Below are 986,080 nucleotides of genomic sequence, written 5' to 3'. Positions count from 1 at the left end.
GATATTCCGTACTGGTGTTGGCGGAGTCCGCCGCCACTCCACTGTGATCGTGGCGGTACAGTGATGTGCCGACCGTGTTTAGCTCTACTACATCCCATGGATATATGTGCATGTGCACATGCCATGTGCCATGGCTTTGTCCCTTCCATAGTTGTCTATGGACATGGATGGAATCATGTTGACGCTATAGCTGCGTCAGGTGTAAATTGGGCAATTAAGGCAAGTTTTCCTCACCGGCAGTGGAGGAAGAGGTTCCGCCTGCAGGGTGAGAGACGGCACCAATCACGTTACGTTACAGCAACAGAGACAGAGACAACTCCGAGGAGAGGAGTCGTGCTTTTCCGTTTTCTCCCTATCAGAGTCCTTTGTTCAAAAGTTATAAAAGTGTAATCTAATATACCGGAGAGCCGCCGAGTCTCCGCTTGCAAGGCGATGTGATTAGGAGATAGGCGACCAATCAACGGGTTGAACTAGTTCCACGGAAATCCCGCTGGGAAATGCCCCCTATTCTGCCCTTGGCATGGGGGCTATTATTATCTGTTTCCGATCGAGGGCCCATAGGATTGGATGTTGCCATCGGGCTTTGCCAGATCGGTCACTTCATATCAAGCTTATGATGCTTATGAGTATAATATATGTAGGTGTCAGGAGACAGCCAGTCTTCACAATAAGTCTTGGCTATACAAGTACTTTGTACATACTCTGTACAGGTACTGAGAAGTACATGGTCCAAGCTACCGGCTACAACCGCGGCTTTGAACCTCTAACTTTTCCACTAATCTCAATTAGGTCAGGCCCAACCACCGAGCTTCTCCATTCCCCACTATGTCCACCCTTGATCCATTTACTATTTTCCTATTGGTCATATTACCGCACTAGCCTCTTCCCGAGTCTTCCCCCCCCCCCCCCCCTACGCTACACCCCCTTTTGCCCTAGTCTTCCTGCTTTTTCGCTCTCCCCTGGCTCCCCCTCTCTGACATCTTGGTACCCACGTACGCTAGGTTCTCTTGCGGGTAGACTAAGGAAGGGAACCTAGCCTTTAGACAATCGTCTATATCAACCACCATGTATAACTGTATTTTCATTATTTTAAGTCACTGTGAAGGAAAGGGGAACGTAGGAATTCTGTTGCCACTTTTCTGACCTTCCCCCCTGGTTCCGCTTTTTTTTTTCTCGAAGGGAAAAAAAAGACCCCAAAGGTGCCCAGGTGTTATCACACATGGAAAGCTTAGCCGGTCATGGGGAGGGGAAAGGGGGAAATATCTGGAAATAGCGAATGGTCCGAGATCAAACCATTTAGGATGTATAATTCTGCATATTTCTCCATTCCCCCCTAATATCAACAAGTAAAAAGTAAAAAGGCAGGTAATATTTCGCTCGATAACCAAAATTACCTACTCCACCGAGGTCCACCACCTCGGATCCCATTCTCCTAATCGTCTCACCTTTTAGGTCGCTCCAAGTCGCGGACTGACTTTTTTTTTTCTTTCTATACACTAGTCTGTTTTCCCGGTGCCTCGTGCTTACCGCCACCTGCAAGGCATCCTAAAAGCGAACTAAGATTAAGCATCTTGAACTTCCAACTTTACACATTTTCTTTTTTTCCCGACCTCTGCGAGACTCTCTTCAGGTACGTTCTCAGCCACGATTTCAACGTGGCAACCTAGGCTCCCGTCCCTTGCTTGAAACGTGTCTGTCCGACTCGTCAATTTCCCCGAACTTGAACTCATTGTTATGTCGACGCGTCTCCACACAGAACGCGGAACATATCCTTAGATTCAGCCTGTTTGCGCGCGAATCTCTTATATGGACACCCGGCCCGCTTCCGAGTACGCACAGCCAGGTTCGCACTCTATCAGATACAAGACCTCGAGCACGCACCCTAACAATCGCAGACCAAACTTCTGCTGCTGCCAGTGCTCACTACACCCCGCAACCCGAGGTCCGCCCGACCTACACGCCACAACCTGAAGTGCGACCTAATATTTCGTCGTCAAACACCCCTCAGTCCGACTACGGTCTGAACCCTCCGCCCACCGCCCGCTCCCCTGCCTACCACCAGGACTACCTCCACCGCCCACCCCAATCCTACGCTCCCAACCCTCAACCCGGTGGCGCGGCAGGTATGGCTCAAGCAACAAGTCCGTTCAACCTGCCTACGGGCCCGCGCAGTCCGATCAATAAATCTGACGCGCCCGTTCCTATAGATCCTTCTCTTCCGGCCAACAGCCCCACCTATCCTCCTCCCTATTCTCCCTACCAGCCTCAGGGGCACGAGATGGCTCAGTACCAGGGCCACCCGCCCCCCCCCTCACCAGATGTACGCGCGCCCGGATTGGCCGCACAGCTATGGACAGCAACATCATGGATTGCCCGGTCCTTATGCCTCTCCCGCTACAACGGTTGGTTCTGCCTCCCCTATTGCCGCAACTGGCCCTGGACAGGTATGTTTTTGATGATCCCTGGAGGGGGTTTTCTTGAGGCTTCGTATTGTGTTCATTCACTGTTGTCTTTGGACACCTCTGGACTCGATTCGGCAGTTTTCTTTTGATTGCACGTCTCCTTCCCAGGGATCGCCAAAAACAGCGCTTGTCGCCCCAATCGCTATTTCGTGATTGGGGCTTGGTTTTGAATCTCTTGCGATTGGACCAAAGCTGACTCTGAATTTCATCCTCTAGGTCTACTCTTTCGTCCCAATTCCTGGTGCGCAGCAGCACAAGCGTCCCCGTCGTCGCTATGAGGAAATCGAGCGCATGTACAAATGTGGATGGCAGGGCTGTGAGAAGGCTTATGGTACTCTGAACCACTTGAATGCACACGTGACTATGCAGTCGCATGGCGCCAAGCGCACCCCGGAAGGTAGGTTTTTCATTCCCTTTGCTGGATGAGTGGTGGCCGATGCGACGGAGATCTTCGATCTTTTGTCGCAAATGGCTGGATCGGGTTAGCGCCGGCCGCGTGGACGCTAGTGAGTTACACTAGACGTCGCGGGGCTCGCAGTAGCGTGGCCGACGGCGTGAGGTTAAGCCTGCCTCTGTCCCTTTCCGCCGGCCCTAGCACCTGTCACCCACTAGTTCCGATCTTGTCCAACGCTATGTCCACGTCACGTTTCATCCAAGCTCACGGCTGACTATCTTCCCGCTATAGAATTCAAGGAGATCCGCAAGGAATGGAAGGCCCGCAAGAAGGAAGAGGAGGCTCAACGCAAGGCCGTTGAGGAGCGTGAGCGCGCTGCGGCCCAGGCTGCCCAGGCCAACCAAGTCGAGCCTCCCAACCCTTCCGACCCCTCCCATGGACAGCCACCTGCCTATGGCAGTGGTGTCCGTCCTCAACTCCCTCCTATCGGATATCAGCCTGCGGACAGCCAGGTCCCAGGCCAATACGGCGCCCCCCCCTGGTGGTGGCATGGTCTACCAAAACGGACAGATGGGTTACCCTCCAAACTACCCTCACTCTCCGTACCAGAGCGGACCGGTGTACCCGCAACGTGAGTAATGTCGCTATCACCTCCAGGATCGACCCTCTGGACCTGCTTGACAAGGTCATCCTCGCCCGACCTTGTCCCGTCCGCTGATCTCAAACCCGGCTACGGCTTCCAGAGACCACATCCGTCAGCTACCCGCAATAATTCTCCAATTATAAACATCCATCAACCACCCTCTGGACGGACGGAACTGCATTGCCCTTTTCTGTTTTTGCCTTCTGTGCTTTGTGCTATTTTCCTTTCTAATCACGATATCCCCGATCCTTGACTAACGTCCTCGTCCTGGATTCCGATCCCCCTCTCATCCCATCCTCTCCAACCTCCGCTCCCAATTTACTGCAATGATACCAACCTCTTGAGGCTTATGATCCTCGTCAAAGAGTGGCTTTTCCGGCTTTGTTCTGTACCTGTGATTCTCCTTGCTCTTTTAGAGTTTGCTTCGAGCCGAGAGGATGTTCTCCCTTCCTCTGCGCTCTGTCTCCTGTCTTGTTCTCAGATTCAACGATAAATGTCGAAGTGATGTGCGTTTGTTTGTGTCTTTTACTCATACTCTCTTCATACATTGCTCGCTGGCCAGGATTGTGCCTCCAAGGAATGGTGGGCGGCGGATTTTTTTGCATCTGTCATATTGATTAGCATTCTCCCAAAATGGTTCTCATGGGGGTTCTTTGTTTTAGTCTTGTTCTCTTTTTTTATCGTCTTTTCCTATCTTATGTCTTAACTCTGCCATGTGCTGGTTATCCTCTCATCTCTCCTCTCTATATCTCTGTGTTTGGTTTCCTATTCTTCCTCCTTTCCTTTCTCTCCTCCGCTTAACGTACATTATGCTACACTGATTATTTTCATCTGGTTTTTATTTTTGTGTATCATTCAAACCGGACTCCTTTTTCTCAGGTCAATCTTTTCCTTTTATATTTATATTTTTTTTTTGATTTTGTCTTTGCTTTCTGTAATATGCTCGAATGTTGGCTGTCATTGCTCGTTTGCTGCTTTGTATATATCCAACTACACCAGGCAGCAAAAGGCACCTCAATTTGGACTCAAGACTATCTAGTTTAGTTCAGATCGATAGAAAATACACCAAGTATCATCAAAGAGACCTAGAACTCTAAGTTCCTTCCACTGAAATTCGGAATCCGGTCTCTAAACCCAAAGCCGAGACAAGCCACGCCTAGCCCAAATTAGGATTGAGCCACGCACACGCACACAAAACACGGACAAAGTACCAAATACTTTACAACATCACTCTGGAACTGACTTTAGCCATGGCAGATCAAGTTAAAGTTAATTAGAAGTACCTTGTACACATACCACGCACAACTACTGCACCATGTCAATGCGTACATGTACATGCACCTGCACACACGCATAGCATAGCATGGACGGGTACCTGAACTGAACTAGAACGAAAACAGTAAAAGGAAGACAAAGAAAAGAGGCTAGACTACTGTATGTCATATGTCATACATAAGCATGATGTGTACATATCTGTACCTGTACCTGTACCTCTTAGTGTACCTTTTACCCGTATCTATACCTATGTATAGCATAGAGCGGGAGGCGTGAGCTAGTATAGTTCAGTAAATTAAAGTACAGTAAGTAACTTAACAAGCGTGGCTAGTGACTAGTTTCAGAACCAGGGACTAAGTGCTTGGGACTAGTGGTTAGTCACTAGCATCTCACATCCTATCTCCACGTGGCTGAAGGAAGTTAGGGTCAGTTAGTATCAGCCACCGATATCATCGTGGCGGTAATTTTTAGTTCGGGGTTTAGAGTTGGTTTTTGGCATTTCTTTTGCTTTTTTTCTTTTCTGGTTTAGGTTGCTGCTTAGGCTGGCCGCTAGCCTTTGGATGAGTTGACTGGTTTTGGTTAGGTTGTGCTTTTGGTGTATGTACTTGTTTGTTATTGGACTTGTCATATTGCTTGAATGTTGTGCATGTATTGTGTTTTTTCTATTGTGTTTTATGTTTGTGGGTTGGGGTAATGCTTATGGTACTCTGGCTAGGAAGTGCATTCTGCATGGTTTTCGGGATTTGCTTTTGATGTAAGCCCAGGACTGAAGCGTCTTTGTATGCGAGGATTTCGAGTCTTGACATGTTCTTCTGGGAGAGACAGTAAAGGTCTTATAAGACACAACTCTCATAATTGATGAGTTAGGCTGAGAGTAAAGATCGCCTGAAACCTATGGCTTAGACTGTGAAAGAAATCATGCACGCAATCATTATGATATGGACGAGATAATGAAGCCAAGGTGAAAAAAGGCTTGTTATTATAGTTCGTGTAGAGAAGGCCCGTCCACGGTTCTGTACGGAGAATGCAGATCTAGATCCGGGAACTAGTAAGATACTTAACGCAGGGAATGAGACTCTGGAAATGTGCTCTAGCGCTCCCGTCCAGGCCCGCAGGAAACAAGGGTTGGAAGGGAACTAAACTAGTTGCAGTCTAGTCAGATCTAGAGCCTGAGGTGTCAAGAAGACCGATCTGGGCTATCTTGACACCTGAGGCACTAAATATCTTGCTTTATGCCTGAATATTCGGGCGTCATAATCTAACCTGATACGAACTAGCGTGTTCTTGCAATCTGCGAAATTGTTTCGAGACTGTATCTCGAACACGCAATGTGGACATAATATCCCTTTTGCCTCTTTTTATTTGTTTTCTTCATTTCTTTGACCTGGCATTGTGGATTCTGTGTTTTATCTCAGCCTTTTACATACCATCCAAGCTCGACATTGGCCTGGAAACCACTGAAACCCGGCCATGACATTCCGGTTTCCGGGGTCGCTCGTGAACAGAGCTTTGCGCAGCAAACTTCTCACCGCACAGCAACACCGCGCATCCGTTGCAGGTGAATTGCAATTCCAGCAGACACAGACATGGCTTTCAGCTAGCCTCCGGTTCTACTCCGAACGCTCCTTCCAACGCTCCTTCCAACGCTCCTCCGGTCGAAACGACTCCTATCGCAAGACTTCGCGCCCAGGCCCAGGCCGCTTTGAGAAAGATGAACAGAAATCTATGAACAGAGGGAGGGGGAGCCGGAAGACCTTCAATGATGATTTGTCTTCAAAGAGAGATCGGGACTTGTTGATGGCTATTGCATCTGGCAAGGAAACCCTCGGCGGCCGGTATGACGTTGATGTTGATGGTGATATTGCCGAAAGCGAAGCCCTGGACAAGGAAGCTGCTGAGAAGTGGTCTGCTGAAGCCGAGAAGCCTGCTACCGAGGCGTCTGAAAACGATGCCTCGCAAGATCAAGTTCCTAGGGTTGAGGCTGAGGTCGAGACTGCCAATGGTGATGCCCCCAAAGAACCCGCACCTTCGGTCATAAAATCTCTCAAAGTTCCAAACAAGGTTATCACGGAGGAGCTGAAATGGTTGTCTGATCCTCGTGACTTTGCGGAGCGAGTTTCGCGCATTTTGCATGCCGGTGATCCCGCCCTGGCGGCGGCGCTGATCCGCACTGGAACGAAGCAGGGCATGAGATGTGATGTTGCTTGGAATACTTTGCTCCAGTATTGTATGGATCAAAATCACCCGCAGGCTGCATTCAAGTTTTATAATGATGTGAGTCTCTTGTCAGTTCGCTCGGCGCCGGGAACTACATGCTAATGGATATACTACTTTAGATGAAGAAACGTGGCAGAAGGCCGCTTGCGACAACGTACACGATCATGCTGAAGGGATTCAGCTCAGCCTCAGAATCACCGAGTATCGTCAAGACTGCTGCCTCCGTCTATCGATCGATCTCCTCACCGAACTCCGGCGTCAACCAGAGCATTATTCACACGAACGCCATGCTTACGGTCTGCCAACGGCATAATGATATGGATCGTTTGTGGAAGATTGCCGGAGACCTCCCAGAGGAGGGACCAGGTGCCCCAGACGCAGCTACCTATACTATTATCTTGGGTGCCGTTCAATTCGCAGCCCGCAAGGATATCCAAAAAATGTCCCCCGAGGAGATTGATAGAATCCTTGAGCGGAAAGCTCTGGCTGTGACCGAAGGCAAGCGGATTTGGGCCGACGTTGCTTATCGATGGAAAAACCAAGCCCTGGAACTTGACAACTCCGTTGTGAATGCGATGGCTAGCTTGCTCCTGGATGGAGCAAGTGACCTTGACTGTTACAATGTCATGGAGCTGTATAAACAAACCATGGGTATTCCCATTTTACAAAAACGGCCTATCGAGTCCGAGAGTTCATCCCGTCGCAGGATCACTCGCGAAGAAACTCAAACACTCGAACAGTCACAATCAAAACGGGAGGATAGTATGGAAGATGTTCCATTCGTGGATGAAAACAACCAAATTATTAGAGAAGCAGAGCCGGGCGAAGAGGCCCAGCCGCTCGCTGAAGAACCAGAGGAATTAGAGGATGAAGCAGAAGAACCAGAAGAGGAAGAATCATTCGAAGAGCTCTTCAGGCCTGTCGTCCCAGACTTAGCCGAGCTTTCTTTCCTCAAGCCAGACAGCAAAGAGCTTACTCTTCTTCTGAATGCCTGCTTCACCATCACCCACGGCACCGAGGCTGGTGTCAACTACTGGAAACTTCTGACCATCCAAGACCCGAAATATCTCATTGAACCCGATAGCGTCAGCTACCTCCAATATTTCCGACTTCTCCGCATTTCCCGCTCCAGCAAAGTCGGTGTCGCTGCCTTACGGGACCAGATGATTCCGTCCGGTGTAGCAAACGGAAAGGCATTCCACGTCGCTCTCAGTATCTGTCGCCGTGACCGTCGCAACCACTCGGTTCTTCAGCACGCAAACGAGCTGATGTCCTTGATGGGTAAAGCGTTGATCCTCCCGGATCTCCGAGTCCTCGAGGGTTACCTAGAATTGATCCAGATCCTTTCCAGCCAACCCTCGGTGCTCCTGCACCTGCGAGGCCTCGACATGGAAGATACTTCCAGCAAAAGCAGACTGCAAGACATCGGCCGCAAAATCCAAGCGAAGCTGCGCCTGGCAGCCGTCGCTACCCTGCTACCCTATACCGCCCAGCTTCACGAGGCAATGGAGCTCGGAGGTCCCTCGAAGAATAGTCGCTGGAGTGAAATCCAAAACCAAAAAGACAATGTCAACGGTGCCGCGGCTGTCAAGATTTTGTCGCGCATCCGTTTGATAGTCGACGATACTCTCATGGATGACTATAAGTCGTTTGTCTCAAAGGCTGAGCGCAAGATGCTGATGGAAGAATCGAAAATGCTGAAGAAATACTCTGACAAAGCTGTTATTCAGAGCTTCAGAGGCAAGACTGTCTACCCGACGCCGGAGCAGAAGAGATTCGGTGGCGAGCGCATCAAGCGATTCCAATTGGAAGCCCGGAAGAATCTTTCGAAGAAGCAATTCGAAGAAGGTTCCTACCAGGAGCCGAAGGAGCAGGCGGAGAAGGCTCCGGAATGGGATGAATCTTTTCCTAAGAAGGACTAAGGCCTGACTTGAGCATTTTTTGTCTTTGCCTATTACGGACCAAGTGACGGACCGTTTGTATAATGCTTGTACATCATACTTTTGGGATATAGACGGCGTTGCATATGCATTTGTACATAATACCACTGGTACATTCTCAACTTCACATATAAAAGATATGACATATTTGTTTCAACGCTTGAGCCTCTTTCCATTCGGTCAGCTTACATCGGGACCCAGACACCCACTCTAGGACCGACGGGCAATTTCAGATGACAAGCCGATTCTAACTAAACACTTAGCTTTTCTCCGTGACAAGCTATCTGAATAATTATGATTAGCGCTATGTAATTCGCAGCTATTGTGTCGCAATACTCGCTGAAGATGCGCTACAGCACGCAATTGCCGTCTCTAGTGACACCTCACATCTTGGCTGAAGTAACTTGTACAGTTCTTCTCAGCCGATGACCGAGGCCATCAATCAAGCCAGTTAGAATGGACTGCAATTTCAACTCCAAGCTCTCCATATCGGAACACCCGCGAAAAATGGCCGTCCCCGAACAACGGCGGAAACGGTACCACATCTAATGCTTCACAGACCATGATACAAAAGAAGAAAGAACGCTCATCCTCAAGCTCGATCTGTTCATTGTTACTTATGCTTTTCTCGCATATTGGACTAAGTATATTGATCAGGCCAATGTCAGTAAGATGCACTCCTCTGTCATCATATGTCGCCGTTATATTGGGTGTCCCAGTTTCGACGCTTTGATTTGCTTTCTTGATGACTTACTTGACTGTTGCTATGTCTAGTGTTCTCTATGGGTAAATTAATAGCATTTCAAGCGTTCAATAGGGGTAAAGAAAGGCGAAGTAACGAATGCAATTGAACTCTTCTTCTAAGCTTGAGTCAGTAGTATTGAGGTGCGCTAGTCTGTTTGAGGATGATCTCTAGGGCATAGGGTTTCCGGCTCGCATTTTGGCACCTCTTTAAGATGATTAATTTTTGTCTTGTCAACTGTGATCTATAAAAACAGGGTATATGGGTAGATCTTGCTAGGTTGTTATGGGAATTTGTTTAGTGGAACTCCCCACATGCATGAGGTGCTTGTTGCTAGGGAGTATATCATAGGATAAAAACACGTGAGATAGCAAACATACTACTCCTGACTGAGTATATGAATTTGATTTTACTTACTGTAAAAGCTCTACATGCAGGTAGTTGTCACGCAATCTGATAGCCGATGATGAAATGCATCACCCAAACCCCTCTGCTCTATAGTTCCTATAACTGTTTTGCTGTAGTAAGAGTTTATTCCACAACTATGTTTCTAGAAACTAAAGTATGAATATGCAAGGAAGTGGCCGTGGAGAAGATGACGAATTTTATGGTTCGCCATGTATATATCGCCTGTCGAAGTAAAAATCGCATTGTCGCGACTCGGAGTTTTACCGTCCCCCCTTGTCGATGGAGTGAGATATCTATCCGATGGACAAATACTAGGTGGGATGTTGCGGGGGTAGGACAAGGTCCTACTTCCAGGTTTGGGCCTGAGAGGGTTTGTTTTGCACGTAATATAATGCGACTGGATTTTTCGCCAAGATAGTAACAACCTTAGTATATACCACCAACTATGGGGGAGCCTGGTGCATCTACAAGCCAGAATGGCTCAGGCAAGAAACATATCTTGCTCAATGCGTTCGACATGTCTACTGTTGGGCATCTGTCTCCAGGACAGTGGAGGGTTAGTCTGCAGATAGCCGGACGTCGCAACCAAGCTGACATTCTATAGAACCCCAAAGACAAGTCTGCAACTAAGCGAACCCTCGAGTACTGGGTAGAGCTCGCGAAGCTGCTGGAGCGCGGGGGAATCAACGCATTGTTCCTGGCCGATACAACCGGAGGCCATGATACCTACGAGGGTAAACTGGACGAGTGTATTCGACGAGCTGCGCAGTGGCCGGTCACAGATCCAACTATTGTGAGTGTAAAAAATACAATCGGACTAATCAATATCTGACTGGTTTGGGAAGCCCATCTCCGCAATGGCTGCAGTGACCAAGAACCTCGCGTTTGGCATCACGGCCTCAACTTCATTCGAGCAGCCTTTCCTGCTGGCTAAGCGCTTCTCTACATTAGATCATCTGACTAATGGTCGACTGGGTTGGAATATTGTGACTTCGTATAAGAAGGCAGCCTTTAAAGCTATTGGAGTGGATAGCCCCATTGAGCAGGATGAACGATACCGCCAAGCAGACGAGTATTTGAGGGTGCTATATAAGTGAGTGATTTGCTACGCCTTGTACCTAAAAGTACAAGAGCTGATTTGGATCACTTAGACTTTGGGAAAGTTCCTGGGCTCCTGATGCTCTGTCACCGAACTGCGAGGCAGACTCGTACATTGACCCCGACAAAGTCCGCCAGATCAACCACAAGGGGAAATACTTCTCATTAAGCACACGGCACATCGTCGATCCATCTCCTCAGCGGACACCGTTTCTCTTCCAGGCAGGAACTTCACCGGCAGGATCGGACTTTGCTTCGACTCACGCGGAGGCGATCTTCGTCTCTGCTCATTCGCCAGAGGTGCTGCGACCAAAGATTGCAAATATCCGCAAGCTAGCCGCAGAGCGAGGTCGTGATCCACAATCCATCAAATTCTTCGGGACTTTCACACCAATCGTGGGTGAGACCGATGAGGAAGCAAGGGCAAAATACGAGGAGCTGAAGAAATACGCCTCACTGGTTGGCGGTCTGGTTCTGTTCAGCGGGTGGACGGGCATTGATATCTCCACAATCCCACTCGACCAGGATCTCACAGCCGCAGACACCTTGGAGGCTGGCAAAGTGACCAGTCTACTTGACTCGTTGCTCAAGACTAGCAAGGATGTCCCGCGCTGGACTCCTCGTGTGGTCGCCGAGAAGGCTGCAATCGGCGGTCTTGGTCCAGTAGCTATTGGAAGCCCGGCCACTGTTGCTGATGAGATGGAACGCTGGATTCGAGAGTCTAACCTCGATGGGTTCAACGTCGCCTATGTTACTACGCCTGGGACCTTTGAAGAAGTGGTTGACTTGCTGATTCCAGAGTTGAGGCGGCGCGGTCTGTATCCTGAGCTCCCAGAACCATTAGAGCCATCACTTACAGCCCGTGAGAAGGTACTTGGTCAGGGCCAGAAAGAGCTTCGGGCTGATCATATTGGGAGCAAGTATAAGTATGATGTCTACCAGGAAGATGAGCCGTATGTTGAGGACTCTGAGGAAAAGTAGTAGATATCACATATTGAGCAAATTTAGCCTCTGCATTCCGTATGCAATGAAAATCATCAAAGAAAGACAATGAGTGCATGCATGAGATGTATCAACAGGTGAAACGTGAGTAAACATCCCGTGCCGGGCGGTACGTAATGCCACTCTAGCCTTTCCGGGACAGCTCGACCAACTCGCTTTCATACTCCCCGATACCCTCGAACTTCTACGTCCATACTTTGCCTGAAGGTGATAGGTGATTGGTGATAAGTGATACCCTTGCGCTATTTCGTAGCTCCGATACAAACCATGGCTACTGTACACCACGGTCACCCCCATGGTGATCCTCATGATGATGATTCCCTCCTGGACGACGACCTGATCGAAGCGGATGACGGTGAGTACAGATCCTGCGTCGGCACTGCTCCCTGCACCTGAGCCATGTTTTAATCCAGTGTGATTGTAGCCATCGAAGCCGAAGACCCCCTGCGCGATACCTCCGACACGGCCCCTCTGCGAGGCAACATCCAATCTGACTCAGGCAACAGAGGCAATGCATCTGGGTATGGAAACTACCTGACCTCCTCAATCGGTGGTGAAGACCGTCGCGCAACACAAAACACCATTGACGAGAGTGTGTGGGAAACATTGTCGCGCGACTTGGTCGCGGTATGGGAGAAGATGCGCCAGGTGCTCTGGCCGAAGTACCTGCTCGGAGGAATGATGCAGCGCGGAGGTGGTGGTATGAGTGATGCCGAGAGAGGCGAGGCATCAGGATTCGGTCGTAACATTCGAGGACTCGTTGGACGCTGGCCGGATGCCGACGTGGTCCTGCAGGGTGGCATGAGCGATGGGCTGCGTGATTGGGATCTCTGGTACGTTTCACACTGAGACTTCTGGCACTGCATAGAGAAAAGCTAACCGCTGCATTTACGCTATAGGGGACCACTCATCTTTTGCTTAGTCTTGAGTCTGTTCTTGTCTGTCGCAAAGGGCGATCAGTCGTCATTGGTATTCTCGGGTGTATTCTGCATCGTCTGGATTGGAGAGGCAGCTGTGACCCTCCAGATTAAGCTGCTTGGTGGCAAGATGTACGTGGGCACGACTTCATCATCCGAGTACGATATACTGACCTTGCGACTTGTTTTTTAGTTCCTTTTTCCAGTCCATTTGTATTATCGGTTATACGCTCTTCCCCTTGGTCATTGCGGCGATGCTCAGTGCACTCGGACTTCCTACCATTGCGCGGATACCAGTGTATCTAGTGTTGGTGGCATGGTCATTGGCAGCTGGAGTGAGCATTTTGGGAGGCTCGGGGGTGGTTCGGAACCGTGTCGGCATCGCAGTGTACCCACTATTCGTCTTCTACATTGCAATCGGGTGTCTCTGCTTCATCAGTTAAAGTTCTATCCTCGATATTGTGCTCGGCAGGATTGAGGCAATGCGCCATGGAGAGCCACGGCGCATTGGACGGCCTCAACAGCGAGATATTTTACCAGAATAGCACGGGTTACCGGTATATCCTTGAATCGCATTTAGGTCAATGAATTGCTATTGTTCATCAAGAGTTACAATAGAATTGTAAAAAGCCTTGGGTCATTTGTCTTCAATGTTTGGCCCCGCACCCGGCGGTCAACTCATAAGTACCCGGCAGCTAGCTTTCTTCCCTCCATCTTTCTCTTCTCATCACCTCTCTTACAATCCCATTTCTTCTTTCTGCTTTGATCCACCAGGCTCAAATCAGTTTCCAACAATCGGTTTTTGTTAACCACCAAGCTTCGGCTGCCTCGTGCAACCACCCATCTGCAATATCTCAACGACAAGTTTGTCCTCAGCCCAGGACGCTGCGCCATGACTCCTGATTTCCTTGAGCAGGACCCCGCGTCCGCCGGTGAGTGACAGCTTGGGCACATGCTCCCAACCTCCCCCACATTTCCGAATAGTCTCGCTGACAGGCTTCAAGCTCCGCGGCCAGCGCCAGGCAACAAGCAGCCCGATCGTGAGTTACCGGATAGCTGTCTTCGCTTCTGCGATGTCCCTCTCTTCCACGCGATTCTGATCCTCTCTTACTCTTCTTCACTGCTCCTCTACTACTTGACGTTCATTTTTGGGCTTCGAACATGCGATCTGACATCCGCATTTCTCAAGTGACCGACGGCAACCCGTCCTCCCCCAGCTACTCTGACAACGACGGAGGTGAACGCCCCGTTCGACAGCAACTTAAAGAAACCAACCTCGACGCCACAACTCAGAAGAACGCCAACAACAAGCGCTCGCACGACAGGTCCGACAATGACGCAACCTCCGAGGCCGATGCTCCCCCCAAGAAACGATCCCGAGAATGCACCCCCGAAACCGCTTCGCGATCCCAAGACACTTCCTCACTTCAGAAGAACGGAAGCAAGAAGCGCTCCCTCGACGACTCCGACAATGACGCAACCTCCGAAGCCGACGCTCCCCCCAAGAAACGATCTCGCGAATGTACCCCCGAGAAATCATCGGGAGCTCAAAATCCCACCTCAAACACTTCTTCCGGAGTTGAACAGCCCGAGACAGATACCGCACCCGACGGTTATCATTTGCCTGTGAGTTATTCGCCTCTCCCATGGTGGTACGTGGAAATCCCAGGCTTCGTGGATATCCCGAGTCCCACGCCACCCTTTCCCCCCCTTCTCCCCTCTTCCGGACTATGAGGATTCCCCGAGTCCCGCGCAATTCAAGTCCCCCAACTTTGTCCCTTTTCCCGAGGAGAACATTCTGGAGACGATCGAGATAGATGCAATTCCCGATGAATCTGTGGATGTCAATACCCAAAGTGATAGCCTAGATCACGAAGAGCTCATTCGCTCGCGTTCTGATCCCGTCCCTTGGGAGCCCGAGCTTATTGCAGCATGGCAACAACTGCACGAAGCTAACCCGACTACAATCCCTCCGGTACCTCGGTCGGTACGCAACCAGAACGCTGAGAACGTGGAAGGCCATGAGCCAAAGAAGGCTAGAAACACGGCAAACTGGGTGGATGAGATTGAAGCTAGTATTCCAGCCACATCTGACACCTCAGAAGCGCCGGGTAGTGGTCGGGGTAGCTACCGCACTGTCCACTGCGAGGCTTCTATTGTCATTTCTATCGAAGGCCAGCCACAATTGCCTGTTAAGATTTCGTTCAATGTTCAAGTCCCTCTTGAACCTGGTCATGCACAATACCCGGCCCCTCCATTCCACATCTCGATATCTTCAGACGAGGATACCCCAAAAGATGATATCTCATCCCACATCTCTACCTCCTCAGACGAAGAATTCTTGCATGGAGATATCTTGCCCAGTTCCCATCTACCCAGAACCCCGGAGCGCACCACTCACACCGACCATTTCGGTTTTGAGCCCATTAGTAACCCAATATTTACCCAGGAAACCGAAAAACCCCCAGCTACCATGGAACCCACCGAGACGAAGACAGTCCCACCGGACGAGACTCTCGCTGCTGAAGCGCAACGCCAGAAGACAAACAATTCGGACGAACGCAAGACCAAGATGAACCAGGTGAGTTTGCTGTCTTCCTTGCTCGAAAATAACCTTCACTAACATAGTACCTTGTGGTAGACTTTCTCTTCGAGTGCATTCGGCAATACCTCCACCGATTCACCTTTCAGCTCTGCATTCAGATCCTCGACAACATCCACCTCTGTATTCGGATCCTCGATGGCATCAACCTCTGCCACTTCACCGTTTACAACTTTGTCGGCTAATGCAAAGGAGCCGGCCGTCACTCCCAACCCCTCTAACAATAACAACCCAGCTTCCACTTCCGCATTTGCATCATCCTCTCTGTCTGCTTTCGCCGGTTCCGACGATTCTCCGTTTGGTAACCTCGCTGCTGGTACCTCAACCTCTGTGTTTGGCAAACCCGCCAACTCCACTGGCTTTTCTACATTCAGCAGCGCCTTTCCGGCTACTGGGAAATCCGGCGGACTGACAAGTTTCGCATCTCCCAAAGTCACTTCTTCTTTCGGCGACTCCAAGGCCAAGGCACAGCCACTTGGTGCCAAAGCACAAGCCTTTGGTGCCGTGCAGTCTGACAACGAGGATAGCGAGAATGAACAAGACGATGAAGGCAATGGCAATGACACATTCGTGGCGGAAAAGACTGATGAGCGGTTCGTTGAACAGCCTGGTATGCATCTCGCCTTTCAAATTTCCTTCAGAATCGAGTATGTCACTAACACTAATGCGCAGTTGAAACTGGCGAGGAAGATGAGGAGACCATCTTCGCCAACAAGGGCAAACTTTATTGCTTTGATAACAAGCAATGGAAGGAGCGTGGCGTTGGGACCTTCAAGGTCAACGTCAAGTCGGGCCCGGACGGAAAGCGGACCGCCCGCATGATCATGCGCGCAGATGGCGCTCTGCGTGTCATGCTTAACAGTGCCATCTTCAAGGGCATGCACTTTGGTGACCAGCAGGGTGCGGCCCCTGCCGGCCGCCGAATCTTCCTGGCCAGCAAGGAAGATGGGAAGGTAGCCAACGTGCTCCTTCAAGTGAGTCCTCTCCCTTTTGCTTTTCTTCTTCTTCTCAGTGCTGATTTCCGCCATAGTTGAACAATGAGAACACGGTCAACGAGCTGTACGCCACCCTAAAAGACTTCCTAGAGGAGGTCTAGGTTGCAAATACTACAATCTACAGACTTGCATGTGTGTGGTTTTTTTTCTTCGCGATTTTCATAAAAATTCCATAAGCTATTTATAAGGAGGGTGGGGAAGAATGGAGTTTCTCACTTGTAGTGAGGGAAGCGAGGACAAGGTGAACATGTTTTGATTAGCAGCGGTCCTCACTCAATACAACATCCGCGAATATTTCAATATCAATTCTTCGTAATGCCCAAACCTGGATCTGCTTTCTCCCTCAATACATGTCCGTGGTCCGAGTAAGCTTAATACCAGGCCAGTATTTGAACGTTGCTGTCAATATTGAGCTGAAATATACAGCATCTCACATCTCGCGCGTTGTGTTTGTACTCTACAGCCTCAGCGACCTATATAGGGCACAGAAGTGTTTCAACTGTTGTCTTCAATCTAAGCCTTCTCTCTTCATCGAAATGAGACGACTTCCAAGAGTGAGGAAGTCGTTCATCTTCTCACGTTATAAAAGGATTATTCTTATTCTTCACCTTCATTCTTTAATCATTTTCTCGTCTTATATTTTTACCTATGTAGATCTACAACAGAGGCCATGAGACCCTTGACACTCTCATCTTTAAATTATTGCGACAATCAACATAAGGCGTCGTAAATGGACACAAAATATACGAAGGAAAGAGAAGCCTATTTAAGGCACAAAGAATCCATCAAATGGTGACTTTTGCTTCGAGAAATTCGTATACAAACCGTCTCATACTTCATTCATGGCACTGTAAACAGATCTATGACCGCTATTCTACAAAACGCCTTCTTTCCTCAGTCCGAACCTTCCTTTCTCATCTACCTGGAAGAATTGAACAGGGGACTACTCACCACGCCGAAAACATCGGAGACTCATGATGCGTCCAGTAATCACTTGGATCTCTAGCTCTACAGTAATATAAGTTAGCATTATTTAAGCTCGAACCTGCTTCGCATAATGAGACATCGAGGCCTACTAGTGGCCCAGTGGCTCTTGGGTGCCAAGTCTTCTGCCTACCGTGCCTAGCGGCCCCAACTGTATATAAGCCCGAGCCTCCCCTTTTTCATTCTGAGCAACAACAATGTCCTCCCAGCTGTCTCGCTTTGACCTGCCCGGGTTTACCCTGCCGCTGACATATACAGTATGTATGTTTAAATGTCAGCATTATACCACTAGCTAATCCAGACAGCCCGGATCCGAAGATGACGCGGACCCTCTTTTCCCCACGGCTCTAGATGAAGAGGCCTGGTATGTTGATATTCCATAGTTCACGATGTCCAATGGCCAACGAAAACATGTTAGGATCATCTATGTATATAGGGAGATTCTGATGATGCGTCTTATGAATACCATCACAGACAAGCCCGAATGGGACCAAAAGGTAAGATCCTCATCCAACTTCCGAGATTGTAACTAAACCAATGCTGTTAGGTGTACAACGAGCAAATAACCAACAAATGGCGACAAGAAGTCGCTCAAAGTGGTCAAGACGTGACCGAAATCATGATGGACTGGGTCATCAAGGAGCTCCAATGGAAAGCCGAGGTTCTCCAAAACGAAGGTCTCACCTACGTTTTCGATATAGGCGTGATCAAATCAGATACTGCGATCTCCGAGGCTCTGAAACATGAGTTGGTAGAAGCTGTGGCTCCATTCGACAATGTCCCCGAGGAGCAAAAAGATTATCATCCTGGAACCAACAAAAAGGTAGTTGATCTTGTGCACCAGTCACTCTTTCCTGTCGTTTATGGCCATACGCACATCCTCCGTGACAAAATAATTGGCTTGGAGGATTGTCTGAGCAGTGTGGGTCAGGGAGAATTGCTACCCGTTTACGACAAAGGACGCACGACAAAATACAGCCGCAAGTTTCAATGGCTTCCTTGTGATGTCGAACTACTCGAGAATGATGAGTGTCGGATAACTTCATACATCAGCAATGCTCACCCCATCGAGCATCGAGCATTGTATGGAGCTGTTGAGAAAATCATCGCGCGAGCCATTCCCCTTTGGAACAAAAGTTTGACATTGCCATCCTATGACGTTGGCCAGAGAATATCCTATTTTGAAGTTGAGTATCTTGAACATAAGGATCCCAAGCCTGCTGAGTCAGACTTCGAAGATCAAGAAGAATATTGGGAGAAGTGCGAGAAATGGGAGGCTACACAGCCAATCAAACAACCGGAGCCATATGGGAGATTCAAGGCCCCTGACTACCAGGAGCCAGGTAACTGGACTGATCTTCGAAGCGAATATCGAGAAAGTGGACTTCAAGTCATTGTGAAGCTGGCGAATATCGAACTCACTCCCGAGAATCCCGAATACGAAGGCGGAAGCTGGCATATCGAGGGACAGTTGGTTAGTGATCTTCCAAGTTATACCATGGATAGGCCCGCTAATATGTCTAACTAGAACGAGCACATCTGTGCAACGGCTATCTACTATTATGACTGTGAAAACATCACCGAAAGCATGCTCTGTTTCCGTGGACGCGGGAATGATGAAGCTTTGATGGACCTAGGCTACGAACAAAATCGACACGAGTTCCTTCAACAGGTCTATGGTTTCTCTGGTGAGGGCTCTTACGACACAAAAGGCACAACGCAGGAACTTGGAGGTGTGGTGTGCAAGGAAGGCCGTCTCCTAACTTTCCCTAATGTCGTCCAACATCGGGTCTCGCCATTTTCACTCGCAGACCGATCTAAGCCTGGTCACCGCAAGATAATCGCCTTGTTCTTAGTTGACCCTCACATCCGGATTATCTCATCTGCCAATGTTCCACCGCAACGTGAGGATTGGGGGTTTGAGAGAGAAAGGACTGTGGATGGGTTGTTGTCTTCTAAGCTTCCAGTCGAGCTGCAGTACATGGTCCGCAAAGACTTGCCCAAAAACTATATGACTATGGACGAGGCAAAGCAGTACCGACTTGAGCTTATGGAAGAAAGAGGCGCCAAGTCTCAGAGTCAGAACCAGACGTTTGAAAATGGTTCGTTCTCACTGTGCGAGCACTGAAAGCAGGCATTCTATCTCCAATTTTCTTAGTCTATGGATATGTGATTGGTCAATAAATTTGTTTACTCGGAATCTTAATAGAAAGTCCCTAGCTCATCTTGGACTTCATTCGTATACTTCGCTGGACCCACTTCGCATCTATATTCCTTTTTGGGTAATATTTCCCACGTGACCACGCGTGGCCATTTTGCAGCCGGCGATAACGTCACAGGCAACACAAAGCACCATGGAGCCTCGACATGGCAGGATCGACACCAAACCAATCCTCAGTATCAACACTGAAACGGAAACGAAATCATGAACCAAGCGGTCAAACAGAGTCCGCTGAATCTCCACCCTACGACGCGTCGCCTCTAGATCCTGCTCTCCTAGATCCTGCCCTCAGAACGCCCGCGAGTACTAACAGGCCAGAGACAAACACAGAGGAACCCGACACCGCAAAACAACCAGCTATCAAAAAACTTACCAAGAAAAAGAAAGCCACCTCTAATGCTGCCTCGAAAGCGCCACAGCGAACCCCATCCGGGCCCCTGCCAGATGCCTTCAAGCGCATTTCACACATCCACCGCGCCTTGAATTTGGTATATACATTTTGCTGCACACGCAAACATTTCGCAACCACTTTCGACAACATAAAGAAGGCAGTACAATCCCAACTTGGTCAAGAACGGGAACTCACAATTGAAGATGTTGCGCGCGTCAAAGTCCTCGTTCCCCAAGCTGTCCGATTTGAGTATGTGGATGAGGCGAAACTTGAAGTCATGACTGCTGGTGATCAGGAAATAGCTCAATATGGTTTGCACAAACGATCGACTCTAGCAACTTCAGCAGACATGGCTACGACTGAAGACAACGATGGCGACTTTTACGGCTCAGATGGCACCAGACATATTTTGTTGTTCGAATTTATGGACGGTGATCTGAAGCGAGAAGTCCGGCACCCGAAGACCGGAGAGCCTACTAAGCCCTCGCGTCGCATGAAAGACGAGGATCTCAAAATGCCCGTCTATAGCCAAAAGCAGATGCTGGGTCTGATTGAGAAGCGCAATATCAAATTCTCAGATGCCCTTAATACATTCTTGGTTCAATGCCAGGATGATAACACAGACCCTGTTGAGTCTCTTGAAAAAGAGAAGGATACTTTTCTGCCCACGCCTCCAGGCAGTGGGTCGAATACACCTGCGGTTGTAGCCAAAGCACCGGCAACCATCCCAAAGGAGCGCAAGTCCATCGAGGAAATCATCGCGGAAATTCGGGAGATGCAATGGTATCATGCCCAGATTGTGCCTGAAGGTCATCGAGTGTTCGAAGCCCAGTCGCCTGTCTTCGGGGATTTGACGTTCCAGCTCTCACAAGACATGGTCAATGCTCTTTACAACACAAAAGGCATTACGCAGCTATACTCTCACCAAACAGAGGCAATTAATCACTTGTACGAGGGTCACAATGTGATTATATCGACCTCGACAAGCTCTGGAAAGTCCCTCATCTATCAAGTACCGATGCTTCACGAGCTAGAAAAGGATCCTGAAAGCAGAGGAATGTACATATTCCCTACCAAAGCTCTAGCACAAGATCAGCGACGCAGCATGATAGATCTTTTGCAGTATATGAACGAGTTACAGCATACGATGGTCGAAACATTTGACGGAGATACGCCAATGTCGAGTCGGAACTTGATCCGTGATGAAGCCCGGATTATTTTCACTAATCCTGACATGCTGCATATCACGATATTACCACAAGAAAGTGCCTGGCGGGCTTTTCTGAAGAACCTGAAGTTTGTCGTTGTTGATGAGCTCCACGTTTACAATGGGTTATTTGGATCCCATGTTGCCTTTGTCATGCGGCGGCTCCGCAGAATTTGTGCTGCTGTGGGCAATCGTCATGTCAAGTTTATATCTTGCTCTGCTACTGTTGCAAATCCCGAAGATCACATGAAGTCCATCTTTGGGGTGCAGGATGTGAAACTGATAGACTTTGACGGTTCTCCTTCTGGCCGCAAGGAATTTGTTTGCTGGAACACTCCATTCAAAGACCCTACAGATCCTACTTCTGGACGTGGTGATACTGTGTCTGAGACGGCAAGGCTATTTTGCCAGCTAATTCTCAGGGGCGTGAGGGTAATTGCTTTTTGTCGCATCAGACAGCTCTGCGAGGTGCTTCTAAAAGCCGTTCGAGCCGAATTTGACAGCCTCGAACGAACAGAGGTGGGCAAGCTCGTTATGGGTTACCGAGGCGGGTATAGCCCTCAAGATCGACGCCAAATTGAGAAGGAAATGTTCGAGGGCAGATTGATGGGAATCGTGGCAACCAGCGCTCTGGAACTGGGTGTTGATATTGGATCACTGGATGCAGTCATCACCATGGGATTCCCCTACTCTATCTCCAATTTGCGTCAACAAAGTGGTCGAGCCGGACGACGCAACAAGGATTCCCTCTCAGTCCTGATCGGGGACCGATATCCGACTGATCAGCACTACATGCAAAACCCAGACGAGATATTCACAAAACCGAACTGCGAGCTACAAATCGACCTAGCCAACGAACTTATCCTCGAAGGTCACGTCCAATGTGCAGCCTTTGAGATGCCCATCTGCCCAGAAGAAGACAGCATCTACTTCGGCGACCAACTCCTCGCTCTCGCCCCAACCCGCCTCATAAAAGACTCAATGGGATTCTTCCACTGCAACGAACGCTTCCGCCCCCAGCCCTCCCGCTGCGTCTCAATTCGCGATACAGAAGACCAGCATTTCGCCGTAATAGACACAACAAACAACCGCAACATTGTCCTAGAAGAAGTCGAAGCCTCGCGCGCCTTCTTCACAATCTACGAAGGAGGCATCTTTCTACACCAGGGCCAAACCTACCTAGTCAAAGAACTAAATCCAGACAGCCGCTTTGCACGCGTGGTCCGCGTACACGTTGACTGGAGCACAATGCAACGAGACTACACAGACATCGACCCAATAGAAACAGAAGCAATGCGTGCCGTCGGCACAGACCCATCATCCTCACGCGCATTCTTCGGCGCAATTCAAATCCACGCCGTCGTCTATGGTTTTTTTAAAATCGACAAACGGGGCCGTGTTCTCGATGCTGTGGCTGTTGATAACCCGCCTATCGACCTCCTCACCAAGGGCATGTGGCTCGATGTGCCCACGCGCGCTATTGATATACTTCAGTCTCACAGGTTGAATGTCGCGGCTGCAATCCACGCGGCTGAACATGCTGTCCTTTCCCTCCTACCCTCGTTCGTCGTCTCATCACCCGGCGACGTCCGCACAGAATGCAAAATCGCAAAGAAGGAACTTGGCAAACCACTCCGCCGTGCGAATGTCCCCGATGAATATGAACAGAAGCTACAACCGCCTTCGCGGCAGAGGCCTGCTCGTCTTACGTTCTATGATGCAAAAGGTGGATCGTGTGGATCTGGAATTGCGAGTAAGGCGTTTGAGTTCATTGGGTTACTTCTTCGGCGGGCGGTTGCACGGATCGAGGCTTGTTCTTGTCTTTCGCCGCAGGGCTGTGTGGAATGTTGTTGCGATGAACGGTGTAGGGATATGAATGTGGTTATGAGCAAGGCTGGGGCTGGGGTTGTTTTGAGGTGTTTGCTTGGGTGGGAGGTTGATGTTGATGCTTTGCCTTGGGGAGAGGATGTTGATGGGGAGGAGATTGGGCTGGGGGGTCTTGGGGAGTTGGCTGGGGGGTTGGAGACTGTTATTAGGGCCGAGGAGGTGCCGTGGAAGGCTGGGTGTCGTGCTGATGAGAAATAATCGAACGTCTGTACTTTTACTTCAGCAACCCATGCATCCAATGGGGTCATAACTCTTTTCATGATCCCCGTGAAGTATGAGACGAGTTCTTTATTGATTGATGCATCCTTTGTGCCTTAACTTGACCTCTCTTTCTTCACCTCCTTTTCACCCATTTTCGAGTGCATTGTATTAATTATCTAAATTATTTCAAGGTGGGGATTTGAATTGACTTTGGCCTGTGTTGTATAAACTTGGACATTGAATGTAGACATGGTTTTGGATATGACTCGCTCTTTTATATTTCCTTTCCCACCCTAAAGCCAAGGAGTGCTGTTTCGACTCAAGTGCGGCTGTTTGAGCCGAAGCCAGAAGATGGTCTATAGTACTAATCCCATATATCCTAACTACTTGGAATGTTCTTGAAAGAGACCTGACACAGGAGGCACGGTGAATAGTCCCACACTTTAAAGCAGAAGAAGAAGAAAATTAGAAAATAAAGTAAATGGAATGTATTAGTCAATGATCTTATGAGAATTTGGGTATAATAGATGTACATCAAGTCATGGCCGAGGAAAATGTCTTCGGGGTTGGGGAGAGTGAGTGTGAGTGATGATGATATGGTAGGTATAGGGGCATGTAAGGTGATGGCAAGTGCAGGATGGTATGATATATTATAAAGCAAGGGAACGATGCTGTAAGAAGGGGGGAGAGTGTTCATAGGCGGAAAAGCAGAATCGGCAGTGAAGATGACATGCGTGGAGGGGTGAGGGTATTTGGCTGTGCTGGGTGTTAATGGCAGAAATGGATGTATGGCTTGTGTCAACGGGGATGGATCTGGGGATAAAAACTGTCGTAGGGGGATCGAAGTCTCCAAAAAGGGTATGGGACTGAACTCCATGTCAAAAATGAGTCTTCTCGAGCCTGGCAAGGGGGAAATAGACAGCTCTTCTTCTATCATTCAAGGGTGACCGCTCTTTGAACTGGAAGGGCTGTCATCTTCACGGCCATCCAAATTCATCCCCCGGAACATATACTTCATGTCACGAACGTTCTCGCGGAGCTCATCCCTGGGCTGGCTCAAACGTTCGGCGGTCATAGCACGAATTTCGCGAATAATATCTGTGTATCCTTCCTCGTTTGGAAGCCACCAATGTTCGAGGTCGGGTGTTTGCCAAATGGCAGCGAGAGCGGTTCGGAATCGAGGGGCCATGATGTATCTGTTCAAAACGATTGATGGTTAACACTATGCTAGGCATGAGGTTCAAAAGCAGTGATGACTTACCCATTTTGCTCCATCAACGCCATCTTCCGCCGCGACCACATCTGATACTTGCGCTCCTTTGGAAGGAACATACTAGCGATTCCAATACTGTTCTTGAACATGATGCAATATCCATTATCCTTGTGCGGCCAACGATCCATCGTCTCGATCAAACGGCACTGTTCTTCGGCCAACTCCTGCAGATCTGGCAGTTGATCTTGACCCAAAACCAGCATAGCCTGATATCGGTACATTGTCTCGGTGGACAGGATGTCAATCCAGGCATAGTTGAAGTCCCATAAGGGGCCACGGTGCAACCCCCCGGGACGTATGGATCCGTAACATCATCTTCGGTCAGGGGAAGCTGGTGCGGGAACTCCTGCACTTTGTATTCATAATCGTCGAATGTTCGCAGGATCGCTTTAGCGTGCTCTATCATCAGGCCCAGCTGGTCGTTTTGCACGGCGAACTGCTCCATCGAGATCATACCGCGGGACAGTTTGGCGTACAGTGAGGCCATGTCAAGACCGAAGCGTCTGTTTATCGATGCCACGAGGGCAAGTTGTTTCGATGGGTCATCGGGGTAGATGGCGGCTTGGTCGGCGTCATACTGCTCCTTTAGAAGATACCAATCTCGACTGAGGACTGTTTCGGTGCCGGCTAGGATCCCAACGACCACGTCGAAGCGGGCATACCATAAGAAGATGTTTGTATGGAGCTCATTCACGTTGGCAGACTCCGGTGTCAATAATTCTAGCATCAATGCATGTGCTGCTCGATGGTGATCAATCAAGTTCATCCAATCGCCGATGTACTCCTATAACAATCAAAAAGTTAGAGAAACATTTTCAGTGGCCTCAGCATGGAAGAGCAAGGTACCTCGAAGGTCGTCAGGACAAGAACAGTGCAAAGTGTCGCCTCACTGTGACCCTCTCCTGAGCCCAGTGATTTCCGAAGTAGAGTCAAGGCTTTATTATAATATTTTAGAAATGTAGCAAGCTTCCCCCCAGGGCTCTGCAAGGTATGATGGTAGGCCGAGAAGCCCACCAGGGCGTAGAGAAGAGGCTCATACTGCAACGCGAGTTCAATAAGATTGTGCTGAATGAAGCGGGAGCAGCTCTGCCTTAAGAAGAAATGAGGCGTAGTCAAGAACTCCGAGTGGAAATTTAGATAAAATCGCAGATCGTCTGGAAGGCGCGCATTGCTGATCATTTCAACTGTGGAATGTCCAATGCTACCCGAGCGCACGCTCATCGACTCAAAGCGCGATGACTCAGTTGACGGCGAACTACTCTGTTCTTTGATGGACGAGGGTGCGTCCGTGTGCTTGATACTGCGCTTCCGGAGAGACTGCGAGCTTTGACTCTTATGCAAGTCCGGCCTGATGGTTGCGGGTGGTGACGGTCGCGATTCGGATATAGCACTGTCCGGCTCCTCCTCGTCGATGATGGGGTCTAGGGGGCTTATAGCCTCAATGTCGTACTTTTCAGACGAGTCGCTCCCTTGCGATGGCGGGCGACCTGCGCGCGACTTGCCTGTAGCCCGCACGCTACCCTTGGATGACGAAGTCGGTGACGGATACACACACTCGCGCGAGCCTTTTCTACACCTTTCACATAGCGGACGGCTCTCGTCGCATTTGATCCGGCGTGCGCGACAGGTGAAGCAGCCGCTTCGAGTGCGCTTGTGTTTCTTCTGGTCGAGTGGGTTGAGCAGGGATGCTTTCTGGGAAGTGTCCGAAGGGGCCACAGCCATCGTCGGGGCGGAAGGATTGTGCCAGAATGCCACGCTCTCAGGATATGAGGTCGGGCCAAATAAGGAATACGCCGAGGCAGTGTCTGGCTGCATTGAATCGAGGAAACCCGATAGGGTCTGGGACTGATATGACTGCGTCATGGTATATATAACGAGGCCCGAACCCCCCTCAGAAATCAAAAGTTCAAGGGTACATGTATCTTTCCATCATCACCCAATCAGTCGAAATAGATGAAGGAAGCATGGAGAGATGGAAGTGGTGGGGTGGAAGTAGGTCCCAAACTATTGGATCCCGGGACGTGCGGAGATTAAAAGGAACTCGCAGCTATAAATTCGCTATAAATCGCTATGAAATCGCCCATTGAGTCGTCAATCCTCCAATAATTACTTCTTTTGACTTCCATAAGCATTCTATTTTGGTGTCGGCCCAGCCTCCGGTTAAAACCAGAAGCCCAAGCGTTGTAAGACGATCCTGATCTGCGACCGACTCCGTATCCAATACGAGTAATGTCTGCGAGTAATGCCTGGGATTACTGGGATTCCTATGGGCTGATCCAGGAAAGATATTGTCCGGCTAAAGTCCATGACTTGTGCTTGGGTCCGGCGGAGTTCAAGCGGAGCCTGGAGAGAGTCCTCACTCGTCCGTAGGGTGGCATGCCTAGTAAGGAATACGGACCGCAGGGAATTAAATAGATTATTTCAATATTTCAGAGCTAGCTCTGAAATGCCGAAGTGTACACGGATCTAGCAAAAGTCCAAAATGTCACTATCCCCCCCCTATTCGCCAGTGTTTGCCTATTTGCCTGTTTGCCCCTTGAAGATCAACTATTTTTGTATCTTTAGTCAGGAACTACAAAGCAACACTGGAGATCTCCACGGATCAACCTCGGGACTCGGTGATTACAGAAAAAAAGAAAGAAAAAGAAACAAAACAAAAAGACAAAAAAAGGGGGTACATGGACGATCCCCAAGCCACAGGGACGTGGAAATCCAAGCAATATCCGGGATTAGGGCTTGGCCGGCTCCATGCAGGATGCAATTCTGGAGAGGATCCTGATCATAGCGTCTGTCAATGGATCTCTCCCGGCCTCCCCGAGCGCTTCCTGGTTACAAGATCCATTAGAGTGACTCTGAGTAGATTACTTTTTAACCTCGGATCCGTTTCGTATTCGGGTGTCTCTTTTAATCTATCTTCTTTGAGTTCTTTTTATGGATCTGCAAACTCTCAATAACCAGAATGGAGATGTCAGAATTTCCTCTGAATCTTGGCTTTTTTGCCCTTAACTTGTCGACTGCTGGTGGGCCCAGAATTGAGTCGGTGATTATCAACTGCTAAGCTCCGACTGATACGAGTCCGGTGCGCACGGAGAGAGCATGAATAATAGCGTTTGAACGGACTCTCCCGCTAGGACATCTGTACTCGGCAATTCTGAAACCTAGCAGCGCCATCACAGATTAAAAAAATGCCGAAAACGTTCTTTTGACGGAGATCGGTCCTAAGTGGAGGCGGCTAAGGTGGATTGTGGGAACATGGTCCTCATGCCGGGAGAAACAATAGTCTGCACTATGATTCATGGTCTGCCTAGGGTGGGGTGGTCTTTTCTTTTTTTTTTCTGTCTTTTTTTCTATCTACTTTTCCCCCTTGACCTCTAAACTATCGGTGTGCTGATCTCAAAAAATGACACAGAAGAGGCAATATTTGGAACCCCTTTTGATTCGCGGGGAGGAATATTCATCCGAGTTCCCATCCGGCAATGTGCCTGATCGACGATGGTTTGACGGAGAAGGGTGGGCCTGATACAGTAGATCGAAAAGAGAAGCACTAAAATTTCCCAAGCCTTAGATCGACTCCATTGTCGGCTTAAGTATCTCAATGTAGTTGGAAGCTCCGACGTTCAATGCGCATGATCACTGTACAATTTTAGTCCAAGGCAAGGAATCAGGGGGATAGATGGGGAGCGGAAATTGCAACCGCCGTTTTCCCGGCACGAGATTCAAGGTTTCAAAGCTCGGAACACATGTAAATCTGTACATCTAATTTATATTGTCTGGGCCGTGCACATTCTCCATGTGGGAGAGGTGACTCGGGCTAAGCAGACGCTAGCTTCTTGACAGACTGTGGGCCCTGTGGCTTTGCTTGAGGAAGGTCCTTCTGAGGCTCCCGAGGAAATTGTTTTCCTCTATATCTCCTGAGAGCGGTTAGTGTCTCCACTAGTTCAGTAGCCCTAGAGAAGAGGAAGGTTCTAGGAGGGGCTGTCTACCAAACTCATTCGAGATCAATAGGCAGCAAATATGGTTCTGCGGGTTGGAGATCATTCAGAGCTGATTTCCGAGACGTGTGCGTTGAAAAGGGATTGAATGCAGGGATCGACTGTCCTCCAACCTTGTTGAATCATCATATGAAATTTAATCTACAGCAATCGAATTGGTCTCTTGCATTTGTTTCTGAATGAAGTATGTGTGGTCTGGTACATGCAACGGTGTAGCTCGGCCCGTGATCCCACGAGCCCTCAATTGGTCAACGGCACGGGCTAAATTGTACTTTCGGGGCTACGATTGTTGAGACTGATTGTCCAGTTCCTAGAATAGAAGTCCTTGTACCATCTCGGGGCTGCTATTGATGCAGCACTAGTTCTATCTAGCTAGCTCCAAATAATCATGGCGGCCTATAGTCCAACGTGGACTCGCAAGATCATAGCAATAAAGTCCGGTAGGCGTTGTCGGAATGGTCCATACATAATTTATAAAACAAAGAACCCACAAAGATGAATCAAAACCCACGGACGCCGCCGGTAGATCCAACCAGAAGGGGCCATGACATCGGCCGATCCCATTGACGGACCATTTAATTGAGTTAACGCCAGTGAAACTGGGGGCCCAAATAGACCCAATCCTCCACCAGCATACTAATGCCCAAAACAGGAATGGCGAGCGTGAGTGACCCAAGTCTTGGGAACTGGGTTTAATCTATCACCTCGTAGGCGCCACGATCATAGGCCCAACGGCGAGGGCCAGGGTTGCAGCGCTTCTGCTTGCCCACCTTTGCTCCCCGGTGTGTTGCACTGCATATGCTGGTACAGTACTGAACCCCCCGCCCCGTTTTCTGTTCTTTTTTTTTCCCCTTTTCGGGCTCCAGCCTCTAGGCTGCATCGTATATCTCTTTTGCTGGAGATCTTACTGGTGCCGGCATATGCACTTGCAGGCCTCGTACTAGGGGCGCTACTTGGACACGTAAATGGGTGTCGCGTGGCTTCGAATGATTGCCCGACAGGCAGTGGGACACACGCAGTCAGGCTGGTTCCCGGGGCTGGTTGGTTCCCATCTTGGAACTATCCAAAGAGAGGTTAGTACGGAAGACGCAGAGAGTCATTAGTAGCTCCTTTCACCCTAGCATGTGATGAGAAAGTGACCGGCGAGATGGTTGCAAATCCACAACCCTGTAGATTATCCAGCGATCCTAATGAGCTCTGCATGGTGACCCATTTGGCGTCTGATCTACAGGTCCCCTGTCTCATTTCCGCTCTAATTACCCTGAGACCATGCAATTTACTGTTCTGGACCCTTCGGCTGTCTCGGCTTGAACAGCGATGTGCACGTTCGGCCGTCCCTCGGCTCGTTGTAGTGATACTGTCTGATTTTTACCTCAATGTGGCCCGCATCCCGAGCTCAAGAGTGAACTGCAGGTCCATGTGATGTATTATCAATGGTCTCTTTTTGTTCTTCTGCAATACAAGAGAGATAAATAGTCATAAATCGTCAACAGCCAGACGGTGAGATCATATTCGGGATCTTTAGGCCCCCCACCAGTAAGTCGATCACTGGTTGGCGGAATGCAGATCGAGAAGCCTGTCCCTTCGTCCGATATCCAGAATTGTAGTGTCATAGACACAGGGGTATTCATGCACTAGATCCTTTTTATTTCTGGGCCAATTCCTTGAGCACCAAGTCCACTCCTTCGATGACGACTCCCCACTCGGTCTCGTGGACTCGAGTCTCAAAGGTCTCGAGGTCTTCATCCTGGCCCTTGCGGAAAGGGATCTCCTTCACAAGGATTGGCTGACCCATGTCCACCTCAGAGATGACATCGTGGATCATAACACCAGTCTTGTCAATCTTGCCCTCCAACCACGCAGCATGAGCGCGGTCAATCGCATTCTAACCAAAAAAAGAGAAGATCAGCAACGATTCCAACTAACAAGACCTAAGATTCAGAAAGGCCGACTTACAACACCGTTAAAAGCCCCAGGAAGCGCTGGGTGCAAGTTAATAATCCGAGTCTTAGCAGCCTCCAACGGCTCCAAGAATTGCGGCGACAGAATATGCATGAAGCCGAGACAAACCACCAGCTCAGGCGAGTCAGCAAGGATCAGCCTCGCCAGCTCAGCATCATATTCCACACGCGCAGCCTGCACGCCCTCCGTCGTTGCGGGGTGCTGCTTCTTGTACTTAACAAGATTGTGGTATTGCGTAGGAATGTTTGCTTTGCGTGCGCGCTCGAGACCGAATGCGTCCTTGCGGTTAGAGATTACGCGGACGATTGTTGCGTTGAGTTGGCCGGCGGCCACTTTGTCGATCACTGCTTGCAGATTTGACCCGTTGCCGGAGATGAGGACTGTGACGCGGATGGGGGAGGACATGGTCGGCGAGTTTGTCGGTTTGTAGTTTTGGCCGGTGGGTTTCTGGGTTTGCGGTTGATTTTGTGGAAGTAGTAGGTCCCGCGGTTGCTAAGGACGGAGCAAAGGTTTGTCGATTGAAGCTTGTTGGGCGGCCGCGTCAGGGTCAATTGGGTTTTGCGGCGACTGATGAGGTCTGAAATGTTATCTGAGGATCCCAGAGAATACAATACTAGACAGGCCCGTTGGCGGGGAGCTGTTGAACTGAAGTTTTTTGGAATAGCTGAGTCAGCCGCGGGGCAGTGCGCGGAGCAGCGGAGCGGGAACTGGAGATGTATAGAGGTGAGGGCTACGGAAAACGCAGGAATCAAAGATTGAAATTTTATTCCATACCCTATGTTGATCAACGTGAAAGTTTCCAGCGCTGGGAACATATCGGTCTTTGGCCCAGAGCTAATGAATGCGTCATGGAAATGCGAGCCATGCCAAAAATACTGGGCACGCCTCAAGAGACTTAAGACCACAAACAATGAGAACGGCGCTGAAAATATCGAATTTGAAATCCAAAGCCATCATTTTCGAAGGCCCAAAAAAAAAGAATCCAACATAAGAGGCATAGGAAATAGAGGCATGTGAAAAAACACCCATGAACAATGCGCAAAAGAACTGCAAAGGGGATATCCATAAACAAATCGTTAATCTAAAGAGACGCTTCATGCTAAAGCTGAAAAGAGAGAAGAGTTCAAAGCTCAAAGTTGAGCAGTTCACAAAGCGTAGATGGCCATGCTTGGAGTGGAGAGGGCTAGACAGCTGCGCCATCTGGAGCAGGAGCAGGAGCAGGAGCAGGAGTAGGTCCGGGGGCTGAGTTTCCAGTGCTGGTGGTTTCATTTACACCTTGACCTCGGCAAAGGGGACAAGAGTTACGCCCAGTAGTCAACCACTAGATCAGAAATTAGTTCAACTGTAAAAACCAAAGCAAATAGTGGTAGAGTGACAAACCTGGTCGATGCAGTCTCTGTGGAAGACATGCTTGCATTTATTCAGTTCTCGGACCTCTTCCGCCACTTCGTAGTCACTCAGACAGATCAAGCAACGCTCCCCATCTTGAATTTGAATGGCGCCAGCGCCATCCACGGACTCTGCAACCAAGGAGCCGCCATACTCAACAAGGCGGAATAGTCCGCCTGCAGAGTTGACGTCGGCCTCAGAAGCAACAGGGGGTTTAGCTGGACCCAACAGTGACGAGAGCAGTATCATATCCTCGTAGGTAGGGTTCTGTTCCATAGTATCAGTAAATGAACTGCCAAGCAACCAAGGTAGGAGAAATCTTACATCAGTAAAAAGGCTTGGAGTGGTCAAAGCCGGATGGTTCTCGGAGAGATTGGTTCCGACAACATAGATCAACCAACTACGACCCCCGCTTGGTGGAGGCTGATCGGGCTCAACCATGCCATTGCGCCGGACAGCACCAGAGCCCAGTGCCCGATGACGAGCAAATTCTGAATCACTTCGGCGTCGCTGATGAGCGTAATTGAGTGTCGAAGGCTCTTCCGTGGACCCTGGCCTTGGCCGTACTGCCTGGCCCGCGTGTAGATGAGGCAAAATATCCGAAGCAATTGCCGAGGCAGAGGACGGTCTGCGACTGGGAGTAGAAGTGCCGGAGGACACAGCAGACATACCTTGATCAGCTGGAGTAGATGGTGGAGGGTGGGGTCCCGGAGGGCTGTCTGAGAAGGCAGAAGGGGGGAAGGATGGGAACGCGGCACGGGGCCCGGCATCAGATGATCTTCTGGAAATACTGTGCCCTGATGGACGAGATGAAGCCCCAGTGGGGGCATGGAGTGGCGCATGGCCCGGATGACGGGGGATAGGTAGTCTGAAAGGTGGCTCTCCCCGTTGCGTCGAATCACCCATGGCATCCTGGGGTCGAGGAATAACATTGGGTGGCAAGAATGGCAGACCAAGAAGGGCATCCAAGCCAGCCCCCCGGGACCTGCAGGGGGAGGGCCTTGTTGCTCGGTGCTTCCATTCCCGGCAGGGACCGATCTAACACCAACCACAACGAGGGTCACAGTTCGTCCTTCGCCTTCCGCAGGCTCGTCAACGTCCATTCCCTCGGGGGTTTGGGTGCCGGGATCGCCACGGCCGTTCGCGGTCGGTTCTGGGGCAACTGGGCCTGCTGGGGAATCTGCATTGGCAAATCGGAAAACACGCAAAAAATTGACGGGAGGCGAGGGTTCTTCATTTGTAGAACCGCTCGGTCCTTCTCCTCCCGCAGTTGGCTGGGCTTGAGCAGACGTCGCGTGCTGTAAACTCTGGATAAATGTCTCCAAAGAACCATCTATTCCATCATTTCCTAGAGCCTGGATGTTGGGCAATGCAGGGCCAGCGGTACCGGAGAGCTGAGCGGCGATGGCCGCTGCAGCGAGCTGGAGAACTCTTGAGAGAGGAGTTTGCTCCTCTCGTCGCGCGTTTCTAGATTGTCTCGCTCGCATAAGAGCAGGCAATCGGCGCATCAGAGCAGGGTTCGGGTGGCCAGGAGGCGAGCCGGCTAACGGGTCCCCTGCCTGAATGGCTGGTTCCACAGAATCGAGTTCATGAGGTGGTTCGCCGAAATCCAACCGAGTATCCATTGCTCTCTCATCGAACGATGGATCCGACATACGACGCGGCGGGTTTGCGTGGCCCTGCACGTTAGAGTGCGGTTGACCAAACATGTGAGAGATGGGGGAGGAAATCGAATTTCGAACACGGCTCAATCGAACACTGCGACGCCAGGAGGCTCTCGTAGGCTCTGGAACCGAGTCAGCGGAATCAAGATATGACGGGTTTCCAGAGACATCTGGTGGTCCAGAGGATCCCGAGCGAGGCGGAATGAAATAAGGCCCTCGGTTGGAACGACGTCGAGTAATTCCTCTTGAGCTGAGCGATGTAAAGGGACTGAAGCGACCACTTGTGTGGGTCGTCTCCGACCTTGGAATAGGTCTAGTGACTAGCCCATGTCGGTGTGCATGACCCTCGGCCGGGGTTTCTTCTTGACTATTGAGCAGCCCACGGATGACTGAATTGGGAAGCAGCCTAGACCCTAGCCTGGACATAGTTGATTGCCTCCGAGCTGCCATTCGAGCAAATGCCGCAGTGCGTATTTCACGCGATGGCAGTTCAAACTCTGGGTCATCCTCCTCTTCGATACTGCGCATGGGTTGCGAGATTCCACCGGAGAACCGCGTGGGTTGGTGCCATATGTCCTGTGCTTCATTTGTCATCTCGAGTGTAGCTTGATCGCCTCTATTCGTATCCATCTCGGCACGTTGCGAGAAGCCACCCTCCCCGTTGTGTTCAGCCGCCTGCCTATGGTTCATGTCTTCATCCCTCGTGTTCGAGCCACGGTCTACCGAAAAAGGTGAGAAGCGTTCCGGATATCTGGTGTCAGGAGGTTCACGTTGTGTAGAAGAGGACTGTCCCATAGTAAAAGGGTGGTGAGAGCAGATCGAGGCAGAGGGAATGTCAACAGCCGTTCACTGCCATCAGAAGACCATATAGATAATAGTGGCAGTCTTAATTAAGTCAAAGTGATGTTGAGACGATGAAAGTAACAACACAACAGGTTCGGCGATATCAACGGAATATTTGACGTGTTGTCGGGGGTCTGGTGCGGAGGCGGATGGTACGCGGGATGGATCGAGTGAGTCTGTATGTGCAAGACGGTTGGGACAAAGGAGTGAAATCCGATGGGCAGTTGGCACGGGTTGATTCGCCTGCAGCTAGATAATGCGTGAGACAATTTCACGTCCTGATACGCTTGATACGAGCCACTGCGACCATGAGCCTGAAACTGTCTGACAGCCCAGGCACCGAGAGAAATAACCGCCGAGCGTATCTCGGGAGCCACCAGGGGATAAGAGAGTAAAACCCAAGAGAGTAAGAAGGTAAGGAAAGGGGGACAATGGAAGATAAAAAGGAGAGAAAGAAGAGGAGTTGAATGACTTGATAGACGATAAGTGATGTTTGCCTACTTTGTTCGGGTCCCTTAGTCACCACTTTCTTCACTTCCGTCACCTTCCACTGACAAATGCGACATCCCACTGGGTTTTTATAGAAAGTCTTTATGGCTGATGGCGTCTGGGCCTTCGGCTTCGGTCTTTTCTCTACCACTACCGCCATGGCTCCAGCCATCTGGCACGCGTGTCTCTCAATATGATCGCCAGAAACGCAGTGCAAAGTGGAGTGAAGATGAGCTCGATGGCGAAGAGTCTGATTTCGCCTCCGCTACGGAATCCGAGCCTGCCGGGCCACCATTGGTGTTGACGCCAAATGAGTCTCATCAATACCGAATTGCCGGTTTCCCCTACCACGCTGAGCTACCAGGAGGGAATTTCCCCCATCAACCGGTCAAGGATGAAACTGTCACAAAGGTGAAAGCTTCAGGTCATCTCAAAGCCTTGGCGAATCTTTCGCCTCCTATTTACCCTCCCCACTCTGTTCAGGAAGGCAATATTCGCTTTCAGCATCTAGGTGTATTGACAACAATCTTACACCGATGTATGCTCCAAGGTGACTATGCCCGAGCTGGAAGGGCATGGGGCCTGATTCTTCGCGAAGAATACAGAGGATTTCGGATGGATGTCCGCAACGAAGCAAGGTGGGGAATGGGCGCTGAAATTTTGCTGCGGCGAGATCAACAGGTAGCGCCGACTAGTTCTGGTGCCAGCAAGGCCGATGCTACAGTCGCAACACCCTTGACGTCTACCACCAAAGGATTTGCGGAGGCCAAAGAATATTATGAACGACTCATTCTCAATCATCCATACATGAAATCATCACCACACTCCATATCTTCTTTACACTTCTATCCTGCAATGTTCGGGCTCTGGGTGTATGTCAGCCAGGAAGAAAGCAACACCGCAAGGAAAGATATTGCTACTCGCCAAGACGAATCTGATGGATTTTCAGACGACGATGATCCAGAGGCTGAACTTGAGCATGGTCAGACGCCAAAAAAAAAGGCTGTTGCCGCTATTTCTAAGGTCAGGTCACGAGAGTTAGAGCAGGCCCAGCAAATTGCTGCACGAATGGACCAACTTCTTAGTTCCCCCCCGTTCTCTGACTCCCCCGAACTGCTGGAGCTTAGAGGAATGGTATCACTCTGGATTGGTGACTTATTCGTATTCGCACTAGCAACACCCATTGAGGAAGAGAGTGACGATCCCGATCGGATGCTTATGGACGAGGCTCCAGGTTCTCTTGAAGCGAGACGCGCACACAGGGTTGCAACCGAGAGAAAGACAGCAGAAGTCCAGAAGTCTATTGAGTTTTTCGAAAAGGCAAAGAAGCGAGGAAGAAGTGTTGCCTACAATTTGGAAAGTCTTCATATCGATGATGGCGTTTCAGTTTAAGTGTTTAAGTGAATTTATATGGTGAGATGGATGTTGTAACATTACTCGGAGCTTATGTTGCACCAATATACCCCCAGAATACAAACAGATTCCTATTCAAACGATACCACATTGACATCGTGTAGTTAAAACACCTAGATCAACATTGACATCAAATAAAACTTATTACCCTAGATGAGCCCGAACTATTGTGTGAATTGAGTGGCACGTGACCTCGCGGCAATGTCGCGTTTGCCCATGTGCTCAAAGAAGACACTGCTTCCCCGTCACAATTTCAACGTCGGTTGGGAAAAAGCTTCTTTTGCTCATTCCCCCTACATTTCATCATCCTCTAAGTAAATATGGGGGTGGGCGACTATGTCCACTCTAGAGAAGCTGGGCAGCCTCGAGCCCCCGACAACGGTGCGGCCCAGTCGCGCCAGCAACGTGCAGAGCAGGCCAGAGTCGATGTGCCTCCCACATTAGTTCATCCAAGCAACACAATTATCAATGGGAGTGGTGCTGCACTAGAATTCCCTGGAGCATCTCAGTTTCCAAACCAGCCCCGCACTACTCCCGCCCATGCGCTGCAGCGCGATGTCTTTGATACTGATGTTGAGGCGATTGATGATTCAACTGTCACCGGAACGAGTGTCTCTGGATTTGAAGATAACAAATCCCAAGCAGCGTCAAGTACGAATGCTGCTTACACCAACCCCGATCCACAGCCTACGTATCAGACCCGACCTGTTCGACTTGCCTACGGGTCTAACTGGTATGATGGCCGGGGTGGCCAAGTCATGAAGACGATGGGCTTTGACTCCGATGACCTTGTGGGCTTCGATAGCCCGATGACATCTGACGCTGGAGACGACGAGAAGACTGATGAAGTAGCCACCGGCTGGCAAGCGTCACACAAGTCGCGTACCACAGAGCAGCCGCTGAGCAAACGCTTGGAAAGTTTTTGGTCTCAAAGCAAAAAGAGGACTTCTTCACGCCAGCCTGTCAATGTGGATTCCGACCCCGAGCGGCAGCTGCAGCCTCAGCCCAAACCTCATGCCAAGCCACGAAAGTTGGGCCAAATGCTCCCTCCTACCGGGGCTAGAAAGGTTGTTCTCCCACCCAACGGATCTGCCACGCCCAGAACCCGTTTTAGTCCACCAAAGCCTTCCCTGCTTGAGCAACTCGACCAAAAGCTTGATAGATCACCCACTCGTCAGAACTCTCAGCCCCCGCCAGAACTTGGCCGGACACTCAGCATAACGGGCTTCCAAACCGACAGTGACATCGACGGTAGTGGCAGCGATGATGGCATGGACCACACAATTCGTGCCAGTGGAAGACGAGAAAGTGACCATTCCCACAATGTCTTCGATATGACCAGTCTGACGGACCTGGATGCCGACGAAACAATGCAGGACCCCTTCTATACCAACGCATCTACAATCAACGAGTCTACACACGAACCTATGCACGAGCCTACACACGAGCCAATACATGCTTCCACACGTCCCCGCCGCAACACAGTCATCCGTTCCAAAAAGCGAGAACTCGAAGCAGACTATCCCCCAGACCTGCTGTACCAGAAATCCTTCTCCGAGCTCCAGGCCGAGCCCTTTGAAAAAGCCCCAACACCACCTCCTCCCCCAGTTCAATCACCTCCTTTACCTCCAAAACCATCCTATATCCCCGATACCCAATCTCCCAAAAATGCCGTCTCCCACTTGCTCCGTCTTTCCGAAGAAGAACGTCAGGCGTATTTATCCCAGATGTCTATGGATGAATGGGAAGACTGTGGTGACCAGATGATAGACCAGTTCACCCATCTGCTATCTGAAATGAAGAATCTTCGCCGTGCCCGTCGCCGTACAGCCGCAGTCTTTGAAGCAGAAATCAAGCGCCGCAATGACCAAGTCGAGGCTCAGACCTCAGAGCTGACGAATAAATTGACCGAGATGAGAAGCGGTGGTGCAGAGGTCTTGCGCGGACGCAGCCAATGAGTTTCATGATTTCCGGTTTCTCTTCCTTCTTTCATATGCTTATGGTGTCTGAGACGAGAGTGTTCTATTCCCTAATTACCCATCGCGAAAATTGACCTTGACTTGATCTCTATTCATGTTTTAATACCCCTATTTATGTCATTTGCATTACTATCTCATCGTTTGATGGGATATTACGAGGGAGAATATGAAGTTTGTAATCATGTTTTTATTGGAAAAGGTTACTCTCTGCTAAAATGATGTATGATATCGAGATTGCATATCTCACTCGCCAAAACAATGCAATCTAAACCTTTATTCGCCCAGATGACATGGGATATGAGATACCTGAGATGACGCCGTTACTAATCAATGATGCAAGAATGTTTCAAAGAGCTTTGCTCGGCTGAAATCCGTATGAAAAGCCCGAATAAAGCCGAAAAAAGTTGAATTAAGTTGTGAGATCTTATCGAGACTCGGCTGGTTTGTATAGTGCAGCTGCTAGTCTTTTATAGTCTTCTAGCAGAATAGCCACATCTCCAACTCGAAGATCGCGCGCATCCTGTGTCTCAAGGAAGCGCTGAATCGGAGGGTCCACTTTCAATGCTGAAGTGGGGAGAGGGCTGGCTGCAGCGCTGGTGTTGTCGAATGAGGCAGGTGATGGCTTGAATCGGTCAAGTCCGGATGGAGAAACGGATCGGGCACCGGGAGTCTCTGGTGCACGGCCGAAGTTCTTCATCATACCTGGAATGTGGTTCAGAGGGTTGAGAGTGTTACCAAAGTTCCGCATTGATTCCAGCGGAGTGGGACTGTTGGCAGAGTTTAACGCAATTTCCTCTCTGATTGATGTGGCGATGGACTTTTTGCTGCTTGCTTGCGTTCTGGTGCTGTCTACACTCCGATCACGAGAGGCAGGACCGCCACTGGAAAGCCCGGTGAGTCTTGAATTGCTGCGTGGTGGTGTGCTCTCATCCACGGATACGGAGTTGATCGCTGCAATCTCGTCCTGTGTTAAGTTTTGGTTTTCAGCAGAGACAGGCGGCATGGTGACTAGACGCCGAGCTTCAGCCAAAGTCTTTGGTAGCGCGGTGCCGGTTCCTTCTGGTCCGGACTGCATTTCCTTCAGACGGCCAAATAGGAAATTAAAGCTGCTGTCCAAAGTGGCGCCAATATTCTTCAAGCCTTGGTCGGCAGTAGTGCGAACAGCGTCATTCGCAGCCCCTAATACCTTTGAAGGAGGTTGGAAAAGGTTGCTGAGACGGCGCTGCTGCGGTGTTGGAGAGGGCCGTGTTTTGGGCAATGTTGAAGAGACAGGTTCCTTGGTATCTGGCTTTGAAAGCTCTGGCAAGGCTGATACAGCCGTTATAGACAAAGTTGTACTTTCTTTGGGTGGTCGGAAAGGATCGGCATGTTCAGACAATGGCGTCGTTGTCGTACTTGGAGTTCTGACAGGCCCATCCTGGAGCTCATCGGCACGTAATGTAGAAAGATCAACGTTTTCGAGGAAACTGATTGCCGCCTCGAGGTTGGTCAAGCAGTAGGCGGTTTCTCCATCAAATTTACTTGAAGATCTGAACCTCTGGATGAAAACCAGGTTGCTGACAATATTGATTCCTTCTGGTGGACAAGTGACAAGTGAATAGATCAAAGTCGGTAGGATCTCATCTGCAGAAGAGGAAGATGGCAAAAGTTTAGTAAGAGCATCGACAATTGCCTTGTGAGCTGCGGCAAGCTGTTGGAGCTTTCCAAGAGGATATTTGTAATCGTTCATCTTTGCAAGATAATCCCTGGCCTGGGCAAGGAATTCATTCGCTTCATCTTGCTTCTGCTGATCGATGGAATCAAGGTCCAGGTCAATTCCGAGATCCTTCAAGTTAATGCCGACTAGCAGCAGAGCTGCGGTCTTGGATCGCAACTTTTCGTCTCTAACATCATCCAATGTGCTTTTATGTCTCCAGAGTTTGTCATAGACAATCTCGCAAACTCTTCGTTCGGCGGCTTCTTCCAATGCGCCTCGTTTGTTTTCCAGAATTCTACGAGCCTTTCGCTTTTCAGCTACCTCTGAAGCAGTCAGCATTTGGCGACCTGAAGCCGCTGGTCTGACATCATCCTGGGAGCGTTTGCTGCTCAATTTTGACAGCGCAGTTCCCCGCGGGGGTTTTGTGGGGACCTGAGGTGACAGGTCTCGGTTGATGCGAGATATGAGGGCGGATATATGAGTGGCTATGTGAGTCTCGGCACGGCTGTAAAATACTTGGAAAAGCTCGGAAATTTTATCGATCGTAGGGGGCGAGTTGTGAACTTTGGCACTCAAGGAATTGACGAACCTAGCAAAAAAGCTTGTCAGATGTAATGTTGGAGCTTGATAACCCAACTGACCAAACTTACCGATCTGCCAAACTGATTAATTCGATCGGAAGCTCCTCTGAAGGATCCTGCAAGCTTCTTGAAAGCACAAAGCCTTCGTCTGCCTGCCCATCGCCGACGTTGCCAGAGTCCGCAGAGCCCCGTCGATCGAACACGTCAGGACCTTTCTCCTGCCCCTCATTATGAGCCGATAGAGTAGTTGGGGTGTCCTCTTGCTCTGACAGAAAGGGAGGGGGCTTCACTGGGGTATCCATTCTGGTGAATTGTGAAAATGAAGGCCCAGAGCCACTATCAGAGGGGCCAGACATTTTGGGTAGGCACTAGTTGCGTGTCTCCGCTCTGTTCAGCTGATAGGCTTGTGTCGATCACCTGAGCTCCCCCCGTTATACATGTACATGTATGGCTTCTGCCTTGGAATGCAATAATTGACCAATTCAAGAAGAGACCTTGAAGATATCTCATTGGAAGTTCCCACCAAACTAACAAGATCACGGGGATCACGTCACGGTACTAGTCACGTGCCATCTCCGCAATGCGTCACTTGATAAGGTGACTGACCGATAACCCGATAGGCCCTTGACTCCAAGTCTCCAAGTCTCCTTGATCATCCATCATGTCTCGCAAGCGCTCATGGCTTGGACTGAATGTCCAGAGCCTTCTATTATCAGCTGCTGTACTATCAACTGCTGCCTCTGCCTCGGTTTATCCATCTCTTCAAGCTCCTATCATCCCGCCACAGGCACCTTTGGGATCCGAGAGTACACCCGAGACGCATGAGTTTGTAAGTTACGCCATGCCAACCTCCCCATTTCATTTGCCCTGTACTGACACTGTTAGTCTCTACGGCACATCTTTCACCGCGGCTCTTATGAACAGCCCGATCTCCATGTAAGACTCGATGTCAACGCAGATACTCGGCTTTGGGCTGTATCTGAGGATGGCGATGAAAACGAATATGTTGCGTCAGAGTTATCTCTACTTGCCTCTTCAAGTCCGCTCACGATACAGCGGTTGGCCGATCGACGACTTCCGGTGATCGAGGGGCATTTGGCCACTGCACGGTCTTCTGGCTCTGTGGCCGCCTTGTCTGCAGATGAGTGGGTCATGGACACCTTGCAAGGGCCAGATATTACAGACAAGAAGACAGTCTTGACATTCGCTCAGATGACCGCAAATGACTATATCGAGGAACCTGGGACGGGACAGTGGCACTCTATACACGGCCATTTCAACTACTCGGGGAGCTTTGGTTGGCAGAAAGATGGGCTCAGAGGGCACATATACTCCGACGAAACCAATAGCACTGTCGTGATCTCGCTGAAGGGTACTTCGCCGGCTCTTTTTGATGGCGCGGGCACCACCACCAACGATAAAGTCAACGACAATCTATTTTTCAGCTGCTGCTGCGGCCAAGGAGGCTCCTACTTATGGAGGCAAGCCTGCGACTGTCAGACTGCTACATTTACAGCGAACTTGACCTGCATTGTTGAGTCTATGAACGACGAAAATCGTTATTATAAAGCTGCAATTGAGCTCTACTCCAATGTTACCGAGCTCTACCCGGATTCAAATATTTGGATGACAGGCCATTCCTTGGGTGGCGCAATGACTAGTCTAGTCGGGTTGACCTTTGGGTTGCCCGTGGTCACGTTTGAAGCTGTTCCAGAAGCTTTGCCGGCAGCTCGGCTTGGTCTCCCAAGCCCGCCTGGATACGACCCAAGACTTCCGCAAACACGGCGGCATACCGGTGCTTATCACTTCGGACATACAGCAGATCCGATATACATGGGTACCTGCAACGGAATAAACTCGATCTGTACATGGGGTGGTTATGCGATGGAGTCAGTTTGCCACAGTGGACAGATTTGCACATATGACACCGTCGCAGACAAAGGATGGCGTGTTGGGCTGGGTACCCACAAGATCGAAAATGTGATATCCGATGTTATTTTGAAATACGACACTGTACCGAAATGTGTGGAAGACGAAGAATGCTTTGATTGTGAACTCTGGAAGTTTTTCCGAAGTAATGGCTCTGAGATCACGACTACTACCACTACCTCAACAACCACCTCCTATACCAGAACATCGACCTGCAAGACCCCTGGGTGGTGGGGGTGTCTGGATGAAAGTACTACAACTACTGGCACCACCACGACGTCTCCGACAAGTACAGTAACAACCACAACTTGCAAAACTCCAGGTTGGTTTGGGTGCAACGATCCTACGATCTCGACTACAGCAACTCCGGCGCCCATAGTCTCGACGACTTTACCCACGGTAACTGCAACGACTACTACTTGCAAAACTCCTGGATGGTTCGGGTGCAATGATCCTACCACCATCACCACCACCATGCCGACCCCTACTGAATTTGACTCGATTCCTACATAGTTGATCTACCGTACCATGCGGCTGATAATGGACTACTGGGGTAGCTACCACAGCATTCACGTTGAACGGCAACCCCCGTCGTCCTCGCCCTCTCACTCCCGTGCATGCCTTCATAGCATATTCTCTGCTTTCATTTGCTTCGACCAACCTGCTGGGCTGAGAATCCACAGGCATTAGATATACCCTCCCACTTCTGTGATTTATTTGTTTGCTTTTACCATCGACTTTGCACTTCCTCCAATATACAAGCCAAGATATACGATCGACATGTGAGCGAGCATTTTGTTTCTTTTCCCCCTTTGGTTCCTCTTAGGTTCCAGATGGGCACGATACTACTGGCGTTATCTCATTGGATCCCTGCGTCTGTTTCGCCATATCCGAGGTCATCGAATCTGTTTGCTGTGTCATATTTGGAATTGACAATTTCATGTAACAGGAAACTACCTGGATGAACCCATACGGAGAAAGCCCATTTACTGTAGGACTATTATTACTAGAGTTATCAATACATTCATCGAAATCAAGACCATCTGCCAGTCATTACAAGTAAACATCAGGTTATACGTACTTTCTTTACTATTACTAGTATTATCGCCACTGGCTTGCCATCTAAGATTAAACTTATGAGACGAGTTGTTCATCCCTGCTCAGAATCATGGCTTTTGACAATGACTAGGTCAATGTATGCTTAATTTTCCGGGCTATCTCCGATCGGCAGAATTCCGCTCGGAACTCGGAGATTTCCGCGATTGATCGCCTGGTCGGCCCATTATTTATGGTAGGCAACTTGGCTGCAGGAGCCGTCCACACAAAATACAATAGAGCAGCTCATTTGTAAAAGACAAAAAGCCTATTCATATTCATACGTGATGTAGCCAGATGTCTACTGATACCACTAACGCAGGGTCAATGATGAAATGCGGTAGAAAGGGGAAGCTAAAGAAATCATAGCTTGCCAAGCAGAAAAAGTGTTAGCAAAACATTGGCTCAAGTAGTCTGCAGGGTGATAGGAACTTTGCTGTGTACTCGAAGAGTAAAATTTAGCCCTTGCAGGATTCTATAGCTGTTCCCGCTGTCAATTCGGAACACGAACAGGAATGACCTGCCTGAAACGGATCAAACGCACGACAAAGCTCTTTTCCACTTCGGTCTAGCCCGAGTGCACTTATGAATCCATGTTATTTCCCCTCATATTTTTTGAGATCTCTTCTTATGAGATATTTTCGGGTAGCCAACCGATGCACAGCATATGTCTTAGGCAAATCGGGTAGGATACCGACTATAGAATCTACTCATGCTGCATTGTAATGCCATGGGGGTGAATAATAGAGGTTCATATCAAGGTTTATCCGTTCTGCAGATCCAAGCAGCCAATCAGTAACGGATGATTCCATATCAAAATACCCCGTGGGTCTAAATTGCTTCATCGGGTTTTTTTCCTCTCCACCTAGCGTTTGCCCTGGTGTTTACTGAATACGTAAATAAAGCCCCGCTGTGTCCTCAGGATTCCTGTTTTTTCTTTTCTTTCGTTTTTCCATTGACTGCTAGACGAATTGCCAACATGGGTCAAGACAATGAGCCTAGTCAGTTGGTACCTCTACTTTCACTCACCAGAAGCTCTAGCTAACTTGCTGTTCCAATAGAAACCTACCGCGACAGTGAGACTCCGGTCTACACGGCCTCCAATGGCTGCCCGGTATGCCTACCTCTTCTCTTTGAAAGATATGACGTGATCTAAGTATACATACAGGTCATGGACCCCCAGGCCGCTCAGCGCGTTGGACCCAATGGCCCTCTGTTGCTGCAGGATTTCCACTTGATTGATCTCCTCGCACACTTTGACCGCGAGCGCATTCCTGAGCGTGTGGTCCACGCCAAGGGTGCTGGCGCCTACGGCGAGTTCGAGGTTACCGACAACATTAGCGACATTGTATGTACCGGCTATGATATCGATGGTAGATATTGGACTTACAACCTACACAGACTACAATTGATATGCTGAAGGGTGTAGGCAAGAAGACTAAGATGCTCACTCGTTTCTCAACCGTCGGTGGTGAGAAGGGATCCCCCGATAGTGCCCGTGATCCGCGTGGCTTCGCCATCAAGTTCTATACCGAGGAGGGCAACTGGGACTGGGTGTTCAACAACACTCCGGTTTTCTTCCTACGTGATCCTGCCAAGTTCCCAATCTTCATCCACACCCAGAAGCGCAACCCCCAGACCAACCTTAAGGATGCCACCATGTTCTGGGACTACCTGTCTACCCATCACGAGGCCGTCCACCAGGTTATGCACTTGTTCAGTGACCGCGGAACCCCATACTCTTACCGCCACATGAACGGGTACTCCGGCCACACCTATAAGTGGACCAAGCCCGATGGCACCTTCAACTACGTCCAGATCCACTGCAAGACCGATCAGGGCACCAAGACCTTCAATAACGACGAGGCCACTAAGCTCTCCGCCGAGAACTCCGACTGGCACACCCAGGACCTCTTCGAAGCCATCCAGCGCGGCGATAACCCCTCCTGGACCTGCTACGTGCAAGTCCTTAGCCCCGAACAAGCAGAGAAATTCCGCTGGAATGTCTTCGATCTGACCAAGGTTTGGCCACACAGCGAAGTGCCCCTGCGCCGCTTCGGCCGCTTCACCTTGAACAAGAACCCGGAGAACTACTTCGCGGAGATCGAACAGGCCGCCTTCTCCCCCTCCCACATGGTCCCCGGCGCCGAACCCTCTGCCGACCCAGTCCTCCAATCCCGCCTCTTCTCCTACCCTGACACCCACCGTCATCGCCTGGGAGGCAACTACGAGCAGATCCCGGTCAACTGCCCGCTGAAGGCCTTCAACCCTACTCATCGCGACGGCCCCATGAACGTCAACGGTAACTATGGCGCCAACCCCAACTACCCCTCCACCTTCCGTCCCATCGCCTACAAGCCCGTCAAGGCCAGCCAGGAACACGAGAAGTGGACCGGCGCTGTTCTTGCCGAGCAGTACCCCGTTACCTCGGAGGACTACGTCCAGGCCAACGGTCTGTGGCAAGTTCTTGGCCGCACCCCCGGCCAGCAGGAGAGCTTTGTCAGTAACATCTCTGGTCACCTGTGCGGCGCTCATGAGCGCGTGCGCAAGGCTACCTATGAGATGTTCCGTCGTGTTAATGCCGATCTCGGTGCTCGCATTCAATCTGCTACTGAGGCTAATGTGTCTGGTGCCCCTCCCGCCCGCCTTTAGAGGAATTTATCGACTTTACTAGACTCTAAATGTGTTCAGATGTGTATATAAATACCAATATCATGACTTATGAAATGTCCAACTCTTATCTGTCTAAGGTTACACTAGGTAATCCCCGGAAAAGTTTAACTTTAGAGTTTTCACCACCTTCCAGGGTTGCCAATATTGTTTATTCTATACTCCTTACCCCTATAGTCATATGGAATCCATTAATCTATGATATAATACAGAATGAAAGATAGTCGAAATATAAAGATCTGAGATGGCTGCAAGGGTTATATCGGAGGAATGCCGCCACGTGGGGTTGAGACCCTGTACATGTACTCCGTACCCGTAAAACATGCAGATCAGAACAAAGCCACGGCTGGACCATTAGCATCTAGCACAATCCTAGTTACATCCTCCACTAACTCCCTGCAAGAGCAGCAAATCAATTGGGGTGCCATCGAATGTCACTGACCCATCAATTGCCCCATCCGGTCTCGCCAAGCTTCTCATCCCGCGAAAATTTGCCCTGGACTCTTCCTGACTTTCCCCGCCAATTCGACTCTTTGACCTCTTATCCTCATTCACTCTAGTTCCTTTTTCCCTCAATTACCCTCGGAAGGCGTTAAAAGGGAAGTTTTCGCGGCTTGCGTGCTCGTGTGCGATGTTTCCTGCACTGTGGATACTTTGATTTTTTCTCCCCTGATCTTCCGAGCGATCCACTCGACCTGCAACCCTCTTACTCGACCAACTTTCCTTCCACCCTCGAGCGTCCATTCTTGCGTTTTTTTGTTTCCGGTGCTCACCTCCGCCAATTCACCATGGCCGACCCCAAGGCGCAGGATGCCATCACCCCGGTGGAAGCGCCTCCAGACTACAAATACCCCAACTCGTTACCACCCTCCAATGCGTCAATGGAGAAGGTCATTGAGAATGCAAAGGCCGCTACAAGTAAAGAGCAGTCCATGACTTTGCTCCAGGGTATCAAGTTGTACCCCAAGGCCGTTATGTGGAGCGTGCTCATCTCAACTTGCATTGCCATGGAGGGTTACGACATCAGTTTGGTCAATAACTTCTACGCCTTCCCCCAATTCAATCGCAAGTATGGTCAGATGCTGGCCGATGGCACATACCAAGTTTCTGCATCGGTATGTCGATCAATTCCAGATTACAAGTTTCGTGCTGGGGTGGCTTTATTTGCCCCCGAGAGAAGAACTACGAAAACTGACAATTACTTCGTTATGTAGTGGCAAGCAGGTCTGAGCAACGGTGCTTACTGTGGTGAAATCATCGGTCTGTTTATCAACGGTTGGGCATCCGAACGCTTCGGTTATCGGTACACTATCATGGCCTGTCTCATCCTCGTCAGCGCTTGGACAACTATTTTCTTCACGGCTCAGAATGTGCAGTCCCTGCTCGCGGCAGAGATTCTTTGTGGTATTCCTTGGGGTGTCTTCCAGACTTTGACTATCACATACGCCTCTGAGGTTTGCCCCGTGGCTCTGCGAGGCTATTTGACAACATATGTCAATTTCTGCTGGGGTCTTGGTCAGCTTATCGGCATCGGTGTCATCAAGGGCATGTTGAACCGGAATGACGAATGGGCTTACCGAATTCCCTATGGACTTCAATGGATGTGGCCCCTGCCTCTCTTCATTGGGATTTGGCTTGCGCCAGAGTCCCCGTGGTGGCTAGTACGCAAAGGCCGGACCGAGGATGCGAAGCGTTCGCTTGAGCGATTGACCAGCAAAGGTACCGATTTGGAATTCGATCCAGAAGAGACCGTTGCCATGATGGTGCACACTACTGCCCTTGAAGCCAAGATCACCAACGGTGCCAGCTATCTCGACTGTTTCCGGGGTACCGACCTCCGCCGCACCGAAATTGTCTGCATGGTCTGGGCCATCCAAAACCTTAGCGGCAACTCCTTCTCCAACTACTCCACCTACTTCCTGGAACAAGCCGGCCTGAGCTCCAGCAACTCCTACGCCTTCGCCATGGGCCAATACGGCATCAACATGGTCGGCGTCTTCGGCGCCTGGTTCCTCATGACCCTCGGTATCGGCCGCCGAACCCTATGCCTCTACGGCCTTTGCGGCCTTTGCACAATGCTCCTCATCATGGGTTTCCTTGGCCTGGTCCCAGAAGACCACAAAGACCAAGCCTCCCTAGCAACCGGCGCCATGATGTTAATCTGGGCCCTATTCTACCAACTCACAGTCGGAACGGTGTGCTACTCCCTCGTCGCCGAACTCTCCACCCGCCGCCTCCAAATTAAAACCGTCGTCTTAGGACGCAATCTGTACAACATCGTCGCCATCGTCTGCGGCGTCCTAACACCCTACATGCTCAACCCCAGCGCCTGGGACTGGGGCAACTACGCCGGTTTCTTCTGGGGCGGAATCTGCTTTCTTTGCATTATCTACACATACTTTCGCGTCCCCGAGCCGCGCGGCCGCTCCTTCGCCGAACTGGACCTGCTCTTCGAGCGTGGTGTCAGTGCTCGCAAGTTTGCCACTACCCAGGTTGATGTCTTTGATGAGACTATTGAGGGTCGCGTCATTGAAAATTACCGCGCTGAGAAAAATAACCGCGAGGAACCCAGTTCCCTCGAGAAAAACGGTCCTGCCATATGATAAGATGTGTCTTATGTGATACGAATATTTTTGAATCTCGCTCTCGGGCTAGAGATTGATGCCTGGGCGCTTCTTGCATGTATATAGCCTACTTTCCTACAGTAATAGCATTAATCTATCTAATCGTCATTGATTATCAAGATTTATACAATCCGTAGTTGTAGTCTGTTTACTGGCTGCTCATAGCATGCCATGTATTGTAAGTCCTGGTTTGGCCCCTTGCTATGTCATAGTGGGCCTGATCGTGCATGGGGCTGAAATGTTTTCGTTTCATCCCCCACTCTCACCTTGGACATCATCATACTTTGTCCTTGCATGCGACAAAATTACATTGGAGATATGAATGTTCTCTCGCGATGTCTCTAGGATCGTTACCAAGATGGCAATCTGTCCTGCTCGGAGCCACAACGTTCGCCAACACTGCCTATCATGAGACGACAATACCCATAGCCGTGGTCATGACAACGATAATAAGCGCCATGCTGTTCTTCCGAGTAAAGCCTTCCGAACACTCGTGGTTTGAGTCAACAGAAACTGATATTTTGAAAGTTTGAATACGCAGACGTAAGCGTGATATCAGCACTGGCAGTACTAGAAACCCCAACCCAAGTAATAACCGAACCCGCCCACAAGACCGATATCCCCGAAAATGGGAAACTTGAAAACGCCGAAATTTATACATCCCCAAGAGAGGGACCAGAAGACACACGACAATTCCTCCGAAATTTAAGACAAAAATTCATCATAAACGCAGCACCATCCCTCGGTGGTACTCTCCTCTTTCTCGCAGCTTTCTACTTACTCTCCTTATATGGTTTCACTAATGTGGGCATCAACACTGTACAACAGACCGTCCCGAGCGTTGGTTTGGCTTACACCCTCGGGACTATATCAATTATGTTCACTGTTAAACCTGATTCTAATGCTGTCACCAATGATCGGAGTGTTGCTCGCCGGCGACTGCAGAGTCAAACTGGTGGACTTTTGGCGCTGTATCCGGGACTCGACATCTTCTCGGTTTATATGCTACTGGCCTTTACGATCATGAACGTTGCAAGATTCTTTACGGTGGAGGGGGCACAGACTCCTGTCTCGATCTTATACATGTTATTTTCAGGCCTTCTGTTGACAAATTTGCATACGGCTTGGATCCACGCTATCATTTCAAAGCCTACCAACAAAACACTTTGGCAGAGAATCCCTGGCTGGCGAGAATGGGTTGGAATACTACCAACCGCATCTTTGGATATCATCTTACCAAGCTTGGCCCACTATTTGACAAAAAGTTGGATGCTATTTCTGCGTGGAATCTGCTCCGCAGCTTTGAATGCCTGGTTCGATGAAAAGATTTCTTCAGAGTTGGAGACAACAGGAATCTTGATCTTTTTTTTCGCACCATACGTCTCAGAAATCTTCGTTTCTACCGTGATGCGAACGATATATATACGTGTTGCAGCATCGATGCTACCAGACAATGATGAACCCATCGTACCATTCGACCGCAGCTTTGGAGGCCGAGCCCGAACCAGTGAAAGATATTGTCTTGGCATCTTTGATGCTGTTCGCACTATGCCGTTCCTCAATTGGTATCGCTATGCAAAGATTATTTGGGAGGTGCTTTGGTATGAGGAGATATGGGCTGTTGTTTTAGGTATTGTTCTTGCTATGGAGTTCTATTATTGGGCGCCTTGTTCTGTTATGGAGCTGCTTGTTTTGGTTTTACCGGATGACTTTTAGGGGTGGGGTTAAATTTATATCAATATGTTGGAAAGCCGTATAAATATTTCGTGGATATTTTGATTTATACACGTTGAAATTAGATGTCTATTTAATAGGGAAGCATTTATGTCAAGGTCGCGAGCTTGTCTAAGCCTGGTCTTTCTCTCAATGAGTGAAAGACCCTATATAAAAGAGAACTCTTCTCCTGATCTATACTCTACTTAACTCGCGCCCCACCTGGGTCAAGCCCTTATTCCTATTAATCCTAGAATCTAATTTGATAAAAAGATAGTTTAGTCTATCGAACTAGAAGATCTAAAGTCTCGATCGAAATATCTCGAGATTTGACCTACTTAGGCGGGGGTGTTGGGTTGAGCCAAACCCCCTCCTCGTCAAGACCAAAAATTGCGGAACTCCCCTATTGGGCTGTTGGGCCCTAACATATTTAGGTAGTGGATTCGTATTTCAAATTAAGTATCTGATTTGGAAAGCCAGGCATGACTCTCATTCATCAATTCAGTAACAGAATCCAAGTTGTCAGTACCAGGGAGTGTTTGATCCACCTGGAACCCTTTCTGGGATATCACCCAAGACAGATATTTATAACTTTCTCTCGCCTTTTGAAAGTCAAGAGTAAAGTCCAAAGAGCTGACACAGGGCATCGTCGGTACCAAAGAATCTCGATCATATATAACAACCAGGGATAAGAGCTTCCATCCATCGTCCGTCTTTTGAAGGCGGGAAATAAAGCGACAGTTGGACACACAGTCGTATTCCTTGCCATCTAGACATAAACGGATCTGTATACTACCGACAGATTCCGAGAAGGCTTTCTCGCCAACAACATGAATCTCCACCGGAGTGATCGTGTGGAAGGCCTTGGTTCCTTTGACCATGGCTTGCGAGCCCGAAACAAAACCATCGATATCTCCCTTAAACCTATTCCATGCTATCAGAAACAATTTGACACTGGGCACCTATCATTGTGGAGGAAAGAGGGAACAGTTATACCAGCTGATTTTCAGATAGGTTTGCTTCGGGTCCGGATGCCAGCACTGACGTAGCTTTTCCCATTGCATGGTGTCCCTGTAGTAACGCTCTTGAACCAACAGGGATTGGATTTGGAATTGAGTCGAAAGTTTATTGTCAGTCATGTTGTCTCGGTCTTTCAGAATGAATCGGAAAAGAGGTTGTAGATTGAGTCTGAAGATTTATGGGCACAACGGGAGCTGTAGAAATATAAGCGTTTGATATTGTGTTCTACGTATAGCCTGGCTTATGAAGCATAAGTTTGACCGCGAAAAAAAGCCCCACATTCCTACCTGGAATTTCTCCTTTGAATCATGCCTTCGGTAACTTGCGTCCATGAATTCAAGGTATTCTTGGGAGCAATAGCTCAGAAAACAATGATTTGTAGTCCCACATCCAACAATCCCCGCAATTCGACGGAAATACGGAGATGGAAATACGGCCTATGCATTCGGGAGCTTTTGAAACTCAAAAGGAAGTAGCCGACGGTCCCAGAATTTCCTCAAAGTGGGACATGGGGACGGTTACCGCACTGAAGCTAACGCAGAGCTAGCTTACGGAGCGGTAAAGTCGTTCTGCTAGTTCCTACTTCCCTACATTTATAAAAAACTTCGTAATACAGACATTGTATCCCTACAAGGAAGCGTGGCCCGGCCCTATTTGACGCTACGGTCCAAGACCGCAGCGACAGGCGACTCGTAATGGCTAGACTACTATCTCCTTGTCCCTCTTGACTATATGAGGTCACTAATAAAATTCACAGGATTGTTCGGCCAGGTCTCCGTACCTAATCTCTCTAAAAATATCTATATCAATATTTCAAGCCATGGCCGTACTTGAAAACAGGGAGCTCTGTGTCAAAGGGGAGGTCCTCCTTGCTTTTCTCCACCGCCTTCATACTGCTAGGAAGGTCAAATGGAAGTTTGCCTTCAGGATGAGTGTTTCCAAAGATGACATCAAAGAATGCACTCTCGCTGCTACCGTAGTTCACCAGTAAAGCGGTCGCTTGGTCTGCGATCTCTGGAATGACGGCTGGTCGGTCAAGATACACATCCACAATACAGGTGGGGACTTGGGAGAATATCTTCGCCTGTCTGGCCTGTTCCTCCGCAGAGAACGCCAAAGATCCGGCATGGAAAAACGATTCAAAAGCACCAGTGCGATGCTCGTAAGGGCATTGGAGGCGCAAGAATGCAATTTCTGCATCTTCCACGGAAGTCAATTCGAATCCCCAATCATGAACAATTTCCTGACTGATACCCTCCACATAGACTTTCTTGCCATTATTGTCCTCTTTTTGGAGTGGGAGAATGCTCTTCGAATTCTTCAGAAGTGTAAAGGCTCGTCTTTGAGCTTGTTCTCCCTCCTCTTTCCATTTGGACTGCCCAACGATCTTGCCCGCCTTTTCGATATCAACAAAAGGATTCTCGAAAAGACCAAGAAGAAATTTCTCTCGCAATATGCGGCTGACTGACTGGTCAATTCGAGATTCAGGAATCAAGTTTTCTTCCACCAGTCGAATGATCAGATCAGTACGCGACTCTCCTCCAAACTGGTCACAGCCAGCATCGAGGATCTTCTTGACCCGCTCGATCTCAGTCAAGCCCTCACAACCCCAAGCTCTAGCCGGCATATCTTGACCCAAAATTGCAGTGTCTGTGATAAGACCCCAGTCGGTACAGATAATCCCGTCAAAGCCGAGCTTCTCTCGCAAGAGACCGGTCATAACGGCTTTATTGAAGGCAAAGCCAACCTCTTCCCACTGGGTGCCTATCGGCATACCGTAGTATGGCATCATATAGCGTGTACCGGCCTCGATGGCCTTTCGGAAGGGCTTGAGATGATATTCAAAATTTTCTCCAGGATAAACTTGCTCACGTCCATAGGCAAAATGAGGATCCTCTCCGTCCATCTGTGGACCACCACCAGGGAAATGCTTCGTCATAGTAGAGACACTGCTAGAGGTAATATCCTTACCACCTTGGAACCCACGAATGTAAGCCTGAACAAGTTCTCCGGAGACATCGGCATCTTCGCCGAAAGTAGCGCAGATGCGAGCCCATCGATACTCTGTCGACAAATCGACCTGCGGGTGCAGAGACACACGCAAACCCAGGGCGATGTATTCCTGTCTAGCGATATCTGCAAACCGCTCAACGAGATCCGCATCACGGAGAGCTGCAAAGCCCAGGGGTTCGGGCCATAAGCTCAAAGAGCCAGCTTTGAACGCAGTCCCGATGTGATGCGTGAAATGGTTGCGCGGATCGGTGGAAATTGTAACAGGTATTCCCAGACGAGTTTGCTTGAGAGCATGTTCTTGAAGGGCATTCTGCCATTTAGCAATATGGGTTGGATCTTCAACTGGCCCAAAAAGGTTGAAATGGGTCATGAATTTCTCTGACAGAAGCTGCTTGGTGTCTTCCATTCCAAGCATCAGGTGCGCTGGCGCAAGCGATCCTCCAGGCCCAGGAAGGAGCATATTATGAAAGAGTTGCCCAGCCTTCTCGGCTAAAGTCATGCGGCTCAAAAGATCCGCCACCCGTTCATCGATCGACTTCGAGCTATCTCGGTAGAGAGGCTGGGCCGCTTTGGTAGTGGATGAGCCCATCTTTGCAAATACAGGGATTGTTGTTGATATATCAGTGATGGATGAGAGTAACAAAGTGGTAGTGTCGGCGGAACGAAGAGAGTTACTGTAAAACCCTCTGGATGGGAAAAGATTATGGATGTATATTTATGCGCGTCGGCAATATGTAGTTGCATTAAATGTAGCAACTCCACAATCCCGAAGAATAGCCGACCATGTCTGTTTTCTTCCCAAGTTGGCTGGGCGCCCCGATGGCGGGAGATTAGGGCCGCCCCGCGCGATTGATTGGATCCCCACCCCCCACTTCTGCTCTCGGCTCTCTGTTGAAAGCTACCTGTCCATACATCGCAAATGTAACTAATGAGGGCTTGGTGAATCGGCCACATGGGGGAAAGTCCGGGGAAGTCTGGAGAAGCTTAATTGAATTGGGAGTAAAAATACGCGAGGGGTGGCGCCCGAGGGCATTTTGCTAGTTTCTCGTCCTTCGCGCCTTTGTTGGCACGACTTTGATTTTCTATATCAACACCGACTGTTTCCATCTTGCCCTTCATTTTCATCGAGTTCTTCGTTTGACCCTTTCTAAAGTTACATAAAGGAGTATCTGCCTGCCTTGCGTTTCGTCATGGCCAATATCCCTGAGATGGTTGCATCGTCAGCAGATTCGCCTGGCGAGATATATGACTCGATCAACATTCCCGTGAAAGATGCCGTCAAGTTATACAAGAAGGCTATTCTTTGGTCCTTTGCTATATCTCTAGGGCCAATTATGGAAGGCTATGATGTGATTTTACTCGGAAGCTTCTTCGGGCTCGATAAATTTGCAGACAAGTGGGTTGGCAGTCCTTGGATATGTGTTCACCGGACTCACGAGGAACCTATAGGTACGGTTCACCTGGTATAGCTGGTAAGAGGGTAATCTCAGCGGCCTGGCAATCCGGTATAAGTTGCGGTATGCTGGTGAGTGCTCAATGTGTTCTTTTCTGTGCTATGCTATCGTGAACAGATATTGACACTCTGGCAGGCTGGTTGTATCGTCGGCCTTGTTCTGAACAGCATGCTTGCTGAGCGAATTGGATATAAGATTACGCTAATTGGGTCCTTGCTAATGACCTGTGTCTTTATTTGCATGACTTTCTTTGCGGAAAACATCGCAACTATCGAGGCGGGCGCGGTTCTCATCGGAATTCCTTGGTTTGCTTACGCCTACTCCGGGTTTTCCTTGTTATATCTAGCTAACCAAAAAGATAGGGGCGTATTCCAAACTCTTCCCCTCACCTACATTGCGGAGGTCATTCCTATATGTCTGCGTGGATACATGGCCACCAGCATTAACCTCTGTTTGGTGACGGGACAATTGATCGCCTCAGGAGTCGTTCGTGCCTTTTCTACTCGAACAGATGAATGGTCTTATAGAATACCATTAGGTCTTCAATGGGCGTGGCCACTACCGATCATCGTCTTTACCATTTTTGCACCTGAATCACCTTGGTGGTTGGTGCGTCAAGGGCGCGTGGAAGATGCTAAGAAATCACTCCGTCGTTTAACATCCCCAACCTGTGGTATATCAATTGATATTGATCGGGAAATTTCGATTATCCAGGCCACTAACGAACAAGAAATATTTCTTTCTAATGGTGCTGGCCTAGCAGACTGCCTCAAAGGAGTCAATATTCGCCGGACTGAAATCGCGATAGTTGCTTGGATGATCCAAACCCTCTGTGGATTCGGTCTAGTTAGCTACGCCGTGGTTTTCTTGGAGCGTGCGGGGCTTAGTCAAACTAACGCCTTCTCTTTCAACATTGGGATCTTCGGTCTTGGTTGGTTAGGCACACTCGGTAGGTTACTCTCTCCCGACGTCTCACCCTGATTAATTCCAGATTTGTATTTGGAAATGCTTGAACACCAGTTAACTTACATCCGTTCTTCCAGGGTCATGGGTCTTGCTAGAAAAGATCGGGCGCCGCACCCTCTACCTCGCAGGACTAGCAGGAATGTTCGTACTCTTGATTGGGATCGGTGTGTTGGGAGCTTGTACACAAGGAAGCGGTGTCAGCTGGGCTATCGGATGCTTACTACTTGTGCTGGCTCTGGTATATGATATTACCATCGGCCCAGTTTGCTTTGCCATTGTTTCGGAGGTGCCTGCCACTCGCTTGAAGATCATGTCTATGGGAATTGCCCGTAGCTTTTATAATTTGGTTGGATATGACAAATTGCGCGATTGACTGTCCACATTACTGACGGTACTTTAGTTTTTCATCATCACTAACATCCTCGTCCCACGGATGATCAGCGCTGAGTCTTGGAACTGGGGTGCTAAGGCCGGATTCTTCTGGGCCGGATCATGCCTAATACTGGCTATTTGGACATATGAACGTCTTCCGGGTGAGTTGTTCTAGACTCCTTGTGAATGCACATGATTTAATGAAGAAACGCAGAAACTGCCGGAAGGTCGTTCGCTGAGATCGACCTTCTTTTCGAACATCAAGTCCCAGCTCGTGACTTTGCAAAGACAGACATCAGTCAATTTTCATTTGAGTTGGAAAATGTTCAGAAGGCCAATGATTTTACGGAAGAGCGAGTTGAACGTGTCTGAACATCTTGGGTCGTCAGTTCCGGGCTCAATACGGACATATTGATGTAGAAATTTCCAAGGCGTATCTGAATTCAATTAGAAAGAAGATTCGAGGAAAACATGAGCAGTTAAGATACTTATTTTTCTTGGGTCATTGGAATATCATGCATGATCCAAGAGTATGCATTATGTCTTGTAGAATTATTATGCCTGGGCCCACCTAGTGTCCGGATACATTATATACCCGATCGGCATATCAAAACTTCCTGTTTGCGCGCATAGGACGGGATAGCTTTATTCCGTAAATAAATAACACGCCATTAGTCCTCTGCAAATAAAGAACAGGTAGATACAAAATACAAGTGGGTACATATAAGATCAACGGATACTGGGTATTTCATATGAGTGCCACCGGCATTGTCAATCTCACAGGATATGCTACATGTCTAGAGCTTCAATGAAACGTCTATTTTACAGCCAGTTACATTTGTCGCTCATTGGTATTTTGAACAAAGTACTTCCGCCCACTGGCAGAAAGATAGGTGGGGCAGGTACCATACTCCAAACCCTAATGAACGCCGGGTGTACCGGCTGAGAGCGGAGTGAAAGGCGGGGGGTACGGGGTACGGAGCCGCGCCAAGCCTATGTTTTCTTTAACTCCCAACACCCTCCCAATATCGGCAGTCTTGTCAACTGCTCATGAAGTGTAACACTGACAGCAGCCATATTATATCTGCCCCTTACCCACCACACCCAAGCCAGCTGGATGCTCTCCATTCAACTGCCGCTTTCCCCTGTCGTGACCGAGTATTTCCACCATCAGTTCTCTCACGATAGGCTCACAGTGTCGCATCCTTGTGGTGATGAACGGAGAAAGCCTCGATGTCTGAAAATCTGGGCAACGAGGTAGGCAATCGGCCTAAAAAGCCCCCACAGCGCAATTTCCAATGCAGAATCTGTGCGCGAAGCTTTACCAAAAGCGAACATTTGCTGCGTCATGTTCGGTCACACACAAAAGAGAAGCCCTTCAAGTGTCCTGACTGTGGCAACCGTTACAGCAGGCAGTAAGACAAGCGATACTCGACCGCCGATCTTCGTGGCTAACATTATCCATGAAGTGATATTTTAATACGACATCGACGTGACGTGCGATGTAAAGTTTCCCTCGATGCTAGCGAGCCAGCCACTGAACCCAATGAACTGATACCGATCGTCAACACACCGGAGACAAGACTTGACATCGCTGCGCCAGCATTAAGCTCAAGAAGCCCAGTCTTCCAGAATACAGAAAATCCAAATATTTTCGATTTTCCTTCGCCCAGAACTCAAGTTTACCTACAAGCCCCGATTGATCATAACAACCCACCGGGGGCAGGTATAGAGCAAATCTGTCCCGGTGAACTGGGCCCTGCCTTTCTACCTGGACAAAACATACTGAATGATGACTTTGCAGCATGGGTATTTGGCTCGGAACTCCACCGTAGTGAATGTGGAATGGAAGTTTGTCTATCAGACTCTGGCTCAACGATGCAACAGACAAATGGGGGTCTGATAGATCAGGAACTCTGTCAAATTCGACATGTGAGCTCTCTGTGGTTTACTAACGTGTGGAAGCCTCTGTCTAGCGAAACCCCCCATTCTTTTCCTGAAGGCCCGGCGCAGGGTGGAAGTGCAACACTCGATGAACAATATCGACAGAGCATCCGAAAAAGATTGCAAATTGCTTCATATGAGCCCATAATACCATCTGCAGATGCGTTGAATATGTATATCCACTATTATTTTGTTAAAACACAACCCGTGTTTCCAATCGTTCATCCAGCCACTTTCACGCCATCCAAAGCAAAGGCGAATCTGATAATCGTGATGTGCGCTTTTGGGGGTCTTTTTACCGGCTCCGATCAAGGCTTGCAGCAGGGCCTTCATTTTTTTGAAAGAATCCAAAAGGCTACGCTTCAAACTTGGGAGAATTCTGTGGGCAAAAGTCGAGAAACCATAGTCTCAATCATTCACTGTGCATCACTGGCACAGGCATTCGGAATGCTATCAGGGAGCGCCAAAACTCTGCTCAATGTCGATGCGTTTCATGGACCACCGATAGCATGGGCTAGGAATTTGAAACTTGATCAGCCAATGGTCGATATCTTCATTGAGCCCGACACAGAGGGCACATTACTTGAGGAACAATGGCGGAGCTGGGCCCATCGCCAAGAGATTATTCGCGTGATGCATGCACTTTACATCGTGGACGCCGAACTTTCCAGCATTCTACACCATGAGCCCATTCAGAACTTTGAATCATACACCTTCTCCCCAACATGCTCAATGACTGTGTTCATGGCACCGAACTCCACCGATTGGAAACATAAACACCTAACAGAGTCTCACCAACCTGGGGATCAGCCGTCTTCGATTGACGGTCGAGTTCTGTTTTCCGACCCGAATAGCCTTCGCCAAATCCCCGTTCATAGCCGATTTACTGCCTATGCTGTGTTAGAAGGCATCAGCATGCGAGTCATTTCGTCACGGAAAACGCGCGTCGAACAAGTTCCAACCTCCATAGAATTCGATAGCCTTCTCACTGCATTCTATACTCGATTCTTGGAGCGTCGAGAACAGCATTCAAGAAATGACCCCCTTCAGTTGGAAATTCTTTGGCATCTTGTCTACATGGAAACATCTGCAGATTTCAATCTTCTAGAAAAGGCTATCGGCCGTGAAGGTACTCGGCTAGAACTAGCTGAGCTTTCAGCTATTCTAGCCTGGGCGACTTCTCAAGATGCCGCTCGAGCGATCCTTCATGCGTCCATGATCCAAAAACATGTTCTAGCCATGAGTGTTGTATCGGAATTTGCGATACATGTCCCACGCGCCCTCTTCTGGGCAGGTTTGGCTATAATCTGCTACATGCGCTTTGGGTCCAAGTCAAATACTCCACCACACTCTTCACCCTTGGGACCCCATCGCTTTCCAGAGTTTGCTTTGTTTGGCATGAAAGATTCTACATCCATTGGTGGGACAGGTGAGCATGGGATCGATGATGTTTTCTCCCAGAAAACCTTTCTCTTCTCAATTATTGATCTACTGGACCGCATTGGACATTGGGAGCTTTCCCGCAAATTCGCCGATATTCTCAGGGCTGCTACCGCCTTTGTATCTGATAATTATGAAATCCGAGTTTAGTGATTCCTGTTTATTCTATGTACAAGAATACCATTTCAACTCCTCGTATACCGGAGAGCTGCTGTTATCATTTCAAATTTCGAAAATTCAAACAAACTTGCTTCCCTCGAGACTCCACGTCATCAATCTAGTCTCAGAAAACTCTCGAAGACCAAAAATGGCATTATTGCGTCCCCATCCGCTACCTTTCACACCTCCAATTGGGAAGGTAGCTAAGTCTCTAGGTTAGCAGGTGCAAATTTATTGAAGGGAGTTGACTTACGTTCATCATGTGGTGTCATATTATTGGTATGAACTTGACCAAAATCAAGTTCCCGTGTCATTAGCCAAGCTCGGTTAAAGTCCTTCGTATGTATGGCAGCGTTCAAGCCAAACTTGCTATCATTGGCCAATTCGATCGCATGTTGATCATCACGAGCAATGAATAACGCAGCAGAAGGACCAAATGATTCTTCATTCCAGAGAAGCATGTCTTTCGTGAGGCCCAGCAAGATTGTCGGGTGCAGCTTCGTAGCGTCCATCATCTCTGGCTTGCCCACGATGAATGTCGCTCCCTTTTGCTTTGCGTCGAGGAGCTTTTCTTGGCATGCTTCCACGATTCGGGGGCTGACACCATCGGTGACGGTGAAGTTCTCTGCTTCTTTGATTAAATGCTGTTGAAATTCCGCAGCAACGCTTTCAAGGACGATAATTCGTTCTGTCGAGAAACAAAGCTGTCCATGATGAAGGAAAGCTATAATAACCGTCAGTTCATTGCTTAGCAATTGATCGCCGTGAATCATGAGATAGCATACCTCCAGCAACACAACGTTTGGCAGCAACAGATAGATCCGCATCATCAAGGACAATGGCGGGCCCCTTTCCACCAAGCTCCATCAATATTGGCTTAAGATGCTTCGCGCAGACCTGGCCAATCATCCGTCCGACTGTTGCACTCCCAACAAACTCGACCTTGCGAATAGCGGGGTGCGCAATAACAGCCTCGGTCACCTCAGCAGCCTTCTCTCTGTTCACCTGGATCACATTCACAACACCTTTGGGAAGACCCGCCTCTTCAAAGATTTTTACTAGCATATGATGCAGCTTGGGACAGTTCTCCGAGGCTTTGAACACCACAGAACATCCAGCTGCCACAGCGGTCGCAATGTTTCTCGCACCCAAAATAATGGGTGAGTTCCAGCTAAACCTCTATGTTAGCGAAGCAATATTACCAAGAGAGGTAGCGATACACACGGGGCAATGACTAATACCGGACCAATCGGCACCGTGAAAGCAAGCGGCAAGACATCAGATGACTCGCTCTGCGGTATCTCACCCTTCAATGAGGTTATACAGGCAGCGGTTTCCTGGATTAAGCCAATCGCTAGCTGCACATTTTTCTTCGCCCATAATGCGGCGGCACTGGTCTCTGCAATTTGTATAGCAACCAGCTCGTCTGCATGACTTTGAAGTAAATCCGCGTATCTCAACAGGATTTCCCGTCGATGCCTCGCAGAAGTATTTTTCCAAGTCTTAAACGCAACGGCCGCGGCATCAACAGCAGCTTTGGCAATTTCAACGTTGGCAGACTCGGCGTGGTACACGTTTTTATTTTGGGCGTAGCTATAGACAGGGAAAATCTCGCTTTGTGATCCAGCGGTTTCCACGCCGCCGATGAGCAAGGGAACAATGGGAAGGTTGTCAGTCGTCTGAGACATGCTGAAAAGTAGATTGTTATGCCTGCTTGGGGATGTTGATATGTTTGAGTAATGTCGGGTTCAGAGTCTTTTTGAGAGCCTAAGTACCTGCGTATTCACAAACGTAAACATCGAGCTGAGTAAAAGACCGGAAGTCCTGGAACGTGGGACACTTCTGTATTGGTGGGGCGGGGACAAAAGAGTAGTTCGAGCGCCGTTTCCTCGCATTGTCTCCGCTGAAGATCCTTGTGTCGTTCTCGGGAGCGGCCCCACGCTATCTAGCGGAGACGTAAACTATGTGGTTGAATCTATCGACTGGGAAGCTGGATCATATGACTTAGATATAACTTCAAGTATAACCTCACCTCTGATATGTTCTCTGCGACGCCAGACACTTCCAAATTGCCCTACTCCATCCTCTTTTCTGTTCCATTTTTGGCTCATCTCGAACAGAAAGTTTGAAATGGATTCCTGGACGTTTCAAACCATTCGTCGTGGTGACCCGCAATACGAAGACGCACGATGCGGTGCAGTCTGGAATGGCAGAGTTCCAGATCGATACCCCCAACTGATCACCTACCCTGAGAATGATGCCCATGTCCAAGCCATCGTGCAATACGCAAAGGCAAATAAAATGAGCATCGGAACCAAGTCAGGTGGTCATTCCTGGACAGCCTCCTTTCTCCGAGATGGTGGAATCATGGTCGATCTTGCGAAAATGAACAACTTCACATTTGACGTGAAAACCCGTACTGCCGTTGCCCAACCTGCAGCGTATGGCTCGGACCTCAATGCGGCCCTCGTCCCGCATAACCTCATGTTTCCTGCTGGACATTGCCCGACTGTCGGGCTGGGAGGTTTCCTGCTACAGGGTGGCTTCGGATGGAACTCTCGCAAATGGGGTGTCGCATGCGAAAGCGTCACAGCGATAGACGTGGTCACGGCAGATGGCCACCTTATTCACGCAAGCCCAACCCAGAACACTGAGTATTATTGGGCTAGTCGTGGTGCTGGGTGTGGCTACTTCGGTCTCATTACGTGCTTCTATCTTAAGCTCCATACACTTCCTCAGGGAATCATGACCGCACGTTATATCTTCGAGACCTCCGACCTAGACGATGTACTTGCTGCTATCGACGCCGTATCCGAGTCTGTTTCTCCGGATCTTGAAATCGGATTCTTTGTTGCGCGTGATCAGGATGGTATCATCGGTCGGCCGACACTTGCAATCACGGCAGATGCGCTTTCCGACACGGAAGAAGAGGCCCGGGCTGCTTTGGATTTATTACACAATCTACCTGTGATGAAGAAATCAATCAAATCAGCTCCCTTTGTTAGTTGCACGTTACGGGAAATGCTCAAGCGATTCGATGATATTCTCGACAACCGCGGAAGACGATATGAGGCTAATAACCTATGGACGGATCTACCTGTCACCGATCTGCTCCCCAATTTCCACAAGATCATCGAAGCGCTTCCTCCAGCACCTTCTCATCTCTACATGATGTGGTGGCTCCCAATTAAAGGTCGTCCTGAGATGGCGTTCTCCATGGAGGCGCGTCTTTATGTCGCTCTCTACGCGATTTCCACGGATATGGGGCAGGATACTAAGAACTCTGGATACGTAATTTCTTCTTTGGAGAAGATGGAGCACTTGAGAAAAGGTATTCAACTCGCCGATGAGAACCTACCGGGCCATCCTGGAAAGTTCATGCGCACCCAGAACTATGTCAGGTTGGAGAAGTTGCGCCAGAAATACGATCCAGAGGGTCGATTCTATGGCTATATTCGAGTACCACCCGAGTTTGAAGCTGCGTTTTCTTCACTGTGAAAGCAAGATTCTAGCTTTATAGATATAGATATCGAGTTAATAGTCACTTAGTCGGTTCTCTAACAAGGAATCTGTGCCACCAGAGCAAAAAAAGGTTCCATTCGATCATGAATTAAGTTTTATTTTTAAGAGTTCGAGTTGAAGCCTCCAACATTCACTGGCCATTCCATCGATGTTAGCAAATTGGAATCACCGAAACCCAGCTACCAGGCCGTTAACATTCTCCATTTCAACACCAAACCTTTTCCTAAAATTTCAGGGATCGTCCAACAACATAATGAGATAAGCTTCATACTTATGTTTCTGGCGCAGAAAGAATATCGCTTAATTTCAGCTCAAGACATCCTTGAATTTGTTAACAATCGGCGGCCGCATCTCGGACGATATCGGTTTTCTGAACGGGATGTGCTCCCACTTTTCGATTATTGGGCTCCCACGACGACGGACAGTTAGGGCCAACCCGATTTTGAGATCTCCATTCGACTCGGCTAGCCAGATCCGTTTCTGAGTTGTTGTTGCAAACTGGCCAGTAAAATCCCCAGGTCACGGAAGGATAGATCGATCCCCACGGCGAGCCCCACGTTCGCGGGGAAATACATTCAGCTGGTACAATCATATCCGAGGAATAGAAGTGCATTGAGATTTCAACATTGAAAAATGTTTGGATTCCATTATTCAGATCTCTTTTTTCCATTTGCCTCATTGAAAATAATTCAACTCAACCGAAATGTCCAACCAATCTTTGGCGCTTGTTGCATATGGCCCCATAAGTCGCGGGCAATGGAAATTGCAGCATGCTATCCCGCGCCCCATTAGACCAGACGAAGCTTTAGTGCGGCTGGTAGCTAGTGGGGTTTGCCGCGCAGATATCCATATCGGTGATGCTGCGACGGAGGGAAACACGAATCCGGGAATATATTATCCTCGAATTTTGGGTCACGAGGGTGAGTGATTAGCTCAATTTTGTTTCCAATGCCGAGATGAGAGTTTAGAAGTATTAAAGATGTTCAAGGATCTGGATTTGTCGAAGAGGTTGGGAGCGCTGTGACAAGCGTGAAAATGAACGACCCGGTTATCACGTCCTTCGCATCTTGCGGAGAGTGCTACAATTGTGACGATGACCACCCGGCGTATTGTATAGACGGGTTTGAACACAACTTTGTTGGGGAGAAAGAGATGTATTCTGCATCAAGCAACGGCGACTTTGACATTGCAGCCTCTTTCTTTGGACAGTCAAGTTTTGCCAAAATGGCGATTGTCAAAGCACGGAGCCTCGTCAACGTTTCTGGTCTAGGCGTGACGAACGAGGAGCTCAGGCTATTTGCACCACTTGGTTGTGGAATCCAGACGGGAGCTGGAGCAATGACGACAATTGCTGATGTTAAACCCAATCAAGACGTGGCTATCTTGGGAGTTGGGGGTGTGGGCCAAAGTGCAATTATGGTATTAATCCTTTCATTTCTAGCACAATATGGCCATATCTAACATGCCCTCTAATAGGCTGCTGCCATGCGTCAGTGTCGAACAATCATCGCCATCGACCACACCAGATCGCGTCTGGAACTAGCGAAGAGCTTAGGAGCAACCCATACGATTCAGACTTCCGACCCAAACATTGACCTTGTCGCCGAGGTGCTCAAGATTACCGGACAAAGAGGTGTTCATGTGTCTTTGGACACAAGTGGAGTACAGAAGCTGGCTAAAGCTTCATGGGACTTTGTGCGGTGCCTCGGCAAGGTCCTACAAGTTGGTCTTGCAAAGCCTCTAGATAAATGGGATATCTCCATGGCAGATCATATGAATTCTGGAAAGCAAATCATTGGATGCGTACAAGGCGATGCTATTCCTCAAAATTATATTCGTGAGATGATAGGATGGTACAAAGCAGGGAAACTTCCAGTGGAAAAGATTGTCAATTTCTATCCTGTGGAGGAATACCATCGAGCGTTCCAGGATATGGAAGATGGAAAGACCATCAAGCCTATTCTGGTCTGGAATGATTCGTGTCAATCTAAGATCTAGTTTTTTACCTTTTCAATTTCAAAGAATTTCTGAAAACATAGAGCTGCAATCCCAATGGGTTCACCTCTATAGATTTGAAGCTCACTGACTACAAGATGCAATCGCCTTCTGCCCCCAAGCCCATTGGCCCCCTTCCACGCCTCCTGCACACGATCTAACTATCAAAAATATTTCTGAAGGAATGTGGGCTACTATGTCGGCCCCGGCTCTAATCTACCGCCGAAAATAATGAAGGGAAACGTCGGAACTCTTCTCGTGTCGCTATGGGTCTAGGGGCCCACGTCATTGTAGAACGCTGAACGGCCATGAGATTAATTTCCCCACATTTCATGGCGGCTTAACTTTTAGCCCTTCAAGCATCGGCAAGCTACGTGGGGCGAGTTATCCTTTAAACCGGTGTGGTTCATCAACACTTATGAACATTGCGCGGGTCTCGGATGTCGAAGAATTAGCTTCCGGTAAATACTCATGTTATCCAGTACGTAATGGATGGCAGCTTAGTATAAAGGCACCGCAATCCATATGCTATTCACATGAGCACCAGATATTGGATCTACCATCTTTACAACAATCGCCGCGAAAATGGACACCCAACATGTTATCCACGAAAACCAAAAAGTCCCCTGCACCAAGGGCCTTGCCCCCAAGGACGTATTTCCCGGCTTTGATCCGACCCCCCGCACTTTCGTTGACGAAGGGATGAAAGTCGAGTATAACCACCCCATCAAAGCTCGTGACGGAGTCCAGCTTCGAGCAGATCTCTACCTTCCAGAAAAACAACCCGAAAATCTCAAGCTACCGACCGTCCTAGTCTTTACCCCATTTGGAAAGAAGACGCCATATGACATCTCAAAGCTACCCACTTCCCAGGAATTTGATCCGGGATACCATGGTGTGGCATTCTCGAAATACCTCATCTTTGAAGCTAGTGATCCAGTTTTCTGGACTCAAAATGGTTTCGCATACGTCGCTGTTGATTCTCGGGGTAGTTTTGCTTCGGAAGGAGATTTCTTTTCTTTTATAACTAAGTCTGATGGACGCGATGCGTGCGATGTTATTGAGTATCTTGGTGAGCGGCCTTGGAGTAATGGTCGGGTTGGGATGATCGGGGCTAGTGGGTTGGGACACATTCAATGGTATGATTTCTACATCGCTCATTTTTATTGCCGTTTCTCACTTTGGTTATAGGCATGCTGCTGCTAATCGCCCGCGCCATCTGGCCGGGATTATGGTGCAAGATGCATATGTTGATTTCTATCGCGAGATCGCGTGCAAAGGAGGTGTCCCTCACATGAATTTTGTCAAGCTCTTGGACACAGTCTATGCTGCTCAGGGAAACGTGGAAGGTTGCTCCAAGATTGATATTGTGAGAGCTGTTGAAGAAAACCCCCACGACAGCAAGTTTTGGGATATCTTCAGGCCGAACATAGATCAAATAACTTGTCCTCTTTATCTGATTACCAGTTTGGCCGATAATGGTGTTCACACCCCTGGCTCGATTCGAGGTTATCTTGCGGCCCAGTCAACAACCAAGTATATTGAGCTTCATCCGTGAGTGTTTGGTTTCTTTCTATATTTCTTTCTACTCAGGAGAAGCTAACACTAGCTATAGCTATCTGAAATGGGAGTGGCAGCTCACCGCGGAATCCCTGGAGCGTCAACTTGCTTTCTTTAATAAAGTCCTGAATGGTCCGGATCAGAGAGCCGCTGGTGCAGTAGACTTCTGGCCACCAGTTCGTCTCCATGTCACAGACAAACATTATTCCGGTAGCTGGCGCAGTGAGAACGAGTTCCCCATTGCGAGAACCCAGCGCACAAAGTTCTTTCTTGGTCCAAACGAGACTCTTCTGAAGGATTCCATAGTTGACAGTGACTCCGCTACATATGACGCGAAAACAGGATCTGTCGCCTGGCAGCACACATTCGATAAGCCTACTGAAATCACCGGATCATCTCGTCTGCACTTGTCACTGTCCATCTCCGAAGGCTCTGATGCAGACCTGTTTGTTACTCTCCAAAAATTTAATCGAGATGGTCAGGTCGTCAGATTCCCTTACCACTCTTTTGTAAATGATGGACATGTGGCATGGGGCTGGCAACGAAGTTCTAAGCGGAAGCGGGCAGACAATCCTTATGGTGATGAGGTTATGCACACTTTCCTTGAAAAGGATGTGCAGCCACTAAAGCCTGGTGAGAAGGTGGAAGTGGATATCAATATTCAACAGGCTGCTACCCTGTTCCGTCAGGGTGAGGCTATCCGGGTTGTTATTCAAGGCAGGGACTTTAATGAGTATAGCCCCAATTGTCAAGTGCCACGCGCTGGAACTGGTTGCAATGCTGGTCAGCACACTATCTTCATGGAAGGTAGCTTTGTTGAATTGCCGATCGTCCCATTCAAATACGCCTAGTTGCTATCTTATGACACCGAAATACGAATTGGTTGTGAACAGTTCGCAGCTATTTTACCCGCTTGCGGGGTTTAATGTGGATGGAATTACAGAGCCCCTTTCATTCCAGATGTCCTTTCCTTCATGGTTTTCTGAAGGAAAGCGCAAAAATCACGTATAAAGGTTCATCATCACGATACCTATAACAGGAGTTCTGGTATAAGTACAATTTAAATTATGAGATGAAAGGCAATGACATTGACACAACAAAGAGAACTTCTATATGAGTGGCCAAATGAATCTAAATGAATCTTGAGAGAGGTCATTCGTAGCTTGATTGTGTCTGGCTATTCCTGCGGTGGTTCGTGTTGTGCGTGTAGTGTAAGCGGTGATGCAACCAAGCGTTCTTCTGTCGTCAGAAAACAAGAAAATGACACCCCATAACTAGAAGACTGTCCCATTGGTATTTTTGTAAAAAATCCCCATAGTATGAAATGAGATTTGGTTAAACTGATCTGGAGAGTTTGACTGGCGAACCAGTGTGATAGTGTGTTGTGGTAAAGTCAGGTGGTAAGTAGGGAAAGATGAGAGGGAGAAACTTTGGCCACATATCTTCACTAAGAGATTTTATCAGAGCGGTTCCCCTATGTAGTGCCTGCGAGAAGAAGGAAGAGAGCGAGTATTGCTTGGACATGCAACTTCTGCTCCGTTAGTAAATCTTATCCAAAGTAACACTGTTTTTGGCTATTGCTGTCGTGTTCGCTTGGCTTGCTGACTTGGTGCTTGATTCTAGATCATTTTAAATCTAGCGATAAACAATTTAACCCTCAATTGCAAAATAGTGTAGCCCTAAGCACCTACGAATTAGAATATATAGCCCCAAAAGATGCTATACAAGAAGGCCTATATCTATCAATAATTCTTAGTAATATTGATGATAAATTATACCTCAGTCATACGCCTAGTAAATATGCTATATTAATAATATCAAGCTAAGATATATTTCAGCGTTCCGTATAAGAACAAAATGTATTGATATATGTTAAATATATGAGATTAAATCAAATCAAATCAAATACGATATATACTATATGTATAAGATATGAGAATGGAGTATTGATAACAAAAAGCCCCCAAGTAAGGTAATAGCCACACTGTTCCGCATTTACTCACAGTGAGCAGTTGGCGCCAGTTACCAGCTCTAGCATGTCACAGCCAGTCGGACAACGTGGGATAACATGGAATGCGGACACCCGTCTTTATGAAAACGAGGAACAATATAGTGGCCCTTCAGCTTTTTGAGATATCCTTGCTTTCTAAATTTGATTGCCCTGAAACTCCGTTGTTGCTTTTTCTGACGATGAGCAATTTGAATTGGAGGCCAAAAACTGGGAAACTACAAGTGTGTTGAAAGAGGAATTACTTGATCGGGAATTTCCTAACTGAAAACAAGTTCAGTTCTGATAGGGGGTGTAGAAGCTTCATTTTAAGAGAGTTAGTTGAAGCCTTTAGCCTCAAAGCCGATTGGCACCGGCCTGATTTTATACCAAAGAGCAATCTCGACACAGCTATTCTAAGTTAAACATTGAGTAGCATAGTATGCATTCTAATAGTTTAAGCCTTACGCCACTAAGATGGTTTCTTATGCGGTCAAAATAGAAACTAGTTCCGCCCGCTTCTATCTGATAGTGATTACAATACGTACGTGGCCATACTTGGAAGCGGGGCCATCCTCACCGATCTCCGATCAAGCCCCATTGGAACAAATTTCTACACCGCTAAATAGAAATTGCGATTGATGCTTTGCGACCAACCTGATAAGGTGAGGAGATTAAGCGAACAAATCTAATGGATATTCCTGTCTCAAGTCAGAAGGGGGCTCGTAGACAAAAAAGACTTATACTAATTGATTTAATCTCTCGCGGTCGACACCATCTTGGCGGAATTTTGCAGGAAATGAGGGGCCATTTGATTAGAACTACTGCATAGGACACCAATCTTGAGCTGAAAAGTACGTGTGTTGTAATAACGTACAATCGTACCGGAGCACAGACCCATATGTGTAAACTACTTATCGCGAGAATTTCTTGACCCCCCCCCCCCCCCCCCCAAACGCATAGTTAACAGCAATGACTCTGTGCAAAGAAATTCCTACTCTAAAACCCCAATATCTCAAAGATATCGCCCCACCCTACCCTTGTAAGATCAACCCAGATCTAGAGGCATCTCGAGAACATCTCCACCAATGGATTACCGAACAAGGATTAGAACTTAGCCCGAAAGCACTCGCAAAGTTCAAAGCTGGGAAATCTGCTGAAGTTCAAAGCAGCAGATTTCCCAGCTTTGATAGCTCGATGCTATCCATGAGCACGCGGCGCATATTTAGATCTACTCAACGAAGTGGCTGGCTGGGCATTTTTGTTCGATGACTCCTTCGATCTAGCAACAGTCAAGCCCGAAGAAGCCGCTCAGACCTTTGATCTATATCGCAATGTCACGGCTGGCAAGCAGCCAGAAGGAGAGGAGCCGCCGTTGGTCGCCGTCTGGAGACGTCTTTTGAGTCGATTGGATGCTGATTCTTCTGAAAATACTCGATATCGATACCGCGAATATTGGGAATGGACAAACCAAGCAACGGAAAGAGAGGCACAACAGCGTACGAATGCAACATTTCCGGAGCTGGATGAGTTTATCGCTGGTCGACGGGCTAGTGGTGGTTGTTACCAAGCTTTTGATTGGGCAGAGGTTGCGGGCGGGTATGAGCTGCCTTAGGATGTCCTTGTGGACGAACCGTTTCAGCGCTTGGCGAATAATGCTATGGATGTCATTGCCTGGACCAACGATTTATTTTCTATAAGGAAGGATAGCAGGGATGGGAACGGTCCTGGTAATCTGGTACTTGTTCTCATGAGGTTGAGACAGCTCTCCTTGCAGGATGCCATGAACGAAGTCCGCAAAATGATCCGGGATTCTCTGAATCAATTTAAGAGACTTGATCTTGAGTTTCTCAGATCCACTTGCTATGAGAAATTGTCGCCATTAGAGAAGGAAATTGCCCAGCGTCATATTGCCGTTATGAAGGATTGGTTGAGTGGAAATTTTGAGTGGCATTTTCTCAGCGGTCGATATTATTGAGTTACTTTTGTCAAGAGCCTCGAATCGATTTCTCAGACATAATTATCTCAAGTCTCGTTCTAGCGGAGTGATTAAGTCTGCGTCTTCCGGTGGAAGTTTGTGTTCCGAAGTTGAAATAGGGTTAGTGTTGAGATCGGTTCCGGCGGAACATCTAAAGATGGAACGGAAGCATCATGGATGACTAACAAACGATAGAATCAAAAATATAGAGTAAATCAACGTAGAATTGAGGTAATTTTGGTCCGTGATGATTTTTCGAATCTAAGCTAAGATCTACGTGGCAAGATTAGTGATCACTGTGCATGCATGTAGACGCACAAATGGAAATATTGGCCCCGAATTTCTCGGTGGGGACGGGACAGGCCTGTTCCGCATATGTATCCAGGGAACCCTCGATCAAATATATGACTATTGCAAGCCCTGGAAAGTGGTTCCTCTAATCTTCATCTCTTCCGTCATACCTCTAGTTTCACTTCCTACACAAGCTATGCCTCACAAAGCCATTTGGGTCGACAGCTGTGACCAGCTCTCAATTCGGGAAATCGAAGAGAATTATGTCCCACAAGAAGCGGAGACACTCATCCAGGTGTCGTTCAGTGGAATCAATCCTGCAGATCTCAAACACGGAATCTACATGGGCATCAACGAGAACGTTGCCGGCTATGACTTCTCCGGAACCGTTGTCGAGGCCGGTCCTGGATCTCGATTCATAGCTGGAGACAGGGTTGCAGGTCTTACCCCTGCAATGAACCCTCGGCCCGCCAAGAACGGAGCTCATCAGCAGTACCTCATCGCACCTGATCTGATGACGTTCCCTGTGCCAGACCATGTCTCCATGGAACTTGCCGCAACACTTGGTGTTGCCATGCGCACGGCAATCGACGCTCTCTTCTGTGTTCTGGGACTTCCTGAGCCCGACTCAAACTTAGAAAACCCTGGTGCACTTCTGATCTGGGGAGGCGCCAGTGGCGTGGGAACAGCTGCTATTCAGCTAGCTGCCGCCGCTGGAATCAGGCCTATTCTTGTTACTGCTTCGCCACAAAACCATGAGATCTTGCAAAAGCTCGGAGCAACACATTGTTTCAATTATCGTGACGATGACGTAGTCGAACAGATTAAGCTCTGGGTGTCCAAGTCAGGAAAATCCCTTGACTATGCCTTTGATACCATTGGACATGTGGGATATGCGCATATGGCCGATCTGTGTTTCTCAAGCAGCTCCGAAGATGCGAGAGTCGTTTCCACCATTCCCCACAGTAAATCTCTAAATTGCTTTGCAACAACCGCCAACGAGCTCTCTTTCGAGGGCTTTACTGGCACAGTCACATTTGCGGCTCGGCTAGCCGATGCAGAGCGAACTTCTCAAATCTTGGAGCGGGCTGTGAACAAGTTGAAATCTCTTACGATGCCAACATTGAAGACAGTCTATGGATATGAGGCTGGCATTGAAGCTATCGCGGAATCCGCTGAGGGAACTGCGAGCTTTGAGAAGGTCGTTGTTGCGCATGAAAATGTCGTTTAGAATATGTTCCGCGTATGTGTAGCATGCTGAATACTTATCACCCCACTGCGCCATACATCAGCACCTGTGGGATATAGGAGAGAATTATGCAGACTCTTGATCCCATGATGCCTACAGAAATGGAAACATCTCAATGAAAACATGATGCAGCATCATATATTGAATTTAAATTCAAGCCCTGACAATCAAGAAAACGGGGGAACCACCCTCTGACGTTTACTTAGCAGACAGCGAGCATAACCGAATATCTGCCAACAGCAATTCAGACACAGGACCCACAATGGATTCTTCATACCCAAGTGATAGCAACGTGCCAATGACAGCATTAACAGGTTTCATGTGCTCTTTCAGAACCTTCCACAAGCGATCCTTAATCTCAAACTCGCATTGATAATCCAATATCAGACTTTCAAGACGGAGTGTCGGATTGATCACGCTGAGTTGAGGATCAGGACCGAGTTCAATAGTGATACAGTGATCAAAATTTGCAAATGGACACTCAATAAGCAGACTAGGCGTCTGAGTGGCTTCTTCAATAGTCACTTTCACATCTTTCATGCGATCGATACCATCACAGAAAACTTTCAGATTGGCCGGAGTATTTGTCACCGACAAGAAACGGAATTTTGAGGGCCGGTTTAAATGCTCTGCGGTCACTTTCCCTTCCGCCTGATTATAATAGATCATGAATTTGCGTTGCTTTTTGCGTACTGTCAAATTGGGCGCATCGTCAGCAGGATCTTCCATAACACTTGTTTCAGCGTCACGGCCGATTACAACAAGGAACTCGAATGCGCCTGGATTCAAGCAACCGTTTGCAGGAGCTGGGTTGGCATCCAGAGGAATGACGGTTCCTTCACGAGCCAGAGCGGGATATTCCTCCAGCCGTCGGTGAAACATGACTTCGCGGTCTGCGTCGTATACTTGACCAGTAAAAATATCGACAAATCGAGGACCAGCAGGAAGCCATGCTCTGACTGTTCCCAAATTTGTTTTCCTATTCCGAGGCTCAACAATCGGAGCAACGAGAAGTTTGGATCCAAAGATGTACTGGTTAGGGAACGAGTACGCCTGGTCGGAGTCCGGATGAATCCAGTACATTGGCTGCATCAATGGCTCGTCTTCAACAGAGCCGATCACGCTGCACGTATACAGGAACGGTACCAATCGATGTCGGAGCTTCATAAAGTTGGACATGACTTTCTCGTACTCCTGGCGATACAACCACGGCTCCTTGGAATTCCACTTGGAGTCCGAAGAGTGCAGACGAAAGATGGGGGAGAAGACGCCGAGCTGGACCCAACGAGTCACGAGTTCATCGTCTCTGCCTCCAAACATATGGCCACCAATATCGTGGCTCCACCATCCGTAGCCTATATTTGAAGCTGTTGCCGTGAATTCCGGTTGGAAAGCCAGCGAATCCCAAGTTACTACTGTGTCGCCCGAGAATCCCACGGGGTATCGCTGGCTTCCTGGTCCCGCGTACCGGGAAAAGATAAGAGGAGTGGAATTACCATCTCGTCCATGATCAAGATAGTGAAAATGGTTCAACAGCCAAAGAGGATCAAGGCCGGGAATCTTAGAGTACGGGCCTTGTTGCCAGTCAATCCACCAGAAATCGCATGCCATATTCTCCAGATTACGATGTAAGATTTCGAGGTAAGCTTTCATGAACTTGGCGCTAGAGGCCTCAAATAGAATAGGCCGTTTCTGGTCGGTATTATGACCCAGGGCCTTGGCCATCTCCTCATATGAATCTTCGTGTGAATGAATCCCATTGTGAGGGTGATCGTTCAGTGTGATTTTGAGGCATCTTTCGTGCAAGTCACGGCGGAACTGCTCTGGGTTTGGGAAGAGCTTCTTGTTCCAAGTGTAGCCAGTCCACCCGGCATGGGGTACACAAGGGTCTGACACTAGATGCCAGTCCATGTCAACCACAGCGACTGAAATAGGAATATCGTGTGTGCGGAACTTATCCATGAGCTGAACGTACTCGTCCTGGTGGTACGCAAAGTACCGGCTCCACCAGTTTCCCAAGGCAAATCGGGGCAGTATAGGCTGTTTTCCGGAGACTGAGTAGAATGCTCTGATGGCAGCTTTGTAGTCATGACCGTAGCAGAAAAGGTATCCATCTATGCGATCGCCAGGTTTTCGGCCAGCCACGAAGTCTCCATCAAAGAGCATGGATGTTGAATCATCGAGGGCTGCGTACCCTGCTTTAGAAATGACCCCCTCTCCCATATCACAGCGTCCATTGCAATTGTCCAAAGTTCGAGCTGTTCCTCCCAGGTTGAGCTCTTCTGAAAGTCCATATTGCCACGGAGCCCCCCAGTTGGTGTGTTTGAAATTAAAATGAACGACCAGCCCAGCAGCAGAAAAGCGATTCGTGTCGTAAATTAGGTGAAAATGGTCAGTGATGATTTCAAGATGACCATCGTTCTTAACAATGTGGAATTTTGGCGTGGGGAAGTGGCGGTTGATTGCGAAGGTGGACGCTCGGTCCTCGAAACAGCCATCAGCGGCCCATTCGTACCGAATCAAACGATCAGCGAGGATTGTGAAGCGATAGGTTGGACCAGACACGATGGCCTGGGGTTTTGCGACGGGCTTTGTCATGAAGGCCATCGCCTGGAAGAAATTGGCATGCAAGACTAGTAAAGTTCCAAGGCTGTGGGAGCAGCATACTTCTCTACGGTGGTTTTTATACGCCTCAAAAATCTTTAACTAAAACACCCCAAAGATTGAGCGAAAGTTTCAACGAGAAATCCAGCGATAGGCTCAGAACTCCGAGTTCATGCTGATCGGGCAGGCCTGCAGGCCTTTCGGAATACCCCGACGATTTCAGCGAGGATTTCACCGACACTTCAGCCAATGAACATGGACAGTACTTTCTCCAATTTCCCACAATGAATGCGGTTCCCCTCTCTGCCGGGATACCGAGGATCATTCCTGGGGTCGAATTCGCAGAGTCTAACCCAGATCTGGGCTTGGGATTGACGTGAATGGATGTGAATGTGGTGCAGTAAAGTTGGAGTTAACCTGGACCTATCTAACTTATTCAAACAATGTGACCTTCATCGCATTCGGCTGGATATACTCCGACGCATTTTGCCAGCTAGTAAAACCCCATCTGATCTGTGCGGCCATAGAAATCTCAACATCCAAGTGCTTTGCATATTGCCAGGCCAAGCCAGTATCTCGCTGGAAGGCACGTCCGACCAGAACGATGTCCACATTGTCCTCATTCAGGATCTTTTCAGCTAGAGTACCGCTGTTGATCATACCAACAGCAGCAACAAGAATCTTATCCCCGACTGCCTTCTTCACCGCCGTTGAGAATGGAACCTGAAATCCTGGACCCATAGCACCTGTGAGCTTTTGCTCAACATGGACACCGCCACTGCTGACATCAATCACATCGATACATTCTTGTTTGGCAAGAGCTTTGGCAAATTCCACGGTATCCTCCAGCTTCCAGCCATCGATGTCCGGATTTTGCACCCAGTCACTAGCAGAAACACGGAGCAAGAGAGGCATATCTTCTCCCGCCGCATCACGGGTGATTTGTGCGATCTCTAAGGGAAGTCGAATGCGGTTTTCGAGGCTACCACCATACTTATCAGTTCGGTTATTGGATGCAGGACTCATGAAAGAGGACAGCAAATAACCATGGGCATTATGAATCTCAATCAAATCCACCCCAGCGGCCACGGCCCGCTTAACTGCAGCGGCCCAGGCATCCTTGAAGTCATGGATGTCTTCCACAGTCATTGCCTTAGGTACAATGTCATTATCGGAGAATGGGATCGCACTAGGCCCCTTCACGTTATCCACCCAGCCACCTGCTGCATTGGTCACAGGAGTTCCGCCGAGCCAGGGCGGCAAAGAGGAGGCCTTGCGACCAGCATGAGCCAGTTGGATACCAATTTTCTGGCCCTGGCTATGCGCAAAATCGACTACGTCTTTGAGAGGCGCAATCTGCGAGTCTTTCCAGAGACCAGCGCAGTAAGGGGTGATGCGGCCTTCAGGAAGCACACCAGTAGCTTCCATGATCATCAAACCAGGTCCACGTTGAGCAATACCGCCATAGTGGGCGATATGCCAGTTAGTCATATGTCCATCGTCAGCGCTATACTGGCACATGGGAGCCAGCTGTCGAACAGAGTTAGCTTCGAGATACATGATAAAGGAACTAATGCACGAAACTTACTCCGAGCCGATTCTGGAAACTCTGGCCCCTGATAGTGAAAGGCTTGAAGAGTGTTGGGATGGGCTTTCCGCTTGTTTGAGGATCGCGTGCAGTACCAGCTGGTGGAGATTGTGCCGGGGTAAAGTACGAGATGCCCTCGGCAGCCGGGAGGGGGGCATCGGACCAAGTCATACTGTATGGCGAAGAATGACAATCAAAAAAAGATAATTCAGAAGGAGAAAGCCTTATTTAAGAACTTGCTATTCGTTAAGAAAATGTAATCAGCTTGTTGATTTCAAATCGATAGTCAGGCCTTTTGTTCCGGAATGAAATCTTCCACCGGAACTAGATCAGTGTCTGCAATATCCACCACCTTTGCACAAGATTGATTTCACGCAAATTAGCTTGATTTTTAAGCAAAAAAGTATACATCCACCGGTATCAGCTTGGTAAACTAGCTTAGAAATCGTAAATGCACTAACCCTGCGTCTGTAGGTGGGGTATGGGTAAGAGGTCAAAACTTCCACCGGAAGTTGTTTGATGTGTACATAAATGTCACGCCACTTTGTGGCTTAGGTTCAATTAAATCACTCGGTATGACGCTAGAAAAATTATTGCATATGGACCTAATTTCATTCTTTCGCCTGAAGAGGTAGCCTTGAACGATATAGTTCAGGTCAATGAGCTAGTAACCTGAGGTGAGAAAACTTGGGGCTTTAATGCTAGAGGGCAATCCATTGGTGCTGCCAAACTGTTAGCTTATCTTCACACTGGCGTCCGGTAGTTGAACACCGTTCGTAGCCTGTTGGTTTGAGGCAAAGAGATTTGGGTGGTTAAATCAAAGTCATAGATTTGTAAACAGCGCCAGTGGGTTAGTCTTGCATATTGTACATACGAAATCCTCAAAGCGAGTTTATCACTTCATGCATTACTTTTTGCTTATTCTCGGTTTTCTTTGTTACCTCTTCTTTGCTCATCTTGGGGTGCTTTGGGCTTTGGGCTGTAGTTGTTTAAAAATTGTGGTTTCGTCTTGTAGGGGCGAGACTTCTGGCCCCTGTTGTATGACATCATCAATGCGCAATAATAGATGATTGTCAGAGTAGTTAGAAAGCTGAGATTAAAATGCGGTCGGGCTGCTTGGAAGCTAAAATCTTTCATGTAAATATGTTTGATACTCGCCTCTGTTCGCCAGCTCCCCCCCCCCCCCTGAGCCAGGGTAGCGAGCGAGTGGTCGCCGAAAATGCCGTCGAACTACGCCCAATTACAGAAGCAGGCTTCTTGATAAAAGCATTGCTAGAACCACGCTCAAAAAGTCTACCGAGTCCGCTAAATTCCGCCATAAATCAAGTTTTAAAAGCTTGTCAAATCAAAATACGATCGGTAGCTATTCTCGAGAAGGAAGTAAGCAATTTGCGCGCTGAAGTCGAGAAGAAAGCGCGGCAAATGACTCAGTCTACAGATCAAATACCTACCGAGGATTATCTATCAGCTTTAGAAGCCCCTACATTAGTACTGCAGCTAGGGTTTACAATTGAGGCACTGGAGCCCCGTGAGGCAAGACAGCGTCCGGCACTTTCATAGCCACGTACGAGAGCCTTACCAAAATGTGGAGCTTGTGAAATTGAGGGTTATAAGAGAAATGTATGTACAAATAGACCTTGTTCTTAGCTTATTCAGTCTAATGGCGTTTTGGTTGAGATAAATGCATTTAAAATTTGTAGGTCATGTTAGGTGGGCTCAGAGATGACATAATCATTCTCCAACTTCCGGTGGAACATTTGAACGACTCCCATGACTAGATACTGCTCTATCATTGAAGTTTCGCATGGAAATGAATGATTTGCCGCAGCCATCTGACTAGGCTAATCGAACGGACTCGGACTTGCCGGTCTCCGTGATAACATGACGGGATCCCGTCCCGTAAGACAACGTACTGCGCAGGCATGCAACCGCTGCCGCCGGCAAAAGCTCAAGGTACGTCTCGAGCTATATTTTGCCATTTTCATAGGTCTTAATTTTCTTCAACGGATTTAGTGTGACTCTAATCGGCCATGTCTTCTTTGTGTCCATTCGGGGAATCAGTGTGAGACATCTGCACGGACTCCTGCAAAATTAACCACCGGAATCACCAAACGACGCCAACGTACTAAGCCAGCTCAAGATGTGCCGGGCTCTAGTGGGCTCTCTCAAGGTAAATCTGCAGCTCCATCTGCCAAACCATCTAGTAATGATCACACAACGGAGAAGCAACCGTCAGAAAATGTCTCCACCCTTGACTTCGTTCGACAAGTCTTCAATGAAGCAGAGACCGGTCGCAGCGTCACCAGAGAGTCTGTCCTTGGCGACTCTGGTATAGCCATTCCTGAAAATATCCGCTGGTCTCTAAAAAACCTGCAGCTTCCACCAGAGAGCGTCATGTGGGCTGCCATAGATGCATATTTTAGTCGTGCGCATTGGTTCGTGTTGATGTTCCATGAACCGACTTTTCGAACTACTGCACAGCGAGTTCTTGCATCGACTTCAGGAACTTGGGAAAGACAAGAACTGAGCGACGTGATTGTCGTCTTGATGGTGGTAACAGTTGGTCTGAAGGCCGGGTCACTAGATCACACCTGGCCTGGATGTTGCATTCTCCGCGCCCTCAATCTAGATCATTGTGAATTGATGGTCAGTATCATATCAGAGGTCCGTCTACATCTGCTTGATTTGATGGAAGACTGTCGCATTGAAGCGGTGCAAGTCTGCCTGCTCCTGTCTTCGATATACGGATACCATAAGTCATCTACCCTCGCCTGGAATACGATCGGCATGGCTATCAGGGCAGCGATATATCTTCAGCTTTACAATATCTCCCAGGAAGGCCAGGATCCCATCATTCATCAGCTGCGACGGCGGTGTTGGAACACTGTGCTTGTGATGGATACGTATACCTCTATGGTCTTCGGGCGGCCAGTGTCCATAGATACACGGTTTTCGAGCCTGCATCAAATCCAAGACCTCGATGATATGGAGATTAACCCACTGTTACTGGATACTCCAGTCTTCCAGGAACTTGGTACCACTACCTCTAGGGCGCCCTTTCACAATGCCCAATTCAAATTGTATGATTTGATACGTCAAACTATCTCGCACATTATGCATCTTCGATCAAGCGATTCAAAAGATGATTTTGAAGCAATCAAGCGTGCTACATATGAATCAGAGACAATGTTGACAGAGTGGCGTGGCAAAATACCTCCATTATTTGATTTTTCCAAATGGACAGAGAACAATCGCCAAGAAAGACTGGACCAGGGTCTGCAGAACGCTACACCAGAAGCAAAACAAGAGGCCAATATTATCATCTTGCAGGCAGCCACCATGCAACTAAGCTATGACGCGGCTCTGATACTTTTCCATCAACCGTTGCTCGAGTATAAAATGCGCAGCAGCATGCCTCAGTCTACATCCATGATTAACACAGTACACCAATCACTTGGCGTTGCCGTCGAGGCGGCACATCGATTATCTCAAATCCCGGTTCATTTGTTCCACACGCACTATGCCATATCATTCCTCTTCATGCACCTTTTTACCGCGGGTGTTACATTGTGTCTTGTTCCACCCAGCCAGCCATTTACTCAACCTGCGCAACAAGCGAAAGCTGCCGTTTTCAGAATTATAAAGTCGAGCCGGGCAATGCGCAACAAGCACCGCATAGCAAAACAAGCAGAAGAGCTTTTGACCGAGCTGTTGACGGTTACTACACGACGAGAGATGGATAATGCTTTATCTGCGTCAGGAGCACCCCAGGAAACCCGTCCTATATCATCGCAAGTACGGGAGCCAGCCCGGTCCAGCCACACCGACACACAAGACCAGATCAATACCCGGCCTTCAAATGTACTAGGTTGCCCTTCGTTATATCCTCCTAACATGCAAAATACCCATGCTTTGGAGAATTATGCCATGAGTTTTGAGTCGACTGGCACTGGTGCCGACCCGGGCTTACAGCTACCCACCGCGCAGCCGCAGGCTATAAATCACTTTGATGACATTTATGATACTTCTGGACAATGTAAGCCCTTGAGCAAAGCTTTGCATTGCTTTCATTCAGCGAATGCTAATATGTGTACAGCCATGTTCAGTCTACTTTCAGATTCTCGATATTCGGCTTGGGATCTGGGATGCACATTTCCTGAGAGTGGAGAACATCCTCTCCTCCTTTAATATTTCAATGCGCATCGAGCCCCAATACGGCTCTTCTACGCCAACTGGGAAATTAACCGCGTATCATAAATCAAAACGCAACGATGGATCCATGTATTCGTCGAATCAAAGCGCCTTAGATGTCTTCCCAATCTTCTTCTCCTTCTGCTACGTAGATGTGAAAATTATAGGCTATGCAAGACCAATTTTCTTGATTAGCTTCGCTGCCGCTTTCGGATTCTCGCAGAAGCGAGTGGCGCGATGGGCCTTTTGACGTTAAATCCGAGAAACGTAAACTGCGCCTATGGATTAGCGGTTGATTGGCACAAAATCTGGCTTTCGTGTACTCACCTCTAGTCATTGACTTCATAATTTGATCACACTGCCTCGGGATACTTCCCAAGGCACCCCTTCTCTGTCATGTTTGTTCCAAGACAATCACTTATCATGAGCTGAAACAGTATTTTCTGATGAACTGAATTGCGGGACATAGGAAGTGACTTTCTGGGCCTCTATGAGGGAGCTATGCTGGTTTTCAAATCCATGGGTTTCCCAGAAGCGACATATAATATTCCCAATATATAAAGTGACCTCTCAATTTGATAAACTATGTCGGCTCACTTGTGGACTCTTTCTTCTTAGTATCCACAGGCAATCTACGCCACTCTATCGCAAAAAAACACGACCAGAGCAATGACCGCAATTGCAAGGGTTAACAGAAACAAATTCCTCAAAGCAGATCCAAATGCATCAATCCCCTGGTCCAATAGTACTTACTGGTGGAACGAGACACCTGAAGTCTGCCGCGCCTGCAGCAATCACTACTGGGTGCCACCGCGTTATAAAGGCGCTCAGGGTCGCGCTCAAGTATTTCACAGCACAGGGTGATTGCTTAGTGACCAGTTTCTTTGTTTAATAAGCAGTCGGATGATAATGCATTTCACAACCGAGTGGATCAGCAACGCGAAAACGCGTCAATTATTTAGGCCTCCCTTCGTCAAACACCCACTATGCCACCAATCCGTACACAATCCTAAACCGGGCCCAACCCGAGCTCTATTTTGAATTCCAAACACTGCAAACACGCTTAGGCTCGTGACTACATAACTTATGCACTGTTTAACTATATTATTGAGTATCTCTATTACGAAGCTACCTACTTTCTGAGATACCTCGGAAAATAAGCTTTAGACGTCAATATTCCTATAAGCTCTTTCATTAAACGTCCCTCGGGGTCTAAGGCTTTTTATAAGGTCTAGTGAAAAGTAAAACTTTGATCGATTGACTAACTAGTGGTACTCAAAGAAGTCCTCAACTGAGAAGCTGGTGTGGGTTTCCTGGGTGTTTGTGGGAGGGGCCCGGAAGCCCCCACGGATGGGTCCGTCATCGGTCCGGGGTTAGCTCCCGCTCGGTACACCAATACGACAAATTTATATCGCAATTGGAGTTTGACGCCGCGATCCCCTGAACCCCTGGGTTCGAGACCTTGTCTTTTCAACAAGTGCTCTTCCTCGTGATCCTGTACAGACGCGCTCAAATTCAGGCTCGCTATTATGAGATTTCAAATATATTGTAGGTTTAGTCACATGATGATAAGGCTTTGGAAAATGTTAGTGCTAAGTTCATGAATACTGCTTGGAACCCGGATTTATAGTATTTTCGAGTACGTGAGTTTTTCATGACAAGCATAGAATAACTTTAAATAGCCGGAATTAACAAGTAATAAAAGACAGAGATCACAACGCCCTTATTGGCTGAGCAAGTTACGGAGTACAGCAAGTTCCAACAAAAGTATTGGAATTATCTCCACTATTGATGTCCCTCATCCTTTGTGCATTTTGTAGTATTCTTTCTCATGTCGGCGGAAGGAGTAGATTAAAGCGCTAAACCGCACTCGGAATGATCAAACGACACCATCCGCTTCGAGGCTCTGCAAAGCTGTACAGTACGGTATAGTAGCTAGGTCAATTATAAAAAAGATTTTCATCAAAGCACGTTTGGCTCACAGTGAAAAACTTGACAAACAGCTGAGTTGCTTTACATATTGACATCATAAAAAAAGAAGGTACTGCATGGAGACATTTACTGCATATTCAGTCCCTAGTTTGCTATAGCTTGGCCTCGAGCATTTCAAAGTATTTAAGTACTAGTTAGGTTTTCCTTGCAGTCTTGCCTTTTTTTACTTCCAAATACCATTAACGCAATCGTGTCCAACACTTCGTCAACACAACCTCAGCGCATCATTGAGGAAATTTCAGAGTACGTTCTCCGCGATATTTGCGAAAGTTTACTAAGCAGCAGAAGATGTCGTGAAAAAGGCGATTTCACCGATTTCAAAATTGTGTGTGATGGAGTCGATTTCGGCGTTCAGAAAGTCATACTACGTTCGCAATATCCTGATTTCGGGCCACTTATACCGGAAAGTTCAGGGCGAATTATCTCTTAGGCCAGTCTTTCTCTCCTCATTTCTCACATACAATACAGTAAGCAGCAGGTTCTACCTACGGTAACAGTATTGTAGATAATTCTATTTTCAGTAGATGTGGTCCGTTCGCTCTTGAATCAATTGAACGTGTGCTACGAACAGATGCAAAATCCCAGCCAAGGCCCATGACGCCGTGTTGGTTTTCGGGAGAACCTTTGGTACCAATGCCCTGGAGAAATCCATCACAACTATTGCAATAGTGGATCAATGTTCAATATTCGCCACTCCTTCGGGTCTGACGGCTACAGACAAGGGGATGTACGGGGGCACAATAGATCACGGCGGTATGATACGCCCACTAGGGCCCACCACCACAGCTTTTTCTTTTCAACTCTGTTCCGCGTCCCTGTGGCTTAATCAGAAGACGGAGATCCTGTCCAACCATAGTTAGCCTCCAAATTCGGGGTGAGGGGCAGGGGCGTCCCCGGAATATACACCGGAGACTTTGTTACCTTTCAACTAAAGCAGGTCAGCCCGCTAATCAGTTACATCATATACTTAACAGCGAAACACTACCGAATTACATAAATTCATCGTGGCTTCGGGCAGTAACGCGATGCTTAACCGTATCCCTATCCCACGTTTGCCGAATCAGCACCAGGGTTCGAAAACACGTCGTACCGCTCGTGCTTGTGATGAGTGTCGATCGCGCAAAATAAAATGTGACGGCGACAGGCCAGTATGCATCCAGTGCGCCAGCGCAGGACTGGAAGACTGCGTTTATTCACAGTCGAAGCAAGCCCAAGAGCGGGATCGGTTCGAGTCAGCGAACCGTGAAGTCGACCGTTATGAGGGGTTACTTCGAGAGATATCTCAAGAAGTCGATGTATTTGTTGCAAGAAAAATTATGAAAGCTTTGGTTTGTTTGAATTGCTGTCGCACGTTTCGTTCACGCTTACTGATCATTTTACAGCCTTCGCTCCAAGGGCAGGAGTCACGAGGGGAGGCAAGCAGTGCCTCTAGTACCTCGTTGACATCGTCTGTCGGCTCCCTGGACGCTCTAGATACTCTCGATGAAGACGTAAATCGGAGCAAAGCGAGCATAGCTACGGGATACCTTGGAAAGAGTTCCGAAGTTGCCTGGATGCAAAGTTTGACACTAAAAGCTAGATGTCACGGAGACAACGAAGGGGTCTCCAAGGGCAGCCAGCATTCCCAGTCCCGTGATGATGATTCGGTGGCCTCTGTGGACTATCATATAGAATCCGCCGATTACCCCGGTTTAGAAGACGAAAATCCTTACACCCTACCGGCGAAAGCCCCGGCAGAACGCTTACTGAGGTTATACCTAGACAGTGTCCAACCGTCGTTGCCCGTTATCCGACAGGCTCTTTTTGTGGATCAATTTGATTCTTTATACTCAGGAGATTCCATACATCCTGGAAGAAAGTGGTTGGCCGTGCTAAACTTGATCTTCGCCATCAGCAGCAAGTTGTGTCAGGTCTCCGGCCAAAATATTCACCGCAGGGACAACAAATATTTTTCCCGTGCACAAAAGCTGATCATATCCGAAAGTCTGGTGGAGGACCATGAAGATTTGCAGCAAGTGCAGGTAGAAACACTCGCGGCGTTCTTTTTAATGACTTCTTCCCAAATCAACAGGTATGTTGCACACCGAGAAGTAGGCCACCGCATCCGATATGAGCGTCTGACTTTTCACAGGGCGTGGAAGATGATTGGCACTGCTACTCGTTCCGCTATTGCCTTGGGTCTACACCTCAGAGCTACGCACAACAAATTGAATGCTTCAGCTTTAGAAGCTCGGCATAAGCTTTGGTGGTCGATTTTTATCTTAGAAAACCTCCTCTCTGTTATGACTGGACGGGCCTCGGGTCTAGGGAACAGTTTTTGTTCTGCACCCCCACCTCTCGTCGCGGAAAACATGGAACATTTCACGGATGACAGGCCAGAAGCCCGTCTAGAACGACCATCTGAGAATCCACCTATGAAGTGGACAATTTACCAGCAACGCGAGCCGCTCGAAGCCCAACGAGCGTCGATGAAATTCATGCATGCTACCGATGAGCTTTATTTCTTTTGTCTGACGGATCTCATTTTGATCTCGCATACTGCTTCCACACAAGTGTACAGCACCGATGCTGTTAACCAAGGATGGGATCAAATACAGAGCCGCATTTCCTTTTTCAATAGGACAATGGAGGAGTGGAGCTCTAGTCTGCCTGACAGCGTGAGCTTCAAGGCAATCAACGCTGGAGAAACTGTTTCTAAAAGCAACACCTATCAAATTTCTCTCTCTCTACATTATTACAGTTCCCGAATTGTCCTCAACAGACCCTGTCTCACTCGACCGAGGGCGAGTGGAAAGAGCGCCATCAATTCATATCGTTCTCGCGCGAGGGAAGAGAGCGCGACGACCTGCCTACATTCAGCTCTAGCGATTCTTTCCATTTTTCCTGATCAGCCAGATCCCATCTGGGCTTGTTACGTCCTGTGGTGGAACGTTCTTCATTTTTTGGTTCAAGCTACGACAATTTTACTCATAAACATTTCACTTGAAAACTTGGCGCCCAAAAAGCAGAGAAGCCACATATTCACTAGTGGCATGGATGCTGGCCAAGTTTCTGGCTCTTCAGAAGCTGTCGATTCCGAAACTGTTCATACCGCGGCCAAAAAAGCATTGCAGTGGCTATCTTGCCTTGGGAAAACAGATGTCTCCGCACACCGGGCTTTCGAAATTTGCAAAAATTGCATTCGCCGTATTGCGCCCACTAGCTTTGATCTTGACGAGTTCATCCCCGTGAGCGCCGAATCCAACGTGCATTATTTGGCTGTACCAACGGATCAGTTTCATCAGCAAAATCGATGCAAGGATGATGTCTCCTACCCCCAATTCGCTGGTACTGGAGACTTCGGCTACGACAGCAGCACCGTCGTTGGTGCGCAATTCCTAGAGCAAGGAGCTACAGACGACTTTGACCTTCCTCTGCAGCCGTCTTTCGGCATTTTGGGGAATGAGATCGACATGCTTGATTATGTTCCTGCCCCACACGAAACTCTTGATGATGTACTACTTTCATTGGGGGGGGCAGATAGCGAAGCTATCTAGAGGTTGTTGCTAACCATTCTCGTCTCAAGTCTCCTCGTGACTAACACATTGTCGCTTCTGTGATGTGATGAAGGCGATTCCTATAATTAGTAGGAAGCACACCAATAAGTTTTACGTCGCAAGGTATGAACGGACGGGAAAGCGGAAAGCTAGAGGGCGACCTTGGCAAGATCGCCAGATCTACGAAAGATTCTGAGTGGTTCTCCATATCATCACGGTACTAGAACGATGGCTCATTAATACTATTCTAATCTTTACGACGATGGTTTTGCAGATCTTATGAGGCAGTAAGCTAAAATGAATTAGCGTAATTCGGATCTATCTTCCGCACGTGAAATAGTTAGATTGTGGAGATATTACTGTTTTTCGAATGTTACTGTATACCTTCCAGGTCAGGATTGATCAATTGCTCGGAGCAGACATAATCAGTAAGGTAAATACAAAGTATTGCGGCGCAAATCCATGGCAAAGGTTTCAATTGAGAAATGAATGTCCGCTCCCTGTATGAGCTAGCCAGCATGGTGGTCAATTCAATGAGAGAGCAACGTATCCTGAGGTTATTTCAGTGGGATATAGGGAATGCCAAACAAAAGGATGCTAGACTAGGCAGTTCTCTTAGAAGGAGTGACCCCGAATCTCAAGAAGAGCTATCAGGGATGATACGATCAATCAAAGGGTCCGATCGAAGCTTTTCGAGGACTGAATCCGTTATACTGGCACTGGAGCGCACATTAGTAACACATCCGATGAAGCGTTGTAGTAGTTAGGCCACAAACGTAAAGCCCCTGGTGACCATATCGGGAAACCTATTGATTACACTTCCACCGTCATCGTTAATCTTTTGGATGTAGATATTGATCTGCGCCGTGGTCGCCGAGTCTTGGAAGGTTACCTGTCTTTGTTAGAGGGAGGTGTAGGCGACGACGGGAGATTAGGCCTACAATATAATTCGTGGACATCCTGTCGGACATGTGCAGTTGGCAAAAACTTCTCCCGAATGAAAAAAATAGAAGTTCAAGATGCAGATGACTGAGGTCCCGAGCGCTTGCCAGGGTTATTAGTCAACTGTCAGTGCTGAGTTCATCAAGTATAATACTGCTTGGAAACCGGATTAATAGTAACGGATTACTAACGATAGCATAGCATAAATAACGGCCACGCAGCATTATAAAAGTCATGCGATTCTTACCAGAAATCAGTTTCCTTCCGATCTCTCTCTTTACTTCCTGAAGCTCCGCCTATGGTGCACTAGGCCGTATCAAAACATTTATCCGCTATACTTGCATCTGGTGATGTACTTTCAATGACTCGACGTAAATTACAGTAATCTCATCTTGGCAAAATGTCGTCTTGTCTGAAGTGATTCTATCTAGTATGCAGTACCTACCTTCAATATGACCGGAAATATGTAGAGGCTTTCATCATTGGTGGCAATAGATCGATGGCGATTGCGTGAATTCTTTTTTTTTTGTGGTGTACGAGGCTGACGTGATTTATTCCTTGCCATACGATCAGAGGTCCGCTGGATATGTGCTATTGTACCTATGACTATCAACTATCACAATTCATACAAACAAACAAAAGTTATTTGCTCTCTTCTTTTCCTTCCTCGGCAATATTCTCCAACTGTTCCTTGCGCTTCTCTAGCACATTCTGAATTTCCTTAACGGTCTCTTTCAACACGTTCTGTGCCTCGCTTCCCCTGTTTTGCGCGATAGCCTGTAGTGACTGCAACTGAGGGATGACGCTGGAACCACCAGGCAGCATATTCTGCCACTTGTTGAGGTCGCTTAAGCCGCTTTTCTTCGCTTGATCAACCTTCTCGTTGATATACTTCTCCACATCCTCTATCTTCCCCGAAGAAGCACTCTCCTTAACTAGAGCCCAAAGATCTTTCGGATTGCCCTTCTTCAAGGTATCGGCATTGTCTTCGATCATTTGCTTAAGCTTGGGGCTCTTATCAAGGTATTGCTGGTACTCCTCGAAACCCTTCTGCCACGCCTCATCCCCTAGTTTTTCAAGCTTTGTCTTCTTCTCTTGGATCAAGTTTTTGATCTCTTCAGTTGAATTGATACTTGCGCCGCGCTGCAGAATACTGGAGATTTGTTGCCAGGTCCGATCAACCTCCTCCTTGGCTTGAGGCCCATAAGCGTCACCCAACTCCTTGAGTTGATCAATGCCACCACCAAATTTCTCCTTCAGTTGAGGGTGATTGTCGAGAACGTTCTCCGCGGCATCGCCAGCAAGGTCGTACAACTGCTTCACATGTGTTTGTAGCACGACCAATGCCTTGGATGCCGAGTCTATGTTCAATCCTTCTTTATTCGAGAGATCTTTCAACTCCATATATGCATTTTTGACCACTTCATCAAACTCATTTCCATGGTCATTTCTGATCTTATCGAGGTCGTCAAATACGGTGTCGATGTAGCCTCGCGCGCCAGGGATGAAGACAGCGTAGCTTTTGATCGTATCCCTCACCCATTTGAATGCCTCGTTTGGCTCAGGTGTCTTCTGAGCAATTGTTTGCTTGGTCTGATCGATATATGCTTGTGTTTGCTTGCTGGTGTTCACAAGCGTCTTGGCTCCGGAAAAGTGGTACCAGGTGTAACCCGTAACGAAGGCGACAGCTCCACCAGCAAGACCACCAATTAAAGCGGGATTACTACTAGTGGAAGCCGCATTAGAAGCTGTGGATTGAAAGCGAGAGTTGATAAAGCGAGCTTTGCATCGCAATTGCTGTCTGGCGGATCTTGCTGCAGGCCCTGAAGTTCGTCCGAGCATTTTGCAAGTATTGTAGTATAGAGTGAAAATGAGATAGGAATATTGATATGGGCAGTAATAGTCGTCAGGTGAAGTTAAATTGTAGATTTCAATTAAGGAAGTGGCCTTTACTGGACAAGATCGTGATTTTAAAGAGGCGAAGGAAGCCAGCGAGTCTTGGCCGTCACCATGAAAATCAGGTAATATATTCTTTGGCCTGCTTTGAGAAAAGAATTAGACGTCATACAGTATCCAACATTCCTTTTCCGCTTTTTGCAACCTGCGAAACCCAAGAGATCTAGATTCAGGTAGTTGCCGAGCTTGACACTGACATCCAAATGACGTCATTCGGGTTCAGAGCTTTGCTCTGTGGCTCCGATGTCGCAATTGGTGATATGTCTAAGCAAAAAGAAGGACTGCCATAATTCTAGAGGGCTTAACCTGTCAACATAGTCACTTAGGTGACTAAAAAGATGTATCACCTCAGATTGCTAAGAGGGGAGATTACTGTAATTTACGTCGAGTCATACAATTGTATCATATATGTGATGCTTGCAAAAGGGCCAGCAAGATTGAAGTGAACAGGATTCCAGTTTTTCGTATAGAAGTTACTTCAAAGGTTGGAAATGGTGTGGATTGCCGTCACCGCAGCATGGCCGAAAATGACACATTAAGCCTCTCCGCTATAGTAGGCTATTCTCGCAAAACGCTATAGATGGGTTTGGTGGCCGATGTCGTAGCATTGCATATTGCATGCTCTTATGCATTTCAGCATGAAGACTGAACCTCTATTGAGCCGAGTAGTGATAGTGATCCACGCCTATTTCACGGAATTTAATTTACCAAAACACCGTTTCATTTTTCTCTGAGCCAGTGGGCCTTTGTAATGGTTCATATGGATAGATCTTGCATCGAGATCACCGGCCGGCATCCCAACCTGGTAAATCGTTGTGTGTTGCGTCAAATAATCCCTACTTAGAGACCCCACTGTAGGACTTGCTAGATGATATCTTGATTTTGATTTTTGGCATTATCTCAGATATAAACCCTGTTCACATATAAATTTGCTCTGCGAATTCTTTATTCCCGACGTAAGGCGCATGCAATAATTGCAATATAAGTCATTATACTGAAAACTCAGCGTCAATATTTGGATTGAAAGCTATAATGTATGACTTGGTCGATGCACCATAACACAAGCAGAACTTGACAGCTTGTTGAAAGCACCACCGTTATCCGGTAAATATTCCCTTCCGGACTTTGTCTACGACTGTTCGGTTTGAAATATGATCTTTTGCTAAGCTATAGTAGAACTGCTTCTCAGAGAATGCATGTCATTATAGGAGCTGACAGCAAACCAGACGAGATTATGTATGCCCATCCAAACACGTTCCAACGTTATATCTAATTTCACATTCAGTATTTACCTCTTGGCTAGCGTAATACTGCTAACGTCTTGGTGGGTTCCGAGCCCATAATATCTCTACGAGTAAACTGGGCCAGCGACGGGCCCATCTCAGGCGAGAAGTGATTGAGATCAAACATGCTCGAAGGTAATCGTTTTCGCAGTCCAAATGTGATTTGAAAGGATCAATCAGGGAAAAAATGATGAGTATCACAGCTATGGCGCTAAGTACTGAAGTAGATAAAAGAACTCTGTTGGATAACAACAACATGATTCCTTGCATCCATACTGTGGCAAACATTAGGACATTGGGCATTCTAGTCTGTTATGTATAAAGCCAATGAGATTGAACTGCGGAAGCCCGGAATACCTTCAGGTATTTAATTCGCCCCACTTTGTAGATCACCTCACATCATTGGTGGTTGGTTTTCCCGAACCAGTTGAGACCCTCGATGCATTTCGTTGACTGCCGCAAAGGTGCTAACGGTAAAGAGGTCTCTAATTCTTTGTTCTACAAGTTGCAATGACGCGTGTCTCGGTACTTGAGGCCGTCAAATAAATCAAGGATGTAGTCACGGGACGTATTGTAAATGAGATTAGCTAAACGGATATTATAATGGCCGATCTTAGTTATAGTGCGCCATGAATGGAATAAACGTGTGTTAAAAGATGCCATTGAGGGAGAGCCATGTTACACGTCAGGTAGATCAATGTAACTATCATCAAAGAATTCTGCACAGGTCACTGTGTCATGCACTAAAGATGGAGACGCTATAGATAGGTCTAGATCCTTCTCCTCTGGCCTACTCAAAGCTGAACACTGCAACGAGCTCGACTTGAGGACGTTTTGCGTCATTTTCGTGAGCTGTCGGTTGATTTGCTCGTCCCCGCATCTTGCGTGCGCAAAGACCATGTTTTTGAGTTGCCAGACCTCCTCCTTCAATTCTTTGGCTTCAGCTAGGAGTGTTTCCCGCTTTGTCGTTTCTCTGTCTAGTATGTGCTGGATTTTTTCGCACTCTTGCTTCTTCTTCAGCCTGCATTTATTCGCAGCAACGCGGTTACGTTCGAGATACCGGGCCCTCTCTGGGGTGAGACCTTCTTTGTGGGACTGAAGCTTCGAGCCACGCCGCTGCCTATTGAGTCCCACATGTGGCTTCAATTCTGGACTTGATGGGGAATTGGTTGTCGCTTTGCTGCCTTGATCGGGTTTCAAGGGTTCGGCGAGAAGTCCATCTTTATTGCAAGTGATGTGGGAAGCATTCGACCAGACTATAGCTGCCGGATTCACGAACTGCGTGTCTGGTTCCAAATATTGGATGGTAATTGGGGCCTCAAGCATTGTAGTCATCGTGCGGAATAGTCTTTGAAACGAAATGTCGCATTATAGTTGTCGAAGGATCATACTTCAGGAGGCAAACAACGCTGGTAGAATTGGGAAAAGTGAGAGGGTGGGGAGAGGCATTGATGCTCTTATATGAACCACGAACCTATGGTCAACAAGTTATGTCTTGAATTAAGGGATGAAGAACCAGAATACGGATCATGATGCCGATAGCTCAGGATTGCAGTGGCTCCAATGACCTAATCGCAGAGTGTCTCTATTGTGGACCGTCGGGATCTATAGCCACCGCAGATCCCGGGTCGAGAGGTGGAGGTCCAAGAACCTGCATTTGCGGACATGAGCCAAGGGCGGCTCGTGCCGAGATACCACCAATTAGCAGTAAGGGTTCCCAGGGATGAGGGACAGCCTCGAGGCTATCGAAAAGATTCTGGACCGGTTGGCAAGTCTGAGCATAACAGGTGGCAAATGAAAGGAAAGCACTCCTATGTTCAAATTCGGACCTGCATTACATGGTAGAGTCAAATAGCACTCCGATATAAAGCCAACGCAGTTGACTGTGTTAACACCAGACGCCAGGAGAAAGTGGGGAGCGTGTGGTGATGTCATATGTGGATGGGCTCAGTGATAATCCACACAGTATGAAGCATATTTCATATTCGACGTGAAAACCCTTGCACTTTTACGGGGCAAGTTGTAATTTCTATACACTCTAATACGCACAAATCAGCCACGCGCTGGACTCGCCTAATCTTATCATCATTGGCAACGTTCAAGCACCATTTAATACAAATGCCAGACTGTAAAGTATTAGGACCTAAGAAAGAAGTATGGCGGAGATAATACCGCAAGGAATTCCTAGCCCAAGACACTGCCGTGCAGAGATTGTCGTAAACTTACTGCACTGTAATTAAAGGAAACAAAAGTACCTTTGGACATACTATTACTGGAAGATGTTTACCCCAAGATCCTTCGCTTGATACCGGATCGTACCAGCTGCCATTTGGTACTTTGTGTCCATATCATCGATATTGCTTATGTAACTATAAAGCTAGATTTGAATTCAAATCCATTATTAGCATAATTTAATCAGCCGCGTTCATGAGAGACTAAGTCTCCCCCGCCCCCGCTAGATTCCCCGTGCGTGAGCATACTAAGAAGGTCTCTGGGTGTATCATGCTGTATAAGGGCTACGTATCCTCGTATCACGCATCTTCTTTCCCTTATTCCACGGCTCAGTTTAGAACAACGCAAGTCTAGCTCATGTTAACCCCGCCACATCGCGTTCGGTTTCTGTGCTAACTATCCTCGCCAGGCCTTCAGCAGCCGTCTTTGTTGCGGTGGAAAACTGGTTCTGCAATGCAAGCAATAGTAATTCTGATCATCAAAATTAACAAACTATAGCTGATAGGCCACCGAGTCCTGAATTCTCGAGCAAGCGGCTGGAGACCTTTCAAGTGTTGCCGGGAGAGCAATGTGCAATGTGACAAAGCCATCCCAAATTGCTCCTAGTGTCAGCATGAACAGCTTCTGGGTTTTTTATGTCAAGTCCAAGCATAGAGCCAGATACTGTGGCCGATAAAAGTAAATCATCTTTGGTGTCAATGAGTGGTTAGAACCGAGTGACCCGACATCTACTGTGTTAGATTACAGGTATACTTGACCGCTATAGTAAATTTGAACTAGACATACCCAAACGATTTCGATGTTGAGTCGCCCTTTGCACAATATATAGGGACATTTCTTCTTTATATCGAAGCCGCCTTCGGCTTTCAGTATATGCATTATGAGCAGTAGTAAGACAATAATCTAGCCTTTCAGATACATCTGCCATGATATAGCCCCGACCCCTGTCCACTACTGCTGGTATTCAGACGATCATCCAACCCGGAATATTGCTGTTGGGATCCACCCGAGGGTCGAGTTTATTTGCGATTTTGGAGCCATGTAGGCCAGTATCCTCTTTACTGCCGTAGTGCCTGACTAAATCGTGATGAGCATCGCCAGCAAAACTGCTGGAATTCGCCTCATGAGTTTCTAGACAGGTCAACTTTTGCGCTACAATGGTCTCTGTGTCAATAGCTGTCACACCTTTACCACTGGTCATTTCTGTGTCGGCTTTATTACCAGGATCCAGGTCTGGAGTATGAGTTTCATGATTGAATGAACTGTCTCGATTCGGCTGTTCGCTCGTGATCGCTTTCTCTGCCTTTCGTACGAACGTCGACATATCGGTGGTAAGGTCGAAAGTTTAAATTCTGTGCCTAGGGCTGTGGCTAAGAAAATAGATTGTTAAAGTAGCCTTGCAGGAGGATAAGGGCAGATCTAAATAGTTTTGTATATGATTATTGCCAGCCATGATATCATGCTGACGAACATGTACTGTTTCGGGTAGGTCGCAGAGCCATCCCTGAACACGGGCGATCTGTGCGTTAGTACAGGGAATCGAATGTACGTGTGTATGCACTTGTCTATAGCAAGGAAGCCGAAAGATTATTTGGTCCCCTGAAATAATGAAGCCCCACTTCGTTAATGTAGATGGAGGCAGTTCCCGTACTCTCACAAAGAGAAAAATGGCTGTTCTGGGGGATTGTCTGTGGAGCAACTACCTAGCCAAATTCTTCGCAAGCCACCTAGTTTAATAGCCCTGTTATTTACAAAATGTCAGGGATCATTGCCGGCAGGATCCATGTTGCTATTTGCCCTGAGTATCTGTCTTCATCCAAGAAGAGCCTCTCTGTGTGTGCATTATATTTATCATTGTGAGAGTTGTGATGCCATTAAAACTTTGTCGGGCTGAGTTGATATATCCCCTACCATTGCACAAAGGTTCCCCGAGCTTAGTTAAAGACTCTCATTGCTCTCACGGGGCTCATAAGGCTTCTTGGCTATTGGTAACACTGTATCTAGTAACGAATATATGGGTTGTAACTTATTGCAAACTTGGTAGCGCATCTATCCACGTAGATATCCGGTATTTCTGATTTTGCACAGCAGTCAGACCAAGATTATAGTCTTGCTGACCATCAACATTGAAAAAGAAATTCATAGGAAAAAATGGGTCAAACGATGCCGATTTCTGGAGTGAATCCTCATCATCGGAGAGTTTTATGCCCACTGCGTCCGGCATTGTTTTGATTTTCTCAACCCTTCGGACACTGATGATCGGAAAATTATAGGTTGATTGCGCAGACAGGTTCGCCAATGCCTTAATTCTTTTTATTAGTAAAGATATCGATCTTATAGACTTAGTGTGATGACATACCACTGCTTGCACTGTTGTGCCTTTACTAGTTGCAATTTGCTCCAAGGCATCCGAAGATTTCACGCCATTGTTACTGAAAATGTACACTACAGTATATTATTTGCCATAGTGTTGAAATGCCATTCGCTGGTTACTGACCCACCATTGATGAAACTAATGCAAGCTGCTTATGCCCTCTTGGTGAACCTAGACGCTCGGCAAATATTCATCGATACTCTATACTATCACTTCTTTTTGAAGATCTTCCGGCCACTGTGCAGCATCATGTCCATTGGTCCTTGTGCCAACATTGAAACGAGGAGTGACGTCTTTATCGGGAAATGAGATAATCGGGCGGAGAGCTTTGAAATGACGATCAACGGCGCCCGAGTAGCGAACTTCAAAGAACCGCGGCTGGAATAGATGAGCTGCGCTGTTCCTGAGAAGGGACTCCATAACAGCCGGAATCATGACCGGCATATTATGGTAGTGACGGAAGGCTAGACGGTCATGTCTTTCCCAGACATCCTTCCAGACTGCATCAGGGTAAACACCAACCGAGTTGACTAGCCACTGGGAATAGTAGTTGAGAGAAGTCTAGAGAGTCAGTTCCACGGCCCGAAGGTTTTGAGGAGCGAGGGGTCCCTTACATCCATGTAAAATGATCCGCCCTTCTCTGCTCTCTCAATGAGAGCGTTCATAATACCACAGACTCCAATAACACCAGTACTATATAGAAAGCAAGAATCAATATTCTTGTTGGCTGAGAAGCATGCACTACTTACCAGAAGTCTGAGTTAGGAAAAATGGGAGTGACCGGCTCATCTTGTCCGGTTGCTCGGCCATATTCGTATGATACTCCACAAACCTGCGAAAAAGATCCAACGAGTCAGTTGCAAACACACCTATGAAACGAGATGAGCATACCGCATCACTAATTTGCTGCCAGCCACTCCGATCTTTCCAAGAACCATGCCAGCCGTAGCAATTCTCGCGAGCATAAATAAGGCCAACTGGCCGATCCTTGACAAGTTCTAGCACAGCGTCTCTACCAAATCCCAACTTTTCCATCACGCCAGGTCGGTAACCATCCAAGACAACATCTGCCTCTTGAATCAGGTTACGTAGCTGTCCTTTTCCTGTCTCAGTCTTGAGATCAATAGAGCAGTTCCATTTTCCCCAGTTAAGATCCGCATGTAAGGGGTAGAAATCCAAGACCCCTGGGCCAGTGACTCTCATCACACTTGCTCCCCACTCTGCTAGGCCTCTTGATATCGAAGGCCCAGCAATAACGCGAGTCAGGTCTAGGACTTTCAACCCCGCCAGTGGACGCTTGACTTCAGTATCTGAAGTTTCCTGCCACCAAGTGGGCTTTTGGGTCCTGTTGGGGATATGCGTCAACTCATAGAGCCCGGCATTTGCATTCGCTTTTCCATGTTTACTGGCCTTGTATTCTTCGGTGGTCAGACAGGCGGTTCCAGCCTGGCGATAGGTCTCATTCATTAGAGCGTCAAGCTCATTCGAATCATGTCGCAAAACATGGTCTTGAATCAACTTGAATGCCCTTGCCATTGATGAAACCGGGTGGTCTAGTGGAATCTCCAAGGCAGTCAAGGATGGATTGGCATTCATACCTCCTGTTGAATTTGTGAGTTCCAATTTCCATTTTTGCACCCATTTCGAGAAAACGTACCATGGACATGGTAAAAGCGAGAATCCTTCGTCTTGTAGATACTGGTAACGGCAGCACGTAGCGGAGATCCCTGGTCAAGGTCTTCTCCTGGGGTAGGGAAAATTGACATCAGGCGCTCAACCGGAGACACGTTTTTCTTGAAAGGCCTGCCCTCTTCGTCCACGACATCTACAAGCAATAGTGACATGATAAACAGGGAGGCATGGTCGCTGCTCTCATCAGACACCTGGCTGCAAAAAGTCGGTGGGTGTCTCACTCACGTATCGATCTCAATGTTTACTGGGCTCTGCTTGTACTTGGCTTCCAGCAGAGCATTAAGCCAAATAGCTTCGAGGCCCTTGAGAGATGATATACTCTCAGCAAAACGCCAATTGACTGGCAGGTTTGGCTTTGCGTTACCGGAAAGCTTTACAAAGCTCGCCAGGTAATCAGCATTGGAAGGGATATTGGAGGATAACACGGGGTTCTCCAGAATCCCCTTCCGGAGAAGGGCTTCGGACTCAGCTGGAACGGAGTAGGCCTCAATTGTCATTTTTGGCAGTTGTCAATCATGCGGGAAGGGGTGCAGGAGATCAATTTCAAAACGGACTCAGGGGGGCCAATGGCTTCTATTGGTCATTCCTTAGGGCACGTGAACAAAGAATGATTCACGCAAGTGGAGCTCGGATGTCGGATCGAAGTTTGATCGACACATCATGTCTTGACCCTTGTTTAGCCTTGGCACGGTTTTTGTCTGTTTACATGGAATTCCATATTTATAGCAATCACGTCTTACATATGATATAGTTCTCCAAGCACGAAACTACTATTCGAATGCATTTACAGGCCACGGATCAGATAGTAGTTCCTCCGCAGTCGACCGATGATCTTTTGGACGCCATCGTGATTCGAGAATACTTGCTTTTGTTCAAGTTCTCGCTCTTCTCGAAGGAACTCGGGAATTTGGAAACGATCTATTTCTATAGTCAGTAGAAAAGGCTTTCGATGGGGTGACGAGGCTCAAATACCATCATTATCAAAATATCGTGAACGTTTAGTTCTCCGCTTTATCATATCCTTAAATCACAATCCCCTGAAAGCGTCCTTGTAACATCCATAGAGGCTGATATTAAGGATCAAACACCATGCCAACACGATTACGGTGTAGTCCTGCCAAGTCGAATGAGTCAAGTCAAGTACGAACAAAATACCGGTCATGAACGTGTGCATTTGCTCTGGTTATGCGCTGCGTAATTCTTAACTCATTCTCAGCATCTTCTTCAGAAGCTTAGTCATTTGTGCCGACTTTATTTGTGGCGTATCGTGTAGGAAGCAAGCGCCAACTTCATTAGATTGGCCCAATCTCATCCCTCCGGCGACTTACTGGTGTAATTCCCTGGCTAAACAAACTGTCAAGCTGGAACTCCGTTCGATCTTGGTAGCAAACTTAATATCTGTTGGCAAGGATTTCATGAAGTTGCATGAGATAGAAATGCTTGGGGCTGTCATAGGGTGCGCGTTTCTCTTCAATGCGCTCAGAAGCTCGGAAAAAAATGACCGGGCCAGACTGGGGGCTAGGAACTTTCGTCCGCAAAATCCCAAATATTGACCTGTTAAGTAATTTCGCGTTCAAAGCCATCCTATCCTGCCTGTGAGCCAAGTTCACATACTTTAGTCGGTATTTAATGAAAACAAAGATGATGGATCATCAAGGGGGCTGTTGCCTCCCAAGGCACAATCTGAGCGCCTGTCACATCACAGAAGTCAACAATCGTTTTGTCTGAGGCAAAGTTATCTGGCATTCATATTAAATGAAGGAAAATTGTGGAGTCAAGGAAATCGATTGTTTACATCTCGCCGGCAGCCCCTGAGAGGGAGGAGTCATTGTAACAGCTGTGACAGCCCCCTCCAAACATCCAATCATCATCGAGATAAATATGCGCAACAAAACCGAGTCCAGGTCTCACTCAGCCCCTACCCAGGACTTGCTCAACTTCCACAGCACTTTTTTCTTCGCCTCATCAAAGGCCTAACTGCCAAATTCATACTCAAGCGCATCTCCCTCAGAAGGCGCCGGATGAATTGCAACAGATGCCCCCTCCAAGTATAGATCACCCTTCCCTTCCAACTTGCTTGACACAGCGCCATAGATGGTAGTTGCACAAGCCTGTTCGATATTTGGCAAATAGGCTTGGGCACGTTTGTCTGCCATGACAACCTTCGTCTCCTCTTGTGAGTGCCTCTGTAGGTAAGGGCTCACCAAGCCACCAGAATGCACGCCAAATCCTTGAAGGCCCTGTGATCCATACAAGCGCTCCATCTGGGTAGCCATATAGAAATTGGCCGTTTTGCTTGATCCGTATGCAAGCCATCCGTTGTAGTTTCCTTCAAAATTGATGTTGTCGAAACGACAGGGCTATAGCGATGGCCTGCGGATGAAACATTAATGACGCGGGAATCAACTGTTGTGGAACGTGCGGTTTCCAATAGAGTATCTTTAAATAGATCAAACAGCAGAAAATGCGACAGGTGGTTTGTTCCAAATTGCAGCTCAAATCCATCCTTGGTGCGGCTTCCGGGGGTGTTCATCACCTATGTCAAACAGTGAGCAAACAATATTGCCAGAATTGTAACTCAATACACTTCCAGCCGCATTGTTGATAAGAATATTAAGCTTGGAGCTTTGTTCCAAAAACTCCTGAGCACACGCCGGGACACTCGGTAGATCCGATTCATCCATGAAAAGAAGCTTCACATGACCAGTATCAATGCGCGAAGAACCTAGGGCCTCCTTTGCCTTTGCAAGATTGCGGGCCGTGCCGAAAACAGTAGCTCCAGTAGACGCTAAGACACGAGCTGTCTCGACACCTATGTCAGAGGAGACACCGGTAATCAAGACAATTTCCCAACGATTATTCTCGGCATAGCGGCCGGAGAGTTGGAAAGGGTCTCTAGAAACCATTGACATATTGAAGGGTCGAATAGGTACTTGAATTGAACTTTCTTTCTAGAATATCGGATTTTAGATACAAATGTCTCTTGCTTGAAGGAGTATAGGCACCAATTTGTTAAGCTTTGAGGGCAAGGAAGCCTAGAGTTAGGGGGCTGATTTTATTGGCTACCTACAGTCCGGTCTAGCTTATTTAGGAAAAGATTCATGTCATCATGGAGATGAAATTTAGGGGTGTTAGTCGATTTTGATCTTGGCCTCAGGCACCACGTGTCGTCATCGTCGTCATCGTGGATCCCTAGGTCCTTTGAGAGAAGTATCGATGTGATGCATAGCACAACAAAGGGGAATATGATTGAAGGCGCATATCTCGGTAATTATATAGATACACAACGGTACTTATGTAGTCTCATATAGATAGTGCCTGAGAAAGGCAAAATGTACCTGAAAAGGGCCCTCCGATCCCTGGTTGACAGCTGTTGTGGATGTCCACTCCGCCGTCTGTCGAAACTTCTTAATTTTCTCCTCTTACCTTCTTCTCCACTTCGATGCTAGATTGTCTTTCTCTTCGCATTCTTCACAGGTAGTGCGCGGGTTCCACTCTTCTGCAGACCTGCAGAAACGCCGCAAAATGGACACCACGTTCATCACGATCCACGGCAGGTCTTCCCGCTCCCGATCGATCGATCCTAGTCTCTGTGCTTGCCCACTAACATCGCTCCAGATCTGTCCCGAGATGCTTCGATTCGCTATGCGTCAGGTAGCATAGAGGTGGTGCTGGGCTACCAACCTCATGAAGTTCTCGATCGCTCGTGCTGGGAGTATTTCCACCCCCAGGAACTACCGTTTGCCCGATCGATCCATGGTCGTGGGGTGCGATTGGATAAGGCTGCAGTCTTGAATTATTGTTCGATCCGGCATAAGAACGGTTCCTGGGTGGGGTGCGAGTGTGTCTTTACCGTAGTGTACGATGTGTTGATCGCAAGTACCACCGTCTACGGCCGAGGACATGGAAGTCAGAGTAAGTCATGACAGATCTTCTTTGGGGACCTTCGTTTGTCTACTTCTTTTAATTGGCCTGCTTTTTTGACTATCCCACTAATCTTTGCTTCAATAATATAGAGCGCGCCGCTGATGCGCCCATCGTCCGCCAGCTGTTCAATTCCTCCCCAAATGATCCTCGCTACCACATGCTTACTTGGATCTCCAACAAATTCTCTCAGCGTCTGGCTGAGCCTCTCCACGAGCCCCGCGCGGCTATGTTTGTGAACCGCTTCACTCGAACTGCAACGATCATGTACGCTACAAGTGGAGTATCGGAGATCCTTGGCATCAGTCCACATGCGCTTATCTCTCAGAGCTTCTACTACTGCATTCAAGAAGAATGCCTGGGTGATGCAATCAGGTGTCTCGAAGGTGCAAAGAGGAACGATTCCATCGCTTACCTACGATTCTGGTTCCGCAACCCTCTACAGGACGTACATGGGTCCGGTCGTGGATTGGACGCGGTCACGGTGCTGTCCCCAATCGAGCTTGAAGCTGTCGTTTCTTGTACATCTGACGGCCTCGTCGTCATCTTGCGCCGTGCCCGTGCCCCCATCCCTACTGCCCCTACTGTCCCTGCGGTTCCCGAGCCAGCTCCCGTGTATACCAATGGTATCTTTGCCGCACCGTGGGCCCCCGAGCCGGTCTTTTCCTACGGCACACCATCCTACACTCCCTCGCATCCAGCCATTCTGCAACCTTCTCGCCCAGACGTGGCCGGCACCCTGTGCCGGGATCCTGCGCCTGGTTCAACCGTTCATGGAATTCCTCTTCCCGAACAGACCTCTACTATGTGCCGCGATGGCATGGAAACCAGCTCTGGTAGCGCATCGGATTCCGTGTATGGTTCGGTTTCCGAACAAGAAAAGTCTGGAGGTCCAGGAGAAAGTGGCCCTCACTCGTACCGCCTTATGGATACCATCCGCGACGTGGCGGTCTTCGCTTGGGGAATTGTTGGTATCAACCGCGGATTGGAGCAGTACAAATACGGAACCCCGACTGGTAATTCTCGGCCAGAAGATGAGATGGATCTTGATGAGTCATGCTAGAATACGCTTTTCGCATGCACGAGGTGCGAGTTATTGAGACGATTCGGGTTTATGTGAAATACATCATTTTTCCTTGTACATCCCCAGCGTTATGCATTGCATGTGTTCAGGCAATGAAAAGAGCCAGCTCTCTATCCTATGCAATGATATATCTACTCATGAGACCACTCAGGCTTCTTCTTCTCAGCAAAAGCAGTCATACCTAAAAAGAAACACAAAATTAGCAAACCTTACCCAACCCTATAACCCCCAGCTGAAAACTCACCAATCTTTTGATCCTTGCTCCCAAACAACGCATGGAAAAGCCTGCGCTCGTACTCAACCCCCTCCTTAAGCGACAACTCCTGACTCTTGTTAACAACCTCCTTACCAGCCACAACAGCAACACGACTATAACCAGCAATGGTCTCAGCAGTCTTGAAAGCCTCCTCAAGCAACGCCTCCTGACCCCCTTCAACAACCTTAGCAGCAACACCCCACTCACCAGCCTCCTTACCGCTAAAGTTCTTGCCGGTGAGGATAAGCTCCATAGCCTTGCTCTTGCCCACGGCACGGGTCAGACGCTGCGATCCGCCTGCGCCGGGGATTGTGCCGAGCTTTATCTCGGGCTGGCCGAAGGTTGCTTTCTCCGTGCAATAGAGGATGTCGCACATCAGTGCTAGCTCGCATCCGCCACCTAGGGCGTACCCGGATACGGCGGCGATTACGGGCTTGCGGATTGTGTTTGCTAGGTGGGACCAGGGGGCGATGAAGTTCTCGTTGTAGGCGGCGGCAAAGGTTTTCGGGGCCATTTCTTTGATGTCGGCTCCGGCTGGATGGTATTAGTATTTGGTTCAGATTGGGAATTGGGGACTAAGGATTGGATTGGATTGGGAAAGTCGGCTAGATATGGACATACCGGCAAAAGCCTTCTCGCTTCCTGTGATGATGATCGCGCCAATGCTCTGGTCATTGTCGTAGGTACTCAGGGCTTCGTTGAGCTCCTTGAAAAGTGGAGTGCACAGGGCATTGAGGGCCTTAGGACGGTTCAGGGTGACTAAGGAAAGCGGTCAATCTTGATGTGGTGGCTATTCTGTTTCCATTGGGCACTTACTCAGGCCAACACCGGGCTTGGGGGTCGAGGTTAGAATGTGCTCATAGCTACCAGCAGCTGAAGAATAACCCCGGACTCGAGCTAGATACGAAGTCAAAGGGACAGCTGTCTTGGAGGTAGCCAACCGAGTACACTGGCGTGCAAACATTGTGCCTGGTTATGATATGCAAGTGCTTGAAAAGTTGAAAGTGTTGGACTATGAAAGGGTGAAGTAGTACTGAGCTAGCATAACATCATAGAGCTCCGTTTCCCCGCGACCGATACGCCGAAGTTAACCGTTCCGAGGTTCACGTGTAGGTGACTAAGTAGTCCTGAAGCAGCTAGCGTCTTCCGCCACTACACAGCCACAAGTCACCTGTCTAAGGTCACATGTTCCTGGGTGGCTGGGGAGTCGTCTCTTGCCTGATTGGTCGGTGAGCAGTGGACACTTTTCTGCTCCTGAGCCTGTGCCTTTCTCCTCCGGAATGTCTGGTTTCAGCTTATCTTAATATCGCATTTCCTTGCTTTTTCCCTTCTCTCTTTCTCTTTGGTGGCCTTTACTTGTGTACCGCCCGACCTCTTCTCTTCACCATGGATGTTCCTGAGCCCGACCAGTCGCCTTTCACGGCCATGACCGCGCACACCTCTAAATTGACCCGGGTGAGTCTATCATGAGGGGCAGAGACATTGCGCAATGCCCTCGAGTCCTTCATTCCTCGAATCTGCGAGAACAGTTGAAGCAGCATGCTAACCTACGCTTTTCGCATCAGAAATACCAAGCCTACCTCGATGCCTCGACCCCGTACACAACCTACCGCTGGGTAGGCTCCGGCGTACTCCTGTTCTTCTTCTTCCTGCGCATTGTCATTGCGCAGGGTTGGTACATTGGTACGGTCCCTCCGATTCTTTGAGCGATTGCGAAGCGCAATAATGCATCCGGAAAACACCATGCGAGATAGCATCCGATGGAAACGTTGGGAACCTTGGCATAAACAAGCCGCTAACATGATCGTCTTGCGCCACAGTCGCCTACACACTCGGAATTTACCTTCTGAACCTCTTCCTCGCCTTCCTGACTCCCAAGTTCGATCCTTCTCTCACCCAGGACGAGGGCCTCGAGGACGGTGATGCGGGGTCCCCCAGCCTCCCCACCAAGAAGGATGAGGAGTTCCGACCCTTCATCCGTCGCCTACCGGAGTTCAAGTTCTGGCACTCGGCTACCCAGGCCATTACCATTGGCTTCGTCTGCTCCTGGTTCTCCGTCTTTGATATTCCCGTCTTCTGGCCCGTGCTGGTTGTTTACTGGATCATCCTGTTTGTGCTGACGAGTATGTTTACCGGCCTAGCGTGGCCTTCCTTCAATATCATTCTTGGAAACCGTTCTAACAGTTTTGCGCAGTGCGACGACAAATCCAGCACATGATCAAGTACCGCTACGTGCCCTTCTCTTTCGGCAAGACACGATACGGCCGTACATAAGATCTTACTTTCTTAATCTCCCTGCTGTCTCTGTCTCTATATCCACGATTGTTCTATGATTGCTGTGTATTGTATGCGAGTTTTGACTTGGTGGGACTGACAGACATGATATGAAATGAGGTGAAGCATTGGACGGGCTCATGGCGATCCATTTTATGAATTTCTCCAGTCTTTGTTTTTATAATCACTACTTTGCTTAGACGGTTGCCATTTGGTCCGGTATTCTTCACTTGTGAAATATGATTAGACTTGAAGTCATTATTCTATCTCTATGTATCCTTTGGTGGACTTTTGGATAATATATTCTTGAAAGCGTCCTGCAAGGTACTTCTTTACTTGACTTTCCTATGGAGGTAGCCTGAGACAAATACTTGATCGGCTGAGCGCATTTGCGGTCATTTACTAGTACGATCTAATTTGAGAACATTAAACGTCTAACTGAGACACGAAGTCAAATCCATGTTGATGATATTGTCAACTCGATTGCCGCAATAATTTATTTGTCTTCTCCCAATTCTTCCCACCACCTCCATCCCTCAACATCCCTGGGAATGATCTCAAGCCACGGACACCCATTCGCACTCACACTCCCACATGGATGAGAGCTCTGGCATGGACGCAAACACCTCGACAAACATGAACATGGGCATGGCATCGACCTTCTCAACCTCCACCACAGTCACCCTCCTCTTCACTGGCTGGAAAACCACAACACCAACCCAATACACCCTCACTCTGCTTCTCCTCCTTCTCCTCGCAATCTTCAACCGCTTCCTCGGCGCTCTCAAGTTCCAACTCGAGCAAGCATGGGCCCAGCACGGTCTCGTCCCACCAGCTCTCGAGCTCACGGCTATCCATTCACGAGGTGACATCCACAAAGCAAAACTCAGCCCGCTTCCCAATTACATTCGTGTCCACGGGGATGAGAACGACGACGAAGATATGGGGCAGGCGCTGTCAGTTGCTTATGACAATGCCGGAATGGGGCGTTCAACGGCGAGTCTCCTCGAACGAGGTGTTTCGCAGAGGAAGTGGTCTTGCAACTTTGACCTTCCATCTTGGAGAGCTAGTGGAAGATGGTCTCTTCGGAAGGATGGTGTGGGGGGGTTACTTGAATTGACTCGGGCTTTGATTGGGTATCTTTTGTATGTTTTGTTTACTTCCGTGGCTACTTGCGTGTGTTGTGGGTTTTTGAACACTTTGCTAATCACATGTTGTCTGAACAGGATGCTAGCTGTCATGACTTTCAACACTGGGGTCTTCGTTGCCGTCTTGCTTGGGGTCTTGTGTGGAGAGCTACTGTTTGCGAGATTCTTTCGTGGCATGACTGGCTGGCAGGAGGGTGCTTGTCATGGATCTTGAGTTCGTCACGGGTGTTGTACAACACTACCTCGTATTCTAGTATTACATGATTCGTTGGCATATCTTTCAGGGAACTTTCATGGTTGAATCAGCATGTTCTTGAGCGTATTGCTTCCACTTCATCCGTTGATCCAATCCCTGCGCCATGCGCCATGTTGACGTGATATTTGCTGTGGACTCATCAGCAAGTACGAAGAACAACTGGCCTAGTGGCAGGCCTCTGGTGGCAATTCATGAGCGCAGACTCAACTCATCAGGAATCGGAAATGGAACTGCTTTTTCAAGCATCCCAGATACAAACACATTCATCAATCTCGGCTTGAATACACGTCCAACTTTCTTCGGTTGTGACATTTCCAACCTCACCGACCCAGCTCCACTTGTGGTGTACGTTCCTAATCACCCATACACCATGCTCTCAAACAAATCCACCTTCCAAGTGGAATACTCAATTATCGAAAGAGATGCTGTGATTGAAAATGGATACAATGCCATGACCATGGGAAATGGGACAGGAAATGGCTATTCCGACTGGTCTGCATGCGCAGGCTGTGCGATTCTCAGTCGGTCTTTTGATCGAACTGATACTCAGGTGCCTGAAGTTTGCAGAAAATGCTTTGTGAAGTTTTGTTGGGATGGAACTCGCAACAGCACCGAGCCAGGTTTTTATGAGCCTGTGCTAATTGTTGCAAAGAATTTCGCGACGAAAGAATCAGTCTCTTATCTGGTAACTTTCCTGGTGCCGATCTTCGTGCTGGTTTTCGTGTTGAGGTAATAGGCGGATCCATTATCTGCTATTCAGCTTAACAAATTGTTGTGCTTATTCGTGTTATTAGTCAAAAATGTGTGGATTTCATAGATCTTGCAGGCATAGCCTTTTCACAACCCTACCATTTTAAGATCCAGACGTTTAATTCGAAGCTCCTAAGATGGGCAAAACAAGAGAGGCCGAAAGAAAACACAAAAGGTCCATGAAATAGGGTACTCGCTCCGCGGCTTTACTGTAGAACCCGTCTAGTACTTTATGGTATCGGGTGCACACTCATAACTTCTTTTCCAGAACAATAATCGTTGCAGATCACAAACATCGGGTTCAAAAACCGTCAAGAGCCCCTAGATTTTCCCAATCCACCAAGCCATCCACGCCCAGAAATCCTCTCTGCAACAACCACAGCAAGACAACTAACAATCAACCCTTCAAGAAGTCCATCCGAATCAGCATCCAACTCAGCAATCACCCCCAAAGACCCCAAAATCCGTTTATCTGTCCGATTCTGCCAAACAGCAAGAACATCATCAGGCCGATCAGCGGCAAAGAACTTCAAGTTCCCATTCCCATCACTAGCATTCACCTCACCATCTCGCGCATCAAACAAAGACAATGCAGCCTTTGACCCCTTCCAATAATACGTCTTAACAATACCCTCATTTACAATCTCAACACGATACGTCCTCCCAATCCCCTTCCGAACAACATCAACCGAGCAATATTCCACCAAATCAGAAGAAACAGCCACAGACCCTGGGAGATCATCCCTCAGAGCTGTAGACTCTACCAGGTGAAATAAATCAGCAGTAACATGTAACCCCATTAGACCTTCAATACCGCGATAACGAATACGCGCGCGGTGGTCTTGCGGTTCTGGAGATGGGTCGTTCCGGCTGCGGACTACCGTGCCACCGGCGTAGATATCAAATGGGGCCGGTAAGTATAGACGTTGTTTGTACCAGGGAATGCGGAGGGTGTGATATACTGGACTTGGGGATTGGGCGTTGCCTCCTGATGGGTGGATTTGGAGGCAGAAGCTGAAGGCGTTGGTGCCTAGTGCTACCTGTACAGGGTTAGTTTTGGCCATTGGATATTTCATGGCTTTAGGAGTATAACAAATGATTGGGATTTTAATATAGGCATACATCTTTGAATACATTGAAGGAGCGGTAAGGTTGCATTTTATTGGTTATTTGTTGCTCTTCCTGTGGGATCTCATTTGCGAATTGTTGAGGTGATACTTGATTTGTTTGTGAAGAGTCATCTCTGTCGAAACAAACATGGTCGAAGCCCACAGCTGTGGATAGGGGTTGGTCAGACATTGTTGTTGTTGCAAGGATTAGTCTTTAAAACGATCAGATGTTTAGATGGGTATCAGCTCAGGTTTCGCTGACGGTTGATCCAAAGCTGTATATGTTGGAAGCAGGCTTTCGAGTAAAGAGGCCAGGACATAAAATCGATTTAAATGTGAAAGAAAGTCAAGTAGCCCGCGAGTCGCGATGGAAGTTGGTCATGGCGATCTTAGCACCTGGGCAGCGTTGCCCGATACGAGGTCGTGGTCCAATAGATGATCATCACAGCGAGGGGACTTCATCCGTTTAGACATTCAAAAAAAATCTGAGAGCTAGCATAATTGATACATTCTGACCATATAATCATTTACTACAACAAAGTAATGTGTAGCATGAGAGAAAATACTCTATAGAGCTTCACCGCCACATTGTGCAGGCATTATCACCCACCGCCCGGAAAGAGCAGAACCCGAATCCGCCCTTGACAACTGCAAGGGACTGCGAGAACCTCGGATCGTGCTCAATTGCAATTGTAAGTCTTTTCCGGGGTGCATATTGACCTGCCTGTCCTGTTTCAATTGGTCCCCAACCGGAGCCGCTTGAATCTCGACAACTTCATGCGCACAGTCTAGCTACGATCGGAAAACTAACGGCTGTATAGGTTCGGCGTAGCTCCGCCGAAGAACAATTGAATCTCCACACCCTGCAGTCAAGATGTCCTGCATCGCCGCTAAAATGGCCTGGAGAGCCAGCATTCGGGCTCGTGCCCTTCCTACCTCCCGCTTGGCCCAACGCCCGTCGGCATTGATCTCGAAGCGGGTCCCCGGTGCGAAGAGATATGCTTCGGATTCGGCTGAAGCTGCAAAGGAAACCGTGAAGGATGCCGCTAAGGAGGCCACGAAGGAATTTCCTAAGGAAATCCCCCGTAAGGCTGGTCGTGGCTCCAAGAAGGCGTTGTACGGCACTTCATTGGCATTGACTCTGCTCGTGGGCTACATCTATGGAACCGATACCAGGGCTAGCATCCACCGATATGGAATTGTTCCTTTGATCCGGCAATTCTACCCTGATGCGGAGGATGCGCACCACATGGGCGTGGACATGCTGAAGAAGCTCTACCCATACAGTCTTCACCCGCGCGAGCGTGGAAATCCAGACAGCGACGGGGCCCTCGCAACAGAGGTAATTGCCCTGCCAGCGCTTAGATAGATCGATGCTGACAAGCTAGCAGGTCTTCGGCTACACCCTCTCCAACCCCATCGGTATCTCCGCCGGTCTGGACAAGCACGCCGACATTCCCGATGCGCTTTTTGACCTCGGACCTGCCATCGTTGAAGTCGGCGGCACCACTCCTCTCCCCCAGGACGGAAACCCCAAGCCGCGTGTCTTCCGCCTGCCCTCGCAGCACGCCATGATCAACCGCTACGGCCTCAACTCCAAGGGCGCAGACCACATGGCGGCCGTCCTGAAGCAGCGGGTCACCGACTTCGCCTACGCCGCCGGCTTCGGTCTCCAGGATGAATCCGAGCAGCGCGTCCTCGACGGTGAAGCCAATGTTCCCCCAGGCAGTCTCGTCCCCGGCAAGCTCCTTGCCGTGCAAGTCGCCAAGAACAAGCTCACCCCTGACAACGACATCGAAGCCATCAAGCACGACTACGTCTACTGCGTCGACCGCGTAGCCCGATACGCCGACATCCTCGTCGTAAACGTCTCCAGCCCAAACACACCGGGCCTGCGCGATCTCCAAGCCACAGCGCCCCTAACAGCAATCCTGACCGCAGTCGTCGGCGCTGCCAAGAACATCGAGCGCAAGACCAAGCCCTTCGTAATGGTCAAGGTCAGCCCCGACGAAGACTCGAACGAACAAATCTCCGGGATCTGCGAAGCAGTCTGGAACTCGGGCGTCGACGGCGTAATCGTCGGCAACACAACCAACCGCCGGCCCGACCCCGTGCCCGAGGGCTTTGTCCTCCCAGAAGCAGAGCAGAAGACTCTAGCCGAGACGGGCGGCTATTCCGGCCCGCAGCTATTTGACCGCTCTGTCGCGCTGGTCGCTCGCTACCGCGCCTTGCTAGACAAGGGTCCCTCGTCTGCGGCTGATGCCAAGTCCGATACCCCTGCGACTGAGCTTGAAGGTGCCGTCGAGAAGGCTGTTGACTTGGCGACTTTGCCGCGGAAGGTTATTTTTGCTTCTGGTGGTATTACCTCTGGTAAGGAGGCTCGCCAGGCTATTGAAGCTGGTGCTTCTGTTGCTATGATGTATACTGGAGTTGTGTATGGGGGCATTGGCACTGTCACGCGAGTGAAGAAGGAGTTGCGTGAGGAGATGCAAAAGAAATAAGCGGTGTAGGGGATGAGAGATGAAAGATGAAAGTATGTCTGATTTGATAGAATTCTGTAAATAGCATGGATTGGATTGGGTATTGGAAAGAAAAATAGGATTTACTGCTGCATTCACGTATCCCATGCATTGCAAAGAGTGCATTTCTCGCCCGAAAGACTCGACCGACATTTCGGTACGATGTAGGGTCTAGGTGTCAGCAGTCCTTTGAGAATATCAACCTAGTCAGGAAGTGCCGAAGAAAAGAAAAGGAAAGAAAAAGGGGGAAAGTGGATGTATAGATCCTTCACATCCAAGCTCGGATTACTCCATCAGTGCAAATCTGGAGCTTCAGAATCCACAGTGGATCAAGTCAAGCTGCAAAAGAAACGTCTCCCGTGATCATTGGTACCTGGAGTGGAAAAAGCAGGAGTTAACAAGCGACTGCAACATCCTATCAGAATAACCAAGTAGGGGGGGGTCGAGAGCCGAAGTGCATATATGCAGTTGGACTATAAAAAGTTTTTAAGATCATCTGAGCAAATCTGACTTATTTGAGTGGAGAAAAAGAAGGGCCAAAACTGGGGAAATCAAATCCACTCGAGTTCTCCAGTTTTCTGTGGGTTTGCCCGTTCGGGATCCCCAGATAGGCTTCCCGAACTCGTTTTCTCGCTTTCTTTCATGTCTCGTGAGCTGTGGATTTGTCTAGATGATCTATGTACTTTTCGTATCACAGTGACAAGGGGCTGTATGGCGTAAAACATGTTACCGTACATGTATCTGTCCATGTAGGTAGATACACCTGGCATATGAGGTGTCGAGGTACGGTATCAAGCATCTATACCTGCATCAACATCAGTCAACTAGCACGCTTCAAATAAGCCTCAAAGCAACACAACAGCATACCCTTACCCCATTCAAAGCCCCAAACTCTCCTCGACCTCCCTAACAACCTCCCTAACACCGCCAATCTCATGCGCAAACCTCCCCAAAAACATCCCATCAACAGCCGTTCCCAAACCCCCACCACTCCAAAGCCCAGGCCCAGCACTCCCGCCATAAAGAACCCGCACGGTCCCAACCCTCTCCCCAACAACTCCCCTAATCCCCTGAACAACAGCAGAAACGTGATCAACGCCAGCCGGTCTCGGCTGCCCAATAGCCCAAACAGGCTCATAAGCAAAGATAACCGGCGCATCAGCGGGAACAGCCGCAAGCACAGCACGCACAAGAACAGCACACTCCCCCACAGCCCTGCCCACCGCCTCAGAAACAACCGCGCCGGGCGCCGTAACCTCCCCAACACAAACAAGCGGCACCATGCCGTGCCTACAGGCCGCGGCAGCCTTGGCCGCCGTCTGCGCGTCTGTCTCGTTGAAAATGGCCCTTCGCTCTGCGTGGCCCAGTTCGACGATTTTGCATCCCAGGCTTGCTAGTGAGGTCGGTGAGACTTCGCCTGTGTATGCGCCTGCGGACTCCCAGAAACAGTCTTGCGCGCCGAGGAGGAAGGGGGATGGGGTTGTGGGGATGTTTTGGGTGCGGAGGGTATCTTCGTAGGCTTTGATTATTTGCGCACAGGGGTGGATGGTTAGGAAATCAGGGATTAGGGCTAGGAGGAGTTTTTGGCGGTTGGCTGGGTGGACGATCTCGTTATCTGGGTTTAGGAGGGCGTTTAGGTAGGAGAGGGTGCGGTCTGGGGTGAAGTACATCTTCAGGGAGATGAGGAGGAGGTTTTCGGGGAGGATTGGGTATCTTGGTTCCATGGTTGGTGTGTGGTGGTGAGGTTGTCTGTCCTGGTGGTGTGGTGTTGTGGAGTGTAGAATGTAAGTTGAGGGGATCCCCGGAAAGACGGCTCGGGTCTGGGGATGGCGTTTTGCCAACCTCTTGGCTGTGCTCGGGTGAGTTGCTATGAGTGAGTTTCCAAGGGAATTGAAGCGATGTTTCTATCAGAAAGGGATATTGTAATTTCCCTTTTCCTTTGTGCCCCGCGCGTTAGCGCATTTTCCCGTGTTTCCCGTATGTTCCGAATCCATGTCTACTGTATACTTCGAATGGGATACGTCCATGATGTCACGCTAGTTCAGGGGCATAGCAAACATTCGGAGTACACTTAGCCGGCCAACGACGAATCAGCGTTATTATGGCCAGCCGGGATAGTAGCCAATGTAGCATCAGGAGAGGGGGGAAGCGCCAAACCGGTTCAGAGGTGTAGACAATTTACCTAAAGAGGCTGTGTACATTTCTTCGTCCACAACCTACGTACTAATGGTATAGATTCAACACAAAGTACGTCAAGCCATGCTTCATAGTGTAGATCCAAAATCCGGAGTAGGTTCTCAAGAACCGGTTATGCGACAGCCTGCTTGTCACTGCTAGTAACCAACAACATCGCTCCCAGTGGATCGCAGTGGAGAACATCGCAAGCTGGCGAGACCCGGGTCTGCGCATCAATTATGGGGAGATAAACGTACATGCCGACATTGGGTGACTTGTTTTTTAGGCATATGAGGCAATTCACGTTCACGTTGATGTTCACAATCTTCAGGCATATCTGCAGGCTGCCAGGTTTTCGGCCTCAGATTGAAAGTTAGTCCCGGCTATGAGGTCAACCACTTCCCGTGCTCGGACGTAACTAGGCATACGAAATGCCCAGGATCTTAGCCACAGAACCAGGTTTTGGCGTCGGGAAGGTTTTGGCCATCTTTGGCCGTTTGGGCTACTTGGCCGAGCAAAGGGAGGGCAGAGAACAGCCTGTGTACAAGCCACAGCCGTCTGGCTTAATTATCCCTTCACTGACCTCGACGGCTTTGGGATGGCTGTAGATAAGTAAGGTTAGTGGAAGCCGCCCAAGTCTATGTGTACAGTATGTGGTCAAACGTCCTGTGTAATACGAGGTAAGGCGCATGTAACGTCTCAAACGGACTCCTGTTGTATCCGACCTCGGTTTATCCTCTGTTGCCACTGACCACTCATAGCTCGTTTCAAGGGTGCTATGACGCCTGGGCGGCCCATTTGGACTCTGGAATACGCGCAACAGTATCCAGACCAGATCCAATTCGAAAGTGGAGACCATTGGTATGCCGGGGAAGGTGAAGTACAGGAAGTTGAAAGATATAAGAACCCCCTCGATATCTCCCAAATCCGGTCTTTCGTTAAGCTCAGAGTTCTCTACTTCCAATCATATCTACTCTACTCTACTCTACTTTACACTCTATCTCTTTCTGTACCTACTATACACACTTGTACAATGTCTGCCCCCCTCCGCATTGTCATGGCCTGCGATGAGGCCGGTGTCCCTTACAAGGATGCCATCAAGGACACCCTCCAGAAGAACCCCCTCGTCGCCGAGATCATCGATGTCGGCGTCAACACCTCCGATGACAAGACCGCCTACCCTCACCCCGCCGTTGAAGGAGCCAAGCTCATCACGGATGGCAAGGCAGACCGCGGCCTGTTCATCTGCGGCACTGGTCTCGGTGTAGCCATCGCCGCCAACAAGGTGCCTGGCATCCGTGCGGTCACAGCCCACGACCCCTTCTCCGTCGAGCGCTCCATCCTCAGCAACGACGCCCAAGTCCTGTGCATGGGCCAGCGGGTCATCGGCGTTGAGCTGGCCAAGAAGCTGGCCTCAGACTGGCTCAACTACCGCTTCGATCCGAAGAGTGCCTCGGCAGCCAAGGTCCAGGCGATCACCGATTATGAGACTCAGTTCCGCACTGCGGCTTAGATGTTATCCTGATTTGTCTTTCTCAGCGCATGATACCAATGTTACTTCCATTTCAGATTGGTCATAGATATGTATATAGTCACTTTCACACTTTCATGAACATCAAATTTAGCACGTCGATCAGACCTTAGGGTGTAAATTCCAGACACCGCAGTAGTTCGTGAACAAAAGTTCCTCCCGAGTCCGAAATCCTTCAAGATCAGCACTGCGTGACTGTGGAGCGCCCCACCTACTCCAGAATCGCACACGCTCAACGATCTGAACACGATCCTACATACACCATGGCGCAAGAGCTCAAAGCAAAGGGCAACGAGCTCTTCAAACAGGGCGATTATACCGGCGCCGAAGACTTCTACTCCCAAGCGTGAGCACCCCCCCCCCCCCTCCGGTCCATCCGAACACCCACTCGCCTCACCCAAACCCCAACACAAAAGCACTAATACAAACAACCCCAAACTAACAACCCATTGACATCATCAGAATCGCAAAGAACTCCAAAGAGCCAAGCTTCTTCACAAACCGCGCAATATCCCGAATATACCTAACAAAATGGACGGACGCGGAACACGACGCACGCAGCGCAATCACCCTCTACGGCTCTAAGAACCCCCTCGCTCTGAAAAGCAGCTACTACCTCGCACAAGCACTGCTGGGCCTCCAGCGCCCGCAGGAAGCATATGACGTCGCGTCCGACGCGTACAAGCAGAGTCTGTCGGCGAAGAATGCCCAGACGGAGAACTTGTCGCGCATTGTGTTGCGCGCTAAGCAGGCTATCTGGGCGGCGAGGGAGACTGCGCGGTTGAGAGAGATGGATGCTACGCTGGGAGCTGTGGAGGCGCTTATTGAGGCGGATTATAAGAGGGCGCTGGGGGAGTTGGAGGGGCGTCTGGAACGCGGGGAGATTGGGGAGATTGGGTTTGGGGAGGATCGGGATGCGCTGCGGGTTGATGCCGAGAAGAATGTGCGGAATGTTAGGGAGGCTTTTGCGCTTTCTTCTAAGGGGGAGGTTAAGGAGCGGGTGAGTTGTTCATTGTTTTGGTGGCTATGGTGGGATGGATGAGGATGTGATGGGATGGGCGAGAGAATGCGTGAGAGTGTTTGGGCTGACTTTTCTGTTTTATAGGTTGTGCCTGACTATCTCATTGATGGTATTACCTTTGAGATCATGCATGATCCGGTCATTACGCCTTCTGGGACTAGCTTTGATCGCATTGGCATCGCTAAATACGTTGAGAAGTCTGGGGTTGATCCTTTGACTCGCACGCCTATGACGGTCGGCGACTTGCGCAACAATTATGCTCTCAAGGCTGCTTGCGAGGAGTTCTTGACGAACAATGGATGGGCAGTAGACTGGTGATGTACATTTGATCTGATATTCATAGCGTCATCTTGCATCTGCGGCGTCTGGTGATAGAAAGATAAGAGGATACATATCATCATTATATCCAAGCAAATACTAAGTGCTAAGGAACCACTGCGTAACACCAAACACCATACCTAAATAGTCCTCCTGCATACTCGTACACTCCAATCTACCTCGGACCAACTGGCGAGTGTGTCAGCACCCCACCAAACAAACCCCTCCTCAACATCTCCAACCCCAACCTTGGCTCTAACCTCCCACTTCACCCAAAATGTCTGAAATCGCCCCCTTCATCGCCGTCCTGGAATCTGCCCAGAAGAAAGAGAGCAACATCACCCCCGATGTGCAACAAGCCGCCGAGGGCATCGACATCGAGGCCCTGAAGGCCGCATACGAGAAGGTCGCCGAACAGGGCGAGTTCGAGAGCGTCGAAGGTGCCGACAAGGACGTTCTCAACAAGGCCTTCGAGTTCGCTGCCAAGGCCGTTATGCTCCTCAAGACCTCCCCCGGTCTCTTGGAGAAGAAGGATCTGTACATCTACTTCAAGGTTTCCAAGGGCGAGGCTATGGAAAAGCCCGGCATGTTCGATATCCAGGTATGTTGAAATGTTATCCGCGAGAATGGGGAGCTTGGATGAGCTTGTGGTGGTGGTGGAAACATCATATCATGCACACTCACTTGGCGCGGGGAAGAAATCCCACCAACGAATATCGGCTGACTTTGCCTTTTTCCACAATACAGAAGAAGCAGCTCTTCGGCGCCTGGGAGAAGGTTAAGGATTACAACCCCTCCAAGGCTAACCAGCTCTACATCGCCCACGTCAACACCCTCATTTCCAAGTACGGTACCCGCGAGTAAATCAACACGCACAACGGCATCGATATACGCAAATAGAACACGTTATTGGATGGATGATGGATGTGGATTTGGTTGGGAATTATAGGATCCTGGGTGGATATCTGGTGATTCCCAGTAAGGGAGGGATCATTGCGGTTGAAGTTCAGGGTCTGATCTAAACGAATACGACGAATACAATTGCATGCTACTATCCATGAAAGATTTTCACGTTGATTGGATGTTCATTTCCCTCGTATACTAAAGATTGTCATTGGATAATGATATAAGGATGTCGAAGGTGTGTTGCGGATAATCGATATAACACTAGTAGCTGTCCCGCTTCGTCGACAGATCATAGGTCAAACAATCCAGCGCTGTCCGCGCCAGTCGGGTAGTTCGTATGAGGCAGTGGCACACCACGGCTCGTCGGACGCTCCATATGGCGTCAAGGGTAGGTTGTAGGGCATACGGAATCCAACAACAACAGAAGCAGCATCCTCCTTCCCCTTCTCTTCCCCCTCTGAAGGAGAAGGACAGTCCTTCTGAAAAGTAGGAACCATAACCGCCCCCTTTCCCTCCTCCTCAAACAACCCAGGCCAAACAACAACCCCAATCTCCCAACTACAAATTCTAACTTCACCCCCAGAATTAACACCCGCACCCCAAGCCTGCGTAGAAAGATTCGCCGACGAAATCATCGCCCAATCCATGCTTTCCATGCCCTCATCCCGAAATCGAATATATGTCTTAATATGCGGCGCCGCACGCGCACGACCAGCTTCCCGCTTCGGTGGCTCGTCGCCGGATATATCGATGCATGTGCCATTTGTTAGACCGTCGCCGGCCCACTGGCACAGATAAGGACGCATATATGTGAGTTGTTTTTGTTGCGCTGCGCTTTGAGTCTTCATGTGGATTGAGGCGCCGGATGTGTAGCCGTCTATTGAGCGGCGGATTTCGTCGGGTGTTGGGAAGATTATTGAGTGTTTTGGTTGTTGACTTGGAGGTGATGATGGAGAAAGGGCTTTGAAGAAGACTTCTTTTAGCCATTTTTCCGTCTGGCCTAGAGTTGCTACTGATGAGATCTGTATTGTGTTGTTGGTTACATGGGTTGTTCTTGTGTAATTAGTTGGGTTTGGGGAGGTTCGTACCTGGGTGACGATGTGAGGCTTCTTTAGACTCTCTTTTCCTTCTTTGTTGGCTGCCTTGATTGGGATTCGACTCATTAGGTCTTTGAGTGCGAGCCATCCCCATAGTGTGCCCTCGTCTGAGTTGGATTCACTGGCATGCTGCTTTGATGGGACACTGGCGACAAGGGCCCCGCGCACAGCTCCGAAGTCATAGGTCTCCAGCTCTTGAACTAACGGGCCAGTTTTGGAGGGGCCATATGCTCTGAGATAGGCAAGGAAATCTCTTTTGAATCGGGCCCCAGAGCCAATTGGCATGTCTCTCGCTGGTGCCGATGACAGCTTTTGCGGCAGAAGAGGAGAGCGCCAAACAGCCTGTGTCATATTCGTCCAGTCCTGGGCAATCATATTCGCTGTATGAATAATTACCCTAGATATGTTAGATTAATCACGTCGTGGTATCAAGACTGAGCATCTTACTGGGCTAGGTCATCATGCCGAAGAAGCACCATGATCTTGGAATGATGCGTCCCAAAGGGCTCGGGCATATATGCCACGATAGGCTCGACATTGGGATATCGCGCACATGCTTCCTGTCTGTGTGTCAGACGGTCTTCATCTACTATAACTGAGGATTGACTCACTTCAATGCGCATTTTAGTCGCATTCTCTCTTTGCCATGATCCATGCACAACTTTGACTTTGATAAGATCTCTCATGTCTTCATCAAACTGGGACATGACAAAATCCACATCGTGGAGGTAATTGAATTGCCAGCATTCGCGGATCATTGGATCCCCGAGGATATCGCGCAGTCGAACCGTGTCCACATTGTAGCCTTTGCTTGTGGGAAGATCACGGATGTGAGATAGTTGAATTGGGGACTCAATGACCTTTGGAGGAATGGAGCTGGGTGTAGAACTTGTTGGGATGGTGTCTGGCACATTGCTCTCATTCTTTGCGTCCGGGCAGGAGGATGCGACCTGCCGAGACTGCGGTGGTGGGGTGATGACACTGCGGAGGGTGGCTATATCGTGTATTGTTGACAAAGGAGATTCCAGTTTTGACTCCTGTTCGGGAGATCCCGAGTCTGTTCTGATCTTTTTGGTTGGTGGTTCCATTGTAGTTGTTGTCATGGGGTTGGATGGAAGGCGGTCGCTGACTGGCGGGCGATCGTCAAACCTGCAGGTGCCCAGGTGCAGGCGTGACAACATAAATAGAATGGAGTTGGCCGAGTATACAGTATGGTTTTGAGTGCTCTGGTTTTCATTTTGGTGAGATCGATGTATTTCAGCATAAAAAGTGTCCAGTTATTACGTGGGGCTAGTCCTTGTGATCATATAGAACCATATATATATCGAAGTCCGTCACGCACTTGGATTCCACTCCCAATTCGTACCCTGGTAGATGATAAGTGGTTGAAATAGGAAAATTAAGAATAGAGCGCAAACGAGATATAAACTATTATACTTGCCCCGAGTGAAACTATAGACATACTTGTAGCATTTTGGTGGTATATCAGTAGCGAAAAGTATTTCGTACCACACACTGTACGGTGGGAACTCTTATATAATTAGGTTTGCTGAAAGCTAATCTAACCCCAGCACCGCATTTCGCTATATAGATTTCGAATTTTGGGTCAGAAGAAGTATGTAAACACGGCTCAATCAAGATCAAATAATCATATCCCAGAGAACGAATCAGGCCGAGATAAGAGCCAATGTACAACGTTGCCATTGAGAAGTTGACTCGATATTTTTACCTGCTATTCTTATATTGAACGAAGAAGACTAACGGTATCTATGAAATGTCTCATGTCTCTAGTAGGGTTTGTTGATTGTATCAATTTTGTATACATTGTTTCTTGATACGTCTCGCTCAGTCAAAGGCTTGATTGAGTTGCCAATTGGTTCGTACGTTAGTCTATGAAGTAAAATTTAAGATCCAGCAAATTGCAGGCTGAATGGAGGGGGCGCATACGTTCTTCAAGACAGCAAAAAGGAAAGCTAGGCAAGCCTAGCAGTTGTCTCATGGTTCCAGAGGGGGTCGAACCCTCGACTTTGGCGTTATTAGCACCACACTCTAACCAACTGAGTTATGGAACCTGGTTATTGTGTCTCGTCGGCGTGAAAGTGGATCAGATTCCTACACTCCACCGTCGGTAAAGAATTTAGTTAGGGTTGGATCTTGCGAGCTTGCTTACCCCAATAAAATGTGTCTGCTATCAAATTAGGCAGTAGAAATAGTATGTGATCTTGACATGATGTTTTTAATATTCCATAGGGGTTAAACATTTTATTTCCACAGGTGACAATGTATCTCTATACATTGAGGCATGAGCGCATAGGTCAAATATAAAGGGTACGCTAGTTCGAACTAACCGTATTTAGTCCAGTTGTGACGTGGGTGCTGAATGACGTAGCTAAAATTCCGGTTCTCGCTTAAACCCTATGGTACATGGCCCGCCTCAACCACACAACAACCTGGTTCCATAACTCAGTTGGTTAGAGTGTGGTGCTAATAACGCCAAAGTCGAGGGTTCGACCCCCTCTGGAACCATGATTTCTTTTTTTAGCTTGTGCTACCTTGCTGCCATGAGTTAGGTAGGGGTGTGGTTGGGCTTTTATTTTTGCACACGTCGGTAAAGATGAGTAAGAAAAACTAGGCGTTTGACGGTTGGAGCCGATAACGCAGTGAACAGACTATAGATCGAAGGTGTGCTCAAACCTAGTTCTATCGTGAAAGACGGTCGTGACATATCTATCCTATTGGGTATGTCCTTTTATTAGGGCTGGGTAACCCTATCGACCGTGTAGGGATTGACGCCTATTGGGAATCATCGTTCACTTGGGTAATATAAAAAACAAGAACACTATATCCCCTATCCTGGCGTTAATCAGATGCTATAAGCATTTAACGGAGTTCAACGTCTGTGTAGCTCGGCTTGTCATATATATGTCTAACTAACAATAAAATTGTCAGGTTATTATTGTAATATAGCAACGATAATTGAGTATTTTGTGAGAGTAGTAAAGAATGATAGCAGAAGAAACGCAAATAAAGGTAGAGCCGTAACAACGTAAGAGACCACTGCCTTTCTACACCACAAATTAAATCGCAGCACAATAATTTGAAGAAAGCAATTGAATAAGTTGGTACAAAAAAACCTCGAATTCGTATTAAACTTGCAAAAGCTCATGAAATGAAACATTGAAAACCCTTGCATGACCATTAAAATTATTTCAGCCATGCATTAATTCGGCATTTTGAAATTGGCACCGAGAAGTTCCATAGTGATTTGGGTGCAATAAAGAACTCTTTCAAACGTCACAGTCAGGCAGATCTGGTTCATACTCATGTATTGATTTCTGGGTTATATTATCGCAAATGTGGCCGCCAAATAATAACCGGGTTCCATAACTCAGTTGGTTAGAGTGTGGTGCTAATAACGCCAAAGTCGAGGGTTCGACCCCCTCTGGAACCACGTTTCTTTTTACTTGTGCTTATTATAAGTACCTTGATCTAATTTCCTTTGAAATGAAAATTTTTTATTTGCAAATTTGATTATCAATATTATTACTGAAAACCAAGAGGGGATGGCCGGCTTAAATTGATAATTGGAGGCAAGCCTGGTAACTACACGGTCTCTCACTCCTGTTCTATGAAACCAAATCAAACCTCGCTTGCTTAAAGGGTGGGAGGCAGTCGGGAAAGCTTCATTCCGTCTCCAGTACTGCCTTTCTTGGATATCTTCATGTTTTTAGCGCGGCCTTGACAACTCCAATGCAGGATTTCGCTCTTCTTCAAGACTTTGTACCAACTGCAATTCATGCACCAACTGATGGACGAATTCTGTGCTTCGCATTAGCCAGAATAATTGACTCATATATTGTGCCTGCCACTTAAGATCGACCTTGGCGCTTTGAACTTCCTCGCTGGAACACGATTATCAAATAGCAAATCAATTTCACCAAAGGTACGATCCTTGGTCTCTGGAGGATATGACATAAATGTTGAGTAAACCATCCGAGGCGTAATGCAGTTGCAGGCTATACCAGTAACAACATGCACCACTCTCCCGATGACAGTTGTGTTGTATCTCAATTAACCGGATGGCGTCTTCGCAACGACAGGATAGCAGACAGGTCCTATATTTATCATATTGCACAGCATTGAAATGACCAATAGGTACCCTACGGCCATATCCCAACGAACAACTCTCGGGGCACTAGGGGTCAAACTGGTTTTTGGAGCTCCATGCTCGCCTTGACAGAGGTGCACAGCCATATCATGCAATTGAACGATAAAATGTTTCGCGAATCCAAGGCTGAATTTGACATTCGAGAAACGGTCGAAGTAATATCTGTTGAGCTACCTACTTGGCTTGACACACCGTCTAATCATCCCGGGACACGCCCGAGAACCAGGAGAGCTAAATAAAGAGTAGTCTTGGACGGGAGTTCGCAGTCCACCTCCTGCTTTACCACCATCAATGTCAATTGTTGTATTATCAATTCTTGAGCAGGGGAGCCAAATCGAGAGAGAACCTAGATATTGAGTCGACCATCACATAAATCGATGCAAGAGCCATGCTGCAAGTCTCGGACAAATTATGTGGCACACAAAGCGCCGTCCAGGAATGGAATGCCTGTGGTCTCCAGTGAATAGACACCTTCTCGTCATTGCGTTCTCTATCCATCTGCACACCCATTTGTTTGACACCAATGCCCTCAATCTGACCAATGCGAAGGAATACTTAGAAAAAAGTTCTATGCTGCTTCTTCAGTTTCAGAAGTACTGGCCTCTTCTCCAAACTTCTTCAAACGCGCGGCTGCAGGCATTTCACAGAGCTTGTCAGTCTGCTAGCAGTCACAAAACTTTCAATATGGATCCCTGGATGAATCAGTTCTTGAGAAGCTATGATTCACGGGTTGTGGAGCGCTATGAGATGGTTGAGGGCGCGCAAAATCCTGATGCTGATGCCGCAGTCGAGCTTTGGCAAAATCGTTCAGATGGGATCTCTCAAATACGGACTGTACTGTAAAAAATTATTGTTGAATGCTCTGGATTGAAACATCTACTGTATTATGTTAAAACTTCGTCGTACCAAGTTATGTCCCTTGCTGATTCAACGACCACCTAGTTTGCCAAATCAGACCCTTGACAGTATTAAGGGCATACTTAAGATTATATTAAACTCCCGCTCAGCCATATAATGTCACGAAGCAGCACTCGCATGCAACTTCTCCATATACAACTGCGACTTCGCAGAATATTTGCAACGAGCACGAATCGCCGACCCATATCTGTAAAAAAGGAAAGGAGCAGGCATGCAAAGAACAGCAAGGAAAGCGGGAATACAAGAAGCCCAATGAATACCAAGATTCTGGTACATATAGTTCGTGAAAAGGGGGAAGACAGCGCCGAAAATAGAGCGCAAGATGGCATTAGCGGCCAACACCGAGGCAGCGTAAATGGTGTAGGAGTCAATGAGATAGTTCATGACGCCCAAGTAGATCAGAACTACGCCAAATCCGAATGGCGCACCCGCGATGATGCTCACGCTCCAGTGGATTGATGGTGAATTGGTCCATGCGAACCAGAATAGACCAGCGGGTGTGATGATTGCTGCGAGCATCATTCCTGGTAGACGGGCTTCTGGGGGCGCGTAGCCTCCGTTGGCATCTTGCACGTGTTGGTATAATTTGTTGTACGGGATTGTGGCTAGAATGCCTAGCATGATGCCGATCATAACACCAAGGAAAGCTAGCCCGCCTACACCTTGGTTCCAGCCCCGTCCTTCTTCATAAACAATCGGGAAGGCGGAAAACAGCATGTAGAGCGTGCCGTAGACGATGGCACTGTATATGGAGAAGAGTTGCACCACCGGCTCGCGGAAGAGGAATAGCAACGGCCGGGACATGGCATTTGACAGCAGCTTGGGTAACGACTGTCTGCCTTTACTTAGATCGGCCTTGCTGCGGTATACCTTGCCCGTAACGCGGGTTAAGGTCTCAGCACGTCGACGTAGAAGGACGGGCGCATAGGTTTCTGGCACGGCCACGGTGATGACTATCCATACCAGACCAGCTGTCGCCGCAAGGAAGCCTTCTACCCACCTCCATCCGGCGTTCATGCTTAGGAAGCCTCCAATGATAGGACCTAAGCAAGGTCCTAGGAAGGGGGCGGCGGCATACAGACTGATAGCCAACGCGCGCTGCCGAGCAGTAAACATATCAGAGATGGTACCACCGCCATTGGTGAATGGGGAAGAACCAAAAGCGCCCGCCAGGAAACGAAGGACAAGAAGGGTTTGGATATTGTCAGCGCCGGCGCAGCCTGCTGAAAAGATGGCCATGCTGCCGGTACTGATGAAGAAGGGGATTTGTCGTCCGAAGGTCTCGCCTACTGGAGCCCAGAACAAGGGTCCAATAGCGAAGCCCAATACAAACAATGAGAGGCCGATGGTGGCTACTTCAGTGCTGACTTGGAAATGGTCCTCTATTTGGCGCATGCTGCCACTATAGGCTGAGGACGTCAAGGAAACAATCAAGGTGGAGAACGCGACAGCTAAGGTGATGGTCACCTTCTTTGCTAGGCCAAACAGCAGAGGATTTCGAGGGTCGTTTGGGATCCATGATACTGCATAGGGGTCTTCTTCCGTGCCAGTGCCGACGTAGTCATATTCAGCGATCTCTTGGGTAATTACCCCTTGGTCGGTCAACAAGCGCCAGTATGGTATACGCCCATCAGGAGCTCCAAACTTAGGGGGCGGGCTCTCAATCATGATGAGCAACGAGACTGTCTTCGACAGTAGCTAAATCGGACCATGGAATTGGGGCACAAGGCTGATCCATACGTCCAAGATCTGGCAGGGTGACTGTAGCTAATCACACAAGACACATTTTCTGAAATGTGAAATCCGTCGCAGCTGGTCGTGACCCACAAGGTGGACTAAGTACAGATTTGTTGTAGGGTCCACTGAAAGTTCTTTGGGCCACTACGGAGTATAAAGCTTGGTGTTCACGTTAGCTGAAACACGGGTTTTACTTAACGAGAAATGTTACAAATTGTCAAGCAGAGGCATTCATGGCTTACAATAACTAAAGTGATCTGCAAGGCAAGGGGTGCTGGGCTGATAAACAGAAATGATCGGCTATACATTTATGCATCGATCGGATGAACATCGGCACTTTCCCGAGATCTGAGTCGGCCCGATTTGGATTTAGATGCCGTGTAATTGCTTGAACATTCGTTTTATATTCGGTATTTAACTTGTGTTTTACAATTGCTACACAGTACCGTGTTCCAAATTTATTGCGAAGGAGGGCATGATATTGCAGCGACCTTGATCATTCATAGGTTAGCTTTATAAAAGCAAACCCACTGCATGATAACAGGCTTGGCTGCCTCCAATAATCACCAATGGTAGACCTTGGCGCACGTTCCTGTCTATGGCCAAGTTTCTCATAATAACATCCTGGTTCGCTCTGCATAGTGATGACATCAAATCGATCACGTCAAGTAATTACGAGCCCACGATCCCCAAGCTCAGATCATGATTTCGAGGTCTTCGGAATTTAACAAATCAGCTGCAACACAGGCACCAGATACTGTAGACAAATTGTGAACTCGACTAGTTATTGAGCAAATATTGTTTCATATAAAATATGACGTAGGATTTTGAAGATCAACACACACCACCCACCCGCTCTAGGAGTATGAACTATTCAGGAATCTTCAAAACAACTCTACCATCGATCTCCGAGCGCTCCAAACGATCCAACACATCATTGATCTCTTCCAAGCCAAAGACATCAATGTGCGCCTTAACATCACCAGCAACTGCCATTGCCAAAACCTCATCCATTTCCTCTGCCGTACCTGCTGAATTGCCGACAATGGTGAGTCCTATATAAACCAGTTAGATATTTCTGTTTGCCAATCTCGCGCAAGAGACATGAGTGTTGAAATACATACCCTTGACAATCATATCCAACGGAGTAGCTGGTAATTTGAACGGCTTGTTCGGGATACCAACACAAACCAGCGTCCCAAGTGGCCGGAGCATCTGCATGCTTTGCTCGTAGGCTCGCTCGCCGTTCGCTGTGCAAATGACAGCGTGAACGCCGAAGTTAGTGATAGATTTCACTGCTTGCACGATGTCGACTTCTCGGAAGTCTAGGAACTCTGTGGCGCCTAGTGAGAGACAGAGTTGCTTTTTCTTTTTTCCGCTATGAAACACAAGATTAGAATAGCGTATAGGATAACATTGGTTTTGAGTATCGTATACCTGTCAATCGCAATAACTTTGAGTCCCTTCTTGGCGGCAATTTGGATTCCCCTATACGAGATTACCGTTAATGATCAGGTATCTGGGGAGGTTTTGGAGTCATACATGTGCCCCAGACCACCTCCAGCACCGAGGATTGCTAGATAGTTTCCCGAGCGAGTTTTGGTCTTCATGATGGAAGAGTACATAGCAATCCCAGCTTATACATGTCAGTGTCATTGTTGTAGAGTTACAGACAGAGAAGACATACCACATAGAAGGGGCGCTGCACTATCGGGAGATAGCTGCTCCGGGATCTTTGTCACGTGGCGCGCTGGGCTGACGATATATTCTGAGTATCCAATTAGAAAACTATTAGGTATTCATGGGATAGATACTTACGCTGGAAAGTGCCAGGTACATTCTATATTCATCGACGGAGTCAGTCAATCGCAACATTGAAGACATATAGATTGGAGGTGGAAAGTATCTATACTTACAGCACCGGCGTTCTTCTGATACGGACACGCAGTATGGTTGATCTCGCAAATCTCGCACTGTCGACAAGAACTATAGAGCCACCTGATCAATGACAACGAATTAGCATTAGTCTAGTGTAAACCCTGGCCGAAAAAGAAACCTACCTGATTCCCACACGCGTTCCAATCCATTGCTTCTCGTCAATCTCTGGACCGACTAAGCCCCACAAGGATTAGCATATGCTTTCAAGCATGCGTTTCAGCCTCAATATTACCTCCAATGACCTTCCCAACACCTTCATGACCAGCCACGTCGGTCAACATAGGCGTGTCGCCACGGATACTGTGCAAGTCTGAATGGCACACTCCAGAGAACTCCAGTTTCACGAGGATTTCTCCCTTTCCTGGTATTGGAAGGGGGTGATTGCTTCGGACTTCCACCTTTGAGGAGGCAGGAGTTGTGGGTGTGATGACCGCTGCTGTTTGGGTTTGAGGAGTCGCCATGTTGTCCAGCGGAATTATACTGATATGTCTCAAGATTGAAGGGATTGAGTCAAGTAGAGTAGATTGGTGTTTTGGACGAGTGCGGGGTGAAGGCAGGAAAGATAAGCCAGTCGGGGTAACATGCGTTAGTCTTATAGTCTTGGAGAGCCCCTGGTTTCTAAAAGGTATACTAATGTTGCTCATACGGAGGAAAATTTGATAGACTGAATACTTTTGTTTACCTGGTTCAGCCTCAACATTCAATTAAACAATTATCTGTAAGCCGCGAGACTAGACACTGGGGAAATCATGAAGCAATATAAGACAAGGACTGTGCCGAGACATAGTCGAAGGGAAGAAGAGGCACAGCACCCCGAATGCAGCGGAAGGCTCCGAACCCATATGAGAAACTTGGACACATAAGGTATATCAACGATGAAATCTAAAACCGGACACCAACACCAGACCTTTATGCGTTCTCCGACTGGATTGTTTGCTGTAAAAACATTAGCTTGGGGCAAGAGAGATATCCATGAAACGAAACATACCACCAGCCAATCCATTCCCTCATTAATACCCTTGCCATCAATAGCAGAGCACGCGACAATGCTCCAGTTCCGATCCCGCAATTCTCCCAGCTTCAAAGCCTCTGAAATCTCGCCCGCACCCTTGGCACCAGGCTGATCTTGCTTGTTGGCAAACACAAGTAGCGCTGCATCGTGGAGTTCCTCCTCATTCAACATGGCTGCTAGTTCGTCTGCCGCGGTCCCTAGCCGCTCGATATCTGTGGAGTCGATGACGAACACTACAGCCGCTGTGTTGGCATAGTAGCATCGCCAGTATGGACGAATGGAAGTTTGGCCACCAAGATCCTATGACGCAGTATCAGTAGGGAACTGGGTGATCGTGTAGCTGTGCATCACCTACCCAGACATTGAGATTCAGATTCTTGTATGTGACCGACTCGACGTTGAAGCCGATCGTGGGTATCGTAGTGACGACTTCGCCAATCTGTGAGCGCGCATTGTGAGTCCCTCGTGTCCATTGCGCCGTCCAAGTTCCTCAGATGGGCGGGGTTTCAATGGCTCACCTTGAGTCTGTAGAGCAGAGTTGTCTTTCCGGCGTTGTCCTGGATGATTGAGAGAGTTCATCAGCTTCCATTCATCCCGCGTTATCTCGCATAGGAACTATGACGCCACGTACAAGTCCTAGAATCAGAATGCGGATCTCCTTCTTGGACCAGAGCAGGGACCACATGCGCGATAGTGAGCCACCCATGATGTATGCGCGCGTATTCGGTTGACAGAAGAGGTAACGGAGAATGAAGTCAAGTAGAGAATATGAGAAACTAGTTAAGTTGTCGAGTTCAGATGAAAGAGAGACGGGTCGGCCTGTGCGGTGGGCGGTCAATCGGGGAGATCACGATGCGGGATTGAGCTCAATCGAAAACCTGACGATTGTCCCTTCTCCTCTCAGGTCTGTCGGGTTCTTTGATCACCTCTACGCACTCTTCAGCTTTATCTATTTTCAACACTCGCGATTTCGCGCTATCACAGTCCCGGCGCACTCCCTAGATTCGCCGCACGTTCACATTGACCCCGGACTTACGCCATGGTCGGAAAGAAGTCGGGTAAGGCCCTTCGGGATGAGGGTAGGTTCATCGAACAAGTGATCAGTACACTTTAATCTGATTTAAATACTAACACATGGACTTCACAGGCCTGGAGCGCACCGATAACAACATGGAACTATCCAGTTGGCCCCAGATTCCCGCGATCAACCAGAAGAACTACTACACGTATGTGTACAGTCGAGATCAATAATCAGGGACTCCCCCCGTCGCTGGAGTCAAAAACATCAATGCTGACTGCATGTTCTATAGTGACTACCTGAAGCGTGACGACCAGAACCTGGCCTTCCGACTGCAAAATGAGGAGGCTAGAACGAGAATGACCAAGAAGGCAAAGGACCACGACCGTGCCATGGCAATGGCCAAGCCTGAGAATGCGGAAGGCGAGACCGAGGCAGACGGTGATGCCAACATGGAGGATGCAGAGGAGACACCAGCTGAGATGGCTGGCTCCAAGGTTATTGTTATCCACATGGGCAGTCAGAACCTCCGCATTGGACTTGCGAGTGATGCGCTACCGAAAACCGTGCCCATGGTGATTGCGCGGAAATCAGCGACTAGCGAATCTGAAGACTATGCAGAGCCCAAGCCGAAGAGGTTCAAGGCCGAGGATGAGTCCGAGCTAGAGCCAGAGAAGGCTTTTGGATCCGAGGTATGTTCGGTGCCATTTTCTCAATTCAAAGCTAACATCGTCTCTAGTGGTCCTCTCAGTTCAACCGGATGTCTGCAGAGTTGAAGGTCCATATGCGACAGAACAAGCGACGGATGCTTCCTAACTCCAAGGAAATGGTGGTGAACTACAACCGCAGGACAGTACCGGAGATTATCTCTGAACACAACGACCCAATGCGTGTCGAATGGACCGAGCTCTCGAATCCTCCACCAGAGTATGTTGTTGGGCAGCCGGCGCTGAGAATCCCCGATGCATCGAGCCCTCGATACAAGCTCTACTGGCCAATCCAAAATGGCTGGTGCAATGAGAAAGACTATGAAAGCAAGAGGATGCTTTTTCTAGATATCTCACTGATCCTGGAAGACGCTATCCAGAACCAACTGGGCTTGACCAGTAAAAAGGACTGGACACAATACTCGTGTGTATTCGTCATCCCAGACCTTTACGACAAGGCCTATGTCACCCAAGTTCTCGAAATGTTGATGCGGGAGTTTGCATTTTCTCGGGTGTGTTTCATTCAAGAAAGTCTGGCAGCCACCTTTGGTGCCGGCTTCACCTCAGCCTGTGTGGTCGACATTGGAGCACAAAAGACCTCCATCTGCTGTGTGGAAGAAGGCATGTGCATTGAGAACTCGCGGGTCAACTTGAAGTTTGGCGGTCAAGACATGACGGAAGCCTTTGTCAAGATGATGCTGCACGATCACTTCCCCTATGCCGATATCAACCTACGGCGCAGACACGACTTCCTTTTGGCCGAAGAGCTGAAGAAGAACATCTGCACTATGAATGAAGCGAGCGTCTCTCCCCAAGTCTTCGACTTCCACCTTCGTGTGGCGGGCCAAGATACACGAAAGTACTCATTCAAGGCCTTTGACGAAGTTCACCTTGCACCAATGGGTGTCTTCGAGCCCAGTATCTTCGATAACGAGCATAAGATTGATGGGCGACGGACTTTGATTGGCCGATCCGCTGATATCTACGATGGACAATCAAACGATCCTACTTCTGCTGCCCAGTCAGAAATCTTGACAGCTATTGCTCCTCCCTTGCCCAAGACCAATGGAGAATCTAACTCAGCTGATGTTCAAGCTACACCTAGCCGGCCCCAGCATCCCACTGCCGTTAGCAAGCTTCAAGAGCTCGAGGGTACTCCCCGGTCTTCCGTTGCCGGCTCTCCTGTTCCCGAGAACACGGGAACTCCCCAGGCAGGCGGAATAAGCACACCCGCGGCAGCTCCATCACAGACTCCTCGTCCCCCAGCCGTGGAAGAACGGGATGATATCATGCCAGTCTTCGCCCTGGACAACGCCATCCTGACATCTATCGCACACGCCGCTCGTTCCGACGAGAAGAAGATGCGCGACTTCATCGGCGGTATAATGGTAGTCGGCGGCGGCAGTCTGACAGCTGGATTCCACTTGTTCCTGGAAGAGCGCCTGCAAGCTCTCCGTCCTGGCTTCGCCAAGGAGATCATGATTGGAACACCGCCTCGAGATTTGGACCCCCAGGTTGTTGTTTGGAAAGGTGCCAGCATTTTTGGCAAGTTGAACGCCACAAACGACAGCTGGATCGGGCGATTGGAGTATGATCGACTTGGGCCCCGGTTGATGGCTTACAAGTGTATGTGGGCTTATTGATTGTGGACTTTGGCTTTGTGATGCTATTATGAGAAGCTGGCGGTGGCGATGGGAGTTTTACATTTTTGGTTATTATCAAAAGGGGTTCCGATATTTTCTAACGCAATGGAGTATTTTGATCAGAGAGTGTGCACGGATATACATGATTCTCACTTAATAGCGAGTGCACCACACAAAATGTGAAGTTATCTACAAATAGACAAACATAGCATAATTAGTACCGCACGAAAAACGCACGAACTTCGTTCCTACATGAGATGACCGTTCAAACGTGCATAGTATGGAGGCGGTAGAAGTCGGCAAAATAATGATTCTCTGGCGGCCGTAGTCCGCTCTGCAATGTCCAGCTTCAATTGATTCAACCCGCCTCCAGCTGTCGCAGTTCGAAGAAAGGCCTTCTTGCGGACATTTGCACTTACGGTCCTCTAGGGTGTTATACCTCGACTTCTGGTCCCCCACAGCTGTTACTCCAGTCCCGTACGGACACCGTAGGTTTGCGACGACGCCTCGAGATCGACTCGGACCGAGCTTACACTCCATTGATAATTCAGCATTGGGTTACGGTTCGCAACCCGGCTCAAATAAAACGGCAATTGTTTAATCGACTTCGGTGAGCCTACGTTTGCACCCTCCAGCTGATACAGAGTTGCTGATCTCCCAACAGTCCCTTTCTACAAAACCGCATCGGACGACAGGATGTCCAAGTCTAAAGATGGACAGTCCTCTGGGAGCTTCCACCAGGACTACATTGCCTCACTGCGCTATCGCAATGACCTCCCTCCTCCGGATATGCCCCCCAAGTTCCTCGATATCCCGCACGAGGGCTTGAGCCGCTTCCTCACACCCGGATTTGCATCAAACTTGGCGCGTCGCGAGGAGCCCAATATCGATGTCGATGCTGAAGGCGGAATGCCCATTGACCTGGTTGGTATTCCGGGCTTACACTTGGGCGATGAGAGTGGTATGTGCAAACCGAACGTTTATTCAATCGCATGACTGGGACTAACATGTCTGTATAGCTATCATGGCCCCCGAAAACCCTCAGCCTATCGACCCTGCTGATCTCCCACTCCTTATGAGCATCGAACAACTCCGAAACCCCGTCCAAAAGAATACCAATGTTAGCTTCCTTCGCCGCACACAGCATATCTCCGTCGACCGCACCGCTGGGGCCGGCGCCGCTGCGCCCGCCAAAGCGCAATCACGGCCCACTAAGAAAGGAAAGCCTTCGGTCGATGACCCTAAGCACGTCAAGAAGTTCATCACAAAAGGATTCGATATTGCCTACCCGCAGAGCAAGCACACTGGAGAGGATACTGAGGATCGCGTCCGAGGCCTTCCTCCCACCAAGGCGGAGGTAGATGCCTGGGCAAACCCAGTACACCCTGATAACCCCAAGCTTAAGCCAGTCGGCTTCTTCCCTGTCATGCCTGACCTAGAAGGTTTCCCCGAGCCAGGCGGTTTCCTTCAATTCAAGTTCGACAAGGCGCCTGTGGCAGCCGTCGCAGGCAAGCGGGACAAGCGCATGGAGGTCGGCCTGCTGAGTCCAGCAGCACCCGAGCAACGTATTGTTCACGAGCACGAGTCCAAGGTGGCTCTTCACGAGACGAACCCTAATATCTACCCTCACCCTGGCCCAGTACCCTTCGACTACCGCCTATTCCTACCCGAGAAGGCCGATGCCCTCAAGAAGATCCACACAAGCATGAGCTTGACACATCCAGACCGACACGACCCAGAACTCTACACCCACGAAGCCGACGGCAACAAATACCACCGCTACGATCGTGCCAAAACCTATGCAACAAGTGCCCAGACCTTCAACAACGAACAGAAAGACATCGCAATGACCCTCTTCAAGCCCAAAGATGGCGATACCAGACAATTGGCCGCTTACTACTACCCCATCATCGGCAAGGCCCGTCTCAAACCCGAACGTGCCCGTACCATCGCCCAGGCTGGTCTGGCACCTACATCCACCCAGCAAGAAGAGCCCGAGGAGCAAGTCGACCAGATGCACGTTACGGTCCGCGATCCCGACGAGCAAGAGATCTACAAGCGTGCCACGCACCGCCTGCAGGTCGATCCTAAGTTCGCGAGTCAAATGCCGCCTGAACCTACCATCGTGGAAGAGGAGCAACCAATCGAGCACGAGGATGCCGATAAGCCGGTTGGGGATACTCATATGAGCGATGACGAGTAGGGTTGAGCGGTATTTGGTTATGTATAATGGATCTTTTCCTGAACATTGATTCTTGAACCATCTAAATTTCTGGGTCCGGCGTCTGAGCAATGAGGAAAAAAGGCGTTTCGCGCATTCAATTGAACAAGTTCTAAGCTTTTCATCGTACATGTACATTGACATTGATATTGCCCAATGCTTGACTCTACAACTTGAATTGATTGGCGGTACGTGTGTAGGAAGTAGTTCCCGCCAGACTCTACCGACTCAGGTATTTTCTCCCAAGTTCTTCCTTGATAATTCCAACCCATTCACTATCCCTGCCGTGTAACCGATTCATACCTCGGGACTCGACGCTCGAACCACACGGACGGAACGTTCACTATAGAGTTAAGCAACGCCACAGCCGATTTTGGACATATCTTCCTTGTGCTTTTCCCGGAAGACCCTCGGAGGATCAACTATTCGAGTCAAAAGTCAAATGGATATTTGAGACGACGGCTGAGCCGTATCGTAGCAGCATGCACGTACATAGAGCACTGAGTGGGTGCCGTGCACGTTGATCGCCAACATATAGGGTGGATCCTCTTCCAACCGAGAGTCTCCGATATTGTTGATCTTTATATGGTATGGCGGGGCTCGATGAGGGGTAGATAGCTGTAGCGATATAGTATAACGACCTTGCTACGCGTTCAATGGCTACAAAACGAGAATTGGGGCTTGTGTTCCACTGTAGGGAGTCGAGGTTCTATATAGAGAAACCTAGCCGCGATTACCTCTAACAAAAGAACCAATTCAATATCTAGAATTCTAAATGAGCTGAAAGATAAGGATCCCGAGCCACCGCCCATAGAGGCCATGAGAAGCCATATACCAAAAATGGGATAGGCCAAAGATCCCCAATTAGCCCGGCCTTATGGTTCCAGGACCCCATCAAGTCCGGGGAACCCCCAATGTGCCGGCACACGGGGACATGATTGGCGCCCGTAGACCCTGGGAGTTAAGCACCAGCACAGCCTATCGGGGCCCGTCATAGCCCCCACGAGCCCAACGGGGAGGTGCCAAGCAGCACATGGTAACGGGCGGGTCTGTGAGTGGCTGATCTGAGACTACTGCAGGAACCCAAATGTGCTTAAAGTTATACTAACACTACATTACTCTCACTCCATACTATACTCTACCAACAGTACTACTATGAGACGGACATAGTCGAGGGGCTATTCTGAATCCGTCGATCATGTACTTGTACCCTCTACCTCACGACACTACCGTCACTGCACCTCACCCCCAAGTCCCTTGTACCTGCCCATGCCCCTCCCCCCCTCTCAATGCTCTACGCTCACTCCCTCCCCCACCCATGTGTCTCCGTGATAGGAGGACACAGCCCTTTCTCTCCCTCGTGATGTGGCACGCGCGCTCCGATCTCGTGCTCGGTGTTCTTGTATATGAATGCATGCCGTCTCGCTTTCTTTTCTTGTCTTTGTAACGCTCCTTGCAGATTGCAGAATGGATTGGATGCACGTTTACATTGCCACGGCGGCCTTTTCCGTCTTTGCCCTTGTGGCTCTCGTTCTCTTTGTTTCGCAGGCGCAGGTCAAGGTCGCTAATACTTGGGCTGGTCCGTACCTCAAGTTTATTTGGGCCAATTTTATTAAACCCCATGATAAGAAGGCTGGGGATCAGCAGGATGCTTTGGAGAGCTTTTACAAGACTCAGGTGTGTTTGGATTGGCTGGTTATACTGGTGGTGACTGGTGGCTGGTGACTGGTGACTGACTTGGTGCAGGCTGCCGTGTACGATGCTACCCGTCGTCGTCTGCTCTGTGGTCGTGAGGACATGCTCGGTCTTGTTGCTGCGCAGTTAAAGTACAAGGTTGGAAGCAAGGATGTCAAGGCTGGGAAGGCTGTCTGGGTGGATGTGAGTGTTGAATTGGATGGACCTGATTGGTATTTGTGGCTGACATGTTCTAGGTTGGTGGTGGTACTGGGTAGGCAGATTGACCACGGCTTTAGAGACCGCAAGCTGACTCGCAGCAGATACAACATTGAAGCCATGGCTACTTTTCTTCCCGTGGATAAGTTCTTCGAGCAAGTTTACTTGGTCGATCTCTCTCCGTCTCTCTGTGAAGTTGCTCGTCAGCGGTTTGAGCGTCTTGGGTGGAAGAATGTCACTGTTCTATGCCAGGATGCTCGGTCTTTCCGACTTCCGGACAGGGTTGTCGATCCGCGGTCTACAAATGCAAATGATGGTGTCGACCTGGTTACTATGAGCTACAGTCTCTCCATGATTCCTGGTCAGTGCCAATGGGACCACGGGCAAATTCAGGATATTGACTATTGCAGATTACTACAGTGTTGTCGACTCGTTGACTTCCCGCCTGAAGTCGACTGGTATTCTTGGTGTCTGTGACTTCTATGGTAAGCACATTTTCGCAAGAGATCACAACCTGGATGCTGACCCCAATACAGTTCAAAGCATCGTGGATGTTTCCTGCCGCAACTACACCGGTGGTGCCTTTAATCGTCATGTCAACTGGCTCGGACGTGTTTTCTGGAGAGCCTGGTTTGACTTTGACCGCGTCAGCCTCGAGGCCGCTCGTCGTGACTACCTGGAATACAAGTTCGGAACCGTGATCTCCGCTAGCGAACGGAACTACCTCCTTGGTGGTATCCCATACTATATCTTCGTTGGTTGCCCCAAGGAAATCCAAGCTACTCCTTCGAGTCAGTCAATTGAGAAGCTGGATGCATCCTTCACTGAGTCTCCCTACCTGCTGCCCGCCAACCACAAACAAGAAATGGACCAGGCAGTTGTGAGCAGCTCACAGGAGATCCGGTCGAAGGCTTATGAGTCTGCAGTCATTAACTTGAGCGCAAACCTGCCACTGCCATCTTCATTCTACCAGAACCAGCACTACCGCATCCACTACAACGACATGCTTCCCAAGCACACCCAGTTCCAGAACGAGTACATTTACGCATTCACCTGGGAAGACCCCCGAGTTGACCACCGACTTTTGAACATTGGCAAAGACGATGTCATTCTGGCCATCACAAGTGCCGGTGATAACATCCTCGATTACCTACAGAAGGGTCCCCGTCGTGTGCACGCAGTGGACTTGAACCCCAACCAGAACCATCTTCTTGAACTCAAGGTTGCCAGCTACACAGCCCTTGGTCACCGGGATATGTGGAAGATCTTTGGCGAGGGCAAGCACGCACAATTCCGTGAGCTCCTCATTTCCAAGCTCAGTCCCCATCTCTCCAGCCAGGCTTTCCAGTATTGGCTCGAGCATACTCACACCTTCACTTCCACCTCCGGCCACGGTCTTTACGAGACTGGTGGTTCCCGTCACGCAATTCGCATGGTGCGCTGGCTCTTCAACATCTTCGGGCTACAGGGTGAAGTTAAGAAAATGTGTGAAGCGCAAACTCTCGCCGAGCAACGCGAAATTTGGCCCCGCATTCGCCGTGTTCTCATGAGCCGGCCTCTGCACTGGGCTATTGTCAGCACCGAGTGGTTTGCCTGGAAGGCTGCTGGTGTGCCTCGCAACCAGCGAAACATGATTGTGGATGACTTCTTCCGTCGCAATGGCTTGACTGAGGATATGAAGGTTGGAAAGGATGTCAGTGGTCAGTCGATTTGGGAGTATGTTGTCAACACACTCGACCCTGTTGTCAACGATACTCTCATCAGCAACGACAACTACTTCTACTTCCTCTGTGTTCAGGGCAAATTCTCTCGGAGGTATGTAGATTTCAATCTGCTTTGTGGATTTTTGCTAATTGTGATAGATGCCACCCTACCTACCTGTCTCCTCAGGCACATGTCAAGCTTTCTACGCCTGGTGCATTCGACGGTCTTCGTATTCACACTGATGAGATCAACGAGGTTATCAACCGCATTACCCCAGGAACTCTTACCATCGCCGTGGTCATGGACTCGATGGACTGGTTTGACCCCGACGGAGATGCAGCCCCAGCCCAGGCCCGCACATTCAACCACGCATTGAAGAAGGACGGCCGCATTCTCCTCCGCTCAGCAAGTATCGACCCGTGGTACATCAAGCATTTCGAAGAGAACGGGTTCTCCGCACGTCGCGTGGGAGCCCGCTTCCCAGGCACATGCATTGACCGGTTAGTAACAAGTTCCAATCTCCAACCTTCCGCTCTATCACAGAAACTAATACATCCCAGTGTGAACATGTACGCATCAACCTGGATCTGCACAAAGACCGAAGACATCTCCCGCCCCAAGAACCTACGCACAATGTCAGCCCTTTCCTTGCCCGACAGTGCCATCCCCACAGCCAAGCGATCCGGCAGCGTGGAAGACTTGCAACTTTAAGACCATCGCGCTTGCTTTCCTTCGGCGTCTGCTTTCGATAAGTTTGCCCTGCTCTGTGCATGCTTGTGCTTTGTACCCGGGCCATGATACCTATGATTTGGAATGGAGTTAAGATTAAGATGAGGCTTTTTGTTTCTGACTTAAAAAGCGATGGAGTCTGGGGTTTGACTTGCTTTATGGGGAGTGGAAAGAAAACTTCCAATTCCTAATTGACACCATCATGAAGTACATTTGATATTTTCTCTTCCAGCTGAATGTAGCTGTAGCCATAGCTGAACTGTACTGTACAGAGCACTCCTCGTAGATCCGTGCAGATCACGTCGATCCAATCCCCCGCGCATTTGAGCACATTTGCGCATATTCGTTTCACTCTACTATCCCGGGTTTACGAGTCCTCAAATTGATCTTGTTGCACTTCGATTGAGCTATCCAAATTCACTATTCCCCGTCTTACGTTTTCTTCTACATCCACATATAAATCAATCCCAAACAAAATTACATAAACCATAAAATGCCATTCGATTCCAAAGGCGATAAATGGTCCTGGTAAGACCATCTAACTTTTTCCCTCTCCTTCATTCAAGTCACCATCTAACGAAAACACAAAGCTCCTCCTGCATCCGCGGCCACAGATCAACAAAATGCACCCACTACGACCGACCAATGAAACGAATCCCGAGAGCCGGCCGTCCCCTGGCGAAATGTGAACATGTCATGGGTGTTAATTGTTCTTGTCGCGAGGTTTGGGCGGTGATGGCTCCTGTTTCTCCTGGTATGTTTTATGTTAGATCCATATTTCCCCGATGTATGATATAGGTTGGTATTGGTACTTACTGATTTTCGGGTTAGTAGGATCGACAATTTGTGAGCCTATGTCGGGGTTTCTTGGTCAGTCTTTACATGGGCATCGAGGGTAGGCTTCCTGGGTTTGTTGGAATAGGGCTAGGTGGTTGATGTCTTTTTGATAGATGGGGGAGTTTGGAGTTGAATTTGGCGATATAGTGTACGTACTAGATATCTAAATAACATAAAATTATATCTGAGAAATCAAGTTCTTGTGGAAATCAGCTACTACAACGGTAGGCAGAAAGAACTGCAAGTATATGAAATTGATAGTATGAGTACAAATTTTATATTCCTATTATACAGACGGCCCAAAGTATCAAAGCACATTATGATTCAGCAAAGCAAGCCTAGATCACCACATAAAGCGCTGGATCTTACCAGGTTCCTGGGGCCACTCAAAGCCCTTATACAAGAAGACATACCCAGTGACCAGGTTGATAAGCAAGAACCAAACTGTCTCCAAGAACTTGGGAGAGTTAACGACGAAGTCAGCAGCGCGCTTGTCTTCTTCCTTGCGGGGACGGGTGACTCGGTACTTGAGCAGGCCTGGCGAGGGTGGGAGATGAAGACGCCACATCACCCAGGGAATGATGAAGTAGCGGGGCTCGACCAGGGGTGCGGTTACGAGGGAGAGGGTTGTTGCCGCGAGCCAGATGAGGACGAAGCTGACGCGCGGTGCTTCGAGCTGGGTCTTTTGGCGTGCTAGGATGGACTGTTGAACCTTGGCGATGACTGCCGGGTCATTTGGATCGACGGGTTTGGCCTTGGGTTGTTCCTCTTGCTGCTTGGGTTTCGGGGTAGGCTTGCGGTTGGGTCGGGTGATCCTCTTTGTTCCCTTGGGAGGCTGCGAGGGCTGGGTGGGCTTGGCCGCTGGTGCAGGAGTTGGTGCTGGGGTAGGGGCCGGAGCGGGTGCAGGAGGGGCAGGGGCAGTTGGCGCAGGCTTCTCTGGGACTCGCATCAACTTGGGCGCCACATATAGAGTGGAGAATCCAAAGGCAGAAATCACAGCCCAGCCAGAGAGGAAGTACACCAGAACTGCGGCGTACTTGACTGTCGGGTGGATGTTAAGAAGAAGGCGGAAAACGTAGAAGACATAGTGGCGGTTATCAGCGAGGGTGAAGGGGTGCACGATGGTGTTGAAATGAACCACGGCAAGCATAAGAGGAATCACAGCCAGGACTGCTTTGTACGACGGAAGCTTTCTCTGCTTTGCTGGCCAGCCCAAGTCCAGAGACTCGGGGATAGACTTTTTGGGGGTAAGTATATTGATCAGAGGGATGACGAAAAGCGGCCATGAGAAGAAGGCAAAGTACGGCCAAATGTAAAGCATCTGAGCCAAGTGAATCCCAGCAGTGTGGAACTCCTTGTGACCTTATCATTGATGTTAGCCTGTACTTCCATATACTGTACATACCAATGGTAGCTTACCTAGGACAACTCCGTTGTTCCAAACCACAAATCCACCAAAGGCCGCGAGGACAATGAGATGAGGAAGAATAGAGACGAGCACAGCGGAAGGCTTCTTGACAGCAACAGCTGCAAATGAGATGATCGTCTTGAAATAATCTAATTGCTACGTTAGTTTTCACACGCCGTACATGCTCTGTCAAATGAACTCACCGGCCAAAGTAGCCTCCGAGACGAGAGGATCATAGAGCTCATTCTGCTGCATTCCCTGCTTCACAATCTTGGAAATCTTAGACGAGGAGCAGGCAGAAGACGCCGTTCTAATATTGCGGACAACCTGAAGTCCACCAAGGAAGGCAGAGACCCAAAAGATATTCGTCTGCCGGCAGACAAGGGCAGCAAGACCAAAGACCAAGAAGCCCAAAGTCGGTAAAATACCACCAGAAGCCCTCTTTAGATCCCAATTGTATACCTCAACCACAGCCAAGAGGGCAAGGATATCCGTATAGTACAGACCCGAGAAAAAGAACAGAGGCGGGAACAAGCAAATGTTCAACACAGTATGACCCAAATAAGAGCTTAAATTTCGATCATTCGTCACTCTCTGAATTGTATCCAGCAGTCTCTGCAATCTCGAAGGAAGAAATATAGCAGTGGAAGCAACATTTGACATACGTAGAACCTCCGTCGTGAGCTTCGTCGGTTCACCGCGAAGCAAAAGCACCGCCGCGCAAAGCGCATAAGACCACAGATACAAACCTGGCGGGGTAGTAAGCTTGGGATCCCATTGCATCCACTTATGTGCCCAGTACGCCTGAGCCTGAGGAACGTGGAAGACCTCATCGAGGTATGGCTCCGGGACAACCGCGTTGACACGAATCATCCAGACGGGGATGAGCAGCAGGCCGAAAGGAACGGCATAGCGCGCAGCTCGACTGAGCTGAGATTCATCGGGCGAAACCATACTCAGCTCTTCAATTGGCAATGGCCATGTATTGTGAAGCTGCGGCAATTCGGGGGAGCTTGAACTTGAAGATCAGGGAGTGCAAACGGACCAAACGCGATTCCGCCATCGATGCGAGTTGGCGTTCGGACACAACTCGATCGAAGTGAGTCGCGTGTGGCCGATCCAGTCTGTTTCTCGCCTTGTGTCTTGTATTTTCTTTTTTTCGAGATCACAATGGCTTTCCCTTTGCCGCGGGGCGTTACGGCGTCGGAGATAGCTTTTCTGGCGGAGATGGAGAAGGTGACTATCGTGCCTCGACAGCGTCTTGAAGGCCTTGAATTACTAGGAGTAACTATATCCACACCCTCTTTGAATTTTACGCATAAAATTGACCATATCAGGGCCCTGTTGAGCCTCTCGTCCCTCCACGACGCGCCTCCCTTCCCCTCTGGCTCGCGCTTCTACTCAAACGCCAACGCCGTGCGAATATCATGCCACCCGCCTGGCTACACCCGGAACCATTGAGTCTTATTCTTGAGGTCGAATCCGGACACCAGGACTACCAGAACGCTTTCTCCCCGCCTCCTCCATTGCCTGGTCAACCCAGCGTTCTAGATCGTGGCCAAGAACCGACTGCTCGGCCTCAGTATACTCCAGATGGCAATCGATACTATGCGGCGCCACCTTTTCTACCACAGAATACAGCACAACCTGTGAATTCGTCGCGGGATCCGCCCTCACTACCATTCCACTGGGTCGAGGTTGGGAATATGCTTCTCGATGCTGCGAGCGATGACCTGGTGGACCCGGACCAGATCCGCAGACTATTGAAGGACTTGCGTGAAGTGCGCATGGCGAAAATGAGGTCAGGTGTCGACGCACTGGATGCTGCGGCCACTGGTGGTGGCGGTGTTGCCCTGACAGGTGTTGGTTCAATGGAGTTGGGTGAGGAGCGAGGGTTCGTCACTGGCGTGGTGGATGGTCTCCGGTATGTTGATCCAAAACCTTTTGAAAGGATTGATTCTAACTATCACAGGAAAATCGGCTCCTCCAAAGAACAAGCTCGACGCGAACAGATGGCCGAGCAAAAAGCGAATGGTGGATATGACGGTACACAAGACGACGAGGAGGAAGAAGATTACATGGAGTTCTAAGCGCATTGAGACAAGGACATTCGCATTCTTTCTTTCGGGGGCATTTTTTTTCATTTGGAGTTCAACGGTGCATATGTGACGCAGACCAATGCTTCCCCAAAAAACACGACTTTTATGTATATAGTCCGATAACTTATACCCTATTCCCTGAACTGACGATGACCAACGGTTATAATCAAGGCTGTTCCAATTTACCTAACACCAGACAGCAATGCAAACGCTCTAATACAAACGGGGGCGAGATAGTAAAAGAATGGAGAGAGGGTATATCGGCCTCGGAAACTCGGGACAGGGTACAGATTTGGCCGGGGTTATCAACATCATACAAGTGGTATAACAAGGCCCTAAACAGTAAGAAAATGATGAATGTCGTCTCATTGGGCACTGCCCTCCTTCTTCTGCATCATCTTCCTCCGCGCGGCAAGAATCATATCGTCTCGACGCTTTTGAAGCAGGCGTTGGCGCTCTTCCTTATTCTGGGACCAAGCGGACTTGGATGGCGTCGCCAGTTGTGGTTCTGGCTCGGCAGTGCTGGCTGCCTTTGCGCTCAGGTTGTATCGGGAGATCAAATCCTGTCCGTCTGCTTTGGGTGCCGCGGCCGAAGCGGTCTGCGCAGCGGGGATGGTGGCGGAGGGGATTGCGACTTGGGGTTGGAATGAAGGCGGTGGCTGTATGATTACATTAGTCGATATTCTTTGTCTTGTCTAAGCCGAGATCAAGTCTGAGGTCAGGTTGCCACCAACTGCAGCCGGCGGAGCAAATGACAACATCAGCGTAACACGTACAGTTTCCAGTCCACGACCCGTCAAGATCCGCTCTGTTGTCGCGGCGACGCTTCCTCCATTTCGCTGCAAGTCCCACATGATATCTCGCGTGCTCAGCTGAGGGAACATCTGTGAGATCTGTTCTACTTGCGCCGGGTTGACGACATTCCCACGGCCCCGACCTCGGCCGCCTCCTGCCGGGGCGTCGTCGCGGTTAAAGAACCATCGGAGGACGAAGAACGATACGACTGCTAGAGTGAGGAGCGAGGGGATATTCAACGAGGGTTCATCGTCTGTCATTATGTCGGATCTGGGCGCGGTTGAGTCACGCTTCAGAGTACCCAGGTAGTTGGCGGAACGATTCCGAGAAGGGTAGGGTGTCGTGTGGGAGGATGTGACGTGACCAATATAGTATCGAAGACAATTGGAAACGAGCTAACAATATTAGAGTATCAGGGTGTAACGGTTAATTCAGCAAGAGCGGCTTGGAAAGTGGCGCTGACTGGGGTCGGGAAGATCGGTGAACAGCACGTGCCTGACTGCGGAGTCGGATGTCGGAGTATATCTTCAACCTCGTTCGTGTTGTGCAGGCTTACAGCAATACTACGAGACTTGCAATCTACGCAAAATATTTCAATTAGAAGCGAAAGCACCTTTCGCAATGCATAAATCGTGAACAGAAATCCATTCCCATCCATAACCAAAACATTTATCAGACCGAAACACCGTCTGCCAAACATCATAACAGACCCCAACAGGCCAAGAGGGGAAAAAAAACTATAGACAAGTGTGCTCGAATCAATGCTCATACTCATTTCATATCCGCCGGGGTCAACGCCTGAACAATGCTGGTACCCTCGCTGAATCTCGTGCGGAAAATGCGGTTGGCATTCTGGAACATGCCATCCTTCAATGAGACGACAATGAACTGAGATCCCTTGAAACGGGTCTTGATCAGTCGACCAATGTTCTGAGTGTGTGACAAATCCAAAGCAGCATCGACCTCGTCAAGAATGTACATAGGCGCAGGCTTGAACTGCAAGAGCGCCATAATTAGTGACAGGGCAATGAGGGAACGTTGGCCACCACTCAGTTCTGTCAAACTCTGCTTCCAGACCTTGCCTAAAGACACTTTGACCTCCAGACCATCGGTGATATCTTTGCCCTCGGGGGGGTCGAGCTTGGCAAAACTACCTGGTAGGAGCTCGTTGAAGATCTGTCCGAAGTCACCATTGACCTTGACCCAGGTCTTGTGGAGAGCCTCCTTCTTGTATTCATTAAGGTTTATGATGGTCTCTTCGATCTTTCGCTTATCGCGGATGACCGTCTTCATCATGTTCTTGAGAGCAGCTTCCTTCTTTTCAACGCTGTCAATCATGTTCATGACCTTGGGGTTGATCTTCTTCTTCATGCCCTGAGATCGCTCTGTCAAGTTACGTAGCGTTGACTTGCACTCAGCGATGTTCTGGTTCTGGAAGTGGTATGGTGTGTTGGCGCGCCCGAAATGCTCCTTCTCGTCCGCAATCCATTCGTGCTCTTGCTCCATGTGGGCTACAGCCTGGCTTGCAGTATACTGGTCTTTTTGTAGCTTTTCGAGCTGGTGACCGAGTTTTTGCGCTTCTAGGCCTTCTTCGGTGATCTGAGATGATTTGGACTGCATCGCCTCTTCCAATTCTCGTAATTCTTCATCGAAGCCAGTCAATTTAGCCCTCTCGTCATCAAGTTGGGCTTGCGCAATATCATGAGCATCCTGTGATTGTCAGTCATATCGCTTTTGGCATTGCAAGAAATGGAACCTACCTTTAATCGGGTCTGCTCTCGTGTCTGTGACTCTATCTCTTCCAATTGAGCCTTCAAGGTATTGTCGGATTCAACCAACTGCTCCTCGGCGGCAGACAAATCGCTGCCGACTTGTTCAGAGTCCAGCCTAGTGGTCTGCAATTCCTTCTGCAGCTCCTTGACTGAGCTAGAATTCTTGGCAAGACTCTTCTTGAGCTTGGCGAGTGAGGCTTCCAGTTCTGCGAGTTTGCTGTCTTTGTTGTCGCTAAATTCGCTCATGTCCTTCTCAATTCGCTTAATATCCTTGGATGCTTCGGCCTGGCGAACCTTTGCGTCGGCGATGTCTTTCTTGAGTTGCTCGATGTTCGCTCTCATCTCTTCGACAGCTTGAATAATCTGAAATAGGTTAGCCTAAATTACGAGACTAACGAGAAAAACAACACATACCGAAGAAGAAGAGTTGCTGTTAATCTGCTCCTCGGTAAGTCTGATCTCGTGGGTCTTGAGATCCAAATCTTGCTTGATGGAGCGAACTGCATCGAGCTTCTTCTTTTCCTTCTTCATGTGGTCTTCCAAAGTTGCAAGCTGACGCTCCTTGCTTCGCAGCTCTTTAGTGATTTCATTCAATTTCTGTAAAGTAACGAGAACTCCACTGGAGTTAGGAGAGCTTCCACCAGAAAGCGTTCCAGATGGATCGTACACATCACCCTCCAGAGTGACACTCTTCATCCGGACTGACGGATCAAAGGTCACCTTCTTCGCTGTGTTGGCATCTTGACAGATAAGTGTGTTACCGAACACGTAGTTCATAGCGGCGAGAACATCTTCGTCATGTCCGACCAAAGACAGGGCAAGGTCAACCTTTCCAGGAGCAAGATTTTGGGCAGCTCCAATCTTTTCCGCGGAGGCCTTGAACGCGGAGATCTTGTTAAGGGGAATGATAGTCACACGCTTGCGTAGTTTTCCTTTCTGGAGCAGTTGTGTACCGGTCTCCGCACTGTCGACAACCACGTTGTAAAGACGACCTCCAGCGCAGATTTCTAGAGCAGTCGCAGCAGGAACTTGATCTTTGTTGAGAGTGAAAAGCTGAGCAACAAGACCCTTAACCTTTGACCGGTCAAAGTTGGGATGGGGGTCTGTGTAGTTGAAATCAATGTTCGCCGCCTGTCGCTTGAGAGCATCAGCTCTTTGTCGGAGCTCACGAATGTCGCGCTGCAACCCTGTCTGTTCCTGATAGATCTGCTCCTCCTTTCCAGGTTCGAATCCAAGCCGGGTAAGCTCCGACTCGAGCTTGCTGGCCTGCGATTTGAGACCTTCGAGGTCACGAAGAAGACCGGAGTTTTGCTCCTTAGCCTTCTTTGCGCGAGGTTCTTCCTCTTTGATCCTCTTCTCGAGATGGGTAATCTTTAGCTTGCCCTGCTCCTGTTCTGTTGCGGCATTGCTTGCTCGGTTGCGGGCATCCTGTAGCTGACCCTGATAGCCACTCTCTTGGCCTTCCTTTGAAGCAACACCAGTTTGAAGTGTCTGGAGCAGTTCCTCCTTCTGTTCTACTTCCACGTTTTGTGCGTCGAGTTCGGACTTGGCGGCATCGTATTGGGCCTGGACCTTTTCGTAAATCTTTCTTTTCTCCTTCAGAACCTTCTCAAGCTCTGTGACGGTACTTTGGATGGTCGTTCGCTTTTCCTTTTCCTCATCCATGCTTGCATTTTTCAGATCAAAGACAGTGGTCAATCGGACCAGCTCATGCGAGTAGTTCTTAACCTCATCCTCGAGCCCTTGGAACTTTCCACCTTTCCGAAGTTCCTTGTCGCGAGCTGTGCGCACTCGCTTCACATCCTCCTCCAAGTGGGCAATCTCATTTTTCAGCTTGGATGCGTTGTCCTCTAAAGCCTGAACTTTGCTGCGCTTGTTCTCGCACTCGTCACCCGCAACTCGCAGTCGCTCACCGCCACGAACGTAATCATGAGCAACAACAAGTCGAGTCAAACGCTCGAGATCGTTTTGCGTTTGTTGGAAGTCAAGGAAAGCTCGCTTCTCTGACCTGAGCTTCTCAAGCTTAGGCTCGATTTCTTCTTTCAGCAATTCCTCGATCTCGCGCAGCTTCAGCTCCTTCTTTCCCATTGTCCGATTGGCCTTTTCCCTGCGATCTTCGAACATTCGTGTACCGGCTGCCTCCTCAATCATCGACAAAATCTCGACTGCCTTCATATTCAAGACCTTTGTAATGCGACCTTGCATAATCAAGAAATTAGGGTTGTTGATGTTCAGCTGAACACTCTGGAACAGATTCTGGACGGTTTGCTGTTGCGCGCGGTGGCCATTGATTAAATATTTGCTTGTTCCGCCCAGCACAATCTGGCGTGTGACCGAGATATTCGCATATTCCTCGAATCCGATCGGTGATTTCGCTGTGTCGCGGTTGTCGAAAACGATTGTGACGCTGGCTTTGGTGACACCGGCTTGACCGCGTTTGTAGATGAGATCTTGGAGGTTCTGTGCGCGGACGGTTGACATGTTGGTGATACCGAGCACGAAACAAATGGCATCGAGGATGTTGGATTTACCACTGCCGTTCAGGCCAGTGATGGAGTTGAACGATTCGTCCCTGTATTGCGCGATTAGTAAATTCCGTCACCTCCATCGCCCCATCGCCCCATCGATGTTGTGAGTCCTGTTTTGCTTGAATGAGAATTGCGTACCATCCCGAGATTACCGTACGCACGGCGTACGATTTGAAGCCCTGATAAAAATTAGCGCGCGAACGGTAAGCGGTGTAATGCGACTCACGTCTATGACAATTTCAGTAATTCTCATGATTTCGGAACGGCTTTCTGCTGCGCAGAGTGCATGGGACCGAGGAAAGTGGAGGGGGAGCGCGATTGTTTTGCCGCAGCAGCTGTTTATGCTTTGCCCATTCGGGTCTGGCGCTGTTGCTGAGGTCAGCGCGGGGCCGTCACGTGCGAAGTATAAAACTCGGCGACTTCACAAAGGAAGTCTCCGACACTGCCAGGATTGATATGAATTACTTAGGTAGAGTGAGAATGAGCAAGTTTATGATTCCATCACCCCTATAACTCAAGCCTGACGGCCAACCAGAACACACTTCACCAGGGTTACTTATGCCACGCAGCCAACCACATATCAACTCGCTCATCATGCAATCTGGTTTTGGGATTACAATAAGGAAATGGTCCATCTAGAAGGCCTTGGTTGATAACAGCGGTCTTCTTGGTACAATACCTATCAACATACTTGCAGTACTAGTCTCCACCCACGGAGACATTGTCGGGCACTTTTCTACCCACTTACGCACATGACAATAAGCAAGCAAAGTACATTTCAAATCCAGGCTAGAAACTTATTTAAGATGGCATGGCTCCCAGGTTAACCAAGATATTTCCCATGCTCTTCTGTCGTCACACCACTCGACGTCTTCTAAATATCAATCTATCGTTCAGTCACATATACTTCCAATCCAACATGTCTCCCAAGGTTGACACCGAAACCCTTTTCAAAAGCGAGGCTTTTGCCGTCCAGTACAAATTTGCTGAGACAATGACTGGTCCATTTGGTCAATCACTGATTGATCAGACCAAACTGGTTGAAGACGCGACGGCTAAACCAGATCAGCCTCTCGTTGTTCTTGACAATGCCTGTGGCACTGGCATTATTTCTAGTCTACTAAATGAACAGCTGGACAGTTCTATAAAACAGAACTGGAAATTGACTTGTGGAGACATCTCGACGCCGCTACTTGAATACACTGCACGTCGTATGAAAGAAGAAGGCTGGCAAAATGCTGAGACTAAGGTTGTCAATGCGCAAGAGACTGGACTACCTAGTGATCACTTCACTCATGTCTTTTCTGCCTTTGGTAAGTTCCCTTTGTAAGACCTCTGTATAACAAAAATAACTGAACGTGGCCTTGTCGTTAGTTCTCATGGCAATTCCGAAACCATTCAATGCTCTTGATGGTAAGTAATTTCCTGCGGGGCTTCTTTCTTTTGAGAGCGTGCAAACCTAACGGTATATTACTAGAGACCGTTCGAATCGTGCAACCCGGGGGGACAATTGCATTCTCGACTTGGATAGAACGTGAGTTTTAAGCCTCACAAACCACCCCAAAAGTTCCTATCTAACAACAAAAACAGCGGGCTGGTTTTCAATCGCACGCAAAGCAATCGCGACTATACCCGGAAACATGCCCTTCCCGACGACCCAAGAATTCCTCAAAATGACAGGCGATGGCGAATGGAACTCAGCCCCCTGGATCAAGTCCCAACTCAAGGACCGTGGACTCGAGGACATCAACGTTCAGGAAGAATCGAGGAACATCGCCGTGCTGTCGTCCCGCTTTACGGACATCACAATGATGATGTTAAACATGATCATTCAATCCTTCTGGACGGAGAAGCAACGCGAGGAAAATGGCGACAAAGTCCGCCGGGCGATGGAAAAGTATGTGTTGGACACGTATGGGGAGAACGAGGATATTGACACGAAGTGGACGGCTATTATCTCCACTGCACGCAAGCCTCAGTAGACAAATGATTTGTAGTTCATTGGTTACCTTTACTGTGTACGTTACAGATAGAAGGTCTACCACCTTGGATTGGCAAGGTCATCAAGGCCATTGATTTCACATGATCGTATTCTGGATTCCCACAAAGCCCATTTAGCCCCCGGTGAATCAACGCGCCCTATTCCCGAACGACAATGTACTATCGGCCACTCCGCTGAGCAATAATACAGAGAACCAGCAAACCAAACGCCAGTGCTGATTGATTGAATTCTGAGCGCCGCACCTTGCTCTTATCAACTTCGACATCAAATCATGAGGCGTGATGTGTTGCGCCAACTGGGCGGGTGACGCCTCGATTGGGGTCCAACCGGTTGTCCAAATCTTCATATCGCAAAATGAACTCACGCTGTCGGAATCGTTAGCTTGATATTTCTCATGTTCCAGATTAGACAAAAAAATAAGGTACACTTACTCGAATCTTCTTCCAGCTAGCAGGATCCCAGAGAAGATAAACTCCGCGCTCGCTCACTCCACGCTCGACATCGACGGGACCGGGATATGTCTCGTCGCGGGTCAGCCAGCACCGTTCGAGCTTGTGGTACCGCCACTTGCGGCCCATCAGTTCTTCAGCTACCAGCTCCTGCATGATATCCCGAGGCATGCTGTAGAAGATGTAGAAAAGTGTCTCATCACTGAAGCCAGGGATGCGCGACTGAAGCGGTTGAATATTGGCGACATTGTAGCAAGCCGGGAGAGAGAAATCCTGTTCCAGAGGGACTGCTGACATCGATGACACGAACGGCGTAGCGAACGAAGTGTGCAAAGGTCTAAGACTGTCAGAATACATGCATAGTGCGGAGAAGAAGGCATGCATACTCGGCCTGGTTCAAATCCAGCCCTAATGTCATTAGGTCTTGGCCAACGGCGAGACTTGCAACATCAGGGCTCTCGCTGTGGATCATGCGCAGCAAGCCAGCCAATCCAAACCTGTCGAGTTCACTCATTTGAGCAAGTGGTGGCTGTTCTGTGCTCTGGGGTGCACTAGAAACTTCTTGACCATCCGCATCTTCTGTCGGCCTTGGTTGTAATGTTTGTGGGTCACTAAAGTTCCGCTGTCCCGACATCACGTTGTTGTTCATGTCCTGTTCGAAAATCAGTAAATTTTCAAAGCGAAATTGAACCGCGGAAGCCGTACTTCTTTCTCTTGCCCGAGAATACCATTAGGTACTTGGCTGACAGGTGACCGCGAAGCCCCTAGACCTAGATACAGTATCAGTAAGCTGATCCATTGCTGCAAGTGAGATCGTGAGGTTTCTGCTAGCCTCAAAGTGTGCAGAACCCCCGCGGGATTGCGCTTATGCATGACTGGGGCCATTGAGACTTGAATTTCACATACCAGCACCATAGTTTCCGAAACTCGCACCCTGCATCAAAGACCCAGTCCGGCCGAGGGGAAGCTCAGCAGCAGCATTCCGACCCAAAGGAGGGAATTCTTCGATATTGCCTGTCTGAGGCTGGCCACCGGCGCCTAATTGGCTACTAATGCCTTGGCCACCATTTCTAAAGTCATCCAGCCGATTGGCAAATTGTGAACCTGAAGGAAACATATCGTCGTGAGGCTGTTGTGGCTGCTGAGGCGTAGGAAGACCCTGGGGTTGGGAGGTACGAGAGGGAGGTTGCGACGACGGAGGATGCTGTTGTCTTTGGACAGGTGTTTGTTGAGCAGCGCGTTGGCTTGCGTTAGCCCACATCAGCTGGCCGGGGGTCTGTGACTGCGACTGAGATTGTTGTGGTGTTCCCGATAATGAAGGAAACTCCCTAAAGCCAACGGCTTCGTTAGCTTCCATGCAGAGACCGAATGAAAGCCCCACAGGCCTCGCCTGACAGCACTTACGAAAGATCTAGCGGTGCCGCCGACTGGGACCCCCCAAGACTTTGTGCGAAGCTCCCCATGGTTCCCATTGTACGCTGTTGGTTGCCCTGTAGGCTCGATGATCCGCTGACGGGTAGATTGAAGCTCCAGTTCGCTGCGCCGCCTAATCACTCAGACATTAGCATTTTCTCAGGCAAGAATATGAGTGTCCAAAAAGCATGGTCAGAGGCAGGCGCACCAAGTTTGCCGTTTGATGACTGCGCAGAAGCCAATGATTCATCTCGAACATGTGCTTGCTGTTGCGAAGGGAATCCGGGCATGCCTCTTAGCGGCTGCGGGCCTGGTCCTGACACAAGCGTGGCAAGTCAGCGCGATCATCAATCGTTTCGCGTCGAGACACGCTTGCTAGGGTCATCACCGCAAGAATGTGTCGGCGTGTCCCTGCAGCAATGTCTCGGTCGCAAATGAAGGCACCGGCTGCGAGGCTTGCCATTGGAGTACGAAACTCCTTGGTGCTCGGGTCGCAGGCCTGCTCTGACTAGCAAGCACATCCAAGCCCATTTTAGAGGTATATTCCGCGATCAAATGCACTCCGCGGAGGTACAAGATAAGGCATGACAAGGGTTTCAAGGGCATTGAAGGAAAATGACGAACCTGGTCTATTCATAGTCGATGCTCCAACAAGAAGCAGTTGACGAGACCTTGGAAATCTCTTGGAAATAACCACAGAGGACGATTGGTCGAGTAAAACACCGGGGTAGAATCTGTGGAGGGGAACAGTCCACAAAGGGCCTCTTGGTCACGCTTGATGCGGCACTGCTCCGCTGGTCGAATCGATTGGGCAGTTAAACGCGCGGATGCTGAGGAATGCCCAGGTTGGTTATCGGACAGCCGCGCACAGTATATTTCGATATAGACGAACTTCTGGATTGTCTGAGAAAAGCTGTACGGACTAAAGAAACGAATTTTCAAGAAACTCGATGACTTTCAAATGAGTTAGTCGCATGCGTGGGGGAAGAGTGTGATATTGCCGCGGAGCACGTGACTGCCTTGCCGCCCCGAAAAAGGCCATCACCAACAGTCCCCGATCTCGACTGTCCGGACAGCCATCACAACCATGCATTCGCAGGTCCCACGAATTGCCAGCCGCTTAGGAGGCCTGGCTCGGGTCGAATTGCCTCCTCCCTACCTTGCGCCATCCCTCCATCTCCCCGTCACCCTGTCGCCTGTCCAGTCTTCAAGCTTTTCTTCAACAGCCTCCGTTGCGGGCAATCCTCGACGCGACAAGAGCAGACACCGCGGTGTATCAGCTATCCATCGAACCGGTCCCCGAACTCCATTTGCCGTGTCAAGATGGGAGTTACCAAAGCCTGTGTCGCCGGAGAAGATGGTTGCACGGGAACAAACACCCAACCACGGACTTTGGGGCTTCTTTCCTCCCAACCGCGAGGCATTGAGCACTCCGGAATATGATCACTCATTCGGTTAGTATCACAATTGGGTTGGAGTCTATCGACGGTGCTGATATTTGGACTACAGGTCGTTCTTGGTCTATTCAAGAGCTCCGCGAAAGAAGCTGGGAAGACCTTCATGGCCTGTGGCATGTATGTGTCCGTGAGCGCAACCGTATTATGACCTCAGATATGGAGCGAATCCGATTGAAGCCTGGTTACGGTGAATACGAATCCGATCAACGAGACGCAGTGGTGAGTTTTGCGCCTGCTTTTGAGATTACACACCCTATTCGCTTGAAACTGGAGGCCATTTCCATACATTCTCCTGTTTACACCTCCGATTGGCGATCGACCAATATATATGATTGACCCTGACTGACAAATTGATCTAGATCCTAAGCACCATGAAGAACATGAAGCACGTCCTGCGTGAGCGTTGGTACGCCTACGAGGATGCTAAGCGCATGTTCGAGAGTGGATATCGCCCCGACAACTTCACTGAGAACAACCCCAAGGTTGAGAAGGTCGAGGAGGTCGAACACCCTATGTCTGGAGAGCAACCCAAGGCCCAGGCCAAAGAGTAGGAGTATATAGACTCCACCGAGTCATATTTAGTATGTAACATTAGCTGGAAATTAAATGCGCATGTCCATTACGTTTCAAATTGTCTTTCCAAGATCATATAAATGAGATCTGCCCCTGAAAGCTATGTTCAAGTTCAGGGGCTGTTCTAAATTGTCAATGATCCGTCTATTACCCTGGCGTGTCGGATGTCACTAGTGGCGGATCCGCCAAATAGTTCCCCTTTACCGCTTGCGCGGGGAGCTTAACCTTCTTCTCTTCAACATCTCCTATAACCCTCTACCTACTGTTAACTTTTATTTCACCATGGATGAGATCGCCCCAGAGTACGATGTGGTGGTGCTCGGCACTGGTATGTTGCTGTGTTTTGCTACTCTTGCTACCCCGCCATTCCAACTGACAGTTTCCAGGCCTCACCGAGTGTGTTTTGTCTGGGTAGGTAATCCGAGCTTGCTGGTTCGTTGGGCTGTGCTCATTATTTTGGATTACAGTGTCCTCAGTGTGAAGGGAAGCAAGGTTCTTCACATCGATCGCAATGATCACTATGGAGGGTAGGTGACCTCGGAAGGCAAAGCTCACCCCAGATCAAAACAGCTCACAATGACCACAGCGAGGCAGCCTCCGTCAACATTGAGACAGTATGTACCTCGATTTCCCCCCGGTAGGCTCTGCTGACCAGTTCTGCAGTTGTTCAAGAAGTACGGCAACGTTCGCCCCGGCGAGGAGCCCTGGAAGAAATATGGACGGGTCAACGACTGGAACATCGACTTGGTCCCGAAGCTGCTCATGTCGAACGGAGAGCTGACCAACATTTTGGTTTCCACCGACGTTACCCGCTACCTCGAGTTCAAGCAAATCGCTGGCAGCTATGTTCAGCAGGGCAAGGGCCCCAAGGCGACCGTGGCCAAGGTGCCCTCCGATGCCGGTGAAGCTTTGCGCTCTTCTCTCATGGGAATGTTCGAGAAGAGACGTGCTAAGAAGTTCCTTGAGTGGGTTGGTGATTTCAAGGAGGATGACTCTGCCAGTCACCAGGGTACGTACTCGAATTGTCGCGAGCTACGAGTAGATGGCTAATGCGAAGTAGGATTGAACATCCACGTCTGCACCATGAAGGAGGTTTACGACAAGTTCAGTCTGGAGGATAACACCCGCGATTTCATCGGTCACTCTATGGCTTTGTACCCCTCGGATGGATATATCAACCAGCCCGGCGCTGCTGTCGAGACCATTAACCGTATCCGCCTTTACGTCAACTCCATGGCGCGTTACGGAAAGTCGCCATACATCTACCCTCTCTACGGTCTGGGCGAGCTGCCCCAGGGTTTCGCCCGTCTGTCTGCCATTTACGGCGGTACTTACATGCTGAACACCGACATCGATGAAGTCCTCTACGAGAACGGCAAGGTCTCCGGTATCAAGGCCACCATGAAGGACCGCGATGACCAGTCCGAGGCCATGAAGTTCGAGACTAAGACTAAGAAGATCATCGCCGATCCTTCCTACTTCCCCAACAAGTCTAAGGTTACTGGATACCTTCTCAAGGCTATTTGCATCCTGAACCACCCCATTGATAAGACCGACGGCAGCGACTCCCTGCAGTTGATCATTCCTCAGTCCCAGGTTGGACGCAAGCACGGTAAGAAAAATGCTATGTCCGTTTGTGAGCCCAGCTAATGACTCTAGATATCTACATTGCCATGGTTTCGTCCGCACACAACGTCTGCCCCAAGGGTTACTACATCGCCATCGTCTCCACCATCGCCGAGAACGATGCTAACCACCACATCGAGCTCGAGCCCGGCTTCGATCGCCTGGGTAAGATCGAGGAGACCTTCATGGGTCCCCCCATTCCTCTCTACGAGCCTACCGAGAGCGGCGAGGAGTCCAACATTTTCATTTCCAAGTCTTACGATTCCACATCACACTTCGAGACTACAACTGGTAAGAATATCACTTCAGATATCTAACATTGACCATTGCTAACTTGCCACAGACGATGTTCGCGATGTGTACCGCCGTGCCACTGGTGAGGAGCTCAAGGTTGAGGGTCTCCGCGAGGATCAGCAACTGGCTGCCGAGTAAGGGACATACTGGCCTACAGATAATCTAGGGTTTAGATTGACTATATTTCTCTTGGACATGTGCAATGGTCTCCTTTGTTATCCGCTCTTTCAGTACTATCAAATCAAATTAAGAATTACAAGCGCATTACAACAGTATCACCTGAAATTCCCTTATGCAAGATCTATACAAAATGGTATTCAACACACCATCTAAACCCCCATTCCTACCAACATAGTACAAACAAAGCGATCATATCAAATCCTCTGCGTAACCTCAGGATCAGTATTCGCCTTCTCATGCTCCCCAACAACACAAATATCCCCACTATCAGCCCGCTGAATTTCAGCCCTAAGCAGCGCAAGCCTCTTCCCAACATGAATAACCTCACAAATAATCCGAGCCTCCGTCCCCGTCGGCACAGGCCGCAAATAAGTAACCTTCAGATTGCGACTCACGCCCCCGAAAGAGAACTTGCCCGGCTCAGACACGCCAAGCAGGATAGTCGTCGACAAGACGTCAATTAATGTTGCTGCGCAACCGCCGTGTAGGTTGCCCATCATATTGCTTAGCGCGGGCGTGATGGTGAATAGGAATGAGACTGTGGCTGGGGGACCGCGGCTTGCTGATTCAAAGCGGAGGTTACAGTTGCGCGCGTCGACATCCCAGTGCTAGGGGTTTGTTAGCTTTATATCATATACCATAGTTTGTGGTGGTCTTTGTTGATGTAGGACGAAACGGTGTGTCGTGCGTAAATAGCTCGTAGCTTATATGCTGATGTAGGTGTTGCGCATACCTCTTCATTCCCCAGACCCATCCGGCCTGTATACTCGAAGACGAGTTCCTCGAACTCGTCCAATTTCCGCGACGGAGCAGTGATCGCGCGGTCTGACATTATGTAGTGATGTGAAGAGCAATGGGTATCTAGGTATCAAGTGATGAGGGAGAAATGTTGGAGTTCCCCACAGGCTCGGATGGGTTGGACCTCGGCTGGGCTGATGCCGACCACAACCTCGTATTGTCCGGAGTGTAATATGAGGAACCCGAGTGCTCTATGTAACTTTTTGCCTATCAATTTTCTCGACAGTTTTGTATTAGATGATCTATTTCTGACGGTTTCAAATGATAAAGTAGGTATTGTAATTGTACAACTCCTTCAACTAAGCCCTTATCTACAATACCAGCTATAGAATTTGTCGTATTATATTTGATATTCGGGTTTAGCCAAGAGATGGCCGCTCTAGGTGTATGCACCCCCTAATCTCGGGGCACCTGAGCCCCCCGCCCCCTGTCGCGCCGTGGTATTACTACTTATACAAGACTAGGGCAAGAATATCTCTTTAGTGAGGCCAACTGTCAGGCAGACAGTTGGAGACGCGTCAGCTGACAGTTGGAAGGTCATGTGACCCACTAGCGTGTTTTGAACTGTCAGCTCTGTGATTAGTAATCGATTATGATTGGCTACTAAAGTGGGTCCATATCTTGGCATTACACGGCCATTACAATCTTTCCCTTTTCATCCACCCCATCTCCACTGAGGTTCCCGACCGCCTTCACTGGATCAATTTTTCTTCGATTTCATCAAATTTCCATCATATTTTCATCGATTCTTAATAGCTGAGCATTATGGCAAGCGTTAAGAAGGAGTTTTTCGACCGTTACGTTGCGCGTGCCATGGCTGGCGACCCCCCCCTGCCTCCCTACGAGACCGTGAGTCGGTTCTATCGCATGAATAATGCATTATTATACCATGGCTAATACATTACAGGATGACAATGGCCATATTGTCATGCATATTGGCGAGGTTTTCTGCCGCGTCCCCGACTGCTCCTCCCAAACAGTGAGTGATGAAGGCATCAGCTATTGGAAAAGTATTAATAATGCATTACAGAAGCAGTTCTCCCACACTGGCAACCTGCGTGTCCACATAAAGGCCCATAAAGACCTCACCCTCCCCGGCCGCGCCAAAGGTGCCCCTAGTGTCGAGGACAAAAATGCCTCGATCGCGTGGTATAAATCGCTCTTTGCCCCTCCGAAGAAGATGGCCGTGCCTTTTACGAAGGCTGGCAATGTGAGTTAATATGATGACAATACATTCTCCGGACATTATTAATGCATTATCCCAGATCGGTATCAAAGAGATCAAGGATTTTCTTCGGACCAAGCATGTGACCCAGTTCCCTTGCGAGTCCTGCGAGCAAGCTAATGCTAGTGAGTTCGACCTATACTCTTATTAATACTTTACTAATGCATTAAAACAGAATGCTGTGCCACCCCTTTCGTCTGCGAGTACCTTGACCGCTACTACGACGTTGAAGAGTCTTTCGACCGCCCGGAGTAAAACTACTACTACCGCTTTCTGATATGACTATTATGTTTTGACGATAGATACGGGTGCTTTTTCTTTGAATTCGTGGAGTTTTGATATCCGAGTTACTAGCTGAACTCAATAGCTAATACATACTCTTACTATTATTAATATACTATAAGAATCTTTACTAGGACAAAAGGTGCATAAGCGGACTATTAATAATATATTAACTCGGAAAATATAAGAAGGGCAATACCTCGCAGTAATAAAATAAATGCTAGTTGTATTGGTAGTGGTCTAACTATACATAATATAGCTAATATAAATTATATATCATATATGTTAGCCACACCAATATATAAAATGTAAGATTAATGTATAGGTAAGAGATATATATATATAAAGATTAATGTATAGGTAAGAGATATATATATATAAAGATATAACTAGTATTTCAATTTAGTTTTTCTAGTTCTAACTCTCTCTTCTTATTTGCAAGACGCTTTTCTAGCACTCTTGCCCTTATATCCTCCGCCTCTTCTTCCTTTTGAAGGTCTTCGATTCCCGATATATCCGGCCGGGTCGTTTCGCTACCGCAGATTAATAATGCATTATTAAGTATATATAATCCCGCGTACTTACTCTTGCTTTTTTCGTGATACTTTTAGCCTTTTTACTAGACGAGTTTGAACTGGAACTCCTGTCGTAGAAAAGGACATAGATATCGAGTTTTCGGAGGGCGCTTTGTTTGGATCGTGAAATTCCTCCTGTTGGCGGTCGGCACCTAGTAATGATATATTAGATATATATTTAAAATAGTTTAGACGCTTACATCTCGCCATATGACTATACATAGCCTCACTAGTCGTGTTCGCACGGTAGTGTGGCCGTAAGCGCTTCTTTTCAAAGGACTGAAACTCTTCCATATCCTTTCGATCAACTGCTCTTCCACTAAGAATATATTAGCTATATATTAAGAATGTATTAGACAACACACTTATCAATCGCTTGTATAAGCGTAAGCTGACGGCCCCGATTGTTGACCTTAAAGTGGCTCTGTTCAACTGCGTTCGTATTATGCCGAGTCTGATCAAAGACTAGCCATGGGACCTTAGTACTACCCCGATGAAGGCCTGATGCAATATTGTCTCTCATTTTGTGCTTCGCCCACTCTTGAATCTTGACGGAAGGTTCTGACTCTGAGTAATGTATTAATATTGCTATATTAATAGCTAGAAGCGACATACCAATAATTATACGAAGCGCTACCTGGTAGTCCTCTTTCGTTGGCGTATCGAGTATAGACATCATCCTTTCTTTCGCTCTATGGCGATATTTCACCCCACGTAGACACTCTCTAATTCCTCGTTTGAAGTGTATCTGGCAGAAGATAACTAGAGACATAGCTAGTTCCTCCTTTGGGATATTAAGATCGGAGATTGAATCGAGATAACGTGCGAGACCTATAATGCATTAATGATATATCTACAATAGCTGAAGTTATTACTTACCATTCCACTGTCCTAAGTCCATATCCATCACAACAGCCTGGATCCCAGACCCATGAATTGGGAAGAAGCGTAAGGGCCGACCAGTATAACGCTGTGTAGAGGCTGATACCCTACTAAATATCAACGCATAAGCCTCTTCATCTGATTTGCCTGAGGTAAAAACGCGAGCAAGAGTAATGACTATAACCAAACATTAAGAATATATTAATAATAGCTGGGCTCTCTCACTTACTTCGATTTTGCTTTTCCACAAATTTAGCGAAGACAACCTCTTGGGTCTTAGAATCCTTAACCCTCTTATAGGACATATCGACCTCAAAACTCTCGGAACGTTGCATGATCTCGGCTTGCTCTCTAGTCTGACAGATGATAAGGGTATCGGTAATCTCAACAATGTATTCCAAATAATATATTAGTTATGTATTCATAATATACCGGGCTCTGTTTACCCTGATGTTGCCCTGGTTTATTTGCCATTGAAAAAGAAGCCCATTTTTTCCTTGACCCTGTGGGTAGGCTAGGAGACGCTCCTTCTGAATAATAGCAGCAATCCGGCCCATATTTCCTAGACTTCCATGAATTTCGTTAAGAGAGAGCGCATTAAACTGCGCACAAAACGCCTTAAGCTCAGGTGACATAAGAAAAGCAACTTGATAGATATTAGCAGAGATAATATATTAAGACGGTATTAAAAATAGCCGTACCCGGAGTGAGGTTCCTAATTTCCATACTCCTAATAACCTTGATCAGATCTAGGAGAATTGCCTGTGGAGGCTTTGCTGGAGGTGGAGGAGGATGCGAATGGATACCTATCGATAAAAAGGCGTAGAAAGGGGTTGTTGTGAGGTTGACTGGCACTAGCCAATGGTATTGTACCTTGCATCCTATGATTTGAAGCTTCCCGCGCCCTTGAAGATGGTTTGTGACTTTAAAGTATTAGCAATAATACATTAGGAATAGGCTGATAATGTATTATTCCTTACGGCAGAATTGTGCGCGGCCTTTATTAGCCTCAATATTGCCGCAAAACTCATGCTCAATAGAGGCGATATCACGAAATAGCCATTCGAGTAATACCATGTCGAATCTATGGTTATCGATGACTTTTTGTGTAAAATGAGTATGGAGTGCGTCCCCTGTATTCACGCATCTAATATAGGCAGCGAGAACTCCGGAAGGTTCCTAAAACAATACATTAATAAAACTTAGATAATACATAAGCCATAGTGCCTTACTTACCAAGTAACTCCCCCATTCTAGCGTTGGTTTACATGTATCCTTCCAGGACACGCCGCATGACCTCCGATCCCGAAAAAGCTTGACTGCTATAAGGTATTTCCTTACTCCACGATTAAAATTCCTTAATAAGGTATTATAGCCACTTACATATATGTCCTTCGCTTCACTTGCTCTGTTTCAGCTAAAGGAATACCCTCTCGAATAGCTTCAATTTCATCCCACTGCGTCTTTGATATAGACGTATGCTTCATATCTTTAAGCGCCGGATCGGCGTATTGACAGAGCTTCACTCCAGTGCAATAAGCAGAGGTATGTAGTAGTGGTACACTACCAAAGATAGTCTCACTATTCATAGGCCGTTCTCGATAATTCAGCCGCATCGCATATTGAACCTGAAATATATTAATAAATCATTATTAATAGCGTGCCTTGTTCACTTACGCTTGAGATCGCGTTAGCAACCGCACTCTGCTCTTGACCCGGAACTGCGACTATGTAGGTAAAGCCATCAGGATCTGATATAGGATACTCTGGTAAAGCTATTGTATATCGAATAAACCGAGTTCGTAGCGGGTGGCATTTTGTATGGGTCAAGTTCAGTAGGAAATTTCCGTCGTTTTCCTTATACATTGTTAATGCATTAACAAGGTGTAATCTTATACGAAACTTACTTGTTCTTCATCAGATATCACGATCTGATCTCGAATAATGCTTTCCTCAGCCATGGTAGAGAAATATTCTAATACAAAAGTAATATATTAAAATGGACTGGTTTAAATATTGCCACTTTTTTGTGGGCCACTAGCGTAAAATACGACAAATTCTAGCGAGTATCAGTCTGTAAAGGTTTATTACAGTCACGTGGTGCCAAGAAATCCAACTGTCAGGTGACGCGTCTCCAACTGTCGGGGTGAACTACATCCTGCTCTTTAGTATACGCCTAGATACATTTAAGAATACTTTTACTGGATAAATAAGCTTATTCTCTAGTGGTACCTGTCTGAAGAATGAAACTATGCCTCATAAAATTGTGGAGCAGAATTGAAAGGTACATTCAGCATAGGCCCGCATATAATCTTATAACATGAGAGGCAGTTCCCCTCACCGATATATGCTCAGCCTAAGTAGAGCAAAGCTCCTGTTTGGCGCCTCATAGGAGCCTGCTTCAACGCCTCCGGAGTGCACATACCTCACCTATTTTCAGGTTGGCGTTTCAGACGGTATCCATCTGATGAACTGAGCTACCGCAGGGACGGATCCCAACTTAGCTGCTCGAAAAATATCATCTCCGTTCTCATGGCAAAGGCTATATCGATACAGCAGGTGCTTTAGCAGATGATAGAAGCGATTGATAACTTATTAGCACGTTGGGATCTTTTTGTTGTAATTGCTGCGCAATCAGGAGGAACAATTCGTTGGAAACATGAAGGTTCGGGAGGGGAGACTATTTATATGCCAGGAGCGGCGTAGACAAGGAACAAAGAGATAAGGGAAATAAATGCCGCGCGGTTTGGGACTTTGGAGCCCGATTTTCCATCACCTAACATTATGGTGTAGTCGGTAGTCAATAGTAGTTCCACGTTTCGTTTGTTCGTTTGGTTGTTATAATTCATGTTGGCAAGTTGTGTAGGTTATGCAATAGTCAGCAGTATCTTAGTCTCATTGATCTGACAAGAGTCTCTGGATTTGATTATAAAAATGATAGAGATTTTCCCTATACACAACTTTAGACACAGGGAGAGCTCCTTGCGGCACCTCAGGTGATTTCGCGTCACGCGTCTCGGCCTGAGGCGAGAATTTGGCCGCAATTGTTGTCCTCCGACTCTCAACTACGATCAGTACTCCCACTGAACCGGAAAAAGCTGCCCTTGTTGGCACTCGCTTAGAGATGTGCCACTGATTCTCGGCAAATTGCAAAATGTAAGTCAATGCGCTCGGGCGAACTCCTTCACTGGTCGCAGCTAGCCGGTAGACAATGTTGATTCAATTTCTGACCTCAATTATTACAGCAATCGCATACCAAAATCCCGTGTGATTACCTCGATATAATATCCTTTCAGTTCACCTGTCCTCCAACCGTATTTAGAAACGAGTCGCCTTCCCAACCGCAGCTATGAAGGACCCCCGGGCATCGAAGCGGAGAAGAGTCTCCCAGGACGAGGATGGAGACATTGAGATGGGAACCGAAGATGAAGATGTCTTCGCTGTTCCATCATCTCCGGATAACGACAGAGCATCTCCCACACCTAATAAAGCATCCCGGCGTCGATCTACCTATGCCGAGAACGAGGAACAGGAGGTGCAGACGCCCGCACGAGCTGGAACACGGACAAGCGGACGCCAGCGCAAAACGCCAAAGAGATTCGAACAAGAAGCCACTACATCCTCTTCGAGGCGCAAATCGGCAATTACGCCGAGAAGTGGTCGTCCGGCCCGAAGCGCGCAAAAGCCGAAACAATCCCCTGTGGTAGACGAGGACGATGATGAGGAGGAAGAGGTTGAAGAAGAAGACGACGATTTCAAGGATGAAGAGGACGATGAGGATGACGCTGAAATGGAAGTTGACGAGCCATCTCCGGAATTTACTGCTCGCTCTATGACAAGAAGCAGATCAAGGAGAAGCACTGCGAGGCCTAGAGCTAGCAAAAAGGTGTCCGACGAGCCGAAAGAAAAGTCGCCTTCGCCGGAATACCCGGATGGTCTTGATGATCTTGTGGCGATGCAGCTTCAACAAGATCTCCACGAGCTCCAACCCGGGACGCAGGAGGCTGTTGAGGTCTCCGAGCCTTTGCCGGAATATGCAGAGAAATTCCAAGCTCTCTGTCGGAACGGTCTCGGGGATGAAGTGCGCATTCTTGCTACCATTCTACTTGAAAAGCTGTCTGGAAAACGACAGGTTCCTCTACGGGGACTAGAGCCTGAATACCAGAAAGTCCATCAACTAGTTGAGTCAACTGTCTCAGTGGGTGAGGGTAACTCGATGCTTCTTCTTGGATCTAGAGGATGCGGCAAGACAGCGATTGTGGAATCGATCATCTCATCTCTCGCCAAGGAGCACAGAAACGATTTCCACGTCGTCCGTCTTAATGGCTTCTTGCACACGGATGACCGTCTGGCTTTACGAGAGATGTGGCGCCAGCTGGGCCGTGAGACTCATACCGAAGACGATGCGGCCAAGGTCAGCTCTTATGCGGATACCATGGCAACGCTGTTGGCTATGCTATCGCACCCCGAAGAGCTGTTCGGAGCTTCAGGGAGTGGAGGTGCAACTGCTGCGAAATCGATTGTGATCCTGTTGGACGAGTTCGATCTTTTCGTTACCCATCCACGACAGACTCTATTGTACAACCTGTTTGATATTGCCCAGGCGCGCAAGGCGCCAATTGCCGTGATTGGCCTTACAACCAAGGTCGACGTAACCGAGATGCTTGAGAAACGTGTCAAGAGTCGTTTCAGTCATCGATACGTCTACGTCCCGCTCCCTCGATCCTTTGAGATCTTCTCGGATGCCTGTCTAGGAAGTCTAGATCTGAATGAGAGCGAGATGACAGATATCGCAGATGAACTCGGCACCGAACGCTCCCTGGTCGAGTCAGACAAATGGAAAACGCTGCTCGAGGGATGGAAGGAATTTCTCAAGGTAACTTAACTATCTAGTATCCCCTACGATCACAGCAATATACTAACAAGCACCCTCTCATTAGCACATGTGGAACGACAAAGACCTCCAATTTCACCTACGACGAATCTACAACCAAACAAAATTCACCAAAGAATTCTTCACAAGCGCCCTCCTCCCAATAACCGACCTTCTCCAAAGTGTCTCAACCCCAGACCCCCAAACAACCCCCCAAATCCCAACCCCCAAATCCTTCACCTCCCAAACCCTCTCCTGCCCAGACCCAGCACCCCTCCCCTTCTCAACATCCATAACATCATCAAGCCCCTCCTCCCTCCCCCTAGCCCTGTTAGTAGCAGCAACCCGCCTAGCAGCCCTCTTCGACCCAGGAAACGACGGCTCCCAGAGTATGACACCACTAGCACTATCCTTCCCAGCGGCGTACGCGGAATACGTGCGCTTGTTGACGTCCGCGAAGACGAATGCTTCTGTTGGCGGTGCGGCTGCTACGCCTGGCCGTGTCTGGGGACGGGACGTTGCAAGGGAGTCTTGGGAGAAGTTGCTTAGTTGGGGTCTTGTTACTCCTGTTGGGAGTGGAAATGGTACTGCTGACGGGCAGATGTTCCGTGTGGAAATTAGCTTCGAGGAGGTTATTGAGATGGCTGGTTCGGGTGGTGCTTTGGGACAGTGGTGGCGTGAGTAGATTAAGTAGATTTGCCATCTGAATTTACCTTTGCATTTGCATTGACTTGGTCTTGTCTATTTGTATTGTATTGTTTCAATATGAGGTCCCTCCCTCTTTTTCATTGTCTGTGGTACAATACATGGGTGGCTTGGTACTACCGTATAGATCCTATGCTTGCCTGTCTATGTATGAGACGGTTACAATCGAAGCATTGGACAACGTATAAGCTATTATGAACGTGAACGTGAATGTGAAAAGGACAAGCTACCCTGGGACTATTTGATAGCGTCATCTCAAGCCGATGACAGAAACATCAACTGAGTTACTGTATATTACCTCATATACCTGCCATCATTTACACGCATCTCAGACAGATTGCTCTACACTACGATACTACAATGAAAGAACAAAATTGTCGTGTCCAGTGCCATTTCCATTGGAAATGAAGATAATAATATGACATACACAAACAGACCAGAACTCACTCGCTGTGCCCAGAGAAGAATGCAGGGTACTCGAAAGGAAGAAAACAAAAGAAAACAAAAATAAACAGGAAAACAATGAAAATGGAAAAAGGTAGAAATAAGAAGAAAATGAGGAAAGAAAGAAGTGAAATCATATGAAATGCTCAAAAGAAGAGACAAAGAAAAGAAATGCAAAAGAGGATGATAGAAGTAAGATGGAAAGGAACGGAAAAAACGACATGCAAGAAAACGCCGAATCTGATGCTCAATAGGTTTGAAAAAGAAGTAGCCTCCCATCTTTCATGTTTGTTTTTGAATGTTTTCTTGATGTTTCTTCTTCTGGTTCTCTTCTCAATACACCCCCGTTGCAGACCTTGCAGACCAGTTCGGGTAAATGAACTAGCCAAAGGGTGAGATGAGAGGAAAGAAAAGGTGAGAAAAAGGAAAAGGAAAAGGGAAAAGAAAAAGCAATGCCATGCGAATATTACAAATAATTTTCCAGTTCCGGCCTTCTCTATAACATGAGCCATCGATCATAACGTCTTTCGTTCGGAGTGGGGGAATCTCGTGACGAGTGGGATTAAAGGAAAGGACAAAAAAAAAGGAAATGGAGATAATGGCAGCCAGTGACAACAGTCTTCTACTCATCAGAATAGACTGGGCATGCTGGACTGCATGCGGAGAGGTAAGGAACTTCGTGGAAGCGATCGTGACGAGATTGGTGAAATCGGGTCCCAAGGGCAACCGGAAACTTTTATGTGCCCCTAAAAGGGAAATCCGTGTTTGGGGGTCCACAAGCATGAGGTGTATGTGCAGGTATACGTTCGAATGATATGCCTCGAGGGGCTCGAATGCTGTAAAACCGCAGGTGTTGAATGTTTCGGTTGCTGTGTGCACCGAGGCTCATGAGGAGTCGGAATCGCAATGGTACGAATCGTCTTCGAATGGGTTACGCGCTAGGTCAATGCTTGTGGTCTGTGGTTGTCAGGCGCGGGCTGACCGACTCATACTCCGCTCGGGGATGGCGGGCGCACCCGGTGTGGGCGAGTATGAGCGCGAGCCACCCATGATGTCGACATCGTGCTCTTGTAGAACGACGGAGTACTTGGGATCGCGCAGGAACTTTGGAACAGAGTCACTGGACATCAACTTGAAGACGGAGGTTTGGGCAAGTTCGAAGAGGTGGACCACCTCTTGCAAACTCTTGAACATGGACTCGTCATCGCCGACGGCCTTGGTCATGCGACTGGCCAGGCTGTTGCGCAGGGCGTGGTCAATGTTCAGCTCGCATGGAGAGCCAGGGGCCAGGAAGGCGTTGTACAACCCGTAAGCAGCAGCCAAGGTTTCCCGGACCGAGTCAACCTTGTTGAATGTGCCCACCTTCTCCGCCTTGTGGTAGTTGGAAGTGAATTCGGAAACATCGAGGTAAAAAGAAAGATTCTCTTCGCAGAGGGAGTAGCGAAGGAACTCGCGGAAAAGGAGGCGCAGAGCGGGGTCTTGGAGGATGTGGGTTAAGCGGGCGTTGTTGGAATCCTTGGGCATGCCACGACTGTCATAGGTGGTCGCGTTTTCCCGGGCCTTCTCACGGGCAATCCAACCACATACGCGCTGTCCACGCTCGGTAAATCCATAAATAGCATACTTGGAATGCTGGAAGTGAGCGTTGTTTCCACCGTCGGGGAATGATTTGTCGTCCTGGATCATCGTGATCAAGCCGTACTTAAGGAACAGCTCGGCAATCAAGGAGGTTTCGCGGCGCTCAATTGTAGTCGAACAGTCCATCAACCAGTCCACCGCTCCCTTTCCCGTGAAGGTGTTGGAGTAAACCTTGCCATCCTGGAGCTTCCGTTCCCGGGCCACCTTGACACCGACCAGACCGTTGGTGTAGTCGCTAAGAGAATCGGAGTCGGAGGTAGAAATGCTGCTCTTCACGTTGGGGCCATCCTGACCAGCAAAGCGGCGGAAAATGACCTCAATTGTCGCGCGGTCATGAGAAAGCTTGTCGGATTCGGTGTCGCGCTCCAGGTTCACCAATTGCATGGTGTTGCGAGGGGACTCCAAAACGTCCATCACGTGCCGGGCGGTGATACCGTTCCGCTGGCAGAACCGCTGCAGGATGTTGATTCCCTTTGGTGTGAGCTGGAAGAGAGCACCCTTGAGAGGGAAGATCGGGAGTGCTTTTCCGTCGACGGATTCGATAAAGCGCGCATCGACAAATCGCTGGCAGACAGATCGGGCCATTTCCTTGGCCATGGAGAAAGTGGTGGTTGTGGTGGTAGTCACGATGCGGGAGGGGTCCTTGGGGTCAGGCATGCGGTTGGATTGGGAGAACTTGAGCGAGCCCAAGTTGTTGATGGCCTCTTCCGAGGTAAATGTGTGGTCATATCTGGTGAATCGAACGCGGTGTGAATCCAACTTCAAGCTAACCATCAATGTGGAGAACAAGTCCATGAAATCCTGCGCACATCAGCTCAATTGTCCTCCAAATTCGGATCCTGCTTCGCAATTCCACAGCCACGACCTACCTTGGTGAATGGGCGCTCATCTTCGGTCATGCGCAACAAGCGCGACGATGTCTGGTGCATCTTGGGGGAACCGCCCGGCGGATCAGAGCGGGATTCTTGGGGAGGAGTGGGAAGACGTTGGAGAGTGAAACGACGCTTCAGTGAGGTCGTAGAGTCGGCCAAAGCCGGTGAGCAAGGGCGCGAGGAACCGGTCAATTGCTCGTAGGTATCGTCCAGCGGTGGGGTCAAAGGGGTCGCGGAGTGTTTCGACAAACTAGTGTACGAAGTCGAAGAGCGTAATGAAGATGAGTTCTGTAGGCCTAGGGCAACAGTAGTCTTCTGAGCCAAAGCAGCAAAAGAGCGACGGTTGCGAGAAATAGAGCCGACAACAGACCCAGTGAAGTGTAGAGGATCAGGAGAGGTACGTGAAGGGAGAGAATCTTCTCGGTAGTGGCTCCCAGGTTGGGTTGGCATTGAGTCGGGCGAACCAGACTTTGAAAAAGTGGGTTAGGTCAACCTGAAAAAAAACATGGAAAACATGAAATTTTAGGGAAATTGGGGGAGGGGGGAGATGAATAAAAAGGCTCAAAAATTGTTTTTATTCCTAAAAGGAAAACCCAAAAGGAGGGGAGGAAAATGAGCAGGGGGAAACGGGAAAAAAAGAGGGAGAAAAGGCGAAAAAAAAAAAAAAAAAAAAGAAAAAAAAAAAAGAAAAGGTGAAGAACAGGCTGTCATCCATTGACCCACAACCCACGCGTGAGTTTGCATACAACGTGGGAAGATCGGTGGATGTATTGGCATGGTATGGTATTGAAAAAAAATGATTTGGAATAGCGACCCACATGTTGTTTTACGTCTAGTATTCTATAGTCTACTCTATCTCTCCATATCAAGGTTGTTCATATATTCATATTTTGAGATTCTTAGATTCTCATATTTTTACATTCATACATAATTTTGTCTAAGACTCTAATAAATGCCAATTATATAGTACAAGTGTACGGAGTGGCCGTACCCCTACCCGTATCCACTCGATCGGCAGTGGGGCGAGGACAACGCTTCCCTCGGATCCCCCAGCCTGTACATACGCTACGATGTCGAACTGCATCGGTGTTTCGATACCCACGCTAACCCCTTTTGGGTCTCCCTTTGATTCTGAAACTACAAACTTGGCATTTAGGACATTGCGTAAGTAATAACTCGAAGAAAGTAAAAAAAAAAGACAATAATCTTGGGCTTCCATGGTGATTCCATTCTTCTTTTTACATCCATGTCCCACGTGGGCACACGTGGAGATGCTTAGCGTCTGAGCGTTCCCCTCTTACTACTTTGCGACTAGAGCGAGGCGCAGCCTCGCATATCTCTTCCCCTAAATCGATTCACAGTGCCCTGTCACTTAACTTCCTACACTTTAAGCGCTGATGTACTTCGAAGAAGCGACATGATCGACTTAACCCCAGCTCAGTCATCAGTCATCAGTCATCAGTCATCAGTCATCACCTATCACCCAGTCTGATCACCCAATCTACTGTAATCACCCGGGGCCATCACCCGTCACCCCCGGTCACCCCGGCCTATGAATACGAGGGGGCCAAACCTACATAGATAGAAATGCAGGGGTCCAAGGCATTTGATCAGGGTCAATGACCCGATCGGATCCAACGCTAACCGTCGCAACGGTCACTACGAGAGCCTCATCTTAGAAAAACTATCCGCCACGGCACGACGGCCCCAAGGATCTCACTTGCATGAACTGTGCCATCAATCTGAGCTCCCAGAGCACTATCCGGAGCTATCAAGACACGTCAGCCTGTCTTCCTTTCGGAAGGCAGTGCTCAACAGGTTCAATTTCGACCAATTCCGACCAACCACAGACACCGCAAGAGGTCACGCGAAGCATCAGACGTCAATGCGAAACTCACACAAATGCCGAGATGCTATTCCTAGAGTGGTCTACGCTACACCTAGACCTACTAGGTAAAAGACAGGGTATCTGACCGCTCAGGCATCCACGGTGATAGATACAAATCGAGCAATGCTCGGCAATGAATACGGGATTCCTATTCTCTGTCCAAAAGTACCATTCCCCCGGGTCCAAGGTCGGGGGCCAGTGATAAAAGATTACTGAGTAATAGATTTGTCACCCGAAATATAAGTCCAACTCGAAATGAACGTGATAGGTGATAGGTGATAGGTGATTGATGATATGAAGTTGATAGCGCAGATCGAAGATTCATAGAACACGCAATCCCCACGAAACCGGCAAATAGAGAATATTCCAAACAATGACATGTCACAAAAGACTCGTGGTGAGATCGATCGTGATCGATCACATTTATCTACGTAACTACATGTAGTAAACACTCAGGAACTAAATGCGGTTCACGATTCACGATCGAAGCCACGCCACGTGGATTTAGGGATCCAAGCGAAACGAGATTGTGCTTAACCTTGTCCATTGGAGATCCAAACTTTTTCCCATGTGGCGAAAATCGGGGCCAAAAAAGACAATCGGAAAAAAAAGGGGCGTCAAACTCCGGGCAAAACGCGACTCTTGGCTCAGCCCTAGGCCGAGTAAAGCCGAACCGCCATAGACCAAACCTTCTTTTATATCAGTTTATACAGTAAACCAGAGTCTATGGACGAAGGGAAAGGGAGAAAGTTCAGCACACACATTTTACTCCATGCTCTAGTTTCTCTTTGGCTTAGCTCTGATACAATACAAGGAAATATTACCCGTATACAGTCACTTATCAAGGAATCATCGAGACACTAGCGTCGATAGTGGATCCAATCCCTGTCGCTTCATTCCGCCCTCACAAGTCGATAGTGGATTTTCGCTCCAATTTTGAGGCCCGCTAACAGATTGGCTCACGGAGGTTTTCCTCTTGTAGTCTAAACTTGCGGTCAGACGCTCAACGGTATGGGAGACCCTCACTGATTTGCGTGGTGATCCTCCATGCTATACATGATGACGGAGAATAACACGGTATACCGGAGATAGAGCGGTATGGTATTGTAAAGAGCCACAATTTGCACTGTATTGTATTTATCACTTTGTTCTAATCTAATGTACAAACATACTAGTGTGGGCATTTGTACTGTGTACATTCCAACATCCCTGATTGCCACGCGACAAAGGATTGCTGCAGGACCTAGGTTATTTCTGCCCTTTTTCCAGTTCACATATTTAGGGGTTTCAGGAACACATGTGAAATGTCACTGTTACTCCATGTGCATATTTGGGAGGTTTCCCGGTTTTCCTTCGACCCAAACTTAACCTTGCGAGTCATGAAAGTCAATTTGGGTGATCCCTATATTCTGTACGGTCATCAGCCAAGACATTGGGGTGAAATAGACTCGGGGTCCTGGGGAGGAGAGTCGATCAGTTAAATATAAAGCTTATGTACATGTACACCTTGGTAGTGGTACTATTACATATACTAGGCCGCAACAGTAACATCCTCCTTACCTCTGGCCTATTCCTATACATTTAATTTGCTCTAGTTCTGTATTTTTACTACATTTTTATGTCAATCTACACAAATGTGCATGTTTATGTACATGCATGTGGCAGTGGGAGTGAATACGGAAACCAGGGGACCAACATCCGAAAAGCAAACCTTGCCCCATGCCCTTAGCCCTTGCCTTTGTCCATGCCTTTCCAGAGGAATGTGGCTTGCGGGATTGGGTTTCGAACTATGCCCTGATGCTGCGTGGGCTTGGACTGATCGCCAAAACTCTAAATGGCGTCTCATGGCTATCTCGTGGATACTGTACATGTACATGTATAGTCTGTATCCTGTAGCCTGGGCTGGTTTTGGATTTGAAAGATTTGAATTTGGATTTGAATATTGGCTAGGTGGCTGGAAAAGAGGGTTCTGGATGGTTGGGGTGAGTAGCCCCTTGATAGATTTAATTGGTTTCTAGGCAACCCGAGTCTGGCTTGAACGATTGTTTTCCTTTTCTTTTTTCTTATCCTTATTCTTATTCTTACTGTACTGCTGAATTGGGATTGGGAGGTGTAGATAAGCTAGATAAATACAGACCAATTGCCATGTCTGTTCACGTATTTGTATACGTACTAGACAGACGACAGGCCTAAGCTGTCGGGATTAGCTGCCGGGATTAGCTATGAATGTGGGGAGAGTACATTATCAGTGCCCATGCCCACGTACCGAGTACATGCACCATCCCATCAAGTTACAGTAGCAAGCCAGCCACGTGGAATGCCGCATAACAACCATCCAGACTCGCAAGCACAGATCCGGGATCAACACGCACTAGCCCACTTACTCCGACTCCTACCCACAAATAGACCGACAAAGATAGAATATACAATCGACTGAACCAGTAAGCTGAACATTTTGCAAGGAAAGATCGAGGCCAGGCCCTCCTGATACACCCCTTCCCCTTCCACATATAGCCTATGTGGCTTACGCAGCTACCAACCTCAGCCGCACGGCGAGTCAGGAGCTTCCAGCTTCCAGCTCTGGCATGGAGCTATAAACTCCGAGCTTGATCGACCTTGCAGGGATGCCGCTCCTAGGGGCCTGAAAGAAAGTAACTTTCCAAGCGAGGGACTAGTGATTGGATTAGCGGGACCTGGGGGTGCACGTCGCAGGATGTGCACCGGGCAGAGCCTCATGTAAGATACCTGTGGTGTATTGATGTATTATTAGAAACTGATTGGATTGAATTGAATTTGGGGGTTGAATAGATTGTCTATCGCCGTAGCCGCCGATATCATGAAACTGGCGTCAAGGCTCATCCTCGGGTGTAAGTGTGTGAGATAGAAAGAGCTGTCAGATTGCGGGTTTCGGACATCCCGGTTACGATGAGGCTTGCATGTAGACCATGTATGTCCGTTAGTATGATTGCTCTAGGGTGATCGGATGTTTGCTTTTTGCAAATAATGTGGTTATGTCAGCACCCCCTGTATTCAAGTGTATGTAAAGTATACTGTATCTTACATGTGAATCCATGGACCCCAAACGCGATCCACTTGCTGAAAGCGGCTGAGTCACGTCATAGACTTCTTCAATCGTCTGTATAGAATGAAACGAAGCTATACACTTTGTGGCTAGTTCGTGAGTCCCGACCGAACTGGCCACGGCTGGCCTTGGGGACGGCGAAGTCCGGCGTGGCAAACTATCCCCCTATTCCACGCTAGAACACTAGAAGCCTTCTAGAAACCTTCTGGAAGACGCTAAGAAGGTCGGTCTCCGGATCAGTTTGATCCACCCGATGAAACAGGTCAATCCTCCTGATTAAGGGGGTATTCGCGAGAAATAATGGATCTTGTTTCCAGCAATGGATTACACTAGCAGAATGGAAGATTTTTATGTTCCTGATCCAAATTTGAGGACCCATTCATTCGGCCGAATATAAAGGCTTGGCACGGAACTATATGGGATGAGTTGACCGTGGTTATCAGATTCATTAGTTCATTTTTGGGTACGTTCTCAATGTAGCAATCTTGACGATATCATATCAGCCTTGTCATTGTTTTAGTGGCTATGATCTCACGGGTTATATGATATCAGCGGTCGCGTGTGAAACACACACCGGAACCTCATCTCCACATCGTCAGACACGGGAGAGTCGGGACAAAGAAAAGTCCACGTGGAAGATCAGCGAGTTTTCTCAATAATGATTTTCGGCTGGTACCCGAATACTGTGGACAACTCCATCAACTCCGCACGTTGCAATTTGGACGGTGGATCTTTGGCTTCCAGAAAGAGCGGTCAACCTTCATAGTTCTGGTCTGTCTTGACTACGAGTGTCTCGGTTATTATTAAGACATGACCTAGGTGCTTGAGTGCCTAAATGCCTAGGTGACATGTGGCTTGTGGATGTGGGATGTGGGATGTGGGATGTCAGCGATCTCGGAGGTTTCTACAGACTAACCGTCTGTATCTTAAATCCAACGGTCATCACTACTCCCTTTTCGGAGAAAAAAGGACTATGCCCGGACAGGTATGACAGTTGAGCCTGCGAATCACCATGTGCATCTCGCAACGAGCCCGAGAATCTCGCTCTTCCTGCCAAGGCTCCACCGATGTCGGGGAGGGGTTGCTCTGGCATCTCTATCCTGTACCTACCCTCGAGTCATTATTCACTGTGCATCACTACTAATATGACTCGTGCATCATCCTTTGTGGTTTTTGGACCCCAAATGACCATGTTGACTCAGTCATCAAACCGATCGGCTATTTCTGTACTAACACACCGGTCATGTTTCATCGTCTCGATACTACTGCATGACAGCGGGGAAGACGGAAGTTGTCCGATTGATACTATGATCGTCGCAACACCACGGTCTCTAATCAACCATGTGCAGCATACTGTATCTCACAGCCCTCGGTTTCAACCGTAACTGGCTAGACCTGAAGAAAAACATCGAGCCGAGAGCAGAAGCCAATAAATAGCATTTCAAGGCATACACCCATGTCACTCTCCACTTGTTCGGTCTGGCCGTAAGCTTGGCTTGGCGGGGCAAGTCAAGCCCAAAGAAGCGATCTTGACGGCCGATTCAATGCATCTGCATGGCCTGCATGCGAGAGCGGGGTCGACTATACACGTTTCGGCAGAGCTCGAAGCCGTCTTTCCTTCCCCGTGCTACAACACTGCGGAATGACCCCGATGTACAGTAAATATGATGTCACATTGAAGCCCTGGGTCTGTATGATCTTCATATATCGTCATTTCATTTCTCGAGAGTACCCCGTACAGAATAGAGGGGAAGCCAATGTATAGAGGCCCCATAACGCAACGGCCCGACCAAATCCCGCCGAAGGATCATCGCTACTCTTGTACACCGAGACCGTTGCACAGAGCTTTCTCTAACTCCCTGGACAGCCCAACCTGTCTGATATTCTATTATCTCACCGTGCCAGCCGGGTCTGGATTTAACCCCCTGAAACAAGGCATGTCTCGACCCTTGGTGCTCTCGGTCGAAAAGAAATGCAGGCCCTGTCTCAAGGCCTGGACTGAGAACTCGCCGTGGGAAATGCAATAGGCCGGCCCTGTTACATGGATCCAGGGTTAGATGCACTCGATCGGAAATTTTGCTTTGCACATGGGCATACAGCACCTAGCAAATATGTCTATGTATGCATCCGGTCTAGGTGGGTTGGGTGAGCCTAGTGGTACTCTCTGTAGTAGCTTGCTATTTCTGTACTTCATACTCCATACTCTTATACTGTATGTCCATGACATGTACATGTGGACGAAGCGAAGGGTCGATCTGCGGCCTGCACAAATGCATGGACTGGGTAGATTCATAATGTTTGGACTTTGGACTAGGACTGATTGGGGAAGGTCGGGGGAGTGGGTGCGTGCACGTTGCATTTGGATTGCATGGTGAGGCCATGCGAGTGTTGCAGGATTGTGGAGTCTGCGATTGCACTGCTATGTACTTGTGGTAATAGGTCTGGCTTGGCTTCGGCAGTTTTCCTGATCTCCGACCTTGACCTCGACCTCGAATCGAGGTTGGGTTTGGTGGGGGGGGGGGGGGGGGGGATGTGGTTATAGTGAGATTAATATATCCTGTTGGCGTCATATAGATACCACCCCCTACCTTGACTATGCAAGGTCCATACCAAAACAAAAAAAAAACAAAAAGGGAGAAGGGAAAAAAAATGAAAGAATAAAAAAAACAAGCAAGAATAAAGCCTAGCCACATAATTTGCCCTACATCAAGATCCTGCAGCTTCCGCATGGTACCCCGGCATCCTCGCTCTGCGTGCAGAGTAATATGCTCAAACGCACAACTTGCCATACAACCTGGGCCCAAGATGCAAACTATACTATTTCCGGGCAAAAGTAGGAGAATTTGACATGTCACTTTTCACACATGGCGAGCCACATGCGCCCACATGTACTGTAGCTCGATATATGCCGCGTGTTTGATGGACCAATCATTCTTTCCTCCCTAGCAAGTGATCGACAGACCTAACGACTCCTCAAGAAAAGACCATCTCTGCGTGTATTATTAATAAGATATGGTATGTGGGAGATTGGCTTGCCACTATCGCTACTTGCTACTCCCACCTCGCTAGGTTACCTGCTATCTGCTAACTTACATGGATATACCTCCATCATTGAACCCATGGTAAGCTACGAAGCATGTAATGTATTGTATTGTAGATCACCCAGCCCAAGCCAAGGTAGCGAGATTGAAACTCGAAATTCTCTACCTGTTTTGCCACTCGCTGTACGATTTGGATTAAGCACTTTTACACAGAGCACAGCAGCTTGATCCTCACCTCTCCGAGTCTACCGTATATGTTGTACCTACTCCGCAGTTAAATTGAAAACTCACCCTACAGCACAGTAGTGTCTTGGCGGATGTAGATGGGATGCATACAAGCTAGGTGCTAGGGAAAGGAATCTATGGATGTATCGCAGCACTAGAATCTCCACAAACCTAATCCGCAACAATCCTAGCTACTGCTTACTGTAGCAATGGTGTAAAAGCAAGCACGCTGGGGCCCAAGGTGCTCGTAGTCTGTTCCTTCAATATGACAAATCTCCCAGTATTCAGTATGCATGGAGTGGCCCTCCACGCCATCCATCCACCTCCACGCACGGGAGCATGCATCCACCACCCACAACGCGGAAGGCAAGGGTAAAAGAAGTGACAGATCTATAGTTGCTGCGATGCGGTCAAGCAGAAACGGGACTAGAGGGGTGATCGGCAAAGTTGGGGCTTAGTATGGCGTTAGGGTACTGTACGCTGATGTTACGCGATTCGTGGTTTATTTATTTATTTGCATTTCGGTGTATATACTTACGGTCTTACCGTGGGATACAGGGGGTTTCCCGTTGTGGAATTGAGAATCGGGAGATAGAAATGGATTGGATGGGATAAGATAGTTGCCGGCTGGGGATTTGTGATATATCCAATGCCGGACGTTAGTGGTTGATTCGGGGGATATTTGGGATCGGGTGATATTGATCGGGGCGAGAGTGGGATTTTATATAGAACACTGATTGTTTGAGAATTTAGAGGGTTGTAGATTGGGGGACTTTGTAGTTTGAGGTATGGTAGGTTGTTTGGTTCAGGTTATGTTGTCTGGATGGCTGGGTTTGGTTTACAGGATCCTTTGTTTAGTGCGAGGGAATGATACCAGAAACTATCTGAATGGATCTGGCTCAAATCTCGTAGATACTTACTAGCACTCCATTGAAAACATGATATCATGGTGAGCCTCCTTCTATGTAACCCACGTAGCCGGGATTTCGATTGATATACCCAGCAGTGCGTGCATTCAACTCGCAATGTGTACAAAACAAAACCAAAGTACATAAAGATAAGAGGCAGTGGTTCCAGTCTAGGTCTTGCATATAAGGTTATCTACTAGCTTCTTTGTGGAATCAAGCTATAGTAAATCTTAATTGTATTTTGTTCTAGGTCCTTCGGCAAAGCAGAGAGACCGTCATAGATACATACGGCTCGAGTAAAGATCAGATAAATCACCAGGTACAACGCCCAGAACCACGCCGTGAATGTCGTTGGTCATCAATGTTCAATTTTGAGGGGAGCGGTGGAATATGAGATGGAAGCTGAGGAGATTGGGAGAGGAAGGGTGCCAGATTGATTGATTGAATAGGCCGTTGATCGAGCGGGAGAGGGTATATGAGGGAGAGAACATGATGCCACGGGGGAAAGTAACAGAAAAGTAGAAAGAAGGTATCAAGTACTTCAGCAAGTCTATTTGGACCAACCACGAAGTCTCATGCCCTCCTCAATAGCAGTCCAGATACCCTCGACGATCTCACGATCACGCCAGCGACCACCACCCTGCGGACCATTCTTCTCATCCCAGCGCTCAACAGCGAAATTTTGCACGCCGCGGCCCCAGCCCTTAACTTGGCTAGGGACATCCTCGCCTCGCCATCCTACATAAACACCAGTGGCGTGCTTGAACAGCTCGGGTGGGGACGACCACTTGTAAGACTTGAACTGCCAAGTCTGGCCGGTAGTGAAGACGGCCACAAGGCGGTCCCAGTACTCGGGCTTGAAATTGGTGGTGCCGTCGACGATAATGAACTTTGTCGGTCTGGTGGGCTTGGAGCCGCCCCGGGAGCCAATTGCGCCGGAGTTCGGGTTGGAGGGGTCTCCGCGGAGAGGGCGTTCCAGCTTCACCAGATTCGCGTTGGTTGCGCTGGAAAGAGTTGGGTGGTCGGGTGGCACAAAGACACCATCCTCCAAAAAGGACTTGACGTTCGACATGCGGATGAGGGAGGAGGCGGAAGGCGAGATCAGGATAATAGGATCTGGGCGCGAGTGTGATGTGGACTTGCGCGATGAGATCGGGAGTCCTGCTGAGGGCGCGGGAACCTGGGGCTTGCTGCCGGTTTTGGCTGGGTGACCGGAGCGGTTGCGGCTGAGGAATACTTCAGCGCTCTTACGAACATGGGAGAAGTCCTGGTGGGAGGGAGTGTTAGCTCTGGCAAGTCTGGTCGCTTCTCGCAACTCACTGTTGGCTTAATTCCGCGTAGCACTGTGTTCCGGTCACCTGTCTTGCGCTCTCCATTGTAAATCTCCTGCAGCCGAGGCCCAATGAGCTTCTGTGGGCGGCCAGCTTGAGCTCCAGCTGGTGCTGCTCCTGCGGTACCAGGCGCGGTCGAGGCACCGCCAGCCGTGCCAGCCGCGATTCCGGCGGCGGCCTCGGCCTGTGCAGCACCGGCTGCTTTAGCGGCTGCTTCCGCAGCGGCAGCAGCACCCTCAAGAGGCTTGATATGTTCACTTTCATCGGAAGCGCCTTCCAGCCAAGTGATGAGATCGAGACGTTCGACGAAGACAAGAATCTGTACGCTTTCTTCCTTGTCATCTTCTTGTGGGCCCTTCTGTTTCAATGTCTCATTGAACTGATTGGCCGAGGCAAAGTACTCGGGGATAGCGACATCTTTGTTCTGCCAAGCGAACAGGATACTGCGCAGGTCAACCGGGGAGCCTGAGTTCGCGGAAATAAATCGCGTCGGGGTCGCCAATGGAATTGTTTGAGGGGTCGGCTGTGTGAAGTAAAGATATGAGGCTTTGGCGAGGTCCTCGGTGGCCGTTGCATCAGAAAGCTCGGGGGAGGTCGTCGGTGTTGGGAGGCTGCCGGCCGCAATTGCGCGGCGGAGGGAAAGGAGAGGGTCGTGAGTTGCCGCGTCGGACGTAGCCATTGTGATAGATAGGGCAGTGGCCCTGATGCGCAGCGACGGGATTGAAGTTTTCGGGGAAGTTAAAGAGATGGAAGAATGCTTGGAGTAGAAGCTCCGCAGATCTGCCTACACGTGACCTCGACTTGGCATCAAATGTTCGTAGTCTCTTTGTCTTCAATTTGCCATTCCTAATTATTGCACTGCTCGTTTGATTTCAATTTAGGCTCGCTATTTCGCTCTCCAACTTTGCTACCTCATTTCAGGTAAGGCACCGCACTGCAGGACTGATATACCGCCACATCCAGCTCCATGCCCCCAAAAAGGCTGTTATCCCCGTGAATAGGATCAAAGTTCCATATTGGGAATCATAACCAGTTGAGCCATTGGAGTCGCCCAAAGATCCGGAGCGAATTAGCACCGTACTCAGTGGCCCACTAATCACATTTCCAATGCCTCGGCCACCAGCCAGAAGACCAAACACTAAACCGGTCTCAAGTGATGGCGATGTATCACGTTTGATTTGAGTGATGACGCCTGACCAGGTGGAGCTAAAGCCACCGGCGAAGAACCCATATGTCATGGAGAATACAATCAGGAGGGCAATGGCTGTCTGTGACGATTCTGAGCCCGACGACGCCAGGCCCCAGAACAGAAGTACCGACAATGCCGAGCCAAGTGAGGATAAAAACATGATGTTTGTGACAGAGAAGCGATCACATAGAATTCCGAGGGCGATACCACCAAATATGGAGGTAACATTGACGAGCGAGAGCAACAGCGTACCAGTTGTCTGGGATAGCCCAATCGTTCCTGTTGAGTATGAAGGAAGGAATGTTGTTGGCAGGAAGTAACCAAAGCTTTGGATGATATTGCCAGCTTCCAGCATCCAGAAGGTGGATCGCTTGAGGAAACTCAAATCCAGGCGACGTGCTGAAGCAGATGCTGAGATTGGGACTCGAGGTTTCATAAAATGCAAAGCCATGAGGGTAGTGATGAACTAAAACTCCAAAAGTCAGCGTTATCAAAGTCTCTATGTCATACAGACAAAATCCTCAAAAGACAGTAAAAAGATCCATACCGTGACGACAGTCCAGGCTTTCAGCGTGATACTTGACCCAAACTTACTCAGGCAAGCACTGGCAACAAAGGGCAGAGCAACACCAGTGACACTTTTGGCAGCCCACATGGTTCCAAGTGCAAGACCCTTTCGACGGAAAAACCACTGATCAAGGTACAAGGATGACGGACTAAACAATAATGCATTCCCAATAGCACACATGACACCCTGGGTGGCAATAAGATGCCATACTTGCACAGAGAATGAGGAAAGCAAAGAGCCTATGACTGTAATGACCAGGCCTGTAGGCGCGCTGTAGTATTGCAGACGGGGGTATCGCGTCAGAAGCGTGAAGGTGACAGGCGAAAGGAGGTAAAGAATGCCCTAAAGAAAAGCATTAGACGGATTCTTCTATGTCGATTCTTTTTGCATACTGTAGAAGATGTTCCAACGGTCGCTAGGTCGCCTTTGCTTCCTTGGAGGACGTCATGCGTTGTATAGTATTCTTGGAAAATACCAAACACAGTGGAGAAGCCTAGAGTGAAGGTTAATAGAATGTATGTCTTTTGTGTCTCATCACAGACCCCAGACTGGCAACTGAATTAAACAACACGAAGCCAGCATCAGCCATGCAGCCCTTGATCCATCTGTCGGGGGAAGGGCGGGCTGCTCGATCTCGGTGACCTCATCTGTAGATCTGCGAGAATGGATTTCGTCAAGCACAAGATCTCTGTTGGAACTCATTTTGAGCTACTAGTATGTTGAGAGCAGAACTATAAAAGGAAAAAGAAAATTAAACGGCGGTTGAATCAGTCGCATGCGGGATTGCCCTTCTTGATCCTTGACTCACAGTATACCCTCCATGTCAGATGTCGGACTTCGTGCCGTCGATCTGCAGATATTTGGAAGGATGGGTTTTTCTTGCTTGGTCTTTATCGAGGAGGATACAAATTCAGTTGTCTTCTCTTACCAGATAATTCTAGAAATATGTATTCCTTACTTCACTAGATAGGCCACTCACCGCGGAGGCGTTATAGATCTCATATAGTTGACGCCACACATAAATTCCCCCTCCAAGGCAATATTTATGCCTTCTCCTCGAGTACCATTAAGAATAAGAGGACAAACCTCGCACTTCTTACCGCATTACGAAACCACCAAAATTCCCACGAACTCTCACTCATATACGGAATCCTAAATATCATTCTCGGCCCTCAAGCCCCTTTCCTCACGAACGTCACCATAAGTCCCCGCCAAATAACCCCTAGCCCCCATGTGCTCCTTAGCCAAAAACATATATATACCCACAGGCCAACTCCACACCACGCATAGTCGCCCCAGACCCGTCTTCTCCACGACAACCATACCCTCTGCGATCGTCTCTACCATGCTGATAACGAATGCGTTACCCACAATCTTGAGCTGGGATGCCTTGGCCAGTTCTTGGTTGCTGTAGTCGATGGTTCCCGTGGCGATCACGTCTGTCGTGTAAGGTTTCACTTTGACGACTATGTCTGCGGGTCCGGCTAGGACGCAGATTACCTGTCCTGCTTCGGCCATTGTTGGCGCACCGAGGACGGGGCTGATGACGAAAATTGCGCCATGGGTTGTCAGGGTTGAGGCTATGGTTGTTTTGTTGTCTCTGGCTGGTTGGTTGAGCAGTCGATAAAAAGTTTGTCTTTTATATCTCCTGCTGCGGTGATGGTTGAGGTGATTTTCTGGGTTGCTTTGTCGTCGCTGACACAGGTGGATTTTTTATCCGCCTTGGTGATTGATTCTTGCAGGTGGTCGCTACCACTGTGTTGGGGTTCTTGAGGTGGAAGTCGTTGGCGCGGGCGATGTTGCGGTTGTAGATCATCACTGGTTTGTACCGAGATCCTTGACCATTCCCTAGGTGGCATTTAGCTTTGTGTACTGTAACTTTAGGATCGTCGGACTTACTCGGCCATGTTTCCGAGACCAGTCCATGCGAGCTGCGGCGCCATTTTGTCTGTTCTGGAATGATGGTTTGAGTTGATGGAGATTCAGTATGGTGGTTTAGTAGAACCAGAGATCTTCCTTTATATAGATCGAGGCTATGATGATTGATAAACTACATTTGAAAACCAGCTGCGAAACTTGTAGTCCTTTTTTGAGGTTTGAAGAAAAGCATACTTACATACCTAAGATGGGTTTATACCCCACCATCCTACCAACCTCCACCGAGGCGGAGACTAAACCAAAGGCGATTGACTTGGAGGACCTATCAAGGAAGAGGTCATAACGATATCCTGAGTGACACAGTTCTGAAAGTCGAGATGGTTTGAGTCGCCTCGCCGTTCTCTGAATCTTGCTTCTATACTTGCCGGAGGCAAGGCAACGGAACCACCATAGTAAACTATAGTAAATCAGGGTTTTTAGAATGTATGAGCATACAATACAACATTACTGCTCGATTTTACGTTGCAGAACGATGGCCAGGGCATCATACCTGTCCATTGGGATTTGCTAGCAGTAGTTCTTCCTATGTAGGTGGTATGTAAGTTATGAGTGCGTGTGGCAATATTTGACTGGTGAAATTGTGAGAAAGATCATTTACTATTATGGTTCTCTATTAATTCTCTAATGGTTCACAATATATATTTCTCCCCATGCCTGTGTGGTTTGACGCGCGCCCGCAGACAAACTAGATAAGGTTTATAGAGGAAGTCTAACCAATATGGGCGTGCCTGAAAATACTCAATTTGTCCAAAAACAATTGATAAGCAAGCAACATCAATTGAACAACAGATTTAGAATGAAAAAAAGGACCAAAAAAAAAGAAATACAAAAAGATAAGGTGCGGGGGAGACTCGAACTCCCGACCTTTCGATTTGCAATCGAACGTTCTAAACCACTGAACTACCGCTCCGGTTATGAAGATAATTGGCACTTCTTGATCTATCAATCCACGTTCCATCACCTAAAGCGTATTAACCTCAACGATGTAAACTATAGCTTCGCCAAGCATGTCATATAAACATTTAATTCCTCGATGCTCGCTTGGGATTATTGGAAATGAGTTTACCATTGAATAAGATAACAATCAACAATATGGGCATATTATAAATCCTATGCCTTGGTGTAACCCCCTCTTGTCATTGTAGTTGCTCAAACACATCTAAGAACGAGTTGAAACCTCGTTGCTTGGAGGGAGTCTCGGGGACTTCAAAAGGATCAACAGAGATCGGTATGGCCGCGGTCTGCACTTCGGCCATCTCATATCTCAACATCTACATCTAAAATGCACCATGTTCACAGTGGTCATACCACCAGACACAAGATTCCACTTGCGCATTTTCTATACTCAGGGCGATGATCAAGGCCAGGGAGGACAGGGCATAATGATATCACGTACTGTTTGCGGTCCATCATATGCAAAGGCCGTGTTGCCATAGATGCACGAAGGGAACGCAGGGAAAGAAATAGACATCCCCACTCGTCTACACCAGGTGTTCCATGTTCGCATTTTGAGTATTCAAAGCATCAAACAGGCTATGCGGTGCCGAGGATATATCAAGCGCCGAAGGATCTCCATTCGTTGACTGAGTGAGTAATTTCTATATTGCAGATAGGAGGAGAGAAGGTGAAGCAGGAGAAAGAGGACGTGGAAATTGGGTCTTTATATAACCAGCATTGGAGGGGGAAAACCCGAGAAATATCAAGTGTGAAAAAGACAACTTGAGCAAAGATGGTGATTGTTCGGTTAGTAGAGTGTAAAACTATGCTGTGGTAGATAGTACGAAGGAGTATAACAAGAATCTTTTAAGTTCCAGACAATTTCACACGAAAGTTGCGGAGCGAGTATCCTATTCAATGAATTGTTTGCTCTTTTACTAGACCGCTTCTTTTAAGCATATTTTTGAACACTTTGGGTTGAATATCTGGATTATACAAGGGCGAGGCATGAATAGACTCCTAGCCTCTGCTGTAAGACGAGCAAATAGAGCGTACACTATTATGTAGTAGACAGTGCGGGAGGAAGACGACACCACGTCGACGAACGACAAAGTACAGATAGGCCCTTCAAAATAAACACCCAAAACATCAAGACATTACGTAAAGAAGAAAAAGGTTGTACATATGATCAAGCAGTGTTCATACAAGCTATCGAGTCACATCATTCGATGCAACCGAAAGAAAAGAGAGAAGAGATCCAGTAATCTCACAAGGATGGCCAAAAGATCCAAGGCAGACATGACCATAGGCCATAGACCATAGAAAGAAGGAACAGAAGAAAACAAGAGAACACCATTGGTACACGTACACCATCACAAAGATCCTGACCCAACCCGATGGTATTTCCCATAACCAAAAAAAAGAGGACCAAACCCAGTCCCAGCCATTCAAACCGCGCCATACGCCATTCGGAACGAGAAAGCCAAGCCATTGGCTGATGTCCATAACCGTCACCATAGCCATGCCATAGCAATGGCAATGGAGATAGCCAAGACCAAAACACATAGATATCGAGATATCCGTTTGGTAGAGTAAAACAAGCAAAGAAGAGGAAACATGAAAGAAAGCCGGCACAGAGAGTAAAAAGAAAGAAAGCACGCGGGCCTGATGAAACGCCTGAGTGCTCCCTTGCTCTTGTTGCTGTAGTGTCGAAATAATGAAGTCACACGAGAAAAGAAATTTTGGGTCGTAAGAAACGTTAAAAAATCCGTGAAGATTCTTTTTTTCCTTTTAGCACAGGCCCACCATTACTACCGCGCGGATCAGATCACGAAGAGATGGAAGGGATGTGGGTGGGTGTTGATTCGGGGGCGTCTTTCATCGACATGTTTGGAGAAGAAGTAGGCTCAGACTTGTCATGCAGTTCGGGTTGAGTGGGGGTGAGAGGACGGTCTGCAGTGCCATCTCCAGCGGAAGGTGATTTCTTTGTTGGAGCATGCTTGTCCGATGTTGTCATAGTTCCCCGGCGGATGAGGTAGTCACCGAGACTGAGCTTCTTCTTCGCAGGAGTGGGAGTGGGAGCATGACCCAAAGGCGGCATGAAAGTATGAGGAGATGTGTGATCATGAGGAAGGGGGGATGCAAGACTAGTAGCGGAGCTAGGACTGATTGTGGAAGGTGGATAGACACCGTGCGGTGGGGGCATAGAGACACGCAGGTTGTTGCGGTGATGCGCACCCGGAATCAAAACGTTGTGAGCAGCGGTAGACGGCCACGGAGGGGGACTTGGCGGTACACGTGGGTCGTTGCTGGTGGCGAGAGAGTCAGTCCGAGCACTGGACTCACGACCTGCGTGAACAGGGGTAGAAGGACTGTCCAGACTAGCCATGGCAGCATCCGATCTGTCATGTGCAGTGACAGGCGAGCGGAGCGAGGGACCGGGAGACTCGAAAGTCCGGTAAGTCGCAGCGCTGTCAGAACCAGCCGAAGACAATTGCTGTCTAGCCACTTCTGCCCGTCTGATATTCTCCGCATCGTAACGCATCAGAAGACGCCGAGTCATAGACATGTAGAGAATGAGAGGCGTAGTGCGAGGAAGAGGAGGAGGAGAGTCATCATCGCGGTTGCACTGGACCGCCGCATCGACATAGACAGGACGACGGCGACGTTGAGCCAGACCCTGAGGGTTCGAATTGCCAGGAGCCATTGTACCGGGTGAAACAGCAGTAGGAGAACGCGACTGTGTATCAAGGTGAGATTTACCAGAAGAACGCTGAGTAGCGAAATAGCCAGGTTGTGTAGAATGAGAAGGTCCGCTGGATCGTTTCTTCTTCTTGGGATGCACATGCCGATCCTCTAATTGTTGGAATTGCTTTTCCGCATCAGCAATTTTTCGCCTTTCGCGAGTAGAAAGTTCAGATAGAGGTTGAGCAGGACTGAGATCACGGCTACGGGGATGACCACGAGTTGAGCCTGAAGTTGATCGGCTATCGGCTGCGGGGTCATCTTCGTCGTGTTTAGTTGTCTCACTACCTGCACGACTCGTAGAAGCACGACCTGTCTCCATTGGAGACGCTATAGCCTTGCTCTTCACCTTCCTCCGCTTGCCATTGGTCTTCACCGAGTCCAATTTTGGACGTCGCCGGCGATCAAGTTTGGCCATTGTGCACTCTTCCACAGGAAGATCACAAGCGCATGTACCAAAGTTGGCAAGCGTATTGCTGATGCAGACCGAAGCAGCTTCCGGATCCCCAGACTCCTGTTTCACCACGCCATTGGTAGCTTCATGGAATTCAGGGTCCAGGTACCACATAGCAGTTATCTCTGTGTTGGCAGGAATATCATCCTTGGCAACAAAACAGAAATGATATTCTACATCATTGGTGATGTATATCTTCAAACTAACGTTGGGACGACAGGAACGCCGGATGTAACGAAGCTTGTTGCCTTCACGACGGCCGTCAATGTAGAGAGGTAGATGTGCGCTGAAGAAGACAAAAGGTTCAGGGTGCCGTAACTTGGACCACCGGTTGCTTGGATCGAGACAATAATCTCTGAAATAGCCAACCTTGCCAGTGATCTCTCCGACAACTTCATCGCGTCGTACAGAATCTTGAGTCTTAATGATCTTGTACGTTGGATGCTTGCCACTGATCTCGGTGCTCGGGTCTGTGATTGTATCAACTGCCAAGGAGGGCCAGCGAGATCGGTCCAATGCTGCATCAGACCATTGAAAAGTATCTTCAGCAGGACGTCCATTGGTGACTCGTGCCAAGGCTTCGGGATCCTTCAACCATGAGACAGTGTCCCGCATTAGGCTCACGTTGACAAAGAGGTTGCTGTCAATTTCATCGTAATCTTCATCTCGGTCGTAAAGATTGAGGAATTCGTTCGAGTAGAGAGGGATTGGAAGTTCGGATTTCGTTGGGCTCATCGCGATGGAGGTTGAGGAACGACGCTTGCGCGACTCAGCCGGAAGAGCCGGGATACCTGAAAGGCCACCAATTGAAGCGGATGTACGGTGGGACGTTTTCGCCTTCTTCGCCGGTGGCTGTTCACGTGCACTTGACTCGGATCGTTGATGTCCAAACCCATTCACTTCCGAATCCTTGAGTTTCCTTCGTTGAGTTTTAGGCCCAGGCCTCCTGGGCTTCCGGTCCCCATCCTCACTTTTCTCCCGTTGGCGCCGCACCCGTTGTCGTTCGGTGGCACGGCGATTGTCCAATGGCCGTGGTTCGCAGTCAACACAGTTGTGCACATCTGGTACCTTCTTGTCGGGGTAGTAACAGATTATGTGCTGCCATGTCTCGCACCCTTCGCAGAATACCGTGCTACCATCATCTTCCTCGAACGAGCAAATGCACTTGATGGTGTAAGGTTCTTCTTCATCGGGTGCGGCAGAGTCAGAGACTGCACCGTCGGCGGCAGGGGAGCCTGGAGGAGCGGGGACCGGATAGGAATCCGTTGTGGCGTGCGTGATGGCGAGGGAGGAGGTATCTGTCATAGTCCGACAGATAACCCCCTCTCAGGTGAAGACAAAATCACGTATTGGTTAACAGGGGCGTAAACGACCTGTCATTATCCTACGTATCCGTCACGTCTTCCCCTGGACATGTATCTTCCCAAGCCCTTGTTGGACAGCGAACGCGTAGATGGAATGGTTCGATGACACGACCACGAGGGGAAGTCCACGAGTCAACGTGCGCAGGTGACAATGTTTCCCTTCCAGCTAATCAAATGGTACCACAGAGTCCAGATGTGTGATTATGAACGCTCTGGGTTGATGTTGGCTACTGGTGGAATCGTGAAAGACCCTGCTCGAATGCGCCTGGATGGTGAACTCCAGGGTTGGAGGAAACGGGTGAGAAAAATAGGTTGGCGAAAGGTAATTTTCGTCGAAGGAGATCGAGGCGATTCGAGAAGGACACGTCGAGCCCCTGCGATTGTGTAAGGATCTGGTGGGATCTTGGAAGTGGAGGCGTCGAAGAGTGGAAAGGGTGAGCGAGATCGCGTGGAGGGGGAGAAGATGAGAGTACGAGAGTAGTAGATGAGGGAGGAGAGGATAGAGAAAAGAATGAAGACAATTAAGGTAGGAAAAGAGGAAGAGCGCGACGGTAGGGAACAGGGAAAAGGAGAGGAAAAAGAGGATGGGCGGTTTCTGTGAACTGGAGAGAGACGAAGGAGGAGGCTACGCGGCCTTAGGCAGAAAGACTGTCCGGCCGGCAGCAGAGACCAAGTGCGCCATGAGCGAAAGGGGCTTAGCGTGTATCCACGGTGAGGGCTGGAGATAAAGTCTCAGTAGTATAGACATGCTCAGGCGGGGTAAGCTGTTAAGCCAGCTAGCCCTTGAAAGAAATGTGGTCTAGAAGCCGTAGGGAGGGTTTGACCTGAAAACATCCTCGCATTTCGCCCTCGAAGTATCGCAGCCGGAGATTCCAAGTTCCGTGGTATTACCGTTTCCAGCCATGCTAGTCAATTTTGGGATTAGCGCGTCAACCTGGGAATGTCACGGGGTCAGTTAGCATCTAGAAATCAGTTATATCTGTAAGAAAGAGGGCAATTTTGGCCCTCTTAGGAAGTAGGTTCATATGAACAATATCCCACATCAAGGACTGCGTCATATTTGAAAAAAGATAAGAGTACAAGGGTGTGGGAATGTGAGAGAAATAGTAAAAAAAGGGGAGATGAGGCCCGGTTGTTTCTCAAACTTGAAAGGGATTGTGGGAGGACAAGAGAATGAACCAGAAAGGCTAGTCACGGATCCCACGGCGGAAACCCGAAACGCAAGGGAGGCGGGAACGGGACAGGAAAACCAATATTGGTACAGGGAGTATCTGAAGTAGAGAAAAATGAGAATTGCTTCAGAGGGAGATCCGTGAGATGAGAACGTGGCGTGTGAGGGGCAGGTCATCTGGCCTGGGAAGTAAGTCTATAGAGTCAGGAAAGGGGGAAAAACCTGAGCCTTTTGTGATTTGGCGTAATTTGCCACTATAAAGGGTTGTGCACTAAAATCAACCCAGCGTATATTATCGAAAGATACTGTATGAGCCCTTTTTAGGTCTCTGATGACTCTGGGTTCTTTCAAACGCCGTCTTTCAGTCTGATACCCGATTCCTTGTGAAACATGATATGAGTGACTAGGGATCCTACGCATTCGCCTTTTTCCATCTACACTTTCCCGGAGAATGGTATTCATGCCAAGGCAAACTTGAAAAATGAATTATAACTCTAACAATAACATCTAATGCTTACTCGCAGACATGCCAAGTCCATTTATACCCCACAGTTCGGTCCGTATCGTGGGCCGCTCTGGAATGGACTCAGAGCTCTGCGAATATGTTGTGATTAAGTCGCAACTCAAATGCACCAGTAGTCTCAGGGATTGCATCAAGTTTTCCACGATTCGAAGGCGTCTTGTGGGATCGAACCTCCCGGGCTTCGCGATCGCCATGTCTCCGTCCCTCCATATCGATCGGTCGTTCGACCTCAACAATAGGAATGAAGTCTCGGAAGTGATGAAGTAAGAACAGCAGACCAAACGCTACTATATTGGCATAAGAAGTGACTAATCTAGCTGCTCGGGTCCCGGTGATATTGGCTTTGGGTCCTCCCCACAGACCGCCGGCCAGCAATAGTGTCGCAGAGACGAACATTCCGATGTAAGTGCCGAACGGTTGCATAGCAAAGCGGTGTCGAGGAGCGATTCTGTTGGCCCGCAGACGCCGATGAAAGTGACGGTGGATTGTGCACCCGACCAACGAGGAAATGAAACCGCCGCTCGTGACGATATGAAGGAGATAGTTATTCATGATTGGACTTGGGACCTTCACGGCAATGAATGCAAGGGCAGAGAACAACCCAGATCCTGTAACAGCAAGATACGGAACATCCCATCGATTGCGAATCGAAAAAACCGAAGGAGCATGACCTTGCTCTGACATGGCACACAAAGTGCGAGATGAGAGGTACAGAAACGATCGGCCCGAAGCCACCGAGGAGAGCAGGATTGCGACCGTCGCAAGGGTAGGTATAATTTGAATGTTAGCATCTTTGAATCCGATCATGAATGGCGACAGCCCAGAGCCTGTTCCATTGTTGGTCAAGCGGGTGTCGTTGAATGGTGCCATGATGCCCATAGCCAAGGAACTCATAATATACGGGAAGGCGGTTTGGAAAACATCGGACGAAACCCTGCCTGGAATAGCTGTACTCAGAAGTGTTGACTGGCCGACCGATGCAGGCATTTCGGCGTGATGCACAATCAGCTCGGGGGCAAAGGTAAAGGCAATGGAGGCATCAAGCAGGCATTGAAAGAACCCAAGAACTCGCCCCCACAATCCGTGAAAAATGTACTCATTCATGGCACCTGGATGTTTCCAGTACTTGAATGCCCAGTGAGTGTGCCCATCGACACCACCAAGACCAATGGCCAAGGCTAAAACGAAGAAGGTCGCCATTGTACTAATCTTGATAGAAGTGAACAATCGCTCGGAGCTTTTGAACAGCCTGTCCGGCAAGAAATTGAAGCCAACAATGATGGTTGTGATAATGGCCAAGCGGATAGCGATCGTGGTGCCTGGCTTGGAAAGGCCAAGGTTGACCATTGCCGTTGTGATCTCGTACGGGACGAACAGTGCAAGGGTGTACCAGCGGAGGTATGATGAGGCGAATGCCACGCTGCTTGACATGTACAGGTAACTGTGGGTGATGAGGGTTCCATATGGTGAGGGTATGTGTGTAGACACCTCTGCCATACTCGTGGTCATGGCAAATGTGAGGAAGGACATTATAATATAGGACACGAGAAGGGAGGCAGGTCCGCCGACGGCGAGAGCCTGGCCCGCGCCAATGAACAGGCCGGTGCCGATGGTTGCACCGACAGCCATTGTGGGTTAACAATGCATATAGATAATAAAGGGTTGTAGGTTGTGAGAGGAGAAGGTTGAGGTTCTCGAGAACTATACCAGGGAAGTGGTCGGGGGCCAACCACGCCATGGCGCTTTCCTCATGTCAAAACAAAACATCATGGATTTAGAACTAAATAGCACTAGCAATTACCAATTAAACACAGGGTTATACAGAAATCAAATGTAAAGGGTATCATTGATAGAAGATGAATGGAAAGTTGAGGAGAGCCAACAGGGAGTAAGAAACAGCGCATAGATGAAGAATATCAAATCATGTCTTCACGAACAATTGTGTAAAGAAGATCACTGGCACACCATATCTGTTTCAGCGAACTCGAGCCATTCGCCCGACAGTGCTCTTTTCCAGAACCGGACCGTCCCGTCATCTCCAGAGGAAATCAGCGAGTCACCTACAGGATATTAGTCAATGAATTGGCACAGAAGAGAAGATTGAACACCCACCAGAGAATGAGAATTGGACCTGCCATACATCGAGGTGTTTAGTATCGATGCAAGCTACCTGTTTGAACGAATGTCTGAACTGGGAGTCCCCACTAGCCCGACGGTCAGTCTGCGACGCAGGCACACGGTTCGCCAAAGCAGAGCCGATTCCAGACTGCGACTTGGCCCGAGCCGAAGGGGATTGAACGCGATGCTCGGCCTTTTGGGTGTTATTGTTCTGCGATGCTTGACTGGCTGGCGTTGTGTAAACCTCAAAAATGCGGACCAAGCCATCCTTCCCACCGCTTGCAATGAGATCATAGCCACGAACAGAGCCATTGGCCCAAGAAATATCTCTCACAAGCCCGCTGTGCCCATTCAACTCGATTGCATGGTAGAATTGGCGGTTTGAATCAGTGCGGTAGATTTTGACCGTATCCATCGCCGCCACAACCAATGACATACTTTTCCGATCGGAGTCTGGCGAGACAGTATGAGTGATATCGGTTGGATCATGATGAAACTGGACCTTGAAACTTGTCTCCTCCCCACGTTCGGGAGCAGTACACACTCGGAATTGGTCAATTGTCTGCCAATCGGCCAGAGTATCAGGGCTGGTGGGTTCCAAAACCATCAGGTACCCATCGCGTGTAATCGCAGCCATCCATGACTCCAGGTCAATGTTGCGGAAGTCAAGTGACACAAATGGATGTCTTTCCGGCGCGGTCAGACGGAAGATACACCTGAAACGCCGTCCCGAGTTTGGTGGCTGGGTTACGTCTTCTTGCCAGAGTTTTAACTTCATGTCTTCGCCGACACTACCGATATGCTGGCCTGTAAATGGTCCATTCCAATTTGCCTGTATCGTAATTTAGCCACTGAGGTCCAATACACGTCCTTGACGTGTTTGTTTGGAGACGTACATCGCGTATCTCGGCGTCGTGGGCGCGCCAGGTGTCTATCAGTTGCCATTGGCCATCTTTAAGATCCCACACTTTCATGCGGTGATCAGACGAAGCTGTGACAATACGGTTGCCATAGAAGTTAAATCTGGTGACGGTAACCAGATCCCGATGGCCCGCATCGAAGTCGGCAAATCCGGTTATCTCGGGGCGCTCCACTGCCCCCATCGAGTCAGGTCAGTTGAGTATGGGAGTTAGAAAGAGCCAATGATGATTATGAATCTATGCATCTGCAGGTATGAGATATGAAACAGATGTTCGCCTTTCCTTTTTTGGCCGCAAGCATCACGGGTGGCTGACACCGCCCTAGGGCGGTCTAATATTACCGGCAGAACACGATAAGCTTAGTATTGAACAGATTGCGCGTCGCCGACGTGGACTTTCTTGAGATCCAATTGTTGGAATTTTCTGTCAAAGAGGAACTTTGTTCCTTTCATCTTCCTCATGTCTACCTCAAGTGCGCTGTCACGCACAGAGAAATGGAGTCTACTAGCTCTTGTGGGGGCCGGTGTATCGATCCTGTACGCGACGTTCCAGGATGATGGTGCGCCTCTAATGGCTTCAATTGCTATGGTTGGCATTGTGTTTGCAGCGGCCTTCAGCTTGATAAAATGGCTTGGACCGGTGTTTCTGAAAGCAGGTCTAAAGGGAAAAGACATGGCAAAGCCAAGACGGCCCGAGATGTATGTGACTATTGAGAAGTTGATCGATCACAATCGCTAATATATGAACAAAGTCCTGAGACCATGGGAGCAGTCTGCGCCGTGGTGTATCTGATGGCATTGATTATTTTCATTCCGTTTGCCTTCTACAAGGATATCGTGGCAGCCACATCTGGCGGCGGAAACCGCGACGTTGTGATTGAAACACAGCATGTTGAAAACGGTCGATACCTGCACCGTTTCCCGCATGGAAAGGTAGATTATGTTCGGTATTATTCCTGACCATGCTGATTTATTGTATAGCTCGCATCTTATCTCTCTGGTCTTTTGTCTTTGCAATCTGTTGTGATTCTCGGCATCGGCGATGACCTGTTCGATATTCGCTGGAGACACAAAGTCCTAATCCCTGCTTTCTCCTCCATCCCCATGCTGATAGTGTATTTCGTTGACTTTGGCGTCACGCAAGTCGTCGTTCCGGTGCCGTTGCAACCCTACCTGGGTGACGTTGTTGAACTGGGATGGCTGTACTACATGTACATGGCAGCCGTGGCAATCTTCTGTCCAAATTCCATCAACATGCTGGCAGGTATCAATGGTATTGAGGTTGCCCAATCACTGGTTATTGCTGTTCAACTCTTGTTCAATGATGCAATGTACCTGGCACCTGTTACGCCATACCCGCACCCCGCCACCGACTCCCATTTGTTGTCAATTTACTTCTTGCTCCCATTTATTGGAGTCTCGGCAGCTCTTCTATGTCACAATTGGTATCCATCAAAGGTCTTTGTGGGAGATACCTACTGCTACTTTGCCGGAATGGTATTTGCCGTGGTTGGTATCTTAGGGCATTTCAGCAAAACCTTATTGCTGCTTTTTATCCCACAAATCTTCAACTTTTTGTACTCGACACCTCAGTTATTCAAGCTGATCCCCTGTCCTCGCCACCGACTTCCAAAATTCAGCGCCTCCACTGGGCTCCTGGACGCTTCTGTCACAGAGTGGACCGAACCTCCCTCGCCTTTGGTCGATGCTGGGCTGCGCCTCTTGCACACTCTAAAACTAGTGCGGGTCATTGAAGATGAGTCTGGCCGAATTACGGAATCATCTAACCTCACCATTCTGAACCTTTGGCTAGTATGGATGGGCCCTATGAGAGAAGACCAACTGGCGTGGCATATGGTTGCAGTGCAAACTTTCTGCGGGATGCTCGGTTTGTTTGTCCGACATCGGCTTGCATTACTCGTGTTCCACCACGACAACCGTGAATTCGGTTTCATCGCATAGCTTTGAACCTGTCATGTGTTACGAGGAGGTTAGAGTCAGACTTATCAAAAGATTATCATTCCGATGTGTATAATTTAGACAGAAATAGTAGGGTTGATCCTGAATTTTATCAAACGAACAAAGATGCATGTGTGTTTCCTTGCAGCCAAATGTCCTAATACTCTAGTTCATTCATTGTTTGAGCCTTCGCGCAAAACATGGGTCTCCCTGTCAATCTTTTTGTCACCGAATGCTACTCCAACCTGCTTGACAATGAGCCAGGCTGGGATGATTGCAATTGCCCATAGCCCAAAGTTGAGATATACACTTCCCACTGCAGCCATAATGTTCACACTGCTGAGACCGTACTGCAGAGAGTTAGTACACACCCTCACATCCACGAGGAATATACATACACTAACACACTGAGCAGCCGACTCAGTCCCACGCAACAAACCCGCAATCCGCACAACCTCCTCCTGATCATTCGCAAGGTTTCCAACCAAAAAGAATCTATTGAATGTCAATTAACACGATCCAATGATAGAAACCAGGATCACAGCTCACAGATACATATAGTTTAGCTGGAAACCGGCAACCCAAAATAGGAAAAGCGCAAAAGCTCTCCCGAAACCAGGATCAGTCCAGTCAAATGTTGGGTTTGTTTTATTGAATTCCGTCGTCACGACTGACGCCCATGTCCAGCACATACCCTGCCAGGCAACAACGAAGAAGAAAGCATACCTCGTCCTTGCCTTCAAATACATCCTCTTCGTATCAAGGAAAGCACCAAGCAGATTCCCGATAACCAACGCGATAACACCAGACAGTAATGAACCCAGAGCTCTAGCCCGCACGGAGAACCACAAGCCTTCATACGAGAACATAACAGCTTCAGTATAGACAGCCTGACAAACAAGAGGAATGATAAGTGCGAACTTCCGACTGACAAAGAGTTTCACCATGCTCTTCAACTCAAACCCAATACTGTTGTTCACCTGCAGCTGAACCTGGATACCGTCCTTCCGCTGAACTTGCGCCGGCGTACTCAACAGCAAACCAGCAAAAGGACCAAGAGCCTGCAACGCAATGAAAACCAGGTAAACCGTATAGGAGATGGAACCGGATGTAGACCGATGTGCATTAATACCCAGATTGATAACACCACCAAGAATCTGCCCCCCAACACGGAAACTAAGCCAGAACCCCAAGAACCGACCTTGGTTATATGGCTCCGGATAAGAAAGTGCAATAGCAGCCTCAGACATCCAGAATATCCCCGCTGATATACCACATAACGCTGCACCCAAGATGACCAGCCACTCGTCTCCGAATCGGTTATTTGTATATAGGCCTGCGGCGTAGGGTGCGTACCCAATTGTTCCGACGATGAGTGTCCATTTTATTCCGATGAAGCGGACGACCACGCTGCCCAGGAAGCAGGATACGACCATTAGACCGAATGTTAGCGCGTTTGCTGCGTTCACTAGATATGGGTTTTCTTCGCCTCCGCCGCCGAGGGAATTCATTGCGCCCCAGATTCCTGGTGCGAGGAAGTTGCATAGGCCGAGGATTAGGGCGTTGTAGAAGGTTGATCGGTACCATTTTACTGTTTAATTTGTTAGGTCAATGAGAAGGGGATTGTTCTTTGGATTTACCTTTTCGTGGTTGTCCTAGAACCGGAGAGGTGAGGGAGCCTGCACTGGTACTGTTTACCTCCTCATCGTTCGGCGACACGCCTTTTTCGGAGTTTGACATGTTAAGAAAATAGATACTCCAGATTTGGAATATTGCGACCAAGTGATTGACAGGGGTTGGCAGCTTTATTATAGGACCCGTGAGAGATCTATGTACCTCCGGCTAAAAGCCCTCGGCATCAAAGCCAAGAATAATCTATTCCGCAGAATGACAGCACGCGTAGTCTTTTATCGTCTTCCCATGTCTTTTTAGACCCCTGTCTAGTGCCAAATGGATCTAGTCTTGGGGTTAATGGATGTTGTCGTTCATTGCTGGAATTACGTGCTCGCACGGAGCGCCCTGAACACGACTGAAAGTCTACAGCTTAGCATCTAGATTGAAAGATGTTTTAAACTGGGAACAAGAGCTTGAAATGGAGATAAATATACTTTGTGGCTCATTATATAGAGGAATCCATATTGTAGCTCTAAGGATTAGACACGTAGGGCATGAGAACACGACAACGACAAGGCATCATAATTCCGAACAAGCTTCCCCATACTCTTATAAGCTCACGTTAGACATGAATATATAGCAGTATTTTGTATCTAACTAGATATTCCCAGGTTATACATGGTGTACAATGGAAGAGCTACACCAAGTCAATCAGCAACGTCTTAAGCAGCAAACTCAAATATTTCTTCTCTAGTATACTGGGCTATAAGTAATGGACACATAGGTTGAATAAGCTAGATTGATGTATATCTTGGCAAACACATGGCAAATTCGCGATTTGGGCCAAAAGTGTTGAAACCAAGTTTCGTCATCGGTGCAGCAGATCACATCAGTTGGCAATAAACTTCGCGATCAAGATTGCCGACTTGCCAACTTTCGATTCAGAAATCCGTGATAACAAGATACAATCAAAGCAATGAGCCGTATATTTTTGGCCTGTATTCCATAATACCATTGTCAATCAAATATGCTGTCCCTTCCCCAGGAACTACGAGATCTCCAGGCAAATTGGGTATAATTATGGGTACTTGTGATCTACAAGTACCCCAGTCCAACTACAATCCTCCATCACGCCATCTATGCCCCGCGATGAGCGGGAGTACGGATCGATTGCGCAAAGAGGAGGCTAAATCAGTTCATTGATCCATAAGCAAGATCAAGTGGAGATACCCCAACCTGCTTGCTCAGTGATTGATATCAATGCTAGGCCTAAAATGAGTACACTTATGTTCTCGCCCGAGAGATCCTGCGTACTACATAGAATATACATAGAGCCCAGTATTGGCATTGGCATCTTCCTGTGACCTGCTCTTAGAAATGGCTCTATCAGCACCCAGCATCATGTCGACTACCTCTACATACCTCCAACTCGATGAGTTGAAAAAGACTCCTACTACTTTCCATCACGACATTGCCCAGTCAATCTCGGACTTCACAAATGATACAACTTCCGAAAGTGAGCCTCCATCGCCGCGGTCGGAAACATCGAGGCAAAGTGTCCTTCTCTTGAAGGGAGCCCGTGAACAATACTCCCTTGTGGATGACCATGCTATCCCCTCAGTCCTACATGAAGAAGAGATTCTTGTGAAGGTATGATAGTTCCAATATTACTGTACCTTACACACCCATACATGATGCTGATCGGTAACTTACAGGTTCTTGCAATCGGACTCAACCCTATCGACTGGAAAGGACCGTAAGTACCATTCTTTCACAATCTACACTAGCCCTTCTTCCAACCAAACACTAACTCAAAGTACTAGGGCATTTAACTTTGGTATCCCCAGCCTACCATGGATCAACGGACGTGATCTAGCGGGCCTCGTCCTGCAAGTCCCAAAGGGATCATCACGTCTCAAAGTAGGAGATATCGTCCTCGTCCCATCAACGGACTATCGCGACATTAGGAAAGCAGCATTCCAAGAATATGCCATCGCCACAGATTTCAATGCTGCACGAATTCCTGCCTCCACATCCATCCACGCCGCCTCCTCGGTGGGAGTCGCATATGTCGCTGCCGCACTAGCCCTAGGTGTGTCATTCGGCCTCGACTTCTCTCTCATCAAAAAGGCCCCTGGCCCCAACTTACTCAACATCATCCATCAACTTGACAAAGATGATATCCCCGACGACATCAGAGAAGAATGCTTTGCCTCCTTCCTAGACTCTGAGAAACCACAACCAGGAGAATGGATCGCCATCTGGGGAGGTAAGTCCAGCAAATCACTATTCACAGTAGCCAATTAACCAACTAATCATAAACAGCCTCAACAACAACAGGCCTAATAGCCCTCCAATTAGCAAAACTAGCCGGCCTCCGCATAATCTGCATAGCTGATATAGCCCGCCACGGCGCAAAACTCCACGCATCAGGCGCCGATCTCCTAATCGACCGCCATGACCAAAACAGAGCAGTAGAAATTATCCGCGGCGTAACAAAAAACAAACTCCGCTACGCAATTGACATTGTCGGCAACGAAACGGCAGCAACGCTTGAAAAGACTCTCAACCCTGATGGCCATGCCCATCTTCTTGGTTTGACTGGTTTGCCCAAGGAGCGGAATTCGGGAATACGGTATCATACTGTTCCTATTAAGCTTTTCCATTCTGCTCCGAAGGTTGGTGAGGCTATGGTTTGTTGGTTGGAGGACTTGTTGCATTCGACTAATCTTACGCTGCCTGAGATTGTGAGGGCTGATGGGGGGCTTGAAGGGATTAATGGCGCGCTTGAGACGTTGAGGAGTGGGTCTGTTTCTGGTAAGAGGATTGTTGTTGATCTTGCTTCTGCTTCTTTGGCTTAGGATGGTGGAAGCTGGTGTTATTATTATGACCTTAGAATTTCTTTTTAGACTATGATTATGATGACAATACATGCGCATTTGATTGTTTCATTTTTCCATTGTTCCATCAATGCCGTAACAGGCCGCACTTGAGAATTTGCCCTACTTTGTCAAGCTGCTTTGCTCTTCGACCCTTCCATACAGAGGATATCTTCCTTCTACTTTCTCCCTTCCTCGGTGTGTACCGACAACCCATTTCTCCTCTGCGCAGTAGAAACAGGCCGTGTCGGTTACATTAGGGCCTGTTTGAGAAAATCAGAATGATTCGGGGCAATTCATCGCCATACTCACCAGCAGGTCTGCGTCGAGATCTTCGAATTTCTCCTATAGATATCATGGAAGCACAGAGCCTACTTACAATTGCTAATTGGAATCATCAAGTGGATACATGTACGCTGCTAATCAAAGGGGGGGGGGGGGTCTTTTTAATTTTGGATCGTGGACTAGTGCTTGTTGGAATCAGGAGAAGGTTGAGCCTCTTGCATTTGCTCAAACGAGTGGGTGCGCCAGGATTGCTAGGATGGTAGAAGTATATTTGAACGATGCGAGGGCAAATATGCGATTCGGAATTAGAGGGGCTGATTTCATACTAAGATAGCTTGAAGAGGCTTCTTATGCTTACTTGCTACGTTCTCGGGCTTTTCGGCTATCAATTCGTCGTAGAAAACGCCAGCATACACTGAAAGGCTCTTTTACCATGGAAATAACGTGCAGAACCCATTGCCAGGATCTGAAGACGCTCATGGATTGCTCATGGCGAGCTGAACTACTAGGGGTGGCCGTGGTGGAGGAGGAGGAGGAGGAGGAAGAAGATGGTAATGGATTGACTCAATGTACTTACGAAAGATTTACACTTTCTAGTGTCGCTATATACGATGTATCTGGGCTTTCAATACAAAAGCTACAGACTGTTGGTCCTGTACAATGAGATCTTTGAAGCGCCTTCATTGCTCAGGACTTGATGTAAAAAACTCTCATTGGGCGTTCCCAAGTACAGAAAATGACAGAAAATGACCAGGTCTCTAATTCAAGTTCGTCTTAGTGCGAGCTGGTATGTATAGAAATTCACTTAGACTCCTCAAACCTAGTATATTGCAAAAAAAAAACAGTTGACCAAATATTCAACAGTATCGCCCAAATCAGTTAGAGAGAGAGACTAGAGCAACCGAGGCTTGAGGCTTAGCATTGACTCACAGTGGGCCGATCGGAGTCCGCAGCCAATCGACGATTCCTCATTATTGACCCCCGGAGTCGGTCAAGTATGAGGCCCCGGAGTACGTCATGGTCATGCATATGCTTACTATGCTTACTATGCTTGACTTTATATTGGACAGTGCATATGTACAGTATGGCATAAACTATCATCAGTAGAATCATCCAGCCAATTCAGTTCTACAGATCTAATACACAAAGCTTCCATATAAAATATCATGTCTCATTCTCCGCCATCAAGCGCAACTAGCCGCGTTGCCCCTTTGAGAATATTCAACGCCGACCGACATCGGTGCTACCCTTTGTGTCCACATTAGCCAATCACAATGTAACAATTCGCCGCTGACCGGCCGAGATCGGCCTTGCCCCTCGAGAAGCTCCCCAGCGACATCGCGGATTCTGCAGTCCAGAAAAATATATCAGTAGTCCTGTCACTCCATATCCCCAGTTCTCCATACTCCTCTCGTCCTTTACAAAGCGAGCCCTGCGCACCTGTCATCCAATTCCCTTATACTCCATATTTACCTCATTTTCTTCTTCCTCTCTACTTTCCTCTCAGCTCCCCACCATGCCCTCCGCAGAGTCAAAACCCAAGACCTTGTACGACAAGGTCTTCTCCGACCACATTGTCAATGAGCAAGAAGATGGCACTTGCCTGATTTACATTGACCGTCACCTTGTTCACGAGGTCACATCCCCTCAGGCCTTCGAGGGTCTCACAAACGCCAGCCGCCAGGTCCGCCGGCCGGACTGCACTCTGGTTACCGTCGACCACGTATGTTTCATCCAATTCTGCGCAGTTCGCAACTAACAATGGATCTCTTTAGAACATCCCTACTTCTTCACGGAAAAGCTTCAAGAATGCCGCGGAATTCATCAAGGAGAACGACTCCCGTCTCCAATGCACAACTCTGGAGCAGAACGTGAAAGACTTCGGTCTGACCTACTTCGGTATGGGTGACAAGCGCCAGGGAATTGTCCACATTATTGGACCCGAGCAGGGTTTCACCCTGCCCGGCACAACTGTTGTCTGCGGTGACAGTCACACCTCCACCCACGGTGCCTTCGGTGCTCTCGCCTTCGGTATCGGAACCAGCGAAGTCGAGCACGTCCTCGCTACCCAGACCCTCATTACCCGCCGCAGCAAGAACATGCGCGTTCAGGTCGACGGCGAGCTCCCTGCCGGTGTCACCAGCAAGGACGTTGTCCTCCACATTATCGGTGTTATTGGAACCGCCGGTGGTAACGGTGCTGTCATCGAGTTCTGCGGATCCGTCATCCGCGGTCTGAGCATGGAGGCCCGTATGTCCATGTGCAACATGTCCATTGAGGGTGGTGCTCGTGCCGGCATGATTGCCCCCGATGAGATCACTTTCGAATATCTCAAGGGCCGTCCCCTTGCCCCCAAGTACGGCAGCGCTGAGTGGAACAAGGCCACCGCCTACTGGTCCGGCCTAAAGTCTGACCCCGAGGCCAAATACGACATCGAGGTTTTCCTGGACGGCAAGGATATCGTCCCTACCATCTCCTGGGGTACCTCTCCCCAGGACGTTGTTCCCATCACCGGTGTTGTTCCCGGCCCAGATGACTTCGAGGATGAGAACCGCAAGCTTTCCTGCAAGCGCGCTCTGGAGTACATGGGCCTCACCGCTGGTACCCCCATGAAGGATGTCGTTGTCGACAAGGTCTTCATCGGATCTTGCACAAACGCCCGTATTGAGGATCTGCGTGCCGCCGCCAAGGTGGTCAAGGGCCGTAAGATCGCCTCCAACATTAAGCGCGCCATGATCGTTCCCGGATCCGGTCTGGTCAAGGAGCAGGCCGAGTCCGAGGGTCTTGACAAGATCTTCACCGACTCCGGCTTCGAATGGCGTGAGGCTGGTTGCTCTATGTGCCTGGGTATGAACCCGGATATCCTCTCCCCCAAGGAGCGCTGTGCCAGTACTTCAAACCGTAATTTCGAGGGTCGCCAGGGTGCCCAGGGTCGTACCCACCTGATGTCCCCCGCTATGGCCGCCACTGCTGCTCTCGTCGGTAAGCTCGCCGATGTCCGTGAGCACAGTGTCCCCAGCCCCGTCCTCGCCAAGGCCTCTCCCAAGATCGATGTCCAGCCCGAGGTCGACTCTCCCGAGACTGAGGATGAGCTCGACCGTGTCCTCGACCAGCCCGCTGACAACGAGCCCCACACCAACTCCTCCGCTGGCGGTGGTAGCAGTACTGGTCTCCCCAAGTTCACCACCCTGAAGGGGATCACCGCCCCTCTGGACCGTGCCAACGTCGACACCGATGCCATCATTCCTAAACAGTTCCTCAAGACCATTAAGCGTACCGGTCTTGGCTCCGCCCTCTTCTATGAGCTCCGTTACACTGACGACAAGGAGAACCCTGACTTCATCCTTAACCAGGGCATCTACCGCAATGCCAAGATCCTCGTTGTCACAGGCCCCAACTTCGGATGTGGTAGCTCGCGTGAGCATGCCCCCTGGGCTCTCCTCGACTTCGGCATCAAGTGCATCATCGCCCCCTCATTCGCCGATATCTTCTTCAACAACACCTTCAAGAACGGCATGCTGCCCGTCGTTGTCTCCGACGAAGCCGCCCTTCAGAAGATCGCCGAAGAGGCCCGCGCCGGCCGCGAAGTCGAAGTCGACCTCGTCAACCAGGAGGTCAAGGACGCCCAGGGCAACAAGATCGTCTCCTTCGACGTCGACGGCTTCCGCAAGCACTGCCTCGTCAACGGTCTTGATGACATTGGTCTGACCCTCCAGATGGAGAGCAAGATCCGCACCTTCGAGGCTAAGCGTACCCTCGACACCCCCTGGCTGGATGGCAGCGGCTACCTCCGCCGTGACCGCCGTGGCGCCACCATGGTTGAGGCTGCCCCTGTTCCCAAGACCAACCGCGGTGATGTCAAGAACGAGCCCCTCGAGTGGTAAACTTGTTCTTGTGTTTTTTTTTTATAAAATGGGCGCTTTTACAAGTGTGCCTGTGTTTGATTTTTGGTGCTGGCTTTACATTGTTTGGATATCAAAAAACATATTCCCCTATTATTTGCGACAACGCCTTTCGGTTGTTGGTTTAATCTAAGTCTACGAATTTCAACGAGAATGAATTATGATCGTGGATCTGCTTTCCTTGTAGGACTATCATCAAAAGCTTTAGATTCAACTGTACCGTTTATGATCACTTATTTACTTTCTGTACTCTTCTTTGAGCCAGTGTTCTCAGCCCCCAACGTCGATGGACCTTCTACACCGTCCACAACGAGGTTCATAACGTCCGATGGCCCAGTGAAGCGCTTCCTTGCGGTAGTGAACCAGGTTATGAAGCTCAGGACTGTCACCAGTCCGATCGCGGCACTGGTATAGTTCATCGAATCCGAGGTGACCGGCGCCCCAGACGGGAAGTTGAATGTAATAGATGCAAACAACAGGAATACTAAGCCGATGGCATTGAAGCTGAGGGATAATGAAAGAGGTAGGGAAAATGATCCCTCGAAAGAGGAGGTTCGATAGCCGAAGAAATAGCCCAATAGCCGGGAAAACAGGGCAAGCCCGTACGAAACATCTAATCCGAACTGTTAGCTTTTGATCACCACATGGAGGGTATCACCACCCACAGAATCCCGTCGTAGCCAAGGAAACAATCGTATCAAACCCCGTCACCGTCCCAAAATAAATAGCATTCAAAGCAAGCTGCACAACCAACGTAAGAACAATAGAATAAAGGGGAATCTTTCTCCTAGGCTCAACCCTCGCCCACAACCCCGAGAACGGCAATCCATGATCCCTAGCAAAAGCATAAACAGACCGTGACCCCTCAGCAACAAGACTAACAGAAGCAACAATAACAATCACAGTAATCAAAGTCGCCAAAAAACAAGTCCCAACTGTACTCCGCGTAGAATCATAAAAGATCTGAATAACAGGAACACCAGTACTCGATCCAGCCGTGCTCCCAATATCACCCATACAAAAGCAAAGCGTAAGCAGGAACACAAACCCCGTCACGGCGCCCATGATCACAGAGAGGATAATTGCCCTAGGCGCATCGCGACTGGCATGCGTCATCTCTTCTGTCATATGACTCGGTGCGTCGTAGCAGCACATCCCAAAGAAGGATTGCAGGATGCCGACTATGGTCGCCATCGCCGTGCCTAAACCGGTCATATTTCGGAAATCGTGGAAGACGAAGCTTGCGGGTTGCTTTTGCTTGTTCGTTGCTAGCAGGGTTATGATCACGATTATGAACGAGGCGATGTTCCATAGGAGGATTATCCGTGAGAGACGATGCAAAGCGTGCGGCGCAAAGATATTCACTGCCAACGCGAATAAGCCTATGGCCCAGGCGACTAGCACTGCGTGCCATCTTTCGATGACGAAGTCTGGGAAGATTAAATTTGCTTGACCTAGGATGTAGTTTGAACCGACTGAGTTGTTTACTGCACCCATTGCTAGGATTCCTATAAAGAATTAGCAAGATGTGCAGCTGCAAATAAGGTGGGAGGTATGTATATACCAATCAGCATAAACCAGCCGGTGATATAAGACAATTGCCTTGATACTCGCGGCGGTGCTAGCATCGCAACCCACGAGTATTGACCACCAGCCACCGGCCAGCGCGAACACATCTCAGCCATGGCTAGTGCGATAAAGATGGTGAATATGCAGACTCCTATCCAGCCGAAGATCATCACTGGTGGACCGCCTGCTCCGACGCCGATGATGAATACTCCGCTTAGAGCTGTCCAGCATGTTACGATGCTGAAGCTGAATCCAACCATGTCTAATAGTCCGAATGAGCGCTTGAATTCTTGTTGGTAGCCCATGTGTTCGAGGGCGACATCCTCGGTTGTTGAGGCGTTGAATGCCTCTTTTGCTGCCATTGTTATGATGCGGGATAGGGTGATTGTCGGCCATTGTGAGTGACTGGGGGAAATATAAGTTATAGATTGTGATCTCGTTGAAGTCGCCTGTTATCTTTCAAGGTTGATCGAGATAACATTTCATCGGAAACACCGACTTCCCAAGCTTGCTGCCCGAGTCACGTTACATGGCTGTTGCTGGACTTTTGTTTCTTTTTAAACTTCTATTTCCGTTCCTTGCTTTGCATCTTCATTTCACCTCTCTTTTGTCTTTCTGTGAATGTCAAAAACAATAGAATCACCACCTTCAACTAGCAACCCCGCTACTCACATTCCTTCGGCCCACCCGACAAGAGATAGGTGAAAGGCCTCCGATTTGCCAACAAGGAAAGGTTTAAATATCACGCCAGACCAAAAACTCCGCCCAGCAAAAATGGCCCTAATATCACTCCCCATATCCATCCCGACCATTGCCTCATGGCTCCTATCACTAGCAATAGCCAGCCTAACAAGCAAGTGGATCTACCGTCTCTATCTCCACCCCCTGTCCCAAACCCCAGGCCCGAAGATCGCAGCCGTTACTTCCCTCTGGCTAGCATACCACACCTACATTGGCGATGAATGCACAGTAATATTCAAACTCCACCAAAAACACGGTCCGGTACTACGCGTCGCGCCAAATGATATCGATATCGCAAGTGCAGACGCTATCGAACCAATATACATCGCCCGCGGTGGATTCGCCAAGGCGAAAGCTTATTCGAAATTTGATATCGATGGACACAAAACCATTTTCTCGACTTTGACGTTGCCGGAGCGTGCGAGCAGGGCTAAAGCTGTTGCGCCGCTTTTTTCGACTGCTTCGATTAGACAGTCGGAGGAGGAATTGCTCACTGTCTTTGATGATTTTGTTGGCCGTTTAAAGCGGGAGGCTGGGAAGGGGGGCCCTGTTGATGTGCTCAATATTTCGCGTTGTATGGCTATTGATGCTGTGAGTACTTATCTCTTTCAGCATGGATATGGGGCTCTGAATGAGGAGTCGGGGGTTATGTCTGCGTCGCCTTTTGTGGATGCTTTTGTTGGGGTTGGGGCTTTCTTTAATTTTACTCCTGGGAGAATGACGGATTTCGTTATGGCGATTGCTGAAAAGCTTATGTCGACCGAGACTACTGAGAGGGCATTTGACCTTATGGATAAGTTCACTGGGAAGCTTATGGAAGGTGCAACGCTGGCAAAAGATGTATCGCCTAAAAGTGTAAGTTATCAGAGCAGACTGCTGGAAAAACAGTGTGTTTCACAAGCCCAGATTGAGGTGAAAGATGTTTCCTTTGCTGGGACGGATTCGACGAGTATGAACACGGCTACGATATTATGGTTTCTTGCAAAGAACCCTGATATGTAAGTATGCCCGCGCGAATCATGACCCAAACTAGCAAATCTCACCATCATCCAGATATAACCGGCTCTACGAGGAAGTTCAAAGCACAGTCGCAAAGGGAGAAGACCCTGCATCGTGCGGCTATCTTCGGGGGACGGTCCGCGAAGGACTACGTCTGTCCTGGGCGAATCCCATTCGACTTCCACGGGAAGTCCCGACTGGGGGATGGAAGTATCAGAAATACTACTTTCCAGCCGGAACGAGTGTTGGCGTTTCTTCTTTCCAGCTACATCAAGATGAAGATGCTTTCCCGGAGCCGTTGCGATTCATGCCCGAACGCTGGCTGCAGCCGACCAACGAGATGTTGAATCATTTCTTTGCGTTTGGGAAGGGCAGCAGGGGATGTATTGCGCAGAATTTGGGTACTTTGGAAGTTACTATGGCCATTCTTAAGGTTGTTGAAGCGGATTTGCTTCGCGGATCGAGTATTGTGGGTGACAGATATATTCGACGTAAGCAGTGGTTTAATTCCCGGGTTGAGGGGGAGAAGATTTTGCTTCGGTTTAGCGGTTAGGTCTCGGTCTCTTATATCCTATGGGCTATGATTAAGGTTATAGATATACACAAAGTGCTATAAAGTATTTGAACTTGACTAGAATATAGAGCTTAAGATAATCCCTAAACTAATAACATAGCTAGTATTTATCTACAGTATAATAGAAAGTAAGAGGTAGGCTGAGAGGAAAAGTAAAAAGAAAAGTGAGGGTAAAGTAAGGGTAAATGAGAGGTTCAAGTAGATCTAAAAGAAGCCACAGGCCAAATTAAGTTAAGGTTGTAGCTAAAATAACCAAAAATCTCATCACGTCGATATGATAAGAATCAAGTACGGAAGTTTGGGGCCGCCGTTGAATGTATCAAGTTACCACAACCACTGCCGCCTTGTCATGATCACTCACCTATTTGACTTTTCAAGCTTCATCATAATTCATCAATGGCTTGACCGATAGGAGATTGAGCATCAGGTACATCAAATACTGTACAGTCAATTCCCGACTAACCTATCAGGGCACATATTATACTCTTGGCTTCCTACGCAGCAACGTGATATTATTAAATTTAAATGGTAAGCAGCCGAGTCTGTTCGACGTAAAGTTTCAACACATAAAAACAGCATCAAGAGTCAATAGAGGCAAGGAGAGTTAGCCTCTCCAGGTGATAGTCCTTATTAAATTACTCGTTTGCACCCAACAGCCAACAAACAAGAAATAAATTCCATCAAGGCTTCGAAAGCTGCTCCCGCCGAAAGAACATAAGGAAGCCGCAACTGCAGATAGCAAAATATTAGTACGTCAAACAAATTCCGAACAAGAATAGTGGGCAGAGCATACCAAATCAAAAGCTGCAACAAAAGCGCAACCCAAAACCAAGCATTCGCTAACGCCCCAACCCCAGCAGTGATATCAGGAGAAATAGGCCCAGGACCAATCTTATTCGGCGCAATGGATCGAGCACACATAGTCGCAATGGAACCAATAACTTGCGACACAAGAAGGGTGAAGCAGATATGCATGCGCGTCAGTGTTTGCAGGAGAATCATTCCAAATCCGAGGCCTTGCAGTGCATCTAGGACACCCAGCCAGAGCCAAAGACTTCGTGAGACTAATGCTCCTGCTGTGTAGCTTCCAGCCCACGGGAGGAATAGACCAGACGAAGATGTTCCCCACCATATCTGGGCCCAACGAGGTGCGCCTAGACCGCAGGCTACTACTGGTAGGATCCAGCTGTGGGATTTTGATAGTCTGGCTAGGAGGAAGAGAATTGCTATCCAGACGAAGCCAAAGAAGAGTACGCAGAGGAGGAGGATTTGCCAGGCGCTGGCGTGTTTGGATATCCAGAGGACTGTTGTGGATGTTAGTTGGGAAAGGAAGGGGTGTTGTTGGGCTACGGGGGCTCACAGTTCCAGTTTCGACCATATGGGGCACTGAGGAAGAAGTTTTGGAGAATGACCACAGTCCAATTCCAGAGTACGATCTTGCGTCGGAAGACAGATTTGTAGAATGATGGGACCTTGCCTGGTGTTTGGCGGTAGTAATTTGGCAGACCAAAGTAGATAAACAAGCCGATACTCCACAAGAATATCGTGATGGGTGTGCAGATAGCTCTAGGATGCGTGTCAGCAATCATTCGTCGGTTAAAGTGAAGAAAATAAGACACGCACGTCATTCTCCAGGTATTGGTGATACTACCTTGAGAAGTGGTATTTCCAGCACTAGCTTTCGTCAAAGTCGAGCCCCAGTACCAAAGAGCAATGACATATGCCTGCTGAGTGCCTTGAATAAGGCAAGCTCGGAACACCCACTGCTTGACAGGGGCACCACTCTCATCACCGAAATTGAGAGCGAAAAAGATTGAACCACTCGAAGAAGCCGCAGCATAGATTCCACTTCCAACGTTCTGGATCCAACCACGAATGTATGAATTAGGCTCGAAGTGAGCCATTCCGATAATCATAAACGCAATTCCGTATAAGAACCATGGAAGAGTTAGAACGTGCACCGATTTGCAGAAACGAAAGAAGAACCACCACAGAATCGAGGTGATCAAATACACGGATGCGATTCCATATAACTTTGCAGGCGTCTGGCCCACCTCTCCCGTTAGAAGGGTGACCTGGTAGGAATTGGCTGCAATGATCTGGCCCAATCCCAGAAAGAGAGAATAGACAGGCCATTCTCCAAGACGCATTTGCATCCACTTCTTTAGGCCTGTGGGTGGCACGTAGTTATCACCGAGCATGAATTCATCTGGCGGACTGTCTTTCCTTTCGGGCATACCACTCTCGTGAGATGTTGCATCATCGTTAGTGATAGATCCAGTCGGGGAACCTCTTTTGCCACCGTGCATTGAACCAGTTGGAGAGCCTTGATTGAGACCCAGGCGTGCATCGCGGAATTTATTGAACCACTTCTTTTCGCTCTTCTCGAGATATTGCTCAATGCAGAGTTGATTGTCGGAGTTTACTCCATTTAGGTCCTCGAGTCTCTTTTCGAACACTTTGTAGTATTCGCCGTTTCTATCTGTGAAGAAGGGGTCCACCTTTTGAAGCTTGAAATCCTTTTTCTCTCCAATGACTAAATCAACAGACAGCACAGAAGAACTACTCAATCGACTCCCCGGCCCAGCCCACGGCCGTGAAGGTGGAGTAAGAGTATCATCTGTTCCAGCCGTACTTGGGGCTGTCGAGCTCGACGGTGTGTTGCTAGATCGAACCAACTGGCGTGCTGAGAGAGCTTCCGTGGTCAGCGCAACGCCGGGGGATTGAGGATGCTGTCCACGCCCTGCATCCGTTTTGTCAGACGACATGGGAAAATCATCATCCCCATAGCATGTCACCATCAATTCCTCATCGCTATCTTCTTCAGCCTCTGGAGATGCTCGACCGGTGCTGTCATCACGCTCAACAACATTCCCCTTCCCGAGCTCGCGTCTGCCACGAGGCTCGGTACTACTCGAAACTGGTCGAACACCGAAATTAATCTGGCGAATCAGTCCTGACCTGGGTCTGGAATCGGCTCCTGGACTCGGGTCACGACTGTAAATGATGGAGCTTCGCTGAAGCGATCCCATTGTTCCTGGACGACTTGATGGTTGCATTGGAGGCGTCGATGCACCTGATCTTGTAGATGCAGCCTGTGGAGTCATCATTCCGTAGATGGCATTGTATGCACCCGCAGCAGTATAATGGCTATGAGCCTTGGCGCGTTCCTTATCATGGACTCGGATGGATGTTGATTGAAGAATCTCCAGATCCTCAACCCACTGGGCAACCGGAAAACGTTGTTTGGCTGACCTTGCGCGCATTATTGCTCTCACCTCGGGTTTGGAACTCAACGCACTGTCAATGGCGAGCTTAAACTGCTTAAGCAAATGTGAGGTGGTTGTGGATTCGACTGTATACCACCACCCTGGCATCTGTCCAAGCCCACCTACCCTCGCACCAATGCCAAGGGCACCTTTCCTTCCAAATTCGACCGCGACTAGGCCAAAGGGCTCATCTCGCGAAGGTATCAATGCAAACTCGGCCCCCGAGAAGATAAAGGGTGGTAGAACTGTGAATTGAGGTTTGGAGTACACCCGGCCAGGATATAGCTTCATCATTCGGTCCAATTTTAATGCAGCAAATTTGCCGTACAGGTCAATCAGAGGTCCGATGCAAATAAGTTGAACATCTGGCCGTGTCTCTAAAACACTAGGTAGCACGTCGGCGATCAGATCGATTCCCTTTTGCATGGACCATCTTCCAACAAAAACCAATAAATCGGCATTAGGCCTCTGTTCTAGACCAGCCCACTCTTGAGCCTGACGCTTGAGCTCTGCTCTACAAGTCTCATATTCATGATCGACATCGATGTCGCTTTCTTTCGGCAATTCTCGATTCCATTCGCCAGTGTCGGAAGGGTCAGGGTTCGGGAGATTGCCAACTTTTCGCAAGCCCCAGAAAATTGGATAGCGAGCATAAGAACGTTTGCCGTACTTCTTTGAGACGCCTACTGCTCCGAAGCCTTGCTGATGAAGACGAAGATAGCTTGCACCAGCATGCAGTAGGTTGAAGACCTCGCCGAACTGAACGTAGCGCGTGGCAACGTCGAGATCTAGATTGAAGACTGAGCACACCTCAGTCTTCTCCTTCTGTGTCCGCATAGGCCATAAACCTTGAAATTCGGCATTGTGGAGTGACAGGCAAATCGGGATAGTCTCGGGTAGCAGATACAAAGGAGCCACTGAGCCGTGATAATCATTGATATGATACATGTCAACGGGAAATCGCTCCAGTGTTTGGGCTATGCATTGATTCCAGGCCGAATAATAGATGGCGCTGTCGAGGTCATCCATGCGGGCTGGGTAAGGTTCTGTGATGGATTGTTGTCGGAAGACCGGGGCATCCAGAAGAACGTAGGTGATATTCCTCAACTGATGATATTGAATCTTGATCTCGTAGGGGTTTCCTAGGATCATAACGAACATCGAGTCGGCCGGTTTTTCTATAGGGTAGTCCACGCCACCAACACATGGGATGACCCAGATCAAGTCTTGGTGACCGAGTTGCTTGCCCATTAGCTGTGCCATCACCCCCAAGCCGCCGACTTTGATCTTGATGGCCCAGTCGTCGATGTCGTATTCCATCGTGGCGATGAGAACCTTTCGTCGATGCGATGCTCGATTGCCGAAAGCAGAACTACTCTGGAGGAACTTTGACTTGTTGGCAAGGCGTATCAGAGGGTTTCTGGGTTGGCCGCTTTCTAAAGGTGGGATCTTAAACCTACTGACGAAGTCCATGGAAATAAGTGTCTTCTTCTCACTTACGCCAACCTGGTTGAACTGAACCCGGTAGAATGTCTTCATGAAAACATAGGCACAGGTCGGTGCTGTGACCAAAGGGAAAATCCACAGCAAGAAGAAGAGTGTCATTTGGGTGTATTTGGAGCCTGCAGGAACAAGCTTGAACTGCAAGTTTGAGTCATCCAGGTGAATTCTCCAAGCGAGGTGGGGATTGGGGGGGTGACGAGTGATGTTTATGCTCGTCACACTCAAGGAAGAGGGTGGGAGACGATCGAGAATTGAGTCTCCGTTAGAGTCCCCATAGATATAGCTTTGATCTGGCTGGCCATCAGGGTTGATGCCCCAAACATTCAACTGGCCATGCGCAGGCCACTCCGCCATGAAGCGAAACTTCCAGATACCATCGTCATCTTGCCTCACGACATTGTCTAGACCGGCATCGTATCCATATTCGTTGAATGGGCCATTGAAGAATAAATGGGGGAATCGACGTTGGATAGCAGGGTTCCAGCCTGGGCCATCACCCTCTTGCACGTAGTCGCTGCTGCCTGTGAATCGACTCCAGTACTCGACGCGAACGTGTTTACCTTCCCATCTCTGCTTTTTTGTCCCAGACCAGGTTAGCTCCTCAATGCTGTGGTTTCCTCCTTGATATGGCAGCCATTTTGAGAATGTGGTACCCCAGTTGGTTGAGTATCGGTATTTGTCGGCACCAGCGGCATGTTGTCTGATGAACAGAGTGCCATTTTTACGTTCATGAAGCAGACTGCGGGAGTAGTTTGCGGACGCGAATATCATCGGATTGTCTTGTTGTCCGATTCGAATTAGGAAATGGTCGACAGCGTTGGTTTTTCGTCCATCGGTCGTTGTGGCATTTTTGACAGTTAGACGATGCACACCGTTGTATACCCCAGTCAGGCTAGCTCTCCAAGCCCAAGTGGATGGGATTTGGCCTGTCCAAGTGATACTCTCGGCCTCCAATGTTTCACAAGTGACGCTGTCAAGGTCCAGCGAAGGCACATCCCCGGTTTCGGTTTTCGACTCGAGTGATATTGAGTCGGTCACCATAGTACAATTCATCTCGGTGTTAAAAAACAGGCTGACTTCCATCGATTCACTTACTCCAGGAGATACTGCGGACAGCAAGGGGACATCATGGCCCGGCAAGAACTTGGTGATCATAGGGTGAGGAGAAAGGAATCTCTCTTTGGGGATATAGGCCCTGAACTCGTATGGTTTCATGGTCATTGTGTGGAGACAACCGTTATATTTGATCGAGCCATTCAGACCGAGTTTAATTGGACTCTTTTGAAGAGTGATCTCATCATGTGGATAGAAGAGATTCTTGACTGTAGTGTTGACATCAAATGGAGCGATAAGAGCAGCATTTTGATCAGAGCAATCAAACTTATAGTCCACGGTGCGGTGACTATTTTGATAGACAAGCCACACAGTCTGGTTGCCTATTTCTCCGAGGTCTTGCATCTGATAGTATGGACTGCGCAAAACAGACCACATTCCAGTCTCGGTGGGTACTCCATTTGACCCCGGGAGATATATGTTATGGGTTTGATTGGAAAGCAATTGAACCCACCATCCATCGTTCAATGCACCGAAATCCTGTCGCATTTGATACATGTGTCTGATGATATTCCTCACAGGGTGAGCTGGATCACGATGATCATATGTGACTGTCTCATCGGTACAACCTAACCGTCCGGACTTGATAGGCCACTGAAAATATTGAGTGGAGTTCAGCTGGAAACAACCGTGGAATCTCCACGCAGAGGCAGGAGACATAGCTTGACGACCGTAGATATAATTAGCGGCTGAAGCATCCAAGATATAGAATGCCTGCTCTTCTCCCCATAGGAGCAAGGGAATGCCAGGCATGTGCAATGTGGTAATGAACAGGGCCAAAAGCTGTCGTTCAACCCCATACTCCACTGCTGGCCAACGGAACACGTCTTGATTCGTGGCTCCGTACATATGGCGAGGATCAAACTTGCCCGTGTTGGCATTGATCATATCATTGGTGAGGACCATCTGATACCAGGCCTCTGTCCATTTAACCGGCACATCGTAGCCGGCAGCCAAATTGCCGTCCATACCGAGGAAGCGGGTGAGAGAGCGATAGACCGAATAATGAAATGCTGCTGCATCTATGGCCTGCTGGTTTTGATCGCGGATGAAGTAGGCCGGATCAGAAGAATTAGTCATTTTGAATGCCTCCTCCAGCGTCTCCGGTTGCATATCAGGTTGTCGACCTCGCCCGTGGAAAATAGAGCCTAGCGTGTTCCCACTCGTTACTTCACCGGGAAGGAAGAAATTGTGCTTTCCTACGCGACGAGCGCAATCACGATACGCACCAGAAATATCTCCCAAAGCGTCGACAGTAGCTTGTGTGGCTTTGTCATAGCGGAAGCCATCGATGTCGAAGGAGGCGATGATCATACAAGAATGGCGAATCAGTCTGTCTCTGACACTAGGAACCCACTCACGTAACCTGTCTTGAACAGATGCGAATTTGGCCAGTTCTCGTTGCCAGTCAGGATACACACCGAAAGCCTCGATGTCACCGTACTGATCGAAATCACTATCGTAGCAACCACCAAGCTCATTAAGAACGTACTCGTCCACGGGGTAGCCGGTTTCGTTCCAAAATCGAGGGTATTCGCATGTCTCGTTATATGAGTTGCCATAGCTGAAATCGACGTAGAGGCGGTCTGATTTCCAAGATGCTTTGTGCTCCTGCATGGAAAAGGGCGTGGTTGTGTTCATGTACCCTTCAAACCCAATGAGATCACCCATACTGCAAATCATCAGCAAATATTCTGGAAGGCGCGACTTAACCTAGGTCTTACGTGGCAACGGTGTTGTCAAAAATGACATACATCCCACGGTTGTGGATCTCTGTAATGGCATTCCTCCACGTCTCAATGGTTCCAAAATGTTGGTCCAAGAGTGTGGTGTCAAGTGCTGAATAGCCGTCTGAGCCCCATGGCTGATTCATCAAAATCAGGCCTGCAAGATAGATGCCCTATAGGCAATGGATTAGTTGAGTAAGGAGGTGAGATCAAGGAAGGGTGAAACCAACTTTGATGCCCATTCCTTGTAGGTAGTCCAGAGTATCCAGTAGACCCGCAACGTCGCCACCATGTCGCATTTGATTCGAGCTGATATCATGTTCAAAGAGGGTCCCATTAATATTATCGTTTGTTGGATCACCATTCACAAATCGATCGAGGAAAAGCGTATATACAGGAAAGCGCCAATTGTCCGGCGAGGGGAAGTAGGTATGATTGGGCCATTCTCCCCAGTATTCTAGAGGGTTGGTTGCTGTTTGGTTCTCATTAACATTATAGTCCGTGAGGGCTTCGTCGTACGGCCAGCTGATCCCCGGCACTGCAAGCAGGGCAGCTGCGGTGATTGTATGTTTCCAATACATGATGAACACTCAATGACATGAGCCTCTTGTAAGTCTTAATTTGGCACCATGTGTTAAGACAGAAAGGAAGAAGCACAAGGAGAGCTATTGACTCAAGCCGATACTCAAGAAGCAATACCTATGTGTGACAATTCCGTGTTAGTTCTCTTGTACCTGAAAGGGATGGTGCCATGTATCAGGACCGAGACAATCCAAGAGCTCCGGCAGCAACAAGGAACAAAGGGGTCTACTAACGGGAAGTGAATACTAACAATTTGCGTATCGGAAGGCTGCAGAGGTCCCTGGCAGGGTATACGGATAGTGAGGAGAGAGACCTAGTGACGAAGAACCTCGCGCACTCTCAGCGGAGTAGAATATGACCACAAGTCCTTCAGTCTATGGAAGCTTCTCTAGGTAGAAATATAAAGGGAAACGGTAAGCATAGGAACTGCGGTGTGGCTAATAAAATCGAAAGGAATCAAACAAGATCCGAAAAAGAAAATAAACTTTCTTGATTATATCTGGGACTCTGAATTACATCCTCACACAAAGTATTCTGCGGCTTATTCTTGTTCATAGCCGCAAATTGAGGCAAATAGACACTTTTCCCTCAATCCGGAATCAACGGTGAAAACCGAGAAGACAAATGATAGGGGACATGAATAGTGGAGTACAAATTGACCCCTCAGAGCATCGATTGACATCTTTGTTACTCGTGCGTATCTATTTTGAGAGACCGTGGGGCTCAGGCGGCGAAGTTCTCTGTCTTACGAGGAGACGCCATCGTCGTGAGTTTCTAGCAAAATATCTAGCTCTCTGCGAAACGACGGCCATTCCAGAGCGACCGGGTTCAATAATGGTAATCGAGAGATTCATGCATTGCAGGTCTCACAACGTTTTGTGTGACTAGACCATGGGTGGTGTCCAGAGCAATGGTAGGTGAGAAGTCCGAGGCGGAATGTGCATCGCTAATCTTATATCGGTCCGATTAAAACATCGACTGTAAGCGAAGGTGATGCACTCTGTATGCCTACAACATTCGGCAGTTACATGGCCGAAAACTCTACGATTCATCTTTGACATGCCTCGACTCGGTCTCGACCATCGCTTCTGAATCCTAGATGCATGCCAGAAGACATCATTATAACAGAATGGCGTCAAACACGAAATAACTTTAAACCATTGTCTTTCGCGTAAGAGAGCAGCTTATCTGCGTGTTTGATTTATGTCAAGATAACGGATTTTTCTTCTGTTTAGGGTATGTACTATTGACTCAAGTTGTCATCTAGGCCACGTCTACGCCGGAATGTATGGAGTACATGTGCATGGTCCAAGTTATTTTTACTATCTAATATCCGGATCGAAAGGCAATTGGTACTCGCATTTTCTGCATGCAAGATTTCAACCTGGACGAGACAGCTGAATCACTGTGACAACTATCAAAGTCACTTGCAATGTCCTGTGACTTCATAGATCACCGACACATTGTTTGCTTGTAAAGTGAGCAATCGAGACAGCAGATAGTTGCTAATTGAGCTGCATCACTAAGATGTAACCCGAGGTCTATCGTAGACACCGGGTCCGATGACAGCGTGGAGATAGTGGCAATCAATAGTGATACGATAGATTTTCCTAGTGAGATGGCATCTGGAGTACATGATCTTGGCTAGGTTTTAGAAACTGCTATTGTAGCCGATATATAATTGAGTTCTGTCAATGTGTTCAAATGAAAAGCAGGTTGAGTCTGATGATAGAACTTTGAGACATCATGGCTGAAATCAAGTAGGGGGCAACCTGATTGGACACTATCATGTGAGGCTAAATCAGTTAGCCTAGGCAGAAATTGAGCCTGCGGGTAAAATATATGAAAGTTTTGTTGGGGGCGAGTCTTAGTTGCATTTGAGAATGAGCTCGATTCAATCCAGCTGGCAAGTCGTTCTGCTCTGTACCCCAGATATCTCAAACCACGAGACCCAATTATGAGGATTTTGAATGTATGTATCAAGCCACGATCTGCTGTGACCGGACTGTGGTGGAGAGCATTCAAAGTCCGATCTTGGGTTTAATAAAATGCGCCAGCTGAAGTGATTTTAGGTAATTTGCTCAATACTGACCCGTTTGTCTGTCAGTACTAGATACTAAATACACTTCCATCGTATCTATAGGATGTCTTTAAGGGACCCAGAATATGTGGTTGGCGGACTTGATATGCATGTCACGCAGCTCGGATACATAAGAATTGACACTTGACATATATCTGTGCTCTGCCGGATCATGTCACCATGGCGCTTTTGATCACTTACATTTATACTCTAGTCAAAGACTTGGCATTACAGATTGATGTTATGTCATTGCGGAATTGAGTCTTCTTGACACCATCGAGTTGATAGTATACTTTGACCGTTGCATTTATACTTGCCAGGTAATTTTTCACCTCACCATTGTTTATCTAATTGACAGATATCGATTAGCTTAGTTACAATCCAAGACTTCAGTCCCGTTCTTAAGCTCTTTGTGAAACAGAAGCGCCCATTAGGAGATCACCGGAGGATGACGTGCATTAGAACCCAATGCCTAGACAATACAGATCTCAGATTACAACCAGCACATTGTGCTAAATGATCTATAAGTCACCAAACGACATTCGATCACAGTCTTTCAATGAATCTCATAACTCCAGCACAGGGTCGTAACCACGGTATGTGGCACTAAAAGATGTATCACCTCGTACTTGATCAAGTGATTGACTTCCGTCAGATCCACGGATACAAATTGCCTGAGCGCAGCTACTGATCTCTACAATGCCCTGAAGGTCCTCAATTCCATTGCAAGCGGTGCCTGTCCTGCCTTGGGGTGCTCTTTGTCAGACACAGTCTATGACACAGCTAAACTCTGCTGTGCTGCTGTCGCTTGCCGCGCAATAACATAACTCCATGGTTTATACGGGGTGTTTCAACCATTGGCTCACCATTGTGCCCAATTTGGCACGATTAATCTCTTCGAGTTCAGGTGAGACATTGTCTTGTGCACAGGGAGTACGGCTTCCGAGTGCGACTTCTCGGTTAAGGGTGTGAGATCTGAACACCTCAGGTTGGTGGAGGATATAGGGAGGGCTAAGACACTGGATTAGCAATGGGTTCGGCTACGTGGTTGCGCGACAAAGGGGTTCTTATTGATATCCATGTTTCCCGATTGGAACTTGATGAATGATTCTTCGGATTGAAAATTGGTATCACCAATTCATTGAGGACTTGCTGTGGATGTAGATTTAAGATGGTGCGAGATGTCTCGCTTGCGCATTCCGTTTTGATACTGTCGACACCATAGTAGGTGGAGTTGAAACTGCCAGGCGGAAAGACTCTAGGACCTCGAAGAGACTGGATGGTTTTATTCGCGAAAGCATGATGTTAAAGATATGTTAAAGATGAGCTATTGCTTGGAATGTGGCCATCACCCCAGTCGCTGGGCGATGTTCAATCAAATTTATGTTCATAGCAACTCCAAACTATCCTGGTATCGAATTCTTTTGTCTTATCTTTGCTCATACATCATGCCGGCGTGGGCGGATTTCAAAGCTTGTATCTATTGAGCACCGTAGCGCTCACGGTAGTCCTTCAGGCGCTGGATCTCACCAGCACCAATCTTGTCACCAAGCTTCTCAATCAAGTCGTGCAGACCAAGGACTGAGCGGATGGGGATCTTGCCTCCGAGATCACGCTGAGCAACACCGATGGCGCTCTTGGTCTCAGTGTCGCTGACACGCTCCTCACGGTCCAGCAGAACAACAACACCGGCGACGATACCACCCTCCTTTTCGATGATACCGACGGCCTCGCGCAGGGCAGTGCCGGCAGTGATGACATCGTCGACGATCACGACGCGCTTGCCCTTCAGAGGGGCACCGACGATGTTTCCACCCTCGCCGTGGGCCTTGGCCTCCTTGCGGTTGAAGGAGTAGCTGACATTGTCCCAGGCGTTCTTGCCGGAGAGGGAGTCCCGCACGGCGAGCTCGTTGGTGACGGCGGCGCAGATGGGGATACCCTTGTATGCGGGACCGAAGATAATGTCAAAGTCGGCCTTGGTGTTGCCTTCGGCGTCGGTGGTGACGAAAGGCTCGGCGGAGAGAACGCTAGCGTAGGCGGCGGAAGAGGCCCGCAGCAGAGGTGCGGTGTGCAGGAGGGAGGAGGTGAAGAAGTAGGGCGACTCGCGGCCGGACTTCAAGGTGTAGGAGCCGAAGGAGAGGACATTGTTGGAGATGAGGAGGGGGAGGAGAGAGGACTTGTAGTCCTGGTCGACAGTGGGAGGAGGAACAGCGGACATGGTGTATAGTTATGAAATCCGGGGTGAAGCAATTGTCGAAGTTCAAATTGCGAATCGGAGACTGATAACAGAAAATTTTCCCGAGAGAGGGGCAGGAGGGGCGGTGGCCAGCGAGTATACCCTCGCCATACACTGTAGTCTGGTCAATTGGAAGTTCATGGTTATTCGTAGAGAGCTGTAGACAGAAAGAAAGAGACCCAATATGCCCTTTTCGCCCTTTTCTTTGCTTTTGTTGAGTGCTGTCTCTCCAAGGGGCCAAGACACGTGCTCCGATGGCCGGCCTTCCCCGCCAAATCGTCGATCGCTCACCGGATTTCTCCCTTCTTCACTCACTCGACTCTCTCGAGCTTGACTTTTTTGTTTCTTTCTTTTGTTTTCTCACTTTTACTTTGTTCTTGGTTTCTCTACTTGACGTGTGTGTTACGTCCACGCTAATCCGGTCCTGCTCTCGGACGTCTCATCTGCACTGCGTGCTGGATTCACCAACAATTCCATTAATTCTAGCCAATCCTCGGTATGTCGCTTCATCTCCAACTCAAGAGCATGGAAGCACTTTCCTTTATGTTACCCCGTGGATGTGCTGATATAAATAGTTAAACTCGGCATCATGCATATCCGGGAGAAGCTGGCCAAGAATGAGGCAGATGGAAAGACGGGCGTTTCCTTCGAGTTCTTCCCTCCCAAGACCGCCCAGGGTGTACAGAACCTTTACGATCGGATGGACCGCATGCATGGCTTAGGTCCCTCCTTCATCGACATCACCTGGGGTGCTGGCGGTCGCTTATCGGATCTGACTTGCGAGATGGTCAATGTGGCACAATCGGTTTATGGTCTGGAGACATGCATGCATTTGACTTGCACGGATATGCCGATAGAAAAGGTCGACCAAGCCCTTCAGGCTGCTTACAAGGCTGGCTGCACCAACATCCTGGCTCTTCGAGGAGACCCACCCCGTGACAAGGAGGTTTGGGAGGCCGCCGATAACGGCTTCCGTTACGCAAAGGATTTGGTCAAATATATCCGGGAGAAATATGGCAACCACTTCGACATTGGTGTCGGCGGCTACCCCGAGGGAGCTGATGACAATTCTGATGTCGAGCAATTGATCGATCACTTGAAGGAAAAGGTGGATGCAGGCAGTACCTTCATTGTTACCCAGATGTTCTACGATGTGGAGAACTTCATCGATTGGGTTAAGAGGTGCCGGGCGAAGGGCATTCATGTGCCCATTATCCCCGGTATCATGCCTATCCAGACTTACGCTGCTTTCATCCGTCGATCAAACTGGACCAAGATTCACATCCCCCCAACATGGATGGAAGCCCTCGAGCCTGTCAAGAACGACGACTCTGTCGTTCGAGAAATTGGAAAGAGCCTCATCGCTGAGATGTGCAGGAAGCTGATGGCCGCCGGTATCAACCACTTACATTTCTATACCATGAACTTGGCCCAAGCGACGAAGGCAGTTCTGGATGAGCTCGGTCTTTGCCCGTCGGAAGAAGCCCCTATCCAACGGGCGCTGCCATGGCGGCCTTCGCTCGCCCTCAATCGTCGGGGTGAAGATGTGCGTCCGGTATTCTGGCGCAACCGAAACTCATCGTACGTTGCTCGCACACAGACTTGGGACGAGTTCCCCAACGGTCGCTGGACGGATTCTCGTTCGCCTGCGTTCGGTGAGCTGGACGCATACGGTGTGGGACTCAAGGGAACCAACGAGCAAAACATCAAGTTATGGGGCGAGCCCAAGTCCATCAAGGACTTGTCCAATATCTTCGTCAGTTTCTTGAAGGGCAAACTTGACAGACTGCCATGGAGTGACTCACCAATCACCACGGAAGCCAATGACATTCAGGACAACTTGCTCGACCTGAACCAGCGTGGATTCCTGACAATCAACTCTCAGCCTGCTGTTAACGGTATCAAGTCCTCCCACTCCGTCTACGGTTGGGGTCCCAAGAACGGATTCGTATACCAAAAAGCCTACCTGGAGCTCCTGGTCCCCTCATACTTGATTGACGAGCTCATCACGCGTATCGAGAAGAACGATGACTTGACCTATCACGCCACCAACAAGAAGGGTGAGCTCAAGACAAACACACGCGACAGTCCCAATGCTTTAACGTGGGGTATCTTCGCGGGACGAGAGATCATTCAACCTACCATTGTCGAGACTGTCAGCTTCTTGGCCTGGAAGGACGAAGCGTACCTTCTGGGAGAACATTGGTCCAAGTGTTACAACGCAGCTAGCGCCAGTCGCAAGTTGATCGAGAACGTCATGGAAGACTGGTACCTTGTCAACATCGTTGACAACGATTTCCACCGCTCCAATGCTGTCTTTGAACTATTCAAGGACCTCGCAGTGAAGGACCTCGAAGTCCCTGTCGAGGTCGAGGCTCCTGCAAAGCCTGAAACCAACGGCACCGCCGTACCAAATGGAGTCGCCGCCAACTAATACTGTTCCCCTCAACTTGGAACTGGTGACCTTGCATAAAAACTCGGACTCTTTGGAGTCATCTACAATTCTCACACCAAAATATCTCAACATTTACCTAATTCAACATCATCTCAACGATTACATAACCCGATACAACATTCACTCCAACACATCTCGGGCCTCCCCTGCAATGTCTTATGGCGTCACGACTGAAGACCTCTCAACGATTTCTTCCACAGCGTTTTCATTTCAACATAATGTACCGATACCCCGTCTCTTTTAACAATGGCGCTTCTTCCATCGGTTTCACTACTTCTTTTCAGGTCAACTTCCCTCCGGGCCCGGTGCTCTTCTGGACATTCATGTTTTTCTGTTTGGTCTACCAGTCCAGAAGAACGGAGGGAACAAAAGAATGGTCGAAACCACAAAATTCAACATAATTTTTTGCCCTTTAGGCTCCCTTCCTTCCTCGTTCTGTTTGTTTTCCTACTCCCAATTCTGATACATAGAGCTCGCAGTGGCTATAATGACGATGGTCGACTCTGTCTTCTTTAGCATCGGCCCTGCAATTTTTTTCCGGTCCTTTTTCTTCTCTTTTCTTTCTGCTTCTCGATTTTGGATCTATTTACAGTCCAAACGTCCTGTCGCAATTTGTCTTTGTTTGTTGAAATGAGCAAATATCTCGCTTACTCCAGGTTGAAGGAGACTATCCAATCCAACATGGTTGTCCCTTCATCCCGCCATTGAACCCTCCTCTCACACACCCCCTTCTCGAAAATATAAAGTGACTCATTTGTTTTCTTCATCGTATGTTTCCTTTTCCGCATTCTCCTTTTTTTTTTTTTTTTTTTCCAAGTTGCAAGGCTATCGCAGGAGCTAGCATACAAGCATACAGAAACCATTCAACACCAGCATGGCGCAGTTGGGTAATATTCTTGGAGCATCATACACAAAATCGAACTCTGGCTTATGAAAATGCAAGAGAAATGTTGAATTGGTTTTATCTCCTTCTTCAACATGGGAGGTGGATGCTGGACTAGCATGGCAATTCGGAGCGGCGGTTTTGCTGCCCTGGTTTGATTGTTTGAGTCTGGGTCCGCGACCATTCGGTTGTATGGGATTGCTATTCGGCTTTTCATTCTTGGTTTTAGGTTAGGTTTGAAATATCATTCATCAGACTTGTCTTGTCCTCTTTTTCGCTGGTTGTACAGTAGGTTTTCTTGGTAACGTAATACTATGGCCTGATGGGTAGGTAGGCAGGTTTCTAGAAAAGTGGAGATCTACCTCCGGGTATAGAAGAAGCAGAGACTTTAGTTTCAGATTTAAAAAAAAGTATTCATGTATTGAAGGCATGGGCTAAAAATACAGCCGATACAAGAAAGGAGTGATAGTCCTTTCGACCTGGACAAAGACACGAGAAACACAAAATGATAAGACTCGCATTCCGGCGCCAGACTTCCAAAGGGGGCAGGCAAAATCACATGTACTGGACAAGTATGAAAAAAAAACGTAAGAGAGAACACGCTAGTGTTACATTATCAGGGCACGACCAACACACTGGAAGGCCCACGCAAACGGTCTTGCAAACCAGACTATCCAACTACTCACGAGGACGACGTAGCTAGCAGCACGGCCGATGACCATAGCTGCGAACCCTAGAATGAAGAGGTAGACAATGGCCTGGAGTAGCTCCAGCATGAATCTGCTGATGGCCTGGTCATTGCGGGCTTTGGGCCAGGCCCCCGTTGATTGGTAACGGGAGAAAGCTGCATAGATGCATTTGAAGACGCGGTAGCAATGACGGGTCATGTTCATGATGTTGGCGACGACAAATTTGGAGTAAGGGCTGTCGGTACCCATTCGGAAAGTCCGGCTCACTTGAGTGACGGCGACGACGATGATGTCAAATACCAAAGAGAGGGCCAAGGGGCTTGATCCTTGGTTGGGAGGGTCATCTTCGTCTCGGTTGTGCATATCACCCAGGTCAGCATAGACATTTGTAATGTTGGATTGAAGAGTCTGGTTTGGACTCGCAACCTGAAGTCCATCCAACTCGGCGATCTCCAGGACACTGCCTGAGGTGCGGATCCGAGGCTGGGGCTTCACTCGCTCTACCTTCTTCTCCCCTTTCTTGGGTGGATCGACCTTTTTCGGGGCCGGAGGGGGAGACTTCTTTTCTGATGCGGTTACCTTGACAGACCGCGATGGTTTGTCCAGCTTAGATGGCTTCGCCAAAGCAGATATTTTCTTGACTGAAGGAACAGGTTTTTCTGTCCTTTCTTTCGTTTCTGTCTTGTCTGTCTTATCTGTCTTTTCAGATAGCGGGTCCTCCGACAGAGTCGGCTTTTTTGCTGCGGGCTTGCTCGATGCAACAGCAATTGGCTTCGTGGGTGGGATTTTTTTCTCAGGCGGAGCCTGCGCCGCCGACTTTTGTGGCGGCGGGGTCACTTTTCCCGACGTGGCATGGGTCTCTTTGGCGGACTGAAAAGATCTAGCTGATCGAGATGATTCTGAGTTGTCCCTGGACGGGAGGGTTGGTTCAGGAGTCACTGATTGTTTTCCGTTCAAACCTTTCGAAGAGCCCGAACCATTGCGCAGAGACTCCGCACGATTTCGAAGAGATTCGGTACTGCTGCGGAGTATTGAAGCAAGGCTATCTGTAGGTGATCGTACTATTCCCGTAGACCTTGCCAGCCCTCCGGTACGGATGAAGCCACGGATAGAATTGGATGCTGTCCCGGTTGCTCGTTCTTGTGCGCGGTCTGCCTCCTCTTTGTCTTTCGTAGAGGTTATGCTGCCTGCTGGTAGCGTTTGTGAAGTCGTCAAGGTTGGTGCTCTCAATTCGTCCTTGGGGATCGGCACCCCGGGCCGCAGACCTGATGGCGTAGAGATCATCTGGGCCTTCGCGCGGACAGCTTTGATAGCTTCGGCTGTAACAGTGTGGCTTGTGCCACCAGGACGTCGCAAACCTTGTGGCTTTGGCGCAGATGGTTTTTTGTCCGGCGTTGGAATCATAGTGCGTGTGATAGTGGGTGTGATAATGAACACATCGTCTTCCCGCCGGCCGTCCTCGAGCCTCGCGGGCTCTTCGGGTGAGTTGTAGGAGGGGAGCTTGTTTTCTTTTCCCGAGTCCTGGGATCCGGTCCTGGGGATCGGGTGCTGGAGACAGCTTCGGCTCTGACACGTTGTTGACGACTTCGAGCATTGGACATGCTTCGAACTCTGAGAATTCTGTGGCTGCTCTTCTTTGAGGATTACTGTCTCCTCTACACTTTTCATCGTATGCTGGGCAGTCACTCTCTTCGTGTCTTTCTGCTTCTTCTTGGAAGCCAGAGTTAATGGGCGTGGATGCAGGCTGGCGTCATCTGTGGGGGCGAACATGAGGATTTCGTCTGGATTCTTCTCTCCTGAGATCTCCCTGCATCCTAAAAAAGAACCATCAGCATTTTGTGGGTGTCGTTTTTCCTTGGTCTTTGTTGGCGACTCTTCCCAAATCGTGCTAATTCGATTCCCCCCAATCTCATCCGGACTGTAGTAGTGTGCTGCTGCTTGCCGTTGTGATGCTGACAGCGGCTGTGGTTCTTGTTCTTGTTCTTGTTGCAGTTGCGGTTGCATCTGGTGAGGGTGCTGCGACGGTTGCTGAGGCTCGTATCGCCGCGTTTCTAGTTTTGGACGATCATCGTATGCCCCATCATAGCCCGCTTTGTATGGCTTAAATTCCCGGGGGCTTTTGGCGCGGTGACTGCGAGGGCTGATCTTGCTTTCTGGCGAGGCATGACAACTGGGTAATGCATCTGGATCCGCCATTTTCCCTCCATCTTGATATACCCTCTCGATGCTCTTTTGGTACTCCGAAATTTGCTGAGAAGTCATCGTTGGCGGGTTGGGGTCTTTCGCTGTTGGCATATTCACAACAAATCGGTCTTCCCAGTCAGTTATCGAACTATCTTCAGCGGATACTGGAGAAATGGACGGATGAGATCGTGGACTGGATTCGGCGGTCGTGTCGGTTTGCTCTGACTTGTGTGGTGTGTTCTCAGCAGACTCCGAATTAATCCACTGGTCACCCTGCTTCCGCCATTTGTCGTTTGTGTCTGATGGGTGGCAAGTGTCGTTCCGATGACCCTGTGCAGGGCTGCTTTTCGCTGTGCTTGGACTGGGGATTCCTGTCCGTGCTGTGGCCCCGCAAGGGCTATTGTGATCCTGTCGACTGGCGGTGGGAGGTCGAGTGCGGTGATACGACATGCGAGGGTTTGGAGATTCGTCGTTGCCATTGTCCTTGTTCCTGGCACTTCGTCTCGACAAAGGAGAGTCCTTCTCAAACTTCTCTCTTATCTTGCTCCAGTACTGGTCACGATCCTTACCAGATGATCGAGGGTGATCCCCAGTTGGTCCAAATTGACTAGGGGTAGTCGGTTTCGGTATGCCGGTAGGACTTGGAGTCTCTCTCAATTCGGTCTTGCGGCTTTCCGTAACGTTCCTGGGGACAGGAAGCTTGGTAGTCCTGGGAGCCTGAGACATATTTCCTGATGCACAGCGCGAGACGCCGTATTCCGGCGTTCTCGTTTGGCTGGCGTAGCGAGGGGGAGGAGTGGCAGCCAGCTCTGTAGCGCATCCTCTGTACTCTGCTCGATACGCTTTGTAAGGACTGTCGCGTGTTGGTCGTGGGGAAAGGTTTACAAGGTGGCCATCTGGCAATTCGACACGGGTTTCGGCCATATTGAGTGAATAACAGATGTAATTCAGAGACCTGACTCCCGGGTCTAACTGCAAGGTATCTCTATCCCATGCCGTGAGAAAGTAGCTCTGTAGAATTGGTTAGTAGTCGTGCTGCGTTCGAGGTCAATGTCGAGGTCGAGGTTAGGCGATGTCGGTTGGCGGCTTAGGACGAGTGATAAGGTAGATTCGAAGAAAACACAGGGCGGGGTCATTGAAGCCGACAGGCTGTTGAGCGATCTTCAGAGGTATTCGCGCTCTCAACGCGTAAAAATAATGGGATCTCGTTGGTCGGAATGCCAGAGTCTTCGATGAAGAATGCCAGCCCCCGAGCCGGAATGCCCTATGAAATCTCCTGCCGCCTTCTGGAATGGCAACTCCCTGTCTCATATTTCACAATTGGCAATTGCGTCATTGAAAGTTACGAGGGCTGGGTGTTGAGAAGGCGCGACCCGGTATCGACGATATTTAGCCCTAAGTCCGCTCTTTGGCGCAGTAAGGAATTATGGTCTACGCAACGACCAATACCCCCAAAGCTAATCGATATTGATTGATAGAAAAGAAGACGTGCCCTGATTCCCACGGCCAGCCGTCGGTCGCCCGCTTGCATTCCTGAGCGTGGCGCACGTGAAAAGGTTCCTGGGGTAGACATCAGATGCAAAGCTGCATTAAGTAAAATGTCGATTAAAGATATGTAACCCGGGGGGGGGGGCTGATTCCTGTCATCTATGCGCATGACAGGCAGCAAATCATGCAAATGTCGCATGGAAAATGTCCGAAAAAGGGCGTAGCAGGGTGCTGAAACAGAAAATGGTCATACATTCGTCCTAAAATCGTCCGGTTTCTCGACGTGTGTAGGGACTATCTGATCTATGAATGTTGGCTGAGCCTGAGCCGAGGGTGCTCGCGGATCCCGGCACAACACTTCTTTTCAGGGGACTTGAAGTCCGCTGCATCGGGGTGGTACCGCGTTCCTTGTAGATAAAATCACCATTCTGTTGTACACGCCGGTCAAAGGACGTTGTCGCAGACTTCCGTAATGGGGAGTTTGCGTGGGTGAAGATCCCGAGGCTGCCACCATCACCCGTAGACGTTGTTGCCGTTGATCGGAATTGTGGCTGTCGCATAGTTGTGCGGTTGTGGTTTCGCACCAGCGGCGAACCGTCCCCAGACACATTCGGGGTCTGCATTGGTCGGCCTTGGAATATAGAGGAGACTCCTGGTGTTGATGCAGTTGGCTGGCGCACAGGGGTGTGCCCTTCAGGGTCGACGTGCTTCAGATAATTTGGGTTGGGGCTAGTCTTGAAACCACGATTGATTAGTATGGCTGGGCTATAGGTATCAACCCTGTTGAGGTCGTCTTCTGACTTTGGATGTTGTCCATGCGGATCGGAAAATTGAGTGCCCACGTCTCGCATTAAAGGGTGTGTTCGAGGCTGGACGTATTTGGTGTCATATTCCTTGAACACTTCCTTATGAACAACCTTCTGGTCCTTGGCCTGCTGTATGTATGCAGAAGAAATAAACGACATCTGAACTGACAACAGTGCCGTCAGGACCATTGCGGTAACGATTGTCACACTGGGGCGAGGATCAGAAAGCTGGGTTGGCAGGAAGAGCCAGTAAACCACAACATGTCCGGGGCTGAACAAGCAGAAAAGTCTAAGACAAAGCGGCGAAGGATCCCAAATCGCAAGCTCCCAAACATCACGCTGTGCATCAGGATGCGCTCTCGAGTTGGCCGATTCAGTTGACAAGGCCTTGGCAATGTAGCGCAGGGGAGAGGGCATCATGGGGCTCGAATCAACGCGCACGCGCTGGGCCGAGGGTGTCGCCGGGGCTGTTTCGATAGAATTCTCAAACAGGCGATAGTGTCGCTTCTTGTAGAACGTATAGAAGGCATTCGCTGCGGAGGCAAGCGCTAGAAAGTGGACAATAAACGATGCCTATACGAAGCAACAGTTAGCTTTCAGATCAGATCACAAACGTACAAGCGTTCAAAAGCAGATTCACTCACCAGCCACCCTCGCAAGGATGTACTGTCATCATCCCCGAAAACATCATCAAACGCCTTGCTGCCACTGGACCGACTTTTCGCTCGCGCAATCAGGAAAACCAAATTCAGCGCAATACCGATAGGCAGCGCCCAGTTCTTCTCAAGCTGCTCCCAATCGCCACCTTCAAACTCCTCGGAGAGCCAAAGCAAAAAGTCATATGGATTCAGGTAGGAGATAATGCGCTCAGAGAGCGGGCGACGGCGTACGAGGCGTGGCATGTTGTTGGAGGACGAAAGTCATATAAGAGAGAAGCTGTTCCTCCGCAGCTTCGCCCTATGATAAGAAATATCGCGAGTGCATCAGCGGCAAGGAGCAGGTGAAGTTCAATGTCGGAAGTAAACAAAATTGCATCAGCTTATGTAATGGCAGCTCTCCCGATAACCACGGCGATCAACGGACAGCTGGACAAGACCTCCTGTTTGCTGTTTCCACCTCATTTCACGAGTCCGGTCTGAGAGAACTCCTCTCAAATACCCTCCGCTCGTTCATTCATTCAAATTCATCATGGCGGCATCGGCCGCAACCTACAAGGTACTGACATTCGCTCGATGGAACAGCCCCTCCGATAACGTCGCTAACTGATCACTACTCTAGGACCGGCAATTCCTTGCCGTCATTGGCGATGAGGAGTAAATAACCCCTGCTATGATATGTTCACTCCGCAGGAAATCAGATCCGGCTAACCTGGCCTAAATTACAGCTCTGTCACCGGTCTTTTGCTCGCAGGCATCGGGGTACGACTCTCTGCGCACCATCCGATCTACCCCACGACTTTGCAGTATCAAGGAGAAGCTCAGTGCTAACGACTTCTACCATTCATAGCACGTTACCGAAGCCCCAGGTTCCCAGCGAAACTTCCTAGTCGTCGACTCCAAGACCGAGACCTCGGAGATCGAACGGGCCTTCCAGAACTTCACCCAGGAGCGGAAAGATATCGCCATTCTACTGATCAACCAGCACGTGAGTGCACTCTTTCTATCTCAAATAACCCAAGTGCAGCACCCGCACTTGGTCAGCGACACGTTCTCTAACATATCTCTCGACAACAGGTCGCGGAGCGCATCCGCCACAGCGTCGACACATTCACCGACCCCTTCCCAGCCGTCCTCGAAATCCCCAGCAAAGACCACCCTTACGACCCGGAGAAGGACAGCGTTCTCAAGCGTGTGCGCCGTCTGTTTGGAGAGTAAACGTATTTACATCCGTTATCGTCTTGGTCATTTAACTGCGAAACAAGGTTCCTTCTTGCGACATTTTGTCTTGGGGATATGCAAAACATTTTGATCCCATCGCGTCTGATTTCTTGCTGGTGGAGCCAGCTTCGTCTGGTTGGAGACGGGTGTGGAGAAAACATGGAGATATTAGATAGGGAAGATACCCAGCATAACTAAAACGAGAATGCACATACACCCTTCTTATGTATCCTACTATGGCTTTATGGTGCTATGCTTTGAATTTTTTATCCGAGTCCCTGGTGGAGAAAATATCAGTCCGTCAGACCAGTTCGGTGCATATATATATCGAGGTTCAACATCGATGTGACGTGGTGGAGTCAACTTACTATTTGCGGAAGGCGGATTGGATGCAATGCCACGGCCGCAAAACATCTGAAAAAAAGTTTCAATGCCATTATGGGAGGACGGATATGTATTATGGTCTTGAGGTACGTGTAGCTACCGAGTTTACAAAAGGACTTGGTATATGCCGAAACAGACAATCACAAAAATATCAACGTAGATGCAAAGAGCGTAGCAATGGGAGAAATCCAAATAGTGCAGCGTAACAAAGTCAAAACATAAATGCAAAACTCAAGAGGGTCGTAAGAAAGGGCGTATATCAAAGCGGTGTGGGTGCTTGGATTCTGAAAACATCACAAGGCTAATGATATTGAGAGTTAAACAAGCCGATGCCACCTGGAGCGTGGATGCAAAGCGATGTTGAAGTTCAGTAGAATCATAAGTGGAATTGTATGTTGGTAGCGGTCAGGCAGGTGACCTGCTTCAAGTCCTTGTTGTAGACATCAGCGAGAACTGAGTATGAGCCCTGAAGAGAAAACATTAGCCATCGTTTCTTTACAAAGTCATTAGGAAGCACGTACGGGAGGAATCTGCTTGGGCAGCTCCACCTCCTTGGTCAGAACCATCTTGCCCTTCTCCAAAGGACAGGCCATATCGACATTCTTGAGTTCATCGCAGAGGTCCACGGTTTGCGAGATCAAGGTAATGAGACCCCACTTCACTTCGAGGTTCACCTTGGCGCCCTTCTCAACTCGATCGAGCAGAGTGCCTTCGGCGGAAATGATCAACTTCTGGCCTCTGGAAAGAGTAAGATATTAGTCAGTAGAAGTCGTCATGCGAAGAGGGCATTCAACGTACGCTTGAGGTGGGTTGGGTGTGAGATCCACCGACTCAATTTCGAGGCGGTAACTAGCCGGGTCGGCACAGTAGTTCAACGGGTTATCACCCTCAACAGGGAACTTGGGCTCATCAGTCTTCAATGAGACTTGCGAGGGGTCGAAGAGGGAGAATGCGGCCGCATTGGCAAGAGGAACGGTGAGGGCCAAGAGGCCGGCCGATAAGAACTTCATGGCGAGTGTAACCCGTTTAAAGGAAAGGGGGAATGGTTTGTAGATAAGCAGTAGCAAACTGAGGTATGTGCAATACAATAATACCACACAGAGCGTAGTTCGAGGTCAGAGGCGAAACTTGGAGAGGAAGTTGGGGTGAGGAGAAGAGATGTCACTTGATGACGCCTCGACACGTGACATGAGCAGATCTATTCCCCTTTCAGTAGAATTTTGGTTCAACGCCTCGTACCTTGCATGGCGACTGATCATCCTATGAACTTATTCCCCTACTTTCTTTTGCCTCTTTACTCTAAACCCACGACATCTGAGATTATATCAACGGATTGAACTCCCAAGTGGGGAGCCTGTTTGACCCACTACTCCAGTTTCTTATCGGATCACCGGTATATCAACCTCAAGATCGAAAAACATACCTTTCTCAGGATGTAACAATCCAGTCACTTTGTCAAACCCTGTTCACGAAGTCCCAGATTACGTCACAGTTGGACAGAATTGACAGCATCTTTCAACCAGAAGGACCTGTTCAGTATGAGGCCCAACTCCACATGTATTGGTTCCAGAAGTACAATGTGAACAATTGCTGCCGAGAAATGAACTGGTATGTCAAGTTCTACTTGGTGACTTAGTTGGAGCCTATTTTGTAGGCCCATATTGAGTAAGCAACTCACCTGCACACAAACCTACCGACTTCAACACCAAAGCAATGAGGCGCTGTTCAACGACAATAAATCTATCCCTTGCTCCCAAACCAGACACCCTATTCCCTGACCTTGAATAATAATAATCCCGTTGGGGAACAAACTTGGAACTTCTCATACGGATCTGAAGCGCCAGCCACCCATTTCGCTCTTTTTTCAAGGGCAAATTTTGCATGACTAGATCTAAGACTATAATTGATTTCCGACTGAAATAGTGCCCCCAATTCATCATAAAATTGTGATAGGTGATCTAACTACTAAGAGTCTTTCTTCGCTAGTTCTTGAACTTCTCGTAGTACTTGGACATCCGACTTCCACATCAGCGACAACCATGAAGGATATTTAAAAAGCCACCCAACCAGATTTGGTCGAACTATGACATGGAGATGCAAATGATGGACTGATATAATATCCGGGTAATATATGTTGCCCAGTAGCGGGCGTCGTCCTCTGTGATAGCCCGAGTGTATATCTGAGGAGAGCAAATCGGAACATCGAGACTCGAGCAGATAACGTTTTACTCTATCCATGTCTTGCACTACATGGGGTAGCAACGATAAGCTGTCGTTTTTTGCAAGGCGAATTCATCTTTGTCTTCTTACACAATGAGAGATGGTCACTGTTCAGACCCTCAATGTCACGAGCGACATGTTGTTTTGGTATAATAAGCCAGTGGTAGTGACCAGATAATCGAATGTTGTCAACCGCGATTAAATTCTCATCCTATACATCATTGAAAGTCAGACAGATCAGTATCATTTAGACTAGAAATCTGAATAACCCACTTCATAAACAATACTGGCGAAGTTTGTCCGATCGCAGAACTTGCAAACATGCTGAACTCGTTCTATCCATTCAAGCCTTCCCAAGTAACTGATAATATTCTTGATAGTTTCCATCGGAGCAACTGATTGATTGCCTCAAATGTAGTCCTCGTCAAAAGTTTTATACGACGGTCAGACTTTGAACTAGTTGTGGCTGAGTCACCCGGGGCGAAGGAGCCCGATAGTGTTAATAGTGGCGGTGTTGAGGCAGCAGACCAAAAGGGAGGGTGGGAGCTTATTGGTTAGTGCCAAATGGTCAGATAACACAAAGTTCTGAGATGATTGGGTGCTATGGGACGCGAGGGAGTCGTCGCGGTGGAGAGATTCCCCGCGATGTACGCCTGGAAAACAAGGTCACAAAGCCACAAAGCCTCTTTCTCCAACGTCACTTGAACAGAGATGTCGCGATAAACTTGGAATATTCAAATGAAACGTGAGGTACTAGGATGATACAGGACTATGGCTAACCTGTCAGCCTACTGGACCAATATACATTTGGTCTCCGCAACGCTACCAACAGCTAACGTTAAGCCTTGACTACCGGCCCCCAACGGTGAATTCATAGCAGCATTTTTACCTCTGATGTTTTCATGGCGCTACCTTTCCTAGATAATCCTTAAACGTAGTCTCTAAGCTTGTAGACTGAGGATGCAGGCCATAGAAACCATGCGAGTTTTTCTTACGGCCTTGACTAAAGACCCTAAATTAGTATCACAACGCCACTGCTTAGCGCGGCTGTTACTCCAATGCCATGGGGTATTGATTGTCAAATATGGAAATGACACAGCGGCCCGAGATATCACTGAATGATTCATTTCCGAACTCCTTGAGTTCTGCAGGGCTTAGCTGAAGTAGATGATCTCCACGGGCGCAGCTGGAAATTGAGCGTTGGAACGAACATCAGACATTCTGATCGGCATGATATTTTAGGAATTGAACAAATAGGAAAATTGCTAGAATCCAAAGAGGAGAATAAATTCAATAAAAGAAATCCACATCTTTCCAGAATTGACACAGGAGTGTCTCAAAGCTATTCCCCGGCCCACTTTTTCCCTGTTCAACAAGCAAGCCCTTAGGGCAAGCCGACGATCCAGTGGAGAACTTGTCCGACACTAAGCTTCGCAGGGAATAGATTATCGGCAACAATTCAAGAATAAACCACGGTACAACTCCAACAATGGCCCTAGTTTCACTTCTTCGCTAAATCGGGAAATAACCTGGTTCATCAGGTTCCTCGTCCCAGTTTTCTTCTCCTTAATGCTTTCAATGCTCTTGAAAGTCGAATGTATCCTTGTCATGTCTGTTGACAGCCACGATGTCGCAGTTCAAGAATGAGTATCCGATGACTTATGTCCGGCTGGACGATCCGCCAGCGACGCAGACGGGCAAGACTCGACCGTTATCCACGGCAGAGCAACAGGCGGTTCTCCAGTCTCAGCCGTTTTTCTGGGGTGCTAGCTGGACCCTGGAAGTCCTGAGTTGTCTCACGTCGGCCGTGTTTCTTGTTGCGATTATTGTGGTGCTGTACGAGTACGATGGAAAGCCTGTGCCTGATTGGCCATATGGTATTACGCTTAACGCATTAGTCTCGGTTTTATCCACGGTGATGAAGGCCTGTATGGTGTTCATTGTCTGTGAAGGTCTGTCGCAGCTTAAGTGGTCATGGTTTAGCAATGGAAATAAGCTCAGTGACTTGACGCTGCTAGATGCCGCTAGTCGCGGACCTGCGGGGGCCTTTATTGCGCTCTTGAGATTTGTTCCTCGGTGAGCTATCCATTAGAGTAATGAACACGAATGTCCATTTTGATTAACTCTCATCAAAAGCCATCTAGTGACGTTTGGATGTGTGGTTCTCGTGTTGGCAGCAGCCACCGATCCCTTTGTTCAACAGGTTATTGGTATTCAAGAACGGTCCATTCAAGCTGCTGGAAAATCCTCGATTCAGGTCTGCAATTCCAGCCTTTACACTGATTATGATATGGGTGCTGGACCGGGAATGAACAAAGTCCCACTTTCAAATATGGGCGCCATCTACTCCGGTCTTTTCCAAGAGCAGAGTCCAAACAGTAAAACTGTTATGATGGAGTGTGCAACTGGAAACTGTACATTTTCACCATATCAGTCTCTCGGTTACTGCAGCCGCTGTTCAAACATCACTGATTCTCTGACACTGAGCAAAGAACCATACGGTTCTTACTTCTCTTACAACTACAAACTACCAAATGGGTTCTCCTTCAACACGGCCATCAACACGAACACTATGATTAACTCCACAACATACAAGCCTCTCGTCAAATTGAACACAACAGATCTGGCACTAATCCTAAATTTCACGGCCATCAGCGCATCCGGCTATGGCACACCCCCCGACATCAGCGCAACAGAATGCGCCCTTTACTACTGCGTCGGCACATACGACGCAGCAGTTAACGACGGAGTATTCACAGAAACAATGACTTCAGACGATGGCAAATCAAATTCCACCACCGATTACAGCGCCTTTGGCAAAAACGTCGCAATCACCCCAGACACATGCTACGTGAATGGAACGCGACGCGAGAACAAAGATACCCCAGAATGCACCTATGAGGTCAACTACTACAGCACACTCGCCATGTCAAACTCTGTCTCCCCACTCCTCAAAGGAACAGGCTCTCGCCCCATCATCAACCGACCAAGCTGGTCATCCGATACAATTGAAGCCGTCTACGGCACGTACGGCAATTACAGCGAAATCAATTCTCTCTTTGAATCACTCGCCTCATCATTGACGACACATGCTCGGTCTAAGATCTGCAAGTCTCTCAAGACTGGAATGGCGTGGAAGACTCAATCCTATGTTCATGTGCGCTGGCCATGGATGATCCTCCCCATCGCGCTGGTGTTTTTGAGTTTCATTTTCTTGGTTACTACTGTGTTCCACACGAGACGGCAATATATTTGGAAGTCTTCGCCGTTGGCTTTGCTTTTCTCTGATTTAAGGATTGATGGGTCTGCACCGCTTAAGCCGGAACCGACGCTCAAGGGCATGGATAATGCTTCTAGGAAGATGGATGTTTATTTGGAGAGTTCGGCTGAGGGGCCTAGGCTTAAGGCTGTTTGTACTTCTTGATGTTTTGGTGTGATCTTTCTGTATATATATTTTTGGTTGCTTTGCACCTGTACACTGTGTCAAAGTATAATAATGGTTTATGAGTTTCTGAGGATGGTTATTTCGTACTTTCCCTATATGAGCACACGCTAACGAAATCAGAACCAAGACCACAATCCTGATTAAGAGTATATAGCGACGTTAGTCAAATGCATCCAGTTTGACTCTTGTGCTTCTTGATAGGGCTGTGTGAATCATATGTCAACCTCGGGATCTTCAGTTCCCGTGGCTGATGTTATTTGCCACAGATCGCGGCCGAACGCCTGTGGCTAACGTCAGCCACTGCAGGCAACCTTTGCAACCCTTCTGAACTCCTAGCTTCTGTAAAAATATAAATACCTGGATCTTCTAGTAATAAAGTGGCAAGGTGTTCAAAATACTTACCCTTCTGCATCACCCAATCTAAATTGATAACGACGGCACTTTGTACCCCTTGTTTGCAACCGCAACTGCGCCCAATCATTCCCAGGGCTATCAATTTTCATAGATTTGTGTTCAGACTTGCCCGAGACGTGTATTATTAGCCTGTCGCTAAGAAGGCAACAGCTTCCACCTCCACGCCTTCCACAATGACAACAACACCAGCAACAGCAGCAGTATTCGGCTGCACAGGCGCAGTCGGCTCCCAAATCCTAGCAACCCTCCTCACAACAGAACAATTCCAATCTGTGAACACAATCTCAAGAAGACTCCCAAACAACAGATCCCCAAAACTACAATCCCTTCAAGAACCAGACATCTTCAAATGGGCCGATATGATCTCAACCCTATCTCCAAATCCAACAACAGTCTTTAATGTAGTTGGAACAATGGGAAATGCACCGGGCGGCCTAGCAAACCAATGGAAAATCGACCACGACTCAGTCATCGAGAATGCCAAAGCGGCCAAGGCGGCCGGTGTGAAGACTTATATTTTCATTTCTAGTGGTGGAACTAGAAGTTTGCTTTGGGGGTGGGTGCCGTACTCGCGAATGAAAGTTGGTGTTGAGAATGCTATTAAGGCGACGGATTTTGAGACCGCTATTGTTCTTCATCCTGGGATGATTATTGGTAGGGAGAAGGCTAAGCTTGTGTTTTTGGAGAGGTTTATGGAGGGGTTGAATAAGTTGGGGCAGGGTGTTCAGGATAAGATTGGCATGGTTTTGATTACTCTTACTATTGTTGTATGGATGCCCATGTGAACTGCAGCTGCAGATCAGACTGTTATTGGTCGGGCGGCTGTCGCTGCTGCTCGGATGGCCGAAGCTGGAAATGCACCGTCGAAATATTGGGTTGTGGAACAGCCTGATATTATCAGGCTTGGGAAGGATGAGTGGAAGATGTAACGTGGGATGTGCTTCGAGATATGAACTATGAGATTTAATAGAGGGTGGTCTAATGCTGTTCTAAGGACGACGGCCATTTTTATATATGCTGTTCGCCATATCACAACCAGACCCAAACGAACCCCAAAAGTAGTTACATCTGTAGGCCACAACTCTTCAGCCTGATGATACCCGCCACAATGTGCCGAAACATGTTCCGCGCATCTGCGAGGCTCCCGCTCCTCCCCGGGTGTCAGGTACATAAACCAACATTCATTATCCCTGCAGCTCAGGATAATCTCCACAAAGAAGCAGGAAAAAATACAAATCTCAAACAAATTGACCCCAAGTCATCCGGTCCAGGGAAAAGAAAGAAACCATTCGAACAAGGCCCGGATCGAACCGGGAGAATCTTTCTCCCCATTTCCTCCCCGACGATTGTATATAACCCACCACTCCAAACATAATGATTCGCAGCAACATATCCAAGATAGCACCCTCAGCAATAAAGCAGCAACTACAATGCCTCCGGCAGAGAACATGAAGCTCCCGGAGGGGGGGCAAAACCCTCATCTACTCAACAATCGACAACCACGATATAAGGCTGGACTACTACCTACCTCCGGCAACAGACTCCCTCCCCGCAATAGTTTACTACCACGGCGGGGGAATGACAGCCGGATCAAGACGCTCACTGCCCTTCCCGCACTGGCTATATGGTACGCACTTCCCACCAAATGCCCAATTGCCAATTGCCAATACGGAATCCCCCATACCCCTCGCAAACCAAACAACAAAAACCACTAACAAACTCCAAGCCCACTGCCAAAGATCAAACTACATATTCATAAGCGCCGACTACCGCCTCATCCACCCAAAAACAACGGCAGACCAAATCACCGACGCAAAAGCCCTCTTCACCTTCCTAACAAGCCCGGCATTCAAAAACAACTTACCTGCAAATACAACACTGGACAGCACCCGAATAGCAGTTTCTGGCTTCTCAGCCGGCGCATACTCGGCCCGCGCAGCCTGCATCCACGCAAATCCCAAACCAGCAGCATTGATATCCGTCTACGGTCTCGGCGGGAATATGCTGCTAGACCATTGGACGCGAGGTCGTCCACCGACCTCTATTGCCAACTTCGTTGATCTTGAGTCTGTTTCGGGGTTATTGGCTGATAGGGCTGTTGTCAGTGATGATTTCCACCAAGGGGATAGTCCATTATCGAAGAGGTTTGCGTTGACCGTTAGGTGGGAGCTTGATGGGACGATGCTTGATGGGTGTTTTGGAGCACCGGGATTGGGGAAGATGTTGGATGCTGTGGAGTATGAAGAAAGGGAGGGGATTGTTCCGGAGGAATTGAGGGAGGGTTTTTTACAGGCTTTTGTTAAGGGGGACTATCCGCCTTCTGTTTTTGTTCACGGGACTGCTGATGAGGTCGTTCCTCCTGAAGAGAGTGTTTATCATTATGGGCAGTTGAGGGCGATGGGGGTTGAGAGTGAGTTGTATTTGGTTGAAGGGGGGCCGCATGGGCTTTTAGAGTTTGTGCTTGAGTCTGAGTCAGTGGTTGGGAAGGAGACGGCTAGGGCTTATGAGGGGGCTCTTGGGTTTGTGGATCGGACTTTTAGGGGCGTTGGTGGTCAGGGTGGTGTTAAACTATGAGAGATGTAGTACCTTGAATATCGCAGTTAGAGGACTTAACATATGTTTTCAGATTTCATCCAGCTACAAGCAAGATTATTGGAACATGTTGATGAAGAATTGATTCCCTAAATAATGTACAGGAAGAAATCTAAAACACATCTCGAATTGCAAGATAACTCAACGAAAGTAAGAACATAGTACATAAAAACAGGTCACCAACTATCATAAGACAGGTTTAAGGTGAGTGAGGTATCATCCAACCAATCACTCCGAGTCGCCTAACAAAATTAAAGTGCTTAGAAGGTGAAGGCAAGAGCCAGAGCAGCAATCAAGGCACCGGCAGCAGAGCCAGTGACACGGGCAGCGGAGCCGGTGTAGGCACTGGAAGAGGGAGAGGCGGAGGAAGAAGAGGAAGAGCCAGAGCCGGAAGCAGCATCGGAGCCGGTAGATCCAGAGCTGGAGCCGGAGCCGCTGGAGCCGGAGCCAGAGCCAGAGCCAGAAGAACCGGAGCCAGTGGAGGCAGAGCCGGTAGCAGAGGCGGAAGCGGAGGCGGAGGCGCTCTTGGAAGCCTTAGGCTTGGTGGAGGGGCGGCCGACGATGGAGGTCATGGAGGGAATGGCAGAGCTGGCAGCGGAACCAGAGCCGGAGCTGGACCCGGAGGCAGCGGAAGAACCAGAGGAAGAGCCAGAGACAGAGCCAGAGCTGGACCCGGAGGCACCAGAGCCGGAGTCGGAGGAGCCAGTGGAAGTGGCGGCACCGGAGGAAACGGAGGCGGACTTCTCGCCGGCGAAGCCAGTGCTGGAAGAGGCAGCGGCAGAGCTGGAGGAAGAGGAGGCCTTGCAGGTCAGGTCGTACAGAGGGGTAGTGTTGTCACCCGAGCTAGAGACACCGAAGCTGGGGCTGGCACCCTGGTCGTTGAGGATGTACCACCAGGTGTTGACGTTGCCGAAGAGAGGGCAGGCAACCTCATCCCAGTACTGCTTCGCGTTGGCAGCGCTGGCAACAGCCAAGTTCTGGCTGTCACCGGTCACGGGCCAACCGGTCTCGGTGATCCAGACCTCCTTGTCGCCGGCGACGGCCTTGGTTTTGGCAACACCGGTCTCAAAGAGAGACTTGGCGTCATCAATGGAGTTGGCCTTGGTGTTCTCGTAGAAGGGGTATCCGTCGAAGCCGAGCCAGTCAACGGCCTCAATGACAGCGGCGTTGGAGCTGTTAGACCAGGAGTTCCAGGTGTCGACGTGACCGATGGAAGCACCGCTCAGGGTGGTGCCGGAGATGGCGGAGCGGACCTGGTTGATGTAGTCAACGAGGGTAGAGGGCTCGATACCGACACCAGCGTTGGCCTCGACACCGGTCTGCGAGTTACGGTAGAGATCCTCGCTGCCGACAGAGATACCGACGACGAGCTTGGTGAACTCCTCACCGTAAGTGTCAATGGCGGACTTGAGAGCGGCGATCTCGTTAGCCATGTCACCACCGGAGGCCCAGAGACCGAGAAGAAGGGTGGTCTTCTCCTTGATGGCAGCGGGAATAGCCTCAATGGGGCCGTTGGTCGTACCACCCTGGATCATAGTGTAGAGACGGGCACTGGTGAAGGCATTGTCGGTGCCAACGAGGTTCTTGGCGGTGTTGAACTCAGTCTCGAAGTCGGACTGGGACTTGATGGAGCCGTCAACGTTGGAGGCACCGTAGTTGAAACCCTGAGAGACGGCCTCGGAGGTAGCGACGGCCATCGCGAGGGCAAGGAACTGAGCGGAACGCATTTTGAAGAGTGAAACGAGTGTTGTGGACAAATGGAAGAATTGGAGATGTGAGAAGAAGAAAAAAGCCTGGATTAAAAGAGTGTAGCCAGGGGAAGGAGTGAGAAGATGAAAAGATGAGAAGATGCAAACGGGAAAGAACAGGATAGAAGTAGAGGATGGAACCCTCAAGTCTGGACAATGAAAATTTGGTCTAGAATCCGCCACTGCGCAGAGTTGCGGACCTAGTGGGGCGAGACACGTTTGCCTGCCCACTTTAACTCAGATTTGCGCCAACCGATTGGCTGAGCCCGGACCTGACCGGTTCTAATTTTATGCAAAAGCAGTGGGGCTTCAAGGCTTCAGTCGATGATTTGCCCGATCCCCCGGATATTCCCATCCGCTTCGCTTCCCTTTTTCTCCGTCCTTGGATCGGTCATTTCCATTTGGTGACCCTGTGTGCCCTTGGCCCTATGACATGGTGGGTCGGAGGCAACATTTCAGAATTCACAGCGAAACCCTGACCAGTGGGGACATCTTCATCAGGGGTTTATTAAATCTCCTTAATTATATTGCCTATTATTAGATCACCCCTTTATGAGTTGAGATCTTATAGATTCGGGCAGGGGGATCACCGTGGTGCATGTGCGTTTTTTAGAACACATCTGGACCGCTGTCTTGAAACTATTGAGCACAGTTAATCTAAATCCCTTATTCTGCCTTGATGTTGACACCCGGGTTTGTCAATTGATCTGATAATTGTTGTAGTCAATAGTAACATTTGAATACTTTGTTCGCCGCGGATGTACCTGCAGACAATGCAATTGACATTCCGGAGGCGTGGGGCCTCGGATACCACCGTCACTCTTGGCACTCTGACGTGGGATATCCTCCAATTCCGGTCAGTGTCAAGCAGTGATTGGCTCAAGTTGTTCAAGCATACTGCAATTTGGCTGATCATGGTGTTGATGCTAGGGTACATAACTCCTTGCCTCACCTTCCGCACCCAGTTGGTTTCTACCCTATTCCGCCCATCAGCTGAGGTTGCGGAGGCTAAACAATATCCGTTACTCCGAATTAGTCTCCGTTATACTTTGCAATCTACATCAATGGTGCAACATGGTGCAGGCGCATATATTTCCTTAGCCCAAGACTGCCTGTAGTCCGGCACTTGCTATATGTTAGCCCCTGAGTATAGCCGATGGAGCAAAGCATGTTAGCTCTACATATATCCCTATCTTTTTTGAAGCCAATCTCTTTGATGAGAGAATGAATTACTTATGATCAGCGGGGAATATGGACTTAATGGCTATTCTTTTCCCATCGCTGCACCCCAAGTGGGATTGTGGGACGTGCGTGATTTGTTTGGCGGTACTTTTGAGTCTGGCCAGCCAGGAGAATGTATTGAGTCTCGAAATATCTCAGTCCTAGCCAGAATATGGTAGAAATCCCGGACGAGATATAATTGTCTGTTATCAAAAGTCCCGATAACGTTAACTGAAAGTGGGGTAAACACCGCAACCTTCCGTCTTACATCAACCTCAAAACCATGGAGATCACCAAAGAACATGTTCAAGACGTCTTGAACGGCGTCGCTCGTCGCTTTCGAGGCCCAGGTGGTGCGGTGGCCGTCGTCAAAGACGGCGAAGTCATCGGCCAGCGGGTCTGGGGCTTTGCTGACCTGGACACATTGACTACCCTCACAGACGAGCACCGCTTCCCCATTTGTTCAATAAGCAAGCAATTTTTCTGCGCTCTGTTGATTGACTTGGAGCGAAACCCCCCTCCAGTCTTGGCTGCTCACGGCGATGTTCAGCAGCAGCTTTCAGCTCATCTGAGAGACATACTAAGTCCAGAGCTAAAAGACAGCGGCGTGACAATTGAACAGCTATGCGCCATGCAATCTGGCCTGCGCGACTACTGGGCTATGACCACTCTAATGGGTGCGAAGCCCGATGATGAGTTCTTGATTGAGAGGGATTGTCCACCGATGCTCGCCCTGACCAAATCGTTCCAATTTGAGCCGGGAATGGAGACTTCTTATTGCAACCTCAATTTTCACATCGTTGCTCAAGTAATTGAACGTGCGACGGGCGAATCTCTTGGCAAGCTGCTTGAAGAGCGTGTTCTCCGCCCCGCTGGCATGACCACTGCTTTCCTGTGCCCGAATACCGCCAAACACCCTCCTCCCTGCGTAGGATACGAAGGAGATGAGGGACACGGATACGTTCCAGCAGCTAATCGCATTGAATGGGCTGGTGATGCGGGGTTAGTCGCATCGCTCACTGACATGATCGCCTACGAGAAATACCTTGATCGGTGCTCTTCCGATCCAAGCAGCTGGTACAACGAAGTCATTGCATCGCCCACGTTCAAGGATGGCACCCCCGCACGTTATAAGTATGGATTGAGCCACGTCGTTAGTAATGGCGTGCATACAATTGGCCACGGTGGTGCACTGCGAGGATATCGACTGCACCGGCGCCATGCGCCCGTGCAAAGACTCTCTGTCGTTGTCCTGTTCAACAACGACGCAGATGCAAGCGAGCCCACCGGTGATATCTTCCGAGCTCTTTTGAAGCTCCCTAAGCCCGAGGAGACACTTGTGCAGCCAGCTGCCGAATGGTTTGGTACTTTCCTTGACGAGGATACCCAGTTGTCCATTGTCGTTACCAAAGCTGAGAAGCAAGGTGAGGTATCTGTCAGCTACGCCGGCTCCCCAGAGCCACTTAGACTCGACTCTCCGGCCTCCGGTAAAGCCTGGTCCATGACCGCAACAATAGATGGGGACCTGTTGAGTATCCATCGTGTCGGCGACAATCGCAGATTGGCTGCTCGACGTATTACTCCCAAGGAGTCTGTACTCAAGGAGGACTCTATGCGGGGTGCATATCGCTGCGACGAGATCAATTCGACGTTCCAGTGCTTTGGTGAAGCAGGCGTGTTTTATGGTGTATTCACCGGGTATCTGGGCACAGGGCATGCGACACCCATGCGGTATCTCGGAGACGATGTCTGGGTTTTGACTTGTCCTCGTGGTCTTGATGCTCCCGCTCCAGGAGATTGGACCGTGGTCTTCCGACGAGATGAGCAGGGTTCCATTGCCGGTTTTACGATTGGCTGCTGGTTGGCCAGGAAGCTCAAGTATGAAAAGATGTGACAAGCTGTTTGGGCACCATGGACACCATGTACTCAAATCCCATTGCTCGACATAATCATACTCAAGCCGCTCAATGCTGTTTGATTCACTGCAAAATATGTCCAGTAATTCGACGAACTCAATGTGTAGCCTCGTAACAAAAACTCGCATCGGCCCATCAGGACGTTTGGAACAGCGAGCAGCTCCAACAGTCACCTACGGCATTTCCACGGCACCGAATTACTTGAGCGCAGAGGAAGATCATGTCATTTGAAACAGTCGCGGACTGTTGCGAGCTCAACCTGTTGAGTCACCCGGGCCAAAAAGCTCTTTACAGATCTCACCCACTGTACTGAACATCTCTGCCACCGCGTTCAAGTAAGCCTTGGGTTTAACTGCTATCTGAACATTATCAGGTTATGATAATATTCAGGACTGGGTTCATGCCATAGTTACCGAGAAAAGGTATCGCAAACAGCCCCAGATAAATTCTGAAGCATTCGCATTTGTCTTTGGGAACAGCACGACCCGGTTCAAGATTGCAATCCACTGCTGTATTGATCGCAAACATGGCTCGATCCCCCTCTGAAATTTGTCGTAATTTGCAGCATGCGAAGGGAGCTTGACCTCAAAGGCTTGGATGGGTTGGAAAACATCGCTTGAGCTTGCACGGACTCAGTTGCATCCATAGTTACTGGCGGGATAGAACTCTGGTAAAGCAGACACAAATATCGTCGATAGATGGTTACCAGAAGCTTTCTGTCCCGCCATGTTCTAATGCATACGTTCATTTCTTTGCGTGTGAGGCGAGGGCGAGGGAGAGCTTTTGAAGGCAAGACTTGGAATACAACGGAGTGACATTAGAGCATATTGAACATTATCTTATGTTCTGTGGTGCAAATGCATAGACCTACGGTTGAGTGTTGAAGTGAAACTGTGGAGCTGTAGTGGCCCCTTGTGTGCAGATCTGTTTACCCAGGTGAGCTTCGCTTCCAAGTGGGTAGACCGAATACGAGCGTCCTCGCAGATTTCTGCTTTCCCGGTCTAGCTTCATGAGGTCTGATCTCGCAAAAGCTTATTCCACCTTACTGGACTCTTTTATTGATATAAGTTTCTATCACATTCGATTAGATTTATTTCCTTTAGGTGCTTTCAAACGTACATAATAACTCTGTTTGTCTCATTCCCGCCACCAGAAATCCATCGAAATATCTTAGAGCCTCGACAATCGGCAAGTAATCAAACTCTAGGTACTGCGTCCCATTGCCACGCGAACGGGACTCAGACCGCAGTGTTAGTACCCTTCCCGCGTCGGCCCTTTCCCTTTTAGCCAGCGGCTGCATTTCAGCGCCGGGTCAGGGTCCAGATATCTCTTTGAGAGATAACTCATTGTGGAATCGGTAAAAGCAATGGGCCTGGCTAAGACAACCCGCCATGAAAAGTTTCATTTCCGCCGCTGCAAAGGCTAACTAGCCTGAGGTTCTGTTTATCTCTACAGATTGATTCCAGTATGGAAAAATGATGAGATAGATTTGTCTAAAAAAGACAATTAAACGGTACGGTTGCAAGCTGGAGCTTTTCGGTAAATCGTCAATTGTAACGGCTCTTCGATTCTGCCTATCGATTGCATATCGAAAATAACATTTCTCGGACAGCATGGCTAACATAGATGGGCGCGGGGCTCGCGGACCTTGAGGGGTCCACGGAGGCTGAGCAATAGGCCTTCGGCAATTGAAAACAAGCCACCAGGGCAAAATTAGCTTCAAATCTGACAGCAACGGCATCTTATTACCGAGTATTTGCACTAATCAGTATATTTTACTGAAAAAAAAAGTCTTCTTGTCAGTTTTGTGCAATGGAATCATGCGACTTGACTTGTATACACCTTGGCCGTGACTCCTACCCGTGACAAAAAGTGGGAATCTTCAACGACATGGAAGAAGTGTCCATGGAGCAAAGAACAGATATATTGCCGGCTCGCCCACAAGCCCCCAATCTCTACTTAAGGGCCTCCAATGGTCTGTTTCCGTTTCCCACCCAATCCGATAACACGACAGCCAACTAGGAATCATTCCTAACTCGACCAGGGTCAAAAAATAGTCTTCTCAAGTTCAAGCCTCACCCCCCGAACCAATGAAAAAGTTGGTTTGAGCAAATACCTGTCTCCTGACCTAAGCACTGTTTGGTATTCAATTAATGTTGAGGCTGAGCGGAACCAATACATAACAGCAAGGTTCGTCTCTACTTACCTCACGACCGAAGCCTACCTGCAAAAATGCAATTCTCCATCATATTGTGGACACTTCATGCACTTCATGCTATGGTCACGATCGCACAAGACGAACCTCGACGCTGACTAAACGCAACACTTGAACTAGCTGACTCAATTACTACTATTCATCCTCGCAGTCTATTCAACCCCCTTATCAGTCGTGCCTCAAACAGCTATACATGCAACGCAGGTTACTACCTATGCGCAAAAATATTAGGCTGTTGTCCTACCGGTAAAATATGCTGTACCAACGGGTACTGCACTACACCTGGCAGTGTGTGCTGCAACACAGAGTTGGGTTCATGTCCAGATGGTTGGGGTTGCTGTCCAGGTAATCATTGCGCACCTGTTGGCGGCGATTGCTGCACTGATGGCACTTACTGCGCGGCTGGTTATTATTGCCGAATCTGGCAGGGGAAGCGAGCCTGCTGTCCTTCATCTGGCTGCGTTGGGGAGAATGACAACGAGTCTGGGAGCACCCTCCTTGTGACAATGTCCACCATGAGCGCGACTGCTGCGTCAATCCATCTGAGCCGTAGGTGACCCCATTGTCAATGATTCGTTTAGCTACCCCGGTTACAGACTTTTGCTGACGCTTTTGTGTTGAATTAGCTGCCACCACAACCTCTTCTCACTCGACGGGTCACGAAGCATCATCTCATACATCGGGACTATCAGGCGGAGCCATTGCTAGCAAGCGATATCTAGAGGAAAGGTGAATTCTTTCAGTTTTGACCAGAATTACGTCCAGGATTCTCAACCTAACCTGTCAAAGAGTAGTTAGTTCAATTTCGGGAGAATGACCTAATCTATTGTACTTGATATCAGAACTTATTCCTCGGCTTTTCAGACCAGGCCTGGGTCCTAGCGTACCGCCCAGTAGGCTCAGGGCAATTGTTTCAACTAGAAAGCCGTGTCTTCCTTGACATTTAGATGAGAGAGAGATTTTCCAAAAGCATATCTAAAACGCATTCTAAGAACATCCAAACACTGTTTCACAAAAATCGTTTTCCGACTGTGGAACCCTGGATAGGTTACAGACAATCAGTACAGGCATAGTAACACTAACACTAGCCCTGTATATCAACCGTATTTCACTCAGGCTGATGAGATGTTGATATCAGTGCTGAAACCTGTCGGTTTTCGATCCCACACTCATTTACATCTACGAAGAAGCCTTTAGAGGTTATTCTGGATGAAATGGAGCTTCGCGACTTCCACCTACTCACATCGCTGCTATGCATTGGTGTCAATATTTCAAATATCTAAAGAAGGAAAGGTGGAATTTAATAAGCTATTGCTAAGGATTTTCTAAAACGAGACAAATTGTAACCTAGACTAGGTCAGATTACATAAGATTGACCATCTATAGAGCAAAATGGTCAATTCTGAAGAGACTTTAGGAATATAGCATCGTCTATATACTATACATCTTTTCTTGGACTGGAGGCTACTCTAAGGAGCATCCTAGCGAGTAACAATAAGTCTTCTAGTCTATCAGATTTAGCATCCTGACGCCAGTCAGCCTCCATTCAGTGACGCTTTCCCTTGCTCGAAAGCGGGCTGACACGGTCCGTACTGCGGAAAGTTACTTGACAATCAGCCTGGCACTTCGAACCAAATATGACCCAACAAATGTAGACGGAACTAGACCTGTTTACAAAGTTTTAGTCAGGGATGACAACTTCAAAAGATTTCCAAATGGCAAAGTGGTACCGGACTGCGATTTGATGTCGGCTATCAATGCAATTCAGCGAGAGAGAGGGCGCCAGTGTCAGTCAATGATTACTACAAGTCTTACAGCGATAGGGCACTCAAAGCATCAGGATCTGATGATACGTCGAAGGACGATAATCATGCGGCTAATATCGGGAGATCCAGATGGCGAAAATCAGGATGTTGGGAGGTGTATGCCACAACGAATAAGGGTTTTACGACCTGCAACATGTGTACCTGTGTATCCTAATAGACTTGAAAATAATGATAAGCTATTAGGAGGGGTTGGCTGAAGCCGTTGCCATATTTCATGTACTATGTTGAAAGGTCTCTGGCATCGAGGATGTTGTACATATCTTCGACCTCAATGAAACTTTCCTGCTCCCATATCTTATTATCCAAGCCAATTGCATCTATGCCAAAAATTGAGAATCCCAGGTTGCTCGGCTCTCTCGGAATTCCATTCGAGCCCCTCCCCCCGTGGTCAGCGCGAAGGGCTTGTTTTTGATTACAACTCTCTGGGCAGTCGAGCGTGGCGAATAAATCCATCTCGCAGTACGTATGTCATCCAAGTAGTATATATCGGCTTCAAGCTTCTCCACCCTGGCTGCTCCAAGCGAATTTATGTCGTCGAGGTAGTGCGGATTGCATGAATCTTTAGCCTCGGCATAGATCTGCGATCTGACGACTTCGGAAAGTCGAGTAACTTTGGAATCATTCGGGCTATCGAATGACCCAATCAGAATTTCATCCCACGCATCTTCGTAATCAGCGACAATACATGCCCGTAGACAAGACTCGAGCATATCAGGCCTTTTCTGCGCGAGACGCACGTAGGTTACTGGAGAAGCAACACTAGGCCACCATATTCTGCGAGGTACCAGCGATTCCGGGGTACTTAGTGTGATAGAAGTAATATCGTCACTGATGATGCGTCGAGTATTGATTGCGCGCCTTAGGGATACGTCCTCACTTTTATCGGGGACCTCCGGCACCTGTGTGCTCCACCATCGCGCCCAAAGGGGGTGATTGTATATCCCCCAAATGATAGCGTGGAATTCTTGTTCGATCATCTGTGGGCGTCGTAGGCGTATATATCGATCCACGTCCCCTCCATATGCAGCCGATAGAATCAGGTTGTCTTTATTAACTGGTGGAAGGTCTGACGGTAGAGGCAAATATAGAAGTGGCCAAAAGCTGGCCAAAGGCTCCGGCGCACCGCAACTATGATCGTCGATTCCTATGTCCTCAGTGATGTTGAAGTGGTTATACGTATTGTACTCTTTCGAATCCCACTCGATATAATCAACAAGATTGACAGAACGCTTACTGCTGTTATCCACTCCTGCATGAAGCATCCGTGCAGTGAGATCGGAAAAGACCGCCGTATCTCCATTCAGATGTGCCGGACGAGGGTTTTCAAGATTGACAGATCGATCATAATCATTCATTAATTCAAATTTCAACTGACTCGACATTATTTGCTCGTATATTGCCTCGCTGCCTTTGTTCTTCCTTGCGAGGCTAGCGTCGCGAGCCTCGGCAGCAACATGAACCTCGGGAAGAACCTGAAGCTCCGAGTAAAGATCGAAATATCCCGCCACGGCACAGGAGCGAGCAGCGTGATAAATCATGTTGGGATAACGCTTCACCAAATTGCGAAGGGTCTCCTGGGAAGGAGGTTGCGGATACCAGATGCAATAGGGTATCTCAGGGGAGTCGTTGATCTCCGGGATCACTCCGCTCATAATTGCACGCGCGTTGAGTGCACGAGTGAACTCCGGTGCGACGCCGCGTAACTCGTTGGCGAAACCATCGTGGTGTCGAATGCCACGGATAACAGCGAAGCGTTGGACTTTTAGTCCGAGAGCACCAGGAATATTTTGGCCGCGAATTGCGGCATTGCAGTCATCTATATTGTACAAAGTGACTCTAAGTCTTTTTTCCAACGGGAGATCTTCCAGGCGGACTTTGTTTCTGCCCATTATGAGAGATCGGTAAGTTCAAAGTATTTTTCTGATAGGTGGAAGTGAAATTTGGGTCATGAAGGATTGGTGGAGAATTTCAAGTACTGTAGTGGGGGAATTGCTTATAAGCTGCATGATTCATGAATTAGCGGTGTATCGGATGACTCAGGCTTTTGTGATATGTAAGACTTCCAACTAGCAGGATAGAGACATAGACACACCCTCTTCTTCACTACCACCTCTAGGGGCTCTCCTCTCTGATATTCCTACTACCCCTAGTGGCGGACCCATTCTCGAAGTAGTATAGAGTAAATCGCGTTGGCTTTGGGACCAGGTCTGGTCTTTTTCTCTTTTCTTTCTTGGTTTGAAAATGCATGCATTCATCAAGTTGAAAAATGCCGGTTTATCCCATGATTTGAACGTATGTTTTATTCTTGAGTGTTGCCTATCAAGCCCTGTCACTCCTTATGTTATTATACCGAGCAGAGCTCAAAGGGAATTGAAAACTAGGAGACGCATTCTTCCTTTTGCAACCTGTCCTGACTTGTAGATACACCTGGGAGCACGGGATCAGGTCCCCTTTGGGTTAGTCATGCTCTTGCTCACTACCCACTGATCACAACTGGTTTCTCTTTTCCCTGATGCCTTGGGGATGCCTGGGTGTTAGGAGCTGCACGTGACTTGCTGGCAAGTAGATTGGTTGGCTCTCGGCCATGGTTAGTTGCGGCTGCAGGGGCCGTAACATCGCGGGCCCGGAACGACCCGGTATCCGATGAAAATCCCTAGCAGCGGTGTTTAGGAACAGGACCGAACGATCGATACCCTAATCAAGGAGGGATCCTCGCTCCGAGGGAAGTAATACTCTAATGGCTTTGCCGCTAGTGGAGGGGCGATTGATCCCGATGGATCATGGCCTCTGGCATCTGGCCTCAAGTCATCCTAGGACAGTGGGCCATGGTCAAGGAAGCTTGGCCCAATCTTATTTGGTTTCCGACCCTGTTCCTTGAACCGTAACCCCCCAACTACACCGACTCAACCCTAGGCACTTGCCCTTGGACTAGTTATCGCTGGCTGCGTAACAATAGATCAGTGTCTAATGTGACCGATCGGCCACATAGATAATACCATATGTTTGTGAATTCATTTACCCTAACACCTCGGCAAAGTTGGTTAAAAAGCCACCACTCACTAAATTGGACACTGGTTCATATCTTGGTCTAGTGGCAAAATCAACTCCACACCGATTTGTAGGCTGCCACAATTACATGTGCTGTATAGTAGCCGCGTTGGTACTTTTTTCCCTGCCTCCCTGTTGTGAACGTACCGCCTAATGAAACGCACATATGGCTCCTGCGACGGACCATCATGAATCAAGACGGTGGGCAGCCAGCCCATCTAGGTATTTGCCTGAGTTATTCCGCAGGCTCTATGGTATTCATCGACTTATACACGAAAAGACAAGGCACTTCCCCATTAATGACAGTAGACTTGGGCGATGTACAATAGTCAATCGACATAAACTCTCGAGTGATATAGCTTTAGTGATAGCCAATGTAACTCTATACACGCTAAGTACTGCTAGCCTACCACTTGAAGTATATGAAGCGACGGTTCTAGCTGAACAGTCAACAAAGGTTGGGAATCACATATCCAACTTTGGAGCTTCTATGTCGACCATGTGGAACCCCACGTCCAACGACAAGTCATAGAGCATTGAAGCGTCTCATGAAAAATGGATTGGCTTCGGTTCTCCTGGAATTGGATCAAGTTGGATCAAGTACGGTCACTTCCAGGAATGTAATAGACGTAATTTGAGAGAGGAATTTTTAGTCGTTCATTGCGGACCTCTTTTCGGGATAACCTCGGTCAGAATTTGAAATCAAATTTCAGTAAGCTAAGGTCGTTCTAACAATGCAAGTGGGTCAACTGTTCTTGGATAGGGGCCAAAAGAGGGTCTTGACGGGTTCTCTCTGGAATTGCTTTAGATGAAAACAGTCCAGGAACGCTAATTTCCATTGCACTGGTCTTCAGTGAGATCGACCTTCTGTCCTCTAGCCCACTGAACTTCCGATTTCTATATCATCAGTTGATCCGACTGCCATGCTTATGTTCAATCTCCTCACGTTTGCAGAGGCGTGGACGCATAAGTTATGTACCGTGAGGTTACACCGGAGGACCATGGGAGTCGAAAGATTCAAGCCGCGAGCATTCGCTTACGGAAATACGACGTTGAGTCCCATCTTTGGGGATCAACAGCTCAATCCCTGATTTCTATACGGGGGCCAGAAAGTGGAGTTGGGGGACACACTACTGTACTCTTGATCCTTTCGTAAACTGGGTTTCGTTTCCCTGTCATCAAGGTAGTCGGAATGGACATTCGGGATAATGAGACTGCCACGTAGAAACAAACTACAGTTTCAAGGTCGGAATCGGGGGAAAGCAACCAGCTCACCACTTCTACGGAGCCCACACGATGTCTTCACTAGCATCAGTCGGCATAGCTTTCACGGGGACTAGAGGGTAGAAATATTTGCCTCGCCGCAATAGTGTAGCATCCAGTTCTAGCCCCGCAGTAATATTGTAGCTTACGATCATCGCGATTTATCGAGACTTGATGCGGGCTATAAAGACCCTTTCCCATCCCCTCTAATTCTTCCCACCATCACTTTCCCATCATCTCAATCATCTAGTACCTCCAAACATCACTCTCTTCCATCAACAAAATGGTTAAGCTGAACATCCTCTCCATTGCCTCCGTGGCTGCCTTTGCCTCTCTTGGTGCGGCTAAGAACTGCCAAACCCAGTTCGAATACTGTTCCTCAGCTCTTCTGACCCGAGGTTAGTAAAGCCAATTATATAATTTGAGTTACGACAAAGCAAAATACTAAATTGATATCAAGGCAACTATGACACCCAGATCCGGAATGCGGTTGCAGACGCTCAGTCCTCATTCCCTGGCGTGAACAGAGACAACGCCTTGTTTGCTTGCCTTGGAGGCTCCAATGGCGAGATCAAGGTTATCCAGAAGTGCGGATACCAGTGCAAGAACGGAGGCGACGGCCACACAGACAGCTGCTAAAGGCCAACTTTCAGTCAACATTTGTTTTACCCTCGCAACCACGTGCGGATTGGTGGCTGGTGTTGGCATGACTTGGTATATAAAGCCGCTCTATACTAGGTAGCTTCATTTTGTCCGAGGCCTTTCGATAGGACCAAATTGATAAGGTCTACATATACAGCATGCAACTGCACTTGCAACTATACTACCCAGGAACCGTGCTTAGGCGTCTATCGCCTGCCTTGTTTCCCTTCTTATTTTATTATATTACGTCGAAGACAGCACATTTGCATTTGGGAGTATGTCTTGACAGCTATGTGGCGGCATATTGCACCGGAAGTGGTAGCCTAAATTGATCAGGGGTTTCAACGTGCCTGGCTTTCCAATACTTTCAAGTGGAAATTTAAGGAAGGAATTTTCAACTCGCAGCTTACCATCCTCATATCGTTCCTTGTGCCGTTGATTCGGGTAGAATTTACTTATGGCTCCCCTTGAAGCAGAGTAAGGGCCCTCCAGCACGGACTGCATATTGCTTTGACATGAGCACCAGTCGATGAATTAGTACTGTCGAATCGAAGGCTGACAAGCTGTCGCCAGCTTCCCCGGAATCCGCGCTTGTATTTTCGACATGGACGGACTCCTTATCAACACCGAAGACTTAATTACTCTGTCCATGAACCAACTCCATAAAAAATATGGAAGGCCTGCCTTTACTCCGTCGATTAGAGTCCAGCTCATGGGTGTCCCAGACTCGACAAATGGTGACGTGTTCCACAACTGGGCCAAGTTACCCATTTCCCGCGAGCAATTTGCTCATGAATCGACTGAACAAATGCGAAAGCATTTTCTAGATTGCAAGCCACTTCCTGGCGCGGAAAAGCTATTGTCGAACCTTAGTCGTGCACATAGTGCTTCTTTTGGTGACAAAATTGAGCTGGCATTGGTATCCAGCACCAAGCGCCAAAGCTATGAATTGAAAGCTTTAGGATCAGAAACTAAACGACTTCTTAGTTTTTTCTAGCCCGAGAAGAGGATCCTAGGTGATGACCCACGAGTGCTACTAGGTCGAGGAAAGCCCGCCCCTAGCATATATTTAGCGGCGTTGTAGTCTTTGAACTTAGCCGCAGATTCTGGCGAGAGGGCCATCCTGCCGAAAGAATATCTGGTTTTCGAGGATAGCGTGGCTAGGGTGGAGGCTGGAAGACGGGCTAGGATAAGGGTCGTTTGGGTACCACATCCAGATGTGGCGGCCGAGTATCAAACGAGGCAGAAGGAGGTGCTGGCTGGGAGGACGCGAATAACTGAGGTCGGAAACGACAGGCAGCTAGGAGAGATTGATGACGGCTAGGCTGAAACTATACCGAATCTGGAGCACTTCAACTACAAGAAGTACGGCATCGCCGTGCCTTCCTAGCTACTGTAATGGAACACTTACTCTCTTGACCGGCCCTTCTCACGAAATAACAAGTTCCCGGCCCCATGGCAAAAAGGCAAGGCGAAAGACATTCTGCAGAATCCTGCTCCTGGAGTCACTGTCGGGTGGGATGACTCCCCTTTTTTTCATAGGGTAAAAGTTGCTTGCCTCGTCATCCCAAGCAAGACTCAATTCATACTATTAGGCAGATGTACAGACATCTGCATTCTTTTTGTTTAGTCATGGATATGATGCTGGCGCATTTCTCACATTCTAAGCTCGCAGTGGATACAAAAGCCAATTTAAAAGGCAAAGCGCACGTCCGTGTCACCGTGTAGCGACTGTGCGACAAGGCTGAGTGGGCTATTACACAAACATTCCAAAAGAAACATTTCTTGTGCTTAATACTCATAAAGTTGAAACAACATGTACTTGTGGACCGTTACTGTAATAAGTGGATTGCATTGTTGCGTAGAGGCCTGTCGTCTGTGGTTCTACTTACTCGGATTTCATTGGTCTTGATGGTCACAGATGCCAGTGGGGCCCTCACAACCACTCGAAGGATGAATCAAAGCCACACCAGTTGTGATTCATCTATCGCACCCTAATAGCATGCAAATTAAGAGGATTCGTCCGAGCCCAAAATGGGAACGGTGAGGAGGGAAAAGACGACAATCACAGGAGAACATAAGAAGGGAAACATTATAAAACATGGCATTACTGGTTTTTAAGAGAAACGTTTGTCAATAGATACCAGGGGAAATGGTGTTGAGAAACAATAGATTCAAAGGTGGAAGGTGCAAATAGCCACTGAAAATCTTAGGATTAGCGTAGCCCTGTGGAGGACCTCAACTTTTTTGTCTCAGCTACATTATGAGATCTCAATTCCATGTCAATTTCAGAATAAAGTAAAAGAAGTAATCTGAAAGGATGCAAGCTCCTTCCTTTGAATTACCTATCATTTTCCATGCATTCTGGTAGAGACAGGTACGTCTTTTGCTCCTTGGATTCCGTACCGCTAAAATATAGCAACAAATAGAATTGTGAGACGAAAGTAGATGTATCTATCGTAAGCTTTACTCCCTAGTCTGCCGTCAGCGGGTAGCACCCCAAGGACAAATAGTCAGAGACTTGTCTCCACAAATGATTACCTTATAGGAGCTCATTTTCTACTCTAATGGAAATGATTTCATACCAGAGGATGCAAGCACAATGGGGAGTCGCAGAGACACAGACTACTAAATTCATCAAATGGAAGGTAAGTACACGTTGGGCTTAAGATCTTTATGGGAAATTAAAATAAACCGCTCCGTTGATCAGTTTTACGTCATTGGGAACCAAGTCACAATAAGCCTAATGGCATTAGAATTAATGAAAACCACTTTAACCACGAAGCGGTCAAAGAGATCATAATCGTCAGAGAAAGAATACGACGTACTAATTTATTGCGCAAAGGATGTGCTGATGCGACGAACTATGGGACCAAGCGGGGAACTCAAGTAAAAGGGTCTATAAAATTACAATGGCTGAGTCCACGGGCACTCCACTCTCATTATGGTACGTTCTTGTGAGACTAAGACTAATTGGGCAACGGTCCCAAAGTCCTATCCTTTAGGCTATCCGTAACTATTGAATCATATTGGTGCCCTTGATAATTAAAACTTCCGGACCTCTCTTATATTTCTGGTCAATGTCGTCGTTATCTTCTGTTCGCTCAACTACACATTTTTGTCTCTTTCTCCGGGACTCTACTGCAACATTCCGTTTCTTTCTGCCCTACCTTCACCGTCAAAATGGACGCTGACTTGACAATCACACTTCTGTATATTTGTGTGATTGCAGTCGCGATTGCTTCTCTGGGGCAGCGAATTGAGGTATGCTTTTTGCGACCCTGTCTCAGAATCAAACTAAAGTAACGGTCTTCGTGGTCTTTTGGCGGTCCTTGCGGTCTTTATGCGGTCCCCGCGGTCTAAGACCGCACAGATCTAAGTAGAGTGGGTCTTATCAGCCAATTACGGTCTATAATCTAGTCTATTCTATCTGAAATCATCTATCTATCATTTTCTTGAATATGAATACCCCTCAGGATTCTTTTGCCTAGATAAAAGATAATAGTATATCTTGACCATCACTCTAAAGCCACACTACCCACTATCTATTAATTATTCATCAATATATCACAGAGCCACGTATCCCAATTCTCGGATAATTATCCCTCATCCATCTTTGAGGACAACCAGGTTAGACCTCGGCAAGGACCGCAAGGGACCGGACCAGACCGCGGACCGGACCGGACCATGCAGGGCTTGGTCCTTACTATCAGGACCGCTGGGCGGTCCCAACTTTTATAGGACCGCACCACTGCGGTCCGGTCCGGTCTTGCGGTCCTACAAACGGGACAAATATGTAGAACCCCGTGATTTACATAATTTATGAAGAATCTATTGGTATTTTTTAGTATTTTACTGTCATACTTTGTTATATATAGCCTAAACGTATTCTTTCCAGAAATTTTGAGTACTTTTCTAGAAATTACTTACATGCATGATTTATATTGAAAGGATCAATTGTCCTTTATATCTATTAATTATATACAAAATCCGTATTATATCTTAGTCTCTTTAGAATACGCCCTAACGTATCAATATAAGAAGTCTATACGACTATAAAAGAACCCTTTTTATAATGGAGGGTAGGAAAAAGCCACTTTTTCCTATAAGACCAATTATAATATAGTGGATCTTATCTATAAGATAAGATCCCGAACCAATAAGAACCGAGATCTCGGCTATAACCGAATACCTTCGGATACTATCGGCAATAGAAGCTAATAGAAAGAACTAGAAGCATCTGCTGATAAATCAAATTACCAATGCTGATAAATCAACTAGGTGGCAAGAGCATTTGCCACCTAGGGGAAATAACATAAATAGAGAGTGATACCCCGACTGAAATAAATTACTATACTCTTCTCTCTCACTTTATTCTTCTTACTCTCTTCTTTATTACTTCCTTTCCTCTTATCACATGATCCTATAACCCTGACATCCTCAGATAACGAACGCCTCTAAATATCAAAATTAGGTAGAGGGATCCTATCATTATTAATAGCCCTTCTCTTCCCTAGCGCTCGTAGGCTAGGCTACTTAATAGATACTTCTATAGAAGTTTCTATTGTAAGATCTTCCTCGTTATCGCTAATAGGATCAAACTCTTTATCCTCTTGCTTAGCATTATCCTACTCCTTCTTCGAATGCTTCTCTTAGGTAGAGAGGAACTTATCTACTAGCGCAAGCTACTTAGACTATATATTAAATCTAGTTGTATATATGAATATTATTAGGTCCTAAATAGTCTATGGTCTTAATAAGCCCCGGCGATAGTGGTATATATCCCGAGCAGAGTTAAAAAGTCTCTCTACCCTAGAGCCGCTAGCTAGAGTTATAAGGATATCTCGGGCAAGGCTTGCTAAGATAGGATACTCTACCTTATAAGCCTTCTAGAAGACTAGGGGTGTTGATTGGATAGTACCTAGAGAGATATAAAGTTAGCAAAAACAAAGATTTGATATACAATAGGAGGGGGGGATATTAAACTTACTACTTCTAAGATACCTTGTGAGTTTATCTAGAGTAGTCGGTCTTGACTAGACAGAGGTAGTAGGTCTTAGAAGTATATCAATATCAGAGATATTATTACTTATTAACTAGGAACTTGATATTGTCTATGCCTCTATATAGCGCTTCTAGTAAGGCTAGATATAAGTCTCGAGGGACTCCTTATACCGCGGTGCCTAGTATTTCTCCTATTCTAGTGTTAAGAAGAACTCAAGCTTATTTCGTGGGCCTAAGATAGTCCTAATTGCATAGAGATCATTCGGAATATTATTAGTCTTGCTATAATACTCCGTAAGCTTATCGCGCCTATACTCGAGCGCTAGTGTTATTACTTTCTTCTACCCGACTTTCTTTCGTGCTAGCTACGCCTTTGCCTTATCAATATAGGTAAATAAGGCATTGTAGATTCCAAATATATTATAGATAGTTATATTAGTTATAGCTAATAAAGATAAAGTGAACTTAAAGAAGGGATAGGTGATTAATAGTAGATAATCAACCTATCGCTATTTATCCTTATCTATCTTTATATTAGTCAGATTAAATTGTGCACAAAATCTATCAAATATAGTCTATAGCTAACGTACGCGTCGAAGCATAAGAAACGTGGAATTCTAGCGTGTTCGGATATCTTGTATTAGCATAAGTTTCGGTTCTTTTGTCTAAAGTCTAATAAAGCTCTCGCGGCGCTAGGGGCTTTTATTGATATAGACTGCAATTTTACGAACCTAAAGGATATTATATAGTTAGTATCAAATAGAGATACGATAGTAGAAAAAGGAGGGGGTAGTATATTTTGTTAAGGGTTTGCACAATCCTTCTATTCTCTTGACGGGCGGTATATCTCTGATCGGCCTACTCCGTTTCTTCCCTATTATTCTATAGGTTTATATCTATCTAACCAAGAAGCTCCTTTGGACTAAGCTATATAATATATACAATATATAGTATACAAATAATCGGTATATGACTTAGAAGCTTAAGAGACGAAACAGCCTCTTCGAGAGTAGTTAGTAATATACTATTATTCGATATATTATCGGTAGTAATCGTAAGTACACGATTAGTAATTTGATGCTTCTTAAGTAGCTTAAGTAGGATACTACTAAGATAGGCGCTAGTATAGGAGCCACGAAGAGGTTTAAAGCCGAGTAAGATCTTATAGTAGTTCCACTAAAGGTCGATAAAGTAGCCTATAACTACTATAAACGCCTAACAAAAAGGGGAGGTCTAGTAATCTAATTCTATAGAAAGCTTAGCGCCCTCTGGGAGGGTTTGAAGCAGAGAATCCTGACGTTCCTTGACTGTCTCCTAAAGATGCCGACGGATAGTCCTAGCACTAGGTATTTTAGGGATAGATAGGGCAGAGGAAGCTATTTCGATAAGGGCGCGAAATTCAGGGTGCTCAATAAGCTAGAATGGTAGGCGTAGAGCAACAATAAAGGTGGTTAACCTATCTATCCAAGCTCCCGGTGAAAACCCCTATTTGCGGGAGGGAAGATTTGTCTGTAGAGAACTATATAAGTTAGTATAAAGTAAGCCTTGTAGATAGTATTTATACTAGACTTCCGCATAACCCAATTTGGGTCGAAGGTCTCGACCCAGAACCCAACCCAGCCTGGGTCCGGGTCGAACTTCATTGACCCGGACCCAACCCGGACCCAATACTGGGGCCCCAGTAAAACCCAGTTCGGGCCCAACTCGACCCAACTTTTGCATAATTCCAATTATAAAGCTGCTCTGTCATCAAAATAACATACTGTTTTTTACATTAGTTTTGGTTTATACCTTGAACCACTGTACATTCCTAGTACACTCCTTTGGAAAAAGTAAGAAATAAGTCTGTAATCTGAGATGGTTGATCTTTCTTATTGTTAATTACCTATTTGAAAGCCAAGTTTATGGTGATAAAGTGGTTTTTTTAGCTCGGTGAAAGTTTTCTTGAATTAAGTGTAGATATATATATCTACGATATGTTACACTGGTGCATCTTTGTAGACTTGATATGATTATTATAGAATTCTGTTAGTATTGCTTCAATTTGTTTATAGTATATTTAAATATTATGCCTTTATTATTTGACTATACTAGACTAGTAGGTAGTAAGGCTGTGTTAGTTGTAAGATCTTTTTCTAGTAGTGTTGATCTCTACCTAACAATGGACCTGGCCGCTGGATGGTTAGTTATAAAGGAGATGGTTTTTCCGCCGAAATAAAATCGGTCACGTGCCTATAGAGTTCCGCTGGACCTAGAAGTGCCAGCGTTTAGTCTACCTTAATATATGGTATTACACGCATTATACTAGGCTTCTACTTCACTTACCTATTCCTACACCTAGAGACTACTTGCGTGGTTATATAATAGGTAAGGTGAGATGAAATTTTTTCATGATTAGGGGTAAAAGTTAGGGTGGGAATTGGGTTATTATTGGGTTTTCTGGGTTATTACTGGGGTATTGCTAGGTTTTCTGGGTTATTACTAGGGTTTTGCTGGGTTTTCCGGGTTCTTGCTAGGCTATTCGGCTAGACGTACATAAAGGTGGAGTAATCTAACTAATTAATCGCGAGGATACGTCTTAGAGTCCTTTTCTTTGTTGATATATCGTATTTGCTAGATTCACTCACTATTAATAGATATTATTACTTTGTAAGTTCTCTATTCTCCCTTTCTTCCTTACTTTACTTCTTGGTCAATCTATCATGTCGCAAAGCCAGCAGTCTGACTTCGCATCCTCTCTTTACGATGGTGATCTAGATAATCTTAGCTATCTTACACTATCAAACCACCTAGCAACTCTATCCGGTAGCCAATATACGATCGAAACCGTCGATCCTAACTTCCTCCGACCGAATATCCCACTAATAGTCCCCTCCTGCTTAATACGCGTTGGACCCGACCGAAGGAAAGCGTTTGTTCTCTACGATAAAATGTCATATAACGACTGGGTAGACTAGTGGTTACAAACCGACTTTGGAAGAAAGAGCAAGATTAAGTGGGACTCGACGCGCCATTCGGAGATTTGGAGCTATTACAACCAGGTTGCTCATAGTATAGATGGCGCACCAAAGGTTATATGTCAACGTTATGGCGCTATTCTCGAGCATCCTTACACAGTCAATCCAAAGGCTATAGGCAAAGTGCAATATTATGGCACATCAACAATGCAGAAACATTTGAAGATAGCGGGATGTCTAAGGAGTGAGCAAGGGAAGAGAGTAGAGATTACAAAATTTCTAAAGGAAGGGGTACGTTCTAATTTAGCTATTTATTCTACCTTACTAATTGATCCTAGCTACTAATAATAGGGACAAGCCGAAATACCGTTCTCGCAAGAAGCCTAGGAAGAAGATATCCTATAGTTCATTACACTCAATCGGCTTCCACTTTATCTGATTGAGCACCCGGTATTTCGGCGTCTTATTTCTCGGGCTCGCTACGCCCCGTCACCTCCGATTATTCCCTCTGCCGATACAATCCGTCGCCGACTAGAGAGTATTATCAAAGATCGGCAAGAGCGTATCCTTCGTACACTACCTATTAGTGCGAAGATATCAATTGCGCTTGATTGCTGGATATCTCTATTCTCGCAGGCGTTTATGGCAATCACTGGCTACTTTGTTGATATTAATTGGGTCTATCGTGAGGTGCTACTTAGGTTCAAACCTCTCTACGGTACGTATATAGGTACAAACCTAAGCAATGTTCTTCTTGAAACTCTGATAGAGTATAACCTTGAAGCCCGAGTATTCGGGTTAACAACGAATAATGCATCTAATAATAAGACATTGTTTGATTCTCTACAATAGGGCCTATCAGATAGTGTTATTATTGTTCGAATTCCATGTCTTGCTCACGTTATCTAGCTTAGTCTAAACTAGCTCCTTGATCGTATTAAGGTAGTTCCACTAAATGACTCAGCTAAGACGAGATAGATAGAGAAGCAATCAAGATTAGCCTATTTAAACGCGCAGCATCGGAATCGTGAGATATCCTTTACATTAAATAAGGTCCGCTTTCTTACAATCTATGTGAACGCAAGCCCTTAGCGCCGGGAGACGTTTTACAATCTCTAGACAATAGCCGTTAAGCTAGTGCCGATCCAAGATATGAGAACTCGATGGAATTCGACATTTCTAATGCTTCGCCGGGCAAAGCGTCTACGTCCTATCTTTACGCTATTTTGTGCAGAGTACGATTGCGAAGAGATATTACTCTACGAGGAGGAGTGGCGTCAAGTTAACTATCTTCTTTGTATCACTAAGCTATTCTTCGACTATACAACTCAGCTATCAAAGACTCGAGATGTTACTGCGCATTATGTGTTCAAGATTTACAACAAACTCTTTGAGCATCTAGAGCAGTCAATAAAGCAGCTACGACGAAAGCGTGTGCCATGGAAAAAGCAGATACTTTATGCACTTAAAGCTAGTCGGTTAAAGCTTGATAAGTACTACTCTCAAACTAATAATATTCGAGGGCATATCTATGCGATTAGCACAATGCTAGCGCTAGTGAATAAGTTTAAGTTCTTTCTTACGAAGGACTAGGATCAGAAATAGCGTGATACGTATCGCAAATCCTTCTAGGAAGCTCTGATTCTATACCAAGAGCAGCTTTCAACCCTTAACTAGTTATCGGATGGCCCCCAAATAATAGCTCGGCTAGGATCGAAGCTTAATACGATGTTAAATAGAAGCAACGTACAAGCAAGCACGGCTACTAATAAAATGACTCAATATCTTGATAGTGGTATATTTAAACAAAGCTATTCAGGATTCTTACTAACTTAGTATTAGATCCTATTTATATTGCACCTCTTATATTCTAGCGAGAGAACTAAGCTCGCTTCCTAGCAATTGCCGCCCTTGCGCGTGATATCCTCTTATTCCCTGCAACAGGTGTAGGCGTTAAGCGGCTCTTTAACACTGCTCGGGATATCTGTTATTACCGCCGAGGGAGGATGAAGTCTTCTACGATCGAAGATTTAATAATGTTTCTTTGTACTTCAAGATTTGATATCGAAGAAGAAGAGGCGAGGCTTCTTAAGAAGTTCTTCTCTCATGATAAGATAGAAGCGGCAAAGGAAGAGAAGGATGAGAAGCTTGACGAGATTGAGATCGAGCCAATCAGTGACACTGAGGAACAGGAGACTACAATTGATGAAGAGATAGAGGTAGATGAGGTTTTATTAGCTACGTTTGAAGAACAGACTGGACGTGAATCCCAGGTGCAGTTACCAGGGAACAACACCCAAGTGCGCGCGTTAGGACGGAAGCGAAAGAGTCGAGAAGATGATATTTTTGAGTACCATTAGTTAGCAGTATAGGCAATTGATATAAACTATACATTTCATCCAATATTTACTACTTTATTTCAAAATTAAAATGTTAGTTCTGATTCAGCTGTAATAGAAATACCTAATATTACAGCCAAAAATTGCATAATTTATGTAGTCACGGGCCTAAGCGTGTTTGCAATGTTTATAACCCAAGTTGGGGCCCCAGACCCAGTACTGGGTCAGACATTATAACCCGGACCCAGTGCTGGGTCGAAGACTCTGACCCAAAACCCAACCCAGCCCGGGTTGGGTCCGGGTTGGGTCCGGGTTAGGTTGGGTCATGCGGAAGTCTAATTTATACCCTATTCGAGATCATCTCTCTAATATCTTGTGTCTTACTCCTTCCCTTTTGACAGGTAGCGGCTTGTGAGAAATGCCTATTTATAGTAGATGTTCCCCGGTGCCGGTCTATAGGATAAGCAAGGATATAATCACACTGCTTATATATCACCTTAGGGGATCTATCAGAGATTGCAGCAACCTAGTAGAAGTGTTCCTAAGAGCCTACTAGCCGTTTACTATCAAAGATATTCCGTTTTGTTGCACTTCTATACTCGGTTTTCAGCCACCAAGCGACAAAATCCTCGTTAAACATCTCTGTCCAAAGGATATAGTTCTTCTTGCTAAATAGACTAACACGCTCAAGAGTTTGTAGAATCGGGATAGGTACTACTAGACCTCGCTTTGGGTCGGGTTTGGGTACGACTTCAGGAACCATACCCATGGGTCGGGTATGGACCCAAAACCCAAACCCAAACCCACGGGTTTACGGGTTCTTGGCGGGTACCCGCGGGTTACCCGCCAAGAACCCGTTGCAGCATAACTATCCTAAATAGGCCGTGCCAAGATGGATAAAGCTGCTGATTAAGTCAATTAAATTACGGTTATTTACCTCTGTTCCAGTCACGTCTGCTGTTCTTCCCCGAAAGCCTCTCTTTCTTTTGTGAAATTTCAGGAAATTGCCTTGTTTTCAGAATAGTAAGTCGTGGTAATGCTATAGACATTGCTCTCGGCGTTTTTCTATATAATTGTGGTAGTGAAAAAAATGCTTGTTGGAATACTGCTCTGTAGATAGGAAATATATATATGAGACGTGCAGTGAACTTAGTGGATATTTATAACAAAGGCATCAAAGTTCTGACGGCCGTCACAAAAAGGGTGCTATAGACCATAAGCAATCGCACTAGTACTTTTGACGGCCGTTAGTTAATAAGCTTATTAAGTTATACTGTTCTACAAAGCCTTCTATATACCGTACAAGCTTTTTTCGATGGCCGTTAGTACTTCGGGACCAACTTAAAGGGAATGTATTAAGTGTAGCGGGTAACCTACGGGTTTATAGGTTCTTGGCGGGTAACCCGCGGGTTACCCGTTCTGTATACACGCGATAAACCAATTAATATGCCTTTTCTTCTTCCTATGTAGGCCTTTATTGATATATTATCTTTTTGTCTTCGAAGAACAGGGGTATCGCGAGGCCCCTAAATATAAGTCTACGCGTTTTAGAATCTTCTATAAGTCGTCTAATAGTTATTAGCGAGAAACCCTTTAATGTGTATAGTCCCTAATGTCTCAATTCACTAATACCTACGTATTATCTGTGTATAACATAGACCTCCCACTACTAGATAACCTTCCAATTCTTCCTTCGGACGACCTTACCCCTAATCTATCGATTAGTCAATAGGTATTTCCTCCGGTCGCAAGCTCCGCAATCGACTCCGATTTCACACTACAAACCTTCTTGTCTCCGATTCCACCCAACCTCGAGACTATTCGACCTAACCGTGTCACTCTATATGTGGTATATACTAAAGAAATAACTATCGAGTTCGTACAATAGTGGCTATAATCAGACTTTGGAAGAAAGAAGCGCCTACGCTAGGACTCACGGCACTTCTCTGATATTTGGGATTATTTTGACTAGGTAGCCAGGGCTACTAATAGGGAACCGAAGGTAATATATAAGCTTTGCAAGGCTATTCTAAACCACCTAGGGCTTGGTGATAGGACTTTAACCATAAAGAAATATGTTGCAAGCTACGGTGTAAAGAAGAGAGGCCCAAATATTAGGCAATTTATACAAGCGGTATAATACCCTCTTTATCCTTATATACATCGATTTTAATAATTTCTCAAGGCGCTAGTACCTTCTACCGATACCCCGTTTAGCCAAGAAAAATGGGAATTATGTCTTCTTCGGTTTATTACTGAATCAAGACTACTATTCTAGCTCCTAGAGCACGCAGGCTTCCGGGATATTATAGCCATAGCCCAAAGAGCTCCTAAGGATATCAATATTCCGTCTGCAAAAGTAGCACGGAGTCGACTACGCACTATAGTCTTCGAACGCTATCGGAAAATACTCGAGAGCTTGCCCGAAGATAGGAAAATCTCAATTGCCCTTAACTATTGGACGTCCCCTTTTGCCTAAGCATTCATGGCAGTCACTAGATATTTTATTGACAAAGACTGGAACTATCGAGAGCTACTTCTTGGATTTAAACCACTTCGTGGAGCACATTCTGGTGCTAATCTTAGTGCTATTCTACTTTAGCTTCTACGGAATCATAATCTGGCCGATCGGGTGCTTACTATCACTACCGATAATACATCAAACAATAACACATTAGTGGCAAGTATTCAAGAATCGGTTTAGTCTCTTAATCTCGGTAATAGTATAGCAATCATTCGAGTTCCATGTATGGCCCACGTTATACAATTAAGTTTGAAGCAACTTCTCGGACAGATAAAGGCAGAACCAAAGAACAACACTGCCTAGGCCGAATAGACTGAATCCTAGGAATAGTTAGTTCGGGCTAGGCATCAGAAAAGGGAGATTATTGACACTCTAAACAAGGTTCGCCCCTGATTAATCTAGTAGATATCTAATTCTAACATCGCATTAGCTTCGGGGCCTAGCGATCTTTATTAACGCGAGCCCCCAACGTCGTGAAGCTTTCCTATCTCTTTAGACGGGTTCGAACGCTCTTGTTCCAATACAGGATATCTATACGCGCTAGAACTCGACATTCTTAATGCTTCGCCGAGCTAAACGACTACAATCCTACTTAATTGAATTCTGTTCAAAGTATAGCCATCCCTACCTCTAGCTTGATTATAAGCAATAGCGTCAGATTGATTATCTACTCCTAATTATATAGCCATTCTTCCGTTTTACGACTGCACTATCAAAGATAAAGGATGTCACTATCCACCTGATCTTTGCAATCTACAATAAGCTCTTTGATTATCTTGAAAAGTCAATTAGGTAGCTTGTAAGGAAGAATATCGCCTAGAAAAAGCTTATGCTCACTGCTCTCCGCGTAGCCGAGGAAAAGTTAAGGCAGTACTATAGTAAGACGGAGGATATCTATGGTGATATCTTTGCTATTAGTACAATACTTGCTCCGCACCTAAAGCTCTAGTTCTTTCGAAGTAGAGAATAGGGTGGTGGGCCTAAGTTAGTGACTCGATATCGACAGAGCTTTGAGGACTTCTTTGAACCGTATAAGTAACGTCGGTTAAAAGAACAAACTAGTAGTGATTAAGAGCCTACTACGCAAGGCTTAAGCCTAGATCTTGATCAAATGTTTAGCCTTAACCAGGTATCTTAAGCTTGTTAGCAGAACGAACTTACAATATATCTTGATAGTGGTAAGTATACCTAGTCTTTATATTGTCAAACTTGGGTTAATCAATGTTCGTTAGCAACTACTACTACTATGCTAGTTCGCGCGTTCTGGAAGGAGCACTAGGCTATATTTCCTATACTTGCAAAGCTCGCACGAGATATTCTCTCGATTCCTACGACTAGCGCGGGCGTTGAGCGGCTATTTAATATAGCGCGGGATATCTGTCACTATCGTCGCGGCTCACTGAAAGCTACAACAATTCAGGAAATCATGTTGTATCGTTGCACGACCGAGTTTGAGGTCTAAGAAGACGTGATTGCTGTCTAGAAGGAGTACTTTTCTGAAGGCGATATAGAAGCGGATCATAAGGAGAGAGATAGTCTAGATAGACAATAGCTAGAAGATACAATTGAGCCAATTAGTGATAATAAGGAGGGGAACGAGGATGATACACAATCGGTTGTTATTCTTGTTCAAACCGAAGCAGCTATGCAAGGTTATTCAGAACGTTCTCTTGGAAAGAGGAGAAGGAGTATTGCATTGCAACAGGATACTAAGGGCCGTAAGGATGATGAAGAGCTAGAAGAGGATGATGTACCCCTACCTAAGACCTAACAGCGTGTCTCAGGAAGATCTCGAAAACGCCCACGGGTTTATAACGATCAGTTTATAGAGTATTAGTCTTTGATGAAATTGAAGCTATTCACACTTATTTTGCTATCCAGTATCTGTAAACGTGACTACCTGTAAGCAGAATACATATAAATACAGCCAAAAAAATGCACAATTTGTGTATGTCACGAGATTCTCCATGTTTGCACTGTTTATTAACCCGTGGGTAACCCGTGGGTCGGGTCGGGTATGACTATCAAAACCCATACCCGACCTCGGGTATAGACTTTGGACCCAAAACCCGCCAAGAAATGGGTATGGGTCGGGTAAAACCCGCTTACCCACGGGTATGGGCGAGGCCTACCGGTAGAACTCATCAGATCCTACAAATAATCTATATCTAACGCGTATGAATCGGCCTAAATAATGACAGCTATTAGATATCTAGTAGGAATATCAACAGTTTCTAGGCAATAGATAGGCTCAAATTCTGACGGCCGTCAGAAATCTAGTGGGGATATTAACAGTTTCCAGGCAATAGATAGGCTTAAATTCTGACGGCCGTCAGAAATCTAGGCTAGGGATATTAATAGTCATGACTCTTCCTAAGCGTACAAGTGCTCCGGTGTAGAAAATATATATATCTTTGCATGATTAGAAGTAAATTCTAAAATGTCAACCACAACAGTCCGAAATCGAAAGTTCATTAGTAATTAACTTAATACCAAGCTTCATGAAATCAGATACAAGGTAGTTTCAACTGTTTTATTGATTGTTAGACCTGATTCATTATCAAAATTTGTGTAGATACCAGAACAGTGTTAAATAACGGTAAAAAACGTGGCTGAATAATCAGTTTATACGACCAAACAAGGAAGGTCTTGGCATAATTATGAAATTGCGGGGGACCGCATGGGGGACCGCAAAGGACCACGGGGGACCGTGGTGCGGTCCTGACTACTATGAAAAAAGACCAAAGACCGCATGGTCCGGTCCCGGTCCTTGCCGAGGTCTAGCTAGACTTTTGGGGGCCTACGGAAGCAGCTCTTTAACAAGCTATTTTAGGCCGGGGTTTCTAACCATACTGACTACGACACTCTAGTGTCAGACCCGCTAGCGATCCGCTACGTCGCCAAATTTATGCATCAAACCGGCCTACTTACTTAGTTTCAACACACTTAGCAAGAAGAGTCCGATGACGAAACTAGAGATCCTGAGATCATGGAGCAGAGTCCCGAAGACGCTAGGTACTCACCACCGCTTGCTAATACAGCGTTTGAGGAAGGAGAGAGCCTCAGCTAGCTATTCGAATATACTATACCGGACTAGATTAAGACCTATGCCCGCTCTAACAAACGATAAGCAGCAATTGAGGCTAAAGTGAGGATGTCGGAGAACGGGGTTTGATCTTGCTGCAGCAGAGACTGGCTGGCATCTAGATCGAGAGGTGTATATGTGGGCTGTGAGATGAGGACAGGGGAGGTGGACGGTACATCCACGCATTCATTTGTATCCAGTGCTTCCTAACACTGGATCTCTTATTTGTACGGGCTTCTTATTTGGGTATAGGTTTGTCTTACATGTAGGGCTGGTACTCTCTCTCGCTTCGAGACCAGCCCATTCTTCTGTACTAGAGCATGATCAGGCGTACGGGACACGAGTTCTTGCTTCAACTGGAAAGAAGCGCCTGCATAGCTATTCGATACTAGATAGGCTGCAACAGGTTAATAGAACTTTGATTGATTGATTGATTGATTGAAGAGGGCCATCGATCTAGCCATCCGGCACTAGACATAGTGGAATTGGGATCAATCGATGTTTGCACCGCTAGATCATAGCCATTTGCAGCGAAGTTGAGGAGGCTGAACAAGGCTGCGAATACCGCTCCGAATAAAGCAACAGGTGTAAACCACCGATAAGGGTAAGGTCGGGTAACATTGTAGGAAAAGAAGGACTCGTGTGCTCGGGGCATATCAGCTGAAGCGATATAAACTCCCGGGAAGAAGGTCAATAAGTAGCAGTTTCATGACAGAAACTCCGAAAGAAAACCATAAGTCTGCGAGTCGTTACCGCTGTAGGACTTGACGGGAATCTATGAAATGGGCCCCGGTCGCGCGGCGCTAAAGCAGCGCTTCGCCATTTCTCACCCGGGCGACGCCCGACTATTGGCTGCACGTAAGTCACAGTCCCTGCAGCCAGTAGCCGAGTACTGCCTGGATCAGGAGGTTAAGGGCGCAATAGACAGCGATACGCTGATCTTGTGCATGCATACGGGCTGGGGTTATGCAGATAAAAATAGGAGCATACTCTTGCGGCCGTTTAATCAATTGCTACAGATATTATCAACTAAATGTCAGCCATTCCCTCAGCTCTCCTCATATTAGATGTGATATTAGATCTAGTTGTGCTCCGTACTCGATGATTGGGATTTTCAGATCAAAATCAGCAATCAAGTAGAAAGAGTACCAACTCAAGTCTAATTTTTCCAATGATTTATTCCAATTCCGAAACTCCCTTGATTATACCTCAGTAACGGTGCTCTTTTCCTTACTTTCTTTAGGATCCTTGATTCCATACTCCGTCTCCTACTCGGTTCGTACTTTACTCTCCTTCTCAAAGAAAGAAACCATGAATGCTAGCGCAGCAAATGCCACTGCCGAGGACGAAACAGGCGACCGAGCCGATCATCAGGCAACATTGACCAAAGAAATTCGCAGTCTGTCCGAAAAGAGGCTGGAAGCAAGCACTTGTAATTGATAGATTGTTGGTTTATTCTCTTTGTTGGCTCGAATCGAAAGACGGTGATGCGATTTACCTCGTCAAGAAGAACGAGTTGACATACCAGACGTAGTTCTTGCCTGCATGTTACTCATCCGCGATGAAAGGCAACGCGGTCGAAGTGACCGTCGACTCAACCGCAGCAAGGTAGGGAAATGCAACCGGTGTTTAAAAGCGGGCGCACATTGCTTGTTTAGTCCTTCGAACCACGGGCGTCCGCCCACCCATCAGGATCGTCGCAACGATTCCTACACATCCAAATGGACCAGCGACAGGCCGTTATCCATGGGACTGACACCCCAGATTCCCGTGCACCGAAAGCGCATCTGGGAGATATTGATCTACTGAATCCGTTGAGTACCTCTAGCCCCCTAGAGCACATCAAGACTCACCACTGATACCTGGGTCTTCTGAACAGGGAATATTTAAGAAACAATAGTCAAGCAATTGCCGTCAACAACGCCCCGGTTGCCATGACTGAGAACCTTGATCCGACTTTGTCGAACCTATGCATGGGCCTCGACCTGGACGTCCCCTCCTGGAAAGATTTACGCCGTCTTTGAATTTTTCCGGCGCACCTTTAGAACCTGGCACGTTCTCGCGTTCCTCTGTCCAGAATACGACTTTCAGCACCCCAATCCCCTATCATCAACTCTCTCTACACGAAGTATTTCCAGTGCCCAGTGCGCCAAAGTCTGGACACAATATCAGCCCCGACATTCCACCACTGTCCTTCCAGCAATCGGAGCTATCGTTGGGGCTCACTTCTCATCGCAAAATCGGTTCACGGACTCGCTTTCTACAGAAATTTATGAAAGATCTTCTTGAACTCGAGATTGAGTTGATCAACTCACATTGGAGGAACCCCAGCTATGTAACTCAGCCCTGATAGCTACAGAGAGAGGTAGCTTCAACTCCCTTTCGTCATCAGGATGTGCGATCGACATAATTTTCCCTCTCACGCAGCGATTAATCAAGCTTTTGCAATTAAAGGGAATTGCCAGGTTAAGTCACCCGCTGTGCGGAATATGAATAGGCAATCACCGCTTTCGACATCCTCTACTTTTTCCTCGCGATTCCAGCAGCTTATCGCCAAACCTCAAAGCACGCCTGGAAATCTAGACACGGAATCACAGCAGCCGGAAATAAAGCTCGATCAACCATCACTCTTGCATGCTTTATCTACCTACATGAGGTTGATCCAAGCTTGTTATGATACCTTCTCGCAGACCGCTGAAAGGTTTGGCGCGGACTTGGCCCAAGGCATGCCCATCCCACTCCCCTCGCTACAAATTGGGGCGTTTTCTGTGGTTGATCCAGCAAATCACATTTGGTTTGTAATCTAGTCGGCCTTGTCACTGCTAGAACACTTAGGAGACTCGATGAACAAGCTTACGACACCTTTCGTATCTAGCGAGAACGCGGAAGTCGACTCAAGTCGGCCGTCTAGTCCATTCAATGAAGACAACACAATCGAAATGATGACGAAGACAGTCCGTGAACGCAAAAGCCGCTTGATGCAGGCTGCAGCACAGTTGCAAGGCTGCTGTCATAAAGGTCGAAAATCGCGTGCCTGACGCTCGTGATAGAGGAACATAATCAACCATGTGTATGTAAATGACAGTTTCAATCCCAATACAACTATAAGGTTGATACTTTTGTCCTCAATTTGCACATTTCGGGGTTTAGGGGAGCATTGAATCATATTAAACGTAAATCAGAGCGAGCTCTTGCATTCTATCGGCGCTGTTTGTTATGACTCTCACTGAATCGGCGAACTACATCTAGGCGCCGCAGGAATCAGTGATGTCTCCCTCCTCACAAGGCCATCTATCTGGTACAACTATCTGGACAAGATGTAAACATTGGGAAAGCCCAATACTAGGAGGGTATCAGAATTTGCGTTGAGAGCCTATCATTTCAAAGCCACAACAATGTTCGAAGTCTGCAGACCATCTTTGTCTAGCCCATCATGGCCTGGAAACACTTTCTGAAGCTGACGCACGCCAACAATCGGAATCTAAATATTTCCAATAAAGAATATAGCCGCTTCATCATAAAGGAGTATATCGCTGAAATGGTGGTGATCCATCAACGCCACACTTCACAGGGCTATAGCTACGTTGGTCAACATTCTGTTACGGTATTATTTTCCAAGCCTCCAATGCAAGTCAAATCAAACAATGAAATAGCACTTCGCCCCAACGCTTGTGCGGAATATCTTGAGTACCGCATGCGAGCGTCTGCTAATCGGCTGGATTGTCGAAACCCACTACGCCATAGTGGCGTTTTACTTCCGATAAAAGCGAATTTGGTGACTGTGTGCGGATTAAGCAAGCGAGATGGCCGTGCATAGTGTGTTGGACGTGTGGATGTAGGCAAATTGGGTGAAGGAGAAATGAAATGATATGAGAAATGCGGTTGAATTCGTTGAATGGTCCATGATGTTATTTTGACGTTGATACATAGTGAATATGATGGGTAGAAATCTGTGGAAGGTGATTCTTCCCAATATTCGATATTGGATCAAACGAAGGAGACTGTCAAATGACAACGGGTTGGCGTGGCATTCAAGTTGGATTTCGTGTTCTCATCACCTGGTGGTGATAGCTGACTAGCTATAATTTGGTTGCTCATAATCAAAATGTAGGCTCAACTATTATCTACTTGATCCCCTGTCAAGATATTGAGTAAGCGGTCCGCGGTTAGATGATCACTCGCGCTCTGCATGCGATGCGCATATTTCAGCTTTCCTCTTTGGAAAACCCATTCGCCACCTTGCTGATCCCCAAAGCCACCCTTGAGCCCGGACCATCCGCGTTTCCATCTCTGCTTAAGGTCCTTGTATAAAGCGCTAGGAAATGATTCCAATGAGTAGGGAGGTGGCTCATTGAATCCCGTCCAGGTTCTCTTCATCTTGAGCTGATTATATATCTTTGCTGTTGGGTCGGTATATATCGGGAAGACGTCGGATGTTTCTTCTATGTATGGTCCGATAAGAGTATGATCACCGCAGCCAATGATTATGACCTGCGCCGGCTTGGCATGATTCGGTATAGTTTCGAGTATTGTATGGGTCATCTGGGCAGCGAGATCACGGACATAGTCTTGGTCATAGATGCAGAAGAAGTGTCTCACTGATGGGTTGTGAGAATGTGTGACTACATCCAAGAATAAACCGCTCACCAAATATGACCACTGTAGTGACTGAGTCCCCCTTGCCGGCAACAAGCTCACCGAAGCGAACGGGCTCACCATTTTTAGATTGAACTTCAAGCTCATACGCTTCATGCAGGGTATCGTCAGAAAGGAAAGAAGTGTCAACAGAAAATTCCGTGGAAGACATGCCTCATAGCTGTGCATTAGCAACTCTGGAAAACAGAAATAGGAGATACTATGCCTTTGCCAGAATGCGATGTGTCCTAGGAAATACCTGGTCAAATTCGCCGCTGTGAACTCGTATATGACGTCATGAAACCTACTTTGGGAGCAGCTTCTCTGAATCTCCTGGAGGATATCGATATCAGTGCCAACCTGGAAGCCATTCTTTGCTGTAATATAAAGAATGGTTGTTTTCAAAAGTTACCATGGGATCTTGTATGTGCGAGATAAGATCTAGCATTATTACGAAAGTCGAAATCGAAAGGAGCTCATCTCTTAGCAATTGAGCCTGATTTTTACTTTTTCGACTTATTTAGGCTTCGTTTTCCAGTTTTGTGACTTTAACATTATCGGCTCAATTGTGAGGTTAGTATTAAATACGTCAATTGTCTATACTGCTAAATAGGAAAATTCGGAATTGAATATTGTATCAAATTTGGCATCGGACTTAGTATAAAAGGCATAAGTTCTTGGCAGTCCTAAGTTTTGGAGGTTATGAACCCTGGGTACTTCCGTTTCCTTGATAGCTCCATAGTAATATTAAGTCATTATTGTTCCCTTAACTTACCTTGTGCTAGCTTAGGAAGCTGGAAAAGTTCCCTGATTCGTCGGTACTTAATTGAATGAGAGAAAAGCATACTGAATAGAAGTACCAAGGGATCAGGAAGCTAGTCAGGAGCATGCTTAGTGGCCGGCGCAAAGTTGAAGAGCGATTTCATATTACTAGGGAGAGTACGCAGTAAACGAAAGTACATACTAAACGGAAGTGCCCAGGGTTCATTGTCGCCGATACTCAGCCTAGGACGAGAAACCCTTATCTAACAAGGCTTTGGAAATGAAACCTCATTGGCAGGCCTGATTCGGCTTATCATTCGCTGACCTGGGACGAAATGCTAAGAATGGGAGTCCTATTATTATTGACCTAGTAATATGACGAATAGGGCATAAGAGTGAAAGCGGGGTCTGAGGTACTTTTGTCTTTAATGGCTGTCACATTAGGAATTTCCTTTTTCCCTTATTTCTATATTCAACGCAATGGACCCTGTTGAATTTTCAAATCGTTCAAATTACGCAACAAAACTGGGCATTGAGTTTCTTGGTCCAAATGAAATTAATCGCTGGCCAGAGACTCATCGAAGATTGTTTGGGGATGTAAACGAGCTCGGCAGTCAAGGATATGATTCATTCGTTGAAAGCATCACGATAGACTCCATTCAGAAACCATAGAGGAGAGCAACCAAGGCGCGCGCGGAACGTCTATCAAATTTGGCCGAAAGATCCTATCGTGAGCATAAAAACGAGCCGGGATAGCGATACGTAGTTGAGAACGAGATAATGTACCGCTTCACAGTGGAAGTCGCCTGGTAAGAATATCCAAACAATTTTCTATATTCATACTGACTAGTGCAGCGCAGCCCGACTTGTCGCAATAGGCTATGGCAATCAGAAATTCCTGCTGCAATAGGTAGCAACGAGAAGCAAGCCCACTCACTAGAGGATCGACGACGGAAACGCAAACTATGCCAGTGCATAAGCGCTCGAGGTGACAATAGGTCTGTTTTAGATAGTAATTTCGAGGGAGTTACTAGTTGTTCCTAACTAGTTCATAGGTATGACAGCGGAATCAACATGCTATTTTCGGACCGAGCGGAGGCAATGATCAAACACACTCCCCCACTAGTGATATCCACGCACCCACTTAAATTAAAGCATTCTGAATACCCAGATCGCATCTTTGGGCTACGATAGACCGACAACTTACGATTTCTGCTAGACTCGGTTGACAAGAGGCACATAGAGTCATCCAACGTTACTCTGCGTGATTCCATAGAGCTAAGTCTATTTAGTGCCGAGCCTAAACCTCTGCTTTTCCCGTTCTTCATAATAGAAGCCAAATCAAGCTAGGGAGCTAATCGAGCAAAATATTTAATGCAGTCTGCATTTTGTCTTCGCCGTTTGTTGCAAATCTAGTATGATCTTGTCAACGCAGCAGATAAAGAAACGTAGTAGGAAACTAGGCCGCTTATATAGTTTCTTACTACGCGTGGGGAATAGTGGGACGTATACGCAGGATTTGTGGAAAAAGGCGACACTAGCTTTATTAAATATATAAGTCGAAACTATATCTCTTAAAGATATCATTCTACCATATACTTACTATCGTTAGCCTGTTGTTTATCTATGGAATAGGGACATTCGCTAGAAGGATGGCGCCTTGCAGCTTCTGTTAGTTATTGACTATATCTTCGATTGTGCTCGTGATGTCTACCGGGATGCTATTATCAATAAGCTCAGTATACTAGCGACTAGCGAATTAACCGACCATGATCTAGATATATTTTCGACAATGTCTCAACGAATATCGCGGATTACTAGTTAGATAGACTATAATAAAGCGCATACCTAGACTTCATTTATTTCTGAACTAGAAGACCCCGCCTCTTTGAATGTCATTCTACTAGAGGGTGTAATTCGAGATACTTCTATCCTTGAATCTCGTTTCCTTTTGCTCTAGATTACCGAAGATAACATCGATACTTTTCTCTTCTCCTTCTTATCTAAACAGGATACTCAAGTCTGGCTTCAAAATATACTCAAGCATCTTTCAAAAGCTTGGAAAGTCTCCTCTACTACCATTTGTTCTATAGAAAGCATTTGGACCGGGAAGCCAAGGCTAGTATGTGAGAACGACTAGCGACAGGAAATATTCTATGTTAGTATCGCGTTACTTATGTTTATGACAAATGACTAGGAGCCTATAAGGCAGCTTACGTGCCTTGCTATCTCTGAAAGTGCTTTGAAAACTCTTTTGGAAAAATTTGTATGCGATAGGAATTTCGGCTTAGATTGTTGTCCGGAAGTAGGGGAATCAAGTATACAAGCTTTACTTAAGCGCATCTTGAAATAGTCGATTTTGGATAATCTAACAGCAGTAGTATCTATGCTATGCCTCTCGAGTTGCTTTTCTAAGTAGGACCGGACTATACCCTACCACTTCTAGGTGAAGAAGTCAAGAGAGGTTACTGCTAGACTTCGAATTGATAAATCTCCTCACCTAATACAACTAGTGCAAAGTGTTTACTTAAGCCATAAAATCGGGCAAAGAGAACCAAGAGACCCATATATTTCACTATCACGCCTTCAAAGCAAGCAAACTATCGAGTATAGAGGGTCCACGATTGAGATATAGCCTTATTTACCACGACTTGTGAAAAGCGGAGATGATAGCATATTGGTGGATGGAATATCCCACTCGGGGGATTTTCCAAGACGAGGACTCTTTATTTTCCGTATTTTGAGCAATTTTGAAAGCCTATCCAGCCTAGTAAATAGGGTATTAAGGGATGGTATCTATTTTCAAACATTCCAGTTTTGTCTGAACCAACCCTTAATAGTTGGATTTCGTCATCTCAATAAACCAATCCGATTCACGCAAGATTGGTCAAAAAAAGCAGATTCAAAGTCAATATTGTGTTGGAGAGAAAGATTGGAAGCTTTGGATAGCACAAGAGGCTGTCAATCGGGTGGAAGGCCATCGTCCCCAATGATTATATCGTCAGATGAAGAATAAGAGACGAGAATCTTGACTGAGCTATCCATGAAAGATAAAAACAAGTGCAAATGAGGTCGCGATCGTTATTATTGATGGAGAATATATTCATGGCGTCCATGATCAGCTCTAGTCGATGTGTCCAAGACCCAAGTCATGGATAACGACACATTGGTTTCATTCCGTGCCGGGGATAAATGATGCTGCAATGCAAATCTCGAGAGAGCTTTGCGTCTCTTTGCCTGGCGGATAGACGAGAGAAACTTTGAGATTCCGGCCATGTAATTCCATGCGTACATCATACCAAATCTCATAGTACTCATTACCCTGATTTCCTTGAAGTGGAACAAGACACTCCTCTTTCAACTTGGTTAGGTCCACACTGAGCATCCCAGCGCTCTCGCATCCTGAATGGATACTAGTATTAACGATAATGCAACGAAACCAGTGCACACGATATATTGATATCTTACTCACCTTGATTATAAGAATGAGTGAGTTGATAGTGGTCTTGAACATTCTCAGTGTCTGAGTAATACAGGCGCTGCGAAAACTCCCAATCTTCGTTTTCCGCGAATTGCTGATACAGCGTTTCGCTGAAGTAATCGTCGAAAGCAACTTCTTGTCCCTAATTACCAAATTGAGTGTATGTCCGGATTTCTTCAATGACAGTATGAGAAAGTGAAAGGCAAGCAAAAGAGCTGAAATTTTACCTTTTTGATGACCCAATTGACACAGTTAGGAACATAAAATTTCTTGTCTTTTGGGTGTCTTTTGACATCTGTTGAGGCATCTCTATGGCCAGGGTGCTTGCTATCACATTGTTCAATCTAGAGAATCCCAATATTTGCCATGATTCGACGAGAAGGTCCGTTGCTTTTGTCAATTGCGCGATATACTGCTCCCCGCGAAACAAGAGTCTCCGCCTCCCTGCAATAGACAAGTTAGACGACAAACTTTTTTTGTCTTCACGGCTGAGAGTACCAATCTGATTGATATAAAAATTGAATCTTTCGAAATTCTTTGCTTAAGAATTGTCTTAAAGTGGGTGACTGCGAATACCCTCCAACTAGCAAAATTTTCTAGCTTCTGTCAGAGGAAGCTACAACATATTTTCCAACATTGGCAGTCTTACCTGTAAAATCTTTCCTTCCTCTTTGGATGCATCCAATTGTCTTTGGATCAGCGTCGCGACCCCACGAAGACTTTCCTGGAACCAGTCAAATACTTCACTCCTGACACGAAAAAGAAATTAGAATATAATCTCATGTAGGTTGGCACGCCAGCAGTCGCATGGCAAGGACATAGTACCACTGAACTTTGACTCTATTTTTAGAGAAGCCTTTCGTATCATCAGCCTCTAGACCATGAACCATGAAGTATTCAAACCCGTCGAGGCCTTTCGAAATGTCAAACACTCGTTTAAGAGTGCCTTCAAAATGAGGAAGAATGTTGTGCTAAAGCTGCTCCTCCGCTGAAATTTTTTTTTTCTCCAAAGATTCATCGTTCTTCAGCAAGTCTCTGAAATAACGCTCCATGGCCTGATTCACATATACCGAGCCAAAGTTTCCACCTAGTCTAATATAAGCACCTGGCATTCAAACCAGAAAGGACATATACCATTAGGAGTGACAGCCTCGCTAAATCGAAATGGACTTCGAGAATCGATTGTGTAGGTGGTGACATCCTGTGGAGCGTGATAAGCCTCGTGGTATTTCGTCAAGAGAAAGCGCCAACTAACAACTGTCCCTCCTCCGGCGTCACACACGAGAAACGTTTCTCCCTTCTTGAATATTCTTAAGCTTCCAAGGCCGATATTGCATCTTATGGTTCAATACATACCACAAGCGCTCTTGCACTAACCAGCTGATCAAGAGCCAATGCCGACGCTGCCTCGGGCTTATTCAGCAAGAATAAATCAAACCCCTGGCCAAAGCCCACAGCTTCCACTGACTATTTCAAAATCTCTTGTAGGCTCTAAGAAGCTTTTAGTGGCTAGCCGGCCGGAACTAACAGAGCAAGTTTAACTTTGCTTGTGTCTCTAAAGCTTTCGTACTGACTTAGATATTGCTTAGTGTGTCTGAAAACTTCGATCAAATAATCGCGAATTATATCCCTTATATCTTTTCCTAGTGCCTCTAATATTTCTTTGAGCTCTTTATATGGTGCCCCGGCCTTATTCGTTTGCGAAACGTGATGTGAGCTGTTGGGAGAAGAGCTATCTCTGCCTTGGCTATTGTTGTCGGATAGCGAGTGGGCTAAGAGCAGCTTTGCAAACTTAATTGGCTTGTTAGATACGTTCAACTCTTCTCTAGAAAGAACTTCTTAGGCTTTGAGTTAAGCTCTATAGCCCCAATAAAATTCATGGCCGAGGTACAAGCTTTCGCTAGGGACCTCGCCCCTATTCTGACTAGAAGCAGTATTGGGCCATGAAATAACTGATCTTATAGCATTCTTATTGATTCCTATTGTTGGTCGTTTCCCAAGCTTGAGTTTATAGTATGAAACTGAGGTCATGGTAGTTCCGAAGTCAATTCCGACGAGAAATATGGGATTTGGCGTTCGGAGGTTGCCGTTTGATCTTTTCGAAGTGATTGGATTCGCTGCCTGTTCTCTCGCCGTGTCGTTGTTGGAGCTAGATGAAGTAGCACGTTCATTATCGTCAGGTGTGATATCTTCATATCGCCGCTTTCGGTAAGGCATTGACAGCTTCGGCCTAGGAGGCATATTCTCTCGATTCTAGACGGATTTCAAAGAAAAGGATATCCGAGAGAGAAATAGTTATAGGACAATTTTAGGCAGACATTTGTGGGTGCTAATTTCATAGCCACCGTAGGCGCTTGCGCTAGCAGGGGTCTCATTGTGATAGACTTAGCACGGCGCAGTTAACATGGCACAGCCTAGGGAACCGCCTCACTGATTTTTCTCGCGTATTTCAGCCCACTACCTGGAAAGCTCTCCTTTTATTCATCTTTCGTTATATCGGCAGACCGCCCAGTGGCAACACTGAAATTTTCTGAATTCCCAGGAGATATCAACATGAGTCTGGAAGCACAGGCGTTAGGGGGCGGATCATCGCGCGCAGGATCCACGAGTTCTGGTCGTAGACTCGCAGACCGATGGTATTATGACTCTAGTCCACCAATACCGGACCAGAGTGAGCATTTCCTATATCTCATCCTGAACACCAAGCTTCGTCCTAGGCGAGGTAGACGTAGGGAGGGATTAAGCCCGGCGATTGGGCTAAAAAGAGAGCTATCAGAAGATTCTTCTACAAGTTCAGCGGTGGCTAAAAGTAGAAGACTGTCCAAAGTCTCAACGCAAGTAGGCAAGAGCATCGATTAAGTGATATATCCTATTCGGAAACGCTGACCAAGAGTATTTCAGCTGCTTAGGAGAGCCGGTCAGGCTGACATCCACTCAACCCAAATCGGTGAGACAAATTTGAGCTTATTAGTCCCTATCGACATAAGAACCCATCGTGGCACACCCAGAAACAACGATGTGCGAGAAGATTCAATTTCCACCACGTAGGCTGAATCAAACACGTGTCTTCTGAAGCGACAGAATGACCTGCTAAAGCGGGAGATCGACCTTTTAAGCACGCACCGCGACCACAGAATCGTTTCTTTGCAAGACTATATGACCCGTCTTCAAGAAGCTAACAAAGAACTCAATAAAAAGCTAGGCCAATATAAAGAGTTAAAGGATGTTGAAACCCGTGCGTCTAGATTATTAACAATTGAAATCACGGAACTAAGTAATAAACTCAAACAGAGAGACGAGCAATTAGAGGGGAAAATTCACTAGATTGTTGCCCTCGACGAGTAGCTTAGCGCTCAAGAAAGGCTTATAAAAATCAAGGAAGATTGGGATTTTAATTTCACTTGTTCCTCGAGCTTTTCAAAGGCTTTAGCTGAATAGGAATAACGAACGCGGCGCGTAGTAGGCTTCCTTGCTAAATGTTTATCGAGCTAGAAGATCTCGAGAATTCGCAAAAAACCCCGGAAAGCAAAGTTCCTTCATAATTTTGTCAAAAGCCTACTTGGCACGATAGGCTTCCTGGTCTCTAGTCCAATTAAGGCAATGCGCGCTTTGAATTTTGGTTTTGTGCGGGATCAAATCTTTTTCTCAGAATGCTAGATAGCTCTACATTATAAGGGTTATATACTGCGAGAATTGCAACGGTTAATACAAAAGACTAGTACGTGACTATCATGCTCTAGAAAAGGCTTTGACTAATACTAGTATTTAATAATGACTTAGCCCTTCCTAGTACTTTAGAATCGCTGCACAGAGCTTCTCTTCAATCAATACTCAATAATAACCATCAGTTTGAGCATTGCTAGATCCGGAAAAAGGTAGAGGATACTTAACTTCGGTTTCTAGAGCTATTCAGCCCTTTATTCGATGCTAAAGGGCTTGAAGAAATCAAGCATTAGATCACCAGAGATCTAGGGATTGTATTTACATATGCTTTCAAAGCCCGTGCTGAGTTTGTTCCGCCTCGGAAGTCTCGGTATCAGCTCCTACACTTCCAGCCTAGGGAAATATTCGATCCTACTTACATAAAGATCGAAGAAATTCCTTCCAGAAGAACATCTGCAATTTCCGATGGAAGTGTTTGCCGTATTAAAGCATATGTCCATGGTTGCCTTATTGAGCACCCAATCAACAAAGATTCTTCTTATGCAGACATTCCCCAACCCCTGGATCAGCCTTTAATCACCGGCGAAGGGGGGTACGTTTGCAAAGAAACAGGGAGTTTGAAGAGCGATAAGGAAATTGTCATATTGGAGGATTGAATTGTATCTTTGCGCATAATGCATAGTATCAGACAAAAGTTTGATATTCTGATCCTCATCCATGCAGTAATCAGATTCGAGCGAGAGACCAGTCTCAAATTGCGATGCTATGATGCATTTCGTCACACAAATTTGTGAGATTTGAAGCGGACCGCTTCTCTGTAATACGCTCACGCGAAATTTATATGGAGATCGTGGGTAGCAAAATATGGACCATTTTCTCTTGGTCTTAGTCTCTCATTTGCCTTGCACGAAGCACGTAGCCATGTATCTCTGACGCTCATTCTGAGAGCCTAAATAAAGTCTTCAAATATTCCAAGAGAATGGAAACATATTGTACATAAGTCGAACATAGTTTTTTTTTTTGAAGCTCGCCGGGAGAGACTAAGTCTGTTCCGTCTTCGCGGTCTGGAAGAGCGGGAGAAGACACCTTTCGATTCGAAACGAAATAGATTTCCACTTTAGTTTGATTCAGGTGCACATGAGTTCAGAATGGAAGATCCTAGGAAAATATCCAATTTGAGCTATATGAACCGCTGGAAGTTGAAACATTCGATTACCGCCAAAGACATCAGCGGCCAATCAAACTTAGCTATCACTCCAAGTATAGCTGTTGATCATAGGGGTGTCAACAGAGAGCCAGTAATCAAACAGGCATCGCCTGAGTAAGAACTGGCTAAGAACTGGCTAAGCTCTCGCTCTGCGGCCCGCGACCAGGGTTAATAAGGTTGACTGAGCATCTAGATGAAAAGGGGGCGCGAACACGCCACCCACTTGACTTTTGTCTCATTTCTATAGAGAAAATGTTCTCGCCATCGTCTCTAGCTCACACGATGCTAATAAAATAATGAATGAACCCATTTTTCATCCGTTTCTCGAAGAAGAATATCGAGGTTGTTGAGTGACACTCGGGAGAAAAGGACATTGTACTTTGATGCATGAGCTAGCGAGGGATGACACCAAGACAAGGTTCACTAGGGTAAGCTCTGCTCAATCCCCATCCAATATCCGGTATGATGTGAACGGAGGGACCAGTGGAATGACTACAGTTTTCTATGAGCATATATTGAAAAATCGTGGTAACTCCACCTGATAGATTTCTGACCATCTAAGTGTGGCGCCAGTGCTACACAGAACGTAAGACTGATAACCATGTAGTCCAATCATAATGAGGTAATCTCCCTATTACTAACATGAACCTCCGGTAAAAGTCCCCAAAGGGAAATGACTTACAGCTTTCTACATCACACTATCTTTGGGATTTTATTCCAAAATTTTCACTGTGTAGGTTCTCGTTGGTGCACCTTTCTTCTTCTGCAGTTCTTCCTCTTCTCTCAAGGCAAAGATGGTCACCGCCCAATATGGCCCGCATGATATCGAAGGATTGCCTCCATCGGTTAAAGTATATCACTACAAGGGTATGGATGACCTTTGTCTAGTCCTCTCACTTGAGTGTAATCGTTTGTATAGCTCTTTCTGCGCTGCACAAAATACCGAAGCACTTACTAGTGGTGGAAGGCGCGAAAGAGGGCAAGACGATCTGATTACGCTGCCACAGACGGAAGGCACACAGAGCGATCACGTTATGTTTATCATTCAGCCTTCGACTTTCACACGCGACTTCCTGCACTTAGCAGAAGATCGTCCTTTTCGTGGCAGGATATCATACAGTCCGAAAACAAATATCCTTGTCGTGAAGATGCCTCTCCCAGCCCACGAGCAAGCCTCAATTGCTTTTGACGACACGCTCAAACTCGCCCTCCAGGAAATGGACCTACACAAAGCGATTTACTCATGGGGACGTACCAGGTTGACTAGCGGAGATGGCATAACCAAGGAGGCAGACGGGGGATGGAGTCCACGAAGACCACCCCGCGGAGCTTCTAAGAGACCCTCGGTGGTTATAGAAGTCGCTTCATCGGAGACTTCCGGAAAACTTCGCCGCGATGCCCACTACTGGGTAGATCCAGCGAGAGGACAGGCCAACATGGCTATCGCAGTCAAAGTCTATGCCAAAAAGACCCAGATCACTATCGAGCAGTGGGAGTGGAACTCTCAGCTCTCCCGACCTATCTCAAAATCATGCTTGACTATAAAGAAGTCTGGTGATAAAATCCACTTTCATCCCGACCAGCCTACACCACAGCTCCTTATTCCCTTTCACCTTCTTTTCCGACGGCCAGCGGAGAACAACAGAGAATGCGACATAGTGTTTTCAACACAAGAACTCGTCGAGTTCGCTACTGTGGTGTGGGGAATGCAATTCGAGAATGAACAAGCATGAAGGGCATTCTCCTGTGTGGAGGACTCTGTTCAGAATCCCCCTAATGCTGACGAAGAAGAATATAAGATTGAAGACAGTGGAAGAAAGACAGCATCAATTTTTTTCGTCTTTAGAATATCTTTACATGGATCACAATAAGAAACAAAAATGCTGCCAAAGGTTTCCTCAATGCTATCATATTACCCGATTATCAGCTTATCCTTCCAGTCTTCTTATGATAGTAGACTAGATGAAAGCTAACCGACCTATATTCATGAAGTTGCTGAATGTATTTTTAAGACTAACCAATTGAACATGCCATCCTGCCTTCATCTCAACTCCTGATTCCTGGCTCTTTGTTTATAGGCATAGTCACGTCAAGTTAAAGGTATTCGGCTGGTATATCTATAGTATAGAAGAATAGATACAGAGTCTAGCAGCGGCTTTCAGAGCTCTTGGATTGGACTTGTTACCCAGGAAAACGTGGCTTTGTCCCATATCCTCGCCTTTCAATCTTGTTAATTGGAGACATTCACCTAGCCTTTTTCTATATCGCGATGTGAAGTTGTATTTCCTTCGAGGTCTGGAAGTGTAGAAGAAGACATTTCTGGGACGGAGATAAGTATTAGAAGACTGTACAGACATCACAAGCAAAATGAAACTTCCCGTGAAGTGATTTCGGTGGATCCACTGAGATGCAGAATCTGAGTTTTCGATTCCTGCCAGGAAGCGTCAGCGGCTAACGAAGAATGGTGATGGATTTGATGAGGATGAGAGTTCAGGTGAGAATCTCCCGCAGCTTTAGTCTTATACTATGATCGTTGAATATGCGCGTCTCAAAGTACCATATCAATCTTTTGGCATCTATATATGACTGCTTCGTTCCATATACGGTATACAAAATAAGGGTGACTAACAGTTATTCTGAATGTGATTCCTGAATGTTTGCGCGCTATAATAATGGTCAATCAAGTTTAAGATATGATAGATCTGCATTGCAGTGTGGTTGTGTGGGCGTATACAAGCCGATCATGCAGCTAGAATCTACGTTAGGTAAGTATAGGCTGACGCGAATCGCAGCTGAGCTACCTTAGCCAATCATTTAGGCTAGATCCGATCTCGTTGATCTTCAGGTTCCTAATTGAACTACTAAGCTCGGTAAGGCGAACATAATGTGCTAGCCGTAATGCAGATCTACTGTCGCGATACTTAATCAGATCTCCCAGAAGCATTAGGTGTACACACCTATATATGGAGATATTAACTATAGACCAGTCGACTGATATCTAAGTGGCTACCGTATCTCGAGCTCTATAGTCTAAGCAAAGGGGAAAGTAGGGCCGACCGAGAGAGAGCAGCGTAGATTGAAGTTGTGTGATCATAGGAGAGACGTCGAGTAACAACGAGGGTAAAGGGGTGGCGGAGCCTAGGAACTCGGTGATCCGGATCAATGACGAAATTGTCTCACCTGCAAGTAGACCTAGACATTTCCCATGGGACTAGCATTTTGAGGCACTAGTTCGCCACCCTAGCTGGGTCACCGCTGTGGCCTTCTTTCCGCACAGTAGGCAGATCGCGTCGGGCTCGTATGACCAAATCGTCAAGCTGTGGGACGTTACCAAATCCCTGAAAACCTCAAAGTATTTTAGGCGCGATTTCGGTAGTCTTTTGAAGTTCCGTTCATGGCATGAGATTAAGACACAAGATAGCATCAATCCTCAGGAGACAACCGATATCTTACGATTAACATCGGTATAACCAAAGTCATGTACCCCGCAGATAGGCAAACTACCTCGCATTACAGGATATCTACGTCAGAGATCAGTGGATAGTATGCTATGGGGACAAACCGCTTGTTCGAATACCATTAGATTTTGTCCCAACATTACAGTTGAAGTCAAATACGATTATCTCTGGATACGTGAAAACGTGCCTTTATTTCGCATGTACCGAAAATACACTGAACAGTTTTCTCGCTCAGCTGCCAGGGATGATGAGGGGCTCGCGGGGACTGGGGGTTGGAGCTTGCTGTAAAGCCAATTGTGATGGCAGTCTGATGATTGACGTCCATAGTGGCTCCAGCTCAACTGGCAGATGTCCATGGCCGGGAATCTCCTGCGACTGGAGGGCGTATGAGCAGACCGTGGAGTATGAGCAGACCGTGAGTATGGGCAGACATGCTTGGACTGAAACGGAACAGTGGGGCGTGCCCATTCCATGCGGTCCTGTTCGCAAGATACGGAGCTGAGAGCAACCGCTATGTAAACACAAACTACGAATTCTAGCTGTTGCTGGCTTGCTAAAGCTCTCCATGCTATTTATGCTCCATTTCACAAGAAGTACATAAACGTATCTGTTGTCCCCACTAAGGCTCTTTTCCGTTCATAAATTCTTCTCAGCTCTCTGTATTGGTGTTGGATAATAAGCACCCTATCAAAGTAAGTATATGTACTGATGTGATCAAAGCTTCTATTTGGTCTTTAGTCTGCGGGGTTGGTTGGATCCACCGCCTAACAGGCCGTGTCCAATTTGAGTACTTGGTTAGAACTACTAGTATAAAATGGCAATTCAAATAAAAGAAAGCAGAGAGGGGTATATATTCGTCACTGAAACTATCAAGGCTAATTTGTACATTTTAAAAGTAGTGTGGTATATTCATTGGCCCTAACCACGCATTTAACATCTCCTCAGTCGTAACGTCCTGAAGATCCACCCAAGGAAAACCAGGATCAGGCTGAGGCTCTTCATAGATATTATTTTCTGAGATTCTAGTGGTGAAGACTCCTAGTGTACTATTATTCTCTCTAGCACTATTAGACTGCGCAAGACGATATTTCTCTTCAAACTATTTAGAAAGGAATCGTAGCCAATCTTGGTAGAAGAATATCTTATGTTGATCCTACTTCCCACCTTTACACTCCTAATCAAGCGTATTCATGCGCTTAACAGATTTCTAGATTTTATACCGTATATCTAATATCTCTCGCAACCCTCGGACTTGATCGTGATCTCGAACGGATAGCTCTAACGATGCGAGAATAAGTTTGTATAAAGCTATAACGCTAAACCTATCTTAGGATGTCAGGGTTATAGGATCATGTGATAAGAGGAAAGGAAGTAATAAAGAAGAGAGTAAGAAGAATAAAGTGAGAGAAAAGATTATAGTTAGACTTCCGCAAAGCCCATTTTGGGCCCAAGGTTCCGGCCCAGAACCCAACCCAGCCTGGGCCCGGGTTGAACTTCATTAACCCGGGCCCAACCCGGGCCCAGCACTGGGCCCCCAGTAAACCTAGTTTGGACCCAACTCGGCCCAACTTTTGCATTATTTCAATCATAAAACTGCTCAGTCATCAAGATAACTCACTGTTTTTTACATCGGTTTTGATCTATACCTTGAACCACCATACTTTTCTAGTATAACTAGAGTGTGTTCAAAGCTATAAACGCGTAGAATCAACCTTAAATAAGTAGTTATGGTTCTTTAGGCTTAGAAAGGTCAGACTTTGCTATGGTTTTCACAGTGTTTGACTTATGACCTTTTTATTGACCTCATGTTAGATATACGTAGATGAGTTCTATAGGCGACACTATAGGTTTTCTGACGGCCGTCAGAAATTATTAAACTGAGGTTTATCTTAAAACCTAGTACTGATTTTTTGACGGCTGTCAGAAATCATAGTGTAAATATATATAGTGTGCGGATATATATTTCACAATATATAGTGTTTGCATACCTATAAATGCTTAAAAAAACCACTATGGAATTCGGGTATTGTTACTTTAAATCTTATATATTATATATACTAATTATATTCTTTATTATTCCACTATATTCGACTAGTAGCTAGTAAGATTATATAGATTGTAGGTCTTTTTAAGTACTTATATAAACCCGGATAGGTAAGACAGGATAAAACTTTTTGACGATCTTAGGTGGAAGCTAGGGTGGGAATTGGGCTTTCTGGGTTTTTGCTGGGTTTTTACTAGGGGTTTGCTAGGTTTTCTGGGTTTTGGCTAGGCTTTCTAGGGTTTTGCTAGGTTCTTGCTAGGCTTTCTAGGTTCTTACTAGGTTATTGGGCTAGATAGATACAGAGGTAGAGTAATATAACCAATAAACCACGCGGATACGTTTTAAGGTCCTCTTCTAAATTGATCTATCGCGTTTGCTTTATTTACACACCGTTATTAGATATTATTGCTCCGTAAGTCCTCTATTCCCCCTCTGTCACTTACTTTACACTTGTTCAATTTATCATATCACAAAGCCAGTAGTCTGACTTCGCGTCCTCTCTTTATAATAGCGATATAGATAATATCAGCTATCTTGCGCTATTAAACCACCTAGCGACTCCCTCTAGCAGCTAGTATACGATCGATCCCTTTGACACTAACTTCCTCCGACCGACAATTCCGCCAATACTCCTATCCTCCTTATAACGCGTTAGACCCGACCGAAAGAAGGCGTTTATTCTCTACGATAAAATGACCTATAACGAATAGGTAGAATAGTGGCTACAAACCGATTTTGGGAGGAAGAGCAAGATTGTCTAGGACTTAACGCGCCATTCGGAGATTTGGAGCCACTACAATTAGGTTGCTTATAGTATAGATAGTGCACCAAAGGTTATATGCCAACGTTATAGAAATATTCTTAAGCACCCTAATATAGTCAATACGAAGGCCATAGGTAAAATACAATATTATAGTATATCGACAATATAGAGATATCTCAAGATAGCGGCTTATTTAAAGAGCGGATATATAAAGAAATCATAGATTACCAAATTTCTAAAGCAAGTAGTACGTTCGGAGTAACCCTTTTATTCGATTTCATTTACTAATAGTAATACTAAACTTAGGAAGATATCGAAATACCGTTCTCGTAAGCACCCTAGGAAGAAGATATCCTACAATTTATCACACTCAATCGGCTTCCACTTTATCTTATTGAGTATCTAGTATTTCAGCGTCTTATTTCTCGGGCTCGTACCGCTCTGTCACCTCCGATCATCCTATCTACTAATACAATTCGTCGCCGACTAGGGAGCATTATTAAAGATCGGCAAGAGCGGATGCTTCGAACACTGCCTATTAGTTCAAAAATCTCAATTGCACTTGATTGCTAGACATCTCTATTCTTATAGGCGTTTATGGCAATCATAGGCTACTTTGTAGATATTGATTGGGTATATCGTGAGGTACTACTTGGGTTCAAACCTCTCTACGGTGCGTATATAGGCGCGAATCTAAGCAATGTTCTTCTTCAAACTCTGATCGAGCATAACCTTGAAGCCCGAGTGTTTAGGTTAACAACGGATAATGCTTCAAACAATAAGACATTATTTGATTCCCTCCAACAGAGTCTATTAGATAGTGTTATCATTGTTCGAATCCTATGCCTTGCTCACGTTATCTAACTTAGTCTAAACTAGCTCCTTGATCGTATTAAAACAGTTCCACTAAATAACTCAACTAAGACAAAATAGACAGAGAAGCAATCAAGATTAGCTTATTTAAATGCGCAGCATCGGAATCGTGAGATATCCTTTATATTAAACAAGGTCCGCTATCTTGCTATCTATGTGAACGCAAGCCCTTAGCGCCGGGAGACATTTTACAATCTCTAGATAAGCACCGTAAAGCTAGTACCGATCCAAGATATAAGGACTCGGTGGAATTCAACCTTTCTAATGCTACGTCGGGCAAAGCGTCTACGTCCGATCTTTGCGCTATTTTGTGTAGAGTATGATTGCGAAGAGATACTACTCTATGAGGACGAGTGGCGTTAAGTTGACTATCTTCTTTGTATCACTGAGCCATTTTTCGCCTACACAACTCAGCTATCGAAGACTCGAGATATTACTACGCATTACGTCTTCAAGATCTATAATAAACTCTTTGAGCATCTTGAGTGTTTAATAAAGTAGCTACGACGTAAGCGTGTGCTATAGAAGAAACAGATGCTTCACGCACTTGAAGCTGGTCGGTTAAAGCTTGATAAGTACTACTCCTAAACCGATAATATTCGAGGATATATCTATGCAATCAGCATAATGCTAGCGCCCGTAAATAAGTTTAAGTTCTTTCTTACCAATGATTGGGATCAGAAATAGCGTGACACGTACCGCTCATCCTTCTAGGAAGCTCTAATTCTATATCAAGAATAGCTTTTAGCCCTTGATCAGTCACTAGATAGCTCTTAAATGATAGCTCGGCTAGGATCGAAGCTTGATACGATGCTAGATAGGAGCAATACCCAGGGAAGTATAGCTGCTAATAAAATGACTCGTTATCTTGATAGTGGTACGTTTAAGCTAAGCCTTTCAGAATTCTAACTAACTTCGGATTAGATCCTATTCAAATTGCTCCTCTTACGTTCTAGCGAGAGAACCTAGACCTCGGCAAGGACCGGGTCCGGTCCCAACTTTGAGGACCGGGACCGGACCATGCGGTCTTTGGTCTTTTTTCAAAGTAGTCAGGACCGCACCACGGTCCCCCGTGGTCCTTTGCGGTCCCCCATGCGGTCCCCCGCAATTTCATAATTATGCCAAGACCTTCCTTGTTTGGTCGTATAAACTGATTATTCAGCCACGTTTTTTACCGTTATTTAACACTGTTCTGGTATCTACACAAATTTTGATAATGAATCAGGTCTAACAATCAATAAAACAGTTGAAACTACCTTGTATCTGATTTCATGAAGCTTGGTATTAAGTTAATTACGAATGAACTTTCGATTTCGGACTGTTGTGGTTGACATTTTAGAATTTACTTCTAATCATGCAAAGATATATATATTTTCTATACCGGAGCACTTGTACGCTTAGGAAGAGTCATGACTATTAATATCCCTAGCCTAGATTTCTGACGGCCGTCAGAATTTAAGCCTATCTATTGCCTAGAAACTATTGATATCCCCACTAGATTTCTGACGGCCGTCAGAATTTGAGCCTATCTATTGCCTAGAAACTATTGATATTCCTACTAGATATCTAACAGCTATTATCATTTAGGCCGATTTATGCGCGTTAGATATAGATTATTTGTAGGATCTAATAAGCTCTACCGGTTCTTGCGGTTTTTTGGCGGTCCGTTAGCGGTCCTTATACGGTCTCTATACGGTCCTCGTGGTCTTTTAGTAGTCCTTGCGGTCTTTTGGCGATCTATTAGCGGTCCTTATACGGTCCTTGCGGTCCTTATACGGTCCTTGCGGTCCTTATACGGTCCTTGCGGTCCTTATACGGTCCTTGCGGTCTTTATACGGTCCTTGCGGTCTTTATGCGGTCCCTGCGGTCTAAGACCGCATAGATCTAAGTAGAGTAGGTCTTATTAGCCAATTACGGTCTATAATCTAGCCTATTCTATCTAAAATCATTTTCTTGAATATAAATACCCCTTAGGATTCTTTTGCCTAGATAAAAGATAATAGTATATCTTGACTATCACTCTAAAGCCATACTACCCAATATCTATTAATTATTCATCAATATATCATAGAGCCACGCATCCCAATTCTCGGATAATTATCCCTTATCTATCTTTGAGGACAACCTAGTTAATACACTCTCTTTCCTTATATCTAATAAGCTATTTAACCTAGACGGAGGCGTAACACTAATATCTACTCCTAGTGTGGCCTTCACACGACTGGTAGTACCTATCCCGATTCCACAAACTCTTGAGCGTATTAGTCTATTTAGCAAGAAGAACTATATCCTTTGGACAGAGATATTTAACAAGGATTTTGTCGTTTAGTGGCTAAAAACCGAGTATAGAAGTGCAACAAAACGGAATATCTTTGATAGTAAACGGCTAGTAGGCTCTTAGGAACACTTCTACTAGGTTACTGCAATCTCTAATAGATCCCCTAAGGTGATATATAAGCAGTGTGATTATATCCTTGCTTATCCTATAGACCGGCACCGGGGAATATCTACTATGAATAGGCATTTCTTATAAGCCGCTACCTATCAAAAGGGAAGGAGTAAGACATAAGATATTAGAGAGATAATCTCGAATAGGGTATAAATACTATCTACAAGGCTTACTTTATACTAACTTATATAGTTCTCTATAGACAAATCTTCCCTCCCGCAAACAGGGGTTTTTACCGGGAGCTTGGATAGATAGGTTAACCACCTTTATTGTTGCTCTACGCCTGCTATTCTAGCTTATTAAGCACCCTGAATTTCGCGCCCTTATCGAAATAGCTTCCTCTACCCTATCTATCCCTGAAATACCTAGTGCTAGGACTATCCGTCGGCATCTTTAGGAGATAGTCAAGGAACGTCAGGATTCTCTGCTTTAAACCCTCCTAGAGGGCGCTAAGCTTTCTATAGTATTGGATTGCTGGACCTCCCTATTTCGTTAGGCGTTTATAGTAGTTATAGGCTACTTTATCGACCTTTAGTGGAACTACCGTGAGATCTTACTCGGCTTTGAACCTCTTCGTGGCTCCTATACTAGCGCCTATCTTAGTAGTATCCTACTTGAGCTACTTAAGAAGCATCAAATTACTAATCGTGTGCTTACGATTACTACCGATAATATATCGAATAACGGTATATTACTAACTACTCTCGAAGAGGCTGTTTCGTCTCTTGAGCTTCTAAGTCATATACCGATCATTCGTATACTATATATTGCATATATTATATAGCTTAGTCTAAAGGAGCTTCTTGGTTAGATAGATATAAACCCATAGAATGATAGGGAAGAAATAGAGTGGGCCGATTAGAGATATACCGCCCGTTAAGAGAATAGAAGGATTATGCAAACCCTTAACAAAGTATACTACCCCCTCCTTTTTCTACTATCGTATCTCTATTTAATACTAACTATATAATATCCTTTAGGTTCGTAAAATTGCAGTCTATATCAATAAAAGCCCCTAGCGCCGCGAGAGCTTTATTGGACTTTAGACAAAAGAACCGAAACTTATGCTAATATAAGATATCCGAACACGCTAGAATTCCACGTTTCTTATGCTTCGACGCGTACGTCGGCTATAGACTATATTTGATGGATTTTGTGCACAATTTAATCTAACTAATATAAAGATAGATAAGGATAAATAGCGATAGGTTAATTATCTACTATCAATCACCTATCCCTTCTTTAAGTTCACTTTATCTTTATTAGCTATAACTAATATGACTATCTATAATGTGTTTGGAATCTACAATGCCTTGTTTACCTATATTGATAAGGCAAAGGCGTAGCTAGCACGAAAGAAAGTTGGGTAGAAGAAAGTAATAAAACTAGCGCTCGAGTATAGGCGCGATAAGCTTGTGGAGTATTATAGCAAGACTAATAATGTTCCGAATGATCTCTATGCAATTAGGACTATCTTAGGCCTACGAAATAAGCTTAAGTTCTTCTTGACACTAGAATAGGAGAAACACTAGGCACCGCGGTATAAGGAGTCCCTCGAGACTTATATCTAGCCTTACCAGAAGCGCCATACAGAGGCATAGACAATGTCGAGTTCCTAGTTAATAAGTAACGATATCTCTGATATTGATATACTTCTAAGACCTACTACCTCTGTCTAGTCAAGACCGACTACTCTAGATAAACTCATAAGGTATCTTAGAAGTAGTAAGTTTAATATCCCTCTCTCTTATTGTATATCAAATCTTTGTTTTTGCTAACTTTATATCTCTCTAGGTACTGTCCAATCAACACCCCTAGTCTTCTAGAAGGCTTATAAGGCAGAGTATCCTATCTTAGCAAGCCTTGCCCGAGATATCCTTACAACTCTAGCTAGCGGCTCTAGGGTAGAGAGACTTTTTAACTCTGCTCGGGATATATACCACTATCGCCGGGGCTTATTAAGACCACAGACTATTTAGGACCTAATGATATTCATATATATAACCAGATTTGATATATAGTCTAAGCAGCTTGCGCTAGTGGATAAGTTCCTCTCTACCCAAGAGAAGTATTCGAAGAAGGAGCAGGATAATGCTAAGCAAGAGGATAAAGAGTTTGATCCTATTAGCGATAACAAGGAAGATCTTACAATAGAAACTTCTGCAGAAGTATCTATTAAGCAGCCTAGCCTACGAGCGCTAGGGAAGAGAAGGGCTATTGATAATAATAAGATCCCTCTACCTGATTTTGACATTTAGAGGCGTTTGTCAGGGCGTATTCCAAAGAGACTGAGACATAATACGGATTTTGTATATAATTAATAGATATAAAGGACAATTGATCCTTTCAACATGAATCATGCATATAAGTAATTTCTAGAAAAGTACTCAAAATTTCTGGAAAGAATACGTTTAGGCTATATATAACAAAGTATGACAGTAAAATACTAAAAAATACCAATAGATTCTTCATAAATTATGTAAATCACGGGGTTCTACATATTTGTCCCGTTTGTAGGACCGCAAGACCGGACCGGACCGCAGTGGTGCGGTCCTATAAAAGTTGGGACCGCCCAGCGGTCCTGATAGTAAGGACCAAGCCCTGCATGGTCCGGTCCGGTCCGCGGTCTGGTCCGGTCCCTTGCGGTCCTTGCCGAGGTCTAAGAGAACCAAGCGCGATTCCTAGCAATTGCTGCTCTTGCGCGTAATATCCTCTCTTTCCCTACAACTGGGGCAGGCGTTAAACGGCTATTTAATACTGCTCGGGATATCTGCTATTACCGTCGAGGAAGAATGAAGTCTCATACAATCGAGGATTTAATGATGTTTCTTTGCACCTCAAGGTTTGACATAGAAGAACAAGAGGCGAGACTTCTTGAGAAGTTCTTCTCTTATAATGAGCTAGAAGCAGCAAAGGAAAAGAAGGATGATAACCTCGACGATATTGAGATCGAGCCAATCAGTGATACCGAGGAATAGGAGACTTCAATTGATAAGGAGACAGAGCTAGATAAAGCTTTATTGACTGCATTTGAAGGGCCGACTATACGTGAACCCTAGGTACCATTGCCAGTGAATAACACCTAAGTACGTGCGTCAGGACGGAAGCGAAAGAATTGCGATAATGATATATTCGAGTACTATTAGTTGGTTAATCGATTGAAGCTCTCTAATTCACAGATCTTTAAAAAAGCCTCGAAATAACCCTATATTCTGACGGCCGTCAAAAAAACTAGCAATATAGCTTAATGACCCTATTTTCTGACGGCCGTCAGAATTGTAGCCCTGTAGCCTTAGGAATCTATTAAACGTACAATTAAATTAAACAGTGATTATAGAAAGAGGCCTTGCTTACAAGTCAAATACCCAAAAATACAGCCAAAAACTGCACAAGTTATGTAGTCACGAGTCTTGACATGTTTGCATTGTTTATGAACCCAGCTGGGGGCCCGGGCCCAGCACTGGGCCAGAAATCCCGACCCGGGCCCAGTACTGGGTTGGAGAACCCGGCCCAGAACCCAACCCAGCCCGGGTTGGGCCCGGGTTGGGCCCGGGTTGAGCTGGGTTCTGCGGAAGTCTATCTAGGTAAGTGTCACTAAATAATCCGTATTTATCAGCCTATGCTAACCTAATCAAAGGTCTTGCTAGTGCCGTTTTAACGATCTTCACTCGCTCGATCTTCCGTGTTGCGGAGCTGAAAGGTAGATTTAGTAGTGATCTAGCTAATAATGAAATTTCCCTAATGATTCTTAAGAGCACTATAATTGCTATTGCGTGCATTTGTATAACCGCCGCTCACCTAGCAGTTGCTATAGGCCGGCGATAGGGGGAACTCTCGGCTAAGCCGCGTCGTGGAGTCGTTTCGTCTAAGGTGTCGTAGGCTTCATTAGGAATTGAGATGATGAATGCTTAAAAATATATAGCAAAGCCCCTGATGACTCGGAGCGGTCGGTTTCAAGAGATTGGGTATTAGACATTTCAGCGTTTGGATTGGTCTTGGTAATATCAGCGAGTTAGATCTGGAGTTAGATTTTGTTTGAGCGATTTGAATCATACAGTCATTCTCGAAATCGGCAAGGTCTAGATACTATCTCGTCTCGGTTTTCGGGTAAATAAAGTATAGCGTTTTAGATCCGTATTCGGAGTTTCAGTTATAGTTTCGTGTAAAAATTAACTGCTCGCTAATCTTCGGATAGTATTTCAAAATGTTGTTCTAGTGAAACTAGAAAGGAATTAAAATCACTTATGTTTTGGTCCGATTTTTATCGGGCATTTTGTAGTGATATAGCGATATTAGCTTATAAGGTAGTAGCGTTATATAGCAAGGTTAAAGTCTAGTTCTTAAATAGATCCTATATCGTTTTAAAAGCGGTTCGCCGGGGTTCCGGTTTATTATCGATAAAGTGTCGCTATCTCTCTCGACAATCTAAACTCATTCGACTAGTGGCACTAAGGATTTTTCTTTTATTATTAGTATACTTTCGGGGTGCGCCGGCGAATATATCTTATAAGTCGTAAAGCTATACCTATCGTTGTGTTAGGATGAAGGTCTAGTGTGTCAGGATAGGGCCTGTTAACTAGGTAAGAGAGAAGATGTCTCAGGAACAATATGGCATTGGAAAACAGAGATTGATTCTTAGGGAGCTTTTCAGGTACACCAAGAGTGGGCTATTTATCATGGAGAGAGCAGAGTGTAAGACTGGCCCTTCGACAGGGATACACTGGCAAGGCGCGTGGTGATACATGGAGCTTCCCTATCATGTTCGGACGCAGGAACTCCAAAGGTCCAGGGTCCGAAACAAGAAGCGACCAAGGCGAGAGTATAATAACTTTGTTTCGTATTAGTAGCATAGTGATAGAATAAACATTACTCTATACTCTTAATATTCTGTTTCTTAAGACTAAGCTAAGTGATTGAAATACTATTAAATACTGCTAAGAAATGCATAATTCATGTCAGTCACGAGCCAGTTAATGTTTGCATTGTTCACAGTCCCATAGGAATTCCCATGGAGTGGAGCCACTTGACCCAGTCCCATGGCGGACGTCCCATGGGAAATGTCAAGGTCTAGGTGTATTCGCGGAAGTTCAACTATCGACCGGCCGATTAACATATAAGGTGGTTAACCTACACGCTAGTGTCGCGGATCAAGGGGAAAATGTCCCTATCTCGAGCGCAATATTCGGAGCTGAGGGAAACAGGGCCGGACGAAGGAGGGTAGCGTAGATTGCAGTCGCGGGATCGCAGAAGAGCCGACGAGTCATCCGGGAAAAAGGGGGTAGCGGAGCTCAGAAGCTCGGTGATCCGGATCAATGGCAAAAATGCCTTAGCTGCGAGGCGCGGGAGAAGGAAGGCGAAAAAGAAAATGTGCACTGTTGGGTGGGGAGGAGCAGGGGACTATATAGAACCACGCACGGGGAAGCATAAGGACAAAGAGCGCCAAACCTAACGGGTCAAGACTAAACCTATGAGAGTAATTTGCTGTCCCCATCCGATATGGTGTAGTGGCTAACATCGTCGTCTCTCACACGACAGCCGGGGGTTCGATTCCCCCTATCGGAGTTTCTTTTTTTTTTTTGATATTTTTGCCAAATTCTTAACTACTCATGTGGGCTCGATTTATCCTGAGATTGTTCTCAATAGAATGTTGCTTTGGTCTCTGGTCTTAAAATCAGTTTGTGTCATGTACTTAGTTGTATAGATCTAGAACGTTATATAACTCACCGCTTTCATGCCTATAGGGGAGCAACAACTTCAACATTGAAGGTCATGACACGATGCCCATCTGCATCGAATGCTCTTATCCGGTCTCCCACCTGTACAGCGCTTACAGTCGTGCCGATGACCGGTCTCAAGGCAAGGGCGTGCGACTGACGCAATGCCCGCGATGTCAGCGATTTGCCGACAAATACGTCGAATATGACTTCGTCGTGCTGTTTATTGACTTGGTGCTGATCAAACCCCAGGTAAGCTCTATCTGAGGTCTGGAGAACGATGCAGGCATTTACAAAAGCAGGTCTACCGGCACCTTCTCTTCAATCGGCTCGGACGCGACGACAACCAATTCGATGTGAGTGTCCACCAACGCAATTGCGAATCACAACTGATTATATGGCGCTCTAGCGATCAATCATTCGCCTCGGTGTTCTCCTGCTCCTCTTTGACGTCTACCTAACCTGGGCACGTATCGAAAAGGATCCATCTCTCGCAGCGACCTTCCTCTCACGCGCTCCCATTGTCGTCCAATACCTCTTCTTCCTAAGCTTGAATGCCGCCGCAACCCTCGCGCACCACTTAACGGTCCGTCTGCTAGCTTCAATACTGGTTCCAAAGTCCCGCCGGTATAGCCGCCCAGACAACAGCAACAATGCCCCAACAAGCACAGGCGAAGCCACTCCCTTCCCTTCAGGACCTCCAACCCCAACAATCCGACCCTCACCATCCGCTGTCTCAGTAACGGCACAAGCGCAGAACCAAGCAAACTTCCTGGCAAGCCCACCAAAGGCCACTCAAACCTCGGGCACACACAGCGAGGCCACCTCTCCAATCGATGGCCAACCACCACCAATCCCACCACCACGCCCAGCTCCACCATTACGTCGTGCCTCAACAGCCCCGCTACAGAATATTCAGCCCCTCCCTCCTCCAATAGCAGCAAGCCCTGCGGCAATTAGCACAGCATTGCTAGTAAGCAGCTGCGCGAAGCTGTTCCCCATCCTCCTCGTAATCTGGGGCGCCGACGGCAGCGGGAGCCTGTCCAACATCCCAGCGCATAGCCAAACAGCAGCGACACTTCGATCTGCGACACAAACTGCTACCATGTCCAGCGCTGTCCATCAGAGTCTATACTCCAAAGCTACAACTGCCTCTTTTGTCCTCTCAGCAAAAGCAGCAGTCTCGGTCTCTCCCTCTGCCACCCCGGTCCATACTTCATTCCTGAAGTCGTGGCTTGGGGGTATGGCTTCGTCTCTGCAGAGTTCTACACCGACAAGCCATCTGACTGGACTGTTTGATTTGCTTACCTCGATGCTTTCACTTGGTGTTGTTGATACGCATCTTGTGCTATTGAGTAATATTGAGGCGTTGTATATCTTGCTCGGGTGTGGTTATTTGCGTGCTGTTGCTGTTGCGGTTGCTGGACAGGTTGCGCGGTGGGTGGTGCAGAGAGTTATTCTGGGTGCTATTGGGGTTGGATAATAGAAGTGTTTGTTGTTAGATCATGATGCATATATATATTTGATACATAATCGTAAGGCAGCCAGAATCAACTGGCTTCAATCAAGTGTTCGCTTTTCAAATGAATAGATTCCACTATAAATGTTATACCTAACCTGCCCGGAAAAAAAATATTAAACCAACCCAACACAAACCAATTACACGAAGTGCATGAGAATCAAAACTTCACTGGAAGTCTCTACTAGCCAGAAGCATGAATGACTTGACAATAAAAATTGATGGAACGCTACCAAGCATAGAATAAAGACTATACAAAAGCACCTACAAGGCGCAAATCCAACCTAATGTCCGCAATGTAGAGTGAGCACGAACAGCCAGATCCCAATCTAACTAGAGCTCATAAATGCATGGAACATATCATAATTGACCATATCCCAAAGACAATACCTCAAACAACAACCTCCCCGACAAGCCTGCCAATGACAGAAGAAGAAACATAGCTAAACCCGAACCAAAAGTGCCCATGCATTTAATTTGGTACCCGGCCAGGTCTGATGTCTGATCGCTTTGGTGCGATAAGGGGATGCCATTGTGAAAGGAAGACGATTGCTATAGAAGCGAATTGTTAGTGACTGTTCAATATATCGTTCACCATACTATATCCCGTGGAGAAAGAATTATAGCATTTGACAGACGCCTGCGAGAAGACAGTCGCAATACATACCCCACATCAAGTAACAAGAAACAAAGGTCAGGATAAACGTGCTGCGGAATAGCCTGGAGACGGAAAATAGTCAATATCTTGCACAACTCACCCATATCCCCATCATCTGACATCGAAAGATTTCGACGATCAGATATCTAACACCGGGGTCTAACTCACGTCTGGTTTTCACCCTTCGGGCTGAGGAACCATGCAGCAACGGATGCAGCAACGATGACGACCAAGCCGATGACCAAGCTCCAGCTATGCGAAATGTCAGTAAATATCATTAAATTGTGCGGAAGAGCCCAATAGAGTAGATTATGAAGAAGAGACATTGATGAAGCGGGATGGGATTGTCAAGACAGAGACTCGTGCGGTCTAGTAACCAGCTGAGTTATCGGACATGTCTTCGTGTATAGATCATATATTCAGAAGATACACCCGTGGTAGAGACAACGTACCCGTTCGCCATATTTTCGGTATTGAGTATGTATTTTAGAGTGAAGCGCAACCCGGGGAAGTGTCGAAGCGAGTTATGCAGGATTCGTCACGGGGAACCGTGCGTGAGGTTAGATCCAGGCGTCAAATATTCCGAAGGGAATCAATGGATTGAATGGTTTGGTATTGTCTCGACTGTCCGATTCGATTCACTCGACGGCGCGGATTGGATACGGACAAGTATTCGATGTCCGTGTAGCGTGGTACGATTGGGGTCCGGTCGATGGTGGGTTGGATATGGACTCAAAGAATCAAAATTTAAGATGTCTCTTTCGAGAAGTATGCAGCTTACGGGGTTGCCAGCTGGGAAGGGGCGACGCTGGCGAGTTGGAGTATCTGATGTCGGAGCTCCTGGAGCTAGCGGGATACTGCCTTAGGCCATAACGGGCGGGCGGTGGATCAATGCAAGTGACATCTACTCACTCCACCAACTATACAATCTAAGTCTTTGATGGTTTTTATGTCTTGGATAGATAGTCCATTTGGTTTACGAGGGATATAAATTTCAAGTCCAAAAATCACTGGATGATCCCTTGGGATGGTATAGCAGAAGCAAACCGGCTTAGATACAGACAATAGCCTTGGCTCGAAATAAGATAAAGCCAGAACTTGGCAGGACAAACAAAAGAGAAAAACATCTAGGGTAAATGTTTACGCGCCCTCACGGCTCTTGCGGTAGCTGGCCTAATTGTAACTGGTTAGTTGTGCTACTCGAAGGACGCTTTTGACTGAGAACTTACCTCCTGCTCGACCTGCAGAGCATCCACAGTCGGGGCAAGCTCGCTGAGAATCTCATAGGACTTCTTGTGGAACTCAAGTTGAGCGGCGATCAGATCGGCCAGGTTGCGCAGGGGCTCGGGGGTATCAAGGACCTAGCGAATAAATTAGCACCCCAACAACTCGGGCCGTTGAACATATCAACCAAACGAAAAAGCAGAACTCACGTTCTTCATCACGCCCACAGCCTCCTCAGTCTGACCAACAAACTCATCCTCAGCCTGCTCAATCTCGGCGCGGGCATCCTCACTAAGGTTATCCAGATCACCATGAGCAGCAGCCTTCTTGCTAGCCTTGACAGAGTCAAGCATCAAACGAGCATTCTCAACATTCTTGCGCGCCTTAGCAGCAAACATCAAGTTAGTGTTGAGAGTAGTGTTCCAGCCAGCCAAGAAGCGGGACTGGATCTGCGCATCCTGAGCAAGACGAGCCTCGCCAACCTTCTCCTCAGCCAGGGCGTACTTCTCAAGCGCATTGGCGAGCGGGTCCTCAACCTCGGAGCTCTGCGCGAGGGTCTGCGAGCCGGCAAGGGAGGCACGGGCAATGGCGTGGTTGAAGGTCTTGGGCTGGGGCTTTGCGCTGGGTGGGGCAGTCAGGGCGGCTTGGGCTTCGGCAGGTGAGCCTGCCTGCGAGAGAAGCTGGACCTTCTCGTTGATGGTGCGGCCCAGGTCGTTGAAGGATTCGCGGATGTTGGGAGGGTAGTCGTAGGCCTCGTTGGAGTATTGGGAGCTGATGCATGGCGGCGCTGGTCAGTAGCTGCGGCGATATATACTCCATACGTGTATGCACCGTAGCATACAGTAGCGGGGAGGTGGGTATCACTCACGTCACCTGCAAGAGCTTCTGGTGGACGAGCTTAAGCGCATCGACGCGCTTCTCAAGCTCGATGTATTCATCGGGGAGCTGGGTCTTATCGTCGGCCTGGCCAAGCTGCTCCTTGATCATCTGCTGGGTACGCTGCGCAAAAGGCGTGAAGTTTGCGCTGTCCGTCAGAAAACCACAAGGCAAGAAGATGTCAGTAACGCGATCGGCCTCGTAGTTGGTGGATGGTTCCGCGGGATAGGGGTGGAGGGGTGAGGGGATGTACTCACCTAAAGTTCTTTCCGAATGCCTGCACTCGATCCATGATTGTGTAATTACTGAGAAATCGACCAAAAAAGAGGAAGAAATGGGGTGCGAGTGAAGAGATGATAGGATATTACCACATGTGCAGCTGCGAAGGTCGAGGCTCCCGCATTTCACCGCCACAACTGCACCGCCACAGGGAACAATGTCCTTTTGTAAATATAATATTCATTGAAAAAAGGAAAATACATAGAAACACTCGGAAATCTTCCGGAATCAAATTAAGTCATAGCGTCATCAAATCCCTGCCAACCCCCCGAGAATTGTGCAAAACTCAAGTAAGAGTAGCCATCATAGCACGCATAATGCGAGAGTTGGGCTCTGTAGAATGTTAGAATCATGACAACAAGACGAGAATGCTCTGCAAATTCATACCTTTGCGCTCCTGTCTCCGAACCTCCGTAACCTCCTCCTCATTGCCTCTGTTATCAATGATTTCGGTATCACGTTGCCGGGTAATCTCAATGCCACCCTCTCTCTCTAGGCGAAGAAGTCTAGTCTCCTCCTCAAGTTGACGAATGTAGTCGTCCACACCATGATCACTGTCTCGTGGACGCACAAGAACCATTGGGCCAGTGCGAACATTATCGGACTCGCGCTGCTCAATGTACTGTACGGGATGGTGTGCGTGGACTGACACCGAACGCGGCCGGGAGATCCCCCGCATTCTTGGTCGATCCACAATCTCTTCGTAGTGATCATGGTGGTGATGGCGCGAATGGGACCTGTGTCGTGAAGGTGCTGCCTCAACAATGAATGCATCACGGCTCGAACGTGGAGAAGGAGCTGCCTCGACTTGCAAGTATTCAGTCGTGACACGCTCGCGGGGACGAACGGGGGAAAGGTATTCAGCTGCTCGGCGTCACAAGTTAGGACTTGCTTTTCTAAGACGAGATAGGTAACTGCACTCACTCTCTACCGGGCTGGGAGGTCTTCTGAACTCGCGACTCAGCATGATCACTTCGTCAATCTGAGCCTTTGACAAAGCCTTCTGGATCACGATCACATCATCCTACCCAAGTCAGTAACTGTAGATAGCACTAAAGAGCAAATACCAACCTCCTCCTTGTATGGGTAGCCTAGATCTAAGATGGCATGGACATGGGCAAGGTGACGAGGAACACGGGTCTTCCCTTTGCGCGGGTAAGGCTTCTCCTCATGATGTCTATGAGCATTGCTACTCGAGCGGCGACGATGATCAACCATGTCTCTCTCACGAACATCCCTGAACTCCTCATCACCATAGTAATCAGGCTCAGCGATCCTTATATCCTCATAAACCTCGCGCTCCCGATAACGTCCAGGAGAGAAGTGGCGCCGAGGCGGAGCAGGAACGCGGGGCATGCGAGGGGCACGATCTCGGACATCGAGAGTCTCCATCTTGCGCCGGGGGATGCGATCAAAAGTGTCCAGCGATGACTGGCGCCTAAGTAGACGGGGCCGTTCAAAGGAGGGGCTCTCGTCACGGCGTCGGCGCCGATCAGGCGCCACAAGAGGACCTGCAGGGACCGGGTGGTCTAGGTATTCATCCTCGTAGATGCGCCCTGGTGCGCGTGCAGGGGGTCCGTATCTGTCTTCGTCGCGGAGCCGGGATTCGAAGCGCTCTTCGGCATGGCGGGGTCGGTCGACTACGGCTGGGCCCCGTGAGTAGCGGTCGTGGCGGTCTCGCGAGTCCAGCGTCCCTGTTGATGAACGGTAGTCATCATAGCGAGACATCGTTATCACCTGCAGACAAAAGACAAAGTCCGGGATGACGTGAACCGTGGATGACGCGGGCGGCTGACTTGCGGACCGAGATGCGAACCACGGGTGAGGAAGTACCTGGGAGGTGAGAGAGTGAGTGAATGAGAGAAAGAGAGCTGAAGAGACAAGAAGGGCAAGGTAAGGTCAGCCTTACGAGAGGAAAAAAAGCCACAAAAACAACAAATAGGCAAGTCAGGCAGAAGTCGATCAATGATGACATTGGGTGAGACTATGTGGGGGTATATCTCCGCGTACACTAACTCGGGCACTACTGTATGATATGCCTTGCTTCATGCTGCCTACACTTCCAAATTAGCTATGTCCTCCTCTAAAACCCCCATAGCCCAATGAGATCGATCTTTCTTGACCGTCACAAAACGGCGATCCTCATTCATTTCCAGCACAGCCTCCTGTGGCGCATGAACATTAGCGTCGGCGTTTGCCAGGATTTCGGAGCCTGCTTACCTCTTGTTGAAGCTGCCGCTCTCGCGCAGTCTCAAAGGACCGTTGATAGGGTGGCCCTCGGCCTTGTTTGGCAGCCACAGTCCATGCCTTTTCACAGCCACCGGCAATAGCTTCGGAAGACTTCCATCCTGTCAGACGAGAGATATCTCGGAGTTTGGAAATCGTCCAAGCCCGCTGATTAGCATCGGTATACTGTACAGCCGCAAAGAAGAGCGGGACTGTCATTTCTGTTAATGAGGAACCCAAATTGGGATTGAGGCTGCCCGCTTCGAGGCTATGGCGTTGCGGGTAGTAAACACCCGAGAAAACCTTTCCTATGGTTTGAGCCAACTCAGCTGTTGTTGGAGCAGCCACTCCTGCTGCCATCATTATAGCCGGCGGCATGCAAGGGTGGAGCCGGTTCAACAAAAGCCGCACAGCATAGTAGAATCCCCAGATGACGGCGATGGTGTGCGTGCGATATTGAAGGGCGGGACCAAAGGGTGTCGCGATAGGCAGCGTGACATCCGCTGGCAGAGGCTGAAAGTCGCGGCCTAGCGCATGGGCAAATATCTCCATGGCAGCTAAGATCTCTTCCCATTCCTGCTCTGCTTCCTTGTAACTCATCTCATTCTCGTCATCCGCATCAGGTGACACCCGCGGCTCACGCGGTCTATCCTGAAATCCAGACGGAAGTCGAGCCGGTGGCTGAGGGGGAATCATCCCATACATGGGAGGACTGTCAGCAGATGGCGGGGACTCACCAGCAGGCTCCCGTGTCGGCTGGCCGCCCGGACCTCCAGGTGGCATACCAGGGGGACCGGGGGGCCAGATGGGGGGCCAGATGGAGGGCCGCCAGGTGGACCCCCTGGACCTCCCGGGCCTGGCCTTTGCCCTCGAGGGCCACCGGCAAAGCGACCCATGAACTTGAACAGTTCAGGACCAGGTCTCCAATCCTTCCCACCTGCCTTCAACGATTTCAGCTTTCGCTTCCGGTCACGCAAGCCATAGTCCGTCACTCGAGCGAGCAACATCCATAGATGATCCGCCGAGCCATAAATGGCATCTAACCGACCGACACCCGCTCGAGGTGGGCACTGACCGCGTTGAGAGAAGGGCATTCTTCTAGTGTCAGCAAGTCGCATTTGCATTTCAATTCCTAGAATGCCGAGACTTACAATAATTTGTTCCCACCGATAAAGCTCTGGAACGCATCGTGTTTGAAGAACCACCAGTATAGATCGCACTGAATTCGGAAAACCTCAATATCCTTGCGAGAAAAGTGCTTTTTGGGTGGTGGTGTGTTGCCTTCATCAACACCTCCAAATTGATCATAGTTGATTGCACGACCCATAAGGGTTCCAATGAGGTCTTCATCGATGTTGCCCTCTTTCTCTTCGAAGGGATCATCCTCAGAGACATCGCCAGACATTCCCCACCACGAATTTGACCAATCCGACTGGCGTCGCTGCTCGTGTAGCCTCCGCCGATGAGCTCGGAGATCTCTGGTTGTGGTGGCAAAATCGACCTCTCGAATCAGCTGGGCGGACCCGGCAATGTGATTGTTCCACCCGGAGTGGTCAGCCGATATCACCTCATAATAGCCAAGCAGGAGGGTGGCCGCCAGGGTACCGATTTGTTTGCGTCGGTGGGGTAGGCCGACTGCGTAGCCGATTCGTTTTAATGCGTAGTGGTAGTGTTTTAGGGACACTGTAGCAGGGGTATGCTGTAAGTTTGCAATATGCAGACTACTGACTGCCAAAATCGACTGAAGTAGTGCGGGGTGCTCCAAAGCTTTGAGAGCAAGCGTATAGGTCCACAAACCTTGCCGTGCAGTAGGCACGGCAGCTCCTAGGACAATCGAAGAGTCGGTAGGATGGCGTTCAAAGATCGATAAAGAAGGACCAGTGGAATGAATGAAGTGAGCAAAGATGCGGGCTGTTTTGGGATTGTTCAGAGGAGAAGAGCCATATGAAGGACGGTACGAGGCGAGAATATTGGGCTCGTTCAGATAAGTGGTGAAGGAGCGTAATTGCTGTTCGTCGCGGTTGGCAGATGCCATAATGAGACTCAGCTGGTTGAAGCCTTCGGCCCGGGATTGGTCGTCCATCTCATCGTCTGAATCCACATCATAGTAGTCTTCGGTTTCGTCTTCCATATAAATAACCTGCGGCTGTTGGGGAATGTACTGTTCAAGATGACCTGATTGCTGTTGCAATTGGCCCGGTGGTGGCTGATAATGGTATATAGTTGGCAGCGGTTGAGTCATCTGGTAAACAAAACTCAGCATGCGCATTACAAAAATTAAGGAGGCTAGGACAGTACAAACCTGCGTTGAAATGTCCGGATTTTTGCCCAATGAAGCATTGAGAGCCGGAACCGGGGACAGGTTCGAGGCGTATTCTTCAGCCGTCTGTCCGATTGGACTGGTGATCGGAGGCGGATATTGTATGTTTACCTGTGAAACCTGTGAAACCTGTGGAGTGCTTGCTTGAACCGAATGAACTGGTTGCTGTGCCTGTGAGTAGTCAGTGCTGGCTTGTGGGATCGGCACGCCCTCAGTATGACCCAATTGCCCAAGCTGCCACATATGAGTCGGCGCTTGCACTGGAATTTGACCAGGTGGGTAGTAGAACGGAGGAGTATTTCCCGGCTGGGCCCTATCTGGCGGTGGCATCTGTGGCGGGAATGAGTCGTACCCCATTGTAGCCGAATCAACAGGTCGCGGGGCAAGCATTGGATGCTGGGCAGCGGCAGCAGCCTGCTGGGGCGGGAGTTGTGCGCCATAATCGTTGTACATGGGCATTCCCATATGCTGCTGTAGCATCTGGGGATCCTGACTATGCGGCTGACCAAAAGACCCGAAGATGCCGATGGGATTCTTGAAGACAACGCGCTGGGCATAGCCCTCGCAGATTCGCTTTGACTTGACGCAGTTGCTACATATCGGCTTCTCTTCGCCGCACTTGATACGGCGCTTTCGACAAGCTAGGCGTGGTCAACGAGGAAACCCTCTCGCGCCTATCATGCAACATACTTAAACAGCCAGTCTTGGTCCGCTTCTTCGGGAGTCTGCGGGGACCTGACCGGGCGGTCGAGGCCTCTGCCGACTCGATGGGACTCGGATTGTCATGGAGATCTTCAGCCATGGCCAAAATGGTGGCTAGATAGTATAAGGAGGAAGAGGGTGTTTATGCATAGAAGTCATTGTGGGGCCAGAGGCCTTAAAGAGTTCGGAGTAGAGGAAGCTAACGAGGTTTGGACGTCGAGGGTTAAAGCTGCCGGTCTCGCAGATCAGCCGAGAGATCCAAGCTTCCCCCTGGTCCCATTCATTTCTTATTAATTTATCTTTCTATTGATATACCTAGCATGAACTACTCTGCTCTTACACCTTTGATTTCATCTACGCAGAGCTCAGGATTCTCAGCTTACTAGTAAGAGCCTGGACTGTTAGACTATTGTATAACAGCCGATCAGATCGTGGTCTCCTATTGGTGTCAATCGAGTCTGTATGATCGAATGGAGAACCAAACAGCGAACGCCGTGCATCTGATCGATTCTCACAGGCGTTTAGGCGAGAAGCCTGAGAAAAGATATTGACACCTGAGGCCAAATTCACATGACATATTGAGACCTCAGGCACCAGAGTGCCTCAGGCGCCGTATGGTAACGATAGGAAAGTTACCGCTGATAACGAAATTTTGAGCTACTTTTTTTTCTTTCTCGCGAGCTCGAACACTACCCCGTCCCCACCCCAGTCTCGCACCATTCAAGGTATTGGCCACTACTTGCCAATCCTATCACATAATGTTCGCTGTCCCAGGATGGGCGCTCTCGAGCGATGCGCTGAAGCCCCAGACTCAGCCTGCGAAGCCTCAGAATGAGTCCGAGCAGAAGGATACCAAGGCCAATGCAAAGAACAACAAGCGCAAGCGCAGCAATGGCGCTATAAATGCAAACAACGTGGACGAGATGTATCGCCGCCATATCGAAGGTGGTTCTGTGAAAGGTGGAAAGGGTGCAAATGCCCCCGTGAAGGCAGAGCAGAAGCAAAAGCAGAAGAAGGAAAAGAAGGAGAAGCAGACATCCGAGTCTGCACCCGAGAAGCCTGTCAGCGAAGCTCCCGCTGCCAGCGCCGAGGCAGACCAAGGCGAAGACAGGGCACCCAAGAAGAAGCAGAAGAGAAACAGGAAAAACAAGGACAAGGACGCCGAAGCCACAAAGCAGGCAGTCGGTGCTGCACCCTCAATTGACGCAGCTCCTACTCCCGCTCCCGCTGTGCCAGCACCACCACCAGCACCATCAAACCTGACACCTCTCCAGCAGGCGATGCGCCAGAAGCTGATCTCCTCCCGGTTCCGCCACCTGAACGAAGCACTTTACACCACACCGTCCGAGAAAGCACTTGACATGTTCAATGCCAACCCAGAGCTCTTTGATGAGTACCACGCCGGGTTCTCAAGACAGGTGAAGGAGTCCTGGCCCTCCAACCCGGTTGACGGCTATATCAAGACCATCCGTCATCGCGGTGCTATCCCCCTCCCTAAGCGAGGCAAGCCCCTCAACCCAGAACGGGGATACCCGCTCCCCCGTCGCCCGAATGGATCATGCACATTTGCCGATCTGGGCTGTGGTGATGCTGCCCTTTCCCGTGCCCTGACTCCCTCCGCCAAGAAATTGAACATCAAGCTTAACAGCTATGATCTGCAAGCCCCTGATGCGCTAATTACGAAGGCTGATATCTCCAATCTTCCATTGGAGGATGGCTCAGTGGATGTGGCTATCTTCTGTCTCAGTCTGATGGGTACCAACTGGGTCTCATTCGTCGAAGAAGCATGGCGTGTTCTGCGCGGTGACGGTAAGGGCGAGTGCTGGGTCAGTGAAGTGAAGAGCCGATTCGGCAAGGTGGCGCGCAAGAAGTCACAGATCGGCGCCCAGAGACCCGGCAGCAAGGCTGACAAGAAGAATCCCAAGAAGAAGGGCGGCAAGGATGATGCTGGTTCTGATGTGGAGGAGGCGGAGATCTTCGCTGAGGATGCCCGCCCCTCTGACAATAAGGATGAGACTGATATCTCTGCCTTTGTGGAGGTTTTCCGCTCCCGTGGCTTCATGCTTCGTCGGGAGTCCGTCGACAAGTCTAATAAGATGTTTGTGCGTATGGTGTTTGTTAAACAGGGCGGTGCACCTACCAAGGGCAAACATGCTTCTGCTCTGAGTGCGCCTGCGGCTCCTGGCAAGAAGCGCTTTGTTGACCGCAAGCCTGAGTCTGAGTCTGGTATGACAGCTGAACAGGAGGCTCAGGTGCTGAAGCCTTGTGTGTATAAGATCCGCTAGTCTGATCTCTATTTCCCTGTATATAGCTTAAAATTACCATGGATGCATGATCATTACCTCAACCAATACATGAAAAGAATTAATCGTTGGACGGCATCATTATTTTTCTATTGCTCTGAACAGATACTAGCCTCCATATTGAGTCTGAAAACTGCAGGACATATCATCCAAATCTGCTCGTTTATTGATTCCCACCAAGCTGTGCGACAGCATTGCCCATCTCCTCATCACCGTAGATGCGGAAGCCCTTTTCCTTGGTCACGCTAGCAAGCTGGACATTCTTGGAGTCAAGCTTCTCCTCCATAACCTGCTTCAATGTCTTGAGAACCAAAGTTTCAGCCTCTGCTAGGGTCAAAGATCGGTGGTATTCATTCTGGAGTTCGGCCTGCGCGCCCTCACTGCCCGAGCCAATGGCCTTGGCGTCATAACGGTAGAATGTACCGGATGGCTCAGCGTGGTATCTAGCAAAAAACCGCAGTTAGCAAGCTATCGACAATAGCGAGCAAGACGGATCCCTTACAGTTGTGGCCCGTCCTCGTCGTATCCAGCAATTAACAGCGCAACACCGAAAGGTCTACTCATAACACTCTCTTCGTCATCACCGCTCTCACCAAACCGCAAAGCCAAATCGCAAATTGCCTGAGTGGTGCTCTCAACCCGCAAAGGCTCAGCATAGTGGAAAGCGTGGTTCTGGCACTCAACGCGGGCGTGTTCAACCAAGTTCCGGGCATCGGCCTGGAGACCGGACATGGCACAGCCAATGTGCTGATCAATTTCCACAATCTTCTCAACGGATGAAGCTTCGAGGAGGGTAGATGTGACGCGCTTCTCGACACCGAGGATCACACCTTCGGATGTTGCTACCTGGGTGAATGTCAGCAAGAACGAACTCGGGGCCGTATCATCTTCCGTTCGGCGTTTCGATAACGATATGAGGGTTTCCAGCAGGTGCCTTTCACATGCTCAATGGACCGTCGGACTGAGTAGGGAAGATATAGTATGACATACACCGATCGCTGTGGAGCCTAGCTTGATAGCTTCAAGAGAGTATTCGACCTGGAACAAACGACCTTCGGGGGAAAAGGTGCTGGGAAACAATCATTGTCAGACTGGAGAATCATCGACGAGGGGCAAGCATTAATGGCGGACGTACTTGATTCCACGGTCTGTCCACAACTGTTAGTTCAGTCCACGGTGAGGGGACGTTGACAAAGCTTACCATATTCTGATCGGGCAATAAACATAATGAAGGATTAGAAAGGGCTGAGGGAACTAGTAAAATAAGCAAAGAAGACAGGCGATGGAGAGGATGGAAAGGGAGCAGAGGATGTCTGAAGCTCGGGAAGGAAGCTCGCGACGTAAGAGGTGAGCGCCTAGTGTCGCCTCAGGCACCAAGGCAAACATCTGCCCAAACCCGAGTGGAGTTCCAAGGCTGTTTGAATATCACAACACTCTACATTTGCGCCCTTGACTCGTTTGCATTCGCATTTGATTCTTATGCTGTATGACATACTCGTCGCCCCCGCGGGATTATGTCTGCCAATGACCGCGCCTATATGAGCGCTTCACGACCCCGCGTTGTCTCCAATCGCGTCGATGCCGAAAACCGCGGAGTGTCGCCGCTTCAAACCGAGAACATGGACCCTTCGCGCGCAAGTACTGCGAGTCAGAAACACCGAATGTCGCGTGATCAGAAGATTATGTCCGAGAAGCGCACCGAGCGATCCATGATCACAACAAGGGAAAAGGTAGTGCGGAGGAACCCAGTCAAGGAATCTCTCAGCGCGGCGAATCGAGGCGATTGGGAGAAGACTCGACCCAAGAGGCCTGTTCAGGCCGATGGCGCGAGTTTGATTCCTCAGAATGACTCGGCTGGTAAGTCGTCTTGTGTCGCATCTTGTCGGCGAGGCTGTGATTGTTATACTAATCTGGCTGTTCTTATACAGCGCCATGGGATCCCCAAGCTTCCTTGATTCCTCGTTCTACGGCTCCGCTCGCATGTCGCGTATCAGTTCCTCCTCTCGCCTCGACAGCTCCGCAGTCGCTTCATCCTCGCCCACTTCGAGAGCTCTCTCCCGATGCGCAAGAAGCAGCAATACTGGAGGACTTGTTGTTTGTGTTTATGGGATTCGAAGGACAATACATTCACTATGCCAGCTCGTATGATCCCTCCGTCGAAAAGGACCGCCTGACAGGTCCAATCTTCCAGATGGCCTCAGGCATCGACCCAACGCTACGAGATCTCACACAGTCCATGTTGAAAATGGCAACACATTATAGTGCCATGGAAGCATTTGTGGAGATTCAAAGTCGAGCAGAGTGTGGTGCTGTTAGTCACTCGTTGTGCGCATCTATTCGGAAGCTTCTCAAGGACTACTTGATCCTTATCGCACAGCTGGAAAGCCAGCTATTGAACAACCCTACCTTCACCTTACATCAACTACACCTTCACACAATGCCTACCGCCCAGTGCTTGGCACAGCTTTATTCCATGGGCCAGGAATTGCTGCGTCGAAATGGTTTATTAGATCAAGATCTCGATGAATCCATTGATGACTTCGATGATGTTGACAATATTCTCGAACAGCTCAAGGAAGGCGGAGACCTGGTACCTGGGGCCATGGCACGCAAAAAGATGTGCAAGGGAGGAAACATCTTGCGGCTGCTAACAGAGCGTCTGGCTACGTTCTCAGGTGACCCGACGACAAAGACCTTGCTTCAGACATTACTACGCGACGCCAGTCGGCCCTACATGACCATGCTGAATGAATGGCTGCACCACGGAGGTATCAAAGATCCCCACGCCGAGTTCCTTGTCAAGGAACAAAAATGGATCAAGCGAGAGAAGCTGGAGGAAGACTATACGGACGAGTACTGGGAAAAGCGTTACACGATTAGAGATAATGAGGTACCACCGCAGCTTACGAGCGTCCGAGAAAAAGTTTTACTTGCTGGAAAGTATCTCAATGTGGTTCGGGAATGTGGTGGTGTTGATATAAGCAAAGAGGTCAAAGATGTACCGAAGACGCTGGACGATCCACGATTCTTGGATAACGTTAACGCCGCCTACACATACGCCAACGCTTCATTGTTGAACTTGCTCGTCACCAAAAACTCACTGAACATTCGATTCCGCTCCCTGAAACACTACTTCTTCCTCGACCGCTCCGATTTCTTCTCCTATTTCCTCGAACTTGGCTCCTCGGAGCTGCGCAAACCGGCGCGGGTCGTCAACGAGGGCAAGCTTCAGTCACTCCTGGATATCGTGCTTCGACAGCCAGGCAGTATCGCAGCACAGGATCAATTCAAGGAAGATGTCAAGGTGCGAATGAACAAGATCGGCCTGACAAAATGGTTGATGCAGGTTGTCAATGTATCAGGCATAAACCAAGATAACCCTGAAGCGTCGTTTGAGAAGCAGCCAGCCGCTCATTCAGCCGACGAGGACAAAGACATTCTGGGTTTCGATGCTCTAGAGTTGGATTACTCAGTTCCGTTCCCTCTGTCACTGGTCATCAGCCGCAAGACTGTCCTACGGTACCAACTTATCTTCCGCCATCTTTTGTCACTGCGCCACCTTGAGACGTTGCTGGTCACGTCCTGGTCAGATCAGAACAAAGTCACTAGCTGGCGGCATAAATCCTCCGATCGACGACTGGAGATCTGGAAGAGACGGGCATGGAACTTGCGCGCGAAAATGTTGGTCTTTGTTCAGCAGCTTTTGTATTTCTGTACAGCAGAGGTCATTGAGCCCAACTGGGTTGGTTTGATGGAGCGTGTTGAGAAGGTCCACAAGGAGGCCTCGGAAGTGACGGAGGGTGATATGAAGCAGGTCAACCGAACGGTTGACGAACTGATGCAGGATCATGTGGACTTCCTAGATACATGTCTGAAGGAATGCATGCTTACTCAGGCTAAGCTGCTGAAGGTATGTTGTGTTACTCCATTTGATGGAATCTATACTAATAATTGATTGCGCAGATCCATTCTAAACTGGTGACCTGTTGCACCATGTTTGCATCTTGGACAGCAGCCTCGCTCTCCCGGACTTTGGCTTCGGCAGACCCAGATCTTGCAGGAGGCAAAATCTCTGGTGCTGATGCTAGAGGTTATGATCCGACGCGGATTGCGAAGCTGGAGGACACACTGAAGCGCTACGAAGATCACTTCACGCGCCATCTCCGGATCTTGATGGACAGGTAAGTGTAATTCTGGGACATCCATGAAAATATGTTCTCTAACAACCATATAGTCTGAATTACTACGCCGCAACCGAGAGTGTGGTGCTCCTGAAGCTTGCACATTCCTTAACCTCCATCAGCAGGGAAGAGAGCAAAGAGGACTGAAAGTGTGCAGTATAAATTGTTTCGTTCTCTACAATTTGATAATCACTATCCTCATGCTCCGTCCCAACGTACGGTCAAAGTCTACCATAAGTCTGGGATCACGCGACGTACCGGTAGACCCGAACTGCATACTTTTAGTGACAGCTTCTCCGACGGAATTCGGCACACAAGCAGCACCGAGTCCAACTCTGGGGCCAAGGAGGCTGCCTCTGCGCCCGATCAACACACTATTTGGGGGCCATGGACTCTGCACGAAGTACATAGACCAAAACCACTAAACATAACGATAATATGAGTAACATCACGATACGGATTTCGCATTCTCACAAAATCGTACATCGTATGATGAAGTACATAGTACATCCATAGGCCGTAAGCTAGGTCCTTTGTATCCGTACTTTGATACACTCGAAAACGGGCAACAAAGAGGTGCAAAGTGCATATAAATGTGACTGTTACAGCAAATGATAAAGAACCGGAGCCTCACGCGAATTCCTCGGGATCGCGTCAGCGAGGGAATCCGACCTCCAGCAACTTATATATCTCAGCATTCCAGCTCAAAGCTCACCCTCTACCTAATCCACTCCCTCATGTCAAGCTTACCATCCTAACAAATAGCTCCAACAATGCCTTTTACCCTCCAAACACTAATCCCAACCCTCAACATCTCCTCCACACCCATGCGCCTAAACATCGCCCTAAGCGCCCTCGCCATCCTAACCTCAACGCTCCTCCTCCCAAGCGCATACCGCGATTACAAAATATTCAAATCCTATGGCCCAGGCGGTGTCCCAAATAACGCTCTAGGATGGATTCTCGTGCGCGTATTCTTCCAGCCGTTCGGGCGCGAGATGCTCAGTACGGACGAGTATGTGCGGCGCATCGCGGCTGCGGAGGGACATGGGAAGGGCGATGAGGGGTATTTGATGTTATCTGAGGATCAGCTTGGGGGTAGGAAGGAAATGGGGAGACCGGTTGTTGGACCTCATGTTGTGCCGCAGAGGCAGTTGACGCAAGTGCCTGATGAGGTTGTTATGGAGGTACGTATATGACTGTTTTTGTTTTCTTTTCTGGGTGGATCAGCTTGGATGGTTGAATTGCTAGATTGTTGGACGAGCTGGATATTAATTGGTTTTTAATAGAAATTCTTTAACGCGTTCAATGCCTTTGGTCTGCGCAACCATCACCTCGTGAAGCTATCACGCTCGAATCTTGAAAATCATGCCAAGGCGCTCTTCCTTGCTGATCATATTCCTTCGTCGGGGATTTTGAATGGCGAGATTGCTCATCTTCATTCGGGAAATGATCATTCTGTGCATGTTCTCCTTGCACCAGCTGATTGTATGTTTTTTCTTTTCCTCTTTTTGACGTCATCTGTGCTGCTTCCTATGCTTGGCCACACACTAACTCATACCTAGGCATCAAAGTCATAGACGCAGGCTGGGGCCAGCGACACGCTTTCTCAGGCTCATCGGCCATGACATATCTCTCTCTTGGTACAAGGCCCGACATCCCAGCTGAATATCTTCTCATCTATGCGCCCCGGACAGAGGTGGAAATTGAGACTGTCATGCAGATTATCGCGGCGGGTGTCAAATTTATGACTGGGCGGGAGGATGTTCGGTAGTTGATAGGTGGCAGGTGAATGTTTTGATATTCTAGGACTCTCTCTGCGCCGTGTACTGTACTTACGTTTGTGCTTTTCTCTATACCCCACTCTTTTGCTAGGATCTAGCAAATCGTCATGTTTATATATAGAATTCCTGAACAATTGATGGCATATGACGTAACAGCCGAGGCATTACTTGGACAACGCTGAAATGTCTCGGTGATTCGAAACCACATGCTCCATAGATCGTCACGACTACAGACACAGGTTCAATCCCTTCAATGCCAAAATTGTTAGCCCGGGGTACTTGAAAATGGGCACAAAAGCGGCGAAGAAAGCAACGAAAAAGGAGGGGCCCAAGTAACATTCAAAAATCAGCATCCTTAAGGATTTTGTACAGAGGTTTCTTTTTCAGATATATAGCATACCACTGGTTTACAGAATGCTCAGAAGGCATGAAACATAGTCAATCCCAGTAAGACGAACAAGGCAAATCCTCCCATGTACAATTCAAAAACCAAAGTGAATGTGACGTGTAACCCCTTTAATATCGACAGCGGGTCTCCAAAGTCCCACCGGATAAAAGTAAAATAGGACAAAAGTTTATGGCAAATAGTCCGACTTTGCTTGAAATGGTAATTCAAACCTGAGCTTAATCACCTACTAATATCCGTAATATACAAGTAATGCCGACACATCGTATATGTAAGGTCAAGAAGGAAAAGAAGAGATCATATCCCAACAATAACAGGCACCCGATGATCAGCCCCCAGCACCTTGGCCATCTCTCGATTACGGAATTCGTGTAGTAGTGGACTGGGAGGGGCTTGACCCGAGGAACTGGTACGCTAATTATTTTCTTTCTCTTTTCTTTTTTTTTTTTTTTTAGTGGCACTACTGCCCCTCTACTGTTCCTCAATCCGTAGTGTCATTACATGCAGGCAGGATTGCAGATGTAATAAATTCGGAGGCAAACGAGGGTGATGAATAGGGTAATTTATACGGAAGACTTACATTGCCTTTTCCCCCTAGTCTTGTGAGTTCGTGCTTGCGAAGGATGACTGGCTTACAGTCTTCGCCCGCAGAAGCTGGGGACTTCGTGGACATGTCCGGGCACTACGATCTCCTAAGTTCTGTAAGAAATAGTCCATCATCTCAAACATGAACAAGAATAGAAACATAACCTGGGAGTACGGAGTACGGAGACCCCAAAACTACAAGGAGTGAATGTAAGCTCACTACGTGATACTGTCCCGACACTCTGGACACGCCCCCCCCCCCCCCCCGCTCGTCTCGATCCCGCTGGGACCCCGATCCGAGACCAGGCAAGACCTGTAAGATACAGTAAATTGGGAGAACAGCAGCCTACATCGATCGAAAAAGAGATCGATTCCCAATATTCAAGCAGCCCTTACAAACGAGCACATACTGGAGAAGGGGCTGGAAGTAAGGCCAGGCTTCCCGAGAACGAACCATGGCGCTGGGATTCAGAGCCAACGGCAGCCCCCGGACGGGTACTGTAAGCCTCCTGGGTGACCCGACAGTCTGGACTTGCACTGCACTGTACTGTACTCTGTACACACATGTACAGAGTACTCGGACCCGCGACTTCGTGAACTTAAATTGGTTTCCACTCCGAAATGTTCCCGGCTGGTTGGGTCGTAAGCGGTATGGTGATGGTGATGGTGGCAAGTAAACGGAAAACATACTAACTTATAACTTGGCTTTATGGATGGGTAAATGACCTATATTGCAAGTACATGCAGAGAGCCCTTGCAGTTTTGCATCCTCTGAGATTGTGAAGCAGTGAAACTGATCTTCGGAGAATTGACCAGGATTCTAAAACGCAAAATCAGGAGTCAGGTGGCTTAGAATTTTCCAAGGGGTTTTCCACGGTGGATTCGGACACGGGAGTGGGGACTGCCACAGCGTTGTAGTCGCATACTTTACTGCAAAAGCCAGACGATACCCACAATTACACCGAATTGAGTGTCTTCGGGGTGGATATATTCTCCGCCAGAATGCCGTCCATGCCCCTGCGCTTACATGCACCGTAGGCAACCCGCGTAAGCAAGGCAACTGGACGAACTCTCATGTCAGAAAAAAGGTGGGGAGGAATCAGAAATACCGGCCTATCCCGCGGGGTACTTCTGTCATGTTCACTTGGGCAATCCGGAGACTAAAATCCCTAGAGCAAATCCGCCCAGCGTCATCAAATCGCCCAACAGCGTTGGAATGGCATGCGAAACATATCAAGACAAGCGGTGTGAGTGAGCGAGAGCGAGGAGGGGCATGGAACAAAAATCAAAACTATTGTATATCCACACAAAATCCCGAGGAACTGGATGTCCAACGAGGACGATGCTGATCCTGACCCGGTCAATCCCCACTGGAGTTTGGGAGGGGAAGGGCCGGCGCTGTTGGTGCTATTTGTGAGACCGGGCTGAGCAAGCCACTTGGAACCCACAGTACTGCAAAGAAATTGGCCCGAGGATACAGCTTTGGTCTGGGGCGCGAGTAGAATATTTGGAAACCTGTCACCGAGGCTCCGGTCCAATTGTGGGCTTCGTTTTTTTCCCGTCTTGATTGGAACTGACAGCGGGAACCAGCGAAGATCCGTTTCCAGACCTCTGGAATCTGTAATGTACATGTAATGCAGGGCGTGGAGCAAGGGCTGGTCAGCACCCCAATACCGAGGCCTTTGTTTCGATCTGGTCTATCAGGATGTCCGATTCCTGATGGCTTTTTCTCAGAATGGGCAAGTTACACGGCAGTTGGGACAATCGTTCCAGCCTCATAATCAAGTATTGGGAGATTCAGGTTGGTTTTTCGTCGTATGTTATCTTCCATTCCTGAAAATTCTTGTGACACCCCCGTGTTGGTAGGAGTTGAGTAGGCAACCATAGGGCCGGCTCCTGGATTCTCGCGCCATAACCGCCAATACCCGAATGAGCCCTTCGAATTTCCCACATAGACGACTGACAGGTTCGATATGGATGTCCCAGGTGCAGCGTGGGCGGGTTTGGACTCACCCATGCCACCCTCACTCATGCTACCGGGCGCCCTTGGACCCTTCATGCAAAGTAGGTATTATGCGTGACGGCGAACTGTGCATTAGTTGACGGCACTGCCGCCTAGACTCAAGGCTCATTAGCTTGGCTTTAAGCGGCGGAACCGAGTCAAGTCTATCCTGATACTTACATGCTAGTATATCAATCCTGCCGGCATTATTCGTGAACCACTCTTCGGCTACTCAACCGACCCGCTCTTCGCTTCTTCCGTCCTGGTTAAAAATCCCATACCCCTGGAGTAGAAGACCTGAAGGTTGTCACGCGCAGTAGTTTCTTTGTGTGGATGAGATCTCGGAGTTGCCCTGGGCCACATCAGCGATCCGGAGGGGATCAGGAGTCCGCAGTAATCGTATTTGGTTACCACTTTCGCTGGCCCCATCCGTGCTAATTATTGGACCATTGAGCGCCCCGTCTCTTCACAAATCGTTTTTGTGATCTTCCACGAGGCAATTGGGCTGGGCAGACCATTTGGCTTTCTCCATTCGTCCATTCAGGCTTATTGTATGATTGAAAGCCCCTCCATACAATCATCACCAACAGGCGCCAAAAGTGAATGATCCTCGCGCGAGCCGCCATCCTAAGGTTGTCGTTGCCGCCGTGGTCTCCAAGCGGCAGCCGATCGCTTCCATGAAAATCAGATCGATTTTCGCACCATTTCCAAACATCGTGATCTAATGCACTTTTTTGGACCCGGAAGATTCAACCCCGCCCTGGCCAGTCAAATCTGTATATATCAGCTGAAATTTCCTTTTTCGTCTACCACTTCACTTGATTCAGGTGACAATGGCGTACGCTTGATCTCCCTGTTCGTGCCTGCAACCCAAGGAAACTGACTTTCATATAGGAGTCCAGATTCACAGACGATAGAACTAGATCGTGAATTTCTCGATACTGTCACATTCCACGGCCGAGAGTATCAGAAATATTCGATCGATAACCGCACGTATTTCGGACCAGTCGATGAGGTAGGAATGTGGGAGTCTCATTATTGTTGCACTGCTGACCAGCAACCAGGAAGAAGCAGAACGGCTGGAGGACGAGCAGCAAGTGTTCCAAAGAATTTTCGATAATCGCCTCATCTTTCCACCAATACGTCGACTTCGAAGAGTGTTGGACTGCGGGCATGGATCCGCATCCTGGGCTATCGAGGTTGCTGAACAAAATCCCAGTTGCGAAGTGAGATGTTCCATTGGATGTGCTCGAATATATCTGACATTCGGTGCTTTGTAGGTCACCGGCGTGGACATTGCCCCGCACATGAATCCAGACGATGTGCCTGACAACTTGTGGCTTCAGGTAAGTAAAATTGTTTCATTTTTCAACATGGTGAAAGGCATATCCTGCATGAGGGGAGCAGTTGTGGCACTACCGCGGACGTTTGTGCCTTGAGGATTCGTCTGGCTAGTCGTGATCAACGATGCAAGACCCCATAGAAGGGCTGCTAACTTGTCGTTCAACAGGTCGATGATTTGAATCGTCGCTTCACCTTTCCCAGCCACCATTTCGATCTTGTCCACTCGAGACTCCTTGCGACCGGTATCCACCGAACCCGATGGCCATCCTATCTCCGTGACATAGTCAGGTGCGAACCCTTTGAGCAGATTGACTTTTCTGTTGATCTAAGAGACATGAAATCATTCAGTCGAAGCTTCAAGACTAACATGAGGTTCCCTCAAGAGTCCTGAAGCCAGGAGGGTGGGCTCAGATGGTCGAAATATATTTCAATGTGCAATCCGACAATGGCTCACTCAACGACGACCATGCCCTGAGAAGATGGAGCACACACTATATGCGTGCCTTGGATGACCGGAAAGACCTCAGAATTGGTTCGAAATTGAGAATGCTCATGACGGAGGCAGGCTTTGAAGAGGTGGACACAAAGATGATCCCCCTTCCACTGTCTTCTTGGGGGGATGCAAGAACGCAAAGTATCGGTCGATCCAGCCACGAAAATATCAAGCAACTTCTTCGATCACTCGCCCTCTACCCACTGATACAGCGTTTGCATATGTCACCACAGAGTTTTGAGGCTCTTGTGACACAGGCGCAGCAAGAGGCGGCTGATCACACATTGAAGCCATATTTTCCGCTGTATGTACCGCCTCATTGACATTGGAAAACGCATTCTGACAGAGCAGGTACGTCTGCATTGGCAGGAAGCCATGAAAGCCCACCATGTCGAGCCCGAGTCCTGAAATACCAACACAAGATTCGGTCGAAGGTGATCTCACGATGAGACCGAGAATGTTTAGACACTCTTGAATCATGCCACATCACAGATCGACCCCATTCTTCACATATTGTACATATGTACAGTCTTGAGCGTCTCCCTTTGCATCCGACTTGCATATACATCCACATAGCTAAAGATGGTTAGTCAAAGATTTCTCTTAATTGAACCGGTGCTACCTGTATCATGTCGAATTTCTGTATCCATAACACGCTTGTGAGTCTGCTGAAGTCCAAATCTGCTGGAAAGACTGGGAATTCCGGTGGGCTTGGAAGAGGGCATGGTCGCACAGAGAAGCATGTGGGACTCGGCGATTAGCGTGTGAGAACGCTCGTAGCCCACTTCCCGTTGTTGACGTTATTTCCGCGGAGTCGGCAATGCCCAAATGCACTCAGCCTTGGCTGTCGATAGCCCCATACCTGCTTGGAGTTCGCGGTATCACCGTAGGACATGGTGGCCCAAGTGCGGATCGAGGGATCTGGCAGATCGGGGGATCGGGGATCTGGGGATTGCGCTAAGCAATGACTCGCATGGCCCTAGTGCAAGGTGCTGACTGCTTGTTGGAACGTGTTGAGAGTGCATAGTAGAGAGCTTGAGATGATCGAGTTTGCTGTGTGCTTAGCCCCCCTTGTACTTGGTGCCCGAGAGCCTCATCGGGACCCATGGTCGGAGTCTGTCCGACGTTATCGGACCTTCGGCTACTGAATGCTTCGATAATGCCTCGAAGAACAATGGACCGCAAGATCGATGGAGGAAAGCCGAGCAGTGAGAAAAGGAGAAGAGAGAAGTGGAAGGGAAAGGGTACCAGACTGACGGGAAGGCACCTGGAATTACCAGGGCTATTAGCCTCCGCTGCCATCGACCTTCACTCGGGCCCACGTTCTACTAACCTTGGAAATTTCATATGCCATCGCTTTCACCGACAGCGTCTGAAAGCCAATGCTGACCGTCACTCCATTCCACCCAAAATGAGACTTCGCCCCCGAACTGGCTATGTTTGAGTCGCCTATCACACTAACCTCCCTTGGGCAGCAAGAACAATATGACCAGTGAGCACACCGTTATTCCCTGCAAGCAACCAATCACAACAGTCGTGACGCCTCGATTACCGACTACCTGGTTTCTATACGAGACGAGCTTTATGTTCGGGCCCGACAGAACCAGGCATTTCTTGACTCCTGTTCCTTACTCGGGAGAGGCCATACCGTTTTCTAGGGAGAACGCTAAGAGTTTCGTGTGGAATGTCCTTAAATTGACGGCCACATGTGTCTGCCAGAAATATTGCATGGCGTTGGTTTACAGGAGTCCCAGGAAGAGGGAAGGGACAGACTCCAAAGAGCCTCAATTGATCCAGCAGCGGCCATTAATGCTCTCTGAATGATCAACCCGAGGCATCCGAAAATGGACAAAAAAGAGGTGAAGAAAGAGAGACCAAAGAAGGGCGTCAATGCATAAAAGAATATACTTGCTCCACCGCCATTGAAAACCGTCCAATACTGGGATTCTGTGCTTCTACCAGCTCTGGGTGTTTGAAGCCTATCGAGTAACCCGTTGGGCACAGACCTGCGATACCCGAGCCTAACTATGACCCCGGCGGTGCTGTCACTTGGGGATAGGGGGATACAGAGAACTGGCTATACCAAGTATAAAGTAATCTGTGCTAGGCTAGTCGATAATCGCAAGGATATGCTTTTCATTTACTGTATTCTTGCAGAGTGAAAGAACCAAGTTGGCAGTGATAAGTCGTACAAATTCCTCATACTTCATTGAGTAGTAAGAGAAGTACAGTCCTTCAATGAAGACAACCATTTAGAATTGACTACAGAGCACCGCCAGCATGTATCAAATACAACAGAATAGCCAGAATGAGATGCACTCGTGAGCCCGATATAATTAGTTAACTAAGTTGGTTGACTAACCCAGATGATAGACACCCATTTACCCAGGCATCAATATTACCCGATCGGGGAAAGCGGGGAGAAAAAAAGTTGGCGCGGATTTTCATTTGAGCTCCGGAACAGTCGCTTTCTTTCTTTTGCGCAACATCAGCCAAGATGCCTTCCACACACAACAAGGAGAAGTCATGGGACACAGATGATATTGACAAGTGGAAAGTAGGCCATTTCCATTTCCACATTCAATTTAGGCTTAAAGCTGACCAAATCCATCTAGATCGAAGAATTCAAACCCGAACACAATGCCGCCGGAAGCTTCGCCGAGGAATCTTCCTTCATGACCCTCTTCCCCAAATACCGCGAACAATACCTGAAGGAAGCATGGCCGGTCATCACCCGCGCCCTGGAGAAGCAGGGAATCGCCTGCACACTGGATTTGGTCGAGGGAAGCATGACAGTGAAGACAACACGAAAGACCTACGACCCAGCGGCGATCATGAAAGCCCGCGATCTGATCAAGCTGCTCGCGCGTAGCGTGCCAGTCACACAAGCGATGAAGATCCTCGAAGACGGCACAGCCTGCGACGTGATCAAGATCCGCAACCAGGTCCGCAACAAAGAGCGCTTCGTCAAGCGTCGCCAGCGTATCCTCGGTCCAAACGGCTCAACCCTCAAGGCACTGGAACTTCTCACCAGCACATACATCCTCGTGCAGGGAAACACTGTTGCGGTCATGGGTCCGTACAAGGGGCTGAAGGAGGTGCGACGGATCATCGACGACTGCATGGCGAATATCCACCCGATCTACCATATCAAGGAGCTGATGATTAAGCGCGAGTTGGCGAAGGACCCGACGCTGGCGGAAGAGTCCTGGGACCGATTCCTGCCTAACTTCAAGAAGCGCACGCTGTCCAAGCGTCACGTTCCCTTCCAGGTTACCGACAAGAGCAAGAAGGTTTACACGCCCTTCCCACCTGCGCCGGAGAAGAGCAAGGTCGACTTGCAGATCGAGTCTGGCGAGTACTTCCTTTCGAAGGAGGCGAAGGAGCGGGCTCAGAAGGAGGAGGTTGTCGAGAGGCAGCGGGTCAAGCGGGAGGAGAAGATGCGCGAGCGCGAGAAGGATTTCATTGCGCCTGAGGAGGTTGCGCCTGTGGACCTGGACGAGAAGAAGAGGAAGAAGGAGAAGAAGGAGAAGAGCAAGCGGAAGCGCGAGGCTGATGGCGAGGCCGATGTCGACGATGCTGCCGAGCGCAAGGAGAAGAAGAAAAAGAAGAAGAGCAAGTCCAAGGACGCATCTTCCGATGCGGAATGAGCTGCTCTTTGATTGTGGTGTCTTGTATCGGATTTGGCGCTTATGGCAGAGCATGGGTCTGGCGTTTGAATGTCTTGTCTCCTGGTCCTTTTCGTTGCAACGTTGCAACCCATGTATGCCCCAAGCTGGCGTGTATATGTGTCTCCCAAAAACATTGTTCAATACCAAAGTTTTTATGTCTACTTGCATTCATTTCATGAATCTTTTGATTTTATTAAGCTAAGGGGTTGGGCACATAACTAGCAAGATGTGTCTGTTGAATGCACGATCATTCATATTTCAGACCACACAGGGATTCTCAATTCTCAATTAGCATAACCTGCTTTTGTAAATTATTTGATTCTCTTCCACTCCCGCGCAAATATTCGATGTTTGTGCTTCAATCAAGACCCCATGTGACAATTCACTACAGACATGATCGTGTCGCATTAAGTCTGCGTAGAGCGATTCGACTCAGAGATTGTTGGGACGGTGGTCGCCAATCTCCACAATTCCCTCGTGAACTGTCTGGTCAGAGTGGAGGGCAGTGGACTTCTGCTCGCCCATGCGGGCGTGACCGTACTCTGCGATGGCCATCTCGTGAGCAAAGGTATCCGTGGGGCGCCACTTGGCGCTGCCACGAGGAGTAGTCTCTTCCAGCATTTTGTCAACCTGCTCCAGAGTGAGGCCTTTGGTCTCAGGAATAACGAAGAAGGCGAACAAAAGACAGAGGAAAAGTGCGCTGCCCCAGACAAAGAAGACCTTTGACTTCAAATTGCCGTATTCCTTGTCGACCAAGTAGGGAGTGATGACGGCAATGACACAGTTCCACAACCAGTTCGAAGCTGTAGCGAGGGCAACACCCTTGGCTCGGATGGGAAGAGGATAGATTTCGCCGATGACGACCCAAGCTGCAGGGCCCCAGGTGGTTGCAAACGCGGCAATGTAGAAGCAGACAAACACAATCAGACAGGTGTTTCTAGCACTATGTTAGTGTGTTTATTGCACAGGATGTTTACATCCATGACTCACGCTGCATGTCCGTCAGGATAGGCAACACCAACGATTGCGATGATGAACTCGCAAAGGCACATGATGACGGCACCCCAGATCAGCAGAGTACGGCGTCCGAACTTCTCAATCATGTAAAACGAGGCGGGGGTGGTGACAACATTGACAACGTTTGTGATGGTGGAAATCAGGAAAGGGTTCTGCAAGCCGACCTGCTGGAAGAAGGTGGTTCCGTAGTAGACTAGATTCAAAAAAATATTAGTAAGAGGCTTAAATAGACATGTAGGAAGAGATTTAGGAAAAGGGTTAGTGACATACAAATGAAGTTGATTCCGGTCCACTGTTGGAACATCTGCAAGGCAGTGCCGGCAATAACGCGACGAAGATTACCACGGGGCGACATGCCACCTTTGAAGCAATCAGCCCAGGAGGTGCTGGAAATTCTCTTTTCGTAATCATAGTTTGCCTGGATTTCAGCGAGCTCGGCCTGGATAGCTGGGTGAGTGGGAGACTGGCCACGAACTCGAGAAAGAGAGCGCAGAGCGTCGTTGGTCCGACTACAGCGAACATAGTAACGAGGGGACTCAGGTAAGAAGAAGAGACCAGCGGCAAGAATGACGGCCCAAATGAACTGTAGAGCAATGGGAATTCGATAAGACGTCGAATCAGTCCGATTCTTACAACCTTGGTCAACGCCCGAGGCCACGAGCAAACCGATAGTAATTGCCCACTGATACATCGAAACAAGCAAGCCACGAACACGACGGGGACTGATCTCAGAGACATAGAGAATGACAACAGAAGAGACCCCGCCGACTCCAAGACCAGCAACCAGACGACCGGCAACAAGACCACCAACAGAGGTGGTGCCAACCTGAACAGCAACTCCGACGGAGAAGATAAGGCAGGAAAGCATGATGGCCAGACGGCGACCAATCATTTCCGCCACGGCACCACCAAATATTGCACCCAAGAAAGTACCAGCAGACAGGATGGAGGTAATGAGAGACTTGCGCGAAGTGGCAATCTCAAAGCCAGTAGGGGCATCATCACTCTTGGGAACGGGGTGGCCGAAGTGCTCTTTGACATAATCCATGCCAAGGACACCACTGATGTAGCCTGAGTCATAGCCATAAAGAAGTCCTGTTGAAGTGTGAGTTGTGATGTGTTTGTGGTGTTAGGGTTGCTTTTACCTCCGAAGCTGGCAAAGCCACAGACCAGGTAAGCACGCCAGGTAACCGGAGCCTCAATGAGGCTCAGGTCAACGGTGCCCATGTAGTTGGACATGTTGAAGTAGGTGAAAGGTGCTGTAGACCACTTCGTGAAGCAAGTGGAATGGATGCTTCAACCTTATTGTGGAAATCTCAAAGTGGGAGTGAAAATGAAGGGTGAGGTGGAAAGGGGAAGTGAAGAAAAAGAAGAAGAAGAAAAGAAAACAAGAAGCCACGATGGACGTAACCTTGGGCAAGCTGCTGTCAGCAACAGTGTTGCTTAGATTGTCACACCAACAAATGGAACTTCAAACGTCAGTCTCTGACTGATTCCCACTATCTACCAAATGGTTTGGTATCTTTTAGACTTGATTTGCTATAGAACAACAAACTCGTACAGGATTCTTCCACGTTGCTATATTCCCCTGATACTGAGCCTCAGTAACGCTGCAAAGGACCGGTGTTCCACAGAGTACTACACTGGCGTGGGTTGTGGGAGCCCAGTGGTTCCAAATATGAAGTAGAAGCCTATTGAGTTTCACGGCAGATACTCCGCCCAGAGATAGCAACGCAGATCAAGCTGGACTCGAAATGAGACATGGCAATATGTAACTCTGTAACACCAAACTCAGGCAGGGGCTTTAGTGGTTTGACCTCCTTGTCAACTTGATCTGTTACCCAGAGCAGTTAGTTTTTGTCTTCTTTTACACGACCAATGAGCCTATTAAGATAGGCTACTGGACTCATCATCCCCAGAATGCACTTGACTGGATAAACTTTATCCAGGTTACAGGTGTGTGGACATTATTTAATCTCCTGTGAGGTCAAAACACTCCATCTGACGAGAATTAAAAGTGATCAGACACTGACTAGAATTATAGCTTGAGGCTCAGTCTACCACAAACATACGAGGCGCCTTCGAAAGAGTCTAATAGTAGCCGTTTATACCGGCTTTCTCATTGTATCATTAGTGCCAGTTATGGTGGACGCGATGTCGGATCTTCTTTGTCCTCTAGACCATCCAAATTGCCCTGAGGCTGAGCGCGACGCTATCGCCCTCTTCTAGGGTCTTTATGTCGTGATTCTCTAACCAGTATCTGCAGTCGATTTGTATGAAGAAAGTGACCTTTGGGTTCTGCATAATTGTTTTGATAAAATACATTTTCCAAGATGCAATTTCAACCATGGGCCACTATCAAATAGAAGCAGCTGGAAGGTAACGATAGACGACCAAGATATCCTATTGATCCCAATTGAGTTGGTAACTTTTAGATAATGACTTAAGTACATCTAGAGGCCTAGTCCTCGCGGGTTTCCTTAATATAATCAGAAATATTGGGTCGCTTCTCAATAGCTTCTCGCAACTTGAGAAGCGACTGTGGGAGAGAAGACTAGACATTCATTAGCCCGGGTCCTCTGTCAGCATTGACTGGGAGAACCTACAGGAAGAGTTCCAGTCCTTTCATCGTTATCAATGGATTGATAAACTGCAAAATCAACGTAGGTAGCCTTGTTACCTAGGAGGTAGGGGCCGTCGTTATCACTGTAATATTGACCCACGATGTTATAGTACGTCGGTGCAATCTGATCTTTATACTGATCTGTTTTGTTCGACAAATTGGCTACCCATTTGGACTTCGAGCCGGTTAATACGTGCGACCTGAAGCCTGTGACATAGATTTGCTTACTCTCCAGTCGTTGTAAATATCAGCGACAACATCGACAGCATATTTCTCTTGGTTGGTTTCTCCGTCGTAAGAGCCAAGATCTCTAGCAAGATAACGCAAGATCGGAAGGTGCTGCCGTGGCGTCAAAATTGGATCGAACGTAGGTGGCAGGGATAAAAGATAGCATACGTACCTGGGTCAAAATCAAGCCTTGGTATTCAAGTGCGGGCACTTTTCCCGTTCTCGTGAGACCTTGCTCCTGCAGCATCTTGCTGACCTTTGGCCAGGTCTCGTCGTACGCATACCGGACCTCTTTGACGTTGAAACCGGCATCTTTCATAAAAAGCCTTCACAAGATTAGCTTAGCCGTGTAAATTCGTGGCGGTGAACCCTCGGAGGAATTTGTACAGAAAGAGAGGTATTATACTCACTTAACGACTTCTCCTCGACCTAGTCTGCCGATATCAAGGTAGTGATAGACTGCCTTGTTGTTTGAAGCCATGACTGTTAGTTGTGAAGGGTTGGAGAACTGAATGTTAAGTTATTATAAGCCGAACACGAATGTTAAACAAATCAGGATGTTCATTCTATTTAAGGCTGACTTGCATATGAGGAACGCTGAGGAATGACCCCGGGATCTGCCCAATTGCTTACCAACTGGCACCACGTAGCTGTCCCGCATGATGACATCCTTGCTCATCGAGGGTCTCGTATACTTCACAGCAGCAGGAATTGATTAAAATGTTTAGAAAGATTGAGATGCTATAGCTATCTTATTCGTTTTAGTATTTGCTACTTAATAATTGTCACATTTGTTCCAAGCTGGGGTTATTCTGGTCTCTATTCACAGCGGCAAGGGGCTTCAGACACCGAAGCGGCGTTTGTCAGCATTCGGCGTCTGCACCTAACCTTAGAAGTAAGCGATACTTCATGAATACGAGATGATATCAAATATGCTGAGCGATTTTGTGGCACCAAGTAAGATACACATCATGACTTCCCCGCATCCTGGTCAACACAAATCTCAACAACACACCCTCGTTGATTCTCTGCAACACCAGAGATGGCCACAGCAGCACTGAACGGCTGGCACCCAGGCGAGATCTCAATCCAGCGCAAGCTCGGATATGCCAGCGCCGTTTCTGATCACTGGTCCATTGTTACTGGCTTCTTGCCTGAGCAACACCGCCTTTTTCACACTTCTCATCTCCCTTTCATCCCGATCACCACTCTTGATGAGGATGGACATCCATGGGCGTCTATTGTTGCCGGACAAACTGGCGATATTGGTTTTGTAAATAGTCCTAACTCCCGAACCCTTTCCATGAACCTCCGAATGTGGGATGGTGATCCGCTCTTGGATACAGTCAAGGCATGGCTTGAAGAGAGACGAGAGACTGCCCCTGAGAGATTTTTGACTGCTGGCTTGGGGATCGAGTTCTCAACACGAAGGCGTAATAAGTTCGCAGGGGCTATACGAAACGTGAGGCGTCGGACAAATTCGGAGTATCAAATTGACTTCGAAATTATCGAGGCTATAGGGTGAGTAAAGTATACTAGATCCATTATTATTTAAATGATATCGGCTAATACACTTCTAGAAACTGCCCAAAGTACATCAACATTCGCAAGCTAATCCCACATCCCCAGACGCAACCAGAAGTCGTGTACCGGCGACAACATCTGGCACCACGGGAACGTCTACCAGAAGAAGTGATTCAGTTTATTCTCGAAGCCGATACAGTGTTTATGGGCACTATTTTCAACCCCGAGAGCTCGGTATCTCAGATATATCCTTCACATGCAGGCATGAATGCCCGAAGTGGCTTGCCAGGCTTCATCCGCGTCAGCCCATCCGATGGCCGCACAGTGGTCATTCCTGACTACTCGGGAAATCGATTTGCGTCCAGTCTGGGGAATATTGAAGCCAGTGGAGTTGCCGGATTGACGATTGTATCCTTCACAACGGGAGATATTGTTTATTTGACTGGTACAGCCGAAAACATTGTTGGACCGCCCGCTCTCAAAATTATGGCTCGACATGCCAGTCTCACATCGGTGAATATTACGGGGTTCACCTTTGTCAGAAACGCTCTCCCTGTTCGGCAGCAGAGTGGCACCGTTGTAGAGCGCAGTCCTTATAGTCCCAAGGTCAAATACCTGGTAGAAGAGGCGGAATCGCAGATGGGTGGCGCTCAGCAGCACAAAGCAAAGCTTGAAGAGGCAATACAGATCTCCCACGATCTTGCTGTGTTCAAATTCAAGGTTGTCTCAGAGCCCGGCGCCGACGATCTCAAAGTTCGCCCCGGACAAGCTATCGTGCTCGACTTCATGGATTGGATAGGTCCACCTCAGTATCAACACATGGCCAATTCAGCCCCTGGGTCAATCAATGACGATCGAGTTCGCACCTGGACAGTTTCGAGTGCTCACGAACAGAAAAATGCTATCTGCTTTGAGTTAACCATGCGCAAAGTCCAAGGAGGCACTGTCACAGGCGCCTTGTTTAATCTGTTGAGGAGGCAAAACTCGAAAAAGCAGGACCAACGTACCCTGTTTGATAGACCTATTTCTGCGGATATTGTTGGTGTTACAGGGGACTTTTTTATGGGCCCAGGCAAACTCAATATGCTACTCATAGCTGGTGGAATCGGCATAACACCTTTCTTAGCTATGCTAAGTGCATTGGCTGCGCGTGGATCCAAGATTGATGGTGATGTTGCGCTTATTCTAGCAACGAGAGAACCAGAGATTATGGTCAATTTGATGAAACCAGCACTTGAAATGATGTCAGTGGCCGTGAATATCAATATTGACATTTTCTCCCACACCGCGAATGTCAACGTTGAATATCTCAACACGACTTGTCGGAAGATTATCGTGCACACAGGGCGTGTCACTCCTGAGCTATGGAAGCAATTCCCTCGCGACAAAGACGTCTTCATTTGTGGACCCAATGGCTTTGGGGATTCGGTTACTGATGGACTACGAGCCGCTGGGTTTCCCCTGACCCAAATTCATCGGGAAGGATTCTATTGAAGGAAGCACGAAATTGCGAAGCAGGGTTAATGTGAAAATGGCGCATAGATACTTACTTGAATACTGTATTCCTTCTTACCTCAATCTCCCAAGGAGCTTCTCTACTAATTATGTCCGAACATACAACTAGATATTAAAATTTTTGTAGTTCTTTGCAGTTGTGAAATTATGACGCTTCCTTGAAGTAATATGAACAAGAATGGAACATTTTTATACAAAATGAAATTTATACAAAATGAAATAGAATTACACGTAACACACGGCCACGGATTCCATTTCATGGAACCACCTCAAAGGCAACTTTATTCAGAACTTCTGCCAGAACACCAGCCGCATTGGAACGAATCCTTTTGGTCCTCCAAGCAATATATCCGTCTGGACGAATAAGAACGGCACCACTCTCCCAAACCGAGAAAACCCGTTGAAACTCCTCTAGCTGCTCATGAAGACGAAAAGACTGAATGATATTCGGAGACTGCCCTCCTCAGAAGCCCAAATCAACATCCAGCATCTCTGCACAGCGTTCAAAATAGGAACCCTCTTCCCATGCATCTCTATCAAGAAATGCGGCAAATGTGTCCCAGGCTGACCAGCCCACTCATCGGGTTTCTTCGCAGAGAAAGATCCCCATTAACATCGACAAACCCCCTCGATATATAAATCTGTCCAAACTCCATAGCATTATCATCAATCTTCTCACCAGCAACAGCATTAGTACCAAGATGAACCTTATAATCAACACGAACAAAGATCTGGTCATGACGCAGTAAAGCAACAGGCCTCCGCTCAGCATCATAAGTATCCAAAAGCCCCGGAGAAGCCCGTCCATTTAACACAGCAGCAAGTTTCCAAGCAAGATTATGCACATCGTGAATACCAGTATTCGCACCGTATCCACCACTATTAGGAGGAAGCGTGTGCACCGCATCACCAGCTAAGAAAACACGGCCTGAATGAAAAGTATCAGCGACTAGAGCTGTAAGTTCCCATTTACCAGTAGTGATGATCTCAACTGGAATTGAGGGATCACCGATGGCTTGGTGGATTGCAGAAAAAAGGGCTGTCTCATCGCGCTCCATGTCATCACGGAACATCAATGCCCAGCGTCCGTCACTGTAGGAGACTAGGAGGGCTTTCAGGGCTAGTTGGTCGATGTCGAATTGAACGATTCCTTTGGCGAGCCTATCCAGTGGGGCATGGAATAGCACACTGTGGAGGTTTTGCATGAAGCCGCGGCCTTGGCGGGGGATCTGGAGTTATTCGCGGATTGTGCTGCGGTTCCCGTCTGCTGCGATGAGGTAGGAGCCCTTGATTTGGTGGATCTCGCCCTGTGAATCTTGGACTATGAGCATGACTTCGGTTTCATCTTGCTCACCCTCCAGGACAGTTTATTGCCGTCGGATATCTGCGCCTCGGTCCAGGGCTAGGGATTCTAGGATTGGTTCAAGCTTGTCTTGGGGCAGAGCTGTTCCCCAAGAAGCCGAATACTCTTTCTTTGGAGAAGAAGGGACCTGCTGTTGCTTTGATAATGAAGAGTCTTCGGAAGATTTATTTTTCCTGGTATCAGACCATGAGCTCTGCTCGAACCACTTGCCCGTCAAACTTTCGACGCGGAGACGTTTGAGCTCGAAATTCTCCGGTGTAGGATCTTTATTCTTGATAACGAGAGAGCAGTAGATCTCCATTGTCCTAGCGGTGAATCCGATTGCACGGGGATGAGGAGAGACACCGAAGTGCTTTTCAAGAACGATGGTTGGTACTCGATGTGAGGCCAGGCATAGGGCTGCGGACAGGCCGACAACGCTGGCGCCTACGACGATAACAGGAGATGTATTGGAGGCAGACATGATAATCGGAAGCAGAAGTTCTTATTCAGGGAACTATATCTGAGATTCAATTAATCATTGGAAAACGCTCGTCACGGTTTGCTTTAAACATTAGTTGGTCGGGACCGAACGTGTCATCTTGCTTTTTCGGGGCCGAGATATCTTGCCTTGGGGGCCGAGTCTTACAACGCCAAACTCAACAACCACGACATCTTGCGCCCGTATTAATCATGAATATACGTCTTGCGGGAGTATTCAATGTATTTAGTGATGAACCAACATATCAGTCTCGCGAGATCGTTTAGATCCGCAGACCGTAGGCTTCGGAGCGCAGACCTGTGATAGTATCCCTGATCCGACGCCTGATAGTCCAAACTTCCCGAATGAATATATGTAGATAAAGTTCAAGTTTATGTTCAACAGAAGTCATATTTATGCACAAAGTACTCGAGTTGCTAAACAAAACGAAATGGACAAGACACAGCACTGAACCGAAGGTCCAAAAACAAAGCCTACTCTCGACCCAAGCATATACATCACCCAATCAAACAGAATTGGAGGCCACACCATCATCGGAAGATTGACTCCCATTCAGCCTCCTCAACTTATCCAACAAAAACTCCTCCTGTTCGATCTGGCTTTTCTTCAAATCAACACCCCAGAACAGAATCAAAAAGCTGACAAGACTCAACGCAAACAAAAAGTAAAACGGCGTCGAGGCGTTGCCAGTCGGACTGGCATCAATAATTGCACTTGAAACAATAGGTCCGATGAATGAGGATGTCTTGCCAATGATGCTGAACAGACTGAAGAATAGGAATTCGTGGCCGCGTGGTGTTACTTCTGAGATCATGATTTGGGAGTAACTGTACCAGGGGCAGATGAAAAGGCCGTAGAATGTTTGGTAGACCTATAATAGTGCCAAGGGTTAGGTTGTGTTATGCCATCTAGATTGGAGATGGGGGAGAGGACGTACCCAGACTTCCCATGCGTTGTGGAAGCCAAACTTGTCTGTCCAGATGCCGATCATGCCCCAACCGTCTAGTAAGATAATCCCGACGGCGATAGTGTTGAACATTGTTTTTGTGCCGAGCTTGAAGCGTTGCTGGATCCACCAGAATACATAGATGCCAACGGCCTAGGGATATTGGTTAGACTTTGATGTGCATTTGAAAAGGGGTTGGCGCTTACCTGTGCAGCAATACCGACAATAAGAAGATATGTTAATTGCAGGGTGTTATAAGCCACAATGCTATTCTGCAGAGTGGAAATAACAGTAACAGTCGTGTTCAGCGAATCTCCAAGAAGGAAATAGCCTGGATTGGAGCAAGATCAGCAACAAATTCACAAACAAAAGCCACAAGCACCAAAGCCAACATACCAATAAGATAGAGCAAACTCTGTTTCAAATGCCAGATCTGCTTCATAGCATGCCACAACTGCCACAAACCCGCAACAAGAATCGACCTCTTCCCCGGATCCTGCCCAGGCCTCCGTTTCTCCAAAACAAACCAAGGAATAGAAACCAGTAACCAAACCCCGGAAACAAATGCAATGAGCACACTCAACCCCCAATTGTTATTAGCCTCACTATCATTCACCCTCAACCCAAACATAATGCCCACAATGACAGCAAGAATAAAAATCTCCGCAACAGACTGCACATAAAATGCCACGTTGGCAAGTTTACTGCGCATCATAGTATCAGCATAATCATACTCCTCGCGCGAGATAGTACCAGCCGAATATGCATCCGCCTTCTCCTTAAGCTCGAGCGTATTCCGCGCAAGACTAGGGAACGCAGCCGTCCAGAATGTGAGGGTAGTCTGGTACGCAATCAATCCGACCATGTATAGTCCGACCGCGACGTGCCATTTATCGGACGTGTGCACGCCTAACCAGCCAAAGCCGATTGCGTAGGCGATTATCGACAAGCCTATTAAGATGTTTGGGCGCCAGTAGCCAAAGTCTGCGAATGAGCCTATTACTAGGAAGACTACTACTTGAATGGCGAAGGAGATTCCGTTTGAGAGGAGGACGATGCTGTTTATTGAGCGATCTCGGCCGGCGAATTTGAGGAGGCCGGATGATGGGGCGGCTTGGTATAGCAGGTTTTGGAACGCTGTTGGGGCGAAGTCTGGTTGGAGGTTAGATCCTGGTCTTTCTATCTAGATCCAATGCAACTGATCCAAAGATAAGAATTGACCCACTGAATAGTGATAACCCGTTGTTTCCAATGTAATAGCTACAGTTTGTGTTTAGTTTGCGCACAGGGTCAATTCAACGATCAACGCACGCGTAATAAGCCCAGATCTCGGTGTGGGTTGTGCGGTATCGCTCGTCGAACTGGTCTGGCGCTGTTGGGTGGTCGATCTTGTCGGGGTGGCCTGTTCGGTCCACCTCTACAGTGGAGAGACTAGGGTTTTTGTGCTGATCCTGATCCATGACTATGACTCGAGTGGTCGGAGACACTGTACAAAGAGAGGAAGAAGAAAAAAAGAAGAAAAAAAAATCAAGCGGGATGGCGCAATTTAAATAAGCCCAGCCGTGCAGAGACCACAAAGGCCCCGCGTGCCAGAAACCTCATATCGAGGGGGAACCAGTCGCGTTGGAATGAGTGCGCCGATCGCGAGGGTAAACTGGATTTTGCACATGGCGCTAGCACAGCTCGGGCCTAGTTTGAGCTTGAATGCTTGTCAACCTATGGGTTTGATTCGCTTTGCTTCTTCTAATTTGGTGGCGTGCGCTTAACTCTTCCCGCTCTAATGTGGTGCCTGGATCGCCAGGCTGCAACGTGCCAGAATTAGTCAAGTCAATTAGTTAGCAATGTAACTTGTCGATTACTTCAAGATTGATAATGCTACTAATAATGCTTGTCAACACCCATCTATAAATAGTGAAAGATAAAGAACTTGTGGTAGTTGAGATATCAAGTTGTAATCTATCGTATTTACTATGTGTTTTAGCGATGGAGACTCGCTTGTGAACTACGTTGAGTTATATGTACAATGTAGGGCTTCGATCTTGTGGAATGGTCTCACAGCTTGGCCTTGCCGGTTTCGATCTCTGACCAACTCTGTGTCTCCAGCTTCTTGTACTTGTCTCCGTCCAGCCAGTAGAGGATGTCGCCGCCCCAGTCTTTGCGGGGGTCCCAGCCCTTCTTGACGAGGTCGCCCTTCGCTTGTTTAAAGGTGACTCCTGTGGCAACCCTGCAGATGAATGGTTAGCGTGCGAAATTCTTCAGCGTTGAGAAGGACACTCACTTCTCGGTAAGGCGAACAAGTCGCGGAAGAGCATAAGAAGGAACGCCCTTCTTCTTCAGCTCGGCATACAAGTTGGACATCAACTCAACTTCAGCAGCCGGCGTTTCAAGCGTGATACCAGCCGCACCTGCCTGGCCATCATAGCTACAAGCAAGAAGATCAGCACGGGGTCTAACAATGAGAGAACGAAGAAGTATACACACCTAGCCAGCTTGACACCATAAACAACGGCATCGTGAACCCCCTCAATGCGACAAATATGATCCCGAATCTCACCAGCACTAACATTTTCGCCCTTCCACCGGAAAGTATCTCCAACGCGATCCTGGAACCTGACCCAACCGTCTGAATCCTGAACAACCAGATCACCAGTCCGTTGGAACAGATCACCTTTCACAAACACATCCCGAAGAAGCTTCTCCTCCGTAGCAGCCTCATTGCCCAGGTACTCAATCAATAAATCCCGATCCCTAACCCGTCCAATAGCTTCACCCTCCTGGTTCAAACCGGCACGGACACAGAATCCAGTATTGGGATCCCGATACGGACACTCTTTATCCGTATCATACCGCACGATAAAAGTATCATCCTCCCAAAGCCGTCTGATAGGCCCAGAGAAGCCGACCTTTCCAGCACCCCACACACCAGGACCATGATTATCAAACTTGGCCACGCCTTCGGTAGAGCGATAGAATTCCCGAATCTCGGGAACGTTAAACCGTTCCTTGAACTTCTCCCAGATCTCACCGCGCAGCCCGTTACCCGTCGCAACGATACAGTTATGGTCCGCATCATAGGGCGAAGGCGGGGTAGCGAGTAGATAGCGGCACAATTCACCAATATACAGAATCCGCGTAGCACCCGAGTCATGCACGTCCTTCCAGAACTGACTGGCAGAGAACTTCCGTCGCAGACAAAGCGTGCCCGCGTTTCCGACTGCGCCACATATACCTGTGAAGAAGGCCGTGCCGTGGAAGAGAGGGAGGGAGGAGTAAATGCGCAATGGGTAGTATTTTCCTGGATTGTTTGCGTCGCGGGAGAGGGGTGTTGACGTTATCAGGGTGAGCATGTTGCGGATTGTGCAGGCTTTCGGTTTGCCTGTTGTTCCTGAGGTGTAGATTAGGACAGCTAGATCCTTGGGGTTGCGCTTTGCTGCGGCGAGGCCGGTTGGAGAGTGCGATTGAAGCGTTGAGAGCGTTACCAGCTCTACTGGGCTTGTTTTTGTGTTGGGGAAGGAGGTTAGGTTTATTGTTAGGTGGGGGATGGTGACGTTGACCTGCTGGGATAGGTCGGCTGTTGAGATTATTTGTTTGGAGCCTGACACGTTTAGACAGTGGGTGAATGTGTCGTCTGGTTGGGCTATAGGTTAGTGTGGGGGTCTTCCTGGGTTGGATGTGTAGAAATGGGAGGTATAGCTTACCTCGCAGGTTGGTGTTGATCATGGCTGATACTGCGCCTAGTTTGGAGAGCGCATAGAGGGTGATCACCATTTCTGGTGAATTGGTCGTGAAAACACCAACTGTATCGCCCGAATTTACATCACGGGTCTTCAACAGAGCGGCCATTCTGTCCACCACTAGAGACTTTATATTAGCAACCACAATGCTGGCACTGGTGGATATAGTACTCACAATCCTTCAATTGGCTGTACGACCAAGTCTGATGTTCGAACCAGAGGGCATCCAGAGCGCCCTTGCCTTCAACATCCACCACGCGCTCCAACATCTTATATATGGTTGTTGCGCCATCTAGCTTGGCGATGCGCTCGCCAATGCGCTTTCCAAATGCCTTATCACCGGAGATCTGGGACAGATCGGTCGAGATTGCGAGTTTCGCATTAAGGTAGGCACCGGCAGCTACACTCAGGGCAGATGCCACGGCCAATGTAGGGGCGCCAATTTCGGAGAGAACGTCCATGGCAATAGGAGCAATCTGTTTTTCTCAAGCTGGAAGTTATCTTGTGGGATTTCAATTCAGGGTAGATCAACGTCGCGTGCAAAGACTGAGTGAGGCAAAGTGGCATGAAACAAGATTGGGGTTATGAAAATACAGGGGAAGCTGGTGCAACAGATATACAGTAACACGGGCAGAGACTCGGGAATGAGATACGGAAGCTCGTCTGACTCGATCTGCCGTCTGTGACGACGCTAAGCCTGTGCCGTACACGAGTTTACCTGACAGCGGGCTAAACGGCAGTCATAGGCGTTCGATACGGAAATCCCCCGTATTCGAATCTCGGCTCCCCCAACGTCTTCCCCGGTTTTGTGTTTTTGCATTTCGTGGTTTCTGGGGTAAGTCTCCCGGTGTTCCACAGTAAGTATATCCTATATTAACATAAATCCGCCGTTCTAGAGTTATGACTTCCATTGTGTCACTACGTGTACTCTTCCACACTAATGTATTCTACGCTGCACTATATGATCAGCAGGACGTAGTGGATCATTGAAACACGTCAAACGGTCACTGCTCACCAATCACAGCCTGTGAAAACCGACCGAGGATCTCAGCAATACGGTATGGTACACTAGTCGGACCGAATTAATCCGGCAGTTCCATCGGTTCCATCGCGGCTTCGGAGCGAAAGATGTTCCTGTCCCACCTTTCGGCTCGGTCACGATCTAGCCGCGGTTCATTTGGAGCTCGGGTTAAAATGATGATCGTCGCGCGATGGCTTTATTTCTTCTTTTCACATCCCTCCCCTATTGATACCTATACAAAATGTCTTCACCACAACAGCGTCTAAGCTCTGTCGCCAACCAGTTGGCTGCTCCTGGCTCTGCCCGCCAGAAGCTTCTGGCCAAGAACCCCGATGATATTGTATGCTATCATAACATGCAAATGAAATCCAAACATTAACCAATTGATCCACAGGTCATCACCTACCTTGCCCGTACACCTCTCACCAAAGCCCGAAAGGGTGGATTGAAGGATACCACCGTCGATGACCTCCTCGTCTCCCTCCTCACGGTACACTATATCCTAATTAACCAACTATAAAAAGACCCGAAAATCTAACAAAACCCTAGAGCGTCCGCGAGAACTCCAAGCTGGACCCAAGCCTCGTCGAAGATGTCTGTGTCGGCAACGTTCTCTGCCCAGGCTCCGCCTACGTCGCCCGCTCAGCAGTCCTAGCAGCTGGCTTCCCCGTAACAGCAGCCGCGTCAATCGCCAACCGATTCTGCTCCTCCGGCCTACTTGCCGTCCAAAACATCGCCAACCAGATTATTGCCGGCTCAATCGACGTCGGTGTAGCCGTTGGCGCTGAAAGCATGAGCAAGAACCAAGACGGCGGTGCCCCAGAAATGTCCGCCTCTATTACGGCCCACCCAATCGCATCTCAGAACTCCCAGCCCATGGGCCAGACATCTGAGAATGTCGCCAACCAGTTCAACATCAGCCGTGCGCAGCACGACGCCTTTGCTGCAAAGTCTTTCCAGAAGGCAGAGCGTGCCCAGAAAGCTGGATGGTTGAATGATGAGATTGTTCCCGTTAAGACTCAGATTAAGGACCCTAAGACTGGTGAAGTTAAGGATGTCGTTGTTGACCGTGATGATGGTATTCGTTACGGTACTACCCCTGAGTCCCTGGGCAAGGTGCGCGCTGCGTTCCCCCAGTGGGCTCCTAGTGCCACTACCGGTGGTAATGCCTCTCAGATCACCGATGGCGCCGCTGCTTTGGTTCTAATGAAGCGTTCGCGTGCCGTGGAGCTTGGTCAGCCTATTGTTGCTAAGTTCTGTGGTGCTACTGTTTCTGGTCTTGAGCCCCGCATTATGGGCATTGGACCGTCGCTTGCCATCCCCAAGATTCTTGGCAAGTTCAACTTGAGCAAGGATGATGTTGATATCTTTGAGATTAATGAGGCTTTCGCTTCTATGGTATGTTCAACTAGGATTTGGATTATTTTGTGCTTGGCTAATTCGGTTTACCACAGGGTGTCTACTGTGTCAGCAAACTTGGCTTGGATGAGTCTAAGGTTAATCCCCGTGGTGGTGCCATTGCTTTCGGTCACCCTCTCGGTGCTACTGGTGCCCGCCAGGTCGTCACTGCTCTCTCTGAGCTGCGTCGCCAGGACAAGCGCGTTGCCGTGACCTCCATGTGTGTTGGAACTGTGAGTTTATCCCTCTTGACCGACTCGCCGCCGGAATATAAACTAATCATTCACATAGGGCATGGGTATGGCCGGTATCTTCGTTTCCGAGCACTAAGCAACAATGTGCTTTTTCTTGTTTCTTTTGAAAGTAACAATCTCTGTTGATAGTGTATATATCCCCGTGCATGTAACAGGCTTAAGTAGCCACTTTATGAAGGCGCTTTGAGGTTCCCTCACTGAGTAATCCACAGTACAGGGTGATTACATACTTAATGACAACTTTGGATAATAAGCATGATGATACCCACTGAGTAGAAAGTTAGTCTGTGCTGTATAAGCAGCTATCTTCAAGCTCATCCGTAGGGAACCACTCGATGTCTCAGTGAAATGCTATCTCGGCATTCGCTAACAGCCTACTCTGTGGAGGCTACTCCCACCGAAAGCAATATTCCTCCCTTCTTATGCAATCCGCCCTGACCGCTGGCCAATTTGCGAAGCAGTTTCCCCTTCTGCGGTCCAACCAAGTTTAAAGAGCACAATATAATCGGGAGTAGGAAGATCCGGCCATATAAGCCGTCTAGGCGCATAGAGGTATCTCTCCATGGTGTTGTCTGTTTGATTGCTCTTCATATATTCAAGAATCCGCGAAAGTTTGACACATCGGCGTCTAGTTCGCAGTGACATTTCCACTCCATTTTCTGCACCATTTCTATATTTCGATCCCCATGATCAGTACTCGTATAATGTGTGTCGCTTGTGATCAGTTAGTGTGGAGATAACGCCATAGAAATCGTCTCGACTAGCTAGTAGCCCGTCCTTCCCGTTCGCGGCGTAATCGAAATCGGAGAGGAGGTTCTTGTTTGTTTTGGGATCGATGAGCAAATTCCGGGGCGCGATATCCCGATGCATGATTCCAACTTCTAGACTCGGGAAATCAAATAGCTGCGTGATTTGTTTTAATGTTTCAAACGTGAAAGGCTTTCCACGTCGGCATCTGCTGGCGTTCTAATAAACTTTGTTGTGAATCTGATTAACCCAGACTGCACGTCTTCGAGGAAATTTGATTAAGTGGCACTACACAATATGAGGGTACTTTGGCAAGTAGGTTCATCTCATCCAAGGAATCGTCGAGGCTTTTCTGTAGGGTTGAAATTGAATGTGGCGTTCGTATCCTCATCAATACGAGGTCGATACCTGGTCCAAGCCGATCATCTTCTTGAGGTTGCGAGAAGTAGATTGTAGGACTTTATGCAAGATATGGGCAGAGTGAGAAGGCACTATATCCAATGAAGATCATATCGTCTTCTTCGGGATCCGTGGACACTTCCGTGAGAAGGCCGTTGTCATTAACTGTGATTGCACGAACAGACTTCCCATATGTGTTTGACAAATATCTGCATTATTAACGCGTACTGTGCCTTACCGTGGTCATTCTATGCAGTCGTAGCTATGAATCTCTGGAGCCTGCGGTTCTCTATACGCGACTAACTGAGCCGTGGTACCCTGAATCACTCCCCCCCTCAAAGAGCATCTGGTTAATATTGATCGATACAGAGGCGGGCACGGATTTCAATTAAGCTATGATAGGGTTCTCTGTCACTGGACAGTGAGTGATAATCGCTTCATATTATTTTGGCTGGATAGGTTTTCAATGGGTACATATGTCCAGGTTGCTAGGAAGTGCATGCATTGCGCCAACGGTCGGGCCTTTGGAAGCGGATGCTGCAATGATTTATGTCTCAGTCATTGAACTATTTGCAGTATCACATTTTGTCCATTCACAAAATTAACCCGAAGCATGCTTGTCCTCGCTCTCTCCGCTACTAGTAGCCATCTCAACCTTCTCGGACTCAGTTGCATGGTGGTCGGTGGTAGTCAGGCCAAGCTCGGCCTGCATCTCGTTGATCTGTTCAATGGTGAGCTTAGGCAGCTGCTTGGCGACCTGGAAGGGCCACTTCTTCTCAATGTGAGCCTTGGCAAAGATGACATCAACCTCTTCCAAATCACGACCGGCGGTTTCAACGTAGAAGAAGTAGGCGAAGGGAATGGCGGTAAAGTTGACCAGGGCGAAGAATAGGTAGATACCCCAAGGGCTCTGGTTGGCGAAGACAGGGGTGAACATGACAACAGCGAAGTTGTTAATCCAGTTGGTGCAAGTGGAAGCGGCAGCTGCCTTGGTACGGGTGCGAAGAGGATTGATCTCGGGAGGGTAGATCCAAGGCAGAGGCAGTGTAGTGAAGGCGAAAAAGCAGATAAACAGAAAGATACCGACGGCGGCACCCTTGGCATTTTGGGTATTCTCGTCGATCAGGCAACCCATAGTGATGATAAAAGAAAGACCTTGACCAAGGAAACCAAGTAGGAATAAGTTGCGACGGCCAACCTTCTCAACCATGACAAAGGAAGGAATAGTGGCAATGGCATAGACAGTGGCGAAAACACCACCAATAATCATAGCCATCTTATGTTCCATATGAAGGTTATTTTCAAAAAGGAGAGTAGAGTAGTAGATCGCTGCGTTACAGCCAGTAAATTGTTGGAAGAATTGGCCAGAGCAACCAATCATCATACGCTGGAACTCTTGGGTCTTGCCAAATGTGAAGAGGGTCTTCCAGCTGCTGTTAGATTCCTGGGCCTCGGCAGCCTTCATGTCAGCCTTCATCAAGTTGAAATCACGCAGGACATCCTCAGCATCCTCGGTGCTATCATTAAGCTGGGCCATAACATAGAGAGCCTCCTGATCCTTTCCCTGCATAATAAACCAACGAGGAGACTCAGGCAGCATAAGAGCACCAATAATAACAAAGATAGCAAACAAGATCTGGAAGGCGACAGGGAATCGCCACTGGACAGAGGATTCGGTGTAGGATAAACCAAAATCGATCCAGTAGGCAATAAAGGTACCAACAGCAATAATGGCACCCTCGAAACAAACAAGGAAACCGCGGTTGTGGGCCTTGGAACACTCAGACTGCCAGACCGGGATAGTGGCAGTGTCCATACCGTTTCCAAGACCGGAGACTACACGACCAATCACAAATTGACCTAGACCCCAGGACTCGCCATAGGCAGCAGTAGAAAGGACCGTACCGACCACCATCAGAGCACCACCGGCAACCAGTAAAGGAGTACGGCCGGTTCGCTGACCGAAGCAGAGAGTGAAGATAGCACCGAAGAAACATCCTAGTTCGTAGCAGGAGTTGACGGCACCCTGCAAGACAGAGACATGATCCGCGTCGTTACCAGGAAGGTCTTTATTGAGGACAGGGAACTGTTTGACGAAGGATGTGCCTTGTAGAATACCGGACATCAGACCCTGGTCATAGCCGAATAGGGAGAAACCGACGACGGAGGTGAAGGTGATGGCCCAGTGGAGCTTCTTGCCCCGGAGGCCGGAGTTGGTTGTCCACATATCGATGTGACGCGTGCCCCTAATAAACGAGGGCGGATAAGGAGATACTGAAACGACGAAGAAAGAAGAGATACGGACTCTGGGGGTGGGCAACGCCTTTGTACCCTTTTCAGAAGTATAGGTCTGCTTCCTACGTCTGCGGGCATCAGGGGCCCCGGCCCCACTGAGTTCCATCGGTTGATCCCGCCAAGCGCTACTACCATGACTCCACTTCGCATGGATGTGGGCGTTTGGCCATCTTCGGCCCTCTCGGCAGCCTTGCCTACAGTACCTCAGCTGCCGCCAAGATTGAACTTTCCCCGGCTAGGACTTTTTCGGCTTCGGCCGCCAAGGATTGGCCCATCGCCAAGGGCGAAGAAGCTCTTGCCCAGGAGAATCACCCGTGTGTGGCGGATGGTAGGAGTAGGGCTGAAAATCCGGGGGAGATTCGGGATGGCCGAGGCCTGATGGCAAGTTAGGTTTGTTCTGTTCTATTGGGCTCAAAGAGATTATCCGAATGGAAAAGACCGAAGTTACGAACTATTAGTCATATGAATCAAATTAATCAAATAGAATACTACATGAACTGCAAAAGAGAAACTGATGACGGAGTACTGCCTAGGATTATTGTCTAATCCTTGATGGTGGATCACTTCGGCTCCCGAGAGAGGAATCTCGCCCGACCCTCCACGGCCTCCACGGGGAAACACGGGGGGAGACAGGAGGGCCAATGGGGCTGAAAAGCCTTTCTCTTGCCCTAGATGAGCCACTGAGAGTGCCTCATCCCCCATGGTATATCCTTCGAGAATCAAGTGACCCTCGGAGCCAGGGTCGAGTTCTACTGTTGAATATCTCATGAAACTCGCCTCAGTTGCCCTCTTCCTCCCCCTTCATCCGCCGTCTTCGCCTCGGCCCTGGTGACGCTGGCCCCGATGCCGACAGCCGGACAGTGGTCCACTTCTTCAGATGTCTGAGGGCCAATTGCATTCAATCGCACTCCCTGGCGCGCTCCAAGCGGGAACAGGGCGCGTGCCTCTTGGCGGTCCCCTCAGCCCTAGCCGCTACAACTGACGCAGATTCTGCTTCTTTTCTGACCACTCCAGTCCTCCAGATAATCTCCGACCTCCGATGTTGGGGATGGGCACCGCGCTAACACTACGTCACCGATCGCAATGGCCTTTGCAACTCCGCAAAGGACGCCTTGGCCCACCGGAATAGATAGGTTCTGACTCGCATTAGAGGTCGAAGGATTCATCTCCACGCCCCAAATGCAACGTGTCGTCAACTAGGCGAAGCGAAATACGCGAACTACTCCAAGACTTCAATCTCCATTTTCATCTGCCCCGTGGAACCAGTCGGGACCGAGCACAGCCCGACTTCCGCGGAAGCTATAGTCCTCCGATCCATTGATCGGACGTTTCAGATGCCTGGTGGCTCTAATTCTTGCGTCGAGGCGGGAAAACGAATTCCGACCGAATCACGGAGTAGAAAAAAAACATGGATGAATAAATCAGGAATGAGAAAACAAAAACGCAAGAAAATTGACCAAATTGGGCCGGAATCATCCAAAACAAAACAACCCGAAAGGTCTCTGGTTACTACACATGGCTGGGAGCAATTGAAGACTGGTTCCATCATGTACGGCTTCCCATCAGGAGCTGTCCAGCAACCACCACCTCATATGATTGTGAGTCCGTACCCCCGGGGGCCGGAAGGTTCGCCAGGCTGGATCCCCCACTTTGGAATGTAGACGCGATATATCAATGTATAATAATGTACTCGGTACAGAGTACTCATTAGTACCTTAGTACCTTAGTGCCGTCAGTGCTTGCTATCTAGTAGACCACTCGACCCTGTGAGTATTCATCCAGTCATCGCAACCGCTGTGTTCACTTCCAGCGCGAGCGAGGTCATTCATGATGCTAGCATCTTTTTTAAATAATTTCTCGGCCAGGAACTTTTGTGCTCCATGAAGCTCTACGCCGTCAACTCCCGCCGCGGTGGCGTACGGGGGCCAAATTTACAGTGGGCATGACAGGAAACTATTGAATAGTACAGAAGGCTAAAACGAGTGAAGGAAGGGGATCTTCACTGCCTCCATGGCGTAAAGACGCCTGGATAATCTATCGGATGGCGCTCATGTATGGTGCCGTGACATGGAGTCGGGAAACCTACCCTTTGTATAAAAGTGGTAGGGAATACTCCGTAAATAGTAGCCGGTACTTACCGGTTGAGAAACTAGAAGAAGGAGGTTGGCGACTGTTATGGAGCTCAGCACTATTATCAAGACCTTTTTTATAGACTTCAGATCTTGAACATCCAATCTAGACACTACCCCCTAATCTTTAATTAATAGCCATCGTGAATACTCTGGTGTTGGTAGTAATAATAGTTTACGCGTGGTTCTCCAGAATTAAGTTGATAGACGCACGGGGTATTGCTGCACTATATATGAGCCCCAATTCCGGAAAGATACGCTAAATGAGTGCCACCCAATGAATACTGTGGGTGAGTCAACAAAATTAATGAATAATAATGAGAGAATGTGGCAGCGATTGCGGGTCACTCTCAGTTTAGGTGCGCACGCCAGACCTCACAGCCTCCTCCAATGCACCCGGAGAACGAAAGATAGTATTCAATCAAAAGGTTTAACAAGGAACATAAGGGACCGAGGTACACGCATGTATGTATATTTCAGTGCTCAGAGAGATTGAGGCCCCCACGGTCAGAACCTAATATTCACAAACATACATTCAGCGATCACATCTGGCGGAAGACTTGACGTTGCCAAACAATGCACGATATCCAGGCAATCGATAAAGCATCTCCTGTCCACGCAAAAGAAGCATGCCCAGCACCATCCCCGATCGAATATTGCTGCTGGATGGAAAGCACCTTTGACTTCGGCACCCTCGGTTTGAGGCCAAAGGATGTTTCCCCTGCACTCCTCATGCTCTGTGCGGCCGCGTCTCACGGAGACCTCCGAAACTACACTGGGTGTGGTATCATTGGGATTGATGCAAAGACCCAGCTTACTCCCATCCGCGAAACAGACAATCTGGCCGACTGCCTCGTACCAATGGAGCCTGACTTCGACCTGGAATCATCAATATCCCGGAATTTACATACCTTGGAGCATGATCTGCATGAAGAGGTTCAGCGGCATCACCAACACCGGAATGTCATGAGCGGAGCCGCGATTCGTCACATCGTTATACTCGAAGAGCACAACGCAGATGGAAAATCTCCGAAATGGATGCAACAGCTCAAATCTGCTGGACATACGGATGAGCTCGTCCCCACAACCGTTCTGCATTGTACCCTGGAACAAGGCCTTTTGTCCTTTCGTATATGTATCGACCCCCCAGGAGAAGATGGGGCTCGCCGAACGCAAAGCTTCGTCGAGAACTTCTTGCACCTCCTCGTTGAATCGCTCAGTCATCCACGATTGCGGCTACTGGATGCAGTAGGGGGTTTTCTGCCCACCTCACCTACGGCGTCCATCCCAGATGTTCCACCATTCTGGGAGATTTGCGTGCATGAAGTAATCCAAGGCCAACGTCGGAAATCCCCAGACTCCCTGGCAGTTGACGCATGGGACGGCTCCCTCACATACCGAGAGCTGGACGAGATTACCGATCTGCTGGCACGCGCACTGAGGCTCTTGGGGATAGGACTAGAGCGCTTTGTTCCCATCTGCATGGAAAAGTCCAAATGGACAACGGTGGCAATCCTCGCCGTCATCAAAACTGGTGGGGCATTTAGTCTACTGAGCCCGGACCATCCTTTGCCTCGCCTGCAGCAGATCTGCGATGATCTCCGAAGTCCATTTATATTGTCGTCTGAAGCCCAAGCAGCGCGTTGTCGGAAGCTGGGAGGTCTTTTGGTCATAGAGAATTTGTATCAAGCATGCCGATCAAGCCGTGCCCCTCGGGAGATGTCGCTGGTCCAGCCAGGCAATGCGCTCTATGTCGCTTTTACGTCAGGTTCCACAGGGAAGCCAAAGGGAGTCGTGATTGAACACCAGGCTTACTGCTCAAGCGCTCAGTCCCATACACAGGCCTTCCAGATCAACGACAGGTCTCGCCTCCTGCAGTTCGCTTCCTACGCGTTCGATGTGAGTATCCTGGAGACGTTAAGCACGTTGATGGCTGGAGCGTGTCTCTGCGTACCGAGCGAGGCTCAACGAAATGACGTGGTGTTGTTCGAAGAGGCCCTGAAGACCTTCCGTCTCACCCACGTAGGCCTCCCTCCCTCCTTTGCTCGAATAGTCCCCTGGGCGAATATCGAAGAACGGCCCACTTTGTTACTAGGCGGCGAGCCGATGCGCAAGTCAGACAGGACCATTTATAGCGCGCTCGGGATGCGCTTGATGAATGCATACGGGCCTACTGAGTGCTCTGTGAATGCGACAATCCATCATCGTGTCCGGCCCAGACATCCGGTGCAGAACATTGGCAAGACTACGGGGGCGGTTGCGTGGATTGTCGACCCTGACGATATGGAGAAGCCGATGGAATGGGACGAGGTTGGCGAGTTACTTCTTGAGGGCCCGATCGTGGGCCGGGGATATTTGAACAATAGTGGAGCTACTCGCAAGGCCTTTGTGGACCCTCCGGCGTGGCTTCGACGGCTGCGAAAGGGGCGGTACCAGCATCGGATTTACCGGACGGGGGATTTAGCGTCCCAGGATCAGACAGGAGCTATTCATATCATCGGTCGCAATGACGGACAATTCAAAATTCGAGGGCAGCGAATCGAGGTCGCCGATGTCGAACATCACGTCAACGACTTTGTGGCCACCAGCACTGAAGTTGTCGTGGAGAAGGTCAACACGTCCGACGACTACCAGAGGCTCATCGCATTTATCGTCCTCGATGGGCCTTTACCTGCCGAGGCGACTGACTCGATCTTTCTAGCACCGAATGCGTCTGACCTGGAGAGTTTCAAAGCCATACAGGAGCAGCTACACAGCCGTCTTCCCCGGTACATGGTTCCCAATCTGTGGATTCCCTTGAGTCATTTACCTAAGGCAGTATCTGGCAAAATTGACCGACGTCTTTTGAGAGACACCGCAGCGGCGATGTCGCAAAGAGATCTTTACGCCTTTGCGTGCTCTAAAACAGAGAAACGGGCTCCTATCACTTCGAGTGAACGGACACTTCGTCAAGTGTATGCTGATATCCTCCAAATCCAGCCCGCCGCCATTGGCATGGACGATACCTTTTTGCGCCTTGGTGGCGATTCCGTCCAGGCCATTCGGCTGGTCGGTTCTGCAAGAAAGGCGGGACTGACGGTTCAGATGCAGGATGTTCTCGCTAAGGTCAGTATCGCCGACCAGGCGGAAAAGGCGATGAATATCGCATCTTCGCCCGAGCCTGTCTATGAGCCGTTCAGTCTGGTGGAGACCTCTGTGCAGGGCGATGTTCTTAGGCTGGCGCAGGAACAATGCAGTGTGCAACGGTCCCAAATTGAAGACATCTATCCGTGCACGCCGCTGCAAGAGAGCATGTTCGCATCCTCGTTACAGCGCCCTGGCATGTACACCGGAAATATTGTTTTCCGAATCCCTCTCGGCATTGATATCTCTAAGCTCAAACATGCGTGGAAGGACACGGCTGACAAGAATCCCATCCTACGCACACGGATCATCCAAAGCTCGCATGGGCTTTTTCAAGTCGTTGTCGACACCTTTGCATGGCGAGAACATACCGGTCCAGTTCTGGAAACCCCAGTATCCACGGAGCTGGTCGGGCAACCATTGGTTCAATACCTTCATAAAGAGAAGGATCATGAGCTGGTATTGACGAGTCACCACGCTGTGTCCGATGACTGGACGCTACGTCTCGTTCGACAACAGGTAGAAGCCGCGTATCAGGGTCACCTGCTAGAGAAGCAGCATTTCTATCCTTTCATTCAATACACCCGGCATATTCAGGGCGTGGAGGAGTTCTGGGCCACCCAGCTGTCGAAACTGGATGCCACGGTCTTTCCTGAGCTTCCAGCCAGCAATTACCGGCCTTCGGCCACGCAGTCCCTCCAACATCAGATCGATGGGCTTTGCGTAGACAAGCAAACGTCTCATACCCTTCCTACTTATATCTACCTTGCGTGGGCATTGCTGATCGCTCACTATACTGATTCACCCGATGTGGTGTATGGCGCGACCCTGAGTGGACGCAATGCCTCTGTGCCAGCCATTGAGGCCATAGTCGGACCAACAATCACGACCCTTCCATTGCGTGTTCGATTGCAGTCTGAAACCTCGATAGTAACCGCGTTGGACCAGGTACAAAAGACGCTGGCTTCCATGATTCCGTACGAACAGGCCGGGTTGCCATGGATCGCCAGGAGTTGCGAGGATGGAACGAGAGCCTGCCAGTTCCAAAGTCAACTCATAATCCAGCGCCCGGAGGAAACAGACCATACATATCTTTTTGACGCCGTCCAAGGGTCCGTTCATACCAGACTGGATTATACAACCTTCTGTGAGTTCGCGATGATGCTGTCCTTCCTACCCAGCGTAGACAGGACCAGTATGACTATTGATACCGCGTTCGATTCCCATGTCGTCTCACCGAATGCAATGTGCCGGATGCTGTGTCAGTTTACGCACATTCTGCGTCAGATCATGCAGCAGCCTGCGCAGCAGATAGAAGCAGTGAACTTGGCATCTCTGGATGACTTGGCTCAGCTCCGACAGTGGAATTCTCAGATACCTCCGGCGGAACCCAGGTCCTTGAACTACCTGTTCCTAAGTCGGTGTCTCGATCAACCACGAGCCACAGCTGTATGTGCCTGGGATGGGTCATTGACATATTCAGATTTAGCCGGATTGTCCTCCTCCCTGGCCTACCGACTTAGATTGCTGGACGTGCGCCCAGGTTCTTCAGTAGGGATCTGTCTAGAGCGGAGTAAATGGAGCGTTGTCGCCATTCTGGCCGTCCTGTTCGCCGGGGGTACGTGTATCCTCCTAGACTTGCATCATCCGCGCCAGAGAATCCACGATATCCTCAAAGAAACTTCCGTTCAAGTCGTAGTCAACAGCCAGACGACGGCGGCATTAACAAGCGGTCTCACACCAATCGAGGTTTGTCTCGATCCAGCACTTACAGATATTCTGCCCCAGACTCCGTGCCTCCCTGATTCACCAGTTTCTCCTGCTGCACCTGCCTTCATTCTGTTCACCTCCGGCAGTACTGGTCGTCCCAAAGGCATTGTCATGCCGCACAGCACCTTGGCCTCCAGTATTAAGTACCATAGTGTACCGATGAATGTTGGAGCTGATTCGCGGGTGCTCCATTTCTCCTCGTACGCGTTTGATGTCAGTATATACGAGATCTTCACTACACTGGCAGCGGGAGCAATCCTCTGCGTTCCGTCGGAATTCGAACGTACAAACGCGCTTGCCGAGGCGATCTGCCGATTCCAGGTGAACTGGACGTTTCTCACCCCGTCAGCTGTGCAGACTTTGCATCCCTCGGAAGTCCCATGCCTGTCGACTTTGGTCCTAGGGGGGAAGCCGTCACCCGCGAAAACTTCGACGCTTGGGCCCGTGGTCGCACGCTGATCAATGGATACGGTCCCGCAGAAGCCACCATATGTGGTGTTGGAACCATTCCGCCGACGGGATGGAAGCAGGGGGTGATTGGGTCAATTTTCGGTGGTGTCGGCTGGGTGACAATGCCCACTGACACGTCACGGTTGGCTGCCATCGGGGCCATCGGAGAGCTGCTGCTGGAAGGGCCTTTTCTGGCCGCAGGATATTTCAACCTTCCGGATGTCACGGCAGCTTCATTTATAGAGCCCCCGGCATGGAGACAGAGAATGCCTCTGGAGCCATCCTCTGGTCTCTATCGGACGGGAGATCTCGTGCAGTACCAGGATGATGGAACCATTCGATATATAGGGCGTCAGGGCACGTGCATGAAGCTGCACGGCCAACTGATCGACCTGGGAGAAGTGGAAACTAACACACTTCGTGGGTTCCCTGGGGCCAACAGCGTAGCCGCCGATATAGTCTCTCTGGATATTGACGGCAACATCGCAGCAACACTGGTGGCTTATATAAAATTCGACTTTGACGACCCCAAAGGACGTGACGCCAATGGTATCTTGAACTCGGTCTGCCAGGAATTTCGCCACAGTACGACCGAGGTGCAGAGGCACCTCGGAGGACTTCTTCCATCCTACATGATCCCGTCCATATTCATCCCAGTCCAGGCGATGCCGAGTACCGTGACGGGAAAACTTGACCGTCGTAGCCTACGGTCAGCTGTCCTATCGCTTTCCTCCGAGGAGCTCCAGAATTATCGGGCAGCGCCGCTAGCGAAGACTCCAGTCTCCAGCGATGCTGAGCGACTGCTGCAAGCCATGTGGGCTGATCTCCTGGGCACGACCAAGGAATCCATTGGGGTAGAAGACAACTTCCTGATTATTGGCGGTGATTCAATCGTCACCATGCGAATGGTAGCCACGGCTAGACGTGCCGGGTTTGGCTTCACAGTGGCGGACGTCCTGATGCCGAACAGCTCGTTGTCATCTCTTGCACTGTCGTTGCAGGAAGTCAGGCCCGATGAAGAGAAACTTGTATTATCCGCTCAAGTTCAGCCATCTACCCTCACATCGGTGGATTTCCAGCAACATCTCAGCTCCCTGCAACAGCAAGGAATCCTGTCCCTGGCAGGAAACGTGACCAGCGCGCGGCCAGCTACAGAAGCACAATCAACACTCATCTCGCGGTACCCATGGTTCAATTTCCAGTTTCCATTCCAAGGTGAACTCAGTGAGAATAGACTTCGAGATGCCTGTAGGGCACTTGTCCGTGCTCACAGTGCGTTGCGGGTTGTCTTTACTAAATACCGCGAGGAGGTCTTCCAGTTGACTCTAACGGAAGATATTGATCTCCCTCTGCGGGTAGTTACGACCCATAACCAGTTAGACACCTTTTGTGAATCACTTTGCCATTCGGAACAGGCTGTTTCTGTTGTTTCAGCGGGAGTCGCGACCCGTTTTACCCTGGTATCCAATCCCACACGTACAAAGCAGCGACTCGTCATTCGTCTTGCCCACGCCCAGTATGATGCCACTTCCATTCCAATTCTGGTCCGCGATCTCGAATTAGTATACAAAAATGAAAAGAATATTGCGGATACTTCTTTCGATCGGTACCTTGAACAACGGGCACGGCATTCGGATCAAGAACAGCACCGGGCCTTTTGGCAGGAGTACCTGGCGGGCTCTTCCCTTGCCTCGTCTCCCCTCGATCTCACTTTGGCCAACCACTTGGTCACAGGAACCTGTGATCTAGCTTTACCAGCAGGGCTCCCACCTTCTGTAACCTTACCCACCGTCGTGAAAGCTGCTGCCTCTTTAGTCCTCGCTCGACAGCTCCATCGACCTGATATCGTTGTCGGCCAGACCGTCGATGGGCGTAGTCTGCCACTCCCCGACATCGACCGAGTTATGGGCGCTTGTAATAACTATATTCCGTTCAGGGTACAGCCTCGTGCGTCTATGACCGCCCGAGACTACCTCCTCCATGCCCAAGTCCAGCATTCCCGGAGCCTGGGTTCCGAATCTGTGGATTTTCGTATGATCGTCTCGCACTGCACAGATTGGCCGTCTTCGGCGGAGTTTGGGTATATTGTGCAGCACCAGACGGCTAATCATAGCCTAGCGTTGAGACTAGGAGACAAGGCTTCGACTCTCAAACTGGTGGGCGGGCTCTCGCCCGGATCGGAGGTGTGGATTTGCTCTACCGATACTCCATCCGGGGTAAGAATTGATATTCACTCCTCGGCACAGAGGATGACTCATGACCAGGCCATTTCTATGGCGTGTGAAGTTTGCACAATGATTAATGATATTCTGACAAAGCTGGATCGTTATTTGTATGCTATTGAAGGGATGACATGCTTGAGGTAGATAGTACGTAGTCAATTACCTACAATTTGAGAGGGTATTTGTTGTGACACAAGCCTAGTATTAGATGAAATAGTCCATTTTTACCGAATTCTGACGCTAGTGAAACAAAAAGAGAGGGTGGTGGGCCTCGCGATAGATTCCCGACCAGAATGATCACTGTCAGTGCTAAATTCATGAAGACTGCTTGGACACCGGTTTACTAATGATGAGCATAGCATAAGATCTACGCGAATGGCAAGGGTCCAATGCTGAGGGGGTGTGTTGAGATTCATGCCGCATCCAGGCAAGATACCTTACACAGCAGACATCAATCTAGTGATCATTAGAAAGGATATATCGTTAGATCATGTCTGTCATGAGAAATGCCACGAAATTCACTTTACATAGATCTCCTTGTAATAAATCGAGCACTTCTACCGTGGTCACTCCGCATAACACAGAATGATGCAGTATCTGTATGTTATTATTTAAAAGAAATTTAATTTAAAAGAAATTTAAGATACAGAATTATATTAACGTTGCGTATAGAAACCAAACTAAGCAATAGCACCCCACTATTCAACCCCGATGGTTTATTCTTTAAGAACTTCTACCTCTCTCGCGACGGACCCTCGCGCAAGGCGAATATATGGCTTAAGGCAGCATGGGCCTGGAGAGCGCTGAAGAAAATCATGCTATAGCTGGTCAGCGTCACCCTAATCCTCACATTAGATATCTATACCTTCAGGATTTTCGTTGCGGATTGGGATTTTGTGGATTCCACAAGGTTCAGAATATCAGATCCCCAATCACTGGACATAAGAGAGCCCCCCTTCCGCAATAATGTACTTGGCTCAAGAAATTCTTATAGGTCAGGAAGAGAGGGGAAATGAAGGATATTGAATTAGATCTATCTATCATGAAGCTTTTATAAAAGCTACAATAGCGGTTTGAAAGAGAAGGCAAACAGTGCCTAATTGTATGTCATACCCCCCTAGACTGAGAAATGCCTGATAAATCCGGCTGAAAACATCTGTCGGAACTTGCTGTCTTCCGTAACTTGCTCAGCCAATGAGGGCATTCAAATCTCTGTCTTTTATTACTTGCTATTTCTTGCTATTTATGCTATGCTCATCATTAGTAATCCGCTCATTCGGAGTTACTATAATTCCGGTTCTCAATCCGTATTCATGAATGCAGCACTGACAACATCAAAAAACAACCATAACCCTCTCACAATTTGATTTCCGGTCCTTATAGTAAAAATGCTCAAATTTTCGTCGTTTTTGATGTCTCTAAATAGCAATTTGTATGATTCTCTCTTCCTATTCGTCAATTTAGCTAGGAGATCTCTTAAAAATACGTCAATTCTAATTTGAATGCTCTCTAAGCCGGTATACTTTACTCGGCCCTCTGACAAGACTCCAGGCCATAATCTACTGTTTATATATCGCGGGCACTATCTCCTGCAACATTATCAAGGCATCTACGTTGCAAGCTGCTCGCGCTAGTGCAGGAGCTCGTGCGATCCTCCACCTCGCCCTTCTTAGTATGGTACCTCGACTTAGCTTTGGTGCCGCATTCTTTGGGGTCTCTTTACCCACATATCATCGGCTTCATAGGAACATTGGTGCTATGGCAGGTTTCCAAAGCATGTTACACATTATACTCTCTATTCAAATTGCGCCATTCAATTTTCAAAAAACAGATAAAAAGAACGGGTTCATCGTAAGTGATTAATCAGTATTGAATTCAACCGCTTATAATTTATAATTAGGCTATAGTATCTCTTTCGGTGCTCTCTTTTCTCGTCGTTCCGTGGATTCGTCGTTATATCTACGAAATCTGCATAAGGCTTCATTTTATAATCGGAGTCTTCTCTTTGGTTATGATATGGATACATATAAAGGGTCAATATGGGAATAACGGGTGGCTACTGATTTGTTCGCTCAGTGTCCTTATTTTGAGCACAGTGTTCTCTGCCATCCGCGAGTTATTCCGTAATATCACAAGAAAGCAATGTTTCGTCACCGCACAGCGCCGACCATTAGTCGATGCTGTAATGATTGATTTTGCACTCCTTCGTCCCTGAGAGGTTCACCCTGGTGACTATGTCTTTCTCCGGGAATTTGGGATCTACCCACTATCTTTCGTGCAGTTCCATCCGTTCAATATCATTTGGTGGGATCAAGACGAATCTGGCATGGCAAGCAGGATTTATGTAATTGCCAAGTCCAGTTCGGGCTCACTCAGAACTTATCAATGGCCACCACCAACTCGCTGAGGCTATTGGTAGATAGGTCGTACGGTAAGCCGTTGGACACAAGTTATTGGGATAACTTTCTTTTTTTTGTCTACTGATATAGGCATCATAGCTCAACTCCGTCTTCAAACTGTACGCAGGGGCCCTGGAGGCCAAGCAAACACGCAACGGCCATCTCGTGCCCGTTTCTTGCAGCTGCGAGAAGCGGGGTGGAACCATACCGGTCTTTGATGTCTACCACAGCCCCGTGGGACAGAAGGTGTTTCACGACTTGCATGTGACCTCTCGCTGATACAAGGAAAAGCGACCTGCGTCCACAAAAGTCCTCCACTTCAACGTTAGCTCCATGCTCCCACAGAAACTTGACGACTTCGAGATGGCCATTGATGGATGCTACATGGATTGGAGTCTAGCTACCTTTTGTCACTTTATGAATATCGGCATCTGCACTATGCTTAAACAGAAACTTCATAACCGGAAGATGCCCGCCGCCGGATGCTACGCAAATTGGGGTCTGGCTATCACTAGTGGCTTTATGAATATCGGCATCTGCACTATACTCAAACAGAAACTTTATAATTTCGAGATAGCCGCTGTTTGAAGCCGCACTAAACGGAGTCTAGCCACCTTTTGTCGCTCTATGGATGTCGGCATCTGCACCGTGTTCAAATAGAAACTTCACAACTTCGAGATAGCCGCTGTCTGAAGCCGCACTGATATCATTCCCGAGGCCCCAAGAGCAACAAAGCTCCTATGGTTGATAGGCGTTGGATAAAACTAGCGCTTATTGATATCTATCCTAGGACACCGCAAACGATCTAAGGGATAGCTCCCTAGCTCTAGGCGCGTATAAGCTAGCACTCGCAGTGTTTTTGCTACCAGAGCTGAACGAGAGAGTCAAAGATGCTACCCACAAAGTATTTAAGCCCCGGAAGCTTTCTATCTGTATGGCGTCGGCATTGAACTTATACGAAAGAATTTAATTTCGCTTTGTTATGAAAATTGCAAAATTCAAGTTACGCAGGTAATTGTAGAAAATATGAGCATCTAGGTCATGTACTCTCAAGGTTGAACCACAACACTGGAACTTGGTAGGCCACTGCCTTCACGGAATGCCTAAATTCCCACAAAGACGTAGCTGTCAAACCTAAGTCCACTACAGTCATTTTTGACGCTGGGATTCCAGGAATTGAACTGCAATTCCATAAGTTATCAAATGCTCAACTGATGGGGAAAACGGAGTCGTGAGCACATACATTTTTCAGAGTGATATCATGGGCAGCGGCGACGGCATAGCATCCATCACCGTCCAGAACCTTGTTATACTTCTTGCACGTATAAATAGTTCCCGGCAAAGTCTCAGATGGGCTAGTGGTAGTGCCATCACTGGTAGACGTGGGCTTTTGAGTAGTTGTAGAAGACGGAGCTGTGCCACCCTTTACCCCCACACAGACAAAGTATTCCGTTATGAGAGATTTACGACCCTCCCCGATGGCGGGGTTCCAGTCATAGAACTGTCAAAGGGTTAGCATGACCTCCCAGGAAATTTGAAAATGTGCAAGGGTTACTGCTTACCTCAATAAGTGTAATATTATACTTCTTTGCTAGGTCAAAGCATCCATCCCCATCTTCCACATAATGCCATTTATCACAATTGGATGCGACGCCATCTTCGGTTGGCGAGGGATTGGCACTGGCGGTGGTAGTTGACGTCGACGAGCTAGTTGCTGTCCGCGAACCAGTCGCTGTCTGCGAGCCAGTTCCTGTAGTGTTCATTGAATTTGAACCACCAGAAACAGCAACGCAGACATAGTATTCAGTCTTGAGGGTGCGGCAGTCAGATTCGACGCCAGGGTTCCAGGAGTAGAACTGAGGAGAGATCAACCAGGAATCAGTATACAAGGGGAAAAAGAAGGCATCTCTTACATCAGTCAGCTTAATTCCATATTCTTTGACAATCGCAGGACAGGTGTCGTTCGCAACGATATAGTAGAACTTGCTACACTTAGAGGTTGTGCCATCCAATGTTGGCGACGGAATGGGTGTTGACGAGCCAGTTGGAGTAGCAGAGACTGCAGTTGGCGTACAGGAGCCTGGGAACTTCGTTGATTTAGGCGACGGGGAGTGGATATCGGGACTGCAGTAAGGATCAAGCAGATCCTGACAGTTGCCCGAAAGATCTTCCCACTGGAAGCCGTCTTCGTAGTCGTCATCCGAAATTGGGCAGTATTTGGAGTAGTCTGCAATCATACTTTGTGCCGTTTGGTTGACTGTGTATGTACTTGTGAGGGAGGTGAATTTGGTCGGCAGAGCAGTGTATGTCGGGGATTCTGTCACCTGAGTTGGCGCTGGGCCAGTTTCCCAGTCCCCGGTAAACATAGTAAAGGTCCTGAGAGATATTAGTATTTGTTTTTGAAATTCTATGGGTTAACTGGAGTGACAAACATGGTGGACGTCCGGTTGGTCGTCGTGACGTCCCATGACGAGCTTCCTGGTGGGCTATTTCTGATCAGCTTAGACATTCACAGTGAATTTCCGTCCTTCACTTACGAAATGCAGATGCTTTGTCCAACCATAGATTCAAGATTATCGCAATTTGTGCGAAGCGTTTTGGGTTAATCAGTACTATAACTTAATATTTCTTTCCTTTGAAGAGCGGGGTTCCCTACGGGTTCCAAGATAGCAGCTGGTTCTTATAGAAACCTTTCCCTTTAAGAATAGTCTTGCAGGTGTCTCCCTCTTTTACTGTATAAAGTGAACAGGAGGGTGACAGACAAACCTCTGATCCAGTCTCTAAGGTTGTGCAGTTCTGGTCAATGCCATTGTCGGCGAGGAAATTGCCGATCGGGATTGAATTGGCTTCAGCAATTGACTTGCAAGTGTCGCCTTTACCGACGATGTAGCTATCACCACTGCAGGTTTGGCCTGTAGTTGTTGGCGACCTTTGAGAGATGAGCAAACGAAGACGAACGAGCAAGGGCGGAGGAAAGACGCACGCTTAACCAGAAGCCGTGCTCGATGAGATAGGAGCCGAAGTAGGGGCCGTATATGGATATTTGGTAGCAGGAACATCACATGATGAGAGTTGAATAGAAAAGCTCTTATCATTAAATCTGACACGGCCGTAGTCGGACTCAAGCATGTGAGCAACATATGAAAGAACACAATCGGAGCAAGCATCGAGAGTGGACGATGAATTAAACATCTTAGGATTGCAAAATCCATTTCTTTTCGAGTGTTAGGTCATATCTCGTATGTTTCGAGACTCACACTTACGAATCTTGAAGGCAAGTAACATTGTACGCCCAAACTAGAGGGTCCACCAGCTCGGCACCCGTGGTATTTGTACTATCGAACCTTAGAGTAGCATCTCCACAGCTATCAAAGATATTTTCTTGGAACTCATGCAGTGAATTCGAACATGTTGTCGTGCATAGCTTGGAAAGGTCCGTGTTGCTGTAAAGCACCTGCTGTGCGACCTTGTTGGCGGGCACTAGCTGGGTACAGGTAATGTTTATGCTCAACGCATTCCGACATTCCAGGGAAATGCTGTCAGGGAGCGCACTGGACGAATTTCAAAGCTGTACAGAGTATACAGGTGTAACTATCAGGTTCACCACGAGGGCCAAAGAAGAAAAGTTGATGGGGACTTTCATGTTGAGAAAGTCGAGCGCACAATTCGCTCTTCAATGATTAAAAAAGAAAATCCGGACTCTGCTTTAAAGGCGAATATCAGCGAAGAAAACCAGTTAATAAGGTTCTAGTCATATTGTGCCTGTTCCTAGCTAGTGACCGGCCAATGCTCCATCCGAATCAATACTTCCTTGTATTCTATGGTAAAGACTATACAAAGTAAGCGTATGTTTAGGGTTATAATGCCAAGGAATTAATTCCCAATTGAACGGGGATCTTGAGATTTGAAGCGTCATTTCGTCTCGATCGATGCAAATCAACAGCCCGACATTGTGGGACCCGCAAGTGAAATTGTCTCGGCTCTGAAACTACGGGATTGAACATTTTTTTGGCCTATTTTTGAATCCTTGGCGGGGGCCAGGGGTCCTAAGGGCGCTATTTCGGGTGAAAATGTTGAGATGCCAACGCAGCATGTTGTAACCCCGTCGGGTGATCGGCAGCCTTAAAACGCTCCGTTCCTCTTGGCAGGTCTGGGCGAATGCACCGCCTACTAGGTCTTTTAGTTCGAGGCCTCAACCCTGGATGTCTATCAGCCGAGGGAAATAAGGCTTATTCTGAGACATTGTATCTCGTTCTCGGAGATAGTCCTGGCAAAAGAAGGACTAAACTCAGTCACTTCCCTACCGTCATCCCCTCATCGGCACTGAACTACCGACGAGACCTAAGCTCAGAACCATTTTCAGAGGGCCTGGAAAGATGGCTAGTAAATTACTGTTCTTTATTCCCCTTTTTACGATTTCAAATGCTGAAATCGTCGCCTGAGACCGAAATGATAGGCATGAGAAATCTCGGAGCATGTAATTCAAAAAGCCGGTCTTGTGTTCGCAATCGCTATCTATTTGGGTGATATATCTAGTCAGTTCATCCCAAGCCTGCTCATCAGTAACTCTGTTAACCAGGACTTTAGTTCCTATACTTTTAGACATATTTTTGATGCTTTGATGACTTATTCAACCGTTCTCAATGTTGCATACAAAGCCGCCTTCAAATTCTCTATGAGAAGGTACCATGATAGACCGAATTCCAGGTACAATTACACACCGAATACATAAAGATATCCTTCGCCATGTAACCATACCGGAAATTGCGGATTCAAGTTAGTCAATTGACGAACTAAATGCCTCAGTGTTCTCACTTAGATTAGTCCAGAACAGGAGAAAAGCGCGACCATCAACGGCATATTGAGTGTCATTCTATTGGAAGTAGAAATTTGGATCACGCTGAGCGACAGACACGGCAACATAAAACTTGTTGGCTATGCAGAGAACACACATTTTCCAGAAACTCTCTGATACAAAATATTTTGGCCCCCGGGGCCAACCAACAATTAAGTGGGCCGCTAATCAAGCTGAACCATGCGAAACCTGATAGTGCAGAATATGCCAATAGCGGGTCCGGTCCACGGAGTTCTCGCATGCGAAGGGTTTCCGCTCATTCAGGAACTCCACTCAAATGGACCGGAGCCAATGAAGAGTAGAATGAGCAGGGCAAAATGAAGCCACTAATCATTGACATCGTTTGCACTAGCACCGCTTGGCACTTTGGACCCGCCCCGAGCCTCACCCATATGCCAACATGTACTAGTGATGTGCCCCTCCTTCATTTCCCCTGCAGTGACCTGCAGTAGTGGAATAAGCAAAGTTTCTGAAAAAGGACAGCTTCTTTTTCGATGGGGCTAGGATACTTAGTTATGCGAGAAGAAACACTTATCGAAGCACCTGATCCAAATTTGGGCTTTGACCAAGATGACGGTATCCCACACTGCCTGATGACCGGTGCGCAGACTCCATAGAGAAGTATAGTTTGGTGTTTCATCAGTGATACATGAGCACCTGTATTGATTTCTAGTATCATAGCCAGCTGGGCAAGGGCTCATGTCGTCTTACAGAGACTATGCACTGATCAAAAGTATTTGTATTAATTGAATATCTATATCTAACAGGTAGCTACTCATTTCAAGTAGTCGCCAGGAAGTAGTGCCTTAAACTTCCTGCGTTAGTAACTGAGTTTCTGAGATATTTGGTGTCATGAATGCTCGAATGGGGCCAAAAACGAGCTTCGCCAAGGGGAAAATTACTGTTTCCAAATCCGAAGACTTAGATATTATCCATACGAGAATACATGTAACACACTAGGTGGTCCAAATACTACAACATGGTCGAATCCTTGTCAGCACTCTCGCGTGTGGCTCATGTAAATATTTCCCTAGGTTCAATACTCAGACTGCCTAGGTTTTGAAATTTACCCAATATCCTCTTGTCGCTATGTGCTGGTGGCTTTTGTTCCTGCTATTAGCAGGGACTATCACGGTATGGGCTCAGCAGGATTCTGTCTGCTCAGAGCTTGTACCGTGCAAGAATGGATGCTATAGCTCATCTGGGTCGTGTGGATTCACAGAAGAGCACTGTGGCGGTATGTCGTTTTCCGTTCTTGCTCTGACAATTGATCAAATACTGACCTCGAGAAGATGGTTGTATGAGTAACTGCAACGCCACCGCAGAGTGCGGCAAATACTCAAAAGGGAAGGTTGAATGTCCACTAGGCGTTTGCTGTAGGTATGTCATTCATCTTGTTGAATCCTACTAGACAGTTTACCGATCTTATTTCTAGTCCTGCTGGATTCTGTGGTACTACATCAGACTTTTGCGGAGAGGGTTGTCAATCTGGCTGTAAAGAAATCAAGTATGTGGACCCCGAATTCCTACATTCAATAGAGGTAGCTGCTAATTAATTAGTGAACCGAGCTGCGACTCCCACACGGATGTTATGAAGCTATATCGCCGAGTCGCATACTACGAGCTCTTCAACATAGCCAACAGGAAATGCGATAAATACATAGCCGAGCATATCCCTGCTGGTGGACTGACTCTCTTGAACCTGGCGTTCGCGGTCATCAGTGACAAGTTCAAGATTTCGGAGGATGACAGTGATCTTGTGACTCGCGCTTCCCACTTGAAGGATCGGTTTCAAGGACTTCGCGTCAACATAGCCTTGGTGGTTGGGACTTTAATGATGGCTCCACAGCTACCATCTGGTCTGATCTCGTTGCGGACTATGAAAATACCGAGACATTCATGGATTCCTTGGTAGCATACCTAGAGAAATACGGCCTTGATGGAGTAAGTTCTGCACATCCGTATTTCCTCTCAGCATAAGTTAACCCGTCAATAGGTCGATCTGGATTGGGAATATCCTGTTGCGGAAGACCGTGGGGGTGCTGAAGAAGATTACGGTCATTATGTTACTTTTGTTGCCAGGCTCCGGGAACGTTTCGATCAAGAGAATCATGGCTGGGAAATTTCCGTCACCGTGCCGGCCAGTTACTGGTACCTCAGAGGGTTTAATCTCGAGGAGATTCAGAAACATATCTCTTACTTCAATCTCATGTCTTACGACTTCCACGGTCTATAAGACAAGCGCAATGATTGGACTGGACCCTACCTGAAAGGCCATACAAACCTGACTGAGGCCAAGCAGGGACTGGATCTTCTCTGGCGTAACAACGTGAAACCTGAAAACGTGGTCATAGGTTTCGGCTTCTATGGTCGCTCCTTTACCATGTCAGATAGTACCTGTCATGACCCGAGCGAGGGCTGCCAGTTTTCCACAGCTGGTATGCCTGGGGATTGCTCAGATGCAGCAGGTATCCTGACCTACGCTGAGATTCGGTCGCGAAACAACTCCCTGAACACAAACACCTACTATGACAAGGAGTCGACAACAAAGTACATGACCTATTCCGCTGACCAGTGGATCTCATACGACGACGAGGAGTCATTCACGGCTAAGAAAAGGTTTCTCACGTCTCAATGCCTGTCAGGCCTTATGATCTGGGCTATAGAGCAAGACACGCAGGACTGTGATGCCATGAATGCCCTTTTCAGAGATGCAGCCACGGATGGTGCTCTGACACGAGGCGGCGAACTCAGTGATGAGCAAAAGGAGAAATTGACCAATGAGTTTGCATCCTTCAATGGCCAGAACTGCTTTGTCACGGAGCTTTGCACCGACGGTAGCTCCAAAGAGAGCGGCCCTAATCAGAAATGTCCTTCCGGTACATCCTCTGTGTCCACAGCACATGCACCTTTGCAGAAGGCTGGTACAGTTGGCTTGATCGGTCAATGCTCTGAAGGCTGGTACTGACATGCGTGTTGTTTTAATAAACAGATGCCCAGCAACTGCCAGTGGAATGTAAGGTTTCATCGCCTCGCTATCCGAAACGATATTCACAAATTATAGGGCGAGCCGGTTCGCAGTGAAATAGGCTGTTCAGGCAAATCTGGCGATAGTCAGTTCGAGCTGACCACAGACACTTTCACTGACGCCTTGGGAGAAGGGCAGTGTTTCCAAGGCCACCGCTCCTTATGCTGCGACTCAATTGAACTTCTCGATCTGTGCTACTGGAGTGGCTGTGAAGGTCCTTTAATGCCATATCAACTCATCGGGGAACTTGAAACTGATGGGTGCAAGGATGGCTATGAAAATGCGGCCTCTCGGCATGATACAGATGAGGGGGGATGGTGCTCACGTGAATTCAACAGTGACTTGCATGATAGATTCAAGCGAGGCTCGTGCTGTCCAAAGTCCAAAAAGTTCGACAACTGCAATTGGACGACCGAGGATGCCATAAGCAAGTTGGATGACGCTAACTGTCAGCCACGTCAATGCAAGAAGACTCAGACTAGCATCTCGGAGGCATATGAGCCTACGATCAATCCTTATTCTGCGAAGTACTGCATAGGCGACTGCACTGTTGGGGATCAATGCACTGCGAATCCAATTCTGCCCCAATTTGATCCTGCCTTCCATCTCTGTTGTGACCCACCCTCCGAGTATACTGAGGATTGGCCTGTCCCACCCTCATTTCTTTGGGAAGATGCCTATGAGGATGACGATGACGATGTTGCCTGGGCTTTTGCTGACAACCAGAGCAACAACGATGAGGAATCGAGTGATGATCCAATTGAAGAGGACCCTTCAGGTAAATCAACCCCCTCTTGGATGCGGGCATGAATTTACTTATCACCACGGGACAGATCATGCGTATGGCTTCCTAATGTTGGATGGCCCCTCAGAATCCATCGACAATGCCTTTGACGATTCATACACTGTTGCCCGTCGCAGCAGTAAACTACCCAATCGAAGACGTTCGACGATCACTGCCAACACTACTGTCTTGGACTCAACTTTTGATCACGCAGAAGAGACTATATTCGTGTACTGCAACCACCCCAAGGGATCTCCCGAGTGTCAGAAGATCTTCCGCAAAGGTGCTGAAGATACGATAATCAAGCTGCCAGATCATATCGGAGAAGGTCCATTCGCCCGCGTTATCTCCATGACACAGGCCCCACATACCTATGAGCTTCCTCATCACCATGTCCGAGCTCGTTCTGTGGAAAGCAACGAGAACGAAGTATACGAGCTTAAGATAGACTACAACTTCCATCTCATCAAGCGGGACGATGGTCCGATCAACATGCGCATTGATTACACTAATCTGCTTCCATATTGGGATGAAGTAACGGACTCTAAGCCATAATCGAAGAAGAGATCCGTCCGCGAGAAACTTACCAAAGATGATTGGAAATCCCTTATCAAGGACATGAAAAAGAGAACTACCTCGAATAGTACCTCAGTCAAGCTTGGTTCCGGCAGCACTGACATGATGGAGAGTTCGGAAATTGGGCTAGGCAAGCGTTGGTTTGGTACATTCATGGGCTGGCTGAAAAAGATGAACACCGTCGAAGCTGGAAACGATGGTGTCCTCAATATGGCCTTCCAGAAGAGCTTTCTTCTGTACCGAGCTGTTAAGGGGTGAGCTATCTTCAATCCCAAATCATATTATTCGAATTCTTATTACTGACTACAACATACAGATGTGCCCGTCGAGCCTTCTATGCAGAGATGAGAATGTACCTCGATGCTGATGTTCAGATGGACGCAACATATGCTTACTATCTCTCTGGGACTATCGTTCCATTGAAGGTGGATGATTCTTACGGCTATTTGGGTATTGAGCCAAGCGCATATCTTGGATTGCGTCTTGAAGGAAACGCCATAATGACCTACACCTCGGAGTGGAGAAAGCTCATTGACACACTTGCGTATCCTGGCTTGAGTATCAAGGGTATAGCAACTGTTGGGCCGAGTTTGGATATATATGGCCGGGTAAGTGCTATTCGGCAAAGCATTCGTATAATCGGTATACTGACTATGGGACGTTTTGAAGATTCGCGGTAGTGTGACTCTGAATGGACAGGCCAAGGCTGGCGCTCGAGTGCACTTTGGCCGTGTAGAACTTTACTTCCCACAGGATGAAGAGGGGACTAAAGGCGATACGGATTACGACAAGATCGAAGACATCAAGTCTCAGCAAGAGCGACCGAAGACTGGTCTGGAGCCACAATTCTACGCATCCGCTCAAGCATCCGCAAACCTTGCCATTGATGTCTCTCTCAATGCCCGGATTGGTATAGAGGTAGGACCGGCCATTTTGGGCAAGGGAAATCTGGTAGACGCCCAGATTATAGCCTTTATGAACAGCACCCTTGATTTCTCCGCTACTGTGATTGGATCAGTTGGAACATACAGCGATCCTACCTACGCCTATAAATATGGTGCCTATCTCTACTACAATCTAGGCTATGGAGGATTTGCCAACATTCTCGGTGATACGTGGAATTGGCACTTCACGCCAGTCTACCTCTACAGTCTCCCAGGTAACAAATACACGATCTATGAAAATAGCAACATCAAAGCAGACGCCACGCTCAACTCAAAGAGAAACGTCAAGATCCTGCCTGATTCTGATGAAAAGGGACTGTTCCATGATGATAATGATGATGCAGTTTGGGATGACAGTGGCCTTGAGCCATATGTCCCACCTGCTACCCATGTTCACCACCGCAGAAACCATATGCCCCTCCATCACAAGGTACACAGCTCTCATGATGGGAAATCAAATGCTACATCACCCAGTCCCGATGTGGGCTCTGTTATCTTCAAAAGGGCAGACAGTGATGATGAGAAAGAGCCAGACACGGCGAGTAGCTCTTCGTTTACCGGCTCTCAGAAATTCGATTGTCCTGCGTCCGGGAACAAACAACCAACTCTTCCAGAATTTCGCTGTATGTACTAATACTCACCTTCCGTCCGAATTATGATTGACTCCCACAGATAACTGCCAAGCATTCTCTGCCAACCAGGTTGTTACCACAGACGGCTCGTCACAGACAATTAGAGGTATCTGCGACGGCATCTTCGGATGGTTTGGGTCAGATGGCGCCAGCAGCGATGGTGTCGAACTCAGTTGGGATCCTAACCGGCGCGACAAGAGAGACGCGTACACATGCAACATTTGGAGAGACACAAAGAAGAAAAAGACGAAGACATACTGTACTGACCAGAAGGAGAAGCTCAATGCAGCTGCTGGTCTTGGTAAGAAGGTTAATACGATAAGCTGCGATGAGTTTCCCTTTGGTGGGGTTGAAGAGGGTGGAAACTGGGGCGCCAAATCTAAACCACACAGAGTTCCCCCGACTGCCAATTGCGTGCCCGTGTGGCAGCAGTCATTGCAAGGAAATTGTAACGGTGAGTCTTTCTACCCATACATATTCTAGTTGGATGAATTGACTGACGGCTTCAGGGCTTTTGAGTACTTTGTACACCAACGTGGCTTACTTCGACCGTAATACGGACTCGGATAAAGATGATGATACAGATTCGGATAAAGATGATTGGAAACTTTGATCCGCTGGGAAAGATGACAACGAGGACGATGGCGAGCGATGGACCCCCGGCGGAAGCGAGAGTGATACAAACCAGCCAGTCTTCGGACGTCTGTCTGACGCGATATCCCGAGCCAATCCCTCTCGCTCACGGCATTGATGAAACTGTAAGTTCAATAATTCATTCAGGCCCATGGCTGATTATTCGATTTACTGAGAATGTTACAGGAATGGGAAACCTCCGGTCGAAAGCTTGGCTCTAATTTCAAACGCAATTTTACAATGGGCCTTGCGTACGCGACGAGTCTTTCAAATTCGCCCGATCAATGGGGTAAGATGGCGTTGACCAATTCCGAGCTGAGGGGAGCCTCCGCAGACACAGACCCCACGCATGTCTTTTGCGCGATAAACCTATTCAACTAGCCAGATGTCTATCGATACGGTAATAATAACGGGTATTGTCTCGATACGCGCAAGGGAGACAACGGATGGCGCGATGTAGAAGGTATGGTCACGGCTCTGGGGTCTTATTGATAGTGTAGATGAACACAGCTGACGCAATTTCCTCTCAAGGCTTTGGAAGACGCCCTGAATACACTATGTGCAAGGTTAAATTCGCTGGGAGCACCTTCGCCGACCAAGTGGCTCCTGCTTCGTTCAGCAAACGTGACCAGGATGAGTCGATGGGCGGGAATGATCCATGGAAGATTGAATGTATGTGCCATCGACTCCTAATTTTGGATCAAACTAACCATATACCTTCTTTTCCAGGTATTGAGCTGCTTGATGAGGAGTACGGGGGCCCTCTGTGGGACGATGTGGACTGGGAGGACATGAAGTTTGAGCATGCAGCAGATTCAACTTGAAACGTCTTGTCTCTAGAGCCAGATATACTGGCTTGAGTACAATAGACCTTTCCTTATTATGTCTCTTATGTTTCTTCCAATTGATTTTATACAATTTTCTTTTCTCTAGCACGCGGAGTATTTTTCAGGGATCATCCTTCACCAGACGAGAATGACTGGCTTTATATCTACATGTACTAGCTCACAGTCTCACGTCTTCAAAGAGTGTATGGGGGACCTCGGCTTCCACCCTCCTGATAAGCAGGACCGACTTCACCACGCTCACCTTCAAAGTCCCCTTTCCAAACACGCTCAAACCAAGTGCCATCATAATTGCTCTCCGATCCATCATCCTGCACCCGCCATTGCCTGACCACATTCCCACGGTCGTCCAAAAACACATGCAACAAACCCCCACCATTCACCGCGACATCATCCTCCACATACATATGGGTAACAACACACTCTGCCTGATACAGAGCGTAGGGCTCAAGAGAGTTTTCATCCCAGTCGCCTTCTTCGGCATCCTCTATCGCGTCCCTGAGGCTCTTCTCTCTGATCTCAAAATTGACCCGCTCATTTGCGACACGCTCAGGAAATATTTCCAGAGCAGCTGCCAAATCCAGGCCACCGAAGATACTTTCATCGTCAAGGACAACCCCATCATAAGTTACCCATTCTGCGAGTTCATTGGCAGACCATAGAGCATTATGCCCCTCTTCATTCGTGTAGCAGAGACGAAGCCAGCAGCCATTGTCAGCAGTGGTGTTATGACCGTAGACACGCAGGGCTTCAGGCCTTGCAGGCCGAAGAATATCATCTATTTGAGCTTGAGTAGGATAGGGTGGTGCATTGCCTGGTCGATAAGGCTAATAATTTGATATTCAATTAGGTCAATGTTGTGGTCTTTTACGAGGTATAGAAGGCATTCACCTGTCTTCCCTCGCATCCCAATGCGAGAAATTGGCGTAAAAGCCTTTTGCGACGGTAGGCGGGGGACTCAGTGGAGACTGAGGGGTCTGTGTGAGGTTTTTCCCATTCGGAAAGCAAATAAATATCCAATCTAGAGTTCCCCCAAGCAGGTATCCGGGGGTTATGTTTTTCAATGAAGTGGAGTGGCATTTTGTCCTTCGTCGCGTGGCGTGGGAGTTCTAGAAGATACACGGAGAAACACACCAGGCATAATATAACTAGTCCGAGATTAGGCCATTCTATACTTGGAAGGGATCGCTGCGTCCGTTACATCGGGTATAGCGCTGTTCTAGCACCCCAGTGGCTCCTTTTACGGGCACGTTCCGTTATCCTTCCAAGAGTCCGATGCATTTACTTTTTCACGTCTCCACATGTGCATGTGGGTCACGTGAAATTTAGCCCAGACCATTGAAAGAATCAAGGGGAGTTAAATTTCAAATCAATGGGCTCAAGTGAATAGATGACATTTCCAAGAAAGCGAATTTAACATTCATCAAATTCCTTAAAAGGTCGTATGCTCGATGTTGGGCTGAGCCCGCGGATTGGTTAGGTAAGCAAGCACGTGATATATACTGCCTGAGGTGTAACAAACGTGTCGAATCCAGCGGACTTCCTGTATTTTCCCTGACCAATTGGAGATATCAATGACTCTGAGTTGTATTACCCCTATTACGAAGCTATTTATGCCTAGTATAATGACTAATTCCTTGGCATCGGATCTATAGTACCTCCGATTTCATGCAGTATTCGTAAGATATTGCCGACAAAACGGCCCGACTCACCGACCCGACAATCTGCCGTTATCTACCCCCAGACTCCAGCTGTCAATATCCAGAATCCGCATGGTTGCGCCCCAACTCCCGTCAGCTTCTTGTTATAGCTCGATCACGCCGGATCCAGACCCAACCCCAAACAATGCACGTCTAAGTCTTATGCTACCTGCTGGTATGAGAGGTGCCAGTTCAAGCCTTTGGACAATTCGAACAAAGTGCCAAGTCGTGGGTGAGCTGACAATATGAGCTCAGCTTCACAACCCAACGAAGCTCCGTCGCAACAGACCATGGGCGGAAAGTATGCTGCGAATGGAGGGAATGGAAGCGCAAAGAGCGAACAGCAACAAACATCACACCCTCTACAAACAAGCCTCGGCAGAGTTGACGATATGACAGTAGCCGGGCCTTCTTGGCATCATTTATAGAGAGAAAGCACTAACACGCAATCATAGTGAGATTGTCGGTGTACCGCGGCAAGGATCTTTCCAAAATTTTGAGATAAGACTAGGGGCCAAAGGTGATCAGGTTGGACTTATATAAGACAGACAGCACGAATAGTTATTAAGAGAATTGAAGTAAAAATTGAGCTGAGGTATTCGACTGCGTACATTGTAATTCCGAATATCAACAACAGATAGTTTTATCTATTCCGCCCCTTATACGTCCAGACAGTAAATCTGATGCAAATCATTGCTAGAACAGGAAAAATGAATGAGGGGTCAAGTAGTTTCGTATCGAAAGTAGAAGCCTTGCGGAGGCGGCGAATATCGCCCCTTACCATATCAGCGGAAGAGTATTGCGACCTCCAGCACTTAGAAATAACCTTGTGGTATTTGAGGCCATCTAGACTTGGGAAGTCTAGCGAGGCGTGCCGTCTCTCAATTTCGTCATCATCGAGGTCGGGAAAAGGGCTTGTACCGGTAGGGATTTCGTAGATGAAAGAACCAAGCGCAAAAAGATCGGTGATAGCAGTCCTAGGAGACGAAGGTGACAAAGGTAACCGATATCGAGATTTCTCCTCAACTAAAGAGTGAATATCATTGATTCTCGATCCAGCGAAGTCGCATAGTTGAATTGAAAGATCATTAGTAACGAGAAAGTTACGCGGACTGATGTCGGAGTGGACGATACCACATGCATGAATGGTAGCAATAGCGTCAACAGCATTTTGAATCCAGCGATCTCGGGTCTCCACTTCAATCTCATGGTTTTGGAGATAATTTCGGACATCCCTATGCTGTACAAAGGGGAGCTGGATTCCTCTTTCGGCAATACTCAGGCATTTCAGGATATTAGGGTCGTCTTTTGGGAGCGCCCGATAAACAAGTTTCTCGCGATCGATGCACTCCTTTAAGAACACTTCTTTGCTTGCAACAGATGCGATAACCTCTCGGTTGCAACCTTGAGTATTGTATTTGAGAGGTGCCTTGAGAACTTGGTCATTAGGATCTTGGTGAATACCCCCAGAACCTCCAAGCGTGATGATACGCAAGGTACCTTCAGGTCTCAGAAGAACAGGATGCCCTTCCATTAAAGGTGAATAAGAATTGGAACAGGAGAAGAAAGGACTGGAAGAAATAGAAAAGGGCAAGGGGCTGGTCGTTCTATATGGCACGTGGCGGTATCCTTTGATTGGACCATGCAGTTCGGTGCTGAGACTGATACGGGGTCTTTCCTTGATCATTTACGCAATTTTGTCTTAGAAGTTAGAAGATGCTCTGAGTTTACTTGGAGATATCGATGCTGCAGGTGTTCAAAGATTTTTAGGAGTGGGTTTGTTAGGCTGCTACTCCACAAGACAGTAGAGACGTGAGCCACTGCGACTACAAATAACTGGGTCTTTCCTCATAGGTTGAATCATCATCGGCCTTGTACCTCAATTCAGTGCATCAGCTCACTGAGCGATATGCAGTCTACCACAATTATCTGGATTCTTAGATGACGTGTGAGATCATTGCAATTTGGTGACATGCTTGCATTACCTTCTGTCAGGGTTGATCCTTCGCGGATGCACAATCACACGCGAGAGTTACCAGGTTTCCAAATTATATTGGTTCGCAAACCGCGCCTACTACCGGGCAATTTTGGGTTTTAGGGTTAATATCCCGTCAGTTTAATGTCTTATTCTAGACATACTGTCTCGGCATAGTCAAGACCGCCCCGAATCACCGCCAGGTCACCACCCCGAGTCAACACAATATCACTCTTCGCCAAAGCACAAACAACGTCCCTCCTCCCTGCGAACCAATCGTACGGGACGAAAAAATGCTTGGAGACCGCGATCGACGGGCCATCTTTGCGTTTCACGGTCTCTAACCCGCTCTCGCTGAGATCGACAGAGCACACCCAAAAAGACTGGTTTAGGAATACGAGTTTCCTTGATTCGTCAATTCCGATGACATGGGCAGCGCTTATTTCGAATTTCGTTATCCGTGAACGAAGCGGAGCGGCTGAACTCAATTTCGTGACCATTTTCTCCCCGTCTTCATCCGGGGCATGTTGATCGAACGCCGCCACAGCATCTTGTTCCTTCCCTAGCGACAAGCTGCTATCTTTGTTTTGAACGATAAGGCGGTCTGCGTCAATTATCACAATCTTGTTGATGTCGACGGAGCTGTTCGAATGTGATAAGTCGAGCATAATTCTTTTTTTTTTGGCCGAGCGTGTAGATGATCGCGCTTTTAAGCTCTACCGCGTCGTTATGCAGCGTATCGCCTACTGGCAAGTTCGGTTTCTATATCACCACCTACGCAGGGAACCTACCCCAGTTCGTGGCATGGGAAGATAGCTGGGAGGCATTCTTCGCCAAGACTATGAGACAGGCGCTTGATCTAGAGGTAGAAAGGAAAGGGCCTAGTGAAGAGCTCGATACCCTCTCCCATTCTTTGTTCGGAAAAGTCATCCCGAGGCTCCTAGGGCCTCTCGAGAGTGACGGCCGAATAGTGAAACCGTCACTTATTCATGGAGACCTGTGGTACGCAAATGCAGGGATTGATGTCGACAACGACCGGCCTCTTGTCTTTGATGCGTGCTGCTTCTTTGCGCACAACGAATGTAAGTTCTGCTACGAGGCACTTGCGGTTGCTCATGCTAAATCGCTTGAATTTGAAAGATGAGTTTGGCCAGTGGCGACCAGCTTGCAATAGGTTTGGGGATGAGTATGTTGCCGCCTACAGCACATTCACTCAGATCTCCCCGCCGGAAGAGGATTTTGAAGGCCGTTTAGACCTCTATAGGCTGTGAGGCACAGAACGTCTTTCCTTCTTCTCCGTATACATAACTGATATCATGGTAGGCGGTTTGACACACATGTATCAGCGCTTTTTGTCGGTAATGAGACACTTCGCACACAGTGAAACCATTCTCAATCGACCATCTAATTTGGCGGCTAATGAACTTAATAGGGTTATTGATGTTATGAGAGATTTGGTGGAAAGATATGGTTAGTAGACAGCAGCAGTGATACTGCTCTTTTTCTATTTTGTATGCGCCGATCGGTCAACGACCGCTACCCGGTCTAACACCGATCTCAAATTCGCTCTTACGGCAGGTGTCAGTATCCATTTGTGTGATCTCAGCCATATTGAGTGACTGTTCAGGAGCCAGCTGGGTATTTTCTCCGTTGGCAGCTGTCGGAAGTCGTTGAGACGAAATATTTGGCTTACTCCAGGTATTACGTTTTGACTTTGCGCGCCGGTCTTAACGCTGTTTTGAGTGCCTGATGATTCATGTTATTGCCTCATTATTCATGTTATTTTCTTTTTCTTTCATCCTAAGCCTGTATTTTTGATCTATTTTAAGACACAATGACCCATTTAATTATTTTGCGCTTCAGTGTCTTTCAGCGATAAAGATGGTAACGAATCTGGTGATTCACTTCCTCTGCAATGGAAAGTATGGTCAGCTATGACCTACAATGTCTGAGTGTATCGGTGAAGGACTGGAAAGCATTCTTCCAAAGTGAAGTCAATGAACCGCACAATGGATAGGTAAAAAGGGGTTTGTCTGCCGTGTACCAAAAGTTTTCAGAATTGGAAGGGTTCTGCATGCCGATTGCAGGAGCCAGTAGTTCCGAGGTTTGATCAGGGTGGCAGTGGAGAAATTATGGTTTTTTTAACCTTCTGAGAATCTGATGCCATCCTCGAAGCTTTCCGGTATATGCAGCGCAGGGTGTTCACCTAGGCAGATCGTCGTGGCAATGCGCTATAATGCTGGCCAACTCACTCCTGGAAAGAATGTTCAGCAAGGAAAAAAGCCCATCCACTTCGATAGCTCCGGTGCGTATCTGCTGGTCAGTGGCCTTGAAGGTGTCAACTCTAGGCGGCAAAAGCTCCGGTGGCATTATATGCAGACGAAACTTGTCTTCCGCTCGTCGCTCTGCCCAATACATAGTGTATGGGCTGTAAGATGAATGGCTCGCTCGCTCGTCCTCATAGGCCAATGACCATGCTATGACCGGCCGTTGCTATTTTCAAAGCGATGCAGGGCTGCGCTGAAGCAGCGCGTGATCCACTGGGTCAACTGAGCTGTCTGCCAGTCCTTCCTCCCTTAGACGGGAGACGAAACGAGTACGGCGTAGTGGGACGGAGACGAGAGGCAGCATCGTCGTCTCTAGTCCGTGTGGCGCCGATGCTGCTGCAGTAGACCTATTTCCGAGTCCCTCCGTCTCAACCTCTGTACCAATCAATCGTGATGCCGACCGTGGGTTGCATTGACAAGGCGAATTGGGTGACTGGAGGCCGGGCCTGCGCAGATCTCCTGGATGGCCATGAGGGAAACGGGTGTAGATCGAGAGGGATCGATACCTGCGCGCTGTCTGAGCATGGGACGATGTCGCATTGTATGTAGTTTTGAAACCTGGGCCTAGAGAACATCACGGAGTCAGGGGCTGGCCGTTCGTGTCGTAATGTTTGCGTACTTAGCATCCGCTGGCCGATATGATCCGCTGGCCGATATGAATCGCGGCTGGGACAGTCCGATAGGTCAGATAAGACACGTTGGATTCCGGTCAACTTCATAGTGGAAACAAAGCAAGCGCTATCACCAAAGTGTGACAAGGCCCTGTAAGCCCGTTCTTTGTATCCTGCGGTGAATTCGCAGACCCGATTCGCGTAGGCAATTATCCAGAGAGAGCGGAAGGCACGCCGATGACGGGATTAACGATTGACCAACGGATAGTAACATGAGGCCCAAGAATTCGTGGGCCAGTGTCAGGGCCACAGAGAAAGCACATCGTTCCTAGGAACGAGTTGAGAGCCCAAGAAAGCCGGGGGTGTGATTGGGAACGGAAAGTGTGTAGAGGTGATGACGAGTCACACAGGGAAATTGGGGTGGCGGAGCTCAGGAGCTCGGTGATCCGGGTCAATGGCAAAAATGCCTCACCTGCGAGGCGTAGGAGAAAGAAGGCGAAAAAAAAATTTGGGGCTGTTGGATGTAGGGAAGAGCAGGGACTATATAGAACCACGCACGGGGAGGCAAAAGGACAAAGAGCGCTAAACCTAAGGGGTCAAGACTAAACCTAAGTGGATAATTTGCAGTCCCCCTCCGATATGGTGTAGTGGCTAACATCGTCGTCTCTCACACGACAGCCGGGGGTTTCGATTCCCCCTATCGGAGTTCTTTTTTTTTTTTGCTTCCACTCCCCACATATCATGGGTCCAGGAGATGATCCACTGTCTCAGGGCCGCTTTTCTCGAGTTCCCACCTAAAGCCGCACTTCGTGCACTTAAATATGTACCTGAACAAAAGCTTGAAACTCCCCGCGAGCCGCCATCTGAGGGCCGACAAATATAACTAGACCTTCACATTTCCCAAGCTGTGTTTATCCTATGTTTTCACTATAATTGCATAGGTATTCTTATCTAGACAAATTGCTATTTTTATATAGTCCTAATTTAGCAAGTGGGGGGACAGAGATGCGCAAGAGCAGCCAGCTATTTCGATTGGACTGAAGCTGCAGAATCCACAGATTGGTAGGATAATTGGGGATTTAGGATCAACACGACGGTAATTCTATCAGTGATCAATGTTACACCCACTTCATAGATTAAATCGTAAACAAGCACCTTATCGTCGCGATTGTGAGGCAATTGATGCTAGTTGATATCAGGTTGCGTAGAAGAAATAACATGTTAGTAGATTAAAAATCAAGCTGTACAAGACACGTAAAGATAAAGATCTCATTATTTTATGGCACACGAAATGCCCATATTCCCGTTGTTATCACCGTTGGCCCGATTAGCATAACTAGATAATCCCTTCAAACACCATGGTCAAATTTGACGCCAGCTCCTCCGTCAGTCTGTCCAGCATGATAATTTGTTTACGTGCCAAAAATCCAGTCGAAATTGTCTCTTTTCTGGTCACTGGGTTGCTGCTTTGTCTCGGGACTTTTTCCTTGTTGGTCACGGGCCCAAAGGCGTCGATACTTCGGATGGTCAACATTATCTATACGATTTAGTCTGTGTATTTCAGACATAGAAATTCAAGCTAGTGAAGGTGAGACCATACTCGTTGCTGTGCCAGCAAATGCCTCATTAACGTGGGAGTCAGACTGAATAGACGCGGACCGCTGACGCATTGCCTCTTGATCGGGAGGCGGCTTTGCTGCATTAGGGGACGTAGGTGCGTCTGTTGAGTCGGTTGAGCCTTGACGCTGACGATTATGGAAGGCGTCCGATGCTCTGCGGATGAAGTCAGACATGATAGAATCCAATGGATTTCAAATAAATTGATTTGATTTGTTCTTGGATGTTTTGTGTGCTTTTTGTAGGGATTGACTCATGTTCACGAGTGCGTGTTATATACTTAACCCGCCACAAGACTCATGACATCATTTCCAAAAGCATTCCAAGGTTGCTATTGACAGCTGATCACTAGTGGCGCAATAAAACACAATACCGATCCTGGCTAAACAATACGTCATCTGGATTATATCCTTTACCGGATTGACAGGAACTCAGCCGTCAGAAAATAGGGCTACAAACAGAGCATGAGACCGAAGATCAGAAAACAGGTCAGTCGGCAAATTTGCATTGTTTGTCTCAACAATCGGAGCCCGAACACGTGCTCGCACAAATATGGGTCGGCCAATATGTTTGTACTGTATGCATCTTCTATGATTGGTCGATTGGGGTATTGAGGATTGGCAACACCTAAGCCTAAGCTCTATCTCAATAATGATTTGCGCGCTAATTGGAGAAGAACAAGCGAAAAGTAATCGATCTACAGGGCAATTCCTACCAAAGAAGGTCTCTTAGCTTTAGACGCCTGTATTTAATCTCGTAGCTAGGGTGTACAACTAAAGCACTAAGACCCGGCTAGGCAAGACAACCTCCGGCAACTTCACAGTCACGTACGAGAGAGAGCCTTACCGAAATATGGAGCATTTACAATTAAATGCCATGAAATATGCATGTTCAGATAGACCTTGCTTTTAGCTGATTGGATATCATGGCGTTTTGGTTAAGATAAATATATTTAAAATTAGCAGGTTGATATAAGTAGCCCGCTGGGTAGTGAGTTACGTTAACTTGCCCTATTTTGCGAGCTACAGAAACTCAGGACTTTAAGTGACTTAGGATTCCTCTTTTTTTTTAATCTTCCCCCGGGCTTAGCCAGGTTACTGTAGGTATTTTCCGTACAGGCAATAAATACAGAGCTTTAAGATTCGAAATAAATTCAGAACGATACATTTTACCCCATTGACAGTGCGGGAAGGTGATTCGGTCAGTCTTTGAAAATATACAGCCACTATAATGTTTTCATTCTTTTTTTTTTCTGAAAGTTCTTATCGATTGAATAATACTGATTTCTCAACAAGAAGCCTTAAAGGTTTGTTTAGACAACGCAAACCACACCATCCTTGCCCTATATGCTATTAGCTGCCTGTGATTTTTCTTTAGACAGAAGTTCAAAGAGGCTTACCACAATCTGCTTGTGTTCACAGCAAAGAGGATATCGGCCATAGGGGCAATCGTAGCGGCCCTTGGCTAAAGCATAGATTAGCAAATTTCTCTGACATTCACTGGCAATGACTTACGCTTGCAGTTTTTTCCACTTCCCTCAACAAAGAATATCCTCAAAGGGACTACACTCTCACAGCACCAGCTGTTTTCGGGCTTGCAGTAATTGTCTCTCTCTTCGATGTCTCTCTCTTCGATGTCTCTCTCTTCAAAGTCGTCAACTGGAACAGCAGAGGCCAGGCCTGCAAGGACAAAAGCGGCAAAAATATTCTTCATGAGCATTTTGAAATGTTACTTGTAGGTCTGAAGGATTTTCTTCTTCAAGATTGATGTGTTGAATAGTTGTAGAAAGTGGGAACGGTATGAAGAAGACCTTGCTGGAATTCTCGCACTTTAAATAAATGATTCTTTACTCAATCTCGATCATCTAACCCCGACCTGTTCGTATCGCAGTGCAAGATCTAGTTTGATCGACGAGTCTAGATCGCAGACGTGATATCAATGATCCAAAGTGAAGTCCAACAAAATAACATTCATTCTGGATGGCCTCGTATAGCAGGTGGCGTAGGAGTAAGGAAGGGGCTTCCGGAGGTACGTGATTTGCTTGATCCTAGTTACTTTGGGACAACTTGACGCTCTATTTCACGCGGCTCAAGGCGGTAAAAATTAAAGGAACCATGTTGATACCACTTTTTAACTAACATAGACAGCGCGCTTTTCTACACATTCTAAGTCGAAAAGAAAAAAAAAAGGAAGAAGAGCAGGATAGATTTCCGAAGATCATCCGGGATATTCACTGGTTTAGTTGATCATTGTCTCGTGAAGCGAAGCTTCGAATACGAGCCAAACCCAGATTTGATTAGGCTGCAGATCAAAATTGACTGGGCATCATCGCAGATAACTAGTTCTCAATTGATCTAAGGGCAGCATCAACCGATCCGATTTGGAAATATTTGGTTAAGAAACATTGACAGTCAGCACATTCAGTCTATTTCCGGCGTTTGGTCGGTCTCGGCGATCTCGACCCAAAAGATAACCCCAACGGCACCGAAAATGCGGACATGATCGTGAGTGGGTGGGAGTAACGACGTGGCTTGGGACTCAAAGAACCAGACAGACAAATTAGATAGTTCGTGTTCCGGTACGAACCGAACATCTATCTAGATCCGGAGAGCGTATGGCACAAAGTTGAGATCGAGCTTGCGTTTCCCATGGTAATTAATGCTAAGGAAGATTCAAATTACAAATTAACAGTACAGTTAAGTTCATGGATCGTGTTCGTTGGCCGGTTGTATTGGCAGAGATGAACGTGTACGTAGATTTGGCCCATTGTCCGGTTGGTGCTAGATTAGTTTAGAGGTAGAGTATGAATGTACTGAAAGTGCTTCGGCTTTTTTTTCCTTCTTCAATTCAAAGGCTATTTAATGATCGAGTCAGATGAAGTTGAACTCTATGAAACCTATCTGGGCTGCAGATGTTCAAAGAGATCAATTCATTGGTTACAACAATTCTGGGCTAAAGTCTATCATTGGATACTCGAAAGAAACATTTCATGTGGAAAGCACAAGATATGTTTACATTTGACTCAAGATTGTTACGCAAGTACCGCGGGGACTGTTGGCACCAAAACGATCCTTGGGCTCATCGAAAAGATGCAAAGCATCTAGACGGCTGTCTTGAACATGATAATGAGAAAGTATTACTCAAGCGCCTAAAGAATATCCTGATGCATTTCATGCGAGGGCTCTTCTAATAGGGCAGGCAAGAATTTACCAAGAGATCTCTTCAGGTTGGCTCTGGCGTTGAAAGCCCAAGTCTGCTCGTGCTACGCGCTGAACTCGAAGAGGATCTTCCTGGCCGCGATACAGGAATGGATATGAATCTAGCCGAGCACATCTATGACGAACTGTTTCAGCTGAATTGTTGACCCATGTGCTGCTTTTTTCAGAGCATACTCTCGTTTCCGCGGTTATTAACAGAACGTAGCAAGTGAGACTTGCATGAATGAAAACCTAAATTGCTCCAAATGGTGATTCGCTACTGTGAAAAGATATAAGGCAAAAATTCTTCATAAGTTCTTACTGGTACATAATAAGCGAGTAGCATGCAGTAATCTAGGTTGCACAACTCCCAAGGGCAAGAATGTTCAAGTGCCACGGTGCATAGTCAAACACACACGAACGGAAAGCCTTGGATAAACCGGCAAGTTCAAGTCGACCTGCATTTCAAAAGTGAGAAAGGATACTGCGGGGTTTGGGCCCAAGGTACACGTCGAATGAGGTTTTGTGTGTACGGATTGACGTCAACATAATACTATAGCTCGTATACGGGTAGAGATATGACACCTATATCCTCCTCATGGCCTGCGATTGAGAAGACCGAATTAGAAGGAGATGATTTTTCCTCTTTGGAGTGAAATTTCAGCTAAAGACCCAACCAATCCATGCATGCATAAATATTATTGATGGCAGAAAAAACCGAGACAAGATCCATGGATTAATCCTAGATTTATCTCAGATCAGAACTGGTGGGGTTTTGTTTTTCGGGCGGCGAAGCGTGGATGATTTGATGTTAGGAGAATGGATCCCAATGAGGACTGCCTCGCGCAGAATAATCAAATCATTTGCACGCTATCAGCAAGCATAGATAATGTACCGCGGTGGCCATGATACGACATTTCATCATAGAAAGGCTATAACCGAATGCCAAGCTATCCAGCTTGGTATAATATCATGGTAATGTGACGTAACGTAAACTCTGAGCCCCAGGTATAAATATCAGCGTTAATACCCCCGGGAACTTGCAATCAAACCCAGCTCATCCAAAGCAAAGACAAAATCTATCCAAATTTATCACTTTCTTACATCGTTCCCATTATGCCGATTAAGAATTACGGTGTGTGGAAGGCAAAGCCTGTATACTACGAGGTTGAAGATGCAGTTACGGACGATATCAGCCCCCATTTATCACTCTACTTCGATGATAAAGGGGGCGACCATTCTGCACGAGAATTCCGTTCAACCGGTCGGCATAAAGAAATTCGTGGGCTCTTCAGAGCCGCAATCAACATCAAGTCTATAGGTAACGAATCCCGACTTGCCTACTGGGTAAATCACAACCTCAACAACCATCCCATCATTGATAGTCTCACCGTCCTACCTTTAGGGTTTGAGCCCCTAGAACAACCAAAGCAGGGCTACAATGAGCTGGGACTGGACTACATCCGGAGTAACCTGTTCAATGTCAATACTGGTCGTGTTCTACCTCATGACCAACCAGGTCTCAACAACGACATGATCGATGTCTTGGCACCTGAAGTCAAGCAGGCGATTGAGCAGAAGGCGGATATCTACGTATTTGGTGCACAATTTGAGGATCGAAAAGGCATTCACGATGTGCACATGAATCAAGGCAATATTGGGCGATTCCAACGCGATGACGGTGTCTTCCAAGATGGCTGCCTTTTAATCAACTACCCAGACTCTGGGAAATGGGTGGGCGTTTTTATCGGGTTTGGATCGCAATCTGCGCACACAGATGATAATACAGGGCATGCTATAGGGTCGGAGACTTGGATTGACTATCTCCGCTCAACAGGACGCCGTAAAGATCTTGTCGAGAATTCTGTGCATATCGACGAGGCTTTCGTTGACTCAAATGATCACCGAGCCAGACGTAGATCAGTCACAATCTCGAATCCCACTGGCCACGCGATGCCTCTGTCTGCATGGAAAATTCAAAACTCAGCTGGCCAATTCCAAGCTTTACCACCTGATGCAGCTTTGGGTGCTATGAAAAAGCAAACCTTCGACATTCCACATTGCCCTCTCTCGAGCATCGGTGATACTATCACACTGGTGAATGATGAAGGACTCAAAGTTGATGGGGTGAGCTATCATGCTCAACCGGGTGGAATAGAAGGGCAACCGGTTGTTTTCGCTCATTAAGATCGGTGGGGACACTCGCGTTACTTTGTCTTTAATGATCCTAAAAGTGATATAATCCACAGTTTTACCAATTAACAGTACCCTAAAAAACGAAACTCAATCGGATTGATAAGTTGTTTTGTCGTCTTCATTCCATGACACTGACGAATAAGATTATCGTGTTTGGGTGGAACTTGAGTCTAGCTGAAGCTTGCTTGGAGCAAATCTTTGAGCTAGCTTGGTGACAAAGGAAGATAGACAAGCAAAAACATGCAAGAGTGAGGATTCGCTAGTGGTCACCCACCTAACTTCTAACTTACCGGTGTGTGGCGTATGTGCGGCGAATAGTGGGGTTGTTATCGCCCGGGTGAGGGTGGGAGTCGCGCCACCGGTGGTGAAAAGGGTTAGTGCGCTATAGATAGGGTGAGAATCGGGGTGAGAACCGGGTGAGAGGGGTGAGAGTCCTGCGGGCCGGCACGGCCGCCGCACTGACCCTTTAAGATGAAGTAGAGTAGAACATCATTGGGCTCACATCCCAATGATGTGAGCCTTTCTGAAATAGCCGGTCTCGTGGTAGACTTCCGCAGAGGTTACCCATAAACCACTGCGGTTCCCTAATGGGGAACTTCAATAACGTATTCGGCAAGCGAGCTGGCCATGTAAGCGAGCTGGCCACCCCACCCAAACTATCATTTTAAATGCATTCATCTCAAAAAAGAAAAGAAAACGTCATTAAATTCAATAAGCTAAAGTCGAAATCTACTAGGACATGCAGCAAATTTATGACCCTTAAATCCACAAATGCTACACGTCGGTAAGGCTCTCGTACGTGGCTGAGAAGGTGTCGGAGCTGGCCCTGCCTCGCGTGGTATTGTTACTAAAACTGCTTGCTCTGGCTGCGTTATCAAGGTAAAGGCCATCTCCGGAAGGTATTTGCCTTAGAGAACGAACCCTTTTTTGCTTCTTCCTCCTTCTTCTTCGTCTTCTTCTTCTTGTTTTCAGCGCGTAATTCGCTTACTTTCTTCTCGAGTCAGGTAGTCGATTGCATCGTGATTTAGCGGGATTTCAAAACCTGATCAATGGCAGAGTTCAACGGACTAGGATGGCATTTTGAGCGCTGTTTAAGCAAGGCTTTTAGTGAGGATGTTTGTTTTTGCAATTGGACGTAGTTCGACGGTGATTTTGGCGACTACTCGCTTCCCAGGCTCGAGGGGGGTGTCGGGGTTCGAAGGCGAATATCTATTTGTAGGAATGAGGTTTGTTATTTACAGGATAGAGTCTGCTAACTAGGTAAGGTCAAAGATGTCTCAGAACAAGTGATATTGTAAGATATATAGAGTCTGATTCTTGGGAAACTTCCAGGTTCACCAAGAACGACTTCTTTAACATGATCAAAAGAAGCTGTGAGTTAAAGCTGACGACTCTACAGGGATGCACTGGCGAGAAGTGGGGTAGTCCACAGGACTTGAAACTGGCTTGATACATGTGCCCATTGAGTTCATGAGAGTTCGATTTTGCAGTTTTGCGGTTTTTGGCGCACTCTAGTAGGGAGGATGGAAATTGATCAAAGGGCGCAAGTGGAACGTTCAGTGTAAACGTACTTATGTCTTAATTTCTTACTGTAAACGGCTAGTTTGATTTAAGGTCCTCCTAAGTTTTGGGCTATGAGGCTTTTTGTTGTTAATAGCACAGCGATTTCCTCAGGATCATTCTACGTAGAAACATGCCTTTAAACCCTAACCACATGATGCATTGAGTCTGATGAAATTTAGTATAAACTACCAGTTTTGTAGGTACGAAGTAGTAATAACGAGTGTTATAGAATACCAGTATGAAGGAAACGGCGGCTAGAATGAGAAGCCTAGGTGACTAGAAGGTTCTGCGAAAATTGGGCAAACTGTGCGACAGTTGACAACCAGGCAACATCTCTTCTTCGTGTCTTGTGTTTCACGGCACTTCACTGCAGAGGCTCTGATGCCTCTTTGGGTGTCCATCAAGAGTTAATTTGATGGGTAGGATTCGCCAATAAGATTTGTTTGCTCATTTTCACCGCAGCTTATCACCAAGAGGTTACACCGGGTTTTTCTGGGAACTACGCATTCATGACTAACCAAACCCCCTTATAACTTGAGTTAGCACAAGCCATAGAATAATCTGAGTAGGCACAAAGAACACAACAATAGCACCATTATCTTCATTAAAAGTAGAGGTTGCTAGAAAAGCAAAGCATGACCTCTCACTTCAAAGAGCTTAACTAATAATCCCTCTGCATCTCAGCAATGTTCACTTTTGAAAACTGAACCCAGCTGACTTGAATTCCAAATATTTCCAGTCGCTCGTTCAATCTTGTGGCCCAAAATGCCTGCTCAGCTGGGCTGCCATTTGGCGGAAGTGCTTCAGCATAGTCCGCTCCGTCAAGTAGTGCTTGGGATGCCTGCCTTAACGGCCCAAGGTTTTTCGCCACAGCGCCCTGACACAACTCATCCATTCCTAGGTCCGGTACGGATTCAACCGATGAAGACGCCAGAACATTAGCAGGAAATCGCTGTAACACGTCAAGTGGGGTCTTTCTTAGGATGCTGGGATGCACGATGCCTAGAAGTTTTAGTTTTGACACCGGTATATTCTGTAGCACTATCGCCGGCGCCGATTGAAGTACACAAGGCGGTACTTCGCCTAGACTAGACAAGGTCGTGATCTCTACCGTCTGTAAAACTTCCACTGGTGTGTGCTCTAGCACATGGACAGGAACATCGTTTGGTGGGTTGTTAAGCACATCAAAGCGTGCGCGTTGTAGGACAATCGGCGGCACAGCAGCAAATTGCCTGAGCCGTGCCACTGGCACGTCCTGCAGAACTCTTGCCGGCGCCGATTGAAGCACACGAGGCGGTACTTCGCCTAGACCAGACAAGGACGTGGTCTCTACCGTCTGTAAAACTTCCACTGGTGTGTGCTCTAGCACATGGACAGGAACATCGTTTGGTGGGTTGTTCAGCACATCAAAGCGTGCGCGTTGTAGGACAATCGGCGGCACAGCAGCAAATTGCCTGAGCCGTGCCACGGGAACCTTCTCGAGAACGTTCCTCGGTGCTGACTGGAGCACAGAAGTTGGTACACTGCTCAAAATTATAAGCCTTGGCACTGGCACCGTCCTCAATACATTTATCGGAACGGACTGAAGCACAGCAGAGGGTACGCTATCCAGCTCTTTTAATCTTGTCACTGGTATATCCTCTAGCGCATTCATCGGAGCCGACTGAAGCAGACAACAGGGTACGCCATTTAGCACTTTCAACCTTGCGGGTGACAAGTCCTGCAGGACCTTTGCCGGCGCTGACTGCAGCACGTACGGTGGTATGCCACCCAGTTTTGATAATTTTGAGGCTGGTGTCACCGATAAAACATCCACTGGGACCTGCTCCAGCACATGGACAGGGACATTTCTGAGCACGGTAGTTGGCACTAAATTCAGCTTTTCACTTGACAGAGCTTCTAAAACGTTCTTTGGAACGTGTAGAAAGACGTCAAGCGGAATATCTTCCGCTTCAGGGTTTCCTGGTGGGAGTTTTGGTTCAATTGGCACCGGTTCTGCCTTCTTGACGAGTAGTTCCAAGGCATAGTTTTTATCCACCGAATTTAATTCTTCCTCCAGCGAATTAATCAATGAGAATATTATAAAATCCTCAACTTCTATGATTTCTTGATAAACGACAAGTGGCCTGGTAATCCTGTAACAAATTGTTGCTGCCATAGTCGCCCTCCCGTTTGAAATCATACAGTCCGTCTTCTCAATTTGAAGAGTTCTGTATCGTGTGTCGAGGCGTACAAGTTTGGAAAAGAGCGGGTTTACGCATGCGATACCAGGCTTGACTACTTTTTCAACGTGGCCGTGCCTCAATCGCAAACCAATGTGTCGATCGTCAATATACCTAAGAGGCCATTTCAGTGGCCAACGCAAGACCCAGCAAGGCACACATAATAACGCGATTCCACCTATTATGTTAGATCGGTTTATACACACGTACTTAGAAAGAAACTTACCTTCCAAAAAACTCTGCAAAAAGTCCGCCATTAGGGATATGATTGTACTTCTCTTGTGATAGTTGTTAAATATAAGGAGATTAAGTAATACTGCAGGTGGAAACAAGGTAGACAAATTTTACAGCCTACTTGGAAGCATTCTATATACTGAAATACGGAGAGAGCCCATTTCAAGACTACACGGTTGAACCAAGGTTGCTCGCGCTCTTTGACGTCATGGTGCATGTGACGTGCCAGACATTGGAAGGTTTTCTCAAGCCTAGAATCCGCGATTCTGCCGTTTGATATAGACTACTGTGGAATGTGTCAAAATCGAAATACTGCATATATATCATTTTTCTGGACCCTCTCCTAGACTTGTCCAGAACATCGGATTGAACCATGGTTCCTTCCTTGAGATTAGCTGTTATCGAGAGAGTTGGTCGCTCGTACGTATGACGAGATTTGAACTTTAACACGCGACATCCTTGGTGGAGAGTCTAGACAGATCATTTTCCTGCGGGATTTCAATCTAAAAGACCGTACTAACCCCAGATCGCTTCGAATAAGAAAGTGCACACAGCCCTATGCAAAGAAGCAGAGACTCTATTACGGCAAGACCACACAACCTTCTGCGGGGAACTTGACATCCTCGAGATGCCTTGGCCACGTTTCGGTGACGTTAAGTCAGTATTTGATCTGGTAGCCACTATCTTGACAATTCTCGGTGTGTGGTACGGTGTCTTCAAAGCCCAATGGCAACTTAGCTTGCGCCGATCTACTGGGCGATTAGGCAATGTTTGCTGTGACAAGGAACAGATGGGCTATTTTTACCCAGAAGTCCCTTCACGCAAGCGTCAAATCTTCCCATTCTTTATCAAAGATTCAAAGATACCCACGATCCCAACAGTTGCTTGGATAATGAAGGCTGGCGATGAAGGTGTTTTCACATCGTCCATGTTCAATTGGATAACCAGGCGCCAAGCACAAGTCTCATGGAGGCCGTTGTACGAATCTCTGTTCCGAGAAATTGAATTCAACAGAGCCCGATCTAGACAAACACCACGTCAGGATATGAGTCACGAGTTGGAACGTTACGCGAGTCATGCTAGACTACGCGTCACGAAACAGATAAGCATAGCCAAAGAAGGAATGTCGAAGCCGTCTGTAAGTATGCAAGCCTATTTGAAACGTATCAATTAAAGATTTCGCTTACAACGAAACAAAGCTTTGGAGGCGAAAACGTCTGCATTTGCCTTGCTTCCACAAAGACGGTCAGGCAATGAAAATTGGTGCTGATCGATTCATTATCAGTATCCACGAGGATTCGAAATGCGTTAAAGTCGATCGTCAATTTATGTATGCGCCATGGAAGATTGCTATTACGGCTTCACCCCCTTCCAAGAAGTCCTATTCCCTGGGAAATGACGAGGAGGTTGTCAAGCTGTCTTGGGGTCAACCATCGCCTATCTTGGTAAAGAGTGCCAGGCCATTAAAATATCTAACAGATACGCGCCAAAACTCTCAATGTTGCCAGCACAATCACATGCAAAACCCAATGTTTGCCAATTGTCTCCAGCGTCTTTGGATTGATGAAGATAAGCCATGTGTCGAAGTCTCTGAAGAGGAGATGGCAGCCCTAGCTTTCACGTTGGGTATCAACATGAAATGCCCAAACTATCAACCAGAAGGCACAGGAGCATTCAATATTGCAATGAGTTCCAGAGTGTCCGGATGTCTCACTAAATTCCGTCTCGTCTATTCAGGTGGGTGGGATCCAGGCTCAAAAGCCTGTGGTAGCGGATACTCGACTCTTTATGCGAAGCATCTTGCATGTGGCTGTCTACCATTTGCAATGAATGACGCCCACGTACAAACTATTGCGATAGACGACGGACTATATCAGTCCATAAAAAGGGGCAGGCCAATCGTTGACGCAAAGTCGCAATGGACCTTTGCAATGTATTACCTAAACCGATTGCCAAGATCGAGAGGCATCAATTTTTATCACCAGGCTGAAAGTGACGGAGAATTTGGCAGTATTTATAATTGGGAGCACAAAGTTGTCGGCAAATGGTGGGAAGCAGTGTCTGGGATTGCCTTTGGTGGTCTGGTACCATCTGCGTCAAAAGCCGCGGCTGATGCCATTGCCTTTTCGGTTGGCCAATTGGCAAATGATCAAGGTACGGAACTCCTCCGAAGACTGATTTTAGAAGTCAACGAAAAGTCACCACAAGCCATTCAAAATATGAAAATATTTGGCACTGTCAACTTTCCGTTGTGGAGGGCCTGGGCTGACAAGAAGCACGGTCTTCAATTCGGCCCTGACCCCACTGATTCTATCACTCGCAAAATTGTGGAATTATTTGCTCTATACTGTACGCTTCTCGAGCGCATGATGGCATGTATCTCTTACAGCAGCAACGACCCTGTCGAGGGTGTGTTTAGAGACTGCTCAGAAGAAATCAGGCTCTCATATACGCGGGCCGTCAAGGAGTTCAAACCGAGAAGGGGCCTCCCCACGACATTGCTTTCACAGGCTAGCTCGTAAGTCACACAGACCACATGACGTCTGATTCTGTGAGATGTTCATTGATCAACTAGGAACGGTTCCAGTCATTGGTCCTACCCCGGCAATGCTCAGTCTATCGAAGAACAAGTGCAGTTCCAGCGTATCGGCCTAGACGCCGAACTCAATCACCTCGTTCAGAAGATTCGAGTACACGGACTAGACACTATTACTAGCCGAGATTGCGCCAAAGTCGCAAGATGTATAATTTCCGAATGGGCACGCTTAGTACGCGATGTTCGGTGGAACGAGAGTGGGATACGTCGGTCCAGCGATGGGATTCATAACATTGCGTCCATTCCTGTTCCACTGTCCGATTTACCTGATACTTCTCTATGGGAGTAACAAACAGCGCAGTTATCCGGTCAACACCTACATGCTTAAAGTTCACAAAATTGTTCCCTATAATGCGGAATATGGCTGGAGGCACAACTAACTCTCAAAATAGGGCCAAATGGAAAGGCCCGCACCGAAAGTCTACGCACCTGTATAATTGTGTTTTGTGTCGGATCTAAATATATACTGTGCATGAACCCCAGGAATGGCTTATCGCAAGGCCAGAATGCCGATGCTGATATCACTCGGTGAGGCCAAGTTAGACCTGCAGCTAACTATTCGAATGCCAGTTGTGCAACACGAAGAACATCTAATTGGCACACCAATTTGCGAGGTAGAGAATTTTTCCCTGCTGGGTATCATATGCATAATAGGTCTTATTTTGTAAGGGATCGATTTTTCGTGTCATTTCCCAAGAGGTTGGCCTATTTGCTAGTGCTTATTTGGGACGAGCGTTGGTGAAAGGGGGGATGTGTGAGATGCAAGATGCGACAGCCTACTCGGTTACATTCGGTACAGTTGCCCCATCTGAGCATGGCATCTCCAGCGCTGTGAGGCTGGTTCTGTAACAATTGAAACCCTCGGTGCATAGGTCCCAGATCAGAGTGAAAACGCGACCATACATTTTCTTTTTCCTCCTTCAATTGTCCACGTTCACGTCCTGGAACCGTGTCACTGGCATGAAATCAAAATGTTCATGTCAGCTACGTCGAACGAAGTCATCATCTTGATTGCGCAGCAATTAAAATCGCAAGCAGATCTTGCTGCGCTGGTGCAGGTTAACTGCCGCCTCAATCACCTCATAAAGCACATCTTGTATCGACCCAGCCTACAGCAACGGAAAGGAGATGGTATTCTCCAGGCAGCCAGGCTAGGATTAACCCCTTGCGGTAGTCCAATTCATCAAAGAGGAATACCCTGTGGAAGACCGACCAATCCATGCTGAGGAACACCCATCACGACCTGGATTTCTATGATGGGACCCGTGCTCGTGTCGACTGGATCACTCTATTCTTTGTGCTGCAGAATATGGACATTCGGGGCTTGTAACATATCTTCTACGCTCAGGCTCCGGACCAGATTTTGAGAACAACCTAGGCGAAACGCCTATGCATCTAGCAGCAAAAAAACGGGTTCCTCTCGTTTATCACGGTCCTGATCGAAAATGGCTGCTTTATACTATTCCTCATGGATAACGACACCAAATTCACGTTGTCTCCTATCAAAGAGGCTGCTTTGAAAGGACATACGCATGTGGTCAAGCATTGATTGTCCTATGCTTCTAGCCCCCGTGACTATGCTTCTTCGGTCCTCCCAATTACCGCTATCTCCGGTGACATAGCCTTGGTATCTATGCTCCTAAGATGGCTCTATGCCCACGCGATGAACGAGGGCACGTATCGACTGCTTTATCAGTAGCAACCAGACTCGGGCATCTAGATCTAGTGACCTTTTTGCTTGCTAATGACTCTGACGCTAAAGTAACAACGGGGGCGTCTAGTCTCTGGGAGGCTGCCTTGTACCTAGCAATTGCGAAAGGCCACGAAGGGGTTGTTGAGGTGCTTTTGATTCACGGTGCCAATGTCGAAGGTGGACATATTAGTGCTGCTATTGAACAACGCAACAAGAAATTACTAGGGATGCTTGTTACCAAGTACGGAAACGAAAATTGCTAGACCAATTTCCTAGAGCTCGCAGCAGAGGCTGGCCACATGGAAATATTCCAGATCTTATTCCAAGAAAAGGCAATCGAATGCGGTCAAGAGGAAATCGTCGCCTTTCTCCTATCACGAGGAACAAATCCTCATTTACCAATCATCCATGAGTGTGCATTCGGCATAGCAATAGTCCATCGTGATGGAATTACTATTATGCCATGGGGCTCACGTTTACCCTGAAACCTTACGAGGCGTAAGAACGTTTGCCCCTGGGCATATAGCAAAGTTGGCAGAACAGTTTCCTGTGAATTCCCTCGGGAAGAAGGCCATGTATCCGTCTATCTATCAGCCCTTGGGGCAGGGGGGCGATCGTGGGATAATGATTGGGGCTCCACCTAGAGGAGACTTTGGCGAAAAGCAACCGGATACCCTGTGATGAAATGAGATTATCAACAGACAGAACCGGCCTAAAGGTTCGTAAATGTTTTCGCAGTCCTCGGATTTAATATCCTATATTGTTATTATGACGCACTGGAGAACACACAAAAAGGGCGAAAGTCATGCCTGATACTATATACTCGCTTTGAAGAGCTTTGAGGAATTTGATACGTGGGGACTTCCCTAGTATTACATGTCTATTTCGACTTCATCTGTTGCACCTGTAATATAATCACAGTCTCGACTTCTTTTCGTACACTTTACAAGCAGCCTCCAGTCGAGGTGCCCATTCAGCCGAGACACTCAATCTGTCTTTCGTTGGCAAATATCTCCAATCCTTCGCGATCTTAATTTCATCCTCTCGCCATCTCTGCACCGCTGACTCAATCCACGCTCCAATAGCCGATGCTGTCTCAGCCACCTCTTCAAGTGGTACCTGATGCCCAGAACGTTCAATGCGTACTGACTTTACCTGCTCACTCATCATCCCACCACTCCCCCCTATACCTGCACCAGTTCGCTGCAAGATCTCAGCACAAAGCTCTGGTTTTGATATTGGACTGGTCCCACCAAAGACATAAAGAACAGATGGCCGAACATGATCAAGTAGCTTCCATGCAATAACAGGTTCGCTGCGGTAGAAGGGCGATGTTTTCGATACAGGGCCAATGACATCAGCCTGGAACAGGGGTTCATGCAAAGGCCCCGTGGTGGTCTCTTGTTGCCCAAGGGGTCTATGACCCCCAAAGTTTGAGCGAACGTACTGCATCACTTCTTGGTGCTTGGTGCTAGTTAAGGTGACCGGACCATTATGGATATCACCTGTCTCGCTGCGTGGGTTCTGGGGATAGAGGGCTGTTGGGAGTCTGCGGTATCCATGCAAAGCCCATCTCTCAAGAACACGTTCGTCCCATTGCTTGTACGTCTTTCGCGCCGCTTTGATAGCTGCAGACCTGGAAGACCAGATATCACGTCGCTTGAGTGACAGCTTTGATAATAGAGGCCCGTATCCAGTGAATGTGTCTGGTACGATTACAGGCTCGATTAATATCAAAGTTGTGAATAGGCGAGGATGCATGAGAGACAGGAGGACACTAATAAAAGTTCAGTAACGAAAATGACATTGCCATCATTCAATCTTACATTTGTCCTGCGCCCATACTATGGCCCACACCGATGATGGGCCGCGGCATTTCATCACGAAATTGGTTGATCATGTATAGAAGATCCCGGCTGTGATCAAGCCAAGATGCTTTGGAATGTTAGCGATACCGCGTCAATCAATGAGAAAGTCAGCCATGCGTACGGTCATTTCCCAATAATTCTTCGTTCATTACACCGCTAGCACCCAGATTTGCAGCATCTGCAGTCCAGATGGATCCAATTCGGATTCCGTTCTTTTTACATTTTGCAAGAAGGTCTTCCCACAACGGCTCATATAACTCCTGTGAATTATTTTGTTAGTGATATGTATAGCTTAGATAATGAATAGCGAATTATACTTTCGGAAAACCACCACCAGGTGCCCCAATAATGGTCACGTCCCCGGGTTGAGGATTTAGGTGGTCAATGGGAACATGTTTCTTTACTGCCAATTTCAAACAAGCGGCTTGTGATACGGTTGCTCGGGGGTATTCGCGAATGTATTGTCCATCAATGATATGCTCTGTGACGGTAAAAGGAAAAGCTGATACGCCCGACATATTTGCTAGAGCAATTGGAACGTATAATGTGTGCCGAAATTGACTGTCATGTGAGGAATAGGATGAGCCTATATCAGCCATGTCGGAGAGCCTACTACGCCGGGTTCGCTCCCGCTTGTTTTTCACCGCTAGAAAGGGGGGCGAACCTTGCCGACTATTAACCAACAGATTCCAATGCATATTGTCCAATCAGCATTCTACAAATATGAAGGTGAACAGAAGGGGGATCCGCACGTCGTAACCATTCCCGACAGACTGGGACATCCCAAGACGGGTTCTGTAGACCAATCTACGCATTCAATAGATCTTCCTTGGCGCCTAAGTGGGATCTCGGCTGATGCAGATCACATTAATAGATCCGAAAATTCGCGATTCCGCGGACGATCGTACCCGAATAAGGCATCCGATCTCTTAGTTCCATCTCTATTCTCCACCAAGTGGATTCAGCTGAGTCACTAGGTTAAGGGCGACTTTTCGCGAAGCAGTCGCGAATTCGGATTCGAATTCCGGATGATTCGGAGAATGTCAGAATGGCAAGTATGTAGAGATATCTAGTTCTTTGCTCATATCGGAGAAGAAAAGAGATGTTGCAAAATGGGTCCATCCCCGGTGTTTCATAGGGCAAAGTACCGATCCATGGTTGGTTCCAATGGGCTAAAAGGCGCATGGGGCTGAACTCCTCTATAGGGAGAGTGGACCCTGACACACATTTACATCGCTGCCTTTGCCGTTCGAGCTAGTACCAGGGGTAACATCTAACCCAACGCTAAGGACTAGGGTTTACCCAATTCGGGATACCAAGACAAAATTATGTGAAAAGATTCTGATAACCCGCCCTCAGGGCACTCAACACGTGATTTGACCCATCTATTGAAGATCAATCTTTGAAACCCACACACTTCTCTACATTTGCAGTCTTAGAAGTCTAAGAAAATGGCTTTTCTCGATTTGGATTGTCCGTATATCAAAGACTTGGAATGGAAGACAGCCCAATGCACCATCAGACAAGATGTGCATGCTTACTGTCAAGAACGAAATTGGAAACCGTCATTTTTTTTTCAAACAGTCTGGGCAATTGTGCTCAATAAATACACCGCATCTCATGCTGTGACATTCGCCATCCACAGTAACGAAGTTCATGATGGTGCACCAACAATATGCGACGTCTCTATTGAGCCAGAGACGTCCAGCTTTGACCTACTGATGGATCATTCGGCACTGGCTACTTTTGCTACGGCCCTACCCAGCCAGCTCACCTGTAATACTGGCGTTATTGTTGACATGCAAGATGACAACAGCATTCAATCTCTTCGTCCATTGCAAATTCTTCTGCTTGCAAGCACGAAATCCCCTGAGGTCTGCCTGTCATACTCGTCGGACGTTCCCTCATCACACGCAGACAACCTAGTTTCGACTGTCGAGCAAATCATCGGGGAGATTTTACAAAACCCGTATCAAGCAATCAAAGACCTTGATCTTTTCAGCGTCCGCAACCGTCATCAAGTCCATGAATGGAACCGTCACACGACGCCCAGCGATATGGTTTTGATGGTTGACCTAATCCGACAGCATGCATCACAACGATCAACCCACGAAGCCGTTTGTGCCTGGGACGGGTCACTCACATACGCCGAACTTGATAGTATGACCACTCAGTTGGCATACCACCTACGTGCGATGGGCATTGCGGAGAATGATAAAGTGTTGCTTGGTTTTGAGAAGTCGATGTATGCAATTGTTGCTTTTTTATCCATTCTGAAAGCAGGCGGCATTTTTGTTCCTGTCAGTCCCGCTTATCCAGTGGAGCGTATGCAAGCAATTATCGATACAACTCAGCCTCGTCTTGCTCTTACCTTGCCGGACGCTACATCAGTCTTCGAAAGCTTCCAGGTGTCAGCCCTAGGTCTCGATTCCACTCTGATCTCCAAATTGTCGATCCAAGGAGATGAGAGTCCACTTCCTCCATCTGACCCACAGCGCGTGGCATACATTCTTTTCACCTCTGGCAGCACAGGTCGCCCCAAGGGTTGTACCATACGGAACCAGGCACTGGCGACTATGACCAGCCAAGGACCACCATTTCGCATCTACCCGTCCAGCCGTGTGTTTCAAGTTGCCCCAATCATCTTCGCCGCCTCTTCAGTTGACATGTTCCTGCCTCTACTCACTGGAGCAACCGTCTGTATTGCCTCAATGCACGACTTCATGAATAACCTGGCCGCTACGATGAAACAGCTCCAGGTGACCTGGGCCTGTATGACCCCGTCCGCAATCACCTCCGTCAGTCCCTCAGATCTGTCGGGACTACAGACTCTGGGCTTGGTCGGCGAGCCCGTCAGTGATGATTTGCTCAACAAGTGGGCATCTTCGGTGGATCTTCTGTCAGGCTACGGTCTCTCGGAAATTGTGGGTGCCGGGTGCATCTCCTCTCTCAAGATAGGAATGCACCCTCGTAACATTGGCCACTCTCCTACAGCACACATCTGGCTTGTAGATCCGACAAACATCAATAAGCTTGTCCCGGTAGGTGCAATTGGTGAAATGTTGATCGAGGGGCCTAATCTTGCCTATGGGTATCTTGATGACCCTCAGAAGACGGCCGATACATTCATCGGGGCACCAGAATGGATTCAAGATTTCTATCCAGGACAGGGTCGACGTATCCTAAGGACAGGCGACCTCGCTCGATACCATTCCGATGGTTCTATCGTGTATGTCGGTCGCAAAGATACACAAGTTAAGATTCGTGGGAAACGGGTCGAGCTGGGAGAGGTTGAAAGCGTGATTCACCAAAACCAAGCACCCGGCGACACGGTAATTGTGGAAGCGGCAGCTCCGCTGGACGGGGACGGCACATCTATGTTGATCGGTTTCATCCAAACTTCTGGAAGAGGATTTGTAGATTCCTCTTCACTTCTAGGACAGCCAGGTCCAAATTTCCAGAAAGAGACATCGCGCCTTGATCTTCTGGCTCGTGACGTATTGCCAGAGTACATGATACCAAGCATATACATGCCACTCAATCGCATTCCCAAGACCGCCTCTGGGAAGACTGACCGGCGCGCTTTGCGGCTCGAGGTCGCCGGCATGACTAGACAGCAGGTTGAAGCCTACCAAGAGGTGGGTGATAGACCGCAGGTTCAACCTCGGAATGATGCAGAAAAGTCTGTACATGCAATGTTTTCTCAAATTTTGAAACGCGAACAAGTCTCATTTGGGATTGATGACCAGTTCCTCCAATTGGGAGGCGATTCCATCAGCGCTACTACTCTCGTTCAACTGTGTCGAAAGGCTGGGTTCGCTGTCAAGGTTGCTGATATCATGAAATCTGGCACAGTGGCCAAGCTTGCCCAGATGGTCAAGCTCTCCACGCAGCCCGTTGCTGAAAGTGATAAGAGACAAGTGGAAGTTTCTAATGCCGCTACTGCTCCCCCTACTTCTATAGTGTCCATTGCTGTCGTAACGGAGCAACTGAATAGTCTTGGAGTTGCCACTCAAGATGTGGAAGCGATAAATCCTTGCTCCTCGATGCAGGATGGTATTTTGATGAGCCAGCTAAAAAGCCCCAAACAATATGCACTGCGAATCTTATATAAGGCCGAGCTTTCAACAGCATCGTCGGAAATAGAGCTCGGTCGACTTCAAAAGGCATGGAAATTACTGGCTCAAAGGTACCCCATGCTGCGAACGATTTTCGTGACTAATGTGACACCCAGCATCTTTGCGGTGCAAGTTCAGTTGAAGAACGGTTCCATGCCACACATTCATGAAATCAAGGACAACTTGAAACCAAGCGATATTCTCGACCAACACCAGGAGTCTCAGCGTCCAAGCACATTGCCTCAATTCCATTTATACGTTACCCCAAGCGGGCGGGTCATCGTTGAGCTTGAACTGTCTCATGCAGCTGTTGATGGTATTTCCATGTCGAAAATAGTTCGCGATCTATGCAGACTCTACGGCGATGTAGATTTTTCTTCTTCTTCTTCTTCTTCTTCTTCTTCTTCTTCCTCTGTCTTCAAATTTGCAGACTACGTTGAATACCAACGGAAGACATCTACTGATTCCCTTGCCTACTGGAAGCAATACCTCGATAGCATGGAACCAAGCCGGTTTCCCACAACCAGAGATGATACTCTAGTTTCCTCGAAAGAGTCTAATCATACATCCCAATTCAAATCAGTGCCTGTCGACCTTGGTCCAACTGCAGGGTATCGAAGGTTCGCCCGGGAAACCGGGACCACCGTGGCAAATATCGTCAAACTGGCATGGTCCCTTGTTCTGCATGTAATGTGCCGCACAGACGACGTCTGTTTTGGCTATCTGACCACGAGCCGTGACGCTCCTGTTCAAGGCGTGTTAGAAGGTGTTGCGCCTCTCATCAACTTACTGGTGTTTCGGCAGCGGCTTGATCAGCAGTCCACCGTGGCACAGGTCTTGCAGTCCATCCAAGCCGATTTCATCTCTAGTCTGTCCCACAAAGGCATCTCCTTCAGCGATATTCGCCGTGCTTTAGACTTTTCCAGTGACGAGGTCATGTTCAACACTTGCATCAGTCATTTCCCTGCCATTACCCTCCATGAAACCGACAACTTGCCGATCCTACTTCGCCAAGTGGGACGCCAAGATCCTACTGAGTTTGATCTTTCCCTCGAGGTCATGGAGTCGGCGACTGAACTCGAAACATCCATCAAAGCATATACTGGAATAGTTCCACTGGAGCAGATGGAACAAGTGTCGACGCTCTTTGGACACTTGATGAAGACCATTCTCAGGGCTTCTGGTAGCCCATTGGAACAACTAGACTTAGTTCCTGAGAAGGACCTTGCCACAATTGGGCATTTGAACAGGAGTATTAACAACCGACCTGTCGAAAATTGCGTTCACGACATCATCTTGCAACAGAGCCAAGATCAGCCTGCAGCACCGGCTATCTGTGCTTGGGATGGAGACTGGACTTATGGCGACTTGGATCTCGTTTCTTCATCTCTCGCGCAGGAATTACAGTCACAGTGTGTTGTGCCCGAGACCTTTGTACCAGTGCTGATGGACAAGAGTCGCTGGGTGCCCATTGCTCTACTTGGAATCCTCAAGGCTGGAGGGGCTTTTGTTCTTCTCGATCCCACGCAGCCAATCCAGCGACTGCAAGATATTTGCGTTGATCTAAAGCCCAACACCATCTTAGTATCGCCAAATTACCACGCCACTGCCGCTTCCCTTGTCAGCAACATTGTTGTTGTTGGAAACGAGCATCTTCCAATTCTTCAATCTTCCAACCTCAACAAGGTTTCCAAGGTACCAGTTCACCCAGGAAATGCAGCATATGCTGTCTTTACTTCTGGCTCGACCGGAAAGCCAAAAGGAGTGGCCATCACGCATAAATCTCTGTGTACCAGTGCAGCTGCGATGATGGAGCATTTGCCATTGAACAAAGACACGCGAATGCTTCAGTACGCGTCACATGCTTTTGATGTGAGCGTTCTAGACCTCACTTTATGTCTTATGGCTGGAGGCTGCTTATGCATTCCATCAGCCGAAAATAGACAAAACCGGCTAACGGAAAGCCTGAACGAGTTTTCTGTGAGCCTCGTCGCTCTTACTCCAACTGTCACTCGAACTATCCAGCCAGAGCGCTTGAAGTTTCTGAAAACTCTGAAAGTCAGCGGAGAGGCGCTCTCATCGTTTGACATTCAACGGTGGAAGACTGCAGCACCTCACATCCAGATAGTCAACATGTATGGCCCTGCAGAATGTACAATCAACTCGACTGTTCAAGGCCCTATTGAACTGGATTCATACTCTTCAAACATTGGATATCCGTTATCGAGTGCGACTGCATGGGTCGTTGATCCAAAGAACCATCACAGACTGCTTCCTATGGGGGTCATTGGAGAACTTGTGATTCAGGGTCCTGTTGTCGGCCGTGGTTACCTTAATCGACCTGAGCAGACAGCAGCATCATTTATATTGCCTCCAAGCTGGTTTTCACGGTTTAAGCAAGATGTCTCGGATGATCAGAGACTTTACAAAACAGGAGATTTGGTTCAGTACGCCGCAGACGGCTCAATGCATTACAAGGGACGTAAAGACTTCCAGGTTAAACTCCGCGGCCAACGACTTGAGCTAAGTGAAGTCGAAGCGCACCTTCGTCGAGTGTTCCCCGATGCTTCCGATGTCATTGCCGAGGTAACATCTTTGAACCAAGGAAAAACCTCAGCCCTAGTAGCATTCATCCACCAAAAAGGCTGCAACGATAACGCGAACTCGATTGGGTCTTCTAAGACGGAGACTAGGGATACCAGTCTCAATTTACTGCATGTCCCTTCTGAGTCCTTTGATAAGGCAGTTACACACGGGAGAGTTTTGTTGGCTTCCTCTCTTCCAAGCTACATGCAGCCCAGTATCTATCTGCCGCTCGTTCGGATTCCCAGATCTCGGAGTGGCAAGGCTGATCGTAGCCAGTTGCGACAGATTGTCAGTTCTGGACTTCATGAGTACTGGGCTGGTGATACAAACACAGCGAACATGTCACAGAGACCGAAAACTGAGATGGAAGTCATACTGTGCTCTGCTGTTGCTGGGACCCTAGGTCTGTCAGAGGTAGACATCAATGCAAATGACAGTTTCTTCCGCCGTGGAGGTGACTCGGTTGCAGCAATGATGTTGGTCGGGAGCTTGCGAGAGCAGGGTTGCCATCTCAGCGTCGCAGACATCTTCGCGTACCCTCAGTTGGACATTCTGGCTACCAAAATAGACCGTGCGCTACCCTCGAGTGTTGTCAAAGTCCCTCCACCTTTCTCTCTCCTCGGTGAAAATACTGAATCCCGTCAAGCGGCCATCGAAGAAACAATGGAACAGTGTGCCGTTACTCAAGAAGAGATTGAAGATATTTACCCTTGTTCGCCACTGCAACATGCCTTCTTCATGTTCAGCAGTACTCGCGAGAAAGGCACGCTGATCGCACAGTTTGCTTATAATCTCCGACCAGAGACAGATCTTGCTAGGCTGCAAAAAGCCTGGAGCGAGACCACAAAAGCACATCCGATGTTGCGAACTCGAATCATTCAAGTCGATGGCAAATCCAGCTTGCATCAGGTGGTTCTCAGTCGCGCAGCAGAAATTGAGCACCATGACTCGGATGAGCCAGACTATGTCCCTGACCTGTCAATTGAAGTTGCGCCAGGTAGTCCACTTCTACGAATTGCTGTAGTGCGCAGGTCATCTCCCCAACAGTATCACCGGCTTGTTGTCACCTTACAGCACTCCCTATACGACGGATGGTCTCGAGCATTGTTCATGCAGGAGCTCGAGCGAGCCTATTCTGGTGTTGCCTTGCAACCTCTCCCTGTCTCCTCATTTATTGGACATCTAGGCCAAACCGAAGAGGGAGCAAGGCAGTTTTGGACATCAGAGCTGACGAATCTTCGAAGCACCATCTTCCCTTATATTCCCTCAGGTTACACGCCCCATCCTAGTTCCACATTGGTTCAGAATGTTTCTATTCCAAACTTCGCTTCTCTCCAGATCACACTATCAACCAAGATTCGGTGGGCCTGGGCTCAGACCATAGCAATCCAGACTAGCAACTCCGAGGTGGCAATGGGCTTAGGAACAGCCGGACGAGGAACTCCAGTTGCAGGAATTGAGAAGATGGTCGCGCCAACAATGGCCATCTTCCCCTACCGACTCCACATAAATCCGAAACAGCGAGTGATCGACGCTCTCCACGACTCTCAGAAACATTACAGCCAGATCCTGCCGCATGAACACTACGGCACACCAAATATATGTCGCGCCGCGACAGGCCCGACTTCCCCGGCTGCACTCCAAACACTTTTGATTGTTCAGCCGCAAGGAGAACAAAGTCCTTCTTCATTGTATTTCGAAGAAGAGATGCTTCCTCAGACGGGAGCATTCCATGTACGTGCGCTGACATTGCATTGCCACCTTCACGAAAATTCTGTCGAGACTGTCGCGTGTTATGACGACAAAGTCATTTCGGAGAAGGAAATGCTTCGCCTACTTGCTATGTTTGATTTGATCTTCCAGCAGGTCTGTCAGGAGCCTAGCATGCTAGTTGAAGAGTTAAAGATTGTTCCAGCTCAGGAGTAATAGAGGGTGTCAAGGGTGCGCTTATGATTACATAGTATAGGATGGATTATAAGGCACGCTTTGGAGGCGAGTACGTGGTTTGATGCTTTTTTTTTTTGCCCTAGTTAATGTATAATCTTTTTTTTTGTCCATTTCATAGTGCTGTATGCTCAACTTATTGGTATTCATCATGCATGCAGAAGTAATAGTAAGAAATAACTTATGACTCCTCAGTATAGTTAGATTTTAGATCTCATGGAAGTCATCCCTACCCTCCCCCCCCCCCCCAAAAACGGTAGTCTGTTTGTCCCACCAGCTCAAAGATCCTTTTTCCTCTATACCAAGATCACATCACCTCACATCACCTTTATCGCTTTCGTTCACTACTACTTTTTATGCTATATAGCCTACTTTGAGCTAATCCCTTACGTGAGGCAATTTTTCGAACGCGCGACCCGGTAGGAGTGATTGAAAGATACATGATGAAGGCTGGCTCTCGTAAGCCAATCCTTGTTCAGCGTGGATATTTAAATTTCTTTAAGGCGATAGAATCACCGGGAATGACTTCAAATATTGTTTCGTCGGTTTGGAGTCCTAATTTGAGAGATTTCAGAGTGCTCCAAGAGATCTTTTCTCTTCAATTGGTAACCTCATCTACTGCATATGATATCCGGAAAGTGAGAAGCTCTCGAGCATAGGTACAGACTGCGCTGGTGATGCCTCGTATTCTGCAACGCTTTCTAAGCTGAGCCACCTTGGGAAGTGCGACACAATAATTGTCAATTGACAACCAGTTTATAGAATTATCATCCCCTCTTCTGTGACTCACCCTTCCGAGACTGATAGACTCCTTCAGAGATCGGACGAAGGGTATCGTACCGACGACTTCATCGCCGAAATTCCTTCCTTGAAGCAAATGGAGATTAGGTTTTCTAGCATTAGTTTTTTTAGCATGATTTCCCACTGCGTCAAGAAAGGTTTACGACACATGATGGTTAATGCGCAAACTGTATCCACATATCAGTCAGAATTTTTATCGAGGAAAAAGGTGCGTCTTATTAGAAATCCTCAAGGTTTGGCAGCTGCTGGATCAATCTAGCGAGTGCATTCTCTGGTGTTTCATCTGGATCCTGCGACCAGCTACTGCTGCACGTTACTGTCACATTGCGCACCCAAATTCTTAGTGTGACTTTTGTTCTATCCAGAAGAAACCGGACAAGACGTCTAGATGGAGCCTCCACTTTAGGCTTATTGAAGTCGTACCAGGATGTCTGCAGATAGTCCAGAACTATCGATCGGCATAGCAACGGCGTGGCGACTTCATTCCAGGTTCTTGATACCAGGCACACGCTTTTCATATCGCCTTGGTGGACCAGCTGAACTGTCTAGTGAGCAGGTCGGGGGCAAGTATAGTGATCAGACCTACCTGTTGGAGGAGGAGATGCACTATATCCGGTGACTGGACCCATTGTGTGGATGACTTCCTGTTTTAAGCTCGTAATGCGATGTGCAGAGATGTTGAAGCGTCGGTTTCGAAATGGGACCGAGCCTCTGGATTCCCCGCTTGATACTAACTCGTTGGATACTTAGCTTCGGGGCTTTTGTCACCTCCAGCTGGCGATTCGTATTATGGAGCCCGACCACTGTGAATTGATGAATTTTTATAGCAAAGAACACATTACTGCTAGCAATATATTCTTTGGCAATATCAAATTTTGGAGTCCTCGCAACACGTAGTGAGGAGGTACTTACTATGTGTGATCATAATATAGAAAGCGCTTGATGATTCGTGGTACGTCGGTGCTACTGTATATAGTCGGTCAGACCTTATATATATGTGTTTCGCTTTGGTAATATTCCTTTGAATCTGCTACCACACTATTGATTACTCAATTATCTCAACACATAAGACAGAATTTCAGACTCAAAGTGCATATTAGTCACTGTTATGGCTGTAAATACCCCGCCAAGCAGTGCTAGACTTGGTTCACGTTCGGCTGAGACACAAGGGCGCCTTACATTAATGGAGGACGCACCCTAAAGGCATGAAGCCATCGGGGTGTGCATAATGTTCAAAGTATGGCCTCGTGGCGCAATGGTAGCGCGTCGCTCTCCTAGTCTGCTGTCATAGCTCATGATAGTCTCAAAGCGGAAGTTGTGAGTTCGAGTCTCACCGGGGTCGCATTTTTTTTTAAAAATTCTTTTTGCCCGTTCCCGGATGCCCCACACCTATATATAAAATCCCATCATCAACTAGGATTTATTGACTTATTATGTGGTGGCAGAAGTGTGACTGAGCACAAATATATCCACCAAGCCTATGTATACAGGCAGTGATAGAACTCAACGCAAGACCTGCCACCAAAGCGAAATCCAGCACATGTATTCAAAGTCGGCAAATATACTTGCACAGTGTCACCACTTCATGTTTCCCCGTGCTTGTAGATAGATACCCTGCTGACACCACTAGCATGCTGTGGATCAGATCCGTATGAGAGCTCCACTTTGTATGTACTCAATAGGTAAAGAATGTAGGTTTATGCGAAATTACCTCGTTATATTTGTATTTATCTGTTCAGCCAACCCAATATTAATAACTCCCCACAAGATTAAAGGGTCACTTATGGGACCGGCCAATACATCGATGTAAAATGCACCACGGCACATAGCATCTTATATAACTTTTTATAACCATAAACGTAGAAGTACTTGTGAATTTCACGGGTATTGTTGAAGAAGTACTCCGCTGATTGCTAACACTATTCCTTCCCACTCAAACCCAACCTTTTCTCAATAATTTTGATAATCTCAGTCCATTCCAACATGGCACCACCCCCCTTGTCCCCGCATGCTAAGACCTTTGACGCTTGCGGCGCTAACACCTCAAACCATCCAGTCTCCTCTCCGAACTCCTCATCTTTCTTAACCCCCCACTCCTCTTCAAGCACCTTTATATGCTTAGCAGTCACTGGGTGCCGCCACATAGCTGTATTCATCGCGGGTGCAACTAGAATTCGTTTTCGATGTCCATCAATTTGGCCATCGGTATCCCACGCCCGACATACTGACGTCAGTAAGTTATCACTGAGACCATTGGCGAGCTTGGCTAATGTGTTCGCGGAAAGAGGAGCAATAACGAGGATGTCTGCCCAACGCCGGAGAGAAATATGCAAGATATCAGCACCGCGGCGCCACGGTTCTGGCCCCCATTCCGCACTGTCATCATAGATGGCTTCCACGCCAGGGATGGAGAGGAGAGAGGAGACGGTAGGTTGCTCGGCAGACTGGCCACTTAGGAAGTGCTTGGCGTTTGATGTGAAAATTACTCGTATTGATAGCTTATGAGTATGTGGAGCGAGAGCAGTGAGAATATTGAATATCTTGATAGTTGCGACTGATCCGGTTGCCGCAAGTAGGAGATGGACACGATTGTCAGAGAGTGATGCATTCACATCCGCGGTAGAATTCTTGTTAGAGCTGCCATCGATGTGACTATCAGCGAGGGTCGTTTCAGGCATTCTGAATATGGACATAAGCACCACGGAGGGTTGAGTATATCAAACAGGTTTGCAGGCCACTAATGAATTGGAGTGGTTGAAGGATTGGTAAGGGAACAAGATCAAAAAGAGTGATGCCATTTCAAATATTGCCATCTGATTCCGCTCTTGAGCCCGCGACCCACAGCGGGGATCTCTACGCTAGTCCATTTCAGTACTAGCCCAGCTTGGATTCCCTGAACTTTATAAAATCTTAAGGTTTGCAAGTATATGAAGCGACTGAATTAGGTTGCCATTGCTACCAAAGGGAAATGGACAAGTAGACATAGTGAGGGCAAATACAAACTTGTCCATTATCTGGCCTAGTTTTCTTCCGGTAGAGGGCAATGTACTTTATCAATTTAACAAGCCAAATTATTTTTCGCCTAGCAAAGCAAACCTGCGCTCTAACGCTCAGATGAAAATTCAGTTTACAAATGTGCTCTAATAATGCTAAGTATGTTCCTTAGGAGAAGCTGCTTGAATAATCCATTGTTTGATACTGGCTGTGGCGCGATCAGTTCGTAATCGGGGATCATAAGTACACAATCTAGAACTATATTGTCATATGACGATTATTGCTTCTATAAGCAATGATTTGGCGTTTGTACCCTAAACAAATTTTACATGAAAATTGGTTAGAAGCTGCTTGATATATTGATTGATTGATATAGATTAGCCGAACCCCGGGGGGCCCCGGGATGACGAATACTGCACGTGACTACAAAGGGCTTTGAAATTGCGACAACATACTTGGACCAGGGGCACAGATCACATGACACCGACACCGGCCTCGATTTGCGGCAACTACAAAAACCTCGCCAACTACACCAACGTCGTGGTACCGTTGAAAATGTCTAGGCAACTACGCACGCTGTTGCGCAGGCCAGTAAGTGAGAACATACCTGTTATTTGCGCGATTGGAGCTGATTCTTCTAGCTTTTGCCTCGGTTGAGTCAAACGGCCGCTCTCCCGAGCCTCACGAGCAGGAGAATTCCTCAACACTTCCAGTCGGGTTCGATCCCCGCACCTGCACGCTTCCTTAGCTCGACTGCCTCCAGAAAGGCCGACGCTTTCCCCTCGCAGCTCGAGAATGCCTCTTCAATCCCCGCCGAGAAGGGGCGGTCGCAAACCTTGACCGAGAAGATTGTACAACGCTATGCAGTCGGTCTTCCCGAAGGAAAGCTCGTTCGAAGCGGCGATTACATCAGTCTTGCCCCCGGATACTGCATGACTCACGATAACTCGTGGCCCGTCGCCCTCAAGTTCATGTCCATGGGAGCTACGCAGATCAAAGACCCCAAGCAGATCGTCATGACCCTTGACCACGACGTTCAGAACACCAGTGCATCAAACCTGCAGAAATACCAACAGATTGAAACTTTTGCCGGACAGCACGGTATCGATTTCTATCCTGCCGGACGGGGTATTGGACACCAGGTTATGGTGGAAGAAGGATATGCTTGGCCCGGTACTATGGCGGTGGCCTCCGACAGCCACAGCAACCACTACGGTGGTGTTGGCTGTCTTGGAACCGCTGTTGTGCGGACCGACGCTGCCAGTATCTGGGCTACCTCCCGGACATGGTGGCAGATCCCTCCTGTTGCCAAGGTTACCTTCACCGGAGTGTTGCCCAAGGGTGTGACTGGTAAAGATGTTATCGTCGCGCTGTGCGGTATGTTCAACAGTGATGTTCTCAATCATGCAATTGAGTTCACTGGCTCCGAAGAGACCATGGCCAGTCTTCTGGTGGATAGCCGTATGACTATTGCCAACATGACGACTGAGTGGGGTGCCCTCACTGGTCTATTCCCCATTGACCGGACTCTGGAGCGCTGGCTACGATACAAGGCCACCGAGGCAGCAATGCTCGACGACCGTACAACTCGTGAGCGTATCACTCACGAACGAGTTGATGAGCTGTTTGCCAACCCTCTTTCCGCGGATCCCGATGCTGTTTACGCCAAGCAGCTCTACCTCAACCTCTCTACCCTTTCGCCCTATGTCTCTGGCCCCAACTCCGTTAAGGTTGCCACACCCCTCAACGAGCTGGTCCAGCAAGACATCAAGGTCAACCGCGCCTACATCGTCTCTTGCACGAACTCACGTGCTTCTGACCTCGCGGCTGCCGCTAAGGTCTTCAAGGACGCTGCCAAGGCTAGCCCCGACAACACCGCCAAGATTGCCGACGGTGTCAAGCTCTACATCGCTGCAGCTTCTGCCCCCGAACAGGAGGCCGCTGAGGCCACTGGTGACTGGCAGGCACTGCTTGATGCTGGTGCTCAGCCGCTGCCTGCTGGTTGTGGACCTTGCATTGGTCTCGGCACAGGTCTTCTTGAACCCGGAGAAGTTGGAATCAGTGCCAGTAACCGTAACTTCAAGGGACGCATGGGTTCGCGTGATGCCCTCGCCTACCTGGCCAGTCCCGAAGTTGTCGCTGCTAGTGCACTAAGCGGTGTTATCTCTGGCCCCGGCGCCTACGAGGTGCCCCAAGGCTGGGATGGTGTTGAGCATGGCTTCGGCACTGGTGCCGAGCCCAGCACTGTCGATGAGCTCTCCAACATGCTCCAGCAGATGGAGTCCTTGATCGACCGTGTTGAATCCGCCGACACCTCTGCCAAGCCTGCCACCGAGATCCTGCCCGGTTTCCCTGAGAGCATCACTGGCGAGATCGTCTTCTGTGATTTCGACAATCTCGACACTGACAACATCTACCCCGGAAAGTTGACATACCAAGACAACGTCTCGAAGGAGGACATGGCCAACGCCTGTATGTCCAACTACGACCCCGAGTTCAAGGGCATTGCCAAGGCCAATGACATCCTCGTCTCCGGCTTCAACTTCGGCTGTGGATCCTCGAGAGAGCAGGCAGCTACTGCCATTCTCGCCAAGCAGATTCCTCTGGTCGTTGCTGGCAGCTTCGGCAATATTTTCTCCCGAAACAGCATCAACAACGCCCTTATGGGTCTGGAGGTTCCCAAGCTTATCGAGCGTCTGCGCACTGCCTTCTCTGAACGTCAGCCCACCCGCCGGACCGGCTGGACTTTGACTTGGGACGTGAAGCGTAGTGTCGTTGAGGTGCAAGAGGGCGAGGGCGGTGACAAGTGGACCGAACAAGTCGGTGAGCTCCCTGCCAACGTGCAGGAGATCATTGCGGCTGGCGGCCTTGAGGCGTGGGTCAAGAATGAGGTTGCGAAGTCGCAGTAAAAACACGATATACCTGTATATGCTTCGTGGTGGCATTTTGGCCATTTATGAAGGGAAAAAACAAATAGACGATGGGAAAGGAAGGGCGAAGAAAATGGATAGAAGGCTCAAAGGAGTGTAAAGTATTTGAAGAATAATATGATTGTTTGTATCAATATAAGATACCCCAAGTTTGCAACTGGATGTACTTCGCTTCGTAATATACAAATTCTTTGCCAATCGCATTATAGTATTGCGATTAATCATACACTCCCCGAATACTCTTGTGAAACGAACAATTCGTGATCCGTGTCAATGGGTTAGTGCTTTCAGTGAAGGCGGATCGAAGTCCGCAGCATTGACTACAAGCACCGAGATAGTCCGACCACGAACTACAAAAGGGGATATTCAATACCAATAGAAATCATAGTAAACCCAAACTCATCAGCCTCCTCCAACCACCGTTCCGCCCTAGCATCCATGACAACACCTGGTCGAATCTTCCCAAACTCAGCCTGCAGATAACACTGACCACTCCAACGGGATAACCAATGAATATACCGCGTATTCCACTCCTTTCTGTCTGCGCCTGCCAAAGAACCTTAGCAGCGAGGGCAGGTATAAAGCCCAACTCCCTACAATCGAAACAAGGCACTTCATGCATGACAGAGTACGCCAAGTGAAGAAGATATAGGGCAAGAACTGCGCGCCGTTTCGATGTAACGTGTACCCATGCTTCCCACGTTGGTCTCATTTGTGTTCGCTCTTCTTCGAAGAAGAGGCTTGCGTGCATAATTTGGTAGACTAGCAGTTCGACTTTGCGGAAGACGATGCTGTGTTCTGTGAAGGGAGAGGGAGGTGGGGGGAGGTTTGTGTGCTTGATGATGGGAATAAGAGAATTGTTGCGTATATGAGTACTGCTTGTTACGATGCTAGAAGGTTTGTTTCGTTGAATTGTGGTGAAGAAGGGCAGCCAGATATCTAGAAACAGGCCCTAGAGCTGTAGATCAGTTCTACAAACTGGCACTGTGAGTCTCACCCCTTCTTCCTACACTGCAAAGAGAGCTAGAAGACTTCATTTCAATAACGGAAAAATACCTTAAAATTACCATAGGTAGCATGGAGGACGCGACAATGGAGGCCCAGGTATCAGGGATGAGATGAGCTAACAGCCATACTACTCGGCTTTTGTTATTGACTTGGAGAGAACTCATCTTGAAGCTGTTTGTTTTTCTAAGTAAAAGCTAGCTCAGAAATTCTGACGCGAGGAAGCTCATTACATTTGTAGTACCTATACATCGGATCTCAGACTGTGTTGAAGGGCTTTTGCTTTCGATTTGAGTACTCATTGATACTGAATCAAACATTTATTTGGTACTTAAGATAAGAATTATTCTTAAACATTACACGATGAGCTATATGACACACTTGCAATGATAATAAAATCCTCAGCGTGTTAATGTATGAGAGGCTTGCTTATCACAGAGGATAGGTCGCAATCACTTTGCGTCGCACTACCCTCTAGTGATGCCAGCAGCTGGCCACGTTGTGCTCGTAGTCACAGACGCTAGTTCTCGACTGAAAGGCGGTTCCGGGACCACAGGTCTTCAAAACGGGCGTCCCGCCGACGGGGCATTCGAAGAATCGGTGACAGTCTGCAGGGTCGGCCCATGCCACAGCACCGGCGGCGACCTCGGAGACTGGAGCAGCAATAACCGAGTTGGACAGCACGAAGGCCACGAGGGTGCTAATGGTTTGATAGGCGAAATGCATAGCGTCGGCTAGTGGATGATTTAGCCAGAGCTCAGACAAGAGCGTTTGAGACATACTTGATTTGGTTTTGGAAAAATAAACAACGGGAGATTGAGTTAGGTGAGGCTGTAGGGCTATCAACTTTTGGGACTTTTGGTGATGATGGGAGCAAAGTAATATTCGGGGAGGTTAGCCTCGGGCTTTATAGGTATTTTGAGAGGTACTAGGCTGGTCATTTCTGAGCTCTCGTGGCTTCATACAAAAGAAAAACAATACCAAGGTATCATAATTTCGATTCTGCAGAACGGTAGCATTCCTGCCCTCGGCTAAGGAAACTCCTCCAGGGGGTGCCCTTTAAAGTATTGTGGGGGAGCGTTAGGTACGCCCTAGCATACCTCGCCCTTTTACTAGAAAAGAATATGTGAGATAAATGACAGCTGTCCCTTGTGGTATTTGACTCTTCCCCCTTTGTTTTGAATAACTGTCACCCAGTGGCTTCAATAAAAGCATCGATTGGTGGATGTCGTCGCCGATTTGTTTTTCAATAACACTTCATGCCACACATATCTTACTTGCGCCAAATTACGCGTCATGTAGCCTTGGAATAGGATTGCGAATGAAGTTCGAACGCCTCGAGAAATGTTTTTCGACCAAGTCTCTGTATCATTATGCGCATTGAGACTGGATAAACGCAACAATGATAAATCACTGATTTGACTTGTCTCTTAGGCGCAAATACTGAGAAATAAGCCCCTCCAAATTCTTCAAAGCTCGTAAACTACCAACAAAACATTTCTTCCGTATCCTGAGTATTCAGCCTCCATTTGAATTTCAGTGAGTGGCCCTTCCAATGGCGGTCTTCCGCTTTTTACCTCCTCGGGGAAGAACTCCCTACAAATATCCTTCACATCTTTATCCCAAACTACTCCGTCTAGAGTATCTGAAGACAGAATGTAATCCGAGTTCCCAGGGATCAATACAGAGTCTATCGCATCGACATGTGCCCTTGCAATATCGGCAACATGCACTGGAGTTCCCACGTAAGGGAAACTAGAATTGAGCGATGAATTTAGTGCTGGTGCAAGCACGGCTGCTCGTGTACCCTGAAGGAGGCTGTCGCCTGTAGCAGTTAAATTGGATCAAGACGATCATCTGGACCGATTACGACGGATGGTAATAGGTTCACAAAGTCAAAGGCTGGACGCATACCCCGGACAAATATCTCTATTTCACCGCGGGCGAGGGCTTTTGATGCCCAGTTGGCTTCCATTGCATTTTAAACCGAGACAGCAACGCTGGTTTGGGCATCAGACACTAAGATTAGAAATGAAGAATGAGCCTCATGCGGAAATACGAGTTGGTGGAGTGGTGTACCGACCAGTTTGGAGTCTCTCGCTGTCTGGATTCATATTCCATTCAAACTGAATTAGTGTTACACCTGAGAGGCTGGTTAGGACTCTGATTAAAAGAGAGTCGAAAAGGTGCGCACATGAAGAAAGTCAAAACTACCCTGCGAATTGATTCCACACGGCTAGCTGCTTCCAGGGCTGTCGTCACCATAGATATCGCTGGCTTCACGATTTCAGCTTCATAGTCATCAGTCTATCAATAATATTCCTAGCCGTAGAAAGCGATTGATTTGATGGGATAAATTACCTCAATTCGGCCAAAGGTGACGCCAGATGAATGATGACACTGATTTCATCAAGTGTCTACAAAAATGCATCTTTCTCGAGCATTTCCTGAATGACAGCGAATGTGAGTTTTTTTGTTGTCAAAACTTTGTGAAATCACAGTACTTTTACTGTTCAAATCATCGATATTGCGTTCGCTTCGAATAACCGCACGAACGCGATATCCTCTTTGAAGGGCAATGGTCAAAGTCTTGAATCCGATATAACCAATGACGCCTGTAATCTGCTCTTTGTTTGTGAGAACTTGATTCATTCAAACCAATGAGGTATGATCCCCGAATTTCTTATCGGAAGGTGCTCACGGCTAGTATCATGTATTTTGTTTGCCATTTCATAAAATTGGGAGCTGCGTAGACCAATAATTGTACTGAGCCAACGTGGTCTAATACTTCTATTTGTATGGTCGCATTGCACAGGATTGTATCGTCAAGAACAAAAAAAAGACCAAGATTATATAGTAGTTATCCTTTCAATCAAGACCACCATGATTTATGAGCTAAGGTCATAATAGTCAGCGAGCAAGAACTTGCCGTTCTACACCAAGCCCACCTCAATCTTGACACCAGCATTCCTCAACTAATCAACAAATTCGATGTTGACAGCCCAGGTATTAGCGGTATTTTATTAGCCTGCATGCACTTTGAATCCAGGGGAATATTGCGTTTACAGACCAGGGATCCGCTTTGTTGAGCCACGTCGCTATAAGATTCAACCATTCCTTTGACCCAACGTGTTTCCGTGGTGCTATCAAAAATCCATAAGTATTGGAATACTTCAATAGTTAGCAGCTCCTCGCTCACGAGTCAACATAGTGTATACCGAACATGGCATGTGCTGCCACAATGGGAGTCGAGTAGCGATGGAATGGGCCGATCCCATTAGTTGCTTTTGCGCTCTTTATCAAGGAGTTGAAACTTGAAGCCTCAAATTCAATAATCTCAATCTCTGTCTTTAACGTCAAATCATGTTTGAATGATTGTTATCAATAGTTGAGTCATGCCTTGTGTCAAACGATTGGAATAAAGTTGCTCAAGTGCCTGTTTCAAGGTCCCTAGCCAAGACAATGACCTCCCTGCAAAACACCACTTTGTACCAGAAGGGTAATTTTGTGTAATGAAGTGCACATAGCTTTCCAGTAAAGCCGGTTGCTCCGAAAAGAGCAATGACGTACATCGCTGTGCTCAAATGATGTAATAAATGAGAAGACGCTTCACGTTAGAGTACGATGACCTTTTTATCTATGAAAAGATTGCTCTGTTTCCAATCAACAAACCACCGGAGTTCCGAGAGTGCCTCAGGAGTGTTTTGCAGCATCAACTCGGAGTTCCGAGTACCACACCATTCTTTGAATCGATTAATTATTTCAATTTCAAGTATCAATAAGCCTCACAGGTATGAGATAGTTTTAAAATAATGATATCGAAAAACAGCGTTGAGTAAAAGACCAACAGCAAGATAAAATTGCTATATTCTAAAATCAAATAAACCCTAACCGAAATCACCAAATCAGACCTGCCGAACAGGTGATCTCTCAATCCTCGTCGAACCCCGCGACGAATGAATCTCCCAATCAGAAGTAATATGAATATGACCGGGCGTAAGATCTCCCATCTTCGCCGTCATAGGCTGAGTAACAGTAACCAAAGGCATCTCGGGCTCCTCCAGCCTTCTGCTAGTGAGAACCGTAGTTTTCCAGTGCTTTGCAGCCTCCGGTCCCAGACCGGACATATGCGATGTAGATGAAAACACCGAAGTTCCAAAGACTCGTTTGATGACTGGTGGCAGGATTGGAAGACAGGCAACTGTTATTCCTAACAGCGGTACTAAGCACGACAGAAGTGATTTCCGCGCGGAGCCATATGTCGCATCTGATGGCATTGTATTGGAATCGTATTTCATGCGAGAGGCGATGATTGCAACGATGCTGGACATTCATTAGTGACTGTATGTATTCGCTTATTGCATAAAGTACTCACCCTAGTCCGAGTGCAAGGATGCACACGAGCGCAGCTCTCCTGGCTTGCGAAAAGGCTCTTTTCCATGCGAAATAGGCCGGAAGAACCAAAACAAAGAAGCTGAGAATAGCCTCACTCGCATTGACGCTGGTTTGCAGCTTGTTCCGATCACCACAATGACCCGGCGTATCCGAAAGCCAGAACTTCCTGGCTGGGACGCAGAAGAATGCTGATGCGAATACACCTGCCAGTCCGAGGGCTGTACATAAGCTCATGAGAGTATAGGCTGGCCAGAGGATGACCCGCTGGCCAAATTCGCGGACATAGTGATGAAGAATTGATAGCTGAATCAAGTTGATGGTTATGATCCATAAAAGATCACTTGCGTATGTGACCTGAAATATGGTCAGCACTGAAAAGGCATTGCATGTAAGTTCAGCTTCATATTGCCTACCTTGCTGAGTTGGACGAAGATATCCTCTCCTCCGACCCGGGATACTTCAGAAGAATGGAGTCCCAATCCAGTCAATAGCACTTTGAGGATTTCCACAACATAGAGACCGACAACTGCAAACTATAGCCCATATCCCCAGTCAGCCTCGGCGAAATCGAGTGGGGACAATAGTGGCGCCAAAAAGTTTCACCAGCCAGAGGGAATAAATTAAAGCAAATAGTGTAGACTCACCGTCGCAAATAAAATGAACCAGTCATTCAATTGCAGCGAATAAAGCTGTAATCGCCTTGCCCAAAACCGCAAACCAACAGCGAGAAGAGCAACGGCCAAAAAAATCGTCTGAACAGCGATATCGGCCTTCCCCAACCAATTATGGCCAAGGGCATGAACGAGTGTGCCAGACAAAGCCATGATAGATAAACTTACAACAAAGAAGTCCTCTTAGAAAATTTGCATGGCCGGGAGCACCGGGAAATAAGAAACAAAGCCGGGTCGAACAGGGCGGGGGCTCTCACTTGCCCGAGCACGTTCAGAACCTGCAAGTAGTAAGATCGCCCCGTGCAAGGGCCTCGTACATGTGTACTTGTATTTCAACACACTGGCAAAACATGGATGTGCCCTTGCAGATTACTTTACTTGACATGTATGATGTAGACCCTTGGGATCTATGAATAGACTTGAATTACCGTGAGAGTACCACAATCAATGTTCTATACTCTTACTACTACTGTGACGTTGAGTCCTTAGATCAGCCCAAAATTAAAGCCTCTAATTTATCCCTAACACCGACGTTTCATATCTTGAAACTAACACGACCATAGCATCATCTTCCCCCCACTTTGTTCTCCCGTGTGGGTCGATCTTCACCGTTTGTTTAATGGAGGCAATTGGTCCTTCGACACAATAGGGCAAAGGTCCTTGAATGCTTGGCGAGATCTAGAGAGTAAATGGTCCAGACTCCGACACTAAAATTCGACTCCACTTAGACGAAACGACTATGTCAAATCTTTATTCTCTCTTCGTCGCCAGTAAACAGACTCCTATCTCAAAATTCAGTCACAGCCCTACACTACAAAATCGGATGATTATTCCTCATTACGTAAACACAGCAGGGAAGCCATCGAACAACATTTCGTGAACTATAAACAACTCAAGGCAGACACATTGACAACAACCAATAGCCCACAACCAGCACATCTCACACGTCAACAGCAACACGTATACACACCCAAGACCACATGTTAGCCTGCATCTAGAACTGCTTATACCCAACACCCTCAACAAAAGTCTGCTGCCAAGGACCCTGCGACGAATCCTCAGACAGCGAAACATACAACGCACCGTGGGCCTCCCCACTAATCAAGCGACCAGCACTGGACCCATCAGCCTTGCGTTCATCGGCATAGTAGAACCTAGGGCAATCCCATCAGCCCTGTTTTAGATTGAGATTGAGATTGAGATTGAGATTGAGATTGAGATTGAGATTGAGATTGGAATTGGAATTTGGGTTAAGATTTAGTCTAGAACAGGGTTCGGGAGGGGTGCGGTGTCAGGGTCATATAGGGGTAGAGTGTTAAAATGTCTTACTTGTATCCCCTGTCAGCATAGGCCTCGGCCGCTAATTGGATGATATGAGCTGTGGCTGCCTTGCCAACACCCAGATCGAGGAGAGGTGGCATGACGGTCGTATTGAGGATATTACCTGTGTAGATGAATGTTTTTGATGCTGCCTCTGGGAGTTCGGCGAAGCTGAGGACTGCTTCTTTTGCGGCGGCGAAGGCGCTCGTCGTGTTTATGTTTGTGTCGTTTATGAACTCGGTCAGGGAGAGGGAGAGGGGGTCTTTAGGGTCGCTTGGCGTTGCGGCGGCGGCTAGGGAATGTTTGTTAATTTGTATACAGATGGAAAGCCTAGAGGGGTTGTCTACCATTGTAGACGACGACGCTTGGATGACCGAGTCGTGTCCTGACTTTTGAGAAGACTTCGGTTATGGAAGTTGGATTTGAAAGATCGGCTGAGATGCTGAATTGATCTTGGGTGCTATCTTCTTCTTTTAGAGATCTGGATACAAGTGCGATCTTGTAGCCTTTTTCGGCGAAGGAGCGTGCTACGTGGTGGCCGATGTTAGATCCTGCCCCGAGAAGTAGAAGGATTGGAGTGGCCATTGCTTGTTACGTATGAGATGAGTGAATAGAATATAATGTTACTAGTAGCTAGTTAGGGTTGACTGGTACTATATAGCTGGGACTCCGAGTAGGATTTCTAAGCGGCGGATTGTGTCGGATTACCTCGTATAGAGAGAGACATCTTGTGTCGCTGTCGTCATCGTCTCGGAGACCGAATGGCCGATATAATTACAAAGCCTAATTATAAAGCATGTGTAAAGCTTGTATGATGTGAGGATATTTGTTTAAAGCACATTTCAATCCAACGGTATTATAGATTGCTAGACGTTGATTACCACAGCCACTTGTACATCCGAAATTTGAACCTTTGAATATATTAGAATCGAATAATATTTTGCACATTCAGCTAGTAAATAAGGTACCCCTGATGTCGATAAATATACCGCTCGGTATACTATTTAGTCCACAGCTCACAAACACATTTAAGTGCTCTTCTTAGCAGCCTCTCGCTCAGCCTTACGGAGAGCACGCTTACGAATACTCTCATGCATAGACTTGTTCTGGGAAAGAACGGTCTTACCCATAACACCAGCAACAGAAGTCAAGAACCAAGCCATGAGACCATGGCTCCAGTAAGGCGACGAGCTATATGCATACGAAGGCGAGCCACCACTGCGACCAATCTTGCCGAGAACAGACCGGACAAAGGCGCGCGGGGTAGGGATAGAAGCAGAAGCACGACGGATCTTCGACATGGCAGAGGTAATCAGATAAGCCTGCACAAGCTCGACATCAATACCGTAGGGGGCGAGCTCGGCGCCAAGCGCAGTAGACCAGTACTGGAGGAAAGCCTTGCTGCCGGAGTAGGTAGCCAAGAAGGGAGTGGGGAGGAGACCGCCAAAAGAACCCATTGTCAAGACCAGACCGCGGCGACGCTGCATCATGCCCGGCACGACGAGCTGGGTGACGCGGAGGGTACCGGTGCAGTTGATGGTCACGATGTCGGCCATTTCGGCGGCGGGGGTCTGCGCGAAGGGGACGGGAATGGAGTGGCTCAGGCCGACGTTGTTGACGAGGATGGACACGTCCAGGTCGGAGACGAGGCCCTTCAGGGCTTCGTAGTCGGCGTCGGCGTTTTGCGAGAAGTCCATGGCAAGGGTCTTGGTTTGCACATTGGGGTATTGCTTGGTGATATCCTCCGACAGAGTAATCAGCTTCGAAGCTGTGCGCGACACGAGAACGATGTTGAATTTCGACTTGGCGAGCTGCAATGCGAATTCCTTGCCTAGGCCATCCGAGGCTCCTGTCACCACGGCCCAGCTACCGGGGGGACCGAACGAGCGGAGCTATTCAATTGTCAGATTCATTCTATAGGAAAATGGTAGGAGGATTGAAATGCATACCGGCTTGCCTGGAAGCACAAACAGGCTGAGAAGCACGCGCACGAACGTCCACACCTTGCAGGCCACGACCAGCCCACCAGTCGCCAGGAGGAACAGGGCACCAAATGTAGGCAAGCCGGGGGCAACATGGGCAGGCCATTGCGAGAGACACTCAGTATACTTTGAAAGATCCATGATGAAAAAGACCGCAAATGGAAAAGAGTTGGCAAGAAGTGAAAAAAAAAAGTTGAGAAGCACAGCTTGTTGGGGGAAGATCAACGCCAAGAACCCCAGACATCCTCGGCCTTTCACAATCACAACACTTCACTGCAACATTCACTCTACAACATATCACCCATGTCCCAATTCCTCACTTACCTCCCCCAGTCCGAGGGTGTCTTGCCCAAATGGCTGGTCTTTGTATGTCCACTCAATTCCCAATCCAAATCAATTCCGATCTAACGCATCGCAGGTCTCCGTGGTCTCCGCCCTGAACAGTCTCCAGGCCTACATCTCCCCGGCCTACACCTCTCAGCTCTACAGTAACGGCCATGTCCCTGCTAGCCCGCTGTCTGGCCGTGTCTTTGGAACTTGGACTTTCCTTTCCGCTGTTATTCGCATGACTGCCGCGTACAACATCAGCAACCCTGTCGCGTACGATCTCGCCTTGTGGACTTACGGAATTGCCCTAACACATTTTGTTGGTGAACTTGTCTTTGGAAATGCTACCCTCAAGGGTCGTTTCATCAGTCCTTTGATTGTGGCATCGTCGTCGCTTGCTTGGATGTTGACGCAGCGCGAGGCGTACCTTGCTTAAGTGCCGTGCATGTACTTGTACTGGAAGAAAAAAAATTGAAATTGGCGGGAGGAAATCACATAATGGCGAGGTACAAATAATACCAGGAAGGAGGTTGTGGGTATTGTATTGAAGTCTGATTACGGCTCGGCGCATACGTGCTTTGAAAATAATATGCATCTTTTGTATTCACTACTTGAACAGCCTACCCACCCACACCAACTTTCTAACTCCCGTTGCATAAATGTACCGTCTACTCTAGCTTGTTGCGGTACAGCTCGCCGCCGCAATCGCGTAGCTTGGCAGCAGCCTGCTCGGGAGTGATATCGCGCTGGGGTTCACCGAGCAACTCATATCCGACCAGGAACTTGCGTACGGTGGCGCTTCGCAGAAGTGGTGGGTAGAAGTGCAAGTGTAGGTAGGAAGCCTCAACCTCCTCCTTAGTGCCGTCAAGAGGCGCCTGGTGAATACCCATGCTGTACGGGAAATGCGTCTCGAACAGGTTATCGTATCGGCGGGTAATATCCGAAATAGCCTCAGCGAGTAACATGCGGTCCGCATCGGAGAGGTCGACCAATGCACGCTTGTGGGTGCGACTGATGATCATGACCTCGAACGGCCATGTGGCCCACCACGGGCAAACGACGACAAACGCCTCGTTCTCGAACACGACGCGCTCCTGCTTGCGGCTCTCGAGCTTGGCGTAGTCCTCGAGGAGGTGGGTGCTGTGCGCTGTGCGGTACTTGAGCATCTGGGTCATTTCGGCTGCGGGCTCTTCGGGCATCGTGCTGGTGGTCCAGACCTGGCCGTGCGGGTGAGGGTTTGAGCAGCCCATAGCAGCACCCTTGTTCTCGAAGATCTGCATGTACCGGTACTGCTCCTTTGGCTTGGCCGGGCTAGTCTCATGAGAGATTGGCTGGATGGTGGTCGAGGGCGCATTCTGAGCGAGGGGTGAGGTGGGCGAGAGGTGAGCCGTGTAGATCTCAGTCCAGGCGTTAATTACCGGGACGATCTCACGTGGAGAAAGGTCGGCCAAGGTGAGGTTATGCGCCGAAGAGAATGTTAGGACGTAGCATTTGCCCTTGACGGGCTCGGCTTGCAGGAAGCGGGACTCGAGTTCTACTTCGTTAGTTAAATCAGGTTTTAAGCGGACTTGGGCTGAGTAAATGAGCGTACCATCTTCGTAAGTGGGTTCATAGTCCGCCTGCTCCTCCTTTACGGCGCTGTAGTCGTTGACAAACACAAAAGTGCTATCATACTTGGGATTGACGTCACCGGCGGCACGTTGGTTTCCAGGGCAGAGGTAGCATTTGGGGTCGTAGTTGGGGAGGGTAGTCTTGGAGGGACTCTCCTGTGCTCCTCTAGGCGTTTCAATTAGAATGTGTGTGCGCGAATGGGTTCGGATTCAGGTACTTACTGCCAGGGACGCTTGGTTCGGTGGGGAGAAACCAAGATGGAGGAACCACGAAGAAGGTTGAACCTCCTGTGGGAGATGTCATCAAGTACCTTGGCCATATCTAGAGATGATCTGAGGACCTTGGAAGAATAAGAAGAAAAAGAAAAGCGAGAGAGAGAAGAAAAGGCGCCCCGGGAATCGGCAAATATTCTCCGGAGTCCGGTGGGGTCGCGGGGTCGGGGTAGAGAGAAGCGACTCAAGCCCTGACTCTGTGGTCTAAGCGAATAGTATTGATCATTTGTATGCAAGGAACAATTAGCTATCTATAGTACGTTCTGCACTAGATCATGTTATATACGATTGTCGTACTACGTACGGAGTACTATATGTACATATACAGTAACTTATACCATTGCCGACACCCTTGACTCTTGGCATGTCACTTGCGTCTCGGTGAGCCGTAAAGGGTTCGGCATCCCGCACTTTTTTCCGGGGAAATGACGTCTGTTTGATTTGAATAGTTGCATAGTTAAATAGCTAACAATTGATATACTTCTTCTTCTGTAATCCCACATATCAACATTGATCAATTCCTATTATGTCTCGCACTGCATTGTACAACCCAAAGTAGTGACGTCAGCCCATGTCCCTATCTCTATCAGGCCATCAACAACGCAATCACAACACACCACACTGCCGACCCTGCCGAAAGCCTTATATTGACCCCCTGTCCTAGCGTGAGTATACATATGTGAGCTCTATACTGCCCCACAGTTAACGCACAATGAACCACTCTATGACTCTTGACTGTCTCCCAAACGAGGTACATCCCCCATCCTACCAACAAACAACAACCTTAACATTCCCCTACAGGTCTTCGTCCAGATCCTATCAGACTTCTCGACAAGGGCCCTCCTCCCCTTAACATCAGTCTGCCACCGTTTCCACGCCCTAGTCCTCCGAATCCTCCACTACCGCCTCCTCTTCAGCACCCCACTGAAAGAATACAAACTCCTCCTCGAATGCTTCCACCCAAGCTCAAAGCTGACAGAACCACACGTCTTCTGTAAATACCTTGGCACAGACGGTCTCAGCGAGCGCCATGACGGGAAAGGCTCTCTATACGAGAACGTCGATACAGCACACCAACTCAGCCGGGTGACGGGTCTATACTCCCGTTTCCGGCCAGAGGTCTGCACGCCCGAGGAGAAGAGCAGTAATGCGGGGAGATATGGAGTCCGTCTTGCTCCATCGCCAGGTAGGATGCTTCTGTTGTCGGGGGTTGCTGGGTTTATTAGAGCTGACATGAATCGGGGTGGAGATGATGATGACGGCGCTGTAACGCGGGATGTGATCTTGGATGGATTCGAGGATTTCTCGCAGCTGTGTGTGGTGGCTAATCTTGTGCAAGTTCTTCCGGGGACTTCGTTGTTGTTGAGTGCTTTGAATATTGAGGATGGGGTTGTTCGTTTGTGGAGGGATTGGTTGTTGCGGCAGAGCCGGAAGTGGAAAAGTGCCATGGAACGGGCTAGAGATAAGGGGACTGAGAAGGCTGTTATTCCTCCTGATGATGAGATTCTGTGGGTTGATCCCGAGGAAACTGTTGGGTTGAAGATGCGTGTGCGGCCTACGGAGTGGAGTTCTTCTCAGCCCGTGCTTGTGCATCAGGATGATCGGGATGAGGGCTCAGAAGTTGCTTATGAGGTGGATCTGGAAGGTAAGCTGCCTGTTACCAGGACGATGTTCAATGCTGACTCTGCAGAACTACATATCCGTTCTACCCGTCTGCTGTTAGCTGCCGAAAAGTCGAAAGAAGAGCAGCAGAACTGCCAACCAAATGCAGTTGTCCTTGGAAGCGCGCCTATGTCTGCACCAATACAGGTGGCATAGAAGAACATATCTCGGAAATATCATGATTGCAACGAATAATTTTAATACACATGGACTATATAGGGATTGAAATATTTCAAATTGGTTTCAAGCAGATAACAGATATCAATGCAAATACAGCGGGTTAGTAAATTATACTATTGCTTCACATAGACAGCCTCATCAAAACTTTTCAAAAAAGACCAAAGAGTCTTCTCCCTCCACCCTTTCTCCATCCACCCATCAGCTCTCAGAGGAAACAAATCAACAATATCAATCAAGCTAGGATCATGCGCAAAAACAAACCAAACATTCGAATCGGCATCTGCCTCCTGGGCCTTCACAATAGTCCTAATAGTTTCCCCAATTTCAACCCCAATCATAGCCGCCGGTTTAAAGAACGGTTCGTCAACAGATAGACCCCGACTGGTCAACAACTGCTGATAAGATTCAGCTCCTGGACAGGGGAGTAGACAAGAGGGAATCGTAGAGTGAATATCAGAAGGAAGATGGAGATGTTTAGATGGTCTCATTTCGCCGCTGTGATGACATAGATCACCGCCCATGAAGATGAATGTATCTGGATTTATCGTTGTGCGTGCTAGCCCGCTTAGATGGCCGATGGCGTGTCCTGGTGTGTCTAGGAGGTAGAATGAGCCGTCGCCGAAGAAGTCGAAGGCGCGGAATTGGCCTGTTCGGGGGCTGTTTGTGAAGTCGATTTCTTTTAGGTTTCTCCCGCTGGGTATTGTGTTAGGCTGAGGGCTTTGAGTTGATAATAAAGCATATACTCACGCAAAACCAGATTCGCGGACTGCGGAATCGGGGTTTGCTGGGTATCCTGGTAAAAAATTATCTTTGAAACCTGGTCCGACAATTATGTCGGTTGAGGGTGGGAATTCTGAAGGATCTCCTAGGTGATCCCAATGCCAGTGACTATACCAGAAAGCAATTAGCCTCCGCTCTTCATATTTTCTAGTGAATGATTGGAAAAAGAAAAAAGTACCTCCAAATAATCCCCGAAATATCACCCGCCGCAACACCATTCTTCTTCAAGATATCAATAACCTCTTCTTCAACATCAATTTCCCACCCCGCCACCTCAAGACGCCCAACAACGAACGGGGAAAAAGCCCGCCAGTTCTTCGGAACACCAAGATCGAAAAGCAGTTTTTTACCCGATGGATGCTCAATCAGGAATGACCATGCCGGCATTGGAGGCATGTGGGATAATCCATCCATGGGCGGTTCCATGATGAAATTGATAGGGATTTTAGACATTCGGACTGTCGTGTCGATTATTCGGACTTGCACTGCTTGCGTGCCTCCAGGCACGGGGAAGAGAGATGCCATGATTGGATCTATAGGAGGAGAGACGGGAATACGGTGCTTATCTATTAGGCAGGAGTATAGATACTACCCGGGGAGTACAGGCGAACTTCTCCCTTTCATGTTGAATTGGTCAAGATGCGGGGTATCTTATCTCCGGATGCACATGGCGCGCTCTGCAGCTGCACTTCGTCTGATGTTGATTTTGTTCAATCTGGTAGGCTTCCAGTGGCTTTGCTATATATAGGAGCCACGAATGGCCCATTATATTGTAGTTCCCAATGCAGTTTGGTGAAATCATGTCATGAATCGCTGTAATTAAATCTTACTCGATCTTTTCGATTGTGATAATAATATGAATTTCTTTAAATAAAAGCAGCAATATTCGGACGTCCTAAGCTTGGACAGCAACAAGCTAATACTCCTTCACTATGGCGAGTTGCCACAAAATGGCGTAGGGCGTACCATCTTCCCGCTCTCTGACAAGGATAGGCCTAGAAGACAAAGTTCAATAACTGGTACCCGGGAGCTCTACAGGTGATGACTTACTGTGATATGGATTCGAATGACGTAGCATACCATTCACTGTATTGTGCATAGGGATCAAGGAAGATTTTGTTGTAGTAATATGTGAAGCGATTTTCCATATCTTCAATCGTACTGTCCGGGAGTGTGTCGTCTCTCATTTTCTGCAATGAGGCCCAAGCGGAAGCGGCATCTAAATCAGAGCCTTCAATATATATGATGTTACCAGGGATTTATAACCACTCACTCGACAAGTCTAGTAAACGTGCATCACCACTGTGGGGCAGGCGTTGGAAACCGAACCGGTAGAGATAGTCAAGCCACACTTTCCCCTTTGAACCTGGGAATACTAGACAAATACAGACCCATGAGCTTCATGATCTTGGCTTATCGGGAATCAAAGCGCTCATCATTGGTTATTCACTTACCCCCTTTCCATCGCTCTGCTTTATGCGCGAGAATCTCTTTGCAGTCGATTTCCCATACAGCGCCATTGACGTCCTTCAGGATAAACTCGTCTGTGGCTAGAATTTCGCCGGAAACGATATCCTATGATATTTATATAATTAGAGGCTGGCGTATAAGAATTATCTCCTGGATATACCCTGTATTTAACCATTCCGATAAACTGTGTAGAATGGTACTAGTGACTTCCTTGGTAAGAGGGGAGAGATCAAGAGGGAAGAGAGCGAAAGCAAGTATAGCTTCTTTGCTATAGAACTTGAAAAGAGGCACATCGGCGTTTTTAAGTCCACGAGGTGGCAAGCTCCGGAGTTGTTGAAAGTTCAATCGATAGATCATACATAATGTAGGTATAGAGATGCAGCTTACAGTAGATGGATGACCTTGCTAGCTCTTCACCGCTACTTTTTTTCCTTGGTTAATTTACGTATATTGCGCCCCTGAGGAGTTCATCTTGTCATTTGTTTGTATAAAGTGAGATAGAAAAACAAATCTACAGAGAAAAGCGATTCTTGCGTAGCCTGTTGATCTCATCTTCAAAGTGGTGTGTCTTATTATATTCAGACGCCTACTTGGTGGGATATCTGACTGTCTTTGATAAGGGCTTAGTGAAATAACGACTGGAATCCTTCACAGAACGGGCTCTTCTGTGTATTGTACAGCAATGTACCATAGAAAACTGGCTTGAACTTAGAAGACACTCTATGGGGACAGCGTGGAAATGGCAGTATTCAGGCAGTATTGCAGAGCGACATGCATAATACACTTTTTGAAGCAGCCTAATCCTAGTGGCAATGCGGGTGAGATCGATAAGATGATGCAATTTATGATCTCATCTGTGACCATCTGCAGAAGTTGCATATGCGCCCCGCTAGAGTCACGAAGCTACTATACTCACAGCTACGATACTCACATTGCTAACTCTTACGTTGAATAGAATCCCAAGTAGTATAGTAGATAGGTTGAGATGTAGCATGTTCAATGTGTCTTTTGGCTAATTGTAAACCACGGTCGGTTTCAAGATTTATGTATGGTTAACTTAAGAATGAGTCAATCCAGCAGCGGTACTTCGCATAGATCAAAGTATAAGCTTCATAATCCGTAATATCGAAACTTTACCGAGTAAATAAGTGACATTGTTGACAGAAAACTAGTGACGATGTGACGACCATTATTCGTACGGAAAAGTGAAGAGCCGCTAAAATCCACTGTAATTACTAGGGCTTAAATATACATATACATGTACAGTAAGTTAATGTTTTATCGAGGTACAATGTGAAGTGACGTTCTTCCTTTTTTTTTTTTTTTTTCGAGAAACGCCCCAACTGTACCTGAATAGTGCATAAATGTGGCCATGCCAAGACCCTCAAGCTTTCGGGAAGCCGTGAAAAATTGTGGTTGACGGGCCGACATTTGGAACGCGAGTCAGGACTGTCGTTTCTCCACTTAAAAATTCTGAGACCGGCAAAGGCTTGCCGAATCAATCGTCAACCCTGATTTGCTCATCCTCAAAATGAGCCGAGGCATGGCTTCGGTTGTTATCAAAGTGGGGTTCGATCTTTTTTTCTTGAGACATCTTGTTTCTGGAATTTTGCAATGTTTCTTTGATATTGACAGGTTGATCATTGATCATTGCTGACCTCGCTCGTTTTGATCTGAAATTCCTCGATTTTCAATAAAGTCACTGATCTATCAGCGCTCATTGAATTCGCCCCTGAGGGCCAGATCTATCAAAATGGCCCCTAATGGAGGCGAGACAACACATCCCTCCAAGATCACCTTCTGGCGTATGGTCTTTGATCAAAAAGTCGTCACTGAGGAAGTAGTGCAATATCCATACACAGGATCAGGCACCGAAGATGATCCTTACTCCGTGGTTTGGATCCCAAATGATCCACGAAACCCTATGAACTTTCCTGCCACGAAAAAATGGGCCATCACACTCCTAGTTTCTTTTGTCACACTAGCCGTCTCACTAGTATCATCCGCTTTTTCTGGTGGAATGAGCCAAATTATAGAAGACTTTGGATCGCCCGAAGAAGTCGTCATCTTAGGTGTCTCGCTATTCGTCCTGGGTTTCGCTATTGGTCCATTGATCTGGGCTCCTCTCAGTGAGATTTTCGGTCGTCGCCATATATTCACCATTTCGTTCATGTTCTTGACTGCATTCAACGCTGGCGCGGCGGGTGCTCAAAACATCCAAACCCTCATTATCCTACGTTTCCTAGCAGGATCATTTGGATCTTCACCATTTGGTAATGCAGGTGGCACTATTGCAGACATGTTCCCAGCCTCGCAGCGTGGAATTGCCATTTCTCTATTCGCTGCGGCACCATTCCTCGGTCCTACCCTTGGCCCAGTTATCGGCGGCTTCCTAGCCACCGGCGCAGGCTGGCGCTGGGTGGAGGGTTTCCTCGCAGCATTCTCCGGCGTTCTCTGGCTTTGCATCATCTTCCTCCTACCAGAGACATACGCCCCAGTCCTCCTCCGCCGCCGAGCAGAGAAACTATCAACCTTGACTGGCAATGTTTACCGCAGCCACCTCGACATAACCCGCGGCCCAGTCCCAATGACGCAAACCCTAAAAACAGCCCTATCCCGCCCCTGGATCCTCCTCTTCCGCGAGCCAATCGTCCTTCTCTTCTCAATCTACATGTCAATCATCTACGGCACCCTCTACATGCTCTTTGCCGCCTACCCAATCGTCTTCCAACAAGTCCGCGGCTGGTCCGAAGGAATAGGCGGCCTAGCCTTCCTAGGAATCCTCGTGGGAATGGTACTAGCGGTAGCATACACCTTCCCCGAGAATTTCCGCTACGCCAAAAAATGCGCCGAAACAACCGACCGACTCGCGCCTGAACTCCGCCTTCCCCCAAGTATGGTCGGTGGCATAGCCCTGCCTATTGGCCTGTTCTGGTTCGCCTGGACCAATTCACCTAGTATCCACTGGATGGCCTCGGTAGCAGCAGGTGCACCATTCGGCTTTGGAATGGTTCTTGTCTTCCTCAGCGTGTTCAATTACCTCATCGACTCCTATACCATCTTCGCTGCGTCTGTGCTGGCAGCGAACTCCGCTCTCCGCTCTCTGTTCGGCATGGCTTTCCCTCTGTTTACTACCTATATGTATCAAAACCTAGGGATTCACTGGGCATCTTCGATCCCGGCATTCCTCGCGCTGGCATGTGTGCCCTTCCCATTCATCTTTTACAAATATGGTGCCCAAATTCGGAAACGCTGTACCTACGCCGCTGAAGCAGATGCATTTATGCAGCGTCTTGCTCAGAAGAATCAGGCGCAGATTGAGGTGGAGAACAAGAAAGAGGAGGAGTCTGAGAAGACCGATCCGAATGCTATTTTGCCGGATGATGTTGATTCTAGCGATGATGATACTTTGTCGACTGTTCCTTCACGGACTACTATTGCTCGGCATGCTTCCCGTGCTTCGAGGCAGTCTGGTCGCTCTATGCATCGTGTTGCTACTGCTACGCAGTATGAGGAGAATCCTTATGATTTGGATTTGGTTAATACGAAACAGTCGGTTATTAGTGGACATCGGAAGGATTGAAAGGTTGTTGGATGGGGTTTTATCCCGAGTTCTCTTTCGCCTATTCTCTTGCCATTTAATTACTGATGTTGAATCTTTGTCACTGGATATTTCTGGCAAGAGAAAGCCCGGAGTTGATGAGTTGATTCTCAAGGTCGACTCAGGACCAAAGCCCAGGATTCTATACTGGCTTCCCCACCTCCCCGCCTCGGGATGGATGAACAGAGGAGTTCAGACTCTCGGGTATGAACATCAGATGATGCGCCCGAGGCAAATCGACCATTCTACTCGAAATCGATGTTGATGTCAAACGTGGAGACGCGGGGGTATAGATGTGTGCCAAAACGCAGCAGCACATCACACTGCGCTCAAAAGTCTATATTGTATATACTCTAATCTTTAATGAATTAAACATAGCATTTCATTCATATTCAATCTTTTCATCTCCATTATAATATCCAGTTAACTAACGTGTTTGTCAAACTCGGATACCTGCGAAATTGATGATCACTCATCATCGGAGCCTCGGTCCATCTCCACCTCGGTCAACTACCCCAGCTACCCAGCTACGTATATACCACCGATCACCTCATCCTTCACCCTCCTAACCGGAAGAACCTCTATCAAACAGAACCAATATACTTAGCGCCATGCCGGGCAAAATTGACGCCTACGTCGATTGCGGTATGCAAGGCCCAGCCCCACCCCTGTCATCGCGCGTCTGACTTCATTCGCTAATTGGACAACTGCCTGGATAGTATCGCCGTATTCATACTATGCGACGCTATACCTTAGGAAGAATCGCAAGGCATTAGAGTCGCATGGTATCGAGATTGAGTAGGTCGATACATGAATCACTCCCTAACCCCTAACTTGGACGTGAGCGTGGACTGACACCCAAACAGATTCCATCCGGTCTTCCTTGGCGGTATCAATGTCGGATCAGGTATGTCGTTTACCCTCGCAATACATATACTGTAACCAGTTTCTGAACAAACATATCAGGAAACAAACCCCCCTGGACCCTCCCCGCCAAAGCAGCGTACTCCAAATTCGACTCAGCGCGAGCCTGTAAATACTTTGGCGTTGAGCCGATCCAACCACCTTCTTTCTTCCCAATCCTCTCAATCCTGGTAAGCCGCCCATTCAACTCCTAACTCTCGCTCTCCAAATAGTCCAAAACTCTAACCAAATAGCCCCAACGCTGCATGATATACATCAAACTCAACCACCCGCGCGAAAAATACGAAACAACCTTCCTCTCCCTATGGGAATCGATGTTTTATAAGGGCATTGACATCAGCAAGCCAGAAAACCTAGCAGAAGTCTTCCGAAGCAATGGATACTCCGATGCCGAGATTAAGGAGATCCTCGCTTCGGCGGCCAAGGCTGAATTCAAGGAGGCTTTGACGGCTAATACGCAGACTGCGCTGGATAAGGGTGCGTATGGTGCACCATGGTTTTGGGTGAAGAATTCTGAGGGGAAGGAGGAGCCTTTCTTTGGAAGTGATCGGTATGTATCTGTACACAGTACTTCTTTTCTCTGGTGATAGTTGCTGACTTGGTGATAGGTTTGCGTTTATGTGGATGTACCTTGGATTGCCGTTCCAGGATGTTGCTATTGTTGAGGGAAGTGAGAAGTCGAAGCTTTAGTGGGTGACCCACATCTCGGCCTTCGGGCTTAGTGACTCAGAGCTTAGAAACATAGTATATTCGCGTTGATGGAACACCGAGTATGAAGGCATTGACCTTGTTTGCTGTAGATGTAGATGTATATAAACATGCCCAATCCCGGCCTTCTCTCTAAAGAATTAAGAAAACCCACCGGATAAGAACTGAACCATCGGCTTTACCCCACGTCTCTGCCCCACACTTTGACGACATAAAGTTGACTTCACTTCTTCACTTTCTTCTCTTCTTTCTCTACAAATCCCACCGGAACCCAATTACCTCACCTATTCGTCATGCCCGGACCTCGCGTTGCATGGATTGGCCTCGGTAACATCGGCCGGGTAAGTCAACCATCCATCCCATCCAGCCGCATCCCATCTACAAAAACGTCATCGGAACATCCGAATAACCGATTCAACCCCAAACTAACAAAATCCCAGGGCATGAGCTTGAATATAGCCCAAAAAGGCCCCCAAAACGGACCCCTAATCCTCTTCAACCGCACAACCTCCCGCGCAACAACCCACGCCACCAAACTCGGCGCAGACAAAGCAACCGTCGCATCCACCCTCCCAGAAGCCATCAGCACAGCCGACTTGATCTTCACCTGCGTCGGCGACGACAAAGCCCTCGACTCAATCGTGACAGCAATACTATCCGACAAAACCCTGAACCTGTCCAACAAAACATTCATCGACTGCTCAACCGTGCACCCCGACACATCCCGGGCAACGGAAACAGCCCTCCTAGCGCGCGGCGCAGGCTTCGTCGCATGTCCGGTCTTCGGAGCGCCGAATATGGCCGATGTAGGTGGCTTAATCGTCGTTCCGGCTGGCAAACAATCTAGTATTGCCAAGGTGCGGCCATTCCTCGATGGCGTGGTCGCTAAACAATCCATTGATCTGTCTGGTGGGACGGGGGCGGATATTGATGTTGGGAAGGCTGCTACTATGAAGGTTATTGGGAATACTTTTATCCTTAATACTGTTGGCGTACTCGCCGAGTCGCTTGTTGCTGCTGAGACTTCTGGGCTTGGGGTTGCGCCACTGATGGAGTGGATCGATCTTTTTGCGCCGGGGGCTTTTGCTAAATATGCCGAGAGGATGGTAGGTGGAGATTATTATCAGAGGGAGGAGCCGCTTTTTGCTGTTGATCTTGCTAGGAAGGATTTGAGACATGCGTACTCAATTGCTGAGAGTGGGGGGCAGCGTATGAGGAATGTTGAGGTTACTGATTCTTTGTTGGAGGGGCTTAAGGGGGAACGGGGGGAGAGTGGAGATATCGCTGCTGTTTATGGAGTTGTTAGGCAGAGGGCTGGGTTGGAGTTTGAGAATCAGAAGGAGAAGAGTGAGTAGATGGTAGAAGTTGTGTTTATAGCTTGTTATGTTTACAATGAAAAAAAAAAAAAAAAAAATTGTAAAGCCAATTGCTTCATGCCATTAAGAATCAAGATCTCCTAGGGATATGGTGGAGACACAACTAAGGGTCAATAATAGAGACATAAATATGCACATAGAATAATTTTAGAACACAGCAATGCACCCCCTGGGTGCTGCAATCATAGCATCGCACCTACTCCTCCCGGATCTCGGCAGTCTGGTCGTGGTGCTGGTGCTGGCCAGCGCCAGCCTCGCCCTCCTTCTGAGCATCGGCGGTGCCGTGGAGATCGGCGACGATGCCCTCGGGGGCGACCCAGCTGGCGGACTTCCAGGGCTTGACGTGGAGGACGTACATGGTGTCGACCTCCTCGAGGGTACGGCCCTGGGTCTCGTTGACGAAGAAGAAGACAACAAGGACAGCGAGGAAACAGCAGGCAGCGAAGACATAGCCGTAGCGGAAGTCGATGGTGTTGTTGATGAAGGGGGTGAAGAAGGAGATGAGGAAGTTCCAGGTCCAGTTGGCGGCGGTGGCAACTCCCATGCAGACAGCACGGTAACGGAAGGGGTACATCTCACCACAGATAGCCCAGACGATGGGACCCCAGGTGGTGGCGAAACCGACGATGAACAGACAGGTGAAGACGATCATGACGATACCGGCGGAGTGGTTGGTAGGGTCGGAGTGGATGATCTCGTGACCAACGGAGGCCCAGATCAGGAAGCAGATGAACATCCAGGCGCCACCGTACATCAGACACTTGCGTCGACCGTAGTGCTCGACGATGTACAGACCGGGGAGGGTCATACCGAAGTTAACGGCACCGAGGATGATGGAGGTAACGTAGGAGTTGCTCAGACCGATACCGTTGAAGATGGAGGTTCCGTAGTAGAAGATGAAGTTGGCGCCGGTCAGCTGCTGCAGAGACTGCAAAGCGATACCGAGAAGGATACGGTAGAGCATGCGGGGACCGGTGAAGACCTCTTGCCAGGGGGCATCGCCGTTGGCAAGCTCCTCCTCAGTCTTCTGCTTCATGTCGCTCATCTCCTGGGCGACGACGCGGTGGTTGTGGGGAACACCGTAGAGCTTGCACATGACATCGCGGGCCTCCTCAATGCGGCCGTGACGGTAGGCGTAACGGGGGGACTCGGGGAGGAAGAGAGTACCAACACCGAGGATCAGGGGCCAGGCAAAGCCAATGCCCATGGTGATACGCCAAGAAGCATCGTTGTCGAGTCTGGAGGTACCGAAGTTGACGATGTAGGAGATGAAGATACCGAAGGCGACGAACAGCTGGAAAGCACTGACCATGGCGCCGCGGACCTGGCGAGGAGCAGACTCACTCTGGTACATGGGGACGACGCTGGAGAGAGCACCGACACCCAGACCAGCGACCCAACGGCCGAGAGCGATTTGGTACCACTTGTCAGTGGTAGCAATCTGCACGATGATGCCAACGATGTGGAGGAGGGCCCAGAAGGAGATGGAGAGCTTGCGGCCAATGCGGTCCGCAATGGGGGCAGCAACCAGGGCACCAATCATAGTACCGATGGAGAGCTGGAGCATGTGTTAGCGTGCTGTCAAAATGAGGTATCAGGGTATAGGGTATCCTACCAGTCCGACAATGAGACCGTTGCGAACGTTGCTGAAGGCATATTCTCCGGTGGCTTCATTGTACTCAGCGAAGCGGCGCTTGAAGTCGCCCATGGTAGTGAAACCCGAGATTTGACCTGCCGTTGGTTAGCGTTGCATTGTTGACGACGATGCCGTGTGACATACCAGTAGAATATCCGAAGATGAAACCACCCATGGAGACACACAGGCCAAGGATGAAGGAACGCCATGTGAGGTACTTGACAGGGCTGTCATCGAGAGTGATGTTGTCCTTCTCAACAGAAGTAGAGTCGGCACGCGAGGGAGTAGCAGTCTGCGAAGAGAATTGAGACTCGGACTTGGCGGGCTTGACCCGGTCCATAAAAGAAGAGATGCCCATAGTGAAAGATAGTTTCACTGATATGAAGGGCAGGAATGATGAAAAACAAAAAAAAACAGAGGGACAAAGAAAGGGAAAACCAGGACTAAATACCCCTCGGGGTACCAAGGGTAATGGGGTGCCCGGATCTGTCCCACTTCCGAAATGGGGAAGTAAATTTCATCTCCACGGGCAGTTTTAGCGCCTCTGCACTCCGTACTCTCCGTGTTTGGAGCAGTGGAGAGAGAGTGGAGAGATTCAATCCACGTGAGTGAAAACGTCTGTGTTCTCACATACCTTTATCCCTTCTAGAAGCCTTTGTTTTCGATCATTCCCTACATAAACAATGAATCTAGGGATGACGCTGGTATGCACATCTACTCTATGTCCGTATAATTCGCGTGGAACAGGGCATCTGGTCATCCGACCTTCTTGCCACCTTCTAGAAACCTGCGTGATTCAGTTTAGTGTCTGGGTCCTCGGGTCAAGCGTACGAATGAAAATGCCGTGCCTGGGCCAAGAATCCGTGGGGAGACGGGTAAAAGGTAATTCCACGTAACATGATCGTGACATCCGACAGCATGACAAAAATAATCACTCATAATAGGCGGGGACCGGCTTGTACTCGGTTCTGGTGCCGATGGTATGAGCTCTGGTGTATCAACAGGTACAGTACGCAACTTTGCAGAGTTTGCAGGAAAATTTACGAAACAAAGCGCCTGAAACCGGTGAGTTCCCAACAGAGAAGGTGAAAACAAAAATAACCAAACGAAATTCACTAAAATGACTAAAATCACGAATATCTAATAAAATTTAGTATGTGGGCCGAGGATTCACTGGGCCCGACTTGGCGCTGATCATGGCGGAAAAGCTTGGCTTGGTGTAAGGGGTGATTCTGATTGCAGCGAGCGACATGACAGTGTTGGAAAACAGTTGATCGCACAGGGACAGTCACATTTATAACATTTGAAGCAAATGCCAACTCGAAGACAAGAAAATTGAACAGTGAGCAAAACAATGGACCCACGAGGCTTCGGTCGACTCCCGCGCAGAGATTTCGGTGACTCCACTTCAGCCAAATCGGCACACCGAATGCCCGACTATGCTCAGTTTCTGTCCCGAGCCGAGTAAGATCCCGACTCGGCATCACCGGTCAATGCCGTGAATGTTCGGGTTCGGTTGGCCACCCATGTCAGCACAATAATTTTAATACCTAGAGAACAGCAGACGCTCTCTCACTTTTGCATTCCTCCGAGAGGCGTTCCCCCTTCTATTCATTTATTGGCATGTTTGTTGTTCTCGGCATCCCTAGACGGAAACAGAGACCCACATCCCTTGATCTGCGGTGAACCACTCTAGGAAAACTCTGAAGGTATCAGACCACTGTTCGAAAGTCTAGTCCAATAAAATTATGAGTGGGTCATTCTGCTTCAGTTTAGTTTGCAGGTAATAGGTCCAATCGCCTCGCATTTCTCTGCCGACGTAGTTGTTGGGATTTGTACAGTATCATGATTATCTCGGGAGAGGTCGGGACAAAAGTCTGTGCAGTAGTACAGAAGTTCATGCATATTTGCAAAAAAGTGTGTACAGCCAAGATAACGTAAATCCGTTCGTCTGTACAGACAAAAAAAAAAAAAACTCAAACCAATGCTGTCATCACGATCTAGAAGCACCGTTCCAAGGTCCATACCTTGGTATCTTGGTACATTGGCATTAAGACATTGGCACTTGGTACAACACATTGGCAAGGCAACTGGCAAATTGGCAAACAAGGAAACGAAATTAACAAATCACAAACTAACTCAATCCAATTCAATTTCATTCCAAGTAAAGTACAAAAGAAAAATTAACATAAATTAAACCAAATAAACCCAATCTCTGCGAACATCTAATGACGTGTGGATTTACATCCAACTTCCCTAATAGGAAATCAGGAATTTCTATGAACCTAACTGACTCTGTATAGCTGTACAGCTGTCCACTGTCCCCCGTACAAAACATGTATGAAACATATCTCCATAGATGATCACATCCCATTGTCTTCAACCCATTAGCCGAAAAATCGCGCTTTACTCCATACTTCATCTCCATCCTGTACTCCATGCTCCATACTGCTTAGAGGATGCCGTCATCCTGCATCGGTAGTCTGTCATGTCCGTGCCGTTGCGTAGGGTTGGGTTGGAGAGGTGCTCATGGCAGAATTGAACCCTGCAGAGAAACAGGTGACCTTGCCATCCCCGGTCTTGTTTGACCATATTTCCTTTCCTCTTATCTTTCTCAACTTTCGCTCTTCAACCTTCACCCCGGATAAGAGTCACCCCAGATAAGAGTGCCGGTTTGCTTTGCCTCTTCCAAGGTTCTGTATCACATGTCTACTCTGTGGGATGACACTCCTCTTCGGGAGTGTTGTGCTACATCTTTCCTGCTTTTAACAGGTGACGCAGATAACATCGTATGATGGGTGTTGTACGTTGCCAGCGAGTGTCCATCGGTTATCAGTATTAGTATCAGTATCAGCTAACATGATCACTGACGGTCACTGATGGTCACATCCAGTATGGAGGTTCTGATCTGGATCTGGATCTGGGGATCTTATGATGCACCTGTAGCAGTGGGATGCGGGTTGAGAAACCCATCTGGGGCACGCCGTTGTGAAACTCTTCAAGACAACCGGTGAGCACATGTAAGTCCAGGGTCCACCTGTTGAGACGCCCTGGCCACCTGGCCACCTAGGCGCCTGGGCAAGATTACAAGGCTCGGGGTCGGAAGCTTTGGGTTAACTTTAGTACGGGCAATGTGAAAGCGAAACTACCGACACCATCAATCAATTACCATAAGGTTCATCTGGATTGGTATATGCGAGATCATCAAGTCAAGAACTTTTCTGTGCTATTGACTAGGAGAAAGACTCCCACAAAATGGAACATCAGACCGGACAAACGAATCATCCGTGAACAGTCGTGGAAACAAAATGCATGTCAAATGAACATTTCTTCAGAACAAATGGAGAAAAGATAAGGGGGAAAAATCAAGAAAATAAACGCCCAACACCATTTTGCACCCGGCATCGAAACCAATGGACAATGATTAAGAATGGGTCTCGTTTCTGCATACGCAGAGCTGGGTTTAACGACGGTCCGTCTTGCCCATACCACGCTTTCCGGAGAACTGTAAAACATTATTAGCTGTGTTAAATGTGAAACGGGATTACAGGGGGTACATACCAAGTGCTTGGCGAGAGAGGCGGTTGTGTGACGATCGGCCTCACCGGCACGGGCCATGCGGTTCATCTTCTTCTGGCCCAGCTTGGCCAGACGCTCAGCCTTGTCACGATTACCGAATGTAGTAACACCATCGAGACGACGGTTGGTGGCAGGTGTGCTGCGAGCGCGGCTCTTGGCGCGGGCAAGGGCTTGGTGAGGGCTGTCAACGTCCATGGCGTCGTCGTCGTTGGCCTCGCGGGTAGAGGTGCGGCCACGGGGGGCCTGGCTCTGGTTGCGGGCGCGGGAGCTGGCGGCATCGACATCGTAGCCGGCCGAGTCGAGACCCTTCTCCATCTGGGAGAGCTTCTTGGCCTTGGCGCTGCGGGGGATTTGGGCGCGGTTCTTGAGCGACTTGCGGTTCTTGGCTTCGTTGCGGAGGAGCACGCGCTTCTCGCGGATCAGATCGGCCTTCATGCGGTTGTCGGCGTCTTCGGCGTCTTCCACGCTCTCGTCCGACTCGTAGTAACCATCGGCTTCGAGCTTCTCTTCTTCGTCCTCGAGGGCAGCGAGCTTGGTCTCGATATCGGGGTCCACGAAATCGTAAATGTTCTTGCCGTTCCACACCTCGGGAATCTTGTCGTGGTTCCACTCCTTGTCGGCCAAGGTGTAGTCGCGCTGCATGTCGAAGCTGTAGACACCAGCACCACCGTTCTCCTCCTCGAGGTCGCGCTCCAGTCTCCGGCGGTTGGGATCGTTCTTGTCGTACTTCTTGAGATCCTTGACGGCATCTGGGATGAAGGATTCACGGACACCACCCATGGGCTGGGCAACGTGAATACGGGACAGAACGTCACCGAGACGGCCACCGGGGGTGGCGCTGGTAGAGCCAGACTTGAGCTTCTGTGCAACACGCTCAGCGAGGAGCTTGTCACAGGCGGCGTTCTTGACAGCGGTCACACCCTCGGTGGTAGTGCAAGAAGCCTGCAGCATCTCGACATCCTCAGCCTTGAGGATCTCCTGGAGCTGCTCCTGGTACTCAGGCTCCAGGTCCTCGGGACGGCGCACATCGATCTTGTTGATAACAATGTACACAATCTTGTTGGCGAAAAGAGGCTTGATGCTGTGGAAGAGCTTGATCTGGTCACCGACGGAGTAACCACACTGCTCGGAAAGATCCATGAAGTAGAGAATAGCGGAACGCAAATGGGCAACAGCGGTGATGGATTGCATTTCAATGGTGTTCATCTCCTCAAGGGGGTGGTCCAGAATTCCGGGGGTATCAATGGCTTGAAAACGGAGGTACTTGTAATCGAAGTGACCAACAAACAGACTCTTGGTGGTGAAAGCATAGGGCTGAACATCGACATCTGCGCGGGTGATGTTACGCAGGAAGCTCGACTTTCCAACGTTGGGGTATCCACAAATCAGGAGAGTACGAGTGTTGGGGTCGATGGAGGGCAGACGACCCAAGTGCTGGCGGACCTGCTCCAGGTAGACGAGGGGGTCCTTGAGACGACGACAAATGGTGGCCATACGACCGAGCGCAGCGCGCTTGAGCTGCTTGCACTGGAACAGAGACTGCGCATACTTGATAAGACGGACGTAATCGCGAGAAACGGTTTCAATCAGGTGCTTGGCGGTGGAAACCTGGCCGAGAGCGATACGGAAGTGGTCGGCATCGTAGAGAGTGTTCATCAAATCCTTGTCTGGTGGATGTTAAACCCCGCCCGAACATCGCCACGGAAGAATCAAAAACTTACGGAAAGGATGGATATCCTGCAGACGAGGGAATCCATCGAGAATAGCCTGGAACTTCTCACAGAAAGTCTCCTGGGTATACTTGACCTTTCGGGTGTAGAAACCTGAAGGGAAAAAAATTCGGTCAGCGTTGCTTTATCGATAACCGCGATAACTTTTTTTCTGCAATTTGCCGTTTCCTCCATGTCGGACCAAAAAATCCTAGGGATCGTACCTCTGATACGGCTGATCTTGAAACCAGCACGAATCTGTGTGGGCAACTGTCTCTGAGTCCGACTCAGGACAATATCCAGGAACTCCTGGTGTGTGGGAACTGGCGCAATCTAATCAAGCGGTGTACTCATTAGCGGAGCAAAACGAGGAGGACGAGAAATGGGAAACGCACATCCTTCCACGTGGTCTTCATGATGGGCACAATCAAAAGTCAGACGAGTAATGACCTTTGAAGATATCCCGAGGTGAATGGGTGTTGATAGAGTGGGTTTTTCTCCGCGAAAAAAATTGTTGGCAATCCTTTTCTGCCGGGCGGGAGACAAATGCGGGGATTGGGATTGGATGGCCGCTGAAAGGCGAACACGTGATGCGTCCAGAGATCGACTTTTACAGAAGAAAGTTGATTAAGTATTCAAGCAGCTATTTAATGCGATATCCAAGTGGACAATTACCTAGATTTCTGGTAATTACTCAACGCAGGCTATGATCACGTACATCGCATTGTGACTATGCTACATAAACAAGCCTTGGGTCGGGAAGCCCTTTCCTATCCCATCCATAGAACTGAATTGAATGGCCATAATCCCACCCCAAACTCCATTGCTTTTCTCTCGAACCCACAACCCAACGGACATGAACTTGCGTAAGAGGGGCATGATAAAACCAAAAAAAAAAAAATCCAACAGTGGCCTGACACGGTCCACGCCGTAAAGATGCAAAATAAAAACCACATAACTACTCCTGCGGCTCGGGGCCAAACTCCAGGATCTATTCAAGGTTAGTTTCAATTGGATTATTTGGTTTTTCTTAGATAACGTACCAAATCAACCCAGCCACCGCCACCGAACTGGCACTTGCTGGGACCGCGGGACTCAAAGCCAAACGACTCATAGAAGGGAACCAGGTGATCGTGTGCGATAATCGCGATACGATCGGCAATCTGGGCCTCCCGGATGCGATGAATATAAGACTTCATCAGGGTGCTTCCGACTTGCTTGCCCTGGTGCTCTGGCTCAACAGCCAAAGAGTGGATGGCAATGGTGCTACCACCTTCTTCGTGGCCAACAGCCTGGTCATTCTCAAAGGACCAACGCTCGTTTTGCCAGTTGGCGGGAAGGCGCATAGAACTATCTGTCACAAGCGGCTCCGAAGTGCGAGTGGCGATGATATGCCCAACAAGTGTTGGGCGGGGCTTGGGCTCGCCTTCTCCGAGAAGAGGGAGAGTGAAGAGACCCAGGCTAAGCTCAGGGCATCTGGTGAGACGATAAATGAACTAACAAAGGAACAGGTTAGCGGGGTCTCCAGTTTTCTTGTGCGCTAGTATCAAATCCTAAAATTCATCCATATCTCATAAATGGCATGATCTATTTCGATATTGTGGCTTTGCAGCAGTCTGCAGGGGCAATCGTACCTTGTCACGCGAGCAACGCTCTTGTTCCGGGAAAGCATTTTCAACTGTGATACAGTCTTCAACATTTGAGACAGACAGCAACTGAACGAATGGGTGCAGTTCATCCAGCTTGGTGCGGTGGTGGGTAGGCGGGCGGCGGAACCAGTATGGGAAATCATTTGCGTCGTCCTGGTCGACGGAGACGTAATCCTCGTCCACATCCTCTTCGTCCTCATCATCGTCGAGGGGGAAGCCATTGGCCAATGCGATACCGGCACGGTTCATAATGCGAGACAGGTCGTTGTTGCTAGGGTTTCCTAGGGACAAATCGTCCACATTCGAAAGTGGCCGCAGTCCGTTGTCGGATCCAATGGACTCAGAGGGGTACTCGCTTTGGTCGGACATGGCGGACAATTGGAAAGCGATCTAAAGAATAGAATGACGGCTGGAATCGAAATTTGCAGGGTACTAGACTAGCCCACGATCGATTGGCAGGGCCCGGCTTGGTGGCGCGGATGGAGATCGAAGGGAGGATCAATCTAGAACAGTGGGGATTAGTCTAATGCAAGTGATTTGACCACAAAGGGCAATAACACTAAGTAGCGCGGTGAGAAGATGTATTTGTCTGGCTTGAAAGGGGGTTTGAGGCCAAAGTGTTGCAGATAAGAATTTGCGACGCACTTGTGCTGTGCGCAAGGAGGGGTGCGACCGGGCCGCATGGGGGCCGCATGGGGGCCGCATGGAATGAAGGGAAAGAGATGTCCGGAAATAACGTCCACTTACTTCGATCTGAAGGTATTCAAAATTGAGAAACTGATCAAAAGGGCAAAGTGAAACGGAAGGAACTTTAGAGTGGCGGGGGGTCCAAGTACAGAAACCTAGCAATACCACGTTCCCGCCCGGTTTCTGCGTCTCTAACGAAGTACCCCCTCGGTACCGTGACCTTTGCCCCAAAGCGGTCTGGTCCCCCATATTTATATATGCAACTCTAGTGTCACTTTAAATTCTCGGGTCCACTGGCATCCTGGACATGGATGCATAAGCTTTGGACATGGCTGTGCTCATGCAGGAGCACTTGGAAGGGTTAGGAGGGGTCAACTCCGGGGTGTACATGTAGATCAATACGAAGTCTGAACATTTCATCTGTAGTAAAGGATGACGAAATTTGGTTTGACCATTCCCTGTTAGTTTATGTATGCCAGAGACTCTTTGCCATGTAAGATGCAACTTTCCAAATGATTTGTGATTTGGGATTAGACAGCTGCAGGGATTAGGCCAGTTATACATTCACAGGCCATGAGTTTGTATACCCCCACTAAAATGTACAATTACATTAATCAACACACCCTGAATTAGCCCAGGCTCATTTCACCTATATATTTGTCAAGAATAGTGGACTTGGCTTGCGTTTGATAGCTAACGATTTGGGTAGCCTTTTGCGGCCCGTCCATCTGCGATTTAACGATCTACATCGTCCTAAGTATACCAAAATATTGTTTGTAACCAATGCCGCAGTCTAATAGGGAAAGAAAGCTTCCCAGACAGAAACTCTAGTTGTCTGAGGCCATGGTTATCATTTTCCCTATTGAATTTGCTCTATAGATAAAATCGGGGTCAGAGTACCAGTTTAGCCCCAGATTGTCCTCCAATTGTCCTTCTATCAATTCAAAGACAATAGCAGGCTGCCTCCAAAGTCTTTCGGTACGAAATGGCTTCCCACTGCGGTAGAAATAACAAGATCCAGCTGGTGTTAATAAAGGCCACATTGATGCCCTCTCTGACACTCAGAGGTGGGATAGATCTCAAATTGTTTGACGATACAGCTGTCCTCTTTCGTTATTTTGAATATCATGTCATAAGACCCCAGACAAGGTTTTTCCGAAGTCAGAAATCCTGCCACGCCTCCTCTTACGGTGTGCCAAGTAAGCCTCCACTGACATCTCGATCTGGAAAAAAGCTTCTGAGTCCCGTCTCGCCCTATTCTACGTCATATTGGCCACCAGTGCGTTCCATCTGAGTCGATCAAACTCAACCCGCGACAGTGAGAAATGGCACGATATAGGGCTATAGGCACAAAGTGAGACAAAGTCACATCTAGAGCTCGCCTAAGTTCGAATATCACGGACCCAAGACCGCTAAGCATAAGAAATTATTGGTTTCTGTGCTAGTTAGGGCCATGTCCTGCGTGAGTGCCACTCTTGCATATCATCCTGAATATATGTTAATGGGAAAGAGAAAGCCTTTCAACGAACCCCCACGAGGCAATCCCAACTTGATTATACCTTGATACTTGGATTGAATGGATTCCATGATGTCCATAGATTTATTCACGACTATGACTATATATGATCATATCCCCCAGTCCCCTTGACTTGGATGTGATCAGACTCAACTATGGATACCATAGAGAAGACAGAGGCTCCCTTCCAATAAGGCAAGGTCGACGATAATGCTTCAGATATACACGCCGTATCTTCAAATGAAATGGTCTCGCCTACTGACAATCAGCGGCTCCTTCTTCGAGCGAAACTTGTTGTCCTGAGCATCATGACTAATACAATGACATTGAGTGCACTCGATAAAGGAAGTAAACTAAAATGTCGTTGTCTAGTTTGTACAAAGTATTCCTCTTGCGTGAGGACCGCCGGGCTAATCCAGCAGAATCCTTTACCGCCTTTTATGACCAGAGCGCTCTGTGAGCCTGCTTAACATGACCTCTACGGAGTATAAGCTATATGGAATTTAAATCTCATTAGATGATAGGGTATCCTTCTCTCACAAGTACCTGGGTATATATCATAGGCGCAAATTGACCAAAGATGTATGGCCCTTGAGAACTACTATTGAGTGCAATTATTTCAGGCTAAAAAATGCCAAATATCCTCTATGGATCTTCTAAAAACTACAAACACATGCCTAATAAAGCCTCGGGCATCTATAGTGGATATGGTGGACAGAAATGGCTCTTATCAATCTTTGGTGATGATCGACAGGCGGTGAACAACCCGAGGCGTCATTCCATATTATTTTCGTTTTGAGTCACTCCGCTTCACTTCCTCCAGCTCTCTATATGCTTGCTTACTGGTAGTGAAACTCCTCTGAGCTCCTTGACAGAGCGAACAGGGTTCCTAGCTATGAGTTCGCGTACATTGAATTGGTCTCGGACAGCAAAGTCCTCGTTGACAGTGAGTGATTATAGATTCACTGCCAATGAATGGCAATGACTGACTCGGGTGCAGCAACATGTCGCTCGTCCTGACCCCACCTCGGTGCGCCCGGCACAGTCTCTCAATCTCCGAGGTCAAATCGCCGAATTCTCGGGCAGCAGTGAGAGCCAGGACCGCTTAGGTCGCCGAGCGAAGGAGAAATTGCTTGATCGGGTAGGTGAATGAGTTCTTGTTATGTAAATATTCCGGTGTACTGACTTTTGTTTGGCGCAGGAATTCTTCCTTAGCTTGCTGAGCTCCGCATCCACCAAGCGCGAAGCTAAGTCCTACCTAGCTCGGCTCAAAGCCAGCCCTACCAAGTCCGCCCAAAAATCACCTACTGAGCCTCCGAATGAGCCATTATCGGCATCGCTTCCCTCCGGTGTGAATCTGGGTTCATTCTATGGTGCTTCTAGAGCTGTATACGACAGTCCTGTGTTCCGCCAGGATACCACGCCTACTCCACGAGGACAGGAATTGCCGGAAAGGCTACACCTGGCCCTGATCAAAATCACCACACCACAATCGCTCGATGATTCCGTTATCGATGGCGTGGCGAAGACCCTGTCGCAGCTTGTGCGCCTGGGAATGGCATGCTGTGTAGTTGTCGACCCCGGAAGGCTGGATAGCTTCGCTGCCGTGCGCCAAACAGCTATCGACCAGGCAAATCGGATATCAGCTGCAGTTGATGAGCAGCCCGACTCGAAATCTTTCCGATTGGACTCTGCATTGACCATCGATGAGCAGGGTACTGGTCCGCCCACTGTGCTATCTCGAAAAGTGCTTCTGAGTGCTCTGCGGGATGGCCATGTAGTTCTTGTCCCGCCGATCGCTTATACAGAAGACAACCCTCGTGCCGTTCCAATTTCTGCCAATGATGCTGCGCTTGCATTGACTAAAGAGTTTGCCGGGCTTTCCTCAAACCCACACCCGGACGAGGATCCGGCAGTCACGGCTGAGAGAACCACTGCTCTTCAAAAAGAAGTCTCTTTAGACCGTGTCATCGTTCTTGATGCTCTTGGGGGAATCCCTGCACTTAATGGTCCACAGTCATCCCATGTCTTTATCAATATGGAGCAAGAGTTTGATCAAATTGTAGATGAGCTTTCCCAGGCACGACAGACTGTATCTGGAAACGACCGCGATCCCGCCAGGCAGGTCAACACCGAAGCCACATATCCAATCTTGGAAAGCAATCCTTTTTCAAAGTTTGTCAACCGAGAGATCGTCTCACCAGGGCAATCCGACCAATTCCCCGGCGCCGAGGCAATGCAGAAGGTACTCGATGGTCATCTCGAGAACCTCCGACTGGCCCAACAAGCACTGGCAATGCTACCATCAGCCTCATCAGGCATCATCACATCGCCACAAGAGGTATCCCACTCGGCCCGAGCTCCCTCAATGGCCGCATCAGACCTCTCAGCCGTTGGAACCCGTCGACAGCGCAACCCCCTAATCCACAACCTCCTCACCGACAAACCTCTCCTCTCCTCCTCTCTACCCCCAGGTCGACGCAGTGCCTCTAGCAACGGTAAAACAATCACAGTCAGCCCATTCACATCCCACACAACCTTCGTAAAGCGCGGCATGCCCCTTACAATCCTCCCAAACCCACACGTGCAAACATGGACAGCAAACTCTCACCCCAGACTCCAACTAAACGACCCAACAATCGACCTCCCTCGACTAGTCCACCTAATCGAAGACTCCTTCGACCGCAAACTCGACGTCCAGAACTACCTCGAACGAGTCAATGACCGTATCGCAGGTATAATCGTCGCAGGCGAATACGAAGGCGGTGCAATCCTAACCTGGGAAACACCACCAGGTGTAGTGGACGACGGCAGCGAAGCAAGCGCCGCCCGCATGGTGCCGTACCTGGATAAATTCGCCGTGCTAAAGCGAAGCCAGGGTGCAGGCGGTGTCGCCGACGTGGTGTTTAATGCGATGGTGCGCACTTGCTTCCCCAATGGGGTTTGCTGGCGTAGTCGTAAGGACAATCCTGTTAACAAGTGGTACTTTGAGCGCTCGTCTGGTACTTGGAAGCTGGCTGATAGTAACTGGACTATGTTCTGGACTACGGCTGGTTTGCCTGAGGATTCGCTGCGTTTTCAGGATTATGAGGCTGTTTGTCGGATGATTCAGCCTAGTTGGGCTGATAAGAAAAGTGTTATTGATTGATTTATATTTAGATAGACAACATATAGATAGCTTCTTTGTGGGAACACGTACATCCGGCAAGTGTCATAATGGTGTACAGTGCCATTGATAAAGTATCGGAGATGTATAAACAAAGCCCTCAACACGAGCTTTGATCTCTCTTTTTTCGCCTCTTTTTCGCCCATTTCTGTGTGTATCGGCTTGCTGTTTGAAATGAGGTGTCAGTCATGTAGGGTGTAAGGGGGCTTATGACCCCTGTTGTAAAATTTTCTCTTTTCTACCGGGCCTAACATAATAGATCTTGTGGCTTTCAGAGTCGACGCCGTGTTTTTCTGGTACAGGCTAGCCCTAAGCCAGAAATATTTCCACTAAACCCCTCCGGGTGCGGTGTTTGGCCCCCAACTGTTAGCGGCTCCTCAGTCTCCTTTTAGGGGTTCTGCAAAGTCTTTCCAATTTCACCTTTTGTTTTATGCCAAGATATAAGTATATCTTTGACTAATATGTTGTCGCAGTCCCTGTTCTGCGCGTTGGCCTCACTCGGATTTGCCTCCCTTGGCCTAGCAGATTATGCTGTTGTATGTCGCGTTCCTCGAAACTTGAAACTTACAATCTGACAACCGGTAGACGATTCCTTGGGTGGGTTATTCGAGCTCCGGAAACTATTTCGACGAATGGCAGGGCGAGTTTGTGGCAGAAGTAGGTGGTCCTTCGCCCCCCTGACTCTATACCAATGCTAACTTCCAGTCCAGAATAGTGAAACCACAACCTACCATATTGAGCCGCACTGTCCCGCAAGCAGCCATTGCCCAACACTTGAACCCCCGATCACTTTGATTGTCGCGACTAACAGTACGTATAGTCATATTCATTTCGAATGATATCGACATGGTAGATCTAACTCCCATTGAAAACAGCCTATGAACTTATAACCACAAACCCCAATGGATTCATCGGGTAATCAATGCATAACGTTATATCACGAAGGAAAACAAGGAAATGCTAATAATACCTCATAGTTACTCGAGCTCTGCCTGCACTTTGACCGGCTCCCCATCTCCGACAGCTGCTCACTGTTCATACACAGACTCGTATGAATACCGCAGTTCCACTACCACCGATTCAGATACTATGAATGTTCCTGATGATTTGTTTGACTTTGAGGTTTACCCGGTCACCCTGACTGTAGCCGGTTCTGGATCTACTGGTGCCACTGGGACTACGGCTGACACTATGGCTGAGACGACTGGTTCTTCGACTGAGTCGACTAGTGAAACCGCGTCAAACTCTCGGACTTCTGGTGGTGGTAGTGGGAGTGCTAGTGCTACTGCCAGTGCTACCACGTCAGGCAACATTGCCGTCAAAACTAATGCACCGATGTTGGTTATGGGTGGTATACTTGCAGGTGCTGTGCTTCTGAACTAGGGCATGATCATGATCAACCTTTTTTTTGGCCTATAGTTTATTCAGCAACTAGGATAGCTTGACCTTGACAAATAATGAATTTCCTCTGATATGATACTTATCAAGTGAGACTATAAAATTTCGCTTGGAACTATGAGTTTCAAGCTTTTAGATACTTTTCAATTTGCCTACTTCCCTTATCTCCGGTTCCTTCCTTTGTCTCTTCTGTTGCTTTTCTTTAATTTGCTGACTATTACCACGTGGTACAACCCTAATATTGCTTCCGGTGATATATATATAACCCCGACTGAGGCATAATGACAGTACGAGGGATAACCCCAGGGAAAATAGGCAACATAGTAAATTGGACCGGAAAATATTCCCATTAGTGATGCACAGAGGCACATAGTCTCGGAGTGTGCTAAAGGACTACTATATCTGATCACAGGGTCAAACATCTGTAGGACCGACTTACATGGCAGAGTATCGAACGTGTCGTAGGCAACTCCTGCCTCATGAAAAGCCCATACATCTAAAACGTGGCATTGTTCTATTTTTCTCCAATAATATTGACAATATGCTGATAGACGGTTGTACAATGTCAACGACATGCATTGGCTGTCGAAGTTTTGGTTCTCCTTTATATATCATTAGCCGCGAAGCTCTTACATAACAATCCATCGTGGTTGGCCAATTGGCCTAGTGGTAAGGCATCCGTTTCCGGTGCGGGAGATCGTAGGTTCGAATCCTGCATTGGTCGTTTCTTTTTGTTTATTTTGCCTTATGTGAGGCAAAGAATTGTTTTTTGAAGCCCAAGGAGGAAAATGGGTTAGCAGTAGCTCGGGTATTCTTGAAAAAAATGTGTAGATACAGCTCAACCATCGAATTGTGTATTGGAACCAGTTTTGGTTGAACATTAGTAAAACAACACAAAATCCCTTCAACATTAGAGGAAATGCAAAACATAACTTACAGTAAATAAATATCCCAATCGTGTGTCACAGGTCGTGAAAAGCGCAATGGTGCTTGTGGATAAGTTCTTTTATAGAATGTCAGAAATAGATAAAAAGGCATTCTAGAGCCCGACAAAAACATTATCAAAGTCCTCTGGCCCAGATTCCATACCTGAACTAAATCCGACAGCGCCCTTTGCTATTCCATCACTCTCAATCTAACCGAGTTCTGTTTTTAGTCTTTCGATGACATGAAAGAAACCTCGGGCCTTAAATGCGTCGATTCGTTGCATGATATCGCATTTGAACGGTAGCTTCAGGATGTAGGCTGCCGGCATGTGAGCATCTGTTGAGCCAGGTTCTAAAGGGTTGGATGTAAGCGCGCTAAGTGTTCAATTTGTTAAAACAGGCGCGTAGTAGTTAATGAAAAGTGGTATCTGGAAGCCAGAGTCAGGGGTACGCCTGTCATCCCGGCAAGATTCGAATGGTGTACGAGACAATATATTTCCAAAAGTGGAACGCAGGTGATAATCTCTTCAGTTGACGAGTCTTTGAACCAATTATTGTCTATGATGATAGGCGACTAGTTAACTCCAGAGCAAAATCTTCCAGTACTCGATGCAGCTCGTCCGGTCGCTCCAGCTGAACCCAATATCCGGAGTCAAAATTCTCCACTCGCAGATCGTGTGCCCATCGCTTGGTAACAGCAATGTTTACGTCTGCCTTCGTGACATAGTCCTTTTCACCTACGATGAGGAGCGTGGGTAGATGACATCGTCTGTCCGCTTCTGGGACTTCGGCTTCATCGATGCGGTTGACGCCGCGCATTGCGGCTTTGTACCAGTTCATAGGGCCCCGGTATCCCTGGGCCAGGATACGGTCTCTGATGGTGTACTCTTCTAGAATATACCATCACGGCAGCAAGTCAGTTCTCCCGGCCTTGACGTACTGAGCTGCGGCGCCTCGAGGAGCCAGATTGATTTTCCAGTCCTCTGGATTGGCTGCATAGATGAGTGTAAAAACTGAAGCTGGCTAACGAAGTACTTGTCATTAGCAGGACTTTGAGTAAATAGTGACGCGAGACTTACATGCTCATCACAATCCCCAACAGCGTCATCAGTATTGTGCCACGGCCAATATCCATACGTTGGATATCCGAAGAGGTCCTCGGTATGTGCGTTGAATACATCTGCACCAAAAGGCAAATTAGATGAGTTGCGAATAGTCGCGGTCGAGTTACCATACCAATGTCCCAGTCCATACCAGGCTGTATGTACCCGACTGAGGTGGGAACAATTCCCACCAAGCGATCAGGGATATATGTGACCAGACGGGAAAGCAAGCCGCAGCCCCTATGTCAAAATGTTGAGTGAAAAGAAAGACAAAGGAAAGACACCAAGTGCGCCTCAGACATCCATGAACTGACCAGTCGTGACCCAAGGCAACACAACGCTCGACATTCTCGATATCTAGTATCTCGGCCATATGGAACGACATGGAATTCAAGCGATACGAGGTTTGATCGGTCGGCTTGTCTGTGTCGCCATAACCAAGCAAGTCTGGAGCAATCACCCCATAACCTGCGGCTGACAGCCGCTTGATTTGATGACGCCAGTCATAGCAAGAACTGGGATAGCCATGGAGCAGCAGAGATGTGATCCCACCAGCTCTGGACGAGGGGTGAGCGACATAGCCATACAAGGTGCCGTCAGACAGGGTTGCCTTTTTAGCCATAGAAGGGAACGCCAGCGAGGCCATATTTGAAAGATGAATATTTTGCAGAGTGCGTCAGACCACGGTCTTCAACCTTGAAATGTGATTATTTTGGATTCTCCTACAAATATATTGAATCTCTTTCTCCTCGGCTTCATGAAGCGGACTGTCAGCGCTTGTGAGGGCCGAGCATTACATAGTTAGTGCTATCCATAGCCGGTCATGCATGGCTCGGACAGATGCTAAGTGGCTTCTTTGAGATTAGGGGGGATTGGTCCTCCGAGCTCATCATGTTGATTTGCCAGGGGTAGGATGGCACTGTGCAGGGATATCGAGAGTTTCGCGAAGGCAAACAATGTCGCCTTTTGAACACACAACATATCCCTTTGTCGTAAAATGCATGGAAACACTGCATACATCGGTTAGGATGAGTCAAAACAAGGCAGAGGAGCAAGTAGATAGCAATCAAAGCCCGTCATGTGATAGTTCGACGTGCAATATGGATTTCTCCCAATTAGGCCATATTCACGCTCGTATCCCCCCGCTTTATACTTCACAGACAGCCTGAGATCGATCTGGCCAATAAGAGTTTAGCAATATCTGGTTTCTTATTACCCTTAGGGCTGACAATTGTTATGCAAATATCATGGGTCTGATCAATAAAGCCAAAATGCTGCTGCTGGGCAAACCAAGCATTCAATGCAGCCGAGCGGGTTTTTTTCCCCACTTTTTGGTCTGATACGCGCAATATGTCAATCCAAGGTTCTTCAATCAGATCTCAGAAATAAAACATTGCTATCTTGTATAAGTTCTCCGCCCAGGAGGCCTGGAACCTTGCAAAACTTGGAACGAGCGTGCTCTTAAACAATAAAACGATACAGCGAGTGAATATACGACTAGGTAGGTATGTGAGAAAACTTCATTTTCAAGGTGCTAGATAAACTCGACTCTAGCCAGAGTCTGTCCTTGTAGGTACTGCAAGGCCATAAACCTATAGAGTTCAATGAAAAGGCGTATATTTTAATAATCCTTCCATGGCCTAACGGTTATGGTGGTGAGCCCTGCTACGGCGGTGTCCCCCTGACGTAGGGCCGCTGCCCCATGCCCACTGGCAAGTTGTAGGTCCAGTTCCTAGCGTGGAAAGATTGTCTTTGTCTTTTTTTGCTCTTTTCCCCTTTCCCCATTTTTCCTGTATATGGTGAATCCATCAAAAATAAAGTAAGTACTCAGAGAGGAAATTGCCATTATATACAAGCATTTAGCGTCGGGGATTCTGCTAACGTCATACTATGGGGTCTAAGCACCTGCCATTTTCACGAATCTAGACTATACACTAGCTTCTTCCTACTCACTTTTCCCTCTCGAAGTTGATTGATGCCCTGCAGAACGCCCTTCAAGCCACCCGTGCAAGCCATGGTTGGATGCGTGATGACCTTATTCTGGGCAAACAAGTTCGTTGCTCGCTCCCAGAACCTGTACCAACTTATCAGCAACTGTAGCTTTCAACTCAGGAATAACGACCCACATCTTGCCAAACTCCAGATCATCCGGTTTTGCAGAAATCAAGGAGTCTCCCATGGCGAATTCCTCGTTGTTGGCGGTGTAAGCAAGCGTGCGAATATTCTCCACGTCTGTCCGCGGAATTGTCGTGGGGTTAAGAGAGCACATCTTCCCTCCGCCGGATGATATCGCCTCACAGCATATTTTTGCTAAGTTGTCATCCGAAATGCAATTAAAAGCAAACCTAAGCCCATCGCTTGTGTACTTGCGAATCTGCAGAATACAAGATCAGTTTTTGGGGCTTATTGGATAGGTGATAAGGGGGCAATGAGCAGTCCTACGTTTGCACCACAAGCGGGATCTTTGTAGTTGAACGCTTTGCCCGCTCCAAGTTTTTTGGACGAACGGAATATTGCGAGGTGAACAAGTCGTGATGACTTCATAGCCAGACCTGGGTCATCTTGTTAGCACGTTCAGGTTGAGTCTGTAACTTCGGGATTCCTCACAATGCGGCGGATTGAATTGCGAGACTTCCTGTAGCCGTACTGCCCCCATAGACCAACAATAGAACTCCACAAGGGCTGGAGTGTGGAAGCGGCAATCCTAGGGTCTGATACAGTGCCTGGCCCACTGTAGTTACTCCGACACCCAGTGTGGCCGCCTGTTCGTCATTCAAATTGTCGGGGATCTTCATTTGCAAGTCTCCTTTGGCGACGGCAAACCCTTTCAAGTCAAGCCTGCCAGCATTTATTCAGAATGTTAGTGGTACTGAAGCCCACCGGCAAAGCATCCGTCCTCGATTTCAGTCGCGTTACAACCGTGGACAAAGGCTGCAATACGATCTCCCTTTTTCCAATTCTTGGTGACGGCAGGCCCCACCTGTTCAACTACACCGGCAAAGTCACATCCTGATGTAGCTCCGGGCGCTGGAGCGAAGTCTATGTGCTTCCTGTGGGCATGTAGACAGTCAGTATTGGCATTATGGAGACCATAAGGGCGTCTCACCAGTCAGTCGGATTTATTGCGACTTGGTTTACTTTGCACAAGACATAGTCATCTCGCAACCTCGGCAACGGCACGCCCTGGATCTCCACGGTTCTAGGACCGATCACCTTGATTGCGTCCATAGTGGTTATGATTGGTTTTTTCCCTATGAGTGAGAAGAATTTCAAGTTGAGATTATGTCCTTGAACAATGCTTCCTCTAGAAGAATAATATATCTTAATGGTAGGGCCATTTGAGTACGTCAATTTGATGGCCTAGGATTAGATATCATCAACTTGGAACAAAATGATATTCCCAGGGACTCGGGCCTCGGCCTCGGTGGCGTTTGATGCAAAGTTCGGCCCGAACATAGCATCTTTAGGGGAAGTAGTTTTATTGGGGTTGCCTCACGGGAGTCAGCTGCCCATCTCCGTCGGTAGCTTGTCATCTCTCACGCCGTCAAGACTCATTCTGTCCCACCCACCTTCTTTCTGTATATAGAAATCTTTAAAATAAACACACATTGCCTCCCTATAGGGGAGCGCGGACGGGCCATATCTGACGCCACAGTCTAATGCGTTTCCGTATAAGACCGCAGCGGCAGGTGACCCGTCACTGCCAAACTACACAAACCTAGTCCCTCTAGACTGCGACGCCATTCAACTTCGTGCAGATCGTCAGGAACACCTTTTTTGAAGTGAAATGTGATACTACTATATGCCTGAGTAGACAGCTTAATCCTGAGCCTGCCGTAGGTAGTGTCGCAGAAGTAGCCAGAATTCATAAGAGCGTGATCCAACAATGTCCCACCTAAGCATCTTGACTTGGGAATTAGATTGAAAAGGCTATAGAAGCAATATTTATTACAAAGGTGGACTGGCATTATGTTTGTTCTATAGCGAAGAGCTCTAGTCCTAGCACACACAGGATTTGGTACCGCACAAGAACCTTGGAAACCCATTTGCAACAAAGGCCTCTCCAAAACGAAAGGGAATATCAAAGAAAAGAGATGGATTTTAAAAAAAAAAAAAAAAAGGAAAGTTGCGCGAGAATGTCCAGGTGGGTGGCATTCAAGTCGATGCATGTGTCATATGCTGCAGCACCATATTTTTGAGATTTGCAGTTTGGCAGCCCTAGCCCAACTCGCTTCCAGGGATTTGATAGGCAATTCCGGTTTAGTGAAAACAGAGCTACTGTGTAATACGTAGGTGCCACTGGCTCACTGGTAGTGGGTATGCGGGCGATGGGGCCGGCCCCATCTTCCAAGGTTGCTAGTAATGAGGCTCCAATTTTCTAGGGACGGAGTGCCTATCCAGTAGATCCCGGAAGGATTCTGTGTATACAGCTGATATGCAGGAATAGCATCAAACCCTGCATGACCGAAAAACCTTGGAATTAAAATTCTCAATTACCCTAAAAAATATGCGGGAAATGCAATTACATTAAGAAAGCCTTCACATGCAGGTGTCTCCAAGGTTCCGAGGTTTCATACGTTTAGATATATATATATATATATCTACTTCTTAGCAGGCGAGGACAAGTACTTTTGTGTAGGATAAATTAGCCGCTGAAGGCCATTTTCTAGAGACATTGGGAGATTTACTGGTCAGATAAGGCTTGACAAAAGTACAGGTAGGAAAGTGATTATCACAGTACTGTAAAGACTAGTGCGGGCATAACCAATTGATTGTTTGAGAGTTTGTTTCTCAACACTTCCTAGGTACTCAACCTAGGTAACTGGTCGGGTGTCTTGGAGGCCTTGGGCGCAGCTTGACCACTTGGATGCTAGACAGAGGCTGTCGGGATTTCGTATTCCTTTCGCGGTCCGGAACCGCCAACGCCGAAGCCGCCGGCGTCGTGAAGCGTCTCGAGGAATCGGGTGCCTCGGTCGGCGTCTTCTGCGTTGACGCAAGCGATGAGACGGCTGTCACGCGCGTTATTGCAGATGTATCCTCCACCAGGCCGAATAGCGGAGTCATTGACGTGGCCATGGTCCTTCAGGTCAGTCAGCATCTGCTGCCGGGCGATTCATACTAGCAAGGTTACTTTGACTGACACCTCGCAGGACGGATTGTATGAAGGTATGACAATCGAGCAGTATCACGCAGTTCTCAAGCCCAAGATGCAGGTGGCTTTGGCTCTAGATAAAGCGCTTGGCTCTACCGCCCTTGAGTTTTTTCATCATGACCAGCAGTTTTTCTGCAGTCCTCGGTAATCCCGGTTAGGCCAACTACTGCGCCGGCAACAGCTATTTGGACTCCCTGGCTCTCTGCCGGCGCAAGCGGGGTCTGGCAGGCTCTTCCATTGCCCTTCCCATGATCGAAGATGTGGGAGTGGTGGCAGAGAACGTGGCGATTGCGGACTCTCTCACGCGAAAGAATCCATTTGGGATAGATGAGCGCGAGATGCTCGTGGCCATGAAAGCTGCCATTATCCGAAGCACCGTGGGTAGGGCCAAACCGTCATCCGACAACCAGAGCATTTCTCCGATCGAGGATGCCCGACTCGTGTAAGGCCTCGAGCCACTGGCTATCATGGCGGTCATGAAGGCATCGGCAGTAGACATGTCCGATGCATACTGGTCTCAAGATGCTCGCTTCGGCCCGCTGCGTGAGGCATCGAGTACTCTTGCTGCTGAAGCACCTGACAAGTTCCAAATGGACGGAGTCTCGGTCGCGCGGCATGAGGTGGACTCCATGATCGGGGTGGAGCTGCAAACTTGGCTGTTCAAGGAATTCGGTGTACAGATCAGTGTTCAAGTCCTGTCAAACCCCAACACCACATTCCGGTCTTTAGCAAGCTTGGTTGCCGAACACATTTACGTCGCTGCTTGAATCATGACGGGCCGGTTCACCCGACGCGCTGAGCGGTCGCATCGCATTCTCACACGGGTTTGGTTTCGCCTAGTACCTTGAATTGAGTGTCCGAGCTTGAAGGCCCCTTTTTGGCTGCTCGAGAACCCTTTATGGATTGAAGTCCGAAGCTATTTGCGCGGCTGTTTTTTCTACTCTTTGGTTGTTCGGTTAGGCTTGTCGCGTTATTTCTCAATCTACCCTCTATAAGCACGATTGTCTCATTCGCTTAAGCGAAGTCAGATGTAGACATGGGCGACACCTAGATTTTGAAGCTTACTATCCGACTACATAACATTTGCGCCCTGGACGCGTTCATCCCATAATTTTCTTGTTCTCTACCCCTTACAAGTTTCCACATGCCGTACGACTACTGGCCGAGTGATTTAGTATCGTTGATAGACTTACAAACCCGGCTATTCAGGCGCATTGTCAGCAATTGACCTTGTTCTCACTCAATCTTCAGTTACGCAATGTTCAACGCGTTCCTGGACCTGGCGCGAAACAGTTTTCGTCGTTCATCAAAACACTTAATTTCTCGTTGCATCCGGAGGCTCGCCTCGGTGTTCAACTTGATCACAGATAGTCTTTATGATTCCGATGGGCTGTCAACGGTGGTGAGATTATGAGGAAAGCCGTTTAGAACATATTCTAGAACACTAATCGGCTGCTTTCACCATGAAATGGATTTTTCGTTCTTAAAAAGCCAGCAAATCTCGAGCTCAACCTCTGTTTCAGAGAGCCGAGACGTCCGTCTACTATGGCCTTGGAAACCACGCGGCCGCGACAGAGAAAATCCAAAACGCAACCCCAAATGTCGATCTTCGAGTTAAAGGCCGAACGAATTCAACAACATAGTCAACAGGGGGCTTGAAAACGATTTCTATTCCAAGTGTTTTGAGAGCTTCCATCAATTCGTCAGTGCCACCATAGACGCAACCCAAAGTCTGGCTCTGCAGTATCATTTCAACCCCGTAAACAGCCCTTCTAGTAATCCGCACCTGCTTCGAGCTATCGTTTCATTACGAGGGGCTCTTGACAAGTCCCGAGCCGAGGAGCAGGAGTGGAAGCAGCAGTGGAAGGTCTCTTCTGTTCGGCAGTCTTCACTTCGATGGCTTTAACCCTTTGAGAGCTTTGTGTCTTTGACCCTATCAAGAGCATTCAGCATAACCGGTTGAGCGAGGTTCAGGATGAAAGAGAACGGAATGACCTAAGACCTAGACGAAGTTAAACCCATAACTGAAGCTTTTTCCACAACAATTGAATAGCATATCAGAATTGATGCTATGTATTTTACACATCAGCCACAGCAGAGAGACGGTGCAGTTCGCCGTGCACTTAGCGTTGTAGGGATGAACCGACAACCCGAAGAAATTTTGAACTCCGCGCGTAATATTTCAAGTCCCGGCTGCTTTCCAGTGGTCCAAGCGAGTCTGAGCATGGAGTTAGAACATGGACGCTCCCTAGCTGAATGGCAGTGGAAGGAGTAAAGATGGTGAAGATCGTCATCGTCAATCCAATGTAAGCTGGGTCGTGCTTTGAGCATATACGCCACATTTTCTAGGTGTTGGCTTTAGGCTGGTATGACCATTGCCATTCCCATAGTGAGGCTACACACCGTCCAATTTTGCTGCCTGTCAGAGCGGTCCTCATCCCATTGATTCTAAAGGGCCCGCAACTTTACAAGTAGCCTCACAAATTGACAATGCTGGCCGGGGTGGCATTATAATGTACTGCCAAATTAAGAACTCTTTTCAGTTAGTATATCGCATTCAATCACTATTGAAGGTTGCTAGTCCGGTGCAGTAAGGTCAGTTTATGCACAATGGGTACCACACCCACGGTGCAAGTGAAAGCTCGCGGTATCTGTGACAGCCAGGTCATGGCTTCTGAAAACAGATTGATTGAGCAAAGTCTCGGCACAGCTTTACAAGCAAAGAAGCCGTCAAATGGGCGAAGTCAAATCTCCGATGAAAACTACATCAGTTGCATGATCCTGTTATTTTTACTCTTTTCGAGCGCAATGAATCGTATCACTGCCGTTGAGAAGGAAACAGAGCGGCTAGTAGGTACATCGACGGCTTCAGTGCTCAAAGTTCACCGTCCACCTTTGGATCTGGCATTTGCCCCGATGACTTTGGTATCGGATCTGTTGGCTCAAGCACAGAGTACACAAGTTCCGCAGGGAAAGAAGGGAAATTACAAGATCACGTTCCCTATCAAGAACTCCCGGCTACCATTAGTAAAGTTAGTAAATACAAGTCAAATTTTGACTAAAATTTATATTTTAAAGATACGAGGCTGGCCCAAGCTGAAGAGATTGAGTCAAGCTGTTTCGTGCACACCTATCAGTATTACCATCTGAGCTCGAAGAACGGATATCTTCTCGAAACGGCTCAATGAAGACAACCGTGTACAAGCAGGAGCTGACTGAAACCTAGCTTCCCCCGGGCCGGATGTATCTACTTGGATCTTTTTTGATCCAGCATTTCCTCGGGAAACATATTGAGGGGCCAGTTGATGGAAATATAGTGGTAATGCCCAATTTGGCCGCTCTGTTGCTTGACCCATTCCATTTCCTACGCGCGTGATAGGATCCGTTTTGTGTTTCCTTGGCTATGTTTGGTGGAAGTGCTGTCGATATGTCGTTTTGTGGGTTGTGTAGTAAACTATACCTCCTCCATAGGAATCGACCGACCAATGATCAAATTACGGCCGATACTGCTTTTTAACGATTTCACACGGCAGCGCGGTGTATGCTACCTCAAATATTTTGAAGATTGTTTCTTGGCAGGCGACAGCCTTTGGCATAGTAAGGGCATCACTAACGCACAGGCCTTAAGAAATACCCGCTCCCCCATTTTGAGAGTTCTATAGGATTAACATGTTGCAAAAAAAAAAACTTTTCGCGAGTCGAATAGATGTCTAAATGCAAGCACTGAAAGATCGCTCCCATGCTACCTGAATTCGATCGCAGCTTCAAATTATGTGTTTGTCTCGAAGCGCAATGTCCGACTCGGTGGCGAAGACAAGGGGCTCTCACCACTACATTCCCATGGATTCGCCCGCAACAATCAAGTGAAAGTCAATCGAGTCATTCGCATTTTGGGAAGAGCAGCTCGATTAATTCTAAACGTATAAAATTTGCTTATTTGGCATATCTTTTGAGCTTTTCTCGCCAGAGGGACAAGGCTTCCAGTTTGTTAAGACGCGCTTAAGGCCCTGAGTGTCGTTAGTACGGAGCCCTCATTACCTTGAAGTTTGGAGGGCATACATAGACAAAGAAATGTATCGCATAGATTTCGTAGGACAGGCGATTACAATTGCCAGCATCAACATCGCATGAGATTTCATTGAATTTATTCAAGTGGTTAATTTTCTTCGTTGTAGCATCCACATAGAAAGTCCCGTGCGAATATACACAGGCCGGAGTTTTCTGCTGTGATCATCAGTTAAGCGCAAAATTTCATATGTAAACGGCCAAGAATGGAGACCGACCTCTATGATCATTTTGTACGGCAGGCTCCGTTTGGCGAAGCGTGAACCTGGTGAGATCGGAGAATAGTTCGAGTCATTAAGATTTGTGGTGACTATGAGAACTTATTGTCTAATGAATGTATCAGGCAACAACGTGTAGAATAACCAACACCAGTGTCGAACTTCTCCCAAGCTTTTTATCAATGGATATCTTTCCAGCAGCGGACCACATGTTGCGGCAAAATATTCTCTGTGATTTGCTTGCTAGATACAGCGATGAGACCGAAACCAGGCAGCGGACAAAGATGATGAGAATTCCTGCAAAAAAAACCCCGATTATAAGAGAGAGAAAAGAACAAGATAGTCCTCACTTCCACCCAGTCGCAATGAAAAGGTGCAAACAAAAGCAAAGCAAAAAGAAAAAGATCGACGACCAATGCAGGATTCGAACCTACGATCTCCCGCACCGGAAACGGATGCCTTACCACTAGGCCAATTGGCCGATCTTGATAATTTGGCTGGCATCAAATGTATTGACTCGGATAATTAGTCTCTTGTGAAAAGATAGGAAATACTTGTTTTGCCAGTGATGGTTGCTTTGATCGTGGAGATCCTTAAATATAATCAATTCGACTACCAAATTATATCTACAAACGGAGGTATCACGAATAATCAGGTGAGTTTAGCAATGTGGGCGTTGCACGTCGCACCTCAAATCCTGTTGGGCTCCTGTGCTGGGGGGAAGAAGCCCTAAGTCGGAGGAGCCATCCCTACATCCAACTTCCCGTCAACTAGAGCATACCTGCAATTTCTGACTGTTTCAGTGACCCTGGAAGGACCAAAGCCTAAAAAGTATACCCATCCCCCAAGAAGCATGCGCACTATCCAAATTACAAGGTCGTCAGCGGCGCAGGTCCCAAGCCCTGCGGGACCTAGCATGGGGCAATCAGGGCGGCCCCTTGCATAGCAGGGAGGCGTAACGATGATCGACGGGGAGATTTGTCGAGATCAAGCATCGGAGCATTCCCGCCACAGGAGCGAACAAACAATAGCCACCCATTCAGAGACACGAGACAAGCACCCAGCATTCCCCGTTAGGGGTGTTCATGCAGTCGCACGGGCAGTTGAGGGGCATCGCCGGACGACGCCCCTTCATCCCAGTTATGACTGAATGTCACCAAGGCCATGGGTGGTATAAAGAATAAAGGAACCCAAGAATCTCCCGGGCTAGGTTTGCATTCCGGACGACTTTCGTTAACACCCCTTCTCTTCTTCGCAGGTTCGACCACTAACTTGTTGTCGCTTGTCGGCATTTACTTTCTTTCAGTGCTGCATCTCTCGACGATAATTCACGACTAGATCGACATCATGGTTAAGACTACTTACGCCCTTACGCTCTTTGCTGCGGTCAGCATTGCTGCGCCTGTTGCCCAGCCTGATGGTAGCGGTAACCTCCTCGGTGGTACTGATGCTGGTATTAGCAAGCTCTTTTCTAAGCTTACTGGTCGTGGCGATGAGGATACCTCGAATGAGCACAAGAACCTCATTGAGGACATTCCCATTTTGGGACCGATGCTTGGAGCGGTAAGTCATGGACGCGCTGTATCAGCATTGAAGTGCAATGTTCTAATGGAATGAAACCACAGAAGCACGACTCTAAGCGTGGCCACTCCGAGTATGAGGCTGATCACCACAACTTGATTGATGGAATCCCAATCGTCGGCCAGCTGCTTGGTAATGTAAGTATATTGCCCTTGCAGAAATGAGAATGCCATACCCACAGTCGCTGATATAATGTCACGAACAGGACAAGTCTACCCTTGACAAGAGCAAGGACCGTCGTGACCTGAGCGATGGTCTGAATGGTATCCCCTTGATTGGTGGTTTGTTCGGCAAGGTGAGTGTTCACGACTGTAATTTAGAGTGTTGAATGACTGACGATGAACAGCACGAGCACACTGGTGGATACAACGGCCAGAAAGCAAGCCGCAGCTACGGCCAGAACTATGGCCAGAACTATGGTCAGAACGAAGGCCAAAACGAGGGCCAAAACGAGGGTCAGAACGAAGGCCAAAACGAGGGTCAGAACGAAGGCCAGAACTATGGTCAGAACGATGGTCAGAACGAGGGCCAAAACGAGGGTCAGAATGATGGTCAAAATGAGGGTCAGAACGATTGGCAAAACTACCTTCAGAATTACGGCCAGAACGAAGGCCAGAACTCCAAGCGCGACCTCGGTGGCCTCGAGAGCCTCCCCATTGTTGGAGACCTCCTCAAGAGCGTATGTGAAACTCTAACGCTTCACATCAAAACCCGATATTGACACAAAACACAGGACAAGGCCGGCCACAAGGAGACCGACGACCCAGCTAAGCACCTCGACACTCGCCAGGTCGGTGGAAACGCCAAGGGCGTTTTCGGTATCCTGCAGTCCCTGACCAGCGGCAACGTAAGTGTCCTTCTCCAGTTTGAAGTACATCAATGTTGACGTAACTCAGCCCGTCACCAAGAGTCACGCCAAGCGTGAGGATGATGAGTTCTCCCAGCTTGACCCCCTCCGCGACGTCGTCGACGGCGCCGTCATGTCGGGTATGGAAGCTGAGGGCGCCGCTATGCCTGTAAGATCATCCCATCACCCGAATAGAGAGTATATACACTAACCCCCCGAAAGATGCGCCGCGACGAGATGGCCACTCCCACCCAACAGTCCGCAGCCTCGGCAACACCCACCCCCAGCGAATCTGCCAAGCCCAAGAGCTTCCTCAGCGAGCTGATGGGCAAGCACGGTCTCGGTTCGATCATGGGCCACGCCCACCACGGTATTGGTCTCTTCCCTGTAAGTCCTCCACACCAAACTAGACAAAATGAATAGCCAACTAACACCTTTCAGATGAAGCGCGATGGCACCGGTGCCGCACCCCCAATCCAGGGCTCAACCCTGACCGACGTCCTCATGCAAGGTGGTGCCCTCGGCAAGCTAACCAAAATGCTGTCCCCTGCTACTCCTCCGAAGTCTCCTCACGGAGACCCCAACACTGTCGGTGATGGCTCTAGCAACGGTCCCCCTGACCCTGCTTCTGGTGCTGGTCCTCACAGTGGACCTGGTTTCGCCGGTGAGCATGGTGATTCTAAGGCTGCCGCTTCTGTTGCTGGTGCTGCGGCTAAGCCCCAGTAAATTGGCGATGATTGGAATATTCTTTACTTCTCCTGTCTTTTCTGTTAGATGTGGATTCGATGTGGATGAGTTGTCGTAGATTTGGAATAAATTGGTGCACAACCTCAGAAATGGATACAGAATGGCTTATGTTGTTGGGTTGTCATTTATTTCTTGGACAATGTCAAATTTTTTTATGATTACAGTCGAATTCCCGAGTCAATGCTTTCTCAACGTAGTTGTGTTATAACAAATATTTTGTGAACATCAGACATAAAAAGGTACAGGAGATACTATATCGCCCGCTAGATGGACGTAGCCAGACAAAGAGCATAAGCTCAAGAGTAAAATAAAAAACCGAGATCGTGAGTCGTTGCATCAAATAAAAAAATCGCCTTTCGAGGCGCAGACTAACCCAGTCAAAGAGCGTCATTGGGGTATCAGATCGTTATGTGCGAGAAAAATCAAATCCAGATAAACATGCACGACATGTCATGCGGCTCTCAACAACTGTAAGCAAACATGATCATGCTTAGTCGTAGTCGGAGAAATCCATGTCCACATCATTTACTTCCACCGTCGTTCCGAGAGCTGCTTTGCCCTCCCGAATCATATCTTGCAGCTGTTTGTTCAAACGTTGAATACTGGCGTCCTCTTCTCGCTCCTTGCGGCGCATCTTGGCTGCATGTCGCTGCACCTCGGCAGACGCAGGAGCGTCCCTTGTCCGGGGTGAGGGAAGAGCCTGGCTCTTGATTGGGGATTTTGGTTGTGGTGAGGCATAGGCCACCTTCTTGAGCCGGGGCATGACGGCTGGTCGACGGCGCGGACTGGAAGCTTGGAACATCCGCCGAGTGCGCAGCGACGGGCTGGCAGTGTCGCTGTTGCCCACGAAAGGATCGTGGGTCTTGGGTGGAACAACGACCCAGCTGCGATCGAGGTCGTCGTCGGGGTATTGGCCCGGGACGGGGGTTGCAAATATGTTAGAGTGGTAGGAGTCTTTTTCGGTGGATGGGCTGGTCGATGGCTGCCAGCTTGATTCGAGGGTTGTTGGCAGCCCAGCTGTCATGTCATAGCCCTGCCCGCCACCAGCATAGAATCCTCGGAACGCTCCAGACCAGCAGAGGTCGAGGACTTTGCCAACGGCTTTGATCACCGTCCGGCCCCAGCCAGCTGGAGTTGTTGAGGGCGAGTCTGGGCCGTCGGCGTTTGGAGATGCGATACCCGAGTCACGACGGCTGCGCTTGCGACTTGTGCCGCTGGACTCGGGGTTTATTGACTCAGTGCTTGCATCGAGAGATGGTGGGAGGAAGGATTCGCGATATCGGTTTGGACGGTAGTCCAGCTCTGCAGAGGTGTGGAAGTCGTGTCCACCGCTGAAGGCCCGATAATCCGACTGGACCATAGGGGACTCGAGCTCGGATGGAGATTCGAAACGCGATGCAAGCTTTTCTGTGTTGCGACGTGGGCGCTTGCGGCTCACCGAGAGGGAGTACAGTGATGAGGATGCGGAGGTGGCTGGGACCTGGAAGTACTGAGACGGCGCATTTGACAAGTCCAGCTTAGCTGGAGAATTGAAGACATGCATATCGGGCATGTTGAGAAGAAGTAGAGAAGAAAGTCGGAGGAAAAAAAGGCGAAAAGGCGAGAAAAAACAAGAGGTTGGGGATTTGGCAGGTTTGCGGCCAATCGGACGATAATCTATACAGTCCCCCTTTGCAGTACTTGCTTCACTTCTTTGCTTCATTTTCCAGTTCTTTCGTATTGTTTCCGGGTACTTTTGATTTCTTTACTTGTTTATTCAATGTATGTGCGGCATTGAGCACCCCCAAGTAGCTTGATGGCCGCTTTCAACTCCTGTATACCCGATCTGTTTGTTGAGACATCCTCTGTTATTGTTCCCTCCCCCTACATGACCTATCACTTCGATATCACAATCGCTGGCTCGTCCATTGCACACCAGCAGCCTCAAGTCCCTCATCGCCATCGACAAGAACACACCATCCCTCGCCGCCAGCTCCCCCGTCGCCAGCAATAACCGCTTCGAAGTGACCGCGAGCATAATCCAGCACCGAGTCGTCAAAGGTACCAGGCTGCAACCACACTGCAGGGATGCCCACCGAGTGAGCTTCCTGCAGTACCTGCATCGTTACAGGCGGTGGAGTCACCACGGAGAGGGAGGTCTGCAGCGGCGAGGGCAGCTTGGACGGTGAGGGGACCGTATCGTAGGCACGCGAGGGGAGGTTGATCTGCGCTGCTCGGGGGTTGAGCGGTGTCACTGGCAGGGAGTGCTGATGATACCAGGCGAGGACTGGAGGTGGTTAGTAGAGAACGAATCTGGTCTTGTCTGGTCGTACTCTTGTATCCGAACTTATGTGCGTCATTGCTGGCGCCCGCCACTGCGAAGCGGGGCGAGGAGAAGAAGCGCTTGACGTCGGCCATTGTAGAGATGAAATGTAGAAATTAAAATGGGTGAAGAATTATAGAGTATACAGTACTTGGTAAATGCAAGTTCACAGAAAAGAGAGGGAGTGAGCTCTCAGCGGAAAAAGACCTCGGCATCCGGCGATGACGGAACCTCCTTCGCTCATCTCCTAACTCCGACATTCGGCGACCACCACCATAAACGCGTAGAAGCCTGAACATCTTCACACGCATGCCACCGTTCGTCCCCCGCAAGCGCGTATCCTCCGAGGACCCGCCCCCGGCCAAGCGCCAGGCCCGGCCCGATGAAGCCCCGTTCCACCTGTCGGACTCCGATTCAGATTCCGAATCGTCCTTGAGCGACGCTCCAGACGGGCTTATCAAGGATACCAAGGATGAGGAGGAGTCTGACGAGGACATTGATTGGGAGGATGCTATCGACACAGGCACTACGAGCGCAACAACCCCGGCCACTGCAGCCCCGGAACTACGTGATCTGGAATTGACCTTTGATAAGAATGAAACACATACGGCAGACCTACTGGATGGAAAAAAAGGCCCTAGCAAGATCGAGCGCCATATCCGTGTCCAGACACATTGCATGCATGTCCAGTGCTTGCTGTTCCACAATGCCATTCGCAATTCCTGGATCAATGATTCCACGGTCCAGGAGACCCTACGCAAAAATTTACCAGAAGGGATCCACAAGGAAGTAAAGAAATGGCGCATTGCATCTGGGTTGGAGCTTCCAGAGCCGAATCCTGAACCATCGAAAAGCAAGAAGAAGGGCAAAAAAGCCCAGAAGAACAAGGATTGGAGCGCGGACTCGGAGCGGCTGGAACCCGGTCAGCCGGATATGAGTCGGGGTGATCCGATCATCACGTTGATAAAGATCCTGGTTGCGTACTGGCGGAAGCAGTTTCATATTACTGCGCCGGGATTGCGCAAGTATGGATATCGACCAGTCTCGGATCTTGAAAGTGTCATTTCTGATTTCCGCGAGGAGGAGCATGATCCGGCGCGCCATGGTGAGCGCATTGCTAAGCTAGACGAGTTCCGTGCTACTGCTGAACGCATGCAGGGCTCGCGAGATGTCGGTGCGCAGCTCTTTACCGCTCTTATTCGGGCTTTAGGCATTGAGGGTCGGCTTGTGGGAAGTCTTCAACCACTGGGATTTGGTTGGACTAAAAATGAGGTCTATACACCGTCCAAGGAGTCCGAAAAGAAGGAAACAGAGGAGAAAGAAGAACCTGCACAATCTGAGTCCGACGCAGATGAGACACCAGCCAAGGTGACAAAACGTAAGCAGTTCGACAAGGACCTCCCATTCCCGATCTATTGGACTGAAATTGCGTCTCCAATAACGAATGAGATCATCTCTGTCGATCCTCTGGTCCTTTCGAATCCCGTCGCACCAACCGGGGATCTCCAAGCTACCTTCGAACCTCGCGGCGCAAAAGCCGAACGAGCCAAACAAGTGATATGCTACGTCGTTGCGCACTCAACAGATGGCACAGCAAAAGAAGTTACCACACGCTACCTCCGAAAGCGTACCTGGCCAAGCAAAACCAAAGGCTTCAGAATGCCCCTAGAAAAGATTCCTTTACCGGGCCTACGAGGCCAATACATCGCCTTCGATTGGTTCGGAATGGTAATGCGCGGTTACCAAAGACCAAAAGAGAGACGAACAGCAGTAGACGAGCTCGAAGACGAACGCGACCTCAAACGCAACCAACCCGAGAAGAAAAAAGTAGCGCCAAACCATGATACCCTTCAAAGCCTCCGCACGTCGTCAGAATTCGTACTGGAGCGCTTCCTTCGCCGCGAAGAAGCCCTTAAACCAGGTTCCGAGCCAGTCCGCACATTCACCTCCGGCAAAGGCGTCCGCGCCAAAGAGGAACCCGTTTTCAAGCGCGCAGATGTGGTCAAATGTCTCTCAGCTGAAAGCTGGCATAAAGAAGGTCGCCAGACCGTTCCAGGAGCAGTACCTCTAAAGCGTGTCCCTATCCGGGCCGTGACCCTCCTCCGCAAACGTGAAGTCGACGAGATGCAGCGTGAAACTGGCGAAAAACCTCTCCAAGGATTATATGCCCGTGACCAAACGGAGTACATTATCCCACCCCCTATTGAAGATGGACATATTCCCAAGAATGATTATGGGAATATCGACTGTTTCGTGCCCAGCATGGTTCCGCGTGGTGCGGCGCATGTGCCGTTACCGGGAACAGTGCGGATCTGTAAGAAGCTGGGCATCGATTATGCAGAAGCTGTTACCGGCTTTGAATTTGGGTCTAAGATGGCTGTGCCTGTTATTCAGGGTGTTGTGATTGCGGAGGAGAATGAGGAGTTGCTTCGGGATGCGTGGAGGGCAGATGCTGCCGAGAAACGAAAGAAGGAGGAATTGAAGGCTGAGAAGAGGATTTTGCAGACTTGGCGGAAGTTCTTGTTTGGGTTGAGGATTATGGAGAGGGTTCGGGAGGAGTATGGAGGTGGAGATCCTGAGGCTGGGAAGGAGAGGGATGAGCACAATCCATTTGCTTTGAAAAAGAGGAAGAGAGATGAGGAGGAGGAAGAGGGAGAACGAGAAGAAGGTGGCCATGATCATCCGGAGTCTGAACATGATCCGATGGATTATGGCGGTGGGTTCCTCCTTCCTGGCGAAGATGATGCTGATGATGGGTTGATCGTGGAACATCACGAGGAGAAGAAACAAGCTGGTCCATCCCAGTCTCGTGGGGAATCCGAAGGAGATGGTGCGTCAGAATCACTGTCACCGCCTATTTCCATCCCCTCAGCCTCAGATAACGAGGAACAGGACGATGATGACGACGGCGAAGATGCAAAGCCCGAATACACACCTCGTCCCACGCGCCGAACTGCGCGGCGTTGACCGCAAAGAAGATTAATAATGACCTGTACTATGAACATGATGTATTGATTACTCGAGAAATTTGAATAAAATGTTGAATATGGCCCAAGTTCATCCATGGAATGGCCGAAAAAGAGAGGCCAGATAGGGCGTAGCAATGCATGAAATCGTACACTCGCTTCGAGGGTCTTGTATCAAAACTGTCCGCTTCATATTACTGTAAACAGATATATGGTGGGTGTGTTGTGGTTAGGCAGGATTGTCTAGTATCAAGCATAAACGCTAGAATGTTTTGGTGCTATTCTGTCCATTAAGTACACTGCATTTAAATCTGTAGTCAATCCCGAAAGAAGTCATTCATCATATCTACACGAAGCCCAATCTCAACCTCTCGACCGCACAGCAGCCAAAGGCGAATCAATAGTTCCCCACTCCGGAACCTCATCATAGTCATCATAGTCATCATCTAGAACGAAGCTCTCGTCCTCAAAAGAGGGGCTGACATGAACAGCCGGTGAAGAGATAGGACTCAGCGCCACGCGCGGTCGTGACTTGAACACACTGGCATACTCGGCATCCTCCTCGAAGAGCTGATCCTGCGGCGTGGAAGCGCGAGAAAGCTCGTCAATTGAACGAGTCGATGCCTTTCGCGGAGTAACAAATTGGTTGACTGGGTAGGAAGGGCGAGGTCCGCGGCGCTGCCGAGGTCGAACTTGTGGTTCGTGGCCTGGTGGTAGAAGAGACATTGATTTGCGCGTGCGCTCGACTAATGTGTGGGGGCGTTTAATGGGCTCCGGGTCTGGCTCGTGCTCTGGCGAGGAGGGGATATCTGGCGAGAGGCGGACGGTTGGAGTTGGTTGGCTTGATTCTGGTCTTGTTTCGTGTTCGGCTTCAGGCTCTGGAGGTGTATATGATTTCTCCGAGGTAGCCAGGTCTGCTGGAGGACTAGAAGAGCTGCCATATGCCAATATCGGCGATTCTGGGTCATCTGATGAAGCTTCCAATTTGCGCTCGTAACTCCGTTCTACTTCGAATGTAGGAACTTCACGCTTGGGACGAGATTGGCCATTGATGCGAGCGAGAGCTTCATTTACAGATAAAAGCAGAGATTGGTCTGCTCCTTTCAGGGCTCGCTCCCTATCCCCGGGCTGGCGTACGGATTTGGATATGCTGGCAACGGTGAGAGACTGGTGGTCGCGGAACAAGAGCCGGTTCTCTTTAGAGGAGGCTTTACTCGCTGCGTTGGTATCAGTTCCTCTTTCTTTCGAAAGACAGTTGTTGTAATCATGCCACCTGCGCAGTCGACTTCGTTGCATCAATACACGGGAATTGAGATCAACCATCAGGTCATGATTTAAATGACTCCCGAGACCGTTCGCAGCTGGACCAGTTGCCCGCGACAAAGCTTCTGGGAAAGGAAGCTCCAGGAAGGCATCGGAGCTGCTTTGCGATCCGCCTTTCAGCAGAGCAGTGGCCCATTCCTCACTGCCCAGCCAATTTGCGTGTAGTTTGCGCGCCAAGGTCTCAGGGTCAGTTTGCAAGTTTCCTTTGCTCTGCTGTTCTCTGTTGGCGCGTTCAGCAAGCTCAACCTTCTTGTTGTCCAATAGCTCCGAGAATTGATCATAAGCATCTTGGACCCGAGCACGCCGTTCTTCTCCGGCACCTAAAGAAGCCTGATGGGCAAGAATGAGCGGCAATAGATTCTGGTAATTCGTTGGCGTCATTGCTGTAGCGGTCGACAATTTCATGGCGGAGCTCCAGGTCATCTCATCTGCGGAGGCAGCGACGCATTTGCGGAGAACGGTTGTAGAGAAGCCCGCGAGCAGCTCATCAAATTTCTCTCCTTTGCAGTCATCTAGCATAGTTTTGCGCAAGATGATCTCACGTCCCAGATCCCCATTTTTCTTCAATTCACCCAAGCTTCGGAAGAAGGCCGCGCGAAGGTTGACAGACTGTAAAGCTTCGAGCGGAGGAAAGAAGGGGCGCAATTTCTGTATAATTTATCAGCAGAATTCACAGGGTTATGTTCGGTATCTGTACATTTTGAGTCCCCTCTGGATCCCAGATGGCGAAGAGGTAGTATAAGGCCCATTCTACCAAGCGGACCCGTTGCCGTTGGTTCTGCGATGACGCCGACAGCGCGCGGATAGAGATATTGGGCCAGTCCTCGCGCTGATCCAACTGCAACAGCTTCAAATTGCGAATAAAGACATCCTGATGCGAAGGACCCGGCCAGTCCAGAGGTTTTGGCCTGCTCGGCCTTGTTGTAGCCATTGGTGAATCGGGGATGGTTTGAAAGACGAGAGTAAACACAGATAAGGGGAGTTTGCATCTGTTTGCACTGTCTATCAGTCCCGCATTCACCTTCTTTTCTTGCTTTGTTTCTTCTTTTCTCATTCACTCTTTCATATTTCCTTTCGCATAGTCATGGGCTCGGATAACTCGTCCTGGACTCCTCAGTCCGGTAAGTGTTGGAGTTTTCCCTTTGTGATACCTCAAAGTTGACACTCTGCAGTCCTATCTACCCTCCCCCACCCGCCAGAGGAGAACTCGACATCGCCCGTTCCCTTCTTCCACCTGGTCGAGCGCCTCAAGACTACCAAGCGCGAAGGCTGGCGCCGCTTTGGCATCAATGGCGAATCTATTTCCGACCACATGTACCGCATGTCGATCATGACGATGTTGGCCCCGCCTTCCCTATCCGCCAAACTCGACATTCCACGCTGCACCAAGATGGCCTTGATCCACGATATGGCCGAGGCACTCGTCGGGGATATTACTCCGGTCGACTACCACATAACCAAGGCTGAGAAGGCTCGTCGCGAGGCCTCTGTCATGGAATACATCACTACAACTCTCCTCGGCAAGGTCCCCGGAGGCACTCTGTCAGGCGCGGACATCAAGAGCGTGTTCGAGGAATACGAGGAAGACCAGACCCTTGAGGCGCACTTTGTCCACGATATCGACAAAATGGAGCTGCTTTTGCAGATGGTTGAATATGAGCGCTCGAACGAGGTTGACCTTACCGAGTTCACTCATGTTGCCTCTCGCATTCGGTTGCCCGAAATCCAAGCTTGGGCTGCTGAGGTTATTAAGGAGAGGAAGAAGCAAGAATAAGCCTGCATAGGAATTGAGAGATTGGAAGATTGGGGACTTGGGATTCCCGCGGCTTATCATTTGGTGACCCATGAGTTCTCGGCGTTTGTTTATGCATCTTTATTTTTTTTTTCCCGGGTACCCTAGATACCATAGAGAACGAGCTACATGAATGCACCGGATGTGAGTAAAACTGATCAGCCTAGTTTCTGTCTGTTTCTGATTCATATTATTCAAATCCATAAATTTAATTCGCAGCAGCCAAATTTATGTCAGTATGGTCACTTGGAGCTGTAACTGCCGGACGGTTATTGTCACGAAAGCTTGGATATTGGGAGCCAGGTGCCACGGACGAAGCTTAGTAGTGCAATGAGACTTGCCTCTTGATCTTACTTGACCAGTAAATTGCTGATTTTGAAGTGTGCTGGATAGTAAACAACAACTGTTTGTCAAGCCAGTTGATGCTTGTCGTAATTGTATCTACCACGATGGCAACGGTAGATACTTCTGAGAGTATTCAACGCAAGACCCCAAAGAACAATTGCCATACAGGATAAAGTAATTTAACTCGGACTACGTGATTGATCGAACTGGTCCATATTGAACTCTGTCATGGCTCCTCATCAGAGAGTTTGACTAGATTGATATAGTCTCCCTGACAAAACCCAATTCAAATAGCTAGAGTTGATGCAGCATATCTGCTAGAACAAGCTCAAGATGATATACGCTGGCATATCAAAGCCATCAACATATCTCCAATATAGTAAAGTATACTTCGAGTCCATGTTACAAACTGTAAACAACGTCGTCATTTCAAGAGTTGTTCTTACTCTAATTTTTCGTGCTCCTACTTTACCACCTGGGCATTCGCTATCAACAAACAGCTTCGTGCATGTTTCGAGGGTCTCACATACATCTGCTCCTTTTTCCTCATTCTTTCACCCAGGACCCTTGCTGTTATTGGGTCGGCCTTCGGCGTTTATTGTCAAAAAAAGCTACTACGCACCATAAGAGAGTCAACCCACAGTGTTTGAAAAAGAAGACTCTGAAGCAGAACAGCTCATGGCTATCGGAACCGGTCTAGTGACGGCTCTTAACAAGGAGCGTATCCAGCACCAGCAAGCCTTTGCTGACCTACAAGAGATGCTTGTAGCCAACCAGAAGTTAGGAGCAACCAATCAACGGCTGAAATCCGTCAACACCAAGTTTCGTGGAGAACTTGCAGTCCTGGGACATAAAGTAGCTCACGTAGAGAGTGTGGTATCGTGATATGTTGAACTTGCCTGTGTTCATAAGGCCTCGCAACCAAGATAAATATCACTAAGGAATCACAAGGTCAGCTAGCGCTTTCCTTACATGGCCAAAACCAAGACCTTCGCCCCTCCTTTTCACCTCTTTTTCAAGTAAATTTAATTGTAGTTTGAAAAAAGAGTCACATTGTTTGAATGGGCGTCTAAAAGGACTGAATCATGGCCTGAGACTACACAGCCGCAGATCAAGGTCAGCTCAACGTTTTCCTCTCTGCACGGCCAATGGATAGATCAGATTCACATGTAGAGTGGAGTAATCGTTCTTTTGGCTCTCTCTAGTCCTTACATCTCATGGAAATAAAAGGTCCAGGTAAAAGTCCCTTAACTCCTGACCATGCATTCCGTGTCAGAAGACACTGAAAGACGCCATATACACTTCCCGTAAATCACACAAAAAGCTATACAAAGTAAAACAACAGGTATATACGACATGACCCAAAAGGGGAAAAGGGGAACCAAAAACAAGGTAATCAAGTAGCGCTTTACTCGTCATCCGTGTTCCGGCTCTCCTTTTCCGGCTTGGCCAGGGCCTTTTGCCAGACTGTGCGGGCGGCCTCTTGGTCGAGACCGGGGAAGAGGAGGTCAAACACCTCCGAGTACCAATTCACTGGGTGGCCTTCGATACCTTCCTTGATATTCTGGGGATGTGGTTAGCTTTGATCGTTCGGCTGGGTGGTGTGGTGACTTACTTCAGGTAGCTCGAGCCAGTCGGATGTGTTGTCTGCTGGGAAGAGGATCTTGGTGGCACCGGCCCGACGAGCGGCCACGGTCTTCTCTCTCAAACCTCCAATGCGGAGAACCTTACCGGTAACGGTCAATTCTCCTGTCATGGCAACGGTAGGCTCGAGGGAGTGGTTCAGCGCCAAGGAAAGCAAGGCGCTTGCCATAGTGATACCAGCGGAGGGGCCTATTGGTGGTCAGTAATCGAACGATTAGAATGTGAGGTGATAGTAATTCGACTTACCATCCTTAGGGACAGCTCCTTCGGGGCAGTGCAAGTGAACCTTGGCCTTCTCAAAGAACCGGTTCTCGGGAAATTGCCGAGCCATGACAGACTTGGCAAATGAGTATGCAATGTGGGTAGACTCCTTCATGACGTTTTGAAGGTTACCAGTGATTTCGAGGCCGGGTCGCGAGTTGTGGTTCAACGCGTTCTCCAGAATACATTCAACGTACAGGGCTGCTCCACCCATGCTGGTCCAGGCGAGACCCATGGTGACACCAGGGGGGAACTTGTCGTACAGGCGATCGGCAGTGAACACTGCGGGTCCGACATAGTCCTTCAATGTACTCTTGCCGATACTGAGGTGGACGCTGTCGGGAACCTTAAGAGCAAGTCTGGGGGTCTCAGTGGTCGACTTCTCGGGTTCAAGAGGAGCCTGAGCGGGATCAGCCGTCTCGTGTTCCTTGGACTCTTCAGCAGCAGCCTTGCCCTCGTCAGTCAGAGCCGCTTCCTCTGACATGACATCCTCGCCCAGATCTTGGACGATTTTGAAGGCTGCCTTGCGGTAGACCTTCTCAATTTGCTTCTTCAAGTTGCGAACACCGCTTTCACGGCAGTATGACTTGATCAACTCCTCGATGGCTTCCTTCTCAAGGTTCACATCGACATCCTTCAGACCAGTTAGCTCCCGAGCAGCGGGTGCCAAGTATTTCTCGGCAATCGCCATCTTCTCGTCCGCTACATATCCGGATAGCTCAATGAGCTCCATTCGGTCTAGCAATGGCCGAGGAATGGTGTCGGTGACGTTGGCAGTGCAGACGAAAAGAACCTTGGACAGATCCACCGGGACATCCATGTAGTGGTCTAAAAATGAGCTGTTCTGTTCGGGATCGAGGAGCTCGAGCAGAGCAGAGGAAGGATCGCCCTGGTGACCACGGCCAATCTTGTCCACCTCGTCGATGAGGATCAGAGGGTTCTCGGTTTGACATTTCTTCAGCGCTTGAATAATGCGTCCAGGCAAGGCACCCACGTAGGTCCGTCGGTGACCCTTGATCTCTGCAACATCGGTCAAACCACCGACAGAGAAGCGGTAATATTGTCTGTTCAATGCACGAGCCACAGACTTTCCGATACTGGTCTTTCCAACACCGGGAGGACCAACAAGGCAAAGGATCTTTCCTTCAACAGTTCCACGAAGCTTGCCAACGGCGATGAACTCAAGGATACGATCCTTGACATCCTTAAGACCGTAGTGATCCTCGTCCAAAACAGTTGTGGCGTTCTTAATTCCAAAGTTCTCCACGCTCTTCTGTCCCCAAGGGATCTGGGTGAGCCAGTCAAGGTAGTTACGGGTGACATTGAACTCAGATGCGGCAGGCTCAAGGTGGGCCAACTTGTTGATCTCCTCATCAAAGACCTTCTTGACAGCCTCAGGCATGGCAAGTTTCTCGGCCTTCTCCTTGAACTTCTCAACTAGCTTGTCCTTGCCATCAGATTCGATGCCAAGCTCTCTCTTGATACCCTTCATCTGTTCCATTAGCCAGTACTCACGCTGGCGCTTCTGGATCTTGGCTTCGACATCCTTGGTGATCTTAGATTGCAGTTGGGCGTTCATCAGTTCCTTCTTGAGCACAACAAGAGCCTTGGGAAGACGCTCTTCGATGTTCATTGTCTCGAGAACCTCCTGCATTTCGTGCAGCTCGCCAGCGGAAACGGCAGCAGCAAAGTCGGCCAACTTAGCCGGTTCGTCGCTCAAGTTCCCGGGGAACTGATCAGTATAGAAGGCTGAGATCTGATCACGGAACAACGGGTTTAGAGTAGCGATTTCCTTGCACACGTTGACAATTTCACTTGTCACCGCACGAATGATGCCGTTCTTCTTGTCGAACGGCTCCTCGGCCAAGTTTTCCACATTAACCAAGCTGACAGGGTGTTTCCGCAGGAAGGATGTGGGCTCGTAAAGATCCTTGGGAGCTGGCTCGGGAGTACCCTCCTCGAAGCTGGCCACGACATCGCCACGCTTTTCGGTTGTCTTGTCTTCGGGTGTGGGTGGAGCACCCTTTGTGATCTCGGTAGGAGGAATTAAAGATGAGATTTTGATACGGCGATGGGGGTATAGGACTGCCGTCACGCCACTAGCCTCCCCGCGGAGAGGGTATGCGGCTGTGATTTGAGCGAAGACACCGGTGTCGTAAACATCATCCATCTTCTCAATCACATCGCCATCGGCGTTGTCATCCTTGAACAGGAATGCTCCAACGTAGGGCTGACCCCGTTTCATCATGTCCTGGATCGCAGTGGCGACATTCGGGTCTCGGATGGTGATAGCTTTGTAGAATCCGGGGAACAAAGGGCGCTTCGCGATGGGAATGGCCATCACTTGGGGATAAACGTCCGGAACTGCTGGCTTTTGTAGAGCCTTGTCGCTGGGTCCCTTCTTCCCTTTCTTGCCGTTGTCATCGTTTCCGCTATTACCTCCGCTGCTGGCGCCGCTGGGTTTCGAGTCGGTCGGGCCATCACTCGGCGGAATAGGTGAGGGTCCATTATTCGAATCCCCCTTTCCATCTGATGCGTTGGCTTCCTTCTTTCCTTCCTCCTCTACCGCGCGCTGCTCTTTATCCGATGACCGGTCTTTTCTCCGCGAGGAGCCCGCCTGATCTGCAGAAGGGACGTTCTTCCCTGAGTCAGATGCTTTCCGCCGTGACTCCGGGGCCTTTTCTGTGCTTTTATCATCCTGACTAGTCTCCTGCTCTTCCGGTTCGTCCTTCGGGTCCTCTGGTGGGGGTTTCTCTCGCCGCCGAATGGAGCTGGCGGAGAAAGCGCGAGAGGTCGAGGGGATGGAGTTACCGAGGCGGGCGGAAGCTAGTGCTGACCGGATGCTTGCATTGTATCTTGGAGAAGCAAGAAATGGGCGTCGGAGGAGAGGTCGAGGCGTTTGGTGGAGCACAGCTCTCCAGGGGAGGGTCTGGCCGCGGAGCATGCTCCTGGTTATGCGAATGGAAGGGGCGGGCAATGAAGTGGTCTGAAAGGGTATAGAGAACTGTGAACAGCCCGTAGCACACAGCTCTTAAAGGAATGGGGAATAGAAAAGGTGGAGAGTGGAAGCTGGAATTCCGTAGTCGGAGCACCCCAATTGATTCGGTAAGCAGCTCTTTCATCATCGTCCCCGGCTTCACGTTTTTCCGATAAACTTCTCTGCCGAAGAACTCGAAGCTTCTGTGAACAGGAGAGTAATGAATTAGAGGTTATTGGCTCGACTATTTTCCTTATTGTTACTGTCCTTCATTTTGATATCCCTTCTTATTCGCATTGTTTCCCTCTAGTATAGCCAACTGTTGTCCGGCTGATACTATCCATGAATCCATCTACGGCATTCCCCAAGGCCGCGGCTCTCCCCGCGCGTCTGTTGCGAACCCAGCGACAATGCTCGAACCAGACCTCCAATACTAGTGTGCGATCTTCAACTCAAAGCCGAAATTATCATGCTGCTGCCTCTGCTTCTCCGGCTCGACGTCTGCGGGAGGGTGTCTGCAAAAGAAAGGATTCATTGGTGATTTCCGCTCGGGTAAGTCGTCATCAGGTTCCATATCTCATAGGGTTTGTATGAAATCATTGCTAATCAATATCATATTCACAGTCTTTCCACACCACATCTACCCTGTTGGCCGTCGCTGATCCCTACAAAGTTCTCGGCGTCGACAAGAAGGCTTCTGCCGGCGATATCAAGAAGGCCTACTACGGCCTAGCCAAGAAGTATCACCCGGATACCAACAAGGACCCTGAAGCGAAAGACAAGTTTTCCGAAGCTCAAACCGCTTACGAGTTGCTGTCCGACGCCAAGAAACGCGAGAACTACGACCGATTTGGCTCGGCGGCCTTTGATCAGAACGGCGGATTCGACCCAAGCGGTGGCAACCCATTCGCCGGTGGAGGAGGATTCCATGGCTTCGGTGGTGGATTCGGGGGTGGTGGATTCGGTGGCGGTGGCTTTGGCGGAGGTTTCTCAGGCGATATCAACTTCGAGGATCTGTTCGGCGCATTCACTGGTGGAGCGCGTCGTGGACCCCGGGGTCGGGGCAACCCCTTCCAGGAACAAATCCTGGTTGGTGAGGATATCGAGGTCCAGACCAACATCTCATTCATGGATGCTGCCAAGGGTACCTCCCAGGACATTGTTATCACTCCCTTGACCGAGTGCGGAACCTGTAAAGGTGACGGCTTGAAGGAAGGTACCAAGCGGTCTCAATGTAAGCAGTGCAATGGTACCGGTACCCGCGTCCATCTCATGCAGGGAGGTTTCCAGGTTGCCGCTACTTGCGATGCTTGTGGCGGTGCTGGTATGTCCGCTCCCCGTGGATCTGAGTGCCGTCCCTGCCACGGAAACGGCGTTGTCAGGGAACGCAAGACTATCAAGGTCGACATCCCCGGAGGTGTTGAAGATGGTATGCGTTTGCGCGTGACCGGTGAAGGTGACAGACCTCCCACTGGATCAGCTGTGCCCCCTGGAGCCCGAACCAAACCCGGTGATCTTTACGTCTCCATTCGTGTAGCTCCGGACTCTCGGTTCAGCCGCTCTGGATCTGATATTCTCTACACTGCTTCGATTCCTCTCACTACTGCCATTCTTGGTGGTGAGGTGACCATCCCAACCCTCGAGAGCGAGGTCAAGGTTAAGGTCGCCACGGGTACTGGTACTGGTGACCGAATTACCCTTTCTGGAATGGGCATGAAGAAGCTTGGTGCTCGGGCACGTGGCTTCACTCCTAACGGTGACCTCAAGGTCGAATTCAAGGTAGCAATGCCGAAGTATTTGACCGGTAACCAGCGAACTATCCTGGAAGTTCTCGCAGATGAGATGAACGACAAGACCGCGAAGCGAACAATGAACTTTGGCGCTGACAAGGATAGGTAAGGCACAAGTTATCTCTGCACGCATTAACCTTTACTGACTGTTTCTAGCTCCGCGCCGAGCTCCGAAAATGAAGGCTTCCTGAAGTCTGTCTGGCACCGACTTACGGGTGAGAACTATGAGGCCAATAAGAAGGACACCAAGGACAAGGATGGCAAGACCGATACCAAGGATGACTCGAAGAAGTCGAGCTGAAATATGTAAATCATGTACTTTATATCCGTTTGTATTTACCTCACCCATGTCATAGCGCCGGCGATATTGGGGACCTGTTCTGCCTAGGGGGGTCTTGGGGCAGAATACTGTATTTTTATCAAGAGTTAGGTGGTTATGAAGCTCTCCATTCCACTGTAATATGTTGAAAAATCTTTAGTTTGTAAATGTCAAGTTAAATGTTGTGATGTTAAGTATAGAGTACGGAGATGTGTATGGTGACTTGGGCTTGCCGCCCATCAAGACACGGATATCACATCCCACCTTTCCCTCCTCCAACATTCCAGGCACCCCTATTCTTTTACAATCTTCTCATTTCATGCACCTCCAGATATTGGACACCATCGACGTCATTGAAACAGGACCCATTAGGCGCCGACTTTCCGTCTCCCTTTACCCCACAGCCACGACTCCAAGCCCCTCAGATACGGAGCTTTAGACCCCCCTTGCCCTCGCGCTTCCTCTCTTACAAGTTCTACTAAGTTGGATGGGAGCAGATTGCTCCTGACAACCATACACAATGGTTCAGTCGCCGATGCTTTCGTGTCCGCTGAAGCAGACCAACGAGATCGATTGGATCCAGCCCCTCAAGGATTACATCCGACAGACATATGGCGAGGACCCCGAACGATACAGCCAAGAATGTGTGACTCTCAACCGGCTTCGCCAGGATATGAGAGGTGCAGGGAAGGATAGCGCTACCGGTCGCGATCTGTTGTACCGGTATTATGGTCAACTGGAGCTGTTGGACCTCCGGTTTCCCGTCGATGAGAACCACATCAAGATCTCGTTCACATGGTAGGGTATACCCCTCCTGCATACAGTATTACGCTAACGAAATTGTCCTCTAGGTACGATGCTTTCACTCACAAACCTACGTCTCAATATTCCCTAGCCTACGAGAAGGCCTCCATCATCTTCAATATCTCCGCTGTCCTGTCCTGCCATGCCGCCAACCAGAACCGGGCCGACGAAACTGGCGTCAAGACAGCTTACCACTCCTTCCAAGCCTCCGCCGGAATGTTTACCTACATAAATGAGAACTTTTTGCATGCGCCATCGACCGACCTTAACCGGGACACTGTCAAAACATTGATCCATGTCACACTTGCCCAGGCGCAAGAGGTGTTTTTTGAGAAACAAGTGGCGGATGGGAAGAAGCCTGGATTTCTGGCCAAGTTGGCTGGACAGGCAGCATACCTCTACTCACAGGGTGCGGAAACCATGCAGGACTTTGTTGGCAAGAACGTCTTCGACAAGGTGTGGTCGATTGTTGTGCAGGCCAAGGCCGCGCATATGGGATCAGTTGCATCTTACTACCAGGCGATTGCTGACAGCGAGAGTGGCTCGCATGGCGTTGCGATTGCCCGTCTTCAAATGGCTGACAAGCAATCTGCCACTGCCCTGAGTTGGGCAAAGACATTCCCTTCGACGGCCCCAGTGACTTCCAATCTGACGGCAGAGTCCGGACCTGCTCTCATGGACCTCATTAAGCATAATCAAACAAACGTGCAGGGCCAGCTTGCTACTATGATCAAGGACAATGACTTCATCTATCACCAACCGGTTCCAAATGAGGCTGGTCTCTCGGCAGTTGCTAAGCTTCCTGCTGCCAAAGCCATTCCTGTCAGTGAATTATATCAAGGACAGGATATTCAGCGAATCATCGGGCCCGACATCTTCCAGAAGCTGATACCTATGTCTGTTACTGAGACTGCCAGTCTGTATGATGAAGAAAAGGCCAAGTTGATTCGAGCCGAAACGGAAAAGGTCGAAACCGCAGATGGTGAGATGGCCGCTAGCCTGGACTATTTGAAGTTGCCTGGGAGCCTCAATATCCTAAAGGGAGGCATGAATCAGGAAATGTCAGTAGACGAGGAGTTCCGCCGCTGGTGCTCAGAGCTTGCTGGTCACAAGCCATTCCACAGAGCGTTTGATGATCTACAAGATCGTAAAGCTGAAGTGCTATCGCAATTGGACCAGTGCTCCAAGCAGCTTGATCTGGAGGAAAGCGTTTGTGAAAAGATGCGCTCCAAGTATGGGGCGGATTGGAGCCAGCAGCCCAGTGCTCGACTCAATACGACACTTCGCGGAGATGTTCGCACATATCGGGATACTATTAACGAAGCCAGCGCTAGTGATTCACAGCTTTCTTCCACGTTGCGTCAATACGAGACCGATTTCGATGAGATGCGGTCTGCTGGAGAAACAGATGAAGCCGATGTGCTCTTCCAGCGAGGGTTGATCAAGGCTGGCTCAAAGCATAGCAAGGGCAAGAACGGTGTCACTAGTCCAGCGGAAGGTAGTCTGCTAGATGATGTGTATGATGAAGGCGGTGCCTCTGTTGCTGAACAGATTGCCAAGGTGGAAGAAATTCTGAAGAAATTAACCCTTGTAAAGCGAGAACGGTCTCAGGTTCTTAAAGATCTGAAAGATAAGGTGAGTATTCTAGCGCATCCATTCACAACTATTTCTGACTGTCTGCTAGGTTCACACTGATGATATCTCAAACGTCCTCATCCTAAACAAGAAGTCGATTACTGGGCAGGAAAGTCAACTCTTCGATGCTGAGCTCGAAAAGTTCCGGCCGCATCAGAACCGACTTCTACAGGCAAACCACAAGCAGTCTTCTTTGATGAAGGAGCTTACCAAGATTTACGGTGATCTCCTGCAAGACAAGCGAGTCCAAGGCGAGCAGTCGAAGTACGAATCCATTACGCGGCAACGCAATTCAGTAATGGCTCGATACAAGAAGGTATACGAAGCTTTCAATGGTCTTTCGTCGGGCATTGCTCAAGCACGAACCTTCTATAAGGACATGACCGAAAATGTGGACAGCCTTCGCAAGAATGTCGAGACTTTCCTCAACAACCGCCGGTCAGAAGGCGCTCAACTTTTAAGCCAGATCGAACGCGACAAGGCCAGCGGTGTTTCCGAGCAAGAAGAACGCGAAAGGGAGAAATTGCGCCAGCTGATGGAGCGTCTATCCACGGAGCCCAAGAGCTCAACTTCACCATCCGCAGCATCAGGACCTCCTTCCAAGGTCAAATCGCCTCCTCCGCCTGTACAGACCCCAGCCTATGGGTCGGGTCCCTCCCCCAAAGATGTCCCCTCGCTACCCACCCACTGGCGGGCCCCTCTCCCACTCCCCTGCACCCTACGGGCAATATATTACCGGCCAGGGAGCCTCATACCAACCAGCCCAGCACTTCCAGCAAGGCGCAGCAGCCCCCCTATCGGAAGGCTACAACCCCATGGCATACCCCTACCAGACTCCCGTGTCCCCACCCCCAAACCAGCAATTCTTCTCTTCAACCCCCGCCCCATACGGGGGCTACTCCAACTCCAGTACGCCCGCTCCTCCAACTGCAGGCGCCCAACCCTCGCATTACATGGCACCGCACGGCTACATCCCGCCTCCGCCCCCTCCACGCCCCCAGCAGACTTCCTACCCTCCCTCATCTGGTAGCTCCTACCCATCTGGACCAGGTGGCTATGCGCAGGCCAGACCACCGTACGGCCATCACAAGGCACCATCTCAGTCCCAACAACAGCCCAATGCCGGCGGTGATCCATGGGCTGGCCTGAACGCCTGGAAATAAGTACTACACCCCAGGGCACGGTCTTCTCTAATTGGATTGGATTGGATTGGATTGTCAGGGCTGGATCGGATCAAGTCAAAATGGACTAATGGGAGGAAAGGCATACATCTCGGCGTTTGATCACTCTCCCTTTTAAGTCAAATTATCTTTTCTTCTTTCGCGGACGTCGTCTTTTTAGTTCAGCTGACGTTGAATGTGTTCGGTTCGGTTCGGTCTGGTGGCTGTGTCGTTTTTCCTCCGAATTGGCTGTGATGTTTCTTATCTTTTTTTGTCGTTACTGTTAGAGGGGGGATTTCATGCTGTTATGTACATGATGAATGAAACATACTACTCCGGACATGTATTGAGTTCGCTGATGATTGTTTTTACTCCGTATGCGTTGCTTTGATTTAAGGTTTGGCTGCTGCAGGTTGGTCAGGTACCCATGCAGTGATATTCATGGTTTGATGTCATAGATTAGATGTCTATATTTATCGATTGTTCGGTGTAGATCATAGGAAATTCTGAGTTGAGTTTACCTCTTCAATTGAGATATATGATTGGTGGGAATGTATATACAGTTCTCGACCATGTAATGAATCTCAATTCTTATCCAAAGAGTTAGTAGAATATGAGTGTATATATAGAACAAGACTTGAAGATACAGAAGTTGATTGCCAGAAAGATATAATGTAAGCTATGGCAGTGTCTCAAACACGGATTATGTGATATGCAAAAGTGTACATAGTGAGAAGAGGCAACGAACCAACCAAAGAACACACCAAACGCCGATGGGTATCTTAATATAAGAACAAGAAAGGGGAAGGGAGAGGGAAGATAGATCGTCGCCTCCAGAGTAGACCCCGAAAAGGCGTGTCGACGGTGTATCCAGACACCATCAACCAGCACCCAGACAGCAGCAGACAGCAGACAGCAGACAGCAGACGAAGAAACAAGTCTCGATAAAAGCAAGACAAGATCCGGTCCCAACCCCGAAAAACTCAAAGCAGAAGTCTCGAACAATCCTCATCCGAACATCCATCCGAATCAAAAAAGCCAAGTCTACGGCTGAAACCGCAATCGAAACTGCCTCCCCCTCCGTTCCTCGCGGACAGTATACAAAAACCGCGCAATAGTCTCCTGCTCGGACAACCCAGCGCTGTTAAAGTGTCGACGAACAACAAGCGCAAATTGATCCTTGCTCACCCGGTCCTGACCAACAATGCGACGCAGCGAGTCTCCAGACTCGCCATTGCGGCCGCGGTGGCCACTGTGATTGTGGGCATGGAAATGGGTGTTATTGTGAGGGTGGGAAGAGGAGGATTGAGCACGGCGGGCGGCGAGGGAAGTCGGAGAGCGGAGACCGATACCCTGTGACAGGATGGTGCGCGAGTAATCGCTTGCGAAGGCGCTGGGGGTTGGGAGTTTGTGGACGTGGCGGTATGAGTGGAGGATTTCGAGGGGGAGGTCGGACCAGGGGAGCTATGAAACTGTTAGATAAGAGGTAATAGGGGTGAGGATTTTTGGGTCTTGGTTGGGGTTGTGGAAAAGGAGCGACTGAGTCAAGACAAAAACGGAGGCAACATACCCTGGGTTGATCATCCACGATTTGGTCGACCGGCGCGCTAGTCACAGACGTCTTGTCTTTGGCTGCTACTGGGCGCCGGCTCTTGGGGGGATTCTTGTATTCTCTTGTGCCGCTGGAGGCTTCGGACCTCGAGTCATCGACTATGGCCGTGGTGCGCTGGCGCGGGGGAGCCATTGCGTGCCGGAGCCCGGGGCTTGGAGGGGATTGAATGGATTGTTGTTGTTAATGGTTGGATGAGTGGTTGGGGGTTTTGGAATGGGAGTATATCATGTAGAGACTCGCTGTATAGTGTCAGATTGGGTGGATGGGCTTGTTAGCTCTGACTTGACACTTGAGATTCTCGTTTCCCCAGGCGGCCGGGCATGGCAGAAACGTCATTTCCGCTTTCGAGTTGTGCCTGAGGTTTTGGAGATATGGGTTTCTATATTAGTGGGTTGGGTGCAGATTGATAGGCGTTGGATCGTGTTAGTCATTGTATGTTTAGGTCTGTTTATAGTGACTTTCAATGCCTATTGACTCGTTGCGCGACTTGCGTGAGGCTGATGCATCTTTACATTAGCCCCATAGTTCAACAGCAAACAGAGCAAACATGGTAAACATGCCAAACATGTGAGAGCGGTCAGGTTGGGGCAAAACATGGCAAACAAAGCAAACTAGACAAATATCTGCTAATCCCTCTTCCCTCGACTCAACACTGCCACTGCCTCCCATTCTCGCCCGATAGCCATTTTATCTGATCTCCACGACTCGGGACTCCACACGGCTTCACCGCTACATGCGGAGTAAAGTACGACAAAACGTTCTCGTCCTTACCTAATAAAACCCGAGGGTCAGGATGAGGGAAGTATCCCGAGGTACAAAGGCACACAAGCATTAGTAGCCTGCGATTAGGACGAACGTGCCTTGGGCTAGAGATCACTTGCATGAGAAAGATCCAACCATTTCACCCCGGACTGACCACTTCCGAACCTCGGAGGAATCTCGGATAAGAAATCTTCATACAAATCCATACAAACAGACCCATAGAAGAACGTGCAATTAGCATGGGGAAAACACCCCGAATACAGAGCCAAAAGAACCCGACACTCGGCACGGCGATGCCGAGAGCCATTTCGCCGATACCAGTCGGCGCAGCTCCGGGACACGGCAACGCTGGAGGGGCAAAGGGGGAAAAGGAAAAAATAAAAGACGCAAAAAAACGCCCCCGGAAGACTCCCGCTCTTTCCCTTCACCGAAGCCCCCTTTTTCGATTCCTGTTACTCTCTACAGTACTTGCCCCGGGTGAAAACTCTTTCCTTGAGTACTCCGTATAGACGAGAATAGCGCCTAGCCCTTCCCCCTTAAACGGCAAAAAGCCAAGCCCCGAAATTCCCCCATGCCACCTTCCTGACTCATCCTAAACAAAAGCCCCCTAAAAGCCCCCTAGATCATCGTGGATCCAAAATATCGACACTAAGCCCCGCAACCCGGTCTGCCTTTTGCAAGTAGGAGTGATTATGGTACAATTTGCTCTTTCCGACTTTTCCCGACGCGCTCTCCTTACCCCAGCCCTATGGGCTGATGCGAACAGAGAGGTGTATATCCGTACCTGCAGGAGAATGGTCTAGATGTGAGCTGTGTCGTCATCTTAGTCTACAGTTCTCACCGAGTATATATACATGAATGTAAACTGTGGTCTGTACATGGATATAGGCAAGCAATATAAGCGCCTATAGAGTCCCCTTTCATACTCCATATCTCTTATCACCATTCCCCAATCTGGAGAACACCACATGGCCGTATGACGTATGCCTGCACTGTCCACTCTACTATCTCCAGTATTCACTCCAATCTACAGTACCGTAGACAGTAAATGCGGGTGCATGGGACCATTACCTCGGCAGTGCTACTTATCACGCATGAATGGGCGCATTCACCAAACCCTACCCCTACACCCCTGGTCTCCTAGTTCTAGCTCCGAACCTCCGACCTAGTCCCTGAAGCTACTGTAAAGCAAAAGCCACCAAACTAAACCAACCCAAGCCCGAACCCCTCCTCCCCGGTCCGGAATGATAAGCGCTTGTGTGCATGTGAGAAGACGAACTAACACTGCCACCAAATCCAAGCTAAGTTTGCGTGACAGTAAAATAACTTGAACATGTGAAACGACCTCTCGCAAGCTATCATCTTAGCCCGTGGAGCTCTCCCGCACCAAGTCCTGTTTGGGATGTGGGCGGAGTCCGGCTTTGCCGTAGTCTCTAGTGTCCGTAGTGCCATATTGCCCGGTTTTTTTTTTCCCGCTTAGCTTTGTTCCCTTTTCTGGGTGAGGGCGAGATGGAGGGGGAGTCTGGGGACACGTGCTTTGGTCTGTTGATTCGGGTTGTTTGTTCCCGTAAGTGGTCGGCTTTGGGGCTTTTCTGAGCTTTTGACCCGGGGCAACTAGGGCCGATTCGGTTTGTTGGTTTGTCTGGGGCGAAATGGATCCCCTTTCAGTGTCTTGAACTGGATGGATTTGGATTTGGATTTATTTGAGATGTATATGTGAATGCTAAGTAGATGGGTTGTACAGCTGACTTGGTCTAGATTCCCACCCCTGGTCACATTGATCTACAGTGCCTGACTATCTACATGTACATGTGAGTGGAACATGTAGATCGCAGAAATAATTTACATGCCCGTAGCACAGTACTCCGTTGGAGAATATAGACAAGAGTATGGGGAACCAAAAAGAGTAATAATTAGCTCAGAGTGGGAACCGTCAAAAAACAAAGAACTTTTTTTTCATACGTTTTTTATTTATAAAACTTACCCTTCACCGAGAACTGGACACGGTGTATCTCCACCCCCTACATAGACACACAGTTTCACAGATCAGGTCATCCCACCAGAAAATGAACACCTGGTCTACTCTATAGGCCCTATCTATCTCCCCCCTCACCCCAGAATATCACATGTCCTTTCAAGATAGGATGAATTCTCCCGGACCAACAGTCCAAATCCCACCAATAGCGTCCGACTCCGGAATGACGGCCCCGCAATCATTAATGATATCAGCGTGAGACAATCCCAAGCCATAATTGGAGGAGGATTGTTCCAGAAGCTGTGGAGTGCAGATCTCTCTTGGCTGGACGTGGACATAATGGAAAAGTGAGTGGTAATACCAAGGTCTCCCGGCCCGGTGAATATTAGATAATCATTTGGGGCCTGGGGTTGCACTGTACACATTCCTGCGAAACATTTAACGTAAACGTAAACGTAAACGTAAATCTGCTCTGTCCTATCTTGCTCTGCTACTCTCCCACCCTACCCTTTTTTTTCTTTTTTTTTTCACTCCGTTCTACATAGAGTAATTGGACCCGAAAGCGACCCTTTGCCTTTTACCTTGTGTTCGCCCGTACCCCGGATTTCTCTTACCCCCCGCATCGAGGCATGCCAAGCTAGGCTAGATGTCACCTTTACGCCATGATCATACTGTACCAATTTGGGAAAGGGGAGGAGGATAATGTTACGTAGACAAATGTGTATCTCGAGTGACAAAGAGGTAATGTTATCTTTTGGATTATATCTCGGTTGCCTTGGTGGCGCTCTGTAGGAGTAGCGACAGAGCAGGTTTCACTTGCTTCCATTTTGAGGGCGCAGGGCGATTGGAAACGGAGCGAGAATTGGCTGATCCTTTTCTTCTATCCTTTTCTTTCTATTTCCATTTACAGTATTGATGTGTTGCGCACGTCATGACTCACGTCGATGCGCAAGGGGTAACACGCTGGATGTATACTCCGTGTCTCCGCGATAAACTAAACCCTTGATCTGGGGTGCGGGGGTAATGGACAGAGGCTCCGGACTGATAACAGAGTCCGGGGTTACCTATTCTATTCTTTTTTTTTTAATATTAACGTTCTATTATATTATATTATATGTTTCTTTTTTACTTTTGCTAGACGTGTTCTTCCCTTTTCGTACGTTATCTTTGCCTGACGGGGTCCTTCAGATCGACAGCCTGCATACCATGATCATCCTGGAATGTAGTAAAGCGGACCGCGATACGCGGAGCCAAGACCCATCTGAAAATTCTGCAGTCCTGCATATGGCAGACTTCCCCGGATGGCGTGACGGAGGATCCAGCGATATCGGGATTGACCTGGAGACAGCGATCATGACGATCAAGGTCAGCGATACGCTCTGCAGATCGGGGATTGCGGGGTATGTATGAAGAGAAGTGTTAACGTAAAGATCGCCACAGTCGGGTATGTCGGCCCTAGAAAGTTTTCTGGGCGATCACCCAGAAAATGGGTTGGAGATGGGGGATTGGGGATAATAGCCTCTTGTTTCGGGAACAATAGCCTATTACCCCGTAGAGTCAAGTGGAGTGAGTGATCTTCGAGGGAAAGGATATGGCGGAAGTCGGATTCCGATTTGATTTTGTGTTTATCATATCTCAAATCTCAGCAATCAGCATACAGAAGGGTGAACTCGTCACCTGGAAGTGAAACATCGTTTCATGTCTACATATGCTAATAATATACAAACGTACAGAGGACAAATGACAAATGTACAGTATCGGCAAAAAGCGGGTAATTGGTACCTGCTTCCTGGAGATCCCCGAATCCGGAGTTTCCCCAATTGCGCCATTCCCCGAAGTTCTGGATAAGCGTACAGTATACCGTAGTATAAGATATAACCTAATTTATGGCTCGGATTCGTGCAAATTATGGGGGTGTATTCCGTATGGGCAAGCCGGCCCGACATGGCATGTTTCTTTGTTTGTACGGAGTTTGCTTACTGGGATCGGCTCCATTTCATGCTTAAGATCTGCCACTAAGGGCCCCTGTATGCAGGATCCAGGATCAAGCGATGTGGCCATAACTACAAATACTCCGTAGAGCTGAACTGAATATCCGCTGAATACCCTTTACCCTTTTATACGAGATAAGGTCATCCCACGTCTTCCCCGTTCCCCATTCCCCATTCCCCATTCCCCGTGTTATCGTCCAACCATATACCCCGGCCCCAGCACATGGGGAGTCATCTTCCCTTGCCGAGTGGGCGTATCTTTCTTTATCCCGTTATCCCGATGGCGCTACAGCTTGGCCTTGGTCTTGGGGACCCCCTGGGGTCCCCACCCCGGACTAGGGGACCTCCGTGAACTGTTATCAAGGTACATTATTAAATGGGGAAATATGGGACGATGATACACAGGCTTAGACAGGCCTAGACGGGCTCGTGGCATATTCGGAAAAAGAAAAGATAAAAGAAAGAGTCACCCCAGATGCATGTACTACAATATCACATCCCCTATACCGCTTCCCATCTGGACGGGCGTATCCCTCGAGATACGCGACTTTTGCGGCTGTGTGGCTGCAGGACTATCAATAATTGGATGATCCGCGCCTATCAGCATTCATCCTGCTTTTATCTATCTATTTTGGCAGGGAATCCGGGTTATATATCAGATATATCAGATATATTACATTTTATTTACGATAATAATAGATTATCCGGGCTCATCTCCGGGTGATTTGAGGGTAATGGGATTATAGACATCATCGATGATCCCATAGTCAGGACTGGATCATACAATGCTCTGTTAGAACCCGCGATAGCCGGATGTAGGGACACGCACTCACGCCACACGGCTCTTCAGATCAACTCCACATTCCTTACGTATTTAATTTAATTTAATTCTATTTTATTTTATTCTCCCCCCTGTTTCGGGAAGCCATATTACATATGATAGTGTAAGGAAATGTAGTAGTAGATGGTATAGATATAGGTAAGGTATAGGTATGGATAGCGTGTCCATAGCGTACTCTGTCATGTGTGAAAGTGGACGGACGGTCACTCCGGGAAAGACGATCTACCGGTTGATTTTTTCGTTTTCGTTTTCTTTTTCTTTTTCTTTTTCTTTTTCTTTTTTTCTTTTTTCGAATTTCCCCTACTTTTTCCCGATATTCTTTTTTCTTTTTTTTTCCCAATTTGCCCCAGTCTTCCCCCACACTCCTTTTGGGGTTTTCTTCTGAATTTTTCACTCCCTTCCGATTTCACCCTTGGCTTTATATTATCTGCTCCCCAGATCGTCATCTCCGGATTCTTCTCTCCCTTCACTTCCCTCTACTCATTACCTCGTTCTCCATGCCACCACCGGCTACTTTAGGATTTTCCAATCTGCTCAATCCAGACGCCTCGCCAGACTCAACTCCCTCGACTCCCGGTGACTCAAACTCGTCAATGGCTTCTTCTGTAAGCCTGCTGCCACCGCTCATGAAGGGTGCTCGTCCTGCGACCGAGGAGGTCCGTCAGGATCTGCCCCGGCCGTACAAGTGCCCTCTTTGCGACCGTGCCTTCCACCGCTTGGAGCACCAGACAAGACATATCCGGACGCACACCGGCGAGAAGCCCCACGCCTGCCAGTTCCCTGGCTGCACCAAGCGATTCTCTCGCTCCGATGAACTCACTCGTCACTCGCGCATCCACAACAACCCCAATTCGCGCCGCAGTAACAAGGCTCAGCACTTGGCAGCGGCTGCCGCCGCAGCTGCAAACCAGGATGCGGGTATGGTCAACGCCGCCAACATGATGCCTCCTCCCAGCAAGCCCATCACTCGCTCCGCACCCGTGTCGCAAGTTGGATCCCCGGATGTTTCACCGCCTCACTCGTTCTCCAACTACGCCAACCATATGCGCTCAAATCTGGGACCGTACTCGCGCAACACCGAGCGCGCCTCTTCCGGCATGGATATCAACCTGCTAGCCACGGCCGCATCACAGGTTGAGCGCGACGACCACATGGGATTCCACGGCTCACGCGGCCACCAAATGTTCGGCTCTCGTCACGGCACTGGCCGTGGTCTCCCCCTCGCTCTCGGCCTACGCCATCTCCCAGAACATGACCCGGTCGCATTCCAACGATGACGACGATGGATATGGCCACCGCGTCAAGCGGTCTCGTCCCAACTCGCCCAACTCCACCGCTCCCTCTTCTCCTACTTTCTCTCATGACTCTCTGTCCCCAACTCCCGACCATACTCCCCTGGCGACCCCTGCACACTCGCCCCGTCTGCGCCCTCTCGGTGCCAGCGAGCTGCACTTGCCTTCAATCCGCCACCTGTCTCTCCAGCACACGCCCGCTCTCGCGCCCATGGAACCCCAAGCCGAGGGCCCCAACTACTACAGCCCCAGTCAGGGACACATGGGCTCGACCATTGCAGACATCATGTCCAAACCCGACGGCACACAGCGCAAGTTACCTGTTCCTCAGGTCCCCAAGGTCGCAGTGCAGGACATGTTGAATCCCGCAGCTGGATTCTCTTCCATGAACTCCTCCGCCAATAACTCCGTGGCAGGCGGCGATCTGGCAGACCGATTCTAATCTCGCCTCTGCAACTGCAACTCTGCAACCCTTTTATGCCTTCTGTTATGTGCGCTACGAAACGATATAGACTTGTGCATTTTTTACTTTGGCTTGCGGGCATCAAACGGTGTCGGATGGTTTTGCTTTCTTGATTTTCTTCTCTGAGGCGTCTCTCCAAATAGATTTGGGCTCTTTCTTTGTTTTCTTTCTTTTCTTCTACCTTTTGCTTCGATGCTACTTCTGGTTGGTCCCTCCTCTCTGGGGCTTTTCTTTTCAAGTTCAAAATTACTGGATAGGTCCATGACCTTTTTTGTCTCATTCTCCTCTCTCGAGACCTGTGGTCTCTCTCCCTTCTCAACCTTTTTTTTCCCTTTTACTACTTAATACTCGCCTATGGCTGAGAAAATGAAATCTATATTTACAATACTATCATTTTAACAGTAGATATAAAAATGTCATGTGATACCCGTGATCCCACATCGGATGTCCACCTACCGATCACTAATCCAAGGCAACAATGGCATTATCAACTATTAAACACGGAAACGGAATGCGGAATACGGACTCCCCAATCCCTTCTTCCACTCTTATCATCACCTTCGCCTCCCCCACTCGAATCCAAACCAAAATTACCTTCACATGCACATTCCATCATCATCACGTTCTGGTTCGAGTGATCAGCACAGTCTAGAACCATGGTACCTGTTGTTCTAGCTCAGCTCAACTCAGCTACTCAGAGCTCATGTCATATTCACATGCATCTTCAACTCCGCATATGATCTAGCTGAATCATACATGTTGGACATGGGTACGAGATGGATATGCATGTGCTTGTGCTTGTTTCAGCTTGTGTTTGGCAGGGTTTGTTTTGGTTGGGGTGCGTTTAGGATGTGTTACTATCTATCCATACATGCAGTAGGTGCAGTATTCGTATACTCTGTAGGGTAGATAGGATAGGATATAGGATGAGATAGGTTGCTTTGATCTCCACCTCGCGATGTTGTTAATCGAGTGCTGCCTGTTCTTCGCACTGCCCGGTAGGTTCATGTTCAGTTCGTATCGTGCCGTTTTGATTCTAATTCATGATTAACTTAAGCTTATAGGTGGTTTCTTCCCATGGATTGTTGTGTTTAGTGGGGTAACGTTATATCATCCTATTGCACAGTAGAATAGAGACGGGTGTACATGTAAGTAATCGTCCCACTTGTTTCAGAATCAAGTTAAGCGTTCGTCTACTGTAACAAATGTGGAACACAACTCCCACAGAGAAGTAAAGGCAAAAGTACTGCAGACTCAACGTATGATTCATAGGGATAGCAAAGTCCCAAGTTCCCTGCAGCCTGGCGGGGTTCCGAACGTGCTACACTAGCAGGTCTGTCTGTGCATGTATCTCACTTGAATAGAGAATAAAACAAGGTCTCACAATGGGTAGTTGTGTATAAGTAAAGTACGGAGTAGCAATCTCCAGATTAAATATCCCTGTGGTTATATCATATAGTGTACACCACACTATACTATCACAACCGACACGGATACTAACTACACCCGCTAACGTTAGTCCAACCCCCCGCCCAACTTAGCGCGAACAAACCCAACACTGTAACTTGACCTAAACTAAACACTCTGGAAAATTCTATCAACCCCCCCCCCCCCCCCCACCAAGCCCACTATGGACTCCCGCTCTACATGTTCATGTTCATGGAGGTCCTGAAAGAGAAACAGTAAAGAAGAAAGAGAGGTTATTCGTTCGCTTGGCAGGGGGTACCTACGGTCCTCCGGTGCTCCTTCGTACCCACAGTGTACATGTATGCCGCAGAACGGTCGGGCGACGCCGGCTCCTTAGTAGATGTCATGCATGCTGACACTTTCTTCCGGGAAAAAAAAGTTGCAGGTTGCAGATCAACTGGATCGTTATCTCTTTCAACGCAGACGCAGACTGGTGTGTGTTGGTTGGTCATATCGTCGGGTGTATGTGTATGTTTTTGCGCGGGTTTGTATGTCTTCATGCTCATGGTCATATCATGCTCGTACTCGCGAGTTGAATCGGATCTCTGATCTTGATCCTGACACTGATGCTGAGCATGATCTTGATGTTGATTATGAAGATTGTCCCCTCTCCTCTCCCATGTAAGCCCAGGCCAACCTCTGACGCGATGACAGCGACGTACGTGACTCGTTGATTCCCCGCGCGAGACCCGATCTCCTTTCGCTTCGCTGTTGACTTTGGTTTTGTCCGCTTTTGTTACTCTTTCTTCGTCTGTGGAGCATGTCGGAGCGCGCGCATGAATGCCGTCCCGCTCAAAGAGCCGACGCTGACCTGCGCTCTTTTTCTACTTCTGCTGGTGAAAGACACCGGCCCCGTCGCTCTGGTTCTGGTTTTGGCTCGGTGGGATACAATATGAGTGATAGTAGGGACCCTGAGAAGCGTCTGTCCGGCGTGGTGCTTTCTTCTTCGCCGTTGCCTGTGCCTGCTTTGTCGTGTGGTTCGCCTTCGCCGTCTATTTCGTCAGTTGATACTGCTGGGTCTGGAAGTGCATTTGGTGGACATGGATATGAAGATGGTGATGGAGATCAAAATCGGGATGAAGACTTTTATATCCTCGAGGACGATGGTAGGGCGCCGTTGATCACCACTGCTGCCAGTGGCGCAGAGCCGTCTGCGCCGTCGCGCGTTTCCTTGTCGTCGTGGGGGACGGCTGCTCCATCGGTATCATCAGCATCGCCATCTCTGTCGGCGCCTAGTATTGAGCAGCGCACGTATGTCTGTCTCTTCCATATGCTGGACTGCCACGAGTCTTTCGACGATGATGCGCAGTGGCAAACGCATGTCTGCAGTCACTTCCGGTCACACCCTACGCCACCGACGGCGAGATGTCCACTCTGTCCGAGTACGAAGTTCGTCGATGGGATCGCGGAGCCTATATCATCGCCCGTTCTGGAGGATGGCGAGTCGGTGCGCAGCGAGAACATCATTATGGCGGGTCCTGGAGCTGGAGCTGGATTCGGCCAACCCTCGGCTTGGGATAGAATGCTTGATCATGTTGCTGCTGAGCATTACCGGCTTGGTCAGACATTAGCGGGGAGTCGGCCAGATTTCGAGCTAATGCGTTATCTGTATGGGCTGCGGGTTATCACTGATGCGCAGTTTAAGGCTATGCAGTTGCCGCCTGCACCGTCGAGTCCGGCTTATCATCGCTCGCAGGATGGAGTCAGGGCCAGTATTGGGTCGGCGGACGAGCCTTATTGTGCGCCGTATAGTAAAAGGAGGGAACAAAGGATGCGTGGGCAGTCGAGGAGTGTTGTTGTGTAAACGTGGGCTGTTTGCTTTTTTAATTTTGGATATTCCCCCTTTGTATAGCATGTACTTTTGTCAGATTGCCAATTTGTGATGGATCAGATTCAGAGTATGAATTCAACATATTATTCTCTATAGATAGTGAGCAAACAAGACAAACTCACCGCCCTTGATGACGGCCCTTTGCGACTTCGATTCTTACCTCGCGACTGTCTACAGCATGAGAACAGCCTGATTCAATCTCCGATCCTCCTTGTCTCTCTCATTCTCCCTCTATCCGCCAAATCCTGCCCCTCCACCGAACTCGAGTTCGGATTCGGATCGATTTCTTCCCCGCCAACCCACCTCAAATCCCCAGACATGGAGCGGCTATCTTTAAACGAAAGCCCTGCCAATGCGCAGCGGAACCCCCAACAGCAACAGCAGCAATCCTCTCAGCAAAATGCCCTTGGCCCCGCTAGCTCCCAAGAACGTGGTGGCCCGCCCCAATTACCGCCTCAGATGTTCACCACCGCCGCACAGCTGCTCGACCTAACAGATAGTATGTCGATCGAAGCAAAGACCCGGGACGTAGCTTGGACCTGGACACACAAACTAATCGCTTAACCTCCCCGCAGAGAAACTCGTCCTCATCCTCCGCGACGGGCGGAAACTTATCGGCGTTTTGCGAAGCTGGGACCAGTTCGGTATGACAGTCGCACAACTCCAATCTGGATGATTGTCTAACGCACAATATCTCGCAGCGAACCTTGTCTTCCAGGAAACGATTGAGCGCATCTACGCGGGGGGTCTTTACGCCGATGTCAACCGGGGGATTTTCATTGTCCGCGGAGAGAATGTGCTCCTTCTAGGCGAAGTGGTATGTCGGATGGAACAGGCTTTGCATTGCATTTATTCTTCCTTTTGGACCGAGTACTGATCAGCGATACCCATTATAGGACCTTGACCGCGAAGATGATATCCCTCCTACCCTGACCCAGGCGCCATTCGAAGAAGTCTTCGAACTTAAGAAGAAGGAAGACGAGAAGCGGAGCGCAGGCGAAAAGAAGCGGTACAAGGAGCTACAAGCTCTCGGCTTCGAGCCTGAGCATAGTGGCGAGATTCTGTTCTAATGACTTTCCTTTCGATCCGTTTTCTCGGTTATGCTATCGGCTCGCACGATCTATTCTACCTCCCGAATGGAGAAAACTGCGTCTGCGTCGGTAGGGCACCGAATGCGAAGCCCTTTCTGCCGAGAATCAGATGTTGGCAGAATGTGGTACTGCGCAGCATGTGGCGTCGTGATGGATTCCAATACCGATTTTGGATTCGCATCGGCACTGGAGCTTTGGGTGGAATCTCAAATACGATGCAAGCTCGAACTGCTGGCAATGCCATGTATAACATATATGGATGAATGATAGGCTATAACTTACCTGGGTAATCATCGTCTATGCTTTTCGTCCTTGCATCTCTTGCTCTTCTTATGGCTCATTGGGATACACTGCCGAGCTGCCTTATATCGGGCTTGCTTGGGTTCATGAAGTTCTGATTAACATGTTTGATTTTTTTTTTCTATGATAAACCTCCTGCGAATGAGGAAATGAAAACTTGACGCTGTATTGACCTGTATTACTATGTAGATTGAGGGTATGGGGTATATGATTGCATTTAGAAACCAGCGTCGTCCATGTATCTAGAAATCTGCCTTAGCGTGCGACTAATACCCGGTCTTGCTATCAAGTTTAAACAGTCTTGTTTCAGCTAGCTTTGATCCAGACACAGTTGCCTAAACGAAAACAAGGGGCTTGTTCAATTATGTTCAATCAATCTTTCGTGGTATAAAGTTGAAACTCACACACTCAGTGCTGAGGACTACCTCTCACTATTGTGTCTTGCTCACAATATCCATAAGCTTCAACGACAAACCAGGCTTCTCATACCCCATAGTAAACAAGTCTTTCCTCCTTGGTGGCTCAGCATCCGGCAACAAACTCATCCTAAACGACCGGAACATATACGCCATGATAATAGTAACCTCAGCAAGCGCCACACTATATAGGAACCGTCAATACCTGTTCATTCTGCAAGAAAAAGCCAAGGTCATTGGGGAGGAAGCGGGACATAGCATACTTCTGACCGAGACACATTCTAGCTCCTTTGGAGAATGCACACAGATACTGCTCAAGGGACTTTGCTTCGGGATTTAACCACCGGTCTGGGTTGAATGTTCGTGCATCTGGGCCCCATATTTCTTCGTTGGTGTGCATTGTGTATGCTGACATTGAGACGACGGTCTATATGTAGATTGGTGGTTAGATATCCCTGCACCATTGATACTTGTGACAGCTTAATGGGCATGACTCACACCTGCTGGAATGACTTTCCCATCGACGATAAATGGCTGGGGAAGATTTTGCGGTACGACTCTCGGTAAACGACCTGGAACTGCCATGCCTATCCGGAGTGATTCTTTGACGCAGGCCGTCTTCAAAGAGTTTAAGCGGCTGAATGTAGAGCACGGTTCTGTAGATATGGACATACCAGATACTTGAGTTTCTCTAATTTCAACATCTGGAAAGATGGGTCGGCTTCGCTCAATTCTCGTGACAGTTTCTCACAGATAAGTGGATTGGACAGGATGTGAAGCAGGCCGGTTGTAAGCGTGGAAGCTGTGGTATCAGAGCCCGCAACTAGAATAATCAATGCCTCCGCAACCTTGAATTCACGAGGCAACGTGCATAGGTGGTCGAATAGCACTGGGTGAGAGGTTGTATTCCCGCTCTTTTCATAGTGCTGGAGACAAGTCTCAGCGTACTGGAACAAGAGGCAGTTAGCGATGACTTGACCGTTATCCAAAGTAAAATCGGAATAAGACATACCTTGAGTAATTTGAAAACATGGGCGGCCTCTGGTTTGACTAGCTCCACAAAGCTAAGAGGAAGATAATTGGACATCTTCCACAGCCACGGTCGTTCCTGCATGACCCAGAAACTTTCGGCCGCAGCATCGAATGCGGCCAGAAACCAGGATTCGAAAGTGGTGTTGTTCTCATCCAACAGGTTCTCTCGTTTGGCAAAAACGAATTCCATGACGATCTCCGTGGTGAGACATCTGGTGCAAGGTTAGGTGCTTGCGTGAGAGGTAAAAGAATGAAACGAAGGACGAGAGTCCACCTACCGGAAAGCACTGTATATATTGATATCCTGAGAGACTTTCAATTTGTTGATCTGTCCCAGCAGAACCTCAACCTTGTCATGGATGATAGGCTCAAGCTTGAATGATTCCGCCCGTGAAAATAAAGGATTCAGAATGCGACGACGCTCCTTGTGTAATTCCACCTCTGACTCTGTGACTACCGTGTGTGGTGTGTTGAATGCATCGTAGAATTCTTTATCTTTGGGGAATGGCTGGATCTGACTGTAAATGACCTTGTATTGATTTATATCTGTGATGTGAAGCTCATTGGGCCCAATGCGCAGTGCTTTTGTTTCTGGCCGACCTGTCAGATTGAGGACGGTGTAAAGCAAAATCCGATACTCACGATATTGTTCATGAAGTTTTTCGAGGGTTATTTCGGGGTGATCGCCCGTGATTGTGTATATATATGGGCGGGAACGAGCTGCTTTGGGTGGGCCTGGAAATTGAGAGAGTGGATGGAAGAAAGTGAGGTACAGTGCGGCTAGTATGCGCTGGAAGATGTATATAAGCAGTATAGCTGCTGAAGCTAAAGTGACTTCTGTCTTCGTGGGTTGCTGGAAATCCCAGATGGAAAGGAACAACTGGGTCATAGCGATATTGGCAACTATAGGAATCCTTGCTAGGATGGAGTTCACTTACTGGATAATCGACATCAAGCGCTATTTATATATTTACAGGAAATCGCTTGGACCACTGAAACCGAGTGTATACATTGGTTAGCTGTATACATGCAGCTAAGTGCACATTGTTCGGCGCTAGCCAACGGGGCCTTGTGGTTGTGTGACCAGATAGACATAAGTGCATGAAACCATTGTTAGTCTTGCATATCTAATCAAAAACTGACACTCATTAGCTTAAAGACATACTATACGTAAACTCGGCTTCTTGAAGGCCAGTATCAAGTTGTGGTCGATTTAGAGCTCCACAACCCTAAATGACCGATAAGCACTTATCAACATCGACATCATCTCTCCCCGACCTCCGTCCAATTCCTCAATCATGTCAGCCCTTAAAGGCGCAACGCCAATTTACTTTGGCTCATTCATCGTTACACCACAGGTGGGTCTTCCCCAACTCCACGACTCGAATTGCACCATCTCTCTCGCAAACCAGACACCGCCGCAACCCAAACAAGACCTTGGCTAACACCCCCAACAGGTCTTCCTCCAAACACCACTCACCTTCGCCCTAGTAAACCTCAAACCAATTCTACCAGGCCATGTCCTCATCTCCCCACGACGCGTCGTTCCCCGCGTCGCAGACCTAACACCCGCCGAAACAAGCGATCTCTTCCTCACAGTGCGCCGGGTTGGCCGCATGGTCGAGCGCGTGTATGGGGCCTCTAGTTTGAACATTGCCGTGCAGGACGGCATGCATGCTGGCCAGAGTGTGCCACATGTACATGCACACATCATCCCTCGCAAAGCGGCGGATTTGGATCACCGTGGCGGTACAGATGCTGTGTATGATATGCTTGATGGTGAAGAAGGGAATTTGGGGAAGACATTTAGCGAAGCTGGGACTGGGACCCAGGCTAATGGGGCTGTGAAGGCCGTGGAGGCGGCTTCAGGACCTCGGAGGGGGTCGAGATTCCCTGCTGTTGATAATGAGGAGCGGAAGCCCAGGAGTGAGGAGGAGATGAGCGCTGAGGCTGAGATGTTGGCTAGGGAGATGGAAAATGAGCCTATTGATTGAGATGGGCTTGGTATTGGCATTGGTTGCCTGGGTTCTTGATGTATTTATCTACTAGACACTAGAGTCGTCGGCACTATTCACGACCCCATATTTGAATTGCGAGTAACTCACAATTCTCTTTTTGGCCATTCTATGCGCACATCATGCGAAGCCAGTCATTACAGTTCTCTCATCTGGTGTCGATAAGGTCCATAGTTTAGTTTTCCTCGTTCGTTAGAGGAAAACGGTGTACCAGTCTTTACCCGAATAAAACGATCCTACAATGAAAAGATTAGCATTCGCGTAACAAAGGTAGAAACGCTTTTAATACATACCGGTTATAGATGAATGGCCTACCAAAAGATACCAAATCAATCTGGCCCGTTTTCACGAGCTTATCTGCTTCCTCAACGGCATATTCATGATTCACCATCAACATCGTTTCACTTCCTGGATACTTGATCCAGGATCCGAATTGCTGGTTGAGTTTGTAATTTGGAGGCAGTTCTTTGCCAGCAGGGCGTGGACTCGATTTGAAATAGTCGTCTGAGTCTCTACCGACATCACATCCTTTTCGGGACAAGTTGATGAATCCGAGCTCTCGTTTCATTAACTGATTGACGTAGTAGGTGTAATATGTGTACGCTCTTCAAAAGAGACAGTGAAGTAGTGGTAATCGTCGGATGGACAGACCTTAATTCCTACTGCTCTGGGTCCCCAGACAGAAAAGTTTGCGTCTAGGACCTTGAGAGGGAATAGACAGCGGATTTCCATGTATCCTCCGCATTGGTCGATTCATTGGTCGATTCAAAGATTGGCGTGACTAACAGAATCATGTAAAGTTTTTTCCACCAAGGCCATCGCCGAATCCGGGAAATCATCTACGAGTACAAGAACTTGTGTGAAAGGTAACCATAGTTAGGGAAGTGCACTATTTGCTTGAGAGCCATTATAATAGACAAGTCTGAATCAACCTTGTGACAGCAACTTGATTCCATCAAAGTCAGCCTCTTTGGCCAGTTGGACTGAATGGCGGTATTGTTCGACAATAACCTCTGGGTTCTCAATCTGGGCAATGTTTTCCGTATAACCCTAGGCCTACGGTTAGCTCGAGTATAGATCCTTAATTATGGTCTCACTCACCGGGTGTCCATCCAATGCACGGAATTTACCACCCTTTACTGGTACCGTTGACGGAGCCAAGACATGATAACCCGACTCATTAAGCATTGGCATATTCTCATTCTGAATACGACCTTTACATGGTTAGCTTTCTATCGTCGTTCAGGGCCAATGAAGTAGAACTCACCAGGATGCCAGGGCTGGTAAAAAATTTCCTCCCTCGCTCATTCTGCGTATTAAATAATTGTAGAATACTTCGTTTTGGAAAAACGAAATAGCTGACTGTGGTCGGGATATAAGAGTTGAAGTAGAGAAAGAACAAGTGGGACGGTCCACCATGCGTCACATCATCGGGAGGAATCTATATTTCGCCCTTTTGAACTAGGTCTCAGTACATCCTGTAACCAATAGTAGCACTTGAAAGAACATGGTAAAGTAGAAGAGAACAGTGGCCATCCTCATCGATACGTGTATTTCCTGATATAGCGAGGGAAGAGTATACAGAATTACATCCACAAGGAACCAAACAAGCCCTCTCACCATACACCAATAGACCAATATCACTTAGCAGCACAGCTACCAAAAGCATCTCTCCCAGCCTCAGCCTCAGACAAAGCATACTGATGTACCTGAGCCCATAGCTGTTCATTTCTGAAGATCATAGTATTAACCCGCTCCAAGATGTCAGGGTATTCAGCAAGAATCGTCTTCGCTTCTCCGCGTGCCTCGGTCATAGCTTCCGGTGAACATTTGCGTTCAAACGCCTTTGCGATACATGCTTCTAGTTGACTGTTTGTTACTGGGCCGAGAGACTCCTATAAAAGGTTAGTTAACCAAACATGAAGAACGGTACCGGCTTACTTGTAGATCGGCACCAAGGTCGACGCTTGGAGTCCACCATTGCTCGCTGGCTTTGAAATCAGCGTTCGGGTTTTGTTGCTGAAGATCGGAGATATGCTGAGCAATGTAGGCTGCTTGTTCTTTCCGGATTGTCATGTTCCTGGGATATCTCTCTTGTGAGACTGACTTTCGGACTAGCGGAGAGATATGTGATTTAATACGGTAGTATGACAAGGATATATGTATAAATAGTTAGGTCTGCGGGGGCTCACATGATGTCAGATCTTGGCTGTCGTTCTAACTTCTTTAATAATTTAGCTGCAGGACTGATCCTGCGTCGTGGCGGATCATGCTTGGACACTCTTATAGGTCATAGCAATATGCAAGTCACTTGTGTTACCGAGCCATGATATAGTAAGCGCCGTTGTTGAGTAGCGCTATCAAAGCATGTTGGGATACTTTCTTTGGTCGAGCATAATCCACCGATTCCGAGCCTGTGCTATGTTGCCCTGGTAGCACGGCGCAGGACATTCTGCTTAGTCTACCATCCGAGTTCATTCCTAGCTGTCTCAGCAGGAAACGGCATGCCACCGAGCTATAGGCAATTTGGTATGTCTTGCAGCTGTGTGCTTCCCATAGCCGTCACCCACGGATATGACGCTGGGAATGAGAATACAGAGGGAAAGTGTCCTTCTTCTGCTGTGTGGTGTCTTGTTTCTGGATCAATTGAAAGTAATGAGCATTGTGTTTACTTGTCCACGAGGGACTTGCCACTGGCTTGAAGGTAAGGACGGGCAATGGAGAGGTCAAAGCCATCGAGTCAAGATTGGGATAGAGATCAAAGAAACAATGTTGTAACACATGTTGGGCGCAGTCAAAGCAGTATTTGAGAGATGATTAGCCGATTCATATAGAGAATACGCTATATCAATGGCATTATCTTCACTCTTATCTTTCTCACTTCCATTCCAGTAAGACATACCACCATTCGCTTCACCACCATCATCCTCGCGACTTTCTCCGGTATAGTCACGGCCATTAGACGCATGAGTTAGCTTACCCTCTTATTTGTGTTTGAAAGTTGGAGCACAGCTGAAAAGAGCGTCTCAATGACACAATCTCTCGGTTCTGCCTATACAACAGGTCACAAGTCCTTCCACACCCCTGTTGTAGTATATCTGATCAGAAAGAGGAAGCCTATGTAGCTAGCCAAGTTGCCGTATATGATTTTTCACCCCCGTCTGCGCTGCCTATTTAGATACATAAGAATTGGAAGGAATGGCTGCAATATTGGTCTTGATAGTGCGACCAGAGGCTTCTTAGAAAGTTGCTCAGAGATTGGTGCACTTTTAGGGACCAAAGTATATCTGATAAGTGCTAGAAGAAGAATTGATATATGTGCTTTTTTAAATAGTCTCCTAGAAAGAGAAGTAAGAGAGGTCAAGTATATGTGGAATGTGTCATATAGATTGACGAATAGGCAGGTATCAGGCAGCCCCAGAGTGTCAGGCCGCAACGCATCAATTTCTGATCTGTGCGCGATGAATCATATTTCTTTATTTTTTTTCCCTCTCCCTCTCTTAGAGGTCCCTGCAAGGTCCTTTTGCCTCAAAATACTTGAAGCCTTGCAGCATTAACGGCTGCAGGCAACTCTTTTTTTTTGTTTTCAGCCTAGGAAAAAACTTAGAGAGGAAAGAAGAAAAATCATATACCTAAGAAAAAAAAGCTGATCTTGACCGACATCTCTCCCTTTCCGCCATTTTGATCAGGGCACTCCCAGCCTCCTTATTGCATTGTGCGACACGTTTGGGACCCCGAGGAACTTGGCAACTTTGACTCGAGAGGGATTTTAAAGAGAAGCTCTCCCTTCTTATGGACGGAGATCTGGCCAGGTTCGAGTTTGGAAGCGCGCCGTATGGCCATCTCGATGGCTGACTGTCCGGTGGAAGAAAAAGGCCCCAAGCAGAGTATGTGGCATAAACTGGGCCTGCGGAAATGGCTGGGTCGCGACGATCGAGAGTCAGGGGAAGACGCCCCCCGCCGTGCCTCTGCCGACTGTCCCAAAGATAAAGAAAAACAGGATAATATCACTCGTCGAATCTCACGGAAGGTCGGTGTTGGTCTGCCACGCACAACAACCTTCAAACGACGGAGTTCCGAACAACGCGATCGCCTCGCTCCCCTCGACCCCGAACCACAACATCGCCGAGCCCTGTCCGCCGACCGCGATCCCTTGACTTCACGATCAAGGTCTCCCCCCGTGGACCCCAGACTTTCCGCGCCCGAGGTACAGTGGATCGGGCCGCCTGCAACCACGGTCGAGTCACATTCCGATCCCGAACCAAATGTCCAGACACCCGACTGGGCCCCCTATCCGGACATGGACGCGGAATCAGAATCAGAGCCGGAGAAACTACCGGAGGAAACATTTGAGTTGGAATTGGAACAACGATGGATTTTGAACCTGAGCATGCACTTCCGGGACCGGTCAGAGCGAGAGAAGTTCTTCGTGACATACGCAGAGGCCCCGAACCGATGGCGACGAGTTACGATTTCATGCGATTACCGCGACGCGCCACCCGACTCGCTGGAACGAGACCTGAAGGAGCTGCGGTACCAGCGCGACAAATGTGCCCGCATCTACGAGTCCATTCGTGAATCTCTCCTCGAGATCCAGTTCTATGATACTGTCACGAATCTCAAGCTGGAGACGCTTGACGGCCGCTTGCACGTCCATGTCACGGAGGATGTGAACGAAACGATCCCATACCCACCTATTTCCAGCATTGGTCATTTAGGGGGCGCTCGATGCGTCCCTGAACACTTCCTACACTTCGAATCGCATCTTTCTGGTTTTGTTTACAAAGTCCAACTCGGTGGACGGGCCTATATCAAGAAGGAAATTCCGGGACCTGACACGGTGGATGAGTTCCTTTATGAGATCAATGCGTTGCATGCGCTCAATGGTGCTCCCAGTGTCATCCAGGTGGAAGGAATTGTCGTTGATGAACGACGAGATGTGGTCAAGGGCTTGCTGATCAGCTATGCTGAACAGGGCGCGCTGGTCGATATATTGTATGAGCAACGCGGGAAAACGAGCTTTGCGAGACGCGAGCGCTGGGCTAGGCAAATTGTTCAAGGTCTCTGCGAGATCCATGAATCGGGATACGTGCAAGGCGACTTTACACTTGCCAACATTGTGGTGGACGCTTATGACAATGCTAAGATTATTGATATCAACCGCAGAGGATGCCCCGTGGGCTGGGAGCCACCTGAAATTGCCGCCAAAATTGAGAGCAATCAGCGCATTTCCATGTATATTGGAGTCAAAACTGATCTGTATCAATTGGGAATGACCCTGTGGGCATTAGCGATGGAGGAGGACGAACCCGAACGACAACCACGACCCCTTTTCCTCGGCGAAGATGCGATGGTACCAGATTACTACCGGCGGATAGTCGATATCTGCTTGAGCCCAACTCCACGACACAGACTCTCCGCGAAAGAACTTCTTTCCATGTTTCCCTCTGATCTCCCAACGGCAAGGGCATCGCCCGCTGTTCAATCTGTGGAGATCGTCCCGAATGACCCCAGGCACATTCCCATTAAACATAACTGGGCTCACCCTCCGGCCTCTGGGATTGGGCTGTCTCTACCCCGAGGATTCATGCGTCAGACCGATCAATACTCTTCACAGAAAGAGTTTGCGGACAATACATATAGAGATCTGCAACAACCAATCTTCGCTGATAACAACGACCCTGGAAACCGATCTACTATCACACTTGCAGAATGCAACGGAGATGCTAGCTATCCATCCAAACCATCTTCTTCATCTACCTTGAATCACCACGAACCTCATGATCCTCATGGTTATATGGATGGCCATCCCAGTCGTGATTTTGTGCCCGGTTTATCTCGTGAAAACCCCGAACCAGAGATTCTTCCGGCTTCGCAGACAACAATAACACCAACTAGCAATGATTTCCACGACTACAAAACGGAAGAGCTAGAGTTGTCAGATGAGGTCGTCTATCTTGATGATGCTCTTCTGCACGATCATCAGACTTTCGCCAACCAACCGTTGACTACCCCGACTCCTGATCATCATCAAACCGACGAACGTGCCTCACACATCGCTTCTCCGTCCATTCCGCCTACTGAACCACCTCGAAAAGATACTGGGATTCAATTATATGCCAAGGGCACCGACATCAAGCCATCGTCGCCAGCACCCTCATCCGCAGTCCTACCATCATCTCTTATCCTCTCCGCCTTGCCCATAAATCCCGCTTTTGGTCCGCCTAGCACTCCCAGCTCTCAACATACATCTTTGGTTGATACCTCAGCTGCGTCCCCACCAAGGAGTAGCGGCGTGGATCGACCATTTGCAGGAGTCGTCGGTATCAAACCTTCCTTCACAACACCACCGCCTACAGCACCATCTCTATTCCTCTCTGCTTTGCCCATGAACCCATCTCTACGCTACCCTGGGAACTACTTCCCCGAATCTACCACAACGATCTCTGTGGCTCCATCTCTTCCTGAACTACCTAGGCAGGATGCTGAAGAACCTTTCGCAAAGAAGACTGCCGACATGCAGCCTTCCGTCATAACCTCATCCTCTCTATTCTCCTCGAATTTACCTTTGAATCCTTCCTTAAAGCACCCCGAAGCTTCCTGCAGCAACCTGGTCATCCCATCTCAAGCGAACGTCAGCCTACCATCAAAAGAAGATATGGGTCAATTGTCGACAAACATTACCATGGCCAGTGATGCATTGATGGAACCATATTCGGCAACCTTACTTTCTCTCTCGGCCTTGCCCATCAATCCTGCCATTGGCCCTTCCTGTGCCTCGTTGGACAATATGGTCACTGCATGTTCCGTAAATCCACCTCTACCGAAGTTGCCAAATCGAGATGTGAAACCGACATCTGACAAAGTAGCTGATATCATCGATGTGCCAGCGGCCTCGTATTCATCCTCACTCAGCCTCTCAGCCTTACCCATCAACCCAGCTACGCCTCACCTAGAAGCACCAAGGTCTTTCAGTACCACGTCGTTGACCAGCCCACACTCTATCAAGACATCGGAGCCAGAAGATGCTCCTCAGCCAACCAAAGGGGCCAATATCAAACACACATTGAGAAGAGTACCTGGCTACGAATCATCTCTTTTCGTGTCGGCCTTGCCTATAAACCCTGCTCTGGCAGAGCTCAATACCAACACCATCTCGGCTAATGCAGAGACGGCCCCTCCTGCTCAACTTTCACCCCAAACCAAACCAAGCCCCGGCCAACAGAGCCAATTATCATCCCATTTCAGCGAATCGCAACCCAGGAATTTCAACCTACCCCAAACCAGCTGAAATATCCATGGGTCACTGCCACAAAGCAAGACAATTAATATTTAAACAACAACATTCTTGCCCAAATTGGCGGCAGCCAACGAAGCCACGACCACTTGACCATTGATCCTTGACCCTTGAGCCTTTTCGTCCGAACGAGCCCCATATTCGGGGCCGAGCACTCGATACCCTTTTGATTTGCTCTGCTTGTACAGTTTATGCCTCGTCGTTTGCCTCGTGTTCTTTCAGCTCTTGCTAGCATGCATTTACACCGATGGCGGGCGAATATCCTGGAGTACCAAAAAGTCCTTTGTTTGCCTCTTTCTTCTTTTTTGCTTTCTTCCTTGCATGGCGGATTTTAATTGGTTTTTGTTTTGGTAGCCTTGTGTTCTTTTCTTTTGTCTTCTCTTTTGTTACTTTTTTTGCTGTTCATTTGTTCATTTGTTCATTTTTTTTTCTTGATTTCTTTATATCTCTCTCTTTGGAGGCCCTCTTGCGTTTTGGTATCGTCATACGGAAGTCAATGTATATTGATGGGTTCTTTTTCTACCTCCTCTCGACTGACAGGGCTGTATTATTCTTTCTATTTTTTATTTCGTTTTTGGCAATGCAATTATTGAATGACATGACTGGCTGTTTTTTAAGAGACAACCCGTAGACTACATTTATGGTTTCCCTTGTATTCGTTTAATTGCCCGCCACGCATGATTCGAAGCTCTCGAGCCAGGGCTCGACGCTTGAACCAAGTCCTCGTCCAATCAGTACAATCTTGCACTGAAGTGGTTGAATCCTTTCCTCGTCATGTTCAATTGGTTCCGCATCCCGGATTTCAAATACATCCCGCACGGCCTGGATAATCCGACTTGTTCCATCTTTTAGAACCAGAATTCCCTTTAACCGATGAATCTCGAAGTTGTCGGGATGTGGCTCTGTTGTAATCGGCTTGGCAGGTGCAGGAAATGTGGACTCCCACAGAACAGAGCGCAACCAGGCATCGACACAGTCAACTTTATCAGCTGGGATTGGCGGTGTGACAATAGCAGTGGTGGAAATTGCCTGCTGATGGTTAGAACACGAAAAAGCGAAACAGAGAACATCAACTCACCGGATCCATATGGCTATGACCCTTCTTACTGAAATCTAGATCCGCCAGATGATCATAAGCATGCAAATCCAGCAAAACACCCTCAATCTGTGGCGTGCGACTATGATCCGTAACATGAATCTTAGCCACGCTATTAATAGACGTAACACGATCGCGCACAGCTTCCAATTCCTCAACTGTAACAAGATCCGTCTTGTTGAGGATAACAACATCAGCATGTGAGATCTGCATATGAGCCATCGACAACACAGGCCCAGAACCATGATCATGATGCTTATCATGCGCCTCGGCCTTCTCCTCGGCTGCGGGCTCGTCTAGCAATCGCATGATGTTCTTTGCGTCGACGAGAGTGACGATTCCATCGAGGTAGATGGAGCTTCCGAGTCCCTCGTCCATCCAGAAGATTGGGGCGATGTTGCCTGGGTCTGCTAGGCCTGTTGTTTCTAGTAGGATGTAGTCGAATGTGCCTTGGCGTTCCATCAGGGATTCGATAGCCATTACACCCGAGTCTTTCACTGAGCAGCAGATGCAGCCGTTGCCAACTTCCATCCATTCTGTTACTTCTTGGCCGTCCTTGTTTACGGACATTGGTTGTTTTTCAATGTCCGTTGCTATGGGTTGAATATGGTTAGTAGGTAAGATGCGGATGTTTTGATTGGGCGTCTTACAGTCACCAAATTCTAATATCATATTAGCTTTTTGTATATAGTAGAGGTTGAATCCACGAACCATTCATGATGACGGCAATTTTCTTGCCATGTTTCTCGGTGAGAATGTAATTTAATAGGGTTGTTTTACCTGCGCCAAGGTATCCTGTTCAAGGTTTTAGCTGTGAGATCCAACATAAACCGAAATGCTGCCCACCTATACATACCTGTTACGAGAGTGATCGGCACACGAGCAGTCGGTGCTTCTTCTAGAGATGTCTGATCTGCCGGCATGGCAGAGATATCGATCAACTCCGGAGGAGCATCCTCATCATCAAAGTTGTTAGACATATTACTGTAGTCTGAAAAGCAAGCAATATATCGAATATTCCAGTGTCAGTCCGGAGAGAGAAAGCAACTTCTTGATTCGCAGAGCGGCATCAGTTCCCCACACCGCCTTGGAGTATATCGGAGCCTGAGATGCCCAATGGTGTCAATGTACTTTTCTATATTTGCTTAAAAGATAGACTTGATTGACATACACAGAATCTTTAGCTAACATAATATGTCAGTTCTTTGCCATTTGACAATTTACCACTTTTGTCTAGCACTTCTGAATAGAGTCGCAGTGACGTTCTCACCAAGAACGGATGTTAGGGCACAGGGCTCGGGCGGTCAGCCGTTGTTATGGTCGAAGCTGAGCTTGTTATCGCCAGCTTCAAGCTCTCCATGCTCTCACGTTTCTTTTGATCAGTTTGACAGGGCGTCTAGGGAACTTTCACTCATTTGTAATCTGACTCTCCGTTTCATCTAGCGCCCTTGTTTTCCACCGTCATGACTTCCGGAATGTCCCCGTCCAGCTCCCCGCGGCTTCCAAGCCCTCCCCCGTTCACGGAGGTTCAGATCGCTCCTCAGTCACCCTCTGGAGAGACTTTTGAGGACCAGATGCTTGGTGCTGCGGTGGGTGAAGATGATGGCTCGACACGCAGAATCCGTCCCGGCACCAAAGCCGCCGACATGGCATTTGGACCGCCGTTGATTCCCCTTTCGCAGGTAAGTTGCGCTTGACTGACTTTGATTGATCCTTACTGATAATCATAGCTTGACTCGCCTTTCCAGCTTCAGGAACACCTCAAAGCCCTGTATCATCACTTTACGAAACCCGAAGGATCTGACACCGTGGTCCCGATCAACCGCCAGGTTGCGATCCAACTAGCGGAACCCCCCGAGGGTGTCGACCGATCGCTTTGGCTTTACGAACTCTGCCGATTCCTCACCATGAAAGTAAATAACCTCATTGTCGCCTTCTTCGCCGAGGACCCGCCCTGCTCTGCGACCACTTGCCCAGAGATGCGAGCTTCGGAATGGCAGTATCTCTGCGCGGTACACGACCCTCCCAAATCTTGTTGCGCAATCGATTACTGCTGTCACACTTTGGACTGGGCCATGAACACCCTCACATCGCCCAAGTATTTTCCAAGTCGGCTCACGCTAGGCAACGAGAATGCCGGAGGCCCTCAGGCCAGCATGAGACACCTGACGAACGTCTTCCGCCGCCTTTACCGTATTTTCGCACACGCTTGGTTCCAACATCGCGGTGTATTCTGGCAGGTGGAGGGTCATGATGGCCTGTACGTCTTCTTCAAGACTGTTTGCGACATGTACAGCCTCATCCCGCATGACAACTACACGGTTCCCCCCGAGGCAGAGGGCCCTGATGCAGTTCAGCCTGAGGAAGAGCCAGTTGATACCAAGCGTTTAACAATTCTGCGCAAGGAAGATGAAAATCCATTTGGTTCTGGCGCAGATAGTCTGGACCCGGCTCTCGGCACTGGTGCTACCACTCGTCGTCACAAGCACAGCCCTTCGACCGGTTCGCGTGTCACAACCATCACTGAGGATATGGAGGATAGTCCAGAGATCCCCTCGCCATTGCGTGAGGCTCTGGAGGAATCGCCCGAACGCCCTGTTTCTGTCCTGGAGACGACCCAGCCTCCTGTCGAGACCTCTGAGGAAACTGCCTCAGACAAGCCATCCGCTCAGGAAGAAGAGCCGGTCACAGAGACAGATGAAGAAGCAAACCAGCAGATCTCGGAAGAAATCGGACAGCCTGGACCATCCGAGGCCACAGAAGAGGCGCAGCCGGAGCCTGAGCAGCCTGTTGATGACAAGACCGAAGAGCCTGTCGAGAATACCAATCGTGATGCTGAGGAAGCAACCACGTCCGAAGAAGCCGAGACGAAACCTGAGCTCGAGCAGAAAGCCTCAACTGCATCGGAAGCCAAGCCTGACTCAGATAAAGAAGAATCTTGAGCTTCATCTAATGTCAAGCTTATCCCTTATGGTACTATGATGATCGTTAAACAACCCCGATTTGTGTACTTTTGATATTTGCTTTTTTGTTAGCCCTTTGCCATCCTAAGGGGTTGGGATGTTGGGCATTTTTATTTCTGATTCTTTCTAGTGCTGGATGATATCTTTTTTGTAATATATGTATGTAGTTCAGGATATTGTTTATGGTCAATGTCAATGATACCCTTTCTCCTGGTCTTCTTTGCCAATTGTAATAATATTAGTCGGTGTATTTCGGTCATGTGTACAGAATACCACGAAGTATGGTGTGGACAGTCTACACGGATGTCTCAAAGTGAGTATGCAGTGTAATGCATTCCCCCTTCCCTCTTTGCTGTCTCTTTGCTCAGTTCTCAATTAGGCCTTGGTATCAAGTGAATATACAGTGTTACAAATATAGAAGTAGACAGTCAACGCAAAAGCCTTAAAGAAAAACACGATTGCTACATTAATTTAGCCCTCATTTAACCCCTCTCTTTTCACCTCTGTTTTCACCTCTTTTTTGCCCAGTTTGAAAGCCTGTGACTTCTAGTTAGAAAAACAAACTTAAATCAAATCACGTAGTTGAGACTGCTTGAGTTGGGACTACCCCACCGCCCCCTTCACCGCTACTTTCTGCTGGCGGTATCTTTCTCTTCCTCGACAATTTTTTTCAGCAACAATTAGGTGCATTCAATCACCTTTGAGGCCAATCTACCACCTCCATTGTTCATTCTCTTAAACTCTTCTTCACCTCGTCGTCGTTAACCATGGCGACTCTGGCGGAGAAGCTTGAGAAGATCAAGTCTCCCAAGCTGCAGAACCAGCACCATGTAAGTTCCCCCGCTGCATACCCAGTCGATTTACACTAACGCATTGACCCATAGACTGCTGTGGTGCTGTCTGCAGTTGAGGATACTCTCCGTGACCAAAAGGCAGACTTCTCACCAACCGCATATTTCGCCGCTCTCATCGCACTGCTATCGCAGTCATTGACCGCCTCGCAAGGCATCGTCAACAAAGACCTTGCGACCTCCGTCGTCTACCTTCTCGATGTCATAACCGTCTACGTGCCCGCCCCAATCCTCTGCTCCAAATTCTCTCAGATCCTCGAAAGCCTTGCGCCGGCGCTTTCTCTGCCCGAGGTCGAAGCCCCACTCTTGCGTCCGTCGATCGGCTGCCTCGAATCTCTGCTCATCGCCCAGGATGCGGCGGCATGGCAGCTCCCTCACACACAGGTTGGCCCGCGCCGCGCAATGGCAGGTCTGCTGAGTCTCTCAGTTGACCACCGACCTAAGGTGCGCAAGCGCGCTCAGGAGGCCCTTGTTAAGGTTCTCAAGGCGCCCCCACCGAGCCCATCTCTGGACCACCCTGGTGCGGATATGTGCGCCCAGTCCGCAATGAAGTCTCTTGGTGACAGTATCTCGGCCGTGTCAAAGCAGAAGAAGGGCCGCCACGATGCGCAGCGCGACAACCAGGAGCCGCTCATTATCCACTCTTTGCAGCTCATTAAGACTATTGCCTCGGCATCTGGTGGCTGGCCCAGCAAGAAGATTGAGCCTCTTTGTGAGCTTCTGATGAACGCATCCCGCTCTACCAACGAGTACATCACCATGGGTGCTTTCGAGGTGTTCGAGGTTATCTTCGAAGGAATGGCAGACGAGATCTCCTCTTCCAAGCTCCCCCGTCTTTTAGATGCTATTTCCGAACTCAAGCCGGCTCAAAACGACTCACAGCTTCTCCCACCATGGATTGCTGTGCTCTCCCGCGGATACGATGTGGCTGCACAGATCACCCCCGAGGATACGTTCGAGAAGCTGCCCGGTCTTTTCAGCTTGATTGCTGGCTTCTTGACTTCGCCCTCAAACAACATTCGTGTCTCCGCTTCCGAGTGTCTGATCTCATTCCTTCACAATTGCATTCCGGCCAGCGTCATTGTGGACCCATCCGTCTATGACGAGAAGACCCTGGAGAAGTTGGCTCGGGGAGCCGTCGATCTGCTCTCCGTGAAATACCAGGCTGCCTGGATGGAAGTGTTCAATGTTTGCTCCGCCATGTTCGACTGCTACAAGTGGCGCTCAAGCCCCTACCTTAACAAGATTGTCTCCACAATTGGCGAGCTACGCAGCAATGAGTCCTTCCACGGAAAGAAGGAGGCCGATGCTGTTATTGGCAGTGCTCTTCAGGCCATGGGCCCCGAGGCCGTCCTGGAGATTCTGCCTCTCAACATTATCGACCAGAAGGCCGGTCAGCCTGGCCGTGTCTGGATGTTGCCCATCATGCGCGACAATGTGACCAACACCAACCTGCGCCACTTCCGTTCCGAGCTCGTTCCTCTGAGCGAGGCTCTCTACCAAAAGGTGGTGACCTTCGGAGCTGCCGAGAAGTCCGTGGAGGTGAAGATCTTCGAGACTCTCGTCCAACAGACCTGGAATGTCCTTCCAGGCTACTGCGAGCTGCCCCTTGACCTTGTGGAGGCATTTGACCAGAGCTTCGCTGAGCTGCTATCAAACGTTTTGTACAAACAGACTGAGCTGCGTGTCGATGTCTGCCGTGCTTTGCAGAACCTGGTTGAGTCAAATCAGGCCATCTTGACCGTTGACAAGGAAGAAGATGATCTTATCCTGCAGCGCCGAATCACCAAGGCCGCCGCCAAGAAGAACCTTGCTCACCTCGGCGGCTTTGCTAGCAACTTGCTGGCTGTTCTCTTCAACGTGTACAGCCAAACCCTTCCTCACTACCGCGGTTACATCCTGCAATGTATCAATGTCTACCTCAGCATTACCCCCGAGAACGTAAGTTATCAACGGCCTTTCGCATCTGATTTGAAGACGTCTAACAATTATCATAGGAGCTCAATGACACCTTCAACCGTGTTACCTCAATGCTCGAGTCTTCTTTGGTTGCTGAACAAGAGACAGCGGCCAAGCAGGGCTCGCAGCCCCAGGGCTCATCTGACAAGATGCCACCCACCTCTCACACCCTGATTGACCTGGTTATTGCCATGTCAATCTACCTTCCCCGTTCCAGCTTCAGTGGCCTGTTTGCCCTGGCCGCTGCTATCCTCAACAGCTCGTCCCCCAACCCGGACCAGCAGCTCATTAAGAAGGCATACAAGCTGATCCCCCGTCTCGCATCGACCGAGACAGGCCGTGAGGCCCTTCAGGAGCGCAGCGGAGAGCTTCAGGCATTGATGCTCGCCACCACAGATAGCACCCCTGCATCCGGCCGCCGTGATCGCATGCTTGCTATCCACGAGATGATTATCCACCTGCCTACCTCAGACCTGCACTTCATCCCTGCAATCTTGTCAGAGGTCGTTTTGGGCTGCAAGGAGAGTAACGAGAAGGCACGCACTGCTGCCTTTGACCTTCTGATTCTCTTGGCCAAGCGCACAATTGACACCGAGCGCAACCCGCCCGGCACCGTCATCCGCAGATCCCTTGTGCCCGGTGTGCCTGACGACTCCCCCGATGCACCCGCCACCATCGAGGAGTTCTTCACCATGGTCTCGGCTGGTCTGGCTGGTTCCGCACCCCACATGGTGGCCGCTTCCGTCACCGCTCTGTCACGACTGTTTTTCGACTTCCAGACTCAGCTCCAGCCTGCCATGCTCACTGAGCTCGTCGAGACCGTTGGACTTTTCCTTACATCCAGCAACCGCGAAATTGTTCGCTCCGTCCTTGGATTCGTTAAGGTTGCCGTTGTCGTTCTTCCCGATGACGCTTTGCGTCCGCGCCTGAGTACCCTTGTTCCCAACCTCATGGCTTGGAACAAGGAGCACAAGGGACGTCTTCGTAGCAAGGTCAAGGGTATCATTGATCGACTTGTCCGCCGCTTCGGTGCCCCTCTTCTGGAAAGCCTTGTCGGCGAGGACGACCGCAAGCTCGTTGTCAACATTCGTAAGCAGCGTGAGCGCAGCAAGCGCAAGAAGAAGGAGGGCGTCGAGGGCGAAGATGACGACGAGGAGAAGGCTGCTAAGCCTCAAGCCGGTAACGCCTTCGACAAGGCTGTCTACGGCTCTGACTCTGACTCCTCGGACGAGGGCTCCGACGACAACGGAAGTGACGTTGACGTCGACGACCTCGCCCGCATCAAGGGCAAGGCCGGTGGCAAGAAGAAGGCCGGCCAGAGCAACCAGTACATCCGTGAGATGTCTCCCGAAGACAACCCTCTGGATCTTCTCGGCTCCAACGCTCTAGCCAGTATCTCCACCACCAAGCCCAGCCAGCGCTTCCTTAACACCGGCCCCGGTTCTAAGAAGACGCGCACTGCCAAGGTCGACGCTGACGGACGTCTTGTTCTTGGTGACGACGGCGATGTCGTTGCTGAGGATGTTGAGATGTCCGGTGCCGGCGAGGCTGGTGGCATCAACGCCTACCTTGCTGCCGTGAGCGGACCCGACGCTGTCCGCCGTGGCCAGAAGGGTAAGGTGAAGATGGGCCAGTCCACCAAGAAGAACTCCGGTGACCGCATGGATCTTGATGATGAAGATGCTCTCAAGGAAGACGTGCGCGCGTCCGGCTCAGGCAAGGGCCCCGGTCGTCGTGGTCTCGGTGCTCCAAAGACCGCTGGTGCCCCTGGCGGCGGCCGCATTGAGAAGCGCCGCAGCCCTGGCAAGGCCCCGAGAGGTAACAACCGCTCGGGATGGGGAAAGAAGAGATAAAGCACAGATTTTGATCTCTTGTCGGTGGAAAGGAAAGAGGGTGGCCTCTTAGCAGATCCTGGTGTTATGTTTTGGGGCTGTTTCATGTTACTTGGTTTTGATTTACATTCTTGTGAACCATTTTATTTTCTTCCATCTGCTCTTTTCATCTTTCTAGCTAGTCTTCGGCCCCTTCGTGCTTGGTTGGTGCTAGATGTTTTCTCATAATACCCGACGCTGTGGTGATTCCGTTGACTTGGGCTTTCTTTTTTTGTTGTTTGATGCAGAGTTCTGCTGCGTCTCTCTCATGATATGATTACGATTGTGTTCAAAAGTTTGTTTTAGGTCAATGGAGATAGATACGGTTTTTTCTTTTTCCTCTGCTACGTAAAGTACATACTTTGTGAAAACACTTGGAAGCAATTAAAGCTTTTCGGCCTCGGCAATGATGGTGTTTCGCACGCCCTTCTGGAAATCTTCCCCAGTAGGCTGCCATCCTAGCAGCTTCTTGGCCCGCGAGGCCGTTCCTTGGCCATTAGTACCCAAGACCACGGCTCCATGAGGAATAACATTATTTGCCTCTTCAAGAGTCATCGAGCGTACTGAATTAGCTGAGTCTATATAACCAAGGCTATGCGCTTCCTTGGCAATGACTGAGGCGACATCCTTGAAGCTCTAGAAGAAGGCATTATGTCAATAAGGTATCGTTAAATCAAATCGGGGGAGTAGAGTAAGGACCAACCTCGATGCCATTCTCCGCAAAATAGAGACCATTTTCATTCCAGAAAGGACCCTCGGTAGCCTTCGCTGCAGTCTGCGCAAGATCTGCGAATAATTTACCTAGATCAGAAACATGGATAGTACCCCAACGACTAAGTCCCTTGCCGAGATATAGACCGACACGCTGCTGAAGCGCAGCCTTGGCCAAAGATGGGATTTGAATGCTTCGTTGGTTGACAGGGCCTTCTCCGGCTCCGTAGATGATTGGAGGGAAGATAATGGCTGTCTTGGGACCGTCAGAGCCCAAGTCGAGAATGTAGTTCTCCACGGGTCTGCGGTTTCTGTAAGAGCGAATGAAACCCCGCAGACCTTCGGCGTTGTCGAGGTCGTCGAAGACTTGATCTGAGGGCTCGCCATATGAGTTGTTATCAATTTCGGGGCATGCTAGCACGCTAGCGCCTGTGATCTGAATATAGTATGCTGGAATCAAGTCAGAATCGGCAATTGGATTCCTAGGCAAATAGGGCCAGGCGCATACCATTATGACGTCCTGCTAGACCTTTCGCGATCGCATTGACACTTTTCATATGCTTGTTGCTGGCAGCATCTGCAAAATTCCGATTAGAAATTAATTATAATATTCAATGGCTGCGCAACTCACGAATAACAATGTCGGCGTTACGTGCTTCGTCTTCAATGACCTTAGTGTTATCTAGATCTGCAAGGACAATGCAGACCGTAGGGTACGCCGCAGAAACATTGCTAGCCTTCTTTGCGTCTCTCACGAGAACAGAGATATCATATTTGGGGTTACTCTGCTGCAGGGAGTGGAGGACTTGGCCTCCGACGTAGCCTGTGGCACCCGTGCTAGGGTTGAAGTTAAGCAGAAAGAACGTGGAGCTCGGTCGCAAAACATAGACAACTTACAGAAAGATCTTAGTCATTTTGAGGATTGATCAAATGTTGAAAACGTGTTCAATTGAACGAAAAGTGACGCAGAGCGAACGACACTTTTGTAGACACGCCCCGCGCTACAGACACCAGAAAGGGCAAGTGATTCCATGGAGACACCAGCCCTCACATCAATGTCTATCAGCATGTCATTGAACCATCGCCATCGTCTCCACATAAATACCTGATCCGTGTCAACTCGGGATACATCTCAGTATCTCTAGATAATATCAAGAGGAGCCTCACGCCAAGATATGGTATCAGGCAGCACAGTGGATGCCTAGCTAGGCCTCTTTCGGCGGCAAACTCCTATAGCTTAAATGGACCGCGATTTCCAAGAGACATTGCCTATCAAACATGTCTTTTCTCAGTCTTCCTCCTGAGATTCATCAGCGAATCCTATCATACATCCTCTCCGCTCGAGATGTGGCCGCCTTGTCGATCCAATGTCGCGCTCTTCACGCCATGTGCGACATGCCAACACGCAAAATTTATGACACAATTAGCATCTACTCAAACGACGAGAGCATTGACGGGGCATTCGGGCTTCTAATGAACATCTTGAAACGGCCAACTCTAGGCCATTATGTGCGCCATGTTGAGTCCTGTTCGGCGACCTTTCTCTCCATGGAATTCAAAGAGACTGCACCTCAGCGCGGAGTAAACGATGAAGATACGGCTCTCGTGCGGGGTGCCGTGAAGAAAGCTGGGTTTTCAGGCCACAGCGAGGACCGCGTAGTCAATATGCTCATGCAGAGGATGGAACATGCGACAGGGTCATATGGATTTTACAAGTAAGAGCTGGTTAATACTTTGTGTTTGCACGGTCGACTGATTAATAGTAAATGAGAACAGGTACCGTGATACACTTGGCACCTTTATTGCGCAAGCCCTCATTGCGGTTCTCATTGCACTCTCGCCCAACCTTACATCGATGGCCACACCACCGCCCTTTCGCTGGCACGGACAGGAGGGGGTGTCATACCCACTTGTCGAATTTCTTCGCCAGGTCAAAGCTAGTCCAGAAGCAAAGCCATACTTTCAAAATCTGCGGAAGGTATATTTGATTAATAAATCTGACAGTACATGGTCGGACGGCCGTTTCTACGTTCCAATGGACTTCCTTGCCTGCTGGGAGTTGTTTGACCAACTTCCATCTATTGAATCTATCGGGGCGGATCTCGTTGTGGCAGATGAGAACGATAAACAGGCCCTTGAGAGCAGGCTCTCAAACATTAGCAGGATTGCAATCAACCACTCGCATATCAACTCAAATATTCTTGTTCAATGCATTTCATCATGCAGAATTCTCAGAGAGCTCCAATATTCAATTGGAGGCAGGGCAAGCAGTGATGGAAGCTCCCCGACCGTCAATCCCAAGGCAATCATCAAAGCGATCTTAGGGCACAAAGACAGCCTTGAGATTCTAGATCTTGATGTTGATAGTGTCACTCGCCTTGAAGGTCTGGCAGGAGATGAATATGATTACGAAAGTATGGAGTTCGAACTTGATAGAGATGGGTCTCCATTTAAGGAGTGGGTGCATCCTGGTGTTAGTGAGAGTTTACGCTCCATATGGATGCGTCAAGGGTCACTGAAGGATTTTGGAACTTTAAAGGAACTGAGCCTGGGCTTAGAATTCTTAGTATATTTTGCCAGGGGTGTGAGAGCCAGTGAAGCTCCTGTGGAAGAAGCTTCTATGGAAGATCACGAGTGGCCCATAGTGGCTGATTGCCTCCCTGAAAGTCTTGAATATTTGTGTATCAGAGGATACGAGAAGGGGGTGAGTGAAGAGCTTGATAGACAGGTAGATGCATTGATGGCCTACTACGAGTCTGGATCATCGAACCTGAAAGAGATCAAGGGACTTGTGGAAACGATACCCAATTCCGATACCGTGGGTAGTCCAGATAATAACGGGGAGTTATTGTGGTCGCTTACTGAGATGGGCTATGAGAGTGACTGGTGATGCGCTTCTCGAGATGATTTATGGAATCCAGCAGGTGCATTTTGTTCTGACATATCACGAGCGCTACGAAATCAATAATTCAATAAGTCAAATCAGCTAAATTTAGTACCCTCACGGCTGATAACGAGTTCAAAGATTCCTCGCAAGTGCCTCGCTGCAAGATTTGATAATCTCTTGTTGCGCTTTGATCCATTCTGTCGTCCATTCCTTCAATTTTAGAATGGCATCCACGTCATCAAGGGACCCTGGATCTTCAAAGTTGTTTAGTACACCCTTCAAATTTTTATCTCCCACTAGCCAGCCCAGAATCCTTTCGGTGTCTTTTGGCTCAGCAAGTTCCTTGCTGACGTTCAGCCGATAATACTTCTTCGTCTGGGCGTGAGGTGCAAATGCATCAACAAGTGCTCGGAAAAGGAGATTGGTGCTTTCCGTATTGGTTGCAATATTCGCAAAGCTCAGCATTGCTTTCTTGAAATCGAGGCCTGGTTGAGCGACGGCTGCGTTGGCACCCATTCCGGTGCCAATACTGAGGAAGCAGTCGGTCTCACGAGTTGGGCCGTAAACACTGAGAATTTCAGTCCAAAGCCTGTAGAGAACAGAAAGTCAGTCGAAACCCAATTTGCTATGGATAAGATAGCCTACCATCCTAGTGGATTGTTAGCTAGTAGACCACCGTCTACGAGTTTCACTCTGCCAACTTGAGTTGGTTGGAAATATCCGGGAGCCGCGGACGTGGCGCGAGCAGCCTCCCACAACTTGATTTTGGATAGGTCGGGGTCCGGAGCAGTTTGTTCATTCGCATAAGAGCGGAGGAAGACAGGTCCGCGGTTGCTGGCAGACTCTTCGCGTGTTGCCATCAAAAGTCTGGACTTGTGGTATCAGTTGAACTGTGGATACAGCGTGAATAGATCAAACGGAGGAAATAGTCCTACATTTTGCAAGGACTTGCATCATCAAGCAGTGCAGCATCCTCTGCATTCTGGCCTGTTGGTAATCTCTTGCGAAGCAGATCTTTGATTACCTTTTCCAGCTGTTCAGCGGAGTAAAATTCGCCCTTTGTAAGATAGTCCAATGGTTTTCCAATGTGGGTACGTAACCAGCCGGAACCAAAGACATCTTTCATCACTGAATCATATGCGTCGAGGCATTCCTGGACAGTCATCTTCAGTCGGCCTAGCATAATAGCAATCAATCTGTTTCATCCAGCATGAGATTCAAGGGGCCAGTTGGACGATACAGTTTGTGATAACTTACCCACCGGTGCTAGTTCCACCGATAATATCGAAAACCTCGCATGGTTTCTTGTTAAGAGCTGCTCGGTCCATGACTTCTTTTAGTAGCATCAGAGAAGAATACCCTCGAACACCGCAACCGTGTGGGAAAAAGTTAGAACGTATATGAAGTAGCTTTAATTATTAGTATAGGATCCTTACCGAGAGCTAAGACCCGGAGAGGACGCTTTTCATTGCCTGCAAATGTCTCGGCTTTATCCCATGCTGCTTTGGTTTTGGGAGCATATGCCTCGTTCTTTGAGTTGACACTGTTCAAAATTTGCTGTAATGCAATGGTGTTTTCAAATATTTGAGCATAGCTTGGAGGTGTGTCGATAATTGTGGGAGTTCCCATATCAAGTACTAGACATGCAGCTCTGCCGTATAGCTCCCAGCCGGTATAACGAGCACACACCCGGGCCCCAATACAATTTTCAACCTATTTCCCCTGTCAGCAGTCAAGATTGCAAATATGAGTTGTTGGAGGAGACTTACCTCGAGTAATCCAAGTAAATCATGCCTTCCTGCAAGAATGTCACCACCCAACTGTGAAGGTTATCAGCATAGCATCTTAGTATGTGGGATAACAAACTTGCCCATTCATACTCCTTCGATCCCATATCATTCTTATGACTCTGCCAGACCAAGTCGACGCCCTCTCTGACTCTTGGAGAACCAGATGACTCATTTTCATAGAGGGCTAGCTATCTCCAACCATGTCCAGTTTCCCAGCGCGCGATCATCCACCCAACCTTGATCGTGCGTTTCAGCGAAATGTTGAACACTTTGTAGTGCTTCTACAGCTGCCTTGTTAAGTGGCTATGTTATATGAAACCCGTTAGCGTTATTTCCTGAGGGTAATATATTACGAGGACCAACCGTTGTTTTGAACCACGTCTTTCCTGCGGCATCTGATCCTTCCCCGATAACCAGAGGCTTCTTTTCATCCTTTGAAGTTGGTGCGGATACGATAAATCGCCCTTGGGGAAAGGGTGACTGGTCATCGATGGCTCGCAAGGGCAAAGCCTGTAAGCTTTGCAGGGACTTGGGAAGCGACATGTTCATTATAAGTGATTATTGCGTCTACCAAATGGAGCTTGGCCTTGTTCTTTTTTATATTTCAGCATGCCGGTACCAAACACAGAAAGGTGTTGGTTGGCGACTATTTCTTTTAGTTACAGTCAAAAATGATTCAAAGCTGGGTCTTATTACAAGTGTTCGTCTAAGAGATAGGCCCAGGGAAAGAGGAACGAACAATCTATAGCTGTTGGCTGGGTGCGGCTGGGGTTCTTTGGGCTGAGAGCTTGTATTCTGTCCAGGTGAAAGTCCACAAACTCGAAAAACCAAAAGAAAAAAAACCAAAAAACATATAAAGCGAGTTAGAATAACCGAACAGCGCATTTTGAATCTAGCCTCTGCTTTATGGTAGTCAGTCATAATCAGTGATAGTCATTGGTACAAAGCTGGGCCTCGTCATGTTCAGATCCATCCACGGGTGGCCCCGATGCTGTACCGTGGTTGAAAGGCCCGGGTGTAACTTGAGGCATGGCTGAAAGGTTTAATTTCTAGTCCCAGTTTATAGTATAGTAAAGCTTACGTTAATTGCAGTCGGATAGTGTCGGTTACAATGTCAAGCAGAAAGCCGAACTCAGACCTCCGAGTGGACTCGCATAATCCTCATTCCTTAGGGCTGTACATGCGTAAGCGGCTGACAAAAGCGACCCGAGTTTATGAGAATTACGCTCGCTATAGCCCATAAAGTGGCAGTATGATGAAGGCCGACCTAGACCAAACGGAGATGCATGCTTTGCGTGCCAGCATTGCCCCTATCCTAAGATTCTCCACACAACATAATTTCTCCATGAACTGCTGTCAGAAAATTGAGTTGTTGAAAGACCACTAAACCGCTAGGATGACTGCAGATCTGCTAGAGCTAATGCCACCGAAGCTGAACATTGATCGGCAAGACTATCAGCGCCGGATCTGGGGTCGATCCACCTCTAGTTCCTGAAGATCATGCGTCTCCCAGTACATGCCACTCGATCACGCCCCAACACCTCCCTGTATATTGATGTTTGACTTAATGTTCGGTCCGTACATTAGCGCTGTGATTCCACTCGATGCCCTCTCATCAAGGGCCTTCGAAGTGTCTGCCTCTGCATAATAAGAAATTCAGCGCAATATCCGCATATATGATTCAAATTAGGGATGGCTTATGAGATCTTCTAGGTATATAGACAGCAGTGAATGCTCTTGAATGAAAGTAACAAATTGTAACTTAGTAGAAGCGATATGAATATGTCCTCTCAATCTACCCCCTGTCACCTCGCTCTCGCTCTCTACAGACCCACAAAACCAGTATCCACTTAACTAGTTCGCAGATCCCGGGGCTTACAGCTGTAGATTTCACGCAAATTGGATATGAGAGCCCATGCAGTAGCTCTAACTCGTCCAAATCATTGACTCAACAACTCCAGTTGAGTCATGATCGTACTTTGTGTAGTGTAGATCTATTCTCACTGCGCCACCGATGCGCGTCTGAGATTGAAATCTATCTTCTCAAATCCCGTTTTCAAGACATTACAACGGAGATAAACACATCCTTTTGCTTTAACCAGAAGGCGTTCCGCATATCTAGAGGAAACTAGTGGAGGCGAATTGCATTAGTAGGATGAATAGTCGTGAACAGAATTCATGAGAGGGTGCAGCATGATCAGTTCTTCAGACGAATCTCTCGAAATGATTCAAACGGAAGAATACATACTAAGAAAGATGATCTAAGAAACATATTTAAAGTCAGTCGACTCCTCAGTTTCTGAATTCTTCATTACCAAGCCTTCTACCAGACAAGAGCCCTTTCTTTCATCCCAATTTTTACCTCAATATATCAAAATGCGTTTCACGCTTATCGCTTCTGCCCTGGCCCTGGCTGTCGGCACCAACGCGGCCATGTCCGCCTCTGAAGTTCAGTCCAATATCGATGCTATCACTCAAAAGTCTGCAGAGACGAAGGATGTTGCCCATAGTATCACCGTCTTGAACGCGCTAAACAAGGGTCCTGTATGTTCTATGTCTTCAAAATCCATTGCACTCAGAAGAAGTCATCTCTGTTGAATCAGTACTCATTTCAACTTACAGCTCGTGATCAATGATTTCAAGGATATCATCACCCTTGCTACCAATGATATCACCGCAATGAACAGCAAGCGCTCTGAAGAAGCCGCCTTGGACTCTGTCGCTGCTCTTGGCTCTCAGAAGAAGCGCCAGAGTGTCGGATACAGTGCTGTCGAGCAACAGGGGATCTGCAACGCTTTCCGAAGCGTAAGGACATTAAAGACTCTATTTCATTCACCTCTCGTGTGCTAACACCATATCAGTTTGTCGAAGTCCACCAGGACCTTCTCAGAGTCGTGATTGGCAAGCACGGCATCTTAAGTACGTTCTCTTTTACCAAACCTATCGCCACCGTTCTTCAAACCCTAGAGGGAGGTGTTGATAAGCTTGCGTTTGGTATCATTGATACCGTTCCAACCTGTGCTCAAGATGCTACTCAGAACAAGAACGCTCTTGACCAGACTCTCAAGGATGCGGAGACTACATACTCCAACTAAATCCCTTGATCTGTCGTAATAACGTTACGTGATGGGCTGCGATTAGTCCAAAGGCAATTTTCGGTCGCTTATTCTGTCTAGTAATGATTCGGGATTTAACGGTCTATGCGTATTTAACGTATGTTCTACGAGCAGATAATACAATATCTGTAGTCTGAGCACATGTATTTATTCTGACTCCCCGACTTGTGATGGTAAATTACAGTTTACTTGGCCTTGAGTAATTTCTTCATTCCGAACTTGTGGCTATCTGTAGAAGAGAGACCACAATGTAAGACTTTGGAGATCAATTTGGTTCATATATCCGGATGTACAATTTGTGAATACCAAGATATCAACATAACAGAAAGGACAAGATCGTCTCGTTCTCCTGCAATCAGGACACCGAGACCGGCGTAAACCCAACCATGGTCCCATTAGCACTAGACATAGTCAACTTCAGATCCTGCACAAAAGGCCTCGAGTCTCGACTCTCCATCGCCTCAAACTCTTGCATAATTCTAACGATGGTGTAACCAGCCTCAGTCAAGGCGAACTGCTGCCCAAGACAGATGCGCGGACCGCCATTGAACGGGAGATACGCCCAACCAGGTCTTAACTTTTCCCATCTCTCGGGACGGTACTCATCAGCATCAGGGCCGTAGAACTCAGCCGATCGGTGCATAGTGTATACGCTGTACATGATTTCGTAGCCCTTCGGAACGTGCAAGGGGGATTTTCCGTCTGGGCCACCGCCGACGGGGAGGTGTGTGTCTTTCTTTGCCATTCGGATGTTGAAGGGGACGATAGGATACAAACGCAATGCTGAATTTAGATTATTATCTTATAATGATTTTCGGAAACTAGGGTGTACTTACTTTCATTTAGAACCCACGACATATACGTCATGGATTTCAGATCATTGAATGTCGGTCGGCGTCCTTCCAAGGCGAGCACGTCTTGTCGAACTCTGTTCCAAATTTCGGGACTCTTTGCCAGGTGGAAGAAGGTGATACTCAATGTGTTGGCAGTTGTATCACGCCCAGCTAGCAGGATACTAAGTAACTGATCCGTGAGCTGTTTCTTGTCAAGTGTTTCCTTCGAAAGCTCAAAAGAAAACACATATTGCTTATCCATGAGCTTCTGAACTTCTTCGGGGACCTTTTGGCCATTGTTGACAGCAATTCGATAGTCGATCGCTTTCTGGACTAATCGCTCGGCGTACGCTCGGGTCGACTTCGTTGCCTTCCAGAATTTGGGGTTGTAGTAAAAATGCATCAGAGGACCAATCCTAATACGTGTCGCGGTTCCTCCTTGGGCGATATCCCACTCTCTGGCGAATGTGGAGCCGGGAGCAGATGGATTTAAATCTGCGAGGGAGTTGGTCGATTCTCCGAAGAGAAATTCGGTTGCAGTGTCGATAGTCTTTCTGATATCAGCGAGATACACATAAGGCGAGTTCGAGTTTGATCACCATTCTCAAAAACAGATTCTGCATATCAACCGTGGACCCATCCCGGGGAATGTGCTTGATGAGCTTGGCAACGTGAGATTCGTAGATATCAGTGTCGGAAACGCGGGTACGAGAGAAGTTAGGACGAAGCATCGCGCGTGAGTGTTCCCATTCACTGCCATCTGTAGTAAAGACGTTTGAACCCAGTAATGGACGTGCTGCCTCGTTGCGAACGGGCCCCAGCTCAAAATCCTTGAACTTAAGTGCCAACACAGCTTGGATGTTCTTGGGCTCGGCAGTGAATATGGCTTTCCGCCCGCCCATCTTTGCTTTGAATGTAGTGCCGTAATCTCTGTGCCAGCCACGAATGAGCTCGGGGAATCGGAATTCGGTCCCAGCCTTGACCATTGACAATATCATACTGATGCCGAACGGGCCGTGGGAGACACTATGCAATGGTGGCTTGCAGTCATTTTCACGAGAATACTTCCAACCTAGAATAGTGATTAGCGTTAGTGTCCCAAACGCTGGGAGCTAAAGTTTTTATACTTTGAAACCCTCGTGCAGCTTTGCAGGACAAGTATGTGAAAGTAATAGCTCCAGCTACAAGAGCATAAAGGGGAATATTCAACATATCAATCGAAATAGGCGCCATATGTGCAAAGTTCTGCGGCGAACAAGTCTTCTCCCAGCTTTGAGAGGGGGAAACAGATAATTAGGTGACATCCATGGGTATTTGTATTCAGTCCACCAATTTCGTCAGCCCGGAGTGACAAAAAAACTATCACACGCTAGGTTGTATTTTAGTCACCAGGGAAGATCATTCGATTACAGTGTCTTGACCTGTTTCAATGTACTCTTTAGGCACAATCAGTGCTTTTGAATTGACTATAGCCACGATGATTGGGCAGAGATCTAGACTTCTCTATTCCAATTTTAGCATGATCGAAGCCGTGCGCATCTAGCAGCTTCGCTTGTAATGGGTTCACAGTACATCAGTACATTTTGACAGTGTCGAGGTAGAACTTACCCGCCAATTAGCCCGTCTGTGCAGGATAAGTGCCTTTAGGCTAGGTGGAACTCCGAGCAATGAGACATGAGACTAATGCATCCGCGGGCGAGGGAGCTAGATGTAGTGCACTGGGGCGGGCCGTCAACCTTTTTATAGTAAAGATCTTCCGGGACTCGAATCTTCATTGGGATTACCAGCTCTGACAATATTCAAAGGCATGCAGCAATCTTTCCGAAGATATAGAGAAACGACAATCAAATGGAAAATGCAGTATTTGTTTGGACCGCCGGTAGGACGCCACTAGCGCCGATGCGTAAGCCAAAAACGGTATACCTTAACGCTAAAAAAGTTGACGTGGACCAAGCAAGTGGGCAACAAAATAGCAGCAGTGGATTCATATATTGAGCGGGGTTGCTGTACATGTCACGGAAGAGCAAATCAAGAATGCCAAGTATGTCATAGCACGCACAGGACTGGCCCTTATATTAGGCCAGACAGAAGTATGAGGTATCGTATCACAAGCAATGCCAGCCACGCAGTGTGGACAAAACTCCAACTAAAAAACGCCTCTCGGGTCTGACATCATGCAGCTACCGAAACTGGTGTTTGATTCAAATTCTCCGTTAGCTTCTCCGCTATCTTTGGCTTCTCCGTAGCCTCGTTGCTCTCGCTTTTCGCGGCGGGGTAGAAACTGACTGTTCCATCGCCCTTGATCACCCCTGTTCGATCCAGAACAGTCCGGGCTCGGACGTATGGGTCAAGCTCCCAGTAGTTCTTGCGCAATTTCTCAACAATCTGGTCTCGAATTTCCAAGTCTGCCTTGGGATCTGCGATCCATTGAGTGGTTAGACTGAAAAGATCAGCACCAAGGCTGTTTCTTTTTGCGAGAATGATGTCCCGGGTGGCAGTATCGTTCAATTTGTCATTTTCACCGGCGACAGGCTCTACGTATTCATATTCCCAGTCTTCTTCTCCTCCAAGTTCCTTAAGAATATTCTCGCGAGGGACCAGTTCTTCAAGGGCCTTGGCACCAGTGATGAAATGCACCTTGGCAGCAACCATAGGGTCAAGAATACCGTTGATGATCTTCCAAAAGCTGGAAAAGATCCAAGGAGCATTGTAGAAGATCATCGCCCCAAGAGACTCGGGGTAGTTCTCCTGGAAACAGTCGATGATGAACTTCACCGGAGGGAACTCCCAATTTCCAAGCGTGAACGAGGTGAGATCGAAAACAATCGCCATAGATTCCACGGGCGGAACTTGAAGGAATCTAACAGTCTCAATGCAATGGACAATGAAGTCGTTTAATCCCTTCTGGGTCTGGGTGCTTGGGTCATGGACCCGTACTCGAACAACACAAATAGGTCGACCCATTTTGTCGCAGCCATGGAAGTAGCCTTTGCCAGTGGTGGCCTGCAGCATAAAACCTTCGCCATCCTTTTTCTCCGGTGAATCTCCTCCCATATGCGATTTCTCAAACGCGTATGCTTCACCCTTGGCCAAAACCTCCTCGTCTACCTTGTATTCATTAACACGCCAGTTCAAGGCCGAGACTAACTTGATCCATGCTTTCGGGATGTTCCATTTTTCCGCGCGAAGGAAGCGCAAGAGAAGAGCGTCGGGGTGATCTTGTTTGAAAAGAGTCAGAAGCGCCGACCGAAGCCTATCGCCTGGAAGCTTTAGAAGGAGCGACTGGATAGTCTTGGTCTCAGCCGGGCTGCCATTCAAGATTTTGAGGCTGTTCAACAGTTTAGCCGGGATAGCCGATGTCTCCTCTTCGGGAGGCTCTGCCGGTGCACGACTCAGGGAGAAGAGTCGTCGACGTGGCTTTGGCATGCTGTCGGAGTTTGCCGCCGAGGCTCCATCGGGACAGGGTACTTCATCATCCCAAGACTGGATCAAGATCCTCCAAAACTCACGGAGCTTCTCTTCCTCCGACGAGGAGAGTTTTCCGACATAGCCAGTTTCTGTCGTGGATGTCATATCGTGAGGAGTTTGGGACAAGACCACAATTGGGGCGTACTGTATCACACAGCTTCTTTGTTTCAAAGGCGCAATTTAAAAATTTTCCCACTTCGCTATGTTCTTACAAAGACTGGAGTGTCGAACACCCTATGAGATTGACTCATCATAATCCGGGATGTCCTCAGGGGCATATGTGATAGCCTTCTGCAGTAGCCCGCATCAGCAGCAGCTGAGAGGGGGTAATCGGCGGACTCGTGTTGGTTCTCAGTCCCCGAACCTGCTAAAATTGTGCGCACCTTGAAGATCTTCGGCTATTGATTTGCAATGGTTGCGGGGTGCTCAACCTGTGTTTCAACCGAGGTGATTATCCGCATGTGAAGGGTTGTCACAGCCTGATAACCTAGGCCCGGCATGTATCTAACATGCAAGGCTGAGGTAGAGACATACCAATGAGAACAATGGATGATGATACATTCGTTGAGGATGCTCACCTCTCTGTTGGGATGGAGATCTATCAGCGGCCCAAGCCACTCCGACGTTGGCCGAACCAGGAGAACAAACAAAAGGGGGAGATGGTATTTGTTGGTGTATAATTGTTGCGAGTTATGTATCAAAATCCGAAGTCCAACATTCAGATAGAATATCTCCATATTGCTGCATCAGCTGCCGAAGGGCCATATTCGAAGTTTGTGATCCACCAATGGTCACATCAAGTGACATCAACCCTTTCATCAAGACATCGATCTGCCGGTCCCATGTTCCATCGGGCATGACCACACCACAACCTCCCTCTCCCTCAGAAATACCAGCATCGTAGTTGGTATGAAGTTGCAGTTGAATGACACCCTCGATGGCCTTTTGAAGGGCTGTCACAGCTAAACTTGGGGTGACATGATAGGCCGTGATCGGAACCTCCGCTCCTAGCCCATTTTGAAGATTAAAGGCCTCTTCCGCAGGGATTTTTAGCACGCATTCAACCGTTTGGGCGACACATAATGCTGCCTCTTGTTGGTACGTTCGAATTATAGGAGCGAACTGCTGCTCGTCCGCAACATTGAGGTATTGGCAGGCGTTTTTGTAGACGTCGTCAAGGAGGAAGATTCCCAAATTCCAAAACATGACAAGAGAGACTTTTGAAAGTAGCCGTTAGTAGGCATTGGTTGTAAAAAGTACACAGAGAAAAGAATCGCTCACCAATGGAGATTCTCGGGCAAGTGGATAAATATAGAAAATTGCTGATAGAATGAGCTATAAATGGTTGGAACGACGCATTCAACTGATTGATAGCTGCGATGCCGGAATATATAGCTTCAATGATGGATTGTTGATATTCGGGCGAAATGTTATTCGAACTTCTCGCACACGATTTGATGTTTATTATCTGTCTCCAGACACAGAACGCTTCTGCACTGGCTTTCAGGCAAATTGCCTGGACCTGTCCATCGAACTCTAGAATGCTTCGACAGGCAGCCCAAGCTGTCATGGACTCCTTGTTGGAAGCAACTTTGCATTGTCAGTCCTGTTCAAATTAATCGGCGGTTGACTTACCTTTTTCAACCCCCCAAAGATCTGGAAGTTTGCATTGCCGGTCCATGGATAGTGCCGCCCCTGTGTCGCGGATGTAGGCAGTCCAGCGAATGAGGTTCATGCTTGCCTCTAAAAGACCACTGTACGTGGAAGATGGTCCTAGGTTCTTGCGGTATTGTGCAAGAAGCTCGTCCAGATAGCAAAGCTTCTGCAGAGCTGAGTCAAGGAAATTGGGCGGCACAAAGCCCTCTATTTCCTTCAACTTTGTTGGGATCACAATGCCGACAAAGGTCAGTGTTGCAATAATGATACGGAACGACTTCACGTGGCGAGCATCATCTAGGAAAGCGCGGGCTCGGAGCCACGCATCAGTAAATGCATTCAGAGTTGACTCAGAGTCCGTAGAGTTGTTTCCGTCAGACACCGGCAACCATTGCATCGAGAATGCAAGAAGGACTGCCTTCAAGGCTGCGTCGGACTTTCTCCGAGCGTTAGAATCCAGTCGGTTGCCATAAAGGTGACTGAAATGATCCAAAAATCGAGCACTCCCTAGAAGAGATATTTCGTGGATGATCTCCTCACTTGTCGGTTCTGAAAAGACGGATTGGAGGGGTTGGTTGTTTGGTGTATTCTGTGGACTAATGATCGATGTCACAGGTGGTGACTCTGTTGAGCTTCTAGATTTGCTTTCTCCTATTCGGTAACGATTTCCAGTCGTTGCATACAAATTGCAATCATATTCCAGAAATCTAGATGAGCTGGCTGTTGAGATTGCATCGTAGATCCGAGTGAGTCTATCACCGAGTATCTTTGCGTCTATTCCAGAATTCAACAGATAGATTGGACTGTCGAACGAGAAGGGAACAGCGGTTGCATATTGATTTGTGCGCATCCGATTCAATGAAAGCGAGATTTGATTATTTTGCTGAATCTCTGTCGTAGCTGGAGCATCGGAGTGTGCTAGTGCGAAAGGTGGAGATGCGCGGTAAATATTTGATGATGATGTGAGGTGGTCATCTGAAAGCCGATCAAGATCAAGGTCAATCCAGGATGCCAGGATATCCTGATCAACCACAGAAGATGCATTCAATTGGGTTTCCAGGCTGCCGGGGAGCCCTTCAATCAGCCTGTCAAAAGAATTCAAGTCATCGTGTTCAATTCTCTCCGCTGCCACCTCAACTTGTGGGATTTGTCTCCTATTGACTGGGGAGGTTGGATGACGCTTTGCAAACTCGAATGTACAGTGGTGTTTCAAACGTTGGCAGTTCGTGCATATCGTTCCAGGCACTCCTTCTGAAATGCTTGGCACAAAACAGCGCCGCTTTGAACGCCGGCACCGGTCACAACTTGTATTCTGGCGACGTTGCGGTTTCAATGATGATTTAAACGCCTGCGAAACACTCTGGTCTCCCGGCATTCCGTATCTACATGAGGGAACGAGAGAATAGTACCGAAAAGGTTATTCTTATGACGGCATGATGATTATCCGTTCCGTCCCGCTTTTTGCCTGAAATATGAGGTGCCACTTTCGTCTTTTTTGATTTGACAAACATCAGATATCTTACATGTGTTTCCTCGTACTAGACCCTCAAGATGCATGGTACATTCAGCATTCTTGGCGAAGCAGTTCCCAAGGCTGATTGGGAACTCAATCGGGTAATATCAAGGCGGCGAAGCTATACCCCATCCGGTTTCCGACTAGGCAAGTCGCGCTCAACTTCCTTAATTAATTGCCTCTCTATCTCTCATATTCTTCAGTCCATTGCTTTGCATTCATTACTGGTATGTCTTTATCTCACATTCTTGTGTTTACTTTCTGCCCCTTCGTAGAGCTTACAAAGGAGTGTACAGTCGACTTCACCTCTGGTGACTACACTCAACTTCTATTCATACTAACTAGAACTTGATCAAATTTACCAAAGATTACAGAAGTCATGCCTCAAATCAAGATATATGAGCTATCTGAAGCAGACAAAAGGGGGTTTAGCAAGACGGTAAAAGTTTTCATTTGCTATGAGCTTCAGCCCACAGCTCATCCGGACGAATTGGTTTCCTCTATCGTGGAAGGAGTGAGAAACGCAACTCGCCAACTGCCCTTCATGGCAGGGACTTTGGAGTTTCAGAAAACTGGAAAGCTCTGTATTTTGGTGTCTCCGGAAAACCAGACTGAAGTCAAAATCCGCAGATTTTCGTCTACTGAGCACAAGTCTTTCTCCATATTATCGAAGAACTCATTCGTCCCGGATGACCTGGACTTTACCCAGCTTCTGCCCGAAGAAGAGGCGGGTAAGAACAGTGTCTGTGCTCTCCAACTGAGTCTTATTGAGGCTGGTCTAATCATGGGCTTCCGAATGAACCATGCTACCGGGGACTGGGCGTCAATCAACACGTTCTTGTCTCTTATTTGCCAAAGCACGAAGGCACACCGCGCCGGTCTTGATGGTACGGTATATGTCCCAGACCTGAATAGGGATCCATACAATACTCTAGCTCCGGACCCGTGTTTATCAAGGGAAGATCTTCTCGAAAACCTGTCAATGTTTTATGTCATGAATAAGAGCGACTTGAAACGACCACCACCACCACCGTCCCTAAAGTCAAATATCTACAGGATCAATGAGCGAACGATGCAACGCCTCAAAGCCCGCTGTGCCCCATTCCTTGGCGACCTTGGCTATGTCACCTCCTATGATTGCATCGCTGCCCTCGCCTGGAGGTCAATCACACGAGCCCGACTTGGAATTAACCCAGAGGGATCCATTACACCATCACGCTTCGTTCACCCCATTGATGTCCGTACTAGAGATCCAGATCACAGAACTACCAAAAACTACTTCGGCAACGCCGTTATCGGGTGCCAAGCCGGTCCGGTAATTGCGCAAGAACTGGTTGTGGACGGGGACGAAAAGTTTGCGGCTGCAGCAACCCTCATACGCAAATCTATATCTACAGTCGGACTTTCCACAGTCGGGCACATGACGTCTCTCATTGGATCTCTCTCTCCAACAGAGACCCTGGGCAGCCTGGCAGATTTCTTCGGCATGGATCTTTTGATGAACACCTGGTATTCGGGTACGGCAGAGAATTATGATATTGGAGCTGGTTCGGTTCCTGTCGCGGCTAGACTGGATCCAAGTATGGCAGGAGCTTGCGTGATCATTTTGCCAAATTTCTCGTGGGGAGGAGAGAGAACTTTTGAGGCTTTTGTGCAGTTACCTTCTGAGGAACACGAGCTACTTGAGAAAGACGCAGAGTTCTCAAAGTACTTCGAGCCAATTGTGTGAGACAGTCAACCACTATTTGTTCCGAGCTAGAATAGATTATGCCTTTTTTACAAGTGTGGTGTCAGTCTACAAGAAACAATACAGCCTCATGCACAGACCTATCGATTTCCAAGAAAAGAGGGACGAAGTATTCCATCAGCGATTCTTCACATCCAACTCTGCTAAGCTGACATATAACTCAAGACTTTAGCGACTTGTATTTATTGGAATGGTTTCTGTTAACCCACCAGATATAACACAACCCGCCAATGCCGTATATTCCCATTGGCATTAGGGCCGCTAGAACCACCATCGAAAAAGAGAATGCCGGCACCATAGCGACGGCACTGAGAGACAAGCAGGCAAAAAGTATCAAGACAAAGGAAACGCCGACACCAAAGAGGGCGGACAATGAGGAAGGCCGTTAGATATGGATGTGCTCGTAGACGGCCGTCAAAAACGCTCTCGCATAGTCTGCTGATGACATCTTGGAGTTGGGCGATGTAGCTTTGGACCACGGGTATGAAGTCCTTGACACTTTCCATAGAGGCTATTACAAAATCAGACAATATCCTCTTTGGGCGTTTCTTTAAGATGCCCTTCGCCATTTATTGCAAGCAATAGAATTCATATAGTCCTAACGCGGTGATTCTAGAGAGGCACATCAGGTATGGGGTACGGTTTCCCTCTACAACCATACTCTCCGTGCTTCGATGGAATTTCGTATGACCCGAGTCCCCCAGCCTCATAATCCAAACGGGTAAGTGAGGCTCATTCATAGATGAAAGCCACATCTATTCTTTTAGACTCCACATGATCCTTCTTCTGTAAAAAGAAAAAGAAAATACAAACAAGCTCTGAATCAAAAACGTGCTATAGAGCTAACAGCTACTAGCCATTGCGTATGTCTAGTAACAACAGTAAATCCTCATTTAGAACTTCAAAAATCTTGTTCCAACAACTTAACTCCATCTGAAAAGCGGAGAGGTATCATAATACATTCAGGTAACATAGCTTCAGGCTTTGCCATGGATCGAGCAATAGTTTGTCTAGACCTTTTCACCCGCGGCCCTGCGAACACAATCCACAATAAATTTCGGGTTGCTCATAAACGGAGAATGACCTTCATCACACTCTTCTACATCGAAACAGCCCTCACCTTGGGCGATCATCCTGCGCTGTACTGTCGGAGGCAATGCCCGATCGTTGTTGCAGACAATGTAGGTGCTTGGAATTTCCCGGTAAGCGGTGTAGGTGACAGGAACTGCCAATGGTCCCATGGGGAATGTTCCCAGCAAGGAGACGGCTCGGTCAATATCTTTTTGCTCGCAGCGGTTATAGAAGAACAGGTGGATGTGCTCCATAGGAAGGACGATTGCCCCATCCTAAACAGGAAGTTAGTCATACGAGACGCCATATTAGTGATTGAGCATACCGGTGTAACTTCCATTCCTCCGAATTGAGCCTGCATTTCCTGACGCTGTCGCTCGATCTCTTCCTCTTCAGGCGAAGCGGGCACCATCTGACCCAGATGGGTCTGGCCCTCGGGCAATGCCATAGCGCACATGTACATAAGCTTAACAACACCCCCTTTCAGACCTTGTGCCTCGCGTTCCTTTTTTCCGAGACCTTTGACAGCCTCAGACATGGAAATACCACCGAACGAGTGAGCGAGCGTGATGACGTCCTTGCCAGCATCCAGCTTCTCAAGAATCACTTGGCGGATAGCTTGTGCATCCTGCTCCCAGCTTGTCAGAGGGGGACTGGAGTCCACACATGGGAGAGTAACTCCGACGGCATCGTAGTGGACCTTGGCGAGCTCATCAATGAGGCCTTGGAAATGGGCAGGCCGGTGCCAGGCGCCCGGAACAATGACGACAGTGGGGTTGGGCATCATGAAATTGGGTACACTTGGGAAAAGTAGAAAAGAGAGAATCGGCTGACTTGGATGATTTTCTACAAAAGAAGTACAGAGCTTAAATACCCCTGCAACTACACACGGTTTGACTCGATCGGAGCCGCAAAGTCGCCACCTCGGAGCCGCCCCGCGAGCTCTGATTGGCTCCACTTTCGCCCATCGGCTCCGCTCCTTGCCATTCTCGACTTCTAGTAAACAATGTCTTGAAGTTTGCATTATTTGACTTATGTTCGATTTTTTGAGTGTTAGAATCTCAGGTTACACATCTTGCTATGTGTAAGGCTTATCAAAGGAACTTTTATGTCTACCCCCTGGTAACCGGACTAAATATTCTTTCTTGGCATAAGTCACCGCAGAGCTGGGAAAGTGATATGCTAAAAGTTCAATCTGAGACATTGTCACAAGAATTTTGGTAAAAATCAGTTAATGTCACTTCAGGAGAACTAGTTTGTAGACCTCAGCAGTCTCCCTTCAAGGACAGAAGTAAATATCCCGTGTAGCTACCCATGCATGTCATCTGTTTAGTTTAAAGTCGGGACATTTCCATAGCCTGGAGTCCTGGATTTCTCCACGAAACATTGTTTGTGCAACTCAGAATATCCAATATGGCAGCAGCTATCCTCATTTTGATCGAACTGGCAATCGTCTCGGCGATTCCAGTTTCTAACCATACCAGAGTTAGTCACAGTAACAGCAGTGCTGATGGTTTCAGTGGATGCTACCCATGGTAAGTACTGTTTTGAATGTATTTAGCTCACTTCCTATTCTATGGAGTACTCATGTGCATATAGTGCCGACCCTGACTGTGGTGTCGCTGGATCTTATTGCCAATGTGCTCATGGTGAGCAGAAGATTCTCGTAAACTAAAATCCAAATTGTGAGTATTTCTGAGACCATTATAGGGCGCTTTTACGTGTTCAATCGTGATACTGAGAGCTGTAATCCTCCCTGGGCATATCTTGGGAACTCGAAGAGATCACTCCCGGGGTTCAGCTGCTAGTTCGCAAATTGACGGTCGTCTCGGGCTTGATCTGGTCATTTGTTTAATCATACGTGAGAGTATTATTGAATAGATCATTCACGACAAATGTTTTCACTATACATGATTTGTTTATCTGATGGGAGGAAAGGTCGCTTTGCTATACTGACAGACCCAAGTACTATGCGCGAGATTCTTCATTTGACATTGAGTATGCTCTGTCCTCGTCGACGCAATGCAAATATAATGCCAAAGGGAAAATTTGAATAATTTCAAGCCTTCGAGGAAAAAGGTTGGTCTGGCTATCGTCGTTTTCTTTCAGTAATTTAACGCGTTTCGTTTGTTTTCAACTAGCGCATGCGTATTGCACCAATCCTTTGTGCATCTACAAGATAATCTGTCCTAGACTTTGAATTGATGCCCGTGGTCACCAACGTATCCCATCAAGTGGCCCTTAATAGCTCTCGGAGCCATTTTCCGGCTCTGGACACGCTTGCTCTTCGGAATGTGGACGTAGGCAATACTTCCCTATAGACGTAAATGTGTGAGACTAGGCTTAGCATTTTCAATGCCTAGTATCTCTCTCTATACCTGAATAGGGGATTTGCCACTTTTTGGATCGGCAAGGCGGTTTATCGTGTAAATTGCAGTCTCCACGGCGTACGGCCAGAGCTTCTCCGGAAGCTTAGCGTCAAGCATCATTACTCTTGCGATATCATTAACGTAGCCAGAGATACGCTCGATGATCCTATTAGGCTCTGCGGTGTAAGGGGGCGTGAACTCAAACTTTATGCCTTCTTTCTCAGCCTATTTGATGAATTTGGTGAATTCGGTGCTATTATCCATGCGCCAAATACCTAGAAAACGTCTAGTTTTCAGCTTAATTTGCTTGTAGAAGGTCATCAAGTGGTCGGAAATAGTAGCTTTGCTTTTCACGAACTTTCCTTCGAGAAATCGCGATGTGTTATCAATGATTGGCACCTAGTAGCTCTCTCCGTTAAGTCCTTGAGGGGTCATTGGCTACGTGTTAACGTGGAATTTCTATGCTACGTCTTGGCTAGGCTTCCGCAGGACCCAGGTCTGGGTCCAAGTATTGGACCCAGCCCCAGACCCAGCCCGGGTCTGGGTCGAGGCTAGGTAACCCGGAACCGACCCAGGACCCAGACTGGGTACCCATTAGGGCCCTAGCAAAACCCAACTTTGCATAAAATCAAGGTCTTGGCGTTTATAAACCTGCTAACTAATCAATATGTAATCTTAGTATTTTTTGCTGTTTCAGTGAAAACTAACATAAATGAATTTCTTCGATAGTAATTCAAAAAAGATAATAGCTTATATAAATCGATGGGATATCCTTATTAGTTAATTACGCATTAGAATGTATAAATTTTGTAGTTATAATAGTGTTTAAGTAGTTAGGTGAACTAACATACTTCAAGTTATAGAAATATATTTTGAATCTAGCCCTAAGTAAGTGCAACTCTTTAACTCTAAAGTTTTACTGTGAGACCACGCAGCAGTCTCGGGGTAGGAATAGGTAAGCGAGGTAGAAGCCTAGTCTAATGCGTGTAATACAATATATTTTGTATTAAGATAGAATAAACGCTGGTCCTTAAAAGGCCTAGCGGAGAATGCTAAAGTATAACTATGGGTTAGACCTCGGCAAGGACCGGGTCCGGTCCCAACTTTGAGGACCGGGACCGGACCATGCGGTCTTTGGTCTTTTTTCAAAGTAGTCAGGACCGCACCACGGTCCCCCGTGGTCCTTTGCGGTCCCCCATGCGGTCCCCCGCAATTTCATAATTATGCCAAGACCTTCCTTGTTTGGTCGTATAAACTGATTATTCAGCCACGTTTTTTACCGTTATTTAACACTGTTCTGGTATCTACACAAATTTTGATAATGAATCAGGTCTAACAATCAATAAAACAGTTGAAACTACCTTGTATCTGATTTCATGAAGCTTGGTATTAAGTTAATTACGAATGAACTTTCGATTTCGGACTGTTGTGGTTGATATTTTAGAATTTACTTCTGATTATGCAAAGATATATATATTTTCTACACCGGAGCACTTGTACGCTTAGGAAGAGTCATAACTATTAATATCCCTAGCCTAGATTTCTGACGGCCGTCAGAATTTAAGCCTATCTATTGCCTAGAAACTATTGATATCCCCACTAGATTTCTGACGGCCGTTAGAATTTGAGCCTATCTATTGCCTAGAAACTGTTGATATTCCTACTAGATATCTAACAGCTATCATTATTTAGGCCGATTTATGCGCGTTAGATATAGATTATTTGCAGGATCTAATAAGCTCTACCGGTTTTTGCGGTCTTTTGGCGGTCCGTTAGCGGTCCTTATACGGTCTCTATACAGTCCTCGTGGTCTTTTGGTGGTCCTTGCGGTCTTTTGGCGATCTATTAGCGGTCCTTATGCGGTCCTTGCGGTCCTTATATAGTCCTTACGGTCCTTATACGGTCCTTGCGGTCCTTATACAGTCTTTGCGGTCTTTATGCGGTCCTTGCGGTCTTTATACGGTCCCCGCGGTCTAAGACCGTATAGATCTAAGTAGAGTGGGTCTTATTAGCTAATTACGGTCTATAATCTAGCCTATTCTATCTAAAATCATTTTCTTGAATATAAATACCCCTTAGGATTCTTTTGCCTAGATAAAAGATAATAGTATATCTTGACCATCACTCTAAAGCTATACTGCCTAACATCTATTAATTATTCATTAATATATCATAGAGCCACGTATCCTAATTCTCGGATAATTATCCCTTATCTATCTTTGAGGATAACCTAGTTGATACACTCTCTTTCCTTATATCTGATAAGCTATTTAACCTAGACGGAGGCGTAACACTAATATCTACTCCTAGTGTGGCCTTCATACGACCAGTAGTACCTATCCCGATTCCACAAACTCTTAAGCGTATTAGTCTATTTAGCAAGAAGAACTATATCCTTTAGACAGAGATATTTAACGAGGATTTTGTCGCTTAGTAGCTAAAAACCGAGTATAGAAGTGCAACAAAACAGAATATCTTTGATAGTAAACGGCTAGTAGGCTCTTGGGAACACTTCTACTAGGTTGCTACAATCTCTGATAGATCCCCTAAGGTGATATATAAGTAGTGTGATTATATCCTTGCTTATCCTATAGACCGGCACCGGGGAATATCTACTATGAATAGGCATTTCTTATAAGCCGCTACCTATCAAAAGGGAAGGAGTAAGACATAAGATATTAGAGAGATGATCTCGAATAGGGTATAAATACTATCTATAAGGCTTACTTTATACTAACTTATATAGTTCTCTATAGACAAATCTTCCCTCCCGCAAACAGGGGTTTTTACTAGGAGCTTGGATAGATAGGTTAACCACCTTTATTGTTGCTCTACGCCTACTATTCTAGCTTATTAAGCACCCTAAATTTCGCGCCCTTATCGAAATAGCTTCCTCTACCCTATCTATCCCTAAAATACCTAGTGCTAGGACTATCCGTCGGTATCTTTAGGAGATAGTTAAGGAATATTAGGATTCTCTGCTTCAAACCCTCCTAGAGGGCGCTAAGCTTTCTATAGCATTGGATTGCTAGACCTCCCTATTTCGTTAGGCGTTTATGGTAGTTATAGGCTACTTTATCGACCTTTAGTGGAACTACCGTGAGATCTTACTCGGCTTTAAACCTCTTCGTGGCTCCTACACTAGCGCCTATCTTAGTAGTATCCTACTTAAGCTACTTAAGAAGCATCAAATTACTAATCGTGTGCTTACGATTACTACCGATAATACATCGAATAACGGTATATTACTAACTACTCTCGAAGAGGCTGTTTCGTCTCTTAAGCTTCTAAGTTATATACCGATCATTCGTATACCATATATTGCACATATTATATAGCTTAGTCTAAAGGAGCTTCTTGGTTAGATAGATATAAACCCATAGAATGATAAGGAAGAAATAGAGTGGGCCGATCAGAGACATACCGCCCGTCAAGAGAACAGAAGGATTGTGCAAACCCTTAACAAAGTATACTACCCCCTCCTTTTTCTACTATCGTATCTCTATTTGATACTAACTATATAATATCCTTTAGGTTCGTAAAATTGCAGTCTATATCAATAAAAGCCCCTAGCGCCGCGAGAGCTTTATTGGACTTTAGACAAAAGAACCGAAACTTATGCCAATACAAGATATCCGAACACGCTAGAATTCCACGTTTCTTATACTTCGACGCGTATGTCGGCTATAGACTATATTTAATAGATTTTGTGCATAATTTAATCTAACTAATATAAAGATAGATAAGGATAAATAGCGATAGGTTAATTATCTACTATCAATCACCTATCCCTTCTTCAAGTTCACTTTATCTTTATTAGCTACAACTAATATAACTATCTATAATATGTTTAGAATCTACAATGCCTTATTTACCTATATTGATAAGGCAAAGGCGCAGCTAGCACGAAAGAAAGTCGGGTAGAAGAAAGTAATAAAACTAGCGCTCGAGCATAGGCGCGATAAGCTTGCGGAGTATTATAGCAAGACTAATGATATTCCGAATAATCTCTATACAATTAGGACTATCTTAGGCCCACGAAATAAGCTTAAGTTCTTCTTAACACTAGAATAGGAGAAATACTAGGCACCGCGGTATAAGGAGTCCCTCGAGACTTATATCTAGCCTTACTAGAAGCGCTATACAGAGGCATAGACAATGTCGAGTTCCTAGTCAATAAGTAACGATATCTCTGATATTGATATACTTCTAAGACCTACTACCTCTATCTAGTCAAGACCGACTACTCTAGATGAACTCACAAGGTATCTTAGAAGTAGTAAGTTTAATATCCCTCTCTCCTATTGTATATCAAATCTTTGTTTTTGCTAACTTTATATCTCTCTAGGTACTGTCCAATCAACACCCCTAGTCTTCTAGAAGGCTTATAAGGCAGAGTATCCTATCTTAGTAAGCCTTGCCCGAGATATCCTTACAACTCTAGCTAGCGGCTCTAGGGTAGAGAGACTTTTTAACTCTGCTCGGGATATATACCACTATCGCCGGGGCTTATTAAGACCATAGACTATTTAGGACCTAATAATGTTTATGTGTACAACTAGATTTGATATATAGTCTAAGCAGCTTGCGCTAGTGGATAAGTTCCTCTCTACCCAAGAGAAGCATTCGAAGAAGGAGCAGGATAATACTGAGCAAGAGGATAAAGAGTTTGATCCTATTAGCGATAACGAGGAAGATCTTACAATAGAAACTTCTGCAGAAGTATCTATTGAGCAGCCTAGCCTACGAGCGCTAGGGAAGAGAAGGGCTATTGATAATGATGAGATCCCTCTACCTGATTTTGACATTCAGAGGCGTTCGTCAGGGCGTATTCCAAAGAGACTAAGACATAATACGGATTTTGTATATAATTAATAGATATAAAGGACAATTGATCCTTTCAACATGAATCATGCATATAAGTAATTTCTAGAAAAGTACTCAAAATTTCTGGAAAGAATACGTTTAGGCTACATATAACAAAGTATGACAGTAAAATACTAAAAAATACCAATAGATTCTTCATAAATTATGTAAATCACGGGGTTCTACATGTTTGTCCCGTTTGTAGGACCGCAAGACCGGACCGGACCGCAGTGGTGCGGTCCTATAAAAGTTGGGACCGCCCAGCGGTCCTGATAGTAAGGACCAAGCCCTGCATGGTCCGGTCCGGTCCGCGGTCTGGTCCGGTCCCTTGCGGTCCTTGCCGAGGTCTAACCTATATACGTACTATAGAGAGGTTTGAACCTAAGTAGCACCTCACGATAGACCTAATTAATATCAACAAAGTAGCTAGTGATTGCTATAAACGCCTACGAGAATAGAGATATCTAGCAATTAAGCGCAATTGATATCTTCGCACTAATAGGTAGTGTACGAAGGATACGCTCTTGCCGATCTTTGATAATACTCTCTAGTCAGCGACGGATTGTATCGGCAGAGGGAATGATCGGAGGTGATAGGGCGTAGCGAGCCCGAGAAATAAGACGCCGAAATACCGGGTGCTTAATTAGATGAAGTGGAAGCCGATTGAGTGTAATAAACTATAGGATATCTTCTTCCTAGGCTTCTTGCGAGAACGGTATTTCGGCTTGTCCCTATTATTAGTAGCTAGGATCAATTAGTAAGGTAGAATAAATAGCTAAATTAGAACGTACCCCTTCCTTTAGAAATTTTGTAATCTCTGCTCTCTTCCCTTGCTCACTCCTTAGATATCCCGCTATCTTCAAATATTTCTATATTATTGATATGCTATAATATTGCATTTTGCCTATAGCCTTTGGATTGACTATATAAGGATGCTCGAGAATAGCGCTATAACGTTGATATATAACCTTTGGTGCGCCATCTATACTATAAGCAACCTAGTTGTAGTGGCTCCAAATCTCCGAATGGCGCGTCGAGTCCTACTTAATCTTGCTCTTTCTTCCAAAGTCGGTTTGTAACCACTAGTCTAGGCTGCGGCAGTATCCAACGGTATGTTGGATATCCGCATATCGTATCCGCAATTTGCGGACTTGGATGTCAAATTGATATCCAACTATCCGCAAATTGCGGACTTGGATATCCAAATCAAATCGTTGGATATCCAACGGATATCCGTTGGATAATAAACAGAACAAACATGCCAAGCCCTATGAGATCCCCGTGGCTACATAGATTATGCAGTTTTGACTGTTTTTTAGGAGTATGCATATGTAATTTTTTACCAAAATTCTTAGAAGTAGACGTACTTCTCTATCTTGATTATAGTAGTATTTCTTTAACCAAAAAACTAATATTACAGCTTGTCAATCTCAAATCTATCTGGTAGCCTCGGTTTCTTCCGAATCCGCCCTAACCGTGCCTATGTACTCTCTTCGATTGGTAGTTCTGCATTATCTAGAGCTTCAGACTTCCTTAGTTGAGAGCGCTTCCGTTTAGCTTGCTTGTTTTGGGTTGTAGCTTGCGTTAGAGAGAGCGTGTCTTCTACACTATCCTCTGCATCATCCTCCGTATCATTATTAGACTCATCCTCTTATTCGCAGCCCTCCTCTTTATTATCACTAATCGGATCAAGGTTCTGTAAGGGCGGAAGAGGTGCTCTTGCCTGATCAAATATAGTAGCCTCTCTAGCAGAGAGATACTCCTTCACTATTTCAAGTTAGCTATGTTTAAGCTCAAACTTTGAGGAGAAGAGATAAAGTATCAGGCCTTTGATTGTATCTAGTTTGAGGTGCCTATAGCGATAGTGGCAGATATCACGAGCATAGTTAAAGAGCCGCTCGACACTAGCACCGCTAGCAGGAATAGAGAGAATATCTCTCGCTATTCTCGCTAGGACTAGGAACTTATGTTTATGCTCTTTCTAGTATAACCGAGGGTTGCCTTTAGTGAGCCCTATAGTATAAGTGAGTATGCGTATAGCTCTAGAGGAGTATAAAGAAATAAGAAAACTAACCTTTTGCAAGATACCGCGTGATTTCATTATCTAGCTAGTCTATATCGGGTAGTAGAGGAGTCTATAAGTCATATAGCATCGTAAGCTCTTCTTCTTTAGCCGTCTCTTTAGATGCCTATACGTCTATAGGTTCTGCTAATTTAAGAACGTCCTATCGATATCGCTCGAACTCCTTTTGTAGGGCATCCTAGTAGGTTTTCATAAAATCAACCTTTTCCCTATTCTTATTTTCTCCCCTCTAATCCTTATTGTTAAAGTAGCGTAGCTTCTTTGATGGACAGAGGATAGTTGCAATCGTATATACTATACTATATGGCTTATCGTCGGTCGCAGAATAGTATTTGTTTAGCTTTTTCTTCGCTGCAGCGAGAGCCTAAAGTATTCTCTTTTTCTAGGGGACACCCTTTCGTTTCAGTTTCTTTTCAGCGTCGTCAAGGTAGTTGAAGAGGCGGTTGTAGATACTAAAAACATGATGAACTGTAATATCTCTAGTCTTCGACAAAACGTTGGTGAAGTCAAAGAAAGGCTTCGTAAGTAAAAGAAGATACTTAATCTAGCGCCACTCTTCCTGATCTAGTTTGAAATAGAGATATTGATAAGTTGTGCAGTACTTATCAAAGACTAGCTGCAGCTTTTTGGCACGATTAAGCATCAAAAAGGTCGAATTCTAGCGTGTACGAACGTCCTAGATAGGAATAAGTCGAGGCTCCTTGTTTTGGAGAGCTAGGAATGCTTCCCGGCGCTACGGGCTTGTATTAACAAAGACGGTAAGCTCTCGAATCTTAAAGTGCTTAAGATTAGTGCTTGTTTTCTAAAATATTAAGAGAATATACCTTTTTTAGGGTGTCCACGATCTGCATTGTAGAGCGCTTTGATTATAGCGACTAGGTTCGTTCGTTAGACCACTTAGACTCGGCCTCTTTATTAGCCGGTGTTACTTTTAATTTCCTAAGTAGCTTATTTAGACTAAGCTAAATTATATAGGAAATATATAGGATCCGGAAAATTGAGGTATCGGTAAGGGTCTGTGACTAAATTACCTCCTAGATGCTTTCTATTATACTATTATTACTTATTATATTATTAGTAGTAACGGATAGCACACGGTCGGTGATATCATGGTCTTGGAGGAGCTATAAGATAGTCTTGCTTAAGTTTTCACCCGTATGCGAGCTATAAAGGGGCTCAAACCTAAGAAGCACTTCATAGTAATTCTAGTCCTGGTTAAGGAAATAGCCTATAATAGCCATAAATGCCTAGCGAAAAGGTGACGTCTAGCAATCAAGTGCGATTAATAGCCGGCTTCCCTCTAGAAGCTTGCTAAGCACACCGTGTTGTTATTCGTGGATTATAGTGTCTAAGAGACGTCGTATAGTCCGTGGCGAAGGTATATCAATCGGGTCTTCTAACTATTGTATAATCTCTACTAGCTCTTTAAACTCTAGACGTTTAACAATGCGAAACGGGAGGCGGGCGGTTATAATAAACTAAAGAAGTCTCTTAAGAAGGAGCACCTAGCTGAAACCCTAAGATCTTAGCCGTTGTGGCTAAATAATATCTAGGATTAGCGATTAAGTATAAATAGGATGATAGTAGAGAAAGCTTAATACTAACCGAGTTCCGTATTAACTAGTCTATACCTTGCTTCTTAAGAGGCTATAGTTTAGTACAAACGCTACTACTAAGATACGCCCGTATCGGAGAGAGACCTACACGACAGTGCCTAGGATAAACAATAATATTCTAGCAGCGTTTGCACATTACCTTTGGCTCGCCGGTCCTCTTATATGCAACCTGATCAAAGGACAACCAAGCATTAGACTTTTTGAGCTTACTAGCCTATCTAATACTCTTGCGGAGTTCTAGCTTTAGGCCATATTTAGTGTCTAACCACTAATGCACGAATTGCCTTCGCGAAGCCTCTATTTGAGTATCTTGATCGTCGCTAGGGTAGAGGATATAAAACCGCTAGAAGGGCTTGCTAATACGTTCAAGCGAAGTAGGGGCGTAAGGCTTTTTCTCTCGAGAGGGAGGATAGATATCTAAGATACTAATCGAAGGTCGTGTTATCTCACTACTCGGGAGTTCGAGGAAATCGTCTGATTGAAGGAGGTTAGGGTTAATAAAGGATTTAGCAAATTAAGATGCTTTATATTGACTCTTAGATGCTTGAGATTGAGACATAGTAATAGGTTGTCTATAGATATTAAGCGAGAGACTTACGGAGAGAGCTAAGGTAAAAAAAAAAAATAGGGGCAGAGGTAAATAGCGTCACGAACGCGATTTCGACGTGTTAAAAGGCGATACTATGTGCTAATTGGATATATATTTAGGGCTATGGAGAAGTGTTAGATGATCGGTTGGACATCGTGCGGATATTGTGCGGATATCCAATAGATATCCGTTAGATATCGTACGATATCTAACTAATATCCGTATATCTATAACAATCTAAAACTTCTAAGTCCGTTAAATAAAAAAAAGAAACCGAAATTTCTCTCTAATTTTGTATAATATAATAGCAATTAAATAAAATAATCATATTAATTAGGCGTGCCCCTATCTCCTAGCACTAAATCCGAAAGGATTAGTGTATTTTCTATAGAGTTACATTATTTTATGGGTGTTCAATAGGAAATGGACTGACCTTATTCTGTATAGAATATATACTTCTACAACAACACTATAGATAAAGGAACAAACTTAAGATTACTAGCAACCACAACGCATTAGTCTAATATCTTAGGTTCAACAAGGCAAATTGATATAACTTATTTCTTAATATAGGCATGTTTCTTATTATTTCAGAGGGGAAGTAGGAGAATCTCTTAAAGAGTACTGGTATAACGAGAACATATGTATATTAACATTAAAAACAAGTGTGTGTCAGCGGCATAAGCGTCACATGGTAGTCTATAATAGGATAAACTAGCGAGATTTATGCAAGTGCGGATATTTGTTGGATATCCAAGTATCCATTGGATATCCATTGGATGTCCGCAAGTTGGACTTGGATATCTGACCGATATCCAACATCCGCAATTTGCGGACTTGGATATGGAACTGATATCCAAGTCGGCGGATATGCCGCAGCCTACCCACGGGTATGGGCGAGGCCTAGGTACTTGTCCTAGAATAGGACGAGGGAAGAGTGACGGCCTAATAGGGCTTTGGCTAGGTAGCGAAGTATAAGGGTGTGGCCGAGACGTTATCGCGAAGGGATAGTATCTTGCTAGATTATCTTGAGGCTCACCCTAGTATCAACCGGTAGAAGCTAGTACCAAAGATTTATGATCAAAATAACACACCTACGAGAAAAAATCAGTATAGGAGGGGAAGGACACGTCAGCGGTTCAGGGGCGTGCAGGATATTCAGATGTAGAATAGCGGTGTTTAGGGCATTCAGGTAAATAGGCTAAAGGGGCTGAAGAGTAGGGCGGCAAGAGGGAGTTTCCGAATAAGTCAAAAAAACGAGTGAATGTGGACATACAACAGTAAGGATTCGCTAGTGGTCACCCACCTAACTACTAACTTACCGGCGTGTGGCTTAAGTACGGCTGAGCGGACGGGAAGCCCTGTTCTCCACACCCTCTGGTCGTATGTACTTAAAGTATCATCAAAGGAGGTCTTAGAGATGATTATAGGGGCCGCTTTATCGTCGCTCGGCAAGAAGGGTGATTGCGCTATAGACAGGGTGAGAATCCGGGTGTGAATCACCCAAGTCGCGCGACCACTGCACTGATCGCCTCAGCTGAACAACCAACAGAATTTTATACAACCACAACTAGAAGTATTGCACAACAGGTTTCTTCCAGCTCATGGTCTGCCTCGTCTGACAGTAGCTTGCAGGCAGATTGGTAAAAGCAATCGAAGTGACAGAAGAAAGGCAACCCATGAGACCAATTTGACAAACAGAGGCAAATCCTGTAGATAGTCTCATCATCAAACGAGGTAATCATTCCGCTCTGTCCTCTCGAGCACGCAGTATCTCGCCTTCTGGATTATTACCCTCACTTGACTGGCACACGAAATCGGTTAACTGGGAGCGGGCGTCGAGCTTTTGGGCGGCCAGTCCACCACACGACTCGGTGGCATCGCTTCATCAACCCCATTAAGCCGTATTCTCATGCCCAGCCTACCATCCTTCGGAAATGGGCTACTCCACCCTTTGACCGGACCTACAACGGCACCACTCAAAATCCCATGTTCAGCATACACGATTTGCCTGTGGAGGAGTGGCTCTTGGGGTCCGAGTGAACCATGGAGTCTGCGATAGGACTTGATTCTTCCAATTCACTCGTGATCTTGCCATCTTACGAACCTCTTCTGCGCCAATGCTCACTTCCACACGAGTTATATTTCCATATCTGCGTGGATTCAGTGCCTTTCGAGCCGGAGGAATTTCAGGAAACCGTCTCCTTCAATATCTCATCTGATTTATAGGGCTTTTGTTCAAATTAGGAATTGATGCAGACCAAAACGATCGGTTTGATCATCTCTGCCAATTTTTCTCATTGAGCTGTCATCACCATTGGGTTTATCAAACAGTTGCTCTCCATTGGACAACAATTATGCAATTGGGAATGTCATTGAAGAACAAACATGTTAGTCATCTTATGGAAGCCTGAGGCTAAAGAGCCAGTAAATACGTCATTGCGATGTCACCTATCTCTACCCTCAACAAGCAAGGCAATCGCAATTTTTGCTCTTCTTATTTCCAGTTATGAGGTTCAGGCTTTCTAAGTGTTCAATTCTTGATGTTTTTTGAAGTTGCCACCTCAATATGGTGCTAGTGGCTTTCCTTCCGGAAATGTCGCCCACTTCGATTTAATGATCTGCACCCAACCATACTTTCCACCTATCAATTCCTTTTGCTTGAGTTAATAGCAGATCGATATCAAGTTTTCAAGATCAGTCGCTCGAGTAAGTGTCATATTTTTGATTGATACTTGGTTTTCTTAGGAAGGTGACATCTTTGAATCGGGAACCCAAGGAGCTCGAGGACCGAGATGATGTAACGATGAAACCAGACCGGAGCTTTTGATTGCTACCCAGGTTTGTTTTACTTGTTTCAGTCTTTTAAGCTCTCTCTGCCTTTAATCTCAATCGTATCGATTTGCGGCTGCATCTTTTAATTCATTCCTCAGCTGTGTTGACTTACAACTATGAGCTACCTTCGCCAGTCAGCTTTACACGCATCAATGCCACGGCCTCTCCGGCTCGGAACTATTGGGCTTCAGCCAGCTCGGACGAGGACTAGTCAAAGATACATGGCTACCAGTGGGCCGGAAAGGCAGCAAGCTGTTCCCCGATGGTTAGTCTGCCTGTCTATCTTTCTTTCAGGAAGATATCTTACTCACCTACCTTCTTCCGCTAGGTTAATAGCGTTATTCGGAGTCGGACTTCCAATCTCATTTTACTATTGGCAAAAAGGCGGCAAACAGAATCACAAAACCAACGTAATTCGCGAAGAACAACGAGAATCAGCGCGGGGCGCCAATCAGGAATATACTGATAAGGCAGAGGGAAATGAGGGTAAGCCAGCTCTCAAGGGAAAGGGAAGTTCATCTGATGATGACAAGGTTCGTGACTTGCTCAACCTCTTAGCTGCGGTTCGGCGTCTTCTTGCAACACGTATCTAACTTTCAATAGCCTCGAGGAATGGGATCTGCGGGTGGTCCAAAGACCATGTCATTCAAACAGGAGGGTCTTTCGAATGCCGACACCATGCATCCATATGTCAATGAGCCCGGGAAAAGCGAGAAGGGGGAAGGTGAGACTGAGACTGTGAAGGTAAAGGGTACTGTGAGGACCGATAGACCGCAGGTGTAATGTAATAGCTATTTTGACCTTGTAGCAGAAACCTTTTATTCTTATGCCTGTGAAGATAGAGCTGAAAGAAAAAAAAAAAAAAAACAAATCTACTGCGATTTTGTCATGGATATGTTTTCAATGAATAATAGCCTACTCTTATCTCCATAATTCATATTGCCGACCGATTCAATGCTTATTTCTTTTTTTTTGAGGATTCGTCAGGGGGTCTGTGCCTCTTTTCGGGGCTATTCGTATACCCATCAATAGGCTCTGGGAACTATCGATCGATAGCTCTATATGGCGTGCATTACTTTGTCGCCCCACAACATTTAAAATTACTTTATGCCGACTGGTCATAACTTACTGGTCATAACTTATGAAGTTGCTCTATGCGTTTGAAACGTTCTGTACTTTGATTGACTTCACTGAATCCCAACATTCATGGAAAAATGTACTAATATCCCATGTATTATAAACAACCGCACCATAACGCCTGGTAGTTGAAATGTCCGTTTCAACATGCAAAAAAAACTCCGTGGGCTGTAATTACCCAGAACTAATACCTGGGTGTACTTTTCCAGCTGCAAGCTGGCGGCCCTTCTTGAGTAGCAGAAGAATTGCAAATATCTGCGCACCTGCAAATCCAATCATGACACGCAGCTGCGTGCTGTAACTGCCAGCGAAAACATCCTTTACCTGGTGCTGTAGATGCGGGGAAAGATAGTCTATCGATTTGACGTTCTCGAGGAATAGATGCAGTTCGTGATTTGTCAGAGCACCCTTCAGATGATGTGCCAAGCGACCGTTTAAGATATTGGATGCAATGGCAAGACCAATGGCCCCTCCAAGGAATCGGAATTGGACGACAGCGCCAGTAGCGATTGCTAATTGTGACAAGAAAATGTCAGTAAACCGAGTGCAACTCACCACACAAAATGGTCAAGACTTACCAAGGTCTCTGTCCTCGACTACGTATGGTATGGATAGCACTAGGACACCCATTATTATACCCATGCCTGCACCTGCAATAGCTTCATAGACAATATCCGTGGCATGGAAGCCATGTGATGTGGTAATGGTTGAAAGGAGTCCCATGCCGACAGTGTGAACTACACAACCCACGAGCAGCGTATAGACAAACGGAATGCGACCCCTGGAACTGGCGATGTTGACAATACCCGCTGCAAATGCTGCCACAGCTGAGTATGCAATCAAATAGATACCAGAGTCTAACGGTGATTTGCTTAGAAGAATCTGGGCTTGCTGCGGAACGTAGACGATGACTACATTCCATGGTACACCGATAACGAATGAAGAACTAGAGGCAGTCAGTCAAACGCAATTGCTCCACAAGTTTGCTCTAATTCTCACGTCAAAATACCCATCCATGGTCGGTCAAATAGCCATCTTTTGGGGAATATAGGATCTTTGCCTGGAATTCCTGAAATATACCACTCCCAGGCAAAGAAAGCAATCCAGGAAACGCCTGTTAACACGAGGAGCGCAATTGCTCCCCCGGACGACCATGAAAATGCTAGATTCGTCTCGTTCAAGACGGCAACGATCAAGAACGAGCCCGCCATCAGCAGGACTGAGCCCGTGAGATCAAGATTTGCAAATGAGTGATACGACGCTCGCGTTCTAAACGACGGAGTATGCTGATCAAGACCGAAATTTGTGGGCATAGCAATGAAGATGACAATGATTGCAACACCGCATAATGGAGCACTGATAATTGATAAGCGTATGTGTAATAAGTCTCGGGCATTCACGTACTTGATGAGAAAAGTCCATCTCCAGGCTGAGTCTTGCGCAAACGCGCCTCCGATTATTGGGCCTATTAAAGATGCAAGAGCGAGGCAGAATGACATAAGACCGCTATATCCCGGAAGCTTTGTCTTAGGGGATATTTCATAGATGCATAACAGTGCCAGTGCGTATGCACCAGCTCCTCCTATTCCTTGGAGTGCTCGAAGAATTATACTGTACCAAGCTGATTAGCCTCGAAAGATTGCGCGCCAACGAATGTCGGTAAATCTCACAGTTGGTTGATTGTGTGGGCACATCCACATCCAATTGAAAATGCAAGCAGGATGACAAGGGAAGCAATTGTAGTATGCTTTCTGCCAATGATATCACTCACTTTTGTCCATATTGCCATGGACCCTAGACCATTTTGGAATGAGCATGAATGCCAACGTCAAACAAATGTGGGGAGCCATACCTGTATAAGTAGCCAGGTATCCAGTAACGATCCAACTTCTTTTCTCAAAGCCTTTAAGATCATCTGTCATGCTCGTCAGAGACGAGCTTACAATCGTCACGTCCAAATTGGAGAGAAAGAACCCAATCAAGAGCCTACCCCAAAACGTAAGCACTCGTCGCCCACAGCTTTGCTGCACTTAGTTGCGCAAACATACCCTATGGTAGTAAGCACGAGTCTCCATCCTGTCGGGTAAACGATTTCAGTTCCGGGAGAAGGTGCTCTTTGTGTCGACCCCTTTTCTGCACTTTCCCTTCCTCTCAAAGGCCCATTGCCACCTTTCTTCTGGATAGGCTCTGCAAACTTGATATGGCTAGACATGGTTGTCAGGCCGAGAGGTGGAAGCGTGGGTGGTGGAGGGGACAGCCATTGCGACCGAGATTTGGAATGGGACTGTGTAGGACCAAGCCCCGCGTATTTTCATCACAGGGGCTCCAGGTGGAACGTAGATGCGCGATGACAGAATGTGGATTGTCTGGGAGAAGGGGGATCTGCGCCGATCATTGAACCTAAAGCTTGAATCGAATGGCTTGGCGTACATTTGTGTTTCTGGGGACGCGTGAGTTTGGACCTTTTTTGCCATGCATTTTTGTTCGAATTGCTGTCCTGTGGCTGCTTGCTGTCTGATCGTTCTTGCTGCCGAGAGGTGAGTAGATTCGTCCGGTGTAGAGGATTCCAATGTTTGTTTGGCAATTATTTGGCGGTTCTCCTTGCTCGACGCTACCCAGGTAACTACATCATATGTCTATACCCCTGCAGCAATTCCTCGCTGATTTAGGCTGTATGTTTTACTTACATACCTTATCTTTGGCGCCTGCTCCGGGATTGTTCGCGCCGGATGTCCACTTGCCCCTTTCGCAGTCATCTTCCATTTTGGCGTTTTTGCTGCACGTGAGACTAAATTAAGGTCATGAGCCGCTCTATTCGCTTATCCGGGGCTGCGACTAATTTTACGGTTCGGTAGTTATCTTTTTCTACGTCTAGACCCGCGGACAGCGCCCTAGGGGCATCTTAAAGAGACCACGAATGGGCATAATTGGCAGGAACATGATGTCAACCTTGTAGAAAAGCGTTACACAAAACAGTTGGTAGACCTATTCTGGGCGATAGGGCTTGAAATGGAAGTCAAGTCCGCATAGATCTGGATTTTGGGAAGCCCTGTAATTGGGTGCGATGACCCGTGCGCACACCCTCGCATTATGGTCTGTCGCACCATGGAAAACTATGTCGCACAAATACCTTAATGCCTCCTTGGCATAGAATTCAGGAAAAGACAAGCATGATGCCTTTGGCTGCTATTTTGATCTAGATTATATTACAATACAGTTTGAAACACATTTCAGCAGTTTCTTGGTGAGTACATCTGTCAATACATGTATTAATGCTAGTAATTAATACAACATCGGATCAGAGTTTGAATGGCATCACGTGTACAACCCCATCTCTCAACATCGTCTATAAAACAATGGGAAAGAAGCGGAGGAATTTCAAAGAACTGCCAATTGAGCCCCATGGCATCATCTGGGAAGATGACTTTGTCGACGCCGAACACGAACAACGTCTCATCTCCATCTTCCTCAACGAGCTGAAATGGCCCGATCGCTCTGGCCGTATCTCCCTCCACTACGGCTACACTTTTGACTACAAAACATTTGGAATAGACCCTGAGATTCCTTACAAAGAGTTCCCTGAATGGCTTCAGCCACTTATCCCAACTACCGAGGATAGACCACCAGACCAGGTCTGTCTACAATACTATCCACCAGGTGCTGGCATCCCTCCGCATGTAGATGCACACAAGCCGTATGATCAGCTCTACGCACTATCTCTGGGTGCACCCGCTATGATGTTGTTCCGCAGGGGCGAGCAGCGGCTCGAGGTGGATTTGACCCCGCGCAGCATGATGCAGATGAGCGGGGACTCCAGGCTGCATTGGACGCATGGCATTAAAAAGAGAAAGACAGACACCCTTCCAGATGGAACGGTTAGGTCGCGTGAAAATCGGTGGAGTATTACCTATCGGTGGCTCAGAGATGGAGAATGTGAATGCGGGGACCTTGAGCTATGCGATACTGCTCAACGACGGAATGGCGTTGAGAAGGAGAAGAGATCAGTGAAGGAGTTGGCTGAGAGAGCTGCTGCTGAAAACATGAATATTGAGCAGTCAGCAACAACAGTTGCTTGACCTGGTTCGCCGGGCTGTTGGTCTTAGAGGTTCCCAGGTTTCAACAATCCTTTTGTGTGTATATAATATCAAAGCGAAACATACCCATGCCTTGGAGACTGTCTTGTTGAAATCCCAGCGTACAAACTCGGTCAAGGGCAAGAAGAATTCTTTTCGTACTTCTCTGGTTTCCCACCTTGACGGCTTAATTTAACGCTATGGGAAAGTACTGTATATCCTTCAATTAATACCTTTGTCTAGTTTTTGATGAATCTGACGAAATTGCTTGGGATAATTACTTCTTTGGTATTCCATAGGAAGCACATCTTAAAATATACATAGCTTTAGGTAAAAATAAATCTGCGGCAACTCTTTCCTTGACTTGTGGATGCGGGGACCAAATCGGGACTAGCGTTAGGAAACAAAACCCGGGGAAAACAACTTTGATCCTGGAGCTCTCAACTCTTCGCATACAACATGGCTACAGAACAAGAGATCTGTGATCAAATTACGCAGCAGCTCTCGCAAACTCCCTTTGCATGCACTTCGCTCACGCGCTTATCTGGCGGAACGGCCAATTTCGTGTACCGAGGCACTGTCTCGCCTACCGAGTCCATCATTATTAAGCACACCAGAGATCATTTGGCTTCGAATCCAGATTTCAAGATTGTTGTTGACCGATGCGTGGGTTATTACCGAAACTGTTTATGATATGAATGGAATTCATCAATCTTGAGATAGTACTTTGAAGAAGCCATCCTGCAGGCCCTTCATGACCTGCCACCCTACTCCAAAGTTAACGTCACTGTCAAAACGCCCCGGCTGTTCAGCTTTGATAAAGAGACCAATACGCAGATTCTCGAGGATCTTCCCAACTCGGTCGATCTGAAGAACTTCCTCAATTCTGGCATTTCTGATAACACCACAGATTCCACGGCACGAACACTAGGTTGTGCGATAGGATCATGGCTTCAATCATTTCACTCTTGGGGAAATGAGAGTGCCCAGCTGGAGACCAAGTCAACAGTCGCTGGAAATACAGCCATGAGAGACTTGAAGTTCTACATCAACTACACTATGCTCATTGACACTATTCCCAATTTCCCAGAGATCTTGGAACAGAGTCGTGAGATCTTTGGGAAAGTTCATGATATGGCGGCTGATGAGTTGAAAAAGGTGGATGACAGTGATGACTATGGCATCATTCATGGCGATTTCTGGACTGGAAAGTACGTTCAGGCAAATATTGCCTCTTTTTCCGGCTTGATTCGGTATACTTACTAACACTTATACCTAGTATCCTCCTGCCCAAAATCCCTCTCACTGAACAAATCAACACGAAAGTCTTCGTCGTTGATTGGGAGTCAGTGCACGTCGGAAGACGAGCCTTGGATCTGGCACAGATGATTGCCGAGCTCTATGAAACTAAGCTCTTCAAGAATGTCGATGCAGGTGTGTGGGTTATCGAAGGGTTCCTGGATGGATATGGCTCTCTCAGTGATGATACGGCATTCCGGACTGCCATCCACGTCGGTGTGCATCTTGTCTGTTGGGGCAGCAGGGTTCCAGGATGGGGTACTCCGGAGCAGGTTGAAGAGGTGGTCAAGGTTGGAAGGAACTTGATTGTTCATGGATGGAAGAAAGACCGGGCTTGGTTCGAGGGCGGGAGCTTGGGCTGTTTGTTCAAATGATCAAATATACTGAAGAAGAAGAGAGAGAAAAGGTATTGGCAGTACAAATTGAATTTCTAGCAGAACACGGATATTGCAAGATTATCTATCTCAATACAAGAGGTTCTTACCCGAGAATATCGTTATAGATTGGCTTCAATCGTTCCACCGAAGTCTCAAACAAACGCGGCAACCCAGTTTCTTTGAAGGACACCGAATCCTTTGCCATGCGTGCAACAGCCTTACCGGAAAGATACGCAACAGGCATACCATGACCATTGAAACCCGCCGCAATGAATTGTCCAGGTTTACCAGGGACATGACCAATATGCGGTAAAGAATCCGCGCTATATCCCATGACTGTAGAGCAATTAGCACATGCCAAATAAATCAGTAAATATTCAAGAAAGTTTTGATACATACCACCACTCCAAATATGCTTAACTTCCGCCCCACTATCCTCCCACCCAAAGAAAGTCCGCTGCATATACCCATCAAAGTAATGCTCCATATTACGGACTAAAGCCCCATCATCAGGGTTGTTATGCCACTCCTTCAAATCACCTTTAAAGGTATGCGACGCCCCACCAACAATGAGAGACCCATCATTTCGAGAGATCTGGTAGATGAATGCCCCAGGCCCGAGTCGGATGGCATATGTACAGGGTAGTTCCTGACGTGGTGCACCGGGTGCAGCGGCAATTTGAGTACAGATTCCTTTGCAGGGTACAATTGCCTCAGAGTATTCTGGTGCTAGAGCGCTAGTAAAGGCGTTTGTTGCGAGTAAAATCTTCCTGGTGTTTATTGTGCCTCGATTTGTGCTGACTGTCCATGAGCCATCTTCGTTTTGGGCTTGGCTGATTTTAGACACTGGTGTGTTTGTTTGCAAGTTCAGACCTTTTGAAAGAGCAATGCGGATTAAACCTGCTATGAGTTTGTAGGGCCAGAGGTGGCCTGCTGAAAAACTGAAGCCACCTTTAGCATCGCGCACATAGGCTTCCTGTTTGTATAACCATCAGACAATTGGCTTTAGTATCATGTAACGTGATAGCTTGAACTTACATCTTGAGCCTCCTTCTCGGAAAGATACTTAACATCATCCATAAAGTCCAATCCCCGCTCAAGTAAGAAATCATTAAAAGCCTTGGCTTTCTTCAGCTGGTCCTCATCAAGGTACATATCGAGACTTTTTGTAAAAGTAAGCTCACAATCGATATTCTCGTTGCGAACCAAATCTTCAATCTCTTTCATGTGCGCAAGCTCGAAGCGCACGATCTCAGCTGCAGCTTCGAGACCATAACGCTCTGTATATGTTGCAGTTGCAGAGTATATGTCTGCTCGTAGGTGACCTCCTATGCTCGATACTGTCAGTGATCGAGTATGCATGGTGGGCGAGGGCTACGCACCATTCCGCCCGGTGGCGCCGGAGCACAGTTCGCGCGCTTCCAGGAGGACTACCCGTGGATCTGGCTTTTTGTTGTCTGATAGAAGATGATAGGCAGCTGATGCGCCAACATAGCCTCCTCCGATAATTAGGATGTCGGTCTCCACTGGCAGTTCTGGGGTACTTTGGTGGTTATCCAGGGGATCTGGTTGAGTCCGCCAGAATGACTGGGTGTACCCCGCCGCAGGTCCTGGAAAACATATTGTTGGCTGCGATTGTGATGCCATTTCGGTGATGTAACTTTTTGGTATGCTGCGCTCTGGATAAATGCAAACTGGGATGTTAAGAGGGGGGGGACGTTGGAAAGGCTTTTTACCGAAGATTATCCTATCAGGCAACAAACACTGCGGGGTGGGGGTCAGCATTAACAGTTATCCTTGTTCATTGGGCTAGTTATATTCTTCGTAACATTGAAATTTACACATCTAGTCTTGGATTCGCTCAAATCCCGAGATCTCAGCCGCAGGATTCCGCTGCTGGGCTTCGAATGCTTCGAGAACGGTCGGGCAATTTGACCAGGCCTTGGGTGATTGGATTGCCAGGTATTGACCTTCTTTCAGACGCGCTTTGCCTATCAATTTCCGAGTCTTGCCGTGCATAACCGTGTGTATACTCTTGACCAATCCCTGTCCTGGGTAGGCTACTAGTCCCAACGCCGCTGCAAGTTCGTTAGTATCAATCCTGTAGCAAGGTCGCAAGGCAACAGTGAATATCATACCTGAAGATGCCTTCGTGCCCATGCTAAGAGGCCCTTTCACGAATCCCTTGACCATCCCTCTAAATCCGTCCTCTTGGGCCCCTTTGTAGGGCTGCTTGAGGATTTCGCTGACCCCTGCCATTCCATCATTGAAGTTCTCTCTCGCGGCAGCGGCTCCAGACTTAAAGTCTGTGATGTTATCGTAGCTCTTGACTTCCTCGCCATACATCCGGGGCACTGCTCTCAGGCCCTCGTTGACTGCCATGGGTATATCGACTAGCACGCCCTTGTAATAATAGCCGATGATCTTGCCCACGCTTTTGGCGGAACTTCCTACTGCCGTACCGGTTACCTTCCATTGCGCGTCCCGTTTTTCGTTGGTGGATGCTCGGGAGAGTACACCTGAGGACGCATCGCTGGACGTCCTATTGGTAGGCTCGATAACTCGAAGCTCTCCCTCGCCTGACTGGGCGCGTTTAAATTCTTTGTATGGTTGTATCACTACATCACTCGATGCTGTGAGCACATCCTTGTACATGCCAAGCAAGGATGATGCGCCGCCAGTGATGGGATCCCATCGTCGTGTTTGGATAAATATGGGGCGGCTTTCATGTCTGGTTCGTTAATGAGTTAGTTCAAACAGTCACACTAAAACAATAAAGAACTTGTTATAAGAAACTCACAACGTCAGATCCCTTGGGTCAATGCGCGTGTTTTCAACCAATATCCCCGCAGCCATCTTAGACAGAAAAACAGAAACCTTGGAATTCTGCAGTTTCAATTTCCATGCAGCCGGTTCAGATCCAAAGAAGCGACATTGCATCTTGTCAATAGGCAGGTTTCGATGGAAAGATGCAACTGCTGCAGACACTCCAGATTCCTCGCTCATCCGAATGGCGAGTTCTTCGGCAGCACTGAGTGTGCTAGGTTCGAGACAGAAGCAAATGGCCTCTGCTAGGTTATCTGCGGTCAATTCACGGTGTGGAATGGGCTTGGGTCCAATGCCGCAGGATGCGACCATATTTCCCCAGAACAATTGACTACAGCATATTAGCGGATTATTTGAACATGTTGTCTTGGGAGACTAACTCTCCAAAGAACGGCACGATGGTGGTCGGCTTTCCAAAGCGTAGGCCACATGCCGTCGTACCTGCTCCACCGTGATGTACCACTGCGGTGACATGCTGGAATAGCCATTCATGTGGACAGTCTCCAAGATAGAATATTTGATCATCTGACTGAGCATCTCCAAGATTACTCCAACCTCGAGAAATGAGAGCACGACCACCCCAGGACTTGATAGCTTTGACAAGTGTTGCTGTCATTGCAGGAGGGTCTTCGATCACAATGCTGCCAAATCCGATGTAGATTGGCGGGGGCCCATTTTGAAGGAATGAATGTAGATCAGAGGGTGGTGAGAAGTCGGGAGGAGATCGGAAGAAGAATCCGCATACATCTAGATGCGCCGGCCAGTCTGCTGGTTTTGGCATTAATGTCGGTGACCAGCAGTAAGTGAAAGGTATCTTCAAAGTCTCCGCAAGACGGGGACCTTCCGTGACTGGTACAGGTTCGAGGTCAATAGAAATTCTCCATTCATTGATAACATCGCCAAGGCTACATATTGTGGTCAGTATGTGAGAATGATAAGGGGTTAGGAGATATTACCCTTGCCATGTCAACCATTCGACGATGCCATAGGACAAATAATTGGCCATTTTCGGCTCTGTGGTTGAGTACTTTAAATTAGCCAAAGGATGCGGAAATGACCGCGTGCTAGTCCACGGCATAGTAAACATCAAGTGCAGAGGAATCCCTAACGCTTGAGCACAATGAATATGAGCAAAGCTAGGCGGATTCGCGATGATCGCATCGGCCACGAACGGTGTTTGGGTCGCCGGATCATCCTCTATACAGGACTGCCAGCATCCCTGGAGCATTTCAGCTACCATCACCCGCTTGCGCTGGATATCGCCAGCACGCAAGGAGTTCATTTGAGGGATCAATCCCGGGTTCTTGACCATGTATGCCATCAGCTCAGAGGGATCTCCGCCGATAGGATAGAACTCCAAGTCTGAATCTCGTACAAACTTCTCAAAGATGTTGTGCGTGGCTATTCGTACACGATGGCCATGGTGTTGGAGCTCGTTGCCTAGTGCGATGAAAGGCTGCACGTCACCTCGGCTTCCAACAACTTGGATGACGATGTTGAGATGCAGACTGCAACCATCAGAGCTAACTAGCTCTTGTAGTTGTTCCACGTCTTGCTCGGACACCAAAAATGGAATCAACTTTGATATCTCCCGGCCGACTTTGGAGTCCAGGTCAATCTCAATGCGACCATCGTCTTCACTCAGTTAGCACATTATCAGAAACAACCCATCGGGGCTTCACCTTGGACGTCGGTCCCATCTTGCATCCACTCATTCTCCTTCGATGTCGCGCTTTGGGGTTGTTGTTCCGCCATGAGTGTTTTGGGATCGAGCTTGGCCCTGTGACATCACATGTGGGGGGAAATAGAGATATGCGGAATCAAAACTCAAACCGTGTGTTGATCGCCAATGCAAGGGTATATCTTTAAGCAAAGTGAGTTCTACCTTGGCTCTACTGTTGACAATCAGTGTAGAGGTGACTAGAACAACAATCCCCATTGATACTCCCAAGCCGTGGGACAAGTGGATCTCGAGCCCAGCCTTTGGTCATGTGACCCTATTTCTGGCCAATCATTGCTGTTGAATGGCAGGAACTATGACGACATACTCAGGGACGGATACCTGAGGCAGAAATGACATGTCGAATCCCCGTGAAATCCTATACCGTAGCACCCAATTAGAGATGTCGAAGACTCTGCATTGTATTACCCCTATTACGGAGCTATTTTATGTCTAGTCTAATTACTAATCCATCGGCATGGATCATAATATCTCCGGTTTTCATGCAGTATTCGTACGATATTGTTGATATGACACATACACAGGGTTTCAAGGCCACCAAACTTGAATGATACAGCAGTCTGTGTTTGATGTTGGTTCTTTCTAGGCAACAGGGCAAGATTGACCCCTCTCCCAGCATAGGGCTCGATACCAAAGGCGTAAGGCAACAAGCCTTCATACAAATATCTAAGTAATCACATCAAAATGTCTGAGCAGTGCCTGAGCCCCCTCATTTTAAAGCGCAGCAGCTTTGCTCGCTCATAACAACCCTCTGAGTAAATTCAAGATACCGCTCAGCTTCTTCGCTCACGGCATCAAGTTCTTCACACAAGGAGTCCGAGGTAACGGCCAACGTGCTATGATCGAAGTTTACGAGGTAATACCCTCCATTTCGTTCATCCAGGTAGCCGAGTGGGTACTCCCCTGCCATATTGTTCAGTTCTTGGCGGGTATCGATGACCTTCATTGATTTGGGGATTGGTGCAGTATACCGGGTGGTCGAAATTGCCAATGTGTTTGCAGCAGTTGCGACAAAGAGGGATAAGCGTGAAACTGCGATGCCGCAGAGCATTATAGCCACTAGAACCATTTGTGGATGATGTCAATAGTCTGGGTCGCTCTACGTGGGGTAGATACACTAGTAACACATACCAGTCGAGCGTTCGCTCTCGTGCACTTGATGAAGTTGAGGCCGAAGTTGATGCCAAAGTTAAGATGGGGGTGATCTTTTTCAGCCCCTGACGACGTCTTAGCGGTGCAAAGGTACCTTATAATGAGTACTTTTGGGGGCCAAAATTTTGCGGAACCCAACAAGGAATGTTAAACCCTGATAGCTTACTGAAACGCATTGATGCAGAGAAAGCGTGGTGTGGAATTTGAGAGCCTATAGTATACGTGAGGCTTACCAATTTGTCTAGACTTAAGGTGTCTTAGGCACTCCATTCAGTCTGAGAGCTCTTAATCTGAGTAAAATCGGTTCACATGTCTTATGAGATCTAAAATCAGGATCTGATGAGACTTGTGCAGAGAGAAGTGATTAATCTCGTGAATGCTAGATGTCATTTATGACTCCATAGCCATTTAGGCAGACTGTAGTTGAATTGTAGCTACCCCTGATAGAAATCATGCGCGAGATAATCTGTACGCAAAGTCAAGCCCTTCGTTGTTTCGATCTCAATCTTTTGTTTACATTTCTTTGCCTTGAATTTGACTCAGCTTAGCTTGTGGGCTTGCAATAGTACTGACGGAATCCCTATACTTGCTTTTAATATAGCAAAAAAAAAAACAAAAAACAAAAAGGTTACATGCATTAATAGAGATGATAATTGATGCATTAACTGCAATTGATGAATGAAAAGAAGTCGTGAAATAGAAGCATAAACAATTGAACGGCAATACTCGCGGTGTGAAGTAGTTAGCGCCATTGTATCCGGTAGAAATGGGCAAAATCGATGCCAACTTCACTTCACCAAAACATTTGAAGATGTCACGCTAGTCTCCATTTGTCTACTTGCCTTTTTTTAGAATAATTTGAGAAGTGAACTGAACAGTTGATTTCATCCAGTCCGACGCGTCCCGAAACGCGTCCTTGATCACACCCGCCACTCCTTGCCACGCCCTACTTTAGAGCAACGCATGCATCTGGTTTGCAATTGTCGCATACACTTTGGACGAAAGCCTTGATATTTTCTTCCATCTTCACATTGATCGCTTTCATGGCTGACACCACTGTATTTGTCTGCCCTGGGTGCGACAGGAATGACTTCAAAAGTCTCAGAGCTGTGAAGACCCATTTTGAGTTGAAGAAACACAAGCTTTTTTGTGATCCGTGCCAAAAGGGATTCACAAATGTATGGAACTTGCTTCAGCATACTCAGAAGCATCAAAAGCCTGATCAAAAAGAGAAGATTCCTTCTGGGTCCTCTCCCCTTCCACCTCCTGCGACACAGGGCCGAAAGCGGGCTCCCAAGCCTAAGTCAAACCCTAAGCCCCTGGTTGTCCAACCTGTCGTTGAAGTGCTCCCATTTCCCTCGCATCCATGGTCGCCTGCAGCCCCGAGGAGCCCAGTGGAACCCACAGAGATGGAGAGTCTAGATCTCCAGATTGAAGCACTCAATTTGCAGCCTCTCGTTATCACAAGGACAAATCGTCATGCCGTTCTTGGGCTGCCAGAACAATCATTGTATCTGCGATACCTCTTGTTGCAATGTCACAACAACATCCGCCTTCGGGCACAAGGTTTCATCGTGGAAACAATCACAGACGATACCAGAAGGCGCCCTTCGATCCCAAAATCGCTCTTCCTTAATACGCCTGCGGCTGTTTCAAGCGAAGCTCCAAGGAAAAGCGCCGTTGTCCTCGACTGTGAGATGGTGCAAGTGGCCGATGGACTTCGGGAAGTGGCATACATTACTGCCATCGACTTTCTCACCGGTGATGTGCTCTTGGACCATTATGTGCAGCCAGACAAGAAGGTTGTCAGTTGGGATACTCGATACAGCGGTGTGACATGCGATGCGATGAAGAAGGCTGTCCGAAAAGGCCAAGCAATAATGGGCTGGCGTCGCGCGCGCCAGCATCTATGGAAATTCGTAGGTCCCGAAACAGTGCTGATCGGTCATTCACTCAACAACGACCTTGACGTGCTGGGCATTGTGCACCCCAAAATCGTCGACTCCTCCATCCTCACCAGCGAGGCTGTTTTCAACGAGTTACTCCCGGGCCAGGCCCTATTGCGCACATGGAGCCTCAAAACCCTCACCCAGGAGCTGGCTGGTTACGAGATCCAGACAGCAGGCAAAAAAGGTCACAGTGCCTATGAGGATACCATGGCCACACGGGATATCTTGATTTGGTGCATCAGAAATCAGAAATTGTGGGCGATATGGTCGGCAGAAAGGCGTGATGCCGAGAAGATTCGTGCTTTGGAACATGAGCTCGCCAAAATCCAGGCAAAGCTGGAGCAAGTAAAAATAAACAAGGAAAAATCAGATAAAGAGAGGGAGGAGGAGAAGCTGGAAATTATGAAACTTGCAGCTGGGCTTTCATGATTCTGGGCATTATGATTCTACGTTTTGCTGAACTACAGGTAGGAAAGTGACTTTGAACTCTACGAATATCGCATGAATGCATGTTTTTCGGCTTCATTACTTTGGAAAACTTCCTTTGCCTCTGTATGGACTGAACCAAACTAGATTATGATATCACGTCCCAGAAACATCATACTACGTGCATCTGACTCTTTGTGTGTCGTCTATCGATTATGGGCATGTTTATTTCTACCGAGGTTACGATGAGCCTTACTGGCCGATGGAAGACCGACTCTTGGGTCAGTACCTTTCTCCATTGCTACGATGGAATGAGGTATACAACACGCATGAGGGGTTTGAGGGATGGGTTGACTGGGACTGGGGTGTCTGATTCGAAGAAGAGTTTGCGTGTAGATCACCCAGCACCACCCCAGAGATGCGAAGATTTTGAAATATATATCAGATGAAGAAGGTTCTGTTTGTAGAATACTAGTAAATGAGGAATAAGCATAAAAGTCAACACTACACATTTGATTCTGTTTCGATGTAGATATGCCTGGCTGTCGGCCTGAGGCAGCACCGCGGGTATCAATGTCTTGCGGGGTTGGCGACTTTCAGTATTTTCCCATATCAATGGAGAGTTCTTCTACAAAGTTACGCTCACGGGGGGGCTGTGAGCGCTGCAGACGTCGACGGCAAAAGTGCGATGAGGCACGACCAGAGTGTGGGCGATGCCGTGGGGCAGGGGAGAGCTGTGTTTACCGCGTCAATCTCAAATGGGGGGGAGGACGAGACTTCGGTCAATCTCGCTTTGGCAATTGTCCAGTGCAGATGATCAGTATGCCAAGTTCCCTCACTGAATCATGTTTTCTGCTCTAACCAAGTCCTGCAGATGGAGCTTTCGTGCATTCAGCCGAGGTGGTGGCAACATCTGTAAGCGTGGTATCGCAGACTTCAGACCAGCCACGTCCTCAGCTTGCCTTGACTCAGTCCCTCTCTGGGCTTCCAGCTGGTCTTAATGCCGAATTACAGCAGCTTTGGCATTACTTTGTCACGACAGCATCCGGGACGATGTCCTGCCACAAGCAGATGCAGAATGAGACATGTCATGTTCTTCTCCCTATGGCATTTGCATACCCTGCACTCCGTCATGCAATCTTTGCTTTCTCATCTGCTCATAGAGCAAGCCAGACAGACTCGGGGATCTCACGCAATAGCTTGAAATTACACGCAGCAAGCCTAAAAACCAAAAGCATTGGTCAGCTTCGTCAAGAGATTGCTTCAGGACATGACCGGCCGGAGACTATCTTTGCAACTTGTTTGATCTTATGCTTGGGTACTCTATGCCATGAAAATGAAGAATACAATTCCTGGCGGACACATCTTCAAGGAGCAAGAGCTATCATGTCTGCTATGAGTGCTGCGCAGTCTGACTCGACCAGCTCAGATTCATCAATCTCTTTCCTACGAAGGCGGTATTCATTACTTGAAATGGTTGCGAGCTTGACTCTCGACGGCTTTCCGGCTGAGGATCTTAATTATGGCTCTTCTGAAACTTCATCGCAGCCGACACGGGTCTTCTTTGATGATTATGCCGGTTGTTACCCTGAAATCTTTGAAATATTCCACCAAATACGCGCTGTTGCATGGGAACGAGGACAGAGAGAGCGCAATTCTCATGACTTCGTCTCGCTTTCTGATTCAGACTTTTACTCTGAACCGGCCAATCTTGAGAGCCGGATTTTGGCAATGATTGAACGAGATGAAAGTACCCGACCATGCTTCTCCCCAAGTCTCCAGGGGACATTGGACGAAAAGCAAACCCTCGAATTTGCTTATTGCAACTTGTTACTCGAATACACTGCACTGATTCACATCCGCACGCAGATAATGAGCCTTGATCCTGAGGCTATGGAAGTACAGCAGCCAGTGAAAATGATCATCCATCTTATCCAACAGCTTGAGCCTCCGTCGGGCCTTTCGCCTGTCCTGGGGGTGAACACCGCTCTATTCATCGCCGGGCGCTATGCATTTGGGGCAGATCGTATGACTGTTCAATCCTTGCTTGTACGGTTTCATCGGAAAATGTACAACTACAATATGGTCAATGCGATGGATATTTTGGACTTGATATGGCGACAGGTGGATTCGGGCCAGAAGAACATTGGTACGTCATGCAAAATATAAAGTAGTAACGAAGGCTAATTTGTTCAAGGTTTGCAAGGACATGATTTCATGGCCTGGTGAATGAAGACGCATTCTTCTTGGTGCTTTAGGCACCATCGCACGAACTCTTTGCTTCTCCTAATTACTATACCCTTCTTGGGATCATTCTCAGCACCACTGCAGACATTTGCCGAAATTGAACTAGAGGGGACACTGGTACAATATAGGCAAATGCCCGAGTGGGGACGCAAATAACTGCTCAGCCATCCCCGGGACACAGCGGGATCCGTTCAGGGGTATGCATGATCAGGGTTCTGCAATTAATCTCGCGCACCTTGAATCACACGGGTCGTCCTTAATCTCTGATTCGAGAACGATGAAGTCGAATACCAGTTCCCCGATCGGGTTTCGGCCCCCACAGCCCTGAGTGCTCGTCTTGCCCCACGATGTCGATCACCTACAGCTGTCTGACATCTAACCAAAATGGGGAAGTGCGAAACGGGCAAGTGAGTGCGAGTCTAGTACTACCGTGTTTCGAAGCTATCGCCATGGGTATTTATTGCAGGCTTTGTCTGGCTTTTGAATTGCATACAATCCCTTCCTTTCCTTTACATACGCTCTTTTGGTACATATTACAATTTTGTGAAAACTGTTTATTTTTTTATTTGATCATGCGTGATCTTCTTTGGTGGACTGCTGTGGCAAGTGGGCTCTCCACTGCCTCGGCAGTTGCTATTCCCTCATCTTCTGACAGGTACGTCCTACACCCAAGCAACCAACGACTGCGCTGACAGGTCTATACAGAGAAATCCGCGCGAGAGATACCTGCAGCGGGCCCGCCGCCTCCTCTCCTACGACCTACTGGCTTCTAGAACAGGATCACACAGGCAATCCCCGAGGATATGCTCCTGAAGTTTCCAACGCCAACTACCCCGTGTGGCGCAATGTGAAAGACTATTCCGCCTCTGCCGATGGATCTGGCGATCAAACAAGCAGCATTCAGAATGCGATCAACGACGATGGATCGAATGGCAGCCGCGAGGGTCAGGGAGTCACTAGATATGCCGCGGAAGTCTTCCTCCCCGGTGGAACATACCAGCTTGGAAGCACTTTGAACTTGCGTGTCGGGACCATTATCACGGGTGATCCATTGAACCCACCAGTGCTCAAGGCGGCACCCAATTTCAACGGGGATACGTTAATCAATGGCTTTGACGGCAGTAACGGCCAGCCAGAGACAAGTTTCATGACCCTTCTGCGTAATGTGGTCATTGATACCACCGCACTCAGCGCTAGTACCAAGATCACTGCTCTGCAATGGGGTGTGGCTCAGGGATCTGGCTTGACCAACGTCAAGATCAAGATGCCTACCAGCTCAACCGGACACACTGGTATCAACATCAACGCTGGGTCGACGATCGCCATTACAGATGTCGACATTACCGGTGGTGCCGTCGGCATCAAGAATTCCAACCAGCAGGTCAACTTCAAGAACATCTACTTCAGGCAATGTACGACAGCCTTCCTGGCTTCCGGCGGACATACCGCTCTTCTCCAAGGCGCGACATTCGATACTGTCGGCTATGGTATTGACATGACTAGCAACGGACTCGGAAGCATGGTCCTGCTGGATTCCACTTCAACCAACTCAGGCACCGTGGTGAAATTCCATGACTCCTCCAATGATGGCGGCGGTCGGAACAGCCAGATCATTATTCAGAACCTCGTCCACGATAACACCAACGCTATCGCAGTCGACAGCAATAACAACGTGAAGCTTGCCGCTACCAACAAGGTCGATACGTGGGTCTGGGGTAACATTACTCCCGGTCAGTACGTGTCAGGCAAGAGCCTCACAACCTCCAGGCCTGACGTTCTCTTGTCCAACGACAAATACTTCACTCGCGCCCAGCCCACCTACGCCGAATATACCTCTGACCAAGTTGTGAACGTTAAAGACGTAAGCGGCCACACAGTCTACGGCGACGGCAGAACAAACGACGTGGAATCTCTCAATGCCATCCTAGCAGACAACGCAGCCAACTGCAAGATCACATACTTCCCATACGGAGTCTACACAATCAAAGACACATTGAAGATCCCCGTAGGCTCACGCATCATGGGTGAAGCCTGGGCCGTGATTTCCGGAACAGGCGATGCATTCAAGGACGCCTCGAACCCGAAGCCAGTAGTCCAGGTCGGACAGACCAACGACGTAGGCGTTATCGAAATCCAGGATATGCGCTTCAGCGTCGGTGAGATCCTCCCCGGCGCGATCATCCTCGAGGTCAACGCCGCCGGTACAAACCCCGGCGATGTAGCCTTGTGGAATACGATCGTGACCGTGGGCGGCACCGCTGAGACGAGTATCAAGGATAACTGCGACAACCAAGACACGTCGCAGTGCATGGCGGCTTTCATGATGATGCATCTTACCAAGTCATCGTCTGCCTATATCGAGAACTTCTGGGGCTGGACCGCAGACCACAATCTAGACGGTGGGTCATCGAAAACAATCATCTCCACTGGCCGTGGTATCCTCGTCGACGCAGTCAAGGGCACTTGGCTTACCGGAACGGGATCCGAACATAACTGGCTATACAACTACAACTTCAACTCAGCACAGAATGTCTACGCCGGCATGCTCCAAAGCGAAAGTCCCTACATGCAAGGGTCAGGAGCAACACAAACAGCGCCGGCACCGTGGACAGCCGAGTCTTCGTACGGTGATCCCGATTTCTCATGGTGCGCTGCGAACGATCAGAAGTGTCGAACGTCGCTTGCGACTAATGTCGACGGTGGCAAGGATATCTTGCTCTATAACAGTGCCGCGTGGGCTTTCTTTAATGGAGAGTGGAATGGTGATTACGGAACTCAGTGTTCTGGATCGTGTCAGACGAATATGATGCGTGTTACTGGTTCTCCGGAGAATTTGGTTTGGTATTCTGTTAACACGCGCAAGGCAGATGTTATGATCCTTGATGGGGAGAGCAACCCTACGGAGTATAATCATCCTGGGGGGTGGGAGGCTATTATTCAGGGGTATAGGCAGTTTTCTTCTTAGATATGGGAAGTTGCGCTGTGGGGCGACGATGCTTTGTGTAAATTGTCCTAGATATAGGATTAGATGTCGATATTCAAGTCTGCCGCAGTTTAGATCAATTTTGTTTGATATTGAGTCGGGTCTTTCGGTATCACTTCCTGCATTACGTCTACCTGTATGACTCGGGCTGCACGAGAAACGTGAGAAGAGCTCTGGTCCCGGATGTGCGCCTGGGTCATAAAGGAGTTTAGCCATATTGATTGCAAATATGGTGTTTTTGGTTTATGACAGAAGATTTATTCAAAAATTTCGATATCTTAAGCCTCTTCAGACCTCGAGCATTCTACCTTACAATACAGACCTCTTGGCTAATCGGAATTGTAGCTCCACAATCAAATGTCTCAAAGATCCATGTCTAGGTAGCGCCATACATCCCTGTCATTCTGCAACCATCAGCCCACAAAAAGCAAAGCTAGGAACGATTTGAAAAGCATATCCTATGATTGGACACTTTTTCCACTAATGACTGTACAGCTAACTACGATATACAGCATCAAAAGTCCAAACAGCAAACCGGGTATCAAATTCGCACTTGAGAGCAGTACATTCATACAATCTCCTCTCGCAGACTAGTTTCATACATACAAGTACAGTTCCAGGATAAGATTACCGATTCCCCGCCAGTTGAAATGCTTAAATCTTGTCTGGCTAGGAACCGGAAACCCTACCTTGATGATCTGCAAGACAGAAGATAAGAGGATGCATTCGAAAAATTCGAGGGGTGATCGTGCGCCCATCCAGACGCCCGTGTTAAAAAAGCCAATCCCAAACGCCGTGGCATCAACGATGCAAAATGTATAATCATGGTCGTCAGGGACGGAAGTAATATCGGCATGAGAAGGGGAAAAAGATAATGTGAATGAGGTCGTTCCACGTACTGCCGGCGCTATGTACATGTACCACGATGAGGGTATCATGCGGTCCGGGGTGATGTTTCAGGGTAGAAGGTGAGACGCATCTGTGTCTCTGGTCGGCCTGCCATGTCCTGGCGAGGTCGGAGGTCATTATTATTTGCGAGCTTTGCAAAGCCATGTCCGCCACCATTTGCAGACTCCGAGGACGGCAGCACGGCCGTCGTCTTTACGTTCCGTCCCGTCTGGATTTCCGAGGATCATGGCAAATACCCAGAAGAATGCGGCTGTCCATGCAAATAGAAGGATTACTATGCCGAAGAACGGCGATAGGAAAAGGATGGCGATTGATGTACCGACGGCGTACACCTCGCTGGATTCGGATAGGACTGATGGCTGGTCGGAGTCTGGCTCGGACTGGATCCATTGTGTTGAGGGCGATCGATTTGCTGCAGATGGTGGCTGCATACATACAAGCCGTTCGTGGATGTGGAGGGCGGGAGAGAGTAAGTCACATAGTTGTGAGCTGAATGTGCTTGAACGGAGGTATGGTGAGAATGAGCAGAGACGGAAAGGTGAGACAAGGAGGGCGAAAAATAGTGCGAAGATTGTGTATAGGGCACCTCCGAAGGCGTATAAAGGGACGATGGTGAGTCGGAACTGTTTATGGTATCAGTATATGATCATAGATCACTATGATTCAGCACTTACCAGCATCAAGAGGGCATCTTGGCCTTCGTTGGTGATTATTTCGTCATCTGGAATGGCTCGCTTGCGGGTACGAGTTATGCTGGGGTTGGAATGTTCACCCGACATCAATGATGGTTGGTCTGCCCAGCTACCCCGGGTCCGTTCCTCTTTGGGGGCACCACTCGATATCGAACCTCGGGCAGGGAGGGAGTCTACTTCCCGAGGATCTGATCCCGGCCAAGCTGATCCTCCTAGGGCTTGTGTTTGATATCCACGGTATTTCCGTGAGCCAGATGTGCGGGGACTGGCGTCGAGGCTTGATAAGGGAGAGGAAGGACGGGACCCGCCGATAGGGTTACCGAGCACCGAGGATTGTTCTTGGGATCGACGAGCGGCCGCGGGAGGAGTGACGATCGAGCAGCGAGGTTGTTGTGGTCCGAGAGGTCCCGGATCCTGATAGTAGGCGGGACTATGGGACATCTCCGGCAGCCCCATGATGAACCGGAGAAAAAGCGCGAGACAGGAGAAGACAAGTAAAGTATGAGGCGCACGGATGGCGACTATTGAAAGGAGAAATCACCGCATGTTTTCCTGGCCAAGGTGCGTAATCTTTCTGGCATAGGTGGTGGGCGCACTCCGTGAAGTCGGACAGGGGGAGGAGGGAGGAAGGGCGGAAGGGGCGACTTATAAGAGACTGCGGAGGATCTCATGAGACCAGAGCGGAAAAGGCCAGGAAAGGCCAGGCCAGAGAGCGGAAGGAGCATTTCCATTTGTTTGCAGTCCTCTCGCCAAGGCGCCCAGATGCCGAGCCCTTGGCATGAAGTCGAGCCTTGTATAGGGTACCCAAGCCATTTGGGCATCCTGTTGATCATTGCCCTTCAGCAGAGCTCCAAGGCCGAGTCCTCGACATTTTGGTGTCTGACAAGGGAAGTTGTCCTACAGTAAGACATGGCTAGAGCTGAACAGTTCGATGTCTGCTGTCGATTACCAGAGGTTACCGAGTGCCAAGCCGCCAAGCTGCCGCCGGGGATGATGAGTCGTCAATCCTTGACCTCTTATTGGCTGCTAAGCGTGGTGATCCGCGATGAGACGAAGCCTGCAGTCTTGGCGGTAACGCTGTGACGCACGTGATGTGTGCAGTGTGGTGTATACTTACCGGTATACGTAGACCTTGACTGTGATTGTGACTGTGACTGTGACGGTCTCTACAGTTGCTGATAGATCCCCTCCTGCCTTTCATGTTTTGTCTCTCCGCTTACAAATGCACGGCACGATATCCGTCTAGGAGCCGAGGGCGCCCAGCTGCCGAGAGGTTGGCGGCATTGGCATTGATTTGAGAATTCAATTTCACACAAACGCCCTGCTTCGTTCCATATTTCTTAGGTAAAAGCTCTCAATAATCTTCCCGGGGCTGCATTAGCCCATTCAGTCAAGAACCCCCCACATTCCACTCTTGGGGAACTTCTTGGCTCGTCCTTTCATTCCGCTGAGATGAGTCGATTTATGACGAATCAGCGGACCCGATATCCGTGCCAGATCTTTCTTTCTGGCTTTCCTCTTGGCTTGTCCCTGGGCACTGTATACAAAACCCGTATCTCCTGCTTGGCTGAGCGGTCATAAGCGGCCCATTGCGCGTTCATGCTCGGCATACTTCGGTTCTCCCTGCCACTTCTGCTTTCTCCCCCTTCTTGTTTGTTGTTTTTTAAATACCTAGAATAATGTGCCTCGGGTTCAGGCTCTCATTCGATCGGTCGAGTTTTTCAGCTCAAAGCGCATGACAGCTAGAGATCAATCATATCCTTGCAGACTCCAAATTTCTTATCACTACCCCGGTTCAATAAAGGATCGGCTCCAGCCAGCTCAAGGTCTCGAAAAAGCCTGGGCAAGCCCTGACCAGAGGTGTTTTTGTGTGATCCCTCAAATCGCACAATTGCCCGATCGACAGACTTCAAGCTATCTTCGAACTTATCAGAATATCTTTGTATGATGCTCCCGATGCTCCTTCACACTAACAGACACACCTGTCCGGGTCACCGCTTCCCTTGGCCAACCTCCGACCCATTTTTCAATGTCGTCTGCCTAATCCTTGGCTCTCCTTGCCAATACAACGTAGACTACTTTTTACGTGAAACTAACCCCAATTTCCCCTCTCCCACGATCCTCCGGAGAAACAGTGCCGTGTCATTTAGGGCCTCGCCGCTTTGCACAACTAAGTCAAACTCTTTCTCAGTCATATCTGCAACCTTCCTTGCTATCCGCCGTCCTTTACCCTTATATCTCTGTGAGAGCGTACCCGGATGTGTTAGCTTCCACGCAATTTGCTTTCGTGTGTACGAAGCGAACTAAAGGGGCAATTGTCGCAAGCCATTCGTCGGCTAATTTCCAGCTTGATTTGCTTCTGGTATGCTTCTGGTGTTCATTCAAGGCCGTATTGCTTCTGCTCGTATCATCGCGGTCTTCACGATAGCTCGTATCGGACAACATTGCGCAAGTCTGCGAGCACACTGGATACGTTTATAACACCACGCTATAAAGTGACACTTACTCGCCGTTCTCTCTGCGCTTGTCTCCGAGGACGCAAGAGGTTGAGCAAGGAGGTTTGTGTGGCCTGTGTTTTGCTGTCCTGAAAGAAGGGACGCTGATCCGTTGGAGCCCCCATCCTTGGCTTTACGTATAAGTTGTGCGATGACTGTAGAGTGCAACAAATCTAAAGTCACTCGACAAATTGGTTTTCACATCTAGGTTCCAAATCTCTTTGGATCCCCATGGCAACTTATTGTTTGTATGAGACTGGTTTGTCTTCCAAATTTAATGTACTGAGTTACCTTCTTTCCATTTCCGACCGGGTTTTTATTATCAATTCCCACGTCCACGATCTTGGTTTCTTACTAAGACCTTCCCCTCGTGTGACATTCATTGGGGTCTACGAGTCGTTGATCTACGAGCGCAGCCTAAGCATGCACGGCGTAGAGACTCTCACCCAATATGCTAAAAATATCCGACGTCAATCTACATTGCCGTCCAATGTGGATCTGCCACGCTAGCCTCGGAAGGTACATCTGCATGAAACTGCTTTGCATTTAACGCTTCCTATGCCAAGGCTAAGCATACGATAAAACACCGCAGCGTCTCGCTTTGTGCGTCATGCTTTTTGGTGAATTTAGTTGGCATGTTCCTAATGTAATATCCTCTTGATATTATGAAATCTAGACAATACCTTCGTTGTCTCCTACTGATACCCTCCACATTTCACACGGCCTGCGCCTATCACTCAGGATGAGTTCCAGACTTACAGGCTATAAAAAGCCCAAGAGGTGTGATAGGGAACACGAAGTAAGAAGCGGTGAAAGCAGCGGACACGACAATGTATAGTTGGAGATGTCATATCCTAGTCACGTGGTTGGCTATATTAGGAAAGGTATACCTGCATCTTTGATTGGCCAAACTGTATATTATTCTCCTACGTTTAAATTAAATTAATCACAATCATAATCTATTGCATTATCAGCCATGGGATAATACTGCCGAATATGCAGAGCGGGGTGAGGCGAATTGTCAGAAGACCCGGGCCGATACTAAAATCGCCCATGCACAGTAAGTAGTTCGTATAGTCTGACAATCGTACTTTCTCGAGCATTTCACTTTCTTTCGCCGTTTTTCAAACGGCTCTTCATTAATAAAAAAATAAAAATGTGAAATCGAAAAATTAGTTTTCAGCTCACCTTGCGGGCGGAGACATATATATATCGCCGCCATGTGGTGATAAGCAATACATGTAGCAAATATCAATAACAGAAAAAAAAGAAAAGAGGCAAGAAAAAAACAAGTAGAAAGCAAACAAGGGTGCCTTCGGGAATCAAACACGGCGAACATATATTCCTGCGATCCTAGCGGCCACAGAATCCGGGTATCCTCATTTTGTGGCGGAGGCTTGCAGCCACCCAGTGATGGCCCCAGTGATCACGATGTGATGGGCTGACTGGGCTGACATATCCAGCGCAAATGTACCCACTAAAGTAACAATGGGCGTAGGGACTGGGAAAAGGATAACTGATTCTATCAAGGCTTGGGATATGTATACTACTGTAGACAGTTGTCTAAGCATAAGAAAATGTAAGAAAAATAAGCATCTAGACTAGGTACATGAGTCTACTGTATGCATCAGCACCTAAGTAGCAAAAAGGAGATGGTTACCCAGCAGTATCACAAAGAACAGACCCAGCCCCGTGAACAGGTGCAGGACTGGTTGGAAATAAGACCGCCCAATCTCCCCATGCTATCTGATCCCGCATACTCCAGTAGTTTGAATTTTCCTTGTAACCCCAGAGTACAATCCCTGCTACACTAGCTCACTGAAGTACTTACATTTATTGTTTGCTTTTTTGAGATCTGTAGAGGTGAGGCATATTTGGCCATCTATTTATCCTCCGTTAAAAGCCACGCTGGCCTCCGGGGAAACTTAAAATCCATTAGGCGATCGTGACGGTTCACACACTATTTCTTTATGAATCGTGTCGCACGGTTATACCCACGTCGGAGCATGGCGTCTGCGAACAGCCGTCGCAAGGGGCTCTTTGACTTATTTACATTAACGGGACACATGTGGGCGAATAATGGGCTCCACTGTGGATGTGGTATGCGTGCGGCTGATCTCTGTTTCTGGGGGCGTTGCCGTGTTGCCGGTTTTACTTGTCACTTCCGAGAACCCCATTTTTAATTTTGATTTGCTTGGTCGGCGGGAACTCCATGGCAGGGATGATGGAGAAGGGAGAGCACAATTACGGAATACTAGAGAGACATAGGGGTAGAGCGACAACTGGCTACGAGTGACAGGATTCGGCAGGTTAGAGCAGCTGTGTCACCCAGGATCGTGGGAACTATGCACATATAAGACCGAGGAACCCTTCTGTTTCACAAGGGGTTCCGGCAGAGACAACGGCGGCTCGGCTAGCAAACCCTGTCTGACATGGAAAATGAGGCGTACCCAAAGTGGAGCCGGGCTTTATAAGAGCCATATATCCCAGGGGTGCTGCAGTGGCTAATTTTTACTCCTACAGTACTGCGCATGTACACACGTAACTGTTATTCCGTAATTGGACAATCTGCATATAAGAAACATAAGTATATAGTACTCATATATTAAGGTATACCTCTAGAGTAACAAGAAAGACAAGCATTCTCCACATGACGACACCACTTCAAGTGCGTTAGAAATCTCTCAAACTGCTCCCTCCACTTGATCCACTTCAGGGCCGGAAAAATGTGCCCTGTGGCTGACATGTGGCTGGAGATGGAGTGGCTGTCCAAAAAAAATAGACTGCGGAGGGCACTAGTCCCCTTCTGGTAAGCAACGGGAAGCGTCATGACGGAAGGGGCAAAATGCACTAGGGGTCTCGAGGTATGCAAGTCAACCCTGCAGGGTACTTTACACAAGGGGGATGTAGGCTACTTGGATTGTATCCGGAGAAATGGGAAAAGAAAAGAAAATGATAAAAGACGAGGGGGGGACAACAGGGTCACTCAACAGCTGCATGCACGCTTCCGGGTTTGGCCAGTCTGTGCTGCATTTGATGTAGATCGGGATGCGATAGGAGACCCAATGCCGACCAAAGGATATAGAAGGAAAAAGAAACAAGACAGAGAAGAAAGATCTACCCAGCAAAAGGGGGCAAGGATCGAGCCCAAGCAGCACGGGCCAGTCATGCCGGGTGAGTTTAGGCCCTGTGGACTAGGCTAAAATCGGAGTGGCACGGAGAACAGTCGCACTAACGCACTTAACGCACTAACGTACCTTAGAGCGCAACCACGGGGGAGTCCACTCCGAGACCCACTGGGGCACATCTTGATCATCTACATTATACTATATGATAAAGTGTTAGTAATTGAAGGTTTAAGTAGAATACATAAATATTGTATTTTCAAACAACAATTACAGTTCCCAATCTATATAGCTGAAGAGATAAAAATAATATAAAATAAAAAGAATAACCGCCTCCAGATCTGACTCCACCGCACTAAGCCGTTCCTGGGCGTCAGCTGGTGTTAGCTAATCAGTGGTGACGGCCGGGAGCTGCGCAACCACTAGCGTATCTTGGCGAAATTCACCTTTCCTGCCAGCCCCTCGACTCTTCCCTCTCTTCCCCCCTTAGGCTTTCATCCTCCTTCAATTCCCCGTTCCCCACATCTTGCTTCATTCTTCTTCCATCTGCAGCTTGCATTAAGCTTGTAGTGTCATTTCCGTTTTCCCGCCATTTCGCGCCCACACTCTTTTACCGGGCTATCCATCGATTTTTCCGATCCGGCACCCTTCACTGCTGGAAAGTGTCGTGTGAGGAACATTCAATCATCATCACGACGGGTTTTTCTTTCTAGGAGGGATTGAGCATTGCGCCTAAGCATCTACTACGCGCAATACTTTTGTGCTTCTGGTGTCGACTGTGAATTGCATCATCGTGTCGCAAATCCTCCCGAAAGTTCGGTCGCGACACGGTACGAACTAAACAATCAGCACATTGGCTCCATCATCAGGAACCATGTCTCACACTCAACCTTCGCCTACTGCTGGCGTCGCTCCACACCATGCGCATCTCGCAGCGCATGCCCAGGCCAACGGCCATATGACGACAATTCCAGTCCAGGCCCAGAAGCCTGGTCCTCTCACCACCGCCCAGAAGATTGCCAGTCTGAATGAGCAGGTTTGGCTACAAATAGGTAGGATTTTGCTTCCGTATTCACATAAATAATGCTGACAATGGATGATTGTAGGTAGCTTGACCGAGCTGATGGGTGATTTGGAAGGTGCGATGAACGCTTATGAACAGGCTCTGCGCCATAACCAGTGGTCAGTTCCCGCCATGAACGCCATCTCGTGTATCCTCCGGACCAAGGAGCAGTTCCCTAAAGCTATCGAGTACCTGCAAAACATCTTGAAGCTGGACCCTAGCAGTGGAGAAACCTGGGGTAGCTTGGGTCACTGCCACCTTATGATGGATAATCTGCAAGAGGCATACACTTCTTACCAGCAAGCTCTTTACCACCTGCGGGATCCTAAGGTATGCGGTTTCTTTAGCGCCGTGACTTGAAGATACTGACCCTTACTAGGAACCCAAGCTATGGTATGGCATTGGTATCCTTTACGATCGATATGGCTCTCTCGACCACGCCGAAGAGGCATTTTCGCAAGTTATGCGCATGTCTCCCGAGTTCGAGAAGGCAAATGAGATCTACTTTCGTCTCGGCATAATATACAAGCAACAGCAGAAGTTCAGAGAGAGTCTGGAAGTACGTAATTTTTTGCTGTAAAGTTGAGATTGTTGCTAACCTCCATGTAGTGCTTTAAGTACATTGTTGGCGACCCTCCGCGCCCCCTGACCGAGGAAGACATCTGGTTCCAGATCGGTCACGTTCACGAGCAACAGAAGGACGTAAGTCATTAGTCGCGCATCTCCATGCTTCATTGTACTAATTCACGCTTCAGTTCGACTCAGCTCAGGCCGCTTACCAGCGCGTTCTTGACCGCGACCCGAACCACGCCAAGGTTCTCCAGCAGCTTGGATGGCTCTACCACCAGCAAAGCAGCGCGTTCCAAAGCCAGGAGAAGGCCATTCAATTCCTGGAGAAGTCTGTCAATGCTGGTAAGCACATATCAAATACTCGCAAATTTTCCATGCTAATTGATACTTTCTATAGACAACAATGACGCTCAAAGTTGGTACCTTCTTGGTCGCTGCTACATGTCGATGCAGAAATACCCCAAGGCATACGAGGCCTACCAACAGGCAGTCTATCGCGACGGTCGTAATCCTACCTTCTGGTGCTCCATTGGTGTTCTCTACTACCAGATCAACCAATACCGTGACGCCCTCGACGCCTACTCCCGTGCCATCCGCCTTAACCCCTACATCTCTGAGGTCTGGTACGATCTGGGCACATTGTACGAATCTTGCAACAACCAGATCGCCGATGCCCTTGATGCCTACGGTCGCGCCGCGGATCTTGACCCATCCAACGTCCACATCAAGGCTCGCTTGCAATTGCTCCAGAGCCAACTGTCGGGCTCGGCTCAGCAGAACAACGCACCCGCTCCTCAGCCTCAGGATGTCCATCCCCAGGCGTACCAGGCTCCTGGTGTTGGCCAGCCTCCCGCGCCTCAGTGGGGTGCTGCAGCTCCTCCTCCGGCTCCGATCGGCCCCCCCTCCCCAAGCTCCCGCTCCTCCTCGGCAGATTCCTGACTGGAACCGCGGGATCAACGAGCTGGGATCTCAAGCCCAAGCTCCCCCTGCCAACGGCGTCGATCCTCGTGATGCTCGGATTCCTGGCGTTGCTGCACAGAGTCCTCGTCAGGAGCCTGGTCGCGCATTCCCCGACCCTCGCGGTGCACCTCGCTCGCCAAACATGGGCGATCCCAATGCCTACCCGCCGCAGCACACTCTTCCCCAAATTGGGAACCCATCCGGCCCGGGCCATGAACGTGCCCCCAGCGGCGGAAATGCCTTTGGCGCTGGTCGCGGTGGTCTGCCTCCCGCTCCTGCTGGTCCTCCCGGACCTCCTGCCCCCCCTGGTCCTAATGGTAACGCTGCTCCTCCTCCTCCCTACCAGGGTCGTCCATTCACTCCTCCGACTGAAATCCGCCCTATTCGCGATGCTTCCCCAGCATCAACTTACCCCGGCCGGCAGTACCACCCCGGACCTACTCTTCCCCCTTCCGCTGCGGGTCCTAACTCCACAGGCATCGCCTCTGGTGCCCCGGCTCCTCCCTCTGCAGCTACTGCGGCCGACGCTGCCGCTCGCGACCGCGAAGATCGCCCTACATCTGCGATGAAGCGCGGCCGCGAGTGGGAGGCTGACGGCCCTGTGAAGAAGCTCGCTAATGAGGAGAGCCGTGCCCGTCTCGATGACCAGAATACCCGCCGCGCCAGCCCGCCCGCTCGCCTGCCTTCTCCTGGTGAGATGCAACGACGCAGCTCTTCGGAGGCGCGTCGTGATGATGCCCGTCGCGCCAACGAGAATTACCACCCCTCGGAGGCTGCACACCACCCCCCTACTTTGCCTTCAATTCAAGACATGCCTCCCCACGCTTCCAGTGGTCCCAGTCTTCCACCCATGTCTGAAGGCTCTGCTCCTTCCGTGCCCAATGGACCTCCCTCTGTTCCTCCTTCGGCTAATACCCCGGTCAAGGAAGAGTCCACTCGTCCCGAGGCCCCTCCCGCCCACGAGCCACCTGCGCGCAAGATGGACGTGGATGAGGACTACGATGACGATGTGGAGGAAGAGAAGAAGGCAACCGCATCCAAGGGCAGCCCCAATGGCAGCGCTGCTGGCAACCCGGCTAACGGCACTGCCCGGCCAGGCACACCCTCCAAGACCGAGACCGCCTAAAAGTCTTTTCCATCCAGGCCACAAACGTTATGGTCCTACCCAAACCAATATTCCCCTCGCTCTCTTTCTCCTCGATGTCCTTCTTGTCCTAGTGTGTGATGTACGGTATGAATGTGCGAGTTACGATGACTGGCTTCGAGCGCGTGCGCTGTAGTCCTGTCTGTTCGTTCTCTTCTCTTATGATTTCTTAGTCTCCTTTCTTTGTGATTACTTATGGTGTGTGAGGCATCTTAGCAAATCTTTTTTTTTTGATACTCTTGAATTCTGTAGATTTAAATTAACGAATCTTCTACTCTACTTCCGTATGTGCCAATTTGGTCAAGAAAGGATAAAGCAGTCAAATCTGAACCAGCCAATTGCCGTGTAAAATAACCTTGGTCCACTATGTAAAAGCAAGTTCACACCGTTTGCCTTGGCACTCAACTCAGACCCATCAAATCCAGGGGAAAATGTGGGAGAGGCACGTGATCCAGGGCTGGATTTGTTGATTATGTAATATTGAGTGATTGTGGGGTGCCTCAGGCTAGCACACTAAGCCTAGAAAGGCCATATTCATGCCAAGAGTCTCGCTTAGGTTAGCCCACACACCAAGCGTGCAAAATCAACTTCAACACTTTCAGATCGTCACTCCCACCACCTCGACGACTAACGACACCAGGGTCAAGATGTGAGTCTATTTATTATACTACCGACTGTCAATGCAATTGCTGACCTGCTTTCGTCTTTCAGGAGTCACCGCAAGTACGAAGCGCCCCGGCACGGTTCGTAATCAACTTTTCCTCGATGTCGAAATCTCGAAAATTCGACCTCAATTCTGTGTGCGATCACTAACTCTCCTCTCAGGCTCCCTTGCCTACCTCCCGCGCAAGCGCGCTGCCCGTCACCGTGGTAAGGTGAAGAGGTCAGTTATTTCTGGAGTTGGGGAGATTTTGTGTGGATTTGTGTGCTGAGACTTTTGCGACAGCTTCCCCAAGGATGACGCCAAGAAGCCCGTCCACCTTACTGCCTCCATGGGCTACAAGGCCGGTATGACCACCGTCGTCCGTGACCTTGACCGTCCCGGTGCCAAGATGCACAAGAAGGAGATCGTCGAGGCCGTCACCGTCATCGAGACCCCTCCTGTAGGTTTTTCTCTGAAAATTTCTCACAACGACAGATACTAACTTGTTTTTTTTTTCTTTCAGCTCGTTGCCGTTGGTGTCGTTGGCTACATCGAGACTCCCCGTGGTCTCCGCTCGCTCACCACCGTCTGGGCTGAGCACTTGAGCGACGAGGTCAAGCGTCGCTTCTACAAGAACTGGTACAAGTCCAAGAAGAAGGCCTTCACCAAGTACGCCAAGTCCCACGCCGAGTCCTCCGGTGCCTCTATCACCCGCGAGCTTGAGCGCATCCAGAAGTACTGCACTGTCGTCCGTGTCCTCGCCCACACCCAGATCCGCCAGACCCCCATCAAGCAGAAGAAGGCCCACCTCATGGAGATCCAGGTCAACGGTGGCTCCGTTGCCGACAAGGTTGACTTCGCCCGCAACCTCTTCGAGAAGACCATCGACATCGACTCCATCTTCGAGAAGGACGAGATGATTGATGTCATCGCTGTCACCAAGGGTCACGGTTTCACTGGTGTCACCTCCCGTTGGGGAACCACCAAGCTGCCCCGTAAGACCCACAAGGGTCTCCGTAAGGTCGCTTGTATTGGTGCCTGGCACCCTAACCACGTCCAGTGGACTGTTGCCCGTGCCGGTCAGAGCGGTTACCACCACCGTACCTCTTGCAACCACAAGGTCTTCCGCATTGGCAAGGGTTCCGACGAGGGCAACGCCTCCACCGAGTTCGACATCTCCAAGAAGCAGATCACCCCGTATGTTTCCTTTTTCTCCATTGTTCCATTGTTCCATTGGTTCATTTTGACTAACTCTTCTTTAGCATGGGTGGCTTTGTTCACTACGGTGAGGTCAAGAATGACTTTGTCATGGTCAAGGGCTCCGTTCCCGGTGTTAAGAAGCGTGTCATGACTCTGCGCAAGACTCTCTACCCCCAGACCAGCCGCAGGGCTACCGAGAAGGTCGATCTCAAGTGGATCGATACCTCCTCCAAGTTCGGTCACGGTGCTTTCCAGACCTTCGAGGAGAAGAAGGCCTTCATGGGTACCCTCAAGAAGGACCTTATCGAGACTGTTTAAGATGTTCCAGGCTATGGTTGGTGATAGTTCAACGTTTCCTATTCAATAAAAAAGCGAATACCTTCACAATTGTTTGCGTAAATCATCCCAGTAGATATATCAAAGCACATGTTTGTAGTGTGGGGTCTGATCAGAATATCAAAGTGAGGTATTGACATTTGAAGTTTGTATTTTTGAACCTATGTCAAACTCCTATTGTATATGGTGTTGTGGTGAGTACACACATATCTCTTCAACCCACGGACGATATATATTTCTGGTTCAAACATACTGTAAGCAGCCGAAGTATTTAAAATTGACCATTCCCCATCTAATCCTCACATAAATCTAACGTTAAAAGCCATTGTACCTAAATCATCTCACTCGGTCACAGTTCAATCCAAGTTTCACAGTGTGAAACGCCATGCGGTCCAAGATCCATTGCGTCATCCCACACTTTTCCCCAACTCGCGCAAACAATCCTCTCCAAATCGCAACTCAACGTCTTCTGCACCCTTCTCTACTCAGAACCCAACTGATCCATGCAAACAATCTCCCTTCAAACCCAAGGCAACCACTTCTTCACCGATTCACCTCCTTCTCAACCTCCGCAACCATGTCCTCCGACGACGCCTACATGGCATTCCTGAATAAGGCCAACGCTGACTCCAGCGACGGCCAAGCCGAGTCCAAGAAAGAGTCCCCCTCCGACGTCCTGCGCACGAAGACAGTCGACAGCTCCCTCTCCATCCCAAAGCCCCTCAAGAATATCGACGCCTACTACGTCTCTGATACCGATGAGCCCTTCGACCCAGTCGTCCTTAAGTGGGATGGTGCGAAGGATGGTACTTGGCCGAGTATTGGTATGTTCATAAAACTTCCCTGCGTGATACACATGAACATACGTAGCTGTCTAAAGCTACACCTAAACTCCACCCGAGCTCTGACGCTCACTCTCAAACGCGCCATCTACCCCAAACACCATAATTACCAACACCCCAGACTAACATCTCGCCTCTCTAGCTGAACTCGCCACTCTACTCTCCGAATCCAAAAACCTCTCTCGCTCAATCGAATCCCTCCCCCTCACCTCCTTCGACCCCAAAGATCAATACCCCGAAGTGCTCGGCGCCGTGCGCGCCGCTGCTGCGGAGAAGAACCCCGATGCTACGGAGGAAGCTGTTGAGCTGAAGGTCTACCGTATTGAGATTACGACTACTCGCATCGAGTACTGGATTCTGGCTCTGCACGCGCCTGAAAAGAAGATCGTGGGGTTGCGCGCTAAGGCTGTTGAATCGTAGGTTACTGCTGCTGCGACAGTACGAACATCACTTTTAGTGGAAGGGCAATCAAAATGGAATGGGAGTTTGTGATTTGATCGTGATGTGGAAATGAAATGATATGAAACAGTTTAGCATAATTTGCTTTTCACACCCTGCTCCTGCTATGCAATCAGTTATTGTCATTATCCCTGGGAGAATACAATGAGAATATGTGGTTTTTATCCTGGATCGTGCATTATGTATGTAGGATGGTGTTGGGTCTTGTAGTTTGTGTAAGGAGCTTTGGATATTCTATACGGAATACTGCCTTGCTACTGGGTACTTGACGTTTGATGGGATGGAATGGAGGGGATTTTGCCCTTGACAGCTTGTGAATGCATTCTTAGGCCTTGGACGTTGGGATTTGAGTTTTTTCGGGACGCGTGTACGGGAATGGCCGAGGATCTTGATTTGCTGTTTGTGAGTGAATTAAAGGCAAATACCGCAGATGGTGGCTGCTTGATTGTGTTGGTTAGAAGTTGTAGATGTAGATGTAGATGTGGGTGGGCTTTGGTGGTGGTTGCTGCGGCGGATGTCTTACCCGCGTCTTCGCTATTGGCTTCAACGACACTCACCCAACTACCAGCCTGACTGTCCTTTTCTTACCTACTAATTTTTGTACTTATCCTCTATAAGTGAATCTGCTGATCCTTGGATTCCGTCCAGCATTCATGGTCGACCATTCTTTGCCCTGGGGGGCAACGGGAATGTCGCGCCATCAGCACCCTGGCCCAGCACAGGGCGTTGAAGGCTGGACGATATCTGTCAAAAAGGCGACAATTAATGCAACCAAATGTTTGAGTCGGACGAGCTGAAGACAGTAGAGCATTGCAACAGGCTATTCAATTGAACCCAGCACCAACTATATTTGTTCTCCAGTCCAAACACCGAGAGGCATAGACATACCACAGGTTACCCCCCCTTGGCCCTCTGTCATTCCAGTCTCCTCGTGCATCCAAACAATCCCCTCGGAGCATCTAGGCTCTTCTTTTCCTCCGTGGCTCTGGCATCTTTCCTCTGTTTGTCTCTTCATCGCGTCGCCCAGGGACATTGGATGCCATCCGATTTGTCCTGTCCGTTCTTTCGGTAATCTAGCACTCCTCAACCGTGCAGTCTACACCTCAGGTCTTCAGTCTTTACCGGGTTCGACATACAACAGCATCGTTGCCAGACAAACCGGAAGGAAATCAACAATCAACCCGTTTCAGCACCAGCAATTACCGGTCCCATCAGCGACTGATGCAATAGACCTGCTCGTGTGGTGGAGACTGACGGAAGAAAGAGAGTATCATCTCGGTGCAGAGCAGTGAGCTAGGACCGTATAAATATCACCCAAGCAGGATTTGGACTTTGGAACCGGAATCCGATGTCAGACCACGGCTCTGATATTTCAGAGGAAAGGGCTATGCCCCACATCCGACTCAACTCAGGTCGACAGGAGCCCTTCATCGACACGAATGAGGGTTACGCGCCTCTGACCTCGCGGACATTCCCGCGTCCTCTGACACCACAGGGCCCCGAACCTCCAGTGATAGGCGCGCAAGGAGCCTCGCCGTATGGAGTGTCGAATGCACCCGAGTCATCGGAGTTCCTGTTGCCACCAAAGCTGCGCCCGACGCAGGGATTCACGAGTGAGTCTGAGCGGCCGCGGTCTCCGGATCGTTGGTCTGCGGCGAGGTCGAGTGTTAGCTCGCTCAGTCGCGAGAGCACGTTCCCTCTAGACCCGTTCCACGATTCCAGGGCATCTTCTCGGTCCGAGAGCGATGAGCATGATGTCAATACGCAGACTGTTTCGGAAAAATTCAACATCATGCCTACTGATGGGCTTTTGTTGTTCCCTGAGGATGTGGAGAAGGACGATTACCTGCATAACCCCGATTCTATGGATCAGGATCGGGACTGTGATATGTGTAATCGTCGCGGTATTTTGAACATGGGTGGATTGGCTGTTTTGACGTTAGGTATCTTGGTTTTGTTTATTGGGTATCCTGTCATGTAAGTTTTCTGGAGGTATTGGTTACTCTTTGCTGACTTGGATTGCAGAACTTGGTTGGAAGGCATTATGAAACCAAACAGTGTATGTCATTCTCATGATACGCTCTGCCTGGATGTTGGAGAAAGGGATTTGTTGGGAAACATTCGACAGGGATTGATCGATCCGGACACACCAAAGGAGGCACTCACTAAAAAGAGTCTGAATGGCAAGGAGATGAAGCTAGTGGTAAGTGATTCTGCTACTCGATCGAAAGGTAATTTCCTAACGTGATTGTAGTTCTCAGATGAATTCAACATGCCCGGCCGAACCTTCTTTGAAGACGACGACCCTTTCTTCCAAGCAGTTGATCTGTGGTATGGAGTGACTGCCGACAAGGAATGGTACGACCCAGACGCCGTCACAACATCGGAGGGAACACTTCAGCTCCGATTCGACCACTTCGAGAACCACGAACTGCAGTACAGATCCGGCATGGTCCAGAGCTGGAATAAGCTCTGCTTCAAGGGAGGTCGTCTGGAAGCCAGCATGTCTCTTCCTGGTGACGGGCACATTGAGGGTTTTTGGCCTGGTTTCTGGGCAATGGGTAACCTGGCGCGTCCTGGATATGCCGCTACTACCGATGGTCTGTGGCCATACAGTTACCACGATGGCTGCGATGCTGGTATCACTCCCAACCAGAGCTCGCCCGATGGTCTCAATTGGTTGCCTGGAATGCGTTTGCCTGGATGTGCTTGCCCTGGCTCTGATCATCCTTCACCTGGCCGTGCTCGTAGTGCTCCCGAAATTGATGTGATCGAAGGTAGTACTGCCGCGTTGTTCGGTGACAGTGGTCCATTTGTTGGTAGTGCGTCGCAGAGTTTGCAAACTGCGCCTTTCGATCTGTGGTACCTGCCCGACTATGGTAACTGAACATACCTTCCGCACTCATGCATCAATCTGCTCACAAACTACACAGATTTCGCCGCCGTCTATGACGACCGCGTGACTCAAATTAACGCCTACCGTGGTGGTGTCTACCAACAAGCCATGTCCGGCCTGACAAACCTCAACACACGCTGGTACAACGGAACCGAATACCAAACCTACTCCTTCGAGTACACACCTGGCGCAGAAGGAAACGTAACGTGGTTCGTCGGATCTGAAAAGACCTGGACTCTCGATGGCCGCGCCATCGGACCAAACGGTAATGTCGGCCAACGCATGATTCCACTCGAGCCTATGTCGCTCGTCATGAACATGGGTATGGCGGACAACTTTGCACCTCAAAACGCGTCCATTCGCGAGTATATGCCCGCCTTCCTGCGCTTCGACTACGTCCGTATTTATCAGGACCCCGATGACGAAAGCGTTACGTGTGATCCGCCCGGATGGGAGACGACTCAGTATATTAAGGATCATCCCAAGGCATACGCCAACCAGAACTATACGACTTGGTATGAATCAAACCCCGTGCCATTGTTTTCTTCGGGCCATTCACTAACCATTCCTCTTCTTTCGCAGGGACGATGCTGGATACCACTGGCCTAAGAACTCCTATATGCACGACTGTGCAGCTCAATAAATTCTTCTCTTTTCTTCTCTTTTTCACTTGCTCTATTCTAATCTGTCAGTCGTTTTAGCGGCATTGTGTTTTGGCGTTGTCGGGGTTTGTCTGGGCATTCGTTACATTAAATTTATTTCTGGGACTATCGATGAATCCAATCTTTCAGACCTTTTTACTTGCTGTAGTTTTCTCATGTAGACACTACTTACAAACAGGTGTGGGTCACTTAGCACAAGTCCAAACACCGTCAGACAAAGCGAGCCTTTATCCGATGTGTCACGTAGTAGATTACCTCTGAAGTCTACACTGAAGAGCTTCTCTTGTGCCAAATGATCCTCCTCAGAACCATCAGAGTCAAGAAGTATAAGGCAGACAGACCTATATCAAACTAGCCCAATGCTCATTCTGCCAATACTGCCAGCTATCACCGCCTCCCTGATCCAGCCAAAGGTCAACGCCCGCCAAGCACGAAGGGTAACCTCATTGCCATCCTGACCGCCCTATCCAAGCCCTCGTTTGGTGTTTCTTTTCGATAAACGGAAACAAAAGAGGTTATATAAGAATACTCCGGTTCTTCGAAACATGTGAGATGAATGATAGCCACTTCCTCTGCCAATATCGTTTTCGTATGAATTGACTAGCCCTATAGATCCCCGCTGGATCAGAAACCAATACAAGATCCATGGAATCCACTGCTTCGATTGGCTAAAGCTAGAGCGTCTTAAACACCAGCGCACTTTTATTGACCTGGAGACACGTGCCTATCCATTTAGTCATATTGCCATTGGAAAGTACGACTGCCAGGTGGCGTCTATTGTGTCGTGTCGACGTGACCTCTGTCTATCTGTCGCGTCTACTACGTCTGCCAGGAGGACGCGTTGGGAGCTTTTTTCTCACCTTGTTATCCGGGATTGCCCCCGGGAAGTTGTTTTCTTCCATCATACAATCGCTCCAATCGCTCAACTCCATCACCCTCACCATGGCCGATCTGAGCACCTTCATTGTCTCTATCCCATCGGAGTCAGATTCAGACTCTGACGATGATGGTGGTATGCAACTTGATCCCAACGAGAATAACGATATCATGAGATACGCAGACGAAGAGGGTATGTCTTTTCTTTTTAATCGTTTTCCTCCCTATGCCTCTTTGTTTTTTTTTTTGCGCCATCTTGATCCTTCATATCCCCAATAACAGCATGTCTGTTGAGCGCAGATTTACTTGACTGAACGAAACAAACTAACAAATTCAACCAGACTCATTCTCCTTTACCGCTCCAGACCCCATGTCTCCATCTTACGACCAAAGTAACACCGTCGAGCATGTCGGCCTCGATAACACTGTTCAAACACCAAGCGAGTTTGAGCAGGATATGCGATCGCGCTCCCATCTCCGTGACGAGAAGCATGCTGCTTTGTCTGTCCTTATGGACCGAGAGTTACTTGTCACCTATGCACTTGCTGCTAGAGAGGTATGTTCAAACTCCAAACACAGCCTTCAATCTGATATCACTGCACTTTCACCCCATTCTCACATTATCGAACAAACATCACCAAATCTAAAACCAAACTAACAAAAATATCAGACAATTCCCCAAACCCGCCGCCGCTTCATGGCCAAAATGCTCTGCCCCAATGACCCCGTCAAAGCAGAGGAGCTCTACGCCCCCCGCATTTACCTACCCGCGCAAACCCACGGGGGCGAGGCATCCACTATTCGTGGCCGTTTTAACGATATCATCGACAATGATGAATCGGGCTGGCATAACCCCGCCGTTAGACGCCCGCATAAGGGGTCCCGATCTGTTTCGGCTGCGGCTTCTCGTTCTGCTTCGGTTAGTGGTAACAATTCGCCCCGTCGGGTTTCCTCTGGTGTTGGGCTTGCTCCTGGGGTTTCTGGTGGCAATTTTAGGAGCCGGACTTCTCTCCAGGCCCAGACTAGTGAGGATGAGGATTTGTGAGGCGTTTTAAACATCTTTTGACGTGATGTGATGTCTGGCTGCTATTATTGGTTCCGATACCGACACTGATACTGGTAGACCGACCTTCTTCTTTTCTCGTTTGTATGCATTAGCGATACGAGGCCTTCGTCTATGTCTATGATTATGATTTTGCTTAAACTTCTGATATTCTTGCGCATCCTTTGATTTCAAACAAACCGCAATGCTAGAAAAACTGAATTTCCAGCCTAATTGAAGTCCAAGGTCGCTGTTCAGTTGGAAACATGGAATGCAAGCTATGCCGCAATAGCCCTATATACCTTTCTCGCACTTTTCATTGCTATCAGTCTCGCTCGGCTTCTATAAAGTGAAAGTGAAAGTGAGAGTGCGGGCGAGGATGAGATGATTATTAAAAAGTAGATATAGAATAGCGCCTTTAGTATGGTTTTTGCTCTACTTTTATTTGTCTTGATTACTTTACCTTTTAAATGTTCTTTCTTTGGATACAGTTTGCCTATTTTTACGTTGGCCATATAAGAGTGAAAGGTTCATGTTGTAATTTGAATAACTACACTATAGACATATTAGAAGAAGAAAGTGAGATAGTGACTGTCAGATAGAGTCGTGCCTAGTCACTATAAAGTTTGATATCAACTACAACCGAACTAGTATTAAGGAAAAAATAGACTGTGAATTCGCTAAAAGTATAAACAAGGTACTATACAAAGAAACCAAATCCATGCAGACCAACCGCAGAGAAAGAGGGAGGGAGAGAAATGAAATGAATAATGGATCATGGATAGGAAGGATAATAGGTAATGGGTATCATGGGGATGTTAGACCAGCAGGAAACATCATCCAGGCCAGGTAATTTGTGTTTGTGTTTTTGTTTTGGGGAGTCTCCCTCAATTCTCGAATATCACATCACCTCAGAAGAAACCTCTTAGGAAGGAAGGTAAGGTGGCACACTCATAATGAGGAAGGGACGAGTCTTCATCGTCAGACTGCTGAATCATACTAAGAAGCAGCAGCCACCAGAATCGGAAGGGGGAAGATCCAAGACTTGAGACAAAGTCAGCCACAGAGAACAGAAAAAAAGCCAAGACAAGCATGTGTGGAGCCAAATCGCCACCTACATCTCATCTTCCTCTCTCCTCCGCTGTTCCGAGTGGAACAGACTCTCCGCGTCTCCCACCTGCTTGCGCTCTGAGACCTCACGGCTGCGCATGCGCGCGTAGTGGGCCTGGGCGTTCATCAGTGTCAGTCCTCGAGGCGGTGCGGGTTTGGATTCCGGGTCATTGTATACGGGGTGCAGGCGGTGCTGGGTGGTGATCCGGACCCGACCGTCTCTCATGACGGGTGATTGTCATTGCAGGGGTTCCGAGCTGGAAGAGAGACGGTTGAGGTGGAGGTAAACGTCGGTTCCGTATCTGTTGAGCGTTAGGGATATTCGGAAGAATTGCGGGAAAAGACCTACCCCTCCATACTGATCAGTTTGAGATCACCGCCAAAGTATCGGGCGTACAGTCTACTGATTGGTAGACCGTATCCGAATCCAGCCATGGGTGCCTTGAAGTCGTTCTTGTCGAAGTCAGGATCCAGGTTTGGAGTCTGCTCCACCGTTGTGTACATGTAAGTCCACACAAGGGGAATGGCCGATCGGGGAATACCACCACCCTCATCGGAGACCTTGATGGTGATATCCTCTTTGCCTTCGGCGACAATCACCTTGGTCACGGGGAAGTCTTCCTTGTCGGCACCATGCTGTTCCACAACCGCTCGCAGGGAGTTCTTGAGAGTCTCAAAGAGCATGTGCGAGAGATGGCCTGGAACATACATAAAGTTTAAATCGTCCTTGCAGACCAGCTGCACCTTCGGCGACTCGAAAAGACCATAGTAATCCTCACAGACAAAGCGGGCATTCTCAATGGCCTCAAGCGCAATATCGCGCACATTGGTCTTGGTACAGATTATTCCGACGTAGTTGGGGTGTTTAACGTGTGTTTGTTCCGTGAGTGCAATGTGTTGACCAATCAGCATTCGTATACCGATACGGGACATGTAAAATCGGTCGAGGAATGACTGAATGGTCGAGTCGATCTGCATGCGTTGCCGCACCCGTTTCCACTCCAATATACCCTGTGCGACGGTCGTCACAACTCCGTCGTGACGCCGCTTGATCTGTTGTAAAGTCTTGGCAAATCGTTGGTTGTAGTCGTTGAGTTCCGGGGGCCAGTCTCCACGGTCATCCGCAGGGAAGAAGTACCGTCGGCCTGCAGCAGGCGCTTTTCCGTTTCCGTTGCAATTGCCCGCGGTCACCGAGGATCGGTATTGTCCATCGCGCACACTGGGGTTTTGAGTTGTTTCCGAGAGGATTTTGGAGGTGCCGTTCATCCGACCTGGTCGTAGCAGGCGCGCTTTGACTTCTTGAGTCAGAGTCGGGCGGGGAAGGGTAATAATTTCCTAATTTTGTCAATCCATGCACCTCAAGTGTAAGTGGATTGCATACCTCGAACGACTGCGCATACCAGTCTTGGACCTTCTTGATGGATGGCATTTCACTCAGTCCATCCGGGAGCTCACCCAGGTCCTGGACCCGATGTGCGAGCCGGATTGGGAGCTCCTCAGAGAGGAATTGAGAAGCGCGGAACAGAGTGCCTAGAGAAGTCAGTTCATGTAGCTCCAGGCAATCAACAGCACATACCTGTCGAGGGACGGTCGCCAAATTGGACCATCTGCCTCAGCGAGACACCGGTTGCGGGGAAGCTAGCATAGTGTCTGATGGTTTCCATCAGCCTTTCTGAAGGCTTCCACATAGTGGGCAAATGAGGCCTACTGGCCTAACAAAATGTATATAGTGTGAGTCAACAATAGCGAAAGTTGGGGGAGAAGAGAAGAAGAGGTCGCGTGTGAGTAATACCGGGTGGTTTCCAACTGCCGAGGTCGACTGCACTCGGGGGATCCGTTTCCTCCGGGAATCGGAGTATGCGTCACAAGATCAGTAACTTATCCCACATTCAATGCCGAAGGTATTCCTTTACTTCTCCCTATTCTCTTAGCTACTCTCGGTTACCAATTCCTCAAATTATACTTCAACTATTGGATGTGAGAGTCACGTGCATTATATGCTCTCAAAGATTGAACCTACAAAAGAACATCGAATGATATCCATGTACGAGTAGACTGCATAGTAAATCATATGACTGCATCTCCTCATTCCCCGGATCTCCCCTTCGTCCGAGATGAGGTCATTGTCTATTCTGCATTATGACTAAGCTGCCCTCTAAAGCGAACAGTTTGACCTGTTTGCACTGGATATAGATCCTATCCTGATTGGTCACATCTATACTCTAGAGACCTATACCGAGCATATGCTAGCTAAAGATTGAATTTAGTGAAATTATTCGGGTTAAGGCCTATCATATACAGTGCCTTTCATCAAGTTATCTAAGAAAGCCAAGTCGAGATCCTGAAATAGATCATCCTCAATTTCAGCTGCCGTTCCGGACTATTCAAATTGCTGCATGGAACCATCTGAGACAATCTCAGAGAGTAGCAGCGCAAAGAGGACAGCTATGTCATTGTTGCTGCCATTGCTGCTTGACTTCTTACGACAATGGTTGCTATAGGGATCAGGAGGTATTGATGCTGCGAAAGTGGTTGGCTCTGCTTGCGTTTCTACCTCCATCCCGGCTCGCACGCCCGCAAATTTCATGACCCCAAAATACGGGATATTTTCGTGTTTGCCAGCTTTAGTGTCGTCGGATTGTGATTCCTCAGTCTCGAGCCTCACGCTTACACTTTGGGCACTTTAGAGATCACCTTCAGCTGCCTTGGCCTCAATGACCAGCAACCGGCTCAGTAATTGAGCGCTTCGTGCACTCAAAGCATCAGAGTTTAGCTCCTCCATGTTTTCCTGCGCCTGTTAAATTATGGCGCAGTCGCCCAAATATTGAGTCGCGAGGATATTATCGACCGCTGGGAAGGAGCGGTGACTATCCAAATGAGCCAATAGCGGGGTCGTGGCAGCCATCACGCCAGTGAAATCGATGGCACGTCAAGTAAAAGCTACTTGGTTCCGGCGGCGCAGCATAATAAAGCGAGGTAAGATCTCTCGGGAGGCATTGACACAAGTGATTCGGGAGTAGTCGAGTTTACTCTCCAATCGCGAAGCATGTAGGGAAGGTGGAGCTGGTTGAGAAGTTTGTAGGGAATTTATTGTTCTGACGGCCGCCGCATTTCCCTGTGAGACTTTCTGGCCATTGAGGTTCGGGATCAGCCACCACCGGGTTGGCATACTCCGAGCCACTCGCTGCAGCTCCTTGTCGAGCCCTGCGTCCAGGCGTAATCATACGCCGAGTCAGATTCGTTTCGCTCCAGAATTCGCAATGCGATGACGCAGTGAATTTTTTTAAGATGAAAGCAGGCTGAATCCTTGGCGAGCATTGTGTCTGATGCCATACTCCGATCTGTGGTCCCTGAGGCATACCGGGCATGAGACACAGTTGTCGATCGAAAAAGGCAATGCGGAAGCAGATGAACTGTGGGTATGATTTGATATCTGGGCGGAGTACCGTGTACTGAGACCGGGACCCATGAAAGCACATGGACTGTGCAATAGTCATGGCTTGCCGCGCCGTCCTCCAACTTCGTCATAGGTGTCCGCAATTAGCTTGATACAGGCTCTCGAGCATAACACATTCTAGAAACTCAATGCTGCCCTCTAAGCTGTCGCTTGTGGTCACCGAATTGATCGCTTTGTCTGGTAGTAGTTCGTGTATGCCTTGTGATGGCTCTGAGAGACCCCAAAGTTTTTCGTGAAGATCTGGGTGCAGGTGCTGGAGGAAGCTGATTAGATGCAGCATGTGACGTGCTATCAGAACCGGGTGCACGTCTAGACCCAAGATATCGAGCTTTGCGAACGAATGCCATCACGTTCGTGAATACCGTATGGGGTTTTCAGGACTTCATGGAATAGAATTGAATGGTGGCTAACCCTGGCCTTGTAGATCCTGGCGGTATCTTGCCGCGAGAACGAGCAATTGAAGAGAGTCCGAAACAATGAATTTGGCCCAGAAGCGCTAGCATGGACATAGAATGAAAGCTTGTCGAGATTGAGATGGGGAGGATGTTTCAGGGTTGGGATGCCGTGGCCCGGTCGGTTCGGGCCGTCAGCCGCAAGAACTTGGTCAAAGTTGAGACTCCACTCGTCGTAGGCGATCCCGTAGCTGGCGATTGTCCAAAGGACACACTTTGTCTGGGAACTCCTGGCTCACGCATTTGGTCCAGTGTCTATGACAGCCAACGCAGACTGCGTCATCGGGTCTATCAAAAACGCATTTCATCTTACGTCGCTTGCATTCCCAGCAGCTGCGAGTCACCGGTCCGCCATATTGACAGAATACTAGATTCTTAATACCAACCCTATCTGGGCCTTGGTTTGGGTATTTATGGCAATGTAAGCAGCGAGTAAGTCCCCGATTGGTTGTTTTTTTAATATCTTCTTCTCTACATTGGAGTAATAGACCTCATGCCTAGCGTGGAAAGCAACGTCGCATGAACTTCATTTTTTTCTTATACGCTAAATGTGTATCTAGATGGAAAATAATCTTTCTCATGGTCGGCCAGAGAGTGATCCGTCAAATTCAGTCTTTATCACCGGACATTGGCTTATCGCCCAGTAAGAAGCGTGTTTTCCATAACCGAACTAGAGGCGCAGTGGGTCCAATTATATATGACTGTGGCAGTATAAACCCTGGTCTTACATGCATCAAGCAGCACTGTCCCTCAAGGGCAAGGCGCATAGCGCGTGTTCTTCTCAATTCAATTCTAGATTTCACAATTTTGCAAACAGAAAATGATTAATTTTCAGCCTCATTGTTCCTGGAATAAAAGAGGGGGAGCTGGCTTATGCATGCAAGAAACAAGGATACTTTGAAATGTGTTCTGGGCTGTATGGATGCCCGCACTGAGGAAGAAGCCGAAAATGAGTGATGCAAACCATCCCATACATGCTATGTGCATAGAACTAGTCGAAATTCTTCCCGTGAGATATGCGTATTGTGAAGATGGCTTACGTCTCGCTTGAGAGTCCAATGCCTCGATTGCTGTGGTGAACACCTAACTGGTGATTGTGAACTGGCGGAGGGTGAACTGATCTCTTGGGCTCTATATATTATATTATCACTTACTTCTGCGGTCCACAATTGCTGGCTCCTTGGCGTGTTCAGCAACATAGACTTGTGCAATATTTGAATGGGTTCCCCCCCCACCCCCTGAATAAATATTATACGAAGTCATTATGAGTCGAACATAGACAACCTCTCACTCAAATGAGGCAGCGAAGCAGAATGGATTGAAAATCATATATGCAGGCATACATGAGCACGAGACTTCCGATCTAACGTCTTCGCCTAATTCTTGAAATCTATCCCTAGCAAGGACTATCTTTTCAAAGTACGTCTTCCTTGGAAATAACGGCATAAGGAGGAACCTCAATTAAATTGGGCAAGGCGGCTATTCCAAGGTAAGGGTTGGCTTATGACGGGATGTAGCTACAATAACGCGCACGGACTTGGTGTTCTCTATTTGCAGAGCTGAGCCATCGTGGTCTAAGCTGATTGGATGCCTGAACTGGACTCAATAGTATGCCAAAGGCTGGTCCGCACACAAAGCCGCATTGTTCGCATTATTCATGTATATAAGATCCACACGACGCTTTATCGTATTGAGAGATAGGAAGGAACATGGAACCCTTTGGCGGAGCGGCCTCGGCGATCGCCATTTACAATCAGCTGGAAGCATGTATTCGAGGTCTTCGTCGACTATACAAAACCTTCAAGTTCGCCAAGCAGGAGATTAGAATGCTCATTGATGAGGTGTCCGCTTGTCAAAGTCTCTCTGAGATATTCAATGATGTTAGTCGCCCGCTGACAGGCCGAGTTATTAACTTGGCTATCGAGAAGAAGCTGGATAAAACGTTAGAGTCTCAGGCTGCTTCGGCTCTTGGGCAGATCCGTCATATTACGACCAAGCTAAAGCCTTTGATAGAAGGGAGCATTTCCAATCGATTTGATAAAATAATAGCAAAGATATGGTGGCATTACACAAGAGAGGAGGCGCAGGCTTTACTTGCCACTTTAAGTTGTGTGAAACTCAGTCTTTCTGTGTTTACCTCTCTTTTGGCATTGGATTGCTCTCTCATGCAATCGAGACCATCATCAACAAGTCATCATCATGAAGCGCTTCTTATTCAGATGTGAGTATTCCGAACTAGGCTAGCCCACTTTCTTATACGACTAATGTACGTCTACGAATTACAGAAAGCGTTTGAAGAAAACGGTTCAACGCCAGACTAAGTCTTTACAAAATGTGACAAGCAGAATGAGACAATCAAAAGACGACACATATGAGCCGAGCTGGATGATCAACGCGAACTCAATAGTTTTTATCATTCAACAAATCCAGAAAGAGCCTATCGCTGAGGCACGGACAGTTATTGACCCTGGATTGCTTAATTCACGCGTTCTGATACCCACACTAGAGAGGACCGCCCCTGTGAGCTTAAGTACGAATATACTACGAGACCAAACGGTCATTGTGCCAAACGATTCACGGTATAATTCAACGAGTCGTTTGCCCAGTGTACTTGCATCACCAGAGCATCAAGAGGCACCATCCCAGACAGATGCGAACTCTTTCAGAGTGTATCAAAAAGACAAGGAGACTATAATCCGTGATTATGGAGATAACAGTAGAGAGATATATGAACCAGGCTCTTCTTCATCCTCCATTCAAGGAAACACCAGACATAACCACAGCATGTTTTTACCTGTACCACCTTTCGTTGTATCAGATTGGCAAAAGGGGCATCGAAGGAGACCTGACTCTGGAGAACAGCTTTGAAACTACGCATAAACCTTTCATATATGATTTGAATAGTTTCCAGATGCAGATCGCAAGAATGTTGACCTAGCCTCGAAAGTCAAGCCCCCTAGAAATGCATAGCTTTTTGGAATTGCGGGAAATTTTGCGAGCTAAAGACCATGGCCCATACAATTCATACATTAAATCGAGGTGGTCAAGCTTCCCGAAGGAGATGAGGCCAGAAATGAGGAAGACTTTCCACTGCTTTCGAGGTATCTTCTCGATCTCCCAATACAAAAGACTGCGTGAGACTTCGAACTCCTATGCTTGCATATATTTTATGGGCCAAAACGCAAGGTTACTTGTAACGATATATACCAGAGACATTTATATATACTAGTCCTCGTCGAATCGAAGGATATCCGTATACAATAGTACTGAGGGAGTCAATAGACATGATTGATTGATTGAAGAGCTGAGAGGCTTGATATACAAATAGCGGGGAATCGAGTACATGCTGAATAATCATGTACCGGAATGTGTTACTGGAATTCTCAGTTCGACAGTATTACTAGTACGACATAACGTCAGGTTGTATGAAGCGTAACGGTGACTAGCACGTGACTAAGGCATTCGCAGAAACAGCAACAACAAAGATTAAGCGAGATGTCTATTGTGCTACTATTAAGCAATTCTCAAATTAAACTATAAGATCATAGACCATATAATGGTGGTGCTATATTCTATGTAAATGATATGTATATTTTGGAAGAGGACCCGAAAAAGTGGAATGGGAAGATACTTTTGGGCACCCATAGGTAATAGCAATTACTATCTAATGTCTAATTAATCGTCATGCGATCAATCATAGCACCTGAAGACAACGCGTATTCCCGGTTTAATAGAACGTTTACAATGGAGGAGACAGATAAAGTGCTTCTGCGGAATATGCGTATTACTAGTAGTTGTGTTGGATTGGGCGTGCAAGGAAGCTTCTACGGAACAAGATACACTCAACCCAATCATCCTGCATATTTCTATGGAATTAGCTTTTTAGAGCAGCACTTATTGGCAGGAGGGTCAGTCTATCCAATAGGCGCCAAACACAAATCTGAAATTGTGATAGGACTTGATACATGCGTGATACATGTGCCCATCGAGTTCGTGACAATAATGTTATGCGAATCAAGGTACTGGCAAAAAAACCCCTTAAGTTATTTCTTCAAACTAGGACTAGCAGTTAGTCCTAGCTTAGGAATAAAAATAGCAATGATATATATAAAGGACCTTTCAAATTAAGCTAAACATACTCGATATACTGATTTATTGAGTTAGCAAGATAACTTCTTAATTCAGCATCTAATTGATTAACAAAATCATTCTAGTCGACCTCCACCCACATTCCCTTTGGCAACATAGTGACAATGTATTCTCTAGACGAGCGATAGAAGATATCAGTGTTGGAGAAGAATATCTGGACTTGCTCTTATATCTTGCTTTCACTGAAAATGGACGCGCCGAGCTCTCGTGCAGCGTTTTAAAGCTGCCATATATCGCTTTCTATCACTAGATAAGCATTATTCGGAAGCGGCGAGCCCCGACCGGAAACACATCGGCTTTACAACAAAAAGCCACGCACAATCGTGCCCTGTTCACCGTCACCTCGACTTACTCCGTAGAGCCGAAGTATAGCCGTTCCCCGGATGAAGTCATGCCTGACTAAGCCGACAGCTCTATCAGAACCTCCCGAGTACCTGGTCCTGTTCTGTACTTTTGTCACATCGCTCAAGTCAAGATCTTTTCTCACTTCCCCGTAGATTGTCATGTCTTTCTGAGCATGGGGACTGTCATTCGCTCGTGCCCACCAGCTCCGCTTTCTGGAGACTCAAGATTCCCTTTTCGAGCTCATGCTGTTGACCTGCAATTACTGCCTCTGACTGGCTCGTCGTGATTGCGCCCCTCTCTTTTGTGTGCGTTGGCAATATCATTCAATTCCCTCAAAAAATAAGAGAAAAAAATCCTTCCCCCCCCCACCCCCAAACAATCCTAACCGCGATCTCTTGAAGAGTCCATCCCAATCCCAATCCTCCAATCTTCCACTCTCCCAATCTCTCCTTTTCATATATATCATACACACATACACCATACATACTCTGGTTAGAACCCTCCGAGAAAGACAAAAGGACAATCCACAAAACCCACATACCCTCCATCCCCGACAACATGTCTCGCCGACGAACATCACACAGCGAGATGAACGAGGCCCTCGCCTACCCCTTCATGCAGTCAAACGCCCAATACCAGAACCAAAACAACCATCACCAGCCTCAACCTCACCTCCCTCCTCCGTCCCCTCCCCGCCGCGGTCCCATCGAAGGCCCCAATGGCCGTCGCCTCATCCGCCGCGTCACCTGGCGCTCGTCAACCTACAAACTCATGGCCTCGCTTTGGGTGCTCGCCGTTCTTTACATCGTATGGCTGGTCCGTGACCTCTTCTACCTCCCTGTGCCGCCTGCCGAGTCTGCCCCGCCCCAACAGTAGCTTTAGCTTGAGCTGCTAACGGCGTCCACTTGGGTTGGTCGGGTCTTGGACTAGTGGGGGAAGGGGGGGGGCTTGGTGGGCTTGGTGGGGGGTGGGCTGGCATGACATGTTTGCTTTCATCTCTTGTTCTTTGTTCCTGTCTCGTGCCTCCTCATGGCCTTTCTCTACACCGGACCATACTGGGATGTTGGTTTGGAATAGGACGATTCTTGGGTGTGGAACCGCCATTCCAGTCAGGAGTGTGAGAGCGCATCCTGCTCCTTTCCCTCTGGGTCTGTGTTTGTCGGGTCGGCGCTTACACGTGCTCCGCTTCATTTTTTCTTCCACACTCATCCCACTCTCGCACTTACCCGTGTATTGCCGGATTTTGTCTTCGGGGATTCTCCGGTGAATGCCATTGGGGTTGGGGCCGCATTGACGGATCCCTCGTTCTCGGGTCTTGCCTCGGCCCGCGTGACGTTTTTGCTCTATAGTCCTTTTTGGATTGAGATGCAGATGAGGTCTGTATGTTTGGCTTGTTGGGCATGCAGATACCCAATTAGCGCCTAAGAACTATGCAGCTTGGATTCTGTTTTGCATTTTGCCTGCGCTTATCTGCGTTTTTGTGCGTCGTTGTGCGTTCTTTTCTGCATTTTCCATTCTCTTCTCTGCATTTACTCTTTTCTTTGTTTATTTTTCTTTTCTTTTCTTGTTATTTTGTTTCAGCACTGCATGTTCTCAGCGTTTGATAGTTGTGTCAGGTCAACCGCCTGTACATTCCATTTATTTTTGTTTTCCTTTGTTTGGGCGGCTCCATCTCTGCATATACAGGCAAAAGCGGGTTTTAGAATGTGTTCTATGTTCCTTAATTCTTAATTCAAGAATGAATATATGATATCACATCTATACCTCGTGCGCGGGGCATCGGGGAAGCAGGGAAGTGGGGCAAAAATGTGACATGCCCGAGGCTATTCAACTTTTCATTTCGGCAATATACATAACTTCCTCTATATTCATTTCTCTTCTTTTTATCATAATTCTTCATCTGCCTTTAAACGTGCAGAGCAGAGGTCTCACCCTTGGCAATGACAGCCGCGTATGGCTTGATGGCAGCAGCCACCTCGGTAGAGGTGAACTTCTCAACCTGCTGGGGAGCACGGCCAACGAAAGTGCTAGCATCGAGGAGAGTCTCGAGCTCGGGGATAATGGGATTGAAGAAGGCAGTGCGGCGGATACGCTCAATGAGGTCGTTGTCCTTACCCTGCTTCTTGACGTTGTCGGCAGCCTGGTGGGAGAGGACACCTGTATGGTATTAGATTGGGATCTAGCGAGTGGGTCGCGAGACTTACGGATCTCCTCGTGGGCATCCTGGCGGGAGAGACCCTTAGCAACACAGGCCATGATGATGTTCTCGCTGATATAAAATTAGCAAATGATTTTCAATTCAAAGCTGGAGACTTACGTGGCCATGAAGGGGAGCTCGTCGTTGACACGGCGCTTGATAACCTCGGGGTAGACGACGAAGCCGGAGGTGACGTTGTCTATAGAATTTAGTCACTGTTCCTAGTTCACATTGATACTCTAGAGAAACTCACTCAGGAGAATGAGACAGGCGTCAGCGGACAGGTAGAGCTCAGGAATGCTGATACGGCGAATGGCACTGTCATCCTAGTAAAAGTCAGTACGCGTTCTACCTCAGATCGGCGGTATACTTACGAGAGATCGCTCGAACCATTGAGCGGAATAGGTGTCCAGACCATCCTTGGGGAGGTTCTGCAGGTGACGTCCGAGAGAGCACAGACGCTCCGAGCGCATAGGGTTGCGCTTGTAGGCCTGCAAATAATCAGCCACAAACCTTAACTAAACGATGAAGGAATCATACCATGGCACTGCTGCCAATCTGGTCCTTCTCGAAAGGCTCCTCGACCTCCTTGAGCATAGCAAGGTGACGAATGTCAATACCGATGCGCTCGCAGGTGGCACCGAAAGAACCAAGAGCGTTGCCGACATCAACATCGATCTTGCGGGAGTATGTCTGACTGGAGATGATGAAGGCAGAGCTGAAGCCGGCCTTCTCGGTGACGAGCTCGTCGAGGCTCTCGACCTTGGCGTGGTCACCGTTGAAGATCTGGAGGAAAGAAGCCTGAGTACCGGTAGTACCCTTGACACCACGGAAGCGCAGGTCGTCACGGGCACGCTCGAGGTTGCGCAAATCCATCAGCAGATCCTGGATCCAAAGGCAAGCACGCTTGCCGACGGTGACCAGCTGGGCGGGCTGACCGTGGGTGAAACCCAGGCAAGGCAGGTCCTTGTACTGCTGGGCGAACTGGGACAGCTTGTCGACAACAACGGCCAGCTTGGGGATGAGGATGTCGAGACCATCGCGAAGAAGGATCAGATCGGCGTTATCGGTGCAGTAGCATGAGGTGGCACCCCAGTGAATAATACCGGCGGCAGCAGGGGCGACCTGTCCGAAGGCGTGGACGTGGGCCATGACGTCGTGTCGGCGGCGCTTCTCCTCCTCGGCGGCAACGGCGAACTCGTCATCCTGGATGACCTCGTGGGCCTTCATCTGATCGAGGGCCTCCTGAGTAATGGGAAGGCCAAGCTCTGTAGCCAATTCAGTCAATTTGGATGCTCTCTTCAACAACATCCGATTTCGGTCATAACTCGACATTCTCCCGTACCTTTCTGAGCCTCTGCGAGCCAGGTCCAAAGCTGTCTCCAGGTGGAGAAACGCTTGCGAGGAGAAAAGAGATACTTCATCTCGGTGCCTATCAATTGGTCGCGATTAGTATCTATACATTTTCCGGGGTTGCCCCTCATCGAGGGGTATGGTTCAACTTACTCGCGTATCGCGAGTTGAGGGGGGTCTGGTAGACATCGTTGCTTCCGGACATTCTGTCGGTAATTTCTGAGGACTCAAAAAACAAATTGAGTTACAGGATGGACGTATAGACAATGATGAGGCAATGTGCGAGCAGGAAATTTTGCCGCAGCCCGATTAGCGGGGCTTATCAGTCACGTTATCGAGATCTACAGCTATCACGTGATGGTTGGATGGAAAAGGTACATTTGCATTATAATATTAACTCGTATAGTATGCTCGTTATGGATCAAGACAGCTGTGCTAGCTGCACTGACAGGCTGGCCTTGTCGTACTTGATGTACTTGCCACGACCCTTGTCGATTTCGACATAACGATCGTAAAAGCGCGCATACAGAGGCTCGAGAACAGTCTGTAGCTCCCGAGTCAGCACAGTGCGCACCTCGCGTTCCATGTGGAGATTCTTGTGCCGAGAAATCATGTCGTCAAAGCTTGCATTGAAGGATTTGAACTTTTCCTTGATCGCATCTCTGTCCTTGGACGACAAACTCTTGACAATGGCACTTGAATCAGTCGCACCTCCAGAACTGGCTCGTGCTCCGGAGCGGGATGTGTACTGAACATCGAGGAGGTACTGGGATGTTTCCTTCCATGCATCGAGGTAAGTGGATGTTGCACGCTTGCGGAATGTGTCGATCCTGGCGATGCTGTCGGGCGCACCCAGGTAACGTGCCAGTTCTGGATTCTGTCGGATTGATCGGTCGACAACGCAGAAAACGTTTGACAAGAATACACCAAGTGCGGCCTTGGATCGGTGGAATGCCCTACCACGAGCTTCTAGAGAGGTCATCAAGGACTCGATCATGTCCAGAATGAAATGTGAGAGAAGAGTACCGCTATCCGGACCCACATCCAAAGGAGCGCTTCCCCCGGCATTGGCTCTGGTACGCCAATTTCCATCTCCTAAGGACGTCAAGATAGACGCTAATGGACCCGAGTAGCCAGTCAATGTGGCCAATGAACTCATCACTTCTTCCACAAGTGGCACAGATCCGCCGTCTGGAGGAAGTGGTGTGGTAGCAGCTTTGCGCTTCGTTTCCTCGAGCAATTCAGAGAGGGACGACTTCGCAGTATCGCGGACAGGTCGCAGGGCCTCGATCAGAAGACTCTTCAGTTCCGCAGATTTAGAGTCAATGCGATACGACATTGCCGTCACAATTTCAATAATCTCAAATGCCAGGAAGCAATCTGTCATCAGATTGGCCTTGATGTAGGCATTGAGTTCACGCAATGTTTTCGAGTATTCGCTCATGGCTGAGAGGAAGGTAGCCTGCAATGCCAAACCTTGTTGGTCTCCGGTAAACATCTCGGTAATACTCTTGTGCTCTGTAGTGATGAAGCCCTCCAACGCATTGGAGTAGATACCGATACCATTGGTACCTTGTTTGTAGGGGCCATCGGTCGGTCGACGTTTAACAGTATTCAGAGATGCAATGGACAGGTTCTGCAGACTGCTTTTGATATAGGGTCCTCGTGCCTCAGCATATACCTTCAGCGCGGGGTTCTCCCCCTTGCCGCGCTGTGGTCCATAAATAGATGCGGAGCCGACTGCTGCGCAAAGAGGCGCTAAGTGAGAGATAGTTTCTTCGGGGATGGATGGGAAAGGTAGGTCTAACAGAGAGTTGTATTAGTTTGGGCCTTGTCAGTTGGGTGGGATGCGTACCTTTGGTCAGGTAATGTAGGGGTTCGATCGTAGTAGAGTGCTGGCTCAACTCCTGCCGTAGCATTTCTTGGAGTTTTGCACTACCGGTGTTAAGGAGCGCATTGAAGTCGGAGATCGCATTCTGGTTGGATCGAAGGTTTGTCGTGCTGAGGTCGACCAGCGCCTTTTCAACACGTTTCATTGCCGCCAAATACTGGGTGAGGCCGGAGCTCTGCGGTCTGGGTGGGGGGGGGAGGGGTCGGTCAGTAATTCGCAGCTCACATAGAAGGATTGCGCCACGTACCCTGCGCGGATGATGCCATCTTCTCGGTTCTTCGCGTCGAGGGGCTGACGCAGGCGATCGATCGCATCGTTGACCTTGTCGATATTGCTGTTTGTAATTTGTAGGGATTGGGTGTTGCTGTAGATAGGGCCAATGGCTTCCTTGACGACTTTCCCGCCAGTCTCTAGGCGTACCATGGACCCTTGGATCTTCTTTGTGAGGCGGTTGAGCTTCTCGAGGTTGGCGTACAACACCTCAACCTCGGCGCTCTCTTCGGCGTAGGCAGTATTCCGACCTACCATGGTGACAGTCAATCAAAGCAATTAGAGACCATGCCCGAGACGGTCATGTCTAGGGTAAAGTGTAGGTATGAAGTGGCCCTCCGACCTCTGATGATAAGCTCCCCAGACAGTTTGGCACGCTAGTCCCAAAACAGCCCGGCCCGTGATACCGGATCACGTGCATAGAGCTTGAAAGTTGGCACTTTTTGGGACATATACAAGGCCAATTGATTTAATGTAAGTATTTATTTGATCATATGAATACTGCAGATCAGATGGCGATTAACCAGCTTTCAACAGATTACAGTGGCATGATGTTGCAGCGAACTGTTGAGCAGCAATTACGTCATGGTTGATCGCCAGGCCCCGATTCGTACAGTGGCTTGGAAAAGTAGGCAGGGTTAACTTTTTTACCTTTTTCTTTCTCTCAACGGACCTGGATGCTGCATGCCTGTTCCATTCGACACTCTCCCTTCGTGACAATGGGCGCTGCGAGGGTAACTGGTCTTAAATGGACGGTACCCCCGGCCGCCCTAGCTGCATATACTGCGGGGGAATGGTCTCACCCCAGAGCGAAAGCGCGCTTCAGTGCCTCCAAGCCTCAATTCACGAATGATTTCAAGTCTAATCCACCGTCAGACGACCAAGAGAAGGACTATGGCTCCATCTGGAATAACATTGTGCATAAGCTCGACGGAGTTAAGCATACTGTTGGCTCAGCTGAGTGGGTAGACGTGGGCACTATTACCAATCTCATCATCCCGGACTGGGCACGATATATCCCAGCTACAGCCCAAAAGCTCCAACGAGAGCTTTCTCTATCTCCTGGGTCCTTGGCAGATGACATCTGGAAGGAGGCGCAGGACCCGGATATCAACCCTGAAATCCTGCAAGATGCCCAGGTACGCGTGAGCGGTGATCTCTGCGACGAGGAACAGGTGTTCAGGCGTCATCGGCAAAAGAGAGTCGTGAAGGCATTAGCTTCATACCTTGGAATTGCCGAGGAGGACATCCATCCTGACGATGTCCCAGTCATTGCCATGTGTGGCTCGGGTGGTGGCTTGCGTGCACTTGTTGCGGGTACAGGTTCGTACCTTGCAGCGCAGGAAGCAGGACTGTGGGACTGTGTCACCTACACTGCCGGTGTCAGCGGTAGCTGCTGGCTGCAGACTCTGTACCACTCGTCGATCGCGCATCGGGATTTCAACAAGCTGGTTGATCACTTGAAGAACCGACTTGGTGTTCATATTGCATTCCCACCTGCAGCTCTTAATCTGCTGACAACTGCCCCGACAAACAAGTACCTTCTTAGTGGTTTTGTGGAAAAGTTGAAAGGCGACCCCGGGGCGGACTTCGGGCTGGTGGATATCTACGGATTGCTCCTTGCAGCGAGACTGTTGGTTCCGAGAGGAGAGCTTGGAGTTTCGGATCGAGATTTCAAGCTGTCCCACCAAAGAGTCAACTTGATGGATGGTGCCCATCCGCTTCCTATTTACACGGCGGTTCGCCATGAAATCCCCGTTCTCGATGAAGAAAACAACAAGGATGAAAAGAAGCCCACTCCTGAGCAGCTGATGAAGAAGTCGCGGAACGAAGCATGGTTCCAGTGGTTCGAGTTTACTCCCTACGAATTCTTCTGTGAAGAACTCAATGCCGGCATTCCTACCTGGGCACTGGGTCGCCACTTCAAAGCAGGTCGCTCAGAGGCTACTTCCGAATATCTCCCTATTCCAGAGTTAAGAGTCCCCGGCCTGATGGGTGTTTGGGGAAGCGCTTTCTGTGCAACCTTGTCCCATTACTACAAAGAGATCCGGCCTCTTGTCAAGGGTCTTGCTGGCTTCAGTGGTGTTGATTCCCTCATCCAGGGCAAGAACTCAGATCTGATCCGAGTGCACCCTATTGATCCTGCAGGCATACCAAACTATGTTATGGGTATGAAAGATCAGCTACCAGATTCCTGTCCAGAATCTATCTTCCGGAACGACCACTTGCGTCTTATGGACGCAGGCATGAGTAACAACCTCCCAATTTACCCACTTATTCGACCCGGACGTGATGTCGATGTGATTATTGCCTTTGATGCATCTGCAGATATCAAACAAGAGAATTGGCTTTCCGTCGTGGATGGATACGCCAAACAGCGTGGCATCAAAGGCTGGCCCGTCGGTGCCGGCTGGCCCAAAGCGAACGCAAGCATCGAGGACGCCGAGAAAGCCCTGCGTGAGCCTCAGAACATCACCGACGACCAAGCAAACAAAAAACTGAACAAGGCCAAAAGCCATGACTCGAACAAATCAGCCTCCGATCGAAAGGCCAGCGCCAGTACAGACTTAGGCTACTGCAACGTTTGGGTCGGCACCACAGAACAGCGCACCTCAAACGAGGAACCTCCACCATCAAAACGACTCTTTGATCCTCTTCATAACGAAGACCATTCGGAGTCAGATTTCCATCTTATGCGCCCAGATGCCGGTATCGCCGTCGTCTATTTCCCCCTACTTCCAAACCCGGATGCATCAGGCGTCCCACCCAAACCTCAAGTTCGTCCTCGTGCAGCAGCTCACTCTATGAGACAAGATGCCTCCCAGACCAAAGACCCTGAACAACCCCTCGCCCCACACCCCAACTCGATTGATCCAGAGGTTGATGATTTCTTGTCCACATGGAACTTCATCTATACGCCTGAGCAGATTGATTCGGTGGTTGGTCTTGCCAAGGCCAACTTTTCTCATGGCGAGGAGCAGACCCGTCGTGTTATCCGCGCTGTCTATGAGCGGAAGAAGACTGATCGATTGAATAAGGAGGCGCAGGAGCATCGGAAGCAGATGGAGGGATTTGTCCCTCTGTGATATCAGCACCCCCCAATTCAACGCTTTCTATCACTATCTTCAACACTTCAAGGTAGCACGAGATGACGCATTTCCATCTCTACATTTACATACCCAACCTTTCCTTTTCATATTTCCTAATGTCTTCGACTAGATAGAATCATACATCTAGATTTCATCTTTCAGCGTCTGGTATATTTCCATGTGTGTATAGAACAGAGCAAAGGAACTGTGACAATATCATAATCAGATATCGGCCTACTATCAAGTATATAATGCCGACCTTTGGCTTTAGAGAGGAAAGAAGCTAGAAACAAGTTAGCCAATTTTATCAAACAGATACTAGGGGACCTATAAACCTGATAGGTCAGGTGTTCACCTTCCAAATCGGGCCAACACCCTCTATCATCACCTTCAAGCAAATACAAACTACACCCCGCCCAAATAGTCTAGTGGTAAAACGCGACAACTAGCTGCAGCGCAGAAAGCCTACAGCGAGGATGCGAGCAGTCCTGCGATTTCCCACTATCCTCCAGGGGTGCTTTTTCCCCCCTTACTCAAGTCTTCTTAAGTTTCGTTCTCAGTCCCTTTTGTATAGAGATCATGCGCCGATATGGCTGATGTGTCTTTCTCGGTTGATCATAATGGTATCTCGTATATCCAAAAATGCAATACAAATGCACGTATACAGTCCAACGCTAACAGTGATTATATTACTTGCCCTTATCCCCTCCATTCTTTCCATTCCCAAAATTCGTCTTCACCCCTTTCAAATCCTCAGCACTCGCATTCGCCTTCACTTTCCGCCCTTCTTCGTCCGTAGTAAATCCCATCTCATCTTCACTCCCAGCAAGACTTACGTCCTTGGTCTCATCCCCCTGCTTCCTTAACCCGAGTTCCTTCTCAAGTGCATGTGCCATGTCCTTCGCTTTGGCAGTTACACCGGCAGAAGCACTCTTTACTGATGAAGTCTCCGAAGAAGTCTTTTTCTCCTCTTTATCCGCATGTCCACGCCAATCAGCAGGTCCACTTTCTGGAATTGGTTCCCCAGGCTTCGGCTCGCTGATCGGCCTTCCTTCTGCGGATGCAGTTGTATCAACGCTCTTCCCTTTGCCCTCGCCGGCAGCACTGGCAGTGGCATTGAGATCAATCGAATCAGGTGGCGGATACCGCCATACAACCTTCAGCTTGTCAATTGCGCGAATCCCCTTCCTCGCGCTACCCTTGATACCATCCATAGCGCTCCATTCTGTCTCGAAGACACCCGAGTCATGGTCTGCGCCGCCTTCAAAGTATGCGTTGAACCAGACGTGTGCAATGGACGTTACCATTGCGAAACCTGTGTAGGAGGCTTTGCTGCGTCGTTCGAAGTCGATGTTCACGTCTGAGTTTGGGACTATGACTGGCTTGCTGGGTCGGAAGATTATCGCGGGCATGCGTGCTCCTGTGCCTGTGCCTGATCTTGTTCCTGTTCCTGAGACGTCGGATTGTGAGCCCGAAGCTGCAGGTGACCAAGTAGCAGCTGGAGGAAGCGGTTTCCCAGTTGGTGGATCTGACTTCTTGTCGCCGCTGCCACTTCCACTCCCATTGCCACCCTCCGACTCAGTCTCAGGCGCAGAATCACAGTCTGCAACAACAGTGCGCTCACTCCGATGGAACAAATGCACACACTTAATCTTCTTCCCTTCATTTTCATACCCCTCCACAGCAACCTTGACCCCATCTCTCAAGCCCCAGATATGAATCTCGAGGATCTCAACAGGACGCTCAAAATACTCTTTCCCCATCTCGTTTGTCCACCGATCCACATAGTCAACATATCGCAATTGACTCGGAATACTAACGCCGTGCCCGAATCCCACGCGCATGCGTCGCTCAGTAAACCGCTGCAATGCGTCTTCCTTCTTCCACCCTTCTTGACTGATAAGGTACGAACAAGCGACCGTCCCACTGCGCCCCTTGCCAGCTTTGCAATGTACAACAGCGACGCGCCCTGACCCCTTTTCGTTTTGGTTCTCCTTGTTCCTGTCTTTATCTGCCCCTTTGGTGTCTTTGTCGTCAAGCCGCTGTACCCAGTTCCTCATACTCCCCATTATATTAGGAATCAGCGCAAAGGGCGGTGGATGGTGATCCGGCCAGGGGAAATGATGGATTCGATCGTAGACTTCGCTGTCTGGGTATCCTGTGCCCTCTGCGCGGAACTCCCAGATACACCAGTTTGCGCCATGTTTGCTGTCCAGGAAGGTTACTAGAGCGTCTAGTGGGTTGCGGTATGCGCGCTGTGGGTATGTTGCTGAGGGGCCGGAGGTTGCGATGACTGCGGGTGTTAGCTTAGCATGAACTAAATTCAATCATGGCAGTATTTCGAGAGTGTGATTTACCATTGTCGGTGACATAGCACAGATCTAGTCCTGCTTCTGGGTGTTGGAGTCGTGGTCCTGCGACTATTTGGCGGAGAATTGATGACTGTGGTCTCGTTAGTATCGGTGGCTCCTGGTAAGAAGATGGGTCTTACCATTGATGTGTAGCTTCTAAGGTGCAATATTTAGGACTTGCACATGGAATTGTCTAGATCTTGAAAGAATAGCAAGAATGTTGAATGTTTACGGAGGCAGGATCGCGTAAGGCGCAGCGATGATGTCACTGCCGATATCAAGATCTCAGCTACAATCAAGTCACAAATACTTCGTACACAAGCAAAGGACACAGTAAGTACAGTCAAATTATTCAAGAACTATAAATACAAGAAGCTTTTCAATATATCCAATCCAATCAAATCCAAAGGCGCCCAACGCCAGACATTAAGGAGCGACATGCCGGCGTGCGCCAGACTCAAAGCGAGTCCATTTCATTAAACACTAGTTTCAAAAGGAATAAAGAGGAACCAAAAAAGGCAGAAAGAAGACAGAATAGAATGAGAGAATGTTTACGCAACACCATACTCCTCAGTAGGCTTCATAGTGAAGTTGAATGGCTTGTGGTCCTTCACCGTCACATTCTTCACGCCCTCCTGGTACCAAGTCGCGAGATCATGGTGCTCAGCATCGAGGTAGGTATTCCAGCGGTGGGTAATGTCAACGGCCCAGACGGGATTACCGGACGGCGCAACAGTGGTCGTGATGTTCTTGTCGTCGCAGTAGACCTTCTTGTTCTCGGGGCCTTTGCAGTGCGTGTTAAACTTGGGGGTGTAGCTGTTGCCGCTGCCGGTAATGTTGAAGTCGTAGTAGCAGCCACCGGAGGAACAGCCCAGCTTGAAGTTTGACACCTTCCAGGCAATCTCTTGTGTGATTGTCTTGCTGTTGGCTAAGTTGTTGGTGGCGGGGAGGGCGGTGGCAAGGCCGAGGAGGGGGAGGAAGGCTGTGAGTTGCATTATGGATTATGGGATAACAATGTATATGGATACAAGGAGGATATGTGAAATGATATACAGAGTCAATTGAGGGTTGTAGTTGACAGGAATTGGGAGAGAGGTTGGGGTTATATAGTTGGAGTGCAGGGTTCCCTTGGCCCTTGGAACCCACCCTGCCGATCACTAAGGGGATTCATTGGACTATACGGACACGATGTGTATACGGGCTCTTACGAACTGCTTTGAGTTCGCGATAGATTGCTTCTTGAACTCTTGGTATCGCTCGTCGTTTGACCCTCCTTGAAAGGTCTTACTCTCTCACCTCTTCGCCCTGATCGTCACTGAAAGCGCGTTTCAGATGAGCGGAGACTATTTATAGCCGGGTCCACAAGGATGTCTGTGGTTCACGGCCTTGGGATTTTACACAAAAGCAAAGAGGCAAAAGCAAAGAGGCAAAAGCAAAGAAACAGGGAAGACGTAAACCTGGTGTCAACGTGCCAAGTCCGAGCAATTAACCTGTGTTGTACAGAGAATGATATATATACATGCCGAGAACTCTGCCCCTGGACCTCGAGAATGCGCAAGCAAGCTTGGCTGCATATTTCAGGCAACATGCCGTCGAAACATGAGCTTCCCCTGTAGACACTCGGTAGTTTCACTCGGGCCCATTTTCAGGACTTTCACCACATTCAGCTCGGCCTTCTTGCTTTCGCGCAATAGCCATTAACCGGCGTTTCTTCCTGCGACGTTCTTTGTTCACCTCGACCCGTTCTTCGTGCGACATATTCATGCGACGAACTGCTGGGTGGATCGGTTCCCCTGATTTTTGCAGTGCCTCCCATTCCTCCTTCTGCTGCTGGATTTCGTCGTCGAGCCTCTGTACGTCCTCTCTAATTGAAGGGTGATACTGCAGTCGCATTGCGAATTCATCCACAGATCCACTGCAGATCTCGAGGATTTCCTTCTGTGTTTCCGGGCTGACCTTGGCGTCCCGCTTGATCAGGTCTTGGAAGTACATGAAGCCGGAGCGGAAATTTCCCGCGTCCAAACACATGAGGATGATAGACTCGAAGGTTGTTGCGTTCGGTACAACCCCAAGTGACGCCATCTCTTTCACTAGGAACATGCCAGATTGGCGGTCCTTTGCTGTTCGACACATTCGAATCAGCGCGTTGTAGATTCGCACGTCTGCCCCTTCGGGACATAATGTGTAGAGCTCTTTGTAGAAGCCCACGCCATCGTCGACGACTGATGGGTCCTCGTGGGAATTGTGTTCGCAAAGGTCGACAATGACACAGACACAGTCGAGGGGAATGTATCGTTTCTCATTCTTCAGCCGCTTGAGTATCTGCCAGGCCTCCCGGCGATCGGTCTTGTGTTCGATCATGTATGCAAGGACAGCCTCGGTCGAGGAAGCTGCGAGCGGGGTTCCGGATTCATGCATGCTGCAGAGTGCTTCAAACGCGGCTGGAAGATCACCGGCTGAGACATGCGCCTCGACAAACTGCTCATGCTGTCCCTGACCAAGTTTAATGTTATTCTCAGAGAGGTAGCGGAATACAGACAAGGAAATTTCTGTGTCGCCAACCTTGGACGCCACCTTGAGAACGTTATGACATATTTCAGCCGGTGGGTGCATATAGCCTAGTTCAACTCTGCGCCGCCACACGAAGCGAACACAAGGATGGTGCAAATATTCGCTGGCCGTGGTCAAGACATGCGCCCAAAGAGGATTGCTCATGTCATGGCCTTGGTCAACTCGAGCGCACATCAAATCGAACACCTCATGGAATTCATGATGATCGCAAAGCGTGTAAATCATCATACCATGTAGCCAGTTCTCGATAAATATATCCTTCCGCCCCATAAGTGCAGCCTGCTCCAGCGCAAGCTCGATCTGGTTCTCACGAAGCAAACCAGCTACCACAAAATGCCAACCGGCCGGACTCAACGTAAGCCACCGGTCTCGAAGTTTGCAGAGGATTTCCTGCCGTAGTAAATAGTCCGGATGTACAGCGAGGACCTGTCAGGGTTCAATGGTAAGCTTCAATTGCCAATTCACGCCGTGTGAAATCATCACTAACCTGCAATGCACCGTGGAGTGTGCCCGAGTCTGCTGTAATCCCGTTCTCCTCCATTTCTTCCAGTAGCCCTCGTACTATATTCGGTGATCCCCGCTCGCAATCTGTATTGGCGAGGATCAATGCCTTGTAGTGGCGAGCTGTTGGCCTAATATGACGATCCCGAATGAGAAGCCGTAGTACTTGTGTTGTGTGTCGAAGATTCGGTTGTTTATCTGCCATGTGTTGTAAGAGTGCTTCTAGAGCACTATCTGGCTTTTTGAGGAGGTCTTCCTGCACCTTGTGGTAGGATCGGGGGTGCCAGCTCTTCCGTTGTCGCGTGTGTTCACGCCGGGTTTTCTGGCTGGGCCAAGCATCATTGTGTTCGGAGATCTCATTTGATTCGGGGTCTTCGGGAATTTGAGGGTTGTTATGGTCTGAGTATTGTGTCGGGTTTGGGTTGCCGTCGAATGGGGTGCTGTAACACCGTCTTGGAGTCGAGTTTACGACGGAGATCGGGGGTAACCGTGATATCCTCAAGTTCCGGCTGTGTTCATGGAATATTGTTGAGCGACTGGCATTAGCGAACGATGGACATAGGGAATACCATAGTCCATCGAAAACCAGCGCTCGCCGTGACATGTTGGCGCGCATCTACTAAGATGGACAATCGAACTCCGCGGATTTGATCTCGACTTGATATCACGTGATATCACACAATCTTCTCGAATATTGAATACTTTAACAGTTACAAAAGAAAGAGGGCACCAGTCCGGGTTTTTAGTTGTAACATTTCTAGGTGTAAACCGAAGTGACCCAGATCCCGTGAAAATACAGAGCCCGATACGCCACGGCCATGCTCGACCAAATCGTTCCACCGGACCTTCCGAGCGACCTTACCACCGTCTCCTCCGGGGGTATCTCGTTTGACTTCTTCTTAAATCATGCAGGCGTATCTCTTTAGTTGCCTCGTCCCCGACCGCGACCACGTCCACCACGACCACCACCGCGGCCGCGGCCACGCTCACCGTCCCTCCCGTGACCGCCGCGACGGTTCTGTGGTTGGTTCTGTTGCTGTTCCTTGACAATATCGACAATCTCCTCGGGTACTCGTAGGTATTTGATCTGGAAGACTGTTAGTTACTAGATATGGCAAAGTGGGGTGGTTCATAGCGAGCACGTACGTTGTTGCCTCGGATGTAGACTTCGGGTAATCTGAAGAAGCGGTCGCCTTCTGGGCTTGTCTGTACCACCTCGCGGAGAATCAAGTTCATGAAGTTGTCGCAGGTGACCAGGTGGCCGTTGAGAGTTTCGCCGTTCTTCAGCTCCACCAGCATGGGGTGGCCTTGGGCGGCCGTAAGTAGACCGAGGGGAAGCTGTTATAAATATCGTTAGGCTGTGTTAAGAGAGGGTTCTGAGTCGCTGGAGCTTACCATCTTGGAATGCGAACGAAGTGGGTGAAAGCGGGAGGTTGAAGGACGGGGCACGGGTTCAGAAAAGCGCGGTGTGCAGATCCACAGTCGGATATGGATTCAATAGTAGAATAAGAGCCCAATGAAAGGGTCTGTTGGTTTATTTGGAGACGTTAGGTGTAGCAATGGGTTTAAGCAAGCTCCATAAGATGCGATGGAGGCGGCCGGAAAAAGAGTAGCGCCGAGCCCGATCTGGCCCTGCCATCGGAGTATAGATGTTTTTATATCTCTGCATATTTACATACTACCAGTTAGTTACCTTTACCTCTGGACATTGATTACATTTCAAGTCAGTTAAGATTTTAATAGACAATCGGATTTCTCATTTTCCTCATCCCAGGCCGGGACAATAAATTAAGGGCAATACTAAAAGGACCCTAGAATTGAGTATTTGGACCCCATGGCCTTACGCTAAGCCTAATTAGGCCTAGCCTAGTAATTGTAATTCCAATGCATTAATCGGTAAAAATGCATCAGTTCTTGGCAGTGCTGGATGCCCCGGGTATCGGCGGTCATAAACCTTGGGTACTTCATTTACTATGCAGCTCTCTAATAAAATTAAGTCACCACCGTTTCTTACCAACAACCAACTGGACTCAGTAGCTTCTTGACCCCAAGATACTTCCATTTACTATGCAACCCCCTTATTAAATTAAGTACCGACCACTGCTCAATTTCCTAGAATCGCACTAGTCCCAATTAGGAAACAGAGGCTGATTTGAAAACTCCGCAGATTTGAAGGAATCCAGCTATTGTGGTCAAAACGTACGAGAAAGCAGTAAATTTTGACATATTTCCTATATACAGATATGTCCAATGCGTTCTGACGCTATTCAGAGAGCTCTCCGACGCTTCCTGAGCCGGTCGGACCAGGTATTCTGAGCCTGGGCCGCGCCCTGGGCCGTAGACGAAGCTATTCCTAGTGCCTGAGATGCCACCGGCGACGTAGGAATGCTTGCAGACAATGCCTGGGCCGTAGACGAAGCTATTCCCAGTGCCTGAGATGCCACCGGCGACGTAGTCGATGCGATTCCCGACGCCTGCGACGTAGGACTGCTCGCCGGCGACGTCGGGGCCGTAGCCTGAGCTCCCTGGGCTATAGACGAGGCTATTCCCACCTGTTGTGTGCCTCCACGTCCTCGTCCTCGGCCTCCACGTCCTCGTCCTCGTCCTCGACCTCGTCCTCGACCTCGCTGTCCCCCCCGTTGTATCCGCCGACCCTCCCGTGCTTCCTGGGCATCCACGATCTCAAACAGCGACGGATCCCGCTGCGTAGATGATGCCGTAGACGTCGGAAGGTTATTCAATGCGCCCTTAGGCCGCCCGCGGATGCTGGTAAGGATCTCGGGTTCTTGGAGAAGGTGGCTAAGGCCGATCGGCGGTGCTTCGGTCTCGTAGAGGTGCCACTGGGTATGAAACTGCGATAATTTGACAGAGACACCTATCATGTCAGCCCATTTGATGTCATGGATGCAGGGATAGCCCGTAGCCTTGCAGCCAGGCGTACAACCGACGGCGAAGGGTCTCTTGCCGGGTATACCCTCATCCTCCGGAAGATGCGCATGGTATAGCTTTAAGACCCGCCCGATCGCTTTTCGTGAAACCAGCCGTAAGACGTCACGGACGATCGGATGCCGCATAGCAGATAATACGGTCGGCGATCGCGCTTTCTCGTCGGCGATAGCTTGCTGAGAGAGCTTGAATTGCCTAAGAATAACAGTCTCGAAGCAGTGAAGCAGGGCAAGGAGGTTACGCCGCGAATTCTGGAGGTCTTTCTTTAGAGCTGCATGAGCACCCTCTACGCGAGATGTCGATGTCTCGCCGAGGTGGAAGAAGCTATTCGTAAAACAGCGTAGCACCTGCCGACCGGACTCGATGATCCAGTGCTTCTCGATATAGGTAAGGAGGTTCGAGAAGACTGGCTCACTATAGCAGCTACAAAAGTATAGCCACTGCTCTCTCATACGTTGCTCAGTCTCAGCGAAGACGACTCGATTCCAGCGCTGCAGCATCTTTAGCCAAAAAGCAGTGGCATACGCGATGTATGCCTCCTTCTCGACCTCGCCGGCGTCAATCAGGGCCTTCACATGTTTCCTAGCCGCCGGTATAGCCTTCGCCTTGATATTCGAGATAACATGCCACAAGCATAGCAGCGAGGCTGTCGTTGGCAATGCTACTGCGAGCGCATTGAGGAGGGCTTTCTCTTTATCAGTGAATACTGTGAGAGGCTTCCCGAGGCCATATTCATCGTAGATACCTTGTAGACAGCGTAGGGCCCAGCGATACGCGTCCTCGCGCTCACTCGGTAGGAATGCGAAGCCGACACAGAATGACCTCCCGATCGAGTTGACGCCAATGATATCTAGCAACGGCATATTGAAGCGGTTAGTCTGATACGTACAGTCCATCCATAGCACCGAGGGAGACTGTCGAAGCTGCGCAAGGCCAGTACGATGTATCGCGAAGACGCCTGATACTGTCTCGCCGTCGGCTTGAGTGGTATGGCGTAAGATCCAGTCTCCATGCTTCGGCAGCTCTTCGAAGAGGGCTTGTATCGGCGTCCGACCGGCAAGAAGCTCTTGAAGAAGACGTCTAGCACGGTTGTAGATGTCCGCCGGCCTAAGATGAATGCCCTGGCTAGCTAGAAGCGAGATGATCTGGCGTGGAGGGATCCCTTGGCGTATAAGAGGATCTAGAGTATCAAGATGAGGCTCGAGAGCTCGCCGGCGCAGCGTAGGATGAGTTGATTGAGGCCCCGGTTCGTGATTGTGCTCTCCATGATCGACCTGTAACCGCCAGAGACCGGTCTCCCGCTGTAGGCGGAGATTCAGACCGTACTCGCAGCCAGTCATAGACGTGAATGTCTGCCGAGAAGGTCTAGATAAAGCCGTATTCGCCACAGGAAGCTCGGGAGAAGCCGCCCGGCTAGAGTCTGGGCGTCTACCACGGTCGCATCGAAGAACCACGATGTATAGCCCATCGGTAGCGTTGGATTTGGTACGGCGCTTAACGACTGCGTAGCCAGTAGGCCCGAGGATGCCATTTATCGTATCAATTCCTTCCTGGAAAGTCCCGAAGAGCTGCCCGTCTTCGATTGTAGGTGTCTCCGCCGGCTCAGGGTCGATTTCAGGGCCGATTTCGATAGGATCAGGGGTAAAGAAGCGACTCGATGAGGCCGACGACCCTGCGAGACTCGAATCCCAGTCAGTCTCATTGAATTCAGGGGTGTGGGAGCCGATTCTTGGTGCCATTTCGACGTTTTGGTAGAGGGATGTCAACAAACAGTATGGTGATAGTTGCAACGCCCTCACGGGGCCAGTATCGCTATTTGTGAGCTGAAAATTTCAATAGAGACTGATTAGCCATTTCTGAGCGATGAAATAATTTTAGAAATTCGTATCGGCTATATTGGTGATGTTGTGATGTGTTGAAATTGGCGAGATGCATGAAGCCGTAGACATGGAGTTGGCGATGCCCTAATTACGGGGTAATTAATTAGTGGTGCTGACCTTTTAGGACTAGTGCGATTCTAGGAAATTGAGCAGTGGTCGGTACTTAATTTAATAAGGGGGTTGCATAGTAAATGGAAGTATCTTGGGGTCAAGAAGCTACTGAGTCCAGTTGGTTGTTGGTAAGAAACGGTGGTGACTTAATTTTATTAGAGAGCTGCATAGTAAATGAAGTACCCAAGGTTTATGACCGCCGATACCCGGGGCATCCAGCACTGCCAAGAACTGATGCATTTTTACCGATTAATGCATTGGAATTACAATTACTAGGCTAGGCCTAATTAGGCTTAGCGTAAGGCCATGGGGTCCAAATACTCAATTCTAGGGTCCTTTTAGTATCTCCCTAAATTAATAGTACATCATATAGAGTTGCCCATGGCGACTCTAGTTCTTTGGGCGCTTGGCAAGCCCAGCTCCATCCTCCTCCTCCTCCTCCTCCTCATCTTCATCGTCCATGACTGTAAGTTTGCGCTTGACACGCTTATCCCGGCTTCCAGTGGGAGCTCCAATCTCTCGCAGGTCTTCCCACTCTCCCTCTCCATCTTCTCCATCTTTTCCATCACCCTCTGACAAGCGATCCTCGAGCGCATCCAAAGTGATTTCATATCCCTCTTCCACGTTCTGGACTGTAGCATCAAGTTTTTCCACACGGTCAAGAAGCTCCAATTCGTTCAGGAGTTCCTTGTGCTTCTTATAGAGACGCTGCTTGGTGAGCATGCGCCACCAGTAGTAGCGACGGTCGTTTTCGTCGGTGGCCTTGTACTTCTTGATCAAGAGCCGGGCAAGGTTTGTGCCACCAGCCAGGCGATGGCTCTTGGGAATTTGGCTTAGAAGATACATCTCCAGGACGTGTGCGAATTGGGTGGTTTCAATCTTGAATGATGTGCGGATATCGTGGAGAAGTTTGGTGGGAATTAGGGCAGAGGTTGGCACTACGCGGGGCCGTTTCTTTTGCGAATACGATCCAAGCGGATCAGGGTTGAGATTGACATTGTGCTTCAGGAACTCTGGTTGCAGCAGAGTGTAATCAGCTGTGTCGCGGAGTGCATCAAATTGTTCATTGGGGTCTTCGATGGTCAATTCCACAACGGTTGGGTCTGCGATGCAGGCAGCGTGAATTGTGGTGTATAATTGGTTGCCGTGACCGGAGCGGGAATGCGATGGGATAATGAGGAACTGCGCAATGCGAATCCGAGAGGGAAGTTCGGAGACCTTGACTTCCGGTAGTGGGAAGTCGCTGTTCTTGACTGTGGGAACCTCCGAGTTATCTCGCTGGTAACGCCAATAGCGATACGTTGTCGCATACCCAACAATGGAGTATGACGAGGCTGTTGGTGTGGGGGGTGTCACCTTCTCATATCTGCATTTTGGATAAGCTAAGGCCACAACCAGTAAGCAAAGGAATACTCACACGAAGTAGACTGTCCACCGCTCAAGAGTCCATTCTGGATCATCAGTCTCCAGAGGAGTTCCGGCCTCAATGAAGAGGGAGACGAGGATCTGGACGCGATCCAGAAGTTTCCGCACTTCCGGGTCTGCGAGCGATCCAGCCCAGATCTCATATTTTCTGTCGCCAACATCGTATCCGATGACAAACTCGCCCGGGGGCTTGAAGTCTTTGGCGTTTGGGTCCTCCTGGACAGCTCTCTCGTAGTTTTCAAGGTTGCCGAATGCCTCTGTGCAATAAAGCTTAGCTGATATCGCCCATATGGGTTTAAATTTCTGACTCACCTTCCTGAGCAAAAGGCTTTAATGTATCGAGAAGATTGAGAGCTTGTGTATCGCCGATCGGCTTGAACTTCTCATCGTAGGAAATGTGAATGTGAGGGCGCAGATCATGAGCGGCAAAGCGCAAACGGATAATCAGCCCCTTGTAACCAAAGATTTGTTCATCGTCGCCGAAAATAGAATATGTGAATTGAGGGTGGAAGGTCGAAAGTGTCTTGGGCTTCTTTTCGCCGGGCTGAACGACAGTGATATGGACCGCATCGTTGGCGTCGCAGGACCCTGCATCGAAGATCAATTAGTGCTCATTGATTGCTGGCGCATTTTAATCTGACTTACATCCAGCTTCACTCGCCATTTTGACTGTATGACTTTGAGATGTGAAGGTCAGATGGTTGAAGAGAGAGCAAAGGCGCGCGTTACCCGCGTCGGATCCGCCGCGTCATTAAATCACGGCCTAATCCGGACTAGCGTCTGGATTCACACTCTTTGTATCATATTCACAGTCTAAATTGGTCAAGTTGATTATTAGCTATTGTTACATGTATCTTTGTTGCCACCGCTCCTGGTCTATTTTCCGTTGCTCATGACTCTTCTTTAAATGGGGAATCATCTCAATGGCTTGCTGAATTCCCATGATGCGCCCGATCCGTTCAAGCCTCGCAATTACCCAGTCATGTATTTCATCCGGTACCCCGGCTGCGCCCGCAACAGCTAATGGGAAAAGCAACATGAAGATACCGTTTAGTTGTGGTACATGCGATGGGTATTCGACGACAGCGCCACGCTGGGAGTGAACCTCTTGGCTTGCAGCTCCAGCGCAAATGCCAATTGCCATGCAAGAAATGGTGTCCATTGCCTGCTGTCGTTGAACAAAGTCATCCACAGTGGGCCACCTCATGCTTGAAATCTGGCTTAGGATTAGTTCGTTGACTAGTACTCGTCCCCAGCGGTAGTGGTTGAAAACTCTTGAGACCCATAGGTCTCTGTAGACATGATACTGCCCGTAAAAGGTATACTGGCGATCATCTGGCTCGTCTGTATATTTTGTAATGAAAGACCAATTTTCTGGGAGAGAGGTCTCCCAGTCTCGAAATTCGATCTCGAATAACGATGCCGAGGTGGCCACTGTCCTTGGGTCGTGGTCTCTTTCACGCAGAGATACATCGAACTTCATAAATCTAATCAATATGTCAACAAGTTTGACAGCTGGTACAACCTGCGGCGGTGCAGATTCCATGAGTTTTGGTGACCATTTTAACAAATCTAGAGGAACATCTCTTCTCGGCAGGAAATATTTGACAATCGAAGCAAAGCAGAATTGCAATTGGGCCCGATGGTCCAAAGTCGCCATTGCCCGTTTGAATGTAGATTGTCGGAGCAATGCAGTCGCGCCGTCTAGATGTACTGTCCAGCGATCCACTTGATTTGAGGAGCAGTTGACCATCTGCACGGGTTAGTATTTGGCTTGGAAGAGCATAGCTGTCATTCAACGTCTTACCTCGTATAAACTCAACATCAAAATCATGTGGAAGGTACTATCTGGATTTGCCTGGGCTGGATTACTCACTGCCTTCTGGACAGCGCTGATGACCATGGCATGTTTCTCTCTTGATAGTATTCGCAGTGCTTTGTCACGATTGACATTGGACATGGCAGCAAGGCCCACCGAGACGACGGCATCGCGAGCCGACTGATCATAATCCATTGCCCTAAAGTAATGTGATGGCTGTAATGTATGCGGAGAGCCATCTGGTCTAGCAACTTTCGGTGTCACAAAACGATTAACGAAGAATTTCAGCCCTAGTTCTTCCACTGAAGACGATGGCGGGGTGACAATACGTGGAGAAACTAAGACCATCTGATTTAATATTCTGTATGGCAATTCATCTGTCGGAACAAGCTCGGATTGTGGACTGGAGCTTGATGTATCAGACTTTAAAATCGCATCTTCCTGCTTTCGACGAGCCATTAATTTGGCTTTCGCTTCTGCAGTCCGTCGAGCAGTTTTGTCGTTCTCGCTGCGGAATATCATAGACGATATGTCTTGATAGCCACCGCATTCTTTGTTTCCTCGCTTGCATTGCGAGCATATAGGATCCAGCCGGTCACACTGGACCACGTTAGTTTCGAAAAAGTATGGGGCTGAGTTACAACTACCTTGATTCGTCTTTGCCGACAGCTTAAACAGCCTTTGCTGGGGTTACCGTAGTAAGGCATTGCTATAAGGAGAGTGTGTCATCTTCCAGGTCTAAATAGGAAAGGAGTTCGTCGTGATGACTCGGCCATGTGGGAGGCGTAGCTCCGGGAGGGCTGAATCCACTTCATCGTCTATTGGCCAAGCTGATTCGCTGGTTGATGCTTGGCATGACCTAATCGGGTAATCGTTTCATCGATTAGTTCGCAAGATGAAGCCTTTGACTGAAGCCTGAAAAAATACGATATCTGACCAGTGACAAGTGACTGAGTGTATATGGAACTCGGGTGTTTTTTATGCCGATTCTGTTTTATAAAGGCGGGACCCCTGCACTGATGTACTAGCCTTTTAAGTCTTCTGTACAGATTACAATGTCGCTCATCAACAGGGCTACAAGGGAGGACCTCTCCTATTATCATTATAACCCTTCATTGGCTGTATCAATTGTTGCAGCAATTCTTTATTCCATTGCTTTTATCTTGACCTTGGTTCAATGGATTCGATACAAAGCCTGGGTTTGGAGCGTCATGGTGGTGGCTGCTGCAAGTATGTATATTCTAACTCTGCCACTTCTTCAAAACTGACCTCTACTAGTGGAAGCTGTTGGGTACATTGCCCGCTGCGTTTCTGTTCAACATGTGGCTGATAGATCGATTTACGCCCTTCAACTCTGCCTCGTTATCCTCGCACCCGTTCTTATGGCCGCTTGTTGCTATATTCTATTCAGTCGTATTTTGATCCTCATAGTCCCTCAAGAGGCACGCACGTTGAAATTATGTTGGGTCCCTCCCCGGTGGATCACACCAATTTTTGTTGGATTTGACATCATCGCCTTGCTGCTGCAGCTGATTGGCGCCGTGATGATTTCGTCAGTCGATTCTACCGATACTGATGCACAGGATAAGCTGGATAGAGGAAAGCACATTGCGCAGGTGGGTGTCATTATCCAGCTGGCAGCCTTTGGATTATTCGCTGTGGCTGCTGTCCGTTTCAACTTTACCTCGAAACGCTTTGCAAAGTCTCTCGGTGATAGATATGAGGACTTTGGGGACAAGGAGTATCTCATTGATGGCATTGCCAAGAATAAGCATTGGCCTGCTTTGTTGCGAGTGGTTAATTTTACTACAATTCTGATTCTCGTGAGTTTCCCGCTTTGATTTCTTTTCACTTGCTAATCCATCTCAGGTTCGTTCTGTGTATCGACTGGTAGAATTCACCGAAGGCAATACTGGCTACTTGAATACGCATGAATGGCCCCTGTATGTCTTTGATGCTCTCGTCATCTATCCATGTGTCGCCCTCTTTGTCTACTGGCACCCTGCGAGATATCTGCCTTACTTGGGATTTCGAGTACCCAAGGAGGCGAACGTTAGCCGTGACTTTGAGCTTCAGATTCGATAAGCATCGCGGGATGGGTCGTGTTCGATGCTATTTAATTTAATTTCTTATTATATAAACTCTTATAGTATATAGTTATACAATCCTGCAATTGTTGCACACCTAGAAGTGGTTATTCAACTTGGAAGATGATCTGTGTGATCTCGAAACTCCGTTTACTATACAGTATGCGGGGACTGAAAATAGAACAAAGATCGACCACAATTGCAAGGGCCAGAGGGGCAAACCAGGGCGACCCTGTATACTTCAGTGTTACAATCTGACAGCATGATCTAGCATCAACCTTGCAGAGCCCTATGATTCCCTTCAAAATTCCTTGAATTCCTTGAACTCCTACTTGCCCCTATGTTTTGATCGAAAGCGGTACCTGACGTGGGTCCCGAACTTCTGCCCTTCCGACACGTTACTCTCCACCTCACCATGATTTGACGTCTAGTCTGCACATCATGGAGGGACTATTCACTCTGCTCGCTTTGAGCATTGTGATGGCAGTAACGTGAGCAGTTTGTCTGTCTATTCGAAGCAGCAGCTAACGGTTCTTGATTGGCAGATCCTTTGTCGTCGGCTCATTACCTCTCGCTTTTACACTCTCTCCGTCCCAACTACGCTTAATATCTTCCATTGGCATGGGAGTTTTGGTGGGAACTTCTTTGATCGTGATTATCCCGGAAGGCATCGAGACCCTTTACAGCGCCAACGCCCTCAGTCGCAAAGAACTCAATACAAGGGCGACAGCTGTACAATGGCACCAGGCACCCGCTGTGGCAACCGCCTTTGGTTCCAATGAAGCCAGCGCCCACCTTCCATCCGATGCAGTTGTCCCAGGTCTGCTCTTAGAAAGTGAAGAGCCAGTGCCCACCGTTCACATTGACGAAACCAAGTCGCAACGGTTGCGTGCCCGGAAGGATGAATCGAGCGACAAACTAAGCAAAGAATCAGAGCACGAAGATGAGGAGAGCTCGCCGCATGCGTGGATCGGAATCGCCCTCATCAGCGGATTCATCTTGATGTACCTCGTCGACAAACTACCCGAATTCGCAGCGCCTACCAAAATCGACCGGACCCCATACCATATCTCTCTGGACAACCTTGGATCGGGATTGCGACGGGGCTCCTCGCCCTCTCGCGAGGGAGGTTTCCTGGACGCAAACCATGCCAGGCGTGGCCACAGCTTCGCGACCACCACCGGCCTGGTGATCCATGCTGCGGCGGACGGAATTGCCTTGGGCGCATCCAGCTCCGATACCGGGCTGAGCTTCATCATCTTCTTGGCGATCATGGTGCACAAGGCGCCCGCATCCTTTGGCTTGACCTCCATTCTGCTCAAACAGGGTCTGTCAAGCCGTACCGCGAGAGCGCATCTACTGGTCTTCAGTCTTGCTGCTCCGCTCGGCGCCCTGGCCACGTTCCTCTTTGTACAGATGATGGGATCTTCCACCGCCGACGAGGCAGGCACTCATTGGCGCACTGGAATGCTTCTGCTGTTCTCCGGAGGCACTTTCTTGTAATTTTTCCGATCCCACTGATTTGACTTTACTGACCCCCCCCCCCTGCAGGTACGTTGCTATGCACACCATGCAGGAGAATGGCCCGGGATCGTCGCCACGCGAATTGCCTGTCAACGGATATGGTGACCGGGATCAGAGTGGATCGGACAAATCGATGAGAGACTTGATTGCTTCTGTTTTGGGCATGATCTTGCCTCTGTTCTTGCAGATCGGACATGCCCACTAACCAGGTGCACACTCTTACAGATGTGGCATGTTGCTTTTACGTTTTCGCTGGCCAAGATCACATTTTGGGAGCATATACCCTCTTTGTTTAACATATATTGAAGTTGACAGAGGTCTAGCTGGAAGATTGGAAGGGAGAAATTAGGCTGTTTTATTAGATTTGTACAACTGGGAAATGGAGTGTTGGTCATAATTGCATGGTATCTCACGATCACATCTACGTAGCGGTTCAGCCGTAGGTATTTAAGACCTGACGATCCCCGCGAGGACTCGGCAATCTTTAAATCATGTCATCCGGGGTGATGACAACATTCGTCAAGGCTAAGGCTCGTCAGTCTGAATCATCGGCACCCCGGACGAGTTCCATGGTCGAAAACAGAGCCGCGTATCCAAGAAGTATACGGAGGTATAAGTATATCAAGTTGCCTCGCGACACTCGTCTGCTTGCCGAGCATTGGCCTGGGAAAAGCGCTTCGGAGTCCCCGACTCGGACGGCCACTGGCCCCCTTTGCCTATTGCCTCTTTGCAATCGAGATTCATTGTGAAGGCAAAAGGCAAATTATGTTAAAGAAAAAAGGTCGATCCCTGCCCGATGCATGGACCCCATCTCGAGTCCGGAGAAGAGCTTGGCGGCTTTGTCAGACCCGGTCACGACATCTTCTCCGCTTAGCTTCCTTTCTCCCCTCTTCAAGCATCGTGACATTTGTTGATTTGCATACGGGGTGTTTCTGGTTTGACCTCCTCGGCATTCTCCGGCCCTCTTTCGCGCGCCCACCCCCCACCCCCAACGACCACCTACCCGAATCCCTCTATGCCTGACGTGGACGCTGCAAGGCTGAGTGTCTGGTACTATCGATAACTCCATATCGGAACCTTGGAAGAGCGACTATATAATTCAGGGGCTGTTCCCCTATTCAACCGGCATGGACTCCCATCGGGCATCATTCAGCGACTTAGGGGAAGGGAATGCGCACACTGCGGAGCAGTTGGACCCTCATTCTCAGCCTTCCCGCGACTCGGTCACCAGCTTTACAAGCACTCCCTCCAGATCTCTCAGTACTAAGAAAACCGTCACTCCGTTACCCGCCAACTTACTCCCCTCGGCGCCTGCATCACCCCCGACTCCTGCGCCGAGCCCGACTCCCCATCAACGACCCCCAAACTGGTATTCGACCGATGATGAAGAGAGCAGTTTCCTCCTGAACCTCCGCATACAATTTAGCACTCTATCAAACGCTCGGAAACAGAAACTTCTAGAGGGTCTTTTGGATATATGCGACAGCCAACAGTTGAGTTTCGTATCGAGTTACGTTGGTCCTCGACTACGGAAAGATCCATTCCAAGTCTTTCCTAATGAGCTATGTTTAAGGGTATGCTACGTGATTGATTTTGCTACCACTCTGACTCGGCGCTAATTTTGTTTCTCCCCAGGTCCTCTCCTTTATCGACGATCCCAAAACCCTCGCCAGATCTTCACAAGTATCCCGACGCTGGCGTGAACTATTAAACGATGACATCACATGGAAGAATCTATGCGAGAAGCATGCATATACAGTGCGGCGAGTGCTTGAAGATGAAGGGGACTTGGTTGACCCCTTCACCGCTCATCCCGTGGACTCGACTGGCGCACGAACCTTCAGCGGCCTGCAGCGGCGCTTAACCGCGTCAAACGGCCAGTCCACCGAGAGCGCACCGGACCTTCCCCGCACGCTTTCGGGGGAATGGTTGCCCCCGACCAGCTTCCCGGCACGGAGACGTCGCACCCGTCCAGTCTCCTATCGATCGCAATTCAAGCAGAAATACATGGTTGAGTCAGCGTGGAACAAGGGTGGTCGCTGTACCCAGCGACATATCACTCCTGATCAAGGCGTCGTTACTAGCTTGCATCTTACGCCGAAGTATATTGTCGTTGCTTTGGATAATGCGAAGATACATGTATATGATACCAACGGTGATAACCAGAAGACACTTCAGGGTCATGTGATGGGTGTGTGGGCCATGGTCCCATGGGACGATATTTTGGTCAGCGGAGGCTGCGATCGCGAAGTCAGAGTGTGGAATATGGCTACTGGGTAAGACAGAAACTCATCTCCACCCATGAAAAGGAAAAACGATGCTAACTAATGGTAGGGCGGGGATTCATCTACTCCGGGGTCACACATCGACTGTCCGCTGTTTGAAGATGTCCGATAAGAACACTGCCATTTCAGGATCAAGAGATACAAGTCTTCGCATTTGGGATCTGGCCACGGGGACCTGTCGGCACACACTCGTCGGACACCAGGCCAGCGTGCGCTGTCTTGCTATCCATGGCGACCTCGTTGTATCAGGTAGCTATGACACGACGGCTCGTATATGGAGTATCTCTCAAGGACGCTGTCTGCGCACACTTTCGGGCCATTTCAGTCAGATCTACGCGATTGCCTTTGACGGGCGTCGGATCGCGACGGGAAGTCTGGATACTAGCGTTCGGATTTGGGACCCGCATTCGGGACAATGTCATGCCATTCTGCAGGGTCATACATCTTTGGTTGGACAGTTGCAGATGCGTGATGACACGCTAGTCACTGGTGGCTCCGATGGCTCTGTCCGTGTCTGGTCCTTGACTAAGATGGCCCCCATACATCGACTTGCTGCGCATGATAACAGTGTGACTAGTCTTCAATTTGATAAGAGTCGTATTGTCAGTGGTGGCAGCGATGGCCGTGTCAAGGTTTGGAATCTCCAGACTGGCCAGTTACTCCGAGAGCTTTCTACTCCCGCTGAGGCTGTATGGAGAGTTGCCTTTGAAGATGAGAAGGCAGTCATTATGGCCAGTCGATCTGGCCGTACGGTTATGGAGGTGAGTTTCAGTCCCGGGGTCATATATATTACAATTGCTAATCATCACAGGTCTGGTCGTTCTCTCCGCCACCAGAAGACTACGATGATACCGCCATCGAAAGCTCCTCCAGCACACCTGGTCTCAGCTCTGTCAACGACAGCGAACTGGCCGTCCCACCACGGCACCGAACTCTCTTCTCCGATCCTCCGCCCTCGATCCCACCAGGCAGTGACAGTGACCAACTCATGCCCGACGCCTAATTATCGCATTTACTGATCTGATGTCATTCAATCTCATCCGACCCTAACCTGCCATCTAATGATATTACGCATACCCATTTATCCCATCATATTTATCTCCCCATCTTTTTGAGCGCGGTGGGGTTTTGCCATTAGTTGAGTGCTTTACCTTGTGAGTGAGCTGCCGGCGTTTCTACCTTTGTCCATGTCCATCCTGTGGAGCACTAGGCAGGCTGCATATTTGGTGTTGCGAGTCAGTTGGCTGTTCCTGTTGTTGTTTCTGGCAAGTCTCATATTGGACAAGTTGTCATACTGGAGTTATGGGATTAACCATATCATTTTGAGTCATTTTATATTTTCATCTGTTTTTTCTCCCTCTCACATCGACCATTTCGGAGAGATTTGTGGTGCAGCACATGATACCTTGTCTCTTCAGCTTTGCAAACCCGAGAATATGATTTATACATTTACATCTACATGTAATCCTATAACACTTCTTTTCCAATTGTCTATATGTCTCATCCTCGAATTTGGGGAAACCTCGGAGATGACTAAGCACGTCGCCCCGATTGGGCTCCATGGATATTAATCCTCTTTGCTTTTTGTACGCTCCACATCTTCGGATCAATCGTGGGCAAGTGTTGACCAAATAATAGTACACACACGCCCAAATCCAGAGAGCCAAATTGCCCATCCTTTATGATGTGCATGTTCTCTGCTCGGACTAGGCTGCCGAGTTGATTGAGCTTCTTGATACCCGCACTCCCTCTCGTGGAACCCACTTCACTCTGTGACCTGTGACCCGCTGGTCCCTGGTACTTTATCCTGAGCACGGTATCTTTGAAAGACTGAAGATTTCCTCGTGTGATACGCTACTGTCACTGCGGGTGAACAATGGTCTATGGGGGCAAGCCGAGTACCGGATGTTACCTGTGTCGCAAGCGGAAGATAAAGGTGAGCTTTGATTCTTAATTCTGTTTTCTTCTTATTAAATCATACTTTCGATTTGACTGGGATGTCCCTTACAGTCCTGTATGGATTTTTATTGATGGATCCATGCTAAGTGATTCAAGTGCGATGAAGCCCACCCCGAGTGCAGGAACTGCACTACCTACGGCCGCCCTTGTCCGGGGTATCGGCCTGATGCAGTCTTCCGCAATGAAACTAGGAAGGTTGAGCGGCTGGTGAAAAATGGCAATAATGCCAATGCCAGCAATAACAGCAACAGCAGCAGCAGCAGCCGAAGCAATGGCGGCAGCCAAGTCCATACGCCTGATTCCGAGTCATCAGTCATCGTGGCCGGACGCCGGCGTCCCGGAAGCATTCAAGGCAAGCCCACGTTAACTTTGTATCCGCCTGTTGATTCCAATTGGGAACAGAGAGCCTTATGTTACTTCTTTGATCAATTTACCACCAAAGCTGATGAAGAAGATGGTGGCCATCTCGACTATCTGCCTCCGCTATATGCACGTGAAATTGGTCGTCAGAGTGGGAATGCGCCGTCTTCTTGTTTGCGGTGGGCCGTTGATGCCACGGCATTGATAACTCTTGCTAATGCGAAGAATGCGCCTCCGCTCATGAACAAAGCAAGACTGAGGTATGGCAAAGCCTTGCGGAGCTTGCAGGAAGCTTTGGCGTCACCGGCTTATGCGGTTAAGGATGAGACTTTTGCTTCTGTTGTCTTGCTTTCTCTTTATGAGGATATTTCTGGTGAGCGGAATGGGCTGTTCAGCTCACATACTGCTGGTTTTGAGTTTCTTATGAAGCTCCGTGGTGAAGGGCAGATGGATCATCGACGTGGGAGGGATATGTTCAATTTTGCCTATACACATCTTGTAAGTGCGCCCATTCAGCAGAGATCCTTTTTATGCTTGAACACTAACGCTAGTTTAGTATGTTGAAATTCTAGCCCTAGGAGATAAACCTCGCTTCGATGTCGACTGGGTTCTCGGCATGCTAGACACCAACGACCCCGTCGAGCGATTGATGCTCACAGCATCCAGTATCTCCCAAGTCCTCATCTCCATGCGCACTGCCCCACCCCCAGACCAAGCAACCATAGAAGCATGGATTGCTGCCGGTCTGGAGCGCGATGCTGAACTTGCCGAATGGACCCAAACTCTTCCTGACCGCTGGCTCCCTCTCTTCGTCTACTCAGATCAGGGCGAGCCCCTCATGATATACAACCGGATCTCCATCGCTGTGGTCTGGAACTACTATCGCGCTGCACGGATCATGCTGCAGCAACTCCTACTCACCCTGCATGGCTCTCTAGATGCTATGAAAATGCAATCTTTTGCTTCGAAACCTCCGTTCACCCAACCGGACGACCCCAACCCCGAAACAACCCACCGAGCAACAATTCGCGAATTGACCACAGAAGTCTGCCGCAGCATCCCATTCTGTCTCTCGGACGTCGACAATCTCGGCCGCCCGGCGAAAATAGTCGGTGAATGGCAGATGCGCGGCGCACAGGGGTATGGTCTTCTCTGGCCATTGTGGTATGTCTTATCATGCGGTATGCCTACACCAGCACAGGTTGAGAAGATCCGCACTGTGCTATATCGCATTGGCTCTGAGCATGGTATCAAGCTGGCTTTGGTGCTTGCTCGGGAAGCTGAGCGCATCCGCGGTGAGCATGCTGAGGCGCCAGTTACAAATGCTGCATGAGTTTGCATGAATGCAATGAGCTATGTGAAGATATTCTTGAATAGCATATTTCCTATTGGGGGGGGGGGGCTTGTTTCAAGGGGTGTTTACCAGTCGGGCAGTTTGGTGTATCTCTGGATATCTCGGCTTTGTATACTCGGAGTCGCGGCACGGCCGGAGCTCGTGACGTCATGCAGACTTCGCGCTAACTTCCCTGATATTGACTCGATATGATTGTGACACATGTAAATATTGATTGAAATGAGGATCTAATATGTAATGCGTCGAATATATCAAGTCTGTATCTAGAAACGAAAAGATAGAAGCCAAGGAAGAGTAAATAAATGATCTATGGATGATCGACGAATGCGGAGATAAGCCCCTCGAACTATGCAACTTATGCAACTTGTGAACCACTGACGCCATGTTCAGCTTTCATATCTTGCGTAGCATTGCTTTCCCTTTTTAACCATCTCTTCCCTCTCTCAGCCCGCAATTTGCTCAATCTCCTCTCTACTCTCTCCCTCACTATGGCACTGGCACAGCAAGACCGTAAGCTTCCCTTTGGGAAGATCGAGCCTAACTCGTTCAAATACTTCTACAGCTGTGGTCTCGGCGGTATCATCGGTATGTATTCCTTCGGTTTTCTCCCACTTTAGCTCAAAGCATATACTAACAAACAATACCAGCTTGTGGTAAGCAAAAGCACCAAGATAGCCATTCCCATCTCCAATTCGAATAACACCATGCAGGACCAACCCACACAGCCGTAACACCCCTCGATCTAGTCAAATGCCGCCGCCAAGTCGACCCAAAGATCTACACTTCCAACCTCCAAGCATGGCGCTCAATCTTCTCAAAGGAAGGTCTGCGCGGCGTTTTCTTCGGCTGGTCTCCCACCTTCCTGGGATACTCGATGCAAGGCGCCGGCAAGTACGGTCTATACGAGTACTTCAAGTACCTCTACGGCGACCAGATGTTCCCCCAGACCAACCGCACCCTCGTCTTCCTGGGCGCCAGTGCCTCGGCCGAATTCTTCGCTGATATGGCTCTCTGTCCTATGGAGGCTATCAAGGTTCGCATGCAGACTACGTTGCCGCCTTATGCTTCAAATTTGAGGGAGGGGTGGGGTAAGATTGTCTCGAAAGAAGGTCTTGGTGGTTTGTATAAGGGTCTTTATCCCCTGTGGGCGAGACAGATTCCTTATACTATGACTAAGTTTGCGACGTTTGAGGAGACTGTTAAGGTTATTTACAAGACGATGGGCAAGCCTAAGGAGGAGTATGGGCAGTTGACGCAGACCGGTGTTAGTTTCTTGGGTGGTTATATTGCTGGTATTTTCTGTGCTATTGTTAGCCATCCAGCTGATGTTATGGTTAGCAAGTTGAATGCTGATCGGAAGGGTGAGTGTCGAGCTTCTTTGGTTGGATCTGTGAATTTGCTGACGGGTTGATAGCTGGTGAGGGTGCCATGACTGCTGTATCCAGAATCTATGGTAACATTGGATTTTCTGGTCTGTGGAATGGCCTGCCTGTCCGTATTGTGATGCTGGGTACATTGACTGGCTTCCAATGGCTCATGTAAGTGATTCCCCTCGTATTGTGGAGGCATGGGCTGACGATGTGAAGTTACGACTCATTCAAGGTGTTCCTGGGTTTGCCTACCACTGGTGGTCATTAGATAGACTTTTGAGCATTTGTATGTAGCAAGGAGTTCAAGTTCAATTAATTCAACGAGTTCAGTGTATCAAGGAAGTTGCATTGTTGCCGAAGCTGTAGCTAGTTGGTCTCCACCGCCTTTGGGCGTCGCGGCAGAATAGATCACCGCCGCTCAGACTCGCGACGTCCGCGATACCACCGACTTAAAACCTCACAATACCTTCAATCGGTACATTAAATCTCTCGATCCCACCGACGACTGAACGACCTGCTCTATATACACAGAGCTCGCCGCCATCTCCTATTTCTTCCCTTCTTTCCCCTCTACCTTTCTGAAGCTTTCACATTGATCCCTGCCATTCACATCTTGCTCAGCTTCTAGCCTCCAAGCCTCGTTTCTGAACCTCGCCTTGGTTCGTCTCACCTCAAACCTCCCACCCATTTCGCCGCCTAATACATCCCACCCTCCGCCAACAATGGAAGCCTCCCGCCCATCCACCATCCCGCCGGCCAACCCCCGAGCGTGGAAATCGCCTACAAGCGCAAGTGCATTGCGCTAAAGCGCCGTCTGGCCGAAATCGAGACAGAGAATGAGTTGATGCGCACTCGCAATAGCCGGAGCCACCAGTACATCCAGAAGATGCGGCTGGAGACATGCATGCTCCTGGAGCGGCTGAACAAAATCACCGGCATGTCCGAGGAGGCCAAGGCCGGCGCTATCAACGCAGATCTGCGTGCGCGCGCCGCTGCAATGATGACTAGCTCTGGTGTGCCCGAAGGCACTGGTGCCACCCTGGAAGATGACACCGAAGGCAGCTCAGATGAGCAACCCCGGACTGTACGTTCCACTTCCTTTCATCTTGCTCTGAGAACACATCCTCCCAGCTTCCCTTTCACTCCGGTCTTGCTTTGATTTCTCACGTTTCGTCGTTGTGATATCTGGTCTAACATCTCTCACTTTGCAGCCTGAAGAACGTCCCCTACGCGTCAAGCGCTCCCGCAAGTCTGCCGTCCCCGGTATCGACGGCGATGCTGAAGATCTCCCTGCCGGCCCTGATGGTCACCACCATGAGCATATAGACCCGGCTGGTCTGCCCCATCACCTCCCGGCTCCCACCCAGGAGTCGCTCACTCATTCATTCCGCGTGCAGACTGGCAATGGTTCTGCCGATCAAACCCCTGCCGCCCCTGAGGCTGGCCCCGAAGCTGGGGCTATGCCCATGGATATGGATAAGGGAGAAGTAAAGGAAGAGGCAAAGGAACAGTTTTAGTCGGGAAGCTGTCTGTTTTGTTTTTAGGCGCCCCGATAAGACGTGGCCTGGGCCTGGGTTGTTTACTTTGTTCTATTTTCTTTTATTTATTTATTTTTATCTTCCTCATTTGTTTTCGGCGGGGATTCTATGCATCGGGCGTGATGCGGGGCGGGCTTTACTTCTTTTCTCCCGGCGTTAGGGCCCGAATTTATCTGAGAGATACCATGCCGGATGCATGGCTGATGCACTTTATCTTCTTGAGTAGTTTGTAGATATTTGTATCATGGCGCATTGATATGTAGGCAGTATATCGTGAAGAAAGGTGCATAAAGCACAAACATCTGTCACCACTGCTGTACCTTGACAAAGCTTCAACACACTCTCTGCTTTGCTTTAACATACAGCTTCCCATACTCCCAGGTGTGGCCGCCTATTGATATGCTTCTCAATTACTATCTTAATAAGCCTATTTCCATGTAATCACTGTAAGCTATATCATTTGACTCTAAACTTCGTGACCTTGTATGTGTCACGTGAAACCCATAACTGAGCCCTAAAGTTCTGCTGATAGATTGGCCAATACTTCGCAAATCTTATTCCGAGACCACCGACCTTGTAATCCGGGTCCAAGCAGGTCATACTGCAGGTAGTCGGCTCTGAAAGAGGTAAACAAAGGCGAGAGAATCATTCAATGAGAATGTCATCCTCAATACATGATCTTTGAAGCTGTTCAAGGTAGTCCGGAGGCATTTCGACCAAAATACCTGGTTCTGCAAATCTGGAACCAAGTCGCTTTGGAACACACTGGGGGTGACCTTGAATTTAAGAACAACATATGTTGAGGCTCGGGACTTCCCTCAATAGTCAAGACAACTTACCCTTCTTAGCCGATTTGTATACATAACTACTTTTAGCAAGGCCTACTTCGCTGAGAGCGCAATAACATCCTAACGAGGTAACCAGTGACTCTGGACTTTTAGGCATTGTCCTAGTCTAACGTTTTCACTGTCACCTAGATTACTTTTCTTCAAACGACAAAGCCAAGGAAAAAAAAAAGACCCGAAACACTCCACAAAAGATGAACCCAGTCCATGAAAGATTCAGACGCTATAGATTTCTCAAAGACTTCTTTGATATTTTTAGAAATAAGACCAAATGAGATGGCAACGCCCTCGATATTCGAGTAGCACGTATTTAACTAGCGCTATCACCCCGTCCTAGCCTTCATCCTCGCTCATAGAGAGACCTCTATCACCACCTTCTACAAACCAACCAACCAACCGCACACTCATCGAATCCAGATAATAAACCCAATCAAAATGCCCGAGGCAATTTTCATTCGAAATGGCTGGTACGCAGGCGAAGAAGACCCCGCAAACCACGAGAACCCCTGGTACGTCGACGTCTTCTTCAAGGACCGCGATATGCGCAAGAGTGACAAGTCTCTCATGGACATTCTTGTCTCCGAGCTCTGGAGGGGACACGCCGCTATCACGGCTGAATGTCTGCATCATGCCCACTCGCACTGCATCTCGCTCTTGATTGATCATGACGGCACTGATATGGAAAAGAAGCACCTTGCCTATCTCTTGGCTAGGAAGATTCGTGATACTGTTTATGCGGGGCGGACGACTATTAGTCGGAACAAGCTTTTCCGGGGGGAGGGCCTTGGTATTATTGGGCTTGAATTTGAGGGTCCTCAGTTGGAGTATCGTTAGGAGATGGAATGCTCTTGGGAAGGAGAGGGGGTTTGGTTTGGGAATTCATAAGTAACATAGATTCAGGTGCTTAGTTGGACCAGAAGGCATCACAGCCTTCTCGGTGAATTGGTGAATCCGTAAGCGATGAGACAAGTAGTGAATGTGACAAACATGAATACCTTGACAAGTTCAGCTTCTCTTTCACGCTTTCTCGCTATTTTCGGGAACTACTTAGCGTTTCGGAACAATACGCTACACGTGGTAGGCAGGCGAGGTATGTAATATGAAGATGTTATGTGTGGCTAAAGAAGAAGATGAATATAGACTTAAGGTAGAGAAGGGCACTAGGGCCGAAAGGGTCTTTATACTAAGGCTATTCGATTGAAAGAGAATGACCCTGAAAGATGGATTGAGGAAGAAGAATCCTAGCCCAAGAGAGCTCTACACAACAGGGACGATGATCGCTCCAATCCAATTCGCTAATCTGATAGACCTGCCGAACTGCTCTGTTCTATGTGGGCACCTCCTCCTGGTCCACAATCAACAAATTCGTGAAACGCAAATGAACCTCGTCCTTGACCGTGTAATGCATGGCGCCAATGGAAGTGCCATGACTTTGTAATACATGGGCGATGACACCCTTCAGCCTCCCGTCAGGCCCCCAGACCATCAGGCTACAGCTGTCGCCATGTCGCATCGGGCCCTCGCGGTTTTGATTCCGGAACTCGAAGAGTGTCGCCTGGCTCTTGGGACCAGCAGCGAGCAGAGTAACCTCTTTGCCTTTGAAAGGGATTGTGAAAGATCGAAGCCACAGGCCTCTTTTACGATTGTAGATGTGGTACCGTTTCTGGAATTCGATCTGCCCGGATCTATTAGAGAGTTGTCTTTGTGACGATTTGGGAAAAGGCTTACTGCGGGAGCTTGGTTGAGTAGCGTATCAACTTCGATATCGAAGACATTTTCCTCGCTGCTCAGCTCCATAGAGAGTCCTGGCCATCCGTTGTTGTAGAGATCCATGATGGGGTCTGGGGACGTGAAATGTTCTATCCGCGTTGTGTGTCCGTCTGCGGGAGGGTTTAGTATTTCACTCATCCAGGGAGGGAGAAGAGTGATACCTTCAGTATTTTCTATCACACTACTCAATACTTCCACCTCGCCCTCTTTCAAAAATATGTTAATGTCCTATTCCCTGTCATGGCTGGGAGGAAGCTTACTGAGTTTCCAAGCATGATGCAGTGACAGATACTCGGGCTTCTTGACATCCTTTCTCTGGTAGTCGCGGAGGCTGATGCGGAAGCTAACAACCTTTTTCTTCCTCGTAATCTCCGCTATGCTCTTGAACTTCTCGGGGATATTCTCATAGCCGCGGATCTGGCCAATGAACTCGCCGAGCGGGGTGACATCTTCTTGCTATAGTCGAGCATCAGAATTGGGACCAATATTGTCAAAAATATCAGGGTGATACCTTGATTACTCTCCAATTATGAGATGGAGCAACGGTTGGGCACCATGCAGGAGGGCTTCACGAGAACGTAAGTTTTATGTAGCGGTCAGGGACTGGCAAACAACCACTTACTTGTTGCAAAGCAACGTGTCTCCGCCTTGGGCCTGCCATGAGATAGAGCTTTGCATGTTTCGATTTGAGCTGGAATTCTTTGCATTTGTCTGGTTCTCCTGGCTGTAGCTGGCACTTCCAGACACATAACTGGAAGAGAAGGATGCGGCAGCGGCAATCTTCATGGCACTAGCGGCCTCATCCTCGGTCGTTGAACCAAGTGCAGAGAACTTTTCGGATGAAAAGAGCCTGCCTCCGAGCTCAATTCGGGTGGCAAAAAAGTGGCCTGTTGATGATCAGCTTTGCTGGACCCGTCTCCATTCAAGTCTTACCGTATTTATGATGGAACGCAATCAGAGAAGATGCGTCCTTCACATTCGCCAGGTCGGTGGCACATTCTTCTGAAAGGTCGACGCCAAACTGATCCAAATACAGAACGACGCGAGGGAACTAGCCGGAAGGTGTGAGTTGTTTGATAGAGAACCGAGCTGCGAAACTTACGTTGTAAGTGATATTCATGGTCTTGGTGTCAGCAGTGTTTTGCGAGCTCAGAGCATTGTTCTCACTCTGAGAGAAGCCAGCACTGACGGCAGCACTGAAACCGAATGCTCCACCTTCTCTGCTATGCAATTAGAGGTTGTTGGAATGGTCTGGGAGCGACGTACATGGAGGCTTCGGCCTCTATTGAGGAGAATGAACTACGCGCCATGGCTGATGCTGTGGAAGAGGCGGTTTCGAATGCGTCCACATAGGAATCGTCTCCGACAGTGAATCGGGGGATGCGGAACACTTGCTGAGGTCATGTCAGAATGGCGGACTCATTCAAGGATTTCCGGAACTAACTTCGACTTTGACATCTGCATCGAGGATTTCATGCGACGCGAATTTCCTGGGTTTCAAAACGAAGGCTAACAACGAGTCAGGAAAGCACCAGATATAGGAAAGGTTGAGGCCTACCACTATAGGGAGCACGCTCAATTCTGCGAAACTTGACCTTTTTCGATCCATCGGTCAATCGCCCCAGGTTCGAAAAGACCAGCCGATGAGCACTTAAAAGGTTGTTGTTGCGGATGACAGCGTTCCATTCCTTCTCAGACAAGTCGGCCGGGTTTCTGGTGTAGCTGGTCAGTGACAGTTCATCAAACGAGAAATGTCTCTTACACCGATGTCTCATTGCCTTCGGCGACCCAGTCTGCGCGGTTGAAGGAGCTCGCTAGTTGTTCCAGCGATGTCTGAAGCAGTTCGGGCTTGTCCTGCATAGATTGTCAATTCCGGATTCACACAACGTGACCATGTCGAAATAATACACTCAGCTTCAAGTTCAGCTCCTGCTTGATGAGCTCCTTTGCCTCTGCCTTTCTATCGGTGCTTTTCTTGTCTTTGGTCTTTATGTAGACATTGTGGACCGTAACGTTGGCGGAATTCACAGGGTTCTTCTTTCCCTTCTCATCACTCTCTTTTTCCTTCTCTGAATTCTCGAAGAGGATTCCCATGTAATCTGTGAACGACGTGGAATCATTGACCTGGGCACCAGTCGCACTACAGAATGCAGAACCCGCTCTAGATAGCCATCAGCTCTGAATCGTCTGAATCCGCGCCTCCTACATCCACGTACCTGCTAGCGTCGAGACCACCATTGTCTATCAGTGCTTTCCGTATCTCTGAGAGCGTCTTGCCGGAGACGTCGAAGTCCTTCAGGGGGACGCAGTTGGTCTTCTTGGTCCTTGCCTCCTGGCCATCAACGACGTTGACATCGAGTCGGACCGCCATGGTTCGGGGGTTTGATCAGTAGACACTGAAATAAGTCAAGAGAAATGTGTTTCAATTCTGTGTCCAGGAACTCTGGCTGTCTTTATGGGTGTAACTTGCGCTCAACTTGCAATGCCCCTCAGCTCAGCTCAGCCTCTACTTCATCGGTGGATCCATCTGGCGCGAGATTTGCCGAGAGATCGTAGATCTAAGAACTTGCGGGGTGGCAGCTCCATGATTGGACTCTGCGTAATCACTTGTATGCGAGTCAATCGATGAGGAATCCATGATCACACACCGCTATTCCTTTGCTCAGAGGCATCATCATCTTTCTGCAGTAGCGACGGTAATCGTCGTCTTAGTGAAGCATCGCCCTCTCACACCGCTGAATTGGAGCTGCAAGATGCCGATCTCGCAGGAAGTTCAGTCTCTTCACCCATATGACAGGTAGTGCGCCAAGTCATACCTGAGGAATCCCCTCCTGACTGGTAGGTTTCAAGACAAGTTAACATTCAAAGAACTTATCATTTAATTGTCCCAGTATCCTATGTCAGACTACTTGTACTTGGACACGGTCCTACCACCGACCCATTAAGGCAGAATAAGGCCTTAGTCCCGATTCTAGCATGCCATAAGTTAGTATTCGCAGGGAGGTGAAAGCAGGAGGTGTTTTCAGTGAATCAATACGGCACAGGGTCATCATTATAGGCCGTCATGGAGGCTTCTCTGCCTTGAGCCTTGCACCTCCCCAATTCCGTGTTGCTGTCGGCAGGAAATGGTGCATGATGCCAAAGATCACTATGCGGCAATAAGTCTAGCTTGCCCGTGGCTTATACGGCGGAAAGTATCTTGGATCTTATGCCAAGACAAAGTGCAACCCTTGTGCAAAGAGCTCCCAGCTGAATGCTGTTGTCTCATGGACGGAAATCAGGACCCGTAACGTTGGATGTACGGGTTCATGCTGTCCGGGGGTAAAACAGAGTCACAGTCAGGTACCAGGCTGCCCTGCAACGGGTCTATACTGGGTTCTATCTGAGACCTGTCTCTAGTGACTTAGTGTAGGATAACAGAAAGATGCATGAGACCCCAGATCGCGTAAGTTACCTGGGTGTTGACTCTGGCCTTCTCTTTTCGTCTTTCTATGAATCACTTTCTTACCCCTTTCTCGGCAGATTCATGCACTCCAGAGTTGTCCGACTGATATTGCTCGGCCATTCTACTTTGGTTGCATGGCATTCACCAACTGTTCGGCCATAATGCCCTAGCCGCAGGATCACTTCGGGCTACCACCAATAGCAAAGGGGCCCAGAGCAATGGACTACCCCTGTTAGAACTATAATTAACCTAAAGCCCGAGAAACCTCTCCGAGTAAGGCTCAGACTTCCTGAATAGCTGCATGTTTCTCATCTGGTCCGTTGGTATTGCGCCTATCAAATGGTATCGGGATGCATTCATAAACTATGAACAAACTACCAAATAAAGCACCATTTGTACGAAAGCATGACCCCAAGCCGTAACACCGTTCCCCGAATCAAGCATAAGCATAAGCATAAGCCACACCAACTCCGATACTATTAGACACGATAGGATACTATTGGGAACAAGAATGGCAGCCGAAACATCGGATATTGGGGTCTTCGTTCATGTACAGCTGAAGACCAATCGAGGTTGGTAGATGATGCAGATTGACGGAGGGATAATTTGGATGAACGATGTGATTGGGTAGGCGATAATTCGGCTTTGGTGGATGAAGACAGGGGGTTCCCTGTCTGGTGGAGTTTGTCGCTGGGCAGATATGGCTGGATGGGCCGTTCCCGGCATGCCGCCGTGTTCTTTCTGCGACTGGCGGATCGGAGTGAAACAGGGCAAGCGCAGAAAGATAGTGTTAGCGCATATCAGGAGACTTGGTATTCGCATCAACTTGTTTGGTCGAGAAAAGTTCAGATGTCAACGAGCAATCTTTAACGCTCTAATCCACTCCAGCGTAGAGATCCACAACAATATTGATTGCGGCCACGAGGATTTCCGCGGCGATCAAAACAATGACTAATAATTGTTAGATGAATCAATATCACAATTGCAGTGGAACTTACCAATCCATTCGAGATACTCGCCGTGGCGGTGGGTCAATTGATCCTTGAGGACGGCAAGCAAATCCGCAATAACATCCAATCTCTCTGTCAACAGACTGACACGTTGATCCATCTCCAAATAGCTTCGAACTGCTTGGTACACAGGTTCCAGCTGTGGCTCTGCCCAGAAAAGTTCCGGGCTATCTAGGACAGATCCCTGTAAATGGATGTTGATGCGGAGAATAAACAGCTCTCCGATCTGCATGTTGATCTGCTTGCGTGTGAGGTTGACACTACCAGTCTGCGCAATCTGGGCAGGCAGAGGCGCGGTGTCGGTAATGGTTTCAGACAGAAGATCCTCGAAAAGCGAGGTCTTGACAGATTGGGCTAGAGCATGAGAGATAGCCAGCTTGATCATGTTGTTTCGTGGGTCACGAAGAGAGATAAAGTCGTTGTAGATCCTGGCCTGGTATTCACGCGCATAGTAGAAGTTGAAATTCTCAATCTGCGTGTCATCAGGACTCAAGATGGACGTCGCAAATTTCGAGATGTCTGACAAGAATCGTGATTCTTGCGCTGGCGACATTCCCCATATTACGACTGTGCCGTAATCAAAGAGGAATACCTCCGGTGTGTGGATTGTGGTGTCAATGTCGGGGGTATCTTGGACGACTGCTTGCTCGGTATGGTCGGCTGAATGTCCAGCCTCTTCATGCAAATCAATTAAATCATCCCTTCGGCTCTTTTTGTTGTCTTCCACCTCCACGGCACTGTCCGAGTACCTTCTTTCGCTGGGTCGTCGCTCAGGGTGTCCATTGCCACTTGGGTCGGCGAACATCCGGCCCTTCTGCTTTTCTTCATATTGGTAGTCGAAAGGCGAGTAGACACATTCGTCGTAAAGTTTGGGATTCGCTCCACGGGTCTTGCTTCGCGACTTGAGGAACTTGATCACGCCCTCCAACCGATACGAATTAGCCGTACAGTAAGCTGTGACTCGAGGAATGCGATCGCGGTCGGCCTTGCCTAGTCGGGCAGCATGGCTTCGTGCGGCGGGATCCTTGATTCGAGTGATTTGCGAATAGACATCCCGAGGGAAATCTCCATCAGAGGCTTCTTCCTCTTCGGTCACCGGATCGGGGAGCAGCTTCAGTTTCTGCGCTTTCTTCGTAGTTCGCTGCGGTCCAATCTTAGACGCCGGGTGGGATGGGTATGATGAAGCGTTGAAGGGAGCAGCGCCATGGCTGTTGCGGCGACGGAGTTTGCTGTTCAATGCTGAGAGCATGGGCTGGCTGCCCGGACGGGGCTGGGTACCCTGGGCATTAACATTGAGGACTGGAGGTGAACCCGTATGCAAGGGTCGGAACGTAGGATCGGAGGTCGAGGAGGTACCATAGGTGCTGATTTGCGTGAGCGGATTGAATGATACCGACCTCGACGTCCGGCTCGCCCGAGGTGACGTAGAGGCCGGATTGTGCTGAGGCAGCAACGGAGAATTCTCTTCTGGCATGATTGAATTGAAATATAGACTTAGACGACAAGCGCCATTGGCGGAATTGGAGTGCAGGAAAAAGGAAAGAAAAAGGAAGCTGGGAGCTCCCCATGCACGTGTTCCGCCTTATTAATCGGTGACATCGTCACTTTTTCCAAGTTTGGACTGCAGCGACTGCCCTTCAACATGTTATTTACTGAAGGTTGTCTATCGTTACATTATTTCCTTTATTTGTTTGATTCAACAATATTTGGACCTCCTAAATGACTAAATTGCTATGTACATGACTTGGTTCATAGGTTTCACTAACACCGAACACCATGCAACCTTGGGAGACGAACAAAAAGCCTCCATTGATTGATCACAACATGGCTGTAAATGACGGCACGTTGCATGCCCAGTCGACACCGACTTTCACGTTGCGCTAATGGGCCCCCGAAGACGGGGAAACATGGCTCGCTGCTGTGTGTATTGCCCGAGTAGTGGCTTTGGTAGGTTGCAGTAACATGCGACTTCCAGACGGATTGGAAATATGCGAAAGTAAATAATAATCGCTTTTAATGGTCATACAAGTTTTGACGTCAGCTTCAACGGCGAACGAACCCACCAGGTCCGCTTGCTTTCTTCCGGAGCCCGTTGCTTGCGGAGTTACGGGTCCTCTGCAACATGCTGCCCTTGAGGTTTTTTCCAGCCTTGGAGACTCGAGGGGCCAAAGCAGGCTTCGAGCTCTTCTTGGTGGAGGGCGCATCAAGCACTCGAATCGAGACATCTCCCAGGTTGACATCCTTGGGAATCTTGTCCTTCTTGTCCAGGAACCTCAGCTTATTTGACTTCTTTGGCATGGCGAAATCATCGGCTGGGGGCGTGGGAGGGCGAATTACGGGATCGGCGTTCAGAATGTCATCGGGAAGCAAAGCAGGAAGAGCTGCCCGTCGTGCATCTTGTGTAGTTGTGCCCTGAATAGTGGCTGTGCTCTCGGAGAGGAGATCATCGGAAGACTCCTTAGGCTTAACGATAGTCTTGGCCTGCAACTTGCGGCGCTCGTCCAGTTTCCGTCGCTTCTCTCTCTTCAGCTGTTCTTCTCTGTAGGCATTGTTAGCAAAATCCATTCGGCGGAAATTGGCAATAGGACATACAATTGCTTCACGGTCTCTCGCTTTTTGGCCTGCTCCTTCATTTTCAATAGCTGAGCCGAATTATCAATGGCCTCCGGCGCATCGTCATCACTATCCTCATCTTCGTCCTCCTGCATCGGATCTTCTGGGATCTCTTCAGGTAGTGTCTGGGGATTTTCAGGCTCTTCGCTGTCGAAACGGAAGTGGTTCTTCTTCTCTGCGGGCGCTTTCTCTCCGTTCACGTTGGATGTCTCCGGGATATCGCTGGCTTCTTCGGTTCCCATAGCCTTGGGATCACTCTTTCTTCTCCGCTTGGTCTGCTGCTCATCGGCCTTGTTGGCCTTGCGCTTTCCGTTGGCAAGTTCGGGCGCAACTTCGCCTCGTCGTGTAGTCACCATAGTGGAATCGGCAGAATCTGAATTTTCTGGTCGCGCGAATAGACCCTTGGCAGCAGTGACCAAGTGAGCAAACATAGAGTGACAGAATTGAATTGACGTGCAGGTCGAGAGGTTAAGCAAAAATAAAAAATCTCTCGGCGATTGGGATTTCCCGAGAGCGGAGACTGATAAGCTACTCCGCCTTATCTACTTCACTACACTTGACCTCTTCAGTATATCCTTAGTTGTCTTTGTTTTATTCTATGTTTAATTGGTTATTTAGTTCCTGTGGAGTAATTCCATTTATTATTGGCTTCAACTAGTCATGTTCTATTCGTTGGTGCTACGAATGTCAATTTTGTTCACTCCAACATGTATATATATAGCGTTCACCATACAAAATATGGAAATCGACTTAGTAGCAATGTTGTATCTTACAAAAAGGATAATTTTTGACTCAACCACTTGTCTATATGACTATCAGCAGTAACCAAAGCGTGACCAAGCTCTCTAGGATAAGATTTACAAGCAATACAAGTTTCCAGCATATGCTGAGCACCCTCAACAAAAGCAATGGATGAATCATTACTACTAGAATTCATATGAAGCTTCTCCGCATTTAGATACTCCCAATGACCAGTGTCACCCATATTGAGAAGAGGAACGGTGGTACCCTTAATAGAAGCAACAGGGGCCAGCTGGACGGCGGCATAATCAATGCCATTGAATCCATCAGCTCTGTATGCGAAATTCTATTGACTCGGATGGCGAATGTTGATAAATAACGCTTGATGATTGTTTTGAGGGCGCCATCTTGCCAATCTTGTGCGAGATTGTTGAAGTTGCTGGGGACTCGCACAGCGGGTACGACTTGTCGAGTTGTTCCGTTCTTGTGGAGTAATGACCAAGCATGTGTGGTGTGTGTTAAGTATCTAGTATCTTGGGCGAACGACTTGTTGCTGAAGCCGGTATACAGGGTGTCAATAATGGCGGATGGCTCGTCATCGGTGTATATGCCATTTCCTGCTTCAATGGCTGTTAATCTCTCCTAGGCATAGGCGAGGATACGTTTGTTGCATACGACTACACCTGTCTAGAAGTTCTTCTTGAATTCGGTGGTGCAGTTTGAGAGAGATTTGTTCACAAAGCCATTGGCTGGTTCGAAGAGGTTCAAAGATTGGTTGAGCTTGGAGCCTGATAACTCGTCGATGATCGCTGGGTTTAGACTTAACAGAGCCATTGTTGAGACCATAGTTGGCACAAAGATAAGTCCGTCGGCAGGCTGGAGGCCTTCTATTGCACCAGAGCAGGGGTAGATCTTCCCTGACCCCTGGTAGGCAGAGGCACCGTTCTCGGCGACGTTCGGGTATGCAGCCATCATAGCACCACCGCCGCTGTGACCGAGGATTGTGACCGAGCATGACGACCTGGTCGATTTCGGTCAGGTTGCGCAGGTACCCCATTCCCTGGTTCACATTCGTTATCATATCTTAAAAATTGAGGTCTGACACATATCCGCTCTTGCTGGCATCGTTGTTTGCACAGAAGGTCGTGAAGCCCCGTTTGGGCAGCTCGGTACAATCAGAGAAGGATGAATAGCCCTGTTCGGCATGCATCACATAGACTGCAATTCAAAATTTCGGCCCAGCTATAGCAGGCCGGTAGAGACCACCAACAAATACCATCGTCATCGAAGTCAACTAGCTCCGGTGTTGGAAGATTTGTGTTTTTCGAGGCGAGGTCAGCTGGCCGAAGACTCCAATGGCCACCAAGGCTGCAATTCCAGTATGCTTCAAAGATAGCATGGTGAACTTCACCTATTCAAGAAGAGGATTGAGAATTGTAGATGGAATGATTGACAGCGGTAAGTCTATCCTTCAGACACCGAAACAAGCTTAATTTGTCTAATGCATAGTTTAGATAAGGATGACGCGTGCTACTGCGTCTTGCAAGGAGAAGTCGAGATGTAGATCAAATGGGGTAGCGTCATCAGGTACTTCGTTCAGATGTTCTAGTCCGTGACGAAGCTGGGAGATGCTGCCCTTTTTACATTGTAAAGCAAGGCGTGCCCGACCCAGATTTGTGCAACGACCAGGAAATATAGGAGTATGATATTTGTACATCATCCTATGCGGAATCTAGTACTAATTAAGTATAGTCTGCATAATTTGCTGTGTGCATGGCAGGGAGGGAAAGGATTTTACCAGCTTTCTTCGCGGCATTCGATGCCCTTGGTTGAGATCATTACCTCTGACTGTGCTTAATTCTAGGACATGATCTGATTGATTTGGAAAATGTTATTTCATAGTCGTAACATGATGTCTGTTAAACAGACACAGTTTTTGCAGTTGAATATTCCAGCATCTTAGTACGACATATGTTCATGCAGTATTGCTATGCCCAAATACCAAGACCCCAAAATCAACAGAAATTTGCCCGTGAATTAAACGTGCAACACAATTTCGCCAGTCATGCAAGTCATACATATCTCATGTTCAGTTCATAAACGCCATCATACATGCCGCCAGATCCAGATCGAACGCCATAAAAGCCAACCAACCCCAAGGAACATGCAAAAAGATGGCAAAAAGCAAATTTAACTGGAATCACTTTCCAGCAGCTTTCGCGGTCCAGTATTCCATGTGCTTGCGGACACATTCCTCGCGCTCCTCAGCCTCCTCACGGAATCGAGTAAAGTCATCTTCTCCAAGATCACTAAGCTCTTCCCACATCTGGTTGTATTCATCCTGATCGTTGCCAGTAACCGCCCACATGTTCTCGCGAAGGCGTTTGTTGCGCTCGCGGTCCTCCTCAATGCGCTGCTCGATTTGCTTCTTGTCGAGGCGTATCTGAGGGGTTCCAGCCTTTGACTTTCTTCCGTCCTCGGTTCCTTCGTCGTGTTCCATATCGGGGTGGGTATCGCGATCCTTCAGAGCGGCGTCGATCTCGGCCACACTCTCGGCAGTGAGGACTTTCTTGCTCTGGAGTCCGCTGAGGACGTGACGGACGTGCTTGACGTTGGCTGCGCCAGTGCCATCAGGAGGAACAACCGAATCGACGACGCGGAGAATATCGCGCTGCATCATGCGGACATAGGTGGGGTGGTTCTCCTTAAGCGCCATGTCGCAGAGATGCTCGATGAAGTACATGATGTTTGCGCGGTTGTTCATGTTGTTCTAAGAGTGAACAAATTAGTCGCGATCCAATGCATTCAATTGTATTGTGCTTACTCGCTCAAGCTGCTCTAGGATACAGGAATGGAGGTCCTCATCCAGGTCCCGATATTTGAGCGCATAGAAGGCAGCTTTCTGCGCAGACGTGACTGAGGCACTGAGGTGCTGCAGCTGAGTCGTGAAGCGCATGCGCACTTCAAATGGATCAACCATCATCTTGCCTTCCTTTTTCTTGCCTTTTTTCGCTTCAGTCGGAGTAGCGACAGAGTCGTCATGAGCCGGAGTAGCCATCATGATAGGCACCGATGGATATTATGTCAGCGGGTGGGTCGTCAGAGTTAGGCGGGAGCAGGGGAGTTGCGGAAGAAGAACTAAATGTAAACAAACCACCTTAAAACACTGGCCTTTTGAAGGGAATTATAATACTAGAGGGATTTGATCTGAATTTTCTTCTATTATTATTGAAGTCACAAGCTACTTGTCTGTCCATTTACCATATCTAACAAGAGTAAAGGCTTTACCAGCTAACATCTCCAATAACATCATGTAGATCCTACTGGAAATGAAAAATTTACATATTAAGATGATAGCAAATTTCAAAAAGAATCCCGTCTCAAAGAGCTGCTCAGACTCGATCTATCATTTCCATCGAGTAGACCGACTTCTTCAGCCTCATGGCGATTCTGGAAATCGTGGAAGTCCTCGTCTCTGAGCGCCTCTTGACGGCGAAATTCAACACCATTAAGTACGGACCAGACGTCTTTCTTGGTCAGTAAGCCTTGCAAGATACCTTTGTTGGCAAAAAGCACGTAGCGCAGGCCCAGGCGTTGAAACATCTTCAGGACAATTAGGAAGGTGATGTTGCTGTTCAAAGTGATGGGAGTCTGGTCCATCCACGGTCGTAGATCAAGGGTATCAACAGGGTCTGCAAACGGCTGATGGGAAAAGAAGACCTGAGTCTCCTCAGAGAGATTGCGGGTAGTTGGAGATGTCGAGTATTTCAATGCAAAGGATAGCTCATTGCGCGTAATGTAGCCCAGAAGAATGGGTTTCGAGGTTTCCGAGACAACGGGGAACCCGCGGTACGTAGTGTTAGCAATTAGACCGCGGATAGAAGCAATCGTATGACCAGTTGCAGTCAGAACGCTAATGTCATCCACAGTCGTCATGACTCGGTGGGCAGACACATCTGGTGGAGTGGTATCATCGCGATGGTCGAGGAAAGGATATTCATTCAATCGAATCCATGACTCGTAAATACCTCGTTTCCCGAAGATATCACCGCACCACTTGGAAAGCATCACAGCAATCATGATCGGGATCACGTATGTTAATGCGCCGGTCAACTCGAACATGATAACGACAATTGACAAAGTCATTCGAGTCGCACCACCGAGAGCAGCGGCCGCTCCAATAATGGCATATAAACCAGGAGTGACGCATGGAATATCTGGCTCACATTTACTAAACAAGAAAGCTTTCGGGTAGGCTTCCTGCCACATGCGCATAAGAATTCCAAGTGCACGCCCATAAAGAGCACCGATGGCGACCGAGGGTAGAATGATACCCGCAGGAATCTCAAGTCCAAAAGTCAAAGACGCCAAGAAGAAGGCCAACAATGCAGCTGCTACCAAAAGGATTGCCACGCCGATTGAGGCTGATCCTGTTGCACAGAGGCCGAAACGATCAAAAGTCGAACTGCTGCACTCAGCAAACAGCGACTGAACAAGCTCCGAGTTTTGAGCCCGCATGAAATGATTCGGGTAGTTGATCAAAGCTGTAAGGAGAGCAACTACAACGACTTCGAGTATCGGCCGGGAAGAAGTTCGGCCTCGTCTCCATGTGGCAATTTTCGTATTCAAACGAATGAGGAATGCACCGTAAAGACCGCCGATGATACCAAGGATGATGAAAGGAATAATCTCAAAGCGGTGCCAGCCTCGAGTGTATGTGACTTGATATAGCACAATTTTGCCTGTTCGGAATGGGTTGAGGGCTTGTAAAACGACAGCTGCAATCATGGCACAAACAAAGCTTTGCCACATGGTTTTGTCCGGGAAATAATAGGAAAGTTGCTAGAAATGTTAGTAAGAAAGCGAAGGACGGAAATTGCGAGTGACTATACCTCCAAGCTGAAAAGTACACCGCCAATGGGGGCTCCAAACGCGACAGAGATACCGGCAGCAGCGGCGGCGGAAAGCACCTCGCGTTTTCGGGCTACATCATTAGCTTAATAATTACCAAAGATGAAAATACAGAGGCATACCTTCGTTGCCATTCAGACTCGGGAATGGTTTCATCAGGATATTGGCACAGCAGCATGCGACGTGCACAAGTGGACCTTCTTTTCCGAGCCACAATCCTGATGCGACAGAAAGACACTTCAAACAGTCAGTATGGGAAATTCGTAGCAGAGTATCGACCTCTCCAGCGACTGACCAAGCCCAAAGATTTGATGGTAAGTGTCCATGGCCCCATGAAATGCCGAATGACAGTTCCACCAAGGACGGTCTTGATCTCAGGAATTCCACTGTGTCGAGCGTAGATGGCATAATTTCGGACCAAAAAGCAAGCACATGCAGCAAAGAAGACCGAAAACACAACATAGAAGATGTATCCAACCGTATATGATCCTCCGTTTGAGGTTGCACCCAACGCAGTGCCCCATGGTGTCCAATCAAGACACTTAGTCTGATCTATATAGCGCATGTTTTAGCACCTGAGGCTCAAAGGTTCGACTGCAACAACTTACCATCAAGACCCCAGCAGCAAAAACTCTTGTTCAAATAAAACTTTCCACCACCGCTGCCATTTTTGCAATAACCGGTCTTCAAGTCACCTAACCAGTCTGTTGCAATGTCGATACAGGCGGCGATTATGCCTACTGCAATACCAGTTGCGATCAACACTAACCAGACATTGCTAGCATCAAGAAGCCGACGAGCATGACCCAATAGTCCTTGTCCGCTCGAGTAGAGGAGCCGTTTCCTTTGTCGTTCCTTTGTATATTCGTAGATCCAATCGATAGCTGTAAAGTCGTCGTAGCCCACACGACGCCCGGGGCCCTCGACATACCAGTCCAAAGGCCCACTATCTTTGGCCCCATCAGGACCACCGTTGAATCCTATAGGACCGTAGGGATCAAGGGGCGATACGTCTCCATTATGTCCACCTTGCGGGGCTGGAGAGCTGAAGCCAGTACCCGATCCGCCCGCGGTAGGGGAGAGAAGATTAGATAGACTGAATCGCGATCGTTGCTTTTGTTTTCGTTTGAAGGATATCCTGTAGGCGCCTCATAGTTAGCTCCACAGTACAGAATGGAATCACTAAGACGTACGGCTCATGTAAACCCTGGGACTCCCGATTGCCTTGGAGCTGGAGGTGGTCCTGATCAGCACTTTGCGACCGGGACCGATCCTCGCTGCCAGAGCCCTGACCACTCATTGACATTGTGAAACATCAACAGACTGCAATATTAGCATCTCTCTTGCATGAAACAAGCTGTTGAAAGGAGACAATCGTCTAGGACGCGCAAGTGTGGCGCAAGCTCCCGGATCCAAGGCGGTGGAGATAGTCTAGGCGGGGCTGCGCCACAGGTAGGCAGAAAAAAAAAAAGTTACAAGATCGAAGCGGAGAGTCTCTTCACTTTCAAATTTCAACAAGGAGCTCCTCTTACGGCCGGAATAAACATGGATCGACGGCCGGTCTATGAGAGGACTCTAACAGAGTCCCAGCTGCTCGAGCAGCTTCCGAGTGGAATCTCGACTTTCATTCGGACTGCATCGGGGACGCAACACCTCCACGCGCTTGCGCTTGGCGCATTAAACACCGAGTTCACAGAGAGCATCTTCAGGCTCTACGAACCGATTTTTGTCGATCTTGCAGCTAGATGGCTTCAATCGGATTTACATGCCGACTATATTCATGTATTAGCGGCTTTCGCGCAGATTTTGCCATTTGCGCCGCATCTGCGGTCGCTCGCCAGTCAATATGCCTCATCACAGACTGGCCCTCTCTCGGCATTGGCCATGTCGAAAGAACTAACACTGCTGCAGCTGGATCAGTCTAGCATTCGCACTCTACTCCTCGCCCTCTTCCGACTTCTTTCGTTCGATCTTGAGACATTTTCTCCCGTCGTTTCACCGCTTCAACTCCAGTCCCTCTTCCAGTCTCAAGACCGAGTCACGCGGTATCTTGCTGTACGATGCTTCGCTTTATATATGCATGCTGCCGATGCAGCCACTGAGAAGATGATCCGTGTCAACACCGGATCTGGACCCATTGAAGGAGACTGGGAAGGCACTTTGATCGATTACCGCCTACTGGGATTGTGGGAGGAACGCCGATGGGAGAGCCTTGGATGCATGATCCGAAATGAGAGATCTTGCAGGAATGAGGATGATGCTCTGGCACTGATCGAAAAGACGAAAGACTCTTTCACACCCAAGACTGCAGAGATCTGTGGAGTTTTGATTCCCAGACTAAAAGAAGTGCCCGTGTACTCGAGCTCTGTCGTAAAGACTCCGACTACAATAAGTAATCTGCGCCGGATTGCAGGCTCCCTGCTTGGGTTCAAACCTATCATGTTAGTTGGTTTGCCTAATTCCGGAAAGACCTCTTTGATCAACGATATTGCTGCCACGATGGGTCAAGCAGAATCTATGGTCACACTTCACTTGAACGAGCAGACAGACGCAAAGAGTCTTTTGGGAATGTATGCAACTTCATCTGCATCAGGTTCATTCTCTTGGCAACCTGGTGTGCTGACCAAGGCCGCTCGCGAAGGCCGTTGGGTCTTGATTGAGGATCTTGATCGAGCTCCCTCTGAAGTCATGGGTCTTATACTCCCAATCATTGAGAGGGGAGAACTCACCATTCCCAGTCGGAGAGAGCGGATTAAGTGTGCAGAGGGCTTCAAGATTATTGCTACTATGAAGTCATCATACAACATTGCCGGCGAGGAGGTTGCCCACAGCACCTCCATGCTTGGAAGCAGACTGTGGGAGAAAGTGCAAGTCAACTCTCTTCCTGTGGACGAAATGCGAGATGTTATCCTGCAAAAGTACTCCTTGCTCGAGTCTCGCGTGCCGACCCTCATGGAAGTCTACGCAAGAGTATGCTCTGCCTTCCACGGGAGCCTTGCGATCAAGGGCTCTCAGGGCCGTACCCCAGGTTTCCGTGATCTGATCAAATTGTGCAGTCGACTGCATAATCGCCTGCAACGTTTGGGTGCGAAGACCGGCTATGAAGCCACGTCAGAAGGTACCGAGGATGAGATATTCCTGGATATTGTTGACGTGTTCTTGAAGTACCTGCCTGAGAGGTCGATGCAAAGCACTCTTGCCGCCGTTGTTGCCGAGGTGCTTCAGATCTCACCCCAGCGAGCACAATTCTGCCTGCATGAGCGTACGCCTTCATATACTGACAGGAACAACAGTCTTGTTCTTGGCCGAGAAACCTGCCAGAAGATTAAAGTACCGAGTGGATCGGCCCTGAAGTCGGCGACAGCAGCCTCTCGATTTGCTCCTACAAGAGCAGCATTGTCACTTATGGAGCAGGTTGCAGCTTCTATCCAGATGGCAGAGCCTGTTCTGCTTGTCGGAGAGACTGGTATCGGAAAAACTACAGTCATCCAGCATCTCGCAACTCTTATGCGCCAGAAGCTTACCGTAGTGAACTTGTCACAGCAAAGTGAAAGTACTGACCTGCTGGGTGGCTTCAAGCCCGTCAATATTCGTACCATGGCAGTGCCAATGCTGGACGAGTTCACTCAACTATTTGAGCTGACTTTCTCCGCCAAGAAGAACCAAAAGTTCCTGTCCTCAGTATCGAAGAGCGTTGCATCTTCGAACTGGGTACGATTGGTAACCCTATGGCACGAGGCCGTTCGTCTCGCCAATGGTGTCTTCAACCCTCCCGCTTCCAATGCTGATAGTGACGAGCAACCGACGAAGAAGCGGAAGCTGGATTCTCCCAAGTACCAACACCTACGACAAAGATGGGAAAGCTTCACAACTCAGCTTGGAGACTTCGAAGCTCAAGTCTCTCAAGGCGATGCCAAATTCGCCTTTGCCTTCGTCCAAGGTAAGATCGTGAGAGCTTTGAGGAATGGCGAGTGGGTTCTGCTTGATGAAGTCAACTTGGCTTCCCCCGACACCCTGGAGAACATTGCTAGTCTTTTGCACCACGGCAGCGAAGGATCTCCATCTGTTCTCCTCTCCGAAGCTGGTGATGTTGAGAGAGTCTTCGGCCATCCTGAATTCCGCATCTTTGGTGCGATGAACCCTGCAACTGATGCTGGAAAGCGAGATTTGCCCCCAGGCCTACGCTCGCGATTCACCGAATTCTACGTGCATTCACCCGATACTGATTTGGATGACCTGCTGGCTTTGATCCAGAAGTACCTCGGAGACTTGACAATCAGTGACCAGAGAGCTGTTCCAGACCTTGCAACATTGTACATGGTGACCAAGCAGCTCAGCAACCAGAACAAGCTCACCGACGGAGCTGGTCAGAGACCCCATTTCAGTATTCGTACACTTGTTCGTGCCCTCATCTATGTCATCGACCATGCCCACGTCTATGGGCTACGCAGAGCGATCTTTGAGGGATTCAGCATGAGTTTCTTGACTGTACTCAGCCTGGCTTCCGAGCAAGCCCTAATTCCCCTTCTCGAAACTCACATTTTCGGGAACGCGAAAAACGCAAGATCTCTCCTAGGACAAACCCCTCGCCCACCTACAGACGGCAATGAGTATGTTCAGTTCAAGCATTACTGGATGCGCCGCGGTCCTATGATCCCTGAGGAGCAACCGCACTACATTATCACCCCATTCATTGAGAAAAACCTCAAGAATCTGGTCCGAGCTAGCTCCACCCGCCGATTCCCAGTTCTACTCCAGGGTCCGACATCAGCTGGTAAGACGAGTATGATTGAGTACCTTGCCAAGGTGTCTGGAAACAAATTCGTGCGAATCAACAACCACGAGCACACAGACTTGCAGGAGTATTTGGGATCCTACATCTCCACGGATGATGGAAGTCTAAAATACCAAGAGGGTGTTCTGGTTGAGGCTCTGCGGAACGGTTATTGGATTGTGCTAGATGAACTTAATCTGGCACCTTCTGATGTTCTTGAGGCTCTCAACCGACTTCTAGATGACAATCGTGAGCTCTTCATCCCTGAGACTCAGGAAGTTGTTCACCCTCACCCAAACTTCATGCTGTTTGCCACTCAAAACCCTGCTGGTTTGTATGGTGGACGAAAAGTCCTGTCGCGCGCTTTCCGTAACCGTTTCTTGGAGCTTCACTTCGATGATATCCCAGAAAGCGAACTCGAGTTCATTTTGAAAGAACGGTCTCAAATCGCTCCCTCGTTCTGCACACGCATTGTCGCCGTTTACCGCAAACTGTCATTACTACGCCAGTCCAACCGACTGTTTGAGCAGAAGAACAGTTTTGCCACCTTGCGTGATCTCTTCCGTTGGGCCCTTCGTGACGCAGATGATCGCGAGCAGTTGGCTGTCAACGGTTACATGCTGCTTGGTGAGCGTGTTCGCAACCCCCAAGAAAAGTCCGCTGTCAAGTCCGTAATTGAGGAGGTCATGAAGGTCAAATTGGACGAGAATACTCTTTACAGCTCCGCAGAGCTGGAAAAGAGCCTTCCTGACATGAGTGAGCTTCCGATCGGTATTGTGTGGACCAAAGCCATGCGACGTCTTTTCGTTTTAGTATCCAAGGCTCTCAGGAACAACGAACCCATTTTGCTTGTTGGTGAAACAGGTTGTGGTAAGACCCAGCTTTGCCAGGCTGTTGCTGAGGCTTTCCGAAGGGAACTGTTCATTGTGAACGCCCATGTCAATTTGGAAACTGGCGATTTGATCGGAGCTCAGAGGCCTATCCGAAACCGGGCAGCGATTGAGAAGCAGCTCGTGGATGATCTTCAAACGCTTCTCCGTGATCAAGAAACTGGCGCTTCGTTGGATGAACTGAAGCAAGAGTTCTTAGCATTGGATGCAGAGCAGCGACAAAGCAAGGATCAAGCTCTCATCCAGAAGATTGAGAGAAATTCTGGTCGTTGCAATGCACTGTTCGAATGGTCCGATGGAAGTCTCATCACTGCCATGAAGACCGGTCAATTCTTCCTTCTTGATGAAATTTCTTTGGCGGATGACTCCGTTCTTGAGAGACTCAACAGTGTTTTGGAACCCGCTCGGTCCATCCTTTTGGCCGAGAAGGGCCCTATTGACTCGATGGTTGTGGCTGATGGTGGCTTCCAGTTTATGTCCACAATGAACCCTGGTGGTGACTACGGAAAGCGTGAGCTTTCTGCAGCTCTTCGTAACCGTATGACTGAAATCTGGGCCCCTCAGTTGTCCGAAGACGAGGATATCCTGCCAATTCTCCAGATGAGACTGAACCTGAAGTCAGAGGATGTGGCACGAGCTATGCTACAATTTGCGAAGTGGTTCAAAGCGACCTTCCAGAACACCTTGACCACCTCGCTTTCAATTCGTGATCTTCTTGCCTGGGTTGATTTCGTCAACACCTGTCAGAGCACAGATACCCAGTTCGCTATTATTCAAGGAGCTGCGATGGTTTTCGTTGACACTTTGGGTGCCAACCCAGCTGCTATGCTTGCCATCTCCCTCGAAAACCTCGATGGAAACCGCAAATCTTGCCTTAACAAGCTAAGTGAATTGTTCAACACAGATGCTTCCAAGATTTACTGGGAATCGTCAAACGTCTCTGTCGAGCCGGGTGCTTTGCGCATCGGGCCCTTCTCCCTGCCCACAGTTGGCGATGCCGACCCTGATCCTCAGTTTACAATGGATGCTCCTACCACCATTGCCAACTCCGTGAGAATCGCCCGTGGTTTGCAGTCCTCGAAACCAATTCTTATGGAAGGAAGCCCCGGTGTGGGTAAGACCACGCTCGTCACAGCCCTCGCCAGAGCCCTTGGAAAACCTCTCACCCGAATCAACCTTTCAGAGCAAACAGACCTTACGGACCTGTTTGGTTCCGATGTACCCGTGGAAGGAGGAGACGTTGGTCAGTTTACCTGGCGTGATGCACCATTCCTGCGAGCAATGCAACGCGGCGACTGGGTTTTGTTGGATGAAATGAATCTTGCCTCGCAGTCCGTCCTCGAGGGTCTCAACTCTTGTTTGGATCACCGTCAACAAGTTTATATCGCTGAACTTGATCAAACATTCAAGAGACATCCTGATTTCGTCCTCTTTGCTGCCCAGAACCCTCATCACCAGGGTGGTGGCAGAAAGGGTCTTCCTGCATCGTTCGTGAACCGTTTCACTGTCGTCTACGCAGACAGCTTTACCGATGATGATCTGAAGACAATCTGCTCCAGGCTATTCCCTGGCAGCCCCTCTGTGCAAACCGAGAGACTTGTTGATTTCATCTCTCTGCTGAACACAGCCATCACACGTGATCGTCGACTGGGTGCTGTTGGCGGGCCCTGGGAAGTTAATCTGCGAGACATCCAGCGATGGCTCCAACTTGCCGATCGAGGAAAGCTCCAGATCCAAACCAAGCACTTCATTGATGTCGTCATCAACCAACGGTTCAGGAGCCAAGAGGATCGAGCTGTGGTTGCACAGATCTATGACCGTATCTTCACAGACTCTGATCCTGGTCTTAAGAGTTACTTCCACAACCTCACACCTGAGTACTTGCAGGTTGGTCTTGGAGTTATGACCCGAGATCCCCTCCTACAGCGGTCGGCTGAGCCAAATATGCGGATTCTTCCAAAGGATCTTCACATTGTCGAGTCACTCATTTTGTGCATTGACAACTCCTGGCCTAGCATCCTCGTTGGAGCTGCTGGATGTGGTAAGACTACTCTTATCAGGAAGCTAGCAGCTGTCAATGGTGCAAACCTTGTAGAGCTTGCTCTGAGCGCTGACACTGATACCATGGATCTGATCGGTGGCTTCGAACAGATTGACCACCGCAGAGAGGTATCGGGCTTCGTGCACGACATTGAGATCTTTTTGCGCAACCAATTGATCCAATGCTTCGCTTCAGGCGAGGTATCTGATGTTGTGGTTTCTGCTCTCAGCATTTGCGAGCATTTCCAGGCAGCAGACATTTCGCTAGAGCATGTTATCTCTTCGCTCTCTGCCCTCTGCCAGTCATCTTCTGATCCAGCTTACCAGCAGTTCTTGACCAGAGCCCAGAATCTGCTCAATGCCATTGAACAATCTGACAAGATGAAGGTTGGATTTGAATGGACGGAAGGTGTTCTCACTCAAGCTGTTCAGCTTGGCCACTGGGTGATCCTGGACAATGCTAATCTGTGCAATCCCTCCGTTCTTGACCGACTGAACTCGTTGACGGAACCCAATGGTACCCTCATTCTTAATGAGCAAAGGACCGAGGATGGCTCTGCCAGAATCATTTCGCCTCACCCCAACTTCCGACTGTTCTTGACCATGGATCCCCGCAATGGTGAATTGTCTCGTGCCATGCGTAACAGATGTACTGAGATCTGCTTCCTGCCAAGCGAGCTCCAGGATATCAAACCCACTGTCGGCCCATCCTACACCTGTGAATCCTTTATCTACCGCCTTCGCCATATCTGGAACCTGAACACTTCTTTGTCATCCGCTGCTTTTGAGAATGCCCTCGAAGTCTGCTTGGATCACCTTTCACCCGAAGACCTGTCATACCTTCAACAATCTCCCCGAAACTTTGAGGCTATCAGCGCTTTGGCTCTCGAGAAAAATCAAGCCTCCAATGTTCTGCAGCGTTACACCTCGTTGTTCCACGACAACAAACAATGGAAGCCACTTGAGATCGCTAACGGCGAAATTGTTCTTGGAGGCGCTAAGCTCGGTATCCGAGGCATGTCACAGCCTCTTCACCCGCTCACCAATGAGCCTCTTCTCTCGATTGCAGGATCTCGCGATTTCCGATCATGCTTGGTCGTCCTGGCCTATCTCCAGGAGTTGAGACTTGACATTCACCGTCTCAGGCAGTGTTTGCTTCATGCTGATGCCTCCGGCAAAGAGTTGAAGCCCAGCCAAATGACAAGACTGGAGCGATCATTGGCATCTGCCCGCATCCCTGCCTTGATGAAGGATACGACACAGCCCGTGGCCTCATTTTTGTCTGATTGTGGCCAGGCATTGTACGATTACATTCAGGCTTTGGATCAGATCTCCCTTCAAGGACCTGTGATCATCGCCGCTCTTCGGGCTGTTACTTCTCTATGCTGGGACATCTACAGAGCCACAGAAGTGAGCCAAGTCGACGAAGGCGAGTTCCAAATTTATCTGCAGATGGGCAGGAAGATTTGTGCCTCGCTCGACTCATCGACCATGCTACAGCCACTTCAAATGGCCCTGTCTCAGGCCCTCGATCGCTTCCAAGAAGGATGGGCCTTGATGACAGGTCTGAGCATGCAAAGAATGTGGGACGCTTGGAGACATGTCACTCCCGTTTCTCAAGAGAAGTTAGACTCGCTCACTGAGCTGGAGTCGACTGTCTTCGAGTTCACCACTCTGGCTCTGCAAACTCGCGTGGAGCTTTCCCAATTGAGCCAAGTCCGCGACTCGTTGATTGACGCCCAGCGTTTCATTCTTATGGATGGCGCTGATGGTGACGTGCTCGTTCAAGGCATCAAAGAAACTGTGGCCGAACTATCTCGGGCAGTTCGACGCTCCGAGTCGACCGAGTATCCTTACTTCGCCGACGAGTTCGAGGCCCTTTGCCAGTACCATGACATCTCATCGTTCTTCCAGAACGACGTCAATGATACGATTATCCAGACAGTCATGCCACTTCTTGCTGGTCGTGCAGCTCGCGCATTGGATGCTTCAAACTTCCAGAGCGACGTGCCGAACATGCTCAATAGGGTGACAATGTTTGCTGGCTCATCAAGCAAATTGGAGGCTGCACTTGCGACAGGCGGTGTCTTGTCCCTGTCCCTATTGGATAGACTGACAGCTGTAGGTAATACCAAATTGGGCCAGATGGATATGCTCGAGGCAGAGAAGAAAGCGCTATCCAAAGCTATCACCCTAAGCAGTCGACAAATTGCTACCGATCAGTCCATGGACCTCAGACGTATTCTGGCAAGACTGACCTCGGAGCTGGTTGCTTGTCATCGCGAATTCCTTGAATCTCGTTCCGCTGAAAACCTGATCTCCATATTGCAAGCAGTTCAAGCGGGAGATCTCTCCGATGAACCGACAGCTGTTAAGGTTGAAGTTGATCAGAACCTGGCAAGTGCTCAATATCTCAAGACAATCACCGAGCAGGCTCTGCCCACGCTCGTCTCATCATTGAGTACGGCCCCATCAAGCAAGCAGCACAGTATCCGCAGCACTGGACTCGCAGCGGTACAGCTAGCGGTGATTCTTCTGCGGCTATTCGTGCCTGACAAGACTTTCGACCCCTCGCTTGGTCTCGTTGTTCAGCGCAAGCGCCACTCCCAGCGCCTTGCAGAGTTCACAGCTAAGTCTGCTGCAATTCTTGCGTTCGAGAAGAATTTCACCAGTCAGATCTCCAACCTGAGGTCTGAGCTCTTGCATGACGAGATTCGCGACCTAGGCGCTGCTCCGCCTCCCTCATTGGTAAACCGCCCACAGCAGTCTCAGTTGAGCCTCTTGCAAGGAGAATTTGTGAACTTGATCAACTCCGTTCTGAACAGAGACCCCGAGCAAATGATTCGCTCTTCTGAGCAATCCTTAAACTCCCAGATCCAGCTTCTGCGTGATAACATCCAGGAGCTGAGCTCCCGTCTCAGCACTCACTACCGTTCTTACAGTGACATCACGGTGCCTGTAGTTCGTTTCTTGCAACTGCTCGATCTTGGTCTATTGCTCGGCTCCAGCCAACCGGAGCAGTCGGGCAATGTCCCTGATATCCAGTCTTTGAGCGAGCGAACACCCTTCCTCGGCGGTACTGTTCACCCCGTTCTGTCTGGAAATACCGGTAAATTGTCAAACACCCCCAAGAACCAAGTTGAAATGCGTCTTCAAGAACTATCGGCTCTTTGGGCCGCCCAGGACGCAGATTCTACCATTCTTGACACAATGGCTGGACGATCAACAATCCTTCATATCTTTGCCGATTTCCATCACCTGTGGAAAAACAAGCTTAAGGAAGACCAGGAGCAGGAAGCCGAAAAGGGAGAGCTGTACCGCTACAAGGGCTCTTGGGAAGAAGAAGAGGAAGTCAATGAAGCCGAACTCCATGCACTCTTCCCTACCTACGATGAAGGGTCAGTTCAGGAGACCGAAATGACTGGCCGCATTGACCCCAAGGCCATCTCTCTCCGTCTCGCCTCTCTCCACGCAAAGATTGTGTCGAACCAGCGTACAGGAACCGCATTGACTACCTTGGTCAAGCAATCTGGCCACCTCTTGGGATCGATCTGGTCTGATAACAAGAGCGACTTCTCGCCAATATCACCTGAAAGCCATCTCCCAGCAGTCCTCCTGCTTCTGGATGATGCCATCAACGAGGGCGATGACCGGAAGAAGAACTACAACTTCTATACGGATTCTAACCTCGCAGAAGCACGGAAGTTGGTTGCTCTCGCCCTCTCTGTTCAGGCTCGATTTGCGCAGATTCAAACTGCTTGGCCTGAGCACGCTGTTCTTCAGGACGTTATTACTTGCTGCATGGAGATTCTTCAGTTCAAGCACACAGAGCCTGTTGCCAAGTTTATGACCAAGGTTGAGAAGCTTCATTCCTTGGTGCACGAGTGGCAGACCGTGGCTAGCAGAGAATACTCCGCTGTCATCGTGTACGATGAAATCACCAGCACCATCATCAGCTGGCGCCGACTTGAATTGTCAACCTGGGCCAAGCTCCTTGATCTTGAGAAGGACCGCTGTGATGAAGATGTCAGTGCTTGGTGGTTTATTGCCTACGAGGCCCTCCTCGGAGCTCCCATTCAGATGGCAGAGGCAGGGGAGCAGGACATGAGCGAGCATACCCACAGCTTGATGTCTACTTTGGAGCAATTCTTCAAGTCTACCACTCTCGGTCAATTTGCTCGTCGCCTGCAATTAGTTACCAACTTCCAAGCCTTGCTGGAGGTCTTTACCAAGGACTTCCCTTGCCTCAAGCAGCTTGTTTCCGCCATGGACAATTTCCTCCATCATTACCGACCATTCCAACCCGGAGTTGACAAGATCCTGACCGAGAAACGTGCTGCTCTCGAGAAGGATATCAAGGAGCAGATTCAGCTGGCCAGCTGGAAGGATATCAACATTGTTGCTCTAAGGGAGAGTGCTAAGCGATCTCACGTCAAGTTGTTCAAGTTGGTTCGCAAGTACCGTGAAGCCCTTGGCCAGCCGGTGCAATCAATCCTTGAACAAGGCCTTCCGGAAAGCACCGAGGAGATCACCTCGATGTCTTCTTCGGAGCCAATCCGTCCTACTGCACTTTTCCCTGAGGCGATGGCAATCTGCCAAAAGAACAAGGACCTGTGGTCAAGCAGAGCACTACGCTTCCAGAAGCCAGATGGAACAGCTGACAACATGATAAAGCTCTACTCTGCCATCCCATCCGAGTTTGATATTGCCAAGGATCTCGACAACTTTATTGTGTCAGTGATTGAGAACATGAACGAGTACAAGTCCAAGACACCCAAGGTCTTGACCGAGGATAACAAGGATGACGTCCAGCACCTAAAATCCCAAAAGCGCCGTCTCTACGCTGAAACTCTCAAAAAGCTCTACGAGATGGGCGTTAAGCGCAATGCTGGAACCAGCGTGATCGAGACTCAGGAATCTCTTGCGCAGATCCTTGCTACCAGCGCTGCTTTCGAGTCTGGCGCGGCTACTTCGAGCGCCGTTCAAAGTGCCGACTGGTACTTCCACAGACTTGTTGACCTCCTGCCTAAGACACGTCTCGCTTCGCGTAACTATTCCGAGGAGCTGAGCAACGTTGAGGTCTTCAGAAGTATGGGATCTATTGAGCACCTTATCTTCACCGTTCGTCGGCAGAGAGGTATCATCTCATCCGCCCTGACTGGCCTGGGCAAGTTGAAGTTCACGCTTGACAAGGTGCAGAACTTGTGGACAGCAACCTCGGACTCTCTTTCCAAGGATCATGCTTCTACTTCTGAAGAACGAACCAATCTAGCCAGAGTCGTGGCCTGGTTGGCCCCTATCCTTGGATTAGCTTCCATGATTGTTGGTGTGCATGCTAAGTTCTCGGGACTTGATGCATCGAAGATTGTCGAGGCACTCAGTTCCAAGAAGGCTTACTTCGACACCCTGCGCAAGTCATACGAGACCCTTCCTCTTCTTCCTACTGGAGTTGCGTCGAAGGCGCACCACGAGATCATGCAGCAGACACGAGCCTCGCTCGAGAAGTTGGCTACTGATCTGAAGAAGTGGAGTCAATCTCGTCCCGATCTTGCCTTCGCGTTGGACCAGGTCACACCTTGGATCAAGACAAACATGGCTTCTCTTCCCAATACTTTCGAAGAGAACAACCTGTCCATCCAATCCTTTGACAGTAGCCTTCTGACTGCTATTGACAAGATGCTCATTGGCCTTCAGAAGCTCAAGGATGTGCCCGCTGCTATCAACTTTGACGGTTTGCTGTCAAGGAGTGACGAGTTCTTCTCTCGTGGAGTGAAGGCTGTCCATCTCACCGAGATCACATCATCATTTGAAATGGTTCTTGGTCAATTGAACTACCTGCAAGACCACTCCGAAGCTGGCCTCTCTATTGCTGCCGCTTTGACCACCAGTATCTTGCCCGTTGCCAACAGATACTACCAAATCTGCCGAGACCTTGCCGATCGATTTGTCGCTGTTCACCGCGAGATCTGTAAAACATCTTATATTCTGACAAAGACCTTCAATCAGGTCGCCTCTGAGGGCTTCTGTAGCCCCGGTGAGGCATCCCAAGAACAGGGCAAGGAAGGTAAGATGGAAAGCGGAACAGGTCTCGGTGAAGGTGAAGGTGCGGAAGACATCAGCAAGGATGTTGGCGATGACGAAGATCTCTCCGAGTTGGCTCAGCAAGAGAACAAGAAGGAGGACGGCGACGACGAGATGGACGATTCCGCCGATGCTGTCAATATGGACCAAGAAGAACTTCAAGGTGACGCTGAGGATCGCAAAGATGGCGAGGAGGAGGATAAGGACGAGAGTGGTGATGAAGGCGAAGATGACATCGATGAAGAGACTGGCAGTGTCAATGACCTCGACCCAGCTGCTGTTGATGAGAAGCTCTGGGACGGTGGTAACGACGACCAGCAGAAGGATACCGAGAACGAAGAAGGCAAGGGCCAGTCAGAGGCTGAGCAACAGGCTGCCGCTCAAGAGGAGCAGAAAAAGGACAAGGACGGCGAAAAGGCCGAAGACAAGGATGGTGAAGGTGAAGAGGAGGAGGAAACCGAAGACGAAGAAGCCCCCGAAGACGAGGGCGAGGCAGTTGGTCGTGAGGAGATGGATGTCACCGATCCTCAAGCGGAGGAGCAGGAGACACTTGAGCTCCCCGAAGAAATGCAGCTTGACGGTGATGATGGAAAGGACGAGGGTGGTGACGAAGACGACGATGGGATGGATGACCTTGATGATGACATGGGTCCCGCTCCTGAGGAGGAAGGCAAGGTCGAAGATGGTGACGATCATGCCGGTGAAGAAGATGTCGACGCAGCACAAGATGACCAAGCGCCTGGTGAGGATGAGGAGATGGGTGATGAAGATGCCAACGAAGCTGAAGCCGGCGGAGAAGAAGAGGAGGAAGCTGGCGGCGAAGATCCCGAGGAGCCCGAAAAGGACGACTTCCTCGCACAGCGTGATGAGAATGAGGCCGCCGGTGATAACGTCGCTCCTAGCGAGGCTGTCACCGGAGGACTCGGAGCCGAGCAAGACCAAAACGAAGAGAAGGGTGCATCAGGCGACGCCCAGCAGGAGAGTGGCTCGAGTGATCCCACTGCCAACGTTGACGAACAGACTGGTGCTGCTAAAGACAGCGAGGAGAGCCAGGCCAGCCGAGAGGCCGGTGGAGGTGAAGAGACGAAGCCGAACGAGCCTCAAATGCAGGCCTTTAAGAAGCTTGGTGATATGCTAGAGGAATGGCACCGCAGACAAAAGGAGATTCTGAACCCCTCCCAGGAGGAAGATGATTCTCAGCCTATGCCTCAAGACACCGATATGGCTGAAGCAGACTTCGAGCACCTCAAGGACGACGATGACGTTGCTGACACCCAGGCTCTCGGACAGGCCAATGAAGAGCAAGCACAAGCTCTCGACCAGAGCAAGGGCGTCGAGTCTGACATCAAGCCGGGCGAGAACGACGTTCTCCCCGATGCCGGCGAAGACCAGCAAGATGCCGTGGACAACCAACTCGAGGATGAGATGCAAATCGACCGTGAAACCGCGCCCACCGACAGCGAGCACGCCGGTGCCTTCATTCCGGGCGGTCAACAATCTCAAGACCGTGCAGAGGGAGGACAAGGCGCCGAAGCTCTGAACGAGGAGCTCGACGAAGTCGACACCCAACTCGCAGCAATCCATCTCTCGTCCTCGCTTCCTCCGTTGACCCCGCAAGATGAAGCCCGCCGCCTGTGGTCTCACTATGAGTCCGCGACAAACGACCTCTCCCTCTCGCTGACCGAACAACTCCGCCTCATCCTCGCCCCAACAATGGCCACCAAGCTCCGCGGTGATTTCCGCACCGGAAAGCGTCTCAACATCAAGCGTATCATCCCCTATATCGCCTCCCAGTACAAGCGCGACAAGATCTGGATGCGCCGCTCCATCCCCTCAAAGCGAAACTATCAGATCATGCTTGCTGTCGATGACAGTAAGTCCATGCTTGAAAGTGGAAGTGGCCAACTCGCCTTCGAGACCCTGGCCCTCGTCGCGAAGAGTCTGAGCATGCTCGAAGCAGGAGACCTCTGTGTTCTCGGCTTCGGTAACGAAGACCACGTTCGCGTCGCTCACGAGTTCGGAAAGCCGTTCTCCTCCGAGGCTGGTTCCCAGGTCTTCCAGCACTTCAGCTACCAGCAAACTGGCACAAATGTGCGCAAGCTGATTGCCGACTCGATTGCGTTGTTCCGTGAGGCGCGCTGGAAGCGCTCGCCTGGTTCTGGCTCTGCTGATCTCTGGCAGCTTCAGCTCATTATCTCTGATGGTATCTGTGAAGATCATGATACTATTCGTCGTCTTGTTCGGCAGGCTCTTGAGGAGCGCATCATGATTGTGTTTATCATTGTTGATGCTGTTAAGGGCAGCTCGATTCTTGACCTCTCGCAGGCTAACTTCGAGGCTGATCCTGCTTCTGGTGGTGAGATGAAGCTGAAGATGAAGCGTTACCTTGATCACTTCCCCTTCCCTTACTACCTCGTTGTCCGTGATGTGAGGGAGTTGCCCTCTGTATTGGCTACTGCACTGAAGCAGTGGTTTGCCGAGGTTGTGGATGTGTCGTCCTGATCTCGCACCTAAAAAAGGAGTCGGGACGGTATTTGGAGTTATTTGTTTCATTTAATGGCGTTTATTGCATTTCATTTGTATATGATAGAGGTTAGAGATGTGATGCACATCAACTGAATGTACATTTTCTACTTAACTCATTGATCCATCTAGTCTGAAGCAAAAGGCGTAGTCGAGCTATAATACATTGGCTATCGCTTTCTTTCAGGCATTCTTCCTCTTCTCCTTCTCTGTCATCCATTCCCGAATACCTTTCAGCTTCATCGCCGAAAACTTCATCAACACCCACCGCGGCAAGATATCCATAGAAATCCCCTGCACCCAATGCCAGAAATACGCCCAAACGATGTCCCTCCCACATCCAACCCGATTCAGTCCCGCCGACGCTAAAGTCCTCGCTTTAGGCACAAACAGACCAGTCGGGACGTCGTAACCACCACTCTGAACCTCTGCAGCCTTTAGCGCCATCACCTCGAGCTCCTTCCCCTCGGCCTTCATCTCTGCACTCAATGCCCCGGTGAAAGATTCCACATACCCCTTCGACCCGCTATACACCGTGATATAAGGCAAACCAAATGCGGCCGCAGAAGAAACATTAAGTATAAGACCAGGCACTCCATTACCCTCCAGAACAGGTATCAAGACGCGCGAAATCTGAGTCATGAAAACGGCATTCAGAGCGACCGTCGCATCAACATCTTCATATGTCAACTCACTCAACATAGACGCAGCCTTCGTCTCACCTCCAATATTATTAACCAGCACCGTCAACATTCCACCTCCCCCTTCCTCAAGAATCAGGCGCACTTGATCAGCGATACCATCCACATCATCCTTCTTCAACGACTCAACATCCAACAGCAAAGATCCAGTCTTGGTATCGGGAAATTCGGCCGCAAGTTCGCCCTGCCGGTTCGTTAACTTGGCGGCATTGCGGCCGTGGAGAATGACGTTGAATCCGCGCGCGCAGAGTTCTTGACAGAAACCGAAGCCTATTCCGTCTGTTGCGCCGGTTACTAGGGCCCAATTTGCTTTTTTGTTGGGATTGTAGCGGCTTTTTAAGGTTGAAGGGAGGAGGAAGGTTGTTGCTTGTTTGGTGAACTTGTAGGTTAAGTAGCTGGCGGATGCGAGGCCGAAGTAGCTTAAAGGTGGTGTATATTCAGCGATAGACATGATGGATGATTTCCCTGAGGAATTGGAAAGGGGAAGAGGTTTGGATTGGCTTCCAGAGCTTTTGTGCTCTGGAGAGTTCGTGCTCGGGTTCGGCGTCGCTTTCGTTTTCGTTGTCGTTCTCTATGCATTTCCTGGCTATAAGGGGCTATGGATCGCGAAAGAGACACTAGTCATTCATTATATTGACCAGAGAGTGGCTCAGTCGTGGTGGCATATATTATCAGGCGTCAATGGAGTCATGAATTATTACTGTACATTGTCTTCTCGACTCAATTGCCGCGGGCCATTTATTACCTGCACATTGGTATTGGTATCTCAATGCTAACGCCCTTGGCTACAAAATGCGTCCAGAAATGCCCGCTTTGACTGGAACTACCATCCATATTTGGATCCCGCTTCCTTTTTGTTCCTCCTGCCAGCTGCGAAGCTCTCCTCGAGGGCATCCTTTTGTGAGCTTGCCGCATTAACCAATTGCTGGAGACTGTGCTTGCCAGGCGCAATAGCGCGCACAGGATTGTGCTGAGCTGCAGCAAGCTCGCCTTGAGCCAGGACCTGGTTCGATGCGTACTCTTCATCCGTGTTGAAGGTACGCACTTGTGACTGCGAAGGTATGGCATTCCGTCCAAAGAGTTGGCGTCGTTCAGCCTTGGATAGGTTGAGATCATTGGCAACTGTATCCAAAGATGAGATGTTGGAAGAGGATACGGGTTCGGGGTAATCTTGGGGGATATATGTAGATTCGGGTACAGCTGGACCGGCAGGTGGCGCGTCACCTTCGGCATTGTATACCAACGGCTCATATGTTGCTGAGGACCCTGGTATTGTATCTGCCCGACTCTCTTCGGATGACAGAGAGAACAGGCTGACTTTGGGTTTTGGTGCTGCGGGAGCAGGGGGTTGTGGTGCAGACTCTTGAGGTGCAGCCTTCGGTGCTGCAGGACCCGGTGTCGGCTGCGGAGCCGCCTTGGTGCTCTTCTTCTTCTTCGGCCGCCCCACTGATAGCGGTCTGAACATCATAGGGTTTCCCTGCAATTTGACCTCCCCTGGCTTCTTCATGGCCTCCGGGGTGTCAGGTGTGGTGGTGTTGAGGCTACCAGCTGCAGGTATGGCCTCGGCATCTGCATCCGCTGCAGGATCATTGAAAGCTTGTTCATTCCTTGTCTCTGCATCGGCAGTGCGATCGAATCCCGGGCCTGCGCCGGTCTTGAGACTGAATGGTTTGCGCGTTGACGCCACGGGCGATTTCTTCTCGGCTGTTCGTTTCGGAGCTGGTAGGAATGAGTTGAATCCTGATAGACCTCCTCCACCACCTAACCGTGGCTTTTTACGTGCGGGGCCGTCGTCTCCAGCCTGACCGGCTGGGGTCTCGGGTTTGATCTCGGGGAGCGCAACGCGGATCTTGCGCGGGTTGCTGCGGTCGACTTGGAAACCGCTGGTATCGGGCTTTTTGGTCTTTTCAGTCGGCAGAGCCGGAGTGGTGTCTGGCTCAGCGTCCGAGCCTTCGGAGTCGGAATAGGCTACTAAGGCCATGGTGGTGTGAGTTGCAGATGGTGTAGATTGGAACAGTCCAAGTTAGGCATATTGAAGCCTGAATTGTAGGGCAGATATATTGAGTTATGTCAGCACATAATTATCTCAGCTAAGTTAGTTTAACTTGGCGTAATTCACCAGTGAGCTGCGCTCCCCACCCAACCTATTAATTTAAAATGCATTTATCTCAATCAAAACGCCATTATATTCAGTACGCTAACCTCAAGGTCAATTAGGACCTGGAGTCAAACTATGACCCTTAATTTCACATAGGCTACATTTGGTCAGGCACTCATAGGTGGCTCAGAAGGTGCCGGAGCTCGCCCCGCCTCGCGAAGTATTGGTGCTAAAATTGCTTGCTCTAGCTGCGCTATTAATGAGAAACCTTTTTCAGAAGGTGTTTTACCTTGTAGATCGAGTAATTTTTCGTTTCTTCTTCTTCTTCTTCTTCTTCTTCTTAAGCTTGCTTTGATAATTAGACGTAATTCGACGGCGTTGTTGGCTCATACTTACTATGTTGTGTTCTTCCTAAATTTGGTTGAATTCCGGTGTTGAATACCTTCCGTGGCCGTTACGTATCAAAAGTCGATACTTCCCCATCGTGCGCGAAGAAGTAGACGGACTAAAGCGCGTTCCGAGCTACCGAAGGCTAAGCTTGTCGAAGTCCACCCGATTAAACTAAGCTCGAGTCTCCAATTATGAATTTGGCCCTCGAACGAACATTCGATACAGATCTTGCCCGTCACACTGATACAGAACGGTAGTGCCTACCTCTGACCCGTTTATAGACTCAATTGTAGTCACCTACGCGCGGTTTCCGGGCTATCCAAGTGGTCTCCGACCGTCGAATTCTTTGCTCGTCATAACCTTTGCCTTCCCACGAGTTTAGAAACGCGATTTTGGGCGGGGCGGCCACTCGGTGAATTACGTGAACCTCGCATTATCTAATCCCACAGGAATGTGAGACAGTCGAGAGCAGGAGAGCAGAGAGATCGGCAACTCCCGGTTGAGGTCGACTAACTTGGAAAATGTCCGAAAACAGTTTCTCTCTCTGAACCGGGTCTAAGTTTACTAACAAACTTATCTTGGGAGATGATCGCATCACTTGGCAACGTCATACATGAGCCGGCTACTCCGCTTCCTATGTTGGATATCAATGATATCAGGAGTGCTCGGTCAATAGTATGTTCCTATGTTCATGTTTTCTGAGTTTCTTATGGAGTACTCGAGTACCGAGCCAATTTATAGCTTGTTTCATGCTCAAACAACAGACCCAAGAGTGAAGATAAGGCAAATACGAGATTCTCGTACGGCAGTGGCGCCCTCAAACACAGGAGAGAAGGCAATACATAGCAAGCAGAGCAGAGAACAGAGAACAGAAGCAACATAGAGCAATCGACTCGAATGCAATGTGTTCGCAAAGGAGATGTGAGCGAACAGCTGGTAGCGTACATGTTTGCAGTATAGACAAGATCAATGCGTCATTCTGGCTTTGCCCCTCCCCACTTAATCCGGACCTCCCATTCTTTCTTTCACCCCCAATGGCCCTTGACACTCTCTCTCCATGCCGAGCTTAGGAGGTTTACTGAAGAAGCGGCGCACGAAGGACTCGCACGATTTTGGGGATTCACATACTGACGATTCAGGCGCATCCATGCAACCCGCATCCCATGCCTCGCCCCAAAATACGGGTCAATCGAATGCCGCCAGTATCGACAACATAATAAACTCGAATTCCGGCAATTCCAATGATTCCCAATCACAGACCCAGTCTCACGGCCAGGGCCAACCGGCTCAGAAGCCCGAGAGAGTGACCAAGGGGAAGTACTCTCAGGAGGACTTCCAGCTGCAGCGCACCTTGGGAACGGGGAGCTTCGGTCGCGTGCACCTGGTGCAGTCGAAACATAACCACCGCTTCTATGCCATGAAGGTTTTGAAAAAGGCCCAGGTCGTCAAGATGAAACAGATCGAGCACACAAACGACGAGCGTCGCATGTTGAATCGCGTTCGCCATCCGTTCTTGGTCACCCTGTGGGGAACTTGGCAGGATTCCCGCAACCTCTACATGGTCATGGATTTCGTAGAAGGTGGTGAATTGTTCAGTCTTTTGCGCAAGTCACAAGTGAGTCGCATTGCGCGTTTCTCCGAAAAGCTTCATAGGCTAATTCGTCGTTAGCGATTCCCCAACCCCGTGGCCAAGTTTTACGCCGCGGAGGTCACTTTGGCATTGGAATATCTACACGCACATCAAATTATTTACCGTGATCTGAAGCCTGAGAATCTACTGTTAGATCGCCATGGACATCTGAAGATTACCGATTTTGGTTTCGCCAAAGATGTGCCAGATATTACGTGGACGCTGTGCGGTACACCTGATTATCTTGCACCCGAGGTTGTCTCCTCCAAGGGCTACAACAAATCAGTTGACTGGTAAGCTTCTTGTTGCTATTCCGATGCAATTGACCTGACAATTGCAGGTGGTCATTGGGAATCTTAATCTTCGAAATGCTGTGTGGGTTCACTCCCTTCTGGGATAGCGGATCCCCAGTCAAGATCTATGAAAATATATTGCGCGGCAAGGTCAAGTACCCTCCATACTTGCACAACGACGCAGTCGATCTGCTCTCGCAGTTGATTACCTCCGACCTTACCAAGCGCCTCGGCAACTTGCACGGCGGCCCGGATGATGTCAAGAACCACGCCTGGTTCGCCGAAGTCACCTGGGACCGATTGGCACGCAAGGATATTGATGCACCGTACATCCCTCCCATCCGCGGTGGACAAGGTGATGCCAGCCAATATGACAAGTACCCCGAAGAGACAGAGCACTATGGCCAAGAAGGCGAAGACGCGTATGTATATCCTGTTCCGCCATCTACCCACAACTTGCTAACACCCCTGCAGATATGGCCACCTTTTCCCCGACTTCTGAAGTGCTTGTATGATTTATGACGAGACGAGACGTCCTTCCGGGGGAGGGCGGGAACTGATTGACCCCGGCGGGAGTCATGAAAACCAGGCGTCACTATATGAAATCCCGTACTTTCTACTTTTCATCCCACATATCTTTAGCAATTGCAGTCGAATTTTTTGGTTTTTTTTTTTTTTTTTTCTTCTTTCAAGTCTCGATATACAGGGGTTGAGAATCCTTTCTATTGCCCATGTACTCCATCACTAGGGCACAAAAGCCACGTCCATATTATACACGGGCTACCAGGCCGCTTCTATCGTACAGTAGATCATTCGCAAAGATTTGTTTTTTGCTTCTCGGGTTTCGTCTTTCATCATCCGCGCTTGGTGGTCTGACTCGATCGTCTTGGATGCAAACTATTTAACCGAGAATTCCGCTGCCGCCCTCGGGCTGGCCGGTGGCCATCGAGGCAATGGCGGCAGCGTCCTGTCCGCCGAGGCGCTTGGTCTCGGTGCCGACACGGGTGATGTAGGTGCGGCTGGTGACGTTCCACATGGCGATGTACTTCTCCATGCAGCTGGACAGGCAGGTGTTCTCCTTGGCAGAGAGCGAGGTACCGGGGGTAGGGACGCAGGCCTGGAAGCAGTGCTTGTTCACTTTCTGCAGGTGTTGTTAGCTTGTTGTTGTCGGCAACCGGGAATGGTGACGTACTCCGATCAGAGAACGGGCGTTGGACATGGCGGCCTCGGTCTGGAGCTGGCGCACGACAGCAGCCTTGATCTCCTCAGAAGTCTGAGGAGCAGCAGAGGGGGCAGACCCGAAGAGAGAAGACATTGTGTGTGTGGGTGGGTGGGTGAACGGTATGGGGAAGATGAAGTTGGAGAACAGGAACAAATTGAGGTTCAGGATCTGAGTGTGGCTGGTATCTTGCGCCACATCAGATGTGGACACCTTAGCATAACAAGCTCCAGGGTTGTATACTTCACTTCTGCACTTCACCAATTCACTCTTTGTGCTCACCTTTCAGGTCTCTTTTCTTCTCTTTGCTCCAGGGTATCCGGGTCCTGGTGACACCGCGCCTATCTATCCCACCCCCGGTCTATCCTTGAATCGCCTTGGGCCTCCCCCTCCCCGGGCCCTAATACACCTTCAATATGCGTCTCCCGTCGCTTTCCTCTCTTCTCTGCCTTGCAGGCCTGGTTTCAGTGCCAGTAGCTGCCTACGATGACTCCAATATCAAGAGTATTCCTGTATGTGTGCATTGTTAACGCGACTTGACTCGGGACCGAGGTACTGACTTGTGACATCTGTAGCTTCGCACCCACAGCCTTTCTCCGGTATGATGAGCACCAATATGCAGCTCGCCCAGGGCTGCTAGAAGTGACCCGCGCATAGTTTGCAGTCCGCCGAACATCAACGCTGACCAGGAACAGCCATACCTTGATTCGGATTTCCAAAGCCGCTGGTTCGACTTCGGAGGAGATACAGTAGTCCGCGCCGACAAGTAAGGACTCTAGACGGATATATATAACAGGAAACCCACTGACCTTTCCTCTGCAACTAGGTACCTCCGTCTTACAGCTGACCGCCCATCCCAGCAAGGATGGATCTTCTCTCGCGTGCCTCTCACGGCGACCAATTGGCAGGTAAATACTGGATAGCTCGAACCGGAAGAAGTGTGCGCCAAAAGCTCACATATCCCTTGTGCCAGATCGAACTCGAGTTTGAGATTCACGGTGCCGGCAACTTGCATGGTGATGGATTCGCGCTCTGGCTCACCAAGGAGCGTGCCACCCAAGGACCCGTCTTTGGCTCGACAGACCGTTTCGAAGGTCTCGGTATCTTCTTCGACACCTATAAGAACAACCGCCCTGGTGTTTCCTTCCCATACGTCATGGCCATGATGGGTGACGGCCAGACCACCTACGATCAGGCGCACGACGGCAAGGCGAACGAGCTGGCTGGTTGCTCTGTGAGTTACCATTCAATCGCAGATACGAAGAGGCTCTTCTAATAGATTTTTTTTATAGGCTCGTGGCCTCCGCAGCGCCCCCGTCCCCACCAAGGCCCGTCTCACTTACTTCCAGGACAAGTCCCTCTCCCTGGAACTTCAATACAAGACCGAGGATTCCTGGACCAACTGTTTCACGCTCAACGCTGACGAAGCTAACATCGCCATCCCCTCCGTCGCCTACCTTGGTCTCTCCGCTGAGACCGGTGAGTTGAGCGACAACCACGACATCATCTCGCTCAAGGCTGAGAACCTATACTCCCTCAACCGGAACAACAACGCCGGCAAGGGCTCCTCCGACGGCCGCTCCAAGGGCCGCGACAGTTCCAAGGCACCTCAGGAGGGCGGCAGCTGGACCTGGTTCCTGTTCAAGATCATCATGTTCTTCGCCGCTATTGCCGGTGCCTACTTCGGCTGGACTATCTACCGGACCAAGGCCCGGTCTTCGCGTTTCTAAATTTATGCCTATTTGGCAAAGCACAAAACTCAAAAGTGTCTGTGTCTAAATTTGTGTCTGGGTTTACCCAGTTGTGGTTGATGAAATGGTTCTTGCATACATAGCCCCTGTGAAGCTCTTCTTTTTTTTTTTATTATTCTCTGGTCTACGTTTTTGTCGCGACAACTTATCGTGTTCTTTTCTCCCAATTTTTTGAAATGAATCCAAGTCATGATTATTAAATTGCATGCTCTGATTAGGCGTCAATGGGGTATCAAAGTAAAATCTATATACGAAACGCTACCATATGCATACCAGCCTGGCCAACATACCAAGCTGGAGTCTAGCTCTGCCGTTCTCTTTCCTCACTCCACATCCGGTCCACGATTTGAAAGACCTCGGTGACGCTGCGCATAGCAACATCATCAATGCCCAGCGCACCATACCGATGCTGAATCTTATCCGGATGCCAACGAATGCGCTCGGCCTTGAGAATACTCAACAGATCAAGTCCAGGAGCATGGCGCATAAACTCCTCCACAGCCTCAGGCTCAACATCAGCCCTTTTCCCAGACCGAACAGGCCAAAAGAGCAGATTGCGCAAAGGCTTCGAAGAACCCTTCTCTCCCTCTGCCCCGTCTGCAGCTTCCTTCCCAAGCCTTCCAATAACATCCCACTGCTGAAGGTACTCCCTCCAAGCCCCATCCCAAGCCTTAAGCTTCTTCCTCTCAGCGCCCCGCCGTAGAGAATCATCCATGGCCTGTTCAAAGGCTCTCCTCTCTGCCTCCGCAGTACGCCCCTTCTCTTCTTTCTTCTTGTGTCTCATCCTCTCGGCGCGTAGACGCTCTTGTTCCTCGATCATGCCTTCGCGTGTACGCTCCCACATCCGCGTTCGTACGTAGGATACGTACTCCTCGTCGGACATTTGCTCCAGTTCGCCATCTGGGCCTTTGGGCACGTTGGGTATACTGTAGTTGTGTATTGGTTGGCCGTAGACAGATTCCCAGTATGCGGCGCCTTCGTCATCGCCTAGAGCGTCAAAGAGTGATTCGCGGAAGGCGTCATTTGTGTTTAGTGGTGGTTGTGTTGGTGGGGTGGGGGAGCGATGCCGCCGTTTGCTGTGTTTCGATGGGGATCTGGAGCGGTGGCTTCTGTGGCGCTTGCGGTGTGGTCTTGCGCTTGAGCTTGAGGGAGTATGGCTGTCTTTGGAGTGTCGTGAAGAGCGTTTGAAGCGGAATTTGCCTTTGCTGCGGCTTTGGCTGTATACTTCGGGGTTATATTCGTCTGGTTTAGAGGGATCTGCGAGAGACGGGGATGTGGTTCCTCCTGCAGTTCCCTTGTCCATTTTGAAGACCGGAGACTCACACGATCTGTCAAGGTGGTTGGTACGTGCGATCGTACATACGGCATGCAATGTCGAGTTGGAAATGCCGCTCTTTTTACACCGCCCTTATGACCGCTTTTTCTCCGCCTTTCGCAACGGCTTATCGCCGCCTTATCGTCCATTATCGTCACTTTATCATCTTATCATCTTATCGACCGAGCCCTAAGTCACAGCAACTGTGCTTACTGCAGTAGCCCATACTTATCTGCACCGTTGAACAAAAGCCGCAATCTAGTGAAGCGTACAAGTTGTTTCGAATTCCATTGCCCTTCAAATTACTGCATACAGCGCCGTGGTGTTTGTTTTTTTGGTCAGCAGACGCAGTACTATGAATTACGGCAATTGGAATCGACAAAAAGAGGAGTACATTGATGCTGTTCATGCTATTCAGGATATGTAAGCCCAATAACACAAAGGGGCATTCCCATAAGAATATTTTTCCCAGTTTCATATTCATCCGATTCAATGTTTGTGCAGACATTTGAAAGTTCATCTCCAGATACATGTTTGTGCAGACATTGAAAATTCATATCCAGCCAGGTCAACTCAAGATGACCAGTCAACACTGTTGCCCCAGTTCCCGTTGGGCCAAAGCCGAGGGCGGTCTCCAGTGCTGATCAGAACCTGGAGTGCTCTGTAATGGCTCAATGCCATAACAGCTGGGATACTTGTCATGCCCTGTTGACCGTTGTAGCCCTTGTAGCCTGCTTCAATAACCAAATTGGCGAGCGAAAAATTGCAGCCAGTCATAGCGGCATCCATAATATCACAAGCATGCTGTCTCCATCCGAACACATGCTGTCCTAGTATGAGTTTCTTGGACTTGTGCTCCTGTCTCAGAACCCGGCGCTCGCGGGAAACTCGCTCCCAAGGGGCCACATCAGTCACGAACCACATTGCAGCCTCTGCATTCTTTGCATTCACATCTGCTCCCTTGCTGATAGCAAAACGAGCGATGTCAAGTTTGTCGTGCCAGAGTGCCTCAAAGAGAATGATCTGTGCTGCAAGCGCAACAGGGAGATCACCGCCAGATTCGCGAGATTCAAGGTAAGCAAAAAGGACCTTGAGAACAGGAAGATGGCCAAATTTAGCGGCCGACTTGAGGGTGCGTCGAAGTGTGAAAGAGCCCTTGTAAACCTCAGGGTGGTTGGCGAGAAGCATTTCGACTACTCCAGTATGGCCTTTGGCGGCAGCTGCTTGAATAGGAGTGACGAAATGGTCATCAAGGAAGTTGGGATAAACGCCATAGCGAATCAGGAGCCGAAGGCAGGCCTTGGATCCAGCGATGGCAGCAGCAGTGATAGGGTGCGCCTTTGGGTATCTTGGGATAGGAGAAAGAGATTCAACAAAACTATCAGATTTGACCTGAGTTTTGAACCGGTCTGACTTTGGAATCTTTGCGCCGGCTAGAATGGACTTGCGCAGAGTGGCCAATTGGCCTTTCTCGGCAGCCCAGAGAGCAGCTGCACCTTCATGGTCTTTGACATCCCTTTTGTAAAGGTGATAGTCCAGCTGGTCCCTCAAACGAGGGTGAGTGCGCACCAGAGCATTGATATCCTTCATCTTAGTGAGGTTCTCCGCGATGCCAAGAACCGTCTCCATGGGAAGCGATTGGAGGGGCATGTTTGCCTTTTTGTGATGTCTTCATGATTAGAGAGGGAAGATAAGTCGGAAGGCAATTGTATGGGCTTTTCTCACCTCCAGGAGAGCCACTGGCAAGCTGTGACTATCTGATGTAGGCGAGCGCACCCGTGATAGTAATGATTGAGCTGGTTGCAATGCGCATCATGGCAATGGGATGACAAAGGGAATAAGTCCAAATCGAGCTGAATGCGAAATCAAATCTCGCGATGAAGTCTTGCGCTGCCTAATTGGAGAGGCCGACATGTGACGATTCTCTTTTATACAAACGACCCAAACGTAAACAAAAGCGTGACATCAAATTCAGAGGACTTCTTCAAGCAACGCTTCACCGCATGTTTGACAGCTTGTTTTCTCGATATGAAAGCACCCGCACTGCTTCACCTACTATATCACGGGTATCACCAAGAAGAGAAGCTTGAGGAATGACTGGTCGTCTTTTGGGATGATGATACTACGAATCCGGCGGTGGTAAGCTAGCTGCATATATCCTGTATATTCTAATATCTATCAGTGTTATAGTAAACATAGTTCTGACTTCTCTTATATACCTTCAATTGGACTATCATAACTGAACTGGGTACATATCCTCAAATCAGATACGACAAGCTCCGCTGGTGTTGTTTTCAAACGAGCTCATTGAGTGGCTACCATCCTAGGATGATTCATCTGCCATCCCTACCCTCTGTTTCTTAAATCCCCTTGTTGGTGTTTGTTGGACAAACAGCTCATCCAAATCACTAAATATACAGACTTTGAATTCCGGCACTTCGAACCAAGCCCAAATATGACTCAAGAAAGAGAGAGACATCCATACAGAGGCAGATTTCCCGCCTAGGTTAGCTAAAGAAAGTAATAACATGTCAATAAAGTTAAACACAAGGTATCCCAAAGCCAAGGGAACGACAATCTTACCGTTGTCTGTGTTAATCAGGTTGGGAGCAATGAAGTTCATGACCCAGCTAACAATAACAAAGGCCTTTGTTACAATAGCCAGGCTTTGTGTCCGCGCTCGGACCTTGATAGACAAAGACGCCAAAGCATACCAAAGCTAGCTCCAAAGTGACCGACGTAGTTCATGATAAACCACGAAACAAGATTCCCGAACATGGCAATCCCATATCCACACAGAGCCAGCTGGAAGGTGAGAGCAACGGGAAGACCACAAATGCCCAGGAGATATAAAACCTGAGGATAAAATGCTACGCCGGTGAATTGCTGCACCGCAAACATTCCACAGGCGATGCGGGTCCTTCGCCAATTGGTACCTCGGATACAGTGAAATATCAAGTACAGCATTGACATGCCGCAAATATGGGAAAGAATCACCCAACACCGGTGCTCATTCTGCGATTTATGAACAGGGCTCTTACGACAAGCCTTGTTTCGAGCCAGCACATTTCGATTTTGCAGAATGGAAGGTGGTTGACAATTGTTGAGCCAGGGAATGCTGATTGGGATCAAACAAAAATAAGACAACTTATAGAATAGAGCAGTATAAAATGTACCGGAGGCTGTGACTGTAGGATTAGTATGATTCAATCATCGCCGCTTCCCCTATTGTACTTTTACTGCTTTTTGAAACATACTTTTCTTAATAGCTTTACTTGTAGCCTTCTGCCTCTATTATCACCCTTCAATCCTATACTTGTCGATAATTGGTGGTCTATTGTCCAATTTGTATAGATCACGTGGCATAAAAGCCCCAGGTTCCGGCTCACTCCTACTTGGTGCTTGATATCCCTCTGGTGTAAGTGTAGCTGTATGGTACGTCTCTTGTCCTCGGACTGAACATCAAATTAGATATGCCACAGGCGCTGTAAGTTCGATTGTATGAATTCAAAGACCGAAATCGGTAACAATGGCAAAATAAAAACGCCCATTCCCAGGGAATCTCTCCTCCCAAACGAGTACATGTCCGAAAAAAGCAATCAAATGCGATAATGCGCCATGTTCTTCTTAATCTCATCCACAATCTCTACAGCTTCACCCGTACTCCTAGCCTCGAAGTCATATCTCTTCTGTTCTGTGGCATCGTTGCCGCGAACTATCATGACCCGGAAACTCTTGGGGTGTCGACGACTAACCTTTGATCCGATCACATCACTGAAGCTGATCGAGCGTGTCTTGCCACCGGAGGCTGTTTTGCCTGTGTCCCCTGGAACGATGTGCATGTAGTCGTTTTCGAATGTTAGGATGCGGTGGTTGGATGCTGTGAATGACATGGGTTGCTTGCGGAATACATGGTAGCGACGGTAATAGCCACCAAGATGATCTTGTTTCTGGGAGGATGAGGGCAGCATGCGTTGAGTGCCCTTTTTCGCTTCTTTCTTGCTCTTCTTGGAGGCGGCTGGGTCGGAGGTTTCTACCATGAGGGGTGCGTTTGGCGATGAGCTGCCTGGTGATGTTCCTAATGCCAGAGGACCGCCGCCGAAGCGACGACGCACAAGGTCAAGCTCTGTGATGCTACCCAGTGCCTCTACAGTGCGGTCCAGTGGTGCAATCGTGTTAGATCCCATCACTTTCAGCAGATAGTTGCCCTTGTCCTGGCCCCAGCGCTTGCAAACAGTATCCAATATCTCTGCAATATAGCTGTCGGTAGACGTGTTAAGGGTCATGACATGCGCGGAGGCCTCCGTATTGACGAAACGAATCTTCAATGTCTTGGAAACGCCAAGACGGGGAGTAGCATGGGAGATAGGAACCACAGGTCGATCAGCAGGGGTAAGAGTGCTGTGATTGAGCGCTGAGGAGAACGGCTGACCCAGAATAGGGTTTGAGCGGGCTGGAGTGGGCTGGTTAGGGGTCTGCGCTCCGGGTGTTTGTGCTCCAGGTACTGCGAGAGTCGCCGCTTGTTCACTCTCATCCGGTCCAACAGTCGTACTGAAATGTGGGAATAGACGCTCGTTATTCTCGAACTCGGTCTCTGAGGCTTCCACGAGTGCGAATTCGTCATACGGCTTGCCCCTTGACCTTCCTCGGGACTTTCCGGATTTACTGTTGTTGTTGGAAGTGAAATCCGACATTGGGAGTGTCCGCCCAAGTGCTGGGAAATCAAATTCGACTTCTCCATCCTCGACCATCCGCAAAGTCCATCGATTCACTGATAGCTTCTCGCGCTCAATCGCTGGGCCACGAGAGTCTGCAGAAAACTTCCACAGTGCAAGACCAATTGTCTCAGCGACGGTAACGAGGGCGGGCTGATCTGCAAGTTTAGATTCGCGCAAAATTGGCATGTCTAGTGGTTCTTCGGCGTCACTTGCAAAGGGGACGTAGATCTTCAGATACAAGGGATCATCCTGGCCTTGCCCATAGAGCACCATAAACTTCTCCACTGGGTTGCTTGGTGCACGCTTCCGAGACTTGAGCTGACTAGTCAATAAACTGACCGGCTGTATCATACTGATGGGACGTGGGGGAGGAAGTTGTTGCAATGCAGGAGCAGGTGCTTTGGGCTTGCGTGGTGAAGTATTCTGAGGCCCAGTCCCAGGCGGCAACTTGTTCATCAAAACCATTGGAGATGATGAGTTCAAGCCATCTGCGACACCTGCCAGCAGTAGGGAACCAGAACCAGCTGTGTTATCAAAGTCAGATGAGAGCGCAGACCCAACGGACTCGGCTCCCGAGTCCTCGTCTTCTTCATGAAGTTCTCCGAGAGCTATGCTCTCTGCTCCTCGACTTCCAGTTCGCTCACGTCGCCTGCGAGTATGTTCGACAATGTGATCACTGCCGGAGAATTGGACCTGTCCTGGTTTGTAGCTTCGGGAATCCGCTTCATTGTCCGTAGAAAGGTCACTGCTAGTAGTCGTGTCCCTTCGAGGGCGAGTTGGTGCATGGTATTGATTCGCAACGTTCTGTGTTGAAGGAGATGTGATCATCACCTCTGGTCGATCACGCTGGTCTTCGGAGCGCATTGGAGAGGAATCGGCGCGATCTCGGCGAATGGGCATTTTGTTGAACTTGATTTGATCAATAGCACTGTTTACTTTCATGTCAGAACTTGAAGATAGAATATTGTCAAATATTTCACCGACCTGCCAACGTTGTCCCCATCATCGTCGCTGTCGTCGCTCAGATCACTGCTGTCGTCGTCCTCGGCTTCTGCCTGCCTCTGGGCCTCTTGTTGCCTTTCGCGTCGACTCTTCTTCTTTCCCCCGCGCGCGTGATGCCGTCGCCCAGTTGTGTCGACGTGGCTTTTGCCGGTCACCATGCCACCATCATCCTCGCCATCCTCCAAGCCGAGGCCTTGAACATCATCCTGCGCGGGTTTCGCGTTTCGTTCCGCGAGCCTGTAGTATTCGGAGGAAACGTTTGCTGTGGTTGGGATCGGTGGGGAGTATGAGCGCCTGAGGTGGGAAGAGCTGTGTGTGTTGGGGTACGCAGAGGTCGTTGACCAGCCCGCGGCGCGGAAGCCAGGTGTGTTCAGAATAGAGTCATTGACAGTAATGAGTCGGTCTCCGATTCCATCTTTAATTGTCGAGAGATATGAGGAGCGTAATTGCCAAATCGCAAAGCTATGCTTGGTTTAGTCCTTGGTCTTGCCACGCTTCGGGACACGGTCTGCGAAACCAGGGGCTACTTACTCTTCGTTGTGAAGGAGAGACATATTCACAGTGATGGGGAGGTCAGAAGTCCCTAGTCAACCAGTAACGTACTGCGCAGTCTGTAGAGACTGAGGTTATCGTGCAATCTCAGCTCAAAAGCGAAGTCGCATGCTCACGTGGGGCATGTGGAGGGAGAGAGCATGCGTCAATAAAGTCTGTCTCATGCAGGACCCGCCTGGAAGCAAGACAGAAAGACGCAAAGAGCAGGAAAGGAGAGTGTAGCAAGTGAGTGTAGGAAGGGAAGTCGGGTTGCCTTCTCCGCAGATCGCTTCCCCGCCAGGGGGCAGTGTTGAGCGAGAATTGGCAGATATTGGCGATTGATATTTTACTGCAGTTATAGTTGATTATTGTTCCAATACTGTTTGAGGGACATTTAAGTGATTTAAAAACCACACTACTCATCTTAGTCTTCCAGCGTAAACAGTAGCTGCATAGTTAGGAGAAGAAGCTTAATTCAACCTGGGCAATGTATAGACAGAGTGAATATTCATATTCATATGCACCGATTAACACCAACAAGCAGACAATGCTACAGACAATAAAATAAATGGTATGATACAAAAAAACACAGCTCAAACCTTAGTCTTGCCCTTTGCCTTGCTCTTCTTCGGCTTCTCTTCCTCATCATCGGCCGTCTTAGCCTTCTTGCCCTTGGCCGGAGCCTTCTTCTTCTTAGGCATACTGACATATTTATCTTTCTTCAGATCAAGTTCTTCTTCTTCGTCGTCATCCTTAATTTCATTAACAACCTCCTCCTCGTCAGATTCTTCAATGGCATCTTCGAGATCGGGCTTCTCCTTCGGTCCCTTCTTCGGCGCGACCACGTTGCTAGCCTTCATGAAGGGCATTGGGTGCGAGCGTGAGTTGTATAGACGCGTGAAAGTAGCTTTCGTCTGAGTCTCAAGTTTGATCTTGGACTCATCCATAGGGCCCAGTCCTAATTCGACCATGGCATCGAAGTCGTCGCGGGTCAGGAAGTAGTCATCCATGAAATCGATGACTGAGTCCACACTGTCCTTGCCCTCTTCCATTAGACGGCGAATCATCTTTTGCTGGAGCAACGGCATGTATTGCTGACGGATCTCGTCGCGGTTACCAGTTGTGCGAAGGCGCATGTGGCCTTGAATTTCCTTGACATATCGGGACATTTTGCCTGAGAATGATTAGACGTTGTATGAATATTTGTGAAGAAGAAATTACCGTGTTTACTGTTGTTTCCTAGCCAGCTAGTAAACGAAGCCCGTTCACTGAAGTTACCATACTGGTAGCTGGCTGGTCGGACAAAGCTGAAAATAGCATGGACGGGCATCAGACTCCACTGTTGCTGGGTTCCGTGAATCATACGGTCAACAAGATCACCGTCACTGATGCTCGAGGCGGCATTGTCAAGCAACTCAAGGGACTTCAGACGTTGTTCCTTGCCCTGATATTTGCCTGCAAGAGTGGGTTTGGTCTTAAGATAATTCTCCTGAAGCATCAGGTAGCTGAATTCGTGGTCGTTAAAATAGAGTTCGACCTTGTCGTTCAGCGTAGCCGTAGAACTTGGAGAAAACATCTGGGCACTGAGAATTTTGCTGACAATATCCCAGGGCTTGAGGATCACATGCTTCTCCCATGCCTTTGACATCTGCTTGCCTTCGTCAAAATTGAGAGTCTTCTGGTCCAGTCTGGCGGTGGACAACATGTTAATGACCTGGCGAATATCGGCATGCGTTCCTTCAATGAGGCCGTCAAGTACAGGAGGGGGGATTTTAAGGCCCTCTCGGAAGCAAATAGTGGACAGTCTTGCCCGAATCTGCTCGGCAGTCGGACGTCTGAACGGAATATCGAAGGTGACATGGTCGAACGGCTTCATTTTGGGAAGCTTTCGTTCGTTGCAGACAAGAATGATTGGAATTTTGGTCTTCTTGAGAACGGCTGCGACTGCTCCCACACCACCACGGTCACCAGCAGACATACCATCCACTTCGTCCATAATGAGTACAAGTTTCTTCTTCTCACCCTCGACCTGTTTGCCCTCTCCGGCGAAGTAGCCCTGGAGAGAGGTTGTGTCTAGAACGCCCAGGGTAGAGCTCTCGACGAGCTTCTTGCTTCGGGTGTCACTGGCGTTGGTCTCGACAATATCGTATCCCTCCAGCTTCGCGATGAGATGGGCTGCTGTAGTTTTACCAATTCCTGGGGGACCGTGAATGATGATAGCCCGGTACAGACCTGAGCCATCCTTGCCACCCTTCTTGAAATCAAACTTAGCACTGTTGTGCCAGTTCCGCAGCCAGTTCTGGATCTTCTCCACAGGAGCCTTATTACCACATATCATGTTGAGAGATGTGGGAGCATATTTCGTCGTCCACAAATCGCCGGCCGAAGTTTGCGGGCTAGACGGCTGAGGTGTCTGAGATGAGGGCGCAACAGTCTTGGGAGCCTTAGGAGTCGCAGCAGCTTTCTTTCGTTTTTCTTCCGCATCAATCTCAGCAGCCATGGCACGAACCTTATCCTCATCTGCCTTTTGCTTTTCGGCATACTTTTCGGCGGCCTTTCCATCACCACCGTTGGCGGGAAGTCGTCGGATCAATTCGAAAAGACCATTTTCGTCGATTGTCTTGATCCCGTGCTTGGCAATGGTTTCGAGCTTCTTTGGGCCTGCATCACTACCAAGGACAACAAAGCTCGTCTTCCCGCTGGGAGCTCCCGTAACCTTGCCACCATACCTCTTCACTAGCTGGGCGCCCTCGTCACGGCCGAGGGATTCCTGAACACCAGTAAAAACGAATGATAGCCCAGCAAGACAGTTTTCCTGTCCCACTGGCATCTCCGTAGACCCTGTCATCGCTGGGTCCCGGGATGCTTGTTGTCCAAATTTCCATTTCTTGGCCTCTCCCTGGGGAGGCTCAGGTGCATCCACCAGAGGGATGCTGTCAAAGATATCTTGAATCTCTTTGCTCTCCGGAGCGTCCTTGGCCTTTTTGGGTGTAGATGTAGCCTTTTGCTTCTTTGCGGGCGATGCAGCGGCCTTCTTCGGGGCCGCCTTCTTTGGTGCCTCGAATTCCTCATCTTCATCCTCGTCAAAGAGTGCCTCTGCCTTGCGTTTGCGGCCTGGTCGAGCCTTGGGGGCAGGCTCCTTGGGAAGATCTTCCATAGTCACATCGTCATCGTCACGGGAAGGTTTCTTCTGTGTCTTCTTGGCTGCAGCGGCGGGCTTAATTTCTAATAGCTCAAAGTCGCTTTCGTCGTCCTCATCTCCCATGACATAATCGTCCTCACCCTTGCCGGTCTTTCCATATTCAGTCGCAAAGATATCATCATCACCAAGTTTCTCGTCCTCAATGACCTTTGAGGCTTTCTTCGTTGACCCACGAGCGGCGGGCCGGCTCTGCTTCTCGGGTTCCGGGACGGTCTTCTTAGGTTTCGGGTTGGTGACTTTCTCTTTAGTGTCATCGGCCGGAGCCTCTGTCGTTTTGGCAGGCTTGCCCTTCTTCTTGCTGGAGGCAAAGTAGTCTGACGAAGTTGTAGGTTCACCCTTCGGCTCTTCGGGTTTCCTGTAACCGTATCAGCAAATGCAAAGGGTGCAGCTATCCGGGGACCAATGAACATACGATTGGCTTTTCGGCTTCACTTTAGGAGTTGGCTCTTTGATGGGTGCAGCATCTTCTTCATCATCGCTATCATCGACAACCTTCCTGCTGCCTGTACTCAAATTAGAATCGTATATAAAAACTGGAAAGTAAGAGCATACGCTTCTTCCGCGTGGCGGACGGGTCCTTCATCGTAGAATTCAAGTCAGCAACGGATTTCACTTGGTTTTCGAGACACCCCAGGTATAAAAGATATTTCAAGCATCATGTGTAACAAGGCAGCAACTGACCTCTTTTTTGGCCACAGGCTTCGCCGGGGCGTCGCTGGAGCCTTGACTACTCGGCTTTCCGCCAAAGAAACTCCGGATGTCAGGCATTTCGAGGCTCAAAATCACGTAGGCAGCTAGGTGTAATCAGTGATAATCTAAGGAGCGATTGGAAAAGAACCGAGCCCCGTAGCTTGCGAAGCTGCAACGGTTGCTGATAATCGTAGTGACGCGCCGGCGCGACGGGGAGACGTGACTGCTGATGTAATCACTCTGTCCACTTTGGGACTAGCGCAGCAATCGAAAAGTGCTCCGGCCGGAAGTACCGATGAGAGTCAACGTCGAGATATCCCGATTCCCCCACGAACAATGGGTCTTCAGATTAAGATGTTCGCTGGAACACTATCCGCCTGCACGCGGCCGACTCGTACGAATGATAAATCCCTGCAGACAGTTCTGGTCGACTAACAATGCGACAGTGTCGGCGCCGCTGGCCACCTTTTCTCTATCACGATGCTTCTCTACCACTTCGCCCTCGCTTGACTGGCTCACCCCGAAATTCCAAGAAAAGTCCAAGTCACCCAAGGGTCGCCCTCATGTCGCTACTGGTGGTTCGACTCGCGGAACAACAGTCGTCTGGGGAGATTTCGGATTGCGCATGAAAGACCACGACCGCCGTATGCCCGCGTCGGCATTGAAGATCGCTGAAGAGACTATTAAACGTCGGCTACGAGGAATGAACTACAAGCTCTACAAGCGTGTCAGTGCCAACATTGGTGTCTACACCAAGGGTAACGAGCAGCGTATGGGTAAGGGTAAGGGAAAGTTCGACTACTGGACTGTCCGTCTGCCTGTTAGCCGCGTCGTTTTTGAACTGAAGGGAGACGTTCACGAGAAGGTTGCCCGCGAGGCATTCAGATTGGCGGGTCACAAATTGCCAGGTATGCATGCGATGGATTGCTACAATCTACGATCTACTGCATAAGTGTATGGTTTGATATGATGCTCATTCTGTTTCATTAGGACTCTGGGAGTTCGTCAACAAGAACGATCCCCCTGTTGTCGGTATTACAAAGCTTGGAAACGGCGTTACTCTCGACTCTCTCAAGCGGGCGCGCCGAAACCCGCCCCTCGGTACCAATGACCTCGCCTCACCACCGAATAGCGTCTCCTCCAGCCCCGACTCTCCCCAATAAACATAAACAAATTCCCGTTATTTTTTCTTTCGGTGTCTGTTTGTCGTTTTGAATTCGGCTAAGCGCCCACTCCGGACCCAGGCCCATACCCCTGCTGTCTGCGGGCCTTGGCCTCTGCATCGTCCTCGTCAAGTGCTATATATTTGTACATTATCATCAGCTGTTTGCGTTTCTTTATGATCCATCGAGGCTCGGGCTCCTCTGTTGGATATCTTGTCTTGGTATTGGGAGTTTAGACAGAAGGAAAACATATTACTATTTACCTGTGCTTGGCTTTAATACCCCCATGCCCAATCTCTGTGCTTGGAGCTCCTCTTTTTGTTGAGAGTTTGGAGTATCAGTTCCCAGAGGATGGCTCACTTCGCTTTTGGTATGTTGTTGGCCTACTAGTGCCGGTTAGTTTCGGGTACTAATATAGGTCATGGTATTCATCGTGGGAACACACTACCCAATTGACCAGTCTGCTTAGATGGACTGATAGTATATTGGCGAATTGACTCGTATCTGAATCAAGCTGTTAGTCCAGAAATCTGGGGAGTGTAGTGGATTCCATACTGAGTGCTTTCTCCACCAGGTTCCATGTCAATCAGTCTCGGGTCCGTCATTTTAATATTAATATTCCGATAATTGTATGAGCTTTGATCAAGCAAGATATCATCCTACACAAGAGAAAGGACAGAAAAGCAAGCAATGATATAAGACTTTCACATGTGGTGACGGGATGTGATGACGTCGGTTCGGTCCAGAACCCTGGACAGGTTTCCCCTCAGATCTACGAGTTGATAACTTCATAGAAAGGGTTTAGTTCTCTTATGTGGGTCTTGCGGTGCCGAGACTGTTAGTTTAGTTTACAGTACATAGGCATGTGATGGAGTGGTGGAGTGGTGGAGTGATGTATGCAGCTTCCTGAGTGATCAATTATAGACGCCGGAGTCCTCATTGCCTCCATGCGCCTGTCGAAAGCGACAAGAACCGGATGTTCGGGGATTTAAAAGATTGCACAGTTTAGTAGACCATGGATTCTCAAATCCCTTGTCCTTCCACTTGGCTAGCTTATTGAAAAAAAATCGTCATTCATCTATTGTTTTGTTTGGCTGGTAGCTAGGTTTTAAAAGTCCATGCCCATCAGGTAACTATCTGGCTATTAGTATCGGTCTTGGTTGTGCTGTTGGCCAGAACTTACCTTTCATAGATGCGCATGAACTTGGCCACAAATGCTTCGAGGTGGAAGATAACTTTCTGTATAAAAGGTAAGTATAAATGTACACACCTGATACGAAGATATAGCAGTGCTTACGCTTCCCAGCTTGATGCGGTGTTCGTAGAAGGCAGACCATTTAATAACGTCTGGCTTGAGCGCATCGTCGACACGTGCAACAAGCTTGAATGTCAAGGTCTATAATCACGGATTAGTATCTGAACAAGATTCGAGTCAAAGAAATACATACCTTCAAAATAGTCGTGGGAGGAATGCAATGGGTCAAAAGATCATAAAGACGTGAGCGAACCTGCAACAAGCGAGCCGGTGATCTTTCAGCCAGGATTTCATCGGCCGTAAGAGTAACAAGAGCCTCCCAATCCGGAGGTGGAATGAGAGTCTTGTCCGTAACTTTTTCACTAACCACCAGAGACATCAGTATCAAACCCCAAGTTAGAGACGGATTGGCAACATACTTTTGCGCATGAATCGACTCAAACATAAGCAGCGCTCGGCGAAGATTCCGCCCACTCTCCTTCGCAATCCTCAAATGAAGCCCCTCGGCCTCAGCCCACCCCTCCCTCTTCGCAGCACCGCCAAGCACGGCACAAATATCCTTTTCCGTAGGCGCAGCAACCCTGACCAGCAGGGTTCGAGAACGAATAGGAGCAATGATATTGGAAGTACTGTTGGCCAAGAGAATCAACCGCAAATTAGGACTGTACTTCTCCATAGTCCGTCTGAGAGCTGCCTGAGCATCGCGCGTGAGGTGGTCAGCCTCGTTGATAACAACGACCTTGAAACGCTGCTTCGCTCCCAGATCGACCTGCTGCGTCTGAGCAACTTCTTTCAGCAATTCTTGTACAACGACTCGGTCGTAGTTTCCGACGTCGGCAGGTGTGATTTCGAGATGGTAGACTGAGGAGACGATGTTGAATTCTAGTTTGCGGTTGCTGGTTGTCTGGAAGATTCTGGCGTCGATCTTGATCTTTTCGACTCCGGGCCCGTACAGTTCTTTCAGTGTTGCGATTATCCGTGTCTTCTTTCCCGCTCCTGAGGGCCCGTAGACCAGTAGATGGGGGAAGTCTCCACTTTGAGCCTGTTGTGTAGCGCTTGTTAGAGCTGTCGTGTTTCGCGGCGAGATTCTCTTACCAGTGAGCGCAGGCGATCAGAGAGGTCGGGGTGGTATGTGAGGGCATCGAGAGTGCGTGGCCGCAGCTTATCAACGAGGAGAGCCATTTTCGTCTCTGTGGATGTGTCGAGTGAAGTGTCGGAGAGCTGGGTGGTTTTTTCGATAGAGGATGCGGACTGGAAAACGCGTCGGGACACGCGCCCAATTAATGCCTGGTCCGTGCACGCTCCGATATGCAAGAGCTACAGCTACTAGATTCAGTACAGGCTAGAAGGACACAATTACACATGAAAATTGAGCAATATATACAGCTGGATATATCTTAGGCATCTAATTGCCTTCCGCCAAACTCCGAGATGTATGATACATGCAAAATTTGTTCCAAGAGATGAGAAGAATACAAGAAGCCAAACACAACATCATATAATGTTCAATGCTCAAGTCTATACTGCATTGCAAGCCTGATCAAAAGAACTGTCCTTGGAAAGTGTTTATCATGAAGCAATGGGCTTGAGAACACCATTGTCATCATACTTGGCTTCTATCATGGGGTCAGTCCAGCCCAAACAACAAGCGTTTGCAAAACTTACTGAAGAAAGTATATGACAGGGTAATAGTATCAATTCCCTTCATATTAGGATCCGTCGCAAAGTCAGGATCAATGAAGAAGAACACCGGCATATCAACCGACTCGCCCGCATTGAGCTTCTGCTCCTCAAAGCAGAAACACTGGATCTTACTGAAATACGGCGCAACTTGCCCCGGCGTGACACTGTACGTTGCAACTCCAATGATATCATTCGGGCCCTTATTCGTTGCCGTATAGAATGCCAGAGCTGTCTCGCCCGGCAGCACGCGGACCTCGCGCTGCTGTGGTGTGAACTTCCAGGGGAGAACGTCAGATACGGATCCGTTGAATGTGATTCGGAGACGGCGGGAGTCTGTCACTGGTGTTACGCGCCCTGCGGTATCGCCGTCGCCGTTGCGGTGGGTGAGGATGGGTTGGCCGCCCCAGCCGGTTTGTTGACAGATCTGCAATTGGGTATTAGTCTGAGCCTCACCTTGTATATTTGGTTTATGAGCGATTGAGCCATGGGTTTACGAACCATTTTGTAAAGAGGGACGGATCCATATGCCAGTGCAACGGTTCCGAGGATGAGACTGACAGTATAGTACCTGGTCGGCAACTCCGTTAGCTTGTGCATTATCTCAAGTTTAGGCCTCAACGGGTCTCACAATGTAGAGGTATTGCGCTTTTGCGATTCCGGGGTATTAAAAGGTGCGGATGATCCTTGGTGCTTTGCTTGGAGCACGGAATTCCTCGAGAAGTACCTCCGCTCCAAGTTAAAAACATTCTTTCGGAGGTAAATTGATCGCTGGGGAATTGCCCCCGTTAGTGTTGAGCGTCCCCATGAGGGGAGTAATCGTGAAAACATGGTGTTTGTGGAGTAAGAACAATCAGATGTTGAGTCTCAAGATGTGCAGTTATCCCCAACACGTGATGCCTTATCGATAAGCCCTGCATGGTGCCATATCGATGCTGCATTTATTGATTCCCATCTACGGAGTACCATTGGACTATTTGAATGATAATCTGCTAAATTGATGCTTGTTCTAATAGAACTGTGTCCTTGGTCTCGATTTGATCAGAAATGCAAATTATACAAATCGGTTGGTAGCAAATCTGGTCACATTTCGCTGAGCCTTGGGGTATATATCGGCGCATCTATTACAACTATGTCTGAGATGACCTCATGAAAGTCGCCTCAAGAAGCTCAGAATAGTACTCGAGATTGTCTAAAAATATAATTTATTAAATGAGTTTGATTGAATGTGGAAGGCTCCGCCATGATGAAGCATTAAAGTCATAACGATGCAAGGTGAATAATGATACAAGGTAGCACCCCGAAAAGCAGTCTGAAGTCTAGAACAAAAGAATAATCATGAGACATTGAGGTATAGGCCTCAAAAAGCCTAGTTCAAAACGCTATTAGTGATGCGGCCAAAGACTCCTCGAACCATGCTGGGCCGCTCTCGAAGGCAAGTGATGAGAATGGCAGCGCTGACAGCAAATGCAAAGCGCTCTCGGTATTGATACTGTATACAAGTCAGCACGCGCTCATGACTCTGGACTCGTCATAAGTCCAGTCTCGGGGCGTCGAGAAGGGGGGCCGGGGGTGTAACCCTGCTGCGAGGGTCCGATGCATACATACTTTTTTATCATACAACCGTGGCAAGACCGTGGCGGCTGCCCGGGGTGCCACAAATAGTGCCAACTCTTGTCTCTTCCGCGCCTTCTCGACCAATGCACTCCAGCCACACATGAGACATCCCGCTCCCACACAAAGGCCGGAGTCCCACATCAATGGGGTGACGGTCTTCGGATCGAATATCTTGGGACCGAGTCGTGTCCGAGCAAGACAGACAGAGTAGTAGAAGAGGGTCACAAATGAGGCTAGGAAGGTGGAAGATCGGGCAGCATCAAAAATAGCCCGTCGGAGAGCAGCAGCAGACTTCATCCCCCGTAGACGGAAGACAATCTGGAGCGGGATATAGGTTGCGCAGGCGAACTTAAAGGTTCTGGCAAAGCGGTACAAAGCATGTTTCTCACAACTAGGGCCGCAGCCCATGTGGACCATTTCGCAGGGGATTGGAACTGTCTTGGCTGGGTCTCCCCAAGCCTCTGGCCAGTCATAGTCATTGCACATAGGCTTGAGGAGAGGTGCTTGACCTGTATCCTTTCCATATACAAAGACACCTCGTCGAGCACGGCGTAGAGCCTCGATTAAGCGCGAGTCCACCTGAGCGGCTTCCCCGATCCATTTCTCATATGTCCTGGGCAGTCTCTCTGGGAGGTAAAACCAGGCCCACATGACGATGGCTGCACTCGTGGCAAATACTCCTGCATCCGCTAACCCAGGGACAAAGGTTTCGACAACAGTCCACCGGTTCTGGGCCTTGCGGTGGCGGGACCAGTGATTCCATGCAACACATGCGATGACATCCACGGCTCTTGTAACTGAAAAGATGGTAAGGTCCATTGTCCTCCCCGCGAGCTCTGGGCGGTGATGCTCAAGCGGATTGGCCCCAGCTTCACTGGAGTCATGTTCCTGGTCTGTAGATTCCCGTTCAGTCGACTCCCGCTGAAACCTGACAGCCTCTGTCCGAAGACAAATGCGGTTTCTGTTGATAAGTTGGAAACTGAACCATCCCGATAGAAAGGCTGCAGCAAATCGAATCAAGCGATCGAGCTTTTTAGAAATTTGAACATCACCTCTGGCAAGTCCTACAGGGATCAACGCACATAGGCGATACAATCCTATCGGTAGCAAAGTTGAGCCGCCTGCCAAGGCCGCACAAAATGTTGGGAAACTGTTCACACGCAGTGGACCAGTCAAAACTTGAACTAGCTACTCTCACGGTCAGCGACAGCTCCAGTTGCACATATCAGTTTGAAACATGACCGCAACCCGACGCCACGGATCACATCTGCGTACCTCTTGAAGTTTCTGCTGTGCAGTCCAATCTTGCCTGGCCAGACGGCGAACATACGATACCAACCTCGGAGTCACCGATGACAGGTACCCGAGCGCGTAGGCGCGAAGAAGGCTACAGTAACAGTCAGCAAGGGAGCGAGAATTTAGGGTAACAGGACTCACGGGTTCACTGCCCGGTTTCTTCTCGGGAGCACACGTTCCATACTGGAAACCTTCAGGCCCAGAAGGAGGGCACCATCACAGCCGAACTAATGAGAATGTCAGCCGTTGAACAATGATCAGCCCAATGAGAAAACCCCGGGAGCCTACAATTGTGCCTCCCGAAAATTGGGTAGTATTCTCCGGGAAACCTGACACCTGCACGATCGTTTTGATCGTGGAGCCGTGTAACGTTCCTTAAGTGTGTTGTGGGCTCGACGGACCTCGGTTGGCAGAGAGCCCCAGTTCCCAGGGGGAAGCAAAGAAGACGATCATCCGGCTTGTTCGGACGATAGTCGGGATTGCGGGGCCTCAAGGGCCCACGGATGATTTAATTGTGAGACCAATAGGAATGAATGAGAATGCCAAAAACAAGAACCGCACTGACCCAATAATGGGTGTTTCTGCAGACCAGTCGAGAGGTGCAGGAAGTAGCATGTAAGTCACCAAAATGGTTGAGAGACATGCACAGTACACAAAAGATGAACGAATCAATCCGGCACAGATCACGGGGTCTCCGTTCCCCGGAAGTACAGCTCTCCCCGGAGATACTTACAGATACAAGTCAATACAGTAAAAAGCCACTGTGGACCCCTCTGTGCGGCTGTCATTTCTGTATTGTTGGTACTGTTACGTCAGTTGAATTTTGCATGTGATCCTATGAACCTCCACCTCTTCCCCGGAGTGACTCTCAACACACATTCTTTCTCTTCTCTTCTGCTCACTCTCTCTCACTTGCTTCTACTTCTCTTGTCCTTGCGCAACTACTATCGCTATCCCATAAACCTATACTTCCCTCGTTAGTGGAGTCGACGATCCTCAGGAACTTTATCGCATAGCGCATACTTCAGATTGGACCGAGGCATGCCACTTGCGTCTTGGTCCGCGCTACTCTTCATTTGAGAGTAGCAGATACCCCGTTATAAAGACTATCGATAGCGCTCTTTTTTCACAATGGATGGTCATGGGACTGAAGTTCAGACTGGACGCACATCACCCCCGTCTGGACCCTTTGGATGTGAGTGATTCTGTGATGCACCATGAAATACCCGCTAACAGGAGATTAGATTCCTTCCTCTCCCCCATGGATACCCCATTCGAACAAGCACCCGCTCTTCCCCCGGGTCCCTCTCTCCTTGATGATAATGAATCCAACATGCTCGACAACTTCTTTACTACCATGAATGCGAATCACTTTACGAATGACTTTTGGATGAGACAAGAACATAAATCTGGGGCACCCAACTTCGACTGGTCTGGCGAACTGCCTCCGAACTTCGAAGGATCGACCACCTCCTTATCACAACCATCCTTTCAGCAGCATGGACTAGGCAAAACAAATGGAGGATCGATGTCTGGAAATCCTACAGGCCAGGACATATTCGCAGCAGCATCCATGCTATATCAAAGTGGCCTTAACGGGCAAGGTATCGGGTCCACATTAGCGCAGCAGGCTTTTGCAGGACACCCCATGCCGCAAAATGGAACTCACATAAGGAATGATTCACAAGCCGGAAATCTCGGGCAGGGACCGGGTACTTCTCCGTCTCGGGCTGACGTGCCCACTGGATATCATACATCAGAGATGTTTTTCGACGTGCGAGATCCCATCCCAGCCGATCAGCATCCTTCAAGAAAGGTCCGCAGTCTCCGCTGGGGCTCAGATGTTGGTTTTATGGATCAAGGCTACCTTCGCCCACCTGATCAGCCTGATGAAGAACAACGGACAAAGGACCTGCTAGATCATCTGGGATGCTTTGAAACACAGAGCAGTGCCGCCAACACACGAGCTCCCAGTCCAGAACGGACGGTCGGCGGCCCTGTCCACCGGAATTCCTTTGCCTCACAGCCCATTAGTTCAATCCCAGACGATAGCCTACAGGCCCGCAAACGACCACGAACTATGAAAGAAGAGGGCGACTCCGACGAAGAGGACGGAAGACCCCATTCCCGAAAATCCAGAGGATCTATCAGTAAAGGACGCCGAGTGTCAACAGACATGTCTCGGAAAGTTCGTATCCAACCAGGATCAAAAGCTGCACGAGAGAACCTCTCTGAAGAGCAGAAGAGGACAAACCACATCCTTTCAGAACAGAAGCGCCGAAACCTCATCCGCCAGGGGTTCGAAGATCTATGTACCCTTGTGCCGGGGCTCAGAGGCGGCGGCTTCAGCAAGAGTGCCATGCTCACTTCCGCTGCTGATTGGCTTGAAGAGCTTCTACAGGGGAATGATATCCTTCAACGCCAACTACATGAGCTCAAAGGCATCAGTGGCTTGGTAATGCCAAGATGATAGCCCATGGCAGCTTTTTAAACATATAATCTGGATAGCTCTGTCTCTTGCAACGGGGCTTGCAAGTGTTTCAGCGGGTTGGGGAGGACCGGCGCGGTTGGCGTTCATTTCGCAGTCCTGGTGACAAGATACCATTTCTTTCTGGTCTACATTCTCTGGCTTTCTATTTGCCACCGTTGATAATATCACATTACCTTCGGTTGGTTGGCATCGATACCCTAGTGCATAATTCGATTTTTATGAGTTGAACAATACCTTAATCTTGATATACCTGTTGTCTTATGGAGAGTACTTTGAATGCCACATATAAGATAAATATCGTGGTTGGTCTTGTTGTACCTACCATTGACTCCATTCTATGATCATATTAAGTTTAAAGGAATAAGTTGGGTTGCAAACGAAAATGGACTCAACAACTAAATCAAGTACATGCATGCAATCTTATAATATTCGACAAGAGACCACCACAGGCTTAACCCGTCACACCTTGAAACCCACAGTAATACCTCAATCATCGCCAGGGACCGGGTACATGAAACGCCAATGCTGTTGCCTTAATATCTTGGTCAACTGGATACTCCTCAACTCTCTACTTTTTGAAGGGAGCACTTGGTGTTCCGGCCACCTGAGCTCTCGCTGATCCTCCTGTGTAAGTGGCAACAAACGCAAGAGCCAGGTAATTCTGATCTTCCGCGCCTCTAAATGCTGCAGAATGATCTTGATTATTGGATACCGATGATGGCGCGCAGCTAACCCCAGCGCAGTGGTGAATTTGGATTTGCCGGATTGGAACAGGCCTTGCAGCGGGTCTGCGCCATGTTCGAGGAGGAGTTTGACAGTTTCATGGCAGCTGTGTATGACGGCACAGTGGAGGATTGGCATGCCCCTGTTGGGGAGTCCTCGCTCGGTTAAGGTCTTCGCAGGTAAGGGCTGCATTGGGTCGAAGCCTTTTTCAAGAAATAGCTTGACTTTCTGGGGGTTGTCTTGCGGGACGGGGGAACCTTTCTCGAGGATGCATTTTAATGCTTTTTGACAAGCATCATCTGTGGGCACGAAGTTCACTTCTGGTCGAGCGAGCAGCAGTGGTGCTAGTCTGTAATCGCAAGTTGCGATTCCATATTCGAAAAGGGTCATGTATGATGCATCGGGATATCTCCAGCTAAATCCCGGAGATTTTGTAGATTTCGAATGTAAATTGAGATTGAACCTGTCTAAAACTGACAGCCATGTGTTCAATGTTGTTCTACTGAAGCCCGAAAAGGCACATTGCAAATAGTCTCTCACGTGCTCGGCGTTGATGTGGTCGAGAGCACCGAGCTCCAGGAAGACGTCCCAAGATTCCAGGTCGATTCTGAACCCGAGCAGCTTCTGCCACGTGGTTTCGGTGATGTATTTGACATGGTTTCGGAGGAGGGTTGTAAGAAGAGGAATGTCTCGTCTCTTCTTCGCGTCAATGACCACGTCTTTTAGCTCGGACAATATGTGCGATGATACCTGCGGGTATCTCTGCAGAAAGATTTCGAACCAGAGCCCGTGCCTTTTTATTATCGTCTCACAAACCTGAGCCAGCAGATGTGCGGATTTCTGAGCGATACAATCGATTAAAAATAGTAGGTCTTCAGAGGTTTCCCTGGCCAATTTGTCAAACGAAAAGAATGTATGAAGTGCCTTTGAAAAGTCAGGTTGTAGTATGAGATATTGGCAGATATTATCAGCATGTCGGCTTTCCATCAGATGCTGTATGGCTTCTCTGTTGGAGATTTTTATAGCAAGGACCAACAGGGACGACAGATGTTTCAGATCAGGACCGAGTGCCTCTGGACCGGTCATATCGCAGAAATGAGTGCACATTGCCGAAAGATCAAGTCGCTGGTAGAGAAGTGCCGTTGCATCGGTCTTGATGCACAGTAGAGATAGCCATAGGCCGGGATAGATTTGTTCAAGCTTTGGATGTTCTTTCACATCTAACAGGAAGCTCACCACACCTACATGATTTTGATGGGCAGCCACAAAAATGACCGGGAAAAGCTCACTGTTCGCATTGGCACCCTGGCTAAGAAGGTACTGGACGATTTCCACAGAGCCATTTGCAGCTGCAATCCACAAAGGCGTGCAATATTCCATAGGATGAAACAACTGGACGAATCTGGCCACGTGCAATTGACGAGCAACTCGGGATAATGAATGAATGTCGCATTTTTGCTCCTCAATGGCAAGTCTGACTGCTTCCAGGGATCTCAGCTCCACAGCAGAGATGACAGGAGAAAGCCCAGCAGGAATCTGAATCTGCACTGGTGCAACTTGTCCCACCGTGACACATCTACGCGAGATCAGGAATTCTCTCAAGCTGATCAAGTAGTCTCGGATTAAGAATTGATTCCGAGATACAGCTAGGTCAAGAAGCGAAGGCGAGCCTTCTTTTGGTTGACTTTTCAGAACCAATGGGCAGATGGTGAGCAACACCTTGACAACCCTCGATTGACCCGTAGTCACAGCCTTAGCACAGGCTGCTCTAGCAAAGACTACATCTCTGAGAAGGCTGTTGCAGTGCAGGTAATTTCGCAACCGATTTTCGTTGCCAGGAGCCAATAGCTCTTTCAATTCCCGTACGATGGTGATGGGCTTCACAGATTTGGTTTTATGCGGACGTGGAGGCTCTCTGTAGATGGGACGAAGATGCTGGAACGCCTGTCTCATAGCCTCAAACTCCGAGTCATACTCCAGATATCCAACAACCATGTAGAGAAGCTCGGGCGGTAGAGACAAAAGCGACATCATGGATGGTTGAGAGGAACTCGAGTTTGACCCGGGCCTTGGAAGCTTTCCGGGACCCTTCGGAGCCCTAGCGCATCTTTACCCCTGCAATTGAGATCACAAGCATCGAGTTGGGAAAGAAGGACGAAAATGGATTGAATCGATCAACTTATGATCTACAACGGTTGCCGTCATCCCCCACCGCTTTGTGTTTTGCCGTGTTTAGACGCGTCGGCCTCGTCCAATTGCTTCCTACCACTCGCCCATCATGCCTCCGAAACGAAAACACAGTGAGGATGAAGATCGTGATTCCAAGCGCTATGCTTACCTTAAACCGCACATCCGCCGTGTCCCCGAGAAGACCATCAAGTCGAAATGGGCCACTCTACCGGAACCCGTTCAAGAAAGAGTCCGCGATATGTTTCATTCCCTAGAACGACCGGTCATCATGCGAGGCCAGAATGAGCGAAAGCGCATCGAAGCGCAGGGTACTGTGCAAGCGGTGGTACGAAAGTAAGTCTACACGATGCTTCTAGACACGCAAATACCGGCACTTCGAAGGAACCAGAGCGCTGACAGCTCCCTCTGCGTGATATCAGTCTAGGGAAACGACTTCCACGAATGCCTTTTCCACCTGTGACGAAGGAATCGAATTTCGACTACGAGTCTGCGCTGAATGAGCATGTACGCAATCCGCGACCAGCTAACAACACCCCCTACTGACATGCTTTAGCGTGCACTCGAATCCAGCTTGACTACTATGACCGACAGTGTCGACCTATTGAAAGCCGAAATCGCAAACGAAGAAGCAGCCCTCGTGCGTGACAAAAAGGCCCTGCAGGACATGGAAAAGAACGCCAAAAGGGCCGAGGCTGAACGAAAACGACAGACGAAGAATGTATGCGATACAATACATTTGGTCTTTGGTATTCTCAACTGACTGTGTACCCAGGAACACCCCGTTCTGAGAAAGCTGGATGCACTTCCTCAAACCGAGGGCTCCATGTCCTCCGAGTTCACTCTTCTCGGCGCAAAGGATAGCCAAGCGACTCTGGATGAGGTACGTAGTACTTGATCTGCTACGCAGGCCACAGAAACTCACGCTATACTCAATTCTAGTTGGATACCGACCCTGAAATCCAGGGACTCATGAAGCAACTTAATGGCCATCTTCAATCCATGCAAAGCAACACTGCACCATTCGCTGGGCTAAGTGACGCCATCACTCGTTCGCAAGCTGCCTTGGATTTATACTCACTATCCAATGACTGATCGCTGGTTATTCTGCACCCTACACATACCAAAACACCATACCCAGCTCAATACGCGTTGACACATGAAAGACCTCGGACCAAGGAATTTGCGCATACTAAGAGAAGCCGCTCGAGTACTGAATACGGCGATCCAGGATCACCCAGAAATCGCTTGTCTCGTGCTCAGATCGCAACGCATGCGCTGAATAGCTGCATTAGACAGACACCGTGCGCGGCTGGATGCCTATTCTACCAAAGGACCAATGCAGGAGGATCAATACTGGCCTAGGAAACTAAAGGCACAGCAAGTCGACGCAAACCCAATCCCAATTCCAGATCTAGAGAGATTGGCGACACGCGCCCGAGATCCCGAGCTTCAAGATTGCAGAGAATAATGGAATAAGTCATAATACAAGCTGTTGTACACATCTCTATTTGTAGCACTAAGAAAGTAATGCCTCGCCGAGGTGGCGGAAATGCGGAGGAGTTCGGAGGGGTGACTCCGCTTTCTCCATCCTTTTTGACGTTTCCAACCTCTGAACTTCAACTCACTCTGAATTTCTTGCGCAATGACCGAGATGTCGCTGGCCAAGTCCAGGTCCGGGGATACAGGGAAGGATAGCCTCAAGGAACAAACATCAGCAGCCAAGGCCGAATCGACCGGCGCGGGGAGTCACTCCAGTCCTAAGAAGCGCCGGAAGGTGAATCACGGTAAGTTGCCGTCGCGCAGCATGCAACAGGGGTCTGCGCCCACGAGAACACTTGACTGACCCGTTTCGCCATTCCAGCATGTGTCTATTGTCGCCGTTCGGTAAGCTTCACTGAGCACTCTGTGCATTTGCTATGCGACAGTCCTGGCACTGTCTTGGGGAATACTCGAGGGAATACTTTTGCTAACTGAGCCTTGTTCGCGTGGGACAGCATATGACCTGCGACTCGGTACGACCTCCCCCGTTCGCGACTAAACTCTCGAGTTGCGAGTGACGGAACCAAGCATCAGCTGACCTGTATGAAGGAACGACCTTGCACTCGCTGTATAAAGCGCAACATTGGTCACTTGTGCCATGACGAACCGAGAGAAACTACGAAGCGCGGACGTGGCGAACACGAACATTCAGCTGCGGACGAGGAAGGCTCGAACAATGATCTAGTGCAAGGCATGCCTAGAAGTGTTGATGTAGCCGATGCTGCGGGTCAGCAACAGTTCCCTGAAGCTTCGATCGGAATTGCGCCCTCGGCTGTAAATCCAACTTCCACTGTGCCGCCCGGAAACCTCTCTACGCCTGGCCAGGACCTCGAGGCCAATCCTCAGCGTAAGCTTGTCGCGAAACTTGTTTACCGGGCCCCAGTTGACTTTTGATGACAGTTATGCCGTATAACGACTGGGTAGGAGGCCAAAACCAATTCCAGGATATGCATTCACTCCACCCGTCCTACATGTTTAATGCGCCAGAAGTGACCAACGAATATAACTTGCTCGGAGACTTCCTTAGTAACAGTCTATTGGATGACGGCGCAATGTTCCAAAACCAAGAGATGCCCGGGGCTTACTCTGATTCGACCATGATGAACTCCATGAACGGCCTAGGAATGCCGAATGGCTTAGCGCCACCGGCGCAGCTTCCACTGCCAGCACAAAGTCATGCGCCACCAGGAGACTCAATCCAGAGACCAACTTCAACTGTGGGCAATGACAAAGCCCGGGAAACGTATTACATGACGGCCGCCGACCCTGCGGGAACTGACCCACCTGAGGAACGTATGAACAAGCTTCTCAAGGCCAAATATGATGCCGGGTTATTGAAACCTTTCAACTATGTTAAGGGATATGCAAGATTGAACCAATACATGGAGAAGAACATGCAGCAATTATCTCGACAAAAGATTCTACGACAGCTTGACAAGTTCCGGCCAAAGTTCCGAGAGCGCATGCAGAGCCTGACTGATATCGAGTTGATCCTTGTTGAAATGTGGTTCGAGCGGAGCTTGATGGAGTACGACCGTGTGTTTGCCAGTATGGCCATCCCCGCCTGCTGTTGGCGCCGAACAGGCGAGATCTTCCGTGGCAACAATGAAATGGCACAGCTGATTGACGTCCCCATTGAGGGTTTGCGCGATGTGAGTATCTACCCAGCGCTGTCTGGCCGGTATCATCACCTGCTTCATATCTTACTAACATGATTTGGTTCGTTAGGGCAAACTCGCTATCCACGAAATCATTGTCGAGGACCAGCTAGTGAGCTACTGGGAAAAGTTCGGTGCTATTGCCTTTGACAATACGCAGAAGGCCATGCTCACTAGCTGTACGCTCAAGAGTCCCAATCCTAACTCAACGGGTGATGGTATCACTTGCTGTTTCTCCTTTACCATCAGACGTGATAACCACAACATGTAAGTGATACTTAACGTCTCTATGGCTGCTGTGTTAGGCTAATGGCTTTATACAGTCCATCCCTTATTGTTGGTAACTTCCTTCCTATCGGCAAGTAATTGCTCTCGAGATAGACAGTCTTGTCACAGTGCTTTCTTATTCCTTTCATTTCTTTCTTTTTGATTCCCCGAGATTTGGCTGTGTCTTCACACAAAATGTACAGTACTTGGTATATGTACCACAACAAACAGTCTTCAGCGATCATGTTCAGTTTCTTCATATGCTCCCTGTATCATTTGTACTGCCTGTCGGCTCATTGGGCTATCAGCTTCAGCTGGTAAACGTGCATATCTATAGATCCGACTGATCGTGTTTATTCTGAGATGTAGCGCGCTCTGGCACGTCTTGAGACGTCTTGTCAGAGCGATCCGCGTATCTGAAGGTAGTTATATAGGTAGTCGTCGTCGCTTAGTCGGTCGTTGTCGACGACTCAACACAAAATCTTCTCTGGTAGACTGCCTTGATCTTTCTTTCATCCTTCTCTTCTTTATCTTCAACATCTCCCATATGATAAGATTTGCGCTCAGTGATCTAATGCGTCAATTGAACCGCGTCTTTGTTTATTCCATAGGAAATGCTATAGTTCGACACTATCAAGCTCAATATGAGATACGATAGGGTAAGCTTCAATATTCATTTGAAACTCATATTCAGACTATTGCACCATACACGAAAGTAGCTTGGTCTTAATACAACAGTCCACGCTGATACTATCAGACTCCGCTCAGCATTGAAAGTTTGGTGTAGTGAAGCTTCTCGAAAGTAGCTTCAGTTGCCCAAATATCAATTACTCCTCTGAATATACCGGCGGGATGAGCCCCTGTCTCAGTAGGAATGATTTCGATGCAGCGTGACCCTGGCATGTTTGGCCTACTCTCCAGATCTGCAATTGGGAAGAACAGCGCCTTGGAGGGCTCCAAGGGCCCAACAGGTAGAATTCGAATCGAGCCTGCCTCGTCCGCAGTTGGGAGCTGTTCATAGCGCCTGCAGAGCGCAGAACCATTGTCACGGGCTTTGAGGACTGCAAATGGCGCCCCAGTCTTGGTCTGGATGTGAATGGCATCTTTCACTAGCGGTGAAGGGTAAGTCCACGACAGACCCGGGAGGTCTGGCTTCCAATTGACGTCAAAGAATATTCCCAGAGGCAAATAATTCCCATCGGTCACTTTCAGGTGCCATGGTAGCTGAGAAATCTTTTGTTCCCCTTCGCCTTCACCTGCACCGGCCACAAGCAGCGTGGACCACTGATGCTCCTGGAGCAGATTTGCAAAGAAAACAGACTTAACCCGGTCCATGTCTGCAACATTGCTGTACCAGGGCGTGACATTCGCTAGCTCCAGTGCTCCCAGCAAGGCCCAGCACTGATCCTCTTGAACGCCATAGTTGCGCGAAAATTTGCCGGCTAGAATGTACAGCGGAGACTTCTTAGTATAGGCGATCAAGCCTGAGCGCAGGAGACGACCGAGGAATTGAGCAACGTTTTGGTAATTCGCGTCCGAGGCACGGATAAACTGGACTACTTCGTCGTAATCACCCCCGTCTTGCGTCTCACTCATCTTCAGGAAAGCTGTGGCAATGTGGATTGCGAATGTTGTGAGACCGGCTGTGAGGTCCAGGACAGACGCCTGGCCTTGATTGTGAAGGAAACGTTCATCGCGTAGCGCCTCCCCTTCGTGGTCCAACAAGAGGGTTTCACTGAGAAGAACGCCTTCTTGTAGTGTCCAACCAGAGGTCAGCCAAGGCTCAGCTGCCTGAATATCTTGGAGTAGACCATCAACGGCAGCCAAGTATTCGGGGAGGTTCTGCTTTGGTATCTGATTCTTCAGCAATTTCTCGACCGGAGATTCCTTGCCCCAAGTCGTCTGGTGAAGCCATACGATGCTTCTCTTTGCTCCTTGGTAAATTACCCTAACTCATAGGCATCAGCATGTTTTTTTTTTTTTTTGAACCAATTGAAAGGAGAAGTAGTGAGAGAGAAAACAAAGAAATGCTTACATCTGCTTCCCAACCTCTTGTCCTTTGGCCTCCAACAGCTCTGGTTGTAAAGTGCTTGCATTGCCTTGTGGAACACACATCCAGTCCCACCACACGTATTGAATGCCCATACTGGAAACTACCCGCCTAGCCAGTCCCAAAGGTAGGACTTCGACAAGGGGAACTGGCCACTGTAGCCCTGCTGGCACATCCGGAGGGACCTGATTCCAAGAGGCCCATCTACCCCAGGTATAGGAGATAATCCCGTACCCGTTCTGCAGAACCTCGTCTTCGATCTCTCGATAGTCACGGATTGCCCAATTCTCGAGATCAAGCAGCCACCGGGGATGATTGGGGTTGTTTGGCGGGATTTCGGCCATTTCTGAGATAGAAGAAGAAGAGCAGAAGACTAGAAACGGAACTTTGATAATTGATTGTAGAGTCTGAGGATTTGGTAGGCTTTTATATTACTTGGAGTTTGAAAAGTATTGCTCAGAGGCTCATAACATGCAGCCCAATTTCCGACGTCAGTCATATTCTTAGTCAAGGCCGATACTTGCCCCCAAAGTCTAAGGTCAGCTGGACCTGAATTGCCACTGATCAAGTATGACTTGTCAAGTTGTGAGAAAGTATGACTGGGTTCATGCAGTGTTCTGTGGGGTAGTATGGGTAGCCTTCTGCATTGTCCATTGATTCATCACATCTACAGCCGCCCGGCTAGCGGTGGCACTGCGTGTCAAAGGTAGATCCTCAGGCTAGTTGTCACAGTGAATGGTTGCACGATGCAGGACCCGGATGCAGCTGCAGCTGCAGGACGAATCAAGAATCCTCTGCAGATCTCAAATCAACCCCATCGCCTCCAGGCATTGCACTCATAATTGACCTCGGATAATGGCTTCTAGCATGTTTGAATCTCGCAAGATATCCTTCCAAATCTCTGGCTGGGTTCAAGGACGATGTATTGATCAAGATACCGCTACTGTTTCCAAGATCTTTGCATAAGATCTTCGGAGACCCATACGTATGTACATCCTCGTGCATACCATTGACTTGTTGCTTTCTTCTGTGCAACATCTCACTTCGGGCTTTCAGGTTCGCTAGATCTCGGTCTTCTCCTGCATAGGTGACGTGGTACTGCGCTAGTTCCTTCACGATGCAGGCTCATGCGTGTGGGGCGGGCTTTGAGATCTATGCGAACAACTTGCGAACAACTTGCGAACAACTTGCGAACAAGTCATGTTTTCCACAATTGACGCCGGACTATAGCTGAAATGCAGCATTTCAGGCAGCCACATGGTGTGGCGACTGGCGGCTTACCATTCAGACATCATGACGACGCTGATATCTATTAATATGAATGACTGAGATCACTATATTTAATAGCATGCGGTATCACCCATTTCGCTGTATCATCAATCTATCAACGGTACTCTGGGGAATCTCCTCAATCTCTTTCAATTAAACCGAAATTTGTTCAACTTGCTTCTCAATCTGTTCCAGAGCTCGTCATCATGGGTCAAATGGTTTCATCAGTCATTGACAGCATTCAAAATGACGCAGAGAAACAGAAGTTGGCAAATGATGCCTTGAATCAGATGGAGGAGTTGGGTAACCAACAGGTTGAATCTTTTCTGCTGGCAGTCACGTAAGTTGCTGCTGCCAAAGAGTGAAGATCGACAGACTTCTCTTTCATCTTTCTGACTCACTTCAAACCATAGTAACCGTGCCGTGGATGCAAATCTGATCCCCGTCGGTCAGATCATGCATCAAGAGTCAATCGTGCGATGCGGCATCTCCACCAAACCCGACGATATTGGGAAAGAGATCACCGATACCTTTGGCTCGTTTGTCAAAGGGGATTTGGCAAAAGGAATAAGCTCTGTAGTCCAAGACGGCCTCAAGGCTCTTGTGGGCTCATACGAGGGAAACAAATCCACAAAGACTAGCTAGTGAGATCCAACATTCGGGCGTTAATTTGTCGGTATACTGACCCGGACAGTACTATTACCACTGGAGACCTGGGGGGATCCAACGGGTTGATATTCGAATGTTTGCCTGGAAATACTCTTCTAAGCAACTGACAGACATCACAAAAGACCTGATCGCCGTGGCTGTCATCATCTCATCCGTGGACCCCAAATTGGTCTCGGAATTTTCCATTCGAACATTGGTCCAAGAACAATATGGGGATCTTCCATTGGAACAACAGAAAAGCCTCCTCAAAACTATTCTGGACGCGAAAAAGGAATCATCGGGATGAAATGCACCGGCTGAGTTCATGTTCAACTTTCGGTCAAGCAGTAGCTCACAGGTGTTGATGCTTTGGGTGTTTCCACGGCACACAAGTTAGCTTAGATATATATCAATTCATGTCATAGTGACAAGAAAGCAGAACCAAAAGAAAAGTCTCTCATTTTCAATAAAGCTCTAGACAATTGAGTACACAAGCGGGCTATGATCAATCCTTGTATTGATGGCTGCACTGGAAAAAATAAAATAAAATAAACAAATATAGTCTTAGTAGTGTGGTCTAGGAAGTATAAAAGAAAGAATCTTGAAATCTTGATTATAGCGAGACAGCCTATGGCCACTCACGAAAAGGTAAATATGGGTATCATCAGAAGGTCAATGATCTCTAGGAAATCAGCAGGAGGTAAATAGAAAGAAAGAAAATCGAACAAGCCACTGACCGCTCAGTGGATGATGCAAATATGCAAATATGCAAAGGGGAAAAAAATGGAAGGAAAGGATGTCAAGAGAATGCAATGGCGAACAAGCCAGTAAATGTGAAGGGGAAGATCAAGTGAAGGCAAAAGAAAATGCCATGAGAATACACGGCCTCTTTCTGAGGCATGATAAGAGAGATATTGCAGGACGCAGGCTTTATTCATCTCCATCTGCCGTGGCATCGTATGAACGGCTCCGCGAGACCTGGCGTGCCACCCTATGGCGCAAAGATGGAGTCGAGGGCATATGGCGAGGCATCTGGGGCGATTTCAACGATCGAGAGGAATGATTGTGCCTCTGATCCATGTCTCTGCCACTGCTATCGGTTTCTGTTTCTCCGCTTTCATCGCTACTGAGGCCACGGCCAGTGACAACACGGAGGGTAAGGCTCAGCTCCCGCTCCAGCTCTTTTTGCGCCTGAATGCGTTGTGTGGATCCATTGAGTTTCTTGCGGTAGGCCCGGAGGGTGCGGCACACCTGCTCGGTGGACATATCTAGACTGCCAAACTCGCTTCGTGGTGTTGTTTTGGCACGGGTTCGGAAGTCCATCGATGTCCGCCGGTTGCTGTTCCTTGTGCTGGTCGGCTTTTTGGGTACCGGGGCCCTAGATCGGGGGCTCACGGGTGACGGTGACTGGCCGCTTCTGTCCATTGGCGTACCGGGTGAGGGGGAGAGACGGTTTGGGAAAGATGAAGTTTCGGAGACAGAGTGATTCTTCAAGGAAGATGGTGCTAGAGATAGCCTAGACATCTTTCTCGTTAGAGTCGGCGAGCGCTGGCGTATGGGTGTTGGGGTCGCAGGGTTAGGACTATCAGGACGTTGAAATCCAGCCAACTCGCTGCGCGAGAGGACTTTTCTGAGAGGGGGTTTGGCCGCAGTGTTTTCTTTGGCAGGGGTATCATCATCATCCCGTGCGTTCTGAACGAGGTCCGGTGATATCTGCTGCTGAACGGACAGGTTCCATATCATTAGAATACCATCCATTCCAGCACTGATCACAGTGCGCTTAGGTGCCCCTTCAGACTGCTCGCTGCGATCCTCCAGAAGAAGTACATCAGTCACGCCTTCTGTGTGGCCAAATTCGCCAGTGAGAAGTTGGTCTCGCTCTAGATCATAAACGCGGAGAGATTTATCAGTGGTCGAGACACCAATGAGAAGCTTTGGCGTCTGGCCTGGGACCTCTGATGCAACCGTCAATGAACCCATAATCACTGCATCGGTCGTCTCCGGATCCGATGCCTTGAAACAGTGCAGATGGCGCCCTGAAGGAATGTCGAACTTGGAGATACAGCGATCCATAGTAGAGACATACAAGATGCTCGAATCATCCGGGCAAAGCGTCATTGAGACAGGGGAAGCCTTGAGAGTAATGACTTTGGAAACGAGGTAGGCAACAGATGTGCCACCCTCTACTTCTCTGCTCGCACGATCTCTTATAAGGACGGTGCGGTCTGCTGAGCATGAAAGCAATCTTTCGCCATCGTTGATGAAGAGTAATTTGCCAACAGCGCCAACATGGTCATCCATGGTCTGAATCAATTGCAGTCCGGCGTCTCGCTTTTCGAACAATTGCACCATTCGATCACGGCCAGAACTTGCTACCAGCCAGGAATCTGAGGTTTCTTGGATGGCCAGGTCTGTGATCTCCCCACCATGGGCGCGAGCTTGGCTGACACAAGTCCAATCGGTGTTTGAAAGAAGTCTAAATTTACGAGTCAGTCGAAGACCTTTTTTTTATACTGTCAAGTGCCACGTACCTCAACACACCGAATTTGTCACCTGAGACAAACCAATTGGCACTTTCTGCTGTTCTCAATACTTTGAGTTCGTTTGCAGAAACCTCTTCTTCGCTTCCTGAAAATTGATCGAGATCAATTACTTTCGATGCCCGACACTTCCCCTGGGCGTCCCAGAAATTCACAGAGCCGTTCCGAGACCAGGAAAAGAAGTCTGCAGAGAAGTCGTTGGGGAGCTTCATGTGGCAGACTCCAAGAATCGGGTCTCGATGTGCCTGCATGGAGGACTCGCCATGCTCCTGCTCACCCTCCTCGCGCAAAGTGCTGATTGGATAGATGTGGATTTCACGAGTGGCTTCAACGGTGACCAGATGCGAGTTTAGAGAGCCCATGCAGGTAATTGCAGGCGCCTTATTTTTCTTATCCACCATGCTTTTATCAATCCGAGTAGGAGAGCCCGGTCTGTTCGAGCTACAAAATCGCAAAGCTTCAAAGGACAAGCGCTGCATTTGCCTTCCACGCCCACCGAGCCAGACAGATTCCTGATCGAAATCAACGGCCAGAGAAGTGATGCTGAAACCAACTTGCTTGACCGTGATCATCTTCTGATAATTCTCCCGATCGTCGAGAAAGCAGATTGCGCCGGAATCTGTCCCAATCACAGCCTCGTGATCGGATATGCTACTCACACAGGTGAAAGAGCTATCGCTGAGTGCGCCTAGTAGACAATTCCTACCAGAAAGCGCTTTCGGGGCAGGGTTTGGTGAAGGACCACCTCCATCGATATTCAAACGTGATTTGGTAGGAGATACGGGTCGCATCGATGGAAGACGCCAAACCTTGACATGTCGCACGCCGGTCCTGCACAAGAGTTAGTCAAATACTAATTATGATTATAATCAAACATACGTGACCAGACTTTGGCCAACCCAGCACATGTCTTTAATGTTCGAAGTGCATTTGTTCGCTGAATGCAGCTTGGCCGATCCATTCTTGAGGTTGATTGCCCAGATGAAAAGGAACCCATCATTCGGGCTGCCGAGGGTCGCCAAATACTGGGAATCGGGGCTGAATGCCAGACTGCATATACCGAATGTATGCTCATTTAGAATAGATAGCGGTACATCTGGCAGAGCATCCTTTGCTGTTGAAAAGATCAGAACTCGAGGGTTATAACCAGTCTAGGATATGTCAGCTGTTAGTTTTACACTCAGGTTATCTATTGTCTACCCACCTCTCCTACTGCGAGGAACCTTCCATTGGGGCTAATCGAGACACTCGTCACTGCTTTAATTCTTTCTCTCGAGGACCACCCACGAGGGCTGCCACTCTCACCGATATCGCTGGACGGGGACCCATTGTGAATATTGATATGCGGATTGGATCGAATATGAGATAGGGAGCGCGCTCTTGGGTCCGGGGTGGCCGGCGGAGTTGCTTGGTTGTAAAAAGAAGTTGTTGGGTTGACGCTGGTCGCGGAGGGACGCGCTCGGAAGAAGCGCTGGCAAATTTTGGCGTCCTCATCTAGTTCTGCGAGAACTGCAGCTGATCCAGCGCACAGCGCAAAGCTCTTGCTCTGGTCGTGGCTTGAGAACCCATTGGGGGTCGTGGTTGTCGTGCCGATGACGGTTTGGAGGGACAAGGAGGAATTGTGGGAGGTTTTGCTGGGAGACCGTGTACCCGGTCTCAGGATCGGAGAGTTCGAAGGAGTGATTTTCAATGATGCGCCGGGACCAGCAAGCTTGCTTTTCGCACTGAGGGGGGCGGTGGTAGCCATGTCCTTGGGGGCTGAGGTTGGTGTTTCAAGGTCCCCTGAGCGCGCGGGGTATGTTCATATCAAAATGTAGGTGCATTCATCGAGAAGTTCGGTAAGCGCCAGTGGAGTCAGAGGTGTTGCAAGGTTGAAGGAGCGTTCAGGAGAGGTTGGGCCAGTGTGGGAAGATCGGGGTCGAATTAGTGGGGGTAGCTAGCATGGAGCTTTGATCAGTGCCGTAAGGTCTCTTGCAGGTCCACTGGGCTCACTTCAAAGGAGTGTAAGGGACTTGAAGAAGGTCGAAAGAAGGGAACAAACAACAAGCTCATTCCGCGCTAAACAGCGGATCATTCCAGACGATCTGAGGAATCCGAACCTTGGGTCTTCCCCTGTCAAGTCCCGGCGACCTCGAGACTTCCGCGCGAAAAATGTATGAAGTCCACTGAAGAGTGTTTCACTGGTCTTCAATCAAGAAGCTGAGAAGATTTCTTGAAGACCTCGTTCTCAGCCCCTCGATCGGCGAAAAATCGTGAGATGAACGGTGGGTCGAGTGCACAGGTCGCTCGCACTAAGCCAGCCTTCGGCTCAATTCTTAGTACCAAGTGAGGTTTGTATGTGACCCAGATGGGGAGGAGAAGATGAAAATGGAAGTCGAGGGTCTGCTGCACGTGCCCTGCCTATAGTTCCAAGTTCCTCGTGCTTCATCGTGCTACTTCAGTCTGTCCGACACCACCTCTTTGGTCAACATTTGATAACTTACCCTCTAAATACATGATATTCTTTGAGGACAGTCCACGGAGTACAAGCCACTCTGTTTGCCAATTCGACCTGTCTTTGTGATACAGCACTTTTTTTCCAATATCGAGGAACAAAGCCGAGCTATTATAAACCATTTCGCTTGACTGGCTGAGCCAATGCGGCTCGGCCTGCTCTAGGAATTGCTGATGCTTACTCTATGTGCTAGTTTGGATCAAACTACTACTTTATGGTATATAATTAGTGAATGGTGCGCAGTTTATCTTGATAAACATGTTAAGCACCGCGCTATGCAGAGATATATATTCAACTACATTCACAAATGCGTCGTCTAATTCGGGATGCAATCTCCGACGTACTTTCTTGGGAAACCACCAAGAGCATCATTCAAGATCTTTCCATTAAAGAATAGAAGCGCGTTCATTGCAGAATGGAGAAATATAACCAAATTACCTGATTGGATCTAGCGTCAACTTGAGGATCTTGTTGCCTGAACCCCGAGGCATCCAAAATCAACTTATCTTAACGTATTCGGTAAGCGAGCTGGACATGTAAGCGAGCTGGACACCCATCCAAACCAATTATTTTTAAATACAATTATGTCAACCAAAACGCCATTAAATTCAATAAGCTAAAATCGAGGTCTATTAGGATAGGCATTTCTCTTATGACCCTCAATTCCACATGCTCCACACTTCGGTAAGGCCCTCGTACGCGGCTGTAAAGGTGCCGGAGGCGGTTTTGGCTGACGGGGTATTGGCGCTTCAATTACTGGTTCTTCCACCTGAATAAGCTCTAGAGCCTCTGAAACTGATAGGCCTTGCTCTCGAGATATCTGCCTAGTAGACCGAGTCCGTTTTCTCTTTTTTTTCTCGTTTTCGGCCCGTAATTCCTTATTTTCCTTCGCTAGAAATATAGCGTTATGCATTGCAAGCTGGCAGCCTTTGATAAGCTGATTTAACGCGCGATCTGATGGGCTCGGTGGACTTCGCGATCTTATACGAAGTAAAGCTTTAATTGAGGAAGCTTGCCGACGTAGTTGTTTCTCGGTAAAGGGGGTTTTTGGTGTGAAATTACGGCTCGATTCACTCCCTCGGCTCGGAGGGGGGGTCGGGGTTCGAAGGCGAATATCGAGCTTCGAGATTACTCGATCTAGGTCGTAAGGCACTAAACCAGCGGCGGCGAAGCAATTCTTAATAGTCTCCGATTTAAATGCCTCGATTCGCGCGGATAGGTAAGCTTCGAGGAAGTCTAATTTATCGATATAGTTGATCCTAAGCCGTATTTTCGTTTCGATAAGCCGACTATACAAGCGCTTTAATACCGCAAAACAGCTAATATCGAGAGGCTGTAAAAGGTAAGACGAATACGGAGGCATATAAATTGGAATAATATCGTTTTTTTCACAAATTTCGTCGAATTTCGGGGTTAAATAACTTCCGTGGCTGTCGAGTATCAAAAGTCTATACTTCCCCTTCGTACGCGAAGAAGTAGACGGAATAAAGAGCTTTTCGAGCCACCGAAGTCCAATTTCATCGGAAGTCCACCCGTTCGGACTAACCTCGAGGCGCCAATCTTTCGGAAGGCCGTCGAACCAAGACTCGACGAAGACTTTGCCCTTAAAAATCACGCACGGAGGAAGCGCCCACCCCGACGCATTTATACATTCAATTGCGGTAACCCACTCGCGATTTCCGGGTTATAAAAGTGCTCGCCGACCGTAGAATTCCCTTCTCGTGATCACCTTCGCGGTCGCAATTAAGCCCATTGCGAAACCGGTCTCGTCAAAGTTGTAGATATCGTCGGAATCGATACCGTACGAAAGGATCGTTTTTTGGACGAGAGAAAACCATTCACGAATAACTTTAGGGTCTTCGCATTTTGCGCGCTCGTAGTTATATCGCTTCGAGAATCGGGTTAAAAGATCGGGATGCCTTTTCACGAAGTTATAGACCCATTTCTCGCCGACTGTTTGAACTAGTATACTTCCGCGGGCCGCGAGAAGAAGATTCGCAGTTTCTCGTACAGTAGAAGGCCGAGGCGCTGCTCCACGGGTATCAAGAGAGATAATCCATTTTTGAAGCGATTCCTCTTCGATATCCGTTAATTTGTGTGAATTGGCGCGAGAAATCGCGCGGTTTTGGACACCCTTAAGGCGCGTAGAGAGGGTTGAATTCGGTACATTAAATCGACGCGCTGCTTCGCGTGTAGAAGCAATTTCTTGATTCTTAAGAGCCTGAATAGCTAATAAGATCCTACCCTCTTGCTCTTCTCGATTTCGAGAGCTTTGAGAGCGAATTGGTGGCATAGTGGGTGGTTAAAGATAGAGGGTAGTATAGGAATTACGCGTTTTGGATGGGTGTCCAGCTCGCTTACATGTCCAGCTCGCTTACCGAATACGTTATCGCCACCATATTTTCCTGACTTCCCTTACATCCAACTCAACTCTGTCCCTATTTATCTTTTGCTGTCATGGTGGTCACTTGCGCTGCATCGGCAAAGCTGGCTTTGCCGGCCCTTATGCATAATGTTTTTCGATCCCAGTTCGCCAGTGACTTGGCCTCTTCGACAATCCCTTACCGTTTCGCCTCTCGCCCTCCCTTTTCCTCCCAGAATCAACGACCATTCAGCTCGATCACATACTTGCGCGATCCCCAAAGTGAGCAATCAGCGCAGATAATACCCGAGTCTCCGGTCACCAACGCCTCCACACCTTCCGACAAGCCAAGAAAGCAATTTTCTGGCGCCCCGCGCAACAAGAATGGATGGAAGCCGATGAAGAGTCACCCAAGAAAACCAGAGAATGAATACAAGAGAAGCGACAGAGAGCGCAAGGCATTCCGTACAGAGACCCGCAAAGAAGCCCGTAAGGAAGACCGAAAAGATTCCGGGAAGGACTCGCACGGGAACAAAGATTCAAAGTCGGCATCAAGTGGAAAGAAAAAGAAGGAGACTTGGCAAGTCCAAAAAGCCGCACTGGAAAAGAAGTTCCCCCAGGGTTGGAATCCACCTAAGAAGCTTTCTCCTGATGCGCTCGATGGAATTCGTCATCTACATGCGAAAGCTCCTGAGCAATTCACAACGCCTGTGCTCGCAAAAGAATTTGAGGTTTCTCCGGAAGCTATTCGTCGAATTTTGAAGAGCAGATGGCAGCCATCAGAGGACGAGCAGGAGAGCCGGCGCCAGCGATGGGAGAAGCGACACGACCGAATCTGGAGTCGTATGGCTGAGCTTGGTCTCCGTCCTGAGACCAAGCGTACAAAGTCCATCTCGGATGCTCGAGTGTTGTATGGCGACGAGAGCGGACGCAAGTAGATTCTCCCTATGTTCGTTATAATTTACTTTGCATCACTGTACAATACATAATAGCGCGTTATCTTTGTTTTGAAACATGTACAATAGTAGCTCAATTACACTGATTATAATAATTTGGTCTCTCTTATGCCTGACTCTTTGATCTGTTGATACCCCAGTTGAGACATTGACGTATGAAGTTCGGGGGTGGAGCAAGGTCCGCCACGCAACTTGATCCTCGGCAACCTTCAACTCTTCACTTCAACCAACATGCATTCAGGTTGACAGAATGCTCATGTCGGCCTGTTATCTAATTCGAATGATCTACAGCTCATTGTGCCGACTTGCAAGCCCCTAGATCTCGCCCGACTGCCCACATGCTGACTCGCCATGCCCTCCAACATCCAGGTCTTCGTGAAATGGAAGGACCAGACCATATTTGCAGGAGAAGATGTGGAATGTACCATCACGTTCAAGAACATAGCTGAGACAGGCGTCGATGCCAGCGGGAGCGAAGGGGGTCAACATTCACGAAAGCTCTCACGAGTCGCGAACCACACGGCCAACTCGAACTCGGACTCTTTCTTCGGACTCAAATCACCCCAGGCCCTGTTTTCTGGGCGACGGTCGTACTCCATCAGCTCGCAGCGAAAGCCTTATCACCGAACAGCCTCGTCTTTGAGCACTCCGCATGTCGGCTCACATAGCTTCCCCCCGAACAGCAGCCCCTCTACGCCGCGCACTTGGCAACCAAGTCACAGCCACAAACGATCTGTGTCCATTCTTTCTATCGACAGTGAAGGCCAGACTGATCCAACACCTGCACCACATCAATACAATCGTCCGAAGCCAGTCAGGGGTCATGGGCGCTCGGCGAGTCTCCAGGTTCTGCCAAGGAGGAACAATAGCTACGAGGACTCCTACAAGAAAGGTAAGACCAGATAAGCTGGAACGGCATGAATTGAGGCTAATGGTCATCTCTCGTTAGTGAGATCCCCTACGCATGCTTTCCCTTTTCCATTGTCAGAGGCTCCAAACGAGCATCCCAATGGCAACTTGACCGTAGAAACCAATTTGGGACGTCGCAGTCGTCCTGGCTCTCTAGCGACAAGTCCAACAGAACCCGTGGAACCAATAAGTTTACCTGCGCGACGGCCACAACCACCTCCCATGGAGTTCAAGTTCCCAGCCGCGCCTCCACCTGAACCCAGTGCCAACCTTTCAGCGCGCACTCCATCTCCCAAGTCGGCAACAACAAACGGTACTACGTCTACCGGGGGAAGATCTAATGCCAGAGAAGCGTCTTTGACGGCTCCGGCACACCAACAGCTGACTCGAATCATTTCGGCCACTAGCGCAAATGGAAGCGCTCGCAGCAGTGGAGAGTTCTTCTCCGTCAGTGACCATTCCACTGAGACCCTTGGATCAGAGTATACAGCCTATTCAACACAAAGTGCACGAGTGCCTCCATCTGTACGACATGCGCGGCATCATTCCAGCGCGGTGACATCTCCATTCAAGGCTCCTGACAGCCAGGCGCTGCTCATGGGATATGCACAAGTCAGCGCCTCTTTTACGCTTGATGGCTCATTAGTTAATCAGTCGGCATTCGAGGAAGTCAAGCGGAAAGGAGTTGTCGGTGGCCACCCAGGCCCAGGAGGTGTTCCTGGCCGGCCAGCAACTCCCGAGCGTCCACGTAAAACTGGTGGGTTCTGGGGAGCGTTCAAGTGGAATACAATCGAAGAATCCATCAATGGTCTTCTCCCAAACAATGAATTGGATGGCTTACGGGAAATGCGTGGCGTATCATCCTCTCGTTCCATTCCACTCTTATCGACTTCGCAATCACTGCTTTTCGTCGACCTTCGATTAGCGCCAGGGGAGGAACAGTCATATTCCTTCTCTTTTGCCCTCCCCAAAGGACTCCCGGCGAGTCACAAAGGAAAGGCAATCAAAATCTCATATAATTTAGTCATTGGAACTCAGCGACCAAGTGGAGCCAACGAGCCTCAAAAGGTCAACCGCATCAATATACCATTCCGTGTTTACAGCGGTGTTAATGGTGAGTGATATTCAAACTCAAAATTTTGAATTGGTTCTAATATTGTTTAGACAAGGGAGATATCCTTGGGCACGATCTGATGTCACCTTATGTGCTTCTACGAGACGAGGCCAAGGTGCATAAAGTTGAACCAACAACACCAGTTGCTACAAAGAACCAGAGCATTAGTAAATCTCATCATTCTGCGACTGATTTCCTTGGATATGTGGATGAAATTCTGGAGCAACGTGCGCGTTCTAATACGCTGTTCCCACCTGGTGCTCTTCCCTCGAGAAGATCCAGTGTTGAAGGACTCCCTCAGATGCTCACTTGCAAGGATATAATCGATTTTGCAATCCTTCGCAGCAACCAGGCAATCAATTCTCGGCGCAGCCCAAATCGCTTTGAGATTGCCCGCGAAGGTCAGCGCATTGCGGTGGTGGTCTTGAATCGGCCAGTTCACCGACTTGGAGAGACCATTATTGCTACCATGGACTTTGGCAACGCTACAATTCCATGCTATGCAGTACGGGCCTCATTAGAGACCTCTGAGAAGGTCACACCCACTTTGGCCATTCGTTCCAATGCAAGCATCCATCGCACTACACGAAAGATCCATGCATCTTTGTTCGAGAACACACTCCACGCTACTCGAGCAGCCTTCAGTCCGGCTATTCCTATCGCAGCTACACCTACCATTCTCACCAGTGGTGTGACCCTTAACTGGGAGCTGCGATTCGAGTTTGTCACGTCCTGTGGTCGGGGTGATCAAGGACCCAGCCCATCGGGCATTCGCTTACTTGAGACCTTGTCCTCAGATGATCGCGGCAAGCTGCTGTCTGCCATGGATCACCTGAATTGCGAGTCTTTCGAAATCGCCATACCATTAACAGTTTATGGAGAAACCGTTCGAGAGCGGCAGCCCGAAGAGAACGAGGGCTACGCGATTTAGTGCTCTGGACAGATGTACTCATGTGGCCTGCCGTGCAGGTATCTGATTTGTTTGATCCTTAAATATTCCCCTGGAGACTCGCGAATCATGGCCTCTGGGATCAATGTATAATTGAATGAGTCCAAATATTGTCTTCCGTAGCTCATCTGTACATCGTGTATACTTAGGCGGTCACTGGGGCAACCCAACCACTTATCAGCTGAACCCGATAACAACTCCTTGCGCGTTCACTTCTCATCTCGACCTCGAATCATCAGCCATTCAAGACATTTCACAAGGTACACCCCCGGAGCATTCCTGACTGCATTCTCCGGATCTCGGAGCAAAACAATTCTAACACTGGAATGCAGGCACGTCGCGATCAGCGCAAACCCCGCCGAATCTTCCCCTACAAAACAGCGCCCTCTGAAGATGGCTTCGTTCATCACCACAATGTCTGTCCCCGCTACCCCTCCTGTTCATTTCTCTACCTCTGAGTCTACGTCTCGGCCACCGCCATCCCATTCCGTTATCAGCCCTTCCCTGTACAATACCACCCGCACTTCCCATCTGCCCCTCCTAGAACCCCCCTCTTACCTTTCGCCTGCTGTGCGCGCTCTCAAACAAGGCTATTGTGGACTAACTCCTCCCAGTAATGCTCGCACCAGAGCCCCCTTCAAGCCCCGCTCTGCGGCTAAGGGTACGAGTAGTTACCAGCTCCGACAGTTCGCTGAGGCTACCCTTGGAAGTGGTAGCTTGCGCAAGGCTGTGAAGTTGCCCGAGGGCGAGGACCTTAATGAATGGCTTGCGGTGAATAGTGAGATACCCTATATGCTTGGTTGGGTTTGGTTGAATTGGACGCAGTCGCTGATGTTATTGTTCATCTAGTTGTCGACTTTTACAACCAGATCAACCTTCTCTATGGCTCAATAACCGAGTTCTGTTCGCCGCAGACTTGTCCTGAGATGAAGGCGACTGATGAGTTTGAATACCTCTGGCAAGATTCAGAGAACTTCAAGCGGCCAACTAAGATGTCGGCGCCGGAATATATCGAGCACTTGATGGCCTGGGTTCAGAGCAATGTCGATAATGAACAGATGTTCCCCAGCCGAATTGGTATGTTTTAATCCTACCCGATTTCTGATTCCATGACTTACCGCATCTCTTCAGGCGTCCCATTCCCTAAGACCTTTCCCAGTCTCATTCGCCAAATCTTCAAGCGTCTATATCGTGTTTACGCCCACATCTACTGCCATCATTACCCGGTAGTGGTACATCTCGGTCTGGAACCCCATCTCAACACCAGCTTCAAGCATTATGTCCTTTTCATCGATGAGCACAAACTGGCTAGCGGAAAGGACTTCTGGGGACCACTGGGTGATTTGGTCGACAGTATGTTGCGCAGTGACTGAGTGTGCTTGGGTATGGAATTCGGTTTGCATCTGATCTCCGCATAACTGATACGGGGGAATTGGGGATCTCGGCGTTTCGGGTGCGGTGCATACATTACGATATTTCAGCTCGTGGCGTTTGGGGCTTGTCCTAACGCTGACTTTCATTTCATGGATATTCTTTTACTTCAGTGCTGCATACTTTAAACACGAATGACATGTGAACATGGTGTAGTCTTCAAGTCATCAATTTACAGTCTCAAGTAGACAACATGTGCCTAGTTGCGTTGAGACCAAGTCATATAAGCAGTCATGGCATGGGTTTGTTGGATCTTGGCTGCAGTTCTAGACATCATAGGACTATAGGCCTCCCAATCTGTGTAGGCTCGTTGGAAAACCTCGCATCAATTTCGAATATGGCTACGACAAAGACTCTGTCGCGTTGACTAGAATGGCCTATTATTCAGATGTACTTGTTAAATAGAGGGTTTCCTTTCGACATACAATACGGGATCGGACGTGTAGTATAGGATCTTGAACCAATGAGAGGCTGGAAGGAAACCATTTTGGAGAAGCAGTATGTAATACATTTCCTTCTATACTAACTTGGCCCTTTCGTTTCCACAATTCTCCTTTATCAAGTATTTTCGCTCTCATCTTTGGACGTGCTCTCAAAGCAAATGAAGCTATACCACCATGGAACAAAATCAACCCACCCAAACCTCGTCAACAGACCAAACAACCACCAATGTCATAACGGCCAAGCCGCAGAATCACTCTCACCCCCATGATTCCCAGAACGTGACGGCATGTCTCTCAAAAAAACCACGGTATCACTGGGCAGCGAATTCTCCCGTTTCAGAGTCGTTAGCTGTACAAGCCGAAGCAGTCCTTTTGCAAACTGCCATCGGCGAGCAAGTGCCCGAAGAGTGATTACAGTATCTGTAAACGCCCTTTGGTTTTGGACGTCGTCCAGATCTTCAAAGAGTGTGAACAATGCAATGGTCGCGTACTGCATTGTTGCCATTGGCATACATTCCACTGGCCATAGAGAGCGGAATTGGTTGAGTATGCTACCGATATGGCGGGCTGACGATGTTCGTAGATTTTTGATGCGGTCTTTTGCGGTTGATTCGCCTTTTTTTACGATTGGTGTGATGAAGCCGAACATGATTAGAATTGCGTTATGATGGCGCATGCTTTTCCTCTCAGTATCATTCAGTATAGATCAAGGTGAGATTGCACTCACTGCATTTCCATGACACCCGGTGTTGAAGCATATCCCAATTTGATGCATTCTGGAAGGTTCTCGGCCCAGTTCTCAAAGCGTTGGTGGAAAGCATTGATTATTTCGGGATCGACTCTCGCTGTCTTCTCATCTCCAAACAAATAGTCGCATACCTCCCACATAATCAGCCCCTGGTTGAATAGGCCGTTTTTCAGACAGTTTGTATGAGCTGCGATAGGCTCGCCTTGACGAGGATACGGTGTCCAAAGGTCTCTGGGATCGTGGGTTTCAGGGAAGTATTCGAGGTCCGTAGGTCTGTTGATGGCGGCGGGCTGATGGAGGCTTAGGATGGCAACTCTGTATGATGTTAGCATTATTAGGGGTACAACTGCTGTATGCTCACTAACGGATACTGACTGAACAAGCCAAAGAGTGCAGTATCAATCGATCTTGCCATTTCTGTGGCTTGTTCATTGGCCTCGGATATCATTTTCTGGCGGTTGTCCATGACCTGGCTGATGTAGTCTGCTATCTTCATCAGGTATTGCGAGCCAAGTCTATCTCTGCCCATAATGTAGGAACTGGGTGATAGTGTTAGAGCCAGTTCTCAGAAGTCACGCCTTAGCTTACATCGTATAGATGTCTCCCCATGCCTGAAGAGTGGTAAGGCGCAGTCGATCATCTTCCATTGCTAGGTGCCGCATTGCCTCTTCCAAAAAGTGTTCACCTCGGGTGCTGGGCTCATCAGGTACGGCGAATACCTCAGGATAGTCGGAATAGAACTTGAGGAAAGATCTGTGAGTCAGTATTCGAGTGGATGAGCGAGGTATACACACACATGCACAAGCTAGCATAATGTTGACCAGCAAAGGCGAACAGAAGCGGGAATTCAACTTGCGGGCTCTCATATCCGCTATAAACAAGTCACGATCAATCCAATTCAGAGTACTGTGCTGCCAGGTAAAATAGTGGGAGACAAGGTGCGAGACAAAGGAATCATCGGTTGTAACAGAGGTCCATGGCTGCGCAGGCACCTCATAGAGAGGTATATCTGAGATACGTCTCACGTCCATATATCGTTGCGAAGAGGAGGTTGCACTCTTGATCTGAATATTCAGCAAATGACTTGAAACTCGGCTCTCAGTCAGAAATAACCGGATCTCATCCAACGATGCATTATTTCGAATCAAGCTGAGAATCTCGGGAACCTGTCGCTCATCGTTGCTTCGAAGAACCTCCACTAGTCGTTCAAATAGGTCACGATCCTGCTCTAGGGATTCGATTTTGCGCTTAAGAGTGATGCGTCGACGACCATCATTGTCTGCGTTGATTACACACTCAGTGTTTGCTTTTTGACAGGGCTCACATGGTTCGCCTCCAACACACTGCCTGCGTCAGCACAGGATTTAGATGCTCATTACGGGGCGCAGACTTTGGATTTTCGTTTTTGACAGGCTTCACAGGCCGTTGTTGCTTTCTTCGCTCGAGTCGAACCAGTTTGATGAAGATTCGAATCGGGGGCCCGTGTAAAAGGCATGCTCGAGTAGTTCGAGTCTTTCGGGGGCATATTTTTTAGAAAAAAGAATTGACCAGATATGTGTTCGCAGGAAGATGGTCGAACTCATCATTGACTATACAAGAGGCGGGATTGTACATCCACCCCTCCCGCCGGCCAAGCGCCACACGAGTTTGTCTCGCGCTTATTGGGTTAAACAGTGCATTAGGCTCGATCAAACAGCGAAGAGGGCTGATCAGACTCCATCAATGTCCTTGAGCAGCTTGCGAGAAACCTAGCCCACACCCCTGGCAGCCACTAATGAGACAGAAACATCCTTGTCACGAATCTAAGCCACCATGACGCGAGCTCGGCTTTTGTTTCTCATGTTTGGGCGATTGACCCTGAGACTAGCATGTAGATTAAAAACCGGATTTCGATTGACTGATCGGGAAACGGGGATTTTATACCCCTGCTAGCGGCCACGGCACGACCGTTTTTCACTTCATCTGGCCCAAACAGTTAATCTGGTCCGAAAAAAATAAATAAAGTATACCTAGTGTCTAAAAAGTGCCTTTTATTATGCGCCATGACAATCAGCCACATATTTTATTGCAAGGACATTGGAGAGGGCTGTTATCCGGATCGTCGCATGGGCTGGGGGTGGTTACAGTTCGTGTGAGGGGATCATAATTCCGGAACTTTGGTCCGCCAGACAACGTGGAGATGAGCAGGAGCCATGACTTCGTAACAAGCGCCCTAGCCCGGGAAAAAAAAGTCTCCGAGTGGCCCTGATTCAGGGCTCGAATCAGGGCGGCTGTCAAGTTGTTGCTGTCAGCAAAAGCCAAATCCCATTGGGATAGATATCACATGACCTTCAATATTACCTCAGTCCTGAGTCAGCTCGGGCGAAGAACCACGTGATCCGGGAAGAAGTCGGACCTCGTCTCAACCTGCATCCTTGACGAAGAAGCACTCCGAACGTCGGTATCTCCATCCACCACCTTCTCTCCTCCCTCCCCGAGGCTCTTCCCCTTGCCAATTGCACAATGATGTCCTCTCGCTTCGCCCGCGCTGGCCTGCGTGCCACCCAGCAGTTCTCCGCTCCTCGCACAGCCGCCGTCAACGGCCTGCGGTCCTATGCCACCCCGGCACAGGATGTTCGCCCTCCCGTCGCCCTGTTCGGCGTTGATGGAACCTACGCCACTGCTCTGGTATGCACCTCCATTGCCTTTTCAGCTTTTCCTCGCGACCGTATCCCCTGTCGCGACTCCCGTCTTGCCCCGAAGCCCCTCCCAGAGTTCTCTACCCCCCGTGTTGGAATCAATCTTTAATCTTCATCAAAGCGCTGTACCAAATCAGGATTCCCTCTCTAACCTCCTTCTGCTTAGTACACCGCTTCCTCCAAGTCCTCTGCCCTCGACCAGACCGCTCGTGCCATCGCAAGCCTCGGCGAGACCCTTCAGGCCGACAAGAAGCTCGGCGCCATCCTCGGTGCCCCTACCCTGAGCAACGCCGACAAGGCCTCCATCGTCCAGGAGCTCGCCAAGGTCTCCGGTGACAAGGGTGAAATCCTCAAGAACTTCCTCGAGACCCTTGCCGAGAACAACCGTCTCGGTGCCCTCGAGGGTGTCTGCGAGAAGTTCGCTACTCTCATGAGCGCTCACCGCGGTGAGATCGAGCTCAACATCACCAGCGCCCAGGTGCGATAATTTCAAGCTCGATTCGAGTTCCCCACCAAAATTAAAGAATCCTCACCTAATTGTTTACCTACAGGAGCTTGACACCAAGACCCTCAACCGTCTCGAGAAGGCCGTCTCCAAGTCTGAGTTCAGCCAGGGCAAGAAGCTCAAGGTTGTTGCCAACGTGCGTACACCAACCTTTCCTTTTTTTCTCCGAATCAAACTAATTGATTTTATAGGTCAACCCCGACCTCCTCGGTGGTCTCGTCGTTGAAGTCGGTGGCCGCTCCATCGACCTGAGCGTCTCCTCCAAGATCGCCAAGATGAACAAGGCTCTCACCGATGCTTTGTAAATGTAAATTAGCCTGTGTTTGGGGGGATGTTAGACTAGCATATCGTCCCGGATGAACGGTAGCGTTCGTGGAAGGGACAAGGGAATTCTTAGATTCCCTTGAATCTTCATTTTGTTTTGTTCTCATTACCTGTCAATTGCACAAATTCATCCCTTATAGATAAATCGTAGTGTGTAGTCTGTGCTCATTGATAGATACAGCTATAGCTATAACTTGAGCTATGAATAAACTTCTGTACATGTGCTACAATACAAACAGAATCAGGTGACAACATTTGCACTAATATATTGTGAACGTCGACTAAATGCTGTCATATGCGTAAGGAAAGACAAGACAATACTCCGAGAGATGAATAGAATCTGGGATAGGAAATGCAAGATGTAAAAGCGTAAACTGAATCATTAAATCGTGTCCAGACGCAACCAAATGGGAACATGACCAGTCAACAAAAACAAATAAAAGAAATGAACGCTATAAGAAAAGGGGCAGACCACACATCTCAATTACTTGTGTCCGTTCTGTCCATTTCCATTCTCCTTGTCAACCTTTGTCTCGAACTCATCCTCGTAAGCGGCGATAGATGCAGAGCTGCGCACGCGCTGCAGTTGGCTAGCGACGTAGTGGTTGACATGCTCCTCGTCTTGGGGGTCTGCAGTGCTACCACGACGGCTGCTGGCGCGACTGCCACCACGGCTGACGCCGCGGCTGGCACTGGCATCGTCGTCGTCGTCGAGGACGGTGGAGGCGGCGGGGGTTGCATCGCCTGAGTAAAAGTCGCTACGATTGCCGATCGAGCGGGTGGTCGATGAGCGGCGGACGGATGGACGGCCTGAGCCGCGAGGTCTGCCGGAGCGTGAGAAGATATCGTCGAAGTAATGGGATGCTGCGGCGAAGCCAGCGCGGGGTGTTTGCGGGAGACGGCAGTTGACACCTGTGTCGTGGATGATCTTAGCGATCAACCCGGTCCAGCCGCACTGGTGTGATGTGCCGAGACCGCGGCCGGTGTCACCATCGAAGAACTCGTGGAACCAGAGGTGGTCTTTCCAGTGCTCGTCGAAGTCGAGGAGGTCTGAGCCGGCGTTGACGGCGCGGCGGCCTTCGTCGTTGCGGGCGAAGAGGTGCTGCATACGATGCTGCAGTTCCTCAGCTACGTGACCAAGGTGCATAAAGTCGCCTGAGCCCTTGGGACATTCGACTTCCAGGGAATCGCCGTAGAACATGTAGAAGCGGAGGAGAGACTCGACCAGCAGGAAGTTGACGCATAGCCAGATAGGTCCGCGCCAGTTACTATTACCACCAAAGAGCCCGCTGTCCGAGTCTCCGGGGACGTATTGGACCTTAAAGGTTTGGCCGTTGACGTCCATGGAGTAAGGGTTCTCTTCGTGGAACTTGGACATGGAACGAATACCGTGCTTGGAGAGGAATTCGGTCTCATCAAGCATGCGCTCGAGGATCTTGACCAGGCGGTCTTTGCTGACAAGTGCCAGGAGGAGTCGGTCATCCTTACCACGGTGCTTCATACTAGCGATGTTGCGCTCGGCGATATCTGGCTTGTTCTCAATGAACCACTCCACTCGTCGCTTGAACGACGGGAATTTGTTGATGAGCTCAGGCTCGAGAGTGAGCACAGCGTAGAGGGGAATCAGACCAACAAGAGACCTAATAGGTAGCTGCTGGGTCCACGGGCCACCGTATGAGATTGCATCGTAGTAGAAGCTGTCTTCTTCATTCCACAGAGACTGAACAGTATCATCTCCATTGCGGAAAGTCATGGCATCACTAATGAGCAGGAAGTGCTCGAAGAACTTGGAAGCAATGTCCTCGTATGTGCGACGGTGCTTGGCCAATTCTAAGGAGATGTTCAGCATGCACAGACAATAGAAGGCCATCCAGCCAGTGCTGTCAGCTTGCTCAAGAACACCACCAGTGGGCAATGGCTCCGAGCGGTTGAACAGGCCGATATTATCCAGTCCCAAGAAGCCACCCTCGAAGACGTTCTTACCACCCGAGTCCTTGCGGTTGACCCACCAGGTGAAGTTGAGCAGCAGCTTCTGGAAGACACGCTCCAGGAAGTCCAGATCCTGGCGACCGTACATCTTACGCTCGATCTTGAAGGTACGGAACACAGCCCAAGCGTGCACGGGCGGGTTCACATCTCCAAAGTTCCACTCGTAGGCGGGCAGCTGGCCGTTGGGGTGCATGTACCACTCACGGGTAAGGAGATCGAGCTGCTTCTTCGCGAAGTCGGGATCCATCATGGCCAATGGAATACAGTGGAAGGCCGTATCCCATGCTGCGAAGAAGGGGTACTCCCAAGAGTCGGGCATTGATAGGATATCATCGATGTATAGATGGCGCCACTGCTCATTGCGAATGCCCTTTCGGCCCGGAGGAGGGGGGATCTCAGTTGGGTCACCGTTGCTCCATTGGTCCCAGACGAAGTTGTAGTACTGCTTGCACCACATCATTCCAGAGAAAGCTTGACGCTGGATGTTGCGGAGATCCTCGCTCATGGGGAGAGGGTTGATACGGTAGTAGAAGTCATCGGCTTCGGCACGACGTTGCTCAATCACATCGTCCAGGATTTCTTCGTCGACGAACTCTTCCTTCTTGCGGGAAACACGGAAACGGACGACGGCACACTCACCGGGAGGAACTCCCTCACCCTCGTTGAAGGAGTACCACGCAGCAAACTTGGTACCCTCATTGTCTGGGTTGATGGCACTCTTCTCCTCCTCAACAATGTGGCGATGGAACGCATCCTTCACATATGGAGTCTCATTCTCGGTACCCCAGAGCTTCTTGTGATTTGTCTCATTGTCAGTGAACAACATCTGAGGCTGAATATCGTCATCGCTGGAGCCAACGGGAGGCGATGGAGCGAAGGAGATGTATCGCTCGCCAATCTTGGCATGGCTAGATTTAGCGTGCAAGGCACCGTCCAGCTTGATAGAAGGCTTCTCCTGCTTCTTCTCGTCTCCCCAGGACCAGGTGTTCCGGAACCAAACGTGAGGAATGATGTGAAGCTTCGCAGGGTCCGGGCCGCGGTTGTATGCGATGACACGGAAGATCAGCTCTTCCTCGTCGTCAGCCTCCTTGGCAGTCTCGATGAAGATATCCCAGTAACGGTCCTCTTCAAAGATACCCGTATCCAAGATCTGGTACTCGGGCTCCAAACGCGAGCGCTTGGCATTCTCATCGATGAGATTTTGGTATGGGAACTTCCTCTGGGGGTACTTGTAGAGGAATTTCATATACGAGTGCTATCCAAGTCAGTAAGCGATACAGGGACCCGGGCGACATTGACTTACAGTCGGGGTATTGTCCAGATGGAAATGGGCTTCCTTGACACTTTCTCCGTGATTTCCCTGAGGGTTGGACAGACCGAACAGGCGTTCCTTCAGGAAGTCGCTGATCCCCCAGTTAGTTTCCCCAGATCTGGACCCACAAGGAGAGCTTAGACTTACTCTTCTCCATTCCAGAAAGCAAAGGCGATGTTCTGCAACGCATGAGTATCCGAGACACCGGCAATTCCATCCTCGCCCCAGCGGAAGGTCCGCGAGCGCGCATGGTCGTGAGTGAAATCTACCCGGTCCCAGGTCAGCGGCGTTTTGTCTCAATTGTGGACTTTACTCACAGCTCCAGGCGTCACCATCCTCGGAATAATCCTCTCTCACTGTCGCCCACTGACGCTCGGCTACGTACGGGCCCCATTTCTTCCAGTACTTGGTTCTCTCCCGGTCTTCCTTGAGGCGCTTCTCTTCCTCTGTGAGGAACTCATGGCCATCGATTAACACCATAATGAATGGTCAACGACGGTAATTGAGAGAAAGCGACCTGGCAAAAGGCTCGAAAACTACTAAAAAATGGGAAAAAGTAGAAAAGCTGGAGGAGAAGAAGGGAAGAACAGGGAATGGGGGAGGGGCAGACTACTCCGCCCACGAGCTCAGGCAGTGGTGACAGCTCCACAAGAAAGAGCTTTGGGGGGACTTGTGGCCAGCAAAAAACAGGTATGACGAAGTGGATGGGTTTGATAGGGCTGTGATTGGTCGAGCCGGAGGTCCATTGCATTCTGGGCTCGGGTCTGCAGCGGAAATAGATGTTACGCTATAAGTCTATATACTATTTGGTATGCTATAGACAGCATAGCATACTCTCTGTACTCTATGCTCTATACTCCAGCTCATGTTAGCATAATATTATCACATTCAACATAATGGCAATTTCGCGCAATTACGCCTTAGGGCAACCTCCAAAGAGGATACAGGGGGTTCTCAAATGCAAACCAAAGCAATAAAAATCATCCCAAACCACGCCGACTGGAACGCGTCTATCAGACGCGGCGCGGGTCTACATATCTCATAGATCCCTGACGCTTCCCAGCCTTATATTCTATGAGGGGTCCGTGCGAATAGCATCAGACCGGATTATCTTCTCGCTGCTCAGGCTGTTCAGGCTGCTTGCTGGGTCCGTGGGACGCTGTTCACAGTCAGATCCCGCAGAACATCCCAGCCTTGGGATAACCCATCAGGTCGAACGCTCACCGGCTGTCTGACCTTCCTCCCGTCGTCGGGAGCTGTTACCGGTCGCGCCGGTCTGCTGCGACTGAAGGCGCCTCTCCGCCTCGCGGATGCGCTCTTGCAGCTCTTCCAATTCGCGGCTTTGGATCATCATTTGCTGCTTCCTGTGGGTGGGGCGCGATTAGCGCCCGGTAAATTAAAAGTCGCTCAAGTCGCGACTGGAGGCTCAAAGGAGTCAACACGCGCGACTTACTTCTGGTCGATGGTTTGGGAGAGGTTGTTGACATCCGAGTCAAGCATGAAGGCACTGTCCAACGCGGAGGAAAAGGCTTGGGCCATGGTCCTAGGTCACTGTTAGTGCCGTGTTGACAACCGAGGGGTTGAAGGCTCGAGGGGTACGAACGACTGTGGCCGGACCTTGGGCTTCCACTCGCGATCCATGTCAGACATGATGTTTCTGAATGTGAATGTTCCAGCACGGGCCGCTATCGGGACCCCAGAAGATGTAAGATGGTCGACCGAGGGATGTGCAACCGTGAGGGGCACAAGGAGTGTGTTAAGATATTAAGCTGATGTGTCGAGACAAGGACCAGCCGAGGGGCGCAAGGGTTTCAGACTATGGGAAAACACTGTCAGTCTCGAGTCTTTATAGTTATGCGCCACGATCGGGTGGGGAGGTAAATACCGGAGGTATAGAGACGGGCGGCACGGCTCGAGTAGCGTATGGCGAGACGGTGTCAACTTGGGGAGAGTTTGAAGAGGGAGGATGAAGAAGAAGAGGAAGATGAAGGAGAGATGATCCTTGAGCCCACTACGTTACTAGTCGCGGTAATTCGAGTCCCATATCCACCGCAAGGAGACATGTAAGTGTTACGGTATTGGTCTTACACAGGGGTCTGATATGCCCATCTATAAGGGGTTCAGGGGTTAGCCCCTCTTAACCTGGAGAAAAAGGGGGAGCCATTTACTGTGTAATGTAATATTATTCATGGATCACATTCATCTTAATAGGATTTATTGAAATTATTAAGATTAACAGAGTCCACTCTACAGGTATTTCCCAAGTGTGTACGGAGTACAGAGTAGAGTAGCTATCCAAACAAACTCGCCGTTTCCAGGTACTGTAACACACGTGACTGACTGTGAATGACGTATGCCTGAGGCGACCGCCAAGACCATCTACATGTAAATGTCTTCTTTTCATTGTTTCATTTGATGCAATTCTCTGGGTAATTGGCTGTTCATACTGGTATGACTTCCCCAGGAACCAAGGAGGCTCTGTTGCCAAGTGATCGCTTTTCCAGATCTTTTCTTATCTATAGCTTATAGTACTCAGCCAGGCTGACATCTATGACGAGCAGAACACACAACACGTTTACAGCACACCGCGAATGATAGAGTAGGATCAAAGCCGAAAGTGCAAGCCATCGAATATGCAAGACCTCTGCTTCTTTGGGCTATTTTAGATCTTGTTCCTTTTCTAGCTGAAAGAGAGAAGTATACATGTATCAGCGCTTCTAGCTTACCATTCTATTGCGGGCCATTCGAATGACTGGGAAATATAAATAAGGCATGCAATGCATAGGTGCTAGCTCTTTAAGAAATCTAAGTTTGATCAATGTATAGTCAAGTAAGTATCGTACTCGAGTCTACCAACCACCGATATCAATGGTGAAATTGGCGTCCAATTGCTATATGGCACAATGTGGGTTTCATTTCTTTCGGAATTATAGAAAATACACTGAATACAAAAGAACAAAGATGAGCAAAAATTACATAGAGAAAGTCGGATTTTCTCAGGACTTGAACACAAAGTGCATGTGAAGTGATACCTTATTGGAGCAGTAGACGCGTGAGGTGGCTTGACGTGGCCAAGTGGTTTGTCAACGCCCTATAGGTCCTAAGCACAGATCTGATCTCGTTTACATGAATCGTGCAATATAAAGAACTGAATATAGTGTAGATCTGGCATTCTGACTTCTGCCCGGCAACCAGCCCTGACAGGGTCACCTGACTAACGTTCTCAGACCTTGGCCAACCTCCCCTTCCAGATCTCTTTTCATCAAAACTCATCGGTGATTTTCAATTCCAGGTCTATTTGCCTCTTGGAGACGCGTATTCTTATCGTGTTCTGTTGTGGGCGCTAATTTTTTTGAATTTTTACTCCTTTTTTTTTTCTCCCGCCCGGATGGATTAAAGGCTCCGCATACAGGAGATCCAGTCTGTCGCGTTCGCCTTTCCTTTCCAGGCTACCCCGATCTTGATACCTGAACCGACCGAGAATACCGGAAATTCAATATCAAACGCCTCCGCGTAACCTATCTCGCCGACCACCGTGGCCCCCATCCCCAAAGCTCTTTCCCCCAGTGGCCGACCGGACGGGCTATGGGGGATGCCTCCACTGTCGGCATACACTTCGTTTGAGTCGCTGCTCTTCTTCCAGTCGCTAGCAATCTCTGATTCTAAGCCGACAAGCTTTGGGTCTATCTCAACACTCTTGCGCAATAACCCGTTGGTTCGCGAGAATGTCGAGTTCAATGCAGATCGCCTGACACCCGAGGCGCTGGAAGATCTGTATGCGACTCTGATGCGCGATGGATTCAACAAAGATGCAGTACTCCCAGTCAATGGTCGATCGACAGATACTTCAAACCCGCCAAACCCGAAGAAGCGCAAGATATCGAGCCCGCGACCAGAAGGATTAGCAGACGGGGTCACACATGCCACGCTTATCCCAGAATTGGTGGCACATCTATACGCTAAATACAGAGACCTTGTGACCAGGGAAATCAGGGACGATGAGAAGCAGTACACAGAGATCAGGGCGGAACTCGTGCGGTTACAAAAGGACGACCAACCCACAGAGGCGACTCCATCCAAGCCCGCAAAGGCAGCACACAAGGAACCCACGGATATTGATGTCAAGGAAGAAACGCCCCGCCAAAATGTTCAAGATCGGACAGGCAAGCCTTTAGCCGCAACTGTCCCACACGCGCAAGACAAGCCAGCCCCGCCAGAACCACGGCCGCAGCGTATCGAGGTGAATGTGCCTCCTCCGAGTAAAAACATCCCAAAAGTACAGCCATCTGCTGTGAGCCAACCACCAGTTCAACCACAAGCACAGACTCCTGCGCCCAAAGCTCCAGGGGCTGGGCAGCCACAGCCGCCGGCCGCCAACATTCAACCCTTGGCCAAACCGCCTGTCCAGCCCCAGCTTGGTCCCTCTACTCAGAAATCACCTACCACACCCGCTGGAGCGCGTATCACCCCGGCCCATCCCTCACAAATCGCACCCCGTGCCCATCCTACGCCTACACTCCTTCCTGGTAAGCCTGGACCAGCCCTCCCGCCGGCCCCTCAGCGCACCCCAGCTCAGCCGAGCTTCCAGCAATGGCAGCTCGACCCTTCTCCCCACTCTACCTATCCCGCCATTTCTCCGGGTACTGCTACTCCACAAGCAGCCCAAGCCAATATTAAACGACCTGTACCACCTCTCTCTACCAACCAACCGGAACCGGGATCGCAAGCTCCTGTACCATTCCAATCTACCCCCTTCCCAAACACACCTGGTGCTGCCTCCGCGGTCCAAACCCCTGTCCCAATCGGCCGGCCTCGCATCTCTCAAACTCCAAGTTTCACATTCCCCTCATTCTCTGAATCGCGTGCTTCTCATCCACGGCTGTCGATCGACACGCAAGGTTCCTCGACACCATGGAAAAGGACTCCTCGTTTGAGCATTCCAAAGTCCCCACCCACGCCTCCACGTCCCCTGCCGGAGGATGTCAGCCCGATCAGTGATAGGGCACAATCGCCAATCGATGCGATGGACATGTCACCACCTCCGAGGATGAACCGCGCTCAACGAGCCCGATCTCCCGAGGAAAAGAAACCTCGACGTGGCCGTGCCGACAGCAAGTCTGCTGTTAATGTTAAGACTGAGAGACCAGAGAAACCAACTTCGACTCGAAGGACACGTGCTGCAAGTTCGGTCTCTTCCCAGAGTCGTGGACGGTCCCTGGCTTCTCGTGGTGAATCCCCCGCGCCTTCAGAGCGGACAACGAGCCGCCGGAAGGGCGCTGCTGCTGCTGCGAACGAGGAGACCCCCAAACCTCGATCTAAGCGCAAGCGCGGGCCAAGTGAAGCATTAGAACAGGAACCTCACCCTTCAGACATCCCGAAGTTCGACACAACTCAGTATGTCATGGCAACGCGCAACTTCCACCGAACTGCTGCTCCTATCATGAACGATGTATCCACCCATAAGCTTGCGTCTATTTTCAGTAAGCCAATTGGGGAGCGTGACGCACCTGGCTACCACGATCTCATCTACCGCCCACAGGATCTCAAGTCTATCAAATCTGCCGTTCACCAAGGAAGCAAAGCAGTCGCCACGGCCGCAGAGTCCGTCAGTACCCCTGCTGGAGATGGAGAGTCTCCCGCTCCCGGCGGTACACCATCGTCCAAGAACGGTGTCCTCGTGTTACAGAAGAATGAGGATTTCGTACCCCCAAAAGGAATTGTCAACTCCGCACAGCTGGAGAAAGAGTTTATCCGCATCTTCGCCAACGCCATCATGTTCAACCCCATCCCCCAGCGTGGATTCGGGCCGGCCTTCCCCATGACTAGTGACCGCGGCTCACGCGAAAGCACTCAAATGGGCGACAGCGATGAGGGCGGTATCATCCATGATTCCCTGGAGATGTTTGGAGACGTCGAGCAAGCTGTTACCAGGTGGCGTGCTGCTGAGCGTACTGCGGACGAACTGGCTAATAAGAATATCCTTTCTCTTCGCCGTGGCAGTGCCAGTGATTTCAACACTGACAGTGCTGACGATGTGAAGGGGTGATTCTTCATTTGCTATTGTATTATGAACTTTGTATTCGATTAGGATTCTGTCTGTCTTATTGACTTTTTGGAAATGAATTAACATGATATCTCCCGTCGGTGCCTTCGATAGCCCGGCGGTCATTAATAACCGTTGTCCTTCGCTTTTGTATTTCTAAGTTGTATATCTTTGGAACTTATCGTGCTAATCACATGGCCATGTGGATTCTCTTTAAGCTATAGCACACTCAAAATACGAGGACTTGGCTCTCTTCCTATAGTACCAGAAACTATATATCTCCCACCTGAATATCCTCATAAAAAGATGACCGTCTATATCATTGTCGTGACTTCTCAATCCAGAGCCAGTCCTGCTGCCCTGGATCTATTTATGGGGGGTATATTCTTTTGATTTTCTGAACGAGCCAACCAGGCAAACATCCTCGAACTGATTCAGATCAAGCAGCCTGCTCTGGCCTCGTCCGACCAAGTCCCTCCTTCGCATAAAAGTCCATCGGGTACACACCCTTATTGCCCTTATCCCAGTTTTCACGTACTCCCAACGCAATCAATGCCTCGTAAGGTGTCAGCAATGGTCGCGGGAATGCATAGCCCCAATCAATACTCAAGCGCGGACAGGCAATCTGCACCCAGCACTCCACATCTGCCATGGAGGCTAGCTTGCCCGGGAAGATCTCGCTGAGTAGCAGGTTGACGACGGGGATATCACGCTCGCGCAGGTGCTTTTCGATCATCGCCATCGTGTTGGGGTTTCCTTGTCTACCCAGAGAACCGAGGATGATACCCCACTTGCGAGCGGATTGGGCGGTGGCAATGGCGTCGCGGCGGATGGTGTGCATTTCCTCGTGCTCGTAGCTCTCGCGTGTGAGGGTGCGTGAGTACGGATCGTAACGGTAGGCTGGGATGGTGGGGTTGTGGATCATGGCTGATTCGAGGTGGAAGCGGCCATCGCCGAGGTAGAGGATTGCGTCGATTTCTGTATCGGCTAGTTGGGGTGATGTGCAACCGAGGATCTCGCCTTTGGAGAGGGGTGTGATTTGTGGGATTACGACGCGGAAGCCGGCGCGTTCGAGGACTGGCTTGAGGCCGTGAAGGGTGGCGTTGAATTGGATCGTGCCGACTGTTGCGATGCTTTGGCCTGGTTTGAAGTTGCGCTCCAGGGTGGCTAGCAGATGGGTTGTGTCGATGCTGATGTCCACGAAGATATATAGTGTCTTGATTTTTGTTACGTCCACTGGAATTAGGCAACTGTGGGCGTAGTGCACGAGCAGGTCACAGCCCAAAGCTCTTGCGGTGTAGTCGTCGATGCAGCATGCGCCGTAAGTGACATCGCCCATAATTAATGTTTCGATGCCTGGGCAGAACTGGGTCAGGATATCGGAGATGGTTGTCGCGAAAATCAGGAGTCCCTCTGGGAATTGAAGGGCCACGCGCTTTGCGCCTGATGTGCGGACTCGGTGAATTGTTTTGGGGATCTCAAAAGAGTAATTTTTGGGGAGAAGCTCCAATGCTTCTTGGATTTCGGGATCGTTCAGAATCTCTGGTGGGACTTGATTGAGCGTACGAGGGATTCGTCGCGGGGCAGCTGTAAGGAAATGGAAGTCAGTATATTGGTTTTGCGAGACTCAAGGAGATGCGCATACCAGTCTGCACCGCTGTCGACTCGACATCCTTGCCAGTGTCTTTCTGGGCTTGGGCATCTGCGGTTCGTCGTCCAACAAATCTTTTCTTTGGCTGACGCAGTGAGCTGGCAGTTGCCTGCGAGCCGTCCTCTACCGAGGGAGTAGGAGACTGTAAATCCATGATATCCGATAAGAGAAGTAAATATCTACAACTGACAAGAGTCAATCGTCGATTGATCATCCCACTTCTTTTTTTTGCTGAGTCAGAAGGTGGGGTGGTAACTAGGCTCAAAGGGGTAAGGCGCTCTCCGCATCTCGGCCTCCATTCCACAGCTCCCTCGTCTTCTCCAGCCAGTTCTTGCTGAATTGTTACCTTGCTAGTTATACCCCTTGGCCGGTTCAATAAAATGATGGCAGCTCGCCCCCAATTGCGTCTATTTTCAGCCTTGCGTGTTCCTCCCTCTGCACGCCGCTTTGCGACTGAGTCGCGGTTAACCTCGGACCATGTCCGCATCGTGGAGGTTGGCCCTCGAGATGGACTGCAAAACGAGAAGAAGTCCATTTCGATGGATACGAAGCTCGAACTGATCCGCAGACTGGCTAAGACAGGTGTGACTACCATCGAGGCCGGTTCTTTTGTCCCTGCCAAATGGGTACCACAGGTATGATTGCGCCGAGTATTACCGTTCAGCTCGGCAGTAGGATCAAGACTAACTAGGGTACCTCACAGATGGCAAGCACATCGGAGATATGTGAGCATCTGCTCACTACACCACCGAAAGCGCAAGATACGATTGCATACAACTACCTTGTCCCCAACATCAGAGGATTAGAGAACTTGGTGAAGATCATGGAAACCACAGGCGTCCCCGCAGATGCGACTGGGTCAACATCGAAGGCTGCCACAACAACAGAGGTCTCTCTTTTCGCCGCTGCCACCGAAGCTTTCTCGCAAGCCAACACCAACTGCTCAATTGCCGAGTCGCTTGAGCGAATTAAGCCCATTGTCTCATTAGCAAAGACAAAGAATATCCGAGTCCGCGGTTATGTCTCTGTCGCCCTCGGATGCCCTTATGAGGGCCCGGACGTGGATCCCGTCAAGGTCGCTGAGATCACTGCTACTTTGCTCGAGATGGGAGCAGACGAGGTCTCGGTTGCGGACACCACTGGCATGGGCACTGCGCCACGAACTATGGAACTTCTCCTTGCGCTGAAGGCAGCTGGCATAGCAAACACAGATTTGGCCCTCCACTTCCATGATACCTATGGTCAGGCCTTGGTGAACACTATCGTTGGCCTGGAGCACGGTGTTCGCATCTTTGATAGCAGCGTTGGAGGTCTTGGTGGCTGCCCGTTTTCCAAAGGTGCAACTGGAAATGTGTCGACAGAAGATCTTGTCCACACAGTTCACAGTCTGGGGATGCACACGGGGATCAGTCTGGAGGAGATGTCAAAGATTGGATCCTGGATCAGCGGAGAGTTGGGCCGGGCTAATGAGAGCCGCGCTGGCAAGGCGACTGTCTCTCGTCTGTCGGCAGAAAAAGCATCACTGTGATTACCGTAGCATATTCTCTTTTTATCCGCGCCCAATTCCCTGTCATTTTCATAGTTGAGCATGTATGCGAAACATCGCAACATCCGTATAATATGCTTTTGAGTTGACAGTTCAGGCCATCTTGCTATGTACACTGTAGGCAGACTTATATATTAACCACCCACTACTCCAGAGCTGCAGACTTATACCCTTGAAGAAATACCAACGCCGGCATGATGCAAATCTTCCTGACCAAGTCGCCTTCACTCAGAAATCAGTGACACGACCTCCGTAGCTCCAATCACCAGCAGATCCCCAGCGTAGGGGCTCATTTTTGGGTCCACCGACTTCGCCAGTCTTGGGGTTTGTCTCGCCCTCGAACTCGGGCATCATTTTCTTCGGCGCATCGGGATGCAGTTCGCCACCTTTGCCGTCGGCCTGGATCTCGCCCTGCGGGGACTGGTTGACTTGAGGTGTGCTAAATGCACCAGTAGACTGCTTCTGGAGCTTTTCGAAGATCTCTTGTTCCTCCTTGGGGAGGCGCGGAGGAGCCGGGGAGTTGGAGAATGGTATAGGTTTGTCGTCGGATTGGCGCAGGGCCCGAGTTGTGGAGAGTGGCCGGACAGCGCCCCGAACGGGGACAGAGAGAATTGAACGGCGAATAGCAAGTGAGAAAGACATGGTATATGAGGAGTATGTGATATCCAGCAAGGTGAAGTTGGGAAAGTTTGGAATGTTTTGAGTCACTCCGAGTGACTAAGAGCCGATCCCGATATCGCCTTTTTTTCCCGGATCTGATTAGACCGTTTGATCTTCACCTCCTCCAGCTTGTACATTCGGTTTTTGTTTTATTTCATTTTTTGTGTTAATTTCTCTCTTGAATATATCTGCCATGTCTGCTCTTCGCATGGCCGCGCGCCGACTGCCTCGCGCATCCAAGCTGGTCCCTACCCTTGAATCGCCAGTGCGCCGATTCACCACTGCCAATGTGGCTAAGGCACAGGTACGCATGGACTATAGCCCACGCTCATGTTCAGCTTCGGAATTTGGAGCTAACAGTCATACAGAAGGAGGCAACTCTCCCCAACCCCGACCCCTCAGCGGACTCAGTCACTGCCTCGTTTATCAATGAGCGGGCTCCGTTCATGGTCCCGACCTACGTTCGCCCGGCACCCATGATGCTGAAGGGACAGGGCTGCTACTTGTGGGATATGGAAAACCGCCGCTATTTGGACCTGACAGCAGGTATTGCCGTCAACTCCCTCGGCCACTGTGACCCCGAGATCGCCAAGATCATTGCAGAGCAGGTGCGCTACAATGCCCCATGACTCAATAGAGATCAATTGCTAACTGCGGTACCCAATTGCAGGCTGAAACCCTTATCCATGCCTCCAACCTTTACCATAACCCTTGGACTGGTGCTCTGAGTAAATTGCTCATTGAGTTGACTCACAAGTCTGGTGCCATGCGCGATGCGTCCCAGGTCTTCATTTCCAACTCCGGCACTGAGGCCAACGAGGCCGCCATCAAGTTTGCCCGCAAGGTCGGCCGCACTCTGAACCCTTCCGGCGAGAAGCACGAGTTCGTGTCCTTCAACGGCTCGTTCCACGGCCGCACAATGGGTGCCCTCTCGGCCACTCCCAACCCCAAGTACCAAACTCCCTTCTCGCCCATGATACCCGGCTTCAAATACGGTGACTACAACCAGATCGACCAGCTTCAAACTCTCATCACCGACAAAACTTGCGGAGTAATTATCGAGCCCATCCAGGGTGAGGGTGGTGTCAACAGCGCTACTCCCGAGTTCCTTGTTGCTCTGCGTAAGCGCTGTGACGAGGTCGGCGCTGTCCTAATTTTCGATGAGATTCAGTGCGGTCTGTCCCGTACCGGTTCCCTCTGGGCTCACGCCCACCCATCTCTCGCTCCGGCTTCCGGAGAAGCTGCCCACCCCGATATCTTGACCACTGCTAAGGCCCTTGGTAACGGTATCCCAATTGGTGCCACCATTGTCGCTGGCAAGACTGTCGGCCAGCACATCAAGACTGGCGACCACGGCACCACCTTTGGTGGTAACCCTCTGGCCTGCCGCGTCGCTCACCACATTGTCGAGCGTCTCGCTGAGCCCGAGCTCCAGCAGGCCGTCAAGGACAAGTCTGCTCTCTTTGTGTCCGGCTTCGAGACCCTACAGAAGAAGTTCCCCGGCGTGATCTCTGAGATCCGTGGCCGCGGTCTCATCCTTGGTCTCCAGCTTGCCCCGGAGTTCACCGCCAAGGCGGGTGACATTATCACTGCTGCCCGTGAGCGTGGCATGCTTATCATCACTGCTGGTGAAGGCTGCATTCGTTTTGTCCCTGCTCTGACGATCACCGAGGACCAGATTCAGACCAGTCTGCGTATCCTTGAGCAGGCCATGGAATCAGTCGTGAAGGCATAAACACCTTGATCTGAATGCCGCTTATGACTTTGTTTTCGTGATAAATATACCATGTTATCATTTTCTGTATAGACATTAAGAGCGAAAGAAAAGTGCCTTTCTTACTGTGAAGTGTTGTTACTGAAGTGTTTACGCGTTGGGGCGGAAGGCGGTGGACCCCGTGGAGCTGTGGGGATAAGGACTCGTCACTCCAGCTGTCTCCGTAATTCTGATACAACCCCCTAAAGCCATGGATTTCTCCATGACTTCTCTGTAGCATCTCCCTAACGAAACTTTCGAATGCCTCACCCCATGTCCGACGAGGACGCTCCGTCGCTTCCCTCCAAAGAGCAACCATCCCTCTGGACCCGTTTTAGCACTCGCATCAACGATGCATTTAGCGGCGCAGACCCACGAGTCTGTATCGCTTTCTGGCTGTTTGGTGCGCAATATTCTGACAGCTTGACCAGTCGTCTCTCATACTTACACATTACACAGGCCTGATCAACAACGTCATATACGTGATTATCTTATCAGCAGCTGTAGATCTAGTCGGACCCGATGTGCCCAAAGGCGTCGTCCTCCTCGCAGATGTGATCCCCTCATTCGCGACCAAATTGGTCGCCCCGTACTTTATCCACCTGGTCCCGTATTGGATGCGCATCCTGATCTTCGTCTTCTTGTCTTCCGTTGGCATGCTAGTCGTCGCTATGAGCCCCAGTTATACTGATGGAGGAACCATATCATCGAAGATCGCGGGTATTATCCTGGCTAGCTTTTCCAGCGGTGGTGGTGAGCTGAGTTTCATGGGTCTTACGCATTTCTATGGGCCGTTTAGTCTGGCTTCATGGGGAAGTGGTACTGGTGCTGCCGGTTTGGTGGGTGCTGGTGCCTATGCCTTGGCGACTTCGGCGTTGGGATTCTCTGTTCATGTCACGCTGCTGGTCTCGGCTTGTTTGCCGGCTATTATGGCTATGAGCTTCTTTCTCGTGCTACCGAAGGCTCCCCTGCGATCTTCTGAGGCTGGTGCTGATAGATATCGCGTTGTTGAGGGAGGTGAACAAGTGGAAGAGGATGAGATGGATGGGGAGAATGAGGGTCTGCTTGGCTCCTCTCACAGTGGCTCCAATATCCCTAAATCGGTGCATGTCAATGACGAAGGTCCTTGGCAAGACCGGGCTCTAGCCAATTTGCGCCGTGTCAAAGGGCTTTTTATTCCATTGTGAGTACTATCTTTTGGATGTGCTCTTACAGGTGTTATATCTCAAGACTGACGGGTTAATCTAGCATGGTCCCAATGTTGTTGGTCTACATTGCCGAGTATGTGATCAACCAAGGAGTTTCTCCTACTTTACTCTTCCCCTTGCGCGAATCGCCCTTCGAGCACTTCCGGTCCTTCTATCCCACCTACAATGCCATTTACCAAATCGGCGTGTTCGTCTCCCGCTCCTCGACCCCATTCTACCGCATCCACAATCTTTACATCCCCTCGCTCCTCCAGGTAGCCAACCTCATATTGTTGACCCTGCACGCCCTGTTTGATTTCATTCCCAGTGTATGGATTGTTTTCATTATCGTTTTTTGGGAAGGTCTCCTCGGTGGAGTGGTATACGTCAACACCTTTGCTGAGATTGCCGATCGCGTGCCCAAGGAAGATCGTGAGTTCTCACTCGGCGCTACTACTGTCAGTGATTCCGGTGGTATCTGTATTGCCGGATTCCTCAGTATGGGATGGGAGGTCTGGCTGTGCAACTGGCAGGTTGGACATGGACGAGACTTCTGTCGACAGAAGACATAGATACATTCAGGAGTAAACAATCATGAATAAGCATAAAGAATAAACAATTAAGCATAAAAGCATAAACACGTGCAAACGCATCTCGTGATGTCACGTCACATGTGATTGTGGGGATCCCTTCACATGTGATTCTTTCCAACCGCATCGTGTTGATTGGACTCTCCAAAGCTAAGCGGAATGCGCCTTGTTCAAGTGACGTGCTGGCTGAGCTAATGGAACCTCAGGGCTCAGCGGGCTTTGTCTCTTCTCTGATGTGAACTCTACCTCGTGCTTCCCCAAGCTATATATTGCATATTACATTGATGACACTTCAGCCCTAGCTTTAGAGATGATAGGTATGTGTCTTCCCCCTTGCGCGAAATCAAACTAATACATATCCAGATCACGTTCTGGGGAGGCCATCCACCCGTTTCCGCAAGATCCAAGTCTTTGCAGTGGTCTCCTTTTGGTCAGTATACTTGTTAAGGTACGAGCATAGATCTGCTTTCTACGGGGTCCCAGATCTAACGAGGCACATGACAGAGCAGATAGACATGGCCCACTATTCATTCGAAAGCTCTCCTCCCGATTCACCGGCAAGTTGACAACATGGCAGACGACAGTCATCATCTTCCTCTGGCTATACCTAAGCCGGAACTTCGCCAAGATCGTTGGCCTGGAATGCCCTGAACCGTTAGCAAATATGTATTCGCGATCATTTTTCCGAGCGACATGGATTACCACAGGCTTGGACGCTGGTTTTTGGACAGCGATGAACATCAAACCGAAGTGGCTACGAGATATTGCGTCGCTAGTCTTCACAGCTTACTATCTCATTGCTGCGGAACATGCAGATGAGAAGGTTCGCAGGGTCCGGGCAACATTGACGCTTGAGCATCTGCGAGTATCTTGGAACAAGGCTACCAGTCCCTATCTGTGGACTCTGGCAAAACTCGTACGCCCACGACTCACTCGGTATCCAGCTCGGGCGATCCGGATTCCCCGTCCTGCAAACTCTGTCTACACGGAGCCAGTGAGCGCATGGCTTTACTTTGATGGCCCATTAAGTGCGTTACGCGATCAGACTAGCTTGGTGCTAGATGTCCCCGGAGGTGGCTTTGTTGCCATGAGCCCCAGGAACTCCGAAGACAAGCTCTTATCTTGGGCTGGACGATTGAAAGTTCCGATTCTTAGCGTTGATTACAAAAAAGCGCCCGAATATGCGTATCCATATGCGCTGCACGAATGTTACGATGTTTATCATAGCATCATTGCCACGAATGGTCGATGTATGGGTCTCAGCGGCACGGATCGTCCTCGCATTTTGGTTACGGGTGAAAGTGCTGGTGGAAATTTAGCTGTGGGAATGACTTTGATGATTTTACAGACTGCCATGGGACAAGGATGGCGTGGAGACGATGTGCTTCCAAGTCCTGATGGGCTGGTTTTGGGGTATCCGGCTCTGAACATGAGGGTTGAGAGCTGGATGAGTGATGAACAGATGTCACTCATTCAAGACAAGAGCTCACGCCAAACCAACCGCGGTGTTCTTCAACGAAAACAGGATCAATATCGAAAGCTCACACCGTTTACATCGCCAGGACACTCGGTTGAAGACTTGACTGCGTTGTCACCACCGGAGCAGAAAAAGACGCTCGTGAAGCCAAAGACTCAGGAAGAAACCAATATGGCTACCGAGTCTGCGAATTCATTAGGGAAGGAGTTGCAAAAGAACGAGGACATGGCCAAAACGTCTGCCACAAAAGGAGAGGACGAAGTTGCACCAATAAAGACCCGACTCGCCGTCTCATCCATGATCACTTACGTCCACGATCGGATCCTCACCCCTGAGATGACACGCGCCATGATCATTTTGTACATCGGACCGCATCACCGCCCAGATTTCAATACGGACTTCTTCCTGTCTCCCGTTTTGGCGCCAGATGCTCTACTTGCTCGGTTCCCGAAGACGTACATCATGACCGGCGAGAGAGATCCTCTCGTCGATGACACCGTCATCTTTGCAGGCAGATTGCGCCAAGCAAAATTGCACCAGTTCCGCGAGCGCCAAGATCTAGGATTGGAAGGTTCTAAACGCCCCTTTAACGAAAAGAACTATGTCGAACTTTCCCTAATCCCTGGAGTATCGCATGGGTTTATGCAAATGGCCGGGTTCTTCCCCGACGCGTGGAAGTATATCAACCGCAGCGCACAATGGCTTGAGACATTGTTTGAGAACATGAAGACCGATAACTTTGACTCTGATCTGCTGAACCCTGGAAAGGCCCCTAGTAGCAGCAGTTCTCTCAAGTGGTCTCGTTCGACGCATCAAGAGCCAAGTATCACCCAAAATGGACGGAACCACCATCGCAGCTTCACTGGGGAATCTTCGGCCGATGACGATAGACCATTGGAAATGGGTATGAGTAAGATCACGTCGTTGAATGACAGCGAGAATGTTTCCGCATCCAAACCCGAGCATCGGGCCCGACGCAGGAGATCGCGATCATCCTTCGCTTCTTCGCAGTTCAGAGGATTCACCTCATTGAACGATGATAGCAGCGCAAAGGATGACTTTATTGCCAAGCTGCGGCATCTAGAAAGAGCTAGTCGCCAAGATATGTTCGATCCAGATGAGACAAACAGTGCCCCTGAGAGTCCGGGTGCGTTCCGGCCCCGCGGCCGGAGTATCGCCTCGCTTGATAGTGAGGAGGATCTCCTGGATCGACGGATGAACGGACTTGCCGGTGGCTTGATGGGGATAGGAGAGGGGGCGCAGACGCCTGGACCCTGAGACAATATAAGATAACGATCTATGACCCATCTATGAATGATGCATGTTGAAGCGCGTTAGGGATGCAAAATTTGAAGAATTCAACCCTACCAATGGCTAGTCATGAGCTACATATACACCGCTATATCTGCTTTGATATGATTCGTATCTTGTTCTCTTGTTTGCTTGACTCGGACTATCTCCGGGGTTTGAATAGATCCGTCGACAAAAATCATTAGCCCTAACTCCGAATTCCTGCATCTTTTCCTGTCAGGAATCACGCTAACATTTAATAGTTGATGGCACTCGCGAAGACTAATTTCCGATTGGTTTGGCCCTGCATTGGTTGCTTTCACGCTAGTGGTTTTAAGCAAAAGTCTCACCCCCGATCTTATACTATAGCAAAGTGGACCTTGGTGTCATCTCGCTTCAAGAAGGCCCAGACATTCGCCACAAAGAGGCCGGGTTGCGGCTCTAGTCTAAGCCACGAGGGTGGCAGTTCTTATATATTTCACTGGATGTACATACTTTGAAGGCTCAGGGACCATTCTTTTCTCTCAGTCATTCCTCTACGATAAGTTACTCATCATGCACCTATTGTATGGACCGTTTACGAAAATCTTTTTCATCTTGCTACAGAGACAACCTTCTCACATTATGGGTCTCCAAATCGTCACATTTGTACGTCGCTCTGCAACCAAAATCAGATGGTGTTTTGATCAATCCAATCCTTCGCAGGCAAAGTATCGCTATTGATATCGGGGCGACCATTTGACGCCTTATCGCAATAGTTGTATTGACCCATAACACCAATAATCTCTCCGAGCTCGTTGACAACGGCACCTCCTTGGTCTTTGGTGCAAGAGCCCCTGCCTTTCTCCGGCGCGGCGTCACAGTTCATGTTGTAAGTCACCGCGATGGTATCTGACCACATTGAGTTGCAGTCGCCAGAGGTAATGTATGTAGTTCCAAGCTGCTGCAGCTTGTTGGGGATCTTTTCGGAGTCCTTGTCCGTACTTCCCCAGCCGTACAGGGTCAAAGGCGCGCCAGATTCCGTCTTTTCATTGGCAATTAACGCAGGTGTGATATCCGGGACGGCGTCTTGGAGATGAAGGATGGCGTAGTCGAAGTCTCTGGTGTTGGTGTTGTAGTTGGGATGCTTGATGACTTTAATGACTTGGTTCACTTTGCCTCCAGATGCGTGTTCGAGACTGCCAACTCGTGCCCTTAAGGACGATGCTGAAGACCCATCGACGCAGTAAGCAGATGTGAGCACGGTCTTGGAGCTGATCAGTGAGCCCCCACAGATGTAGGTGTTGCCGAAATTGGTGCTGGAGATAATGGCGGCCGCGAATGGTGCGTCGCCGGCGGATACATCGCTTCCTCCGACGATTGCGTTAACAGGCTGCGCAATCAAGGAGGCGAGGCACAGCAGATTGCTGAAACCTTGTGTAGGCTTCATTATTGGAGGGCTTTTTTTGGGACTCGCTCAGGGTGGGATGGAGGCGAATTTATAGAGGAAATTCAGTTATGAGGAATCAGCAAAATACCGCAGTCAGTAGTTCTCACTAGCTTCATAGCCAGGACGAGGATCAGCGTGCATAGCTACCTATTGGGGGAAGTCATTCGATTCTGGGCTAATTGTGGACTATATTTCATTCTTCTGATACGTTGGAAGTATCTACACATCGAGTCCACAGATTCACGCAGAACCTTCCGATCGCTTTCGATCTTTACGAATGTCGATCTCTAGTTGATCTCCACAATGAACACATCCATGGGGGTTCGGAAAACCTCGGTGTCTCGGATATATTCTCCAGGATCTTCGAGCTCACAAAATTCAGTCGCAGGAAAGCTATTTCAACATAAAGTACAATATTGCACAGTAAATCTAAGCGAAACTCACCACATAGCCATTGGAAACATTATTTGTACTGCGTGCCCCTGGTTTTGTCTCCCCCGATCAGGTGGGTCCCTAACACGCTGAAGTGGATTTACATAGTTCCGTGACGAGAAACTCATGCAAGGAGTCACAATAGCGTCCATTCAGATGCCATTCATAGAATTGAGTTCAATAAAGCTTACCAAATGTCTGCAACATGTTAAAAAGGCCCCTTCATTCACCGGATACCAAAAGCCCCTCTATGCCAGCCATTTCATTCGCCCCTGTCTACCATCAAGGGGAAGCGGCACTTCAGGTCGTGCCCGCAACGCAGCAACAGTTGCATCCAGCAAGAGCACACCGACCATGATGCTGGTATTCTCATAGCTCCGAGAATCCACCCTCTTGTGGCTGCTTCTGATCAATGCCCCTGCCACTGGGGTTCCGACCATTGTTGCAAACCCTCTGACCATGTATAACAAGCCGTTGATACTGGTGAAGTTTTGCACGCCGAATAGCTCCATCAGACTTGCTGGGAAGAGTGAGATGTAAGCTGATGCGAAGATACCATATATAATGGTAAACGCAATGAAAAGGTTGCTTCCGCTGGATTGTGTGTCGGAAAGACAAGATGGAAGCCATAGGGCCAGCACGGAGACTGCCGAGATCAGTGTTGCCAGTGCAAGCGTGTTCATTCGACCTATTCGATCTGCAATGTGTCCGATGATGATCTTTCCTATGGCATTCGCGGCGTTGGAAATGGCGATGAAGTTTGCAGATGTTGCCTGTGAGTATCCGAGCGTGCATGCATAAGAGGCGAAGAAAAACACTGGTGTGTAGCATGCAGCGGATTGAAGTGCTGCACCCAGGGCGTGGATAAGGAACTTCCGAGTACGAACGACACTCCAGTTGACCAGTGGGAAGCGAAGGACTCCAGAGGATCGAGCGGCGGCTGCATTCTCTGCTTGGATTCGAGTGAGTTGGCTAGGTGGCCAACGCATGAATGTCCCCGCGACACAGATCAGAACAAATGAAATGCCAGCTGTTATGCGAAGGGTGCTGCGGAAGCCCACGCGAACGATGAGATATCGGAATGCCAGTGGCCACACCACTCCCCCAAGCCCTGTTCCAGCCATGATGATTCCCATCGCAAGACCGCGATGAAGTGTAAACCACGTCGGGGCAACAGTCACGGGTGGCATGTATCCAAGACCTGTGCCAACTCCAAGGAGAAATCCCTGGGTAAGGATAAATTGCCACAGGACCTGACTGTAACTCGCCAGAACCAAGGCCAACGGAAAAATAACGCCGCATGCCCATGTGACCGTTCGTGGAGAGTAGAGTTTTGTCCACGTCGTTGCGATTGGGGTCCCAATGTTCATCATGGCGATAGAAAGGGTTCCGATCAAGTCAATCTGAGCTGGAGTAGCGCCGGTAAATGGCGGATTGGGTTCCTTTGACATTGAATCATACAGCTCTTGGTAGACTTCGAAGGAGAAGTTGATTCCACATCCTGTGAAGACCACAGCAAGGGAAGCAATGGCTATGATGGCAGGGTCTCTGCAGTGGTGTTATTTGAGCTCTGCGTCATGGACACGCTGTACTTACAGGCGTGTCCGAAGCGACGGCGGGTTGCCGACAGCAACCTGCATCGGCTCCATCGGGGAGCAGTTGTCGTTCTGAGTGATAGTTCCGATTACCGAGGACGGTTCTGAAATCAAGATCATGCAGATGTCGGCGATATCTGGGGTGAGGAAGCTATATGAGTCACCCGGGTTATAACCGGATATAGCTTATTTCTTTGGAATTGAGGCCCATGCAACAATATCCCGGTCTTTTGATAACCATTGCTGAAGCCGAACATATGTAAAATCCTCAGTTTAGTCATTGCATGAAGCGTGTTCATAAAACACTGCCGACAGCGCATTGGCGAGGTAATGTAACTTGGACCACGGCATACAGGAGATAGACCAAGAGAAACCTGCCTTGAAAAGGACCACAAAGAAGCTAAAGATCGTAAATAACACATGTCAAGTGCGAAAATAGTCATTGTTGGCTAGTTTCTCTCGCACATTCTTCCTTCTCCAGAAGACCACACATACGTATTGGACTAAGGATAGCTACATCTGAAATGTTTGGGGCATGCGGTATGTCATTTTCCCGCGATCACACCTGTCAGGCGTCCGGGAACGCGGCAAAATCATTAGTCTCGCTCCAGTTGCTTGCATAGATGAAACCAGCCCCACTCGTGGCGTCCCTCGATCTGGACTTGTTGTGGAAATGCTATTTCTAGTGATATTTTCTCCTCTACTGCCTCTTTGCATTGGCTAGGGTTCATATTTTTGACAGTTTGTTGTTATGGTGAGGCTAAAGACCCTGCCCATGCAGATAATCCTCTCCAATATAATGACGTTTAAGGGGAGCCCTTGCTACAAGACAAACTATGACATCTTTTAAAATAAACATAGACTGCACATTTTGATCAGCCAAGTCCATGTCCCTGACTTTGACAGCTAACTCCCGTGTTCCCTGTCCAATCGGGGAAATAGTAGCAGATATTAAGACGAGTCTGACATGCCAACAGAGATCGACACATCATTTCTTCAGGAACTTGGGGTCTAAGATCCACCTTGGCCCATACTCAACCTTGGAACTGTACATCATGATAGCATTGTAATATCAAGATCGCGCTCAGTCCTTAAATACTTCAATAGCCCCCGTGTGCGCACGATTGATTGTCAATGCTGGATCCCGGAGATTCGCACATAGTTTGCGTGGCTCATCTATTGCATGATGAAAGCCACTGGGGATTTTGGCCCCACGCCATCTGGCATTGATCTTGCAGAGAACCAGCAGGCTCGCATGCTGGGTGCGGTCATCACACTGATGATCATTGGAACTCTGGCTGTCGTTCTGCGCGTGTATACTCGGTCAAAGTCTTCCCAAACAAAATTTGGATTGGACGATTTCCTAAGACTTGTTGCACTGGTACGTGTAGATTCTTTGAACTGGGGTGGATATAGTTTGAGTTTCTATCTGACTTCATTGCTCAGTGTTTTGCGTATGGAACTGCTGCATGTGTGATAATCAGTAAGTCAATCAACCGCATTTTCAACTTGCAATAGTCTAACGTCGTGAAGGTCTCAAGTACAAGAACGGCTGGCATCAAAACGCCCTCACAGACTCGGAATTCATAGCGCTAGGGAAGCTCCTTCTTACACACGTTTTTATCTATTCGGCTACCACCACTCTTAACGAAATGCTCCATAGTGACGTTTTATCGACGCATTTTGAACATTCGCTGGTTGTTGTACGTTTTCCTGTCTATCATTCTCGGGTATTTTATTACAGTCATTATCACTATGTCTGTCGCCTGCTCGCCCCCTTGTCACATTTCTGGGAGCAATATACCAACTCGGAGGCTGAGGGAACGTGTATTGATGTTTCTCAATTTTTTTTGGTCAACGGAATTGCTGCCGTCTTGGTTGATGTGATGATTCTTTGTGTGCCGGCTCCTATCATTTGGAGATTGCAAATGCCGAAAACTCAGCGACTGGCTGTAATCAGCATCTTACTTCTAGGCGGCTTGTGAGTACCCCTTCCCAAAATTTCTCAGGGATGATCTGACCTTGCCTTGCTCAGCAGTGTCTGTATCGCCGGAATAGTACGTGTTGTAATCCTTGACAAAAACATGCATTCCGATGATCCATCATGGACAATTGCCTCCGTATTCGTGTGGTCCTGCGTCGAGCCGGTTATTGGAATAGTATATGCCTGCATTCCCACATTTTCACCATTGTTTCGTCGCTGGTGGGCTATTCTGGGGGTCAGAAATTCAAACTTTAACAAGAGAAAGTACTATGGAACGGGCAATTCTACTATTATGATTTATCGTTTCAGACAACAACCTACCGAGGATAATGAAGATGATCAACCCCATGGCGATGAAGTCCGGCTGACAAGTTTCCCTGGATGGCCATTGCACTTCCTGCGTGGAAAGGGTAGTAGGGATAGTGCTGCAGCATCGCGATCTAGGATCCAGGTTAAGGAGGAGGTTACTATTTCATGGAATTAATTGACTTCTTCTTCAGTCATTCGATGTATTTAAAGCCTGGTTCAAGAAAAGCGTTAAAAGCAACCACAGGCTTTGCAAACAGCACTATAGACCGTTTACATTATCATCTATGTCGTGATGTACGACAGGTATGTGCCCTAGTGGAAAAGGCCTGTATATGATTTATCTATCCTTGCCATATGCTAAATCTGATACCAAGTATCTTTATCCGAACTTTAGACTTCTAAATCAATTAAACACCCAACTAAACCCCAGGGCTGACGTTCAACAACCCAGGGTTTTCTCTAACTTAATTCAAACTTCCCTTTCACGTTTTTCACCTAAGATAATAAACACGGAACCTACAATTATACAAATATACGTAGCTGAGCTATAAGCGAACGAAGAAGTTAAGTCTGCGTGCTTGCTAAAACCAAGCAGAAAAAAGAAAAAGAAACCCTTGAAAAGAAGCCTATGGCCCCCACAAGCCACTGACCCGACGAGGCTGCCTTAGACCTAGGAGAGGTGCATCCTTTCCATACCAAGTATTAGCAAGGCGTTGACACCATTAGCCCCACGGGCGACAAGACGGCACTCGGCCACGTCCGTTAGGTAGTTAACCATCCTGGCATAACAACTTAGTGAAGATGCTCAGGTACTGACAGGCACTCATTCTTACCCTTATAAAGAGGGGTAGGAATCTGACAAGTCAGTACCTCCGAGCCGGAGCTATAGCCCCCGAGGACGAGTGAGCCATTGCAGAGATATACCCGCATTGCCTTATTTGCAGTGTAACAGGGAAGTCCTTCGTCGAAGGCGTTGATCAGCATCCCGAACCCCGCGGTTGGGGGGAAAAGACCGTCCCCCACCATTGGTAGGCCATCTGTGTGCGTGAAATCGAAGAGCTGGTTTTCCAGCATTGCCGACGAAGTGAGGGCATCGCCGAGCTCTCTGATACCCAAGACAAAGATTCCGCTTTGCTCGATGCTCCCATGGTATACCTGAAACTAATTTTAGAATTAGATGGTTTCCAGTCCACTTTCGGCCCAATTTTTTGAGCGTATTTGAGCTAGAGGTACCTTATTAATGTATATCAACATCCGTTTGACCAGGACGCAGTGTCCGTTAGTGAGCTCCAATAAACACCCCATCACAGTCAAGTGTGTGAGCATCATCTTTTGCCTTGAAGTAAGTCTCAATGAATCACATACACTCCTTGAAGTCCATTTCAATTTCCAGATCCTTGGCGAATAGGCCAATTTTTTCCGGTGGGGTACTGATGGCTTCAGCAGTCTCAATGTGAGCCATAAGTCCCGAATATGAGGCATTAATAATACACCATAAGACAATACGACCAATTTGATAATGACGAAGCGCCAGTGATCGCATGGCGGAGGACCACCAGGAGACTTACTTCTACTGTTTTAGTTTATAATCATGTTGCACATCCATCCTGGCTTAGCCAGAACTCGAGGCCCAAGTAGTCTGAGGGCTTACTAAACCACGTGACTGCATCTCAAGTTGTTCTCGAAGGTTTCAAAGTCATTCCAATGGGGATTTGATTGTCCCAAAGAGGAAGGCACCAGCCATACTAGCGACGGCTTGTGATTGGTCGCCGCTTCCCCGCATGATAAGATACTCGACCTCGTCTCTCTAATTTATCGCCTTTGATGGAGTTACAATACTGAGATGAATCCTGCGAAGCGCAAGCGAGGAGAGAAGAGGCGGGCTTCATTGGCGTAAGTCACTGCTGCCCTGGCTGAAGCTCTAGAGCCAATACTTACAACTAGAAGCTGCGAGACCTGCCGAAAACAAAAGGAGAAATGTGAAGGAGGTCCTCCATGCTGGCGATGTGAGCGCCTTGGTCGACCATGTCGGTTTCAAGGACAAGATAGTTCGAGTTTATTGACACCGGGTGCCTCCGTTGTACCAGTTGCGTCTGTTCCAAGAGAGGATACCCAGCGAGTACGAAGTCTTGAGCATATTGTTCAGCACTTCCTCGGAGACGTGCCTCTAGACGAGGCGAATCTTTCCCGAATCGCCGAAAGATTGCAAGACAAGACATCAAGTTCGAACCAGCCTGAGGGTTCCCTGGACGTGAACGAGTCATTCGATGTCCATTTTGTGTCGAGTAACGTAGCGCATTACTCTGGAGAATTCTCGCATTGGAACTTTTCGCAAAAGATACGTCGCAAAATGAGCTGCCAGATTGATCAGCTTGATACCAGTGTGAGTTTTCCCCTTGAAGGTGGCAACTCTTCTAACACAGTACAGGTCAAAGAATACTGGCGTCCAACACAGCTTCAATCATCCCCTGAAGATATTAGGAATTGTATGAATCAGCTACCACCGAGAGCTATTGCCGACTTTCTGGTCACGATGTTCTTTAAATACGCGGAGGTCAATTCCTTCTACATGGAGCGAAGGTGGATCGAGGAAAAAGTGAGCCTTTGCTATGACCATGCCACAAATTACAGTGCCAATGACTTTCCATGGGTGTGTTCTGTATTTGCTGTCCTCGCTATCGGTACTCAGGTGGCACACATGGAAGATGAAAAGCCAAAGCTAGATTCCGAAATAGCTGATGAGCTGAGTCTTTGCTCTGAAGACTCGGTCGGGCTTGTCTTCTACCACGTGGCCTGCAAACTCATTCCAGACGTGCTTTTAGTTGCATCTCATGAGAGCGTGCAGGTATTCCTACTTCTTGCCACATACTCGTTACCTGTTTCGACTGGTGGTCTGGCATACACTTATTACGGTCTGGCGATGAAGATGGCCATACAAAATGGCATGCATCGCAAATACGTTGGTGGAGATATTGATGATCGAACAATTGAAACAAGAAATCGTTTATTCTGGTCTGCATATACTGTGGAGAAGTATGTGGATAGGCATGTCTTAAAGATGAAAGCTAATTTTTCATAGGTATGTTAGTATTATGCATGGGCGGCCCCTATCTATAGCTCGATCCGAGATCAATGCCGATCATCCAACAGACTACCCTACATTCGAATCACCGCGGTTTGCAAATCTGACTGCCTTTCATACCTTGATTTCATACCTGGGCGAAGTCGCCGAAACTTTGTAAGTGAGCCCTGAGATGGACTTGGCATAGAGAGATGAGAGACTAATGTTACAGTAGATCACAATTCAAGAGATGCCCCAAGAGGCTCCTCTCCGAGTACTCCGAGCGACTGCTCCGCCTAAGGACCGGCATCAAGCAGTGGTGGGACACTCTACCTGCTACGATAGAATGTCGAGATCTTTGCTCCCAAGGCCCGCTTTTCCGACAAAACTCACATCTACGACTTTGCTACTTACTCATATACGTTTACATGGGCCGCCCGTTCATATTTGTCGACAAGAAGGATCCTCATAGCGAAAACGTGCCAGGTGCAAATAATGATGCAGGCCAAGCACGCCGATCGGTCTTAGTGGATGACTGCGTATCTAGCGCATTGGACATTCTCAATACTCTGCAATCTCTATCAGACCACGTGGGTCTTTGCCGAGCCTCCTATAACGAGTTCGGAGCTTGTCGGGCTGCTCTTCTCGTAATTCTTGCGGAAAGACTTAACTCAGGCAAGTCTCCAAGGCTACAAGATGGACTACAGCGCGGCATGGGTCTGATACGTCAAATGATTGGAGGGAGCTCTTCCCAGTCGGAGATATCGTACATCGAGTCTATCGAAGCGGCTATCAGTCAGCTCCTTGAGGTCCCGGAAGGGGATGTCGCTTCTCAATCAATCACAGAACAAAGCACCGTGTCTGCATATGCAAAGTTCAAGGACTGGACGCAATCATTGAAGAAAGATAAGGGCGCAGTCGGTAGCAATCTGGAGCTATCATCTTTCAGTCCACTTTCGCATCTTACCCCTGGCACCGACAGCTTCACAAATCCCGATCTCAATGATATGACTGGGTTCTTCAATCCTGATTGGCCAAACAACGATATGGAATTTGATACGAATATTCTCTCGCTGTTGTCAAAATAATTCACACTGCTCAATACCAGGATCCACCAAATTTCATCCAAAGATCATATATTGAGCCCGCTTTGTCCATGTCGTTTGTTTGCTCTTCTCCGGGCTCCTTTCTGCATCCTCGGTGGTAATAGCATCGATCATATCCTGGTCATCGAATTCTCTTGCGGCGCCAAAGTCCATCTCCTTAAGCTTGACGATCTTTGTTTTGTAGTACAGCTGCTCAAGTCAGATGGTGTACAATTTTCATAATAAACTGATTTCTTCTCACCTTGTAGACGAAGTAATCAAAGAAAAATAGCGGAGCGGCAAGATAAGTGGAGAAGAAACTCTTCACCGAGCCCTTCTCCCCAAATGGCCAGCATGCCAGATAGAATTCGCAGCCGAAGACAAACAGGACAATGATAAGACCAAAGTACTGCGCCCACGGGGTAAGGAAGCCCTTGAATGGGAGACTTGAGAGGACCTTGCCCTGAACTTTAAGGCCTTGTCGGAATCGGAGATGGGCGATGTAAATGGAAGCCCATTGGAAAAGCGTGGCGATGGCAACCTGAGAAACGACTCAATACTGAACACTTCCTCTCGAACGAGAATTCTTACCAGAGAAGAAAACCAGCCGTAAACCATAGTCCCAACACTGTCAGTGTTCAGATAGCACAATCCACCACCAATACCCAAACTAATAATGAGCGACACATACGGCCGACCCTGTCTATCCTTCCTGCCGAAGAATGGATGAACGATATTCAGATCGGCGAGGGCTGTCAGGCTGCGACTGGCAATATAAGCACTGGTAATTCCACAGCTGATAACGCTTAGGAAGATGAATCCGTTGATAGCGTGTGCGAGACCGTATACATCTGCTCTTTTAATGGCAATAACGAAGGGACTTCCTAATGTGCCACTGCTGGATAAATCTGGGTCGTTGGCTGGGATGCACATGCCCACTAGCCAGATATTGACAACGAAGAAGGTAAACATTCGCCAGAAGATTGGTCGGACTGTTTTCTTGATGGTTCGTCGTGGGTCGGCTACTTCACCGGCTATGACTGCAATATGTTCGCCTGGAAAGAATAATCAGCAAACAGGTTTGGTAAATGCCGCGTTAGCATCGATGATATACCTCCACCAAAGCTGAAAGCAGCTTGCACAAATGCTTTCGCAATACCCTTGATGCCATTATTGAAAGCACCAGGATTCTTCCAGTATCGGAACTCGATCGGTCCATTTGTCGCGGCAATGCCGCCGGATGTCATGATGAACATGAAAAAGATCATTATGATAATAGCCAGACATTTGACGAATGACATGTAGTATTCAATGTAGCCGTATACTCGGACGTGGAACATGTTTGCGGCGGCAATTACCACTAAGAATATGGTGATATATGCTGCTAGTGGCACAACGTCGGTTTCGGGCCAGTATTTAAGTACTGATATAGCTGCTGTAATCTCTGCTGGGATGATCATCACCCACTGTATTGTATCAGTATATGAAATTTGGATTGGATAGGGGGATTACATACTGCAAACCAGAAATTAACACCAATTGCGAAGCCGAATGCTGGGTCTACATATTCTGCACATTGTCGGATGAAGCCACCGTGGATAGGCTTGTATGTGGTCATCTCTCCGACGGAGGAGTATTGCGCATAGACGATCATTCTTTGGAGATATAAGCAAATTGTCCAAAAATCAGGAGTTTTTGGGCCTCAGACGCAGTAATGGTATAGGTAATTGCAGTCCCCGCAGGTCCAGCTAAATATTGTAAGCCTTCATTCAGATCTCGCATCTATTCTCAACGTCATGATGTTCTGCTTCACTCACCATAGTACAAAGCCTGTCCGGTGCCTACCCATAGACCAGTTCCAATGCCAGCGCCAAAGGTCATCATCATGATTTGACGTCTTGACAAGGACCGGTGGTACCCAGCATTATCTGCTGGGGAAATAGTAACAGTACTGCCATGATGGTCAGTTCCTGAGGTAGCAGTACGCTCCAAATCGCTGGTGTCGCCGTCCCCTTTGACCTCAGCGCCTTTTGAGATATCGGAAAATCGAGACATTCTCGGGGGTGAGCATAAGTCCGAGGACGATTGACCGCCTATAAAAAGTAAAGCACTCTGTATAGTTCTATCCTTATCGTTATCATTCCGGTCTATCAACGTTGCCGGTGGATTTCCCACCGGGATTGAGCGGGGTATGCATGAATACCCTACTTGGCTTCTTACTTATTATTCACAGATAATGAATGGAGGTGAGTAATTCGCTAATATTGATTTGCTATTTATTTGATTGATTTCTTGCTCTTTATCGCTTCAATCCCTGCTTCTTTCAAAATCACGCTATTCCGAGTTCTACATCTCAACTCACGATAAGCATTCTCATTTGCAATCATGTCCTCCAAGCACGTTGTGTTCGATATCGTGGGGACCCTCGTGGCCTATGATCGTGTCTTCGAAGCTCTTGATACTCGTCTAGGCGACCGACTGCGCGCAGAGGGTATCAAGCCCCGTCTCCTCGGGTACACATGGATGGAAGCCGCTGAGCGCGAATACACCAATCTCAGTCTATCCCAAAGATATGTGCCGTTTGGCGAAGTCTTCCGCGCCCTCTTCTACCGTATGCTATGGATGGCCGGTATCGCCGAGCCCCGGTCTTGGGCGAGTCCCGAAGATTTGGAATTTATTATGAAGGAGTACCAGCACCTAGAGTTCCGTCCTGGCGCTGTGGAGTGTGTTCAAAGGCTCAGAGATGCCGGATTCACTGTTTGGGCGTTTACTGCTGCGGATATCGCTCGCGTTGGGGGCTATTTCAAGAATGCCGGCGTGGAGCTCCCTGCCGAAAACTTGCTATCTTGCGATGATGTGGGTGTGGGCAAGCCAGATCTAGAGGCTTATCGTCCATTGCTTGAGCGTCTCAAGGCTGAGAGTGATGGGAAGATTCCTTGGTTTGCTGCAGCCCATATGTGGGACGTTTCTGGAGCGAAGCAAGCAGGGTATGTTTTTTTCTTCTTTCTTTGCGCACCTGCCTTATTGAATATTGCTAATATATCCATTTCTAGATTCAAAGGTGCTTACTGCCATATTTGGGAGAAGGAATCTCTATCTGAGTTGTTCGGAGTAATGGACGTCATGGCTGACACTTTGCCCGAAATGGCGGACAAGATCATTGAAGCCCAAGCATCATCTTGAGTCTGGATAGATAGTATTGCTAATACTAAATTCAAATAAACATTCAAATTCCTCTCAGACCTCTGTGCGAGATTTGAGTAGTAAAACCGAGTATTTGATAGTCAAGTATAAAACGAGATAGCATTTGTTCTGGAGACCGACACCAACAGGCCCGGCACAGTAAACAGCAGACTTCTACTGCCCATTCTGTCTAAATAGCCATGCTAGTTCGGTTTCTTTATTCTTATATCTTTCAATAATATCCTACGATGTCTAGATAGTTCAACTCTGTGTCCAAGATAATCTATCTCCAGTATTGTTTCTCTCCGGGATGATCCCGGACCGGATGTGAGGCCGGTGGGAAAACCGGAGGACAACACACTCCCCCTCCAGCCCTACCAATGACAATAAATAACAACTCTCCTTCGGTTTTCACCAAAACCCTAACAAATTTGATCATGGCGAAACATATCCCCGTTCCAAATGGCATGGCATCATTCTGGAGAACGGAGCCACACCCACTTGATAGCCACCGATCTACTGACTTCCTCCCTCAAGAGTCTGATATCGTCATTGTTGGAGCTGGGTATGCGGGGTCTTCGGTCGCGCATCATATCCTTGCCCAGACTCCGGTTGGGGTCAAGCCACCGTCGATTGTGATTTTGGAGGCGCGTCAGGCTTGTTCTGGTGCTACTGGTCGCAATGGTGAGATATGCCCTGTTTAGACAAAGGCCCAGTTTCTGCAAGCTAACACATATTTGAGGTGGTCACATAAAGCCAGATCTCTACAATGGCATCGCTGGCTTAGCTTCTGAATATGGTGTTGATGCTGCCGCGGAAGTTGCAGCCTTTGAAGCCAAGCATGTCTGGTTCCTCAAGGAATTTATTGACAGAGAAAAGATCGACTGTGACTATTCTGTTACAAAGGCTATTGATGTTCAACTCAGTGCAGTTCACACTAAAAGACTCAAGGATGGGTATGAGAAGTTAATCAAAGAGGGATGTGCCCCGACCACCACGGCTAAATATTTTGATGCCAATCAGGCAGAGAAGGTATGCCCAACCAATCCTACTACCAGTAGAGAATTTGCAGTCTAATTTGAAAAGTACTCGGGAGTCAAAGGGGCAAAGGGCTGTTTCACATACGATGCAGGCCACATTTGGCCATACAAATTTGTTTTGCATCTCCTAGAGAAGGCGATTGCCCAAGGAGTGAACCTGCAGACGCATACCCCAGTATCTGAAATTACCGAGTCCAATTCTCCGGGGTCAAGCCATCGCTGGACAGTAAAGTCTGTCCGAGGCTGCATTTCAGCCAAAACCGTTGTTCTGGCAACAAATGCATACACTTCCACCCTGGTTCCCGAATACAGGGACAAGATCATCCCAGTACGAGGAACTTGTAGCCGAATTATCGTTCCACCAGGTACAACTGCCCCTCGGCTAACCAACACTTATACTCTTCGTTGGAACAACTGGAACTACGACTACCTCATTCCCCGTGCCGATGGTAGTATTGTCGTTGGAGGAGCCCGACCGACCTTTATCGATGATCTGGATAGCTGGTATAATGTCAGCGATGATAGCCGGGTACTCGAACCAGCTGTTCGCTACTGGGATAACTATATGCAGCGCAATTTCATTGGCTGGGAGAATAGTAATGCTTACACTGACAGAGTGTGGACGGGAAGTATGTTATGCTATCACACCATATAAAATGCGACTGGCTAATATTAAACCTGTAAACAGTCATGGGGTACTCATTTGATGGCTTACCACATGTTGGCCCTGTTCCCGGACAGCAGGATAAGTATATCATTGCGGGTTTCACGGGACATGGAATGCCTCAGATCTTCCTTGCAGCTGAGGGCGTGGCAAAGATGGTTCTCAATGACGTTAGATATGGGCAAACTGGGTTACCGCGGCTGTTTGAATCTACTTCAGCTCGGTTGGAGACTCGGAAAAACAAGACCTTTGCTAGTACTCCTGAAGGTGGGAAGCCAGAGGCTCGTTTGTAGACACTTTTCGGACTGTTTGAGCTGTTCCATTACCCGAGCTTTCTTTTAGCCAATAGATGCGTTGTCCGAGTACCTAAGTGAATTCAAGATATGAATCTAGTATTGTAGCATACTTCACTTCGTGCCTTATACTTTGGTGTTATCCCCCGCAAAGCGGAGGCGGGTTATTTCCGCCTGCGATATACTCGGTTCATTAGTTGGATTAATTTGAAAGGCAGCTGATGCTTAGTGCATGATTGAATGAAGACCCTTTCTGGTTAAGAGTTGAACTTTCTATGTGACCCTGTGTGAATCACTCCCGAAAATGTAGACAGCATCAAACCTGGGCACTTATTCCCACAAAGCGTCCACTTTACTTAATAACGGAAATATTGAATTGATATTTCTTTCTTTCCTATTCACCTTCGCTTGATCATTTTATAGTCTCTGAAATACATGTAATCGAGTCACGTGTCGTGGGGGGAGTTGCACAGCTAAACGACATCCGCTGCTTGGCCAAGTACAGAAACACTTGTTTGATCAACCTCCTGTTTCAAATACCAATCCCCAACTTTTTCAACTCGGACCTGTATTCATACCAACATCTCTCTACGGCAATTCCTAGAAAATGGCACCTTCGGAAATTGCGGGGTTCCCACCCACCAGTATCAGAGAGATCGCCAATGAGGTCTCAGCATTGTTGAAAGAGCAAGGTGCCACTGTATCTGTCGCGGAAACGGTTTGTTATCCCTATTGCTTCACAAAATCTCAGTCGACTGGAGTAATAGAAGCTACATGGCTGACAACATCATCCGAAGGCGGCCGGAGGCCTCATATCTTCAACTCTGCTGGCGACACCAGGAGCAAGTGGATTCTACCGGGGAGGTGTGACGGTAGGTAACACTGAAAATCCTCTAGATCCCTGGTGTCTGTCCCAATATGCTGGCTCACATCAACCCTTTTAGGTGTACACCCTAGAGTCCCGCATCGCATTCGCTGGTTGGACTGAAGAGCATCTGAAGGATTACAAAGGTCCTACTCCCGAGATAGTAGCTGGACTGGCAGAGAGTGTACGCACTAAGCTTGGCTCAACCTTTGCTATCAGTGAGAGTGGGACTGCTGGACCTACTGGTGGAGCTACAAAGAACAGGACCCCGTATGTCTTTCTCTCCGCAAACCTTTGTATGACTCTACTAACCTGACTTTTGATATTCAGCGGTTACGTTGCTCTGGCCGTGAGCTCAAAGGCTGGAACTGTCACGCGAGAGGTCGAGACAGGCAAGGGTACTGATAGAGAAGCAAACATGGTCGCATTTGCGAGCGAGGCTTTAAAACTACTTAGGGATTGCCTCATTGGCCGTGTCCAGGCTGAGCTTTAACACTACATAGCTTTTATACTTGATCTGCGCTGTGCTTTATGCCGAGAAAGTGGAAATTTCAGTTCGGTTTCATGACTCGAGAATAAATATGACAATCTGAGACTTAAACCCAATCGGGACAAAAAGACTTCAACCAAGTCATTGCGGTACAGCTACCCTAAACCCATAGCCCTACAACTTGTGGGTAGTTCGTGCGTAATTGGTCGGCCAGATACCATTCTTCCCGGGGGCAAGAATTCCCTTCGGATCCAGAGCGTTCTTGATAGTCTCATTAAACCTCATCAGAATGTTGTTGTTCCAGTTGTAGGTTCCTGCAATCTGATCCATCAGCGCGAGATGAGTCCGATACTCTCCCCAACCGTGAGCGGCACAATCAGCGATCAGAACCTTGATTAGGTTATGAGCTCTTCTCTTCATGTCTTCATCCTTGCGATTGAAAACGATACAGACAATGTGATCTGCTCAGACAAAGGCATCAGTAGCTGAATTGATCAAGATTACTTGGGGTTCTTACGCATTTCTCGCATTCCCACTGTGAAAGTGCCAATGAAATCAAGGCCGGATTCAATGACTCTCTTCTTCGTGACAGAGTATTGTAGCATGGCATCGTCGCCTGATACTTTGCTAATCGGCGAGAAGAATAGATGAGCACCATTTGGAATCCAGTCGATCCATTTGAGTTCGTCGAATGTGGGAACTCCTTGAAGAGTCTTGTGTCTAGTGTGTAGGACACAGTTCTCGTTGATATCCTCCGGGAAGAAGAATTTGACTCCTTCGATTGATGAGAAAGCTGGCTTGATGACGCCCCACAATGCAGTTCTGGTGGGTTCCGGTCCCTGTTGATAGGGTGTGAGTCCTCGAGAATGCATCTAGCGGGGAGAATTCACTCACGTAGAGGGCTCCATAGAAGTTCCAGCGTCCTAGATTCAACTTCTTGGCAATCGCATCAAGCTCCTCGTCCCCAAGAGGTCCTTGGGTTGAGGTGTAACTTGCTTTTGATCCTAAGACAGCGGCATCTAACAAAATATGGCGAATAGATGGCACATTCTGGAGCACCATTTGCTAAAGAGCACAGTTAGCAGCCATCATCCGAACTTTGCTCTATTGTATCTTACCAGTCTGAGGGGTCTGATAATATCGACAGCTTTGCGAAGATCCTCCTCCTTTGGAACTGTGATCAAGTACGACTGATAACCGCCAGGGTTTGGCATAAGCTAATAGACAAAATCGTTAGCATTAGGCTCATATCGCCTCGAATACAAGTTTGAAGAGGATCCAGCTTACCCAGATTCCCATCTTGGTGGCGATACCGAGATTACTTTGCGAAAAAATGCCATCGTTATAGGGACCGAAGCCATAAGGGAAGAGTTGCCAGCATTTGTTACCAGGCTCCTCATCCAGACGCCCTGGTACCGTGCCGGCCTTCCGAGGCTCCGGCATAGCGCCCATTCCAGTGCGCATTAATTCTCCGTTTGGTAGAACAACTTCCATGCCGCAGTGCATCATCCAGTGGTCTTTTTTCAATTGTCAGACAACCTGTGTGTTGTAGCTGTGATAAATGTGGAGATTCAGAAACTCACCTCCATATGGAGTGTAACCGACGCCTCTTTCCATCGCATTGCCTAATACTGATCCACCGCCCAAATCAGGAACCTATTGAATAATCTAGGTTAGCACAGTTCACAAAGTCTAGCGTAAAAGTGTAAATCTCACATCAATCCACAGCTTGTCCTTCAGGTTATGTTCCACCAGATACTGATGAAGATCCGCAAAAGTCACACCGGGCTCGACAACCGCATAAGCTCCCTCGACATTGACCTCCAAGATACGGCGAATGTGCTTTCCCATATCAATCACGATGCTACCACGGAGTCTTGGTGCCGCACCGCCATATCCGGAGTTGCGTCCGATCGATACTGGCCAGAGTGGTATACTGAACTCATTGGCGAGCTTCACCAGATCTTGAACCTCAGGCACTGATCGGGGGCAGACAACAGCCGATGCAACAAAGTGGTCTTGGTTGAGGATATGATGTGGGTCATGGGTATAGGGCTGGTTGTGGTAGGAGCCATCTTCTAGTTCGTCTTTGTTGGTCACGACTTGGATATTCTCGCGGCCAACCACATCGGCTACTCTGGCTAAGAAGCGCCTGAAGGTAGCCTGGTCTGTGGCCGGAGGCAGTGCGAGTGGTGTTCCGAAATTCATGACAGCTATTTCCAAGGTGAATACGAGGTAAAAGCGTGGAAGAGCTTTGCTCTAAAAAGATTTGAATCGTACTGAGGGGCAGGCTTTGCCCCATCTTTATAGACAGCCGACCACATGCCGGAGATTTCCTTCACAGCCATCCCGTCATGCATATTTAGCTGTGTTGCCATGCTTTCGCGACATATTGAATAACCGAACATCCACTAACAGCTTAGAGAGATGCCAAGAACGAGTGGGTGAGGTCCCGCGGCATTTACCCACCCCCGCAACTTCGGATCTTCAGCAAACAATATGCTCGCGTTGATACCTGGTCTGCTTGGTTCTGTCCAACATTTTGAGTCTATTCAACTAAACACCTGAGGGTAGCAGAGTCTCCTTGGCAGAATGAAATGCTATCTATGCGATGCCCAATTCCTTCGCCTGCAGCATCTACAGCGCCACATTTTATCCCGTAAATGACCCCTGCTCCAGTGGCGATGCATACTCCATGGACATGTGTGCTTGGCCTTTGTGGAGCAGCTCGGCTAATCTCAGTTGCAGATGAGAATTACCGGCCTTTTGAGTGTCAATTTTGTCAGCGCTCATTCAAACGTCGGTGAGTTATTGGTCTCCCTCCGAGGACCCTACTTCTAGCCATTGACACGTAATCAGGGATGTACTTCAAAGACACTTTCAGACATGCAAATCACGGCTAAGCAAGGGATCACCCATCCCTTCGCTTTCAACCCGCCCGAAGGGGAAAGCGAGAAAAGCCTGTGATCAATGCTGCCAGTCAAAGAGAGCTTGCGACTCGAAGCTACCTTGTAACACTTGTATAAACAAGAAGTATAACTGTAATTACACTGGCTTGAACATAGGCTTGAGCTCGGTCTCGCGCAGCAGAGCATGTCAAGACGCAGATGAAAAGATTTATCAGAATGCTCAGTCGTTTATGAGTATACAAGCTGGTCTTGCCGATCACCATGCTATTTTTGCAGCCTCAGATATTGCAACCATACCGTCGGAGTTTCTTGACCTGACTTCTCCCTTCCTAACCACACCATCACTATCACCATTCCTTAATCTTTCCCAGGAAGCATTGGACCTGACTATTTCATCCTGGACCACTTCCTGGGGTGAAGAAATAACGCCAGGGAGTCCACATACCAAGTTCAGGTTTCTATCCAAGTTTACTACCACCTCTGGATTTGCCAATTCCTTCAGCTGTGGAAGTTTCCGTCAACGGCAACAAGTTGCTGCTATAGAAGGCCTCGATACTGACATTACATCTGGGGCTGATAAATTGCTACAAGGTAGTTGGAGCTGGGAATATTCATTCAGAGCCGGGTTTTCACAGTCTCCAACGAACTTTGATACGCTCCTACCCGGACTGCACGAATGGGCTCTTGATCCAATGGTATTCAAAGCACACGAAATTGTTGACGGGCTCAAGGAGATTATCCAACAAAAATCGAGAAAAAGCCCCATATCCATCCAATGGTCCAAATTGATGGAAAGCACGTGTGTGCAATTCTTCAACCCGGCTAATCTCCGCAAGTTCCTTCGCATTTTCTGGTGCTTATGGTACCCCAATTGTCCGATCATTCATAAACCTACATTTGACCCCAAAGAGGCATCAGCTTGTCTCTTAGCATCGATGGCAATTATTGGAAGTTGCCTCTCTCCAGATGCGCGCGATAATGAAATGGCGAAAGGGTGGTTCGATGCAGTCGAGGAGATGGTCTTCGATGACGATTGGCTTGACGAAGATTTAGGAGCATCGGTGCCTTTTCAGAACGTGAAAGATGGAGAGCGTTTGCAATCTCTGCAGGCAGCCTACTTTGTGTGCCTTTATCAGAACTGGGAGGGTTCGGATTCCAGTAAGGGGCGTATCAGACGTCATCGCTACAATACCGTGATCGCGGTAAGCTATCTCAAGACCTCGGTTGGATAGTTCTGTTGAGACCTGACTCTATTTCATAGGTCGCCCGAGCTCTTCAACAGACTGCGGTCACTCACCAAGATTTCTCCTCCTTGAACGATGAAAGTATGTTCGAGTGGAAGGAATTTATTGAAACAGAAACCAAGATTCGGTTTGTCAACCATGTCTGCTTCACTTGAGTGACTACTGACACCTTCTAAGCACTATTTGCTACGTCTATCTGCTCGATGGAGCATTTACCATATTCAACAACACGCCACCCAGAATGATGGTTTTCGAGATGCGAATGTGTCTCACGAGTCCCAATCAGACATTCCAAGCAGTCACCGCAGCCGAATGCTTTTCACTTCTGAAACAATGGGTCTATACGATTCCCCGTCAGTGCCCCATGGCTTCGGCTCTGGAGATGCTTTGCAAGCCTGATCTTGACGTAGAAGAAGGCAGACTATTTGCTAACATGGGAATTCTCAACATGTTCTCTATGATTACCGGTATGGCGACTAACTCGTGGGCATGATTCAATGCTAAAGCTACGCATATAGGATTACACACCTCCACCTTCCAGATCCAGAACTCTCTAGCACCCCCAGGCGCGATGCAACGAATTGAACATGGTCTAAGAAATTGGAAAACCGCGTGGAACAACCAGAGAGTCGTTGACGTTGTTTCTGAATCTGACGAAGGTGATCCATTCCCAGGAATGTGGAAACAAATCGGCTTCATCAAGAACGCATATGAGTATTGGCTTTTATGCTGTCTACTTGTAGAACGGTCACCCTTGAAGGATTCGGAAGAAACAAAACCAGTTCTAGGTCAGTACGATGAGACAGATATGGACCAGGTCAAAGAGCTCATTGCGCAATTTGGGAATATGATTTTTGAAGGATAGCGGCATCTCGGACATTATTATTTCAAAATGAACATCCCCAAAACTAGAGCAGTAACAACCAAAACAGCCCCAAAAATACCCATATTCCTCAACGCCCGTTCATGGTGACCCTGCATAGTAACAGCAATCCGTTCCGCCCAAGCTTTAGGTGGATTCCCAACAGGAAATTCCTCCTGCGGGACATCCTTATTTAGAAACTCGCAGAGCGGCCCCCATCCATCCTCAACAGACCATTCCAGCAGCCGATCTGGCGGCAATCCAATCCCCCGCACCATAGCCACATGCTGCTGATAGACCCATTTACCATTAGCAGCAAAGCTACCCCGGAAGAAGCGTGGCATCATGGTACGACACATTGTCTGTCGAATCCAGAATAGGTCCGCGTTGAACCAGCTCTTGAGCCAGTCCCAGTCTTTTGGGTTTTTGTCGAAATATCCCATTGTTTGTTCCATGCTTTTGTACCAGCTGTCTAGATCATGGCGGGTGTTTAGAATTACTTTTGCCTTTGGATAGGCGGATATTAGTTCGGGCGCGAATTCTGCTGCGAGGAGGTCGCTCACGCCCACGCAGTCGCTTAGAACGGTGTCGAAGTCTTCGGCGGTTAATTTGTTTGTTTCGCCGTGCTTTGGGGCTTTATTGTACTTTTTCTGTAGAAGTTCATAGATTGCTTCTAGGGATGATGGCGGGAGGATGGTATCGAAGCCGTGGAATGTATGGTTGAAGCCTAGTATATGAAGTGCCTCGCGAAGAGACTCGGTGGCAGATCGGGAAATTCCGACAGCCAAGATCTGCATTGGCTCTTTTCGTTTGGAAGTCGTTGGTGGTGGAAGGCCATACACATAGTGGAAAACTGAATCTGTGGTAGACATCTTCAAGTATGGAGGAGAGTCACCTATTTGGAAAATAACAGCGAGATCAAAAATACAGGACGGTTCTAAGTCTTTTTGAACCTTTCATCAACAGAAAGCGCAACATGAAACCACTATTGGCGATGCACCTGTCAGCTTCAAGGCGTTTGTTGATTCGCCGATGCTTCGCCAAGGATGAGGCGGCGGGTGGCCTTACGCTATGGTCCAGTTTCATGATTTCGTTGCTAACGACAAATATTCTCCACCCGTTCAAAAAACTATGAGGTTAGCAAAAACATAATTTGTGCAAGGGATGGAGTGCTATCACGTGCGGAGCAGTTCGATGTTGTGCATACAGCTCACCTCAACCTTAGTCTTGCACCTAATGAGATCCTAGATACGGTCTGGTCCGATATACCTGGTTTTCGTGATAAGTTCATGTAGAATTGGTGTTATTACATGATGAGGGAATGACTCCATATCCCCAAATGGGTGACGTCAAGCCAGACACAGCTTGTTTGGCCCGGAAATGCATCGATTTGCAGATTTTATTCGTAGGAAGACCCAAAGATGGATTCACGAGCAGTGATAAGCTTGCTTGGTCGGTATAGCTCAGTCTAGGAATCAATGATGTTTCTCCTCCTTGTCAGTAGAGATCACCAACTTCGGTTGAAAAGCCGCGAAGATCAAACTGAAACGAGATTGCAAAGGTGTGTGAGAAGTCCCTTTGATTGGCTTCCTTATTGTCCATTTCCCCTCTCTCTTCGGTGTAGCCGTGATCAAAGAACCGCGGGATCGAGCAGTCGTAGACCAAGGGGTCCGATCATTCTCGATAAAGCTTGGTACGCATAACGCCTTGTATGCCCGGGTGAGTTCCGGCGAACAAGGAGAGCAAAGACTATCCTCCATTAAGATTGTATATCAGGATTCAAACTATTGCTGCGTTACCCAATTCTCTGCAGATCCTGAATAGCGTGGCGGGAAAATGCGTCCACATGCCTCGTCATATTGTGGGTTACACAGGGTTGAATGTCCGCTTCATTATTTTGATATTTCAAAGAAAGTATACGAAGATGAGTCTATTGATATAGAAGGACCGTATTGAGTGTGTTGGCCGTGCTTAACTTTGCACAAGTAAGCATCTCGGTAAAGCTTAGACGGAAATTCGGTTTGTGGGTCACAGGCCGAGAACAACGTGCATTCGGAGTCTGTGTGAAACCCCGAATCTGGTGAAACTGGTCGGACAAGGGGTGGAAGGTGGGTCGAATACCGATGGGTCAAAATTTGTCAGTGGAGACACCCGTTGAGGGCTGAAAATTCAATGATTTATAAAGCCTGGACACCGTTCTCTAGACTAAGTGACCCTTTTTGTTTTGACCCCCCTGGGAGCTTTGACTAATGCTACCATGGAGTCTTACTTCCAGTATAAGCGTATACAAAGCGCTGTTAGGAAACAACTAGACACAAAAAAGCATTCCGACGATGACAGTCTGAGCGGGAGTGCAAAGTAGGTGCCCAATTCCATTTTCAATTCTTGGTGGTTTGACTAGTTGCTTATGTTCGACTGTCTAGTTCTCAGGTCAATGAGAAGAAAACACCTGCTACTCCGAAGGGAACGGATAACCTCGAAGATCCTATCATCCTCGTCGGTTGGGATGGCAAGGGCGATCCCCTGAATCCAGCAAACTATTGCGTCGGACGCAAGCTCTTTATGACCATATTGGTATCTCTTATTGCACTTGCTGTCACGGCAGCATCTGCGATTGACGCCTGTGGTGTTCAACAGTATAGTCAATATTACCATGTCTCAGAGGTTGTTGGGTCTCTCGCTACTGGTCCGTCAATCTCAACTCTTCTGGAAAAGCATTCAGTCTAATATCCTAATTTAGGTCTATTCTTAATCGGCTTCGGAGTTGGCTCTCTCCTATCAGGGCCTTTTTCCGAGACATTCGGACGCAATGCGGTGTACCTCATTACAATGCTTGTCTTCTTGATGTTCATCATGGCCGCTGGTCTCGCTCCGAATCTCCATAGCCACCTTGTCTTCCGATTCTTCGCTGGGTTCTTTGGTTCAACTCCCCTCAGCTGTGCTGGCGGTACAGTCGCCGACTTGTGGAATCCGGTACAAAAGGCGTATGCTTTCCCCGTGTATGCCATTCCAGCCTTTTGTGGACCGATGATCGGTCAGATCATGGGGAGTTATGTTCCAACTACACTAGGGTGGCGCTGGTTGGAATGGCTCATGCTCATTATGGGCAGTGCCGTCCTCATTCTTGTTGTTTTGATGCAACCTGAGACATATGGAAATCTTCTGTTGCATTGGAAGGCTTCGATTCTTCGTCAGGAGACTGGTGATAAGAGATATCGCGCGCCGATGGAGACGAGGAGTGAGGGTCTTGGACGTCGCTTGTTGATCGCTATCTATAGACCTTTTCTTTGGAGCTATACTGAGTTGATTATCATGCTCATGTCGCTGTACCTCACTGTCGTTTATATTGTTCTCTTTACCTTCTTGGAGGGATACACTTACGTGTTTGGTCGGCCTTATGGGCTTTCACTGGGGCTGACCAACCTCTCGTGGGCTGGTATGCTTGTTGGTATTGTCCTCACAGTCGGGACTGTCCCGGTGGTATACTCTTGGACGGCGAAGGAGTATCAAAAGACAGGTCGCATTCTTCCAGAGACACGTCTTTGGTATGCAATGCTCGGCGGAGCACCAGCAGTACCTGTCAGTTTATTCTGGATGGGCTGGACCTGCTATGTAAGTGCAACGTCTCACAGTTATCGCGGTATGAGTCACTAACACTTACACCCATTCAGCCCTCCGTCTCGATATGGTCACCTCTTGTCGCATCCGCCCTCTTCGGATATGGCATCATGGCCATTTTCATCGTCGCATATATGTACATTATCGATACATACGATGTCTACTCCGCTTCGGCGCTGGGCTTCCTCGTTTTCACCAGATACGTTGTGGCTGGCGGTATGACAATCGCTGGTGGTCCAATTTACGAGGCCATCGGTCCTCACTACACTCTTACCATTCTGGGTGCTATCAGCGCGGCCATGGCTCCGATTCCATATTTACTTTATATCTACGGACCTCGGATTCGGAAATTCAGTCAGCATGCTGTGGATTTGGATTGATTTCACGGACTGTGGGTCCTCCATAGCGATTATTCATACAACTTTTAGCAAATACTATTATGGTTCTCACTCTGCAATAGTAGCAGACTATAAAGCCGAATAGCTCATCATCACCGTGCTCATCAGTTTGGGGTCATTCTAATTTCCGTAGCTGAAGTGCCATCTTATCAGTGATGTCGAAAAGACGTTTTTCTCTTTGGAGAAGCCATGCAATGTTGTGTTGTCGATCTGACCTGGCTGTGCAGTCTGGCAATTTCCAGAAGAGCAAATGTGTATGTGACACGATTGATAGGACGGCTCTCTGTAATGACTGAATATATTTGCATGTGCTTATAGTGTCTCAATATGCAGCTAATCTAGTGGCTTGATATTCCAATTAAACCATGAGCCCAGACCCGCTCAGTTTACAGGTCTTGGCATCTTGGCGGAAACGTCAGATCAGCGGTGAATTGTGAGATCCAGTTACCAAGGTACTCTGCAGTCACCTACATATGCAGTTTACTACATGTACACTGGGGAACACAGCATCAGAGTCTAGAATGAGAATGAAGATTTCTATATGTATAATGCACACCGCGCTCGAGAGCACCTTCCACTTCTACACACTCCTTGCCGTAGTCGATCATCCGCAATCATTGTTAGTGATTGCGTGCTTCTCGCCATTCAGTGCACAATCGCGCAACTCCCAAGCTATATAGCATGGCACTTCCTCACTCTGTGCATCTAGGCTACGTTTACTCCCTGAGAGAATATGTCGGAAAAGGTTTCCCCTTTGGACCTCGAGTCTAACAAACTCGAGTATGATCCATGGCTGCTAGAGGATCATCCACTACGCACATATCCGACCGAATGTATCCCCGGATTATCGCCTTATCTCTCCGAGATCTATCAGTCACTTTCACTGGGGAAAGCGTTCGGACGAACAGCGGCTCTTGTGCTTGGATGTTTGTAAGTTCAAATCGATCGCTGGGTTGAAGAATGCTAGATTTGACCTTATTCTAGAGCCGCATTCCAGTGCCTCCACTTACTACCACTCAACCTCCCCAAGGAACTTCCGCCCACGGCTGTGGCATCAGCAGCGCAGACCCATGTTCAGCCTAGCGCATGCACATTCCCGACACTAGACACACGACCGCAAGCTTTGAAGAACGCATTAAACAGCGGGTGCGACAGCGTCCGAACCGCCATTTGGATGTACGACGGCCTGTTACAGATTGGTAACGCCGTGACTGGTCCCGATCCCAATGCATTCCTTGACCGACTCGGTCTAAGCCCTCTTCTAGCGAAACTCGACAAAGGCGAGTCGCGAATACCACTCGATCCCGAAACCCCCGTTAGTTTGGATGCCGATCTGAGTCGGACATTCCTTTTCATGCTTGATGCCAAGACTTCGTTTCATGAGCTGTATCCTTTGCTTGTTGGGCAGCTGGATGGTCTTCGGCAACGGGGGTATCTCTCTCATTGGAATGGCGAGAATGTTGTTCAACGTCCTGTGACTGTTCTTGTTACTGGGGAGGCGTTCGCTCCGAGCGACTGTGCGAGTCACTCCTATTCTGATGTTTTCTGGTCGGCCTTGCCAGATGGACGCTTTAGCACCAGTGATCTTACGAAGGATAGCCTCCCACATTTGTCGCCCATTTGTATAGCATGAGTATTTTTGATTCTATGATACCCACTTTGAGATTATTGAATATCAATTATCACCGAACCTGATAAGAGTATAGGGGGCTTCGGGAAGGATCACCTGATCCAGAATATCATTCTCTCTCACATGTGCAGGTGGATATAGGATCTTCTTATGACTGTAGCCGAGCATGCAGTTTGATGATCTTGAGAAAATTAATGATAGCCAAGCTCCATAGTGGAAAAAGCACAACCAAGATTCGCTATTTGCTATGGAAGATGAGGCGCCACTGACGCCACTAGCAACGCTAAGTGGATTGCACAATTTAGTGCTATGGAGCTCATCTTAATCAAGCAATTAATCAAGGAATTAATTTCATGATTCAGTACATGCGGGAGAGTTTGAAGTGCATGCCCAGGTGAATATAATTTCTAGCATGACTAAGGCGGAAATCCCCCTCGGAATTTGTCCTGAACATGAACACTGTCCAATTTCAAGGATTCATATACAGTACTCACATTGCCAAGGGTTCATTACTTTTCCAGGGTCTTTTGCTAAGACTAAAAGGATCTTCAGACAGCACATTCCTGCATGAAAATGTGCACGCCACTCCCCCACGCTTGGCCAAGCTTCTCTAACCGAGCCTCTACGCACTGGCATCTATACTACAACTTGTACAGTTGGAGTATACAGTCCAATAACTACTTGCTTCACAGCATGCCAACCTCATTATTAGAATTCCGGTTATCACGGCGTGGCGCAGCTAGTGCCAGAACCGGGCCTGAACGGGTCAACGAGGCAAGCTTTTGCGGACCCTCACTGTGGACTCGCTTCCGGTGGATCAGGACAGGAACTGCCAAATGATGTCAAGCATAGTGACGACTTTCAGATCCAGGGACTCTGATATGCTGAGTCGCTCTCCACTCGTTCGACATTTTGCACGCCAGATGAGGAGTTCCACGAAGATCCTGGCGCCATTGCGTAAGTTCGTCGGCTCTTGATCCATTTTGCTCTTTCCGCCAGGGAAGCAGGGGTTTTTTTTCTGGGTCCCTTGGAATACAAAATTGTTGCTTGTCTCCTCCGCCTGGTTTGGCTTTTTTTCTCTTCTTTTCTTTCTCTGCTGCCTGTCGTTTGGTTCGGGAAAGATCTTTGCCCTAATATCGTTGCCGACCTTCCCGAGGTGAAATCGTCAATTGACGTTTAGTCAAAATGGACGAAGGAGAAAGTGGTCGGCCTAGAGCCAGGGTGAGTCGAAAAGGCACTGTGAAGGCTTCACTGTCTAATTGTCTTTTTAGTCCGATGCTCAGACACCGCAATCCCCAACCGGACGCAACCGGGCTAGAGTGAGTTCAAAATGACACGCAAATTATAAAAGAATCAATGTCTTACCATCACTTTCACAGTCTGATGCCCAGGCACCTCAATCACCAACCGGGCGGAACCGGACTGCCAGCGACGCAGACTATATCTCGCCGACGAGAGGCGCCTCTGGAGTCGATGACGGCCAGGAAGGCACCGCCCGCCGTCGTAGCTCGGTTGCGTCGAGACGCAGCCGCGTGAGTGGAGTCCCTAGCTTGGCTCCTCGCACTACTCTCGCTCAGCGTACTCAGGGCAAGTTCACTCTGGCAGGTCCGGATGAGACTCCCCAGCTGCGCTTGGCTCAAGAGCCCTTCGTTCAGCCAGGATACGCGGACTTGAACCCCTCATATGAACAACCATCCAATGCCAGACCCGTCTGGTCTCTAGCCAAGCCGCTGCCGCGTGTGGTGCGGTCTGGTATGGTCCCGACAAAGGAAGAGCTTCTGCAGAACCTCGCGAATGCTCAGCGTCCCGTCGAGAACTCGCAGCGGTACGGTCTCGATGTCGACCCCAATGATGTCGAGCAGGGTCGTATTGATAAGACCAATGACCCGCGGAAGATGGCCGCTCAGGTCGAGGATGCTCGTCTCCAGCGTGAGCAAAACTTTATGAACAAGATTCTCACTGGCGATGGCCAGTCCATGAGACAGACCTCGCGCATGTCGCGCCGTATGTCGCGTGCTTCGTCGCAACGCCGTTCCATGCGCGGCAGACGCCCGGCAAACTGGGAGCAACCGGATAACCTTTCCACCGTTGAAGAGGGAGAGTCCCAGGACAATGATGAGCCTGGAGAACGTCCCGCCTTTGATGAAAATGAGGAGGACTTCCCAGAGCAGGGTCTTGAAGAGAGAATGGATGATCTTCTTCCGGATCTAGAGAAAACAGGCTACCCCGAAGACCTTCACCCACTTGTCCAAGAGCTCGTCGAGGATGAAGTGCACAACAACCACACCACCTGGTCTGTTATTCGTACTCACCACCGCGAAGCTCTCGCCGAGGCTTTGGCTGTCTTCGTTCAGCTCACTATGGGCTTCTGTGTCGATTTGTCTGTCACCTGTGCTAATCAGGGTAACCCTAACACTACCTCCTGGGGCTGGGGCCTGGCTACCATGATGGGTATCTACATTTCTGGTGGTGTTTCTGGTGCTCACATGAACCCCATTGTCACTATCGTTCTCTGGTTCTACCGTGGTTTCCCCAAGCGCTTGATGCCCGAGTACTTCGCTGCCCAGTTCTTAGCTGCGTTCTGCGCGGGTCTTTGTGCCTATGGTATCTACTACCAGTCTATCACGAACTACCTTCTCCTCAATGCAGACTCTGGTATCATCACCAGCTTCGTCACCAGTCAGCGCGAAACGTGGATTGGACCCGCCACGGCGTTCTTCAACGAATTCATCGGCACGGCCTTTTTGCTCGTTACTGTGTTGGCGCTTGGTGATGACCAGAACGCCCCGCCCGGTGCTGGTATGAGTTCGCTGATTATTGGATTGGTTATTTCCTGTCTGTGTATGACCTTCGGATACCAGACCGGTGCTGCATTCAACCCTGCTCGTGACTTTGGTCCTCGTCTCGCTCTGCTTGCTGTCGGCTTCCCCAGCACCATGTTCACTAACCCTTATTGGTTCTATGGACCTTGGGCTGGTGCTCTTTGCGGTGGTTTCTTCGGTGCTTTCCTGTATGACTTCTTCATATTTACTGGTGGTGAGTCGCCGGTCAACTACCCGTGGGAACGTACAGAGCGGGCTATGACCAAGGAAGTCATGAAGTGGAAACACCGTGTGCACCTTGGTTAGGGTGTCGCAGTCGAATTGGATATAGTGTTCTGATATGTGGTTGAGTTAGTATTTATTATTTGCATTGGGTCCTATATCAATTGTACCAAAGTCATTTCCCACACCTTTATATAGTTTAGATGACCCGAGGCACTTTAAGAAAAATAGGTAATAACAGAGAGGCTCATAGTATAGCGAAATGAGGCACAAAACGGTACACTCGACAAGTAATACACAGGGAATTCCCCCGCATGGGCTCCACGCTAACACCGTCATCACACACCGTTCAGGAAATTTCTGCCTTTTGACGCGCCCAACTGCACGTTCCCTCTCTATCTCCGGATCCACCCTGCACCTCTTTTCTTCTTTCTGCTTGCCTGCATTGCATACACTCCACCGCCATTCTACCTTTCCCTTTCTATTTTCCCTTTTCTCCTTCTTGCTGCCCAACACTCTTGGGGAGAATGGACTACCGACGACTACAACATTCGTATCAGCCCCGACCCTCACCGTTGGGGGCTTCAGAGCGACCCGATCCATCTCGCACCTTCGCACAGTCTCGTCGCTCGGAAGACGAATCGCGCCCGCACGTTTCTCCTACTTCCACGTCGAATTCAACTTCACCATCGCAAATCTACCCGGGGAACGCCCGTTCGTCACGCGCTTCGCATACTTCACACACTTTGTTTCGGGGCAATACTGCTAGCGCATACTTTCAGTCTGGGCCAAGGCCTACACACCGTCGACATGGCAGCTTAGAGAGCAAACACCATGGACAATCACATCAGAGGAATAATTCGCAACCTCAATCTCGTGAAGGTAGGCAATTTCTATTGTTCCCCATGTCGCGTGGCTCCCCAGATTCAGGAGGAAACCAAGGATCGGAGTTAGGCCGGCACTCCACTTTGGGGACTGGACGACTTGGAGACAACCTGGACCTAGAGGGGATAGCCATGCGATATACCTGCCCATATTCACATATTCACTACATATTCCCATATCTATATCCCTTCACTTCACCTCATTTCCTCCCTGCTTTTCCCCGACGATCGACTGGACAGCTCGGGAACGCTAGTCCAGGTCAGGCTTAGCGTTGCCAGAGGAGCCCCTGCTCCTTTGGGACTAGCGGCTGAGCTTCCGGAGTCACGGGTTCTTCTTGATCTGGCCCTTGCTTTCCCTTTGCTCACTCGAAACAGGCTTGAGTGCTATTATGAACACGCATTCGCGTCGCACTTCTCAGGGCAGTGTATTTCCTGGTAAGTTGTCTTTGTACAACGCTCCCGTGTTGCGATACACCAATCCCGGGATTCCTCTCTGGTACCCTACTAACGCAAACTCGATAGCATCTCACGAACAATCCGCTGCTTTTGGGAGTCGCCAGATGCCCCCTCCCTCCCCTCCGCACTCTTATTCCTCACGAGCTCAATCTGCCAACGCGCCTGCCTCCCTCATGTCGCGCGATGCTCCGAACAGTCAGGCACACCGGCCGGGCAGCAGCATGTCTATCTCCGCCATGCTAGGTTCGGACCCGGACCGCCCTGCACGAGATCCGACGCGAGAATCAGCGCCGTTCTTTTCGCGACCGTCTGCATCTCTTTTTGGAAATCCACCGCCGTCGTCATCTTCTGCTGCCATGTCACCGCCAACCGCCCCTGCGCGACCATCGCCGCTCGAGAACAACGTCTTCCGTCGATCACAAACACCGGAGAAGTCATTCTCAAAGCCTCAAACAAACCGTGCTTACCGATCAGGGTCCGGCGGTTCGAGCCTAGGGGCAGACCATACATTTGGGGGCTTGGCGCGCTCGTCGCTCTCTCAGTATCCTGAGAAGCCACACTCCACGCATCCTTCGCCTAGAATCTCACCGGCAGAGGTATCGTACACTGAGCCTCGTGAGCCGCGTCGCATGAGTCTCAGCGGCCCGATCGCTCGACCTAGTAGTCAACCGCCAAACGCTGAAACACCCACCCGACCTCCCGGTTACAGTCCGATCTCTCAGCCAGGTGGAGGTTCCGCCGATCGAGCCTTCGAGCCCGGTTCTCGACCTGCTTCGGGGTCTTATGGAGGTACTGACTCGCAACACGGTCGGTATGGTGGATTTGGCGATCGACGGATGGAGGATGCCATACAGCGTGAGCGAGAACGTGCAGCGGCTCTTGGAGATCCCAAGTTGTCGCAGGCTGGGTATCGCTATAGTCCTCACTATGCCGAGCGTGATCCTCGAGAGCGTGACTCTGGCTCGACGTGGGACCATCGCTCTCATCCTCCATCGCCGGAGAGTAAGCGTTTCCCTGCTCCGGACCATGGGTCAACGTTCGGGTTTGGAGCTATCCAGAGCTACACCAAGTCCCTTGGATCGCAACCCGGCAACAGACAACCGCAAATATCCCTACAGTCTGGGAATAGCCAACCCACTCCGCCCCACGATCCTTATGCCAGACACCAAACCCAACCTCCTCGCTTGGGGTCCACGCCTGCCTTAGCGGTCTCGACTGCGGTCGCCTCCTCTGGCCTTGCAGCCTTGGCGGATGAAGGACGCCGCAAGGGAAGTGATGAGCTCTTGCACCATCGCAGCTTGCTGGCGGTAGGTGCAGACGGTAAGCGCGGTGGCCGTGCCTCTCCACTGCCGCAAGCTGTGCAGGGCGCACAGGCTCCTTTCGCCGGTCCTGCTGGAGAGTCTTCTATCAAGAATGACTTGGGTCGTGTCTTCTCTGGTATTGGAAGTGGCGTGGGTGGTGTGACAGCTTCTGCTGGTGGAAGCGGACCATCCACACCATTGGGCTCCAGTCCGTTCAAGCGTGATAGTCTTACTGGTCGCTCGATCAATGGAGAGGCTATTGATGAGGCGGCGAGACTTGCTCGGCCTCCCTCTGCGTCTGGCAGGCGGTCGAGGAGGCCGCGTGATGAAGAGCAGATGGAACTCGAGGCTAACGACCCTCGTGGTGTACTCTCAGCTCGTAACGCGCGTCGGTCACGACATGCCCATCACCACCATCATCAGTATGTTACCAGTTCTGCGTTGGTTTCCAGTTTACTGACTGTCCCTAGTCATCATCATCACCGCCACAAGGCAGATGAGGAAGCAGCTACTCTGACCTCCCTTCATCGCCCTACAAACTTCTTCCATCGCACTTCCCCAGCGGATCCCTCCGCTCACCATCATTCCCATCACCATCACCACCATCACCATACTCCTAGACAGGCCATTCCGGCTGCGTCTCCTATTCGTGAGCCTCGCACTAACGTAAACATTGAGCCACTACTTTCCAGCATTGCTCACCTCCCTCGTCATCATTTGGGTTCCACACTTTACACTCCTCGTGTTGGTGCTCCAGCTGCTAGATCCTCTACGGATAGCTCCAAGTTTGGATACACCACAACTCCTCAGCCTCTTCCTCGCTTTGAGAAGCGTGAGAATTGCACTTTCACCATTCGGGTTCCTCGTTTCCGCATTGACCAGTCTCACCGCGAAGAGATCTGTGCGCGGCGAGCACTCTGGGGAACCGGCGTCTACACCGATGACTCCGATCCCGTCGCCGCTGCCATTCACTCGGGCTTCATCCGCGGTGCCTGGGGCGAAGACGTGGACGAGTCGATGCTTGATCTCGAGATCAAGGATACCTACCAGCACGCGCCACAAGCGCCCGCCGAAACTGAAGGCAAGGGCAAGTCTCCCAAGGAGCCTCGCCTACCACCCATACCTCCTGCAGACAAAGATCTGCACATTACTCTCCTCGTGCTCCCCCGTGTCGCTCAGTACGACTCCACTATTCTGTTCGGCCTCAAGTCTCGCAAATACACTGGTCGTCACGACGGCATGAGCTTCAAGATTCATGCTGTCGACTGGGTTGACGAGGGTGTCGGACGTGGCGAAGAACGTAGCGGTGAAGCCCGTCGTAAACGTCTCCGAACTCTCATGCAGTCCGGCCGCATTTGCACCGGACCTGCAATGGCAAAGATGGACGAGCTTCGTCGCAGCGGGGTGCAGGTCCCTCGCACTATTGATGGCCAGGACAAGCCAGGGGCTGTTCAGCCAGTCTCCTAATGACTACTTTATTCGTGCTGGAGTCTCTTTTGACTCAGACCTTCTACTATCTCTCTGTTCCTTCCGGTCAGCCTTCTTGTCCTTTGGCGGTCCACGGCGTTTGGGCATTTCTTGTTTATCATATTTCTCCCTTGATACCTCTTTGGTTTGCGTCGGGTCAACGGGACGGGTGAAAGGGTGGCGCGTAATCTTGATGTACTTCATTTACATAATCTCTCTCTTTCTCCTATGTACTAACTGTGATACGACGTAGCTGTCATGTACCAAGTAACTGCCAATGAAAGTTCCCCCGCACGTCATTGATCGCCCGGGTCACCGGAGGCTAATATTTAAGGTATAGTTAAGTTCTATATTGACACTTGACACTTGACGTTGTCACTTAGATATATAAAAGTCGAACTGGTCCAATATTCGATCTGATATCCCTTGTGACCGATCGACGACATCATCAACCGAGGCCCAGAGTGGAGTATGTAATACCGAATATATTACATACAGTTGTGAATGCGATGAACTGAGCAGTTCAACATAGATAGAGCTGGATAGTTAGACTCGATTTTATATGGTAAATAGCCCTGAATAGCCTAATACACCCTCTATACTTCTATTCTTCGACTAGTGTTTCCCTCGGGAATCAATTCGGTCCCGTCCGTAACGGCCATACCGTGTTTTACCGGCTTCCCCGCCAACCGAGGCTCACAGGCTTGGCCCGTACTTGCACTCTCCTTAAGTCCAGCTTCTTCTCTTTTATCTTTTCCAAATCACTTTCACTATCACAGGGATGTTCACTGCTTCTGCGCGAAGCCGTCTCTCAACGCTCTCACGGCAACGGCTCCCTTCGAACCCTCTCCTAGCCCGCTCGGTAAGTCGGCCTCCTCCGAAGAGTTCCCCAGCTTTTCGTTCAGCTTAGGGTTTCCTCCTAGCATCAATTCATTGACTTCTATACAGTCTCTCACAATGGCCCCCCGCCGCGCAGCTTCATCCGTCCCCGAGGGTGAGTGTCACATGCGTGCTGGGTGCAGCGCGGACCTCCGCTCACCCGTCCTGCACTCGGAGTCGAGATCGCAATAACGATGACAATCGCTGACACGCTATGTACACAGGATACAAGGAGGATCTCTCCAAGGGCAAGATGCTCCGATTCGAAGACTCCCTCCCTCGACTCCCCGTTCCGTCCCTGGAAGAGACCGGTCGTCGGTACCTGAAGTCTGTCCACGCGGTCGTCTCCGAGGCCGAGTACCAGCGCACCAAGAGCGCTGTTGAGGCTTTCATCCGCCCTGGTGGTCAGGGTGAGCCTTTGCAGGAGCGCTTGCTGGCTCGCGCTGCTGATCCTAAGATTAAGAACTGGCTGGCTGAGTGGTGGAATCAGGCTGCTTACCTCGGTTACCGGGATCCTGTTATTCCTTACGTTTCTTACTTCTATTCGTACCGTGATGATCGGGAGCGAAGGAACCCTGCTAAGCGGGCTGCTGCTATTACTACTGCTGCGTTGGAGTTCAAGGCGCAGGTTGATGATGGTTCCCTTGAGCCTGAGTATTTGCGTAAGGAACCTCAGGCTATGAGCTCTTACCAGTATATGTTCAACTGCTGCCGTATTCCTGCTGATGGGGCTGATTTCCCTCGCAAGTACCCTGCTGCGGAGAACCAGCACATTGTTGTTGTGCGCAAGAACCAGTTCTTCAAGGTTCCTCTTGTTGTTGATGGTCAGCAGCTCAATGTCTCTGAGCTGGAGAAGCAGTTCGAGCGTATCTATGAGATCGCGCAGCCTGCACCGCCGGTCGGTGTCTTGACTGTTGCTGATCGTGACCACTGGACTGCTGCTCGTAAGAAGCTCGTTGCTGCCGATGCGGCTAACGAGCTCGCTCTCCAGGATATCGAGTCCGCTGGTTTCGTCATCTGCTTGGATGATGCCAAGCCTGTCACCCTCCAGGAGCGCGCCCAGCAGTACTGGCACGGTGATGGCTCCAACCGCTGGTTCGACAAGCCCCTCCAGTTCATCGTCAATGACAACGGTACCGCTGGATTCATGGGTGAGCACAGTATGATGGATGGAACCCCCACCCACCGTCTGAACGACCACGTCAACAACCTCATCTTCAACAAGAAGATCGATCTCTCCGCCCAGTCTGTCCGCTCCCAGCTGGCAGACCCCAAGCCCATCAACTTCAAGCTGAACGACGAGTCCAATGAGGCCATCGACTTCGCCGCCCAATACCACCGCAAGCAGATCGCCTCCCACGAGCTGGTCGTCCAGGCCTACCAGGGCTACGGTAAGGGTCTGATCAAGAAGTTCAAGTGCAGCCCCGACGCCTTCGTCCAGATGACCATCCAACTCGCCTACTTCAAGATGTACGGCAAGAACCGTCCCACCTACGAGTCCGCCTCTACCCGCAAGTATGCCGAAGGCCGTACAGAGACTACTCGCTCTGTCTCCGACGAGAGTGTCGCCTTCTGCAAGGCCCACCAGGATCACACCACTCCCCGCGAGGAGGTCGTCAAGTTGTTCCGAGCTGCCCTTGCCCAGCACACCAAGTACACTCAAGAGGCTAGCGCCGGCCACGGTGTCGACCGTCACCTCTTCGGTTTGAAGAAGCTCCTCCAGCCTGGCGAGAAGCTGCCCGAGATCTACCAGGACCCTGCTTTCGCCTACTCTAGTTCTTGGTACCTGTCCACCTCGCAGTTGAGTTCTGAGTACTTCAACGGATACGGCTGGAGTCAGGTTCTTGATGATGGATTCGGAATTGCCTACATGATCAACGAGAACAGGTTAGTTAACCTCCCTCTGTAATCTTATTGCATTGCTAACTTAGTCCTTCACAGCCTTAACTTCAACATCGTCTGCAAGCGTCTCGGCGCCCAGCGCATGAGCCACTACCTCAATGAGGCCGCTACTGAATTGCGCGACCTCCTCATGCCTGACTTGGTCGCTCAGCCCGAGAAGCCGAAGCTGTAAATGTCTTGCTTGCATATACCCGGTTTTTGTTTGGGGGATTTTGTTCTTTCTATATGTACCTTTCCGATAGAAGATATAACTTATCAATTTTTGGTGATTAAGATTTTGTCTTTGCTGAATATTGAATATTTTTGATTCCGTTTAGATTGGTTTATATTTGTCTTTCTGGTGAGTGGTCTTGAGGGTATATATTGCTAATTAGTTCTATGCGTATTTGAGATTCTTTCAAATGGACAGCAGCTTCGTCTGCTTTAGATTAGCCTAAACCTAGCTTTCGCAGCTTATGTATCATGTCTCTCAGAGAACCCTATTCATATCCTTGGATTTTACCGTGACCAATCGTCTAGAACTTTCAACGGAAATCCTTTTCCTTCGATCAGGCTACACGAAAAAAAAGTCTGTCAAACGTGGTAACGCGCTAAATCGATTATTGTACTGTTGTACTGCATTGTAATTGTACATAGCCACGAGGGACTGGAAGTGTCCATCAACATGCCACAAATTATGCACGCGAGGGTATTTCACACTGTCCAGACCTGAAAAGCAAGATGTATCCGACAACGAGTGGATCAGCCGACCACTGTAAACTGTCATGAAAATGAGACTTCCAGCACATCGGTCTGTCGTGAAGGATTCTGCACTGGATTTCGGAAGTTGTCCAAACACTCTTGTCATTGGCGACAGATAAAGCGAATGCGAAATGCAATAGACTCGAGATCCTACATAAAATCTAGGCGCCAAGATTCAACATTGCGTGATAGAGTGACAGGATCTGACTTGGTCATGGTATTGTATCACAGATGAAGTTGCCTGATGTGTCAATCATCGCCTTGTAAGGATGCAAGACGAGAGTTTTGTTTCAATCTTTACCGTCTCGTGCTGATCTCACGGCAGGTGGGTCCCCCTCGGGGCCCGCTTGCCCGACAACACCAGATCTAGTTGATGCCGAAGCTGTCATTTCGCCAATTTGTCTCTCTGCGCAGCGTCAGTGTTGTCCATATTAATCTCCACTTCGGAGCGGGGTAGCCGCAAGAACATTGCGGGATTAAGTTGATAATCTTACCAAGTTCCCGAATTCGTTGCCGAAGGAGGATGTTTTCTCGGCCAAGTGAGCTAGCCTCAGCTTGGTAAAACGCACTTTCGTCCCGACTTCCCCGCCGAGATGGGCTGAACCCCGGGAATGCCTCCACGCCGGTGTCAAGCGGCCGCAAATTGGGCGAGGTTGCTTGGCTGGATGGGCGAGAGGGACGACGGTTCGAGAATGACGAAGAGATCGATAGTCTGTTTCCTGCTGGGCCGGTGGGTGCGTGTGTTGGGGGCAGAAATGCCGACCGTTCCGATGATGGGGTGTCGTCGATGGCCGTTGACTGTGTGTTTGGTTGCTGTGGGTTCTGCTGCTGGTACTGCTGCAGTTGGGTCTGCTGACTGCGGATCATCTGCAAGAGACGGTTCTAGTGGAGTAGAGTTTTAGCTTTTCAGCTACTTCAATGGTGCTTGCACTATAATTAAGACCTACCACTTGCGCTTCCTGCTCTTGTTCCAACTCCTGGTGCAACTCCCCCAGTGATGGTGCTCGCTGATGATGAGGATCAGCTGTCGCGAAGACAGGACTGCTCCCATGGCTGGATGGGCTGGTTGTGCGGAATGCATGCCCGATGGAGCTGCGGTGGTCTGATGGGACAGCGTCGCCATTATTTGCCGGCATCTCACTCAAGTTTAGGTTAATACCGGCAGCTGACCGACGGCGCTCGGATACCGATAAACGGCCTATGCTCGATCCCCGGGAGGGTCTGGGGGATGTGGTGTTCGCCGTTGCGGGCGGGGCATTTGGTGAGGCGGAAGGCATGTTGCGGTATGGGATCGAGGATGAGGTTGAGGAAGAGCGAGATGGTGGCAGAGAGTTGAGATCGGGAGACATCTGGAATGGCGTTGATGGCAAGCTCCAAGCTGCAACGTACGTCAGGCCATCTTGAGATTGCTGACTCATCTTGTTTTCGCGGGGTCGGTCACATGATCTACAGCTGTTTTGGGACTAGTGCTTGTGTGCCTGAGGCATAAATGCCAAGACAACCTAGCACACTAAGCAAACCAAGCAAACCAAGCAAACAGCAAACCATGTCCTGTGCTCGAGTAACTACATTGATGTACGGAACGTGTAACATCTCATTGGTATACTCGTGTACTGGTATACTGCTCTATTCCATCTTTACGCCCGACTATCTAGCATGTATGACTTCACGTACAATTCTGTTCCTAACTCGAGCCCGTGGATCACCGTTCCGGAACATGAGCCATACTTGGCGTACCAGGGTCGATTCAGCCACAGTAAAAATCTTTTCATCCTGCGATTGGAGGCCCTGGTTGCGCGCAGGTTTAACTGGCAAACTTACAGGGAAAAGGCACCGGACCCTCCGGGTGGCGCCAAACCTTCATGTTCTAGATTCTATAACATTGTAAATGCGAACAGAGTAAACATCCCTTGATCCTCGCGCGGAAAGATCATCACTCGCGTGGCCTCGGATACAATCTTGTCGATCCTCTAGCGAGAGATTTGCCATGTGCAGGAATGCAACCTTGCATTCCCCAGGCCGAGTCCGGGGGAAGCCCCTGCGGTTATAGTTGTTTTCGGACAACGTATATGGGGTCCACCCTGAGCGATGTGACTTGGTGAACCGGTCAAACCTTCAGTGTGGTCTCTTGCTCCAGTCGGCCAGGGAAGAAATGAATCAGGGAAGGAGGAATTACAAGAAAGAAACTTCGTCCACGTAAGTATGGGAGGCCCTGCAAAGCAAGGGATTGCGATCGACGATTTTCTCGTGGTTGACAGTCAACCTTCCATGCGCAATTCTGGAAAGGAAGGTCGGGAGACCACGGGATAATTTGGCAAATATCGGGCCGGAATCATGTTGTCTGGGAAGGTAACCGCAGTCCGAGATCAAAACAAGACTTGTGGCCCCTGCCCAGACGGCGATCGCCAGAACGCCAGAACGCCACGCCCGTAATGGCGCCATGGCGACTTTGGGGCGCTGTAGCCGTGCGCCTGGATTCTGTTTGATCCACGAACTGGCGCTTTGGCGGCCTTTGACGTCACAACGGACAGGCCGAAGCAGGTATCCAGCGAATAGGGACTTGGCAGAGTTTTGTACTGTCAGAGGTAGATCCAGTAGGTCCTTTGGCCCCTCTGTATCAAAAACACGGGGCAATAGCTGTATACTCCTTGCATCGTGGGGCACCATATGGGTAAGAGTCGACTCTAGGTTGCATTGGGAGCCCTGAACAGACTACCCGATTCGGACATTCCTGGGCAAGTATCGGCCTCGGGTTGTCTCCGGGGAAATGCTGCAGTCATCAGTTCTCCAGGGTGGGTCTACCCCATTGCGGGCTTTCCCCGTGGGCTCAATGCGGTGATTTCAGTCAGGTAAAACAGAAAGAGCAAGCAACTATCAGCTGTGTAGACGGATGAGAATAACTAGAATAGATGTATCTGAGAAGTATCTGATGTATCTGATGGATGTAAAAGAAAGAAAGAGAAGAATATCTGGAGAGAAAACACGGGGAACAAATCGGCATCCCGTACAATACCAATACCATACAAGTACACTGCACCTTCCTTTTTGACTCTTTGCTGTTTCCGTATTTAATCATCCTACTTTCCCTCTTGTTTTTCTTCTTTCTCTTCTTCTCTTCTCATCCTTGTCTTCCCCAGGTTTTCTTGGTGACACCTTATTACCCCATACTTCTTTGTCCATCATGGCTTTCGATAAGCCTAGGGACACGGTCCAGGCCGCTGAGGCCGCACATGCTCAGGCTGTGGTCAATGCCGCTACTGAAAAGTTAGAGGATGAAGATGACCAGTTGGAACTGGCGTCCCCGTCGGAGCAGGTTGAGCTCACCGAGGATATGTGCTACGACAAACTGGGATACTCCTTCAGCGAAACTAAGAAGTGGACCATCATCACCGTCATTTTCTTGGTGCAAGTCTCCATGAACTTCAACACTTCACTCTACTCCAACGCCCTCTCCGGAATCTCGGAGGAATTTGGCGTATCGATGCAGGCCGCACGATGCGGTGCCATGATCTTCTTGGTTCTATACGCTTTCGGTTGTGAGCTCTGGGCTCCCTGGAGTGAGGAATTGGGTCGCAAGCCAATCTTACAGGCTTCGCTTCTTCTCGTCAACATCTGGCAGCTCCCTGTGGCGCTCGCCCCCAACTTCGCCTCCATCATGGTCGGTCGTGCCCTGGGTGGTCTCTCTTCCGCTGGTGGTTCCGTCACTCTAGGTATGATCGCAGACTTGTGGGAACCGGATTCACAACAGTATGCTGTCGCCGCAGTCGTTTTCTCGTCAGTCGGCGGATCAGTTTTGGGTCCAGTCGTCGGAGGCTTTGTCGAGGCTTTCTTGCCTTGGCGGTGGAACATCTGGATTCAGTTGATCTTCGGCGGTTTCGTTCAAATCGCCCACCTCGTCTTGGTCCCAGAAACCCGTACCTCCGTGATGATGGACCGCATCGCCAAGAAGATGCGCAAGTCCGGCGAGAACCCTAACATCTACGGTCCCACCGAGGGCATGTCCTTCCGCCAGCGTTTCCCTCCTCGCGAACTCATGATGACATGGATTCGCCCATTCAAGATGTTCCTGACCGAGCCGATTGTGCTGGTTCTCTCTCTTCTGAGTGGTTTCAGTGATGCTCTGATTTTCATGTTCATTCAGTCGCTCTCGCTCGTGTACAGCCAGTATGGCTTCAACACCTGGGAGAAGGGTCTGGCGTTCATTCCCATTGTGATCGGCTACTTCATCGCTTGGTTCTCTTTCATTCCCGTGATCAAGCGAAACATCAAGGAACGTCGCGACAACCCTGAGAGTGAGCGGGCTCAGTATGAATCTCGTCTGTGGTGGTTGTTGTATACCGCCCCCTGCCTCCCGATTGGTCTGATTGGCTTTGCCTGGACCAGTTTGCCACAATGCCACTGGATTGGATCTATGATCTTTGCCGCGATCATTGGTATTGCCAACTATGCCATCTACATGGCTACTATCGACTACATGATTTGCGCCTACGGTCCGTACTCTGCGTCTGCCACTGGTGGCAATGGATGGTCTCGAGACTTCCTTGCTGGTGTTCTTACCATTCCGGCTACACCATTCTTTGAAAGTAAGTTTTAAGCATTGATCTTTCGATATTGTACTAATTGAATGTGACAGACATTGGTGGCAAATATCATCTCGAATATGCCTCAACTATCCTGTTCTGTATCTCGGTGCCACTCGTCGTTGCAGTCTACATCATCTACTGGAAGGGCCCGGCTCTCCGCAAGCGCTCTCCATTCGCCCAGCAGCTCGAGGATGCCCGCATCCAGGTGCACGCCCAGGTTGCCAGCCGACGAGGATCCAAGGTTCCTGAGGAATCGCGCGCAAGTTCATATGCTCGCTCTCAGCAAGACCTCCGCATTCGTCCGACACTGGGCAGCCGTGGAAACTCGCGAGTGAACTCGCAGGCCAATTCCCGGGCCAACTCGCGCCGTAACAGCGTCGCCAATGCTTAAAATTGTTTGATTTCGCTATGGAACCCTGCACAGGTCGATAGTATCAAAGTCACTGACCTGGGATCTAAATGCCACTTCTCTTTTCCTCTTTGTGCATGTTTTTGGCGGTATGGATCCTGACGCTGTGCGTGAATGGCTTTAATTCTTTCTCCCGACGCTCGGTGGAAATACTTCTGGTCTCTCTAGATCACCTCTGATTGTCGATAGAAGCACGGGCGTGGGCTAAAACTAATTGTTTGCTTTGATTCGAAAGAGATTTACGATCTGGGGGTTGTATACTATGGTTCTCACGACAGCGATACCGGTCATGAATTATATCAATATTATTACTTACATTAATCATTCTTTTACTTTCTTCCCAAGATCATGTAGATATCAATATAGTAAAGATGAAGGTATCCCCCCCCCCCCCCCCGGTAATATCCTACAAAAAGATCTACAATGCGGAGACCGACCTGGGGACCCGGCAGTCGAATCCCCACGACGATCCGGCTCGCAGATCCGGCTTCGTATGAAGTGATACATGATACCGGGGCTAAGGGATGGTATAGCGTAGCATCGATCCCCAGGTCTATGTTTCTCGATATCCGCATCCGGTCACCATCCCGCACTGCTATACAGAGATATGAACTATGGTCATTGAAGCCGATGTAAATGATTCGACGGAAGAATTGACTTGATGATACTGTCATGATCGATATCACCCTTCCTTTTCTCGATTTGTCATGTATGTTATAGTACCATAGGCCATGGCTTTGGTCAGGTCACATCAGGACTTGGGTGGCTTGGCTTTGGCTTTTGGTCTTGGATGTAATCCTGTGAGTTGGGTAGATATTAAGGGTTGATTGTTCTTTATTGGAGTGGTAGATTGCGTCTATATAGAGAGGGGGTGGATGGCTGAATTATCCAATATAGGAGTATGTGGTTCGTTTGGTTATATCCATCGGTGATCTGGAGATTTAGTGCTTGGAAAGTGAGGATGCTCGATGCCTCGTAATGGTGTATACCGTTGACGGGTGGGTACTCAGCATACAAAGAGCAGTCAGAGACATCCTGCATATAGAAAGCAGTCCAATATGAAATAGTCCATACAACACGGTATAGATGCCAATGTCACTGATAAGGTGGTCCGTGCGTCCTCAGGTACGCAGTTCCTCCAGAATGCAACTCAGTCCTCAGCACAACTAAACATGAATCTACAGTCAACAATGCGTCTCTGTAGGCCATCAGTTATCAGGCCACTGCGGTCGGTCACTCCACGTCTGCATCTGCAGCCCGTCCCACGGATGAGCAGCACCCTTCAGTTCGCCGAGGGCGAGGACACACAGCAGCTAAGTCGCGATGCCGAGGCTCTGCTGAAGCAGGGTTGGGCCCTCGATGGAGAAGGGATGGGAATTACGAAAACCTTTCACTTTAAGACCTATTTCAAGGCAGTGGTGAGTTTTGCTTTTTCCCTGCTTATTTTTGCGCCCTGTCTGTTGTTGCAGGTGTGCCCCAGTGGACGAGGATATGCTGCTGACAGGATAGTCATTCGTCAACTTCATTGCTGCAGAGAGTGCGTCAAAGAAGCATCATCCCACCATGACTGTGGTACGTGAAGTTCATCTATAGAAAGGAAATTAAGGCTGACGCGCTGCAGCGGATCGGGTCGGTCGATGTCCACTGGACCACTCATCGCCCGCAGGGCTTTACGTCCAAGGATGTGGCTTTGGCTCGGCACTGTGAGCAGGGCGCTGGTCTGATGGCTGTTGATCCCAGTCAGGGATTAAACTGTGCGAAGGGAAAGTGAAGTGACCTGTCCATTTCGAAGGGCCTTCGAGTCTCGAATTTGAGGCAGTGGAGATACATCTTTACGTATGTTTCTTTGTGTATGATCTACAGTTTTGTGGGATATTTAAGGGGCGATGTTTTGAGCTATTCCTGTCTGTACTATCACCCATCACCCCGACATTAGTCCCCCCCACCGGGCTAGCCAGGTTGTGAATTTCCCCTTGAAATCTTCAAATCCTCAACTCCTCCAACTTGTTTTTCCCGAAAGGGTTGTCCTTCATTTGTGTCAGTTTCAAGGCCATGACGTTTGGACAACGGTCCTGCAGGATTTCCCACGTTCCGTCATTCCGATGATCATTGCCTTAAACCTCGCTCCTTTTCCCATGCTAGAATTCAGTGAACTTCCAACTTCCTGGTGCACGCCATGAATCCGGATGCTCAGTCCTTTGGCGAGCGCAGAGGGCATCGGCTCGCTCCGCTGCAGACCAATTTTAGCCGACCAACGGCTTCTTCGAAATCCCAGTCACGACTGCAACGTCCGCGGCCGACGGATTACCCCAGTACCAATGGCTCAGAAGGCCCAGTCCCGCTTCAAAGTCCGGTTACGGTAAAAAGGCAATCTTCCAAAACAAGTTTGCGCAATCTTTTTGGTCGCGATAAATCTTCGCGCGTTCCCGAGCCGAAGCTGGAGGAAGTTGACGAGTCCCTACCCGAACCCCAGACGGCCATCTTTAGTGAGGTGCCAATGTCGCCCTCACTGATGAGTCCCCGTACGATTGAATCGGCCCCTACGATTACTTCTCCGAAGACCGCCCAACGTCCTCGCGCGACATTGAAGACCGCCCGTCCAAGACCGCAGGAGGGAAACTTATCCAAGCAGGACCAATATGGCTGGAAACCGCCCCCGTTATTCCAAGCATACCCCCAATCGACCAAGCATGACACCCTCTCCGCGCCTGCGCTTTCCGCCGACTCGATCTTGCGCTTGCACGCGATGCAGGCGAAAAACTCGACCGATGGAGGCACTGTCAATGCGCTGGAACAAGATGAGGCTGCCAATGCTGCTCGTAAGAAGCGCGAACAAAAAGAGAGAAAGCACCTGAGGACACTTTCTGGTACCATCAACAAGGTGGAATGGATGCAGAAGATTTATGTACTGGCTACTGCAGGGTACATCCTGCAGTATGCAGGGGATGGAAAGCACGATCGCCTCCCGGAGAAAATGTTGCTGTTGGGTCCCAGTTCTGTCGCATTTGCCAGTGATGCCATTCCGGGCAAACATTGGGTTCTTCAAGTGTCTCATAACCCTTCGTTGGACCCAAATTCCATCGTGCCTGAGCCTCCTAAGCCTCGTTTCTCGCGATTTGGCTTCCCACGATCTAATACCCGACGCTTTGCAGGCAGCTTCCTCCTCATCTTCGATAACCCGGATGCAATGATCGGTTGGTTGACAGCTGTGAGGGAAGAGATTGAGAAACGGGGAGGACCGAAGCTCACGCAGGAGAAGCACTCTGAGGATGAGATACCTCAATTGCGATCTAAGTCGAGCATCAGACAGATGGTGAAGAAGGACCCCCATCGTATCTCCAGTCTGTTCCTTCAGCCACAAACGCTTCAATCTCCAACTGAGGAGGATGATGGACAATCTGTCGGTGGCACGACCTGGCAATCCCGCCGTAGTTCATACGTATCAGTCAATCGCCGATCCATCATTGAGTCTCGATCTGGATCTGTATCGACAAGTCGAACTGAAGCTACAAATCCCGCGAACGGATCCGGAATCTCCTCTGTTTCTGATCTGCGTTCCTCGTCATTTACTTCAAACGTTCCCACCTCGCCGGTAAACGGTGGTTTCATATCTGATGAGCCTCTGCCTGAAGAGGCCGAGCGCCATCTTACGCGCAGTCCGCCGTCTTCGAGTCATGGAGTTCGACTGTCTGTGTATACGTCTCCGCTGCCGCCTCTGCCCATAAAAGACGTGATGGAGGACCGGCAAGCCCCTTCGCCGCCTGTGCCTGAGAATCTGATCCGGTGTGCATCACCCCCGGCGCCAAATTTCAGCGTTCCCTCGTTTAGCAAGAAATTCGTACCCAGAGGTGGACCAGTGTCAACCTCCCAGGCTTCCCCGCCTCTGTCAGGCAATGCGTTCTCTCGCCGAGCTGATCAGGCCGATCCCAATATGTCTACATTCTCTTCTCCGCCACAGTCTCCAACATTCAGCGTTGCCAGTTCGCGTCACACGGATTCGTCCGAACCTAGGCGTATTCTGCGTGTGTCTAACTCGGAAGATGCATTGGCAAGGACGGTGCGGTCTACCCAAAATAGCTCCATCTTTTCCCGCATGCCTCGAGCACCACCTCCGACGGGACCACTGCCCGATCCGACTGCTTCCTCTCGCCCTTCGAGCATAGTCGGCCGTCCGGGAATGAGTCCTCAGGCTAGTAGCGAGCCACACGTTCCCACTGCTCCTGCTGCTGCTCCCCCGGCTGATCCAGCGCCACGCAACAGAGTCTCGACTGTGTATCCCGATAACCATCCCTTTAGCATATCCCGCCGCAAGAGCATGCCAGGCCTGGGCTTGTCAATTGGACCCGCTGCACCGCCTCCCAATTGTCCCCTTCCCAAGCTTCCTTCCCTTATGAATCCCGCTGGCACTGCCGCAGCGACCCCCGCTCCTGCTCCTGCTGCAGTTTCATCGCCACAGATGTTATCGCCCTTGTCTCCGACTTCTCCGATGGAACGGTTCTACGGATCCCAGCCAGTGCGAGACCATGTTGAAGATTGTCGAGTAAGCGGTAACAAGCCTGGGGCCCCAACAGCTCAAACAAAACCACATGCGAAAGTTCGGCACTCGAAACTGGTTAAAGGACCACCAGTATAAAGAATGCCTTTCATAATAACATATCGTAAACGACGTTTCGCTCTCTAAATACCCCCGACGTCCATTTACTTCGACGTCCCTTCTCTTACGCTGTCATCTCTCATGAAACCACTGAGATACCACTCCCTATATCCTCGTTTCCTTCTCTCATATTCACTTCGCAGCTGTTATTATTATTACCGTTTTATCTGGCATTTTGCGACGCTCGGCATTGGATCCTACACAGTCTTGCATGTTTATTTCCTTCGCATCCATTTTAATTTCTCTACTACACAAGACGATACCCCCTTTGTGTTCATATTACTCCTCTTCTCTCTTCGCTTCGCATGTTTTTCCATTGGCAAAGACCTTAAATTTGTATATACCCTGTTTTTTTTATATCTTGGAATGTGATTGGGATTAGCATTACTTATAGAACGTAAGGACCTGTTATAATACTATCGCTGCTTTAATATCTACCTATCTTGTACTGCTTTTCATATGAAGATGTACTAGAAAAAGCATACAAGGTCTATTTTATAGTAAAGCTTAATCTCGATAGACGCACGTGGTCATGCTGGATCTACGTGGGAGCCATTATGAAATCAGGCGCAATGAAATCAATTCGTGGATGCCTTCTACGCCATGAGAATCCTGTGAAATAGAATATTCGCGAAAAGTAGTTTTGAAACCCGCTTCCTTGATCATATGCGATCCAACAGCTTAAACATTGTTCGGGGTAGAGACACTACTCCGCCTCTTCCTCCACCCGCGCACTCAGATCTCGTCTCACTGCGGAAGTGGGAGTTGAGGTTGGCTCGGCAGAGGTGGTGGTTGCGGAGGTAGTCGTTGCTGAGGGTGCTGCGGCTTCGGTGACTGCGGGAGCGGCCGTCTTCTTGGACTTTTTGGCTGCTTTTTTGCTCTCCTTCGTCTGTAGATGAGATGAATGGTTAGCTCTACTGATCATTATTGGAGAGAAAAACTGAGCTTACCTCTTGCCAGCCCCATAGAGGCTTGAAGCTATCAAAGAATCCAACATCCTCGAAAAGGTTGGGGAATAGCCAGAGACCGGGGGGAGCAGCGAACACGGTAATGCAGAACAGAATCAGACGGAAGATTGACATGGCGAAGAAGAGACCGAGCAGTCCCATCATGCCAACACTCAAGTACCACACACCCTGGCGCAGCATGATGGGCCAGAGTGGGAAGAGGACAACAGCGAAGATACCAGCAACAACGGCGGCGGCCATGGCCTTCTGCTTCCATTGCGGGCCGTCGTACAGCCAGACGTAGTGCATCATAGGGTCGGTTTCCTGGTGCTGCTCGATCTTGACGGTCCACAGGCCCTTGGTGCGGTTCTTAGGTTTGGCGTGGTTGTGGCCAGCATGCGGGTCGACCTTGCTTACTCGCAGAGCTAGCAAGGACAGTGGAAGGAGCTTGAATACATTCTCTGCTGAGGCGCGGTCTGTCACGGGAGGTAGGAGGGAGTTTTTCTTTGCGGCAGCTTTGGCGTATGCGGGAGACTCAATGGCACGGATTGCTCGCTTGACTATATGTAGAGACACAATTAGTTGGATCGGTCTTATTTACACTGACGCAAGTTCGGATTTCTGCTTACCCTTGAACATGTCCTTCCGCTGGCCGTCCATGATACATGTACGCGGCTTGAGGTTCTGCGACCGCAGCCAGTTGGCGACTGCAATCGCCTTTGGGTCGGGAGGGTTGTTCGGGTTTACGGGAACCTGTTGTTGTGTCGTGTGTTGGTGTTGCTGGGGAGCTTGTGTCTGGCCCTGTTGCTGTTGTTGTCCGGGTTGTCCACCCTGTTGCTGAGCTTGCTGGGCCTGCGCTTGCTGCTGCGCCTGATGTTGCTGCATTGCTCGCATCCGCAACTGTGCGACATATTGCTCAGTGGTCAGGCCGAGCTTCTCGGCGTCGGCAGTGAGCTGTTCGCGCTGCTTCTGGGCGAACTGTTCGGGCGTCATCCCTCGTTTGGCGGCTTCGGCGGCGAACTGCTGCTGCATGGCCGCCATCTGCTGGGGACTGGGGCCGGGCGCGGCCATAGTGAATAAAACAGGCGATTAAAACTGGGTAATAAGAGGAATAGAAGCAGTGAAAGAAGTGGTTGTGTTGGGGAAAGTTTGGTGAAAGAAAGAAAGAGAAGTGGCCAGATTGACTCAGGTGACCCGCAGCTCTTCCTCGTCACATCATGTATCAAGTGTCAACTCACTATGAGCCCCCATGTCAGTTACATATGACTCGTCGGCCGCCTTGGTAAACGCTACTTGGGTAGCTGTTCTACTAGTGAGTAACTTTATGCAATACACAAACCCAGTGTTAATTCAGCCAGAGTGAACGCGATGTCGCCGGTCAAATCCCACTCAATTTCGTGACGAACCCCGCGGTGTCGCTGTCGGCTGCCTGCTTTGGAAATGGCATATATGATAAAACTGAGGCGGCGCAATGTGTGTCGAATCTGCTAGCAATTGGATACCGGCGTCTTGGTCTCGACCTGTACTGGTCGCCGGACCGTAGGAATTGGTCCTTATGTCCGGTCTCTGTTCCAACTGAGGCCGACGTGATAGTGTCTTCGGAGACATCTACTGTGAGCAGTACCTCACAATCTTCGACTGTCACTACAGCCGCTACGACTTCAACAGCTGATGCGGAGCCCGCGACCATCACCGGCTTTGACGATTCACATGGGAATACCCTCTACGAGCTAGGACCGTATAGATGCACCGATGATCTGGACCCATACATGTTGGCTCAGATACTTGCGGGTTACTTCCAAGACACCAATTCGCGGTTGACGGTATATACGACGTATCTCGTTCTCAATCTTCATGTCGCGGCAAGTGACTCGGCACCAGATTATCCGGCTTCTGCCGTCACTGGAGATCAATTGCCATCAGAAAATGAGCGAGTAGGCAGCATACTTGGAACTGCCCTTAGGAACTTTATCTACAGCCCGGTCCAGCTGGCAGCGGACCGAAGCAACTTGAATGAGTCTTGGTATAAGGTTGACCAGAGCTACATGCCAATTACTGAGTACTTCACTGTTCATGAGAATGAAGCAGGCGAACAAAGCACTCCGGATGGCTGGCCGTCATCAAAGTACATCCAGCTGGCGAAGCGTGACCGGGTATTTATCGAATACGGCTCGGTGGATCCTCAGCTGGCGGACTACGACTGGTCTCTGGATCAAGATTCGATCTTTCCTCCTGGATACTTGACATCTGCAGCGAATCTTTCCGTCACAACCAACGGCACCCTCACATCAGGCTGCCTGTATGAACCGAAAGCTACAGCTGTGTCTCAGGCCAATTCATCATGGGCAATGACCCATGGTATACCTATTCCGGGTGGTCTACCCATACATGATACAATGGCATCTATATCAAATGCCCTCTCCGATATCACATCCTGTGGTATTTCGCCAATACTAAACACCACTCTTTTTGGTGAAACTGCCGACGCCAATGTTGAACACTACCGCAATTTTTCCCTTTCGACATCTTGGGCCTGGGCCTTAGGTGAGCCTCGCGATGCCACTTATGGTGGTGGTGGTGAGGGTGATCCAAAGTATGACCGCTGTGCCATCATGGATCTCACATCTGACGGTCAATGGCGGTCTACAAATTGCACTGAACAGCGGCGCGGTGCCTGTCGCATTGGCAACTCGCCCTTCTCCTGGGTTCTATCGGACACATCTACATATTTCTCCAATGTGTCAGATACATGTCCAGAAGGAACGAGCTTCGCTGTACCTCGCACAGGTCTCGAAAACAAATATCTTCATAAACATCTTCTTTCTTTGCCAGAAAAGGATATCAATCTCGCTTCTACGGACGCTGTTCTGCGCGAGGTCTTTCTCGACTTTAATTCTATTGATGTTACTTCCTGTTGGGTTTCCGGTGGCCCTAAGGCTGCTTGTCCCTATGCCTCCGATCCGCAGCAAATCGAGCGCAAAACTGTGCTTGTTGCTGCGATTGCCGGTATCATTATTCTCATTATTACGGCTTTGACTTTCTTTGTCAAGTGCAATGCCAACCGTCGGAATTCGCGACGCGGAAAACGTGTTATTGAAGGTTGGGAATACGAGGGTGTGCCCTCGTGATGTGCCTTGTCCTTTCATCTTTTGATATCTAAACTATCTTTTGCTGAGACTGGTTAGATCTACGTACTATACTTCTACCTATATCTCCTGGCTGTCACCAGTCAGGCTACTTGAACAAATGATACCCCACTGGCGCCGAAAGACCGCCTTTTACGCAGCATACGCCTCTAGCATACTGATCTTTTCTTGTACATAAATCTACTAAACTCGTTTCAAGAGAAACTAGCGACTGGGAATCTAATTCTTACTCCTTGGGTTTAATGCTTCCTACAAGGTCAAATATTGTTATGCGAAATTGTTCAATTGGATTGCTGAATGATCCGAAGCTACATATAACAATAATGAAAAAACCATAACGTTAATACACCCAACAGTACCCAAACATATTTCCATGAAAATCGAACCAATGAAAGTGGGATATCAGAGTCCCCAAATAAGCAGTCGCTACATGCCATTCATAAAGACAAACCATAAACTCCTCGAAATACAAGTGATATGATATTCAAAGTCCGGCAAAGCGGGCCCATCCAGCTGCCCGAACTGGCGATACGCCGGGTGTCTGGTGCTGGGGAACGGGAGGAACCTCCTCGAGAATGGGTTCGCTGCGACCTTCTTCCGCGACTTTGCCGCTGACGTCGCGGCGGCGGCCAACGCCCAGACCGGCGATGTAGCTTCCATATGAAGACAGGGAGGCGCCCACGCCAGCTGCAATGCTAGGTCTGGCGGTGTCTGCGCCAGAGTTGCTGATGACACGGCCTTGACGGTCACCTTCAGCGGCGTTGAGAGCTCTGGGTGCGTATCCATCTTCACCATCACTCTCATCTTTCTTGAGAGCCTCGTACGCTGACATCTTCTTGGTGCGCTTCTTTGTAAGCTTGGTTGGTTTCCTCACAATGTCATAGCTGGGCTCGCGGGTTGTGTCCAGGCCGGGCTTGCCAGGAACATCCAGTTCACCATAAAATCTGGGGGGTGGAGGGGAGCTGGGACTTTTGGGCGAAACGGTGACTGGCTGTGCCTTTTCATTGTATGACAAGTTAGGGTTGTCGCTCAAAATAATGCGTCTCACGGGATCAGTGTTCTCGGGCTTTTCAGTCAAAATAGGCTGTGGGGTGGGTGGGTTGAGCATGAGGGGGTTGAACGGAATAGAGCCATTGCGCTCATCATCCATATCATCATTGTGCTCTTCGGGGTCGGGGAAGATATCCATGCGCTGGTCGCCTACGTCCAACTCGCGCTGGTTGTCGTCGTTACCATAGTATTCGTGCATAGTGAGGGAAGCATATTCCCCTCGAACATCTTCTGGGATAGCACTTCCAACGCTGGGAGCAGGCTTGGAACCATACGCAAACCAATCACGAATCCCACTACCAGTAGATGTGTTGCTGCGACGGCTGTAAACAGAGGAGGACTGGCGAAGAGTATTTTCGTTCTCATTTTGAGCTTCGCTCAGCGGAGAATGAGTGCGTTCAGAGTACGCTACCCAGTTATCAGACAAAGGACTGACAGTATCCGATCTATCAGCAGTCCGGGACGACAAGTGACGCATTTGAGCAGTAGCATCAATGATTTCTGGGGCATGAGAGGCAACATTTCGATACTCAGGAGCGGGTGGGGGTGTCGGGGATGTAATATCATACGGCTGGCTTTCGGTTTGGTGAAATAGCATCTCTGGGCTGGATGGATTCATGTGAGGCTCAGTGGGGGATTCAAGATGAGAGAGGCGGTGTTGATAGAACGAAGGCTGTGATTGCCGGTAGTTATTCATATCCATTCCTTCATGAATGGTTTGACCACCGAGGGATTGTTCGCGAGTGTGCATAAATGGCATACTACGAGGATGTCCAATGAGTGGATCCTCCATAGAGGAGTTGAGGGTAGATTGACTGAGATGCTTCTCATCCGTATCCTTCTTCCCGTGCTTGCTCTTGCGAGGACGCGCTGTCAAGTTGTCTTCAAGTGGATTCATATCAGGTGGTAGACGAGAGATCTTGCGGAAGGTAATTGCGAAGAAGATACATATGAAGAATGAGATCAGGTGAAGTCCGCCATTGGCAAGAGCCAGAATGAAGGTAGTTTCGGACAACTTGACAGTGATGTCGCTGTTTTTGAACATAGTTCCCCAGTTGTATGCGTTAGATGTCCACTCGCCATATGCCATGAAAGCGGTAAACACGTAAAATGCGATGAGTCCCAAGTCAAGGGTTGAAGAAAATAGCCCGTACGCGGCTTGAGAACCGGAAGGTCGTGTAATGGGAGAGCGGGCATGGTGGCAGATACCATATATGGTGTGAAGGATAGAGACAATTGGCTAATATCCAGGTCAGCAGAGGAGCTTCCTGTCAAAGGGAATAAATATACTTACGCCCACGCGAATGATCCAAATGACAGTCAACGCAGCTCCCGTGATAACAATTGAACAGAACAGGGACCCAAGAGCTCCCAAGAGAGTAAGGACACGTAATGTGATCTGGGCTATGCGTGCCCACTTGACGCGATCCTTAGTGTAGGGGCTCATCGGAGTCCATGAACTGACCGTATTAAAGGAACCCCACTGCATCCACCATTAGCAGAATCCACATTCGATATCTACACCGCACATACCGTATCAGGGTGGCGATTCACATTTACCAATGGCCCTGTTGGTTTGGGCTTTGGAGCTGGACTCGTCCAGCTTGCCTCGGTTGCCGCCTTCGGGTTGAAGGCCTTGTCGGTCGGTCCATAGAAGCTATACGCAGAAGGACGATCGTAAAGGAATGGAGGCGACGATCTCCCCATGGTAGCAACTCAAAGACACTCGTGGCATCCACGCGCAAAAGAATAGGAATGTAGGAGAAGGCTGGAATGTGACTGAGATGTGACAGGTGAGAGTAGCTGCGAGTCAACAAGATAGTCGGCCCGGCAACCGACATCACGTGCGTTATCAGATTGATCTCCGCTCGTCTCCGCGAGGTCTCCAACTATGCATCATGCGCTTGAACACGGCTTTCGTATGTGCTCAATGCACTGCGCGGACTGCCTACAGGCCTCTACGACATAAGAAATTTGTATCACAGTTCATTTCGCCGCGCCGTTTCAACAGCCATGTCACGCAAACTGGCGGACCAGTTCGTGTTGCTATCGTGGGCTCTGGCCCAGCAGGGTTCTACGCTGCCTATCGACTGCTGGCTAAACACGAAGGTGCAATAGTTGACATGTATGAGAAGCTACCCGTGCCATTTGGTCTTGCTCGGTATGGTGTTGCGCCGGATCATCCCGAAGTCAAGGTGAGTCACGGTCACCGCAATTTGATAGCGGATCGTATATTGAAGTATAGAGCCAAGCTAACAGCTTCATAGAACTGTGAGGATAAATTCACAGAAGTAGCCACCTCTCCACGCTTCAACTTCGTCGGGAATATCGACCTCGGCAACGATCTCCCGCTTTCCGCACTCAAACCTCACTACGATGCCATTCTGTTCGCCTACGGAGCCGCAAAGGATAAGGAGCTAGGAATTCCCGGCGAGCAAGCACTGAAGAGCGTACACTCCGCCCGCGCCTTCGTAGGGTGGTACAATGGTCTCCCCGAACACCGGAATCTCGATCCCGACCTAACGAGTGGGGAGGATGCTGTGATTGTCGGGCAGGGCAATGTTGCACTAGACGTTGCCCGTATTCTTCTTTCGGATGTCGATGCACTCCGTAAGACCGATATCGCAGACTATGCGCTCGAGAAGCTTGCTACAAGTCGCATTAAACGAGTGCGAGTTGTTGGGCGTCGCGGACCGCTCCAGGTGAGTCAAATTAGACTGGCTATTTATATCCCAATTGCTGATTCCCTTAATTTAGGCTGCATTCACCATCAAGGAGGTCCGTGAGATGCTTCAACTTCCTGGTGTCTCATTCGATCCGATCCCGAAGGATGTCTTTCCGCCCGACGATGTAGTCTCGGCATTGCCCCGGGCGCAGAAGCGTCTAATGCAGCTTTTGGCTAAGGGGTCAGCCAACGATCCTCGGGGATGTCCCAAGTCGTGGTCTTTAGACTTTTTACTTGCACCCGACTCACTATGCTGGTCCCCAGAGTATCCTTACCATCTGTCTCATGCGAGATTTTCTCGCAATGAACTCGATCCTTCCGATCCTCATAGCCCCAGTTCGAAGGTGTTCCCCAAGCACTTATCGAGTGGAAAGCGTGCGCAGGTTAATCTCCCTGCCAGCGTGTTCTTCCGCAGTGTTGGCTATAAATCACTTCCTCTCCCCGGGCTAGAGGATCTCGGTATTGACTTCGATGCCGAACGCGGAATCATTCCGAACGATGGTTTCGGTCGCGTAACAAGTCTTTCAGGTAAGGGAGCATCCGAGAAACTACCAGATGGATCTCAGATCTCCACCTTGCCTGGTTTATATTGTGCTGGTTGGGTCAAGCGGGGTCCTACGGGAGTAATCGCTTCAACCATGACCGACGCCTTTACTACCGCCGACAACCTAGCCCAGGATTTAGCAAAGCGTGCTGGGTCTCAGTCCTTGCTTCATGCACCTGAACAAGGCAGTGGGCTCGGCTGGGATGGAGTTAAGGCCGAGGCTGAACGCCGCGGTCTCCGGCCTACATCCTGGAAGGACTGGTTGAAGATCGATGCCGCTGAGAAAGAACGTGGTCAAGAAAAGGGCAAGCCCCGGAGTAAACTTGGCCGTGTAGAAGAAATGCTGGAGGTGCTTGATTGAACCTTCTATGTAAAACAAAACTGTATATATCGATCAATTTAGATAAACATTCACAACTCTCCACTAGTTATCCCATGACATTCCAGCTCCGTTATTTTCGTGTCATATGTACATTCGGTCATCACATTCCGCACGCACTGTCATCCACCGCAACGTAGGTGGCGGAAACACGGCCCAACTGTTCAGCCTGGCCATTGGTCAGGGTGTTCATAGCCTGAAGGCCAATGTTGAAACCACCCGGGGCGGCGTCAATGGCAAGGACATTGATGGTGTTTTCGTATTTTCCGTTGGAGTAATGCAGCTGGTAGCATTTGCCGCAGTTAGGACTGTTCCATCCTGGAATGGTAATGGCACCACCGATATTAGGGAAGTTGGGTAGAGAGCCAAAGTCGGTGTACCCAAGAGGGATTAAACCATTTTCTCCGTCTGAACAAGAGACGGTTGTTAGAGAGGATCCGCTAACATCGTATCGTTGGTCGTAGGAAACAGAGACTGTTTCCGCTCTGGCGGCCACCGTGGGAGCTGCGGCGGCGAGGTGAAGGGTTGCCAAGAAGGCGGAGGTGATTGCAATAGTAAACTTCATGGTGATGATATAGTAAACGGTTGGTTTTGTTTGTTTGAAGACAATCAAATGCTTTGCTGGATTGTATAGTTCTGAGTACCTCACATGGTGGTTTATATATCTGGACCACCAGGCCTCCCGCCAAGTATGATTCTACTTCCTACCATCACCACCGTCTGTACCCGGTGCAGGTCTTAGAGACATCCACCTGACACTCAAATAAGAGGCTTTCATCTCGGGTCCACCATCACCCGATACTTCCGTAGTAGATGCTTTGCGAAACCGGTGCAATGAGGCGGAAGATCAGTGTGGGGTTGACCAGGAAGATGCGGGCAAGACTGAGACATACATGCAAGATGCTATTTCTATATGAGCTATGAATGCCTAACATCCTAAACAGAGAAGATCGACCTATGCTACGATGCTACAGTATAGATGGGTGGCCGCAGTTGAGGTTGCATTTAGATATGAACCAAAATAGCATCACAGCCGCATTGTATTTCCATCTTAATCTAAGACAAAATAAGATTAAAGCGAGCAAGATAAATAGAGAAAACAAGTATTTCCAAAAAGAAAGAATCAAACAAATACAATAAATATATTATGCATATATAACGTAGAGATAAAACAAGAACAAAAAGAGACGTCCCCGGGAAGGCTCGAACTTCCAACCTCCTGATTAACAGTCAGACGCGCTAACCAATTGCGCCACGGAGACGTATTTGTTGAAGAAAGAACTGGAACTATGACTCTTGACCAAAGACAACATGCTGTAGTTGAATGTTTGCTCGCTTCCTACTGACTCACTTCCCCGACTTGTCATGATATTGGCCTAATCTTTGATCTTCACTTCTCCTGATCATCCCAACGCGCGCGCCCCTGAAAAATGACGACGTACATAAAATTCACAAGAACGAGTGCATATAAGATTCTAAATAGGGGGATCCCCTAGACAGCGGAGTCGGGGCTATGTCCACAGCGGTATATTCGCTGTCAAACTCTTGGATGTGCTTTCCAAAGACACGTTCGTATCTTCAAATGCAGGATCGTTTGATCGACATTGCATTGAGGTGCTCCAATGGCTCGGGTTGGAGCAGCGATCATGAAAGTTCACGACTCCAACACCTGTGATGCCCCACGAGGTTAGGCCATTGACAATGCGAGCAGCTCGGATTACCCCCAAGACCAAGCGCTGGCAATTCCGTCCACTTGTGGGCTAGGTCGCGTCAAATACGAAGGGCCCAACTAGCCAACCCACTTGGCTCGTCAATGGCAGCCTCGGGCGCAGGCGAACCAGTGAAAGATCTAGTCAACACGGGCTAAGCCCCTGGCTCGAACAGTGGCGCTTGAGGTAAAGTCCGCTTCAATTCTTGATTGTTAACTTCCGATGTCGATCAGCAGCGCAAAGTTTAAATGAGAGTGGAAGTTTCGACTTTGTTAGGGCTCGGTATGAACCAGTGTGCGAGGAGTGTTCCAACTCCACCCCCTTCCAACCTGGATGATTTGCCAAATGGAGTATACAGTCTTTGCTCCATAAATGGGACTAGTGTGGACTATTGTGTGGGATCGTGGAAGTCCGCTGCCAGTGATCTCCTAAGCATTTCGCTCGGCTTGGCAGAGTGGAGCGCATCTATGCTCTCCCCCCGGATCCTGTTAGGATATTCTTATACCTTGGACCCCTTGCTTTTATCAATCTTTTTTGCACGGATTCATCATGTTTTCCCACGTTCTACGCTCCCTAACGTCGGATCATGGCCTCGTTCCTCGCAAATGGGAGTTCCGCGAGGAAGTTCCGCTGTTGGGTTCCGACCGTTCGCTCTTTATTGTCATGGGAGTCATTGCTCTGATCTCCCTGGTGTCCTCTCTTTTTCTACTTACCTTCTTGACCTACCGATTCATCTACTGGCAACGATACTACAAAAGCCCGCTCGCCAAGAACCAGTATGTCGTGCTGATTTATAACTTGCTTCTTGTCGACTTGCAACAATCTATCGCTTTCTTGATATCTCTCTACTGGGTATCTGTGGGCAGTGTCAAATTTGGTGAAGCTGCCTGCTACCTGCAAGGATGGTGGATTCAGACAGGTGATCCTGGCAGTGGATTGTTTGTCTTGTCTATTGCTATCCATACCGGTGCAGTCGTTCTGCGTGGTCGTCAAGTGTCATTCCAGACCTTTATCTGGTGTGTGGTCGGACTTTGGGCTTTTATCTTGATTCTAGGAATCATTCCTGTCGGTCTATACGGAAAAGATGTTTTTGTGGTCTCCGAGGCCAACTGGGTACATCCTGCCATATACCGCTCTTGGTGTTCAATATACTGACTCGTTGATAGTGCTGGCTGAGTCCCGAGTATGAAAACGAACGTCTCTGGGGTCACTACTTCTGGATTTTTGTCTCCGAATTTGGCACCGTCGTCCTCTATGCTATCATGTTCTTCCACCTCCGACGTCGTATGCAACAAGCGAAACAACTGCGCCGTGGTCAACAAGAAAGTCTGGCCCGTCTCAACCGAGTCGTTATCTACATGGTCGTTTACCCTCTGGTGTATCTCGTCCTGTCTTTGCCGCTTGCAGCCGGTCGTATGGCCACTGCACGTGGTAGTGCACCCAGCAAGACCTACTTCGGTGTGGCCGGTTGCTTGATGGCCTTGTCTGGTTTCATCGATGTGATGGTCTACACCTTGACCCGTCGCCATCTGCTCATCGACACCGAGCGCAGCACAACCGACCGCAACTACGACAACACTGACTCGCAGTGGCAGACCAACATTACTACCAACGCTGGTGGATCATCGAAGCCGCGCAGCAAGGGATACCGCGGCAAAGGAAGATCTCGCTTTGGCTCCCGATTCCGCCCAACTTCGCATCCCGATGCCAAAGAGACCAGTCCCTTTGATGACTCGACCGATGATATCGTCCCCAAGAACGGCGTGGAAATGTCCAACTTTGGCGGTGTGGTTCAAGAAACAACGATTGAGATCTCACACGAGCCTGCCTCTGCATATGAGTCTGATGAACACACTGAGCGCCGCAACAGCTGAATTTCGGATATCTTGCCTATGACCATCATCTTTCCTTTTACGATTTTGTATATAATCATGTACCCTATCTACTTCCTCGGGTATTCCCAACTCCACTGACGGACCTTTCTAATATATGAATTAATTTTATGTCCAGCCCAAATACTTTGATATTTAAGTGTTCATCAGACTGAGACTACGGCGTAAAACATCAAGCTTTTTCAAGTGTTAGCAAAACGACCAAATGTAACATTCGGCACAACATCTGCAGAACCCGACCAGCCGCAGGTGGAGCACCACCTGCGCAATGGTAGTGAACCGCCACCGAACCCCTGATTCAGAAAAATGGTCCACGAGCATATTCTAGTGTACGCAAGTGAAGAAGAGAACAAACTATCGTGTCGATCGAAATAGAGTGCAATCTAAATCTCACTAATCCACCCTTGACCCCGAGGAGAAATGAAGCAGTTTCGGACTCAATTTTGGATGTAGCGGCCCGTTCTCACGTCGCAGAGCTTAGCAAGCTTAGTAGCCCCAAGTGGAACAGTCCCAGCCGTCTGGTTTCTGGATTTTGATCAAGTAGTTGAGCGATCTGTGCACTGGGGTGGAGACTTCATTTCGGGGACCGCGATCCCGCTCAGATTGGTTGAAATCCTAGATTTTACTCTCGTATTTTAATATAGGAGAGAATAGACGAGCAAATTACAGAGTTTTAAGGTTTTTCGGATATTAGACCCCTATGTTGAGGGGATCTCTCTGCCGCAGATGTATACGGGCCGAGTATACTCTAAAATCTGCACAAGGTCGGCAAATCCGACAATTTGCACCATGTGAACCGGCTCAAGGATCTGTGGAATTTATTAGATTCTGACCACCCTCAATTATTGACTTGTATGGATCTTGGTCGATGTTCAGGTCCATAAAAGAATTGATAAAGGTTGATATAGACTATATGAGCGAAGGTAATAAATCCTGCCGGGATCGCTCTATAAAGCTCAAACTCATGAATCATGCAGTACTAGTGTGCCTCCTGAATCTTCTGATTTCTTCGACTTTCCTTGATTCACCTTTATGTAGATCGGCTTCACCCTATCCATGGAAATAAACCCCGCAAGGTCCGTTGCATCCACCTAGGATGACCACTGGGTGAACAGGGGAAACACCGTTCCACGCAAAACAAAATTCGCACAGAAAACCTGGCTGATACTTAAGGAAATTGGTAGCTGAAACAAGCCTTAATTCTATGACCCTCTACTTTGGTCTGCAGCCTTCACAACCATCCGACTGTTAGTTGCCGTATCATGAATTTAGCTATAGAAGCCTACGTTTCATATAAAAGTAAAGATAGTTCCAGCCAATTGAAATGCAGACTTATCGCGCAAAGCAAATAGATCGCTTTTATACTAAAGATCTGTATCTGTCTGAGCATCGCTATGCGCGCGTATCCTATCACCGATCAAGCCTCCCATGAAGCCAATAAATGAGATAAGTTCCCATAAGAGAATAAGAGAAGGCGAAAAGAAATGTTATTATAAAAATGACCGACCCTTTGACTACGAAATGAATTGCCTTAATCTTAATGCAAGTGATTATCTGACTGACCGATACGGGATACTGAGACTACAATCAGTTTCGGCGTAACCAGACATCCGACTTAATAATAACAGATTGGGAGAGCAAATTTGAGGAGAAAAAAAGTCACTCTAATGAGATATCATATGTTGAAGTGATATCGGGGACCCCGTGGAAATCGGAGCTTGGCTTTGCGGGGATGTCCACTCCACCTGCCAGTATAAGTTCAGCATCACCATCCATATATTCCATCTTCATCACTATAATTCGAGAGTCACCAGAATGACAGCGCCCAAGTCAGTTGCCATTATCGGAGGCAAGAGTACTTATCTTTGATAGCACCATATGTACTGACCACCATTCTAGCCGGTATTTTCGGACTTTCTCTTGCCATTGCGCTGCGAGACAAGAGTAAGCATGGCCCTATATGTATGAATACACCGACTGACCATTTTGCAGACTATGAAGTGACCGTCTTCGACCGAAGCCAGTATGATGCGAATGGATATGACCCCGCATCGGATGATGTTCAGGCTGCCTCCGCTGATCACAACAAGATTGTATGTGAGGAACAATGAGAAAGAAGTCATTACTGACCAAGAGAAATAGTTCCGCGCATCATACGGGAAAGAGATTCACTATCAGCGTCTCGCTTTTGAGAGCCGCAAGGCATGGGTTGCCGAAGACGAGAAGCGAGGTTTCTCGGAGCACGGCAATGGAAGCGATGATAGGATTTTCATTGATAGTGGGATGCTTCGTATCCAGCCATCGGACCATTTGGCTACCCTAGAGAAGGAAACTCTCGCGAACATGGAGCGTGATGGTCTTCGAAACACCCAGTTTGTCAAGAGTGACCCGGCGGATTCTCAGCGCGCCGAAAAATTGGGTTGGAAAGAGAAGATACTTGACTTCCAGATTCCAGGTTCCCCTGGAAGGTCTTACGAAACAGTTCTGGATTCAACTGCTGGATTTATCCGATGTAGTCATGCCTGTGCCCATTATCAAAAGGTCGCTGCCGACAAAGGTGTCAAGTTCTACCTTGGCCCTGAGGGGGCGATTGACTCGTTAGTCAAGTTGAAAAGCAGCCTCAGCCCAGGCCAAGAAAAAGTGACAGGGCTCAAGACTAAGAGCGGCATTATACATGATGCTGATGTCGTTGTTGTGGCTGGTAAGTCGCCGAACATCTCTCAATTGTTATGATGCTGACTTCCGTGGAGCTGGCTCATTCTCGACACAAATTCTACCCGAGTTGAGCTACCATCTCGAGTCTTCTGCAGGAAGCCTTGCTACTTTCAAGATTGATAGGAGTAACACCGCGCTATGGGAGAAATATTCGCCAGAGCGATTCCCCGTCATGACTTGGAAGAGCGTACCTCGCGATAATTCTGGCAAGGATACAGGTAGTATTTATGTTCTACCAAGAACTCCAGAAGGCTTGGTAAAAATAGGTTACCGTGGTATCAAGGTATCAGCAGATCATTGTTCTTCTCTTGACTTAGCTGACCGGATCTATAGTGGACTAATTTCCAGCCAGCACCGGAAAACACCCCATTCACCCAGAACGGGAAATGGTCGGTTCCACTCCCAGTGGAAGAGTGCTCGGTAATACCAGAGGCGGCCATCTACTCAATAAAACAATTTGTGTCTATATTTCTGCCGGAATTTGATGGTACTCCATTTTTCTCTACAAAGCTCTGCTGGTACACCGATTCACTAGATAATTCCTTTGTGGTAAGGTGTTATGATAATACTCAACTATTCTGTTTGCTAATCTCCGAATATAATAGATTGACAACGTACCGACGTTTTCAGAAAATTCTGTATTTGTTTGCACAGGAGGTAGTGGACATGGTGCCAAATTCTTACCGGTTCTGGGACAAGTACGGAGATCGTCTATTGTAATGATGAGAGACTTACTAACGGAACTTCGCAGCATGCCGCGGATATATTGGAGAAAGGAGACCAAAGCTCATCTTTCATGCGAGAGTTCTGGCGCTGGCGCCCCGATGCTCCACGAAGGAATGGACTCGAAGAGGGCCCCGACGGACCGAGAAACATCTCGCACATCTAGATTTGAATTTATTCGCTCATACAGATATTCTTTTTCAAATTTGATATAGTTATACACATAGAAGATCGACATGTGCGGCCGCACCACGGGAAGAAATAGTAATTACCAACATTGATATACCCCTCTTGGCTGTAGTTACAGGAATCTATATTGCCACCCTCTCAAGTGACGAAGTCTCAAACAACTTGCACTCTCAAGGTCCTCCAATGCAACCAAGATTTCTTGGCAGCGCAGGCCAAGAGCGGGCCATGAGGCAGCCGTGTCTTGGCTGATGAGGTGCTGGCTCTCAAGGTGCCATCACAGGACAATCAATAACAATTCGGAAAGTCTGAAAACAGAATTGTAGATCAACATCAGCCGCAGTATGCGAAGTAAAACTCAAACTGACAGGGGTCTTTGGGAACCTTGGAGAAAGCTTAGTCTGATATCGGACTTCTCCGATTATACGCAGCAGCATAGAGTATAAGATACTGGAGCGAAATCTCTCATAGCCATATTAGTTTACAATACTTATTTACGTGAGGCATCTCAAGATGTTCGACGAAAAGACAGCAGCTATTGTCGACTCGGCCGGAGTTCCTCCAAACGCAAAGAATGAGACGAAGGTTCAAACAGGAACATCCAACGACCCTCCACATGATCCGCACGTTGTAGACGAGCGAGATGCGGATGATACGACACTTTTCTATAACACAAACAAAGACAAGGTCAGACCATTGACGCCAGAAGCAGAAGGAAAGCTTGTCCGCAAGAACTTCTGGTGTCTTCTCAGTCAGACATGGTGGATTTCCTTCCTTATTCACCTTGACAAGTCGACTCTTTCCCAGGCTAGCACAATGGGTATTTTCAAAGACGTGCAAATGTCTAAAAATGAGTACAATGATCTTTTTGTCTTGTTTTATGCTGGCTATCTTGTTGCCCTTTGGCCTGGTGCGTGGATTTCACAGCGGGTTGGACACAAGCACTTCATTACGGGCTCGCTGTTCCTCTGGGCTTTATTGTTAGGTGTTCACCCAGCGGTGAAAACAGGGAAACAGATGATGGCAGTGCGATTCTTGTTGGGAATGGTGAGTTTGCGATGAAAGAATTTTTGATAATGACAGATATGGCTAATTCAAGTAGACCGAATCGCAGATCGTACCATCGACAGCAATCCTTCACCAGGCCTTCTTCCCCCCCAAGAAAAGTCCTTGGGTGCAACTATTATGGTGGGCCTTTGGAAGTATGGCAAATGTCATGCTGACAATGATCGCCTACAAGCTCATCATTGATGATAATACGGGGTTGCTAGCTGGAAGCATCAACTCGTGGAAATGGCTTCATATCATTTGCGCAGTTCTGACTTTTGCCATCTTTGTTCCTCTTCTCATCTTCCTGCCAAATTCTCCACTGGATGCAAAGTGGCTCTCAATTGAGGAGAAGGTTCACACTATTCAAATTATACGCCAGACGCATGCTGGTATCACGAACTCGACGTTCAAGTGGTCACAAGTGCGAGAATCCTTTACTGATTTGAAGAGCTGGTTGTTCATGTAAGACACTCTCCCTTCGTCTGCGAACTATACTAATTGGACTATTAGCTTCCACATGTTCTTCAATGAACTTCCTAATAACACCTCGCAACAACTACCACTTATAGTGGTCGGTTTTGGATTTACCCCTGCCGAAAGTGCCTTGTTTAATATCATCAAGCCACTCTGGGGATTGATCCTGATCCTTGGATCAGCCACCTTACTGTATAGTACCCGACTTGGAACAGGTTATACGTGTGCTATCTCCTACATCCCCTGCTTTGTTGGGGGTATCATTGAGGTAAGTCCAGTATCTCTATTATCTCTCATCTAGGCTAACCCCTACTTCTAGTTGGCATCTCCCTGGTCAAACAAGGTAGCTCTAGTAGTGGGCACACAGATTTCCACCTTCAAGCCTTCCTATCTTCTCGGTCTCAGCTGGGCTGGAACAACTACAACAGGGCACACCAAGAAGTTATGCTTGATGACCTCGTGTATTGTGGCTGCTTCTATTGCCAATATGATATCGCCAGAGTGAGCAGCCTCTATCCCTCCGCCTTTGTATAGTCAACTGCTAACGTCAAGAAACTAGGTTCTGGCAGTCAAAGTACAAGCCACACTATGTTCTCCCTTGGGCATTTATGACTGCCTTCTGGTTCATTTCGCCCGTGATGTGCATAATTATTCGATTCTATCTCCAGCGCGAGAATAGACGCAGAGAAAGTCTTCTTTTGGAGAACGATACAGAATCAGAGGGGGATGAAGTGATCGATACAGGCCATCAAGTTGTTAAAATTGGTGCTCGTGATCTTGATAAGACGGATCGAGAGAACTTGAAATTCATCTATCCACTGTGATTGAGTTGGGTTTCTGGCTTTCTCGTCGTTCATTGACGATGGACCCAATTTACTCTGGAAACATAGAGGACATTATTGTTAGAAATTGGCTTGAAAGGATCGGGTTGAACCAAGGTGCTACCTAGAGGTAGAATGGTACAACGTAACGTACAAGCGAGCGCCGCGCCCACGCGTAACTCTCGCGTTTCATTCCAACCCTCTATTTTCATCCACCCATCATGCCTCCAATTCGTACTCAAAATTTGCAAAAATGCACAGAGGAAGATTCTAGAAGCCTACTAGCTACGAAGTCTTTTCAAAATGAAGAAAGAGGCTCTCTATGTCAATAGGCGCGCGATTACAATATACTTGATCGACCGCGCCGCCGCCGCCTATCCGGGGTGAAATGTCGCGCTGAAACTCATCCAAATAGCCAAAAATTGACTGATGTAGAATAGGGATCTCTTAAGAATTGGATCATCTCTTAGGATAAGCGCGGAACAGCGTCTCGGCCAAATATTGTACGAGAGGTAGCTAATTTGCTGCTACAAGCTCGCGATATTGACCCCCCTCTTACGGTCGGCATACATTAGGTCTACAATTTGGTTAAATGGTATAATAAGCTTACAACTCAATTCTCACGTGCGTACGATTATCGGAGAGCTTAGTATAAGGATTATAATCTTATATTAAATAGTTCAATTGCGTTAGAAGCACGTTCGAGAAGTATAGCATTGCGGATAACGACATATACAACATCGACAAAACTGGATTCGCGCTCGGTATAACTATTACCGCTAAAACTGTTACGAAAACATTATAGGGACGGAGATCATTATTGCAAACCGGAAATCGAGAATAGGTGATAGCTGTTGAGGCTATAAACGCAAAGGGTTGGGGTGTTGCCTCTAAATGTCAGTTTCAAAGGGACGGTCTTCATAAAATCCTAGTTTCACCCTACCAATCCTTTACCGATGCCCTAGCATATTAAGTCAGCAATAACAGATAGACGACGGATGCAATTAGACTTAATTAACTTCAGTTTCATTCGATTCGGGTTGTAATTGAGAAAACAATAAAATAAGAGTCAATATACTAGGTGGGTGCGGCGCTCGGTTGTACATTCGTTGGATACTTTTACCTTTGGTTTTCTTGTATTAGTTCCACACCATCAAACCCAAACAGAGCCTTTTTGTACTATGATCTAAGGGATTCATCGAGAAATTGAAGGTGATATATTTCAGCGATGAATTGCACGACAGAAATGAGGTTCGATTCTATTTACCCTTGAAATCATCTAGATATCTATTCTCATGAAGATGAGATCTAATCCCCCTGAAAGTCTTCACCTAGGAAGGATACATCATGGACCCAGTACTGACAGGCCGCACAATGCCAGCTTTCTGGAGATCCTCAATGAGGTTCACCAACATAAAGTCACAGCCCCTGGCAGCACCGAAGCTCATAGTAACAGGCATGTACTCTTCTTTAAGCGAAATAGTAGAGTTATAAGCAACTTCACCAACAGGAACGACCATATCAGGGGTCCCTGCCAGGACAGCGATACGGCCATTCGAGAAGCCCAGAGGGGGTGCGGTCGGGGCACTGTGGAAGTTAGCTATGAACTATTTCAATATTAGGCTACTTTCATGACTCACCTAAAATAGACATTACGGTACTGTGTGTCTCCCTTTGTATAAGGGTAGAGGTAGATTCCCTCGGAACAAGTCTCCTTGTCTGCCTTGCCGTATCCTTCGGTTTCCCACCAGTTTTTGAAAATGGTCTTGTTCTTCATCGCTTCGTCAAAGGCGGCATTGCCACCATTGCTCTGGCCCCAAGTCCAGCGGGCTAGAGGCCCTGGGTTGATGAAGGGTCGGCGACCTTGGTGCTTCTTTGCGTAGTCTTCGTAGAATGGCTGTGCAAGGGAACGGTATTGGTCAACGGAGGTCAGGAATGCGTATGTCTGTTGTCGCTGATTAGTACTCGCCGATGCAGTCTCGAAGTTGCGGAACTCACTGTATTCAAAACGTCATTGATACCGGCAGGTGTTGTTTCAGGACGGGTCTTCTCCCATTGCGAAGAAATGTTCACATGCTCACGTTTTGTGGAGAGGAAATCCTCAACCTTGACAACAAAATCTTCGAGCATTGCACCAGCCGAGGTGTTTACGGCGGGGAATGAAGAGTCCTGGTGAAATATCTTCTTGGGATATTGCTTGTAGTCGGTGAAGTTCTGGTACCAAGCATGAATGACCTTGGACCAAGTCGCGGCATCGCGCGAGAAGACACCAGCTGTGTCGAGTGCGTGGCACAAGGGGATAACATCATCCAAAGAGACTGCGCCGGTAGAAGGACGGTTGGCGAAAAGTCCTTGCATGCCTCCGGGGCTGCGCATGGAACCACCGGTGTCACTTCCCACAGCGATATCTAGCCAGCCGTAAGAACCAATACCGGCGCCTGGCCCTGACGATGAGCCGCCAGGAGCCTGGTAGCCATCACCCTGAGAGATATTAGTATAAGTTCCCGTGCATGAATGAAGAGACTTACTCTCGGGTTGAAGGGACAGTGGAAGTCGACCCAATCAGCAGTGGGGTTGTCACCGTTCGCAAATTGAACAGTACCCATCTTTCCAACCATTATAGCACCTTGATCGATCAAGCGTTGAATTGCGGGACCCGTAGCATTTTGCGGCGAGTACAGATCATAGTAGGCTCTGTTACCCGCACTAGTCCGGAGTCCCTTGATGTGGTAAATATCCTTGACACCCAAACGTAACTAAAGCCTGTCAGCAAGAAGGCCAACCTATGATTTATGACTTTGTCTCACTCCTGCAAGTGGCTTCTTGGAAGTGGGTGTATAGTAAAGCCGAGATGGAACAGCCACACTCTTGGTCATTGCTCCCTAGATCCATTTAGCTTCAGATAACACAAAGTTTGCTACAAAATACTCACCGATGCCGCTGCTGGCAGAGGCTTGAATCCCCCCTTGCCGTCACTCAGGGCAGCTTCAGTGAAAGCAACTTGGTGGTCGGAATAGAGACGGAAAGCTTGATAAACCTCTCCAGTTTGGGGAGAAAAGAAGTAAGGTCCCTTGGGTAGGTCATGCGACAGCTTGGCAGGTGTAAGATGCGCTTCGGGCTTATAGGGAGGTGAGGCCAGTATGACCTTGCTTCCAAGCTTTTGTAGAGTTTGGTGGCTTGAGGCATCAGCTTTGCTCCGACCGTCTCCGTCGTAGAGCAGAAACACGGCTGTTTTTGAAGGTCAGTCCAACCCAGTTGGGAGGACGAGGCGCTCGATTCGAACTTACACTGAAGGAAGCCAGTCTGAAACACATCATCGGAGGCGGAATAATTTGAGATAGTATCTTTTAAGAGGGACTCTGTGAAAACCGCATCACCCGTTCGAATAATAGTAATAGGAACAATATCCGCGCTGAATTGGGTGGCATTGAAGTCTGCAGAGGTCACAATTTTGGAGACAGCTGTGCCTCCACCATAATAGCTGATCCCATTGACTGTGAACAGCTTGCCATCATCGATAGTCTCTGCTGTGGCTGAGGTAGCGATGAGAAGAATTATAGAGGCGGAAACACGCCACAGGCAGGAACCCAAGCCCAAAGCCATGATTCAGTTGATCCAATGCTGTAAATAACTTGAATGGTAGGGGCAGTTCTTAAATAAATAAACACTGCCAAGGTGATTATCTTGGCTTCTCTTCGACCTTCCGAGGCTGTCGTGCCTGAACTCCAAACCCCAAATTGGCAGAGATAACGGTGGGGCTCCCCCTCTTTTGGGGTATTCATGCTGTCCCCGGAGGTCCTTAGAGGCTATTCGATAGAGCTCTCTGATTTATTTTAGCACCCCACCGGAGAGAATCAGCAGACGGTAAATTCCGCTGAGCGTTGGGGAACTTGAGAGAGATTGGCATTCTTGGCAGATAGGAGTTCGCGATTAGACTTGCGCATGACCCAACTTGGGTCGAAGGATCCGACCCAAAACCCAAGCTTATGTGCGGACAGCACGATCGCAAAGACTCGGTAGCCTGGAGATAGTGACCGTCAGATACTCTATCATCGATATAGCGCAGCAAGATGAATATACCCTTTGACAAAAGTTGAAGACTGAGTGCGCAGCCGATTCCTCCAAGGGATCACCTATATTGTGAACCCATTTGCGAAGAAGCCCTATATTCTGCTGGGCTTATTGACCTACCCCATAATTAGGACGCTTTTATGTACTAGGGCCATGACGTATTGACAACGAGGGCTTTGAGACCATGATGAGGTTAAAGGAGTCGTCGGTGAGCACACTGGACTGTCAAGTCGGGTATTTGAAAGTAGAAAATGGGCACAGTCTTGATAAATACTAGTTGTAGCTGAACTTCTAAATTTTCATAGACCTGTGCTTACAAACTTTTTTCATTTTCTGTTCACATCATCAATTTGTTGATTAAATATTTTACCCTAGGCCATTTAGATCAGTTGCGGTAGACGCCGTACCCTAATTGGAGACGCATTATTCATCATCCCGAGCTAACGTTAGCTGCTCCTGCAGGGATGCTCGGGAGGTGGGGTCCAAGAATAATCATTGATCAATCATTGAAGATGCTGCTAGATCAAAGCGCGCTTTAACATAATCAATAAATATATTGAACTTACTCTATGACACGTGGACAGAATAGTCGCATACTTGACCAATTGCCAAATTTTCCGTTATTATGTACACGGCCGCCGGTCCTGATTACGGATCTACAAATCCGATCAAAAATCTGGTAGTGATTGTTTTACTGCATTCACTGAAGCATTATAAAAACCCCGCCCTGTTTGTGTTTTAGTAGACTATCTTCCCCCAAATCAATCTTTCGCACACGCTCAAGATGTTATCTCAATCTATATTAGTCATCGGTGGCTCTGGAGCCCAAGGCATGCCCGTTGTGCGATGTGAGCACTCTGCACTCCTGAAATCTACCTACCCACTAGCTGACTGATCTTGAAGGGCTATCGCAACAGCCGCAGTACTCAGCAATCAGAGTGTTGACGCGCGACTCAACCTCTGAAAACTCTCAGTATCTGGCAACTATTTCTAAAGTGTCGTTATATGTAGGCCAAACCGACAATGAAGAGGACCTTAAGGGGGCATTTGCTGGAATCGATCTCGCCCACGTCAATTTGAATAGTTTCGCTCTCGGAATCAAGAACGAACTCTACTGGGGCATCCGGATCTACGAAATCGCCGTTCAAGCTGGTGTAAAACACTTCATCTGGTCTTCTTTGGATAGATTTATGGCCGATACAAATTATGACGATGAAACGCGCGTTGGTCATTACTACGGCAAAGCTTATGTTGAGCAGTGGCTTTCTGCTATTCCACAGCGGAGAGATTCGACACGATGGTCTATCTTAACCACGGGACCTTACATCGAAATGCTCTCTGAACTGCTGCGACCCCGTCAAAGGGATGATGGAATGTACATCTTTGAGGTGCCTCTTGGAAACGGTCTGGTCCCGTTTGTTCATCTTGAGGATCTGGGCCACTACGTGCACTGGATATTTTCCAACCCTGATCAGTCCGCTGGACTAAATGTCAAAGTGGCAATAGAGCATGTTTCGTATGAGTACCTTGCGGCCACGTTCACCAAGGTTACTGGGAGACCTGCTATCTATCGCAATATCTCGTTCGATGAATTTTTCACCGCCGGCCCTCTCAGCGGCATTGCAGAAGTAAAGCTTGGGCCTCAAAAGGATCAAGATGATCCAACCCTGTTGTCGTATCGGGAAAACTTCACGGCTTGGTGGAAGCTTTATCAACGTGCAGGGAATGACCGAAACATACTCAAGCGTGACTATGAATTCCTGGATCGTATCTTCCCAGAGCGAGTGCGAACTGTCGAAGATTGGATGCGAAAGATTGACTATACCGGTGCTGCTCGACCGGTGCTAAAGGCTGCTTGAGAATCGCGGGCAACGTTGAGCCTGACGGCACTGCTCGCCTCGCGCTCGAATCTTGATTTGCTCGCGCTTGAAATTTTGACTTGGAGATTTTAGATTGTCTGGGCAGTTCAGTTGTTTCGACTTTGCGAATTGCTCAAAGTTTAAAACCTCATGACCCCCAGCCCCTGAAGCACATATCCTAAGAGTAACGTGGTAAATCTGACAGCAGCTTTATTTTCAGCTCGATCTTGGTCCATTGCAGTAAAAGGGGGTAGTTCACTCTTTGTGAAACTATGTATAGTAAATACATACAGTACATGCAACATACACATACTCTCCGAACGATTTCTCTAAGGTAGAATGTCTTCAGAGATTTCACGATGGCAAGCTTCTCACTTACATGATTGGCTTTTTATTGTCAGCGCCTACGCCTCTTCAGCAATTTTCACGAATTCCATCATCTTGTACCCCAAAGAGAAAGGGAGGGGGGGTGGGAGGGTGGTCGGAATTGCACTGCACATGTACACCAGTTAGGGTTTCGGCTTAACTATAGAAGAAGAATGGTACTAGTGAGTGCATATCAGTTGGACTTCTCGAGTGTATCCCAGCTGAGGAATATCGGTCAGATAATCTTCGAAACTTCAGAAGTTCTAAAGTAGGGATTACTTTATGCGCGATTGCTACCTTAGCAGAAACTAAATAACTACGATCGGCTCCAATGACATCTGTCCTTTGTTAATGGGGCAACGGTGCAAGCTAGCGTAGAAAAGTCTGCACGTGAATAGGGCTAGCGGGTTGCTTTTTTTTTTTTTTTAGAAGGAAGCAAGGGGTCCAGTGTTTACAGGATAGAGCCTGTCAACTAGGTAAGATCAACAATGTCTTAGAACAAGTGGTATTGCAGGTTGTATAGAGACTGATCATTGGGAACTTCTAGGTACACCAAGAACGACTTATTTAATATAACCAGAAAGGGCGGCGAGGTGACGCTGACGACTCTACAGGGATGCACTGTCAAGAATCGGGGTAGCCCATAGGACTTGATACTGGCATGATACATATGCCCATAGAGTCCGTGACAGAACTATACTAGATAGATATATAAGTGTCCTCTTATATCCTAAGTCCTTCCTCGCTGGATAAGTAGGAAGTGGAATAGTAGATTTGTCTTAGCAGAATCTACTTATTGACAATCGACCTTTCTACTACTTATATAATCACGTTGTTTGTGCCTGTAGAGCTGGAAGTGGCCTATTTAGTGCATAGGGAAATCTAGCATATAGAGTAACCTATATATGGGATATTCTCTGCTAGGTGGGTCCGATTAGGGCGGATCATGCTCTTCCTCAGTGAGCATGATCGTGATTTCTCTTTTCCCGATACCTAGGGATGTCTGAGTGTAGGATATCGCACGCGATCTTGTTGTCGGGTAAATTGATTGGCTCTCGGTGGCCCATCAGTAGGTTGCGGTCCCATCGTCAATTGGTGCCTGGTACGTCCGTAATACCCCGTAAAAAGGCAGTCATAAATCATATAGATCCGGGTTCCAGTTCAACGGGACCAAGGATTAGTCAGCCGCTCTCTGGGTCCCGTTGAGCTGGACCCGTATAAATTCCAAAGTTGACTTAATGTAGTCATGGGGCTTTGTCAGCGGACAAGCATTTGTCAGCCTGCTGCCCAGGGTTGTCAGTCCAGCTACTGGAAACCCGAATCACATATCCCGCTAGATAACGATCGAGTTAACTAGTTGACACCAAATGCATACACGCTCATGCACAACTTGCCATCAGCGCAAAACGAAATGTGACAAACAATCCCCGTGCTCGGGTTGTCAGAAATCCAATTTTGAATGCGTCTATCCCTCCAGGACGCGTGCAAAAAGTAAGTCCAAATCAAAGACGACTTCAACTTTAGCCTTGAGGGAGCGACTTGAAAGGCTCGAGACGATGGTCCGGAGTATCAATGGAGATATTGTCAGAGACAAATTCCGGCTTGAAAAAGGTGCAGCGCCAAACACACATGTCAGCAGCCAGGCTAGCAAGGATAGAGTGGAACTAGGGAGGCTGGAAGTTAAGGAAGGTGAAATCAGGTACATGGAAAATAGCTTTTGGGTGACTCTGTCTGATGAGGTAACAACTTCGCTACTTTGGTGTTCTGATGACTTATGTTGATACTTTTGCTGACTTGTTGGTACCCTATATAGGTTTCTGGCATGAAGGATATTCTAGACGCATGCCCGGACTACGAGAGTGATACTGCTTCTCTTGAAAATGGGCCGTCAATATCAGATGGGGGCCAAGCATATGTCTACAGCTTCAACTCGATTGTGTGCAATCTTGCTGCATTTTACCCAACGCCGGATCGGATTCTCCTCCTCTGGCAAATTTTCGTCGACCAAGTTGATCCCATTATCAGAATGCTTCACAAGCCCACGATGCAAGCGCAAGTCATTAAGGCAAAAGATCACGCAATTGAAATGAGCAAACCTAATGAGGCGTTGCTGTTTGCAATTTACTTTGCAAGTATCACAAGTATGAATGAAAAACAATGTCGCGACGTTCTTCAGGAAGGGAAAGCCTCCTCGCTGCGCAGGTATCGATTCGCAGTGGAGCAGAGCCTTGCGAGAGCCGAGTTTCTAAGCTCTCATAATCTTGTCACACTCCAAGCTCTTGTAATTTTCTTGGTAACAACCCGACCATGATGTTTTTGGTCAGACCACAGGTTAATAGTTCTTCTCACATACATGTCAGCGCAATCATGATGACTCTCGACTGGTTTGGACACTGACAGCCACTGCTATTCGGATAGCTCAGTCCTTGGGTATCCATCGCGACGGCTCCAACCTCGAGCTCACCACATTTGATACCGAAATGCGTCGCCGTGTCTGGTGGCAGATTTGTATACTAGACGTTCGTACCGCCGAAAACCATGGCTCCGACCAAGACATTGCGCAGCAAATCTTCGATACGAGACTTCCCTCCAACATCGACGACGAAGCCCTTGTCCCTGGATGTCTCGACCTTCCCCTATTGCGAACAGGGATCACTGAAATGTCTCTTTCGCTCATGAGATATGAAATTATCAACGTCATTTGGCAACTGCGGTCACAGTCCAAGGCCTGCGCCATTGCTTATGATGCCGAATATTCACACTCAGTCGTGCAAGAAATAGACCGAATCACGGATGATTGTAGCAAAAAGCTCGAATCTCAAATCCTTCAGTACTGCGATATGCATGTTCCTTTTCACTGGCTTATTACTACTGTCGCCCGTATGATGCTTGCGAAGATGTGGATTAATGTTCATCATCGCTTCCAGCTTGCAGGAACAGGAAACGACTACAAGGAGCATGGCAGAGATCGCATTTTTTCTATGTCGTTAACGATCGTGGAAACCTGCTTGCTTTTGGAAAGAGAGCAGTCGATACAACAGTGGAGATGGGCTTTCCGAAACTATGTCCCCTGGCAAGCTCTGACCTTTATCCTCTCCGAGCTCTGCGTGCGGAAACAAGGCGATATAACGGACCGAGCATGGAAGGCGGTACGGGGTGCCTTTCTAGAATGGGCAGACTGTGCCGCAGAAAAGGGACATGATACAATCTGGCTACGCATGAAGAAACTATTGGCAAAAGCCCAAAGGGCAAATGGTCTGGACCCGATTGATCTCTCTTATACCCATATCCCAGACTCTCGGCCATTTGTGACTCGTGAGACGGGTGTTTCAACTGTGGATCCCGTTTTCTTGCCATCCAGGCTAGAAGACATGTCTAGTCTAGGTACTGAGCCGGTCTCAGTGCGCAACCCTTATCTTACTATCCCTCCAGATGCTGAGAGAAACCCATTGATGACACAGTGGGATGGGCCTGAATTGCTCCATGATGATATCAGTTTCCCGACTGCGGATGATTATTTCAGCATGGTGGATTTGACAACGACAATTGATTTGTCACTGGATCAGGATGGTGCAGCAGCCCAAGATCTGCTGCCGTCGGCGGCATTGGATAATTGGTGGCAATGATTTTGTATGGTGGGGACACAATTCCCACATCTCCTAATTCCATAGGGAAATTCAGTCATCGGTTGTTTTCAAATCATAGTTTCTTAGTTTATAGGAGTACTGCCACTCCCTAGAGCTTTGGTAGAATTATCTGACTGACTTCGGGTCCCGATCGAACGAGTGATTAATTATCTTGGCTCTATTTTTCTTTGAGGATATCTTGATGCGGGGACCCGGGGTGACAAAAGGCCGAGACACGCTCACTCATTCGCTTCTTCGGGAACCGGCCGTTTGGCCAAAATCCGAAATGTCAACCATGATTGGTGAAATCACAAAAACGCCAAAGAAAGACCTGAAATAGAAACTGCTGAGTGGCTGACATGAAATAAAGGTGAATAATCAAAGCGGTTTTCTACATTTTAAAAGAAGCTGCATTTGCATAGAGTCACTATCAAAACATTCAGTTATCGGCTCGAGCAATTGATTCTCTCCAACAATTATCTCTCGCGCTGCCAAGACAAAATGAGTCTCCAATCTGCATTAGACGATATGCGAAAAAGCTCGTTGAAAACAGCCAATCCAGAGCTGGTCAAAATCATCAACAAAACTGGCGATGAATTCAAGGCATCCTATGACGCATCCCAAGCGATACAGCCTGGTGCTCGATTTCCTGAATTCACTTTACAAGATGCAACCGGCCACGCAGTCAGCCTATCTGGCTTACTTGCGAATGGACCAGTCTTCTTTTCGTTTTACCGTGGAAGCTGGTGCCCGTACTGCAACTTAGAGCTGCGGGCTTTGCAGAAAGTCCTGCCCGACTTCAAAGCGAAAAGGGTGTGTCTCGTGGCCGTCTCACCCGAGCTACCTGATCAGTCGCTCACAACTTCTGAGAAAAATGGATTGGAATTCACCGTCCTCTCGGATTTGCAGAATGATCTAGCTCGGAAATTGGGAATTGTTTTCTCCCAGCCGGATGAAATGAGGACAGTTTTCAATGCCATCCAAGTGGATTGGGATGCACGCTACGGGGACGGCAACTTGCAAATACCAATTCCGGCGAATATTCTGGTGGAGAAGTCGGGACTGGTAAAGAATGTGTGGTTGGATCCCTACTGGCATAACCGCATGGAGCCTTCGACTGCATTGGAATGGATCAACCAACTATAGCTGCTCTATGTTCGTCTTGATCTCCCGCGTTTGATCCCTACAGACATGTTTGATAGGTTTCCTAAGACACTGTACCTCTGACCATATTTGTGGCTTAAAGATGCTTTCAATTTATCAATGTTGTACGTGTGAGGATCTTCCTTTTCCACACCACTCGTAGGATACCGCCGCTGGATCCCAGCAACGGTTGTCATATATCAGTAATGCGAAGCCTTCTGGAAACGGGCGGCATAATTATCGAGATAAAACTCCTTCAGCGCAGAAACCTGCAATCAGAAACACGATTCAGCCCAGAATTCCATCATGCAATGCCAGACGTGATACGGCTGGGGACAGGATATCGAGTGACTCACCTCATGGGACATTACAATCACTGGGGCGCGATCCCTACCGCTGGCGGGATAGAACCAACGTCGGAAAAGTAGGCCATCATAGGTTTTGAATGCAATGTCGTAACGAAAATCAGCCATTTGAGGGACGATAAATGAACGGTACCATGATGGGGTGGGGTGCGAAAGTCTCCAGCTACAGCATCAATATTGTAGTATATTTCACGAACAATGACCTGTGCAAGAATATTTCCGTAGCTACTGAAGTAATATGAAATATTAGTACTTTATTATCGGCTGGAAGTAGTTCCATATCGTTCCGGGGGGTTCCCTTTCTGTGAGAGTGGCGGGTTGTAGAGGCCGGACCTTTCTCTACCTTTGCCAGATCCAGCTTCCTCATTCGCCAGCTCGGACAGAGTTGGCGTCTCGGCATTATCAAGTCCGAAATACCATCTGTAACTGGATGGGTGTAGCATAAGCCGAGATGATATTCAAGACTGACAAATACTACTTCTCAGCTGACCAAAAGCTAGCCTACCCAGTGCTCTTCCACTATAAGTATAAGGAATTTCGCAATAAGTGAAAACTCGTCTCACTTTCTTCAACGAAGTTTTCTTTTATTCTCCTCAACCGAACGCTACAAATAATAGAACTTTCCAAATCGATATGGCTTCTAACATGTTCTTTACGCCCACCTATCATTCCAAGCCCTATCCTGATCTTGACCCGTTGCGTCAAGTGGGGGACATAAAGGGGAAAACTGTTGTTATCACTGGAGGAGGTTCTGGTATCGGAAAGGCAATCGCCCTTGCTTTTTCTAAGGCGAATGCTGCCAACATCGTGGTCGTCGGACGCACGAAAGAAACATTGGATGCTACGAAGCAAGAAATTGAGGGTGCCAGCACCACAAGGGTCAAAGCAATTGTTGCAGATGTGACAAATGCCACCGAGATTCAACGTGCTTTCAGCAGTCTCGTAACCGAGATCGGACCCTTGCATGTACTGGTGAACAACGCTGGATACCTGGCTGAGCCTGCACCTGCAGCCTCTGCTCCCATTCAAGATTGGTGGAAAGCATTTGAGATCAACTGCAAAGGCGCTCTTCTTGTCACTCAATCATTTCTCTCGGTTTCTTCGGACGAAGCCGTCCTGATCAATGTGACCACTGCCGGCGTATACCTTCCTCCGACCCATGAACTGTCGGCATATTCCGCGTCCAAATTGGCGTTCTTGCGAGTCCTCGAGTTTGTTCAATTAGAGTATCCAGGCCTGAGGGTCGTTAATGTCCATCCGGGCTTTATACAAACCGATATGAATCTGAAATCCGGCATCAAGGGAGTCCCTTTTGATGACAGTATGTTCCCCTTTTTGTAATGATATCAATATGACTGATGAAAAACTAGTCGAACTGACCTCTCATTTCGTGGTTTGGTGTTCCGGTTCCGCAGCAGCATTCTTGAACGGTCGTTTCGTTTGGGCAAACTGGGATATCAACGAGCTGAAGAACATGGAAAGGTCTATCGTCGATGAGAAGAAGCTCACCTTTGGTCTACTGTCATGATTGACCACCTGTCAGCCGTGATAATGAAACTTATAGCAAATGTCAAAGCGGCAGTTGCGGTTTCTAGACTGAAAACATTCTTGTCGCTCGCTGTGCGGATAACAGGTGGTGCCCCGTTTAGTCATTTAGAGAGTGAGCCGCAAGTTCTTTGATCTTTGAATACTTTACCGTAGCCTCCAATACAGATTCGCTCGGGCAGAATTTCAAACCCCCCACCTCACCTAGATCAACTTGAAAATTGACATATTCTGTAAATTCTGCGACTTCATTTGAAGCTTTCGCTGGACCTAGGAAAGTGGTGCTGGAAGAGACCCAGCAGTTGTAGAAGATAGATTTGTCTTTAGCTATTGTCTATGTTTAAACTTGAGAAATTTTCACCTTGATTTCGGCAAGCCGAAGCCTTTCTCCGGACTTTGAGTAAACCACGGTCTATTCTGTTAAGACGCCCAGTACAACGACGAGTGCTAGGCCCTAGTAGGCAATAGCCTAGTATCTATTTTTGATTTGGGCATTAGAGAAGTAACAATGCATTCGATCCAATATTAGGTCTGACGACATATACCTGCATGGATTTGGCGGTTCCTGCATTGAATATGAGGGGCACCCTGCAAGTCTGCACCCGGCGCGAACAGAGTCCGCGAGGGTTTCCACTTGTAATTGGTTTTTTTATGCAGGTCAATACCAAAAATTGTCAACTCGACATCAGACTATTTGCACAAGACACAATTGCACCCAATTATGACGCACAGTTTTTAGAGCTGTCGCAGACCCCCAGGCGCGATGTTCACCTTGGTAGTTTGTTTGAAGGCTTGCTGTTACGTGTTTCTTCCACCGAAGCTCACGATCGAAGATTAATCCCAAGAGTTTGGCGGTCATAAATGGCGTGATGGTATTACCATTCATGATAAGCTGGCCATGGCTCTGTTTTTTTTCCTCTTCCGAGTAATGTGAATATAGTCGATCTTTCCCGCAGCGAAGCAGTAATACTCTAGATCATACCAGCGTCTAGTCGACTATTTGTTTATTAGAGCCGCAAAAGTGTGTGGATTAAGCAATCTGGTCGACCAATCTCTAAGAAGTTAATTATATCACACGTACTCATTCCACCGGACCTGGTCTGGTAATGTGATCCATATGGTCATACTTGGGATCCTTACGGTAGAGCTTTTGGTGTAGAAAAGAGTGCATAAATACAGTTTATTTCAATCTTGTTTGAGCAGGTTGTTGATTTCGTCGAATCTGCCACCTCCTACTCCCCGCCATTATTTGACCGCCTGTTTACTCCCATTCCATTTCGAAGCCAATGGCCCTAAGTATTCGCTTCGATCCCCTATGGAGATACGTTCCAGTGAATAGTTACTCAGTGACAAAAAGATCTTTCTTAATAAGCAACGAATGATAAGTCAGTCAAAGGAGGGGTTGGGACGTCAAATTGAGGGAGGTGAATTGAATGATAATTTGGTTATATCACTTCATTCACCAACATAGGGCCGCCGATCTTTTCTAGTCTTACAACCACATCGTGTCCACCGTCAGTTATGATTGATTGAACAATCAATAGGTGCCCCCGCAATCGAATCTATACGTAACTTCAGACGATCGAGAGTCAACAGCGGCCGTATACTAGAGAAGCGTATTTCGCGAATTCCATCAAAGTAGCGCTGTTTATTGTTGCATTGAAGCTATGAGTTATGTTTCGGTGAAGTTAGATATGAGAGACGGTATATGTTCCTCGGCTTCCTAGCAGCGATAATATTGAGGGTATTCACATAAGGTGTGGGGATTACTTAGACCGGTCCGATATCCGCCGACAAGTTCGCTAGAAACTAGACTCGTCTCTATAGTCGTCAAATTACGTGTGCTCTCATCATACATGTCAGAGGCACTTAGTGGGAGTGCATCTCTGCTGCTCTCCTCTCTCCAGGGCTGGCTTGAAAGATGAGACTTTGGAACGACTCTGACGTTGTTACATGTACGCGCTGCAATCAGTTAGCCCCATGAAAATGAATTAAATAGCCAAGTATTCGTAATAAATCATATGATTACAAGATATCGTAGCGATACCTCTATCTTTCCATCTCCAATATCTTTATGATCGCATCTTGTACATGCTTCTCGGTGATATCGATCTGTAGTCGTAATAAGCAATTAGTCCTCTCGTTCTTACCGTATTGAAAAAGGCCAGGGCACACATACCCGAGGAGGGCTTATGATTGATTCATGATCACCATCAAAGACGCGAATCACAAGATCACCGACAAGACGATCCCATCCACACGGACCGAAAGCGCTTCGCGGCGTAGTTTGCCAGTCCTTGCTAACAATCATCAAAACGTGCTTCTCCCAGGATTGTAGATGCCTCCATTCCAACTTCTACTGCAATTATATTGGCGACGTGGACAAACAGATCCAGAGACGGAGTTGCTGTCAACTTTGGGGAATGAAAGGTTGGAGGCTCAGGTCTTGTTTGTTGCTCTGCATCCAACGAGCCAGGACCGCGTCAATGAAATCGAAGCAAAAGGTCTATCAACCGAAGAGAAGAAGCGCCGCTGGCTCCTCCAGTACCGATAGATGGACTATCTCAAACGAAACCACGAATACCCCGAGAGACGCGGGTGGTGCGACGGAATCCGAATCCCACAGGAGACGTCAGCGCCGACCTCGATATCCCTGCTATTTACAAAGCCCTCCCATCCCATGAACCAACTGACGGCGTGATCCCGCCTCTGCTATGCACAACACAGTGGCGAGAGATGTTCCTCCACACAGTTCAGCGTGTGAGCCAGCGACAGGCGGACACGATCGTCGCCGAAGACGACGTGGAGCTTGATATTGCGTACAATTCCCAGAAAGACCACAAGCTTTTCGCTGGTTCAGGGTCATAGTCATACTCTGACTTTATGACGTGTATTGAAGGCTTCGATCTTAAATGTCTATACTATCTACAGATACGCTATATATGCTTGGTTCATCGAAGAGAAGAAAAATTACCAGAAACGACAATGTTTCCGGATTCCTAAGCTCTTGGGTCTTTTTGATTGGTCCAAGATCACGGGGAATAAGGCGCCCTAAGCGTATAAAGGCGAACAGTTCAACTTCAACTTGCTTCCCTTTTGTTTTATGCTAGTGAGGAGACATTTGGAACCCGAAAGTTTTTTTTATTTCGAGTTCATCTTTCATATTGGTGTTTCATCTAGAGTCAATTCACCTTATTCTGCCCACATCCACCACTTGCCCCTCACAGTACCGCCAACCATGACAGCCCCCGAAAACAAGATCTATGTCCTCACTGGAGCAAATAGAGGTCTCGGCTTCGGCTTGACCAAAAGCCTACTCGCTCGCCCAGCAACTACCATCGTGGCTTCTGTCCGCAACCCCGAGGCTGCCACTAGCCTCAAGTCAGGCATCGAAAATGCCACCGTAGGCGGAAACAGTGTCCTCCACATTATCGAGCTGGACTTCAATACCGCCATCTCCCCGAAGGAGATCCTCCAAATTGTTACCACCACCCTCTCCCCGATATCCCACGTCGATATCCTGATTTGCAACGCTGGATTCGCGGCGCCCTTCACCCGCGCTAGTCTCACTTCAGCAGAAGACCTGCGCACTTCGTTCGAAGTCAACACCATCGCACCTCTGATGGTTTTTCAAGCATTTTGGCCTCTTATGCAGAAGTCACCTTCTTCTCCTAAGCTTGCTGTCATTTCATCGTCCGTTGGGTCGATTACTGAACAGGAGCCTGTCCCTGGTGGTGCTTACGGTCCCAGTAAAGCTGCATCTAACTGGATTACTAAAGCGCTTCATTCTGAGAATGAAGCGCATGGTCTTGTTGCGTTTTCACTTCACCCGGGTTGGGTACAGACGCGTGCTGGGGACTTTGCTGCGAAGGAGTGGGGATACTCAGGTAGTCCGCCTGTCACTGTTGACGAGAGTGTGAATGGCATGTTGGAGGTAATTGATGGAGCGACGAGAGAAAACTTCTCTGGTAAATTTGTCACTCAGACTGGCGAGATATTGCCGTGGTAGAGACCAAGTATTTAAACATTTTCTAGCATGAATATGCACAATTTGAATCCTCCTATGTACAGCGATCCAATCGTAGTTCCTCAAAAGGACTACAGTTTAATCCATCTTCCCATCCACCGCTGGTTCAACTCCTTCGCCTCATCAACCAACCCAAGCCCCAAAAGCAACTGAATAGAGCCACGAACGGAGGACTGCAAAGAAGAACTTACCCAAGCATGCGTAGGTGCAGTATGCTCACCAATGAAAATGGTGTTATGCTCCGTCTGATGATAAGCAGGAATGTACAATTTATGCTGCTCTACATCCGGGCGGCACCACGAAGTCGCAGTATGTTCATCCTCGAGCCAACAGAGCCGCTCGTAATCACCCGTATACAGGTCTCGCGCTTGCTCGCCATGCAGACTGACGATTGAGTCAAGTACTGTCTGAACGTGCTCTTCGTCGGAGAAACTTACAAACCGGTCACTCCAGTCGCCGCCTCGGTAGTGCATTATCAGGCCTGGACGTGACTCGTTGAGACCGTAGACCGGGTAGTAGAGAGCACCGATGGGGTCGCTTGGCGGTTTGGAATATCCGCCAAAAATGGGTCGGTCGCCCTTTTCCCAGAATCGTTCGGAGAATAGGAGGGCCACTTTGCAAGCAGACTTGAAGCGGACACCAGCTTCGCTGATGGCACGATCAAGGACCGATGAGAACTTTGGCAAATCCATGAAGCGGGTCATGGTGAATGGTGTGGCCATGATCGTGTAGTCATATTCTTTGGACTCGTATGTTCGATTCGAGACACTGGGATACCAGGAAAGTCGGGTGCGAGTGTTGCCGTTGCCGTCCTGGATGGGTTCCAACTTTCTGATTTTCCGGTTGAGGGTGAGTCTGTCGCGAATGTGTGGAAGAAAGGCGTCAGATAGACGGTTGAATCCTCCATCGATACATAGCCATTGAGTTTCTCCCAAGCTGCCCTTTGTGCCATCCAAGCCCAGGTTGGAGTTGTGGTGTAACTCATCCCAGAACACATCATAGTCGGATGAAGTCCAGATCTCATCAGTAACATTCTCGCTGGCCTTGAAGACATGTCGCATCATAGCCTGTTCGCTCCAGTCATCGAGGCCCTGGTCCATGGCAATCTTGTGGGCTCTCCACACATCCGTTTGAAGAGACTTGAGAGTCGTTTCGTTCTTCAAAATCTTGTCCATCTGATCCTGAGTGTTGTTGAACTCTGCCGTGGTAATAGCAGGCGCGTCCTCCAGACTTGGATCTGCCTCGACTTCGGCGCGCGTTGGAATTCTTCCATCTGGATGGCGACGAGTCCCCTGAGCAAGTAACTCGTTGGGACTATGTTGGATCCAGGGAATGAAGTCGATCTTCCATTGCGAAGCATTTTTGTTCATGTCGTTCAAGATGTTTGCCATTTGGAAGGTCAATTGGTGGTCAGAGTACAGAAGAGTATCATTGTCGTCTTTGTATGTCACAGAGTATGGCAACCTCATCGGTCCCATCTCAGCCCATTCCTGTGTATCTGCCACATATTTGGTTCGGAATCTGCCCCCAACACGGTCGCTGGCCTCGATGATCTCCCAGTTGTGCACGCCGACACTGTCCAGCATCAGGCCTGTTGCGAGACCAGAGATACCTCCACCAACGATCGCAATAGAAGTATTCCTTGGCGAGCTCCCTGTAGTGACTCCTCCGGTGGATTCAAGTTTGTCCTTGATATTGGCTACCCCGTCAAACCAAGTTCCTAGAGAATCAAAGTCTTTCAGCAATGGAATGTTCGTGTCTGCTGTTGATCGCTTTTTCGGCTTCTTTTTCAAAGACACAGGGCTGCTTTTACCCAGCAAAATTTGCGTACTGTCTAACATTTTGCGCCCATAAACATACACACAGTGATGCGTTGGAGCGTCTTCGGGAACCGCCCAGACCAATCTTTGAGGAGGCTCATCTAGAATAGAGAAATGCGCAATTATTTGCTCTTTGGCAGATGCCTGACCATCACAAGAGGCAAACGTCGACTCGATCAAGCTTGGTGGCTCTCGAAGCCAATTGAGATGGACATTGGCCAGTTCGCCGCGTCGAACCGTGTCAGATGTTGTTACTTTCACGGTTTCTTGCTCGATGGTCCTGGCGAACCCAGGCAGACACTGGGCGACCACAGCTGCCACGAGAGACAACTTGCCGATCATTCTCCGAGAATTTGACTGACATTTTTACATCCGTTCGTCTGGTTTATATACCCATAACTTCTGCGGGAGATCCCGACAAGACCCTCGAGGACCTTTGGCGTTGCCAAGAAATGTCCGAGAAAGTCACCAAGTGCGGTATGAAGCTGCAGATCGTCTTCTCGCAATGCAGTGAAGAAGAGTACCTTTAGAGCACCGTGGAGAAAGCCAAGAGTTATTTCGTGTACCTTGCGGCTTGTTCACAGATGCTTCTTTTCCGCTCTCAATACTTAGCATGATGATCTTACGTCAAGTCTCGGAGATTTCATCGGACTTGAACTTGCCGACGATAGACATAATCCTAGGGATTCTCTCTCAAGGTTGTGTCCATGTAGGTAATCAATCAAACCTGGATAGTTGGCAACAGGGTTATTTTCGCAGGTTCAGTCTGAAACTTCGTGCACATTTCCGCTGGACTGGTATAGGTGACATTTGGGCTGACACGTGTAGAGACAAATAATGTGAAACGGCATTTCTGCAGTCAGATGTGCTTGCCCCTCTCTTTTAGTTTATATGTTTGGGTTTTCTTCGAATTACTCTGCGTGGTAACGACACGTCTGCCTGCAAACTTTCCATCCAGATTTGCTCGATATTTTCGATGTCTTTCAGTAGACAACCATGACAACAATGTCAAGTCCGAAGTCTCATACCTGCGAGATTTGTGCATCATGACTCGTCCTCTCGGATCATATAATCCCAGATAAAGGAACATTGTATGAGAACACCGATGTTGACGAATAATGTATGATACAATCCCCTCTAGGATGGTACTCGCCCTGATAGACATTGTATTGTTCAGGCCACTATCAACAAAATGACGTCTGATATCGCCGATGTGGCAATGTTCCCTAGCCCTCCTTTGCCAGTCTGGGAGATCAGGCGAAGCCACCCTCATGAGTATCGGCCACTATTGAGCGATATTCCCTGGATCGAGGTCATATTATTGATAGTATAGAATTCGTTAAACAGGAGGTTGAAAATGAGCTCTGACAAAGATGCTAGCTTAAGAAAAGACGCTAACATTTATATCAATGCACTTGTCCACAGGATCTAGATCAGGCTCTATGATCTAGTCTACACACTTCTTGCTGCTCTAAGCTTAACAAATACACTCTCAACTTCCTACAGGGCGGATTGCTTAGATGGGGCTTTTACGACAGATATTGGTGCCTGATGTCGTCTAGAGCGCATGTACAGAGATCTGGGAAATCATCGGGATTTAGGGGCGAAGACTTGAACTCGGACCTGGGTCTCTACTTCCAACGTTCAACAGAATGGCCTCTGTAAATTATCGTCCATAGCTATGTGGTCCTCGATTCTCGATGACAAATATGTCTAGACTAGAAGTCTATATGCCTACAATGTCCCCATAGAGGAATCTACTTTTAGACGGCCAGACTTCATTCCAGGTCCTGCACAGCATGAAAAAGATATTTATTGGAGACTACTCTGCACTTTATAGGACTCGCATGGTTGAATGGATAAACAAATAACTACATCATACAAAGTGCAGCGAAAGAAGCCAAAATAACAAGGATGCACATGTCGAAGGCAATACCAACACTATTAGCCGCACTAGTCGGGCTAACAGTAGAGCTAGTTGTGCCGCTCGCCGGCTCGCTAGTAGTGGCACTGGCAGATACAGTGGCGCTGCTGCTATTGCTGCTCAAAGTCTCAGCTCCAGACTTCTCCAGGATACCACCTTGAACGGATGCAGGTATAGTGCTGCCTACGGCAGTGTTGGCAGCCTTTTTAAAAGAGTCAAGGGTGTCCTGGCCATTCGATCTGAGAGACAAGTGTCAGTTAGCGCCAATTAAGAGAAAGGTTATGCTTAGATACGGTGGATTGATAACTCCAACCATGCCGGCCTGACAGTGCCCAATCTGACCGCAATAAAACCAGAGTGGGGTCGTATCGTTGATTGTCAGAGTGAAAACGGTTTCCTGTTCAAGTTAAATAATACTGCCAGATCCTTTCTAGGGGTACTTACTGATGCCTTTGTAGTTGGCATGAATCCACTAGAAAAGCTCGACGCGCTTATGGGATGACAAGGATTATCGAAGGAAGCTTGAGTCATCGAATGGTTCTGTGGGTAGAAATGAAATTCGACCTTTTCTCCTGCAGCCACAGTAAGAGTCTCTGGGTCGAACGTGAAGCCGTTTTTGCCGACATCGACTTTATGGGTACTGCTCGATGCCGAGCCTGTTGTGGTTGTCGATGCAGTAGTTGTCATGCTAGTATCGTTTGAGCCATATTGGGCGTTGGTCAATGGAAGCACAAACAGAAGAAATTTCATTGGGGTCATCATTCTTTTCTGTCAAAGGTAACTATGATGGACTTCTTGGCCTTTGGAAGTATATACTTCCCTACCGTAGGCCTTCCAATTTATATCCAACATCACCTCTAACTTGCGGGGTTAACGTTCTATTCCAAATACTAAATGATCTAGACACGAATAGATTTTTCGCATAGCCACGGAAAGATTCAGCTAAGCTCTGAGCCTTCTCGCGCGGTAGCCTTATTAGGTTAATGTGCCAAAAGCTTAAGCAGAGAGGTGAAGCAAACACAGCCTCGAGATCTACCTTCTATACTTCTCAAGCTATGAATATCATCGAATGCGTCATTCCATAGAGGTATCAGCTGATTTGCAAATTGGTTCGGATTCCAGACTGTGGAGGCGCAGCAAAGGATCCTCCGTATTGATCTTCAAGTGGCTCACCATTCGACACCATTTGGCGAAAACGAGAACGAGAAGACTGTCAATTCACTTAATTAGGCATCTCGTAAAATACTACTTCAAGCAAATGTTAGGCTGTGGGACTGAGTTCAGCACTAGGAAATCAGAGGTGAATACGCCAATCAGCCACAGGACCAGTTGATATGAAAAGAACTGTGCGACAATGCGACATGGAGCTGAGTCGTGAATGCCAATTTATTTATTGAGAAAATTGTTCTCCGCTAAGAAATATTACCACCTTGTTGACTATGACCCGGTATGTTTTCGCGTGGCTCTGGGCCGTCCCTGTACCGGCTCAGCTACAGACCTTCCACCCTCTCGGCCACGATGCAATCACCTATAGTATCAATGTCCCCGACAAGACCGCCCAAACTGGCTCTGGGTCTATATACTTCCAAATGAATTCCACCCGTCAGGTGCGGTGGTTTGCTCTAGGGCAAGGAATGCAGATGTCAGGCGCCAATATCTTTGTTGCTTATACTTCTAGCGACAAGGTGACAGTTTCGCCACGGTCCGGCGCAGCCGAAATTGAGCCGTTGTATAACAAAGAAGCCCAAATCACAATGCTCGATGGCAGTGGTGTACACAACGGGGTCGTTACCACCAATATCCGGTGTGACAGCTGCCTAAAATGGATCGGTGGAACAGAGAATGTCAACAGCTCTTCAAGTCCATGGATTTGGGCTGTGAAGTTCGGAGATTCCCTGGATTCAACCAGTGTATCCGCGACAATCACCCAGCATGACGACCGGGGCATTGTGTCTATCGACATGAAGAAAGCGACGGGTGGCAGCTCGGAGAATCCATTTGCTCAACTGGCTCCAGCGTCTGTTTCCAGTCCGGCTCCGAGTTCTGATCCCTTCTCTAACATGATCAATCGAAAGAAGACGGCACATGCTGTGCTCATGATCTTGGCCTTTGTGGTCATGTTCCCATTTTTCGCGATGGGCCTCCACCTCTTCCCAGCGAAGTGGACAGTCAATATCCATGGGCTCAGTCAGCTGTTCACTCTGGCTGTTGCAATTTCTGGTCTCTGTGTGGGGGTTTCTATGGCAAGGGATCTCTCCTTGGTTGATCACTATCATCCAATTATCGGCATGGTAGTTGTCGCGTGCCTTGTTGCTTTCCAGCCTGCCATGGGCTTATTACAGCACCGGTTCTTCCGGAATACTGGCGGAAAGGGGCCTTTCGCCTATACTCATCGGTGGTTTGGGCGACTACTGATCACCCTGGGAATTATCAATGCTGGACTAGGATTCAAGCTCGCGCAGGGACCGCGCGGGGCGGTGATTGCGACCAGCGTTGTGGCTGGAGTCATGGCACTGGGGTATGTGGCCGTTGTATGGCTTAGGCAACGACCAAGGAGACGAAGTGGGGACTAGAAACGCCAAGTGGATTGTTATGACTGCATAGTGTGTTAGTGTTAGGGTCAGTGGAGTGTAGTGTAAGTGTTGGTGGAGAGAAAGGTGTTCGCTGAGATCGACTATGACATCATCGTCCCCCTGTCTCTGTTTGTTCACTGCACATTCTCTTCTCTTTCTCTCTTCATCGAGGCATTGGGTTGCTGAATCTCTTGTTTCTGTCGTTCGTTAATAGTATTCGCTATATCATTGAACTCTACTTTGACCGTCAAACCCACCTGGCCTCTTGTCGCAACCACGCGACGTCCTCTATACCTCTGAAAAGGCATTATAATGCCATTGCATACATTCGCCCTCGGTGCAGCACTGACGCCTACAGTGCTGCACACTCTGATCAGCCACGTAAGCTCTTTTTTGAGGGGAATACCGAAGCCCATACTGATGTCGTGTTGCAGTACCTGCACCGTAAATTGCTGCACAATAAACCTACCGTTCATATCACCTACGATGAGGGCATCCAGATCGTGCGCCAATTCCTTTACTATGCGTCTAAGCATCCTGTCGAAGATCTCCAAGCATTCACCCGTCAGTGGGTGCCTAGCCCACATTGGGTGAGAACCGAGACCATCACAATTCCCGATGAGTTCCTATCGTCTGCCGGAGACGCGATTGTCAATCAACTGGGCCCGAAAGGTATCACAAGAGTTGGAGGAGAGAAGTGGTGGCAATGGCGTGGGCCATCTGAAGGTCTGAAGGGAGAGTGGATTGAAATGCGCAACCACTACAATGAAACCGAGAAGGCCAACCAGCGCTCCAATCGAGTTATGCTGTATATCCACGGTGGTGCATACTTCTTTGGAAGTGTCGACACACATCGGTATATGATGCAACGTCATGCGCGCAAAATCAAAGGACGTGTGTTCGCGCCGGACTATCGTCTCTCGCCACAATTCCCATTCCCATGTGGGTTGCAAGACTCAATGGCTGCATATTTATGGCTGCTCAAGTCATATGAGCCCAAGGAAATCATTTTGGCTGGTGACTCTGCGGGTGGAGGCATGGCCCTTTCAATGCTGGTCATTATGCGAGACCAAGGCATTCCTCTGCCCGCAGGCGCCATCTTGATTTCACCCTGGGTTGATCTGACGCACTCTTTCCCAAGTATTGTGAAGGATAATCCAGGCGATTACATCCCTCCATGGGGTTTCCGACACAAACCGTCGACCGCTTGGCCACCTCCCAATGCCGATGATATCCTGAAGATGAAGAGAATGTCGCAGCAACCGACAGTCACGGCCGAAGATGTACAGAAGGCAATTCCTGCTCCGAATAGTGAAGCGGAGGAGACGGCTGTTCGTGGATATACTGTCCACGAAAAAACCCCTCCTCGCGACGAACCTGCCTACCCTGGTCAACAACAGAACCAGGATCCTGCTACCTTGCAAACTGAACCCGACAACATCCATGTCGTGTTGGATGGAAAGACAGTTGAACTGAAGGATCAAATCCAAATGTACACGACAAATCAGCTCATGTCCCACCCGCTTGTTTCGCCTGTCTTGCAGCCGTCACTCGGTGGTTTGCCTCCTCTTCAGATTATCAGCGGTGGCGGTGAGATGCTTCGTGATGAGCAGTTCTACGTGGCTCACAAAGCTGCTAACCCGAAAGCATTTCCGCCGAGTGATGTGTATCTGGACGAGAATGACCCAACTCGCGAGACCTTGAACAAGTACGCACCAACTTATGTGCAGCTTCAGGTGTGGGATGATCTTTGTCATGTGGCTCCCACTCTCAGCTTCACACGACCTGCCAAGTATATGTTCAGATCTATCGCCCAGTTCGGCGCTTGGGCTTTGGCTCGTGCGCAGAAGGGAGAAATTGATGTTGTAGACGATTCTGTCTTCATGCCCCTCACCTCTAGCAGCTCTAGCAGTTCTGAGGAAGGGCTCCCAAGTACTCAGGCCAAGACCAACAAATTACCTCCGAAAGAAGGAGTTGCATTTGTCGGCAAAGCCGGAGATCCCCTACCGGCATTCCATCAGCACATGATTCGCCAACGTGTCGATAGACATGGACACATTTTCCCACTTGAACCTCCTTCCTCATATCCGGTACTAGACATTCCGCCCGCTCACGTCGGTGCTATCAATCCTGAACTCATTCGGAAGTGGCTGGAAGCAAAGCAAGAATGGGACATCAGGTTCTCCAAGGAGAAGCTCCGGGTCCAAAGTCGTCGCATGAGAGAGTTAGCCCATGGGTTCCAGGATTTTGACGGTGAATGCCCGCCTGCAAGCTCTTTGGCCGCTCGACGTGCTGCGCCTGGTGTACTACCAAAACGTCATGCCAAGAAAAACTATGGTATGATGCTTTGGAGCGGCTGGGGAAGCAAGCATGATGAGCGCACGATGGAAAAGGAGCGGCTGGCTACACAGTCAGGCCGACCCTCGACTCGTCCCAGTGTCGACGCTGGTCAGGCTGGAGTTTGGTCCAGCACACCGTCGAGAAACCCTCAAGGCGAAGTTGGTGCGGATCACGACCCAAGCAAGGAGAAATCACACGCCAGCGGTCCTACTTCCGTAACTTGGAATGAGAAAGAACATCCCAATAACAATGGAGATGCTTCCACGGGTCGCATATCCACAGACCCGGATACAGCCTCTCGGCCTCTGTCGGAGAAGAGCGGTCCAATGCTCATTTTACCTGAAGTGGACAACCGCAAATTTACCGATGAAAACGCAAGCACTAGAGCCCTCTTCCATGCGGCTGGTAGTCTCCCTATGAAGTCTGATATCTCCTTGTCTAACAGTCGATACCGGCCAGGGTCTGCTGCCGGCTCGATGACCGGTCGCAGTGAGATGGTATCTGACACTGCTAGCACTGTTGGTGGCGACAAGGACTCTGTTGCTCGTATGAATATGGCGCCTGATAGTGCTAGCACCCGTGCTGTGCTGGGCGCGAAGGGGGTTATCCCAATGATGGCACACGAGAATGGCCGTATGTCTTCTGATACACTTTCGGTTTTCTCTGCTGCTGGTCGTGATTCCATGTCCCAGCGTCCTGAGATGCCTGATAGAGAGGTTTTCAAGACAGCAGAAGAAACCCATTAGGCTGCCATCTCTACCATTAACCATGATCTATTTCGGATCTTTTACGTCCTCCTCCTGTCTTTTTCAACTTTTCCTTCGTATTTGATTTTACTTATGCCTGAACTGTTCTTACGAGAGCCTGTTCACCATGTTAAGCTCTACTCTATGAGCTACCGTCTCGTTTTGTCTTTGATTTTGGATATACCCGATGTTGGCGGTCCCGAACCTAGCCCTCTGATTACTACTACAACCTGCATTTGAATCTTGGAGAGTGAATACAATCTATACCCTAAAGAACCAGCTGTGTAGAATCATACACGTCCTCGTAAAATAGGTAATATTCCTTGGAGGTGAGACGAAGTTTCACCAAACTCATCTGTAGCCACGAGCCACAATAACACAAGTCTAATAATAACATACAAAGATAATATCTTTACAACTCAAACAAAGACACTATTTCACTGCCAATCAAGCCCAATCTTCTTCGCAACCTGCTCCGCAACATCAAGGAAAGCCTGGCGCCTAGCACTACGCTCGACACTCTCCTCCGCAACAACAGTAGGCATGCCCCGATCGGCATCCTCGCAGACCCGAGCATCAAGAGGGATATCACCAAGGAAGTCCACACCGAGTCTCTTACATTCCGCAACAACACCATGCGTCTCATCGTGAACATGAGGCTTATCGCCATGTGAGAAAATGCGACTCTGATGTCCGCACTGCGGGCAAGCGAAGAATGCCATGTTACGGACCATTCCGAGGACTGGGACTTCCATGCGCTGGAACATGCCGATGCCGCGGACTGCATCACGGAGTGCGATATCTTGAGGTGTTGTTACGATGACCGAGCCATCGATTATGATTTCTTGGTTGATTGTTAGTTGGACATCGCCTGTTCCTGGAGGTAGGTCCAGGATAAGGACGTCTAGGGGTCCCCAGGAGACTGAATGGAGGAGTTGGTGCATTGCTTTTGTGACCATCAGGCCGCGCCAGGAAATTGGTGTGGTGTCCATTGGCAGTTCGCCTGTTGTGCTGTCGGCTTGTGTTTGGGGGAGGAGATAGCCCATTGACATTGATTTAAGGCCGTAGTTTGTTAGTGGGACGAGGCAGTTATCTAGTGAATATGTGAGTATTTGATCGGTTGCGCTCCCATATTTGGCGAATACGAGGACTCACTTTCATCGAGACGAGGTTCGCCGGAGAGGTTAAGAAGAGTTGGGATAGATGGACCGAAGATATCTGTATCCAGAATACCGGTCTTTATACCCCGGCGTGCGAAGGAGAGCGCAAGGTTGACTGGCATATATCATTAGTGCGTGCTCAATCAACGTTCTCTCTGAATATTGCGATGTGACTAGAGCTGGGGTGCATATAGCAAGAGAGAAGGACCCACCTGCTATCGTTGACTTTCCCACACCACCTTTGGCTGACGAAACTGCGACAACTTTCTTCACATCGCGAATCTTCCGCTTTTCAGGAAGATTACGACGAGAGCGGAAAGATGGAGGAGTACCAGAGCGTGGGAGCCCCTGTGGTAGGTTAGCCAAATTTTCCTGATTGAGCTTCCTATAGCCCGGGGATTTCTGCAGATACTCGATGCACTATTAAGCAGCAACGAAGTTCCGAAAATGATATAAGAACTGACCAAAGGGTTATCATGTTGGAGGGCCCTGCAAGTAGAGAAGAGTCTCACACGCATAGCAGCTCCACGAGCAGGAGATACTAGCATATTGGCAATTGCACAAGGCAGATTAAGGAATTGACTAAACAATGTATGAACAAAAGTGAAGCTGGGATGATTTAACGATACTGCCGATACAAGGCTCTGACCGCCCAGAGCACTGACCACAAGGAAGCCATAGACGTAGACCGCCTACCGCTAGTCCCAGATAGGCCTATTGATCCGTTATCCGGAAAAACCGCAAAAAAAAAAGTCGCGAAGCAATCTTCTCTTCTTCAGAACAACAGCATCATGGCGAAAGGAACACGTTCGCTGGCTGATCAGCTGGCTGATTTTGAAGACCCTACACCTAAGGGTATGACCATCCTTGATCCGTCGCCTTGGGACATGCAATGCTGACTGCTCACCTAGATTTTGACCCCGAGGACATCGAGAACGGTGGCCAGTCAAGCGATGACGACGATGTCGAGACGCCTGATGAGAACGCAGGACGGGAGCATTATCAAGCTGTGGGGTGAGTGAGGAATGCTTTTCAGGCTCAATGACATACTAATAATCGAAATAGCAAAGGAAAACTCCGCAAGGAAGACCCCGTCGCCCTAGGAAAACAATACGAAGGCGCCCATGTCAGCAGAGACGCCCTAGGCGCCGACAGCGATGATGACCCTTTCGCAGCTCGCTCCGATGAAGACTCCGGCTCCGAGGAGAGCGGATCTGAAGAAGGTTCAGATCTAGGCTCTGAAGCGGATTCAGAAGAAGCAGGCGACGATGACGAGGATGAATTGGATCAGGGGAACTCTGATGAAGACGACGAGGACGAAAGCGAGGAATCTGAGGAGGAGGCGCCACGCCCGAAGAAGTCAAACAAGAGCAAGAAGAGTGTCGAAATAAGTGTCCCCACCTCGGGTGATCGCGATGAACTCCGCAGATTGATGGCCACAGACCAAAAGTCCATTGCCGCGACGATTTCTTCAGCAGCCAAGGCCGATGCCACCAAGGGCAAGGCCGTTAAGGAGCAACGTGCTACCTTCGATGCCTTACTGAACACCCGTATCAAGCTCCAGAGTGGATTGACGGCTGTGAACAGCATCGCTTCTTTGGAATCTAACGAAAGAGCAGACGGCGATGACGAGATGGTTGACGAGGAAGCTATCAAGTCAGCAGAATCAGCAGCCCTCGCATTATGGTCGACTCTCGAAGGTCTGCGATCTGCCTTGGCCGACGCCAACTCCAAAGACGACAGCAAGAAGCGCAAGAGACCTTCCCCCACCTCCACCACCACTGCCACCGCCTCTCTCTGGGAGCGTATGTCCGAATTGGAATCTGAATCCCTCTCCCACCGCCGCTCCATCCTCGACAAATGGTCCTCCAAGGTTCGCGGCACCTCCGCAGCTGGCCCCAACTCCCGAGGCAAGCTCCTTGGCGCTGCAGGCCGTCAGCAAACCATCACAGCTGTCCTGGACGCCCAAATCGCAACAGAGATCGGCGAACGATCCTCCAAGCGCGCCCGCTTTTCCGACGAGCAAGAACCCCTCTACGACGACGGCGCTTTCTACCAGTCCCTTCTGCGCGACCTCGTTGAGCAGCGCATGTCCTCCTCCGAGGCTATGACCAACGGTCTCGATTTGCACCACTTGCCATCCCGCCTGCCGATCCACCCTGTCACTGGTATGCGCAACGACAAGGTCAAGCGAGACGTCGATACCCGCGCCTCCAAGGGCCGTAAGATGCGCTACACTGTCCATGAGAAGCTGCAGAACTTCATGGCCCCAGATGATCGGGCGTCGTGGACCACGCGCGCGCGTGATGAGTTCTTCGCTTCTCTTCTTGGTCGAACGGCTAGTGGTGTTCTTGGTGAGGGTGATGAGAGTGGCAGCGAGGCGGAGGATGACCGTGAGGAAGGTGGTTTGCGACTGTTCCGAAACTAGAAGGTCTGCACAATTACATACATACGCATCTTTTTTTTTTTTTTTTTTTTTGTATTACAGTGGTTACGACCATGAAATAAAAGGCGAATCTCTGTGCATTCAAAGTTGTTCAGTGGGTATGGTATTATATACAGTGTGTGGTCCGGGTATCTCGCTCGCTTTCAATGTGTATCTCCAAGATACATGCAACCAAATCATTTCTTTCCTTCTTCTCGCGGTGTATAGGCCGGTAATTGTTCGGTTGATGGGCCTTGTGACCATTCGAATGTTGTTGTTTGCTGTAGCCCTAGCATCTTCTCGCGCACTGCTTGTTCCAATCGCAATCGTCGCTCTACTTCTTCCTCTGCGGATAGAAAGTGAGGCTGGCCATTAGCGCCAATGACGACTGCGCCGCTCACATCGTTGTATGATGGAGGGATTGCGCTTGGGAGTGGGGGCGATGTTCGGGTGCTTGCGCATTCTTTTGTTCCCAATGTAGGGATGGTGGGGAGGGTGGACATGATTTGACTTTGCATGGTATATAGAGTCGATACGGAATAGAGACTTGAGGCTGAGGATTGGGATCTTCGCGAATTTGTAGTGCGATAAAAGTGCCTTGGATATCACGCGGTCTGGGGTAAAACGCCTCCGCACGCTAGTGAGTTTGCGGGGTGAGACAAGGGTGGCGTCTGCCAAAAGTTCGTAGATGATGATTTTGAAGAGGTTGAGGATGAATGTTTCAAGCAAAGAGGTCAGAATGAAGAGAGAAGAACCGTCCAGGGAGGATCGTCTAGGAACGCGCGGTGATTTAAATATTGAGTGGGTCTTTCCCCCTTACAATGATGCAAGGCCCCGAGTACAGACGTCAGATTTGCCCGAAGGAGGTGAAGATTGTCATACTCGGACTTTTTGATTCTTGAACTCTTGCATTTCCATGCATTGTGGTCATGAACTGAACATAACATTTATATCGTGTTTGTTCGTTTGGTCGGCTATACTTGCTCGTATACTTCCGCTTCGCTCGGTTATGCCGTGGCTGCATCGGCTGCAGTCACCACCAGTCCTTTGTGGGCTTGAGCTTGGCGGGGGCACTAGGATCGTCAATTGTCATCCACCTCCTGCCACTGTGCCCGCAATGACTGGATGAGGGAATCCATATTCCAGCCGGTCCTTGCATGCATGGCTTGTAATAGAGCCTCCGCAGCCCTTTGATCTAGGCGATGCCGAAGGACCCATCCCCCTTCCAAGGTCGTTAATACAAGGTCAGCTGAAGAGGTATTGGTAACTCACAGGCCACTAGACTGTGCCGTGCAGTAAACAGTGTATTCTCGGCTTTGCTGTTCGAATGGGCTAGACCCAACACTGTGAGCAGGTGATGACGAACAGTTTTCTACAGAGCATTGTAAGTATCTCCGACCGACAAACTGAAGAAGAAAAGGTCGAACCTCCACTATTCTCGAGTGGCGTAGACTGTCATAGGCGGATGACGCGTTCGATCCCTCCGAAACAGCCAGGACGATCTTGGCGAGATGGAAGTATTGAATGCCGATGACTACCAAATCAGCCTGGAATCCTCGAATGTACTGACATCGCTTACCATGTACGGGCAATAGCATCCAGATGGTCGGAAATCGTTGGTCGGACTCCAGACCTCGTGGAACAGACCTGACAGGCTCAAATGTATAAGGCTTAGTGGAGTACCATTCGTCGATCTCGGCTCCTATGCCATGTGCTGTCGTACAGTCGGTGAAAGCGCTTTGGAGAACTTTGGCGAGCAGGAAGACCATGCGGCTAGACCATGCAAAGTCGTCATTTCTTTGAAAAACATCGGAGTGGTAAAAACTGCGCAAATTGGTTCGGAGAGGCCGTTGAGTTGTCAGAGAAATATAGATGTCCTGACGCAAACAAAGCCAAGCAGCAGCCTCGCCCAAGCCACCTGAGGAGCCAAAGGTTGACACTGTATTCAATATGTGCGTCGTACCGGTAAGATGGAATTGATTATCCTCGCCTAGAGAGTGTGAGTGTCAATGAGCCACACAACTGCCGATATACATGCCGTCCATTTCCTCATGCTGGCGAAGTATAGCTACTGTTGCAAGAATGTCCTCGGAAATATGTTCTCGAGGTTCAGATAGTGCGGGAATGAGTAGTTGAACACAGCAACTGTGATGCTGCAATGCTTCTGCCACATCACTGCCATCCTGGCGGTCTAGATGGTGCGATGAAAATGCAAATACCGCATGACGCAAGAAAGGTTCTTTTAATGCACGGGCTGAAACTTCTGTTTCAAAGTGCCGTTGAGGGTCTGTGATGTCGGCCTAAAGATCTAGTTGTCAGTTGCAAATCCATTTACAGGTAAACAAATACACACCCAAAGGGCCATGTTCTCCACAAAGTTTCTCATCAAAACAGCTTCTCTTTCAGTTAGCAAATGCAATGTGTTTGATGATCTAGACTGTATTGACCTCGGAGAGGAAAATGACGAGATGGACGGTGAATGGCTTTCTGCAACTCGAGCTGGAACTGGCGTCAAGGCATTAGCGGCAAATCGTTGTGTGCTCTGCTGCACACCCGAGTACAAACTGGCGATCTCAGTAGTTTCGTCGTGGAAGCGCACTACGAAATAAGTTAGATTTTTTGCAGTAGATCACATAGAAAACAAACCTTGGCCATGTAGTTGGGGCCAGCTACTCTGATCTGGAAATGCAAGTTCAGGCTCATTGGGTAGGAAAATGCCATTGCGAAAACGGATATTGGTTCGATCACATTCGACACTAGCGTGTTGACAATGCCCGCAACCTTGGTTATTGAGATCGCCTTGATTCTAGTTTAGCGAAGTGTCCCGACACAGGTACAAAGTAGCTTACACTTCAAGTGTCGAGCTGTGTGGTGGTCAGAGATTGGCTCAATCAAACCCCCGGAACACTTACCACGACATCGTTGGCTGTGAATCAATTAGTTCGTATCTTACATATGGTGGGATCTATGACCTACCAGCTGGCCACTAGGCGACTTCTTTTGGACAACATGGAAACATATGCATGGAGCGAATTGCTGTCTGAGCAAAAAGAAAAGCACAAGGAGGGGGTATTCTTTCCGGGAATATGACCCACTATGCTCATCGACTTGCAGTTGAAGTCGAAGTGGAAGTTGGAGTTGCGGGGAGAGATTTGATATTCGCACGCAAAAACACTATACACTAGACTTTACCTGGCTTAGCTCTTCAGAATGATGACCAATAATGTCAGTGATATCCGTATCTTGGCACACTAGCCTGACTAGGTGCACAGTGAATCTGCGTGCGCATATCACGTCCTATGAACATCACTTCCCCACGTTGAAGTGGTACTTGGCTTTCCCTTCTCAAGGAAATTCTTTCCATGCACATCTTATTCCCCTTCCACCAGTTCTCGCGGAGACTTTTACCTATGAGATCTAAAGCAGTATGTTCACGATGCAGCAGAGTTGCCCTCAAATATATTTAAACCCCCTCATGGGACGAGGGAAACAGAAGACAACCCTCAATCTTCTTCGACTTCTTCCAATACTTTCAATACCTTTAACAAAATGGGCATTGAAAAGCTTAAAGTCGGTATGGCCGGCCTTGGTCGTGTCGGCAAGTTGCACGCCACCAACTTTCTTCAGAAAACCCCTCGGGCAGAACTAGTTGCAGCTTTCACCCCCGACGCTGCTGAGATTGCATGGGGAAGAGTGAACTTGGAACCTCATGGTGTGACTCTGTATAGCAACTACGATGAGATGCTAAAGCATCCTGGCTTACAGGCTGTAGCCATTGGAACTGCTACCTCTGTTCACGCCGAGGAAGCTATCAAGGCCATTGAGAAAGACCTCCATGTTCTTTGCGAGAAGCCATTGTCTACCGATGTCGAAGTGGTAAGATCCTATATATTGTTCCAAGGTCATAGCAAATACTTACCTTATTCAACTACAGTGCAGAGCGGTTGTTCAAGCTGCCCAAAAGAAGCCTTATTTGAAGGTCATGTGCGGCTTCTCACGGCGATTTGATGACTCCTACAGGGATGCCCATGCCAAGATGGAGCAGGGCCTGATTGGAAGGCCGGCTATTATCCGCAGCCAAACTTGTGACAAGTTTGATCCCTCGGGCTTCTACGTTGAATACGCTGCGTGGTCTGGCGGTGTCTTCGTCGACATGTCAGTGCATGACATTGATCTCAGTCTGTGGTTCTTCGGTGACGATGTTCTCCCCAAGAGCATCTCTGCATATGGTATCACCGCTGTGCAGCCGGAGCTTAAGAAGTACAATGACTATGACAATGCGGTCGGCATTGTGGAGTTCTGGAATGGCAAGATCGCCTACTATTACTGCTCCCGCATGATGGCTGCTGGCCAAGAAGACACTACTGAGATCATTGGCACCGAGGGCAAGCTGACCGTCAACGGCAACCCCCAGTCCAACTTTGTCAACCTTTACCACTCCGGTGGCATCACTCGCGAGATCCCTCCCAACTTCATGGGTCGCTTCAGCCCGGCCTTTGTGCAGGAGGCCAATGATTTCACAGCTGCCTGTCTGGACAACACGCCGCTTCCTATGAAGTTGACCAATGCAGTCAAAGCTGTTGAGATTGGTTCTTACCTTCAGGAATCTCTTGTGTCTGCAAAGCAGATTCGCTTCGATGAGATTGGACGCCGCATTGAGAAGGCCCAGCTGTAGCGGGATTTTTTTCGAAACTTAAGAAGAACAATGAAACATTGAACTAATTTTGCCTTTCTACTTACCCAGCCTATAAAACTTATAAACGTCAGATTCATTGAGTATACTCCAAAACAACTAGAGACTCAAAGTGTGGGGTTTCGCCGAGATGACGCCAGCTGATCAACAAGGGGGGTCGCCCTTGACATACTTCATACTTCTGCAACTACTCAACATCTTGCATTTATATCCTCTGTGGCTCTGATTATTTCATATCAAATCTCCATCATACACGGGCTGGTCCCTCTGAACATGCGATTCAATCTACAAAGCCCACTGGGACTAGGCTCTCTCTGCGCATCGGTATTCTCATTCTTTTCCGGCCAGGACTCAGGCTCTGTAACGTATCATCCAGTAATTCCACCATCTTATCCGCTAGCAGTACGCAACCCGTATCTGTCGGTATGGATGCCCAGCGACAGAGTCCAGCGTTTACCCTACTCGGAGCCCCAGTTCTGGGCAGGCCAGGATCTTACTTGGTCGGTTATTGTCCGTGTCGATGGACAAGCCTATAGTTTGATGGGTGTTCCAAGTCCCGAAGCAAGTGGTATCCTTCCTGCGATTGTTCGTCGGGCTGAGTTTACTGCTACACATTCTGTCTTTGACCTCATGGCTGGCTCTGTGGAGGTCACGCTGGATTTCTTATCGCCAGTTTCTCCTTCAAATTATCTTCGGCAGTCGCTTCCCTTTAGTGAGTTCGCTTTGAAAGCTGTTTTGTTGTTTGTACTTACCACCACCACCAGGTTACTTGACTGTACATGTGTCTGAGTCAAAAGGCCATAAAATCCAAGTTTATTCGGATATTGATGCCAGATGGACTGGCCAGGCTGGTCGCTCGCAGCGTGACTTTGAAAAACGGGATGGCCTTGCTATCTACTCACTGACAGTTGAAGATGCATCACTTTATGCCGAGGCAGATGACATGGCTCTTTGGGGTCAAGCCATCTTAGCTTCTCGACCTTCTAATTTTAGCACAATAACCGCTCTCTCCGGAAACCCCGAGAAAGTGCGTGGTGAATTTGCCAAAGTAGGTGCGCTCTCTGGAGAAGACGACACTTGGAGTGATGGAAGTGTCGTCGCGCTGGTTCACGATCTAGGCCATGTCACAGATGGACTTTCTGTGAACTTTGTGGTAGGCTACGAGAGGGAAGCTGCTATCAACTATCTCGGAGAAGCCTATACTGGCTACTATCGGGCCGAGTATCCAACAACCTCAAGTACGCTCTCATTCTTCTTAGACGATTATGGTAGCGCATTGTTGGAGTCATGGAAGTTGGATATGGAGATCGTCACTCTGTCTGCTGCTGCTGCGGGCCCCAAGTATGCAGACATCATCGCTCTGTCAACTCGACAGGCATACGGAGGTATCGATTTGACTATTCCTAACAACACACTCGACACCAAGAATGTGTTGGCGTTCATCAAAGAACTTTCCAGTGATGGAAACATCAACACCATCGATGTCATTATGCCCGCTTTCCCAATTTACTTTGTCATGGACCCGGATTATATTCGTCTCCTGCTGGAGCCCGTGATGAAGTACCTCGCTGCTGGTCGCTGGCATCTTCCATACACGATCCATGATCTCGGCACTCATTATCCTCATGCCATTGGCCATGATGACCAGCGAGCAGAGCCGATGCCAATTGAGGAGTGTGGAAACCTTCTGATTCTAGCTTCGGTATATGCTTACGCCACTGGGGATACCAAGTGGACTTCACAGTACACGGAGATTTTCCAGAAGTATGCCGATTACTTAGTTGAAAACAGCATCAATATTGCGACCCAGCTCTCTTCCAATGACGCAGCTGGGCCACTCGCCAATGAGACAAATTTAGCAATCAAAGCTGCTGTGGGTCTCAAAGCATTCGGAGAGATGAGTGGGAACACGTACTACACTCGGATTGGAGAAGAGCATGCAAACCTCTTCTTTGGGCAGGGCCTAGGGACAGACAATGAGAAGACACATTTTGTGCTGGAGTATCCTGACTACCCAGAAACATGGAAGACTCCATACAACCTCTTCCCGGATGTTTTGCTGGACTTGAAAACGTTCCCCGATGCTGCCTATCGAATGGGCAGTGACTTCTTTGCAACAGTCCGAGGTAAGTACGGTGTTCCACTTGACAATCGTCAGGACTGGGCCAAGTCAGACTGGAATATGTGGCTGGCTGGCACCTTCGATACCAGCACTCGTGATGAGTTCGTCGATGACCTGTGGGCGTTCATGACCAATGGGAAGCACAACTGGCCGTTTTCCGATCGTTATGTTGCCAATTCTGCCCATGGCAATGAGCCCGGTGTTCCTATTCTTTGTCGAGCACGTCCAACTGTCGGTGGTCATTTCGCATTGTTGGCACTGAAGGGGCCGAGGTCTATTCCCTGTTTGTCGAGTCTGGTACATGGACAAGAATCTGAGTCTGCAGTTAGGACACACTGGCGGAACCATATGCTTGAGTCTCAAGAGCTATGATATGCAATGGTTGCGTCAGGTTTGGCCTCGCTGAGATTGAAGCATAGATGATAGCTGTATATACGGTATGTAGTTTGATCTACTGGGTCTCTGATGGCAATATTGTAGGAAGCTCCTGTCAGCTTAGGGCATACATGTCAAGTGATCATTGGGCGCAAATCGAAGATTATTTCGAAATGATCTGGGCAATGGTCATACCATAACCAGTTCCGCCAGGTCAGAGGCATACATGGCGTCCGACATGCTCTGGAGCCCAGGCAAGCGCAATGGGTCATGAGCAATACAATGAATACAGCCAGAATTCAACAATGCCATAGAATAACATTAAACAAAGAAGTAAAAGGTGCCAGCCCAATAGACCCAATTGGGAAAAGTGTTGCCAGGGGGCTTACTCAGCATCACGCCTGCTGCTTCATGGGAAAGTCAATCTCCATCGAAAGTTCCCCTTCGATTCCATTTTCCACTTCTTCCCTCTTCGTTTTCTTTCCTCTTGAGCTTATACCCTCCATCCTCCATCACATCCGACCTTTGATAACACGACACTCATGGCTTCTGTACGTGGCTTTTTGACAGTCTCCCTTAGGACCAGCTTCTAGATGCGCGACACCTGCGAGATATCTCAGTCCAGAACTAACGCGATTACTCTTCTTTATTCTAGCCCCGTCCTCACAACTTCGGTTCCCAAGGCTATCCTCTCGCCAACGGTGCGGCCGCCGGTCCCGTTCCTGGTGCTACGCCGCTTCTCCCTAACAATGGCCGAGTGATCCAGAATGGTCCCACTCGAATTCTGTGCATCGCAGACGTGCGAGGTATGTCTCCTCTGGTGATGGTAAATTGATTCAAGGGCGAGGACATGGACTAATGGGCCCGTGCGACAGGAAACTTGAAGTCTCTGAATGAACTTGCCAAACAGGCTCGCGCAGACCACATCATCCACACTGGTGACTTCGGTTTCTACGATGATACTTCATTGGAGCGGATTGCGGATAAGTGAGTTTGCCTTAAAACCAGTCTGGCGCGACTCTTGCTGCCCAATACGTCATTGGGTGAACGTCCACCGCAACGACAAGAGCATCAACTAACATGAGAATCTAACAGGACATTGAAGCACGTCGCACAATACTCCCCCCTTCTACCTGAAAATGTGAAGCGATCAATCGCACAGGTCCCCCCTCAGCAATCCATCAAGCAGCGGTTCCCCGCTGATCAGCTACCCCTCTCTGAGCTTTCTATGCTTCTCGACAAGCGGATTACTCTCGACGTGCCCGTTTACACAGTTTGGGGTGCTTGCGAAGATGTGCGCGTTCTGGAGAAGTTCCGCTCCGGCGAGTACAAGGTGGATAAGCTGCACATTATTGATGAGGCTAACTCGCGCCTGCTCGATATCGGCGGAGTGAAGCTGCGTTTGTTGGGTCTGGGTGGTGCCGTGGTCATGCACAAGCTTTTCGACAACGGCGAAGGGAAGACAACTATTGCAGGTGGACAAGGAACCATGTGGACAACGCTACTGCAAATGGGCGAGCTTATCGACACAGCAAACCGGGTATACGATCCTTCGGAGACCCGTGTTTTCGTCACTCACGCCTCCCCTGCCCGTGAGGGTATGCTCAACCAACTCTCCGTCACCCTCAAGGCCGATTTCTCGATTTCGGCTGGTCTCCACTTCCGCTACGGCTCCTCCTACAACGAATTCTCCGTCAACCCATCTCTCGATCACTACCGTGGCAAGCTTGCTGCCTCCAAGGCTTCCTTCACTGATGTTTGGGAGACTGTTCGCAGTGAGGTTGAGTCGGCTATCTCTTCTAACGATGGCCAAAAGACTCTCCTGGAGAATGCCCTAGATGTGGTTGCCAAAATGCCTTCCATCGCCAATGGCGGCAACCCCTTCGGTGGCCCTGTCGCAGCCGGTAACGCTGCTGGTCAGGTCGACGAGAGTGCCTTCAAGAACATGTGGAACTTCAACTTGGCGGATGCTGCCTTCGGCTACCTGGTTCTCGAAATTGAGGGTGGTCGCATTGCTACAGAGATGCGGGCTCAAGGTTTCAACTTTGCCCACCGCAGTGGCAAGCCCCAGGCCGGCGGTGTTCCCCAGCCTGTGTCCAGTGGTCTCCCTGCCACCACTGCCTCTCCTGCCCCTACTGGTGCTGCTCGCACCCCCGTTGTGGCTCCTCAATTCGGTCAGGCTCCCCCCGCCCGTCCTCCCATTCCTCAGGGCCAAAAAGGACAGGCTCGCGCCTCTCCTGTTCCCGTCATCCCCAAGTCTGCCAGCCCTGCTCCCCCCACCCCTGCCTCCACTCAGCCCGCAGGCGAGGAGAAGGCCGCAGATCCCAACACTAACGGAAACACTCCCCACGAAAAGCCCAGCGACTCTACCGGCCCCCGTGAGAAGAAGCCTAGCAACATTCTCTTTGTGTCCAACGTGGAGAACGAGCAGGCCGTTCGTGATTTGATCCCTGAAGAAGACAAGTCCAAGGTTGTGAAGGTGGAGAAGTACGGCAAGTTTAACCACATCGTTACGTTCTCTACTATCGATGAGGCCAAGACTATGCTTGACCACCTTCCTATCGAACACAAGAAGGTTGTTAATGTTGCCCCAGGCCAGCCTCGCAAGCCTAACTTCAAGTACTTCGAGGACCGCGCCAACAACCGTGCTCAGGGCGGTGCCGGTACCTGGCAAGCTAGCGCCCGTGGTGGATCCAACGCAACCCAGCGTGGATATCAGAGTGCCAGTGACAGCGAAGGAGCTCGCCGTGGTGGCTTCGGTGGTCGCGGCCGTGGCCGTGGTGGCGAGCGTGGCCGTGGCGGCCGTGGAGGTGCTCGTGGAGGCTTCAAGAGCGGCGCAGGGTCAAACGACTCTCCCGCTTCCTCTACTCCCGCCGGTGATAAGCCTTCCCAGTCCACTGACGCCTAGGCAGTGACATCTGGACTCTCGTTTTCACATTTCTCTCGGGCGTCGATATTCGATTGCACTGCTTTCGCACGCCCCCTTGATGTTTACCCAATATTCTAATTCTTGTGTTTCTTTTTATCCCATCATATTTGCAATTCTCCTTAACCTGAGCCGTGCTTTACTTGAAAATTCTTCAGGCCTATCTAAGACGGGTATCTTGAACGGCTTCTAGCCTGGTGGACTCATGGAATGGATTCAATGGTGAAGTGGTGAAGTCTGCGGAGAGCGCGTTTGCGGAACGGGGAGTGGAAGACCGCAGGAAGATAAAGCAAAAGGAGAAGAAAAAAACATGGAAAAAGAATACACCATCCCACCTTTCTGTTTGTACTTTAGTTCTATTTCCGTGGAGAGACACATCGATACCCTAGCAGCTTCGCTCTATGTTCTTGAACACAGTAGATGATCTACTCCAAGTCTAGTCCATGTAATGTCAGCTCGTTCTAACTGGACTAGGTCAGGAAAAAGTTGCTTAGGATTCAATGAAGGAATTGATTGTTTACAAAAAAAAAAAATTACAGACTCTTAAAGGAGTGCAAGTCCCGCCAAATCAAGTTCGCCGTATCCGCAGTTCCTCCATACAATAGGAAATGGATGCGCCATCCCATAGGTAAAGATGGCCACCTGGGAACCGAGTGTCCATTCGCCAATCTCAAAAACAAAATAGAAATTCAAATAACATATCACTGAAATGGGAAATATTGCAAATAGCAGAAAATGAAGATGTAAGAGGATAGGGAGATGTGTTCCGTTGGGATGGGCAGTAATTTGCCATGGGTGTTCAAATAATCAAAGTTCAAGATCGAATATCCAAATGTTGGGAGGTAATTCCTGGCCTGTCCGTTTGCTCCTCCTTTTATCCTGCTGTGTTCGTAACGCCGTGCGAGTTCCATGTTTGTTCGATGTTGGGTATGCGTTGAAACAAGAGCGCGAGTATCAGAGGGGTGTTTTCCGTGAATCGTGAATTAAGGGTCTAGCGATGACCGTAGATGTGGTCCGCTATTTGGCTCGGCCCATGATGTCGTCAACGTCATTCTGGTTCACGACCACACCACCCTCAGAGCAGCGTGCCTTAGTGCGGAGCTCGGAACAGAGGTTGTCGACATCGATCTCGCCGTTGCGGAATCTTTCCATGGATTGGAGACGATCCCTAGATAACGAGTTAGTAGCTGACAGATGGAGAATCGTGCAGGGTGAACATACCAAATCTTTGTGCACGACAACATCTGCGACTTGTCTTCTCCTGGAACAACCTCATCCTCCTCTTGCCTGCTGTCAATCTGGCTGATCAAACTCTTCTTAGGCGCCGAGTCAGTGGCAACCTCGCTGAGGTTGTGAGAAGGACTGCCCAGGTCTGGCAGAGGGAAGGCATCGTTGAAGAATGAGCCAAAGTCTTGGGAAAGCACAGCGTCCTGGGGCTCACGCCAGTCGCCAAAGAGCACCGGATCGAACTGGCCGCCATTTTGATGAGCCAGCCAGTCGATTCCAAGGTCTTGAGTATCATCGACTGGGCCTGTGGCCTCAGCTGTAGTCTGGTTACTCGAGAAACTGTGGGACTTGCCCTTGCTATCCCGCAATGCTGGGATGGGGTTATTGATGTTGCCGCAGGCCATGCCTAATTGCGCGCAGAAGGATTTCTCACCATCAATGGTAAGGTGCCCTCCGCAGGTATCACCCGGTCCCAGTTCGTGCTGCTTGCCATCTGGGGGAGAGTTCAAGCTCGGCTCAGGGGATGTGCCGTTGGAGGAGAGCAGTTGGCTTTGGTGCGAGTCGGACGAAGATGAAGGTGAATCCGAGTTGGAAAGGTCGTGTGTGGGTGCTGAGGACTTCAGCCCAGAGTAGGAAGTTTTAGCAGAGGTAGCACTGTGAGGGGTTCCATCCGAATTGGCGCTATTGGACGAGGCATAACCACCATAAGTTCGCGAAGCACCATTCATACTGTCGCGAGCCATGACACCCGGGGCGCGGTTGTTGGTATCATTGGGCTTTTGATTGGGCTTGTTTTGGTCCTTGACCTGTCCGTTGAAGAGATGACCACCGGGCAAGTCTCCAAACTTGGGGAAATCGAAAAGGAACTCGTTATTTTGAAGGCCATATGACCCCTTGGACGGAGCATTCGGGATTGAGTTTGAGCTCATAGCCGAGATGCCGTTACCGGTCCCTGAAGCCATCCAAGACAAACGCTTCCGGTACTCACGGAGCTCGACTTGCAAACGCTCAACTTGGGCACGCAACAAACCGTTCTCCTGATTCGCCGTGTCGGAGTTCTTTTGTAGCTTTTCCACCGTGTCCTCCAAATCCTTCAGGTGTTTCTCCTTACGTTCGCGGAAAGCTCGCTGGGCAGCACGGTTCTGCGCCTTGCGCTTCTGCTCAACGGGTTAGTCCTAGACTTTCACCCTCCAAGAAATTTCAAGAAGCATACCGTAGTGGGCTCCGATGTCAATGGCTTCCTGCCAGGCTTCTTCGCTTCACTCTCTCTGCGCTTCTTTCCATTTTCTTCGCCCTCGAGATCTGACTTTCCGTCGAGGGACTTGCGCTTCTCGCCCAGTTCATATTCGGCCGAACCTGGCAAGTCGCCAATGAGGTCCGCCGAGCCGGGGAAATCGAAGTCGACGTCGGGAGTAAAGTCAAGAAAAGGACTTTCATCGTCTCCTCCAAAACCATAGGCATTCACATGGGGGGTGTTTTCGTAGTCGCCCGACGGAGGAGCGCTCAGACCGGACGAATTTTGGTCCGGGCTCTGGCTAGTCTTAATCCGAGGGGTTTCATTCTGGTGCTTGTGTTCCGGATTGTTGGAGGAAAGAGCAGCAAGAAGGAGGTCTTGCTGGTTTGGAGACAGGTAAAGACCTTGCTGGTATCGCTGATCATAGTCGCCCATTGTGACAAATTTAGGGCAGGATATGAAGAAAAGACGGTGGGAAAGAAGATGTCAATGGAGGATCAATAAGCTTTGATACAGAAGCAGCAGACCGGGCCTCCCGCCCGTGACCGATATCGAAGTGTTGGAGGCAAGGTCGATGATTTAGACTTGAAAGAGTCTCACTGCCTGATGGCTTGGAGTTGAAAAGCCCGAATCGAGTGCAAGACCAGAGGCACGGTCAGAGGCAAGATCCGATATCAATAACTGATATCAGATCGCAAATCAAGAAATGAGATGGAATGGGGCAATATGGGGGAGGGGGAAAGAAAGAAAGGATTGGAGAGGCTGAGGGGCCTGAGGTGAGGAAAATCGCCGCTAGTCAACTTGCGGCAATGTGGCTCAGGATTGGAACGAGGCTGAGGCCTGAAACAAGTGTTATAGGCAGAGAAAGGCAGTTGGTTGTACTGCTGTCTGAGCGAAATGATGAAAGCGATAGAGGGGGAGAGGCGATCACACAGGCGGTGAGCCTAGCAGGCTCCTGATTGGTTGAATTATGTCGCCCCCTCGGACCGATCTGCCATGCTTTGAAATCAGCGCCAAAACTTCTTTTCGTTTCTTTTCTCTCACTGGCCGAGGTGGAGTTTCTTCAAGCTTCTACACTTTTTGGTCCTGAGTCATCTGTGGAATGCTCTGACTCTCGGAGATCCTTCTGATCCGATCCGATCAGAATCAGGCCAGACTCAATAGGCATTCCAGGTACCTCGTTTTCGTTCTCGCAGTCTATGACGTTTAGACTCTATACATGGCATGTGCCTATCTCGTATATTGACCCCAACAAAAACAAGAATCAGCACACTAAACATGCATGTCCCATGCCGATCTTGCGCGTCGAAAGTGGGTTAACGGGGATTATGCTTATCACAGCCCCAGGGTCTTGCTCTATATCCACCTAGCTCACTGTAAATTTAACGGAGTGTGTGCCCATGTTTGTTGACACCAAGTCAATTTGAAGTATATAATGATATCCTCAATTACCTCCTATCGTACCTCTTCCATAGAAAATCCTTTGCTTCCAGAGCTATGGGAGATATCTACATATGTAAGTGACCTATCTAGTACTCTGGATAGTGGTCTGGACGGTGGCGACTTGGGAAGGCGGTGTGTAATCACGTGATCGAAAATTCACGAGTTTGATCATGAATTGTCTCCGCATGGCCTCCGCTTCTGTCTCCATTCTCTAAAACATTGCATCTTCGGATCCAAGCGTTCATCATGGCTGACGTAGCTGCCTTGGAGGCAGAGGTGAAGGAGTTTAAGCTTCAGGTAAGTCAGACACCATTCTGCCACGCGAATGTGGACTAACACATGATCAGCTTGACACTGTTGTATCGAGCTTGCAGGATGACCCCGACAACACAGAACTTCAGGCTCTCCAAACTGAACTTGAAGAATTCATAACATTTACCGAAGCTTCTATCGCTGAACAGAAGCCCGCAAACTCTGCTCCTCCCAAGGACACTCGACCCAAGGACAATGCCCCCCGCAAGCCCGCGACTGAGGAAGTCCCTCCTCCTCTCATGAACTTCTCGGTCAATGACAATGTCCTGGCCCGCTGGGTCTCCGGCGATAACGCGTTCTACCCAGCCAAAATCACCTCCATCACCGGTTCCTCGGCCAACCCGGTCTACCTGGTTTCATTCAAGTCATATGCAAACGTGGAAAACTTGACGGCCAAGGACATCCGACCCATTTCTGGCACTGAATCTCGCAAGCGCAAGGCTGATGGAAGTTCAGGCAGTTCGGCATCGTCGCCCGCCCCTCCCCCCAGTGTGATCTCCGCTGCAGCCGATATCAACCCCACACTGGCCACCCAGGTTCGCAACGACCAAACCAAGGGTGATGGTCCAGCGCGCCCTGCCAAGGCACCCCGCAAGGTCAAGGCCAATCGCGAGCTCGAGGAGGGCAAGAACAAGTGGAAAGACTTCGCTGCCAAGACCAAAGGCAAGAGCAAATTTGGCAAGAAGGACAGCATGTTCCGAACTGGTGATGGTGTCAACGCACGAGGTATTTACCTTTTCCTTTCTTTAGGGCTCACAATGCTAACTTTTGTTTAGTGGGTTTCACTGGCTCTGGTCAGCGGATGCGCAAGGATCCCACGCGAACCCGCCACACTTACCAGCAGGCCGAGGATGAGGGCTACTAAGCTTGATGTTGACAGACTGCATTGTGATGATTCCCCGACATATGGCTATGTCCCTTTCAATTTTTTTTCTTTATTTGATGATATCTCTTTCAGCTCTCGCGTCTGTTCTCATCGCTAACTAAAACACTGGCGGTGCAGATTTCATATTGTCTCGGTTTGAGACTAGGAGTTACTGTTCATAGAACGCGGTTCTGTTCGGAGTCGGTCAATTCTTTGTATCTTATTAGTGGAATGAATCATGAGCATTTGGGAAGCGTCCCACCATATCTGAGTAAAGCCGATGGAAGAGATGGCGTACTTAAGAAATATCTATATCAGGTGGGTGTATGGAGTACATGCGACATAATGCTGTAGCATTCGATCTCTTATTTAAGATGCCAAGCAGCATAAATTGTCATATCATCATACAAAAGTCCAAATATTCAGGTTTGTGCCTGACGTTAGCTTGTCCGTGCGGGGGATGTTCAGTCTCCGCCTTCGTCACTTGCTTTCTTCCGCATTGAAGACATCGGGCTTTCATCCTTCTTTATTATTGATCCTTAATTTTTTTTAGTCCTTGATAAAGCTTGATTATCATTGTATTTCCTTGTACCTCCTTGTACATCGTTAGAATTCTCATTGCCTCACGTTTCCGAGCTCGATCAACCTTCCATCCCCACACGACTGGCGCATGGCCGACCATCGTTGTTGACAGCACCACCTTGCTAGACCTGGAATATAGCGACCGACCACTAGTCTTTTCCGCAATATGCAGTTACTCGAGGCGCTTGCTGCGATCGTTGGGCTGGGTGTTCTTGCGCTCCAGCCCATCGTCGTGGCTGCACAGGGTGAAACGCAAATCCACGAAAAGGGCCGGTGTGCGATTCGCGGACATTGTGGGAAGCAATCTATCTTTGGAGGAGAGCTGCCCTGTCCCGATAATGGCCTGGCAGAGCAACCGGAGGACTCTGTGCGCGACAAGCTGGTAAATCTATGCGGCAGCAAATGGAGCGAGGCCGCAGTCTGTTGTAAAGACGAGCAGGTATGACAATCTCGGGCTCTAGTCTCTTGCGCTAAGTTGTGCTCGTTATGTCGATGCTGATATGCCAATAGGTCGACGCGCTCGCGAAAAACCTCAAACTAGCCGAAGGAATCATCGCGTCCTGTCCGGCCTGCCGAGATAACTTTTTCAACATCTTCTGTACCTTCACCTGCTCGCCTGACCAGTCACTGTTTGTTAATGTGACAAAAACAGAGCTAAAAGGCGACAAGCGATTGGTGACCGAGCTGGATAATGTCTGGTCCGAGGAGTATCAAAGTGGCTTCTATGACAGCTGCAAAAATGTCAAAAACGGTGCATCCGGTGGCAAAGCCATCGACTTCATCGGCGGGGGCGCGAAAGATTATGAAGGCTTTTTGAAATTTTTAGGCGACAAGAAATTCCTTGGAAGCCCGTTCCAGATCAACTACCATACAGAGCCTACTGGCGCAGACCCAGAAGGCATGGAAGCTTTATCAATTACGCCAAAGGCTTGCAATGACCCGGACAAAGCTTTCCGCTGTTCCTGTGTTGACTGCCCAGATGTGTGCCCTGAGTTGCCTGCCGTGTCTAGTCATCAAGCGTGCCACGTCGGCCTTCTCCCATGTCTATCTTTTGCCGTCATCGTGGTATATTCCACCTTCTTGCTCTTTGTTATGGCTCTCGCTAGCTACGTAACCTACAAGGAACGCCGTTTCCGCAAACCAGAGCGAGTGCGCCTACTGCAAGACCCCACGCCCAGCGATGAGGAGGATGACGGAGAAGTTGTCCGCCATGGGGGGCATATCGAACAACCGCAGGGGGTGTACAAACTCAACTCTCTCCTGTCTGCCTTATTCCATCGCATCGGTGGTGCTTGTGCTCGATTCCCAGCGATCACGATATTGTCTAGCGTCATCGTTGTTGTGCTACTGAGTCTGGGCTGGCTGCGCTTCACAGTTGAGACAGATCCTGTTCGCTTGTGGGTAAGCCCATCGTCGGCAGCCGCTCAAGAGAAAGACTTCTTCGATAAGAACTTTGGTCCCTTCTACCGAGCTGAACAAGCATTCCTGGTGAACGACCACCCAGGGAAAGATTTGAGACCACTTCTGGATTATGATACCCTCAACTGGTGGTTTGATGTGGAGTCTCGTGTGCGACGCATGATTTCAGTCAAGCTGGCTCTCAACCTTGACGATATTTGCTTCAAGCCTACCGGTGAAGCCTGTGTTATACAGTCTGTCACTGGGTATTTTGGTGGCTCGGCTGGGAACCTCGACCCTGATACCTGGATGGATCGCTTGGCTCACTGCACTGAATCACCTGGAGACCCTAGCTGTCTTCCTGATTTCTCGCAGCCTCTCAAGCCAGAAATGATCCTTGGGGGATACGAAGAGACAGGAAATGTCTTAGACTCAAAAGCACTCATCACCACGTGGGTAGTGAACAACTATGACCAAGGAACCGATGGCGAGGCAAGAGCCATTGACTGGGAGAATACTTTCCAGGGTATCTTGGGGGTGGTCCAAGAAGAAGCCGCAGAGCGTGGCCTTCGCGTCTCTTTCAATTCGGAAGTCAGCTTGGAGCAAGAGCTCAACAAGTCTACCAACACCGACGCGAAAATCGTCGTCATCAGCTATCTGATCATGTTCCTCTACGCCTCAATCGCCTTAGGTTCGGCTACGGTTACTTGGCGGTCTCTGTTATCGAACCCGGCCAATGCCCTTGTCCAGTCAAAGTTCACACTGGGGATTGCGGGTATTGCCATAGTTTTGATGTCGGTCTCTGCATCAGTCGGTTTGTTCTCCGCAGCCGGCGTCAAGGTGACCTTAATTATCGCCGAAGTCATTCCATTCTTGGTCCTGGCAGTTGGCGTGGATAACATTTTCTTGATTGTCCACGAGTTTGAGCGAGTCAATCTTAGTCACCCCGACGAAGAGATTGACGAAAGAGTAGCCCGAGCAGTCAGTCGCATCGGACCTAGCATTTTCCTGTCTGCCTTGACGGAAACTGTGGCCTTTGCTCTGGGTGCTTTCGTTGGTATGCCTGCGGTCAAGAACTTTGCGGCATATGCTGCGGGCGCTGTCTTCATCAACGCCATCTTACAGGTCACGATGTTCACGTCCGTATTGGCTCTGAACCAGAGACGCGTGCAGAGTCTTCGCGCCGACTGTCTGCCCTGCCTCACTGTTCGCAAGGCAAGCTCGTTCGGTTTTCCCAACGATTTCGATGACCAAGAAGGGGAAAGCAGTCTGCAGACTTTTATTCGCCGTGTTTACGCTCCGTTCCTTCTGGATCGCCGAGTCAAGGCCGGTGTTATCATTTTCTTCTTGGGCCTTTTGACTGCTGGCCTGGCATTCATTCCAAAGGTTGCTCTCGGGTTAGATCAGCGGATTGCACTGCCTAGTGACTCTTACCTGATCAATTACTTCAATGATCTAGACGCTTATTTCGGCGTTGGGCCTCCAGTCTACTTCGTGACCCGGAACGTGAATATCACGCAGCGGGATCGCCAACAGCAACTCTGTGGGCGCTTCACTACCTGTGAAGAATATTCCTTGCCTTTTATTCTCGAGCAAGAGTCGAAGCGTCCGGACGTATCGTATCTTGCAGGTTCTGCCGCCAGTTGGATTGATGACTTCTTCTACTGGTTGAATCCCCAGCAAGACTGCTGTAAAGAGGATGGCAAGCTTTGCTTCGAGAATCGTATTCCCCCGTGGAACATCTCTCTGTATGGAATGCCGGAAGGGTCTGAATTTATCCATTACGCCAAGAAATGGATCGATGCTCCTACCGACGCTTCTTGTCCCTTGGGTGGCAAGGCCCCATACAGCAACGCTGTTGTCATCGATGACAAGCGGGACACAATTGATGCAAGTCATTTCCGTACCAGCCATACGCCCCTTCGAAGCCAGGATGCGTTTATCCAAGCGTACATTGCAGCTCGCCGGATTGCAGAAGGCATTTCGCAGGAACACCATATTGATGTCTTCCCCTACTCAAAGTTCTATATCTTCTTCGACCAATATGTTTCCATTGTTCGGCTTACCGGTACACTTTTGGGATCTGCCGTTGCCATTATCTTCGTTTTGACCTCTGTCCTACTGGGTTCAATTGCTACCGGTGCTGTCATTACTACCACGGTGGTCATGACAGTGGTAGATATCATTGGCACGATGGCTATCGCGGGCGTATCTTTGAACGCTGTGTCCCTTGTCAATTTGGTCATTTGCGTGGGTATTGGTGTTGAGTTCTGTGCTCACATTGCTCGGGCTTTTATGTTCCCTGCTCGACCCATTATGGAGAAAGTGCCCACCAAATATCGCGGCAAGGATGCTCGAGCATGGACGGCATTGGTCAACGTTGGTGGAAGCGTCTTTAGCGGCATCACCATCACCAAGCTCTTAGGTGTTTGCGTTTTGGCTTTTACTAGAAGCAAGATCTTCGAGATTTACTACTTCCGCGTGTGGTTGGCCCTAGTGATCTTTGCTGCTACCCATGCGCTTATTTTCCTGCCAGTTGCTTTGAGCTACTTCGGCGGCGGTGGTACGTTTCCTTCGTTTCCCTTGACCTTCAATCTGTCGACTTACTAACTTTTATTCAGGTTACTTTGATCCTGCATCTGACGGTGGACTGGAAGCCAATCTCGCTTCACGTGGCTACCGCTCATTGCTGGTCGATGACGCCTATGACTCTGAAGAATACTAAGCGACCCCTCGTTGTTTTGACTGCATTAGTGTGTGGGTCTCCTGGAACGTCCGGATAGATGCCCGACGGAGTACACGGTACGCGACGCGGTGCTGAGAATTTTCTTGCCGCATAGATCTTCAGGCCTATATGCACACAAAAACACGTAAAGGAATGAAATGGAGTTTTAATCAGTCATCAGGAGTAACCGTCAGGGCTTGGATTTGTATTATGTTCAATATTGTAGCTGATGGGATCTCTATACTTGAGATTGGGACATTCTCGGATATAAGAGCTATAGCCATTTCAATTGATTTATTTCCTTTGGTATCCTTTAAGATATTCCCCTACAATCCCTCCCAATTCTTCAACATCCAATCCTCAACGCCATCTCAATTTGCCAAAAATCGCGTGTTGACTGTTGCTCCGCACTAAGCCGCATTGGGCCGCAACCCACTCCCCTAAATTTTTTTTTCTTCCGCTCAGTTTCTGTTTTCTTCTCTCCCCCACTACTTTCTTTTTTTTTCTTCCTCCCATCTTTCTTTTCTTTTCCTGTCCATATTGCTTTGTGATACCCCCTTTGAGTTGTTTGTCTGAGACAAACTGCTCAATTTTACGACTGGCCTGAGCTTGTAAAGGCCTGGGACAACTGACCGTTGGACCGAAAGAATTTTCCTCTTCACATCTATCCATCATGGATCAGCAACGATTCCTGCAGCAATTGCAGGTTATCCTGAACCGTAAGTCATATTTCCCCTGCTGCGGCTAAGGATAGCTCGCTAATCCTTGCATACAGCCACCCAGGGCAACGTCAAGGAGGCCACCGGAATCTTGCAAAAGGAGTACTACAACAAGCCCGAGGCCCTTGTCTTCCTTATTCAGATCGCCACCACCCATGAGGACCAGAACCTGCGTCAGCTCGCTGCTGTTGAGTCGCGCTCGCTCGTTGCCAAGCACTGGGTGAAGGTTTCTGCCGACCAGAAGCCCCAGATCCGTGAGCAGCTGCTTCGCTCTACCATGGGCGAGGGCTCTTCTCTCGTTCAGCACTCCATTGCTCAGATCATCTCGGCTGTTGCCAAGATTGACTTGAACGATGGCGAGTGGGCCGACCTGCCCAACATCCTACTGCAGGCTGGCAACAGTGGCAACCAGGCCGAGCGTGCTGTGGCCATCTACATTCTCTTCACTATCCTGGACACCATTGGCGAGGGCTTCGAAGAGAAGTTCTCGGACCTTTTCGCCCTTTTCAACAAGACCATCCGCGATCCCGAGAGTGCCGAGGTCCGCATCAACACCATGCTTTCTCTGAGCAAGCTTGCCATGCACCTTGACTCCGAGGAGGATGAGGCTCCCGTCAAGGCCTTCCAAGATATGGTTCCCGCCATGGTTGCCATCCTCAAGGACTCCATTGACCAGCAGGAGGACGATCACGTTATGCAGACTTTCGAGGTTTTCCAGACTCTGCTTGGATGTGACCCTGCCCTCCTTACCGTCCACCTCAAGGACCTCGTCGTGTTCATGAACCAGATCTCTGCCAACCCCGAGGTTGATGAGGATGTCCGCACCCAGGCAATTAGCTTCCTGATGAGCACCATCCAATACCGCAAGCTCAAGGTTCAGGGTATGCGTATCGGTGAGGAGCTCACCCGCACTGCTCTTCAGATCGTTACTGAGCTCGGTGACACTGCTCTGGGCGATGACGATATCACCCCGGCTCGCTCCGCCCTCGGCCTGCTCGACATGCTCTCCCAGAGCTTGCCCCCTAGCCAGGTCGTTGTTCCCCTCCTCCAGGCCCTTGGCCAATACTTCAATAACACCAACCCTGACTACCGTCGCGCCGGTATCATGGCCCTTGGCATGTGCGTTGAGGGTGCCCCTGACTTCATCAGCACCCAGATGAAGGAGATCTTCCCCATGGTTCTCCAGCTACTTGCCGATCACGAACCCAAGGTTCGCCAGGCTTCCCTGCACGCCGTTGCTCGTCTTGCCGAGGATCTCGTTGAGGACCTCAGCGCCGAGCACGCTCGCCTCATGCCCTTACTCTTCCAGAACCTGGCCAGCGCCATGCAAGAGTACAACGGTGAGGAGGAAGGCCCCACCGTTGATATCATCAAGGCTGGTATCAGTGCTATTGATGCCGTTGTTGACGGTCTAGACGAGAAGGACGTCGCTCCATACCAGTCTGAGCTTGTTCCCATCCTCCACAAGCTCTTCAAGGCTCCCGACTTCAAGATCAAGGCTCTCGCTGCCGGTGCTCTTGGCTCGCTTGCCTCCTCCGCTGGTGATTCCTTCCTTTCTTTCTTTGATGAGTCCATGCACCTGCTCCAGGAGTTTGCTGCCGTCAAGGACAGCGAAGACGAGCTCGACCTCCGTGCCAGCGTCACCGACTCCATGGGTGAGATGGCCGCCGCCGCTGGCCCCGAGCGCTACCAGCCGTACGTTGAGCCTCTTATGCGCGCTACTGAGGAGGCTCTTCACCTGGGTCACTCCCGTCTCAAGGAGAGCACCTACATCTTCTGGGGTGCCATGGCAAAGGTCTACGGCGAGCACTTCTCTCCTTTCCTTGAGGGTGTCGTGAAGGGTCTCTTCGACTGCATTGAGCAGGACGAGGACGACCTTGACGTCGACCTCGGTACCTCCGCTAAAGATCTCGTTGGCCAGGAGGTCACCTTCAACGGCCGCAAGGTCAAGGTTGCAAGCGCTGACGACGAGGATGATGGTGAAATTGAGGACGTTGATCTCGAAGACGAGGATGACTGGGATGATATCACCGCCACTACCCCCATGTCCCTCGAGAAGGAGATCGCTGTTGAGGTCATCGGTGACCTGGTTACCCACACTCGCAGCTCCTTCCTGCCTTACTTCGAGAAGACCATCGAGACCGTCATGCCCCTTGCTGAGCACCCTTACGAGGGTGTCCGCAAGAGCACCATCAGCACTCTGCACCGCTCTTACGCCATGCTCTTCACCATCGCCGAGGAGACTGGCCAGATGCCCAAGTGGCAGCCTGGTCTGCCCCTTCAGGTCCAGCCCGCCAAGGAGGTCCAGAAATTCGGTGAGATCCTCATGACTGCCACCGTTAAGATGTGGAGCGAGGAGGACGACCGGTACGTTTCACACATTCCCCATTTCTTTCATTATTCCCGTTCCCAATCAAGTTTCTATGATGAACTTTTACCGCTTAACCCAGCTCACTTTGATGCACAAAGTTGCAATTGATGTAAACGGCGAAGTCTACACTCTGAGAAACCTTCTTACTGCCATTTTATTCACTCATTGATTTGTCGAGAATTGATTGCTGATGGAAAAATAACAGTGCTACTGTCGCGGACATCAACCGCAACATGGCCGAGAACCTCCGCTTCTGCGGTCCCGCTCTCATTGCTAACGAGACCATGCTTCACAACGTAATCCAGATGGTGACCGACATCATCACCAAGCAGCACCCTTGCCAGCTTGAGTTCGGTCCCGAGGAGGAGACCCTTGAGGCTGGTGAAGAGACTTCCGAGTTCGACTGGGTTGTCGTCGACACTGCTCTCGATGTTGTTTCCGGTATGGCCGCCGCCATGGGTCAGAGCTTCGCTGAGCTCTGGAAGGTCTTCGAGAAGACCATCCTCCGCTACGCTGGTAGCACCGAGTCCCTCGAACGCGCCACCGCTGTCGGTGTGCTCGCCGAGTGTATCAACGGCATGGGTGCGTCCGTGACTCCTTTCACTGGTACCTTCATGAAGCTGCTGCTTCACCGTCTCGCCGATGAGGACCCTCAGACCAAGTCCAACGCCGCTTACGCCGTTGGCCGTCTTGTTCAGCACTCCAACGCTGATGCGGAAATCACTAAGGAGTTCCCCACCATCCTCAGCCGCCTCGGTGGCTGCCTTGAGATGGATGTCTCCCGTTTGCAAGACAATGCTACTGGTTGCGTCAGCCGCATGATTCTGCGTCACCGCGACAGCGTGCCCACCAAGGAGGTTCTCCCTGCTCTTGTCAACATTCTTCCCCTGAAGAACGACTTTGAGGAGAACGAGCCTCTTTACCGCATGATCTGTCAGATGTACAAGTGGGAGGATGCCACCATCCGCGAGCTGACTCCCAACCTGCTCCCCGTCTTCCAGGCTGTCCTGACTGGTGACGAGGACCAGCTCGAGGATGAGCGCCGTGCCGAGCTCATTGAGCTCGTCAAGTGGCTCAACCAGATGCAGGCTGGTGCCGCCCCTTGGGTTGAGCAGCTGTAAAGGCTGCCTGCTCCTATTATGGATTGATGAACGAAAAGGATATATAATGGATAGACGGATATGGCTTGGAAGCCCAAGATGACTAGACGATACCCCGGTCACTGTGGCGATGATTGATGAACACCTCAAAAGTTGCTGCTGTACATACTGTCAATGACTGCATACTTTATTTTCTATACTCTGGATTTTGGAAACGTCCAATTTTGTAGACTCGTACAACTCGTACAACTCGTATCGCCAGGCTTCATGAAGTAGACCCTGTGACGTGTGTGGCGCGTCCGTTTTGATCGACAATAAAAAAAGGTGACAGACAATTGCAGGGCCGATTAGTTAGGCTTTCAGTCTCATTCTTGGGTTTTAATCTCGGCAGTTTCAGTCTAAAGTGGGATACAGTCGATATATGGTTGCCTGCTTGGCCTGTTTCTTCTCACTTCTTCATTTCCCCAACCCCGCTGTTTTCAGCCCTACACACTTACTCGAGGCTTTGAATGAGGTAGGCAGGCCCTTGCATGTATTTCGTATTGATTATGTTCGTCGTCTAATCTTGATGTATACCAGATCCAATACCTCTCTCCACCATGGCTGCCACCTCCATCCCCGAGCCTGTCAACTGCACTCTCCCTTTAAGCAGCTCCGGTAGTTCGATTACGAAGCCCATCAAGCCTATTTCCAAGCCATGCTTCGGTTGTGATTGTGGAGATGAAGAGTGCGACTGCTGTATCTGCACTGTGATGTGAGCTGGCTGGCGTCCGCCTTGATCCATGTCTGTTCCAATCGAGTCCCTTCATTTCATCCTTTCTCTTCAGCTTCTTGAGCTTTTCTTGCGGTTGAACCTCGTCTGATCGCAAAGAGCGGCAAAACAAGAACATGTGCGGAGCAGATGTGATCAGCGATTGGGTTTAATCTATCTGGGTTCGGGACACCTACGCGATACGAGAACACCATTCTCGCGATAATCTACAAGCTAATTCAACCATTTGTCTATCATTCCATTTACTTCTACTTCTACTTCTACCCATTTTCATTTTTATATACGAAACTCTAAATGTATATAGATGACTCAGCGGGATATTTGTCAGCGGAAATACCGCCTTCTCTCCTGGCGAGCAGCAGAGTTCCGTAGACATTTCAATGAATCCTTCGAGTGCAGATGAACCTCGTAAGAGGACGGCCCGTGCCTGTGATTCATGTTACAAGCGAAAGGTATATTCTATGACCCCTTGGGTGCCCTCCCCCGCTAACACTGCCAAGATCAAATGCGATGCTGCGGTGCCGCAATGTAATTGGTGCAGCCACCACAATATTCCTTGCACGTTCGATCGAGTAGTGCACAGAAAGAGAAAATGTGGTAGTGATGAGGGGTGAGTTCATTCCTGTGCGCTTTGTCCTCCCTATACATCTCTCTGACCAATATAGACGCCCCAAAGTTTCACGGCTGTCGGAGCGGATTAGCCGCATTGAGCGGCTCCTTGCTGAAAATTTAACTCAAGATCAGATATCAGGTACATCTCTCATCAGAGTTTGGTTTACAGAAATCCTCATTGACACTGAACAGAGCGTGAGGATACGCCTCAGTCTCCTCAGGCCACTACAACGGCCAGCAACTCCCCCAGTACTCATCAACCGATAGACTCGTCATCAGCTCGTGTTCATTTTGCAGGAAAAGAACTAGGCGTTATCAGTCTACTGACTGGCACGCCGTTCCTTTTCCCCGAAGGTCAGGCATGGATTGAAGCTCGAACCGGGCAAAAAATTCCAATTGACACACTCAGCCCATCACGAGCACCATGGGAAAAAGAGCGTGGCCAAAGTTTCAATACGCTTTTGATGAATATGAATGCCCTCAGCCCATTTGACCTACCTGACTATGGGGTTTTGCAGGCGCATCTCGAAGCTTTCAAAGCTTCAAAAGTTATGCGACGCATCTTTCCCATCATCGATTTTGACCTCTTTGATGAGACCATCAAAACGGCTTACAAGCGCCCGGGTCCTACCTTTGGCTATGGACAAGCTAGTGCACGGGTCTGTGTTATTGCTTTTCTCACCTTTATTTCTCGCCTTCCTCATGTCAAGGAAACACTTGCTGCTTTGAACATAGCTCCGGTTGACTATGATCTGCTTGCTACGAGGGCACAATTTCTGATACCCCAAGTGCTTCAAGAGAATCCTAGTCTGGACGCTGCCCAGGCGCTCACCATTTTGGTATGCTGCCCACGTACCATGTATTTGCTACTTTGAATTTTGACCGATGACTAGACTCTCGTTGAACTATCAGCTGGAAATATGCGGGCAACCAATTACTATGGCGGAATCACAGCGCGGTTGATTTTCATGCTTGGTGGGAACGTATTGAACAGCCAGGCCTACTCATTCGATAAACGCCGCCAGCAAAAAGACCGGCAACTACGAAACTTGTTTTGGATTTGCTACACAATGGACAAAGATATTGCTCTCCGCACAGGCCAGCCGCCAACGATCAGCGACGAGAATTGTGATCTTACACTGCCCCCGGGCTATCTCGAACGAGCATTCTTAGACGTGGAAGACGAGGATGCCCCGTTCCTGGGACCGGTCTTTCCATTTGACCTGCGTCTGAGCATAATCAAGGCCCGAGCCCACCGAGAGCTCTATTCAGTGAGTAGTCTTCGAAAATCCGATGCCGAGCTTCTCAAGTCCATTCGGGTACTAGATGATGAGCTTGAAGAGTGGCGTCTCTCGGTTCCTCCTGCATGGCGTCCAACCATGTCGTTTTCTTCGGAGACATCGGATCCCAATATGGGTATGCACAGTGTCTTATTGCGGTTGAATTATCATTTGTGCATGGCTATCATCCACCAAGCGAGTGGAAGATGTAAATCATGGATGGAAGGGCAAAATGGCATGATGGATGGAGTGAGTTCGAGTATGGCTCTGTCGGTGGAAGCTAGTCGATCAAGTCTCTGTTACCTTGAGGCGGCTGAACATGTGGTGGTCGATGGAGTCTTCTGGTAAGTCGTCTTATACTGTTCACATATTCACATGCCAAAGCTAACTTTTTTAGGACACTCATCTTCTACCCCATGTCTGCGCTACTCACCATCTTCTGCAGCATTCTGCAGAACCCACTGGATCCACATTCGCGCGAAGACTTGGACCGGTTAAAGGTTGCTACTGTCATGATGGAGCGTATCTTCTCACGAAAGCTGCCCGATAGTGAGCTTGTGCATTTCAAGATGGTCGCAGACTTCGTTATGGAGTTGAAGCGACTAGCTGAATGTGCCATTGACAAGGCTTGGGCAGAGCAGCGGGCCAGCCACATGTCGAAATGATTTACTGATATTTTCTCTTCAGCAAGTAGCTTCCACTTGATACACGGATTACGGATTATTCAATAATAGAATTGTATTGTATTATGCTTTGGGCAATTTGGTAGCTTTCTTCAGTGGTGCTATCAAGGCAAAGTCATAGACTAATCAAAGGTGTCTACCATCCATCCGATTTGGCTCAGTGCAATCCTGCCTCCTGTTATGTTGCAGCAACAGGAATGGGAAGTCAGTGTTCAAGAGAGACTGGTGCACTGGCTACAAAAGCCGAGGTGGTTGAATTTGAGGCAGGCAATCACAATCCACTGTATGGGCCATGTCCAGGAATTCGGTGATGGGTCAGCTTCGCAATACTGCATTGTAGCAAACAGGTATTCATGCAGAGGAAACACGACTTTCATGACAAGAATCGTGTCCATTTGCGGTCGATATTGGGAAGCATGGCCTATGTCATGTTCAAAAGTCGATACTGTGACGAACTTCACTGGCCTTCAGGATATCCTTTTTAGGTGACGCATTTCTCGGCTGTTTGAATCACAGCCAAACCTGACACTTTGCATGCCAAGTACGCCAGTGCAGTTGTCCAATATGTAGACGAAGATGTTGGATGCCATCAATCAAGCACATGCTCCTTCCACTCCTCTTTATCGAGTAAATCCCAAATAAGTCGAGAGTGTGCATCGGCCTTCTCCTTGAGCGCTTTGTTCGGGTCGGTATCATCTGTGGTGTCAATGGAGCCCACGCGGTTGCCTTCAGCATGCAATTGCTCAAGAACGCTCTCAACCTCTTCCTTGACCTTGTCCATTTGCTTGATTTCCTCGCGAGTATGTTTGAGCTGCTCTTCCATCATCATGATGAGTGACTCGCGGGCCTGATGCGGGCGGTAGAGATTGAGAAGGTGGTGGGCGTTGATGAATAGGTTGCGCATGTCCTCCACCTTGGATTGATATTGCTCGGGGGATACTGAGAGGATCCCGACGAATTCTAGGAAATTGAGGAGCAGGGATTTGCTGATCTTGAGAAGGTAATAGGCATGGTTGAGAGGAGGGGAGGGCTGCGAAGGGTCTTGATCGGCGTCGGCTGTGGCAGGCTCTGGGTAGAGCTGTTCAATTCCTTGGTCTTTCAATGACGGCAACACGGTCGACATCTAAATCGCAGTCAGTCCTTGTCTGTAGACATCTCGAGTGGGAGAACGAACTGTTTGTAATTCCCCAAAGACGCTATACTGCCCCGTCGGAATATCGGGAGGCACAAGGTATCTGAGCTCATCTGGAATTTCTAGAGCACGTAATTCTGCTGCTGTCCATTCCTTCTTCTTGTACGGCCGGCCATCTTCGTTCTTTGAAGCTTCGGCTTTGATCTGTTCGAGCTTGTTGAGATTATCGCGTGTAAAGTGCTTCCACAGCGGCGGTGGTGGCGCAAAGGCTGTAGGAACAGGTGGCTGGCTCGGATCAGCCATGGTCTCGGTGTGAGCGAAAGTGAAGACTGAGAGAAGAACAAAGGCGCGAAGTTGAAGGTGAAGATGAGTGGAGAGCGGTGTGGTCCGTGCAGCCGCAAGGTGTCGACACCTTGCGGCTTCAACTTCTGAACGACTTGCGGTTTCTGGAGATTTTCGGGGTACGTCGAAATGCCTCACAACGGTTCGGGGAATAGGTCAGCCCCATTGCTACAGCGCGTTGGGCTTGCCGGGGCCGCTGCTCGGTTTGCGCAACGCTCCTACGCGGCCGACTACATCGCATTGGGGTTTCTAGTAGCAGGTTGGGTCTTGGTAAGTCGCATTACAGCGGGGCTATATGATATTTATTTGATACTTATTGTCAATTGTATAGGTTCAATTCGTGGATCCGTTCCATCGCATGTTTTCCCTCGACAATAAAGCCATCCAATACCCATTCGCCGTTCATGAACGAGTCCCTGTTTGTGAGTCCTCAACAATCGCATCACATATTTCTATTTTGCTGATATATCTAGTGTGGTCTGTTCTAATCGCTGGCGTCACTCCTTTCCTTATAATCCTCACTTGGTCCGCAATGTGTCGTCCCGGTGTGCAAAAAACACAAGTAACGGTACTTGGGCTGCTCGTCGCCTTGATGTTGACATCACTCCTTACGGACATAATTAAGAATGCAGTGGGGAGGCCACGCCCAGACTTAGTGTCACGCTGCAAACCCTCTCGAGGTACATCCAACAATGCGCTGGTCGCATGGACCGTCTGCACCGAACCGAACCAGCACATTCTACAAGAGGGATGGAGGAGCTTTCCTAGTGGGCACAGTAGCTTCTCCTTTAGTGGACTGGGCTACCTATCGCTGTAAGTATCGCTCAGCTCAATGCCCGGGAAACTCCGGTCTAACCTAATATATAGTTTCTTGTGCGGTCAAATGCACGTCTTCAGGCCCCGCACCGATCTTGGGCGTTGTCTGTTGGCATTCTTCCCATTGCTATGTGCTCTGATGGTCGCCATCTCGCGTTTGGATGATTATCGACATGATGTCTACGATGTCACATGCGGAGGACTTCTGGGCATATTGATAGCATGGTTCTCCTACCGCCGCTACTATCCGCCTCTGCGGTCGGTACTGTGTGATATCCCTTATGATAAATCGGATCTTGCTAGTCCGGAGGGCTTTGCCAAGTTGGATGACGAGGAGCAGGCTCTATCGCGGCCATTCACTTCACGTTCTGGACCTTCTCAGGAGAGCTTCCAGCTTCAGGAAATCGAGCCTTCTAGATGAACTGAGCATTGAGTATACATGATTACCCAATGTTCTTAAAACTGAAACAATTACATTGTTGCATTTTGTAGATACGTCAAGTTGAATATCGCAAGAGATAGTCTATTGAGCACCCTTTGCTCATGCATCCAAATGCGTTGTATGATTATTTTACCGCATAGCTGACTCGCGAGTTACCAGTCTTCCTCGCTATCTTCTTCACAGTCACAGGCCCACACAGATCCGTAGTATCGACATGCGTACCTCCACAAGGATAGACTTCAGCACCAACAATATTAACCACACGAGACTTTTCACCGGCCGGGACCAGACTGCGATCTGGGATCATCCGCTCCAGTCCTCGGGAACGGAAATCTTCTTCATCCCACCACTCAATCTGAACGGGCATCTTGGCAACGAGGAACTCGTCTAGCTTCTGCTGGATAGGATCCTTCCATTTCCCCTCAATTGAGCCTTTGAATTCACATGATGCTGAGTCTGGGAAATGAGAGGCCTTCAATTCATCAAAGTTCTCGATCTCCTTCTCCAGCAGATGCCGGACTGCGGAGCCGAGTACATGGCCTGCAGTGTGGAGGCGAGAGTAAAGCAGACGCTTCTCTGCATCAATTGCCTGTTCGACTGGTTCTCCATTCTTGAAAATCGTAGATGGATCCTCGAAAACACCGAGGTGAAGCACTTGTCCATTGGCATCCATACGAACCGCGGTGACAGTGAAAGTACTAGCAGAGCCTTTCAGCACACCTATGTCGGAGGGTTGACCGCCTCCTTGGGGATGGAAGATGGTCTTCTCGGTCACAACGACATGGCAATCGTCGGCATCCTTGAAGAGTTGCTGGCTGGATTCGTCGAGTGTGCTGAAACGGTAAACCGCTGTCACAATGGTCTTCAGATTATGAAGACTTGCGTCATGTTGGAAGGCAAGATATGTGCGAGAAGTCATTGTATGCATTGGAGTTCTGTAATGGTATAGAGGATAAGACTGTAAAAATAAATACAAGAAGACGCATATGGAACCCTGTTATTCACAGGGCGTGTAGATAACGTTCCAAGGTTACATTTAGCTAGCCTAACTAAACTGTTTTTCAAAACAAAAAAAAAAAAAAAAAAAAACTGCACTGGGAGGGAATCGAACCCCCGCCACTACTTTGGAAGAGTAGTATTCTACCACTGAACTACCAGAGCTGACTCATAACATTGCTGTTCTATCTACACACTCTATAGTACTACTGTAGAATACTGTTAAGGAAGTATGCAGTCATTATTTTAATTTACTCCATCTATGAACAAGAAAATAAGCAGTAATATCAGAAGGGCAAGTAAAGACCGAGTCTGAAGAGTGTTCAATGGATTGGCAAAATATCGGCTTGGCTTTGCCTTTCGGTCCCGGCCAACTCCATCTCTCCCACTTCTACTTTCTGCTTCTCAACCGTTCAAGTTCACCATGTCTAAACCACGAGTCCAGATTCTACTTTCAGTCGACTTCGATGCTGTATCGGGCTTCCTAGGCACTGGTGCTTCTCCTACAACCAATCTTGCTGATTACAGCAGTGGTTTCTTTGCAGCCCAAGTAGGAGTGCCGCGCCTACTGCGACTCTTTAAGAAACATGGCATTGCCTCTTCAGTGACCTGGTTCATTCCGGGGCATTCGATGGAATCATTTCCGAAAGAGACCAAGGCGATTGTCGACTCTGGTGCGGAAATCGGCTGTCATGGGTATGCCCACGAGGGTTCCAGCCAGATGACCGAGTCCCAGGAGAGGGATGTCATCACGAAATGTGTGCAATTGGCAACCGACTTGACAGGAAAGAAGCCTCGTGGGTGGAGAGCTCCCTTGTATCAATTGCGAACGAATACCATTGAAGTCTTGGAGGAACACGGTTTCTTATACGGTATGTGCTGGCAATTCTTCTCCTACAATGAAATGCTAACCACTAACTAGACTCTTCTCTCACGCATCATGACTCGGCGCTTTACTTTATTCCCAAAATGCCCGAGCCCACGGCCATTGACTTTTCGCCTTCCCACCCTGCTTCCACTTGGATGAAGCCTCTCCCTCTTCCGGCAACCAGGACGTCCGAAACCCTGGTTGAAATTCCCTGTAATTGGTACATGGAAGATATGACCCCGATGCAGTTCCTTCCAGCTGCTGAGAACTCTCACGGGTTTGTTAGCCCAGCAACGATTGAGCAGAATTGGAAGTCTCGGTTTGAATTCTTGTACAGTGAAGCCCTTGAAAAGGCCGCGGAGGAGTCTAGTCCACAGGGATTCATCTTCCCTTTGGTGCTGCACCCAGATACTAGTGGAATGGCCCATGTTGCTGGCATGATCGACCGGATGATCAGCTGGCTCAAGCAACAGGATGTGGAATTTGTGACATTTGGGGACTGTGCAGCAGAGTGGAAAAAGGAGCAGATTTGAGCTGTTGAATTAGCATTATACATATTAAACCTCACGTATATCAACGCTTCAAATGTATATAAAAGTCACTGGTTCCCGCTCTGACATTTGCGGGGACGATAGACCCTTATCGCCACTGGGACCCAATTTTTTTGTTCCTTCCACTACTCGGCAACTTCCATTCAGACTAGGGCTCATCACCATGTGAAATCAATTCCCTGATGCCACGAAGAAAAGCTGCTGATCGCACGGGCCCGGTCAAGACCCGCTCTCGCGATGGCTGCAAAGAATGTCGAGCGAGTCGGGTCCGCTGCGACACCAAAAAGCCTCGCTGCACACGCTGCTGGGAGAAAGGGTTACCATGCACCAAGAACTTGGTTCTAAAATGGGAATCGGAATTTGCTAGTCGTGGTATGGCCTTTGGCCGTGCCGGCGTATGGAGCAAATCTCAATCTGCGAGCCCATCCACTCCTAGCTCTATTTCTTCCATACAGGAGTGGTGCCCCGTCCCGACTATCCGCTCCTGGGGCTTTATCAACAGTAGTTTTTCCACATTTGAACGCCCGGATGAAGTCAATGTGGATTTTAACGAGCTAAATGCAATCATCACCGTTGCCCAGAGCTCTCATTCGCTATTTCCCAGAACTGCGACGGCCGATCAACTATGGTCATGGCTACAGCATCTCCCGTACATGGATGGACTGGCCAATTGCTTCAATCTCAGTCTTCCCCCATCTCTCGCGCTTTTCCCAGAACTCTCTAAATCAGGACATGGAGAGCTATTTGATTACTATCTGCAACAAGTATGTCCACGCACGACAGCTAGCTCTGCTTTTTCGTCGCCGTTTGCTTCTGTGATACTGCCGTTCTGTCTCTCTGCATCTCCCACTCTTCTCAAGGCAATTCAAGCCTTGGGAGCATGCCACTGGTCAAGGCTCAACCCGAGTTACAGTGCTACTGGACTGCGATTCAAATCTGAGGCTCTAAGAGAACTTCGTCAACGTCTCTCCTCCGAGGGAACTTTGACGTGCTCCATGGATCCCGAAGTTTTGGTGATCATGATCATGCTATGTCTATATGAGATAGTAGACAAGTGCGACCAGCAATGGACAATCCATCTCAAAGGTGCCAACGATCTGATTCGGCTTCGACGGAAGCAACAAAATGCACTGTCGCATTCAGCAGCAGCAGCAGCATCACCGGACCCTGTGACGAGTTTTGCAGAGCAGTTCTTCGCTTTCCAAGATGTGATGGGTCGAACAGCCTGTGCTAAAGAGGTTCTATTTGGCACAGACTATTGGAAGCCTGACGAGCGAAACATCGATCTTTGGATGGGCTGCAGTCCTGAATTGGTCTCCGTTTTGGCAAATATCACTGATATGAGCCGAACAAGGAGGCAAAATACGTCCGATACAGACAAGGCATCTTATGCCTTGCGTGCTGCTTCCCTCGAACGACAACTGGAGCGCTTAGTCCAGGAAGTCGGAGAAGGAGATGATGAAATCCTGGCACTTGTTGCAGATGCCAAGAGACTAGCCGCAGTACTATACCTCCACTGTGCACTGTACGGGGCCTCCCCGACTACCCCTTTGGTGAAAAGCTATGTCCGCCAGATCCTGCGGCTCATTTCGAATCTTCTTAACCGCAATCTACTGGCGAATGTGACGTGGCCAGTCTTTGTGGCGGCTGTGGAGCTTGATCCATCAGATGATGAGGTGTTTCCTGACTCTGAAACCGAGTCAGGGTCTGGACGGGCAATTGTGCTACGCGCCCTTGCCACAATGGCTGATTCGACTATCTCAAATATTGCAAGAACCCGAGCAGTGATCACCAAATTATGGCAGACGCGAGATCTTGATATGCTCAAAGGAGCCGCTCTTCATAATGAATGCAATGATTGGGAGTGGTATGTAGTTCCAATAAGCAATGCCATGAGTCTGGCTTGATATATATGTACTTATAATGAATTACTTTGTTACATATATTTCAATGAAGGCACTGTCCCTCGGAAACGTGTTGAACCAGTCCTATACCCCAACTCGAAGTAACGGGCGCGAAGAAGGGTCGCTACTCTAGGTTTGTCATTCATGCCACTTCTTTGTTTGGGCGTTTTGCTAGAGTCTACTAGATAAGCAACGATCTAAATAGTAATGGCATAGTAACCAAAATAGTAACGATAAACTTGCACAAATGCATCCATTGTGGCTTTTGAAAGGTATCGCGAACAAAGTGAGTGTAAGGGTCCAACATACATCGTGTTGAACTGTCAGCTAAATGGAAGCCCCATATAGAGTAGAGATGGCCGTAAAGCATTTGACTTGGACATATCGAATGCTTTGCATAATTGAGGCTGGAAAATTATATAGATCGTCATTTAATGGATTGCGTCCGCATCCGGTTAGCGTATCATCTGATCTGCGCGTTAACCGCTCGGAGCCAGCAACCTCATACTGATCTTGGGCTTCACATCTACCGTTATACCGTATTGAAACGCCCTATGACAATACATTTGTGTCATCTAGTGTGGTATAATAATTGACACCGGGAATGATGCCCGCCTCGCGCCTTGCTCGAGAGTGAAGATCAGTTCACTTGGATAATGGCTCAGGCGCGACCTTCAGCGCCAGGGCGCAGTACCTCTGTCCAAAAATTTGAGAGCAAACTCAGTCAACAGTTATCACATCCAGAACAATCGCCAGATCTGCAGCTCCAACCCACGACGCGCTCTTCGCGCTCGTTATCTGATGCGTCCAAACCCACCCAGCCATCCACTGGGGATTTGAGCCGCCCACCAAGCAAAGACGATGGGATTCCTGCTCTACCTGCAACCCCAAGACGCTCGAGTGTGTCACATCCCGGCTTGTCACTAGACCTGCCTTCCAAATCCGCCGCGTCGCCGTCCCTAAATCGCGCTCCTCTATCGCCCAAACTAGATCCCTCACATATTTACGGATCTCCAGGATCTGTTCTGCCGCGACGATCCCGCGGTCTCGACTTTTCTCGCGCCTGTACCAATCTGCACCATTCTACCCTCGCCGAATCCTCCCCCGATTCATCTCCAACCGTCGGAGGGCGGGGCATGCCAATCCCTCAGCGGCGCGGATCGCCTGGCGCGACTTCCGTCCCTCCATTCTCGACATCAGGTCCAGCAGATCGTGCGACGATCTCAAGTTCTATGTCGAGTGTGAATATGATGGAATCAGACACAAGTAGTAGCGAGGAGGAGGATGAGTCGATGGGGGACCGCGACGACATAATGCTCAACACGCCGCAAGCAACGCGCATGGGAAATGCGCCCAACTCGTTTGCTAGCAATATCCAAAGTCCGGGGAACGAGTGGATGGGTGGGTATTCACAAGCTGCCGCCAGTTTGATGAGTTTCCAGCGTGCTCGGTTTCGCAAGGGTCGCAGTCGACATAGCTCAAGCAGCGCAAGTGGAAACAGCTCGAAACCTAGTCCCACGCCTCATTCTCCCCCAATTATGAAAAGTGTCGAACACTCTGCGGGGTACTTTGCACCTCGGAATGCGCATACTCGCAGAGAGTCTCTCAGCCTAGGCACGCGCGACTTGCGCCTGTCTGATATGAGTGACGACGGCGAAAATCGTGCGACGCGCGGCGGAAGCCCAATTCCTGCCTCTCATTCAGAGGGTGGCGGGCCACTGGGAGTTATTCGGCGTGCGGTGACTCGTCGTGGAAGTCTTCTTGTAAGTTGTTTGTTACTGCCTCTAGATGTGCAAATCTAACATGTGTTGCAGCCCAAAACCAAAACCTTTGCGCGCATTCGCGCTGCTTTGATGGAAGAGGGTGCTCCAGTTGACAGTGACATGAAAAGAGAGGCAGAAGTGGTCCGGCAGGTCCGGGACACCGAGCCTGAAACAACGCCTGGACTCGGAGAATTTCCATCGCTAGAGCCACCCGCTGCATTTGATGGGGAACCATCTGATGATACGACCGGCAAGGCTGGAATTGACACCCCATCCAAGGGCAGTTTCAGCAAACAAGCTAGTCGCAACTCTGGCGGTGTTGAGTTCTGGAACTCGTTCGATGAGCGATACCGAACCCCACCTCCTCTACGCCAGGGTGCTCCATCTGTTGCGGACGATGACATGTCTATGGATATGACCCCATCCACAACGGTTGGTTCTACCGCTGCAGACTCGTCCAAGCCTCGCTCTCGCTCTTCTACTCCTCACCCACAGGGCATGGCAGCCATCGGCGATATTTGTCGCAAACGGCGTCGTGATGATGATTTCGATCCCAATCTCTTCAAGCGTCGGGCTGTGTCGCCCAGCGTGAGTGCCCATAGCAGCCCGGTGATGACCCATACCCACACTGTTAACATCAGTGATGCTGGACCAAACATTTGGGGTCCACCACCCAAGCCAGGACTCGGAGCACCTTTCTCTGAGCGTGAATCTGGCAGTCGGATGACACCTCACGGGGCAAAACGCATTGGTCTACAGGGAATGACCGAGGCGAGCGATGGTTTTATGAACATGAGCATTGATTGAACGGACAGTTCTGAACTTGCATTTATCTTAATTCGGAGGGGTTCTTATGGTGTGGGCATAGTCACTCTATTTCTCTCGTTTTTCAAGGCATGGCGTTGGGGATTGAAGATACACACGTTCCTTATTTCAGCGACATTTCGGATACCACATGAATTTAAATGGTATGATACTTCGGCCATTCAAGAAGGTGTAGCTATACATGTAGCTGTAGGAAGCTGAGGCAGATATACTTGGCCACGTGCTTATCGCTCTCCGCCTCCAGCTCTTCTCTCCGCACACTCACCTCCGATCACTGCATTCACGTTTCTGAACCCAATCCCTCTTTCAATTGCTTTCTAGGGCTTTGAAGCTACTCCTATTTTAAATCTTTATTTATCTCCCCATGGCTTCCACTGTTGAGCTGGCATCCTCGTTCATCGAGGGTGCCCCGCCCGGAGAGGTACGCATGTCAACAACTACCCAAAACACCCATTCCCTGACAACTGTCCACCTGAAGCCTCGAATAGCTGCTAATCTGCTCGTTCTCTTCAGCTCGCGGATGTTGTTGCCGGTAAATGACCCTCTGAGCATTACGCTGTCCCAATCCCCGACCCCCGCATCCCCGGCCTGTTCACATAAATATTGACCCTGCTTACTGATCCTTGTCACTGGATTAGATGTGCAAGCTCTGACCTCCGAGGGCGAGAATATCATTCCTTCCCTTATTCCCGCATTCGAGAGATACAATGAAGCGCAGCTTACGACAGTCAAGTTACCCGGATCGAGCCAGGAGGTGGGTTTCACCTTTCAGTAGCACTTGCCGGTCGTATTGATATGCTGACACTCAGGGAAAGGTTATTGTCAGCGAATTTAACAAGGTCGAGGGCAACCGCTACTTCGATACAGAAAGCCAGACCTCTTTTGAGATCGACCATACCACACAGGTAGGATACATCTGCATGACTGGACATGGCATTGAAGGCTTACGGTTCGGATATAGACTGCCTCTGCGGCTCAATCTTCTCCGTTGGAGTCTCAGAATGCAGACTTGATGTAAGGAACTCGGGTTGTCAAAGTGCTAAGAAAGATGCTGATTCTATTTAGTAAATCGCTGCTCAAGTCGTTCGGTGCCCATGCCCGTGAACACTACCCCGACTGCTCCTATGGTGTTTACCCTATTGAGGATGACTCCGCCATCGCCATTCTCCTGGTCGCAAACCGATACTCTCCCAACAACTTCTGGTGAGTGCTACTCTCCGTTGACAGGATGAATTAAGCTAACCGTGTCGGACGCCTCCCTGTCTGGGGTGGCTTTCCGTTAATTCTATAGGAATGGTCGTTTCCGTGCCATCTACCAAGTCCCTGTCTCCTCCTCTACCACCTTGACCGGCAAGATCCACGTTGACGTGCACTACTACGAAGATGGCAACGTCGCGCTCAACACTACTAAGCCTGTCAGCATTTCTATTCCATCCGTTTCTGCCGAGTCCATTGTGTCGCGTATTGCCACGGCAGAGCGCGACTATCAGGAGGCTTTGAATCGGGCCTTTGTCCAGACAGCCGAGGGTGTATTCAAGGGCCTGCGGAGACAGCTCCCTATTACACGGCAGAAGGTTGAGTGGGAGAAGGTCGGTGGATATCGTCTGGGTCAGGACATTTCAGGCGGCAAAGGACGGTAGAGCAGATATGGGAATATTGAGCAGTGATAAACCTGCTCGTGGACAGCTGGGCTGATACATCCCTCATGTTTTCAAGCATTGTCTCATTTTGTGTTTCAATATATTCCATTTCAACAAATTACGGAGTTTTACCGTCTAGTGTTAGGCCTGTCACTATATATATCCTGAACATCCTACCCAAACCACACCCAAAGCTGGTAAACCATCAACTAGAAGATTAATCATTTTCACTGCTAATATCAAATAACAGAAAAGAAATTGACTATTCTCCAACTACTTCTTATAGAGCATGCAAAGGATGAATAAGCAAGACTAGCGCAGGATGGCCGGAGATCAGTCCGCCTCAACACACAACCACCCCTTCAGACGCCCCAAGAGAGTAGAATAGCATCGCAGCAATGATTCAAAAGTTCTCTCGGTTTGTCAATTCCGGCGCTGGTCTGGAGAAGACCCTCCGGCTGGTCCAATGCACGGCCCAGGTTGTCGCCGCGCTCACCGTGAGCAGTGCCCTGGTCGTGCAATTGACCACAGTCAAGTTGCAATTGGCATTGGGTAAGTCGGTGTATACTTTGCAGGGAAATCCCTGCGTACATCGCTATTCAGCTGCTAATTCGGGTCTGTATAGCGCGGAGATACTTCCGTTTCTTCGGATTCATTGATTCCTTCCAGCGCATGTCTGCATTGCTCGGCAAGGATGGGTTCAGCTCCGTGGGTGGATTGATTGGCCTTGCCAAATGGACTTGCTTTGGCCTCTATTTCCTCCTAGAGGACCTGACCACGGTATGTTACGTATTTGACTCTGATGATTGGCACTGACCATATACCAGCTCCATGCCATGGGTGTCTATTCAGTGTCCTGGCATGATCCTGTCATGGACCAGGCCAATACATTCTGGCTCTATGCTCTGTCTTTCTCAGTTGTCGGTAGTATTTGGGCTCTCCTGTTCGGTCCGTCAGAGCAGCCAGCCAAGAAGGAAAGCAAGAAGAAGGACCAGAAGGCTGAATCCGAGAAGACTGTTCCCGTCAAGGCGACTCCTTCCTCTGCTTTGATCCAGCAGATTGTGGTCGATAGTTGTGATATGCTCATCCCATTGGAACTTCTCAACTGGATGCCCACCGGAGATGTCGTGATTGGATCTACCATGGTATTGAGTACACTTTTGACGGCTCAAAATATCTGGGCTCGAGTGTGAGGGTTGGATATATCGAGTAACGAGTGATATAGACAAAAGAAGGGTCATGTAGATATCTAGATATAGATCTGTTGTATATCAAGCCAATGCGGAACAGAACAAAAAAGCACGCCAGGAACACACGAGATAATTAACCAAAATACAGAATACAATCAGATAAGTTTGTAAAGGAAATAACTAAAAAGAAAAACTTGGACTCGCGGGGAATCGAACCCCGGACCACTCCCATGCTAAGGGAGTATTATACCACTAAACCACAAGCCCAGTTCGATGGAAAAAGTACCAGTTTAGTGTTATATGACTCTGAACAAATAATCAGGGGAATTGTGATATCTCAATCGGGAATGTATCAGCGAACCCTTGTCCAACTTGTTGCCTCGAGTCTGCTCTGCATCTGTGCAATGCCCCTGCTCTTTAAGAACCATGCCAAGGCGCCAGCGGAGTCAAGGTTGCTTTCTTTGCAGAAAGCGCAAGGTTAAGGTGAGCAAGACCGAGCCACTGTATCAAGATATCTAACGAGGACCAGCATGATGAGGGGAAACCATCTTGTGGGAACTGTGCTGTCTATGGCAAGAAGTGTCCCGGTTATCGGACCAGTATCCCGTTAGTCTTCCTCAATGAGAATAAAAAGGTTGAGAGCCTATTCAGTAAAGAACGGAAGAGAGCCGCAAATAACCGACCAGAGCAGACAACACAGACGCAACTTGTCTCTCGGACTGCGAGTGCTCCTGGAATGTCCGACACGGGACTCTCGGTACTGCGGTTCTTATTAGACTCCTCATGGGAAAATCATGGTCGTTGTTATTTTCTAGACCAGTTCACTTTGCCCACTGAGCCAGACGGCAGCCCTGGACCCCTGGACTCGATACCTGTTCTGTACACGCTCTGCCGGGGTGAGAAAGCCAATGGGGCTCCTCTTCTAAGCTTGCGTGCAGCCCTGGATGCTGCAGCATTTGCATCACTGGCAAGCCATGCCAATGTCTCGTCTCTTGCAATCCAGGCCCGGAAGAAGTATGGCCAGGCTCTTTGTGCGTTGAGCCGTGCTCTGGAGTCGGTTGAGGATGCCACCCGAGACGAGACATTGGGGGCGATTGTCATGCTCATGATTTTTGAGGATATCAATAGCGAGCGACAAAGCTTGATGAGTACTCATGTTCCCGGGATCCAGTACCTTTTGAAGCTGCGTGGAGTTAAGCAGCTCAGTGACCCTGCAACTCGGTCACTCTTTCACTTTGCTTTTGCACAGATGGTATGAGATGCCACGTGAGAAACAGGGACGTTTGCTGAAACATACACAGTTGATTCAATTTGTGGGCTTGAAAGATCCCATGCAGATTAACTTGGATTGGCTGTTAGATGTGCTGATTATATCTCACCCCATCTATCAGATGATGTCAGGAAATATCAAAATCCTCAAATTCTGTGCCACGGTCTCGCAGTTGCTTTCCAGTGAAGGCGCTGGCCAGCCAACGCCATTGAGCGTGATGTCTTTCCTAGAACAGGGCGAGAACCTTGACATGGAATTAAGTCAGTGGCATTCCGACATACCAGAAGCATGGCTGCCTCGCAAATGTAGAAAGACCGATGGAGCAGAGGTAATTCTTCATCCTGATATCACCTCAGCAGATGTTTGGAACTCGTACCGTGGCACAAGAATCATTCTTCAACAGACAATCCTCCAAATACACGGATGTCTAGATGGCTGTACAGGGAAAGCATGGAGATCTGAAGCAATATGCTCACCACAGGACATTATCATTGAGATGGCCACCGAGATTTGCCAGACGCTTCCATTCGCACTAGGAGAGATCGATCCATTGGGATGCCCCACTCGTCGGACTGGTAGGACAAATATCAAGGCTGTTCAAGGATTTGCACTGCTCTGGCCAATATTCAGCGTGACGCAATGTGGCTATGCCACCGAAACCCAAGAGGCTCAGGCACGCTCCGCCCTCCGTCAAATTGGATCTACACATGGAATTCAACTAGGAGTGGCATTGGGCCGGGAGGGAGTTTCTATGGACCGACCTCCTACGGGCAACTCGCGAGTTCCAAACCGCTGACATCATTTGTGTTTGCGAGGCTGAAGATCTGCCTGTTGTCATGTAAATACTTGTTCCTGTGATGGTACCCATATATAATTAAACTACGGTATACCGCACTCAGCTGATCATCAGCCTCCGATGAGCCACTAGGCGAAGTGGATACGAGATGCCAAGCGACGATTAACGTTCATTGGTTCCATGGATCGGCAGCTTGAGGTTGCCCGCCACGCCTGATTAGGCAAGTCTCGTATTTGAAGGCACGAAGGAAGATATAAAGAGATTGTGAGGGAGGAGGTGAAGGGGAACAATCAGCCATCATGACTACTAATACCACAACTACCAACTTTGATGTCAAGGAGCAGGTCCATTCTTCTACCTTGTCTGTCGCCTCCTGCAGTACTCTATGCACACTTCATGAAAGTACTTCCTTTCAACCATCGCGTATCTTGACTGTCAATGCGCAAGGCATCGCGGCTTTCCGTCTTCCTTTGCCATCTCGACAGATGAAGATTGTCATCTACAATACAGATGGCAGCGAAGCCTATGTCTCCACGCGCGACAAACGCTGGTCAGGCGATGCGGTCTTGTCACACCCCAATCGCGGCGATATTATCCGCACCGAGTACTTCTTTGGTCCGAACCGTGATCCGGTTTTGCATATTCTGCAGGCTGCTGATCTCCCCTCTGTGACTGTCACCGGGAAATGGACCTCCCGCGCCGCGCGGTTCGAGATGCCTGGAGGCAAGTGTTTGGAATGGGAATATGCCAAGGAGAAACGACCAGATGGCCAGAAAGTGAACCTCCTTGTTCTGAACGCGATTGCAGAAAAGGCCGACAGTCAAGAGCACATCCGACTTGCACAGCTAGTCCGAGGCTCAGATTCTCGGACACCGGGCACATCACGCTGTACTGCGGGCAATGGCGGGGAATTGCAGATTGATGAGGCAGCTTTGCAGTCACTTGGATTGGACGAGGCACTCATTGCTGCCACTTGCTTGATGATGCTGAAGAAGGAAATTGACCGACGAAGGATGATCCAGATGGCAGTCATCGGCGGGGCTGGAAGTTGAGAAGATCAGATTGTACATGTAGGAGTTACAGAGAGCGGGTTTTGGTATAGTTTTCATCATGTACATTTCATTGGTATCTATTCTCTCTATCTTTTGTTTTTCGGTCTATATCTCGTGTCCTCGTTCAGTAGTGTATCGCTTAATTGCTCTTCTCATTGCACAAAGTCGCAATGTGGCCATTGAGCCAGTAGCCATCCAATTCCTTGGAGGACATGGTCTTGGCTCCAGAGATCCAGCCTCTGCAGACTCCCTCACCCGCTCCGCAGGTGCATTGGAAGGCCTGATCCATGTCCCACTCGGTGCTGGGGTAGAAGAAGGTGAGGGCGTCGCCGGCCTTCAATGGCCTATCATCAACGACGCGCACCTCCATGCGCCCCATATCGAAGTTCAAAGATGGCGCGCAAGAGTGGTTGCAGTAGACCAAGTCGGAATTGAGCTCAATGTGGCTGTCGGGGCCAGTCTGTACGCTGGTGTAGGCTTTCGTACCGGGAGTGGCCGTGGTGATCTTGGCGAAGACAGCGCCAGCGGGGAGATCAACGAGAGAGTAAGCCCCGCTTCCAAAGGCTTTGGTGCTGCGGTCGACACGCAGGCGATCGGGATGGGTCGGAGGAGGGAATCCACTGGCGTGAGTAGCGGGGATAGGGTCTGCGGATGGGGCCATATTGAGCGTTATCGAAATAAGATGAGAGAAGGGAGGTAGAGGGAGAAGAAAGATGAGAAGTAAAATGCGCAGCTGCCGTGGCTTTTATTCACATCCCTTGAACCGAGGGCATGCGATGCTCCGAAACCGAGGCAGTATGACGACAAGCCGGAGACGAAGCCGCATCAGGAACCCCAGTCACTCACAGTTGCTAACGACGCTAAACACACTAACATACACTAAAAAACCACTCAGGACGTGGGGTTTTGATCGTCCGATCGCATTCTGCTGACCGGTGAGACTGGCTTGCATGTGATGCTTCTACGGATTCTATCTTTACGAGATTTACGATACTTCACGGGTCGCTCTCAATTCATCTTGCGTACCAGTTCCTCCCCCTGAAGCCACCTCTCCAGATTCTCCGCTGTCTCCCGATACCAACCGCGCAGGAGTTCTTCTTCCCCATATCCCATGTGGGGCGACAGGACCACCTCACTGCGCCCGTCTTGACCCCACGGAGTTGTCCGCCATGGGCTGTCAAGAGGCAATGGCTCTGGATCAAAGACATCGAGTGCCGCGCCACGAATGCGACCTGCATTCAGAGCCTCGAGGAGGGCCGCCTCGTCGATCAGGGGTCCACGGGCAGTGTTAACAATCAATGCAGTGGATCGCATTTTGGCCAACTCGGCAGTCCCGACGATGCCGCGGCTTCGGTCGGAGAGCACGTTGTGTAAGCTCACAACATCAGCCTGCGCAAAGAATTCTGCTTTGGATGGGGCGACCACGAATGATCCAGCAGGCAAGCCTTGAGCTTGAGCTTGCTCATCGGCCTTTTCTTGGGTCAAATTGGTTGACCAGGCGGACACTTTCATCCCAAAGGCAAGCACTGCAATCTTTCCTACCTGAGATCCGAGTTTCCCTAGACCGAGTAGTCCGAGGGTCTTTTCAGACAGATTTAACCCCAGAGAGCCCTGCCATTCACCCCGTTTGACTGCCGCATCATCGCGTGCCACATTCCGAGCAAGCGCTAGAATCAGGGCCCAGGTATGTTGGACGGTCGAATTGACACCAGGGGGTCGCCCTTCAGTGCCCGCGACTGGAACATTGGCACACGCAAAGGCTTCGAGGTCTAGCGAGAGATTCCGGGTTCCGGTGGTCAAGAGGAGTTTTAAATTCGGCAGCGCGGAGATCGTCTTGGCAGCAAACGGAGTTCGCTCGCGCATTGCTAAGATCACATCGAAGGGAAGCAGCCGTTGAATAAGAGCATCGTGCGTTACCGGATCGCGGGGGTCGAGGGTTTCGGGGAAACTGGAGATGTCGACGTGCGACTCGAGATGGGCAAAGTAAGGGGGCGCAATGCCCTGATAGTCGTCAAGAATAGCAAACTTGAGTTTCGTCATTATAAGAGAAGTGAACAGGAGCGAAAGTGAAGTAGAAAAAACGTAGAAAAGAAGTGAAGAAGAAGACAGATTAGAATGCGGGGATGTGATGTGCTTCGGCAATGAATTTACCCATCTGTAGAGGTAGATGTACGTACACGGAAGTTGAATCTAAATCTATAAGGGATCTCTCATCATAAGATAGAATGATTCACTACCATCGCATCCGAATGGCTCAAAGTCCATCGTTACCTCCTCCAATTGCTTCCATCCATACTTCAAATACAGAGGTACACCTTCGGGTGTCGCCTCGAGGAAGATGCGAGATTTCGAAGCATTGGCCTTTTCAATTCCCCATTTCAAGATAGCAGAGCCATATCCTTGTCCCTGATATGCCGGAAGAGTTGCTAGCAAGTCAAGCACTGTTCATTGTTAGACCAAATCCTTCCAATGCGGGGCCCACATACCAATGTCCTTCTCTGTTGTGTATCGCTTGCGGGCATTCTCCAGTATTTGTTTGAAGGCATTGAAGATATCTTCTCTCATTGGCTGAGGCGCATATTGAACAGGGTCTTTGGCGAATTCCATGGCCTGCTCACTCAATGTAGGAACCGTTGGACCGTAACCTAGAGCCTCGGGAATCATCCACCGGCTATATGCGACCAATTCGCCGCTTGCCTCGTCATGGATTTTGAGGACATGCATATTTGGGTTTGCGAGATGCTTCATGCCGACCTTTGCTTTATATTCCACCATGCGAGGGACACTGGCTGTTGGAAACATTCGAGCAAGTAGATGGCGGCCTTGGAAGCTTTCGACATTGACTTGAGCCAGGCCGGGCCCGTCAGCCTCGACGGCATACTGAATGAGATGCATGATTGAAGGTGAGATATGAGAGAAAGAAAGAAAGAAAGAAAGAAAGAAAGGATGAGAGAAAAAAAAAGAGAAGTGATGAAGCGTAAATAGTGACTCAATGAGGAAGTCAATAGTCGGAGTCCCCGATAAGTAAGCTGCACTAGGGGCCAATCAGACTTTCGATATGTTACATTGTATATCTCTTCACTTGGATCTTGATTCATTTATTTATTGGGGTTCCTCATCATAGTGCATGCTAAATCATTCGTTCATGACCGTTGGATCAAGAAAAAAAAAAAAAAAAAAAAAAAACTTCATCTCCCTCCAGCCTCATAGAAGCCTACCTCAATAGTGCTGAGCCTGTTGTTAAGTTCTGCGATGGCCTTAGCGATAGAATTATCCAGACCATCACTGATATGAGCAAAGACATACGGTCCGAAATCCTCCAAGGCTATCATAAGCTCATGTGCGAAAATATATCCATCAAAGACCCCTGTTCTTGGTCTAGCTGCGCTGCCATTGTCATGGACCTCGGATTCATCTTTGCAAATCCACCACTCTAGGGGAAGAACCCGATCGTCAATTTGGGCGGCAGCTGCTTCTAGAGTAACTTGAACGGGGAAATGGAGCCCTGCGGTGATTGGCAGGCAAGCATTAATTAATTGTACTAACAACTGCAGAGACAAGACCGACTGAATTCCTAAACAGATAAAACTATCTATCCATACTCTATTCCGATGCCCAAATGACCCCTAGTAACGGACATAGATTGTCTGTAGAAAGTCAACAACTCCAACTTAAGCACCCTTGGCGAAGGTCTTGAGAGAAGCCTCGCTGCCATTCCAAAGTTCCGAGTCACCACCATAGGTATACTCGTCCGAGTTCTGCCAGAAGCTCTGATATGGCCAGCCACCTGGGATAGTGCCCACAGAGCTGCTGTACCGAGCCAATACCAAGGGGTAATCATTGCTGAACGCGGTGCTACCTCCAGTACAGGTGTTCCACCAGTCGGCAGTTGTGTAGATCATGGGGTAGCGGCCAGTCTTGCTCTTGTATGTTTCACCAAAGTCCTTGACCCAAGCAACCATGGCAGATTCGCTGATCCCATAGCAAGTTGCACCGGACGGGTTGTATTCAATGTCCAGCATGCCGGGAAGGGTCCTGCCATCGTTGGACCAACCACCACCGTGGGCAAGGAAGTACTCTGCCTGTGTGGCGCCAGAAGAGCTGTCAGGGTGAGCGAAGTGATATCCACCGCGGATCAACCCAGCTGAGGATGCACCCTCATAGTGACTGGAGAAGGTCTTGTCGGTGTATGTAGTGCCCTCAGTCGCCTAAGTAGTTAGCATGGCCATACTTGCAACCATTGTTGGAATACATATTTACCTTGATCATGACGAAGCGTGCACCCGAACTGTATGCCCCGGCAAAGTTGACCGTGCCCTGGTAACTGGAGATATCGAAGCCCTGGACACCGCTAGCGCGCGACTCGAGAGGAGTGGCACTAGCGGCAGCGAACAGAAGCGGGAGGGCAGTGATCTTCATGATGAACATAGAAGAGGTCAGTGTTGCCAACAGAAAGGAGGGAAGAAGTCCCCTTTTATGCTCCCTGGATTCACAACTTCAAGAACAACGTCGCAGTCACATCGTATCCCAAAATAACAAACTTGCGATCATCGTGAAGATACGAGACCCCAATTCTATCCCAGTCCGGGATAAGTGATGTCGATCAACCCACCGGAATGTTGAGAGGGCCAATAGGTGAACAATTGCTGTTTCAACAGCCGAAGGCTCTGGGTCCTTGAATCCGGGCGTATACATCGGACTCCGATGTTAGTCTGGACAAGTAGATATTGTTCATGCCAGTCTCCAAGCGAATGTTCATATGCGTCTCCCTTGGTCGCTCATTGGCAAGGAGATCTCGTATAGTCCCGGACCATCAGGGGCGGTTCCTGGCCGATCTCGTATTCTGATATAGATGCCAAGATGTACTGGAGACGTAGACCAAGCACATGCAGCAATAACACAACATCAAAGGCGTAAATGTACACCACGTTGCATGTATTGCACGTATCAAGTACACTCCCGTACCCAGTTGTAGAGGATCGGCACTCGGCCCTAAGCGAAATCCGGGCAAAGCTCCTCCCCGCCACTCCCCAGTCTGCACTTCAGCATGGACAGGCGCCAGGATGGGGAACAAGGACTTCCGCGACCAGCTGGGCAAGTTCCGCCTTGACTCCATCAACACTCTCACCCCTTCAACATGGCAGCAGCCGGTCTATCACGAGCCGGTCGAGTCCTCGCCCTCGCGCAGCAAACGAGTGTCGACCGCCTGTGACTTTTGTCGCAAAAGGAAGAAGAAATGCGACTTTCGATATCCAAATTGCTCCGCCTGCACCCGAGCTGGAGTCCGATGCACCATCCCCCCACCGGGCCCCCAAGTCGCCAGCGCCTCCGTCCCCCGCGATCAGCTCGAGAACCTCCAGAAACGAGTGCGATGGTTAGAAGACATTGTGCGCCGCAAATCGGGCCTCTCTGTGGGTGAATTACCCACGGGGACTGCGGTGGATGGCGATGGAGACCCAGACTGGTGGTATCAAGTGCCCGCGATGATTGCGACCGGACATCGTCCGACCTCAATGCCCAGCCCGGCCGGCAGTGGTGGCTCCTCGACTGCAGGTCCGTCGGAGGCATCGACCGCGGTGGGCACTGAACTACCGAATGTCGGAGAAATTTTTCGCGATCAGCTGGAGCATCGCCGACCGTCCATTGCGCGACCTTCTGCCGCGCCACGGGTGATGCGCCTGTCTTCGCTGGGGGAAGCCGAACGGATCGCTGGACAATACTTCGACAGTATGGGCTATCAATACCCGTTCATGTCTCGATTGGAGTTCATGGGGAACCTGCGACACATCTATACTGGCGGTATTCCATCCCCAGAAACACACAATTCATACCATATCGTGATGGCCATTTCGCTCTTGATCGGATCGGCAGACCCAACCCAGGCGGCCGAATTCTACCATGCCAGTCAGGAAACCCTCCCACTGGCATTGCAGAATGAAGACTTGCCGGCTGTTCGAGCACTATTGGGGCTGGCCCTGTATACCATGTTTGCAACAGCAGGGCCTAGTATTTGGCATATCCTGGGTACTACGATGAGGTTAGCGACCAGTCTTGGTCTACACAAAGCACGATCATACCCCAGTATTGCCGAGGAAGAAATGTCCAAGCGCGCTTTTTGGAGTCTATATAATTTGGATCGCCTGATTGCTAGCACTCTGGGCCGACCATTAGGCATTGCCGACGACGATATTAGCGTCGGTTTGTTGCGCGAACTGAATGACGACGGGATTGAGGCGCCTGGCGCGAGTGCGATGACTATTCCGTTGCAGGTGATTCGCTTACGAAGGATCTTTTCGCGTATCTATCAATATCGTAAGTGGACTCTGCGCCTCATTCTGGTTTTATCTGACCGTTCGTAGTATACAGCAGCCTGCCGCGTCCCTCGCTCCAAGAGGCCGCTGCCACGCTCGGTCGATTCCGCCAGGAGGTCGACGACTGGCGCATGGCTGCTCCAGTCTATCCATCGGCTCTCCTCTATTCCACCTCGTATTATGATTATCTCTACTACACAACGTTACTTTTGATGTATCGTCCCAGTCCTCGGAACCCGACGCCTGATGCTCTTAGCATTGTTAGCTGCGGTGATTCCAGTGTCCAGGTCATTAGATCCTATTGGGACAGTTACTCCATTGGCAAACTTAAGTGGATTTGGTTGACGTTAAGTCAAGTCTATTTTGCGGGCATTACCATCCTGTGGTGCCTCGAGCAGAACGCGCGCTCCTTGCGTGAGTCGCTGCCGGCAATTTGGAACCCCGATGAACAAACGATGCGTCGTGGCATTCAAGCGGTTGTTGTCCTTTTGGAAGAATTTGGAAAGCGTCGACCCGGGGTGGACAAGCTGGCAGAGACATTTCGACATCAGAGCACGATGATATTCAGCCAAATGGCCTATCAGCAACAGCAATTAGAACAGCAGCAGCAACACCATCCTCACAATCAACCTCCTCCGCCGCCACCGGCACTTATCCCGCCTCAGCCCTCTGTGTCTTTAGCTGCACCACCACCACCACCTCCGGTTCCGCTGGCTCCTGTCCTCGACGACGTCCTGCTTGTGGATGGCAGCGGGGCCATCCCAATGATTGACCCGCAAATGGCAGACCAACTGTTTTACTCGTACAATTGGTTCCAGGAGGAGATGGCATCTTACTATACCCTTTGAACGAATCTTTTTCTTTGTATCTAGAGCTCTGTTGGAGATAGACGGAGTTACCGTATTGGCTACGATTTATTTTTTATTGTTAATAATCTCGAGTCTGTCACTGGTTAGGACGGTACTCATCAAATAGAGAAGTTCTCAAAAAGGCGCCGCCCAATTGGTTCTGGAGTTTGTACATATTGCTTTTGATATATGAGCATATGGTCGCGATGCGCTGGAATCTTTTGACTTTTGCAAGCCATATAAAATCATGCCTCTTCTGTTTCTTCCTTCACATCTTCAACCGCCCAGACTAAAGGTTGGAGACTTACCGGTCCTTTCCATCCCAAGGTATCCGGCCGAATCCTATACACATCCCCCCTCCAGCCGAGCCTTCAGACAACTAAAATGTTTGTCTCGAAAAATCCAGGACTCAATGGCTACTCCAGCTACTCTTGAGGTCACCATGCCTTCCACCAAAGCGGTCTCCCGAACTCACTATCTCAACTACCTCCAAGAACTCAACCCCGAGCAGGCTGGCGACCCAATCTCGCCATTTACAATGAGGAGGTCATGGCTTGCCACGACATTGAGACTTTGGTTGCTGATGCAGTTCATAAGCTGCCCGGACTGGGCTTCGACGCTGTCACCATGATCATCGACGAGGAATCTTCCCAAGTTGCTTGTCGACTTGGGCTCATCTCCACCCCCAATGTCGATTACACGGGCGTTCCGTCAGGACAATGTTTCATGTTCTCCGACTATGTCTTCTATGACTTCAATGATGGCTTGGTTGTCAAAATTCCATAGTGTATTTTCAGCCTTGGAGCTTTTGTTTTAGAGGGAGAACTGTTACAAATGTGCATAATATGTCGAGGCTCACTGCCCTGGTATGTGTTACAGCCACAGATGTGATGTGATGTATGTAGATGAGATGTCCAGACCTGACGTCTGATTATTAATGTCTAACCCCTCCATTTGGACACTTCTGATAAGACAATCTCACTGTTCTCTCTTTACCTCCTTCAGAATGGAGGAACTGGACAAGAAGACTACCCCTGCTTCGGGTCTGCCTCTTGCCTTTCACGGCACAGCCATTCATTCACAAAGCCTAGACGAACTCGAGATCTTGGAGAACTGCTTCATTCTCGTGGGCAAAGATGGCAAGATCCAGGTCTTTCAAGCAGGCGTAGAACCTGATCAGATCAACAATCTTGTTTCAGAGAATGGCTATGCGCCCGATATCTTCCCAGTGAAATATCTCAAGCGTGGGGAATTCCTGTGCCCTGGCTTCGTTGACACCCACAACCATGCACCGCAGTGGGCACAACGCGGCGTTGGAAGAGGGATCTCGCTACTCGACTGGTTAAACAAGGTCACATTTGCTCATGAGGCCAAGTTTGAAGATCCCGAATATGCTCAACGCACGTATGCCTCGTGCGTTGCCGGGTTCTTGCAGCAGGGAATCACCACCGCATCTTACTACGGCTCCCACCATGGCCAGGCCACTCGGATCCTGGCGGATGTCTGCTTTGAAAAGGGCCAACGCGCTTTGGTGGGAAAGTGTAACATGAGTCGAAATGCCCCGGAGTGGTACAGGGATGCCTCCATCTCGGATTCACTGCGTCAAACGCGTGAGCTCATTCAGCATATCGACCAACTCGACCCAGGATACCAACTGGTGAAGCCAATTATTACGCCGCGCTTTGCGATATGCTGTGAGCCCGAGTTGTTGGCTGGGCTAGGTGCCATTGCTCGTGAACATCCCGATCTGCCAATCCAAACTCATTTCAACGAGGCAAAGCAGGAAATTGAATTCACAAATCAGCTTTTCCCTGAGTTCCAGACAGAAGCCGATCTTTATCAGAAATTCAATCTGTTGAATGGTCGATCCATCCTTGCGCACTGCATTTTCCTGCAAGAAGAGGAAATGTGCCGCATCCAAGAGCTTGGCTGCGGTGTTGCCCATTGCCCGATCGCAAACACTACCATGCAAGAGTATATGATTGCACCTGTGAGGGAATATTTGCGTCGCGGTATAAAGGTGGGACTGGGCACAGACAGTGGTGGCGGTTACTCGTCATCGATCATGGAAGCTATGAAGCATGCCTTTATCGTGTCAAATGCGCAACAAACGAAGACTGAAGGCCGAGACCCTGCATTATCCCTGCCAGAATGCTTTTTCCTTGCCACCCTAGGTGGTGCGCAAGTTTGTGGACTCGATGATCGGATAGGAAATTTTGCGATCGGTAAAGAGTTTGATGCGCTGGAGATCCACACAGTCGATCTTGACCGACCGGGTGTGATGTGTCTAGTAGAAGATGAGGATACCATCGAGGTCATCTTCGAGAAGTTCCTGATGACTGGCGATGATCGCAATATTGCCAAGGTCTATGTGAGTGGTCGCTCAGTCAAGACTTCATGAGATCATGATTCAAATGACATTGAACGATATATGATGAACATTCGATAGACGTCTGACGAAGCCAATGGTCAAACAATATCCCAGACCTAATCGATACCCATATGTGCAAGCCAATGTAGATGTATATGAAGCTCAAAACAAACCCATCGAGTATTAACAACGCTGATATAGAAACAAGGAAAGGTAAATATACACGTAGAAGGTCAGTTCCACGATCCCCTCGGAGGCCCAAAGTAGCCTTGCGCCGGCAGGTTCTTGTAAGGAGTGCCTTGTCCATCCGCTGTATTTGTCGACACAGTGTTGCCCCACCAGCTCAATGAACCAGCAGGAAGAGTGATACAGAAGAATATGATCACCGTTGCTACTGCAACACCGCAATCTAGCGCGGCAGACAAAACATAATCTGTAGTCAATTAGCAACGAAGACACAAAGCTCTATGTGAGGTGGTGAATACTCACTATATTTTGACCACCACGCAGGGTTGCGGCGACGCAGTAGACCGTTGAATATTAGGTTGACAATCCACCAGGAGGAGAAGCTGATACCTGTAGCCGGTGGAACCTGGCTCATTGCGCCAAACGCCACGGGCCAGGAGATATAGTTGACGGATTTCCACCGACGACCTAGTACGTAGGTGATTACCACTGCGGCAGGGCCGACGAGGAAAAACCACAGTAAGTTGCTATAGATCTGCCCGGAAGAGAACAGTCGACCTGGGCCAATAGCTCCTGTAGATCGGTTAGCGGCCAGATGTAGTTGAGTTGACAGAAGGAATATGACCCACCCCAGATAAGCGAAGAAGAATATGTGACTCTCCCATGGGGACATGTGAAACTTCCCTCTGCATCAGATGTACAGACACCTTTGATTTGGGTGATCATGAACACCGTCACTCCGCACTGAACGATAGCCCCAATCAGCGTGGCAAGACCCTGAGCAACAAACAGGGTCCGTGGTGCGATGTGCATATAGTGAGCCAGTTTCATATCTGCAACGAATCTACTCGTAATGTTAGTTTGCGCGCCTGTGCCTGAAATCAAATAACTGACTCTAGTCCTTGCTGGACAGCGACATAGCCATAGAATTTGAACGCCATGTTGGCCACTGGCCGCCCGAGAAAGGCATATCCACCAATGAACTCGGTGAGTAAGTTTAGCTGATTACTGCTGATATTTGTCAGAGCTTTAATGATGCCCACTGGGATTATGTAGAGCATGGGCATCAAAAAAGCTACTACCACACCCCAAGCCGGCAGCCCAGTGTGCCATACCTCGTTGGTTACAACGCTCAGTGCAAACATTAGGACTGTAATTGCGACAAACCACCACCAAGGCACATGACGATAGACAGACATTAGCCGACCATGGACATCTTGCTTGCTCGTACCCTGCCATTGCTGCCACAGCTCTTTGCCATGGTACAATCCAACGTGGAAGAAGATACCAGTCAGATTAGCAAAGGCAACACCAAAAGTGATTGCGTATCCAGCCGGTAAGAACATGGGCGAGTAGTCTCGATAGGCAGATGGGTTGACTTGGCCGGCTGTGTTCATGATGCGGCTCGTGTTGTAGGTGCTTCCAGTGTTGTCGAAAGTGTTGGAATTGAGGAGGGGCAGATACGCAGAATACCAGGTGTTAGTATAGTAGACAAGGGGACAGACAAGCCAGAAAAAGAGCGCAAATGATCCCATGACATTGAGACCAGCCCAAAAAGGAACCAGTAGAGGACTTTGGTTGGCGTATACTACTTGGGCCCAGTCAAAAGTCAACATTGACATGCCCAGTCCTGTCGTTTGCCCAAAGAGCTGATTGACCACCACGTTAGTGGGTACAATCCAACAAATAAAGTTGAAGGTGCTGAGACCCGTGAAGAGATAGCCTGGTGCGAAATACCAGACGCCACCACCGATGAAAATATAGAGGAAGAAGCGGAGACGTGTGATCCGCCAGCCATCTGCGACGGTATTAACACGAGAGTGTAAAGTAGTTAGCAATGCAGCATTTGACAGAACCTGCGGCCAAAGCATTGATGCTGGTCCGACAAGCCAGCGCGAGGCCATGCCGGCCAAGCCGAAGCCGAACATTTGCGTAGTGATACACAGCAATACTTCAAAGCCCCCCTGCGACGGCATATTATAAAATTTCACCAATGCTTCAATGACTTGAGTTGCAGCTGCAGAGCCAATAGAAACATTGGCCATAATGGTGATCAAGGCATGTTCCTTGATATTGAAGTGCCGATCCGGGTTCAGCATTCCAAGGGGGATCCATTTCGCCCAGGCGCATCCCACAGGAAAGGCCAACAGCTGGGCAACTAAAGCGCTGATAGTCACACTAGGCTGTCGCAAGCTGAAAAATTGATTCAGCCCACTGCCGATCTGCTGTCGTTAGCCTCTTGTCATTCCTCCGGTCGCATTAAACATACAATAGTGAATACGAGGCCAATGGTCCACATGCGGACGGTATTGACCGGCAATGTCAAGTCATTGACAGGCTGAATGACAGCCCGCACCTCTGGGAAGGGCGAGTCGTCGGCCTCGTACGGAAGGATCTTTTCGGCATCCCGATCGTGCAGGACGGCGATGTCATCGCATACAAGGTCCGGAGAATTCTAATGAAACCGTCAGAAACTCCACTCGATGTTTCAACCTAATCGTGGTAAAACGGTCTCAAAGTGGGCTGAACACCCACCAAGGAATTTCGCCGATATTTCTCAGTCTCCATCGTGAACCCGGTCTCCCCCGGGCAACCCAAGTCCCCGGGTCACGGAATGTTCGAAAAGAACTCTTTGGGTGATGAGAGTCGGCTTGAGCCGAGTGTTGAATCGCGATAGGCAGTTTGAGCCACTCCGAGGCGTGGAATGTCCCCAGTGGTGCAGGGATGTGTGACAATCGCAGGATCTGATGGGACGACGCAGCCAATAAGGGCATATATTTACAATATAAAACACATTCCAGGCCGAGGTAGATACCAGCCAAGTCCAATTCAAGCCCCAGAACAGAGATGGTATTGGACCAGGAGACATGCAGAAGAGAGGAGAACAGCGGCGCAGTCGGCAGAGGCCGTTGACCCACTTAATAATTGCCAGAGTTGGATAGCTTCAACATCCACGGGAAAACGGCTGAGGGCTGTTATATAGTATTGCCTGGATCTCTGATCTCTGGGCAACAGTGTTCCATATCCATCATGGAGCATGAACTGCCCTTCTCTCAGCGACCGGTGATTATCCTCGGTGCTGGAATCATTGGTTGTGCAACTGCCCGACAACTGTTACAGAATGGCTTCCCAGTAGTGCTGGTGGCTGAATATCTCCCCGGAGATCGCAATATGTACTATGCATCGGCTTGGGCTGGTGCTGCGTGGCATGCCGCTGGCGGCATCACTCCAGATCAACGATATCTGCAAGCTGTCACCCATCGTATACTCTTGAAGATGGCAGAGGACCCCGAGTCTGGCGTGAGCATTGTCGATGCCCGCGAGTATCTTGAACAGCAACCGTCCTCTGACTCGGCGATATGGGGCAAGACGGTGGTCGCCAAAGTAATATGCCACTCATGCTACTCGGATCCTTGATGGACTCTACTAATATGTGTCTAGTTCCGTGAGATGACTCCTGGAGAGTATCCATCCAACTTCAATTGTGCATGGTCCTATGAAACCCTGGTTACCGATCCCACCCGACATATGCCCTACCTGGGAAAACAAGTTACATCGCTAGGGGGTCAATTTATTCGCAAACGAGTCGAGTCTCTCCAAGAATTATATGAGATGTTCCCCGACTCTCGAGTCTTTATCAATGCCAGTGGCCTGGGAAGCAAAACCCTGACAGATGTACAAGACGACCAGTGTTTCCCAGAACGAGGACAGAACGTGTTTTTGGCCACGGATCAGTGCACAACGCTCTACTTTCGGAATGGCAAAGAATATACCTACGTGATCCCTCGACCACAGTCCAGGGGGGTGGTTTTAGGTGGTGTAAAACAGCAAGATGACCTGTATATACCTCCCGGCCCCTGCATACTTCCAAGCTAACACCATTTCAGTTCTCCCGAAGTTGATATGGACATTGCGCGAGATGAAATAGCCCGCGCACATATCTTAGCGCCAGAGATTGTCCCCAAACACCCAGCTCCAGAGACCGTGAGCCATATCATCGGCATTCGCCCGTCGCGAAAAACAGGATTTCGGCTGGACTCGGAGCAAAAAGACCAACGAGTATTGCTTTCAGCGTACGGATTTGGCGGAGGCGGATATGCGTTCTCCTATGGGATTGCAGATGCAGTGGTGAAAATGGTGGAAACGGCCGAGCGCGAGAACGTGATATAAGTTGAAGTTATAGACAAAAGTACCAAAGTCAGCTATTACGTCGTGTTTCAGTCTGATGATTGCTAGTCACTTGTAATTGTTTCTATTCTTTGATTCTCTTTTCTTGTCTGTTGAGTTCTCTTCACTATTTTCACTATTTCTCACTATTCTCTGCTCTCGTATTTCTCCACCCCGCCGGGGATCATTCCCGTCCACTCAGTCTCGTCGGTTTGCCATACCAGAACTGGAGCAAATCCCGAATGGATCTTGCATGATCTCTTGATCTTTTGATCTGATCCTTTTCGATTCTTGACTCTCTCTTCGATGATCCGGGCCCGTTATGCTTCCTGTGGATCAGATGCTCCACCTCCGTCTTGACTGCCCGGCCAATGTCGCGATGATCACTCCGCCAGACGAGAACGAGAACAAACTCGAGCAGGCGTCGCTGAGTGACATCTATCGGTTAACCCCGTATGTCTCTATGTGTCTGTCACCAGTCAGCAGTCAAGTCACTAACCCCTTTTCCCAGAAAACCTACGCTTGTCCTCGATCATTCGCTGCACGTCGTCCAAGTCTCCAATAGTCATGTGGCCGCCTTCTCTTGGTCACGAGATCAGCTACTGACCTCGAGCGTCTACAATCTTCCGCCGTCCATTGTGCCCTCGCCGAATATCATCTCCCTTAGTGGTGCCATCAGCACTGCTCTTTCTACCCGAGATGTGCAGATAATCGAAAATGTCCAGGTGGAGGCCACCTATTACTCGCTCAGCGTGACACCCATCTTTCAAAACGATGCCCTTCTCTTTGTCCTACTCGAAGCCCAGCGGACGAAGCGCGAACATGTCGGCCTGATGAGCGAGCAGACATACCTGAACGAAACCTACAAGATCTTGGTCGACACCGTGAGGGATTATGCTATTTTCATGCTGGACACCAGGGGCTACATTGCAACTTGGAATTCAGGCGCTGCGATCCTTAAGGGGTACTCGTCAACAGAGATTGTCGGTCGGCATTTCTCCGTTTTCTACGGTCGCGAAGACCGCGAGACCAACAAACCCGCCCGCGAGCTGGAGGTCTGTCTCCAGGAAGGAAAAGTTGAGGATGAAGGCTGGCGCTACCGCAAGGATGGCACCCAGTTCTGGGCCAATGTCATGATCACCCCTATCTACCAGAATGGCAACCACATTGGTTTCGTCAAAGTGACTCGTGATCTGACTGAGCGCCGAGCGGCCGAGGCGCGTTTGATTGACGCCTTTGAGGAATCCGCGAAGCTCAAGTCCGATTTTTTGGCCAACATGTCCCACGAACTGCGAACGCCTATGAACGGCATGTTTTTGGCCCTCAGCATGCTGATGAGAACCGAATTGAATGATGAGCAGCGCGAGTTTGCATCCATCCTGGAAGATTCCACCTCCATTCTGCTCCAGGTCATCAACGATGTACTGGACTACTCCAAATTGTCATCCGGATCTTTCCCATTGAATGCCGATTCACTGAATGTTTCCAGCGTGATTAATGCAGTCGTGCGCAATTGCCGACCGACACTCAAGCCCGGAGTTGAGCTTCAGACGACCATTGAACCAGGTTTCCCTTCGAGTGTTCGAGGCGATCCACTCCGATTTCGCCAAGTACTACAGAATCTAGTCAGCAACGCAGTCAAGTTCACCGAAAAGGGCCATGTCCGGATCAACGCTACATATGCCGTCGACGACAAAGACCCCAACCTGTATGTGGTATCCACTGAAGTGGTGGACTCGGGCATCGGTGTGCCCGACACTGCAGTAGGCACCCTCTTCACCCCATTTACACGGTTTGCAGACACGGCCACCAAAAGATATCAAGGCACCGGTCTTGGACTCTCCATTTGCAAGAGTTTGGCTGAGCTGATGGATGGAGCCGTTGGATTCCACGCCAACCCAGATGGACCCGGAAGTGTTTTCTGGATTACAGCCAAAATGGCTCGTGTGGGTGTTCCAGAAGCGCACACAAAGACGAAGATCGCCCCAGCGCCACCGGTGGCCCTTGACCACTCCGCCGCGCTTCAAAAAGTCGCGCCGCACAAGCACGTCCTCCTGGTTGAGGATAACAATGTCAACCAAACAATCATGCTGAAACTTCTCAGTAGCCTTGGATTTGAGCGCGTGGATGCCGCTTGGGATGGCGCCGAAGCGGTGCGCCTGGTTAGGCAGAAGCCTCTCACCTATAATATGATCCTCATGGATATTAACATGCCTGTTATGGATGGTTTGATGGCCACGGAACTCATTCGAAAGATGAAGGTTGACGTCCCTATCATCGCTCTCACGGGCAACGCCTTAAAGGGAGACGCCGAAATATATCTCGCTAGGGGAATGACCGACTACATTGCCAAACCACTGCACAGACAGCAGTTGGTGGATCTCTTGTGGAAATGGTGCGGACCCTGAGCATTACTTCCCGCAAAGGGGATTCCCCTGAACATCACACCAACCCCTTCTGCCGTCTCTCAATGGCAATTTGGACGCAGTCAAAACAAACTTTTTGCAGCGCCCTGAACGCGAGAGACGTAGGGCAACGACTGAGCCAATAGGCATTCCGCCACCTACGTCAGTCCATGCTGTGCAAACGTATGCCCTGAATTCTGAAATCTTGAACGAAGTCCATACAGTGACATTCAACATGCTCTCAGTCTACCTCGAGCTGTCGCACTTCTAACATCGATAGCAGTCAATGTCCCGATAACCTGCTCACCGGCAACAAACGCCATCAAGCGAAGCAATACGTTCCGCTCCAGCGCATGACCTGCGCCCAAGGACGAGAACGGATGGATCGACTATTGTACGAACATGAATGCCTGTAGAAGGCATATGCATGTTATGTCAACAGTGCAACCATGTTGGCTTGGGTTCCTGTATCAACTGGCTCTTTAATACCATGTTCTGAGATCATCTATCTGCGGCGCCTTGGCTGCATAGTGGATGACGGCCGTTACAACGGTCTTCTTCCTGTAGTATGTGGGGTCTGCATATTCCCAGTGTAGCCATTTCCTGTAAGGCAATAAAATGCGGAGCTCCCTGGAGCTACATGTATTTGGGAATGTTAACAACAATAGTCAAATTATAGCATGATCAATCGTGACCGCGAAACCTGGCTTTTCCCTCTTTACTCGACATTTTCACCATCTCCAGCTCGCTTAGTCCCTGGTGAAGACAGAGGATTCGGACCCTCTTGCCCTGGAGAAACCAAAAATGCGGGGGGTTCAGGGGTGGAATCAGGATCGTCGGCCTCATTTCAGCATCAAATCACAACAGTTGCCTCCGGATTAAGATTCGACGGATTGCTTTCACAGCCCAACTGCGTTTGTTTCATTCGAATCGACTCTTTTTGGCGATCCATTGCAATTAATCAAAGCGTTCCCTTTGATCACAGTCCCATTCCTCCCGAGGCTACCATCAGCTAATGAAAGTGACTCTTGGTCCCTTTCAGATCACATGAGGCCATCGTCACTCGTTCTTCCGAGGCAGTTCGTCGGGTTGGCGCGATTGTGTTCCCTCGGAAGTTTCAGCCAACGAGCAGAAGAACGATTGCCATGTTAGTTGGTAGTACTTCCTTCCCATTTCGCAGGCCGATCTACGGAGTATGGGCTTGTGGTTACCCCATTCCTCAATTCGCCGAAAAAAGCAACCCTTTGAGGAGAGATATACCCTCCGTATCAACGGACTTCACATGGGCTCGCGTGATCTCCAATATACCCCCCTTTTAACCTGCCGAGGGGCCTTGATTTGCCTGCTAGAGCAATAATCTCTAGGTACTTTGGTCAAACCTGCGGCGCCTGCCAGTTATCAGGCCAAAGCTAATGTAGCGTCCAACACAAGCTCTATCATACCCCGTCTTCTTTCCCTTCTGGGTCTTAGCTTCGGTGATCGACTGTAGTCTTGCCTCTTGAGCAATGCCAACACACCAAGTCAGTGGGGCTTGGCCCTGAAGGCCCAATCCAGGCCCGTAGTCAACGCTTATCAGGGTTCCACCACGAGGCGGCAGTCCATGGCGCGCCGGCTTAATTCGATGGTCTGCTATTGTTTGTGGGATGAATGCGCTATGGGCAGAGGATATTCACGGCATTAGTTCAGGATGGCGATCGTACCTGGTGCAGGTGGCTGAAAGGACCGTATAAAAGCCAGTAGTGCTCGCTTCAAGTACAAATGTATATGTATATATCCCATACCAGTTTAGGACTTGACTGGTACACTTCACTCTTTATTCCTCCCGTTTTGGATTTGACCTGTACACACTGCTCAAATCATGAAAATCCTCATTCTTCTCCTAGGTCTGGCGGCTGTTGTCAGCTTAGCTGTACCCACTCAGTACTATGAGCTGCATGAGCGCCGCGACTCTACCCCAAGCAGTTGGATGGAAGCCAAGAAGCTCGATGGCAAGGTCTCTCTGCCTGTCCGCATAGGCTTGAAGCAGTCAAATCTTGAATATGGTCACGAGCTACTCATGGATTTGTTTGTTACCACTCATTCTCTATAAACGACAAGCTAACCTGCCCACGTAGATCGAACCCACTCTCGAGTCGCTACGGACAGCATCTTTCTAGTAATGAGGTGCATGACCTCTTTGCCCCGACCCAGAAAAGCGTGGATAATGTGCGTTCCTGGCTGGAATCCGCTGGCATCACCAAAGACCGCGTCACCCAGTCCGTCAATAAGCAGTGGATTCAGTTTGATGCGGATGCTGAGGAGCTGGAGAAGCTGCTGCACACCAAGTACTACCTCTATTCTCACTCTGAGACGGGTCGTTCACACGTGGCGTGTCGCGAGTAAGCGTTTCATTGCTCACACCAAAACGCGTGAATACCTGTGCTAAATTGTCGTCTCAGATATCATGTCCCAATCTCTGTGCGTGAGCATATTGACTACATCACTCCAGGAATCGCGCTGCGAGAGGTGACTGGTGTTCGTAAACTAAGCACTTCCCTTCAAAGACGGTCTTTAAAAGGCCAGCCCCCTGTTCTTGAGCCAATCCTCATGCCTGTGGAGGAGCTGCTGGCCAATATCGCCGGGTTTTGCTCCATCGCCGTTACCCCACAATGCATCCAGCGTTCGTGATATATAGTACATCCTGCAGTTCGTGTGCGTATATGCTAACCAAAGACAGAAATGTACAACATCAGTCAGGGCACTTCTGCCACAAAGGGAAATGAATTGGGAATTTTTGAGGGAATTGGGGATGTTTACGCTCAAGCAGATCTTGACCTGTTCTTCTCAACTTTGTATTCGTATGCAAGCGCTTATATTGATTGATGAGGCCATTAGACTAACTTGATACCAGGCAAATTCCTGCCGGCACGCAGCCTATTCTCAAAGCAGTCGATGGTGGCCAGGCTCCTACATCTCTCTTCAATGCTGGAGCCGAGTCTGATCTGGACTTCCAGATCTCCTATCCAATAATCTGGCCGCAAAACTCGATCTTATTCCAAACCGATGATATGGTATATGAGAACGATTACACATTTAGGGGGTTTCTGAATACGTTTTTGGATGCTATTGATGGATCATACTGCAGCGAAATCTCACCATTGGATCCTACATACCCCGACCCACAGGACGACGGTTACAAGGGCTCTCTGCAGTGTGGCGTGTATGACCCTCCCAAGGTCGTCTCTATTTCATATGGCTCTGCTGAAGCAGACCTCCCCATTTCCTATCAGCGGCGACAGTGTGCCGAGTTTATGAAGTTGGGTACTATGGGTGTCTCGGTAGTGGTCGCCTCGGGTGACTCTGGTGTGGCTGGTCGTGGAGGTGATCCCACACCCAGCAACTGTCTTGGCCCTCAGGGCAAGATATTTGCTCCCGATTTCCCAGCTTCATGCCCTTACTTAACAGCCGTTGGGGCCACAATTATTCCACTGGGCGCATCGCCCGAGGATCATACAGAGGAGGCCGTCACCAGTTTCCCGTCCGGTGGTGGTTTCAGCAACATCTACAAGGCGCCTGATTACCAGGCACAGGCTGTTGCTGACTATTTTGCAAAGGCGAAGCCCTCGTACCCCTACTATGAAAGCGTGGACAACAGTAGCTTTGGTTCCAACGGTGGAATATACAACAGGATTGGTCGTGGCTATCCAGACGTGGCTGCCATCGGGGACAGAGTCGTCATCTATAACCGAGGTATGCCCATCTCGATTGGTGGCACATCTGCCTCTGCTCCTGTATTCGCTGGAATCCTCACTCGCATCAATGAGGAGCGATTGGCGGCTGGAAAGTCTACCGTCGGCTTTGTCAACCCGGTCTTGTACGCACACCCAGAAGCATTCTTCGACGTAATCAAAGGGTCGAATGCTGGTTGCGATACCAATGGCTTCTCTGCCGCTGAAGGATGGGATCCAGTGACTGGGCTGGGTACACCTAACTATCCTGCCCTTCTCGATGTTTTTATGAAGCAGTAGGATTGTTTTGGTATGGACACCCTCGCTACGGCCAGTGACCCATTTATCAGCTCTGAATATGACTTCTTGCGATTATCAAATTCTGGGTTAAGAAATTTACATGTAAATCGTGTATATGCTTGGTACAAGGATGTGATATACCGAGGCAGATTGGTAATACGCGGGGGACCCCGTTCAATAGTCAGATATTCGCCCAATCGGACATAGTTACTACAAAGAGTAGAAACGGCAATTGCTCTAAGCATAAGTCATTGTCAGTCGACATCACTTACACGAAAATCGGGTGTTGTATTGGATCATCCACTGTGATTTAGGGTGACAGCAAAACTACCATAGCAAGCACTGAGTTCTGCGACACCCTTAGCTACGCGGGCATACGTAGATATAGCACCATCATGAGGCAAAATAGCCAACAGGTTTGAATATTAGAGGCAATGATCGGCGAGCGGGGTTGTTCTCCAGGAAATTGATATTGAAGGCATTTGAATTGTCATTCACAATTCGGCTTCGCATGTAGAATTGGCCAAGTTATAGGTAGATGTAATAGTTAGATTTGTAAGATTGACATATATTGTTCATCAGCATCAGATCAGCATCAGAGTTATTTGTATACTCCAATGTTGAACCTGGCACGGGTACATCGTCTCTCGGCATACCACCGATGCGATCGCACCGACCAAGCCAGTGTTGGCCCGAGCCAAGCCCCCACGCCAACGAGAGCATTCAAACTATACCGAATTGAGTGCCCGATGTAGCGCGTCATGCAACATACAAGCACAGGGAGTTGGAAAAAGAGATTCCACCACTGATATCCTGTGACGTCATAGACTGAGACATGGGGAGCTCTGACCAGGCGGGAACCATACAACTCGGAGTATAGTAGATGGCTGATATTTGATATTGGAGAAAGTGAGATAACAGAGTCTGTAGAATAGAACGCAACACGTTTCCCTCCACGTTCTCCGTATGCTGCTCCAGTTAACCCCGAGTCTCGGTGGAGTCTGCTCCGAGAGGGGCGTGGGATGTTGTATGAGCCCCGCCGGAGTCTGGGCTATTAAGACTGGCAACTCCCCCGACTTGCTCTTTTCCCCTACAATTCTGTTTACTCTGCCTATTTTCCAAAGAAGCTCTAAAATGTCTCTCGGAAAGAAAGTCACTCTTAACACCGGTCACCAGATCCCGTAGGTATACCTGGGCGTTACTGGAATAACTTAGCTGACCCACATTCTAGCCAGCTGGGCTTTGGGACCTGGCAATCCCTCCCTGGTCAGGTCGGCAACGCTGTTTATGAGGCCTTGAAGGCCGGTTACCGCCATCTGGTACGTACATATACCGTCTTTTGAGGGGTTGCTATTAACTTGCTTTAGGATTTGGCCACTATGTATGCAACTGTTCGCTTCTTTTTGGTTTCGATTTCGTACATCTTACTGACCCTCTTCTCTACCTAGCTACCAGAACCAGCGTGAGGTTGCCAAGGGTATCAAAGATGCTTACAGGGATGTCCCCGGTTTGAAGCGTGAGGATATTTTCATTGTGAGTAGATTCATGTCCAGAATATTTTATGATCTCGGAAACTAATTTGTCAATTTCTAGACCTCCAAACTATGGAACAGGTGAACCATGACAAGTATCTCTTCTCAATACATAAATCCTAACTGGATGCAGTGAGCACCACCCGGACGATGTCGAGAAATCCCTTGATAAGTGTCTTGCCGAGCTTGAGCTAGACTACCTTGATGTATGGGTGCTGTGCCTTTCACCATAATAATTATGCTAATTGATTTAGCTCTACCTTGTTCACTGGCCCGTTGCATTCCAGCGGGGTGACGACTACTTCCCCCTCGTTGCCAACAGCAATGTTGAGGGAGGTGACGTGGTTATTGACGATAGCATCTCCATCGTGGATACCTGGAAGGGTAGAGTCACCATTGACTTGGGCCGAAAATAAAAAGACTGCAACTGACATTTTACAGCTATGATCAACCTTCCCAAGGACAAGGCTCGCTCTGTCGGTGTATCTAACCACAAGATTGAGCACGTTCGTACTTTCCAATTCCCATCACTGTTTCATACCAGCTTACCATTCCCAACAGCTTGAGGCTATCATCAACGGCAGCGGTGTTGTCCCCGCTGCTAACCAGATTGAGCGCCACCCTGTCCTCCAGAGTAACGACCTGATCGAGTACTGTCAGAAGAAGGGCATTCACGTCACTGCCTACTCTGTATGCCTGCCATACCTTCGTAAAAAATCCCGCCTAATACTAACCTAATCTTTCAGGCGTTCGGTAACAACATGCTTAACATTCCCCTTCTGATCACCCGGCCCGAGGTCAAGGAGGTTGCCGAATCAGTGTCGAAGCGCACTGGTCAGGAGGTCAGCCCTGCTCATGTCATGTAAGATCGTCACAACTGTCCCTCGCGATAATTCGGTACTAACATTATAAAGCCTCGCATGGTCCCAGGTTGGCGGCCACAGTGTCATCCCGAAGTCGGTCACCCCGTCGCGTATCCGGGACAACTTCAAGGAGGTGGAGCTCACGCCTGAGGAGGTTCAGAAGGTCAGCGCCTTGGGCCAGAACCGCAGACGTTATAACACTCCTTTCGCTGCTAGTATGTTTCCCGATCAATTCTTCATTACAGGAACCGTATGCTAATATCCTTCAGACAAGCCTCGTTGGAACATCGACATCTTCGGCGAGCCCGAAGAGAAGGCTGCTGGTCACAAGGTCATTGTTTAAATGGACAAATGAGGGTTGGGATGATTGAACACCAAAATGAATAAATGAGACATGCATCTTCACGTGGTTAATTCAATGTCAACAGAACTTAAGTGTCTATTACGACAACTGACGACCTCGTCACTGGTGCTGTAGATTCCTCAGTATAGGTATAATATCTTCTAAATTGTGTCAGGGTGAAGGCATTTGGTGACTGATTTAAGCAATGAGCCCAGCAATATCTCACAATGAGATCAAATTCCCCATCCGTACGAAAGAAGCTTGGGAGTCGGACGTAATAGTGGCTTCCATCCATCCAAGTGCCAGGAAGACATTACCAATGAGGATATGAGCTACAAGCTATCGGCAATTGACAGGCAGCCTCGCGTTACACCTCAACAAAATGAAATGGGCTTAACGATGAATCATTCAAACGCGGGTGTAAGTAAATTCAAGGCTGTCTTAAATGGCCATATTCCTGTTCTCCCAAATCATGTCTTTTCGTCACTGAGTCTTGGGTATCATCCTGTTCCGCATGTATAGGTCGCTGATGAGAGCTCAAAACTGGCCCTGCATCTAATTCGTGACATTCTTGGATAGGCGTGGCCGCTATAGGAGCCTCATGGATTGAGCGACCGTCCAAGAGTATGGCTGACCCCACTGGCTTCCGAGGCATAATATTCGGCTCCTCACGCGCCGGTGATGATCTTTCTTTGGGAAGCGAACCCTTTTCGACTTGGACCATGGTAGTTGATGTAGAAGAATCAGTCGGCTCAGTAGCCCCAAGTCTCCGTCTCTGTCGACGCCGCCGAAGTACGAACCAAAGAGCCAAAAGAAGCAGGAGAACAAAAAAGATCACGCCGACTGCTATCCCACCCTTGGCTCCTCCACTGAGACTAGCAGAGCCCGCAACACACGAATAGCTGCCTTGGAAAACACCCTGAGATTGTAGTCCGTTCAAGCTCCCGCATGACATAGAGCTGGTGCCTTTAATTGTTGTTTGTCCTTTGGCTTGATCGAGTGAAGGGAGCGACACGCTCAAAGTAATTGTCAGCAATTTCAACAGAAACACGTCACACACTCTTGTCATACCTTGTAAATGAACCGGTCAATTCCAGCAACCCGTCGACTTCTTCTAACTCCGGAAACCCAAGAGTTTTCAGTTTTGGATTACCTGTAATGGTAATACCTGAAGATACGCGTGATAGCGCACCCATGGTTAGGGTGTCGAATGAAGCGAGGTTGCTTATGGTTAATTCCCCTTCAAGAGTGTCCAAATCAGGGGTGATTAGCTTCGTGAGCCCCGATACACCCTCAGCGATGAACGAGCCCTTAATCTCTTCCACATTATTGAGTGTGATTGCCCCGTTTACTGAAGAGGAAATTGTGATGCTTCCTTCAAAGGTATCACAGCTGGTCAGATTGTCGGCATCACTTTGACTGGAAATGGTTACACTGCTTGAACCTGGACGGTATGAGCAAAAATATTGGTATGAGGTCAACGAAGAAGTTCCTCACAAGCATTTGAAGCACCAAGAGCTATTTGCCATGTAATGGCAATCAGAAGAACGTTGAACAAGATCATCTCTACAGAATCTCATTGGGAGTCACCTATCGAGAGGAACACTGCACGCGTGAAAGCCCCGGGCATTGCCATTTCTTTAAGATCAAGAGGGAGGCGGAGCCAACACCTTTTTCTTGGCTCTGTTTCTATCTATCAGGTACTAAATTCTGCCGATAGCTTCTGAGTGGTGGATTGGCCGTTGCTAGATTATATGTGTTTTATCAAGACCCACTCAGAAATCAGAGAGGTTTCTTTCTGCCTACACTTTATTCGACGCATATTTTCCCTTGGGAGCGAGAGATAAAATAATCGCTCACCCGGAATGCATAATACACTTACAGCTGTGTCGAAAAAAGCACTTGTGTGTTGTCAGGTCTAGGCAAGAGACGTTGCTATTTTTATGTGCAATTGAGCATCGCGTAGGCAACAACATTGGCTCTTCCAAGCTTCTGAGATATACTGTGACATCATCGCAAGAACCCTGAATCAACCTTTGAATCTGCGAATCTGCGAATCTGCGGTCCGTGATTCCTCTCGACCGTGGCTCACTCGGCACAAATGGATTCAGCAAACCCTGATGACTCAGCAGATGCGGGGAATCCCCCGGACTCGTATCTGGGGTTGTTGTTTCTTATTTCCGATGCCACCCATCTCGACCGGACATCCCTATGAGAGTAGGTAAGGGTTGTGGAAGGTGTCGCACTCGCCATATCCGATGTGTGATTCCCGCTGGCGCCTCAGCCTGCACCCCATGCTCCCGGCTAGGTCGGGAGTGTCATCTCGATCCCCGGTTTCAGTTCAAGGCTGTTCATCAGGTCTACCAGAAGAGCAATGGGGCCCCTGCGCGGTTTGATTTGGCCTGGGATGAGGAGCAAGTCTGGGTTGATGTGTCTCGCCCTGGTAAGCAGTTGGATATGGAAGGCTTTGGGCATGCACTAATCGAAGTTAGTGACATTTGTAATTGAGACGAATGATGAATTAGCGGAAGCCAACAACAATCGAGCATTGACATACGTATCCCAGTACGACCATGGACAGCCCCGTGAGCTTTGTATGGAGGAAATGGGCAACGCTAGTGCTGGTAGCCCTGCGATGCACGAGAATCAACATCGACAGAACCCCGCCAATGATCCGCTTAATAAACCCTCCGGTGATAAATCAACATTATCATTGAGAGAAGCATCCCTGATGCGCTATTTTACTCAGAAAATAGCACCCTGGGTGAGTCAGGAACCCCTCAACAGGGAATGGCGATGTCTGACCAAACTAGGCCGATATTTGCGATATCCAGTCTCACTTCAGCACTGAGGTCCCAAAGAGAGCCCTGCAGAGCCCGATGGTCCTCAAAGCAATTTTGGCCCTATCTGCACGCCATGATGCTATTCTGGCTGGCGATAGTGATTTGGAGGCTTCGGGCTATCATGGACAATGCCTGGAGCTATTGATTGCGGCACTAGACCAAGCCGAAACGAACTGTGACGAAAACATGTTAATTGCGGTTGTGACTCTTCGTATATATGAAGAGCTCGAGAACAATGCTGACCAGCAGTTTCATCTACTAGGATCTAACGGGCTAGTCAACCTTGTGGCACGCTCTGCATCCTCTGGTGGATTAGCAGAGGCAGTGAGTTGGCAGTTCTTGCGACAGGCTATCTACGCATCGATAGTTCAGTATCAACCACTGCAGCTAAACATGCAAAACTACGAACGCTCATCAATGTTCCATCGCCACGACGATGCTGCCTGTGCTAATGTGATCGTCTATCACTGTGCGCGTATAATCCAGCTTTGTTCCAATGCGCCCGGAAGAATTGTGGATCGAGAAGCCTGGCGCAACATCTCAGAAAGTGTAAATGAGTGGAACCGAACAAAGCCCGTGACCTGGCAGCCATTACGGTACCAGGCACCGGATGTGTCAGCTGATAGACCCTTTCCTGAGCTATGGATGATATCTCCACCTGCAGGTATATCTAAAATTATGGGGTATCTCGAAATATTTGAGTGCTGATTGTCCACCTAGTGGTCGGGATGCAGTATTACTACTCGGCATGTATTTTTTTGACCTTATGCGACACTCCTCCACACCACATGAGCGATTATGAAATTGCTTGCTCGCGGCGTATAAAAGAGGTATATACTTCCATTTTTGACTCGATTGTTAGGTGGTTAATATGAGCTATCAGAAAACGATTGCCGATAATCTAGTGATGGTTATTGGTCTTTCCTTGTCCAACGAAAGTGTAGAGAACGCCTATTTTATGGCCTCCCATTTACTTCACCGTTGTTCGTGCCCTGCATGTCTGTCAAGTTACCAGAACTAACGTCACTCTAGTTGGTTACTGTCTACGGCACCCAGTCGAGCAGCAAGGGTCATTGGATTTTATGTCTCGTGTAGAAAAGGTGCTAGGCTGGCGAACTTCATGGATGAGAAAAGAGCTGGAGAACAGATGGTCAGAATTGGCAGCATTTGATTCCTGGGACTCTTGACAGCCACCGGTTAAATCGCAAAGTCACTGGCGCGTGGGGTTGTTGTGGAACACCAGATTCTTAGTTCTTGGTTATGTTTGCTTCTCTCTATAGAGGCTATTTCAAAAATTTCACCAGAAGTATAGGAGAAAAGAATAGATTGGTCAACAACAGCCTGGGTGAGCAACAATACTAATGAAACTGATCAAAGCTTCCATAGGAGCACATATGACCCCGAGAACATCTGTAATCCAAGACATAATGGCGCTTGGGCTCATACACTGAGAATCATAGGAGAAGCTTGGGGTGCCGCAAAGTTCGGACACTTTGACTTTGAGATGCCAATATTTCTCGGTTTATTTGGCCGCGAACGATGCTGGCCCTTGCAGGATTTTGGTCAAGTTTATACTGGCATTCGAGCGACCCCGCAACTGGTTGCGACGTTGCTCCGCATTTATCAGAATATTACTTTCCCTGTTGGTGGAAGTTTCAGTATCGCATATTCATGGTGCAAAATGGAGACCGTATATCCAGTGATCATTCGGCCTGCACCATATATAGTGCCACGGAGAGGTGCTTTTTAGGGTGGCTCCACTGATTGAAACATATTTCCAGTAAGAAAGAGACCACACAAGCAATATGATTTTCAATGCTGCCAGCTTAGCCTTCTTTGATATGATCGCTTGCGTCCAGGCACATTTTGTCTCCGACGCAGCCCAGCAGTCACCCAAAGCCCCTTTTTTTATTTTAGCAGGGGATAGTACCACTGCCATCCAGTCTTCGAATGGTGGAGGGTGGGGAGACGGGTTCCTCAATACGACACTATTCCAAGGGGCAACTGGGACAAATTTCGGTCACAACGGGGCAACCACAGTCAGTTTTCGCGCTGGAGGTGATTGGGAAAATGTCTTGGAGACCGTGAGGCAAGTCCAAGACGAGTACATGCCCTTCGTCACTATTCAATTTGGCCATAACGATCAAAAGTCAGATGTAAACATCTCGCTATCACAATACACAGAGAATCTTGAAACATTTGTGACCGAGGTTTTCAATGCTGGAGCCACACCAATCCTAGTCACGCCGTTGTCACGACGGAACTATGACGATTCTACGGAAAACCCAGTCATAATCACGAGTCTGGCCAACGAGACCGCAGCTACTATCTCAGCCGCCCATCACTTAGACTCTAAGTACATCGATTTAAATCAAGCCAGCATCAAGTATCTGAATGCAATTGGACCCAAAAATTCCTATACATACAATCTGAACGCGGTCGACTACACTCATTTAAACGTGGCGGGAAGCATTGTGTTTGGTGGAATGGTTGCTGAACTGATTGCGCAAGACTTGCCATATCTGAAAAGGAATGGATACCTTCGGATAAGCGAACAGCTGAAGAAGGATGTTGATCGTGGGATGTACTACTACCCTTGATCATGCAAATCCTATATATAAACCTGTCAACTCAATGTGGACCTTCTATTTAGTCTCGCAATTCCCACACACGGCTGGAATGTACAGCTATAGCCTTTGACTGAAGTTGTAAAACTCGGCAATCACGTCTGTTAATAGAAGTCAGATGCCCTTCTTGGGCGAGGTTGAGCTTGAAAATGAAGGCGAAATCGGTGACTTCAGGACGCTCACCAATTGCCGTGGGGCCATGTACAATTGAAGCGGTGAAACCCAGACTCAAATCACAGGATTCCATATAGTTAACTGAGTATTGTGACAAGTTCTGATTAGTCTCCCATTTGGTTGAAGGTACTTTGTGTCCTATAGCGGCAATGCGGTATAAGTATGATTGAAACTTGGATTGTGTTGAACATCTAATAATACCTCCTAAATGGCTCAAGGGGCGTGTCATAATCCACATCATCATTGCTGTGTGAATCACGGATAGCCGCCGTGGCTGAAACGTGCGCCCCTGCGGGGATTCCCAGGGCCCGTCCCGTTCGCCAATCCATGTAAATAGCAGTAGTACATAATGAGCTTTGTTAGTAACAATGAAACAGTATTTAACCTCTTCGTATACGCTCTATTTATGGTTCATAGGATTTAACATAGCTTATAGTAAGCATAGAAAGAAGCAAGTTGAACAAACTTGTGCTTTGAGCACACTGTGGGGTGCGCATATTTGCTAGGACCGGTCTGTCAATTGTTCGGCCCTAATTGGGCAGAACTAAATAAAAATTACCCCTCTAGCCGCGAGTTCATCAGAAAGTACTAGTCCAGTCTGGTCTGGTCCATCTTTTCAGCGAAAAGTAAAGTCCCCCGATATTCCACATGGATTTGTTCAGATTAAACAACCATTTCAATTTCAAACAACAAGTTACTGAAACAAGCTTGAGATGCGCTACTTGAGGAGACTAAAAGACCAGGGCTTACACAGACCAAAGAAGCCTCAGAATGCACAATCACAACTCAGCCACAGCGATGTTTGTGCCGGCCGTACATCTGATGCTCTAAAACCAACCTCTGCTACTCAGAAAAGCATAGATCTGTCGCAATCCGAGGATGCTCGGCATGAAGACCTCTGGCAAATTGCCTTTAATCAGCTGAGCCAAGAGGAGCAGAATGTGTTGCAGTCAACCAATGGCCTTGTCTCGGACGTGCAAAAGAATGGCAAAGGAACCTCCGATGTTATCAACCAGGTCATTGAAACCACGAAGCAGGAATACAAGAACTACCAAAAAAGAGGAGGCATCAAAATCAAAAGATCAAAGGGGGAAGATATCGATCTTCGACAACTTTCACAGAAGATTATCAATGCTGCACTATTGTTCAAAGATATAATCAGTGTAGGGGCAGCTTGTGATCCGACTGGCCATGCGGCAAGCGCTTGGACCATTGTGTCTTTCGGTTTGACGGTCAGTCACGGATACTACGAGAACGTACTTTATGGGAACGCAAGACTGATAGGTTATCCAACATACAGATGGCAAAAAATCACACCGAACGGCGCGATGCCTTGTTTGATTCTTCCGAGTACCTAGCAGATGTTCTGGCCCGATGCGCGTATATCGAACAGAGTTTCCACGGCCAACAATCTGAACAAACATATATAGTGGGAAAAGCAACGACAAGAGTCTACAAAGCAATTCTCCAATATGCAGCAAAGGTGTTGACATGTCAAAACCTAGGATTGGTAAAGGAAATGCTGGACAATGTCACAGCAATTACAAATCAGCATCTCACGCAGCTTCAATCCTCTATCGAGAAAGAAAAGCAAGAGCTATACCAATTGGTTCAGTTGACTCAGCTTGACAAGCTCGGGAAAAGCAAAAAAGCCGCAGAGGTTATGTTAACTGAAATTGATGAAAAATTATCAAAATCTCGCGATGCCCTCATCCTCAAGTCATATCTACCAATCGCAGAAGGTGCAAAATTTGACTCATATGCGAACCGAACCAACGCCAAAGGTTTGGATGAAACTAGAGTCGACGTTCGCGATCAAATTGCGATATGGGCTGAGTCACCTACGAGCGAATGCATCTTTTGGTTGGATGGTATGGCCGGGACAGGAAAGTCCACTATCGCTTACACAATGGCAAAGACATTCCAAGAGAAGGGGCAACTTGGAGCTAGCTTCTTCTTCAAGGTAGGCGAAGGCGATCGTGGCAAAGCAGAAAAGTTCTTCCCGACCATCGCACATCAAATGATGGCCCATGATCGGCACTTCGCACACGAAGTTGTTACAGCGATTGAGCATGATCAAGATATTGCCAAGAAAGCTATTCCAGACCAATTTGCGAAGCTATTTCTCCATCCACTACAGGGCTTGGCCTCAAACCAAACCAAACACTTGGTCATTGTGATTGATGCGATAGACGAGTGTGAACAGGGCGATGCCGAGGTCCTCCTTCAGAACTTGCTAGATGTGGGCAAGTTCAAGTCTTTACGCCTCAAAATATTTCTGACGGGCAGACCTGAACATGCAATTCGACTTGGATTTGATGACAATGATACCTACCAACACCTTGTCCTGCATCAGATTCCCGAGCAAGATATCAAAAGTGACATACGTCTATTCCTGGCGGCTGAATTTGCTATTATACGAAGAAAGAATAAGATACTCTCCGACGACTGGCCTGGGGAAGCCTCTATCGAAAAGTTGGTGGAAAAGTCTGTCCCACTTTTCATATATGCCACCACTGTGTGCGATTTTATTGGAGACGGGTTTGATCTCCCAGAAGAACGCCTCGAGCTCGTCCTGCAATCCGACAAATCCTCTCCAGAAACTCATATGGAAGATTTATATCGACCAGTTTTGGAGCGAATCTTGAACCCCAAGAGTGACTCTGAATCACAAAAAATCGAGGAAACTTTTTGCGACATAATTGGCCCTCTCATTCTTCTTCATACACCGCTCTCGATCCATGCTCTTGGTCAACTTCTTAATTTTCCAACGAAGAGGATCAGATTTCTCTTAGAAAAGTTGCACTCGGTCATCAACGTTCTAAGAGATCCAAAGGACTCGGACCAGATCGATGTCCCAGTCCGTATTCTGCATCTATCTTTTCGGGATTACCTCCTTAAACAAAAAGAGCGCTTCCATATTGATGAGGCGAAGACGCATGCGAAGGTGACATCACACTGCCTCCGCATCATGAGCCAAAAACTCAAACACAATATTTGCCAGTTAGCAAGTTATGGCTCAAACCGCAAGCATGTACAAAGACAGATTGTGGATCAACACATACCAATGGATTTAAAATACTCCTGTCGCTACTGGATGCACCATCTCGAAAAGTGCGACGGCCATATATCTGACCTTGAGGTCCTCGCGTTTCTGAAAAGGAATCTTCTTCATTGGTTAGAAGCAATGTGTCTAATGGGCATAATACCGGAGGCTCTCGTGATTATAGATAGGCTTCAATTGCATCAAAAGGTGAGTGCCTGCATACCTAGCATATGAGAGTTCACTAAAATCCAAATATAGAACGGTATGAGTTCTGAGCTTCCACAGTTCCTATATGACACCAAACGATTCATCCTCATGAATGTTCACATCATTGACATCACCCCGCTTCAATTATATTCCTCAGCCCTAATGTTTTCACCGATGAAGAGCATTGTGAGAAAGACTTTTGAAGGCCAACGAGCCAGGATGATAAGCGTACTGCCACAGGTGCAAAGCTCGTGGAGTGCAGATCTACAGACGCTCGAAGGACATTCAGGTCGAGTTCAATGCGTAGCCTTCTCTCCAGACGGTCGAAAAGTAGTATCGGGATCAACCGATGACACCGTTAAGCTTTGGGATGCTGGCACGGGCAAGGAGCTACAAACACTGAATGGTCATTCGGAGCAAGTTGACTCAGTAGCCTTCTCTCAAGATGGTCGAATAGTCGCTTCAGGATCGGGTGATAAGACTATCAAGCTCTGGAACCTCGACACAGGCAAGGAGCTATGGACGCTTAAAGGTCACTCAGGCTCGATCGCGTCCGTAGCATTTTCCCCTTTGGACCATCAGATATTAGCCTCAGGCTCAAGTGATAAGTCTATCAAGCTCTGGAGCCTCGACACTGGCAAGGAGCTACGGACGCTTGAAGGCCATTCAAGCTCGGTCTCGTCTTTGTCATTCTCCCCCCTGAACAAGCAGATACTAGCTTCAGGGTCAGATGACAAGAGTGTAAAGCTCTGGAACCTCGATACTGGCAATGAGCTACGGACACTCAAGGGTCATCCCGGCTGGGTCCTTTCTGTGGCTTTCTCCCCAGACGGCAGAATGATAGCCTCAGCGTCAGGTGAAATTATTATGCTCTGGGATGCCAAAACAGGACAAGAGCTACAGAAGCTCCTGCGCCACTCGCGACTAGTCCGTTCTGTAGCCTTTTCCCCCATGAACAGTCGGGTATTAGCTTCAGGCTCGGATGATGGGACTATCAAGCTCTGGAATCTCGACACCGGCAATGCACTACAGACACTCAGAGGCCATTTGCAATGGGTTCGCTCTATAGGTTTCTCCTTGGACGGTCAAACAATATCCTCAGGTTCGGGCGATAAGACAATCAAGCTTTGGGATACCAAAGCCAACGCTGATGCGGATTCAAAAATGGTTAATAGCCATTCAACACGGGTCCAATGTTTAGCCGTCTCCCCCAACGGTCGAATGGTAGCCTCAAGTACGACTGAAATTATCAGGCTCTGGGATTCTGATACTGGAAAAGAGATACAAACGCTCCAGGGTCATTTAAGCTCGGCCCGGTCGGTCGGATTTTCCCCAGATAGTCAAATAGTAGCATCAGGCTCAACTGATCGGACCGTCAAGCTTTGGAATGCCCGCACGGGCAGCATTCTACAGACATTTGACCATACAGATTGGGTCGACTCTGTGGCTTTCTCCCTGGACGGTCGAATGATAGTCTCAGCGTCGTCTAATATCATCAAGCTCTGGGATGCCAAAACGGGTCAAGAGCTACAGACGCTCCCGGGCCACTCGCGATTCATCCAGTCTATAGCTTTCTCTCCAGATGGTTTAACAATAGCTTCACAATCAGACGACATCATTAAGCTGTGGGATATCACAACGGGCCAAGAACTACAGACGCTGGAGAGCCACTCAGCAGATTCTGTCCAGTCCATACTTGGTCAAATCCCACATAATCGCCCTCAAATTTCCTTAGCAGACCGATGGGTGTTCTTTGAAGGCGAAAAACTCCTATGGCTCCCTTTGGAGTACGGTCGATGGACGTCCTTCGCTTTTCAGGACGGTACTTTGGCTCTTGGGTATGACGATGACAAGATTTTGATTCTTAAGTTCCGGAAGGACTGACCCTTCGTTGTATTTGTACTACTTTCTCTTGCTGGATATGGCGCTACTGTATTTACCTGATAGTTCTGCGTTCTTGATATGCTTTCTTGTCACTTGACGTAATTGCAAAATGACATCGAGAGTTCATCGGCCACATGTTCTAAGGCTTCCACGTACGATTTGTTTTGAGAAGTGAAGACATTGCCAGCACTCAGATCTAATTCTTACATCGAATGGTAGTCTCGCCATGGTTATTGAAGAGTGGCCGTGAAAAAGCCAATCCGGCAGAATAATAAGCTCTACTCTTATCTCCTGCTATTCAGAGCAAGTGTCATTCAAAATCTAATCAGAGCCTAAACTGACGACGACAATAGTTTGAGACGTACATTTGTACATTTCTATACAGGACAACGCGAGATGAGGTTAGAGGCTAGGGCATTCCGAGGCAGAATATTTTCACACAATGCCCTGTTTCCGCAGATCAGCTATCTTATTGAGCGAGAATCCCATTCTTTTCAAAGTGATATCCGTGTGCTCTCCTAGCCTTGGCGGAGGATGTCGAATTGTGGGCTTTGTCTCGCTGAACTTCACAGGAACCCCTGAATGGCTGGTCAGCAAAAGCTGCTGGGCGCTTCAAGAAGTAAAACAAACCTAGTACTTTGATTCTGCCTGAAATAGCGGCCTTATGAGGAAAAGTTTGGACCATCTCCGTGGCGGCAGTCTGTGGGTGCGAGAAGACTTGTTCGATAGTGTTGATAGGGCCATAGGGCATTCCACTCCCCTCTAGAATAGCCAGCCACCCTTGAGTTGTCTTTTGGCCGAGGATTGGCTCAAACGTTGCCTTCAATTCAGCTCTGTTTTGAACCCGTGAGCTATTGTCCACAAAGCGTGGGTCAGTTGCCAGTTCCGATTTCCCTATCAACTGGCAAAGGACTCGAAATTGGCGATTATTGGTAGCACCAAGAACCAAGTAGCCGTCTTCTGTCTCAAATGCTTGATATGGAACAATGCTTGGATGCTCTGTGCCCCAACGGGCCGCTCGTTCGCCCACATTGAGCCATGACATGGCGACATTGGAAAGCAAGGACACTTGGCTTTCAAACAAAGACGCATCAATCTTCTGACCTTGTCCGGTCTCTCTGCGAGAATAGAGAGCAGCGATAATTGCACCGTGCAGATATAGACCAGTGCTCATGTCAGTAAGGCCAAGACCTGGCCTTGTCGGTGGACCGTCGCGTTCGCCTGTGATGTCAAGCATTCCTGCTTCAGCTGCAGCAATAGCGTCGTAGCCTGCACGATGTGCAAATGGGCCCCTGTGTCCATATCCTTTGTACAAGTCTTAGCTTGGGGTCTGAGTATTTTGATAGATGCCTTAAGCACGAACCAGAAACGCTTGCGTGAATGATCGAGGCATTAATTTGACGTAACTTTTCGTATCCAATGCCCATGCTATCCATCTTGCCTGGGACAAAATTGTCTACCCTGTGAAATTTAGGAAGTAGTTGCTGAAATCAAAAGGGTCACTGACACCACATCCGAATGTTTGACAAGCCGAAAAAGAATCTCTCTTGCTTTTTCATCCTTCAAATTCAAAGCAATAGACTGTTTGTTTCTGTTAATTGTACAAAAGTACGCAGACATATCTTTGTTGGTGGCATTCCATATGTCCTCCTCTGCTACAGTTCGCCACATCCGAGTATCATCCTATAGCTAGTCAGTATCTAGTAAGACGGTGGTCAAAGTGTCGTTCATATCATACACCCCCTTTTGGGTTCTCCACCTTGAGAACTTTGGCACCATAATCCGCGAGTATTTGTGTACAGAATGGACCCTTTCCTATGTAAGTGGCTTGGTCTGTGTGTTGTATCAGCAGACCTACAGCGAGAACACGCGTCAAATCCAAAATCCTAACTCCCGACAACGGACCAGTTGAAGGCACTGCAGTATGGTTTCGATGGATCTGACGGGAGCACCACAGGTGGGTCCGGCTTTTATGATATCGTACAGCCTGCAGAGCACCCATAACTGAGTGATGTTTTGACATCCTGATAACCAAATTTGTAAGTACAAAGTCGACCTATTTGAGGAATAAAGTACAAACATTTCAACCGTGAAATGGTGACTTTCAAGTGAAAGAAAACCCCGCACAGGGGACGATCAATTCCCCCGCTCATGACCGCGGTAATGTGAATTTGTATGCCGAATTGAAGGGCCGAAATTCACCGAATGCAATCAAATCTGAATGAAATTTGAGCAGAGATTTGCTGAAGAACATACATCGTTACCCATGGTTCTCAGCATGTTGTAGATAAATGCAAGATATCTAGTAAGACTTGGGAAGACCAAGGATGCGCTCTCCGATATAGTTCAAAATCATTTCTCGACTCACGGGGGCGATGCGAGGAATAAAAACTTCTCGAAGATATCGCTCAACGTGATACTCTTTCGCATAGCCCATCCCTCCATGGGCCAAAATGGCTCGTTCGCAAGCCTCAAATGCAGCCTCTGCAGCCAGATACTTTCCAGCGTTGGCATACTCACCGCCGGTGTATCCCTGGTCATATAGTCGAGCAGCCTGGTAGATCATCATTCGGGCTGCCTCCAGCTTCATCCAGCTGTCTGCTAAGGGGTGTTGGACACCCTGGTTCTGGCCAATCGGACGCCCAAATACATGTCTGTCTTTGGAATATAAGGATGCTCGACGCAACGCGGCGAATCCAAGACCAAGAGCTTCTGCGCCGATGAGAATTCTTTCGGCGTTCATTCCATGTAATATCATTCGAAACCCTTCATTTTCCTGACCCACACGATCTCTCAGTGGAACACACCAGTTGTCAAAGAACAGTGAATTAGTATCGACCGCTGCCCGACCCATCTTAGGGATCTCGGTGATCTGGACCTGGGGTACTTGTAGGTCGGTGTAGAAGAGCGAAAGACCCGAGGATGGCTTCTCCCGGTCGCGTGGGGCTGTACACACGAGAATGAGGATCTTCTCGGCCCTCTGAGCAGTAGATATCCAGACTTTCTGTCCCGACAGAAGATAATTGTGCCCTGATAGGCGTGCCGTGGCCTGCAACTGCAGCGTGTCCAGGCCAGTGTTGGGCTCTGTAACGCCAAAACACGCCCGTTGGCGACCCGCGATGAGTGGAACGAGCCAGCGTTCCTTCTGCTCTTCGGTGCCAAATTTGGCGATGGGCTCGAGGCCGAAGATATTCATGTGGATGGATGAGGCCCCGGTCATGCCTCCCCCGGACTCTGCAATAGTTTGCATCATCACTGCTGCTTCTGAGATTCCGAGCTCAGAGCCTCCATATCGCTGGGGTAAGCAAATTCCCAGCCAGCCCTGTTTTGCCAATGCTTCATAGAGCTCGGTCGGGAATTGATGCATCTCTTCTACACGCGCCCAGTACTCGTCAGGAAAATCCGAGCATATCCGAGCGATTGCTTCTCGGACTGTTTGCTGTGATTCGGACAGGTCAGGATCTTGACTTTGAAGGTATTCCGTCGCGCGCGCGTGGAATGGCGACTGGAATGTCGGCAGACACCGCGCCCGAAGGAATGGACGGACACCAATCTGTGGGTGTTAGCTGAGACCTTTGCCCTCTGCAACCTCACCTTACGCGTCTATAAATGCTTCCCATTGCGTGAGTAAATATGGTTATTTCCTATGCATGTACTCGTCGACTCGAGGTGATGTGTAAGACAGCCAAGGATGCAAAAGGTGTGAAACTGCTGTAGGTCAGCAACCTGGCGCCAGCCCCCGTTTCGGAGATTTCCTCCATCATTCGATGTGTATACCTCGTTCCCTCTCGGGCCTGACTTGACCTCGGCTCTCATTGATCTGCAATGCGGGGGGAGGGGCAGGTCTCTGCTGTATCTCCAAGTGTCCTCTTCCTTAACTCCCACAGGACTTGACGATGCAAATTGAATTGGACGCACTGATCGTCGGTGCTGGATTCCCAGGAATCTATCTCCTCCACTGATTGAGAAACCAGTTGAATCTCAAAGTGAAGACCATCGACGCTGGCTCTGACGTGGGCGGAACATGGCACTGGAATACTCATCCGGGCGCTCGAGTTGACTGCCCAGCTCCGGTATACAGCTTCAATATCGAGGAGGTTTGGAAAATCTGGAATTGGTCAGAACAATACCCAGCACAACAGGAACTGCAAGCATATTCTCGGCACGTTGATTGTACACTATCCGTTAGTAAGGACTGCATATTCAACTCAGGCGTCATTTCGGCAAAGTTTGAAGCATCGAAGTGGATCATACAAACAGACAATGGGAAGACACTGCGGGCCAAATATTTTATTCCGGCGGTCGGGTTTGCTTCGAAACAACATGTCCCACCCTGGAAAGGTATGAAGTCTTTCCGGGGTACAATTCACCACTCGGCCCACTGGCCCGAGGAAGTAGACGTGCGCGGAAAGCGTGTCGCGATCATAGGTACAGGCTCAACTGGAGTTCAAATTGTCCAGGAATGGGCCAAAGAGGCTTCCAAAACATACGTCTTTCAAAGAACCCCAAATCTTTGTCTACCGATGCATCAAAAAAAGCTCGACTGGATCGCTCAAGACAAGATGCTCGCTGAAACAGCGGAACTATTTTCCCGCTGCTGGGAGACCTCAGGAGGCCTAGCATATGAAGGGGTTTTTCAAATTATTCAACTGATTACTCGCCTGAGGAATGTGACAAGGCCTTGAATCAGCTTTATGACGAGGGCGGCTTCCGATATTGGGCTGGGGCATATATGGATCTACTCTTGAATTCCGAAAGAAATCGAGTGGCGTACGACGTCTGGGCTAAGAGAACCTGTGAACGCATCAATGACCCCATGAAAAGGAATCTACTGGCTCCTCTCAATCCACCGCATCCTTTTGGCACAAAGAGACCTTCCCTTGAGCAGGATTATTTTGAACAATTTAACAAGCCCAATGTCCATGTAATCGATACCAATACCCATCCCATTGTGGAAGTGACACCCTGCGGTCTTGTAACTACCGATGCAAAGCTTCACGAAGCTGATATCATTGCAATTGCCACTGGGTTTGATGCGAGCACCAGGAGCCTTGGAAGCATGGGAATTTGCGACACTGATGGAGTGAATCTTGGTGAACGCTGGCGCGAGGGCGTCTCAACTTTCCTGGGACTCACAGTTCCCGGTTTCCCTAATATATTTTTGCCATATTGTGCTCAGGCACCGACTCCGTTCACAAATGGGCCTGTTTTCATAGAATTTCAAGCAAACTTTATTAGGGATATGATAAAGAAGATGCAATCGGACGGCACTCAAGCAGTTGAACCTCACTCGGCCGCAGTGCAGGGCTGGCGAATTCAAATGGAAACAATATCTCAGATGACCTTGTTTCCTCAGACGAAATCGTGGTATACGGGTGCTAACATCCCCGGGAAACCTGTGGAGCTACTCTATCATTACGGTGGGATTCCTAGGTATCGCGATGCGTGCGAGGAAGCAATCCACCGTAAATTCCACGAATCCTTCAAATTTCATGTTTAGTAACCAGCACAATAAGGGTGCAATATTGCAAGTGTGACTAGGAATATTCTCTAATCCAGTTCTGGAAGATCTGGCCAAGTAATCCGGTATTTGCTAGAAAACCAACGATAAATTTGCGCTGCATGGCATAATGCCCCAAAGATTCTAAAGTTTGGAGCTGCTGTCTAACGAAAACAGATTTCTCCTCTGGCCCCTTTCACCCTCGGGGTCTGGGGATACGAAGCCGGTCTTTCCAATTGGCTCTTCTTCCATTGAAGACAAACGCAACAGGGTAGCTTGGTCGCTCTCATTCGCCAAAAATCGGTGGTTAGTATCAGCAATCCGGCCTACAATGTAAGCCCTCAAGGGGTTTCCATCCCGGGTGAATTCAATTGTGTATGTCTTTTTAAAGTTAGCCTATTGCACAGCCGGGCAACCTTGAACTATGATCTTGTTAAATCCACTGACCTCAATGATTGCTTTTCCTTCTGCCTCAAAGTCAACTGAGGGTGTCATGTCTACATTCAACAGACTCAATGATCTGTTATCTGGATAAAGTCTTCCTTTCTGGGGGGCTTGGGAAGAAAGACAGACTGCATGCTGATATGATAAAATACCACCATTTGCAAGAATTAGTCCGTTGCGGCTGCTCCTGTCACGTAATTGACGGGTCATTTCAGTGATGGCCTGGTAGTCCGGATTAGTGATAGCTATCAAAAGAGCAAGTAAGTAAGATGACTGCGTACATGCATAGAATAATTATTCCCAGCTCCGCCAAAAGATGTCAGACCTCCTAATAGAGAAAGCGGCTTCTGGGGCTCTATAATAGAAAGACCGAGGTGATGGCATGCGAGTTTGGGCACAATAGGGAAGCATCTAGAGGCTGTTAGATGTTTCCCGGAGGAAAGACATTGAAAAAAAATTACATACGAATAAAGATCATAGAGGTCTATATCATCCAAAGCTAGATGGCTTCTTTCAAGACAAATATCGAGCGACTTCGAGATTGCGGAACTCTCGAAGAAGTTGGGACGGTCCCAAACTAGAGGCTCACAGTGTCAGACATCTTCCCTATCGGATGAAAAGGCATAGACTCACAATTATCACGTTCGCTAAACCCGGCACCACCAAGAGGATATATCCACCTGTCGCTTGAAATTCCAAGTTGTGTGGCATATTCAGTTGAGGTCAAGATGCAAGCTGATGACAAGTTGACAGTATTGAATGCATTCATCAAAAGCGGATCTGTAAACAATGGGGTTAGAGAATCTCCTTGGCTCAAAATAGACAATCAATATGGAAAGGCCTACATGGAAAGCAAATCATGCGGTTCTTTTTGGATACAGTTCCGATAGAATCCGCAGTTTCAGGTTCCGTGCCGTAATTCCACGCATATTGATTTCGCGACGCGATTTGACTAAAGTAGGCGTATAGCTCTGCTGACTCTCGGTGATTGGCTTGAATTGTCTGTTTGCGATGCGCTCGGAATCCGTTTTCGTACAGTGGATAGACGTGGATTGGTGACCCCACAGCATGCAGTCCTGCAATATCTAGAAACCGTTAAGTCCACATATTATCTCTTAGGATAATTGGAAACTAACCTTTTCTGAGCCCTCTTGTGGTAGGAGAGAATACATCAGTCACATTCTCTGCCGGAGCTGACCACCCTGGAGGTGGCATCTTGCCATTTTTAACACATGCGGCCACTATTCTTTGATAAGTGAAATTTCAAGCAGAAGACGTGTATGCACGAACAAGAGGCCAACGCTTCACCACCAGTAAGAACTGCAACCTTTGTCTCTCCCTTCTCAATCCTCATAGCTGCTTCATCAAGTAGCTTCGCCGGCTGGTTACCCCCATGGTCACTGTACAATCGGTGTTGCGGGTTCACACCCAGTTCTTGAGACAAGAGGCCTGGCAAATCACGATAAGGCCAAGTCCATGTACGAACAACACTGATACTATCAATGCTATTTTGAAGAACTTGCGCAGTCTCGGCTGAGCTGGTTGCGTCGTTGATCGCCCCTTGGATGGCCTCGAGCATTAAAGTAGCCGGCTCTTTAGCATCTTCGACTTTTACTGACCGATTACGGATATCGGCCACGCCAATAATAATAGGAGGCATGTTGCAGTTGATTCAGCATACAAAATGCGGGGACAGAGATATTTAGAAGGAATACAGACTCATATTCTGGGGTAAAGGAGAGGAGTGAGACCTCGGCCCGAGCAAATGTGATCATATGCGGGAGGCCAATCAGTGCAGATGTCACTTTATGCACAAAGTCATTATCCTTTACTACAGCAGCTTGGCATTGGTCTACTGAATAGCTTTGCTTGTCTGTTTGAACATATTTCATTGAAGATAGCAAACTAGGGGTCATAATGCCTTCTTTGTGCCTATAAGACGTCATAGATGCGAAGGAACCCATTTAGGCTCTGTCTTCTTAGCGAAAGCCTCAACGCCAATCTTAAAATTATCTCCTGCGACTAATCGATTGACATATTCATGTCGCGTTCGGGAAGTGGCGTGTTCAACACTTGGATTTTCCCACGCCTCACGCAAGCCTTGACGCGTAACAATGATTCCATCTGGCGAAAAGCTCGCTATTTGGGCCGCAAGTTTCAGGCACTCGTCAACGACGGACTCTGATTCCTGAGTCACCCGGTTAATCAGTTGATAGTCCAGCGCTTCTTGAGCTGTCAACTTCCGACCGGTCATAGCAATTTCGGAGGCGAGCTGAAGGCCAACAATGCGCATCAGCCGAGGCAGGCCGCCGGCAGCTGCGTATAATCCTACCGCGACCTCAGGCAGCCCAAACTGAGCTTTGGGTGATGCAACCACCATGTCACTAGATGTGTAAGCACAAGTCAGAAGGATATATAGTTGAACATACCAATTGAGACATATTTCAAACCCTCCTCCTAGTGCAAATCCGTTTACTGCAGCAATAACAGGCTTCTTTCCCTTTCGTTGGCTAAGGCCCATGAAGCCAGTTGGAGGATGGTTCATCACTGCCAGCTGGGCTGCAGTCTTGGGACCACGGCGAGAATTACTCTGCTCAGCCAAGTCTTGTCCAGCACAGAATGCTTTGTCGCCCGTGCCTGTAACTATTGCGACCAGTAGAGTGGGCTCATCGTCAAACCAGGAGAATATGCCATGGCCTTCCCAATGCGCTTCGGCGGGTAGAGAATTTCGTTGTTTCTCCCGATCGATGGTTACGAGAAGTACCTTGGGAGCTGGGAAAGACAATCGAAAATGCTTGGTCGCAGGAGGCTGGGAATGAAGACTGTCAGACATGATGTAACGTGGAACGGTGAAGGAGAAGAGTTCATGAACAGGTATAGCGCCTAGGGGAGTTTGCGGGGGTGTGGGGAAAGCTATGAAGTGTGCTTTAGCAAGCTCTCAAGTCATAATCCATGAATAAAATGGCATTTATACCATCCACTGGTTGACTATCACTTTATGCTGGGGTGAGGGGGAGGCCAAGGTACCTCGGAAGCTCGGCTAACCACGCAACGTATATAGGAGCATTTTTGATTTCACAAGTTCAGACTCAAAGTAAGCTATTACCATGGCGCAATCTTATGTTCTTGGAGTGGGCATGACCCAGTTTCTGAAGCCTCGTCGCACCCGTGAATGTGAGAACACTTATAGTCGCTCACTGTAATTGTAACTGACTGCGGCTCTTTTCTCTGTTCTATTCAGACCCCGAGCTTGGCTATGAAGCAGCAGTCAAGGCACTGACCGATGCCCATATCACTTACGATGATGTGCAAACCGGCGTTGCCTGTTACTGCTACGGGGACACGACTTCAGGACAGCGGATTATGTACCAGCTAGGTATGACCGGCATCCCCATCTATAATACCAATAATGCGTGTGCGACCGGCTCTACTGGCTTGCACCTTGCGCGGACTTTGGTGAAAGGGGGTGTAGTTGACTGCGTGCTCGTGGTCGGCTTTGAGCAGATGCGCCCGGGGTCTATCAAAAGTGTATGGGATGACCGACCGAGCCCGTTGGGGCCATCGACAACACTGATGGAGGATAATTACGGGAAACATTCGAGCCCTAGGAATGCACAGTATTTTGGTAATGCAGGGCAGGAATATATGGATAAGTATGCTGCCCAAAGAGCCAAATCACACGTGTTGTACTCACGATGGGTATAGATATGGCGCCAAAGCACAGGACTTCGGTGAAATTGCTCGGATTTCGCATGAGCATTCACAACGGAATCCATATGCTCAATTCCGAACTCCATACTCTTTGGATCAGATCCTGGACCCCAAGACCCAGATATATGGACCTTTGACGAAGCTCCAATGTTCCCCAACAAGCGACGGAGCAGCAGCAGCAGTCATTGTATCGCAACGATTTCTAGATGCGCGACCTCACCTCAAGTCACAGGCAATACTGATGGCTGGTCAGCAGTTGATGACAGACGGACCCGAGGTATATTCCCGAAGCGCAATCGATCTTGTTGGGTTCAATATGTCGCGGCAAGCCGCACAGCTGGCGATGCAGGAAGCCGGCGTGAAAGCAAAAGATGTCAAGGTCTGCGAGCTTCATGATTGCTTCTCCACCAACGAGCTTCTTCTACTTGATGCGCTTGGCTTTTCGGAACCAGGGAAAGCCCATGAGATGGTTCGGCGAGGAGATATCACCTACGGTGGCCGCGGCCCAGTGATCAATCCATCTGGAGGCTTGATATCCAAAGGCCATCCTCTGGGGGCCACAGGCCTTGCTCAGTGTGCAGAACTCACCTGGCAGTTGCGCGGATGGGTAAACAATCGATTGGTCCCTGGGACGGATGTCGCGTTGCAGCATAACCTCGGACTGGGAGGAGCTGTGGTTGTGACAATCTATAAACGAGCTGATGGAAAGGCGAGCAAGGCAATTTCAAGTGAGGAAATTAGCAAGGTTTCAGGGCTGGGGTATAACCCTGCCGTGGAAGCTCGATACATCACCCCCGAAGATGGCGAACGTGTACGTAGCAAAACAAAAAGCCTTGACTATCCGCTTCTCGATACGACAGAAAAGCTCAAAGCCCGCATATGATTGCACATGGGCACGAGGAACTCGACTCTGTTTGTCCTGTTTCTAAATTAAGGATCAAGTATGTTTCTGCAAGCCCGACATGGTCTGTGGGGGTGCCCAGAAATTGATATGTATATATTGAAATAGGAGTCATATGCTTGATTTTTTTGAAACCTTCCTGAAGCCAATATGGGTGGATCTCGATCAGGCCATGGTAGCGCAAATTGAGCGAATATCGTTTGTAAGATGCAAATATGTACACGGTTCTGGATCAGGTATATATCGCAACCGATTCCACCGAGAGATCCTAAATTCTTAACACACTACTCTTTTTATAATCATCTTCCCAACATGCCACAGCCACCATCAGGTCACACAGTTGAACACAAAGCGAGATATGGTTCTATATCACAGATTGGCAAATCTGATGTCAGACTTTTGCGCGGTGAAACTCGAAATCAAATCCATTAGCGCTGGGGACAGAACATCGTAGGTCTGCAAGCCAACAGCTTTGAATTTGTCTCTCACTGCGTCCATTTGGTTGGGATGAGAGCCTTGCTCAATGATCGAAGACACGAAACCTGCAAATTGTGGTTCCTGCCACCCCTTTTCTTCGGACAACTCGACGTGAACAAAGTCGAGTCCATTGAAAGGGTGGTCTTTCTCAATGCGGCCAAAGAGGTGGACCCCACAGTCCTTGCAGGCATTGCGCTGGATTGTAGCGTCTTTGTCCACAATAAAAAGCTTGGATGCATTCGCAGTGACGAAGAGAGCGTCTCGTGGAACCACGCCCACAACGGAAAAGAGAGCGCCCTTGGGTTTCCAGCACTTAGAGCAGCCACAGGCATGGTTGTGGGCTACATTGCTCTTCAATGTGACTTCCACCTGGTCTGAAGCGCAGCGACAGTGGAGCTTCCCACCGGAGAAGCTACTGGAGCCGGGTGTGATGCCCTTGTCGATAAGCGGGTGAAGTGAGGGTGCCATTGTGATAGTATTATGAGTATTGATTCTACCAAGGTCCTCCAGACAAGAGCGATATATTTATAGGCATAACATCCGGAGTCCCCTCATCTCCTCATGAGGGGTGGCCCGAAGCGGCTTGGCCGAATGATCGGAATCAAGTACATACTGTGGAGACTGATAGGGAAGCCTTCCGACGTTCAACCGGACGTGATTTGCGGAGAGATCTCAAAGGAGAATTAACTTCCCGGGATCTATACCGGGCTGCAAAAAGGAGACGAGAGGTCTGAGGGGTTTCTCCAATACTTAATAAATTTTTTTATAATGTGGGGAAGTTGGTCCAGATCCAAATCCACATTGGAAAGAAAATGCGGAAAGACCAAAGACCAAAGATGAAATATCAACGAAAAGATGTAGAAGACCAGAAGACTAAAGATCTGAAGTACAAAAGATGAGTCCTTGTGAAGTCACTGTGATAGTGGACAAGGCTGAAAACCGGATGACAAAGATCTTCGCAGATATCCCCCACCTGACACTCCAAACTTCCCCGATCGCATGGGCTTCTCTTTACTGAGAACATTCCTCATATTGCTCTTCTTTTTCCAGTACGTATTTCCTCCATGACCCGAACTTCCCCCCCGTGGGGTGTGACGTCATCGAAGCGGCGCGAACGGTTCAGGTACAGTTGAAGGACCCGTGGGCGACAACTCCAGCTGAAACATATCTCCTGCGTTAGAGGGTGTATCGTGGCTATCGCACACGAAGAGAGCTTCGCGGATTTGGTTTATCGGCTTCAACACGATGGGCGGAGGTAAGGCTCTGAAATACTGGCCCGTTACAACTCTGATTTTGTTTTGCCCGTAGGCATTTCGCGAAGCCCAGTGGCACCGACTTCATCAACCCGCAAATACTCGAGTCGCGTCCGCAGATGAGGGTTTCAACCAAGCGCGACGAAATTGGCAACGAGCGGTCAGTGTCGCTAAACGAGCTGGCGGCGATGATGACCGTGTTTCGGGGTCTCCGTCCACCAGATCCCGGTCCACCCACATTGACGAGATTTCACCGAGGGCAACCGCTAAGACGATGGATTTGAGATATTTCCTGGAAATGGTGGATCTCAAACATCGACATGGGAGTAATTTGCGCTCATATCACAACTATTGGCAGAATTCGCCATCCAACCAAAATTTCTTCTACTGGCTCGACTATGGCGAAGGAAAGAATTTGGAACTGGAGCAATGCCCACGAGAGAGGCTTGAGAAACAGCAAGTTCGCTATCTCACCCGCGAGCAACGTATGAATTACCTAGTCACGGTGGACGATGCTGGGTTGTTCCGGTGGGCCAAAAGCAACGAGCTAGTGTGGACAAATAGCACACGCTTCAAAGACAGCCTTGAGGGGATCGTAGCAATGGAACATGATGCACCAGAATTTATTGGAAACCAAACCACCGCGGAATTTGCATCTATCTCAAGCTCTTCCTCATCGCCATCATCTTTGTCATCTTCTACAAAGAGCATTGGCAGTGTGTTGTCCAACGAGGAGACCAAACCTTTCACCAAGGAGGAGTACAAGGCTGCGAAAGTGATGAAGAAAGTCCTTCATGCAACCCCAACTACTGCATTCAAGCGAATGGTCGGCCGGTCCACCGAAAAAGAAAACATGTGGATTTTCGTAAGTCTCCCGCGCATGAATTTTGATTTTTTTTGGCTATTTTTTGACACCCCACCAGGTCGCAGACAGTTCTTTTCGCTTATACATTGGAATAAAAAAATCAGGAGCCTTTCAGCATTCCTCATTTCTAAGAGGTGCTCGCATCGCCGCAGCTGGAATGATCAAGGTAAAACACGGCCAAATACGTAGTTTGGCACCGCTGAGGTATGTTCCATAAAGTCACATGTCTCATAGATGAGAGGAATATTCACTGATATTGTATTGATATAATCAGCGGGCATTATAGACCCCCAGCCGCCAACTTTCGGGCATTCCATCATGCCCTTCAACAACAAGGGGTGGATATGTCACACGTCTCTATGAGCAAGTCCTATATGATGCTCGCTGGAATTGAAGGTTACACTAAAACAAAACGAAAATTCCGCGCAATTCACGGGAAATTGGACCAGCATGAACCAGCCGTCTCTAAGCCTCCCGAATGAAGGCCGAAAGAGCAATATATCAATTTGAAAGGATAGTTCAGCATCGAAGTGAACATATCAGGATTAGCATTCTGCTGCAGCCCTGCGTTAGTCTCTGTTGTAAACAAAGGGCAAATGAATATGGCGGGCAAGGAGTTTCATCGGGTTGGTCAAATGGGCGGCTCAATGACCTGTAATAGAGTTTGTAACAGGCATTATAAGTAATCTTTTTGGCTTCGACATCTACAACAAGTATGAATGTTTCCAATTCTCTCGGATTTGTGTGAATTTAAGAGAGTCCTGGTCTTAAATTGAGCTTTACTGTTCCTTAATTAAAAGTGTATACAGACTAGTTTCGATAATATGAACGTACAGCTAATTATTGATATCAATTGTACGTGGGTACACCACGCAAAACCGACATATTTGATGCGTCTTCACTTCCTGTGCGCCTCGGTGCCTTCGGCTGGAAGTCCTTGAGTCCTCTGCTGTTTGTCATCCCAAAACTAAGCCAGCCAGTCTACATTGGGATCTTACGAAGCGATTCGAGCAGCAGTCTGTAGTTGAAGTAATGACTTAAACTAATTCATGTCGGCGGTCAGCACCAACATGTGGAATATATATTCGAAACATCATGGTGAAACAGGTCATTTTGTGGTTTGCTTTTTCACCAATATCCGGCGCTTCCTAGGAAATGATCACCGATCACCCCGTGTATTTTAGGACGCATGTGATGAATGAAAGGTTTTGTAAGCAAGATGCTCCAAATTTGAAGCACTGTCTTTTTGGATAATCGATACACCAATTACGTTCTTGATTTGCGATTTGTGAAATGTGATATAAGAAACCCGGCCAAGAAAAGGAGGCGTGCAGATTCCCATCACGTTTGGGATATACAATTTACGTCATATGTGTCACTATTGTAGTAATATTAATTGGTGAACAGAATCATTTTGGTAAGTATTATCGGCACTTTCGCAGATCGAGATGAGCGTGGCTACATGATCATATAGCTGCTTGACCACTTTACAGAAATAAACAATAATGAATCAAACAGAAAAGGCATACAGACATACAAATCGAGAGTCTATGGAGCCGCCTAGTAGTGTGACGTATACAGCAATGAAGCAAGTCGTGCTCCACATGTGAGGGATGGGTTAACGTGAAGGGATCAATCAACATGGATACAGTCAGTAGTCAGTGCAACAGAATATTAACTGCTACCTGAGACAATGCGAAACAACTCTGAAAATCGAAATTTAGGTCAGGGTCCTTGTGGGGTGCCAGCGTTCTTGATCAATTTTGGTCCACCGATTCGGCAAAATTCTTAAAATTGAGTCACTCCACATGCATTCTGACGCTGGTATACCTTGTTCATAATAGTGAAAGAAGAGATTTCATTAAGTGGCCAATGTAAATAACGCATAGGGGATTGTCAGCATATAAAGATAAAATCCAGCCCTAGTTCGAAAAATCTTTCAACAAAAGAGTAACATCCAGCAATCACTATGAATCTCCGTCTTCTAGCTCTTGCACTTGCGGGTGTAGCAACTGCAGGCCCAGTTGCTTTCCAACAACGCCAATGTATGATTCATGGCCTCTTCATACTGAACCACTACTGACATTGCAATTTCACTACTTCAGTATCTGGTGGAAACGAACTCCGTGATGGCTCTTGCAAACCAATAACCTTTATTTTTGCCCGTGCTAGCACTGAGCCAGGGCTGATGGTACATTTCCGATGAGTCCTCTGTGGTGAAAAATATCTAAGTTTTTATGAAGGGTATCTCAACTGGCCCCGCTGTTTGTAATGATCTCAAAATGGCCAAACCGGGTCAAGTTGCCTGTCAGGGTGTTGGTCCAGCCTATACAGCTGATCTTCCATCTAATGCCCTTCCTGGGAATACCTCTCCCGCGGCTATTGATGAAGCTGAGGGTCTTTTTAAAGAAGCGGTCCAGAAGTGCCCCAATACAACAATTCTTGCCGGTGGATATAGGTGTGTGACCCATCCTGTTTGTTTCCCTTCCAAACCAGAAATTACTGTCTTACAAATGGTTCAAACTTAGTCAAGGTACCGCCGTTATGGACGACTCCATTTCTAAGCTTCCAGAGAATATCAAGGACAAAATCAAGGGTGTTGTGCTCTTTGGGTACACCCGCAACGCGCAGGAGCATGGTCAGATTGCCAATTTTCCAAAGGAAAGAACAAAGATATATTGCGCTGTTGGGGATATGGTCTGCGATGGCACGCTGATCATCACCGCCGCGCATTTCTCTTATGTTGCCAACACTGGGGATGCTAGCAAGTTCTTGCTATCAAGCCTGTGAGCCCCCTTTCTCGCTGGGACAGATTTGGTGCTTGGTGGCCTTTGAGACGGCTAAAGTAAGCATTTGGTAGAGTTGAAATTCCTCCCAAGCAAGGCCTCTGAATATTATACATGCGAAATATCTATCCACTCACCTACTCCGCAATTGGCTCCAAAGACTGTGGTGATAGTGATTTTTTATTATTCTACAGATTTTAATTCAACATTATCTCTCTATCTCGTCATGATCTCTACCAGGCCATCTCATGCTTGATCCCATACAGATTCGTGCATAGCTTCGGGTGGTCTGCATTTTTACCTGGTTCAGGGACTAGTGATATGCCCTTAGAGCCGTGGTGAGTTTCTCTTGATAAATTTGACGTAAAGTATGCATCGTATTGTTGCTTGGAATTGAATCATTGTTTCCATCGGTGTAAGGTATGTCCAGAGCAAGCAACATTATGATTTATTTTTCACACCTTCCTCTTCGATAAGATGTCGGCTATGACCGAGTGGGCCGGTTTTCGTCCTCCAAGTTTAGTAGCGAGGTGAATATGAAATAAAAATCATCCCCATCAAAAGTATACAATGTTCGTACTCTATCTCAGCTCTATGCCCGGATGAAACACATGGTGGGAAGCTTGTGAGATTGAATGAAAAGCCACGGTATCGAAGCCCCAGCATTTGGTCACTTCCGAGGAAGCCATGCGATCAAGGGATGAATGATCATCCTTGCCCTCAGCCATGGACATATTCAACAGAACAGCGTAGGCAAATCGCTGCATATTCATGCAAGGGCCGAAGCACACACACCGCCCAGTCCTGACTGACTTCCCTAAAGACATCCTTTTCTCAATCATCTCGTCCGCTGGTTTTCCCATAACGACAAGTCCAAAGACAGGGCAGCTCGAATTTCTCTGGGGTTTAACTCGATGGCGACAGCACGTCATGTCCTCGTTTTCGGTGCAACAGGGGATGTGGGCTCTGCGGCTGCACTTCAGGCTCACGAGCAAAGGGCAAATGTTTTCCTAGCCGTGCGGGACGTTGAAAAAACTATTCCAAAACTGAACCACATCGCTTTTAAAAAGGTCCAAGCAGATCTCACAGATCCCAAGACAGTCAAGGCTGCTGTGACTCAGACTGGCGCCAAAGTGGTCTTCATTTATGCTGTATTCGGGGCTACCGACGGCATGCGACTAAGCCTTCTGGCACTCAAAGAAGCCGGCGTCGAATTTGTGGTGTTGTTGAGTAGCTTCACCATTGAAGACAATCCTCGGCAGGTGACACCCACCGACTTCATTGCTTGGCACCACGCACAGGTAGAAATCTCACTGGAGGATATATTTGGGGTCGAAAATTCTACCGCCATCCGACCAGCCTATTTCGCAAGCAACATATTTCAGCAAAAACATGGCGTCATGAAGGGCTTAGTCGAGATTCCAAACCCTGAGGCCGAATTTGACTGGATCTCCCCATCGGATGTCGGACGAGTGTGTGGCACTATACTTGCCCAAGGTACTACACAGCATATCGTAGGTCTGGTTGGGGCGGAGAAAATGTCGTTAAAGGACGCTGTTGCAGTGATTAGTAGAACTTTGGGAAAAAAAATTGAGGTCAAGAAAATCGAGACAGACCAAGCTCTGCAGAACATTGTGAGCATAGGGGTTCCGCCTCCTGTGGCTACTTGGATGATACATGATGTTATGCACAAAGCAGGTGCAGCTTTCCGTGCCACTGGCTTTGAGGAAGCTGTTGGAAATGTTCGAAAGTACACTGAGAAGCACCCGCTCAAATTTCAGCAGTGGGTGGAAGAAAACAGAACTCAGTTTCAATGATGAGACATGTTGTACACAGATCATCCACTGACGTAAAAATTGAGAAAGACAAAAGGTCATTGGTCTCATACTCGAAACACATTAATTTACTTTGAATTGGAGCCAAGCATCCGTAGACCGTAGACCATAAGACAAAGCTCCTTGAAATGAAGATAGTATCCGGCCTTTTCATGAATTGAGCGCGATTAAAGAGCTCTTCTTATTGATAGTAACAAACTTTTTCCTGTTGAAATACCGCATGGGTAACTATTCATAGCAGTGGTATACCCGCCCAAGTCCATAGACATGTTCATCGTGTGCTAGATTGTAGTCGATAGCAAAAGTGACCAATGAACAAAAATGGCATTCTTGTAAATGAATGGTAATTGAAAAATAATTTTGTTAGTATCAGCTAATCCTCGGAACTAGACTCGTCTGATACCTGTTATGTGAACTATTTTTTTTGCCACCTTTAATTGATCAACCTCTTTGTCCTGGTATGTTAAATTTTAGATAGCTTAGACTAGGGCTTGGTACTCGATATTATGAAAGCCTAATTGTTTGCAATCATGGTGGTCTTTTTTATTTTACGAAGAAAAAAAAACAGAAAGAGAAAAAAGAAGCCTTATCATTACACTGCAATGGAACTGGAACATACAAAAGTAAGTCAAAATAATTTGGACGTGTAAAGTGTAGAGTAAGTTGACATTATTCTCGTAATCTCCAAGAACCTAAAAGTGAGCATCAGTAACTGCGAATAGCCTTGCCAATGCCCCTCTTATATTTGTATCTACTTCCCAGCGAGCAATGAGTGCTAAAAGTGGAGTGGATTTCAACTGTAAGTACGATGCGCCCCTAATCAAGTGGCGATTCATACAGTAGTCGTTGTCTCCGCGTTCGCAAATTGAGTACTGTGGTAATCTGTAGGACACACCTGCCTTCTAGTCCTAGGCGTAGTGGTCGAGTAAGAAGCCGTGTCAGCGCTGGAAGTCGCAGTCCTGAAAGTCATACTTAGGAACATACTCGCAAGACCTGCTCTCTCCCCAGGGCGCTCATATCGGCCTTGTCAGCTGGGTGCCGCGTTTGGAAAACAGAGACGGAGAAGTAAGATGAGTGACAGGGGTAATGGTATTCACGTCGGTATATAAGAATGGTCTTAAAGCATTGAAACATTTTTGCCCCTGATAAATTCACCTGGATCATCCGGCCAACAGTGGAGCAACTGAGGCATTGAATCACCCTATTAATACTAGAGCATGCTTGCAGCATCCTGTAAGTTGGTGTGAACTACTAGTTGGCTCCGTGTTGATTGTGGCTCCACTATGGTTATTGCCACGCCAGTACAGAGTAATGGATCATTTACTTCGGACAAGACTCCTTGCATGAGAACAGGGAATGATTGGGACTGACAACGGATGGAATAAACGGCATCTGATTAACATTGCGTTCTTCTCCTTACCCTCACCATCAATATGCTCTCCATTATTCCCGTCACCCTCCTCATCCTCACCTCCTACCTCGTATACCGCGATGTTATTTACCCCTACTTCCTCTCTCCATTAGCATCTATTCCCAACGCACACATAACATCCCCACTCTCCGGGCGCTGGATCGACCACAAACGCAGTACAGGCACGGACGTCCTCACCATCTACGACTTGCACCAAAAGCACGGCCCCATCGTCCGTCTTGGCCCAAAGGAGCTGAGCGTTAATTCTCTCCATGGTCTGAGGATAATTTACACGGGCGCGTTCGAGAAACATAGATTCTACCAAGACGCCTTCGTCAATTTCCACACCGAGAACATGGTCGGCATGGTGCACAATGCGCCACATGCGCATCAAAAGTGCATGCTGACCAAAACTTACTCAAAGTCATTTCTCCAGGCATCTGGTGATCTGCGCACGATTTCAAAGGTTATTCTGTGGGACCGCCTGATGCCTATACTCAAGCAGGCTGGGGAGAAAGGAGAGGTGTTGAATGTGCTGCCGCTCTTCCAGGCTGTTGGGATGGACTTTATCTCCTCTTTCCTGTTTGGGTTGAGGCCAGGAACCAGATACTTGCTTCGTATTCCCGAGTGGAAGGTGTGGCTTGGGGAATATGAAAAGTTCAAATATTTGAGTCGGCACGACCGGTATATGGGATTCATTGAAAATTGGTGCATGGGGCTTTGCAAGCGAATGGAGGCACATGAAAATTTGGATGTTTGCAGAGATGAAGAGAAACTGCCCCTCACGAATCCAATAGTGTACAATCAGCTGCGCCAGAGCCTCCTCGCTGAGGAAGAACATGATCCGCGTCCGCTGAACCTAGCAATTGCGTCTGAACTGCTGGACCATCTGGTTGCAGGCCATGAGACGACAGGCATCACCTTCACGTACATGATGTGGGAGCTGTCACAGCATCCGGAGCTTCAAGTAGAGCTGCAAAAGGAACTACTCACCTTATCTCCGTCCCTCAAATACCAAGAAGCAGACGGAGAGAAGCCTCTTCCCTCCCCTTCCGCGATCGACGCCCTCCCCTTGCTGGACGCCGTGGTTCGCGAGACACTCCGTATTCACTCCCCTGCCCCAGCCCAACTTCCCCGCGTTACCCCAAATACGAAAAATGGAACTTCCTTGCACGGGTACGACCACATCCCCGGCGATGTGATGGTCAGTTCAACCGCCTATTCTCTCCACCGCATCAGCGAGGTCTACCCGCGGCCGCTGGAATGGCTGCCCCAAAGATGGCTGGAACCAGGCGACAAAATCCACGACATGAGACGGTTGTTCTGGCCATTCGGGAGCGGCGGACGCATGTGTTTGGGGAGCAATTTTGCGTTGCAAGGTATGCCTCATATTTATGGTTTCGGAGCAGAGACTAATGGAGCAGTGATCAAATTGGTAATGGCGGCTATATACTCGAATTACACGACAGCGATTGTAGACGATGAGGACATCGAGCAGGAATTCGCGTTTATCGCGCTGCCGCGCGGGCGAAATCTGACGTTGAGATTCATCCCGGTCGGATAAGATAAGGCTTAGGTGACGCTGTGCGGGAAGGATCAGGTGATATTCAGCAAGCGGATTTAATGTCTATAAAAAACCCAGGGGCACGTTCATCCTTTCTTTCTCTGAGTAAAAGGCGGCAAGGGGTCAACCCTCAAGCAAAAAGTGGTTCAGATACGGTGTAAATGAACTTAAATCGAAAACTCACGTCATCACTTTTCCCGAAGCTCTCATTCTATGACCACCCGGTAATCAATCAACGTACATCTTCTCAGATTCAATACCCCTACAATCAACATGGTCAAAGGGAGCATGGGGAATAAATCCGTTCAGGAGTCGCCGTATCCTATGGGTATCCGATCAGAACAAATAACCGAGTTTGCACGACTACTCTGGATTGAACCAAAATACGACGCGCGTTCAACAGACGAGTATTGCATCCGATATGATAATGACGACTCGATTCTCATCACAGTGACGGGAAAGGAATACAATGAAAGGTCTACACGTGAATTCCGCGATTCGTCTGGCCTTCCTTTATTTGAAATCCAGAAAGTTTCGTCTTTAGGGTGGAAGTCTCGACGTCCGTGGCGGATTCGATTACCAGGGAGCAAAGAAACAGATCTGGTTGATATCAGATTGAGGGGCTTGATGAAAAAGACCTTTGAGATGGATTTCCGCAATGTAGTCACGCGCGACACAAGGAACGAGGACGATAATATGGTTCATATGGTGGTGCACCGCGTCTCGTCTGTATACCGAGTATACGAGGTGAGAGTAGACGGCCTCAAAGTCGTGGATATACGCGAAAGCATGGAACGAAATAGGTCCGTCCCGACAATGATGTATAATTCAAGTGGGGGTATATTGCCTTCTCGGTTGGTGATGGAAGTTCTAGTGGCTGCAGATTTTGATATGTCTCTGGTAAGTTCTTGTATCAACCAGTGGCAAAGCGGTCGACTGATCTGTCATGGCAGGCTTCTCTCATCGCCGTCATCATTTGTGATATCGGGTTTAGTGCATCGCCTCCACACTCGAAGAGTCGAATGCATGCTAGCTTGAATATTCCGTGATTATTCTTGGAACAGACATGAGGCTTTCCGTGCTTCAATAATAATTATGATCTAACTCATAGCCTTTCATTCAATGACGTAAAGTCGTCTGTGAGAAACAAATCTACTATGAGAATGGCAATCATTGATTGATTTAATCATCCTTCTTTGTCAATAATGTATCGTATCTCTTGCCATTCTGGGATATTAAGCAACAGCGTATGCAGACATGATTAGTTTGCGAAGTTCCCACCCACAATTTCTGTTAGCCTATCCCGTTCAAAGCTGCCAACCATATCAGATGAGCACATTTTCACCAGACCCCTATCTCTTTAGTCATACCGTTCAGAAACCTGAACGACGACATTGTCCATGAAAGCGCTTCATAGCTACCTTTGTAGTAAGCTTTCGGAATATCAAGGATACCAAAGCCCAGTTCTGAAGTATATGGACAATGACTCTGAGAGCTCATCGGCTGGATTCAGGAGCTATTGCACTTCTGGGATCTTGGTTTTAGGTCCCAGCCTCAATTTCCTGCCACCGAGAGCCGAGGAGAGCCACCACCGTCCTCCACAGTATACCTTCACAAGACCTACACTGCACATGATTCCGAGTCATTTTTTTACCCCAAGAAGGGCAATTTGTGATGCCAGGAATCAATTTAAGGTCAACGGTAACCCAAATTTGGTTCCCAATGTAGAGGTCGAAGGTCAGACAAGCTACGCTGACCTTCCTAGGGGCTTATTGCTCCTGAAGTGGCTTATATACTCCTAGAAACCATACCAAAGCCTTTGGGAGCAATGAAACTCCCAGGGCCAAGATGACTGACTCTTCCCAGGATTGAAAGCGCTATCAAGAGGCACGTGATCTCCAATCCCCAGGCTTGAGGTCCCGAGCGCCTGCCAGGACTTGGCAATGGGATTATGGAACTAGACATTTAAATAACATTAAATTGGCGAGCACACAACATAATAAAGCCCATGCGATTTTTACGTTATCTCAGGCTCAAGCCAACGTGTTCAACTGTGATATGCGCGGTGCCTCGGGGCCCCGGAATGTTTCCAATCTATAGCTCTGCACTTCTAGAAAAGCTAGAAGTGGCACATTCGAGGAACTAGTGGCGCCTGCAACTCGTGGCTACCGTAGTGGCTATGGTGGTTTGCTCCTAGACTTGCTAGCACTCTTGCGGTGGCCTTGAACACAGGGCCTATGACTGAACCCCTCATCAGAAGTGCTGTGACTGTTTGCTTGACCTGATATTTGACCCTTTTAAGTTATTCATACTGATGTAGCCCAACGTTTTATGCGGGAAGCTTGGCCACATTTTCTGTGATTGCAAGTTTAACGGCCATAAATTTCCTAACTCTTCAAAGTAAACTAGATCTGTTGAGAGAGAATATTTCCTTCAGTGAACCGGCTTTCACGGGCTCTCCTAGAAAATGAGTATCCCCTACTATATGCAGAGCAGGGTGGTGACCGAGTAATCCTCTATAACATCTAGTAGCCGCCTTGAGGGCACTTCTCATGTTGATCCGTCCCTTCAAACGGGGATATAAAGCCCCGCCGTCTCATACAAAACATTTCCACCGAGGGCTTCCACGAGTGATTTGCCAGATCCATAGTTCCGACCGTGACGGTAAGCATATTTTCATATTCCGGGGTACCCGTCGAAGTCGTGTAGATAGGCGAACTACAGATTAAACAGAAATGTCGATGAATCGTATTTTTTGAGCCTGGTGGTTTATCGTCGTAGACTCTGATTTCGTCTTCTCCACTGAGGATTTTGAATTTCTGTCGAGTATGAGTATGGGAGTATCGCAAAAAGCATAATGAGTTTCTAGGAAATTTTGAGTCTGAGCTGACCTCTTTCATATACATGCTATTAGCCATGAAGACAGATCCGGTGGTTTTGCGACATGTGTCGCAGTGGCAGATAATGTTGGTGATTGGTTGTCCCGTTAGTTCGTAGCGAACTTTCTCGCAGACGCAACTACCTGTGCACTCTGGGTGCGTTGTATCGAAAGTAGATTGCATGGAGTTATCTGCACCTTAATTTGGTTTGATCTTGGGTAGCTGAATAGATTTGATGTTCTCCGCATGATTGCGGCGCTCTTATATGACAAATTTTAGGCGCCCAACACAGCTCGAATCTCTACTGCTCGGAGTCTAATTGGACAAAGTCAACGAGAACCTTCTTTTTCTTTCCAGAGCTTTATCGAATGTTCTACATCGAAATATCGTCTATGACCTTATCTACCCCATACTGTTGAGAATGGATCATCCAAGGAGCCAATCAGCTCACATCAAGACCGTAGTTCCCTCGCACGGATTTCGTTCTTCACGGTTCCAATCTCCTACGAATGGCGAATAGGTATGTTATGTACTCTACTGGCATCACTAGGTTCAATCGAGGGTCTTTTTTTCGCCATGAGTATAATAGTTAAATTTCTTAGAGTTCAGCTATGATCCCCATAGAAAGACTCATCTTTATTAGCTATTACCACGCAGTCAGATACTTCTAAGCCTCCTCCGTCCCAAACCCATTGCCATCTCATATTCTTCTGATTTGACGGTCGAAACAGACGGCATTTCTACATTACGCAGGATAATGGCCATTTGAACGCAGTCCCGAGTCTAGTCCGTTGCTATAGCCTTAAGGCTACCTTGGTTCCGGGACACTGGTTTACGGACTACACCAGTATAAACCTCAGTGGATCGAGAAATCAAAGATATGACAATTTCATCAAATTGTGCATCGTGTTTGGATCATGAGCAAGCCCTAAACTGTATTGCACATAGCGTAGAACCTGAGCCCTTAAATGAGTCTACCCGTCATCTGACCCCGCTTCATCTCCAACTTCATCATCTTCTAATTCCTAGCCCCTCAGGCAAAATGGCGTGGCCACTTCCACCAGAGATAACTAGCTATATTGTGTCACTTCTTACTAACCCATTAACCTATTAAACAGCATGCTCGAATTGGCTCAATGTGCTTCAGTGAATCGTGACTGGCAGGCCATTATCGGGTAGCGAAGCTGGGCGACACTACGAGTCAAGACAGGAACTCCGTTGAATCTAAATCAATTTGAAAGATTGATAAACGATCCACGACAACAGTAATATACTCGGGACATCGGGTTGATCGTGGAGCTAGAGCCTTACGAGCCTTACGATGAAGCTGCCCGAGCTGATTTCGAGACAGAGTCTGAGCATGAGCGCAATGACTAGATTTCCTCCGAAGTAATTCGCTCAGTCCTTGATATCATCGTGAAGTCGCAAGCCAATACGCCGGGGACTTCACTGCGAGGGATCTCGCTCTCTATCCAAGCCCAGTCCCCTAGCGATCTGGTCGCTAGCCCAAATAGACGCAAGCAAAAAAAGGCCGCCCGCGCCGAGCGGACTATAGATATTTTGAACCGCAGATTTGAGAAAAATTATCTGCAGCTTGATGCATTTGAGAGCCAGGTAGAGCCACTCGGTATTGTGCATACTCTCACAACAGAGGCGTCATCTGACAGACGGCGAATCGAGGCGGCGAATCGAAGCGGCTTCGTGCGCTCGTCTTGCCTATCAATTTTCTTGCCTCCATACGCTCAACTTGTCGTTGATTGACACCTACTAACGCGACAAGGGTCTGAGAAAACGCAACCGTGGCGGTATGTTCCATCTATGGGCTAATATACTATTTTTCACTGCATACTAATAAGCGTTTTGGAACTCGCTGCTCATATTCACCTTTTGCCGTCGGGCATAAAAACTTCAACTTTACTTTCGACAATGAACCGCCTCAGGATCATAACTTCTCCCCAGATAAAATCATAGACCAAGGCGTGAGTGGTCTCAGCGCGCGACTACATAAATTCTCTCAGCAGTTAGAGATACACGTTCTTTACGGATAACAATTGGAAATGAGCTTTTCTGGCAACCGGGACGAAGCGACAAGCGTCCATAATGGCCCGATCTAACAATTATCGATATTCAATACACACCCTCAACTCCGTCCAGGAAATGGCTTTTTGTTGACCGCTCTGTTCGCGATGAGTACGATCACTATGAGTACTCATATTCCAATCCACATGATGAATTTCCGGAATACGTGAGAACGGTATTCGAAGATGGCAGCGGCAAGTCTTTTCGAGAAGTCAGTGTATCCGGTCTCTTCAATGAGTTGTATATGGCTGTGAACCAGGCAGCTTTATATATGCCAAAACTGGAATTCCTAAGCATGGAAACGGGGTCAGGATGTAGCCATCATCGGTTCAGATATTCCTCGGAAGACGAGGCATACGCAAATTGGTCTGACCTTCTCGAATTTCAGCCTGATAAAAGGCTCTGAATTTATAGAAGCAAGTGGTTTCCAAAAATACCGGTGGGGATTTCACAGCCAAATTGTGCAATGATTAAGAAGACAAGAACCCGAACATTCTGGCTCCTCACTTCCAGATCGTGCTCAGGTCTTAAGTTTTGGGAAATCTTGATTGATAGTATTGTATGTGGCTCGTTATAATTTTGAGGCTGTTGTCTTTTTTTCATTTCAAAAGACGAAGTGAATTGATGGAATGATACGATTTTAACTTCGATACCAGTAGTATATTCTTCGCAGTTCCGCCAAGTTATGGAAGAGCCGTAGGTCACTGTGCTCCCCCCTGCTGCGAGCTCAGTCAATCAAGCCAACGATATTGACGTATATGCCACGCGCAGCACATTGCTCTTTGTTAACAGGATGTTGCAGAAAATCTTGGTAACCTCTACTACCTTTTCGCAGTGGAGACAACTGAGCACCTATGTATACACTTATCTCTTGAAACTTCGATGTAAAACGTAGCAACAAGTATGAGTTTGAATGCATTCAATGCTATAATCTCCTTTACGTAGACCGACATCCTGGCTTCATTAGCTTCACTGAAACCACTTGGGGAAAGCAAAATTAAGAAAGCTGCTCAAAGTCCTGAATTTCCCGACATACATTGCTTAATGATTTTGGTTTAGTCTTCCTCGCATCTTCAAAGGATAATACGCCAACGGACGCATCGTAGTACCACCAACTACCGGCAATTAATGTTTAAAGTCGGATTCTGCAAGAGCCTCGGTCTGTAGGATCTATTGAGGAGATGCCACATCCCCACCGCTAGACCCCGCATAGTTCCAGCATTGTGGATGGTCAACATATCTGCATTGACGATAATGAGAATCAACAAATGGGATAGTCTGAGTGGACCTATGATCCGAGAGCTGTCAAGAGTACTCCGTACAAAGATCTTCGCCTCGGAACGTAAGCCCAGCGACGCCTCTAGAGAGAGATCCCCGACGCTCGGGGACTTACTACGTCAGCCCTTTCCACCCCCGCCTTAAGACTGGAAGTGTCATATAATCGCGTGTTGTACGGAGTAAATATGTGTAATTTAAGAGGAATTAATGATACCCTAGAACAATCTGTAGTATACAATCCTAAAAGAATAACCAGAACTGAAAGGAGAAGTGAAAGAAGCCATTAGACCTCGCCAAAATCGCGGGTCGGGTTTCGACCCTTGACCCAAAACCCGCCAAGAGATTTGAATACGGGTAATTTATACCAAATTACACTCATTTATATGTGTTACAGTCTGTATTACTATTGTAATTCAGTAATATACAGGCTCATGGGTTCTTGGCGGGTTCGCCATAGGGTACCCAAAAAAGCAATATGGCGAGGCCTAGAAGCCATCGCTTGGTCCCATCACTTTGTCCCGCTAGGCCAAGGCTAGCGGTCTTTTGCCAGACGCCTATACGAGGCTGTTCTAAGCTAAATGTTAGGCTGATGCACTTTTCCTCTCCTTCTTTCCCAGCTATTTGCTATCTGGACCATTTGCTCATGTCAATCGTCCCCTCTTGTAGATAATATAATGTTCGGATACGAGTGTCTGTACTCCAAAAGTCCCCGCTCCTTCCTCTTCTCCGTTGTCGCCAATGTCGGCCCCTACGGAGCCAGCCGCTCTCTGGCCGTGGCCTACCGGCAGGGCAACGATAAGGACATCTCAGTATCATCTTCGGAACGTGTTGAGAATGTTGTGGCAGACATCCTTGCGCTGATCAAAATATTCTCAGATCCCGCGAACCGCGCGCCACTTGAGGCGGAGAGGGCACTCGCGGAGGGCTGGTATAGTCGGTCTCAGGGTGACAACGAGGCTGAGAGTAATGAGCGGCCTAGCATTCCAGACAGGCCGCAGCCTCCTTTCGTCATACCTGATGGCTCCCAGGAGGAAGAGCAGTCGCAAATACAGCCCGAGCTGCCATGGCATGATGATAGGCTCAGCGAGTTTCCCTTTACAACGACCTACCTTTTGCTGGCATTATTGCGCAACGATAGCGATTCTAATGCCACTAATAGCATCAGCACGCGCCCCGGCGACGTTCAGCTCCAGCCGTTATCCACTTTGTTCCGTGCTGACTGCCTCGAGTATGGCCTTGTCGTTCTCGACATCTCCGACCTTGACAGCGGCGTCAAGTACGGCATCGTTGGTTTCCCCGTGCGTTATATGGCCGAAGTCTCCTATTGGTGTGAGACTGGTGGCTGGGATCCAGTTGAAGACCCCCGCCTGAGAAGGAGCCTGACACTGTACTTGCCAGCCCGCGGCCTCGAGTGCCGTTGGCTATTTCTCCGTGGCTACGCAAGTACTTTTACCACATGAACCTGGAAGAGGACCCCAGGTTCCTGATACTGAAGAATACGCCGATTGTTTATGCTACAGCCTTAGACTGTAAGTCTGTTTCCTCGCCACCTTACTATCTCTAGTATCAAGATGATGTGCATGAGCTGACTTGGTAATGGTAGACATCTGGCCCCCGGAGCTTGAAAATCAGCCTAGAGGCGAAGATCAGGCTGGAGAATCTTCGCCAGGTGTCACCTCAAGTATCTCAAATTGTCTGTAGATCACTCGTGCTTCCCTATTTTTACACATACTTACGGCATTTACTGACTTATAGAAAAGACTTTTGGCCTTCAAAGTCCACCACCAGCGCTAAAGATGCATCGACCACAACACCCTCGCCGCATAGACCTTGGCAAGGACCGGGACCGGACCATGCGGTCTTTGGTCTTTTTTCAAAGTAGTCAGGACCGCAACACGGTCCCCCGTGGTCCTTTGCGGTCCCCTATGCGGTCCCCCGCAATTTCATAATTATGCCGAGACCTTCCTTGTTTAGCCGTATAAACTGATTATTCAGCCACGTTTTTTACTGTTATTTAACACTGTTTTGGTATCTACACAAATTTTGATAATGAATCAGGTCTAACAATCAATAAAACAGTTGAAACTACCTTGTATCTGATTTCATAAAGCTTGGTATTAAGTTAATTACTAATGAACTTTCAATTTCGGACTGTTGTGGTTGACATTTTAGAATTTACTTCTGATTAGACCTTGACATTTCCCATGGGACTAAGTGTCCCATGGGAAATGTCAAGGTCTACTCGTACGTAGGTGACTATTTCTTTGAATAAATCGTCCGCGTAGTCAATCTCTTTAGCTAGACCCTAGATCCTCTGTCTAATTCCTCTATCGACTTAGAGGTTTATCTATGCTGCAAGCCTGCAACCGATGTCGACTAGAAAACCCATCTCTGATAGAGCGCATTATCTTTGCTTGGTCGAGGTATTTTGTCTTCGATCAGGTCTTTCAGCATCATTGGTTTTAGGCAATTTTGTAGCATTGAGATCTAGTCCGATAGATCTGTCTCTTCACTAGACAGCTCTACAATGGTTAGTAGATCACACTTCGATGTCCTCAAAAGATCACTTCCTTAGTGGCGGGCGACGCCTACAGATACGCTCTTAGGCCCGTCTCCAGCGTCCATAGACGCATCCTTAATATCTGGATAGCCTAGGTCGTCACCCATGGCTCTCTGGTGTGTACCGCGGTCCAAAGCGGCAGATATTACGCCAGTTTTCGCGTATTTCGATTCGAATTCGATGGTTTCAGGGTTCGGAGGTATAAGGGCTCAGGGGTGGGGCGGATTCACTGCTTCTGGTAGGTTGATTAGACCCACCGTCAGCGGCGGCGTGCTTGGCGGCCCTGGATTGGGTCCACGAAGCTTGGCGCGGTGTGAATAGCCTCAAAAGTTGAGCAGAGGGGTCATAACCTCTTGGCAGTGGAAGGAAGGCAACAATAATATGAGGTTATTATTGATGAAGAAGGACGGAGAGGGGAAGAAGTCTAGCTCTCCAAGCTAGCAAACTAACTACTCTCAGGTCTATCCTGGATCACGTGATCTCGACAATAGTTTCGCCCCAGCCGGTAATTGCCTTATAACCCCGATCGAATGCTTTCAAAACTCGATATTCGCCTACGTACGCCAACCCCCCCCACTCCTATTGTCAGGACCCTCGACTACTTATGTTGGTACCTGAGGCACGAGTGGTGCCTCAGGAATCGTGGCAGTATAGTACTGCTCACCGCCCGGAAGCTGGGCCAGCCTGTATTTAGTTCATCCCCGCTGACCCTGGGAAGGGTCAGCGTTCAGTCTCTCCTACAATAGAACCATATTGTACCACACGTCAGCTGAGGCTTCTACTTCGCTTACCAAGCCAAACCAGAGACTCTGCGTGGTCTCACACCTATCTCGAGCAGCGGTAGCGAGTGGGAGCTAAAAACGCCTTCAAACTACGTACAATTCCAAAATAGGCTTCCTCTATTGAAGCTTTATTAAAGCAGCGTTTGAGAAGTCCCCCGAGTCCGTTTAATTCCGCGATGAATCAGCTTATAAAGTCTTGCCAAACTAGAATGCAATCGGTCGCTATTCTCGAGAGAGAAGTAAGCGTTTTATGCGCTGCAAACGAGAAGAAGAAGCGGAAAAGCAAACGGTCTACTTTGCAGATAGCTAGGAAGGGAGTATCTCTGTTCCAGAGGTTCGTGAGCTGTAATTGGAGCCAATTGAGTCCCAAGTAGCCCGTATAGCCGAAGTTCGTGAGCAGATTTCAGGGCGTTTACAGCCTCGAACAAGGCCTTGCCTTACCAAAATGCAGCTTATGTGAGACTCAGGGATATAGAAGTAATACATGTCCAGATAGGTTTTAATTAGGCTCATTACTCAATTCAATGTCGTTGTGATGAGATAAACGCATTTAAATCCAATAGACCGAGAGTTGGAAGTCCCGGCCGGCTCGCTTGTGTGGCAGGCTCGCATGTGGATTACGTTAGCAGATGCGCTCTTACGTAAAAGAAGTTGCAGACGTTGCTAACATCTGTCCCCATTGTCTTCGCCATCTTTATTTCTGAATTCTATCGTTACGATATCAGAGAACTGGCAGTTTTTCTATAGCTCGGGTGATTTCCTACAATGTAGGTACATATTTCAAGCCAGTGGCTTACCCTCAACCAAAACACATGGAGAATACAATTCAGTCGAAAGATTGAGTAAGTTGATCTCAGTATTCCCGGTGGATGGTAGCACTTGGAGTAAGTTGAAATTAGGCAGAGTCATAGTGGAGAGATTTTGCGTTCTAATGTCTCAGTTGGAACGTATGTGTGTATTTCAAGGGGATGGGACTAGAGATTGAAATTTCGATTGCCTTGCAGAAATAGTTATTTGAATTCACAAGATCGAAGATTCCAATACAAGCGTACCGCATCTCCTAAGCGTGGGCTTGTAAGCCAAGTCTCCCGGCAGAAGATCAGGTTAAGCCACAGAAATCGTCTTGTTCGATGCCCAAAACAGGATCACCTCATGCTCAATTATGTCTTGGCAATGGTCTTGAGTAGCCTTGGTTAGACCACAGGTTGAAGTTTTGGGCCCAAGCGCATACCTGGACCCAATAATAACCACGGTTTCTAAATGGGGCGTCAAGTACATATTTCCGAACCCCTTGGCAGTTGTCCGGAACGAGCGAACGTAATCTCACCGAAAGCCTAATTCGGACTAATGTGGACGGTTTCTCCCCACACTCTGGGCTATGCAGGAACCGGCCGACTCGGCGCGTGTCTACGGATGCCTACAATGTACAACGTACAATGTAAAGATGGCGGGTTTTCTTTCAAAGTTTCCCCATATCGGTGAAGATGTCAACCGCTACATGTATACGCTGTAGATTGGAATGTACGCAGTTTCGGGATGTGGAGAAGCCGATTGGTTTGAAATCTTCAAAGGCCCGAGGACGAAGCAGCAAGTCTAACTTCATAAGGTTCCAACGTCCTTCCAACGTTCTTCGAATGATGCTTACAAACCCAAACCAGTAACCTTAACATCTGCGGAGACCCCAGACTAGTCAACTGCGGAGATTCCCAAGCGGCTTTTTTTTGAGTGGCCCTTGGTGCCGCCACAGGGCCGGGGGCGGGAAAATTGTGGGGAGTTTACGGGGATTTCCGAGGTCGACGGTGAATTTTAATAAGCTAGTGGCTGATTTAGCTTCCAACTTTGTCCGATTTGGTAATCTGTCCGATACCCGTAAGCCACCGTAAGCCACATGTCTACAACAAATACGGTCTCCGCCCGGAAATAAGAGTGGAGTTCGAGTCCGAAGGTCTGATTGGACCGTCGTCGAACCAGTAGGTTTCAAGAAGTGCATTGTATGAGAAGCCCTACCCTGGGTGCATGGACATATTAGGCACCTCAACACCACTCATAACACCGGGAAACGGCCGTCAATCTCCAGTCAGGGACTCTCACATCTGTCAACAGAATGTTCATTTGCGAGAACCAAAAAAACAACAAAAAAGCAATGTCGCCAAGATGGCGGCGTAGGATGGGCTCATGGCACTTCACTTCGGTACTCCAGAGACGGGAAAGTTTAAATTACATCCCCCAAAGTAGGTGCTCGGCTAAATCTAGATGAATGTAATACCGGAATATCCGAAAGTGGCAGCCCGGATCACCAATAGGGACACGAGTTCAAGAGCTAGGTTGTCAGCCGTTTGCCGATTGTGCCAGCGCAGTGCTTCTACGGAGTACCGAGCCCATAACATGGCGTACCCGCTCGAGCCACGCACGGAGTTGGTACCGAGTATAGAGAGCACTTGGCGTTGACGTCCGAGATTTCGCTAGCAAAAGTCTTTTCGAGTAGACTCCATATGGAGTCCCAGCTTGGTAAGGATAGCGACCCGGTTTCTATCTATTATTTCCCCACTATCTAGTTACATGTTCATATGTAGCTAATGACATGAGTCTGGGGTCTTGGGGTCCTGGGGTCCAGGGGTCTGCCGATCCTATAAAGCCCCTTGCTCTCGCCCGTCCTCGAACCGTCTCTATGTGTCTGTCTGTGGCTTGACTCTCTTTACACTGCCATAATGTCTGAACGTCGCGCTTCTGCTGTTGAGGCGCGTTCTGATGCCGACCGCATTGAGGCACCTGTTACTTGGAAGGCATACCTGATCTGTGCCTTTGCCTCGTTCGGTGGTATCTTCTTCGGCTATGACTCTAGTTATATCAACGGCGTCAGCGGTTCGAGCATGTTTATTCAAATGGTGGAAGGCCCTGAAGCTACTGCTTTAAGTAGCTCGAACTCTTCTCTAGTCGTGTCCATTCTGTCTGCCGGTACTTTCTTTGGCGCCCTGCTTGGTGGAGATATGGCCGAGTGGATTGGCCGAAAGTGGACTGTCATTTTTGGCTGTCTGATCTACATGGTTGGTGTGGTCATTCAGATGTGCACTGGCCTCGGTGACGATGCTCTAGGCTTGATCGTGGCTGGTCGTCTGGTTGCCGGATTCGGTGTCGGATTTGAGTCTGCCATTGTCATTCTCTACATGAGTGAAATCGTAAGTTCAAAAACATTTCTGGCTCATGATAGGGATCAACCTGACGCGTCGTCCCTCTTTGTTTTAGTGCCCCAAGAAAATTCGTGGAGCCCTCGTCGCTGGATATCAGTTCTGCATTACCATTGGTATGTTGACTGCGTCCTGTGTAGTCTATGCCACCGAGAACCGGCCAGACACTGGATCCTACCGTATCCCTATCGCCATCCAGTTTGCTTGGGCTTTGGTCCTGGGCACCGGCCTATTCTTCCTTCCTGAGTCGCCACGTTACTATGTCAAGAAGGGTCGCATTGAAGATGCTGCCAATTCTCTCGCCCGGCTTCGTGGCCAGCCTCGTGACTCGGCCTTCGTCGACGCCGAATTGACGGAGATTGTTGCCAACGAGCAATACGAGCGCTCGATCATCCCTACCACTGGCTGGGTCTCTAGCTGGTACAGCTGCTTCACAGGCGGCCTTTGGGAACAGAAATCGAACTTGCGCCGCACTATTCTGGGTACCTCTCTACAGATGATGCAGCAGTGGTAAGTCCCGCAGAGGCCTGATCAGTTCGATGACAGACTCGATATCTGACTTTCTTCAGGACTGGAGTAAACTTCATCTTCTACTACTCCACCCCGTTCTTGCAGTCGACTGGTGCGATCGACAACGTCTTCCTCATCTCACTTATCTTCACCCTGATCAATGTCGGGTCCACACCCATCTCCTTTTACACTGTCGAGAGATTTGGCCGCCGCAAAATTCTACTCTACGGTGCGTTGGGTATGTTGATCTGCCAGTTCCTCGTCGCGATCATCGGTGTCACCATCGGATTTAACCACACCCACGCTCTCCCTGATGGCACATCCGTGGCAAACAACATTTCTGCTGTCAATGCTCAGATTGCCTTTATCGCCATCTTCATCTTCTTCTTCGCTTCCACTTGGGGTCCTGGAGCCTGGATCGTCATTGGCGAGATTTTCCCTCTCCCCATCCGTGCTCGTGGCGTTGCATTGTCGACTGCCTCGAACTGGCTGTGGAATACCGTACGTTCTGCTCTCCTTCCCTGCCCATGGTTCCTGCATTTGTGATTCTAACATCTCTCGCATAGATCATTGCTGTCATCACCCCCTACATGGTTAACAAAGACAAGGGCGACCTGAAATCCTCTGTCTTCTTTATCTGGGGTGGCCTTTGCTCTATTGCGTTTGTCTACTCCTACTTCATCATCCCGGAGACTAAGGGCCTGTCTCTGGAACAGGTTGACAGGATGATGGAGGAGACGACCCCACGTACCTCGGCCAAGTGGAAGCCCACTGTCACTTTCGCCGAGACCATGGGCGTTGGCGAGAAGGGCTTGGCCGTCCACGAGGAGGGTGTCTAGATTCTTGTTTTGCTCGATCCTTGGTATTGAGTTGAGCTTGCCACGTAGACCAAGTGTTTGGTTAGCCCGATCACTTCCACTTCATCGGAAGGGCTTCATCCTAAGTCATTTATAACGGAGGAGAATCTCTGAAGTGTCCCTCGAGCCACCTTTTTCAACAGCCCCATATGCCCTGTTTGTTTGGTATGGGTCTTTAGGAGAAATATAGCCGAAGCAAACATTTGTAATAACACGAAATTGACCATTGTAGACTCGTTAAACCGATCTTCAGCCAATGCTTCCTCAATAAACGGTCTGCATTTTATGGGATCTGGATCTAGAATCCCCCAATACATAATGCATTATACCGTGACAGAAATCAAGGTATGGCGAGCGTATTGGTAGAATTCACGTTGATAAGGTTCTCTAAAATAACAAAAGTCCGGAATTGACAATTATGGTCGGATACAATTAATAAGGAAAATACATCGTGACAACCGCATTCTCTCACCGAGCGAGCATGTCTATGGTTCATCCGCACCAAGTTGTCGAGGTAATTTGCGGTTCCGCTCGTGATTCCACGGTCTGTGTCAAACTTCAATTCTTCGTGACTTAGGCGTGGGCCGAAAACAAATCGCTCGCGTCACTCTATGCTTTCGACCATCGATCTAATCAAATCCAAACAGACGTATTACCTTGAGTCACCAAGAATCCAAATATTCACATTTTCCTAGAGCCCCTTGCTACCTTGTCCTATCTCCCTATAGGAACACTCATGGTATTATGAATCTTTATACGGCGTCCGCAGTACTTCCCGGGCTATATAAAAGTCCGATGGAATCCTCCTGGTCTTGTATAGTAAAGATAATAACGTGTAGGCGGGCCTATTCTAAGGGCACCACTATCGTGCTCAAATTATTAACTTTGAATTTGGGACTTCCTCTCTATTGTTGTTATTCCAAATAGAGTGCGCCAAAAACCGCAAAACCGCACTTGGTTCGGTTTTTGGGGCCCCAATGGGTTGTCAAACAAGGCAAACTTCAAGCGCTAAATCACGTGCTTAGTTTTTCATTGGTTTATATCGATTTCTAGACTACTTTGTAGAGCTATTTTCAAAATTTATGCAACTTTATGCAAATATGGTTTTTGTTGGGGCCCCATTGGGGAACTGCAATGGGTTGTGGTTGCGGTTTGGGTTTTGGGGGCAAGATTTGCCCCCAATTGCGGTTTTTGGCGCAGTCTAATTCCAAAGAAGGGCGATTGCTCCTTTCTATGCGGAATACATAGAACGATGTGCAACCTCGATTATAAATACTACGATGAGGCTTTATTGCTGATTACAGCCTTTATTATAATAGTATGTCCTAGGACTAGTGAATTGGGATATTGAGCCGCTATTCCTTGTACATCGTAATTTGGCGCTCTAGCCGATAGAATGCTATTAAAGTGCACGCTCTCTTCGCCAGTATCTTAGCTTCCTAACGGCATAGACACTATGCATATAGTCCCACCTCTAAGATAACGACCGTGTTCTTTTAGGCCGGCATAGAAGCGAGGCTAGCGTCACGCGGTCTGTGATAAAGGATCAGCTTGTCTAGTAATATGAAAAGAGTAAGTGATTCGTAAATAAAATAGGGCGTTTCGTCTAACTTGGTGTATTGCTATTGTCGGGCTAGTAAAAGTCGGCCTCTAGAACTATTTGAAACCCTTTGCCGATGTTCCTTTAGGCAGGGGTCTTGGCTAGAAGACTCGAGTATAAAGCGTTATCGACCACCGAGCGTCGCACGGCGCCTGATCGACTTTTTTATTGCCTAGATTTAGTGGGGATATAGCGCCGGTGCGACTCTGCTTCCATAGAATATAGTAAGTTTTTCCTCGCAATAACTCAACGCTTCCTTCTGCCTAGTATTCTTCATAATATGCGTTAGAGAAGGCTTTCCAAAACTACTCCTCATAGGTATCTAACCAGGGAGAAGATTTTTCTCCTCCTATTTCTGACCAGCCGTGTGCGCTACATAGGGACATAGTGATACTTCGGCAAGTTGCGGAAGTGACCGAAACGGGTGAACAAAATAGCAGAAAGTGATTTCGAAGGTGTAAGGTTGTTGAATTCTAGAGGTTATAGTGTGGTAGGTATAAGCCGACTACTGTATTTTCATGGGCTTTGGCTCAGCCTAGTGAGCTGGTATCAGACTCTCACGACTCACACTAGTTCAAGGTTCTAAAGATCAAAAATGCCTCAAGTTTCGATGCAATTTGCTTCGTTGAAAACCAAGAATGTTATACGGGCCACAAAAGTCCGTTCTTGTTGATAGTTTCTCATTTTTTCCCCAATTCGTTGAAATGTTTTGTCTGACCCGCCTCTTTGTGAGTCATTGTTCAAAATATGCAGTATTTGAAATAGATGTCTACGTGTAGAAGTTTGGGGTGAAAAATGCGTGCGCTTGCAATGCCCTTCTTAATTGCGAGCAAATAAACACTCAAATCTGGTCCCGCGATACAATATGCTATAAAGCCGGAGCGCCTCCTATCACAGAAAATCATAACTAGGATAACTTGGTACCCTAGCGTAGCTCGGACGCAAGTATAGGCGGGATTCGAAAATGCTCGCACGATCCTCGACGACAAAACTTTCGAAGCCAATTGTAACGTGCATTGTCCTTGTCGTCCTCTAAATCTCTGAGTCTTAGAATACTAGGATACTAGTTATCCAGATAAGTCCGCCATAAACGATACCACGGAGAACAAGTCAACCTTTTAGGAGGAACACGACTCTGGCGACCAGGAAAATAGCACCCTAGCCGACGAGAGCGAGCAAGAAGCCGCACAACAGTGAAAGACTATGTTTAGACACGAAACTAACTTGGAACCACGCGGGCAGACTCAGCTTTCCGGAGGCAGCAATACGGTTACTCTTGAACACCTGATGGAGTGAGGACAAAGGCTATCAAGGACATAATTTACGATGAGCCTGCTAACAACGTCAAGACTAGATAACTAGATACGGTCAGTTGTGGTCTATCTCAAGTGAGAATATAAAGCGCTGACCGTCTCCACAGTTCTATTGAACGCTTATCACATAACCAATCTACCTAGATTGAAACTATTCGCAACGATATAGCCGACGTCTTTGGTCGATTAGCAATTGTCAAAATTGAGATCCAGAATGTGACTAGGCAGGGTTCAAAAAGAGCTACAGAGAGCCAGAAAACAGGGCGATTCCTGCGTCGGTAGTAGTGATGCGGCTCAATCCTTATTTGCTTGGGTATCAAACCATGCATATCAGAGCAAGATATCAGTCTATGTTGGTCTTGAAGTATGAACACGAGCTTGACTAACAGAATATAAACACGCTAACCATCGATGCTAGATTGGACGGTCACTGGACAAGGCGAGATTGACTCAATACCAAGCTGATGCCAGGGTGAGCGATGTATGATTTGTTTTGCATTAGGTCTTCGTAATTTATCAGTGTTTCCCAAGGCTGCGCAGACGGAAAAGTATGGCTGGTATATGAAAATTGCCGAGATTGCTTTTTTGAACTGTCGGGCTATTGTCACGAGCCACTACAGTTTTCCGAGTAGATCAAACCTATGATTAGCTCCGTCATTGCAGCTGATTCGTATTTCAAGGCCCACTAAGCTTGTACCCGGTCTGTATAAGAGGAAATTCCCAAGAAAGCTAAAGCTTCAGTAATCATACCCCGTGAAACAGATGATCAAAGATTGGTTGCGACTATTTAGGTACTATCCTTAGCGGGTGATACTTGCGCAGTAGTTCAAAGTGCCACATCTATCGACTTGCGATATCCCACTTAACAAGCAATTGCTATTTGTGATTGAAATTAACCAGAATACTACGGCAAGCGTTGGCTAAACGCCTACAAGAGATAATGTCTATAGTACGCAAGAGAAGCGTGGGCTTCTCTACGAAGCGCATTGTATATATTTGAGCAATATTCGTATCGGACCATTAGAAGTGCGTTTCCTCTAAGACATAGGAGTACCGCGTAGGTAACAAATCCACATGCTAGTGTGGCAAGATTTTTTCTTTTATGTAAAGCGTATCTAAGCGTCTCGGCTACGTTGCAAAGGCCGTCTTCTACGGGAAAGTGAGGATATACTCAGACCAACGAACCGCAATTGTCATACAAAGTGTTTATCTTAGTCGGTCGTAGATAGTTTATATTAAATACTAAGCGGGAAATTGTCATTGTTCGATTCCGAGATACTAGGGAGTACATCGTGGCTAAGCATGCCCGCGCCGCCCTACTTAGGATATTCTACCTAGATCGTTCTGGAGCCTAGCAAATAGGATACTAGTCGCCTATTATAGAGGGCGTCGATCGCGCTCTAGAATCGAGTGGTCGCGGATACTAGCTCTGCATACGCCTAATCTAACACCAACTATATATTATTCCACGGGACCTAATCTTGCAGAGCGATGCTCGAGGACTCCAGCTGCTGCTGCAATTGGCAAATCCCATGCTAGAACTTCTGGCGCTCGGCTAATACAGTATGTTGAAATTGGATGTCTACTGAATTGGGACGCATCAATATCAAGGCCGACGAGATTGTTTAAGTCTGATCTTTCTCTTCATAAGAGGAAGACCCTATATAAATGAGAACTCTTCTCCTGATCCATACTCTACTTGGTAGGTCTAATGCTGATCACCAGATTCATGCCTTATATGTCAGGCATCTAGCCTGGATGCGCCATGAATCTCAACACAGTATTCCTTGTCGTGACGGCTATTTACATTCTGAACTGCTTTGCGCTTTCTCGGCTTTGAGCTAGTCCAGCAAATAAGAAAAATCGTAGTTCTCTCCGTCTGTTCATGAATAGTACGATCCGTCCACTTAAATCACTGCTTATCACCGTTTGAAGACTCCGAACTTTAATTCTTTTTCTCCACCTCGAGTCACATGTTACCTTCGTAGAATATGGATCATTCCACCACGGCTACCAGGCATTAGACACACGCCACTTGAATTAAGGCCGCTATAGACTTCAACCGTCGGATTTTCATCACGGCTGGATTTGAAACAAGCAGCGTAAGTCTGATACCGAATTTCGGCCATCTAGACTTAAATCTTCATCCTAAACGGGCCTTCGATCCCTCAGGATCGTTGCAATATCGGTTGTTCAAAGCTGGGCTACTCCGGAGCCAATGCAATAATATTATAACATCGGTACGTGGCACGCTGTTGTCGTCTGTAATACTAAACTAGACACCGTGACCCAATCACACTGTGCGGCATTGGCTAATCGGTTGCCCCTTCTGTTCGGTCGCATCCACTGTAGAGGGGGCTAGCCACTGCTTTGCGGGATCGACAAGGCTAGAGAACTCCGACGTGACGAGCCGGGTGATTCGCCAGCGTTGAGATTTAATTTCCGAATCTCCTTTCTTGGCTGAAATAATGGCACTATAGCTAGATAATACATACATTGTGGATTAACAGGATGCGCCCTAAAGCTGTAGCCTGACTAACCTTCTAAACATAAGGTGAGGCAAATCAGTAAATAAATAAAGAATAAATAAATAAATAAAGATAATAAAATACATATTGTAGTTTTGCTGTCAGAGAATTTGTTTAGCGTCCCGGTAGCAAATAAAGTGAAGTTAATGAAAAGGAAAGAAATGAAAGAAGCTTTTCACCAAGTCTTGGGCATTGCCTCTTTCGTTATGTCAAATATAAGATCCATGAACTAAAGCAACACTGCAGGAGTTAAAGCATGTGTCTTAACTGGGGCTGGCTTCGGGCTTGCTGTGACATCGGAACTTTGATCAATTTGTCTGCGTTCCGTGTATATGGATTCAGTGGATTGAAAAGAGACATAGTTATGGCGATCTAATTCCCATTCATAAAGCTATCGGTGTGTCGGTGGGTTAGACCTCTTAGTAGGAAAGTTACAGGCTCAAACACGACCAATGGTGTGACCAAGTGGGTGGGGGCGGGGGGCTGTGTGAGCAAATACGAACTGTGCTTATGAGGGGCAACATGTTCATCATTTCCTACAAAGATGCCATAATATTTCCGGTAATGTAGGCGATTACCAGATAAATACTTGGTGATAGACGCACTCGGAATTATGAGAATTGTGAAAGGACACAACCATAGACTAATCGACTTCGATAAATCCAACCTGGGACGCATAATTTCTATTACCCGATGGCACAAGAATTATTCCACTGACATATCAATAGTTTAAACTCATCCGTCAAACCTAAGACGGTCAGGCTGCACGACGGTCTCGGTTACAAACTGGACTAAACCTTGCGAATTCTTTTCGAAACACGTTTAGAGCTTTCATTTTCTAAGAAACTGAGCCAATCACGATCTTCTGCATACACGATCACTTCGGGCATGTCAGACTTTACTAAGCGTTTTTTTTTGTTTTTTTTTTTTTTAGATCCGTGATGATGAAATTTTACTCCTTCGCGGTTTAGAGCAAGAGAGTTACACACTGGGGCAATTAGCTGGGATGACCGTAGCGATGATTTTCGTCTTGGCAAGCGGCATAAACACTAGTCTTTAATAAGCACTAGTGGTACATTATGAACAAAGTCACCTATCCTTCCCCTATCTTGACGGCCGGGCAAGGTATTTACCCATGATTTATAGCGAAGAAAATACTTGGAGAGTTAATTGCAAATAAATTGGTCGTACTGTGATATGTGTTGTGATAGGATATTAGAATAATAGGTCAATTTGGTAACGGTTTCAAGGTCGGCGAGACCCTAAACCAAAAAAATTACGAGGATTCAAATGTGGGCCGTCCTTGATGCTCTTCTGCAACCAAAGGTACGACACATCTCATGGCGAATCTATGTCTTAGAATGTTCATCGTGGGCTCAAGAACTTCAGCTCAGAGTTGCAATCTATGCCAATCAGAGAGAATAATTCATCTATTTTCATCACGATGGGAATTTTCCCGTCCTGCCAGTTCCCCTCGACAATGATTCGACCCTCTGGTTCTCCTGGAGTCTCCTCCGTGGCTGAATGCTCATAATTCGAGGTTAAGCCATCAAATTGGCTTGAAATTACGTTATGCAAATTCCCAATAGAACCAAGCCAAGCGCGGTTGCCTTTCAGGGCCCATCATCTCATTGCCTCGAAAGTAGTTGTCAAGTTTCATCCCCCGCCTGCTTGCAGTAAGATCCCCAGACAGCGTTCGTCGCCGGTCTCAGCGGCGTAATGCAGCGGCAGCCAACCGGCCGCGTCAACCATGCTCGTATTGGCACTATACCGAAGGAGCTCACGTACGATGGTGTGATGACCACCCCGAACGGCTGCATGAAGCGCTGTGGACCCTGTTCCGTCGACTGCATTTGGATCAGCGCCGCGATCAAGGAGAAGTCTAACCGCCGCGAAATGACCTCGAGTAATAGCGATATGGAGGGGCATCGTCCAAGTTCTCGACCCTGCTCCACTATCGGGCATAACGTCGCGATTGCTCCTTCGTCCAACGGGAAGAGTTGGTGTATTTGCAGGCAATGTGATAGGGGTTCTGTGCTGCTGTTCTGCCATTAAAAGCTCTTCGGCATAAGTATAGCAGCTATCGCAGAAATTTGTAGTATGAAAGGCTGGTGAGCCTGGTGAGCTATGAGGTATGCATGAGTGTATTGGTGACCGGTCTCTTACGTTTGCTCAGGCTCGCGGAAGGATTTGAATCCATGATGCATGTACAGGGGCCAAATTGGAACCGATCCTCAAGTGGCCAACTAGATGATGCCAAGTAGAGGTCTCTGCATTCGGGGGTTTGCGCTAAAGACTGCTGATTGGAGAACCAAGTTTCCGTGGACAGGGCGTCGGCTCCGTTAGATGTATGGCTCGGTCCGAACAGAGCTGACGAAGCCAGATCCTCTTGGCCATGGCTCATAGGAAGCATACAGCTGTGTTGACTGGTTGATTTCGCTGGGTGAGGTTTCTCCGAGTATGGCTTCACACTCGATCTGCAATGGTCTTCTAGTAGTCGTGATCTCTTAGAATCTGTGTTCACATTCCTACCTACTTCTGTTAGTTATGATTCAATGTTGGTGGACGAGACAATATACGATGTTTGCGCTGTGCTATCCTGTTACGCTCCCTTCGCCTTTCGAGGGCCAAGCTATCTTGGTCCATCATGATGATTTAATTTGCGGGAATTCGTCAAAGAGATAACGCACTTGAAATAATTCGATGGTATGTGTTCATAGTATATTGAGCAGCCCAGACGCAGAGGAAGCTGGTACTTATATATCCAAGCTAATGTCGATGTGGTGACTAGCCTCCTGATCTACCGGGAAGGACAGCGAATTCGGGCCGGCAAGATGCAACTTTGTTCCATAGTTACATTATGGATATATTGGACTCTAGCTACGGCATATTGACCCACTTCCTTGGCTTCGTAATTTAGAATCCATAATACCAATTCTAAGACTGTTTCATTGATGCCTCAAGTCTTGGTGAAAGCTCTGAGGATCTCATGTGTAATGTCCCCAGCTGCTGACTTCTTAATTCAAGGTTCGAATATAGCTTTTCAGCACATGGTGCCCCATTCCATGCATAAAAGCCCGTTTGGCAAATCTGTAACATAGTATGTTCATGATGAAATTAGCTTGAGCTGGTATTTTGAAATGAGTTGTTACAAATGAAGGGAAGAATCCCCCTTTAAGGGAGCAAGCCCAGAGATGAAGATTGACTGGTTCATTAGCTTGACGGTCCACCGCGAGAATTTATTTGTTGACCTCTGTTTTCACATCCGTGGTTTCTGTATTATGTAGAAATTAAGCATTCTTTTGAACTTCCCGATTTAGATTAGCATGACCCTCGGTCCTTGCTTCCATTGACCTACACATCTACATAATAATTGTGTATTACTACATATTTAGGCCTCGGTTGTTGATATATTGAGGACAGACATTTGAGGTCCCGATCTATATTCCCAAAGAAGTAGGGCATTGTAATGGTGAAGCTAGCGACAGTAGCATAGAATACCTGGGACCGTATTCAGCTCAGTTCACTCTGCAAGATTACGTCATTCATGCACCACAATATGACTACTTTCTCTTCAAATTCTTGAATTCATGACGCAGTATCAGCTTAAGCAGTCTAAGCCATAAGAAGCCAGTATCTACGACTCCTGCCGATGAGGGGAGTGGTTGGTTGTATACTCATTTTTGATATCGACCCGTCTGCTATGATGGACTGCCATCGTGCCATCCCCATATTACCATGTAGTATTCTTGAAATCACGTTATCTCCTAGGAATCAAACATTCATTTTATGCTGCAAACACATAGAAACATGAAATCCAAAATTTGTGGCAATTTACATTCTCCCTTTCCATTCCAGCATATTCTTAATACCCTCAATTTCTTCATCCTTTTGACCAATATATCGCAATCTATCTTTCTTAGCACATGAAGACCTCACTCGTATTCTTTAAGCATGGACACGGAGCTTGGAAACTTCAACATAGGGAAATGTCTTCACATCAATCTGAGTCTGAGTGATCTTGGCCTCGATAGCTGCTGCGCTAAGAGCAGCGCGGGCAATGGCATCAGTGTCGCAAAGTGTGACTGAGTTCACACCTGGTCTGGCACCAGCAGCGGTCACCCAGTGAACTCCTTCAGTTGGAACACCGACAGCAAACCGCTTTGGGTGCACACGTCCGTGGGTGTCAATGAGATGGTATGGGCTTCCAGTCACATCAAGACCACCAGTCTCGTATCCTTCAATAGCGTGAGCGCGGCATTGACCCGTTTTGAACAAATGGGAAAGAAGCTCATCCCCCGTGTTGCGGAGTGTCGGCTCTGGCAAGCGGGCTTCGATCAATGTTGTAACCCGAATTGGCTCGCCTGGGACCTCTGGCGAGTGGACTAGCCAGGCCTCGTCCTGGGCCTTTACCTTGGGATGGGGACCCAGGACTTCCAAAACTCCTGCCTCCATCAGCGCAATCATTTGCTCGATACGTTTGCGGGGAGGTCCAATTGACACATAAGCGTTGATTGGTGTATACCAGCGATCGAGGTGCTTCCAATGAGAAGTACCGGTCAATCCATTGTGGTCCACGATGAGTCGCAATTCGTTTCGCAGATCGCGCATCACATCCAAAGCTGCCTTTAGTGGACCGTTTAGATTTCCAAGTGCGGCCTCCTTGGCATCTTCGCGAAGGTAGTCGATCAACCACTCACGCCACTGAGTGCTGGTATTGAAAACCCGGTCGCCCTGTGGACGCTGGATACGGTCCCAGGACCACCGCTTCTCTTCCGAAATGCCAAACTCGTGAAGAACTTGCGCTTCCTTGGGACTATTTGGCTCAGTTTCTAGGAACCTCTTCTGGAAGTCGCTTTGTTCCGACTTATCACGCTTGAGTAGAGCCAAGTAATAAACGGTTTCCACTTCTTTGGACACAAGAGGCCAGATATCTTGGAGGAAGTCATGCGCTCTTCCGGCATCAGAATGCTTGCGGAACGCATTGATGACTTCTTCAGTGAAGACGAGGGGCATGTGGCGGCCATATGCCCCCTTGCCGTTATCACCACGGGAGTGGTATGGAATGCCACGACGAGATCCCGCAATCATCCGAGGCTCATTGCCTGATGGGCGATATTTCAAGCCGTTAGGAGTCTCCGAGAAGCTACCACCCCGGGATATTGTTAACAAAGCCATGTAGTCGAAGAAGTTGAGACCAAGACCACGCAGAAAAATTTGCTCTCCAGGAGCAATAACAGAAAGATCAACATCCGCCGGATTCGAGGGCGGAATATGATGTAGACCATTCAGCTCTGCGTAAGCATTGAGCTTCAGTTGTTCAATGTCCGGGAGTAAGGGGACGTGACCCTGTGCAAGAATGACAGCTGCGAGGCTAGAAATGGTGCGGCCGTTCGACAGCTTGAGCGTTTGCTGGCCATAGGACGTATCGTCCAAACGGACAGCAAAAGAACGATGAACCTCAATCTGCACTTGCGGTGGTGCTTGTCGCACAATCTCTTGGAAGATCCATTCAAGATATTGTCCGTACTGAGCACGGGTTCCATAATCATCAGGCCCAAGGCCAGGGATCTTGTCGGCGGTCCAGTTGTAGAGACTTGGCCCCGGACGGATTGGGCCTGAGCAGATAACGCTATCATCAGTGAACAGGGTCACCTGGGATGTGACGGTGTTCATCAGAAGCTCATCAGACTGCTCTGTACGCCATACACGGCCTGCACCTGGAGGCGATGGATCAATCATATGAACCGTCAGTCGTGCTCCCGGGGCAATGAACTCCGGTGCTGAGGCACAAAGACGCTCCAGAGCGCTAGTTCCTCGAGGTCCAGCGCCGACAATGGCAACATGGGTGTGCACCTCGGTAGGTTGAATGGTGGAAGGCATTGTAATTTGGTTTGAGGGGAAATAAATATGATTTAGGAATGTTGTGCGCGGACAGCAGGAATTGTATTTCCAATCGTTGTGCTTATACTCTTCGTATAGTTGGGTCTTTTTAGAACAGGTATTTGGAAAATTGCTGGAAAGAATGCAGAGGAATACAAAGCCCTTTTTATATCTTGTCAGTACATCAGGCCATCAATTGAGCTTTTTCATGAGCTGAAATCGTTGGACTCGCCATTAGGACGCCACCCTGACGAACGGTGCCTTCCGTGATTCACACGTGCAGCATTACAGACCGATAATCCGCAATATGATCAGCAACTAGGCCCTTCTGATGATGAAACGCCTTAAATTCCCGCCCAAATTCGTGCAAATGTACGTGGTGAGCGTTAGAGAATTGAGGGTCTCGGTGCAGTGATCAGGATCCACATTCTTTCAATCTACCCTTGCGGTAACAGAGCCACGAAACACGATGCCGAATTTTGTTTTTCGGCCCGCATTATTCTGCACTAGGGCAAAAAGTGGATTCTGTCTCGCAAGAAGAATAATATATGAGGCTACTAAACGATGACCTTGCATGCAGATAGTGACTATGCATACGAGCTATGACGGTGCAGGCATCAGCAGGGCAGATCAAAGGTAAAATTCAAAGGGAACTATGAGATGCTGAGAAATTTCCGTTGGTCCGAATTGCATATGCAGCTCGGTATTTTACAAGGGTTTGAAGACAAATTGTTGGACAGAGCGTTGTTTAGGAATATTATTAGCATTCAAACAACGAGCTACAAGCGTATTGAGGATTCCAAATACCTTCCCCGGAAAAGGTAGGAACTAATTTCGATAGGCAAGTTGATAGAGTAAGTTGAATAGACATGGTTGGTTCATGGCAGCATACCTCCATAGGTTATAATTGCACAAGCCAAGACCACGCAGGCATGAGCAAAACTCTTGTTTCACAATGGATGCGGCTAGATCGGACTCTGAGTCGCATTGAGATTTGGCTGTTCTTGTTCTTCTTTTTGTAGGAGTGGGATCAAATGGATGGTATTTTCTTTTTATGGAAGCATTAATCAGAACCAAGCACAGGCACGATATGAAGATTCCAAGCTACTCATCATTTCCATCTGAAAACAATAAAATGCGATTTCTGCATCCATACCAAATCAGGCCTCTGGACGTTTATATTCGCCTTTCTCTATCATCTCATTTATGGTTTTCTCAGTCACCATCATTGCCTCGACGCCAGCAGGGGTGCCACAGTAGACTGTTGCCTGCAGAACAGCCTCTCTGATTTCTATTTCTGAAAGACCGTTGATTATAGCACCACGGGTGTGTAGAGCGAGCTCAAGCCATGCTTTCTGAGCAATGATGATTCCAATATCTGCAGAATATCCCCAGTAGATATTAGCAACCTCGGGCTCTTGCGCTCAATATCTCACGGAACCATGCTGAAAGTTGACTTACTCAGGAGGCTGCGCTGCTTTCGGTCTAGCCCCGGGCGTTGCCAGACAGTACCCCATGCCCATTCCGTGATGAGCTGCTGTCCGGGCATCGTGAAGGGTGTGGCATTTTGCAACGCGTTGTTGACATACTCATCTCCAAGGACTTCTCTCCGCACTTTGACTCCCTCTTCAAAGAGGTGCTTGTGCAGCTCCTCAAAATTCGAGATGTCGGACATGTTTGCAGAAGTTATGAATTATGAATACGATATGACTTGGGATGCAGGTCGCAATGGCGATTTCGATTCTCAGGGAAGTAAACAGCGGTGATTTTTCACTGTTTATGGCAACACTTCTCTATTCGACATAGGGAATTATTATAAGACAAACAGGATGGGTTTAAGTGAGGGATTTCTTCACTCAGGGTCCCTTTGATCGGATTACAGTTCGTGTGTGTGGGTCAACTTTCGGTCATCAGGCCCACTCAAGATCTCCTGTCAGCGGTATGAAACATCTGTGGAGTCGAATCACCCATTGACAGGGAGCGTGCAAGGCTTGACGCTTCCCGCGTGCTTTTTTGAGCTTAGCGGTAATTATAGTCGTCAGAAACATGCAGAAATCAAATTTAGCCTGTGGGGCTTGACTCTTACCCGCAATATCCGCTCAACCCGGTGAACTTGGTCTTCTCCATACAGGAGCGACCCCATAAAAACCTTCACGACGAAGAACATTATCCTAACTGAGAGCCTGCCCCAACAAGATCGCTGGAAACGTAATGAGCTCACTGCAGCTAAACCCACTGATGTGTCATAACCACGGTCTAGATCCAAGAATTGCGACTTGTATGCCCCATGACACAGACGCCATACTACATGCCGGAAAGTATAAGGTCAAGATCTATTTTATCACTGAAAGCTGGGTCTCATATTTACATAGCTATAGTCGAAGTATCGTTGATCAGGAATGCAATTACCCACGTAGCTGATCTAGTACAACAATGCATCGAAAAAGCAATTTGCACCTTATGCCAAGACACTTGGCATTTATGACTAGTTCTTTTTTTTTCTTGCGGGTCGGCTCAAAGTTGCGCCATGTCTGCTCCATGGGAAGCTTCATGGAAAAGCCTTGTTGTCTGCAAAACATCACCTGGAGCTGTGAATGTCTTCACGAACGATCTGAAGGACTTTGAAAGAGAATGGCTCTAACTTAATTCACGAGTGAGCTGCGCACCCCACCAAAAACGCGTCAATTAATTAGACCTCTCTTCTTCAACTACCCACTATGCCACCAATTCGTACTGAATCCTCTCAAAAACGTACGGAGCAAGAGGATAGGATCTTATTAGCTATTGTAGTGGTGAATCCCGTGACAGTAACATGTTGTTGGAACTTGCTGTCTTCCGTAACTTGCTCAGCCAATGAGGGCATTCAAATCTCTGTCATTTATTACTTGCTATTTGCTATTTCTGCTTATGCTCATCATTAGTAATCCGCTCATTCGGAGTTACTATAATTCCGGTTCTCAATCCGTATTCATGAATGCCGCCCTGACAGCATGTGTCGAATCCGTGGTAATCCTGTATTGTACCTAACCAATTGGAGGTGATGAAGACTCTGCATTGTATTACCTCATACGAAGCTATTTATGGCTAGTCTAATTACTAATCCTTCGGCATCGATCATAATATCTCCGGTTTCTATACAGTATTCGTATGATAGCTCCGACAGCATGGCTTGGTACCCTGCCAAGCCCCAGGGATCACATCTGGTGTCCCCAGGTATTCAGGGAAAAGAGAAACCATGATCATGCTCAGTGAGCAAGAGCATGATCCACCCTGAGCAGACCCACCTGGCAGACTCTATCCTGTGCATATGCTTCTCCGGTCAGGACCTCAGACGGTGCCTGTAGACTACCGGGGGGTGGAGGTGAGATCGTGGTAGAAGCGGAACACATTATCCGGGTCCCATCTCTTCTTCAGCCGCTGCAGATGCAGCACATTGTTCCCAAACATCTGTCCCAGAGTCTCGTCACCATGGCCGTAGCTCACGTAGACGGCGAGGTCATCGTAGCCGGAGGTGGCCACGTAGGCAGCTCGGACGGCCCTCGCCATGGCTTGCCCCGCCTGTGCAGTGGTCGCGGAGGTGCCTCCAAACGAAATCCCGCTATGACGCGTGAATGTCAGTCACATTTTCTTCCATTCAGGGGATGTGAAGACTCACGAATAGCCCAGTGTGTCGCGCCAGGGATACGCCGTGGCGTCATCTGCAACGGCTTCCACTGCCTGGGGCGCGAAGACCTCCATCTCGACACTGCTGCCGCGCCCATCCGGGTACTGGACGTAGAAGTCGCCCAGCATCTGGAACACTTGCTGGTATGTCGTCGAAGACAGGTTGCGATAGTTCACGCCGTACCCGGAGACGGACACGGGGGCACAAATCGCCCGCCCGAGGCCCCATGCGGCCTTGTCGATGAGCGTGTTGTAGTTTACCATGCTGATGGAGGATGCAGTGGGGTTGAGGTCCAGCAGAGGCGCAATGAGCTCCCGTCCCTCACTCTCCGGGCCCAGATAGACCCAATTCGCAAGAATCTGAGCCTGTTCGACCGGTCAGCAAGTGTTAGTCTGTTCCGACAGAGCGGCATGGACCAAAGACGCACCTCCCCGACAGTGTCATTGTACCCCAGAATGGAAATGGTGGAGAGCTCGGCGGGAATCGTGCCCTGAAGGGACTGGATGATGTCAAAATAGGATGCGTTTGCAGCGGCCGGGAAGATGAAGTCGGCATTGAAGATTTGGCCGTTATTGTTCTGGGGATGCAGCTTGTACGTGGCCGACGTAATGATGCCGAAGTTGGGGGCAGCACCACGAAGCGCCCAGAACAAGTCCGGATGGGATGTCTCCGAGACCGTGAGCAGCTTGCCATCCGCCGTCACCAGGCGGACGGACAGGATACTGTCAATGATCAGGCCGTTGACGCCCTGAAACCGGCCAACACCACCTCCAACCGTTGCACCAACCATTCCCGGGCATGCGCAGGATCCAATTGCTGGAAGGATTGTCATAAGTTCAAGTGGCAATCAAGATATCTCGGAGAGGAGTGGATTACTGACGCATTTGATACCCGGCTTCATATACAGGGCCAACAATATCACCGAATACAACACCGCCGCCAATTGTCAGAGTACCTGCTTGCGCATCGACGTGAACGCTGTTGAGCCTGCTCAAGTCAATGGCGAGGCCGTTCTTCATAGCACTCAGGGTCGTGCTGGACGAATGTCGGCCGCCGGTGGCAAGGAACGGGAGATCAATGGATCGTGCGATCCTCACCTAGCATGCTGTCAGTCAGAATACATGGCCTTCAAGACAGTTCCTGCATCCGAGTTGATGAGTGTAGGCCTACCGCTCTCGCAACATCATCTCCCGTGGCCGGGGATATCGCGACGGAGTACGAGGGCGCGCCCAAGCTATTCCAACGCTCCGTCGCGTTCTCGAATGCGGTGGTGTTGGGGAAGATGATTGTGGTTTGAGCGTTCTAGCGGTTGGTAGAACTGGTAAATGCTGGGTAGGGGTCAACAGCAGGGAGCGCTATAGCTGTCCCTAGGACGAGGCAGAAGCTGGACGCTGCTGATACGATTCGCATGATGCCTGTATGTGTGGCCGACGACAAGACGACAGGGATATTGAAGTAAGTGTAGGGGACTTTCAAGGAGACTATATCAATTTATATGATCTCGATTGTTCCAGCTGGTACTACAGGTGTCGGCGTTGGCTCAGAAGCTTAGGGCTTACCACATACTGTACATCCCCGAATGCCCGACAGCTGACCTCGTATGGAATCCACCAGATTGGAAATTAGACAGCCGGTAATTAGCATTGCTCTAGGCTCTATACCCCGGCAATGGTGCCTGATCTGCTTAGTTGACTTTGTGCCAGCTCGAACTCCGTGTTGCTCCCTATATGCCTTCCTCGGTGACTATCACACTTCACATACACCAGTGCACACTGCAATCCGAGCCATATTCTATGCGATGGATATTATGGAAAATAGATGGATGCGGCCTCTCGGCTCCCTGTTGATCATCCTTCTAATCAGACGGGTCCAATTCGGCATCGCGCAAGGTCTCATCATCTACACACCGCGGAACAGCCTTCTACGCCCGGCGTCTATACCGATCCAAATCGCCCTGGGGGCCGTTGCATTTCCCCATGTGCAACATGTTGTCGTGGAACCGATTTCGATTCACTATCGTTGCCTGCTGGGAGGCACGGTGGTGCTCCAGACGATTCTGAGCATTTCGATCTCCTGTATGATCCGCCTAGATGACACCGACGCCTGCGCCCTTGCCCAAACACCGACCCTCAAGGGCAAGCTTCGGGCGCTGACAAGCCTAATGAACAACCAACGGTGCATTGGAACCCCCTACGAAATCAAGTGGATTCCTCCCTTTGATGAAAGTCGCCCGGGGTACATCCCGTCGCGGGCCGAAGCTCTTCGGTCAGTCGCCACACAGATCGTCACCGGCTATCTCTCTCGCCAGGTCCTGGTGAGCTTCCTGTGGGATATTCTTCCGCTGGGGCTATTCTGGTGCTTGTATATCGCCTCCTGGCTCAACTCGCTCTACATGGCAGGTGACTTGATCGCCTTGATATCCGGCGATCCGGTCGAGGCCCATCCTCCGGCCTTTGGCTCAATTCGGTACATGCGGACGATCCGAGGATTCTGGGGGAAATACTGGCACCAGTCCAACAGTTTTCCTTTCCAGGGCGCATCCAATTACATCTGCAAGGAGCTGTTGGGACTCCGCTCGCTGGTTCAGCGGTATACCAACATTCTCTGTGTGTTCGCGATTTCAGGGGTATTCCATGTATTGACCGATCGAGCGGAGCGGATCCCGTACGAGCAGAGCAGGGCAATGAGGTTCTTCTGCGCGCAGGCAGTCGGCATCATGGTCGAAGATGGGGTCCAGGAGCTTTGGAGACGATGGCATGGCTATCGTCGGGACGCTGGGGACGATGTGAAAAAGGCAATCCCTACGTGGGCAAAGCTGGTGGGTTACATCTGGACGTGGACGTTTTTGTCGATTACAGCGGAATGGTTCTTCGAACCTCATACTGCGATGTTTCTACAGAAACATGGCACGCCTTTTGGGATTGTCAAGAAGGCGCTCTCTATCCTGGGAGCGGATACGTCGGTATATTTTCTGGAGACAGGGGACTGGATGCGAGATTGGCACCATTGGAAACTAGGCCGAGCTTAGTACTCGGGAATTACTACTATATCCGATGGACAGAAGAGCCGATGGCGTTGTCTATCGGAGATGGTCTCGGACATTCAACATGAGACTAGTAACTTAGTCGACGAGGATATCACAGAGGGGGTGGCGCTGTCTCTCAAAACATAGACAACTTCTTAAAAGTACCGTACGTGTATCAGAAAAAGACAAACGAACAGTTAGACTTCCGCAAAGCCCATTTTGGGCCCAAGGTTCCGGCCCAGAACCCAACCCAGCCTGGGCCCGGGTTGAACTTCATTAACCCGGGCCCAACCCGGGCCCAGCACTGGGCCCCTAGTAAACCCAGTTTGGACCTAACTCGGCCCAACTTTTGCATTATTTCAATCATAAAACTGCTTAGTCATCAAGATAACTCACTGTTTTTTATATCGGTTTTGATCTATACCTTGAACCACCATACTTTTCTAGTATAACTAGAGTGTGTTCAAAGCTATAAACGCGTAGAATCAACCTTAAATAAGTAGTTATGGTTCTTTAGGCTTAGAAAGGTCAGACTTTGCTATGGTTTTCACAGTGTTTGACTTATAACCTTTTTATTGACCTTATATTAGATATACGTAGATAAGTTCTATAGGCGACACTATAGGTTTTCTGACGGCCGTCAGAAATCATGGTGTAAATATATATAGTGTGCGGATATATATTTCACAATATATAGTGTTTGCATACCTATAAATGCTTGAAAAAACCACTATAGAATTCGGGTATTGTTACTTTAAATCTTATATATTATATATACTAATTATATTCTTTATTATTCCACTATATTCGACTAGTAGCTAGTAAGATTATATAGATTGTAGGTCTTTTTAAGTACTTATATAAACCCGGATAGGTGTGAGAGGGCAAACCAAGAGGAACAAGGGTCCATTCACTAAGACACTAAACTGGAGAGAAAAGAAAGAAAGAAGAGGGGAGATCCGTCGAGGATCTCAATACTATCTAACCACCTGACCAATCACAATCCTCCCCTCACGTGATCGGTCACAACAAGAGAAGTCACCTCGTCACAATAGGTAAGGTAGGATAAAACTTTTTGACGATCTTAGGTGGAAGCTAGGGTGGGAATTAGGCTTTCTAGGTTTTTGCTAGGTTTTTACTAGGGGTTTGCTAGGTTTTCTAGGTTTTGGCTAGGCTTTCTAGGGTTTTGCTAGGTTCTTGCTAGGCTTTCTAGGTTCTTACTAGGTTATTAGGCTAGATAGATACGGAGGTAGAGTAATATAACCAATAAACCACGCGGATACGTTTTAAGGTCCTTTTCTAAATTGATCTATCGCGTTTGCTTTATTTACACACCGTCATTAGATATTATTGCTCCGTAAGTCCTCTATTCCCCCTCTATCACTTACTTTATACTTATTCAATTTATTATATCACAAAGCTAGTAGTCTAATTTCGCGTCCTCTCTTTATAATGGCGATATAGATAATATTAGCTATCTTGCGCTATCAAACCACCTAGCGACTCCCTCTAGTAGCTAGTATACGATCGATCCCTTTGACACTAACTTCCTCCGACCGACAATTCCGCCAATACTCCTATCCTCCTTATAACGCGTTAGACCCGACCGAAAGAAGGCGTTTATTCTCTACGATAAAATAACCTATAACGAATAGGTAGAATAGTGGCTACAAACCGATTTTGGGAGGAAGAGCAAGATTGTCTAGGACTTAACGCGCCATTCGGAGATTTGGAGCCACTACAATCAGGTTGCTTATAGTATAGATAGTGCACCAAAGGTTATATACCAACGTTGTGGAAATATTCTTAAGCACCCTAATATAGTTAATACGAAGGCCATAGGTAAAATACAATATTATAGTATATCGACAATATAGAGATATCTTAAGATAGCGGCTTATTTAAAGAGCGGATATACAAAGAAATCATAGATTACCAAATTTCTAAAGCAAGTAGTACGTTCGGAGTAACCCTTTTATTCGATTTTATTTACTAATAGTAATACTAAACTTAGGAAGATATCGAAATACTATTCTCGCAAGTAGCCTAGGAAGAAGATATCCTACAATTTATCATACTCAATCGGCTTCTACTTTATCTTATTAAGTATTTAGTATTTTAGCGTCTTATTTCTCGGGCTCGTACCGCTCCGTTACCTCCGATTATCCTATCTACTAATATAATTCGTCGCCGACTAGGGAGCATTGTTAAAGATCGGTAAGAGCGGATGCTCCGAACACTGCCTATTAGTTCGAAAATCTTAATTGCACTTGATTGCTAGATATCTCTATTCTTATAGGCGTTTATAGCAATCATAGGCTACTTTGTAGATATTGATTGGGTATATCGTAAGGTACTACTTGGGTTTAAACCTCTCTACGGTGCGTATATAGGCGCGAATCTAAGCAATGTTCTTCTTTAAACTCTGATCGAGCATAACCTTAAAACCCGAGTGTTTAGGTTAACAATAGACAATGTTTTAAACAATAAGACATTATTTGATTCCCTCTAATAGGGTCTATTAGATAGTATTATCATTGTTCGAATCCTATGCCTTGCTTACGTTATCTAACTTAGTCTAAACTAACTCCTTAATCGCATTAAAATAGTTCCACTAAATAACTTAACTAAGACAAAATAGATAGAGAAGCAATCAAGATTAGCTTATTTGAATGCGCAGCATCGGAATCGTGAGATATCCTTTATATTAAATAAGGTCCGCTATCTTGCTATCTATATAAATATAAGCCCTTAGCGCCGGGAGATATTTTACAATCTCTAGACAAGCACCGTGAAGCTAGTACCGATCTAAGATATAAGGACTCGGTAGAATTCAACCTTTCTAATACTATATCGGGCAAAACGTCTACGTCCGATCTTTGCGCTATTTTGTGTAGAGTATGATTGCGAAGAGATACTACTAGACCTCGGCAAGGACCGCAAGGGACCGGACCAGACCGCGGACCGGACCGGACCATGCAGGGCTTGGTCCTTACTATCAGGACCGCTGGGCGGTCCCAACTTTTATAGGACCGCACCACTGCGGTCCGGTCCGGTCTTGCGGTCCTACAAACGGGACAAACATGTAGAACCCCGTGATTTACATAATTTATGAAGAATCTATTGGTATTTTTTAGTATTTTACTGTTATACTTTGTTATATGTAGCCTAAACGTATTCTTTCCAGAAATTTTGAGTACTTTTCTAGAAATTACTTATGTGCATGATTCATGTTGAAAGGATCAATTGTCCTTTATATCTATTAATTATATACAAAATCCGTATTATGTCTCAGTCTCTTTGGAATACGCCCTAACGAACGCCTCTGAATGTCAAAATCAGGTAGAGGGATCTCATCATTATCAATAGCCCTTCTCTTCCCTAGCGCTCGTAGGCTAGGCTGCTCAATAGATACTTCTGCAGAAGTTTCTATTGTAAGATCTTCCTCGTCATCGCTAATAGGATCAAACTCTTTATCCTCTTGCTTAGTATCATCCTGCTCCTTCTTCGAATGCTTCTCTTAGGTAGAGAGGAACTTATCCACTAGCGCAAGCTACTTAGACTATATATTAAATCTAGTTGTACATATAAACATCATTAGGTCCTAAATAGTCTGTGGTCTTAATAAGCCCCGGCGATAGTGGCATATATCCCGAGCAGAGTTAAAAAGTCTCTCTACCCTAGAGCCGCTAGCTAGAGTTGTAAGGATATCTCGGGCAAGGCTTGCTAAGATAGGATACTCTGCCTTATAAGCCTTCTAGAAGACTAGGGGTGTTGATTAGACAGTACCTAGAGAGATATAAAGTTAGCAAAAACAAAGATTTGATATACAATAGGAGAGAGGGATATTAAACTTACTACTTCTAAGATACCTTATGAGTTTATCTAGAGTAGTCGGTCTTGACTAGACAGAGGTAGTAGGTCTTAGAAGTATATCAATATCAGAGATATCGTTACTTATTGACTAGGAACTTGATATTGTCTGTGCCTCTATATGGCGCTTCTGGTAAGGCTAGATATAAGTCTCGAGGGACTCCTTATACCGCGGTGCCTAGTGTTTCTCCTATTCTGGTGTTAAGAAGAACTCAAGCTTATTTCGTGGGCCTAAGATAGTCCTAATTGCATAGAGATTATTCGGAATATTATTAGTCTTGCTATAATACTCCGTAAGCTTATCGCGCCTATACTCGAGCGCTAGTTTCATTACTTTCTTCTACCCGACTTTCTTTTGTGCTAGCTGCGCCTTTGCCTTATTAATATAGGTAAACAAGGCATTATAGATTCTAAATATATTATGGATAGTCACATTAGTTGTAGCTAATAAAGATAAAGTAAACTTAAAGAAGGGATAGGTGATTGATAGTAGATAATCAACCTATCGCTATTTATCCTTATCTATCTTTATATTAGTCAGATTAAATTGTGCACAAAATCTATCAAATATAGTCTGTAGCCGACGTACGCGTTAAAACATAAGAAACGTGGAATTCTAGCGTGTTCGGACATCTTGTATTGGCATAAGTTTCGGTTCTTTTGTCTGAAGTCTAATAAAGCTCTCGCGGCGCTAGAGGCTTTTATTGATATAGACTACAATTTTACGAACCTAAAGGATATTATATAGTTAGTATCAAATAGAGATACGATAGTAGAAAAAGGAGGGGGTAGTATACTTTGTTAAGGGTTTGCACAATCCTTCTGTTCTCTTGACGGGCGGTATGTCTCTGATCGGCCCACTCTATTTCTTCCCTATTATTCTATGGGTTTATATCTATCTGACCAAGAAGCTCCTTTAGACTGAGCTATATAATATATGCAATACATAGTATACGAATGATCGGTATATAACTTAGAAGCTTAAGAGACGAAACAGCCTCTTCGAGAGTAGTTAGTAATATACCGTTATTCGATACATTATCGGTAGTAATCGTAAGCACACGATTAGTAATTTGATGCTTCTTAAGTAGCTTAAGTAGGATACTACTAAGATAGGCGCTAGTATAGGAGCCACGAAGAGGTTCAAAGCCGAGTAAGATCTCACGGTAGTTCCACTAAAGGTCGATAAAGTAGCCTATAACTACCATAAACGCCTAACGAAATAGGGAGGTCTAGCAATCCAATGCTATAGAAAGCTTAGCGCCCTCTGGGAGGGTTTGAAGCAGAGAATCCTGACGTTCCTTGACTATCTCCTAAAGATACCGACGGATAGTCCTAGCACTAGGTATTTCAGGGATAGATAGGGCAGAGGAAGCTATTTCGATAAGGGCGCGAAATTCAGGGTGCTCAATAAGCTGGAATAGTAGGCGTAGAGCAACAATAAAGGTGGTTAACCTATCTATCCAAGCTCCCGGTGAAAACCCCTATTTGCGGGAGGGAAGATTTGTCTATAGAGAACTATATAAGTTAGTATAAAGTAAGCCTTATAGATAGTATTTATACCCTATTCGAGATCATCTCTCTGATATCTTGTGTCTTACTCCTTCCCTTTTGATAGGTAGCGGCTTGTGAGAAATGCCTATTCATAGTAGATATTCCCCGGTACCGGTCTACAGGATAAGCAAGGATATAATCACACTGCTTATATATCACCTTAGGGGATCCATCAGAGATTGCAGCAACCTAGTAGAAGTGTTCCCAAGAGCCTACTAGCCGTTTACTATCAAAGATATTCCGTTTTGTTGCACTTCTATACTCGGTTTTTAGCCACCAAGCGACAAAATCCTCGTTAAATATCTCTGTCCAAAGGATATAGTTCTTCTTGCTAAATAGACCAACACGCTCAAGAGTTTGTGGAATCGGGATAGGTACTACCGGTCGTGTGAAGGCCATACTAGGAGTAGATGTTGGTGTTACGCCTCCGTCTAGGTTAAATAGCTTATTAGATGTAAGGAAAGAGAGTGTATCAACTAGGTTGTCCTCAAAGATAGATAAGGGATAATTATCCGAGAATTGGGATACGTGGCTCTGTGATATATTGATGAATAATTAATAGATGTTGGGCAGTGTGGCTTTAGAGTGATGGTCAAGACATACTATTATCTTTTATCTAGGCAAAAGAATCCTGAGGGGTATTTATATTCAAGAAAATGATTTTAGATAGAATAGGCTAGATTATAGACCGTAATTGGCTGATAAGACCTACTCTACTTAGATCTATGCGGTCTTAGACCGCGGGGACCGCATAAAGACCGCAAAGACCGCATAAAGACCGCAAGGACCGCATAAGGACCGCCAATAGATCGCCAAAAGACCGCAAGGACCACTAAAAGACCACGAGGACCGCATAGAGACCGTATAAGGACCGCTAACGGACCGCCAAAAGACCGCAAGAACCGGTAGAGCTTATTAGATCCTGCAAATAATCTATATCTAACGCGTATAAATCGGCCTAAATGATGACAGCTATTAGATATCTAGTAGGAATATCAACAGTTTCCAGGCAATAGATAGGCTCAAATTCTGACGGCCGTCAGAAATCTAGTGGGGATATCAACAGTTTCCAGGCAATAGATAGGCTTAAATTCTGACGGCCGTCAGAAATCTAGGCTAGGGATATTAATGGTCATGACTCTTCCTAAGCGTACAAGTGCTCCGGTGTAGAAAATATATATATCTTTGCATGATCAGAAGTAAATTCTAAAATGTCAACCACAACAGTCCGAAATCGAAAGTTCATTCGTAATTAACTTAATACCAAGCTTCATGAAATCAGATACAAGGTAGTTTCAACTGTTTTATTGATTGTTAGACCTGATTCATTATCAAAATTTGTGTAGATACCAGAACAGTGTTAAATAACGGTAAAAAACGTGGCTGAATAATCAGTTTATACGACCAAACAAGGAAGGTCTTGGCATAATTATGAAATTGCGGGGGACCGCATGGGGGACCGCAAAGGACCACGGGGGACCGTGGTGCGGTCCTGACTACTTTGAAAAAAGACCAAAGACCGCATGGTCCGGTCCCGGTCCTCAAAGTTGGGACCGGACCCGGTCCTTGCCGAGGTCTAGATACTACTCTATAAGGACGAGTAGCGTTAAGTTAACTATCTTCTTTGTATCACTAAGCTATTTTTCGCCTACACAACTTAGCTATCGAAGACTCGAGATATTACTACGTATTACGTCTTCAAGATCTACAATAAACTCTTTGAGCATCTTAAGTGTTCAATAAAGTAGCTACGACGTAAGCGTGTGCTATAGAAGAAATAGATACTTCACGCACTTAAAGCTAGTCGGTTAAAGCTTAATAAGTACTACTCCTAAACCGATAATATTCGAGGATATATCTATGCAATCAGCATAATACTAGCGCCCGTAAACAAGTTTAAGTTCTTTCTTACCAATGACTAGGATTAGAAATAGCGTGACACATACTACTTATCCTTCTAGGAAGCTCTAATTCTATATCAAGAATAGCTTTTAGCCCTTGATTAGTTACTAGATAGCTCTCAAATAATAGCTCGGCTAGGATCGAAGCTTAATACAATGCTAGATAGGAGTAATGCCTAGGGAAGTATAGCTACTAATAAAATAACTTGTTATCTTAATAGTGGTACGTTTAAGCTAAGCCTTTTAGAATTCTAACTAACTTCGGATTAGATCCTATTTAAATTGCTCCTCTTACGTTCTAGCGAGAGAACTAAACGCGATTCCTAGCAATTGCTGCTCTTACGCGTGATATCCTCTCTTTCCCTATAACCGGGGTAGGCGTTAAACGGCTATTTAATACTACTCGGGATATCTGCTATTACTGTCGAGGAAGAATAAAGTCTTATACAATCGAGGATTTAATGATATTTTTTTGCACCTTAAGGTTTGATATAGAAGAACAAGAGGCGAGACTTCTTGAGAAGTTCTTCTCTTATAATAAGCTAGAAGTAGCAAAGGAAGAGAAGGATAATAACCTCGACGACATTGAGATCGAGCCAATCAGTGATACCGAGGAATAGGAGACTTTAATTGATAAGGAGATAGAGCTAGATAAAGCTTTATTGACTACATTTGAAGGGCCGACTATACGTGAACCCTAGGTGCTATTGCTAGTGAATAACACCTAAGTACGTGCGTTAGGACGGAAGCGAAAGAATTGCGATAATGATATATTCGAGTACTATTAGTTAGTTAATCTATTGAAGCTCTCCAATTCATAGATCTTTAAAAAAGCCTCGAAATAACCCTATATTCTGACGGCCGTCAAAAAAACTAGCAATATAGCTTAATAACCCTATTTTCTGACGGCCGTCAGAATTGTAGCCCTGTAGCCTTAGGAATCTATTAAACGTACAATTAAATTAAACAGTGATTATAGAAAGAGGCCTTGCTTACAAGTCAAATACCCAAAAATACAGCCAAAAACTACACAAGTTATGTAGTCACGAGTCTTGACATGTTTGCATTGTTTATGAACCCAGCTGGGGGCCCGGGCCCAGCACTGGGCCAGAAATCCCGACCCGGGCCCAGTACTGGGTTGGAGAACCCGGCCCAGAACCCAACCCAGCCCGGGTTGGGCCCGGGTTGGGCCCGGGTTGAGCTGGGTTCTGCGGAAGTCTACGAACAGTACACCCTCTTCATATGCAGCCTACCATGTCTTACGAATACGATCCGGACCTAGAGGACCTGTACAGCACTCTGAGGGGCATGAAAGCGGCCGCGCCCTCAATAGGAGCTCACGATATCGCAAGCGTGCGCCAGAGAAGTAGCGGTATCGTCGACATATACAACGCTATTCCACTCGCCCCAGGCGTTGAACGGAAATCATTCACGACCAAGACTCCCGACGGCCACGATCTGGAGCTCGTATGGTACGCCCCCGAGAGGGCCACAACGACGCCAGGGCCCGCTCTCTTACAAATCCACGGAGGGGGATTTATAGCCTTCGGCGTGCACGATTTCCATCCAGCACTTAACAATCTCGTCGCGGCCAGCGGCGTGCCGATGCTGTGCGTGGATTACCGTCTGGCCCCCGAGAATCCATATCCCGTCCCGTTGGAGGACTGTTATACCGCGCTCACCTGGTTACGCGACCATGCTACGGAGCTCCAGATTGACCCCGCCCGCATTGGAGTGATTGGCGATAGTGCCGGGGGAGGACTCGCGGCCGGGTTAGCGCTGCTAGCCAGGGATCGGAAATTCAGCCCGCCGCTGGCGAAACAGGTCCTCATGGCTCCGATGCTAGATGACCGCATCGCGGAGTATGATGAACGGCTGCTGCCGCTGCTTACTTTCACGTACGCGGACAAGACGTCTAGCTGGACTGCCTATGTCGGCCGGGATGCGGCTGGGACCGAGCTGGTGCCGCCATACGCTGCACCAGGGCGCGAGTCTGACTTGGCGAACCTGCCTTCGACATGTATAGATGGGGGCCAGTTGGATGTGTTCATGGTTGAGGGCATGGTTTATGCAAAACGGCTTGCAGTTGTTGGCGTGAGCACGGAGTACCATCTGTATCCAGGCGTTCCACACTCTTTTAATGTTTTTGCGCCAGCCGCAGAGGTCACCAAAAGAGCAATGGAGAACCGAATTAAGGCGATTCAGAGCTTTTGACGGACCGGAAAGAGGTACTGCTCTGGTTGAGAGGCGTGTTGCGAGCTGGGGCCTAGCTGGTAGAACACATTATACTAGATATGCAGAAATGGAATAAAACATGCCAAATACTCCTAGACAATGCTTTTCTGCCACCTGGATACTCACCAGGCCCTAAACCCGACCCGGTCCCCGACTCCCCGATAAGCAGCGCCTTCGGGGTTGTCGGGAACTCATATAGTTTGCTACCTCTCTACTGCGATACGGCACGATGCGCAACTGTACGTAAAGACAGCGAGGAGGGTGCTTTACTTCTTATACATATCATGCTGAAATCGCATATTAACTCGAGTCCGCTGAACATACGCGCAGGAGTGTGAACACAGCCATCATGATAGACTCATTCATCTTGGACCGTCCGGCAGTATTATTTGCGGGCCTGGTCTTTGTTGGTATTATCTTTCTTCGGATCTTTTTCTCTAGTTCAGTGCCAAACCTCCCTATTGCTGGCGCGAAGACTGGCGAGTGGTTCCCCTTGCTCAGAGCGAGATGGAGGAATGCAGTCGACCCCAAAGCGGCCTCTGAGATTGCCTACAATCGCTATCGTGATTCCGCCTGCATCTTCCCAATGGCAGGTGCACAGAACTTTGTGCAGCTTCCGCTCAAAGAAGCCCAATGGCTGATTGAGCGGCCGGATAAAGATGTTTGTGTACGGACGGGGATCATCAATTCTCTGCAATTTGAACACACCCTGATGGATCCAAACTTGGCTCATTTTCCTTCTCACATGAGTGTCATATCCGGCCCCTTGACACGGGAAGTGGCCAACCTGATCCCCGATCTCCTGGATGAGATTCAGTATGGCGTGGACCATCTCTGGGGCATGGAGACGGGGAATTACAAGAGCATCTGCGTGTACGACTTGATGAGCCGTCTTGTAGGCCAAGCGACCAACAAAGTCTTCGTTGGCCTTCCCCTGTGTCGGGACCCTAAGCTACTCGATACGGCCATGGCATTCTCGCTTGATATCCCCATTGGCGCAACATTGCTTCATTTCACCTGGAAGCCTCTCCGACCCGTGCTAGCGCCATTCATCACTCTGCCGAATCGCATTCACACCAACCGGGCCTACAAAATCCTTCGCCCCGAGATTCGTCGACGACTGGGGGAATCGACCGACAAGGACTCCTTCAAACGCCCGAATGATTTCCTACAGTGGTCGATCGAGCAGGCCAAGACGCTCGGCGACCCGTACTACGGAAAGGTCGACACATTGGCCGGTCGAGTGTTACTGAACAACTTCACCTCCATCCACACGTCGTCCTTTGCAATCACCCACGCGATCCTCGATCTGGTCTCAACCAAGCAGGAAATCATCGACGAGTTACGCAGCGAAATCTCCTCCGTCCTCGCGGCACACGGCGGAGAGTGGAGCAAGCGGTCGCTTTCCGCAATGCCCAAACTGGACAGCGTGATGCGCGAGTCCCAGCGACTGAACTCCTTCGTCGTGACCGCCACGAATCGCATGGTCGTAAATCCCAACGGGGTCACGACGCCCTCGGGGATTCATATCCCGAAGGGCACCATGGTCTGCGCGCCGTCGTATCCCGTCATGCACGATCCGGACATCTATCCGGACCCGGAGAGCTTCAAGCCGTTTCGGTTTGCGGACAAGCGCACTGCGTTGGGAGAGGAAGGACAGTCGTATGTCCAGCGTGCGCGGCAGGCGTGGACGACTACCAGCCCAGAGTATCCGGCATTTGGCCATGGGCGTCACGCGTGTCTAGGCCGTTTCTTTGCTTCAACTCTTCTGAAGCTGATGTTGGCGTATATCCTGATGAATTACGACTTTCAGTTCCTGGAGAGACGGCCAGAGAACATGTGGATCGGTTCGAATAGGACGCCTCCAATGAAAGCTACCATCATGATAAAGAGGAGGGTTGAGTCTGAGAAGTAATTAGTTGGAGGAACCTTGGATTCGGTCTCCCGGTTTTGTATCTACCTATAGAAATAAGGATCTAGAGCTTCTTCTACACAGACCACAGGCATAAAGAACATATCAAGCTTGTAGATGTCTATACTTCGCGCGTTATGATGCTGTCAATGCAAAAATGACCGCTAGACCACCAAAAGTGTGAACACGGTAATCGAGGCCCCTGTATGTTCTATATCTGGTTTGACAGATGCCAAGATCAAAATCCCTCGTTCGAGATCAGACAAGGCTATACGCAATACACATCTATGGAGTCGAGCAATCCGCACAGTTCAGATTGATAGCTAAGTTGATGCAGTCTAGATACAATACTCTAGGTGTTGACCTGGAAGATCTCGGGGTACCGACCACCTACTGGGGTGAACTTGGTCAGGATATCGTCAATCTCGGCCATCTCCGCATTCGTGATGTCAATCAGCTTGCCGTTCTCCTCAACCCGTTCCGCAGTGGTGGCGCCAGGAATGGGAATGATTGTGGGCATCCCGGGACGTCGAGAGAGCGCTCTAGTCCAATTGATCGCGAGCTGCGCGGGAGTACAGCCCTTCTTCTTGGCGATCTCCTCGATCTTCTCTACCAGCTGCACGTTTTTCTCAAAGTTCTCCCGCCGGAAGCGTGGGAAGTTGAAAGAGAGCAGCAATGAGTCTTGCGGGAGGTCGTCGAATTTCTTGAATTGACCGGTCAACATGCCTCTGCCGATGGGAGAATAGGCGATGATTGGAATCCCGTACTGGGCGCAGGCCGCTGCGACGCCATTTTCCAGGATGTCGGTGGAGAACCTGTTTCAGTTAACACCCGTGATGATTTCAAACGGCGAGGATAATGTACAAGGAGAGCTCAGCCTCCACCGCGACGACCTTGGTGTGTTTGACAGCTTCGTGGATGGTCTCCGCCCGCACCTCGGAGAGCGCAATGCCTCCGATCTTGCCGGTTTGGATATACTCCTTCTCAATGAGCCCAAACGTCACGTCCAGAGGGACCGCCGGGTCCCGACGGCCGAATTCAAACATGTCGATCTTCTTGCGGCCCTTCAGCTGCGCAACGCAGTCATCCAGGCTGCGGCGCGTATTCTCCGGCGAGGCGTCGGTCTGGTGGGTTTGAGGGTTGGCTCCGCCCTTGATATTCAGGACGATCTTGTCAGCATCTTCGGGGTACTTTTCCAGATACCGCTCGAGGAGAACGAGGCTGTTGTAATCGGGCGAGCCATAGAATTCACCGCCGTTCCAACAGGTGCCTGTAGATGTTAGCGGAGAAGGGACACGGCAGAACTGGCAGCTAGGAAAACTCGTTACATACATCCATTCTTGATTGCAGCGCTCATGGCCGCAAAGGCCTGTTCTTGCGTTGGCGGCGTTGCTCGCCAGGTTAATCCCATAAGGCCAAAGCCAATGGGGCCGACTTCCTTTCCGCCAATTTCGGGCATATTGTCTCTGGGCGTAGGCTGTGTGATGGTAGAACTGTGCAACTTAGAGTAGTAGTGTACGTGCCCCCTTTCGACGGCCATGCCCGCTTTTTGAACCCTGCCCAAGGCTGTCCCCGACGGGCTTCATGGAACACAGGCGAGATATGACCGACGTCTTATCGGCGTTGAACGTAAGTCCGGGGCCTAACTCCGCCAAGTAACGGCTTCGGGGATGGCGCCAACAGGGGTAGAAAGAGTGGCGTCGCCGACCGAATCCGAGACGGTATATCGGCAACCCTTAGCGATTCCATCGTAGATCGCCAATGGGATCCGTCAAATATGCAGCTGGCTCGTGCTTTACGACTCCCTGCGCAGACGGTCAGACATTGCTGTGGAGTATATAGTGGCTGGGATCTCACCCAACTGCATCTTCTGCTTTGTCATCAGCGCTACAGACTGAATCAGACTCAATCAATCAAAATTACTTGATTGCTGCTTTCAGGATGGTAGAAGTTTCAAGTCATTATGTTGTCTATGCAGATGACAAAAGAATCCACTATCTGGCGGCCGGCCCTGTGAACGGCCCGCTCATTTTCTTCATTCATGGATGGCCCGGAACCGCCATTACCTGGAAGACACAGTTGGACGCCTTCGCCGCTGTGGGGTTCCGTGCGATCGCCCCTGATATGCCCGGGTATGGGAAGTCGACTGCTCGCCGCGTCATTGCCGACTACTCCCAGGAGGCTATTGTCGAGGGTATGATGGCCCTTCTAGCCGATACGCGCCGCGACGCTGCCATATGGGTTGGCCATGACTGGGGCGCGGGCGTAGTCTCTTCCGTCGCGACGCAATATCCCCAATGTGTGAAGGCTCTCGTCAACCTCTGTGTGCCGTTTCACACCATCGAACGTGGTTGGCAAGGGTTCTTGCCTCTGGTGGCGCGGGAGATCTATCCCCCCGACGAATTCGAGCTTGGGCAGTGGGAGTACATGAGTAGATATGAGGAGGCCTTTGAGGAGACCGTGGAATGGATCGAAAAGGACATCGCGGGATTCTGCAAGGCCGGATTACAGCCAACAACGCCCCCGTCGAGCCGTCAGTTTACGCCGATGTGGATGAGCGGACACCCTCATCCTCCCAGCGTGGACATGACGTGAGCGCCGGCGCTTCCGGCAGAGATCTTTGACTCCTTCATTCGAGATATGCAGCAGACGGGGTTTTGGGCGGGGTCGGCATATTATCTTCACCACGCGCGGAATGCCGAGTATAATGGAAAGGAAGTGACGCTCCACCAGCCGGCCCTGTTCATCCACGCCACGTGGGATTTGGTGTGTGATACGAAGACTTCTCGCCTTATCGAGCCTATGAGAAATGCATGTGAGAATCTCACCGAGGTGATAGTTGATGCGGGTCATTTTGTTCATTACGAGAAACCAGAGGAGGTACAGGCGGCTATATTCAGATTCATTGTGGAAGAGCTGCCCAGTGAGTGGCCGGGGTTCTGGACAGCTGGGTACACTAAGAGAAGTCGTCCGTGTGAGAATATCTAGTTTTAATTACATGAATCATGTCTGAATGGTAGTATACTGGCATTTAATACATGCAGCTTATTGAAGCTTCCCGTAGATCTACGCACCTTGAAAACATAAAGGGCGAGCAAATGGTGTAATATTTCTAGCCACTCCGTACATGAGACGCATAGCCGACTCCAGCTTCAATTCCAGCTAACAGGTCTGAACCTGAAGGGTGGTACCTCCATCCACGATCCAACCGGCGCCAGTGACATAGCTGGCCCGCGGGCTCGTCATAAAGACAATCACGTCTGCGATTTCCTCCACCTCAGCAATTCGCTCCATGGGGATGATTGTCTTCATCATCGTTGGCAGATTCGGATTGCCTTCGACCGCGGCGTCGACCATGGGCGTGTTGACCCAGCCAGGGCAAATGGCATTCACTCGGATTTTATGGGGAGCATTATCCAGCGCTGGAGTGCAACAGAATCAGTATATGCATCCAGAGCCAAGGTTATCCCATTCTCACGTACCTGCGGTTTTGGTAAGACCCAACAGGGCATGCTTGGTGGTTGTATATGGAACAATCTGGGGCGTTGCAATGTACGAGTTACAAGATCCCACATTAAGGATGACGCCGCGGCCGACCTCGCGAGTCCGACCTCTTAGACCCACCGTGGCGATGCTCTGCGTCTTCATGACCTTTGTTATGGCTTGAATGCAGTTTAACGTCCCCATCACGTTGACCTGCCAGAACCGGTTCATCTCTAGTGAATCTACCTCATCTACAGCCCGGTGCTGCTGCACTCCAATCCCAGCGCTATTGACGTTATAGTCAATTCGTCCAAATGTTTCCACCACGTTCTGCACCATGCTATCCACGCTGGAGATATCGGTCACGTCCACCGCTATGGCCAGGGCCTGATAGGCGGGGTTTGTGGCAATCGGTTTGCTCCGTCGAGCAGTCTCCATGGCAGCCTCATAGTTCAAATCAACCACGACAACTCCGCGGGCACCTTCGGCAGCGTACGCAAGGGCAACCGCTCTGCCAATTCCGCTGCCTGGCGAAGTCAGTGCTTTGAACTTAACAAGGGCCGGAAGTGGTACCTGCGCCTGTGACGACCGCCACGCCATCAATCGTGGACGCCATGTTTTCGTACGCGCTATCAATATTCCTGGGCTACAGTGAAGCTGATGGCCATTACGGTCTAATTTTCTATCCAACGCCCACAGGCACTATACCATGAATGGCTCACGGGTGATCGGTCTGATGGCCGACTCTAGTTACGAAGTTCCCGACATTCCCGAATGCCCGAATGCCCGAGATGCCCGAGATGCCCGACGGGAATTCATTTACCGAGAGAGTCGACCAAGTTTCCGAATAGCTCTCGATTTGACAAGCTTGACCGGAGCAAGAATGGTAAAGAAGCAAGGGCTATCTGTGTCTTCGCGGTGTTCACCCGACTCCAGCTTCCAGTCCCTGTAATGCAGCCGTTGGAAAGATGCACTGCCCTATACCGTTCCTTGGTCATAACCCGGGTTAAACACGTTATCAGCCTGTGGTATTTTTTGTGTGCACCCTTGACACTTCAATAATTGTAGACATGGCACATGGCCGAGTACAGGAGCTTACCGGGGGCTTTGGGATCGTTATCCCGGATCTAGGCGATGTCCAGGAGAAAGGATATCAGCGTCACTCGTCGTTCTAGACCCTAGACCCTAGTAGACCTTGACATTTCCCATGGGACGCCTCCCATGGGACTGTCCATGGGAATTCCCGTGGGACTAATTTTGGTCCCATGGGAGTGGGTCCATGGGACTAAACATCTATGGGAAATTCCCATGGCGGGACTAGACCCCCGTGGGAACTCCCATGGGAGTTATGGGAATTCCCATGGGACTGTAAACAATGCAAACATTAGCTATCTCGTGACTTGTATAAATAATGCATTTCTTGGCGGTTCCGAACGGTATTTTATTTACAATAGCTTTTTTCTAAATTAAAGATATACTAAATAATCACAAAACTATGGTCAAAATATATCAAAAGTAATAAATATTTGTTAGTCTCAATACTCGCTAAAACACCTTTAAATTACCGTATTTTATTATAATAACTCAGCAATTTATCCATTATTATTATGAAAATAATGTATAGATGGGAAATTTTGTTAGTCCCATGGGAGTCCCACGGGAATTCCCATGGCGGGACCAATTTTTTTTTTACTCCCATGGGAGTGGGTCCACGGGACTAGACCTCTGTAGGAACTCCCATGGGACTAAGTCTCATGGGAAATGTCAAGCTCTAGACCCTAGACCCTAGACCCTAGACCCTAGACCCTATCCCACGGGGGTGCCTGGAGTACGGCATACTCCAGGTGTTGGGGTTAAGCTTCACTATGGCAGGAAAAGTGGGTCGCACACACGACTTCAGTCGACCTACTCTAGGTTCTATTTCATGACCGATCAGTCTATAAATTTAGGGCGTTATAATAGACTATCTAATTTATGTCCCATTTCAATTTCAGAGCCAGGAGTCATTCATGTGGCGAGAAATTCGCGTTTGAAAATCGAAGATGTTTTGATGGGGTGCGCCCGATTAACGTACAATCGGTGCCTTAGGCATCATCAGTAGGGTTTTGGACCATATTCGTAAAGCGGGGTTCGACTAATTCAGGGGTTTTTTTCATGTTTGCTATAGAACTTGACGTTTCTTTGGTATAGAACTTGACGTTTCTTTGGTATAGAACTTGACGTTTCTTGGTATAGAACTCGACGTTTCTTTGGTATAAAACTTGACGTTTTATAACAACGTTAATAGATATCGCACTTGCAGCCGTCAGAATGGAACTTGAACTTTTTCACCAGCCATCAACAGACCTAGTTATTGTCTGTAAGCGATGCCAGTACGCAGTTCGGCCAAGAGAGGTTTTTCGACACCTTCAAGGCCCCAATCACCGAATTGGGAAGCCAATTGCTCGGCAGATCAGCGAAGCTATTCAGACCTGGCAGCGGGCCCAAGAGTGTGACGAATAGCAAACTCCGACCGTGGTAACAGACCCAATCCCCAATTTACCGCTTTATTCGGACGGTATATTATGCGGGAAGGGCCAGTCCTGCGAATTTACTGCTCGGTCAATTGGCACGATGCGATACCACTAGCGTGAGTATCATGATTGGGTCGCACTAATAAACCGTGGCGGCTATAAGAAGCAGCCAGGTCTCTCAGCCGCCGAGCAACAGATTTAGCAGTTTACGAGTATAGTATTCTGCCAGCGCGTGTTTCGCCAGGGGGTCGGATCTCATTATACCCGCGTACGTACAGTCGGAGCAGAGGCAGTCCCCGAAGCCGAATCGGCACCGACCGTACGCAGTGATCAGGTTTTGGACTAGATCGAACAAGCATTCCTCGAGAGACAAGAACAGCCCCAGTTGATCGAGGCTAGTCAGCGTGACGACGCGAATCCATGGCTTCGACGGACCCAGTGGGCCGTGTATCTACGTGGAATCAACCCGCAAGACCTACGAGACAGCGTCATGGCACCCGATGCCGAATCGGCCGATCCGACCGAATTAGCTGCTTCCGCTATTTGGGATTCGATGGCTACAGTGGCCCGAATCAGCCAGTTGATTTGTACAAAAACTAGCCATTCTATTCGCACCGAGGCCGTCCGTACGGAGCGGGACCGATTGCCGCATCAGCCATTGCAAGCGTACATGGATACCGAGAACATCGAAAGACATACGATTCCGTGGCAGCAAATCTTGATATTTTTCGTACGTACGCAGGCGTCGCATAAATGGGCCAGTCCGTATTACCGGTTTTCGAAACGCCAGCGTTTAGCGTGGAATACGCTTTGGAAACTGGCCTAGCCAGGATTCAGCGCGCCAGCTAGTCCAGCCAGTCCAGCCAGTCCAGCCAGCCTAGCCAGTGCTAGTTCCGACAGGGCCAGTCCCAATAGAGCTAGTTTCGACAGGGCCAGTTTAGATAATAGTAGTCAGCGAATCGCCAGCGAATCAATAGCGAATCGACGTATCAATAGCAATTCGCTATTTCAACTGGCGCCTATTGACACTGCGTGTCTAGAATTTTGTATTGAGCTTCTGAACCATCGGACCAAGGTGGAAGACTACGAAAGTGCGCTGATTTGTGCCACGGCAGTGCTTGGTCAGGGCGAGGCTGGCTGGCGTACCGCGCAGAGCTATCCACCCATTTTATCGAAGCTTATTAAGATCGCACGGTTCATGGTGGTCCACAAGGCGTTGAAGCTAGATCCGACAGCGGAGATAATGCTGTCTCAGCTTACAGAGCATCAAATGGCGGGCGAATGGGATACCGAAAGTCCACTATCTCACGGGGGGTGGTGGAGTCTGGCAGACTCCAGGTTGTGGTTATTCCTTAACTATGGCAGGAAAAGTGGGTCGCACGCCTGACTTCAATCGCCTGACTCCAGGTTCTGTTTCATGGCCGATCGGTCTATAAATTTAGGACGTTATAATAGACTATCTAATTTATATCCCATTTCAATTTTAGAGCCAGGAGTTATTCATGTGGCGAGAAATTCGCGGTTGAAAATCGAAGATGTTTTGATGGGGTGCGCCCGGTTAACGTACGATCGGTGCCTTAGGCATCATTAGTAGGGTTTTGGACCATATTCGTAAAGCGGGGTTCGACTGATTCAGGGGTTTATTTCATGTTTGCTATAGAACTTGACGTTTCTTGGTATAGAACTTGACGTTTTATAACAACATTAATAGATATCGCACTTGCAGCCGTCAGAATGGAACTTGAACTTTTTCACCAGCCATCAACAGACCTAGTTATTGTCTGTAAGCGATGCCAGTACGCAGTTCGGCCAAGAGAGGTTTTTCGACACCTTCAAGGCCCCAATCACCGAATTGGGAAGCCAATTGCTCGGCAGATCAGCGAAGCTATTCAGACCTGGCAGCGGGCCCAAGAGTGTGACGAATGGCAAACTCCGACCGTGGTAACAGACCCAATCCCCAATTTACCGCTTTATTCGGACGGTATATTATGCGGGAAGGGCCAGTCCTGCGAATTTACTGCTCGGTCAATTGGCACGATGCGATACCACTGGCGTGAGTATCATGATTGGGTCGCACCAATAAACCGTGGCGGCTATAAGAAGCAGCCAGGTCTCTCAGCCGCCGAGCAACAGATTCAGCAGTTTACGAGTATAGTATTCTGCCAGCGCGTGTTTCGCCAGGGGGTCGGATCTCATTATACCCGCGTACGTACGGTCGGAGCAGAGGTAGACCCCGAAGCCGAATTAGCACCGACCGTACGTAGTGATCAGGTTTTGGACCAGATCGAACAAGCATTCCTCGAGAAACAAGAACAGCCCCAGTTGATCGAGGCTAGTCAGCGTGACGACGCGAATCCATGGCTTCGACGGACCCAGTGGGCCGTGTATCTACGTGGAATCGACCCCCAAGACTTACGAGACAGCGTCATGGCACCCGATACCGAATCGGCCGATCCGACCGAATTAGCTGCTTCCGCTATTTGGGATTCGATGGCTACAGTAGCCCGAATCAGCCAGTTAATTTGTACAAAAACTAGCCATTCCATTCGCACCGAGGCCGTCCGTACGGAGCGGGACCGATTGCCGCATCAGCCATTGCAAGCGTACATGGATGCCGAGAATATCGAGAGACATACGATCCCATGGCAGCAAATCTTGATGTTTTTCGTGCGCACGCAGGCATCGCATGAATGGGCCAGTCCATATTACCGGTTTTCGAAACGCCAGCGTTTAGCGTGGAATACGCTTTGGAAACTAGCCCAGCCGGGATTCAGCGCGCCAGCCAGTCCAGCCAGTCCAGCCAGCCCAGCCAGTGATAGTTCCGACAGGGCCAGTCCCAATAGAGCTAGTTTCGATAGGGCCAGTTTAGATGACAGTAGTCAGCGAATCGCCAGCGAATCAATAGCGAATCGACGCATCAATAGCAATTCGCCGTTTCAACTAGCGCCCATTGACACTGCGTGTCTAGACTTTTGTATTGAGCTTCTGAACCATCGGACCAAGGTGGAAGACTACGAAAGTGCGCTGATTTGTGCCACGGCAGTGCTTGGTCAGGGGGAGGCTGGCTGGCGTACCGCGCAGAGCTATCCACCCATTTTATCGAAGCTTATTAAGATCGCACGGTTTATGGTGGTCCATAAGGCGTTGAAGCTAGATCCAACAGCGGAGGCAATGCTGTCTCAGCTTACGGAGCATCAAATGGCGGGCGAATGGGAGACGGAGAGTCCGCTCAATTCGGTCGATTTCACGTTTTTAACCCCGACGTCGGACGATGACTTTAACTTTGAGACTGGCCCAGTTCCGCTACCATCCACGCAGTCATCCCATTTTGTACAATTCAGCCAGGCTCAGCAGGGCCAGCGGTCATTTCGGGAGTGGGTGGCTGAAATGGTCAGCCAGTTTATGGTCCGTGGAACGAATAGCCCGATACAATGGCTATTGGATCTCCGTACGTACGGCTTGAAGATCCATTATAACAGCACTACGACTGGCCACGTCGGCTGGATAAATCAAGATCAGCTATTATATCAGCAGTACAACTTTTCCATGGGGGACTTCCGAGGATTCATCCACGGGCTGATCAGTTCAACACGGCAAATACTCCGTGACGAGCTATTATTGAGCACGGAGAATAGGTCAGTTCCCGCGATCCCGTGGCGGGATATCTGCGATGATCCCACAGAGACGGCCCACGGATAGAGCTTTTTGAAAGACACCCGTACACCGTGGCCCGTGGCTGGCAGTGAATAGATAATGAATCGAGTACGGCGAGAAGGGCTGTTACGGCAACGTTTCATCGAGAGCAGTACAGGCCGGCTACGAATAGCCGCGATTGACGTATATCTTCAACGGGTGGCCCATTTCCGCGAGAAGCTTGCAATTGCCATTCACGTCAGTGGGGGCCAGCCGGCGCGTGCCCCCGAGCTATTAAGCATCCGGCATTGCAATACGGACAGTAGAGGCCATCGTAACGTTTTTATCGAGGACGGACTTGTGGCGTTTGTGACGCAGTACCATAAAGGGTTTTACGCATCGAATAACACCAAGGTGATTCATCGGTATTTACCCCAGGAAGTCGGTGAATTGGTGGTCTAGTACTTATAGCTAGTGCTGCCGTTCGTCGAGAGACTCCAGGCGTACGTTGAGAAGGTGCGCAGAGCCGAGAATTCCGAGATTCAACGGTATGTCAACCGGCGAATTTGCATTATATAGAACCAGTTTTCGTGGCCAACCGGCTAGTTTTCGTTATATATATTGGATTTATTGGCCAACTAGCCACTAATCCGTTTATCGTTTCGATGCTAATTCCAATCAGTCATCAGAGACAGGCGTTTTTATGGTCCCCCGACCCCAGCACCGGCCGGGATTGGTCATCCGAAAGACTCCGTGAAGTGCTCAAGCGTAAGACCACCATTGGACTTAACAGGCACGCCATCAATTTGAACGCGTATCGGGACATCGCCATTGGGATAAGCCGCCGGTTTATGCGGCCATCCAGCGTATTCCCGAATAACACGCGGCAGGACGTCCGGGCTGAGGCATCCCAAGAGGATGACGAAGAGGGTATAAATGCCGAGCAATAGATAGGCCATATTGCCGATCTACAAGCAGCCCATTCATCGCACGTGGCCGGCATGATTTATGGCCGTGGGATTACCGAGCAGCCTAGGACCACGGCCCACCGGCGGGAGATATTTCGGCTTAGCAGCACGGATTAGCACCGTTTTCTTGGGTTTGTGTCCACGGATGACGGGGGTGCGGAGAGCGCATTAGGACTGGGCCAGTTTTCGCCGTGGCAGAAAGAAGCTGAAATTGGCCGTACGGAGCGTCGGTGGCAGCTGACCCAGGCGGATATAGAGCCCGAAATGCAACGAATGATGGGGAATCGCGCGGTACGGCTTCGGGGGGTGCAAGCACCGGCGTTAGAAGCTATTCAGCAGGGCCAGAGTCCGGTAGTCGCGGTGATGCCGACAGGGGGTGGCAAAAGCTTACTATTCATGCTACCCGCGTGGATCAGCCCCCGTGGGGTAACGGTAGTGGTCGTGCCGCTAATAGCATTACGCGGGGATATGGTCCAGCGGTGCCAGCGACTCGGTATCTCGTGCGTGGAGTGGGAGAGCCGTCGGCCGGCGGATCAGGCATCGATTGTACTCGTGACACCCGAATCGGCTATTACGGAGGATTTTATGACGTTTTTAAACCGACAGCGTCTCGGTCATCGGCTTGATCGGATTGTGATAGACGAATGCCATGTGGTGCTGAATGATCAGGCCAATTTCCGGCCCGCCATGGCGCAGCTCGGCCGGCTGATCGTGGCTCAGGCACAGATGATATATTTGACGGCCACGTTACCCCCGACGGCTGAAAATCAGCTGTTTCAGCGTTTACGGACGACCCGCGAAAAGGCCCATTTCTTCCGAGCGCGTACGAACCGGACTAATGTGGCATACCGTATCTGGCAGCCCACAGTGCCGAATCGGTACCGGAATAGCTACGATTGGATCGAGAGCCCCGACGTGATCAGCTTTATCAGAGACCGTATCACGCGCGCGCGGGTGCAGACTGGCCGAGTAGTGATTTACGGGCCGACCACCAAGACCGTGGAGCAGCTGGCCCAGCTGATTGACAGTGAAGCATATCACAGCCGCACGTTAGACCGCAAGGGCGTACTCGCCCGTTTTCAGGCCAATGCTACGGGGGTAGTAGTGGCGACCAGTGCGCTAGGGATGGGGGTGGATATCCCCAATATTCGGAGTATTATTCACATTGGACTTCCCCGGAGTTTATTGGATTACGCGCAAGAAAGCGGACGGGCTGGCCGAGACGGGCTACCCAGTGAGGCCATTATCATCCAACCGGACGGGTTTGAACGGCCAACGTGGGACCCGATTCACGAGGACCCCGTTAAGGCGGATGCCGAGCAAGACCGACTGAACCGATATATATATCAAGGATGTTGCCGACGGGTTATATTGGATGAGTATTTGGATGGCCACGTACGTCAGTGTTGTGATACTACGGAGCAGCGTTGTGATCGGTGTGATCAGGACTGGCAAGTCAATGAAGTGATGAGTGAGACGGCTAGTGAACGTGAGAGTGAGACGGCTAGTGAACGTGAGAGTGAGACGGCTAGTGAACGTGAGAGTGAAACGGCCATTGAACGTGAGAGTGAAACGGCCATTGAACGTGAGAGTGATAGGAATAGCCCATTTCCAGCATCGGATCCCATGGTTTTATCCCGTGTTTTGAATCCGTCAGCGGAGACCCCCGTGCAAGCATTATGTACGGAGCCCATGGAAGACGTCCAGTATAGCTTAGGGCTTTAGGGTTTTAGGGCTTAGGGCTTAGGGCTTAGG

The 986,080-nt window shown here is 48.6% G+C and overlaps 365 protein-coding genes across 365 annotated transcripts; 194 read left to right on the top strand and 171 right to left on the bottom strand.

Moving 5' to 3' along the window:
* Positions 1-1,806: 1,806 nt before the first annotated feature.
* N7508_000365 (putative C2H2 transcription factor (Con7)) lies at positions 1,807-3,491 on the top strand (the record flags this gene model as incomplete). Its single annotated transcript, XM_058458450.1, has 4 exons — positions 1,807-1,843; positions 1,896-2,320; positions 2,679-2,859; positions 3,148-3,491. 4 exons carry the CDS (start codon positions 1,807-1,809, stop codon positions 3,489-3,491), a joined length of 987 nt encoding a protein of 328 aa, XP_058324672.1.
* A 2,753-nt stretch (positions 3,492-6,244) lies between these two features.
* Positions 6,245-8,913, top strand: N7508_000364 (pentatricopeptide repeat-containing protein; the record flags this gene model as incomplete). The annotated part of the gene is made up of 2 exons (XM_058458449.1): positions 6,245-7,048; positions 7,111-8,913. 2 exons carry the CDS (start codon positions 6,245-6,247, stop codon positions 8,911-8,913), a joined length of 2,607 nt encoding a protein of 868 aa, XP_058324671.1.
* Positions 8,914-10,526: 1,613 nt separating this feature from the next.
* On the top strand, positions 10,527-12,160 carry N7508_000363 (xenobiotic compound monooxygenase, DszA family; the record flags this gene model as incomplete). The annotated part of the gene is made up of 4 exons (XM_058458448.1): positions 10,527-10,637; positions 10,686-10,874; positions 10,927-11,174; positions 11,233-12,160. The coding sequence occupies 4 exons, from the start codon at positions 10,527-10,529 to the stop codon at positions 12,158-12,160; spliced, it is 1,476 nt and encodes a 491-aa protein (XP_058324670.1).
* A 288-nt stretch (positions 12,161-12,448) lies between these two features.
* Positions 12,449-13,546, top strand: N7508_000362 (Yip1 domain protein; the record flags this gene model as incomplete). The annotated part of the gene is made up of 4 exons (XM_058458447.1): positions 12,449-12,536; positions 12,606-13,014; positions 13,081-13,230; positions 13,292-13,546. 4 exons carry the CDS (start codon positions 12,449-12,451, stop codon positions 13,539-13,541), a joined length of 897 nt encoding a protein of 298 aa, XP_058324669.1. The 3' UTR covers positions 13,542-13,546.
* Positions 13,547-14,259: 713 nt separating this feature from the next.
* On the top strand, positions 14,260-16,796 carry N7508_000361 (uncharacterized protein; the record flags this gene model as incomplete). Its single annotated transcript, XM_058458446.1, has 5 exons — positions 14,260-14,724; positions 14,768-15,679; positions 15,740-16,310; positions 16,373-16,674; positions 16,731-16,796. 5 exons carry the CDS (start codon positions 14,260-14,262, stop codon positions 16,794-16,796), a joined length of 2,316 nt encoding a protein of 771 aa, XP_058324668.1.
* A 1,080-nt stretch (positions 16,797-17,876) lies between these two features.
* On the top strand, positions 17,877-19,807 carry N7508_000360 (DUF4246 domain-containing protein; the record flags this gene model as incomplete). The annotated part of the gene is made up of 5 exons (XM_058458445.1): positions 17,877-17,936; positions 17,985-18,043; positions 18,098-18,176; positions 18,227-19,153; positions 19,208-19,807. 5 exons carry the CDS (start codon positions 17,877-17,879, stop codon positions 19,805-19,807), a joined length of 1,725 nt encoding a protein of 574 aa, XP_058324667.1.
* Positions 19,808-20,046: 239 nt separating this feature from the next.
* On the top strand, positions 20,047-24,175 carry N7508_000359 (ATP-dependent 3'-5' DNA helicase; the record flags this gene model as incomplete). The annotated part of the gene is made up of 2 exons (XM_058458444.1): positions 20,047-23,251; positions 24,126-24,175. 2 exons carry the CDS (start codon positions 20,047-20,049, stop codon positions 24,173-24,175), a joined length of 3,255 nt encoding a protein of 1,084 aa, XP_058324666.1.
* A 348-nt stretch (positions 24,176-24,523) lies between these two features.
* N7508_000358 (Zn(II)2Cys6 transcription factor) lies at positions 24,524-26,779 on the bottom strand (the record flags this gene model as incomplete). The annotated part of the gene is made up of 4 exons (XM_058458443.1): positions 24,524-24,782; positions 24,848-25,043; positions 25,094-25,643; positions 25,706-26,779. Coding segments are annotated over 4 exons (2,079 nt in total), but the record flags the coding sequence as incomplete, so codon positions are not given.
* A 3,717-nt stretch (positions 26,780-30,496) lies between these two features.
* Positions 30,497-31,218, bottom strand: N7508_000357 (phosphoribosylglycinamide formyltransferase; the record flags this gene model as incomplete). Its single annotated transcript, XM_058458442.1, has 2 exons — positions 30,497-30,736; positions 30,808-31,218. The coding sequence occupies 2 exons, from the start codon at positions 31,216-31,218 to the stop codon at positions 30,497-30,499; spliced, it is 651 nt and encodes a 216-aa protein (XP_058324664.1).
* A 778-nt stretch (positions 31,219-31,996) lies between these two features.
* On the bottom strand, positions 31,997-34,661 carry N7508_000356 (RING-H2 finger protein; the record flags this gene model as incomplete). Its single annotated transcript, XM_058458441.1, has 4 exons — positions 31,997-32,134; positions 32,194-32,469; positions 32,527-33,114; positions 33,156-34,661. 4 exons carry the CDS (start codon positions 34,659-34,661, stop codon positions 31,997-31,999), a joined length of 2,508 nt encoding a protein of 835 aa, XP_058324663.1.
* Positions 34,662-35,309: 648 nt separating this feature from the next.
* On the top strand, positions 35,310-36,590 carry N7508_000355 (uncharacterized protein; the record flags this gene model as incomplete). Its single annotated transcript, XM_058458440.1, has 1 exon — positions 35,310-36,590. One exon carries the CDS (start codon positions 35,310-35,312, stop codon positions 36,588-36,590), a length of 1,281 nt encoding a protein of 426 aa, XP_058324662.1.
* A 341-nt stretch (positions 36,591-36,931) lies between these two features.
* N7508_000354 (uncharacterized protein) lies at positions 36,932-38,569 on the top strand (the record flags this gene model as incomplete). Its single annotated transcript, XM_058458439.1, has 1 exon — positions 36,932-38,569. The coding sequence occupies one exon, from the start codon at positions 36,932-36,934 to the stop codon at positions 38,567-38,569; it is 1,638 nt and encodes a 545-aa protein (XP_058324661.1).
* A 445-nt stretch (positions 38,570-39,014) lies between these two features.
* N7508_000353 (VPS9 domain-containing protein) lies at positions 39,015-41,223 on the bottom strand (the record flags this gene model as incomplete). The annotated part of the gene is made up of 2 exons (XM_058458438.1): positions 39,015-40,875; positions 40,937-41,223. 2 exons carry the CDS (start codon positions 41,221-41,223, stop codon positions 39,015-39,017), a joined length of 2,148 nt encoding a protein of 715 aa, XP_058324660.1.
* A 305-nt stretch (positions 41,224-41,528) lies between these two features.
* atg15 (triglyceride lipase ATG15) lies at positions 41,529-43,309 on the top strand (the record flags this gene model as incomplete). Its single annotated transcript, XM_058458437.1, has 2 exons — positions 41,529-41,696; positions 41,753-43,309. 2 exons carry the CDS (start codon positions 41,529-41,531, stop codon positions 43,307-43,309), a joined length of 1,725 nt encoding a protein of 574 aa, XP_058324659.1.
* Positions 43,310-44,870: 1,561 nt separating this feature from the next.
* fgaCat (catalase easC) lies at positions 44,871-46,543 on the top strand (the record flags this gene model as incomplete). The annotated part of the gene is made up of 4 exons (XM_058458436.1): positions 44,871-44,892; positions 44,953-45,005; positions 45,060-45,239; positions 45,293-46,543. 4 exons carry the CDS (start codon positions 44,871-44,873, stop codon positions 46,541-46,543), a joined length of 1,506 nt encoding a protein of 501 aa, XP_058324658.1.
* An 806-nt stretch (positions 46,544-47,349) lies between these two features.
* N7508_000350 (putative MFS alpha-glucoside transporter) lies at positions 47,350-49,164 on the top strand (the record flags this gene model as incomplete). Its single annotated transcript, XM_058458435.1, has 2 exons — positions 47,350-47,676; positions 47,776-49,164. 2 exons carry the CDS (start codon positions 47,350-47,352, stop codon positions 49,162-49,164), a joined length of 1,716 nt encoding a protein of 571 aa, XP_058324657.1.
* Positions 49,165-50,061: 897 nt separating this feature from the next.
* N7508_000349 (uncharacterized protein) lies at positions 50,062-50,901 on the top strand (the record flags this gene model as incomplete). Its single annotated transcript, XM_058458434.1, has 1 exon — positions 50,062-50,901. The coding sequence occupies one exon, from the start codon at positions 50,062-50,064 to the stop codon at positions 50,899-50,901; it is 840 nt and encodes a 279-aa protein (XP_058324656.1).
* A 1,822-nt stretch (positions 50,902-52,723) lies between these two features.
* On the bottom strand, positions 52,724-54,520 carry N7508_000348 (glycoside hydrolase family 3 protein; the record flags this gene model as incomplete). The annotated part of the gene is made up of 1 exon (XM_058458433.1): positions 52,724-54,520. The coding sequence occupies one exon, from the start codon at positions 54,518-54,520 to the stop codon at positions 52,724-52,726; it is 1,797 nt and encodes a 598-aa protein (XP_058324655.1).
* Positions 54,521-55,121: 601 nt separating this feature from the next.
* On the top strand, positions 55,122-57,095 carry N7508_000347 (uncharacterized protein; the record flags this gene model as incomplete). The annotated part of the gene is made up of 7 exons (XM_058458432.1): positions 55,122-55,327; positions 55,381-55,456; positions 55,503-55,690; positions 55,748-56,334; positions 56,429-56,697; positions 56,752-56,884; positions 56,938-57,095. 7 exons carry the CDS (start codon positions 55,122-55,124, stop codon positions 57,093-57,095), a joined length of 1,617 nt encoding a protein of 538 aa, XP_058324654.1.
* Positions 57,096-59,114: 2,019 nt separating this feature from the next.
* N7508_000346 (uncharacterized protein) lies at positions 59,115-60,257 on the top strand (the record flags this gene model as incomplete). The annotated part of the gene is made up of 1 exon (XM_058458431.1): positions 59,115-60,257. The coding sequence occupies one exon, from the start codon at positions 59,115-59,117 to the stop codon at positions 60,255-60,257; it is 1,143 nt and encodes a 380-aa protein (XP_058324653.1).
* An 87-nt stretch (positions 60,258-60,344) lies between these two features.
* Positions 60,345-61,954, bottom strand: N7508_000345 (ALDH-like protein; the record flags this gene model as incomplete). The annotated part of the gene is made up of 4 exons (XM_058458430.1): positions 60,345-60,469; positions 60,520-60,990; positions 61,052-61,437; positions 61,491-61,954. The coding sequence occupies 4 exons, from the start codon at positions 61,952-61,954 to the stop codon at positions 60,345-60,347; spliced, it is 1,446 nt and encodes a 481-aa protein (XP_058324652.1).
* Positions 61,955-62,396: 442 nt separating this feature from the next.
* Positions 62,397-63,764, top strand: N7508_000344 (FAD-binding oxidoreductase; the record flags this gene model as incomplete). Its single annotated transcript, XM_058458429.1, has 1 exon — positions 62,397-63,764. The coding sequence occupies one exon, from the start codon at positions 62,397-62,399 to the stop codon at positions 63,762-63,764; it is 1,368 nt and encodes a 455-aa protein (XP_058324651.1).
* Positions 63,765-64,491: 727 nt separating this feature from the next.
* N7508_000343 (NAD(P)-dependent alcohol dehydrogenase) lies at positions 64,492-65,786 on the top strand (the record flags this gene model as incomplete). The annotated part of the gene is made up of 3 exons (XM_058458428.1): positions 64,492-64,708; positions 64,777-65,207; positions 65,265-65,786. The coding sequence occupies 3 exons, from the start codon at positions 64,492-64,494 to the stop codon at positions 65,784-65,786; spliced, it is 1,170 nt and encodes a 389-aa protein (XP_058324650.1).
* Positions 65,787-66,368: 582 nt separating this feature from the next.
* Positions 66,369-68,194, top strand: N7508_000342 (CocE/NonD family hydrolase; the record flags this gene model as incomplete). Its single annotated transcript, XM_058458427.1, has 3 exons — positions 66,369-66,922; positions 66,975-67,337; positions 67,399-68,194. 3 exons carry the CDS (start codon positions 66,369-66,371, stop codon positions 68,192-68,194), a joined length of 1,713 nt encoding a protein of 570 aa, XP_058324649.1.
* Positions 68,195-70,302: 2,108 nt separating this feature from the next.
* Positions 70,303-70,945, top strand: N7508_000341 (terpene synthase family protein; the record flags this gene model as incomplete). Its single annotated transcript, XM_058458426.1, has 2 exons — positions 70,303-70,372; positions 70,560-70,945. The coding sequence occupies 2 exons, from the start codon at positions 70,303-70,305 to the stop codon at positions 70,943-70,945; spliced, it is 456 nt and encodes a 151-aa protein (XP_058324648.1).
* Positions 70,946-71,795: 850 nt separating this feature from the next.
* Positions 71,796-72,830, top strand: N7508_000340 (zinc-binding alcohol dehydrogenase family protein; the record flags this gene model as incomplete). Its single annotated transcript, XM_058458425.1, has 1 exon — positions 71,796-72,830. One exon carries the CDS (start codon positions 71,796-71,798, stop codon positions 72,828-72,830), a length of 1,035 nt encoding a protein of 344 aa, XP_058324647.1.
* A 216-nt stretch (positions 72,831-73,046) lies between these two features.
* On the bottom strand, positions 73,047-75,446 carry N7508_000339 (glycoside hydrolase family 31 protein; the record flags this gene model as incomplete). The annotated part of the gene is made up of 1 exon (XM_058458424.1): positions 73,047-75,446. One exon carries the CDS (start codon positions 75,444-75,446, stop codon positions 73,047-73,049), a length of 2,400 nt encoding a protein of 799 aa, XP_058324646.1.
* A 438-nt stretch (positions 75,447-75,884) lies between these two features.
* On the bottom strand, positions 75,885-77,211 carry N7508_000338 (NADH:flavin oxidoreductase/NADH oxidase; the record flags this gene model as incomplete). Its single annotated transcript, XM_058458423.1, has 2 exons — positions 75,885-76,982; positions 77,041-77,211. The coding sequence occupies 2 exons, from the start codon at positions 77,209-77,211 to the stop codon at positions 75,885-75,887; spliced, it is 1,269 nt and encodes a 422-aa protein (XP_058324645.1).
* A 1,710-nt stretch (positions 77,212-78,921) lies between these two features.
* On the top strand, positions 78,922-81,481 carry N7508_000337 (Zn(II)2Cys6 transcription factor; the record flags this gene model as incomplete). Its single annotated transcript, XM_058458422.1, has 3 exons — positions 78,922-78,993; positions 79,054-81,076; positions 81,147-81,481. 3 exons carry the CDS (start codon positions 78,922-78,924, stop codon positions 81,479-81,481), a joined length of 2,430 nt encoding a protein of 809 aa, XP_058324644.1.
* A 2,767-nt stretch (positions 81,482-84,248) lies between these two features.
* Positions 84,249-86,759, top strand: N7508_000336 (uncharacterized protein; the record flags this gene model as incomplete). The annotated part of the gene is made up of 4 exons (XM_058458421.1): positions 84,249-84,371; positions 84,423-84,551; positions 84,606-85,294; positions 85,355-86,759. 4 exons carry the CDS (start codon positions 84,249-84,251, stop codon positions 86,757-86,759), a joined length of 2,346 nt encoding a protein of 781 aa, XP_058324643.1.
* A 1,584-nt stretch (positions 86,760-88,343) lies between these two features.
* Positions 88,344-89,543, bottom strand: N7508_000335 (uncharacterized protein; the record flags this gene model as incomplete). The annotated part of the gene is made up of 1 exon (XM_058458420.1): positions 88,344-89,543. The coding sequence occupies one exon, from the start codon at positions 89,541-89,543 to the stop codon at positions 88,344-88,346; it is 1,200 nt and encodes a 399-aa protein (XP_058324642.1).
* A 2,075-nt stretch (positions 89,544-91,618) lies between these two features.
* Positions 91,619-92,275, bottom strand: N7508_000334 (bZIP transcription factor; the record flags this gene model as incomplete). Its single annotated transcript, XM_058458419.1, has 1 exon — positions 91,619-92,275. One exon carries the CDS (start codon positions 92,273-92,275, stop codon positions 91,619-91,621), a length of 657 nt encoding a protein of 218 aa, XP_058324641.1.
* Positions 92,276-94,136: 1,861 nt separating this feature from the next.
* On the bottom strand, positions 94,137-94,496 carry N7508_000333 (uncharacterized protein; the record flags this gene model as incomplete). Its single annotated transcript, XM_058458418.1, has 1 exon — positions 94,137-94,496. One exon carries the CDS (start codon positions 94,494-94,496, stop codon positions 94,137-94,139), a length of 360 nt encoding a protein of 119 aa, XP_058324640.1.
* Positions 94,497-95,747: 1,251 nt separating this feature from the next.
* N7508_000332 (uncharacterized protein) lies at positions 95,748-97,735 on the bottom strand (the record flags this gene model as incomplete). The annotated part of the gene is made up of 6 exons (XM_058458417.1): positions 95,748-96,107; positions 96,161-96,239; positions 96,296-96,378; positions 96,438-97,147; positions 97,204-97,412; positions 97,464-97,735. The coding sequence occupies 6 exons, from the start codon at positions 97,733-97,735 to the stop codon at positions 95,748-95,750; spliced, it is 1,713 nt and encodes a 570-aa protein (XP_058324639.1).
* A 1,476-nt stretch (positions 97,736-99,211) lies between these two features.
* N7508_000331 (uncharacterized protein) lies at positions 99,212-100,150 on the bottom strand (the record flags this gene model as incomplete). Its single annotated transcript, XM_058458416.1, has 3 exons — positions 99,212-99,598; positions 99,646-99,774; positions 99,824-100,150. 3 exons carry the CDS (start codon positions 100,148-100,150, stop codon positions 99,212-99,214), a joined length of 843 nt encoding a protein of 280 aa, XP_058324638.1.
* A 613-nt stretch (positions 100,151-100,763) lies between these two features.
* N7508_000330 (PAS domain-containing protein) lies at positions 100,764-102,225 on the top strand (the record flags this gene model as incomplete). Its single annotated transcript, XM_058458415.1, has 3 exons — positions 100,764-100,830; positions 100,857-101,153; positions 101,255-102,225. 3 exons carry the CDS (start codon positions 100,764-100,766, stop codon positions 102,223-102,225), a joined length of 1,335 nt encoding a protein of 444 aa, XP_058324637.1.
* A 152-nt stretch (positions 102,226-102,377) lies between these two features.
* Positions 102,378-103,466, bottom strand: echA (enoyl-CoA hydratase echA; the record flags this gene model as incomplete). The annotated part of the gene is made up of 4 exons (XM_058458414.1): positions 102,378-102,427; positions 102,491-103,036; positions 103,124-103,261; positions 103,319-103,466. 4 exons carry the CDS (start codon positions 103,464-103,466, stop codon positions 102,378-102,380), a joined length of 882 nt encoding a protein of 293 aa, XP_058324636.1.
* Positions 103,467-103,888: 422 nt separating this feature from the next.
* Positions 103,889-104,776, top strand: N7508_000328 (Rer1 family protein; the record flags this gene model as incomplete). Its single annotated transcript, XM_058458413.1, has 4 exons — positions 103,889-103,957; positions 104,068-104,185; positions 104,323-104,625; positions 104,697-104,776. 4 exons carry the CDS (start codon positions 103,889-103,891, stop codon positions 104,774-104,776), a joined length of 570 nt encoding a protein of 189 aa, XP_058324635.1.
* A 594-nt stretch (positions 104,777-105,370) lies between these two features.
* N7508_000327 (copper transporter family protein) lies at positions 105,371-106,138 on the top strand (the record flags this gene model as incomplete). Its single annotated transcript, XM_058458412.1, has 2 exons — positions 105,371-105,921; positions 106,003-106,138. The coding sequence occupies 2 exons, from the start codon at positions 105,371-105,373 to the stop codon at positions 106,136-106,138; spliced, it is 687 nt and encodes a 228-aa protein (XP_058324634.1).
* Positions 106,139-106,283: 145 nt separating this feature from the next.
* N7508_000326 (uncharacterized protein) lies at positions 106,284-106,913 on the top strand (the record flags this gene model as incomplete). The annotated part of the gene is made up of 1 exon (XM_058458411.1): positions 106,284-106,913. The coding sequence occupies one exon, from the start codon at positions 106,284-106,286 to the stop codon at positions 106,911-106,913; it is 630 nt and encodes a 209-aa protein (XP_058324633.1).
* Positions 106,914-107,241: 328 nt separating this feature from the next.
* On the bottom strand, positions 107,242-108,229 carry N7508_000325 (uncharacterized protein; the record flags this gene model as incomplete). The annotated part of the gene is made up of 2 exons (XM_058458410.1): positions 107,242-107,970; positions 108,053-108,229. The coding sequence occupies 2 exons, from the start codon at positions 108,227-108,229 to the stop codon at positions 107,242-107,244; spliced, it is 906 nt and encodes a 301-aa protein (XP_058324632.1).
* A 684-nt stretch (positions 108,230-108,913) lies between these two features.
* On the top strand, positions 108,914-110,540 carry N7508_000324 (dihydroorotate dehydrogenase 2; the record flags this gene model as incomplete). The annotated part of the gene is made up of 2 exons (XM_058458409.1): positions 108,914-109,381; positions 109,431-110,540. The coding sequence occupies 2 exons, from the start codon at positions 108,914-108,916 to the stop codon at positions 110,538-110,540; spliced, it is 1,578 nt and encodes a 525-aa protein (XP_058324631.1).
* An 896-nt stretch (positions 110,541-111,436) lies between these two features.
* N7508_000323 (triose-phosphate isomerase) lies at positions 111,437-112,282 on the bottom strand (the record flags this gene model as incomplete). The annotated part of the gene is made up of 1 exon (XM_058458408.1): positions 111,437-112,282. The coding sequence occupies one exon, from the start codon at positions 112,280-112,282 to the stop codon at positions 111,437-111,439; it is 846 nt and encodes a 281-aa protein (XP_058324630.1).
* Positions 112,283-113,766: 1,484 nt separating this feature from the next.
* Positions 113,767-114,246, top strand: N7508_000322 (RpiB/LacA/LacB family sugar-phosphate isomerase; the record flags this gene model as incomplete). The annotated part of the gene is made up of 1 exon (XM_058458407.1): positions 113,767-114,246. The coding sequence occupies one exon, from the start codon at positions 113,767-113,769 to the stop codon at positions 114,244-114,246; it is 480 nt and encodes a 159-aa protein (XP_058324629.1).
* Positions 114,247-114,527: 281 nt separating this feature from the next.
* Positions 114,528-115,603, top strand: N7508_000321 (putative U-box domain protein; the record flags this gene model as incomplete). The annotated part of the gene is made up of 3 exons (XM_058458406.1): positions 114,528-114,610; positions 114,727-115,264; positions 115,370-115,603. The coding sequence occupies 3 exons, from the start codon at positions 114,528-114,530 to the stop codon at positions 115,601-115,603; spliced, it is 855 nt and encodes a 284-aa protein (XP_058324628.1).
* Positions 115,604-115,880: 277 nt separating this feature from the next.
* N7508_000320 (uncharacterized protein) lies at positions 115,881-116,467 on the top strand (the record flags this gene model as incomplete). The annotated part of the gene is made up of 2 exons (XM_058458405.1): positions 115,881-116,204; positions 116,351-116,467. The coding sequence occupies 2 exons, from the start codon at positions 115,881-115,883 to the stop codon at positions 116,465-116,467; spliced, it is 441 nt and encodes a 146-aa protein (XP_058324627.1).
* A 338-nt stretch (positions 116,468-116,805) lies between these two features.
* On the bottom strand, positions 116,806-118,694 carry N7508_000319 (tyrosyl-DNA phosphodiesterase 1; the record flags this gene model as incomplete). The annotated part of the gene is made up of 3 exons (XM_058458404.1): positions 116,806-118,003; positions 118,054-118,166; positions 118,218-118,694. 3 exons carry the CDS (start codon positions 118,692-118,694, stop codon positions 116,806-116,808), a joined length of 1,788 nt encoding a protein of 595 aa, XP_058324626.1.
* Positions 118,695-122,791: 4,097 nt separating this feature from the next.
* Positions 122,792-124,360, bottom strand: N7508_000318 (MFS transporter; the record flags this gene model as incomplete). Its single annotated transcript, XM_058458403.1, has 1 exon — positions 122,792-124,360. The coding sequence occupies one exon, from the start codon at positions 124,358-124,360 to the stop codon at positions 122,792-122,794; it is 1,569 nt and encodes a 522-aa protein (XP_058324625.1).
* Positions 124,361-125,299: 939 nt separating this feature from the next.
* On the bottom strand, positions 125,300-126,828 carry N7508_000317 (zinc-dependent alcohol dehydrogenase; the record flags this gene model as incomplete). The annotated part of the gene is made up of 9 exons (XM_058458402.1): positions 125,300-125,484; positions 125,554-125,807; positions 125,867-125,917; positions 125,972-126,065; positions 126,117-126,197; positions 126,248-126,269; positions 126,346-126,427; positions 126,490-126,541; positions 126,600-126,828. 9 exons carry the CDS (start codon positions 126,826-126,828, stop codon positions 125,300-125,302), a joined length of 1,050 nt encoding a protein of 349 aa, XP_058324624.1.
* A 448-nt stretch (positions 126,829-127,276) lies between these two features.
* N7508_000316 (ADP-ribosylation factor family protein) lies at positions 127,277-128,085 on the bottom strand (the record flags this gene model as incomplete). The annotated part of the gene is made up of 5 exons (XM_058458401.1): positions 127,277-127,303; positions 127,356-127,679; positions 127,735-127,818; positions 127,898-127,936; positions 128,011-128,085. 5 exons carry the CDS (start codon positions 128,083-128,085, stop codon positions 127,277-127,279), a joined length of 549 nt encoding a protein of 182 aa, XP_058324623.1.
* A 333-nt stretch (positions 128,086-128,418) lies between these two features.
* N7508_000315 (uncharacterized protein) lies at positions 128,419-132,950 on the top strand (the record flags this gene model as incomplete). The annotated part of the gene is made up of 6 exons (XM_058458400.1): positions 128,419-128,458; positions 128,527-128,605; positions 128,690-129,089; positions 129,137-130,730; positions 131,412-131,708; positions 131,767-132,950. 6 exons carry the CDS (start codon positions 128,419-128,421, stop codon positions 132,948-132,950), a joined length of 3,594 nt encoding a protein of 1,197 aa, XP_058324622.1.
* A 1,485-nt stretch (positions 132,951-134,435) lies between these two features.
* On the top strand, positions 134,436-137,276 carry N7508_000314 (class I SAM-dependent methyltransferase; the record flags this gene model as incomplete). The annotated part of the gene is made up of 8 exons (XM_058458399.1): positions 134,436-134,645; positions 134,715-134,846; positions 134,900-134,916; positions 134,966-135,222; positions 135,272-135,346; positions 135,398-136,676; positions 136,724-137,065; positions 137,126-137,276. 8 exons carry the CDS (start codon positions 134,436-134,438, stop codon positions 137,274-137,276), a joined length of 2,463 nt encoding a protein of 820 aa, XP_058324621.1.
* A 1,198-nt stretch (positions 137,277-138,474) lies between these two features.
* On the bottom strand, positions 138,475-140,493 carry alg10 (dolichyl-P-Glc:Glc(2)Man(9)GlcNAc(2)-PP-dolichol alpha-1,2- glucosyltransferase; the record flags this gene model as incomplete). The annotated part of the gene is made up of 3 exons (XM_058458398.1): positions 138,475-139,493; positions 139,551-139,688; positions 139,743-140,493. The coding sequence occupies 3 exons, from the start codon at positions 140,491-140,493 to the stop codon at positions 138,475-138,477; spliced, it is 1,908 nt and encodes a 635-aa protein (XP_058324620.1).
* A 216-nt stretch (positions 140,494-140,709) lies between these two features.
* On the top strand, positions 140,710-141,629 carry psf2 (DNA replication protein PSF2; the record flags this gene model as incomplete). The annotated part of the gene is made up of 3 exons (XM_058458397.1): positions 140,710-140,823; positions 140,877-141,463; positions 141,512-141,629. 3 exons carry the CDS (start codon positions 140,710-140,712, stop codon positions 141,627-141,629), a joined length of 819 nt encoding a protein of 272 aa, XP_058324619.1.
* A 374-nt stretch (positions 141,630-142,003) lies between these two features.
* On the bottom strand, positions 142,004-142,693 carry N7508_000311 (CUE domain-containing protein; the record flags this gene model as incomplete). Its single annotated transcript, XM_058458396.1, has 2 exons — positions 142,004-142,297; positions 142,415-142,693. 2 exons carry the CDS (start codon positions 142,691-142,693, stop codon positions 142,004-142,006), a joined length of 573 nt encoding a protein of 190 aa, XP_058324618.1.
* Positions 142,694-143,204: 511 nt separating this feature from the next.
* Positions 143,205-146,986, bottom strand: N7508_000310 (condensin subunit SMC2; the record flags this gene model as incomplete). The annotated part of the gene is made up of 5 exons (XM_058458395.1): positions 143,205-144,143; positions 144,194-144,568; positions 144,620-146,777; positions 146,872-146,912; positions 146,960-146,986. The coding sequence occupies 5 exons, from the start codon at positions 146,984-146,986 to the stop codon at positions 143,205-143,207; spliced, it is 3,540 nt and encodes a 1,179-aa protein (XP_058324617.1).
* A 666-nt stretch (positions 146,987-147,652) lies between these two features.
* gtmA (gliotoxin thiomethyltransferase) lies at positions 147,653-148,715 on the top strand (the record flags this gene model as incomplete). The annotated part of the gene is made up of 4 exons (XM_058458394.1): positions 147,653-148,046; positions 148,108-148,146; positions 148,211-148,267; positions 148,324-148,715. The coding sequence occupies 4 exons, from the start codon at positions 147,653-147,655 to the stop codon at positions 148,713-148,715; spliced, it is 882 nt and encodes a 293-aa protein (XP_058324616.1).
* Positions 148,716-149,004: 289 nt separating this feature from the next.
* Positions 149,005-151,234, bottom strand: N7508_000308 (NOT2/NOT3/NOT5 family protein; the record flags this gene model as incomplete). The annotated part of the gene is made up of 8 exons (XM_058458393.1): positions 149,005-149,100; positions 149,167-149,521; positions 149,571-149,836; positions 149,890-149,954; positions 150,091-150,512; positions 150,589-150,730; positions 150,806-150,913; positions 151,222-151,234. 8 exons carry the CDS (start codon positions 151,232-151,234, stop codon positions 149,005-149,007), a joined length of 1,467 nt encoding a protein of 488 aa, XP_058324615.1.
* A 450-nt stretch (positions 151,235-151,684) lies between these two features.
* Positions 151,685-152,605, top strand: mrpl4 (mitochondrial 54S ribosomal protein uL29m; the record flags this gene model as incomplete). Its single annotated transcript, XM_058458392.1, has 3 exons — positions 151,685-152,051; positions 152,107-152,273; positions 152,414-152,605. The coding sequence occupies 3 exons, from the start codon at positions 151,685-151,687 to the stop codon at positions 152,603-152,605; spliced, it is 726 nt and encodes a 241-aa protein (XP_058324614.1).
* Positions 152,606-152,909: 304 nt separating this feature from the next.
* N7508_000306 (secretory pathway gdp dissociation inhibitor) lies at positions 152,910-154,685 on the top strand (the record flags this gene model as incomplete). Its single annotated transcript, XM_058458391.1, has 8 exons — positions 152,910-152,955; positions 153,014-153,038; positions 153,095-153,154; positions 153,214-153,241; positions 153,291-153,636; positions 153,688-154,239; positions 154,287-154,544; positions 154,597-154,685. 8 exons carry the CDS (start codon positions 152,910-152,912, stop codon positions 154,683-154,685), a joined length of 1,404 nt encoding a protein of 467 aa, XP_058324613.1.
* A 236-nt stretch (positions 154,686-154,921) lies between these two features.
* Positions 154,922-155,559, bottom strand: N7508_000305 (PaaI family thioesterase; the record flags this gene model as incomplete). Its single annotated transcript, XM_058458390.1, has 2 exons — positions 154,922-155,335; positions 155,461-155,559. 2 exons carry the CDS (start codon positions 155,557-155,559, stop codon positions 154,922-154,924), a joined length of 513 nt encoding a protein of 170 aa, XP_058324612.1.
* A 731-nt stretch (positions 155,560-156,290) lies between these two features.
* Positions 156,291-157,005, top strand: N7508_000304 (uncharacterized protein; the record flags this gene model as incomplete). Its single annotated transcript, XM_058458389.1, has 4 exons — positions 156,291-156,374; positions 156,433-156,735; positions 156,791-156,875; positions 156,926-157,005. 4 exons carry the CDS (start codon positions 156,291-156,293, stop codon positions 157,003-157,005), a joined length of 552 nt encoding a protein of 183 aa, XP_058324611.1.
* A 424-nt stretch (positions 157,006-157,429) lies between these two features.
* On the bottom strand, positions 157,430-160,450 carry N7508_000303 (uncharacterized protein; the record flags this gene model as incomplete). Its single annotated transcript, XM_058458388.1, has 14 exons — positions 157,430-157,565; positions 157,618-157,759; positions 157,808-157,926; positions 157,973-158,174; positions 158,223-158,438; positions 158,487-158,666; positions 158,719-158,840; positions 158,922-159,135; positions 159,191-159,412; positions 159,470-159,668; positions 159,726-159,825; positions 159,873-160,117; positions 160,167-160,346; positions 160,397-160,450. The coding sequence occupies 14 exons, from the start codon at positions 160,448-160,450 to the stop codon at positions 157,430-157,432; spliced, it is 2,331 nt and encodes a 776-aa protein (XP_058324610.1).
* Positions 160,451-161,811: 1,361 nt separating this feature from the next.
* On the top strand, positions 161,812-164,047 carry N7508_000302 (origin recognition complex subunit 4; the record flags this gene model as incomplete). Its single annotated transcript, XM_058458387.1, has 2 exons — positions 161,812-163,365; positions 163,430-164,047. Coding segments are annotated over 2 exons (2,172 nt in total), but the record flags the coding sequence as incomplete, so codon positions are not given.
* A 1,430-nt stretch (positions 164,048-165,477) lies between these two features.
* On the bottom strand, positions 165,478-167,471 carry flbA (developmental regulator FlbA; the record flags this gene model as incomplete). Its single annotated transcript, XM_058458386.1, has 2 exons — positions 165,478-166,950; positions 167,019-167,471. The coding sequence occupies 2 exons, from the start codon at positions 167,469-167,471 to the stop codon at positions 165,478-165,480; spliced, it is 1,926 nt and encodes a 641-aa protein (XP_058324608.1).
* A 9,244-nt stretch (positions 167,472-176,715) lies between these two features.
* On the bottom strand, positions 176,716-178,175 carry N7508_000300 (RNA polymerase II accessory factor CDC73 family protein; the record flags this gene model as incomplete). Its single annotated transcript, XM_058458385.1, has 2 exons — positions 176,716-177,432; positions 177,486-178,175. The coding sequence occupies 2 exons, from the start codon at positions 178,173-178,175 to the stop codon at positions 176,716-176,718; spliced, it is 1,407 nt and encodes a 468-aa protein (XP_058324607.1).
* A 238-nt stretch (positions 178,176-178,413) lies between these two features.
* On the bottom strand, positions 178,414-181,196 carry N7508_000299 (uncharacterized protein; the record flags this gene model as incomplete). Its single annotated transcript, XM_058458384.1, has 4 exons — positions 178,414-179,151; positions 179,233-179,595; positions 180,520-180,853; positions 181,153-181,196. The coding sequence occupies 4 exons, from the start codon at positions 181,194-181,196 to the stop codon at positions 178,414-178,416; spliced, it is 1,479 nt and encodes a 492-aa protein (XP_058324606.1).
* A 2,759-nt stretch (positions 181,197-183,955) lies between these two features.
* On the bottom strand, positions 183,956-186,631 carry N7508_000298 (putative PHD finger and SET domain protein; the record flags this gene model as incomplete). Its single annotated transcript, XM_058458383.1, has 1 exon — positions 183,956-186,631. The coding sequence occupies one exon, from the start codon at positions 186,629-186,631 to the stop codon at positions 183,956-183,958; it is 2,676 nt and encodes an 891-aa protein (XP_058324605.1).
* Positions 186,632-188,447: 1,816 nt separating this feature from the next.
* N7508_000297 (putative proline permease) lies at positions 188,448-190,013 on the bottom strand (the record flags this gene model as incomplete). Its single annotated transcript, XM_058458382.1, has 1 exon — positions 188,448-190,013. One exon carries the CDS (start codon positions 190,011-190,013, stop codon positions 188,448-188,450), a length of 1,566 nt encoding a protein of 521 aa, XP_058324604.1.
* Positions 190,014-190,337: 324 nt separating this feature from the next.
* N7508_000296 (putative nuclear pore protein (SEH1)) lies at positions 190,338-191,605 on the bottom strand (the record flags this gene model as incomplete). The annotated part of the gene is made up of 3 exons (XM_058458381.1): positions 190,338-190,444; positions 190,497-191,334; positions 191,399-191,605. The coding sequence occupies 3 exons, from the start codon at positions 191,603-191,605 to the stop codon at positions 190,338-190,340; spliced, it is 1,152 nt and encodes a 383-aa protein (XP_058324603.1).
* A 276-nt stretch (positions 191,606-191,881) lies between these two features.
* On the top strand, positions 191,882-193,383 carry N7508_000295 (UDP-N-acetylglucosamine--dolichyl-phosphate N-acetylglucosaminephosphotransferase; the record flags this gene model as incomplete). Its single annotated transcript, XM_058458380.1, has 3 exons — positions 191,882-192,120; positions 192,174-192,354; positions 192,403-193,383. The coding sequence occupies 3 exons, from the start codon at positions 191,882-191,884 to the stop codon at positions 193,381-193,383; spliced, it is 1,401 nt and encodes a 466-aa protein (XP_058324602.1).
* Positions 193,384-193,550: 167 nt separating this feature from the next.
* Positions 193,551-195,120, bottom strand: N7508_000294 (DUF895 domain membrane protein; the record flags this gene model as incomplete). Its single annotated transcript, XM_058458379.1, has 4 exons — positions 193,551-193,730; positions 193,779-193,875; positions 193,930-194,971; positions 195,021-195,120. 4 exons carry the CDS (start codon positions 195,118-195,120, stop codon positions 193,551-193,553), a joined length of 1,419 nt encoding a protein of 472 aa, XP_058324601.1.
* A 1,275-nt stretch (positions 195,121-196,395) lies between these two features.
* N7508_000293 (zinc-binding alcohol dehydrogenase family protein) lies at positions 196,396-197,855 on the top strand (the record flags this gene model as incomplete). Its single annotated transcript, XM_058458378.1, has 4 exons — positions 196,396-196,644; positions 196,710-196,750; positions 196,818-197,263; positions 197,320-197,855. 4 exons carry the CDS (start codon positions 196,396-196,398, stop codon positions 197,853-197,855), a joined length of 1,272 nt encoding a protein of 423 aa, XP_058324600.1.
* A 1,819-nt stretch (positions 197,856-199,674) lies between these two features.
* luA (3-isopropylmalate dehydratase LEU1) lies at positions 199,675-202,042 on the top strand (the record flags this gene model as incomplete). The annotated part of the gene is made up of 2 exons (XM_058458377.1): positions 199,675-199,881; positions 199,934-202,042. 2 exons carry the CDS (start codon positions 199,675-199,677, stop codon positions 202,040-202,042), a joined length of 2,316 nt encoding a protein of 771 aa, XP_058324599.1.
* A 251-nt stretch (positions 202,043-202,293) lies between these two features.
* N7508_000291 (uncharacterized protein) lies at positions 202,294-203,991 on the bottom strand (the record flags this gene model as incomplete). The annotated part of the gene is made up of 3 exons (XM_058458376.1): positions 202,294-202,673; positions 202,726-203,568; positions 203,625-203,991. 3 exons carry the CDS (start codon positions 203,989-203,991, stop codon positions 202,294-202,296), a joined length of 1,590 nt encoding a protein of 529 aa, XP_058324598.1.
* Positions 203,992-204,403: 412 nt separating this feature from the next.
* Positions 204,404-205,922, top strand: N7508_000290 (cytochrome P450; the record flags this gene model as incomplete). Its single annotated transcript, XM_058458375.1, has 2 exons — positions 204,404-205,368; positions 205,424-205,922. The coding sequence occupies 2 exons, from the start codon at positions 204,404-204,406 to the stop codon at positions 205,920-205,922; spliced, it is 1,464 nt and encodes a 487-aa protein (XP_058324597.1).
* A 701-nt stretch (positions 205,923-206,623) lies between these two features.
* Positions 206,624-214,136, bottom strand: ags2 (alpha-1,3-glucan synthase Ags2; the record flags this gene model as incomplete). The annotated part of the gene is made up of 6 exons (XM_058458374.1): positions 206,624-206,672; positions 206,737-207,247; positions 207,304-207,509; positions 207,567-213,500; positions 213,553-213,728; positions 213,786-214,136. The coding sequence occupies 6 exons, from the start codon at positions 214,134-214,136 to the stop codon at positions 206,624-206,626; spliced, it is 7,227 nt and encodes a 2,408-aa protein (XP_058324596.1).
* Positions 214,137-217,697: 3,561 nt separating this feature from the next.
* Positions 217,698-218,435, bottom strand: N7508_000288 (orotate phosphoribosyltransferase; the record flags this gene model as incomplete). Its single annotated transcript, XM_058458373.1, has 1 exon — positions 217,698-218,435. One exon carries the CDS (start codon positions 218,433-218,435, stop codon positions 217,698-217,700), a length of 738 nt encoding a protein of 245 aa, XP_058324595.1.
* A 607-nt stretch (positions 218,436-219,042) lies between these two features.
* N7508_000287 (methylenetetrahydrofolate reductase (NAD(P)H) MET13) lies at positions 219,043-220,887 on the top strand (the record flags this gene model as incomplete). The annotated part of the gene is made up of 1 exon (XM_058458372.1): positions 219,043-220,887. One exon carries the CDS (start codon positions 219,043-219,045, stop codon positions 220,885-220,887), a length of 1,845 nt encoding a protein of 614 aa, XP_058324594.1.
* A 1,512-nt stretch (positions 220,888-222,399) lies between these two features.
* Positions 222,400-225,588, bottom strand: N7508_000286 (putative NTP binding protein; the record flags this gene model as incomplete). Its single annotated transcript, XM_058458371.1, has 1 exon — positions 222,400-225,588. One exon carries the CDS (start codon positions 225,586-225,588, stop codon positions 222,400-222,402), a length of 3,189 nt encoding a protein of 1,062 aa, XP_058324593.1.
* An 824-nt stretch (positions 225,589-226,412) lies between these two features.
* Positions 226,413-227,860, bottom strand: N7508_000285 (Nur1/Mug154 family protein; the record flags this gene model as incomplete). Its single annotated transcript, XM_058458370.1, has 2 exons — positions 226,413-227,531; positions 227,603-227,860. 2 exons carry the CDS (start codon positions 227,858-227,860, stop codon positions 226,413-226,415), a joined length of 1,377 nt encoding a protein of 458 aa, XP_058324592.1.
* Positions 227,861-228,146: 286 nt separating this feature from the next.
* N7508_000284 (H(+)-transporting V1 sector ATPase subunit F) lies at positions 228,147-228,832 on the top strand (the record flags this gene model as incomplete). The annotated part of the gene is made up of 5 exons (XM_058458369.1): positions 228,147-228,173; positions 228,237-228,271; positions 228,343-228,376; positions 228,465-228,602; positions 228,692-228,832. 5 exons carry the CDS (start codon positions 228,147-228,149, stop codon positions 228,830-228,832), a joined length of 375 nt encoding a protein of 124 aa, XP_058324591.1.
* A 763-nt stretch (positions 228,833-229,595) lies between these two features.
* On the bottom strand, positions 229,596-230,229 carry N7508_000283 (ML domain-containing protein; the record flags this gene model as incomplete). Its single annotated transcript, XM_058458368.1, has 3 exons — positions 229,596-229,685; positions 229,741-229,957; positions 230,018-230,229. The coding sequence occupies 3 exons, from the start codon at positions 230,227-230,229 to the stop codon at positions 229,596-229,598; spliced, it is 519 nt and encodes a 172-aa protein (XP_058324590.1).
* A 2,837-nt stretch (positions 230,230-233,066) lies between these two features.
* N7508_000282 (DUF3176 domain-containing protein) lies at positions 233,067-234,863 on the top strand (the record flags this gene model as incomplete). The annotated part of the gene is made up of 2 exons (XM_058458367.1): positions 233,067-233,515; positions 233,576-234,863. 2 exons carry the CDS (start codon positions 233,067-233,069, stop codon positions 234,861-234,863), a joined length of 1,737 nt encoding a protein of 578 aa, XP_058324589.1.
* Positions 234,864-235,471: 608 nt separating this feature from the next.
* N7508_000281 (uncharacterized protein) lies at positions 235,472-236,227 on the top strand (the record flags this gene model as incomplete). The annotated part of the gene is made up of 2 exons (XM_058458366.1): positions 235,472-236,065; positions 236,102-236,227. 2 exons carry the CDS (start codon positions 235,472-235,474, stop codon positions 236,225-236,227), a joined length of 720 nt encoding a protein of 239 aa, XP_058324588.1.
* A 649-nt stretch (positions 236,228-236,876) lies between these two features.
* Positions 236,877-237,872, top strand: N7508_000280 (alpha/beta hydrolase; the record flags this gene model as incomplete). The annotated part of the gene is made up of 1 exon (XM_058458365.1): positions 236,877-237,872. One exon carries the CDS (start codon positions 236,877-236,879, stop codon positions 237,870-237,872), a length of 996 nt encoding a protein of 331 aa, XP_058324587.1.
* A 278-nt stretch (positions 237,873-238,150) lies between these two features.
* bgt2 (GPI-anchored beta-1,3-endoglucanase EglC) lies at positions 238,151-239,617 on the bottom strand (the record flags this gene model as incomplete). Its single annotated transcript, XM_058458364.1, has 1 exon — positions 238,151-239,617. One exon carries the CDS (start codon positions 239,615-239,617, stop codon positions 238,151-238,153), a length of 1,467 nt encoding a protein of 488 aa, XP_058324586.1.
* A 1,525-nt stretch (positions 239,618-241,142) lies between these two features.
* Positions 241,143-242,753, top strand: N7508_000278 (uncharacterized protein; the record flags this gene model as incomplete). The annotated part of the gene is made up of 1 exon (XM_058458363.1): positions 241,143-242,753. One exon carries the CDS (start codon positions 241,143-241,145, stop codon positions 242,751-242,753), a length of 1,611 nt encoding a protein of 536 aa, XP_058324585.1.
* Positions 242,754-247,133: 4,380 nt separating this feature from the next.
* On the bottom strand, positions 247,134-248,705 carry N7508_000277 (uncharacterized protein; the record flags this gene model as incomplete). Its single annotated transcript, XM_058458362.1, has 1 exon — positions 247,134-248,705. The coding sequence occupies one exon, from the start codon at positions 248,703-248,705 to the stop codon at positions 247,134-247,136; it is 1,572 nt and encodes a 523-aa protein (XP_058324584.1).
* A 2,705-nt stretch (positions 248,706-251,410) lies between these two features.
* Positions 251,411-251,766, top strand: N7508_000276 (uncharacterized protein; the record flags this gene model as incomplete). The annotated part of the gene is made up of 2 exons (XM_058458361.1): positions 251,411-251,525; positions 251,588-251,766. 2 exons carry the CDS (start codon positions 251,411-251,413, stop codon positions 251,764-251,766), a joined length of 294 nt encoding a protein of 97 aa, XP_058324583.1.
* A 20,025-nt stretch (positions 251,767-271,791) lies between these two features.
* On the bottom strand, positions 271,792-272,485 carry N7508_000275 (peroxiredoxin-like family protein; the record flags this gene model as incomplete). Its single annotated transcript, XM_058458360.1, has 2 exons — positions 271,792-272,276; positions 272,326-272,485. The coding sequence occupies 2 exons, from the start codon at positions 272,483-272,485 to the stop codon at positions 271,792-271,794; spliced, it is 645 nt and encodes a 214-aa protein (XP_058324582.1).
* A 3,762-nt stretch (positions 272,486-276,247) lies between these two features.
* On the bottom strand, positions 276,248-276,589 carry N7508_000274 (uncharacterized protein; the record flags this gene model as incomplete). The annotated part of the gene is made up of 2 exons (XM_058458359.1): positions 276,248-276,477; positions 276,544-276,589. 2 exons carry the CDS (start codon positions 276,587-276,589, stop codon positions 276,248-276,250), a joined length of 276 nt encoding a protein of 91 aa, XP_058324581.1.
* Positions 276,590-282,220: 5,631 nt separating this feature from the next.
* On the top strand, positions 282,221-283,159 carry N7508_000273 (uncharacterized protein; the record flags this gene model as incomplete). The annotated part of the gene is made up of 1 exon (XM_058458358.1): positions 282,221-283,159. The coding sequence occupies one exon, from the start codon at positions 282,221-282,223 to the stop codon at positions 283,157-283,159; it is 939 nt and encodes a 312-aa protein (XP_058324580.1).
* A 13,631-nt stretch (positions 283,160-296,790) lies between these two features.
* On the top strand, positions 296,791-298,210 carry N7508_000272 (sterol homeostasis protein ARV1; the record flags this gene model as incomplete). Its single annotated transcript, XM_058458357.1, has 3 exons — positions 296,791-296,979; positions 297,030-297,083; positions 297,137-298,210. 3 exons carry the CDS (start codon positions 296,791-296,793, stop codon positions 298,208-298,210), a joined length of 1,317 nt encoding a protein of 438 aa, XP_058324579.1.
* Positions 298,211-298,718: 508 nt separating this feature from the next.
* N7508_000271 (uncharacterized protein) lies at positions 298,719-299,367 on the bottom strand (the record flags this gene model as incomplete). Its single annotated transcript, XM_058458356.1, has 4 exons — positions 298,719-298,798; positions 298,914-298,966; positions 299,073-299,156; positions 299,357-299,367. 4 exons carry the CDS (start codon positions 299,365-299,367, stop codon positions 298,719-298,721), a joined length of 228 nt encoding a protein of 75 aa, XP_058324578.1.
* Positions 299,368-300,044: 677 nt separating this feature from the next.
* N7508_000270 (BAR domain-containing protein) lies at positions 300,045-301,296 on the bottom strand (the record flags this gene model as incomplete). The annotated part of the gene is made up of 5 exons (XM_058458355.1): positions 300,045-300,077; positions 300,134-300,265; positions 300,338-300,899; positions 300,997-301,152; positions 301,262-301,296. The coding sequence occupies 5 exons, from the start codon at positions 301,294-301,296 to the stop codon at positions 300,045-300,047; spliced, it is 918 nt and encodes a 305-aa protein (XP_058324577.1).
* Positions 301,297-301,569: 273 nt separating this feature from the next.
* On the bottom strand, positions 301,570-306,631 carry N7508_000269 (uncharacterized protein; the record flags this gene model as incomplete). The annotated part of the gene is made up of 10 exons (XM_058458354.1): positions 301,570-301,616; positions 301,671-302,147; positions 302,208-302,307; positions 302,355-303,078; positions 303,342-303,448; positions 303,504-304,190; positions 304,247-304,604; positions 304,661-305,751; positions 305,812-306,470; positions 306,520-306,631. The coding sequence occupies 10 exons, from the start codon at positions 306,629-306,631 to the stop codon at positions 301,570-301,572; spliced, it is 4,362 nt and encodes a 1,453-aa protein (XP_058324576.1).
* Positions 306,632-307,289: 658 nt separating this feature from the next.
* N7508_000268 (25S rRNA (adenine645-N1)-methyltransferase) lies at positions 307,290-308,816 on the top strand (the record flags this gene model as incomplete). The annotated part of the gene is made up of 1 exon (XM_058458353.1): positions 307,290-308,816. One exon carries the CDS (start codon positions 307,290-307,292, stop codon positions 308,814-308,816), a length of 1,527 nt encoding a protein of 508 aa, XP_058324575.1.
* Positions 308,817-308,997: 181 nt separating this feature from the next.
* Positions 308,998-310,060, bottom strand: pup2 (proteasome core particle subunit alpha 5; the record flags this gene model as incomplete). The annotated part of the gene is made up of 5 exons (XM_058458352.1): positions 308,998-309,277; positions 309,337-309,680; positions 309,825-309,903; positions 309,970-309,982; positions 310,036-310,060. 5 exons carry the CDS (start codon positions 310,058-310,060, stop codon positions 308,998-309,000), a joined length of 741 nt encoding a protein of 246 aa, XP_058324574.1.
* Positions 310,061-310,348: 288 nt separating this feature from the next.
* N7508_000266 (gamma-tubulin-complex subunit SPC97) lies at positions 310,349-313,162 on the top strand (the record flags this gene model as incomplete). The annotated part of the gene is made up of 4 exons (XM_058458351.1): positions 310,349-310,691; positions 310,763-312,744; positions 312,798-313,015; positions 313,069-313,162. The coding sequence occupies 4 exons, from the start codon at positions 310,349-310,351 to the stop codon at positions 313,160-313,162; spliced, it is 2,637 nt and encodes an 878-aa protein (XP_058324573.1).
* Positions 313,163-313,782: 620 nt separating this feature from the next.
* Positions 313,783-314,789, top strand: N7508_000265 (uncharacterized protein; the record flags this gene model as incomplete). The annotated part of the gene is made up of 3 exons (XM_058458350.1): positions 313,783-314,202; positions 314,305-314,503; positions 314,581-314,789. Coding segments are annotated over 3 exons (828 nt in total), but the record flags the coding sequence as incomplete, so codon positions are not given.
* A 2,745-nt stretch (positions 314,790-317,534) lies between these two features.
* On the bottom strand, positions 317,535-317,822 carry N7508_000264 (uncharacterized protein; the record flags this gene model as incomplete). Its single annotated transcript, XM_058458349.1, has 1 exon — positions 317,535-317,822. The coding sequence occupies one exon, from the start codon at positions 317,820-317,822 to the stop codon at positions 317,535-317,537; it is 288 nt and encodes a 95-aa protein (XP_058324571.1).
* Positions 317,823-318,625: 803 nt separating this feature from the next.
* Positions 318,626-319,952, top strand: N7508_000263 (class I SAM-dependent methyltransferase; the record flags this gene model as incomplete). Its single annotated transcript, XM_058458348.1, has 6 exons — positions 318,626-318,630; positions 318,687-318,807; positions 318,857-319,018; positions 319,073-319,138; positions 319,303-319,424; positions 319,520-319,952. 6 exons carry the CDS (start codon positions 318,626-318,628, stop codon positions 319,950-319,952), a joined length of 909 nt encoding a protein of 302 aa, XP_058324570.1.
* Positions 319,953-322,126: 2,174 nt separating this feature from the next.
* N7508_000262 (KRR1 small subunit processome component) lies at positions 322,127-323,279 on the top strand (the record flags this gene model as incomplete). Its single annotated transcript, XM_058458347.1, has 2 exons — positions 322,127-322,186; positions 322,245-323,279. 2 exons carry the CDS (start codon positions 322,127-322,129, stop codon positions 323,277-323,279), a joined length of 1,095 nt encoding a protein of 364 aa, XP_058324569.1.
* Positions 323,280-323,732: 453 nt separating this feature from the next.
* N7508_000261 (sugar porter family MFS transporter) lies at positions 323,733-325,556 on the bottom strand (the record flags this gene model as incomplete). The annotated part of the gene is made up of 4 exons (XM_058458346.1): positions 323,733-324,237; positions 324,291-324,510; positions 324,588-325,412; positions 325,463-325,556. The coding sequence occupies 4 exons, from the start codon at positions 325,554-325,556 to the stop codon at positions 323,733-323,735; spliced, it is 1,644 nt and encodes a 547-aa protein (XP_058324568.1).
* Positions 325,557-326,778: 1,222 nt separating this feature from the next.
* On the bottom strand, positions 326,779-327,649 carry N7508_000260 (glutathione S-transferase; the record flags this gene model as incomplete). The annotated part of the gene is made up of 5 exons (XM_058458345.1): positions 326,779-326,871; positions 326,924-327,115; positions 327,169-327,279; positions 327,341-327,494; positions 327,579-327,649. 5 exons carry the CDS (start codon positions 327,647-327,649, stop codon positions 326,779-326,781), a joined length of 621 nt encoding a protein of 206 aa, XP_058324567.1.
* Positions 327,650-328,210: 561 nt separating this feature from the next.
* Positions 328,211-330,186, top strand: N7508_000259 (putative oxidoreductase, FAD-binding; the record flags this gene model as incomplete). The annotated part of the gene is made up of 2 exons (XM_058458344.1): positions 328,211-328,689; positions 328,749-330,186. The coding sequence occupies 2 exons, from the start codon at positions 328,211-328,213 to the stop codon at positions 330,184-330,186; spliced, it is 1,917 nt and encodes a 638-aa protein (XP_058324566.1).
* Positions 330,187-330,743: 557 nt separating this feature from the next.
* N7508_000258 (uncharacterized protein) lies at positions 330,744-331,412 on the bottom strand (the record flags this gene model as incomplete). The annotated part of the gene is made up of 1 exon (XM_058458343.1): positions 330,744-331,412. One exon carries the CDS (start codon positions 331,410-331,412, stop codon positions 330,744-330,746), a length of 669 nt encoding a protein of 222 aa, XP_058324565.1.
* Positions 331,413-331,574: 162 nt separating this feature from the next.
* N7508_000257 (uncharacterized protein) lies at positions 331,575-332,033 on the bottom strand (the record flags this gene model as incomplete). Its single annotated transcript, XM_058458342.1, has 1 exon — positions 331,575-332,033. The coding sequence occupies one exon, from the start codon at positions 332,031-332,033 to the stop codon at positions 331,575-331,577; it is 459 nt and encodes a 152-aa protein (XP_058324564.1).
* Positions 332,034-332,556: 523 nt separating this feature from the next.
* N7508_000256 (putative autophagy protein (Atg22)) lies at positions 332,557-334,457 on the bottom strand (the record flags this gene model as incomplete). Its single annotated transcript, XM_058458341.1, has 6 exons — positions 332,557-332,922; positions 332,989-333,150; positions 333,204-333,328; positions 333,394-334,149; positions 334,223-334,257; positions 334,309-334,457. The coding sequence occupies 6 exons, from the start codon at positions 334,455-334,457 to the stop codon at positions 332,557-332,559; spliced, it is 1,593 nt and encodes a 530-aa protein (XP_058324563.1).
* A 592-nt stretch (positions 334,458-335,049) lies between these two features.
* On the bottom strand, positions 335,050-337,192 carry N7508_000255 (putative bifunctional fatty acid transporter/acyl-CoA synthetase (FAT1); the record flags this gene model as incomplete). The annotated part of the gene is made up of 5 exons (XM_058458340.1): positions 335,050-335,221; positions 335,276-335,419; positions 335,479-336,634; positions 336,696-336,851; positions 336,907-337,192. 5 exons carry the CDS (start codon positions 337,190-337,192, stop codon positions 335,050-335,052), a joined length of 1,914 nt encoding a protein of 637 aa, XP_058324562.1.
* An 801-nt stretch (positions 337,193-337,993) lies between these two features.
* N7508_000254 (putative peroxisomal 3-ketoacyl-coA thiolase (Kat1)) lies at positions 337,994-339,480 on the top strand (the record flags this gene model as incomplete). The annotated part of the gene is made up of 5 exons (XM_058458339.1): positions 337,994-338,092; positions 338,147-338,242; positions 338,302-339,150; positions 339,207-339,383; positions 339,442-339,480. 5 exons carry the CDS (start codon positions 337,994-337,996, stop codon positions 339,478-339,480), a joined length of 1,260 nt encoding a protein of 419 aa, XP_058324561.1.
* Positions 339,481-340,094: 614 nt separating this feature from the next.
* On the bottom strand, positions 340,095-340,274 carry N7508_000253 (uncharacterized protein; the record flags this gene model as incomplete). Its single annotated transcript, XM_058458338.1, has 1 exon — positions 340,095-340,274. The coding sequence occupies one exon, from the start codon at positions 340,272-340,274 to the stop codon at positions 340,095-340,097; it is 180 nt and encodes a 59-aa protein (XP_058324560.1).
* Positions 340,275-341,151: 877 nt separating this feature from the next.
* On the bottom strand, positions 341,152-342,777 carry N7508_000252 (sugar porter family MFS transporter; the record flags this gene model as incomplete). Its single annotated transcript, XM_058458337.1, has 1 exon — positions 341,152-342,777. The coding sequence occupies one exon, from the start codon at positions 342,775-342,777 to the stop codon at positions 341,152-341,154; it is 1,626 nt and encodes a 541-aa protein (XP_058324559.1).
* Positions 342,778-345,550: 2,773 nt separating this feature from the next.
* On the top strand, positions 345,551-352,683 carry ftmA (nonribosomal peptide synthetase ftmA; the record flags this gene model as incomplete). Its single annotated transcript, XM_058458336.1, has 2 exons — positions 345,551-350,211; positions 350,271-352,683. 2 exons carry the CDS (start codon positions 345,551-345,553, stop codon positions 352,681-352,683), a joined length of 7,074 nt encoding a protein of 2,357 aa, XP_058324558.1.
* Positions 352,684-354,924: 2,241 nt separating this feature from the next.
* On the top strand, positions 354,925-355,526 carry N7508_000250 (uncharacterized protein; the record flags this gene model as incomplete). The annotated part of the gene is made up of 3 exons (XM_058458335.1): positions 354,925-354,970; positions 355,066-355,184; positions 355,224-355,526. The coding sequence occupies 3 exons, from the start codon at positions 354,925-354,927 to the stop codon at positions 355,524-355,526; spliced, it is 468 nt and encodes a 155-aa protein (XP_058324557.1).
* A 515-nt stretch (positions 355,527-356,041) lies between these two features.
* On the bottom strand, positions 356,042-357,501 carry N7508_000249 (LysM peptidoglycan-binding domain-containing protein; the record flags this gene model as incomplete). The annotated part of the gene is made up of 6 exons (XM_058458334.1): positions 356,042-356,119; positions 356,182-356,439; positions 356,501-356,794; positions 356,852-357,314; positions 357,371-357,424; positions 357,476-357,501. 6 exons carry the CDS (start codon positions 357,499-357,501, stop codon positions 356,042-356,044), a joined length of 1,173 nt encoding a protein of 390 aa, XP_058324556.1.
* A 3,475-nt stretch (positions 357,502-360,976) lies between these two features.
* N7508_000248 (uncharacterized protein) lies at positions 360,977-367,214 on the top strand (the record flags this gene model as incomplete). The annotated part of the gene is made up of 19 exons (XM_058458333.1): positions 360,977-361,030; positions 361,209-361,300; positions 361,354-361,544; positions 361,643-361,737; positions 361,790-362,021; positions 362,067-362,754; positions 362,794-362,809; positions 362,858-363,599; positions 363,655-364,139; positions 364,293-364,435; positions 364,498-364,789; positions 364,851-365,748; positions 365,798-366,211; positions 366,267-366,292; positions 366,342-366,515; positions 366,577-366,679; positions 366,776-366,853; positions 366,922-367,062; positions 367,120-367,214. The coding sequence occupies 19 exons, from the start codon at positions 360,977-360,979 to the stop codon at positions 367,212-367,214; spliced, it is 4,959 nt and encodes a 1,652-aa protein (XP_058324555.1).
* Positions 367,215-367,411: 197 nt separating this feature from the next.
* Positions 367,412-368,315, bottom strand: N7508_000247 (uncharacterized protein; the record flags this gene model as incomplete). The annotated part of the gene is made up of 2 exons (XM_058458332.1): positions 367,412-368,062; positions 368,127-368,315. 2 exons carry the CDS (start codon positions 368,313-368,315, stop codon positions 367,412-367,414), a joined length of 840 nt encoding a protein of 279 aa, XP_058324554.1.
* A 1,263-nt stretch (positions 368,316-369,578) lies between these two features.
* N7508_000246 (uncharacterized protein) lies at positions 369,579-370,469 on the bottom strand (the record flags this gene model as incomplete). The annotated part of the gene is made up of 1 exon (XM_058458331.1): positions 369,579-370,469. One exon carries the CDS (start codon positions 370,467-370,469, stop codon positions 369,579-369,581), a length of 891 nt encoding a protein of 296 aa, XP_058324553.1.
* A 590-nt stretch (positions 370,470-371,059) lies between these two features.
* On the bottom strand, positions 371,060-371,578 carry N7508_000245 (uncharacterized protein; the record flags this gene model as incomplete). The annotated part of the gene is made up of 1 exon (XM_058458330.1): positions 371,060-371,578. The coding sequence occupies one exon, from the start codon at positions 371,576-371,578 to the stop codon at positions 371,060-371,062; it is 519 nt and encodes a 172-aa protein (XP_058324552.1).
* A 29-nt stretch (positions 371,579-371,607) lies between these two features.
* Positions 371,608-372,181, top strand: N7508_000244 (uncharacterized protein; the record flags this gene model as incomplete). The annotated part of the gene is made up of 2 exons (XM_058458329.1): positions 371,608-371,992; positions 372,051-372,181. The coding sequence occupies 2 exons, from the start codon at positions 371,608-371,610 to the stop codon at positions 372,179-372,181; spliced, it is 516 nt and encodes a 171-aa protein (XP_058324551.1).
* A 1,228-nt stretch (positions 372,182-373,409) lies between these two features.
* Positions 373,410-373,956, bottom strand: N7508_000243 (uncharacterized protein; the record flags this gene model as incomplete). Its single annotated transcript, XM_058458328.1, has 2 exons — positions 373,410-373,801; positions 373,857-373,956. 2 exons carry the CDS (start codon positions 373,954-373,956, stop codon positions 373,410-373,412), a joined length of 492 nt encoding a protein of 163 aa, XP_058324550.1.
* A 1,304-nt stretch (positions 373,957-375,260) lies between these two features.
* On the bottom strand, positions 375,261-375,641 carry N7508_000242 (uncharacterized protein; the record flags this gene model as incomplete). The annotated part of the gene is made up of 2 exons (XM_058458327.1): positions 375,261-375,385; positions 375,449-375,641. The coding sequence occupies 2 exons, from the start codon at positions 375,639-375,641 to the stop codon at positions 375,261-375,263; spliced, it is 318 nt and encodes a 105-aa protein (XP_058324549.1).
* A 1,136-nt stretch (positions 375,642-376,777) lies between these two features.
* Positions 376,778-377,184, bottom strand: N7508_000241 (uncharacterized protein; the record flags this gene model as incomplete). Its single annotated transcript, XM_058458326.1, has 3 exons — positions 376,778-376,807; positions 376,865-376,929; positions 376,980-377,184. The coding sequence occupies 3 exons, from the start codon at positions 377,182-377,184 to the stop codon at positions 376,778-376,780; spliced, it is 300 nt and encodes a 99-aa protein (XP_058324548.1).
* Positions 377,185-379,778: 2,594 nt separating this feature from the next.
* Positions 379,779-380,849, top strand: N7508_000240 (uncharacterized protein; the record flags this gene model as incomplete). The annotated part of the gene is made up of 1 exon (XM_058458325.1): positions 379,779-380,849. The coding sequence occupies one exon, from the start codon at positions 379,779-379,781 to the stop codon at positions 380,847-380,849; it is 1,071 nt and encodes a 356-aa protein (XP_058324547.1).
* A 2,233-nt stretch (positions 380,850-383,082) lies between these two features.
* On the bottom strand, positions 383,083-384,075 carry N7508_000239 (uncharacterized protein; the record flags this gene model as incomplete). Its single annotated transcript, XM_058458324.1, has 1 exon — positions 383,083-384,075. One exon carries the CDS (start codon positions 384,073-384,075, stop codon positions 383,083-383,085), a length of 993 nt encoding a protein of 330 aa, XP_058324546.1.
* A 1,430-nt stretch (positions 384,076-385,505) lies between these two features.
* On the top strand, positions 385,506-387,762 carry N7508_000238 (uncharacterized protein; the record flags this gene model as incomplete). Its single annotated transcript, XM_058458323.1, has 3 exons — positions 385,506-386,019; positions 386,054-387,395; positions 387,465-387,762. 3 exons carry the CDS (start codon positions 385,506-385,508, stop codon positions 387,760-387,762), a joined length of 2,154 nt encoding a protein of 717 aa, XP_058324545.1.
* Positions 387,763-389,117: 1,355 nt separating this feature from the next.
* On the top strand, positions 389,118-389,429 carry N7508_000237 (uncharacterized protein; the record flags this gene model as incomplete). The annotated part of the gene is made up of 1 exon (XM_058458322.1): positions 389,118-389,429. The coding sequence occupies one exon, from the start codon at positions 389,118-389,120 to the stop codon at positions 389,427-389,429; it is 312 nt and encodes a 103-aa protein (XP_058324544.1).
* A 652-nt stretch (positions 389,430-390,081) lies between these two features.
* N7508_000236 (alpha/beta hydrolase) lies at positions 390,082-391,552 on the bottom strand (the record flags this gene model as incomplete). The annotated part of the gene is made up of 4 exons (XM_058458321.1): positions 390,082-390,943; positions 390,993-391,101; positions 391,156-391,294; positions 391,352-391,552. 4 exons carry the CDS (start codon positions 391,550-391,552, stop codon positions 390,082-390,084), a joined length of 1,311 nt encoding a protein of 436 aa, XP_058324543.1.
* A 530-nt stretch (positions 391,553-392,082) lies between these two features.
* On the top strand, positions 392,083-399,664 carry N7508_000235 (uncharacterized protein; the record flags this gene model as incomplete). The annotated part of the gene is made up of 2 exons (XM_058458320.1): positions 392,083-392,089; positions 392,619-399,664. 2 exons carry the CDS (start codon positions 392,083-392,085, stop codon positions 399,662-399,664), a joined length of 7,053 nt encoding a protein of 2,350 aa, XP_058324542.1.
* Positions 399,665-402,402: 2,738 nt separating this feature from the next.
* N7508_000234 (putative flavoprotein) lies at positions 402,403-403,161 on the bottom strand (the record flags this gene model as incomplete). The annotated part of the gene is made up of 1 exon (XM_058458319.1): positions 402,403-403,161. One exon carries the CDS (start codon positions 403,159-403,161, stop codon positions 402,403-402,405), a length of 759 nt encoding a protein of 252 aa, XP_058324541.1.
* A 793-nt stretch (positions 403,162-403,954) lies between these two features.
* Positions 403,955-406,386, top strand: lysF (homoaconitase LysF; the record flags this gene model as incomplete). Its single annotated transcript, XM_058458318.1, has 2 exons — positions 403,955-404,068; positions 404,119-406,386. 2 exons carry the CDS (start codon positions 403,955-403,957, stop codon positions 406,384-406,386), a joined length of 2,382 nt encoding a protein of 793 aa, XP_058324540.1.
* Positions 406,387-407,886: 1,500 nt separating this feature from the next.
* On the bottom strand, positions 407,887-408,192 carry N7508_000232 (chitin binding peritrophin-A domain-containing protein; the record flags this gene model as incomplete). The annotated part of the gene is made up of 1 exon (XM_058458317.1): positions 407,887-408,192. One exon carries the CDS (start codon positions 408,190-408,192, stop codon positions 407,887-407,889), a length of 306 nt encoding a protein of 101 aa, XP_058324539.1.
* A 3,125-nt stretch (positions 408,193-411,317) lies between these two features.
* N7508_000231 (uncharacterized protein) lies at positions 411,318-412,631 on the bottom strand (the record flags this gene model as incomplete). The annotated part of the gene is made up of 4 exons (XM_058458316.1): positions 411,318-411,735; positions 411,788-412,161; positions 412,221-412,340; positions 412,452-412,631. The coding sequence occupies 4 exons, from the start codon at positions 412,629-412,631 to the stop codon at positions 411,318-411,320; spliced, it is 1,092 nt and encodes a 363-aa protein (XP_058324538.1).
* Positions 412,632-413,472: 841 nt separating this feature from the next.
* Positions 413,473-414,383, bottom strand: N7508_000230 (uncharacterized protein; the record flags this gene model as incomplete). The annotated part of the gene is made up of 3 exons (XM_058458315.1): positions 413,473-413,632; positions 413,808-414,090; positions 414,146-414,383. The coding sequence occupies 3 exons, from the start codon at positions 414,381-414,383 to the stop codon at positions 413,473-413,475; spliced, it is 681 nt and encodes a 226-aa protein (XP_058324537.1).
* A 443-nt stretch (positions 414,384-414,826) lies between these two features.
* N7508_000229 (ketoreductase) lies at positions 414,827-415,921 on the bottom strand (the record flags this gene model as incomplete). The annotated part of the gene is made up of 2 exons (XM_058458314.1): positions 414,827-415,690; positions 415,748-415,921. 2 exons carry the CDS (start codon positions 415,919-415,921, stop codon positions 414,827-414,829), a joined length of 1,038 nt encoding a protein of 345 aa, XP_058324536.1.
* A 162-nt stretch (positions 415,922-416,083) lies between these two features.
* N7508_000228 (Erg28 family protein) lies at positions 416,084-416,543 on the top strand (the record flags this gene model as incomplete). Its single annotated transcript, XM_058458313.1, has 2 exons — positions 416,084-416,146; positions 416,199-416,543. 2 exons carry the CDS (start codon positions 416,084-416,086, stop codon positions 416,541-416,543), a joined length of 408 nt encoding a protein of 135 aa, XP_058324535.1.
* Positions 416,544-416,775: 232 nt separating this feature from the next.
* On the bottom strand, positions 416,776-418,037 carry N7508_000227 (UDP-glucose:hexose-1-phosphate uridylyltransferase; the record flags this gene model as incomplete). The annotated part of the gene is made up of 3 exons (XM_058458312.1): positions 416,776-417,641; positions 417,699-417,883; positions 417,940-418,037. The coding sequence occupies 3 exons, from the start codon at positions 418,035-418,037 to the stop codon at positions 416,776-416,778; spliced, it is 1,149 nt and encodes a 382-aa protein (XP_058324534.1).
* Positions 418,038-418,702: 665 nt separating this feature from the next.
* N7508_000226 (F-box protein) lies at positions 418,703-419,808 on the top strand (the record flags this gene model as incomplete). Its single annotated transcript, XM_058458311.1, has 2 exons — positions 418,703-418,741; positions 418,792-419,808. The coding sequence occupies 2 exons, from the start codon at positions 418,703-418,705 to the stop codon at positions 419,806-419,808; spliced, it is 1,056 nt and encodes a 351-aa protein (XP_058324533.1).
* A 137-nt stretch (positions 419,809-419,945) lies between these two features.
* On the bottom strand, positions 419,946-421,137 carry N7508_000225 (MBL fold metallo-hydrolase; the record flags this gene model as incomplete). Its single annotated transcript, XM_058458310.1, has 3 exons — positions 419,946-420,525; positions 420,580-420,720; positions 420,791-421,137. 3 exons carry the CDS (start codon positions 421,135-421,137, stop codon positions 419,946-419,948), a joined length of 1,068 nt encoding a protein of 355 aa, XP_058324532.1.
* A 391-nt stretch (positions 421,138-421,528) lies between these two features.
* N7508_000224 (putative Translationally-controlled tumor protein) lies at positions 421,529-422,257 on the bottom strand (the record flags this gene model as incomplete). The annotated part of the gene is made up of 5 exons (XM_058458309.1): positions 421,529-421,607; positions 421,663-421,831; positions 421,886-421,987; positions 422,067-422,187; positions 422,243-422,257. The coding sequence occupies 5 exons, from the start codon at positions 422,255-422,257 to the stop codon at positions 421,529-421,531; spliced, it is 486 nt and encodes a 161-aa protein (XP_058324531.1).
* Positions 422,258-423,835: 1,578 nt separating this feature from the next.
* N7508_000223 (MFS transporter) lies at positions 423,836-425,665 on the top strand (the record flags this gene model as incomplete). The annotated part of the gene is made up of 1 exon (XM_058458308.1): positions 423,836-425,665. One exon carries the CDS (start codon positions 423,836-423,838, stop codon positions 425,663-425,665), a length of 1,830 nt encoding a protein of 609 aa, XP_058324530.1.
* A 629-nt stretch (positions 425,666-426,294) lies between these two features.
* On the top strand, positions 426,295-427,297 carry N7508_000222 (putative DSBA family oxidoreductase; the record flags this gene model as incomplete). The annotated part of the gene is made up of 6 exons (XM_058458307.1): positions 426,295-426,328; positions 426,403-426,481; positions 426,550-426,590; positions 426,650-426,777; positions 426,841-427,157; positions 427,216-427,297. The coding sequence occupies 6 exons, from the start codon at positions 426,295-426,297 to the stop codon at positions 427,295-427,297; spliced, it is 681 nt and encodes a 226-aa protein (XP_058324529.1).
* A 311-nt stretch (positions 427,298-427,608) lies between these two features.
* Positions 427,609-428,670, top strand: N7508_000221 (NAD(P)-dependent oxidoreductase; the record flags this gene model as incomplete). Its single annotated transcript, XM_058458306.1, has 2 exons — positions 427,609-427,656; positions 427,756-428,670. The coding sequence occupies 2 exons, from the start codon at positions 427,609-427,611 to the stop codon at positions 428,668-428,670; spliced, it is 963 nt and encodes a 320-aa protein (XP_058324528.1).
* A 217-nt stretch (positions 428,671-428,887) lies between these two features.
* On the bottom strand, positions 428,888-430,685 carry N7508_000220 (sugar porter family MFS transporter; the record flags this gene model as incomplete). Its single annotated transcript, XM_058458305.1, has 3 exons — positions 428,888-430,249; positions 430,307-430,422; positions 430,472-430,685. 3 exons carry the CDS (start codon positions 430,683-430,685, stop codon positions 428,888-428,890), a joined length of 1,692 nt encoding a protein of 563 aa, XP_058324527.1.
* A 3,105-nt stretch (positions 430,686-433,790) lies between these two features.
* On the bottom strand, positions 433,791-436,031 carry N7508_000219 (putative GTPase NOG1; the record flags this gene model as incomplete). Its single annotated transcript, XM_058458304.1, has 5 exons — positions 433,791-433,832; positions 433,889-435,573; positions 435,628-435,729; positions 435,840-435,948; positions 436,011-436,031. The coding sequence occupies 5 exons, from the start codon at positions 436,029-436,031 to the stop codon at positions 433,791-433,793; spliced, it is 1,959 nt and encodes a 652-aa protein (XP_058324526.1).
* A 542-nt stretch (positions 436,032-436,573) lies between these two features.
* Positions 436,574-437,633, bottom strand: N7508_000218 (polyamine acetyltransferase; the record flags this gene model as incomplete). The annotated part of the gene is made up of 3 exons (XM_058458303.1): positions 436,574-436,606; positions 436,659-437,111; positions 437,250-437,633. 3 exons carry the CDS (start codon positions 437,631-437,633, stop codon positions 436,574-436,576), a joined length of 870 nt encoding a protein of 289 aa, XP_058324525.1.
* Positions 437,634-440,362: 2,729 nt separating this feature from the next.
* Positions 440,363-442,615, top strand: arg2 (acetyl-CoA:L-glutamate N-acetyltransferase; the record flags this gene model as incomplete). The annotated part of the gene is made up of 3 exons (XM_058458302.1): positions 440,363-440,413; positions 440,468-440,608; positions 440,669-442,615. The coding sequence occupies 3 exons, from the start codon at positions 440,363-440,365 to the stop codon at positions 442,613-442,615; spliced, it is 2,139 nt and encodes a 712-aa protein (XP_058324524.1).
* Positions 442,616-443,094: 479 nt separating this feature from the next.
* N7508_000216 (uncharacterized protein) lies at positions 443,095-444,016 on the top strand (the record flags this gene model as incomplete). The annotated part of the gene is made up of 5 exons (XM_058458301.1): positions 443,095-443,169; positions 443,219-443,290; positions 443,344-443,443; positions 443,509-443,548; positions 443,611-444,016. 5 exons carry the CDS (start codon positions 443,095-443,097, stop codon positions 444,014-444,016), a joined length of 693 nt encoding a protein of 230 aa, XP_058324523.1.
* Positions 444,017-445,515: 1,499 nt separating this feature from the next.
* N7508_000215 (alpha/beta fold hydrolase) lies at positions 445,516-446,706 on the bottom strand (the record flags this gene model as incomplete). Its single annotated transcript, XM_058458300.1, has 5 exons — positions 445,516-445,847; positions 445,898-445,976; positions 446,037-446,137; positions 446,194-446,300; positions 446,375-446,706. 5 exons carry the CDS (start codon positions 446,704-446,706, stop codon positions 445,516-445,518), a joined length of 951 nt encoding a protein of 316 aa, XP_058324522.1.
* Positions 446,707-447,974: 1,268 nt separating this feature from the next.
* Positions 447,975-449,309, bottom strand: N7508_000214 (zinc-binding alcohol dehydrogenase family protein; the record flags this gene model as incomplete). The annotated part of the gene is made up of 6 exons (XM_058458299.1): positions 447,975-448,134; positions 448,187-448,434; positions 448,503-448,621; positions 448,708-448,884; positions 448,941-449,110; positions 449,167-449,309. Coding segments are annotated over 6 exons (1,017 nt in total), but the record flags the coding sequence as incomplete, so codon positions are not given.
* A 1,618-nt stretch (positions 449,310-450,927) lies between these two features.
* N7508_000213 (ketoreductase domain-containing protein) lies at positions 450,928-451,658 on the top strand (the record flags this gene model as incomplete). Its single annotated transcript, XM_058458298.1, has 3 exons — positions 450,928-451,146; positions 451,211-451,317; positions 451,394-451,658. 3 exons carry the CDS (start codon positions 450,928-450,930, stop codon positions 451,656-451,658), a joined length of 591 nt encoding a protein of 196 aa, XP_058324520.1.
* Positions 451,659-451,679: 21 nt separating this feature from the next.
* N7508_000212 (uncharacterized protein) lies at positions 451,680-451,979 on the top strand (the record flags this gene model as incomplete). Its single annotated transcript, XM_058458297.1, has 1 exon — positions 451,680-451,979. One exon carries the CDS (start codon positions 451,680-451,682, stop codon positions 451,977-451,979), a length of 300 nt encoding a protein of 99 aa, XP_058324519.1.
* Positions 451,980-453,822: 1,843 nt separating this feature from the next.
* On the top strand, positions 453,823-454,312 carry N7508_000211 (uncharacterized protein; the record flags this gene model as incomplete). The annotated part of the gene is made up of 2 exons (XM_058458296.1): positions 453,823-454,244; positions 454,291-454,312. 2 exons carry the CDS (start codon positions 453,823-453,825, stop codon positions 454,310-454,312), a joined length of 444 nt encoding a protein of 147 aa, XP_058324518.1.
* A 2,530-nt stretch (positions 454,313-456,842) lies between these two features.
* On the top strand, positions 456,843-458,649 carry N7508_000210 (uncharacterized protein; the record flags this gene model as incomplete). Its single annotated transcript, XM_058458295.1, has 8 exons — positions 456,843-457,058; positions 457,121-457,213; positions 457,282-457,371; positions 457,423-457,755; positions 457,810-457,923; positions 457,973-458,092; positions 458,146-458,310; positions 458,365-458,649. 8 exons carry the CDS (start codon positions 456,843-456,845, stop codon positions 458,647-458,649), a joined length of 1,416 nt encoding a protein of 471 aa, XP_058324517.1.
* A 511-nt stretch (positions 458,650-459,160) lies between these two features.
* N7508_000209 (uncharacterized protein) lies at positions 459,161-460,222 on the bottom strand (the record flags this gene model as incomplete). Its single annotated transcript, XM_058458294.1, has 1 exon — positions 459,161-460,222. One exon carries the CDS (start codon positions 460,220-460,222, stop codon positions 459,161-459,163), a length of 1,062 nt encoding a protein of 353 aa, XP_058324516.1.
* Positions 460,223-460,556: 334 nt separating this feature from the next.
* N7508_000208 (CoA-binding protein) lies at positions 460,557-461,067 on the bottom strand (the record flags this gene model as incomplete). The annotated part of the gene is made up of 2 exons (XM_058458293.1): positions 460,557-460,936; positions 460,983-461,067. 2 exons carry the CDS (start codon positions 461,065-461,067, stop codon positions 460,557-460,559), a joined length of 465 nt encoding a protein of 154 aa, XP_058324515.1.
* A 214-nt stretch (positions 461,068-461,281) lies between these two features.
* On the top strand, positions 461,282-463,939 carry N7508_000207 (Rad4 family protein; the record flags this gene model as incomplete). The annotated part of the gene is made up of 1 exon (XM_058458292.1): positions 461,282-463,939. The coding sequence occupies one exon, from the start codon at positions 461,282-461,284 to the stop codon at positions 463,937-463,939; it is 2,658 nt and encodes an 885-aa protein (XP_058324514.1).
* A 362-nt stretch (positions 463,940-464,301) lies between these two features.
* On the bottom strand, positions 464,302-466,192 carry N7508_000206 (uncharacterized protein; the record flags this gene model as incomplete). The annotated part of the gene is made up of 2 exons (XM_058458291.1): positions 464,302-465,909; positions 465,959-466,192. 2 exons carry the CDS (start codon positions 466,190-466,192, stop codon positions 464,302-464,304), a joined length of 1,842 nt encoding a protein of 613 aa, XP_058324513.1.
* A 153-nt stretch (positions 466,193-466,345) lies between these two features.
* Positions 466,346-467,035, top strand: N7508_000205 (HD domain-containing protein; the record flags this gene model as incomplete). The annotated part of the gene is made up of 2 exons (XM_058458290.1): positions 466,346-466,382; positions 466,434-467,035. 2 exons carry the CDS (start codon positions 466,346-466,348, stop codon positions 467,033-467,035), a joined length of 639 nt encoding a protein of 212 aa, XP_058324512.1.
* Positions 467,036-468,076: 1,041 nt separating this feature from the next.
* N7508_000204 (uncharacterized protein) lies at positions 468,077-468,283 on the top strand (the record flags this gene model as incomplete). Its single annotated transcript, XM_058458289.1, has 1 exon — positions 468,077-468,283. The coding sequence occupies one exon, from the start codon at positions 468,077-468,079 to the stop codon at positions 468,281-468,283; it is 207 nt and encodes a 68-aa protein (XP_058324511.1).
* A 523-nt stretch (positions 468,284-468,806) lies between these two features.
* Positions 468,807-472,247, bottom strand: N7508_000203 (endopeptidase La; the record flags this gene model as incomplete). Its single annotated transcript, XM_058458288.1, has 3 exons — positions 468,807-468,962; positions 469,014-469,231; positions 469,289-472,247. 3 exons carry the CDS (start codon positions 472,245-472,247, stop codon positions 468,807-468,809), a joined length of 3,333 nt encoding a protein of 1,110 aa, XP_058324510.1.
* A 375-nt stretch (positions 472,248-472,622) lies between these two features.
* On the top strand, positions 472,623-474,371 carry N7508_000202 (putative mitochondrial DnaJ chaperone (Mdj1); the record flags this gene model as incomplete). The annotated part of the gene is made up of 3 exons (XM_058458287.1): positions 472,623-472,832; positions 472,905-474,175; positions 474,227-474,371. 3 exons carry the CDS (start codon positions 472,623-472,625, stop codon positions 474,369-474,371), a joined length of 1,626 nt encoding a protein of 541 aa, XP_058324509.1.
* A 538-nt stretch (positions 474,372-474,909) lies between these two features.
* bro1 (putative signal transduction protein BroA) lies at positions 474,910-477,991 on the top strand (the record flags this gene model as incomplete). The annotated part of the gene is made up of 4 exons (XM_058458286.1): positions 474,910-475,187; positions 475,241-476,828; positions 476,878-477,453; positions 477,494-477,991. 4 exons carry the CDS (start codon positions 474,910-474,912, stop codon positions 477,989-477,991), a joined length of 2,940 nt encoding a protein of 979 aa, XP_058324508.1.
* Positions 477,992-479,032: 1,041 nt separating this feature from the next.
* Positions 479,033-479,732, bottom strand: N7508_000200 (uncharacterized protein; the record flags this gene model as incomplete). The annotated part of the gene is made up of 2 exons (XM_058458285.1): positions 479,033-479,452; positions 479,559-479,732. 2 exons carry the CDS (start codon positions 479,730-479,732, stop codon positions 479,033-479,035), a joined length of 594 nt encoding a protein of 197 aa, XP_058324507.1.
* A 5,934-nt stretch (positions 479,733-485,666) lies between these two features.
* N7508_000199 (C2H2-type zinc finger protein) lies at positions 485,667-486,903 on the top strand (the record flags this gene model as incomplete). Its single annotated transcript, XM_058458284.1, has 2 exons — positions 485,667-486,428; positions 486,475-486,903. The coding sequence occupies 2 exons, from the start codon at positions 485,667-485,669 to the stop codon at positions 486,901-486,903; spliced, it is 1,191 nt and encodes a 396-aa protein (XP_058324506.1).
* A 2,248-nt stretch (positions 486,904-489,151) lies between these two features.
* On the top strand, positions 489,152-491,292 carry N7508_000198 (U6 snRNA-associated Sm-like protein LSm1; the record flags this gene model as incomplete). Its single annotated transcript, XM_058458283.1, has 5 exons — positions 489,152-490,130; positions 490,323-490,721; positions 490,798-490,866; positions 490,924-491,039; positions 491,119-491,292. 5 exons carry the CDS (start codon positions 489,152-489,154, stop codon positions 491,290-491,292), a joined length of 1,737 nt encoding a protein of 578 aa, XP_058324505.1.
* Positions 491,293-491,347: 55 nt separating this feature from the next.
* N7508_000197 (uncharacterized protein) lies at positions 491,348-491,607 on the bottom strand (the record flags this gene model as incomplete). Its single annotated transcript, XM_058458282.1, is given in 2 exon segments — positions 491,348-491,584; positions 491,596-491,607. 2 exon segments carry the CDS (start codon positions 491,605-491,607, stop codon positions 491,348-491,350), a joined length of 249 nt encoding a protein of 82 aa, XP_058324504.1.
* A 437-nt stretch (positions 491,608-492,044) lies between these two features.
* Positions 492,045-493,950, bottom strand: N7508_000196 (cytochrome P450; the record flags this gene model as incomplete). Its single annotated transcript, XM_058458281.1, has 6 exons — positions 492,045-492,213; positions 492,293-492,456; positions 492,528-492,647; positions 492,704-492,976; positions 493,042-493,273; positions 493,340-493,950. 6 exons carry the CDS (start codon positions 493,948-493,950, stop codon positions 492,045-492,047), a joined length of 1,569 nt encoding a protein of 522 aa, XP_058324503.1.
* A 409-nt stretch (positions 493,951-494,359) lies between these two features.
* Positions 494,360-495,055, top strand: N7508_000195 (HIT family protein; the record flags this gene model as incomplete). The annotated part of the gene is made up of 2 exons (XM_058458280.1): positions 494,360-494,419; positions 494,519-495,055. 2 exons carry the CDS (start codon positions 494,360-494,362, stop codon positions 495,053-495,055), a joined length of 597 nt encoding a protein of 198 aa, XP_058324502.1.
* Positions 495,056-495,293: 238 nt separating this feature from the next.
* Positions 495,294-495,644, bottom strand: N7508_000194 (flavoprotein NADH-dependent oxidoreductase; the record flags this gene model as incomplete). The annotated part of the gene is made up of 2 exons (XM_058458279.1): positions 495,294-495,312; positions 495,370-495,644. 2 exons carry the CDS (start codon positions 495,642-495,644, stop codon positions 495,294-495,296), a joined length of 294 nt encoding a protein of 97 aa, XP_058324501.1.
* Positions 495,645-496,003: 359 nt separating this feature from the next.
* N7508_000193 (uncharacterized protein) lies at positions 496,004-497,152 on the bottom strand (the record flags this gene model as incomplete). Its single annotated transcript, XM_058458278.1, has 5 exons — positions 496,004-496,126; positions 496,178-496,279; positions 496,344-496,385; positions 496,786-496,971; positions 497,018-497,152. 5 exons carry the CDS (start codon positions 497,150-497,152, stop codon positions 496,004-496,006), a joined length of 588 nt encoding a protein of 195 aa, XP_058324500.1.
* A 1,759-nt stretch (positions 497,153-498,911) lies between these two features.
* On the top strand, positions 498,912-502,367 carry N7508_000192 (protein kinase family protein; the record flags this gene model as incomplete). The annotated part of the gene is made up of 1 exon (XM_058458277.1): positions 498,912-502,367. The coding sequence occupies one exon, from the start codon at positions 498,912-498,914 to the stop codon at positions 502,365-502,367; it is 3,456 nt and encodes a 1,151-aa protein (XP_058324499.1).
* A 666-nt stretch (positions 502,368-503,033) lies between these two features.
* N7508_000191 (CobW family GTP-binding protein) lies at positions 503,034-504,449 on the bottom strand (the record flags this gene model as incomplete). The annotated part of the gene is made up of 5 exons (XM_058458276.1): positions 503,034-503,402; positions 503,452-504,062; positions 504,120-504,131; positions 504,181-504,264; positions 504,326-504,449. The coding sequence occupies 5 exons, from the start codon at positions 504,447-504,449 to the stop codon at positions 503,034-503,036; spliced, it is 1,200 nt and encodes a 399-aa protein (XP_058324498.1).
* Positions 504,450-504,932: 483 nt separating this feature from the next.
* On the top strand, positions 504,933-506,411 carry N7508_000190 (Mob1 family protein; the record flags this gene model as incomplete). The annotated part of the gene is made up of 2 exons (XM_058458275.1): positions 504,933-505,151; positions 505,200-506,411. 2 exons carry the CDS (start codon positions 504,933-504,935, stop codon positions 506,409-506,411), a joined length of 1,431 nt encoding a protein of 476 aa, XP_058324497.1.
* Positions 506,412-507,199: 788 nt separating this feature from the next.
* Positions 507,200-511,095, top strand: N7508_000189 (mRNA-binding protein RRP12; the record flags this gene model as incomplete). Its single annotated transcript, XM_058458274.1, has 3 exons — positions 507,200-507,262; positions 507,317-509,224; positions 509,281-511,095. The coding sequence occupies 3 exons, from the start codon at positions 507,200-507,202 to the stop codon at positions 511,093-511,095; spliced, it is 3,786 nt and encodes a 1,261-aa protein (XP_058324496.1).
* A 402-nt stretch (positions 511,096-511,497) lies between these two features.
* Positions 511,498-512,738, bottom strand: N7508_000188 (uncharacterized protein; the record flags this gene model as incomplete). Its single annotated transcript, XM_058458273.1, has 5 exons — positions 511,498-511,749; positions 511,817-512,274; positions 512,333-512,401; positions 512,456-512,661; positions 512,722-512,738. The coding sequence occupies 5 exons, from the start codon at positions 512,736-512,738 to the stop codon at positions 511,498-511,500; spliced, it is 1,002 nt and encodes a 333-aa protein (XP_058324495.1).
* Positions 512,739-513,102: 364 nt separating this feature from the next.
* On the top strand, positions 513,103-514,714 carry N7508_000187 (F-box protein; the record flags this gene model as incomplete). Its single annotated transcript, XM_058458272.1, has 2 exons — positions 513,103-513,539; positions 513,601-514,714. 2 exons carry the CDS (start codon positions 513,103-513,105, stop codon positions 514,712-514,714), a joined length of 1,551 nt encoding a protein of 516 aa, XP_058324494.1.
* Positions 514,715-514,843: 129 nt separating this feature from the next.
* On the bottom strand, positions 514,844-516,039 carry N7508_000186 (uncharacterized protein; the record flags this gene model as incomplete). The annotated part of the gene is made up of 4 exons (XM_058458271.1): positions 514,844-515,300; positions 515,357-515,578; positions 515,647-515,907; positions 515,969-516,039. The coding sequence occupies 4 exons, from the start codon at positions 516,037-516,039 to the stop codon at positions 514,844-514,846; spliced, it is 1,011 nt and encodes a 336-aa protein (XP_058324493.1).
* Positions 516,040-518,877: 2,838 nt separating this feature from the next.
* N7508_000185 (uncharacterized protein) lies at positions 518,878-519,596 on the top strand (the record flags this gene model as incomplete). Its single annotated transcript, XM_058458270.1, has 3 exons — positions 518,878-519,045; positions 519,124-519,306; positions 519,363-519,596. 3 exons carry the CDS (start codon positions 518,878-518,880, stop codon positions 519,594-519,596), a joined length of 585 nt encoding a protein of 194 aa, XP_058324492.1.
* Positions 519,597-519,972: 376 nt separating this feature from the next.
* Positions 519,973-521,683, bottom strand: N7508_000184 (cytochrome P450; the record flags this gene model as incomplete). Its single annotated transcript, XM_058458269.1, has 4 exons — positions 519,973-520,400; positions 520,454-521,000; positions 521,050-521,522; positions 521,578-521,683. 4 exons carry the CDS (start codon positions 521,681-521,683, stop codon positions 519,973-519,975), a joined length of 1,554 nt encoding a protein of 517 aa, XP_058324491.1.
* Positions 521,684-522,622: 939 nt separating this feature from the next.
* On the bottom strand, positions 522,623-524,023 carry N7508_000183 (CRAL-TRIO domain-containing protein; the record flags this gene model as incomplete). Its single annotated transcript, XM_058458268.1, has 1 exon — positions 522,623-524,023. One exon carries the CDS (start codon positions 524,021-524,023, stop codon positions 522,623-522,625), a length of 1,401 nt encoding a protein of 466 aa, XP_058324490.1.
* Positions 524,024-524,608: 585 nt separating this feature from the next.
* On the bottom strand, positions 524,609-526,949 carry N7508_000182 (Zn(II)2Cys6 transcription factor domain-containing protein; the record flags this gene model as incomplete). Its single annotated transcript, XM_058458267.1, has 3 exons — positions 524,609-525,135; positions 525,200-525,508; positions 525,554-526,949. 3 exons carry the CDS (start codon positions 526,947-526,949, stop codon positions 524,609-524,611), a joined length of 2,232 nt encoding a protein of 743 aa, XP_058324489.1.
* Positions 526,950-527,466: 517 nt separating this feature from the next.
* On the top strand, positions 527,467-528,816 carry N7508_000181 (uncharacterized protein; the record flags this gene model as incomplete). The annotated part of the gene is made up of 1 exon (XM_058458266.1): positions 527,467-528,816. The coding sequence occupies one exon, from the start codon at positions 527,467-527,469 to the stop codon at positions 528,814-528,816; it is 1,350 nt and encodes a 449-aa protein (XP_058324488.1).
* A 1,028-nt stretch (positions 528,817-529,844) lies between these two features.
* On the bottom strand, positions 529,845-530,689 carry N7508_000180 (alpha/beta hydrolase; the record flags this gene model as incomplete). The annotated part of the gene is made up of 2 exons (XM_058458265.1): positions 529,845-530,180; positions 530,231-530,689. 2 exons carry the CDS (start codon positions 530,687-530,689, stop codon positions 529,845-529,847), a joined length of 795 nt encoding a protein of 264 aa, XP_058324487.1.
* Positions 530,690-531,318: 629 nt separating this feature from the next.
* N7508_000179 (uncharacterized protein) lies at positions 531,319-531,580 on the top strand (the record flags this gene model as incomplete). The annotated part of the gene is made up of 2 exons (XM_058458264.1): positions 531,319-531,440; positions 531,505-531,580. The coding sequence occupies 2 exons, from the start codon at positions 531,319-531,321 to the stop codon at positions 531,578-531,580; spliced, it is 198 nt and encodes a 65-aa protein (XP_058324486.1).
* Positions 531,581-544,484: 12,904 nt separating this feature from the next.
* Positions 544,485-545,046, top strand: N7508_000178 (uncharacterized protein; the record flags this gene model as incomplete). The annotated part of the gene is made up of 3 exons (XM_058458263.1): positions 544,485-544,528; positions 544,592-544,796; positions 544,867-545,046. 3 exons carry the CDS (start codon positions 544,485-544,487, stop codon positions 545,044-545,046), a joined length of 429 nt encoding a protein of 142 aa, XP_058324485.1.
* A 528-nt stretch (positions 545,047-545,574) lies between these two features.
* N7508_000177 (uncharacterized protein) lies at positions 545,575-547,612 on the bottom strand (the record flags this gene model as incomplete). Its single annotated transcript, XM_058458262.1, has 7 exons — positions 545,575-545,912; positions 545,979-546,346; positions 546,400-546,756; positions 546,805-547,011; positions 547,071-547,170; positions 547,253-547,386; positions 547,449-547,612. The coding sequence occupies 7 exons, from the start codon at positions 547,610-547,612 to the stop codon at positions 545,575-545,577; spliced, it is 1,668 nt and encodes a 555-aa protein (XP_058324484.1).
* A 1,144-nt stretch (positions 547,613-548,756) lies between these two features.
* N7508_000176 (uncharacterized protein) lies at positions 548,757-549,476 on the top strand (the record flags this gene model as incomplete). The annotated part of the gene is made up of 1 exon (XM_058458261.1): positions 548,757-549,476. One exon carries the CDS (start codon positions 548,757-548,759, stop codon positions 549,474-549,476), a length of 720 nt encoding a protein of 239 aa, XP_058324483.1.
* Positions 549,477-549,911: 435 nt separating this feature from the next.
* On the top strand, positions 549,912-551,146 carry N7508_000175 (uncharacterized protein; the record flags this gene model as incomplete). Its single annotated transcript, XM_058458260.1, has 3 exons — positions 549,912-550,139; positions 550,197-550,684; positions 550,753-551,146. Coding segments are annotated over 3 exons (1,110 nt in total), but the record flags the coding sequence as incomplete, so codon positions are not given.
* Positions 551,147-551,252: 106 nt separating this feature from the next.
* On the bottom strand, positions 551,253-552,796 carry N7508_000174 (NAD(P)/FAD-dependent oxidoreductase; the record flags this gene model as incomplete). The annotated part of the gene is made up of 4 exons (XM_058458259.1): positions 551,253-551,485; positions 551,549-552,125; positions 552,188-552,477; positions 552,532-552,796. The coding sequence occupies 4 exons, from the start codon at positions 552,794-552,796 to the stop codon at positions 551,253-551,255; spliced, it is 1,365 nt and encodes a 454-aa protein (XP_058324481.1).
* A 198-nt stretch (positions 552,797-552,994) lies between these two features.
* Positions 552,995-555,730, bottom strand: N7508_000173 (glycosyltransferase; the record flags this gene model as incomplete). Its single annotated transcript, XM_058458258.1, has 6 exons — positions 552,995-553,227; positions 553,288-553,880; positions 553,950-554,306; positions 554,356-554,880; positions 554,932-555,610; positions 555,658-555,730. 6 exons carry the CDS (start codon positions 555,728-555,730, stop codon positions 552,995-552,997), a joined length of 2,460 nt encoding a protein of 819 aa, XP_058324480.1.
* A 695-nt stretch (positions 555,731-556,425) lies between these two features.
* On the bottom strand, positions 556,426-556,767 carry N7508_000172 (uncharacterized protein; the record flags this gene model as incomplete). The annotated part of the gene is made up of 1 exon (XM_058458257.1): positions 556,426-556,767. The coding sequence occupies one exon, from the start codon at positions 556,765-556,767 to the stop codon at positions 556,426-556,428; it is 342 nt and encodes a 113-aa protein (XP_058324479.1).
* Positions 556,768-557,911: 1,144 nt separating this feature from the next.
* Positions 557,912-559,246, top strand: N7508_000171 (uncharacterized protein; the record flags this gene model as incomplete). The annotated part of the gene is made up of 1 exon (XM_058458256.1): positions 557,912-559,246. One exon carries the CDS (start codon positions 557,912-557,914, stop codon positions 559,244-559,246), a length of 1,335 nt encoding a protein of 444 aa, XP_058324478.1.
* A 1,383-nt stretch (positions 559,247-560,629) lies between these two features.
* N7508_000170 (c6 zinc finger domain containing protein) lies at positions 560,630-561,412 on the top strand (the record flags this gene model as incomplete). Its single annotated transcript, XM_058458255.1, has 1 exon — positions 560,630-561,412. The coding sequence occupies one exon, from the start codon at positions 560,630-560,632 to the stop codon at positions 561,410-561,412; it is 783 nt and encodes a 260-aa protein (XP_058324477.1).
* Positions 561,413-562,062: 650 nt separating this feature from the next.
* On the top strand, positions 562,063-564,455 carry N7508_000169 (glycoside hydrolase family 55 protein; the record flags this gene model as incomplete). The annotated part of the gene is made up of 2 exons (XM_058458254.1): positions 562,063-562,145; positions 562,196-564,455. 2 exons carry the CDS (start codon positions 562,063-562,065, stop codon positions 564,453-564,455), a joined length of 2,343 nt encoding a protein of 780 aa, XP_058324476.1.
* A 1,046-nt stretch (positions 564,456-565,501) lies between these two features.
* On the bottom strand, positions 565,502-566,530 carry N7508_000168 (uncharacterized protein; the record flags this gene model as incomplete). Its single annotated transcript, XM_058458253.1, has 2 exons — positions 565,502-566,005; positions 566,057-566,530. 2 exons carry the CDS (start codon positions 566,528-566,530, stop codon positions 565,502-565,504), a joined length of 978 nt encoding a protein of 325 aa, XP_058324475.1.
* Positions 566,531-572,568: 6,038 nt separating this feature from the next.
* On the top strand, positions 572,569-575,413 carry cyc8 (putative transcriptional corepressor Cyc8; the record flags this gene model as incomplete). The annotated part of the gene is made up of 7 exons (XM_058458252.1): positions 572,569-572,746; positions 572,801-573,087; positions 573,137-573,316; positions 573,367-573,459; positions 573,513-573,669; positions 573,725-574,192; positions 574,239-575,413. 7 exons carry the CDS (start codon positions 572,569-572,571, stop codon positions 575,411-575,413), a joined length of 2,538 nt encoding a protein of 845 aa, XP_058324474.1.
* A 554-nt stretch (positions 575,414-575,967) lies between these two features.
* rpL3 (60S ribosomal protein uL3) lies at positions 575,968-577,592 on the top strand (the record flags this gene model as incomplete). The annotated part of the gene is made up of 6 exons (XM_058458251.1): positions 575,968-576,080; positions 576,143-576,174; positions 576,257-576,314; positions 576,378-576,534; positions 576,598-577,271; positions 577,337-577,592. 6 exons carry the CDS (start codon positions 575,968-575,970, stop codon positions 577,590-577,592), a joined length of 1,290 nt encoding a protein of 429 aa, XP_058324473.1.
* Positions 577,593-577,995: 403 nt separating this feature from the next.
* Positions 577,996-578,872, top strand: N7508_000165 (uncharacterized protein; the record flags this gene model as incomplete). Its single annotated transcript, XM_058458250.1, has 2 exons — positions 577,996-578,434; positions 578,595-578,872. 2 exons carry the CDS (start codon positions 577,996-577,998, stop codon positions 578,870-578,872), a joined length of 717 nt encoding a protein of 238 aa, XP_058324472.1.
* A 1,387-nt stretch (positions 578,873-580,259) lies between these two features.
* Positions 580,260-582,450, top strand: N7508_000164 (SKN1/KRE6 family beta-glucan synthesis-associated protein; the record flags this gene model as incomplete). Its single annotated transcript, XM_058458249.1, has 5 exons — positions 580,260-580,888; positions 580,937-581,114; positions 581,166-581,790; positions 581,845-582,322; positions 582,390-582,450. 5 exons carry the CDS (start codon positions 580,260-580,262, stop codon positions 582,448-582,450), a joined length of 1,971 nt encoding a protein of 656 aa, XP_058324471.1.
* A 961-nt stretch (positions 582,451-583,411) lies between these two features.
* Positions 583,412-584,390, top strand: N7508_000163 (uncharacterized protein; the record flags this gene model as incomplete). The annotated part of the gene is made up of 3 exons (XM_058458248.1): positions 583,412-583,538; positions 583,687-583,901; positions 584,016-584,390. The coding sequence occupies 3 exons, from the start codon at positions 583,412-583,414 to the stop codon at positions 584,388-584,390; spliced, it is 717 nt and encodes a 238-aa protein (XP_058324470.1).
* Positions 584,391-585,298: 908 nt separating this feature from the next.
* N7508_000162 (uncharacterized protein) lies at positions 585,299-585,723 on the bottom strand (the record flags this gene model as incomplete). The annotated part of the gene is made up of 2 exons (XM_058458247.1): positions 585,299-585,431; positions 585,506-585,723. The coding sequence occupies 2 exons, from the start codon at positions 585,721-585,723 to the stop codon at positions 585,299-585,301; spliced, it is 351 nt and encodes a 116-aa protein (XP_058324469.1).
* Positions 585,724-585,735: 12 nt separating this feature from the next.
* On the bottom strand, positions 585,736-587,185 carry N7508_000161 (PDK/BCKDK family protein kinase; the record flags this gene model as incomplete). Its single annotated transcript, XM_058458246.1, has 4 exons — positions 585,736-585,799; positions 585,847-586,832; positions 586,879-587,027; positions 587,074-587,185. The coding sequence occupies 4 exons, from the start codon at positions 587,183-587,185 to the stop codon at positions 585,736-585,738; spliced, it is 1,311 nt and encodes a 436-aa protein (XP_058324468.1).
* Positions 587,186-588,426: 1,241 nt separating this feature from the next.
* N7508_000160 (uncharacterized protein) lies at positions 588,427-588,994 on the bottom strand (the record flags this gene model as incomplete). The annotated part of the gene is made up of 2 exons (XM_058458245.1): positions 588,427-588,560; positions 588,598-588,994. The coding sequence occupies 2 exons, from the start codon at positions 588,992-588,994 to the stop codon at positions 588,427-588,429; spliced, it is 531 nt and encodes a 176-aa protein (XP_058324467.1).
* A 27-nt stretch (positions 588,995-589,021) lies between these two features.
* N7508_000159 (uncharacterized protein) lies at positions 589,022-589,761 on the bottom strand (the record flags this gene model as incomplete). Its single annotated transcript, XM_058458244.1, is given in 4 exon segments — positions 589,022-589,263; positions 589,293-589,620; positions 589,646-589,739; positions 589,751-589,761. 4 exon segments carry the CDS (start codon positions 589,759-589,761, stop codon positions 589,022-589,024), a joined length of 675 nt encoding a protein of 224 aa, XP_058324466.1.
* Positions 589,762-594,458: 4,697 nt separating this feature from the next.
* On the top strand, positions 594,459-594,776 carry N7508_000158 (uncharacterized protein; the record flags this gene model as incomplete). The annotated part of the gene is made up of 1 exon (XM_058458243.1): positions 594,459-594,776. One exon carries the CDS (start codon positions 594,459-594,461, stop codon positions 594,774-594,776), a length of 318 nt encoding a protein of 105 aa, XP_058324465.1.
* A 1,030-nt stretch (positions 594,777-595,806) lies between these two features.
* On the bottom strand, positions 595,807-597,655 carry ade13 (adenylosuccinase ADE13; the record flags this gene model as incomplete). Its single annotated transcript, XM_058458242.1, has 8 exons — positions 595,807-596,057; positions 596,105-596,169; positions 596,218-596,296; positions 596,351-596,423; positions 596,472-596,588; positions 596,638-597,365; positions 597,443-597,529; positions 597,604-597,655. 8 exons carry the CDS (start codon positions 597,653-597,655, stop codon positions 595,807-595,809), a joined length of 1,452 nt encoding a protein of 483 aa, XP_058324464.1.
* A 216-nt stretch (positions 597,656-597,871) lies between these two features.
* Positions 597,872-599,869, bottom strand: N7508_000156 (EXO70 family protein; the record flags this gene model as incomplete). The annotated part of the gene is made up of 3 exons (XM_058458241.1): positions 597,872-599,253; positions 599,306-599,523; positions 599,589-599,869. 3 exons carry the CDS (start codon positions 599,867-599,869, stop codon positions 597,872-597,874), a joined length of 1,881 nt encoding a protein of 626 aa, XP_058324463.1.
* Positions 599,870-600,330: 461 nt separating this feature from the next.
* On the top strand, positions 600,331-602,697 carry N7508_000155 (putative phospholipase A2 (PlaA); the record flags this gene model as incomplete). The annotated part of the gene is made up of 1 exon (XM_058458240.1): positions 600,331-602,697. One exon carries the CDS (start codon positions 600,331-600,333, stop codon positions 602,695-602,697), a length of 2,367 nt encoding a protein of 788 aa, XP_058324462.1.
* Positions 602,698-603,389: 692 nt separating this feature from the next.
* On the bottom strand, positions 603,390-605,194 carry N7508_000154 (putative phosphatidylinositol-3,4,5-trisphosphate 3-phosphatase; the record flags this gene model as incomplete). Its single annotated transcript, XM_058458239.1, has 3 exons — positions 603,390-604,993; positions 605,058-605,142; positions 605,192-605,194. 3 exons carry the CDS (start codon positions 605,192-605,194, stop codon positions 603,390-603,392), a joined length of 1,692 nt encoding a protein of 563 aa, XP_058324461.1.
* A 408-nt stretch (positions 605,195-605,602) lies between these two features.
* Positions 605,603-606,046, bottom strand: N7508_000153 (uncharacterized protein; the record flags this gene model as incomplete). Its single annotated transcript, XM_058458238.1, has 1 exon — positions 605,603-606,046. One exon carries the CDS (start codon positions 606,044-606,046, stop codon positions 605,603-605,605), a length of 444 nt encoding a protein of 147 aa, XP_058324460.1.
* A 634-nt stretch (positions 606,047-606,680) lies between these two features.
* N7508_000152 (pentatricopeptide repeat protein) lies at positions 606,681-608,727 on the bottom strand (the record flags this gene model as incomplete). Its single annotated transcript, XM_058458237.1, has 2 exons — positions 606,681-608,048; positions 608,110-608,727. 2 exons carry the CDS (start codon positions 608,725-608,727, stop codon positions 606,681-606,683), a joined length of 1,986 nt encoding a protein of 661 aa, XP_058324459.1.
* A 318-nt stretch (positions 608,728-609,045) lies between these two features.
* Positions 609,046-609,521, bottom strand: N7508_000151 (U6 snRNA-associated Sm-like protein LSm4; the record flags this gene model as incomplete). Its single annotated transcript, XM_058458236.1, has 3 exons — positions 609,046-609,210; positions 609,270-609,461; positions 609,519-609,521. 3 exons carry the CDS (start codon positions 609,519-609,521, stop codon positions 609,046-609,048), a joined length of 360 nt encoding a protein of 119 aa, XP_058324458.1.
* A 3,929-nt stretch (positions 609,522-613,450) lies between these two features.
* On the bottom strand, positions 613,451-615,149 carry hat1 (histone acetyltransferase catalytic subunit HAT1; the record flags this gene model as incomplete). The annotated part of the gene is made up of 4 exons (XM_058458235.1): positions 613,451-614,426; positions 614,478-614,742; positions 614,798-615,073; positions 615,131-615,149. 4 exons carry the CDS (start codon positions 615,147-615,149, stop codon positions 613,451-613,453), a joined length of 1,536 nt encoding a protein of 511 aa, XP_058324457.1.
* A 180-nt stretch (positions 615,150-615,329) lies between these two features.
* Positions 615,330-617,011, bottom strand: N7508_000149 (Zn(II)2Cys6 transcription factor; the record flags this gene model as incomplete). The annotated part of the gene is made up of 3 exons (XM_058458234.1): positions 615,330-616,238; positions 616,293-616,904; positions 616,952-617,011. 3 exons carry the CDS (start codon positions 617,009-617,011, stop codon positions 615,330-615,332), a joined length of 1,581 nt encoding a protein of 526 aa, XP_058324456.1.
* Positions 617,012-617,359: 348 nt separating this feature from the next.
* On the top strand, positions 617,360-620,120 carry N7508_000148 (Mn(2+) transporter ATX2; the record flags this gene model as incomplete). Its single annotated transcript, XM_058458233.1, has 6 exons — positions 617,360-617,534; positions 617,583-618,127; positions 618,174-618,356; positions 618,839-618,882; positions 618,937-619,890; positions 619,943-620,120. The coding sequence occupies 6 exons, from the start codon at positions 617,360-617,362 to the stop codon at positions 620,118-620,120; spliced, it is 2,079 nt and encodes a 692-aa protein (XP_058324455.1).
* A 922-nt stretch (positions 620,121-621,042) lies between these two features.
* N7508_000147 (F-box/WD repeat-containing protein) lies at positions 621,043-623,203 on the top strand (the record flags this gene model as incomplete). Its single annotated transcript, XM_058458232.1, has 4 exons — positions 621,043-621,489; positions 621,551-622,191; positions 622,250-622,961; positions 623,012-623,203. The coding sequence occupies 4 exons, from the start codon at positions 621,043-621,045 to the stop codon at positions 623,201-623,203; spliced, it is 1,992 nt and encodes a 663-aa protein (XP_058324454.1).
* An 873-nt stretch (positions 623,204-624,076) lies between these two features.
* N7508_000146 (putative C6 transcription factor) lies at positions 624,077-625,852 on the top strand (the record flags this gene model as incomplete). Its single annotated transcript, XM_058458231.1, has 3 exons — positions 624,077-624,136; positions 624,256-625,017; positions 625,076-625,852. The coding sequence occupies 3 exons, from the start codon at positions 624,077-624,079 to the stop codon at positions 625,850-625,852; spliced, it is 1,599 nt and encodes a 532-aa protein (XP_058324453.1).
* Positions 625,853-626,361: 509 nt separating this feature from the next.
* Positions 626,362-627,511, top strand: N7508_000145 (putative mitochondrial phosphate transporter Pic2; the record flags this gene model as incomplete). The annotated part of the gene is made up of 4 exons (XM_058458230.1): positions 626,362-626,458; positions 626,584-627,234; positions 627,288-627,411; positions 627,460-627,511. The coding sequence occupies 4 exons, from the start codon at positions 626,362-626,364 to the stop codon at positions 627,509-627,511; spliced, it is 924 nt and encodes a 307-aa protein (XP_058324452.1).
* A 576-nt stretch (positions 627,512-628,087) lies between these two features.
* On the top strand, positions 628,088-628,760 carry N7508_000144 (uncharacterized protein; the record flags this gene model as incomplete). The annotated part of the gene is made up of 2 exons (XM_058458229.1): positions 628,088-628,327; positions 628,455-628,760. The coding sequence occupies 2 exons, from the start codon at positions 628,088-628,090 to the stop codon at positions 628,758-628,760; spliced, it is 546 nt and encodes a 181-aa protein (XP_058324451.1).
* A 1,301-nt stretch (positions 628,761-630,061) lies between these two features.
* N7508_000143 (uncharacterized protein) lies at positions 630,062-630,460 on the top strand (the record flags this gene model as incomplete). Its single annotated transcript, XM_058458228.1, has 1 exon — positions 630,062-630,460. The coding sequence occupies one exon, from the start codon at positions 630,062-630,064 to the stop codon at positions 630,458-630,460; it is 399 nt and encodes a 132-aa protein (XP_058324450.1).
* A 493-nt stretch (positions 630,461-630,953) lies between these two features.
* On the bottom strand, positions 630,954-633,767 carry N7508_000142 (uncharacterized protein; the record flags this gene model as incomplete). The annotated part of the gene is made up of 13 exons (XM_058458227.1): positions 630,954-631,301; positions 631,355-631,602; positions 631,657-631,852; positions 631,908-631,962; positions 632,019-632,283; positions 632,330-632,447; positions 632,499-632,616; positions 632,663-632,790; positions 632,841-632,905; positions 632,958-633,109; positions 633,159-633,250; positions 633,305-633,557; positions 633,613-633,767. 13 exons carry the CDS (start codon positions 633,765-633,767, stop codon positions 630,954-630,956), a joined length of 2,193 nt encoding a protein of 730 aa, XP_058324449.1.
* Positions 633,768-635,715: 1,948 nt separating this feature from the next.
* Positions 635,716-637,325, bottom strand: N7508_000141 (YagE family protein; the record flags this gene model as incomplete). Its single annotated transcript, XM_058458226.1, has 2 exons — positions 635,716-635,792; positions 635,840-637,325. The coding sequence occupies 2 exons, from the start codon at positions 637,323-637,325 to the stop codon at positions 635,716-635,718; spliced, it is 1,563 nt and encodes a 520-aa protein (XP_058324448.1).
* A 569-nt stretch (positions 637,326-637,894) lies between these two features.
* On the bottom strand, positions 637,895-638,895 carry N7508_000140 (uncharacterized protein; the record flags this gene model as incomplete). Its single annotated transcript, XM_058458225.1, has 2 exons — positions 637,895-638,390; positions 638,444-638,895. The coding sequence occupies 2 exons, from the start codon at positions 638,893-638,895 to the stop codon at positions 637,895-637,897; spliced, it is 948 nt and encodes a 315-aa protein (XP_058324447.1).
* Positions 638,896-639,892: 997 nt separating this feature from the next.
* On the bottom strand, positions 639,893-640,177 carry N7508_000139 (uncharacterized protein; the record flags this gene model as incomplete). The annotated part of the gene is made up of 1 exon (XM_058458224.1): positions 639,893-640,177. One exon carries the CDS (start codon positions 640,175-640,177, stop codon positions 639,893-639,895), a length of 285 nt encoding a protein of 94 aa, XP_058324446.1.
* A 1,228-nt stretch (positions 640,178-641,405) lies between these two features.
* Positions 641,406-642,266, bottom strand: N7508_000138 (CTD kinase subunit gamma; the record flags this gene model as incomplete). The annotated part of the gene is made up of 2 exons (XM_058458223.1): positions 641,406-641,975; positions 642,030-642,266. The coding sequence occupies 2 exons, from the start codon at positions 642,264-642,266 to the stop codon at positions 641,406-641,408; spliced, it is 807 nt and encodes a 268-aa protein (XP_058324445.1).
* Positions 642,267-642,568: 302 nt separating this feature from the next.
* Positions 642,569-645,422, bottom strand: N7508_000137 (chloride channel protein; the record flags this gene model as incomplete). Its single annotated transcript, XM_058458222.1, has 6 exons — positions 642,569-644,047; positions 644,098-644,189; positions 644,239-644,353; positions 644,412-644,668; positions 644,725-645,254; positions 645,310-645,422. The coding sequence occupies 6 exons, from the start codon at positions 645,420-645,422 to the stop codon at positions 642,569-642,571; spliced, it is 2,586 nt and encodes an 861-aa protein (XP_058324444.1).
* A 239-nt stretch (positions 645,423-645,661) lies between these two features.
* Positions 645,662-660,403, top strand: N7508_000136 (AAA family ATPase midasin; the record flags this gene model as incomplete). Its single annotated transcript, XM_058458221.1, has 1 exon — positions 645,662-660,403. The coding sequence occupies one exon, from the start codon at positions 645,662-645,664 to the stop codon at positions 660,401-660,403; it is 14,742 nt and encodes a 4,913-aa protein (XP_058324443.1).
* A 204-nt stretch (positions 660,404-660,607) lies between these two features.
* On the bottom strand, positions 660,608-661,576 carry N7508_000135 (uncharacterized protein; the record flags this gene model as incomplete). Its single annotated transcript, XM_058458220.1, has 1 exon — positions 660,608-661,576. One exon carries the CDS (start codon positions 661,574-661,576, stop codon positions 660,608-660,610), a length of 969 nt encoding a protein of 322 aa, XP_058324442.1.
* A 372-nt stretch (positions 661,577-661,948) lies between these two features.
* On the bottom strand, positions 661,949-663,106 carry N7508_000134 (PRCC domain-containing protein; the record flags this gene model as incomplete). Its single annotated transcript, XM_058458219.1, has 1 exon — positions 661,949-663,106. One exon carries the CDS (start codon positions 663,104-663,106, stop codon positions 661,949-661,951), a length of 1,158 nt encoding a protein of 385 aa, XP_058324441.1.
* Positions 663,107-664,670: 1,564 nt separating this feature from the next.
* Positions 664,671-666,135, top strand: pkaC (cAMP-dependent protein kinase catalytic subunit pkaC; the record flags this gene model as incomplete). The annotated part of the gene is made up of 4 exons (XM_058458218.1): positions 664,671-665,228; positions 665,283-665,536; positions 665,584-665,958; positions 666,011-666,135. 4 exons carry the CDS (start codon positions 664,671-664,673, stop codon positions 666,036-666,038), a joined length of 1,215 nt encoding a protein of 404 aa, XP_058324440.1. The 3' UTR covers positions 666,039-666,135.
* Positions 666,136-666,437: 302 nt separating this feature from the next.
* Positions 666,438-666,851, bottom strand: tim13 (protein translocase subunit TIM13; the record flags this gene model as incomplete). The annotated part of the gene is made up of 2 exons (XM_058458217.1): positions 666,438-666,677; positions 666,729-666,851. The coding sequence occupies 2 exons, from the start codon at positions 666,849-666,851 to the stop codon at positions 666,438-666,440; spliced, it is 363 nt and encodes a 120-aa protein (XP_058324439.1).
* A 320-nt stretch (positions 666,852-667,171) lies between these two features.
* On the top strand, positions 667,172-668,485 carry N7508_000131 (legume-like lectin family protein; the record flags this gene model as incomplete). Its single annotated transcript, XM_058458216.1, has 6 exons — positions 667,172-667,267; positions 667,331-667,354; positions 667,451-667,521; positions 667,582-667,663; positions 667,729-667,989; positions 668,048-668,485. 6 exons carry the CDS (start codon positions 667,172-667,174, stop codon positions 668,483-668,485), a joined length of 972 nt encoding a protein of 323 aa, XP_058324438.1.
* Positions 668,486-668,807: 322 nt separating this feature from the next.
* N7508_000130 (uncharacterized protein) lies at positions 668,808-669,809 on the bottom strand (the record flags this gene model as incomplete). Its single annotated transcript, XM_058458215.1, has 1 exon — positions 668,808-669,809. One exon carries the CDS (start codon positions 669,807-669,809, stop codon positions 668,808-668,810), a length of 1,002 nt encoding a protein of 333 aa, XP_058324437.1.
* Positions 669,810-670,394: 585 nt separating this feature from the next.
* Positions 670,395-671,471, bottom strand: N7508_000129 (ankyrin repeat domain-containing protein; the record flags this gene model as incomplete). The annotated part of the gene is made up of 1 exon (XM_058458214.1): positions 670,395-671,471. One exon carries the CDS (start codon positions 671,469-671,471, stop codon positions 670,395-670,397), a length of 1,077 nt encoding a protein of 358 aa, XP_058324436.1.
* A 1,949-nt stretch (positions 671,472-673,420) lies between these two features.
* On the bottom strand, positions 673,421-676,095 carry N7508_000128 (Sin1 family protein; the record flags this gene model as incomplete). Its single annotated transcript, XM_058458213.1, has 3 exons — positions 673,421-675,467; positions 675,524-676,003; positions 676,073-676,095. 3 exons carry the CDS (start codon positions 676,093-676,095, stop codon positions 673,421-673,423), a joined length of 2,550 nt encoding a protein of 849 aa, XP_058324435.1.
* Positions 676,096-676,665: 570 nt separating this feature from the next.
* On the bottom strand, positions 676,666-680,042 carry N7508_000127 (replication factor C subunit 1; the record flags this gene model as incomplete). Its single annotated transcript, XM_058458212.1, has 5 exons — positions 676,666-677,246; positions 677,294-679,629; positions 679,687-679,777; positions 679,827-679,851; positions 679,956-680,042. The coding sequence occupies 5 exons, from the start codon at positions 680,040-680,042 to the stop codon at positions 676,666-676,668; spliced, it is 3,120 nt and encodes a 1,039-aa protein (XP_058324434.1).
* Positions 680,043-680,300: 258 nt separating this feature from the next.
* N7508_000126 (mitochondrial 54S ribosomal protein uL16m) lies at positions 680,301-681,127 on the top strand (the record flags this gene model as incomplete). Its single annotated transcript, XM_058458211.1, has 3 exons — positions 680,301-680,358; positions 680,411-680,872; positions 680,955-681,127. The coding sequence occupies 3 exons, from the start codon at positions 680,301-680,303 to the stop codon at positions 681,125-681,127; spliced, it is 693 nt and encodes a 230-aa protein (XP_058324433.1).
* A 58-nt stretch (positions 681,128-681,185) lies between these two features.
* N7508_000125 (uncharacterized protein) lies at positions 681,186-681,732 on the bottom strand (the record flags this gene model as incomplete). The annotated part of the gene is made up of 4 exons (XM_058458210.1): positions 681,186-681,262; positions 681,391-681,513; positions 681,573-681,631; positions 681,683-681,732. The coding sequence occupies 4 exons, from the start codon at positions 681,730-681,732 to the stop codon at positions 681,186-681,188; spliced, it is 309 nt and encodes a 102-aa protein (XP_058324432.1).
* A 503-nt stretch (positions 681,733-682,235) lies between these two features.
* Positions 682,236-683,564, bottom strand: N7508_000124 (replication factor C subunit 5; the record flags this gene model as incomplete). Its single annotated transcript, XM_058458209.1, has 6 exons — positions 682,236-682,260; positions 682,311-682,366; positions 682,425-682,523; positions 682,576-682,744; positions 682,802-683,424; positions 683,478-683,564. 6 exons carry the CDS (start codon positions 683,562-683,564, stop codon positions 682,236-682,238), a joined length of 1,059 nt encoding a protein of 352 aa, XP_058324431.1.
* Positions 683,565-683,951: 387 nt separating this feature from the next.
* Positions 683,952-687,157, bottom strand: N7508_000123 (cytochrome c oxidase assembly protein; the record flags this gene model as incomplete). Its single annotated transcript, XM_058458208.1, has 8 exons — positions 683,952-683,998; positions 684,048-684,489; positions 684,564-684,633; positions 684,694-684,833; positions 685,444-685,554; positions 685,671-686,867; positions 686,955-687,066; positions 687,117-687,157. 8 exons carry the CDS (start codon positions 687,155-687,157, stop codon positions 683,952-683,954), a joined length of 2,160 nt encoding a protein of 719 aa, XP_058324430.1.
* Positions 687,158-688,106: 949 nt separating this feature from the next.
* N7508_000122 (basic helix-loop-helix domain-containing protein) lies at positions 688,107-689,445 on the top strand (the record flags this gene model as incomplete). Its single annotated transcript, XM_058458207.1, has 2 exons — positions 688,107-688,170; positions 688,220-689,445. 2 exons carry the CDS (start codon positions 688,107-688,109, stop codon positions 689,443-689,445), a joined length of 1,290 nt encoding a protein of 429 aa, XP_058324429.1.
* Positions 689,446-689,952: 507 nt separating this feature from the next.
* Positions 689,953-692,223, bottom strand: N7508_000121 (uncharacterized protein; the record flags this gene model as incomplete). Its single annotated transcript, XM_058458206.1, has 1 exon — positions 689,953-692,223. One exon carries the CDS (start codon positions 692,221-692,223, stop codon positions 689,953-689,955), a length of 2,271 nt encoding a protein of 756 aa, XP_058324428.1.
* A 244-nt stretch (positions 692,224-692,467) lies between these two features.
* Positions 692,468-693,471, top strand: N7508_000120 (uncharacterized protein; the record flags this gene model as incomplete). The annotated part of the gene is made up of 5 exons (XM_058458205.1): positions 692,468-692,712; positions 692,799-692,883; positions 692,933-693,097; positions 693,152-693,259; positions 693,319-693,471. 5 exons carry the CDS (start codon positions 692,468-692,470, stop codon positions 693,469-693,471), a joined length of 756 nt encoding a protein of 251 aa, XP_058324427.1.
* A 550-nt stretch (positions 693,472-694,021) lies between these two features.
* acuM (gluconeogenesis transcription factor RDS2) lies at positions 694,022-695,942 on the top strand (the record flags this gene model as incomplete). Its single annotated transcript, XM_058458204.1, has 5 exons — positions 694,022-694,163; positions 694,571-694,765; positions 694,819-695,570; positions 695,647-695,843; positions 695,900-695,942. The coding sequence occupies 5 exons, from the start codon at positions 694,022-694,024 to the stop codon at positions 695,940-695,942; spliced, it is 1,329 nt and encodes a 442-aa protein (XP_058324426.1).
* Positions 695,943-696,596: 654 nt separating this feature from the next.
* On the bottom strand, positions 696,597-698,237 carry N7508_000118 (uncharacterized protein; the record flags this gene model as incomplete). Its single annotated transcript, XM_058458203.1, has 2 exons — positions 696,597-697,791; positions 697,879-698,237. 2 exons carry the CDS (start codon positions 698,235-698,237, stop codon positions 696,597-696,599), a joined length of 1,554 nt encoding a protein of 517 aa, XP_058324425.1.
* A 1,131-nt stretch (positions 698,238-699,368) lies between these two features.
* Positions 699,369-699,807, top strand: N7508_000117 (uncharacterized protein; the record flags this gene model as incomplete). The annotated part of the gene is made up of 2 exons (XM_058458202.1): positions 699,369-699,502; positions 699,576-699,807. 2 exons carry the CDS (start codon positions 699,369-699,371, stop codon positions 699,805-699,807), a joined length of 366 nt encoding a protein of 121 aa, XP_058324424.1.
* A 933-nt stretch (positions 699,808-700,740) lies between these two features.
* N7508_000116 (WD40 repeat domain-containing protein) lies at positions 700,741-704,097 on the bottom strand (the record flags this gene model as incomplete). Its single annotated transcript, XM_058458201.1, has 4 exons — positions 700,741-702,286; positions 702,342-703,181; positions 703,230-703,501; positions 703,555-704,097. The coding sequence occupies 4 exons, from the start codon at positions 704,095-704,097 to the stop codon at positions 700,741-700,743; spliced, it is 3,201 nt and encodes a 1,066-aa protein (XP_058324423.1).
* A 3,204-nt stretch (positions 704,098-707,301) lies between these two features.
* rrg9 (mitochondrial ribosome assembly protein RRG9) lies at positions 707,302-708,144 on the top strand (the record flags this gene model as incomplete). Its single annotated transcript, XM_058458200.1, has 1 exon — positions 707,302-708,144. One exon carries the CDS (start codon positions 707,302-707,304, stop codon positions 708,142-708,144), a length of 843 nt encoding a protein of 280 aa, XP_058324422.1.
* Positions 708,145-708,513: 369 nt separating this feature from the next.
* Positions 708,514-711,116, top strand: N7508_000114 (putative intracellular protein transport protein (Sat1); the record flags this gene model as incomplete). The annotated part of the gene is made up of 3 exons (XM_058458199.1): positions 708,514-709,054; positions 709,112-710,185; positions 710,236-711,116. 3 exons carry the CDS (start codon positions 708,514-708,516, stop codon positions 711,114-711,116), a joined length of 2,496 nt encoding a protein of 831 aa, XP_058324421.1.
* A 411-nt stretch (positions 711,117-711,527) lies between these two features.
* Positions 711,528-712,507, top strand: N7508_000113 (Mob1/phocein family protein; the record flags this gene model as incomplete). Its single annotated transcript, XM_058458198.1, has 3 exons — positions 711,528-711,912; positions 711,984-712,211; positions 712,266-712,507. The coding sequence occupies 3 exons, from the start codon at positions 711,528-711,530 to the stop codon at positions 712,505-712,507; spliced, it is 855 nt and encodes a 284-aa protein (XP_058324420.1).
* Positions 712,508-713,237: 730 nt separating this feature from the next.
* On the bottom strand, positions 713,238-715,281 carry N7508_000112 (fungal specific transcription factor domain-containing protein; the record flags this gene model as incomplete). The annotated part of the gene is made up of 6 exons (XM_058458197.1): positions 713,238-713,685; positions 713,736-714,071; positions 714,122-714,295; positions 714,345-714,496; positions 714,551-715,035; positions 715,209-715,281. 6 exons carry the CDS (start codon positions 715,279-715,281, stop codon positions 713,238-713,240), a joined length of 1,668 nt encoding a protein of 555 aa, XP_058324419.1.
* A 977-nt stretch (positions 715,282-716,258) lies between these two features.
* Positions 716,259-717,244, top strand: N7508_000111 (F1F0 ATP synthase subunit 5; the record flags this gene model as incomplete). Its single annotated transcript, XM_058458196.1, has 4 exons — positions 716,259-716,423; positions 716,601-716,912; positions 716,986-717,075; positions 717,131-717,244. 4 exons carry the CDS (start codon positions 716,259-716,261, stop codon positions 717,242-717,244), a joined length of 681 nt encoding a protein of 226 aa, XP_058324418.1.
* A 503-nt stretch (positions 717,245-717,747) lies between these two features.
* N7508_000110 (uncharacterized protein) lies at positions 717,748-721,044 on the bottom strand (the record flags this gene model as incomplete). The annotated part of the gene is made up of 4 exons (XM_058458195.1): positions 717,748-720,507; positions 720,556-720,655; positions 720,712-720,829; positions 720,882-721,044. 4 exons carry the CDS (start codon positions 721,042-721,044, stop codon positions 717,748-717,750), a joined length of 3,141 nt encoding a protein of 1,046 aa, XP_058324417.1.
* Positions 721,045-721,661: 617 nt separating this feature from the next.
* N7508_000109 (uncharacterized protein) lies at positions 721,662-722,214 on the bottom strand (the record flags this gene model as incomplete). Its single annotated transcript, XM_058458194.1, has 4 exons — positions 721,662-721,723; positions 721,789-721,928; positions 722,018-722,107; positions 722,168-722,214. 4 exons carry the CDS (start codon positions 722,212-722,214, stop codon positions 721,662-721,664), a joined length of 339 nt encoding a protein of 112 aa, XP_058324416.1.
* A 1,942-nt stretch (positions 722,215-724,156) lies between these two features.
* On the top strand, positions 724,157-726,610 carry N7508_000108 (uncharacterized protein; the record flags this gene model as incomplete). Its single annotated transcript, XM_058458193.1, has 1 exon — positions 724,157-726,610. The coding sequence occupies one exon, from the start codon at positions 724,157-724,159 to the stop codon at positions 726,608-726,610; it is 2,454 nt and encodes an 817-aa protein (XP_058324415.1).
* A 436-nt stretch (positions 726,611-727,046) lies between these two features.
* Positions 727,047-728,412, bottom strand: dph1 (2-(3-amino-3-carboxypropyl)histidine synthase; the record flags this gene model as incomplete). The annotated part of the gene is made up of 2 exons (XM_058458192.1): positions 727,047-728,194; positions 728,253-728,412. The coding sequence occupies 2 exons, from the start codon at positions 728,410-728,412 to the stop codon at positions 727,047-727,049; spliced, it is 1,308 nt and encodes a 435-aa protein (XP_058324414.1).
* A 226-nt stretch (positions 728,413-728,638) lies between these two features.
* N7508_000106 (hydroxymethylglutaryl-CoA lyase) lies at positions 728,639-729,786 on the top strand (the record flags this gene model as incomplete). Its single annotated transcript, XM_058458191.1, has 2 exons — positions 728,639-728,893; positions 728,962-729,786. 2 exons carry the CDS (start codon positions 728,639-728,641, stop codon positions 729,784-729,786), a joined length of 1,080 nt encoding a protein of 359 aa, XP_058324413.1.
* A 246-nt stretch (positions 729,787-730,032) lies between these two features.
* N7508_000105 (succinate dehydrogenase assembly factor 4) lies at positions 730,033-730,446 on the bottom strand (the record flags this gene model as incomplete). Its single annotated transcript, XM_058458190.1, has 1 exon — positions 730,033-730,446. The coding sequence occupies one exon, from the start codon at positions 730,444-730,446 to the stop codon at positions 730,033-730,035; it is 414 nt and encodes a 137-aa protein (XP_058324412.1).
* Positions 730,447-730,657: 211 nt separating this feature from the next.
* N7508_000104 (acetylornithine transaminase) lies at positions 730,658-732,199 on the top strand (the record flags this gene model as incomplete). The annotated part of the gene is made up of 3 exons (XM_058458189.1): positions 730,658-730,768; positions 730,833-731,072; positions 731,135-732,199. 3 exons carry the CDS (start codon positions 730,658-730,660, stop codon positions 732,197-732,199), a joined length of 1,416 nt encoding a protein of 471 aa, XP_058324411.1.
* Positions 732,200-732,490: 291 nt separating this feature from the next.
* Positions 732,491-736,749, top strand: N7508_000103 (uncharacterized protein; the record flags this gene model as incomplete). The annotated part of the gene is made up of 5 exons (XM_058458188.1): positions 732,491-732,595; positions 732,649-733,400; positions 733,466-733,902; positions 734,358-734,442; positions 734,499-736,749. The coding sequence occupies 5 exons, from the start codon at positions 732,491-732,493 to the stop codon at positions 736,747-736,749; spliced, it is 3,630 nt and encodes a 1,209-aa protein (XP_058324410.1).
* Positions 736,750-737,431: 682 nt separating this feature from the next.
* On the bottom strand, positions 737,432-738,190 carry N7508_000102 (S1 family peptidase; the record flags this gene model as incomplete). Its single annotated transcript, XM_058458187.1, has 1 exon — positions 737,432-738,190. The coding sequence occupies one exon, from the start codon at positions 738,188-738,190 to the stop codon at positions 737,432-737,434; it is 759 nt and encodes a 252-aa protein (XP_058324409.1).
* Positions 738,191-738,870: 680 nt separating this feature from the next.
* Positions 738,871-740,271, bottom strand: N7508_000101 (putative MFS monocarboxylate transporter; the record flags this gene model as incomplete). Its single annotated transcript, XM_058458186.1, has 2 exons — positions 738,871-740,170; positions 740,219-740,271. The coding sequence occupies 2 exons, from the start codon at positions 740,269-740,271 to the stop codon at positions 738,871-738,873; spliced, it is 1,353 nt and encodes a 450-aa protein (XP_058324408.1).
* Positions 740,272-741,403: 1,132 nt separating this feature from the next.
* On the top strand, positions 741,404-742,685 carry N7508_000100 (uncharacterized protein; the record flags this gene model as incomplete). The annotated part of the gene is made up of 4 exons (XM_058458185.1): positions 741,404-741,598; positions 741,664-741,700; positions 741,751-742,198; positions 742,253-742,685. 4 exons carry the CDS (start codon positions 741,404-741,406, stop codon positions 742,683-742,685), a joined length of 1,113 nt encoding a protein of 370 aa, XP_058324407.1.
* A 1,668-nt stretch (positions 742,686-744,353) lies between these two features.
* On the top strand, positions 744,354-746,659 carry N7508_000099 (Zn(II)2Cys6 transcription factor; the record flags this gene model as incomplete). Its single annotated transcript, XM_058458184.1, has 5 exons — positions 744,354-744,403; positions 744,455-744,893; positions 744,939-745,543; positions 745,590-745,748; positions 745,804-746,659. 5 exons carry the CDS (start codon positions 744,354-744,356, stop codon positions 746,657-746,659), a joined length of 2,109 nt encoding a protein of 702 aa, XP_058324406.1.
* A 33-nt stretch (positions 746,660-746,692) lies between these two features.
* Positions 746,693-748,711, bottom strand: N7508_000098 (uncharacterized protein; the record flags this gene model as incomplete). Its single annotated transcript, XM_058458183.1, has 7 exons — positions 746,693-746,866; positions 746,919-747,197; positions 747,248-747,711; positions 747,771-748,122; positions 748,173-748,311; positions 748,365-748,404; positions 748,474-748,711. 7 exons carry the CDS (start codon positions 748,709-748,711, stop codon positions 746,693-746,695), a joined length of 1,686 nt encoding a protein of 561 aa, XP_058324405.1.
* A 330-nt stretch (positions 748,712-749,041) lies between these two features.
* N7508_000097 (uncharacterized protein) lies at positions 749,042-749,839 on the top strand (the record flags this gene model as incomplete). The annotated part of the gene is made up of 2 exons (XM_058458182.1): positions 749,042-749,643; positions 749,710-749,839. 2 exons carry the CDS (start codon positions 749,042-749,044, stop codon positions 749,837-749,839), a joined length of 732 nt encoding a protein of 243 aa, XP_058324404.1.
* A 437-nt stretch (positions 749,840-750,276) lies between these two features.
* Positions 750,277-751,836, top strand: N7508_000096 (NAD(P)/FAD-dependent oxidoreductase; the record flags this gene model as incomplete). Its single annotated transcript, XM_058458181.1, has 4 exons — positions 750,277-750,523; positions 750,582-750,871; positions 750,926-751,508; positions 751,568-751,836. 4 exons carry the CDS (start codon positions 750,277-750,279, stop codon positions 751,834-751,836), a joined length of 1,389 nt encoding a protein of 462 aa, XP_058324403.1.
* A 607-nt stretch (positions 751,837-752,443) lies between these two features.
* On the top strand, positions 752,444-753,194 carry N7508_000095 (CinA family protein; the record flags this gene model as incomplete). Its single annotated transcript, XM_058458180.1, has 4 exons — positions 752,444-752,554; positions 752,634-752,708; positions 752,781-752,971; positions 753,032-753,194. 4 exons carry the CDS (start codon positions 752,444-752,446, stop codon positions 753,192-753,194), a joined length of 540 nt encoding a protein of 179 aa, XP_058324402.1.
* Positions 753,195-753,365: 171 nt separating this feature from the next.
* On the bottom strand, positions 753,366-755,399 carry N7508_000094 (FAD-binding oxidoreductase; the record flags this gene model as incomplete). The annotated part of the gene is made up of 7 exons (XM_058458179.1): positions 753,366-753,652; positions 753,709-754,030; positions 754,086-754,256; positions 754,310-754,408; positions 754,479-754,708; positions 754,775-754,847; positions 754,908-755,399. 7 exons carry the CDS (start codon positions 755,397-755,399, stop codon positions 753,366-753,368), a joined length of 1,674 nt encoding a protein of 557 aa, XP_058324401.1.
* A 1,636-nt stretch (positions 755,400-757,035) lies between these two features.
* On the top strand, positions 757,036-758,209 carry N7508_000093 (uncharacterized protein; the record flags this gene model as incomplete). The annotated part of the gene is made up of 4 exons (XM_058458178.1): positions 757,036-757,302; positions 757,362-757,471; positions 757,522-757,811; positions 757,863-758,209. 4 exons carry the CDS (start codon positions 757,036-757,038, stop codon positions 758,207-758,209), a joined length of 1,014 nt encoding a protein of 337 aa, XP_058324400.1.
* Positions 758,210-758,226: 17 nt separating this feature from the next.
* N7508_000092 (sulfotransferase family protein) lies at positions 758,227-759,078 on the bottom strand (the record flags this gene model as incomplete). The annotated part of the gene is made up of 1 exon (XM_058458177.1): positions 758,227-759,078. The coding sequence occupies one exon, from the start codon at positions 759,076-759,078 to the stop codon at positions 758,227-758,229; it is 852 nt and encodes a 283-aa protein (XP_058324399.1).
* Positions 759,079-760,463: 1,385 nt separating this feature from the next.
* N7508_000091 (MFS transporter) lies at positions 760,464-762,204 on the top strand (the record flags this gene model as incomplete). Its single annotated transcript, XM_058458176.1, has 4 exons — positions 760,464-760,564; positions 760,630-760,892; positions 760,947-761,818; positions 761,878-762,204. The coding sequence occupies 4 exons, from the start codon at positions 760,464-760,466 to the stop codon at positions 762,202-762,204; spliced, it is 1,563 nt and encodes a 520-aa protein (XP_058324398.1).
* Positions 762,205-762,955: 751 nt separating this feature from the next.
* Positions 762,956-763,855, top strand: N7508_000090 (uncharacterized protein; the record flags this gene model as incomplete). Its single annotated transcript, XM_058458175.1, has 2 exons — positions 762,956-763,152; positions 763,207-763,855. The coding sequence occupies 2 exons, from the start codon at positions 762,956-762,958 to the stop codon at positions 763,853-763,855; spliced, it is 846 nt and encodes a 281-aa protein (XP_058324397.1).
* A 1,182-nt stretch (positions 763,856-765,037) lies between these two features.
* N7508_000089 (MIP/aquaporin family protein) lies at positions 765,038-766,980 on the top strand (the record flags this gene model as incomplete). The annotated part of the gene is made up of 3 exons (XM_058458174.1): positions 765,038-765,073; positions 765,124-765,171; positions 765,232-766,980. 3 exons carry the CDS (start codon positions 765,038-765,040, stop codon positions 766,978-766,980), a joined length of 1,833 nt encoding a protein of 610 aa, XP_058324396.1.
* Positions 766,981-768,340: 1,360 nt separating this feature from the next.
* N7508_000088 (uncharacterized protein) lies at positions 768,341-771,004 on the top strand (the record flags this gene model as incomplete). Its single annotated transcript, XM_058458173.1, has 1 exon — positions 768,341-771,004. The coding sequence occupies one exon, from the start codon at positions 768,341-768,343 to the stop codon at positions 771,002-771,004; it is 2,664 nt and encodes an 887-aa protein (XP_058324395.1).
* A 781-nt stretch (positions 771,005-771,785) lies between these two features.
* On the top strand, positions 771,786-773,957 carry N7508_000087 (carnitine O-acetyltransferase CAT2; the record flags this gene model as incomplete). The annotated part of the gene is made up of 4 exons (XM_058458172.1): positions 771,786-771,866; positions 771,953-771,998; positions 772,108-773,770; positions 773,825-773,957. 4 exons carry the CDS (start codon positions 771,786-771,788, stop codon positions 773,955-773,957), a joined length of 1,923 nt encoding a protein of 640 aa, XP_058324394.1.
* Positions 773,958-774,892: 935 nt separating this feature from the next.
* N7508_000086 (uncharacterized protein) lies at positions 774,893-775,875 on the bottom strand (the record flags this gene model as incomplete). Its single annotated transcript, XM_058458171.1, has 2 exons — positions 774,893-775,408; positions 775,474-775,875. 2 exons carry the CDS (start codon positions 775,873-775,875, stop codon positions 774,893-774,895), a joined length of 918 nt encoding a protein of 305 aa, XP_058324393.1.
* A 1,832-nt stretch (positions 775,876-777,707) lies between these two features.
* N7508_000085 (uncharacterized protein) lies at positions 777,708-779,500 on the top strand (the record flags this gene model as incomplete). The annotated part of the gene is made up of 2 exons (XM_058458170.1): positions 777,708-779,109; positions 779,160-779,500. The coding sequence occupies 2 exons, from the start codon at positions 777,708-777,710 to the stop codon at positions 779,498-779,500; spliced, it is 1,743 nt and encodes a 580-aa protein (XP_058324392.1).
* A 1,208-nt stretch (positions 779,501-780,708) lies between these two features.
* N7508_000084 (4a-hydroxytetrahydrobiopterin dehydratase) lies at positions 780,709-781,289 on the top strand (the record flags this gene model as incomplete). The annotated part of the gene is made up of 3 exons (XM_058458169.1): positions 780,709-780,936; positions 781,028-781,090; positions 781,140-781,289. 3 exons carry the CDS (start codon positions 780,709-780,711, stop codon positions 781,287-781,289), a joined length of 441 nt encoding a protein of 146 aa, XP_058324391.1.
* Positions 781,290-781,694: 405 nt separating this feature from the next.
* On the top strand, positions 781,695-784,151 carry N7508_000083 (peptidase family M20/M25/M40 protein; the record flags this gene model as incomplete). Its single annotated transcript, XM_058458168.1, has 1 exon — positions 781,695-784,151. One exon carries the CDS (start codon positions 781,695-781,697, stop codon positions 784,149-784,151), a length of 2,457 nt encoding a protein of 818 aa, XP_058324390.1.
* Positions 784,152-784,878: 727 nt separating this feature from the next.
* Positions 784,879-786,190, bottom strand: N7508_000082 (Sec62 family protein translocation protein; the record flags this gene model as incomplete). The annotated part of the gene is made up of 3 exons (XM_058458167.1): positions 784,879-785,061; positions 785,123-785,679; positions 785,749-786,190. 3 exons carry the CDS (start codon positions 786,188-786,190, stop codon positions 784,879-784,881), a joined length of 1,182 nt encoding a protein of 393 aa, XP_058324389.1.
* Positions 786,191-786,368: 178 nt separating this feature from the next.
* N7508_000081 (Lectin C-type domain protein) lies at positions 786,369-788,247 on the top strand (the record flags this gene model as incomplete). The annotated part of the gene is made up of 2 exons (XM_058458166.1): positions 786,369-786,431; positions 786,478-788,247. The coding sequence occupies 2 exons, from the start codon at positions 786,369-786,371 to the stop codon at positions 788,245-788,247; spliced, it is 1,833 nt and encodes a 610-aa protein (XP_058324388.1).
* A 502-nt stretch (positions 788,248-788,749) lies between these two features.
* On the bottom strand, positions 788,750-791,022 carry N7508_000080 (uncharacterized protein; the record flags this gene model as incomplete). The annotated part of the gene is made up of 3 exons (XM_058458165.1): positions 788,750-790,555; positions 790,610-790,798; positions 790,849-791,022. The coding sequence occupies 3 exons, from the start codon at positions 791,020-791,022 to the stop codon at positions 788,750-788,752; spliced, it is 2,169 nt and encodes a 722-aa protein (XP_058324387.1).
* Positions 791,023-791,213: 191 nt separating this feature from the next.
* On the top strand, positions 791,214-792,945 carry N7508_000079 (NADPH-adrenodoxin reductase; the record flags this gene model as incomplete). The annotated part of the gene is made up of 3 exons (XM_058458164.1): positions 791,214-791,510; positions 791,583-792,017; positions 792,073-792,945. 3 exons carry the CDS (start codon positions 791,214-791,216, stop codon positions 792,943-792,945), a joined length of 1,605 nt encoding a protein of 534 aa, XP_058324386.1.
* Positions 792,946-793,066: 121 nt separating this feature from the next.
* On the bottom strand, positions 793,067-793,528 carry aspf13 (allergenic cerato-platanin Asp F13; the record flags this gene model as incomplete). The annotated part of the gene is made up of 1 exon (XM_058458163.1): positions 793,067-793,528. One exon carries the CDS (start codon positions 793,526-793,528, stop codon positions 793,067-793,069), a length of 462 nt encoding a protein of 153 aa, XP_058324385.1.
* Positions 793,529-795,221: 1,693 nt separating this feature from the next.
* gprD lies at positions 795,222-796,546 on the top strand (the record flags this gene model as incomplete). The annotated part of the gene is made up of 2 exons (XM_058458162.1): positions 795,222-795,785; positions 795,839-796,546. 2 exons carry the CDS (start codon positions 795,222-795,224, stop codon positions 796,544-796,546), a joined length of 1,272 nt encoding a protein of 423 aa, XP_058324384.1.
* A 1,833-nt stretch (positions 796,547-798,379) lies between these two features.
* Positions 798,380-800,168, top strand: N7508_000076 (NAD(P)/FAD-dependent oxidoreductase; the record flags this gene model as incomplete). The annotated part of the gene is made up of 8 exons (XM_058458161.1): positions 798,380-798,419; positions 798,464-798,508; positions 798,557-798,657; positions 798,707-799,265; positions 799,315-799,535; positions 799,613-799,828; positions 799,885-799,977; positions 800,031-800,168. 8 exons carry the CDS (start codon positions 798,380-798,382, stop codon positions 800,166-800,168), a joined length of 1,413 nt encoding a protein of 470 aa, XP_058324383.1.
* Positions 800,169-800,701: 533 nt separating this feature from the next.
* N7508_000075 (putative allantoate permease of the major facilitator superfamily) lies at positions 800,702-802,536 on the top strand (the record flags this gene model as incomplete). Its single annotated transcript, XM_058458160.1, has 5 exons — positions 800,702-801,235; positions 801,291-801,700; positions 801,749-801,980; positions 802,032-802,213; positions 802,272-802,536. 5 exons carry the CDS (start codon positions 800,702-800,704, stop codon positions 802,534-802,536), a joined length of 1,623 nt encoding a protein of 540 aa, XP_058324382.1.
* Positions 802,537-803,864: 1,328 nt separating this feature from the next.
* N7508_000074 (uncharacterized protein) lies at positions 803,865-806,136 on the bottom strand (the record flags this gene model as incomplete). The annotated part of the gene is made up of 7 exons (XM_058458159.1): positions 803,865-804,120; positions 804,174-804,478; positions 804,532-805,014; positions 805,062-805,289; positions 805,341-805,415; positions 805,466-805,761; positions 805,821-806,136. The coding sequence occupies 7 exons, from the start codon at positions 806,134-806,136 to the stop codon at positions 803,865-803,867; spliced, it is 1,959 nt and encodes a 652-aa protein (XP_058324381.1).
* Positions 806,137-807,388: 1,252 nt separating this feature from the next.
* Positions 807,389-808,463, top strand: N7508_000073 (uncharacterized protein; the record flags this gene model as incomplete). The annotated part of the gene is made up of 2 exons (XM_058458158.1): positions 807,389-807,452; positions 807,508-808,463. The coding sequence occupies 2 exons, from the start codon at positions 807,389-807,391 to the stop codon at positions 808,461-808,463; spliced, it is 1,020 nt and encodes a 339-aa protein (XP_058324380.1).
* Positions 808,464-810,385: 1,922 nt separating this feature from the next.
* Positions 810,386-812,455, top strand: N7508_000072 (fungal specific transcription factor domain-containing protein; the record flags this gene model as incomplete). Its single annotated transcript, XM_058458157.1, has 3 exons — positions 810,386-810,568; positions 810,643-811,110; positions 811,169-812,455. 3 exons carry the CDS (start codon positions 810,386-810,388, stop codon positions 812,453-812,455), a joined length of 1,938 nt encoding a protein of 645 aa, XP_058324379.1.
* Positions 812,456-812,956: 501 nt separating this feature from the next.
* N7508_000071 (peroxiredoxin-like family protein) lies at positions 812,957-813,601 on the top strand (the record flags this gene model as incomplete). The annotated part of the gene is made up of 1 exon (XM_058458156.1): positions 812,957-813,601. The coding sequence occupies one exon, from the start codon at positions 812,957-812,959 to the stop codon at positions 813,599-813,601; it is 645 nt and encodes a 214-aa protein (XP_058324378.1).
* Positions 813,602-814,608: 1,007 nt separating this feature from the next.
* N7508_000070 (SDR family NAD(P)-dependent oxidoreductase) lies at positions 814,609-815,491 on the top strand (the record flags this gene model as incomplete). Its single annotated transcript, XM_058458155.1, has 2 exons — positions 814,609-815,284; positions 815,334-815,491. The coding sequence occupies 2 exons, from the start codon at positions 814,609-814,611 to the stop codon at positions 815,489-815,491; spliced, it is 834 nt and encodes a 277-aa protein (XP_058324377.1).
* A 2,066-nt stretch (positions 815,492-817,557) lies between these two features.
* N7508_000069 (uncharacterized protein) lies at positions 817,558-817,819 on the bottom strand (the record flags this gene model as incomplete). The annotated part of the gene is made up of 2 exons (XM_058458154.1): positions 817,558-817,620; positions 817,688-817,819. The coding sequence occupies 2 exons, from the start codon at positions 817,817-817,819 to the stop codon at positions 817,558-817,560; spliced, it is 195 nt and encodes a 64-aa protein (XP_058324376.1).
* Positions 817,820-817,994: 175 nt separating this feature from the next.
* N7508_000068 (uncharacterized protein) lies at positions 817,995-818,376 on the top strand (the record flags this gene model as incomplete). The annotated part of the gene is made up of 2 exons (XM_058458153.1): positions 817,995-818,109; positions 818,135-818,376. 2 exons carry the CDS (start codon positions 817,995-817,997, stop codon positions 818,374-818,376), a joined length of 357 nt encoding a protein of 118 aa, XP_058324375.1.
* Positions 818,377-818,746: 370 nt separating this feature from the next.
* On the top strand, positions 818,747-819,517 carry N7508_000067 (SDR family oxidoreductase; the record flags this gene model as incomplete). Its single annotated transcript, XM_058458152.1, has 1 exon — positions 818,747-819,517. One exon carries the CDS (start codon positions 818,747-818,749, stop codon positions 819,515-819,517), a length of 771 nt encoding a protein of 256 aa, XP_058324374.1.
* An 89-nt stretch (positions 819,518-819,606) lies between these two features.
* N7508_000066 (flavin monoamine oxidase family protein) lies at positions 819,607-821,697 on the bottom strand (the record flags this gene model as incomplete). Its single annotated transcript, XM_058458151.1, has 1 exon — positions 819,607-821,697. The coding sequence occupies one exon, from the start codon at positions 821,695-821,697 to the stop codon at positions 819,607-819,609; it is 2,091 nt and encodes a 696-aa protein (XP_058324373.1).
* Positions 821,698-823,226: 1,529 nt separating this feature from the next.
* N7508_000065 (cupredoxin domain-containing protein) lies at positions 823,227-824,029 on the bottom strand (the record flags this gene model as incomplete). The annotated part of the gene is made up of 3 exons (XM_058458150.1): positions 823,227-823,518; positions 823,573-823,676; positions 823,724-824,029. 3 exons carry the CDS (start codon positions 824,027-824,029, stop codon positions 823,227-823,229), a joined length of 702 nt encoding a protein of 233 aa, XP_058324372.1.
* A 689-nt stretch (positions 824,030-824,718) lies between these two features.
* Positions 824,719-828,938, top strand: N7508_000064 (uncharacterized protein; the record flags this gene model as incomplete). Its single annotated transcript, XM_058458149.1, has 2 exons — positions 824,719-825,797; positions 826,067-828,938. 2 exons carry the CDS (start codon positions 824,719-824,721, stop codon positions 828,936-828,938), a joined length of 3,951 nt encoding a protein of 1,316 aa, XP_058324371.1.
* A 437-nt stretch (positions 828,939-829,375) lies between these two features.
* Positions 829,376-830,646, bottom strand: N7508_000063 (Mrp/NBP35 family ATP-binding protein; the record flags this gene model as incomplete). Its single annotated transcript, XM_058458148.1, has 4 exons — positions 829,376-830,031; positions 830,094-830,213; positions 830,311-830,446; positions 830,563-830,646. The coding sequence occupies 4 exons, from the start codon at positions 830,644-830,646 to the stop codon at positions 829,376-829,378; spliced, it is 996 nt and encodes a 331-aa protein (XP_058324370.1).
* Positions 830,647-830,889: 243 nt separating this feature from the next.
* On the top strand, positions 830,890-832,526 carry N7508_000062 (AATF family protein; the record flags this gene model as incomplete). Its single annotated transcript, XM_058458147.1, has 3 exons — positions 830,890-830,953; positions 831,010-831,112; positions 831,164-832,526. The coding sequence occupies 3 exons, from the start codon at positions 830,890-830,892 to the stop codon at positions 832,524-832,526; spliced, it is 1,530 nt and encodes a 509-aa protein (XP_058324369.1).
* A 194-nt stretch (positions 832,527-832,720) lies between these two features.
* On the bottom strand, positions 832,721-833,026 carry N7508_000061 (uncharacterized protein; the record flags this gene model as incomplete). The annotated part of the gene is made up of 1 exon (XM_058458146.1): positions 832,721-833,026. One exon carries the CDS (start codon positions 833,024-833,026, stop codon positions 832,721-832,723), a length of 306 nt encoding a protein of 101 aa, XP_058324368.1.
* Positions 833,027-833,605: 579 nt separating this feature from the next.
* On the bottom strand, positions 833,606-835,449 carry N7508_000060 (uncharacterized protein; the record flags this gene model as incomplete). The annotated part of the gene is made up of 8 exons (XM_058458145.1): positions 835,436-835,449; positions 835,157-835,322; positions 834,877-835,121; positions 834,596-834,823; positions 834,103-834,508; positions 833,951-834,057; positions 833,796-833,895; positions 833,606-833,745 (listed from the first exon to the last, which is right to left on the bottom strand). The coding sequence occupies exons 2-8, from the start codon at positions 835,242-835,244 to the stop codon at positions 833,606-833,608; spliced, it is 1,314 nt and encodes a 437-aa protein (XP_058324367.1). The 5' UTR covers positions 835,245-835,322; positions 835,436-835,449.
* A 623-nt stretch (positions 835,450-836,072) lies between these two features.
* N7508_000059 (putative NAD binding Rossmann fold oxidoreductase) lies at positions 836,073-837,198 on the top strand (the record flags this gene model as incomplete). The annotated part of the gene is made up of 2 exons (XM_058458144.1): positions 836,073-836,399; positions 836,458-837,198. The coding sequence occupies 2 exons, from the start codon at positions 836,073-836,075 to the stop codon at positions 837,196-837,198; spliced, it is 1,068 nt and encodes a 355-aa protein (XP_058324366.1).
* A 291-nt stretch (positions 837,199-837,489) lies between these two features.
* Positions 837,490-839,710, top strand: N7508_000058 (putative glutaminase; the record flags this gene model as incomplete). Its single annotated transcript, XM_058458143.1, has 2 exons — positions 837,490-837,928; positions 837,981-839,710. The coding sequence occupies 2 exons, from the start codon at positions 837,490-837,492 to the stop codon at positions 839,708-839,710; spliced, it is 2,169 nt and encodes a 722-aa protein (XP_058324365.1).
* Positions 839,711-840,255: 545 nt separating this feature from the next.
* Positions 840,256-842,621, top strand: N7508_000057 (uncharacterized protein; the record flags this gene model as incomplete). The annotated part of the gene is made up of 4 exons (XM_058458142.1): positions 840,256-840,264; positions 840,369-840,519; positions 840,589-840,700; positions 840,809-842,621. The coding sequence occupies 4 exons, from the start codon at positions 840,256-840,258 to the stop codon at positions 842,619-842,621; spliced, it is 2,085 nt and encodes a 694-aa protein (XP_058324364.1).
* Positions 842,622-843,648: 1,027 nt separating this feature from the next.
* yap1 (putative bZIP transcription factor AP-1/Yap1) lies at positions 843,649-845,535 on the bottom strand (the record flags this gene model as incomplete). The annotated part of the gene is made up of 3 exons (XM_058458141.1): positions 843,649-843,807; positions 843,861-845,023; positions 845,080-845,535. The coding sequence occupies 3 exons, from the start codon at positions 845,533-845,535 to the stop codon at positions 843,657-843,659; spliced, it is 1,770 nt and encodes a 589-aa protein (XP_058324363.1). The 3' UTR covers positions 843,649-843,656.
* A 1,254-nt stretch (positions 845,536-846,789) lies between these two features.
* On the top strand, positions 846,790-847,720 carry N7508_000055 (tudor domain-containing protein; the record flags this gene model as incomplete). The annotated part of the gene is made up of 3 exons (XM_058458140.1): positions 846,790-846,840; positions 846,891-847,581; positions 847,632-847,720. 3 exons carry the CDS (start codon positions 846,790-846,792, stop codon positions 847,718-847,720), a joined length of 831 nt encoding a protein of 276 aa, XP_058324362.1.
* A 748-nt stretch (positions 847,721-848,468) lies between these two features.
* On the top strand, positions 848,469-852,425 carry ncr1 (sphingolipid transporter NCR1; the record flags this gene model as incomplete). The annotated part of the gene is made up of 3 exons (XM_058458139.1): positions 848,469-848,741; positions 848,813-852,263; positions 852,322-852,425. The coding sequence occupies 3 exons, from the start codon at positions 848,469-848,471 to the stop codon at positions 852,423-852,425; spliced, it is 3,828 nt and encodes a 1,275-aa protein (XP_058324361.1).
* Positions 852,426-853,098: 673 nt separating this feature from the next.
* On the top strand, positions 853,099-856,636 carry N7508_000053 (putative importin beta-4 subunit; the record flags this gene model as incomplete). The annotated part of the gene is made up of 3 exons (XM_058458138.1): positions 853,099-853,144; positions 853,201-855,511; positions 855,721-856,636. 3 exons carry the CDS (start codon positions 853,099-853,101, stop codon positions 856,634-856,636), a joined length of 3,273 nt encoding a protein of 1,090 aa, XP_058324360.1.
* Positions 856,637-857,767: 1,131 nt separating this feature from the next.
* N7508_000052 (putative C6 transcription factor) lies at positions 857,768-859,944 on the top strand (the record flags this gene model as incomplete). The annotated part of the gene is made up of 6 exons (XM_058458137.1): positions 857,768-857,997; positions 858,053-858,138; positions 858,192-858,838; positions 858,893-859,415; positions 859,476-859,623; positions 859,677-859,944. 6 exons carry the CDS (start codon positions 857,768-857,770, stop codon positions 859,942-859,944), a joined length of 1,902 nt encoding a protein of 633 aa, XP_058324359.1.
* A 607-nt stretch (positions 859,945-860,551) lies between these two features.
* med7 (mediator complex subunit MED7) lies at positions 860,552-861,397 on the bottom strand (the record flags this gene model as incomplete). The annotated part of the gene is made up of 2 exons (XM_058458136.1): positions 860,552-861,085; positions 861,137-861,397. 2 exons carry the CDS (start codon positions 861,395-861,397, stop codon positions 860,552-860,554), a joined length of 795 nt encoding a protein of 264 aa, XP_058324358.1.
* Positions 861,398-861,565: 168 nt separating this feature from the next.
* Positions 861,566-862,673, top strand: N7508_000050 (phosphatase PAP2 family protein; the record flags this gene model as incomplete). The annotated part of the gene is made up of 4 exons (XM_058458135.1): positions 861,566-861,706; positions 861,768-861,858; positions 861,910-862,249; positions 862,304-862,673. 4 exons carry the CDS (start codon positions 861,566-861,568, stop codon positions 862,671-862,673), a joined length of 942 nt encoding a protein of 313 aa, XP_058324357.1.
* A 145-nt stretch (positions 862,674-862,818) lies between these two features.
* Positions 862,819-863,613, bottom strand: N7508_000049 (putative alanine--tRNA ligase; the record flags this gene model as incomplete). The annotated part of the gene is made up of 1 exon (XM_058458134.1): positions 862,819-863,613. One exon carries the CDS (start codon positions 863,611-863,613, stop codon positions 862,819-862,821), a length of 795 nt encoding a protein of 264 aa, XP_058324356.1.
* A 501-nt stretch (positions 863,614-864,114) lies between these two features.
* N7508_000048 (polysaccharide deacetylase family protein) lies at positions 864,115-865,091 on the top strand (the record flags this gene model as incomplete). Its single annotated transcript, XM_058458133.1, has 2 exons — positions 864,115-864,562; positions 864,613-865,091. The coding sequence occupies 2 exons, from the start codon at positions 864,115-864,117 to the stop codon at positions 865,089-865,091; spliced, it is 927 nt and encodes a 308-aa protein (XP_058324355.1).
* A 200-nt stretch (positions 865,092-865,291) lies between these two features.
* N7508_000047 (Zn(II)2Cys6 transcription factor) lies at positions 865,292-867,016 on the top strand (the record flags this gene model as incomplete). The annotated part of the gene is made up of 1 exon (XM_058458132.1): positions 865,292-867,016. The coding sequence occupies one exon, from the start codon at positions 865,292-865,294 to the stop codon at positions 867,014-867,016; it is 1,725 nt and encodes a 574-aa protein (XP_058324354.1).
* A 653-nt stretch (positions 867,017-867,669) lies between these two features.
* N7508_000046 (uncharacterized protein) lies at positions 867,670-869,583 on the top strand (the record flags this gene model as incomplete). Its single annotated transcript, XM_058458131.1, has 2 exons — positions 867,670-868,776; positions 868,828-869,583. The coding sequence occupies 2 exons, from the start codon at positions 867,670-867,672 to the stop codon at positions 869,581-869,583; spliced, it is 1,863 nt and encodes a 620-aa protein (XP_058324353.1).
* A 382-nt stretch (positions 869,584-869,965) lies between these two features.
* N7508_000045 (F-actin-capping protein subunit alpha) lies at positions 869,966-871,241 on the top strand (the record flags this gene model as incomplete). Its single annotated transcript, XM_058458130.1, has 7 exons — positions 869,966-870,022; positions 870,115-870,133; positions 870,240-870,355; positions 870,417-870,506; positions 870,563-870,615; positions 870,667-870,804; positions 870,893-871,241. The coding sequence occupies 7 exons, from the start codon at positions 869,966-869,968 to the stop codon at positions 871,239-871,241; spliced, it is 822 nt and encodes a 273-aa protein (XP_058324352.1).
* Positions 871,242-871,639: 398 nt separating this feature from the next.
* N7508_000044 (PEX11 domain protein) lies at positions 871,640-872,434 on the top strand (the record flags this gene model as incomplete). Its single annotated transcript, XM_058458129.1, has 3 exons — positions 871,640-871,793; positions 871,867-872,021; positions 872,069-872,434. 3 exons carry the CDS (start codon positions 871,640-871,642, stop codon positions 872,432-872,434), a joined length of 675 nt encoding a protein of 224 aa, XP_058324351.1.
* A 423-nt stretch (positions 872,435-872,857) lies between these two features.
* On the top strand, positions 872,858-874,497 carry N7508_000043 (Zn(II)2Cys6 transcription factor domain-containing protein; the record flags this gene model as incomplete). Its single annotated transcript, XM_058458128.1, has 3 exons — positions 872,858-872,914; positions 872,961-873,683; positions 873,823-874,497. The coding sequence occupies 3 exons, from the start codon at positions 872,858-872,860 to the stop codon at positions 874,495-874,497; spliced, it is 1,455 nt and encodes a 484-aa protein (XP_058324350.1).
* Positions 874,498-874,796: 299 nt separating this feature from the next.
* On the top strand, positions 874,797-875,549 carry N7508_000042 (uncharacterized protein; the record flags this gene model as incomplete). The annotated part of the gene is made up of 1 exon (XM_058458127.1): positions 874,797-875,549. The coding sequence occupies one exon, from the start codon at positions 874,797-874,799 to the stop codon at positions 875,547-875,549; it is 753 nt and encodes a 250-aa protein (XP_058324349.1).
* Positions 875,550-875,688: 139 nt separating this feature from the next.
* N7508_000041 (uncharacterized protein) lies at positions 875,689-876,210 on the bottom strand (the record flags this gene model as incomplete). The annotated part of the gene is made up of 1 exon (XM_058458126.1): positions 875,689-876,210. One exon carries the CDS (start codon positions 876,208-876,210, stop codon positions 875,689-875,691), a length of 522 nt encoding a protein of 173 aa, XP_058324348.1.
* Positions 876,211-876,557: 347 nt separating this feature from the next.
* Positions 876,558-877,589, bottom strand: N7508_000040 (D-2-hydroxyacid dehydrogenase family protein; the record flags this gene model as incomplete). The annotated part of the gene is made up of 1 exon (XM_058458125.1): positions 876,558-877,589. The coding sequence occupies one exon, from the start codon at positions 877,587-877,589 to the stop codon at positions 876,558-876,560; it is 1,032 nt and encodes a 343-aa protein (XP_058324347.1).
* Positions 877,590-877,745: 156 nt separating this feature from the next.
* On the bottom strand, positions 877,746-878,444 carry N7508_000039 (GNAT family N-acetyltransferase; the record flags this gene model as incomplete). The annotated part of the gene is made up of 2 exons (XM_058458124.1): positions 877,746-877,990; positions 878,036-878,444. The coding sequence occupies 2 exons, from the start codon at positions 878,442-878,444 to the stop codon at positions 877,746-877,748; spliced, it is 654 nt and encodes a 217-aa protein (XP_058324346.1).
* Positions 878,445-879,220: 776 nt separating this feature from the next.
* On the bottom strand, positions 879,221-879,968 carry N7508_000038 (lysozyme; the record flags this gene model as incomplete). The annotated part of the gene is made up of 2 exons (XM_058458123.1): positions 879,221-879,757; positions 879,810-879,968. The coding sequence occupies 2 exons, from the start codon at positions 879,966-879,968 to the stop codon at positions 879,221-879,223; spliced, it is 696 nt and encodes a 231-aa protein (XP_058324345.1).
* A 644-nt stretch (positions 879,969-880,612) lies between these two features.
* N7508_000037 (putative C6 transcription factor) lies at positions 880,613-882,708 on the top strand (the record flags this gene model as incomplete). Its single annotated transcript, XM_058458122.1, has 2 exons — positions 880,613-881,861; positions 881,909-882,708. The coding sequence occupies 2 exons, from the start codon at positions 880,613-880,615 to the stop codon at positions 882,706-882,708; spliced, it is 2,049 nt and encodes a 682-aa protein (XP_058324344.1).
* Positions 882,709-883,257: 549 nt separating this feature from the next.
* Positions 883,258-883,494, top strand: N7508_000036 (uncharacterized protein; the record flags this gene model as incomplete). Its single annotated transcript, XM_058458121.1, has 1 exon — positions 883,258-883,494. One exon carries the CDS (start codon positions 883,258-883,260, stop codon positions 883,492-883,494), a length of 237 nt encoding a protein of 78 aa, XP_058324343.1.
* A 220-nt stretch (positions 883,495-883,714) lies between these two features.
* Positions 883,715-885,109, top strand: N7508_000035 (putative guanine deaminase; the record flags this gene model as incomplete). Its single annotated transcript, XM_058458120.1, has 1 exon — positions 883,715-885,109. The coding sequence occupies one exon, from the start codon at positions 883,715-883,717 to the stop codon at positions 885,107-885,109; it is 1,395 nt and encodes a 464-aa protein (XP_058324342.1).
* Positions 885,110-885,312: 203 nt separating this feature from the next.
* Positions 885,313-887,720, bottom strand: N7508_000034 (uncharacterized protein; the record flags this gene model as incomplete). Its single annotated transcript, XM_058458119.1, has 5 exons — positions 885,313-885,512; positions 885,569-885,838; positions 885,895-886,109; positions 886,160-887,487; positions 887,535-887,720. Coding segments are annotated over 5 exons (2,199 nt in total), but the record flags the coding sequence as incomplete, so codon positions are not given.
* A 575-nt stretch (positions 887,721-888,295) lies between these two features.
* N7508_000033 (FAD-dependent oxidoreductase) lies at positions 888,296-889,435 on the top strand (the record flags this gene model as incomplete). Its single annotated transcript, XM_058458118.1, has 3 exons — positions 888,296-888,649; positions 888,707-889,104; positions 889,153-889,435. The coding sequence occupies 3 exons, from the start codon at positions 888,296-888,298 to the stop codon at positions 889,433-889,435; spliced, it is 1,035 nt and encodes a 344-aa protein (XP_058324340.1).
* Positions 889,436-889,754: 319 nt separating this feature from the next.
* On the top strand, positions 889,755-891,840 carry fos-1 (sensor histidine kinase/response regulator Fos-1/TcsA; the record flags this gene model as incomplete). The annotated part of the gene is made up of 2 exons (XM_058458117.1): positions 889,755-889,885; positions 889,944-891,840. 2 exons carry the CDS (start codon positions 889,755-889,757, stop codon positions 891,838-891,840), a joined length of 2,028 nt encoding a protein of 675 aa, XP_058324339.1.
* Positions 891,841-893,695: 1,855 nt separating this feature from the next.
* Positions 893,696-895,844, top strand: N7508_000031 (S53 family peptidase; the record flags this gene model as incomplete). The annotated part of the gene is made up of 5 exons (XM_058458116.1): positions 893,696-893,901; positions 893,952-894,215; positions 894,276-894,496; positions 894,554-894,674; positions 894,728-895,844. 5 exons carry the CDS (start codon positions 893,696-893,698, stop codon positions 895,842-895,844), a joined length of 1,929 nt encoding a protein of 642 aa, XP_058324338.1.
* A 1,134-nt stretch (positions 895,845-896,978) lies between these two features.
* On the top strand, positions 896,979-898,582 carry akr1 (putative aldehyde reductase (AKR1); the record flags this gene model as incomplete). Its single annotated transcript, XM_058458115.1, has 12 exons — positions 896,979-897,025; positions 897,076-897,163; positions 897,212-897,225; positions 897,293-897,377; positions 897,438-897,457; positions 897,510-897,582; positions 897,631-897,760; positions 897,818-897,882; positions 897,938-898,066; positions 898,123-898,238; positions 898,291-898,454; positions 898,509-898,582. 12 exons carry the CDS (start codon positions 896,979-896,981, stop codon positions 898,580-898,582), a joined length of 1,005 nt encoding a protein of 334 aa, XP_058324337.1.
* A 430-nt stretch (positions 898,583-899,012) lies between these two features.
* N7508_000029 (uncharacterized protein) lies at positions 899,013-900,146 on the bottom strand (the record flags this gene model as incomplete). Its single annotated transcript, XM_058458114.1, has 3 exons — positions 899,013-899,598; positions 899,654-900,026; positions 900,080-900,146. 3 exons carry the CDS (start codon positions 900,144-900,146, stop codon positions 899,013-899,015), a joined length of 1,026 nt encoding a protein of 341 aa, XP_058324336.1.
* Positions 900,147-900,793: 647 nt separating this feature from the next.
* N7508_000028 (Zn(II)2Cys6 transcription factor) lies at positions 900,794-902,133 on the top strand (the record flags this gene model as incomplete). Its single annotated transcript, XM_058458113.1, has 3 exons — positions 900,794-901,069; positions 901,149-901,346; positions 901,396-902,133. The coding sequence occupies 3 exons, from the start codon at positions 900,794-900,796 to the stop codon at positions 902,131-902,133; spliced, it is 1,212 nt and encodes a 403-aa protein (XP_058324335.1).
* A 1,097-nt stretch (positions 902,134-903,230) lies between these two features.
* On the top strand, positions 903,231-904,025 carry N7508_000027 (rhamnogalacturonan acetylesterase; the record flags this gene model as incomplete). The annotated part of the gene is made up of 1 exon (XM_058458112.1): positions 903,231-904,025. The coding sequence occupies one exon, from the start codon at positions 903,231-903,233 to the stop codon at positions 904,023-904,025; it is 795 nt and encodes a 264-aa protein (XP_058324334.1).
* A 914-nt stretch (positions 904,026-904,939) lies between these two features.
* Positions 904,940-909,363, top strand: N7508_000026 (uncharacterized protein; the record flags this gene model as incomplete). Its single annotated transcript, XM_058458111.1, has 3 exons — positions 904,940-905,458; positions 905,527-907,479; positions 907,531-909,363. 3 exons carry the CDS (start codon positions 904,940-904,942, stop codon positions 909,361-909,363), a joined length of 4,305 nt encoding a protein of 1,434 aa, XP_058324333.1.
* A 469-nt stretch (positions 909,364-909,832) lies between these two features.
* On the bottom strand, positions 909,833-910,600 carry N7508_000025 (CaiB/BaiF CoA transferase family protein; the record flags this gene model as incomplete). The annotated part of the gene is made up of 1 exon (XM_058458110.1): positions 909,833-910,600. The coding sequence occupies one exon, from the start codon at positions 910,598-910,600 to the stop codon at positions 909,833-909,835; it is 768 nt and encodes a 255-aa protein (XP_058324332.1).
* Positions 910,601-911,665: 1,065 nt separating this feature from the next.
* On the bottom strand, positions 911,666-912,983 carry N7508_000024 (acyl-CoA dehydrogenase family protein; the record flags this gene model as incomplete). The annotated part of the gene is made up of 2 exons (XM_058458109.1): positions 911,666-912,916; positions 912,963-912,983. The coding sequence occupies 2 exons, from the start codon at positions 912,981-912,983 to the stop codon at positions 911,666-911,668; spliced, it is 1,272 nt and encodes a 423-aa protein (XP_058324331.1).
* A 276-nt stretch (positions 912,984-913,259) lies between these two features.
* Positions 913,260-914,863, top strand: N7508_000023 (flavin-containing monooxygenase; the record flags this gene model as incomplete). Its single annotated transcript, XM_058458108.1, has 3 exons — positions 913,260-913,286; positions 913,338-913,994; positions 914,030-914,863. The coding sequence occupies 3 exons, from the start codon at positions 913,260-913,262 to the stop codon at positions 914,861-914,863; spliced, it is 1,518 nt and encodes a 505-aa protein (XP_058324330.1).
* A 144-nt stretch (positions 914,864-915,007) lies between these two features.
* Positions 915,008-916,967, bottom strand: N7508_000022 (uncharacterized protein; the record flags this gene model as incomplete). The annotated part of the gene is made up of 8 exons (XM_058458107.1): positions 915,008-915,244; positions 915,311-915,529; positions 915,589-915,718; positions 915,773-915,884; positions 915,941-916,087; positions 916,153-916,392; positions 916,444-916,548; positions 916,598-916,967. 8 exons carry the CDS (start codon positions 916,965-916,967, stop codon positions 915,008-915,010), a joined length of 1,560 nt encoding a protein of 519 aa, XP_058324329.1.
* Positions 916,968-917,249: 282 nt separating this feature from the next.
* On the bottom strand, positions 917,250-918,140 carry N7508_000021 (enoyl-CoA hydratase/isomerase family protein; the record flags this gene model as incomplete). Its single annotated transcript, XM_058458106.1, has 2 exons — positions 917,250-917,691; positions 917,737-918,140. 2 exons carry the CDS (start codon positions 918,138-918,140, stop codon positions 917,250-917,252), a joined length of 846 nt encoding a protein of 281 aa, XP_058324328.1.
* A 274-nt stretch (positions 918,141-918,414) lies between these two features.
* Positions 918,415-919,901, top strand: N7508_000020 (uncharacterized protein; the record flags this gene model as incomplete). Its single annotated transcript, XM_058458105.1, has 3 exons — positions 918,415-918,481; positions 918,549-918,960; positions 919,013-919,901. 3 exons carry the CDS (start codon positions 918,415-918,417, stop codon positions 919,899-919,901), a joined length of 1,368 nt encoding a protein of 455 aa, XP_058324327.1.
* A 387-nt stretch (positions 919,902-920,288) lies between these two features.
* N7508_000019 (uncharacterized protein) lies at positions 920,289-920,864 on the bottom strand (the record flags this gene model as incomplete). Its single annotated transcript, XM_058458104.1, has 1 exon — positions 920,289-920,864. The coding sequence occupies one exon, from the start codon at positions 920,862-920,864 to the stop codon at positions 920,289-920,291; it is 576 nt and encodes a 191-aa protein (XP_058324326.1).
* Positions 920,865-921,460: 596 nt separating this feature from the next.
* Positions 921,461-922,996, top strand: N7508_000018 (IQ calmodulin-binding motif protein; the record flags this gene model as incomplete). The annotated part of the gene is made up of 5 exons (XM_058458103.1): positions 921,461-921,519; positions 921,579-921,651; positions 921,705-922,514; positions 922,573-922,718; positions 922,801-922,996. The coding sequence occupies 5 exons, from the start codon at positions 921,461-921,463 to the stop codon at positions 922,994-922,996; spliced, it is 1,284 nt and encodes a 427-aa protein (XP_058324325.1).
* Positions 922,997-924,483: 1,487 nt separating this feature from the next.
* On the top strand, positions 924,484-925,304 carry N7508_000017 (cutinase family protein; the record flags this gene model as incomplete). Its single annotated transcript, XM_058458102.1, has 4 exons — positions 924,484-924,559; positions 924,620-924,705; positions 924,758-924,972; positions 925,043-925,304. The coding sequence occupies 4 exons, from the start codon at positions 924,484-924,486 to the stop codon at positions 925,302-925,304; spliced, it is 639 nt and encodes a 212-aa protein (XP_058324324.1).
* Positions 925,305-926,214: 910 nt separating this feature from the next.
* Positions 926,215-927,117, top strand: N7508_000016 (NmrA-like family protein; the record flags this gene model as incomplete). The annotated part of the gene is made up of 1 exon (XM_058458101.1): positions 926,215-927,117. One exon carries the CDS (start codon positions 926,215-926,217, stop codon positions 927,115-927,117), a length of 903 nt encoding a protein of 300 aa, XP_058324323.1.
* Positions 927,118-928,568: 1,451 nt separating this feature from the next.
* N7508_000015 (cytochrome P450) lies at positions 928,569-930,110 on the top strand (the record flags this gene model as incomplete). The annotated part of the gene is made up of 1 exon (XM_058458100.1): positions 928,569-930,110. The coding sequence occupies one exon, from the start codon at positions 928,569-928,571 to the stop codon at positions 930,108-930,110; it is 1,542 nt and encodes a 513-aa protein (XP_058324322.1).
* A 273-nt stretch (positions 930,111-930,383) lies between these two features.
* Positions 930,384-931,159, top strand: N7508_000014 (uncharacterized protein; the record flags this gene model as incomplete). The annotated part of the gene is made up of 2 exons (XM_058458099.1): positions 930,384-931,010; positions 931,064-931,159. 2 exons carry the CDS (start codon positions 930,384-930,386, stop codon positions 931,157-931,159), a joined length of 723 nt encoding a protein of 240 aa, XP_058324321.1.
* A 5,861-nt stretch (positions 931,160-937,020) lies between these two features.
* On the top strand, positions 937,021-937,910 carry N7508_000013 (uncharacterized protein; the record flags this gene model as incomplete). Its single annotated transcript, XM_058458098.1, is given in 2 exon segments — positions 937,021-937,733; positions 937,745-937,910. The coding sequence occupies 2 exon segments, from the start codon at positions 937,021-937,023 to the stop codon at positions 937,908-937,910; spliced, it is 879 nt and encodes a 292-aa protein (XP_058324320.1).
* Positions 937,911-942,396: 4,486 nt separating this feature from the next.
* On the top strand, positions 942,397-944,222 carry N7508_000012 (sugar porter family MFS transporter; the record flags this gene model as incomplete). The annotated part of the gene is made up of 4 exons (XM_058458097.1): positions 942,397-942,864; positions 942,932-943,383; positions 943,443-943,884; positions 943,950-944,222. The coding sequence occupies 4 exons, from the start codon at positions 942,397-942,399 to the stop codon at positions 944,220-944,222; spliced, it is 1,635 nt and encodes a 544-aa protein (XP_058324319.1).
* A 2,821-nt stretch (positions 944,223-947,043) lies between these two features.
* Positions 947,044-947,435, top strand: N7508_000011 (uncharacterized protein; the record flags this gene model as incomplete). Its single annotated transcript, XM_058458096.1, has 2 exons — positions 947,044-947,109; positions 947,298-947,435. The coding sequence occupies 2 exons, from the start codon at positions 947,044-947,046 to the stop codon at positions 947,433-947,435; spliced, it is 204 nt and encodes a 67-aa protein (XP_058324318.1).
* Positions 947,436-951,337: 3,902 nt separating this feature from the next.
* Positions 951,338-951,888, bottom strand: N7508_000010 (ankyrin repeat domain-containing protein; the record flags this gene model as incomplete). The annotated part of the gene is made up of 2 exons (XM_058458095.1): positions 951,338-951,761; positions 951,848-951,888. 2 exons carry the CDS (start codon positions 951,886-951,888, stop codon positions 951,338-951,340), a joined length of 465 nt encoding a protein of 154 aa, XP_058324317.1.
* Positions 951,889-953,629: 1,741 nt separating this feature from the next.
* Positions 953,630-955,564, bottom strand: N7508_000009 (FAD/NAD(P)-binding protein; the record flags this gene model as incomplete). Its single annotated transcript, XM_058458094.1, has 1 exon — positions 953,630-955,564. One exon carries the CDS (start codon positions 955,562-955,564, stop codon positions 953,630-953,632), a length of 1,935 nt encoding a protein of 644 aa, XP_058324316.1.
* A 1,160-nt stretch (positions 955,565-956,724) lies between these two features.
* On the bottom strand, positions 956,725-957,239 carry N7508_000008 (uncharacterized protein; the record flags this gene model as incomplete). The annotated part of the gene is made up of 2 exons (XM_058458093.1): positions 956,725-956,942; positions 957,026-957,239. 2 exons carry the CDS (start codon positions 957,237-957,239, stop codon positions 956,725-956,727), a joined length of 432 nt encoding a protein of 143 aa, XP_058324315.1.
* A 1,670-nt stretch (positions 957,240-958,909) lies between these two features.
* N7508_000007 (FAD-binding oxidoreductase) lies at positions 958,910-960,530 on the bottom strand (the record flags this gene model as incomplete). Its single annotated transcript, XM_058458092.1, has 5 exons — positions 958,910-959,162; positions 959,220-959,593; positions 959,656-960,044; positions 960,109-960,325; positions 960,399-960,530. Coding segments are annotated over 5 exons (1,365 nt in total), but the record flags the coding sequence as incomplete, so codon positions are not given.
* Positions 960,531-961,026: 496 nt separating this feature from the next.
* N7508_000006 (wax synthase family protein) lies at positions 961,027-962,256 on the top strand (the record flags this gene model as incomplete). The annotated part of the gene is made up of 1 exon (XM_058458091.1): positions 961,027-962,256. One exon carries the CDS (start codon positions 961,027-961,029, stop codon positions 962,254-962,256), a length of 1,230 nt encoding a protein of 409 aa, XP_058324313.1.
* An 8,579-nt stretch (positions 962,257-970,835) lies between these two features.
* Positions 970,836-971,795, top strand: N7508_000005 (alpha/beta hydrolase; the record flags this gene model as incomplete). The annotated part of the gene is made up of 1 exon (XM_058458090.1): positions 970,836-971,795. The coding sequence occupies one exon, from the start codon at positions 970,836-970,838 to the stop codon at positions 971,793-971,795; it is 960 nt and encodes a 319-aa protein (XP_058324312.1).
* A 370-nt stretch (positions 971,796-972,165) lies between these two features.
* On the top strand, positions 972,166-973,731 carry N7508_000004 (cytochrome P450; the record flags this gene model as incomplete). The annotated part of the gene is made up of 1 exon (XM_058458089.1): positions 972,166-973,731. One exon carries the CDS (start codon positions 972,166-972,168, stop codon positions 973,729-973,731), a length of 1,566 nt encoding a protein of 521 aa, XP_058324311.1.
* Positions 973,732-974,080: 349 nt separating this feature from the next.
* N7508_000003 (aldo/keto reductase family protein) lies at positions 974,081-975,187 on the bottom strand (the record flags this gene model as incomplete). The annotated part of the gene is made up of 3 exons (XM_058458088.1): positions 974,081-974,543; positions 974,593-974,998; positions 975,061-975,187. 3 exons carry the CDS (start codon positions 975,185-975,187, stop codon positions 974,081-974,083), a joined length of 996 nt encoding a protein of 331 aa, XP_058324310.1.
* Positions 975,188-975,669: 482 nt separating this feature from the next.
* Positions 975,670-976,323, top strand: N7508_000002 (alpha/beta fold hydrolase; the record flags this gene model as incomplete). The annotated part of the gene is made up of 1 exon (XM_058458087.1): positions 975,670-976,323. The coding sequence occupies one exon, from the start codon at positions 975,670-975,672 to the stop codon at positions 976,321-976,323; it is 654 nt and encodes a 217-aa protein (XP_058324309.1).
* A 567-nt stretch (positions 976,324-976,890) lies between these two features.
* On the bottom strand, positions 976,891-977,827 carry N7508_000001 (SDR family NAD(P)-dependent oxidoreductase; the record flags this gene model as incomplete). Its single annotated transcript, XM_058458086.1, has 3 exons — positions 976,891-977,150; positions 977,211-977,738; positions 977,785-977,827. The coding sequence occupies 3 exons, from the start codon at positions 977,825-977,827 to the stop codon at positions 976,891-976,893; spliced, it is 831 nt and encodes a 276-aa protein (XP_058324308.1).
* Between the last annotated feature and the right edge of the window lie 8,253 nt (positions 977,828-986,080).

Source organism: Penicillium antarcticum (genome assembly GCF_028974205.1).
Source record: "Penicillium antarcticum strain IBT 31339 chromosome Unknown utg000001l_segment0_segment0, whole genome shotgun sequence".
Taxonomy (NCBI): domain Eukaryota; kingdom Fungi; phylum Ascomycota; class Eurotiomycetes; order Eurotiales; family Aspergillaceae; genus Penicillium; species Penicillium antarcticum.
The sequence above is the reverse complement of the archived record's forward strand: the minus strand, read 5'-3'. Positions and strand labels throughout refer to the sequence as shown.